This window comes from Paramacrobiotus metropolitanus, unplaced genomic scaffold, assembly GCF_019649055.1.
Source record: "Paramacrobiotus metropolitanus isolate TYO unplaced genomic scaffold, Prichtersi_v1.0 Parri_scaffold0000033, whole genome shotgun sequence".
NCBI classification, from domain to species: Eukaryota; Metazoa; Tardigrada; class Eutardigrada; order Parachela; family Macrobiotidae; genus Paramacrobiotus; species Paramacrobiotus metropolitanus.
Window position 1 is genome coordinate 1 of NW_026570253.1, and position 947,349 is coordinate 947,349.

The following is a 947,349-nucleotide window of genomic DNA, read 5'->3' on the forward strand; positions in this document are numbered from 1 at the left end:
ATACGGTACTGCACTTGTAGACGGTGGGCTCGCAGACCCAGCGCGATCAACCGCTCGAACATGGAAGAGCTCAATCCGGCGGCGGCTACATCCTTCGACATCACCACCGGACCCAGTTGGCAATGGTCCCCCACCAACACCAACTGAAAGCACAAGAAATGTCAACCAATTTTTAGCGCAGTTATGACCACAAAAACCGTATTCCCGTTTATAACTCGAAACATGCACAAACCAATAGAAGCGTCTTATTAAGAAACCTTTTTAGCTGAAGCATCTTTTTTAGCTGAATCTGCATTTTGCAAAAGCAATAGCGCTACGATACCATCCTTTCCAAAAACAAACAATCAAATCCAAATTAAAAGATTTTGCTCATACACACTTCCGATATAATAACTTGAAAAAATCAAAATTACAGAAGAGGGTATAAAGGAGAAAGAGCGCTAAATATAAATTCCGGTACTCGTACAAAACAAAAGCGTACAGTACCTGTTTACAGCCCATCACAATGGGAATCAGGCATTCCGGCTCAATAGCCTGTGTGCTTTCATCGATCAGCACCACTTTGAATTTCATCCGGCCAATTCGTGGATCTCCAGCGCCCTATAGCAAGAAACTCAGAACACTGAACAAGATTCACTGAAATAAATATACAACCAGTTAGCACTTACCACACACGTCGTACATACTACATCCGCTCCGTTGAGCAGCTCTTGCTCGACCTGGACGCGCAGTGATCGATACCGTCGCTCATCCTTATCCGACAATTCTCCGGTCTCTCCCTTGAGCAGCTGCAATTTCTTCAGTTCGGGATTCGTCAGCATCTGCAGATGAAGCGACAGGAACTGCACGGGCGATTCCACCACTTCGCGGCTCTTGGAGTAGACGCGCACCACTTTCAGACCGGTCTTGTGGATCTTTTCCGTTAGTTGGTCCACCGCAATATTACTGGGTGCGCAGACCAACACCTTGGCACGGGTGGCTTTTACCAGATGGTACACTAGTGTTGCTGAGGTGACAGTTTTACCTGTACCTGGCGGGCCCTGGACAAAACCAAAATTTGTACTTCATTTACAACACGTTTAAAATTTATACATGGAATTCTTCTGGATAGCTATCGTTAAAAATCAAAAATACAACTTCTAAAAGGCAAACTCCCAAACGGGAGAAGTATTTCAGCTAAGCAGCAAGAAATGCACAAAACAAGCACGGCAAAACCAAATCAAACTGACTTGGATCAAGCTAATCTGCGAGCCGATGGCAATCCGCACTGCTGACACCTGGGAAGCATTCAGCTCCGGCAGATTAGGCGCAGTGATCCTCCGCGGCAGTGTTACCGGGCGATTACTATTCGTCTCCCTCATGGGATAGCCCAATAGTGTACTGTATATGTAATGACTCATACAAGTCGAATCAATGGCAAACGTCGTCAGGGCATTCTTCATCCGGTCAAAAGACGTGGATTTCCACACACACTCCACGCGGAAGCCGACCGTCATATCCAGGGGGATATTCTTTGTGCCCAACTTCAACTGCAGCGAAAACTCATCGCCCAGATTGTCGGCAATCTTCAGCACATTCCCGACGGCATCCCAACCGTGATCCATGGAGCTGAGACGCAGTTCATCCCCTGGCATAATCTTGGCGTCACAGTCCACACGGGGCAGCACAAAGTAGGCAATCTGGCGTTTATTCAGACCGGTGTCCCAGCGGACAATCACGCTCTCGTACACCTGGGATTCCTTTAGCATGCGATCGGTGTCGGCTTCCTGTCGGATCAGCGGGAGGAAAATTCGCTGGTAGTGGTAGGCGTCTTCGTAGCGGATGACTATTTCCGGCAATTTCTACAAATGATTCTACCGATAATTTCGATGACAGATCGGAAAATCTCCCCAAAAAATCCGGATAATGCATGTTGAAATCAAACAATACCGCAACACTGCACTTGTAAAAGCTAGTAAGAATGTTTGTTTCAATATGAAGAAAGCTTCGCCAGTTGGCAGCCATTTCACTACCATTTCAAGCAGTAGTCGTAATATGAACCTTACCGCCTCCGGCAGCTGCTGCTCCAAATCGTCCACGGTGGCTTCCGGATTAGTCTTCCACATGTCCTCCAGCTTAAGCAGCTGCTGCGCGTTGATCTGCCGCTGTCGGATCATCTCCTGATCACTGGGTTGCTATAAATCAATCAGTCTACCGCTTATCCACACCCGCATAAACAAACACGAATCCTTCTTACACGCAACATCCACTTGGCAAACTGCCGATTCTCAATCACCGCCTTCCACATGTTGGCGTCGCCCCACGTGCTGTCCTTCAAATTAGCCGCACTGGCGCACGGATTGCGGCACAACAGCACCACCAGGCTCTCCGATTTGGCGGGAATGAAGCCCAGCACTAGCGAGTTTTTGTTGCCGCAGTTGTAGCATTCCAGACAGGTGTCGCCCAGGGACCGTCTTTGTGCAATTGGATTTCAAAGTGTTTGGAACGCACCATGTGATGGACGATGTGGCTACAAAAAAATCGGCTTTCATAATTTCTGGTTGCATCCAAAATTCAGTAAAGCTGCTACCACTTCGGATCATACGGAACCGTTATCATCAGAAAACGCAGGTACTCACTAATGCTGCAAACCACTCTCACCTTCCCTGGATCAGGCCGCGTCCATTGCAGAACCACTTTTTACATGTCATGCAGCAGGCCACCGCACAGGGATCACTCAATCCGCAGTAACTGCCAAATTACAAAATAGTCGTCAGGTTGCTTGCAACTATGAATTTTCGATTTACGTACAAAAGCGTTCGTACTGACAACAAAATTCTCACAAAATGTAAATAATTAATGAACAAGAAAGACGTTAATCGCGCGCAAAACTGAAAATTTCTCCAGTAAATTATAATCTATTTGGAGTCAATAAAGGGAAGAAATCGTCGGTCTGAAACCAATTATTGCTAACCTGCAAGCATGCTCCGCTTTGACAGATTTGAAGAAGTCCGTATCGTCGTCCTCCACCGTCAGCTCCATCATGCGCCGGGCCAGATCATGCTCCGTCGTGCCGTCGCTGGCCGTATCGTCAAAATCTGAACTTGTCACTGGTTTTCCATTGGGCAACCCGTTAGCCATGGGAGACGCCGGTCCGAAGGTGTGTCCATTCAGACCTGAGTTCTAGAGAAAGTACACGATAAAACCAAGCGCGCGCGCAATGCAAATCCAACAGAGGAATCACGTTTCCGAGTCACAAAACAACAAAACAAAAGGAGGTCGTTTTGGGGTATATCTCAGAGGCAACCACCAATAAGAACGTACAGACAAAACAGTAATACAAGCAAACAACTGAAACATCTGGAACAAGTGATTACCTTGAAACTGCCATAATAGCCATTCGCCAGCGGGGAACTGCGATCACCGTCTGGCCCGAAATTGCGCATTCCGTTGCTTTTGCCCAAACCATCCATGGTTCCATGGGATCCTTTGCCTGCGCTCATTTTTCTATACAAAATTCAAAAACATCACAAAATTTCGTCGTAATGCTGCTGTTCGCTGACTCAGGATCATTTTTAAAAAAGAAAATTACAAACTTCAGTTAAATCCTCTCAACTGGCAAAACTAAAAAACAGCTTTTTCAACAATCAAAAGAATTCGAAAATCGATCATTTTTATGTCGTTCGTCAGCCAGCTCTAACATCAGTTAAAACAACCGCCGAAGAGCTTCCCAAAACCCAACAAAAACATTAGTACGTAATAGTAATGCTGTAATAAAGAAATTTCGCCAATTCACCGTAGCATTTTCGGAAAAAGACAGTCGAGCTAAAACCTCGTAGCCGACGAACCAAGTCTGAAACGATACGAAATGGAGGTGGCTAGGAGGCGTTAAAATGGAAGCCATCCCCGTTCGGCTAGGCAAAACGCAAATCGCTGGCAATGGGACGAACGTAAGTTGCTCAGTAACAGGCAAATTAAAAAGTGTTTTAATATTTTGTAATTATTAAAAATAAATATAATAACTCAATTTTAATGATCCCGGTTTCTAAAACAACTCAAGTACTTAAGTTTAAAACTTTAAAACAACTAAATTCCAATAATAACATTACAACATAAATAGAAATAAACAATTTTTGATGAGAAGCAACAAAAATAATAGACAACTAGTCAACAGGCCTTTTCAGTTATTACAGCCGATAATCGCTTGACATACAGAGTAAACCCCCAAGAAAGTTTAGCAAATCTTTCTGCCTAAAAATTTTGAAATTCTTACAATTAGACATCAGCTGCTTGCCAAAAACTTCGGTTTCTCGGCAAAATAGTCACCAAAACATAAGTTACACAACTTAAAGCAGTAACTAAATAACAAAACCACATATTTTCGTTTGTTACTAATCTTCAAAATACAAAATAAAACTGAATCAACCAAGCAGCGCAATGTGCGCACGGATTTCGGGAGCGCGTTTTTAACCTGATTCCTAACAATACGTTCTCATGTTCCATCACAGGTTCACTGCACAACCGGCTTACCCTGTTGATAATCCTTTCCCACACTATTAATCCACGGGCAGGTGCCAACCACGCAGACGCGCTTCGCTCCCCTTCCCGGACCCTAGATTAGGGATCCCCGTCGCAGATGGATAAAGTTCGCCCTCACAACAAAATCCCAGTTTGTGATATCGCATGAGTATGACACAAAATTATAAACCAACAAAAATCTATTATATAAAGACGATTTTTTAACGTTTTAAAAAGTGGACGATGATGCAGAAAACAGTACTGTAATAAATTCAATGAATTCTAATAATTCCTGGTCCAGACGCATTATGTGTGGGTCGTGCTGGTTTGTGCTGAATGCTGATCAGCAACTCTGGCCCGCAGGTAACGTGATTCCTCTGACTCATCGGCTTTTTGTTGTGTATACATCACCCGCCCACTGCATTCACTCGCAGCATTTCTACTGGTTAGCGTCACTTTTCGACACAAATTACAAAACGAGTACTGTACTCGTACCGATGCTGTGTACGTGTAAATCCGAATATTAGTAACTTTATGAAACCAAAAGTAACAGTAAGTAAACAGTAAGATTTTTGAAAAAAATAGTAACAGTGAAATAAGACCACAGAACGGAGTAGTAAAAAGTAAGTAGGGCGTCTAAAACTCTAACCCCTCACTGCTTGCAACGTCCATCAAGTTTTTGCCGTTTCTGTTTGCAACATGTTTGCGTTCATGAACATTATTAAATTTAATAATTCCTTTCAAAGTAAGCAGTAGTAAATTGTGTGGTGGCTTACGAGTAAGAGGACGTTATTGTTTTGACGAATTGTTTTGCCGAACACTGATTGCACTTTTATGGCTTGGATATATTGATTAGCAGAGCGAAGAGAGGACGAAATTCAAGGAATTTGCACGTACAAGTACATGAGGCATTCATTGCGAATGAAAGAAATATTTCGTATAAAAACCAAAAAAATGGATTTTGAAGGCAACTCCCATGTTGTTGTTTCATATATATATACAGCGCAGTCCTTATAAGGATCTCCTATAGCTACGTGCTTAGTTGCAAACCTCGCACTATAGCAATGTCCTAATTAATCGTAAGTATTACGCAGACTGAACAGCAGATATCGCATTCGTACTATAGCTACTGTACTCGTACACAAGCTGCAATTCTAAACTCAAAGGTCACCCCAAAGACCACAGTCATCGCGTCATACTATTCGTTTTTTTATCGTGATAACGACGTGATTGATCGACAGTCAGTACCTCGTCTTAGGTCATTTGATCGGAGACGGTTCTGGGTGAGCCCTATGGTTCGATTTGTGAACGATAAAGTGAGTTGGAACCGCTGCACCATATCTGTACATATCAGTTTTTGCGTCAGTTCCAATTTACGTTAAAGGAAGCAGCTGCCCCAAAAATAGCAATTTTTTGCCTGGGGCTTCGAAGTAACACAATCATGGAAAATTTTACTAGTGGAAGTAATGAGTAATGGGTATGTAAAACGTCTAAAAGTGGTAATACCGCGTAACATAGTACAGACGTCGCTAGAACTGGTGGAAGTCCGTAAATTGACAATTTCTGTCTGCATGTAGCCGTTTCCAAGTCCAGTATGCAATACATAACACTTCATGCTTTAACACTTTCACTGTCATGTTTAATCGTCCAAAGCCTTGCGCAGCCAGTAAGTATACATTAGACCTTTACCCTATGACAAAAATCGTCATTCAAAAACATTCGAGCATTCGTTATAAATCTTACGAGTAATATTACACAGAAATCCTGTTACTCCTCTGAATTCCAGATTTACCTTAATAGTAATTCCACCTCGCGCTATAAGAAGAAACTCTTGTCCTTCGTTGACCAACTGACTGGTGGCTTCGCTCAGGTGTATTCTTCCTTCTGCAAAACCACCAAGGTGTCATTGCCAAACAACATCTGATTCTAACCAATCAGAAAACATCTATATGTTCTACCTTCTCCATGACTTTCCATGCGGCTGCAGGTGTTAATGGTGTCTCCAAACCTGTACGACACGGATTTATGGCGCTGCAGGAATGTCGCATACAGACCGTACGGTAAAACATGTCCACTACTGGCTAAAAATGTCCTGCTCGGCGAACTCAGAAGCGACAAAGCTTTCGCAATAACCAAGTTTAAATTTGCAATTATACTGGCCTACTCACAGACAGTATCTTGGCATCTTCTTCCCGATGACCCCGGCCACAATCGGCCCTGTATGAATGCCGATACGGCTCTGTAATTGTCGCCGCGAATCTGCTGGATTCGTAACCAACTGCGCCGTCTGTATGAACCGCAAGGCTAAACTGCAGATTATACCGGCGTGCAGCGCGCCGTTGCGAATTGGAAGGCCGCTGGCAATCTGCGCACCAAAGTACAGTACATCTTGCTAAACTGCGCGCATGACTATTAACTATAACGGCATTTTACAATGTAACAGTCGTTGATGGTCTCCACTTTGTACACATCGTAATGGGTCATCACTTCGTCAAAGCGGGAGTGAATAGTGTTCAGCAGCTCAATGGTCTCCCATGGAGTGCACCGCATCACGATGTGACTGAAAGCGGGAAGATCGCTGAACAGCAACGTGACCTGGTCGAAATGCTCGGGTTGGACGGATACCTTGTTCCGCAGGCGTTTAACAATTGATCTAGAAGGACGTACAATTACTCATTATGATCGTGAAAAACAGCACCGTAAACCGGGCGATTATCAAGCATTGCACGGGCATAAGTTCTTGTAAAAGGGCATCAGCTTTCTCCCTTTCAACGACTAGCTTGGCGTTTCGCTCTTCCACAAGCTCTTCTAACCTCTGCGCATGCATTTCCAAATGTCTCACAATCTGCAGCATATACGGTTTGGCTCTGGTGATGACCTTCTTCATGGCTTCGCCAAAGGTCTTTATTGTGGGATAATCATAGGTAGTTGGATTCGATAGGCACACATTCAGTAAGTGTCTAATTGGATCGCTAACCAGTTCGTCGGTTATTTGGAAATTCCCTTTCTCTTTGATCTTGTCCAGTACACCTATAGGCACAGACTAAAGCGTTGATCACATTTTATTTAGCCGAAACGAAGGCAACCTTGAACAGTTTCTTGGGAAAGGTTGGCAATGTCAAGTGGAAGTTTATTCGAAAGGATCTCGTAGAAGATCATGGCCATTGCAAACATATCGATTTCTTTCACATTTTTGTAGTGCTTGATCAGATGCAAACTATTGGAGCGCACCATATCGTGCACATCTACCGGCTTCCATAAGCAGAACAGCGCCTCTATTTCCGGTTCCTCATTCGGCACATGAAGAACTTCGTAGAACCTAGTGAACCCAGTTTGGGCAATTTTCAGGGAAAATCGGTGATCGACCAGACAAAAGAAACTAGTCAAATTTCCATGGAATTCGACACTCTTCTGAATGTACTCCAAACCCTGCAACCAGAGAGACAAAATTAATGTTAACCGGAAGGTTTTCTGCACGACAGTACTACCAAGGAACATTACATGAAAAAGATCCCAGCATAAAGAAAACCGTAGCTTTTCGTCCATCTTTTGCTGACCAAAACTGAGCAGCTGTCGCAATGTTCCTTTGGATGTGCACTCACTGATCACAGTGACAAAGGTGCTGGTCTGCGACAGTCCCACGAAATCGGCGACATTCTCATGCCTCAGCTGATTCAACTGCACATACAATCACCGGTGATTTAATTAATTGTATGAATACTAATATTTTTGGCATCTAACAAAACAGCGATATATCATAGCTAGTGCGATGATAAACTGCCGCTCGAGGCAAAATTCAAAGTGCACGTTTAATTGGATTTACGGCCATTTTTTTACTGGAATTTTCAATTTTCTAAAGTCAAGCAGTTTGACATGGTAGGGTTTTGAGTCTTTTGACTGTGGTTCGCAACCACCGCTAATTACAATTATTACATACTGGCAGGCTGTATATATATAATATGCTGTACGTACATACGTTGTACACATGGCGCCTTAGTTTGTGATTGGTGTCCAACGGTGTTGTCATCGCCGTAAATAATTTTTTTAGCGTACACTGGTTGGTAGCGATACTGCATTCGGACACCCACAATCTCTTCGTCGAGAGCGGTGTATCCAGCGGGAGTTTGAGCTGACAGTTTTTGGATTGGACTGGTCAGACCGTTGGCGTCGATCAGCCACCACAAACTGGAAAGGTCACTCTGCCGCTTAACGAATCTACAAATAGTACTTAAGTACCTTCTGCTCCATAGAATTAACCTACGAAAACGTCTTGCAAAACACCTTATTGCTGCAGCCAGGACCACTGCAGTCATCGTTAAAGCGGCGACGGATGCAACGCTGCCAATGATAATGGCTGACCCTACGATCCCATATGCGCATGGAGTGTACTAGCTGCAGATTTCCAAGTTTCAAGATTTAACCTGTAGGAGTGTCGCAAGTGTTGTTGGCAAAACCGCAAGGTGGTTCATCGGGAGGCGGGTCGCGCCGATTCAACCAGTACCACAATTCCGGATTGATATGGCCGAAGCTTTGATTAACGGGGTCGTATATCATGGCAGTCTGAAAAGTGTGTCGTATCAGGTATGCGTCGAAGTATAATTCCGTGCCCCTATTTCGGGTTTTGCTGTTGTAGTTCGACATTTTACTACGGGAACGCTGCTGCATTATCTGCGACGAGCGAGGAATAGTACCGATTTGAGCATGGTGAGATGCTCTGTATTTGCTGTACTCACAGAAAACGTTTCTTTGACTTGGTCCAGGCGCAGCACCACAATGTAATTAACCATTGCCCCGTTATGGTCCGTGGAAAAATTGCGAGCGGCAAAGTTAAATGTGCGGTTAAATGTTTTCCGGATGAATTTCGACTTGGACATGCTAAGAACGCTGGGATAGGTTTCGTCGAAAATCTACACCGCGTACGAATATGAAATTACGTACAATTACGCAGCCAGCAATACATGTTGAATTCATTTCATATTAAAACAAACCTGCGCAAACATCATCGTTGACTCGTATATGCAGATTTGCAGCTCGTTTCTCTGTGGAAAAGGTAATCAAAGCAAAGGTCACACTGGTTAACATATTTCGCTGATTGTGCATACCTCGTCACCCGGCACAGTCAGCATTCCAAACAGCTTCGCTTTCATGTCGCTAATCTCGTCTGTTAAATTGCCAACGTCGTCCCAGTCTGGATTGACCCCGGTGAGAATAATCAGGTTCTGGTACGTTTGGAAGAGTCGCTAAAAAGGTAGAGCCACAGCATTGACTATTACACTAATATTCGCATAGATACTGATAGCCAACCAATGACGCGTAATACTCCTGTAAAAGCATTAGCAGATACTACGGCGCGTACCAGGCTTTGGTTGTCGCGATCGCTTTCATTCGGTAACTCTGCCTCTTCCATCGCTGACAACTTCCACGTGATGGGAGTGATGCCGGGCCTTGTGGTGGGCTGCAGAGTGATGAACACCTGCAACATCGTTATCGTCATTTTTCAACAGCAATGCGCTGTTAGCGAAATTCCGTAGGTGGAAGTAAAAAGTTTGGATCGTGTGGAACCTGAGTGAGATACGTGCGTGTCGCTCGCTATCTTTTTCATATTGCGTTTACAGTACGTTACAATCCACGTTAATATGTGCTTGATACTATGTACAACACAGCGCGCGCGAAAGTAAATTATTGCTGTTTGAGGAATATTCATACGAGGGGATTCGCAATGTACAGTTTGAACCGAAGAAAACGTTTTGAATAAAATGTTTTGAAACGTCTGCTCTCGCATTTACAAAGAATCATCAGATCTTACGAAACGAGAAGGCAACAGGCAACTCAAACTAGCACTACGTCGTGACTTATTACAAACATCACTCACGTAATCACCCGAGGTCAGTCTCAAATCGTCGGCAACAATCTGAAATGCAAAGCTACTAATGCACCTGTTCTTGGCATTAATTTTATTGCTGTGGCTTTCCTTCGTCGTAAACATATATTTTAACGTACCAGAAACTTTCGCAAGAATTCTGGAAGCGTCAGGATTATAAATACTACAATTCAGAAAGAATTTTTTAAACAAACATGTACCCTGAAAATCCATCACATGTGGCAATTCAATCTGATTTGGTAACTTACTGCGACAGTGGTCTTTGTATTGTATGAGATAATCTCGAAAATTTTGATGACGGGCGGTGTCGATTCGCCTAAAGTACCAGGTGTATCCCTCGTTGGCCAGCAGTCGCTGCGTGTCCGGGCACTGTATGACGTAGAAATTGGAAAGGCCGGGAAGGTGCGAAAGGTCATCACAGATTAAGGTCACGGTGCGCCAGCTGTAGCGCTGGAAGAGCCGATGCAGGGCGGTGACCACATCCGAACCCGCCATGGAGGCAATAGCGGACGTAGTGCTGTAACGCCGCTTATTTACTAAGCGCGTGTCACCGGCAACGCTGTCAAGCACAAAGGCCATGCAAATAGGTTGCGGTATGCGCAATTGGTCAGTAGTTCTCGGTACCTTGTAAACAGTGGAAGATCCCATTCTGAAAAATCACAATACATAACGTGGAAAACCGATGGACAGGTTAGCTGGTGTATTTTTTTAATTGGGCTTTACGTGGGCAGATATTGAATTACTTGTATGTACCTCGGGCAAGATCACCAAGCGGCATACTTTGAGTTGAGCAATCTGCGGTAAAACAAAAAAACCATTTAGGAAATGCTAAATCAGATCTGCATTTTGTGAAGGACCGTATGGTGAACTTGATTGCGAAAAGGTTTCTGACTAATGCGCGCAGTTCTTGATGAAAATTAGTATGTAATAATAGGTTCCATTTTGAAATAGGCCCATTTTATTGCACAGAAGGAATCACTGTACCCGCGTGAGCTAAAACAGGAAAGTTTGTGCGGTTTCTTGTAGCGAAAATTTCGGGCTGGCGATCGTAATACTGGTCAGTAATGAATTCTGCAACATGCAAACACAGCATAATAGCAATGAATATCGGAATGTTTAATTTTGTAGCCCGTCTTGATACCGGTAATATGATCGCCGCCATCCCCACAAAGGTCATATCCCGGAAGATACAGCGGCACATATCGCATGCCGGCCAACGAACGCGGATAGAGTTGTTGAATGTGTTGAACGGCGACGGCGAACACCGGCAGTGCCTGATAGTATCCGTACAGCGGATTGGCGCCCACGTGTACCGTAACGAGAGTGATGTTCAAAGGGCACACCGGCCACACTGACAGCGTCCACAGGAGCCAGATGAATGCATCTTGTGGCCGACACCGGAGACGCCGCATCCTCCGTGTTAGCTCATCCACGCCAAGAATCGGGTGACCTCAACCAGATAATATTATTTATAGCGAGAGATATAATATTTCGTCAACCTTTATTTCGACTTCCTTTAACAGCACATAACAAGGATAAATATGACCAAGAGAAATAAAGGAATAACAACTTTTGTGTACGTGCGTGCGTCAACTAATGTTGCTCAGACGTGCTCAATCGATAATCTTTAATACCTATGTTATTTTCTTATGTACAAGTAGACGCTTTCCTCCACCTAGTCAAACACGTAGCGATAAGGGAGTATAATTATTTACTGTAGGGCACCAGTTCAGTATCTTTAGCCGTACCTGGAAGGCTTTGGCACCTGCCGGTAAAATGTAAGCTTGTGCCGCATCATTTAGATTTGGGAAGAAAGGTTTATGCAAATATCGGGACTTCTAAATTCGTTTAGCTGTGAGATTGACTCCGATTGTACAATACGTGCATAATTCAACTTTACTCAAGTAGATTGCCAGACTGACTGGATAGCCTTATTAAATAAGCCGGTTATTCTGGCGCTGGCTTTCTTTCAAAACAAGATGTTATGCAAACCCGAAACAAATTTAATTAAGAACTAGATCAATGAGAAAGCTACGGCTGTGTTTAGCTGTACATTGCAGAAGAATGCTCAGTCATACGATAAATAATTCAGGCAGAAATGACGGCAAATTCACGTGTTTCATCAATAAGAGATAAGCTTCCAGAAACAAATGCCACGTCGCTTTAAAAGCTAATTTCTTGGTATTACAGTGTTTGGCACCACTCACATAGGTTATCCCATTATTGAGAATAAAAAAATTCAAAGTATGCAAAATTTACTACAGTTGTGTTTGTCGCCGTACGATCATGAAACATTATGGCTTACCATCTTCCGAAATGGGCAAAATTAAAAATCCCAAGGCAGGAGGAGTATTCTATCGCTATTAAAACAGTCAGCTGACTGATGGTGTGGGAAATCTGAAGAAAGAGTGTTTTGAAAGGAACTATGAACCGAACGTTTATCGTATGAGGTAAACATACATTAAACATAAATTAGTATTCTATAATTAGTATTCTTGAATCGAAATGACTTACTTTGACAACAACCTTTTAGAATGTCTTGGTCCTGTTGGACAATTATTTTGTGAGAGAATTTGCGAATCAACGGTATATTATCTGGATAGAAATGAGTATTCCAACAGTTCGATCAATATCATAATAAAACCGCTTAGCATTTTTCATCAGCTGCCGGCATTTTTGCGAACTTGCTCCGTCAGGCGTCACATGGATCGTTTGTTGCAAAAGCAGTCAGGTTGACAAATGACAATGACGGCAAAAGCAGCCCGTAGCATCAACACGAATCCTCACTTTAACAACTAAAGGCTTTACTTCCGGCTGAAAGAGTAGTTAAGCTGGGAAACTTTGCCGCTGCGACAAAAGATCGTTTAATGAAATTCACATGTTACGCCGGTAGTGCTACACTCGGCGATGGATTAAATCATGACAATCCCGTTATATCCATCTCCATTTCGTGGTTAGCGGAAATTAACCCTTGGCCAGTATCATTTTGGGAAAACTACAATCAATGCCGCTTCAACTTATTTAATAACCGGTTGGCAGTAACTATATATAATAGTTGTAACGAGTGGCGAATGATGAGACAATGTAATGCGGGAGGTTATTACCCACTTGGGAAACATTTTCGGGAAAGTACCGGTACTATAAGATTTTATTACTGCTAGTTTTTCTAAGCGCTTGTATGGTTTCTGTAAATCGTAACGCTTTCGGAGAGCCGAGGCTGATATGAGGGTTTCTACAAGCGAAGTCTACTAGAGTATGGTGCGAGCCGTATTGATCGGCATTTATAAAGCCGGTGTATATCTACAAACCTGGGCATCGAAATCGCAGATTACAGATGCAAATCATCGTACTCATTGGCACTGCGCATATTTTGCTATGGTGCATGCTTGTGCGACAAGAAAACTCTAGTGATCGAGAATCTTATAAACATCTGCAAATCGCAATCGAGTGACATGAACGCTGCACCAACGCTCGGTTGCTAATAATATGGTTAAGGTCATCATTACTGACAATCTCAATATTGGCCGTAAAGCTTCAAACGGTCAAACGAACACGCTGTTCTTCTGTACGGTTGTTTCGTCATAAAACTCGCATGCTTTCGCTAATTTTGTGGCTTTATTAATAAAAACAGTTATAAAAACGCATATTGATTGCCGCAATTGTATGGAAGTTATTCTAAAATTAAATATGTAGATTGTATCGTTCCTCGTTAGCAAAGTACAGACCAGCAGGGACGTGTTACGTGTAATACTCGATTGTTTAAAGTTTTTAATGTGTTTTGTGGATCCGATTTACGGCCCTCCAAAACGGAAGAACAATGTCTTAACAGTCTTTTACAACAGCATCCAGGATGTTAGGTGCGGTTATATAAGTTTGCTAAACACCGTTCTTCAGCATCCACCATCTGCTGCTGTATCCTCGAAGCGGAGATTCTAATGAAGACCTTTTCGGCGCTCTCACCCAGCGCCCATTTCTGGCAGCAGTGTTCGCGCACAATCTGTTAACTGGCTGTTAATTCGTGGAACGCTTCGGCTAACTCGACCTTCTTTTGCTCCAGTACTTCCGGAGGTTTATCCGGGTGTCACAGGAACAGCTGACCAGGAAAAGGTAGCAGATTTCCGGGCAGTCGTTCATGCTAACATCTACGTACTTACATTGCAGTGTTGCACAAATTGGCTGACTTGTTGAGCAGCTCACCGGCTGTTAAAGACTGAGGTGAGTTTAGCCGGTAGATGTTCTCAGCAGACCAGTTGCCCGCTAAACCAACTTAAATCCAACCCGTTATTCGTTAAAGTACGTACTTCCTGGTCAGATCAAGGCGCCAATGACGCCATCGATGTACGAGGATATCCATTCATCGAACTAGTTCAAAGTCTCACAAGCGTACGTAGAAACAAAGCCTGCAAGTCAGGGAACCACAGGAAACGAACGAGTGGCAATGGTATAATCGACCGGAGCGTAGCGAAGGTCCTCTATATTCAAGACCAATGCAATGGTTGATTTCTGTCCGTTACGAAAACCCGTTACGGAAGTGCGTTACGGAAGTTGGATACGGAAGTGAGACTATGGCATCATGCAGCTGACCGGCATCATCCGGCAGTGAGACTACGGCATCATCGTATATTCTTTGCATCTCAACAATACACATCGGTCTGATCAACTGTAATAAATGGCTCCCGACAAAAATTTCCTTCTGAAAATTTTACTACTGTTCCCTCTGCTACCGTCGCTGAAATAGTAGGTCATAATGGTCATGATGGCGAAACCAAGAACCAGCATGGGTTTTCGTTTAGTTTATGGTATACACAGTAACCTTGAGCCGCGTACTTGTACGCTCTTCCTCGTCCGTGCGTCCCCTACCTTGTGCATCTTGTGGAGACCTTGTGGCATCTTGTGTATATCGCCAGATTCGCCACAGCAACGTTAATTTTGTTAACTTGTTAACGGAAGTGACCCAACACATGACTCAAAATTCGTGTGCAGACACGACGATTTTTACTGCTGCGCAAACAAAAACAAATTTGCACTGGCTTATTGCAATGTGAACACTACATAAGTCGTGATTGGTGATACGAAAACGCACATTGGCATTAAGGTAGTTTTTACGCCGAACCAGGTTTTTGTGTTGTCTTTAAAATTGTAAAATAACTTTTAAAAATTCTAGGCATGTTTGTCCAAATTTTAAAAAGACGATACAGACCTGGCTCGTTGAATAACTGATCCACATGTTCATGTGCTTTTTTATTAAAAATTTAAAGAACACCAGTTGCTATTGAGGCTTTTGGTACACCTCGATGCGTTTTAACATTTGGAGATTTGTTCCCATGATTTCAGTTCCGGTTACAGTTTCACTTCCGGTTGATACTAAAGCGTATGAATGTTGTCTAAGCGGTTCACCATGTGTGACTACCTGTTCTGACCAGCTCACCATGCGAATAGCATGACTAGACACATTTATCGGAAGCTGCCCATTCTGTTTCTAAACCTGATTTTAGTTTTGGACTTTCGTCCGTTCGTACGGGACGTAATAATAAAGTTAGGACTGGGATCTGGCCGCACAGTCAATTGGTGTTTCTCGATTGGCAGCTTTGTCGTGACCTTAACATCCTTTTCCAACCTGAACAGTCGATTGCTCCCTGGAAGCGCTGTATAAGCAACTCCAGTTGAGATGCTTGAAGAGCATCGTTTTAATACTCTGAACGCAAACAGTTTTTACGACTGTGCATACAAATTACTCGGCCCTTCCGGTAAAATGCCATAAAAACAATGCAAAAAGGTTTTTTGGAGAGCGCGAACGCGGAAGTTTTCGTATATGTGTAACAATATGGTAAAATTTCGATTCCCGGGTGATTTACCCTCACCAGGACCCGGGCGGCGGGCACCGGCTCCCGGCTCCGAAAACTTTCATTTTTTGCAGGAACACGGAGTAACCCTTGCGTATACTTAAAAAAATTATTTTCGTCAGCCATGGTTCAGTGGGCGTGGCTAAACTCGATTCCATTGCATAATACATGCAGCACTATGTGTCGGGAATACCGTAATAGAGTAGCGTACAATGTCACAGGTTTGCAACAGGTACGTGTTGTCAGTAGTCCGATCCTTTCTAATTCTTCTAAAAATTACTGCTATTAATAATCGAGAACAACTTAACAAAAATTGTGAAGCTAGTGATTAGTGATAACGCGTATTGTATTTGCGCCAACACACAGTCATCATGTATGATACTACGTATATCGCGGGGCGTATTTTCATTTCCCAATACAAACTAGCACAGCACTATATAATTCTTCTCGATAATCTGCTTAACAGTAATTTGTAGAAGGATCTGACATTGATCACCCGTATTGGTCACAAACCCCTCCCTCACATTGTACGGAAAATTAAAACGGTATTCCCAGTACATAGTGCTGTATGTATTAATTCACTGGAATTAGGTTTCGCCATGCCCACTTAACCATGGCCGATGAAAATACTTTTTTAAGTACTTACTGTATACCCAACGATTACTCTGTCTTCCTGCAAAAAATGAAATTTTTCGGAGCCGGTGACCGGGCCCTGGTAAGTCACGCTCCAGTCTGCCAATGCACGCTAACGTGCATTTTTCTAGTTATGTATTTTACATATTATGCGGCACAGGAAGTGAAGGAAGGGTATTCAGAAAGTGCATGCGCGTATAACCACGGTCCACAATGCAGCATACCGCATTACAGCAGCGAAACAGCCCATTATTTAATGAAGTCCTGTATCGGATTGCTTCAGTTGCTTGCTCGTCTGGTAATCTTGTGTCTGAAAGATTCGCTACTGTACATGTACCGCTACAAAATATGCAAATAGCTAGCTGGATCCATAAAGCGAAGTACTGTATTAGAGGCTGATTTTCGCAGTATTAGGGACCCAGAAAATGGCATATAAACCATGTTCATACTTTAAAGACTTCTGACAGTCAGAATTTCGAAGCCACGTACATGTATCTGTATCTGCTGAAATCATATTTTATTGTGGTTACACCATCGATTTTTCTTGTTGGATATAACAGCAAAACTGGTCAAAAGCATAAAATGTCTGCAAAGAAAAAATGGCACTAAATTTAACCGGTTTGAGCACGTATCACACAATTCAACGCATATTACTCGTATTTCCAATGAACGAAGCGCTTTCCCTGTACACCGGCCAGAGCGGCAACACCAGCGCTTTTCAACAAGTGGTCAATATCATACAAACGCGCAACAAAGTTAGTTTAATATAACCATTTTCAGGCACAATGACAATCGGCCAGTCAAGGACTTTTTCTTTACAGATCTTCCGTAGCGGCATCCTCCGACACCAGCAATTCGTACTCTTCGGCGGCGTACCGGTCCCAGTCGCTGATTGGCTCGTTGTCCTCACTGTCCACCTACACAAGAAAGACCACAACCAGTCACTCACATGTTTATAATCCGCACAACACGTCATTGCTGCATACCAGCGGATTTTGTGCAGTACGTACAATATTTTGTACTAGTGCAGTACTTGTAGTAGTACAATAATTCACTACTCTAACGTAACTTCCGCTAGGCGTTGCTGCAGTCGAATTATCTTACAATGTTGGAACAATTTCATCATTATGAAACGCACCACCTGCATAATTATAACACCATAAAAATATCTATATGAATACAAAAGAAAACTCAGCAATAAACTGTATCCACTGCACGCTTGATCGTAGTTAATCGTGAAGGCGCTTCGGGCGTACCTTGGCTGATGCGAATGGATCCCGGTGTTCGTGTAGGAGGTACTTTTCAATGTTGAAGAAGGTGTCAAAGAACAAGGGCGTCATACGGCAGCGTTTCAGATCGGTCAACAGGATCTTCTCCTTGTGCTTGGGATGCACCATATCTAACATCTACAAAAGGTCTCACATAAACATCGCTGCCGCTGATTCTGCGCAAACTGGTGCCAGGTCGGAAATATCGCTAACTACGACTTATTGCGAATTTGCATACTTGACAAGCGATGTCTTCGAAGGGCAGCGCCTCGATGCCCAATGCTTTCATGCGCTGCAGTTGTTCCACGTAGAAATACTCCAGTTCATACAGGGACAGCACACCGTCCCCATCCAGATCCATGCAACGGAACCAGTATTCAATACTGCAAAAAGTACGAGTAAATGTATTGTAAATCCATTTAACCACAGGATTACAAATTAAAGCATAAGCGCATTTATAGAAGTACACGTGGGTAGCAAAAACTTCTATCCTGAAGAAATCGAGATGACTGTGATATGGCGCTTTGAGATTGAACGATGTTTTCGTATGAAATACGAGTATTAATCGTAAGTAAAATTGAAAAGCCGTATAATATAAACCGTACACATTAATTTTCAGTTACTACCCTACTCGTACTGAAAATTCTGCGGAACTATCTGTACGTACATAAGCTAAATAAAAAGAATGGAATTCAATACTTATGATTCACAGATTTTAGCGTAAATTACTTATAAAAGAAAGGAAAACGCTTTATTTTATCAGTAATGTACGCTAAAACGCCGTCCTCTCGCTGGAAACTCTCTGTAAGGCATTTAATATATTTACAATTGTGCAAAAATGCGGCAGTGCAGTACTTGGTACGATAAATATAGATAAGGGATTGCCTGTCTCCGCCTTTGAAAGCCCCGTATATGGATATAAAAACTAATTTTGTGTTAAGTTAATTGTCTGCATTATGCAGGACTACTCTGCACGACCTCACGAAACATTTTTTGATTCATTCGTTTGCATTCTCAAGTTAGTATCGTCGCTCAAAGATGATAGACAAGTGGTTAAATGTTTGCGATCGACTGAAAGACTTCCACAACACCGTGTTACAAAATGCGAACAATTCACTGAACAAATCGTGATAAATGAACATTCAGACAACAATCCATAAATTAGCCGAAGCCAGCGGGAGATCACCTGTTGCGCCCCGCGTGTATCGTAACTACCGTTTAACGCAGCTAACAAATTTTGTCATGTTTTCCGAGCAGACGACGCCCGCAGTGAAATTGGCTATTATACACAGCTCGTCAATTATTTACTTTATCATACCTGCGCGGATGCCGCTTGTCCTCCTCTGAGATGAGAAACCACACGAACTCCGAATATGTCATCTTCCCTTCTTTTTGGTTGCTACCTCTGCACAGTTATAGCAGTGTCACCATCGCATAATACGAAGTATTTCTTAATTTATTATTGTACCTGTATCGTGTTAATTTTACTAAATGTTGCGAGTTGTGCCACACAAGCAGGAGAAAAAAAATTGAAACTGCAGATGCAAAAAATAATTTGAAGCTGCATTAAATCCGAATTTTAATAGTCACTGTAGCTTATAAGTAGCAAGATTTTAATTAATAATCGAGAAGTTCTACAATAGCTCGAGCCACATTATACTCGTATTTATTTTCGAAAAATGCCCAGAAACAAGAAATCGATGTAATTTAGCGGGTTTGCTGGAGTGCGCGTATGTAATTTGGAACAGCACGTAGCACTGGAGATTGACCTTAATGAGCAGGTGTCAAGTAAAACATTCTCACCTCGTAACCGCCCCCGAAAATATCCTATCAATCATCTTGGAGGAAATTGCTGGAAAGTGAAATGTCGCGCTGATTATAAGTTATTCGTTCTTATGTGTAGTCTTTCCGAGCGCATAACAAGCATCGCACTAGTCTCACCATGGTCATTATGGCGGGCCAAATCGGCCTTATCAATCAGCAGGTCGTGATCGCGGTCCAGTTCCCAGAATTTACAATAAATGACGTAAAAGTGCTCATAAGAGAAATATTCCGTTATCACGTTAATATCGTCTTCCAAATCCAGCGTCGCCAGCACCTAATATTGCCAAAAAAATTTCGTTGTTAAAATCAGAACTCATTCATTTACCGATACTTGTTCGAAAATTCAGTTGTTCTTTATTTGAATATTACAGTTTGCGTAACTCCATAAAACAGCAAAAATACCACTTGCAGTATCAGCTGATTTCTTGCCTGCAGAAAATTGTTGCGACGGAGCTCCTCAATCGTAATACTACCGGACCATGAGCGGTTCACACAGAAAAAGATACGGGCAATCACCTGCATGGGAAAATCAGTGAAAGTTCTTTGCGCATTTACATACATAATACCTACCCATACTCAAACCGAAATAATGCTTTATTATGACTTATGAGTGCTAAAATATATATACGATCAAAACATTATCTCCCAGAAATATGGGTAAGGCACAGTACTTACAGTATTAATGTAGCGAGCGTGAAATTCGGGGGCTTCCTTGAGAATGTTCAAGCCAGGATGCGTATCTACCACATCCTGCAACACGCACAGTCGGCAACCGAGGCACATATACCAACGCCAGAAAATATGGCAAAGAGCGAAAAATTAAAATTAGATATTTCTACTTATATTGCTGCGTAAATGCAGTAATAGCTTTTCCCCGTATAACTACTTGTTATACAGCGACCCTAAAAAGGAAAAAAAACCTACGATATGGGGTACAAAATGAGAAGTAGCCAACCTGAATGAGGGGTACAAAATCATTTGGCAGCAGATAATCACAACCGGGTTTGGCTAGCAGACTAACGAATCGCGACGCGTCGTCATAGCAGTTGGCCGTTATCCTGCATCAACCAGATTCCTCATAATAAAGGTCACCACTGACGACTGCAATTGCTGTATTGGTCAAAGCAGCCGCCTACCTTTTCCAGGTGTTCCATATCATATCAAAGGTTACGGCGGGCTCCTCCTTGGCCTCCCCACCCAGGGCGGCCAGGAAAAGCAGCCTCCGCCAGTAGAACGGCAGTCCCAGGACCTGCATCAGTTCCTTCATATCCTCCAACTTCAGCTCTGTCTTCCCACCGAAAGCCTTCTTGACCTTTTCCATTAAGACGTACTCGCTATCGGCCTTAGTGGTCGGTCGCCCACGGGGGTAGTGGAATTGCGGGATGTCCAGCGGTGCTGTGGTGGTGGGCGAAGTAACCTTAGGTGGACTGGCGGCCTTCTTGACCGGCATTGCCAACGGCAACGGCTCAATAACCTTTTCTTTCATCTTCTCTTCTTTGCGCATGCCGTTTTGCAGAGCCCGCATGATGTTTTCGGAAGCTCGCTGCACCTCACTGCGCGTCGGGGCTTTAAAGGCACCTGCTGCTCCCTCTCGGGGGGTCTCCGGGGCCGCCGCCGCTGTTTCCTTTGACTCTCGGAACCATTTGCGGTCGACCGGTTTGGGCTCGGGTGAGGGCAGGATGGTCGGGATGATGCGTTCGGTCTCCCTGAGGTCGATATCTTTGCGGGACGCCAAGGTTTGGGCGGAGCCACGGGGCGAGGGGATCTCGGTGAGGACCGGCATTTGAGGGGTGATGACGGCGGTGCTGAGGGCATGATTGCCGGGTTTGGAGGGCGGAAGGATATCCTGGCTGCCCACAGGCAGTGGGGGACTGGTAATGCGGGCGCTCTGCTTAGAGGGCGCCTCCAGTGTGATAGAGATGGCGCTGCTATTAGGCTTGACGCTGTCGGTCTCCCGGATGATCGGGATTTCCTGCCCAATAAAAACACCACGCATGTCAACGGCCTCCACATTTCAAATTTTCTTTGCTCGTGGTTTTCGATAAAACAAATAACACCAACGAAGAAAAGGCAGTTGTAGAAATTTTGCTAGCTGCATTTTGTGACACGCCAGTTAAATAATTAATTTGTAACATGTACTATATTTTTAGGTTATACTTCTTAAAAAGACTTCATGAAACGAATCAAGAAAAGAAATATGTAACCAAAAAATCGTGAAAACTTGGCATATGAATATGAGTCGGCTTTCGTTCTCACGGATGTGATGCAGCGCAATTAGCGCGTGCACTAATCGGCAAACAGCGACACTAAAGCACCGGCACATAAAACCAGTGCAATGACCTCATCACCGGCATCCTGACCTAATCAGATTACCTAACACCTACCCGTTCCACCGAGGGCGGTCGCGCGAACCCCTGTCCAAAGGGACTGCCCATCCGCTCCTCCATCATCATCCCCTGATTGGCCATCTTCCAGTTGTGCAGAGCAATGTGCGCCGCCGAGCGATGGGTGCGGCTGGCCGGCTGGTGGCTGATCTGCAGCTGCGGAAAGCCCTCAAACCACATGACCCGCTCGGCCACCGAGTTGGCGGTGGCCGGACCGCCGGCACCTCCACCGCTGCCGGAAGAGGTGGGGACGCCACGGGAAAGGGACCCGGCACCGGTTCCACCACCAGGATCATGCTCGGAGGTGAGAATGGTGGCGGAGGTGTTGGGGCCGGAGATGAGCTCGTTCTTTTGCGCCAGGAGGCGCTCCTTCAGTTGCCGCTTCTGCTCCAGGGTCAGCAGCGGATGCGGCGGCACCTGTGCGGACTCCATGTTGCTGCCGCCCGGGCTGTTAATGTGCATCGTCGTGGAGGTGGTAGAGAAGGAGAAGCTGAGACTACCTGCCCATCCAAACAAATTAAACTGTCAGCACTCTTTCAGTACGGTGAAAATTTTATGAGGGTAGTAAATATAACAAAAGAATTAGTGGCAGAAATTAGACACTGCTTAATTATTTTGAAATTTTCAGGGAATTCAGTTTTGGTCTAGTTGCTGACTTTCACTAACGAATACAGGGAATAAAAACTTTTTTTCTTTCGTACATAAATAAAATGTGAAACGGCTGACAAGAAATTCATTTTATCAATATTTATCAGACTGTAGAGATCGCAGATCGCCGCCACCAAACCATCGGATCGCACCTCACGCGCATGCCATTCATCTTGGTAAATGGTACCACTAGCTAGGTACTAAATCTAAACAATATATGCCGGCTACTTCTCCATGAATATCCCAACTAAAATAGCGCATTCAAACACCATTTACACGCGCGAAGGTCAGTTTTAGATCGCCGAAAGTCAATATGCAATATCGAGCAAGACACCAGCCGTGATCGCCAAAAGGCCCAAAACTACATCGTTACTTCATCGTATTCTATTTATTTGAATGGTTATTTCGATCGATCGAAATTTCTGAAATAATAGTTCATTATTATGATCATTATAAAATCTACGGAAAAGAAACTCATTACAAAATAATCGCCATCAACCGTCTTGCCGGCTGTTTAGTGCAGCTAACAGTAACAGGCAACTCACCTCCATGCGGCAGCCGAGCGGAGATCCTGGGAAAGTGCTGCCGTGTGGCGCTCACCGCTCCGGGCGGGCCGTGACTGCTGTCCAGACTGCGGGCCCGGTCCTGTGCAATGAAGATCTTAACGCGCTGCTGCAGCTGATCAGGCGGCTCCGAGTGGATAATGTGGTGGACAGTGTCCTCCAACTCCCCCGGCGGGGAACCGGCGCCCCCCGTGTGCACCACACTACTTCCGGTGGTGGCTGTGCTGCCGCTGCTGCTGCTGCGGGAATAACTGACTCGGCTGGACTGCGAGGGAGTGGGCGTGACATCTCGGCGGAAGGGCGTGGTCGAGGGAGAGTGCAGCATGGCGGCGGAGGGGGGATCTGAAATGCCAGTAAAGGTCAACGGGTATACGTGGTGATGACCGGACACCGGGGATGACTTGGCCGGATACCATACTTTCATTGTTTATTTGCATCAATATACTTTTACGGTATTAAAGCATTATCGAGTTACACAGGTTTCTTGTGTAAAAACATTCATTTTGCACGATAATCAAATGTGATTTCCGAATCGATTTTCCGGCGATTGAATCAAAAACAGTAATCCAAATCACAGAACTCAGCCAAATAAAATAATGTGATCACGCAAAACGGATATCCAGAATAACATCATAAGCTGAACAATTAGCTTACAAAATTCCCCCGCCCTCGTCAAACGTATAAAGTAACACACAAACTTTATGCTGATTGTCAAGTGAATGAAAACAACTTATTCCTCCGGTAAAGACGGATACGGGGATACTTTCCATCAAAGTTGCAAAACATTATTTAGTTCCACAAATTTAAAAATGATTTCCCGACATGCAAAAACGAAGCAGGTCATTTTTGCGGTGAATAACATGAGATAAAAAATGATTCTCAACATGCCTGGCCAATTAAAGTCTATAATCCCCAACTGCCACTTGCAAGCAGCAACTTCACACGTTGAGTACACACTCGGTCGCTGTGTGCGACACTGTTCTACTTTCAAGTGCGGCGCATGTACAGATATGAGCAGAAATATGGAAGAGATGGAAAAAAATGCTGCCGCGCCGCGACTGCACTCTTCCCTGAATTAGTATATTGGTGCCGACGTAACTAGTTGGAATTCCTTTGACTATTTTTACAGCGAGGATCTGTATACGGTTTATACAACGCCTGTGTGAGCACCGGAAAAGCGTTTTTCGCGGATGCCGTGCCATACACCGTTATCCGGCAAAACTGGTTAGACAGAATTTGACTTTAGAAACAAAATGCCGGGCGCGCGCAACAGTTTACACGAAGACGGAAAAAAATACGGTAGAATAGAAGTACCTCGTACTCGTATACTTATATGTGCGACAACTACAAAATCTGGCCTACATATTACCAACAGAAATATGCTCGTAATAGTAACAAATTTTAGCTTTACCATTTTTATTGCAGTTTTGAACCGGCGGTAAAAATAAACCTCTTCAAACCTCAGCCAGCCGAAAGGACTCAAGTGCATGCAATGGCGTACAAACACAGTATGCAAAACATGCATGCATTTATGCTAATGTCATTATGCCAGTAATAATATAGATTTAATTATTGAACTACTCGATATGATATGCATCTATGAATCTGACTAAAAGCTTAAAAAATAATGTAATACGGGAATGCACAAGCGGTAATCTTACCTATATATATATTATAGAAGTATTAATAAACCGTATACACGCGGAATATGTCTACAGTCTACACGCAGATTTTCATAATTTGATAGCAATGTCTTTATTCTTTTCAGATTTTGTTAGCAAGAGTTATAAAATAAAAAAAAAACAGCAAAAAGACGCTTCAAAAAAAATTTAAAAAAATATTTTTACTGTTTGTTTTTTTTTTTGTCACGTCGCAGCCCATATTTTTGTAAAACTGTAAGCATTTCAGAAGTATTACTTTTGCTTTGATCATGCGATAAAAAGTGCAATCTCTAACTGAAATTCCTTCGAAAAAGCATCAGTTTTTCTGAAGATAATTTTGGAAGTAAAAAGTGTAAAATATAAGCAAATGAGATAGCAAAGCTACTAGGTCTGGGACCCTGGGACTCTCTGGGTATGAAAAGTCAACTGTGCATGATCGGGAGAGAAATACAGTAAGTACTTCACAGCAGATTGACAAGTGCACGTGGTCGGTTAGGAAGCCAGCAGAGCGGTGTCTTTTTTCTCTTTTCTCCTCCTGTCGACATTCTCAACGCATAAATTAAGCAGCGTTGTTGTAGCTGACGGGTGAGCGTATGGCGACTTCGGTGTACAGTGTAGTGCTGCTTCCGTAATATTAAATAAACAACACCTTCTGCATGAGCCCCTGAATTGTCCGACTGCCGGCTCAGCATCTTCGGTGTATATAAATTTGTCCACGTAATCAGCTGCTGTCACGGCAGCCCAACCGGCATTTTAGCCCAACCGGTCATTCTAGATTCTAACTAGGCCGACCACAAAACTGCTGTCGTATACTGCTTTTTTATTTATATTATGTATAAAAATACTTACAACAACATTTCCCTCACCGGTGCACAAACAGAAGACGCTGCAGCATTTTATCTCGTAATCGCCAACCAAGCGCGAAGAAGTGATAATTATGCTATCATTTTTTATGTAACGCTCAATTAACTGGTAAGAACACGATTTAAGTTTTTTTTTGTTTCATTCAAAGTTAGAAACTTAGAAAATAGAAATGCTAATATTAATATAGATTATAGTATGTTAACTCTTTGAAAAATAAGGACAGAATTGTTTACAAATTGAATAAGTATATTAGAGAGATTCGCAGAACTGAGTCTGAATTTACTCGGCATTGCGAACACTTTTTTTCAATTTTTCTTGTTATCATATCAAACAAACTGCTTGATTTCAAACATATTTTGGGAAATGGTACTGTTATTAGGGTACCGTTAACTGCTTTACGGCACTGTCATTTATAATGAAAAACTAGTTTCAAGTGCAAATACTAGTTAAGAAAGTAATAATTGACCATTCTGGTCCGTTGCCGGTCGCCCACACTGGTCGCTCGTAATTTGTATGCGGCAGATGAAAAAGGCGGACGTGACGGTGAAAATAAAGGCTGGCCTGCTTGAATATTCCTCCTACGGTGTGAGCGTAACAATTATTCTTCAATTATCAAACATATCGCCCCATTCACAGCAGACAATCCGCATAACAATATAACAGACATTCGCGGAGGCTGGAAACACAAACTGGCTTTCGCAATTTTACAACCGTATGTATGTACAATTGTACATAGGTCTGCCAGTCAAAAGATCGAAACTGTAATCACGCTTCTAGATGCAGTCTGTACACAGCAGGACAGTACATAAAAGCTGAAAATTATTCTGGTTGCCGTTTAATTATGTTCTCATAATTACGCATTTTGGTGGTGTAAACAATTAATTCTAACAATTCATATCTTGGTCTTCTGTTTTCAAGATGTGAAGGAGCGTAAATAATGTTATGCAGTTGCAGTACTGTATTCTAATGGTAGAAGTACTTAGTCTTTTTTTAAAACCAAATAAAATATCGAAAATATGCAAAATATACGATTACGTGCAAACAATCAATAGATTTCGCATTTCGGAGCAACAATCTAAAAAAATCGGCAATAATCATTTGTAAAATTTATCGAGAAACGGGTTTCAATACATACACTTCAGCCTGTGCACATTTCCACTCACATGCCGCCATAATAATCCGTTAATGATAATTCGTCCAAAGGATAAATGATCATGTGCATCCGCCGTTAGCGATATAAACACTCTCACTACACCGGGGACTGCCCTGGGCGACTTAATTGAATGCCCGGCGACGTCAGCATTATGCCGTTAGCCGGCTCATAGTGAATATAATGCAACATTAGCTATTTATTAGATCGTTACGTAAGTGACGCGGAGAGGAGCAACTACCGAAGAAGAAAAAACCAAGTACGGAGTACAGCAGGAGGCGCCAGCCGACCAGCGTGCAAGGGATGTGATGCCGGGGATGTGTCGTTTAAAAAAGAGAAAGCCAAGAAATTACGGGAATGAATGACAGCGGACACGCACTCGCAAGACGCCACGATAGACTCTTCCGCTTGACCGATTCTGATTAGCTAACCATCCAACGGGAACAAGCACGGCGTTAAGCTAACTTCCAAATCGGAGGTACTGTGTTAGCCGAATAATATGTCTAAACATCCAGAAATACGAAAATTTTTAGAAATACTTTCTTCTGTTGATTGTAATTTGTACCCCATCCATTCGAAGAAAATCTATCAAAAAACTTCACTGAAAAGAGAATCATTCAGTATAGCGATAAAGCATTTTTGCAGCTAAAAAATTATCGAGTAAGTTACGATAAACTAATTCCTCAACGGGGAGGCATAAAAGTTTGTTTCAAATATTTATTAACAACATACTTATTGCAAAAAAATTGTAATAAAAATTATAATGTAAGGACTGCAAAAATGTAAAAATTTTTGCAATCGGTTGCTATATACTTATGCATATCATTAAATGATTAACGTTTCTAGAGTGACAGAATATGTAAACCGGCGATTATGGTTCCGGCGAATCTGTCAATGCGCATAGTGTTACTTCTGTAGGGCCGATAATCTTTATTAATTTTGGGTGACAAACTAAATTCGCTGGCTGCGCAACAAAAGCTGCTTAATGCGCTAAATAGACCGACGAACGGCGGCATTGTCGTGTCCATTACGTGATTGATGCGGGTACTGTGTGATGATGCGCGACATGGACACTTGATCCGACAATATGCGCAGAAAGGACACAGCATCCAACCCAATCAAGATGCCGGTAATTACCTATTGTTCCCTCTCAGCGGGATATTCCGGAAACAAACGTTCCGGTTTTTTATGCCCGACATTGCAGCCCTTTTCTGCGCGCTTCTCTTATCATTTAAGCGCATTTCCTTTTTACGTGGAATAAACTAATCACGCACGTTTCCTTCTAAAATTTCAAAAACATTCCCTAAAACGATACTACCGTAGCGGTAGATCCCTAAATGAAAAACTTACAAGAGAAGTAATGAAAACATCTCACCATCAGTATTGCTAACACAATCGCACCTGTAACATTTTTAGCCCTACGCATGATTTTAATATTTTTCAAACCCAAACCGCAATAAACAAAATTAAAGATTAATCAGATTTGTTTTACAGTCTTCTTAAGTTTTTGTCGTAGCATAGCGCAAATCTATAGAAACAAAAAAACAGACAGCGAAGGAAAACGTTAATTTATACTTTCATGTATACCTATATGGCGCCATGTACTGTACATATGTTAAATTATGCCGGGGCATAATTCGAAGAAAGCGAAGAGTCACCGAGGGAACAGCGACGTGTCTTGTATGTTTGTGTCTATGGGCGCTAGCTGCACGTTTAACTTTACTCTTTAATGAGGATGAGTAAGACGTTTACCACTAAACTGTCACCCAGATTTATCTGTTTTTTCTCCAGTCCTTATCGTCAACAGCACTACTAAACACTCGGCAGCAGCTACTGCGCGCAGACTGGCTATCAACAACAGCCACTACTGTGTACAACGCACTCGCCCAGAAATGACTACAACCGGAAACGAATGCAAGAAAGAAATGCGTGCATATAAAAAAAATTCTTTGAATGCCCCATTTTCACAGTAACTTCAGCGGTTATTCTAATTATAAAACGATTTATTAACAATAAAATACAAGAACACAACTGTAGAAAGAGACAGAATACTAGTTTGAATAATACAATTATGAATTATTACACTCTACAAAAATTTCGATAAAAATTGCAAGTAAATCTGCATCGTACGAAATTTTTTTACCAACGGTTCGAATAATTGGCTGAAATCAGCAAAATAGCATCAGTGTTCTTAAAGCTTAACTGATCATGACTGGATCGGAAGCTTAACAACGCCTTTAACTGGTCAAATTAACGCGGAAGTGTCCAGTGCAGTTGTTGTACGTACTTGATCGATCGGCAGCTATTGTTAAGCGGGTGGACACCAGTGCAGTAATCGGATATCCGATTCGTACAAGATCACACGTATGCGGACACACTTTTGCACCAAATCATAATAATTGTAATCACCATTACAACAGTTTGCACTTAAACATTTAAACGTACCTCGGTTCAAGGCGGGATTAAAGAAGGGATCATCATCAAAACTATGGTCAAAGGCGAAAGGATGACGGTAATCCTCAAACAATGCAGTCTGACCACTACTGCTATTCAGCGGCTGATCAAACTGACGGAAAACGTTATCAAAGTGGTTAAAATCCAACAAATCCGACCGGAATCCCCGCGAAAACACCGAACGAAATGGCATGGACAGCCGCATCGACAACGGCACGGCACCAGCCGTCGTCAAAGCATTGTCGGCCGCGCTGTTCACCTGTGAGGGTGAGTTGAACGTGGCTGGAGGCGATGGCATATTATTACGATTATGATAGTGACTACTACGCTGCGGATAGTGGTATGCGAATGATGGAGACTGATCGTATTCGTAGTGACGACTGCTACCGCTGCTGCCGTGCGGACTGAAATGCACGTGAAGGTTAAAGGCGGTGGCGCCCTCTGGCGAGCCGGCTGTGTCAGCGGAGGCGCGACTTATCGGCTCATTGAATGGTCGCCCGCTGGCGGTGGACCAAGAGATTGGATCACTGAACTGTCGGCCGAGGGCGGGGGACTGCGCCAGTGGTTCACTGAACTGCGGGCCGGGGCGGGCGAAGGAATCACTATACTGGCGCCCGATGGCGGTGGGCCGCGGCGACGGATAGTTGGCAGCCGGTGAGTGTGAGCGCCGCTGCGCCATGCATATCAGCCAGCGTCTTCACGTCGCCGCAAGAAGAGGCTAAAAATACATTTCAACCAAGAATGTGAAACATTTTTTTGTATTTTTGGTGTGTGCTGGCGTCGGCTTATTTGCGTCAGAAGGAGACCGCTTGGCAGCTGCTAATGCTGCTTTCAACTGAAATCATGCGGCAAATGCGCCGGCTACAGTAACTAACACTTACGAAAGAAACAATTAACACAATAATTATCGTTGTTAATTCATAAAAAACGCAAACACTGAAAAATATTTTAAAACACTCCTAATAATAATCGAACATTAAGAAGTTAGATTTTCTAGTGACGCTGAAGGTTATGCATTTTTCCCGCTTGATGCCACGCCATGCTAGTAATCACATGTGCTGATATGCTGAGCCGATTACGAACTATTCGGCACGGCGCGAAATTGCCAGAATCAGCAATTGCAATATGAGTCACTGATGCGCGCTTCTGCTGAAATGGTTTAATTTCCGCCGGATTGCGTAAATCTTTAATTATCGTCCACAGTTAATGGAGCGTCAATTTATTACCGTTTATATTTAGACTGCCCATCTGCAGATATTAAGAAACCCTCATACAGGCGATTAGAAAAAGATCCTAAGCCTGACCCAACAAATGTGCATACATACCTATATATAAGTTACGCTATATAATAGTAACAGTAGTAAAACCATAGAAATTTTTCGTTCCAAAAAGGGGTCCACGTTGCAAGGAACAATTTTGTGCACCGCGACTGAGCCGGAAACGAATGTACATGCATGCTCTGAGAAAAGCTGGATCAATACAACAATCAATGAGTTAAGAATTTCCTGAAAATTGTTATATAATAGAAAACTGTAAGACTGTTTCTCCATGCAAGATAAAACGATCGAAGGTTTTGCTTTAGACATTAGGTTTTATTGTTTAGTCATCGTGCTCAAGAAACGGACTTTTACGAAAATTCGAATAATCTCGAAAGGATTCTACAAAAACATTCTAAAAAGTGCGGCTGATATGAATTTCGGCATATCGTCGTGGAAGAGCAAATTGCCGCGTCAGTGGCGATTCATGTTATATTTGCCGTCACGGTCATAATACAAATGACTCGACCCAGATATGCCAACTGTGGGCATGTAATCAGCATCGTAATTAGCACCGGACACCCCGTCCATCTTCGCGCGTCGACTGCGACATTTTCACCATTCTTCCTGCATTTCCCGCCTCCAAAGGATGCCACAAGTGAAACGCATCAGTTATGGTGTTTTATCGTATTTTTTTGTCAGTCGGCTCATTAGCCGGTTAATCCGTATAAACAACCTCCAATCGGATTAATACTAGCTGCACTCACCCGCCGCGGCTGTACGCAAATATCCGCTCTATCCGCTCACCGGTCTGTGATCACGCACTGATCTACGGCTCAGGTGATAATCCACTTTGGCCAACCGAGCCGCACACACATTCACGCATTACCCTGACAACACAAATGCACACACGCGCTCAAACGCGAAATGCCGAAGCACTTAACAGCGTCGTAATAACCGTTAGAATTCCGGTTTTTATCGGGGATTTTACGATGCGGACGGGCATAAGAAACTTGAGCGATAAGCTATGAGAGCGATGCGTGCCGCCTTTTCGGCTAGTTTGAGGAAGAAAATCTTTTGCCAGTTGGGTAGCTGCGTGCAACAGCGACACTTTCAACGTGGAAACGGTACACTGCTGTCTCTTTTGGTTTTGGCAGCTTCCGTTGGCGCTTCTGTGGTGAGCGCGTGTGCCGGTGCAGATGGCAGGAAAAACAAGACGATCATCCGATCCGCTGTGAAATCTGTGTGTGTGCGTACTGTGCGAGCGAGAGAGACAGTGAGAGCCAGCAAACCGGCCCAGAAGCGGAAAAACAGATCGGAACGCGATGCGCTGCGGAAGACGATCGAGATCGAGAGAACAGCACCGGCATTGTCGACGACGCCATGGCTGCCGTATCGCGCACTTTCTGCACTGTTTTATTATTAGCTTCAGTCAAAATTTTCAATTAATATGCACAAGAAACCGGCCTTTTGATATGCGGAGAAGTGTGTTTAGTTTTCGTTTATTTCACGCAATGTTCAGATAAGGTCACGTTGTTCGGTTGCTGGAAACGGCAGCCAGTAAGTAAAGTAGCCATTATTACAGTACTTTCTTAGTTTCTGTTTTAGTGAATATTAATCAGCGCCTTACCTTTTTGTCCTAGTGTCAATATTATTGAAATCAACTATTTATCAATATTTATTATCAATATATATTTCGCAGATGATAATTAAGAAAAAACGACAAGAAGTGAATTATGATTTATTTCTTTCACGGTATTATGGGTCAATAATATCATAATGACTGCCTTTAATTTATCTCCTACATGCACCTTCCTCGAAATGGGTGACCATGGCCATCGTGGAAACCGGTCAAGTACGCACAATTATTCCTACTGTAGGTAGGTTGCCCGTTTTCCGGAACATGTGTGTGCACGTGTATTCCTGTCTTCTGATAATCCTTGAAGTGGAACATCGTTTCCTTGTATGTGGCTTTTCTCTTTAAACACGTACAGGACACCCTGAACGCGATATTCGCTACTGTCTGAACGAATGCAATGTACGGTACGAGTAATTGGTAATGCAAAATACGCTGAACAGCCTGAACTGGAATTCGATATAATACTGATTAAAAATTTTTTCGGATCTGCAGTGCTAAATTCTGTTTAGATAACAAATTGTCACTAATTACGTCCTACGAATCGTAGGATCGTAAACTACAATCACCAGGATTTTTGTTGTTGCGTTCAGGGAAGAAACCAGCAAGGCATTAATAAATCAAACAGCCAAACATGTCTTTTTAGGCAATGAAAGCAATTGAGCTGCCACAAACAATCACACAGAAAACCATAAAAATTAATACAAAATTCGCAATCACCATTTTCACCGGAACAATCCGCTCGCCAATCCTACCATCCCAACGGCAACCGCACCGGCCACCCTAGCCGCTCCATTCTCAATCCGTTCAGCTATCGTGGCCGGTCGAATTCGTCCCGAACCCAGCGGGAGCTTCAGAGTTTGTTCACCCAGGTTAAACGCCTCCCCGGAATCCAGTATCAGGACCAAGGGGACCGTCGGCTCTTGAGCGACCACACGGAAGGTCATCATGCCGTCCGCGCCCAGACAGGCAATGTCTAGACTGGAGCCAAGGTATTTGTAACCGCTGAAAGTCCAGTTGCGGGCACCAGGAAGGGGCCGTGGGTGGACGAGAAGCTCGTCGGCGCGCAGCCGGATACCACCATATCCATTGATTACAGCCTGTATAAAGCAAACATTTGGGCACAAGCTTCAAACTGTGTGATTTACGCCCCTGCTTACTGAAATCAGTTTTCTCGCCGCTACAATGAACTTTTCCCCGATTCGTACAGCCGTGCTCATTTCTATGCCAACCATATAAACAACAAAAACTGAAAAAGCCAATGCTTCAATGATATCAAAAAAAGGTATTACTTATCTGAACAACTCTACTACGGACGACCTCCTAGTCCTAGAGTAAATATTTAGGCCAACTACGCACTGTCAGAAAGACAAACGTAATCGAACGCCACCGCTGTACAACAACCACCCGGGTCACGCACATTATGCAGTGCAAAATCATGTCATCTACCGTAGATAACAAAAAAATTTTTCGAAATAATCCAAAAAGCTAACTTGTAAAAATCCACCCATTCCCGTGAGGAAATTCAGTGCGCCCTGGCCACCGGGATTCTCCGACCAAACCTGCCGCAGGCAATCTCATCAAACCACTCACTTCACTTCAGATAAATACAAAAACAAAAACTTACACCAAACGGCGAGACGATATTCTCGTAATTTTTTACAAACAACAAATCGGCCTCTTCGTGGCGCTCCAGCTCCAGATAGCCGACGGAGAACATGCCCCAAGTCATGGCCGGACCTTCCACATCCGTAATCTACATAAACTAGGCGACTCCTTATGAAGAAGCAACACTATAGAAGCCCGCCCTACGTTCAGATAGATGTCCAGATCATTGGCACGGATACTGCGATTCATCGGCATATCCAGCGGATACCCCAGAAGAATGACGTCCGCTAAACATTACAAACAAACGGATTAATTTACACATAAATGCAATTGTCATAAGAGTAATTATAAAACAAAAAAAATATGAACAGGTTATGTGGTAAAACAAAAGTATAAGTACCTTGTTTGACAAGTGCCGGCTTCTGATGATCTGTGGAATGTCGCTTCCCTGTAACAGAAGACGGCACGGTAACGCTTATGTTAAGGGATTTGGCCCGGTACATAGCGCTAAAATCGTGTACATTGACGGGAATTAATATTAAAATTAATACTAAGATTAAGATTAAAAATCTCTTACTAATCACTGTTCCATATTACGTAACATGACCGTCATCGAATTCTGGGTATTTGTGTTATTTAAAATAATGCAGAACGGTGTTGATAAAATGCAAAGCTGCGTAGCAAAATTTGTCCTCAGGTACTCCAATTTAACACACTACAAGCGCTTTGTTCTGTGCGTATCATCACCGCACAGACATACAAAAGCGCTATACATACACGCCAAATATACTAAACTACTCTGATTACCTGGAATGAATCCCTCAAATTCCGGATGGAAAACCCGTCCATCAAGGGTGTTTTCTAATATGATCAATTTGTTAGCAGTGTCCATCCATTTGGAGCAGTCTGGGTGGACAGTTCCGGTGAAAGTCGAGATGTATGCCGGTAAACTGAGCAGATCACCCGCAATTATTGCAACATCAAAATTATTAAACCGAGAAATGTTGTTGTACTTTAATGCAAGCTTGGCGATGTAATTCGTGTAGGCGGAATCATTGACGGGGAAGTGATATTCATCCGGCCCCATCACCACTGCAAAAACCAAAGGCATTCATACGTTTACTAACATCTGCTAAAAAATGCGACTAAGAGAATTCCGAAAAACGAATCAAATAGTAACATAAATAATTACTTTTTTTTCCACACTGCGGAGAACATCAACCGAATTGCGCGTATTTCGTCTTCTGCTAATACAACTCCGCAGTCATACGCTGTACGGTAGAATGATAAACCACGAAACCAGCAATCGGTTTTACTAATACAGATATACAAATCTGCCAAATCTGTATGTGCATTTTCGCGTTTTTTCATTTTATTAAACGTCGTAATAAACAACAAGGAGTACTATTCGCAAAAATTAATAGAAGGTGATAAGGTCGATAAAATTAAAAAGCTGAGTTTGTCTGTTATGATACTATTGAAAATGGAGAAAGCAGCAAGTGCAAGCCGAAAACACGCTTCGAAAAACATCGATCTCAAAACCGAAACTACAAAAGTAAGCGGGTACTTACTCTCGATATGACAATTCCCGTCTGTGCAGTTGGTGCGCGTAAACCAAAACTTAGCCATTTCAACGGCCATTTCTTCCAGATTTAATTCCTGAATTAGCTCCAGCTTGTCGTGGCTAGCGTAAAGAAGCTGTCGGAGCGACAAAGCAATGTCGCCCGTAACGTGCACTTCATATTCACCGGATTCTCGCCACGGACTGGTCTCTTTTCCTGTAATGCAATATAAAATTACTGGCATATCCTGCATGATTACGCGATTACTCCTGTTATCTAAAACCACTTCATGCATAAGCGTAAACCACTTCATGCAAAAGCGATCTGCAGAACGTAAAATAACGATAAAAACTGAAAGGCATAGCTTGGATAAATATACCAGAAAATGCAGATTCCCACGGATACTTGGCTCCCTGATATCCGTTCAAGATAGCGTTTTGTTTCGCCGGTTGCAGCATGTTAGCCCGGGCTTTAAGGAACAATTTGGCTTGAGCAGGATGAAAACCGAGAAATGGCGGATACTAACGGTAAGCAGATAAAACGAAATTGTCCACGTGATCGTACAGAAACAAAGGACCAATTTTAAAAACTACTCACCATCCACGTATCGGCATCCCAGAAAACATGACCAGAATAATCCTTGTTAATGGCTCCGCGCGCTAAGCCACCTAAATTCTTAACCAATCACTACAGCACCGAACTACGGAGTCATTAAGAAGAACAAAACGCTAAAACCTGTGATAACGTAACGTGAGTCATCATAGCAATTCCAACGGGATTAATTAAAATGCCATTGGCTTGGATGAAATGTTCAACAGAATGGAGATGCAAAAAAGGAGCGCAAATCGACAGCATATTCATTCAAAAGCAGCTTCTGTGAGAAATTAATGTATTTCAAAAGACATGTACAAGAAAATGTTATTAAAACTGTTAAGGTAAAAAACTCTATGATTAAAACAAATACCTGGGCTCAGTCCAATGAACTTGTTAATCGGATCCTCCTTATTCGGCAACGACGAAAACAGATAATAAAAAGCACCATAGAGAGCTTGGGCCAGCTGGAAATTCTCCTCGGGATCAACGTCAATGCGTCCTTCGTCCCAGAACGATCGCCACTGATCAATGTGAGACTCGTACAGCTCGCCGGCACTAAGTGCTAACGCCGATTTTAGCGCCTGAATAAAAAAACGTTTTCACAAATTCAATTTGCAATCAAATAAAATTTTTTATTTTCAGAACTGCAGTAAAGCAATAAAATCTTTAACTGATTAGATGGCATACGTTCAGTGCATCGTCGTGTTTCGTACTGGTGGACACAATCTGCAACAGTTGGAGGCTTTTCCCGGATGGGACAGTGAAATTCGTCACATCGCCGTTCCAGGCAACAGTCAGGTGAGAGAACGGCGTGTCTTCTGTTTCCGGTTTAAGATTGGTCCCGTCCGTAAATCTAATCCTGCAACGAAACCCATCCAACCATTTGCGCAAGGTAAAGGAAATTCCATTTCCCGCACTACCGATTCCGAGACAGAATAAATGCAATTTCCCATAACTGTCGAAGCAAGCTTGCCTTACACTGTTCCTCCGCTGTGGATCGTTTTGGTAGCCTCAAACCACAAATCCTCACTCAACAGCTGATCTTGATTCGGTACGCCCAAATACAACACCTCCACATCTCCAGAGGAAGTCTTCGGTCGGGATATGTGCACTTCGGAGACCAGCAGGCGATCGTAGCGGCGGTGTGCATAAAGTCGACGCTTGATCGTCAACTTGGGATTGCGGTAGACTTTCGTTTCATAAAATATTCCTACAAATAAAAAATTATGATCTGGTTATGATTTACTTACTTTAACCGGGTTAAGAATAACCAAATAAAATTAGGCACGTGCGCAAAACGCAAAACATCTAACTTAATAGCGTCTTCAGTAAGAAATTCTGATACATTACACTGTTAATTCAGTGATTTTTCACCTTTTTCGACATCTAAAACGTATTCTTCTTGCACCAAATCTGATGTGGCATGGCTTGTAGTTAGCTGGAAACCGACGAGGGAAGGAATTCGCGCCCGGCTGCTGGCGGTAAAGTTGCCATTGTACAATCCGTTCATATGGACCCAAGGGCTACGCACCACCGTAGCAATGTGCCCGTTTCCCATATCCGGCATGTATTTCGCTTCCGGTAACCTATAAACGAACATGTTCGATTAAATGAAATACTCTGGACTGAGCAGGTCCAAATCTAGACAACACCGATTTGTGTCGGTATAGCAAACGGTGATTTTGAAACTGCATTACTGATTAATAATCATATTTATGGCATAATTATGTCCTGCAGTTATTTCTTTGTTGTGCAAAACATCGTGATACCATTTCTAAATGCCCCCAATTTCAGCTCAGATTAACAGCAGATTCGTTTATTCATAATTTAGGCTTCGTTGCGTTCCTATTTTTATATTAAATTTTCTACATTTTGTAATGCCAGTAAATACATAATTATTAATCACATATTATGCCATAAAAGGAAGAAAATTTTAATATTTACAGTATATCTAGTGTGAGCAAATCTATCTTTTCTGTCAACAATTTCCTCAACGTTAGCCGGTATCTTTTGCTGCAAAAAAATCATAACGCTTGTCAAAAATCTGTTTAGACATACTTTGGTGTACCCTTTGCAACTGACGAAAAAAAACCTTTTTTAAAAAAAAACTGCCATGTGGAGCGTATTTTCACTTTGTTGACTGCTTGATTGTTCCCTTACGCATCGGCGCTCCACTGCCAGGGATTCCTCCCCTTTCCCCGCCATCGACTCCGCCCACTGGCCGTCCCCACCCTCAATACCACATCCCCGCGTCGCACCCCCTTCTCACGCTCCACCGGCACAACGCCCTCGTCATTCTCCAGCAGCAGCAGCGCTCCCTCCGGGGCACTTTGCACCGTGATGCGCAGCTGCTGCTCCGTGCACTGCACATCCAGCACGTAGCCCTCAAACTCCACCACGGCGCTCCAGGCCTCCGGGGACACCGAGGGCCGGATATGCAGACGGCGGCCCTGCAGCGTGATGGCGGGATGCATGACCAGTCGCAGGATGACACCGACACGGGTCAGCAGACTGACGCTGCTGGAGTCAGGCAGGATTTGGTAGAGGAGCAGGTTAATGAGGCAAACCAGCAGGGAGAGAGCCACGATGAGTTTAACGAGCAGTGACAGACTCTTATTCCATGCCATGGAAAGGGGAACATCGTTCGATGGGTGGCGCAGCCGGTCTTCAAAATAACAGGTTGTAATTGGTGAAAAAATGCTAATGTAAACAGTAAAAATATGTAAAAAGAGAGCAAAAGATCTGCGTACGCGGGGGCTTATTCCTGTCAAAAAATAAGTCATGAGTGGCGCCCGCGGCGGCCGCCTCGTCATCTGATTGAGGGTACATCATTTACAGAAGGTAGGAATGTACAAAATCTTCCGAAGTTGTCCTGTAAAAAATTTTTTCCGAAGTTGTCCTTTCTCAAATGATTTTGTACAAATAATGTTCGCAGAAGTCGTAAAGGTAGGGTTAAAATTCTACAGAACATTTTCGGGTACCGAAGAATGTTTACAAACTGCTTGCGATGCAACAAAAAGAAACTCGAGCAGGTTGATATGCGGACAGCGTGAATGCGCAGTTGCTCATGAGCGCAACTCAACAGCCGCGAAAACTTTTGCGCGAAGCATTCCCAGCCGGTATCTAGATTTTCGTAGCTCTTTTGAGTTATGAAATATGTTAGTAAGACTTTTCTATTGTTGACAGCAACCGTGCTTGCGTCAACTTTCCTGTACACGTGTGCGACTTTTGTGCGCCGACGTTTTTCCGCCAGGCGGAAGTCGCGTGCTAGCCTTCAGCTTGTACAATGTAGGTACAATCTGTACGTACCGACGATACCGTACAGCATAGACCCACATTCGTGGGAATTGATGTTGCGTACGTACAGCGGCACCAGTTGGCCTTGTCGTGCTCTTCAGTGGATATTTGCATTCCACCGTATTAACACAAAATAATCGCTAACCAGTAAGGTCGGCAGCGCCGGCCGTGTGCTTTGTGGTCAATGCGTATTTGCATTTAATAAGGATCCGCTAGACATTTTATTTCCCGTAACATTTGCCTCTATTTAGACTTAATTATAATGTGTGTTTGTGCTGGTTGGAGTGCGAGAACATTAGCTGTCGATTTTTTGATTTCTTTTTGGCACGCCTTTAGCTAGAGCTTAAACTCAACGATATCGGTATCCAGCGATGACGTCAACTGGCGCTCCGCCTCATCCGGCACATGCACACAGAATCACAATCTTTGTGATTCGTTGTAGAATTTTAGCGGACGTTAATTTTCAAGCTGCAGTGCGGAATTTAACCCGTTTAGGCCTTCGCGGATTGCACAAAATCCCATTCGATTACCTTATCTTCACTTGATACAGCAATATCGTGACTGACTGATTGTTATCATCTGCATCCTTGCACCCGGCGCACAACGCCTCCAGTCGACAGTTGTATCTTGGAGACCGGCCGATGCCAGAAGCTGTGATCGTTCTTCGTTAGTTTACCAACACCAATTTGCATAATGATGAGTTGGAATACTAGTGAAACCATTGCGGATTTACTTCTCAATCAAACTGATTCGCCTGCATCATCGGTTGTGCGGGACAAATGCGGCTGGATCCCGGCATATGGCCGCGTGCAACAGCATCCGCTGCGGCTGTTGGACATTTACTCGTATCCTTTCCTGCTTTTCCTCGCTACACTGGGCAATATCATCAATCTGATGGTGTTGACCAAGGACAAGCCCTTTGCGTCAAAAAGTATCTACTTAATCGCGTTGGCAGCCATGGACATGCTGTATATGTACGTTGTTATAAGACGAATACATGCAAACAAAATAAGTTCACTGACGGTAATTGGGTAACCTTATGTTAATTCTGTGCTCTGGTTTTAAATATTTCCTTAATTTATTTTAACTATATTGTACGCAGCTCGTATATTGCATATTGTGTATATTTTCGTCCAGCCTGCCCTCATCTTAAATTGTCGCCGTTTTTAATTTGACCAGAATTATCACTGAATTAATCTGCTTAAAACTATATACTCGTACTTACCAGTTTGCTGAATATAGGCGTAATATTCTGTCAAACTTCTCTTGGATAATAAATTTATTTTTTTACATAGTTAAAAATTTTAACTTAAAATTGTTTCTTTGGTGTCAGATTTGGGTCTACCGGTGCGTTTCTGCATTTAAAAGTAGAGCAAGTGCACATACTCTGTATGCGCTTGAACTAGCGTGATATGCAGAAAATAATTCTTGTGATCGTAGGTGGTGCGCTCTTCTATACTATGTTACGGGCTTTGCCCGGGAGACGGAAATCTTAAACATTTATTTGGATTCACTGACGGTAATTGGGGAACAAATCTCTGGAGTAACCGGCTTCTTTCAAGAAATCGTAAATACAGCTTCAACATGGTAAGCACAACTTGAAGTACATTATTTGAATTGTGCATATCCTGCAGTCCCAAATGCAGATTAGTTGACCAAGCGGCAATTTTCTACCGTACATTCAGACTAACAGCAGCCATAACATTAAGAGCAAAAAAGTACTGCGCGCGATTGTATGGCGTGTTTAGTTTTTTTGCTAATTCAACCGCCATTTAATCTTGCTATGACACTGAGATATTTTATTTTCAAAGTTATTTTGGTTAAATCATGTTAATGTTAATAATTAATATCAAGTACTTTCTATAGTGTGGGTGTACTTTCTATAGTTCTTGTTAATGTTAATATTATCAATAAAGCAAATGTATGCCGCGCAGAGAATTATGGTACGTATACGCCTAAGTCACCTATAAGTATTAGGCTATTACAGCACGTACAATATATTGTTTTTGTACAGAGGACTGTCTGTCTGTCTACATTTCGCATTTTTCCTCACAGAGGAAAATATGCGTAATCGATAATGAGTAATATCTGTACGGGTATTAGCGATGTTTACGTGCTTGTAACCCATTTGCGTAAATATCACAATCACCAGCTGTGCATTTTTATGGTTTATGTTTCCGAAAATTTCTTATTGTGCGGCGAAAACATTCCATTTATGCAAGATTGGGTCATTTTGGCAGCTCTATAACGCTGTCTCTCTGCCGGTAAACAGCGTATTAGAAATCACAATGGCCAATTGTCGTTTTGACAGGCTGATTATTGCTTTCACCATTGAGCGCTTTGCGGCAATTAAATTTCCGTTATGGCATTTGCGCCACTGTCACAGCCGGCGCGGGACACTCATCCTGACCGCCATCCTGACGCTGGCGGCATTGTTCGCCGTCAAATCCCTGGTGCGTCACTATTGGTACTACCACCACTTCCTTCGCTACCAGCCGCCACCGGCACAAGTGCCACCCTATCCCCCGCTCTTAGCCACGTGGTACAATGGATACCAAATTGCAAGGGTAAAGTAAAAATTAACGCTGTTTATTTCATCGCCCACCAAATCATAAAATAAAAATTAAACCCATGCGATTTCTAGCCGGTAGTACTGAAACAGTTCACAGAAACTTTAGAAGGCATATATAAAAATATCAAATACTAGCTATCAACAGTAACTTTGCCAGATTAAAACCTTTTGTTCCACTGCTGTTGGGCTTTCGTATGGCTTAATATGATTCGTATGGTGGTGTGGTCTTCGGAAGATTTTGGATAAATTTTAACGAGGAACCATTGTAAAACTCTCAGCTAGGAATATAATGCATGCTTTTATTTTGAAGAATCTCAACCAAATGACGGCCTTCCTAGTGATTCTCGTCCTCAATGGTTGGCTGGTGATCTCCGTGGCTCGCCAGCAGCGCTTCCGCCGCGAGAGTCTGCACGCCGCGGAGAGTAACCGCTCGCACATTGACTGGGGCGCACTGGGCATGTTGACAGCCTGCGTCTCACTGTATCTCATCACGCAGACTCCAGCCTTTGTTAACCGCATTCTAGAGCTATTGCACCATCACTGCATCCGGGAGCGGTCCTATGTCACGCGGACGATTCTGGCGTATTTGCAGAATTTTCTCTTGAATGTCAATTATTCCTCTAACTTCATCGTGTATTGCGGTACCAATCCCAAATTCCGCTTGGCGGTGCGGCGTTTGTTTGTGACCCCCGGCGTGGCTATTCTTCGGAAGGCGTCGCAGGATGTGACAAAGGTCACGGGAAGTACCCGCTTTTCCCGCGCTAATTCCGATATACGCAGTTTGCTGATGTTGCTGTATAAAGAGAAGCACGTGGATATGGCCGGCAGTTCGTGAAATAAACATGTACATTCTTGACCAATAAGATTTATGATGCTTTTCTGGGAGTTTCTGACATTTCTGTTTATAACAGTGATGTACTAGTACTGGATCAATTTATTGATAATTTCATTACAGTTGTTATCAATCAGTTAAATTAACAATTTATTACAACAATTAAATGATCGAGCAAAGTTCCGTACAAGTATGATCTGTATATAATGACCCCAGACATCAGTTTCTCAAACGTTAGAGTAATTTTAAGTGCTGTACGCTGGGAGGCCGAGGTCCACAGCAGCATGTCGCTGATCTGCTTAACGATATAACGTTTTGATGCCAGTAATCTGTATAGGCTCATCGAAGGAAGTTGAATTTTTATCACTTTGCGATTTATGAAATCTGTCGACATTCTCCGTATTATTTTAATTACACTTTACACATTACGAGAGTACCTACAATCGCAACCACACCACGAAAGAATTCTTGTAACTGTCGATCAGCATTCGAAACCACTTGAATCCGGTTGAATACCAGCACACCTCGCAGCAGTTCTCCTGTGGGGAAAGAATTGCCATTCCATAAATTAATATACCAGCCACAGATTATGTCCATTACTTGTGATTGTGACAATTTAGAAACTTAAAGTCTTTTTTCTGATACCTGAAACCGTATTTTTCGCGTTGGTATTCGGGTGATACTGAGTAGCTCACTCATTTGTTGTGTCAAGATAAGAAAGTCATAGGTGTGGACGGTGACCTTTGCTGCTGTTCTACTGTCCCCGGTAAGGATTAAACAGTACTGTATTTACAAAAGACATCACACAATACGTTCGAATGTCATTGCAGTAGCCGGCAGTATCAGAGCTTCCTTCGGATTTCATCAAAGCCAGTCAATCGATATGGTCAATCATTTCACCAGATCTAGAATGCGTCTTCCTGTGCCTACACCTAGTCCACCTGTACCTTACAATTAACGATGCTACAAACCCGGCACGGTACCGCCGCAAAACTGCTTCTCGAGTGGCCGGCAATGAGCACGCCATAAGAAGTCCGGTCTGCCGCCCGTCAGGCATCACCACGCTATAGTGACCCATACTGACACCATAATCCATATTATTATAGTCCAGTTTTCCATTCCGGCAGGGAAACAACCGTCCTTAATTAAATGCTACAGTACATTGTAAGATTTGCACCATAATTGTTATATCAATCTGCGATACTATTGTTTCAACAATATAATTTTTCCATTAAAAATAACTAAATAGCTTCATGCTTTAGATTTATTTTTGATTTTCGCAACATTTTGGTGTCATGCTGAATACAACATGTATCTTTAAAAAATTGTATTAGTAATGTTGCAGGATTTTAATATCGCGGCGCGACGTACAGTTGGTCGATTAATTTGCAACTGAATTCTACAGCGATAAAGTTGTTTAGGCAAACCTAAACATAATAATGATAGAGTTACTGGGTCTATTCTTAAAAAATTGTTTATCATTATGTAAACGTTTTTGCTGTACATGTCGCGCGCTTCGCGTTAACCATAAAGCAATGCAATGCATGGCTGTTACCGTTATCGTGACCGTGAACGTTTACGGCGTTAGTGGCGGCAGTCGTAAAGGAAGCTACAGTCCTGGTGTCCTTTCGCTGTGAGCAGGTTTTCCGCAATAAAAGACATTTGCTTTGATTAGCCAAGTACACAAACCGTTAAAATCCAAGTAAGACCACGTACATCGAGCAGACGGTTGTTCTGTTCCCGACGAAGTCAGTCTTTTCAGACACAAGCACACGGCCGGACATATGTAAACGTAATAGCGCGCATTGTTTCTTTTTGGTAATTTTTAGCAATCTGAGACAATTTCCCCACGATTTTATCTGGTACAGAAATGTTAAAATTCATTATGTAAACGTTGCAAATATAACCTGTTAACAGTTAACTTAATCTTGGACTGAAAGCTGTTTTCGCAAAAACGGCCACGGTGTAATGTAATTCAGCAATAGCCTATGCGAAGATACGGGCGCTGATTTCTTTAATTTCTCCTTAACCGAAGAAATGAGTACGTTGTCGGTATCTGGATTTATCGTTTTTCTGACACTCATGTCGGCGCTGCACGCAGGATATGCAGACCCCTTTTCAGTGTATACACTGCGCAAGTAAGGTCACCATGTTTTTTCGCCAGCGTTGTATCTATTTCCATAAATAGCGGCGTCTCATTGCTACATGTATGTCTGTTTAATACAAAAGCAGAATTCACCGTCGTATCTGAATGAAAAGTAAATGATTTTACTTAATATAAACAGCTTAACCCGACCACATCCCTATATCGGGAACGGTCACCTCGCCACCGGCATTTTCCATCCCTTCGTTTACATCCAGGGTCTATACACAACGGGAAATGACAATGACACTCGCCGCGTCGCCGTTCCCTCCTCAATCAACATCCGCTTTGATCGCAGTGACGCCGCGGACCGCATATACCGTCTACATATGGATAAAGGTCTTCCTGATTTTACTACTTAATCAGCATCGAGTTATGTTCTCGCACCCCATTATTCATGGCTTGTTGCACACGATTACGGCACTATCGAGTAAAACAGTTTGTAAAAAATACGTTAGCTAAACGTTAGTTAAAGGCCAAAATTCGAACAGTGTTCGAATTTTGGCCTTTAACTAACGTTTAGCTAACGTATTTTTTACAAACTGTTTTACTCGGGTATGTACTTCTACTGTCTACACAGAACATTGTCTTGTATAGTACCGATGCGCATGGTTTTTGCCGCAAAACACCAGTACCAATGCGCAATAATGTTAATTTCGATTATGATGCAGAGAGCATAGTTTTTCGACTTACGAGTAGTTCTCGTCCGCCGTAACTACCAAATTAACTCTTTAATCTTATTTTCACGGTGGACGATTATCCTGGTGAATTTAACGCCCTGTAATAACTAATTAGTATAGTGGGTGTATTTCTAGTAGAAACTGGGAACGGTTGATTTGCAGGATACTTTGAAGTGGTCATCCGAACGCCGACGCATGTTCTGACTCAGCGAATGTACTGTCATCTGTGGTTACCGGAGATTCTGATCATGGAGGTAGAAGTGATGCGGCACGCTAACAGCACCAACGCCCGGCTGGAGGTGCCCTACACGCTGGAGAATGTCCTTGAGTCACCGGATGTAAAGTTTGACGATGTGACCAGCATGCAGGAGCTAAATCAGCACATACAGTCAGTGTCACTCGCATTGGCACGGCATATTAGAATAAATATTGAATCTGTATTTTTTCTATTACGACTACAATTATAAATTTGGCTGTTAAAGATCGTATCGTTCCCGGAACTCAATAATTGTTTGAGTTCTTTTGAGGGTATAAAACTGATTTTTATTGCATTTCCGTATGCCATGTGGACGTTTTGTTATTTACGGGTAGGGTTCAGTGTCAAACCGGCCGGCGAGGCATTGTCAACATCTGCGTGGTCGGTGATATCCTGGACAGCTCCTTCATTCCCGATCGTGGTACGACGATGTCCCGCAATATCTACATTACCAGCTTCGACACGGATAAGGAAGCCGCATTAGAAGTAAGAGGTCACCAACAGTTAGCTGTGTACTTGATACTGCTATGGCTCTGCACAATAAAGCGTGACCTGAGCTACTTATTGAACGTCGCTAGCGCTGGAATAGTTGTGCATACTGGAATTAATTATAGTGGAATCGTTATGTGTACTGGCCGAAGCCTAATAAAGTAGTACTGTACTGGAATGAGTTTATTTAAGTACAAAGGACGCTCCAAAAGTAACTTTCCCTATTTTGCCTCCCTGCCATTTGAAGTAATAGACATGTGATATATTTTTCGTTGTATAAGCAATTATGTAAACTAATTAGAGAAATAAGAATCAAAAGATTTAATGAAGAACTGGGAAAACGAAAAACAAATTAGCAATACTACTTATACATTCATTTCCACGAGTTTTTTTGAAGCTCGTTCTTTTTATTACCACTTCCGTCCCTGTTGTAATTTCGGCAGCAAATTTAAAGTACCAGCTACAAATACTGTTCTTAATATTACTGCAATAACAGAAGGCTTTGAAAAATATACGGAGGAGAGCAAACATTTTTTTTCTCCATGACGCCGGAATCCCCCTTTTCAGCCTTCTTGCTGATATGAATCCGAAAGTTCTTAACATCAATAAAAAGGAAATTTCATGCGCAGTCATGAGGGTCTTGGACACAAATAACTTCCAGCTGTACCGACAGCAATATTGTTTTACAAGAAATTTTCGATTTTTTACCGTCTGGCACCTTGAGCAGCTCTGTGGTTTTTCCACCTAGTCATCGAGAGTTTCTACTTTTCTGGAAAAGCATTGCAAAGAAGTTATTTTGTTTCGTTCTTGGAATTAGGACAGAAAAGAATTCCTAATCTGATGATATTTGGTGCTTTCCGAAAATTGAGCAGGAAGACTGAGAAAAATAACAAAAACTGTCAGGGTAAAACCCGTGGCAAAGTGCCGATAACCTCGGACGGCTTTCTCGGCAGTTCTCCATTTGATTGTAGTTAGGTAGAGCTATATTTTATTTTGGTTCGTGAGTGAAGGACGTTTCTAAAAATATGGTTCATAAGAACTAAAAGCATTCAAGCCGGGAGATACAAAATAGGGAAACTTACTTTTGGAGCGTCCTTTGTATCATCAATCACCGCTTAAGTATCATCTAATTAACTGACAGGCCTGCGCGAAAAGTGACTTTTAAAGTTAAACTGCAGGCGCGCATATCTAGTTCAAGTAACTAATTTGGCAATGCTATAAGCCGGAAAATTATGTTAACAGAAATATGTACAAGCAAGGAAGGAGGCCAGTACCGGCATCCTGTGGAGTCGGCACGTGGACGCCTGGAACTGGCGGTGGAACCGCGGACAGATCACCTTCCAACCGCAAATGGCCGCTAATCAGACGCCCAACGCGTCCGCTGTCCATTTGGCGCAAGCGGTGCACGCCTCCATGTACTATCTCCTAAGCTCCATTCCCGAGCATCCCCAGTACGCCGAGAATTTCCCTGGATTGAGCAAAGGTCCGCCTAACATCTACTAGTATTTAGTAGCTATAGGAATCTCATAATAAAGATAGGAAACTGGCGAATTTGAATATTTGTCAGCTGACAACTGTGCACTGTTTTTTCAAAAAGAGTTTTGATGCGGTTGAATCAAATGGTTAGCTAGGAAAATTTAACTTCAGCTTATATTACAGCGACTCTTGCTAATGAGGATTCTGGTGTGTACATTAAGTCGCCGTCGCCGTAACCAGTATTTAATACTCGTACTTACGCCATAATACAGTATCTGTATAGATATATGGTGCGGCTGTTCCAAGTTTGACTTTTAACTGTACTGATTATTATGGCACTTTTATTCCGTGGCATTAATCTTCAACTACCAGTGGCGTTTCTATAAAATTCTAATAATACACATACTTTTTCGGGTCATTGAACACTCCCGAGTTAATTATAACTGACTGGTGAGAGTTGTTTAGAATCTGCAAACACCACCGCCACAATTGTGAGGCAGTTATCGCTACCGCGGTAATAAAACTGAAAAGATTGCTTTGGTAAAAAAATTATTAATAAGAAGAACAGATAATTTCACTAAATGTGGAAAACATAAAAGAAACATTTGTATTACGTATTCTTTCAAAATCTCTTTATCAGAACATCTGCCTGAATAATAATTAAAGGGTCAACACATAAATATGATCAAGGCTTGTTTTCAAGATAATTGAAAGTACCGTATTTCACCAGAAGAAAATAAAGACGGAAATGCATTGCATTACAGACGGCTTATCTAGTAACGACGACCTGGGGCGTATCCGCTGGGAACAGGAGCTATACATGTTCTTGCCGCTGCTGCTCTTCCATCAGGACACTGCCGAGCAAATTCTCAACAGCCGCCTTAACAATCTGGCTGCTGCCCTGGCCAACGCCCGGCCCCTGTACCGGGGCGCCCGTTACCCGTATGAGACTGCCTCCTCCGGACGGGAACTGGCTGCTAACTTTTCGCGAACTCTGTTTACCAGCGGCGCTGTGGCGCTAAACATGCAGCAGTATTTATACACAATGGGATCCGCAGCAAATATCGGCGGGGAGAATGCTGTTAGTGCCGCGCGGGCCATTGCAGACTTATACGCCGGTGCGACGCAGGCCAGTGGAGCTGTTGCAGGTGGCTGTGATTATTTAAGAGCACAAATTTTCACCACCACTTTTCTCTTATTAGTATATCGACAAACATTAAATTCTGGTCTCTTTGATTTCGTTTTTTCTAGCTACCAACTGCAAAAATCTAAAAAATATGTTTAAGTACGCACTTTAAGTACGCACTGTTGTATAGTTTCCCGGCCAGCATATCATCAAATTATGAAAAAAATATGGAAGCTGCAAATGGTGGGAAAAACTGACGCATAAATAACGTAAATAGAATAAGCGTATCTTAACCAGCAACTATACATTTCATCATTTGTTACTATAATTTTCAGATTATCATTTGCAGGTATCCAGAACATTAAAGGCACGGTGACCTTTAACGATGCGCTGACCAATGCACTGGCCATCGTTGGTCTAACCCTGCCCCAGAAACTGGGACCCGGTGTTAACGGAACCTACCAGAACGTTGCCGAACGCATTGCGGCGGATAATTTCCCCATGTTTCGCAACTGTCATGCAGCCAATGGGAATGCTAGCAATCCCGGAGCCCTAGCACCGACAGGTATTTCTCGTTCAAAGTACACCTAATAATGCTATAATGTTTCCCTGAATTCGAATTTCGAAATCAATCGGCATGGTGAAGCGGTGACGGAACTGAAGTAACTTACCGGTTCCATCAAGTTATCAATTCCACCCAGAATTCTAATCAGGAATTCGACTTAATACGCTTCACCATCAGCAAACCATGTGCCCCAAGAATCTAATTAGATTCAGCTATAAACATTCAGCAAAGCAGCTATTTTAGCCGTCCCTACCTCATTCGTGGTGTGGACATTTATCGTTAATTTTAAAATCCGTATACCGGTATGTGTAACATCTTCATCGGTGTATGAGGTAACAGAGTGTGCCAAAAGAAACACTTCTGTTGCTACAATCTTATAAAGAAATAAAGGAACTTTATATACTTTGAAGCATTGTGATACATCATAGTAGTTATTAAGTTTACTGGATGCAGCTAAACACATACAGAACCTCTGTATCTCCTTCATTTCAATAATCCTCCTTGATTTAAGCTGTGCCCAACCGAAAGAAAGACTTTTACTGCAAGTGATATCTTCTCTAAAAGTTTGCACTGGCCGTAATAAATGACTTTCCCAGCTCATTCGCCTTATGAGAAAGCAGAATCGCTCTTTTGTATCGTCGACTGCTTCAATATGGCGGCGAGTGCCCACTTATCCCAGTTTAGCCGTCATCCTGGCCGAGATTAAATCCATTACCAGTTTGTCAGCGCTGCAATCCCATTTCCCAGCGGCGGGGACATCATTTCGACCCGGCATCGTAATTGCCGTGTTTTTTCCCGTTGCCGCCTGATATGATGGTCGATGGGCACCATTGATTGCTTTGCCGGCTCTGAAAGAGAGAACAGCGCGTGCATAGATCTACACAGCAGTTTGGCTTTTGTGGTGGCGGATCATATAATTTGCAGAATTATCCAATTGACTCCCGGAAGTGGCGCGCGTATGCGCGCATATGGCAGATTGCACCGGCTCATACATCACAGTAGCTGTCACAGTGCTGTGTATATGCACAACATATACAACTTATAGATTATCCATACGGTGTGCGTATTTGTGGAATGTTAAGAAAACCCGGCAGTTAGCACAGGCTCGACTACTGACCCAGATTTAAGGCTGATATTTTACTTTGGTGCTTTTTCGGCTAACGTTGTTGGTCGGCTGCCGTGCAGCGGATGTGTACAAACGTTCGCTAAAAGTGCCGTGTGTGCTGTTTGATCAGATTACTCCTACGAGCCGGATGCGTTGCTGGTGTACTGGCCGGTGGGGAATCAGCGCTTTTTCAATTCAGGACTGCTCCTCAACGATCTCACCTGCCACAAGGTATGCTGTCACTGTCCATGTAAACTGTACTTGTTGTTTTCGTAATAACAAACATTTTTATGCTGTAGATTAAATCCAAAACATTTGTTTCCGTTCTTGCCTCGATAAATGGAAATATTGTCAGGTTATCAAAAAAGTCTTAAAATTTATAAAACTATTTGAGGCAAATATCCTGATTTTAGCAAAGCAGCAGACGAAAAAAACATTAATTTTTCCGACATTTTTCATGGCTATGCTGATTGCTGAAGCAGCGTTATTATTATTTCCATTCCTTGGTGGTTAGTGTAAAAACATCAACGACTCTTCTGCAGATTTGCTCGCAAAACTTCGTTATGATTCTGTTGAGAATACATACTGCAGGAAGCGTTTTGTTTGTATATCTATAGATGTTGTTGCATTTGTTAAAATTAATATTATCGTAATTCATAGAATTAATATGTTTAAGAGTAATATTAAAAAATTTATAACAATAGCCAAATACAGAGTGTATAAAACATTAGCTTTCAAATCACTTACTTAAGCAGTTTGTTTACTTATGATTTTTTCATTGATAATTTTTACGCGACTGGTGCCGGATTGTTTAGGAAGCGACTATTAGTCGAACAACTTATAATCTGCTGCGATTGACACTCTACCAAATCGCGGCAAAGTCGGCTAATACCAGCGGACAGATCAATCCTGATGTGTACGCGGCGGAGGAAATTAAATTCCAACAACTTCTTAATTGGACCAGTCGGCATTTTGGGGTAAGATTTGGGGATGGTTACTACCTGCTGCACTAGGAAGATACATAAATAGCGAGAAAATCACACAGTCGAAGCACAATATGTATCTTGTTCTGTTTCATAGCCTTTTATTTCATTGAGGCAGTTTTATCTCGAAAATTGAGAAATAAAAAATGTTTATGTAGCAACATGTTTAAATTATTTTAAGTAATATTTAACTGGGCCAACTTATGTTCCTTGTGTATTCATTGTTTTTTGGGATGCATCGTTGCAGTCGGCTCAGTTTCTTTACTACAGCTACTGCTTCGTTTGATTTCGGATGTTACGAGCACATAACACAGTACGTGTGAGAATCTCCGTAAATATTACGGTATGCGCCAGAGCAGCCGCGCACGGACGGCAGTTCGTGAAAACTGCGAGTGGTCGGAAGTCGCTATTTCTGCCGCTTAGCACATGTTCGAAACAGCGACTTTAAATACTGCTCATTCAGCTAATGATCTGTTAGCGAAATCAAGACCATAACCAAAATGTGCAGAAAAATGTGCTCTACAAGGAAATGTTAGCTGTCACATGGAAATCTGTTGCTGCAGTGACTTATTGCCGCCAGCGCTTTGCACCATGAAATTCGGTACTATAAATTATTAAAAAATTATAAATTATTTCTGTTATAAAGTTATGTTATGTTATAAATTATTTATTATGTTATTATTATGTTATGTTATGTTATGTTATTATGTTATAAGTTTTGTTATGTTATAAACTATTTCTGTTATATAATTATATATTATTTCTGTTATAAATTATTTATAATTATAAATTATAAATTATTTCTGTTATAAATAATTTATAATTATAAATTATTTCTGTTTCTGTTATAAATTATAAATTATTTCTTTCTGTTATTTCAGTACTATAAATTATTTCTGTTATTACTGCGCACCTGTAGTTTGCCCTGTTAGCGCTATGCTGAATTCGCTGTTGGTTAGACCACTCATACAGCCAATGAGCGTGTTTGCACCGGCTCCGCCCCTCTACCGCATACCAGAAATTGCAAAGTACAGTAGTACGTACATTTGCCGATTAATTGCACGGTACATTTGCACGCAATATTCACATTGAACCTCCTAGGTCGTCGGCAAGTATGCCTACAACCTGTGCAGCAAGCGGAAATATTTAAGTAACCGTACCGTGCACTTTCTCCATTGACTTTTACCAGATCATCCCGGAATCGATTGATTCCCGCTTAATCAGCGACCCGACATCCCCCGGGGCCAATCTCAGTCTCCCGGGCGCCGGTGCTCTCCTCCAACTGGTTCTTTTTGGTTACGCCGGTATCTCCTTGCACCCCGACCGGTTGACCTTAAACCCCCGACACCCCCCGGGCGTGGAGTCCTGGACACTGCGCGGTGTCGACTACCGGGGCTTCACACTGACCGTCAGCTTTCTGCCAACGTCCATCCATATCCGGGCCCAAAAGAACCGGAAGGAGCCGGTGCGGCTGCAGGTGCGCGTGGATGGATGGCTGCGCGAGGTACCGGAAGAGGGCGTGACGATACGGTGGGGCGAAGTGCAGGTGACGACGATTATGGAGAAGGAGGCTGAGGAGCACTGGGACCGGGATCCCTTTCTCATGCAAACCAATAGGTATTTATTTCTGGACTAAATCCGTACTGACTCTCGCAAAAGGGAGTTAAAAGGGTGCAATTATGCAAGCGTAACCATGCAGTGTCATTAAAGTAACGGTTCAAGTATAATGCAGAATCACAGCACAAAATATTTTTGTTTGAAACAGTTTCAGCAGCTATACACAAGACGCTGGAAATAGTTTACGATTAATTACACTCGTACTTCGTAGTTCTTGCGTTGACTACAGATATTTAATATTAGTTTATTATAACAATGCTTTGTTTGTTAAAGATTCTTTCTCCGTTCCGTTATCGGTACAGTATCAGTAATACCGATATACCGATATCAAATATATATTTAAAAAACTTAATAATAAGTCAATAATACCGTATTACTGGCTTATTATCAAATATCAAGTTTTGTAAATATATATTTGATGCACAATATAAGGTTAATAAAGCTGACGATGTTAGAGTTCTGCCTGTTTGGTATTGCATAACAGATGCTGTACAGATTCTACGAGTAGTGCTACTGGATGTCGGCATTCCCATAATTGTTATTGAATATTGTAGCTTGCCGACATCGCGTTTTCTGCCGGAAATCGGCAACGGACATATTGCCAGCGTTGTTCACGCTCCATGGCTGCACATGAATGGCCTCTATAATGGTGCCGGGTCGCGCAGCAGCCGAGCGCGGATTCCCTCGCTGATTGCTTTCAACATCAGCCTGCAGGACGCCACGCTCGCTAACCAGTCATTTACTCTCAACCTACGCGAAGGTCACGCAATATTCTTTTCGTTCCAAGAATTCACAAAACCGCTTAGGTCGCTCGATTTGAATTAAAGAGAACAATTTCGATTTACAATTTAGAGAAAAAAATCTAATATATTGTTAACCTGTACAACCTTTTTTGGACTAAATTAATGTTTTAGACAGCCAATAAATAATTAATTTTAACTGTGACCATCACATGCAATAAACTGCCAGTACTGCACTCACTAATGTTAAAATAAATTACTAAAATAATATTATTGTCCGCCTGCAGGCATCTACACGGAGCGGAAGCAATACGTCAATCCGGATGTGCTCATTGAGCGGGAAATGTTCGCCCATCGCCTTTATCCCAGTTTGCTCATCGCGCGCATTAAGTGCAACCGGACAGCACCGGCTTCCGGTGCTGTGCAGCCGCCGGCATCCAGCGATCTGCCGGTTCTGTTGCTGGACGGACTGCTCGATGAGAGCCAACTGGAGAGCGACGATATCGTGTTCAAAGCCACGATCCGGTGCGTTTCCGACACAACGTTTGTCATATTCTGGCTAATGAAATATAGTTTTCGTCCATACACGGTCTCTTTCGCAATCGGTATAAACTAAAAACAACGCCTGAACAGCTTTCGTTTCTTGTATACGAAAACCGCTGATATGCATAAAGTCGTTCAACGAGTTGACATTTGGTTTAATTCACCATGGCAGGCCAAAAGGGCAGCGCATCAAAGTCGCGCGGGGCGAAACTTTAATTCCGGAAACTACGAATTCCACCTTTTCGCCGGTTATTATGGCCTGGAACTCCAGTGTGGAACTGCGCGACTACGTGACTATTCCCGCTAACGGCCTGGAAATCATCCAGTACGTCTCCATCAGTTCAGATGAAGACGCCGCCGTCAGCGTATGTCTAATGACCTTTCCGTGACTACCGCCTCGTTCGCTGTTTTCTTGAAATTACGTGTTGCTGATTTGAACAGAATTTGTCGCAAGTCCTCAAATACAACTACAACACCGTTCGTGGCATGCACATTGAAAAGTGGGGCGAGTATTGGGAGAACGGGAGGATTACGGTGGAAGCGCAGGAGAATTTCCCTTTGGCACAGGCAGTTAATGCGGCCTTTTACTATCTGCTCAGCTCGCTGCCAAATTATGAGGAAGGCAACGGAAGTTTTGTCGGACTGAGTCCAGGTACAAATTAAACTACCTTTAATTATTGTTAAGTTTAAAAAAAACGGTGTTGCATTTAAATTAGGTGGATTGGCACGTGGTGCGCCCGGAGCCGAGATCGATCAGGATTACTTGGGGCATATTTTCTGGGACACAGAAATATGGATGGTTAGTTGTGCAAGAAATTGCAGAGTACGTGTATTTCATGGTGTGGTAATGGTTTATTTTGTAGTTTCCGCCAATATTGCTCTTCCATCCAGAACAGGCCCACTTGCTCTTGCACGCTCGCACACGAGTGTTAGAGGCCGCCAGAGCAAACGCGGCCAGCACTGGATATCAGGGTGCACGATTCCCCTGGGAATCTGCCTTAACCGGTACTGATTTCATTACTTCACTGTAATATTAAATTATAATAAAATCGAAAATCATAAGGAAGCCAGCTAATGAAACGCTTAAAATTAGACGCCAAGAAGAGGCATACTAAACAATGTAGCGGATGACCTTTATTAGGCAGCGAAGTAACGCCCTGGCCGCCCGCTGCGCAGTACCAACTGCACGTAACCGCCGACGTGGCCTTGGCTGTGCGACAGTATTTGTATGCCATCGCCGACAAAGCTAAGGCCATCCACGAGTTGCGACTTGACGTGCTCGTGGAGGACATCGCCGCGTTCTGGCAGAGTCGGGTGACCTGTGATAGCCGTGTGATAAACAATGACGATGTTGACCACATCTGCCACATTAACGGTAAATGGTAGTCACGTGCATCATGTGCCGACGTACTTTCGAGCACGGAAAGCTCAACTAAAGGATTTATGTCGCAGAGGTCATGGGGCCGGATGAGTATCATTACCCCGTTAACGATTCCGCCTTCACAAATTACGCCGCCAAACTGGCCTTGACGTAAGTTTATTAAAACACATACCTAGGTGCATTTTTCTGCGGATACTTTGTATATTTCATAGTTCTTTTGCTGCTTTCTCTGCTACGTACTAAATTATCAACTTTTGTCTATTATTTAGGGGCTCTAAAGTAAAAGCGTATAGCAAGCAGAACGTGTGTGGTCAACTGTCTTTCTGATCTTTGCAATTTACCCTAATACAAAGTATATACCACATATTTCCGTTCGCACATAGTTAGATGTTTCTTAAAGCAGTACTGATTTCCCGAATTTTTTCCCAGGCTTCCAGAGTACGTTTTACCGATAATCGGGAAAAAGCATCCGGATATTGATAAATGGTTTGCCACAGCCGAAGACATCACGATGACGGAATCCCGTTACAAAGGTCAACCGTACCATCCACAATTCAAGGGCTTTGTTCCAAGTACAGTATAATAATTATACAGACCTTTTTCGGCTACGAAGTTTGCTCATAAATTATATCTGTTGAACGCAGATGAGTGGCATCCTGCGAGCAGTAAGAAGAAGCCGGTCGTTAAACAAGCTGATACTATTTTACTGGGATATCCGCTGGACATGGACATGCCAGTAGAGATGCGCGCCAATGACCTGAACATTTACGAAGAGGTGAAAACCGAAATTGTTGCAACAGTGCCTGTTGACAAAAGTGACGTATGCATGGTTGGTAGCTGACCAGCCCAAACGGCCCGGCCATGACCTGGGCTATGTTCGCCATCGGACATCTGGAGCTGAAGAACAAAATGAAGGCGGACAATTTATTCAATCGATATAAGGACAATTACCAACAACCTTTTGGCGTATGTTCTTGATACTCGCATTATTCTTCTCGATAAAAGCATCCCGTATCATACTGGTCATAAATACTTACCGATCTAGAAGTGAAGAACGGTTATTACTTATTTCCCATTTCGTTTTGTTCTATTATTGTAATTTATAGCATATCAACCAGCAGAGACTTTTACTTTGTGACCGGGCTATTACAAATTATTCAAATTTTAGCTGAAAGTGGACGATTTACTCAATTTCAGACAGTCTGCATTGATTGTCGTTATCGATAGATCGGCTAACACGAGACTATTTTACATTATTTGCAGTGCATTCAAATTAATGCAAACTGCATACAGTGTGCAGTCAAACATTTTTGTGCTGTTTATTTCGTTGACAATTGCAACGTGACCTTTTCGATGCGTCTAGGTGTGGTCAGAAGAACCCGGTGGCAGCGGCGCCGTCAACTTCCTAACGGGAATGGGTGGTTTCCTGCAGGTCTGAACCCAGCGCTCACATGTAGCGGTAATTTCGTGACCTAATGTCTTACTGTTGCAGTCTGTTCTCAACGGTTACGGCGGCCTTCGTCTGCGTGAAGACAGTCTACATTTCGACCCGGCCGACCTGCCCGGCAGCAGCCGCTGGAGCATCCACGGTCTTAAATACCTCGGCCACACTCTGGACTTGACCTTTGACTTCCTAGCTGACACCATTAACGTCTCCGTCAGTCGGACGGTGGACATCGATCTGGTGCTGGAGACGGAGAGCGGGAAGATCTTTTTGCTAAAAGATGACACGCGCCTGAGCTACCGGCGCGAAGCCAGTACAATCCGCATGTACCATCCAGAGTTCGATGTCATCCGCGATCCGGTGAGTGGGGAGATCACCGGGCCCAGTAGTCTCAGTCCAGCGCAACTGTTGCCGTCGTTGTCCGTTTTGTTGGCCTTAATTTTTATGATTGTCTATTCCTTCCCAGAATTTTTTTGAGTACCGCCAGCTGAATGTCTCCGTACTTGACTGTCAAGCGTATCGACAGAGCAATATTGCAGTGTGATCTGACAGAACTGTTTTCACCGTAGTTTTTTGCTAGGCACTGGTTTATAGAGTTATCTTCTGTTTCAAGTCTTTTGTGTCTTTTTCTCGGATGTTTTTGTCTCGGACGTTCTACAATGGGCGTCAGAACGCACAGACAAACGAAGGGAAATCCCTTAATATTTCCACATATTTAATATTATTATAACGATAAAATTTAGTTTAACTTGTTAATTACAGTACTCACAAAAAGCCGATGAAGTTGATATTGAATTACAGCATTTCAAGTGCTACGCTTTTTAACAATCAACACTTGTCCTTCCTTTCTTTGGTGGCAAGCATGAGCAGTTCCAGTCACAAAACATTGAAAACAACACATACACAATAACATCCAATATTAATAGTTCCTACAAAATGCAACAGAAATACCCAAGTTAAAACAATTAAAAAGTCGAGAGCGTATTAAGTACAAGATCTGTACTACGCGCGGCGCCCCATAGTTTTGAGATCTCTATAACCATAAAACTTCTGGAAAAACGGACAACGCCATTAGATCCGGGATAGTTCAGAAGTGGCCGGCATGTGTTTTTTTATGAAAATGTCGAGCCGGTATCAAGCCGGCATCAAGACCAGATTGATCCAACCCATCTTAAAGGTCACCTTGAAACTTGGAAATATTTGCCTAGATACAATAGAAAATACCAATTGACATAATTATCACACTAATTAAACCGAAAAATAAGTAAATTATTATACTTATTCAAACACTCGCGTTATTCAAACATTGCTGCCGGTGTTGCCGAGCTCGAAACACGTTTAAAATCAACCGATATAAAATATAAAAATATCAAATATAAAATGAATACGAAAAATCACTGGACGAGTGAGTCACCGAAACACTATCACCGACCACTGAGCGGAATCTCTAGATGAGTAGGTGACCAAGCTACCACCACTGACCAGTAAGAAAAATCGGTAGACAAGTGAGTGACCGAAACACCATTACTGCCCACTGAGCGGAATTTCTAGGTGAGTAAGTCATCGAGCGGGCTTTGCTCTTGCTCACCCAACGGGCTCTGTGCACTGGACAGTAGTTGTAGCAGGGTCACATCGTCACCTAGCGATGTTTCTCCTTACCTAGCGATATTTCTTACTGGACAGGTTGAGCTTGGTCAGTCACTCACCTAGTGATTGAGTGCGTCAAAAAATCGCTAGGGGAGTACGTGACCGAGCTACCACCACTGTCCAGTGCCCAGAACCCGTTAGGTGAAAGAGTACCGAGATACCACTACTGTCCAGTGCACAAACTCCGTTAAGTGATCTAGTGACCGAGCTACCACTACTGTCCAGTGCATAGATCCCGTTAGGAAGATGGGTAACCGAGCTACCAATACTGCCCAGCGCACAGAGCCCGTTAGGTGAACGCGTGACCGAGCTAACACTACTGTCCAGTGCACGAACTCCGTTAAGTGATGTAGTGACCGAGCTACCACTACTGTCTAGTGCATAGATCTCGTTAGGTAGATGGGTGACAGAGCTGTCGATACTGTCCAGTGCACAGATCCCGTTAGGTAGATGGATGACCGAGCTACCAATACTGTCCAGTGCACAGAGCCCGTTAGGTGAACGCGTGACCGAGGTACCACTACTGTCCAGTGCACGAACTCCGTTAAGTGATCTAGTGACCGAGCTACCACAACTGTTCAGTGCATAGATCCCGTTAGGTAGATGGGTGACCGAGCTACCAATACTGTCCAGTGCATAGATCCCGTTAGGTAGATGGATGACCGAGCTACCAATACTGTCCAGTGCACAGAGCCCGTTAGGTGAACGCGTGACCGAGGTACCACTACTGTCCAGTGCACGAACTCCGTTAAGTGATCTAGTGACCGAGCTACCACAACTGTCCAGTGCATAGATCCCGTTAGGTAGATGGGTGACCGAGCTACCAATACTGTCCAGTGCATAGATCCCGTTAGGTGAACGCGTGACCGAGCTACCACTACTGTCCAGTGCACGAACTCCGTTAAGTGATCTAGTGACCGAGCTACCACAACTGTCCAGTGCATAGATCCCGTTAGGTAGATGGGTGACCGAGCTACCAATACTGTCCAGTGCATAGATCCCGTTAGGTAGATGGGTGACCGAGCTACCAATACTGTCCAGTGCATAGATCCCGTTAGGTAGATGGGTGACCAAGCTACCAATACTGTCCAGTGCATAGAGCCTGTTAGGCGAACGCGTGACCTAGCTACCACTACTGTCCAGCGCATAAACTCCGTTAAGTGATCTACTGACCGAGTTACCAGTACTGTCCTTTGCATAAATCCCGTTATATTAGGTAGGTGGGTGACCGAGCTGCCAAAGCTATCCAGTGCACAGAGCCCGTTAGGTGAAAGTATGACCAAACTGTATTACTGAGCAAAATAGAGCAGGGCCTGCTACGTTCTTAATGGGTGACCTATCTAGCACCACTGTCCAGTCTTAGCGTCCTTTTAGTTTGTAATGTGATACTCTCGTGGGTGATTTGATTCGGATGGGTTTTCGCTAAGAAAATTTAACAAAAATGATCTGTAAAGTCAAAGTAATTGCGTTCGACTGCATGAAACCAAAACATCCATTGTTTTACAAAATTTTTGTTATCGGGCTCTTCAGATTTATCCGTTCTAAGTTAACAATCCGTAAACCGGCCAAGGAGTTTAGAACCCAAGAAACGCGGAGGCGAAGCCGAGGCTGTTTCTTGTATATGATATTCCAAATGTAAAATTTAATCCCAACGATTCCCGGCCGTTTTCCAAGCGTTCATATCAGTTTTCGAAGCGGCACCCTGAAAAGCAAGCAATTAATTATTAAACGATTGCCGCACACGCGGTCGCTAGCCACATTAAATTTTCACAATTAAGAACATCGATACCAATTACGTATTGTACACATAAAAAATATATAGAATGTCCTTCACCGGTGAAACACATAAAATAATATATGTCCCTGGGCCCCAAATCACATAATTCAGAGACATACGATTAATATCCACAAAATAGGCTGATTAAAAATTCAAGGATTTATCAAAACATTTCTTATTACTGTATATCTATAGTTATACAAGTATGGTTGATGGCACAACACATACACAAGAAAGTACGTACGTACTACGTACCATGAGGAAAACTAGCGCTTTTCCACCGGTTCACCCCTTATCACGTGTCCGTCGAGATCGAGAACCGCTCCGGCTTTGTGTTGTTTCAGCAGATGCTGGGCTTCCCGCAGCACCCGATCTGTCTCATCCAGTAGATGCACAATCTCCACCATGCTGACGCTGACTTCCTTCACGATCGCGCCATGCTTTTGCAGTTTTTTGCTTTCCCCTTCACGTCGCAATTCTGATCAAAGACACCATAAGAAAGTAAAAGAAACAGTTGTGCAGAAAAAAATTCCACTACGAATTATCGATCCAAATTGAAATGCAACCCAAAAAAACCAAAAATAACGAAAACAGACAACCAAAATCTGAAATCGACGGGAAATAAACTCTCCGCCATATGGAAAAGGGAAAACTATAAGAAAACAATCGAACGGTTCAATTTTCTGTGTTTTCCGCGAGAAAAAAATTTAATTATAAATCAAATTATTAATCAACTGAATTTAACTCCGAGTTGTTGTGATAGTTTAACCAGCCAGGTTCCAAAAAATAAGATTATAATATCATTTCCAATTAAACTGACAATAAGACATTAAATGAAAAAAATTTTCAAGGACACTGCAACAACTTTGGAGAAACTCTGGGTAAGCGATCAGCAATATATCTCGACCCACGACTCTCTCTTATCTCCACTGACCGTTACGAATCTTTTGTTCCTGGAGTTCGACGCGGGCCGCTCCGAGATTCTTAGATGTGCGACTAATGTGGCGCTGTTTCCTCTCGGCCGTTGTGGCACGGTAGGCGTCCAGATCGGTCTGATTATCGTTCCACACCGGCTGGGGTTTGGGGCGACGGGCAGGCTGTTTGAAGACGCGGGAGGATGCGGGTTGGCTGCGACTGCGCTCACGTGCTGCTGCAGCGGTCCTGGTCTGGCGTGTGCACGAGGGAACACGCTGACGTAACATATTCAACAAATCCTGACCCGTCAATCCCACGAAAATGAGAAATAGTTCGTGAATAAGAAACAAAGCGCCTAGACAAATCAAAAGTAATTAATATTAACAATCACGCAGAGACTTAACAATAAGTTCTGAAATTTCACTACAGTACAGAGTATTATTCACTTTTCAAAACTCGCTTTCAAAATAATTTTTCCAAAATCGGTTTGGATTTTCGTGAAGCAAGAGCTTGCCAGTAGCCGAAGGCTAACCGCCGCAGTGGGCGGTTAAAACAGCGACACCGGTTAACCAAGGAATTAGGCGCTAGAACCACGGAGTCATGGCCCGTTACGCTCGGCGCTACGGCCATGATTCTCATGCAGAAGCTGAAAAGCTGCGCAATTTTCAAACCCGTCTAAACTTGTCCCAAACTTCGCAGTGTAAACTCGTTTTCGAAATCCGTTCAGCGTTTGTACATTTTTGTGCCCGCCTTGAGTATTCCTACACTGTATTTATCCGTCACATCATAGTGTTGATATTCATTCTTGATTCCTCTGCTATATCTGCCCAAGAATGAGTGACGAGGGGCGAGTTTTCGCCGAGGCCCTGGAGAAAGCCAAGAAGGTTCGCCAGACGTCCTTCACCGAGTTCCCCGCTGTGCTTTCCCCAAAAACTAACCTCCATTGCGTTATCTCTAGATCGCCCAGCAATTAGCCGGAGTGAAGCGCAGCGCAGAGGATGACGGCGGAGCGGCAGGAACTCCGGTGAAACGTTTCGGCCTGGGTGAGTTCAGCGATAGTCCGTCTTCGTACTGATGTTTTTGGTGTAGCCTGTTCCCTAGGTTAGCAGGGGCGGTGACGCAATAGAAAACAACCCGGGGAAGAGGTTTGAGGCGCGCCCGCACGCGCGGCCCGCCATGGTGTCGTAAAATTGTTTGGTGTTTGCATTGTGTGTTTTCAGGCGCTCCCGGAGCTGCGGGGATGAATGGGTATACTACCTGCTCTCACATGTGTTGTCAATTGCTCACTTGATACGATACACACATTCACACATGACCGTTGTTATTATGACCGTTATTCACCCGTTGACACATTGATTGACTACTACTTGGACGTGCTTTCACTGAGGCTGTATTCGCGTGTGCTGCATGTTGGTTGTGGACTGTGTCGGACTGACGCGGGGCCTTGTTGCTTGCAGGAACGCCGTCGGGTTCCCCACTCTGGCTGTACCAATTCAGGAGGAGTGGACCGTGCCCAACCGGATGGTGGGGCTAAGTAAGTGACCTGGAAACTGTTACTCTTCATAGTTGCTTACTTTGTCACTTTGTTGACGTGATGACGTATGTAGAGTGCTTTTTCCCCATATTTCTGACAGTTTTTCATTGATTTATTGTTTTTATTTGTTTGCTGTTTGGATTTCTCTGTCTTTTTCGTCGTTCGCTACAATTTTTTTCCGCTGTATTTGTATGTTTCTCGCTTAATACGTAACTTTGAACGAATTCTTAAAGTTTCTTACACTGGTAAGTATGTGGTTGTGTGTTTGCAGTTATAGGGAAAGGGGGAGAAAACATCAGTCGGATCCAGGACAGCACCGGAGCCAAATTGCAGCTGGGGCAGGAACCACAGGGCGACAAGCGCTCCTGCATCATTTATGGGACGCCGAGCGCCATCGCGTAAGTGCGAATTGGAGTACAGTAAATTATACCGCTCCAGTGGCGTGTCGAATTACAACTCTTAAATGGCCTGCAGTAGCATATTCTGACATCGACGTTCAGCGGGTTTTTTTGGACCACTGTTTCTTTGATCATAGTTGCTTGAATGATTGATTTATTTGCATGTGTTAAATTGATGAGATTTTTCTCGGATAGGAAATGTAAAGAAATGGTGAACGAAATCATTGAAAAGGAAGGCCAGCGGCATGCGCCCGTTCCGACGGGAATGATGGGCGGGGGTGGGCCTGGGGGCGGCATGCAGCACTCGCTGGGCATCGTCACTATTGAGGTGCACGTGCCCAAACACAAAGTGGGCCAGGTGATCGGCAAGGGCGGCGAGACGATCCGCATGCTGCAGGAGAAGGCCCGCGTCCGAATGTTCCTCATCCAGGAGGTGGAGGCCGCTTCCCCCACCAAACCCATTAAGATCACCGGGGATCCGGATCGGGTAGAGGTAAGGTATACTCTGCGGTAAAGTAGTACAAAGTTATTTTTTCATTTTTCATTGCTTTCGTACGGTACGTGTGCTGTTTGTTTTTGTTTCGTGTTATTGTTGATGTCTTACAACAGCGATTCAGTACTGACAACTTGGCAGTTGTTCCTGGTTTTATTATTTTTTTATATTATCTGATTTATCGCAGTACGGTTGTCGATCCCTTTTTTCTGATACTCATACGGTAGTTTGCTTATAGCAATAGACAGGATCCGAAGAAAAATGCACGCGGGGGCTAACTTACCATTTTCCATAACCGTACATTTTAGACGAACACAGCATTGAACATATGTACTTACATTCATATATGTAGTACTCGTACTGTAACAATTAACAAGAAATGACCATGGCTATTGTATTTTCGCATGCACCAGCAACAGTTACCTATGTTTTTTTATCTAATTGTAAGAACATTACTAAGTTGCTACTTCTTGTGAGAATATCTTTATTTCTTTGTGCCCATGTGTTGAACCATTTGGAGGCTTATAAAAGAAACGTATTTACTGCTTTCAGGTTTTGTGTAGTATGCAACGTAAATTGAAGTTGCACAGTGTCCTGCTTTGGCAGATTATTCCCTGAAGTTGCGGAAATCGTTCTTTAGCTTGGTTGTACCGCTTCCGCTTGTGACGTAGAAGTTAACAAATCGTTAAAGATTTTCTTCCTGTAATTTACAGCACCACCATTATTGTAATGCCGATTATGTTCTTATAGTTTGTATTTATCGCTAAATTGATCAGTTGTTTTACGTTTTACCTGCGAAGCTAACACGGTTACTCGTACAGCACATACCTAAGTTGCATTTTTCTATGTCACGTAGCTTGCGCAGGCAGAATGGTACAATTAGATTTACATCTTTAAACGGTATGCTGCGAGTTTTCAGCAATTAACTCTCAGTAAATGTAATAGAAGTACACATTATTGTAGCGATGAAGATAGCGCCATAGCGGTGATCACCAGCTCACAACATAATTACTCCAAAATGCAAGCCACAACTTTTTATGTTACCATTGTTGCGCACTGTGGGCGGCAGGCTGACGTCCGACACCGTCAGCTACAGTTTATCGCTTGTTCGCACGTTTCGACAGAATCATTCATTCGCTGCTGTCCAGTCTGTCCTTACAATTTACTGCCTGATTTTGACGTGAGTTTTATGAATCGTGTTTTGGTTACGTGTAGTACGCCAAGAAACTGGTGGAAGACATGATCAACACACCGGATGTCGGCGGACCCGGCGCTGGCCAGGTGCAGGAGCAGATCCGCGTACCCAAAGCCAGCGTGGGCATTGTTATCGGCAAGGGCGGCGAGACCATTCGGGATATCCAGAATGAGACGGGCGCACGCGTACAGTTCATTGGTAAGGATATATCAGTTTAGTCCGCATATCCTTAATTCTTATTTCCGCTGTAAGCAAAATTCGCTGTATGACTTGGAGAACCGCGATGTACCTACATACTTAGGCTCTCTTAAAGTCTCTTTGTTAGCTGGCTTTTTGCTTTAAACGTAGGCCGTAGTTAGTGCTTTCTTGTTCTCCAAACTAAGAATTTTTCTGACCAGCGGATGGAAATTAACACAAGTAATATGAAAAATGTGGGTTTACTACTGAATAATGCTATAGGTTTGGATAATCCGGCGGAGAACGACAAGACCTGCCTGATCAGCGGGAAGCCCCTGCAAGTGCAGGAGGCCAAGCGTATGGTGGAAGAGCTGCTGCAGAATAGTACGCAGATCATGAAGAACCCTATGCAGCGCAAATTCGATGTAGAGGAGACCTACCGCGTGCCGGCCACAAAAACCGGAGTGATCATTGGCAAAGGTGCGAATCAGTCTGAAGGCAGAAGGACAGCGTTCGAGGCTGAGATATCGCAGACACTCATTTGGGTGGCAATATTGTAGGTGGTGAAACGATTCGGCAGATTTGTGAGCGCTCCGGCGCCAAAGTGGAGCTGGATCGCAATCATCCAGCCACGGCGGAGGATCGGGTGTTCTGGATGCGGGGATCACGCATGTGCGTGGACGCAGCCAAGCGGCTGATTGACGAGAAACTGGCAGACCAGGCGGTAAGCACTAAGCAGTTCAGGTTTAAAGTTCGCAACGTTGGTGGATAACGTGCAGTTGCTTGTACTGTTGTTGGTAATTAATGTGACCTTTGTCTTGAAACTGTGGCTGACACTTAATTGGATGGCGTCTGTATTGCAGAGAAATTACGGCGACGGGACAAGTCGACCACCGGGCGGCGGGTTAGTAGGGTTTTTGTTAAATTGCGCGGGATAGGAACGCAGTTGCTATGGTTATATTTGACAGTCGATTGGTCGTTGGTGCAAAGTGCAAACAGAAATTGTTCGAAATTTTCGAACGATTTCTGATAGTGGCTGGCACCAAGTACAGTACATTAAATCGAATGTTTCATTGAGAGAGATTGGTAGATCCGGATTTGACAAATACGCTGATGTTCTCGCATACGGCAAGGTTAAATTATTAGAAAAATTATTTCACACTTCTTTTCGAGTTTAATGACTTTCACTAACAGTATTTCGAGAAAAATCGCTAGGTTTGTGTGCGTAGTACTCAGTGCTGAAAACATGCTGCATTAATATGTTCAGTTTTCTCCACCAGATTTTGCTACATTAACCAATGTTTGTTTGTGCCCATCGATCAACTTTTACAATGTTAATAGGGACGGTACATGCTATAGGCTTTGTAAAGGCACGGATTTAAGTGTAAAGTTTTTACCCATTTACTAAAGGTAGCGTTTTACGATGAAGGGATAGCAGTGTTGTTTTGATGCTAAATAGGGGTGGCTACTACGACGGCGGCGCCGGCATGAACTGGATGGATCCCAATGCGCAGGCCGCCGGAGATCCTTCGGCGGCATTTTGGAACGCCTACTGCCAGCAGTACTACTCAATGATGGGCAACATGCCCGGCGGACCACCAATGCCCGGAGGGCCAGGCATGGCACCCGGGATGCCCCCGGGTGCGCCCTTCATGCCGGGTATGCCGCCTGCTGAGCTCGCTCAGACAGTTCCCACGGCCGTCCCCGATCCGCAAGCGTCAGCGGCATCCTACTACTACCAGGCCGCCGCCAACCCCGCGCCCCAACCCCAACCTGCCCCCGCCTCGGCGGCGGCGGTCACCACCACGGAAGATGGTGGTCAGGATTTTAGTCGCGCTTGGGTAGGGATCGTTTGGTGTAGTGGTAATTTCGCATTTGTTAGAAGTGCCAAGAACTTACTGTAGTACTTAGTTGTAGTATAGACTGTATAGGGAGCACTATTTCGGTTTTTTTTACTGTTTCACGAGCACCTGGAGCTGGAAGGGCTCATGCTAATTTAAGAAGTACTAAATTTTATGTTAATTTGTTAGTTTTATTGTACAGAATTTTTTAAGGTGGTGGTTTGATGTTAATAGGTTTTTATTGATCTGAAGCCAGTTTACAATCTGGCGCTGGTAATTTTTCTATGATGTGGAGTTTGATCAGGATAATTTTCGTAGGTGGAGTATTATCGGTCGGTGGGTCAGCATAAGGAAGCCGACGACCTGGAAGCCATGATCAAGGCTAAAGAAGCTGCCGGCCAGTGAGATACCATCGATACAAAGACCGTCTATGGGCGGCATTGTTTTTGAAATTTTTTTTCCACGAAGCGTGTCAAGAGCGGCATTGCACCAGACACTTTTGTTTTTTCGTTTGTTATTTATTGCACCGTTTATCTTGCAGATAAACTTCGCTGATTTTCTTTTGGAGTAAATCGTGAGTTTCTTTTTCTACACTGAATGACTAATTTTTATTCTGAGTTGCATGATTGCACTCGTTGGATGCACGCATTGTAGTGGTTTACCGTATTCTGGGAATCGTGTCGTGTGGGGAATGTGTGAGCAGTGTTATTCCATTATCTGGCATCTGTATAAATTGCTTCCGTTCAAGTTTGCGCCGGAATTGAATGCTTTACAGCGTGCAGTGGCTTGCCTGTTAAGTTGTTAACTGGTTATTCCATTTTGTGTTTGTTGTCTGTATTTAAGAAAAGAATTGTTTTTCGAATAACCATGTAACACATACTTTCATTTAAATTACGGTATAGATCGATGCCACTAATAGTAAGCGAATCCCACTAACCAGGGCAGTATTTCCGCCTCCAAATTCAAAAAATCTCATTTTTTGTAAAAAGGTAGTAGGCTACCGTGGTATATCTAAAAAAATATTTTCATCTGCAAAGGTCGATTGGGCGTGGTCTAACATAAATTAAATGAGTACATAGTACTGCATACTATTATTATGCAGCACTGGCATTTACCATAATAATATTACATTAATTTTGCGACCCCTGGACCAGCCGTGGACCCTTCCTGGTTTAAAGCACCCACATAACTCCAAAAACGCTTCCGGTAGTCCCATCTTATCTGGCAGGTGCTACATCATACATCTTGAAAATTTCCTACCTAAATGCTTCCTAATAGTTCGTGAGCATATGGGCATACAATACAAACAGCATGAAAATTAGCGAAGTTATTGAATTTCCGAAATTTAATAATTTTGCTGCGATGGTCACCGCACACGCGCTATAATACGCTCGGCATGTGGAAGGATCCACGGGACGTGCAATGCCCGCAAAAACGATATTGCGGAATAAAATGCAATTACGAGTACTTAATACTACATCTATGTAATAGTATGTGTATTCTGTACTCATTCAATTTATGTTAGACCACATGGTCCACACCCAAGTGACCTTTGCAGATGAAACTATTTTTTTAATCATACCACGGTAGTACACTACTTTTTTACATAAAACGAAATTTTTTGAATTTGGAGGCGGAAATAGTGCCCTGGTAAGTGATTTGAATGCCACTAAATGATATGTGATAAACATAAAAATTTGCATGTGAAGTTTAAACTTTGAGCTCATTGACGAACATTTACTGTACTCTCAGGAGAAATGAAACAGGCGTGATCAAATCGTTGTATCCGTACGAGACTACGAGCATAGTGAGTGTCTGATGGCAAATTGTCGGTGACCGTTTATTGCAATCGCTGTATAATTCGCGTAAAATTTCATTGCGAAACCATTTCATTACTTCGGTTTTTCTGGTCGCACATCAATGTGTTTTAAATTAGTTTGGTCTGGACTTCACCTATACATATCACATATGCACCGCCAAAAAATCAAAAAAACTATAAACTTTCGATAATTGCCCGAGTGAAAGGCACATGTGCGTGTATGGCGTTAAGTTTTCTTAGCATAATAACAAAACTTCAAACAACATCAGCGGAAGCGTAAGCACGGGAAAGAACAACGGGTTGAGCATCTGCGGAATCACACATCTTTACAGTTGGAAACTGCTGTTTTGTCTGGCTTCGTAGTGAAGGACGACTACACCATGGCAGACTGCGGGTTAACGCGCTCCTCCTTGACCTTATCCAGCGACCTGGAAAACGACGGACGATGAAGCTCCACCCTCACGGTTGTGGTGACGGAAGCGGTGTGCGGTTTCTCACACACCGAATTTCTCTGAAATTAATAAATTATTTTAATCAGGTAGCTAAATTTTAAATGCACCAGCCATCTGTTCAATGAACCCAAGTAATAGCAACATCAGCACTGTTTCTGAAAACAACTGAATCGGAACTCTGAGAAATACTTGTGCTCAAGTTTATTCGAAATTTTTTTAGGACGCAAGATTAACCAAATAAATACGATAAATACTTTAAATTAACCAAATAAACGCCAAGAACACTCATCGTCATCCGACTGTTTGTGGGCGTAATTGACCATATCTTGAACTACAGATACATACCGGTTCCGCAGCGGAGAAGGTGGCAGTGGTTCTAACAACTACTTGGGTTTCTAGGGGGCCCGCTGCTGCCGGTTGGGACGCCGTTTCGTCCTCTTCCATGATAATGGATAGGTGCCGCTTGAGAAAAACCAAAGGGTCAGGTGTACCCGGGGGCGGATGTTCCGGGTCATAATTGGCAATCAACTGCAAAAATCCATTCAATCAAACCAATGCCTTCACAAGGTCCATGACGGACAGACACTGTACTTACGTCCGGACCTGGACCCAGGAGCGACAGCACCACTGGCTGATTGACCAAGCTGTTTAGTAAGACCATCCCATAGGAAATAGCCAGGATCAGGAAGAAATACCTGCAACATCAATCACTGCGATGGAAAGTTTTACTTCGTCTGAAAAATTAGTTGCATACGTACTGAAAAATAAACTGAAATTTGGTGAAGTACAACGGAGCCGTGGCGATTAGCGATGCCACAGCGCCGTGCACGATCGATCCGCAGCAGCGTGCCATGGCGCAACGCACACGCCGATCCTTCCCGCCGAATCCGCTGAGAAAGGCCGCACAGATGGGAAACGAGATACGCCATGCTACGCCCGTCGCGTACACCAGCAGACTGGCCGAGATGGCGTTGAGGTCAATCCGTAGCCACGCCATACAGCCGGCGAGTCCGAGGAGAAACACCACAGTGGTTGCGGTCTGTAAACGATAAAAAGTTTTGTCGTCCAGTTTGGCTGCTGTATTAATAAAAACAGCAACTAGAAGCGCCCTATTTAAATATGAGATGCAATAAAACGACAATGTAGGAAAAACCTATAGGAGACAGCAGCGAGTGGCCATCGATGTCTTACCACGACTACGGCAGCCCACAAATTCATCAGCAGGACGGACGTCGCCATGCACAGCACGGCCAGCAGGATGCCCAACGCCAGTACCATATTGAAGCGTAGATCGACGTACTGTTCCCAGTAGGTGAAGAGCTGGCCGCTGGGGAAACTGGGGACACCGCGCTCTGCAAAGACCTGCGAGATGGATTGCACCTGCTCGATGAAGCCGACTGCGTCGTCCGTGCTGTTCAAGCCGGACACCACAAAGGGCATCTGGGCATAGTGTAGCGCCGCTGACTCCGGGATGTCGTAGCTGGGATCTTCAGGGTCGTGCAGCCAGACGACGGGCTGCGGGTGGAGATGCGCTTGGGTAGCAGCGTAGCCCATGGGATCGTTGGACACCCACGCGCTCATGTAGCTGTAGAAACCGTCGGGATTGATCCGACCGTGTTCGTCCACCAGAAGCACTTGAGCAACCTAACGTCCAACAACAGCATAAGTTTGAGAGAGGGCAGAATTAGTAGAAACGATAACGCGCAAGTCATTCCTCCTAGAGAATTTTTTGTTTTCAATGTATAGGTGTTAGATAAATACGTGACGTTCGGTGTCGCAGTTCAACGTTTACAAGAAATTATGACGCAACGCTGACCGGCACATTACTTGCTCGGATGTTGTGGCAACTCAGTGAACTCACCAATCGATGATCTTTCAAAGTTGCAGCACGGAGTTTAAATCCCAAGATGGCGTTATCACTGGCATTTTCATACCATCGTCCGTCACCAAAACAACCTTCGCGGTAATCATGCTCAAACGAAGCCTCGATATCTAAACACCCGAAACAAGACATTGACCGATGGCTAGCCACAGATAGCGCTTAGTGTGACGGCCATCAATCGAATTTACCCCTGCCAGCCTGTGACTACGGATGTACTTTGCGACAGTTTTTACACAATTTTGCGAACAGAATAATGTGTTGTACCTAGGAGCCAGTCTCGGAAATCGGCCAACCAGAACCGCGGCGCCCCGTCTCCCACCGAGCGGACCACGCCTTTCACTCGTGACACGGCGTCATGCAGGGCGTAGAGCTCTTCCTGGTGCTGCTCATACGCGAAATCCTCCTTCGTAACCAACACCGCTTGATGACGGTGGAAATCTCTGGCTTGACTCCGGAAATACCGGTGTTCCAGCGTATCTGTGGGGACTAGCTTCGCCATCTCTAAGCCGGCTTCCATGCGACGGATGCCGCAGACGCCAAAGCCCACCGTCGTGATTAAAATCCCGACGGCCACGAACTTGACCACACCACACGGAAGAAGGCGCAGATATGTCGTTAAAACGCGATCCCGCAGTGTTGACGTGCTTAAACAGCACGTTGCCCCACCATCTAAATTGATTAAAATATGGTCTTTTATTTTATGACACAGTTTTCACGTGGTTCTTCTTAAACATGTGGGTTCATGCAGTTCTGTGCAGTTGGACATTTGGCAATCAAAATCTAAATTTGTATACCCAAAAACAACATGTGCATATACATCTACCTTCATGATCCTGTCATTACGAGTCGAGCAAATAACATACCGTTCTGACGGAGACTTGGACGACCTTTCACAGCTCCAATGCCTTCCCGGAAATACGATGACGAGAATGCAGACGTTGGCGGCACTTTCTTCGGAATAAACCTAAGGAATATATCACATGAATTCTCGTAAAGGTGACTGCTATTTCGTTTCTTGCTTTTAAACAATGAAATCACATCAAGTACAAACGTGGAAAAGCAGACGTACTGAGTGTAGCAACAGAAGAGGTCACATCGTTTGCTCGGTCGTCGCTGTTGATCCAAATATATCACGGCGGGAAGCAACAAAAGCAAGGAGACACCACCCAATAGGACGACAATGCCCATCTGTAAAGAATTGCAAAGTGGGCAAAATACATCGGCATTCGGCATCCAGAATATGTTTCACCAGCCTACCTGGATGGAAAACCATCTCAATGCTGGTAACGGAATCGCATAGCCGGCGAAGAAGGCCCCGCTCATAGCCAAAGTGGAGAATAATATGGATGCCCCATTCCGGGCCAGGCATTCGGCGCCGATATCCTGCGGGAAGAAAACGTGCGTGAGGAACATCCTGATTCGATCATTCATGCAGTTAGCCAAAAAACATTTAGCCACACAGATGACATTTTTCGTACGCTAAAGATTGGAAAATAAAATTTTTTATGGATGTTTGCATTTCACGAAAACTGTTTGCGACAGTTTGGAAAAAAATAAATAAAGCAGTCAGCTTTGTACAAATTTAGTAACAGAAGAATGCAAAAGATATAAGAAAAACTAGTGACGATATGATTTTTATATAAGGTTACGAACCTTTCGCTCTACTCGATGATCTCTGACAACTTCCGTAATTGAACTTGTCATCTGCAGAACATGCTGAAGATGCGTAACAAGAGCAACCAATGGAATAACCTGCAATCATCGGCGAAATATTGTTCAGTGTTATCAATGTCAAGCAATTCCCGGTCAAAGGCACCTAACCTGAGTACTGAGGATGTTGAACGATAAGAAAAATGAACAATATCCCATGCCACCCGCCACCGTCAGCGAAATTAACAGCGTCCCGGCCACCGCAACACCGCTGTAGGAATCCACCGAATCAGCACAGTTGCGGCTTACTACACCCATATATACGACCTGCAATCATGCTTGTTAAATAACGCTCAAAAGTCGATGCTTATAAAACGCTTCAATCTACTAATACCAGCAGCAAAAATACAAGAACGAACCAAGGTTTAGAAAATTGTCGACGAAGCACTAACCGCTAGCAAATGTCCGGCTATGACCAGAAATAAGTTGACTTTGGAGCAATCCACCAGTGTCGCTGCAAGCGCTCCTTCGGCCAATAATCCAATGGATGACTTTGCACGGGTATTGTTTTTCTTCAGTTTTTCTTCCACTGCGGCGTGGTACTTGGCCTGCCAGGTGGCGATGACCTTTACGGCCATTTCCCTTTTCCATTCGCTGCCGTCATAATCACGGATCGGAGGACTCATGTGTTCATACTTGAGGAAGAGGCGTTCTGCATCTCCAATGTGGAATATCGTCTGAATTGCCGATGCACTGTAACGTTTCGTAACGTAACGCAAATATTTCATAATTATTACTAAAACAGGCGCGGACTAACGACGTAGCTGCTCTTACAACGCCCATGGAAATTTGCACACTGCAGCTCACCTTTGGATGTGGCCAGATGCATTGCGCGTTACATTGGCCAAGAGCTGGTCGGGCATCCAGTGTCTATATTTGCTACTGATGCCATAACATCCGTTCTGCATCGCATCCGCCACATTGGGCGCTATTCCCGAGCGCTTATTGGGCGCAGCATCCGGGCATTGTGCATCGCGTGGATTTAGACACGGCTTTCCGACGTAACCTTTTTCCACTTCCGCCTGTGTACAAAAGCACGACGCTACAGTTTCAAGATTAACATTCCTAAATTCATGAGAAGCCAATTTGACACATAAGTAAGCCAAAGTAGAATATCACTCGCTAAAAACAATTTAAACTATGAAATAAAAATATAAACAGTCGAAGCCTGAAATTTCCGTTTCAGAAAAGCGCTGAAACGCGATGGGAACATTACGACTCTGAATCAGTGCTGCATGTGACAATAATGATATTCACAGTAACAGCTACCTTATCCAGAAAGTCCACCAAGGGCTTGGAATTAATTAGCGGATCCGTGTTGTTTTCCAGCGTGTGTACAAGGCGCTCCAGATCGAGAGTTGCCCAAGTGGCATCGCGCCCATAGACCCTAAAGCACACAAATCATAATATTTAACGAAGGCAGCGCGAGCTCGGGAGTACAGCCTCTTGTAATTACACATAAATGGAAGTAATTCGGTAATTAATTATGATTTCCCATGAAGAAATGCCTCTACTTGCCGCACGTGTACAAAATGTCACGGGCACTTGTCGTATATGCGATGAAAGAAGTCCATCGACACGGCGGTCGGGTTAACACGCATATACACCGGCTGAAGTGACCCAACATACCAGGTGGTCAAGTTTATTGGGACAATGTCAGCGCCACTCATTATGCAAATGCATGGCCATTTGCTACACTTTCTCATGGCCACTTTACAAAGCGCTGTGGTGTGCGCCGCTTGGCATTGCATTGTTTCGCTGCATTTACGCCCCGAATTCAGCGTCTTTACAAGCCCGTTAAATGGTTTTACTTTTACCGCTGCCCTATACCGATAATATAACTGCATAAATTATGCACTCACGGAATCTGAACGGGTTTTTTCGGTCCGAGAAGCTTTGAGCCCTCCCAAAAGCAGTCCAGCGGGGTCACGATGCTGCACGGGGTCAGTTCTTCCAGTGCCTACGGAGAAACAAAAACCACTGCTACTGCAAATCTAATCAAATCAATTTTTAAAGGCCTTCAGCAGATAACACTTGCTGTGTGGTAGCCAAACACACCAGCGTTTAAACATTTTTGCGTCACCAGAGCTCAGTTAAAAGATTAAATTAATATAGTTGGTATGTTCCCTTACAATAACGGTATGTTGGTATGTATATGAACGTTTCCTTACGCTGCTTAGGACCGGACTTCGTTCGTCGAAATTGGGAAAGTCGAGCGTTTGGCAAATGTTGCTCCATTTGAAGGTGGTCCAGTACATTGTGACCTCGACACTGAGGGCAATTCGTGCCAACTCCAAGTGGAAAAGTAACGCTTCAGGAGTAAGAACTGACGGATAATCGACACTGGGTGTCTGAAGGAGGACTTGCGAATTTGCACCGGTTGAAAAGTGGAGCACATCATCGGTATACTGCTGTTCCGCTTCTAAACGCCCGCCCTCTGTTGAAAAAACTAAATTAGCGTTAGTTTGATAAGCATGCAAAAAAAAACACTGCAAGACGAGTGCATGCATTTGGGAACAGAAAACGCTGTCATTTGAAAAATAATCTGCTTACGTGTGCTTAGGATGATTTATTGAAGCGAATGATTGCACAGGTACGCGAACTTAATCAACAACAACTGCGGTTTATGCAGCATCAGAACGGCCACATCTTATTTTCTAAACTTGTGTGGTATATGTATTTTCGGGAGCGCCTGTCAATATCCGGAACAATCTTATCTTGTCATCCGCCAATTAGACTACCAAACCTTTCAACGCCTGTTTATTCAATTGCAATCTAAATATACTTAATGCCAAGCCTATTATTTCAGCGGCCATATGAGAAAACATTCGATCTGTCCCATATCAATTTCACCCTTCCCCGTCATTTGCGCCTTCGCACGTGTTACTGCACTCGGCCACGTCGCAGCGCAGAAATAAGAAATCCCAGTGCACAAGCTGCAGACGGCTATCATGATCATTAAGACCGAGGCTTGCATTGCTTCCATTACTTCCTGAGAAGCTGGACACCAACATAGTGGCGATGCTGGAGATAGTACAGACCGGACGCGTCATAAAACCTGTTTTGCTAGGCGCTGGTCGCAGTTCGCACGTCGTGAAAGGGAGCAAAATGGGTGGAGCACGCACACTCGAGGAATAACAGAAATCTTTCTTCCGCCGCGATGCCCTCATCAACGAATCCCTTACCATCGGCCCACCGCTATTGTTATGCCGATAATTCAGTTAACATACCCATTTGATGCCGGTTCGCATTTCGCACATAAAGCGCACGACGCCATACTGTAGAATTTACGTAGAGAAATAATTCCGCTTTATACCAACGCAAGCCAATGCTTTGTGCAGCAACAGGTGGACGACATGTTTGAAAGGATCTATCATCGACGCCAACCACAAGACGATCGTTAGAATCAGTTAAATGAAACTCCGCTTCAGGACACCGGAGAACAAAGCCCACTCTAACGACGCGCTGGATAATTACGCGTGGGTGGCCGCGCATCGGATAAGAAGCCAATTTGGTGTGGTACGGCCGCTTTCAGTAGCGTTCCTGCTCTTACAGCAAATGACAGCCATATGGCCGCATTTGCATTAATTAATAAATTTAAGTACCCTACCAACAAAATCGCAAATATGTTTTCATGCACTTAATATAGTGGCCACAATGACTAAAACGGTATGCCCTACGCATCTACTAAAACTTTTCAGCAATTGCAATTAGATAACGTACGCAAATGCAGCTGTAGTATAAATACGTAAATGTTGTCGATATATGCTTCCACAACTAGCTCTCAGTACACAAGCATAAAAATTTCATTTTCACTTTACTGTGATCAGGACCAAATTTTACCTTCCATCCAGAGTCTATCCAGACGGGTTTCCAATTGTATATTGGGCAGTCCCAAACATCCTAAGCACAGTATTATCAATCCTATCACCAAGACACATCCGGCATGGCGGTGTGCGAATTGTCCAACGACGAAGAAGCACCGGTCAATCACAGCACGCGTCCGCAACGCCAGGCGGTTGCCCGTTGCCCTGCCCTGTGAATTGACAATGTTATACACAGGCCGATATTTTAATCCAGCAGCCTCGAATTTCCATCATAATGATACTATAGCAAGTCATCTGTCCAGTTTGTCCGGACCAGTAATTGATGAAATTATGGACATTGGCGGGTGAAAAATGTGTCATTGTGAATCAGTGATGGTCAACATTCATCGCCTGTGGGAATCTGACTTGCACAGTTACAGACAGACAAACCAGGCGCATCTCAAAAGTGAGTGATATCACGATATAATTGGGCAGAAATTCCGTGTTATAATGAGCAAACTGGATGCGATGGATGCTCGTGCATTGAAGAGGATCAGGAGCGGTTTTCATAATTCGTGTTTGATCTCTCAAGTGAGCAACAAGTGCAAACATCTTCATTCTTCACCCGCTGACATGATCCGACAAAGATGCGCAAAGAGGATGAAACGACACGCTGGGCTGCCGTTAACGATGCGGTTACGCTACGTTAATAATGCACTTCCAATAAATAATCACATCGTAATCACACAAATCCAAGTTGTGGGAAAGCGAAAAACTGTCACAAAATTATGATGCGAAGAGAAACCATTTCCATTGGGAGTTATCATTTACTGCTTCCAGGAGAGATGAACGCATACATTAAGAAAGCGCCAGATGTCAAAACTGACGTGTACAGTAATTACGACAGAGTAGCTGCGATGTTAGGTCATAAAGGTACTTGTACAAAAAAATCAAAAATCGTCGTTTGAAAGAAACAAAATTCAAAATGAAATTGGCAAAGTTGAAGTTGAACAAGTTTGGAAACAGAGTCAAAGATAGTTTAGAAATGACCAATGAAGTTTAACCATAATAATCTATATCTATATTATGTACACGTACCTTACTCGTTTCAAGATGCTGTCAGGGGTGCAAAATTACAGTACATTGGGTGTGCATTTTAGTATGCACTTATTACTACTTACCTATTGGCTATTTTCAACTTTGTACCGTTAACGATATACAGATTGCGCTTCCTTACTTTGTCGATATACTCCAACGCCTTTCTGGGACTGAGATATTCACAATTTTCGAGATCGAAGGGTTCTTCCAGATTCCAACACGAAGTTTCTTCTCGCTCATTATCTAAAGCTTCACAATCCCTCGCCGCGGGATTGAATGCCGGAGCACAGGGAACAACATTGGGTTGCAGAGGAACACCTTGTAAACAGGTGTATGTTGCATCGGGAACGCCGTCCGCAGCGGACGCCATAATCTCCTCAATGTTGCCGGACATATTGGCTTGCTGCGGCTCGAACACAGCGCGTAATCCAGTTAATTTACTACGCTGATAACTACCATCGAATTAGCTTGATCAAACAACAGTACAAGTAGCCATTAGAGACGTCTGTGTTCGTGAAATGAGAGCGACCAGTGGCCGGCAAGAATAACGATCAAATAAACTGTTCAAATTCAGTTACTTACTGGATTTTGAGCCCGTAATCACAATGCAAATATCGAAGTGTGGAGAAGTGTGCATTTAGTTGAGGCGAAGCATGATGTGGTAGTTAAGCGCAACGACGGAGAAGTAGCCACAGTCTGCCGACGCTCTGGTCAGTTACTCGGTGTTTGTGACGGGAGGGAAGTGGGCCTGCGAAAGGGAGAATGAGGCTGCTCTGTCAGAAGGCTGAAGGCGGAGTAGTACTGCATTCTCTCTGCGCTGTTTCGTTCAACAAAGAAGCGAATTCTTCGAGCAACAGCATGGTGCTGCGATATTCTACAGAAGCACTATTCATCCTTCCAAGAATATTATTATGCTTTTCGCGGTTGATGAAGCTGTGCCAATATTCTTAATTCATAACGGGATGTTGCAACTTGGGGGAAAACACTGACAAATCACAAATCCAAGACAAAATCCAAAAAACATACAAGTATACTCTCTAGTGGAGTTGGTTTTATGTCGCACAAATTGCTTGTGCTAAATTACCGACTTTAACACGCTACCAAAAATAAGCAATTTGTTGTGGTCAGTATTTAATAAATACATGCTAACTACAGCCGTGCGCAAAGTACACCATCCGGTACTTATTCGAATTCACAAGTCAGTAAAAATAGCCTATAAATACAAAAAATTGTATACATATGTTAACAGTTACAGTAATCTGCCCATATGTACATAAAGTGGACCGTGTGCTGTATGGAAATTAAATTAATTCTGTCTACATAAAAGGATGTGGTATAACAATAATGCAGATTCCAATCAAACACCGCAGTACCCTTTAGGAATTAGGAGCGTAGACCATGGTCAGTCCCGCATCTCTTTCCAGACCGCCCGCAATACGTCCCTTTTCGCCCGAATTAAACAGCCATGCTGATTGAGACCTACCGCAGCCGGCGGCGCCACTGCTTATTGACGATTCTCGCCAGGATGGTACCCTGTGGCGGTTGGCAGCCGTGCGCCTACGGTGCGCCGGGAAGTCATCGTAGGCCCATAACAACAAGCGCTTATCCCGGCACTTTTTAAACAGCGCGCGTTCGCAAACCATGTTGTTGGTTAATTGGGCAGATACATGAAAATTTACAAAAAACCATCCTCTGCAAACGAGGAAAAAATGTGTGATAAAAATGTTTACGGTATTTTTAAATTTAGCGCTGGCGTTGTGGCCACTTTAATGCATTACCGCCTCGAAAATTCTAGCACACGAACAGAAACAGAGCGAATGCATAATTCTCCTGTTGGCGCACTCCAAAATCCCTGTTTGTTAGTGACGTCAAAATGACACACTGCCAGTCTGCAGTCTCGACGAGAATCACGAATTAGCCACTGAATGGCTGCCTGCACTCGGCTGGCGTGCTCAGCGTCTGCAAGCGTACGATGCGGACTACGCAGCGGGCCCAATGGCCTTTCGTGGAGGCTGTCTAGGCTGGACGGCACAATTACTTCACCTTAAGCGCTAAACAAGATGCACAGTAGCACTGCTACTGGCACAGGATTATAACACTTCCAGATTAGCAAAGCACTCAACCTCTGCAATTCTGGGAGTTCGGATTTTACAACACCACTTCCCACTAAACTAACAGTCATAAGCTCAGCTACCGGCATTTTTATTATCGATCGCTAACACACAATTAAAGTACTTAAAAATACCGATTTTTAGAGGAACTATGTGATGTTATGATCTCCAAAATCCAAATGACGATCGGAAGAGTGCAACTGGCAGCGACTACGTAATGTCAAAGTTAATGCGTCCATAATTGTATCAGACTCGGTCACTCGTACCAGATTTTACAAGATTCTAAATCAGGCTGAAGAATAACTGTCATGTCGGTTTTCAAGGCGTTCGGTCAAATTTTTCCAAGGAAGTTTACACATAGATATAAGCCTTATTCCAAAAAAATTGTCCGCACGGTTTTTTGCCGTTTAACTGCTGGCTATAAACTGGCTTTCAATAAAAGAAAGAAACATTCACTGAAATGCGTACGCTTACGCTTAACACTCACTGCTCCAGTTTCTTTATTCATACTAAATGTGCTATTTCGTTTAACAATACTTACATTTTGTATGATGCTGTGGTTGGGATCTGCTGTTAGCCGTTCATTTTTTGACTGGACATCAGCATGGATAGAGATTTTTTTTCTTCGAACTCGGATTTTAACCTGTGCTTTTGAGAACGACAAAACGACTGAACAACATGGCTACGCTGACCTTTGGTCTTTTGAACGCCATTGAAGATGAACATGAGGTGCCCTTTGGATTTATCGACGTCCACCACCGTTAACGGAAACGGAGGAGGGTTATACTATTCGGAGCACAATCCATGCGGAGAAATCCTTTTATGCCGCCTGTGACTGCTCGCCCTAGTCAGCAAGTGGAAAGGCTTCCATTCGGGAGACTTCATTCGTACAGTATGTTACGTAAGAATGATCGCGGATATGGACATATCATTGCGTTTGCCGCTCACTATCAGAGGAATCCAGATTACTGGGTACCGTCGCAATGCTACGTCGACAAAACTGGTCTTCGTTCTGTAATTACCGGTGAGCCTGGCTTAAATCAAGGGTGCGGCTCATGGGTGCAGAATGGAAAGTCCGCTGAGTCCGGTCAGGAGCACAGGCTGCAGGACGTAAGGATATGGTTAACCAGTTAACGTACTCGCCCTTGGTTTGTCCTATATGGAGATTTAATGGAAACCGGCGTCTGACAATGAACTATCGAATCTCTACTGCATGGTCGACCAGAATGACGGGATAGCACATCAATGAACCCATTCCATCGTTTCGCTTCCCGACAATTTGCTGGCCGACATATTGTTGATTCACGCTGCTCACTAACCGACTGTTGGCTTTTCTGGAAAATCATTCCGACGTTTATAGGAAACCATTAACCATTTCGTTGACCGACAGCTTACTTGTCGGTCTGGTTCTGAAGTTTAGTTTTTTTAGCTTTTTGAGTTTTTGTATATCCTAGGTTTCTTGGGGTTTTTTCTTAGACTTCTTAATTTTCGTACGACTAGTGGTCTTTCTAAAGTAAGGTTTCTTAGCGTTCTCAAGTTTTTTATGGGTCGACAGATTGTCAGCAATCGTCGGTGTTCAGCATGTCGTCGTACGCTGAGATTTCTGTCGATCGTCGTTTTGTCGTTTCAAAAAGTTGTCGGCTAAACGTTTTGTCGGTCAGCAAAAAGACATAAAACTAGTTATCGGTCGGCAAGATAGTGGTCAGCAAATTTGCTTGCATCCATGAAAAAAATTGTTTGCATGTGAAAGGCTCCGCAGTGCGACTGCGCAGTATGGCAAACAAGGTGCGGCAGCTAGTGAGAGATGCAGCACATCGCCTGTTCAGGCTGTTCTTGTAACTGTTCCGTCAACGTCCAAGCTCGCACCAGCACCCGGCGTTGCGCGGTGGCACTGATTTTGTGTTACTACGATGATCCTAACTCCAAAGATGTGAGATGTCGATTCGGACGAAAATAAGATAAGCCTACTGCACGAAACTCGGTGTCTACTGAATTAATTTCGCGTTCATGTCGCGGACCTTCCCGTCTGACAACAAGCGGTGAGATTCTCAAACACGCCAGTTCTACTGCACGAACACTGTACAGTGTAAGTTTACTGTATATCGTACGACGTGCGCTGAATGAAATTTACAGCAAAGTAACAAAAGTGACTATTTTAGTTTTCCAATGACATATTATTACGACGTCAATGGCAATGGCATTAACGGCCGTCCGAGAAAAGATAACTACCCTATTTTAGATGAAAATTTGCGAGTGCTTGTTTTTTTCGTACTAACGTACCGTGCGCGAGATCGAAGGAAGCGCCGGAAAGGGAGCCCCGCTTAATTCGCAGGCTCTAAAGCCTTGCAAAATGATAGTTTCATACTTACTTTTGTTCATTCAACTTTAAACCTTATGGAACATGTATTCGCCGGAAACTACAAGACTGATACTGCGGCGACCATGACCGCGGTCACGTATTACCAATAATGTTCTGTAATGTGTACGTACGTAATTGCAACTTTACACTACTACGTATTTACTCCCTGTGCACGGTTTATCAGAGATGGCGCGACTGCACTGAATCTAACGAAAAAGACACGCGAATTTGTGTTTTGTATAATTCTGGGAATTGCTCTCACAAACCGCTAGCGAAAAGTGGCAATACTGATATTAGCGGTTTCTAGAGTCAGCTCTGCTAGGCGGCGTTCCAACGTATGCACGTTATACACATAGGTACTCGTACAAATATAGATATAAGCGCATCTTTGTGCCTTTCCAAGAAATGCTTCTTCATGAATTAAGAATATTGTGAACAACCGGAAAACCAACAGAGTAACGCCAGAGCTTGTCCGTTCGCAACAGGAAAAGTCATATTTATTGTAGAAACAGTTGTACATATTCAAAGTGAATTCCATAGTCTACGGTAAGCGTCATCGTATAATAAGTAACAGCTGTATTGTAATAACCCTGAGCGAATACAACGGAAAACACAAGCCCACCTTTTAAGTTTACTCATGCCATCGACTACACCGGCCTTTTTATCATCTATGCGTACATTAAGTTTAATAAGTCATCGCGTCAGCGCGCAGGTATTTTTCGACACAATGCAATAAAAGAATAAAACTCGTACAGAAATGCAAGCCTTGGGCGTCTGAACAGGCCGCTCCTGGTTCGTAATGCACCGTACTGCCGCTGCCTTCCGGCTGGTTTTGGCGTGAATGACAACGACGAAAACTGAATCCAAGCGTTCGTTTCAGTGCGCTGCATCTGCTGGTCGAAACGTTAATCGGTCGGTCGGCATTTTCGTGGATCGGAAGTAAGTACCTTTTTCAGTTTCTGATCAAAGTTCTTGGTTGTCACTGATTGCAACTTGCCGGGCACCCAATTGATTTTTTACTACTCCGCTTCCTGAACCGGTAAGATTAGAGAATTGCCATTAAAAACCGTTTCCGGTAGAACAAGCCGATTAAAGTCGCACAAAGGTGTAATGACCAATGACTTTAATTTTGTATGATTTTGCATTTGCAATTTTGTAAAAAATATAGATATTTTATATTGTTAACAATCTTTCACATAGCTTACAATGTACAAAACAATGAAATTTTGATAGTCTACGTTTGACCTATTATATGGAAAAGAGCTATTTCGATAATCTGTAAAATATTTCACGTAACAAAACCTATATTACATGTTATAGTATGTACGTACGGAGTAGTACTTTTAATCAGGGTGTTCTGTGTAGCGCAAAATGCCGCTAACCTGTACCGACATCTGCAAGTTCATCGCCGCTTTTATTTTTCCACCACTGGGTGTCTTCCTGGAACGAGGATGCGGCAAAGATCTGGCTATTAACATTTTGCTAACCATCCTGCTATGGCTCCCAGGGATAATTCATGCCTGCTATATTATTTGCAAGTACTGAAAGTTACGGATGTCTTGCTGCCATGCAATTGCAAATAAGGACTTCCTGCTGCCGCTTAAATGCGGATTCCCAAAATAGCCTATCCATGTGCATCTTGTCAATATTTGTACTTGTTACATGTTATTCATTTTCACGCACTTTTAATTGCAAAATTTGAGAAAATTCTAAGCTATATACCGTAGATACAATATAATAACGTTACAGTGTAGTATGATCTTTCGCTCGAGAGCTATCGTGAATAGACTGGAAGCCGGTTTTATAAACCCAGATCTGTTTCTTTACCGTTAAAACGTAGTTTTATTGGTGTTCACTTTCAGTTATGCAAAATCGTGCAAATTATGCGGATGGATTAAAAGTTTAGGAAACTGGTGTTATGTACACCTTTCCAATCGTTTACAACGATCATGTTAATCGTTGTTTACCCTCGTCTTATAAATTATGTAGACACGCAGTACTTACCCACATAAATCAAAATGCTTACTCGTGGAAAAACTGCCCGGGAGAAGTGTAAATACACGCACAGTTTGCTGAGAATTACGATTTTGTTGAGTAAATTGTGCTGACTTCCGGACTCGTCGGAATTCAGAACCGTTCGTAGTGTTTGCCCGGTATAAGCACTGTAACTGCAACGTTAGCCACGTTGTCACTAGACATGAACACGTTTGCATGATGCATTAGTACTGTTATGCTATCAGTGCCGACGTCTGAATATTGCAGCTACAGTACGAGTACAGCATTGTACATTGTAAGTATGTTTCGACACGCCACACAAAACTGACCAGTGGCCAGCACGATTATATTTTGTTTGTACTTGTACTTGTATAAATAAAAATACGCTAACCTGCACGAACAGTGCGGCCTTGATTCTGCGGCTTTCGGTTTCTTTTATGCTTTACAAACTTATTGTTAGCTAATAATCAGCGAGCATATTCCAGCAGCTATTCTGTGGTTTTGCGGCTCTTTATCACAAAACTACAAAATGAAAAACAGCATTTGCACTGTCCGCTTCCGTTATATCTATGTACCGTTATGTACCGTTATGTTATGTACCGTTATGTCTATGTCAATGATTTTATAACGTTGCAGAAGTCCTTTAACCGATGGGGTCTCACCTTCGGACTCGGCTCTGTACGTAAAATGTTGTTAACAAGACTGGCTCTACAACAAATTTAGTGCGTACTTTTTGTGACTTACGTTTCCTGTATCTGCCTCAACAATCCGGCTGCAAAATTTTGAAAGTTTTTTGAGTTTCTACGGCTTTACAATATTACTTAATGCATATGATGTCTTACGTACAGACAGTATATGTACTCTGTACTTATGGACGAGAGCTTTTAGATAATTTTGGTCAAGGCTCCGTACATATAGATATCTATATATATATATCCATGTACCATCTTTGATCCCATGTCCCATACGATATATTTTGCGAACTTTGGAAGTTAGAAATTGCAACAAAGATACCTGGAAGTTGTGCGGTCGTGAATCTCGAGATGAACGGGAACAACAGCTGCGGCAGATAGGAGCTCAGTGGCTCACTCACAAGTCAGAAAAAAAGGTTGACCGAAGAAAACCTTTCGCTGGCTGTGCCTTCGCGCACGGCATTTCGCCGGTCAAATACATAGTATAAATACATACCGGTCAAAGTATCCAAAAATGGATGTTCTGAAAAGAAAGCACTACTTTCCCGGAAGAGGTGCGCACGAATCGCCGGACGACAGTCCGATAGAGTTAAAAATGCATGATAACAGGAATACTCGTCCAACTGTATATACGCGGAGGCTGCTTTATATAATATGAAGAACATTCCCTTCATTTGGACACCCATGCGCAGATAAATCATACAAATCGTACTTCAATTTTTAATTCAATGAAAACCAATACTAAAACATAAAAAATGAATGGATGAATAGTAGTATGCGGAGTCAATGGTGGTGTTGCAAAGATGGCACCATTAATTACCTTGCGGAGCCTTCACTCTTTCATTTACGACACATAAATCACCTGCCCCAACATGTCTTTATTATAAAATGTATTTAAAATACTTGAAAACACGAAAACTAACAAGTTATCGCGCAGATTTGATACTGTATGCTAAGACTGGGTACCGAGTAGACGTATTTACTCTAGTACAAGTGTATCTTTCAAAACGAACCTCACTAATATCTCATAGACAACTGATATACTGCAGCGTCTGCATTTTAGCAGCTCCACAGCTGCTGGAATGGCTGGCGAAAGATCATGAAACTCCAACCAGGCACCCACGCGCTACTACTGACCTTGACCTTATCATCAGGCCGATAGCGATCCAAGCCTCAATTAGCGGTCAATAACCAACAGGCTTTACAGGACCGCGAAACGTTGCTGTTCTAGTAGAAGATGTCCTTGCCGTCTCCTATACAAGACGGTGCCGAGTCGCCGACTGACACACTGTGAGGTCAATGAAATTTGTACTGGCACGCATGACACAAGTGTGGTGGTTCAGCCCTAGCTCATGTTGCTGTTTTGTGCCTGCACGTTTAGCAGATGGGAAGCGAAAATTCATGATAATGCGAATGTAGTTGTATTTTGTGCAACATGAATGACTAGATGTAATTTGACTGACTACCGTGTCGAATTATATACAGGCTAATACAGCAACCGTAAGAACCGTGCGTTATGGAGCGGGACGAGAAAGAACTATGCTACCAAATGCTCAATCAGACCGGTCGCAGCTTTTCAATGGTTATTGCCACCCTTGGCGATCAATTCCAGTGCGGAAATGATGCTGAATTTTTACTACGTTACGGACTGCTTTTAGAAAAGCTACTAATTAAAAATTACTTTCCATATTGCAGATACTCAACGTGCATTTTCTACTTGGTTATACGCGCACTGGACACGGTCGAAGACGACATGACTATTCCGCTGGACACCAAACTTCTGCTGTTGCGCACCTTTCAACAGAAGCTGTATGTTCCCGGGTGGAATTATCGCGATAGCCGGTCAAAGGATGCCGTTGTCCTCCACAATTTTCACGTGGTGAGTTTCTATATGTGTCATTCAAACTTAAATCTTCAACTGACAAGTGAATTTTGCATGGACATGTTTTACAGATCTCGTCGCAGTTTCGCCGGCTGGATAAGGCCGTCCAATGTGTTATTAGCGACACGTGCCGGCGCATGGCCGCGGGAATGGCGATCTTTCTGGAGAAAGGTTTCGTTATTGACACATTTCAAGAATGGAACGAGGTAGACTGAAAAACGCACACATGCTGTATCTTTCGGGATGCTGATATAGGTTAACATACATGTCGACGTATATGCTCGTAATCACAGTGTGACCTTTTTTTGGTAGTACGGTCGCTGCGCTTCCGGCTTGATGTGCCTCGGTCTGACCCGTCTTCTGGAGCCATTTAAGCCGATTTCTTCCCAACGCGAACAGTTGGCCCATTCCCTGGGCCGCTTTCTGCAGAAAATGAACATAATCCGCGACTTCAAAGAGGACACTGATGACCGGCGCCGTCTATGGCCGCGGGAAGTTCTCGTACGCACCGGCAATACGCATCTTACTGTGGACGATCTGCTCCAAAGAGCAAACCAACAAGCAGCGTTGCGGTGTCTCAACTATCTGATCGGTGATGCCTTGACACATCTTCCGGATGTGCTGCTTTATCTGAACGCGATCCAAACACCCACTGTCTTCCCGTTCTGGGCCATCCCGCAAGCAAGACTTTTGATAGATTGTCTTGAGTGTCGACCGTTTTGACCGGGTTATGTGCTTGTAGGTCATGGCCATTGCCACACTAGAACGTTGCTACAATAACCCGCAAGTTTTTGAGGGGAAAGTGAAGATTCTTCGAGGCGGAACAGCTATGATAGTACAAAACTGCACTGACATGGCAACCACAAAGGACTTATTACGAATCTACGCACTGAAGGTAATTCAATATTATCATGACTAGTTTTGTCGAAGCTGTTTAAAAAAGTTGTTTCAATTACTTTTCTCCAATAGTAAAGCCATCCTTCTTGTAGATCGTGGCCAGAATGGAGTGTGCAGGATCGAGCGATGAGGCTAAAGATTTTCTGGCAGTTTTGAAGACATCCGGCGTTTTGTACTCCGACTGATATTGGAACAGGCTAAGCAGCAGCAGGATTTCGCCAGTCGGTGCCGGAATGTCGATAGTAATGACTATTAACATGGAGGTATTTTGTTGTAAAAGCATTCTGTATAAAAACATCAAACTAATTTGAAGTAATTTCTTAACCTCACTATGGATAAGTTAGTACGGTACTTATACATACGCATTATGCAGTTGATTAATCTGGCCAATTTTCATCCGCTCCAACAATATTTACTGGTACCTTAAACTCACTAATACTCTGTACTTCGCCAGATTCTAATAATATACAATATTATTATTAATTCTCTAATATACCGTAAGGTACGTACGTACGTAACTGTACCATTCAAACCAGTTAGAAGTTGTTTTAACCGTACGTATTGCCTAAAGAGACGTACGATAAGTACTTATCACACTGTCCAGGGTCCAGGCACCAATAAAACTGTAGGACAAGTTGCACGATCAATCCTGCAGCGCGAAATTTGCTCACTTAAATGATGTGCTAACTGCTAAGCAAACCCTGCTTTCTGCCAGGGTAAACTTAATACGGTACCTTGTTCGAACAGGTAAACAAACATTATCGACAGTAGTAATTCGATGCACATCGCCATGAACACTTGCGGTGCCGGTTACGAAGAACCAGTTGAAGATATCATCCATTTTATTGATTCATCGCTTTGCACGCAGTCCACTTAATTTTTGCAAGTGCAAGGTTAACAAAATAAAAAATACAAAAGCCATTTTTGGAAAAGGATTTACCGAAAGAACACGCACACGCTAAAATAAAAATCATCTGCTGAAAGAAATGACAAACCACGGGAGAGTGGACGAACAGTATAATTAGGAACTAGTTCCGCAATAAATCGCAAAATATTAAACAAGGAATGTTCATTGCACAATCCGATCATCCACAGTCCACAAGAACGACGTCCAAGGAACTGTACAGGGAACCACTGAAAACGGCCATGTTGGACTGTCTTCCGGATCAGTATTTGCAGATAATGTAGCAGGCGTGGATGATTCCCGGGATGAATCCGAATATCGTCAACAGGATGTTAATGGCCAGATCTTTGTTGCAGCCGCGCTCCAGGAACACGCCCAGCGGTGGTAGGATGAACGCGAAGATAAACTTGAAGATATCGGTGCAGGTCAACGGCATTTTCAGCTATAAAATTTAAAAGAATAATTTCACCTTCAAATTCACTTATAAAGGTAACATTACTATTTTACTGTTATTTATTTATTTATGTAAGTTAAGTTTATGGCTTCGCTTTTTCGAAATTTCGAATTCTGCAAAATTACGATAATTTCACTCACCTGTTTGGCGCTGGAAAATGGGATTCAGATACAAATTCTGGATACACAGATTACGAGAAGGTTTACCGCTATGCGATTAATCCAAAGAAAGCAGATCTCGGATTAATTCAGATAGAACTACTGGTAAGTAAACGTATCTCAGGAAAAATTCAAAAATGCGCAAGACTTCGAAACACCCAGTCAATCTTGTTCTGCTTGGAATATAGTACTTAAACTTTCCCCGGAATCACAAAAATAATACAGTACAAGTGAAGTCTCTTCGGCTGTTAACTCATCGGTCTGTCTTGTTAACAAACATTTTATAAAGCTTCCCGGTGATTCAGCATTTGGGAATCTGCCGACAAGCCAGATTGGTCGGTTCACTGATAAAGGTGTAAGTACGTGAGTACGTGATAGTATCGACCGGATCAACGCGTATAAAATTAAACACTACAGTAATTTCTTCTGTTGAATACAACCTAACGTACACATTCATATCCGGTTGATACCTGAATCCTGATCTACTCCGCTCAACCAGGCATGAATGATATATTAAAGGGCATCAGTACAAGGAAATACTTATCGTTAGTAGCTAATGGTAAGTAGACTCGTAGTAGACCAGCATTTAGGGTATACTCGTATTAAAAGCGGAGTACACTAACTGTAAATAACAAGATGAGCACGGATGAATATTGGCTTACGACTGGGCAGATAGACGAGTTTAAAATTCAAAAGTGCAGTGTGTTCGATGAGACAGTAGTTATGATTTCATAGTTAGCAGTTATGCCTGTATTCAAGGAAGCAGTAGTTATCAACAGATGGTCTTCAGTTTATTATATTTAACTGGTGACAGGGAATGCCCTGGGGTCAATTTGCGTTTGTGTCAGCTGAAATTTTTCCTGTTTCTGCGTTTAGATTGGTGACCAGTCAACAAGCGGACGTTTACTGGCATTATATATTACGTTAGCAGTTTGCACTTTTTCTTATGAGTTGAGGTCGATTAGGCCAATATCTGCTGCGAGGTTCTTCAAATGTTGACTTTTCGCCATTAAAGTTTCTTTCGTTTGTGCCTCGGCTGCTCGTTTTCGTTTTATTTTAAAACTAACTGAATCATTCGTTCACTCGGTATGTGGTCCACAAAAAACGCAGAAGCGAAACCAAAGCTGTTTGTTGTTAAACACTGATTTGCCCGTGGTGAAAAACAAGCGCATGTTAGCCCTATGGCATCCATGGCAACAAGCCTTTGAGTGACCACTGGGCTTATCCTACTTGTGAGAGTAAAAAAACCACTAGCTTTGTGTTACTCTACGTTTTGAAAAGATTCTGTGAAAATTTAAAGCTGCAAAATCGGCTCAGTGGAAGCCGAGAACATAGGTAACAAAGAGGACAGGCAGAAAACCTGCAAGAGATGTACAGTATTCATATAACAACACATTTGGCGTGGCAAGCGTAAAATCCATAAACCATTCCTCAGCAGAAACAGGCATCTTCGGATAAAAACTATTATAGTTAGTATCCAAAAATTCTGTGGTGTTAAAATCATTATAGCGTTCTTCCCAAAGAAATGGTAAAATATGCAATAAACAAAAACGGAAAATTCTGTGCAAAGTATTGTACAAAATAAACATTCAAATCACTGACAGAATTCGTTCTAGGATGTCCAACTCGGTTTTCGCTTCTCGAAAAATGCGCTGATTCCTTCCTGGCAGTCATCCATTTTCAGGTTCTTGAGCATTGTCCTTTCCCCGTCCCTAGCAGAAGCAGCAAACAGTACAGTCGCCACTACACAAACACTATGATACAAATACAAATACTACCAAAATAATATCAATCAGTATTCGAAAATCACCTGTACGCCGCAGTTCGATCCATACCGCGTTGCCGGTTCAGAAACTCTTTCCCGAGTCTGACTACCGCTGGGCTCTTCTCACAGATCCGATTGGCAATTCGAAGCGTCTCCTCTTCCAGCTGACTTTCTTCCACAACCGATGTAACAAGCCCGCACTGCAGTGCTTCTACGAAAGTAAGAAAAGAAAGCAATGCACACGCTGATGTACCAAAATTCAATCTAGATAAACTGCTGTATATCTTCTATTGTAGCAGACTTTCTACTCTAGGTGTTACAATACAGTATTAAGTTTACCCTGTAAGTTTAACAGCTTGCTTGAAGTGTAAGTGTAACAGCTGTTTCATTGCAAATGGTTAGCAGTGAGTATTCCATAAAATACGGGCAATTAATAATCAAATGGATAGAATTAGTCTCTACCAATAAATTACAACGCAATAAACACACCCTGTGCGGAGATGGAATCACCGGTGTACAGCATTTTCGCGGCTACCTTCTTCGGGATGGCACGTATCAATGGAATGCTCGGCGTCGAACAGAAAAGTCCGTTACTGACCCTAATAAAAGAATTCGATTGTTTACTATTAAAAATCAGTTACATAATATTCATTTACCCCGGAGTGGAAAACTGTGATATTTTGCTGGCGACCACCTGTGTTATGAAAATAAGTAATTGAAAAACTGATGTAATGCACGTGTTAAGCATAAGCTACCGGCCGAAAATACATACAAAAATTACATACAAAACAGACTCCCACATAAAACTCACGATCACATATTATGTACATTACCATAATTAAAAATTAAATAAGCTGCAATAATTATTAATAAACTAAAAACAGGTTATCTGGGCAATAAAAAGTCGTACAAATGCAATTAAATATTTATGTTACGCTTGCAATATGCACGATGAAACGGCCAGCGAACACGAACCATATCGCAGCTAGCAACAAGCTGACATCCGGCTGCGGCAGCAACGCCATTTACCACGGCCAAAACGGGAACAGGAGCATCCTCAATAGCACACATTAGCAAGGTACACGTGCTGAAAACTTTTTCGTGATGCAGTTTTCCTGTGTCCGTTTTCTACGATGAATAATTTCAAATTTTTGTACAAATCCCAAACAACAGATGAGACATTTCAGCAATTAGACTTCCGCCTCTCTACTGTAGAACTAATACACATTACTGAGGTAATTTCGCCCCAGCGGTGGTAGACGTGACGACATCAGAAATATTCTCGCGGTATGCAACGACGACGACTGGACGTCCTTCAAATTACTTATTATTATTGTCTTACGGTTTAGTATACAAATAGTTCTATTATCTCGCATTTCCTGGCATCTTTTGCAAAATCCCGTACCAGTTCCTTCAGATCATGTCCAGATGAAAAAACCGGTCCGTTGGCTGAGAGAACGATGAGCCGCGGATAATCTTTATCGTCTTTCAGATGCCGTAAAATTTCCTCCATCATCTCCAACGACAGCGCGTTCCTGCAAAACAATTCGGTTATTTGCCTCTTTAGTTCATGTATAGTAGATTTTTTGTGAACTTATTATTACAGTGCACCTCTTTCTGGGATTATTGAGAACGATTCGCTTGATCCCATTCTGCGAGGACACCAGACACAATGCGTGTTCGGAGCTCCGAGGAGAAACCGCGGACGGCAGTGTTTTTGACACTGGTTGAGTTGCAAACCCACAACGCAAAACCGACATCGGAACGGATGTGAAAGCGCCATTTTGGATGCTTCTGCGGACAGGGGAACAATTTGTTGGATAATCGTGAGGGTTGACATTGTCAACTTGACACTGCCAAGGCACAATCTTTTCGCGCTTCACAGGTATGTAAATGTAGCTAAAAACTTACGAGTGAAATGGTAATCGCGTCCTGAATGCAACAGTTGCGGTACGGATGACGCTTTTGGAAAACATAGTCATGGAAGACGATAAGGGATAATTATCACACCTTGCAGGAGATAACGTAAATACTTGGTTTGTATGAACTTTGCTTGTATTCATACGCAATCCGCGATATCTCCAGTGTGAGCTGTAACCGTAAAAGCAGAATGGGCTGTGAAGCACTGCAGACGTACAATATGTACGTATTAATGGAAGTATTTGTAATTAGTTACCGAAGAACAGTACAGTAAGTAATTAATTGTTTGAAGCATGAATGAAGTCAACACGTTAAAATTTGAAAACGAAAAACAGCTGATTACTCGTACGCAGTGCGTACTGTACCAGAATGTTTACGTAACCGCCTCCGCCGACGTTGAGGAATTGTTTTGTAACTTTTGTTACAGATCGTTACAGTATCTGTATATTTCGTTATCATGGCTCATAAATGTACCGCCCATGGCGCTCACACAGTTAAAACGTGCGAAAAGATGTTATCAGCGAATAACTTTCCAAAACAACTAAGATTTTCATACTCGTAGACATATGTAATTATATAACCACCTACAGCGTTTGTACGAACATCGAGTATTTTTGTTGAAAGAACTATTACATTTCCCAAAAAAGATTTCGTAAACGCGTACAGATACTCGTACTGCGGTAATTTAACGACAGCATATCACCACAAAAGCACCGGAATCAGACACATCACAGATTCACAGGTAGAAAACCGAGAACGGGGACCGGAAAATGGGAGACAAAGCACAAAATTCCGAGCAGTCGCAATCAGTACATACACAAAATCTGCATCACTCCCAGCGTCGTGCACACCACCGACAACACCTGCGGTCCATAGGCGAAGTAATCCTGTGCCAGCCCACTGATAAACGAACTGGACAGCCGGCAGAATGATCCCACAGACTGGCTGGCGCCCATCAGCGCTCCGTGGTGGTCGGGCTGGGGACTGCGCTCCAGTAACTGCGTCATGTGGGCCAACCGGCTGAAGGGTGCCACGAAGTTGACCAGCGACAGGCTAAGAATGTAGATCCACACGTTGGTGGTGGTGGACGAGGCCAGGAGGCCCACGCCGGTCAGAATGGAGGTGTGGAGCATGAGATGATTGTTAGGATACCGCGACATAAGCGAACCGGAAGTGCAGGCCGACCCAATTACGCCGAGAAGGGCTTGCAGAGAAGTCAAGTAGCCGGAGAGCTGGGACGACATGCCGAAGTGCTCTTTAGCGTGCTGCACCTATCTCAACCCAGAAAAATAAACTGGAATACACAAATATAACAGACTCGCAGAGCTGCATCGGCGAAAGAAACCGACAGGTTAGACTTGGACTTGGACAGCGACGCTGAGTTAATTAGTGGTGTTAGCTCTTAATTCTATATTCTGTTTCTCTTTAGTCTTTACCCATTACCCATATTATTATAAAGTGTTTACAAGCGCCCGGTGTTGTTTGCAAAACCTGTAAAATGTTATCTTCAAATAATTCAGCGGAAATCTTATTTTTTCGTTCATAAGTGTATTAAGATTGACAGAGCGTAGTTATTTAAAACATGCTACACGAGTACAGGGCACCTAACTTCAGAAGTAGATTAATATGATCTTTAAAAAAGCGACAAGAAGTAGATTAATATGATCTTTAAAAAAGCGACAATTTACTATCGCGAAGTAATTTAAAAAAATGGATTATAGTGTAACTTACGTAATTCACCCGAAGAACCATGACACTGAAGGAAATGAGCAGCTGCAATAAGAAAATATCCCAGTTGTGGTACAGCGTCCCCCCAAAGTGTCCCTCCTGCTTTTTCTCCCGCTTGACCGCGTTGCCGCGCACATGTACCACCGGCAGGCAGGTGGCCACCACCGTGGCGATGGTGAAGAACGTCATGGCCGTCAGCAGAGCCACCATCTGGAAACCGTTTTCCTGCTGCGCAATATGACCGCCCAGCAGCGGCCCCAGGACGAAACCGGCGTTGGAGATGGTCATGAAGGTGCTGAAGCGGTGCGCGGCAGGAGTGTCAGGGCGTCCGGAGTGTTTGCCGTGGGAATCAGCGGCTTCCTCGGCGCTGTGCAGGTCGGCGAGGTAGGCTTTGCACAATGTCTGGGTGTGCTTGAAGCAGCCGCACAATATGCGACTGAGGAAGAGCAGGGGCAGCCAGAAGGAGAGGGACAGCAGCAGATAGCCCAGGGCGCTTAGGAGTGTGGTGAAGAGGAGAATGCGTTTCCGCCCCATCCGGTCCGACCTGGGTTAAAATTGTCGTCAATGAATAGTTTATTAATGCAGCAGTAAGTCTCAAGAAAAGCAACAAAATTAACCGAGCGCAAGAAACATTTCTCAAATTTTTATTTAATTTGCTGCTTAAATTTCATGTTCTAAAAAATAAAGCAAAGAGCTTGTTATCGCGATGCTGGCCAGGAATCCAATACAGTCTAGGAAAGTTGTTATTATTGTAAACTCACTGGTTCTCATTACCAGTTGCCCACGGTTGGACTGGAGAATAACTGACACACTCCATACAAGGAGCCCATCAGTCCGGCCATGGTGAAGGAGGATCCGACGTCCAGCGACTGCTGCCGGATTAACGGCGTCAGCATGGACACGGCGAAGAGATCGAGGAAGGCAATGAGGTAGATGATGCGGGCGCTCCACTGCGCTGTCTGCGAATCGCTTGACGGATTCGCACGGGCAGGTTCCTCATTATGGAGCTTCTCGTTCAAGGTGCTGGCGCTCTTTTTTCTCCGGTAAACATCCGTTGAAAACATTATCGCAGATTTCGGATTACTTTAGAGTATGGGTGTTGCGTAACAATCTCTACTACCTAATTGTAAACAAAACTGTAAAAACATCAAAACAATGAGAATTTTGTTTCCAATTTTCCTGGATGAACAGCACGGAAAACTAACGTAACCAGCTGCGAGAGCTGGTTGGTTGGGATTAACTTTTGCAATCTGCAGCCACTTGTTAGCGAAAAGATGACACTGGAACGGCGTAAAAAATTTCGTAAAAATTAGTGCAACAAAAAATCATATGATGATAGGAATGGGAAGAAACTACTACTTTGCACATTTGGAACTTAGAGGTTATCATTTCGATTTGCTTTGCGTACGCGTGGTCATCTTGCCAACGTCGCACTATAGCTACCATTTGCCAGTGGTTCTCATGGAATGGATTGCGCTAGTGTTAATTTGTAGTTGGCCGCTACCATGAACTTCCTCCATTACAAAGCACTATAGACTAAAGATGTTATAAAAAGTTCAGTATTTGTCGCTACTGGATGAAGGGGCCGGTACCACTGGACAGGAACACTGTTTAGGCTGAAATAGCTTCCGTGTCCAGTTGAACCGGCCCCTCTCTGTATACAAGTGCATCCTGGTGGGGTGGGACTGTGGGACTCCGACTCAGGCCCGTGGGAGAACAGTTAAGGTCGCTCCGAGTGGTGGCTTCGTCTTCTGCCGAAAGCGTTTAGATCGCTCCGATCTGCTCCTTTCGCGCTGCCTTAGCATAGTTAGCAGTTAGTAGTGGGCTGGATAAAAATAAAAAGGGATAAAGAGAATGGTATTAAACAAATTTGCAAATGGAATTTTAAATGTCGTTACCTCGCGCGCGTTGCTAAACGAGTCTGTGTCTGAAATTAAACTGGTCAGTGAAGTTTGTAAGTCTTATACGTAATATTAATGTATACAAATTCAATAAATCTGAAAATGAAACCGTTGCCTGTAGCAAACTCTCGGTTGATAGTTAAGCACTAGTTTAAGATGGAGGATATAATTACGTAAATAAACAACCAGCGTTGTTTTTGGTGCGGCGTACATTGCAGTATACTCGTAACATTTGGTGGTGCTGGTACCCCGCACGAAAGTGATGCGGAAAAACTATGCTGATTTGGTCGTGTTTCTGTATATTTCCAATTAAACTTTGCGCAAATTTGAGTGTTGCTATAATGTAGTCAGTTGGTCGTCTCTAAATCGCATCCCAGGTATGCGCTCAGATACGGACGTTTCATCGCTTGCGCACATTTTAACAGCTCTTTGCAGAACGTCCAATTTTCCAACGGAGCTGGCGCGAAATCCGATCGACTTCGACCATTGAATTTCTAGCCAACTGGGCTTTTAATTGAAGGAGAAAAATATAATAGCATAGATTTTTTAAAAGTCGTTAGTTTCAGAAATCGTGCAGAATAAACGAATCCAGAATGCGCACGTTCGCATTCTGACCGCATCACTTTCGTGTGGGGGTGTGCATATACCTTATACCTACTCTGATTAGGATTTCGGTGACCTTTACACTTCTAACCGGTTGGAAGTTTTACTATCAGTAAACTACTGTTTGTGACATTCCGTGGAACGATAATTGTCGGCTTGCATTTTACTACTGTTATTTGTGATCGATTTTAAACAGCCAGCTGTATGCGTTTTTGACTCTTGAACCGGCGTCCGCACTATAGTCACAATTATTCACATAGTTCATGGAATAAATAATACCTACATTTTCTGATTATGAAACCAGGTATATTTCTGTGTTGTTTTCCAGGACGTTGGGCAATAACAGCGGAGGTGGAGTTACATGCGAACGGACAAAACACCCAGCCGTGGAGGGCGCAGGTTGGTGAACTTGCTGCGCATCACTCAAGGTTTCATCTGTACAGTAGCCAGTAACAAACACTGGTGAGTAGTACTGTAGCAGGTAAACTGATGAAGCGACAAAGTGTGTAATCATATCCAGCCTGCAGCTAATTGCGTGAATCGGCTGTTAGCGTTGTCGATATCAGCTTGAATGAATATCACCTCGTTCTGCGGTGCTGACCGGCCACTGCAGTTTGATTTCGACGTTCGCCAACACACAGAGTGCGTGTAATATAGTGTATGGATGTTGTTGTGCATTTTCGGCATTTTCTGTTTATTGTGGCGGTTCGAAGGGTTTTCATTTAGTGATGATGTATGAATGATGGTTGACCTAATTAGGCTAACGCTGTGGTACTTCCGGTATTCCTGTTGTGATCGTTTTCGAGGATTGTTTATCATGTCCTGCTGAACGTTATTGGATTATTTTGAGCTTTGACTGTCTTCTTTCGAGGCATCGTATTTCCGCTGTTTTGATTTTAATTTGCTGTTATTTTCCATCGTTTATTGGTGTGAACAACGTGATTTGGTAATTGTTACAAGTACTTTCGAACCGGTGAGTGAAACCTGTCGCCAAAAATTGCTGTTAAGGTTATGTTGATTAACACGAGCACGAATTTGGATTTATTTTGCCGGTTGCGTTTTCAGGCGAATACTATACAGTTATGTATCAGATGATTTCTATCTAGTTCTCTTGATATACTTGGGCTTTCTTATTAATTGGATAATTGATTATTGTTTTCGACGACAATTAAAGTCGTGGATAGCATGCTAAAGGTAGCTGCATAAATGAATGTCTGTTAAACGAAACGTTTCCGAATTCATTATCTCTGCGCTGTGTGTGGCGTTGATTGGGTACTCTGCCGGTTGATGGAAGTTATGAAGTAACCTGTCGCGCGACTGCTCAGGTTCAAGGCAAAAATTAAAATAATTTGCCTTCATTTGTAAGCAAAGCGGTTGGCACTTGTCCAGCTGTCCCCACAAATAACTCGTCTAATGAGTCGCAGCGGATGCCGACAGAAAAAACAATCTGCAACCAGACACTTATGATCAGTACTTTTGCCGACTGTTAATTGAGCAATAAGTGATAACCTCTTTATAAAATAAATGAAAATTGTTTTACTTCCGATAACAACTTAAAATGCCTTCCACAGTGGGCAACTCTTTTTTGCGTCCGGGCGTTATCCCGCACACGACTAACTTTACGTTTCTGTACGCGTGCATCTTTTTAATTATTATATTTTCATGAAATATGGCTGTTTTAAACGAATATTCCAGATACGATAACTGTTGTTAAAGTCTTGGTACAAGTTTTGGGGAAATCTGAATAAAAACCAGAACAATGCCGTGGGCAATATAATGCACACATAAGGACGTTTGACAAAATGGATTTTTTCTGTTTTGATTTTTGTTATGATTTATCCAGCGCGTGCGCCTACTGACCTTATACAGTGCTTTTGTGCCTAATGCTGGTATATACTGTATTGTATTTTGTGCATTCTGTCATTCATGATGCTAGACAGATCCCCACAGGTCTCGTTGCGCTAATACATACTGTCGCTCGGAATAATTGTCATCTTTATGCCGTTGTATGCTGTAATACCTGGCCTGGTGTCTGGTGACATAGTAATCCAATATCCATCCGTGTTTGGAGAGGTGGAAAGTGGTGATAAGGGATTGTCGTCAGGAACACCGTGGCTGCACCGCCGCGCGCATTGTTTAAACAGAAAGCTTTCATCAAAAAAGTTGCGTTTTTAAATGTGCTTGTAGATCTGCCTCACGTGTGTAGTAGCATTTGTATCGATTTTTTGCTTGAAAAGGTGCACATAAGACTAACTTAGAAGACGTTTTTGTTCCAAACGATTTTGTTAACTTTGAGGTGAAACGAAATGCATTTAATACCGGTTTTTATGGCCGAATATTTTTAAACTCTCCTTACTCATTTTTATTGCAAGATTTTTACGTGGGCCGGCGAAGTAATTTTTCAGATGATGCTGTTTAAAACATGCACCGTTGAAAACCTGTTTTGTTATATACTGATGAATATGGGATTTTAAATCAAATCGCGGAGCAGCATTTCTCAAAGGAATCCAAAACTGTGTTAATAGTATTCATATATCTAAAAATATTGCTAATTAATGCAAAAGTCATGTTTTATGTAAAACCTTACAAAACATTAATACATTAATATTATCTGCATTACTAAATTCTGTACTATCTTGCTTGCAGAAATGCGAAGGCGGATATCCGTGTCCAATGAGGAAATTACGGAAATATAACTGATCACATTGCTGATGGGATAACACCAAAATAATCAGCAAATTCCTTCGGCAATTTTTACGTTGTGTGATAAGGATGCGGAATGTGCTTCCGGTAGCGGTTAGGTTCTCATGGATTACAGGTGCGCAGATACGTACTCTTCAACTATTCGCTGTGTACAGTTAAATGCTCATCAATTGATACATCTGTCAGTAAATCCGTAATTTTCATCGTGATTATCGTTCTGCGCGTGATACCGAGACAGACCGGGAGTGACAGTTTTTTATCGCCGGCTGATGTTAGTTCTGGGTCTGGTTAATTGCCGACTCTTGGCTGACCGATTCGCCACCGCGCATCATTCGCACTGCGAATCTGAGATGCTGTGAAAGTGTGCCGCTCGCTGTATCACTTTGTCACAGCAACAATACGGTGAAAATTACGTTTACGGAATAAATAACGCTTATTTTGAAATTTCTGTGGTTGACCTCCTTTTGTTAAGTTTCTTTAAATATACATGTACTGGAGAATAATCTACTATCCTTTAAAGAATTTTAGAACTTTGGAAAATTTTTTTTTGTGGTTCCCTTTTATTTTACTGAGTGCTGCCCGTACGTAGTAAGACGTAATAAGCTCATGCTAGCAAATTTTTTGAAAAACCCCGAAACAGGTTTAAATGATTTCAAAGCTACTGGATTTAGTTAACATTATGTGAAGGTTTATAGTGTGAAATTGTGAATGTGAAAGTAGGACAAATGGGACAATGGGCTGTGCTGCGATTGTATATTAAATTTAATTTGTTTGAATTATAAGTAATCGTTGCTGTTCCAACTTGAACTTGATAACGGCGCACTATGTTTCGCCGGATGTGATCCAAAATTAGTCATTTTGCTTCGAATTTAACTGACTTTGGTTACTCCAACAACAGTCAATCGTGCAATAAATTTTTCAAAGTTAATACGAGCACAACCGAATAATTTATGTACTTCTCCGTTGTTCTTTCCGCATGGCTGACCGCCTTTGGGTGTCACTTTCCTCAATCCCGCTGTTTGTTGTAAAGCACGGCAGCAAACACGCACACGCGTCTGTGTTAAATGAGCAGGGATTTTCACCGACTGAATCGGGAGTCAGGGGCGCACTTGACATTTTCCAGAGGTTTTTTCTTTGCCCACAATAGCTATGTCATTGTTACTTAAGTAGCGGTGTTGTTTGCAAGACGGTGTTGGATGTCGGCGTAAGCCAAGTGTTGACCCAGATTGTTCACTGCTAAAACTGCTAATCGGTTACAATGGACGGGATGACCTGCACGTGGCGATTTTTTGTCGACCGAATGCAGATGCGAAGAGTCAATTGTAATTGCGAACAGTTATAATGATTTCATGGGTTTCGGCTAGCGTCTGTTACATCTGTTTGTTTGCTTGTGTATTATTTTCGATCTTGCCCCTTGTTTTTATTTTGTACAAAACATTATCGAATCCTAATTAGAAAGTGTTGAGGTAGTATATGGGATCTACAACTCTTGGGGGATGTACAATACTCAGTGACTGAATAAATTTTGTTTGTGTCTCATTTTGAGAACAGCTACCCGTAGTTAAGCTTCTTCTATCGTAAATGAGAGCTCATATGTTTATATTTATTTTTACTTTTGCACGGGGCATTACAGTACAGGCATAGCTGCTTCAACTACAATATAGAAAAGTACGCAAACTAAATTAAACTGACCAATTAAATTTTTTTATCACTATAAATTATTTCGGAACGTAACTTTCCGGCCATGACTTTCAGATTTGACCAAACAGATACTGTACTGAGCAATATGTAGCCGCCAGAATAACAGTTAACAGCAAACGCAGTGACACTATAATTATTATATTGCACATCGTGCATGCAGTAATGAAATTCTAATTTTAAAAAATTAGGAATCTACTAAAAAGGAACTTTGTGCTGCGATGGGAAATTAAGAACATCATAGAAACATCGCTGGGTTATCTTTTTGTATAACGGCAGACGGCAGTCACTCTTGCAACCTGAATCTCAGCCTTTTCATGACGCTGCCAAATTTTAATTAACTTTATTAAGCGTGGTGGTAACCCGGAGATGTTTATCACCATTTTAATATTTGCACGCCCATGGTTTATGTGAACACATTATTACGGTATGTAGAAGCATTTGAAGTAGTGAGAAATAAAATAATCAGTGTTTGCAGGTGCTATCTGTATATCGTGCGCTTGCTGACGGTCAGCAACCTGTTTCATTGGATTAGTGCCCATATTGTCCTAACATACCCACCGGCACGCAAATACGCGGTGCGTTAATTAAAGCCAACCGTTTTATCTAACGAAAATTATTCTCTCATATCATTTTTTATTTTATTCTGTTAGCTTCCTAGCTCAAAAATTATTCGTGAGTTCTTTTGTTGTATTGCGTAGCTGGACTACCTGAATAACGTGGACACGCCGGAACCATGCGGCATGCCACGAGGTGAGTGCGTACACACGATGCTTAAATGAATAGATCTGATAAATTGCTGCTCAGTTTTTTATGTAGGGATCAGGCGGTAATAAATGTTCATCAGTACTTCTACTGGTGATTGTTAAAATGTTGGTGAAACAATTTTGAAGGTCTGAGCGCGCCGACGTATCTGGAATCCGGAACCGACATCAACGTCACGTGGTCTTCGGCCTATCCGCACCTGGTAACTTAGTACAACAACAGTAGTTCGTCATTGGGACGACGTCACCAATTTTTTATTCGATTTCTTCCTTTTATTGCTACGAGTATAAAGCCGTTTTTGGCAATTGAATCGCATAGTTAGCAAACACGAAGATTCAGACACCATATTCAGACACCGTCTTCCCTTGATGTTAATAAATTACTGCATCTGCTATACGAAGTATATACAGTTTGGACTTGTGACAGGGCGGATACAGTATTGATCTGCTAGACGCGAATTATGATCGCGTCAGCACCCTAGTTCCTGCGTCTCTCGCCGGTCGGGAGCCGCGCGCAAACTCCGATGTGCTCAAGTGGCAAGTGGCGCCACTCAACGAGATCTCGCGGACGGTCAGTCTGCCAAAGAGTCTCCGCTGCGACAACTGCACCTTGCGCATTGTGCGCCAGGCCCTGCAGTGGAACAACTGGACCAGCGATTCCGACGGCTTCCTCTTCCGCAGCTGTGCCGATGTCACGATTCTTCCGCAAAGTACGTCTGATTCGCAGTCAGTGCAGCTGCAAAACTAGGCTTTTAAGATTTATTATTTTTTTTGAATTTCGCTTCGAAAAATTATAGAACTGCGGTTTGGGGAATATTTCTCGATAAAGAATTATTTTATGCAATCCGCTTGGTGTACATTAGCCAAGCTGCCACATAAGTTTGATTGGCTGTCTGCGGCATCTTCGGGTTTTCTTAATACGTTTTAGGGTATCGTTGTCGCTGATATTCCTTAACACATCTTAGGCGGGAATAATAATTATCATTTGTCCGCTTTGCTAATTGTTTACGACTGTAAATGCGCCAACAATTAAGGAATTATCCGAAATCAGCGGTAAGGCCGGCTCCACGTGTATATATCGTGCAGTCTTTGTCACCCTGGCCAGCGAAGCATAGGCCAGCGAGACGCGGACTTTCACTGGCCGGGCCAGTGGACCGCTGCTACACTGTGCCCACTTGTGCATGACGAAACGATGACCCAACTAGCGCAGAGTGCATAAATGTGTTTTTATCCGTCGCTGAATGTTTTCAATGCTCCTTGCGTTGCAGTTGATGGCACTCTCAAATGCTCTAGTCACGGCAGCTGGACCGGAACTGAATGTCTTTGTGATGACCTTTACACCGGAAATGCCTGCCAGTTTAAAGGTGGGCGCTGACGTGCGTGGGCGGTTGACGCCGGTGTCGGGCCGGCGTTTATGTGCTGTTGAGTGGTTTTTACGATTTGATACGATGCTTTTTATGCTCGTTAATTCCGACCGGAAAAAAATGAAAATTCTTGAATACTGTTTTCGCTGAAAGTGTAAAAATAATTCGTATCTATCACTGCATTAATTCTTAATGACCTCATTAATAATGGCACGTTATACATATTTAAATATCGACTATTTTCTGGTAAAACTGCCCTCTGCATTTTTGAAAGCTTTGTTTTTCTTCTTATCTTAATTTGTAAGTGGTTCATGTTAATAATATTATAATTCACCATTGCATCAACGTATTTACTGGTTTTTATTATGCTGTTTTCCTAATTGTTTTCAACTGCAAGGTCTAAATCAGTAAACAATATAACTGTCTGTTGTAGAAATTTGCAGCCGTGATAGTGACTGCAATTTTCATGGACGCTGCATAAACATCGGCAGCAATACAGCGCCCCAACGGCGCTGCTTCTGCAATTCTGGATGGCAGGGAATACGATGCGCACAAGGTGAGATAGTCAGGAAACAATATTTCATTAGCGTTAATTGTCAGTCCAAGATGTGAACCGATTCCTATTGTCAACAGCGTCAAATATAATACTGTTGCCTATTGCCGCGTGCTGATGGCGCGGCGCGATAGCAGCTATCAGAAAAAGATTTTCAACGTTTCGATAGTGTAGAGTTAGACTGAATAATGCGGTGGTTCGTAGAAACTAGAAAGTTGGGAAGGCTGGGTCTGACGTTGTCTCTCCAGGTTCATCGGTGAGAATACGCGTATTCAATAAGGCCTATTATACGCACTATCCCCTGGCCGATGAACTCCATCTCTACTGGAAGATCGACAAAAGCGCAGCGGAAATGGAAATGGTCGTCCAATCCAAATCGACCTCGTGGGTCGGCATTGGCTGGCGACCAGCAGGTACGTTACGTGTTTTGCCGATATTTACTTCTTTAGCAGTGGCAACTTGCAACCAAGAAAGTGTTTATCCGCAGTTTGGATAGTGTTTTCTCTGTGGATTCTGTGAGCGACTTGAAGTCAGCTGATATAACTGTTAATTAAAGTGAAAGAGTCACGACATAAATGAAGTTGTACTACTTATAGTACTTTGTATTAATGCTTTACGAAAAAAATTCTCTGCCGTATATTTAAATTCTGATACGCGCGCAGGATCTTTTTAAAACCACATCGTAAGATACAGATTGTGGTTTTCAGTTAATCATTTATGACGTGAATTACAACTTGATTGACCTTAATAAGCAGACTATTTAGAACTATTTCCAAAGAAAATTTGTACACCATATTTTTAAATACGGCGTTCGTGAAATCCAATTTGCTAAATAATTACTATAATAACATAAATAACATTCGGTCGCAGTTGAGCGGCATATACTTTTCCGCATGACATTAAACCAAAACAATACAGTTGCTTTTCATGATCAGCAGCACAGTTCAGCACCTATGGGGAAAAAATGTGTAAATGGAGGATTAGTGAAATGTTTGCTAGTATTTCTAAGATAAATCTTTGTTCCCGGCGTAGATATATCAGCCGACTGCAAAGACTTTCCTCGCTTGCCCAACGAGACCTACTGGCCACATGGAGCCGCCGTCCTGAATCACAGCCTGGATTTGGCAGCCCGTTCCCTGGATATCCTGACCTACTCCGACAACAGCGACGCTCTCATCCGCCCCCGACGGCAGGCGGAAGGTACGCTTACAGCAGAGCGTTGCTCACTTCCGGTGGAAAGTGTTGATGAAAGGGTTTGCATAGAGCTGCATCCGATGGACTGCACGGACATGGTGGTGGGGATTGCGCGCAGCAGCTACGGTCAAGTGGGCGACTACTACACACGTGACCGCTCCACCCCGCGACCGGATGGATTCTACGGGGGTATGGAGAGTTTGTCGGCCGGGATTGTCTACGAAGAGGACGGATGGACGACGCTGCGTTTTATACGCACACTGGCCGGTAAGCGTCTGTTTTGTAATTCTTGGTCATGTCCAAAAAACCATTACCGGTACATCTGCTAATATGTTTCGGTTTTCGTATTTCATTCTTCGACATTTGCTATGAAATTTGCTTTCGAGTAATTAATTAATCTTATGCTTTTTGGGACATCTGTAATGACTAAACTGTGGCTTGTATTTGGCTACAGTCTTGTATATAAACGAATACATAAGTAATTTTTACAAAGAAGCAGTTGTTGATAATGGCGACATTTGTTTATTTAAAAGCATATCAATTCCTGAGTCGTGGTTTCGGCGGGCTGATCAGTTTTTTTGTTTAAAATACGAATGTTAGAACGAGACTCTAACACCAATAGATTTTCAAGTTATAACGTGTGTACAAAGTATTCTGTACATCCTTATAACACAAATGAATAGTTACTTTAAAATACGTCATCACATAATTATAACATAATTAGTTAATTTTTTAATCGGTCTTGTTGAGCTTCCGGATGGAATCAGACGGTAAATCGAAAACGACAATCCGCCAAAAGAAAATCAGAATAATAATTAACTGCACACATTCATTCATGACTAAGGTGTTTGCAATGTGCAGTGGGGAATTAGGTTATTTAACGTTAAGTGATTACATAACTCAGCCGCCTTCCGCAAAAACGAATCTGCCGAACAAGCGGCTGACCGCCCGCGGCATGGTTAACAGATTAACGTAAACAGTACAGCAGCATTAGCGGCACACTACCATCGCGAAATTATGTCAGACCGCGCGGCATTTGCACGGCGTGCTCACTTTCCATCGGAAGCATGCAGTTGCAGCGCATCGTTCTCATCTTTGTCATCTTCTTCTCTCCAGCTCTGGAACCCACCGATCATGCCTTTATCCCCGGTCCCATGCACGTAGTCTTCGCCCGTGGTCCGGACGCCAGCAGCCTTAAGAAGAATCCTGCCGCATACGCGCCCACGGGCAGTCCGGCGGATGTGGGCGAATTTTATGCGGCGGATCAGCTGAAGTATCACGGCAGCGGCGGGAATGACCGTGGGTCGACAGTGATTAACTTCTTCGATGAGCACGATAGCAGTAAGGAGCTGGGGACTCCGTGTGTGGGGGAGTGGCGGACGCCGGCCAACTGCCGCGGCAGCGGATGTCGTTATGTGGCACACTGGTCAGTCAACGACAGAATTTTTGCTTACGTACTTAACTAGGGAATTTGCTCCTGCTTGCATACGGAAATTTGCTTTTACACGCGGAAATTTTGTTGAAAGAAACGCATTATTATATTGATTAACGGAGTCTGAAAACATACGCTAACTGCTAGAATAATAATTGTTTAACCACTGCGAATTCGTTTGTAATCCATTCCAGATGCATAAGTAATCATGGCTACTCTTTAACTACTGTATCGTCGAGTATTTCTCAGAGCACGCAGCATTTCAATTGTATCGGATTTTACAGCTTTACCGATAACATTTTGACCATTTTTGAACGAATTACAGTTTTGAGAGTTGAGTTTTTTATGCGGATGTTTAGAGACTGGATAAAAAAATTCCACTGTCTTTATAAAATTTTACGTGAGCAATGGAAGGCAACCTAGATCGCGCTTGCAACCGTTTTAAGGAGAATTTGTACTATGGTCGCAAGATAGAAAACGAGATTTTCGAAATTCTACAGTTGTAATAAGAAGGGTTACATCTATCACTGGGCGGAAGTTTAGTAAAATTACGGTGAAAAGAAAAAAGTTATTCAAGTTTTTTCGTTGCCGACCAGGAGCGATTTGGCGGGCTGGCGTATCTTTCTACACTACTGCCACCTGTGGTCAAAATCAGTGAAAGAAAGATTGCTTCAAGAAGCGCTTCTTTCATTCTGAAAGATGCCTTGGCTTGTGGGTGTTATATACCATGCCAGTTAGCAAGTGTGGTAGGAGCAGACAAGGCTCATGTTTACACAGTGAGGACGCATAGAGCATGACAAAGGCGCTAGACAATGGAAAGATATAGCGCTGTCCCGTGAGTGCACCTGAAAGAGTGGCCAAAGTCCACTCTTCGGTGTGCACACAATCTAGTGTGGCGGCACTGCATGCGCAGAATCGGTAAGACCAAAGGAAAGCGCAGTACAAAAGAAGGTTCTTCGTCCCATCCTGAACAATTTTCGAAAAACAACTTCTAAAATCAATAACAATTCGCAAAGGTTTCAGAAAATTTCTAACTTTGATCAGACTTCAGAAAATCATTTTCAAAAGAATTGTGAAGCGTTTTCGTGGAAAATGTTTATGTACTCTTTAACAAATAAAAAAAAGTAACTTTAGGTGTAAAAAAGTTTGTTTTTTGCAGCACCGGATGGGTTTTTTTGAAAAATCGCTCCACAATACTTTAGTCATTCCATCGGAGCACATTGTTGTGCTTGAATGAAAAATTTAAAAAATCTGCTTGAATTGTTATTGCGTCCGCAAAATAACGACTTTAAATCAGTAACTTTTACACTTTAAAATACCCAAACCGAGTTCAAACTTCTAACTTATGTAGTGAAAATAACATAGTGTTTGGTGAAATGCATAGTTAGCATGCAGCACAAGGACACGCATTTCGCCAGCGAGAACAGTGAAAAGAGGTCGAAATCGGTAGAATCTCTACTTAAGGGGACGAAACGAAAGCGAGAAGATGGGTTATGATAGTTGACGGTGTAATAAGCGGTAACTCTGCCGACGCTATTTTTCACTGCGCTTGCCAAGCATTTGTACTGCAAGAGTTTTGTTTTGTGGTGGAATTATAAAATAATTTATTCGCACATGTCGGCGTTCGGCATGTTAAAAAGGTATTTTTTAAATGAAATCAAATGGAATGTGAAATGAACCATGAAAAAGTGAAATGAATAAAAGGAAGGCACATGAATCTGTTGTTTCGATATTATGGGTATTTCCGCCGACCACAGCCAAGACTCGCGTTCTCTCGTTTTAGGGAATACTTGGAGGAAATTGATTCCATCTATTTTAAAATCCAGTCCCGCTCCAGGGAAAAATGGACCGGCATCGGCTTCTCCAGTGTTCTCGAGCACATGGTCAGTGACACAATATTGTCAAACTGCCAATCAATTTTATTTGCCGAAATTTTAGTGTTCAATATCGCGAATTGCTTAGTGTTTTCAGTAAATTAAGTAAGGGCACAGTTTCACAAATTTATGAAAATACATGGGAAGATAATGGTAAAATTTCGAGTTTACAATAATTATTATTTCAAATACGGACAAATACTAATTACAAGCGAATAATTAAGGCCTTGAAGTTTCTTGTGGGGGAATAAGACAGATTCATAGTTATTATCCTCAGCCCAACTCGGATGTAATCGTGGGATGGGTGGATGACGAGGGAAAGGTGCAGATCACCGACCGGTACGCTGACGGCTACCGCGCCCCGAAGGTGGACAAGAAACAGTACCTGCAAAACATTGCCGGCAGTGCCAACGACGCTTTCGTTACGCTGGAGTTCACCAGGCCACGAAAGGTCAGTAGGCCCTTTTCTTGACTCCCTTCGCCAACTTGATAATAATTAACCGTGAGATCATCCATATCATCTGAATTAATTAATGGAGATTCGGTGGTGTTTGGCAGACCAATGACAGCGACAATTTTGATTTTTGGGAGGATAACTGCGCGTATTTTGAATTTCCCGTCGATGGTGGGCGATTCGATAAGATATCTGGTAAGAATTATGACTGCAGGTATATATACAGGCTGGTGCCAGTATATTTGGCGTAAAACAGGTGCTGGTGCTGTGTTTGATCCATTATTTTTGAAGATAAGAGGTGTAAGCGGTGAAACTTTAATTTCGTCTTTTTCATTAATGTGCCAGTTTAAGTTTGCTTGGCTTTACTTATACTATTTGGTTTGGTTACTTCGCTAAAATTTTTGAATTGTGGAACAGGTGTGATCAGCAAACACCAATATATTCCTTCGGTGTCCAAGACGAAGATCTGCATCCAGTCCTGCAAGACCGTAACAACAACCGCTGCGTCCACAACGACAACGCCCACTTCCGATGCCGGTGAGTCGCAGTCTTCTCTAGGCGTCATTCTTCTCGTGATTTTTCTGGCTGGTCTCTGTATGTCTCCTTCATCTCTGTCTCACACTGTCATGCTCTCTTGATTGCTTACAACCTTCTTGATGGTAATATGTTTCACGGTTTCACTTGCTGTTTGTTGTGAAACCCCTGAAATGAACGCGAATTTGCGTACTTCGGTCTCTGTTTGTCGCATACAACTGAATCTAACAATAAAATCGCAACAACTCACTGTTTTTCACTTGGCTTGGGCTGTTTTGGGGTGCTGGTGCTCTGGTCTGGGCTTTTCTCCTGGTAAGGGGGTTACCCTGGTTATGATTTTCTTTAAATTCTGGTTCTCATTTAAATTTGGTTGGACAGATCAAACCGAGGAAAGCGATGCCTCGGGTGACCTTATGTCGCAAATCCAAATGGGCTCGGTCGAGCCACAACTGCGGACCGGTGAGATCTTCATCCCCGAGGAAGAGGTCACTACCGAGCTTCCTACAACGACGAGTACGAAAAAGACGACCACTACCACCACGAAACGACAAACAACACAGAAGCCCAAACCCAAACCGAAGGTTCCAGTAAAAGCGGCGGGCCGAGCACTACTGCAGCCGGTGCGCCGAGCCACGAATCCAGCGACAAAGGTCACTTCGACGACCTCCACGACGACCACAGCCACGACGCCAACGACAACGACCAGCATGGCCACAGAAGAGAAAGTGGATGATTTGGTGGTGTCGCCGCAGCAGGATTCCATGGATTACATTGATCCAGGGCAGGAGGAACAGAATGCCACCAGTACAACTTTGTCACCAACTGCGGTGCCTACGACAGTGTCAACTACGAATACCGTGATGCCTACAACTGTCAGCTCAACAACAACTGCTCCGACAACAACGACAACTGTGACTTCTACAACGAGCACGACGACAACAGCAACGACACACACAACGACGACGCCCACAACGACGACACCAACAACAACAATATCAACGACCACAACAACGACAATGCTGCCAACAACAACCGCTAAGACGATTCCAGTAACGACGTCGACCGTTGCCACTCCGACAACTACAACGACGGCGTCCACGGCTAAGCCAATAACTACACCAGTGCCATCGACACCCACGACGCTAGTTGTCACTACTACGGAAAGTCTGATGATGGCTGAAGAAAGCGTTGTGCGCCCAGTTATACTGCAGCAGGTGTTCCACGACGACCATAAAGCGGCGCTTTATCCAAATATAAGCGTTGCCGTTTCGGTCAACAATGCGACTACAGTCGCGACAGCGCCCGTAACGAAGAAGCCGGAGGTTGTGACCAGTACCACGACACCGACGATGACAACGATGCCGACTACGACAAAAATATTAACGACGACACCAACGGCAGCATTAAATGTTACCGACAAGCGAACAGTTGCGATCGTTGTCGTCAACACTTCTACGACGCCACTGACTTCCATCATTACGACCGCCCAATCAGCTGCGCCGTTGATGACGACTCCCTTACTAACAACGACATCGCCCAGCTCCGGGTTAACTGCTTTATCGACGTGGAGCAAGACCATCGCGGCGTTATTAAGCGCCTCTACCAAACCCATTGTCAATGCTACATTGACAACAACAAAGCTGTCCACAGTGACCGCTTCGCCCGGTGTGACGAAAGGGTCGGATGTGAAGACGGGGCCGACGGGGTTGGGTATGGCGTTTCTAATAAAAAACGACAGCATTAGAACGCCGGCACCGGTGGCGGTGCTGTCCTCTACGACGACAACAACGGTGGCGACAACGACAGAAAAGCGACCGCCCGTGGGGGAGGGATTTCATTCGGAGTGTCGTGGAGAATGGCGATCGCCGCCCGATTGTGTAAGAATCTATCCAAACAAACAAAATAAAATATTATTAATAAAGTCGCTTAAACGGAATAAATTCTTTAAAAACTTGAATATTCGAATGAATATAAAGTATAAATACTTGCATTAAAAAACGCCAAAAAATAAATTAGGATGTTGTTGGTCTAGCCCACAGAAAAATGTGAGTATCTGGCCATGTGGGAATTCAACGTGTCATCGGGGGAGATCCAATTTTTTGTCCAGTCAGCGCACCCTGATCGCTGGACGGGGATCGGCTTCTCGTCGAATGGAAAGATGGTTAGTCGGCGATCATTCAAATGAAACAGACAGGGCTCAATTTATATGTATGTTTTGTATGATTACTGCAGCCGCAGTCACAAATCATTTATGGCTACCGAACTGGCGATGCGAGCGTTGCTCTGCTGCAAGGCACCGCGGAGGGATACTATCCACCAGTCAATGACACCGACCAGGAGATTCTGCATCCGGTTGGCTGGGTGAAAGATGGTTTATTGGGATTATCTTTCCGCCGAAATAAGACGCTGGATGGTGCATTCTGGGATGACGAAAAACTCTGTCCCTACTTCCTGTTTCCTTATACTGGTTAGTATTTGACATAGTTCGCCCAGCAATCGGTGGAGATATCGTAGCGCATTGTTTTATTATATGCATGCTACTGGAATCGTTTGGCAATAGGCAGTTTTTACGCCTGTCGGGTTATGGATTTGATAAGATTTAGAAGGTCAAGACGTCTGGCCGCACTAAGGCTTTCACAAGTTTTATCACTTACCTAAATTAATCAGAAAATTAAGCTCGTGTATGCTAAAGTTGTGTTCTGTCGGAGCATTAATAAGTCTGAAATCTATCAAATCCCTCAGGCGGTTTTTTTCGCACTGCTTTTTTTCTGTACCTGTGACATCGGTGAATACCGGTATGTAGGTGGATCGGTGGATTCGGCGTCCGGCCGCATCGGGAAGCATATCCAGACGCCGGTGGTGAGCGCCAATCGCATCTGCATGCAGCCCTGCACGTTTTTACCCACGGTTCCAGTAACGCTGGCGCCGTCTACCACCCTGCCCACCACCCAACCGACCACTGTGCAGCCCACCACTACCACCTTGCTGCCGGTCATCGAGGGCACGCCCTGCCGCGCCATATTCTCCTACCCACGTAACTGCAACGGTTCCGATTGCATCTACGTCGCACAATGGTAAGGCTAGCGTCTTTGTGGACACTGGACACATATGTGCTCTTGCTGTGCACGCCATGTTATTGCATTTCAGTAGTAAATTCTGCATTTTAATTAATTAGGGACTATATTCCGGATCGAGATGAGATTAACTTCCTCATACTGTCGAATCGCCTTAATACGTGGACGGGAATTGGTTTCTCCGACACCGGCGAAATGGTGAGTGACCTTTTGACCTTTTTGCCAGCGGAAAAAAAGAATTTTTATTATATCGGTTATGATGTAACACTTGTAACGCAATCTTTAATTTGTAATTTGTAGTGTTGTAACATTTGTGGAATATTTCACTCATATTTGCAGCCGTACTCGGATATGATCGTCGGATGGGTCGGCGGAGAGGGCCGCGCCACTATCACCGATAGGTAAAGATAGTAGAATCACTGGGTACTGATATGAAGGGACTTCTTCTAAACGTAGTTGTGCGTAACTGGATAGTAAGTACGTCCGAGTGAGTGGTAGGGTGTTAGGTTAACGGCAGTTATCGCGGCCCTTATACAAGCCAAAAAGTCTGCTGTGTACATTCATGAGATCTGCGAAAAACAGTGCACGTTCCCCACGAAAAGGTGTATTGTGTGAGATGGCTTGACGAATCAACTGTTTTATTGACAGTATTTTATATAAATTATATTGAGCTTATATTTCTATATAGATGGTCAACCGGCCACACCGAGCCCCAGCGCGATTTGCAACAAGACATTAGCCGGCTGGGCGGGACCGTGCGCTACGGCACGCAGATGATCACTTTCACCCGCAAACGCCTTACCTTGGACGAACGCGACTACCAGTTCAACGACACTAACTGCCCGTACCTCATTTTCCCGGTCTTCGGCGGCACCTACGATGAACTAAGCGAGGTCATTGATAAACACCAAGATACACCCGTGGTCTCCGATCAGCGCATCTGCATTCGCGCCTGCCGCAAACCCTCCAACGCCACCCGCAACAGCCCCTTCAACTTTCTGGACCAGAAAGCCATCTTCCTTGACCCCGGCTTTGTCTCTTCCATCACCATGACATCGAGGGGAATAACCACCTACTCCACGCAGTCGTTTTCTACCGACAGGACTCTGAACTTTCGCCCCATCAATTGGCATACGACCAACTACACGTTGAGGCCTACGGCGCCTCGACGCTCTACCAAACCCAGCCCAGTATCCAATCTGACCTACCGCACGAAAACCGCGGGGATGCTGGACAACGCAACCTTTTCCGGGGGTCCTACGACCACTCCCTCGCCGGAGGAAATGCTCCAGAAGATCCTGGCTGAAGCTGGCCTCTCGGGAGTTTCTGTGGAGGTCGTCAATCCGCCGGTGGCGGTGCCGCCGCCGCCACCGCGAACAACGGTCAGCAGTCCGCCGCTGTTGTTCACCAGCACCGTCCGCAGTCCCAACGGGACCGTCGGGGCAAACCTCGCCGCTCTGGCAACGCTCGTCCTAGACAGCAAACCGGAGAATGTGACCCTGTCCCCGCTAGCCAGCGTCTCTCCGTCATTCACCCCACCCCCCGGAGCGGTCTTATTGTCGGTTACCAGTCAGAATACTCCGGCCTTTTCTTCCCCGTCTAGTCCGCTCGGTACCATCAGCCAACCGACTGTCCCTTCGATCCTGGTGCTCCCGCCCAAGGGCAGTGGCGTGATGCATTCGGAGCCGCGCCAAGATGGACCGGAGATTAAAAGCTCGGACAACACTGTTACCGGCGTGAATTTACAGGGCCGTGCCCCCTCCGAACCTCTGGCCGCGCAGATCGGACCCCTCCCGACCACGCCTGGTTGCGTCAGCGCCGACGATATGTTCAAACAGATTTTACTGAGCATGTCATCCTCCACCCGTCCTGACACGGCTACTAAGCCTAGCCAGCCGCCCACGGGCACCATCTCCGTGACGCGTCCAAGCAATCTTCCACCGGAGTTTGATACTTCTTCATCGGTGGCTATCCCATTCATCCTCCCAGATCCCAGTGCGCCGCCCAAGTACACTCCCTGGACCACCCGGGGCGATGTGTTTATGGGGTCGGCCTCGGAGACTATTGGTGTGCGGGTGACGGCGCCGCCTACCCCGAGGAGCACTACTCGTAGTGCACTGGACAACACCACTCGGATTGCGCAGGCGTTGACTTTTAGTGAGAATGACCAGGGACAGCTGGGAAAAGATCCGCTGTGCGGGGATAACTTTCGCTTCCCGTCCGGCTGCGAGAAAGAGCAGTGTCTGTATATGGCCACATGGCGGCCGGGCAGTAATGTGGACGAAGTGGAGTTCATCATTGAGACCGGGACACCGGATCTGTGGACTGGGATTGGCTTCGGTGATGATCGGCATATGGTCAGTACTTGAAATTTGGCATTGACGGCTTTGGTAACGATGGTGTTGCCGTTTCTTGGTTGTTTCATCCGTCAAGATTTGGCTTTTACGTTATATTTCTGCATTTGCAAGCGCGTGCAAACCCTGTGCCGTGTTATTACAAAGGCATAGTATCAAACACAGCGTTTCGGTTGCGTATTGCAATAATAAGCTGAACTTTAAAGTGCGCATAATGTAGCAGAGTCACTTCATCCAGGGATACCCCTATTTAACCTTCCTCAGAGTTTTTGTATGACGCTGTTGTACGACAGGCCATCGGCCCATCCATATACTTACTCGTAGCATTTTCAGTACTCGTAGTTTAAAAACTTAGTATAGTATTAACAATTTACAAGTACATTAATAATGTTACAAAGCTGAAAAACGTGATTAATGGGCAGGTCGATTCGGACATTATTTATGGGTTCATCCGGTCCACTGGGATACCAAAAATGGTGGATGCCTACGCCAAGGACTATACGGCGCCGGTCAAGGACTTTAGCGACAACATCCGCGTTATCGAAGGCGGTCGACGCGGCAACCGCGCTTTCTTTCACTTTGCCCGCAAACTGGCCACCGGCGACAAGTACGATTACGAGTTCGGCCGCGGTCGCTGTCCCTACTTTAAGTTCCCCATCATGGGTTCCACCTTCTCCGAGAGCATGAGTACCGGGAGTATCGCCAAGCACCGACGAACGCCCATCGTCAGTCCCATGAAGATCTGCATCGCCAGCTGCAATGCCGAGCAACTAGCAGCCTTACGGGAGACGACGACCGTAGCTACCACGACGACCACCGTTCCCACCAGTACGTACCGTGAGAATTACTCTGTCTGTGCTGTTCCTGTGGCATTCATAACGTTAACTTTAAACCGAGGAGTTTTTTTCAGTCAACAAATTGTTCATATAAAACACTAAATTCTAATAAATATAACAGTGAGAATCTAAACAAATTTTATTTGTGCTCAGCAAGAGTACGAGTGTTGTACAAGCAGGCGCCTGTGGACACATTTCACTGGTTGCACTTTCAAGTTACTATGTGATATCATAATCATACGAACACTGAGCCTGTAACCCAAGCGTTTATACGAGGTAGTAATCCCAGTCGTTCGTTAATTCGCTTATTGCACGTTAATTTTTTTGACTATAGCGGCTGCCGCCAATCGCAGCCCCTCCGTAGCAAAAACGGCGGTTTTGGCCGGCACCAAAGCTGCCGGCGCAGACGGCAACTCCAGCTCAGAGAAGGCGCTGGTCTGTGCAGGGGAGTTCCGATATCCCGACGGTTGCTTGGAGGACAAATGCCAGTACGTGGCACAGTGGGAGTATTTGCCGGCCACCGACGAAATTAAGTTCGACATTGTCAGCGCCGATGTTGACAAATGGACTGGCATCGGCTTCAACGATAAGTCACTCATGGTACGTCTACCGTTACCAAAACCGTTACCGTTATTTCTCCGTTGTGACGTGTCAGCTTATGCTTTTGTTGAAAAACAGTGGGACCTAACAAAATCCAATAGGACTGTTACAATATAATTACAAAGTAGAAGGAATTACAAATAACGTAGGCTAAACTTCAGTGAATGTTGTTTTGACGCAGTCTTTGGCCGACATGTTCTACGGGTGGGTGGGCGAGGACGGCAAAGGGATGCTGATCGATGCGAAAGCGCCGGAAGGCCGCCAGCAGCCGGTGCGTGATATGATACAGGATGGGAAGAACCTCACTGCTCGGCGAAACGAGCGCTTCACGCAGCTGACCTTCACCCGCCGGCGACTGACGAAGGACAAGAATGACTTCCAGTTCACCGACGACGCCTGTGCCTACCTGCTGTTCCCGGTGAAGGGCGGCGACTTCAATGCCGACGCCCTCATGATCAGCAAACACGAGGCAGTCGCGCAGATCAGTCAGAAGCGGGTCTGCATCACGTCGCAGTGCGCGGCGCAGATGAGTACACCAGGTGAGTCTCCAGCACGATCCAGTGCTAACAGATATTTTGTTCGCGCTGTCCGTGTTAGAGATATGATCTTATAGCCTCTTGCAAGTTTGATGAAAATACTAACAGCTAACTTTCCTGCTAAAATTGATTCTGCCCGTTTAAAAGTGGAAAACTTTTTTGATTTTTCCCAGAGTATAGCGAATGTATACATACGCTCGGTTGTTTTATACGGTTTGTAACATTACCAAGCATTACCAAGCAAGTAACATTGCCGGTGTAATTACCTTACTTAGCCACTTATTTTGAGCAGAGTAAAACTTTTATCGCTTGTCTGATCGCTTTACAGAAGGTGTTTTTAGAATTTAAACAAAATTTTTGCTATCTCAAACACAGTTTAATGTTCTTTCGAAAGCGTGTTTTCTGGTTCGCAGCTTATGGCGCTCAGTATTAATCGTTACGCTACCTTTTTTGTTGGTAACCGTTATAGAAAAATGGTGTCTTTTTAACAGATGTTGGTAAACCGTCCGAGAAACGAATGCAAAGTGACTTGCCAGCGGGACAAAATTCCAATGCCACGCTTCAACCGACCACCACAACAGAAAGCACTACCATCAGCATACGTAAGTGCGCAGACCAAAATCATTACACTAACAAATCACAGCAGTATGACTTCCGGTGTTGTGATAACTGTCACTAATCACTGTTACTAATCACTGTTACTGCTGATTACAAACATGAACATGGTCGACATAAACCTTTAACTGGAAACGGGACGTTGTTGCAGCGAGTTATCTGCCGTGTGAGGGCACGTGGAAGTATCCGGACAACTGCGCCGAGCCCAACTGCATCTACGTCGCTTCGTGGAATTTCCTGGACGATGCAGACGCCATCCGCTTCGTGGTCAAGGCTAAAGCAGCCGGCTGGACCGGCATCGGCTTCAACGACGACATGGCCATGGTCAGTGCCGCTGCATGTTGTTTGACACTCAGAGTTCCAACCCACTCCACTCACCGAAACCTGTGCAAACCTACGAGCATAAAATTTTAAATTTTTAAAAATGGATTCTGCTGAACAATTTGTAGATCTGTGTATGTAAACAATCATTTTACTGAAAGCAGTATACGTACTGCATTTTGTTAGGAATGCATCTGCAATAAGGCAACTGCAACTGTATGTTCTGATTACAGAAAAACGCGGACGCCGTGATCGGATGGGTAACGTCAAAGAACTCGGTGGTCGTCACTGACCGGCACTGCGTGGACAATCTGGGCGCGCCCATGGATGACGAGCAGGACGTCTTCGATGTTGCCGGTCGTAAAGAGGTAGTTCATCCCCACGGCGCTACCTCAAAATATACACAGAAAAATAATAAAACTGAACCGAAAGTATGAACGGAATTATATTTATTCATATCACATGCAGCGATTTTGTTCTGCGCAGGATGGCTACCAAGTAATTGAATTCACCCGCAAACGCGATACTGCCGACGTCAACGCACAGGACTACATTTTTGGCGATCAGAAGTGCCCGTTCTTTATTTTCCCCGTGGTGGGCGGTGCCTACGACAGCTACGGTGGGATCCAAGCGCACAGTCAGAAAGCCTTGCCCAAGATCAGCTCCGGGCGCATCTGCGTGCGCAGCTGCAGTGTGGACGTGGCGCGCCGCATGGTGGTCACCTTTCGCATCGTCGACCGCAGCTGGACGCCGGAGATGGATTCACGCAGTAGTGCCGGCTTCAAGAAGCTGGAAGCGGAGGTCAGCGCGTCTATGAGGAAACTGCTGGGCAGTACGCCGGGCTTCCGGGGGACGCGGGTATTGAGTATGCGGCCAGGGAGTGTCGTCGTCGACGTGGAGATCGTCATTGATCCCACGGCCAATCAGACTTCAACAGCCGCCGCCAAAACCATGCGGGAGATCCTGGTGAGCACCGTCAAAACACGTCATCAGCTGGGAACATCGTCCTTCACTGTGGATCCCGACAGTCTCACCATTTCTAACGCAGAACGTAAGCGCCGTTGATTTCGTTAGCTGAGTGCTGCTTCACTGGCTTAATGAACTGCTTATCAGCTTTCTGAACATTTAATAAGCTCACACCTACTTAAAAGTGAATCCATGCAGCTAGCTGTTTGTTTTTAGACACTAAAACTAAAAAGTTATTTGTAACCTGTACATCAGTACATAGTAACATCTTTAATTTCATACATTTATGAAATTTGGCAAAATCGTGGAGGTTTCGAAACTACCATAAGACTTGTGCGAGTAGTTTGTTATTGTATAAAGCACACCTACTGGTACGCAGATAAAACACCACCTTTTACACTGCGAAATTAAGTCCGCTAAAGCAAGTGTTCTTGCATACGTTTGTGTTTGGATTTGTTTGTGGTGCTAATTTTATTGTTGGCTGGTGTTGTAGAGCTGTTTATGAACGGTGTTCCGACTGCGTCCTCAGACACCACCACCGTGGCGATGGGCAACAAGGCTCCCGAGTCGGAAGTGCGCACCTATGCCATCATTGGCGGTGTTTGCGGAATCATTGTTATCTTGTTGTTACTGGCTTTCGGCAAAGTGTGGTACGACCGGAAATCTCGCATTCAACGTCACCGAGAACGAACGGTAAGCTACTCCTTTTCTGACGTACAGATAGCGTAGCGAAACGTTTCTCAAATTTCCACATTTGCGACCAAACAGCGGTAGAATCTACAGAACGACGCATGTGCTTTGTGCTAATCAGAATGATTTTCCAGCGCAAACAGAGTCTGGACGCTGCCGCTGCCATGGAAGTCTCCTCCCGCGCCCACTCGCATCCTCATTCTCATAGTCGCCCGGGCTCCCTCCAACCGCGACAGCACTACGGTCTCCCGCAGCCGCCCTACGACCTCGTTCACTCGGAGCCGAAACGGCCGCTGCGGCAATCCAGCGGGATGATCTCGCAGATGAGCGGAAGTCTGCCGCCTCCCGACTACTTCGACCACCAGCCGCGGAAGCCCAGCAAGGGCTCGGTGGGGGTGGTGGGACAGCGGCTCAGCGCCGAGGAGAGCGAACGTACGCTGACCACCTACAGCAGTACGGATTCGCGCAAGGTGAAGAAGGTGCGAGAGGCGGAGGAAGAGGAGGACGAAGACTGGGGCGAGGTGGAGGATCTGCGCGACCAGCGCCCGGCTGATTTCTATTTTATGCCTAGTCAGCGCCGCTGGACGCAGGTTCCCGACAAGTTCAGCACGTGATCGTGCGCATATGATTGTCTTTGATGTACTCGATGACCTTAATGCGCAAATGTTTTGTATATTAAGCGAAATGGCGACGGTCAACAAGGAAATGTTTATGAACATGAGCAGTAACTGCCACACGTTTCCCAAAAGACATACTGATTAACAAATAAAGGATACAAGATTTTTCGCATATTATAAGCAGCCACGTACGGCGGCAGTTCCGGAAAGGGCTTTTTAGCGATGCTGAATGGCTAATGACGTGCACATATACGGTTACGATAATCGCACACCACATTGTACAAAGCGCAAGATTTTGACCATCCGAGTTCTCCTCTCGTCGAGAAACTGAAACGGCCTTGAATTTGATGCAATCTAATGCCCATTGGAACACATTACCCAACAAAATTGCCAATATGCTGGGATGGATGTCCGTGCGAGTAATAGGCACTACAAGTGCCGGTGATGGTCGGCCACGTGCACACCCGACCCGAATTGTAGTTTGTCGTTCCGTAATAAAGAAACTCCGAAGAATGGCCATTGTCGGAGAAAACAGGAACATGTGACTGTCACCGTCTCGCTTTTAAACAGTTTTTGTCGTAAAGCTTGAATAAAATATCGCTTGTGAGTAACAGTGCTGCGTTACTATGCGTCGCACAAAGCGATGGTGGACTCAAGCACGTAGCAGCCGATCAATAATGCCGGTCGGTGCAGGTGTGTGGATGGAGGTGGGCACAGTATTATGGCCATGGGATGAAAATGGAGCAACACAGATCTTCCAGCGCCTATGACTACATGACTTCGGCTACCGTACCTCCGTATCCTGATTTACCTACAAACCTAAGTAACATACCCATTATAATCAATGTGGTGCGCGTGCAGTACGTGCATGCACGTGTTGCAACTTTCCAAAAACGGTCGTCACAGCGTTTTTAATCTTAATCGAAAAACAACAACTCTTAGCTAATGACACTTAAACGGTGTATTTGTCAGATGACTGCAAAAATTTATCTTTACTTGTTCCCAAATGTGGACTAGCCGCTCTTGAGATAGTCAAAATGAGTCGGACATGGTCAAAATGAGTCGTTGTATTCCGTTGTCGATCCCAAAATTAAGCGGATGAATGGTTTAGCTCGCTGTTAGTGTTGTGGATTGGATATACCTACCTATGCGGCTGTGCCTTAATTTTAAGGAACCATTAACTTTATATTTATTATGCATGATATTAGACCAACAAGTACTGTAAGTAAGCCTTACTTTGTCGTTGAGAATAACGAGCCAATGTTTGTACGCTACAAAAAAGCAAGTGTTCTAAACTGGAAGCTTTGCGAAACCGATCGTGATACAGTAACCGTTTACTAAAATCGCTTATTTACTGATCGATTCTGATAATAAATACTTATTAATATGTAGTCAGTATGAGTAGTACTTATAATAAGTACCTACTTTCCGGTGCTTAATAATACTGTAATAAAATAATTTTTGTTAATATTAGTCATTGGTTTTATTGCGTTGTTGTTGTACTTGTACATAGCACTACATTGTAAAGTCGCGAGCACATGTATTGTACGGTACGAGTACTAGTAAGTACACTTAAACGCTACAGTGCCTTACTGTGGCGAATTCCCCGGCGGATGCTGTTGCTTAGCAAAGTCCTGTATTAATTATGCTCACTTTGAGAGTAAATAGTAACTCGATAATAAATCATTAATGCGTAAAATTATTGGGAATACTTTTAGTTAGCACCTACATAATATTCCGCATTGACGGAATAGGCACTTACTGTAACCACAAGTGTGTGCAAAATAATAATACTTATTGTAATTTCTAATACGTGCTGACTTGCAGTTACGTACTTAATAATTATTCATGGTTTTCTTAGACACTAATAATATTTTTATGCTTTTGTAAACGGTGAATCGCCTGCAATGCTAAGCGTCGAATTTATTTAAGAAAAACTCGAATATCGATAAATATACGAAGAGCGCGCATTGGGATTATTTAATTGTAGTGTGTTGGATATAATGACGTATACGTAAAAGTTCTGGCAGTGATTGTGAATGGAGAGCCCCAAGCCGCGTCCCAGCGACCCCAGCGGCGCAGTTCCTCCGCGACGTCCCTCGTCGGCCAGCGGCGGCCCGGCGCAGCTTCCCTCCGCACCGCATCCCTCCGTCCACACCGTCCCGCTGACCCTTCCATACGGCTCCAACGGGCACACTCCCAGCCGACTGGAGCACATCGATGACCATTATTCCATGATCTTCCGGCGGAAGTACGAACGCCTCGACTGGCGCAAACTGGCGGCGCTGGATCTAGAGAAGGTCTACAAGTCGCAGGATGTCAGGAGTCTCCAGGAGAATCTCACTCAGCTGGCCTTTTTCGATCTCGAGGAAGAACTGGTACACAATCGAGTAACACACTTCGTTCTCTGCGGTATGCAGAATTTTACCTGGCTTATATAGTACAGTTTCGAACATTTATTTGCTTTATTTTTGAAATTACGTATTTTTCGTTCTGGAATACTAATTGTAGCTTTGCAAGTGCTATACTTCTTCAGCTATAGTGCCTTTGCGCGCACAAGCATTCACTCTGTACTCGCTTAGCGAGTACAGAGTATTTTTTGAATGAAATATATATACTTCTAGTGAATGTATTTTTTGCTCAACATTTTCCTCCATAGTTAAGAATGGGACAAAATTTTTCAGTCATGGTTTTTCGCATTCATTCATATAACAAGAGTTGACAACCCGTTTAATGAGACTTCAATGTCTGGTCGGTAAAAATATAGATAAATGTTAAGAAAAAGAGAATATTCAAACAGATCAACCGTTTTCAGAACAAATGTTAAAAAACCTACACCGCTAACACTGAGTATTGCCATGTTAACGTTTTGAATCCGCTCAAAAACGTTTTTCAGACGCATTGCCAGTGTACTTTTTCCGATTTTCTGCTTCGCTCTGGCTTGGATTCGCTTCGGTTCCCGGAGGTTATAATGCGATGACAAAATCCTTAAAAGTTGATCATTTCGACCAAATAGGGCGGTGGTTTGCACACTTCCTGGTTGCAGATCTTATACAACCGCACTAAACATTGTGCAATGTACAGACTGTACAGGGAATTGAGATGCAGTAACTGTCATCCTGAGGATTTCTAATTGTTTTGGATTCTACGTCCAGAAATTATTCCATTATCGGCTGGACAATTTGATGTTATCACAATCTTTATCAGAAGAAACATTTCAATAAAGCTACCCTTGGATCTTATTGTTAATGTAGTTAATAGTTAATACATAAGTGTGCTACAGTACTTAACCTAAAGCGTGCAAAACCAGTGTCTGTAATATAAGGAAGTGGAGAGTAGTTAAAAATGTATAAGGATATTGTGCAGTTTTGTAGCTGTCGCAAAGGTTACTGTATGTGGTCAGAAAAACAGTTTCGGTCTGCGTTTGCCAGCTGTACAGATGCTGCACCAACCATAAGCAATGAACCGAGCGAAAGTTACGACAATTTTGAAAATGAACCAATTTTATGTGCAACTAGTCAGTTTACGAAAACTAATTAAACCGCACTAATAGACATAAAGAGCGGCGAGAAAAACTAACCAGAAGTTTATTTGCGAAAAAAAGTTGCGTACAGAATGGAATGGCCACCTTTGAATTGTACTTGTTAACTTACGCGGCGGTGAGTCACACCCCGTAACTGCAATACAAAACCCAGTCAAGGTTCTACCCCATACTTCTACCCTATAATTCTTCTTCTTCTTAACCATAAACTTTGATTACTACACCTTAAGCTGTTCGGCTTATATCTACGAGATATTTTTTAGAGATCGGTGGAGATACATCCGCAGTTCGTAAAACTCTTCCAAACCATGCAGCTGTCGCTGGAATACCTTCTTTACGTGCAAGACCGTTTGCAGCGTGACCTTTCCACTCTCTCCACCTCCACCACCACTCTGATTGAGGAAAAAGACACTGCCATCAGCAGTCTGACTACCGAGGTATGCCAGTTGCGACAAACACTGGACACCAGCCGTGACGAGTTGAAGAAGCGCCGCAAATTGATGATCGCCCAACAGGAGATCATCAACAGTGCCGCCAAGGGCAGCTACCACAAATGTCCAGTGTGCGACAAAGCCTTCATCGAACGCAAATACTTGGAGACACACTTCTGCCGGCGGCATCCCAACGATGACCTTTCCAAATACTCGGCCAGTGTGCCACAGTCCACCAACGCCTGTCGCCCGGAAGAGCAGAGCGTCGTGTTGGAGAAGTTGCAGACGCTGTTGCAGGAGGTGCAGCGGGTGGCGGAGTGTCGACGGGAGGATCGAACCGGTACGGAGCTCACGGCACAGGTAGAGCAGCGGCGCGATAGTCAGGAACGGACGAGTGTAGCCATGGTTAGGGATGAACGGAAGAGTGTAATGCGGGACGCGGCGTGTAGTGAAGAGCGGAAGAGTGGGCCGCCACAGCAGCAGCGCTCTAGTCAAAACGAACAGACCATCTTCGGCCTTCCCAGTGGCGTGGCCCATTTGGTGGTCCGCGAGTCGGCGCAAACCAGCATCGGTGCGGGAGAAAGCTAAGCAAATGCGCAATGAGAAATGACAGAAACTCAGAATCGCGTATTGAGAATCAGTTGAAATCAGAAAAGAAATGTGGAACAACAGCAGTAAGATAACGTTGGGCTCGCACATGATATCTTACAATTAAGACCACGTAAAATTATCGCCCATTTTGTATGATATATATAATATGTGTGCGCCGTGTCGTGAGCCAATCACCGATTTGCACGACAAACATGATCATACGATATATATGCTCGATAGCTCAAATACAGAACGTTGTATGCATAAATCGCCACCGCTTTTTCATTGGTTTTTCTTAGGTTTAATGTTAAAAATTATTATACAATTTTGAAAAACTGCGGCAATAGCAATACCAGTGTCGACGACAACCATGGCCGTGTCATGGTGTGTCTACGACGCGGGTGTTGCTACTATTGCTGTAACTTACAGTTTGCCCAAAATCAGTGTTTGTGTTTTAATCGTTTTGTTGCGCAAACTCAACAAATTACTGGTTACTAAAACTTCGAGCATGACTGCAAAGCTGGCTTACAATTGTCGCGTTCAACTTGTAGGTGCCGATACACGGGACGCTTGTGTATTTGACAACGACACCGAATCCACGCCGGAACCACTCCTTCCGAAACCGTCTCCTCCCGCTCAGAATCTCTTAGAGTTGTACGGTCGCCAACAGGCCGAAGTAGAGCACCTACGCAAATCCCTCACCGCGCTCCAGTGCCACTATGCCGAATCCGAGAAAGCCTTAAGCGAGCTCAAATCGGAATGGCAGAAACTGGTTGAAACCCGCACAAAAGACACTGACGACACCGTTGACACTGTCCACCGCCGTGTCACAGATTTGGAAACGAAGTTGCGCTCGTCGGAATCCGCGTGGCAGGTTCGGTTAAATGAGACTCACGACGAGCATCAAAACTCCTTAACCGAACTGGAGCGCAGTTGGAAGAAAAAAGCGGAGGATGACGACAAAGCGCATAAAGCGGAGAAACTGCGTCTGCAGATGATGAACGAGGAACAGGAGAAACGGATTCAAGAACTGGAAAAGCGGATTGCAGGGTTCACAGAGCGACCGGCCGGAGGGGGGTTGCAGGTACAACAGGTGCAAGTGCACAGTCGAGTGCGGAAGAATCAGGGCAATCTGACGCCGCGGCTGTCGGCAGCGGTACAGGCGCATCCCGCTATGCTGACTGATCTCAAGTCAGAGTTGGAACGGGCGCTGGATAAGAAGCTGGCGGAGTACGGCATTCAGAAGGGCACAACGACTGTGTCTGATCGCGAGCGGGATGTAATTTTTGGCCGGTTGCGCGATGAACACAGTCAGCTGCAGAACAAGCTGGCGAAATACGGGGTGAGTTCAGCGAACCGAGCGAAGCGCACCGGCATTTTCATAAATTAACAGTCATATATAAGTAAAGGGGAAGTTAAGTTTAGACTGTAAGTTTCTGTTTATTTAGTTGCAGTACTGTATAAGTTTTAAACTGGTGCTTCATTAACCTATCAGCCTTGGGTGCTTTGAGCAGGCGGCGCGCAGCACCATCGAGAACCATATCCGTGACCGGCCGCCGACGGAATACTCCAGCACCGAACTCTTGGATGCTGCCAGTAAGATCCGCATCCGAACACGAACTGGCCGTCAAGTGATTGGCGATGACAAGTCGCAAAAGATCACGGAAATCACCACCTACAACATTACGCCCATGCGCTCGCCGGACATGTCTGCAGAGCGAAATCGTAAGTACAATACGGTTACAAGTATCTCAGCGAGTACTTGCTGCTTACTAAAGCTCACCTTCGTGCATAACCGCGAGTCTGCTCGGTTACAGCAAACAAAGCTAAAAATATTTTCTTTTTTGTAAATTTTTATTTACTGACATACTATAAGCTGCGGGCTTTCAAGCTTTGTATGAAACAATACGCTACCGCAAAACCGCCAGTACTGTATACGTCGCAAGCAAAGCGAAGGATGTAGGGATGTAGCTGGTGCTGCACAAGCATCACTGGTAATGGAATAAAAGCAGTGCATTTAAAGCATTGTCAGTAGTTTCTGCTGACGATCCTACAGTAAACAGACCCTATATGAGTTTTGTTGACTTCGTTGTTTAACTGGTTCTTTGAACTATTTTCGAAAATTTAAACCTTTAGCCACAGCGCAAAGCAAGTGCTGGTGACAGTTCTGATGAACCATCTTTGAATTAGCATTTACAGAGTAGACTATGTAAATCTACAAGATCTACGAGTACGAGTGTACAAAGTGAGTTTTTAACATACAGAAACCACCCCAAAAGCTGCGTCAAGAAAAGTCCATTTCGACGACAGTCCACAAACCGCTCATTCGCCGCCGCGGTTGTCTGCGGCGTCGGAGAAAACTCCGGACAGCGAAGACCATGTCATACCAACGGAACTGTCCAAGCCGGTCAGCAACACTAATAATGCCGACGACGAAGCCTGGTTTACCGACGAAGATTAAATGCCGCCACACTCCAAGTGATTGGCTGGCGTCGCATAAATATAAGATAACGATTACAACCAACTGTTTTTGGACTGTCCTTTCTCCAGTATTGCCTTTTCACTTTTCCTGGTTAGATAAAGCAAAGTAGTAGTACTCATGGAAGATGTCATGAAGTACAGTACTAGATCAGTTTCCGAAGAAATCCTACCCTGTTATTTAGTCTGCGTGTGTTGGTTTGTTGGCGCCGCTGTTTGGCACCAACTATGTTGTTTTTGTTTTAAGTTATCAGGTTTTCATATTTGAATACTGCAGTAAAATTAAAAAGTCAATACACCATACAAAATAGATCAAAGAAACAATAATAAAGTGGGCAACAAACCGAAGGTAGAAACCATAAAAATAATAAAATGGTAAACAAGAGCATTTAAAACACCTGCAGCATTACTAAAAAGAGAAACGGTTAAAAGTAAAACAAATGATTAAAACTTCAATAGGCAACAGCATTGAACAAAAGCGAAGAAACGAATACCGACCGTATCCCTCGTCGCTCAAGTGGTCCAACTCGGTTTCCTCCTCCGTCTCAAAGACAAACGGGTACCCGGCATTCGTCGTGCGGTTATCGACGAAGATCACATCATCGATGCTGCGAGGAACATCCGGCGGCGTAAGGGCGACGACTGTTGGGATCGCGACGGCAGTGGTTGTCGTGGTGGCAGAGGTGGTGGTGATGTTGGGGGCCATAATGAGATCTCGGCGCAGATTACACAGATCGGCATCGCGACAACATCTCACGGTGTTGATATGGGGCTTCACGTAGTTCCCTTCGCAGAGGAAGGGACGCAGCGGGGGAATGAGGGATTCCTCATCGAGGCAGCCCCATACTGTCACCACCTGGTTGTGCCTGTCTGTCCAAGAGCGCGTAAAGCAGCGCCCTTTTCCGACGGTAGTGCAGACACCGTCTGGACAGTTCCAGCAGTGGCACCGCAGGCCGCAAGATGGAGTCCACAAGGATGCCATAAGCAATATTATGCAAAGAAGTCCTGACATCTTGGTCGATAACAAATTAATGGAAACGAGATTTCAATGTCGATCAGAACTAACAATATAAAATGTCAGAAGTACGATATCATTACGAAGACCGGACGAAAGCAGTCGGCGTCAGCACCCAGGGTCAAGCAGGTGATACTCGTGATATGAATCGGCGGCAGTGAATATGGTTCGGGCTGCCCGAAAGAGAGTTGCACGTGCTTTCTATCTGCAATTACGGCATTTTGACACCTCCTTTCATTCCTTTTTTGCTTGAGACTCTGCAGGTGTTGCAAGAGTTTCAGGTGCAGTTCCAATTATTAAAGGTTGACTGTCATTCATAGAGTCTGTAGAACTAGTCCTCGGGCTGCGGACTAAACCATCCGAGATACATATTCATAAGGTTGCGTTAAATTGGTTGCGTAGACAAACTTAGCGTAGATTTATACAATAATAAGAAAATAAAAAAGTAGTGTACTTAATAAACTGGCTACACTGTACGTTTATGAAAATTAATTGTAGCAAATTAAGAAAGACGTTCGTACTCGTTGACTGCTGGATTGTGTAAATTCACTAATTCAGATAGAGTACTGCTCGAGTTACTGACGTGACTTTATACGTACAATACAATAATTATACTAACTGAGTAACTCGTACAGTGTACGATTGAGAAGTACTAACTTACTAAAACTTACAGAGACATGGTTTTAAACAAAAAGATTGTGGCTAGAAAAGTACGGATCTGCTGGGTTACCTGGGTATGTATACGTAGGTGCAGATTGTCCATGTCTCTTCCCATGAGACTAACCTGGTAAGCATGTCTCGAAATGGAATTAACATGCAGCTGAAGTCACTGTTTGCGGAAATTCCTTCTGGTTTACGGCATTACAGCACAGCATAAACCCAGAGCGAATTTGCGCAAACGGTCATGGAAGTACTCGAAGACCCAACGGTTGATGGAACCCATCTGGGTGGAACCGTAAGATGTAAGGTGATGCGAAGAAGTCATACGAGTACCGCAGATTCGGCTGATGGATTTCAGTTTTGTAAGTTCGTTGTGACTTGGCACTACTTACGCAGATTAGGCTGATAACACCGGTAGAATCACGCTAAACATTATTTTCTGTACATTCATGTCATTCGGCAAAATTAATATAGTTGCGTACCGCGGCAGGAGCGCTGGGACAGCAAAATCGACAACGGATTCCCAGCAGACGTCAAAGCGATCGATGAAGCGCGAGATCTTCTGCTTTCCCGGTTGGATCTCCATGGTCCATATCTCCGTGTTGATTGTGCGCAGCAGATGATCCTTAATAACCATTAAGTCTGTCGAAGCTTGCTTACTTTAATCTGTATTTGAACACAAAGGTCAAAGAACAAATGTACGTATTCTGCAGATGCACAAAAATCTTGATGCGTTAATGTGCTTAGTAGTAAATCAGTCGAACAATGCTAACAATACGCACTTTACATAAAACTGAAACAAATGGCGAGACTTTTGCAAACATGACTCCACAGAAACCTTTGCGGAAAAACCTTGGGTACACCTTTTGGAGCGCCAACAAGTCCAACGTTCACTTACGGACTCACGGTCACGCTAACCAAAAACGCTAACCTACCAAAAACAGCAGAATCTACCTGCAACCGGATGATGATCTATATTCCGGGCTTTGTACTGTGGCAACGAATTTATTGCAGGATCATCGGAGCTGAAGCAGCAGCAATAGAATAGTGCAGAACACAGATATTTAAATGTACTTACTTGCAGCTGCCTGCAGGGTGTGCGGGAGCAACGGCAGGAATACCATCGACCCATTTCAGCATCTATAGCGCCGGCTAAAAGCTGGAATCAGACACGACTGATGTGCAAATATTAAATAAGGCTGACGGTAGCTTACATGACGTATGTACGGTATGTACAGTATGTTTAGCGCCCGGGAACGTGTCAATCTGCCAAATAAATGGTACCACCTCTCATGAGTCAGAGCCGACAGATATCGAACAATCCTGCCGCGGAAAGCGCATCTGGCGTTTTCGGGAACCGAGAGAACACGTCCCATAGAATGCATATTCTGTTATACGTAATATTTTAAAACAGAAACGAATGCCCAACTAGTACCCAGTACGAGTAGCGAAGAGAACGCAGACAAAGAATCGTTGTGGCGGTTACTGTAAAAACCTTCGCCTGCGAGGTTTGCACGGTAAGGGCGTCCAGTCGCTTGAAAAGAAATTTATCCTTTGACATTTGCTATTACCGAGTTCAAGAAGGTCTATCCACATCCGGGAGGAAGACATTGCCGTACTCTTCAAGCACCGGCGCTTCTCACTGTCTTAATGGAATCGCAGTTCCTCGCGCAGGAAGCTGAAACCGGTATATTCAGGGTCCGCGATCTGGCCCCACTGGATAGCAGTGTGAGCATTTGGTGACTGGTCTGGATGTGACAATGGATGGCGCGGGAGATGTTCTTCGAGGGAGATCAATCGTGAAAGCATCCGAAATCGCCGGTGGGATGAAATTTGATTAAAAGAATCGATGCCGGCAAACGAGTGGCCAATGGTAAAACGGCAGCTCCGAAATAAAAGCGAATGGCAATCAGGAAGACAGGGATACGTCCTTCGAAGACGTGAAGTTTAGTGGTAGCTAGCGCAAATTAGTTCCGTTTATAATTATACTGCAGCTGCATGCAGCGGGTGCGCGCTGATTGTAAGAACAGCTGTCCGCGAATGCCCGTAACGTTAACGTGGGCCACCGGAAGACAGATTTTATTTTTACCAGCGGCTTGGGTAAATCAGCCATAATGCTTGTCGTACGACCGTATGAATGCTTACTCTTATAATCATTGCAGGTTCCGGGTTTGTTTGCAATAACTGTTTGCATGCTACCAGGATTTTGGCTCTCTAAGGAAAGACATTGATTACTGCCCACATATAGAGAGTTCAGTTAAAAAAAATTCGTTCATCGTTCACATAACCCCTTTATATATTAGTATGCGATTTTCGATTTGCGAACGCCAAATGATGAAGAGGATTACCACGATGGAAAAGAGCAATTTGTTACTTTTTCATACCGAGACAGCCAAGCAAGCGTTGACCTGCGCCATGCAGTGCACTCTCTGTCGTCACCGTTTATGTAGTTAAGTAGTTCGATTTTAATTAGATAACTGCATGATAGGTTCCATTCACCACCGAGCAGCTTTCATGATGACAATTCATTTTCAAGCCATCTGCAATACTTGTATGCTGGCGGATTGTTAGTTTCGGAAAACTGAAGCAAAACTGCATGCAGAACCGGTTCTGTGCAACAGCGATGTTCTAGCAAACCTAATTCGACTTACGTTTTTGGATATTTCAACAAAAAAAAGTGCCAAAAGGCTACAAAAAAAGTCGTTTTCACTGAGCAGGGAAGCTTGACTTAAAATTAATCTACTGAATCACCGCGCCGCGTGCCCGGATCTTTCCCTGATTGGGAAACGGATGATGCTTGTGGTTCCAGTCTCTGCAACCGAACACGTAATAAAGTCCATCGTTACCACACTGACCATAAATTTCGATTTTTTCTCAACGGTAAATCAACACTGTTTTTCGAAAATAAAATATGAAATTACACTACAAAACTTGATTAGCTCGCGCATTCGCGCCGCCGCCAGCTTAATAACTCAGCTCACTGGTTCATGGTGCAGGCGCGAGCGTGTCCACCTTTGCACAGCTGGGTCAAGGCTTGCTGATCCGCAGCGTCCAGCTCAAAGTCAAACAACTGCAAGAAAAATCCAGTGACAAAGCCAGCAAAGTGAAGATACATTATTATTTAATCGAAATTGAACAAGCAAATTACCTGAAGGTTTGCCTGCAAGCGCTCTTTCCGCACGGACTTGGGAATTACAACGTAGCCTTGTTGCAGTAAATACTTCAACAAAATCTGTAAGAATTTACTATTTCTTAACTGTAGTGAAACTATTTTATTGCTTAATAAGTTATTATTTTTTCAGATTCCATAATCATAATAAGTTCAAAATCGATGTAAATCTGTTCTTCATCGCGATTTCTTAAAAATGTTTGGTTAGAGGCCCTTCCGTACTGCTTACGCTGAGGAGTCACAACAATACACGATCGTCTGTAATTTCCAATAAGTACATGTACTCGCTAGTCGGCGATACATAGACTCACCTGACCGGGCTGTTTTTTGTGCTTCTCGGCAATGCCCTTCACCGAGCTGTCCTCCAGGGGCGGCGGGTAGTCACTGGTCAAGCCGTCATCCGGTCGGTCGAAGCTGCCCAGCGGCGAGTAGCCGACGATGGTGATGTTGTGCTGTTTGCAGTACTGAATCAGCTCCTTATTCTGGTTGTAAACGTGCACTTCGATCTGGTTGACGGCGATCGGCAGGCTGCTGATGGCCTGGATGCGCTTCAGCTGCTCCACGTTAAAGTTGGACACGCCGATGTCTCTGGCTTTACCGGATTTCTGCACTTCCTCCAGTGCCTAAGAAATAAAAGGATATTTTATGGAAGATTACTCGTATGTAAATCAAAACCGCCTAAGATCAGTTTAGTGTTTCAACTTTTGCGGAATTTACCTAAGTAAAAAGCGAAATCAGGACATTAAATGTAACGCTGTACTTAATTTCAAGGTCAAAATATTTAATGCAATGTGCGGCACCACTTGGATACAAAAAGGCAAATCACAGACATGTCTGACTGATTAGATTACGCTCTGGCTTCAAGCAAATATTTAATAGTTATCAAATTAGTCTTCACCTGCCAGGTTTCTACGTAGTCGATATCGCTGTGCTGCATTTTGCCATCCTTGTCCCATGGAACGATGTCGCCGCCTTCCTGCATATGGAATACTAGTAATCAGTGCCGCCCATGGTTTATGACAGTTTTCGCATTTTAGCTGCGGTTGTTATCTGGATGCATGTTAGTAACAAGCACATATCTTCTTCACTACTTCGAGTAGTGCACTAAGCCTGCGCTAACAGATTAAAATTAAAATCTACAACGTAAACCAGTACATACAATGGAAACCCGTTGATTAAAGTAGAAATCAAAAAAAGCCTATCAAAAAAATGACGAATCAGAATAGTAAGTAATCTAGGAGTAGGAGCAATAATTTGACTGCACATTGCAGTGATTGCACCAAGCTGTAAAAAATGGACCCAATGTAAAATTAAATGCAAATTACCTATACGATTGCAAACAGAAGTGTATATACAACACAATAAGCAGGTTGCGGTATCAACGAAGGGGTACGATTGACGATAGAATTAACGACGGGGTACAATTAACGAACATTTAAACGGCAGTACCCGTCGTTATTAACGAAACGAAGGGGGTATCGTTATACAACACAATAACTTTTTATCAGCTTTACAATTAGCAGCTTCCGTCTCATAATACTGCTGTACTATTGCTACATTAACACAAACTTGCTTTGCCGTGATATCAATATGCCGGTTTCTTAGAATGCTTTCTTTCTTTCTTTAGCGCTTCCTTACCAGATATCCCATGGGCCAGTGGATGATATACAGATCCAGATAATCCAGTTGCAATGATTTCAGAGTCTCCGCCAGGCCCCTCTTGACGGCTTCTTTGGAATGGAAAGTATTCCATACCTAATAGAAAGCCAGGATAGGATGAAATAAAGTCGAACAAATCAACGTTTTCCATACAAAGTGTCGCACATAAAAAAAATTATAAAAGCGAAAAGTAAGTTACAAACAAAAGTGAATATAAATAATTGTGAATAAAATGAAAATCCAAAAACTAAATACGAAAGAAAACTATATTGTTCTGGATTTTATTTTTATGAAAAAGATCGTGTTAAAAAACGCGCAAAAATGAGACAGGAGCCATATACTTCTATTTCAAGAATATTCAGCAAAACACTACTCGTACAGCAATTAGGTTTTTAGACAAATACTCGTATAAACACTAACAGAAACTGTTGAAAAACAGATCGGCACAAATTATTAATGATTGTACAATAAAACAAGAGCAGGCAATTGCAGTAAATATTAGAGAAATCAGATCTGTTGAACTCAAGAGCATCTGGCATGTAGCCACTTGCTATGTACTCTGTACATTTAACATAATAATTTCATGACGAAATGCAAACCGCTAGAGGCCGTTTGTTGGCGTTCACCGTTACGACTCACTTTGCTGCAGATGAAGAGATCTTCCCGTTTCACCACACCTTCCTTGAATTTCTCCGCGAATGCCTCTCCGATCTCATTCTCGTTCTGGTAGATAAAGGCGCAGTCGAAATGTCGGTAGCCGACGTCGATAGCGTCCTTGACAGCTTGCTTCACTTCGCCCGGTTTCGACTGCACACAAAGCGCAACCACAAGTTTAAGCGACCAGATTCTTCTTACCGGCGCTTCATGGGAATATTACCTTCCATGTTCCCAGGCCGACAACGGGCATGCGAGCACCGGATGGCAGTTGGACGGTGGGGATCTTCGGAGCGGAAGACATTGCGGTGAATTTCGTAAAACTGCAGATTCGATTACAGCTGCCGCGAGCACGTAGCTGGAACACGTTCAGTCCAGGCGAGAGAGCAAACTGTCAATTAAATAACATTCCACATCGACCGTAACCGGCTGCAGAAATGTTGAGCTTAAACCCGGTGTCGGCCGACCAAATGGCAAATGCTACAATGATAACAGAATATTAATTTAGTGATTGTACGATTACGTAAGCGCAAAATCAGCTGACAAAAACTGGAACCTGGATCATTGCAGGCTTTTGCAGCCAAATGAAACTGTCAGCGCCATGACGCATCTTGGGAGGCGGTGCGAGGCGAAGCTCGATGCAAAGAGATGGCCCTCGGCTCGTTACTACTGAAAAAAACTTTGTCAGGTAAAATTACTAGTATAATACCTAAATCTTCTCAGTTCTCAGTTCTCACTGAAGTTTCTTGCGTCATCTGGTTATTCTTTACTTTACAAGTCGTTAATCTGCTTATTTGCTCCTCTTAAGACTTGCTTGTTGGAGGATTTTAATTTGAGGGAACGCCATGATGTTCGGGCAGAAGCAGCATCAGTCGGAGGACGAACTAGAAATGGAACGGCAGGCCGCAAGCGCAGCTGTACAGCAGAATGTGATCGGTTCGTCGTTAATAATTTCTTCTTCTAATCTTCTTACAAGAAAATTATGAGAATTTGAGATTATGTTATTTATATACGGTACCCGCTCTAGCACGAACTTCTTGTACGCTGTACCGTTTACCTACCCTGTAGCTTAAATTGACTCCAGAAGTGGACTTTTGAAATTGCAAAGAAGTTTATTACGATGGTAACTTGATGCTGATTGTATGATTCTCCGTAAACGGGAATACGAGTAACTAATAACTATGCAGTGCGACCCAGTGCCATCCGCACCGGCACAATTAAATAAACAGTAAAAGTTAATGAAAGGTGTAAATACGATAAAGTGTAACAACCATAATGCTTCAAGGTTTGTCATGTTTTTGACGCGCAAGTAAAGGAATGCAGTAAGTTGGAAAGTGTAACTCTTACCGAAAAACTCAGATCTCTGTCTTGGTATAAAATGGTATTACAGGCTGTATAGTATTCAGTTAACCTTAAAGACGTGTTCGGGGTGGTTAATCAATAATCAATTAATGCAGATTTTCTTTTTTCTGTAGCTTTCGCCCTGATTGTGGGATTGATCAGACTTACGCCAATGGCTCTGGACATGCTCTCCAATTACCTTTAAACTTTGATGTGACTGTTGTTGTATTTATTGTGTTAACTGCAATTTTCCTGTCGTGGTTTCTTAGCTTTTCTGTTTGCCAAGAAATAGCATTGTTTGGAGTTTTTTAAATGTTACTACAAGTATTTAACAAGATGGTGCAGCAGTACAGTTAATGGAATATCGCATTTTGTTGCTCATATCAACATGAGAAAATTAAATTGGAGCAAATACAGAGACGGATTTTGTATGATATGTTTTGGTCACTTTTGGATAACATTAAGTATTCATTTAAATGTTTACGATATACAAACGAACATTATCATTTTGATCCTTAAACGTGCACATTAGTCCCGCAATATTAATCGTTGGCCGATAAATATTGTATAAACACAACTATAGCAGGCATACGTGACCGTCGAAAATTTGTTAAACCTTTATTATTCACTGCAGCTGTGCACCAAAAATGACAACCAATAAGATAAAAAAAAATTTACTTTGAACCAGAAACAAAGAGAGCTATCACGATGTGTCACAATCGCCAAATCAATCACCCGCCGTGAAAACAACTGCGCGACACAACAAGCGTTGCCGGCTTCAGTACGTTCGCTTGGCAATCCATAGTTTAAAGGCATCCAGCTGATTTTGAAGAATGTACGAACCTCTACGAACCAAACACACGATGGGTACACTACTGTGGCGCGGGATATCAAAAGATTTTCCTTAGGTTTTCTAGAGATTAGTCAGAACGGTGACTACGGGGCAGTGCACACTTACGGGTCATGGCAGACCAGTTGACACGCGTCAGGGCGCCGTAGTGGTATCACTTTTCGGTCGACTAGGGAACAAGCACACAGTAATTGCAAAAGGGGAACACAGAACGCCGACGTCAATGGACTAATACGAACTCTTTTCGGGATCGCAGTCGCTGCTTGGACTTGGCGCCGGCGCCAGCGGGAGCAAAGGCCGATTGGGCGGCTGCTTCATCGTAAGAGGCGAACCGGTTGCGGAGGGTGATGGGGGGCGCGAAGGACTCAGCATGACTGCTGACCAGTGACAGCCTGCAGCGGGAGGAGGGCAGTCGCTTAGTCGCTGCTGGCCACTGCCGTCCGTGTTAATCACCACGTTCATGCCGCACTTGTACAGGTTAATCAGGTTAGTTGGCGTTGCCAGACAGTGGACAGTGTTAGTGGGGCACAGATAGAGTGCAACAAAGAACTGTGGGTGCACAACACACGTTACGGAACGGATAGTATTATTTTAAGAGCTACAGTAACTCACGGAAGCTTCATCGATCAGCAGCTCGCGCAGCAGGTTCCGTACGTTAACAACATGGCCGGATGTTACTGCGCGGATGTCACGGCGGCTACGGTAAACCCGCGCATTAGTGTGGTTAGATTGGTTAGTTACAACTTACAACCAGCTGAAATCACTGTTAACCTAGTTGATTATACGTTAGTGTGGATGATGCGCGCCAGAATGTCCCCACACACATTTTCACACAAACCACATAGACGCTACATAATTAATGTAAATACACGGAATAAGCGCGACGTACGGAAGGAATGTGCACTTTGGTGATTCAGCTCTTAGTCCGTGTGTGATACTCGATATTCAGGCGATTAGACAAGCGTACCCGTTGCCAGTGGCCTGACTGCTGCTGTTGCTGCGGGGTGACAGGCTGCGGTGCGACGAGTGACGCCGGATAATTGAGGAGTAGGGTGAGCGTTCGCGCTGCGGACTACGCGGACGGGCCGTTGGCAGCGCGAAGCCGCTGATGGGGTCATCGAGGTCAACGCCAACGGGAACGCCGCTGTGGGCTGGTTCGTCGGCAAACACCGGCCCGTTGGCCATCAACGTCGACTCCGACAAATCTAGCGGCTCTGAAAGTTCCCCTGAAAAATTAAAACGATAAAAACACCCGCTTTGGCATGGGAAAAATAAGTATGAAAATTTGATGTTTTAGTTCTACCAGTATAACATGGATATCTACTAAATAATAGCCCCATTTGAGTGAGATCACTTGCAACACAGTGCCTCACCTGTCTCGTTTGTGAGTGCGTCGGCAGGAAGACCGGCTGCGTCAGTCAGCGCCTCACCACTGCCTTCCGCTATCGGTCCGAGATGCTCCTCCACGACTGTCTTCAACTGACTACAAAAGCAAGTATGCATGCCATTAACATCCTGCATCAAAGATGCCGAAGCCGCTCCGTACTCGACGCGTTCGAGGTAGCGTTGTTTGGCGCGCTGCAGAAAAGACATGTCTTCTTCCATGTCGGTGCGCTGTCTTTCCAGCCTTTCCAGAGTCATCTGCCAAAAAAGAAATATGTCACTGGCGTTGTGCAGTGTACAGGTACTGGGCCGTACATACTTGACTTTGTTTAAGGTCCTTCGCCAACATTCTTAGCTCTTCTTTGAGCTGATCGCATTGCTGTTTCACCTCATTTTCCTGCGTAACAATAAAACATACCCATATAAAAAGCACCTGCATTATAGTGCAAGGCTGCAGAGTCTGCAGACAATCGTCATGGTCTCAGCTGACAAAAGCGCGTATAAAGTGTTATAAATGCAGCAAACTACAAACCTGAAACAAAGCTGACAATTCCTTTACTCTCGTATTTCGTTTGCATTACTCCAAAATGCAAGCTGCAGGCTGGTTTATATTTTATATTGCACGCGTGGATTACTCGGTTCGGTAAAAACGGGATGCGCGAGCGAGCGGCAAATAGTGCATAAAAGGTCGGCAAACAAGGCGATCGAACACAGTCACCGCAAGTGCACACCGGACACATTGAACAAATTATGTTTTTCGAGGCTGCGGCGGGTGGAATTTTTACCTGTTTGCGCAGATCCTGAATCTGGCTTTCTAGGACTCCTTTTTGCTTTTCAAGGGCATCAATCTTCAAAGACAAGGAGACAAATGGCTGGTTCATGCGGTGCGAAACGACTGACGCACAACGGCTTCCCAAATTCAAACGGCATTGACACAAGGGCACGGATGAAGGACAATCCAGAGCACGGAAACCCTACCTGCGCTTTCTTGAAAAATGCTTCATCAGCTGCTTCCATCTTGATCTTATCCAGTTCTCGGTTCATTTTATCCAGTTCCTGCTCCACCTGTAACAGAAACATGTGTTTCAAAAACATGAGAAAAGCGCGAGAAACGCGCATTATGTTCCAAAACAACGGAAATGATATCAAACAAATACTTTTTGCTTTGAGAGTATAATTCATTTGTATTCGCCAAAGAAAAATTTGCTGAATGTACAAAAAGAAAAGTGTAAAGTAACCTGTTTAAGTTCCTGCGCGTGTTTCTGGCGGATCTCCTCGACACGTCTGCGGTGAATCTCCTGTAGACTATTGATTTCCGCTTCCATGGATTTCTTCAATTGTTCCAGTTCGGCGCGTTCCCGTTTTTCCGCTTCAATACGCCGATCCAGCTCCTCTTTCCGCAGAGCTTCTTCTGTTTTCTGCAGTTCCTCGCGCAACGTGTCTCTACAAATCCAGAATGCAATATATTCAACATCCGGATGAAGCTAAATTACACCGCTTATGACCGCAAAATTTTACAGAAATACAGATTAATAGCAAAAAAATTTCGCAGATCACAGCAAAATTAAGAACCACAAATTTCACTAATTATTCGCTGATTATCGCAAAAATAAACCTGTAGCATGTACACTTAAAAAACTTAAGACAATGCAATGGACGAGTGCAAGAAGTCATATGGCATTCACAGAGTGTTTACGCATGAATTAAGTGGGACGTCGTTGGTCACACGATGCCGATTAATTTGCCGGAAGGAACGTGCAGAGATGCTGACGCGTAAGCGGGACTCTCCCTTACCTTAATAGCTGCTCCTGGCTGGCCTTTTCGGCCTTCAACTGATCACGGAGCCTCCGCAGCTCATCATTCATGGCCTCGCTAAAATTAGCCGATGATTAGGTAATACCGAATACATGTCCAAGCTATGTGTTTACGCCAATCTGTACTGATACGCCGGCAAAAGATCTGTCAAACAAATCATCTTCCATGTAACATTTACTGCTCCACATCCAGTGATCAACAGCATTCACTGATCACTGGTGCATATTCCAGCGTGATCATTGTCTACTGCCTGTAAATTCGCCATCAAAGCGAGGGCGTATGTACAGATAATTTTCGGATGATCAACATCGAAATTGTATAACTTCATATACGTACTTACCGGACAGTTTTTTCCTGACTGGCTCGTTCCTTTTGCAAGTTATCGTTGACCCTCTTCAGCTCACCGGCAATTTCATTTCTGAATGCACAGCGCAAGTTATTTACACTTCCACAGATTCCAGCATGTCTCAATTTAACTCTTTATACACAACTGTGTATTACTACTGTCGACTAACAAAGACAAACTTATACCGTAAATCCTTTTCTTTCCCTTCCCGCTCTTTGGCAATTTTGTCTTTCATCAGGCGAATTTCTTCATTCATCTGCTCCCTACAAGAAAAGCATATCAACAAAAGCATATAAACGTTAACGATAATCAATCGTATGATAACTGGAACTGCAGCAAAGAGCAAAGTATTTAGCTTTTTCAAGTGATGTACCTGACATTCGATAACAAGAAAGTTATTATACTGATGATACGCGACCACTATGATACCTTCAATGATTCTAAATTATTTACGAAACCATCATCTGATGCGACAATCGACAAACCAACCAAAAACGCGGCAATTCATAAAATTTCGAAACTGGAAGATATGATACTTTTTATTATAGCTAGCCGCAGAGAATCTAAAATTTTTTATCTTTATCTTTTCTAAAGCAAAGCTCCAGCCCACCTCAGCTTTTTCTCCTCGGCTTCCCTCTCCAGCCGCAGGCGTTCACGCATCTTGCGGATGGTCTCCTCATTTTCCCGCCGTATCCGCGCCTCCTCTTCTCTGACTTTCTCGGCGCTGATTCGTTCAACGCTGGGTTTGGCCGCCACGGGCGGCGGCGTGCTGGCGGCGGCGGGGGACAGCTGCCCAACGACGGCTGCCGATCCACTGGAAGGTCGCCGCTCACCCAGCGCCATATCGTTCTGTGGGAATGATTCCGAGGCCCTGTGTACAAAAAGCGCAATAAAATTTAAAGTACAGAATGATATCAACATGTACAGGGACCGGTTGTACAACAACAATCAGCAATCTTTAACGACCGGGTGGGATGCATTACCACGAAATGGCTACTCTAGAGTAAAAACGAATCATCTAACTTTGAAATAATGAAAATCAGCCTTTGACGAATTAATCTGAACCTGAATCACTACTATTATGCGATTAATGCAACATTTTTACGTTCAAATAAAATAAGTATTACTTATTCTTGCTTGGTATCCCTGACTTTTGGCACACGCAACGTTAATTTATCAGTTTCCTGTTTAAAAATCTGTTACCAATCCCTTATTACGCCGGTAAAACCTTAGGGTCCGGTTAGCTATCTCGTTTAATTTGCCAAGCATCAGCTTATAATGAAATTACGAAGAGGAAACGTGGTTCAACGTCAAAGTGCACATTATTTCAAACACCGGCAAGGGTAACGGCTAACGGATGACAACGGTTCGGCGGTTTTTAAAACAATGATCATACCTGCGCTTCTCAAGGGCCGACATCTGTTCGGGTGTGACCTGGGGTTTAGGTGGAACTGGAGGAGCATTGGGAGAGGCCGGTCGGTTGAAGGGGGGACTACAGGGAACAGCGGAAACAAGATAGATGGACAGACAAACAAACAGATACACACCACTCACATTGACCGATCAAGTAGGCTACCTGGATACTGACAAAATGACAGGAAGGAGGATGGGTTATCAAAAAATTTACCGGTACAATATACACCCGCAAACACGAACGCATGCCAGGTAAGCAGCTCAAATTTTCCTCACACGGCACAAAAAATAGCTGCAGTTCATCACTACGAGTTCATCACTCGTACAGTTACCAACTTGCACTGAGTTGCACGCCGATATTTTAAAATATTAGCCATAAAATCGTACAACAAAAACCGAAAGCAAAATAAAAATGTTAAATCATAAATTAAACCATGCAAAGTTAACGTATATAAACCATCGTCCTTGTTAATATAAAGTTTTTGTTCGTGCATACGATAAAACTGCATATAGTAAGTAAGGCTTACGATGAAGTATCGGAGCTGTTGAGATTTAGGAGACTTCGGCGCGACTCGCCGGGGCTGGCCGACGGTGTGGGACTGGCAGTGGGTGAGGGGGACGTCGTGGCCGACAAAGGCCGCAAAGGCGTCGGGGTGGTCGGCGCCGGCGGAGTGGCGGGCCGCGCCCAGGGCGGTACGTTGCCGCCACTGCCGGCACCGGCCGGCGAACGCGGCGGCGGGGCGAAAACAGCGCGCGGACGCAAAGCGTTGCGTGGGGGACCGCTGCCGGTGGGACTGCCGGGTGTCGTTGGCGACACCGGGGAGGATGTCCGGAAATGCGAGTACGGCTGCAGAAAGACAAACCACACAGGCGGTCAGCTATGAAAGACCGTTTGTAGCTACGAAAGAAAGAACCATTTCCATATTCACTTATATATGTACTCTGATTATGCAATTAAATTTAATACCAGGGATTTAAAATAGCTACAGAGGGCACCACATCACGATGTGACAAATGTACTATGATACTGTTAGCTATCAAAGCACCAAAATATTAGCAAAAGCCCGCATGCCATTTTACAGAAGTACACAAAACGAAGAATGAAACCTTACAAGTACCTAGGCACAATTCAATACAATAAGTTTTTTTCGAAAAACGGATTACATACTTCGTGCTTTTTAAAAAAATTTTTCACCGCGCATCAGCAGACAGTCCTAACAGTACGATGTTTCCATAATTTCCTTTATCCAGATTTTACGCGCTCAAATCGGTTGACTTATACAACTTATTTATAACATAAAACAGTAATATTTTCACATTACGTTTGACATGATCAGTGCCAATCGTGAAAATAATATATAGTAACGTTAGACTCACCGAGGCTTGACGCGGTGGCAGGGTATCTCCATTGGCCAGCAACAGCTCGGGCGGTACCTCCTCGACACACCGCCGTCGTAGCCGGTTCTGGCGTTCGCGCTCCACCATCTGCCGGAAGTGGGTGTCCAGCGGGTGTTCCCACGCGGAAACGCCATTCTCCGTGTTAAAATAGTAAATCTGTCCCGTCGGCTGGTCTTCTCTGCGATCAAAACCAAAACACATCGTTTTGTTTCCATAATTACCGAAATCACTGTAAAAAAACATTAGCAATTTCAAGCGGAATTCACTAACAAACATTCTGAGAATTTCCCAGCAAAAACTCTGGTCAAAATACAGACTAAATTCCTCCCACAGAAGAGGACATTTCTGGCTGAAAGAGTAAGCTGATTAGTGTAGCTGTGTTGAACGGCGAATCATCACACAGCCGCAGCGACGTAAACAATCTTTTCCACCCACAGAACGCCGTGGATGACGCGCAGCGGTGATTTGAAGGAGAGAGAGAGCGAGGCCAAAGAGAGTCACGGCGCATTGTACATAAGTGTACTCACACTGCGCGCCAGCCCGGCGGAAGGGATGCGTTGAGACCTTCACGGGCAATCCACACCAGATCCACTTCGTCCTTCACGTTAATGCCCAGCGCACGAGCGTATTCGGCGATGTCTGCGGGAATAATCACATTTAATTTTTTAATTAATTGAACAGCATTTCCGTAATTCAATACAGCAGTGCACGCACAAATGTCCGTAGCAAATCTTGCCAGCAGCATTTTGAACGTAGAATCTGATATCACTGGCATTCGTGAATTTCGAATCAATACCCGCAATTAGTTACTATTACATCATACCTAGAAAAACGGCCAAACAGACGTAGGTTATTTTTTTAAAAAATATGAAAAACATCATTTCTCCGATACTTTAATTTATTAAATTTGAAATAGTTGTGAAAACAGTTGGTGCAGAGCACAGTTGTGCACTAGATCAGTTAACGAGTAGATGTACAATGTATATGCGTATGGCATAAGTCGACTTCAATAACCCGAATTAATTGAAGCTCCTTTATAGCATCAATAAACCGCACCATAACAATCAACTGCTAAAATTCGGTTTGGTTGATTTTATCCTCAGAAATATCTTTACCAACAAGATTGCGAAAGTTATCTTCTTAATTTGTAACTGTGAAGGAAATTCCTTGAAATCAGAGCTGTAGAAGCGAAAACCGTAACGGTTAACGGATCAAAGTAAACACAGGCTTGATCATCATATGTAAACATTAAAATTAATAAAATGTGAAATCTTGTTGGTAGTTGTAAGTTAAGTTTCCGGTCCGGAAAAAGGTTGATTTTGTTATCCAGCGAATAGTCGAGCCTTCGCACACTACATGTCGAAGAACTGGCAGTTTGGATCGGATTAGCGAACGATATAAATTTCACAATCCTCAAGAAATGCATAAATACTCTCGGTTATGTATGCGTACACACTTGATAAAAGACTACAGTGAAACATTTCAAGCTCACACATTCCAGTAATAATATTTATAAACCCAATATAGGGCCAAATCTTTTGCACGAGTACTTGTAGTGACCCTCGTGATAAGGAATCCATACAGCAAAACGAGTAGCCCCGTTTCCTCTGGGTAGGTGCGGTTTATGAGGCTTGCCGAGTGGTCAATACAAAATTTTACGTTTAGCCCAAAAAATCCCGTGGTTAGTTAATGGTTACTTTTATCTGCATAATTGCGAACCATAATGCAATTGATTTAACGCAGTTCGTGAAACAAATGCGAAGCAGTAAGGAAATATTACACTTCGCCTGTCCGTAGATACCAGAATTATTACAAAAAACTAAGTGCTTTTTTACGATACATTTTCCCCAAAGCATTCGAACCGCTATACGAACGCCAAGAAACGATGGTTAAGGCTTAAGGGTAATTCCTTAAAAACCAGCGATTACAACAATCTGCGCTTTACCCAGCTGACTAATTTCAGCACCGTTCTTTTACGTTGCAGGTGTTAATATTTTATATTTTGTTATTCCGTAATGTGGAAAGAACAGAGTAAATCTAAGTTGCGAAAATATTTTAAAAAATTGAAGAAACCAGTAATAACCGTTACAAAGGGTGAGCGAATGGACACTGACCGTCATCGGTGGGCGCCTCAGTGGCCTGCACAGCGGCAACATCCTCCAGTAACAAGATCTGCGGTCTGGCTGATTTCATCTTAGTCCAGCATGGAAACGCGGCTGCCGCCTGCTGCTGCAAGGGATCACACTGCTCTTCTTCCAGCCGCAACAGCCTCATAGACCCGGTTGTCAAGTGCAGGATAGTACAGTCCAGCAGATGCCACAATAGCCGCACCGTCCCGATCCAAACAGCCGCAATCAACCTGAACCAATGCACAATTCCTTCATCATACTTTCTTCCGTCATGTTCAGAAAAACCATATAAAAATCCAGACAGGCTGCTGGCAAAACGCGCCAACGAGTGCTGTTTCCGGCGACGCGCATGTTGTCCAAAGTCGCTTGATTCTATACTCTGATTCGCTGCGGCCGAGTAGAGCAAGCGCGCCGTGCTGCCAGCGCCGGAAGAGTGCGGTATTATCAAATGAAAAGCGGCCCCGTTTATGAACTATGATGGCGCGTTCGAATGTGTTTTGTGGATATGTGTGTATGTGCTGGCAATATTTTATTATATTGTGCTGTATGGAAATCGGGAGCATGCTGGTTATGACTCGACCGGCAGGCGCATATTTCTGGCTGAGTGTGTTGCTAAATATACAGTGGAACGCCGCTCGTCCAAGAGAAGAACCGCGGGAGAGTCGCGCGCGCGGGTGTGTATGTGTGTACGAGGCATCGATGCATGTTGTATTGAAACGGCAGCGCCAGTTTTGCCAAAACATATGCGGTATCACTCGCTCGCTTACGCGCCGTCGGCAGAATTGTTGACAATTGAAATGTCGGTAATTTATTGCCAGCTAATTGTTGGGATGCGGCAAGCGATTTTTACGGGTGTGCATATCCCGACTTCTCTGGTGGATTTCTTTGAAATTTTATTCAGCAGTTTCTTCTTAATTATTTCCATATAAAACGTAATTAAACACGTTCTGTTTGGTTTTCTTTGAATAAATAGCAATTTTTTTATCGTAGCAACTCTCATCAAAACTTGCTATTATCCAAACTAGCAATGGTAAAGGTGATCATTTCAACTTCCTCTTCATAAGAATATAAAACCAAGAGAAATAAGAATAAAACTGGCACTTCAACAAAATTTTAAATAAATTTTCCAATCAAATTATTCAGCTAATTATCAGGATTTAAAAAATTAAGCAGGGAAACATTCAATCCATCAATTAATTAACTCACGGGAAAATCGGGAACAGTTCCGTTGCTGCCGGCATAATTCACCAATAATTTCCGGATAACCCAACACACAGTAAATTTAGACCATTATCACATCCGAGTCAATTTGCACAAGATTACGAAAGGCGCAAGAAAAGCGATGGCAAACTGGGGAGGAAGCGATGCAGTGCGGCAGTGCAACGGAGAATCCGCGGAAAAATCATCCGATTGCTCATCTTTTCTTATTTGTTTTCCACCGGCACATTAACCAACCCCATCACTCTGGAAAGGGCTTTATTTTGTTGACTCAAATTACGTGCATCTGGCAACAGTGAGTCTGGTGCTAAATATACACCCTGGCCAGCAAACAAAACTCTTAAGAAAAAATCTCGGAACGATTCGCACCTCACCTGCACCGCGTCAGCTGTTCGTTTTAATCATTCTGACAATATTACATAAACATTAACGTCAAGGAATCTCAAGAGGCAAGTCGGAGAATGCTGTTTTTTGAACCGCGACAGGTTGAAATAATCGATCACAGCAGCTAGAGTAGATATTATTAATAAAAGATACGATTACAAAGGAAAATATCGCAGCTTTAAACTTCGATCGTTTTTATTTATCTATTGCATTTATTGATAATTTTGAAAAGCTTCGTCCGGGTTTTACTAAACAGAATAAGCAATGAAGCTTGCAAGTGTCAGTGGAGGGTCAATCAGAGCCAAAGCTGGATTTTTGCAAGAAGTAGAACAGGTAGGAAAAAGGTTTTTGCACTCACCACAGCACTGTTGAACACTGCTTTAATACAAGAATCAGAAATCTATGCACACATTTCACAAATCCGGATTGAGTTGGCGGTCGGAGAGTGTGATCTGCTGGCCGGGTTGGAATGGCGGCATGCCCAGGTAGGGACAGCTGGCGCAGCGGAATGCATCACCCAGATAACACTGCAACCAAGCGTTCTTCCTTTAATTTCAGCCCATGATTTTGCGCTTACAATTAGAATTAATCTTTTTGCTTTGCCTGCAAACTGCATGAATCCGTACGATGGAGGTTAATATTTGCGGGAAAAAATCAAAACTTATCAGACACAAAAATCGTAGTATTTTTCCAATAACCTTGCAATTATCTTATTATTACAAGTACCGTTATAACTTATTATTATTATTATTATTAACCAAGATAACATACAACGGAAAAGCACCCCTACTTGATAAATGAATGCCAAAATTAACGAAAAAATGTTTCAGTCAGTGCACAATAACAAATTAAACAATCGAAAAAATATTACAACCAGTTTATTATAACCATCGATTTCAGATCGAAACCGAAAATAATTTTCATGTCTGCAAAGAAACCAGTGCTGGACTTTTCACATTTTCGTTAAGCCTCTTTGAGCATTCAACAAAGACCTTTTTCATGCCAAAATAGAAAGAAAAAAACAATTATGTAAAATTTAGATAAATTCAATCACAACCGATGATCCAAATTACAGATGACGAACAAAAATTTGTGTTAAACGGCCGGTACACGGAATGTTGTTTTACGTTTCTCGAAATAAATGCACTTACACTTCCACATGAGGATTTCACCGTGGCAGCCGCTGCTGTCATTCCCTTCTCCGCCGCCAACTCCTCGGCCAAGCCACAGGTACAATCCTTGCAGGCGCGCTTCTTCCCCGGTCCACAGTTGGCTGCCCACATCCGGCACACGTTTAGTCTTAATCGAGCGGAAACCAATGCTTTACTGCCGGTTGTAAGTGCTCACCTTTCAGGGACGCTGGATCCGGTTTGGCAAAGTCATCGGCATCCAACATCTCGTTGGGATCGATCAGGTCCATATCCGCATCCATATCTGATCCCGCCAGGGTCCAGACACCACTGGTTCCGTTGGACGCCGGCTTTGATGCCACTATATGGTGCACATGATATTAGTTGCCATACAACTCTTATGAGCAATACACCAGAAAACACAACAATAGTTTCTGAATAAATTCATAAAATAATCACTGCAGGTCATTTACATATTCAGTGTCTACTTTTCGTTATTGAAAAGTGTGATACAAAGTATTACTTACACAGCTGACAGTTAGCACCCTACCAAGAAATGAGAGGGGACAGTGCCTGTGAAACTTATCACTAACAACTGAAATTACTAAAACTAAACCATTCATGAAAACATCTCTGGGACAGTTGGCTATCGCACAATCGGCCAAAATACTAGAGGTAAATGATAACAACGCTCATGACTCATATGAATTTCTACACCAACGACTGTCATTAAAGATTCACCGGGAACGCCGCATCAACTCTAAAAACAATCCGAAATGTGCAATGAGGTTTTATTGTAATGAATACCTGTAACATTTTCATCATGCATCACTGTATTATTGGTTATTCATCAATCATCATTATTATGTATTATCATTATTCGAATATCTATGTAATGATATTACTTATTATTATTAGGGTAGCATAAAGATAGTTATTTTTAAAATCCTGAACGATCCACTGGTATTGCAGATCCCACTACGTTTTTTAGTACAAAGGGAGTGACGCTGACAGATAAAAAAGTGATCACACCTACAGTATCTGAATACTGTCCTGATTGCGCATGCCATTCAGTTTCAGCTACTCGAAGTACTAAAATTCTATCATTCAAAGTAGTATTACGCGAATGCACTTTTCGTAACAATGATGGCCTTTGCCCAATAAAATGAGAGACTGAAATTGTAGAGCTCAAGATAACAACAAGAAAATAACTGTATGATGACTTTGTACTGTACATCGAAAAAGCCGTGCGCATCCGTATATCTGCGGCATTAATAATTACACCGGTGACCGGATTAACCGATTAATCCTCATGGTAAGTGACAAACTTCGTAGTCCGTACCGCCACTAGCAAAAAACTACAATGGCTTACGATTGAGTTTAGCCGAGGGAAGAATGGATGCTGATCCCGTTTCGTAACTGGGCTTCTTCACAATACCCTGGCACACTTTTAACGGCAAAGAAGTTGGAATTTTCAGGACTGTATGAAGATTGTCCATGTATGACGCAGAAAGTGCCACATCCGAAAAATCCTGCATAAATCATAAATATAATACACACATGGCAATCACATAAAAGCAGAAGGGCAGCCTAAAAATTTAACTGAACTAATGTAAAAAACGCAAGACAACATAACATTTACGAAACTCTTTAAAGCACACATGGTCCCATAATACATATGGAGTAAATTGCAGAAAAACAAAAGAGTTATAGATTTCCAAGGAGAAATCAGTTTTATAACACCAGACAATCTACAGAGGGTTATTCAGCCAAGTGTGGTCAGCGCAATAAAAAAATTCCTATAATTCAGCTGTTTCGCAAAGTCAGATTCTAATACTTGTTTTATTATGACAAATTAGTTTGGACGCTTTTTGCAAATTTTTGTGACAATCGAGCTTAAACAGCCCGCAATATTGGCCATTAACCTAAAGACTCCGATTCTAAACCTTTGACCAGGCAAAATTTGGCTTTCGATCATCTGGCCTTAAAAGGATCGTCTGTTTTTCAAATCTGCATGGTTTTAATTGTGAGAAATGGCGATCCGAATGTTTTTTATGGCAAAGACAGTGTCATATTCTTGCGCGTTCTTGTGGTAGGACGGTTGGAAAAAACGCGAAAACAGGAAGAGACCCGCAGGAGCCATGCCCATTTCGAGAATTCTTATGCACGGAAATAAAGCTGTCCTTTTCGTTACTTTACAAACTAAAGTTGTAGCGCAAGTCTTTCTTCACCATTTACAATTTTCAGTGGTCGAAAAAGACGCTCCAGGGGTCAAGCCTGGCAGAGAAGAACAGGTCATCCAGAACCAGAGATGTGCTCCCGGGAGCACTGCTGACAAAACAAGGATGCTGCTTTCCAATCGAAGAAAACTAGTAATTCCTTCTGAGAAAGGATTGTTCGAAACCCCTGACAGGTTTCCAATGGATTATTGCGAAAACCCGAATTTTAAATTATTTTTGAATAAAGGGAATCCATTTCCTATAGCTGAACTGGTCAACTGTTGCCAACATAGGGGATATGAACTTAATTTTTTCCTGGGCTACAGGTTAACGAAATCTTGACTCAGTTGAATTCAAAGTATGACTGAATGTTGTGGCTATCTGATAAAATTTTTAAAAAAGTAAAATGAGCTTACGACGGCTAAGCAGAAATTTTCCAAAAAGTGACCACACTTGGCTGAATAAGTCTGTATAACCATGCCGCGATAAACCCATTAATCTTCATGTGTGACTTGAGCCAGCCCTCGGTCTTAATGGGGAAATCCGGCGTATTGATGGGCACAACGACCTCCTGGAAGACGAAGCGCCCCTCGGGTCGGACGATGCGGAGGATTTCGGGGAGAATTTGGTCGTCGTGCACGAAGGTCCACGGAGGCAACACACCCGAGATAACCACATCGAACGACGAACTGGAATAGTTAGCTGTAAAGACAATACTGTGCATTAGGATCACGCGCAGCGCACGGCAGGGGGATAAGCTGCAAGACATTTTATAACAAGTTGATTTAGTTGAATAACATAATAACCCACAAATCTTTAGACGCTCCACGTTCTCCACCGTTAATCGACTGCTTGCGCCGATCTGTTCCGTGAATCCCCGGGCGACATTCTGCAGGGCGTCCGTGTTGACGCCGCCGTACCAGAGCAGGAGTACGTTCTTGCCAGCCAAGTCCAGATGGGAGAATGAAGACATTGTTGTCCGGATTCTGTGGAAGATTCCTTCACCGATAGCCGATAAGGTAGTGTGTGGTGTTCCTATCGACAGGCGCAGACTCTGACTGACTTGAGTTAAGTGACTTAAGTCTTATGGAAATGTGCTTTACAGAGAAAGTGCAAAACAAACGTCTATATTACTGTACTAAAATTATGACATCAGATTCATAAACATTTGAATGATCAAATACTTCGTCATTGACTCATTTATAACATAATTTTGTGAATTAAATTTTACATGATGCAATACTAATGCGCTTTCATAAACTACTATAAAGTATAAACTGAGTATAACCAGTTTACGGAGGACTACATCCGCAACCAATTTATCGGCGTCGGCTTTCGGTGAATCATTAATTTTGTTTTTGTTCGCATCGAGGCCGCTGGCCGATGCGTGTCGTGTCATTTACGCACATGGGAACAACTTGTCCATGTATGTCTATGGAGGCCCATGGTAACAACTTTCCTTTCCGGTCCCTTTTTTTCCCTCGAGGCGCATCGTCTCGGTAAGAGCGTAACATCCACCGCGTCGTTGCAGCGGTTCTGGCGCACTTGACCGCGTTGAAATCGGCCTACCCGTTCTCCCAAACATAGGTTTTTTAACCTTACTCTGTCACGGTTGTTACGGATGTAGTTAAATATAAATAATAAAGTACTGTAGTATTAAAGCTGACAAAATGCCATCAGAAAATGATGCGAAGTCAGATCATTCTTCAAATTCAACCGAACACCTTCTTGAGACAGTTACCTACTTACTTGTTCACACGAGTACTGTACTACTCGTAGAATTAACGATAAATACTATACGTACAGGCACGGCCCAGTTGACTTTTTAAATAATAATTATTATTAAAAGATGTTGTTTTAAGAAGTATGTATACATTGAATTTGTAATTTTGCTCTTGCCATTCGTGCAAGTACTTACTTTTGAATTTTCCAAACGATCGTAGTCGTGCAATCTGCAGTCCACAGATGTCACTGTAGGCTGTAGTACACCGGGTCACGCAGCTTGTGTCTCGCAATAATTGTTTTCTCATCGCGATAATAGGAACTGTATGAGCAAATTTAAATACTGTACTTAATAAGTACTCAACAGTACTCAACAAAAGCGGTATGAACCACATCAGGACAAAATTTTTTTCAACTGCCCAAGAATTAACAATAACTAAAAGAAACCAACTTTAAACATGCGCCGGAAACATCGTGCATGACTTGATTAACACTTTCATAAAAAATGCGCGGAAAAGCACAACGCAAACGAAATGTCGGCACAACACGTATTCCAAACACAAGCATAGCAAAGCATTTGTATATCGACAACTATCGCGCATTAACTGGTAAGTTGTACATAAGTTCAGGGTTATTACAGACCGGCGCATTGGTAACCTTCCTGTAATGACCCAACTATTTGCAAGGAATCTGTCCACTGGCGACTCTATCTTTGCCATATTGACGTATGAGAAGCTTTTGTTTAGCCTTTCGCCGTTCTGTGTTTATGAAATCTCTGATCGTCATCAGCCTCTCATCCATTTCCGTGGACGTCCTTTGAGAAAGGTCATTACCTGCCTCCCCCGAAATATGAAGCAGATCATCTTTGCATGTCTCATCATTGTCGACAACTACATCCGCACCTGAAATCCATGAGGTATTTATCGGTATGTATATGCATTCCATCGATGGTTAATTTAATTCCTGGTTATTTTGTTAGAGCAATCATTAATGATGATTTTATTAGCACAAAGTCAAGACATTAATTAATCAATCATTAATTCATAACTTTGGTTTCTCAGAAGGAATATATAGTAAGAGTATGCACTGGATGTCGTCAGCACTATATTACTCTGTATGCAGCCACGCCTTGATTATGAACATGCGGAATCCACTACATCTACCCGGTATGTATCTGTATAATTTTACCATTAATACGTATTCCATTCTTACCAAGGGTTGTAAATGTTTTATTGGCGTGCTTTCCCATTGTACCGTTATCAATGGCCACAATGTCGATTGCATATCGCGTCCCTGGTTTCAAGTCTATAGTGCAATAACAAACAAATCAATTAGAAACCAACCAATTACGTAGAAACAAAAATATGCACATAATTCCGCATGCGCTTCAGAAGCGCGGAATTGAAAAATGCACTTTTCCATCTGTTATCAAATACCTCTTCTCCCGGAAAACGCTTCAGTTAATTCTAGACGGCATTGTTTATTAGGCGATATCTTACGACAAGTAGTGCCGATATAAGCACCCAGAATCCATATTCAGGTTTAGGTTACAAATCACACTTTTCGCATAAACACAGTCTCAGAAGCTGTACTTGGGCAAAACTACCTGAAACTGTCCATTGACGGGGCTTCGAAACAGGGACGATTTTCATCTGTGAGCGGCAATTAACAAAAACATCCACGCCCTTGAGGAACGCAATATAGGCAATTGTGAGCCGGCTGGCGTCTGTTGGAGGATCCCAGAGAACTTGCACACGGCCTGCAGTACAGCGGCTGGGTACAATCCGTAAATTCAACGGCTCAGTGTTGGAACGAGGCTGGGCCACTTGCAAATGCACCGGCACACTGCGGACAACTGGACGATCAAATCGGGAAGGAATGAACTGCACAACGCAGCGATATGTTCCCGCATCTTCCGGCTGCAGATCGAAGATGTCCAGGGTTGTGGAATACTCGTCAGTCCGGCCGCTCGCCCCATCCGATGCGACGCTCTGTCGGCTTCTTATAAGACGAAGTCTGCAAGTGCAAAGTTGAACTTTACTGTTCCCCGTTTCACGTATGTTATATGCTACAATTACGCATATCTGAGCTTCTGCTGGACTTTTTAGATTCTTTTTTATGAACACTTAAACAACCTAGTTGACAAAATGGGAAAACTGATCCAACGATGAATTTTCCCACTCAAATAGCGCACGCGGGAAAGGATGATAAAGCACCTATCATCAACGACACTGAAATACTCGTATCTCCTTACTGATCATGGTGAGGGCTTACTCGCCAACGCCCTTGATATAATCGTACGCAATTCATTGCTGCATTGGTTTGCTGCGATTTTATGCGGCTCCTTTCTGTCGAATTCGACGTATGACGTAACACAACAACGACAACACTCTTATAATTAAAATTTTATAACGTTTACGAAAAGTTTTGCCGGGCAAAAAAGCCAACCTTCAGCCAATGCTAATCGGTTGCGAAATCGTGTAATAAGAATTAAGGGTCATTTCGGCATGTGGTGGTTTTAAACTTGTAAGTATGAAACATAAAGGCCCAACCTTCCGCTGATATCGTCAAGCACCCGCTCATTATTCCTCTCCCAATAGAGAAGCACCCGTGACGGAGTAGCAACTTGACAAGTCAGATTAGGATGACTTCCCAACAGCTGGGCCGTAAAGTCCACCGTCTGGTTGGCATCCAGCTGGCCGGGGTCTTGCCTGAAAGGAACGCGATAGGCGGCACTCAGACGGAAGCTAATCTCAGACGAACGGTCCGCGATGGATCGCCGTGCGACGATCTCGGCCGCCGATGCGGTCGACAGACAACTGGAAACTATGAACAGCCACAACATTATCATGGTAATGGAGCTTATACGAACCGAAGTAATAACAGTAAGAAACGCTAAAGTGCGAGGCGTGTGAGACTGTGGAACGCAGAACAAGTTTAGCACTCGGATAACGCACCCACCAAAAACCAATATCACCTCAGACCCGTCAATGTTAAGTAACCCAAAATCCAAACCAACTGTTGCTCTTCGTCTTCTGTGCCTGAATCTCGCCGAACAACTTAAAGTTTCAAACTGCCGACTGCGGTAGAGAGTGACATACAGAAGGTTTACACTTTACAGTAATAAACTGCACAAGTGCAGTTAGCACAGGAAATAATAATTAATTTTCGTCACTTCCCAACATTTTCTCTTTGACCTTTTCTTTAAGTGTTTTATTTTGTTTACTTTGTTACGCGCTTCAGTACAGAGTTTTTGTTGTTCTGGCCCCATTTTTTCAGCAATGCATATTATGGTTCATATTTGAGCGCGCGATGCTGCGATGGTAATATTAATGTTTGCTAGGAACGCGAGGTCACCAGCTGAACCCTAGAGTAAGTAGTACAATTACGCACAATTACGTACTAGTATATGTATAACGTAAGCTCTAGCTTCAGCTGAATTTCTCGAAACCGGAAAGTTTCTAGTTAATTTAAATGACTCGTGAACTACAGTAGATAGTAGAGAGTAGAGATTCACAGCGATGGGTCCTTTAATTGTGCTTAACGACTGATGTTTGACGAGAGCGATCTGAGGGAATTGTCAACCACTGACCTTGAATCCTGTGCTAGAGTAGTAATACAATTGTTGACGTTTGTCAATATGTATCCTTTTTGGTAGCGATACCCTGACGGTTTATGCCATTTTTAAATAGATAAAACCAATCTAAGAGATATGCTCATACTTGTGAGCCAAAAAGCTCAAGTTGTCGAGAAGAACACTGTCTTTTTAATTGTTATGAAATTAATTTAAACGCTCGTTTGTTATGCAAAAAGCAGTTGTCACCGCGTCACACTCATGATAAAAATTAATGTTGCCTCAGAAACGTTTCGCCTTCTAAACTTGCCCTCCGAAAGATGTTATAGTTACGATAAAACGATTACGCTAACAATAAATTCCCCTAAAAAAGTGAAAATCGTTAATGTAAGTATTCTTGAAAAAAAACTCATTCAATAAAGCGAAGGTTAGTTTAATTGACAATTTATGAGAGCTTATAAATTACTGCAATAGTAACCTTAAACGTAGAACGCGCTCGTAATCTACGAAATAAAAATTTGCATTTACTGCAGGGTTTCAAAGTTATAACTGAATTTTATTGTTGTGATTTATAGACTACGGGTGACTATTCAGTGTTGCAAAATTATCCGCGCGTTATTATGCCAAATATTAATTTTAATTTCGCTCCAAACAGTAGTCAGCGTTATAACTTACAATCAGCCGTATCAGCATGACCTCTAGCAATGCTACCACTGGTGTGCAGTTGCCAGCACAGGGTCAGGCTGCTGTGAACCCAGCCCAGTCAACTCACCCAGCAGTCCCCACTATTGATCGAGCGGATGGTCGGACGCCAGTGACCGGCGTCACCGGCATCCAGTCCGATTATGTCGTGCTAGTGTCGTCCGACTTCCATGAATTCATCATCACTCGTAGCGCGGCCTATATGTCCGCCACCATCCGCCGTATGCTTGAGGGCCGCAATAAGGAGATCAGTCCGTGGAATGTCAACGAAGTTCTAGTTAATTACCCGTACGTACGACATCGGTGACCACTAGTCCTGCTGTATCAGGCACGTGTTTCATAAAGCTTCCGTTTAATACTGTTTGCAAGTCAAGTACTTCGAGAAAGTATTCCCATCCTGTGCAGCAATGTGGAAAGGTCACCTAGCTGCACAAGTTGCTTTTGCACTGCATGTTAGTGCAGCTGACGCCTTTTTCTCAGCAAGCAGCCATGCTTTTTCGAATACGTACCTAAATATTAGGCCCCACGAGTATTTAACAAAACCATACTAGTAGTACTTTATTATTAAAGATATTCAAACACTGAAAGAGCAGCATGCATCGCAAATAGTGCTTCTAATGGTAGTTTCTCATTTCTCCATCTAAGGTAATCGTAAGCAACGACCAACGAGCATGAGTATGTACAGCAACCTCATGTAATGAACCGTTTTTGCATTTAAATTATTGATATTTTTGCACCGCTACACAGCCTACACTTATACAGGTAGTTGTAGTGATCCGAATTCAATAAAATGATTACCAGTTGATTACAAGAAATGCTAGCTGGTCTTTCGGCTTAGGTATCATAAAATGAGCGACAAATCATAATTCTGATCACATTTCGTAAAGGTACGATGCAAGCGCGCACTGTTCAACTAATTTTCTTAATATAGATATTAGCTAGAAAAGCCGTTACCAGATTTATGTAAGTTGATGTCTGCAGCGGTAACAGCAGTACTGCTCAGAAGTACAGAGTGCACTCTGTAGTGCACATGGCGGTATACTACTACTCGAGTAGATCTAATGAAAATTGCAAGTTCAATGCCGCATTATCTGATCCTTATCTGATTACGTAACAAAACTCAATTTGCAGGTCGATGATCGTTAGCAAAGTAGCGGAGTACATGATTTACAAGGAGTATTACGAAAGAACGCACGAAGATGCGCCGGGATTCACCGTTCCACCCGCCATCGTGCTGGAAGTCCTGATGGCCGCACAGTTTCTTGATATCTAAACCCATTTCAAAGTGTCGTCGCTTCTGAATTATTGACTACATTAATTTTTATTGAATCAGCTATTATTCCCGGCCTGCTCTGTAAATTGGGTGGCTAATATAAATATAAAATTAAAACCACACCTATCACTTTTACCGGTTAATTATCTTTTCCTACTTTTCGTCTGTACTAACATTTTAGTTATCACGAGCAAAAATATTCTTACTAGTACTGCCTTTTGAGAATTATATTAAGAATTCTATGCTCACTTCTAAAAGTAAACGAACACGCACAGAGGAGCTAAACGTTAACCAAAATGGCGATAACCAATAATGTCTTTTATGCGTCATAACAATCGCGTTTGCGCACCCTACAAAATTAATGTAAAAACTGATTGCAAATTATACCAATTAACAAAACGGCAATACTCGACTGCATAACCAGACAACGTCATGCCCGTTGGAAGTAGACTTAACTGCATCCTTATCATTTAAGCACACAATTCGCAGCGTAAATAAACGGGAGATGTTTGTTTATTGTGCGGCATTGTGAATGGCTGCGCGCTTAAGGAGCTTTTCGTCAATCCTTGTGCGTGGCATCGCCAGCATGCATGACAAATAGCAAACTGGGAATTACACGCGCGTACATGCACCAACAAGCCGGCTTCTGCTCTGCGTATCTCGATGAAGAAGAGTTGCAGTGCTGGCCCGCTGCAGTGCCAGGCAGTTTAAGCCCGCTTAATGGATGCGCCACGGAGACGCTATCCCGCGGAGCGCAACTCCACTTGGCCGGGGCGCTCCCTGGCCATGGCATTGATCAGTCGCCAACTTTGCGTCTAATACGCCATCCTGCTCAGCTGGCGAGCGACCCGTGTTTCCAACTCAAGATGCATAAAGTTCAGCAGCAACATTCCATCCTATAAAGTTCACTTTTCAAAGCTAAGCACGAAACTAATGCGCGCAAATTCTTATACTGCTTTTATGCGAAACAAGTGGGAGGTGAGATTTAGTCGTAATTGCAGGAGGTACGAAGAAACCTCTATGTAAAACGTTGTACTCGTACAACAGTAAGACTACAGATTATCCATTTTGATTCTGTTATTAAATGTTTAAAACTGATTCGTTTAAATACTGCAAATCAGCGATGGCTGTCGATTCTAACTTAGGTGAGTTTACACGAAGCCGAACTGATGTATACTTAACATATCAGTTATATTTTTCCACAGTGTTTTCACCTTGAGCCCAACTGCGTAACTTTGCGTCTGCATTTTCCTGCGCCTTATGTATGAAAAGACCGCAGTGTCCCACGAGTTTGAATAATGCATTTAATATTACACAATAAAGACGCGACAATCATCGTCGGCATGCAGTAATAGCAACCTAACAAGTTGTAACAATTTTCTGGTTTATCTTTCCCGGTAGAGTAATATTTAAGCATAAATAAATCAATGCAAAATTGACCGGATCGATTCGGGCACAGCATCCACTGCGGGCGCCAACCCGTAGATTTATATAAATCCCAGAAACTGCATCTATCCTGACAATATGACGTCAAGAAGATTACCGTAGCTGCAACAACTTGAAAAGCCAAGATAAGTCAGTGTCTCCCAACATCTTCCCCGCAATCCTCATCCGCTAACGCAGCTCCACAAGAGTACACACGCATACACACAACAGTTGACAGATGTAAAGTGGCTCAGCGCTGATTCGGCCGGCCACAGCATACCAACTACTACACACAGGCACATATAGCCGACCACGCGTAGTATTGATTGACATCCGGGTGCAGAATGCAACTTGCAGGCCGCTTATGTGTACCGAGATTCCGCTCCAGTGTTTGCACAAATTCCAACTTGGTTTTTTCTTCCTTCACCACACGCAGTCGGTGTGCGGAAGAAGCTATTTCTGGATGTGTATCAAGGTGTAGTTGCGAATTAAGGTAGCTTTTCCTGGCCGCAGTTGTGTGCGACGCTCATTGATTGTTAATCGCCGTACGATGACCGGAAACCAGCCATTGCTCGGTAGGTGAGATGCATACATGTACCACCACACACGGGTGCGGATCATACGGATACGCTTGTCTGTCTGTCTGTGTTTATTCTGTATTGTACAGCGGCAGTGATTTATGGCGCTAATATGCTTAACGACTTAACGACCTCCATTAGCCGTGCTGTGCACGATGCATACAAAGCGTATTTATCGAAATACAGTAAGTAGTAAAATTTTATAGAAACGCTGAAGTAATAATAAAACATGGTTTGTTTTTTTTTAATTCTTGAATTCACTAGTACCTGCAGAATACTCAGCCAGGATAATTTATGAAAACGGCAAAGTTTGTCTGGGTCGGTATTGTTCAGACCAAACCTTAATTTGTAAAAAATTGACGTTTTCCTGAAGGTAATTAATCCGATGCGTGCATTTCTATATGATTGAGTGATAAATAGCAAATTCAGAAAACAGCAGTTAATCGTGCCGGCGTTTTGACCGTCTCGAAGTATGAACCGTGTACAGTACGAAGTTGTCAATGAAAACCTAGTAGAAATACAGACGTAAAGAGGTAATAAAATTCGCTTATTTTGGTGTTATTTGTATTACATCTAAAAAACCGTCAACCAAATGAACGCATGCGGTTTACTGAAGCAGCGCAGGCTGCGTGTAAATCGGGCCAGCCGGAAGGCCGGCAGTTGTCCGGAAGCGGCCAGATGGGATGTTCTCCTAATGAGTTTCCTTTTGGAATTCCTCGTACCCTTGCTGTCAGCTGCAGCTAATCTCAGCCAATCATAGTATAATTGCACACAAAAACTTTCGGCCCAGTTGATCATGCACAAGCGGCACCGATGCACGCTTTTACAATAATTATTGCTCTGCATGGAGTTTGATGCCAAAAACGATTAAAAGCGTTGGTAGATTAGCGGTGGTATTTATTAACCAGTTTGGCAATGTGCAGAAGGAAGATCTTAACTATGTTTTTAGTTGCGCTTCAGAAATAAATCAGATAAATGTAATATTCGTATAAAAAAACTTGTTCTGTTATTTAATGGTTTTGCATCTTAGCTGCAATAAAAAGTTTGTTTTTTGTACAAATAAATTGCATGGATTTACATAAGGCTAATGGTAATGGGAAAAAATCGGCGACCTAGGTAAGCGAATAATTTCTTGCTCCAGTAATGGAATAATTACAGTACACATCGGTATGTCGTCGTGACGTCCACTGTCGATTATGCGTCGCAAATGCAGTGTCAAAAGCCGGCACATTCTGTGCCGATCGAGTGCTTCGGCCCTGCAGTTAAAAAAGAAAAGCTTATACAAAGAACAAAGAAGTTTCGAATTTTGTAAATCAACATTCTAACTTTAAACCTGCCAAACATGTTCCGTATAGCCAAAGTGCTGCTACTTGTAGTTTCGTATATCTATTCCTTTTATTCGCTGAACATCAAAAAGTCTTCTACACCAAATCTTCACCCAAATATCAATAAAAATACGCAATGGAATGACAAATTTCCGTAGGGGACATTGTAAAACAAAGTGTTTTCCTGTACACAGTTTTTATAAAAACGCATATAAAGATAATAACGCTTTTGAAAAGCTTTAATATCTCTATGTGCCGCGTCTCAAGTGCACACCGGATATCGAAACGCTTTGTAACCGGCATTCAGCCTCTCTAGTCATTCCAAAATAGCCCGTCGAATAAAGCAGGAATTTATTATATTTTCTTTCAACTATATATAGCCGCTATCGTGCGCGTGACGCTCCAGTATCGACCACGGAAAACAGTAGCTTAATGGAACACAGTGTTGTAGCTAACATTTTCTGCAAGAGCGTAAATTGCCGCCAATAAAATTTCCATTCTTAAACGGTGCGCTGGTGTTACGCCCCGCTATATTGGAGCAACTTTTTTCCCGGTATTGATTTTTTTTGCGATATAAATTGTTGTTGTATAAGGGTGGCGTTAGGTGCATTGATATGTTGGCCTGCTAACGTCCAACCCAGAAATATCTTTAGAAAATTTTCCGTGCCTTCGTATCCGGCGAATAATGCCCTACTTTAAACGTATTGTAGCATTGTAACGTTATCCCGATGCCGTCGAGATGCAATATTTTAGCCGGCTCGAATATCCCGTAAATTGACTATCGGTTGATTCGGTTGGTCCAACAAACCGACCACTTGACGTAACGGAATAGATTTTCCTTGTTCCTCTGCGACGATCAATGTGTCCAGAAAAATCCGCGATAGCTGAATGTACGTAATGCTACGTATACCGTATAATATGCTAACGGTGGGAATGGAGAAAAAACCGGCGCATGTACCCAGCTCTGTGATTTGTTAGATAAACGCTGACGGGGATGCGCTGGCGCTGGACTGAAACACTTAATTGACAGCCGGGTCTGTACGTCGTCGGGTTGAGTTTATGTTTTATTCGCCGGAGCGCGTACATATTAAGCATCAGGGAGTTTCCTCGGCTGCGCGTGAAACCGGATGTGGGGCTGTTGCTCGCACATTGTTTTCTGATTTCATTTATCCAGTCTGCATTGTGCATTTTGATGCGTACTCGATGCGATTGATGATTTTTTGGAGAATATAAATTTGTGCCTAGATCTGGTGCTTAGTATATAAAGCGTACTCGGATATTTAGCCAAATGTAAGTACAGGCGTTGTGATTTCAACAAGAAAGGTCACTACTATAAATATACTTCGGGTGTTTTTCTGATCGGTATTTTTTAATACACTATATTAGACTTATTAGTCCTAGCAAAAAGCGTTATTTTGATAAACCAGCGTCGACGAAGCAGGTAGCTACAAAGTTTTTGGTTAGCAAGATTCATCTAATAATGTTTAAATACAGATTCTCGGTGGCATTTCGCGTTCAAAATTAACGCGCTACTGCGGCAGACTGTTGAATAAACTTCGCCAGTATCTAAACTGGGGCAAATTTTTCTAGCTGTTTACACTGCTCTGAGTGGCTTCTTAATGTATCCACACTAATGACATATTACTGACATTTTTTCCTCATGCATCACAAACGCAACAAAACTAGCGTCAATGTAAAAAATTGCAGATGATTAAGGACTAACATTTCCGGTGCCCGGTACATATACCCTGAAGAATGGCCGACCCGGAGAAATGGGTCGGCGAGGCGGACGCCCTCAACATGGATACCGACGAGACTTTGGAGCAGGAGCTGACAGAGGATCCGGCCGATATCCAACCCAAATTCTTCCGCACCCCCTCCGTCGACCTGATCCCAACGGCAGCCGCCGTAGCCGCCGCCCGCCGGCGCAGCTCGGTTCGCTCCATTAAACGGTCAGCGGCCAGTGCCGAAGCGCGCCGGCGCAGCTTCGCTACGTCACCCCACAAATCAGCGGTGCCGCCGTTTGATGCCGCTGCCGGGGAGGTATCTATTGAGCTGGAGGACAGTCGACCCTACCCACCGCGCCTGGAGACCGACGACGAGGAGATTGCACGCTTTGGGGGCCCGTATACGTGGCGCGATCTGAAGGAGGAGATGAAGGGTCTGTGCACGCTGAAGACACTCCAGCGGAAGCTGCCCATTACGGCCTGGCTGCCTAAGTATTCCCGGGAGGATCTGATGGGGGATGTCGTGGCCGGATTAACTGTTGGCCTCACAGGTATTTATCCTCATTAAGCAATGACGGTTTTTCAATTGACAAGCTGCTGGCCAGGATAATCTACGGCTATATACAGTTGCCATTGAGTGCAATGGCCCGACAAACACCTAATATTGTACTTCATGTTTGTTATTTTGTGTTAGTAGTATTGCGCTTTATTAAACCGGCATCTGCTGCTATTAAAATTTAATAGTATTAATTTTAAAAGCGTACACGCATGCCCTGTGTTTGACCATCACAAAATCTCAATAGTCATACATTCATTATATACATATATAAACACTACTCAGTATTCGATACTAAATACGCAGTTATATATTTAGTATGGTTATGGTTCACTTTTTCTAAAGCAGGTTAACGCATATAATGTGCAGGAGTAACAGAATTAATACAAAGCATGATTGTGCCGCAAACACATACCAATGTTTTGGATAAATTGATGCACTTTGGTTTTAAATAGCACTTCTGCCTTATTTAAACTTATTTAAGGGTAACAATTTTGGTTGTTATCCAAACAGCATGCGCCATATATGCAGCATCAGAATTGTACGTTTACTACCATTTATGACAAATGTGGACAAAATGAATATAATAATATTAAATTTTCTGTATCATAATATCATTTAATGTGAAAATAGTCCTGTTCAGAATGGATGTACAGTGGAAAACATGAATGTTTTTATAAATTACAGTGGTGCCCCAGTGCTTAGCCTACGCCCAAATTGCCGATCTCAATTTGAAGGTACACATGCACGCGTTGTCCATTACCGCATACAGATATTCGACAGTGCATATCTTGTAAAGTCGTTGTGAAATGCATCCCGTGAATTAAACATTTACAATAATTATACATAACGGCTGAATGTGTGATTGGGCTAATTAGTACGGACTGAATTCGGCCTACATGGGCTGCTTCGTGTACGCACTGCTGGGCACCTCCAAAGACGTCACCGTCGGACCAACGGCCATATTGTCCCTGCTCACCGGGGCGTTCGTTGTGCGGGATGCCGGCCGGGAGGGCGAGTGGGCGGTTCTCCTGTGCTTCTGCGTCGGATGTTTTCAATTGCTCATGGGATTTTTACGCTTAGGTAAGCCGGCAACCGAAAACATACGTTGGCACATTTATACACTCACAGAGAGAGATAAGATAAATATTGTCCTATCGGGATTACGCCGAAGAGGATTTTTTGTCAGGATTTATTGACAGAAGGGATCGAGTTTTACTATAAACCATGTCTTATGGCGTTACAACACTGATGGTGAGCATTCAAAACAGAGAAAATAACTCAATTAAGCCCGTTTTTGTTATAATCAAGCAATACTGTATTTCATATTTTCTGGCACTGCTGCAGGTGTACTCGCACAGATATATAATTTTAATTATTGTTCTCTAATGATTTTCAAATTATTATTTTACTCTTTACTTGAAATGATTTAGGCTTTTACACGAACTTAATCGGTCTAAAATTTTGAAATGCTCAAAGTGGATCAGTTTTATGTGCATAATTAAGCAAAATGAAACGAATATATACTGATACAGATAGTGAATTAATTGAGGCTTTCTAAACAATACAAACTTACAACTATTTATAATTGCTCAAAATCGTTTCCCTAATGTGCTTGCTTGCTAGAAAAATGCGATTTAATTATCGCAGCTTCTTTGAGGAAACATTTTTCCGGCTTTTGTATAGAGCAAAATACATGGCGTTGGGTTTTTTTGTGGAGACCGGTGGAAGTTTCCTGCTAGTTATATAATGCGAGCGGATTACACAGAGTTGCCAATTATACTGTACATTGGATGGGGCACAGCTTGAAAAGATAGATCGATAGCAATCAGGCATAAATTCTCTCGTAAGGAAGTGATGTCAATGGGAGTGTGGCGTTGCAGGATTCCTTATTAACTTTATCTCTACGCCGGTCGTTTCGGGATTTACACAAGCCGCGGTTGTTGTTATAATCCTCAGCCAGATAAAGAACCTCATGGGTCTTCCCAGCTTCGGCAGTGCCAAGGACAACATCATCCAAACACTCGCCGGTTACTACAGCAAAATCGACCGCACAAAGTACGCAAACGGACTTTCTTATGTATAAACACGCACAACTGTCATATAAATAAACAAGCGTAACTGCGCAGGCTGCAAAAGATATAACGATTTTATTTCACTCAAAATAATAACAAAAGTCGATGCCGATCAGCATATATTATAACATTTAAAAACCTGCGCTTGTATATAATAAACAACTACTCTGCCACACGCGTTTTTATTTCTATGTACACTGTACAGTACAACATGTCAACATATGTTTTTTATTACTAATGTATTTCTTGGGCTCAGGATGATTTTCACACAGAGAATATGTTTCAAATTAAGACACGTACAACAATATTATAATTTTATTTACAACTAAATGGCAACAACAGGATGGTGCGTTAGGATGTGCGTATTTTGTGATCTTAGCAAAAACCTATAAATTTCTCGAACGAACATCAATCTAGTGCATGCGTTAATGGTGCCAAATTGTTAATGACCGAAATATGGTAAATGAGAAAAATGTGTTGGCAGTGGTTGGGATGTGCTGATAGGCAGCATCTGTATCACCCTGCTGCTGCTTATGCGTGAAATGAAGATGCCGGCTTGGAGAGCGTCGGAGGGTGCGGCCGCTGGGACACCACCGCGATGGTGGCGGGCGCTGAAGGAGACCATTCGATTAATGAGCGTTTGTAAGTGTTTCATGGTCGATTATGTGCCAACGATGGCGTGGGTTTAATTCGCATGAGAACCGACATAAATGACAGTGACAATGATGGAACGTTGAGATAAAATGTCAAAAAATCTTTGTAAAAATTTACCTGGAAAACCGCTACCACTGCTGAAACGTTTTAGAACGCCTAGTTCTGTTTGTTCCCACGGTTGTCGGTCTTGGAAATTTACCTTAACAACCAAGAAAAAACTGAAAGAGTTTTTGCTATGTGTAACACTAATTTCACTGTAGCACTTCTTGTCTTCAGCGCGCTACGCCATCGTCGTGGTGCTGGCCACCGCCCTGCAGTTCGTCTTCCACCACAACAACATTAAGGGACTATCGGTGGTGGGCGACGTTAATGCGGAGTTGTCGCCGCCTGTCCCGCCCAGCTTCAACGTGGAGGGCCGCTCCTTCGGCAATGTCCTGGCCACCTTCGGCTCGGGCCTGGTGCTGGTACCGCTACTGGCCACCATGGAGTCCATCGCCGTGGCCAAGACCTTTGCTCATAAATTCCGCTACAACATCGACACCACCCAGGAGTTCCTTGCCTTGGGCGCCGGCAACCTCATCTCCTCCTTCTTCGGCTCCTATCCGGTCACTGGCGCCTTCACTCGCTCCGCCCTCAACGCCGAGAGCGGTGTGCGAACGCCCCTGGGCTGCATCGTCACAGGTTGGTGTGACAGCGAGAGAAGCAAGGCAACATTAATCTCTCAAAATTCGAAGTACTAATAAGCAAACGTTGAATAATAACGTTTGCCAGTGAAATAGCGAGCTCAGCGAGGGCACACGCACTTGTGTTTTTTGTCTGTCTTAATTCACTGCATATTTTATATATACGCATTAAGGGAGCGAAATTTGCTAACATGAGCAAGCCATCGAAAATTCTTTTTCGGTGCGGAAAGATCGCCACAAATGTAAAGCAAAGCGAAGAAAGGAAATTAAGACCGTTTTTAACTCGATGGGACAAAATAGTCTGTCGGTGTGGATTAGTTATCGGGTGCCTGTTTGGGGTGATTTTCCTGACAGTTCCGATTACCGGCTAATGGGACGGCGCAGGGTGTAGCGTAAGAAATGTGAATTGTTAACAATAAGTAATGCGTGTGTTCAATTACAGCGGGAATTCCACAGCAAATGTAAAGGCTACTTGAGATGAATGGCACGCATACTTGCCACAAAAAAAACAGCGCTTATGACCGTTTTAAGCAGAACAGATGAGTTGTAATGACTGTTTTCCGTGCCGGGCGTCTCGAGTTTGAACAGTTATGAGCGTTGCACATCATCATTCTTTGAGCCCAAGTGCGCTATCCAAATATTCGTTAGTTTCAGTCTGTGAATTCTAGCGCACTGGCACCGCTTATTAAGAAAATACATTTAGGAAATACTTCAAGTAGGTCGTTTAAATTGTTTTACGAGCATTAACGAGTAGTACAAAAGTGGTAATTGCAAAATGAAGGATTCGCAGTACGTGCATGTTATAAGAAAAACATAATGAACTGTGTCAGTTATTAATTTCAGGGACAACCTAATGCTACTTAAAACCACCAGTCCTAATTTAAATCCTAATTTAAATTTAAATCATAATTAAAACGACCAGTCCTAATTTTTAATCATTTATCATTTGCTAGTTTTACTAATTTAGATTTATGTCTGAATGTATATAGTACATACTCTCCAGAACAGTGACTTTGATTTTTAAACGGTAACGTGCCACAGCTTTGCATATGTATGGATTACCGTGCGTGGCAAAGGTCATCTGGCAATTTGTTACAATTATCTCAAAATCAGCCTTAGACGATGAATCTGACATGCAGTGTGATACTTATACGGCTGCGCGCGGTAAACATCTGGCCATATTAAATTTTTACGACTCGTGGATGAATGTGGCGGCATGGGTGTTAGACATTTAGCAAGCCGAGGCTGCCACAACAGAATCTTACGCTATATCAACTGCCGAATGCCGGAAGTTGAACCGCTCGCGCTGGGCACCTCATCCCCTCTCACTGCACACTGCCGGTTCAGAGCCGTCTCAGTGTTCACTGAAGACAATAGTCAGGGAAGATTTATCGCTTTCGCCGGTCGGCCATGCTGTGAGATCATATGTACGTGACTGTCTTACGCTGCCGATATGAAAGTATAAGCCTTCAGTAACACAAGAAAAATGAAGAAACCTGGCGGTAGCAAATAAGTTTTCGAGTCCGAAACAAGGACAAAAATTTCGGGAAAGTTTTTAGCATTGGTGCAAAGTAAATGCATGATATAACGTCCAAACTTTAATTCAATTTACGCTGTAGCTGTATACAATAATTACCGTTAATAATTATACAACCTAGCACATACCAAGTTTAACATACCCGAATATTATGAGAAAAAGTGGTTACATCATGACATGTTATGAGATATTGTCATGAATGTCACGATATGTCAGTTTATTACCATTCGTTATAAATTTACGCTTTAAGTACGTTTTGTAGAACTATCATCCTACAGCAGGCCGTAAAAACTACGACACGTAAAGGTCACCATGCATCATGTTTGCAGGTGGTTTTGTGGTGGTGGCCATCGTGGCTCTGAAGTCGCTCTTCCAGTACATTCCCAAAGCTGCACTGGCGGCGGTGATCATCTGCGCCTGTCTGACCATGTTCGACTTCCAGATCTTCCGCGAACTGTGGTTTATTCGCAAATCAGAGCTCTTTGTCCTGATCTTGACCATGGCCATGTGCCTGTTCCTGCGCGTGGAGTACGGCCTTCTCATCGGTCTGACCGTTTCCATCCTCATGCTGGTTTACCCAATGGCGCGGCCGGTAGTCATTGTCCGGCGCCGGCGGAAGTCCCTGTTGAACCGCAGCCCCAATATGCGGCTGGATGAATGCCGCATTAACGTCATTCCACAGGGCGCCATCTTTTTCCCAGCGGCCGAGTACGTCAAGGAGGTTTTCAATGATCCGCTGTTCAGCGTGCCGGTAAAGGCGCTGACCACCCCCCGGGAGTCCAACGCGAACGGGGAACTGCGCGGTGGGATGGCGCTGCGGGACGCCCTGCCGCCTATCATCTTCGACGGAATCCATCTGACCAGTTCGGATTATTCGACCCTGCGGGCGCTGCGCAGTGTTTTTGTTAACTGCAAGGCCAACCATCGGGATATTGTCTTCGTCAATACATCCGACGAAATCCTGGATATTATTATGCCCTTTCGCAAAAAGACGCTGCCAGCTGTTGCGGCCAGTGCCGGGCCAGATGATGCAGAGGAACAGCAGCATCCGGTGCCCAGCAAGCACCCCAATTAGGATCGTCGAATTGTCAACGGTACGAGCATATATAGCGAAGACCGATCTCTGATGATCTCCATGAGCAATCAAAAAGCGTACTGCCACGCTGCCACGTGCCGAAGCAGAGTTTAATTATAGGGTTTGCCGTGATATTGTGGTGTTTGCCGAGATATGATGGATTTTCCCGGTGGGGGAAAACAATTACGAATGCATAGTATTTAGGTTACTGATGGATTTCCTGATGCAGTCTACGAATTCACGATAAAGTGTGTCGCTGCCAATTTTATCGCAAACGTTGTCATGTTCAACAGTTAAGCTGAATGCGATACCTATAACGTCTAAGCATGTTACTTCCTGTCGACTATCTTTAATTTACTGGATTTGTATTTGGTAATTTATTATTGGTCTGCAGTAGGGTTTGCGTACCAGACTGGTGTTGTGAAAATTGAGGATCTTGATTTAGCAATAAGAGGTTTCTGGCCAGATTGTCATAGTGTGTGCTCTTTGTGTCGGTGCTGTAGTGATGGTTGTTGCTTGATGCCTGACTGGTAAAGTTGAACCTGGTCTACTTTATTATCACTTCAATGGTTAAAACATGTACGTTACATAAATGACACCTCATCGATTGCGAACCTCATATTCCAGTATGCACTCAAATTTCAAAATCCCAGACATAATTACAACGATACACTTTACACTTTGGACGCAATGTTGCTAAAAAAGGTCACGAGGGCTGTTTTTGGCTCGCATGCAACGAAAATGCTGCAGTTAAGAAAATATTTCAAACAGCGCGCGTCGTTCAATGTTTGTCCTTTATGAAAAAGAATAAAATCGTGTTCAAAGGTTGTGTCTGCGTGCTCACGGCAAAAATAGCTAAAGTCTGAAGAAAACAGACATGTCAAAGTAATATGAAGGTATTTTTTCCGTAGCCCAAATACCTACAGTTTGATGAAAGCATTTTATGGATTCGTAAGAAAAATCAATATTGGGGAGACTTCCAAAAAACTACCACGCAAAATCTATGAGAAGCGGAATAGCCCAAACGTTTGTAAATTTGACTGTCAACTCGTACAGCTGCAATACATGCAGTTTGCGCTGGGTTGTGACTTTTTCGTTCGTTAAACTGAGGGGTTCAACATTTTCCAAACAAATCAGAAAAATTAATGATGCTACACGGGTACCTGACGGGTACAGTTCCCGAGCAGGATAGCATATAAGTTTTTCTGTTACGGCTTTGTTTTGGTACTTATATTGTACTGGTTTCGTGATACTTATTAAAGGTTCAGGTAATGCTGCACGTTACAAAGGTGCTATTTAACATCTACTAACGCCTTCATCTCCTGGCTTCTGTTTGTCATGGGCTTCGCAACAAAAATCACAAGTATTTTCGCCCAGTTGCAATTGTGGCTGATCCCATGGTTGCTGTTCCCCTGAACCAAAAATACAATACACCACCGCAGCAAGCGTGCTGCTGGCAGCAGTAATATAGAACACCACCCTCCAGTTTTCCATGGTCTGCCCATGCGGCCCCCCAGTCAATACCCCGATGGCGTAAGGTGCCACAATTCCCGGCAGCATCGCCGTCGTCGTCGACATCCCCAACAGCAGTCCAGCGTACTTCGGTGCCAGATCAATGAAGTTGGCCTTAATTCCCGCGAACGCCGCACCACTCAGTCCCACACCGACCACCAGTAAGGTCACAGCCATGTAAGCATCGCATGTACAGCCCACACCCACCAGACACGCAGCCGGCGATAACAAACCAATCATCTGCGTCACTTTACGCACATTGGTAGTTGACATGTAACCGCGCTGTCGTAGCCAGTCAGACGCGATGGAGAATATTTGGATGCAGATGGTCACCGCCAAGTATGGCAGTGCCGACAATAAGCCGTTTGATTTTAAACTAAAGTGAAGAATTTCGTGAAGATACGTCGGGAGATTAGTGAGTAGGGTGACGAAACCCCAATTGCCGCCGAAATGGGCAATGGCGGCGGCCAGAAAGGGGACGGAGGTCAATGGCTTCCACCACGGTAACGGTGACCTTTGCTCCGGCTCGCTGTTTTGTGCGTCTTTGGTTATCAGTTCCAGTTCCACGGACGAGATGTCCGGGTGTGCGAATGGTGTCTCGTAAATGTAGAGCGTCCATATGGCGAACCACAAGCACGCGGAGACGCCGAACACGTAGAAGATACTTGGCCATCCCCACAAACTGATCAAGTATCCTGAGACGGCGAACATCAGCATCTACAATTCAGTCCGTTCGGGGTTTTTCGTAATGGTAATATTTGGGGTGTAACGCAGCGCTAAATTGCATCCATGATCGGATGATCCAACATTCTCAAAGTTAAAGTCGGAAAAGAAAATTATTAATGTAACGCCAGATTTGTTGTATGTACTATAGTACATACAACAACTATAGTACATACAACAACGTTTATTTTCTTCTACAATTAAAAATGCCGGATTCGTTACCTGTGCGAAATAAGTAAACTTTCGCACAGGTAACGAATCCGGCATTTTTAATTTTAGAATGTTTTTAAGGGACGTACCATTCCGATATGCATACCGGAGAAAATAAATCCAATGAATTTCGTCCGTTCTTCCGATGGACTCCAGCTGCTGATTAAGGTCTCCATGGCCGGAAAACACACCCCCTGCAAAGAACGTTTATATTCTTCAGTCACGACTGGACTCAATTAACGACAGGCTTTATTGAACTGGACGCGATCATAACACTGCAGTTTTCTAAATATCTAATTTTTAGACGTAGAAACAATCAGTTAAATGGAATATACTGAGGCAGGAGAAATCGTTAATCTTTTTTTACTCACATTGATAATCCCTTGAAGAACCCGTACAGCGATTAGCACGCCGTAATGTGTGCGTGCCGCCCATGGTATACACAGCGTCAGAACCCCGCCAAACAGCACGCTAAATCCAAATACATGCTTCCCACCACAACGGATGGCCAACCAACCACCCAGGTAGCAGGTGAAGATGTATCCGTAAAAGAACGATCCCAATACGACACCGCGCACCGTGCCGTTCCAGTTGAATTCCCCGTTTGAGGCCTACAAACATACCGTGACCTTTGCATGAATATCACGGTCAACATATGAAACTGCCCAACTGTGGTCCGTTCTATTTGATCGCAAAAAATGGGCACTTTTGTATCAAACCCTGAAACAGACGGATCATGGCTTCTGCTTGTTCGATTGTCAAAGTTCTTGCATGGGCTTTGTTGTTAGTATTGGTATGAGTAGTACTGCATGGGCTTTAGTATTAGTATTGTCTTTGTGATCGGTAAAGTTGTTATCAAAACGTACAATGTAATAGTCACTGCTTTAGCGGATTATGACAACTTACCAAAACGCCGTGGATGAGCGGCATGGCGACAGGCAAGGGACAAGTTGTGCCATAGCTTTTTTCGGTTGATGCTGTTAACGTTTGATTCCTGATAGCGATGGATGTAGAATTGACCATAGCCACAATCGCTACACTCATGTTGACCCGCAATGCATATAAATGCAGCATTCCGAAAAATGACGCCAGGGCAAAAACGTAGCGTGTCGGTACTATACCGGCTTGCCTTGACCCTTTCCGCCAAAAGTAGATGACACGCAGTCACGCATGTATTGTATGATATATAGAATAAAGAATATTAGTGCCAATAAGGAGCAATAAAGAATATTAGCGCCAGTTAAATTAACATGCTTCTCATTAGACGCAGTCTTAGTCATAATCGTATTTTTGTAGGTACAACGTAATTCGGCAAGAAAACTGAAATTACATGAAAAGTTTAACAACAAACCCAAACGAACATATATAACATAAAAACCAGCAATACTAGTACAATATATAAAATAAAACTAAACATACCTTTTTTAGGTGCTTCAGCGATGCGTATGCTTTTAGCCAGATCCATCATGTAATTTTTTTAAATCAGGTCGCTAAAGAAAACAGTCTGTTTCGCTCTTTTAATTAAAAGCGTTTAAAATATTACTTTATGGTCATTGCTGTTAGCAGCGACGGTTATTCGCTTTAGAGATGAAGAATATCTCTCCTTGCCATATGCTCTTTGTAATAATTGTATTACATCGGGACAAATCGAGAACAAGTGAAACATTCTAAACAAGCCTTGTTTATGGTAGTCCTGGAGAAAGAAAGACGCTACAAAGAAATCGGCGTTTTTCTTTGTGTTTGCTGTTTTGATTGCTTGATTCACGTGAAATCCCACGGTCCGCTATATATGTAGAGAGGCGGGTAGCATTGTAGTTCGACGATTGGCCGGCGCTGCTTCCGCACATACGTATTTCTAATACTGTGACGTTATTACGAGTAATTAATTATGAGCACGAAGAGGTGCGAATTTCGAGCGCAAATTGTACCCTAACGCCTTCCGATCTTTGCTGATCGGATAGTCTCTGGGAGTTATCAATCTCAAACAGCCTGGTAAAATGTCCTTATTAGCGTTTACTACTACTAAAAAATTAAAGAAATACCAGTGGGACTAACATAATATTTTATGACACCGCTTTGTAATTGAAATTAATTTTGCAGTCGCAACATTGTTTACTGGGAGCCTTATCGTATTTATGCTATTACATACGAAATTAATAATAGATCGACCCAAGAAGTCTCACCTTTATAAAAGTTAAGACTAGAAGACAATCCCATCGCCAGAAAAAATTTGTTTTCCCTGGTGAAGTGCTTAAAATCGTTGCAGAGTGTCTTTTAAAATCGCTGAGATAACCTTGAGAAAAATCTAGTAGATGTGCTTTCGGCAGATTTCTCCTGAATCGTACGACCGATGAAATTGAAGCTTCCTTAGTATGACCTCCCAGCACTTTCAACATTTCCACAGCAAAGGAAAAAACAACATTAATACCGATTCTCTTAAGAATCGGTAATTATTTCGTTTCTCGTTTCCGGCAAATCGTAATAGTTGTTAAGCTATCTACTGGATAGTGGCTACTGTATGCATTACTGCAGTACAAATCTGACCGATGACCAATGCAGAACGCAAGAAACGTATTACCTACTTACAGGTTACCTATGCAGTATACAAATACAAACCGTTACTTAAGCAAATACAAACCGCTACACGGCCAGCGTGACCTTTTGGTAATACAGATAGCAATCGATTTTAGAAATTTGTTGGTACAAATCGCCATTGTGAGAGCACTAGCAAGAGGTACAGCGAACAAGATATCTCTGATTTCGCATCACTGATACCGTAGTTTACTTGAAAACTCTTCTCTGTTCCGTCCACCCGTACCGGCACAGAAATGGAAACAATAATGCGTGGTTCCTGTAAACATGCTCGAGATCATAAAAGAGGTAATAAAACGTTTGTGAAATGCTTATATACTGAAGGAGACTATAATACACTCTTCACGAACGCGCACATCGAATACTCTCCGACCATTTAACACGACTTAAATTTTAGTATAATTATGATTATAAGCAAAATGATCACAGATTGTCTCGGTCCAGGCTCCCGACAATGGCCGATCGAATATCTTTTGGTTTAATGACCTTCCAGTTCCCGGCAGAGTGTGTGTGCAACAACAGTTGATTGTCTCGTTTTGTTAAGAAACCCGACATCTGACAACATATAGATAGGATAATCCACAGAGAAATGCCGCTGTGAGCAACAGCCAATGGCACATGGCGATCTGCGCTGAACTTCCATTGGGCGATTTCTTCTTTGGACTGCCTTTGGCATTGACCGCCAGATTGTCCTCGTCCATTTGTTGTCCGTCATATAATACTGAATTAAAATCTGCCAATGTTACACGATATTAACAACGTTAACGTAACTTATTATAATAGCACATCTCAGCCTTAAACGTTCACAGTCACTACGCTTAATTCACTCAGAGTCAACAAAACAAGGCATTTGTCGATACTCTTACCGGCATCATATTTTGGCGATTCCTTTTCTGCAACGACAGAATGATTTTTTTTAAAAAACTTATTTTCGAAATTATAGTATAATCCGAAGATATTTGATTTATCGTGCAATGCCATGCAGATGCAGCATGAATAACTTATTACGCACCATGTAACTTGATGACCTCTTCCTTCTTCCCGTTGTGATTATCCGCCGAGCATGTGTAGGTATGTTTATAGTCGTTCTCGTCCACCTTTTTGATGGTGAGGATGAACTTTTTGCGGTAGGGCGGCGAGCCATTGCTAATTTCGGTGCGGATATCGAATTTGTCGCTGTTAGAGAGAACATTGCTGTCCTGGAACCACAGCATCGCCGCCGGAGGATATGCTTCTACTTCGCACTACACAAGCATACATAAAACAGTAAACGTCAGTAGTAGCGGAATAATATAGGTACCCTACAAAGTAGTTTAAATCTGGAGTATGACCTTTAGTTCTATGGAATCGCCCTTCCAGGCACCCATGTACTTCGGTTCCACCCAAAGCTTTGGCGTGACTGTAAGCGAAATTTTGCATTCAGTACGAGTCTGTAGACATAAATATGTACAGTACATTATTTTAAAGGTTATCCATGCGCTTACATTCAACATTGACGCTGATGCGTTGGCTGACCGCCGGCGGCACTCCGTTGGATGCCATACAGAGGTAAGTACCCATTTCTACAACGCCAACACAAAGTGAAGTGTCTGCTGTTAATAAGTAATTTCTGGGTGTAATTCTTCACTTTACGACCTGGAGCAATGCCGATCGATCGGACGAATGGATGAGGTTAAAAATAAGCGAGAAAATTAACGCCAGTAACTGTACCTGTTCGTTTTATTTTGGGGATATGCAGAACCGAGCCTTTGTATGTCCGCACTGAAAAACAGTTTATTGTAGCCATGTATGCGAGACAACACAAGGGAGTAATCAATTTTCTATAAAGTAGTACACCAGTATTAGTTACAACAAATAGCCCAAAAATTGAAGGCCCGGTTAAAATTCACCTCGATCATGACCGCGGGTGCGAATCAGTTCGCCGTCTTCGCGCTGCCACGTGATGGTGGGCGACGGATGACCGGTGGCCTTGCACTTTAGAATGACGTCATGCTCTTCATGGGCCATGACGGTGTCGGTAGTATCAGCGGCGATTATTACCGGGGGTACTGCAACAGTTATCAATATTCTTCAAATTTTTGATTTGGGCAAATATGATTTGCACTGCACGGAAACGATATATGCAGTTTAATAGACTTTAACATTACAGTTTTGTTGGTTCATTCTTGAATTTGACTCTCTAAGTGTGTTGCGAAGCTGTCACTTGAATGAAAACCAAGTAAACATTTTTCTGTTTTTGTTTACATAAATTGTTTCAAGGCGCAAACTGTGACTCGCAAAAGACACTGATCCAAAAGCCGTGCAGACAATATTCATGTGCGTTATCGGTTTTTTAACAGTTTTTACTATGATTAAGCGTATGCAAAATGTTTTATTTTGTTCTAATGAATTATAAAACAAAACTTCCAAAAAATCAAAGGTGACAAACTGGAAAAGATTACGTAAATAGATCGAGAGAAAATGAAACGGAGTGGAAAAATGTGAAGAGAAGCGATAGATATACAGATGTATGAGAGGAGACCGATTGGACGGCCATTAGTGGCGGCGTTCAAAAACAAATTATTGTTCCTCGAGGATGAGAGTGCGCAGTATGTTACACTCGTATATATGACGTACCACGAACATCCAAGGCAGCTTTCATTTGAGCAAAGGGCTTAGTGTTGATGCGGCAGGCATAGACTCCGCTGTCTTCCGGTTGGACGTTTTTAATATGGAGAGTAAATTCCAGCCGGTCGTGCTGGTGTACGCTGATACGGGGATTATCTTGAACGATCTGCTTCTCAATTGCTAAAATTGTTTGCGTATCCAGTCTAATCCACACTAACTGCAAGCGAAACAAAAAACACGCTACTCTTACAGTATCATTTTATACATAATATGTACACGATCGGTCCTTTTTTACTCTGAGCGGCAACTAACCAGTCTCCACTTGATAAGTCGTCACCGACCCATCAATTAGTCGTGCCGCATGAGTATGTACCAGGAAAACCGATGAAATAAGTATCTACCAACGGTTTTCCATTTACTTGGACAGAAAATATCAGAAACTCTGCCGCAGTTATTAAGCAAACTGAATCAGCCTGCACGGCATAAAAGTTAAATGAAAAATATATACGAATGTACAAGCGTTATCCTGGGAAGAATACTATTGGTAAATAGTCATTATTGCAAACATTAAATCAAATTTATATAAAGTTTAGTGCATGTGTAAACAGAATTTCAAAAACTAATTATCGGTTGCATGCAATTCGCACTGCGCTAACGAAAAGCCGAGAGTAAGTAAATAGAGACCAACCGGAAGTGTGAAGCGCTTACCTGCAGCTTATTCTGGCTGTTATGGTCTTTGTGTATTCTGCCGACTTTGCAGAAGAACTGAGCATCTTGTCCCTGCTGAATTGTCAGGTTTTTCATATGGGGCATGGCGAATTCCAGTTCCCTCTGTTTGTTCAGCACTTTACCTTTCCCGTTTTTCTTCCCTGCCACAAGACGAACGCACAGTCAATTCACCATCTCTGATCATTTATACTTGTACTGATTGTGAGTGACACTTATACTGAATTAACGTTCGAGCTAGTTACAAAATATTAACAAAACACGAACCCGCTTAAATTTCAATATGATATTTTTGTAAATTTTGGACGTACACATGCGGAGAAGCATAATGAAGAATATTCTTCAGTATTCTTCATTGCGGTAGAAGTATCCAGTAAAACAGAGAGTAAGATGGAAAAGCTTTTATATAGTATTATTTTGTTTGTGTACAAGGAGAACGGTTTAAGTAGCACCTTATCTTTTAACTAAAGAGAGGATAAAGAGCTTGGTTCTTTTTTCGTCTTGGATCAAACTTTTATTGATTATGAAGTAGGTATTGCGATTTTTTGTTATATGGGCGGCTACTGCTGATTAAAGTTTATGTAATATGAGAATTGTTCTCATGCATACGTCGTGACCGCGGAAGGTAGAGGGAGCGCGCGCGCCATTTGAAAATGGTCTAAAATTTGAGCACCAGGGAGCGCAAAAGTGGCTCAAAAAAGCGAATGCTTCTTACGGAAAACTTCTTTGCAAGTTTCTATGAAATTCTGCTCTACAAACAGGGCTCCCCAGCGAGCCCAGCTAGCATGCGTACGAAAAATAAGCTGGGAATAATGAACGACCATAACAATTGAAAGATACAGTATACATATCAGCATTCTCTTACCGCAGGAATGCAAAAAAACAGTCATAAATTCATACCACTTCGAAAACTTGTTTATGATGGACTGCATACAATTAATTAATTTCTTACCGGCCGGAGTGTCATTTATCTGTTTACAGTCAGTCCATGATTGGCTGACTTTTTTTCAACCCTGACCTTGATAAGAAGTTTGACTACAGGCAAATGCCGGCGAGCGTGTCTCGCCTGACACGCCAAACGGGAAAAAACTGACTATTTAGGTGATTTGCCAGTATCTACATGTGCACAACTGCCGGTGTAGATCTGATTACCGCATGTTTACACATGTCCCTGCCAAAATATTACATCATAACGGCCGCGACGCTGCCCAGTTGACAGAACATTCTCCCTTTTCTTTTTTATCGGCATATGAAATATTTATGCTACACCTTCACATATAGGTGGTTAACACGGTGTGAAACGCCGGCTGTTGAGTGCTGACGATGCCGGGCTTGTGTATACATGTGTGGAGATGTTAGTGTTTAAAAAGCCACTTTAGGCCAGGTTAACCTCTGTACCGGCACAGGAAATGAAAGTGGCTATTGTTCCCATAGAGGATGCCGTTAGTGCCACTTTGATTTGCCGGCCGCAATCACATTTTCACAACCCAGTTCACACTCACACAGGTTCCCTCTTCCCATACAACAAATACTGCATCCAGTTAAATCGCCGGGCACCTGTTTTCAACCAACGCATTAAGCAAAAAATCACCGTGGACCGGGTAAAAAAACACACATAGAATGGCCATTAAACGCAGGTGTGATTCATTGATCTTCTTTTCACAAATTTTCCAACCGACCTATTTTCAAACTATGCAAACAAGGGCACATTAATTCTTGTTTCTTCTGAATATTGTTTTTACAAACTCAACGTTATTTAAGGCCATTTACATTTAAAATAACTCTTTTTTTGTGTAACACAAAAACCTTTATAAGCTTATATATACTAATTATTATTTTGGCTTTTTTGTGCTGTATTTTCTCTCTAGGATTGATATATTTTTTAAAATTATAGTTGCTCGGATAAATGGCTAGAACAATTGGAAATCGCTTTCCACATTTAAATTTTAACTAGTAGACCCCGCGCAAACTGCGCGGAATAAATTAACGATAAATTGTTATTTACGGAAACTACAAAGGACAAACCCATGACTACAAAATACAAATTTAGTTTAATTGAGCGGAGCGTATAATAATAATAATATAGTTTCACTGGCAGAGACAGACAGTATTTGCCATATACCGTAGCTATTTGGTTGACTACTTATCATAACTTATGTGGTAAGTTTATTGTTTATTTTGGCCATAGTTCACTGACATATAAAATGTATTACAGTTTACTTATTAAATGTTTAAGGCCGCTTTGAGAAAGCATTGTCGCGTTCCGCTGACTTCAGATTTAACTTTAAATTAGACCCGAAAAATTTGACAATTTCGAGGAATACATGTATGCCTTTTTTTGCAGTTATAAAACAAAGTTTTTAAGCCTTTTCCAAATCAATCAGCAGCATATGCTGGTCAGTTGTCAAGAACTACAAATAAGAAAGACTCCATAATTACCGGAATTTTTATAGCCGTATTACAGTACTTCTATTGGTTCAGATACCATTCTGAGCTTTGTTAAATTTTAGCCAGTGCGTTGTGACCGACAAAACTATCCAGTGATACGACGGTACGACCACCGATGTTAACCTTTAGACCACTTAGAATAAAAATACTTTCCGGTGTCCAGTTTCCTCCTTCTGTTTACACACAAAACAATTTAACTTAATGAAGACTTCAAAATTTCGTTGTTTTCTTTGGTGAATCAATAATTAACGTCGACAACTTTAGCGCAGTGTCTTGGTTGCGACCCCCGCTGCAGGTAGGCGTCGCCTGTGCCTCCGCTTTCCGTTACGTACTTATAAAATTTTCCCGTGTTTTTTAGTTTTGACCTTTGATGGGAGATGATCTGACGGATTGCTTTATAGCTGGCGGAAAAAATAGATTAGAAAGCGGATAAGTTCGAGTTTTGAATCTTCTGTTTGTTTTAAATTTTTTAATGCTAAAAATGCGTTTTTTGTTTTAATAAAACCGTTTTTCTACGTTCCTAGGCCCGGCGGGACTGGGACTCGTTGTTTTGCCCAATGGTGTGGACTCATCATTTCCAGTCGAACACCAAAATTCTCGAAATCGACTTTCAGTCTCTCACAAAATAATATGTTTATTGGCCATTTCCAAAAGAATGTTTATTGGCACGTCAGCACGATATTATCAAAGCCAACCGCCCTGTGGAAGCAGTTTCAATATTAAATCTAATCAACCCGTTGCGAAAGGCAACTACGAGGGTTACTCGGAAAGTAATGATAACTATCGCACGATTTTTTATTGCATCAGCGCTTTCCTCGTATTTTCTCAAAACAATGTCCCTTAATCTCTATACAACGCAAACAGCTAAACAGCCACTCATCAAACGTTTTCGAAAAGAAATTAGGCGGTATCTTAGAGATCGGTGTACTGATATTTTCTTCCAGTTATTCATAATTTCAAACTTTTTGCCCCGCAACAATTTTTTCAAGCCAGGAAATATTTGGAACAGATAAAGGACTAAGGTAAACTAAGAAAAATAATGTGGAACGATAATTTTACTCCAGGCCGAGAAAAAAAATAAATCAGGGACGGGGTGCTTATCTGTGGATTTTCGCGATATTGCACCACACGGATGATACCGTGCCAGAAACCATTTTCTTCTGCGTTATCAGTAAGCAGCTGCAGCACACTCTCGACACCTTTCCTTCCATAATGATTAGACCCTCTGCTATTGCTTCGGGGTCGGAAAAGGATCCTTCTCGATCAGGGTTTTGACTATGATTACTTTTCGAAAGTGGAAACTCAAAAAAATATTCCAAAATTTGAGCACCGTTGTCAAAACGGAGTGCTCGGTGGGAGTTCGCTGGAACCAACTGGCAACATCAGCAAAGAATGGTCCTTATTAAGGCGACAGAACAGGCAATACAGCATGAAAAATTCTACACTTCTCTCTGCAAATCAATTTTTCAAAATAATATCATGAAAACTGGCCAGTAATTAAGGCAACGCTTTCAGTGATCAGTGAAAAATCAGCGCTACCCAGCCATGTTCAGAGCCTTGCTAGCCGCCAACCTTAGGCGGTATGGCCACGGCCATTGCCCTATGATCTAGTTATGAATGCTACAGTTTTTAAAAAATCAGTGCATAATTTTATGATTATTAACTGATACTGATTATCATTACTTTCCGAGTAACCCTCGTACTTTATCTTTGAAATTTGAGTCGATCCCACTTTCCAGAAGATTTCGCATCGCATGTTCAGTTTTTAAGAAACATCACTTTCAAAGCCTACATTTTTTGAAAACTAACTCTTAATAAAAATTTTATGGACTAAAGGTAATCGGATACCTAATGGACACCAAAGTTCCATCAAGTGTAGATGAATGCTTTTCCTGTGCTGTTCATGACGGTGGTGGCGTGGGTGGGTTTGCAGTGGTGGGTTCTCCACTTTTCCCATAAACTTTGTATGTTAAGATCTTTTAAGATTTTCTCTGAAACTTCGCACACTTTCAAAAAACTGACTGGTTTCTGCAAATCTGCAAACTAACGGCTATTAAATGACATATAGACATCACAGTTTGGTTCAGTGGCTCGCTCAAAAAAGGGAGACAGAAATGGAATTCGCTAAGGCTTATTTTATTAATATATAGGATTTCAGATTGATTTGCTTTTTATATTTTTTCTAAGTACACTAAATTTGTTTAAACGTAACCATTTGTACAAAAGTTCTTATTCGCATAAAACAACGTTTTTGTGGTAAATGCCCAAATTTGTCTTTTATCATTTGGCGCGTTGAGGATTAACCGAGATTTAATGTTTTCACCCCCGAAAAAGGAGAATCCTTTGACCAAACAGTTTGTGGTTGAACAGACACTTTGAAGAAAGGTTAAAGAAACCGCGCGCGAAAAGATGCCGAAAATACGTATCAACTCAACAATGCAAGAAAGGGTAGCGCGCATTAATGATTACTCAAGGCAGCCGAGCGCGTTAGCCGTCAAGTCAACACATCTATTCAGGCCTCTTAACTGTTTACAGGGCACTGAAAAGCGCGGGAGCACTCGCGGCGAGGAAAAGAGATGGGAAAGATAGATAAAAATTAAAGAGTGTTTCTTCTTTAGCAGACCGGCCACAATTCCGGGAAGACCGGCTTCCGGTAGCCGGCGCGTAAAACATACATAAAAGCTGGCGGAAATATTATGTGTAAGATGAAACTGATATTATATTATTGTAGTGCTGGAGCACGGGATCCCCTTACCGCTTCCCATCCAGTCAACACGGTAATTGGCCTTTATCACCCGGTTGACGATGGCCGACGCCAGGAACCCAAACGGACGCGTGCGGGCCAATTATCAAATTACCGCGCGCGCGCATCTCGGTGTATCAGGTCGGTATGCACGGTTACCTGAGCTGGGCTGCGGTGTGTGTTTATGCCTTTATGGACAGAGTAAGTCAGCGACAGGCTGCGGATAGTCGCACACGCTAATTTCGCCGTTTCCGTATCGGGACACGGGCATGCCGGCTAATTATAGTTCATTTCACCCGATGGGGCGGAAAAATTTGTTTTTCTACCGGTTGACGTATTCAGAAACGATTTTCTGGCTGGTTGCATGCAAAATTAATTAAATAACAACCGGCAATTTTAGCCCGATATACGAGTGCTAGTATGTGCTTGTTATAACATGACCGCGTTACCTAACAAAGTAAACGAAACAAAAATTTTCAAGAAAACCTAAACAAAAAGAAATCCCGAAATATAGCAAACAACAGAAGGCAGTTTTATTGCAGAAAAATACATGACAAATTAATTATTTTGGGGTGATATCTGACACAAATCCATGCAACTAAGTGATGTCATAACTTACTCCTCTCAGTTAAAAAAATATTTTATTACAACATTTGATTTGCAAGGATTGTAAAATTGCGAAGGAATTCCTTGCTGTGTCATACTTCCCGGTTAATATAAACACGATAATTGACGAAATACACAAGACTATAATTAAATAATCCGGTATATACCGGTCTGATTATTTCGCTCCAGTTACAGTGGGCAAACGCTGTGGGCTATGCAAAACGATGCCGCTAATTTGGTGGCCACAGCGCACATGTAGAACTACACACCAGCAATACTGCGTCGGTTGTGTTGCCGGCTGCAGTGTACAGTGTATGTATTCGAGTACGTACGAGTATTATCAACATTAGCCGGTGTAAGCGGAAGGGGACACGCGGCTCGCCGGTCCCCGGGGGCCGCTTGGAAATCAAGACTAATACATCTTTCACCAGACGCCACTCCGGGCTTAAAACCGGGAGCGCCGGTGGTCCGGTATACACGAAATAGGAAGAAGGGATCTTATTCCCGTTATTTTTGCTGCACAAGCCGCGGACGGCCATGGCCCGATCCGTTCACCCGGCAGCAGCGGCCACGCTAGAATAAGCAAATGCCACCCACCTTCGGAGTGTGTTCGAATGGGATATATCGGCATCGCTAACAAATGTAATCAATGCAAAAATATTTGAGTGAAACTCTTTTTACTCATTCAGATATTTTACGGTGCTCATATTGCGGTGTATTTGTTTCGTGTTTTATAACACGTAAGAAATTCTGAGTGGCTTCCATTTTTGCGTGCTTCCTTGTTCGAATCTTACCCTGAAGAACAGCTTATTAATTTTCTTAATACATGCAAAACATGCGAACGGGCTTTTATCAGTTTGTTACTTATACAATTTTATTTATTCTCGAAATTTATTCTGTCTGTAAACATGCATCACAACGATGGGGATCACTGTTTTACATTGCGCAGCAAGTACCATATACGTAGTTGATTAATTTATTATTCGATCCGATTTCCAGCCCTCCAAAAATATAACTGAAATCTTAAAGAAGTAGAAGTAAAATCTTAAAATCTTAAAAGTAAAATCTTAAAGAAGTAGAAGCTTTTTATTTGCAAAAACAATCGTGAACTTGTGACAATCATGAATCTGCGGCGGCAATTATATCAGTAAACTATACGAAGACATTTTGTACGACCCACGAGTAGCACTGTAATTGGCATAACGTCAACAAAACGCTTTCCATGTCAGCAATATGGTGCTTGTGCGTGACAAAGTTAAGCAACAGTAGTGTAGTGACTCTTGAAGATTGTCGAATGCCGCCGGGGAAAAAATCAACAAAATCAATACACTTCAACAATTAGAGGCAGCAGTGCTTGGCGCTTTCCTCCACCGGCATTCGCGAATTCTGGCGCCTCCAACAATATCGCAGTGAGCAAAAGGAAGAAAATTAATATTTCGAACATGCCCAATTTACAACTGCGCAAATGGACCATTTACCAAACAGGAAATTGTCGCCTTAAAAATCTCTGCGAGATAACCGTCCAACACCAGCCGCCGCCTGCTGTGAACCGTCAGCATTCCGGTAAAATCGTCTACCGGCGAAAATACCTTTGCGCAACAGTGCAAAAAATTGGCAGAAAGGACAATTTTCAAACAATCGTTTTAATCAAATACTTCTATACGTGACCTTTAATGTCAAGCATGCAGACTGCAAAACAATAGCTTAAGAATGTCAGATACAATATATCAAAATTTCGAAGGCTGAATTACTGTTTTTCTGCTTAAATAATTTTGTTTTAAAAGCTATCTTAATTCTAAGTAACAGTAAGTACAATCCGATGGGAAATTAAATGCAGTTATAGCAGATCTCTCTTATAAAACTTTTATTGATAAAGAGACGAGTTTTCTAACGCCAATCAGCCTAATGCGAGAGCGGTTTTTTCGGTTTTTTTGTAGAGTAAGTGTTTAAATACCAAAATGACATTTTTTATATGTTTATTGAAAGATGTTCATCTATAATTAGCGTACCAGTACTCGTCTTTCGCACCACTGTCGTACAGTTTTAGCGTAATGGCCAACATCTACTCACATCTGCGCGGCACAGGGCATTTGTAAGGACGATGCCCAGAATCCAGATGCATGTTAATGTAGCAACGGAGCCGGAACGCTGCACGCATAATCATGCAGTCACCAGGGACAATTTAGCTTTAATAGAAGATTATGCCATCCTCCAAATAATACATCACGTACACTATGCATTAACCGTCCCGTAACGACTAAATCTTCATGCAAAATGACCGGTTTATATAACGTAATTATCGTCTTTATATATCAATGCAAACCAAACCAATGATTTTGGGGTTTGCTGTTTACAGTCATTGCGATAAGGTCAATCGCTCGCCATCATATTAGCCAATAGATTTCTGCTTATATCAATTGTATGCTATTTCTGGAAGCGAATATCGATGTAGCGATCCAACGACCCGTTAATTATCACTGCAAAAACTTAGTTTTATAACTAGTTAGCAGTACCACGGGCAGTACTTTTGTATCGCTTGCTATAATTTAATTAGAAGACAAACTTAACTACATATTTTTTCATGATTTTACTGAAGAAATCTTTTGCCATCCCGAAGATCAATTAACTGAACCCGGCATTTGGATTATATTATGTGATCCTTTCCGTAAGTTGTTACGTGGTTTGCATTAATAGGCGGTGCATTTCGTTGCAAAATCTTTGATTCTTACCGGTAGTCATTGTCAGCAAGACGATAAACGATACACACTGAAACAGTCTCCTTATCCACATGATCCACATTTTCCAGTTCCCTCAGGAAATAACAAAAAACCCAATCCCTTACACCATGAACGGCGCTAGTGACCCGCTTTTCGCGGTGGTATAATCTTTAATTGGCAAAATAATCAAAAACCGGCTAACATGCCCGACCACTCGTCAGTGCGCTGATGCGCAGCAGCGTCAACGGGCACAGACCAAGAAACGGGGTGAAAAGTGCCCGGCGATTGGTTCCGGAAGACCGCCGACCTGTTCCCGGCAGTTCTCAATGAGTGACCTAATCGGAGTGCCAAGATGCGGTACGGTAAAGCGGATTGTCAAGTTGGCGAGGAAGTCATTAGAGATCCGATGCAGGCGCATTGTAGCCTCCACACACCAGCAGAGAGAAAGTCAGAGACGCGCGCTCGCAGACAAAGAGAAATCTTTGAGCAAAACAAGGCGAAGGCTAATAGCCGCTGCTGCGATGCGGATGTATATAATATATCTGTACAAGTACGGGCGTATATATGAGACTGTATTTGCGTAAACACTGGCGCTGGGGATCGTGTTGCAGGCACCGCGAGTGATATCCTCTGGATCTATCCCGAGTGAGTGAGTATGCGCATTGTGTGAGGTGGGCGGGGCCCGCGGGATGGCTGCCTCCAGAGCAATTACGCCGGGCGCGCTGGCACTGTGCGCTGCCGCGTAACCCCAACTGCCGACCTCCTTCGTGATTGCGGCTGGCCTCCTCCGCGCGCGCACTGACAACAAAGCCACAGCCATTAATCCCCCTTGTCGTTGTGTCTTTGCGTGCTGGTCATGTTTTCTGCATGGTACAAAGAAAATGATTTATGGTTTCTCGAGACAATTAGTAACCTTCGGCTGGATCGTTAGCGAAAAGAAAGAACTTGCATCCAATTAATTAAACGGGCATTTTTGGTCAACCGTAATATATAAATTTTTATATTGGTGTTTCCTAGTTTTCGTCGGTATTTTTTCCACAATGCACAGAATATTCGGATGCAGATGCTCTTCTAACTTGTTAATATAGATCTGTTAAAGTTATATTGAAAAAAACATTGTTTGTATATCAAGCCTGAATAAAATAAATCTTTTAACGACTTTTAAATTCAGATTTTTCTAAAAGATGTTGTATTGTTAGAAACTTACTTTTTGTATGCTGCAGTCTGAACTACTTATACACTCGTACTACTCGTACAGATACACATAAATGCGGTCCAGTCGAGGCGCAAATAGTTTCTTGGGAACGGCACCGCGAATCTCATGGTGGCTCATAGTCATCGCAATTGGCTTAACATAGACTCCGGCGGCCCGAATTGCTGGACTTTGATCCGCGTAACCGCCAGTGTGCCGCGGTGTCCGGCCAATCCATCGCCTCCCCACCGAACGGAAGTCAGCCCACGCCGGGGATCCGTCCAGCTGACAGCCTAAGCGCGAAGGGGCGGGACGTGTTGGATGGCGTGCGGCGCTGCTGACCCGGTAAAGTATGATGTATGAGAGGAACACACGGAGACACCAGCGGCACACACACGGACTGGACTATATATATCCACTTGTCACAGCCGGAATATATGACGGCGTCCGGGGAATCGGGCGGCAGTCAGGAGATCCTCACTCACTTGTCACAATTGCCAGTGTTCACCCGACATCCTCTACAGTCTACACACTGCCTGGAATTGGTCGAACTGGTGTGTTTTAATTGCCCGTATATGTGCGCTGCCATAGCCGGTTTAATTTCCATATATGCTGCATATACTGTGGCGGATGTGGGTCAGTGGTTCCGTTGATTTCGCTTCGACGGTCGCACAGCTCCGCGGTCCCACTCAATTTCGGGCATTATTCGCCGGTTAGGGAAATTAGAGCGGGGATTAAGGTTTTAATTAAAGTGCAGATGCCTTCGCATGTAAATGATGCTGTAAAGTGACACATTAAATGCGCTTAACAGCGCTAAGCGGCACATTTCCAAACATTGAATTAAACTGGAATCAGCGACCATTACGCTTCGACAACTAATCCAGTTACTAAAATACTCCTGCTACTTCAATAAATAAATAATTCACATTTAAAGTCTTGTAATACGTAATTCAATGTCTTGAATGCGTTCCTATTAATCCAAAATACGTCTACTGTTATATTATATAAATTGATCAATAAAAGGGAACAATCCATGGGTATATTTTTGATTTGTGTTTTATTTACGTAATTACTTTTGGAGAGAATGCTATGGCACCACAATGAACTAAAAATCGTCCTAGCAGTGTGTGACGGAGAAGTCGTAAGCGGACAAGTGTGCACAAGGGATAGCGATGACGGGCGTGGATATCCGCTGTAAAACTGATTTATCACTATCAATTTCACATTGCGCCAGATCGGAAATGACGATTTCATATCCATTTATCCCCTTATAAAACTGTCAAGCCACACTACTACTTCACCGGTATTCTTTCACTTGCACTTTCTCCTTATTCAGGCGCTTGCCGACACGATGGCGCATGTTTTGCATGTCAAAGATTACATAATTATATTCATGTGCAACGGCACAGTGGTTGAAGGTTTCAAAACTAGTATCTGCCAATTGCAACATATTATGTTGGTGAAAAGTTTAGCTTGATCGCTTCTCTTAATGAGACTTTTGGTACACCTTATTGCATTTAAATGTCTCAGGATTTTCTGGCAGCCATAATTCCCCAACCGGATGTTGAGCACAAAAACGGCTTTTGCGTCATTGTGTACATATAAATATTTGTACAAATCACTTGGTTGCACATTGCCATAAGGGAATGTAAAAAAAGTGTTTTTGAGTGCGCGAAAGCAAAACTTTTCGTTGATATACACGGATTTGGTGCCACTTCCTTTAACTTATACTTTACCAGACGTTTTTAGAATTAATGTTGGGGCTAGCCTAAACGTTGTTTCGACTGCATAGCAATACAATAGTTTAGATGCCAAGCAAGGTTTAAAAACCTCGTTCACAAAAGATGTGTACATTTGGTACATTTGTATCGATATCGATACGAGTGCTTTCCTAAATGTTCTAAAGTAGAGCAAACGTTCTTCTTTGGAAGCGCTAACAGCTGGAGAGGAGATAAGCGCAGCGTGCCGGACCGAGAAGAGAGCCAGAACCGGAAGCGGCGCGCCTGGCACTGCCGCTTGGGTTATCTATCGGCAACAGTCGTCGTTTACACAACAAACACCATCTACGATGCTTAAGCGGCTCTTGTGGATTAGACGTAAGCGAAACCCAATTGTCCGCCTTTTCTCCGCGCCATTACGTACTTAGATCGATTTTGTAGTGATATGTGCTCACTGCTCATCATCGATTTAACTTACTGACTCACTCAGAATTCTTAGCATGGTGTCTGACAGTTTTATGAGATGCTCACAAAAACCTATTGGAATCCGAGACGTCATGAAGGCGGAATCGTCTGTAACTGAAGCGTCCTAGAGGTGCGCAGGCACTTAGCATACAATTTTATCTGCAGTAGAATCGTGACCTTTAGTGATAAGAAAGTCTTGCTGCCAACCAAATGGATATCTGCATGCACGATGTTGCGCTTTGCAGCTTTGGTGACTGCATGCCTAGATGGGGAAAATAACACTTAAAACAACCGAAATTAAAGTATAAGAGTACAATAGCTAATGCATTTACTCCCGTAAACCGACATGGGAATTTTACTTCTTTAAAAGGCTGTTTTGGGCAACTATAAGCTGTGTATCCGTAGAATAAAGTTAATGTCATAATGAAACTATCTGCTGAGCTATTAGCTGATACCTGTTGGGCATTTAAAACCAAACTTTGTTCCACTTTAAAATTGAACTTGATGTCCAGACAAGAAAAATTTGTCTGACTGAATGCATGATGCGGCTGAGAATTTAACGGCAAAAAGAACTAGATTCTGCAGTTTGCAGGACATTCCGGCCCGAGGAAGAATGACACGATTTTCTTCAGTACTTCCGTAATCTGTATTTTTAGTTATGGCTTCACACAAGCATCAAGCATCGTTGCATGTGGTGTCGGAGGTAGCTTTAGAATCCTGCCAGTTAACACAGGCAGTCGCAGAGGAGCCGTGCAGTTGCTTATTTTACCAATACATGTATTGTACATGCACAGTAAACTCCGGATAGCGATCAATGACTTCGGCGCATCGTCGCCAATACGGACAGTTATGTCCCAATCTTTATTTTTACTGTCTTTGATTAGCAGTGGACGTTGATAATGCTTTTGCGGTACTACTTTAGTGACAACATTTTCTGGCTTTTGAGTTCGATGGCCATTAGTGACCTTTGGCATTCTGTAGTTGCTGTTGCTGGTCCGCCTTATCTGTACGAACAAGTGGGCCACTTGAAATAAAATACCGGTATAGCTTTCACTGCACCACAGTTGGTCGGCCTGCATGACCTTGTCGTAGTGACGTGCCATTGACGCCTTTGCGTCGTAGTGATCGTGCAAAAGTACGCAACCCGAACTGCGTAAATGAATCCAAATTGATTTTAGTAACTACGCAGTATATGGTACGTGACCTTCTTATAAGTCACCGATGTGGCATTTTAATACTGTATTAAAGCAACTGGCTTGGGCACTATACTACAGTACTAGTGCTGTAGTAAATTCTTCGCTAACCAGAAGCAAAACTTCAGGTGATGCACCGCTCATACTGGTTTTGCACCTCGGAAAACCAATCCGCGACGGCGTTCCTCTATGTAGCTTCACACTAAACAAAGTTGTAATAACTTTTTGGTAGGGCGGTGGGAGCGAAAGTCGTTCCTCGGAAGACCGCCGGAGGCCAAGGTATGGCGAAAAGTAACACGTGACACGACAACTAACGTCTCGCGTGGTACCGCGGCGACCCGGCGGACCGCTCTATGTTGGCCCTGCCGACACGGTTCGTTGGCAGTTGTTGGGTGTATTTAGACGCAATAAGCACCATGGCCGGCTGTCTCCACGTACAGGGTTCGCAATGTTATCCGATGCACCGGTACAGGTAGCCGAAGTAGTAGCTATAATGATGAGCGTACCGGTGGCTCTTACCGGGTCGTAGTAGAACCACTGTGTAAAGACATGAAAGAACTGGTTGGGCAATCGGCGGCGCCGCGTCGTGGTCGTAGTCGGAGTAGTGGTCGCAAACTTGGAGCAGTCGTTGTTGCGTTGCTAGTTGTTTCGGCGAATCCCAAATTAAGTGCATGGAACTGTCGCAGACCGATACGGAACTCCTGCACCATCGTGCATTACGCCGCGCACGGGCATTTAGTGGACCGGGCGTGGCCCCTCGACAGCTGTGGATAAGCGTCCGCTCTGCTCCGCGCTAAAACTGTAACTAACTGCGCTCGACGAGAACGCTCCGCGTTCGAATGGACGCACTCCGATTCCCTCTATCGGAGAGACAGGTAAACTGATTGTAGCAGAAACACGCGCCACTGCCCAAAAAAGCGCAGTATGCGCTGTGCCTTCCGCGCCAAAAAGGTCACGCTCGATAGCTGTGATGAATGAGCATGGTATTTACTTGCGCCAAGAGGATAAGCATTAGTCACCGTCAGTGGATAACATACTCTTTAGAAATGCTCGGGTTAGTCTCTGACGAGAAGAATGCGAGTGTATGCCGACAAAAAAGCAAGAAACTCATGTTACTGATTGCCACCTATATTGTAGTGCACTACATAATGCTTAGCGTTTGCGGCAGTCCGTTCCTCACTTCAGTTTCTATCCCATTAAAGTATCACTGCGATATTTTGCAAAATATTTCCGTCGAAACCGTTTTGCCTGATTCTGATCGAACTGTACATGTGACAGCGTTAAACTGTTCGTGTACGTACAATCTTTTCCAAGTGTAGCTTTAAAAGACCCTCTTTGTACATATTTGCTGGTACGTATTATCAGGGCCGTCGCGAGGTCCGAGGGTAGGGGGGGGGGGTCGCGCGCCCGACGCGCCAGTTCGAAAATGGCTCAAAAATTGAAAAAAATCGTAGAAAAGTGGCTCAGAAAAGCCACTTTTCTGCGCTTTTCTATTGTAATTTTCGGTATGTGTATCGGTTCATATTCTTTGACGTTGAAAAGATGAAACGAATTAAATGGCCAGAAGATGTTCACACAGAAGGCTGGTAAATAATGTTCGGAAATTTTAAAGGGCTATACGGCACATAATTTACCTTCTGTTACCAGCTCTAATGTCCTGTGGCAGCGCTAACTAGCGGTTTGTCGGTGTATGCGTATAAATATTTTATATATTATATATTAGTTACGTAATAATCACATTTTATGACTAATAAGATGTACAATTTCATTTACTGTCTACTGCATTAGTGTACAGGTATATTGTACACGAGTATCGTACTGCTGCACGCTGGCGTTAGATAACCGTATAATTATATGCCATAGACTCTCCGACGTCTCCGTAAACGAGACTCTCTCTCTCTCTCCCTTTAATAAGATCTTTATAAATTGTTTTTGTATTTATGTTTAAAACTTCATTTTCTACATACAGTTTGCGCAGAAAACGCCACGGATTTACGTTCCCTTATAAGTTCGGCTTGTCGGCTTTTCCGCTAAAAGCACCACTGTAAACGGACCGTGCTTTTGCTGCGCTTGTGCTGACAATGCAACAATTTTTCCACATTTTCTGCGTATTATGCGCCTCCCCGTGCATGGTGTGTTACTAACGATAACTCCTTCCATTTTAAAAGCGCTGTTTAGTCGTGTCGAGCCTGACCAGGCTGTGTTCACACTATGAGTTCTATTCGTACCCATTGTTTACTCGCTTTGTCCGAGTATATTTAAGAAACTAGGGTTTGCATGCATTTCTTAAACACTCTTCGATAAGCGATTTCTATTCGACAAAACTGTTTACATTCTTGCGTTGCATCTACGATTCACCATGCTTTCCGCATCTGTGAGTGACCAAATGTTCTCCGTCCTGATATTCTTAATGATCATTCTAATGTGCGGCCAGCCCGAAGGTCAGTCTGTCAGCATCGCATGGAGCAACGGGACGCATTACTATACCTTAAACAATGGAACAGGCACCAGCTCTGTGGGCAATACCAACGGGATGATCCAGCTATCGCAACCGCCCCCGGGTGCCTTACAACAAGCGCTCACCATTCCGCAGATTCCCCAGATCACCTTTCCCAACACGTGGCCGTTCGGTGGGAACCAATTTCCGATACAGTTTCCACGTTTTCCGGTTCTCTAAGGTCCCGCGGAGGGCACGCTCAAACGATTCGTCACTAGTCAGTAGCATGGAATTTTTGGGTGCGACGTGTTTCTCTCGAAAAAAGATGCAGATAATGCAAAAAGCTTTGCGGGTAATCGGTATACGTATGTTTTTCCGCTACTTTGGCTTATACGAGTATTATGTGTAGTTTCTTTAACATGGCCATGTTTGTTAAACATTATGCTTGCTTGTCTTTAACAGTTCTTAAGGCTTTGAAGGTTTTTGTACAAAAATATTGGTTTACGCTGCGTTCTTCTTGGTCGAGAAACTACCTCCGAATTTTCGCTCGATATCAACAGATAAATACACGTTAAAACGTAATCGTGCAAGGTCGAGATACAAAATTGCCTGTTGGTTTGTGCGAGAGAATTATCCTGGCAGAACAATGCAGTTACGTAATTTATAGTGTGGTCCAGGTAGTTTGACATTTGAAACTGAAATGAATAAAAATAACCAGCACTTGCCTGCTCGCGGAAACGTAAGAGATTGCAATTGCGTAGGATGCGTCTCTTGCGTATACAAAGTGCTGAAATACTCTGGTTTGCATGCTTTGAGGACGAAAACTTTTTGAAGGAAATCGAATTGAAACATAACCATGTATCATCCCGGAATAGTCACGATTTACGAACACAAACTGATTTGCAAGTCTGCGATTATGTGATAGCTTTTCAGTTACCGGCACAGACGATATTAAACCTCATTGGTACAAATGCTAATGTATCATTAGGTGCAGTATTATGATTACCGCTTACGAACGAATCTTTTAGAATAACGATCTTTTAGACAGATATTAATTTTCATTGGCATTACTCATTTTTTCGACGGAGCCAAGAATGTCGTATTACGTAAAGCAAGTCCAAAGGTGCGAGTGGTTGCAGTTGCAACTCTACCAGTTCGCGACTTCGCGTTACCTTTGTCCCCTTTAACTTTAAATCAAGCAAGCGATTTCTGGTAGCGTTTTTATAGTTCCCCACGTCTTCAATAACGCAAAACTACTGGCTTAGCGAGTAAAATAAAATTAACCCTGAAATTCTACTGTCTTCTGCGATCTCTTTATCTGTTGGCGAATTGCAAAACCTTGTCAATGTATAAAAATTTACAAACAAAAGATGTAGATTCACATTCCCTAGGCGTATACAAACAAGTGTCACGGAAGTCTGCCACATTTCAGTTTCATTGCAACTAGCTAAGCGTGCAAACTGATCTGATTCGTATTTTATTCCGAAAGGGCAACAGGTTTTGTTGGCAAACTAAGAATGGCAAAGTGATTATGACGGCGTGCAGTACCACAGTCCTTCTTTACAACCAAAGTGACTTGACGAGACCAGAGACGCTGATCTGAATTCTGATGTTCTAGCTGTGTCAATTCAGGACCAATAAATTCCATGCTTACCTTCGCTGTCTACCACGTAAACAGCTTATGCGATAGAGTGGTACATTATGCGCAACTGTTTAATGGTTATACATCTTTCAATCGTAATGCACTTTGTATACCAACTGAAATTATTTGCTGTGGAACAGTTAAGTACAGAAGCGATATCCAATTTAGGCCATGACCTTTAAGCCGGATCATTAGAAAACCATCCTCCTAGTGCAAAGCGGCTGAAAACTAAAAACTTCTCACATGATTGCACTTAATATGTTCAAATTTCGATAGAATACTGTTTATGTGAACCAACAACGTATAAGCCTGACGAAATTTATGAACGGTACAAGAGAACATTACTATGTACAACAACTTTCAAAAGATCAGAAGTCAAAAAGTTTACGGAAAAAGTCAGAGTTGAATAAAGCACAGTGCGTTGCCGATCTTTTGGCCAAGCTGGCGACTATAACACAGGCAACCGAAGATGGTGTGAAATTGACTTTTTGTAATTTGGAGAGAACTTCCGAAACGGTTGCGCAACTGAGCCTGATCTACGGTTACCTCCGGTCATCGACTGAATGAAAAATTAAAACATTGCATGCGCAGCGGTTTTTGGCACATCCAGACACTGGACATGTCGACTCCAGTTTTTTGCGTCGTCCCAAAAGAAAAAAACATGTGCTTGAAGTAAACAGTGCACGTGTCTTGATTCACGCACGGTTTTGCAGTTGTATCACAGTACACACTTTTGTTACGGTTGTGTCGGAAATTCGGAAAAACGCTTAAAGAAAAATCGCGAGCGTGGGCGTGTTGTCCCTTGTCAGTATCGTGGAAAAAAGTGCTCGGTGTACTCGCAGAAGGTGGTCGCCTCGCCACCGTTCGAATGCCGTACGGCCAACTAATAAGCAGGCTCTGATTGTAAAAGCAGCGCTCTCAAAGCAACGCTCTTGATCTGACAAACTGGAAGTGCCGGTCCAGCCTTCGAACGGGATGCATCTAGCTATAGCGTCCTAGCAGTATCCTAATTTTTTCAACTGTGTGTTCTGATATATCTGTCTTTCTTGTTTTTGTACGATTTCTGTTATTCGAAGTTTCCTAAACTGTCACAGCCTATCTGGCGCCGAGGTAACCTGCTACTGCAACCTGGTGCAAGCTACGCCTAGCTGTTGACGCAGCCTTTTAAAAGCTGACAAGCAAATGCAGAAACAACCAACATGTTGGTAGCCTAGCTAAAGGTCTCCCTCCGTAATTACAACGTAAAGGTCACAGCCGCTCTCTTTTGTAGTATTTTTGCGGACATTTCTTATATAGAAGTATTCATAGCTGTAAAGACAGAACTCGTAACGCATACAATACTGACTGTTAAAACTGTCGCAATCGTTGACCAAATCATAACAACACTATGATGATGATCCAGTAGGTTGCCGCCGGATAAATGGCCCCGGGAATCTATTAGATGCGATAACGTCAAAGATTTTACCGGTTGTCGCATACATACTGGGACTTTATATGTATTTGATAGTGATTGAAGATGCCAAGTTGATGGAGATCATTTTTGAAAAATGATTTTCCGCATCAGAAATCAGTTTGATTGGCTGTAGGCTGTTGCGGCCTGTTGGCATGCATGGACAGAGGAACTGAACACACAGTACTGTACAAGTACACACGCGGCTATTAAGACGTCCGTGGGAGCTTCTTAGGCGATTAGGGCCAGTGATAAAACGCGACCGGCGCGCACAATCGGCTCGAACGCCCGCGAAACGGTATTTATCATGGCGATAAAAAAGAGCCGATTCGTGACAAATTTGCCCCCATCACAGCCGGTAATCAATGGCAAAAAACACCGCTTCTCCCGGCGTCATCCACAGTAGCACGATACTTGTAGGCAGCTATGGCGCATGCACGCGCCATAAATCATCGGCTAATGTGCAGTGGCCAGTTTTATGTATCCCACTTTATCGCGAGAAACCATTTGCAGATTTCCTTAATTCCTTGTAGTATTTTTTTTGCACAGTTGTCTTATTGTATATGCACACATCGGTAGCGTACCATGCATGACAGCAACTGGTCTGCTGTAATTTAAACTTTTGACTGCTCAATCAAAATTCTTGCATTCTACATGCACTACGACGGTGACTATGTACAATACATTTTTTACAGTTATAGTTATATTTTTGCCGCTAAAAACGTTCTGGCTTAATCACGCATGATGAAACTTTTGAAATACATGAACGTATCAAATAATACATCCATTATGACGTTTAAAAAATTTGTTTACACCTTCAAACAAAAATTCAAGAAATACAAAGAATCTAATGCAAAACGTGAATTAACTACTATTTCGTAAAATGCAATACGTTCTGCTTATTTAACTGCTTATTTACATGTATTTACCCTATTTTTAGTGCTCTCTAATTTGCACACGCGAACGAGTATTTTGCACCGCAATTACAGATACTCCGTGATCTTTATGCAGAATACGAATACAAGCACTTGTTCACTTTTACCGTAATACAAAAATTAATCTAAATCACATCTTGGGTTTGGAAAAAACTACAATTAATAAAATGCAACAAAATTTAGGAAACTGCGGTGTACACAGAAGCTTTAGCCTGCTTACTAGCTTCGTTGGACTGGCGCAGCAATTTTGCTTCTAATCTGATTTTCTTTTTCATTGTTTCTTAATGTGCTTGACTGACAACCGGCTTTCACTTAACTTTTTTAGATTGCATTCTTGAAAAACGTTTTCTGATACCGTCATTTATTCGCCCATAACTTGAGTGAAATGACGAAAATTTCCCGCCAGACTATTAACTAAGGAGGCCAACGAACCAAAAAGCCGGTGACGGGCTGCGTTGTACACGTTATACGGCATTTGTACTGGTACATACTACAATACGCAGTTTGCACACATCTGGACAATGTAACTGTTAATTCGCCGGGCCGATCGCCCATTAAACACCTGAAATTAGATTTGACTCGTTGAACACAGCGGAGAAATCTTAAAGCGCAGCAAGGAGAGCGAAAAGCACTTTGTCTTGGGATATTAAACTGGCTTCCATGCTAACGAACCGGAAAGTCCATAAAGCCCGGCGCGCGCGGGCTGCACTGACAATATCCAAAGCCGGCGCCCCACTGCACTGTGCACAACGGGCGATCCGGCAATCAAATGCTTTCACTACATGGGCTAATTCGATTTTTTGGGACCTTAACCTTTTCCCCAACCGACGTGGAAATTAATCGTGCAAACAATTTCGGCACTGTGTAGTTGCATTTATGTACACTGCGTAGAATCGTGGCGAACGCTATACTTAAGTTTGGTAGTAGTCGATCAGTTAGTGAAATATCGATTGCATCTTACTCATTACAAGTTATTTATATTAAAAAATACAATTTTATGGCGAATACAGCTGATTTTCAAAGGAAATTTACTACACCGAAAATTTTTGATAAATGTTGGTGGTAAGTGTTGAGTTGAAATGTTGTTTGTGTTAAGTTAAAATTGTTGAAATTTTTAGAACTCTGAAAAAAAAAATAATTTAACTCACATATTTTGTTAAGTCAAAAGGCGATCATGAATTTGTTCAGACGCTTTCTGAATACAATTAGCAAAGCGGAGGAAATCGATCGTTTAGGGATAGATGAATAGGGACGATGCTTGTGCCAACCTGTAATGAGCGCTTGTGGTACCGAGCTTTTTTCAAAACGTTCTCAAAGTCACTTTTAAAATGTGTTTTATGCTGTTAATGGCCAAACTATTACTTTGCGCGTAATTATGACGCAACGCCTACGCAAAAGGCGTCTATGAGTGACAAAGTAGCGATTAGAATATTGTAGGTGTATTTATAGGTGACCGCGTATATAATCCCGTTTAGCAGACCGTATCGCGCATATTTATAGATCCGCCCTTGTGGACCACTGCGCAAGCTTCATTGTTCCCGGACCGGAGCTGTTGGACTAAGCCCCGCCCCCTCCCGCCTGCACATTGTCCGGCTGAAGTACAGGAGACCCGACCAAATGGTGCAAATTTCCGCTGCTTTTCCCTTTCACCATCAATAAAGTACGGCGAGAATATTCAACGTGTACAACTGGCATCGTACTGCTGTACATGCAGGACTCAATCTGGGTAATTATTCCCGTACATATCGTGCCTTCCACCAATCTGCCAGCACCAAAAATCACGAATTGCCCAGTGACTGTACATGCGTTATACTACGCTGGCACGCACATCGTGAGTGCATCTTATGTTATAGACGTCGTATTATACAATCGACGCTCTGTACCGGATCCACAGTTTTCTTCACATTATATACAGTGCCAGCACAGCTGATGCCGGGGAAAAATCGGCAAAATCTGTTCCCATAACTAATGACTTCCTTTTTGACCGTGTTGGGTGTCACTAGTTGTTCGAGGAGTGCTGCTGCCGCCGCCAACAAATTGGGCTCGCTCGGCACTGGATTAATTCACACACCAGCGTATCTGTATCCTATATGTATATTCCTCTGCTTGAATTCCCTTGAGTGTTGCTGATCCCGGCAGTTTTATTTTGCCGGTTTCTACCGATAAATAAATAAATAAATATTCTATTTGGTGTGTGTGTACAGTATATCCTTGTGCTGTATTGGCAATGCGACCCTGGCTGCTGTATCCCATCGGTGCCATTGTGCCGGTTATCATCTGCATTGGCTGCGTTGGAGGTGAGTGCGGTGACGATTATTCGGCAAGCGGCGATTATTTATCACTGTACATTTCATAGTTTATGCAAGTTTAATTCGTAACGGGAAAGAATCGTTAATACGCCCCAGCCAAATGTCATCGATTTTTTTTCATTCGCAGCGTGGTCCAAATTCGAGATTTATTGTACCGGTTTGCATGGCTGGAAGCCACAGTGATTAATGGTTTGCTAATTACAGATTAATGACCTTTTTACAGAAACGCTCTATTTTTACAAAAACTTTAAAAATAAATACAAAAACTTTAAAAATAAATATTAACTGGCGCTACGAAACCTTTATGCATATTAAGAATATTAATATCAAAATGCAGGAATTGATTAAAAACACAATATGTAGATACGTTTCGTGCTGTGGTAACTACTTAGTGGATTAACTTGAGCTTAAAGAATTTGGGTCGAAAATCAATATGTCGGGTAAAAAGTTCTGGCATTCCCTGTTGTGTTAATTAGCCGGTTCGCTTGCCTGTCCCTGACAAGGCGATATATGTCCACACAAACATTCCCGTCAACAGAGGATGTTGTACGTTGTGTGCCTCGATTTTCTTGTGTTGAGCATTTTTGTCATGGCCCTCACATTGCACAATAGCCGGCTGCACAATTCTGTTAAGGTGCAGCCAAGCAGCTGACACACGTACTCACAGTCAGCAAGCAGCACAAATCGGCGCTCGACGTAACCGGAAATGAAGGAACCCTATTGCCGAACTGTATGCTCCTGTCACAGCGCGCCGCATTTTGACGTAGTAAAAATGCCGGGCCGCTGCTGAGAAAATTCCACCATTTATTTCCGCTATACTGGGCAACCTGTCAAAAACACGATCCCGGCAACATTTCCCTCTTATGACAATAGCGCAAGCGCGGGCACACTTGAACGCATTACGCAATCTTCGATGACAAATTGTCGGCGTCGCCGTGGTTGTGCAGTATATATATATGGGTCAATTGTCCATTGTTTCCGCGGCTGCCAGCCGGCTAATGGGTGCTGACAGCCGCGGCACCGGTACACTCGCGCGCGCGCGCTTCTTGATTAAACCCGTATCGATCCGTGTAATATGTATGTTTTTTTAAAATACGATACGGTGAGAAATCCTCCTAACTCGTTGGCAAGTGATTAAACCCTGCCGAGTAATTACACGATACATCTGCCGGGGTAAAGATAGACGCTAATGGGGAAACAAATCTTTGACCTACAGATACACTGTTGCAACGGCCGGCGTCCTGCAAAATGCTCAGCGACAGTATTAATGCATTGCCGGTTGCCACGACAAAAGACTAGTGATTTAAGAAAATGGGCTTAAGCTCCGATAACCATTATCCATGGCTGTTATATATGCGCCCGTGTAAAAGAGATTGACCTACTGTGCAACGGAAACTGGAATCTTCAATTAAGACGCTGCGAATGCGCACTGGCATGGATAGCTTGCCTTGTGCATATTGCTTCTTGGCGATCTGTGTGTATGGGAAATGCGAGTGTTTAATACAATGACCAGCGGAGTGGGCATATGCTCCCAGTCCAGTTTAAAGCAATCAAATCACCACGTAATTCACGCGGAAATATCGCACAATGACAAATGGTGGCCCCCGACGCTGGGCTCAAAGGGCCATTGCACTGAATTGGCTCTCAGGCCGTTTTCCTTATAAACCTTACACATAAATCGACTTAAAACATCGCTCTACCCACCGTATTTGTATAAATATGTTTAAAAAAATCTTCAAATTTTAGATTACGGTGATTTTGCTCTCACACAAATTTTTTTATAAATTTGTGTCACTTACTACAGCATTTTACAATCTCCCTTTCGTTGTTATATAATTTTATCTATATAATTACAATGTCGTTTTTTATATTTTTCGTTTTACTTTTGCCATTTCGCGCTTCCTTTTGCCAATTTTCTCCTTAGAAAAGGGATGCTAACGTAAAACTATATACCGGCAGTTTTAGTAACGTCATATAACGTGTTGCATAAGCTTGTTAACACAAATTTGCTTTTTTCCGTTGTGCCAATATCTGCGGGTAGATGTACATTTGGAGGCCGCGCGACTGGATCCGGTGCAAGGGCCATCCGGGTGAAATTGAGTATATTTTCAGGGGGAAGACGATGGTAATATAAGTGAGTTAGTCGGAATATGAACGACCGGCAAATTGTTTCCGTCAACAAACCCAACAGCGTTTTTTTCAACGGCCACTCACAGGCACACACATTCACACATATCCACACATCGCTCCATTAATGCGTCTGTCATTACTTACGGCTCATCAAAGATGTATGCAGCCGGGAACACCGGGCACATATCCATAATATACGCATATGCATATGTGTGTCCCCGAAAAGAGGTGTCGGAGTTGAACGAACACTTCCTGTATTAATACCCTTTTTAACCGGCACCGGTTTTTCTCTGTATATACCTGCATACACAAACCCGATGAAAAATCCCGGCAAATATTTGCCATATCGCTGTGCTCTTTTGTTCGGCATCATGTTATTCCATCAGGATTGTTGATCGTTGTATGTACGTATGTATACAATGTATTGACCGGCATTGCTGGCATCATCCTACCCATCAAAGTCAAATTTCCGGACAGAGGATATTTCCCCGGCCCGGCATGCCGTGATATAATCAAGTGTAGTATGCAGCGCGCTGCTCACTGGCCAGCGCTTATAATTAAATTACTATTTACACATCATTCCTTTCCATCTGATCCCCGCCGCATCTTAAATCGTCATAAAATGCCCAAATCAGACTTTTGTCAATATTCCCTTGAATTTGTCTTGCCAGTCGCGGATTGCCATATCGCTCCGGCTGTGCGTGTCTTATATTGTTTTATTACACGTTTCCCAATTAGTTGCTCGTTTATTGCGTCCCGTGTTTCTGTGTCAAATTGATGAGTTTAATGACCTAATTGAATAATTCAGTGATTGATGCTGTACCGGAAACCACGTTCTGTTATAACTGAACCGTATTTTATTTAAACCAGAAATTCTATATGAAAACTTGGTTTTGAAATGCGTTGCATTTCACCGCCTGTGTTTCTGCAGCAGCATGCAAGGGAGAAGTACCTCGATTATGGAAATCAGATCTAATTTTTAATTCAATAATATTTTGAATGTTAACGTTTTATTTGTTTTTGAATTATAATAATTTTTGAATGGATCTGAATCTAAAAAGGTTTTAATCAAATTTTCGATTTGATTTTTAAACAACATTTTTGCCGGCTATGGTAAGAAAGAGTGGCTTAAAAGACAAATTATGAAAATAGTCCGAAAGAAGAGATTACCCAGCCAATCTTGTGTGTCCCGTTTGCTTAATCCAGCTGCAACTAGAAATCAGCCAGACCAAACATATTTAAAACTTATCCGGCGCCCATCTAAAACTTTCTTCACTGGGAATTCCACCAAAATATTCCGTTGACCAGTATAATAATATTGTATGTATATACAAAACCTCCTACTGGGTGGGCATCGCTGCCGCTGCCGATTTGTAACCCCAAGCTAGAAAATCCTAACAATCACATTAGGAACACAGCCGATCACAACAAGTCCAACTCTTGCTTCCCATGAACGTATCTGCGTGGCTGTGTACCATCCCAGCAACGGGTCAAGGATTTCGGACTGCCGAGCGGCGATTAAGTGGGCACAATGACGGGTTAAAGGTCATCTCTCCTCCCAGCGTCCTAATGAATGCCATTCAGACAGCGCGGGGCCCAGTAAGCATTACAACATACTTCCCCGGAAGTGTAATTTTACCTCCCAATGACCGGCTATCAGTGCAATCCCGGCGACTGCCAAACAGCGGGATAGTATGCAAGGAAACACTCAATGCGTTCAACTACGTTCGTTTGCTGTCCTCATTGCTGCCTTTAACACATCATGACGCTGCGACCTTGTATTTCTTCCTCAACCTGTGTAATTTTCCAAATTCTTTGTAAATTCCTAGCACAACATATTAATTAAGAGCTTTCGTAAAATTAGAGCTACATAACTTTATGACGGCAAATTTGCTTTGCTATGGATGTTTGAAGAATAAAGTAAGATGACTGTTAATCTTGTTTTGGATAATCGTACAGTTTACATAGCTATTTTATGAAATTCGAAATACTTAGACGCTTTTGGTCGGTTGATATAACAAAGCATATATTTTGGTTTTCGTAGTAAATTAAAGAGCAGTTTGAAAATAAGCAAAGCGTGACGTAAATGTGATACGCCAGCGCTTGTCCGTAAATGTATAGACAGATTTGATTAGGTTTATTTTGAGCACGAGTTCACTGCAGGACCCATAATGTCAGTAGCCGACACGTGTGTCCTTAGATTGCCCGTAAAGTACTGCACCGTCGGTGAATGGGGCAATCAGCTGCGGCTAAGTCAGGACTCAGGAGCACAATGGCCACTGCCGACCGCATAAATCTGTTTAACCAGTTACAATGGGCATTTATCGCCAGCGTGCGAGGGCAGCCAGCAAAGTATCCCGTCTGGCGAAGTGTCAGACGGTAGCAGCAATCGTCGTAGACCACCTTCTGTGCTGGCACACGCCATCGATTAAGGCGATATCGTCCTGGAAAAAGACGGCAGGTGTACACACCCTCGTAGTCTCATCCATCGCCGTACAGCGCAGTTGATCCTTGACTGGTCACTGTACAAAAGGATCAGATTACAGCTGCCCATTCAATGCCTCTGTATGCCACGATATACAAACCACACAGTGGTATGCGCTATTGTCCCATTGAGGAGCAAACTTTAATATATTCCCATGTAAAAATATGTACACACCATCGATTTGTCGTTTTGTATCGAACTTATGATCAGTATTTTCTCAGATAATATCTTGGTAATATGCGTGATTCACTTATAACGGCTCAGCTCGTTGGTAAACAATCCACTTGGCCTGCAAACGGCTAATGATTACGTGTGGTGGTAATTGGATTGGAAACCGACGAATCAGAATGCAGAGAAAAGAGATGAATAGATAGGCGACGCGCAACCGGTAATCGTGCGGCATTATGCGGCCAGTGTAATTGCAGTGGTCAGTGTGCCGTGTGCGCGTTGGCCCGTTGATTACGTGTTACCGTACAACAGCGGATCGGCACTGCCCATTCATTACGTGTTGCGTAGGGCGTACGAACTGGCTATTTCGGTGCTGTCTTGGCTGATAAATACAATGTTACGTACGAATCGGCTCTGGATCATTCCATGATTCTCTTCCCTTCGCAGTACAACACTAGTACAATAATATCCGTGCGTGCCGTGCCCGGCTTTTGTCAAATTGACGGTTGCAACTGTCAGCAACATCTAATTGTGCCCAACTAATTTTAATTGATGGCACACTTATTGTGTATCAATTCGATCATTCCCGCGCCATGGCGGAACAAGTGCCACTGCTGCCGCGATCAGCGAATGGGGCCGGTTGGCCAAAAATGTGCTGCTGACACGTTCACTTTTCACCAGCGCCCCTTTTTGGCAACAATAAAAATACAACTTGACAGGTCGCGTGAATACACTGCGCCGTGCATGCTCGAACAAGTCCGGGATATCTGTGTTGTGCGGCGTATTGTTTCTTTAGCCCACTGCTTGCAGACAAATAACAGCACCAACCAGTGATTATTCCTGACCCACATTCTCCGAATCGGCTCGCGCGCGCTACTTTGTCATTTATTCCTTCGCGCTGACGCGTGTTGCAGAGAGGCCCGGCAAACTTTGCCTTGTAATTTGTCCTGTACAAATGCAAACACATGCCGCCAGACGATGAGAAACAGCCAAATGTTGCTTCTTCTCCCGGCACATGTCATCCCACAAGGGAAAACTAGATTTTTTTCCTCTAAAACAGCAATTTATTTAACGTGCTTCGTTTTATTTAACGTGATTTGAACTTCATAAAAATTCGCTAGGAAATTTATTTTTTGTGCTGTATATAAAAAATCTGACATTAACATAAATCCTGAAGTATACGTGCTTGTAATGTGTGAAAACAGTTTGCTTTTTCTGTGATAAGAAATGCCAAAATTTTCTATGATTTGTCGATCCGATAAATAAATTAACTTTAACTGTGTGGACGCTTACTTAAGTAAGCTCGCTGCAATTGGCTTATATATAGATATAACAAATTTCTACTAGTTTTTAGTTTTATCGTGATGACCGCAATTGCCCTGGGTTTACGTTTTTTCCTTGTTGAATCTGCGGATAAGATTAATAAAGCAATATTGACCTATCAAGCGCATATTCAACACGGAAACATAACCCTCCCAGCAGTGGCTGCGCGGCATTCCCAGGCGATTACGGGCTGATCGCGCAGCGCTCATCGGATAATGTGCGCTGCGCCGCGATGGGAGCCGCTGTACATACATCCATAAAAAGTATGTCAAATCGAAAAATTGTCCACCGTATACATATGTATATATGAAAAATATCCCAGCCACACAACACCAATACACACGGGTCCAGTGTGTATGGGAATTTAACTTCCGGCGTCAGATTTCGGCAAACCCGGCATCGGACGCGAGTAGTGGCCACACTTGAAAATCAAAGAGAGAAATCCCGCTGGAGCAGCGGATGAGCCCCGATAAGCCAATTAGCCGGCGAACCGAGCCGGGACGCTCGCAAGAGCATCCCATACTGGTACTGGCGCAGCTGCGCCCCGCCGGCGGCGGCGCTAGATAAACAGTCACTCCCATTAATGAGTCATTTAGGCGCAATTATCTGTCGGGCACTTAATCAGCTTGCCGGCATTTTAATTCAATTGCTTGTAATTCAGTATTGTACGTTTATCTATTGCAGTGCACGTGGAGGCGGCTAAGAAGGCGCATAAGAATGCCGCACACGGGAAGCTGGGACGGAAGCCGATCGAATTCGATGCCCAGATGGAGAACGCCAGTGTTCCCTTGGGCAAGGATGCCGTGTTCACTTGCCGGATTAATCAGAGTGTTAAATCTGCCGATCTACAGGTAATCACCGGATATGTATATGCCGCGGCTCCCTCATTGTGCGCTGCGATGTTCATCGTCCCGGTTGCGCAAGCTCATTTAAGACCAACCGACCAGAGATCCTGAGATCAAACTTATCCATATATTTTATTAAATTATTATATGCGTTAACATAATTTATTTATTTTACGTAAGCATGTCTGTTGAAAGTTTCCTATGACATTTGACAACCTGTAGCTAATACTTTACCCTTTAAGGATGCGAGTATGCATGTTTGTGAGTTAATTTTCATGTAACGAAAAAAGAGCGCGTACCACACAGATTTTAACCTGTGTTTCGTAAAGTTTGTATTATGATAATGTAAACTAACGATTTCGAAGCATGGAAATGGCAAGTGGTGCCGTGATCCTATTTATGTTTGTACATGGTAAATCTTTAGCAGAATTCCCTTCGTGATCCCGTATTCTTACTTAATGGTCAGCGCTTAATCTGTCCTTTATGATGTTGATGCTCTCTGTACGTATACACTCCTTGTGATCCTGTATGTATGTACAGCTCGTCTGGTTGCGGCTGGACTCGCAGACAATCCTGGCCTTTGAGAACCGGCTGGTGCAGAATAATCCCCGTATAAGCGTCAGCCACGAGGAGCGCCGGGAGTTCAGTCTGCACATTAAGAACGTCCAGCCGGAAGATGCCGGCCACTACGCCTGCACCATCAACACCAATCCACTCTCGCAAATGCGCGCCCATCTCGACGTTCTGGGTAAGCACTTGTCGTACACTGACCGATCAAAGGCCGGGGATTTACTTCCCTACCGAATGTGCCGGCCGCCATTAAGGCGATAGTGCCGGCCAAATGCCCACAAACAATCACTGCCACTGCCGGCAGTGCGGCATAATATACAATGCCCGGCATTAGTAAGTCCCGCTGCTGGACAATTACGTCCAGATTAATAATTCACGCCAACCCGAGCATGATTAATGAGCGCCCTACCGGATGGTCGCTAGATCGATGGACATAACGCTGTATACATCTCTAAATGACATTATGTAGCCACGCGCATTATGCGTTTGTTTTCCTGTCCATATGTTGAAAGAGACGCCTGTATGTACAGATGGTCAGCACGGCACAGACTGGACGCCGGTTTGTCCCGGCTTCCGCCACGCTCTAACACTTCCGTTGATATCCATCGTCACTTTGCTTTCAGTCATGCCCTGTATATATGTCCAAAACTCCGGCCAACAATCCCAAATCTACGAGTATATGCTTAACAAACCATTCTGTTAAAAAAAACTAATAAATGTTTACTGCGCGAAAAATAAGCATAACAATTTGTTAATACGTGACAAATTAAGCTTCCTTAGAGGTTCCATAGCCTACTCTATTGAACCTATGGCAGAGTTTTCTGGATACACATGTTGGCAGCCTCTCCCATTATCATGTACATGTCGTTTTCGCATCTTTGGAGTTTTTTGTTGTGCTTAGTTTATCAGCCCAGTTGGCGGTGTTTTGCAGAAGTCGTATAATCTCGAAAATATTCCCCATATAATTCAATTATGAGCAATATGCTTTGCGTTGTGCTGTACACTTAAGAGGGAACGTCAGACATGTGTATAATGGAAGATGATATAACTGTTTGGCATCACTTTGCCGGGCCAAATTATCGTCCCTTATATATTTAATTAAATATTGCCGGGAAGAGAAACTGACCATGTCCAATCCATCCCGGCGCGCGCCCATCTCCTTCCTGTGTTTACCCAGTGCGATAGCAAGCAAAGTGCCATCCATCATTTAGCGTCACAACGGCTGCTGGTTTTGTTGACGAGTGGAGCACATGCATACATATTGATATGCACATACACACAGTGGGTCAGCGAATGCCGGCTCTGTGTAAAAAACACCCGCCTGCATGTGACAATAAGTGGCCACTTGAAAAAACGCTACTAACACAACAGTCGGCCACTTGAACGCGAGTGTTTTGCACGCCGGGTGCTGCGGTTACTTGAGCCGCTGGTCGACGTCTTAAAAGAATGCCAATTGGGCTCGTTCTTGTTTTACAAATGTCAACAAATTTGATAGGGTTTTATCCAGTTAAATTTGTATAATCACACTGTCAATAAAGGGCAGTGTGTGCCGGGGAATCTGGGACTAACTGGGAACAATGTTTACTCTCCGGCCTCCATAACATGCACACTGTGAATAGCCCACAATGATCGGACATCTTGTCATCTAGATCTGTCCAACAGCGAATTTATATTGGTCTTCAATGCTAAGAAAGCAATCATTTACTTGTATTCCTGTACATGCGCGTTCCTACTGCCTATTGCAGGTTATTTTGCAATAGTTTTTGGAACTCGGTTTTACCAAGGTGCACTACAAATTACAAAGTATGCAAACATATACATGGAGGGCAAAAGCTGTACTTCTATGTGATGTTATCATAATGGAAAAAAAATTTCAGTCATACAAATGTCTGGAAACTGTACCCTGTACAGTTGATTTGCATTATTTTTTCGTGATTGTGCAGTATTCAACATCAACAGATATATTTTAGGCATTTACTTATCTATTTAAGCCCATGCAAGCTTTTTATTTCTTTTGGATCAAATGCACATCAGGTTTATATATTTTTTCCTTGATATATTTTGATATTTATTCGACAGGACGTTAGTTCATACGGCGTTGCATTTAATACCGACACTATATTCTCCCAGATTTTTCTGAATGTTTTAGCCTCTTATCCAAGTGTTATTCAGTCTTTAAGTGTAAACACAGCGTGGGCCGAATGATACTATCGGCATAACCTGTTTTGATCCCTGGTGACCTTTGATGGAAAGCCCTCGACACACCCGACGAGAGGCGCTCTTGAGAGTCGTTCCCCAACCGGCATCCTGCTATCAACGGTTGGCCATTTGGTCACCGGTTCTACATACGCAGCGATGCAATATTCTGTGGAAAATACTCATCTTATGATTCTCACTGCGCATAAAACACCCACGTAATCGACGTGCACTAAGTGGACAATCTGGGCAATGCGCTACTTAAAATGACGCTAACTGACCACATGGACGCCGATTACGTTGTGGTGTAAACACTGAGCAAATGATCGGATCTGTCGTATATATGTATCACAGAGTGTAAATGCCCATCTGCTGAATTTCCCGACAGTGATGAAATCATGTTATAACAAAAGTCCATTAGCCAGGATTCAGTATGAACTGTTCGCGTAATGAGCTACCGTATCCATCATAAGCGAAGTGAGCGACTGTAAATCAGACACGGTACATAATAATTAATATGCCGGCAATGGGATCCTGCGTATACCGGTTGTGCATTATGGCACCGTTTGTGCTTGATTGAGCAATCCATGGGAACACAGATGGGCTGCATTATTCCTTATCCCGGGCACACTTGACATCATTTTCGCTCTGGCGCAGTACGGTACCGCACCGGGCCAGCTGCAGTTCACTCGGTTGAATTGGAATATTCCAACAATAATGGTGACGGAATTAAACACACCGAATTAAATTTTTCCTCTTTCCTTTTTTATTTGCGACACCGTAATTATTATTATAATATTGTACGAGTACGTTCACTAGTTAGATTTCTTTAGGTAATGCACAATAAATATTTGCATATGTATTTACATAAATAAATATGGCACTTATAATTGCCAGACTGTTACTAAGTAAGTTTTGGTACTTTATTTATTTTGTCTTAATAATAATTTTACCGAAGTAAAAGCAATAAATACTACACAATACACATAATGAGGCAGAAATACTGCTAGCCACACGGCTCAACAATTATGAAAGTAAATCCCATGTACTCGTAATTTTATGAAAGACGTAAAGTTATAAACATACCAATCAAATCCACATACTTCCGCTGCGCTGTGGATATGCTGTCCGGCATCCGTCCGTGCGGACAGCCTATAGCAAAGCACGCGTGGAGAATATTGTAATTTAATCAGGCACTGGCAGTGGCATAATTAGCATGGCAAATTGATTTATGTAGATTAAACGAAGCCTAATCTGATCGGCCGGACACGGGCAACATGTTCTCCGTGAACACACGTACATATATATCTGTATATATCAGGGCATGTCTCGGGGGGCGATTATAACAAAAGCGCGATCATTTTGCAGTGCCTCCGCTGATCCTGGCCAACGAGACCACCGAGCACGTTGTTGTCCGCGAGGCCTCCAACGTCAGTCTCAAGTGCGCCGCCAGCGGACACCCGCGGCCGACCATCAGCTGGGTGCGCGAAGACAATATGTATATTACACCCAAAGGCGAAGAAAAAGGTACGACAATATTTGCTTCGGCTTCTGTATTATAAGAGTACTATGTTAATTGTAATATATGGTGCTTGTTGGTTAAGATGTTATCCAACAAGCATATAGTGTTTAATATTACTGTATACAATCCTTTTCTGCCGCCACAGCGATTTACGTTTTGATTTCTCTACTCGCATCGATAACTGAAAATAATTTGTACATCATAGGTAATGCTATATGGATACGCCAGTATATATAATTTTGGCATGCCGAAATTTTTATATACCATAATAATCATGATTATGTCATTTATTGTAATTTTTACTTTTATACTTTTCATAGCTTTGACATATAACGGATCGGTGTTAAGTCTGGAACGCGTGGGCCGATCAGGTGAGAAAGGTTGACCGATTAAGGCCATCTGCAGTATTATTCAGTGGCTGTTACTAGTGGAGTAATTATCTGGGTTGAATTAATTTTATAATTGCAGATATGGCCACGTACATCTGCATGGCCGCCAACGGCGTCCCACCGGCTGTCAGCCAGCGGACCACCGTCAAAGTCGAATGTACGTAAAGCACTTCCGGTGGCCTTAAACGCCGCTGTTAAGCCTACTCGAAGGAACAGGACAAATATGCTAACAGCAGCCGATTTGTTTGAATAGCCTAGTGGATTTTTAAGTCTGTAATTTCCATTATTTTTCAAAATGCTCTTTCAGTTCCGCCCATGATATGGGTCGAGCCGAAGCATGTGGCTGCCTGGATCGGCGGAAGTGCCACGTTGAAGGTAAAGTACATTAATATTAGCAATATTTCCGCATCTGAAGCACTCAGACTAATTTTTTTCATTTTTTGCAGTGCGAAACGGAAGCTTTTCCACAGGTAAATTCAATAGCATGATATACCTTTCGTTAAGGTATTTTGTTAATTGTTATGTGACTGTGATCCAAGTATGTAGCAAAACATTCTGTTGCTGATGCAACCAAACATTTGCGATAATGAAAAGTTTCTAGAAAATTACGGAAGAAAGCAAAAGTGAACGTGTAAAATGGCAAACGCTTTTTAAAGGCCGTGCATTTTTGGCTGCGGGAGGGCGTTATTCTGACCAACAGCGACAAGTACGACATCCGCGCCGAACCGGCACCCGAACCGCATGCCTACCGTATGAAGATGCAGCTGACCATTCGGAACATGGACGCTAAAGACTTTGGCGACTACACATGCAGCGGTATGTAAAGGAGATATCAGTCTTTTTCCTACGTTATAAACTGCGGCCTTTAATTGTAATCCTGGCCAACGAACGCGTGGATATTTATTTTGCTTGTGCATTGCAGCCTCTAATTTCCATGGGAGCGTCGAGGGAGCCGCCAAGTTGTACGGTGCGTGAGCGAGTATATATATATTATACCAAATCTATACTGTATCTTATAGAACTATATCCACATGCAACAATCCGAACCGGCAAATGGATGCCGCTAATTTCAGTGACCCGCGGCTTGGGCTGCAACGCTTTCATGCCATTACTTAATATAGTCCGCTTTAATCGTGTTGTGTTGTAGAGGTCGAAGCTCCTCCGGAGGGAAAAACAACACAGGGCAAAGGCAAGTCAGCCCAACGGCCGGGCGGTAATAAGAAAAGTAAGCATGAACCCGGCTCCACCTGCTGGTTGTGTTTGTTGTCATGTGCCGATGTGCGCGGCTTTTATTATTACATGCAGCCGATTAATGGCCGGTGTTTTTTCTCTCTTCTTCGATGGGATTTATAGAGAAAGGTCACAAGCATGCCATGCGAATGGGCGTCAATGCCACCCGATTAATTGGTACTGTCTCTCTTAATTTAATCGTGACTGCACAATTTAACCATATGATTTCTTCGATTTACGTTAATTTCTCGTTTTTTTATATAGGTATTTCGATGTTTGAATGAATTAATGTATACACAGTTATTAACTAATTTTATATGTATGAACGGATTTTCATTTATTCGTAAACGTCTAAATTGTGTATGTACTGATCGTGAATATACTACTGGCACTCGCACATTGAATGAAAGGTTCGTAGTTGTATGCGCAGTGTGTGCATGACGATCAGTGCTTGATCAAAAAATTGCATTTCACGGAATGCCGTTTGCATTTTTGAAATTGCATCTATCATACTTCTGGTCTAAGTCTGTTCACCTTTAGTGTGGATTTATTATAATCGATGAATTACGTATATTAATACTTTTCTATCGCAGGAAACTAAAAATTTATTGTCTAAATAAAAAAAAGTGGTATCAGATTTCTCGATTGTTCTCATGAAGACTGATGAAGTAGAATTTTGTACACTGTAGTGCAAAGTATTGTATTTTCATTAACTGTTATTTCTTAAAATTTAATTTAGCGCTTCGTTGACTGGCGTGGTTACTCGCACCAGGAATGACGTTATTGTTTCCGCAACTAATTTCAAATAAATATTTCTGCTAAGTTATTCTAATCCAAAAAGTCTAAAATCTGTAGTCAACTAACCTGTAGAAAATACATCGGATTAATCGATTGAATTTCTCAGCAAGCCGATATTGCAGATGAGAAGTCCTACTACGACAAACAGCAAATGGACCACGATCCGTCGATGCCGATGGAGGAGCCTCAGAAGGGGCCCCTCCAGCGCAAGTCCTCCAATGGCAATAACGGCAGCCCGCCCTTGACCTTTCGCACCGGCTGCCTCATACCGGCCTTACTGTTGTATTTAGTCGCCTTTCTCCTGATTATGTACAATCAAAGGACGTAGTCAACCGGGGCCCGCTCGCACGCGCCAGTCGGCCTGCAATCCCCTCAACAAATCTGTGATTATTGCCCTCGTTTTCAGCAACAAGAATTGCCGAAAAGTTACGGACCACAACCCCAACCAGATGTACCAGCAGCTAACAAAAAATCAACCGATAAATTTTGTTCAGAAAATTTCTGTTTTGATTTTTTCACTCTCATCTAGTGCGTGGCGCCGATCCGGTGGTGTGCCTAATTATACAGGGAGTATCGGATATTTGCACAGTGTAGAATAATCAACATTTTTTGTGGGACATTCGATTATCGAAGATCTTGGGAAATTAAAAAAGCGTATTTAAGCTAAAGAAAAATTCGAATTGCATTTGTCGTTATTCAGTTTTTCTTCGTACTGGGAATCTTGAAATACTAAAAAATAACTCAACTGCATTTTGGAATAGTTCGACTATGTGTTGGCCACAAAGAAGTCAATTCGATGAGGAGAACCGAACAACAGACACATAAATCTGCGACGATCAAAGTTCAATTCATGTTTCGTTATTGCTCCCGAGAAATTTCAGTTTTAACAAATGCTACAAAAATAAATAAAACAACAACAAAATAAATTCAACTACAACAACATGCAAAAGTAGAAAAGCAAATGCAACAAGAATCTGTTATGGAAAAAACTTTGGAGATCACTCAAAATTTGACGCAAAGGCACTGACAAACAAATTTATAAAATTAATAACAAAAAGCAGCTGTCAAATCACCAGAATTCGTTGGCGTCACTATATTGCTGGGATGCGGAGCGGTCGTATAAATCGCATCGTAGCCAGTCCATCAAACGACGAGGCCGTTTATCGGAAGCAATCTGCAAATGACAAAATACAACTGAGAATTCAACGCTTTTGCTCGTTTCGAAGTGCTGATAAATAGTAAACTACAGCTTTTTTCGGCTACAGAAATTAAGTCGTCGTATCCTTGAATGAATTCGACAATGATATTAATCAATGTAGAAACAGAAATGTGCGAAACTGCAGAATCAACAGAAGCTGGACCACTATCAAGTACTTAATTTCTTATTTTCTGCCTATGTAAAAGTTATCAGTACCCTATGGACTTGAGCTTGAACGGGTGATGCATTGTGGTAAGCAGGTTTTGTTTATGATTCCGTGACGAATATCATTGCTATAATCAACACAACAGCACAACGCACCTTGAAAACGTTCTTTTCCAGCGGATAAATCAGTCCATCCGCTAACAGATACACTTCTGAATGCGTTGAACTGTCAGCCACTGTCGGCCACTCCAGCGCCGCCTGCAGCCGCCCCGGAAAGCCCATCTCTTTGCGCAGCGGGAGCGGGCCGCGGACCTGATTGAAGTCGGAAAGCGGATGCAGCACCCAGTATTCCTCACCTACCAACACGCAACGCATCCGTCAGAAAAGATCTAGCGAAACAATGCAGCGTCCAGAGTCGCACCTTTAATGAAGACAATTCGGCCCTCGGTCCAGACAAACGCAGCGTCTAGATCGCCGGTTTCTGGCAAGCCGGGGAAACCGCTGGCGATATCTTGTGGGTAACCGTCCAGGGCTTCGAAACCCTTGTATTTCCAGTATAACTGGCCCTGTCATCGTAAAGTCATATTTAATTGTGGCACGTCGCATCTTTCCCAGTGAGAGTGAATTCACATGATGAAAAATTGATTTGCAGAGAGAAGATGTAGAATTTTCATGCTGTATTGCCTGTTCTGTCGCCTTAATAAGGACCATTCTTTGCTGATGTTGCCAGTTGGTTCCAGCGGAATCTCCCACCGAGCACTCCGTTTTGACAACGGTGCTCAAATTTTGGAATATTTTTTGAGTTTCCACTTTCGAAAAGTAATCATAGTCAAAACCCTGATCGAGAAGGATCCTTTTCCGACCCCGAAGCAATAGCAGAGGGTCTAATCATTATGGAAGGAAAGGTGTCGAGAGTGCTGCAGCTGCTTACTGATAACGCAGAAGAAAATGGTTTCTGGCACGGTATCATCCGTGTGGTGCAATATCGCGAAAATCCACAGATAAGCACCCCGTCCCTGATTTATTTTTTTTCTCGGCCTGGAGTAAAATTATCGTTCCACATTATTTTTCTTAGTTTACCTTAGTCCTTTATCTGTTCCAAATATTTCCTGGCTTGAAAAATTGTTGCGGGGCAAAAAGTTTGAAATTATGAATAACTGGAAGAAAATATCAGTACACCGATCTCTAAGATACCGCCTAATTTCTTTTCGAAAACGTTTGATGAGTGGCTGTTTAGCTGTTTGCGTTGTATAGAGATTAAGGGACATTGTTTTGAGAAAATACGAGGAAAGCGCTGATGCAATAAAAAATCGTGCGATAGTTATCATTACTTTCCGAGTAACCCTCGTATTTATTACTCCAAAAAATATATACGCGGTCTGACATGTGCCACACAGCGCGACTGTTTTGAGCAGAGTTGTATTATCCACCGGTTTACATCACAATGTAACATTAATTTTGCGTAAAACCTAACAAAAAAATGTAAAAATGTGAAAAAATTATAAACAGTATAAAAACAATATTAGTTTTCAAAAGAAATGGTTAGTGAGCCCGGAGGCTTACCTTAAAGAAATAAGTATGGCCGTTAATCCATGTGAAGGCCGCGTCGATATCGTTGGGCAGGTTCGGATAATACTGCTTAATAGACAGCACTTTGGAGATATACCGATGCGGATCCACCACCCAGAAGTGTTCAGCTGCAACAGTAAAGGTCAACTCATTGTCAACATCCAGAAGACAGCCACATCAGACTGACCAGCTTAACAGGCCAAACTCGTATAAGAGGCTCATAAAAAAAACGAAAAACCCCGCAGATATAATGTTGATCGAAAACCCTAGGGCTATGGACAGCCGGTAAGGAAAGCGTAGCTTATATGACCGAAAGGGTAAAACAGAACAGAAACAATGAAAATATTACGACTAGTTTTCTGATTTTGTTTCTAGTGATTCATCGATAATTTAACTTGCTAAAAATTCTTATGCCGACATTGTTTCATTAAATCAAATTTGTGCAACAGATATCAATAATGCACTCACCATGTACAGACTGTATGGCGCGATTCAGAACTTTTCAGCCTGCAGTAGTTTGTTTCGCTTACCGCTGAATATATAAACATGTCCGTCGTTGGTAGTCATAATGGCATTCGTATCGAAGAATTCATCGCAGGGATTGAGCAGACTGGCCACACCGGCTTGCTTCAGGGTGATGGTGGGGCGTGTGGGCGGCGGGGGCTCGGCGGTGGTGGTGGATGCCGGCAGGGTGCGTTGCCGGCCTCCCGGCTCCTCCTCACTGCGTACAAAGTTCAGGTATTTCACCATGTTGGGCGGGCGTTTGGCGGCCGGCGCGTACACACTGCCGCAGCCGTAATACGTGTTGATCTTCTCCGCGTCCACACCGCTCAGTTCGCGCCGCTGTCCCAGCATCTTCAAATTGATGTTGGTACTGGTCGGTGTCAGAGTGGGTCGGCGTTCGTCACGCGACTGCAAAACCAGAGAAATTCATGTCATACTTTACAGAAACAGCTGATTGTATTCCATAGCCTTATCCGATTATTCGCGCCCAAAATTATTAACAAATAAAATTAAGTAAAGTTTTTCTGGGCGTGAAATTACAAACAGCTGCGTATAATATAAGATTCTAATGATATTTTTCGTAACTGTACGAGTATGCCAGCATCACTCCGATCGTCTTAGACAGATCCAGAAAATTATCGAAATGCACTTGACTTACTGGATAATGAAATACCGAAAATATTTTTCGTTAAGAAACTAAAGATATACTTACAAATGCGTAAGCGGAATAGTGCATAACCGAATTGTAGTCATACTGTTTGCCCAGGTCGTCGATGCTGCCGACGGCGCGTTTGTGGAAGTTCACTTCGCGACCTATCACAGAAACCATAATAATCGACCTCATAAGGAAATACCCAGCCATTGTCAAATGGATACATTCATGATGCTTACCCGGTTCCATGTTGGACCACAAAATAGTGATAAACGAATCACGGTCCAGTCGCGTGTGCTCGTGGTAGAAGCCCAGCACGTGCAGGAGTTCATGCGCGACCACACCCATCTCGGTCAGGCACCTCCACGGGTCCAGCGTCACCACTTGCTGGCCGCCGCGCCGACCCACGTACGACGAACAACTGAAACGAAACACCAAAATGATAGTCACAAATTTCATCGAGACATGCTCCGCGTTTTACCCAATTGTGTTGGGGTCATACGGAGTACTTCCATATAATAAAAATTAATGGTACTCATAACAAAAAAGCGCCAATAACTGCAAACAAACAGATTCTGATACAAGTATGCATTAATTAATATTAGTTGTTAACAACTGACAATTCACAGAGGATTGTATTGTATTGGGTGTATCAAAAACTCAGTTCTCCCCGTCTTTGTAATATATACTACAGCATTTCAAAAATAATATACCAAGGGCAATGATTTCCGTACGACTGCGATAAACATTTCTTGTGATTAATTTAAAATGCATTCTCGATTGTTACGAAACTGACTACTGTTTTGAAAATGGTATACCGTATGTTAAAAGCTTATTTAAAAAACAAAAAATTCCTTAATTTTTACGAAGAAGCACGAAGCAGCAAATGTACACTGGTTGCTGCTTTTAGTGCTGTCTCGCCGGCGTGAATAACCGAATGGGAACTCGGTCAAACACCGGCCTTGACCGAGGCCGTAGTAGAGTCTAGCGTACTACGTACAATACAACGGCGACGTATCTCCGTATTAGCTAAGCCACTGCATTAAACACCGAAATACTGCGAATGTAGTGTATACTGCGCCGTGGCTAAACTATTTCACACTGTTCCAACACACCGGCACTCAACGGTACACTACTTCCGGTTGTGGCTAGCGCGCACTTACCCTTCACCCGGCATAATGCGCACATAATCCGCTTCCGAGGTCCTCTCCACAAAACTGATACACGTCTTTTTCTGTAAAAACCACATCACACGTGCTGACCACAAGGACAAAGCGCACAAGATGCGGCTGCTGTTTTCTGCGGAAATCAATGGAAAACAACTTACTCGAATTTCATCCATTGCGCTGTAGATCATTTGCTTCTGCTCGAAACCTATTCAATTCAAAATTGGTTCAGCGCGAACAGAAATACCAAAGACCTGAGAAAATATTAATATGCCAGCCAAAATAAATGGGCCTCGACTTATTTAAAGAAAGATTCAAAACAACACAGTTATTACGCTTAAGTGTTTTGCAAAATAAAATTACAGTTCTTAAAGATAACAAATTCAAAACATGAACAGAAAGCTGGCATCGTTGCCGAAACTCACTGTAATATGGGTCAATCGTATAGGGCACCACTCCTTTCGTCCATTTCCGGTAGTCAGCATTGGTTACCGCTCGAACCTGTCGTTCGAAGCCGCCAGGCAGCACAATGTCGCCTTCATGGTGCGCTAAATACAGTCCACGGTTATTTAAATCAGCCTTACTGTATAACATATTCGCAGCGAAACCGGCAGCGTACCTCCCACTTCATCTGCATTGGGTTGCCACAAAAATTCCTCAGAAGCACTTTCTTCGGGAGTTTCAGCCACTGCAAGATAAGTTGGTTGAAATGCAAAACGCTGCAAACCACATTGCGCACATTTCATAAAAAAAATCTTCTCCGCACCGTAAAACGCTTAAGTGAAAAGGAAAAATTACACTTAAATTACCTACACCGGAAAAAAATAAATTTTATTTTGATAAAAGATTCGGAGTGCAAAAATGCGGCTTAATTGATTAATAGCGTAGGGCGGATACACCGCAGCCGGCTGCTGATCGCCATCCTTCGATGACGTCGAAAGTAAACAAAAGTAAACAACAACAACAACAACAAAATATCTTCTGATTCAGAACCACCCAACAAATTGTTGGTTTAAATAAACGAAAGATGACCAGTGCTTCTAACAAAAACCTCCACCTCGGGATAACCGTTACATAAAGGACGCATTAACTGTCCAGAGCCAATGTACTACTTTATAGTCATTCATATGACTGCAACATACACAGGATATCGTCCACCGAAAGCCGTTTAGAAATATAATAATCCGGGATGATAGATGCACCGTTAGTTCTCCACAATACCGTCATCCACAGGCACAATAACTGTATCCCGTTGGAATGCATTACAACGAATTGTGGGAAACGAGAGCCGCCGCTCACCAGACACCGGTCTCGTGTTGTGCGTGTGTTGTCGCAACACGTGTGCCTCTGACGAACATGAACAGCGATACACATTGACGACTGCCATTTCACAGTGGATGGTGTTTTATATACGTACGGAACAGATCGGCGACAACACTTCCGCAAGGAAATCTACCTTAATTACCGTACCACTACCGCGCTGTCTACACTGGCTACTCGCGTCCAAATATTTGTTTACCGACCCACTTGACATTTGTCGTCTTAAAACAGATTCCATCGCCAACTAGACCATCGATATCATTCCCAGATTATGATGTTGCAGTATATTTGAAACAAATTGCAAATACAAAAAACTATACAGAACGTAACTTTTTATAACAAAACAACCCGTTGACCTATCAACAGGAAGCTACACAAAATTAGAAAGCAGCAACTACACCATATTAATTAGCCACCACAAACAAGTCGGATGTCCAATCAAAGCTTATTATTATGAATTTGTTTTACCACTTAATCAATATTACGCAAAATACAGTTTCTCAGGAATTTTAATTTTGTGATTAAATTAATTTTATTCAGGAGAAAGAGCAGTACTTCTTCAGAAATCAGAATCCCAGAGTTTATTTTTAACCAACAAATCTTTGAGTTTTCTTCCGCATAGTCACCAGGTACACTGTAAAAAATTTCACCGAAGATGTGATAACAAACACCAAAAAGATCATCCACCTTTCTTAAATTTACCAAACTCAACGAATCATTCCACCCATCTATCACTGTGCAAACAATGTGGACCACCCACATTTCCACTAACTTGTAATCCGCTCCCCTATCACATCACCACATTGACAGCTTCCTCGGAAGTTGTCGACACCGGCGGCGGCCGGCGCTTAGCAATGCGCAACAGACGAATGAGCGCATCGGGCGTGATGCCCTCGATGCGGCTGCAAGCCGCCAAGGAAGCGGGTCGCAGGCGTTTCAGCTTCTCCCTCACTTCCCCAGACAGATTGAGGCCGCGCTCATCGTAGTCAATGTCCACCGGCAGCAATACTGACTCGTCGGCCTGAACACGGGCCATGTCCAACTGCAGGTCTCGAGTCGCTTCCGCGTAGGTGGCGCTGATTTTTATACGTCGTCCCAACCAGTCCATCTCCAATAACTCCTTTAATTCCGGCTAGAAAAGTACCCCATCAATCAAGTGTACGTACTGTTTTTAGCTTTGTAAATGCTACAGCAGCTAACGCTTATTTTTCTTCCAATCAGTCAATTGTTTCCCATTGTTTCGTTACAACTACGGTGCATCAAAGCGTTTGAAACGCTAAAAAAGTAAAATACATACCACCTATGCATTTAATGTGAATGAATACTTCAGTCAACCTTGAAAATCATAAGAGGCTTCAAAAATAAAAATAAAACTTTGCCCAATAATTTAAGCGAAATTCTCAAGCAAAAATAACTTGTAATCAGTAGATTAGCCTGATAATGACAACATGCTTGAAACCGAACAGATTCTTGCAAAACAAGCATGGCTTTAATTGTACGTACATAACCCCATAACTCTGGTAATTATAATTGATAATTCAGCGTACAGGAAGCGTCTAAGCAAAACTAAAAACCGTTACTCAACCACCTAAATTAAGTAACCTACATGTTCACCGCCAACGCCATTCAGCAGCGTCTGCACCGAGATGTCGGGATGGTTAAGGACCTGATACGCATTTCGCGCATCCGGCTTCGTCAAGTTGAAATCAACGTTCAACTTGGAAGCCCATTTGTGGGACGACATTCGCAGGGATCGCAGCAACTCCATTGCCCGGGCTAACTGCGCTTTCTGTGTGGCATAACGCTGCTGGCGGGCTTCTCCGATGCAACCCACGCTGATTCCTTTCTCCGTCAATCGCGCATCTTCGATTTAGAACACAGCTTACTGGTTAGGAAATTGTACGAAACAGCAATCAAACGATGCCGCTTAAGCACAACGTACCGGCGTTGTCCGGTCGCAGCTTTAAGCGGTACTCGGCGCGCGAAGTAAACATGCGGTAGGGTTCTGTGGCTCCCAGCCGAGTGAGATCGTCGATGAGGACGCCAATGTAGCCTTCGGTGCGGCTGATGACAAAAGGAGGCCGGTACAGGGCGTTGCAGCCGGCATTGATTCCGGCGACTATGCCCTGTGCAGCGGCCTCTTCATAACCTATTCAATTTCAATACCCATTTTCTGCACAAACAGGCAAACATTTTCACGTTCTTCATAATATGCGATCCTGACATGAGTTCAGTATTTACAGCATCCCCATTTTGTTACCAGCTTTTTTTTGTAACAGTATCACTTTTAACTACATCTAGTTAGTGCTGGTTACGATATCCTACCTGTCGTGCCGTTTATCTGGCCAGCCAGAAACAAGCCCGGCATGCGGTGCGTTTCTAGAGTTTGCTTCAACTGCCGCGGATCGATGAAATCGTACATGACACCGTAACCAGACCGAAACATCTCCACGTTCTCCATTCCAGGAATTAATCGTAATATCTTAATCTGCGACCACAAAAATTCCAATAAAGGCGTGTTTATCAGTTTGATGATATGGGCAGTTCACCTGGTATTCCACCGGCATTGTCATAGACAGCCCATTCGGATAGATTACCTCCGAATCAAAGCCTTCCGGTTCCAGCCAGACTCGATGCGGTAAGTGTCCGAATCGAATGGATTTGGACTCAAAGGAAGGACAGTATCTAACATCGAAATACAAATAAGCAAACCTTATTGACACAAAGTAAGTGCGCAGGAGGCAGTATAGTTTTAAAAATGTTATCGCAGTATTCACATTAACGGTACGCCAGTTACAGAAAAATACCAACAAGACGGGAAAATTTCCCAATACAAAAAGCAATCAATAACGTCAAACGCTGCAACGGAATTCTCTTAAACAGATAGGTCGAACACATTAAAAATAAGTTAAAATAAATGAGAAATATCTATAAAAAAATATGATTAGACTATTCTTAGAAAAAAAATGAAAACCCGCTGCAGATCAAAACTGCTTCCGCTACGAAAGTGTTTCGAGCACAGAACAGCCAGAGTCGAAGTACGTAACTGTCTAAGCAAAACCAAGTTATCACATCTCACACACCTAAAAACCGTAAAAAGAAAAAATAAAACTGCTTTCAAATACCTCGGCCCGCGCGTTTCTTCCTTCACATGCCGATTCAGATGCAGCGTGTCCAGCACAATCTTACTGCACTCCGCAGGCGTGTATGTGATGTGGCACAGCATCTGCTGGTCCGCCGCAATCCACGGCCGATCATTCATAAAGGAGAAAGGCAAAGGGGGATCGTCACCATAAAACACGCCGGTCTTGGTGAAATCAATGGTCTTCTTATCCAACCGCGGCGGCGTGCCCGTTCGCAGGCGGGCCATAGTGAAACCGGCCTTCTCAATCGTCTGCGCAAGTGCAACCGCCGGGGCGTCGCCAATCCTCCCCGCCGGCCGTGTCTCCAGTCCGATATTGATTTCCCCCCGCAGAAAAGTCCCGGTGGTCAGGACAACCGATTTGGCGTGATAGGTGGTGCCGTCGGAAGTGACAACGCCGCGGCAAGTCGTCTGAGAGGGATCAATCTCGGAGGGCTGGGTAAGGAGATCGTCCGCAGAGGCGGCGTGGATGGTGAGGTTCTGGTAGGCTTTCAATTCCGCTTGCATATTGGATTTGTACAGCTTCCTGCAAATTATCACAAATCTGTTCGAGTTGCGATCATTTCTGCATTCGAAACAAAATAGCGCTTGAGCGATCCTTGTAATGAGTGCACATGCAGTCCACTGTCCACAGATAAAGCAACGCGCAAAAATAATTTTTAGGACTGTCCAGGGAAAAAAGGAAATTCGATCGAAATAAGCCAATGGGTAATCATAAAACAGCTTCGCGGAGCAATTGCCAGCACTCATTTGCGTCATTACAGAAATTAATACAGTATTAATGAGTTAAGAACGCTACTCATCGAATTACGTTTCATCTGCTGAGTGCATACAGTACCGTCCAGTACCTGTCGATCTGAGCGCGATATCCCCAGACGGCCGGTCCCTTCTTGCGGTTGAGTACTTTGTACTGCACGCCCGAGATATCACAGATCCGTCCGCACACCCCGTCCAGCGCGTCCACCTCCTTCATCAGGTGGCCCTTGCCGATCCCCCCGAAGGAGGGATTGCAGGACATTTCGCCCAGGGTGTCCAGTTTGTGAGTAACCAAAAGTGTTCGCGCGCCCATCCGCGCCGCCGCACACGCCGCCTCTGTGCCCGCATGGCCGCCGCCCACCACAATCACGTCGAAGTCACGGCCACCTGCATAAGACGTTCCCATTGCTGACTGCCGGCTGTGATCGACAGTAATCGTCGTACCTGCTGTGCTCGACGAATTCGACAATGTTCGGTGGAATATTCCCAGCAGATTCCGGACCAGTTGATGCCGCGAGAAGAGCACTGACTCGCATTCTGCCAGCAGTCGACTGGTTAACATTTCTGCTATTTCACGAGAGCTCTCTCAAGAATGATTTGGAACAAGCAGTTCGGATCACAGAAAGAGTACCACTGAAGGAAAGAAACCATCCTACGCTTTTGCAAATTCAGCCAGCAAAGCTGCAAAGACAAAAGTGAAAACTGAAAAGTCCTCACTTTATAGTTTATACTTTTCCCTAACGGAGGCGATTTCCTCACTATTACAAAATTAACGATAATTCACGGATAACAGATGTGAAAATGATAAGCCAAATGTTTGATGCAGCTAACTTTTATCCAAAAATCAAAATTCAAAAATGACAATTTTTGCTGTTCGATCGCACATCGACGATCCTAAAAATCAGCGCTAAAATTTTTTTAAGTGTTGCGAGGCCTACGCGTTGTAGCTGTGGTACTAGCGCTGAAGCCGTCCGTATCTCTAGGTACTAATTAAGAGTACGTATGTTGCGAGGCTTCCTTAGCACTAAGGCGTCGGCGACGTCTGTAGTACAGACTCTGTACTCTTACCGCTTATGCGCTCATGCCTCCCTATCCGTTAGCCCATTCGGTAACAAATTTTAAATAAGGATAAATAATCAGTTTTAAATTTTCTGTTTTTGGGAGAAGGAAAGAACCTAGCAGCTGCAGTTCCTTGATTTTTTCGCTAAACCGAGGGTAAGGGTTGCTGAGTTTAACGAATGTAATGGGCACAGAAACGCTTTAAAACATGTGTAACTGTAATGTAAGTTTGTAACAGAGTGGCTGCAGCTTGCGCATGCGTTACATAACGGATAATCTCAGCTGTTCGTCTACAAGATATTCTTCTTTCACGATTTCAGTGTGACAGTATTCTGAGTGATACTGGGATCTTCGGCGTGCAGCATGGCGGACCGTCGCCTGCTGGCCTACGGACTGCTCGTCAACGTCTTCTTTTTGCTGTCCATTCGCGATCTGTTGGCGCATTCCAAGCCTGACAATCCCGAACCCACAGCCAAAGACGTCCCGCAGCCCAAAATCATGCAAATGCGCAGTGGACCCGCGCTGAAGTTTTTGTATTGGTAAGCGCCCTTCTTAAAACCAACCAGAATGACTGCGCGTATTGGCAGAGCGAGCGAAGAAGTAGTATAACAGAATTCACGTCTGTTGTTGGGAATGAAATTGCTGCTCTTAAAATACCGCTATGATGCTCTCCATTTGAATTTTTTGTTCTGTTGATTTGTTAGTCTCGCTTCTTTGGCTGTAATATCAAGTCGTCGCTTTGATTTAATTTGCCATTCCACGAAAATTGCTCTTGTTCGTCGTAGCGATACGGTTTGCATGTTCAGCTTACTTTGCGGAATCGATTTATTGATCGGTCTGTTAGTAGCAATTATTAAGTTTTGCATTCTGTCCTTGTAATATTTCTGAAATTCTGCACGACTTAATATCGCTGTGTGGGATACTTAGCCGGTTTGTTCAAACTTCAGACATATTGCTCAGTAATATACTTATTGTTAGTCAGATATCATTTATTATAAAATTACAGGTGAAGTTGTTTATGCATTTATTAGTGAAATTTATGCCTTTGTAGTTACTCGTGAGGGTACCGGAAAGTGTACGAGCAGTACCGCTCGGCACTCGCTGAACGTTATCCGGATTTGAACATCGAAGGAGCCAACTACGATCCCGCACTGTGGCGCGTCCAACTGGCCACCGTGTTAAGCTATGCTAAACTGGCCTTTATTCTGATTGTCGCTCTCGGCTATAATCCATTCACTGGCTTCGGCACGCAAACTCCCAGATTTTTCCAGTGGGCCATGTCCAATAAGGTATGAACTGTGTGTGCGGTACTGAAGCACTCGTCTTACTGTAATTATTTGAGTAGCGATTCAGAATTTTTGATGTAGACATGTAGTTATCCAGTGCTGCACTGTAACTAAAGAAGAAATATGTACGAAGTAATTCATTCATAAGATGGATCAAATAGTCATTTTTTAGTTTACTTGAGCTGCCCTGATGTGCCCTTACTGCATAAAACGGCATTACGCCCTGTTTGGCTTATGATGATTTTGAAGGCTTTGTTGGTTCCTGAATACATAGCACATTACTACATACTGCTGTAATTTCTCCTGTATGAGTTGGATGTGACGCATTTACTGACACCGTGAACCGACTTAAAAGGAAACCGTCAATCGCGACGAGTGTTACAATCAGCTAAAACGATTATTTCTCGAAAATGAACTGCGATTGTGTGATTACAAATATGCCTTGATTTCAGGTTTACGCGTGCCTTATGGCTTGGTTTTTGACCGGAATGTTTGAGAATTCTCTGCTAAGCACCGGTGCATTCGAAATTTCTTTTAATGGTAACCAAAGCCTGAAGAATATTTTGTCCTCGTGTATAAGCTGATACACAGAGAACATTGCAGATGTGCCGATCTGGTCCAAGCTGGAGAGCGGTCGTGTGCCGGAATTCCACGAAGTCTTGGGCATGGTGTCGCAGCAATTAAGTCCGTCGTTTAACAAATAAGCTCCTCCGATTACAACCGGGATTATCCGTCTTTGATGCTCCTCACTCTAGTCCACAAGATTCGGGATAGCTGTGTATGAAGGCGAGGGCTAAAAGCGCTCAGCGCACGCCCCTGCTGGATGATAATGCTCTCCTGGAAATATGGATCTAGATACATAATACGTTACGTGGGTCACATCAGAAGTAGGGTATTCTCTTGTTTTAATTTTATTTTGGCCGTCGCTGGATTTTTGATTTTCCCCACAAGTTTTTCTCGTCTGCGTTCCACTCAGCTTCAGTTTTGGCTGCTTTTTGATGTTGTTTCGTCGGAATAGTTAATGCTGGTCAATAAACTTGTTGTATGTCTACGGTAGTAGTTGTTGGGATATGCAAACGCATGGCAAAGCAGCAGGTGATATGGCCGATAACGAAATGACTTGCAAGATCGGCTAGCATGCATTAAAAGTTTTTCCAAATTTACAAGAAAACCAAATTTTTTCCATCAAGCAAGTGGACGATTTTTTCGTTGGCATTTTTCGAGTTACGTTGGAACCGTTTATCATCGACTGTACTGTACCGGATACATGTGTGCGAAATCTCCATACTCTCCCGGGATGGTGACGGAAATCCACCAAGAATCGGAAATCGATCCTAAAGCTTCTTGAGAACGATAAGAATTAAACTGATTGCAAAAATTAAAACTTCGCCCGCTTATTATGGGCGGAACTTTCAAGCCGTCTGTAAACATATTGTACAAAGGTAAATGCCTTATTGTTGGCTTGTAGTCTTGAGAAATGCTATGCTGAAAACTGGATATGTCGCAAAGCAGCCCATGTGGTACTGCAGGCACACCGGCACGATTTCCACCATCTATTTATATAATATGTACAATAACAATACCTTATTACTTATTTCAAAGAAATTGCAAAATTGTATGGTAACCACGACCTGAACTCAAAACGGAGGCCTTTACTAGCTAACAGATGTGGGTCTTACCATTGGATGTGAATTACAGAATTTTCGTTAATAAAGCCCTTACCTCTATGCAGCGCAAAGAAACAATATGTGCATAGTTATAATACATGTACTTGTACAGTTGTACCTAACTTACATCCGCATCGCGAATGGATCATCAAAAGCTCCTGTTAAACCATGGTTTGAAGTCCGGCAATAAAATACAAAGGTGTGTTCGCCGTCCACCTTGTTTATATTATGTATACGACGCATAATAATAACCCACAAAATATTTTTCGAGACAGTAAAAGCGGCACCTGTGCACGTATGCAGCTACAGAGTATGATCGTCATTTTTGTCGTCATGGCCGTGGAAATAAAACGTTTTACCAATTTTGCAAACAGGCTGCACAAAATCCACCGCCCTGTCGTCAAACAGGAGTAAAGATTTTACTATTACAGGCACGCAGGATTTTACTATTACATGTATATGCATCATTTTCCTGTTCCTAGAAACAATACATCTGCCATCATGTTACTGTTATTGGACCAATATATAAAGCATATGCGTGCTGCGAAATTCGGCAGTTGCAGTAAACGTACGTGCTCCTTGTAGCCATTTAGATACACAAGTAGTCAAATTTCTGCACACCATGGCAATGCAGTCTTGCGTTTTGCTGATGATTGGTCTGGGGGCGATACTGACGGCAACGACCACTTCCGTTAACGGAGACCGAGGGGCCTTAGCGACGGAGAACGGTCTCTTGTCGCTTGGCCCCTGTGCCGACGGCAAGGTCATCCAGATCCAGGAAGCGCGCTACGGGAACGGGTGCAACTGCAGTTGCGATGCTGGCTTCACTAATTTGGCTGTTAGATCAAAGTGCCAAGGTAAGACTGTCATATCACAGAACGACCCCGCGCATTGCATGCGTTGGTCTGGTGTTGCAATTCGTCGCAGTTCACAACACTGGCAGCGGCGCAGTTCGTAAGAATCACTAATTCGAATATTTTGGTTTTATGTCTATCTTATACATGCAGTCGTTTACTTAAATTATCATGACGTCTGTGGCCGGTATGCATGTACTGGTGTTTCCCACAGATAGCGAATTTGTTGTTTGTTCACGCGGAGCATAAGAGAGACATGGTACATACAAGAGCCAAAGCTACCGTTATATATATAAAACGGCGCCAATGCTCGAAACACCTATTTACGACATTTTTTTTTGTGTAAAAAAGTATTGCAATTTGTATGAACTGAAGTCATTGTCACTTGTCGGGTGCAAGGTCTTCGCCAATACACTGGGCGATGGCGATAGATGACGATTTGTTCAGATCTTCTTACAGCATAAATCTGCGTCGAATACCATTTTTGATATATTGCATACAAGTTACAACCACTTTCCTTTTAACTGCAGGTGAACAAACGTGCAGTTTCACCGTGACTAGTGCCCTTTTGGGCGATCCGGGATGTGGCGGCAAACCGAAAGCTCCTAACACCCTCCTCGTGACGTATGCATGTGTCCCGGACTATGAAAATTCCTCTTACTAAATCAAAATCTACACTTGGGAGCTGATTTTCATGTACGTAGTCGTTGACTTAAACTTTGAAACACAACTGAGTTTTTGGCTGTTAATTTACAACCGCTGGCTAACTTGTCAAATGCAGCTCACATTGAATTCCGGCTGTCGATGGCAGCTCGAGCTTCGCGAAACCAGTAAAACTAACACTTTATTTTATGATAAAATAAAGTGTTACGAAAAGTATTACGACGAGCATGCAGCACACGCTTGTAATTAATTACACCAGAAAATTAGCGTATATTATATAGTTTTTATTATAAACATAGGAATATGTGTTGGATATTTTGATAACTGCTACAGTCTAGCCCGTGGTTTCACCATTGTTACTTACCATATGTTGTTGAGAGTACGTGAAAATAAAGCTACTACTGTATGTCGATATTAAAATTGCTGCAGCAACTACTTAGAATACTTGTAATTCCTATTTTTTTTAATTGAAAGCATCGACAAGCAAGTAATCAAGGGTCCGAAATCGAAACCTTGGCGGCAGATCGTTTGATTAGTACACAACAGTTGCATCAAAGGTCACTTATAATATCTGTGATCCATTAAGCGTACAGCGTCGAATACTAGATTACTGTAATACTGAACACGATGTTATCGCCGATTGACACAACCTGAACGCCCAGAACATGTACATGTCAACATTCTGTAGCAGGAAGTTGGAACCATCAGTTTCAGCAGAACAAGAGTGATAATCATTCATACACTGCAAACTCCTGACTGCAGCATTTTGCACTTGTTTTTGCACTTATTAACTGACTTAATTGGCACGTGCTGATCGCACCTGCCGTTTTTCTTCAACGACAATGTGGCGTGTGAGAGCATTTAGTATTCTCTGCGTTCTGCTCGTGGAAGCTGTCAAAGACATTCGGGCGTACAAAGGCTCTTTCGCTGTGGAAAGCTCCACGTTCTCCGTATCATGTGCGGACAGTGGACAGGTCCTCCATATCATCGAAGCCGTGTACGGCAACGGCTGCAATTGCAGTTGCGATTGGCACTACACGGCACTTGTCGTCCGAGCCAAATGTCAGGGTATGTAGTGCGACACCTTTGCACAAGCCTGGTTTTTTTAAAGCGTAGCTGTTCCCCTAAATGCTGTTCTATCTTAACTGCAGGGCAGAAATCGTGCCGTTTCAGCGTGGACCGAGATGTGCTGGGTGATCCAGAGTGCAACACTGACAGTACGTCGTCTTTCTCTCGCACCCCCAAAAAGCTTCTGGTGACGTACGATTGTGTGCCGGAACGCAACTCGCCTTAATCGACTTTAATCCCAGCCAATGACAGACGTACTAGGAATTGTTATGTAACACAGGTGTGGACTTGCTGATACTTTATAACTTGTGTAAGCATAAATGTACCATTGTGTTTGAGAAATAGAAATCATATAGTATAGGTAAAACGATTACGATTTAAGGAGCTACAAATGCCGGATGCCGCACTGGTGCTGTTATATATGCGTTTGACGACAAGTCTGGTGATCTTTTGGTTACATTTAGCAGTACCAGTAGACTGGTAATCAACAGCTAACTGTCCTTTTTACCCGGCGCATGGTCAAACCGCAAACGTTTCATGAAAGTCCGCGAAAGCGGCGTCTTGCTAAATCTGTTATTGGACCTCCTCAGAATTATATGCGTTCCTGTAGTCAATTAGAACGCAAGCATTGTAAAGGTCACCTTTTCCAGTAAAAGTGAGGCCTAGGTGATTATTAATCACCTAGGCCTTTATTAATCACTGATTAATCACTGATTAATAAAGGTTCTCTGTAGATACTCCGTTGATCAAAACTTCGTTTTTTTATATTCTTCTACATACACACATATATAAATGCATGTAATTTGATATGTTCTGGAGTAAAATGTTCCCGAGATTTACGACCGGACGCTGCTAAAATCCTTTTCCTTAAACCTTTTCTTGAAGAGATCTTGAGAGATTTATCATCCAAATCCATCCAAATGCAGCAGCGAATGGCTATATCCATTCAAATTCAACGAGGAAATGCCAGATTTGTATAATTATGTCTGGTGGGTACTATCCTTGATCAGGATAGCATAGAAAAAGTACTTACTGTACCATATTACTGTAAATCTGATATGAATTTTATTTTAGTACTGTTTTTGCTTATGTGTTTCCCTGAAATTTCTGACGGACGATGCGATGTCGGCTAATTTGCTGAATCGCTAAATCTCTAGGGTACTCTGACCTTTGCAAAAGTTTTATAGCAGTTCAAAAAGAGAAAAGGTGTGTTTTGCGTCGCTACGTGCGCGAATGCCCTAATTTCCGATCATCTAACAACTGGCACTCAGTAAAGCTTTGAATTTTTAGTTGAGGCGCACAGACCGGCCTCCCGTTTGCTGATTCCGACTGAAATGACGTTTTTCTATCTGCGCTCGACGTGTGATAAGCATTTAATACATACAGTTTTAATACGCCATAAATTCCCTGAACACCTGACTACTAAAACCACTAAAAATCTACTATTATACTCGTACATTTTCACGGTAAAAACCTCTTTGACCTTTGGAGAAGACTGAGGAAATTCAAAAAAAAACAACCATCGCACAACAGTTCACCGCAGACACAAATCAGCAACACAAATAACATCACCTCGTATAAGTTTCCCAAAAATACCACGAAAATTCTCAGTTTTGAATATGTACAATGTTGCATTTATCACAGGGAAGTGAAACACCACGCAGAAATTAACTTCATCATTACCATCAACACTGTTGCCAGACTTAATGTTCTCAAGGCTCCGGACTGGAAGGCGGTGTGTAAAACTCATTACTGCTGCTTTTCTCCTCTAGTGGGGATTTCAGCAGGCTTTCTTCGCGCTCTTCTATCATTTCGATGGTGGCTCCGATACGGAGCTCCACTTTCGCTTGGAGGAAATAATTTTTGAATTCCCTATAACAAAAGCAAGTGGTTTCCCAATCCGAATGTAAAACATTAACCGTAAACTATGAGATACATAACGTATAAAGAACGATGAAAAGTGCGCGTAAGTAAAGTGATGGACATCTTAACTGCTTCTAAGGCTGTTTCGTTTACTGTAACTAGAAATTTAGAAGTACACAACCACTTCTCTAAATTTTAACACATAATGATTAAATGTTTACCGCCTCCTATGGCTAATGGCAGGTAGGTGAACGGTGACAATTTTACCCACACACCGGCAAAAGCGAAAAAAGCGAAGAACCACAGAACGCAAAATGGATACGTACATCGCACGATTGGCATAGCGGAGAGCCTTATCGAGATCATCCATGCGCAGGAACATCTGCGCCAGTTCTACCGACGCATACGGACACAGGAATTTGTCTTCGCTGATGTGCTGCTCCCTGCAACGACAATCATACCACCTTGAAATATCTGAGAACTGTCACGTAACGCATGCGCAGTGTAATAAGCAGTACCATTGCACCGTAAAATAAATCGCATCCATTTACAGCAATAAAAACGCTCAGGTTAGCGGTAAACAACAGGTAAAATGAACGAAAATTTCCTAAATTAAATTTTGTAACTAACTTTAATGAATAGTTATTAAGAACTAGTTATTTTACGTTTTTATGCATAGATACCAGCGCGATCGTCTTCCCTTCCTACCCCACAGTTATTTTATCATATATTCTTGTACATTTTATAACCGCACGCCAGTGCGCCGGCAATTTCAGCGTAAAATGTAACAGCGAACAAAGACCCATAAAGGCCGTGTTATTACTAGGGTAGCATAGAGCTAGTAAGTTTTCTTACGTGCTCCACCACCCATACAACGCAATAAATAGCAATGGATACAAATTTCCGAAAGAGAAGTAGTTGTTGGGCATTGAAAAAATTTTAGCTAACGGAAAAATATTTAAAAAATACGTATAACAGGCAGTATCAGCATACGATGCACCTACGCGTTAACAATCTCATCGAGGACCCCCGTGGCTTCCTCCACCCGGTTGAGATAAGCCAAACACACGCCGCGGAAGAACTTGAGGGTAAAAATGCTGTCTGAATGAATGCGACTGCTCCCCTTTCCTTTCTTCGCTCCCGCGCCACCCGGTCCAATCTCCGCAATCTTCCCATCGACAATGGCCAGAATATCCTGGACAATGTCCGGACGTTGGTGCAGAGCAGACATGCCGCCCCACACGTACGACATCTCCTGCACAAATAATATCCACAATCAACCACACACAAATCGATATACTGTCAACAAACTGAATAAACCCAGCGGCAACCCAAAATAACCAAGGTCAATGGATATGTGTACATTCCGCGGCTCACGCGGCCTCTTAATGCTACTCCGCCATGCCAACTGGGACCGGAAGGAAACGCACAAATCCATTATTGTATTGACAATTAGGTAAATATTGCCGCTAGAGTATATAGTGGATTTGGATGGAGTTATGTAAACAGTTACGGGAGCAAATATTACGACGGGTAACGATAAGGATTCGGTATTGTAAACTCATTCCGCTTATTGTTAGCAAATGTATTAATTACTGTACTCTTGGACACCACGCTGCAGTACATTTAGAGAAAGCGTAGAAATTAATACAAATTACATCTTAGGACTCTGAAAGTCCTAAGATCTGTAATTTGTATTAATTTCTACATAGAACTGAATACAGAGTCCGACTCGGTACAATCACACAGCTTTTTTTCAGAGTAAAAGTGATATAAATTTGTGAGCAACAAAAAAGTAACGTACACGCTGAATTCAGTTCTATGTACAATACGATTATGCGGTTTATCTCTGGTACACGTACGGTATCGGCATATACTTATTAAGTGAGTGAAGTGACACAAACCAAAACACAACATGTATTCGAACAATATACTCCAACTGTGGCAAATTACGTACAAATTTGTAATGAAATAATTCAGTGCCCTAGAATAATAACACCGATTGTTGGAAACCGTAGATACTATTATACTACACATTCTGTAAACAAAAAATGTAACGCAGGAATGCACGCACATTTTACTAGAATTCAAACTTAATAAAAACGAGAATCTGATGAAAAATTCAATACTCACAAAGGCGGGAAATACAAGATCCTTTTCCTGTTCGATGTAGCGTTTGTAACGCTTTTCGGCCAGTTTTTCCGGAGGGATCGTGTGTCCCGCGATCTTTTGCTTTCGAGCAATGACTTCTCTGTAATAACGACCAATAACGTAAGCAATTCCCTTTTCCCGCACGCAACAACAGATGTATCCAAAGGTGAGTAATACAAAGCAAAAATCTGTAATACTAATTAAACGCAAGTAACCGAATCAACGAGGAACCGTGCACTTACTTCAGCATCTCGTTAATCGTAACTGTCTCGCCGTTGAGTTTTGCTTCCTGCTGATTAAGCATCAGGAGGAAACAGGCCTACAACCCAGGATAATACGCGATACCCCAAGGAATTCCCGTGTAAATTAGCAGAGCAATTTTGAACACGCACCGTCAGATACGCGTAGGTTGTTTTACTCCACTGGTTCTCTTTGTACAAAGCATGCGCCAATTCTGCTGCTGGTAGATAGTTTAATGTGAAACAATGGCACCTGCAAAATATTTCAGTGCACTTTCCGAAACATTATTTTTAAGGAAAATATTATCATCAAACTGATCGTATCGGTTTTAATTAAAGTAAGTAAGTGCAATCTGGATTCTGCGATTCGCTACGCTAATTCGTTGTGGTTCACAACACACAGCACTTTATATGCAAGACAAGCCTCTGAGATGGAGGCCTTCTTCGATCTTGAAAAATAACTGGGCAGATACCAAAAGAGTAAAAAACAATAATTAAAATCAAAAATTAAAAAAAAAACAATTAAAGATAGTAATTAAATTCGGCTGTCGAACTAATCATCCCTAATATATGAAACGGATTGAAAATTACTTGTACTAGAATTTGCTATGCAAACGAAAAAACCTCTAATATGGGTCTGTATTACTAGATTAAAAATAAACAATAAGCAAAACACATCAATAAATGGAGACACAACCACGGAAACAAACAACCTAAAAACTACTATCCAGTTCGATTTTATGACACATGATTCTTCTTCTGGCTGTTTACGGAATTACGATCCAACACATCCATAAACCCGTCCATTTCCTCACCAGTACTTCTATACCTAATCGCTGTTCATATCCGCTGTAGTCGGTTACAACACAGGCCATAAAAACCTTGTAGATTGTTTAACTTACCACATGCTTTCCCACATGCAGAGATGCTGATACTGCTTCCATTCGCTCTGCGCCCGCATCGACCGATTGAAGTAGTCGAGGGCCTCGGTAAACTGGCCGCGCAGCTGCGCCACCCGACCGGCGAGGAATAGCGTCACCGCGCCGCTAGGGTACTGCCGCATCAGCGGACTCAGCACTTCCCCGGCAAAATCCACGTCACAGATGCCGCTGCCTGCATGTACAGCATCGAAAATTATTATACAGTATACATGTGGAGTAGATCATCATGAAGGCAATTTACAATCGGGAATGTCACGGCCCAGACAAATCAAATATTATCCAATCAGCCTGTCTAACACAGTCAAGATCAGCTGATATATACGCAGCGTAATGGGACGCAGGAGATTTTTCATGGTTTTTCTTTTCTCGGAAAGCCAGTTATTCAAAAAAACAAGGAGAAATCTTAGTTAGGGAAGATTCTATCATTGACCTGTGTTGAGTTATTATACAATAAAAAATGTCAAATACAAATAACGATTTCGATCCACGAAACCAAGCGAAAAAATATCACCGGATAACTCAGTTGACCAGAAAGAGCTCCATATCGAAATTTTCACTACTTACTTTGGCATTACGCGTTACTCAAAAATTAGCGCCAGTAACTAGAATTAACTATCGAAAAACATAATTTGGGGAATGATAGTGAGTAATCAGAAGCATATAACATTATTTTAGAAACCTGCACTTCATGTTATTCAAAAAATGCCGAAAAGACTTAACAATAAGCCAACAGAATGAAACAGCAAAATATCTAGATATAAAAAATAACTCTGATGATCCGTGTACATCAGCCAACTGCAAAATGTGAACACGTTCTGTAATTGTACGGTCGATAAATTACAAAAAGCAACTTGAATCACATCAAAAGGTACCACGTGTAAAATCAATCAATCAAAATCTCGTTCTGAAATAACAATTATCAAATTACAATAAGTCGTAAAGGCCAAGAATATCTTATCGTAAGCGTACAGTTTATAAACAAGGCGTTTTACCATCAATGATTGTAGCCAAACAACAACATCCGGATGGCGATAATCACATCACCAGCACACTCCGATTTGTACCCGATAAACCGTTCAAGTGAGTCAGGCCGCAAGAAAACTATGAATTCCTTACCGAGCATAATCTTTCCGTAGGTTTCCCATCCAATCAGTGTCAGGGCGCACATAGCACCGCGTAGCGCTCCGGGGTCGGCGCCGCTCTTCAACTCGGCGTTACCCACCTTCGCTTGACCGCTGAAGCCCACCATGCTGAGATATTTGGCATGTTTAGAAGGGACACAGCTGAAGATCAGGTTGAAGGAGCCAGTGCCCAGTCGGACACCACTCTCAAAGTGCCGCCGTAATTCCTGGTTGTGCCAGGCTCGTTCCCGCAGGATATTTGCACATGTCCTGTCAAAGACATTATTATTACAGTTAATTCTATGCCACGCCCTACGCAGCACCGCTGCTAAAATGCTGCTCACAGTTTGTATTTAATTTCACTTTTTCGGTAAATATTATATTATACTAGCACCATTATTGTTATTACCATTGACAAGCAGATTTACACCGAAATGAATTTTCGTTAGCGGGATACAATATCTCACTGTAAGTGCGTTAATCATTAATTAGACGTTTTCTAAGCTAAAAAATCCACCTGCAGTTTATCAGCCCAAGTACTTAACAAAACAAATGTGTCTACAGTAAGTACCGAATCTGAGAATTTCAGTAAGTCAGTACTGACTCAGTAGAAATAATTAAACAAAACGAACAACGATAACACAAAAAGGTAAGTAAAAACAGGTCGAAAACCGGTAATCGGCACAATCTATATCCTTTCCGATTCCCTACTCGGGCGATTTCCATTTTTTCCGTAATCACGCCGGCATTTTCGTTCTACATGCACATACACAAAAGGCTTTTCCATCACAAAGCATGTCCTTACTGATAAGTGGAATGGGAGCTCTTGAAGCGTATCCCCGACTTAACGAGCGCTGTCAGGCCAGGATCCTCAGATAACACCAGCGCCGAAAGCATCAAACCGCATTCGGCATGGCACAACTCGGCATGCACCTGTTCTGCAAGATTGCACAAGTGTACTTATATTTACTGTACGTCACAATGGTGGCTAACCGCACGGTGACAAACCTTCCGTCCGCTTCGACCGGCTGAAACGACCCCGACATCGTTTAGCGCAGAGGGCCTGCGTATCGCGGAGAGCTTTTGAGGCGGCTTTGGCGTCCTCCTATGGAGACAATGGTTATTAAACAACAGGAACTGATCAAAGATGGAGTGGCCCCAATCAAAGATACTCACCGCGCTGACGGTCATGATCGCTTGCAAATATAACAGCACACTGTGAGCCGTCGCGGCGTACATGCTGGTGTCGATGCTGCGAAGCAAAATCCCATCAATAAATAACCAAAAGTAAAAACAAAAACCGATAAGAGCTTCATCATCAATGCGTTATGGAAATAAATTTAAACGACAACTTCATGCCATAAGAATCTTGACAAAACAAAGGTTCCACGAGCGTAAATATCATTCCGCTCTAGTGAAATTATCAAAAACGACAAAACTAAAATGTATGCAACACTAGTAACATAAACAAGGAAGGAAACATATGCTGCTTACAAAATTACTACAATCAACCAAACCAGGTTAATACTGTACACCTTTGGCTTTATCACAAGAAAAATCGTATATGTGTTATTTGATTAAACTAACCTTTCAAATTATTAATTACTCGGTGCTAATCGTAACCTAATTGTTTGAAATCTGTTTTCTGAAATTTTAAATAACCGAATACCGCGGATCACTCGGTTAATAATCTTCGAAATTTCTACATATAACGATATCTTGCATAAGTCTGCTTTTAACACTTTATTAACGTTCACGCTGCCTGTCTACACGAGACTGCCATGCAGTAACCTGCGCTGTAACTTCCGTGCCTACCAGCCAAACATCACACAACTAACCAGTAACACTAGTAACAATTAACCTCCTATTGAAGCGTTTACTGAGTCGGCAGAATGCCAAAAACGTGAAAGCTCTAACCTTTCCAAGCATGTGATCAAAGAGATATCTTTAAAATGTTATATAAACGGCAACAGCAATGTATTAATTGAATGGTTTCTTCCGTTGGACGAAAATAAATGGATTACCCCGGCGTTTCCGGCGACATCCCGGTGTGTAAAAAAATGCGCAGCGGTATGAAACCAGCTTATTCATGCACGAGAAAACCGATTAACAGGCCGAAGATCGAAACCTGTTTGGTTATGCTCTAATTCTAAACATTCCGTTTACCACAATAATGGTGCAAAACGTCTCGACTTTGGCGAGTGTATCGGTGCAGGAAAAGCAAACAGACTAAACAAACAATCCGGAAACGTAAGGTGCTCTTACAGACCGATAAGGAATACCACTGCGACATCACGATACACATGTAACCTCACAATTCATTAATTGTTAAAATTAACAAATATCGATATTGTGTCCCTGGTGTACTTATTGCACTAACAAGTGCATTCTAGCACTACGGTAGAATTTTACAGCCAATGCCAGCGACTAAATTACTTAATTTAATGTACTGTACTTCTTACACGTGCCACCTGAATTATTAAGTGCAATTTTAGAATAATGCACTCACTTAGGCTCCAGTAGGCGGCGGGCCTCCGTAATCCGGTTATTCAAAAATAAATCCAGAGCACGCTGAGCCATATGGATTTCCTCCACAAGCGCATATTCGGCCAGACTGCAAACGGAAAGCAAAGATGATGGAGATAATTAACACGCGATTTACGGTTGTTGCTTGCGCAACACCAATTTTCTGCACAGGAATTCGATAAACATCATAAAGTTACGACAACACTGACATGCGAGGAATTCTGATAACGCCAATATAAAAAAACGCAAATAATGCCCATAAAAAGCACATAAGAAGTAAGTAAACTCGAATAGCAAATAGATTCTTTAAAATACAACAACAAAATCCTGCCCGTAGGTAAGTAAATAATCTCAGGAATTTGATAAATGCATTTCGGGTGCTATAAATGATACGAGTAAACAAAATTAACAAAAGCAAAAGCGAATATTATCAATGAAAACAACTGACCGAAAAAATGAATCATAGATTATAAATACTGCAAATCATTCAAGCGATCCAACCAGGTTTTGTTTGACCACGATCAACCGTTTCATTTATTAATAAATTTATTATCAATCATTGATTATGACTTCTGTTTAGAACTAACAACAAATCACTCGGCATTTAATAAAGACTAATTTCATTAAAGTCACAAAACTTCTGAAATCGGTTTTATTTGCAATTTGTTGGTGGAAAATTCCGTAACTATGTAATGATTTCAGCGAGGAGGCTTACGCTCTTTCGGCGGATGTCTGCGTCAGACTGGGACTGCAAGAATTGGTGCTGACCGTTGACTGTGTATCCTCCGGACACAGTCCCTCCTCGAATTCGTACGACATCCCGATACCTTGCAGCGGAGATTTATCAAATAAATTGGGCGAAGCAGATCGGCCGTTGTTTTGGTCGCAGTTGGCTGCTGCTGGCAGGCTCAACGTTGGCACCGTTCGTCGACAGCTGTTCTGATCGTTCCATTCCTGCGGATTGCTGATCACCAGTTTCAATCCACGGGCTGCTGCAGGACGCGCCATGATAAGATAAGAAAAATAATTGATACTCCACAATATTATCACACAACGGGCTCTATCAGCGTGAGCGGGGTCACACGAGGTTGCGCCAATTAAAGTGATTAGCGCGCTGACGGCATTATTTCGACGGCGTCTCGATGCGCGCGGTTCTCACGGCATGTTCCCATCAAAAACCAACTATTGTTGGAATGTTTTCGCATCACACTGCGCTGCCTCGTATTCATGCAGAATCAACACTCTTTCAATTCGGAGCGCGAGCTGGCAGGAGTGGGTGCGTGTGTAGTGTGCGTCTATTCTCCCTATCGATTTCCACTAGAGCGCGCCGATCCCGAGCGTAGAAAACTAACCAACGTATCGGTGTCTTCCAGTCCGGCCAAGGCCACGTACAGTATGACGTCAACTCTTCTCGTTCACAGAGCAAATTTTACAAGAATAAGACACACATATTTAAATTATTTAGATGCTACACTGCAGCTGCAGAGTATCGAATAGGGAACGTACATGCGGTGCAGATCTTCGATAAAGTAATCAGTAATGACTGTAATGTCTTTGTTTTGTAGGCCATAAACAAAACATTGGCTGCTGACTGCTGTGCTTAGCGTGCTAATGAAGTTTTTTTCTTTAAGCACTTTTCAACGACTTTCAAAAAAGAGTACGCCCTTTCGCTATGAGTCACCCAATCGTATTAAGGCGTTCTAGTATGTGTGGGTGGGGCTAATTCGCATACGTCAACTGTTCAGTTTTTGATTAAGTATTTGTGTATGCATAATGCAATTACTAATTAGGCTTAACAATAATAATAAAGAAGCACATCGTAGTACATTATAAAAAATACTCCATAAAATGGGCGTACTCATTCAAACAATAAGATCATGTATCGCAAAATATCGGTTACCATTAATAAAACTTCCAATTTTTACCAGTGTCATGCCCTTTGCCACAGGTTTTCCCCAATGCAGATGCTCGCCTCGTGCTGCCACCCAGGCCACACGCATGTACTACATAGCTGATGGGATGCGTGTTGTGGTTCGCTCCAGACTCTGCGCAAAAAGATTTTTGTTACCTACTTTCCTTCTGTTAGTGTTGTTCAAAAATAAAATTTTTTGTTGATTTGCAACACAGTGGTTTGATTAAAACTATAAAACTATTTGATCAGCAGTTGTTTGCCGTTGTTGCAAGATACATGATCTTTTTCTTGAGAGGTTTGTACCCTCAAAGATTGCGTTGATTATTTAGCAGAAGTTTTGGACGTTTTTTATCCGGTACCTTTGAACCATGGGCAACATCGCGTACAGTTCCTGGGGCCAGTACTGGGAAGCATTCGTTTACGAGCGGAAGGCCGCTCCCGATGTGATGCGCGATCCGACGTTCGACCCCAATTTCGGATTCGCTGAGCCGCGTAAAGAACGAGGTGTGTCTGAACGGCAGCTGCACGCTAGAGCAGCGTGAAATTTAATACTCAGAACGCAGGTGGCTGAAACTGAGTGCTTTGCAGTGATGGTGGCCACGGAAGCCGAGATGGAAGCTGCCAACCTTACTTTAGCTGAACGGGACTTCTGTGCTCATCTGCTAATCGACTGGAAGAAGTGCATGCGCTCCAACTTTCCCTGCTATTGGCGTTGCTACGACCAGAAGCACCACTACCACGAATGCGAAGCTCACGAGTAAGCTGTGTGAGATAGAACGACCAGGTTAAGTTTTTTAGGTTATTCAGTTAGTTATTAAATGCCTAACTCATTGCGTCGGTCAGTTTTTAGTGCTAACAAATGCTAAATGCATCTGCTGAATTCTGCTCTTAATGATCGCTTCCGTACTCGTATTTTTCATTGTTGGGGTCTTTGTGTTTGGCTTAAAGCTTAAGAAATTCTTTCAAGTTGTGAGGGATCATCGTATTGTGTCTTTTGTTAAATAATTACTGTATTAGAAATTTAAGCGAGTTATTGACTTTTTTGGGCGATGCTGCTGCTAAATACGCATAAGGTGCGGTACGCGCGGGAACAGGGACATGCAGTTACATTTTATCATAATTATTTAATATGTAACTTTTGCGTGATTTTTCAGTTCGACACTGCGCTACAAGGAGTACGAAAGGGAACGCCGTCTGAAACTTCGCTGGCTAGAAGTCCGAGGCCTCGACCCCAACGGTAATCCGCTTCCACAGAAAAAGGTTCACGCCTGATCGTCTTGGACTGTGGTTTTGCGTGTACATGGGAAATTTAGACCTGTTCGCCTTATTTGCATTTGAAGGGTCACTAGGGTAAAATACAGACTATAGAAATATACCAGTTTTGCGTTTTTGCGCAGTTTTGTGTGTGCTGTGAATACGTAGAAGCAACGGTTGGGACCGAACCAATGAAATGAAAACTTAGTACAGTACTTCTACTAGGGTAGAAATTTTGGCAATTAATGCGTAACATTGGGAGTTTCTGTGATTGAGCGTAAAACAGAAGCTTTGACCCTTGTCTTTCCGAATACGGTAACCGCGGACTGATAAAACAGCGCATCATTCATCCGCGGCGGCGTAGGAACCTGTCATAAACTAACCAAGGCAAGCAGTGCTTGCCAGGCACTAATTGTAAGCACTAACCGTGGTAAGCAGCGAGCACTACCTATCGGTAGTACTGTCTGCACAAACATTGGAAAACAACAATCCCACATCGCCCACGACATTGTCATTCCTTTATCCAAATGGCTTGATAGAAAAAACCGCATACCCTCGTGATTCACTTCCAACATTATCCAGATTCTCGATGTGCATCTTTTAGCAGCATACAAACATAAATAATTTAGCATGACCTATAAATTACTGCTTGCCTGCATTCACGGGCAAAAAAGCATTAAAACGGACAGCAGTACAATCATCCGCCGCTCATAAAACAATGAAAAAACACATATAAAAATGAAGGAAAGAGAACCAGAACGCATTCGTCTAGTCATGAAAGAGTCCCGCTTAACAGCAACACCTCCCCTGCCCCGCCGTCTACATACACGCGGTCAATCGTCCCAGGCATAAACAAATAAACTACAAAACGGCCCTGCCGGCATACAAAAAGGCTGGGCGGAGAAGAACGCCAATAATCAGCGTCGAGTGGTCATCATCGACTGGCGCTGTGGGCTATCGTCTTCTTCCGTCCCTTTCCCCCTTCATGCAGGTGGCTGTAGCCGTTAGTGGGGTAGATCCGATGGAGTTTCTCATCCGCCGGGAGTTTATCAAAAAAGCCATGCTCCATGGCAGCCCTGAGGGTGATCCGCCGTTCGGGATCATACTCCAGCATGCTCTCAATTAAATCGAATAGTTCCACGGTCTCCTCCTCAGTATCGCGCATATATTTCTACAAACAGAAATCCGCGGAATGTTTTAATATATTCTCTTGTGCTACAGATACTTCTCTCAAAAAAACTTATTCACACTTAACCAAATTTAAACTGTTTTGGAAAACGCCGTGAATATTTTGGAATTGTTTTGATTCCCGAAAGAGATGTTTTAGTCAACGCGCAAGCAGATTTCGGTCACCTTTAGAGGTTTACAATGTGTTTGGACATATTGTCCATTCTGTGAACGCTTGTCCCATTCCAATTTGCCATTGCGGAAATAGCTGGTCTTGGTTTTGCGGATTAGTCGTGAAGGCATAGGCCCTAATATCCTACAGACATTTTCAAAATGAGGCCCAGACTTTGAAAAACATTTGTGTGATATATACCTCTCCATCATGGCAAGATGTTCCGTATTGTCATGCGTCTGGAACAGCGTCACACCCGAGTACAACTCGAAGATTATACAACCGATGGACCATACATCACACGGCTGCGCCCATGATAACTCTGAAACAACATTCCGTTGTAATTTGTAATCCATGAAGTAATTCGCATCGGGATATCAGTCAATCCAAAGGGTCAGCAAAGACAAAATTAATACGAGTACTGCGGCTTACAATTAGTTCATACTAATTATCTCGTTCTATACTTCTATAAAAAAGAAACGAAAATATTGTTACAATTATTATCAACAAGTACGATGATAATAGTGCTGGTCTCTAATAATGGATAGATCTGGCGGTCATTGCGCATCGCCTCAAGTATTAAAAAAACTTGAAATTTAAAATAATAAATCAACAACTGCATTAAAATTAGATACCGTTCTTGAAATTTTAACATTAAATTTAAACAATTCAGATTCATTTGAACAGTTAAAGCATCAATAACACAAAAGCGACAACGTCAGTACGATCAGAAAGTTGTCCACAATATTATTCACCCACCCAATATCACTTCCGGTGCCCGGTAGTGCCGCGTCGTCACCGTTGTACTGTGGTGTTCATGGTCGAATGTAGCCGAGCCAAAGTCAATCAGCCGGATCTCCGCGCTCTTCATCACGCGGATCTGGGTGCCGGGTTTTAATTTAATGTTGCGGGCCTTCTCCTGAGCGTGCACTTTTGTGTAATCGTTAGTCAAGAATAACATGTTTTCCGGCTTCAAATCCGTATGCGTAAGATTATTATCGTGAAGATATTTGACTGAGAAGACCAGTTGATAGGCGATGTGGCGCACCTGCGCCATCGGGTACGGATGGTAGCTGTTTTCTTTGAGGAAATCGTACACACTCTTGCCTAGCATCTCAAAAAGGATGCAAATGTGTCCATGGTAGTTGAAATGATCCACCATTTTAACGCAGAGAAAGCGGCCCTCCGGGTCCTTGCTGTTCAGTTGGCTTAACACGTTAATCTCCAGCTGGGCCGCGTGCCGGTACTTCTCCACGTTGCGGATGATCTTCAGGGCGCCCGGCGGGTGTTTGGGACGTTTCAGATCGATTACGCTCACCTACAAAAAACAAAATTCCACTTAGTAAACTCATGTGGTTATTTGCTTCTGTTCTGGACAAACTGCCACTGGCCAAGTGCGCCATCACTCTACGCCTGTCTCTAATATCCAGAACTTTTATCTTCGAGGAATGCAAGATTGCAAGTAAATACAGTAATAATACCAGTGCACCGTAATATCACACAGTTTATGTGTACCTGTAACCTTATTTGATAAATTTGTCAACACAACATATACTATATAAATAGATAAGTACATACCCGACATGAAAACATAAATACTCGTATAAAATTAACAAAATACCGTATTGAGTGCAGCAATAAACTGCACGTATCTTATGACCTAGCATTGCCCTCTAAGAATTCTGCATTCAAGCTTTTTCCACTCACCACGCGTCCGAATGTTCCCTCGCCGAGGGTTTTCAGAATCCGATAGCGATGCTTTATCACATCTTCATTCTCGTACACGAGATGGCCGTCCTTATCGTTGACCACCCGATCCGGGCTTAGGAAGCGCAGCTCCGGCGACGGACTGCGGGATTTCTTGCGACTGGTTGTATCGCGGTCGCGCCGATTGCTGCGACTGCGCAACTGTATATCCCGGCTCGGCGAATGATGCCGATGCCGGCCGCGACTGCGGGTATTATAACGGGAGCGGGACGGCTCACGCACCGCCACCCCATGGGTCAGACGGGGTTTCTTGGACCGCGGCGCTTTCACCACACTGGGACTACGAGATCGGGTTAAGGAGCGCTCATCGTCGCTGGACGGCGACGGAATGGGCCGCTTGCGGGCGGCGGTATTGCGCGGCATCCTGTTTTCAGTGGCGGCTAGTGCGGGGGGCAGGGAGGACGCCTCCAGGGATTGCGAGAGATAGGAAGTGAGGCCTGAAAGGGAACACGACACGTTACCCACCAGACGCAGCAGGAACTTGTCCATATCTGGATGATGCGCATGCTAACGTCACCATCGAGCAGCGGTAGAAAAAATCACCAACAATCATCAAAAAGAACAAATGCAATAAATACAACAGTACGCACAACACCAACAATTCGCAATGGTTCGATTTAGAGCGCGACAGAATGAGTTCTGCACGCAAGAATAGTTAGTGTTATAGCGAATTTCGCTGAATGCAAAGTGAAAGTTGAAAAGCTAAAAATGGTCCTCCATGGAAACCTCGCGAACCTTTGAGGTTCGTTTTCGAGGTCGCAGAGAATTTTGGAGGAAATAACACGTACTGATAACAATTTCTTCACTCAAGGCCAAAAATAAATTGCTGCAGACTGCCAGCAGTCAGCACAAACGAATGCCATTCGAATACATTTTAATAAAGTCAGACTATAGATATACTTACAGGTTGAGAGTACATACCGTACAGTAATACCGACAGAAGTCAATACACTCGAAACTAGGGCATGAGGCAGACGCCCATTCACTGCACAAACCACAATCTTTTTTACATAAATATGTAACGTGGAAATTTTTATTTTAATAATTTAATTTAGAGTTATTGCACTACCCGTAGAGCGTCTTCTAAAATTTGATTAAGTAACTATGTCATTTTTGAGAGAAGGATCATCTGTGCCACCTAACGAAAACGCTGAACAACCTGAACCATAATGTCCTTAAAGCAAGTATCACTTACTTTGATTTTTTTTATATTATATAAATATTATATAAATATAGATATTATATAAAATAAATATTTTATATTATATAAATTTTATAATTTATATATGACGTAAATCACACTATCACATTAATAAACCCAGATATCTACTGAAAACACTTATTGAACTACTGAATTGCTCACTGTTATGAAAATTAAAAAACTAAATACTTTAAACTAATGCAACATGAATCTAATGGTAAGTAAATCACGGTCCCCCGCTCACAGCAGTTTGATACTAGCGGAATACGAACCGGAAATTCAAACAGGTTGACAATTGTCACTGCTGGCTTTATGTCACTGAGTTGGGGTGGAACGTTAAACTCAGAATTTTCGTATTATAATCTGAATGTTGCAATGGTACGCGTAGTTCAGGAATATATAGTGCATAACTAAATAGCTGAATATAGATAATAATTAGATATTAATTACTAAATTTTCAGTCACAATTCCGCTAAATCTACCCTAATACAAGTCCTTGTTCAATGGATTCGTTTCGTTGTTACTTGTCAGTACTGTACTGTGATGGTAACTGTAAGTTGTAACCGGTACACTTTTCTCAACTTCCGGTTGGTGCCCACTTGCAGAACGGGTGGCAGTTGCAGTACTTTGCTCACCATTAGAAAAGTAACCCCCGTCTTCGAGGGAAGCTACGACAACGCGAGGACGTTGCCGTCGTTGCTTAAAATGCCAAACGGAAAATGATAAGTAACGAATCATTAAAGAATTTACTGTTTGCATTGCATTCACAATTTCAGAACATCGAAAAATTTTCAATGAGCTTCACTGAAATTAAAAGGATAACAGTTATGATTTCGGTGCAGTGGAACCGATTATAATACAAGCCCAGACCAGATTTATCGCAGTGCCTAACTGTGAGTTTTTCGTTCACGTTCCAACGGTGAGATCAGTAGGTTTTTGTATTATTAAAACTCCTTACATAAATAATAAATTTCAGGCAATATTTTTTAGTGACAGATTGAGACTCCAACCCAGAAAAGACACAACTTTATTAGATTCATCATTCTTCCCATTCTAGCCGATCACCCATGCACCAGCTCACCTTAATACAAACCAGAGTTTTAACTTTTGTCGCACAGAAACGGTAAATTGTATGATAAAAACCACGACTTTCAATCATTAAAACAAACTATCCGACTACCAATACACACGCTGCTCCGACAGTAGATATTAATATTGTAAAATGCTAAAAAATACGCTCAATTATGCGATCGCCTTTTCAGCTTTCTGCGGACAGAAACGGTTACAATTACCTTAATAAAATTCTCAAAAAGGATTAATCATGAAGAAAGACGCAGAACTGCGGCCGTATCCGTGGCTAGATCCACTTGGCGACCGCTCTCTTCCATCTGGAATCCCATTCCATAGTGGTTAATCCGAACAAACGACGGCCGCTTTAAAATACTCAAATTTACGAAATGACCTTGAACAATCCGGAGACAAAAAATTCTGTCTGGTGTATACGTTTCACAGGAATTTGAATTCAAGAAACAGATCTGCAGTTCGCGTTTGTCCGACTGCGCAGCAGCCAGCAGCATCCAAGCGGCCAGGTGGCGCTGCTGTGCAGTGATCGCTATCGCCGGTTTGAAGGCAAAGCGGATGCGTCATCCTCTGCCGGTAACGGGTCTGACATCCTGAGGGGTGACTTCGCTGCCCTTCTGTTAATCCTGCCCACTGCCCGGTGAATGGCGCAGATTGATCCCCAGAATACAGAATTCGCACTTACAGAATTCTGTACGTGCGAATTTTTTTAAGTTCTTCAAATTTTTTTTCTTTCTTGGCGTGTATTGACTGTTGTACATCACGGACGTAAGGTAATTTTAATAATTTAACAAAAACTTTAATGAGAAATCCAGCTGACATGGAATTAATTTTACAAGAAAACTTTGAAGTCTTGAACAAATGATTTAAATTTTAAACACCAGAACTGGTCTACAGCTGCGCTAGCAAAGCACAACTGGTACCAGAGATTATAGTGTGGTGCTGTACCTTCCTTCAAAGTATGTACTTATAGATATCTATATAATATATTATAATTTTGATTTTTGAGTACGGGTTCTTTATTTATACTATAGTATTATTAAACTGTTTGTACTAAAAGAAACAGGGTGTTCAACTTCGTGTTTGCGCACTTTCTTTGATGTCTGTAATCTGTAAATCGTTCAATACTCCTGATTAACGTAAGCAGATCTGTAGATGTGAAGAAAACAATCAGATTTCAGAAACTCTGAGAATCCCTAACAAGTTTTGAGAAACATTTGTAAAACGTCACATATAGTACTTGAAGTATGCAAAGTTGCTAACTGTACAGTGTACGCAACGTTAAAACTTGTGAACGGAATGTAGTGGCTGCCACCTGGCACAGGGTCTCTGCTTTTAAGACTTTCGTACTGATTTAATTTAAACGAGGTTTTATATATCTATATATATATACGATTTACAATTAGTAGTACACAGATCAAATCAAACATAAAAAGGATAAAACGAATGTAGGCAAAATCAAAAACAGTCAAATCACAGTCTACTTCGCATTTTGTAAGTACTGCAGACTGCAGAGTAAGTTGCAGAAAGGAATAAAACACACTGCAATTTCAAAAATCACCTAAAACTCCGTCGATCAAGGACGAGTACCAGTGTGGTTGTGGTCAGGCAGGCTCTTTCTTTATTTGACCAGTAACCACCCGCTAATGTAAACTTGCCACCGTTCCGCAAACTTGTTAGAATACAGTCGGTACAAAAGACACCGTTTGAAGTTGTCGAAAACACATCGACTGTGCAAAATTACTCAAATAAACATCAAAACTCTTAAAACACTGAATCATCTACTTCCGCTCGGCATACGCAGTTATCTCATAAAAGGCCTGCATGCTGCTGCCTTCCGCCCTGGGAAATCGTTCGTAGCCGCCGACATGGAATGAAGTAGCATCCACAGATAAAAACACAAGCCTTTGGTACACACAGCGACTGATTTTGTTTTTTGAGGTAAGACTGCAACCGTGGTTCAGGGAAGACGTTTATCATCGTCATCCAGTAGGATTGTCTTCTCGCCGTGCACCGGCAACTTCGCTACTGGCCGCACCGTCCCATTGGGGCTAATGGTGTTAGCCGTGACCGGCGGGGCTGGCACCGGTGGTGGGTTCTGTTGATAGCCGGCGGTGGCGTCAGGAGCGGTTTCGCTGTAGAACTGTTGTCGAGGCATCTCTTCGAACTTCGTCACGGTGTTGGCTGGTTCGTGCTGGTACTGAACATACTGCTGATACTGCGGGCTGCAACGATGAAGAAACGTCAGCAATACAAACTAATGTATATTTCTTCTAATCAGAACCTTGTCGGCAAAATTTCAAGCGCTACAAATAACAACTTTTTACGTGTTGAAATGTGGTTCGTATTCGTAATACTGATGGACATAATCATGTCGCTGGCTGTAATATATATTATCGTTGTGTATCTTATTAAAAATAAATTTCATTCCAAACCAAGAAACTCAAAGAAATAAGCACAAATTGTAGAACTATAAACTACGAAGAAACTGGAAACTGGACCAACAAAACCCCAATAAAAACAACAACAAGCACACCTCCAGGAAAAAAAAGAAGCACCACAAAAGCTAAATTCGAGACACAGCGTGGTGTACTTGTACCTGAAATTATGTACAGCATCCCGCATAATATCCCGTGGATTCATTGTCTCCTTCAGACTACTGGAGATGCTGTGCAGTCCAATGGCCCGACCACCGCTTGCACTCTAAAGTACGGCACGAATGTTAATTCAGTTACCAAGCCGAAGAAAGGAAAGCCAGTTCGAGTGATTTACTTTACACACCTGAGTATAGATATCATAAGGGAATGCGAACCACAGCGCAATGGAGGCAAATAACATTTCAATGCAGATGAGGAAGTTTTGGTATCCGGCCGACACCGTACCCGGACCGACATGGTTGTTGCCCTGACCGAAACCGCTGATCACTTCCGCCTTCTCCAGTATGGCCAACACTACCCCTGCACCCGAACACACATCGCACCACTGACAAGAAAAAGGCAAACACAGCAACGTACCTTGCCAGAAAGACAGGAAAATCACCGACTTCACCGTGACGAATTTGGCCAGTGGTTTGTAGGGCCGGAGTAGGTCATGGGTGGCGGAATAGAAGAGGAACAAACCGTACAGCGCCAATGTGATGGAGAAGTTGTAGATTATCGTAATATAGAGGTAACCGCGGGTCGGACTGAAAAACAAACAAACATTAGTTTTCATCTAACGAATGCCGGAGAACAGTTATTAGAATGCCGGAGAACAGTTATTAAAAGTTAAACTAATCCCAAATTCGGGATACGAATATTCTGCAAACAGTGTGCGAACAAAATGTAAACGTATTCTTGGCTTTTTTATCGTGAGCTCATTTAACTGTTACGTATACAAACGTCCATGCAAGATTCTCACTATGAATGTACGACTTTCAGACCAAAATGAACAATAACTACTAACAGGCAGTCAACAATTATGAACAAATAGGACTACATTCTAATAAACGAACTTACAAAGCATTAGTGCTGCGGTACTACAATCTGCGTTATGTAATTACGATGTACACCAAAAATAACCAAATGTACATCAACTTTGAATTTTTATGGTTCCTATTTTATGTTACATATCATATTTTATTTCTGCATTGTTTGCATCACCTCCAGTCGCCATCGGAATATTTTCCAAATCCCTGTAGTATCAGCGTGACAATGGCCATCACCGGCTTGACGAAACAGAACTGAATAGTGGCCTAATCAAACAAATTACCCGATCTGAACAACTGCTTCATGTCGACAAGCCATTAGGATACAAGTAAAGTACAAAACCACGTCGATTACTCCATGAATGTAAACAGTTTAAGCACAACGGATCCAGTATACCATACCTGTTTGCAGAAACGCAGAAAGCCAATGGTGTAGCTCTGGTTTTTCAAACAGCAAGTGCCCCCCAGCCAACTTGACCTAGCAAAGGACAAGCGTGTTCAAGCGACATGTGATCAGCATGAAACAACAACCACGACCGTCAACGAATGTCGCTTTCACGCTTTGTATCGTACTTGATCGGCTTTCCGCGGATTTCGGCCATGATATTACTCTCGCCGCCGATGTATTCGTAGCACAGACACAAGAAGTTGTATATTACAAATGCTGCAAAACCAAATTCACGTGTCACCTCCGTTGTTCGTACAATGAACATAAAAAAATAGTAAAATAACGATACTTCCATGCATTCAACGCTATATTTCCCTCTCGAAAAAAGATTTCGCGGTTATTAAAACGTATTAGGTTGTGATTATCGCTTAGCTGCGTAGGACGCAGGCTTTTCCTTTTACCTTCGTAGCAATCCCGGACCGCATTAAAATAGACATAATATCCTTCTTTATCGATAAACAGTAAACTTATCCATGAATCAAACGCATAAATGGGCACGATAAAAAGTATTCGTATTATCCATCGCTGATGATTAGGATTATTGTAGAATCTGAGATGCTTGTAGATCTGAAACAAGAACATAACTAACGCTGTGAAAAGTCACTAGGATCCTACGAGTATCTTGTCTCACCATAAAAAGACAACGAACACAAGAACAAGACTATGCGATTATTACTATCAAAAAGCCAATACCGCAATCAATCCTTAATATTAGGAACATTCACCAGCGTTACTGTGCAGTTCAGTGACGCAAGACCAGTTTGAATTTAAAACATCGAAGAGTACGTTGCTGTTACAGCACACTCTCAGAAGCATTTGTCCAATAAAAACGCACTTATTTAACATGTTCTGGCGCTGTCACACGCGACATTTTCTTCATAAACAAAAGGAGACACCTCATTCTGGCGGGGTGCTGCTATGGTAAGCTCAAAATAGAGTAATTCCCCCACCAATTTTGATAGTACAGTATGCCAATTTACGGCATAATTAATGATTCATCCTGCAACTTAACTTACAACAATATCACCCGAACTTCACCTGAAAGCAAGTGATGATAAGAGCCGCAAAGGTGCATGCTCCGGTGATGCCGCGTGCACTGATGCCGGTTAGGAAGTGATAATGGTGACTAGCAGCTGCCTGTTCGGCCGTGGTGGAGTTCTGGATGAGCCCCGATGCATCCGTGAAGGCTGTTGGGTCAATCGTGGTGGTGATGGTGGTTGCCGGCGCCACCGTCCCGGCCGTTTGCTGCTGCGCCACACTGGCTGTGAGCAGGTCCGTCACGGTGTTGACTAGCGACTGCAGCGTCGAGGTCTCCGACATGGTCACTCGTCACTCTAAAATCCAAAAACTTTAATAACCACTGCACTCGCGGCATAGCACTCAAATAAAGAGAAGAGGATAAACATAAAACACCTTTTTTGGACCGAAAAAATGAATACCGCAAATCAGAAAACAAAGCATGAAATCACAAACGGCAAAACCACACTTACAACTTACTAGTACTGTAGTACACTACAAAACTATTCTGGCTAAAATTTTTCAGGCCGGAATAACAGGTATAATGTCACATAAAATAAACAACGCATTCCATTAACATTCACATGTTTGAATTCCAAAAATAATCGACATGGTGACTGACATCACTAAGTCCGGGTCGTTTTGCATGTTGTCCTTCTACCGGAAAAATGTGTTCAATGCATTCAAAATTAAACGGACTCCAGCCGAAACAATAACAAATTTAATTGCTAGTGATAATTATCAAAATGTCATTTTTCTTCTCATGGGTTGCTGGTAAAACACAATGCAACTGTGATATTCTGATTAAAACTCGCCGAAGCTTACGACGCTGCGCACTTGAATTTATTTTAATGAGCATTCAGATTTTCAAAACTAATAAATCTTTCCTAGCTGCGTCACATGGTTTACACGAAACGGGTTAAATCCCTGCCAGTTGGGTATGCCCTATGCGGATGTCCCGCCTTGTAAAAAAGGGAAGGAGCGACAAAGCGATAAACGCGATTAGTGGTAATATGGCGCCGATCAATAAGGCCGTCTCATTCCGCAAACTACATCTAACGTCACATGCGCATATATACTCTCCTAGCTTGCCACTCAAGGATCTCGCTAACGACCTCGGGAGCCTATCTTCATATGAGATCTACCACCATAAGCTACCACATACATATACAGCTAAAATCACCACACTTATTTTTATTGATTACCACAATATAAATGTGTACACTGTAAGTCTGTAACTAGAAAAAATCTGAATTTTTTAAAAAACATAATACATACAAGGACAATGTACCAATAATAATTTTCAAAGTTTAGGTGTCTTTACGAATTTACCAAATAGCAAAACAAATAACTATTATACAATTAATATATTCGTTCTTGCACCATCATAAGAGTTGGCTACCTGTAACCGTGCAGTCCAAATAAAAATTGATATCGGCTTATCCAAGCAGTAATCCGGAATAAATGTTTCGCATCAGAGATCCCAGCTGAAAAATCCAACAACTTCTGTCGATGTTAATCAACGTCAAATCAGGTGCAGGTGGCACGATCGATCGATGTCCGATGATATCCACAAATTCACGAATTATGATTCAGTGGCTTGCTAGTTCAGCTTATACAGGTATCAAACATGGCGCAGATTGTGAAAATACAGATAAACCCAATATAATATCCATTGATAACGCATTCAGCAGCCCTGAACTTTGAGATCTGTCCAGCGGAATGTGCGCAGTGCGACCACGTCGAAGCATTAGCCAACAAATGACGTTTTTGAAAACCGTGGCCTCTGCGTCATCCCTGTTTCCTTGTTACACCATAAAGCTAACAGTTTCTCACCCAAATGCAGAAATACCGCACGTAGCACACATCCGTGTGGTTTCGATAGTAAAAAGGATAAAATAAAGCAGCAAATGCTTCGACGGAATGGAAGAACACACAAAGCATAGCATATGTTGGCGTCGACTCCACTGCTACAATCCGTGCTACAGTACTCAGAGTACTGTACTCTGTAGAAGTCACGAATCGTTGTCATTTTTGGCTGGATCTCCTTTTCTGTCGTGGTGTACCGAGACGAGCTCTGCAATTAGTGTCAATTGTTTTCCAAAGGGGACAGCCTAGTTTTTAATTGGAAAACCACCATTTTTTTATTTGAATTAATTGTTTATGACGTATAGAACTCCATAGGGCACTGTGCGCTAACGAAAAGTTGATAAAAGACAGAATTAAGTTAATCTACGTAAAGTTTTAACAGCGAGCGGAAGCAGCATCTTGGCGTGCGGCCAAGAACATCGGAAGTGCGACTTGCCCTGAGTAACTTTAAGTACTTCTGGGCGGACCGTATGCGACACGATATCGAGTCGTCAATCCCTGGGGCCTGAATCGTGCTTTCTGCTCACGTTCAACTGGCTCAAAAGTCAATCATTTCAAAAGTACCCGTATTTTTTGTGATTCAGTTAAGTGGTGCCAAATTATCACGAACCCCCTTAGCTTTCCTAAATCCAACCTGTTAGTCTGGGCCTGTCTGGCCGTTCTCATATATCCATCAGTTAATAAGAGTCCTATCGATTGAATCTGCACTGAACGGGATAACTGATAACAGGTTATGTGTGCTAAGAGCGTCTACAAACGGACACAAAAGGCAGAGTGTTACTGAAACGGATTCCATTTGCAGATTTGCTTTCTTTGAAAATTTTGAGAAGCGCAGGAATCCGCATCGTATTTCATCCGTGTCCTTCATTTCCTTTGCCCAGGTAGACATTGTACAGCGACTGTCGAAAGCATGCACATGTGAAATGTAAATTTTGTGATGGTTGGATGGTGAGAGTGAGACCATTCCATTTCCTTGTTGAGCAAGCATGATCCCAAAGCATGAAAAATTAATTCTTCTGGCTTTTTTATAGCAGCTGCAGATTTCAGAGATCTGCTGGTTCGAATTGATTTGAGTAATTTTTCACTCTATTGATTTGCCAGTTTGTACGAGTACAACCGTAGTGAATTGTTCATTATTGGCTTGCTGTTGTTAGTGGGAGATTTCGTGATGGCCCAGAAAATGCAGGCCCCGGAGGAGCCGTCGGTGCTGGCCCATGTTGGCGTTTCTCCCGTGCGCGCTGAAGGCGATGGTGATCAGTCGGTGGATGGCAATACTCCGGTCGTGAATCCGGCCGAATTCCTGAGCATCGTACGTCACAGTCAGTTCATTCCAGGATCTGTTCGTTTTCTTCCTTTTCTTCCTAGCTTAGTTTTTTAGTTTTTACCCAATTTTTCTGAAATATGACATTGCATTTTGCGGTGCAGACTACTTGCATTAAACCAATGGTTTAACGCAAATATTCTGCACTGCAAAATGCAATGTAAACATCAACATCTAATTAACATCCGACTTATATCATCCTTAATGATACGGCCGTTTTTATGTCAGCGTACAGAACTTTATGGTTTAACTTATGAGCAATGCAACGGAATTTCGCTGAAAATCTGGGCTTATCGAAAATCGCACAAGTCTTCCCTGGATGATTTAAAATTCTGGTTGTCGGAGCAGTGCCGATAGTGAACAAATATTTCTAGGTGAACTGATTACTTCGCAAATTTTCGCGGGTTAGCAGTTAACACGCAAAACATGAGTCCACCTGGATAAATTTTTTTTTCTTGTTTTAATCGTCCGCTAATATCGCAACTGACATCGGCTTCGTTAATGAGACTTCCATCCAATAGTACTTTAGCACTTCTAGCGTTTTGGAATTAGGCACTTCAAGTTTTCATACCAGTTTCACTTCTTTGTCAGTTCCGTCTTCGTTCCCAATTTAATTACACTGTCTTGTTAGTTGTTATCCTTGACCGTTTTGTTTGTAGCTGCAAACAACCTTCCAGCAGATGCAAGATCGTTTTACGCAAATGATGGACACTGTTATGGACCGAAGTATGTCTCCACGCTTCACCATTTTAAAATAGCTGATTGAAATACATATGTCGTATTTTCAAGCTAGCCACTTCTGATAATTTAAAATTTTCTCCAAATGCAAACTTATTTAAGAAATGGCTTGTGGCATGTTTATGGTATTTTTTGTTAAGTAAGTGATACTAATAGCTTGTTCCATCAGAAAATACAGTACCACGAAGCACGTTAATCGATCTGAAAAATTGTAATACGTATTCAAAATGAAATGCAAGGAAGGTGTTCATAGTGAAGTTAGTTCAGTCCGTAGTATTTTCCTCGTAGAACGTTCAACAAGCATAGTGAAGGTGGTGCGGTATTGCCGTATTGGCTTGTTAGCAGTTGCGGTAGTTAATAATTGGAGAAATTGTTTTCCTCATTTGTTTAAGTTTTTTTTCTTACTATAGTGGATGAGATGTCGGATCGTCTGAATGATCTGGAGAAGGAGGTGACGGACCTGGTTAATTATGCCGGTGGAATCGGCGAGCAGCAGACCAGCAAGGACACCGAGAATATTCCTCCAGACTCTGGATCGCAGCAGTAAAATATACTTAACGTGTAAATTACTGTAGACGCGTGCCACTGATGCGAGCGCTATCTGTCCAAATGTGTTTTGAGTCGGTTCCTGGTAAAGTTTTGAGTTGTGTCGTTGCATGTGGATTCGTCAACGAAACTATCAAAGATGACATATGTGTACAGCCAGTGTTATTACTTAATCCTCTTTCATTTCCTTAGTTTGATCTGCATTTCTGCACTATTGTACGGTGTCTGCTTGAAAATTAAGAGGGAAAGTTTTTGTCCTTCCACGAAATTTCGAATCATTCACAGTGTATTCTTCGTCCTTTTTACGTTAGAAGTCTTGTAGTAAAGTATTTTTTAGAAAGCGGTGTTTCAGTGTCCAGTGAATCAGTGATATATTGTGCTATTTTGGTGGAATGAACGAAATGACGAGTAAGGAATAGTGCGAACAGGAGTGAATGTTAAGTGCTTGTGCGTTTAAGTCATTGCTGGATGGACTAAGTCACTAACAGTATCGGCAGTTGTCGAGTACTTGTACTGTAACTCTGCAAGTACAAGTAGTTACTTATGCCTTCGAAGCTTATAAAACTTCAAAATTTTGTAATACATAATTATTATTTATCATCAAGATCGCAAAAGAGTGTCGTGTCGTGTTTTCGTCCTGGGTCGAAACTCGAAAGCGCCGATAATGCACATTGCACAAGCGCCGCCTGTCGTGCTTTGGAGTGTCCAACAGTTTACGCTCTCCCTCTCGGGACTGCATTACCATTACCGTTGTTTAGTTGCCGTATGTGCTTCTGTTGTCTATTCAGCTGTCACTTTTGACAACCGCACTTCGAAATTTAAAGCTCGTTTTGATTTTGATTACGGCATTTTGGATTTAATGATTTTTGTTTTGAATATGTATCTTGATTATCCATTTTTGACTCATGTTCGAACACTTAAGGTAAACCGTTTTTCATGCTGTGTCTCCTGCAATTAAACTGGATTTTGTAAGTGATAATGGACAACGGCCACGGCAACCATGCAACGTCGACTCCGCGAACTCTGCGGAACGTCACCAATAAATCGAGCCAGATGAAACTGACGGATTTCTCCTGTGTGAATTATGTTCCCAATTTGAGAAAGATGGTAGGAGACAGTGTGTCTGCGGGGGATTTTAGAGTGATGCCGCAGTCAGCTGGGAAGAAACGCCAGAAGATGGAACAGTCGACGAACTCCGCACAGAAACGTTATTACCAGCCAGTTATTGTACGCCGTTTCATTGACCGATATTCCTAAAGTATCAACGAGAAAAAGATTTACAGTTAGTTACTGAATATTCATAATATCATACACAGTAGTTCGTTTATAATTTACACTACACATAGATTAGATATACCTCTTATAATAAGAAATTCGAAATACGAATTCGAAATTCGAAATACAGCTGGTAATGATTTATTCTGCAAAACTTTTAATAAATTCGATTATTGCATCAATTTTCCGGCCAACAATGCGCAGTTTTTGGCCAATAAGAGTCTTATTGGCCAAAAACTGCGCATTGTTGGCCGGAAAATTGATGCAATAATCGAATTTATTAAAAGTTTTGCAGAATAAATCATTACCAGCTGTATTTCGAATATTGGAATTCATCGCTCAAAGAAAGGATGTAAACTAATCACTCAGAAATGAAAGTAAGCTGTTATCTCACAATCTATAACTTTAAAATTATTATAGGATGCGAATCAGCGAGAAATTGGGGCGCGATTGTGTAAAATGTGTGGATTTGTTGGGGATCTGGACGATGAGGAAGACCGGCGCATCCACGACATCCAGCATGGACGAGTGCAGAATGGGCGCATTGATGGGGATCAGGCGTTGAAATACACAGTGCGTTGCGAATTTGCGATGATTATTCAGATATACAGACAACGTCAGCGGACTGCCGATTGCAGCACCATGCAAATGTTGTCTTACCGATAGGAATTTAAAAATGAAGTCCTCTTACGCTGTGGCATGTACGGATACAAGGTTGTCCTCATTAAGACATCAAGCGGTAATTCTCTCGTTAACAAGGTAAATAACTCCGGCTTTTATGGTGGAGCGCCCAAGTTATTTTTGAGTATTCAGTTCTAAAGTAAGTTTATTAATAATACCGTTGAGAAACGTTCATACTCGTAAATGAATTAGTTAACAGAAGTACTGCGTGTATGCGCATTACGGTTTTGTGAAGGCATGCAGTGCTAATGATGTTTTGTAGTTTGAGTCTCGGTTGGCGGAAGGAGAGAACAGTGTGATGTTCACCGCTAATACAGCTTTTATTTGAACTCGGACATGCATCCTAAAATAATTGTTTTAAGCTTAAGGTTTCCGTAGTATTTGGGTGTCCAGTAATCGACCTTAAAAAGGGTTCTAAACATTAGAAGTGCTTTAAGAAGCATGAGTTTAACCGTACACAACCAAAATCAGAATTTCCTGTGCACGCAGTAATAATGCAATAAAAATAGGAGGCAGCGCATAAATTTAATAGCTTATTTATTTAATTTTATTGCTTATGAACAAAAATTTAAACACATCTTTCCAGGCCCGATCGGTGGTTCGCTTAGTGTCGCTGACGATGGACGGCATCCTGGTGGAGCGTCTGGAAGACAAGCGCGACATGGTCGTGCTGTTGGTTGATGTGCGGCGCCGATTTGTTGTCGGCTGCGTGTGTGCGGACGTTGTTGCCGCTGACCCAGAGCGTTGTTCTTCTTTTAGTCCAGAGCGTAAGCCATTCGCCATTTATGATGGTTTAGAACTTTTCCTGTCGCTTAGTTTTGTAACTGGTACTAACTACAGTATGGGAGTATTCCGGTTTATTGTTATCCCTTTTTTGAGTGCCTAAAGAAAAATAAAACTAATCCGGTTATGCTTCGAAGTCCGAACAACCCGTCGCAGTCGGTGTAAACATTCGTAAAAGTTGTGGCACTACTTCGGAACATTGCAGGAGTGTTTTTTCAGCAGCTGACCGGGAGCGTATATTATGCGGAGTGGATTTGATCTGGATAGACGCACAGCACCGGCGGAAAGGTTTAGCCAGCCTGCTGCTCGACGCTCTGTGGGATCATTTCGCCGACACTCATCTGGGCGTGGGAGCGTCCTCCGCGCTTACCACTGACCTTAAGAAGTCCCACCTGGCCTTCTCCGAGCCGACGGAGAATGGGCGGCGGTTTATTGTGGCGTTTATCGGAGCAGAGGATTTTCTTTTGTGTAATCCGCGTAAAAGAAGGCATTTGGAGTGATCTGTCGGTGAGAATAACTAACTTAAATAAGGAATTTGTTGAAGCTCTTTTGGATCTCTGTAGCTTTGTACCTGCTTTACTGGTTTTGTTGTTGTTGTTTATCTATTCAGGCGAGTGGTGTTATGTGAATCTTTGCATAAATATTTTTGAATGTGCGCTTGTATTGTACAAGTACCTTCATATAACAAAGTATACAATATTAAAAAAGTATTCAAGGGATTTTGTATTGCTGTTCGACGTCAGATTAGGATCGTTTTTAGTCATAATTTTTGTTGTCTCATCCATATTATCGAAACTACCGTTAAATAATTCGAGTACAAAATTAATTAAATTGCACTTTTCGTGCTTTTTATAAAGAAAAGATGTTTACAGTTTTCCCCTTCTTTGCCTTTAACGGCATTGCTATTATTATACTTCTCCATTTGTGAATGGTTTGGTGTAAATTTATTGGGTGCAGTAAATAAAATTATAAATGTACCCTTCGTCTGGTAATGCGCAAAATCAGAATAATTTAATTTAGCTGGAGTACTCAGTTCATTCGTGAAAAGAAAATTTTTTATTAAATACAACTCAGAAATCGAGATCCTTGAGGATGGCGTGCATCTGGCGGGCGCTGCTCTGTAGTTGCTCGCGTTCGCCAGGACTCAGCGGCTGATTGACGACGGCATTGACGCCGTTCTCGGCCAAAACGCAGGGCAGACTAAGGAAGACGTCCTCGATAATGCCATGAAAGCCCTTGGCGAAAGTGGACAGGGCGTAGACGCTGCGCTTGTTCTTCAGGACGGCGCTGGCCAGCTCCGACACGCACATGCCGATGGCCCACGATGTGTAGCCTTTAAGCCGCACGATCTCATCGGAACTGTCACAACCAATTCAGAAATGACATTTATTATTTGTTTGCTTTATAATCTGTAATAAGTATATGCCTTCTTAGTCAACTTCGCAGAACTGTTAATTTTCCATTAAGTGTGTGAGACACATATACGCGAGAGTCCGTGAAAGAATAATATGAAAGAATCATCTTCTCTTGATCATATGGTCTGACCGGACATCTAACTCGAAATTATAAATCAAAACAAAATCATTATGTGTAGTGCATGAAGCAAGCAAACACAATTTGTTGTGCATAATTATAATTATGTTATATCATAATTCATACCCACCGGTCTACTCCTGCGTCCTTCAGGGGCGACCTAATATGTATTACGTGGATGAATATTACGCACCTTTGCACCACTTTAGTATGAAGCTCCCTCCAATTCTCCGGATCATCGGCGCTCCCAGCGGCGGGACTGAGTTCAGCCAGACGCACACCGGCAACATTCACCCCACTCCACACCACCACTTTGGCCAAAACAAACACCAATATACTCTTACATAACCGGCATTCCCGTTATACAACGCTCCGGTGTTAAGTAATCTTAGACATTTACATTCTCTTTTGCTCCTCGCAATATTACTGCACGTACCACTGCGATCGCCGTGCTCCCCAATTACAAAGCCATGACAGTTGCCCACGTCAATTCCGAGTCTATCGCTCATGAAGTAACGGAAACGGCTGGAGTCTAATAACACAACGCAATGAAGGCATCCGCCGGATCTCTCTACTTGCCTCTGTTTGCTGTGTTGAATGCGAAAGAGACCAATTTTCTCGGGTAAATGGATATTGATAGGCCCACAATGCCGGTTGTACATATCGTATTATGTTCTGGTTGGATATAATGCAATGTAATGCCTACCGAGGGATGTGCCGGAACCGAAGACCCGGTGCGACGGCAGTCCGCTTAGCTTCCAGGCCACAAAGGTCATCAGATCCACCGGGTTAGAGACGACGCACAGAACGCAGTCCGGGCTGTAGCGGATCAAATGCGGGATGATGCCTGTGGAGATTCATAATTATAAATAAATTACAGTACCATAACTTCTTATTATAAAGAGATTATAAAGAGCTTAACATAAGACAAGAATCAATTTTCCGTATCTTCTATCAACTTTCTAAGATTTTTGTTGTAATTGCTGGGCATCGACATCGCTTTGGCGGTAATTATGCATGGAATTTCTCAAAGTGCTGTTACGGAATGCTTGTTTTCTTATATGCATTAAATGGTAAGACTAAAGGTTCTCTCATATCCATTAAATGACTAAAGGTTCTTTCATATGCATTAAATACAAAGTAGTAATACTAAATGTGATTGCCAGTTACGCCTGTGATATTTACAAAACTGACATGTACATACCATTTTTAAAATATTTTATTAGCTTTTCCTTACTTGCAAAAACCGGACAAAGATCGATTTAGTAGAATTAATGCAAAAGTAATACCGCGAAAATTAATTAGGCACTAAAAAATTATTATAGTCGAAATATTTATTGCTCACACTTCACAGCTATTGCTCGCACAAGATATTTGCAACACGTCTGATTGTGAAATAAAGTTACAATCTGCATACATGATAAGTCTATGCTGCAACCAGGGTACGATGCAATGTTTTCACAAGAATATCACTGACAATGAATTATTAATGACATGTTACACAATCGTTGTTTAATTTCCTGTTGTATCAGCTGTACACCGCCACTGGAAAAAATTAATCCGGCTTTCGGGCTGTCGCATCTGTCGCGGCACTTGGTAAAGATGATTACATATTGCTATACCTATTCAAGATTAGTTATTTCACCGTGCAAAATAATTGCAGCAATTGCAGAATCATCAGCAATCATGTCAAATTTTGTTTTAAAAAATTAAGCTGATTAATTATCCAGCTAGTGTAAAATACGCGACATTATACGGGAGCGAGGCGTCATAATTACGGGCAGATGGCGTATAAACTCAGGCGGTATATGTACAGCCGGTGACCTTTGAAAATGGCAATGTTCCGCTTGAGCAGCGACGATCGGTCTTCATCGGAGCGCTGGCGCGCTCCTGCCGTAATTATGCACAGTTTTGAATGCTTGGAGATGGCGTAATCGGTGCTGGCTGCGATCTTGACAAAGGGCACAAACTGTAGTCCATGCTGCAAAGGTGAAAACAACCAAAAGTTAACTGCAGCGCATGACATGAAAATACCGGCTGGTCTACTAACAGTCTGTCTACGCTGCTTGTTATATTATTAATCAAATTGCTTGTTCTTGCTATTCTACTGATATGTTTAAAACAGGGATTCGGACTACTGTTCTTTATGTTCCTTAAATTCACCTGTAAATCCATAAGCTCTCCTTTTAATTTCCGTTCGTCGATGTCGATCATGGCTAGTTCACCAATATTCTGCTGCATATAAGTACATCAACACCTTTATAATCCTGATTAATTCTGAAAAAACTTATTGTACAGAGCACCTACTCGTACTAGGTCGACACAACAAAAATTAATCTGCACTCACGCGATTGATCATACTGTACGCCACAGCCATGCCCACCTGCATACAATAAAACAATTTATTTATCTAAGTATTACAAAAGTAAATTAGATAAGGTCATAAGGGTATTCTGTAGTTAATTAATTCTATTGTACCCGTATTGGTGTTATTAATTGTGCCTGCAAACTAAGTACACAGCCGGTTACATCCGTACACGAGTAACACGATGTTCGATAAACCAAGGTTTTTGCAAGTGTTTGTAGCTTATTCCATCGTGTGTTAAAAACGGACAGTAAACAGGCCTAACGATTACTTTTGGAAAAGTCGAAGATACCGTACCCGTTTTTGTGATACTTTTAAAAGGTAAACTGGGTTACTGGGGGATCATATTGCATGTTATAATCCAGACATGGTTATAATCTAGACATATTTACGTATTATGTTTATTAAGTAAATTTTTAAACAAGTAAAGCAGTAAACATTTCTAAAATGATTTGCTTGCAGATTGGAAGAAACATGCAAGTTTCAAAATTCAAAATGGATTAGTACTCGGGTTCTGTTAATTCCATTTGAATGGTAAAACAATCCGTAAGTGATACCGGATAAACGCCGGTAAGCAAAAGAAAAATTTTGTGCATATTGCGGCAACGACGAGCAGTGAGATGTCAGTAGTCACATACCTGACCGACACCGACGATGGTCACTTTGGACAACGCATGGGTCGGTGGTGCATGAACATCTTTGAGGAGCCGCGAGCGAAGCGTCATTTCCTCCAGTTTCACAGAGGCAAAATTAGCCGATGGACTAGGCAATTTCGCCATGTTCTTATATGCACTGCGATAATTCACACTTTGCAGTCACTGATGCTCCGGACTTCCGGAAAAGAAAGCGAAGTCTCTGGGTACAAACGCTGAATAAACAGTAAAAATAAAACTGATAAAGATATCACGGTCGGCGTTTCATGTGGGGCAGTCCACAAACAAAAACGAGGATACGCTGCAGTAAACGAGGATACTCTGTAGGGAGTACAGATGCATCCAGCGGGAATGTGGATTTCCGCTGGATGCCGACAGATGAAAGAACCGGTATTTTGGTTACGCAATGATTTGCACTGGCGTACGTATTTGTTGTTCGTCGCCAACGTGCGCCATGTATGTTTTGTGTCGGCGGGGATTTTCGCCCCCTCTCCGCAATTACCTTGCACCATGATAATAACAACAAAAATTAACTTTATGTAAATCAGGAAGATGCGCCAGTGTAGCAGTTTCTCACAATAAACCAAATAGAGCCACTATGAAAAATGTTTCTTGAGAATTTCCATGCAATAATGGTTCATGATGCCGTACATAGCATAAACCGGAAGTTTATAGTTCATTCTAAATTGTGCGCTCATGTTCTTTATAAATTCTGTCAAGTTTGCAATATTTTGCAATTAAATCAAGCAAAATAAGTACTCATCTCTAAGTACTCATCTCTAATCTCAAATCACAATTCCTTTCAAATCAGTCTCTTGCTACTCATGCACAAGTCCAAAACCAATTAAAGCACAGTACTGCTCGTGCACAAAATACAAGCACTACAAATTCAGTGTAAAACATGCCGATGAGCAAAAACTATTTCATATCAAAATAATGTCAACGGAAAACGGCTCAGACATAATGAGTCAAGAAAAAACCGAAACGGCTCGTCAAGATGGGAAGATCCGATCAAATGTAACTAGAATGCCCCAGTGATCAGAAGGGAATTTCTGAGAACTGGGCGCTTTACGCAGTCCCACCAGGTTGAAATGCAGCGGCAACAATGCGCATCTGGTCTCGCTGGGCCGGAAATACAAGCGATCGAAGCGACAGATGATTTTTTTAACCGATCGACCGACTTTTTGCATGGCGTTGACGTTGCGCTGGGTGTCCCAGGTGTTCTCGCATTCCTTCCGCGACCCGGTCACCGTGTACAGATCTACGATGCGCGAAGGAATGCCGCCGATGGCTCGCAACTGCAAGATAACGCTTTGACCATGCTGTCAGTTACTTCGCGTTGTATTTACTTGGTGCACTCAAAAGGTACGCCCGCTGATTTTGCATGTTACTTCCGCTTTCGGCAACGTTTATGTTTAACTGATGTTTCCATCGCAGTATACCGAATGAACGTCGCTATGCCAAATTTATGCAGTTTTTTTGGTTAAAAAAAAAATTAAGGAGAATCGAAATTGGCATCATCTGAACCTCTCCTTTGAGTAATTGCTTCACTCGTGCGTACTACATATTGAATGTTACCAAATCGTCAAGTGGGGCCTAAATGTTGCAGATATTAATCACGGACAAAATCAAAAGGGAGAACCGCTTGATCATAATGGATCGCTTTCAAAAAGCGCCAACAAAACAGCAGTGTCCCGAATGCCCCTGAAATTTCCTTCAGGTTGAATGTAATTGGGGCCCACACCCCAGAGCATAAAAGCAATTTTTCCTGTTTCTCATCGCTAACACTATTCAAAAAGCGCTTAACTAAAGTAAGCAGCTGTTCATTATACCGTTTTTACTGACGCGCTTACTATTGTATATTTCTAACCATGTCATGGTAAGCCCGGTTTCGGTCCTACTTTTTAAGAATATCTGATAAATGCATGCTGATGTGCTAGCTTCTTTTTCCTTAAAATATCGGTACGCTTTGATAGATTTACTGAAGAGGGTTATTTCGTGAACTGCAGTTGTTATACGAAGTCGAAGAACTGCTGTAATCAGTACCTCAGAATCACGCAGATTGAGATCTCCGCCAAAAATTACCGTCCGCTCCACCGGCGCCTCGCGCATTCGGACAAAAGCGTCGGCCAACTGGTGCTTACGCTCCTCCGCCGCATCCTTTGTTGACTCCAAGTGCGAATTGATCAGACACAGGGGGATACCATCAAAGAGCGCCTATTAACAATCTTCTTCATTCTCTCCACTGACGGTAACTTTCAAGGATATCAGTATTTAGTAATTTACATTAACAATGAGGAGATTGCGACCCATGCGAGTGTTGGGAAAGGGCACAATGTTGTCGTCTTCCAGCTGCATCGTCTCGCGCGACAACAGAGTGGCGGTGAAGTATCCCTCTGATCCACCAGTGCGTAACAGGTAAGCAGTGCCCAGTTGGGATTGGAGTATTGCCAAGTTCGTATCGACGATTTCCTGTCATCGAAGCAATAAGACACCATATATCAATTCTAAAAATAATTATTTTTACATCACGTAAACGATTTACGCTTTTCAAAATCTCCGCAAGCGCATTTCATGCAACCAGTAATTTTACGGCTTCAATACCTGGAGGAATACCACGTCCGGTTTCTTCAACTGAATCTCACTTATCACACCGCAAGTGCGCGCCATCAAGCTTTCATCATCCAGTCCTGCCAAGCAAAACATTCATCATAGGGGCAACTTTAAAAACTAAAAACTGCATATCAAATTATGAAAAAATCCATATAATGATCCATATTAATTTTTCCAAATATGTTCATTCCTATTAATTCTATCGAAAACAGTTCCAGAAGAAGCATTATCGATTCAGCAGAAACTTTTGCATGTGCACTTTTGCATTTCAGATAAGTACTTGTTTTAATGAACCAATACATAATGTAAATGTAATAACACGGAATGTAATCTGGCAAATTTTATATGGATAATATCCTAATACTACAATATCAGCTTTTCTTCGCTTTTTAATTTTGGAACAGAATCTAAAAAAATACAAAACGAAGGCTGACGAAGCAACACTGAGAACAAAATGCTTTAAAAATGAGGCCAAATGGCAACTGATTCGCAAAAACATAAAAATCCATTACAACGTTTTGCTATACCATCAACATTCCATGACACAATGCGGAACACATCCGGACGCTCCTTGCCGTTGGCCAGATCCAGTGGCATCGCGGTGAGGCCGACGGTGGACCCACCGACGCCACCGTTGGCACTGATGCCGGCCGTCGACGTCGACGGCGCATCCGGCGACAAATCAATCACAGGCACCGCGCTTTCACAGGGCGCTCGTGGTCGTTTCCGAGGTGGAGAACTTAAACCATAATCCCAATCAGTCGACAGTCTCCTCGCTACACACACACAATAAATTCTACCCGGAAAGAACAGCAATGTTGGCTGGCGTGGCATCCGAAGTGCTGAAGAACTCGTCAAGACTCGCCTGCAAACACCACAGATTATGGTCCAGAAGGCGAACATGCATTTCGCGGGCAGCAGCTAAATCTGACCTCCAGATTCCACTCATGCTTGCGTAGCGTGCGCTCCGCTAGGGAGAAGTCACTGTTGGTAATGGAGCAGAATTCGATGCACAGCTCGGCGCTGGATTTTTTCTCCATTTGCTGCGAATGATTTGCAGTTGTGCCAACGAGCACCAACTGATTAGCAGAAGTCAGGCTTGGCAGATCAAACTAATAAAGGTCAACAGAGAAAAATGTCTGTTTATCAGCGAAACACGAGGAAATGGTAAAGCAATCAAAAGATTCCTGCAGGAAATTTCACGTTAGATTGTTTAAACGAGAAAAGTGTCTTTGGTTTTTGTTGTGCTTTCATCCACCGAGCTGAGCCTGTTTGTTAACTATTAACCGCGACCCCGTACGGGTGCCTACTGCTTCGTGTCTAGCGATTACTAGCACCAGTAGAAGAAGCAGTTTGCAGAAATGCTGCGAGAACTTGTCCAAAAATGTATAAGTATAACTATCGTTTTATTTAAATGTTTTGCGTTAGCAATCGTTTCCGCTTTCCAGGTGATTTTGATTGCAAAATCGTTTATTGTAAAGAATTTTGCGATGCATTTAACCGTCTGCCGGCGCCTTAAGTTGTTTGCCGACGTACGTGGTGAGTTCTTAGCTCGTCTTGACTGAGATTTTGGTCTGTGGACAATTTACGGAAAGGTTTTGATGTGTGCACCGTGCACGATACGATAAGTATTATTTTGTAAGTACATGTAAGTTGTACATAACTTTATAAGCACTTTTCATAATACAGTACTTAATTCATGTAGGTAGGTTGCTATGCTCGCAGTGCACAAATTTAATATTTTTTGTTTTATTATTTGTAATAATACGCTACTGGTTCCCGTACAGGCTAAACGAGATTCATAGTCGTACTTCGCACTGCTCAGCTTACTCATGATCACATCATTTCCGCTTTATTAAGCTAATAATAATACTAAAGTCAAAATAAAATTTTGCAGTGACTTACAATACAGTACCTCTTCCGTCTGTAGTATTATTTCTGAAGTATTTCGTGAATGGTTTTCTCACTTTTGTGATACGTATTTTGTGCATTTACTCAAGCTTTTTCCTTTTTAGATGATGCGATAAATGATAAATCAGTGACGTTAATCTACTGCAGTTGTGATTGGAGTTAGAATTTAAATGAATATTGCCACCTTCTAGCTGATTGGCCGGCGCCCCATGAGCCACACCCCGACGGCCCCCGTTGCTGCCCCCCTGGGCGACTTCCCCTGGGGACAGGTGCAGCAAGTGGAATACCAGGCGGCCAATAGTGGACCCATTGTCCAAGCTTGCCATGCCATGCTGTACGCCCGCACCGAGGCGCGGTTTGTGCGAGAACTGCCCTGCCGCGCCTGGGTGATGATGCAGATGCGCTTCGACGGGAAGCTGGGCTTCCCCGGCGGGATTGTCTCCGATCTGGCCGTGCCCGATGCCAGTCTGGAAGATGGCCTGAACCGGGAGCTGCAGGAAGAGATCCGGCTGGATGTGGCACGCTTCGGCTTCACACGGCAGCACTATGTCATCTCGCACTTCTGTCCACGGGTCAATTTGATCCTGAATTTATACGCACAGGTTTGTAGCGAGCGTGCAAAAATACTGCTTGCAAAGTCTAGCGTCACTGATTTATTTTAAAGACTCTAGTTTCTCCAGCCACTCTATGCTTTTTCAGTTACTGGTATCTATGAATACTGAGCGGATTGATTGCTGCTGTTAATGTGCAATTTTCATAAAAATTCGGAGGTTTTTAGTTTTTATATGTCGAAGGATGAAATAAACGTCGCAGTATTTTTGGTGACTTTGACAGGAAGTAACGGAAGCCGAGTTCCGGGAGATTGAGCGGCAGGCTTTGACGGCGGACGAGTACGGTCACGAGTGTCTGGGCGTGCTGCGCATCCCTCTCTACACCATGCACGACGGCCTGAACGGCTTCCCCGCCTTCCTGCAGAACCAATTCGCCGGCACCTCGGTACTCCAGGTGATGGTGGGACTGGTGACGCAGGACATTGTCACCGAAGAGGAGGCGCACGCGTACATGAACGTCCTGCCGCGGCATCACGGATATCGGAAGCTGTTCGGCGACGCGTTGGTCTCCTACCGGCAGCGGCGCTTACCTGCTGAGCCGCCGCTGTCCTAGTGGTTTTCGATCTGATTATAATTTATGACTGGAATTTGTTCTTTGTTTTTCACCAAAGAGCGACTGTTTTTTTGTGTCGGAGATTACGCTAAATTTTGTCCTACCTTGACATGCGTATATTTGAATTTTTGCTTTCTTTGTGAAGCGTTCTCATGATATACTGGCAAAATATAGCATTGATGTAGACAAGAGCTATTATCTGGGTAAATACGCGTATTTGCACTATTTTGCAGTGTCACCTTAACAACTAAATAAATATACACAAAATATAAAATTGCATGTATTGTACATAAGTCTGTAACACAATCTCGATTTACGAATACATACTGTATATACGTTATTTTAAACAGTAGATGCATAAATGGCGGGAAAAAACAGATTAACAACAGAGTACTTATGTAATTTAATGCCGTATCTATACATCCAGGTCTGTGTGCACTGTGCAACTGGCTACACATTGCACTGGCTAAGTCGCACACCATTGATTCATCCATTTTAAACACCGCTGACACCAGTACTGAGTAGTGATTATTTTCAATAAAGAAAACAACAGGTAAAAAATTAATCTCACCGCAAAATACGAGTGCAGTATCGTTAATTCGTTGTCGTTAAAAAAAACATGAAATCACTATTGACAACCCACAAAACCCTAACTGAGATCACCGTTGTCCGCATCCAAAGTGCAGTGGACGGAAGGTTGACAAACAGTCTTCCTCACGATTCTTTTGGGGATTCATGCGTCTCTCGATCCAGCATTTCCACCTCTGCGGCATCGCTCCTGAAAAAGCATGATGAAATTACGTACCTCATACGGGTATACCCCGTAGTAGTGACCGTACTACCAAACAGAAAGAAACACATCAATCTGGCAACAAATCCCAAAGATAAGTGGCATTTCTATTTCTTCAACATACCGCAGAGCCTGCACTTCTTCCGGTGCAGCGTGCTCCTGTGGCGCTGCAGCCGTGGCCTGATGTCGATTGCGCTTGGCCAACCGTGTAACCCAAGCGTAGAATTCTTTGTCGATATGCGCCGGAAGTGTCACCATAATGACAAAGGCCGCAATAATGAGCAACGTGCCGGCAATTTTAAGAGCGTCGAATTTGTTGGAGCGGAATAACCAATCGGCCACTACAAACATTTCAATTCTTTAATGTACGCTAAAACTCTCACGTTTTGCGCACGATGAATGCAAACGAGGGAAACGGGAAAACCAGTATCCGAAATATCTAGACAGTATGTAATATTATTATTTACTATTTGTGTGTAAATTGATATGGAACTACATGCAGTATTTTTCCAGTGTCCAAACGATTCTCGAGTTACATATTTAATCAGCCAAAGTGATTTAAAATTTTAACTATCCGGAACCCACGTGCGCAGTTACTCGTACTGATTCGCAATACACTGCAGTAGTCTCACCGTGATTGAGCGGAACACCCACAATCCCGCCAAACGCAATAAACAGCGGATACGTGTACGCCGTCCCATAATTAATCAAAAAGTTGAACACTGCAAATACAACGATACTGTCACGTTGTCAACATCCGGCCAGCATTCGCGTTATTCATTGTGACAAATGACAATATAGCACAATTACCGATGCTCAGCGCACAGGAACCACCGATAAACTTCCACGGAACATCTCCGCTGATAATCTCCGTGTCAGAATAGTGCAGAATGAGCAGCATGGGCCAATACATCAGCAAGGTAAAAGAGGCCACGGTGCTCAGGAAGAGCGACACCTGATGGGGTTTGGCATTGCCTACCACTTTCTTAAACAGCACCTACAACAACAACGCCCCAATGTACAGTGCCACTACTTACCCGTATATCAGCGTGCTACAATTGTATTCTATATTAATAAAACGCTATCGAAAAGCGTCTACAAAATTCGTGTATAAACTATAGTAGCGCTCAGGCAAACAGTGAACGAAGGTTTCGATGTCATAAATTCGCAAAAAATTTCTAACGCATAATTACGATGTAGAGAGCCGCTCCAAAGGCAGCCAAAACCGCCAAACCGACACTGGTAAACGTCATCACCGAGAATCCATCAGAGTACGAGAACAAGACAATTCCCACGATGGCCAAGATAACCGCGATAATCTGCCAAACCATACTCGTTAATCACTAAACACTAGATTTTACTAGCGGTCAACAAGTCAGTCGATATGATAAACAGATTTATAGTTCATTTGTGGTTTCACCTTCAGAGACACGATCTGTGCGCCGAGAATAAGACAGCTGAGCAGGAATACAAAGGCGGAATTGGATGCGAAGATGGCTGTCACATCCGAAGGATTGGCGAAGTTTAAGGCGCGGAGGTAGGAATAATTCGTGCCCACCGCCAAAAACGAAAATAATCCCGCTAGCTTCACCCATTTCGCCAATGTTAGACCACCTTCCCCAAATACATCCAGAGAACCCCTATAAATTAAACATAAAATAAAAGAAAAATTACCCACTTTTCCGGGTTTTTGAACATGTTCAAATCGTGGACACAACGTGTTCTTAAATTTTCTTTACCTGAAAAAACGAAGACATTAGTGCAACTTTTTATAGGTATTACCAGAAGTTCTAGAAACTAGAACAATGTTAAAAAATTTAGGATTACATTGCACATCTCCCTGAAGGAATGTGTGTAAAATCGAAAATAATCAAAAGACTAAAGTGCAAAATAAAGTTTGCGAATAAGCAGAGTTTTTCGCTTTAATTACGGCTTAGCAAGCCAAAATTTTTAAATATAATTCAAACGTATAGGTAGTGCGTCAAAAATACTTTTGTAACGGAAGTCAATGCCAGGAAAGAAACAACTCGTGCACCAACCGGTGACGAGAATTATCAAGAAAACGAGTGTATGCTCCGAAGAAAACAAGAGAAGAGAACAAAACAAGAGTAATAACAGTATAGGTAATAAAGAAAGAAATAAAGCGGGGATATTGGATCAATTTAGTTCTATTCAGATGGTACAAAACCAGCGGACGGGACAGCGCCTGCTTTAGCCTACAAGCTTACTTGTAGATAGTCGCCAGCGTCTCTTTGCGTGTGCAGCTAACCGCGGCGCATAGAAAGTACAGCGGATAGCAGATGATCATCCAAACCGCGTTAAACCAGGTGATGAAGAAGGGAGCATGGAAACCGGGCTGGTACGTGGATTTGGCGAACTGGCTGGCGCCCACCTGCGACAGCGCGATTAGGAACACCAGAATGATTCCCACCGTCAGCTTCTTGGCTTTCTGTGCGCCCGTGTTCTCTTTGGGCGGAATGGGCACGGCTGGCGCTTCACCATCACGGTTTTCCATGGTGCAGGATAGGTGCGAACGCTGCTGCGCAAGTTTCGAAGAAAGAAAGAGAGATCTCGTGTTGCAACCGCGGTGCACTCGCAACTCGCAACAATGCAGTCGTGCACCGTCACGGTGCACGGGGAAAACTAAGTTCTCCTGATAAATACGTAGCTTATGCGAGACAAATTTGCAGCACAAACACCCAAACTTCCGCGGTCGACTAATCTCCAGATAAAACGATTAGTGCCTTAGATAACTTTTTCAACCATAGTTACGAAATTCCAAACTCACTGCTGAGTAAAAGTGGATTGCCATTTGTGTGCAGATGCGCTCTCGTTCATAGTAGTCGCATGACACTGATGACAGCACTTATGACTTACAACAGAAAACAAGGCTGCTACAGCGTTATACGAGTAAAGGTCAAACTAGCCCCGCAGGCGGATGCAATTGCAACACGAACATATAACGAAACCGCCCTCTTTGGAAATCTTAAATTCTGTGCATCTTTACAGCACATAGCTTTATTTTGCCGGTTATTCCTAACGTTTCAATTCCGCGGTTCAGTTTTGACCAATGAGTTTAACCGATCTTGCAAGTTCATATCGAGGTGTGCATAAAAAGAAAGATATCGCATGTCTTTTTCGATATAGGTAAATAGTAAAAATCATACGATAACGTATAAAACTAAACGAAAATATCTTATATAAAACTGTAGACTGCTAAAAAGTCAAGAACAGTTCATTACGATTTCGGCTGCAATCAATGATGCCGAAAACGAAAACACTAGCAGCAATGCCACTCTGTATTGTGTTTGATTAGTTACCCAAACGAGTATTGTTGTGGACTTATGCCCACTTGAAATTTCTTGACCTTGGTTATTATGCCTTTTAATTTGCAAGTTAAATTAACGAAATAACCCTTTTGCGGCAATGGCAACTCAGAAATTTGACACAGTTAATTAGTAAGTAAACTTATCTCAATGATGGTACAAGTACGAATAGACAACAGCATAAAGATAAGCAATTAGTGATAATCTTGATACAGAACTGCAATTAAATGTTGCATGCCTCTTAGATTTTGTAATTATCTTCCATAAAATGCGTTCGGTTTTCTGATTCTTGATTACTCGTACTACTGTAGATCGCATGCGTCCATCGCCGTTCCTTCGTCGAGTTGTTTCGGAGTATCGATAACTTACAAATTCCGTTTCCCATTTTACTTCATGACGTCGATTAGTGTGCGTAGAAATCTGCATCACGGAATGAACTGTAATCTTTTCAGTTGTGACTTGTGAGCTATTAAGCGTAAGGCGAGTTTCGCATTTCCTCGATTTTTTCTCATTTGACTAACAGCAATATACATCAGTTTTGGCAACGCCGGGATTACTTCATAATTATTAATTTACCCTCACGTACACCATTTATCGAATCATGTGCTCCTTAACTACGACCTTAAGTTTTCATGGTTTCGTTTTGAGCATACGCCCGCTGTTTTATAATGCAAAACATCTTTATGTATGAATCTTCCGACTTGTGACCTATAAATGCAATGCCGACTTATGCTTGTTTGAACTTGTATTGAATCTATCGATTACACTTCCCATTTTATACATTTCTGGAATCCTTTTGTTCTATTGGAAATAATAATTTGGAAAGTGTGTACGTAAAAAATATACGATAGCAAAACACTATAAATTACATGATACAAACGTTTGATAATTTGTTATTTGTTCGCTATAAGACTAATGTCGACGATGGAGCAAATGGACTGCGACAACAAGAGAAACAGCTACAGTTTGCATTTAGCCGACGAAAGCTCTTCTGCAAAAGGTATAAAAAAACTCCTAAAATGTGTCATAATATCGATAGTTGTAATGCTGTAATAGTTTTACTGTGTTATAAAATACGTACGAGTACTTCTTACATAATAGTGATAATACTATAATTCTATAATACTGTAATACTACTATAATTATATTATACTCATTAAAAGCAGTAATTTTTTTGACGCAGTATAATAAGTGCAGATGTATGGTCAAGTCAATGTTAATGCGAGATTACGAGTAATCGAAATGTTGATGAGCACTTAATAAATGAACTGGAAAGAAAAAACAATTGTTGTGCTAAATTTACAATAACTAAACTCTTTATACGCTCTTGACTTATGTCAGCTGAAAACTTTTTATCGTTTCTATAATCGGTACTCGTAGATCGGAGTTGTGGGCTCGGACAGCGGCACTTTGTGGCGATTATGGGATTGTTGGGGATTTTCAACATTTACACGATGCGCATCAACCTTTCCATGGCCATTGTAGCAATGGTTTCCACAAACACACCGGTGCTGCCAACATCAAGCAGCTTGAACTTGCTGGATAACCTTAACAACACCTTTCACCATAATCAAACCATCTTGAATTCGACGTCGTCGGTAGTTGATCTGGATGTTTGTCCGTATCCGGAATCACTCATCGCCGATGATCCGCAAAAGCAGAATTCAAGTTCGTCCACTCACACAGTAATTTTATGTGGCAATTATACGCAGCGCATTTTATTTTTAGTGGCAATATTTTTGTTGCTTATTTACGTTAATAATTAATATACTTCCATACCTCAGGAATCAAGACAATCTGAATGTATTGTAAAAATCTTCCGTTTTTCAGCTGCCGTATCAGCGAATCCAAGGCTGATCTGTCATTTCAAATAAACCTAACTGATTATCCTATATTTTAATGCGCAACATATTTTTGCATAATTATATGGGTAACTCTATTAAAAAGCGGCATCGACAATAATTATTACTGTACAGAAAGCGATACAGCTTGTGTATATAGATGGCTTCAAGTGAATAAGAAAAGGACTGATACTGTAGGGTGCAGAGTTTGATTGGGATTCGGGGACACAAGGCCAGCTGCTGGGATCGTACTTTTACGGCTACATCGCCACGCAGCTGCTGGGCGGCTGGCTGGCCAAGCAGTACGGCGGAAAAATGCAGTTCGGCGTGGGTATCCTCCTCTGCAGCGTCCTAGCGCTGCTCTCACCTGTCGCCGCCCACGTTCACTACGGCCTTCTCATGGCCATCCGCATCGGCCAAGGATTAACCACTGTAAGCACACGACGTATGTCGTATATGTTATGGAGAATACTTGCCAGAGTCCCAAAGGTCACTTGTTTTGTCCACTGACGCAGTAAACTTCCGGTGGGTATTTAGGGATTCTGCTATCCTGCGCTGCAGCAAATGTTGGCGCACTGGAGTCCGGCGTACGAGCGGACGAAGCTTTCTACGTGGGCTAATGCCGGAGCTCCCATTGGAAACGTCGTAGGTAAGTACGTTTACAGTAAGTAATTACAATTTTACAGTCACTTATACAATACATACTCGTAGTTATAAGTGTACCTACATACATACTCGTAGTAGTAAATAAATACATACTCGTAGTAAATAAATACATGAATTAAATACTTAATAAATAAATTATTAGTAAATAAATATATAAATTAAATAATTTTTTTATAAATACATACTCGTAGTACTAAGTGTAGTAGAAAATGTAGTAGTAAAATTTTAAAATTAATCAAATCTGTACCAATTAGCCCCGGCTGATACAATGCAAGCAATTTCGATTTAGTAGAAAAAATGTTTATTTTTATAACGATCATATACATTGTACAGTGTTCCTGGCATCGGGTTTCCTGGCGCACAATTTCGGCTGGGAGAGCGTCTTCTACGTTTTCGGAGGGATCGGCGCTGTGTGGTGGGTCTTCTGGCAGTTCCTGATTTACGACAGTCCCTTCAAGCATCCGCGCATCTCCCGCCACGAACTAAGCCTCATCAGCGGCTCCAAGGAGAAAATAGACCCCGCCCAGCACTCCCAAGCCATCCGACAGCGGCGGGTGCCATGGGTGCAGCTGGTGACCTCCCTGCCGGTGTGGGCCATGATGCTGTCGCATTTTGGACAAAACTGGGGCAACTACACCCTTTTAACTAACCTGCCGACGTACATGAAGAATATTCTGCATTTCAATTTGTCTGCCAATGGACTCTTTTCGGCACTGCCCTATGTGGCGCTCTGGCTGGTGTCCATATCATCCGGATACTGCGCAGGTATTATCTTTGTTTTAATCATCATAAAATAATGCCTACTCGGATATACATAATTGTATACAGTATCTGTAGCTAGAGCTGTATACAAGTATTGTACTTACGTCCTCTGTACAGTTTTAAGCCTACGAGTACTCCCAGGTAAATAGCCATTTTTCACAATACTAGTCACTTGTACTGTTGTACATAATTACGGTCACCTGAACTTTCAGTTTGAAATACAAACAATTATTATTGTGGAGTAAAAATAATTTTTCTTCTATAGAAGTGTATGAACTGCAACCGCAAAATGTCTGACGATGTACGCGTGGTTAATTCAGCTCGCCTATAAGTTAAATTTTTACTTTAAGTTTTTTAATCAATATTGCAAATTAAATTTGGAACACGTTCTGATATCAAATTGATTTTATGAATGCCATGAACAGTACAGTAAATGAAACTGGCATTTAATTCGACTTTCTACGAAAGCTTACTACTAATTATGTCACATTAATCGCCGGTAGATCTGCTGCGCGAGAACCACTACATGTCGACGACGAACGTGCGGAAACTGTTCAACACCATCGGAAATTTGATCCCGGCGGTGGCGCTGGTGGCTGTCGGTTACGTGGGTTGCGATTCGCTGACGGTGGTGGTTCTGCTGACACTGTCCACCGGCATGAGCGGATGCACGCAGTGCAGCTACCAGGTCAACAGCATCGATTTGTCCCCGATATTCGCCTCCATGATCTTCGGTATCTCCAACACGCTGGCTAATGTGCCGGGAATCATCTCTCCCTACACTGTGGGACTGATCACCAGCGGCGAGGATGGACATACGATTTCGAATTGGCGTTTGATCTTCTATATTTCCGGTGTGATCCGCTTGGGAACGATGCTGTTTTATTTGATCTTCGCGTCCGGCGAGACGCAGGCGTGGAATGCCGAGAGCGATGAACCTGTCGGGCATCAATGATGCGATTTGCTGAATTTTAATTATTTTTTAAAACTCTAGTTGAGATAATTGTGATGGATGCATCATGTTGCACTATATAAAATCGCGGTAAATTAAATAAAACTACTTAGCTTACAAGAAAAGGAAACAAAAAACATTCGGGTCATTGCTGAATTCACTTGTACAGAGTACTTATTAGTAGAGTTTGCTTTACTTCCTTTCGAGACTCGCAGTACTATAGTCTAAATCTTTAGATGATTAGATCGAACTGCAAAATGGCGGTTTCAAAAAGGATGACAGTCATGAGACCCATGCACTAGAGAAAGGGAGCTAAAAATGGAAGAAAGCAAAAAACTGAAAGCAAAGTTCTGCCACCCCCGACCGGAGTGCATCCGCATTTAACACTTTCAAACGATTTCTGACCATTTTAAATTTTGCACTGCTGCACTACTAACTGGCAACTGCAGGTCTGCAGCCATAAGAAACAGACAAAACAGACAAAACGGTGCCGGTGGTTTCCCTGTACGATAATCGAAACACAATGGCGAACAGCCTCGGCACGCTACGCTAGCCGCGCTAATCTAAACCGTCGTTTCTTTCGAAAGCGACAAACAGGAGAAAGCTCCAAAGTCCTAACACAGAAATGCGGTAACGGTTATCGGACCGACTTCCGTGATTTCGATAGTGTTTTCGTGATACTTCGCTTCACTTTCCTACCGCTTTGCCAACATGCACCCGATGCGCGTGGATGCCAACTACAACGCGCATTTTCCGTCGCGCGGCCTGAGCGGACCGCTGGATGCGTACAGTGATGGCCGCGGCGACGGCGGCGATGCAGATGCGTCGCATCAGATCCGCACCCTGGCGCCCCCCTTCACCGACCTCTCCATCGTCAGCCACGAGATCTACTTCCCCCTGAGTAAAAAACAAGCGACAGAGACGGCCCTGTCCAGTTTCTTGCGCGGTCCGTCGACCATTCTGATCGATGCAGGGACGCCCAAGGTGATGAGTCGCTTATACGGCGGCGTGTTTCCTGGTAAGTTTCGGTTTGCATCAGTGCATTAAACCGTGTAGAAGCATGGGTTGACCATCGTAGATTGGACGGCCGGGGGATTGTGGCGCAATTCCAGTGATTTCATCCAGAGTCTCAATGGCTTCGCCAAGGCCCGTGAGAACAATCACAAACTGGTGGTGGCCTTCGATGCGTCCATCGATATCCATAATATCAGCGCCTGGCTGGCTAAAATGGAGTTCGACTATGAGAACATTCGGGAGGTCTTCGTGCAGGTGCAGCGTTCGAATCGACCGCCCATTGGCAAAGGCAGTTTTAAATTATGGTCAGTTCCACAATTTATTTCTTCGTATTTTGGGTTGAATTTTACTCTTTATTAATGGTTAAAGTGCCGAAAGCTCTTCAAGTTTTTGTTGATTCATTTTTGGTGGATTTTTTAGGTGTTCTGTGTTCATATGTTGCGACAGTAATACGATGTTTATAATGATTTTGTGCCATATTTTCTTCTGTTTTCTTTTATTCTGGAAATTATTTCTGAAAAATTCCTTAACGAGTTTGGTTTAGTTTATTTAATGAATAGACAAACCCAGAGGCACTTCAAAGTCTGGTCAGACTCATGTCGTTCTTCTGTTATTAGAAGTTGGCTGGAAGATACTTTTTGAACCGTTTGAGTTTTTTAATGCCGAAAACATTTTCTTATGTTTTCTCGCTTCCCTACAACAACTGATTCGGTAACCTTCTTTAACAGGTTCCCTCCTACCTGTCTGCAGACCGGCCTGCGCCTCATCTGTCTCTCCCAGCAAATCGAAGTGGTGTGCACTCTGTACGAGCACGAACCGGAACTGGTGATGAACCAACCACCCATCACCACGCCCACCAGCGTCCGGCGGCAGAGCTGGCTGGACAAGGCCGGCGCCTTCTTCACCAATTCCCTCGAGTACTTCTGTTACAGCGACGGCGATTTCCAGGCCAAGGCCTTCTGGGGCGAGAGTCTGAAGCTGAACATGCGCGGCGATCGCATGACGGGGAAGCGGATTATCAAAACGGAGGTGGCCAAGGAGCTGGGCATTCGCGAGCAGTCGCTTGACGCCGGTCTGCTGTATTATGGTACGTCAAACTTTGCTGAATGCCAGAATTTTTAATTACATTTGAGACGCAGTTTTAACACAACGTCGCAGGTTATTTTTTAAAAATCAGTTGGCTCCAGTGTTCATTTAAATTAAGTATTTAAATATGTGGACTACATTTACCGGTTTTTATATTAACGTTTTTTGGCTTTGCAGGGACAAGGTACTTTTTGGATGCTAAGGGTTTCGATCCCGTTCCCGATCTCCATCACGAAATGCAAAGTCGCTTGGCGCAGTGCGACTATGAGCCAGTACGGTTTTGTTTATAGCTTTGCCGATTGTCGAATCCCTTGTGTCGTAAAATTATGTTTTATTACTGTGATCGATAATTTAGTGTCGTTGTACCATAGAATAACCGGCTGAAGCGCGCGCTAGAAGAACTGCGCAAAGTGCACACGCGTGGTGTTAACTGCGAAGACACTTCGGGCATCGGTAATTCCCTTATCCCCAGCGTGTCTTATATCAGCGGCCGCCTGCGGAAAAAGGATAGCTTGCCACCGCACTTTGAACATCTGGCCATGAGCGTCGACGTTCCGGAAGCCCAAGTGGAGGCTGAAGTGAATAAACTGAAGGATAAATCAGCGGAGGTGTTTCTGGAAGTGGGATTCCGTTTGCTGGATGGCGCCAACGCTGTGGTACGGTCATGTTTGCGTAGAAGCTTGGTTTGATTCTGCCCGTAATAGTTCTTGTTTTATCAGCTTTAGTGCGTGATTTTATGCTTTTGAATGACTTTTATTAAATAAGCAAGCCAGAGCTTTAGTCACTGCGAAAGTGGTCGATGGTTACTGGTCAGTGTCGGGTTTATATCTGACTAGAGCGTAGTCATGCCGCTTTGTTGGCAGCCTGTTTTTATGAGTCTTTTTTCAGCTTGCTAGAGTATTGTTGTTCTTATTTGTTCTAGCCACCGGCGCCGTATTTCAAGGCCGGACAGCGTGTCACCTTCCCACACCAACGCCTGTGCTCGGAGAAGTTTTTGACTGAAGTGGAGACCACCCATCGGAAAGGCCTGCAGCATGAATGGTTTGCGCAGTTATTGCTCGCCGAGGTTTGTATTTAATGACTTAGCCGTCTTTACTCTCAAGAAATATTTATTTAGTTCTCGTTAGATACCAACTATTCGAATTCCGTACACAATCGGAGATCGCGGCAAGCTCGTGATGAAACTGCGAGATGATCCGAAAGAGTTTTTCCGACCCATTCGTCGGCGAGCGTACGGGCTGATTTTTGGATTAAGTATGCTCTGGTTGTCTGTTATTATTTGAATGTGACGAATAGTACTTAAAATGAATTATTCCCTGTGTGTAAAAGTTGTTAGATAAGTAAATCGTACTCCAAATTGGCCTTATGAGAGATTGAAGTCGTTTCGAATCCGTTATCGATATTTCCTTTTATGACGAATGTTTATTATTTTGCTTCTTTGTAGCGTCGGAAGTGGATCAGTCAACGTTCCCGACCGTGCACGAAGTGTATTACGGCGGTGTCGACGCCGTGACCCCACTGCCCCTGTCCAGTCAGATTTCTGCTCATTTCCGCTCGTGCGCTGATCTGTGGAACAAGCGCAGTCCGCACGGTTTACTGGCGCTACTGAAGCTGGTGCTGGGCGAGCGGATGCCGGCACGCTGGGAGGCCGGCTTTGTGTCCATTCCGGAGTGGACGTGGGTGCCGGTCATTGCGTTGCGCTACATGTTACACTGCGAGCCGCGTTTACTAACGGACGGCTACCTGGATGCCATTTTGGCCACGGTGGCCGCTCTGGGGTCGCTGCGGCTGCGGGCTGGCGTGGCGGGACGAAGGATCGACGAGAATGACCGCACGCAGAGTGATGTAAGTCCAAACATTCAGACCGCTCTTTCTATGCAGCTGTCTAACATCCATTTTTTTGTTATACTTCAAGTATTTGAAAAGTGCTAAGATTTCATTATTTTCTAGCGTTTCATATCTCCTTTGTGCTTTGTTTAAGAGATAAGTGCCCCGAATATTTTCAATGATATAATTGAGCTAGTTTGACCATTTCATGAACAGATTATGTATGAACCTGTTATTTGGCACTGGCACTGGGAACAATTTACCACTTTTTTGGTCAATTTATCACTGTACTTATTGTAGCAAAATCGTAGCCTGAATAACGTGCACGCGGGATATTTTTGTTGCTGTTTGTTTGTTATTACCGTTTTGTTGCAGGGAGTTGACTTTACAGTTGACACTGTATGTGTGATGTTCTTTCTGCTCGCTTGGGGCTTGGGTTTGCTTGCTTTTATGTGCTGTTCTTCATTTTATGTGGCACGACAACAATTTTGGCAGTTTTATCGCTGGTTGATTTCAAGTATTAATCTGGTGATGCAGGGTAATCTGGTGGCCACCGAGCGCTCCATTACCTTCGCGTCGTATTTCATGACGGCGGTGGACCACGTCATCTTTGTCAACGACATTGTTGGTGGGCTCATCTCACCCGTGGAGCTCAACCCCTGCAATTACTTCGACGGTAACGTTTTCCATACCAAACTGGCGGTCCGCTCTTCGCCGCGCTATCAGGACGCACGATGTCGCTATCGGCTTGAAGACCTCCTGGGCAGAGAGGTGAGTTACGTCACAGACTTTTCACCTGTCTTTGACTCCGAATGCGATTTTTTACTAAGGTTTCCTCGTACGTTTTTTTCTTCTTTTTCATTAAAGGTTTAAATTTGTTTTGGCTTTCGAATTAATAACTAAAAATCTAGATTAAAATTAATGATGATTTTTCGGGCTGTTTGCTTCTCATGTGCTGTGTACGAGTACTTGGCGTAAGCAGCCTTCTTAATCTACTCAGTAGAAGATGGTGAACGTTTTTCACTTCCTTGTGAAACATTGGTAAGTTGGTGTTGTAGGATCAGAAAGTGGCCCTGTTTTTGAAATTACGGTCGGTGGCCTTGGCGGGAATTAGCGAAAGTGATTTGGCGATGGAGCTGCTGGACGCCGAAATGGACACTGTGCGAGATCTGCTGACCAAGAGACTCATCACCGAAACACCGGCCGTGTAAGAGCCGCGTTTATTCAACAAAAGCTGTTAAAATAATAAGGTTTCACTTGACTACTCGTTTTGATACGCATTTGTGTGCTGCAATTTCGTCATGTGTTATTTATGTTTACCTGGTTACAGGCTGCCAGGCGGTCATTCCATTGCACGTCCGTTTACCGATTTCCGCCGCTGAGTCTGGTTTGGACTTTGATTCATCTGTTCCTGTTTGCACATCAAGGAAAATTTCGGGTTTCATGGTTTTCCGTCTTTGAATAAATGGTCGCCTAGCTCCTTGACCGACGCGATTTTCATTTGGATAATCTTGTTCGGATTAACTATTTCAGTTATTTGAAGTTTAGTTTTGCTGAAATCGTAGAAGGATTGTAATGCAGGCTTCTTTCGTTTCCTGCACACATGTATCTCAGTTTATTTCGCTGGTTCGCGTAGAATTATTGTGACCTTTGAATATTGTGCAAGCAAATGTCGGAGTATTATAGCTGAGTTTTGCAAATTGTTGTTGTATTGTTGATTGGTTGTACTAATGTTGTAAATTACAATAATAAACTGAATATAATCGTGATATAATCCGTTAAATTGCCCTGTACTGATGGAAATGTTGAGTTTCTTGCATGTTCGGATTCAGCTTACGGTATCTGTACAGTACAGTAGTTAATTCGTTCATTAATGCATGGCCCGTTTAGATTCCTAAAGCACGAAAAGACAGAAAACTGAAATGTTTTGGGAGTGCTAATTGTAATGCCGGGATGCTACACGATGCAGCTGTGCGTAATACGTCATGTTTCGGCACTTTTCCAGTATTCTACTACGTAGTACGTACTTAATTTCGTTAGCTGGCTTAATAGTTTTAGCTGCAAGTGCATATCGTAAGCCATAATGAGTTCCTTTTCCCTATTTTCGTTTGTTTTCGAAACCAGTCTAAGGTACGGTAATCAACCCGAGTTTCTGTGTTTAAGCTTGAGAGCAACGACAAGCGAATGCAGCAAAGCTGAAAACCGCTTTTTTATTGTATTTTTCTCATACAGTGGAAGTGACGCAGAAAACAGAACAGAAAAGCATCAATAAAGTATCATTTACTCTTCGTCCTCTCCGGCATCATCGCCGCCGGCTCCCTCATCCTTGCCCTTCTTGGCGTTGCGGCGCTTGACGCGTCCTGCTCGACCACCGCCGAAGGGCGAACGCAGCGAGAAGTCGATGTGCTTCTGTGAGTCCAAACGGACGATGAACGAAGGGATGTTCACCATTTGTTTGCGCACCCTGCATCAGTCATGACATGTTGCAAAATTCCACGTTACACACTAATCAAACTGATCTGTCCAGAATGCAGCCGCAAAGTGTACATAAAAGCAAAACAATCATTTGCAGAGAAAAAAGTAACAGTTATTGTTTATTACAACTAATACCGATCACAAAATTTAGTTTTAACAAAAATAAAAAGACACCTAAGCCAAATGAGAAGTAAGAGTTTTAAGAAAGTCATTCAACCTTTGAAAAGATAAAAAGAAATAGTAAAAACAAAACCCAAGAAGTGTCACAATCGATCATTCCGACCATGATTAAAACCGGATGAATCAATGATGATGATTAAAACGATTAAAACCGGATGAAACAGAATGGAACTCACACCGCGTAGTATTTGATCAGGGTAAATTAAACAAGAGCAATTTTTAGACTAATCATAAAATATGCCGTACCGAATGTGGCGCTGGCGGATGAGGACGCGCGCGTGATGGATGCTCTTCGCTAAACCTAATTTGAAAACCTGCGTCTGAAGGCGGCGCTCCAAAAAGTCCTCCAGCCGCAGACCCAACACGTAATCCAGCTTCATCTTTCCCTCGTCCAACACACCGATGCGCACCAGACGACGCAATAGAGCGTTACCTACAAAAAACATACGAAATCCTATGATTTATATTATACAAGTTGATACACTCAAAAGTAAAACAGCTCCAAACACCCAATCAGGTCTTTCTGCAACATTCATCACTGTATCATGTCATCAGCTCTTTCTTGATTGTTCGCAACTTTCTAAAGAAACCCAGAGACCCGATCTGAAACCCAGAGCCAACCACATCTCATTACCTTCGAACAGACGTCGCGGATCTTTCTCCTCAAGCGTCAGGAGTTCTCGAGCAGCCTTACGGATTCTGGCCAGGGTGTAACGGACGCGCCAGACTTCCCGCTTGTTCCGCAGACCGTATTCGCCGATCAGCTTCAGCTCCTGGTCGAGACGCTCCTTCTCGAAGGGTCGCCGCGGCGTCGAGTAGGTCTTGGAGTTAACAATCGGCACACGCACCATGGTGCAGCGTCAATAATGTCTATATTTATATAATTACACCGAAAAGAAGCGATCTGAAGATGGTTTTGGATGTTCAAGGAACCCTACATCGCTTACGCTAAGACCGCACAGAAAAATTTTTCACGCTGCCAGTTGGCGACTAAAAGATTTCGGGATCGGAAGCGACACATTGAACATGGTAAATGCTGCTTTTCAAACATTCAGCTGAATCCCAGTTACATATGGTGCATGAAGCCTAAATTGAACAGAGAGACATGGCGTGCGTATCGTTTCCTTCCAGTGCGCATCAGTGAGTGCACATACTCTGTATCTCGAGCAGAGTAGTAAGTACTGTATAGTGTATACACACTGACACAGTACGATTAACAGTACAGTATTTTGTATTTCGAGCGAAATTTTGTTGCATTTTTAAAATTTTGCCTATGTTTCTCGAATTCAAAAGTTTTATTTCTAATTACTTTCTACGATATTCGGAATTTCTTTGGTTTTTGCATTGCTGTCGTATATATAATAATTCTGCAGCAAATCAGAATGTGAACACTCGCTGATTTCCAGTCGGCTCTGACTTATGCCAGAGTTCTCAGTTGCTCGGAATTCTGTTTAAAAAAATTAATAATAATTATAAATTGTCGAATTTGCTCTTTGTCGACTTTTTGATCGCTCTGTTTATGGTCTCGTGTGGTTAACGTTTTGGTTAATTCTTTTGCCAGTTGGTTGCATGTGAATACTTGGTGTATACTTTAAATAATATGCCTGCACTCGAATCAGGATCACAGATCAGCGGAATGAGTTTTCCTGCTACGGACGGCACAGCAGACTTTCCCATGGTGCCAGCTCAGTCGGAGAAATCTCAGGTTTTCACTAAAGCCCTATTCCTTGGTGGTGTAGCCTCACTAGGTGTGCTGGCCGGATTCGGATCCGCCTTGACCATGGCCAAGAAGCGCGACCCTACCTCCTTCGACAAGGGCCTGTTGGCAGGAGCAGAGCGCCTGGAGAGCGGAGGTGCCCTAGCAATGAGGGCGCTGGGCTGGGGCACGCTATGGGCGGTCGGCGGAGTGGGCCTGCTATGTTTGACCGTGTACAAAATTCTGGATGTGCAAAGTGCCGGCGATTTCCGCCGGAAGATGGCCGCACTGATGCCCCGGGTGCCAAAAAAATCCGGTGACTCCAGTCAGCGGACGGAATTTGCCAGTATTCGCGAATTTTTCGAGTATATCAGCCAGGAAACAAAGTCCAAATAGAATAATAGATTATTGTAATTACGAAAAAAATGTTTTCTTAATGATTGGCATTTGCCAGTTTGTGATATTTATTTTGTTTGCCATAAAAAGGGAAATCAAGACAAACGAGAACTTACCAGAACTGCGCATTTTATACAGTGATTTTCATACTGCAATACCGCTTGACTCGCGGCTTGAGTGGTATACAATTAATATCTATCTAATATCTATATAAATAAATTATATATCGGTATAGTACAAGAAGGGTATAAGCCATAAGGAAATTTAACCATGTTTAAATTTTGATATACGAGTGCTGTACCGCCTGTACCCAAGTACTTTGCGAGTAGTCTCTGATCGCTGACGACAGCATCTCGGAAAAACTAAGACTCAAAAAATTCAGCAATCCATACAGCTCCGAAGCTTCCTCGTAGTCTAAGAATACAACTGCGAAAAATAACAAAAAAATATTTTTCAACTGAATTTTATAAATTCATTCATTATTAGCGCAGTACTCGTACAGTAACTAGTAAGTACGGAACGGTAGAAGCACGGTACTCAATGATACTGTGCCGTGGTGCAGCGCGATCCAGAGGAGGATTTATCACCATTAAGTTTTATCAAGGGAAACTTGCACGTTGCAACAATTTTACTTATGCTAGGCATCCGCGATACTCAAATTAGTGATAGATGAACAATGCACACACATACGATGATATGCGTTCTATATAATCGTATTACTTCGTAGTTGTTACAGTTATCTTCAAACTTAGTCACTCCATAAAACATTCAATTTGTGTTTATGACTCACATTTCTTTTGTACATTCGCAAGCAGTACTGCTAGATGTAAGTTATCAATTGTAATTTTTAGGGAAACTCATAGCCAAACGATGTCGAGGATTGGCACCCGTCATTCCAGGAATCTGCTGGCCAGGTTCGTCCGGAATCACGTCCAAACCCTGAAAAATATACTAATGCAGTACGAGGACATTTGGGTACTGAACTATTTCTAGAGTCAAAAATCACATTTATGACCATAATTACAGTCAAGTATAAAAAGATCAGAAATATAATGATCTCTGCAACAATTTTTATAATGCAATACCGGTATTATTGACAATCAAATTATTAGTTTATTGATTTTAAAATTAATTCAATTCAAACTGCCTACACTCTACTAGTTCCAAATTGCACACCCACAAAACATAAATCCTGCACTTTAATTAAGAATCACGGTAAAGTTGTAAACACAAAAATTAAAGTAAAGCTACTTAGCAAATTTGTTGGGACAACACATAATTTTGTGCATTTTTAGTAATCTTTCAGTTTCACTACATACTGTATGTAGAGTTCAATGCATGTACTTATAGTTTGCATACCCGCGTGCTGTAGGCGAATCCTGTCAAATCCTCATCGCGATCAAACAAATCCTTGTCCTGCATGACAAACATCCGACGCCTTTTGCAGTACTGCAAAGAAACACGGCACAGCTTAACATCGCGGAATTCCACTGGACCGTCAACGACATTGTCCTCACCTTGCCCAGAATGAGTTTATGTGTGTAATAGGTAGCATACACGGGAGTGATCATGGCTACGGTAATAATGCCAAGCGAGGGAAGGATCTCCCACCACATGTCTGCGGATTAGCCACGTGCTGGATATCCAGATAACCTGGTAAGCGACAGTATGCGACTCACAACCGCGAGCTGGTGGCCGGAAGAACAAAAGAACCTTCGAAAATATGTACTGGAAGGATAAGAGTTCATCATAAGACTCAGACCAGTTTTAAGGATAGCCCATCATAACCGTATGTAACTAATGTAAGCACTCGTATGATCGTATCGTATTAGAAATTCCAGAAATGTTACTGATTGTACTGTCTGGCGTAATTTTGTTAAGCACTACTTAGGCTGATAGCCCTTAAGGCTTTAAATTAAATTTTTTCAACGATAACGATAACGCTACTTACCTGTATTTTTTTATGATAAGTATTAACGGTAAACCGTATTCCGTGTTTTAGATTTTTCACGTCGCCTTCAGTAAGCTGTCCTGTGTCGACAGCAAGAACTGTCAAGAAGGCAGCGAGCTGAAGTCTCGTTCAAGTGAGGACACACTTCGGCGAGATAAATACTCGTACGAGTACAGTGAGTGCACACTATGTTATTGTGCAGCAGTGGCGTTTTAAGCAATTTTATTGCTGATTTTACATTTGACGTGCGGTGGCCCATGCCACAGGCTGTTTTAACGTAAATCTTTGAAAATTCATAACTTTGTTCATTCCATTAAATTTTTTATGCATAGTCTTGAAAATGCAGAATACACAGTATCAGGCAAAGAAATGCTTTTTAATTTTTCTTTCAGGATTGTGCGCTGTTAGCCTGCGCGGCTAGCATAGCCGCCTATGGAGGATTTCCCATAGGCGGCTATGTTAACCGCAGAGGCTCATACTGCATTACCCTAAAGAAGAAACAGAAAACATTTATTTTGCCTAATACTGTGTATTATTCTGCATTTTTTAAGACTATACATAAAAATTTAATGCAGGAGTGAACAAAGTTATAAATTTTCAAAGATTTACGTTAAAACAGCCTGTGGCATGGGCCACCGCACGCGTGCTTCTGTTACGTTGTCGCTCGACAACCGGAGGGTCCACAAATGGTGCAATGCCACTTATGCCAGTAAAATCAGCAATAAAATTGCTTAAAACGCCACTGCTGCACAATAACATAGTATTGCACTCGTACAGTACGAGTATTTATTTAAGTTAAGTAAGTATTAAAGTATACGTACGGATTTCGTACGTATTTAAGTTTTAAATACTATCTATATAGTATAATACTCGTATTACAGTAAATAAGTGTCTCGCCGGTCGAATAATAACATTAAGATGACGATCTTCATTACTAACTTTAACGGTTAATTATTTTGTCTGGCAAAAGTGAATAGTAAGTACCTCGTTTATTGTTGCTTGTTATCGGGTGCGTACTGCGTATCCAAGCATCTAAACCATAAAAAACAATGATGACTAATAACAGCTATAAGTACTCGTACAGTTATTATGTTGCCGTATCGCTTGGCGACATTTTTATAGCCAATGTAATGGTACGTTGATGAGAAAATTTAATATTATAAGTAGTATTATGTACAAAACTGCCATCAGTGTTTTTCATATTTCGATCCAGTTTCGCCGCGTTTCCGGGTGAATAATTTGTAGTTGTGTGATTCTCTTAACAGGCGCTGACTAATCTCGGCAGCAATTAACCGAAGCGTGCCGAGCGTCAACAAATTTAATGAAAACTGAACGAAGAATTCCCGGCAGGCGGTTCGTTCGGTACAGTATACGTACGTTTAATGGTAAATACTGTTCGTACAATACGAGTTCGTACTATTTAAACTGTAATTTTTCACAGAGACTACGTACATAGTACATACTATCATGGCAGTACTCTTTTATACCATTAGTGGCCATGTGGTTTGTTGTAATATCCGTATCATGTGTCATATAGATATAATTTTATTTACGCACTACGCAGTACTACGCACCCAATCAAATTTGCGGCATAATTATTATGGAGAGACTGCAGTCGACTTTCGAGGCGACATGACGTTTTTTAGGTATAGTAAAAAAAACGATGTATACTTAAGTAAGTAAAACTTAGTAAATACGCTTTCCTTCCGGCGATTAAAGTCATACGCAGACATCCTAGTACAGTAGTCGTCTCTCAGTCCCCAGCTGGGCGAAGGCAGCCACCGCTTATGGTGTGGCAGTGAGCTTGGCGTTGTTGCCATGCAAAAATGCATTCTAGGACGACTACGCATTACTTATTTAGTGACTGTAATTTTTACGTACTGCACTGTATTACTTATTATTCTTGATTTTTGTGAGTTTTAAAAGTACTTAAGTTACTGTAATCAGTGTAACAACTTACGTATTATTCAAATTTTGCTTGGTATTTTATTTTGTGAGTGCATAATTTTAACAAGTAAGTAGTAAAATATATTAAAATAGTAAATAGTACTAAATACAGTACCATGCGGCATGCGGTTCTGCGGTTAACACGACGCACGCTGCGTACTGCGTAGCGCATCGGCGACTTCCCGTGCGAAAATTTAAACATCGACCGCCTACTGAAGTGTGATTGGCACGTCAGCGTTCAGTGCACCGCTCGTACTGACGTCAGTACTCAGTCGCCGCAACACCGCCCATCTGCAAAGAGCGTTGTACGCACGAAGGGAAAAAGACACAGACTGGCGGACGCTATAAAAGCGGACTCTTCCATCTGTCAGTGCAAAATTCTTTCGAAAGGCAATCTTTTGATCCTCAATGAGATTAGCTAGTTTTTATCTGTACGAAACCTGATTTTCGTAGCTTCCTCGTTGGAAATCTTTCCCCTTCTGTGGATTAACTCGCAAGATGTAAGTGCTTGCCTTAAATTCGTACATATATTCAGCTCGGTGCTGTTGAGCCGTTGTAGTTTGTTTTGACGCCTACATTTTTCAAACGCGGACAGATGGGCTGGCGTCTAGTCCGGTTCGGATCTGACGCTAGCCAACCGAAAACTAGTAGGTCAAGCTAGGCAGAGTAAGAGAGCGGCGAGCAGCTGCGTGCCAGCACTGGTTATTCACCAATGGCAATGGCTGCCATGTAGGAATCATAACCTCTAAAGCGCTATTTGTATGGCAGCTGCTGCTCGCTGAACGTATCGCTCTCTCTCTCGCTGCTCTCGCCATAACAACCGAAATTCGTTCGAAACTTGCACTCGATACGGAGAAATAGCGTACTCACTACTTGTCTGTCTGGGCCGAAATAGTTTGTGTGTTGTCTTCGTCCGAGCTTTCATTTAGACGTTGCAATCAGTTGGAGATTGGTGTCTTGCAGTTTGAACATGGTCTGTGGTGGTATGACAACACGAGCGATGGCCAACGTACAGCCGCGTCCCACGATGGCCAGTATGCCGTTGGAGATGGACTTTGATCATACGGATCAGGATGAGCTGGAGTTGAATGTGCAGCATGCCGTCTTCTACTGCGAATGCGAGGATCCCGCGTGTGCGCCCTTTACGGATGACGCTGATTCCATCGGTTAGTGAAGATAAGCAGAAGCGAGAGAACATTTTCGGTAGAACAGAAGCACCTTACGTAATACGTTTGTGTGTGCGTATTTTATCGAGTGGATCGATTTGAGTAAAGAGAAAAAAGTCGGTTACGTAAAGGTGCTTATGCCGAAGCGGAAGATGTCGCAGTTTCCAGTTGATATTTCTCCAGCTGTAAAGTAATTTGACTTTTTTTGAAATGTCAGTTGTATATAGAATAACCATGTTGATGGGAAAATATTTCAAATCCGGCTGACTTCGTTAAACTAGCAATGTCGCTCTGCATATTACAAATATTTTTTGGTGTGCGTAATCGGTTATTTTAAGTTATGTGGCATCGGAGAAATTTTGAATCCAGTTTGTCTCCGGAAAGCTGAATCCCGCTTAAATCTAGTCCTTCGGAACGACTGACGGGCAATACCAGTTTTCGGCATAATTCGATTTTATTTTGAAATTCCTGACATAGCGTGTGTGCCGCTATTTTTAAAATGTTTAAGGAAATTTCGCTTGTGATACTCACTGCGGAGAAGGAAGAATTTCCTGGTGCAGTATGCAGCACGTGTCCATAAAAGTTCCGTATTGTTCGGGTTGTGAAATGCGTGCTATCACATTTTATCAGTTGACTTCCGGGAAACGGTGAATCGCTAATCAAGTGAGCACAGTGGCACTCGTGTGTGCGGTTATCGTTAACTCTTCGCGACTTGTGTTTACCGTGCCGCGTGCTGTTTCATTTCTTTGTAGAAATCCTTTTTATTTTTCGTAAACGGATGATATCGCAAGAATTTGCATGTTCATTGCGCATCGCGCGCAACATTTCACCGCAACGATTATCAGATTGTGATTACCTGGTATGTGCAGTGATCAGCACTTCTTCACGCTCCATGCTTTCTGAAATCGGTTATATCTTGATAAATTCATTTAAAAGTTTATTTATCGTAACACTTAATCGATGGCTTTTTAACCGAAGCGATTTTTTCCCGAAATTTCATTAGGCTATTTGTGCGTTTGTTTTCACAAAATAATGTGGATGTATATACTTAATAGGTTTGGTTTTACCGTTTACGGAAGGCATGATCAAAAGAATTTTGAATAATTTCGAATTTTGTCTAAATGTTCCGTGAGAAAAGTATGCCAGGCATGTGCGCAGCATTTGGAATGGCAACAGATTCGTCTTTCTTTCCTGCACAGCATTCGATTAAAATGGCGCTAAAAATGGGGTCTCTTGTTATATTTGCGTGATTACGACGGGGCAAAGGCAGCGTTTAGGCTGATGGCACCGGGACAGAGGCTGATAATTCTCGCATTGGGCGTCGTTGACCGCCTAACCGCGTTGCTATTTCAACCACACTCACTGATCACTGCGTATGCCTGTGTATGTGTGCTGGGGCCAGCGAACGGAATGGGACGGGGCCAGTGCACCTCACAGTCAAGCGACGCAATAGATGATCAACAACAATGCCCTGCTGCCATGCTACAGATGCAGTGTGCCGATAGTATGCCGTTCTCTGACCCTGATTTATATGTACTTGCATACATGTAAAATTTGCCGGTTGGGATCGGTGAAGCGGGCAGAATATTGTGTGATGTGCGCGTCCCATTATGGGGTTCCGGTGTTTGTGCAAAATATGCTGGAAAATATGAGCACAGGCGAATGTACTTGCCGACCGTCGTTGTCTGGGTTTGGTCACTCAAGCACCGGCAGCTGCTGGCCGATTCGATGTTGTTTACGTCGGCGAATGGCTTCGCATTCTCATGTGAATTCGGATAGGGCATTGCACCGGCAAATCGATCGTTTCCACTTTCTGTGAGAAAGGGCTGTTTTGCAATGAAAATGGACAGGGCCCGATTAGCATAAATCGGATTTGGGTCAAACCGTCTGCGAGACTGCGCATGTTGTCGTGATGAGGAAACAAGAGAATAATAATTGTGATTTATTACGATTTTGATTATTTCCTGTTTTTAAAATTAACGCGGTGGTTGGACTTCATTTTCCGATGAACAGACTTCTTCTCCTTATGGTTAGTGCTGGAAATAAGCGTCTAGAGTTTCAGTGATATCTTTTTAATTTTTTTCTCAGAGCTTTTGTAATGTAAGCAGCAGTTCAATTATTTTTCTGTTGTTTTTGCGTAAAAAAAACCAGCGACCTTCAGAACGTGTTGGTTTCATAATGAGCTGCACTGACAAGTGAGTAATGCTTTCCGTTTCGATGATTGATAACGTCATAATTAATTTTTCGGGCACGATCCATTTGTAAAGTAACAAATATTCGCGATATCATAACAAAAACATTGTATCGATAAGCGCCCGTGCGTTGCGCTTGTCAGCGGCAACAACGGCCTTTGCATTACCTCAGAATTTAGATGACTGATTCGGGATGTTGACACGGTAGTTGAATATCGAGCGGAACTGACCTTCAGAACCGGGTGGCGCGCTGTGTAAAAAATTGCGCATACAGAAAAGAGTGCAATGGTCCAAGTGCGCTAAATTGAACAGTAGTGTACGCTGATTCGGCACATTCCAACCTATGACCTGTGACGCAGTACGCTTGTGAGCCTTGTTGATAAGTAAAGAAAGACTTCAAGAAAAATTAAAAGTGCCTGAATAAGTAACGTAATATTATGGTAGTTTAAAGATAAAAATTCTTGTTAATCTTGTTATTTTTTTTGGAGGGAATAGAATTGCGATTGAACCATGCGCTTGAACAGACAGGTTTCGTTTGATCGTTGTGCGATGATAGAACGGTTAAAAAGGCGAAAAGAGAGCGAGCGGAAAGTTGATCCGAAGCGTGCTAAGTCCAATGGCACCGGCATAAAGTGCGAACGCGCACTGCTCGCCGCAGTGGAACGCCTTCTCCTTCCGGTCTTCGACCCGTTTCGGCTGTGTCGATGTTATGACTGTCAGCCGGACACTGAACCGCTCTTCAAAGTTTGTTAGTGGAAGTCGGTACCCTTACCGTGTAGGGAATTCGTGTTTTGTTTAGAAAATTACTGCTTAGGACGGTAAAGGCGAAAGGGGTGCAACGCCAGAAGAGGGACCGGGAACAACCCAGGTGGCTTACCTCGTAATATCATGTGCAAGTTAAAGTTAGTCATGAGGGATAATGTAGGGATGGGAAGCCGGTAATTTGGTGCGTGACTATGAGAGACGCAGTTTGCTCGTCAGACGACGACCGCTTTGTCGTCCATAAGAGCCGGCAACGCAATTGCCTTGAGAATTTGAATAATCTTGATCTGTCTGTTATAACTTGTACTGTCTAATGTGGTGCGAGTGATTAATCAAGGTGGTCGGCATTTCGTTGGCCATCGAACGAACAGGCCAGGAAGAGCGCTGGAGCGGTGCTTAATCGGGCGGTGGTGGTGTTTGTGTTGATGGCGGTGTAGCAACAAACACACATCACCTGCGTTGATCACATTTGCTGCCTGGCCGCACGATGCCAGTTACATCGGCGTATGTCGAACGAGGCCGTGCGCGAACTTACTTGAACTACTTTACAAACCCCATTTGATCAGAATGATATTATATATGAGGTAGTTAGATTGGGGCCCTTGCTTATCCGTCAGATAACCTTGCCAGGTAGGATGGCTAACTTTAACTTGTGAAGCGTGATTAGAGAAAAGTGAGCAATCAGGGAAATGGCGGAGGCCGATGTGCGTCTAGACACTTCCGCCTCTTCATGAATAATCAAGCGCATCCATTTTGGCCTCAAATGCAGGGAAGGGGATGAATTAATAGGGAGTTGATTAGGCTGGTCGTGCGTGCTAGCCGGCTTGAACGTCAAGCGACTACGTGGAAAGTGGAAATGCTTTGTAATCGCTTGTTCCGGGGATTGGAAAGAGTTAGGTTGCTTGACGCAGGAGCGCCTTAGCTGGGTTGTAACGGGAAATGGAGCACTCTGGGACATATAGACGATTCTCGTGAGTGCGCGGGTTTTCTCATTAGAATCAGTCACATGTGGAGAGCCAGGCGTTTTCCGGTGTGCGTCAGCCGTTTGGCATCGATTTTTTATTGTTGAGTTTAATTCGGAAATCTGTGTTAAGAGACATTTATTGGTAATACAGGAAACACCACTGGAGATTAATAAGCCACTACATATTGGTTACTGATGACCACTTTTACGGCCGTTCGCCGAATTTCGCATAATGTATTCGTATTTCCATTTTTGTCGTCTAATTTCCCGTTTTTTTGTAGAAATCCGCTTTGCCGAGGAACTGAGTCTATTGAAAATGGCGCCACACAGCTTCCGTTTGCCATCGAAATCCCTGGGCGAGCACGTGCCGGTGGCGTCTGTACGCAGTCAGCTGCAACAGCAGATGTCCTCATTGTCATGCAAGGCGCGTCGTACCTGCTCAGAAGGCAGTCTGGCGCTGGTGCCCAGTGTGGCCGACGCCAGCGGCTGTCCCTGTGAGATGGTACAGGGCATCCATTCCCACCAGAGCTGTCCGCGGATGGATCTGGCCATCCCGGAGACATCTTGCTTTACGTAAGCGCACACACTGATTCATTCAGACACAACGTGGCCGGTGGTCTGCTTATTCACTGGTCCGCTGTGCAGTTGTTGTTTCTTCAGCCTTGTAAGTCTGATCATTGGGCATATGGTGTGTAGACGTATTGTATCCGTTATAAATACGAGTTATAGGTCAAGGCTTGAAAGAATTTGTTCTTCTTTATTTTTTGTAATTTTTGGAAGTTTTTTTTCTTGTGTAGTTACAACTTGATTGCAGATATGTTTTTGCATGGCGTTTGACTGTTTCGGGCCAATTTTCTTGGAAATATAATTATCACCTTTCGGTTATTTTTAAATATGTTTTTTGGAACACAGAATGGCTAAATGCTTCAGCAGAAGTGATGTTAATTGCTGCTGAGAATTTTGAATGGTAATCGATAAATCGAATAGTACAGCTAAATTTAGTATGGTCGCCTTTGCAGTTGCGGATCAGATTGGCTGCTGGATCACACGGCCTTGGCCTGCTTCGAATGCGGAGGCTGGGGCCTAGCGCGTCCTTGCGGGAAATGTCACGGCAAATGCGGCCAAAATTGGCATCGCGACCTCAAATTGGTAAGCGGATCTTCTGATAATTTGTATAATTATTTATTTTTATCATTTAATGAATATAAGTACTTCTATGCTTTTAAATTTGCGGTTGCTAAGAATCAAAAATACTTTTCGCTTATCGAACGTAACGTTTGTTAAACATGATTGTTATGTTGATATTAATTCAGTTTATTCATTTTTCTAGACACACGCGTCGGGCGAGGCCACCTGGGCCGGTAAATGCAGTCTGGAAAAAGACAAACCTCAATAGATCCGACCTCGGGGAACAGGGAACGTTGGGCCGGTGTTGCTGGCGAGGTAATTCGCGCAGCGTGGAACTCGTCCCTGTTTTCCCCTTTCTTGTTGGGGATATTCGCGGGTAGGACGGCGGGGATAATTTGTCACAAGTGACCAATGCAGCCTGAGTGTTTTGAACGTCCATTATTTCTCTCTCGACTCTTGACCTGTCTCTCTCTTATTTTGTGCTTTCCGTGGCAAAACTCCCGTTCCTGCCAGATGTTGGATTTTATAATTGATTATTACTATTTACATTGCATTCATTTGCGTAATAACTACTTCGTACCTGGTTCTGTGGTTATTTTTTTATACTTAACTGTACAGTCTAATAACTAATTATTTATGGCGCTCATTCGTTTTTTGGTGTTCCGGGTTTTTCTATGAAAGACAACCGGCAAAGTGCTTCATTCGTTGCCGTTGACCATTTGTTTCATCGTCGCCCTTGTCAGTGTACAGAAATCTATTCTTTTGTGAACTTCATGGATGGTGCTGCGTAAGGTTTCATTAAAAACGTGTTGATGCGTTGACATTGGATGCATTAGCGTCTGGCTTATGTCATGATGCATTTTTCTATGATGCGAACAATTGTGTTGCGTAATAAATGGAGCGGACGCAGCTATGTTTAGAAAAGCGCTCTCGTGGTCAATTTTTTTCCACGTAACAAGTTATGCTGGCAATAGAGAAAAAGTGAGCGTGAACGATTATTTTCATTATAACCGAAAAGTCAGGGGCATATGAGATTGTGTAAGAGCAGGGCATGCATAACGGCAAAGAATGAAAATATGTAATTGTGACAGGCAAGCACAGAGAGCTCACAGATGACTTTATTGTACAAATAAAGTGGAGCAAATGCCGCGTGAATGCGGGGAAAAACACAACAAAGGCCAGTGTCTGGCAGAAATCAGCAAGTCAAGTTGCTGCGAGCTAGTTCTAGAGCGTAATGAAATGTAGAGAAAGAAATGTGCTGGCGCCTGGCGGCAACGGCGTCACGCTGTCCAGACACATGGAATGTGAGTGCGCAGACTGGACTCGTATCCAACGCGAGCGAATATACGCTGAGTCATACAGCGAGAGAGAGGAGCGAGAGAGCAAGTATGCTCAGTGAGTGCGCCCGCGGTGTATCCGCATAGGCGGAGAGTGCAGTGCAGCCACTCACGTACGTACAAGAGAGGGCGAATCAGCATGTGTGCAGTGATACGCATACGCAAAGTGGCGTATCTATCACGCAGGCTGTCGTGCCTCTAACATGCCTCTGGGCGGGAATCCGAGCTCCTGCGAGGATGCTCAGACTCAGTACCGCACCAGCGTCGCACCTCTCCGGTCGACCCATGTGGGGTCGCCGGTACGCGTCCTCTTCCAGCGGGAGTCCGGTGTCCGTTGACCGTCCCATCCTTCACTTCCAGATCCATGAGAGGCAAGCAACTCACGGCCGCAAATCTGGAAGCCGCTCGGGGTTCGTTGTTGGACCGGTATTGCTTCTGTTGGCCTGGCATCTTGCTTCTGTTGGCTCGCGGAGAAAGTAAAAGAAAAGTAATGACGGTTAAACAGCGCGAAGTAAAGAGTAATAAAGTTTAATCACAATTCCAGTGAGCAAAAAGTAAATGCAAAACAGATCTGGTTAGAGATTCTAAGTAAAATACAATTCCGTTTGTTAGAAAATGTACAAAAATACTAAAAAAAAGATCTGTCCGGGGGCTTATTCCGACTAGGATGACGTCCACGGGTCTTGAGTTTGCACGGGGTCTCCTGTCTAAATGCAGTCCGGTGTGTCAGGTCCGGGGCGTCAGTTCCCGGGTTACCTAACGTAACCGGTAAATCCGTACGAGGTCGGGTAAGCACGGCTGACACTTACATCCGACTCGTGTTCATCCGCTCCGGAGTGAGAGGCACTGTCGCTGTTGCGAATGCCGAAGCATCCTCTCTGATTAGGGGGAATGGACCAAGGTCGTCGGACCAAGGTCGGCCTACCGGCAAGTTAACCGGCGGCAAGGGAATTCGGCGAAGTCCCGAATTCCAAAAGTCAAGTCGGACAAAACCGTACTTGTGTCGTGCAACTTCCGTGGTCGCCAAGTGGTAACGCCGATGGAATGTGGTCGGTTTAAAACCGTTAAATCTGCTACCACGAGCCTGGTTAAGACTTTTCCGAGGCGAACTGGCTCGAAGGTCCGGTCGGAATTTGTTGCTCCTCCATCCAATAGTAGTTCATCCGACCTTCTGTCGGTCGAGGATGGGTATCCGACCTGAGGTCGGTGATAACGCACCTCCATGGTCGACCTCGGTAACTCGTGTTGTTTAGGCCCATGTGGGGCTAAACAAGTCCCGTTAGGTCGAATTCGTCCATTCCGAGGTCGTTTCCAGTTCCGATCTTCAGTTTAGTCGTCTTTCACCGACCTGTTATCGGTGACTCCTGATGTCCGACCTGAGGTCGGGTATGATGTTATCCAACCCGTGGTCGGTGGTAATGTTATACGACCTGAGGTCGGTTACCACGTGACTGGTCCGTTCAAAGGTCGTATCTCGGCTGATCCGCTGGTGTTCCAAGCGAATCGAGCGATCCGGCGTTCCTAACCGACTTCTGTGGTCGGTTGGACCGGTTCTCCGACCCGAGGTCGGTGATAATGTTATCCGACTGGAGGTCGGTTACTCCAAGTCCCAGGTCGATTAAGGTCGATTCCTTCTGTCCGGAAGTCGTTTTCCGTGAACATCCTGGATGGCGTCTCCATCCACCGACCTGTTGTCGGTTACTTCTCATGTCCGACCCGAGGTCGGTTAGAACGTTATCCGACCTGAGGTCGGTGATTCCGTAATTCCGTGTTCAACCGAGGTGAGTTACGGTATAGAGGCTCAAAAGTGGAGCCGTACAAGACTGTTTCGGTGGAATCATCCTCATAACCGACCTGTTGCCGGTTTCCATTTTATCCGACCAGAGGTCGGACGTAATGTTATCCAACCCAAGGTCGGTGATTCTTCTTCCGGGTCGGTTGCGTCCGTCAAGAGGTCGTCTGGGCACTCCTCCGATCTCTGCGAAGTTTGTTTGAAGCGATGGTCTCTTTCATGCCTCTAACATGCCCTGGTTCGGGTCGGTGGTTTTGCCTCTGGACGGGTCCGAGTTCCGTCAAGTTCGGCAGTTCCATGGCGTCTGTTGGCCATTCAGCATGCAATCCAGGTCGCTTGTGGCATCAAGGGACTTCTGTGGTCCCAATCCACAAGACAGACTCTTTGGTTTCAAACCGGCGTAAGGTTCTCGCGCCTCGGCAGCGTTGTGCATCGGGCCCCGACTTATGTCAGACTGCCCATTCCCATCCCCATGCGGCGTGCAGACTGAGGTAAAATCAGATCACTTCACTTCCCTGGTTTGGAGTTCCTCCGTTCGGTTCCGCGAACCTGTGACGCCTTGCCGCTTCTGTTGGGGAAAGACATCACACGTCCGTAGGGATCTGTATGGGGGTGCGAGCCGTGTGTTCTAACACGGTCTGCCTAGGATGTTCCATTTGAGACATGGGGAAGCAGGTCGCGGCGGAGTCGTTGGTACGTCAGTAGCCAAATCACCGTCGCTGTTCCTCTTCAGGTAATGGCAGCACGGTCAAGCCGCGCGTAGTCGTGGTCACCGGTGAATCGGTTGGTTTATCCGATATCCTCCGGGGGGAGACTGCGGTTGGACTCCAGGTACAGGTTCCTGGTTGAGAGCCTGTAGGTCCGGGTTCAAACGGAGAATCCGTCCAGACTAAAATCGTAGTCGGGTGTCGCGGTTTGCGGTCACCATTACCGACTTCTGTGGTCAGTAAAGGCTACGATAAACCATCCCGTCTGTGATTTCCATATGCTTCCGTCAGGTCGACGTCGGTTGGTCGAATGGTGACTTCTGAGGTCGGCTATCGTTGACAAATCGACTTCTGTGGTCGATTCTAGGTAGCGGGTCGTAGTTGACACTGTCCGTTCCGTTGCAGTCCAATTGATTCCGTGTTATTTAGGGACTTGTTATCCTATCGGCCGTCCGTTTCTCGGAGTTAACCGTGGGTGCCTTGGCAAGCATGGTCCTGAACACACCGCAGTGCTGTGTTCCGGGCCATGCTAGCGGAATCCTCGCTGGTTTGTACTCCGGAGTCCGGTTGCCGGAGTGTCTTGATTCCGATCATCTACCTCTGGAATGGATGACTTCCGTGGTAAACTCAGGTAGTAGATCGTGGCTAACCAACACGGTCTGTATTGGATATATCCTTCTGTATGACTTATCCTTCGGATGTAAAGTTGAAACTTCACCGACTTCTGTGGTCGGCTAAGTTATCCGAATCGTGATTGGGGGAGGTCCAAGTTCTACCTCAAAATTGGCTGACTTCCGTGGTCAACGAAGGTAGTGGATCGTGGTTCTGTGACACGGTCTGCGTCACTTCCTTTAGTTACCTCGGGAATGGTCAACTTCTGTGGTTGACTGAGGTAACGGGGCACGGTTAAGGTCGCGGTTTGCGAAGTTAGGTCTCTGGGCGGGAGTCCGGTTCTTCGTTCCTGCCTTCGGTTAATCCAAAGCGTCGTGTCATAACAGGTCGGTTTTGACTTCTGTGGTCAATTCCGAACCATGTGACATTGCGGGCCGATGAGGATACCACTGTCTGCGGTGATGAAAGTTACTGGTCGGTTACCCGGTCCCAAAGTCGGCCACGGTGCTAGGCGAACATGGTGTCGAGAACGTGACAACGTTTTCGACACCATGTTAGCGTAATCCTCTCGGTCTGTTCTCCGGAGTCGGTTAGCCGGAGTAATCTTCTTCGGTAGCAGAACGTGGTTCACGATATGCTATGTTAGCAAGCCGGGGCGTCTGTTGGCTCCGGTGTAGCAGATATGGTTCCGATCTGGTTCGCGATCTGCTAATGCCATGCTGGGGAACTGAGGTCGGTTGCCCAGTTCATTCCAGGGGATTCCTTGGAGGACGTAACGGTACGGTGAGAGAACCGAAATACCCAGGTCTGACCACACATTTCCGGGTCCGACCAAAGAATCCGGCCAACTTATGTGGTTGGCGCTTCTGGCATATTCGTGGTTCACGTCTGCTTTAGGGTCCATAAAAGAAAAGTATCCGTTCCATGTTTTCCATGTCGTTTCTCGACGTGGCTGTTTCTCAGCCGGGCAGGTTCTCCGCCGGGTCGGTTCTCGACTTCGCTGTTTCTCCACTCGATGTCCCTTCCTTACTGTTGAAGTGGGACCACAGGTTCCTTATGTGGGAACCTGTTATCCCAGGGGGACTGAGATCGGCGGGTCTCCGCCGAAGTAATCTTCGTCGTCATCGTCAGATTTAGGTGGTGGTCGACCAAGGCGCCGGAAGACGTCAGGCTTACATGTTGCCGGTGGTTGCCCATCTTGTTGTGGGGTGTCTTCCTGGCCAGGTTGTTCCGCCCGCGCCTTCTTGGCTTTCTGGACCTTCCTACGGAGCTTATGCGCGTTAGGTACTGCGCCGGGTGCCAAGTCGTCCGACATCCCTTCTCCATATGGTCTAGAGGTGAATCCACTAGGTAACGCTTTTTCTTCGCGGTACCACTTCACGAATTCGGCCGCATCGTCGTCTGGATCTTTGAAGTCCTTGCGGAAGGCGTATCTGGCCGCGTGCCGTTCCTGTATGTAGAGGAGGTCGCGTAACCAAACTGCCAAGATGATACTTCGCATGGGTGAACCAAGTTGTGCGACGATCGTATCCAGTTCTGGTGGGATATGTGCCGTGCGACGTGCTCCCCACAGCGTGTAGTGGCAAAAGTAGTTGCCTAGCCTTGCTGCGAAGACGTACCGCAAGATAGTTGCATTTCGATCTTCTGGTCCCGGTTCTTCCTCCGGCAAGTACTGCAGTAAGTCCAGGGCCGCTCGAGCCGCTGCGATGATGAAGGCCGGGTGGGCGTCGGTGATGACGAATTGAGCCACGCTTTCCAGTTGATCGCGTGAGTACTCCTGAGGTCCGAGCTGACTTAGACTCGTCCTCTCCGGTGTGGACAAAGGTACGTCCAACAGTGCCGGATCATGCACCGAAGGCAAAGCGTTTGCTCGATTGATCGGGTGTTCCACGTTGGGGTGGTCGTTCATGTTGAACTCGCCCATCCAGTTATTCAATTGGAATCTGGTCTGGAATCCGGATCGGATGAGGAACTGACGCAGGTTTTCTACCATTCGCCAAATGTGTGGTCGGTGTCGTTCCTCGTATCCCAGGGTATTCATAATGTAGTTCGTCCGTTCGGTCGGATGTGGCATGACGACTTCGACTCCCTGTCGTCGGGTGTTATCGTAGCGAGGGTCGTCCTGGCTGGGAACTTGCACTGTTGGCATCGAGGCCATCTGATTTGCCACATCCACATCCATTTCTTCGGGTTTGTCTGCCGGTTCCGCCATGTGGGCTTCCGGTCCTGGTTGGTGTTCAGGTGGGACGAAGTTCCGTTTCGACTTACTAGTTGAGTCGACGACCAGTCCCATGCTCGTCTTCTCCGGACTTGACCGTTTACCAGGTGAAGGTCGGGTTGCTTCGCTATTGCCGTGTCCGGCAGAGGCTCGTCGTTCCTCGATTCTGTGTCGAGCGTCGTGTCCGAGCCTATGTCGAAGGTCGTGTCCGGCCAATGGTTTGGCCGGTCGGCGCTGTTGAGTCGACGACGCGGCAACTGGTTGTGCCGAGGATCCAGGTTGAGAAATCTCCTGGGGAATAGAGGGCTGGGTTTGTGTGACCACTGGAACGACCTTTTGTGGGATCGTTGCCATCTGCTCCGCCGTTGCAGGGTAAAGAGTGACCATTTTCATGGTTCCGTCGTCCTGTCGCATCATCATTTGGATTGATGCGGACTGAAGAGGTCGGTGAATGTCTCCGACTATCACTTCTCTCACGTCATGAAGCACCTGTTCCGACTCTGAGCGGCCTTGTGTGGGCTGCTGTAGGTGAACAGTGATTTGTGGTTCGTGCTTCGTTGGTGGTGGATGGACCTTCATGGTGGCAATTCTTTCGTTGACTGCCTTAAGTTTCGCACGGTCCTCCCTCCCGGCGCCGCAGGTCCTGTTGCTGGCGGTATTCCAGAAGCCGATGCGTCAAGGTCGGTGGTACTGTGTTAGTCCATCCGGGGTCGGAAGCGCGGTTGCGTTGGATTTCCGACAAGTGATCCTGTTCGTAGGCCCGTAACTGGTTAATTAGACGTTCGCTGCGGGCTAAACGTCGGTATGCGCTAATGTTCCCAGCGACGACGTTTATGTACAACGCCGCTGCTTGCATCGCGTCACGACGTCCGGTTTGTGGAGTATGTTCGTCCGAGAAGGAAATGATGCAGTCCGCACACGGGAGTCTGTTGCCCTGCGGAGTGGAATTCTCTATGCAATGTCGGCAGTCCGCCGTGTATGCCTCCGTTCGCGGCTGGAGAGAGTCGGTTGACTCATTCTGTTGTTCCGAGGTCGGTGGATGCTTCGGTAAGTGTCCGTGTCGGTGTGTTGATGGCTTAAGGGCTTCATATCGTTCTCCTTCCCGAGTCTGGTTAATGCCAAATCTCTTTTGGAAGAATCCCTTGCTCAGGACGAAGTCCAAGTCGTCGCCCAGCATGTACTTCTCGCCTCCTTTCGTTCTGTTGACGGGCTTGTACTTCGGGTCGACTAGCTGGGGTTTTTTAGCTTCCCATTCAAATTCGAACCTAGCTACCAGCTGATGTAGAACTTCGCCGCGGGTCAGTCCTTCCGGGTGCCACGACATTTCCATACACGCTTCGATGGCATGTACCCAACCTTCGTAAGTGGTCGGCGCCGGATCTCGTTTCTCCGGTGGGAACTCGTAATACATCCGCTTGCTGCTGGTGTATGTCCGTATGATTTTACTTTCGTTGTACCCAAGGTTACAGTACCGGTATACGTTGCTCTGGCTTAGTTGCCTCCAACCTCCGCCGATGTCACCGATCTTATGGTGCCTGAGGAGCTGGAATGCGATCTTCGGTGTCGCAAACTTCGGTCCACAGGTCGCCAGGGCCTTCAAGGCCGCAAAGGTGTACATCCATCCCGGATCGTATTCCGAGACGCGTGGAGGTAGAGTATGAGCACGTTTAATGGCCACCGTCGGGTGTTTGACGTTTACCTTCGGTAGGCTAGGAATCTGTAACGGTAGGACTTCCTGGGTATCCTCATTCCATTCCTGGAGGAGTTGATTCGGGTCGGAATCTGGTGTTAACCGTACTTGGAACGTAGACGTCACCACTATCTTCCTCCATCGGCTCGTCAGCTTCGTTGCCGTTGTTGGCCGGTGGTTCGTTCTGATTGTCAGAAATCTCCGGTTCACCCTGCTGTTGTGGTGCCGAAGCTGGTGGAGGTTGGTCGTCGTCATCATTATCGTCATCCTCCGACCCTTCTGGTGTTTGATAGGTGTCGTCATCGTCCTCATCTTCTTCTTCTTCATCTTCGTCTTCTTCCTCAGAGGGCGTTTTCTCCTTGGTCTTCACCGACTTCTTCGTTGATTTCAGCGGTTTAGGTTGACTCTTCCGTAGAGTCTTACCTTCCGGAGCCGGTGAAGTTTCCATAGGTGAGGTCGGTGGAAGAGATTGCGTGTCTTTCACCGCAAAACGTCCAGTTGTAGTCCGACCTGGCTTAGTTGCACTTGCCCTTGCTGGTGCCGAGGCGGTGTTGACATATGTTACCGGTTCGAACGGTGCCCGAGGTCGGTTGGTTGGTAGTCGTTTCTGTGACGACATACCTGACGCCCGTGCAATGTTCAACAAACCGTGCAATGAAATCCGACTGGTCGGTCACCAGGTTGAGCGTCGGGTAGCCGCTGACGTACGTCATCAGGGGCTGGCCATTCAGAAGCGTCGGTGTCTTCTTCGTGACTCCATTCTTCATTTCGATCGCCTTTAAATCCTTCGTATGGATCGGCTTCACCATGGTCGGAGATCTCATCGTCGGGTTCCGAGGGTTTCTCTGATTCATCGTCCGAGTCTTTCTTGGACGTAGAAGGTTTCGGTTGCTTGGGTGGTGGCTTAGGCGTCGGCTTAGACCTTTCGTGTGGTCTTTCGGCCTCCGTTTTGGTCGCCGCAGTACCTGCTCTGGCGATCAGTTCTCGCATCCGCTGTTTGGCTGCGTCGTAGTCAAATTCCTCCTTGGCGTTCCCCTTTTTGTCCGGCTTCTGTGGGCCAGCGTCTGAGGTATCAAGGTCGTCGGAGGACTTATGCCGTTTGGCCGGGTTAGGTTTCGGCGTCTTAATTGAAAGGTCCGACCTCGGTTTAGTCGGTTCCTTCGGAGGTTGTTTGGTCACCTCCTTTTCAGCTTCCTTTCTGGCTTCCTTCTTAGCCTTCTTCTTTTCCCTCCGTGACAACTTAGCCGAGTTAGCCGAGTTGATCACCTTTGAATCCAGTAATTCGTCCTGGATCTGCACGGAAGGTTCTCTTGCCGGTTGAGGTTCTTCACTTTAACGACGACCAGTTGTCGTGTCGTCTTAGAGGTTGACTGGGGATCCGGTGTGAAGAGTTTTTGCCGAGTCGTAACAGCCTGTTGTTGTGCCGCAGGTCGGGCCTTCTCCGCACGGAATCGTTCTCCCATTCTCTTCATGACCTCAGCCATCCTTTGCGTAAGTCGTTCGTGTTCCTTACGGACCGCGTCGGTGTTTCCAACGAGGCTAGCACGGCGTGACTTGAGTGAGTTCCAGAGTTCTTTGTCCTCTGGAAACGCTGCGTCCACACTCGCGTCCTGTTCCGACCTAGTCAGGTCCTGAACGTGCTTTAAGGCTGGGTCGTCATGGTATTCTCGCGAGAAGTCATCAGCCGGTTGTTGCTTCTTCTTACTTCTCTTACCCGGAGCTGTTGCCGGTTCATCTGTTCGAGATTCATCTATGACCAACTTGGCTGGTTCCGAGGTCGATTCGTTCTGTGATTCAGGTCCGACCTCCTTTGGAGACGTCGTGTCCATCTCCTCCGGGGTTTGCTTTGGTTTGGTTGGAGTATTCCGGGGCGTGAACCTACGTGGTTGTTCCTTCGGAGGTTGGCTCGGCATAGTTGCCGGTTGAGACGCTGCCCGGTTCGGTGAAATTTGTTTCACCGGGGATCTACTCCTTCTCGGCGTTGATTCTGCCGGTCGGGATCCATGTGACGACCTGGAGCTTGTCTGTGCATCCATGAGCAGGGTCTCTTGCCAGGTTAAGTCGTCGTCGTAGGTCGGGTCATCTTCGATCTGAGCACCCTTTCTGTAGTTGTGGTCAGATTCGTCGCTACTGTCGGACATGATGCATCGAATTTTCTCGGTGACCTGTTGACCGGGTTGAGGAGGCATCTCCAACGTGTAGGCTGCAGGGTTGATGCGAGGGTGTCGGAGTAGTTGGGCTGGCTTAATAATGGCCGCATCCAGCGGAAGCTGTCGTAGTGCCTGTCTTCCGCACCTCACAAACATCAATCGGCGTAGAGCCTTATCCCTGTCCTGGATTAACGCGTATATCCGCTGGCCAAGTGCTTGTTGCTCGTCAGTGGATAGCTTTCCTAGCCTCAATCCCTCTGTTAGGTGGGCTTCGTTGAGAATCCGTTCCAGGTCATAGTTCTTGGCCTGTTGGACTAACTTCTTATGGACTCCGGAGGTGAACACTGACTTCGTTGCCGAGGTCGGTTTCTGTGACTGACCCGGTTGAGCTTCGCCCGTTGGAGTCTTTTCAAAATTTCCAACAGTTGTTCTTTGTTCGGACTGGTGGGGGTGAGAATAGACGTCTCCTCGGACCTTTATCATCTGCTATGGGCTCTTTATGTGAGAGTCCCGGCAGGGTTGTTGGTCGAGTGAGTCGGGCAGCTGGCTTTGGTTGGCCGTCCTGCGGTGTTGTTGGTGTTTCGGAAGTATCCATATCCACCTGTTCGAATGCACCGACCTCGAGTTCGTTCCCGAGTGGCGGTACTTCATCCATTGGTTCATCTTGTTGAACCTCCAATGGTTTGACAGGTTGGACCGGTGGCTTAAGTGTCGCCTTAATCTTCTTCGCGGGAGTTTTCAGCTTGCGTTCCGCTTCCTGTTGTTTGCGTTTGTAGAAGTCTTCCGCGAAGCTGTCAATTTTGACTTTGAGAATCCGTAACCGATCCTGATTCTTGACGGTCCGTTGCGTCTCAGGTCGGAGAATGAATCGGACCTCCTTGGTATTGTTCTCCAAGTGGCCTAGGTAGATGTCAATCTGGCAGTACTGCGGAGTCTGCGGGTCGGTTGAGTCCCGTAATTGGTAAAGTTCACCAATCAATCTGTCCGCGGTCTGCAGAGTCAACTGGATTTCGTCATCCGGTATGGATTGTGGAACCGCGAAAGGGTCCGTCGGGTTACGTGTCGACTGGATTTGTGTGATCCGAGCTCGACGATCCGTTGCTGCAGTCCGCAGCGATGCTTCAGAGGTTTCCTTTCGTTGTTGGTCACGGTCCCGTTCTTCAATGTAATCTCGGACTCGCGTCTCCAACCAGGAAGAGGTCCTTATTATATGGCCTCTTATGCCGGGAGTCTTCGGCGCGTCTGGGTGGTGGAGTTGGCGGAGGAACTTTACGTTAGTGCCCCAGGCCAGGATGTCACGGTCCAAGTCTTGTGCTAACCGGCTGTTGGAATCACAAAAGATTCGACGGGCTCTCATTTCTGTGATGAGTTCCATCGTCTGATTCACCAGGTTAACCAAGTGAGGTGGTGCGCTTGTTGGCATCGTTCCTGGGTCCGGTATTGCTGACATTATTCTAGCTTCGGTAACCGGGGACATAGGTCGGTCGCTAATGTCCGCTGGCTTAGGCTGAACCGTTCCTACTGTTGAGGTCGGTGGAGCCGGTCCTGGTGTGGAGGTCGACTGAGTCGAGCTAGTCGAGGTCGGTGCTGACTGCTGACTTTGAAGCGCGGCGATTTCCGCCGTTAGTTCGCGGACTCGTTGTTGCGAGGACGTCAGTCGGTCTTCAGCGGCCTTCTTGTCGGCTGCTTGGGCTGGATCTTTGTCATCCATGCCGGCGAGTCGCACTGTAATGTTGACAACGATTTCTTCCGCGTAACTTAGGGCGCTTCTTAACGTAGCCAAGTCCTGTACTGGTGGCTTCGGCTGAGCCGGTCCTCCTGTTGAGGTCGGCTGCTGCTTTGCTGCTATCCGAGTCATCATTCTACGGTGACCGTCGATTTTGTTTTGGAGGTCAGTGACGCGTATCTGCGAGAATCTAAGTTGATCCTGCAGTGCTCTCTTCACGTTAGCCATTGTTGGGTCGTGGCCTTCCATCTTGTTGATCTGGGCCTGGAGGTTGGCAGCTATTTGTTCTGCCCGGGCGAAGTCCGTCTTCAACCTCTTCATTTCCTCCCGGTCAAGTTCGCCTTGTGTTTTAAAGCGTGGATTCGCCTCCAACATTTTCCACAAGTCGTCAACTCGCCTGGAGCAGATGGTGTGCTGTTGTTCCAGCGCTACCTTCAGGCGTTCTTCTGACTTGTCTGCTGAGTTGAGGTCACGAAGCTGTTTAGCCAGGTTCTCCAGCACGTCTACAGCTTCTCTGTACTGATTTTCGACCTCATCCAGGTCGACCTCTTGTTGGTCTCTGGCATTTTCGGCAAATTCGAGTCCGTCGGCTGGTGCCGGTGATATGGCTGGAGAGGGTTCCGCTTCAGGTGGCGTTGCCTCTCTGGCTGGTGCTTGTGTTGGCACCGGCTGATACCGTTTAACATGGTCAATTATTGACCGAAGGGCTTCCTCCAACCGTTCTCTGGGTTGGCCACATGTTGGAACGCCCCATTCGCTAAGTGTTTCGGCGAAATCCAGCTCGATCCGCAGGTGTCGATCCGTTCGTTCGAGGTCGGTCACCTTCGTTGGTGACATCGGTCGATTCAGCTGGTAATTGTAAATTTCAGCCAAGTCCCGTCCGGTGCTTTCGGGTAACGTCATTACTGCTGTTGTGGTCGGTGCTGGCCGTTGAGGAGGTAATGGTGTGGCAATCCGAGTGCACGACGATTCTGAATCGAGGATTTCTACAATCCTTTCAACTACCGAGTTGTCGGCTTTCAGTGTCGTTCGGATCGACCTTATCGAAGAGGTCCTGGGCTTGCTTTAAGTAAGCAGCCAGGGTGTCGATCTTCTGACGTGCCGTTCTAATGGCATCTGGGTCCGTGGGCGTCAGGTGTACATATGCCCGTTGAAGGTCGTCGAGCCGGTCCCATCCATCCGAAATGTGGGTGGATATCCGGGTTTGGCGGTCTTCCTGTACTTTGTTGTGCAGGGCCGTCCTCGGCGACGTCACTGGACTTGCTGACTGTGTGGAGAAGTCCGGGGATACCACATAATTCCTGTTCGGTAGGGGTATCTGGGATGGAGGGTTCTTTTCGAAGAGATTTTGTCTCGATCCACTCGACCGCCATCCGAAGCTGGTGTTTCTCCTGCACCGTTGCGGTTGACGGGTCTTTCTTAACCAGGCCCTCTGCGAGCTTTATGTAAGCTCGGAGGTCGGCAATTTTGGTCAAGGCCCTTGGTTCGGTGCCCAGCAAGACGCGTTCGTAAATTGTCCGAAGCGTGTCTTTGCCTTCAAGGGATGGCTTTCCAAGCTGCTTCTGTCTGCTTGGATTCCTCCGTCTGAGTGCCATTGCTTGATACTTCCCGTCCCATTTTTGGGGAACTTTTTGTTCCGCCATTAAAGGTTCGTTCTGGATCAGGGCTTTTAGTCGCTCCAGGATGTTAATGAGCCGTTGAGCTTCGTCGTCCGTTGTTGGTCGACCTCGGCTGCTAAGGCGTTCTGCCGAGTAGATGGCTCTATCCAGGTCAGCAAGTCGTTGTGCGTTGCCGATTACCTCGCCTAAGTCCATAATGTGTTCATCCATGGTCCATACCTGGCGAAGTCGTCTGGCCTCGTGCAGCGTGGAAGCGATGGCCACGGGGTCGGGTATCCGTAGTTGTTCGGATCGCCCTTCTGACGCTTCTAAGTTTTGGGAATACTGGGGGTACTGGTCCATTAACTGCCGAAGGTGAGCTATCTTTGGTGGAAGGTCGCTAAGGGCAGTTGTTCCTTGGGATGCCGTTCTTGATCGCGTGTTGGATCTGGGCATTGGTTTTCTTAATATCTTGGGAGTCCCTTCCCAGTCGGGTTGACTCGTGCAGTTCGAGTCTCCGATCTTGTCCGACCGCCTCCATGCGGGTCATCATTATGTCTGATACCCGCTGGAGGTACTGTAGTTCCTGTATAATCGGATCTACTACCGCCTCCTGTTGGGCCGGTGGGTTCGGTGCTGGTTGAGGTTGCACGTTCGGCATATTGGGCACCGTAGCTGGCGAGGTCGGACTCGGCTGAACCGGTTGTATCTGCTGAGTCGGGGGACAATGGCGAGTTCCGGGGCGGTGTTCCTCTTTCTCGATTTGTTCATCCATATCCCTCATATAATGGTCCCAACCAATTAGTTGGTCCATGACCTCTTTCCATGCGGCATGGTTGTCAGGTTGTTCAGTAGACAGCTTATGTAGCGTCTGTCTGAGTTCAACCGTTTCGTTCCACGCGTCTTCTCGTTGTTGTCGGAGTTCGTCCAACTTCGATCGTTTCAGCTCAGCATCCCGCCGCTTTCTGCGTTCCATGGCCTCCGCGAAGGATGTCCGACTACCAGGCTGTGTGGTAGACGAGGTCGGTTCCTGTGGTGGAGGCATCGACGTAACGACTTGCGTGGTCGTTGTCGATGACGGTTGAGCTGTGGAGGCGGACGTCGGTTGGGCCGCTCGTTGGTTCCGAATCGCAATTATATTCGTGTTGTCGTTAATGAAGGTCTGGAGTCCGGAAATTCGATCCAGGATTTCCACCCTTCTGTCCAGGTAACCAGGAGTTGTCGGTGTAATTGTCGACAGCTGGTGCGTCAAGTCACGCGCCTGGTCACGAGCAATTTGATCGAGTTTCCGTAACTCTCCCGTTGGTATCGCCCTACTTTGCGTAGAGGTCGGTATGGGAAGTTCAGTCGGTGGTGGCGGAGGAGGTCGCGGCGGTACGACTTGTGTGGTCGTTGCCAGTACAGTCCCATGTGGGGCCTGTCCTCCGTACTGATTCAAGTGCTGGTTAAGCGACTGAATCAAGTACTGTGCCAGATGTGGATCCCCCACGGAATCGGTTGTCCCGGGAGTCCAATACGAGTTGGTGAGACTGGTCCCGTCATTGGTAGAGGTGGAACCACTCCCGCGATACTGAATGTTCCAAGTCGAGGAGGTGATAGGGTATTGTTTGGCCCTATCGCGCTGAACGTTCCGAATCGCGTTGGTGACGTCGGAGTTATCGTTCCCATTCCTCCCGACACTGGCACGTATCGAGTTACAGGTCCAGCCCATGTCGGCTGTGAAATCGGCGGTGGTACGTTCACCATTCCAGGCGCACTAGCGCCATAGTTGACGAGAAGTCCGCCAGTCGTAAATCCAGTGTTCGGTGGCAGATGCTGCGGTGGTACTGGTCGATATTGTGGGCTTCGTTCTGGCCCGACGTAAACCTGCTAAGACATTAGCTGTATCGTTAGCATGTGATGTACCTGCGGCAGCGGTGTGTTCGTTGCCGACCGCGAATTATCCGATCGCGAGGTCGAGCGATGGTGAGACGGGTATGGTTGTGGTGCGACCGATTCGAGCCGCTACCACTGCGTCCGCTGTTGGATCCGCTAGAAGGTGGGTCGTTGCGTTGTCGGCCCGACATTGTTGTCTGCTGTTAAGGAGAGGAATACGGCGCGTTAGAATTCTACCAACTCCCGTAAATTCAACTGAAGATGTTCCGGTCAACTGAAGAGGTTCCATTTCGACACCAAAGGTCGGCCTATACCTAGCTACTGTTAAGCTACCTATGACTATAACTTATTCTAAGTTACGCCTATGGCCCTATGACTGAGTCTGTTCTGTTGTGACTGCTTGTTTAGGTGTCTTTGATTTTGCTGTTTTGACTGGTTTCTCCGAGTCCGCTCGTCCTTCCGAAATTCTATCGAGGATTTCCTTGTGAGCTTCGTCTTCAGCGACTTCCGATTCCTCCAGCACCTGTTGTGCTGTTAATTTCGGTTTCCTAACCGTTCCGATCTTCCGTTTCGGTTTGGGCGGTCCGACCTCCTGGTCGGTCACTTCGACTTCCGTGGTCGGTGCCGCCGGGTCGGTTGATTTAACCGTCCTTTTCTTGTAAGTCCGTTTTGGCTTCGTCGGTGCGACTGCCGGGTCGGCAACCTCGACTTCTGTGGTCGGTGCCGCCTGGTCGGTCGTTTTATCCGACTTCTTCTTCCTTGCCGGTTTAGTCACCGGCCTCTTGGATTCTTCCGTGGGTTGGTAGGATGGCTGAACCGGTTCTTCGGACTTGTTGTCCGACTCCTTAGGCTTCTCCGAGGTCGGTTCAGCTGGTTCATCCGGTATCACATTTTGCTTCTGCAATTCCTGCAGGGCTGGTGTCTCGAAGTCCATCGGCGGTTTCTTCCGAGGTCGACCTCGACCTCTTTTCTTAACCGTTACTTCGGGTTGGTCGGTTAAGTTCGATTTCTCCGATTGCTCGATGGTTACTTCAGGCTTTTTGGTCGACTTACTGGTCGCCTTCCCTTCTGTGGGGTCGGTTCCCAGGTCGTTATCCGGCTTCTTTTGACCAGATGACCGAGTTACTGGTCGACGTGCGTCGGCTGGGAAGTGTTTCACTCGGTCGACGGCTACGGTGTCTTCACGTCCGTCCTCACTTCGGAGTAGCAGGTTGTTTGGGCCAACGTAACTGATGACCGTCCACTCTCCGTCGTATCGTTCCATCCTGGCGGGGTCCTTAGTTGGGAATTCCACCGTTACCTTGTCTCGTGGTTTGAAGGTCGGTGATGACTTCTTCTTATTATAAACTTCGGCGCTCCGTTCAAAGGCTTCATCGATGTTGATGCGCGCAATTTCGTGAGCCATCTGAAGTCGTTCCTTTATCCGCCTGATGTAATGTTCCTTGTCCGTATACTGTTCCGGTGCGTTTGTCCCGGCCACTAAGTCCTGTGGCATGGTCATTTCCCGACCATACAGCATATGGTAAGGTGAAAATTTGGTCGAGGCATGGACTGCTCTGTTCATCCCGCAGACGACATATGGTAAGGCTCTGTGCCAACGGTGTCCGTCCTTTATATTGCAGAACTTTCGTATTCCGTCCCATATCGTCTGCATTTGCCGTTCGACTTGTCCTTGACCTTCCGGATGATAGGCTGTTCCAAGCGTATGTTGGATGCCGAAAATCCTCGCAACTTTAGCGAATGTTTTCGCCGTGAAGTGCGTCCCTCGGTCCGAGTGGATGAAGGTCGGCATTCCGTACTTCAGCAGGACATCTTCCACAAAGAACTTTTCAAATTCCTTCGCGGTGTTCGTTTTGGTTGCCCGGGCGATGGTGAACTTCGTCAGCTGGTCGGTTACCACTGCGATGTATTGGTATCCTTTCGTCTGCGTTCGAGGTAAAGGTCCCTTGAAGTCCGCGTAGATGCGATACCAAGCTTCACCAACTTCCATCTTTTGGAGTTTACCCGGTGGGGACGTCGGACCTTGTTGGCCAAAATGCACTGTCGGCATTTCCGAATGTATTCGAACACGTCGGTTGACATCCGTTCCCAGTAGTAGCGCAACTTCAATGCTTCTACGGTTTTATCGCGTCCGAAGTGGTTTCCGGTTTTCCCATCATGTAGCGAACGTATGATGTTGGTTCGCATGAAGAGAGGTACGACGAAGCATCGTTCCAGCTTGTCGTTTATTACCTTCAATCGATACAGGAGTCCTTGAGCCATCTGGTAGTGCTCGGTGTACTTCGACTTGTAGTCGAGTTTATCCAGGTTCTCCAGTTCATCGATAATTTTCCTCAGGTGCGGGTCTCGCAGCTGTGCTTTCCGCAATTCCGCGTTCGTTGACACGGGCGGTGCGAGTATATCGCCGTGTGGGCTCAACTCGTCCGTCTCTTCCGCCGTATTTGCGGTCCGGATGGTCGGTTCCAATATGTTGAGGTCCGACGTCTTCGGAGCTGGTACGTTGACGACCCGTACTTCTGTGGTACTTAGGTCATCCCAGTCTGAAATGACGTTACATCCGGGAAGAGGTGGTGGAAGTGGAATTTCCGGTGGTTCCTTCTCATCCCTCTTCTTTTTCCTGTAAGCGTTGTCCTTCAGACGTCGTAGGGTCCGTATGGTGCAGACTTTAATTTCATCCTTAAAGTCCTCGAAGTTAGGCACCTGATCCAACTCTTCGTGTGGATCTTTGTCATCACTCCGTTCGAGTGGCCACCTCGACAAGGCGTCCGCATTGTCGCAGAAAACTCCTGGCTTGTACTTGATGGTTATGTCCCGCCCTTGTAAAGCCAGTGCCCATCGTGTTAGCCGAGGGTTGATGCCAGGTCGGTTTGACTCGCATCTAAGCAGGTTCTGCAATGCCCGATGATCCGTTTGTACGGTGAAAGGTCCATGGTCGATGTAGTGCTTGAATTTTTGCACTGCCCATACCACGGCCAAACATTCCCATTCTGTGACTCCATAGTTGAGTTCAGGTCCGTGTAAGACTCTGCTGGCGTAGGCGATCGGATGTCCGTCCTGGGATAACACCGCGCCAAGTCCGGCTCCGCTTGCGTCACATTCAATGACGGTCTCTTTTGCCGGGTCGAACTTCGCCAGTACGGGCGCTTCTGTTAACGCCTTTTTGATTTCGTTGAACTCGGCCGTGTGGGCCTCCGTCCAATCCTTTTGATGTTTTGGTCCTTCCGTAGGAGCTCGTACATCTTCGATGTCTTCTGGGCGTATCCTCGGATGAACTTACGGTAGTAGTTAGCCAATCAGGAACGACCTCAGTTGAATGTTGACTTGGCATTCGTTTGGACTCCGTCTTTGCTAAGGACGTGTCCGAGGAACAGCATTTTATCCGTTCCGACCTCGCATTTGGAGGGCTTAATGGTGAATCCGGCATCTCTGAGGCATTCGAGGGTCGCTCGGAAAGCCTCGACAAAATCTTCGAAAGTTTTGCCGAAGAAGATGATGTCGTCAATGTATGCAAACACGCCTTTCTTCCGGGCTGATGCCGTTATCTTATCCATATGCATCTGGAAGGTCGCTGGTCCGTTGCAGACTCCAAATGGCATACAGTTGAATCTCCACATTCCTCCGGTGTTACGAAGGTTGTGTAGTCCTTGGAGTTTTCGTCCATGGGAATTTGCCAAAAGCCGGACTGACAGTCTACTTTACCGTAGTACTCCATTCCGGCGCACTGGTCCAGTAGCTCGTCCGGGTTCGGTAACGGGTAATTGTTCTTCTTTGTTACTGCATTCAACTTTATGTAGTTGATGCAGAAACGAGTTCCAACCGTGCCGTCCCCGTTCCGTTTCGCGGCTAAGACGACGGGGAAGCTCCATGCAGCCGATGAGGGTTCGATGACTCCTTGGTCGAGCATCTCCTGTACGTGTTTCTGGATGAATTCCCTTCCTTTCCAGCTTGTTCTGGTGGGGTTCATCTTAATCGGCTGTGCACCTTGGACGTCGATGGTGTGTGTTACACCTTTGACATCTCCGTATGGTTTCTTCGAGGTCGGGAAGACGGTCCGGTATTCCCAGGCGACTGCCTTAAGTTGGGCAAGTTGCTCATCGGTTAAGTTCTTACCGAAGTTCATGGAGTCGATGATTCTTCGTCGCTCTTCCTGGGATTCCGCGTCTTCTTCCTCTACCTGGGCTGACCGTATTCTTGCTTCTTCAACTCTCTGGTCGTCCGTCATCATTTGGAACGGTTCGACTCGACCCATGGGGGCACCTTTTCGTAAGGTGACCTCACGGTGAGTGTGGTTGGCTACCATGATGGTAAATCGTCTCCCATCATGTTTAGTTACGCCATCCATCATTTCGACTCCGTCTCGTTGGGGGTCGGATCCACCAAGGTACATGAGTTTCTGTCCGGTGGCTACTGCAACGTCCATTATAACGTGTACTTGGGTTATCGCCCGCGGTAGGAGTTTCACTTTCCGTTGAGCTCTAACTCCTGTTGACTCGAAGATTTCGAATTTTGGCGATGGCTTTGGTTCCGACTTGGGTGGCCAAGTCTTGGCAATTCCAAGTGGGAGTTCCCATTCGACGTACTGGTTGTCGATGTCCGGTTCGAACATGTCGCTGTATTGCATATGGCCAAGTTTTATGCCCTTCTTCAATATCCTTGGTTGGTGGGTCATGTTCTGGATGTTTATCCAGGCCGTGTCTATCTGAGGTCGGATCTCAATTTTAGCTTCTATCGGTCGGATAGGTCGGTGCTTCCGCCGTAAAGTGTAGAAGTAGATGGGTCTCATCGGGTCCATTGGTTTGGCTGTCCGTACCTTGATAGAACACGTTGAGTAAGGTGGAAGAGAGACTCGCTCGCTATTAAAGACCACCTGTCGGTCTAGCGGCTTCGAGTCGATGAACGGGTCCAGTGCTAGATGATGAACTTGTGGGTGCTTGTTGCCCAAGTTCAACTCCGTGATCGAGTTAACTTTTGCAATCCGGACCTTCTGTGGGCGCGGCTGCTCCGACTTCTGTTGGTCAGTTAAGTTAACCGAGGTCGGTTGTTCGGTTGACAACTGCTGGGTTACTATGGTTGGAGGTCGGAGGTCGTGTTCCTCCGGTTGGCCTCCTCCAAATTCCCGTAAAATTTGAAGTTGTTCAAGTTCCGCTTGTTGTTCGACATCGACTGGCTTTTCCTGTCCGGTTTGTTCCGGGGGAGGGTCGACTATGAATTCAGTGTGGATGATGGACCGCAAGGCTTTTGTCAGCCGGACGTCGTAGGTCGGTTCTTCATCCTCCTCGGATGAGTCATCCGAGTCATCCTTCCGCGGTTTATCCGACCTGCAGTTTCGTACTGACGGGTCGAATTCCTCGTCATCATCCTCTTCCTCGGATTCTTCCGAAGGTTGGTTATCGGAGTCTGTGTCCGGTGAATCGCTCGAACTTTGTACGTCCGAGGCGTCCGAGTTATATTCCTCGGATTCTTGTTCATCCTCAGGGTTAACGTCAGGTGTGTTACCATGTCCGACTTCTGTAGTCGGTGGCGCACTACCTTCTCCGACTTCCGTGGTCGGTACTCCCTGGTCGACCGTTTCCTTCGGTTGGGTCGGTCGACTCTCTTCGTCCTGTTTCTCCAGGTCGGGTGGCTGTGAGCTTATGTTGCTCAGCCATTGATTGGCTACCGACTTGGTCTTCCGGCTTGAGTTTACCTTCCGTTCTGGTTGCGGAGGGGCTGGTGACGACGGTCTGCCGTCAATCCAAGTCAAGTCATGATGAGTTTTCAGCGTCCGAACGACTCCATCAATATTATCGTTGCAAATTATGCAGCGATCAGGTCGGTCGGTTTCGCCAATTTGCGTGTGCTCAGTTGGCTTCTTCAAGTCGTTGACGAATTTGACTTCCTTCGGAAAGTGTTCCGTGATTGGCGGTAACGGGTCGGGGATCGTCCTTGTTATTGAGGTGTCCTCGCCGTACCGTTTCCAAAACGCAGTTGTAGTCGATTCTCCGTACAACTGTACTTGTCGCATGTAACTGAAGAGTGCTCCGCCTAGTTCTTGGCAGGGTATCTCCAGAGGGCGTGGTACTGGAAGTCCGTATTCCATGTACTGCCGATGAATTGGGACTCGTTCGTCTTCCCATTCCCAAGCTTCATCGTCGATGTCTTCGGCGAGAGCCAATACAGGTTCGCATGTCCGTTGTGCTTCCTGTATCTGGTCCGTAGTCACCGCTCCGTTCTGTTGCAGAGTGGCCAACATCTCCAACGTCCGTCGGTCGAGAAAGTGTTGTGTTCCCGTAAACCAAGTCCGGTACTTTTGTTGGACTTCTAAGATGGCATCCGCTTCCGTTGCGGATGCCTCTGGTATCGGGATAGACTTTACTGCCGTCTTCAGTATGCGTTTCTTCGGACGTAGTTTTCCAGTCCGTATCCTTTCTTCGTACGCTTCAATGGCGTTGTGCAGCTGCATTTCCTCGATCAGAGTCCGGTTAGTGTCCCGGCAGTCACGGCAAATGTTGGGCAAAGGGTTTGACGGGTGATCAAGCCGACTTATCCTTGCTTCAGTTGTTACCGTGCCCGATGCCTCTGGTATCGGGATAGACTGCACTACCGTCATCCCTCCAGGTCGTTCCGGATTAGGAATGGGCGTTAACACGAAGGTGAACTTGGAATGAAGGTAATCACATCCAAGTAACACTGGGATATCCGCGTTGTTCGGTTGAACGTGGAATGTATGATGGCTCGTAAATCCCTGCAGCGTTACCGGTACGGTGCAGCAGTGGGTTACGGTGAAGGCAACTTGTCCGCCTACGCCAAGTATCCGAGTGTAATGGCCAAGAGGTTGCATTGGCAGGTCGTTTTGTTCGCAAAATCGTTGTTCGATTAGCGAAGTCTCTGCTCCTGTGTCGAGCATCGCCATAGTGGGCGTCGGTCCGATCTGGATTGCGTGTGTCCAGGCTCTGACCGTCTTCGGTTTCTTGTGAGTCCCTTTTTCGAAGGTCACTTCCCGTACAGTCGGTGTGACGGGAATTAAGGAGACTGATCCGCCTTCTGTTGGCGTCAGCGTACCTTGGATTGGTTCCACTTCGGTTACGACCACTTCATGTGCCTGAGGTCGGTTAGCTACTCCGTCCTCCAGCACGTCGGTGGGAGTTTCGAACCGTCGTGTTTGTTCTCGTATCCGTTCTTCTATCGAGGTTTCCGTTGGCCTCACTTGCGACCATATGTAGTCGAGGTTGACGAACGTCCGAGATCCGGCTACTGTTCTAGCCGGTTGAGGTTGTTGCTGGGAGAGGTCCGACTCCTGCTGCAGCCAGTGAGCGGGTGCCTGTGCTTCCAGAGGGAATGTTTCCCATATTTCGACTTCTCCGTCCGATTCTTCGGTGAGGTCGATAGCTGCCATTGTTGCAGCGTATCTATCCGTTGCGCGTCCGGATGATACGTTGGGGAAGTTTCTGTTGCCCCTTTGCGTGAATCGGCGTCCCGGTCCTCCGCGTCTTGGCCCTTGTCTGGGCTGCTCGGTTGAGTTTCTTCTCACCGGCAGTCCGGTCCAGCTTCCGTGGCCGGTCCGTCCTGCGTCACTTTCTGTGGCGGGCGGCGTAGTCACGTTGTTTGTGTTACGTAGGTCGGGCATTTCTTGCGTTCCGACCTCCGACGTACCAATGCCAAGTTGAGGTATTGGGTCGGCCGTTCCGGGCAATCCCTGCGTTCCGGCCTCCGACGTTCCAACGCCAAGTTGATGCGCTGTGTCGGTTAAGTCGGGCATTGTTTGCGTTCCGGTCCGGATTTCAATTTTGCCATTGTTGACAAGAATTCCGAGTCGTTCTGCCATTGTTCTGGCCGTTGTGGCTTCATCTGTTGAAGCCATCAAAGCGTTGACGAATTCTTCTTCCGTGCTGTTATGGTCCAGACCTAGTTGTCTGACCAAGGCATCCATCCGTTGGATGACTTCCCCTTCTGTTGTGGGTATGGGCGATTCTCTCCGGTTAAAATGAAGTTGGTTAGTAGGGTTATCCTTGTCCGGTGGTTCGGTGGGATGTCGCAGGTCGAATGAGTCACCGGGGCTCATCGACCTTAGGCGTTTCCCGAGGAGTTTCCCCGAGCCGGCCCATTGTTGGGTGACGGTGCGCCGAAAGGCTGGTGTGGCGGTAACTGTTGCCGCTGTTCCGGAGATCCTTGTTGACCTCCACTGTATCTGCGATTTCCGCCGGACCCACTTCCTGGGCCGGCCTGCTGGCTTCCGTCACCAGCACCGCCCGAGCCTCCTCCTTGTTGGCGTTGGCGCGGGGGTGGCACGATCTGTGCCGAGTTCGGGTTGGCCGAACCCAACGGTCCTCCCGTCAGGTATCGCGTATGCCAATCCTCGTACCAGCGGCGATTCGGGTTGTCCTGCACCCGAGTGCCGATGAACGCACAGCGTGCCTGGGGATGGTTCCCGAACTTGCAGAAGTGGCAAGTAAAGCTGTCCGCCAGCGTCCACTGAAGGAACAGTTGTTCCATCTTATCCGCATAAGTAATAAACTGCCGAGCACCTTGTTGTGCTTGAGAAGGTCGGTTACCCTGTTGGTTTCCGCCTCCGCGGTTGGGGAAGTTACCGCGACCGCGATTTCCGCCGCCACGTCCTCTTCCGCGACCGTAGCCTCCGCCGCCGAATCCTTGTGTCGGACTCTGACCGTACGCGGAGTATCCCTGGTTTGGGTTTTGGTTGTACCCAGAACTCCCGTTGTTCTGGTTGCTTCCAGAGCCAGGACTTTGGCCTCCGTAGTTGTTTACTGGGGCTCCGGCTGCTGGTTGAGGTGCTGCCAAGTTGACAGCTGCCACTCCTGCCCAGGTCGGTTGCTGGACCGGCATCATTTGCGCTGGTGGCGTTATCGGTGTGGTCGGTTGCACATATGTTGCCGATGGACTTTGGTATCCCGGCATCATGTACGGCTGGTACACTGTTTGTACTGGTGCCTGCGGTAAAGGAGCTGGTGTCGGCGTTGTTGCTCGGACCCGGGCATAGTCTGTATCCCGTGATCCCTTCACCACGTCGTACATCTCCTTTCCATTCACGAACTGGCGTATGTAGTCACGCAGTTCTACCGGAGTCGCCGGCATACGGATCTCCAAGGCTTCTCGTAGCTTGGGTTCGTGTATGTTATCCTTCAGATGGAAGAGTGCCATCTGGTCCGTGATGGTGTCACATCGGGACTTGATGTTCATCATGGCGTCATAGTACTGTTCCGGTGTTTCTTGTCCGAAACGGTACTTTCGTTTAGCCATGGCGGTTACGGCGTTGATTTCCTTGTTCTTATCTCCGAACCGCTCTTCGAATTTAGTCAACCACACGTTGACTGGCCATCCTCCGTCAGGTTCGGCTCCGGCTGTGTCCCGGTGCCATTGGGCGGCTTGGCCTTCGAGTCGTGAGATGAGGTCGGTCATGAACGTGTGGTCCGATTCATGCCATTCCTGTGCTTCCGCGTAGAATCGACGGATTTGTTTTAACCATCCTTCAAGTTTGTTATGGTCCCCATCGAATTCCGGTAGCTTCTGTGTGCGTCCGCGGGCACATACGCGTATCATTGTTTCCTGGAATGCCCGGGTAGCCGCTTGTTGGGCGTCCGCGGCATAGGGTGGTGGGGGAGGGTTTGCTTCCCAACCTTGTTCCGCATGGTATCCCCGACCTTGTTGGTCTGGGTAATACTGGTTCTGTTGCTCCGGATATCCATAATTCTGTTGTTGTGGATATCCTCGACCTTGTTGGTCTGGGTATGCCCGACCTTGTTGGTCTGGGTATCCAGCCGGGTACGGTTCCGGCTGAGGAGCTGGTGCTCGTGGGGGCCGTTGTGGCTGTTGATAGAATCCAGGTGGAAGGTCGTTCACCCTTCCCTGCTGACCTCTGAACGGCCTTCTCGGTGGTGCCCGACCTTCTGTTGGTCGGAACCGAGGCACGTTCTGCGAGTCTTGTGGGTAGTCGGCGGGGGGGCGTTCCGGATTCTGTTGTCCGCTTCGTCCTCCTGGAGGTAGGTCGTTATTGTATGACCTAGCTCGTTCACGCCGATAGTCGGAGTCGCTTATCGTCAAGCGGCCGAAGTCATCCATGTTGGGATGTGAGCTTGTTCGCTCTCCCAGTCGCCGTCCTGCGCCCCATTGATTAGGCGCTGGTCCATTCGGGTGGGACGTGGTGGGCGCTGGCGCATGCATCGATGTGTGTGTTGCATACGTGGTACTAGTGTAGGTACCTGACGTGGCCGTCGTCGTTGTCGGCACGTTTGACGTTGGCACATGTGGTGCCGCAGTCGACGTATTCCGTTCCGGTTCTGGACGGTGGGGCAGAGGCTGTTGCTGCGGAGGAGTTCCGATGAGCGGGTTAGTTGTTACCACACCCACGAAGAAGTTCTGTTCCTTCTTCTCCTCTTTGGGTTTGATGTCCCACAGGATATCTCGAACTGTTTGCGACGGTTCAAAGTGGAAATCCGTTGCCATCGAAGTCCTGTAGGATGGAGGCTCCGTCCTGGATTGTTCCAGGTGTTTCGTTTCCTCCTGGAGACAGCGTACCTCCGTATCCAAGTCATCGGTATACGTGGTCATCTCGTCGATATATCGATTTAAGTCATCGATATATTTATCCGCGTCCAGACCGTAGTTGTACAGGTCGTTTTCGCGGACTTCCAAGTGTGCGATGCGGTTCTGTTGCGCTTCGTACACCTTCTGGGCTTCTGCCAGGCTGTGTTCCAGCTGTGCTCGGAGTCTTTGTTCTTCCTTCAGCACATCATTTAGTCCGTGGACCTGGTCGGCCAATTGGGCGTTCGCTTGTTCCAGGTCGGTGATGGCTCTGCTTCGGTCGGGTGAGGCAGGTTGCTGGCCGTAGTGAGCCATTAGCTGTCGTCCTGCCCTGACCAGGAGAGTTTCCATCTCCCTTTCGAGTTGTTCGATTCGATATTTCTGCCGGTCGACCTCGTCGTCGGCCTGCTTGAGTTCGACAATGTATCTGTCGACCTCGTTCCGGTACACTTCGGCCTCTTCATTGGCCTGCTTCAACTGTTGGTGGAACGTCCCTGCTGCCAGTTCCGATTCGACCAAGGCTGTTTGTGTGTCAGCCAGGTCTTTTTCCACGGTGGCAAGGCGTCTCTTCAGTTCGAAGACCGATTCCACTGACGTTGCAAGTGTACTTCGGAGTCGTTCGATCTCTTCGAAGTCGTACCGACATGGGTTGTCGGACCTCTTGAGGTGACTCTCCAAGTGTTCAATGCGGCGCTGTTGCGCGGCTATGCCATTGTTGGCTTCAGCGAGTTCCTTCTCCCATCGCTTCCGTTCGAGCTTATGGGTGTCCTCCGATCGCGACATCTGATTCTCCGTGGAGTTAACGATTTGGTCGGCCAGGACGATTTGTGTTATCAAATCCTGGCATCGTTTCCGGAGTCGATCGACGTCTTCGATCTTTTCTGGAGGTGTGGATGCAATCCACTTCCGTGCCGTGTACTCAAGCGTGCTTGCTTGGTACCTGTGGTTACCCAAGTGGGGTGCCACTGGCGTTCGGAAGAATCCATCCCTACTGCTGGGACGTGACACTTGTGTCGTGTCGAATACGTCGTCCGTGGGTGGTGGAGTTCCACTACCCGAGTCGCCAAGTTCGAACATAAGTGGCGACCTCTTCTTTAGGTCGACAGGTCGACTTGTTGGCGACTTCACCTCCGGTTGAGTTTCTGTTGCTCGGGTCGACCTGCCTTCCGTTGGCGAAGGTCGACTTAGCGGTGAAATAGCCTTTTCGTTAGGCATCGGTATGTTGGTTGGTGATCCAGCCGGGTGGGGTCCGCTTCGTGGCGGGGCCTCAGTTTCTCCCGTTTTGGCCGGTAGTTTAGGCCACTGGATGTCCATATCCGACCTTGTATCGACTGGCTTCTTTTCCAGGGAGGTCGGTTGTACTTGACCGACTTGCTGTTGTCCGACCTTTGAGGTCAGTGGAAGTTGCCCGACCTCAGTTCCGACTTGTGTTGTCGAACGAGGTCCGACCTGGTTGGTCGGTGGACTTCCATCCTTCTTGGTCGGCGAAATCCTCCCGACTTCTGTTGTCGGTTGGACTTTGCCAACTTCCTTGTTTGGTGATTGCTGTGGTCGTCCGACCTCAATTCCGACTTGTGTTGTCAGATGAGGTCCGACCTCCAGTTGAGGATTACCGACCTCCAAGGTCGGTTTCCGTTGACCGTCCTTAGAGGTTGGTGAAGCCCTACCGACTTCTGTGGTCGGTTGGACTTGACCGATTTCCGTTATCGGTTGCTTCTCTCCGACCTTCGAGGTCGGTGAAGTCGCTCTACCCGAGTTGGGCGAGGTCGACCTCTTCACGTCATCCGTCTGGTTGGGTGATTTTCGTTCGGCGTCGGTGACTGTCGTAGTCGTTACCGACTCCTGAGCTTTCTGTGAGCTCAGTTGAAGTCCTTCTGTTGGGTCCGTAGAGGTCGGTTCACCATGTGGGTGTTCCGCCTCGGCATGAGACAATGTGGTCTCAGCCTGCAGCTTCTCCAATTCCCCCCGGTCGGGTGGGACGGGGCTGCTAAGTCAGCTCTGGGCTCAAGGAACGTCTTGTCGTGAGCGTCCTCGAAGCTGTCGTCCGACGTTGGGTTGGAATCGGCGAGGAGGATCCGCTCGTTGCGCTTCTCCCTTGCCTCCGGCCGACTTCGTCGAGTCTGTTGATGACGGCTGACTTTTATCCTGACCGGAGTGCCGTAGTGCATACGGCGCGTTGGAGGTCAGGCGCCGCGAATAGTCCGTGTTGAACTTTCGGGCGTATTCGTTTTCCTTCGGGTTCGACATTGTTGTCGGGTCAGGTCGGTTCAAGTGGAACCAACGAGAGACTTGTACTGTTGTACAGTAAATTGAACAATCCCTTATGTGGGGATGTTCAATGAAATCAGGAACGTCTTTGGGTTCAGGAACTTCCGAGGGTCAGGATGGTCCGACTTGTTGTTGTTGTTGTTGTGTTGATGTGTCTGTGTATGACTCAGTACACAACGTTACGATACAGTACTATGGTACAGTACAGTATGATAAGGTACTACAGTAGAGTACGTCCTATACTACTGTGCTGACCAGTATGACGTCACAGGGCTAAGTGGTCTTGCACTTCACTGCCTACGTCACAGAATGCGAGCCGCGTGCAAAATTTAAAAAATGATGATTCACGCCTATGTTAAGCGTATGGGAAGTTTCCCCTGCACGCTGATTGGCTAGCCTCAAAGTACTGAAAATCGGGCGTTCTGACGTCACAAGGAAATTCAAGAATTTTCACGCTTATTTTCGCGGAAAAACAAGAATATTTTTAGGTCGATCAGAGATGTTTTCTGGTCGAAATTTTAATTTTTAACCGTTAGAAATAATTTCTAGGTTCTTTAGAAATTTTTCTGACGGTGAAAAGTCCGTCAAATCAACAAAGAAAGAGTATGACCGACCTGTGGTCAGTTACACAGAGTGGTCCGTTAGGTCGGTAAAGTAACTTTTTAGGTCGGTTTCTCCGACAAAAATTAAGTTTTTACCGTAGAAAAATTATTTCTAGTTCTTAGAAATAAATTTCAGCCGTTAGGAATTAAAAGTTATAGCTAGAATCGACCTGTGTCGACCTGTAACCGGGACTTTACCGTATGTTACTGTAGAGTCCGTGGAGGTCGGTGATCCGCCGTTGGGAGGTCGATTTCCGTTAGAGTTGCGGGTCGCCGTTCAAGGCGAAGGTCCCCGATTGTTGAGAGGCTCCTTCTGGGCGCTGCAGGCTACTGTCCGAGCCTGATCCGTCAGTTGGGATTGGGGAAGTTCCCGTTCGTCCGTCTGGGGCAGTCAGCCGAAGTGCTCTCCTTGTGTGGAAGAGCCGAAAGATGGGGCAAGCGAAGGTGGCAGGGATCGCTTTTGCGATCAACCTGTTGCTACCACAGTCGCTAGACAGCAAAGACCAGGTTGAAGCAGAGGCTGCGTTCGCAGTCAATCTGACTTTCAACCACGGGTTCTCCGAAGTTCTCCGCGAAATTATGCCTTTACCGTCTCCTCAAAGGATCCGGTAGAACGAAAAACCAGACGATCTGCTTACCATGTGACAGGCAAGCACAGAGAGCTCACAGATGACTTTATTGTACAAATAAAGTGGAGCAAATGCCGCGTGAATGCGGGGAAAAACACAACAAAGGCCAGTGTCTGGCAGAAATCAGCAAGTCAAGTTGCTGCGAGCTAGTTCTAGAGCGTAATGAAATGTAGAGAAAGAAATGTGCTGGCGGCAACGGCGTCACGCTGTCCAGACACATGGAATGTGAGTGCGCAGACTGGACTCGTATCCAACGCGAGCGAATATACGCTGAGTCATACAGCGAGAGAGAGGAGCGAGAGAGCAAGTATGCTCAGTGAGTGCGCCCGCGGTGTATCCGCATAGGCGGAGAGTGCAGTGCAGCCACTCACGTACGTACAAGAGAGGGCGAATCAGCATGTGTGCAGTGATACGCATACGCAAAGTGGCGTATCTATCACGCAGGCTGTCGTGCCTCTAACATAATTCACACGCGGCTGGTATTTCGTGGTGGCACGTTATGTAAACTGCAAATTATGAGTAGAATGGCGTTGCTTTCGTTTTCCTGCTTGAATGGATATTAGGCTTCCCATGTTTTCAGTTTTTCGATGTTCCTGACCATGCAGAATCCTACTTCAAAATAATTGTATAATTTTTAACGAAATGGCTACGCGCGAGAGCCTCCCGCGCTATGAGTTTTGGCTAAGCGCGAGATACTCTCGCGCTATTTTGTTACGAGAAAGGTTAATCGATGCACGTCACACGACTACGAATCAATCACGCACGCCGGAAATACATACTGTAACATTTAATCTGACGACGATAATTTGGAACAACCGGGAAAAACGTAAAAGAGCTGAAGCAGTAATTTTTAACAGGTATATTTTACAAGAATAGTAGTTTTTTAACGTTTTATTGACTGAAAATACTGCAGTGCGGTTCGAGACTTCGAGTAGTAAATATTGTATTACGCATTAGTAAATCCATCTTGATAGCATAAAATAATTATTTTGACAACACTACCCTACTGGTTGGCAGTGGTTGCTAATCCTGCTGTCATGAATCACGTTATTTTCACAGCATTCATAGAAATCTCCATCATTGTTGTGTGGTATCTTCGACAGACTGCCATTCCAGTGGCGGTTAAAAAAACTAAACAATTTTGGGAAACATCCGGTGTCAGTCCAAGTCGGTACAAGCCGTACAACAGATAACAGAGTAGTCAGGGAATTCGGCTGATTCAAAATCACGATCAGTTTACGCATTTTCCGTGATCACCCACAAGGTAAACGTTTATAACGAATCATGCGGTGTTTCGAGAACGTTCCATAAATCAGTACAAAAGTAAGCACATTTTGGGAACTTGTGGTTTGCCGTATTTCCTCACTTTTGGTCTACACAAAAATAAATAATTTAATTTAATAACTAACGTAAGTACTAGTACATTGTTGAAATGCGTATTTCTGCATCCTTTTACATACTTCCGGTAGCTTCCATGACTACTGTCCGATTAGAATCTACGTACGCAGAGTGGTGCATGCAGACTCATCATGCGATAGTCATCACATTCCCTGTAACCGGAATAAAAGCTGAGCCCCGCTGAGTCATCAGCCAGCACTGCTTCATACGCGCCATTCAGTGACAGCCAGCATTCCAATTTGCTGTAGCAGTGCAATGATCAAGCCAGACCACCTCATCATATTTTGGTCCGCTGGTTAACAGTTATACATGCACACACTGTAATATTTTCACACTGTCTGGGCTATCCTCCTCCTCCAAAAACGCGCGTATTTCTAAACCCATTCCAGCGTTGCATTCCCTGATCCATCTGCACATCGTACGTGTCCTGGCTCTTAACCACGTTGCTAAAGACGTATTTTAACGTGTTTCACTGACTATTACTGTCTACTTGTGCTGCCACAGGGTTCGCTGTGATTTTCCGGGAGACACACCACACCGTTGATCATGTCGTGGAAGGACTACGTAGACAACAACCTGCTGGGCACCGGAACATGCACGGGCGCCGTGATCGCCGGGCACGATGGGAGTATTTGGGCGGAGGGCGGCGATGTGGCCGGGAAGGTGACGCAGACGGAGCTGGCCAGGATCTCCAACGGGTTCGCCGATCCGACGCCCTTCCAGGCCGAGGGACTGCGCATTGGCGGGGAACGCTACGTCTTCCTCAACGCCGACGGGGTGGTGATGCGGGCCAAGAAGGGCGCCGCCGGGGCCATCATCGTCAAGACCACGCAGGCCATCATTCTGGCCACGTACAACGAGGCCATCCAGCCGGGACAGTGCAGTAATGTGGTGGAGAAGCTGGGCGATTATCTCAAGAGCGTCGGCTATTGAGACCGGAAAAAGCATTTTTTAAATGGGGATTTCGACGGATCCCTGCGAATTCCATCACACAACACACACACGTGGGTTTGCTTTCATTTTTTCTAGCAAGGTTAATTTTTGTTTTTTTTTTCCATTTTGTGGCACGCTGCTCTGCTTAGCTGTTATATGATTCCTTCGGTTTTTATAAATGGGATGGCGTTTGAATAGTCCGCTTTCCTCTTCCCGCAACAGTCGCCTTACAGTGCGTGTTTTTCCCGACTGCGATTTTCCGCGGCACACATGTGATCCAGTGCTGTCGCGTTTTTTTGTGTTTCCTTGGCGTTTCACAGATATTACATTCGAATTTCCGATTGACTGACGTTTTCTACCAGAACTATCTGCCCCCGCCAATTTATCACTTGATCTTCGTTGCTCTGTTTCTTTCCCCCATTTTTTGGCGAAAATTCTTTTCCAACGGTTTCCAGAATAAAATTGGTGATTTTTCTGTCAGGCGAGGATTACTGTAATTGCGGATATTAGTCATGTAATATCGATGTACCTACGCAGCCAGAGCGCTTATCGGTCCGCATGATCGCCATGGTAGTGTTTAAAATCACCCCTGAGATTTTCTAATAGCGGACGTACTGTACTTCCCCAAACGTAACTTCGTCTACAGTAATAGATTTGCTTGTTTATTACACCCAAACAAAGTTTTTAACAAATTTTTCGTAAATTGGGTTTTGCCTTATTATAATTACTGTCTCTTACTTTATATATTTTATTATATCGTTAAGATGGCGAAAACAACAGGTCAAACAAGGCACTTCTGAATGGAAAATTCGTACAACGTAATACCGGAGTATATATACCCCTTTCTAATTACCCCGGTAATACCGCGGATCAGTGGTCTCAATGTGTGTTAGAACAGTAGAAGTCAACTGTTATGGACGCAGTGGAATATAGTACTGTAACCAGTAACTGCAAAATATTTTCATGCTGTGATTTTGTGCCACGACGAAAGCACCGATTGTGCTGTTAGGGTTTTGTTCGTAACTGTTCGAGCGACAAAAAATGTAAGAACGGACGACGTTGAAAATACAGTACTGTACTTTCATGGCGCTGTGTGCTGGATGTAACTGTACAGAATGGGTTGGTCAAAATATTTCGTACGACGATATACTGTAGGACAAAATATGTGGAAAAACTTCAACAGCTTACATCGGTCTCACGTGGGATATTTTCGCTTTAATCACTAGCGCTTCGGTAAAAACAGCACACCGCATATTGCAAAATAAGACAAAAACCGATAATCATAACATTTGAAGGATCCGCAGTTAAAAATACTATTACGTTTAGTCAGTCAACATACAAATAGTTTAACTATAAGAAAGAGAAAGAGAGAGAAAAGAAAAAATTGCAAAACATATATATAAAAATTTTAAACAACCCTTGCCGAGCATCAATTGCGGCGCTTCCGTTTGGCCGCGCCCACGCTCTTCCCGCCCAACGGCGACTGGCTGACCAGGGGAATCTCCGTGGTGGCGGTGGCGCCGCCGTCCTCCTGATAAGCAGGGATTTGTATGGTCACGCCCTCAATGTCTCCCGAGGGAAAGGCGTAGTCACCCAAAAGATCTTCTGGGTGCGTCTCCAGCAGTTCACCATCATGGACCCCTGTAACAAGAAATTCAAGAAACGTCAAGCACCGGCCATGCTGCAATGTAAGCTCCAAAAAAAGTCTCAAGCACATTGTAACAGAAATAGCATTGAAGAATTAGTTAGAGAAGATAAGTGTCTTTTTTTCTTGTTTATTATCACATGAGTAATGTCTGTTCAATCGAGTAATGTCTACTCAAACAAGACGTGGTAATTGCAACAAAAAACTTCGTGAAATGTGATGATGCACAACCCTCCGATCGTAATAACAGTGAAAACACTGTACCTTGAAGGCCTTCGTTATGTCCCGGTATAGTAACCGTGTTTGATTCTGGTTCCGGTTCGGAAAAGAGCTGCAGTAGCTGGTCAAGATCCATCAGCTGTGTGAAACCGGGACTGGCCAGGGTATCACGGATAGAATCCAGGCCGGACTGCACCGTATCAATCTGCTGGGCCATTTCCGAACTGTGAAATTAATGCTGTTATTTTCAGTCATTCATACGAGGCATATTCGACTCAAAATTTACGATAAGATAAACAGGTAACGAACAGCAGTGTGATACGTATTACTCATTCAGTCATTCCAATGTTTAGTTAAAACTCTCGGTATAATTTACACATAGCGATAGCACAACCATCATCACGCTATTATTAACCCTACAAGCATGCTCAATACTACGAATTCGTAATTGCTACAGCGTCGTTAGCGCAAAACGACTGCACAATTCTAGAAAAACATTCTTATAAACTATTATTCAATTTAGACATGGTATGCAAATTTAGTACTGATTACAGAGTATTAGAAGTAAAATTATATGGTTAGACGAGCGCATCACCGGGCCGACCTTTGAATAGGTGCCGTGGCACTAGTGGATGCTCCATATCCCGGCAGCAGCTGTCCGCCGCTCCCAACATTTGTCATGGTAATGGAAGGAGCAGGTGAGGGCGCCGACATGGGACTATCCGGATACTGGATGGTATATTCCGGGCGCTGCGTCGGCACCCCCACGCTAACCAGCCCCGGCGCCGTCGCGACGGGCGCTGGGGGTTGTTGTTGCTGCTGCTGCTGTTGCACCAACTGCAAGAGCGACCCCAAAGGAAGCGACAGTACCGTTGTATTAGGGGGCAACACCAGTGGTCCCGCTTGATTGCGCGGCTGCACCGCCATCTGCTGATTACTGGGCACGACGAGGGGCGCTGTGGGTAGTGTGGCCAAGATCACCGGCTGCCCGGCGGCAGTGTTGGTGTTAACGACCGGCTGGACGGCACCTGCAAGAGCAGAGCTGTCGTGGACGGGACCAGGGAGTGACTTGAGCAGGTTAGAGAGAAGCATGTGCAAGACTGCCGCGTTATTGTCGTGGGGTGCGTGATGAGGGGCGGAGACAGGGAGTATCGAGCTGATTAGCGGTGGGGAAAGACTCTTCTCACTCAAAGTAGGGGTAGCAGTCAGGCCACCACCCACGGGGGCGGCGACACTGCCCAGGAGATTCACGGCCGGGCTGGAGGTGACCTGACGCGACGGCTGCAGAACAGGATGGGCTGCAATACCTGCCAAGAGAGGCTGCTGCTCTCCTGGCTGCAGAGCGCTAGTTGATGCGTTGGCGGCGTTACGCAGACCGTTGAGGATCTGCCCGTTTCCCACATCTACAGACAAACACAGGTAACCACTCATTAAAGGACACATGATCTACGGACACACAATTTATCGAATATCGTAGCAATATCGCTCACCATATTCACTCTCAATTAATTATATAAATGTAAAATGTTAGTTTTTTAATTAATCCAATTCCACATTCTGCACCTTCACCAATCAGCGGAAGAATGTTATTCTTTGAAAAGCATTACGACTTCATGCGCAAAACTGGAACTTCAATGTCACCAAATTCATTGAGAACATATTAATTTTAAATTCCCAAAGTAACTGTCCACTGCAAAATTAGCTTTCGCAGCCACACACATCAAGTTAATCCCACGCTAATCGCAACAACTGCAGTGCCAACGATAATGTATTTTCCGATTAAAGGGGACATCACTTACTGGTTAGCAGACGATCCCAGTCAACCTGCACCGGCGTCTGCTGATTGTAGGCTGCAGTCCATGCGTCGGTTACATCGCGAATGATGGGCCCTTCGTAGTCCTCACTGCCGGTCGGGTGATCACCGTTCTCCACCTGCAACCACGACGCTGCAGCGGACCAAATACACTGTAATTAAGACACTAAACTAAAGCCTACCGGGATGGTGGCATTACTGTCGCTGGCGAGGCGACGCCGTTTCGTCGGCGGATTCTGAGTCTCCGCCGTCAGACTCTGGATGGCTAACTGGGGCGCCGGGGCCCGCAGAGTGCTGGCCAGATTGCCTGTGTTTTGCAGAAGCGTCACGAAGAACTGGATCAGCTGCAGAGCAATTACAACAAGCATGTTATTAAAAGAACTGTCACAACAAATGTTTGACAAATAAATTTCATGAAGGGAAATCCTGGGAAACGCAAAGGATCCACAATAATGACACTGGGAGACAGCCAGTGTTTAGGATGTTGACCGACCTTGTTAACGACATTCTGCTGGTGTTGGTGTTTGGCTCGCAGATCCTGCATCTCCGTCCATAAGCGCTCGTTGTCCCGCTTGAGACTGTCCAGTTTGGCGTCCGTGGACTCTTGCTTACTGCGCAGTGTCCGCACATCGTTCAACACCCGACTGACCTGCTCCTCTTGCACACCGGCCACCGCACTTCCCGCCCGGATGGCCTGCAGAGAGTTGGCCGGCAAGCCGTTCTCCAGCGCCATGGAACTTGCCACACCGGCCAGGCGCCCGGCATTCTGACCGCTAGAATGCTGCAACATAGGCAAATTCAATACTGCTCCTGCCCACCGCTTCATCCACCGATAATACTCCGCTCGAAGGAAGTTAGCATGAGACCGTCAGAACTATCTCCATTATCTCTATTAACAATTAACTAACACGACGATAATTATTCAGAGAAAAGTCGTTGCAGTATTTATACACTATTTATTATGCAAAATAAGTTTGTAAAGCTGCCAACCGGTTAATTATGGGTTTAGATAATTAATTATTTAATTTATGGCTCAGATTCGACATCTGAAAAAGTTTTCGAGCAGTGTCATCTGCCTGAAAAAACTCGAAGAATCTGAGCACGTATTACAACAAGCCATCGCATTTAATCTGTCTAATTTCAAGGATAAGGTTGTATAATTTATTTAATGAAATTCATATTCATGCTGAATTATCTGCAGTAAACAATACTGGATATCGTAAATCCAGCACTGCATTTTCTGCTATTATTTTAGCGAACATACACTTTACACGAATGCGAATATTTCTCTGCCGAATCGCAGCGACTAGCACCTACAGAGTAGTTGCTGAAGTCATCTAATAAGTTGGTACATAAATACAAATCAAAGCGTGGTAATGTACCGTTCGCTTAATACTGGCGAGTAAATGTTCGCTATCGCGTCGGAAGCAGGGATGCTTGTACTCCTCATCATCCCGACCACTCTGCAGACCGCTGGACTCCACGCTGATCTCCTTGCGAAATCCATCTACACAGAGTTAAATTAATGACGATAAATAGTTGAAAAAGCCACATCATCTGCAGCAGACCGAAACATGTCCCACTTACACATATTCAGTACGCGCACAAAGGAGTTCCATTTGTTGTGTTTGTAGTACTGCGGGAGGAGTTTACGGGCGAAACTGTCTCGATCGGGAACGATGAAGGAATTACCATCCTATTAAGTAATTAACATTCAACATATACCAAAAGTGATGCAACAACGAAGATTCAGCTGAGCTGCGGAGAACCTACGGCGCTCCAGCTGATCAGATTATCCGTCGCTGGATCGTTCACCATCCGCCATAATTTGGCCAAAAACAGGGGAATCCCGTTCTGGGTGCGGGCCATGCCAGGAGTCAATGGATAGACGGCGTCCGCGCGAATGGACTCAGGTTCGCATCCAGAGAACAGGCAGAAAAGAAGGACCTGACATTCTTCCAGATCCGATGCACGAGCTCTGCGGATGTGCTATCGAAATTACTTACACCTGCCCCTATAGGAAAAGCAACGTGAAACGGATTGGGAAAATGGAAGAAACGTCATCCAGGGCAAAATTAGGTATGTAGATTATATGCACGCATGCTCTTTCAGGCTGCTTTGCTAAAACATGATTTGCAATAAACCTATTTTTATCGATTTTTCCATCTCTGATCAGCCTTGTTTGTGATGCGCACCTTTTCCGTAAGTACGAGTGCGGCTGTGAGCGTCAGAGCGATTCTTTCCATGTTATGTAAGGCAGAAACTGTCCGTTTGCCGCCCAGTGGCGGTGGCGCGGGTGACCACTGTTTTCATTTTGAATTTTCGTTGCTATTTTACATTGTTAAGTGCTGAATTTTATCTTAGATGAATTATAAATCATAATTAATTGTTTTCTTAGTTATTGGCTTAAGTACTGAAGTGAAATAATTAAATTCGATAATTTCTTCCCCGTGTTTAAGATAGCGAAGTCGGTTACAACAACAACAATGCGGTCCATTTTTCGCTGATTTATTTTGTTAAACAAAACGGCAAACTCAACAGATATCAATGTGATCATGCGACCCATAGTAACATGAACCAAAACCTCGAGATCGGCGTAACAATATTGAAATAACCTGCAGAAAAACAAAAATAGTCAAATTTTGTAACCGCATGCACACGCATTGTCTCGCCAAAGCCAAAACACATGGGAGCTGCATCCGGCACAGTTGCCGGCATAATAATAATATAAAAAATCAAACATGTGCACATAGAGGAACTTGCGGAACGTATACATTAAATGAGCCATGGTCAGTTGATACAGAATAATTTACAAAATACCGAAAAAACCAACAGTCCAGCCAGAAAAATACACCGCGGACACATTTCTGCAATGCGTGTGTAACTGTGCATGTACGTGTACGTACAATGGAGGGCAGCCAGAAAAAAACGACGGGGACAAATTAGAAAAGAGAAGAAAAAACGGACGATTATTTTGAGCCCAAACGCTGAACGTGACGACAAACCAGGTCCGGGACGGAACTCCGGGACAGCGCACTGACGACTTTGTGTGTGTTATGTTGGACAAAAGGAGGAGAGAACGGGGGACGTTGTATGAGCAGGATAATATGTACAAATAGAAAAAGATTACAAAAAGCTTGGAAAAGGCTAACGCAAACAGGAACCCGCAAAGAAAACAAGCCACGCGCTGCTTCAATAGTGGGGAGCTTTGGCAATGTGTAGGAAAAACGACACCCGATCCATGGCCTGATGTCCGCATAATCCGCACGTGTAGGGACTGTCCCGTCCGTGGAAGCCCATGTGCATGGTGTACATGGTCCCGTCCTCGAATGCCATGCCGCAATGCTCGCAGGCCAATTCCCGACGGGGTTTCTTTACTTTAATGACGCTCTCCGTGCCGCGAAGGTCCTCGGGACTCTCCGGCTGGATGATGGGGCATTTCTCCTCCTCCAGGAAGCCCGACGGCTCATCCTCCTCGGTCAAGGCGTCCTGCAGACGCTGACGAACAGCCAAATCGATCTTAAACGCCGGGCCTTTGCGCCGGCGTCGGCTGCTGCTGGACAGGTCACCGGTGGAATCGGGTGCTGAGGAGCCGTTGGATTTGGGGGAATCGGAGTGGCGGGACTGGGATTCGGAGCTCGTTGTGGTGGCACTGCTACTATGGCCGTTCTCTTTGCCGCAGCTGCCACTGAGATCCAGCGGCAGGCCGTTGGGGGCCGGCGGCTCCTGAATGCTGGAGCGGATGACACGCGATTGTGGCAGCATTCGCAGGACACCCTTCTGCTTGCGCTTACCCAGATTCTCCAGGTTGTTGCCTGTAAAGACGCAAACGATATATAAGCATGCCAGCATGGAAACTTCGATTTCTATCAACGCTGTCTATGCACGACGTTTTCACAATCTGCGCTAAATACACGAAATACGCAATAGCTGACGGGCTGCTTCGGTTTCTGCTGAAAACAAGCCCATCCACAGAAAGAGAAGAGACAGAAAGAGAGAAATTTTTCTTCTAGCCTTGTGCATTATAATATAGGGCACCTTTTCTTTTGTGAAATGAGTTAAAGCAGTCTCAGTGACTAAGAGTAAGTACTTAGGGGTATGCACTTCACTGGTAGTCAACAGAAAGGCACATTTTTATCGCTACTTCGCTCCATTATCAAGCAGATTCAGGCTTACGCTTGTTGCCTTGTTCGGATTATCTGTGACTCGTTACAGCATAATTAGGTAAGTACGAAAACTAGGTAGGTACGAAAAAGTAACTGCACTTGCCATGATTCAACTGACGCCGGAAAAGACGAAATCCTACAAAATTATAGTCAGCAACAATTACACAGTTATATCAAACCACCATAAACGGAGTGCACCGTGCAAAATTTCGTGTTTTTTGTAAGATTTGGAGTGAAACGAAAAAAAGAAACCAGCATGCAAACCGGCAACTAAAGACAAGTAGGGTAGCTAAAAGGTCATCACATACCAGTCTGGTGATCATCGGCCAAAGGCGGCGTGGGTGAATCCCGTTTAATAATAGCGTTCTCCGGAGTGAGCGCCAGTGGCGGGCGTGCCATATTCATCCGCATGGCCGGATTTATCAGACCATTGGCGGCAGCTGCACTCAGCAGTAAATTATTATAAATAGACGCTGCCTGGAACTGGCTGAATCCCGGTGGGTATAGGCTGTAGGGGAAGGCCTGCGGCACACTGACCGCCGCTTCCGGCATGGCCATCGGGAAGCCGCCAAAGCCCCCGCCGCCGGGGGCACTGCTGACCACTGGCGGAGGATGGGGCGCCACTGACGGCTCCTGAGGGACGGGCTTCTTGGGGCGGCTGCGACGTTTCGGGTGGTGTTCGTCGCGAGGGGATTTCACCGGCGATGCGGTGATGATGGACTGCGGGGACGCGGCCATACTGAGCTGCGCTGACTCGGGGCCGTTGTTGGTGGCTTTGTGGTTGTACTTCTTCAAATGCAGCTTCAGACTGTGACAGTATTTTGTGGCGTAGCCGCATTCACAGCGGTACTGGTAGAAGTTGGAGTGGGATTTCATGTGGGAATTGAGCATGGACTTGTTGACGCAGGTGTAGTTGCAGTTGGCGTTGGGGCATTTGAACGGCTTGCTGCCGGAATGGTTGCGCACGTGGTACTCGAGATGGTGCTTGTACTCGGTGACGAAACGGCAGCCGTCCATCGGGCAGGCCAACTGCTTCTCCGCTTTAATGTGCAGACGGAGATGGTCGTAGTGCTCGTTTTTGTTGGCCGCTACAAAATCTAGGCACTGTTTACAGCGGTAGTTCTTGACCTTTCCACTGGACCCCTGAGTGACCGCCATGCCTACAAAATTTTCCACAGAGATTTGGAATAAATTCTCACACACCAAATGAATTCTCTACCAATATTTTATTTCGGAGAATTAATTCCATAATATGATAATTGTCTCACATCGCTAAATTTTCTGCTGCTTATTTAGTTATCTGAGAGATTACGATTCCATAGTATCACATTTTTAACTATTACTTACTCATATTAATTAGTACTTACTTAACAGTTACGCAAAAGCAAGAAATAACAAAGCAGTAAAAAACAGCAAACGAAGTAACGGAATAGGCTACACCCGAAAGGCCAGTAAGTCGAACAAAATTACAGAAAACTGTTCGGAGCAAGGATAACGAAATAATCGAAGTATACATAATCCTCTGTACATGTTAATAACACAATGTGTACCTGTCGTGCTATCGACATCCGACGCCCGGCGACTCTTGGACTCCCCACCAGAGTGGGTCCCATCATCCTCGCCTCCGACACTGGAATCCCGCGACTGCTGATGATGGCCCTTGACATGCCGGCGCAGTCGGCCTTCCGTGCGCGTCGAGTAATTGCACTCCGGTATGGGACAGCGGTGCACCTGGTGCGTGTTCATATGGGAATTGTAGTGAAATCGGGAGGTCGAATGGAAGTCACAGATCTGACAGTGGAACTCCTGGCCGACCTGGGGCGGCGGTGTACTGCCGCCCTCCGGCAGCTCCGATGAACTGGGCGAATTGCTGGTATGCTCGGCTTCGGCGTCCGAGCCCCCCTCGTGGTCGCCGGGATGACCGCCCTGGAGACGGTACTGCAGCAGACTGGTCTGGCGCTGCAGCAGCTGCTGCCGCAGCAAATTCGTATACTGAATGGTCGTTGCGGGTTCGTAGCCGCTGCGCTCACTGCACACCGAGCCGCCGCTGGCCTCCGATTTGGGCGATAACGGCGGGATGGAGTCCAGGTCGTGGCCGTTGTCCAGAACCCCATGGTTGCCGGGCACTTCGGCCAGATCGTGATGGGCTTCTGCAGTCGCACACAACACCGGTAATGCGCGCTGACGAAAGCAGCACGAGTACGTGAAGATAATTTGGTTAGGTGTATTCACCAACAGATGCATGATTTAAAAACTTAAACATATGTTGTATCAATAAACAAGAAGAAAGATATGAGAACTCCCGAAACGGAGGTTAGGAACTGGAGGAAATGATTCGAGTAGACGAAGAACTAGACTGTCGAAGTGTCAATGGCATTCTTCGAATTCAATGAATGCCATTGACGGCGATTGTTTGTCTGGCGCAATCGACTCTGCCCAGACGGGTTGAACTGATCTGTCTCTGTGCATGACCTGAACACTTCTGGCAAAAAAACATCCAATTGCATTACGTCATAACGGGCTACTGGGAATTATGCAATTAGCGGCCGGTTTCTCGGTTCGATTGGCTGATTTCAGCGCTTTGCTTCTCAATTTGAATTAATCGACCTTTCCTCCTACCTTCTGGAGTTTTACCAATTCTTAGGAATTCAAAACTAACCATAAGAAAATGAGAGTCATGTTCTCATAAAATGCTTCTTACCTGAACCAGCAGAGCTGGGCGATATCTCTGGCATATCCTTGGACGTGGAAAAACGGCGGGAATCGACAATAACGCTCTCTTCAAACCCGTTGGACAGCCGGCGACCAGGCAACGGTTCACCGTTCTCCACGCCGCCCATCACATGACCGTAGCCATTGAGAGGCGTGGCCAACGCCGGCGGCATTTTTACGTCCACCGGGCTGTAGCTGCGGGCGGGCGCCGCCTGAATCACCGACGTATTGGCCAAAGCCGGTCCGCTACGGATCAGCTTAGCGAGAGAGGTCCGGTCCGGGTCTTTGTCCAGTGCGACGCCGTACGGGTCATGATTGGCCCGCTGCACCAACATACTGCGGATCTGCTCAAGATAGTTAGTCGTCGTGTCGCGCGCGGGTTCCGTGTACGCCATAACGGATGAATTTCTTTAATGCTATCAATCCGGTGGGTTATGTGACCGTGGGCTGTATTATTGGTGCAATCAATTTCCAGCGGGAATTATATGATAGCCAAAAGGAATTATCGACACAGCGCGCAGTGCGTCTGTGTTTTCCGGTGAGATGTTTTTCGCGACGGCCGTATGCTGCGCGGTCAGCACATAAAATAACCGGGACTGTGCAGCGGAAATTGGGATGTTGGCAGGAGGATGGTGATTGGCATGGTCCCTTCCGGTGAGACGCGAAATAAGCGTATGGGAGCACAATTTCTAGATCTGCGGATAAAAATGGGCTAGCAGGCAGGAAATCGTCAGGGTGGCTTTCTCCTGATTAACACCGTGTGTGTATGTGTGTTTTGTAATTTCACAAATAAACAGGCCTTTTACGAGCCCACCAGCACGATCATCTGCAAATTATCCGCTCACGCGCACTGGCAGTGGGTGATAAGCGAGTGAGTAATCTCTGCAAAAATACGGGAAAAATCTTATCAGTGCGAAGAAAAGGTGATCAGACTGAAAAATATGTTACGGTTGTGTTATAATATTCAGCGCGATTACGGCTGCATGAGCGTTAATAACAAACAGGTTGGCGTTATTTGGCGCGCTATCGCAGCTTTTTCCTCCTATTTACACAAGCCTAGCAAATTTTCAGGTGGATGTGATGATAAAATTTTGTTTAAGCACACTCGTACCAGCGGTAATCATCGCATGTACCGCTGGCCCAAGTATTGCTCTCTCGACCTTAAAAACACATGACAAATATTCGACATTTTTCTCAGTGTTTCCCATTCCCCTCTTTTCTGGCTGTGTACATTCGTTGTCGGCAGCTACAGTATCCTCGTCAGCACAACGCTTGTTTGATATCAGCGCGGAAATGTAATGTTTATTGGGTGGGTGTTGTTGCATTTGGGGAGACCTGTAATTTACTCGACTGGGATGAATTACGGGACAGAAAAACGGGAATAAAGTGGAATGTTAGCTTGCGACAGCAGATGTTGCAGCGTTCATGTCCTTACTCGTATAGTACATATTTGTGAGACTACACGGCTAATTACCCAATCTTTGTAACACCGTTTTTAATTTTATGGAGTAACTGTTGCATGTTTTGGCTTATTTGTGGAAATGTGCTGATTGATTCCACTCGTATTAATTATTAAAATTAATGAAAATAAACCATTCAATTAAGATCGAAATCGGCTTTGCCGATGTAGGATATAATATCAAGTTTATTAAGTACTCGTACTACAGCACCGGGAGCTATAATTATTGCCTCGCCATGTCAGGATACATAAATTTGCAAAATTACTTTATCATCCTTTACAGCACATTCCGCACTTTTTTGATGGTTTCCATGAAAAACAGTGAGCAATTAAGCGTCGCTATATTGAAATGGTGGCAGGTGCCGCGTGTGATTTTTCATGCTTAATATCTATATGTTAAGTAAGTAAGTACATATATGTAAAGGTAAAGGGCATACGGATTCTGGTTCTAACAACCAGCAAGTACGGAAAATTGCGCAGTGAATGCTGGAAACTGAAAAAGCCTCGTGAGCTGTTGCTGATCTTTCTGCGTAGCAAGCGTGTATTCTTGGTTTTCTGTATTGTTGTACCGGGAAAAGGGAGCGCATTTCCGTATTATTTATTGTTTTTCGTCATTCTCTTGTGTGTGTAAGCAGAGTAAAGGTTACATGTGTGACTGCAACACAGGGGCGACAATTGCGCCACAGATCCGGTCAGCGTGTCAACAAGCCCCATTCGGTGTGTTATAGCCGGTGTTGTTTGCCTAATCAAAAATGATCAGGGATTAATCGACAAGCGGCTAAAAATGATCGTTCCTTTTTCCTGGCGCTCACCACACACGGCACGTCAATGCCGGCTTGATCGGCATACATATTACAACAAAATGATTAATCCCCATTATCAATATAATATTCGGCCGTGCTTTTGTCAGGGGGTATAATTTTTCTCTGATTGTTGAATAGGGTAAATGATATAACCTTCTTATTTTCCATTTTAGCCATAAAGGGCACCGTGAACGACGCTGTGTGAAACTGTCATTTCCGGTGGTGCATATATATTAGTCTGCATGTGTAAACGCATACGCACACCAGACAGCTACAATTTTTTCAGGGTTTACGCGACTCGTTTTTGCGTTCAAAGTGAAAGTTCATTTAATTAAGTAATATGTCAGACAACAATTAAGCGGATCCTGACTACCGAGACTGTTTTTTCTTCTAATCGGATGGTGTAGTAAACGACGCACGTTGCCGATAGACATCGCGCGGTGTAGTGGAATTGATGTCACGCCGGCTGACCGTTCCCTTCCTGTGTCCGCATTGAGTATTGCGAAACCCGGGACTGATTGCGATATCAGCTGGTTTGTCATCAATTTCAAAACTGAAAAACGCTATTCGGAATACTAACTAAACAGCCAGTCAAAACATTCTCGAACCCATTCGCATTTTTTTGAACGTTTCCACCACAAGATCCTGATAGGATTTTTCCTTCATTTTGTAGAACTGTAGTTGCATACCTTTGCGAATTTGTTCTTCGCGATAAATGTAACAAGTCAGTGTACGGCACACAATAATACGTAAACTTAACCTCTGCACGCCTGTTCGCAAAATAACCACTAATAACAATCGGAAGAAAAAGAAGAAGTTTACGCAAATAAATAAAGGCATAACGTTTCTCGCAAATTGGCGAATAATTTACCCATCAAGCTATCAGGCATTATACGTTCTTGTTTTTAATATACTTATAAGTCTTATAATAAGGGAATATTATTGTGTCAGTCCTGTATTCGCTGCCGTGCTGTACATCAGTTAGTTGCCATTCTTCCACAAACGGATTATAATACTGCATGCGCATAGTCTGTATTTTTGCACCACCGTCCACCATGATTTCGCATATTTTATACGCGGTTTAACGCTGGTGACCTTTGGATCGATATATGCCGTAAGCCAAATATAACAATGACATGAATGCATTTTTAATCTTGCGCAATAGTTGGCTAGTGCGCACCAATAATTATGCGAAAATTCGCAAAATGCCCTTTTATGTGTTTTGTTTGCAACAAATACTTTGAGGATTTTGAGAAGGCATATCAGAACTTAATCGATAACACCCGACTCAAACTGAGACAAATGCAAAATTAAAAAAGTATGATCTCCCATTCTCCCATATTTAACCTATTTTAAACTTACAAAAATTTACCAATGCATTAATGTAATAAATTACGCTATTACTAATTACATATTACTCGCTTATTATTACTAAACCTGATTAAATAAAACACAGGTAAAAATTAATCCGTACCGCGCTGGTTTGGTTGCTTCCGGTTTACAAAGCGCATCAACGCAAATACAATGCGATATGTCGATGGTGTCGCTGATTTAATTACCAGTTCCTTTACATATTATTCCTCGTGGAATATATCCATTTTTGAAAAAAAAATCGAACAAAAAGAGCAACCAAAAACAATCTAATGTCGGGAATCAAAAACAAGAAAATCTATGTGAAAACTAGCTTATTAATGGACGAAAGGTTGTTCTCGATAAACAAGGAATGTAATCATGTTTGGAAATCAAAAATTGGTGAGTGTTTTTTCACATGGCACGTACACAATTGACCGGCATATTCAGTACGTACTGGAGTTTACCGTCACTGTACGTTTATTCACATTTTTGGCGGTCGCTCAATCAGTAGCCGGGTCTTTTTTTGCCGCTGAACGTGTGGTAGTCGTTTAATGGTAGCCGTTAGATTGGCGCTGCCGATTTGCCCCGGCACTTTTATCGTGAGTGTGCAAAAAAACATCTGATGATCACACTCCAGCGGCATGCCGAATACCTATATATTATACTGTATGCATTCATTGTACGTAATGTATATAATATGGCCGCCAACTGTACATCTCATTCTCCTTTTGACAATTTACACGTTTTCTGTCTGTCTGCCGTCGATCGGTTAGAAAAAACCAAACGGCATTGTCATGCTCGATATCCCCGGGCTTTTATTTTGACCAATTATTGTATATTATTTACCTGTCTAATGCTCTGCGAATACGTCGTAAGCGGTACAAAAAATGCTTGCCTCATTTGTGCTAACGTCATTTCAATAATAATATGTTGGTCCACGTTATATAATTGATCTCCTAAATTCCGTTTGATTTACTTTTCAGAAGAAACTGCTGCTGTAATTGATGCATCATCGAAAAACAATAAAATTAAAATAATGATAATGTTTTTGATTGCATTGTGCATCGCCTGTACATATACATCACACTGCGCGATACTCCCAAATCAAAGCCAACAGAAAATGTCGACGTGCGTCAGCCGGCAAATAAACATATGCCATTATCGCAATGCATAATACACGTTATTATTGTCTTATGATGGTGGTCACAAGTACGGTAGGGTGTATACAGTTCCCTATTGTGCCTCGTTAAAAAATAATCAAGCTGCTTATCTGCTCAGTTGGAGCCACAAAAATAAGAGCATGTGAAATTTGTTCTTGTTTTAATTTTTTGGTACGTTTCCAGAACGGTGATGACCATTCGAGATTAATCCTTCCCATCGGCCAGCTGATCTCTTTCTACCGGTGTTATGCAGTACGTTGACTGGGTACAACGGCATAAAAACAAAACCGGGAAAAACCAAACGTCGAGTATGCAAGTGTCTTACACATACCACCCATTAAAGTATATACATAGATATGATCCCGAAATTAAGGTTTCTGTTGACGCTAAAGAAAATATTATCGCTATAATATCGGTAGTAAGATATTTTCTAAGCAATTTAAGTATCGCAAACTATCATTTTAATTCTCAAAGCGCAGTAATTTCGTGAACGTAAAACAGACAGAAAATATGAAGCTGGAAGCGCCGTCCACACATTAATTAAAAATTACTTGTAGTTGTGATAAAAGTAAATGTAGGGTGTACACTATACAGAGAATATTTATATGTTTACAGTCGCACATGCTAGCTTAGTCGCTGCCACCGCCAGTACAGATATTCCTGTGCCGTGAGCCATACAAGCTTATAAATATATCGGACTTGACCTCGAACCATTAGCCAGTGGTCAATGCGATTTTAAAACGCATCTCACATTAAAGCAGAATTTAGTATTGCTCGGACTAACTGACTGGCTGGTCAGCTGCACATTTCATTCTGACAAAGTCCGATTTACATTTTCTCCATAAAACTGACCCTTCTGGCCACACTATAACTGAGGCAGTTTCCTTTTTGCGGCTTGTAATCGCTGCCAATCAACAAACCGGTTTTACATATACAAGTGATGAATTCAAATTAAAAACCTTTTATTACTAACCATACTGCACACACGTGAGGATTAAAATATGCGGCCTGTCTGTTTACAGGGGCTGACCACTGGCCGGCACAAGAAGGCCAGCCGGTTTCCCTACCGGTAATTTTTTTCACCATGGTGCATACTACACATAAAGTGACGAGGTGCTCTCTCAAAGTGCCTAAACACGATCTAGCACTTTGGAGTCAGCTACTAGACTGCCAGGTTTCTTTACACTGATTTCGATCGATAAATCTTGCTTTTTTAGCACACCTTATATTTCGTGGACAGCACCACTCAATGTCAGCACCCGATCAATGGACGGATAATTCGGTGTGTTGGGATTTCTATACTTTACACAACGCAAAAACACCGCTTGTGTATCTGACAATCTTTATGCCCGCACCGTACGAGTGTGTGCGGTGTGTTCGAAAAAACTATCGCGAACTTGTTACAGGTGCGTAGTCTCGCACGCATAATTTGGTAGTAATATTTATCATATGTTTTGGTAGAAATTCAGTCCTGGTTTTTAAAAATTTGCAGAGATTACGAAGCTTTACAAAACGTACTTCTCATACTCTATTACAACATTGCTTTTAAAAACTGTTTGATAATTTCTAAAAGCCACAAATTTAAATTTACAGTTATTGGTAACTGAAATTTAGTTAGGTGTATTTCATAATTTACTTACAGTACTTACTTAAATAACACTGCTTTTGCAGTACTTCTGCGTTATTTAAATTTCCGAGACATACGGTGTGACCCGTTTCTATTGGAGTGTAAATGTCTTGCGTCAACCGCGCGCACCGGCGACAACAAAATAGAAATGTCAGCGCTAAAACACAAAGCTGGAAAATGTTAGTAAATGTCAGCGCGAAAACACAACATGAAACAGTCTATATTATTTTCCCCAGCGAGATTAGTTGAAATTGCAGGTGTGCGTTTATATGTGGAGTACTGCGAATACGTAAAGACCACGTTCTCCCATCGGGCCGCACGCGTCCCTTTGGCATCCGCTGTTTGACGAATGAGGAATAAAATAACTTCATTTCCTATATTATTTTTCCTTCCAATCTGCTTGATTGGCACAATATGTAGGAGACCGTCCCGGCTATAATTTCACGGCCTTCCAGTATGAAGAAAAGTATTGTTGCAAAATTGATCATAAGAAAGTTAATTCGCTAAATTGTTATGATAATGCTATGATATTTTGCTGAAATGGTGTTTATTGAAAACTAAGGTAAGCTGGTTATAAAAATCAGGTTCAGATTTATACAGTATTTCAGTGCTGTCAACCTTATAATTATTAATATGAATAATTTGTGGAATCTGTAAGGCTTTTGTATCGGTTTTCGAATATTTTAAATTTAACGAGTATGTGTTGGACACTGCGTCATAAATAATGTTGAAAGTAGAATTGCGCAAGATAAACCTAATTTGAAAGTAGAATGGCGACACATATGGCGGGGATATGCGCATCTCTAACAGGTCGCATGAATATCAGTTCCGTATCGGCAGTGACCCTCGCTCCTCCTCCCGCACCTATCAAGGACCGCCCCACCGCACACTGCTGTGGGACGACGTAATCACGTGGTGGTGATGGATAAAAAGATGTACGCACCACTTCTTAATCTATCATACTTCAATTGATTGGTCTCACCCATAAAACATAACTTTGCCATATTATTTTTCCCACCGAATATCTCGGATGAAAACATAATGATCGTAGACATTTAAACAACTTACTAATTAGTGTTGTTTAAAATTAAGGACGGAAAATAAGATACCACGCGTACGACTTACCGAATCCGGTATCTGTGCGATTTTCTGCCCGGGACACGAACACGTAATTTACAAGCGGAGAAAAGTAGCGATGAAGGAGAAAATGCAAGAGAGCGGAAAACACACACGCGCGTCAGGGTTACATTATTGTGATGGTCCGTTGGAGTGTGGGAGAGAATGAAAAGAGGGAGAAAAATGCTGTTGAAGACAATATAACCGTACATGCGAAGAAAAACGCTTAGTGGAAAAAGCTGAGCCACACGCACACAGAGGAAAAATACATCTGGATGAAAATGAACGTGTATGTGCCGTTGGCGCGCGCGCGTCTACCGGCTGCTAGGAAAAACAGGAATTTACGGATAAGCCGGTAGTACATACAGGGAGAGGGGGAGAGAGAGTCAGCCGGGAAAACAACAGTGTATGCACGCAGAAAACACTGCTTATCGATCCGGTCGCCGGTGTGCCGCGCACGGTATATATAGGGGGAAAAAGTAAACGCGTTCCACCGTTCCCCTGTATTGCTGCCGTCATCCGCCTGGAGTGTGACGTTACGGCAATACATATGGCTAAATCTGGCGCGGTACATAAGCGCCATGTTCAGCCACAACGTCAAACTCCAGCCGGGTGACGGCACCAATACAGGGGAACGGTGGAACACGTTTACTTTTTCCCCCTATATACAGTGTACTGTGTCGATATAATATTGTACAATGCAAATGTCGACTGATTAAGTGGATTGTACATGGATGCCGATTGGATTCCCTCCCGTGCGCCTTTCCCTGATCAACGAGTTTCTATACAGGCGTAGGCATACACAGCTCAATAAAAAATGCCGGTACCGACGGAAGTCAGAGCGCGTGCACACGGCTGATCCCTAATTATTCTGTACGTACGAACCCGGCATCTTTTTGCCGGCACGTACGTAATTGGACGCAAGGTTGTGCTAATATTGTTGATATGGCCCATACCGGGGATAAAAAACACCACACAGCAGAGGAGCCGCCGGGACGGGATTTGGGACTGTGGGAGAGAGAAAATCAATACCACCGGCTGCTTGATTTTTCTGACACATGCGGGCTGCTTACGCTCGGCAATCACAGCGGGCGCGCTTTTTTTGCCTCTCTTTCGCCAGTTTTCTTAGCCAGGTAGAGTCAATGGGAATTGTTTTTATCGTCCTACGCGCCCATGGGCGCACAATAACCGGGGTGTTCTGTGCTGGGTGTTCGGATTATACTTCCGGTGTCGACTCCTTCTGCTTTTTCTTATGTTGCCTTACATTATTATCGCCGATCGATATGTATGTCCGATCTTGTAGTAATTATTAGAAAATTTCTAGAATGTTTGATAATACTTTTACTCATTTTTTACTTTACTTACATCAGGCTGATTAACTGAAAGCTTTAAGAAAGTAAAGTACGGGAATCCAGAGATATTTTAGTAAAAGAATTGGTTTTGTTGAAAGCCAAATATTATAAAAGTAGAAATAAATATAATGCCGAGTTTTTCCACAAAAAAATGTGCATGGACATTGGACTTACATAGTTTATCAGGCAGCGGCGATCGTCGCTTCCGGTCGGCTTAAAGGCTTTTCATCCGAATTCGGACTCTTCCACTATCCAGTATATGACCCGCAATGCATTTAAAACTGCAAAATTGGATCGGTACAGATATTACTTGGTAAAGAAAGGCTTCACACTGCGCCACACGAGATAAAATGCCCATTACACTACATTGCACTGACCACTGGCCAAGCATGGCACGGATATACTGGCACGCTTTATCAGCGTTTTCTCGGGGCAACTGATTGGGAAAAATGACTGAGCTGACCAATGGCCGGCCCGGTCTGAGTGGTACGTTTTATCGCAGACTATAAAAAGTGACCTGAACCGGCCTCAACTCAAAAGTTTACTTTACAACTTTAGACCATCCTTCTCTCTCGGCCTCTGTCTCTTTGCCTAACGCACTCGATCTGTCTGCCTCTGTTGGACATACATGTCCACATAGTCTGTCTGCCATGCTGACCAGCGGCTATCTGGGCGCACAGATACACATTACTAAGGAAAAAGCGCATTTTTCCATCTTGACCCCAGGCTATCGAGCCGTTCTGGTTTTAGGCTTAAGCGAACAAAATTATAAATGCTTTCCTTGTCTGTGTGTCTATTATTAGCCGGGGCCACTGGGCACTGGCGACATTGAAGGAGTACAAAATTCCAAAACGAGCAGTACTTTGTGTATACTTTATAGTCCATACGTAGTTTATACGGTACACTTCCTCGTTGCCGGTCTTTGTGCAATTTTAAACAATGAGCATGTCTTTTCTGTGCACTGGAGACTGTTCTCACTAGAGTTGTTGGTAGCGATAAAACGCGATAGTTTCACTTTTGCTTGTTAAGAGAGAGAAAGAGAGAAAATAGAGAGGAGGAAATTTTCCAGTGATCGGCCAGTGGAGTTTTTGATTGCATGACCACTGGTCAGAAGATGAACTTTTGCCCTGGCAAAATGTGCTCAGTGGGGCAACGCCCAGTGGTTTTCTTTCCTTCTAAATGCGTTTTCAATCTGCTCGATCAAATCGATTTCTATAAGATTTCTAGAACGATGTTTCTTTCGTACACATTTCTTATCAAACACAAACACTGCGGTTTTCTTCGGAAATTTATTTTATGACACTAACCAAGGCTAATAATTTAGTAGGACAGTGTTTTTATTATGTAGATTATGAAAACTACGTTGACCAAAAAAATTTAAGCTGCAGAAAATATAAGGGCCAACTTTCTACTTACAACCTTCTTGGTATATTAATTAACTAACTGTACTTACACTTATACTATATCGATGTTTTCACCTTTGAATATTCCTAGCCACTAATTTACAAAAAAAATGTTACGTACTGAAATTGTATGTACAATTTTGAGCATAAAAATGCTAAGGTTATAAAGTGCTGAACAATGCAAAAGCAACACTTGCAGCCACCGGTACCAAAATTACTTAATAAATTTTTCTGACCACTGCAAACATTTCTCCAAATTGCTCGGCAGTTCACACGGTGACTCCACCCCAGTCGGACCGACGCCGGCAAATCCTGTAAGATTGCGTCGACCATGTGGTCACTCAACGGACAACGACGCATACACTTCTATATCTTCAGTGTGCAGTATTCATTGCGAAAAGTGAGCGCACATTTTGTTGCGATTATCGATCGCAGCAGGCAGATTCGAACCCGCATGTATTTTTATGCAGATGTCAGACAGTGGTCGCAGCGTCCGGCAGTATTGAACAAACTGGAGTATCATGCCCTGTCCAGCAAAACAAGCTCAAGGGAAAATAATCGATGCCCTCAAAACGAATCATACAATATCGATCGCAAGCTGCACAAACGCGTGACAAACAACACGCTGGACGCTGGCCGAAAAATACGACTGGCCGAAAATTTCACAACAAAAATTTTACTGACTTGTGAGTTCATCTAGGAGATCTACTTCACTTAAATATGCATGTGTGTGCAAAGCTACTTCAACACAAGAGTGACAAGACATACCGAATTGGTTCGTGCTTTTGCCGGCATGAGCAAGTAAAGAGATATTCCCAAAAATTATAAAAATACGCATGTGGTTCTTTAATCCGAACACGCTATTAATTATGAAACGTAGCTAAGTGTGGTTCGCAATAATGCAAGCCCATATTCGAGACAATACTGCATACATATTATTTGGAGAGAAAATCAACTGACTACCGTATTGTATGGCTTTTTCTCCCTCCTATAGAAAATTCATTTTCTTTGCGCCCACCGGGCTGATCAATGACCAGCGGTCAGCCGGTTCCCATCGTTAATGCGAGAGCAATGACCGGGGCTGATTTTTTCCATTGACTTGCGCTTAGCACGTTCTCCATTTTCTCCACCCCAGCTTCCACCGATTTGTGGATCGGTTGATGAATTTAAGACAAAAGTTGAGCGGAGCAAAAAAGCACAGAGAGACTGCGCATGTGTGTGTGTGTGTGTGTCCTGAGATGTTCTGGCTGTGTAGTGCATGTTAGGTCAGCTATATTTAGCGAAGAATGATGAGAGTCGGGTCAGTGCCGGACACATTGGCCAACGGTCAGTGAAAGAGCGGACAGTTTTATCAAGCCAGACGATCAATCTGCATCCGTGGCTTGAATGAATCAACGCTAAAAAAGCTTTAATGCAGAATTGGGTGCACGATAAAAGCACAGTGATAATACTAGTATAAGAAATTACGAATACTTGAAGTATGTATTTTTGTTTTGATTTTTATTGAACAGCCAAGCCCGTAAATCAATATCAGCGGTATGCAATGTTCATCATGGACGAAATCCCAATAAGAGTTCAACGTAAACGGGCATTCTCACATATTCTCGTCCGCGAAGAACATTGAATATGCTGGTCAAGTCACGATATTACATTTTTATTCGACTACGCCATTTTTATTACGACAAATTTAATTAGGTATTCAGTCACAAAGCAGGACATTAACTAAACCGGTTGCGAACTTATCTATGAATTAATGTAATTATCAAGAATTGGATATTATAAACAATCTAGAATTCATTCCAATGCGTCATTCATTACAGCGGTCATTAGGACAAATCACTTAAATAAAAATAATGATAGCGAACATTATATCGCATGCGTACCCACTACCCACGGACTGGACTTACGTAACAACCGGTGTGGCGTATTACATATTTAATAATCGCGAGCTGACCTTACAAGGCATAGAATTATTATGAATGGTTATTGATCCCTAATTTCTTTGGGATTACTGCTTATTTAGCGCTCCTCCTTAATATACCTTGAATTATGTTTAGAATTAGCGCGTACTAGCTCAAGCCGTGCGGGCACCTTTACGAAATATTCCCGTGCATGCAAGGATCATAATCCTGCAAAAGATTTTGAATACGACTCCTGACGGCTGACTCGTACTGCAGCAGTAAACGGTCATTTGTGGTTGTAAATGCATCCAGATCACCAAGAAAATTACCAGCGCCGGTCGTGCGCAACAACAGCAAAATAATCGCCCGGTATTTAGAATCACCTTATAACTGCGCACACGGGAGCGTTCCGGCCACCCGGCACACACTAACAGGAAGCCAACCTGCGTCATTGCGCCTAATTTTTTTCTCCTCTTTCCCCGGCAAAAACATGTGCTGGCAATCAGTGTACAGTCTGTATCCAGCCGTGCGAGCTGCAAAATAACCACCGTTGATCGCGCCTACCGGGAAGGGAAACAAGCTATTTTCTCCTCATGATCCCGTGTATGCCCCAGTCAACAAGCTGATTCACAGTCCAAATCACCCACGCCGAAGATGACACTACCAAAATGGTTTACATTTATTCCCACTGACTCACAATTTGTCCCGCACTTCTTCTCGTACGGGATCATGTAATCTCACATAATGAATTTTGTTTTTTGTGTGGCTTATTTAACGGTGACATAGTTGATCACTTCCCTTAAATAATTTTCAAAAAATTTATGTTTATGCAGTCATTTGTTTTGTTTTGCGATGTATTTCTGCGTGGTGTGTTTTAAATATATGACGATTACAAGCTGGACGGCACAGCGGCGCTAAAGTGCGGCAGCAACCGGAAGTCCTGCAGCAGCACAGCCACCTGACACATTCTTGACTCGCTGCACATGCTAACACACAAACGTATGGGCGCGCATCATGCGGGCGCCCATGACTCACACCCTACTTTGTCATTATCACTGCATCCAACTTCCAACCATACACCGATAACTGCGATTCATCAGCAGCGATAACAAATTATTAAATAATATTTATTGCAACATTTGCGCTAATTTTATCATTACTATTGTATTTGATTCTGCAAAACGTACGCGTTAAGGTGCTTTATAAGCCAATAATTATATAGTACTGTGTTTCCTCGTTATTAATGACGTACGTACAGATACATGTGCACCATGTTGGTCATAAATGCGATGGAATTGTAGGCATGAACAGATTTGATTCAGGTAGTTTTGCATAATTTTCTACCCTTTCTGTTATATATTTATATAATTAACCGCAGTCTTTTTAAGAGCGTTTCTTCTTACCGTGATCCGGTCTTGAAATACAATGTTTGCAGATACCGAAACTCCAAACCGTTCTACCATTGGTTACCCGCTGCAATAAAAAGTCAATATTAATTACGTTGAGGCTGCAAACAATGAATAAAATCAACCAAGCTGAAACAAGACGTAACCTTAGCCCTTTCGTAAAACCAGCTCCTTATTTGCAGCTATTTTTTTAGGGAAAAAATTTGTGGTACTCGTACTGTACGTATATAAAATTAAGGGAAACGAAATTCTGGATACCGGCTTTCTATCGCATCGGCACGCTACGCTGTACCTGCAACTGTAAAAACCAACGAGAAAAATGCACGTATAAGAAGACACTCAATGGCGGTCAGTGTCGGCAAGCACATTAGGCGTGAATGTTGTAAACATGGTCATTTGGGCGAGAATGTTCGATATCCCGGGAAATGTCCCTTTTTCCTGTTAGTTTTGTTCGTGTATGTGTGTAGACGTATGTGTCAGTGCATGTGCCGGCTACCAAGTTCATGGGTCAGCCGGGAGAAAGAATTGATTTTTCAGTATTTTCCTCCCGGTCTGTACAGCGTCCAGTGAGTAATCGAGCACACACTGCCTCGCGTACTTACAGCCATATATGCACACACACCGGCACGCATAATATGTTTTCTCGTTCTTGGCCCTTTTTCAAGACCATCGTGCAGTCAGCACCGCCCCTTATCCCGGGACACACTGGCAGCAGAGTCCAGGTCAGCCTGTGCTGAGGATGAAAAACAAGTCATATAAGTGGGAGACAGCGTAGATCTATATACATGTATCTGCACGATGCCGGTCACTTGTGGGGTTGTTTTCGGTTTTGCTGTCAGCCGTATTGGGTTATACAGAATATATGCAGCCGATGGTGGCCAGTAGGATAATTCAGGAGATGGATGCCTGTGTGGAGGGGATGTGTAAGCACTTGACGGGAGATTGGATATGGACGTTGCAATCCCGGCTGGAGAGTTCTTTTTCCACAATATGTACAGTGGGCATCGAGTGACCGATGTACATAATACATCCCGTCCACTTTTGTCGAATCAATAAAATATATTATTACTGTAGTGAATGTGGTGTGGACTGTGGAAATCGAATAATTTCTGAAATCTCCACGTCTGCGCAATTTTCGTATCAGACTGATGCGAGCTGTAGATGCACGTCTGATGCATACAACCTTTTATGTTCATTACGTATAAATGATAAATCTGTAAAACAGTTAAAATATGTAAAACACGATAGTTATCAAGTTTTTTTAAATAACCCTTAGATTACAATAAAGGTAAATTTTACGGTTAAAAATTGATTTTATTTCATGTATGTCATGGATGTAATAATATGATATAATACGTATAAACAGCCACAAATTAACGCCATGAAAGAAAGGTGCACGCATTTTTCTTCTTAATAAAAATCATTTTACAGAACAAACATATTAGAGGGCCGTAAAATTCGAGACTTAACTGGAGAAGCGCGTTCTACTGCTTTCCTAAAGCAGCGTTTCAGCCTGGTCGTTGTTAAAGGAAATGCCACGGCTGTTTTGAGAACGTTGCCTTTTAACCCAAGACAAGATAGAGATTTTGGTTGTTTTTTTAATGTTTAAATTTTAACTTTCATGTAGTGCACCGGCGCTTGCGATCTTTGTTACTTTGGCGGCTATTGCCCATTAAACTATCAGTTCAACATATTAGAGTGGAGTTCCCCTTCGATGCAGTTTACTCCTCTACCGGGAGTATACCTACATAGTACGTACCGATCTGACATCTGAGGATGGATTTGATAGTGACCTGGTTATTGGTCAATTTGTGCCATATTTTTCCCCATTATCCCTGTATTACTTACTCCAACGAGTAGGTTGTGCATGTGTCACAGTGTGATTGTGTGCATACATGCACACACATTAGAAAGCGACTGCTTAGACGGGAATAACGGGAAAAAACAGAGTAAGTCAGTGTCAATAAAGAAACATGATACCGGGCGGGAATTTCTGGGGATGCAGGAAATCATTTACATCTGCTTGTCCTGTAACTAGACTACCAGGTCGCCACCTTATGGACCGCAAAAACCTCAAGAATTAACCTCCAGTCAACGCTAGTACGTACTGCACTGTATTTGCACTCCTCTTTGTTTCGTACAGCACAGCACAGTTACATACTTTATGCTTGAAAATGAATTTTTCCGTGATTTTTCTCTTTCTGAACAATATCCATTGACTAATGTAATACTGTTAATTTTTACCTGTTGACGAATATTCACCAGAGAAAAGGAAGTTTGTGCTTAGTTAGCGTTTTGTGTGAGAAACGGAAAAAGTTATACGAAATTAAAAGAAAAGAAATATTAGAGAATGCCGTTCATTTTTTTTTGTCAAATTGAGCTGCTGACCATTTGATTTATATTGTTCTGGAGAATTGCACCGGTTTAAGGGGTGAGGAAAACCAAAATTTTACTCAAACCGTAGATTTTTAATTTTTTCCTGCTGATACTTATGAATTTTGTGCAAGTTGTGCAACAGTAAGTCTTTTTCGATTTTTTTCTTAGAGTCATGTCTGTGTGGATCGATTAATTTGTTGTGCACATGGCCCCTCAGGTATAAATGCCAATAATCGTCTCGTTTTCTTCCGGTGATATTCACGTTGTTTACCGAAGCAGTACAAGCCAAAATCCTCTTGCTCCATAGAAAATAATGTCACCGTTAGCTTTCTGCTCTACTTTCATCCCAGTATTGCCGCTGTACTAGCAGCATATGATTATTATGTACTAAATACAAAAATGGATAACTGCAAAAATAAAAGACTTAAAAAACTTGAACGTAAAAGGTTACGCAAATTAAAAAAAATTTTAAGGTAAAACAATAAAAAGCAATTTTCAGTAAAAAGATATTCCACCTCGATATTTGCTGATTAAGTCTTAATTTCATTAAATTTGATCGGTTTGATTTCTGACCAATTTTTCGCAATATATTTCATTATTTCGATATACGGTAAATAGCGTTATCAAATCAAGGCATTATTTTGCCATGAAAAATGCGGAAGAATGACAGAATTTCAGTCCGGTGCGCTATGCTATATATGTATAAAATGGGTATAAGAATGCGCTGACGTGGTAAATGTTTTTTTACAGCACCGGCAATAAATGCGCATAAATGTGTAATGTTTGTCCAGTGCGCAGTGCTCCAGTTGGGACCAGCGGTGCCCTTGCGCGACTAGAAGCATAAAGCTAACAATATATAACTGCCTAATCTAACAGAGGCGGTGCAAAGGTCGTCGAAGTTTTTTTATCGCTTTTGCTCCGATTAAGGATTATATACGTCGACATCTGGCTTAATGGCCAGGTAATCAAACCGGCAAAACGTTTTACCGTACAGCGACGATAGTATATAGATATACAATACATAGGTACGAATAAAATATAGATACTTGTATACTGTACGCATATTTGTATTTTGAGCCGCGTGCGCATATGAAGACATATATATACCATATGTAACGGAAGTGCAAAAGTCCGACGTGGAAACAGCGCCAAGGTGAGAAAAACAAATATACGTAAGATGATGAGAAGCTTATTTTAGTGCATTGTGAGTTGCAGACGCCGGGATCGTGCAGTGCGTACCAGAGCGCCGCTAATGCTAATACCAGCATAGTACAATGCTCATTCATTCTGCTATACATGGGTAAAAAAAGCACCACATCACCATTCACCATTTGCAATGCTCAAACATAAGAAATTATGTGAAATGATTTGTTCTTGCATAGCTTATACCGTTATATTATTGTGATTAGAAAAATCCACACTTTTGGAGTAAGCTGTAACAAACTTTCCACCCTAATTCTTCTTGCATTTGAGTGTTAATTACATCTTGTATGCAGTATGCTCACAGTTATACACAGTTCTTTAGTCGCAAAGATAAAAGTAGAAATGTAGGGTATGATCTACGTTATTACGTACTTACTACTTAAAACTATTTTGTGGATGTACCAACGTATGTACAAGAAGTGTATTATTAGGATGTGTCTTAATTCTTAATGGTAAAAATAATGACAATCTCTAGCTTAAAACAATTTATTGTATACAAATGTTGACTGTGAATAATCTCGATTCGGACGATACGATAAAAAACATTATATAGACAGACCTACATGGAGTCATTGTGTACGCAATGGTGACCTTTGCCTATACACCATGGTTTCATAAAATTCATAAAGCACATACAGTATATAGGCTTCTGATTGAAGATTCTGGGTTTCCTGCTAGCGCGGTTCGTACTCCTTTGAAATATTCTTGAAAACTTTGGCAGACAATGTGAGAAACCGCTGCTCACAGTTAATACCGACGTTGGCACGCCATCGCTAAAATCACTAAAGAAACCCTTTCGCGTATAATTTGTTTGAATTATGGACGGGTGTACTTGAGTTTTTTGCTGCTTAAGAAAAGAGCTGATGGTGATAATTGTAGCAAATATATTCTTCTGGTCAAGTCGCTGGCACTTTTTGGTTTTTTCACTTTATCCGCACTTTATCCGCCAGCGCTGCACATTGTTCATGTCACCTCCAGACAAAAACACCTGATAAGCATTCTCGGCCATTCTGATTAATTTCCCAACCTCTTCGTACTGTCAAAATAAATTATACTTGGGCAGATGCACATTCTGAACAAAGTTCAATCTATAAATTCGACAAGCGATTATTTTAAAGAGGATATAATTAACGCAGTGCTTTTGATTAGCTATGCTGTTACACATGTTTACCAGAAATATGTACAAATATCTCACTGGATAATTACGGACAATCGAAAACGGATAAGATGCAATTAATAACCTCGCTAAATTTCGAGAACTAGATTAGAGCCAAAAAACTTCTTATAAAAAAATAGAACATTAAAAACTACACCAATCTTTTGAAGTTGACGCATCATTTACGGTACCATAAGCAGTTGAACAAGAATCTATTGTAACTACAACCTTGTTGTAGTTAATTTCATAACCAACATTGGGGTGTCGCACAAAACTGACCAGTGAGAATGCTGTGAATAGTAAGTTGAGAGCCAAGACGGTGAATTTTTACCGACAAAAAACAAAAAGAAGAAGTTAAAATTGATAAGCATATTAAAAGGCATACCATTTAGGGTTGTTTTAGCAACCTAATTAGTCAGTAATAAACTTTTACTTTAACCTAATTAAGAAACTAGAGCCTGCCTATGATATATAACTTCAGAATTGATTTCGTTTACAGTGTTATACACTTACCGAAAAAACCGGTTCGGAAATGACCACTTGTGGACAATGCGCTGCGAAAACCTTTTCGCTGCTCCTGGTATAGCTTTTTCACCTAAAATTGGGAAAAAACACAGACTGGAAAAAGTGCGAAAAATTTTCTCGGTTTTATGGCTCAATAACGCACTCTCAAACACGCACAGAGGAAATGATAGCGATATGGAAAAAGCGTAAATGATAGGTGTCGCGCTGCGTAGCAATGTCAATAAGATATTTTTCTCCGGTTGGCGTTTTGTTGGCTAATGCAAACGTTAAAAGAGCCTTATCACTCGTTACGAGCAAGTTTTGTTAGAATTTTTCCGGTGTGTAACAAGGGCCAGTTTAGATAATCGTCCCCGACTGTATTCCGCACCCAAAAACGGATTTACGAGCGGATGGTAAGTGTTATTCACCGGAGTCGCTTAAAAAACGCGCTCGCTCCTGCTTTTGACCAATCGAACCATGTAGAACAATAAACACTTTTTAAATGAAATTTTTAAACACAACGGTTTGAAAAGAACGTAATTTTTTAATTAGGAAACGCATTCAGTCCTACAAAGTAGAAACAAATTCGATAAAATCAGAGTTATTTTCAAAGAATTTAAATGTAAAGGAATAAACATTAATTTTTTAGCAATGACTGACAAAATAAAAAACAGAAGATACAATTATAAAGTTATGCTTTACGTAGCTTACCTTTTACCTAATTATAAAGATAACTGATAAACCGCAGTACACGGAAAACTTTGATGACGTAAATTGTCGAAAAAAAACCGGCAAACTGGTCGCAGGTTTAGCACTTATCAAGTGCAATAGAAAATCTAAGAAGAACAGCTGCGCTATGGGCCGAAGCCGTCCCAAAAGCAAAAAGCAATATTTATGAGTAGTGATGAATCAGCATCTGAGTTACTACAAGTCAGAAAAAAATAAACCCTGCCTGTTTTTTTGTAAATGAGCCTTTTTTCTTTCACATGCAGATTATATACAAGCTTCTGCGGGGGAAGAGAACCGCCAAGACTAAACAGTGCAGCAGGCGATCTGCTGGCAAATTGAAAGAAAAATACGCCGCCGGAAAATTGTAAAAATCAGCTGCGACAGTACAAACGCCAACCAACAGAAAATTCAACTAACGGTTTGTTTTTTCACTTTAGACTATCTATACAAGACACTGTCAAAGTTAGTATTACAATAAAATCATGAAGATTATTGCAATTGATTGCATTTGCATCAGTTTTTACGAGGAATAGTAAACACTGAACGGTAATTTATTCGGTAATTTTACACAAATAAAAATACCAGTGCAATAATTATGTGTCCAAGTTGAGAATCTGAATATATTGAACTTGCAACATATTTATGTACATATCTCATTGTTGCACTTACATAACCACGCATAAACATCCGAGGCAAATTACACTACACGCGTCCAAACCTTCGGATTAAAAATGAGTATGCACGTGCATTTGCGCCGGTATTCTACCGTAATATGGCACAATGTTTCAGCGCGCAAACGTTTTTCTGCAGAGTAAATCGGTGTATTTCGTAATTAACTGAAAGTCGATAATTCTGTCCAGCTGTACATGCGCACGATACTGCAAATGTCGACTGCTGTCGATTTTTTCCCATTAACCGAGCGCGAAGAACAATTCACCGGCGCAGTCTGAATGCCTGCTGTTTGGCTCTCCTTTCGCGCCAGATTGGACCGCTTCGCTTTTTTATGGTGTACTTTTACTTTCGATAGGAGAATGCTCTGAAAGAAGGAGATTAGTTTTGCCCGTGCATTGAGGGAGAAGAGGAGGAAAAAGAATTCGATTATCCTAATCAGCGTTGTGACCAGTGGTCTGCGCTCTGCAGCCGTGTCACACTGGGCACCGGCCACAGATAAAACGATAACGGACAGCCAGCTCGCAATCTGTTCTGGCATGTGTCTAATAATGGTAAGCCTCTCTCTCTCTCTTATTGCGTCTTATTAGAACAGTCACAGCGAACAACTGACCAACGGGCAGAAATGCATACAAAAACGTTTTGTGTTTTTCTTTGGATATCACAACCACTCTTTCGTCTTTTGTCCATATCGCTCTATAGCTTACGTCCATCACTGTACTGGCAAACAAGTACTTATCGTTAATTATTTATATAGGTAACATTGTGCCTACACGCAGAAACACATATAACCTGCTAAACTAATTATAACCTCGTATACAAAATATTTTTTAGAGATTCAGAGAAGAATGCCGCCTTTTCCAGTATGTTGAAAATCGTACAGAAATCGTTTAACAGCCAGGCAGTGGCAGGTAATGTGCATTTTCTGTAAGCAATTGTAGCGGATGTGCACGCCGCGCGGTGACATTTCAGTGCCGGCCTTTGGCTGGTTTGCCAGTGTTTGGCACGAGCGCCCTTCTTTGCATACACTCGACAAATTGTTTTCTTGTTATCGCATATGCATATCCTAAACAAACTTCAAGTACCTATCCCAAAATGTTCTCAACACGTTTCTTTTGTTTGTGTGGATGGTTTCACTTTTGGGGACCAGACTATGGCACAGTACGACGTTTCGCTGTCGCATATCCTGACCGCCTTGATGACGGTAGAGCGAGCCATCAAGTGCGAAACTGGAACGTTTTTTTCATTTTTTTGTCACTGCATCACTACCCTAGCTATTAGTGAGTAATATCAGCGTATATGTATATTAATATAAGCATAATAAGCTCGCTGGTAATATTAAGTTGATGTCCAAGCAAGCCGTGAAGAAACGAAAGATATAACTTTTCCGTTCTCAATGGCGGCAAAATTCTTCGACTTTTCCGACAGGGACGTTATGTGTCCCAGCATCGAGGCGATTAACGGAATGTTCTTCCGCGTCAATCCCGTCAGTGTGGACGAAGGCGACAAACTGATCAAGAAAACCCAACAATCCGGTCGCTATCCTCCCAAACACGACGACATCCAGGGTACCATCAGCAATGGCAGTGGCTGCAATGCAGTTGATTGTCTGCGCACGATTGACGATGAGTAAGCACGGTGTTTATTTGTCGCAGATGTAACGGAGGACTTCAGCGTTGAGGAGACGGAGATTCTGTACAAGCGCAGCAAGAAGGCGCCCGATGGAACGTTTCATCTCCTCCTCGACCAAGAAAATCTGCCCCAGGCGTTGTACGCCATGGTTATTGGCAAGGGAGGGCAGGCGAAGAAAATCATTGAAGAAGCCACATCAGCGCGGATTGTTATTCCGGAGAAGCGGGAGCAGGAACGTGGGAAATCTATCGGTGAGTTTTGAATATGCATGGACAGCATGGTTTTCATTTTTCAACTTACGGTCAATCAGAACTACAGAAGCTGAACCAATCAGTTAAAATTATTTGTTTGAAGTAGGGATTATTTGTTTGAAGTAGGCTAAACCTGCAGTACCAACTGTGTATGCTGTGTTCAGAATCGATTTATACAACTCGAACTGAACCAAGTACTTCTATAGAAGAATTCGCTGTAAAAATTGAAATGTAACGGGCAGTTAAAAATGGATAAGTTTGCAGAGATAATTAGCTACGACGACGTCCAGTTGGTCCTATGTCGACGCAGACTGTTGGCGTCATTCCAGAATTGCCGCATGAGAAATCCCTTCACGCACTTCGTGTGCTTCCCTCTTTTCAGTACCGCGGTGCGGCAGCGATTCCAGGTGTTTAAAGATGAAGTTACCGAGAAATGTGGAGGGGTAAGAAATCGTTTCGTCTGCATTTGTCTACTCGTCAGCTGATTCTGCATGCATTGCTGCAGGCGCGTGGATTTTCCCAAGATCTTTTCCAGAATCCGAAAAAGCTTCACCTCACAGTGGGAACACTGGTTTTATACAATCCCCGGGAGTCCGATGTGGTGATGGAGAGTGTAGAGGCGTCCGTCAGCGACTGCTTATCGTAAGTAAACATTTTTTTGCTGAAATATTTGTAATTTATTTTTCAAGTGTACATTCATGTAATGCATTCGTTCACTAACCATAAGCTGCAACCTAAGCTGCTAATGAAATTTCACAAAAGTTGAATTTTCTGCTAGCTTACTATGTACTAAATATTTTTAAGAAACCCTGAAGTAATTTTTTTGTGGGTATGTCGTTTGTGCTTTCTTGTTGCCTTTTTGCGTTGACACAGTAAAGGATTTTTTATCTCCGAGGAAAGACTGAAACCGACTAAAGATTGTTAGAATACTGTAATAAATCAAATTCTAAATTATTAGAATTCTGAAGGTATGGAAAGAGGGCTCATTTGTGCATTTCCTTTTGGCACAGATAAGTTTTGCAACTTTAAATGAACTGAAACAATGAAAAAATTAACGTGGTTATTAGTCTAAGGGTTTGGGGTTCTATGCACGCTTGGCACGGAAACCAGGGCGATCCCCTCCTTTTTCCACCTTTCTATAGACTCCCAACCGTAGAGGTAGAGGCAGTCATACATCTGTCATCTACGGTTCTGTGGACCGGGGAAATCGTAGAAGAAAGCTGCAGTAAAGCGGTTTTTTCAGATGAACGTACTGAGCGAAACCAGTAATACTGCGTCACGCTTATAGCGGTCTAAACGAAGGCGGTGGGTTTACTATTTGCAATTTAGATTTCATATGCATGGATGTGTAATTGCAGAAAGCTTTCCTCTGCGCAGACTCTTACCTTCCGCCTCCGAGGGCTGGAAATCATGAACGACGACCCTACCGACGTAGACGTCCTTTACGGGAAGATCGAAGATCCTTCAGGTATCCTGCAAAAACTAGCCGACCGCATTTACCGTCATTTGGCCCGCGCCAGTCCGCGTTTCCTCCTCGATCAACATGAGAACCGTGACTTTGTCAAATTGCACGCCACTCTTATGAATAGCCGTTTCAGGAAGGGCGAAGAAGTCGGGGAAGACGATGCCGGTGGCAACATGAAGCGGAAAGCCTTCGATGCCTCGGGCATTCTCCAGCAGTTTGGCGCCTTCGATTTCGGTGAATGTGAGTTGGCGGAAGTACATCTGTCGCAGCGATATTCTTCGGGGGAGGATGGATTTTACCGGCCTACTCGCATGTTGAAGATTGATGCGAGTTTTTTTACCGAGAGTGGTGATACGGTGGAATGTTATGGAGATGAACCGAATTGTCATTACGATGAAAAAGAATTTGAAGGTGAAATGTGATTTTTGATTGCTCGTAGCTAGCACTCAAAGTGATTATACTACTTGAAGAAATTTTGTGTTTTATTTGGTGGATTAAAAAGATCAAGTAGCCGGATTTGAGTCGTTTTGTTGTAAAAACTGAGAAATGTGAATACATATCACGGTGACGAATATTTATTTCCACCCAAATCACTCAATGTTCAGTATCACTCGCAATCACACACGCCAAGTTTGCAGTAAAAAACTCAAAACATACAAAACACCAAAACTACCGGTCAGAAAAGCTGTCTGTTGCGGCAGCAGTGCTGCACTGTGGTTGCGCCGTTCCAACGACGCCCGCATCATTGACACCAGCAACTTCGCCCCGGGAATGGTCAAAAGGGGCAGAAAAAACCAGCCACACTTAGTCAGAGCCAGCACACCCACGATGACGAAAGGCATGTACAGCAGGGCCACATAAAGCACCAACGACCCGGTGTCGCCTAATAACAGTGCCACCGTCTGGATTTTCCCCGCCGCATCCGTCTCCCGATCCCGTACATTATTGGCATGCAAAACAGCTACGATCAACAACCCCAACGGAACGGAATACCAGCAGGGCGCCGTAGAGAAGCGTCCGCAGGCGGCGACGTATGCGAATAGTGTCGTAACCGGGCCGAAAGCGCAAAATACCAGTAAATCTCCACAAGCGATGTATTTCAATCCGGCGCCGCCGGTATATAGATATGATGCGAAAAATCCTCCGAAATAAATTAGGGTTAGTAAATATAATGGTGCGGGTGAGAGCCGCGCCACAAGAAAGAAGATAACGGTGGCTATGGAGTACAAGCCGGTGGCGAGGTGAAGCACCTCCGTTGGGGTTAAAATTCCCTCGACTAGAGTACGATCGTCGCTTCGCAGCCTGTCCACGCCGTTGGCGTAATCGAAATACGTGTCGATGATGTTCCCGGCGGCGTGCACCATCATAACCGTGAACAGCGTCAGAATAGTGATAGGAAGGGAGAAGGCGTGGTGGACGGTGTAAGCCAGGGCGATCCCCAGTGACGCGGGGAGGAGGGACGCCGTGAAGGACCAGGGGCGCAGGGAGAACCAGTAGTCTCGAATCCGTTCACACACTACGGGGAATAATGGCGTAGAGATGTGGAGATCAGCGGAGGGTAGCTGCGCGGTATCCTCGAGGTAGGAAGGTTCCCGGGAAGCGGACTGCTCGGGATCCATGTGGTCAAGGGCGGCGTTTAGTCGGCACTTGCCTTCGTTGGAAATGGGCTGTGGGGAAAACATGGGGACGTGCTGGAGGGTGGGCAGTGTGTCCTGCGTCATGCTGATGGTCCACAGTGCTTTTAACACAGTCTGCGTTGGCGAGGCCGTGGTATCAGCATGGGCGCACACTCACAGATCTTCCCTCTTCCCAAGGAGGCAGCGAATCGCAGCCAGTCACACTGAGGGGATCATGATCGATTGTGGAAGTTAAGAAAATCGATACGACTCGCAGCCTTACGGTGTACAGAGTGCCATCCGATAACGGATGTTTCTAATACTTGATATCATTCACAAAAAAAAATTTATATATTAATGAACTACATTATTTTCCTTCGAATCACGAAAATTGTAAGTCAACGCGGACACTAATAAACGCGATACGTCGAGACTCGAGAGCATGTTTTGAAAATTATTCTGAATTCACGAGTAGGAATTCACTGGTGGTCGTACATCCTTCCTATCATGGGGGACCGGTCGGGTTATTCCCCTTCCGGTTGCCAGACTGCAGTGGCCAGTGTTCGGACTCTGAAAGCCCTGAAGATGTGGAAATGCACATTTGGAGCTGAAACTCAAACAGTAATAACCAGATCATTTTTACGGAAATCAGTAATTTATAATCTGCCTGTTTTTACAGTTTTTATCAAAACCTAACCTGAAATTTTTCTACACGAAAAAAAGACATCATTAATTTTATTTTTTATGTCATCATAGGTTTTGCTGTGTTGTTTACGATTAAAAAGAAACTACTTGTACGTAGCCAAAAACATTAATCGCAGCCTGCAGGTACTGTATAGAAGTACGTATGCTTCTATCTGTATATGACGGAATCGCATAAAAAATGACCAAAGGCGCGCCAAATTAAAGGCAGGTCACACAGAGTCCAGGTGGAACACATTTTGACAAACTTGTCTGAATCACATTTATTGATATCTTAATTGCAAGATTAATTTTTTTATACCTATACAGTAGGTCAATACGCACAGAATTTGCCGCAAACGTACTTGTATAGATATATGCGTACTATCGACGTCAAAGCTAATGCCAATATTGGCATGTGCTGATTGTGAGTGGAATGCTTATTTTTAATGAGAAATCGGCCTGTCAATAAGTGCCTGTACACTGCAGCGCAAAATCGCAATCAGTAACAATCGGTAATCATTGCAGTGTAAGCTGGCAATTGTTTTGACAGGTTGCTGGTTCGATCCGATTCCCGTTTCCCAAGTATCACCGGAAACAGTATGTGCCCGGCATTTCCGTGCATGCCGGTCGGCTGCAACGTTAACGCTGACAAACGTCCTTCAGCAACGAATAACAGCATAATCAATTTTTCCTGGTTGCTACATGTTGAGAAGCGGACTGGTGGATCGGAAGTGGCAGAAAGGAAGGAGATTGTAATCAAATTGCACTTTTAAGAAGAATGAGACGGCATTTGGTCGTTGCATTATACGGCAATCATCCGCTGACTTCACGGTCCAGTCTTACGTGATTTGCGCACACTGACAGCCAGTGCTCAAGATTGTTCATATTTTATATGCTATCGAAGGTTTCATAACATGGATAATCGGTTTCCGGCTTCGAAAATTAAAGGTAATTGCATCAAGATGTTAGTTTGTGAGGGAGATATGCATGGAGAATAACGCAGGACATGTGTGTAATAAGTTAATAGTGATATTGCACATGTACGTAATATTATATAGATATTATTTGCTCTTTTGCTTGCATTATATATATAATAATAAACTTTTTCCAGAGCTGCACGAAGCGTTCCGCATCTTTGATAAGGATGGCGATGGATCAATAACAAAAGATGTAGTATTGTCTAATTTTTCCTGATTGGATATATCCCATATAAATTAAAATTATGGCCGATGTTATCCTTAGGAATTAGGAACAGTTATGCGAAATCTGGGCCAGTGCCCTTCCGAAGAGGAGCTCCAGCAGATGCTCCGCGATATAGATTTCAACGGTAAACATGGTGTTCAGTAAATACCGGTGCAAATTGCGCCGCGCAATTATTCAACTATGCCGACCGTGACCTTTGGGGCCGCGTTGCGTCGATTTACAGGAGACGGGATGTTCTCATTCGAGGAATTTGTGCAAATTATGTCAAATATGGGCGCTATCGGCGGTCCAACTTCCGCTGAAGACGAGGCAAGAGAACTGCGGGATGCATTTAAGGTACGCAGAAAAACACGCGTATACCAGGGAATGCTTATTACGATAAGATAATTTTTTTGTTTGGTAAATCTTAAATGGCGCAAACATACACGTAGCTCTGATTGCTGTTGTGTGCGCTGTTGAATTTCTGTACACTTACTTCAAGTCGTAGCAAAACATAATTGGAATTTACTTATTCAAGCTGGTACACCTAATATCTATATTCTGCGGTACATTATAACAATTCAAACTGGAGAACTTACTGAGACTTAAAATGTTTGAAGGTATAATAATAAACTTACTTGTTATTATTACGTAATGTCCCCAGTACTGACGATCAGATTCTGTGCAGGTGTTCGACAAACAAGGAACGGGATACATCACGCCATCCGATTTACGGGCTGTACTGCAGTGCATGGGAGAGAGTTTAACGGAGGATGAAAGTAAGTAATCGTAATATATACGAGAAACGATAACTGATAGAAACAAAATAACTATAGAATTATACCAAAACAAATTATGAATCTGGACAACTTAATCATCCCGATGTACGAGTCTGTTTTAAAGATGACGAATTGACGACCATTTATTTAAATGCACGGATGAATTATCTCATACACGAGTAATGCAACAAATAATTATTATTTTCAGTTGACGACATGATAAGCGAAGTAGACCTGGACGGCGACGGGCGCATTGACTTCGAAGGTAACGTACAAATTGCAGATAATATTTATTATTACTGTACTTATAAAAACTATAGTGGATATTTTTAACTGTAGCGAACCGTATAAATACAATAATAATTGTTTTACCGACAAAGGGAAAACTACCTGTGAGCAACAAATTATTCACAAAATCTCACATGGATATCAAAGACGACGTTCATAAATTCCTTCGTCTATTAGACGACAAATTATAATTAAGTTGGTGCTTTCAATGCAGAATTCGTGGCGGCAATGTGCGAGCAAACACAGGAAAAATCGGAAATTGAGGACGCCGAAGATGATATCGACGAAGAGCTTATGCGACTGGAAGGCCTCAACCTCAACATAGTCCAGTGACGAAAACCTAACCTTTACAGATTTCCATATCAATCGCATAGCATTCAGTTTATTCTCACAAAAGTGAACGGAAACGCAATTATTTTCAATGTTTTCCTTGTACAACATAATGTAAACGTCGCAAAAAGACAACAACACTGAAATGTCAACAAGACGCGCCATGGATCACAAAAGAGCCGATGTAAGAATATTGCATCACTGTACAAGAGAGATCAGCGTCATAGTCGTAGATAGCTAGTTTGTAGATAAAACCATTAAGAATTAACAAATCAACATACCAGGCAGATCAATCTCACCTTGACGCAAGGCCGTCGCCGTTCCCATGCCAGACTGAATAAATTCACAAAGCCGGCTTGACCAGCAATTTCATCTCTAGCTTCACTGAATTCTGGAACATAGCCGCCCGGTTCTGTTCTTCATCACGGCGCACCCAGTGTCCGTAAATCTTGAAAGCCGCCGCGTCAATTGCCTTACGAATGACACGTTGCCGATAGGGATCCCGCTGGATCTGGGAAAGCGGAATTTTGGTCTGCGGTTTGACCACCAACTGCCGGTGGATGCGCACCGCACACCGGACCATCAGCATGGTGCGCCGCATGCGCCGCCGCGGACTAATGGTCTGCAGGACGAACGTCCCGATCTGGAAAAAGGAGTGGGCCAGCGCTTGCTCGGCGGTCATACGGGCGGCCGGATCCACGACGAGCAGCTGGCGGATTACGTCTTTCGGGCCTTCCGACACATCCTCCCATTCGGGAGCGGAGAAACTATACTGACCCTCCATGATCAGTCGCAGCATCATCATCTGACGACGGTGCCAAAAGGGAGGATAACCGGCTGCAAAACAATACGTGCATTAATCACTGATACCAGGAAAGTTAAGGACGATGGCAAGAAAACTGGTGACAGTATTCCAGTTTTCTGTGGCAGATCACGCTACTGTCACCGTGATATTTCTTTGTGATATGCAAGCAAACTTTTAAACAACACAACACAACTTTTAAACAAAAATATTTTTCCGCCATTATTTCGTTGTTTCCTATCATCTTCGACAAATCCGCATTGGCTGCCGCTAGCCACAATACTGCCGTTGCACCTACTTATAGGGTTATAAGTACAAGTACTAAACTACTGTAAACGCAAACAACTGTATCGAAGACAACGATTCGTACTGCTTCGTTAACTACTTATTAAATACTAATTCGTGGTTATCTGACAACTTCTCCTAGTCGGCTTTACCTAAAAGAGTATACATAATCACTCCACATGCCCATAAGTCCACTTCCTTTCCATAGGGCGATTGTCCCTGATACATGGACACCTTGAGCACTTCCGGCGCCAGATAACCCGGCGTGCCACAAAGATCCCGAAAGCCCCCGGTCTCTCCTTCGGGAATAATTGCCGCAAACCCGAAATCGGTCACTTTAATGTTCAGCTGATCATCCAACAGAATATTCTCCGGCTTCAAATCCCGGTGTACGACATTCCTCTTGTGCATAAAATCGACCACCTGCAGGAGCTGCTGCATAATCTTCCGGGTGCGCTTTTCCGATAGCGTTACCACTTGGTTCATGTGATCGAACAGTTCCCCTTTGCGGCACAGCTCAAAGACCAAAAAAATGAAAGTGGCTGACTCAAATACATCATGGAGTTCCGTTATGTGTGGATGACCAGCCAGCAGGCGCAGGATTGCGATCTCGTTCTTGGTGGCCGTGTAGACCTCCGTGGCGTCAGCTTCGGTGGCATTCTCGGTGGTCAGATCCACGATCTTCACGGCGAATTCTTTTTGTGTGCGCTTCTCCACGCAACGCTTGACCACACTGCAGGCGCCCCGACCCAGCACTTCCTTGAGAATGTAGCGCTGCTGGAAGCCGGAAGTGTCCTCATTAATAGATATGGCCGGTTGTTCGTCCGGGCTGTTATCGATGATCTCCGGAGGCACTTCCGATTCCACAGGCACCGGCATTGCTTCTAAAATTCAAACAGCGTAAACAGATGCGCGTTATTCCGCTGTAAGGAGATAAAAAGCGTAAAGAAATAATTTATAAAAAAATACCATGAAGCATTCACGGCAAACAACAGCTAACGCATGATACAAATCGAAGCAACAGCATTTCGTCAAAACTTGCAACCGAACTACAACGAAGTGCGCTGTAACGCAAAAAGTAATCAAATAAGGCTCTTTTAACGATCGAATCGACGAGTTTCATTTAAATTAAGTATTCCACAGTAATTATTAAAATGTTATTTAAGCTAACTAACGTTGTCAGCATTGCATCTATCAATCGAGTTCATCGTCGAACAGTTTAAAAGAAAATGTTAAATGAATAAAGCCTTTTATTAAGGTTATATAAATATCCACAAAAGTACGGCTGTTAAAAAAATAAATAAAGTTATATAGATACTACCTTATTTAAAAGTAACATACTACAGTAGTATGCTCGTATCTTTTGATAATAACCAAATAACGCAATAAGAAAGATGCATTGTTAATTGTCTATTACACAGATGCCAGAAATTCTGAATCAGTCAAATATTTTATGCAACCAAGAATTTCTTAGCTTAATAGTTAATAATAAATAAACACGTTGTAAATAGTATGAAGTACCAAGATTTAGTTACGGTAATTAATAACACCAAATTAATTATCTGCAGTTTATTACGCCTAGTCAAGGATCTTGTACAAGTACACCCTACAAAATTGCACAGACATAATTACCTACAAATCAAACAGCTGCAGTATTAAAACCTTCCAAAATTAATGGAAGTTTGCCACACACCTGCAAAATATCTGGAAAATGTAACCGCAAGTGAAGGAAGGAGCAAAATGGCAAAAATCCCCACAGATGCAAATGTTGAACAAATTGACTGAGCTGTTTCGAGCTGCACCTGCGCCAGCAGTCAGCGAGATTCACGAAATGCAAGGGCGCTGCTTTTATACATCCAGGGCCGGGTGCTTGGGTTTCCCAAAAAGCCAACACAGCGCACTTGTACATATATAAAGGCGATTCACAGCAAAAAACGGAGCAATAATCATCTGCTGACGGAAGCATCCCGATCACTTTCCGCGACATCCAACGCCAATTCATCGTCATGCACTACCACATTCACACGCAGTCTAGCCATGACACTTAACGCACTTCCAATCATGCTATTTTCAGACTATCGGAAACGCAAGCGAGCGCGGTTTTGGATCAACGAACACCAAAAGATCGAGACCTCTGGCTTGCAACTGGCAAACTACAGATTGCAGATTCACATCAGCAGCAATTCACAATTTGCAACACTAACTGTGACTAACAGCACAGTAGTCCAACAAGATCCAGCTTGTTAATTCCTAGCGCTGCCGCCAAACGTTGTAGATTCAGCGAATGCCAAAAGAGTCAGTCAATAACTGGAAAATTTTAAAATATGACAAATAATATTATATGAGAAGCAAAATTTTGTTGAAATAAAGCAAAAACACCAACCTAAAAAGCAGTAAAACGGCCAAAATTTCCGAAAAGCTGAATAAATACGTAGCGAAACGAGCCACACTATGTACCCCAGGAATATGCGGGGGATCACATTCTGTTCCAAAAATAGAGCTCTTGTTTCGGCTTACGTTACAATTACGAAAGCATTTTTTATTACGCATTTTTTCATTTAAAATAACAAACCAAAATTTTTATACCACAAAATTTTTATACCACAAATTTATATACCAATGACTCTTTTCCGAAAAAGTTTTTTTCGAAAAGACTCGTTTTGCAAATATCTGTTCAGACCCATCTGGCTCATTCGGCACGCTACGAGTGTGCCGGAAGCTTTGCCACGAAGTGAGTCATGAGCGACTGCTCTTTGTGGTGTCAATGATGTCATCCGTCATTGCTGCTTGACTCCGCACGTGTTTAAAACGTAAACATACAGCAGATGAAATCGCAAGTGACGGCAAGTCTTTTTTAAGTCTTCTAAACCGTTTTACTAAACATCGATATCCTAGTTCTAATAAAAATTTTTGTTGTTTTGGAAGTATAAGTTTGCTGTTTATATATTTGGCTGTTTATATAGTTTGCTGTTTATACCCCCATTTGGCTTAAATGTGGACGATTCGTTAAAGAGGGAAATTGTAAAACAATTCTGCTTGAATACTTATTCGATTGCTCGAAAACTGACTCAGGTAATTTTAAATTTCGCTTTAAAAGCTTATCGGTTGCAGATCTTTTTTGAAACATCAATGTATTATGTATGTAGCTAATCGCCGGCAAACTAATGGTAAGTTTTTATTATAGTGTATTATTTATGTTGTGAGTTAACCTGCTTTTACCTTTACCTAGACATAGTTGTTAAGGAACTGTTTGCTAGTAATTCAGAGCTTGTGCAACGCGAGATAGAAGAAATAAAACGTTCGTAAAAATTTATTTAAAACGTGTTTCGTTATTGTTCTTGGTTAAAAATAAAAAAATGACTGTAATATTTTTCTCTAAGATCCTTAGCGGTTTCTGGAGTTGAGTTATGGAAATTCTGCGGAATAATTTTATTGTGCATGTCTGCAGGGATTAGCATGAAACTGGGTGCGTGGGTAAACAGTGGCGGTCGTGCAGCAGGTAAGCGTCGCGGAACAAAAAGGACCGTAATTTATAACTATCTTTATATCATAATTATGGTTTTATGAAATGTTTCCTGCACAGAATCTTCATTTGCTAACCTAATGAAGCTTTAGCTTCTTTAGCTGCTTTACCTTCCTAATGAAGCTATCCAGGCCCGCCACAAGGTTTTTGGAAAGGGCGCAGTTTTGCCAAAAATGCGCCGGGAGGGGGGGGGCGCACCATTTTTTTGCCCGCCGCCGGGGGGCGCTTAATAAAAAAAATTATTTTTAATTTATTTTTATTTTTGAACCGTATTTTGGCCCGACAAAAACCGTCGATCGGTAGATGGTACTATCCTGTGTCTGGTTTTAAAATGTGTTTGAAGCTTTGTGAACACGCAGATTACTAAATTCGAACCACAAATTTCAAATTTCATTAATTTGTATATTAAAAAAATTAAAAACGTACGGAACCAGGGCAGTAAAATCTGCGCCGGGGCGGCGGAGCCCTTCTCGGCCGTCAGGACGGCGCGCCGGGGGGGGGCGGTCAAAAATCCGGGAAAGGGGGGGCGACCGCCGGTGCGCCCCCCCCCCTTTCTGGCGGGCCTGAAGATATCTTCCTAAGTATTGCGAGAAAAAGAACCTTTACACAGTTTGCGCTATGTGTTATCATACTTACTACGGTAGGTTACGAATTAACAGTTAGTGAATAAAAATATCTGTAATAAATACATGTATGTGTTTACGTTGCAGACTTACAGTAGTTCTTCGCACAGATTATTTCTTAATAAATTATTTTTAAAATAAATTAATAATTATTCTTAAATAATCCTAAATAATTATTTCTTAAATAAATTAATGATGGTGAAGGGTTTGCGTATTAACTACGGTATAAAGGCTGTATTTTTCCCGAACGAGGCTTATCGCATCACAAACTTAGTACATAATATTATCACTTGTAAGATTATGATTAACCATGTAATGGATGTAAAATACATAAAATTAAAATTTCAATCATGGTTGCATCGATTCGAGCCGGCGACTGCAAGATTGTATGTTCTTACTATGTTTATTTTTTATTGTTGGCGTTGCATCGACATGTACAAATATGTACATAGGTACAAACTTCGTAGTTAATGGAAGGTGTTCTTTCTCATGAAGTCACCTAGCAGTCTTGGTCAAGACGCTGTCAACATCGCTGGTTGATACGCGTGTTTTGTGCCCGGAAATGGGCTTTTCCGTTTGTGTCATCGGCAGCGTGCAGCCGACGTTTAGTTGCTGTCGTGACCATTGTCGGCTTTTTCTGGGGGATCTTTCCTGTACGAGCACCTAGTTCATAAATCGTTTTAACGGACGTTTATAAGAATTAAAACGTTTCACACATAAGTTTTAGGCTTAATGTGCGCACAATTTTGTTTTACCGGATTGTTTGCTGTGCTTGGTACAGCTTCGAAAAGTTTTTTTTCGATCTTGGGGATCTAATTCTCCTTTGGACATTTGAAGGGTGTTGGCATTGAGTGCAGACGCTGTGCAGTCGAGCATTTCTTTATGGTTAGTTCTCTAAATTTTAGATTTACATGCATAATGATACTGCCGTGCATTGAAAGGGTTATATTTACAATTGCTAATCACAATTCGACGCGATTCGATTGTTACCTTCCGTAATTGCATAATCGTCCTTTCAAAAATGGTCACAATTTGTCCGCGAACGAATACCTGGATTTTTTCGCCATGACTAATCAGTCACCTTCAGTCTTCACGTTGCCGCAGTTCATTTTTGGTCGATAGTTCATTGGTTGGCGTGTATATCAGATTACTTCATGGTGATATCAGCCACGATCTGTGTTGCAGCGATCATATGTTTCTTTGTAGTCGAACTGGTTTTAACCGTTTAACCTTATAATATATTGCGTTTCGTAATCGGTGCATAAACCGGCCATACACACTACGCAGTACGCAGCAACGCACACTCGAATGCAAAATTGGCGTTTTCTCTATATTTTGTACGGTTAATTGTATAACGTTAACAGAACAACGTTTATAGAACACGAGATCCATTTGGATAGTTGGGACAATATGGCTTCGCAGAATCGGCGTTTCCGGGAACCATGGGAAGTGCTTCGGCATCTGCACCGGGGCTCGTCGGAAGTGGACTGGTGCGAGAGTAACTACGTGGTGTCCCCCACCATCGCCGAGTTTGTCAATACCGTCAGCAACATTTTGTTTATTGTTATCCCGCCGCTGCTCATCGTCCTTTTCCAGCAGTATGCTAACAGTGTTAAAAACAAGGATATCTACCTGATTTGGACGCTGCTCATTGGGGTAAGTCAGCAACTCTAGAGTAGCTCTTTATTTGGAAGATAATTTGCAATGGAAGCTGTTGCCGTTAACTGCCTAATTGAACTATGAGAATTCCCATTATTTCATTCGGCATTTTTTCTCTCTGTGATCACAATGTTGAGTTTTATGTGAGACAAACTATGGTGCTAAATTATTTAAAATGATTTGAACTGGCAAATCTTTAGTGCGATTTATATAAATGCAGTTCTACAGTATGTGTAGCCATGTACGGAGTACGAATATGTTTGTTTTCTCTACTTCCGGTTGCGTAATGCGTGCTAATAATTTGGAAACTCGATTTGGTGCAGCCCGTTTCCGCTGTATTTATGTTGTACCATTGCCGTTACTCCAGGAGTGCGAGCGGAATGAATGAACATTCCTCTCTTAAGAGGAATGTTCATTCATTCCTCTCGCACTCCTAGAGCAACGGCAATGGTTGTACAGTACAGTACCTAAATTTGTGTTTGACCGTTTACATTGTCCTACAGGTCGGCTTGGCCTCCGCATATTTCCACGCCACCCTGAGCTTCGCCGGGCAGATGTTAGACGAGTTGGCCATCCTGTGGCTAATTTGTGCCGGTTTCGGGATCTGGATGCCTCGGCGCTATCTGCCGTCGTATCTCCAATCTAACCGCCATCTCTTCAAGTGGACTATGTTCGGACTGACGGTGTTTGGCAGTGTGCTAGCCTGTGTAAAACCAGTTATCAATGCTTTCGCGCTGATGGCGTTTGGATTGCCCATCACTGTTCTTCTCGTTATTGAGATGCGAAGGTCAGTCCTCTTTTTTCTGTGATTTTCGGAATATTTTTGGCCTATGCATTCGCGTTTCTTTGAAAGCAATTTGTGATGAGTTGAGCTTGTTTACTGCAGCAGTTTTGTGATTTTACGTTTGTCGTTTTCCTTAGAATCTGTGAGGTTACTTTGTCTTACACTCATTTTGCAGTTTAATGGTTTGGGTTTTTATCGGGTAATCTGTTTTCGAAGTGTGCTGCCACGATTTGCCAGATTTCAGTGATATTTTCGTGACTAAACCTTTCCAGGACATCATTCCTACTGACTAAAGCTGATCCAAAATGTTTTAGTAAAAAGTTTCTGCTTTATTAAGTTTCGGTTTTATTCATAATAAATTCTAGGTAATTGTGCTAGCAAAAATTTGGCGAAGCTTAAAATATAACATTTGCCAGTGGATGTCATAAATGGATTATATTGGGCTGTTTCTTGCAGATGTCGCAATGCCCGTATCCATCAACTGGCCTCGCGTACCATGGCCTTATTTGCCGCGGCTGTTATCTGTTGGATTAATGACAGGTCCTTGACACACTTCTCAATAATCTAATAAACTGCGCTCCTATATTCTTTTGTTTTACAGACTCTTCTGTGACGTGTGGACGAGAGTAAGTGTACAAAAGTTCGGCTTCGGATTTCAGCAATCTAACACTGAACTCCGCGTTGCAGTTACATTTTCCTTATCTGCACGGATTTTGGCACATCCTGGTGTTCCTAGCTTCCTACGCTTGCTGCGTTCTCTTCGCCTACTTTGACGCCAAAGAAGTGGCACCACAACTGGCGCCCCGGTTACGGTACTGGCCTGTGGACACATTTGAATTTGGGATTCCTTACGTGACCCTCGATGAGACGAGCGAGGATCAGTCGCTGGCAAAACTCCATCACTTTTGATTGGAACCCGAAAAAGAATGAGACGTGACCCGGTGTGGTCTGACTAGCACGTTACCAAAAATAATAATACGTTTCTCTCCTAATTAGTTGAATCAGTACCGTATGTCTGTGATCTCATTAAGAGTCCAGTGCAAAATTGCGTTTCAAACTGGATGTATTTACTCATGTGGATGTGCTGTTTAGAAATTAATCATTCTTCTTTTATTGTCGTCACGCGAGACTTTGTTGTAGACCTGTAGTATACCCTATCTTTTCTTTTTAAATAAAAACCCCAGTTATATATTCGCAAAATGCGCTATCTTAAGATGACTGAAAGCTGTTGCAAAATACACATCAGTGACATCACCCAAAAACCGGTAAAAACTGGCAAACACATTTTCAACCGGAAATCACCCGCAAATGGTCCCCAACAAGCAGCCGATCTCACGGCTCTGCTCAGTTGACTTTGATTTGACTGTGCATGAGCGTTTTCATCTCCAGTTTGAGTGAGTTCTGGAAAAGATCCGCTCGGTTCTGTTCCTCCCCCTTGTGCACCCAGTGGCCGTACATGCGGAAGGCCGCCACGTCCACCATCTTGCGGACGACGCGGATCTTGTAGGGATCACGCTGCACTTGTACCCGCGAGATGGGCTGCGGCGTGATGCGCAGCCGCCGTAACCGAGTAACTGCTCGCACCAGCAACAGGCTGCGTTTAAGACGCAGCCGTGCCGCCACATGCACGTCCAGATGGGTCTTGATCTGGAAGAAATCGTGTTGCAGGGCGGCGGCTGCAGTGATGCGTTGGTGGGGATCCACGGTCAAGAGACGGCGGATCAAATCTTTCGGAACGTCGCCCACGTCCGCCCACTCTGGACTGGCGAAGGAGTATTGACCTAGAATTAACAGTTATCAGTTAGCTGCAATTTCCACTACTGCAGTATTAAAATCTGCAGCATATATGAAACAAGGAAGCAATTCGCTGACTACAGAGTGCGATATATTGTATACAGAATACATGATGTGCGCTACTGTGGCATCGCGGCAAAAGGTTGTTTAAAAGCCGATACTGTACCGGAAAAGTTATGGGAAAAATAACGTCTTTAGAAGCGTATGTGTCGTCGAAGACATTGATCTAATGCAAGCAAGGACTTTCGTTAGACGTATGTACGAATACTGACAAAACCGATTTCAAATCATAAGATAATCTAATTATCTGTTGTTATATCAGCGACAAAACTATTCCAGGGCGACCCAATCTACACTCAAATTCCGAATGCATTAAAAATTAAACAAATAGTTAACCAATTGGGCTTTCAGAATCTTTTCAAGAAGCATTTTTTCATTGTTCCTCAGAGAATTCAACAAAGCAGCAATGTCGAACTTGAATTACCTTCCATAATATGGCGCAGCATAACCATCTGTTTGCGGTGCCAGAAAGGCGGATAACCTGCCAGCAGTGTGTACATGATGACTCCGCAGGCCCACAGATCCACCGGTTTCCCGTAGGGCGCCTGCTTCTCGTACATGTTGGCCCGTAATACTTCCGGGGCCAGGTAGCCCGGTGTGCCGCACAAATCCGTCAAACCTGTTGCACAATCAGACAGATCAATAGGACACGCAGTCATCCACGCTACATGTCTAGCACGTGTACAACCGGTATATTGCACAGTACCTAATTACTGCCACAGTGCGAAACATTTCCTGCTGATTCAGCACATTCTCTCGGTGACCTTCCAGGTACCGCGCATGCGTGACCGTGCAGGTGTATCACCATGCACGATCAGCATATTGCAGTGTTATTTCAAAACACTGACGATAGCGAATGTTTGTTATTAAACATATACTATCGTCGTGATAGTGGAATCTTCACCACCAGTGTCAAAAAGCCAAAGCTAGCGATATCAAGCGTGAATACATACTGAGTGCAGTTACATAAACTGCACAGCACGACCGCTAATACGTTGTTCGACGCATTACTGTAAGTATAAATGAAAAATCATGAACTTATTGCAATGATCATATGATTATTGTTAGCTCGTATTGTACACGCACAAATACGTATGGGCATGTTATAAAGTGTACTCTAGGAGAGCTCGAGATTTTTATATTTTAACAGACACGTCAGGCAAGAATACGAGGAGAACAGCACACTTCAGCGAAGTGAAGTGACTTCACCCACCTTGTTGTTCATCGGTGAGCATGGCGGCGAAGCCGAAATCCGTGACCTTGACGTTGAGTTCGTCGTCCATGAGAATGTTCTCCGGCTTGAGATCGCGGTGGACGACATTGCGGTCGTGGATGAAGCGCACGGCGCCCAGCAGCTGCTGCATGATGATGCGTGTCTTTTTCTCGCTGAGCGTCACCACACGGTTCAGGTAGTCGAACAACTCGCCTTTCCGGCACAACTCGAACACCAGGAACAGGAAGGCCGGCGAGATGAACACGTCGTGCAGCTCGATGATGTTGGGATGGCCGGCCAACAGCCGCAACGCCTGGATCTCCTGCAACCGGCAATGCAAGCACCGTTAATCAACTGAACATGTGAGCTAAACTTCCATATAAATAAATAACAGGAGGAAATGGGCTTAAGTCCACAATCACAGGCGCAGCTTCGATATGGATTATTAGTCTAATCAGAAGAAACAACACAGAAACCGCAAAAATCATTTCAGCTAATCAAAAAAAACCAAATATTAGCAATAAAATAAATATGCAATACGTCAACTGCACCGCTGTGCAAAAAAACAAAAATGTACGATGAAAAATTCATTTAAAGAGGCATATGGACGCTGAATAAATTTTATACAATTCAGTGATCTGATAATACAATACAAAAACAGAGCGAAGTGTGGTAGGACGAGTTTAGCATCATTAAGGCGCAAATTTGTACTTACCTTCATGGCGGCATCGTAGATATCGCGGGCCTCCTGACTGTCGGGATTGACGTCGCCGTTGACGTCGATGACCTTGACGGCGTACTCCCGTCCGGTGTCCTTCTCCACGCACAGCCGCACCACACTGCTGGCGCCACGCCCCAGAATCTCCTTGGCCTGGTATTTGGCGTAGAATTCCGCCGCCTGCTGTCGCTCCGGCAGTTCATCGTGCTCCTCGTGGAAACTGTCCAGCATGCCCATCATCCTGCCCGATCACCCGAATGCCGATCGAGGCGGCCGAAACAATGATAGTAGTGAGAACACCTGCAATTAACCGTAAGTAATACCCAGCACATTCACTAATACACATGCGGTAGGCATTTCGCGATTGGACAAAAGCGGAATTACATAATCGTGCTGTTTATAGCGTGCCGATTCCGGTCTGCGAAACAGAAAAACTAACAGTAAGCGTAAGTTGGTAACTGAAGTCACCGATTTTCCACTGATTGTAATGGCTGTAAAGGTGTATTTAAATTTACGATTAATGTAATGCTATTTTTTCACGTGCGCTTACTATTAACTAACTGCATTTAGTTCGGCAGAAAAACAGACCAGTTTCAAAACTTCACGATGCACGTATAGTTTTGTCACTTGTCGCTGAACAGTGAGTTTTAATAATTTAAAAATCGTGTACACTACATCACACTAGCTATATTATTATGTACATTAAGTCCTAAAATTAACAGAGCAAGATTGCTTGTGCTGCGTACTTTTCGAAGGAAGAGGTAGGCTCTGGCCAGAATGATTACAAAGAGATTAGATTATTAATCGGTAAATAACGTGAATCCGTGCCAAACAGGACCACTGTGAGTTGGCAGGAAATGCGCTGCAAATTCCCACAATACTGCGATCAGCTGATTGCCATTTAAAAACCGCCACCTGCTGGCGCCGCACGATTTATCATGGATCCCCGCTAGACACTCCTCGTAGGATGCGGATTGATGTATCAATCGATGGATAACCTGCAATCCAATCAAACGGAGATTCCACAAGAAGCAGTCTTGCTCACAAAATCACCACGATGCCAAATTGCCAAGGATATTCTGCAGCGACCACTGAACATGTGCAGTCAGCGGAAGCCACTAGTGTCTAACAGCAGCTCGCTAGAATTGTTAATACCGTATGCAAGTGGCAAGTCCATCATATTTTTCACACATTTCGTTTTACAAGTAAATAAGCTAGATGATAGTTCTCGTAGAGATTTCCCGATGGTGCCTTTGCGTCTGAATTCTTATCCTAGAGTCAAGAGTGCATGACACATTTTGATGACGTTCGCTTCTAGTGCACTAACAACTATTGTACATTTAATACTGCGATGGCTTGGTGTGGTATGTATTTTGGACCGCTGGTAGAGCGCGCGTCTCGCGGCGTATGTACGGTACTTATCTGTACATTCAAAACGGAAGTTATCTCGTCGGCGATGATATCAAGTCGCGTGAGAAACACAGAAAATTTAAGTGGCCGGTGTATTTCACCTTCCACCATCAAACCCGGTGAAACACCGGCATCGTTCTGTGTTGCCCTGTGTATAATACTACATAGTGTGTACGGCAGAATAGTGCTCGTAAATTTGGCGTTCGCATATCCTGCAATTTTGATAAATTTAAAAAAAATTTTTTTCAAGTAATTATCATTACCGAAATAATTCAGCACATTATGTAATGTTGCACGTTAGTGACGTTACCGTGGCAGTGCTGGCACAGAAAATGCGCAACCCAAAATACTCCTAATCGATCAGTGACTAATTTTTTGACTACAAAGTATTTTGCAGTGAGTATTATTCCATCAGTGCAACGTTCCCAGTTATGGCGCAAGTGAAATCGGTATGCAACGATTATTGTAGTCAAAAGTCGGATCTTCTGCTGTGTATTAAATAAAGACTTGTGTATTAAATAAAGACTTGTAAAATGTAAACGGGCTGGTTGGCAAAACATAATCCAAACTTCCGGTCGGATATAAAGATTAACTCGAAGATCAGGTGTCGGTGGGCAGATTTGTTAGAACTTGAATTTGTTGTCGCGAAAACTGGAACCCGACGTCGCCTGACAGCGATGCGGATCTACAACCTTTTTTCAGTCGTTGACTCGGCGCACTTCCATCCTGTGCCAACTTTTTATGCCGCGGTTGTCCCGGCAGGCCGGCCCAAATATCGTTGCATACTACTTTGTAGTACAGAGTACGTGCTCCGACCGGAGGTGTGTCGCATAGCGCCAACACCAGAAAAGTGCGATGCTCCCTTTCGACAAATGTGTGTTACACCAATAAAATTCTATCTCTGACTATCATCGCTGCAAAAGCGATCCGCACAAAGATAAACGTGATCGTCTGCCGTGGTAATCGAGAGCGGCATTAAGCGGTGTTTATTTCTGGATAAAATAACAGTAAATAGAGGGTTACCGACCTTCACCATCCCCGCATGTCGGTAGACAACAAATTCGTTCGATGACGGCATCTGATACAATAAATACAAACGGGCAAAATAAAACCACGTAAAAATTACCACTTCGAGAATTTAACGTTACACTTCAAAATAAACAACAATATGAAAAAGACATTCAAGAAAATATGGAACAATGAGGTGCAGGCCATCAATGGCAATGCGTCTACGTTCCGTAATACTTGACCGTCCGATCCAGACTACAGCTGACCAGGTAGCCGGCGTTGGGCCCGAAACGCAGTCCGGTTACTTCGGCCGCGTGTCCCTCAATCACCACCGAATCGCTCCATTCTTTGCAACGGTACAAGCGGACGTCGGTGCCGGCCACACCCAAATACGATGCGCTCTGGTCCACCACGACATCGTGCACCTGCAAATAAGTCGCAGCAATGAAATATCATTCATCCAGTTCAACAGCAGGAACAGAAAATCGAAATTCTACTTTTATAGACATGTTTTGCAGATGTATTAAAAAAAACTTTATAATTATGCCATTACATAAAAGTAAAAGTCCATAAAGCCAACTACTTTAAGGAAAAATCTGGACAAAAAGGAGCTGTTTCAGACACAAGGGGTTGCGCAAGTGTTCTCCACATTGACTCAATTCACTCGCAGCGTCAACAGTGCTTGCAAGAGCGCCTGCAGCATTGCAGTGCTAACATGGTAGACCAGTCATACAGATGCCGCACTGTTTTCACATGCGCTTTCTCCACACTGCAGCCGCCGCAAGTGCTCCCTACTCCCCACTGCAGTCAGCTGGAAACTATCATCATAACAACACGCTCCACAATTAATAACAAGCTCGTATCCCATAATGAGTGCCACTGCACCACGCTATCACTTTTGCACGAACTAATTATACTTGCAAAATTTGTTCGCAGTGTTTATTTTGCAAAAGAAATTACAGACTGTATTTGTTTTCTTGTTGTACAATGTACCTTATAGTTGGCGGGAAGTTTAAATTCCTGCAGTGTCTTCAGTTTACGGAGATCCCAGACACGCACGGAACAGTCAGCCGCCGCGCTAACGAGATGGTAGCCGTTCTCAGAGAACGCCAGTCCCGACACAGCGTCCATGTGTTCCACGAAGTTGGCCACGTTAGTACCTTCACGAATATCCCAGATCCGAATAACACCAGCGTCTGTGCCCACTCCCAGAATCATGCCATCTGGATGGAACTGCGCTGCCGTTAAACCTGCAAAACAAAAACGTTCCGTTCCCACTACAAACTCAAAAACCGCAAATATTTACCAATCAAAAACGGATTTCCAGGTTACCCACCTTGATTTTCAGGATCTTTTTCCACACGATAACATTTTCCCAGCACTGCATCCGTGAATGCCCAAGCCTAAAAGCAAGCAAACATCACCAAAACTACTAATCCGATGGACCGAAATTTCGATACTGAAAAACTCGTTCTGCGAATGTCAAACATGTAGGATTGTATTATACTGTATACGATTTTTAATTTATGTGAACCAAATTCTCCATCCATGATAGACTCCAAATTTTCCCATTTAGGTCCCAAGAAAACGTTAAAAAGTCCCAAAGTGATGAAAAATGTCAACTTACTGTGTCTCGCGATGCTGTAAGAACGTAATCCCTGGCCGGATGGACATGCACAGCCGTAACTGGACCTCGGTGGAATCCGAACGGTGCCATCGCTGCTTCCTTCTGATCGACATTCCATACCCGGAAGGTGCAGTCATCCGACGCACTCACGACAAAATTCTGTCAAAGCATCGCACTTCGCCGTTTCTTAAACATGACTGAACAATCTGGTAATTCACTTACGCGATTGGGAAGGAATGCCACTCTGTTAATGCGGTCAGCATGCCCCCTGAGATTGGCCACAACCTTTTCCGTGTCGCCTTTTCGCTCGTGGACCACCACCATCTTATCGTTACCACCGGTAACGCAGGTGCTGTGCGCCCGTTGGCTGTCATTCTCCGCGACTTGCACATCGATACAAGTGATGCCGGGTGTAGAGGCGCTGTGGAGACCCTGAAAAAATAGACGAGCGATATTATTACTCATTACTATTCAGTAATCTCGTGAAAGACTCCTGTTCGTCACCGTGCAACAAAATCTTACCGAAACTGAATGGACTGCACGGAACGTTTTCAGTTCATCCCATCCGACTAAGCCTTCCGGAGCTGGTTCGCCCTTGCGGAACTGTTAAATAATACAATATGAAACAAACTGTCGAAATTTTCTATAAATCAAAGCCTTTTACCTTCTTTTTTCGCTCCGCTGTCAATTCCGCATTGCGAGCCGTGATCTACAACATTTTAAAGATTAACTGAGAAACAAGAACTACCACAGTCGATATCCGTCAGCTTACTTCGGACAAAATACTGTTAGAGATTTACTGAAAAATAACATACTGTAATTACTGCAAAATTTAAACTTTTATAATACGTATTACACAACAACAGTAAAAATTATTCAAACATTTGTTAACACCAATCTTAACCATTATAAAACATTTCCATCACATTCCGTGGAGCTAATCTCGCTGCTAGCGCATTTTCAACACTGGCATGTACCCAGTAAAAACCGGAAGTACAGTGGTTAAAAGGGAAGCAACCAACAAGAAATAAACATCTGCTTCTTAAAACGCTTAAACACAAACAAGATATTGTCATCCTGAAAAAAACATTATACAGGATTCCGGATGCAAAGTCTTACCTTGGTGAGAACATCCTCCGGAATGCCCTGTGGCTCAACCGGCTCGGGCACGGCTGCCACTTGGGGCGCGCTGGCGAAGCCCTCCCGTCCGAGCGCCGACTGCTGATGCGGCTTCAAATGCGCCAGAGCGTCGCGTGCAGCACTCAATTCCTTCTGCTGCCGCGAGATCACACGGCACGCGGCATCGTGCTGGTAAAGGGCGTGTGATAACTCTGTAACAGTATTAAACGTAAATCTGTAACAGCGGTCAACTTAATTACAGTACTACACCGTTCCTTGTCTTAGTCCGAGGCAAACAACCGCATCCATGGAAAAGCTTACCTTGACGCGTAGTCTGTAGCTGCTGCTTCATTGCGTGATTATACAGCATCAGCGCATCCTAGACACAAATAGATCACTGAAACTGAGTTGCGGTATTACTGAATAGGGGAGGTTTACCCATTCGTCCTGCAGGGTCTTGAGTAATCCGGGAATACCAGCCATGGTGGGGATCTTGGGTCGCACGACGCTGCTCGCTGCAGTCAGTACACAATTCAGTTTTATCCGTTTTCAAACCAATACAGACCATCTTACTTTTAATCTCGATCAGCTGCTCCTTGGCCAGCGGCTGCCCGTTAATAGGATCAGTGCCATACTCCTCAATGTACTTCTCCACGAGGCGTTTCTCGAACACACTGCCAGAGACAGATGACACGACTGGCTGCTCCGGAATCTCGCGGCTCACTAGGTACAATAAGCGCAATAACCCTTAGTTTATGATTACGCCGATGAAAGCTTAATGGGAGAAATAAAAACATAAAATTAGAGAAGTCCGATTAGAGAACATTAATGATCGCGATCAAAGGAAACCGTGGAGAACCACGCCATAGTTCCTGATTATTACTTACGCGCACAGATCAACGACATTTCGCCGAGGAATCTTCCGCACGTTACGGAGCCACAAGGGAATCTTCGGGGGAACACAAGTTCCGTGAATTTATAAATGAATAATCCGATTTCTTTTGAAGAAACCGTACGAGTACGAGTCGAATAAACCAAAACTGGTAAACAAATCTGAAATCAGAATAACTGAAAAGTAAGAAATCAAAAAGCAGCGTCCAAAATCAAACGCTGAGTCGGCCATTGGGATGCCATTGCCGATTTGGCGATGTTCATCGGCAACCCAGGGTGGTTGCTGTTAAGGCGCTGATTAGCGGAGGCGGTTACGTGTGACCACGTGGATGACAAAATCGGATTTGAAATCTAATTCTTCTTCAGCTGCAATTTGCGAAACTCTGCACTTCAGTTTCATGCGAACTTTAACTTGGTTTTGTCTTTTAATGTGATCACATTTTGGATCGATCACGAAAATGGCTGCTCATCGGACCCGTGCCAAAGCCAGTGCGTCGCCGTCATCCAACGGAAGCAGCCTTAACGTGGTGTTCGTGCATCCCGATCTGGGCATCGGTGGTGCGGAGCGTCTCGTCGTAGACGCTGCTGTGGCACTGCAGAGCAAGGGCCATTCCGTCCGCTTCCTCACTGCTCACCACGACCCCTCTCACTGTTTCCCGGAAACCCGCGACGGCACTCTGGAAATCTGTGTCGTGGGTGACTGGCTGCCGCGGTCTTTAGGCGGACGACTGCACGCGCTGTTCGCCTACCTGCGCATGATCGTCTGCGCAGTGTGGCTCATCGGCTGGAGTGGCTGGCAGTATGATGTCGTCTTCTGTGATCAGGTGTCAGCCTGCATTCCCGTGCTGAAATGGAGCGGAAAGCCGGTGATCTTCTACTGCCATTTCCCCGATATGCTCCTGACGCAGCGGGCTTCGTGGTTGAAGCGACTGTATCGTGCGCCCATCGACTGGCTGGAAGAGTGGACGACGGGAAAAGCAGACTGCATCCTCGTCAACAGCAAATTTACCGGTAATTCTCTTTATCATTAGGTGTTTCCGTATGTCAGGTTCTCTTTTCCTGTTCTTGTGATGTGCTACCGACTGTTCACGTTGTCTGCAGTCTGCACTCTGCACATTATCAGTTGTTTCAGTTCCCAAATAATAGTGATTAAATCATTAATTTATATATATTTAATTATGAATGAGTTATGGTGGTATGATCGGTAATTTAACTTGTTCGATTATCGTTATTTATTGTTAGTTATTGTTTAATTCAGGAAATTTTTTATACATTTTCATGGTTTTGTGGTTCCGATTATTTTTGTTGATTGTTGACTGCGTGATGTGACGAACTCGACATTTCGTTACGAATTTTCTGAAGAATCGGTATTTTTGCGGATTGAGTTAATTATTGTGTTTACCGTTTTTAGATGGAATTTTCGAAGATACTTTTCATTCACTGAAAGGAGCGCGTCGTCAAGTCTTGTATCCATCGTTGCATTGCTCAACGTTTGATCGCTTCCAGCCGGCCGACGGACGCCATGCGCAACTTCCGACAAGCGCGGATTATGTATTTCTGTCGGTTAATCGCTACGAAAGGAAAAAGCAAGTGGAACTTGCCGTGGCTGCCTTTGGTATGCCCGCTAAAAACTCGATCCTACGTTAAATTTTTGCAGCCTACGTATTGCTGAATCTGAATTACATTTTTTTTGTAATCATCTGCTGACTGTGCTTCCGAACACAGTATTTTCTCTAAGAGATTTAGCTGACTGCTGCTGATAGGCTTTAGTGATGGGATCTGAGCTGTCTTTTACTGGTGTTCGTTGAATTTCTCTATTATTTTGAAGATTGGTCTGCCTTGCAATCTTACTGCTATCCATCATTCTCCATAGAGTACGCTTTCTTAAATATCTTCCGCTTTTAGAAAGCAGAATAACCTACATAAAAAGTTGTTTTATTTTTCCAGCAACACTGCAGCATTTGCTTCCCTGTGAACTGACTCTCCACCACGGTCGGAAGAACGCTAAAATCCATCTGGTCATCGCCGGGGGCTACGACGAGCGGGTGCCGGAAAACCGCGAATACCATCAGGATCTGGTTGACCTCGTGGAACAGCTGGGTCTGAGTGGTCACGTGACGTTCCTGCGCTCCATTGACAACTCAGAGAAGCTGCAGCTTTTGCACGACTGCACGGCGCTGTTGTACACTCCCAGCGGAGAGCACTTCGGGATCGTTCCCCTGGAAGCCATGTACATGCGCCGCCCGGTGGTGGCGGTGGCTTCCGGCGGCCCCTTGGAGACCGTCCGGCACGGTGAGACGGGATTTCTGTGCGACGGCACTGACGAGACGCTGCAGGAGAACTTTGCAGAGGCCATGAAGAAGCTGGTGGAGACGGAGGGGTTGCGCGACAAGATGGGCACCGCTGCCCGAGAGCACGTCGTCAGTAACTTTTCCTTCAACGCCTTTACCACGCTCCTCGATAACATTGTCAGAAAAGTAGCGACTGGTTAATGTTACGGATTATGGTGCGATCACGCGTGTTGTTCTCAACGAGTTCTTTTGTAAATTGATTTCCGGATTGGGATTCTCACTAGAATTTTCTGGAAATTTTTTATGATCATGGTTGTGTCGTAGTCAAATTGTTTTTTTCCCATGCGAAAAAGTAACTTGCCAACATCTAAAACTTTTTTGAATTCCGATACTTCCAGTTCCGTACAATGTCTTTTAACAAGGAAATTGTTTTATTTTTTTTATGCCTTGCTGGTTCATTGTTTCTTTGCTTTTAAATGATTGAGAAGCACATCCCAGTGATCGCGACCAGCGATACTGGGAATACTTTTAAGCCCCAAATAAACTTCATAACGAACACAAGCTGCAAATGCACACGCGAAGCCTCATCACAGATAAACGCCACAGCAAAACTTGCATACACTCAATCAGTCCGAATTAAATGAACACCTAATTTTACTATCACTATCACACTGCCCGTTGCAACGGGGCGGTCGCCTCGCCCGGCTGGACGACCGGTTTGACCGGCACCGCGTCGTCATAATGCGACAGCGCCGTGTGACGTCCCTCAGCGGCCATCCACATCCGCTGACAATTAAGGGTCCGCCGGCGCGTCACATTCCAACTGACGATGGATGCCACCAGAGCGGCGGGCAGGAGAAAGTGCTTGCGCTGGTAGAAGGCCGGAAGGCGCTTCCGGTTGAGCTCCTGTAGGAAGTACACCGCGGCGAAACCTACACAAATAATTAAAAATACAAACAGTTTTGCAAAGTAAACTGTACTTATTGTTTTAAAATTAACGCCTCGGCGAGTTTTAAAATTAACGCCTCGGCGACATCAATATCAGAGTCATCAGATTTAAAAAATCATAAATTAATGGTTTTTCCAGGATATGGCCGGCATCACAAATCTGCGAGCATCGCGAACGTACAGAGCATGGTTCTTTGCATGGTACAGATACAGTACTTCTATGGTTATTTGCATGGTGCATAACAAAACTGTCAAATTACACAAAATATCAACAGTTAATAATGTTAATTTTACAAATCTGGGAGACTCACCTAGCGTAAAACTAGACAATCCGACCATGAATGCTCGACTCTGACATTCCAGATACGTCGGAAAGGCCTACAATTGTACCGCAAAGGACGAAATAAACAATGAAGAACATCAAAAGAGTGAAAAGACACTAAGAAATCAAGAAATTATTACGAAAAACAATAATGTTCCATGAAACTCACAGGATATTGCCCTTTATACTGTTCGGCCACTTCTTTCATGTTGTTCATCTTGAATGCGCAGGATCAAACATTTAAACACGAATTCATGGATGAGACCGAGTAGCCTCAGAAATCCCAGAGTAACAGGCAAAGCTCAGAAACCCATTTCTGCTTGCAGGCTGGTGCAAATGTACCGCAGATGTGCCTCATTCGCACAAGTGACAAGTACCTCCTGATAACTTTTTGCCCAGATACAAAAGCTCCAGAAACGAGAAGAACGCTTTCTGCCTGTCCGTTTGAGCTTGGTTATCGTCTTTAAAACTTTTGTTTTTCCTTTTTAAAGTAATGCGAGAACGAAAAACAGCGAAAATGTGGACAAATTAAGTTCAGACAGGCAAAAATAAAATGAAAAATGAGATGGCAGTCAGGCAGATGTCAAGGTAAATCTTGGGAAATCGTCGCATCCCTGGGCGGTTGCAACCCGCATTTTAAAACAGCCCACTTACGAATTTTCAGAAGCGCATTTTGGCAGTCTGTTAGGCTGTGTTAGCAGTGTTCTTTAGAATGTGTTGTTTTGGTTTTGTTTTTACCGTTTTGTACATTTCGTTTTTGTCGTTGACATTGAGTTCGTGAATTATTTTCCGGGATTGTTGTGATATTCTTCGTGCTCTTCCACTCATCCGGTAACCGAGTTTTCGCACAGCGTTACCGACGTTGCCTGCTGAACAAGCTTCGTTTATCGAGAATGGCGGAACCCGGACAACTGGTGTTCGTCACCGTGGGTACAACCAGCTTCGACGAGTTGGTGGAAATGATTATACGTGACGAGTGTCTAAGGGTAAGATCAACGGACAAGCGCGACCCTATGGTCGCGCTTGTTTTGCGTTTTCGTCTTTCCATGGGGTTTGCCCCATTGGTGGCACCAGTGATCAGCTGAGTGTTTTGACGGCAGATTTTGCACGCGCATGGTTATTCCCGTCTGCGCATCCAGTACGGACGCGGTCGTGTGGATCCGCCCGCTGGACTACGCTGTGGCGTACGGATAGAATCCTATCGCTATAAGGATAGCATTCGACAGGATCTCCTGGATGCTGATGTGGTCATCAGTCATGCAGGTGAAGTGCTTCACTTATTCAAGTTTTTGACGTGTTTTCGGTTGTGTTCTTGCATGCCACAGTGTGATAATTACACACGCTTTGACTAAATAACTTTGTGCGTTAAGAACTGAAGATCCTACTTTTTGCATATAACCGTGGGTAATCTGGTTTATTAACAATAATTAATGCTAAAGAACGTCAAGCTATATGCCCGCGCTCGTTTCCCGTTAAATTTTGACTGTTATTGGTACGGGAATTACAAACAAATACAAATTACAATTAGCCCGAAAAAATCACAATTGATGTAATAAGGGAAAGGTAATTTTTGGACATGAGACCATGTACTGTACTGGAGTGTGTGATTGATTTCCAGTACTTGATTAATTTGTTCACTGTATGCAGAAATAAGAAATATTACATAATTATACTATTAAATTAATAGTATTAATAAAGTTGTTTAAAAAACGCTACAGAAATTGTGTGATGTACTCGTATACTCGTAAATACGTTACATGCAGAGTGTATCAGAAAATCATTTTTGCTTTTGCAGGTGCCGGAAGTATTATGGAGTCTTTGGGTTTGCACAAGCGGTTGTTGGTGGTAATTAACGAGACATTAATGGGCAACCATCAGACCGAGTTGGCCGAGGAATTCGCCCAGGAGCAATTTCTCCACTGGAGCACCGTACGCAACCTTCCCAATGTACTGAATGCTCTGAATTTCAGCACCATTAAGCATTGCGAACCTGGAACGCCTCAGAAGTTTGCTCAATTCATGGATGACTTTTTACAAATTTGACATAATATGTAAGAAGCAACATGCCAGATACGGGAGTATTGCAAATCGTTCGCTTTTTTGATAGTTCATTCGACATCCTAAGTATTTCGTTGTTTCATTGAGTGGAAGCTAAAATATGAAAGGTGTAGCACTGTGATAAACTGTGGAAAACTTATGATTTGTAGCGGTAAAAACATTTTGAAGGTGAGCGGTGCAGTAAGTAGGAAGTATTTTGAAGGTAACAGCTAATAGCGCAGGTGTCCGTGTATTGTAGGTTATAACTTTTCAGATTAACAAAATAATAATAAGTTTCTCGTTGCAAGATACCGGTATGTAGATCACTGCGGTTCGGTGTCCATATCGGTTGAGAATTACAATTACAAATATCTGTAGAAGACGAATCAAATCGGAATGTATTCATTATTCTCGCACCTTAAAACTTCAGATTTGTTGTTTTAAAACACAACCTCACAACGCATAACGAAGCTAAAAAACTAAAACATACATCCATGCTTCGAAACTGAAAACTCAAACAAAAATGCGCAGTATACAACGTTCACCACAGTCATCAGTTTCTACCAAAAATTCGAAATCATGCATTAACTTCCAGTTTCGCCGAAAATTAACAGTTGCCGCGCACTGAAATACATACTAGCCATATTAATAAAACGAGAAAAAAAAACAAAATTTGGACAAAATTTTATAATTTTGGTACTCATAATATAGAGAAACAAAACGACTGGCTGCACCTAATAAAAAAGACAAAACACAGAGAAAAGCTGCCACACTCGCGTCGGGGTAAGTGATTCTGTCCGGCATGCTGCGGCTGCCGGAAATATCAAATCATCACAGGCCAGGAAAAGCAGCGCGCTCCGCTCTGTTTCATGCCATCAGTATGGCATAAGTAGTGTGCTGAAAACAGTGAACATCCGGTGGCAACACGGTGGATCGAGGTGAGACACAGAAGAAAAAGGAACCAGAAGAATATAATTGCCACAGTTCCCATCCATTTGTCCAAGTGGGCTCCCAAGAGCCGAATAAGTGGCAACAAGTTGTGACGAGAAAAAACATTCTTCAACCAGACAAAGTGAGAACGACACGCAGAAGACAGAGAGAAACAGAGAATAATTGCAAATCAACAAAGAGAGAGACCGTCACGCGGAGCCCCATCCGCCCAGCATCGGGAGAACGGTGTGTCGCGCGCCGACAAATATGACACACTTTGGTAAAAACAAGAATCAAAAGGTCAGAGTTGTGGGGGATCGTGGGCCAGGTCCAATCTTACACTCTCCGCCGAAAGACAAAAGGCACCCAAATTGAACACTTGCACAAGGATTCCCCACCGATTAAATACACAACGCGGCAAAAAAACCAGTCTACTTTCAGCTTGCAACAACACCACGCAAAATACTGCATAGGACCGGCCGGCGACACGGGACAACGACGCGGGGGGCAGGCGCGATGCCGGTCGTCCCGTTCTACGCGTAATACTCTTTGCCGGAGTTGGTCGGAGCACGCATGTATCCGCCTGGACGTTTGGCCGGCTCATCCAGGGCGTAGCTGCCCTCGTCCTTCTTCCGCATCCGATATATCAGATACATCACCAGCAGGATGGCACACAATAATCCCACCACGGCGCCACCGATCACAGCTGCAATATTCAACACAGTATTCAGTTCTATCTTGCCACTTTCAATTCTGTCTTGCCACTCTACCTGTGTTCACACTGTACTTCAGAAAAAACTGCAGATATCGATTTATCGGGAATGCATACGAACATTTGCAATATTTCTTAATTTTTCCTTTATTATTGTGCGAAATTCGAATATTCCTTACGTACTAAGAATGCGTTGTGCAATCTGTCCTTAGTTGAGTACCTCGAAAGCGTTTCGTAATCCAAAAACTTATGCTTCAGTTTACCGCAATTTCGAGAGTTAGGGCTAAGAACGGCAAACTTTGCCTGAATATTACGCAATATCGATCGGGATGGTTATCACTTCGTTATGGTCTGCGGTGCATCACACAAAGAACTCTCTTACCGGCCAGCATAGCGGGTTGAGCAAGAAGATTGGTATTCTTTGTCGACACCTTGTGCTCCACTTCACCACGGAAGGTATTCTCAATTTCATTCTTAAGGTCATCATCAATGTGCTCACGATTGTCCGCATCAGGCGTGGAGAACACCTATAACACGCATCAATAAATCAACACCACTACCAGGACGTCCGCGACGCATATGCGCCCGTACACCGGCATAAGCAGCAGCTGTAACTCATTTGCAACGTAATCAGTAGATGGCAAAATTCAAACGCTTTTTCACATGCTTAATAAAAGAAAAACGAAGGCGGAAAAGAGGAGTAATTCAAGTAATCACAGAAAACTGTCTACATAAAAACAACTGCTTTCGTTCTGATAAAACAACAAAAATAAGAATCAGCAACAATAACAAAAACAAAGCGTATACGAAGCCAAACGCACAATCTCATCAGACGGCTTTGCAAGCGTTGTAGCGGTGCTAGTAACCTGGTAAGAACCGGGAGGTATCGTGTTCTCCTCAATCCAATCGCGGGGTGTGGTACCTGCAAATGAACATAATAACATACTTCCGAACAAAATACTGCTTATGTTACAGCAAAAACATATTCAAGCTGACCAGTCTACACAACATACCTGAGCCTTCAGCCACAACAAACCGTCCCCCATCCATTTCGCCGCGCGGTATGTGCATGACACTGGACGTTGGCCTTGCCCCGCCCACGGCGACGGATGCTCCCATCCCGGAGCCCTCAATTTGCACATCAGTCTCCGCCACGTCCTGGTCGTCCTCCGCATCCGGATCCGCGCGCCCCATGGCCGGCATCATACCGCGGCTGCGATCGGAAACGCCCATATAGGGACCACTCCCGGACCCCTCCACTGAGTCGGACGGGTGCCCGCGCAGAGTCAGACCAGTCATCCCTGTACCCTAAAAACGCCAGCATGCATCGCACTACTCATACAAACACCGCGGAAATTTTACTTTAAGCTTTGGTTCTCTGCAAAATCTGCATGGCTAATACTAACGCTTTCTGTAGGAACAACTTCACCACTTTTGTATTGAAATGATTTCTGCAGTATGTCGATACAATTAAGGTGTTCTATTTCGCCAGAATAGCTGATACTAAATCAACCTAACATAATCAGCACAGAAGAAATGATCCCAATTAAGGATATTTGGCACACAGTGCAAATGCCAGGCGATACGTGTACAAGCGTATGGCTGTGACATGAGGAGAAAATCGGTCAAATGGTGAAAATTGTTCAAGATGGTCCAGTCGGAATCAAACATCTGTCACACATATCTATCCCATTAGGCACAAGTACCGTATACTTGTACAGGCCCATAACCCCCGCCCTGCCCCGGCCATCGAGCGGACCGCATTCGACATGGCGAGTGCAACTTGAGAACTCGAGACCTACGGAAGTGCTCGCGCTCATTCGCCATCAAAATAGAAATTCCCCCTACATACATGATGGACCAATAATTTATGTAAACCTTAGTGCAAGCCAAGTTCCCAGTGTAAACTATAATCCTATAGCGGAGCAAACAGGAAGGTGCATAAACGCATATTTAAGGACTGATGTAATTCAATAGGAATAAACAGCATTCTCGGCGTAAAATAACGATTCCCTTGGTAAAAATACTCGTACTTCTATGCGTTGAAATTTTCCTTATTGTACGTTTATACTAAACAGAAAACTTTTTATACGTAATTAAATAAGACCCGTACATTAAATGCGCAAGACGCTAATAATTTAACTGCCGATACTCACTTATTTTTAATTTTATGAAACGTTTACTTTCACTATTCAAAAGCTAACACTATTAAACATTTTTTGGCGCCTGTATTCTGTGACATTTGCACACAATTAAGTCCATAACTGTCACCGCCCATCCAAAAACCTACTTCCTAAACTGCAAATTAATTTTCCCAACGCGCGTTTTTCCACCCTCAACGAGCTGCGTGAAACAAGGCCACCGCTGCCCCGTTTCCGGCACAACTCGGCTGGTGACAACTTTCCCCAGCAGAGCAGACCGCCAACAGCGTAGATATACGCGCACACCCCAACCAAGAGCGAGTGGCGTTTACAACACTGCTGTTTGAACTGTAATGCCATCCTTAGAAAAAAAACCAGGTCAAGCTCCCACTTAAACCGTCCTAACTGCTCCCGTTTTCCCGGCTTGTTAGCGACAAGCGTTAAACCATAATAAGCAGCGTGCGCAAACCAAAAACTAGCTAGCAGCCATGCAAAATAACAAAACCCTCGGCGTTCCATTCCCATCCATATTTGTACCGCCGTATGACGTACCTGCACGTTGTCGTTATCAATAGACACTGCGGCCTCATTAAAATCATCCCGGCGTGTTGTATTGACACTGCTCCGCGGCGACACTGTCGTTGTCGTCAGAATGGGTGCAATTGTGGATGTTAACATCGAGGGTGTGCTGCTGTTGGTAACGAGCTCGTTAGCGGTGGACCTCAAGGTCACGGCTGGCGTGGACGCCGCGGTTGTCTCCATGCTGATCAAGTCCTCCATGTCGGTCTCTTCCTCATCCTCCTCTTCGTAATCGTCGTCCGCCGCGGTGTCATCAAACACCGCACTGGCAGTTGTTGTAATTAGCGGCAGACGTGCAACACTTGTGGTGGTTGTTAACTAGAAGCGCAAAACAAAGCTAGCCAAACAAACAAACCAAAATCAGCCAAACAAAGCGGGTTCGATGTGTAATTAAGTCAGTTTGCAGCCAGGTGGAATTAATAAATTAGCAGTCAGCAGCACGCAAAAATATCGGTCATGCAATGAGCGTGGTTTAATCATCACAAAATGCGTACAGAATAGTCGGCATGCAAGGCCGTGTAATTGCAGGATCAAAAGCATCGAGCGCCTGCAAACTCGTATCCAACAGCACGAACCGCGCCGGATTTACCGAGAGATTGACCCGATTTCTAATCAACCGTCACGGGAAACATGTCGCAAAGGACGCTCGACAAATGATGGCATAATTGTATGACATTTTACCAACTGGATACTGATGTCACATCTCTATACTGGCGATTACCGCTTGACATGGCCATGAAAAAACTATTCCAAACAACTCTGAATGAGAACAGATTACAGCGCGAATTAGATTTCCACCGCTTTCTGACAAAGGTCATGATTATCACAACAACCCCAACCACTCCTATCGATTAATTATTTTTAACACATCATTTTTTTTCGCTGCAGACTCCCCGTTCTCGGACAAACGTTAATATTAAAATGAGCCTAGTACACTGTCAAAGTGACGCACTCAAGTACAGGATAGCGTTAACGTTTTGTAGGCTAATACCGTTTTAACAATCGGGTGCTGTGGCCGGACTACTTCAAATTCTCTGGAATTTCAGGCGCCGCGGCTGACATCTTCCCTGATTTACGACTTTTTCTATCAGGGCTCTTTATTTATTGTCGATTTTTCTCCCAAACAACACTGGAATACTTAAGCGGGCCATGTATTAAAATGGATAACAACTTGAAATCCTTTTGCACGTACGGCGTAACCATAATGCTGAACATTAAAACTGCAGACGGAAGGTTAATGAAATACATCTTGAGTTCATTAAAAACACAACCGCTTATTGTGAAGAAATCTACCAATTGTTACGTACTTTTCAGTTTGCTTCGTATTAATTTGCTTCGTGTTAAGAAACGTACGGCTCTGAACCACGCATTCAGGCTGCTGCTTGCGATATCGGCATTCGACACTTTATTTACGGATCTTGGCGATTGTAAGCAAGTGAGCATCCTCTTTGAGGCCGCCAGATGCCAATGAATGAAGACAATTAAACAATTTATGCAAATCTAAATGCACCAACCAATTAGGAGTTGCAGGAATAAATTTCACTGTACTGATTATCCACATTTCGTCGATCTCGCCGGCATGAACAAGAGATTCCAACATAACCGTTTATTTCAAACGTAAAAAAACATCATCAAATTTCCAGGCATGTGAAATTTTCAATTATTTATCCAGGTTAACAGTTACAGATAGACTATAGTTTGAAAAACTCCACAACGCAACAAATACCAGTGTCAAATGCCAAACAGACCGCAATAAATAATTATTAGTAGCTGAAAACTTATTATTTTAGAAAAGACTAAACTGGTTCTATTTTAAATTTCGCAAGTACTCTCTTACAGAACCCAGGTTTCTGTTAAACCAACTACAAACCCGCCGCCCAAAATATTTTTATGTTTTAACCATTATTAACTACGCGTCTGATGAAGAATGCGATGTGCAAAAGTCTTCACTTTCAGCCGGTAAACGGTCAAACAGTTGGCCTGACCATAAACCCATCAATCTGATGAGAGAGCGAAATCAACTTGAAAAAATATGCCATGCCGGCAGCCGGAGTGAGAGGGCCAAAAAGACCTCCCGATAAACCAAAACTCACCGGACATCACACTCCACGGAATGCACATGGAGGCAACAAAGATAAAGCACGCAGTAACTCGACAATGGCTGCTGCCAGTTGGAGTTCAAGTGCATCTGTCTCACTAATATTCGCTTCATTCTTCAAGCGGAAATATTTCCATAACAATGGACATGGCGGAGGGGAGAAGCGAAAAAGCACGAAGAGACACTTCACTATGCAATGGGTAAACTGTGCGGCTTCGTGAAGACACCGGACACTCATCGCTCAGTCGTCAGGAATGTCTATTATCACATCTCTTCCATCGAAAACAAACGCTCTTGTATATTTGGACGCTTTTTTTGTAATAATGATGGCATGATGATGGACTGGTTCGAGCTGCAGGACTAATGGGGACTTCTCGTGCAGTTGTAGCCTACTTTCGCACTACACATCCAAACAGTTTCATTACGGGTTTAATTGACCTTTTCCGGTTACCTGCACGAGCGCACACAAAGTGTTTCCTGTTGTGTCCACACACGTAATCTCTTCCCAGAGTTAGTTTTCCTTCGCAAGTTTTCCTCTTATCGAAAAACAGGAAGCTGTATTCAGTTTAATTTCGCAAGAAAAGCGAGTCCGTAAAAACAGCACAACACACTTAAGTGCATATCCAGTCATTTATCGTTGTTTGCATCCCTATTCCCTAGCCCCTATTCGCCTGGCTACCGTCGTAACATTTACCTAATTAAAAAGGCAGTCATTTACTAAAGCTGGATGCATTCTGAATTTTTCATTACAAATCTCTGCACAATTTATACTTCCTTGTTTCATCCCCTAAAATATCCTGCTTTTAATGTAAGCAGTAACAGGATACAAGCAAACGTTAATTAAATCCCAGTCACACATCACCGATTACCTTCATACAGGTTCTCCAGCTTTACAAGCACAAATTTTCCAATTAGCGTACGTATTCGGTTACACCAGCGTTGTATAACCCATCGAGGGAAGACCACCTTTACTTTCCCACCGAAAATTGACAGTGAACCCAATTACGGGCAGACTATTCATTAACGCCGCTGCAGAGACATTCAATATTTGCGCGCTACATTTTACAAGAACCAATTACTGTATTACGCACACCGGACCGGATACAACAGCAAACATGCCATTTGAAAATAACCAAAGTCGTCACAGTGAAAACTTGTAGTGTCTCTTTCTTCCACAAAAATACTTTAACCATTAAAAAGTTATTCTAATGCATTCGAGGAAACAAATGCATCTATATGCGCACTAACATTACCGAGTGCTTAATCGATTGCAAAATTCAAATTTATTATATCTATACCAAACATGCTTCTGACATTTAGTAATTACAGTATCACTTGCACATCTGCGTAAAGCAAAATAATAGCAGCTATTCGGCGGATATGTATTTGAAATTTGACAAATGCTGAAAATTCTAGAACCAGTGCACTCTGACGTCAATAAAGACCTTCCTTTGTGACGCTCTAATTATCTCACAGAATTTTGTACAGGATAATAACAAAGATTTTAGTTTTAAAGAACTTTCGTTTAAAAAAACATTTTTCAATAAGTATGACTTCTGAAGTACCGCACAGACATTGTAATCTTTCTATCCTAACTGTAAAAAGCGGAACGCTTGTGTTCAAAAACCGCAAAACAATGCAGAGTAAAACAAGCCAGCGAAAATTACAGTCGGGGATTGTGTTTCTCAAAATGCTTCATCTGCCGGCACACAATACCAGAGTAAAAACCGATCATGTTCACAATACTGCACCAATCTGACCGCGCCATCCACTGACTATTCATCGGTTCCGATCACGGCCAAAATGCCCTGCATCCATTGCACAGAGGCATCGCTTTCCTTGCTGCATATAAATAGCATGCAGCCGTACATCGGCAATCTCACGGCACATTCTTCCCTTTTCTGTCGTGCTCTCGCCTTCCCTCACCCAACTTGGGCGCACAGGCAAATCGATATTGCTTCCCCATTATTACTCCGCAGACAGAGAAACTTTGTTAGCGAGAGAGTTAAACAACTTTCGCAACACACACATATGCGAGTACATATATACGATGGCAACCTAACCGACAAAATTCAACAGACGAACCGGCATCACACAGCGGCCTATAATCAATTCAGCAAGACCACGGTTATAAACGGCAAAAACGCGGACTTCGATCGTCCTCGGCCGAAACTACATGGGTACACACTACATACAGATACTACTTATAGACAGCGGCACGCTTCGCGTCAGGGAAACCTTTACAATTTAAACAAACCTCATTTGGGGGCGTAATAGACAACAGCTTAACGTTGCATTAACCGTTACAGATCGGAAATGCGGCCGCATCACTCTTTTAAGTTGTCGGAAAAAGGTAAACAATACACGACAACGCCGTGCCGATTACATGATCACTAAAATACGCCAAACGGTCAGATTTTTGACCGAAGAACGCGGGATGATAAGATAACACCAATCAGCTAACATCAAATAATCGAAACAACAAAGCGCACTACTCGTAGAGTTTACACTTTACAGTTATACGATCCAGAGAATCGCTTATGAATAATTCATGAAATATTTCTCGGTTTGATAAATATCGTGATTAACGAAGCTGTACAGCGCCAATAACTGGCGTTAGTCGTTACACACCTCAAAGTTATATATACAATGACGCACCCATAATTAAGGCATAAATACATAAAAATAGAAAGTCGTTGAGCACTCGCGCGAATAAATAAAAATAGCTGCACAAGTCAAACTGACCACGAAATACGAACTCTGCTAGAGAGATATTTCGAAAGTGTCATAAATTGTGAAAGTTCAGCTTGCTTGTCTCATCATCGGAAAAACCGGATACCGGTATCTAAAACGAAGTCTTGTAGAGACGTGGTTATTGTTATTTCAACTTAACCGAAATCCAGTCCAGTGGTAAATCTTACAAAAGCCGATAGCCGCGTAAATACCGCATAATCAAAATTACAGCTGCAATTCGGAGCTAAGATTAAGCGCATTAAACGCATAAAACAACATCTATGTAATACAAAAACGTTTAGTACTTTATCATATGCAGAATTTAGAAATTCGGAAAGACAGCAAACACGACGACTGGAACAGAAGCAAACCATACGCAGTTGTTGTTACATAATTTATATCATAAATATTTTGGTAGTATAGCTATGTGCGCTTTTTTGGTTTCATAGCGCGAGTTGCAATGTAACTGCCTAATTAAGCACTGCCACAATAAAATCTGCCGAAAAGGTCGAGCAATAAAAATTAAAAACCAATCAAAAATGACACCATTTTAATTAAAATCCAAACCCCCTCTCCAAGTCATCATGTCTTACGCCCGCAGCACAGAGGACATATCTATAAACCGGAGGTTTATTTTTCTGCTCGTTATCGACCGTTGTCCCTCTCAATCAAGGAGCTCACGCATCTCCTTCACAAACTGGCATATTTAGGCAGCAACTAGCTGCAGAGAGGCCAGTCAACCACTACTACTGCCAGTCTAGTAAAACAGCAGCAGCACGCTGCAGTGGCATGGCTGCCGAGAGTGAAATCTCTCGGTCCATAATATTCGATCAGCATCTAGCGGTAATTCGCATGAGCCCAAATCCCTCTTCAACCCGCCGATTCAAGGCAAGTGACCGACTTACAACGCTACACAAGCCTAAAAGTAAGTAGTGACACTGGCCACGCAAATAACACCATCCGATCGAAATGTACCAGTTCACGATGAAAACGTATCAAAGGTTTGAAGAAATATAAATATATATACAATGAAAGAAACAAAGAACGGTATAATTATTAGGGCTAAAATATATAGCAACAAACCTTGGCAGGCTCCCGCCCTCGTCTGGCCACCCCGCTCCCACTGGACGCCCTTAGTCCGCCACATTGAGACAATAATATTCCACACAGCACCGCTATCGTGCCCGTGGACAGCACCACGCTGTTCAACATTTCCCGCGCCGATTCTTCCTTCTTCCTGCGCGGCCAGACAAAAATATCTACCTGGTCATTTCCTTTGTAAATCCTTACATGGGCAGGGATTTTTGGGCCGGGATAGCACACACACTGGTGATATAATCACACCACCAGCGAAACAAAGGAGATCCCAGCAGAGTATCACTGTGATTAATATTGCTGTGCAAAGCGTAGCCAAACCTTCTCGATATGGGACGATTAATCATTCATGTCCTGCATTCAGAGCCCTGTGCTCATGCTCAAATCTTTACTATCCCCGTGCATTCATCGACTTTTCCCTCGATTCGACTAAATATGAAACGGAACGGACAGACCTGCCGAGTAGTAGTAGTCGTAGCTGCAAGTTGTTTGGTAGACGACGGCTCAAATCTCTTTGCCAACTTGCCAATGCGGCAAGCTGGATTCTGGCAAGCAGTGCAATCGGCGAGTTTACTATATGAATCACGCTCTTTGGGGCACCGCCTCATAAGTAGTGCAAACGAATTACAAAATCTCCTTTTCCCGATGTCAGCTTCTATTGGCTAACCGAATGATAGCCCACCCAATAGCGGCACTGAACCGCCTTCGATTCCATAGCGCACGAATGACATTGAAAGCCGTATGAGCCGCACAAAAACACAGAAAACTGTCCACACTCCACAAGTGCACATACTGTATGTTTTGTAAACAAAAACTTGGGAATATGACAGCTTTGGCGTGAATATCGGCCGTTATGTGTTTTTTATCTTGACAAGTGCTGATGACAATCTTAGCATTTTAGTATCGACATAAGCTATAAAGTACTGTACTTGAAATTAAATCAGTTACTTATCGCTTATCCATCTCTCCATAATTTGACGCGTACGTAAAGTTACTTGAGTAGAAAAAGAAACATGGAGACCGTGCACAAAATTACGTTGGTGATTCCCCTTTGCTATGGGCCACCCCGACCAACAACACAGTTGTAAACACAGACGATCCATACGGATGCTGCTCGGCTGTGGCATGCTGTTTGCCGTTTATAGAGAGCCCGGAGCATGATAACGAACAGAAGTGGACGGATCTGACGGCAAGGACTGACATGGATGGGCAGGAGGGGAATTTCATTCGAGGCATTGTCGAGGCAAGCAAGCATGAAATCTCGTTAAGCTTGTTTTGCACCTTCATCAGTTGCGTAAGTGGTTACGTTTTTCTCGTAGGGTTTTTATGGGCGCCCATGGACTGCTGAGCAGAGGAAGGAGCTGTTCCGGAAAATGCCCGAGTTTGGTTTGACATCATATATGTAAGTGTGTATTCAACTGATAATTTCCTCTTTAACATATTAATATAAAAACATTGCGTCTAAATTATTTAAAATGCACCACAAAAATTACTCGTGCACGAAGCAAAAGCAAAGTAATAAAAATTATAAAATCGTTACAAATAAATACAGTAATTGATTCGAATAAACAGACTATAAACTCGTAAAAATGTAATCATTAGCCGAAAGAATAGCATGGGATGGTGGTTTTGGAAAGAACTGTTGAAAATTTAACTTTCCGGTCGACTCCCGAAATGGACTAAGGAAACACATTTGAGTATGTTATAAATTTGTAATCTGTGTATAATCGATAGAATTTCTCCGCTGCCGTGCATCGTATAATTGCTTCGCATTCGCATTAGGTACGCTCCAAAAGACGACTACAAGCACCGCACCAACTGGCGCGAAGCCTACTCGTCCGACGAATGCGCCGAGCTGCAGGCCCTCATCCAGGCCGCTGCTCAGCAGCACATCGCTTTCTTCTACACCCTGTCGCCCGGCGTGGACATGCTGTACTCCAGTCAGCGTGATCGCCAGGCGTTGCGCAATAAATTTGCCCAGGTAGCCGCCCTGGGCTGTCGCTGCTTCGCGCTGCTCTTCGACGACATTGAGCCGCAGTTGCAGCCGGCGGACCGACTGGTCTTTGCCTCCTTCGCCGCGGCCCACGTGGCCGTGGCTAACGAGCTATTCGATGCGCTGGGCCGACCGGTGTTCGCCTTCTGCCCCACGGAGTACTGTGCCGCGCGGGCCGTCCCCAGTGTTACGACATCCGAGTATTTGCATTGTGTCGGGCAAAATTTACAACCGGAAATCGATATCATGTGGACAGGTGTGTATACGCTGTGTTACTGTATGTGTGCGGGGCTTGATCGGGTGGTGTTTACTTGCGGATCTGTCATGCGGAACATGTTGACACTTTTTTCCTGCCCCTTTGTACGCACTGCGCTCTATTTTTACCAGTTTTATACCCTTTACAAATGAAACTAACAGAATATTGTCGCGAAAATCATTACGAAAATCATTGCTTCTTTTAATGGAGTCTTTTGATCGTGATTTAGTGTATGCCATGCTCCGCGTTTTGATATCGCTTACATTTTTGTTTGGTCTTGAAAGTGCACTGGCACAGTGTCTGGCGGAAAAAGATTTGCAACATGATTTCCCTAAAACAAATTCCGCTACAATGAATGAAAACTGAGTAATACATAAACTGGTTTATTCGGTCTTTTTTTCATAATGTATTGTCGAAATTATTTAAAAGACTTCGTTTTTGATAATACAGTAGAAATTTAGAGGACCAAATGACCATTCAATAGCATTACGATCGTTAAAATTTGGACAGTATCCATGTGTCTGATTAAGACCGATATGTTTAGGTCCGCAAGTGATTAGCAAGACGATTACGGTGGAGTCGTTGCAGGAGCTGGCCAGTGTCATCCGACGGAAACCGGTCATCTGGGACAATTTGCACGCTAATGACTACGGACAACGGCGTCTCTTCCTGGGCCCGTACTCGCGCGATCCTGCCATCGTCCCGTGCATCCGCGGCGTCTTTACCAATCCCAACTGCCAACTGGAAGTCAATTTCAATGCCTTCTACACTCTGGGCCTGTGGATTAAATGCGGTTTAACCGCAATCTCCGGGGAAATCGACGACGACAACAACGACAGTGGCACGACGTATGAGCCGCGGGCCGCATTGATGCTGGCCAGCAACGCTTGGCTGAAAGAGTTCCAACAGTGCCAGCGTGTCCCTAACGATTATTCGCTGGCTGCACAGGCCAAATTGAACGATATTGGCCTCGTTAACACGGCAGCGTCCGAAACGAAGAGGTCGGTATGTTGACTGAACAGATTAAAAGTTGAAGGGATTTCTGTGCCGGCATGTGAATATATACGTGTAACGTGTGTACGTGTTGTAGTAATTTGATCGATGTGGAACCCATGGATTTGCAGGGGAAGATGGATGTAGTGGAGAGGAGAGCAGCAGAGGATGATGATGATTTAATGCGCTCGGCCGGCAGCGATGAGATGTCCAACGGGAAGGACGCGGTACGTGACCTTGCACTGCTGGTTAACACTTCTCATACCAGCGTATCTTTGCGTGATAGGCTTATTTTTTTATTGGGTGCAAAAAATTGGCTTCCGGCGTGGAGAGGCTGATTTGTCGGAAGATTTATGTGAACGGTATTCTGATGCTGTGCGATGTCGTGAATTACAAGTTATTTAAACTTAGGAATGGACAAATCGTTTGCTATAAGAAGATAATTTATTAGAAATAGATACATAAAACTAAAGAAGTTGGTTTTAAAATTAATTTTAAATTGGAAATTGTCATCTATTGCGGTGATCAAAGTGAAATTAACATTATCAAAAGTTCTTAGACAATTCCCTACTGTACAAATGTATTGATTACTTAAGTTTTGTTTCAGTTTATTGTGGATGTTTATCTTTTCTTTATGTTTTATCTTGTTGTTTATAAACTCTGGAAGGGATGTTTTTTTTGTTTAGTTTGCATTGTGCTGTTTACACATATTCAGCTTGTTTGACCATACGCTGATATCGAATTACCCTGTAAAAACAGAAACTTCGTTCTGTGCATGTCTGTTAAAAAGGCGTTCTACTTTTCGTGAATCGTCGGCCCATCACTGACAATTACATCATGTGTAATTATAGGGTAAGAATCATTTGCCGGCCGATACGGAGAGACGGAACGATGATATTCAACACACGGGACGTGATTGGAATGCGGATGAAGAAATGGGAGACCCGGACGAGAACAGTAAGCGGCAGCGCATCACATCACATTCCGTTGCTCCCTTATACCATCGCACCATTAACTGGTGTATTAAGATTGTTTCTGTCATGTTGTAATTCAGAAGTCACCGCGGCGGATTTGCTTCTGCTGGCCGATCTCTTCTACCTGCCGTTTGATCACGGCGTTCAAGCCATGAAACTGCTGGACGACTTCCGCTGGCTGCGTCGCCATGCCGGCTGGATGACGGCGTCGCAGCGCGGCGGCCACCAGCAGCAACAGCGGAAGCCAGGCCGGATGGACGCGGAATGGCAGCAGCGGGCCAGCGGCTTTGATGAGCATTATGGGCACATTAATCGGATGTGTCTGCGCATTAGCAACAGCGTCAACCGTAATCTGGTCTATGAGCTCTTTCCCTACTTTTGGGATCTGAAAGGCATGCTCTCCTTGCTCAGCGCTTTTGTCAGATGGTTAGGTAAGTAAATTGACAGCGACTAATGAGCGCTCATCGATTGATGCTCCAGTGGGGCATGCAGATTGCTGTGCGCGCTCATTGGTTGTCATTGGGCCGTGATGGTAATGGTTTCTCCGTTGACACGAGGCGGGTAATTATGTAAGTAATTGAAGAAAATTACCGCTGTAGCTCTTCTTTATTGATTTGTCAACAAAAATCGGGATTTTCTCATAAGCGCAGCTTTAGTTTCTGGTAAAGCTGTTTACATATAAGATTATTTGACGGGATTTCGGTGAAGCGATCATGTTTCCTTAGGATCAGCATCCCAAGAAAGCAGCCCATTTGCCGAGGAAATACAAGAGTCTTGGATTAGAAGAGGTACTTGTACTTGGCATTGTTTATATAACAGTTCAGTTGCTTATGTGATTCCACATGAAGCAGTAGAAAACAGTTGGTGCAGCAATATGGATTTATTTCGTAGGTGGTTTGTACGCTGAATTTCAGGTGAGAAGTCAGAATTAATTTGATCATAATAATTATTATAACGTTTGGCAAAGTTAGAATCTATATTTCGTACACTGTACAGGTTAAATACACTATTATTAAACCAGCCATTATGATACAGCTGATACTTACTTATGCGAATGCTGAAATTGCCATGACATATTTCTGAAAACCAGTTTTATGCATTTTCTTGCTGTAGTTTTTTTATACTTATGATATTTTCAGCGAATACTATGCATTAATTTTGGGGTGCAATTAACGTAAATATTGCTAACTGAATTAACTTTTTAGCGTCTGCTTCCCTTGGAAATCTACACCATTCGTCCGTACCTCCCCGACGACAAAGCGGAAGTGTACGATATCTGCCGTGAATCCTCAAGTAGCCCTTCCAACCTTGTGGACACCATGGAGCGGTATCCCGATGTACTGGGTGACTACACCCTCGGCTGCTTTCTCCACTCTCTCCGTGATTACTGTTTCGTCATCGAAGACGACAGTGGAGCGGTGTGCGGATATATCGTGTGCACAACCGACGCCCGCAGTCTGCACAACACCGAGCTCTGCTTCCGGGAAGACCTCCGGAAGAAGTATCCCCTTGACGCGGACCCGGTGGAACCCGTGGGAGCTCTGCCGGATTACGTCTACCGCGACTACCCCGGCCAGCTGCGGCTGGGGGTTCGCTCGAACGTTAACGAGGCGGACGTTGTGCGACGGTTGGTCAGCTTTGCCCTTAATACGCTAGAGATCAACGGGGCGGCGGCGGCGCATGCACTGGTGGAACGCGCAGGGCCGGCACATGTACAAGAGATGATGGGAAACATGGGCTTTGAAACGATGCCGCCAGAAGAGCAGAATCTCAAGAATTTCGTGCTGATGGCGCGCAGTGGGAATGTATAAAGTGGGATCTATACGCACAACGCAATGTGGGATTTAGACTGGGATTTCAGTTTTTCTGTTTGCACTTTTACAGTATGTCTTTGCACGCGGTTTTGAAATGGGATTGTAATAGATTTGGTTTTATGGTTTTTAGATCTTTCAGTCTGGTGATTTTTTGTGGATCCGTATTTTTTTGAATGCTCGAATCTGTAATGTCACTTTTGTGATGGGCTCACTAATGGGCGAAACGATGTTGCGGTGTAAACGGAAGTTACAGATACCCACCGAATACGTTTTTTTTAGCAAACGTAGGGCAAGAGAACAATAAATTTTACAGCTAAACCATTTTGTAAGCTCTGTAGTTTGGTTCAATAATCTGATAAATCTGCGTACTCGTATTGAAGTTTTTCGATCAGTGAACACATGACCATATCAAATCAGAATACCAACGGAAAGGGCACTTAATTTAATTAAGCCTTGCGAGCAAATGGCGAAAGAACGCTGCTGATCCCATCGGCAAAGGACATGGGCGTCGGTGCACCGAGCTTCTCCAATCGGCTGCAACTCAGCGCCGCATCTGCGCAACATAAGCGATTTTTGACTACTTTCTGAGCAAGTAACAGGCCATAGAAGTTTCTTACCGTACGGTCGCGCGGCTCCACTGGTTGGCTTCGTGGCATCGGCGACCACGTGGTCCATGGGCAGGCCGAAGATCTTGGACATGTGCTGCACCATCTCGTACTTCGTCAGACAGTCTTTGCCGGACCAGTGGTACACACCGCGAATTTCTTCACCCTGTTCGAAGAATAGACATATTTCGGTTTTACAAAGTAAAACACAATTTCCAAGCCGGTAACGACCGATTTTATACTCCTTTTCACCTTATTTGTTAGTGAAACTCCGCAAATTAGATAGTACACGTCAGTACACGATTTGGTAAAATTCCAATGAACACGCCTGGCTAATTTTAATCATGCCTCTGTGTTATTACTAATTACAACGCCCCGCGTCCTCGGCGTTTACTTGTAATTTCAACGTAGCCAGGAGAACCAGAGCTTTAGCGATGTCAGCCACGTGCGTAGGATAGCGGCGCTCGTAATGCGACATGACAGCCGGCTTCCCGGTTGGCCCTTCCAGCAGCTTCTCAAACAACACAGTCACCGCGCTCTCCGACAACTTCTCCACGGGTCCGTATAAAACTGGCACCCGCAAAATCACAGCATCTACATAAAATGTCAGCGTCAAATCGGCGTTGCTCTGCTGCAAAAATTATAGCTCCTCTCTGTACAAAGTACAGACAAAACAGAGATACTCTAATACTGCACGTACACAGTAGATGTGAAAAAAACGAGCACACGAAGAATGATATGATCACAGAAATCCAAAAAAAGTGCACAAAAAATCTTGTGCAGATATAAAACGAACTATGAATATTAAAAAAGACCTCTACAAAGACCTAACAAAACAGCAAAAATACTATAGCTACCAGCTTAAGTGTATAGGAAAAAAAGAATTAGAACGGAAATAGTCAAAGATCGCCGCAGCCCACCTGGATAAACTGAAACGGCAGCTTCTTCGCCGGCCAGTTTGCTTTCTCCGTACTTGTTAATGGGATGCGGGGTAGCGTCTTCCGTGTAAGGAGGTGCGTTGCCGTCGAAGACATAGTCGGTGCTGATGTAGAGGAGGAAAGCGCCCACATTCTCTAACGCACACACGTCACGCACTTGAGACGAATCACATCAAATGAACGCAGACAACTGCGTACACTTACTGGCACACTGGCTCAGATGCTGCGTGGACTGCACATTCAGCTGGAAGGTCTCGGCCGGTTTCTGGTCCACGGCATCGGGACTGCGCTCCGCTGCACAGTGGACAATGACGTTCGGCTGCAAAAAAAACCCCAGCGTCGCTCGTTTAATTCACCAACAGAAAAAGACAGCACAGGCAATTCGCCCCACACTCGCCACTCGTGCGAAACAGTACGCTCACGGAGCAGACCTTCAAATCATCGATCAGTTTTTCCATTGCCACGGGATCGCACAGGTCAGCCTTGACCAGATTGGGATGTCGATCAGCACGGGAAAAGGCCAGCCCGGTGCTGTGCCAACCCGCCGCGATGAACGCTTCCAGAACGGCGCGACCCAGTAAACCGGAAGCGCCAGTGATCAGGACGCGCTTGCTGGAGTTAGTGGCCATCGCTTCAGCGATGTTGAGCAGACACTGGACGCAAAGAAGTCTAAACGGCACGCAAAACAGCGTGCTAAAACCAATGCGCAATATCGTTTGCAGCAAACATCTGCAAAATTCTTGCTGCAGTCCTGCAAAATCATTACGACCGCAAAGTGTTTCCTGTTTACAGTTTACTGTAGTCTTTTCCAGTTATACGCACATGCAGTGTGCGTGCGGTAGCTCGTGCGACACGCTCAAACTTTATACTCAAAAGAATAAGAAGTGCTCAAAATTCAACTGCGGGAGTCAGCCCCAGCCACACACAAGACCAAACTGATATCTTGCTATCGTTCGATAGCTCATCATGTAGTGAGCCATCAAAAGTTAGATCTGAGAAAACAGTTCCAGTTTCATAAAAAAATTGAAAACGTAACATGCCGAGTCACAGAAGTGAAGAATCCACCATTGCAGAACCGACCACACCATTGTCTCAAATAAACAGCTAAAAACCTTTTGCTGCCAAGCAGCCACGGGCTTGCACAACGTTTCACTGAACGAAACTTGAATGTTTATAAATTATAGGGTAGCCCTGCGTTTCTAATTTCATCGAAATTGACTCAGAAAGAAAGGAGGGTTTGATGAAAAAGCAACGAAGAGTCGAAGCGTATCGCAGTTCAAGCATGATCATTAAGACAACTGTCCTCCGCAGAAGTCGACCAGTTTTAGTACAGCGCCCAAGGGCAAGCTGGTGACTGGTGAGCATTGAAGTACGCATTTTTGGCAGAATTTGCCATTTCTCGAAAGCAGTAACAAAGGATTTTCTAAAATTTCTGTTTTGTAAAATCTGTGACAACCAGCAGAAGGCGAAAGGCGCCTGGCAGAAAACGTTTTAAAATGTAATAAAATCAGCAGCAAAACACATTATCTACAGAACGATATGAATTACGAAGTTGACGAAACCACGCGATTTGCACGGGTCTGTCATTCGATACACATCTTACATATCAAAGTCAGCAGCAGAGCCAGCAAAAGTTTGATTTGGAGAAGAGTAGGCAACGGTGGCTCCAGATGTCACGGATCATTAGAGTAGGTTTTCCTTTGCGTCATAAATTTTCAGAAAATCTGATTGTTCTCCAACGTGTGGAATAAGAACCGAACAAAGCCGCAGGCGACGCTGAGCACGGCGCGAGCGGGGCATCATGAAACATTAATCGTGGCAATTTTTTGCACGGGATTGCATTCCGCTTTCCCACCATTTCCCATACTGATATTTTCGGATTTAAAGGGCATGGGTGGAAAAATTATTTTTACGGGTGGGATATGCAGAAACCAGAAACGTCAAATGAGCAACATGTGCTCCATAGTTCTGAGTCATAGTGCTGTTTCCGGCATCCGACCTTGGGAATTTACGACTGCTCCAAGTTTGTGGCCATGAAAAATTATTCGCACATACAATACAACGCATGATACGAGTTAACCGTGATATTTTCATCAAAAAATAAATAATAATAATCATGATATCCTTATGATTTTTAAATTCCTATTCCGTAGCCGGTAGCCTATATATTGCGCGCAATTTGCGGGTCTACTAGTAGTAATTATTCTTTTCGAACGTAGTCTTCATATACTCGTATTTAATAATATGACTACAGATACGTATCTAATCATAATATTTTGTGCACAAAGCTTAAAAATTGCACTATTAATGTACGCTGCAATGTACGCTAAAAATACATACACGGTACACTAATGTATTTGTGCTGTAATGAAAAGTTTGTTACAACACCAACTACAGACTTACAGTATAATACAGTATAATAAGATTCATCATCTTTAAATCAGCTCGCGCTAACTGCAATAACCAACATTTCACATTCACCAGCCATTTAATCGGGTTTTCATGATCAACAAAAACATAACCACTTGCACACAGCATAAAAGTCCAATGACACTACGAAATTAAAGCCAGAAAACTATTTATCCATTTTCCAGCAGACAACAGGGAGAAGCACACCATTTGCAAATGAAAAGCACAAAACAATATCTTATGCCAACTAAGTCGCGTTTCCTATCACACAAACCCAAAATTCTTGGTTTTAATGGCTAAAAGCAGTTTGGCTCGCATGATGATCTTGGAAGAGTAATGCGGAATATAAAGTCGTGAGATGCACGTGTTGGCTGTCGGCAGATGTGTATCATCGGCCGGCCGAATGGTCACCGACGGGAGCGGCGCGAAACCGGCTTCACTGGCCGGCATGGCCGAACTTCCCGTCCAGAAATACAACTGCAATAAATTAACGTGTCAACAAAAAAAGCTTGGTAAACATCATCGCAAAATATTGTATTCGATTGCCTCCTCATGAAAATACATTCATCTCGAGATTTTTTATTACATTCAAACCACAAAATTAATATGCAAGCTTCAAGCCTTAACAGTCTGACGACGATAAACATATACGCTGGTGACGCAGCTATCAAACACGTCTGCAAAGCGACGCGATATACAAATCGCAGGTGATCGCGTACGTATCTGTAAGCATACCTCGTGCGGTTGAGCAACCGTACCATAAAAGACGCAATTACAATGATCGACAACAGCAAAACTAAGAGCGTTAAAAATTGAGAAAATCTTTTATTTGTTTCGCCATCTGCCACTTACCAGTTCCTGCTTTTCCTCATTGGAAAACTTATCGACCGTATTCCAGAACCAGTGTTTAAAGCGGGTCTTATCCTGTGTCTTATCGTTCGTCTCGTCCTGCCAGTTGGTCCACGACGCCAACTGCTGGATGTCAATTGCGCGGTCAACGCCATTCAGCAGCAAGCGGAAGTCTTCCGGGGTAAGAATTTCCAGGGTTTCCCCAGGTATCACGTCGTGAACTCCACGCTTTAACGCCTGCAAGAAGAAGCGATTTCAATAAGGTATAAAATAATGCTGGACAAAACGGCGAACAAAATTCCAACCGCGACTCACATCCAGAACTTTCTCCGCCATTTTGCCCATCCTCATTTCTGTCGCTAATTTAACAAACTCGTAGATATTCTCCCGTGTCACGGGCACGTTGCGGCCCTGGGGTTTCAATTCCAGATCTTTTCCTCCCTGCACAAAAGCAAACCACAAGCGTAAGACAACAAAACTATTGTAAAAACAAAACTACTGTAATTTGTATTGTTTATGCAAAAAAAGCCTTTCTGTGTACGCGATGAGTAAATAAACTGACAATATTATTTTCTGACCTCTTCCAACGGCAGATCCACAGCAAAATATAAATACAGCTCCGCAACCTCCTCCTCGTTGATCACTCCCGTTTCAATATCAACGACTAACTTGCGCAGCGTTTCAAACATCACCGGATCATGGAAGGCGAAATCGCTCCATGTTCGCGGCCGATCCAAGATAAATTTGGCGGTTGCTCGTGTCAAGCATAGAGGGAAAATCTCTCCTTGCAGCAGTGCCAATCCGATCAGCCTAATCAACAGAACCATCATATAGAATTTCGAGAACCAATGAACCAAAAATCATCCAACATTGTTGCAGTAAATGAAATACGGTTGTATAATAACAGGTCATCATAAACAGAAATTTCGTATCTGAAAATATCCTTACCGTCCAACATTCCTGAATGCCAACAGTCGTGCTACACTGCTCTTCCCCGGTCGCAGCGCATAGAAACCAGGCCGCCCCGGTTCATAAAACAGTGGCTCATCATCGTCCTTTAATTTTTCCTCGACCTTCTCCTCCTCCTTCGCTGGCGTCTCGTGCGTCTTCAGATTGCCCGTCAGCGTCGCCCCGCTGTTATCGGTGACAATGGGAAAGGGTAGGTAGCCACTCGGAGAATGCGACTCCGAGCGGTGCGCCTGGATGGCAAGCGCCGCCTCATCGATGCGCACGCTCAACATCTCATCATGCTGCAGCAGCACCTGCACCATACCCGGGTCCAGCTGCATTAGCATGGCGCTGATGCGCTGCACCGTCGCCGCCGTGAAGCTCGGTCTCAAAGAACTAATGGTGTGCGACAGCGCTTCCGTAAGATTCCGCTCTCCGCTGCGGCCACCAGCGGCGGCGGCAGCGGCTCGCGCACCGATGGAGGCCGCCATGTCCGGCCAACTGTTGCGTCCGGCTGAAGAGCGCAGATCCGCCATGTTCAGTTCGCTCATTTCGCTTTCAGATACGGATCGCCGATTTGAAGAGCCCGAGTCGCTGCGCATGAAACGCATCCGGCTATCGCTGCTGATCCAACGGCGTTCTTGTGCATGCGGAGGCGCTGGGCGATCCAGCTGGGGTAGACGCTCCGAAGACAAGAGTGCCTGCAAAATGTGAGCACAATCAAATTTTACGAAATATCAAATATTTAGGTGCGCTCTATTTCAACGTAGCCCGACGGACACTCGCTTAGTCACTTCTATAAACTTCCATAAAATACTTCTATAAAATAACGAATAACTTCTATAAACACTTCTATAAAATAACGAATAATATCGTAATATAAAGTTATTTACAAGTTCAAAGGCATTGTATAGATATTTCCAACTGGTTGTATTTCTAATTTTTTTTATGGCTAGACTGAGTTCCAAATCGAGTACATCTGTATCAAGTTCACTACCACAACAAACAGCTACCGACAAAATCACAATAAATTTTCTTTAGGATAATTACCTCTGCTAACACCGTAAAGAAACTTCGGGCCACACCATTTCCTTCTCCCGGTTCATCGCGGAAAGTCACTTTTATTTTGGCACACGGTTGCGGTGCGGAAGGATTCGAACGCCGATTAAAAAACTGATTGAGCGCGGCAAAAGATTCTGGTATTAAATCACCACGTGCTCGTTGAACCTGCATCACAAAATAAGGCATTCAATCAGACATATCCAGTTTGCTGGCTTTGCATAACGCCGCCTTACATCCATAATGAGGTCCCTCGCTTGAGTGCCCCTTAGGCGTTCCATTTCCTTACGGAACTTGGCTTCCTTGACGGGGAATGCAGCAATGTCCGCAATCAACGAGCCCGATTCGCCACTGAAGTCTTCAGCGAACACACGGCTGAACGTATCCAGCGTTTGTCGCCATCGTCCCAACAGCAAATCCTGGGTTATCGACGCACTTAACACGCGTTTCCTGCAGTAAAAATCCTAATAATAAATCATCATAATACAAACCAAAACTCAGATACACATTGATAACGACAGTAAAGGTTAAAATACAATCACAACAAAAACCTTTTCTACGGTTCTGTAATGCAATGCTCCCAATAAACGAATGCACTTCCTGGTAAATACAAAATCATTCAACAACATAGTTTCATAATGTAAAAAAATGCTTTTACAGATAGATAACAAGCGCAGTTTTACTTTACAACCGGCATATATTTGGTACTATCAAAGAAGAAAAAATGCCGGTAACGCCGCCAGCACAAGCATAACAGTACCGTGCACTGGATGCTCCCGTCTCGGTTTCGGTATCTTCCGAATGGGGATTATCCTCTCCGTACTCCTCATCTGAATCATCCCCGACCAACCAAGGCCGAGCATCCTCCTGACGATTAGTCAACGACAACCGCACCGGGGGGCTCTTGAAGCTAGCTGGGCTCCCCGTCGGAACTTCCGATGAGTAATCCACCAACTTGGCACCGAACAGCTCTTCCCGCCGAGCGTTAGGCAGCAATAGCTGTGGTCGGTCGGCCAACGGTAAGGAATCGGACAGAGATTTCTTAAATGGATCCGGTTGGGCACTTCCGAGGTAGCACATGGACCGGGCGCGGCGGAAAAACGAATGCGAACGACAACTTTCCGCAGAGGCACTTGCTGATGCACGGTTACGCTCGGAAGCCGATTTCAAGTGGATCGTCGCTGACTAAAACAACGAACCAAGCTGCTGCATTAGAAAATCACTAAAGTAAATCGATCTGCTGCTTACAACGTTCAAGATCCGTCAACACTGAGTGCAAAAGAAAGCTAATCAAGAGCAGAAAGCATGTATGCAGTGACAAACCTGTTCGTAGACTAGAGGTAATGGCATTTCCGGATCGATCTCGTCCTCATCAAACGGCAACCCCCATGGCTGATTACCGCGCACTTTACGCAGTTCGCTGAGATTGTTGGGATCAGATGTAATACGCAAATAATAAACCATGGCGTCGAAGACGAACGCCACATGCTTCAACGCCGCGACATCCAACACCGGAAGCGAGTCACCGTGTTCCGAATTATGAGCCCGCATCAGCGATAACATGTAACCGAGGAAATCATTCCGCGACGAGGCAGTCGCTGACACTTCTGCAATTAAATTAGCGATTTTCAGTGGAATTACATTAAGCAACGGTTCCAGTGCATGTCGATCGACAGTTCGACATACGACAAGAAATCCCTAACGCAGACAGTCACGCCATCTGCAAATTCTGACGGCTTACCACGAGATGATTTGCGAACTGTCGTTGGCAGACTGTAGCTCGGATGTACGCTACTTCGGGGATCTTCGTGATCGCGCGATGACTGACTGCGTGGGGTTTGTGCAGGAGCCGTGTCGCTGGACTGATGCAGGGCATAACCAAATCGCAGTTGTGCTTCCGTGGAATCCATAATTTGACATAGCCAGTTCCATGTCCGCTTCAAGCTTTCGCTGACAAATATCTGCGAAACAATATTTCGTCAATGCAAGAATTCGCTAGAATTTGCAAATACGAGTAATATAGCACCCCCCCCCCACTTTTATCGAAACCGTTATGCAAAGCAGTTACTCGAAATAACGTAATCAGTCAAAAAAGTCCATCCCCCTACGCCCCCAACACTCCATAAGCGAAACCTTTATAAATCGTCATACTTAACTCTATAAACCTATATTATTATGAGTAGCATACTTAACAGGAAAGAGTCGATGTGTATCAAAATATTAAGTATAGCAGGACCAATATGAGCCTTAATTTTATCTACATACTTCCAAACGTTCCAGCTTGCTGCTATCCATGGAAATATGTTCCTGTCGCACACTGGGCTCTCGCATTTCCACCAACAACTCCGCCACCTCACGGACAATAGTCCCATAAGAGCGCGCTAGATTCGAAAACGTCGAGCTGAACGAAGGCGACGTGCCGTCAAGGGTCGCCGGTGAACGCCGGTACATCCCAAAGGAGTCCATATAAATGTACGAACTCCCTGCAATCAAGTTCACGACAATTAACGTTCTGTACACACCAAGAAAGCTGTTAACTCACTTAAAGTGGCACCGGAACTGGGAAAGAACTCGCGGGTACGCGCCGACGGTCGACTGCCGGTTGTAGGTGACGATGCCCACTGCAATCCGGGTGGTAAAGCTGCGTTGCCGCTCAGACGTGACGAATGCGTCATGGATATGGAAGGTGCCGCTCGCACATACACCGCATTACCGCCACCACGAGTGTTTGCTTCCATGAAGAACGGATACAAGTTCTCATCATCACCCTCCATGGAACCGCTATCGTCCATGTCGACACCATCACTTTCGCCTTCATCTTCTTCCTCATCATCGTCATCTTCCTCATGTGTTCCCTAAATTGTAAATTCTTATACATATATTTTTGAAACATTATCCCAAGCACCAACCAACTCACCGTGGACGGATCCGAATCATCATTGTCATCATCATCGTTATCATCGGAAAATGGGTCTTGGGCTGGATTAGCTAGAAACCATAAGAGCGAATGAACATCACCGTTATTTCTTGCAATAATTTTCCAAAATAAAACTCACTGGTAAACTAGCTGTCTACTACGAAGTACCTTCAGCTGGCTGACTGCCACCTTGCTCGACCACCACAGTTCGCTCGAAATCGTTGCCTTCGCCGTTATCGGAATCCGTATTGTCGGAGTCTCCATCATCATCGATATCCATATCACTGGCATTGGCCACTTCCGCTTCTGCCAGTGGAATAGTGGCGACGGAGAATGCGGAATGAGGCTCCTCCGCTTCACCGGACTGAGAACTGGGCGGTGTGCGGTTGGCCGTGCTAATTACATGCGGAGTACGAAGGGTACTCCTACTGCGTGCGGCCTGCCAAGTACAGTTTAATCAAATTTCATGTCAGATGAATGCGAAAATTCAAAAAATACCTTACAGTATACAATGCGAATACTAACTGAAGGAGCAAACCGACAGCAATCAGCAAAACCTTTAATACCAATAAAATTTGAATACCTCCGGTCGATAGATTAACTGAAAGTCATCGTCAAACGGCACCGGTTCTTCCTGTGGCGCTGTATTCGATGTGTGTATTTCCCGTCGATTTCGGCCACGACGTCGTTCCGCCAGCGGCTCCGTATTGAACAACTCATCACTCCCACGCGAATTTTCCGAATACGCATTGATGGGAATAAAACTCGAAGAGGGGCGCGCTACGCCTAGTCGTACCGGCGTAATCAGTGCTTCCGCGGCTTCGCACAACTCCACAATAGATAGCAACGGCAACTGACGAAAAATCTTTCGGATTTTTCGCAAAGATTTTGGGAGCGTTTGTCTAGACCAAATAACTTGTCACAGATACTGTATTTCGAAGCAGAAAAACGTACTACTCACTCTTTGGCTTTGCTGTTTTGAGCGGTTTCCGATGTCAGAATGACAAACACTCGCACAATAGAGCGTACAAAACGGTTCGTCATCTCCTGCGCTTCCATGCTGGTATCATTGCCGTCACCGAAATCCCCCACGGCAGCCTGGATGGTGCGAATAAAGGCGTCAATATGATCGGAATTGCATTTGGTTAGCAGAACGTGCACGAATTTATCCAACGACGCTGTGCCACTTTGATACGACAAATGGAACTGATCTTCTTGTACCGCCGAGGAGAAGGCAGCCAATCTGGGATTTGGATATCCTGTCAGCAAAGCTGTCTTCAGAGCTTCATAACTCCCAAGCAAAAGCGTCAAAGCCATTTGGCAGAATTTCGGCGGACTAAGCACTAAAATCATAGGACACTTACGGTAAAATGCAACCTTTAACAGGCAAATTTGAAAACCTCTATTCACGTACGCCAAACGGCAAAAACGTATATTTGGACAACACATTAATCTTAGCCACATAATATAAAGTTACATTCATGAGAATGTGGCATTCAGTTAATTAGTGACTGCCACTGACTGGACAGTATGCATTAACGGGAAACGAACGAAAATAATACCAACAATTATCTTACAGTCTGCATGTCGTGTGCCACGGTTACTCTTTAGAAATCGCTGCTCTCCAAGTTGTCTCCCAACAGTGTGTACGAGGTATTGGATAAGATATTCATTCCTAATAAACATTCATATGTTTACGGAAACTTAATCGCGATACACAAAACATTCTGCGGGTTACCGGCTGCTGGGGCGCACAACCAGGTCAGTCGACATATTAATCAGCTTGGAAAACAGCTCCAACCGTAAACTCTCATCTCCCGATACCAGACTCTGACATTTGCATTTCTCCCAACAGTCACAATAGGCCGTAGGAGAAGACCGTTTAATCCGACATTCATGGCCGCGATGGCAAGTACGGGCGCATTCGGTACAGCAGCACAGTGATCCCGTGAGGCCGCACGTTCGACACTCCCACACGTCCTGCTGTATGTGACCTGTAAAACCCAGTATTACCGTATTACGCTTTTTTCCCACCAAAAGTTCCGCTTCCCTACAACGCTTTTCCAGAAAAAAAAACTGTTTAATAGCCACCATAATCAACGGATGCAATATTACAAGTATTAGAGGAAACTGAAGTACATCAATCACCGAAACGCCATAATAATCAATTTAAGTGATAGTGGAATATGCAAAACTCAAAAAGCCGCTTACAGGCACCGGTCCAAGTAAAAGTACAAACATCGTTCAGGCACAGAACAAATAGCGGCGAATCATCGGCCGGTGAACCAGGAGGATACAAGAAATCCATCACCAGCGCATCCACTGTCTTCGAATCAACGGGATTCAGGCCGAATTCCGGGTAGGAATCGCGTATAACACTGGTAGTGGTGCTCAGCATCATTAGCGCGGCTTCGTACGAGCGGATAAGCACCGCGTACATAAACGGTGTCATTCCCGAGGAGTTTCTACACAGCAACCACAGTGCGTAAAAAAATCAGGATATGGCCATTTCTCGCGTTTCAGCCTTACTTCATCGACATTAATTCCAAAAATAATTTGCGAATTTCGGTATGGTTACAGAGCAGTTCCAGAATGGTTCGGCTGCGTTCCGTGCGTGTACGTGAATGACCTAAAGTGATACAACTGTATCCATTTATGGCTCAACTCATTCAAAAGTTAAAGTTCTACCGTTGCCATCTCCGTCACCTTCCGGTATCCCTGATGGCGTACTCAAGGCTTTAGTGCTTCTGCACAACTGGTGAACTGTTTCTAATAGAAGCATAATTTAAATAATGCATCTGCCTTGAATCGCAAGATCATTCATTTCTAATAGTTTGATATACAAGAGATGAACTACAATTCGTCAGTTCCCGAATATCCTTACCGTCATTAACCGTCCGCTCCAAATGGTGAAAGCGCGCCAAAGCGGACTCCCGAATGCGACGCTGCAGTCCGCTGGCAGTTCCAGATTTCCGCGAGAACAAATGATGAATGTATTCCGACGATGATGATGAGCCAGGATGATCCGGAAAATCCGGTAATGGCACTAAATCTAGGAGTTCATCCTCACGCTTTGGCAAAGAATCTATGAAAACAAACTATGAACAATTCCGTGCTACTAGGAAAACATTATTACATGTATATAACTTAATTCCAGAATTCATAAACTTTGCTTTGACTGCTCACCGGTTTCCAGTCGCGCTGACGACAAACTTCTAGGAAAATCTTTGCGCGGCTGCGGAGCACAAACTGCCGCCGCCGAATGAAATATGTTACGATTGCCATCCGAACACTCCAGGATCATACGATGCAACCTATCCGGTGCCATTTGGAGCGTCGCGTGGACTTTCTCCACTGAGTTCTCCAGGATGCATTGAATCAGGCTGTCCTTTCGCACCACAAATGCCACAACCCCGCAGGGAATTTTACTGCTGGCCCGCCCCGGAATGGCCAAATAGCGCATAAACACATTTAGGGATTGGACGGGAGAACAATTCAGCGCATGGGGAATACGCAAAGATCCTACGCAGTCCTTTTCGATGGGATAAATACAACTGTTTCCATCCAACATAACCGTTACCGCATCCTGCAAAACAGCGTTACATTATATTGAAAGGCCAAGAAGAAAATTTTTCGCAATCTCTAAATCAAAACATAAACTAACATCCATAAACTCCTTCAAAAACATTTCTGTTTAGTAATCGCTTAAAACTTTGTACATAAGCATACCAGAATTGCTGTTGACAATATTGTTCATAAAACGCATAAGCTTCAATAAGTTACTGTTTCAGAACCAATATACCGTAACTGGTAAGTATTGGTAGCCACCTATGAAATGATGAATGACAACCCCAAGCGAATCCTTACCCGCCCTCCAGTTACCAGCTTCAAATCGCGCTCCTGATTTCCCAGAATATACTTGGCATCACAGAGGAAACGGCTCTGCACGTCCTTCTTCCCACTCTGCAGATTATACGTGATGAAGGACAATTTGCCGGACATGCCCAATATAACCATCTGTATGTTGCGCAGATTGGGGGCGCACGCCAGCACCTTCTTGCAGCCGCCGCTGATACGCAATTTCTTTGGCACACGTTGGATGCAGTCTACCGATCTGGTAGTCGATACGGATGAGTGTCCCTTGAACAACTGCAAATCGGACTTCTTCAATAAAGGAGACTTATCAGCGTCGGAAGTTTCCATATCGATCTCTGACGGGTTGAAGATGACATAAGCGTGGTCATCGGTCACCTACAATGGTTTTATAATTCAAGACAAGGTAGCTATCCTTGCATGGGGTGTACAGAAAGCAGATGGATCTATCCCCGTAATTGTAGCAGCAATACGTGTCAGTACAGAATAAATCCATTTAAAAGAACTATTTCTACAACATCCACTAAGAATATTCGCATTATTTCGAAAATGCAATGCTACAGAACTTATCGGGTACGCATACTTAACGGCTGACTGGTAAAACACCCTAATATTCTAAAAAACCATACCCGAGACACTTTTCCCACCATCGATGTTCGTCCGCCCTCCTCCAGAATAACGACATCACGGGTGTTCCACGATTCCGTGACATAAACTTCATCGTCCGTCATGGCTGTGTCAGCTGTTCGTTTGCCCATCAGCGCTAATTCATTTGACGGCAGCTCCGAGCCAACGAACTCCGAAGTAGCTTTTCCAGAAGCACCGTCCGATAACATGGGTTTGCCAGACTTGGCATCGAGAAGTTTAAAGCGCATCACACTGGACAAATCCCACATATTATCCATTAGTTCTCCACACTGTAATTCCCCATAGGAATTAATCCGAAATCCGATGGCACCAGGCTGGTACAGCGCATTGCTTTTATACACAACCTGAAATACAGCAATTCTGTAGAACAAACAAGTTTAGCTAAATCGTACAGCAAATCTTACCGTTGATCCAGCCTGTATATCGGAAGCAGGTACAGTCTTGGTTTTCTTCGTTTTACTTCGAGCCTTTTCCAATGCGCGATGTCTGTATCCAAGTGGCATAACTCCCCTATAAGAAAAATGTTTGCCAAGAACAGTATTTTCAGACGTTTCAAAAACATCCAGAACGAATGCATTAAAAAAACTTTCTGAAGCATCATGTTTGCATTGTTCGTAATATCTACAGTAACTCACCACCAATATAGCGAACCAGATTCGACTCGAGCACACGAATACAACATGCACACAACTAAATCGGCAATTTTCTCGTTCTGCAGTTCTGTGAATGCCGTTGCAGGGTGCTCCAGCTTCTTAGCCACAATTCCTCCGGACTCGTCAATTAACGTTGCAAGCTGCCAGCGAAAATTAATAAATCCCTCTTAATATATCCTGAAGTACCCCCAAGACCAGCGTTCAACAACCAAATAATCTACCTTTCCACTATTCGTCAAAAACGATGCTCGAATTCCACAAGCGGCCATAATGCGCACCTTCTCCGTTGTTAAACCCAATACAGCGGCTTTGGGATGGAAAATTCCCGCGGACGACTATCAATACAATGGCGTAACTGAGATCACATCGCACAAGAAGTCAATCATGACTTACAGAATTCTCGCAATAGGGAAACTCTTGATCCCAGCGCCACTGGTACAACTGGCCATTGTCGCATATGCACAACAATTCCGAAAGCAATACACCAATGGAGACAAACTTGATCTCCCCAATTTCCTATATACAAATAAATGAAGTACTTAATTTCCTGTCTTCAATACAAATTGACTGCATGCAATATTTTTCTTCTATTTTACCGGTGAAGCAAAACGCAGCGTTTCTAACTTGCTGCCAATCATCGCTACAACACTGGATTGGTGTCCCAACTTGTCCGACCTTTCCGATCCATAAATACTGGTCAGGCCGGCACCCAGACGAGATGATCGGGCGAGATATGCGTCGGGAGAATCGGCGGCGTCTTCCATCCAGTTAATCAACATCTCATCAGCATAGGCTACAACAACGAAAATCCTGTAGAAAACAGTTCGTTTACTAAATGTTTTTGGAGATATTCACCTTCACCGGCGAGGTCCTCGGATTCACTCATTTCATCGTCATCACGGCTCAGTAAGTTATTTGCCGCAGTATTCACATCCAAATTCTATATAAAAAGATGCTAGATAATGCAATAAACAGAGCAAGAGTTCAATCTATATGCAAATTTCCAGTTCATTTAACGCAACCATGCACTATCACACGAATGATCGCGCCATCTTACCGTTCGCATAAGCTCACGGATAACCGCGCCTCTTGATTTTCCTTGCAGAACTTGCTGCACCTACAGAAGAAGCATTAATAAGCCGCTAAAGCCACATATCAGTGTCGAGAAACCACCGAATTCCGTGGGTAACCAAAGAATTTCATCACATTTTGTTCTTTACCTGCGCAATGAGCTCCTCCGGAACAGCACCGGTGCTGATCCGTCGAGGCAGGCTAGCATCGGGTGCGGAGGCCCGGTGCGGAGCACTGGCCACCGGCAGCGGCACGGTGACGGTGCCGCTGGACTGGTTAGTGGAACGCGAGCGGCTGCCGCTGGGCGGCGCGCTAGCTGATGGGGCAGACACCAGTCGGCGTGCGGCGCGACGTGAGGGCTGCACCAGTGGCTGGCTGCGGCCGGGCGCCGGCCGCGATGCGGCGCGGCGTGCCTGCTGCATGTGCTCCACGGCGGCCTGGGTGAGGGCCAGGCCTTCCCCGCATTACAGCCGCGGGATCATCACTGGGGCTGGTATGCGGTTTCTTCAGTGGGGGTCTAATAAAGCAAAAACAAAACCGATAAAAACGACGATTACAAATTATCACAATTACAGTGACACATACTGTAACGATAAACAAGCGATCCCACAAGAACAAAATGTAAGTCATACGAAAAATAACTGAATGTATGAAAAAATAACAGAATTCAACAGTAGGTTGCCAGTTTCGAAGTTTTTTACGCTAGAAAATTCCAAAACGCGAAGTGTTGTATGGCGAAAAACAGCCGCAGTACGGCAACGAATAAAGGAAACAATCGGAAATAATAAAAAGAATGCAATTTTTCAAAATGGAATACACCCTCGTGCACTTACTCGAAACTCGACTTGTTTTTGGAGTGCGAGTCAGTCGCATCTGTCGGCCAGGAGCGTTCGCACTCCAGCTGATAGGAGACCCGATGCACGGAGCCATCCTGCATAAAAATTAATATTTAAATCAAAGAAACAGATTTATGGAAAAACGCCTATTGACGTTCTAAACAGCCCCTAACAGCAGAAAGACAACATACATCCAGCAAGAAGCAGAGATGATGCGGACCGACCGCCACCTGGCTGATGCCGCGTCGGTTCAGCTCCTTCAGAACAGCAGGACCCTCGTCGCGCCCGTTCAGATCCTGCACAGCTTCTTCAAGTCTGGAAAACAAAATGTTATATTACAGTGCAACTAAATTATGATCAAAGAAATAAATTGTGACATTCTCTAAAATGTTCCAAGGAAAATTCCTAAATGTTCCAAGAAAAATCACTAAGTGTTTAAACACTTTTACACTTGGAAAATTACTTGGAAAAGTGCAACAGTTTCACATTCAGAAATATAATTATGCAAATCATACGCTGCTAAAAATGGTTTTGTATCAAAAAATTACAATAGTATTTCGGCAAGATAAGATCCCAAAAGGCTTGCTGCTTCTCGATCAACAATTTGCTGTACTGCATTTTAGAAGAGCTAATCATGCTAATGCTGAATCCACGAAACAGGCACCTGATTTCACTTTTTCAAATAAAGGTCAAGACTAAACCTCCACGGTTATCTGGTTTTCCCATCTTCTATCAAAAATACAACACACTAACCTTTGATTAAGAAGGGATATGGAAGCATTCTGTCCATGGACGAAGAACTGTACAGCAGTGGCCATAATGGCCACAGCACACCACGTCTACCGCAGCGAATGTTCTAACTTCGCAGTGCTTTATGTCTTTGATATTCTTCTTTCACCATAAATCACGGATCAATTCTGGTTACTACGTCGGAAAATATCTCCAGACATTCCACTCAAGAGAAAATACTAAATCAACATAGTAAAAACCTGGAACTAACCATAAGAGAAAGTATCTATATGAAAGAAACCACAGAATCCAGATAACTGCAAAATCGCGAAACCCGTCAAAACAGTTTTGTTTGAAAACGAAAAAATCGAAGAGCATGCACGCGCAGCTTAGAGAAATACTGAAATACACACTACAGTGCGGTACAGCTGCTCCATAATATTACGTATGTAGTTATTTCGTAGCACAAACGTAATCGCTTCCTGGGCGGCACATCTAGTGTGAATTTGCTAACTAACCCATTTTTTTGGAAGAACATGGTTTTCGACATTGACCATTATGATTTACCATTTGCGACCCCAGGTTTGTAAGGTAAGTTCTTCAATACGAATAACTGGCGATGAGTCCAGCGCCGGCTAATTTCCAAAATAGTTCAAGAATCACGAAATAATAACATTTTGTGATAAGAACACGATACAGGATTGAAATCATTGAATATTCCCATTAATTAATAAAAATGCTTAATTTTGTGATCGATGTCGATAAAAATTTTGTGATCGATAAAAATTTTGTCACATTTTTGTGATCGATGTTCTGTTTCTTTAGAAAAACATCATTAACACGTGATACCATTTTCCCTTTTAGTAAGCTTTCAACAACTCTATTGAGTTAGCGTTAATCTTGCACACCTGTTGTAGTGATATTTTGTGTAAATTATGTTAACAAATTTTGAGTCACAATGCATAAATAGTAACAGCAATGCGTAGCTGCAAAAGTGTTAACTTCACTTTTAAATCGCCGTTTTAGGAAGCATATGTAATACGAATCGAAAGTCGAACTGAAATGCTCAGGAAGGCGCAACCCGTGATCAAATCGAACATTCTCTGGAAGAATAACAAGGCGCAAAACAAAATATTTACAAAACATTTCAGGCCAACATCAAATGGTTATAAATGGTCGAAACTAAATGAGAAAAATTCGACAACAATCGAAACTGTCAAGAATGCCAGACCGGCGCACCATCCATAACACCGCAAAAAAGTATGCATTTGTAGAAATAAACTGATATTCATGTTAAAATCACAAAGTGGCCAATGTAACTGGCACCCACTCGTTTGTAAAGCACCTGCAAAAACGTGTTTATTTCACTTGAATGGCGGCATTCAGCAGATTTGCATCTTTTAATGAGACTGAATCATCCGTCAAAGCCTTCGAAGGAAATCCGGCTAACATTTGGAAATCAGCCGCTTCAAACTCCGGACGCGCCAGACGAACGAAACGACGAATATCCCCGACAGTGGCCACTTCGTTGAACCGGTGCACGATACGAGATCCGTCGGTGAGACGAATCTGGATGTTCGTGGCCGGCAGTGAGCCATCCGACGCGAAGGCAGCTTTGGCCTTGTCTTCCGAAGCTTTTCGCGCATCACCAGATTCTGCTTTTTTTGCTGTCCCTGGATTAGAAACGACCGCCGGAGCAGGACTAAAAACAACAACTGATGCCTTTTGTAAAACAACTCGCAGCCAAACCAAACTGAGCGGCGGTTCCAAATTCATCATGCCTATGGCAACAGATTACTGGATTCCCAAGTTTTTTATTATTTCTTCGGTATTTCCTACTTACCTCTTCATCAGTCTTCACCCAAAAGCAAAAAACTGCATACCTAACTAATATCATATTGCTGCATAACTATCACTATGGCATAACTATAAGCTAAATTTACCTGCCAAGCATATGTCCGGTTCCACCGAAGTATTCAGGAGCTTTCTTTGGTGGGCGGTACTCCGCGTCGCGGTGATCTTCCATCTGCACGCGGACCTCTCCCTGACTGGCCATCATTGCCAGCTCCCGCGGCATACGGCCTTGCTTAACGGAACTCATGAACTCCTCATTAGCCGGATCACTGTAGCCGCGCAGTGGGCCGTCATTAACCGTGAACCCATTCTGCCACATGCGCAAAACCACCAGTCCACGATTGGGAGGATCCACCGGCGCCGGCGCGCTGCCGGACGGAATGGGCGCGGAATGCGTGCCCACCGGCGCACTGGCATCCAAGCGCTGTCCAGCACCGGTGAACATGGACGATCGACCAGCCGCCGGTGATTCATGCTCCACTTGCTCCGCGCCATGCTGACGTGCTGATTTGAACACCGACGTAATGATATCGTCGGGATTGCGGTTCTGTTTGCGCCCCGGCCCGATCACCTCTTGGCCAGAGCCAACATAAAACTCCTGTCCTTGATCTTTGTCGTTGTCCGGGTCGTCGTCCTCTTCGTCTGTGCTTTCCCGTCCACGGATACTGTTGAGTGTGGCAATGCGACTGGATCCCGATGCACCGCTGGTTGGCTTTGGATTGCCAATGGGACGCGGTACTGCCTGAGAAGCTAAAGGAAGCACTGTTTCAATACGCAATACATCTAGATCATGCCTCCTTATCATATCAAAAAAAAAACCTCAGCAGCATTAAATAGGGTACGGATTTAAATAATGGGGTCTAAGCCAGCCAACAAGAGCAAGAAAACCGATAAAACAGAGAATGCCGCTTTTATATGAGCACTGCTAAACGTTTCTGTAAATTGTAATAACTATCGTAAGTGAATCATACCAGCAGGCGCCGGTGCGGCATTCGTAGGTGGTGTGAAGTACGGCGCGAAACCCGAGCCAGGCATCTGCTGCTGAGCGTGATAATCCTCCATGTTGACGTCCTCATCCTGCGAGCCCCGCGAGTCGAAGTACGTCTCCAGTGCCACCCCGATTTCCCAGCCTGCCGACTCCAGATAGAACCGGGAGCGGTCTGGTTGCAGTCCCGTAGTTTCCGAAAACTGTCGAATCAGATCGTCCTCGTTCGACATCTTGGCCTATTTGGAACAAAAGCAAACAGATGTATGACAAAGGCGCCAAGTTGCCAAGTTGCCAACACAATATCGTTTGAGATTAAATTTTTACTAGTATAAAAATACGACATAATTCATGATAATTGAATAATAACTGAATTAGGAATAGGAAAGGCAATATTTATTTAAATTGCTCGCTACATGTGTAGGACAGTAAAGAATGGCGATGCGCCGATGACCATGAGGAATTTAAGCCATACCCATAATAACCAATTAATGTAATTATATTTTCCATTTCCAAACGTATCTCCAAGAACTAGCAATTGTAACCCTTTATAGTTTAAGGTTTCTCGTTCACAGAACTATGAGGCCAGAACTACTACCGTAAGAACTACCACTGTACTCATAGTTACTAACTTTGGCCTTTATGGTATTTCACAGTTATATTTACTGGATATAACTACTCGTACTCCTCCAAATGAAACATTTAGAAAAGTTGCACTTAACGTGCCACTACTGTACTGCCGATTCTTGATTATGGGTAATTGGGTATCAACTATCAACATTCAAGTGCAATGCAGTTACAAACAATAAATTTCTGCCTTTGGTTTAAAAAAAACACATTGCCGACATTGGGTTCGGAAATCAGGAGAACTTCGTCTCTCTGACAGCCCGTACAAAATTAATTAACAAATTACCTGTTCTGGGGTTTGGAATTAATGTGGCGCACAGAAATCAGACTCGGAACCAGGAAGGTGAGTCAAAAATAAACAGAAAGAGTTGAAAGTTTGAAACTGAAGATTTCCTCAAATTTTTACTTGTCAGAATCTGAAACATGACAGAATGAGAAAGCAATGAGGGTTAGCGAAGCAGGAAAAAATTGCAGCGTAATCCTACATCCACCGACTGCCGGCTGCAGGTGGTTGCACTACAGACAAAACCAACAGTTCGTGTCCAGGTGGCGCTCGTACTTACCTGCCGCAGGAAACAAGCAATGACGTCAGAAATTTACGCGCCGGTGTACTCACTGCGGCATGTGTAAAAACAGGCGGGGCCCAGACATTTGTCGGGTCCATTGGCTTCTCTCTGCACTCTTTTAAATGCTCCGTTGCTATTGGTTGAGCGATGAACTGAATGCGAAATCCGCATTCCCCAAATGCTCCATCCCAACGGCAGACCGACGTCTGCTTCCGCTTTGAGGTTTTGTGCCACCAGAAACCGATCAAAATTTCATTACGACATCGCTGGTTTCGAAGCGGTGGTAATTCAATGTTTAATGAAAACTTTGTGAATTATTACAAGTTTAAAACTGTGTTTATTTGTGGACATTTATCGACGCTAGCACGTCGTTGTGTCTGTTTGCGTCCGTATGCATCGCTTTGGAAAATCTGCGCAGTGTGCACGAGGACTTATTGCTGTTGAGTATTGGGTAACCGTAAATAATTGAATTGAATAATTTAAAATAAAATTGATCCTCGAACATCTGGGTGGGAATTGCACTTACGCGGCAGTACAACTTAGCGGACTATTGTTGCATTGATTCTATTGATCGGATACATTGCGTGTATGGGCGATTGTACTGGAATGTCATGGAATTCTTCTCATGAGAAGGGTGGCCTGAAAGGGGGATTCCAGCCCACAGTGCACGTGTCCGCGAATTCGTATCAGGTCTCCCCGTTTGGGTACTCCGCCGATCGACGCCTGCCTGGTGCCGTTGCGTTTGCCCATCCGAAATCATCCGACGGCAGTAAAATCGCACTTTCTTCGCCCAGCAACAGCAGCGCTTCGTCCGCCGCGGCCACAGATTACATTCAGTGTGCTCTGAGCCAGCAGCTGGGCAAGGCAGCATCATCGTTGTCTAGGTCTCCTTCATCGTTGGCTGCCGCTGCTGAGATCTCGGAACAAGTGGAAAATGACGTGCAGAGAATCTTGCAAGAGTGCATAGAGTTTGTTCCCGCTCAGAACTCAGCGAATCAGCTGCTGACGAAAGTCCAACAACGATGCACTGACATCTCCACCATTCCCCTGGTCAAGTTCAGCTTCCATGGACAACGGATGCGGGAGATTCAACACACTGCCGAGGATACGATGTGTGAAAAGCAGGGAAATTCAGTGCACGGTGAGGATGAAATAATGTGCCATGGATTCGAGTTATATATGTTTGCTGATATATCGTCAGTTGAATTTTCATTACAGTATTATACAGGCTTTTCTGTAATTTATAATTAGTATAAGAAAAATCTTTTGCATAAGACTATGTACTGTAAGTGCATTTTTACATTAGTCGTAGTGCCATAAAGAGCAAGAAATAACTTTGTAAAAATTATTATAGCGGTAATTATAAATGCTAGCGCAGCATTCGACTGCGGGAAGTGGAAGCTACCCATGTTTGTTATTTATGATGCATTCAGCAGCGCATGCTTCTGTTTGCAGCATCTTCTGGCACTTCCGAAAACCCTGCATCCTCCTCCAGACATTCCGCCCCGCCGGCCAGTCCGGCTAAATCGCCGCTGCCGAGCAGCACCAAACCCTCTCTGGAAGACAGACTCCCTGAACCGAAGGTAATCATTTTCCCGGAAGCCAAAATCAAACTAGATTGGCCCCGACCGAATATGGCCGTCGGATGTGGACTGCACAATCTGGGCAACACCTGCTTCCTGAATGCCACACTACAGTGCCTAGCATATACCCCACCGCTGTATAATTATTTCGTCAAGGACGACCATAAGCAGCATTGTGGGTGACTTTGAAATTTTTGCAGTAGTTCTGCGGTAAAATATCTCTCTGCAATACTACTCTGGTCTGCAGGTCGTTTCAACGGGTTCTGTGTAACATGCAAGCTGCAAGAGTTCCTACCGTCCATGCTGCGCAGCCCGGTGAATGCGCTGCGACCTCATGCGATCACGTCCAACCTTCGTGGTAAGAAACTTACTGTTTATCGGATCTTTGAAATCTGCTTAAGAAGAAGCCCATGTTTTTTTTCTTGTTTTAACAGTTTTCATTAATTACAAAAATTGATGTTGCTGTTGTTGTGATTGATGTTGTTCATATTGCGACAAACTGGTGGGCCATTTTTAGCGTTTGCCAAGGGTCTGACAATGGGACGACAGGAAGATGCCCATGAATTTCTCCGCTTGCTCATCGACGCCATGCGGCGTTCGGCGTTATCGGGATACAATCCGAAAACCCTGGATATCTATAGTCAGGAAACAACCATTACAAGTCGGATATTCGGTGGTTTCTATCGTTCGCGCGTACAGTGCCAGCTGTGTAAGCAGCCATCCAGTGTGTACGATCCCTTCATGGACATCCCCCTGGATATTGGGAAGAACGTCACTGACCTGCAGGATGCCCTGCGGACCTTCACCCGGACGGAGCAACTGACATCGCCAAACAACCTCTACAAATGTGAGCGCTGTAAAAAGATGACGCCTGCCACCAAGCAGGTGACGATCCATAAACCGCCCAACATCCTCACCCTGCAGTTCAAGCGGTTTCTTTTTACCGGGATGAGTTCGCCCTCGAAGTTGGATAAGGCTGTCGGCTTCCCTGAGCGGTTAAATCTGCGGCCGTTTATGAGCGCCAGTGATGATGCTTCCGATGTGATATATAAGCTGTATGCGGTGCTGGTGCATAGCGGTGGGTCTTGCCACTCCGGTCATTATTATTCCTATGTTAATCCCAATGGAACATGGCACCGCATGGATGATACTCAGGTATTGAGGCGATGGATTGACATTAAAAAATAATACATTATTTTTAAAAAACGTTTTTTTGTTTTACAGGTGTACCCTGTGAATAAACAAATGGTTTTAAGTCAGAGAGCCTACCTGCTATTTTATGTTAGAATTCCCAATGATCCAAAGCTCAACTGCGCCCAGCTGAGTACAGCGGCGCAGGCTTCCAACGGGCCAAAACCGGTCATTGGTCCGCAGCTGAAGCCACCCATTGGACCGCAGTTGGATAACCGTCCCAGCGAGAAATTCGCCTTTTCTTTCAGTGATCACGCGAAGCCCGCGTCGGCCAACAATACTCTCAACGGAAAGGACACCAATCAGTCACCTTCCCCCTCCCCTTCCACACCAGCGAAATCCAAAACCGCTTTGAGTTTCGCGCAGCGCAGCACTCCCATGTTCACGCCGCGTGTTTTAACTTGTAAGCCATCTCCAGCGCCACAAAAATCCTTACCACCGTCCCAATCCGGCAAATCTCTCGTTCCATACCCGGAAGACGACGAGGACGTTATTCCAGCTCCTGAACCGGCGTCCAGTAAGAGCTCCGCGTCGTCCACATCCTCTGAGAGCAGCAAAGAAAACCGAGAGTTCTCAAAGAGCGTCAGTCCAGCCAAGGAAAGTGCGGTGCAACCGCCAACAGTGGACAGTCCGTCGGTGGCGAAAGCGGAGCCGATGTCACAGCAGTCGTCAACGGTCAGTTCCCGTTCAACATCCAGTGAGAGCAGTGCAGTCGAGGAACGTTTGGCGGCACTGCGATTGGAATTGAAGGGTGGAACTATGTCCAAGAAGGATCGGCGGCGGTTGAAGAAGCTGGAGCGACGGCTGCGGAAGAGTAAGGAGCGGACGGTGGAAGATCAGGTGGCGCCGGTGGTAGTTTCTCCGGAGAATGATCGCAAGCGAAAGAAGAAGAAAAACAAACGGCAGCGAAATTCATCGGGGAGCACCACCTCGTCTTCGGCTTCCAAATCGGAAATGGTGTGGGTGGAGAAAGACAAAATAAGTGGTACGCGCTTCATTGTACAGACATTCACGCCAGCGGTATTACGGTGACTGGTTTTTAAATATAATATCGTAAATTTAAATTTTAAAATCTGTTAAATGGGTGGTCACGCTGTTGCTGAAAATTGTTAATAATGGGCAGCATCTGCGTATTGGTCCTCTACAATGCGATTTCTTGAAATTGAAGCGTTTTGTCTCTTGTTTCGATAGGGAGTGGTCCATCCGCTGCGATTCCAGCCGGAAACGAGCCGCAACCCGAACCTACGCTGCTGAACGGTAATAAGAAATTTATTCTGGAACAGTCGAATTCGGTATACGGAGCGGATGTACGTGGCTGGAATGGCGAACGCTCCTTGTTGGACAGCCAAGCCGATCTGGTGAAATCGGAACAACGTAAACGTTTGTTTGAAGAGAGCGATCCGTATGAAGAGGAGCTGGATGTTGGACGAACAAAGAAAGTCAAGTATGCATCGTGGAAAAACGGTGACGGCCCGTCAAAAGCCAACACTTTCCAGCGGTTTCAGAATGGTCTGTTGGAGGATGCACTTCGTAGTAAGGTATGAGAATTTTTCTGTCATTCTGTTGAGGTTCGACAATTTTTTACGTGTTTTATTAATTTTCGGCGATATATCTGCATTTTTGTTTTCGGCTGCGATTGAGCTTGCCATTGCCCATTGTATGACTCAGCCGAGTATTTATGTTTGCCCACTGTTTTGTAGAGCATGAATTCGCACTCCGGACAGCGCGATGTATCCCGGAATTGGCGACCATCCAACGTGAACGGACAGAATCGTCGATCAGCATCTCGATAGCGTAGCTATGCAGTACGCATTGTGTCGCCAGCTTAAGCGTGATTGGGTTTTATTTCGTTATTTGTGCTCCACATTGGGCGCGTTTCAGGGCATTTTTTTCTGGTTTGAAGAGCTGTTGTTAAAAATTCCGTTTCCCCTTGCTGTTATAACCGGTTGGTTACTGTATAACTTTTATTGGGAATCATAGCTAACATGAGGTAACATGAGTAATCATTAGTAAAACTGAAATTGGAAGCGAAACGGTGAATTATTAAAGAAGCTTGTTATCGGTGTTGTTTGTTGTCGTTGACATTCGCTGAATTAGCGGGTACCGATGGGACATTACTCCTTTCATACGAAGTTGTAAGTTCCATGCAAGTGAAGTAAATTCAGTCAAATTTCCAAATTCAAAAAAATCCCAGCTGGCGATCGGAAAATAGGAATCGAACATCCTGTGAAATTCTGCACTATAAACGTATTAATTACAAGTGTTTTTAGCGCCTGTTTTGGCTGGTTTCACATTCTGGAGCTGTGGTATTACACGCAAGAATTCGAACTACACCCATTAAGTACGGTGATTACTACCATCTTTCAGCAATTAGGCTTTGTGATTCTGTGGGTGACCAAACCGGCTAGTTGTGAAACAAGTTTTTTTATAAAAATTAGCACGTATGTTCCTGTTGATTTTGCTTTCTCAGGTGGTGTAACCGACTTCCTGATTCCTGCTGTGAATCCATGTTTTAAATGTTTATATAACAGCTCGCATCTGTATGGGTGCGGTTGTCCGTTGTTGCATACTTCTATTTGCATTACACCATCTCGCACCCCGTGTTGGACTGGGCTTTAGATAAATGGCTACTGGGTTTCTTTCACCGCTGGTCCGTTAAGTTTTGTGTAATAATTTTTGACACCACCAAAAACTAGAATTGTCTATTGTAAATGCGGTCAGGTAGCCCAATAAATGCTAGCTATACGATCCAGATACACGACCCTAGCATGGCCGGAATCCAATCTTGGCTAATAACAGTGATAAAAATCAGGTAAATGAAGTTATTACAAAAGCTGCTCAAAAAAAATACTTTAATACGAAAATGAAGCAAGCAATGGTAACGTGGTCATATACATATCTGTATGTAACATCGTAAGCAATTGCAGCGTTAACAGCAGTTTTTTGCTATGACAATTCGAAGCATGGACTTAAGGCGGTGTTGTTATTAGTAACTTATGATGGTGTAATAAGCATTTCAAAGAGGTGGTGCAATAGTCAAAATGTAGTGAAAGGCGGTGACAGACTGACAATATCCAAAGGTGACGGCAGGGTGGATGAGCAGCCACTTTCTCTGTATTCTGCAACTGGACTATAGTGGTAGTTTAGTCACTCACCAATAACAAATAACGGGCACCAATAACAAATACCGGTAAAGAAAAAATGCCGGTTTATGTCTTGCGCGATCCGGACTTTTTTGTGGCTTTTAAACTTGTGTAAATAAATTAACGCAGCTCAATGTAGTGTGAAAGGTCATTTTAATTTAAATCTTCAATTACGAACACAGTAACAGTTAATTATACTCTAATTCTATTTACGAACACAGCAGCAGTTATTTCAGTCAAGTACTGATGTACTTTAGGAAAGTATGGAGATATTTAGGTGGTTGAGTTTTGTTGAAATGATTTGTTTGCTCTGATTAAAGGAGTTTTTAGAAAAACTAATTCTGGTGGGGTTTTGGAATATGGCTTTCAGATTGTGGCAGTGGTTTTGCTGATTCTGTACGGGAAAGCTGGTTGGTGTATCTCCTTTTATTTTTTGTGATAATAGAGATTTAGAATCTAGACTAGAATCTAGATATAACCAAATACGTGCCAGTGCTCCTATATATAAGACAGTGCTCATATATATATATATACTTCTCTCGATACTCAGTTAACCTCACACTTATGAAACATTTACTGTACAGGATTAAAAAAGAATGCTGCCTTTGTCTGCCGGTTTAAAGGTTGATTGCACATATAAAATCACATAAACTGCCCTTCCGGTCGACCGGCTCCGAAGCGCATATTAACTCGTCAGTCGCTGCTGTAGCAGAAAATAAAAAAGAAAGACTAGGTCGAGAAAATAGTTTTGAAATACAGGACACACATATGTTATATTAAGCAACTATTAATTTTTCTGTGACACCGTTTTTATTGAATTTTGCAATAATTGTACTGCCTTTTTTGCCGAGCCACAGAAGTGAACTTTGGAAGACTCGACAGCATGTCATGTGAGCGGGCAGTGTTGCTTCTGAAAACAGAGGGATGATGGAGAAGATAAGAGCACAAATTGGACAGTCACCGCGGGCGCCTTTTCCACCGAACGGTGTCCGCGCGCTCGCAGCCGGCAGGGCATCCCTCCGCAAAATGCGATGACAAAACTTGTATACACGAAGAAAAACTTTTTACCGGCATGTTATCTCGTCAGCATTGTCATATAATGATCGTCACGCATACAGCAGTCTCCCGGCGTAAATCGGGAATTGATTGCAGGCATTTCCGCTGCATGCATCTCTCTACCGATTATATCAAAACTCTATGATGCTGCTGCTGAGCACTTAGATGGTTTGCCGAGATTTGCGAGAGCCGTGTCAACCCCCGGCAACGGCTGAGTGCGCAAGGTAGCCGCAGTGTTCCGGCGTAATCGGCTTTGTACCTTGCAGCAACAATTTTTCTTCATAAGCCACACTTAACGAATTCTGACAGACATCCCTATTAATGGAGGTGTGTGCAGTCCTTTTTAATCGCCAGTTATTGTAGCGTGTTCGCACCCGGGAATAGTGTTCACGTTTTATCTCGTTCCGTCATATACATACCAGGTCCATGTCAGTTTACATCAATTCCATGTATCGACGATATTATTTCGCATTTATATTTATTCTGCGAAAAATTAACATACCGTGCTTTGCATATTATTTTTTTTATTTTGTATGTGTTTATTTCCGGTTTAAACGCTAATACGAATTACAGTCAATACGGTACGCTGCCACTGTGAAAAAATAATGTAAAATACCAGTACTGGTCGTAAAAATTTCTGGTGTTTGAACTGCTTGAATTAGCTCCTATTCAACGCACGCACATAGCACATTAATGTGTTAATATGCAATATTTACACCGTTTTTCTCCAGGATTGCCGAGTGAAGAGGTGGACCTTTATGGCAGCGCATTAGGGATGTGATTAGGCACATCTGTACAGAATTAATAATCCAGTGCCAACGCGGATGTCATGAGTAGCTGGCTGCTTCCGATGCGGTGTCGGGGAGAGAAGCTGGTGTGTGTATATTGTCCTTCCCACGAGATTGATACACAACACGGTATAATTGTACTGATTGCCACTGTGAGGATCTCAGGATTGCGCTTCGCACCGGCTTGCCAAATGAGAGAACCACATACTGCAGCCTAACAGCTAAATGAATCGGCTAATCGCACTGCTACAATGCCAGCTCTTCTACGGATTCATCCACACATCCCGGGTTAATATTATCATTATCACTCGCGATGACCCTAGATTTGGATTAGTCTCCACCGGTAATACGAGTGACAGTTCTGCCCTGTCAGAGCATTTTCAAGTTTACTCAGAACATGTTCGTGTAGTTGATTTCCCCATTTTCAGAGTGTTTCATATTATGTAAAACTTATCTGCATTATGGAGGTACCTTTCATATTTGTAGAAGAACAATAAACAATAATTATGAAATGGGGATTTATGATGATAATATAATTTATCGTCAGCTGTTTACATTAGTAGCCTATTAATAATTTGTGCACAAAAGTATTACCATCTTTTACCTACAGTGACCATCTTTGACTCGGTAATTATTTGGATTCCTTGTTAGTAATTAAGCCCACTGTCAGCCACCAAAACTGCGTTAGTTCAATGCGATATTGGTTCAATCCTGGACAGAAACTTCTATATCTAGGTGCCGTACGTAGCGTTGTAAAATCTTTTGTGCAGGCCCCGCGTACGATCTGGCCATCGACAATGCCAGGATCGCATATCCGGAAGTATTTCGAAATGTTAGCGTGCATTCGGTGCACTACCGCGTCGGGCGCTATATGGGCTGTCCAGAGGCCGGCGAAGACATGGGGCTCATTGCGGCGCGCAATGTCGGCATGCAGACGCTCCGGCAGTTGGAGGGGTTCAGTGTGATGGTGACACCAGGCAAGTGCAGACGGAATGTAAAAGTTAACCACTAACCAGTAAAGTATAGTCTATGAGTTTCTTTAATAAGGAATTTCTGTACTTCTTAGGTTGTAGTCCGGAAGTGCTCGTGTTAGGTGATTTTGCTCGCGGTAAGTCACACTGTTAGCAATTAATCAATCAATTTCTAAATACATTTTGTTTGCTAGTTTTCGCGCAATTATGCGACATTAAACACAAAGCTTGATCATCTAGTGCGTTACAGAAAGACAGACATTACTGGAAGTTACTTACTTCATAACTTGTTAAACTCTTCTATGATCAATCATAATCTGCGCACAGTGAGGAAGAATGCACATTCATTAGCAAAAAAGCAAGAGTATTCTAAATGACACGGTCATTACAAATTGCAAAAATCCAGTATTACGTGACGGTATTACCATTATTACGCAAATAATGCATATTTGACTTCCAGTAAAATATTGATGGTATGTACACGCGGTAGAACGCACAGCGTAAATAGTGTTGTTCGGCTTATGCAACCGGCACAACTGTCACACATCTTTCAGAATGGGACATTCCACTCCTAGCCAGGTAAGGAAGAAAGTGCTTTTCGACGCATCTATCACATCTCATCAGCCTTTTACCAGCTGATGGTCAGTCTGACTCCTAAGCACGATTGTAATACCAATTGCGTTAATGTTACACCGCGCAGTTCCGCCAGCGACAACAAAATCACCAATAAAAGCCGGTATCCCACGGTGACTGCCTACGGGCCCGTGGACATGACTAGCTTCACAACGGCCTCAAAAAAACTCTTATTCCAACATTCGTGGAAGACGGTGTTCTTGCTGTTCGACAATATGACACAGTCACCGTCGGTCGGCACCGTCTACTCGCTGCTGTTCAATAATCTGCGCAGTCAACTGGAGCAGCAGAAGCACATCTACACGGTGTCCGTCTTGACATTTGATTCCAAGTATTTGCTGAATAATACCACAGAGATTCTGCTGCGTCCCCGGGATGAAGCCCGAAGTAAGCAAGGCCATTACGTCAACCGGAAGTGTTACGTTTCTACTCGTCACCTGCGCGCTGGTCACGCTACACTCTTCAGCTCTGATTTTTGCAGTTATTTTCATCTTCACCAAACCGGCAATCCTGCGGGACATTCTGGTACTGCTCAAAGATATTTCAAGAAAATGTGATATCTGCTTCGCCATTCAAATTATGAATTAGCGCACATTCGTACAAACAGGACAGCTATCGGTATAGATAGCCTACTTAAGCATAATCAATGACTTAATTCGTATTAATTAGCCTCGCGCATTCGTGATCGACATTTTGCAAAGGTCATAATTAATTTCTTAATTTTGAACTGACAAGGCAAAAGCAAACATTTTCTGGATGGATTTTCTGGTTGATTTTAGTTGAGATTAGAAAGGATCTGATTGCTGATTTATGGTTAAGCGTTTTCGTTTTGCAGTACAAATAAGGGATATCTTCTTACTGGTCACAGCAGAAACCAAAAACTTTTCGAAGAGATAAATTGATTCAGGTTTCATTGCAGATTGCTGCATATATGCTGGGCATGGCTAACGGAGATTATGTAAGCACCGTCTCCTGTTTATATCCACATTTCGTATTTCCAAATTTTCAAGAAAACTAGCTGTTCAAAATTATGTTTTCTTGTACTTCAGGTGTTCATTGCACCAATGTCAACTAAGCAGCCGACACTGGGCGATTTATACTGGCAGAACAACGACAGTTCGGATGAGGCACGTGCTAGCCGTTAGAACATGACCTTTCGGTACTATACGCAAACCAGCTAATACCATCGCGTTTCCTTGATGAATATTAGATGGCGTTTATCGCCTTCCAGTCAACCATTATCATGGCGCATCCTACTCCAAACTGGGAGGAGTTCGAATCGGTATTCGAGACCATTGCCGCCATTTCGCAGACCAAGTACAATAAAACCCTCACCATGGATGAATGGGTAAATGGATGAATATGTTACGTAATATATGGAACACGGAAGCGTAAATAGATTTTATTTTGGTTTGCGCGCGTAATCTGCACTCATTGTTAACTCCATATACGCTTATGCACTACAAAAGGGGGGGATAAATTCCAATCATCTTTGTTCCATAATTTTGCAGTATAACGACGTTGTCGTCTGTGCTTACGAACTGATGGAAACGGTAGCAATGGTAAGCACTTACTACACGAATTAAGTAATCTGCTTTAATTGGTTATATTGTTGATCCCAATGGTCTTCTCTTATCCGACAGTTCATGAATTATTATACCGCAACACCTTTAATTAACACTGTTTTAAAAAGACTGGGAATGGCATGTCTTTCAACTAAGAGCTTTTTTAAAAAAAGTAAACGTATAGGAGACTGTCAGGAGTGCATGCAGAACTGTGTTGCAGCTGATCAATGAAGTGTACCCGTTTATCGGCAATGTCACCGGGCGCAGTTTCAGTCAGCGGGCTTGGAATCGAACATGGGATCTGGATCTGCAGAGTGTGTACATTGACCAGAATGGGATGCGCAAGGGTAATGTGCGTCTGACCCGCATCAACACCAGCAGCGGACTCTTCGAGGTATGCGTTCCCTTTGGGACCTCGAATATCTCTTGTAAGATCACTGTAAGGTAACTTAAAACTTTTTTGTGCTTATAAATACTGGTACTGCTACTAACAATGATAATGCTGATAATTTTAATTCTTGGTGCGTTCTATAATTTGGAAGTTATGCTTTACCGAAATCTAGCGGCTTTTAGTCATAATTTTTTCCCAGTGAATAAATAGTGCAAATGTGCCACCGATCTACATTCTGCCCATGCCGGAGTTCATTAATTAACCTACAACACGTACTGCGCATCGTTTTAACCGATTTACAGGAAACATGGTTTTATTCGGCAAGGAACAACACCTTGACTGTCTCGAGCTCCGCTCTGGCTGATACATGGTACAATCGGACAAGTTTCCCACCGGATGTGCCGCGGTGTGGATTCCGACACGAGCGTTGTTTGGAACAACAATGTATAAGCAACATAACACTACCATAACCGGCATAAAATTTGTCTCATGACTTCGCTTATTGCAGCTCTAATAATTCTGCTGTGCGCCATAATTGCCCCACTTGTCGCCTGTCTGATCCTCTTTCTGGCATTTTTCTGTCAATGGTGACCTTTTCCTTTCCTGCTTCTATATACACTCGTATCTCTGCTTGGATGAAATTAAGAGTTATTTAATTCCATTTTATTCTCAAAGGAGGCGCATGAAGCGGAGAGAGGAATATTCCATGTGGTGGAATTTGGATCCTTACCGGTTCAGTGAGGATTTATCGCGGATCAGTTTTACCGGAATTGTCCGGGATGACAGTGGGCGGCAGGATTTTCTCTTGAAATACAGCTCAAAACTACGCCAGTATGACGGTAAAGCGGTGTGGACGGAGACAGTTAGCCCCGCCCTATCCGTTGAAGGGATCGCTTCCAAGGATAAAGTCAGGAAGTGCTTTGTAGCGGTATGAACTCATTAGACAACTTATTTTCCTATTAACCCCGTTTTATACAAAACATTTAGGGTTTCGCAATAAAATATGGCAAAGCAAAATAGTGCAACGTGTGTAAGGAAGTTTTTGGTCAAGTATTTATAATTATAAATTATTAATTGGAATAAAATAAATAATTATTATAAATTATTAATTATAAATTATTATGCAGCTTCGCCACATTCATAATGACAATATTGGCCAATTTTATGGTATTGTCACGACGAAAATGACCAATCATCTGTTGTGGGATTTCGGTGCACACGGCTCGTTACGAACACTTCTAGACTCCGATAATAAAGCGGTGACACACGACCTTATCATTTCCATGATTTGGGATATTCTGGAAGTAAGTTGACTTTACATCTTCACGTGAATGTTTTGGGGAAAACATTTAACCGCGGTCTGTTTATACTCGTTGGCTGGCAAAATTTAACGACAATTTGAAGAAGAAATAGCTTATGTTTAACCATATGCAAATACATAATTCAAGAAATAACAATTTCTATTCAGACAGCTAAATTTTGAGAGTGATATACCTATAAAAAAATATTCATCGACTAAGCTTTTATTGTCGAATCAGGGAATGTCGTACATCCAGAGCAGTGACCTGCACTTTCACGGAGTTCTATGCAGCATGACCTGTATGATTGACGAGCGGTTTTGCCTGAAATTGTCCGGCTACGGATCTACCAAGCTGCTGTACTACTTGACCAAGAAAACCACCGGAAGCAACTGGGATCCGCTGGTGCTGTGGTTTCCGCCGGAGATGCTTCGTGACCCACAGAACCCCGGATCGAAGGCAGCGGATGTGTTTAATGTAGCGCTGATTATTGTCGAGATGTTCACACGCAATACGCCCTTGGATGCCATACTGGAGAGTGAGAGTAGTCGCAATCGTGAGTCTATAATCACCACTACGTAATCACTGTATTAAATTATTTTATGCATAAATAATTCCCTGTAATTCTCGGCGCCGTAATAATTGATTTTACTTTGGTACCTTATCAAAAATGAATTTATTCTTTACATTTTTATTCAACGGCTATTATAACAGTAAGTTTATGCTGATCAAAATTTGTGTCTATTTTGACCTTTTTGTCTATCTGCTGTCAATAAGTTTTTGTTTGATCTGTATGCGCGCCAGTTACATATGTTACCAGTTTAATTTTCTGTAATTAAAATAAATATGTGAATTGCAGGTTGTTAAAAATTAATACGTGCCAAATTCATAATATTACTGAATTATTCGGCGTTCACAACAATTAAAAATATGTTTTAGCAATGGTATACTTTTGATTGATTTGTCAGCACTTAAGACAGTGAATGAATGAGCAGATATAATCGACAATCTCCTGACGATGAACTTCAACCTCCCGCGCATGCCGGTGACGAACGAAGTGCCGCGGATGTTGCATAAAATCCTGGAGGACATGATGCTGGAGAATCCCAAGGATCGGCCGAGTTTGAAGATTTTCACCACCCGCTTCCAGCGCTTCTTCCAAAAGCGGGGATTCATTGAAAAGCTGCTGATCCGCTTGGAGAAGTATTCCAAGGAATTAGAGGCAAGGGTGGAGATGCAGACAGCGGATTTGCTGGATGAGCGCGCCAAGGTGGATGCGCTCCTCCGCGAGATGATCCCACAGTAAGCAAACTGTTACACCACGCCGGTACAAACTTTATGCACACAATTCTGCATTTTACTTTAATTTTTTATTACCTTATGCGGAGCAATAGTTTCGAAACTTTCACTTGCGGTTGATTTAAGTACAGCTTAATTGTGTTTGTACTTTGTGGCGTGATAGGTGGTTTGTCTTGTAGGACATTTGTTGATAAACTACGAAATAAAGAAACGGTGGAAACGGAAGCGTTTGAGTTGGTGACGATATTCTTCAGCGATTTACCAGAATTCGGCAACGTGTGTGCCCTTTGCACACCGTTCCAGATAATCGCGTTGCTAAACGGTGTTTACTCGGCATTTGACGTTGTTCTGGCCGAATTCGATGTTTACAAAGTGGAAACGGTTAACGACTCCTACATGGTAAGAATATCGTATTGCTAAACTTATCCTTTTTAAGATTGGAATTGTATTTTTTCGACACATAAATATGCTTTAGTGGATGTTGACTCATCCGGCTGAAAGAATTGCGCTTCTCTTTAAAGAAAGATCAATAGACAATACGTACACTTTTTCAGCCACATCCGCTCAAAATTATGCGCTGAGTACTTCTGCCTAACCATAAATACAATACTCCATTCTCATAATCGTTTATCTCGCTGAATTAATTATATAATTAATTCAGCGAGATAAACGATTACTACTTAGCACAATTTTATAAAATATATTTTATAAAATTGTGCTAAGTAGTAATTTCGTTCAGCTAAATACTTATTGTATGTCATAACACTGGGAAATCTCGCGACAGGTGGCCAGTGGTCTTCCACAACGAAATGGACAGCGACATGCACCGGAAGTTGCTCAGATGGCACTGCGTCTTGTTGGCATCCAGCTCAATTCTCCGTTAAAAGACGGTAACACTCTTCAGTTACGCATCGGCATCCACTCAGGTAGCTCGCTTTTAATAAAATACTCGTTATTTTAATTTCATTCTACTGTATGTGTAGTTGGCTATTATCAGGTGAATTATACTAATGCTGTGATATCTATATTCCATATGTTGAATAGGGCCGTGTGTGGCGGGAATTGTGGGTTTACGAATGCCGCGCTACTGTTTGTAAGAGATCGTCCGTAATTCAACAACTTAAGGACTTCAATCAATATGCAATGTCATTTTTGTGTAGCACTATGTTTTTAGATTTGGTGACACCATAAATACCGCCAGCCGTATGGAGAGCCACGGAGCTGGTAGGTTTTCTTACAACGCCAACACTTTCTGACCTAAACCGATTCAGTACTTCTATGAAACTTTCTTAGTGCTTCACTCGTAGAAATATCATGGCGGCACTAAACTTAAATTTTTTTTATTTTAGTACCGCCAAGTAAGTACTGTAAACAAGTGAATTATTAATAGTAGCTTACCCGTTCTGCTCGTATGTAAATGTATATTGTGCGTACGCATGTGCAGTGTGGATATTTTACATAATTATTTCGATTAGTTTAAGTAACTATACAGTATATGGTTTGCTGCGCAAGTCGATCGAAGTGAAATTGCGCCTCAAAAAGTTCATTGTTAACGTTTCTTGATTTAAATTATAAAAGAGTCTCAGCTAAAAATGTCAGGCAGTTTTTCAAATGAATATGTTTCAGCTGCTAAAATACATCTAAGTCCAACAACCAAGCACTTATTAAGCGCCCATGGAGGTTTTCTGATTCAATCGCGGGGATCCATTCCCATAAAGGTACAGCTGGTGACCATTGTCTGCAATTAGCATGGTCGTGCACATACTTACTGAAAAACATAAATGCAGTCAAAAACCTTGACTACATTGTTTTGTACGCAGGGCAAGGGCGAAATGGAGACATTCTGGTTACTGGGACTCAAGCTGAGCTCGATGTAATATTTATTTTGCTTTATGCAAGTATCCTTTTCTCGTCTCTTCCGATTGACGTGCAACGAATTCGTGTATATTTACACTCCGTTATGTCGTTGTTTTTCCGATGTATTTGCTCCAGTAACGTTTGGCTCCCTTTTTGCGTACCTCCACTACTCTGTACCAGGCTTCCAAAAGGAGAATCTGCATCAGTGCGAGTAGGCTTGTCTTGCCGCTTGTTTGTCAGACTTGCATTTTATCAAGTACGATCACAGTACTCGAGCATGCACACATGTGCTTAACAATAAAATTATCAGTTTTTCTGTCGTTTGGTTTTTTTTAGTCCATATGTTTTGTTATTCTTGCAACGCATTGTGATATAACCAAGAATACAGTATAACTATCACCTATACAACTATCTGTTACCTATTAACTAAGAATGCAGCTGCATGTACAATTTATTCTTAAACACGACCATAAGAATATTTTTTTAAATAATTATAGTACTACTTAATACCTGAACTGAACTTCAATGTTCTATGTGAAAATTTTTTTTATGTTTTATTAATTAAAATTTGTCCGAAATATGGTGAGAAGAGCTGAATTGTGACATTTGGTTACAATTTATTCCGCGCCAAGTGGACCTGTGACATCACCCTTTATTTTTGTTTGTAAAATTCATCCTGTAAAATAAAACACACTCATTACTACCAAAACCGAAATAAACTAATGCTTAACGAACTGAACCCTCTATGTACACGAAATACAGTACAATCGTGTTTGTCTCTGTACAAAGTATTAGTTAAACCGACTCAAACGCATGCTAATTAATTACGATATCCAACGAATAATATTACCACATTTAGGAAATAGTTTTTAATGAAAATCATGCAAACCAAATATTGGGATGAGAGGCGGACAGTGAATTCTACACATCATTAACCTTCTTTTCTTCGTCTACAAAATTCACAGTGGAATCTGTCTGCGGAATGAGGCTCTTGCGACCGCGCACAATCCCGAAAGGTGTGACTTCCGGTCGGGAGGCTCTCTTATTGGTTAGCGGGATGTCAGTCATGACGGGCGGGGAATCCTCCAGCATCTGCTTCTGCTCCTTGGGCCGCACCACCTCCCAGGAGCCCAGTTCACCGGAAGCGAAGATGGCGAAGAAGATAGCGCAGGACATGGAGACGGCGGCGGTGATGTAGAACACCAGCCGCCAGGCCACAACCGAGTTGCCAGAAGGGCCATCGGTGATCACGCCCACAATGGACGGACCAATCATGCCCGGTATGGAGGACACCGTGTTGGAGAGACCCATCAGGATGCCGGCGTACGTTGGACTGATCTATGGAGAAAAACCAGTAACCTTAAACCCAACGGCAATCACATTATTGCACTGCTTGCGAGTTTTCAGAAGCAGTTTGATGTTTCATTTATCTCTTGGTGTCTCTTCTATGGCGTTTTCGCACGTTCACTAAATAATTATAGCACGTCAGGCCGCCTTGTTTGCGCATGATTTTACAATATCTGACCTGCTACATTTTATAGAACAAAAGAAATGAAACTCATGAAATACACATTTTGCAATAATAGATTTTGTGTGATGTCTTTTTCTTTTCCAAATTGCAAATAATACAGTGCTTCTGTAATTTTTGTATGCGCGAGTGAATAATGAACCCATATACAGATGAACCCATGAACCCAATGCCCATATACCTTTCATACAGTATACTCGTATTTCGGATTAGTGACATGACAGCTTTTTTTGTTTTTATTACAAAGTACAAAGTAGCTTACACTTCACTCGTCGTTTCACGAGGCAGTGATCAGCGATCACCACTGTATCTATATACTGTACCGGTACGGGTACATACAGTACTCTTGAACGAGGAGTACAAATGTCTGCTTACATCGACATGGTTGAACTGATAGCCACTGGAGGCTATTCCATCCAGTCCCACTGCCAACACCAGCACCGTTATAGCTGCGTACCAGTCACATCCGACAAAGCCCAGCAAGATCAACAGCGACGACGGCAGCAGTTGGCCAATGAAATGGAACGATTTCCGGATGTTGGTCTGGGTGAGGATTTTGCGCGTCCTCAGCACATCGGCAACATAACCGGCAAGGGTCATCTTCAATATTTCATCGTGCATGAAATGCCTTATGTTAGTGATTATTAAGGAAAGAAATTAAAATCAACGAGCATCATGAAAAACCGAGACAAAGTAACGACAATTTTATTTCCAGTATGAATGTAGGTATTGTTCAGTTTCCTTGTAAATTTACAAGTAAATTACCCAAAACAACTCAAAAATTGCTTTTGTTTAAGTACTTCATAATCCAGTAATAAAAATGGGTACTCGCATCGTCGTACGTTATTTGCACCGCGCTTAATTTTTGTTTATTACTTAATTAATGCCCGGATCTGCCCGGATCCACGACAATCTAATATACAAGACGTACCACAGGAATTGTGGCGAGGTAGGGCAGAGACGATATGAAGCCATTATTTTGAATGCTGAAATGGAGTACTTTGGATAGGTAGGAGGGAATATTGGTCAAGAGGGTGTAGAATCCCCAATTGTGCCCAAAGGCACCCACACACACCGTCCACACCGGCACCGAGCGCAGAATGGCTTTCCAGGGCACCGGCGGCGACACACCACGCTGCGACCCGATGGCGGTTAGAATGTAGTCGAGCTCTTCTTCGGAGATACGCGGATGCGACTCCGGTGTACTGGAGGCATAAAGCAACCAAAAAGCGTACCAGATCACTCCCAGTGCGCCGAAGAAATAAAAAATGCTCTCCCATCCGAGGTTCTCCGCCAAAACACCGCACAGGATCATCGTGATCACCGTCCCAGTTTGCACTGTAAAATTAAAAATAAAAAGTGCTGCAAAATTCTACCAAAATTATACAACTTCTGCGATTTTTTTATGCCAAAATCTGTGCAAGTAGCATGTGAGTATACTTATACCAGAGTTTTACCAGCGTAGAAACTGCAGTACAGTATCTGTAATGCTGCAGTCTATTGTGTGCAGGAAACCCACTTGTGCTTTCTCATATTTCAAATCATATATATTTCAGATCGCGTAAACATGGGTTTAAAAAAGTAGATTCTTAACATCAATGTGATCTGGAAGAATGTAGATATATTTGTCACATAAAAAGTAAAGAGTAATGTTGTATACGGTTTTTACAAATTTACCTCCGGAATACGAGATAGCAGCCATTCGTGACCTTTCTAATGGCGGTGCCCATTTGCCCAACAACGCATGCATTGCTGGATAGCTGAATCCCTGTAAATGTTCAAAACTGGCACTTCTGCATTTCTTCATTGTATTACTTAGAGTACTGTACACTAAGTATCCATACTTTGAATTGTTATTACTACCATTACAGATGCTTGGAAACTTCCTTTGCTAGGAAAATTGCCGGGGTTGTCCGAGAGATTTTTCGTCACGTGCATTCTTGGAGGAACATTTAGCGGAAAGCGTAATTAACTAAATAGTGCGTGCCTACACTATGATTGTATAATCCCTAAGTAATTATTATTCTTTTCAATTGTTACGTGAGTATCGTTTCTCCTCAGGCACAAAATACAATAACACAGTTTCCGATAGTTATCAAAATTCAAAAGCGTTTTTTGCTGATATTATGAAGCGTATGTTTTTAAATTCTTTTTTTCGACATTGCGGCAGAGGATTACAGTAAAAAGTTTCAGACCAAAGACCTAATGAACTATACTATAACGAGTACATAGCATCAATATCGCCAAAACGACGAAATAATCTATATCATAGATTTAGTTAAACCGGGTTATAGTGATGTTCATAAATGTCCATCATTCTAATGGTAGAACTATATCTGTATGATACATTTTGCACGAAAGCACGCAATCAGTGAACGTCTGTTGTGCGAAACGGACATAAACGTCAAAATAATTTGGCTTCCTGTAAAGTAAAAGTCTGGAATCCAGTAAAAAGTCTGGAATTTAGTTAAACCGGGTTATAGTGATGTTCGTAAATGTCCATCATTCTAATGGTAGAACTATATCTGTATGATACATTTTGCACGAAAGCACGCAGTCAGTGAACGTCTGTTGTGCGAGACGGACATAAACGTCAAAATATTTTGGCTTCCTGTAAAGTAAAAGTCTGGAAAGTGTAAATTAACAAAATTTTTACGACCATTCCGAAGGAATAAATTACTACTGGACCATTAAGTTCTTATACATGAAAAGTTAAAAACTGAAATAAATTGTAAAATTTCTGAAAAATTGTTTTAAGCATATGTGTCCCTGAATTCCAGAAATCAAAATTAATGGCAATGATATCTGCTTAACTTCATACAACACATTTTACATAAACCAATTACGTAGTTGTAATAATAACATGCACATAAAATTCTTCTCTTTTAAGTAAGTTAAATTACGCGTCGAACAGCTTGTGAAAAAGTACATATTATAATTATCAAGGTATACCGCAAAAACAGTCATACAAAATTAATGCTACAGCTTACATACTTCGGTAAACCCTTGAATGACACGAATAACCAGAACAGCTCCGTAATGATAACGCGCCGCCATGGGAATAAAGAAAGACAGGATGGCCGAGGCGAAGATACTGAAACCGAAGGGATGTTTGGCACCCAGTTGACTGGATAGCCATCCGCCGATCAGCTGCGTACAAATGTATCCCCAGAAAAATGATGACAGAATCATGCCTTGGATTTTGTTCGTCCACACTATGTCGCCCCCACGAGCCTGCAAAGAGTTTGGTACGTCCCACTGCCTTCCGGCTCGTAACGGTCTCAATAACCTACAGTGCTCGTTACAACCAGTTACGCCTAAAACTCTTTGAAACGTTCTATAGTAAAACAGACGCTAGTAAGTGCAATAACAATAAATAAGAATAAACACAGAAGTTTATATAAAAATTTCGTCGTTTTGTTTAGTTTTTACATCTTGTACTGACAAATGTGAATTGCAGAATTGCCGTACATATTTATATATGGCTTATACGAAATGCTGTATAGATTCTACACTATAGAATTATTCGTAAATGAAATAGATAACTAATTTAATTTATAAATTTGTAACAAACTATCAAAGAAAACAGTTTACTTATAAACAGAAAGGGTGAGTGTGGTACATAAATGTTTAACCCACAAACAAATGATTACGAATGCGCAGCGAATTTAGTTTCTCATTCTATTGATAATATAGTCTTGTTATAACTAGAAAGTGGCATGCTTGATACATCATGAAATGTATTGTATGTTACTACGTACACCGGGTTTTGTGGAATTATCTGCAGATGGATAAGGGCATTCGTCCGAATTTTTCATTTTGGATTGGTTGGCAAATATATTAGAAGCTGTGCTATTGAAAAAACTTGCATTGGTGGTTGGAATCGTCGCTTTATTCAGTTCTGCAACGGCTGTCCGATTGACCATTGCAACAATCCCTGCGAACCTCTGCTGTTAGCCAACTTTGCATAAAATTATATTAAATAAGAACTGTTATATACAATAATTACAATTGCACGAGACTATAAGCGTGGCAATTGTGTTACAGCCATTTATAAGACAGTAAAAACAACCGATGCCTGTACAATTTAAGTTCATTATTTAAATTAAAATTAATCCGTAGACAAATCATTTGAAATGCATAATGGTTTACTAAGCATCATCGCACTCGAAAAAAAAACCGTAATTTAGAAATAACCATCTCATAAAGCACTTACCAACACTAAGATTGACCCGCAAAGCATATAAATTGAAAAATCCAAAAAAGCATAACATAGACATAGCGTAGCGCGCAGGAAGCCAGTCGGTGCCTGGAATATTAAATCAATGATATCAGATGATGTACAGACGTACCACCAGAGCATTAATATTTTTAAAAAATTCTCACGAGAGAAGTCCGTATGCTCTGCTAAATCAAATAATCTCACTGTTATGTTTTTATTTTTTTCTAATGAGCAAATACCTGCAGATGTACTGCAGTTGTACCTGAAGTTGGTCATTTTACCACTGTACAGGATTATTATACAAAGTATTTCATGATATGCACTCCGTATGTTTTATAAAGCTACCAATAAGTAGTCATTTATGATAGCACAAATCGTATCATGCGCTTACCAGGTATTCGTAAAGCCTTCAAAAATTTGTTATATTTCTCCATGGTGGCAATTGAGGGTAACCGAAAGCATGCAAGTTCACGCGCAGCAGGAAGCAAAGGAAACTAGCCACTAACTACATAATTTGCAGAATGCTGCCTCTTTCTTAAACAATTAAATTCGCGCATGTTAAAATAACAAAGAGTATTTTGCACAATTTTCACCGCGGGCCAGACGGCGTGCGGGTCTCATGTACAGCGTCTTGATGTGATGGGTCATGTTCTAGGTCCATGCAGTGTAATTTTTCCTCGCATTAAAATACGCAAAAACCATATCACTCAATTTTTGCTGATCCGTGGAATTTTGGCGAAACTTTTTATTAGTGCTGCAGAAGTTTACCTGTGGCAGATTGGGTGATATACAGCGCTCATTATGTAAATACTGTAGTTATGTGCATATATACCGTATATGCACACGCAATATGGGCCATAATTTACAAGGCATGATAATTAATTTTCATTTATACGCATTCGTAACCTTGTCATCACATAGCGTGCACCACTAAACGCATCCGAGCGATAAAACAAACTACTGCAATACTTAGCAGTTTGGACGTGCTACTGCACGTTTTTGCAATAACAACTTGGCTTTTTTAAGCAAATGGGATTTATTAAAACCGCTTCCCTACGATAATTTTGCTCCCATTTATACTGCTTGATGGACTAACAAATGTACGAGTATACAGTACACGCGAAAATAATTCTATGATACGTAAGATACGCAATCAAAGAAATTAAAAACGTTTCCAAAGTACGTACTTCAGTAATGAATACAAAAGATCCTTTTTTAAAATATGCAGTTCTTTTTCTGTGGCTTCTTGATTAATTATGAAAGAATTAAACTGTGACTTTTTGACATAATTTGACCGATGTTTTCTAGGGTTTCATGTGGTTTACCTGCCGTGCAACACAGCGCTACTCCTTTCTCATCCATCATAATTAACCGTAATTAGATTTCTCTAAATTAGCGTTGATTTCAACTCGTATACTGATATACATCCATCAAGTGTAGCGCGAGGAAATTGTTTTGACATAATATATTTCAGGTACACGTCAGTCATGTCGATGTCTCTATTTTGTAACTGGTAATTGGTCGCATGCCGGATGCAATTTCCGCCCAAGGTAGGAAAAACCAAGCACCCGGGCTTTTGCGCGGCATTTCTCCAATAAACCATCTATTCAAAACCAAATTTTCCCTTTTATATTCTTTTCTTTTACATTGCTACCGGGCGCATTGTGATGTGTAGTAATCCGCTTTGCCGAACCAATGTACGCAGTACGTGCATAACTATAAAGAGAAAATCATCAGAAAAATCTTAATGCTGTAGATTAACTCGAAAAAAAGGGAATTATGTGAGAATTACTCTGACATTTTTTGTGTGATCCAATATGCAGTAAAAGCAAATGTTTTGGACGAGTGTAAAGAAATACTGACACCAAGTGCCGCTTTATTAGTTTCAAAATTACCGGTGAAGTTGTAGTCGAACCGTTACACTAGACTGAGCCGGCAACTAAGCAAACAAACAACGCTATTAAGCTATTATCGTGTCCGTCAATACGGCTAAAATGCCGGCAAAATGACTGCACCCGTATACACCACAAATACTGGACAGTCAGTTTATGTATGCACATTTACGCCACTGTCACAGATCGTAAAGCCGATGTGTGATTCCGATTATCAAGCTGTCATGTTGCCGTAAGCATCTGGCATTGTCCATAAATATTTATTGAAAGATCGTTTTTCCACCACCCTTTCTGCGCTTTTAAGTACTTACACAAGTCAAAACAAGGCAAATGTCAGATTGATTCCGAAATGAAATAATGTTGCTGGTAATTTTCACCATTAACGTAAAGCAAATCACCCGACACTGTCAAAACAATCACAGGACAGCTTAAGTAAAATTATTTTTGCTTTGCATTATCAAGGAGCAAATGCATACTCTTAACAGGTATTGTATCCTGTCGTACATTATGACGAAAGCAGGATAGGATGATTATTATAAAAGTACCCGTACGAACTTTTGAAATACCTCCTCACATAAAGTTTGCGATAATATAAAGCTGCAAATTATTTTATTGTACTGTCATTAATCAATAATGTATTAAAATTTTTCAACATTTTCGTAAAGGCACATGGCAGAATACTCTGATAAAAATAAAAAATTGGGTGCCTTGCAAGTCACCCTAAAATTACAAATAACAGTAGTGACTAAAGCATTGCTATCATACCCGAAAAAGTGTTTATGGTTAGATGTACAGATACGATTGCTATGATTATTAATTTTGTACAACTGGAATCGTTGTAATGAATAAGCCAGCTCACTAGTCAGCTGATTACGTGACAACTGATTATGAGTATGCTACCGGCACTACAATAATTTAGTGCAGTTGGGTCAGCATAAAAACAACCATATTTAATATGGAATGTATATCTATGTAGACAAACTGCTCGAGTTCTGCAACAACGATACTACAGAACTCCATCTCTTATTACCGCAAACGGGGTTATGCATTGGAGTGTTGCAAATGCTTTAACAATCAGCTGTTGTCTTGCGTAGCTTTCTCTGTTTTGTACCCCTTAAATCTGCATAAAACCAGTTTAAACAAGAAAAACGAATGACGCTAATACAGCCGAAGAAGGGATCTCTTGCCGGAAACTGAGCATGATGCTGTTGGAACCTGGAAACTCATTATGCTGCTATAGATTATTGCATATGCAATCAGTTTTAGGGTGAGACTAGAGGCACCCCTTTCACCCCCGGTCACTATAGGCACTCTTTTTGAATTACTTGCAATTGTTAGTTATAGCTCGCACCCCTTTTTCGTTTTATATAGCATATAGGCACTTCATTTACAATTAGCCACGCTTGTAGAACTGCCGGTTGTACGCTTATGCAGTTATGCAGCTTGGGCGTTACCAGTACAGTGCTTCACCAGACAGCACATGACACACAAAGAGAAAATTCTGGCATTTGGAAAATGTCGCTGCAGTGTTCCCGTTTATTGTAACCTTTGTCCCAGCAATCTGCAATTATGAACAATTCCCTTACACATCTAATCGTTATTAATTTTATCAAATTAACATCGATCTACTGTGTGTACACTAACCCCCAAGATTTGTGACATCTCTTGAAGGCACTGAAAAAGACATCGACATGCGTGGCTTTTTCTGATGACATAAAACCGAACGCCACTGGGCGGCCGTGTCCATGCCGGTCTTGAATTACCACGGCGTGCAAGGAGTGCAATGCTATGTTATTGTGCAGCAGTGGCGTTTTAAGCAATTTTATTGCTGATTTTACTGGCATTGCACCATTTGTGGACCCTCACGGTTGTCGAGCGACAACGTAACAGAAGCACGCGTGCGGTGGCCCATGCCACAGGCTGTTTTAACGTAAATCTTTGAAAATACATAACTTTGTTCATTCCTCCATTAAATTCTTATGCATAGTCTTGAAAAATGCAGAATAATACACAGTATCAGGCAAAAGAAATGCTTTTTAATTTTTCTTTCAGGATTGTGCGCTGTTAGCCTGCGCGGCTAGCATAGCCGCCTATGAAGGATTTCCATAGGCGGCTATGTTAACCGCAGGGCTCATACTGCATTACCCTAAAGAAGAAACAGAAAACATTTATTTTGCCTAATACTGTGTATTATTCTGCATTTTTTAAGACTATACATAAAAATTTAATGCAGGAGTGAACAAAGTTATGAATTTTCAAAGATTTACGTTAAAACAGCCTGTGGCATGGGCCACCGCACGCGAGCTTCTGTTACGTTGTCGCTCGACAACCGGAGGGTCCACAAATGGTGCAATGCCAGTAAAATCAGCAATAAAATTGCTTAAAACGCCACTGCTGCACAATAACATAGCATTGCACTCGTGCAAGCAACAGTTCTAGATCTCATTACTTCTCACTTCTCAGTATTCAGCTTGTAACAAATATATAACTTACAGGCCATCCAGGAACGTTACCAAGTAATTATTATTGAAATTCTTTTTGATCTCGGAAGTACATTAATGATGGTTGTGTTCGTGACCTTCTGCATATCAGAAACAAAAGCGTCAATAAACACGCCGGCATCCTTCTAAATCTGGCGAATCTCGTTCAGCACGTGGTTCACCATCTGTTCTTCCTTTCTCGATCCCTCGTTCCACTTAGTCGTTCTTGGTTTTTATGTTGGCGATGTCTTTGCTTGGAACAGCTTTTTCTGTTTCAACTGCCATTTCCGGTTGTACTGCTTTAGTCGGGACACAGCGATTTCTGCACGGAAACAACTATGTCTACTTCTATTGTACTCAGCCGCCTGTTTTCCGATAAGATACAGCAGCAAATAAATATCTTCTCTGTTTCAAAAGGGGTGCCTATAGTTTTTCCACATAATTAGAGGGTGTAAGCAATAAATAATAGGAAAGGGGTACCTATAGCAAAACGGAGTGCAAAAGGGGGTGCCTATAGCCATTTCCTCACCTTTAAGTGGTATAAAAGCTGTTGATTGTTCTATAAAGATTGCATATGTTGAGCGGACTAAATTAAATTTCTTTTTCAGTTAAGTTTGTGGCGTTCTATAACAATAAAACAATTATTAAAAAAATTAGAAAACTCTGTATTTTGAAATGTTCAACGCTTTTTAATATTCGAGCAAATTAGCACAGATCAAAGAGTTTTTGATTGGATTTGTTTAATTTATTGCTGTTCTCAAGTGGATCACTTTACCACATTTTTGGTAGCAATAGTCCTTTCATGATTGTAATCGGCAAAGTCATTCTGCTAGTCTTTCTACGGATGGTTTGGTAGTACAATATCTTGATGGTAGCTGACCTTTGATACGCAAGAAGCTCGTCACAAGCAGCTTGCAAGTCAAGCCGTTTTATCGAAAATATCTTCAACAGAAGCCACCTGTCTGGTAGTCGTATTACCAGAACACTTCACTGAACTGAGGGGGTAATTTTCCGCTACCTTTAGAAGAATACTTCATAATTGTGATTTCGATGTAATTATGTGTCTGTTTACGTCGCGCACAGAAAGTTTGTACGTGTGGTTCTCTATTGAAATCTCTTAGAAAGAATGCTTTTTATAGACGTTTTTGTTCTGACTCCGGAGCATCACCATTCCTTCCAGAATTTTGTACTGGATCTAATATAAATTATATAATTATCGCACTGTACATACAGTGCGATAATTATGTGATGAGATGGTGGAGATTGTTGAATATAATTCCACCTTCGATAATTCCACTGCCAATAGTCAGGAAGTGATGAGAGCGGAAATCAATACTGAACTAAAAAATTCAACAGATCATCACCAAACCGACAGCAGACGGTCATCCACCGCGCATAATAAGACAGGTACATACTGCAAAAAGCGTAAACCATGTATATTTATATGTAGTATGTTTTGTAATTATGTACCAGTAAGAAAATACTTCAGCCGTATATATTGTGCACTGCCATTTCCACTGTGTACCGTAGATATCAAGTGCAGAGCTTCGTCAAACGTTTGCTCAAATATTAATTTTATTCGCTGTGGTAAGACAAAAATGCCCTTATGATGCAGATATATTTAGTTTTCACCAGTGATGCCGTAAAAGTTTCTTATCAGAAAATTAAAAATGATAACGACTGTACCAGGCGTGCCGGTATACGTACTGTATTGTATTGTAATTTGAAAGTGTACGAAATTCGTGGTGAAACCGGCGCTCAAAAGTTCACGTTACATTTTACCACACAACTAAGCGTACTCAAGAGCCGGTTTTTCTGTCTAATTGAGAGATCATACCACAACTAAACATTTATTCTACTGTATAACAGTTTGATTTATATTTGTACATCTTTTGATCTGTTTTCCCGTTGCATTAAAATCGCCCAGCAGTCTCGTCTTTAAATTTACTGTTATGTGGCATTTTATTCTACGTAGTGTTTATATATCCCTTCCTACGATTTAGTTGGTAGGCGTGAAGGACTAGTTATCAGTGGATTAAAGAAACGTACCGTAAAAATCATTAGCATGTAAAATGTCCGCCAGTAAGGGTCTACTGCAAGAAGGGAGGCGAAATTTGGATTTCCAAGCAGGTGATTTGCATCGTTATGGTACGATATTTTTGACTTAAAATTAACGAAAAGTCGTTTCAGTTTTGTAGTCATTAAAAGCTTTGGTTTAACTGCTCACTTCATGACCGACGTTGATGTAATAGGCAGTTTTAAGTCAAATGGATAAATTAAATTTTGATAAATTAATTTTAAATTAAATAATTTATGATCAATATATAATCATGTAAATATTCCGTACATAATTATGTACTTTCTAATTTCTATGACTGTATGTCTGCCGTTTTCTACCGGTAGGTAACCGCCACCTGCGTTAGCTTGCGACTTGCGCCACTTCTAAGTGAAGTGTGTAGCAGGTCTGGATTTATTTATTTGTTTATCGTTTAATAATGGTCCAGGTCACCTTACTCAAATAATTCAAATTTGTTAACAGTTAACTCTTTCGATCCCCTTTTTTGGCAAATGTCGTTCCATACATCGGACCGTAAACCTTTATTAGATGATGCGAGCGACGAAAGCGATTACGTAATCCAGACCAGTGCAGACAGCAAAGGCACGCTAAAGTCTGCCTACCAGCTGTTTGATTTTGTAACAGGTTGCTACTGGTTCATTTGCAGACAAACCATGGATTCCCGCGCGCTACATCCTCGTCATCCTGGCCTTCTTCGGGTTCTTCAACCTGTACGCTCTGCGCGTTAATCTCAGTGTGGCTATCGTGGCCATGGTCGGCAATGCCCCGTCCTTGAACGCCAACACATTGACAAGCGAAGAGTGTCCACTGCGTAACTCAACAGGTTCCTCTTCGTCGTCTGCTGTAGGTTTTTTACTGCATTGCGGTGGTTGCCCTGACAAGCCCGCGTATTCTCCATTGCTATGTTTTTCAGAAAGGAGAATTCAATTGGGACAGCTACACACAGGGGATCATATTGGGATCATTCTTCTACGGATACATCTTCACGCAGTTGCCTGGTGCGTGGATCGCTAAGCGTTTCGGACCCAAACAGCCTTTCGGACTCAGCGCGTTCCTGGCAGGATTGCTGGCGCTGTTGATTCCGGTAGCTGCGCGATGGAGTTATTGGGCGCTAATCGCGGTTAGAGTGTTGCAGGGAGTTGTCGAGGTGAGGAATCGGTTTAAAGATTTCTTATTTCGAATTGAACGTGTGTGCCAAGCATTTTATGGTAACCATTATTTCATCGTCCTTTTTTTTATCGTCCTTTTTATCTTCAGCTACCTCTGGTTTTGGATTAGACATTTGTGCAAATTATTATCTATTTAGGAGTTAAATGATATTAACGTTAGTCGCACAGATTAAATTTACCGAAATATGTGAACTAACTTTACTATACAAGTATGGTTTGCAGGGAGTGTGCTTTCCGTCCATGCATACAATGGTGAGCTGAAGCTGAAGTCTCTTGCCTTTTATGTGCTTATGTGAATTGCTATTGTTTTTTGTACTTATTGATTAGATGGGTAACTGGGCACCTCCTCTGGAGCGCACAAAAATGGTACGTTTTGGCCTTCTTGCATTTGATTTTTAAGGCTGCTAATTTCGTCTGAGTGGACGCTGCAGTGTCGAGAAAAATGGTTAAATGGTTTGCAGTACGTAACAGTAAAAATGCCTGAAGTTTTAAAAAGCACCTGAAAGCAGTTTTAAGATTCTGGCGTCCAGCGTTGCTTAAAAGATAAAAGTGTCAGGGTGATGTCAGTTTTAAGATGCCTTCTAAACACTTACGTTAACCGTTTTGGTGCAAATAATTCTAGAAGTACAGGAAACAGAAATTGGAGTATACTTTATGCAAAGAGGACTGAAAAGGGAAATGGATTGATCAGTCTTTTCGTATTGGAGGGATATTAAATTGCGGACTGTAATCTTTCCAGGTTACTTTCGCTTACTGCGGAATGCATCTGGGTAATGTCGGAGCGATGGTGCTGTCGGGAATGATCGCCGAATCGTGGGGCTGGGAAAGTGTATTTTATTTCTTCGGGGCATTATCCTGCGCATGGTACTTTGTATGGCTCTGGTTTGCTTTCGATACCCCGGAGAAGCATCCGCGCATTTCTGCTCAAGAGCGGTCATTTATTGTTTCCTCTATCAATCATTCCAAAAGTGGAGAGGTCTCCCACATTCCTTGGAAACGACTGCTCTCCTCCTGGCCGGTGTGGGCCATTTGTGTTGGGCACTTCGGTAATAACTGGGGTTTTTACACGCTTCTGACGAGTCTGCCAACGTATTTCAGGTACAAAAAGCCATAAACACTGCAGAACATTTTCTCATTTATAATATTCCTTCAATCCTCGAGTGCGTATTAACCGTAGTACTTCTGGGTATTATTTCGCTGGATTATGATGACTGTGGCTGATAGCAGCACGTAATGCCAGCAACGAATTTTAACTGATGGAATTTTATTTTTGCAGCAAAATTCTTCACTTCAGTCTGAAAGAAAACGGCACCGTGTCCGCATTGCCGTACCTTGTCTTATTGGCATCGATGCCTAGCATGGGATACATTGCAGATCGTCTGCGCCGCAAGCACCGCTACAACACCACATATATCCGGAAAATATTTCATTTTGTTGGCCAGTTACTGCCTGCTCTATGTCTGATTTGTGTCGGTTACATCGGATGTGATGTGTTCTTTGCTGTGTTGCTGCTGACTATTGCCGTTGGCAGCACGTCGATAGCTGCTTCGGGATTCCAGGTCAATCACATCGACGTAAGTGATAACCGACACTCATTAACACGGGAAGGGACAGGTCCCTACACACTTCGAGCGTTTATGAGTAGTGTGACCAGGAATTAATATATTCAGATCTCTCCGGCGTACGCGGGCATTCTCATGGGCATCACCAACACAGTTGCCACCATTCCCGGTATCGCTGGTCCATATGTGGTGGGCCTGGTGACGAATGGACAGGAGGGACAGACGGTGGCGCAGTGGCGGATCGTCTTCTATATTTCCGCGGCTGTCTACGTGGTCACGGCGCTCTTCTACGTGATCTTTGCTTCGGGTGAGCCGCAGAACTGGGAGAAGAAAAAAGCAGAGACACCTAACGACGAAGAGTAGTTTCGAATCTTTGATGACAGGAGAGGTGGATTTTAGATCTTTCTCTGGAATCTCTTGTTGTTTCTTACAGATGTTGCTGTATTTTCTCTGTTCCAATGTTTTTTTTAAAATTTTGTACTTGACAAGTTTTAAAGAAAATATTTTAAGCATTTGCTAGCTGTGTGGAAATCTTTGACCGGTTTCGCTTTGTGGATTATTGGTGAGATAGAAGCATATGAGAGTTACAATGAATATGTGATTGTAATGATTTATTCTCATTCCTAACAGCAGAAGCGATAATCAAAATACTACTACGTACTGATTCAGACCAAAATTGAAATTGCTACTCTGGTAACGTCCTATATAAAAAGTTAAATCGAAGCCGCCAGTACTGTCCTTCGAGTCATCGGACTAGTTGTGGCAATGTGCCCAAACGGCTGCTGCAGTGCCGCGAACAACCGCAACACCAAAACGCTGCTTTAAAAAAATCACCTGACCGGGCATCTCCAGTTTTTTTCCACAAATTTTACGTTTGAAAAAGTGAATAATTATATCTTTAGTAGAATACCCAGTACACTCAGGGTTAAGGCTTCACATGCGACGGGATAGAGAATTACGAGGTAACTGTAAGAAAAGGATACCGATTCCGGTTGTGCATTTCCAAGGTACTCGTATGCAGCAGCTGAGCCAGCCGGCTAACATGAAGAGAATACCGTGCAGAAATATGTATGTGAGCACCCCAGACAACACAGATCTTCTGAACATCCTGAAGATCTGTGTTGTCGACCATCCTGAACAGGGGCCAACTTTTTCCGTCCGTTTTCCGCTCTCTTTAGACATGCCTGCCGGTATACTACCTTGCAGCTGAATAGTGCAAGTTATGACCACTTCACTTCCGGCGGGGAACTGCAAAAGGTGGATGCATCCATAGACCGCAAACACGCGCTGTCGCTGTTCGACGGGATGCGGTTTACGAGTTCGGCAAGGTGCCGATCACTCGACTAGTCCGGTGGATTCAATTTATTCGAAGTCCCAAGGTATGGGATCCGCAAATTTCTCTCGCAGTAAGTTCAAAAATAGAAGAACAATATTTAACGCTTCGACAAATCCAGGTTTCTACATATTTCTTATATGTGCACACTGCACAGAGATAAGAACACCGAAAGGATTGTTTTGAGAAGCAGATGCATCCATGGCTTGGTAAATATCTATATAGTATAATACAGATACTGTATCTGTAGATACAGCAATTATTTTCTCACTAAAAGCGTGACGAGAGTTACAGTACGTACACAGATTTCACTTATTTCAGAGAGCCGGCAAATGCCACACCGCAGTTGTCTATAGTAATATCATATTGTAGAGGTAATAAAACACATTCCTGGATAATTCCATATTTTTCCCAGCATCCCAAGTTAATGTGGGACGTTTTTTGTCATATTTCATGTACTGCAAGGTTACCTTCTGTTGGTGTACCGGTACTGTACAATTGTTCACCGTCGGACTACGCCGCTGTTTTGTCTGACCCTTCCTCGCGATCCAGTCAACGATATCCAGTGCATCCTCTGTGAGCTATGCATAAAGAATTTTTTTGGCCTTTCTTTTTTGACTACAGCCATATATTTGCGGACGGGCTGCGTAACTTTTTGATTAGATTTTATTTTTTATTTCTGCAAAACGTTTATTTTTGTCAGTGGATTTCTTTACGCAAACTGAAAGCAGAATAGCCGCGAGATTGCCGGTTCTGCCATTAATTTTTACTTGAGGCTATTGTTGTACTGGCATATGACTATAGAAGTATGTATTGTATTGTACAGTCCGAAAAACTACTACAGTAGTAGTACTTATACAGTATATACAGTATACGGTGAGAAACGGTAATAAACCATACCATACAATACTTACATAGTGTGAGATGAGTTTTTACTTGATTGACGGGTTTAAATACCGATGTTATGCCGCAGAAATAAGAAGTGTGGATGTGGTTAACGCAGTCTACGGGTGCAACAACAACAACACGTAACGATTCAATTTTATTTGGGCATTGGGTGAAGACACTAGCACCGAAACACGGGACACCGGCGCAACCGGCCCCGCAGTCCTTGCTAAAACAACCCCCTCTCCCCTCGCAAAAGAGGGTGGGGCGGGAGGGAAGAACGACTTGTTAAATGCAGAACATCTTTACTCCAATACGCCAGCAACTCAAATGCACTAACAGAAATGCACAATCACTACAAATGCAACGTCCACCACCAAAACTGCATTGCTTATACAGCATCGGGATCTGCCTCGCAGGACACACCCTAATGGGTTTTCTTGGCTGGACACTGGTCAACCAAGTCGTCCAGCCTTGCGAACACCTCCGCTGCGTTAACCGGAATTAGCTTTGCTAATTCTATTTAACGCAGTCTACGGGTGCAACAACAACAACACGTAACGATTCAATTTTATTTGGGCATTGGGTGAAGACACTAGCACCGAAACACGGGACACCGGCGCAACCGGCCCCGCAGTCCTTGCTAAAACAACCCCCCAAACCCCCATCAAATTAGTACGGACGCAAGCCCTCGACAGTACGTGGTAAACGAACGTATCGGGCATACGCATCACTTTTCCACCGACCAGCTTTCATTATAGCCTCGGATGAGTAATTACGATCGGCAGCAACAGTCGCTGCGCCGATACGAAACGAATGTGGAGATAAATCTTTAAGTTCAGGATGATTACGCAACACTAATTTAAGCAAACTTGCAAATCGGCTACGAGACAAGAAAGAACCGTCATCAAAGGTACAAAGGGAAGGGTACTAGGAAACCGATCAGTACACAACAACAAAAACCGTTTAACAGCCCGGTACGGGCATACTGACCGATGAGTGGGACGTAAATAAACTTTATAGCCTCTTCCGACTTGATCGGTTTTTGACCGTTTGATATTCAGAAGCACATAACGTTCTTTAATTAGAACATCACTTTGCATCAAAGTACGATGAGTGATAAACGAATGTCGATGTGAGGTAACAAACTCACTTGGTCGTAAAAATCCGAAGAATGCGATAGTGCACGCTGCCCAAAGCAAACACTGTGCGTAGGCAGACAATGCCGAATCAAGAATGCATTGTTTAATACATTTCATAACGGAAAGTGTCACGGGACATCGATGGTCTAGCACCGGTGGGATCAACCGGGCATAACCCTTTACTGCCTGTCTTACAGCACTACAATCTGTGTAGTCGGAATATCCGTGTTCCTTATACCAGTTAGATAAAGCCGCTAAATAGACTTTTAAAGTTGAATATGCAATATGTTTGTCAAAAAGATTAGCAATAAACAGTGCAACGGACGATGTGCTGAATACATTTACACTCTTTACTTTACAAAAACGAAAATATGACGATACACCAGCTCTGTATGTACGACGAGTCGACGAAGATATATGGTTACGTAACAGGCGCTTTAATGTGGTATTCATGACGAAAAGGAAGTAAAGAAATCAGCAGGCAACACGCATGGCGATGCATCAGCCAGCGGTGCTAATGACCGAAAGCGAACCCACTGTTGCCGAGATAACGCATCGGCAATCTTATTTGAACAACCCGGAATATGCGAAATTTTCAAATTAAAATTAAACTTAGCCGCTAAGAAAAATATCTTACGCATCAAAATATTTACAGATAAAGAAGACGTGGAGAATTTGTTCCAAGCTTGGACAACTCCCAAATTGTCACAATGTAACAGCACTTTTCGCTGACAAAGATCAGAACCCCATATACAGCATGCGGCATAGACAGGAACAAGCTCGCACCATTCAGTTGAATAAAACGGCCGAGAACTTAGCTCAGACCACAAACAACTAAACCACTTTCCATTAAAATAGCCACCAAAACCAATGGTACTGGAGGCATCAGTATAAAACTGCAGCACATCAGAACCCGACCAATCGACATCGAGGAAACAATTCGAGCCGTTCCAAATAGGGAGAAAATCTAACCACCACTGAATATCTTCCCGGATGTCTGCACCAAGCACGATTGCGTCAGTACCGGATACGGGTAATAAATTTATCATACGCCGGACAAACAGGCGACCAACCGGCACACACTTTGCCGCAAACTGTAAAGTACCAATGAGACTTTGCAGCTCTGTCTTGGTGCACAATGAACGCACTGCCCACTGCTGTAATAACAACAGGATAGCGGCATGCTTATTAGGCGGTAAGGCAATAGTGCACGCGACTGAATCCAATTCAACACCAAGAAAGGTCAGTTTCGTTGCCGGCCCTTCTGCCTTTTCTGTGGCTAATGGAATACCCAACCGATCAGCGGCAGCGATAAACAGCTGCACGATATTAGTACACTCAGCCGACTTTGATTTACCAACGAAGAAGAAATCATCCATGTAATGAAGTAAATTATCAAAACCAAACATGTGGGCGACAATCCAATGTAATGCTTGAGAGAATAAGCAGAAAAGATATGGCGAGGATGCAGAACGACTTGTTAAATGCAGAACATCTTTACTCCACTACGCCAGCAACTCAAATGCACTAACAGAAATGCACAATCACTACAAATGCAACGTCCACCACCAAAACTGCATTGCTTATACAGCATCGGGATCTGCCTCGCAGGACACACCCTAATGGGTTTTCTTGGCTGGACACTGGTCAACCAAGTCGTCCAGCCTTGCGAACACCTCCGCTGCGTTAACCGGAATTAGCTTTGCTAATTCTATTTTATTTACGTCCATGCTGTTTAATGCAAACATCTAAAGTACTCGCTGCACAGGAGAGTACAGACTATTGTGCAACTTCTTTATGTTATGTCAGTATCTCTTTCCCAAACTTTTTCACACCGGTGATTGTCAAACGGTAACGTTAACAATATGTCTCACCGATGCGATGACAGTCTGATTCTTGTAGCATATCCAAGATAGCTGTACTTGTCAGGAATCGTCAGTCGACGGTGGCAGTTGTATTGTTGTCCGTAAAAATCAGACAGAAGCTATGGAAAAGGGAAAATTTTTGTTCTATAACATGGACACCAAACTACACCGGTTGCATAAACCACAACTTTTTAATTACACGTTGTAGACGTTGGCCGTGATAAATTGATTATAAAGTCAGCAACACGCGCATTGTCTAGCCGGGAGAATTCAAACATTCAATACTTGTCAAAAAATTGCCCCTCTACACTATGGACGTCAACGGATTCAGGCTGGAATGGCTGGCATACCACATCGTGTGTCTACGCAGGTACGTACAATACTTTGTAATATACATATTGCAGTATCCAATACACTTTGCGGCGTATAGTGTACAATTAGTCCACGAAGCAGTAACCCACAACGGAAGAAGGCAAAAACGCCATAAATCAATATTTATCAGGAGCATAAAACCGTCCCACGCTGGATTCTGCTGCATCATTCCCTATCTTTATGGGTTTCGGGGTTTTCTACGAATCTTGCACTCAAAGTGTTGTTGTAAGATCAGTTTTATGCCCGTCTTATATCAGTAATACGACGGTGAAGACTTGAACACGTTGTCAGCATTCTGAGGTTTTTCGTCCAGATGATGCTGCAGAGATAGCGTTCAGTAAAGTATATATAATCCAATTATGTAGCTCAATGATTCGCGTTTTCCAGGTTAAATCTCTTCATCTGGTATCTCAGTCAGGTCGAACTGTTCGAGGATAGGTAGTCGATAGTCCGGAAGAAATGCCGGGTTCCACGGGAAACGAGCAGCCGAATGGTGCTCCAGCACTGTTTGACAAAGGTATGCAATAATACGCTGCGTCGGAATCTTTGTTAATAGAATGTGACTTGCAAAATTTGCTTTTTCGATGCACAAGTTGCACCTCTTAGCGAACGATTCATGTCCAGAAAATTACTTGCTACATTTTGTCATACACCAAACAATGAGATGACATGCGTACTGTAGATAGATATAGATATAGAGTATATAGCGTATATATAAACTGCAAATTGTGTAGATATCTGATATAGATATTATACGAGGTATAATACACGGTACACTTGCAAATATGCCGGTTACATTATTTATTTCAACGCATAATTACATGTGAAACAAGAACTGCAAATTCTCATTTCATCAATTAGTTAAATGCCCCTAATACACATTAATTTTTTTACTATGTGCCTCGCGCTCTGGAATCTTAAAATAGTAAATTTATATACACCGTATCTTTATAGATTGATATATCTTCTAGTAAAACCTTTGTATATTTGTATAGTACGTCCTGATCCCATATTTGCTTTGAATTCGGCTAGCTGGCTTGACTTGTCTGCTTTTCATGAAATAGCATAATTGTTAGCTAAACATTGTACGGGATCAATTGTTCCAAACATCTGTCCTAAATTAGAATAACCTAACCGGACGCGCAAGCAAAAAAATTTGATTTGCAGACATAAACAAGACCAAAACAGCACTCTTTATACCTTGGGTATTGCTTACTTTGTAGGAGGGAATGGGTTTCCAACCCGTTATATTTTTGCCATACTGGCATTCGTTGGGTTATTCAATATGTACGCGTTGCGCGTTGACCTGAGCGTGGCTATTGTGGCGATGGTCAAGACCAAAATTACCAACACCACATTAAACGCATCGTCAGTCACTCAGCGTGCGGATATGTGTCCTCTTCCTAATGACTCCTTTTCGAACGGCAACGCATCCGAGGTGCGCAACGAAAAATTTTTGATGTATAGTGTGTAAAAATCTATGAGGATTTTATAAAGTAATGAAAAATTGACAACACTTGTTGTAAATGGAATCACAATGTTAGTAACTAGTTTCACCTGATAGATTTGACCGAGTTTATTTTTAATGACTTTATGTGCCAGATTATCGCAGGACGCAGAACTACGTATACCGTTCGGAAATAAAATAATAAATTACAAAATTAGTAAGCAAAACACCATTAATTTATTATGAATAATTTTGCCTTCTTTTCTGTAGCATGCAACAGGAGAATTCGAATGGGACGGTTACACACAAGGCATCGTGCTGGGATCATACTTTTACGGTTACGTGCTGACACAGTTTCCCGGCGCATGGGTGGCCAACCGTTTCGGAGCCAAGTACGTCCTGGGACTGACGATGCTGATTTCGGGGCTGCTGTCCCTGGTGCTGCCGGTGCTGTCCCGCTGGAATTTGTGGGCGCTGGTTGCTGTGCGCTTTCTCCAAGGATTTGTCGGGGTACGCGGGGGGTGCGGTTATCGGGATTAATTTCAATCAACGTCGAAATGGCATAAAATTCATAATGCAGTGCTTTGCAGGGAGTCAGTTTTCCCTGTGTGCATGGAATGTGCGGCAAATGGATACCGCCCATGGAGCGCACCAAGGTCAGTGTCAGGTTTGTCTATGGAATATACGTGTGTACGTACATAAATACACGTCTATGGAATATACGTGTATACGTTCTGCCATTTACTAAGTACAAGTACTCCAGCATTTTTCATGCGTGACTAAATGTTGACTGGGATAGGTAGGGCAGAAAATATACAAAAGATGTGGCCCTAGTTAACGTTTTACCTCTGCACCGCTCGCTTCGTATCATAGCGTACAGGATGATCAGTTCTTGATAACCTTCATTAGCAGGACAGCTGGAAATTCCTAAAGTCACAAGAGAGCATTCTCATTAGAAAAGAAAAGAGGACGGAACACTTTCCAATTTTCGAAAAGAAAACTTTCCCAATTCTATAAGCATCACTTTTAATATCAGACTTTACCAAGAGGCAGTAGTACCCGTGATTTCAATTTAATTTCTTGTATAGATATTTACAACGTGATAAGAAGTGCAGATGTAGAAGATCAAAATGTCAGGTTCAGTACCCACAAATTTTGTGCTGCGCTATGCATTCAACAAAGCTGTACAGTGTATGCTGGTGTTTGTCTTTATTAATATTTTTAAAGATAATAATAACGTAAGTTAGAAATTTGTGAAGCACGTATGTTTTTTCCGAAAGATGTTGTGTTGTAAAATATAGTCAGTTCTTCACACAACCGTTAAAGTTTCATCGAAATTGGGAATTATGTACTCGTATATATACTGTATCTAAATATCTCACTAAAATACTGAAGAAAATAAATTCTTGCAGCTGAGCATGCTCATCTACGCTGGGCCCCACTTTGGCACAGTTTTCACCCTGATGATATCCGGCGTGTTGGCTGAGCATCTGGGCTGGGACAGTGTTTTCTACGTATTCGGCGCCCTGGCTTGTGTATGGTTCGTCCTGTGGGTGTTTTTTGCCTACAACTCCCCGGAGGAACATCCACGCATCTCCGTCGCCGAGAAGAACTTCCTTATCGCCGCCATCGGTAATAAGCCGACCAGTGCCGGCGGCGGTCCGCAGCGCATCCCCTGGTCACGGATCGCCCGCTCTCTGCCCTTTTACGCCATCTGTGTGGCCTTCTTCGGTAACAACTGGGGCTTCTTCACCTTGCTCACCAATCTGCCGTCCTATCTGGCCCGGGTGCTACATTTCAGAATTGAAAAGAACGGAGTAATTTCGGCATTGCCATACTTGGCGTTGGGCATACTCATGCCGGTAAGGTCATGTTGACTATCGGTTTGCAGTGGCACCTAAAATCTTATAATAATTTAACATCCAAGAAATCTTTTAATTTTAAAATATTTTTCAGTACCGAAATTTGGATATTAGCAATTTTCATCCTGTCAGATTTTTCGAAAATTCTGTTTTCGATCACATCGTTCTTTGGTTTCACTAATCAACGTTTTGAGCCTATGTGTTCGTAACACTGTATCTGGCCTGCAGATTGTTGGTGTGGTTGCCGACAAGCTTATCGCCTCACGCACCCTCAGTACGACCACCCTCCGACGCGCCTACCATTTAATCGGGCAATTGTCGGCCGCCGGCTGCTTGATCATGGTGGCTCTCGTCGGCTGCAACGTGGTAGCCACGGTGACCCTGCTGATCTGCGCCGTGGGTCTGCTGGCCTTCTCCATGGCCTCCTTCGCCATCAACCACATTGACATTGCCCCGCAGTATGCCGGCATTCTCATGGGCATCACCAACACTGTCGGCGCCGTGCCGGGCATCGCCGGTCCCTACCTGGTGGGCGTGTTGACCAGTGGACCGGACGGTCACAATTTAACGCAGTGGTCCATTGTCTTCTACGTCACGGCCGGAATTTTTATCGCCAACGGCATTTTTTACGCCTGCTGTGCCTCGGGGGAACTGCAACCCTGGGACAAACCAAAGACTGCGCAGTACCAGCTGGCCAAACGTGCCTCTTTGAGAGATTTATGAATTTTAATCTTGCGTTATGATTTCTTCTTTAAACAGAGATCTGAATTTAAATAAGTATGCAGAGGTGCATATGCAACCGGTTGACGCAGTTCACTTGCCTTTCAAATTTTATTTATTTTGATGAGTTGTTGAACTGGTAAACTACTTAGTATTACATAGTTTGTTGTGGCGTTCGCGTAGGTAGCATGGCTGCGATGGCTCACCCTTTCCGTGAGTAATGTAGACTGTTGACCTTTTTAGATGTTTTATGGAAAGAAACGGAAGCTATGATACTGATTTCGTGCGATTTCAAGCTCCCCATGTGCTATCTTAGTGAAACACTGATTCACGAACGTACTGTTCTCGTTAATTTAAATACTTAATTGTAAGTTTTTGCTTTGTATGTACTACTATCACGTATAGTACAGCAAGACAATATTAATTACGAACAAAGTAGGTGTAATAATGTAATGTAAGCAAGCAAGCTGACGCCAAATATTAAATTTTATTATTGTCGCTTATAATGTTGCCCTGTACAATAAGTGTTCGGGCTGTGGTAATGGAAATCTACAGTACCCACTCCTTCTCGTGTTCATACGAAAGATCAATACAGACTACAGAGTACAATATTAGTGATTCCTGCGTTTCCACAAAGGGCACTAAATGTAAGTATCTACCGTGCGCAATGATACTTGTAGATAGATTTTACAATGTACTGACACATAATACACGGTCAGTAGTGTAACTGCTCCAGGTAGGGAAGTGTGCGCCTGTAGACAGCAACCAATCAATTCATGCGTCATCCAGTTTTCTGGATCATCACAGCCCAAACCGCTCCACACACAGGTTAGTGTGGTGTTAGATCCTGACTCCTGAGCATATATATCGACTAGATTTTAATAACAATATTAATTAATTAGTATACGTTCATCCTTCAAATGTCCGTAAAGACTTTTGATAGCATCTTCTAGCTGAAGTTTTCTATCAAGAATGGCCGTTTACTGATACCAGTTTTTATAATTATCGTCCCGTTTTCGCTGCACCTATCCTGTTTACGCTCATTCTGCGGCCTACCAACCCAAATAATATTGTCATGATTTGTATGAATTTTGTGCACATGTAGTAATGAGTGGGACGAAGGTATGAAATATCCACAATTTCAAAGGGAAAAACTGTTTTCAAATAATGTACATAATTCGTCGCAGGCCTTCTTCACGATCACCTCCGATTTCCTGCGTGACAAGCACCGCGACGAACTCTTCCTGGAATGGCAGCCCACACAGTCCCACTATCTGGCGGTGGGTTCGCCCCTGGAGAAGCGCATCCTGCTGTACGACCGGCCGGCCAAACAGACCCGGGAGTTGTCTCTACCGGCGCCCTGCTCGCATCTGGCCTGGAGTCGCCACGGACTGTGTCTCAGTCTGGCATGCAGTCAGGGCGCCAGCACGGCGCTCTATCTGTGGACGCCGGGCCAGCCCACGCTCAGCATGGAGAAGGGGGCCGTGGCGGCGGGCGAGGATCTGGGAAAGGTCACGTGGATGGGCTGGTCGCCGGTGATGGATGTATTAGCGGTGGCCTATTCCAGTGGTAAGAGGTTCTGTTTAAAAGATCTGGTTTTTTAAGGGTTTGGTATGGACAGGTGTTGTGTGGCGTCTGTACTTTTGTATTTTGAAATTTGTATCTGAAAATGAATTTGTACATTACCAGCTGCCAAACGTCGCTTATCTGTACTTTTTACTGTATTAAAATTAATAATTTAAGTCGATGCTGCGTATCACGGCCCACGGGTGTTCGTTCGCTATTTGCATCGGTTTGGGATGTGTGTACGGGCATAATGAATGGATATCTACAAAATAAAAAAGGGAGAAAATGAGTGAATTTTAAAAATGTCCATGCACAAAGCCAAAACCCGTGCCGCGGAGTTCACTTACTGTAAGCCGCTAAATTCCATGCGAATTCCCGTCTGAACGTTTGTGCACGTTGCTCGTGTTTACCGATCACGGATCACCCAACGGTCCCAACCATAACAATAAATCTACAACAGCTTAAACAGCAGATGTGTCATTTCCGACGAACAACGGTGTGTTTTTCCGAAAAATGGCGTGTTGTTAAACTGTTTTAAAATTCGATAGATTTTTATAAGAGCGTAGAACGAACATGACTTGCATACTTCAACATTTTTTCAGCAGGAAAGCTGGAAAAAGTCGTTCACTGGGTATCCCGATATTTCGGCGTCTGTCTTAATTAACTTGGTTTATTTGATAGGAATTATTGTGCTGTTGGATAAATCCAGCGATAAACGTACGGTGGTGCGCGGCGACCACAACGGGGTTATCAGTGATGCGGCGTGGAGTGCCGATGGGATCCTGGCCAGTTGCAGTTCCGCCGGGCCGGCCTCGGGCGGCGATGCCGGGCAAATGTCGCGGATTGTCTTTATCGACTGTCACGGCGAGAAAGTGCTGACGCCCCGCGAGTGCCCTTATGGAAACGTCCACCGACTGCAATTTGCCTCCAGTAAATTTGTCCAGACGGGGTTGCGACGGGAAAACACGGTACGATGTGTAATCTGTAAATTAAGCCAACCTTGTCTAAAAAATTGCGAAGAAATGTGAAAAATGCCAAACTGCAGGCATTAATTTGTGTGATTTTGAATATTTATTACGCCCGAGAACTTGTAATAAACTCATTTCTTTTTTTTACATCTTTTGAGCTGTGTCTGCCGTTCAACATTTTTTTCTTTTTGATCGTATATCAGTTATGTTAAACAATTTTTTGATTGGGTTGAATTGTTAATATTTTATTGTAGCTGTGTTGTGTGGCCAACCGGAAGACGCTGGTTTTGTTCAACCTGGAAGACGAAAACCGGTCACTCCAGTATTCATTCAAAACGGATTACGGTGACATATCGGAGTACACGTGGTTCGGCGATGGCTACGTTGTTTTGTGCTTTCAAAAAGTTGGTTGTGAATTTCTGGATATTTTCTGCTGACTCGAGTTAACTGACCAATTGCAGGGCATTCTTATCTGGGTATCCTCGCATCCCGACGAACAAGGCAAAGAACTGCAGCACTCCAATGTCTTTCAAAATAAAATCGTCGATATGGCCGCTGTGATGGACGGGTCGCGTTTTGCCATTTGTTCGCACAGCCACATCAAAATATTCCACAGCGATGTGAGTAAATCGCAAATGTCGGAACTGCCGCTACCGGATGGATCGCATATGCTAAAACTGAAGTGGACCTCGGACGGTAATGTATCCGCGTATATCTGTTTCTTTGAAGATCCTTTGCTTCAAAGCCGTTTTTGTTTAAATCATTGATTTTATGTGCTAGACTACATGAGTTTTACATGCACATTTCCAGTCATACGGCCATAATAACACTGCATAACTGACAATAAATTTTAGCAACATTTTGAAATTGATACATTTTCTAAATCCGGCAGATACATGTAGCCACGAGCACTAAAGTGAGCAAACACATAATAATACGTATGAAAAATGGAGGCGTTTTTCCTCTTGTCTCAACTGCGATTAAACCTTTAAAAAATAGCTAAAATAGTGCATCGGCGTATAATATGGTATAGCAAACCAGTGTTTTCTGCTGTAGGTGCTCTGTTGGCCGCCATTGGTGGGAACGGACAGGGTTTTGTCTTTTTAACCAAAGTGCCGGATATTGGATGTGTTTGGCGAAATAAAGCCTGCTACATGGTCTCCTTGGAAGCCTTTAATATTGCCAGTATGCCGACGTTGTCCGAGGTCACCGGCACGGTGTCGTGTAAATTTGAGCCGGCCATGGTGGCTCTGGGTCCGCAAAACTTCGCGGCGGTTATGAATAATTTGGTTGTTTACTACATTGAACCAAGTACGAGGATATTAGAATTACGCATCTTGCGCAAAGTACGAGCTATAAGGTTTTGCGTGAATTTGAACTGTACTGAATTAGAAATGTACTGAATTCACGAGAAATCTAGCTTAGCCGTAAAGTTGCAGACAAAATGAGGAATGCATTATGACGGAAAAAATTGAGTGCTTAACTGAGATTTTGCTATCGCTAGATGCCTCATTGGAGACACCGGCATTCGAAATACTGGGACGATATGAGTATGCCGGCAGCGTGCAATCCATTCAGTTGAGCTGGAATACTGCGGTGCTCTTGCTGACTGATGGCCGAATTTTAACGCATAAACTGCATCCAGATCCAACGGTGTTTCTGTCCCACGTGGAGGAAACAATCACTGCACTGGATATTATTAACAGTACGATACGACCTAAGAATGGGTTAAGAATTTGAAATCATGTGGAATTAACTTACCCGAAAAATCTTTGTAATTTCATATAAATGAAAAAACTAACTGTAGTTGACCGCATAATTAAGTCATAAAGGGGAACCGTGTGACCGCTAATAAACAGATGAGACGAAAAGCTTTCATCTACCCGTTTAGATTTCTTCGGTTAAAAAAAATGCTAATTTCGCAGCCGTGGCGCATATTCCGACAGCAACCATAAGTCCATAATTACAGATTTCGCTAAAAAGCTTATCAAGTTAATTTTTACATATTGCAGACGTATCGTGCATGGCATTGGCCGATACGAATGTTTATTTCGGAACATCGACAGGAACATTGGGCTTCTTGTCTCTAAATGTGCAAAAGTACGAAGCAGCACTGCATCACACTTGCGGAATTATTCAAATTTTTCTAAAGGAGGATGACGCAATGTAAGTGTAACGGTTAACCGTCCAATCGTCGCTAACCAAATCATGTTAGAATGAAGGCTTCATAGCGACGACGATTATGAAGCAGTGACAGGAATACGTGTTGTCTGAAGTGTAGCGTATCTTGATGTTGCCAACGCCATTTATCTCTACAACATAATACAAGAAATCAGTATAAAGGTGGAAGGATTCAACGGGAAACCGAATGGATTACATTTTGACTGGAGTGTACAGGCAAGAGATATATAACTTATCGTTAAAAATTAACTGACATATTTGCATAACGATGAACCATTGTTTTTTTACCTTGCAGCCTATTATATATTAAGAAAACCGTTTTTCAGGATTTCGCCATTAATTTTGTCGTGTACGATCACACCCATGCTCAGTGCTTTATTTCGATCGCCAATACGATATTCGGTCATGTGGTTGAAGAAGTCAAAGCGCCGTCAAAAAATGCCGATCAAGTGCAGCGAAACGAATGCATTATTGGATTTAACAGTGGAAATCTTGTTACCTTGTTGAACGGTGTGCCGCACATCCGGAAACTCAGTGTTTTTCCGCAGAATTATCCAGTAGAAATGACCACAACGCCTACGAAAGATGATGTAGACAAGCTGCGAAATCTGCACCGGTACCGCGAGGTGAACTTCATAAAATTATGAATACTACAATTCGTTCAGTGTATTGTACACACGTATGTAGTATTCATGTACACTGTACAGTAGTACAGTAGTAATTCCGCTGTCTTTAAACTTGCAAATAAGCATATGTTACCAAGCGTACGATATAATTATTTTCCACCAATCATATCGATCTCTTTGCGTTGTCCAATGCCGTTCGTAGGCTCACACGATTACCGTTGTAATGATATCGACCAAGAATTTCAGGGGCATTTTTAGGCTGCGCAAATCTGCAAGAAAGAAGGCTGGAAGGATCTTCTTCCTTCCATTGCCGGTGAGTGCCTGCGCAATCTGGATTTACCTTTAGCGATCGCGTTGTATCGGGAGAGCGGATGCTATGATAAGGTCACCAGCATTGAGCGCTATCGTGATCTGGAGAACATTCAGCGCCTGTGTGGCTACATGGCACTGGTGGACAACCAACCCGAATTGGCCTGCAAGTGGTTTCTGCAGGCACATGATCCGCTGACCGTTTTGGATATTTATTCGGATCTGATGCAGTGGGAACGGGCCATCGCTCTGGCGGAAATGCATGCCCCCGACAAGGTAGGCAAATTCGTCTTACGCGTTCTTATTTTTAAACATGCCAGTTTACAGCTTACTTTGAAGTGCGAGATAGAAATATACAGTGGACTTCATAAAATTAAGTGTTACGTCCACAACCGTGTAACGGTTGTGGATGTTACCGTAGTGTTACATCACAACCGTAGCACATGATGGGTATGCAGTAACATCATTTTGAAGTCCAGTGTACGAACTATGAATCAAAGCGCGGAAAAAAATAATTTAGTAAAGGCAAACTCAACACATTAATCTGGTCGTTTATGTGGACGACGAGTACAAGTATGCACCTGTTGCTTTTAAGGGAGAGATTTTAAAATATGTTTTCAACAGCAGGAATTGAAGTGATGAACGCATCCGATGTAAACACATATACCCTTAGTGATTTTGAGTTAATCATTAATTTTTATTTGACGTTCATTTGACCACGTAAATTGTATAAAAGAATCAGCGTTTTCTGTTATAAGGTGGGATATGCTTGTCAACAGCATGCGCAGCAGTTAGAATTCCTTGGCGATTACCCTGAAGCATTGATCAACTACGAACGCGCATTGTCACTAGCCAGTGATGATGACTTCGAGTTGAAGGTTGCGTGCAAACACGGTCTGGCCAAGGTGTCTTTCAGGATGAACGATCTGTCGCGAGGGTTCGCATTGTGCCAGGAAGTGAAAAATCCCGCACTGACCGAGGAATGTGCCGGCATCGTGGAAGAGGGCAAACATTATAAGGAAGCCGGGAGACTGTACAAGGAATGCGGGAATTTCTTCAAAACAGCTACAATGTACTTGAAAGCACGCGAAATGAAACTGGTAAGGCCATAGGGTTTAATAACATGCCCTTTTTTGCAGTTTGGAGAACAGTGACAATATAAACGCAAATAATTTGGTAATCAGCATTTGCATTCCGTATTGCGATGCATTTGATACAATATGCGTATTCTGTATATCCAAGATCTCGATCTGTTGTACGATACAGGTCTGTATACACCACAGACCGGGAAATGCTTCAACAAAGCCACTGAACCGACTGAAGTCAGCTCGAAAAAAAATAATGCAGCATATCACACAATCCCGTGCAAAGTGTTTGCAGCGGAAGTTGTTATATTTTTCAGTTGCTGTATACATACCTACAGCCCAAAGTTAGCCGTAATTTATTTATCATCCAAATTCGGTTGATCTCCTCCATTCGGTTGGCACAGTTGCTGTTATTAACTTACATCAAAAATCGGTTCTTTAGTTTGCGTTAATTTATTTATTTTACTAATTGTAAGGGTTGTAACCTTACAAAGTATCATCACAAGCAGAACAACGATGACTGCCACAGTGTGCCTGGATAAAATGGAAGAAATGTGTCTATTCTGCAAAGCCAATAACAGTGCAATACCTAATATGGGCCAGCACTGAAGACGTTAATTAAAATGGTACAAATTTCAGGCGGAAGAGGTCATCAACCAAACGGATTCTATTCCGTTGAAAGTTCAGCTGGCGGCCGCCAAGGAATCAGCCGGCGACCATAAGGGCGCTATAAAACTCTACGAAGCTGCCGGTGAATATGACGCCATGGTAAAAATCCTTCTGGAAGGGCTCAACCGTACGGATCTGGCCATAGAAATTGTCGACAGGACCAAATCACAAGAAGGCGCCAAAATGGTTGCGGCGTAAGCTGACATGTTTATGCAAAATATTACTTCGGTACTGTATTGAGCGTGATTTCCGGTTGTCGTAGGCATTTCATGAAGCTGAAAGATTTTCCCTCCGCTATCCGTTACTTACTAATATCTAATCGTGGAGAAGAAGCATTTCTGACAGCTAGGCAGTTCAATCAGATGGACGTATTTGCCCAGGTCATCGGTAAGAAAAATAAAAATTTTAGTTAACAATCAAGGGCGGAAGGACTATGGTATCTTTCAGTACTATGTAAACCAAGGGAATCTTTCAGTACTATGTAAACCAAGGGAATAAAATAAAATTATACGCCAACTTGATAAATTTTGTTGATAATATGCTCTTCAGGAAACGATCATCCCGCGCATCTTTACGAGAAAATAGCCCGATATTACGAGGATAAGCGGGATATCGTCAATGCCTCGCACTTTTTCAGTCAGGCTCATAAATCGCAAAGAGCGGTGGATTTGTTGCTGAGCGCCGTCAAAAAGAAAGGCCAACCTGCGGCGGAAAAGCAGTTGCTGGAATTGTTGGTGGCAGCCACGGTGAAAGCCAACGACACCGCCACCACTGAGAAAACATCGCAGTTCCTCCTCGGCAGCGAAGACGGGAATCCTCGGGTCAGTGTTAATGTGGAAGTATTAAAGAAGTATTTATGATAGTGTATTTGAAAAATATGAAGTAAGAAAGTGTTTGTCTCTTATTTGTGCATTTCAAGTAAAGGTTTATAATTATGGTGCAGAAGACAGTTGTTGACAATTTTGCGTATGGTGGATGTTAGAAAAATTTTGAACTGGCATATTATATAACGTTATTTTGTTTTTGGGGGTGTTGGAATTTGCTGACATAACTTTAATGGCATGTTTGAAAAAGACCATAAGAGAGTAAGCTTGGTTTTAAAAAAGTAAAGGGTTTATTTGCGAAATCTTACGGCAGTGGTAACTAAGACTTCTTATGACTTATCCAAAAAGTTTCTTCTGGCTGCAGGACGAAAAATATCTCTTGGATTTGTACCTGCTTTCAGGGCAGCTACACGAAGCTGACCGCATTGCGTTACTCGTTGCTGACCACCATCTGAAGAATGGAGATTATAAGGAGGCTCACAAAACTCTTTTCAGGTAACAATCTTCAATAATTATTTGCAGGTAATGTACATCTGAACCATAAGTATTGTTTTCTCTTATAATTTTAACCTATGTTTTAAAATTCATTTATATTTGCTTAATACTGCTCAATGTGCAAATTCCACTAATCAACGTGTTGACTGTTCAAATATTCTGCACCGGAAAAAATATTGGATTATTTTGATTTGCCTTTGTTCTCATGCAGAGCCTACGATAAAATCGTACGAACGTCACATACTCCATCCGGTCAGCTGGTGGATTTACTGACACTGGTCCACAGTCACGCTGTCAGCACGGTGATGTACACTTTAAAACAACACGAAATCGGTAAATATTGTCAGCATTGTTGACTCACCTTACTGTATATCCCCCTTCTACTTGCGGCATATACCATTTTTCTCTGGATGTTTGTAGTGGCACGGATGTTGATACGCATTTGCCGGAATCTGAACAAATTCCCAAAAGATGCCAGTCGTTTTCTCCTGTCCGCCGTGCTGGAATGTGCCAAATGCAATCTCAACAAAACAGCCATGGAGTGCGTTGCATTAGAGATCACTACATCTTATGCCTAGAGTAGTGTTAAGATCAGCCAAATAACAAGTTATGGAATTTCTGTACTATTGTACAGTAGCTTAATGATAACCTTTTTTAGCGTAAACGTTTTTAACGTATGTAATTTTTTAACGTATACTTTTTTAACGTACAAGAGTAACAGACTTAAGAAAGCAAAACAACTATGCACATCGATACGGGTACTTGAAGTACTGCAAATTAATCAGAGATGCCATAATGATCTGTTGTTGTTGGAGCAGGTTCGCTTTAATCCTGATGCAACCGGAAAACCGCAGCATGATCACAGAGAAGTACGAATCGAAAATCCTCAATATCCTTCGTAAAGGTGATCGTGCCACAGAGGAGGAAGACACGCTGACCGCATGCCCTTTCGCCAACCACAAATTTCCTAAAAGCCAACTGGTCTGCCCGTTGTGCAAAATCCGGGTGCCCTTCTGCATTCTAACGGTATGCCCGGGCAGTAAAAACAGGAAAGCGACAACTCTAGTTTATCGCTACGTAGCTATCGACAAATGTACGCTGGTTACAACATACAGACTCAGAATCTAACGCTGCTCAAATCTATTAAGCAATTTCGTCAGGAATAACGCATGCAGTAACATTGGCCATAAATAATGGTCTGAAATTTATCACATTCCGAAATATTTCTGGCATTTTTCAAGGGAATGCATGTGATTCGAGTGGACTTCACATTATGCCCATCTTGTGAAATGCCAGGAATCTATTCCGAAATCGTTACCGCCTTATCACGGGGTCTACAATCATGCCCTTTATGTTCCACCCCTTGGCATCCACAAAACATCCGTCCATTCGACAACGAAGAAACCGATGCTTTTTTTAAACGTATCGAAATGCTACAGTTTATTGGAGAAGAAAGAACTTAGAAACGCATTAAACTACGTGGAAACTGGTTTTAAATTAGTAAATAAAATCTCTGGGATGCGAGCAAAATCCATTCCGTTATTGCACTTTCTTGCTTGGACGGCTGGCGCCCTTTTTGGCGAACAACTGGCTTTTGGTTTGGTAGAACATGTAGCGGAGCATGAATATGCAACCAACCGGGAAGATGAAGAGATACAAGGCAATAAAATGGGCCACTGTGATACTCTTGCTGCCCAAATGAAACAACGCGCCAGGATACGTCAGAGGATACGCCTCCAGCGCTGCAAAAAAATCCGCTCGGTTAATGGAATTATGTATTGAGATAAGCAGTCAAGACACAATTTTCAACAATCCAAAAAAAACTGAACAAGAATGGAATTTCTTTCAAAGAATTATAAGTATGGACAGATACTTTTTATCTATCAACAAACCTTGCAAATAAATAATCGCCTCCAGAATCATCCCCATGGGATACAGAACAATCCAGCTGGTATACCGCAGCACTTTCAACATTTCCGGAACGTATCCATGCAGCTGTGCCAAATAATACGGATAGCGAATCAATTCCACCGCCGACCACGCCACAAACAACCAGTACACTGCCGGCAGTGTCTGCAGATACGGCTCAAAGACGATGACATGCAGAGCCACCAACCGACCGGTGCTCTGCAACAGCGAACTCAACGGACTAGTCTTGACCAGACCCAGTGCGGCATGAACAATCTCCGCGCACTGCGCGATTTGCATGATGCGCACATTTAGTCCCACGGTGTGATAGGTACGCTGATAGAAATCCGATCCCTCCTGCACGTAGTTGCGGATCAGGGAAACGAAGATGCCGAAAAAGCCCAGCAACATGAAGGTGTTGTAGGCCGTCAAGTACATTTTCTTGAAGTCCAAGCCGGGCTCACGGAAATTTGGGCGCTTGTCTTTGATGTTCTTTAACAGTTCGTCCACGGTGTTCTTCATGTTTGGCTCACGGTCCGGGTCGTGGCGCTCTTTCTCCTCTTCGCTCTCCGCTTCGCCGCTGTGGAAGCGGTCGAAATCGATCTTAAGCCTGTAATATTCGATGCTGAAGATGAAAACTTTCTCTAACCATTGCGAAGATTTACACGATTATGTAGAAAACAGTTCCATGATTTCCATCCCAAAAATCTTATGCAGACACAAAAACGATATATCCATCTACCATAGCGCGGAAATAAATTCTCGCAAATGTGAGCAAAGTTACATATGTAAACAAAAATCAAGAAGTTCAAGAACGGAGAAAAATAACAAATGTTTCCAAATTAATCGCTATCACTGGGTCCAGCTGACAAAATAAAAACATCATTAGTTACAGATAAAATAACGGAACTTTGCAACATCAACCGAAGCCAATTATAATGCTAGCAGCCTAACAGGTAGAAAAAGAGTACAATTATTATTATTCGAACAAACATGATTAAGTTACACGGCCTTCCAGCGTACCACTCACAACTTACCACGCAGGTTTCGCTCCATCTCGATGCAGCCTTGGCCAGTATTCATCGTTTTTCTGGGACTTTTTTATGATCAGGTCCACGCGACTACCTTGAGCCTTCATGTCATAGCCTTCAGAGCCTGGAACGATATCGGCGAAGAAATCAATGGCAAAGGCGTACCGTCGACGCCCTGTCGTCGGAGCAGTCCCATCGCATGAAAATTCCAAACGCTTCGCTGTGGTAGTCACGACAGGCTGCCCATGAGCTTCCACATCCACTCGCAGAGAAATCCGATCGTCTTTTTGAGCCCAGTACACCAAGGGAATTCCAGGTTTCGCATCCATAATAATTAATACTGCTGTAAATTGTAATCAGGAAATCAAAATGTGAAACAGAAATATCTAGTGAACGTCTTAACCGAACAGCCAGAACGAAGAACAACGGTGCAACTTTAAATACAGCAAACGTCTCCCGCAAGGTTGCAAACGATCCCTCACATGTCTAGATGCCCAGCATGAAAAAAAACGGAAGGAAGGAAAAATTCAGAAGTCAGTAAAAGATTCCTGGATTTCTCTCGCAACCGCAAAGCCGCAAAACGTCATCCGCTGCTACAGAGCCTCCTGTAATTTGCATGGGCAAAACGGCGCCCGCTCGCGGGGGAAATTTTGGTTATCTGCGATAACAGACGGGCCGCAGCTATGGCCTGTGGGATCGGATTTTAGCTTGAAGTTTTCTGCATAACTTTAGCTTGATGCGTTTTTCTGTTTAATCCAATCTCTCTTTCGTACGCAGTTTCCTAATTATTTCAGTTCAATCTGTCAAGGTTTTTCAAACGTCAACTTTTGTTGAATTTCGGTTTTTTAATATCGCTTTGCTGAGATGTCCGGGAGGAATTTCGAGAAGTTCGTGGACTTGGCGTCGAAAATCATCGCCGTGGGAAAAAACTACGCCGATCACATGAAAGAAATGGGCTACGCCGCCGCCAAAGTGGACCCCGTTATCTTTATGAAACCCACGTCGGCCTTCATCGTAGAGGGCCAGAAAATTGAATTCCCTCCGGGTTGTCAGAACCTACACCACGAAGTGGAGCTGGGCGTCGTCATCGGGAAGACCGCCAAGAAGATTCCCGAGGCGGAAGCGCTGAAGTATGTCGCCGGATACACCATCGCGCTGGATATAACCGCTCGCGATCTGCAAGATAAAGCCAAGAAAGAAGGCCTCCCTTGGACTATCCCTAAGGGCTTCGACACCTCCTGCCCCGTGGGACCCTTCGTCCACAAGGATCGTGTGCCGGATCCGCAGAATTTGAAGTTGTGGTGCAAAGTCAACGGGCAGACACGACAGAATGGTTGCACCAAAGATATGATTTATTCGGTGCCGTATTTGATTAGCTATGTTAGTAACTATTTTACCCTGTATCCTGGAGATGTCATTCTCACAGGGACGCCGGCGGGAGTTGGCCCGGTAAAGGAAGGTGATGTTATCGAAGCCGGTTTGGATGAGTTGTCGCAGGCGTCGTTCGAAGTGGCCAAAAGTGACGCTTAATACATTAGTTTGATTGCTACTGTTGGCACTTTCTCCTTGCATTTTCAGAAAATTTGTTATTATGGATGGTTGAGAATTCTGATTTTATTGATTTTGAGAAGTTTTTACAAAAATTGATTAGACTGATGGGATTATTTACTTCCGACATTGTAGGTGTGATTTATGTTTTTATTTTTTGTGTGGTGGACATTGTGAATGCGATTAATGAAGATTTGATCCATGTGTCGATGCTGATTACTAGTTTGCTTTCGTAACAGTTAACACTACCAGTTCTTATTCAATCAAATAATATGGTGTCTTTATTATGATAAAGTTTTGATTGTCGCTTTTTTTGCTGTTATGTCCGATTTTCACCAGGATTTGGCGAAACAGAAAATACTTACCATACGTAATTTTTATTACTAAATACGTATTTCACTTATTAATAAAATAATTTATTGTGTCATGGTGGCCGCCCTAGGTGGCTGCATGATGTGACTCCACCCAGACCGGTACATGGCATACGCTTGCACTTTGCAGTGATTCATCACGCCAAGGCGGAAATGAAGCCTATGATGTGTACGAGCAAGTACTTAACAGCAGTCTGCGTCAAGCTGCCACAAGTTTTCATCGAGGTTAATTGGTTAAATTTGCGTTTCGGTTTTTGTGACTTTCTAACCGCATCAGGCAGGCTTGCCTACATTACTCTTTTTTTCGATTTTCAAACAGTTTTTTTTGGTACGAGTAGGGATCCGCAAGTGAAGATCGCTTGGTGATTAAAAGTGTCACACTGGTAAGTCGATCATGTAACTCGGGCGCTAATTCCACGCAGATTGCATCATCAGTGTGAACCGCGTAGCCACATTGCATCGCACAGCTTGTCTAGGTGGATGATCGTTGATCGGGTTATGTCAGCGTGTGCAACCTTGGCCTACGTTTACATTGATTACATGGTGATTTCCAGGTTGACCAGGAACCTGAGCGTGTACTGTTTTAACCATGGCAGTCAATGGGGACGTCAGCGAAATCGCTGTGGAGAATCCATGGAAGGATAAATTATCCGCTCTCACTAAGGAACTTGACGAGGACACGAATAAGAATGTGACACTAATTACGCGGAATCTACAGGAAGTCCTGGGGGCGGACGCCCTGGTAGATGTCCTCCATAAAGAGAAACGCCATCTGACGGTGTACTGGGGAACGGCAACAACGGGTCGGCCGCATATTGCTTATTTTGTGCCCATGATGAAGATTGCGGATTTCCTCAAAGCGGGCTGCGAAGTGACAATCCTGCTGGCTGATCTCCATGCATATCTGGATAATATGAAAGCCCCGTGGAATCTGCTCAGGCACAGGACGAACTATTATGAACGAATTATCAAAGGTAGCAACCAACTTGTCTTTTAAAGACTAGATTTAGGTTTTTGTTGTAATTTGCACTTCGTTACGTTCTGCAAATTTGTGCAAAGTAACAATTATGTGTAATACGTTATGGAAGTTTATGATCATTGATGAATTATTAACCAGATGGATAAATCCTGTTCAAATTCAGCATGCTTTAATATTGCATTATCACTTGTACATAATTTTATTTTTGGTGTATTTTATTAAACATAGCTGTTTCATTAGCGATGCAATTTGTACGTTTTCACTGTATGTGGTTCGTAAATTAATTAACTATGAGTAATTTGCTATCTATCAGGTGCATTTTCTGCTTGATTAGCTATGCTGCGCTCCATCCGTGTACCTCTTGAGAAGCTTAACTTTCGAAGAGGGTCGGAGTATCAGCTTGAACGCGAGTACACGTTGGATGTTTACCGTATGTCAAGCATGGTCACCGAGCATGACGCGAAGAAGGCCGGCGCTGAGGTTGTCAAACAAGTGGCCAACTCCCTGCTGTCCGGGCTACTGTACCCTGGATTGCAAGCCTTGGATGAGGAGTATCTCAAGGTGGATGCACAATTCGGCGGCGTGGATCAGCGCAAAATCTTCACCTTCGCCGAGAAGTACTTGCCGCAGTTGGGCTATAAAAAGCGTATACATTTAATGAATCCCATGGTAAGCAGTGTTGCGTGTTTACCAAAGATATTCGTTTATTTTTTAGGTTTAATTTTAATAAACTGTAGTACTCATTTATTTAATTTAAAAGAGGGAGGTTATAATTTTTGTGTGCGAGACTCGCTTATAATTCTATCAAATTTTCTTCTTTGGTTTTCCCATTTTTTACCTTGGGTCTAGAAATTGCACTTTATTTTTTTTGCTGTGCTTTATTTGATAATTTTTGACTATAACAGCTAGAACGAGTCCGCCTTGTCTTGCATTAAGATTTTCGGATTTCTGTTTACCGCTGCTGTTTGAAAGTGAATGTTGAATGTATGGGATATTCTCTCGTAAAGGGTTTGTACTGTATAGGTTCCGGGTTTAACCGGTGCCAAAATGAGTTCATCTGAGGAGGACAGCAAAATTGATTTGCTCGATTCGGAAGCCGATGTGAAAAAGAAATTGAAGAAGGCATTCTGTGAACCAGGCAATGCGGAAGGCAACGGCGTCCTGGCCTTTTGTAAGCAAGTGGTGTTTCCTCTCACGCAAGAGACTTTCGGTGAAACAGCTGTCGTGGTGGAACGTCGACCACAGGATGGGGGACCGATAAGCTATGCCACCTTCGAAGATTTAGAAAAAGTAAGTTGTCACTTTCTTTCAATGTACTTAAATCTTGTAATTAACGGTCGCTTGTCTTTCGCGATCTTTACCAGTTAAGTATCACAATGCAGGTTTAGGGAAATAGCCGAGTAGTGAATTTGCTTTTGCTTGTGTGTTTGTTGCTTCATTTGCTTGCCGTTCTATTTAACTGGCTGTCGCATTAATTATATCACTTCATGTATCGTGTATTGTGCGCATGGATAAGTGTTCAACGATTTTAACTGCTGATCTTTATGGAGAAGCTTGCATAACACAAGATGACTATCATCATCTGCAGAGTGAAGAATAGAAGTGACAGATTACCCTGATTACATATTCACCTGGTCTGATATCTTCTAGGATTTTATGGAATTAAAACTGCATCCTGCCGATCTGAAAGGCGCCGTGGCGGTCTTCGTTAACCGCCTTCTGAAACCCATCCGCGAGGAGTTTGAAGATCCCGAACTGAAGAAACTAACACAGGAGGCCTACCCACCACCGCCTAGTAAAACCACGCCCACTAAGAACGTGGCAGCGCCCAAACCCAAAAACGGGCATGTGCCCAGCGGTGATGGGACTGTCGAGAAGAAGAAACAGACCAAGAAACATCCCAAAGTGAATGGGAATGTAAAAGAGAACGGAGAAAATGGAGTTGAAGGGCAGGGCGATCAGGCGGAGACTGCGACAACAACGACTTAGTTAGTGCGTATTTTTCGTGTGGGTCATACAATTTGGCTAGTCGGCTGAAATATTTTTTGCTTCCGCTCGCATTGATGTTTTTCCAATTTTCCGCTAATGCATGAATTTTGTACCGTTAAACAGCGAAACGTAGTCGTTTGTACCAGCTTTCGCATCGTATGAACGAAATGAAGATTATTTAGTTCAAAAGATTATTGAGCAAAGAAGTGTTGCTTTTTTCAACAAGCAGGCAAGTGGATTTTATGGTTTGCTTGTGTTGCTGTTGTCGGCATTCGGTTGTGGTTCCCATTGTTGACGTTCTCCAGATGCTGTTAACGCGTAGAACGTACACGTAACGAAATAGACGGCTGCAGCTATAGCAAAAACAATTCGCCACTGAGAAATCATGTTTTCGGGATCGGTAAGTAATCCCACTAGGTAAGGCGCTACGATTCCGGGAATGGATCCCCATGTCTGTGACCATCCCATCAAAATTCCTTCAATCAAATTGAGGTTTTAAAAACAACTGTCGAAGTAAAACAGGTCCGCCGTCGTCGAATAATTGGTAATAAATACGTATTGTTCTTTATTTTTATGCAATTTACTGAAAGCTCATGTCTATTGGCTGCACACACCGGCATATTTGGGCGAGAGATCCACGTGGTTCACCGTGAATCCGACATTTGATATCCCATTGGTCGCCAGCGCCAGTATCAAAAACGCCACCGCTGCGTTATGATCACACCCAATGAATCCCAATCCCACCAGGCATCCAGCCGGCAACACTTGCCCCACAAAATGGAACCCGCGTCGAATCCACGTCACGCTGATGATCTTTTTCTGTCGCAGCACATCTCCCATCCAGCCGGCCAGCTGCATGACAACGGCCATGGCCAGGTACGGCATAGCCGAGATAATCCCGTTCGACTGGATGTTATAGTGAAGGACCTTGCCCAGATATGATGGAATATTGGTCAGGAGGGTGTAGAAGCCCCAATTATGCCCGAAATTACCGACGCAGATTGCCCATACCGGCAGGGAAGTTAGAATCTGTCGCCAGGGTGTTTGGGGTACCGCTGTGGTCATTAGCGGCTGGGCGTGACCGATACTGTCCAGGATGAACTGTTTCTCCGTGGGAGTGATGCGGGGATGGACGGAGGGGGAGTCGTACGCGAAGTACAGCCAACCGGCGTACCAGATGAAGGCCAAACCGCCAAAAAAGTAAAATCCGCTCTCCCAACCCAGATTCTGAATGAGAACGCCGGAGAGGATGAGGGCGACGACAGTGCCGATTTGAATGCCGGTGAATGTGATCATTACCTGCAAAACAGCTTGTTATTGTGCGATTGCGTGCGCTGGATGGGAATTCTTTAAACAATCTAAATGCACAGGATACCATGCGTGACCTTTCGTTGGGAGGTGCCCAGAGGCCCATGAGCTGGTGGGCGGCCGGCATACTAACTCCCTAAAAATGAATAAAATTACATTACCTCAACTATCAAAGCCTGCAACACTCGCTAATTACATATAACCGCCATGTATCGTGGTTTGCACATTGTTAACCTCAATTTGAATAGGAAAATCTCCGTGAGCCGTCGTAATTCGACGGATTAAAATGACATAATATGAGCGAAATATCTAAGGAACTGTTAATAACGGTTAAGAAATAATTATTTTATCCTTATACACAATGGAGCGCAGTGCTTTGGCTGCTGCGAAATACCGCATGCGCTATACTGTACTTAGTATTACTTACTTACCTGGACGACGCCCTGCAGTGCGCGAAGGGTCAAAAGGGCCCCGTAATGCCAACTGGCCGCCAACGGCTGGAACAGGGCCAACAGCCCCGACAGGAGAACGGCTAAGCCGAAAGGATGTTTAGCGCCGAACCGCTTGGACAGCCATCCGCCGGGGATCTGCGTTAGGATGACCCCGTAGAAGAAGGAACTGAGAATCAAGCCTTGCGTCTTTCCATCCCAGTCAAACTGCATATTCGACAAATATTAATATTCAGCTGATGGTAAGGCCATCCAAGCGAGAAATAATGCCGAAAATAATATTTTATCTTGGTCGAATTTCCCAAAACCCTTCGAATCGTGTACCATGTACGTACGCAGCAAAAATCGGTAAGATACGAATTTCAAAGGGCAATAATTGCTAGAATACCAATCAATCGCTGTAGTAATTAAATCATTATAATTATTATGTAGACTTCATATTAATACGCTCATATGTGCAATTAGTGTAAGTTGCATTTGTGCTTACTTTTCCAGCATGCGGTACAGTGCCCGTGTCGTTGATGTTTGGGCGTGGACATGCGTCGGTGATGTTAATGCTGGCGTTTGAAGTGATGACCGTCGTATTGACCATAGCTGTTATAGTAAGGAAAAACATCGGGTACAATCGTATACCATGCTGATATTGCGCTTGCGCTGCTCAGTTCGGCAATCGGAGCCCGTCACCGGACATCTTCAACTGGAAAATTTTTACCTACAATGGCCACACTCAGATTGACGCGAATGGAGAACATGACGAAGAAGCCCATGAAGAGGAAGAGCACTAGTTGATAACGGGATGGGATACACCACGGGGACTGGGCATCGTCAGCTAAATCGACACAAGTGGTTTGGCATGCGAGAAAACTTCATAACAATTGCTATGTAGCACACAGTACTAGTACAATATATACTAACAAGGTTTGCTAATAATAATAATTATTAGCAAACCGTAGTATTATTCTACGGCCGTTATTATTAGCCGTAGTATTATTCTACGGCACAAATTACGATGTAAATTTGTTCATAATAGCAGTATAGCCTGCGTTTACCACGGATAGGCGCTGCTGGGGTGGATGTCGGGACCGGCAGTTGACATTTTTCCTGGATGTCGTTGAGATCTGGGATCGAAGAAGACATTGTCACAGGGAAACAAGGAATGGGAGAAAATCACTCCGCGCTGACTAATGATAAGCGCAGGGAAGATGGCAAATTTAGCAGCTGCGTTGAAACCGACTGCGTGCAGCTTGTGATTTTCGTCAGCAATGAGATGGCTTGCTGGGAATGTTTACAAGTGCCGTAGTCTTGCCTAGCCTGTCTAGGTACCCTGGTGCAGTGCGTCCTTTATCGCCAACCGTCAAGCAAAATTTAACTATTTTGAACTGATACTGAGAACATAGCCCATAGCCACAGGTGTTAATTTTATCGTAGCTATTAATGAACTTTGTGTTAGCTTCAGATAATTAGCCATCGGATTCCGCCGCTGACACACTGCAAGCGCTGAGATGTGGTTTTCTTATCATATTCATTCCGGTGATTGTCAAACTAGCATTTTGCGGGAAAATTTACGGGTCGAAAATACGTAAAGACCAACGTGACCTGACTGATATGGTATTGTGACCACAGGTTGTACATGTGTCACCAAACTCTGTTACATGACTTACATCTGGTTTTGCAAACCACCAGTTGCACCCCGTTAAAGGTAACGGAAACATGGCTAGTAATACTCGCCCGTCAGTAAGTACTCTTTCATATTATCGCGTTAGCAATGATTTTCATAACTTTATGAAAGACAATCTGACGATGCAGTTCGTTTTTTGAGTCGACATATTCTGTTTGTAAATGCGCACAAGAACAGCAAGTACTGTGTCTCGGCGAAACGAATGAAACGTACAATTTCATGCTTTCTGATTTCTTCTTAACATATTCCGGCCTTCCGGCAAACTTTGAGGCCGCTTCCATACCTGGCGTTCACCGGACGCGGTTAAAGCGTAAAACACACTCGTTACCACATAAATCGTTGCAGTTAAAGTAAAAACAATGCGCCACTGTGCCACTGTATTTTTTGGACTAGTGATGAGACCAACTAGGTAAGGGGAAACGATGCCCGGAAGCGTTCCCCAAATCTGCGACCATCCCATTAAAATTCCTGCAACAAAAAATTTGCAACAGGCATTAAGCAACAACATTAGTCTTTGATTAATTTTGATTACTTTAATGTTTGAAAACAAATGAACCATTTGATTAGTGATTATAGTATCTTCTTCATAAACTGGCAAGGTATTACACATCACGTGTATACTTTACGATTCTTTTGTAATCGAAGTAAGACTTCAGATTAACCTGTTTTTATAAGTTTGAATTGGATTTAAGTGGAGGTGTTATACTATATACTGCAATCTACTTCAATACTCGCAGATAATTAATGTACGAATATTTTGTATCCGAATGCGCACCGGTGTATTTTGGTGAGAGATCAACATGGTTAACCGCGAACCCGACACTGGAGATTCCGTTCGCGGCCATAGCGGCAATCAGCAAGGTCACCGCCATATTTCGATCACATCCGACGAATCCCAACACAATAAACAGTCCCGCTGGCAAAAGTTGCCCCACCAGATGAAAACCCCGGCGGATGCACGTAACACTGATGACCTTTCGCTGTCGCAGCACATCCCCCAGCCAGCCGGCCAGCTGCATGACGACGGCCATGGCTAAATTAAATACGGCATGGCTGAGATGATGCCATTGGTCTGAATATTATACTGCAGTGTCTTCCCCAAATAGGACGGCATAGTAGTCAGCAAAGTGTAAAAGCCCCAGTTGTGTCCAAAATAACCCACGCAGATAGCCCAAACTGGCAGAGACGTAAGAATGTGTCGCCAAGGCGTAGAGCGAAAGGTGTCGCCGGGATGGGTGCCGATTGCGAACAAGATAAAGTGCCGCTCTTTAGGCGAGATGCGCGGATGGGTTGACGGCGACTCGTGACCGATGTATAGCCAACCGGCGAACCAGACAAAGGTCACACCACCGAAAAAGTAAAATCCACTTTCCCAGCCAAGATTCCGGATGAGAACGCCAGAAAGGATGGATGCCACCACGGTGCCCATTTGAATGCCGGTAAAGGCTATCATTACCTACCAGTAATGGAAACATTGCACTACTGAGTAGTGTATGTGCTACCCGTATATCAGAAATTTGTTAAAAAATTACTGTATTATATTGCACGGTATATTCTGTTTAAAATTACGTATATCATGTGGAACAACAGACATTATTTCCCGCTTCAGATAAGGTGAAGCTTCGCTGTCAGTTTAGGCCTAGCTAATAATAAGATGATAACTCATGATCGTATTATTGGCATACTGCGCGCCGTGCACGGTATGATTTCTCACATCATAATTTCGTGCACGGTATTATAACAACATTATTCACCATTCGTGACCTTTCGTTTGGAGGTGCCCAGAGTCCCAGAAGATGATGAGCCGCTGGCATACTGACACCCTAAAAACAAACCGCAGCCGAACTTTGCGATTTACGATTTACATCATTAACTAAATTCCATTATTTGCACAAGCAAGTAGGTACGGAGTACAAGTACGCACTACGCACTTGCACAACACCTTGCAGGATACGCAGGGTGAGGAGCGCCGAATAATGCCAAGTGGCGGCCACCGGCATAAGTAAGCCGAACAAGCCGGACAGTAGCACTGCCAAGCCAAACGGATACTTCGCACCAAATTTTCGGGAAAACCAACCACCGGGGATCTGTGTCAGGATGAAACCCCAGAAAAAGGAGCTAAGGATGAGGCCCTGTGTTTTTCCATCCCAATCAAACTGCAACTGAGTATCTATGAGTATCATGTGTATGGCACTTACGATACAACTGTCTATATCTTTAATTATACTGTATGGATATAATTTATTATTATACAGCTCAGGAAGCATCTGTACTTCTACAGTTATTACAATAATGACAGTTGTAATTTCGTCGGTAAGCTACATGCATAATAATGCGCACGTAGTAGAAATGGAGTATACGTCTATGCTGTTATAACAGGCATGTACAAAGGATTCAAAGAATCCAGAGCGACCAGTGTACGAGCACTCACTGTAAATCGCAGCAATAATTTTGAACCTAAACAGCAGTGAACAACAAAGCAAAGCAGTAAACAACTGTTGTAACTTGTAATTCTAAACCGTAACACGAGGGAAAATTAACACCTATATAGATATTAATATTTTATTTATCAGATAATTATGTAATCACGTGAAAGGCCAGTTCACGTAATTTGCTCGCTTATACAATTGTACCTTGCCGGCATGCTGCGATGGCCCAGTTATATTGCCGGCCTCTCGTGGACAAATGTTATTAACTTTGGATGCGTTGAGCAAAAGCGACTCTGTCGTGGTGCTGGCGTTGGTCATGGCTGTATTAATTAAATAAAGTTTCTGTTAAAAAATTGCTAATTAAAATTGTAAAAAGCAATGCAGTAGACGCGAAATCCACATCATAGTACACGGCAGCCGCACAAAATTAGCGTTTACATTATATATTTTTTACCTACAATTGCCACGTTCAGGTTCACACGAATGGAGAACATAACGAAAAATCCCATAAAGAGGAACAGGACCAGTTGGTACCGTGCCGGTATGCACAAATGCCTTTCTAAAAAAATATTAATAATGCAGATAACAATATCTTGTACATGTTATGCAAAATCAAGCGCAAACAAATCGAACTATGCAACAGCATTTTTACCAAGGTATTGTTAGTTTGCACAACGGCGTTGTTGCTGCAACTGTAGTTTAAATTTTAAAAGAAAATAAAAATGGAAAGGGCAAAAATTGAAAAACATCAAAAATGAAATTAAAAGCTGTAGATAAAAAGGTTAATTAAAAGGGATTTCGTTAAATAAATATTGCAAAGTTAAAAGCTAGCAACAAAGCTACCCTTGTCTGTGCCGTCAGATCCAGCGTCTTGCGTTCGTATAAATTCCTGCTGCTCCTTTGCATCGTCCTCAATTTTCGTGGAAAAAATCGCCATTTATTTGCTTTTTATTAATATGCAGAAATTAGGTAAATGGATGAGATGCGTAGCAATAATCTAACATTCCATAGCGCTTTGCGTGCGTAGGAATCAGATGCAGATAGTATTGTACTTCGCTATCAAGAAACTTTGTCCTGTCACCGGATACAGAACATCGAATCACAGGATGTTCATGAAGGGAATTTTGCCGTTAAGCATTTGTAAAATGTAACAATGCGCGTTTGCACCATTACGATTATAGGGTATACAAAAGTGACACTACAAGTTTGCAATACGTATCTCTAATTAGTTTATACACAGAGATTGTGACAGAACAGATATGGCGTGTGTCGTATAATGAAACTTCGCGACTCCGCGTGTACTGATTTTTCGTCTGTATATATATGTAAGTGTGTCAGGTTTCCAACATTTGTGTAATAAGAAAAGTGGCTCATTTACCGAAGATTAGATTAAATTTCAACCAGAGCTCTCTCAGTGCAGTTGGTTGAAATTGTTTGTTCTAATGTATCACAGTACACGGTCGTACCTGGTAGCCGGAACTGGTCAATCCATCCGTGCCAACCGCCAACGTAAGCAGTGCAATGGCCGCCGTGTGGTTGCATCCCACATAGCCCAGCAGAATCAGGAATACCGACGGCAGTAACTGTCCCACAAAATGAAAAGTCCGCCGCACCCAAGTCGTATTCATCAGCCGATGTTTACGCAATAGATCCGCCAGCAACCCACCCGCCTGCATAAACAGCGCCATCACAAAGTACGGCAGTGCCGACAGGAATCCATTATTCTCTATCCCGAAATGCAGGACTTTGTTCAGATACGTGGGAATATTGGTCAGCAGGGTGTAGAAGCCCCAGTTGTGCCCGAAATTTGCCACAATTATCGCCCAACAGGGCAGTGAGCGGATGACCCGTTTCCAGGGAAAGGTCACCTCGAAGGGATCCTTCTTCGGTTTGATAGCGTGCAGGATGTAGTGCTTTTCCTCGTCGGAAATGCGGGGATGGTTGTTGGGAGAGTCGAAGGCCAGAAACAGCCAGAAGACGTACCACAGAATGGCCGTGCCGCCGAAGAAGTAGAATACACTCTGCCATCCGAGGTGTTTGGTTAATACGCCCGAGATAATTAGCGAGCCGACAGTGCCAATCTGGACGCCGCTGTAGGTGATTGAGACCTAACCGATGAATTTGTTGAATAAAGGATTATTTTGATAACAAAAAAACCGTAGGTTTATAGCTCATACCATGCGAGATCGCTCGAGAGGCGGAGCCCATAATCCCATCATTGCGTGCATGGATGGGAAGCAAACACCCTTTAACAACCGAATTCGTAAGATTGGTGAACATAAGTAATGGTCATACGCGTCAAAGTGTTGATCATAATGAATTTGCAAAATGTCATTATGGTTGATGCATTCTGTTGATACGTCCATTAGTATATTATTGATAATAAAATAGTACTGAACACTGGACGTTATGGATGGGATTTCCATATATGTATTCGTATATTATATAAAGGTCTTCATAACATCCTGCCTGCATAATTTTTATTTTATAGATCACGTACAATATGTGTTATACTAACTCGATGTCTAGATGCGGAAGGGCATAATATATACGATTTAAGAAAGCGGCAGTGTTCAAAGCAGTTCGAAAGGTTCTTTTGTAAGGATGCTGATAATCATAGTTGACGTGAGTCGAAAAAGTTTGTTTAAAAGCCTGAAGACAATTTAAAGTATCATGAGTTTCGAGCTTGCGTAAAATATAACGCATAGTTAAATACTCTTTACTAACAATAAACGTCTGTTGTATTGTAGTACGGTAGTGCTCTAAAAGATCAGTAGTGTGGGGATGTCAGTACTTCGCTGTTACAATATATTTCTATTTTTCCTTCAGAATGAACCCCCTTTAATACTGAAAATCAACAAGAAAACTACCTGAAAAAGGCCTTGCGCCACTCGCAGAGCGATCAGCGCTCCGTAGTGCCAACGCGCTGCTAATGGGATGAACAGCGCCAAAATGCCGGAAATTAAACCGGCATAGCCAAAAGGATGCTTGGCGCCGAACCGTTGCGCCACCCAACCGCCCAGGATCTGCGAGCAGATGTACCCGTAGAAAAACGAGCCCAGGATGATGCCTTGCACATTTGTACTCCAGCCGAATTCCCCATCGCTCTAGACAGTAAAAAATTTACAGTCAATTACTTTGTAATAACAAATGGATTATCGAACACGTTTTATCAAAGAGCTTGTTTTCAGCGAAATTAATTTGATTTCTGGCATTAATTTGCGCGGAAAAAACGGGCCTTACACGTCAGAGCAACGAGAAAAAATTCATAAATTAATCTACTTAACAATTAAACTGTTCACTGTTAAGTGAGTGTTAACTTGGATCAATATACTGTGAAATAACTTGTCGGTCCATTTTTGTGTAACGGACAACACAATCCTTTACAGAAGATATAGAAACACAGGAATATTACTTACGGAAGTTTGACTACTGGTGTTCGACACCGGACAGACGTCGACGTGCGTAGCGTTATCTGGCACGGATGCGCTGCTGTTGACCATCGCGACGATGGCCACGCTGAGGTTGACGCGCAACGCATAGAGATTGAAAAATCCCAAGAATCCCAGTATGACCAGGCCATAGCGGGATGGTATGCGGAGACGTTTCCGATTAGATTCTGTACAACACCAGAAAATAATGCTCAATGAACTGCTACGTTTTAATTACAGAATTTTACATTAGCGGACAATGTGTAAGACAAAATCATACACAATGAAAACGAATAAACTATACAACCGCAGCGTGTAATTATTGGGAGTACTTCTACAGATAGAAGTACCGAAAGGTCTTGTAATTTACGATTAATGCAGCCACTGAGCCACATACGGTATGCAACGTATGTACATTCACTGCGGAGAAAGTACATACATACTGTACTAAAAAGCTTCGAATACTGTAACAAAAGCGGTGAAAAGCCACTAAAATTACCTTGTGTATATTATTAATTTATTATTATTAGTAGTATTTTGCGGTTGGTACCTGTTGGTTGTAGTAAGCTCTGATCGTCGGAATATGAGTTATGTGGCGACTGCGAATCCATCGTACAGATAAGTACAACTTTTACTGCACAGAGCTTTTGCGCGAGTAATTACGGATGGATTTAATTGTGTTGATTTTGTGAGCCGATCACCGGACAATCCGTTCGGGACTAGGTTTGGCTGACTTATTTTACCATTCCTGATATTCCTGATGCAAGAAAACGTTCAACATACACACGATGACAGCGGTATCGTAAGTAATATATTTGTGTGAACCGAACGATGAATTTCCATAAAACAAAAGGCAAAACTTGTCAAGGTGGAGAAAATCCGCCGAATCATCATCCGACGTACCGATATAGTCCACAATCTCAATCCACTTTCAAAAAACACAAAAAATACTCACAGTGCACGGCGGATGGTAAATAACTGCTGTCAAACGTAGGAAGCACATTGGCGAAAATGAAATTAAAAGTGTGCGAATAAATAATATTATTATCTAATCTTATTATCCCTGGTTAGTAGCGATAAACCGCTGCACTCTGAAGACTGTATTGTCATAAATTTAGTTTGACTTCAGCTGAGCTTTGATTGCAAACGCACGTATGTTTTAGTCAGTTGTTGTTGGTGCACTGCTATCAAGATCCCCGAAGTTATCGTTTGATATTAAGCTTGTGTTTGTAAGCACGGTAGAAGCAAGCTTACAAGTTTAGGTACAGTACCCATGTTTGTTGCATGGTAGTGCTACCAAAAAAATTTTGCCGCACTTCTGTGGATTTGATACGCAATGCAAGTTAGATGATTCACACAGAATACGCAACAGCACTTATGCCGTTTAAATGGAACTTGTACATGACTGGATGTGGGCGTGTAAATTTCAATAATATCATGTGAAGCGGAGTTTTAAATTTTGAGCGGAATTTGAATTATCATGTCTGGATTATTTACTGCTCTCTCGACCTTTATGTAATACGCTGTCTATTATCGACGGTAGTCTACTGGCATACTTAATTTAATAAAATTTTCGTTTGGACAGGTATCATACATAAGAAAGCAGCGACAGTAGCACTAGTATGTAGAAGTACTGTCCATCAAATCGCTTTTGTATCGAAATCGAAAAACTGATTGTCCTGGATAAATTTCCATTAATTGTCATGTCGAAATTAATCGTCAACCTACCAATTTTTACTGCTACTCTAAATAAAATACGAGCAGTTAACGCGAAAATTCATTGGATACATCGTATAGTCTTCGATCAATGACATTCACTAACAAAAGAAATTCCAAATCGAACAAATGACAATAACTGTGGTACAGTGGGGCTTTTTGTGATTTCGTAGACTGTTAGTGATGCCATTCTGTTCAGAGAGAGAAACTGCATCGCTGTAATTCAACGAGTTTGCGTGTGAATCAACCGTTGTCGTAGATTAATTTTTAGTTTTTTTCTTTAGAATGCTAACTCAACATTTTATGTTGCTTTTCATGATTTCTTGGGTTGATAACGAAGAACGGGCGGCACAAAACCTCTCTTATTAAATAAACAGCAAGTAACTATCGGCAGCTTCTCCCATTTCTGCAAGGATATACGAAATACGTTTGAATCCATAAACAAAAAAACGACTTATAACAACGAATAAAATTACAAACAAATCGGAAAACAATTCCCTCACGAAAGAACAGGTCACAATCTGACCATAACACATCCATCGGGTGTCAACATAGTCTCCAGCGACACTCCCGACTCCACAGAGAAATTATTCAGCGTATGCACCTTCTTATAAATCTGCCGCGGCAGCCGATGCTCCACCTGGGCAATCAGCCGGTTCATTATTAACAACTGCTGCATCTCCGTGCCGCCACAGGGCTTTCGCCAGTCGCTATCCTCCAGTCGATTACCGTAATACCGCATCCACCCGCTGCCGTTGATGTAGTTTACAAAAAGAAAAAACGGATAGACGGTGTTGCGGACGCTGCATTTCTGTGGGGCGCTGGTGGTGCGCGACAGAATGTGCGTGAGGAAGAAGCAGGCTTTCAGCACAAGGACGTTCTCGATGGCCAGCAAGGAATGGGTGGCACAGGCGAAGGTCTTTCGACTGATAATGGCCTCTGGGAAGTAGCGACGGATGGTGTCCCAGGCTTTGTCCATCATGATGTCGATGCGGAAGGACCGGACGGAGACGCAGGCACGGCTGGTCGGGTCCGGGCGTAAGAATGCCGGTTTGCCGTAATGGGCAAAAGCGTCAGCTGAAAAAAAATACTATTACATGAACGTAAAACTAACTGCTAAAATATACTCGTAGTTAAGGTAATTCCTTCCAGACAATATTTTTATAATTATTTTCATCCCCGTACTTAGTTGTCGTATCAAAATTTGACAATAATTTGATTTCTTGAAGCTTTCACTGCTTTCGTTTTATGAACAAGAACTATACAAATTATCATATATTCACACAGTTATTGCATAATTATGCGATTAAAGGCAAAACAGCAACGAACGCCAGCCACTGCTACATCGGCTGCTGCAGCAAAACCGAAAGAAAGTCCACCACTCCACCAAAATGGCAAAAACCCCGGAGTACGGCAAAGTACCCACACTCGCAACAACTTGTATGCATAAATCATAAAAAATTCAATTAGATTGCACTGCTAGAGATTCTACACATTTCGGATAATTATCGCAAAAACCGCTAAACACGTGCGTAGACTTACTCTGATCCACGGAGTTCGAAGAGATCACCGGCTGATCGGACAGATCAACCGACAGCGACTGTCCACTACCATAGCACATTTCCGCACTTAACGCTTCACGGAAATCAATTTGGTGTTCAATTTTAAATTCTTGAATTTCCTCATCCCCCCATTTGCGTTTGCCACTCATCGGGATACAATGCGTCATGGTCGAAGACAGTGGTGCAGATGCTGCGAGATCATTATGTTGCTGCCTTTGGTCCACATTATCACGGAAATGATAACAGATTAACATGCCGCCACCGTGCAGAAACAACCGGTCGGGAAGCGCCATGCAGTACTCGGGATGGAAGATCGGATGCGGGGTCTCTGTAAACCACGGTCGACTATGGATTTCCGGAAGTTTACAGCGGGACCATGAGCGGATTTCAAGAGGTATGGGGATGATGGAGAAACGGATCTGTCGGTCCACGGTTACCCCGGAATTACTCGGTTGTGGAGAAGACTGAAAAAACAACAAGTACAAAGTAACCCTTCAGTTAATTAATATGTTCTATAAACTCGCAGCTTCTTGTTGTTCAGAAATCGGGAAGTAATAATTGATTTCACTGGTCCACAAAACATGACCGAAAAATATAAAAAAATATGGTAAAGCGTAACACTTAAAATATACTATGTACCGTAAATGCCAAAAGTGGTAATTGTGGAACGCGGTAATAAGCAAATATTGTATCGCCAGATTTCACGTACTTCATCGTCCCAAAAGGCCAGCACCAAGATCTTGGAATTATCGTCCGGCCATTGAGCAACGCAAAGTTTAGTTGAAAAAGGCACATCCATGTGCATGTCATCTTGCCCCTGGAATAATTTCACGCTGTGCACGATCTCCGTCTTTTCAGGAAATGGAGTGAACAACCAAAAGTGCAGTACAATTCCGTTGTCCTCCTCCGGAAACATTTCCATTGCAAACTTCAAGGAAATGTCAGATATTAAGAGATAAATCAAACAAGTCAAATTCAAAACGCAACTTCATTTCCCGCAATTGGAAACGCCTGGACAACATTTCGTTCTAAATTCACTGAATAAGTTATTACTACTATGTATTTCCCCGATTATTCTGTCTGTACTTTGTTCATTCTTAATTATTCGATAACTATTCAAAATCATACAAATAGTTCCAAAAATTAAAAAAAATACACAAATTGGCACTTACTGGATACAGCCATGTAGGAGTATTGTTAGAAGTATACGACAATAGAAATCTGCTGTCCTGAGTGAACCCGAGGAAGACATGCCCATTGCGCGTAACCGACCGCGGATCCTTCAGAATATCCCACAGTTTCACATCCTTCATCACGCCCAACCTCTCGCGATGCTTGTCCCCGTACGCTCCGGCTAGGGGAGTGTGAAACACTCCTGACAACTCCCGATACAGCAACAAACGTGACAACGGAACTTTGACATGCCGTCGTCTGCTGCTGCTGTCTGGTCGTCCAGCTTCCTTCGGTGTATCGAAGCAAGGTTCCACGCCTCGCGTCCCACCTTCTCTTTCCCCATGGGAAAAGCGTCGCAGTAGGCGGAAGGTGCGGGTATCTTCGTAGCCCACGTGAGCGGTGAAGTTGCAGACTTCGCTAATTTCTGGATCTGTTGATTGGGAAGATGAGCTGCTTGATGGAATCAAAGACTGTACGTCGCGCTCCAGTTGGGAGTCGTCGTCACTGGGGAATGCATCGTAAGGATCCATTCATACGGCTTCTGTAGTGCATTTATAGTCTCGCCATTCTACTCTGACAAACATGCAAGTGGATTAAAGCAAATAAAACACCGAACTTTTATCCCAAAACGGTGCACCACATAATAGACTGAACTCCAAAGAAAACAACGAAGTGACTACGGAAGTCAAACACGAACAACAGTAATCGTCATAACAGTTTAGTAACGCACAGTCTGAGGGGACGCCACGTTCCGAAAGCGAGAACGTGGCTGCCGCCCGCTCCAGGCAAGTTCCTGCTTCAAAATGCAAGTCTGGCCATTCTCTTTTGTGGCGTACCGGGGCGGCTGGCATGCGCATGGAGGAAGTTATTATGGAATGCTTTTGAAAGCCATTTCACTTTCAGTCAGTTCAACCCATTTCAGCACGCAGTGGCAGTGGTGCAAAATGCTTTGTGGTGCATAAAATTGACAACTCAAAAAGGTTCCCCATTTCATCCCGTAATCTGTTAACTTATTTTCTCACACAGCTCTAACAGTCTTTCGTAGTCTTTGTCTTAATTTATGTTTAACATTTAGATGGCTATTTGCATTCCCTGCCGGGAATCTTCGGCCAGTGGAATTTCTCAGGCATGATGGAATAATTTATCTCCGCGTTTCTTTTTGTCTTTCATATGCTTTGCAGGACAGCATACTGCATCTTTGACTTGTGGTCCCGTTTGATAAGCTAGCTGTGGCAGTGACAAAAATATCTCCATTATATAAAGTTTTGTTTCTCATTAAATTATACTTTACCTGTGCGGCTGAGATGGGAATGACTGGATCTGGAATGCGGTAAAGGATAGAAGATATCCGGGAACCAGGTACGCTGCTGCTTGTAATTAGGCATGGACCCACGCAGTTGAGTCAACAATAACATATGCGTCCACAGTGGTATTTGCATTTATGCATTGCATTGCTGACAGTGATGTCTCCCGTTCGGACTACTATGTCTCTTCAATGCAGCCATTTTGTCACCTTTTGAAAGATTTGTCGAGTAAGACAGTGAATGATCTAGAAAATTTGTAATATCTGTATGTGCTTGTTTTAATTTATTTAAGTAAAGTACGGTATTGGTCTATGTTTGCAGCTGTTGATCACGTTCTCGTTGTCAGAGTTGTACTATTTTACCGAATGAGCTTGTATCGTTAATATTAGTACGAGACTATGAGTACATCATATTATCTTGTGTTATAACATCTTGCAGTTTCACTGATAACCAGTTGCTCGAAAAAGTTGAATTATGAAAACGAAGGTGAAAAAATTATGCTTTCTTTAATTACAGTGTGACTTTTTCGTTAATTAACAACAGCCTGTTATCTGAAAATGAAATAAGAAGAAATGACTACAGTATTGGTGTGCTTACATTTATGTAGTTTAACTAATAACTGCTTAACATAGATATACTGCAAAATTGGTTAGGTATTTTGTTGCATGTACCGTACTTGAGGATATCTTACCGGTTACTAGTTTTTAGCTATTTAGTGAATGGTTTTCATCTGTCACTTCAACATAACTTCTACTTTTTTATGGTATTTTTGGGTGAACTTTGATTGAATTCATTTTATTTTCACAGACAGCATCATTTCATTGCCCTTATGGAGAAATGTTGATCTACCGTTTGCATGTTTTGAAAGGTAGTTTTCCCATTTGCTGCAGGGTTCCCATATACTGATAATCTGATATACATATTGGCTTATGATATTGCACCAGTTTTGTATTTAGTTGACCGAGCTGTAAAGTGACGACGAAATCCGTACTAATTTATTGCGGACGCCGGTTGCCCCGTCATGTCCTACGTTCCCCGCACCTCTACCCGCACTCGCACCGTAAAAGTTTTAACACCGGAACTGACCATCGCATCACGAGACTCTATTAAAACCTCCCCCGCTGTCGCCGCCACCACCCCGCCCGCCTCCAAACCCGTCACAGAAACCAGTGAGCCGGAATCGGAGGAAATTCCCATGGCAGCCATTGAGGCCGGATCGCCGCGGCCCGAACCAGTACTGGATGGGGAGACCAGTGGGAAAGAGGATCGCGATATTTTGGGCACCACGTTGGAAGGAAAACTGTCCAATGGGACGCCTTCGGAGACAAAGGACAAAGATGCTGTTGTGGTACTGGCCGAGACACCCCAATCTGAGCAGAAACTTGTAATTGCATCGGCGTCCGCGCCGAAACCCACCGGAGCGGTGTCGCTCAGTCCCGGATTGCTGAAATTGAAGCCCGCGTCCGTCCCAGTTAAATCCGCGGTTGTCGCGCCACATGCTGGGACGTTTATCCATCCGGCACCTAAAGTACGTCAATTCTGTATGGTTTTATGTTGATCTTCAAAACAAAGTTGTGTTTTATTTTACAACATATACGTTTTCCTGTTTATTTGCTGTACGTTTTCACAAGGCACCGATGAACGGGAAAGGAGTTAATTTTAATAATCAAATCCCGCATCCCCCGCTGCCGCCAGTAAATCGGCGTAGCTTTCGGCTGAGGATAGCAAAGAAAGTGCTTATAATATAATTTCGAAATTCGAAAGTAAACTCTTCAAATATTCTTGTTTGACAGACGGGTGTTCCATTCAAACGCAAGCTAAATTTCGACATCACTAACGGCACCGTGACGAAGCAGATCAAGACTGAGACCCTGAAAGTCATCCCCGGAATTGTCCACGCCTCATCGTCTTCGCTTGCCGGCGATGTTAAGCCCATTTTCAGTGCGGTTACACCAGCAACCGGGGCGGGTGGAACACCTGTGGGAGCAACGTCTTCCTCCGCGGCTGCCGTTCCTGGGGTGCAGGTGGTCAAGATCACCATGCCCGGCGCGCCCAACACCACCACTCCCATTCTCAAGAAGGACTTCAAAGCGCCAGCTCCGCCCACAGGCGTCGCCGCTACACCGACACTGAAACGTTCTGTCCCCCGCAAACTATCAGGGAGAACGTCGGCAACGGCCAGCCGATCCAGTAGTGTCAGCGGTGACAACGGTACAGGTGCAGTGAAAAACTTCTGTAACGAAAATTACGTGTGATATAATATATAGTGAAATTTGTTAACTACTTTGTACTGTACAGTTGGCTAAATTGCACTTTCTTTGTGAGCATGGGAACTTATCGAAGGTCGGACGCGTGATATTTCTTGGAATACGAACTGTTTTTTACATTAATCATTGAATTGGCACAAATCAGCCAAAACACAGGAACTGATGCTGCGAAAAGGAAACGCATTACGAACTTCTAGTTAGGCTTTGCGCATTGCCTTCTTCGTTGAGGGCAAAGACCACTCACGCACCCCGGTGTTAGGACGTCACTTTTCTGTAGCAAACATTTTTGTCAGCCTAATGAGCAAAAGAACCAAAGCGGTCTAAATAGCTGTTATTACGGCGCCTTTCCTAGCAGTAATACAAAGAAAAAAATCTGACTGAGATCCCGTTGAAGTTAGTGGCGTTTCTTTGGCGTTTTTTACTCATGGCGTTGTCACCGTTGTGATAAGTAAACCACAAGTTGTGAACTTCGTATTATTTTCTTTGAGCTGTATCAGTTTTACAAAATTAAGCGCCGTTGTACGGTATGGCCGTATTTATAAACCTTTGAAATTCAACTGACCTGTGTGATAGACTGCTTAGTTGCTGTAATGTAATGCGAGTGCATTCCATTGTAGTTTTATCTGATAATGCGCTTTCAGATGACTCGGATGATGATTCGAACGGGATGTCTTCTTCGCGCTTTGATTCGTCATTGAATGTCATTACCAAGAAGTTCTTTGAATTGTTCAAGAACTCTCCAGACGGGGTCCGTGTGAATTTGATATAATTTCGAAAATGTTTTCCTGTTGAACCATATGTTGCGATTGATCGTATAGATTGTCGATCTGAATGAGGCCAGTTCGCAACTGCATGTGCCCAAGCGAAGAATTTATGATATTACGAATGTCCTGGAGGGAATTGGTCTGACGAAGAAGAAATCCAAAAATCGCGTGGAATGGATGTAAGCCGTGTGGTTTGTATTACCTAACCGTGTACAATACCGAATCGTTTTCTCAATAAAAGTTCAGGAAATTGAACAGTCAGATAAAGCTTTTGTATCGATTGCAAAGATTTTGTTGCTTTTAGCAATAAAGATGGGAGTATTCAAGAAGAAGAGGATTCTTCAGGTACATTGCTGGCTGTATTTCTGCTCATTGTTCTTTCTCTACATAGTCATGTCACTTCTTCAGGTGTCATAATAAATACATCGAATTACACGAGCAGTTCAGAACTTCAGATTATAGACCTGCACTTTACTATATTTTGACAGATGAGGACCGCGCGCTGAATCAAGCCTTGGAAGACGTAGAGAAGTTGACACTGGAACTGTTTCGGAAGGAAAAGAAGTATATTCATACTGTGCACGAATAAACGAAAAATTTCTGGTGTATCTATCTCATTTGTAACGTTTTGCAGGCATCTGTATGTCCGTCCAGAAGCTTTGAAGGAAATCGATTATGTCCATAACAAAACAATTATCTGCGTTAAAAAGCGAGCGGATACAAAACTCATCGTCTATCCCGTAAGATCGTTTGCTATGTTGTTTTTGAAAATTGTATTTCAAATGGAGGTCTCCGCTGCAGAGTGATCCGCGGCGTCTCAGTATTGGCACAACCGCTGATTACAGCCAGCAGATGTGGCTGGTGCCGACGTTTTTGTGGCCGGGATGGGAAGCCGGTGGAGAAACGGTTCGAGCGGCAGAAATGCTGATGTCGCCCATCAAACAAGAGAGTATTGAGCTACCGCCAGAAATCAAACAAGAACCGATAGATGAAACGGCACTGCTGGATGATACACTGGACACCACACTGAACAACTCCATCTGCTCTAACTCGGAGGCGGGAATGGTCTTCAATGATTCTATGCTTACTGTGTCGGAGCTATCCGATTCAACATGTGAGTTTTTACGTTGCGCGACTAAATGTCATTACGACCACATGAAAATGCTAGTGATACTTGGACTGTCGTACTACCACTTCAACGAAGTTTTCACGGCGCTTGTGCTCTGCCCTTTACATTGAAGATTAAGATGAAGGAGTGGAAAACTTTGAATATTTAGGAATGACAGATGGTGATAAGACAATGTAGCAAAGATGCGGACGGACTGTAATTTCTAGAAATCAGTTTTATTTCTGCTTATATTGATTTATTGTGTTACTTAATCGTGGTTGTGTCATTTTCGCTACAGTTTTAAACATGCCGAATTCATTTCTTTATGCGTGCTATCGATTGGGTATCGTTGTACGTATTATTACGACGCTAGCGTACAGCGTCTGTAGGTTTCATTTCGTTATGGCTTCGGGCCTGTTGGAAAAAGCACTGCAGTGCTTTATCCCTGAGTTAAAGTTTAAACTAAGGATTTACGGATATTCGATAAAAGTTATAGCAGTGGTGCTCCTTTCGGATTCATTTTTCTGAAATATTTGTTACTTGAAAATTTTTTGCATCAGTACGATTACAATACTTGCTCGTTTGTTATTCTGCGACTGACGACTACTTGTCAGAGCTGTGTGCTGGGCTGACGTATCTGTAATTCGTATAGCGTTGAATGTACCATACTTGTTATATTTGTAATTGCCTGTTACCGCGGTTATGGGATAGTTTACTAGGCAGTCGTTATCAAAACTGAGTGCTCTGCAAAAAGAGCGTTCGCGATGACACTGCATCAATCAAAATTGAGTCGTATAACATGTGAAAGCAGTCTTTGATCTTTGTATAAAATTGCTGGTCTTAATGCAGGCGGAGCCGGTCATTCGCAGACAGACAGCGATTATTCGCAGATCGACTACTCGCTGTCGCCGCAGAAATACTGGCCACTTCCGGCATCTCCGAACAGCGTCAATCCCCCTCCGGAACTGCTGGCCATGGAGCCCTTCGAGGGATTCGATTTCATGTTCGGATTGGATTTGTCCGAGGAGGGCTTCGGCGAGATGCTGCAGCTGAACTTATAAGGTCGTCCTGCGGCATATGCTGAAGATTGCCTGTGTCAGCGACTGAGAGAACACACCGCAAGGTCTTGTGAATTCCGGTTATGCGTTCCGTGTAGAGGAAACTGTTGTGTGTCATTTCTCTCTTATTAGCATAATTCCAACAGCCAAGGCAGTTTTAAGATTTCATGTGAACTAATTTGAATGTTTTGAAATTCGCAGTTTGATTATATGAATGTTCATTGTAAGTATGTAATTGTCTTATGTTAGCGGGTTTCTTTTTTCTCATCCTCTTTGCATGGATGTACGTGGTTTGTTTGCAAATGTTTTGGAATTTTTTTATTGTCATTCTTTTTGCAGTGTAGCCGCTGTTTGCACGTCAGCAAGAATTGAATTGTCGATGCGTGTGCACATTTTGCGGTTCCGAGAACGAATATCGTACAGCGTTTTTCAACACAATTAATTCACATTTAACCGCCACTGCTACCTTCATCGCAGATGGGAATGGGGCGCCATTATCGCTGACCTGTTTCTTTGCCGAAATATGTTCCACCGCCAGCGTTTTCCATAATTTCGCACTAAAACTTCTTGCAATGCTCGTATACAGGAAGACGCGAAGAATTGGCATCGCAGTACCGAAACAAAAATTGAATAAGTAGCTGTATTTAAACGAGTACCGGAGATGCACAACTACCGCATAGTGCGCTACAAAACGAGCTGTCGTATTTATTGCAAAGTGAGCTCCCTTTATTGTTGCTCTGAGTCTGCTCCAGTGTTTGTCTGACAAACTGTCAGCTCGGAACAGGTCCCGACAATTAAAGTCCTGTTCACGGCACGTTCATTTTTACGGGACGGGAACGCTCGCTGTCGGGAGTGTTGGGAACGGGAAACCTTGCAGATGTCCGGAAAATGCCCTATCTCTTGTCGAAAAATAACGAATTTTAATAGAGAACAGCCAAATCCTTGAAAAAATTAAGCGATCCACGCGAAAACTACGGCGAATTTTTTTTAAATAATTTAAACTCTGTTTGTCTATTGATTAAGATTCTTAATCAATAGACAAACAGAATTTAAATTATTTAAGAACGATGCATTACGATAAGCCGTTTAGTGCAAAGGAAACTGCCCTGATATAAAAATAAATTATAATCCAAAATATTTTTTGAAATTTGTCGGGACGGGATCGGGGTTCTGTTGAATGTTGGGAACGTGAGCGGATCGGGAAAGATCGGTGTCGGTCGGGAGTCCCGTACGAGAAGGCCGTTTGCGCCCTTTGCCACGCCAACACTGCTCTACCAGCATTTGATAATGCTCTCCATTACGTTCAACTCTACAAATGTGGCTGTGGTTTAAAATCAAAATCATACAAATGCAGCGGTATTCATAGTTTATTATCATGAAATAAGTACTGTAAGTAAATTCTTTAAGTTCATCTCGATCGTACGACGTATGGCCAGTCGAGTCTGCGTCACTCACTAAAGTAGCTGCTACTTGCTAGTACCGTAGTACATATATCCCTTGTACAGTACGGTTATTAAAATTAATGCGGTGCAAGCGCAGCGTACATTAACGTACAGCTTACTTGGTTTAATAGTAGCAATAATTATTATATAGATAGTAGGTATGTAGAATTCTCTGCCCATCTCCGGACATCTTCGTGTTGAATGAACTTGCGCCTTGCATCCGATCCGCTACAGCTTTCTTCTGTTTTTCTATTACTCACATACGCACCTCGGTATTAATTTCAAGCTCCTAATGTTGAATTGTAAACTGTCATTGTCTAAGTAAGCTTCACTGAGTTATTAGCTAAATAGATCTTTTCGTAGTTGATTAATCGATAACCAGATTGGGAATGTCCATATCCACGGATCCTGCTAGCAACAAAATTTATCGAGACATCTGGATACTCCTGCAGGAACTGGGAGCTCCCGATCCGTTCGTTCAAGATTTTGAAAGAGATGGGCGGAATAAGATCGCTGAACTGGACTGCCGGATTACGCAGCTGTTGCGCAAATTCTATGGCACGCGTGCCGTGGAAGCAGGTGTCCAGGCGATAGTTGCGGAGAGCGCTAATGGCGATGGACTTTGCGCTCAGGCAGTGCCAACGCTTGGCGCAACAATCCAGACTGCTATGACTGGTCAGCCGAAGACAGCAACTAACGTCGGACACAATGACAGCGTTGCGACGGAAGTGAACCCGACCAGTTCGGGGAGCGATAACCGCCAAGGAAAACACAGCGATGGCGGCGCTGAACATCCCACGCGTGCGGTGTCCGATGCGGTGACGAATAACGTGGACGCCAACGTCCCGCCGACATTAGACCGTGTAGTACACTTTGTGGACGAAGAAATTCCGTTAACGGAGGCCATGGCGACACAGAAGAAGAAACAGCCAGCTGCGAAAATGAGGGTGATGTCGTCGCCATCTGTTCGGAGCAAGTCGGAAGTCAAAGCTGTGCGAAAGCCGGGGAAGACGCCGTTGCCGCCGCCAGTGGTGCGGCGGTGGCCTGGTTGGCTGACGGAGATGATGCCCAGGCCCTTCCCTTATTTTCCGCAGATAGGCGACGTGGTTTACTATTATCGGCAAGAACATGCCGTGTACATTATTAACTGGCTGATGGAGGGACTTCCGGCCACAGCGATCAAAGGCCAGATGCAGAATTTCAGAGTAAGTGAGAATCAAAGAATGTTAATTTTTTACTGCCCAGTGTCCACTCCGGCACATGGGTCTGTTTTCTTGGATTGTATTTTGGACTTTCTATTATTAATAATATTTGGGGAATTTTCAATGTTTTGCCTTTTTACATGTTTCAAGTTGCACAGTAATATGCACTGCATTTTGTTGAAATTGTATTGATATAATATCTATAAGAAGTAGTAATACCACGTACAACGCGCTGGGGAAAAATTTGCCGGCTTACAGTACCAGACTCCGGTAGTGTTTTGATTTTTCTAGGACAAGGAAGAGCTGAAAATCGTTGACATGAAGTTCGTTAATGTCAGTGTCCAGCACACTCCACAAGATGCGCCCATGATTTACCACGTAGCAGAAATAGAGATGAAACGCAAGGACAGCCAACTTAATGAGAAGACATTCACGATTAGGTACAATTTACCAAATGATGGGTGAAACCTAGATACAGATACCTTATTTACTATTTGACTTTTGAACGGTTCGAAATTTGCAAGCGCGAGGGTTAATTTTTGTCACTGCTTAGCTTTCATGAAGCGTCGGATACTAAAGATTTTCTGGTTTTGGAACATCATGTGTTGCGCAGCCGGAATGAAATGTGGGAGGAAGGATCGCGGGTGAAAAGTCTGTTTTTGGAAAACGGCGAACTGCGCTGGTATAAGGGCACCATCGATGCCGCGATTCCCGACGCTGCCGGCATGTACCATATGCTTAAAGTCAGGTACGGTCTATAGCAGCGCAGTGTGTGCTACAGTATACGAAAGGTCGAAGTTTTGCATAGTCATGGACTCATGATGAAAATATTCAGAACGAAATATGCACGCTTGGACGAATCCTTTCCAGATTCGATGGGTCGAAGGATGGACCAGGGTGTGTGGAACCGGCCAGCCCATGGGATCTTCGACTACTCTCTAGTAAGGCGTTAAACACTAGTTTTTTTTCAACAACAAGTGTTTTGGCCCATGAAATTTCCGTGAACGTACACGACACTTACAACGAGTAGCAAATATGTAGGATGCTTAACAATTTCACAGGCTCGAAGTAATCACAAAATTTTGTTCACTCTTTTCAACGTTTGCGGCCATGCGCTTTAAATACTGGACTTTTAAAACACAGTAGACAATTGTTTTCTATAAAATTGCTGCCTAATCTTGTTTTCCGATCAGGTTTTCATAAATGTAACATTTTCATGTAACGATTTTCTTCGTAAATGCAACATTCTTCTTTAGTTACTGTATATACCGGTTGCATGATGTGCAATAACGGTGATGGTTGATGGTTTTAAATTGTTGCACATGCCATCTGTAATTTTCAACAGTGTATTTTTTTACAATTTTTTAAAAAATTAAAATTTGTTTTAGCTTTCAGTTTTCAGCAACAGATTTGATTTCGGACTAAATCAAAGTGAATTCAATAGTGTACTATCCGAAGTTCCGAACAATGAATTTGGATTTTAGCGAAACTGTACCAAATATGTTCCATGCAATTTAAACCGTGACATGACAATCTTAATGCAGAAGAAGAAGAACTAGCGCAAGATGGTGCTGTCATCACTTCAGCTGAACTGCACAGCATGACCTACGAACCAACACCGGCCGATTGGAACTACCAAGACCCCGCTACCGAAACCAAGCGCATCTTGAAGCTGCTGAATGCCGTATCTAAGTTGCCAGAGGCGGCATGGTTTGTGGTCGCTGTCGATTTAAAACGTTATCCCGATTATGCTGTGGAAGTGGCATATCCTGTAGATCTCAGTACCATCCAGCGACGAGTGGCGAAACAATTCTACAGGTTATTTATGACCACAGACCAGGTTATTGTGGTGATATGATTAAAATTCTTTTGACTGTTGACAGACGAAAAGAGGCGTTGATATTCGACTTCAAGCAGATCGCCATCAACAGCGAGAAGTACAATGGGGATGCGCCCATTTCCATGCAGGCCCACGTTATAGCTGACATATGCACTGACTTCACAAAGTACGCTAATAGAAAACCTTCTTTGATTTGGTGTAAGTACTACGTTAAGATAAGCACTTAAACTACTTATTAACGCTATTCCTGCTCGCTTGATCATTTGCCGCTCGGAGGATGTCGGGGCAAGTACTCGAAAGCCGACGATGTCCAAACGGTCGCAACTGAACGGCGCCGTTGGTCATCGACTTCCGTTGAGACGAGCCGCGCCGAACACCCCATTATTGAATTTGAACCATAGCACAACTTCGATCGGAACAAGATATATAACACAACAGAATTTCTAAGTAAATCAGCAGGACTTCCGGGTGGGAGGGCGCGATTTTATAATTCGCAAGAACTCAAGTTTAGGCGTACTTCTCTAAATCGAACTGATCTTATACAGTAACATTCATCCGCGTACTTATTGTCGATTATTATAGATAAGTAAATAAACGACACTATCGCCCGGCGTTAACAGTATTTAACGTCGTAGACGTTAAATACCATTAATATTACATACATACTACATAGCTTTCGAGCATTAGAATTGCTTTGACCTTTCTCTTTCCTGATAAGAGCCAATGGTTAATATTACCAAGTCTCGTGGGGCGCTTGACAGCTTTCCACATTGTTTTCGTTAGGGAAGCGTTTTGATAAGTATTTAATTTTTTAATTAAATGTTTTATGTGATTTTTTTTATTTATTTTATTTATTCAAGCGATCCATCGGTCCACGCTTTGCAATCCACTTTCATTGAAAGCGTTAAGATAAAGTGGAGTACGGAATTCGAAGCCCGCAAGAAATCTGCATCACGAGTGCCTGCCAACGCGCGCACTGGCCGGCCCGAGGAATCGGGCATGGAACCCGCCAACGTTCCTCAGGTTATGCCAGATGAGCCCACCAAACAACCGTATGGTGCAAATCCAGGTCATGAACAACGGGAAACTGCCGGCATAATTAAACGCACAGTATCCGGGCGGATAGTGAAGGCACCAAAACTTTATGAGCCGGTGTAAGGCTAGTAACCAGTGACAGTCTGAAAATGTATCCGGACGGTTCGGGATGGATGAATTTTAATAGATAACGACGTTGCCAGTTGTCATAACGTGTGCAGATTTTTAATTATTTTTTCAGGGATATTATGTAATGAAAACTTCCTGTAAGTTGTGAAGAACATTAAGGACTTCGCTGTGAGCATTAAGCAATCAGTAGCAAGTTTGTTATCTACTTCCGAGTGCAATAAGAAGTTTTCGAACATCTTGTTACTTAATTAGAATATTTTACAGCAGTCGTGGTCGTTAAGTGTTCAAACTGATGGTTCCCGGCCAAGCATTTTTGTTTGGCATTGTTTAATTAAGGAATAAATTAGCAGTAGTCGTAGGCCTAGGGAACGCCTGTTTTCACCAAAAATCTCGAATGACGCAAACGATTCACACTACATTAATGACTTCATTCGGCAGTACAAATTCGCCTCTGTAAATTCACTCTACACGTACTACCTAAAAAAATGATGCAAATTTAGCATTAAGAAAACAAGATCTCGAATGACGCAAACGATTTTATATGTTTTCTTAAATGTTCACATCTGCATCATTTTTAGGTAGTGTAGTGTGAATTTACAGAGCCGAATTTGTACTGCCGAATGAAGTTTGCTTTGCGGAATGATATAGAAGTACGGTAATTGGCTAAATTCTAACAAAACACACTTTCACGTCGGGAAACCGGAAGCGTCTGTAAGAGTTAGTACGCATACACTGTAGGCGTACTGACTCGTACAGACGCTTCCGGTTTCCCGATGTATGATTCTGCTCTCTCAACTTCCTCAAGCATCCCGACAACAAAGGTCAAAACTATATTTAGATTGGGTGTATCGATAACGCCCAGCGCCACTGTCATCTCGCCATGCATCACTCGTGACTAGCCAGTAGCCACTGCTGCGCTTGCACGTTCGAGCAAGCCGGATGTGCTGGATATTGTTCACAAGCACAAATGCCAGAAATCCATTTTAGCGAATAAACTAACGTAAGTACTGCCGCGGTACTTGGGATCGATGATTTACTTGCTTTTCTATTTACCCCACTACACAGTACTGTCTTAAAGCTCGCCTTTCCTTTTTTTTGGTTAACCGCAGTCCACACACACAACGGATTTCTTTCTGAATTTGTTTGTTTAAATACAAATCGTAATTATGCGGTTTCTTTGGACTCTGCAGAAAGGGCGCAAGCTGTGATGCGATAACGATATTCGCACAAACTGCACTTGTGCGGCTGTGCCGATCCGATAGCGTCCGACGTCGCTGCTATGTACGCACTACGCACTGCACAATAAGCAGAGTGCGGGTTTGTTTTGCGTATCCTGGAGATTCGATAGTTGATTGTCTAGTCTAGCGCAAAAAAAACCTGTCTAGCGTTTACCGTTATCACTCAGTTGTGGAATGTTTTCAGAACATTGTTCTGTTATCATCTGAGTAAGCCGTTCTGCAGTGGATTCCAAAGAAGGATTGCAAATGTCATTAATCATGGATCCCGCTGCAAAAAACAAAATATATCGCGATGTTTGGATTCTCCTGCAGCGACTGGGCGCTCCCGATGATTTCATCCAGGATTTCGAGAAAGATGGCCGCGACAGGGTCGCGGAGCTCGATTGCAATGTGCTGCAGCTGCTGCGGAAATTCTATGGCTCGCGCGTGGTGACAGCAGAATCACAGACGGAACCTGCGTGGAGTTCACAGTTCGGGTTAGACGGCGATCGCATGGTGGAAGACCCGCACACAATGGCTGAATCAGCTGTTGCCGCCGCAGCCATTGTGCCTGATACGAGCGTCGATGCTGCGATACAGGTTGTTGCGCCCGTCTTGAATTCAGCGCACTCATCTCTCCCGTTGGAGAAACGATTGGATGCGGATTCCGAAAGGCGTGTGGTCGAGGTTTGTGTTTGCTGCAGGTTTCTCTGATTTATAGTTATAGTTTATATTAGTAGAATAGTAGTTACAAGTTTTATTATGTCCTGTTGGTTTCTACATGCATTTAAGCATTTCCCTACTTCTGATTTGTACTCTTTTTGATGTGCACCCGCCTTCGAAAATCGTATACAGTTTAAATTTGTTTCGCCGGTTATACGATTTTATTAGCTGATGATTATGAATGTGTTGTACCGTTTTGATATCGGTTTATCATCATGTACGTAATTATCGTAGTGAAATTATGCGGTTGTTGAATGTTGTTTGTTCAGGTTTTGCAGCATACATTCGAATTGTGTTGCTGCATTGTTTTGGTTTTGCATAATGGTAGCTAAGGCTAAGTAGATGATGTTTTTTATTTAGACTTCTTATGTTATGATTGTCTCTTCGTTTGTGTGCATGTATGATTTAGCAAGTTGATTGCCGATGCAGACTTTAATACCATCACGTTGTCTTGTTATCGTTGTTATGTTTCAAAGATGCAACAGATTTGTTTGGGTTGGTTTTGCGAAACCCTTAACCGTAAATACTTGTTTTCCTTCAACCTCTTCGGAGTATTAATTGTCGCTTATATTTTTTTCAGAATGTTCAGCAGCAGCAGGGCGCCCCTGCAATAGATCCAGTACCAGCAGCACCGATGACTTCACATTCGCCGGAGCCGCGCTCCGTTATTGATGAAGCATTTGACAGCTGGCGCGAAAACACGATTCGTAAACGAAAACTTCACGACGATTCCGGTAGTGAAGATGAGGACACTGAGACCGAAGGTACAGCATTTGCCGTTGGACTGTCGACGGCTGACATGAAGGACAGCTCGGTAAGAAGAAACAGCATTGATTCCAGCCATCGACTGACTTACAGGGCGGATTAAATTGTCCGCTGCCGATGGATTTGTATTTGAAAATATAACTGTTAGTTCCATTTTAGGGTGACGATGCCCTGACTAACGCTGCGGACGATCCATCGGATAATTCCAACGGAAGTTTCCGGAAGAAATACTATAAAAGAACTCGCATTTCCATTACAACAGGCAAGCGTTATCGGCACAGAGGGAAAAATCCACCCTCGGATCAGACTGCTTGTAAACGCAAGATGATTAAAAAGTCCAAAAGCGGGAAACCCCTGAAGGTACCGAAAAGCACTTATTATAAGCCACCAAAGAAATCTCAGCCGAGAACCAGTGGCATGTGGCCTGGGAAGAGAACAGACAGCGGCGAGATAAAGATTGTTTCCGCTAACTGCTGGATGGATAGGGTGAAAAGGGAGGACAGCATGGAGTCGGGCTTTATCGGGCCGAAATGTGGACATAAATCGAAAAGCATCAAATTTGACCTGAACAATTTTGTCCTGTCGACCCCTGCAGGCAGTGAACTGCTCTTTTCGCCCAAAAAGCGCAGACACCTGACCTATGCGTATCCCAAATGGCTCACCGGTTTTTATCCGGGACCGTCTCCCTTCTTTCCGCAGATCGGTGATGTGGTGTATTATTTTCGAGAAAGATACGAGGCATTTATAAAGGAGATGAGGCGCGTCGCCCATCGTAATGGAACGAAATGTAACCTGGAATTTTCTGACCCAAATTTAGGAGTAAGTATGTTTCACGAAAATTATTAAACCCAGTTCCACTTTCGTACGCGGTCTAGTGCAGCTTATATAAGACTGTATGAACTTGTTGTTCATGAGTTTATAGGTAACAGCTTTAGCAGTCACTTTCCTTCTGAATAGCGTGTTGTTTCACATGTTTGAGTTGAGGATTGCCAGCTGTTTTGTTTTTAGAAGTATGAATTTTTCAAAATACTTTCTAATTTTAGGACATGGAGCTGTTTAAAGTAATGGATATACAGTTTATCACAGAACCGCCGGATTACGCTCCATATGCTATGTTAGATTTGGAGCGGTTGTCCTGCGATGAGGACAATTGTGCAACCGGCCAGCGTTTTTTCATGCGGTAACGCTTCGTATTACATTGTTTTCACTCATTGGAACGTTGGTATGGTTTCTGTAGGTATCAAGATATGAAGGATGTGGCCGATATCTTCGTGATGCAGGATGTTGTCAGACGCCGCAAGACGGAATTCCAAGCCGGTCAGCGGGTGCGTGCCATTTTCGAGGAGAGGGGAGCACTGCGCTGGTCCAATGGCACGGTAATGAAAGTGGATGACGATGAAAAGAAAATGATGTCTATGGGTCGGCTGGATTCTATTCATGTGTTGTAAGTTTTTTCACGGTTCTCTGCTGTGGTGCCCTAAACTGTCTTAGTTTAGTTTTTTACATTTCAGGAGCAGATAAACCTTGAGACACTAGATAGTCAGATGTTTCCCTTTGGTTCATATTCAGCTGAATAGTTCGTTTGTGTTTTCTACATAGTACATACCTATGACGAGTAATTCTAATCAGCTCCGTATAATTCCAGTAATTTATTCGAATAATTTATTTGCTTCTGGATAAATAATCCTGATAGTACTAATGTTAATTAAGGCTGGATTCGCGAAGAGAAAAAGATCCACAGTGGGATCCTCTCAGTCCCTGGGATTTGCAGTTGATTCCTAAAGGTAATCAAAGCTTGTTCACTTTGATTTTGAAATCGGTATATAGAAAATGTAGCGTATTTGCATTTACTGGTAAATCATTCTCTGCGAAATGTTTGATAACATGTAGAAGAGAAGGACATCGAAAGGAACTCTACCGAGTACGAAGAAGGTCGAGTAGTTACGCGGTCAGAACTGCGCAGTTTGGCCTACGCTCCCAGACCGGACGACTGGGGCGGCAGACCGCCGTATGAGGTGGAGAAAACCATTCGGAAGAAACTAAAGAAAGTGCTGTACAGAAATGAGGTGGAACGCTTCCGCCGTCCGGTTGATCTAGCGAAGTATCCACAGTATTATAAGGAGATCGCCTATCCAATGGATTTGACTACCGTGATTCGCCGACTAAAATACCGCTTCTATCGGTGAGTTTTGTCGTATAATTTGTTAATCTCTGCTTAATAAATTCCTAACCGTAGCTTATTTTTATTATTGCTTTCTAAATGATTTAAAATCACTGTAAGTTACTTATTAAATCCAGGCCTAATCGACCCTTTCAAAGTGCAGTAAGATTTGTTGCACTTATCATTTCAAAAAGCGCATAAATGGCTTCGCGCTGTACAGTATTTTAATGGTAAACTTCTTGATAAGATGCTTGCAAAAAATCGTAGTGGGTATACTTTGTTTTACTGCAGCCGGAAAGCAGCGCTGTTGTTTGATATCCGGCAGTTGGTGGCTAACTGCAGAGCTCACTGTGGTTATTCCAAGGAGGACGTGGAAAATGCCAAGCTTCTGGCAGCAGTGTGCGAGGATATTGTGGAGTAAGAATAGCTGTTCAGTTAGCTGGATTATCCGCATTCACTGCTTTCTATCGAAAATAGAATCAATCAGTATATTTATCGCACTGGATAGTTTGCTACGAATTTTTTATACTAAATGCACTCCAACAATTTTTTTCTGCTGTATATATATGCGCTGCGGCAACTCAATACTGCTTATAATTTCCTTACCATTATGCTCTGTTTCAGTAGTATTTCTAGCTCTTGATCTAAAATGACTTGATTGATGTTGAATCGGTTTTCTTTTACGAAACGCTTCTTTAGGAAGTGCTACATGTAGTTGTGGGCATGTCTCTGGGCTAGTGCTGCTGCAGTGATTTTGTAATTATAATCGTTGTATCATACTGTTTTGCACTGCAGTTAATGATTACTCAACATATTCCAGTTATAGGTTTCCGTTTGTCTTTGCAGGAATCCTGAAAAAACAGCCACTGTTGACGAGATCTGGGAAGCAAAACGAAATTAACTTGTGAATTTGTCTGATGGTTATATGGGTTACTTACATAAATGGATCTGGATTGGGATTTTCTTTAGTATTATTATCTGGATTATCTGGATCGGGATTTTCATCTGGATTGGGATTTTCTTTAGTTGACTATAACAACAGTATTTTGGTTGTTTTTAAGCGCTTTGCTTTAACGACAGCCTTTATTTACCGGTAAACTGGTTCGTTTTTAAGAACTGGTTTTTGTTAACGCAGTTTGGACGTCCAGTTAAAATCTCCATGCATCCAAATCAAAGTTGATGTCTACCAAAGCCTTAATTTTGTACAGATCTGTTGTATTTTCGAGTGGCTATTGAAATAATTTTTGAAGATGCACGGAATTGCTATTATTAAAGTCAGTGTTTGTGTAAATGTGTAGTACACGGTACTCACTTGTCAGTATTGTCAAAGACTGTGAGATGGGGAAAATGTGCAGAAATCCGGACACATCCAAATCAATAAAGCATATCATTTCCTGGCATGTTTATACAAAAGGAAGTAAAAGGATTATGATTTCATTATTTTATCTTCTAAATTTAATAAAGAATTCGTTCAATTACCCATATCTGTATTTATTTTACATACGAAGTGGACTGGATACTAGTGGATAGACGGTAATTTACAATTTCACAGTAACGGCTACGTAAGCACTCGTTTTACGGTGAGATCATGCATTGATATGCGATAGCGGCCAGCAAGTATACTCGTAATACACTGTGGTCGAAAAAATATATGTACCCAAATTGTTTTTCTTATGCGGGGATCAGCGAGATTATGATTTATAAGTAGTATCAAAAAAAGATTTCGTGCAAGGAATATCGAATTTACAACCAGTTAAGGAGACCTAACGCAATTTTACTAAACAATGTTTTCGAAATAATTAGAAGAACGCTAAACAACGTTACATCCTAAATATCCATCCGTCAAATCCTAGATTCAGTTGACTACGCATTCATTAAATTCTCAATACAGCCTTTTTCTTGCCACTCCATTTTTCATTATTCTGACGGTTACAAGCAAATGTGGAGTTTCACAAATACAATCCCTCCGGAGTCTTTTCCTGCTTCCGATACAGAACGGTTTCTTTCGCTTTCAGGAAGTCATCATTGGTGACTTTCATCCGTCGCTCCCGAAGAGCCATTAGGCCAGCTTCCGTGCAGATGGCCTGCAATAAGCACAAGCTTATTTATAGTCATAAAAATCATAATTATTTGATAAAATAAAGGTAACAAATTGCTTTTCCCGGTTGATCGTTTTCAAATCAAGATCAATCAATCAAACATAAATCATTCAATCGATTAATTTCAAACTAATCAAGACTAGCGTCCCCATATGCAATGTCTCTACAACTGGACGCATGATGTGACTGTACCTTGATATCGGCGCCTGACAAATCGTCCTTCGCCATGACGTAATCATCCAGATTAACGTCATCCGCCAAGGTCATGCGTCCGGTGTGGATGTTGAAGATGCGCCGCTTGGTCTTTTCGTCCGGGAGCGGAAATTCTATCTTCCTGTCAATGCGCCCGGGTCGGATAAGCGCCGGATCCAGTGTTTCAATACGATTGGTGGCCATTATAACCTGACACAGAACGCACTCAATATTTCTAAAATTTTCACTCCAAAATTACTTAAATAACGAATTAAAAATACGCAGCCATCACTTGGGCCATAAGTTTTATTAATTGAAAGACGTACTTTCACGTCAGCCATCGTGTCGAAACCGTCCAACTGATTTAGTAGCTGCAAAATGAATTGAATGCATCAGAACAGAAGGAGAAAGCAAACTTTCCAAACTGCAGTTACCTCTAACATGGTTCGCTGAATTTCTCTTTCTCCACCCGAATTTGAATCATATCGCTTAGTTCCCACAGCATCAATTTCGTCGATGAAAACGATCGAAGGCGCGTGCTCCTGAGCGACACGGAAAAGCTCCCGAACCAATTTCGGCCCATCTCCCTATTATAGTATGAACGTTAATCACACCACCGTTGAAGTGCATACCAACTTAAAACAAGTTATGATTTTTTTCTGACGCTACTTAATCAAGCTTTATAGTCTCGCAAAATCGTAACTAAACTTCCAATAAATCTACAATTAAAGAAACTGTGAACTGGAAAGCTCAAAGTATTGTAAGTACCCAACACCACCCAATTAATTTATTTAAGCACAAGAAATCAATTTGTTTTCGGAAAAATTGTTCAAATTTCGACCCCATCACTTGTCAGTGATATCAGAAGCTACCAGAAACAAATGAATACCAGTAAATCCAAAACCGCAGTTATTTTTTTGATATTTACCAGGTATTTCTGGATGAGCTCAGATCCGACCACACGCAAAAACGTAGCTGATGTCTGGTTGGCCACCGCTTTCGCAAGGAGCGTTTTACCTGTAAAACCATCACACCGCGATTGTCGCTGTGTAGTAAGTAATTATTCCCTTACGAAATTCTTGAAAACATAAGAGAGCCGACATACAACATACATACTCTTGGTATACACTACTATACAGTACTGTCAGTACATACATACACCGGGATGCAGTACGTATGTATGTCAATTTTTTGTTCTCATTAGGCTTCCATTCCGTTGTGTGAAATCATTTAAAACACATACCTGTGCCAGGGGGACCATACAAGATCACTCCTTTTGGAGGTTTAATTCCCATCTCTTCGTAATATTCGGGATGCGTCATCGGCAGTTCGACGGCTTCTTTAATTTCCTGAATCTGCACATCCAGGCCGCCGATATCGGCATACGTTTCAACCGGAGCTTTCTCCAATTTCATCACACTGAACAGAAAAATAACTTCCGTACAACCCTAAAACTTACTGCTTACAGCACTTTTATGATAAAAAAGGATAAAAAATCACAATCATCTTTAAGGCACACAGACAGTGTCAGTGTCAGAACTGCGCGATTCACAATTGTTCACTAAGTTATGAATTTACGATGGTATATGATTATATCATTTAAATTCCATGCTTACACCATCGTAGTATTTAACACAATTTTAACATCAGTTGGTTTCGAAAACACATTAGAAAACTGCACTTCTATAGTTTTATTGCAAAGACATAACTATTATAAGCGCGTAACAAAAAAAGTAGAATGCCGAAATGCACTGAACGCGATCTTTAAATAAGAATATAATTTTCAGATCATTTCCGTCAGGAAATGACGGAAAAAAGAAAAAGTACTTACCTAACCATGGGATCGGTATCGTCGTTCAGCACTCCGACGACAGCATGAACCTTATGGTTCAGCAGCACTGTACATCCGGGCTCCAGCTGATCTTTATCCACAAAGGACAGTACACTGACGTAGTGTTCGCTGCCCACTGATGTCGACACTATTGCGTGATTATCGTCGATGATCTCTTCCAAATTGCCCACATTCAACGGCGTCCCCCGCAGCTCGTCCACCTTGGTGCGCTCCTCGTCTTCCTTCTCGTCTTGGGGTTTCAGTCGTTCCTGATTGCGCAAAAACTCTTCTTCCAACAGAAGAAAATCCTTAATGCGTTCCATTTTCAACAGACGCAAGCGACAGCGCTGGTACGGAGTGACGGTGGGCAGTTTGGATGCAGCATCGGGTCCCTTGGTCTTCTTCCGCTTCTTCCCCACACGTGTGGGCACCGGAGGCTCATATTTGCGCTTCTGCTTGTCTTCTTTCCCGTCGCCTTTCCGTCGACCACCAGACTGATTTTGGCCCATTATTCAACAACTTAATTTCACACTGTCATACAATACAGGACCCAAAGACAGTCGATAAAAATTTGCGCATGAAAATACATCGACAAAAATCAAACTGCACTGCAAAAATAAACACGTCTTTAAAAGTAAGACTGATCGTGCAATACTACGAATTTCTATGTTACGCTGAGTTTATCGCTGCAGGTCTTCTATGCAGTAGATTTGGATGCGCAAATTTGTTGGGTTCGCTAATAATATTGCTTACTAATGCTGCGCAGTGCGCACTGCAGTCTGTTACGGGTTCACTTCGTTCCAAATTACATGATGGCGTTCATGTGAACGCCCGCTGGGGAGAATGCCCTGCTGTTGGGCAAGATTAATTATTTAGCGGTGACCTGATGGTTTTGGACTTTTGGTCAAGCAGCAGTGTGGCGAAACTTTCGCCGCGAAAGTTTCCAGAAGCCACCCCGAGCCCCGACCACTTCCTCGTCAGCTAACTGAGCGAATTGTAAGATTCACCAGGAGAAATTTTATTATGTCGCACAGCAACTTTAAGTCCTCAAGCAGCCAGCTGAATTCTTTACCGTGAATGATTTTCAGTTCGTACGGAATATTTATTAGCAGTTTAATTGGCAGAATATGCGCGACCTCTAACCGCGTTCTCTCCAAAAATATGAGTTATTTCTATCCAAGTAATGTGCGTCGGCAAGTCAGTCGGCTCAATGTAACCGTAATTCGGCCAACAATACAAGCGGAAACATCCCCGTCGATGGCCTCCGATTTGGCGGATGCTTTGACTTTGTTGACTGGTATTCTACGTGTACGGTTGTTTCAAAATTTGAAACTATTTTCGCATACATTCTATGCTGATCATTTTAATCATACTTTTCGCGCAAGAGGTTTTTCAGTTACGCAGGTTTTCAGTTTCCCGAATGTAACAGAGGGTCCTAAAGGTCATTAACGTATACTCGAAGTATACCTAATTACTTAAGCTTGCAAAGCAAAGATTTGTTGCACTCCGTGCCAGTCCATGCCTCCATGGCTCCAGAAATATGACTTCCGCCATGCAACCCACGCATTGAGGCAGTTACGTTGGCCGCCTGTCAACACGCTTGGGCGTACGGCTTTGCACGCTCATCGTGCAAAAATTTAAAGCTGAAGTTGCTCACGTGCTTTGAGTGTTCCTGTCATTTCCAAGTTCCCGTTTTCCCCAGTTGTGAACGAGGAGTATTTTCATTAAGTTACAATATTATCGGAAATGGCCAGTTTATCTAAAGCTCTACCCGAGGAATTAGAGCAGGTCGGAGGTACGGTCCTTGATGACTTAGGACGAAAGGATTTCTCGTGCCTGAACGATGTGTTGTACGCACATTGCACTTGTGACTTGTCACTTGTGCTAACGAAGAAGCCTTCGTGATTCCTGCCTTCTCTGAACATTTTGCCTTTTTCTTGGTGCTTCGCTGACGATAACAAGTGCTTTGTGTTGCAGGCGTCGTGGTGGCCAATTCGGCGCTGGCCACCCGTGCCGCCGAGGTGCGCGCCAATCGGATCAACTGGCAGTCGTACCTGCAGAGTCAGATGATCACACAGGAGCAGTTCAACGTCATCATGATGCTGGACACGGCGCCCCCTCCCAAACGCGATCAGTTTATGAAGGAGCACCGGTTTGAATGTGCACGGACCTTTCTGGAGATGATCGCCAACGTGGCCAAGGATCAAACGGTGCAGTATCTGCTCACTATGATCGACGATATTCTCCAGGTAAAGTTACTCTAATATGCTGGCGAATGACGAAGAAGCCTGTTTGTGACAGTCTGTGGTTAATTCAAGTTAGCAGTTGTTATGAGGGACATAGTATTAATGTGTGATATGGGTTATCCCCTTTGGCAACGACGGAAGCTGAGAATGCGTGAAGATTTGAGAAAGTTGTCGACTTGCCCTCAGGACAAATCAGTTTGTCATTTTCGAGTGTTGCTTACATCATACAGGGCATTTAATTAAATGATTAATTATGCGGCCTTTAGTTTTATATATGGCCGTAAATATAATGACATTAATTTGAAGTTTTGACCAGTGTAACGTGCTGGCGAACTCAGCTAGTCAATTATGAAGCGTTGCTACAAAATCTTTCAAGTATTTTTGCTTGTATATATTTTTGCTTGTAGGAGTGTAGCTTACTGCTTAAGATAATCCGTTGTTACCATTTTCGCACCAACAAATAGGTTTTTTTTAATACATGGAAGCCATTCTAAACAAGGGCATTCTGAATAAGTATACGAGTAATGGAATGTTATGGATTATGATTTCTAGGTAGTAGGGAAAGGGAAATATTTGTACAGTAATTTATTTTCATTCTTTTAATGGCTGTTATGTATGTTGCAGGAAGACCGAACTCGTGTCGAGATTTTCCACGAGTACGCAGCAGCGGAGAAAACCACGGTCTGGAGACTTTTCCTTCCGCTTTTGAATCGACAGGACCAGTTCATTGTCACACAAGCCAGCCGCATCATCGCCAAACTGGCTTGCTGGAGCCGCATCCTGATGGACGGAACAGATTTACATTTTTATTTGGCATTTCTCAAGGAACAGCTGCGTATGCAGGTACATATGGACTTTTTGTTGCTTTTTTATCAGATCGCTTGTTAATAGCCTTTTTGTAGAATAATGAGTACAAGCAAGCCACAGCAAGATGTCTGCAGATGTTGCTACGAGTTGATGAATATCGTCAGGCATACGCCACGGTGGACGGAATAACAACGTATGTCTCTTTAGTGGATTGGTTTGGATGGCTGTTTGGGATGCTTTAATCGGGTGAAAAATCTTGTAGAATTCTGAATGCACTGTCGACCAGCAGCAATTTCCAGATCCAGTATCAGCTGATATTTTGTCTTTGGTGCATGTCGTTCAATGCGGATCTTGCGGAACAGATGAACAAGTGAGTGGAACAACTGGAATCTGTGGTTAGACGGCGGGCGTTAATTAAGAAAAGCGCGGAAAGAGGAATTTATTTAGGTTTTTTGCATAAAGAGTTATTGAATTGTGGTGTTTTTTTTTCACAGATACAACGTGATTCCAAATTTGGCATTGATACTAGCCGATTCCCAGAAGGAAAAAGTGCTGCGAATAATTCTGGCGACGCTACGAGTACGGATATTGTTTGCGAGCTTTCAACAAAAAAAGCTTTTGAAGTAAATAAATTTATGGTACATGTAGAACTTGCTGGAGAAGCCAGAAGATACCCAGACTGTGCAGGAGAATGCTGTTGCAATGGTTCACGGGAAGGTGCTAAAGACGTTGAGTCTTCTGCAGTCTCGGAAATTTGATGATCAGGATATCATTGACGATATCACTTACCTCGAAGAGAAACTGCAGGCTAGCGTTCAGGATTTGAGGTAGCGTGTCTTTGGGGATTCTAATTACCAATTTTTATTGCAGCGTGTTTTTGTTACATTTCAAAATATTGAAGTGCTTGTTTTTAGTTCGTTCGACGAGTACGTGTCTGAGCTGAAATCGGGCCGCTTGGAATGGAGTCCGGTACATAAAAGTGAACGTTTCTGGCGTGAGAATGCGCAAAATTTTAACGAAAGGAATTACGAATTGCTTAAGTAAGTGTTTCTGACTTCCGCAAAACGCTTCTGATGCTTTCTTATGAGTTTGCATGTTGTTTTGTAGGATTTTGACTCGTCTCTTGGAAGTTTCTAAAGATCCGTTGATTTTGAGTGTTGCCGTGCACGATATTGGCGAATATGTACGGTGCTATCCCAGAGGAAAGCAGTAAGTAAAAAGAGCGCTCTATCTGACCTTTGGTTGAGTTTTTCATGGAGTGTTATACTGTCTCTCTGTTTCTTTCATCTCCTTTTTACTTTAAATATTTTCCGTTTGAGAAAATCGTTGACTGTTATTTTTTCTAGAATTATCGAACAAATCGGGGGTAAACAGTTGGCCATGACGCTACTTACACATGAAGACTCCAATGTCCGATACCAGGCTTTATTGGCTGTTCAGAAGATGATGGTGCAGAATTGGTACGTAATTGTATCCGTTGATTTCTTTAATCCAGTGAACACATACATCTGCACATAATTATAGCAGTCTTTTTGTGTTCCTTTTTACGGTACAGGGAGTACCTCGGAAAACAGCTGGAACAAGACACGGCAGCAGCCGGTAGCGCTGCGGTCAAGGGGAAACCCGCCGTTCCAACAAAAGGTTAAAAAGACTGTTGTGCGTTCTGGTGTCGTGTTGGCCTACTCATATTCAGAATTCCGAGTGATTCCACCTAGTTTAGCGTGCTTGTCTGTGTGTCTCCCGAATCTGATGATCTACGTAAAATATCGTGCAGCTCTTGATGTGCTTTTATCTTGTCTGTATCGCTGGGGGAGTGTTTAGTTCACTGTTTACAGAGTCAGAGACGAGACACTGTCGTTTATTTAAGTTTTAGATGCTATCATGGTTATAATACTTTGACATTCCGCGCTGAGATAATTTAACGTTCCGAATTACCTGTTTTAATCTGCATCTACAACTGTGATTTGTGAATTTTATTGTGCGTGCAGTGATGAATTTGCCGAATTAAAAATAAACAACAGTGAACGCAGTGCGTACATTTACGGATTTAGTTTGTTTTCATACAGATCTCTGCTGTTTTCGGTACGGTAAAAAAGCGAATCGGGCAGGTGTTTCACACTTTATTCAAATTATTCGCCGCGAGTATCCACAACTCCAGGCATCGTTCTTATGATATCAGAATCTCCTGGGTCGGTGATGCTCATCGTGGCCACTCGAAAATATTTGCCGCAAGCGGTGCCCAATTCGATATTATTTCCGGTGTAATGATGGACTCCTGTTTTTGCTAACATGGCATAATATTCGATCTCCGACTTCCTGTTAACGAAAACGCAAATAAGGCTCAACTCTGGGCAGAATGACGGACAACGGACAAACTGCACAAGTATGTATCATCAGTAGGTACTGTCCTGACTTAATTTTTCATTTAAATTTCCTAAAAAGTTGTACTATGTGATAATGTGCACAATAAATAGTGACATTATCCTGTATAATAATTATGTCCAATAAAATAAACCTTCATCACATTCTAGAAGTCCCAATCGATTTAATACAAAATTAATAGTACTTACGGTAATTGTCTGTAACCTGGTAAAGTACTTATAGAAATTAAAAAAGCTACCGGTCACTCAAGGTACAATTAACAAAATTCAAAAAACCAAAATAAAAACAAACACCCAAGAGAAAGTTTCGTATTTACTAACCTAAGCGCGGGTGTGTTGTTGGCGATAATTATAAGCTTGGCTTTGCCCTGTCGGAGTGTTTTAAGGGTCTGCTTGTATCCCAGCACGAACTTTCCGGATTTCATCACCAAAGCTAATCGGGCATTAATGTTTTCTGCGGATTTTTTCTGCAAAACCACATTCTTAAATTTCCACATCTATACTATTTTAATTCTTGTGTACTAATGTGACCGAGCAAATAGATCAATATTAGAAGTTAATATATTACGCGGGGAAATTCGTGAAACGATTGGAAACCTTACCGATTTCTTGGACACCGCGGCGGCCTGTTGGGTTCCTCCTGCCGGAGCCGACATTCTCAGTGGAGACACGAGATTATACTGCAATCGGGTAATGAAATTGTCCAATCTAAAAGCATAAAAATGTAAAATACTGCATCCAATATCACATGAGCCTCCACGTACCTTTCGGTAGCTTCTCGGGCTCCCCACTTTTCTGCAGTCTGACTGATTATTGAAAATGAAAAATGTTTCGCCGCGGTGGCTACGATTTCCGATTTCCGGCCGAGCGATACGTCAGACGACCGAGGGCGGTACCCGCGTAATTCTGCGTGTCTATTGGTTATTGTGTAACATTCAATTTTGATTGGCCATTGCATTGCATTGGTCGAATTGGGTACAGCCGCCTAACGTCGTAATGTGGTGAGCAGCGTTTGCCGTACACAGCCAGCCTGATTGAAAACGAACCAAACTTTGAGAAATATCGTCGATCGCTTATGCTGATGATCTGATACTTTTGCTGGGCCTGAAATAACCGTAGTTTTCTGGTCGATATTGCCCATTCTTCCATTATGTCCACTCCGGAAATGATACTGTTTTGATTTAACTTGTAATGTTTTTTTAAACTTATTCCCATTTTGATTGTGTTCGGCCTGAACCATGGCATCAACATCGCACGAGGAAATCGCGAGTTCCTCTGAAGGAGGTAAGAATAGAACAGCTTACCATTTTGTTGATGTTTGTTTGTTATAAAAAACTGCAAAGTCCACTTTTGCCGCTATGTAACATTTAAATAACCGCTTTATGATGTAGAAATCCAGTTTCTTATCGCCAAATACCTTCAGAATGGCCCGTATAAGGATGTTGGTGATGTGAGTACAACCGATCAGAGACTTTTAGCTGGGACATGTTTCAGGGATGAAAAAACGTTTCTGTTTATAGCTACTGGTCAAGAAACTGGAGGATGGAAAGGTAACTTTGCGACTGATGTTAACGTTGTTGTTGTCGAGTGTGGATGCAGTGCAGCACTGTGCTACAGGGCCCTGACGATCAGTGTGTGTATCGATCGTGTTGGGGCATGTGATAAGCTGCTGCATGGCCCGTTGGCGCTGCACTGAGTTCCTCCGTTCGTCCCTTGGAAAACTGACCTTGTGGTCATCTGATTATCATTTTTTTACGGTTTTAGAGTTTACCCAAACGCGTTGACTGGCAAGGACAGGAGCATGATGTCGATTTTGACGAACTGGTATGCACTTGTCTAATCCATCAGAACAATTTTGTTCTGCATGGAACATTTACTAAAAATGATTGGTTTTTGGTTTTTTCGAAAAAAACTTCGAATTTTTGGTATCTCACTTCCTGTCAAGGCGTTGCCTGGCTAGCTCTCGTTAGACCATGTTATACGGTATTGTGCGGCGTCAGCTTTAAGTTCACTATCCGCCGTGCGTCATGCGATGTGCTTCGGTACGCACTACGCTTTGCGTAGCGTCTGCGTAGTGCGTGGGTACTTAACGTACCATCCTGTACTGCTGCCGTCACCCGGCTGGGAGTGACGTTGTGACTGAACAAGGCACCTTTTTATACCGATCGCGATCCCCATCGGAGCTTCGATTCTTTATTTCAATAAATTTATCGATACTACCTTTATATGTCATTCAGGACTAGTTTTCTTCACATGGCAAAAGTCGATCTAGCTGAAACAAGAAGACGAGTCCTTGCTGAAAGCAAAACGGCTTACACGTTAACTAAAATATACAAAAATTAACGAAATGCAGTAGTTTGTTTTCAAAATAGCTACTCGTACAATAAGTATAGCACATCCACAATTTTAGAAGCTTGGTCCCTTAAAATGCTTAAACAGTATTACATAAATTTTATTTCTTATTGTAGTATATTGGATAGCCTGGATGCTTTATCGATCGACATTGGTCAATCTAATAATTTTATCAATAGTTCGCACTTAGCAGTTATTACAGTAGTTAGGTACTCGTAATTCAGGTATTATAGTGTAAATGAGTGTAGTCTACGATTTTACTCTACTCATCGATTTTGTTACTTACTGCATTTTTTGCTTTCAAAACATATTCAGAATGAAACATATTCCCATGTGCCACCGGACTATCTGGTCAAGGTCGCTGAGAATTTCGGATCCAATCTGGATGAAGGCAGTCGACAAAACAACGTCGAAGGTGTTTCCTCCTTGCTGCATAGCGCTGGGTGTGGTCGGCTGGACCCCTTGCGCCGGGCGGAAGGTAAACATTTTTCGTTTCTTTAAAAATGTGAAATTTATCCGGTTTTATACTTACTCAAAGTGCTGTTAATCGTATTCCGCTTATTTCTTTTTTAAAGTAAATCATATTCCGCTAAGTCACTTTCTTCTAGACTCGAGGAAAGCTCGTTGGGGCACGAAACAGTTGTTATATTCGCGAAATCCTTGGACTCCTCGCACTCTACCGCTCATCGTTGCTAAAAACTCTAGAGGCAAAGCTGAATCGGACGAAGGCAAGGGCGATGCAATAATTCCTTCCCTCCCTGGATGGCGTAAGTGGCATGCGGTGCACCGTTGTTTTGTTCGACTGCGATTTTTGCGCAGCTGACTATTTCTTTGTAAATTCTCACAGCCCAGCTTGCCATTGCCGGACAGATCAGTGGGCTGGTTAATCCCGATACAACATTTTCCAAAGTATTTTACAGCAAGTTTGAATTGCACAAACGAATCCTGGGACATTTGGCTGCGGTCTTTAATGTCCTTTTCGATAAAAGCGGAAAATTTTTACTTACGGTAAGAAATGGATTTATCTTGTTATGCTAAATATTCTCTACCCGTAAGAGAAGGTTTTCGTTTCGCAAATGGTAATTCATCAGTGTTTTTGAATATTATTATAGTGTTATAGCCAAGTTGGTTTAATTTGATGTTGTTTATTCTTTCGGAGTAGGGCTCAGATGACCGTTTATTAAAACTGTGGAACGTTGCCGATGGCCGACTGTTGTTCACATTCCGGGGCCACAGTAACGAAGTAGTGATAATGGCCATCAACGATGAGAACACAATGTTGGCTTCCGTAGCCACCGATCGAACTATCCGAATTTGGGATCTGCAAACCGGTGCGCAGATTGTGGTCCACAAATGCTCCAACCAGTATGCGTTTATCTCCAGTCTGAAGTTCTCTCCTTCCGTCCGTGGAAATTACCGGTTTCTCATCGCCTCGGCCATGGATGGAACAATAACGATATGGAAATACGATAAAACCACTTTGAAATTCGCGTACGTTGATTTCGCTTTGTATAAAATATATTGATATTCTATTTTGAACTTCCGGAAAATTATTCCGATTTTTCTTACAGTCCTGGCGAGGTTATCATAAACGAAAGGGTTGGCGAACAGAGCCCGACAAAGATTTGCTCTATGAGCCTTAGCTCAGGTTGGTTGTGACTATTCTAGTCGTACAGTATTTATCCGGTTGCTGACTTCGCCGATTGCAGGTGGGACGTTTTTGGCTTCGGGATGTTCCGAAGGTTTCCTCCGTGTGTACAATCTCATGGCTGACGGCGGAACCAACAAGATCTTCGAGAAGCGGCTGCACAGCGAGCGTGTGGACAGCGTGGAGTACTGCCATGTCGGCGATCGAGTCTTGACGGGCAGCCGTGATGGTACCGGTCGCATCTGGCTGTATCGCCGTCAGGAATGGTTTTCCATTATGTTGAACAGTGCTCAAACTCTCAAAATGTAAGTGCTAAAGGCTCTCTGTGATCTTTCTTTAAAATGTGTACTGTAAGGGCAACAGATCCTTGCTGTTAAATCACTAAATTAGATGCTAGGTCTGCTACGAGTAGGGCCGCAGTAACTATTCCAGAATTTTTGCAGAGCCGGATCGGATAAGCATGATCCGCGCGCCTTCAAACGTCGTGTAACGATGGTCGGTTGGTCTCGTAACGACCAGTACGCATTAATAGCGTCGGACGACTGGTTAATACGCGTTTTTGACTCATATGACGGCCGTATGGTGTTTGAGTTGATCGGACACTCCGATAGCGTTTATGTCCTTGAAAGTCATCCTTTTGACACCAACATCTACCTCACCGCTGGACACGATGCCCGTCTGGTTATATGGTCATTATTAGATGGCACCATGCTGTGCCGCTTCGAACAGTGGATTACTGGACACGGTGCTTCACCTTTCGTCGACGCTAAATGGAGTCCCTGTGGAACAATGTTTGCGGCGACGGACATGTTCGGATCTTTAAATATTTATGGTCGTGGTTCCGGGGCAACATACTCGCAGACACCAGAAGAGCAGTTTTTTCACACGGACTACCGGCCTTTAATGAAAGATCACGCGGGGTTTGTCGTGGACGAACAGACCCAGCTGGCGCCCAATTTGATGCAACCAGCTTTCCTGGTCAGCGCCGCTGGTGTACCGTATCCGCCTAATTTGCAGAAATTGGTGCCGGGGAGACGCGATTCCGAAGAGCAGATGAATGTGCCCGCCGAGCCATTACCGGCATTGGATGCTGCACTGCAGGCGCTTAACAATCAAGCGCAGTTGCCGCCGGGACAGGTTGCCGTACAGGAGGCGGTGGGGATCCAGTATGATCATCCGCCCGTATGTGCCACAGCCTCTTGATCGTCGCCTGGCGGCCAGTATGTTCCGCCGGCATCAAGAATTGGCGGTGCTGGAGATTGAGCGATTCCGAGAACAGAAGGCGCTGACGAAGGATACCAGTGTGAGGAATAAAGATGGGACGACGGTGTTCGTGGCACCTCCGAAAGCTCTCACGCAGAAGTTGGAACAGATGCAGCGTCTCAACAATGAGAACCCCTTAGTGGCCGAACAGGCGCAACAACAGCAGCAGCAAAATCTTTTACTGTTTGTAAGTTATTTGCATAATTGCATTTCCTGTTACGTTATGTTTTTGTTTGTTCTAAATTGATAACTTGCAAAGAAAGCCGTTGTTCTTGTGTTGATAATTTTTTTCAGAATTTGCAGGAAATTGACGAAGATCGAAAATTTTTATTTAACTGCAAAATGTATGCACTTTTATCGGTTGAGGAAGCTGTACGATGTTGTGAAGAATTTTCTTGGCCAAAATTTAATTGTTGTCAATGATAGTTTAACCTTTGTAGGATGAAGATGATTCAGAAGATGAAGATTTCCGTATGGAAGAACAGCCACCAGACAGCCCTTCGGAGATGTCGGAGGAATTATCCGACGCGGAAATCTCCATCGCTAGTGTTGAAGCCAGAGCCAGGCAGCGCGACAATGGTCAACCGCAAGAAAATGGCGTCCGGCGTAGTAATCGCAAACGAAAGCGCTCCGACTCTGGAAGTGAGAAGGAGAACAGCATTATGGCCGAAGAGGAAGTGGACGAGGTGGACTACGAAGGCCCTTCCACCTCCCGCGGTCCTCCACCACTACGTTCGTCGCGGGCTGCTGCCAAGAAAAAAACCAAGCCGCCCATCACTTCACGCGAGAAGAAACTGCAGTCGAAGAAGAAAAAGAAAATGGATAATAAGAAATCAGTACCGTCCAAACTAAGCCGTAAGAAACCCAAGAAGAGTAAGCGGATCCAGAAAGACGAAAAACCTCGAGTATTGCCGGAAGAGAGATCATTTCCCAAGTGGCTCACGGAAACCGTACCCAAACCTGCCCCGTATTTTCCGCAGATTGGTGATGTTGTGTACTATTACCAGGAGGGACACGAAAAGTATGTTAGGCAAGTGATGGACGAGGGTATTACGTCCAAATTGTTCAAAGGAATGCCTCGACCGCAATGGAATTTCAAGGTACGGTAATTCCTTGCGTATACAGGATTGTACTGCTGGTGGCAAATTGTTCCGTATTCTTTAAATCTTAGTATGGATCATTGGTATCAATGGATGAGTCGATGCTTGATTTTATTTCTTCGCTTTATAGGATATCTCGATTAAATTTATCTAGTGATTTTATCGGTTGAGGAAGCTGTGCGATGTTGTGAAGAATTTTCTTGATTTTTTTGAACTTGATGATTGTTTAAGCTTTCTTGGTTATCCGCTTGACTTGGTTTTTTTATCTGTTTTTATCCTCTTGCTGACGCTTTTTTTTCTAAATAATGTTTGGATAAAGCACTTAGGCAAGACATGGGAAATGAGAAGTAAATTATCATGAACGACTTGGATTTCTTTTAGGAAGTGGAAGAGCTGGAAATTGTTGCTCTTAAGTTTGTCAACGTCAGTGTTAAGCCTCAGACACAGAGTGCCCCCACGATCCACCACATAGCCGAAATTGAAATGAAACGCATAGGCGTTCCACCGAATGGAAAAACGTTCAAAATCAGGTACAGTTCCGTACAAGATCAGACATTTAACGGCACCCTGTACACGAGTCTTTCTTCTTTAATTGAAATTGTATTGAAAGTGGAAGCGCTTATTACTTGTACGTATTGCGTAGTTTTCACGAAATGCCAGATATTGAAGATTTTCTGGTGCTGCAACATCATGTGCTGCGGAGTCAGAATGAGTTGTGGCAAGAGGGAGCCCGGGTAAAAAGCCTGTTCTGGGACAAAGGCGAACTTCGCTGGTACAAGGGCACTATTGAGTCTGTGTTGCCCGATGCACCCGGCATGTACCACATGCTGAAAGTCAGGTGCGTCTACGAATGGCGGATTGTGCTTTGACTGTAAACCGTTAAAACATATTTTTGGCTTTTCAGGTGGGAAGGATCGGAAGATGCTGAGCCGATCAGTCCATGGGATCTCCATTTAATTACGCCAGGTGGGTCCGTGTACGAATGTGTCTTGCATCTGTTATGCATTTAGGGAAATGTGGCTGAATAGATCAGTTTAACTTCGTGTATCGCACAGTATTTCCAGGGAAGCTTATGGGCACAAGTGCAGATTTATTTACGGTTACGTTTTGTTCCTTGTGCAGAAGAAGAGGAATTAGTACAGGATGGTGCCATTGTTACCGCCCCGGAACTGCGTAGCATGGCCTACCAACCAACTGCTGCCGACTGGAACGATCAAGATCCCGATACGGAAATAAATCGCATCTTAGAAGTGCTGCACACCGTATCTTCGCTGAATGAAGCGGAACAGTTTGCCGCCCCGGTTGACCTGGAGCGCTACCCAGATTATGTGATGGAGATAGCGTATCCTGTAGATCTCAATACCATCCAGCAACGCTTGTCGCAGCGGTTCTATAGGTATTTACTGGTGTTGTTTCGCTTTGCGGGGTAATTTTTATTAAACTCAGTCGATCTTTGCAGACATAAAGCCGCCTTGATATTCGACTTCAAACAGATAGCCAGCAACTGCGAAAAGTACAATCTCAATTCGACGATTTCCATGCACGCCAACTTTATTGCTGACATTTGTACCGATATTACCAAGTATGTCTGTGTCGTATTCTTCACTTCCTTTAGTTGTGCCAAAATGTTTTATGCTTGCATGTTTAACCAGGCTAAATAATCAGTTATTTATCAAAAACTGTAGCTGTTGCGTCATGAGGTTTTGCTGGCACTTGTACCACTTACATGCTTGCGTGAATTGTATTTAGTGATTCATCGACATCAATTGTGCCGGGATCTACCTACATGGAGCGCATAAAGAAGAAATGGCGTGCAGAATTTGAAGCTCGTAAGAAATCTGAGGCAGCAAACGGTCGCGCCGCACCTAGCGTTAACGCCTTTGTTGACTCGTCCATCTTGTCGGATTCCGAAGAAGAGAAATCTGCTGATGACGATAACGACAGCGAATTCTCACTGCAGCCGGGTGATGACGAACCCAGCGACGAGGAAATGGGCGTGGAGCCGCCGACCGTCGCCGAGGATATGTCGGATGCGCCCAGTGAGGACGATGACGATGACGACGGATATAATTACGGCCGGAAGCCCCGTCCCCAGCGGAAGAAAGCCGTACCGGTGCGACTGTGCGGCAACGCTCCCAAACTGCGCTACCGCCCACGTCCAGGACAGCTGCGACGGGATTCCGCGTCGGATGAATCAGAGATGGGCCATCATCGTGCCAGCAGGCAGAAGGCTGCCAAATCGGCCAAACACCACCGCCGCATGGCGCGACGGAAGAGCAGCAGCGGGGCTAAACCGCTGCGTAACCATACGGCACAGGAGAACGGTGTGGGTACGGCGCGATCGATGCGCAGCGTCGGCAAGCGGAAGACGGTGGAGGAGCCGACAATGCAGCGGCTTCGGAAGCGCTCAGCGGCCACTCTGTTCAGCTATGCGGAATCGGATCTGGAGACGAATCACAACAGCCCGGCGGAGAGCGGACGCTCCTCGGCGTCCATGGTGCCGACAGAAACCCGCAGTGGACGTAAAGTGAAACGGCCGGGAATGTACGAGCCGTGAGCGCTGTGATTAATGCGGACGCTGATGGAGGATAATCAGTGGGAGGAAGCAGTAATATAATTTGATGGCATTTATCGATAATTGTGCTGCAGGGATGGGCGTCGGGAGGAATGTTTAAAATCGCTCACTGTATTGTCTTTGAGTTCTTTTTTTGTTTTTTAATGCTTATTAGAAGAGATGCTGTTTTAGTCGGTTTTTACAGATGATGTATAAGTACTCAATTGTTTACATTCGTTGGGTTTGTCTTTTCACGTCGTTTGACTGAGGTATGAAGAAAATATGCTTTAATCTGCGTTTTCTCATGAGCGATAGGAAAGCTTTTGTGTTGTATTTGAAGATCAGATAAAATTTTCCGCTTGCGTAGGTAGCCAAAATGATCATTTTAGCCGCCGCATGTTTAGGTCACTGTGGCTGAAGATAAAACGAGGCAGTGCCGCTTCCGTTTTTGGAACAATTATGGAAGGAGCGGCCGCGTTAAATGAAGTTAATGAAGACCGTTATTGATTTTCAAATACAGATATGTATTCGTGTGTTATTGTTATGCGACAAATGGGTACATGAACAGTAATTAATAAAATTAGTAATGAGTAGTTTTAGCGCGTCTGTGTTTAGTACTTTTATTTTAATTCAACGTTATATATCGACTTCAACAAAAAACTCTTGATTCTCACAAATGTTTATATCGCGAATAGTTAGTTATCCCCACAAGTTAACGCGTCGACTAAAACGAACCTTGGCAAAAGTGATTAACTGCCAGCCGTTGGGCAGGAGAAATTTAATAATTATTTTAATTTATGCGAGCGAGATTCACCTGTGGCATACGCAGTCCGGGTAGCTTGACGATTTCTTTCAGTAGGAGGGCAACTGCTTTTCCCCATGGGCCGAACGTTTCGAAAGCCAGTGCTCGAAGATGTATGTGACCTCCGTATATGAACACAGCCCGACCTTCCTATCCTCCACTTGCGCGGCTGTGGATCCCGCAGTAACTGAGTGGATTTCCGGTGCGAGAGAGCAACGGTGTCCACTGTCCACACAGGCAGCCTCCCAAGCGAAGCACATACCGCCTTTCCAAGCAAAAGGGGTGCGCCCATCCGGACGACTTTCTGAAGTATGGGTGTTCCTCGGAGATTCAGTTTTGCAGGGTTGCCTGCGGCTGCGGATACCCCTAACCATTCCTGCAACCGAAAGCCAACTGGCCAATCAGCTGTTGCGTGTTGGCCATGACCACCCGGTGAAGGCAGTTAAGATGGAACCCCTAACAGCTGATGTTTCGCTGCATCGCTTGTTTTCGCTCATGTGGTGTTGAAATTTGGAGAGTTAGTAATTTTGTGGATTTTAGTTTACCTTTCCTTGAACATCTCCCTCATCTTTTCGCTATTTTTTACTGAAAGCTATGGCAAAACAGCTGTCTCTTAGCCAGTTGTTGGATGGTCAGTGGTGTAGTCTTCGGAACACGGAATAGACCATTGATGGCAGTTTTACTTTGCGACGAAATTTTATTTTGTTTGTTCGTTTTCGCTAAGTGTGAGGACTATAGTCTACATTGATTTTCTGTTGGGCCTTCTTGTCTGCTTCGGTGTGTACTCACTATTCAGATGGCAGAGCCAGACTCCGTTCAGCCGTACGTAGTTTTGATCCTCAGCGGGAAGCGCAAAGCAGGCAAAGACTACATTGCCAATCGTCTGCTGCGGAAATTCGGCGAAGAGATCGCCACCATCATCCATCTGTCGGGCCCGCTGAAGTCAGAGTATGCCCGTCTCTTCTCGCTCGATTATGACCGTCTCCTGTCAGCGGACACCTACAAAGAGACCTATCGCGAGGATATGATCGCGTGGGGCGAACAGAAGCGCCGCGATGATCCGGGATACTTCTGCCGCCTCGCCACTGCCAGCCCTTGGGTGGTTGGCAAAAAGGTGGATTGCTAATTATTATTGAATTGTTATAATTATAATTGAATTGAATTGTTACGGACTGTATCTGTAGTGTGATATCCTTCAATTGCGCTTTTTGAGTTCTGCAAAAAGTTAAAAACTCAAGTTGTATTATTATGAAGGGATGTTTATTATTCAGCCAAAAAATCTTATTTACTATTTATGTATAAGGAAAAAATTGATTCGCGCAGCGAAATCGTAATGGGTTTATTAATAGCGTAATTCGAAAGTTTTCTCATTTTAAACGAGCGATGTTGGCAAATTTACCAAAGGAAACTCGTGAAAAAACTTGAATGAGTTAGCAATTTACAACATTACAAAGGTCGGCGAAGTTCTTTCTGACCATGGCTTGAATAGGCAGAATAGCTCACTGCTCATACGTAGTAAGCAGTTCCTCGTGATAGGTTTGGATTATCTGCGATGCGCGGCGTCAGAGTGATCTCCAGTACTTTGCCGCCTATCCCCATGTCATCCGTATCCGCGTGCGGGCGGACGACGCCACGCGGACGAAGCGGGGCTTTGAGTTCATTGCAGGCATTGATGATGCCGAATCTGAGTGTGGGCTGGACGCAGTGACAGATTGGGATTATGTGCTGGATAACAGTGATGGCAAAGACAAAGATATCGATACGGAGATTGACAAGCTCATTTCCTACGTGGATGAGCAGGCTGATTCGGTGGGCGATGCCGATATTCCATGAAGACAGTGAATATACCAGCTTGCACCTGCTTTTTTGATTTTTTTGTGTCTGGTTGGTATGTGTTTCTATGTGGGAGGGAAAAAGTGGATTTCATTATGGTATTTCATACATGAGTATTAAATCTGACAAACGGAGAGTTATCACCTGTCTGTGTAATAACAATTTAGTAAAATCTGCGGTCACCGACGTAGTATTATCGCATGAGTTGCTTTTAATGGTTTTGCGTTCAGTAATTTTATCTGCGTCGCTGCTACATTTGTAGATTTGCGCATGTGACCGGCAAAAATGTCTCCCTTGTCCCCCGGAATCCGGTTTGTGCGCCTAAATTAACTCCTAATTGAATGATTAAACAATTCAAACTTTTATTTCATATTTCCATAAACGATATCGAAAGAGACAATATAAAAAAACAAAATTTGAAAGATTTTTCTAAACAAATCTCAAGCGACAGCTGAACTGAATTATCGCGACAGCATTACGAAATACATAATACTCACAAGGAACTCAGATTACATGAGAATAAGGACAAAAACTTTTTCGTCCGGTCACCCGCAAACAACTAAACCAAAAACAACATATATAAACAAAAAAAACAAACTGAACTGTCACTTCAAAGTTTCAAGATTTGGCACATGCATAAATCGAAGGGCAGATCCAATCCAAGAGACACCTATAACAATACAACAAATAATCAATCAAGCAACCACATTAATACTACTTGTTACAGTAAATGAGCGATACAAAAACGCAAGATATAAAAAATTGCAAAATTTGTAAAGTAACTAATAGGTATGATGTAAAATTATGTGACTGTAAATGCCCAACGAATTATTACAAGAAATTCACCATTCGAAAAATGTCGGCCACAGTTCACCTAACAACAAGGCTGAACCGAGAACCAGATAGTATCAAGTAAAAAACCAACGATCCACAAACCAATAATTAAAAGTTACGTAGCCTTACACAGAAAACTTCCCACCATAAAGTCTTTTCACGAATCTTTCGAACAACTCGCGGTATGCCGGCGTCCCGAATAGTGATGCGGTTCGGCATCCCGCTCTCTTCGGCTGTGTTCCTGTTTGGAATGGCGCAGCGATGTACGATCATGCGATCGACTGCCAGTACGATCGCCTGACCGGCTACGCGAACGACTGCGGCGTCGCTCCTCTCGCCGGTGGCCCGTGGATCGACCAGGCTTCTCTGTTTCTCTGTGAGATCGCGGATATTCCGAAAAATAAGCCGACTTTGTATGGTGGCGGTGCTGTTTTTTATCTGATGTTGTGGAACGATTGTCAATATCTCCACTGACTGCCCCACCAGCACCGCGTCCGTAATGGGCCGCGACCGCGGCGTTTCGAGGCTTCCAAACAGGATTACGTCCACGATAGTGTGGCGAGATCCACCTAATAGCAAAACACTTATAGCAAAAATTCCAACCGAAGAATTGTATCTAAGAGACTTCTCGAATTTTCAGAGATACAAATACTGTTTTCATTATCAATCCTGATCATCTGCTATTTCTTTAAAATCATCCAGTCATGTAATACGGTAGTTACGCGGTTTATTAGCTAGTACTAAGTTAGTACTACTAACTACTAACAATAAGTAAATTACCGTAATTATCGAATTTGCACCCCTGGGGTGCAAATAGTTCAAACATCCTGGAGGAGGGGGGCTTATTTCGGGGAGGGGGCTTTATTTCGGGGGGTGGTACTATTTTTCAAACAGCATTTTTTCGAGGGGGCCGTTATTTTTCGAACAACTATGCATCCAGTTCTAACTGTTCTATTGATACTGAACGTAGTAAATACCGGTATTTGCAATTTCACAACCTTACGAGCAGCATTCCGAAGCCTCGCACCACATTATTTTTTTAAAGTTTGTCTGTTTATTCATCAAATCATAACAATTATTATGTAGCAGTTTGCGGTATATCTATCATTTTGTGGCGCTTAACATTTAATAACGCCCCCTGGGCGGTAAATTCGGGGTTAGGCGTTATTTTTCAAACGGGTTTCGGGAGGGGGGCTTATTACGGAGGGGGGCCTTATTACGGGGAGAGGTGCAAATTCGATAATTACGGGTATACATATGGCAGTAAAATATATTTTGCTAATTTTGCACTATATTATTCATATACAGTATATATTCACGATAACGCTGACTGAACTGCCGCAGTTGAGACGGGTCAAACTATAGCATGTAGGCCCGTAGAGAGCCAGGGTCAAAGGTCATGGGTCCTTAGTCAAGGGGCCATGGTCAAACTACAGTCTTTACCACCAACAAGTACATTTTTTTTAATACAATAACTAATTCAAGCTAATCCATCCAAGACTCTAATTCAAAGCTAACCTATCCAAGACTCTTATCCGGGATTGTCTTAATGCAACTATGTAATTCAGAAGGTACCCTTTTTAACGAGGTTACCCACCAATCTTTAGTAGATTCATATTTTCGTCCTTCATCCTCAGTGTCATACTTGGTCTGCTCTTTTTGGTATCGCGATGGGCGCTGTCCTCGCGGTGGCATACCTTTGCCCCGCTTGGCAGGAAGCTTTTGGGCGTGTCTCCGGCGCTCCTCCCGCTGCTCATTAATGCTTTTCTCTACTTCGCCGTCTTCCCGCGATGATGTCGACCGCTCCGCATCGCGGACAAATCCTTCCACTACCTCTTCGTAGTCCTTCAGAACTCCGCAGGGGGAAAACACGGCTGACAGAGAAGCAGCACGTCCGATACTCTCCGTCTCCGATGCGGAAATGTCCGAGGTCAAATCATCTACCGCTGGACGTTGAACGGGACGGGGAAGAAGCAGCACTGGTTCGGGCGGCGGAGGAAGGAGTGGGAGTCTAGCTATTTCACTCAGCAGCGATCCTGGTTCGGCCTCCTCAAGGAAAGTGGGCTCGGATTTGATTTCCATTTTGCTATTATAGAAACCGTCGATACATAATCCACAAAACAAATGCAACGAAAATTTCAATATCGTTATTGCTAAATGAAATTAGATCCAAAGAATTTCGGCCAAGTAATGATAATAAGCAAGGAAAACAAAATTAGGTAAAGGTAGGACAACATTTTGCCTAAAATAAAAAGGTCAGGCTACAATAACTTATGAACAACTAAACACATGCCCAGATACAATCAGATGTGAAATAAAAAAATTACTGACCAACTTTAATAGTCATCGTTAGTGAAAATTAATTGACGCGAGCTTTATACTTAATGCACAACCGAAGAACCCATGCTGCACTCACATATCTCTGGTATCTGGAGCATCTTGAGAGACCTCTTCGAATGCTGAGCTAAACCATCCCAGCTTCTGCTGCTGCAAAGCGATTTCCGCATCTTTTTGGGCGATACGCTCGCACAGCTCTTCGGTCCTCGATTTTTCAATGATCTGGGGTGTAGCAAGACGAGCAGCGTCTGTAGCCGGCTGCGAGTAGGATGAAGGCTACAATCGAGAAGACCTTTGTCGAAATCATAATTCTATGAGTAATAACAACGTTTAATTTAGCTATTATGATAAATAAAAAAATCAAAACAAATAACACGTAATACAAAACAAATAATACTAATAACACCTTTCTACGATTACACCTACCGGTTGGATGTGTGCATTTCGTGCATTTTCTCCAAATCTTATCTGTATCTGTTCCCTCAGATGCCGATACTGTGCAGTTGTCCAAGGCGAAACGGTACAGCCCAAAACCCTCTGCGTTAATTTGGCCGCAACATTCAAAAGAAGTTTCTACAAACGCCGATTGCATCACTCGCACGTCCATCATCACCAGATAATATTCGCCAAAAAAAACCCCATCGTATTTAAATGATAATACTCGGAATTTCCTACTTTCTAATATTGCTGATTTGTCAGTGTAATAACTCCGCCTTGCATCTGATCAGTAAAAACAACTACTTCTATCCTACAAACCATCGAAATATTGCTATTATCACATCGCTTATGAAATGCCCACTATTCCTTGTTACAAATATTACGCCATCATCAGCATATTACAGAGCATTAGAGCTTGGTCCCTGTGCGTTAACCTACCACCACCACGCTCTCATCCACACAATTCATGCTAAACAAAGGCGCATCCGTGTCGAACCACAACGGGTCGACAAATGCAGAGTTGATAAAACGCGCCAGCGTATCCTGCCCGTTCACGACGACGGGCCTATTCCTGCAAAACGCATGTAAATCTTTAAGCTATGATTTTACTGTTCGACAAAAAAAAATTAAAGCACTATATTTAAAAACCATATAATAACCATCATAATTATTATTTATTATCACCGTCTTTCAGACTCACCACAGGGCTGTGTACATGTACTGCTGCTCAAATTGTGTGGCCGTGCCGAACACGCCCGCCGACCATGCCGACACGAGCCGGACAATCACAGCGCCAATATCCCGAAATTCTGCACTGCGATGCAACGCCCAGATCAGAACGACCATTTGCTGAAAAGGCAAACTCATTGCATTTGCTTCATAGTCTTTTAATCGTTTATTGTTACTAACAGAAAAATTAGTAATAAATCACTTGCTTACAGCAAAGCAACAATGTGACATTTTGCAGTAACGTAATGACGTACGTACAATACAATAACGCTTCAAAGAATACAACATCCAAAGCACAACCACTACACTAGTATTCATAAAAACCAGCGAAATTCTCATGCCGAACAGTCTCGGGAGTCGGAACAGAGCTACGTCTATAGATGAACCTTGCTATGGATCGCGGCATAGTTGTAAACAGAAATTACAGTACAAGTAATTTTCTGGGCACTCGATCTCCTTTTAAAAATCCAATATCTACGGCTGGATTCCCAGGCGTATAAAGATATAAGCATTAAAGGCATCAATTTCCAGATACACAAGTCATAATTAGTTAGTTACTTACTAACCGAGATCTGTTCCAATAATTTCATAATAATCGAAAGTTTTTGCATGGTAACAGTAATAATCATAAGTATGGACTTCGTGAGGATATTAGCAGATTGAGGTTACCCCCCAACCTCTGTTTTTTAATCAAAACCGACTACAGATTCAAAATCAGCGCATTTTTCTGATCTAGAAATCATCCTTCAAAGTCAGAAAAGGTCAAAACCAAAATCTGATTTGGTTATAACTAACGCGTTAAAACTGGAAGAAGAGAAATTTTCACCGAGCGCTCCTGGGGACCGTCGAAATATTTTTCTGACATCATATTCGGATTCAGCGTTGCCGATTCACCTAGAATAAGTATTCAGAATGCAGAAACAAACTTTTTTGTCTCTGACTCCACTGCCACCACCCCAGGTAGTTCTGGGGCACTGGGGGGGCGGCAGTCAGAATTTGGTTGTGACCTTTTCTGACTTTGAAGGATGATTTCTGATGCGCTGATTCTGAATCTGTGGTCGGTTTTGGTTCAAAAACAGAGGTTGGGGGGTAACCTCAATTTGCTAATATCCTTACGAAGTCCATTATCACAAGTACAGTGCTAGCGATACTGAAACGTACCCATGGCGTGCAAATATTCTGCAACACCTGATGGGTGCGCCATATTCGCAGGGCCATCTGAACACCAAATCGCAGCGTCGGCTCCCAAGCAATGCTCGTCTAAAACCAAAGCGCGCAAATCAATTCAAAATAAACCAAATTAACTGCAACCGGAAGCTAATAAAAACTCGCTTTTTTAACTTCACTAGAATAAATTCGCAGCTACAACGACTTGTTAACAAATTTACTCGAATTCATTCGAGTATACTGTTTTTACAGTTTTTTCTATTTTTACATTTTACTCAAATTCATACGAGTACAGTATTTTTACAAAAATGTGTAAATACCCCAGTTCCATTTCTGCCTTACCAGAATGAAAATCTCCTTGTAAACCAGCAGCAAATATTGAAAACTGGGGACGATTTGTTTATTGTACCATTCCGACAACTGATCGACCGGCGTAATCCGCACATCGTCCCATACATCCACATATGTAAAGTACACGGACACTTTAAAGACGACAGGAGAGCCCTGGACAGTAGGATCCATAAATTTCACTTCGAAGCGATACTCGTCCAGCACCCACACCCACGCCTCAATGTGCTCATACCCGTTCGGGCCCTGACTGCCCGAGGGAGCCAGCATTTTCTGCACAATGCAAACCATTGGTATATATTACAATCACATTTACCACATAATAAATCCCAACAAATCTATCGAGTGGAACATTTTAGTTACTATACAGTGGCTGAGTATATACACTGATTACGATAAGAAGTGCGAACTGCAAACACTGGCGAAAGAGCATACAAAGGCCATCAAATTCAAATGGACAAGCTACAGTCTAATGCAACACAAAGTTACAATAATAGGTATATTAACCAAGCTAAGAAACGGTTTTCACGTAATGCTACTGAGCACTAACGATAGATACACCAAGGAATTACCTGCAGATGGATTTCCAAAGGAGTTTTCAAAAATCCCAGAACCTTCAGGAAATGTCGCTTTCGCAGGCATGCTAAAATTTTGCCTTCTTTCCTTTCCAGTGGACACAGTCCAATCAGCATATCTCCAATTAAGGGACACATGGAATGTAACATCTGCTGACAGCGGGGATCTGCAAGATCTTTCTGTGCGGCAATCAGACATTCCTCCACCATCCCAGTGAATCCCAGGCATAATTTCACCTAGAACGGAATATATACAATACATTGCCACAACTAAATATACGGAACGATTATACCAGACAAACTTGATCCAACTTCAAAGCGGTGTCTACTGTCTACGTTTACTGTCTACGAGTAGTGCCTCCAGTATTGCTGAAACGTTTTTGTTATTCTAATTTCTTTTGTTAAGATAGGCGCGCCCTTGTCAACAAAATCTCTATTTCCGCCCGCCGCCGATTTTAATATGCGCTTTCAGGTGGTGCTGGAATTCCAGAGTCGTTTTTAACCTGCTTGGCATTCCAGAAGCGACTGAAATTTCGATTTCGTTTGCATAGTTCGATAGCATGTGGATGGAGGCACCTTGAATGCGTTATATTTTTATCGCATAATAGACACAGCGCTAATGAAAATTTTTACGGGTGTAGTCAAATGATTGGTCAAGTGTGTGCTTTTCTTTCTGCTCTCTTATGCAGATAACTTGGAAGACTGCAAAACAGATTTGGCTAAGACAATTACCTTGATCAGACCTCTTACATTATGACCTCAATGATTACAATCTCCTTGACGAGATAAAACTTGTAACAGTTCTGTGTGAAATGAGCAATAACTGTTGACAGCTCACAAGCCGGCTGCACCCATGGCGCAAACGGCGCACGCAAAAGCGTTTCATTTGCCGATCTACTCTCCCAAAGCACGCCCCATTAAACGGTGGCGCCCCATTGAGTATTTAATAACCAAGCAGTCTTTTCGCACTTTCCTTACCAAAAGTTGTTGCTCGGGAATGTAAAATTGCTGGCGGACGAGGTCTGTTCCAAGCAAATTGGCCCAGATATTGCACATTTCACGGTGGAAACCCGAATCTGACTCCCCAGGATTCTGTAAAATAAAGTGTGCATAATCTGAAATGTCATTCACAGCGATTTGTTTGTGAATGGGGTATGCTCTGCAATTAATTTTAAATTTACCACATTATCTGAAAACAAGGACAGGTTTTTAGTTTGTCGCATACCGTTATTACATTGTTTGATAAATTTATTGAGAAACTGAAAATGCTCATAATCAAAAATTTAAACTAAGTAAATCAAACCGAAATCAATTCGCTTCAACTGCATATAGTTTAAACTGCATATCTGTTTGAGGTCACAGTAATTTATTTTTATTTACTAATCTTTTACAAACCATTTGGCGGTCTTTATTTTTTTCCTGCTTTAGGCGGTCCTGCACCGATCGTTGCACCGCCGACAGAAAATGCGCCAAACCATGCTGCTCGGTTGATCTACAATAAGGAAAAGGCGCTTTTGTTATGTAAACTCTGACCAACGATTGGCACGATGCCGGCTATGGGCCAGCTGAATATCCGGCAGATACGGCACTGTGTGAGTGTGTAGTGTGTACGATCACAGACAGTTTAATATCAAAGTACGAGTACTTACTTATCGTTAGTATGTATCAAGTTATCAACAACCAGAAACAATTTTGCGCCATAAAGCCATATGCGACCTTCATTACTCCATTAATCACGACCATCTCCTGCAGTTGACCTGCCACAAAATGGCTATCACCGATGATGACTGCTTTTAAAAAATAAAAGAAGATGATGCTATTAGCCATATGCATTTGACTTGCATTCGTTTAGGCTGTCCAGCCATAATGTGCCCAATGTCCAAAGATAGTAGTAATTTTGAAGCACTAACGTACCGTTCCTATACAAACGTATGAGAAGTTTTAAGTTCAAGTCGGTTTCAAAACGGTACAGATTCAGGTCAAATGATAATGCACACAATCTTATCGAAACGCATCTGCCTCGCTTGCACTAACCATAAGATGTGTGATAAGGATAAAAAAGATATTATCATTCGTTGAAAATTGTTACTTTAAAAATCATAAACCAAATGCTGTGCAAATTGCGATACATAACTGAAAGGAACAAATAATAATTTTATGATAACAATTCAAATAAGTCTAAGTTAATGATAATTATGATAATAATTCAATTAATAATTATAATGATTATAATAATTATATCCTCTCTCCGCCTCCCTACTGATGCCAGTTTATTAGCACTAAATAAAATTTCACTTTGCATCTACTGATCTACAAAACACCGAAAACATTATGATGTATTCAAATAAAGCATTCGGATATTACGGGCAAATCACAACGTGTATCTATGCTCTGCACTCTGCAGCAGTGTGCCGGGAACTAATCTAACCGAGCAATGCAAATTCGCAAGGACTGCACAGACGACATGCGCATTTTGTCGTATCCATTAGGCAGCAATGTAATATAAATATTTATCCACGTGCTGTGTGTGTACTGCACATACCGGAGTGTCGAGCCCAGCGCCTCGTCTACGTAGAACGACGTCTGGCGATTATTGAGCAGAGTGGCACGGAAGACCTTCAAGGCGTTCTTCGGAACAGAAGTGGCGCTGCTGGGATCCCCGTACAGATCTGTATTCAGCATAAAGTCCACGTGTTGCGCCAGCTGATCGCTACTCTGCCGCTGCGCTTCTCGGGAGTCCGGCTGTACGTCCAGCCAAGGACGGTGCAGATCGACCGACACCCAGGCCGATGCTAGCTGCTCGATGCGCGCGTGCAGCTGCTCAATGGAAGGACCGCTGGACTCCTCCGTGCTGGGCGCCCAGGGACAGGGCTCCATCGTCACAATGCAGCAGAGATTTGGTCCTCCTCGGATTTGATTATTAAATAATTATCCAACGACTTCACTGATGAAAGGAAGAAATAAAACGAGCACAAATGAACAACACAATCATACAAGAGAATGAAATTTTGAGCTGATGATTACAGATCTCAGACACAGGATCGATGCATTTTGATTTTCCATGTCATTCTGCTAATTATTGTAAGTACTAAGTAGAGCCACGAATCACCATCGCGTACCAGAATCGTACAAATACACTTAGCAGAATGACACAGTGCTTATTATAATGCTTGTAATCAGCTTATTGTACAAAACCGAGTACATAAAATTAATTAAAGATCCGATGCTTGACAATGGCAACAAATCGCGTTTCACGCAAGACAAGCGTCTCGCGTTTCGCGTTTCACGCTTAGTAACAAGTTGAGCTGAGCTGTTTGCAACGTGTACAATATTAATAACATTATAATAATCTGATCATCATCTCATCATAATATTGTTTCTATTACAGTACTAATTTTTACATTACAGAGTAAGTAGTAAAATGATTGTAACCTAGTAACTTTTATACATAATTATTACTGTATAACTGCGGGAGAAACACTGAAACAGGCTCAAATTCTACAGCCCTGGCCCCTGGACCCACTGCATAACGAGCCTGAATACGTACATGCCTACATGGCAACAACCATTAAAATTTTTAAGATTTTAATCCATAAAAATTTAAAAACCGAAACCGAAAATTTAATGTTTCACGGATAGGTTGTATCTCACAAACAAGTCACAGATATCAAGTTAGCAACCAACAAAAGTAATCACATACCCCAGTTAACAGGTAGCTTCGGATGTCTGAATATTAAAGCGGAATAAAGTTTAATTTGGCGCTGCATGACGACACCATTATTGACAATAAAAAGTTATAAGAGTAATAAGACACCATTATTCAATAAGTCAATATTGAATAATGAAGATAGTATAACCGATTTTAAGATAAAGTACGGTACTTCAAGTACTGTACCTGAATGTAGATAATCCTTAAAACGAGAGAATAAGGAGCCAAAATACAAATCAAGATTCAGTCCGCTCCGCGCTGTCAGATTCATCCATCATTCGTATACGGTATTAAAACTGGAAAGCTGGTGATAAAAAAAGAGTAGAACCAACTTCGTACTGCGCAGTACTGCGCAGCGCGCAAGACAACACAGATGAGCGGACCCCGCTTTTGATCAAAGCACAGAGTATCGCTTTCCGGTTGGCTCAAAAGACTTCGGCAGAGAGAGGTTATACGTAAATCACGCCTACCAGGGTGCTCTTGTACAGTACCACGGAACAAAATTGGGCGGCATCCATGAACTACGTAACGCAAGGTGGGGAGGGGAGGGGTGGGGAGAGGGTCCAGAACCCTGATAAAATTATTATCAATGTTAGCAAAAACCGTTACGCAGGGGCAGGAGGGGGTCAAAACTGGCAATTTTTGGCGTTACGTAATTATGGATTCCGCCTTACCGTGCTTATGCACTGTGCAGTGGTGCAGTGCGCACATGAATAATGCTTTGCAGCGGAATGGCAATTGGCAACCGCCTTAGTCTTCGATTTGGACGACTCCTAAATTTACTACAGGGATCTGCAGTGCGTGGGACTACGCATGCGCTACCAAACACCTTAAAAATTAACGCACGTTTGGCAAATTGGCACTTGGCAAGTTGGCATCTTGAAAACTGAAATACCGTGATTTCTTGCGCTGCAGAGTAAGGGCATCAGGGCATGCCCGTTTTTCCGTACCAGTGTCACGCTGTCAGCCTGTGGCCTAACAATTATAGCAATTATTGTGTACAATATAAATTGCTGGAGATTCCTCAGTCCTCACAGGGTGGCGACTCACTGGCGAGTGTTCCTTCCTTCCTGGACTGTTGACCTTTTGCCATTTTCATTAATTCTTAAGACCTGTGGTCACTCAGAAGGCTGTAATACCATGAAATCATGGTGATGATGGATGCTGTAGAGTTGACATGGCTGCTTTGTTATCATTGGGCATGGGCTAATTGCCTATTATTTATTATATTATATTTTACAGGATTGCTAATAATTAAAATGCTTGTTTTGCACTGCATTCCAGTTCCGGTTACCTGTTACCACTAGACTTACCGTAGGTTATCAGAGAACAACAGGTCTCTATCCTCTAAGTTACAAATACGTTAAGAAATTTTGTCCACCTCTTTCTTTCGACATCGAATACACCGAACCCTAATTTACATTTGCAAACGCAAGCGCAGAAGCGAGGCACAGGTAAACGTGAGAGGGAAGGTCCTATTAAATTAAGCATTAATATAAACCAGATTTTATTAGTGCTCCCATGCTGTAGTTTCTTAATCTGAATGCTTCCGTTCTGACAAAGTCGAATTGCATAAGAATTAAATTCACGTAAGCCAGCCAGTACGCCAAGCCAGTACAGTAGGTACTAGGTAGTACTACGATCCAATAATACCCATCCGTGGTTACAGATATTATGTTTTGAAGTTTTGATTGTTTTCCGTGCGGACCTCGCCCCACGAAAAATTCCGAAATCGAGAATTTTTAGACGTCGGCGCGTGCACGCCGCGCTCCATTGGTAATTTGGTATTTATTATAATTATTATAATCAACAGAATAGACTATATGCAACATTTATTTTATTCACGGGCTCGGCAAAACACGGAAAATGCTTTTTCTTCGAAAGCGGTAACGGGAAACGTTCTGCTCGGGACGGGAGCGGGCGGGAATTCGAGGGCCAGGGGGGTTCGTCTGCTCACTGCTGTTAAAAAAATATTAAGAGGTTCTAAAAATAAATATGCTTCGATTTTTATCAAAATTGTGCTGATTTTTTTACGATTTTCTTAAAATTTTAATATTTTTGAAGATTCTTCGCGCGAAACGGCTGTTTTGCCACCGTTTTACAAATTCAATGTGAACAACAGAACAAGCACTTTTAGTTTTGATTCTATTTTTATTTCATAATATGGTATCAGTTATTTCTGTTTATTTGCTTGTTGACTGAATTTGCTCGGGTTTCGTATTCTGCAGCTAGATTTCGATTTTCAAATTAAGAAAAAATCCAACGTCTGACTGCATTGCATGTATTCTGTACAAGTACGTTTCACGAAAGTACGGTTCTACCATAAGTTATAATAACTACGTTCATATATTTGGCTGAATTTACTTTGGTTACATATCCGCACTATATGTCGAAAACCAACCAACCGACCGCATTCTCGCAAAAGTTTTACTGCCAGTATGTACATTATACAATGACAATAAAAACAATTATTCTACAATGTGACAAAGAAGAACAGAAGTAACAACAACGGAATAGAAGTTCTGCGCAATGCATATACAACGATGATTAACCCACTACAGTTAACAGGCCACAAACTCAAATTCGAATATTATAACACTCATGAACATATTATACTAAGAAACATAACTAATTAAGCCACTAACTATCCAATTGAGTAGTATGCACCTCTGATATGTTATAACTGCCAACTAATACCGTAAAATTTCAAAAGTCAGATTAAACGAGAAAACAACTTACAACACCCCACATGTTGAGACCAGGGACAGGCGTTAGGCTGGACACGCTCACTTCAAGCCGTTGCTGCGCTTCCCGCGGCAGACGCTCCCGCCTTTTTCTTCCCTTGCCCTCCGGCGGCCTTCTTTGGCTTGCCCGCGGCTTTTTTCGCTGATCCGGCAGCTTTCTTGGCGGCAGGGGCCTTCTTCGGCTTGGGCGCTTTGGCCTTGGCGGGGGATTTCTTCTTCTGGACACCTCCGGCCGTTGCTGTCGCTTTCTTGCCCGGTGACGCGGCCTTCTTAGGCTTCTTGGCAGCACCTTCCGCTTTCTTGGCTGGCCGTTTGGTCTGCTTCGCTGCTTTCTTCTCACCCTCCGCTTTCTTGGCTTTGGGCTTGGTGGGGGATTTGGCTTTCTTCGGTTTGGCGGCGGCTGTCTTCTTGGTGGCTGCTGCTCCCTCACCGCCCGCGATCTCCTTCTTGGCAACGTTCTTCTTCTTCTTGGCCGCACCCACGGTCTTCTTCTTGCCAGCAGCCTTGTTCTCCGCATTGACACGGAAGGATCCTGACGCGCCCGATCCCTTGGCTTGCTTCAGTGTCTTGTTCTCAACGCCACGCTTCAACGCCATTTTCAGTTGACTGTTAACGCTCTTGGGATCCTGTGTGATGTTGAACTCGGACAGGATGTACTTGAGGATGGCCTGTCTGGATGAGCCGTTGCGTTCCTTCAGATGCTGAATGGCTTTGATGACCATCTCCAGATATTTGGGATGATTATGTGCGGCCTTGGCTGACTTGGCTTTGGCACCACCAGCAGCAGCCTTCTTAGCGGAACCAGCGGATTTGGGGCTCTTGGCTGCTGCTTTACCAGGACTCTTCTTGGCTTTCACGGGCGTCGCTGCTTTGGTAACGGCTGCTTGGTCGCTCATTTTCCTGCGAAATCTTACGAGAAACGTGGAGAAAAATGTTAAAGAACAAGGCGTAAATTAACGAGTTAAAAGACGCGAACGTTCGCAAAAAGGCAAAGGCTTAAAAACAGAGTTAACAACTGTCACGAATCAACAACTTGAACTAACGTGTTACGAAAGCTTTTCTAGTCGATCAGAGTGAGAAGGCACGAGACTGAACCTACGTAAAACGATTCAGGCGCTTATATCGCTTAGTTGGATTTCTCATGTAAAACATCCTTTGTGCACACGGCTCAACCGTGGGCGTTCAGCGTGCGGATTGGCCCGATGCATTGCGCAAGAAAGCCTATTGGCTGCCGGGCAAGACCGCTATGTTCTTGTTGTATGAAGCCCCACCCCGCTGTATATACATAGAGAAAAATTATTTGACCATCTTCGTCCTTTTGCTCCTATCTCTTGAGTTTTTTTACCAAATCAAAATCTGACTTCACCATTCATTTTAGAAATATTTTTTACATTAGTCTACCAAAAATCAGTACGAAATTTGGTGGAATAGTGATTAAAATCGGGTGTATGTGCTGTCATTGGCACGTAGATTGGCGAAAGTTTTCTCCAAACGCGGCGACGTCACTCTACTTGATCCCTCCCCGAGACACACTTCCGCCACTTTCAAACATTATTTTCTCGAAATATATTATAAAAAACTCACCGCATTACCACTTAAAAGATGTAAAAATATTTATTCTTTAATACTGTTACATTTTGGAAGCAATAAAAGCTAATCGGAATTGAAAAAGAGCGATGTTAAGATGTATCACTATCGCAGAAAAAAGCCGATTTTTCGAGTTGATGTCGTGGCGACACCTATGAAAGTTGGCTCCGGTCACGAAAAAATGACCGCTCGTAGTTCTGTATTTAGCAACAAATCTTATGTATACCAATCTAAAATATGTTGGAAAATAATTTAACTTTATTTCTTTTGAGTTAAAACAGCGTAAAAAGCGAACAAAATCCAAAAAACAGCCATGTAGCGATATACCGGTACGCCTTCCGACAGTGGAAAGTTGGTGTCGGGGCGACATCTATGACAAACTTTTGCGCTCGTGTTTCAAGTCCGAAGTTTATGATTCGGAAGTTATTGAGAGAAAATTTGCTAAAAAAATATTTTTAATAACTAAAGTGCATATTTCCAAAATAAATGTAAAACGTTAAGTTTCACAAGCTTGTTCTAATGGCCCGTCGGCATTCGGGAAAGGGAGATTTGGGTGCGACTCCCGTGTGATTCTGAATCCGCCCAAATTTGTTCCTTTGTGCTCTTTGTGATGTTGTACTCGAAGAAAGGTGTTGCTGTGTTTTATTTTGAATACTTTAATGTTTATTACTGTTCATATTTATGGACTTCTTACGTTTTTTCACTGTTGAGAAATATAAAACGACAAACATGTTCGAATACCGAACAGGAATTTTGTGTGATTGAACTACACACTTCTTGGATTTGTAAAATATAGTACGGCGTTCACTCACAGTAATTTTCGAGTGTCACTTTTTATGGTTTGCAAAGTTGCGCCTGCCACTCAGAGAAACAATTCTACTTACCTATCTTGTATACGTTTTCGTCAACTAGTAAAAACTAAAAACCAGGAAAAATGTTCAAACTCTTCAGAAAAAAGCTTAATTAAGTACTTTCGTACGTACGCGAATACAGGTAGCAGCAAGCACCTTGATCAGAGCAGTCATATTAGGCGTTCAAAAAACACTGAAAACGATGTTCTAGCAACTTGCTTGTCTGTATGCTTGACTAAAACCTATCGTGATTTTTCAAACTAATTTAGATATAACGTCGATAAGCTGATAATACCCAAACAGTGCAAACACGCAATAATGCACTATAGAGCGCATTTAATATCATGCTTTGCATTACTTATTTACCCGTGATGCTAGTGCTACTACGAAGGAACATCGGGCGAAAGCTTACGAAAATGTGCGAGAGTATGATCGATCCCTGAACGCAAGCGATCAAACGGGAGCAGTCACAAGGGCCACGACGGCAAACTGAACCACTTGGAGAAAAAAGTGAGTAAACATGGGCGCAAACGCAGGATCATCTTCGTGCCGAAAAACACTCTTATTGCTGTCTTTATCACGACCGCGTACACACAACATCTGCTGCTGAGTCACAACAAACCATCACATTAATTCCCGCCTGTCACAAGCAGAAAAACACAACAAAAGCTGCAAACAAAACAATTCACACGTACTGTGCAAATACGAAGTGACTGTAACACGAATCCGCTCTGCATCACCACAAAAAATAAATAAATACAATAAATTACGTTCTAGACCAGCTTCTTCAAACGAGGAACTGAGACAGACACTGGATGAGGTCATGCGCGTTGCGGCTGCAACTATTTTGTTTCCGCCGGGAAGTTGCCACCTATGTACAGTAACCATCAGCTGCTCTATGGAGATTTCGTGATGTCCCCTTCCGTTAACTGTTCCGGCTGATATATGGCCATCCGCACGTCCAACTGCTTTTCCCAGTCTTTGATGATTTGTGCGATTCGATCATGGCCAAATAGTTCGGCGTCCTCCAGAGGAGTGTGACCCCATCTGCAAGAATTGATTTCATTACTTTTACCTTTATGTTCACCTAACCTATTCAAGCTCAGTTCGTTATAACAAATTGTGAAGCTCGAAAATTCAGTACTACTTGCAATCCTTATCCACAGAAGTACTACAAAAAGCCGAAGCCGATGTAAAACAATAAAAGTAACATCTGACAATATTGTCAAATCAGCGCTAAACAAATCAAACAATCGATTTTACCGTCTACCGAGAACAAGTGTTAATAATGAGGACAACAGAAGTTACATTATTAAAGAAACACACATTATTACGTAAAAAGTTAACACACATGTCTCAGAAAAATACACACGTGCCAAAAAATATTTAAACGTTGCCACCAACCTGTCTTTGGGATTGTGCACTACATTACACCGTTCCAATAAGAATCTAACCACCTCCTCGTGCCCTTCCGAAGCGGCCAGATGAAGGGCTGTCCGTCCATCATAATCACACTGGTTCATATCCAATCCCTTTAGGTACAACCTATAAATGCGCTTTTTATCACCAAGGACAAAATGCTACTTAAAACGCCACAAATGCTTCGGCTGCAAACACCTTCTTAATGCGACCAAATCGCCGGATGCTGCACTGAACAAGAGAGACACGACGCGCAGTCCCTTAGCTTCTGATTTCTGATGGCGTGGATCAGACTTCTTCGGCGACTGGCGAATGTTGTCAAAATTGTGGAAATTAAACCGCGACACAAGCTCCTGCAATTTCGTCAAATGAATACAGAAGTAATCATGACGGTTGTATAATTCCACTTGCCTTGCAGAACTCCACACCGCGAACAGAGTTACCGTAATGATCCAGCGGTGGCGACCAGGCACACAACCCTATCGTACATCCCAGTATGAAGATTTCATTCACGTGCACAATAAAAGCACTTGCGGCGATGCTGCTTTACCGGCAACGTTTGGAATTACCACCATTATGGCTCCACAAACACCAGATTTCGCTGGCATACCAACCTAAACAGAGCCAAGATTGAAATTATCAGCGGACAAAGTCAGCGAGATACTGCACTTACACGAAAAGCGAACTGTCCGGAATAATCATACCTGTCAGCATAAAGCCACGAGTTTTAGAATTGTCACGTTACCTTCTCACGTTATGAGTGTATTTCCTATTACTCATGATACAAACTATTGCATTAATTTAAATGACTCGACACGCGACACCTTCAAAGAAAACAGTGAATAGGAATTACTTTTAACGACCGAATAGGAACGACTTTTAATGCTATCCATAAACAATTTTCAAATAACAATAATAATTAATACTAAAAATTTTTGTAACCGTAGTGAAGAACCTACTTGCTACGTACCGAAATACAAAAATACCCGTACCTATTAATGAACAAAATACTAACACTGGAAAGTAGAACTTACATTCCACATGAATACATAAGAGAAAGAGCATCCCGTACTGAGGAATTCTTCACCAGTCGCTCGCCGGTTATGGGACACATTCCGCCGTGGGCCATCGTAGCAGCCATGACGGCTACCGATTCACAGTTCACTTCCACTGAACAGAGCTATCGGACATAAAGATCATTAGGAACTACTTAGAGACTCCTATTAAAAGGGCGATACTCCAATGTTAATTCAATGTTTCAGTGTTAATTCAACGGAAGTGAATTAACCAGAAGAAACAAAGGAATTATACTTGACAAGTAGCACAAGCCGCACAACAGTGGACACAGTTTAGTTACCGTCGCCATAAATACAACTATGCTACATGTATTATAGTGCCACAATGATTCACCTGAAAGTAAAAGTCCATAGTTTCAGTCAAATTTGCACCTTCGGGAAAACATTTATTTTCCCGCATATAGTATCCCAGGGCATAATTTCGGTCGGCAGTCTCTCGTTCGGAGAGGAAACTAAAAACCACACAACAATAAATCGCTGCAGTTTTATTTCAGTGTTTATTCAGTAGTGCAAATGAACTCACGTGGCATTGCTAAAACCAACATGTTCTCCTCCTGCCATTCTTTGGAAATTTTTCAAAACCTGTACAGACAGATCACAATGTTAACGATTGTTGTTGTAACCTTATGCAATCAAAACTACGGCTTACGTAGTCAAACCGGTCGGCTAAATTGCTCTGGCGCTTTAATAGCGACGTGATGATAATGGCTCCGGCGTTAACCAGCGGGTTGTGCGGCTTTCCTTAAATATACCATACAGGATTAGTTGATAACGACTGGAAAACACGACAGCAGGTTGTCCGTTCGCGCTCACTGTTATAGTCCAGAACGAGTTCGTTAAAAATTCTACCGCTGGGCTCCTGGCCGACATACTGATGCACAATTTCCGGCCCCAACTCTGATGAATACGGCAAAAAATTAGTACATCGAAATATATACAGTAAGTTCAGTCCTATACAGTACTTCTATAACAAAAAGCAGATCAAATCTGCAGGACGCTTTGAAGTTTGAAGCAAGCGTTTTACCAAATCAGATCAGAAATCGCGATGTACTTGCCTTCTAGTGCCAGGAGATAACTCAGCGGTTTAGCTAAAAAAAAATAAACCGGAAAACATTACCGTCACGTTAATGCTAATGGCACCGCGTCGACCGCGAAAATAAGTAGAAAACCCATAACTAATCTTTCGTGGCTGGCAGCAAAGTACAGATCTTATTATACTGTATGACTGACAGTTCCCACCACAACCCTTTTATCGGTGCCTATGGCCTTCACTAACGATTTAACGATGCATCCACCTACAGCAAGACTGTAGACAAAACGGGATATCCGTATTTCCAATAGAATGCCTGCATCATAAAGGGATAATCAATTTGCTGTTCCATTCCATGTGAGATTAAACGGAGAACAATCTAAAACAGCTAATATATATTTAAATTCAATGGTCTACATAAACACGAAATCTTAATGACGTTCATAAACCTAGGATTCGTAAATTTATTCTTTGAAATTATTATCGATAGCAAATAAAGGAAAGTGCAGCTCGAACTACTCTGGGATGTACCGCCATGCTCGTATTAACAACAGTCTTACCTTTGTCCATCCACGGTGCAAATACTGACGCCCCAGTAATCGGGACTACAAAATACCAATAAAAAACGTTCACAATTTAGCACATGCGAAAGCAAAACTACAACTGCCGCTTATTAGCTGGAATATCCAGTATAATATGGAAGATTTGAACACGAATTCAGTTTCTTTATGTTTCAGTGTTTACTGTTTACCTAAAACGAGCTAGCTGAGGAATATAGCTGGCCACTTTGCCATCCTTCAGTGCCCGGCAGTTCCAATAAATTTCATCAATACTGTTACAGAACTCCTGCCACTCCGGTATAATGAAGCTGTTAAGGAAAGCGCGGCTGATAAGAAGTAAATTCTCTCTGATGCATCTGCAATAAATCACAAAAAAACGCTAGAAAAGCTAAAAACATTCCCATGCTACCCTGTGTGTGAAGCGACTATCGATTATTTCGCCTTCATTATTTTATAAAGTTACGCCAGCCTAAGTGCTCTTCTTTGTCAAAAGATTCCATTTATGCGATCGGATGACATAGCCGCGCGACAAGTGCATTGCAATTTATCAGTGCTCCGCGCAGATGGCTTTTTGTGTCCGCAATGTGTCGTGCTAACATCAGCACGCTTTTCATTACACTACACACACCATGCAACTAGATCAGGACGAAAAAGTGTCCCTGCGGGACAGGAAACGGATACCGTGTGTGCACTGTGCAGTATGCGCCGTTCCAAGAGGGTGTGCACTGTTGTCCCAAGGACAGAAAAGGCGGCTTGATGGATTTTTAAATGTAATTACACAAAATTCATTGACGGCACACTCTTACGCATGAAACGTCTCCCTGTCCAACGTCAGGCCGTATAAGTCAGACAGATCACTGTTGGCTTGTTGGGCATTGAGAATGTGACGATTAAATTCTTCCAATCTCGGATCATCTTTCCGTAATCCGGTATTCAGCAGAGTCTAAATGCAAAGAAAAAGTTAATTAAACTGAGCACTACCATATCGAACGTCAACATGCTGGTGACTGTGAGGCGGCGTTTCCTATTTTTACAATAATATTTTAGCCAGTTGATTTTTCACAGGCTACGTTTAACCAAGATCTAAGGATATCTGTAGGGTTCACCATAATATTATATATCTTGGTTTAATTAATGAACTATGCAGCAGAGAGACGAAAATACGAATAATTTCCATTACTAACAGTAAGTTCACCCTCCAGTTAATCGTAAGTAATAATACTTTACTTTATTAGTTAATGTTCTTAGTCCTGACTGATTTGCCAGAATTTACATTTGCCACAGTATTCCATCATAAAACAAATAAAACACCAAAATGTGCATATCTAACTTTCCATATCTATTCCTGGAAGTGCAAATTCACAAAATCAAGGAGAAGTACAGTAATTTATAGAAAAAAAATCGCGCATTAATTTCATACAAGAATTACTACCACAGCAGCGCTATTGTAATACGAGAAGCAGAAGTTAACAATTCGTGGTTAATTTCACTAGGACAAATTTTTGCTTGTTTTCGTTTTCTTAACATTACACAAGTCTTAACGCGTCATAGACACTGAGCGCACTTTTCAAAATTCTTCCAAAATTATTCTCAAAATGATGTGGACTGGTTGCTGTTCAGATATCAGCCCAATCTTTTCCCAAACAAAGGAGCAGTAAAAATGTAAAATGCTTAAAAACGCCGCGTGACCGCCTGAATTGACAAGTGAGAACTGAATAATAGTAAATACATATCGTGGGCGGAAATAATTATCCGCATCAACTGCGCATTCACAAATCAATGCCGTCGATTATTATTTCACAACAGTCAAAATACAGCGACGTCAGCCATGAATTAATACGCTGGAAAAATAAAATAAAATCGATTTGGAAGATCTTTGTGAAAAATCAAAAGGTACGGTTATTAATCATCGATTTTCCCAAAACCCGCGTGGAACGAAATCAATCATCACTGCCACGCTAGAGACGCTCAAACGACTCTGATCATCCCGCTTCCACCAGAATCCGTAATTACCCAACTTGAACGCTTACCTGCACGAACTTGCCCACAGGGACGCGGCCCTGTTCATTTTTGAACACATCAAAGAGCAGATCCTCAATATTGCGCACATCCGGATTCGTGGTGACATTGGATGGCATAGCGCTGGGAATCAGATACGGGATCCTGCACAAACACACATCCATCACGTCTACAGGGCACTTGAGGCAGCACTTAACAAAGCATTCAGTCTCACTCTTTCACACTGTCCCCCTCGCGCTCATAATCATCGGGATCAGGCTGGTGCGCGTACTGGATAACCTGACGGTTAAGCGGTTGGGATGCGTACCTGGCACGGCGGGATTCGAAGGCGTGCTGCTGACTGCGGGGAATGGCGGATGCGCCCGCCGCGGTGGCCGCCGTCAGTGAGCTGCTCTTCATCCGCATCGGCGTCGTTCTCCCCGGAGAGAGACTCGCGCTGCGTTTGCTCACTTCGCGGACCACCGCCACCACCCCGTGCGAATAACGAAACATATTCGACAGTTTAATCAACGAAAAAACGGAAAAAAATCAGATGAAACAAGGGAACAAAAAGAACAGACAAACAGTCCGCCCGAATTCTAGCTCCGGCCTGAGTTAAACGAAGACGGAGAATTCTTGATTAGTCATCCACAATATTTATTGCATAAATAAACTACGTCACATGCCGCCCCGAAATTCTTATCGAAAGCTGTGTGTCGCAAACTGATTTATCATGACTCATCAAAATCACCGCATGCTCGTATTTATCCGCATGTGATAACGGCAACTGGCAATTCGGGGACAACACCGGATTTAACGCGCTAGGCAATTACGTCACGGAAAGCTACTTTTTTTAACCGAAGCCCCAGTCGATCCTTTCGCGGTTCATGAGCAAACCTGCAAACAAACCGCATACCGGACGTCACGTTTGTTTGCGGAGACACACCTTTAAAAAGCACAAATCCGCGAAAAAACCTGCTGTTTGCGTCATATGCACAAAGTTTATTTTTATCAAAAGTAGATGATAACGTGAGATGGTTAGTCTGATGAAATCCGCGATGCCGATTGCTAAAGCATGCAACGATACCTGAGACGGCGAGACCGTGCAACTGCTGCCCGGGCTGTGGCCTGACCATGTTTGGCAATACGCCAAAAAAACTAGACTAACGAAAATTTTAAACCAGTCAATACTGGTCAACGACCGTAAGCGCCGAAGCGCGTTGTATTATGCTAATCAGCAAACGTAATTTTCACAACCCATTCACAAATTAAAAGACTGCGTCCGGTTGATTTAAGGCCACATGCAAAATACACACGTAACTTGACGTAAGTAAGTACTTAACTTGTAAATCGTTATATCTACAAAAGTTTACGTATTTCCACTGCACAAGACGCTATCGAAGTAACACGAATTCCAACAGACAGAGGACAATTACGGAAAGCCAGAACGGCCCAAAAGTAAATCTAACATTTGACTTACACGAGAAATCTGGATCGTGGTAATAAACTACATCGGTTTTGGGATTCAGACAATAATATAACAGGCCGAGAAACAGAAGAAAAAATTATACACTGCAGGAAGTGCAACACTGAATCCAGAAAAAGTAAGGAATTACTTAACTTTCTTGCAAAGGACCATTTCAGAATTATTAAGAGTTTAGAGACAAATTTTAAAATGTGGATAAGTTTACTACCGTACCCACGCACAAGCTTGAATAAGCGGCGAATGTGAAAAAAGTTAGGATATCTGCAGTTCTGCACTGATTACATTACACGATCATTCATCGGTCGGTCGGATGTGACTCGAGACGGATTTCACAACACTCCTACCGGGTAGACGGATTTCCATCGCGGTTGTACCGACGTGTGAATGTAGGAGCACTACTCGTACTGTAGTGCGGTTTTGCCGTCATCGGAACTTCGCGCCGCCTCCACAACAAAGTAAACAACACTGAAACCGGCACACCCATTTTTTCGGTACGTACTCGACTAGAGATACGTAGGAGTCCAGTAGGAATCCCAACAAGGCAACAACAATACGAGTATCATTAACTTAGGTATCATATATAACTTAATATTTAACTTAGGTATCATATTATTATATAATCCATCTATATATTATTGGCTATTATTAATAGGTTATTACGTATTGTTCATACATTTTTATTGTACGAGTACTATGGCACTTGTCCAATAAAATTATTAAACAGTCTACACTTGTATTGTACAATACATATACTATAGTATGATATGAATATACTCTAGTACACTACCAAGCCGCTTCAAAGGCGGTAATTAAGGATTTTCAATGTGCTATTACAAATTTCAATTGTAGCAATGTAGCTTCATAAATTATCCAGCCAAGCTAACAAAGATTATCGCAACGCGTATTGTACAGAAAATGTAATTGCTGTACGATATATTTTTACAAGTTTCTAGTTTCTGGAATACTCTTTTCTGCCTAGGAAAAGTATATACAGTGCGTCGTTATTCTTTTTACTCAGCAATCAGCATGTTTCTGAAAGCGCCAAAGTCAACTACAAATGCCATCATCTCCTTTGAATAAAACCAAACGAAAACCAATACTGCTATGTACCGATATCGATATATCGATTCTCTCGCAGAATGCGTCAGAGAATTCGGCTATTTTGTTTTCTTTATTGTTAGCTTTGATGTGGAACGTGCATGCCGCATTCATTTTTCTTGTTCCTGTTTTCTTTTGTAACGCTTCCGGAAATTACTGGCGACAACTCCATCAGTCTCCATGTGACGCAAACCTTTGCCAGCCGAATCAAGCTGGGTGTTTGCGAGAACCAAAGCCAACCTTTTACAGGAAATCAAAGGACACTAATGTTTTCGCGCATCAGCAGTATTTTATTTATTACACTTTACTTAATACGAAACGCGACCATAATTCTATCAAATTAACTCAGTTTAAAAAATTTCCAGAAAATTATTCTGGTCAAAAAGTTCTTGATCACAGAAAAGATCATTTCGCAACCGCAAGGCAAAACACAACAAAACACCAGAAACAATAAATAAAGATCCGAAATAAACAAAAAAAGACTCGTCTATCACAAAAAGAAGAGTAATGATTCAATCGCACTGGCCCAATCACACCGATACCGCAATACTGGGAATATCGTGCTCCAAGTCCACCGGAATCACACGTACAAACTCCTCCCCATTCTCGTCTTCTTCGAATTTGGAGGGAGGCAGCTCTGGCGTGGGCGCCACACCACCGTCCTCCTCGACAAACGGCCGATAATGGAAATTATTCCGTCCGCAAGCGGTGGCGTGTCCGTGTCTGGGTACGCGCCAACTGGCCAACGCCGACCGGTGTGTCTCGGCACGCAGGCGCTTCCGCTCAATCACACGGAACACCCAGTCGCCCAGTTTGTAGCCTACATACAGGACGGCCACGCCCAGACAGCAGGACGCCATTACTGTTGAGCACATTTCAAAGCCGTAGAGATCGTCCAAGTAGCCACCGAGGGCCGGTCCCACGACTTCCCTGTTTAAGCGTTATTAACGTACATATTACTAGTAACACTAGTGCACTTAACATTACAACGTAAAATCAAATTAAAATCTCAAAATATCAAACACTCACCCGAGTGAATATGCAGAACCCCACACACCGGAAACGACTGCATAAGTTCCCATATTTTCTTCCATGCCGGACTCTCTATAAATCAGAAACACATTTCAGCCACTTCAGCGGTGTTAATTTCTGTCGTTGATGTTGTGATTACAAACCGCAACACGTAAAAGGTACATATCACGCGAGGCGATAAGCTTACTCTGCAATGCAAAGAAGGGTTTCGAAAGTCGGAATCAGCGCCATGGAGATAGCAGCGCCCAGGACGCTCAAGCACACCAAATTAACCCAAAGATAACTGTAAAAGCGAAATACCGGTCCATTTTTTCTCTATTACCTCAAAAAATCGCAAAGGCGTACTTTTCTAAAAACTGCAGAAATCTGGACGGTCCCAAAAACAGCAGAGTTACTCCCGCGATGATTAGTCCGAGCACCATCATTACGTCAGTATTCTCCACTTTCTCGGCGATCCATCCCCAAAGTGGTGAAAATATCGCGTAAGATGCTGATATGAGTAGAAATACCAGTCCAACCATCGCAGAACTCAGATTAAACTGTAACAAATTTGAAACTGCTTTCGTAATACAAATGCAAATATCTCAAGTTCATCGAGTTTTCGGAGCCGGTAAATCAAATACGTGTTCCGAAACAAATACCGTGCGGACTAGGTGACGGCAAAATAAAGCAAAAACAGAGGAAGTATCATACCTGTTCCAAGTGCGGCTCAAGTGTAGGGTCCAAAAATCCCCAAACACTGGACATAATTAGTATGGTTAAACACACGACATAGACGGAAGGATTCTTGAAAAATTTCATCCGTGATCCCTTTTTGGGCTTGCACACAACATCTGTGTACACAAGTGATGTTTCTCATGATCATTTCACATCGGTAGACATAGCTCCGTAGGAGTCTGTGATTTCTTACGTTCTTGAGTAGGTAACAACCACATGTTTAGTGGAACGGTGAGAAACATGATGGACCCAACAATGAAAAATGGCAGTTTGAACCCTCCACACTACGAAGAAAAAATTATATAAAAGGTACACAGAAGCGCAGCTGGACAAATATAACGGATAGTACATAAGTGCGAAAAAATATATACAATATATACAACTATTACTAATCAGCCGTCATTAATAAAATAATGATTGTATAAATGACTGCACTATGCTAAATGCAAAATAAAGCGATTACAAGAAAACCACTAAGGGAAAACCTGGATGCAAACAAGATCGTAGCCGCAATTGAGCGTGTTTCATTAATAATCAATTTCATCCATAAGGTTAAGTACTGCCAGTACCGAATAGAGAAATCCTCCTAAAGCTGGTCCAGCCGTCATGCCGATTCCGACAAACGATTCCAAAGTTCCCTACGAATCAGCTTGACATTTTCATAATCAGTGCAACGATAAGATTTATCGCCCTTATCATCAGCGACGAAATGTTTACAAATTGTGCGTGAGCGATAAACTTACGAAAACCACCGCCACATTCCCGCTGAACTCGTATGCCAAAATACTGAAACTCGCCGTGCAGAAACCTGCCATTTCCAAACAATGGAAACTATGTCACAGCATAGTTGAAATCATTACACAGCAAAAATTTACCCGCTGCACCCACTCCTTCTACAATTCGGATGGCAAATGCTAACACCGTGAACGTGAAAGGATCGTCAACATACTCCAAAAATCTGCGGAAAGCAAACGAAGGTAGATTAATTTTTTAAAAGTAAACAATTATGCTCTCCATGCAGTTGAAAAAATATTAGGGAAATGCAGTCAAACTATCATCTTACCCGAAAAGAAAATTGCATCCGCTAGCTAGAAATACGCCCGCGATAAACGTAAATTTCGCACCCAAAACAGGAATCTAAAATGGAGAAATAACATGTCTCTATATTAAATCGTGTAGAGGTATATAAAAAATCTGAAGCGTACAAGTTTGGCAAAAACCGGCGATGCAAGGAAAACGGTCAACGCGTATACCGCAAATACAGCACCGGATATTGTTTGGCTGGCACCAACCGCAGCAACCTTAATAAACCAAGATAAATAAAGTTTCCCAATTATACAACGAGTATCATCATGACTTAATTTTGCAGAGAATGTTTTGCGATAGCAGATTTTTGCTTTTTACAACAAACTTATTTCCATTACGAATGACCAAAAGCTAAACACAGAATATTAATTATTACCATTTAAAACAAAAAATTAAATAGACCATACCATTAGAAAGATTGTAAACAAGCAACTATTAAGACTTTATTTTAATCAAAATTATACCTCAAGAATTTAAAGTTTACATAACTAATGTAAAATTCTCGTACCAGTACCACTAAAAATTACATTATACACATGAAAGTAATCAGAAAAATTAATCAAAATGTATGCGATCAAGAAAAGTATACGTTCATTAAAGCAATGAAAAAGTAAAAATTAGAAAGATGAAAACTAATTTTCTTACTTACTTTGATGGGAAAGAAGGGTGACATAATACTCATGCAGAGATAGGAGAACATATCTACCACCGCCAAACACAACAGCGTCAGTTTCTCGTTGCGGCTCATGGCCAGGAAGGAGAACTTGGCCTCCAGCTCAGCTTCCTGCGACTCCGTGATGGGCTCGATGTGATCCTCGGCGGAGAGACGTCGCCATGCGGCGGAGTGCAAACCATCCAGACTGGCGGAGCGCTGGAGAAATCTGCGCGGATCTTCCGCTCCACCGCGCAAACTGCCCGATGCATAGCGCGCCGCGCGTCCCACATCTGATAATAAGCGCCGCGAACTCCGGTGCAAACTGGGCAGAATCCAGGACGTCTTGGGACTCCACACGTCCGGCTCCTCGAGATCATCGTGGAGCATGGTGCAAGGGGAACACAGAAGACGATTAATCACTTATCACCATCGGTAAATTCCCATTAACTGAAAATCCATGTGCATATCTTCGCTGTTGCAGTGTTAAGACGGTATCAATGGAATTCCGCAATAACATTCCACTTTTTTGTTGATCAAGTTTCCTTCCCGTTACGGAGATTGCTATCCAAGAGCGGCAAAAGACTGACACAGAAATCTGCATTAAAATCGACACAAATAAACTACTTCAAGGTACAAACTTTATTGACTGTTGACTGTGGAACAGAAAAAGTACGGACGAGAAAGCGAAGAATGTTAACGATAAAAAAATTATAAAAGCACAAAAGCCGACATAAACAAATCCAGTCGCTTCAGCTTGCATCGTTTGCGGCTTTGAAAATTTTGAAGCGACACGGCGTGCATATCTACAATCAGCTGATTCACGTTTGATATGGAGTTGTTACGTACGGTACTCGTACCGCTTTGTACTGTACTACTCGTACAGTCGTACTGTATGTAAAAACATACAGTAGCAGACCAGAGGCAGTAGTTCTACTGTAGTAGAGCTAGACATTCATTGTAAATATGGTAGGTACTACGTATGTTCAAATTTAAATCAATATGAGGCGTACACTTTGAATATCAGGCATACTACTTAAGGATAAAAAAGTAAGTACAGAAAAATGTAAGCTGGCAAAAATCGGCGAACACAGGCGCACGAATGATGAAAAACAGGAAACAACGGATCGAATAACAATTAACAACAGCTTGCGCTAATACCGCAACAGAATACTTCAAAAAAGTTGATACAAGTGACATGGCATGACTGTTACTGCTTGAGCCATGGGAACGCCGCCAAACTCTTTGGATCGCGGTCACCATAATCATACAATAACTCTTCGTCTATCGCGATTTTACGCGTGGCACGCAAAATTAGATGGATCTTCTGCTTAGAAATTGGAATCTCCATTACTTCCGGTCGCAGATTAGCGTGGCGGCACGAGTGGTTCAGTAGACGGCCCAGACGCTCAGTCTCAGCCGTCGCATCCACACTGAAAACATTCAATGAGATTTACAATTAACTCCAGAAAAATATCACAACATGACCGGAAACCACCAGAAAATCATGCAGGCGTATAAGGCTAAATAGTATAGTTTTATTTTAAACAAGCTTTCTGGAAAGTCCAGAACTCACCATAATTTTTTCCCTTTATGCGAAAAATAATACATGTAGCAACCGTATTTAGTAGGCTCTTTGGCATATTCCTCCTCTAAATTCTTAGCTCGGTGAATGTCGACCAAATCCCCAGCATATTCCACCACAAAATCGTTCTCCTCAAAAATGCGGCGCGCCACCAGTCCTCGGCCTTTTCCTTCGAAAATTCGCGACTACAAGCACGAAGCCATGTTGCTAACGCCATGTCTTGAAATTTTTACCGGAGAAGACAATGAAAATTCTCCGATAAAAAAATCCTATTAAACTAACGCGCTATAATGCGAATCTGCGATCCATCAAGACCACAGGCATGAAGCTGCTTTCTGGAAACATTATGCGCAAAGGTACTATTACAAACCCAAGAAATTAATACGAAAGTTCACCTCGACACCGGGATCCTCAAGACCGTTAACAATCATGTGAACAATCTTCGTCATTTCTTCTTTCCGGCGCACACACAACTCCAGACTGGCCTTGACACGTTCACTTTTGAGTCGCAGCGTCTGACTGCCCCTAATCGTTGCCGTGCCGGTCAAAGGTCGTCGTCCGATTTTCGGAACAGCTGGAGCGATCTCGGGAGAAATAATTAGGTGGCCACGTGTCATCGCTGCTGCCTTAATGGGCGTTCGTGGTGTTGGTGCACTCGCCAGGACATCTTTCTTGGACGGGGTGTTGGGTGGCGCTTCTGTGAAATGTAACTGCATTTTTCGGAATACCTATGGCCTTATTCGAATACGTATTTTTGATACGAGCACTGTGTGTAATGATGTGAACTGCGCAACATTCAATTGTGCATGCTCTGTTTCAAAAAATCTATTAAAAATTATAACTGTCATATTTGCAGCACTAGAAAATCCCCTCACATTCCAAGATTTATTACAATTAGTAAATGCCAGCCTGACATACTTTACTTTCAACTGTTTGCTGATAAGCATAGGAACAGCAAGTTCAAAAGGATAAAAACCGAAGACCAAAATTATTAATTAAAAGAAATTTATCATTTTAATTCAAACAAAAATACGTTTTTCATACCTAAGGGATAAGCGGTTCATTATTAGAAATATACACAAGAACGGACCTGCCTCATCCATTACTAGGACTAACAATTATCACCTACTGTAGTACCTACCAATTTACAGTTTGACGCGAGAATAATAATAACTAAACCGAAAGAAGGATCGTGCTACTGTTTACTCAAACACAGTTCCCATCACAACTAAATATGCCGATAAGTAATTAATGTTGAAATTAGCCTACTCAAATTTTGTACGGCATGTTTTCGGACGGCAACCTTGAAAGGCGATGGTTTGCGAAGACCAGAGGAAGGAAGGGCTGATGATGATTTCTCCAGCGCTCCAACGGGATCCACCGTAGCTTGTTCCGATGCAGCCACGAGTTCACCATTGTGATCCTCTTCAAGGGTTACTGCCTCTGGTGCTTCAGGATCGGCAATAAAATCGGAAGCAATGCATCGGGCTGACTGGCGATGGAAAACATCGGTTAGTGTAGTTTGTTTCGAACTGCAAACTGCTTTCCGTGGTGGATTACGGCGTGCAGCGCCCACACACGTGTTCTTCAGCGTCATAATAAAGGGATCAAAATGCACGGTATCGAAGTCACTGCGAATAACTGCAACCCACTCTATGATGGCTAAAATCGCTAAACACACCAGTCTTCAGAATTGTTACAATACAATATTTGAACTTTTCTGCATCCAAGAGTAGAACTCAAAGACTCAGGGAAATCCAAGACAGGAGCTTTGGGGTTTTGCAGTTTTACCAGTATGGAATTTTTCAATTTCGATAAGTAAACAGCGGTGCGTACGTAGTCAACTCCCAGTGAGCGGTTTCGGCAACGAAGGGACCCGCCTTTGCTTGACATTTACGTTAAAGATGCGCTCATGTGTCCAGAATCTCCAGATTCCAGTGTCCATCGGATGGTCCGAACTAGGTAGTAGGTACTGTAAAGGAGTTCCGAAGTCCAAACTGTCCACAATTAGTTTTAGCTTTTCTGCTGTTCCTTACTGTACCTTTATGGCATATTTCAAATTTAATTACTGTTAAAATAGGTCCTTCAAAAAATCGTAAATGTGCCACATAATTTTCGATAAGTCAGTACGTAACTAGAGACGAAGTTCAGATTCGTTGACTTTCGGGGCTAAATTTAATTACAGTAATCTGCAAACCGAGTAAATAAAGATCTCAGATTAACTAAATTTGTTAGAATAATGCATTATTTATACCAATTAATGTTCTCTCCCCCGCGAACAGAGTCCCCTCTCCTCTCGAAAGCTCTTTTTGGCATAGATTGGAATAGAAACGTTCCTAGCTTCCTGTTCCTATCTGGAATAGGGACGACCTTTCTGTGAATGTACTTTCTGACAGGAATGATAGCCCAACTCTGAAGCATAATTTTTTATAACTATACCCGTTTTCAGTGACTTTTTACATTCGTACGTATTTTAATTGCAGCGCATTATGAAGGATGGCGCCGGCCGGCACCTTTGCAATAAAATTACTGTATCATAGCGTATACAGAGTAGGTATAAATGCAAATCAAAGTGTCAGTACAGTAATACAGTATAATTCCTATAAAATTAATAATAACATTGTTATTGTACGATGTACTGTACAATACAAGCGTGAGCAGCTGCAATTGGCATTGCGCGACTGTTTGGCTTCCAGCAGACCATTTCGTTAAGCAGACCGCGAGATGCAACCACATGTACAGTTACTGTAGTAAAAATTTGATAAAACAATGGCAGCATATACGGCGCCAAACCTTACATTTTCTGGTTGGATACGTGACTTAATAACGCTGCAATTAATTAGACGCATTCGGCACATGATACTCACAATCAGCCGCTGCTGTAACAGAATTCGCTGCCACGCATGATGAACGCATGATTACTTTGTAAAGCCGCGGTAGGGTTGTACCGTTGTAGCGCTTCCGTCGGAAATTAAAGTGCTCGTAAGTCGTAACCGAACAGTGCCGGCAGTTGCACTGGTGCGAATAATCCTGACAATGTTGTCGTATGTATTGTATATATGCAACGTGTGCGCGTTTGACAACGGCTGCACCAGTGTTTGCCCTATTAAATCGCAACATTTACTTGGTCAAGCACTTCCAGCAAAAATCCAAACAATTCTGTAACGATTATTGCATGATGTCCACTTTATAGAATGTCGTGTTAGTCCACGCGGGATGTTATGGTTTTGTTCGAGCGCGCCTTGTGCATGAATGGCATGTTGCCGCTATATACTAATATGAGCGCGTTTATGGTGGATTTGTTCGACAAATTGTGGGTACAACCAATATTCACCGTGCTGATTGATCCGTGATGTATTGGGAGTTTATTTGCACGGCTGTTGTAAAACTTTGTATACTTCTACCGCTATTCACCTTTTGCATCAGAGAAGTACGAGATATTCGTACATATTCGAAAATTATGGCAACGCATCATTGCATAATTGCACAGACAGCAAATATACCATTAAATATGAAGTTTATATCCTCAACATCTTTTTTGGGTTGACATAATAAAGCTGGATTAACTGGAAACTCCTCATGGCACGGCGGCTTATAGCCAAAATGAAACTGTTCATTGGCATCTTTATTACCACCGGCACCGTGTATAATTGCGCAATTTTCTTTTTCTCCTATTTTTTCTTTCTCAGTTAATTTTTTTTGTATAATTGGTTGTATTATTGATCCCGATATGGATTCAGTAAATTATTTGCGTTAACTGCTACTCGTAGTAGTTGCTAATACACACTAACAGCAGCCGTAATTGCATGCATCCATAGTGTACTAGTTAGTACACTGCTCCAAATTCATCCATATGATCGGTCAGACATTGTGATCATTAACCCCGCAGATGACATGTTGTATTTGATGAGGACATTAATAATATTATTGATGTTTTACCTTTCGGGACTGTCTGGTGACCTTTGCGTGTCCTGAACAGGTGGAGAGTATCCAGGTACGACTGAACAAAAATAAATCACGAATTCATACTTTTAGAGTCCAAATGAAGGAGATTCGGAATAGATGCTTTATTCGTACAATTTCGGGCCACTTAGCGAGCAGTGCTGATCTGAATGTGCAAATAGTTATATGTATAGATATTTGTTGCCGGTAATGTCTAGAGTATGTAGTTTTTTATTTATTTTCGTATCTCCTAGTATCCGGTATCATTTGCATAAGTCCCGTAATTGTTATTCGGCTTCGTTTCCGGTCTCATTCTGTCAGCTATTTTTTCCTTACAGAAATTTTGTCGGTCGATAAATCGTTAGGTGATATAAACATCTTCACAGTATTTGTTTTGACAATTTAGCCGAAACTAGTCTCCTGTTAAACGTTTGTTGAATATAGGATATCGCAAACGTTATTACTCACTTTACTTTTCAAATCGATAAAAGGTATCGTATCGCATTAAGCAGAACAAAGGATGCCCTAAGTACATATTGGTATATGAATATTTTATTTATGACCTTAATTCGGCTCGTCGGTTTCAAAAAAAACTTACTTTTTGAAATGTTTTGTGCGTATGTGTCATCTACATAATTATGTAAAAGTATGGAATTCTTGACAATGCGGTAACTGCAGGAAGCTGGAATATGAAGAACGATCGCTTGTCAATCTTCATGTATTTCGGCTTTTATTCGGTTAGAAAATCGATTGTGAGTTTCGACATAAAACACTTATTCCTGTCTATTGAGCGCGCTTAAGAAACATGATGAGAATTGTTAAGAGAACTTAAAACTGGCCGAATTGATGAGTTCCGATACTTGAAGCACACACAGACAAATTCCATCCCACAAAGGCCGCACTTTATCCCGTTCCCACAGGGAATCCCTTTCACGCGTTTATGTATGCAATTGCGTATGCAACAAAGAATGCACAATTCCGGCGATGCCGAGCGCGCCTCATGATCAGACGAAGAAAGCGCAAAAAACTTCGCTTGTCTGGACATAAATTTACTAGTTCTCCCAATTAACATATAGTACGACATTACAATAACTATGTACTATATAATCACGTAACTTTATATAATTATACTCAACTTTATAAGCTAACCAAAAACAAACTGCAAATACCAATACCGCAAAATAATGTTCTGATAAAGATAAAGCAATGGCGGTATGAAAGATTAGCTTTATAATTTTATTCCTAATTTTACATATACAGCGAAAAGTATAATAATACAATTTACATGTGATACCTCTATAATTACAGAATAGGAGTATCAACTGGTGGCGGTGTAAATAATCTTTACATAATCGGATTGCGTTATTAAATAAATGAAGTATCGCATAATAAATATAATCGATGCTCGCATTGCGAACGCCAAAGTTGTACCTGTTTCAGAAATCCGAGGAGCTGTTCTCATGTGATGTGGTAGTTACAGTATATGGAGGATTTGGATTAACACTGACTAATTCCGGCTTTTGGAGTGGCATTTGATGTGTGCTTTAGTTCCCTGTCATATACGGTGGTAGCAGCATTCCTATCGGTTTGATCATGGCGATGACCTGCGGGATCAAATGCGCGAAGTATCGACTTCTCACCTGCAAATTAGTAAACGTTTAATGAAGTGTTACTGTAAAGTGCTGTTGCAGGATAGTCCTTGTGATATTCAATATGATCTTCTTCATCGGCGGTCTGGTCGTGATGGGGATCGGGATCTGGCTATTGGTGAGAATGTTACAATGGCTAAATACAAAACAAAAAATAAGCACAAGGCACATCTCTTATCATTCATGTACATTATGTAACACGTAATTTGCATCTATCGTGCTTTTTAAATATTAAGCAAATTTTTTAATGCAAGGGTTACAGTAAGACTAGATCCATGAATATATCGATCAGTCGCAAATTATATATTAATGCCGTTGTCCATGTTCTAATGTGCATGTCTAAAATCGAAACATGTACGCATATTATATATAGGACCATTTTTAAATTTCATGATGGTGTTCAGCATGTGCTGAAACAATTTCGGTGTCGAATTTGGTGAATCTTATGATCCGATCCGAACGTATGATTCCATCGTGTAGCGACCACAAAACAGATTTCAAGCACCCAGCGGATCGCTTGGTTAATACCCAGAACTGGTTGATTCAAAATGGCTATAACTTTATAATTCACCATTACGCGCGACAACTTCTTTTGTATCAAAAATTTTCCCTAATGTTTCTTCATCTTTTGACGCTTTGGTTGGCAGATCTCAGGAACCGGATCCTGTTATAACAGGAGATTTCATCCAGAACCGGGGGTTATTGTGCATAAGCTGTTAAGCTGTAGGTGCACCTAAAATTACTGTAATGATATCTAATTCTTGACCTTTGCGGCCAGGTGGACAAGAGCTCCTTCGTGATCCTGACCGCGCGCCTGCAGGTCAACGAGGATTTGACGAAGTTCGAGCGGGCCGACACGATGCTGCAGCAAGCAGCCTATCTGCTGATTGCTAGCGGCGTAATCGTTTTTGTCGTTGCCTTCCTGGGCTGCTGCGGCGCTCTCAAGGAGTGGCGACCCCTGCTTATCACGGTAATGTCATCTAACCACTGTGTGCAGATAAGTAGCGACAGACAGAGGGATCCACACAGAGAAGGATTTCTGTGGATTATGACATGATGATGATGATCGAATACTTACGTGGTACGTCCTGTGTCGCAGTATGCCATATTTCTCATCATCATCCTCGGACTGGAGATTGCTGCCGGCATTTACGCCGCGGTGTACCGCAGTACATCCTCCGATTATGTGCCGACGACGATGCGCTTCACGCTCAGCAAGCGCTACCAGCACGACGGCGTCATCACCAACGGGACGCATTTGCTTTTCCGTCCGGCCAACTTCTGGACCAACACCTGGAATAAGATGATGATACAAGTATGAGGATTTAAGTCTTCTTGCAAGTAGTGACAGATACCGCTTCCTAAGGTCACAAATGATCTATCGCACACACTTGAGTAGACCGGTAGGAAGTTCAACTGCCTATGGTTCAACACTAAATTTTCATAGATAAAAAGATATAAATATAGTAGAAAAGAAGGAAATAATATTTCCGCAAGTACAGAATCTCATAATTATGCGAGCATTAGTAAATACTAAGAGATAATTCATAAACAGCAAACAGTATTCCAAAGTAAATTGCTTTAAATGATAAAAATTTTTCGACGTTTCTTTTTCTTCCTCTAGCTGGAATGCTGTGGCATCGACAACGGCAACGATTTCATAACGATGAATCTTGAACAGTTCAAACCTCTTACCGGACCAGGTGATTAACACACATTTACATTATGATTCAGTAATATTTTTGGCTCTGGCTTCGTGTACGGTCGAACTGGGCAGAGAAATACAAGTAACTGAATATATACAAGGAAACAGTTATACAATTATATACGGATTTCAGAAGCGCCAGTAACGTGTTGCAAACTGCGATCCCTACAGTCGATGGAGATGGTGGATTATTCCTGCGCTAATTCCCGTAGTAAATTATGGACGCAGACGTCCACGGCGGATGGATCGACTAATTTGAAATTTGTAAGCCGGCCGAATACGACTGCGGTCGGTCGGCAATGACTCGGCATCAATCGCATTATAAGTAATCGATCGCTTCGAGCCTTCGATGAGCGGCAAACTTCCTCATTTTTGCCGCAGTGTATTATCGTAATCCCGTTGCTTTGGTCATTCTGGGCTGTTGTAGGGCTGCCTGCGCCGGATACAAAAGTGGCTGGATGATAATTTGAAAATCCTAATCGGTGTCGGTATTGGCATCGGTTTACTGCAGATTTTTGGCATCGTTTTCGCTTTTTGTCTATGCATAGCTATCAAAACGGGTAGGAACGAGATCTCATGAGCCGAGCGACTGTAAATTATTTTATATCTTGCAAACGTCCGATTGGGTAGCGGTTCGAGTGTCTGGTTTTCGCACAGCCTCCGGTCTCCATAATTTTATACGGATCTATGTTTTTACGTGCAGAAGTATCATTTATGTGTTTTAAGAAAAATATGTGTGCGAATACAAAAATAACTCAGTGACTGTTTGGGTATTTTGCATAACCTACATATTAAACGAGTTGAATGAATAATTGTATTGGTTGGTTGGCGCATTAGTTTATAAATCACCGAAGACCTTACTCAATAAACAGCATAACAATTAATTCAACAACGACTGGAACTGAAATCACCGTCTCACATCCCGAGTTTTCCATATTGCTCAGTTCCGTCGGCAGGTTAACAAATCCGATGACATTACACTACTCTGTACAGCGTAGAATTCTGATGCTGTACAATACGCACATGTTGGAACCGTGTAACCGGGATATGATTCTGGCCACTATTTCTCGGTCGACACCTTTTATGTACCCTTACAAATTCTATTGCGTCCACTATTGCAATGCGCATAAGCGCACTACAAATATTAGGAAGTGTGCATACAATGCCATAATTAAAATTATTGGTTGTCAGAGGTCACGTTCGTTAACATTTTACAATTAGAATCATTGTTGACCATGTGCATGTGCTACTGTACTTGATAGCACTCGTTTCCGGCATCTGAATTTTGCACTTGGAAAGTTGTGCTGTAAAAAAGTGCCTGGGATCACTATCTTGAAGGACTTGTCTCGAAGATGACCTGGGAGTTGGGGAAAGCACAACTGATGTAGTTTTACAAAGTTTCGAACAATACCAACAAAGGATACCAAAATATATTGGGATTCGGTGAAGTAATTCGTATGAAGTAATTCGTACGAAGTAATTCGTTCGAACAGGACATTTCGGTTCTGCACGGCCATTGCCCATTCGATGTCAACTAGCAACAGTCCGTCAAATTTGACAAACGGAGCATGTACATGTACTAATTCCTTGAGTTTCGGAGTATAGTTTTCAATACTGTACTATTTATTTGGCAGTCACCGAATTCACCACAATTCAGAGCCACTAACTTCCAGAGAGCAAAATCCACAATGCGGTAACAGCCCCAAAAGACCTTTTTAATTACTGTGATTTTCCCTAAAAACATTCTGTTTCACATTTTACCAAACAAAACCAAAAATCAAAACCGCTACAAAATCATACCAACGGGTGACTATTCTGCCGCCACCGCAGTCCGTCGCGGCGGTATTTTCATGGGACCAATCAGCGCCGCATCGGCTTCCAGCAGCGTCAGATCCCGATCCGCGCCCAGGAAGCGTGTCGACAACTCCAGACTGTTCAGTCGCACCCGGACAAAGGCGCTGCGGTAGTACAGGTGCTCGTCGCGTTGCGGCCTTTTGCAGACGCAGGGGAATTTCCCGCCGAAATCAATGTACAGATCATCGGCCACCACGTGGTAGATGCGACCGACGACGATCTTCCCCTCGGGATCACCCAGTTGGATGTACTTGGAGTGGCGCAGCATGCTGGCGAAGGATTCTTCGCGTTCGGGAAAGGGCGGCGGCTGCAGTTCGTGAATGTTGCGGAAGCGCTCGAAAGCGGCAGCGAAACCGCGGCGCGGTCGGGATCGTACTACCAAAACAGGCAGGCATTAGACCAATACTCATGGTCAGTTATTTTAGGCTTTTTTCTGCATCCACAGTATTTAACTAAATCCGTAAAAGTCTGATTATGTGTGGTAGTCTGCTTTACGAAATCCATTACCTGATGTCGACTTCCCATTTTAAAGTCATAGGGTTTTTAATTCATAATAGTATGCATACGAATTTGACGAAACCCGGTTACGCTTAACGTTCGAACTGTGTATTCATGCCCATTCCTTATATACATAGTTTCACTTTGAAAGTGGCACCTAGACAGGCTACACTACTTCAGTACACAAACTTACTTATCAAAGAACACCTACATTACCGAAATACATTTATTATCAAAAGGCTGTCCGCTATAAAAATAATTAGAAACAAAATTTACTTTAGAGCGTAGCTCGAGAGAAAACTAGTGTCAACAAGTGATAAATCATTTGTTGAGCTCGAAACATAACACCAGCACGCTCAGGAATTCTATTATAGCATCACCATAATTATTTCCATTACTTAAATAACTTAATGCATGCTTACCGGGTGGCTCGGACTGTTCGGGCAGTTCTTCATTGCCTAGGGAAGACTGTTCCAACTGCGCTGTGCTCCGCTCATCGTTTATTCCTCCGCTTTTATCTGAAAACCCTTCGCCTTCACCGGAATTCGAATGCAGGCATTTGTATGCAAAGATTCCCGTCGGCTCGGATTGTGCTGTGCGCCAAAGGATAGAGCCGAAGATAGTCCTTGAAACCCACATCATAGTAAGTGGCGAAAATCAGCACGAAACTGAGGTTCTCGTGAAATACCACTTGCAAGTTGTACTACGACGCAAAGAGAGCTAGATTTTACAAGGAGCTTTTAAGCTCCCAAGGGCCAAGAGTGCCAAGACTCAAAGTTCCAGTTGCGACAGCTACTGTTAGCAGCTTGCAATCAAAGTATATGAGCCGAAAGCTCAACAAACACTGAAAAAGCACTAAAAAACTCTGTATCCCTGCAATCGCAAGTAAATAAAAGTGCAAAATTAATAGCAAATCTAAAAGAGGTGCTTTACGAGATCCTGAAAATAAGGAGAAATTGCTGAAATTCTTAGCGTAATTACTCGTATTGTAAATTATTTCAACTCTGGCAGAGTCTAGCTACTTAGAAGTACAGTACTACCCTAGCATAATAATGCAAAATGATATGAAATAAGTACTGTAATAAATTCGGATTTCCTTCGATCGAATATGCAGCCGCCCTACGGGCGGTGCGGCGATGCTCATTGTCCACTTTTCTTTTATTTTATGACATATACTTCGTATACGTAGTTTCAAGTTTGCATCCAAATCTGATTTGTACGAGTACTTCATAATTTTCCAGAAAATATGTTAAAATTAATAAGGATTACGAATAATTTTACCGAAAACCCAAGAAACCCATAATAGTTATTATTAATGTAGTAACACATTGGTAATTTTATTAATTTTTCCCTTCGGATAAGGTTCGACATCCGGATTGTTGCTTTTTACCCAGTCAGCTCTTTAGACATGGAGGGTAACAACCTGGAGGAGGGAGGGAGGGTTCTCAGCCTTTAATGACATCACCGTAAAATTATTACAGAAATTTTTAAATTGTTGGTGCGACAAGGGTAAATTCGAAAATGTAATTAATTGCATATTAGCATAAAAGCTACTCGTAGCAGTAGTCAAGTAAATAAACCTACAAATAAGAATGTTTCACGCAGCCGGTCCGGAATGGTGCATTTAATCTGCAGAGCCATCTCATCCCAGTGCGCGTTCACTACAGTAATATTTTCCTATGACTACCTTCCTGAATTTTTTACCATTCCACTGACAACGAAGAGCGGAAGCACTTGTGGATGTTCTTGAATCGGCAGCTGTGGAATTCCCGGTTTCTCAAGGACACGCCTCCGGATTGGGAATTCCGCTTGTGAGTGGTCCGTTGTGCAGCCTAGCAAGTGGCAAGTTCGTTGCTGTCTCTGCAGCAGCTCACACTCTGCACACACGCTCACAACATACACACATTGCGCACAGCGATTGCCATAATAAAATTTCCAGCTATGGTGCGAGCGCGTCCGCTGCTCGACGTTCATTAGCGTCTCACTTGTTTTTGCAGTTTTCCCGTTTTACACCTAAATGTGTCTTTATGAATCCCCTGTTCATACATTTCCACAGCGGAATCCAGTCTAACCACCCTGTATCGTGTAAAAACGCGGGGTGCGAAGGGAAGATTGCTGCTTGGCGATTTTGGCAGTTCATCTTGTATATACTTACTTGGCGTGCAGATATTTGACCGTGAAACGGTGAAAGTTTGACTATTTGCACTCGTTCGCGGGTGATCCAGTGTAATGAGTCTAATGCCGTGGGCTGAATTGTCGTGCTGCCTGTAGTTTTATTTTCTTGCCGATTCTTCCAAATGGCGCAGGTAACCATACCGTGTTCAATTGCTCAGCAGCGCTGCTTGTATGTGGCGCTTAAGTGATCGCCGTGCTTGTTCTGTGTGTGCAGAATAAATCAGCACGGGCTCCTCCGCTGACGGGGACGTCGCGTCTGCTGCAGAATTATCCGATGGAGCCCATCGGATCTCGGCCGAGTTATGTGGGGGAACTGATATCGCTGGTCCGCGATGGGACGGAGGAGATTAAATATCTGCTGGAAGCAGAATGGTGAGAAACTGCGATTCGCTCTTCTGGTTCTGATTTGATGTGTAAAGATATTTCTGCTTGCTTTTACAGTGACTTGCGTTTCAACTGCAAGGTAAGCACAAGGTTTCGAAGTGCGAACCATGATATATGTATCGGGTTACATTAAATAATCGTGGTGTTGTTTGCCCGTAAGAAGTTCAGCATTTTTTAGAAATTTTAAAAATATTGTTTGACTATTTCGAGTTCTCAAAAAGATTTGGGTGAAAACAGCAGAATTTTCATTTCTTGTAAAGTCTGCGAGTAAAACTCCGTAGATGGTCTCAATCCGCCAGCCAAGTATCGTTTTAGAATAAATTTCTTGCTATATATGGGGGTAGGGCATAATGGGCGAAAAAGCTTTCCGGCTTAACCCTGAAAGATATAATTATTAAGCCCTGAAAAACAAACAACAAAAAACCCTGAAAGGTATAATTATTTTTTTTATTAAGCTGATCGTGATTGTTAAGAGCTTCTGTCTGCTACAATTCTCATTAGCAGTTCTTCAAGTTAAAGGCTAGAAGTACTCGTACCTGTCGTAAAAATTTTTTTTTATTGCTAAAATGTTAAATTATGCTAAAGAGTTAGATTTTTATATGGAAAATGCTGCATTGCGTGGTACACATAACGCAGTGAAAGCTCACAGGTGTGCGGATCCATTCTGCCCACCGCCCGCGCCTTTGTGATCCATAAACGCCAGTTCTGTACTTCGAAATACATTGACTATCAGCGTAAGAACGTGGCCGTCATGGAGCGACTATCGAATCTGGTGTCCTTTGAGGACCGCTCCCTGCAGACGGACAACCTTGACGCCCTGGAGCTCCTTAATCCTATCAATGCGTCACTGCTGATTCCCTTGCCTGTCGCGCCGTTGCACACCAACGGGTACGCATTCAGCGATCCTCCCAATCCCGCCAGCGGCAGCACACCGCGCAGTGATGATAACGAGGAGATGAGCGACGAAGCACAGGAAGTCGATGTTCCTTTAGGTGTTGAGGTGAGTACAATATGTTCGGAGTAGCCTTGCAAATCTTTTTTTAAATAACTGTTGTTTTTTATTTTTAAAAATTGTGTTTTGGAAGTATGTTATTTTGCTTTTGTTAATTTTGTGTTTAATATGCATTTATATTAATTAGTTTTTGTGTTAAATGGCGTTTGAGTGATTTATGTTTTCCTGAAGTGAGAAATTTATTGTTTCTTGTAGGGATTTTGTGGTAAATTTTTTTTATGTATTTCTTTCCTGTTGTTATCACGCGGAATACGGGTTGATCTGTGCAGGTGGTAGTTCCTGCACGTCCTCCGGTGGACGGTGTGTACCGTTTCGGAATGGGCAGTGCAAATCTGCTGGCCAGTCGGAAGAAGAAGTACCGGACAAACAGTATGGCGCCGCCGAAGAAGAAAAAGCCAAAACCTGTTCTGTTCACTTTTACTGATGAGAAGAATTGCCCGGCACCGCCAGCTGCCATTTTGCCGAAGGCTCCACCGCAGAAGGTGACCCGCGTGGAGGAACCTGTTACCTCGACGTCATCCTCCTCCAGTATTGTGGAAGCGAATGATACCGCGTTAGCGCCGCGACCGACAGAAGAGGTAAAGCGCGGCGCATCGTTTGCGCCGGCCGTCGAACGAACGCCGCTCCTTCCGCAAGGCCACGGACGGACAGATTCGCCTGTTAAACGCTCCAGGCGACTCGCTGGGGTTCCGCGTAAGTCAGACATTCTCAGCGACGTAATGCAGACTTTGTGCGTACACTTGATAGTACAAATTGTACATTTTTAAAAATTACGAAAAAGATTCCAGTTTTCAGCTGTTCAGTGTTTGCTAGTGTGTATTTTGTTTCTGAAAAATTTTGAAGCTTGTATGTCTGAAATGCTTATTTGAAGTTAATACAATGATACCGAAATGATGATACGTCTTTTTCAATTTGGTTGCTTTGAATGATGCCAAATGCTGATATGCACCGACTGCTAGCAACCTAACAGACTGCCAAAAATATGGAAAGGAAGCGATTAAGCTTCCAGTACATGTGCCACAGGGCGAAGAATTTCGCCGCCACCCCTGCGGCATTATTATTGTGATTTAAGTAATTTTGGACGTTTGTGATTTTGTGTAAGGGTTGATTCTTGTTGTATAACGCGGCGCTAAAACATAATCACAGAAACCGGCTCATAGTATAATACAAAACGAAAATTGCAGATAATGCGGAAGACCTGAATGGTCTCGGCCACTGCAGTGACCGTAACGAGCCGAAACCGACACCGGAACAATCGGAGCGGATGAAGGACATCCGCGATCCCCGCTTTGTTCGCAACCTGTTAGAGCAGTTGGCCGAAGTGGCAGACTATGCCAGTAAAACATGTAAAGAGTGTAATCGAGTCGTGGTCAGTATTTACAATCTGGATCGGCACGTTGCCACACAACATCTGGGCCTACGGGAGTGCGAGTACAGTCTGATCAGTAAAGAGTTGCGCCGTCTGCGACAAGAAGTGTACGGTCCGCTGAAACACGAAGACAGCCAGGAGACCTCGGAACCAACACTATCCCGGGAAGTTTCCCATGTGGACGACGTCCCGGGCGAGGAGGGTAAAGAGGAGGAGAAGAGTGATACAGTGGATGAGGAGAGTAATGAGGGGGAACATCAGAACGGTCTGGATGTCCCCACATCCACCAATACCCCGTCCACCGATTCGGAGACGATAACCGAACGATTGGCGGCTATTACCCGTAATCCGCAGGCCTTCAAGGAAATTCTAACGGCCAAGGAGAAGGAGGCCGTGCATGTGGATTACACACTGGATGAGCTAGTGCAGATCCATGCGCAGATCCTGGAGGCGGCCGATACGTTTCTGCAGTGTTGCCGACTGTGTAATAAGCAGTTCTTCGACGTGTACGTGCTGAATCGGCACGTGATGACTGTGCATCTGCGTCTGCCGGAGCGCAGCTGCGGGACGATCAATAAACTCATCAAAGAACAGATGAAACGCCATCCACAGGCTTTCGGTCTGGCCGCTGATGCTGAGAAAGCGGCGCCGACGACAATAAATACGACGAACGATGCGTCCGGCGAATAGCGTTGTTTTTTGCTCAGTGATTATGCACGGAAAGATCGTAGCGGGGGAAACGAAGAGAGCGCCAATGCGCATGCGTGCACATCTGTCCTGTTGATCAGGGCTCTTTTGACCTATTTTTACAGGTGATCGGATTATGCTTGCAGGATAAAGTATGGATTATACCTGTCTTCTTTTTGTTTTCCACGGCACAAATCTTGCGCACTGGCGTATGTGTAGATATTATCCAAATGGAAGCAGTCCAGCCACTTCCTGTCGACCAAGGTTTGATTGATGTTAGTGCTTCCAGGATGGAGGATTTTTACACAGGAGTTTAATATACAACCCATACGCGCGACACTCCTTATAGGATTGTACAGAGTCCTGTTTTTTGAGTTTGCGTTGAGCACGCTGTTGTGGCGTTGAGCACGCCAAGATTCGTTTGCCGCGTATACTGTTGTTTATATGATTGATCTGACTGTATCGCTGATTTTTACTTTTAAATGCTTTTGCTTTGTTGCCTTTAGTGTTTTATTTAATTAAAATCTGAAATCGGTGATTTGAAGTACTAGTACGACATTCCTAACTTTATACTGTAGGTTTGTAGTGACACTGTGTACTAGTACTATTAATTATACGATGTAATTCAATAACTCACGATACTAGCAATAAGTTGTTAGTAACTGTACGTAGAGGCTAAGTAAGTGCAATTATCTATCATTATTTATAACTATTCACGTTTTGGCCGTGTAGATTAATAGTCCAAAAATACAAACATACCACGGATAATACGAGTATTTCCAAGGTTTCCTCACATGATTGATTTTCGACTACACTTCGTTGCATATGTAGAGACACAATTTTACAGATATAGACATAATATTACTTAACTAACGTTCAGTAATTTTATGATACATATAGATATAAATATAGACAGATCATAATATTATAGTACAGTAAGTACACTACAAGATATTCTACAGACACATGCAAGCGTTTTTATCGGGACTATTGCCATTTGGACATTTTAACTGGGATACTCCCTTTTGATGAAAATGTTTATCAAACGTGCATGCGTTCGTTTAACGCTTTTAAAACTAAAACGATAAGTGCACTGTATACAGTATGTTGTACAATACTACTCGTATAACATGAGAAGACAGGTTCACGATCTTATACACATTAAACGAATTTGTAAATACCAAATCGACAAAATCAAAATGAATTATAAATCAAAGCCTACAGATCAAAAATGTCAGGGAATATTAAACGGACGAAATAGTAAAATGCCGTTTCAGAACTATGTATGTAACCCGATAGGATAACTGCAAGCACTAAGCTTAACCGAGCATCAGTTCTGGGCTAAAATATAAAATCCACAACATTAGTAGCAGCTGCGAAAGAATGTAATAAAGAATCGCTCAGTTGCTGAACTCCCGGTCCTTGAAGATGACTGGCGCTATCAGTGTCCAGACGTAGAGCAACACACACACCCAGCTGGAGGAGATCTTCACCCAGGCGGACGGCTTACTGATGGCGATATTTTCCACGCCTTGGCCAGCGCTCTCCGGGTTTAGCCAGTTGGTGATGGTCATCATGACGTACAGGGTGCCCAGCAGCATCATCATATGGAAAAAGGAGTAACTGTACGTCACCTGATCCTCTTCATCATCATACACTTTAGCACCTTCAGCGTCGGGAGCTGGAACATAATCTGTATACAATGTAATCCACTAAATTATTGTTATTTTGCAGTTCATTTCATCCAAGTCTAAGCATATTCCAGAGAAAACCTAATATAATTACCAAATTCAAAAAATATAAAATAATAAAAATTCAATTACTACAGGCTCTCAAAATATGCTTTTTCTCTAGTTCCATTTAATGATTCTGTACTGACCGCCTTTCGATTCCGCCAGCGTTGTCTTCTCGCCGCCTCCGGTCAGTTTGGTAACGTTGCTGTTTGTGGAATTGCGTATGGTGGACCAGAGAATACAGGCGAACCAGATGATGAGACCGACAATACCGGAAGCGGTCACTGACTTGCCCGAGGTGGAGGCGCCCATAAAGCTCGGATAGCATTGACCGTCGCTATCTATGTCCGCACAGCAATCGTAGAAAGATAGTCACAACTCGCAGCGCACATTACATGGCGACACTCACGTACCAGGTTGGTTGCTCAACGAAGACCAGGTTACGTAAATCACGTATAAGCTGATGATGGACGACTGCATCAAGCCCGAACGCGGCTGTCCTGCAGACATAAAAAGAAATATGCTGATAAGAGCAAGAAAATATAAAACACCAATTATTTTTTAAATTGCGTCGGCACATTACAATGGTCACAAAACCTGGAAATATACAGGATATAAAATTAAGAATTATTTGGTTCCGTACAAAGTCGCATTAGAAAAATTTAATCAGCTCACTTGCAAACCAAATGGTCAAAAGGCAATACACGAAATTAATTAAGGACTTACGTTCTTGCACTTTCGGAAGGACGGCGACAACCGACAGAATGACGCATAGGATCATGTTAAAACTGATGAAGAATTTATTCAACGGGCAGCCTTCGGTCTACATATAAAATAAATTAACTAAATTATTTTTTCCGGAAACGGATTTGCCATTCAGCCTTACTTTCGTGTAAAATACGTAGAGGAGCACCACTGCCACGATGGCAGCAATATAGCACATAACCGTAACAAAAATAACACCTGCAAACATAATTATAATAATATGTGCATACGATTATTTACTTTCCGCATCGTTTCGACTGAAATGGTGATTTACCAAAATAATACACTTTGTTGTCAGTATCCTCGAATTTCCCGATCCAGTTCTCAGCCCAACTGTGGGCCAGATCAATCAGTAGAATCAACTGAACGAGAATGAATCCAAATCCACCGATCATGCCAATGTACATCCATACTGTACATCAGAAAAAGCTGAAGTATTTGCAAGGTCGATGTTGCAAGAAAATCGATTTTGGTCAAGGACGAACCTGTACTGAAGTCATTACCGGGAATGTAGAACGCACCAACGCAGATTCCGATAATGATGGCATATTTCCAGAACCAAAACCTGGGAAAATATTACTTCCATATCACCCTGTATACAGTAACTCCCCAACAGGAAATAAATATTTAAAATAATATAACAAGGATACAGTCCAGTGCTAAATTTCTTTATCCAACCAAATTTTACCAATTAAAAATAATGTTAAATTCTGAAGCAATCATTCATTTTATTAAGTATCCAGCAATCAGCTCCCTAAAAAACTTACATGCTTTCATTGCTGTGTTTATCGTTTAAATTTTAAAACTTTTATTTTTAAAAACTCGAATGAATTGCTTTCCCACAATAACATATTCTACGCAGGACAGTCACAAAGTGAAAAAACTTGCACGTTTCTTAACGTTTAAGTCGCTAATGCACCATACCCGTTTTGGATGCCGGATCGGAAATCCTTGGAACTGCGCACACCGAACATGATGACCATCATGAGGAAGAAGAAGCAGGCCACAGCGAAGCACACACGGTAGACGCCACTGTAACCAGCCACCTTGGAGCAGTCGACGCCCGCATTGGGAACGTTGGGAATTAAGGAATTCGTGCCATTCTGATCGCATATGAACTTATTCGCCCAACCCTGAAAGCATTACCTTTTTATTCCCGATTTGATTTGATTTATTTTCGAGTAGCCAAGCCCGACTTATCACAATCTCGACATAATATGTGAATTACGTATGTTGCTTCGTACATCGGCCAGCTGGTGCTGTACTGAGGGCGCCAAGAGGATAAAGCACACGATGGTCCACAAAAACAGCATGATTCCGTACATAATGCGCGTCGAAGTGGAATTTCGGCAAGTTGGACATGATTGACAGCATAGGCCACATGCTGCACTGCCACAGCAGCAGGCCAACTAAAGTTAAATAAAACATACAGATATGTGCGTTTACAAAATCGTTACAAATTACTACATAAGAATTTAAAAAACTGAAAAAAATTCCAACAACCTGATGTCAACCATGAGGAGCACAAACCTGAGCGAGACAAGTTGGGACGGCTAAAACTGCTCCCATTTCAAAACGTTTCTCAGAAAAGGAGCAAGGTGATCCTTTCAGTGAAGAAGAAAAGGTCCTGAGTCGATAAGATACGGTAAGTGAAGATATGCAAAGCGATCCCAGGAAGCTGAGAGAGGATTGTTTGATCTAGTCAGACATCATCAGAATTAACTCACTATAACAGAAGATTTATGTTGATACAGGAGGCGATCCTGAAATGAGAAGCCCCGTAAAACGAAAACGATGAGAGTGTATAATCTGGACTGCCACAATGTGATCAAATGTGGGGAAAATCGAAAGAGTGACACTTGCTGCGGTTTCGTTGAAAACAAAATGGCAACACACAAGTAAATGACTAATATGGTACAGTACATACAGGGATTTGCTGCACGGGCGCCAGCCGGTCAGTTTTATTTCCGACCCCGATATACGTTCAATACAGTAAATAGCTCTTTCTCTGATTTTGTGAATACTTAACTCAACAACATATTTTTAAATTTTTGTTTTGAGCTGCTTTGATAGAGACCGCCACAAAATAATTGTGGTCACTCACTCTCACTCTCAGTCAGGCGTCCAATCCTGCCCTAATTAATTTTGTAGTCGCATAACCTACGAACTGTGCAAACCAGACAGTACACTGCTCTGCGTCTGTCTACTTACTTTTTTGCTATGTTGAAATTGTTTTCCTCGCAAACACTGAAAACAGAAGTTTTTTAGCCATGCTCGAGAATTTTTTTATCTGTCTTGGCGGCGTTTGAAGCACAATCTCACTTTTGATTTATGAGTATAATCTCCTTTGTGTGCCTCTTGCAGAATGTCATCAGCAGTAGGAATTCGCTGTTCTGCACTGCTGGCGAAGCTAATCCGTATCCATGCCGCTTCGAACCCACTGCGCACATATAGTGTACTGCGCGCGCCTGTCCAGCGTCGGGCGCCTGTTGCGAGCCGTTTCCTGGCAGCACGTGCCGCTCCTGCCTTAGCTGAGGAGCCGAATGCTGCTACGAATGCACCGGCGGCGAAGACCGCCCGAAGCACCCCTGCCGCTGCTGGTCGCAGCCACACGGACCGCGGGCGAGCGAGCGGTGATGCAAGAACCGCGGACTTTGAGAAGAGCCTGGCGAAATTGGATATGGATGTCAAACGCACGGGGCGTGTCAGCCTAGCGGATTTCACAGCGTGTTATGAGATTCTCAAAAAAGCTGGTAAGCTGACGGATGCAAGTGAGTGCGTGCACACTGGCACGAACTTACGGATGCAACGGATTCTGAGTTTCTTTAATTTTATTTTATTCGTAAAATAAATTGGGCATTTTAAAGTACATTATTCTCAATTTTCTCAGATACTTTAAGCCGAACTGCTAAATTTTAAAGTTAGTGTTTTTAAAGCAGTTTACCATCTACGAAAACTGTTTTGCGTCCAGCGTTTCTTTGGGAAAAATTCGTTTTTGCAGTGCATGTTTATGTTTCAGATAAAAAATTACCAAAAACACAAGAGCAGCTAGAAGATAATTTACGCAGTATTAATGCCCTCTACTTTTGTATTTATTCAAAAATATGTTTTGCAGAAAGTATTTCAAGTCAAACTGCACTGCTGATGATCCGCTGCTGCGGAAGTCTCCTGTCCGATTTGAAACCGGTGGACCGCATCAAGCTGACCACGGAACTGTGGGACCGGTTGGTAGCGAGTCAGACCCGGCTGGACATCAGCCACTACAATGCCCTGCTCAAAGTTCACCTGGAGAACAACTACCACTTCGACCCTACCGCCTTCCTGGCGTTGTTGGAGCAGAACAAAATTGCCCCCAATCGTGTCACCTACCAGCGTCTGGCCGCCTTTTACTGCCAGCAGGGCGACATGGACGGTACCACCAAGATCCTGGAGTTCATGCGTGCACAAGATATCCCCATCAACGAGACTGTCTTTAACGTCCTGATCCAGGGCTATGCACGCGCCAACGACATGACCAGTGCCGTGGGTGTCCTGGATATGATGCGCAATTCCCAGCTGGAACCCAGCACGACCACTTATCGCACCCTGCTAGAGGCATACGCTGAGAAGGGCGACATGGAGAATGTGAGGAAGGTCCTGGCGGATGTGGAGAAACGCGGGATAGAGTTGAGTGATGCGGATTTCCTGGATGTGGTGTGTGCTTTGGCTAGTAAGGGGCATACGCAGCATGCCGGTGAGTTGTTCGCCCGTCTGCGCCGTCACCCCGGTTTCTTCCACGATGCCCTGGACTGTTCTCTGCGTCTGTTAGACTACGACGCCTCCGATCTGGCATACCAAGTGATCGGAATGCTGCAGCTGAACAAAAATGTGGCCGATCGCTCCGGATTTGGGATTAGTTTTCTCAAGAAGCTAATCCGTTACGGGCATCCCGTGGAGGAGATCTGGCACTACGCTTCCGATATGCGCCAGACCGGGGCCAATCCATGGGCCGTGGAGCGGGCCTGTGAAATCAGTCTGCAATTGGGCCGGTTTGATTACCTCAAAGAGTTCTTCCGCAAGATGGCACAGAATGGCATACCGGTGCGGTCGCATTATTTCTGGCCATTGTTCAGCGCCTGTCGACGAGATGGTAACACCAAAGAGGTCTGGGAGATCATGGGTTTGATGCACGAGGTGGGCGTTAACCTGACACTGGACACGCTGACGGATTATGCGCTGCCAGCACTGGGTAATATGCCATCGGATGAGATCATCGCTGAAACGCGCAGCCGCTTTCCGGCGATGTCCATCGTCAATCCCCTGTTGGTGTACCACCTGGACAGTGGGAATATTAAGGAGGCCACGCGCTTATTAGACGGCCACGATATCCACATTAATCCGTCTGTCATGATGAAGCCCCTGGCGGAGGCATATGTGAAGGGCGGGGATTATGGCGCCGTGGAGGGGTTACTGCGACATATTGCGCAGCAACGGTCTGTTGACGCATACGATTATGTGGGACAGTTCCTCATGAACGTCGTGCAGTTGACCAAAGGGGACGAAGCTGCGATGGCCAACGTGTTGAAGAAACTGGCCGGGAGTGGGTTCACGGTATCGTCGGCGGTGCTTAACAGTATTGATGACCAGTTTGGCGGGAGGGTGCCGGAACAGGTAGGGGCGCTGTTGGATCGTTTGGTTAACCGACAGACGAATTTGCGGTTGGATACGGAAGGAGATTACGGGAAGCATCCGCGGCATATGGGCATCGAGGAATTGGAGGATCATCTGAAGGAGCTGAAGAGCAAGAATATGAACACTAGAGGTGAGGTGAACACCCAAGATGCAATCATTTAGCGATACTTACCTATTTGCCGAACTTAGCAGGATCGACTACTATTCGAACTAAAATTGAGTGAGATTACAAAAAAGAATCCCCTTGTTATTTTTTTATGACTTGCATCATACGGTGGTGATTCGGTGAATAGTAGAATGGAGTTTCATACGACGCATAAGATGAGTAAATGTTGAGTCTGTATGGCATTTACGTCTGCAGGTGTTTTGCGTCGTCTGCTGGTTGAGCATGCTCGTGAGCGCGATGTGAAGCGGGCTGAAGAGATCCGCGCTGAACTGGAAGCGGGCAATTTTGTTTATTCCGGTGCCATGCATGCCCAGCTTATCGACATGTACACCGCCACCGGCGACGTGGATAAAGCCATGGCCATCCACCAAGCACTGGAACAAATGGACAGCCAGTTCGTCATTGATTCCTACAAGATCTTCAATCTGGCGGCCTTGCTGGTGGGAAAAGATCGCGCCCCAGAAGCCATCCAGCTGCTGGAGCAATACATCCAGAAACGGGGTAAACCGTTGGAGCTCGATTCATTGGAGCGCAACATTTTCCGTCTGTTGAATGCTGCGGCAGAAAAAGGCAATCTGGAGGTGGTGCGGAATTTGTGGGATTTGCTGCCGAAGATGGGGAATATGGTACCAACGAATCAGTTGTGCGGACCACTAGTCAAAGTGCATCTGGTGAAGAACGATCTCTCCGGTGCCATTAACGCGTTCGAAGAATGCACGACTCGGCACAAGGTGACGCCTTGGAAAAATGAGTTGATGCGCAAATTGATCGAGGCAGAAGATCCGAAGACACTCCAGCAGGTGAACGCCATTTTAAAAGTCATTTTGTAGAAAATTTATTCAGGAGATTATGAAGAAAACTTTTGCGCACAAAGAAATATTTTTTGTGAACAACTTTTTCTGTTTCTTTCGTAGCAATAACATACGAATTTTTGCGCCTTGGCGCTGTCGACTTATCCGTAGCTGATGTGCCATGTATTAAAAATCTGGAAATTTAATTAGGTTATGGACGCCACTATCAAAGTCCATGGCGAAACCAATGCGCTGTACGATCTGGCCTTTTCTTTCATCGAAGCCGGGCGGGTGAAACAAGCGCAGAAGATCTTCGACACTCCCGGCCTGCGAGCGCGTCATGATCGTCTGGAGGCGTTTGCGGAGCGCTGCATGGATAACAATCGTCTGCCGGAATTGGAGGGGCTCATCGGTGCCACGCGCGACATCTTTGACATTGATCGCGATGCACTTTATTACCATCTGATCAGGCTGTACGGAAAGAACGACCAACCGGACAAAGCATTAGCGATGTGGACCAGTATGCAGGAGGAGAATGTGCTAGCCTCGGGAAAGACACTCCGCGCACTGGCCGAAATCCTTCGGCAGCACAATCGGGAGATACCCTTCGATGTCCCGGAGGATGTAACTGATCGGGAATCTGCCATGCCGCCAGAGGAACAGAACCTGCTGCAGTGTATCCGAGAGGATAATCTGGATGAGGCGATGGAATGTAAACGGCGGATGGGCGGCAAGGGTCAGGCGTTGTCCGTAAAAGGTTATTCGTACCTGATTGAAGGACTGCTGCAAGTATGCTCCACGTTACACTTCTTTGAATTAAATTTTGATGTGCATTTTGAATTATTTATTAATAGTGGGCAACAGTACCATCAGATGGTTATATGTTATATAATTTGTACCTCATGGGATTTGAGAATAGTAGTTTTTGTAGTAAATGTGTTGGTGCCACAAACTAGTTCTATTGGAAGGATAATTTAATTGCTCGTCCAGTACAAAAACGAAATAATATGGGCTACTAAGATTGATTCCATTAACTTTTTATTTCCTTTTATTTTCTTCTACGTTCCTTTCATTTGCAGAAAGAAAGAATACGAGAAGCCGTCAAAATGACATATGAGTTGCTGGAAAACAATCAGCATCCCTACCCGGCTGTTTCTCGTTTCCTGGTGTCTAAACTGAGTCGTAGTGGCGACGTTGCCCAACTGGTGAGGCTTCTTAGCATCATAGCGCTCTATGCTTCGTTGGTTTTCTGCTTGATTTGCAGTATCTATTTTATCGCTGTCTTCTTCGTGTTTTGCTTTTTTTATCCTTTCCCTTTTGATATGTTTTATATAGGAAGAACTGCTGCAAGCCTTTCCGGAGCGCATCGCGAGCTATCTGCAGTTGAATAAGCATATGTTTTCAGCATACGTCCACGCCAACCGTGTGGACGAAATCCTGGACCGTTATGAAAAAATGGAGCCCACCGAGTACCGTCTTCCCATCACCGGTCTCATGGCTCTCCTGCAAAAATACCCCAACTATCTGCCGCGCATCGAAGCCCTGACGGAGCGTTGTGCCCAAGCGGGAATGCTGCACCCGGCAATAGCTGTGTGGAATTACCTATTTACGGAACGCCGTTTCGATGATGCCAAAAAACTGATGGACCGGTATCCGGATTTGAGTGTGCGTCTGCGCACCCTGCCCATTTGTGAGCGGGCCCAAGAGACCAACGATCCCGAGCTACTGCGCCAGCTTATTGTCACGCTGCGCGATCACAGTCGGTCCAATGTGGCGCTGGCCTACAGCTACCTTATCGGACTGAACTGTCATAATCGCGATTACAAGGCGGCGCTCGCCGTGCTGCAGGAAGCACAGGAGCAGGCCGGAATGGTCCTGCAGGAAATACGGCTGCCGGCGTTGCGGATGCTGGAACGCGGATTGATCCAAATGGGACAGGTCGGTTTGATTTTCTTCCGATGTTTATGGGAATTTAATTAATAGTTTCATTAATAATTGTTTTGTAAATCTTTATGAAAGGGACGAAACTTCAGTAACTCAATAATTAGTTAAACAGTGTTTAGAAATGTATTGGGTATGTTGTCGGGTAGCAAAAATAATATAGAAAAGAGTGGAGCAGTGACCGATGTGTTGTTCGCTCCATAGTTTTATCGTTTGGCGGTTAATGGTTAATGACCATTAACAACAGCGGCTGCATTTACGTACCCGAGACTGGAAAGATTTTAATTGTTGGTGCGACTCAGTTGGGTAGATTTTCGTCAAATCATGTTCGTGATAGTAGTTGTGGTTAATTGCGGAGTTTCCTGGTAGACGGCTGGCAGGTTCTTTACAATGGTTTTATGGCGTGTTTATGAGTATAATTATCAGTGTTCTTACGTCACAGCTTCTCAGAGATTTCTGTCTCCCTGTAAAACTGGTTCGATAAAGTGCCGTGTAACGAATCTATCGAGAACCAAAGCAAGTGTTATGAAATCAGCTAATTTACCGTGCTGTATTGTGAATTTTGTATTTGAGTGTACTAGGGCCCGTTTTCGCAAATAAGTAAGTCGATAAAAGTAGCGTCTGGTTGGATATCATGGGTAGCGGTTGTTTACGGAAATGCCGGCGCTTGTGGAAAATGAACTTGATTTCACTTCCAGGTGCTCAGGCGAGGACAATGTGATAGATTTTGTTTGGCTTGTTAATTTAATGTGTATCACTGTAGACGATCGCGCTTTCGCTCTGGAAATCTAGATTTCCCGTCTTGTCAACAATGAGTCATAAAACTTTAAATAATTTATATTTAGTAAGGGGAATACATGGTTACTTGGTACTGTAGTTAAAACACGTAATAATATTGGCTTGCCTTGCAGTTGATGTTTCGTTTCGTTTTTTAACATTTGGATTTAAATTATTGTTGTATATCCGACTGCAAACTTTGAGGCAAAATATGGAACGGTTTTATTTACTGATAATATTTCTCTGCAGCCGGTGCCATTCAGAATACCAGAACATCCGCGCACCACCCAACAAGAGCGCCAAATGCAGCAAGATATAATGCCAGATGAGGCCGATAGCGACGACATAAAGGAGCGGAAGTCGTTCCAGAATTAGACGTGGAAAATGTGTGTCGCGTCGTGAGTTAATTTTGTAGCAGTTGGTTGATTCGGTTGTTCATTTTCTGTACTTAGCTGCGGTGTACTGTATGCGTACGCTTCGTGTGTTAATTAACGAGGTTGATATCGTATTTGATCTACATTTTGTGTGGTGCGCCAAACACTTGTTGATAAGACGGCTGCCAATAAAATCGTTTGTGTAACGAGCACTGAATACCGAGTGACGACTACTGGTGGGAACGGTATTTATTGCAACTGCACACACCACTGCACGGAAAAATTACACGAAACGGCAGCAGACTTAAACCAACGCCGTCAACCATTAATAACAACCGCGTGACATTATAATACAAAAAAGTTTTAAAAAAAACTGAACGAGGAAAACATAAAAGCATAATTTATGCGAATGGATGCGCGCGAGGCGGAGCGAAATATCTGCTAAAATAAAACAAGCTTGATGCAAGCGGATTTTTGTCGAATTGAGCAGTTTGTGACAAACCACATAATAATTATAAATGTTTATGGTTTTGCCGGTGGAAGAATCTGAATGATCTCTGTGTGGACCACGGCCACCGTTTTCGATTGCGGATGACAGCAGGGAAAGAGTTCCTGCGCATCGATACGGCGAGCTATCCGGCCCATGCCGGAGGAAGCCGGCATCTTCTTGGCGGCATCCCATAAACTGATTGTCAGAACACAAAAAACAACCAACAAGGCACCGATAATACTGAAGTAATGGGGAATAACGCGGAATAAGACAATCTGCCAGATGAACGACCACACTATGTCCCCGGTGCGTAGCAAAGAAATCAACCCGGCCGATTCTGTAAATTTCGTAAATTAGATAATAGGTAATAATGCACATAATTATTATATATACTAGTCAAATAGTTGTACATAATTTTTCTTGATTTAAAAAAAATGTGAATCGCAGGAATGATATCGCACAAAATTAAAAAAGAAGGTAATTAATAAATCACAATAAACTCCTAGCCGAGCTTTCAATATTTCAATTAACAAGTAAGAACGAAGCAAACGCAGAAAAATAAGCATTAAAAATATATATCAGTACATCTTGCTGGAATTATCCGGTAAATGGCACTTCTCGTGCAAGATAACAACCTACCTAATTTGAGCGCTCGATTGAGGGCATCCTGTGAGACTAACGTCAGCACGCCCACGCCAAGGATGTAGAAAATCTCATAAATATCCGTAGGGAATGCGAAGTGGTCAAGCGTCGCCGTTGCCACCATGGAAATGATAAAGCCGACAAACGCCGTCCAGAACAACACAATAGTGCTGTCCACATCTTTTAACTGCCTCACCTAGAGAAACACCGAGAAGCATGATATATTCAACCGGTCAAAACCAGATGGACAGGTCGGATTATCGGCGGATTAAAGGCGATCTGTGTGAGAGGCAGAGAGAGAGACAGAAAGACAAATTTTCTGATCACGCGCACATACCGTGACATAGACCGAAGCCGTGAAGATGGCTGAAGCCAACGCCGCCACACTGCCCCACATGTGGTCATCCCATTCCAGATCCGGATTGTAACCGGCCGAACCGAAAATGAACGTCGGCCGGGACACCAGTGTGCACCCGCTCAACGTAACCAAAATAGCCATACCGTGCAACCAGTGGAAGCGCTCTTTCAGGAAGATCAACGCCAACAACGACGCAAACACCGGACTGGAAAACAGTATAACGGAGGCGTCGGCCAGCGGCAGTTTGTGCAGGGCAAAGTATTTGCAATAAGTGGACGCCGAACCGACGACGGCCCGCAGGACCAGCATGGCGCCGCGGCTCTTCAACAATTCCCAGCGAAACGGATTCATCCGCTTACAGCCCAGCGTAAAAATCAACGGTACGATCATCACCACGTAGCGAAATACCGCAATCTCAAAGGTTCCGATGGTTTCGATTAATTTCACCAGCAGGGCTACCAAGGAATTGGTGAAACCCGATGTCAAACCGAAGAACACACCCAACGATGATTTACAACAATGGGCTTTCTTCTTCGGCTCGGGTTCGGGCTCGGCCGGATCCCCGGTTGAGAGGGGACCGTCGTCGAGATTCATGAGAGGCAGTTGCTTCTCGTCGTGATATGGATGATCAGATTCCTCATCCAGGGAATTCCGTCCAGAATAGTATTTTACGCGTTCATCCGCGCTGATAATCGTCTCGATGGATGAGCCCAGCTGGGAATCATGCTCGAAGTCGGCCGCGGAATAACTGTTGCGCTGCTGCTGATCGGCTTTGCATTTGACACTCAGTATATCAGAAGGAATGTCGACTGTCGTCATGTCCAACGGTGCGACGTTGATTTTCTTGTCCAGCATTTTTGCAACAACAATCAGGGGAGAGATAATTATGTCGTAAAGATATACTCCGGGAAGCCGTCCAACTGACTCACAAGATGATCAATCGGCGCTGTTGATGTTGCACGAGGACAAAATTATTGCCGACATGCAATCATCAAGGTATAAGTCATAATAAGGGCATTATCAGCATGTAATATAAGCAGTTTCCAGGAGCCTGGAATCATGCGAACACGAAACCATACAATCACAACAACACCTTGGTAATTTGAGCAAATACGTTAACGAGAATCAAAGAATGAGCTTTTTGATTGCGCGACAGAAAAAGATATATGGATAAAACCGCGAATTAACTTATATATATATATGTATATATATACAAGAAATACAGTAGCACGCTTTGGCGGAATATTCTGCACCACAAAATATTACATATGACTGCCGTAGAAGTACAGTAAAGATTTTTGTGAGTCACGGTTTGCCACGAAGAAATACAAGGGTTCATGGTATAGTGCAAAATTGCGAATAACGTTAATATCTCGGCGAATCGCCCAATGGTGCACGTGTTTATGTTCATAAAGGCTGGCATAGACGCGTCCCACATGGTACTGTACGCACATAAAATTTAATGTCGATACTATACAGTAAATGAGCCGGTGCTGTGATATGGCCGCGTAGGAAATGACCACTATCAATTCGCCGGAGGGAATCTTGCAGAACGACCAAAATGGTGTTCATCTCCTACTGCTATTTGGCATAATAGTTGCTTACAATTGATACACAAGCGGGAAAATCGGGAAGATGAGTACCCCGAGTAACCAATTGCAATTAACAATAGTGGACATGAGTTCCAGTTCGGTGCACACCGCAAACGGCAAAATAAAAATTCTGTCACCACGGCTGCGGTAAATGTAGAAAACGGATCAATATGGACCACAAACTATTACCACTACTTGTGTATTAATGATTACATAAATTCCCGGCACACAGTGACATTCGACATATCTAGATCTGTAATTGCCTTTACCGATAATTTATAAATCTAAGTGTTATATATGCACTGTTACAGAAACACCAATTTTTGCTTTGTCAAAGCAAAAATTGGTGTTTCTGTAACAGTGCATATACTGTATAACACTTAGACTTATAAATTATCGGTTACAAAACTTAATTCTCTGAGTGTTTGGAACGATCATGGCTAATGTTTCATCAAAACGAAAATTTATTCAAATTTGCCAGGATTAGAAGTATCGCGTTTTAAATCAATGTGGTTAATGCAACTGCAACACTACAGATACATACGGTGTTATCGTTAGACAGTAACGACTAACGACCTTTACTTTGAGCAAACTACTGCAACTTTACCAAACCATACAAAAATGCATTTTCACGCGAATGGTTACCGAATTGATGAGAAATTTGTTAGTTTGTCTGAAATAGAATAAATTTAAAGGTGTGATGTATTTCAGCTGCTTTCGGTTTGAACTGATGCGATTATTTTCTACTAGCCCGACAAGTTCTAATTTTAGTATTTTTGGCACCATCGCCGCGTGCAGCGCGTTTTATTAATTTCGACAGTAGCGCCGTGATGTTCCGCACCCATACTTCCGAAGTACTTTTGCTGATTGATGACGGTTTCTATCTCTTTCTTCCCGGAGGGGAGCGATTAGGAGTAAAAATTTTCTTCTTGGTCTACATCGTTCTTGATTGCTCACGTTTACTACTGCAAATAAAGTCTGTCGACAAAACGACCGGAAAAGCTTATCACACACCATTAGAACATTTTGTAACAAAGTATTGTTTTTTTGCACACTTGTTCTCACATTCATTGCTGCACGAAGTTTTGAGACAAAAATCGTCAAACGATAAAAAAGCACACAAGTAACTTTTTCTCACGGGCAAACACGTGCCGTAAGAAACATTAGAGAACAATGTCCACTGGTAGAACAATATCCGTTAAAGGGTCATTTTTTTCCCTTTGGCTCTCCAGGCCAACGAGTACCGGTTGGATGTTATTCGGGGCCTGGTAGACTTCCATGTGCAGGTACCGGTCAGGTCCGTAGCGTATCTGTATCAAATTTTATACATATCACTTCTGTCATCAAACTATTTAAATATCTGGCAAATAACAAATCAATAAATGATGCAATGACATACATAAATTACAAAAATGTAAACATAAAAAATATTAAATAAAACAATAGCATACTTGTTAAAACAATCAATCGCTGAAGCTAATTACAATCCGTGTACAGTGAGCATGATGATTACAAGTGTCAAAGTATTCGTGTGCGATATTGAGAAATCCCAATGACTCATAGTAAGCGTTTAGAAAGCCAAACAGATTTCTGATAATAGATAATAGACGAGGTTGCAACTTGCTACACATATTCTGTGCACTTAATACAGTAATTTAGTGATAGCTATCTGTAGGACGAAATCTTGATGTCTCTTGAGCAGTGTTCTTGTAAGAATTGAAATACTCCGAAACTACCAGAAAACTCATTTCTACTTGTAAAATCTCACCTTAAAAGAAGTATAAGTGGTCTCCTGTAGTTTTGACGTGACGTATTGCATAACGGTAAATTCGGACAGGGAGCCCAATCGCATTTCCACATCCTTGCGAGCCTATTGCAGAATACCAGAGGTAGAGGTTGCATGCACCGACTGAACCGGAAATCGTTGGTAACTTCTCATAGATGATTTGAATGCTAAATTTCACTACAGTTATAACATTAAGACACTGATCTAATCCAAAAATCATGTGTAAGAGTACTGTACCTGGGCTGCCAGAATTTGGACTGCTGCGGGTATGGTCTGTGACATCGTTACGTTCCCACAATTGCAATGCCGTGGGAACAGGGAGAACACCTAGATTTCTGGCGTTTTCCTAAGAGCCCGGCTGCTTTTTATGTTAGTGTCATATTTTTAAATGTTCCTGATTTACTGCCACGCAAAATTAACGTAAGAGCCGTCGTGTAAGCATCAAATACGTAAGTATATTCTGAATATTATCTAAGTACTACGAGTAGTAAGACTGTAAGCAGTATCTACAAACAATGAGAGCAATGTTCTCGGCTTGCGCAATCGCACGCTGTATCGGTCTTCGCATGAATACAGCAGTTTTTTTCGCATTACTCTCAGTGTCGAGCACAGGTTTATTTTATCGCCCGCAGCTTTTTACAGACTTACAGAGAACTGTAAACTGGATCAGTTATTTGCGTTTCTGATATTAGTTTTCAGACATCGCGATCCTACATACACTGAACTCACATGTTCTCCAGTGTATTGTTATCGCACAGCAGTGCAGTATACCGTTACAATAGTGAAAAGTGGCTATTGTAAAAGTCCTCTGTGGACTGTGGTTTAAAGTAACGCTGCACACACTTTATTGTGTTATGAGAACGTCTTGAGAATCTGTGTGATACTTTCTTACATTTTTGCATGTTGTTTTTATTTCTTTAATTTGTTTAACTATCTACCAAAATGCTCATAGTTTTGTTGTATTAATGTTTCAGTGCCAAAAAACTTTGTACATCCTAACGAAAAACACAACCTGAACTTGAAATCCCTTGAACTTGCTGAACTTGAAATCCCAAAGGTTGTGTTAGCCATCACATTAGCTAAAGCAATAAAAAGACTACAATAAAAGTAAAAGACCATACCAAACAACGATACCAACGATGCACTTCGAAAGGTCAGCGACGTTAATCCCTAAAAAATGTGAAGTTCTCTCAGCAGAATAAATTTGGCAAGTTTTGCATTGTTTTCTCGTGTAGGGATTTCTACCCCGTATTACTGTAGTAGGTATCACAAAATATCGATAGTTATAATAAACACTTTACAAGATCTTTAAAAGCGTACGAAACGTTTGCTCTCAGTCTCAGCTATCTTGTTTGTACAAATTACCTCATCTACCACCATCTATACACAGCTTATGTAGCAGTCATAATTATACATAGCCACATTATGTATTAAAAAAGTCTTTGACAAGACCTGTACGTCTACGAGCACAAACAATGGCAATACAAAAGCTGGAAGTTTACTGTCCTTCTTACACCAGAAATCCGCGCCATCTCATCGGGCTGGCGCCGGAGGATACCGGCTCATCAGCTAAGGGACCGGCCTTCATCCCATCACTGAACAATCCCTCCGTTCGCGACGTCAAAGCTACCGGTAATGCTTTTTTGACGAATGCCCGTTGACCTGGAGCCGTTTGGGTGGGGCGTGTGGCCTCATCACCGTACAGTCCAAATACCGGCACAGTCTGTGGTGGTTGCGGGGCGTTGAGGTTAGCGCATAACGGTCCCCGGGCCATCGCGTCGTTGGGGATCAGGCGACAGGTGCAGTAACTGGGCAGGCGGAAGATGTCAGTTCCGGTTTGGACGACGCCGTTAATGTCCGTGTCGATGGTGGTCAGCCGGTGCTCCATCTCCTGCTGGGAGCAGATCGACTGGAAGCCGGGAGGCACGCCGACATAGCTGCACGGGGAGCTAATCGGTGCCGGTCTGCAAAGGGCGCATTTATCATATATAGTTCACGTACTTAGGCAAATAACGCTATCTATATTTCATGTCTAACAAAAACTGTACAACCCGGAACGGTTTCATTACAACTTAGCAGAACTAGAAATAGTTCAACCGTATAAAATGGCCTGTGTCCGAATAGGCTGATGATTCTAGCATTTTATAGATCACAGTTTTACGTACAGGCAACGTTCTACGCGGATCCCTTGCATGAACGGCGGGAAATTTATTAAGAATCTGCGTTGACCACGCGTATTGAGTGCTTCTTGTGGGAAGATAACTGACACATCCGATGGGCAGATTTGAATTTGAATATCACCGTACTGTGAATAATAAGGATCTGCAAATATTGGCATCTAACAGTAGTGATGGTGACTGTACAACGGTTTTCACAATTTTTTTAAGACATGCATAGAATAGTATTGCTCACCGTCCTCGCTGACTTCTTTGTTCGGCTTATTGGTGATTTGTAGATTCTTCAAAAATTCCAGCGAACTGTCATTTGTCAGTTGCTTTTGTTGGAATATGGAACTACCAAACATGAATAGCTCAAGAAATTAAATTATTATCGTACATAAATCTAAACGTAGACAATTATTTATCGAATGCAGAATTGTAAGACTTGTGCATTACAATACATACACAAATTCATGTAGTAACCTATAGTGACCATAGCTCAACATCACATTGTAGACATATGCTGTAAGATGGCAAGCGTACAAATATTTACTATAACGTTTTACTTCATTTTTTAATATTTTGCTGGATTATGATAACTTTTACAGTATTTGCCATTTGGCGAATAATTACATTACATTGGATATTCCATGGATTTTTCACAAAACGTTTTCCCACAAGTGGTCTGCGACCAGTTGGACTTCATGGATGCCACACGATGGCTGATGGAAAGGAGCAGGACCAAATTAGACAATAAAGGCCAATTCCGCATCCTGTAGTCAGGACGGTGCACGCCGGTGGGCCATGATACGGATCGATAAGACATTGCTCTAACAACTGCCTCTTGCGCATCAGTTGTTGTGGTGGTGTTGTTGTGGCAGTGCGATCTGCGGCAGAATATGAAATTGCCAAAAAAAACGAAAATCGCAGCCTAACTGAAACAATCTGGCAATAAACCTGGAAAGAGTTGCTTTAAGTAAACAGTGTCAAAAGCAGCCGGTAGTCTTCATTAACGAACGAACTGAAGGTCACTTCAGTTCTGCTGATCACAGGTGTGGAACGGCATTGTGAACGCTGACCTTTCTGAGCAATTTGCATTCTAACTGCGCCCGGCAAGTATCATACGTGTAACTTCGGTCGGTATGAAACAGTTTGCAGTTTGAAATAGCTTTATAAAAATACTGTAACGTTTTCACATGCAGGATACGTGCATCTACTTCGTATAAATAATTTTTAAGGCATATGAAAATCAAAATTTCTGGAACTTTTACAGTAATATTATGTTAACCCGGGAGCGCTGACTATCTGAACGAGTGCGAGTTTTTGCTGGAAATCCTGAATTTCCCGGTGAAAACATTAATTAAAAATGGGAACTTTCTGTGTTCTAGTGCTGACCATAGGTCGGCGGTGGTGAGTTCAACCCTGTTCATTAGGCACTAGTACTTATTAAATTAGACTTGAACTGGAAATTCCACATTTAATGGCAACCAATGATTTGCATGGGCAGCGCTGCCATGCATTAACAAATATAGGTATTTGAATTTATATCATGAAAAGAGAAATTACAGCATATGGTTCCTTATGATAAGAATGAACAGACATCATCTCGAACAGTGCTCGTAGATCAGCTTTTAAGATTTCCTAGCATATTTCGGTATCATCACAGTCAAGCGGGACATATAGGTGTAGGTACATTCTAAAACCAACAAAATTATGGTTACGCTGCATAATGAGCTACTTCGATCAGCGGATCATCGGCGGTGCGGTATCGTTCCAGCCCAACCAGGACTGGTGGACTGCCGTTGTGCTGGAAGACTTCCGCGTGTAGGTAGCGTCCGCCGCCCGCTCGAATCTGTTATACACAACGGCAATTTGTTATACAGTGCATAGAATATAATCAGGCACACGATTACGAAATATCAACGTATATGTTCCATAAAATGTCAAATGCTACTCTCAGATGTAAGCTTCTGAGATTTTAATTATTAACAAAATTTTATGTCATTTATAACACACATTTTCTTCAAATTGAAAATTTTAGAACGCGGTTGCCCAGTGAAAAGGTCTATTCCGCGTCCGATACGGTCCAGTAGGCTCTTAGGTTATTCTTTGAATACATATACACATTTCGCTCCACAAGCAAATGACAAAATACTGCCTAAATTATTAATAATTAATAATTTTATTGTAGGAATAATTAAAATTTGAGTGGCTTAAAATAACCTAAGAGCCTACTGGACCGTATCGGACGCGGAATAGACCTTTTCACTGGGCAACCGCGTTCTAAAGAGTTTTTCCGGCAGCGTTTGTCGATTCAGATTTGAAGAGGGAACACGCTGTGTGTTATGGGAAAGTTTGCCGGACATGAAAAACATTTTTTCGTTATAGCTTGTTATAATGTTTTTGTTTTATCTTTTACTTTTTGGGGGAAAAATATAATATTCACAATAGAGTAGAGAACGATAAATGAGTTGATTAGTATTCAGAAGTTGGTGAATTCGTCCGCACATCGCGTTCGTGCTTGCCTTGCTAATCTGCAAGGCAAGATCGATCCAAGACGCATACACGCCCCTAACCTTGAATGCCGTATATAAGCTTCCCTGGACATTTTGTATGCGAAATTTTTCCACAACGAATTCCTGGATGGGTCGACCACTCCGCATCATTATGCCGTCTTTGACCTGTTTTAAATTACACAAATCACCGATTTATCGTACATTCTTTTCGCATTAATGGTGCCGCACCATCGCCTCTATCAGTAATGTGTTATTGTTCATTTGAATGATACCGAATCGTTTGCTTGCTACTGAATCGGACAGGTGGATGGCAATTAATTCATTTATTACTAATAAATACTACGTTATATATGGAGTTAGGTGATGGTCGTACAACTGTACACGGTAAAGGTGACATGCACTGTGTTGAACCCTTTGTTCAAAGGAGACAGTTACAGCGAGAATTCAGAATCTTACACTGTACCTGTACGTCGATATCGTAATATTATTGTATTTTGCCGGACCAGCTTGCATTCAAAACATGTACGTACCTGATCCGCGAGCGCCTGCATTTCAGCCAAAGTGGGTGCGCTAGACATTTCGGACTGGGGAGGCGCTCTGTCGTTGACGGTTGAAATTCTGTCCTGTCCTGTCGGTTGAAATTCCAAGCGGGATCACAGTATCCACCACAGTTTCCGGTGAATTGTTCGAAGTCCTGGAGCACTAGTTATGTTGCGTGAATGGAGCCTATTGTGTACATACTGTGGTTCATGAATTATGATCACAGTATGTATCATATCAGTTTGGAAGGTCGTGATATCGCACGCACGGCTTTGAAGCCGGCTTCACTGATTATTTTACGAAGTTTCCATCGATTTCGCCTGAAGTGGTAAACGAGCATAAGTCCCTGCCGGCAACATGAGCTCGGCTCGCAATGGTTTGCATTTATTTATGACAGAAATGAGAAATATAGCAGATGAATTTAACACAAATTGGATTTTTACTGATTTTATAGTATCAACATGATACATTTCTGTACAGATAAGAGTGCGATACCTATAGTTATCTTTAATTTGGAAGCTGCATAGACGGACGGAAGTACACATACTCACGTATGTCGTTCTTGTCAAGTACACAGTACTTGATCAATTTAGCGAAATATCATCAACTAAAATTTGTGGATTCCGAATTCAGATCGATGCCACTTCAAAAGAGTTTTCGCAATCCCGTACGCATGTATCGTACGAGGACGAGCTTAGTACATATGATAGACAAAAAAACTAGCGAGAGAATCTGATAACCATGCCCGGCCCGTGCAACACGGGCAACCACCCAGGTCTGTCAGTGCTGGTAAATACATCACATTTAATACAAATAATCACCCCAGTATTAAATACCGCACGCTTTATTTCTTACAGTAAAACTTTGACTTTGTAGAACCACATGTGAATTTCAGAGTACTCACTTTTTACCCATTCTGAAAGATTTTTTAATTTTAGTCGGAGTATTTGTCACATCGCTAAGTCCGCTACGAGTGTTTCTTTTTCGCTTATTTTTCTGCATCAGTTTTTCTGCTTCCCGTTGCTCGAGCGCTGCGATTACTTTACTGTCAGTCGCAATAAGCCCTGCTTCGGCGCGCAGATTTAAGTTTTCTCTTTTTCTGAGGACGTCGCTGGCAGGTTCCTCCACACAATTCTCACTCAACGGTAGGCCCGAAACAACGCTGATACTCGTGAAAGAAATCTCCATCGCAGGTGCAGAAAACAAACTGGCAGGTAGCCGTACGTCGGTGATATTCTCAATTTCTCATCGTAGTACATCTCGCCAGATGAATCTTTATATTTAGATGGTAATTTTATAACATTACTATCAAGAGATTGGTTAATTAATGTCAGTCACTGGTTACTGGAAATTTTGCGGAGAACCAATTATAAACAAAGTTATAAACCAAAACAAAACTCGCATTTAAATTTCAATACGAGTGTGCGTTACAGTAAATAGCAGACCGTGTTCAGCTAACGGCTGCGTGACGGCGCGCGGCTACCGCCAGCCTAAGGTGGCTGACAGTGTTGCACAGCACGCAAATGGTTATCAGATTCTCTCGCTAGTTTTTTTGTCTATCACATGTACTAAGCTCGTCCTCGTACAGCTGCAACGCAGTTTTTTACTCGTACTTTACTAAAAGAAACACTACCCGTAGCACTGCATGCAGCAATGGTGTACTGTACAGAATCAGCAAGTGATACCCATTGCCGGCCATCGGTTATTTCATACTAACACAAATCAGAAACGTTTCCTCTTAATGCTCAGGCGATAATAGAGCGATTAATGATCAGATAGATGTGAAACTTCTGTAAGCGGGTCTTCAGCTTTTCTGTAGCGTTCCAGTCCTACCAAAACCGGAGCCGTTTCTTCGTTGGGCTGAAATACTTCCGCGTGCACAAAGCGCCCACCGCCGCCGCGAATCTGTAGACAAAAGAATAATTTGTTTGAATTACTGCTTGTCAAGAGCAGCACATCGTCAGTCGCTACAATTGTAGATGAAACTCTGCTTATTTTATTAAACTGTGAGAATTATACAATAATTACAACGACGTTCATCGCAAGAATTCCATTATAAGAATCAGACAAACTTACTTTGAACGAAGTGTAAATTGAGCCTTGTATTCGCTGTGACCGCGACTGCACGACAACGTATTCCTGAAGTGCACCTGTTCGCTCTTCCACACTTGATCGCACCTGCAACCAACATCGCTATTTTTAATTACTGCATTTATACACATGCAAGTGTCCAGTGTCCAGAACGATATGAATTGTGAACCCTGCACCAGAAACGTTCACGTTATTTCGCTACAGATTTATACCCATTCTGCTGTCCTTGATTACGAAGTGTTAAGTAACGGTACGAATATAATTCTGTATGGCACTAGTACCTGATCGGCAATGGACTGATCTTTGCGCTGCGTCGTCATAATAGTTTCCGAATATACGCTAAAATTTACTGACGATCTAAATTCATGAACCGCAAAGTGCGGGTGTATGTATGTACAGAATAGCACAAGGACAAGACCGTTCACGTGTTCTTCTGTTGGTGAGGCACTGTTTTAAATAATTCCACTATTATACAAAATCCGCTAAATAACGTTTATAAAATGGATGTTGATGCACGAGTAAATAGGTAATTCAAACACCGAGAAGGGAAACTGAAAACCTGTCCTGCCATCATTTACCCATACCGCACACGCTTTCAGCAAAGCAGAATCATGGGTAGTTGCACGTATGAACAGATAAACAGCTGTGAGAAATGCTTTACTTGTTCGTCAACTTTTCAACTTTCAACATAGAGGCACTGTTACTGTTTTTACTGGTTTCATCAAAGAGTTATCTTAAGAAATGCACATGTACCGGTAAGCACAAGACCGCACCGTTCTACCTCGTCAGCGGGACGAATTCTGCCGTATCAAGAACAATCTCTCCGCATGCTACAACTAAAAATCACGAATACTTCGTGTAAAAGAAAATTCCCAAGATTTACGTTAGTGAATAAATTTCCACAAGGCATCAGCAGTACAACCAAAGCATACACCACGAGTGCGAGTACAAATAAAACCTGATTAAAAACCACTGTTGTGTTTCCCCATCGCGCTCCTTTTGGTCAACACCAGATACGGCCCACCATCCGGCGCCTGTGCGCGTCTACGCGCTCTTCTCAGCTGAGATCGGCTGCTGCACCACCACCAGCATCTCCCCGCCCTTGGTCCCCAGAGCCTCACGCAGGAAGGTAATAACGGCGGCCTCGTTACCGATCAGCAGGGGCGCCTTGAATTTGGAGTCCAGATTGTAGAAGACCATGCGTTTTGGCTCGCGCCCGGCGGCTGCCGGATGGGAGGAGGGCGGCGGTGTTCCGGCCACGCTGACCGGCCGGATGCTGATCCAGTGTCGGCGTCCCAGCGGCAGTTTAAAGGAACCGATACCGTAATCGTTGGGCAGGTTCAGAATCAGCCCCACCACATTCGACAGGTCCAAGCTCGACAGGTCACTGCAACAGCGAAAAGTGCTCCAGTATCATTTAAAACACACCCCTTCCTAGGATATTACTATTCCAATCCAGGTAACTACCATCAAACAGGATCAATATAACTAAACACGATAAATACAAGGGTGACACTATTGCCAACCCAAACACCCCCATTATTAATAGCCACCGCTTTTCCACACCCCGTTAATTATATGCACCCTTAAACAAGATTAATATAACTAAAATAGGCTAAAACACAAGTAAAACAAGATAAATATAATTTTGATCAGCTTTAATCGCAAAAGTTATCGCCAGAAGATTAATTTATTAATTATCCATATATATATTCTGTACAGTAAATGCAGCTTATCCCATTAAACATCAGACGGAGCAGTGTACCAAAACTCGTTAAATTACCACGCACAGACAATCTCTAAAATTAACAACTGAAAAGAGTAACAAGTGGAACCGCTCAGGCTATTCAGATAAACAACTCCCAGAATTCAATTAATAACATTTCAAATCTAATAACACTCGTTCAGCAGAATTCCTTATTACACTATTATTATTACTATTCCTTATTACACGTTACACCTTACCACCATTACGATGATGCTGTGTTATTCTATACCTACTGGCATGTTTGTGACGTTAAACAATAAGAAATTTTAGTGAAGGAAGTGAATATCAAGTTAGAGAGTTTTAAAAAGACCCAAACCAAAGCAACGTGAACACTTGAACTTTAGAGGATGTTTTAAAAAATGACTTCGGACACAGAACAACCGACAACCGCATTTCGTAAAGGCGTTGGACAAATTGATTAAAAATCAATTTGTCCAACGCCTTTACGAAATCGTTCGCAAAAGACTAAATTAAAATCAACAACCAAAAATGTGGGCCACAAAACAATCCTGCGTTTCGCCAAATCTTGAAATGTCCAGAGCTACAAGAGCCCTAGAATTCAGTCAACCAGAAGAGAGCGTGCTAATAACGCCACAGCACATCAACCACTTACTACAAGAAATCACCCGTACTCATTATGAGAAAAGAATATTTACAGAAACAATTCCTGTTCAATTTGCATATCGTAGCCTGGAAAACTACTTATTTTTGCAAAGCCCCCGAAACACAGAGCAATCTACTGTACACACCGATTTCGTAAATAGACAATAGTCAATACAATGGTAAATCCTAAACCTACACCAAATCGTTTTAATCCACTCACAGTTTCAGCAGAAAAGTGCAGAAATTATGCCTTCCTATACAAGAAATAATTAATATCAATCGATGAGTTATAATACATAAGCAAGATCGTCCAGACTTCAGCGTAAGTATTTCAAAATCCCATAGGTAACACACTTATTTTGTAGAAATAAAAGAAAAACAACCTGATGATCACAAACTTAGAAAGGGTACAAAAAAAGCTGGTACACAAATCAAAATATCAACCGTTAGATCAACCGCGAAACCGTTAACAGTAAAACTGACAAAAAGCCCCCATTAAACTCACGCGGATCACAAAAGAGAGGCTGAAACTGGATTTGGCACTGATAAAGACACAAACACTAAGGGAAGAAAACCACAAAAAAAGATTCCTAAAATCGAGAATTCAAAGAATACAATAGATGATCAGTCTGCAATAAACTCGGACATTCTGACTGCATCCCGTGGACGAACGTTTCTAACTGTCAATAATGTTCGTCCACGTTTCTGTGACCGTCTATAGCAAGATCACGTTTATTTACTAACAAAGCGAAACTCACTTGCGTTTATCCCACCAGATGGCTTCACAGTTGCGCGACTGGACCGCCACCATGACGACATTGACATCGTAATTCCCGAATCCGAAGAAGGATCGGTGGGGATTCGTCCATCCCTTGGAAGGAGTCAGTCTGCACGCGCAGCAAGGTGAACAATGAGCACGCTGTCATGGATAAACGAACACACCAGCACTCACCTATCGCAGATCTCGTCTAGGGATTTCTTGGAGAAGCACGGCTCTCCGAAGAGATTGTTCAGTGCGTGCATGGCACAGAACTGCTTCACTTGATGCTCATGATACACTTGCGGATGACTGCGTGAATCCATGCTCCCAACACTTCAATGTCCTTTATCAACAATGTCTTTGAAGTCACGGTACACGGGTAAGTCGGGGATGGTCATGGATCAAATTCCAGTGGATACCTTCCTTGCGAGAAGATTTCCTGGTAACTTGGAGCTGGGTACTTGGGAATCAGTACTGCTCCAACTTAACACTTGAAACGATTAAACTTAAAGTTAACTCAAACTTCACAGCATAATTTTTAAACGTTCACACACTATCGTAACGGTAACTTTGTCAAAAGTAGTGACTTCAACTACGCTACTCAGTACTCTAACTCCACAGTGACTTCATAGTGCATTTATATTTCCAATTCCAATTTACTGGCAGTAGATTAGTAGTGCACATCCATGATCAATTGATATCTAGAGTAGGGACTTACATAAAAAACAAACTGGGAAACTGAAAAATGCGAAAGCAAATAAAGGAAATAGCACAAACGACTAAAAACTGCATTTTTTCAATTTCATCATAGGTATCACGCCACGAAATGCCATGCTGCGGAAGACGTACGTAGCGTTGTACGCGTACGCGTATGCCATCAGAGCGCCGTACAAAAGAGGTGCTTTCTATTTACATTTTACGTGTACCCCGCTATTTATCGTTTATGTTTTTATTACGCGTTTTTGTTACTGTTCGTCAGTTCGTGCTCTCTGATCTTCCAGCTCTATAGTTTTGGTTACAATTTTATCCAACAGGAGTTCCATCGCTTTCGAGACTACAGTAACCACAAGTGACAAGTCCTGTTCAAATTTATGACTAACGTGAGTCCTTATTATAATCTTTTTAAAAAAAGTTTGCAGTACTGACATAAATTTAATATTCCCTGACTGTGGGTTTCTCTGCAGGCCTGAAGTTTAAGTCCGCTTTCGGTTGTCTGTCGAGAGAATGTCTTCGAATGGCCATGGTGTGAGGCAGTCACGCAACCTGGCGAACTTCGTTCGTCGCCAGCAAGAATGGTTGGCATCCGAGCAGCATCGGCGCAATGCTGACTTTATCCTGCGCTCCAACGATGGTAAGAAATTCCCGGCCCACAAATTCCTGTTGATGGCCCATTCGCCCGTTTTCGCGGCGATGCTAACGCACGATACGAAGGAGATACAGCAGGGACAGTGTGATTTGTTGGACACCGATGGGCAGTGTGTGGAGGTGCTGCTGGATTTCCTGTACAGTTGCGGCAGCATGGGCAAGATCACCGTCCAAAATGCTGAGAAGGTGCTGGTAATGGCGGATAAGTACCAGATTGATGATCTGTGCAGTTCGTGCGAGGTGGTACTGGCGGGAAACGTTGCAGCGGAGAAAGCCATGCATTATCTGATACTGGCCAGCCGACACCGTTTGCCGGTACTGAAAGAGGCTGCACTGCGTGTCATCCCCAAGAATCTGGCCAGTCTGCTCAAGGGAAACGAGCTGGAGAAGGTGTGCCAGTCGGATCCGGAAGTAATTCGCCTGATTCTTGAACACTGCTCCAAGAAGATGCGCGTCGTGGAACCCGCGCCAGTGACGGCGCCGCTCGTTTATAAAGTGAAGCCGAATCCCCCTCCCAGCTCCAGCAGCGAATCCGATTCCGATTATTAAAGTGATTTTAGGAGTGAGGAAAATAACCGATTGCAGAACGGGTTTTTTTTATCTGTAGTTCGGTTGTGTTTTAGTAGTAAGTCAGTAACGTATCTGCTGAAATACATCTTCCTAAATACAGCTGGTGGTTTTGTTCACGCGATTTTTGCAGTGGTTTTTTGTACTTGCATTCGGTTCGGTATTGGGTAATTGTTGTTGTGCGATAATACTTATGTGCGAATATCTATATATCTTATTTCTTAACAGTTGGAACACCTAATTAAGGTTTTATTAGAAATTGAAATGTTGATACTGCATCGGTTCTGTAAAATGGTACTTTGTTTCAATCTGTCTGTCTGTGACTTCCATTCTTCCAGTACTTAATTCTGCCGATTCGTAAACGCTTTAACAGTACTTACGGGTATCTGCATTACAAAGCACACGAATGATTCCGTTCGGTATGTACAATTTTAACGGGCACATAGGGCATTAAAGTCTGGCGCTAACATTAACGATAATATCTGTAATAACATCCTTTCAGTTTAAGAAACCTTTTATTATTAGACATTTGTACGATTAACAATTAATGGCTATCATATCTGCGGTAATATGTAATACAAAGATTCTGCAGCAGCACGCGTAGGTTCACCTGATATTACAGCGGCATCCATCGAAGTTTTCTGCAACAACGACAACGCTGCATATTTACGATGGAAAAATATCACAATATCCGAGGCGGCCACAAACTGACACTTTCTCTATTAACTGGGCAAACATCTTTCCATTTACACAACCATAACCGGCAGGCCGACAAGCAACACTGACGCCAGCAGAATCAAGACATTCCCATGGAAAGTGGCCGCCGCATTGCCGCCGCCCGATTTGGGCGCGGCCGTTGTTCCTGCTGCAGCCTTATCGGTGGCAGCCCCGGCTGCGGGTTTATCGGTAACCTGCTTGCACACTTCACTGATATTGACATCCTTCGCGTTCACCTTCTGCGCTCCGGACACGCAGGCCACATTGATGTCACAGTTGGCGTACATCAGCGCGTTGATTTTGTCCTGCAATGCCCGAGCGGTGGCGTTGAGGCTTTTGCGATAATTCTGCACCGAGGTCACCGCGCTACAGTCGCAGGGCAGCTGTGTATCGGCATTGGCCATGTCCATCCGCAGGCACTTGAAGTTGCTGCTGTTGACCAGAGTGTCAGCGAATCCCGCGTTCATCTTCTTCAGTTTGGGGAGGTTGGACAGGAACAGTGTACTGAGCGCGGGCAAGCCGTCGAAGGTGGCCGGACTGAGGCTTTCTATCGGCACTTTGTCCAGGGATAATTTGGTCATGTTGACCAGTCCGTCGAAGGCGCTGTCGGCATTGGCACCGATGTCGGTCCCGGTCAGTTCCAGTGTGTCGATCATATTTATAACGGAACCGCCGCTGCTGACGGTAAAGATATCCCGGCTGAAATACAGACAAATCATACTATTCTATATTATTGTTTTTGGATGATAATAATACATGATTAACAATTATTACTACAAATGACAGTTCACAGTGATATTAATATAATTTTTTCTCAGCTACAATCTTATGGCATTAACCAAACTAAAATTTTCAGTCATATGTTAAAGCACCACTCATACTAAAAAAACTTTAATTAAATTAGACTTTACCAGTTGTAATGATAATGACAATAATGACATTACAATAATATTTATGATTTACTCGTTTATACTGTGAGACTCTTATCTACACATATTTACAAGTGCAATAAGCTGATTAGTTGTTAGTGGTTAGTGGTTACCCGCTCGTCGAAGGGTGGGTGCATTTACGAAGTGTGTGCTAATTTTAAGATCGGTAGCTCTATCAATTACCGTTATGGTGTCGGAAACAAATAATTTTTATAATCACTGATAATAAATAATTTTATAATTTCTTATTTAAAACAATAAACAAACAATTACAAGTACCTGAAATTCAGAGCACCGCCGATTAAGCGCAGATGTATGGGATTCGTGTTAACATCCGCGGTGGTCACCATAGGCTTATTTTTGACAAAGTAATCCAGCGCGCTGGATACATCCGCATTTGATGCATTGTTACAAGCGATCCTTGTGTACGCATAACAGCCCGACACCAGACATTTGGATCCAGCGGGCGACAATTGTTCCAGCACCTTGCACGAAGGGTCATCATCTTTCGGGACGACTGCCGCAGTATTCACACTGGCGGCGGGCAGCACGACAACCGGCGCGGCGACACTGGCAACAGCCGGATTCGACTGGGCACTGGCCGCGTGCAGGAAGAATACTACCGATAACAATACTAGATACATTTCTGGTATATACCGTGATAAAGGTCAGCGATTAGGAAAAGTATAATTTATGGCTAAATCGTGTGCGCACAGCGTTAGGGCGGATATAAAAAAATGCACATACAGTTCTTGGCACCGAAGGTGGATTAAACACCGATCGTCACATGTTATATAAGCAGTGGTACATTTTTGGAATAATTCACTACAGCCGTCTATTATTATGCCGGTATGTGTGGTAAACATGTACGCACCGCTCGGTGCGTACCGGGAATACGGCTCGTTATTATTGTCCAATTACGCCTGAGGGACAATATGATCGACGTGTTTTCTAACAGCTCCACCGGTGGAAATTTCGTCCACTGCGTAGATCACTTATTTTGTGTTTGGAAGGATTGCTGATTAGCAATGAAAAAATGGCTAACAGTTGACAGTGTATTCATTGGAAGACTTATGTGCCGCAGGGCAAAATTATAATATTAATATATATATGCTGATGTAATCCATCGAAAACAGCGTACGACATTTTGTTTAGAGATATCATGTCCACATGTAGTCAGCGAAAAAATTGGAATTTTGCATTGAGAAAATTTGGAAATTCTTAGAAAAAACGCTTCCACCTGAAAATACTTGGTAAACGCGATTTCTCATGCTATAGAATCGTGTACAAATGCCACAGAATCTGGTTATCATATTTGGATAAAATCGGGCAATTTCAGTAGTGGGAACAACTGATTATTTTCAGATAATACCGCTACACGCAGTATTTTATGGCGATGGCTTGTACAGTCATGCGACATTGCCGGCCGATTTATTATAATTTTTTATTTCCTTCGGAATGTCAGTTTCGGTTGTTATAAAAAATATAACTCAAATCAATTCCGAAGTTCCGGTCAAATAAAAACTGAAAGAAATTCAGCGTTTAGTAATTTTGAGCAACAATAATAAATTTCTTTTAAAAAATGGATGCTGTTAACGAAAATGATGAAAGGCAGTGGCTACTCGGTTTCAACGTCGGTGCGGTACAACGCCGTCTAAGTCGTTGGGGTTGTATAAGAGCGCTCCTTCGCGAAGACGACGATATAATTCACGCCGCAATAATCGGCGTTCCTTGACCGTCTTCTCCATAAAACCGCGATTTTCATGAGCACGCCGAATAAGGTATGGCAGCACCTCGTCCACACTGCCGTACGGCACGCACTTCACAACATTGTAGCCGTTGTGAGCTAGAAGGCAGAGAAACTAAATTACAAGTAACTACTTCTTGAATGATTCTTAGTTTTGCTCTTCCAGCAACTCTATAACATCAGTTTTTGTCATCTTAACAAAATAGTTCCGGTGCAGAGTGAAATTTTCTGGACTTGGCTTGCTTACCTAAAGTAAAGGAGAGATGATCGCACATTCCCAGCAGCTGCCCAAAATACAACTGCTTCGTTTTCTGTGGAATGTTTAGTGCGCGAATCCTACGACATAATTACGTATTATTGTACGCGTTGTCGGAAAAAGCAGTCACGCGCGCACTTATCGATAGCCCATCGGACGGTATGTTCATTATGCCCGGCAATGACGATGTTGGCTTTGCCGGGTCGTTGCAGCATGTCCTCCAGAATGGCACTGACCACCTTCTCGTACATCCGGCTGGTGGTCTCGAAATCCGGATTAATGGGATCAGGATAGCCTAGGGACTGCGCACGTTCCCGCTCCTAATTACGGGAAGATGATTCATATTAAATGTCGGCACAAGAAGCTCTAAAGGTTGCTTGTGATGTTGAAAAGGTGTATATCTAATATCTACCAAAACGATGTATGCGCCGCGCACAACTTTGGCTCCGAAGAGAAAACCTTCCTGCCTACTGAGTTCCAGATGCGACATCATATTCACATGGGCATCCTACGAAGGAAATTTCATAAGAAAGAAATGAATTTATAAAGAACGCCACTACACGTAAATATAGCAAAACCAAAAGCGCGTGTAGTTTTTTACTTTTTTCTTAGACACGCAGTACAATTGCGAAGTATTTCGACTTGATCATACTTGAATTTCCTGGAATGTGTTTGTATGATTTTTATGTAATGTTTGTATTTGTAACATTTTAACAATAAGGGAAGCAAAAGAATCGTACTCGTAAATAACATTGGTACGTGTTGTAAATCGTCGGCTTCTCTTTGTTGTAGCGCCGCATTAATTCCAGGGAGAAACGTGCAATAGCCGGCTGAAAGTAGCTCTGTTCAGCATCCACCAAGATGCGCATTTTTTTGCGGAAGGCATGCTAAAATCAACGGGGGAAAATGATCTATTTTGCCGGCAGACGCTAATTGATGTATCAGTATTACGCGCTCGTACCTCGGCGATGGTATCCATGCGCCGAGCCAAATTATGCGCATTTTCGCGCTCTTCATCGGACAAGAACTGACCCGAGGCGTTCCCGGGAAGAAGAGACATCTGATCCAGCGACATCTTCCGGTCGAGAATATCCCGCCAGTTCAGACTGTCGATCACCCTACATACGAAGGCCAAGTAATTACAACCGAAAATTACTTACTCGACAACAGAGCAAGACGGGCTGCGTAACGATATTGCACACTGGCTTGCCTTGCCTTTTTACTACCGTAGTACCGTACTTGCAGTCGTAGCATCGCTACTACGTTTTACGCTCGTCGGCTACCAATATTTTGTCAGCACTACAGACTCTGTAGGTTGTAGGGGTTACTCGGATAACAACGGTACTCGTACTGCAGATAGTGACCCAATGTTCGTATTTTATTTATGGCGCTGTTTTCGCTGCATAGAAATATTATATGATTGCTCATTTATCTTTCTTTTACTTACAATTAGTACCGTGGTAGTACTTATCTATTTTGCGGATATCATTTACAATTATTTCGATGAATAAAACACAGAAACATCAAATGACTTTAATTTAATGCTTTCCCGAATGCAATTATAAAATCTTGTTTATAATACGAATATGTATGACTATGTAATGGAACACCTGTTGCTACTCTAATCGTGCTTATATATATGGATACTGGCTACAGATACAGTACGTGTCTTTTTTATGCTTACGCAAGGAATATGCAACATATTCGCGGCTGCATTTGAAAAAAGAACTACGGTAATTTCGACTGAACCGACTTGAAATGTGCAGGATATGCAACATACATGTCATCCCGCGTAGCCAGTCCCTTCAACCACGCCTGCACGGCAACATTTCCGAGATCGTGACCTTTCTCCACCAGCTTGCGCTTCATTTCGTCCATAGGAATATTCAGTGCTGTGACGGGCAGCGCTGCATCCCGATCCAGCAAGTGGTTGATAAACATTTGCGACTTGCGGATAGCATCGCTCATTGCCGTCTGCACAAATGAGAACAAATTTAATTACGTCATCAACAACATTTTCGCTTTAAAAGGATGTTTTATACCACAAAAATACAACAGAAGCATCTACAATAAGCATCACTTTTTGGCTGTTAACGAAAAATATTTTTGAAATTACAGATATGTTACCAGCTATACCACCTCCTTTTCGTAATTGAACACCATTGTTAAGTACTAAGTTACCGTTATTACTATTAACAGTGCTTTAAGATGCAGGTATTTGTACGTAATTAATGTGCGAGTGAAAAGCAATGCAATTAATGTGCAAAGCAGTTACATGTGCGAGTAAAAAATGTAACAAAAATGTGGCGACGTAATAATACGTATCAAATGTAGTACTATAAGAAGCGCGAAAATCGGACCAGAGTTTCCGGCTTGGCTAACGCGGTGACTTTGATGGCGGCGAAGCCCTCGCCATTCGTCACTTCGGCCATATCATCCACGCATTTCATAAAGTATCGCAGGTTCACATCGCCGGCATCCTCCTTTGGTTCATGCTGAACCCTGTGACATGAAATCAGAATTCATTTCGCTACCAATGTTAACTGATGAACGGAAAAGTCCACGAAATCCATACATAATTCCTGATTTTTTCTGTTGGCTTCCTTGTTCATCATCTTCCACGGCGTAGTTCAGAATGATACTGGCTCCGAAACGGCGCATTCTGGCTGTAAAAACAAATTGCGGCACTTTAATCGAACGATATGCAACTATCTGTACATACATACTGTACAGATACAAACCGCTGCTTATGTGATATTCCAAAAATTAACGGTGGAGGTAAGTACAGTACTTGAAAGTTGAAACCCGAATCTCAGATCTCAAACGAAAGGGTTTTTCTTACCAATGAGCGGACGGATTTCATCCACATTTTCTCCCGCGACAAACTGACCATAAAATGTCTTCTTCATTACACGATTAAAAAGTTTCGGACCCAAGACTTTTCGTCCGAATTTTATCAGCTAAAAGAACAAGCAAAATATTTAGCTGCACTTAAAAATTTATATAAGACGAATATTAACTTAATTGATGTTTTATGATTATTACTGTTATAGACAGAATTTTCACATTATACTGTAATCCTCGGTTGTACAACTTGTACTCGTACTTATCGTCAAGTATGGTTACGTATTTTAATCATATTAGTAGCCTGAAACAGAATTGAAAAATCCGGATGATCAAGTCTGATTAGATGCCGAAAAAAATAAAATACCCTTCTATATAAATCGAATAAAATTATTCATTCTGTATAACTGTGATTACATAATTATGAATTCTACATATGACTGTCAACTATCAAGCAAAATCAACTAGAGTAGTGATACTAGAAGATGAGTGTGATTAATTTCCGGTCGAAAATTTTCGTAAAAAGGAAGAATCTGTTAAACGAGCAAAAACCTCAAGGAGCACCTTATCGCTGCTATCAACAAGGAATTCGTGCTTGCAGAAGCTCAGCACCATCCACGAGCGGAACACTTCCCACGTCGTCCGGCTTTGGTAGGCCAATTTGGGATCATCAAACTTTACATTTGCCGTATCCGCATGACTACGCGTATGCTCTACCCTACTCGCCGCTGGCGCCGATATCGACACACACCGCACACCACCAAGACTTGTTTTATTGTACACCCGCAACATCTCTCCGCATCGGCCCGACATTTTGTGCTAATCTGTATCCACAATCAGCAAAGAGACTCTTTTCGAGAAACACACACAGATTCCCGCGTTCTGCCAATCCACACACGGCACTCAAATTAACAACAAAATGAGAAATAAATTCCCGAGAATGAAATATCGCAAAAACAAACAAATTCCCGAGAGATGGTAGCGGAAGAGAATTCCAATTTCTCAGATTAATCCGCAACAGTTCAAACAAAATTCTCCAACACTGACAACATGCAACCCCGAACTGGAAAGACGATGATTATGACACACCCATTTGGAAACGCTCCGGGAGAACTCTACACCGGCCAATAATCGCCCCGGGGCTGATATGACCACTGTCCAGATAATAAGCGCCGTTTCAGCTCCGCACCCAATAACCGGCGCTCCTTGGCTGTCTTTTCCAGGACACCGCGATTCTCCAGTGCCCGCCGCGACAGATACGGCAGCACTTCTAGGACTTCACCGTACGGTACATACTTGTAAATACTGTAGCCCGCTTGGCCTAATTAAAACAAAGTCACAAATCAGCACGAGTGCATCCGGGTTCGAATTGTTTAATAGGTAGTGTACTAAAAGCAGCCTCACAAGTTTTACCGAGATTGAAACTGATCTGATCGCACATGCCGTACAGCTGCCCGAAGCAAACTACCCGATCAGCTGGCTTGATACCGAGTTCCTCCATCCTGCCAAAAAAGATAAATTTTTCCACATTTGATTACACAATTTCTGCTATATGGGTGGCCAATAAATGCAGCCGGTTTCAGCTAAAATGTCAATACACCCAGCGGTTGCACGGTGTATGTTTAATTAGCGTTCACACATCGCATTTTCAACACTGCGGTGAGCGTAACCATCTTCAAATGCTTCGATAAGGACAAGGTCACATTTTAATCCAGAAATGTGATCGAACTAAACGACCGTGTTCGAAAGATAACCGTTCTATCAATTTCAATATACCATTTAAAACAGACCTATTGAATACAGAATGTTCAGAAACGGATGTAATGACTGAATGCTAATAATAAGTAATTTCTCATAAACTTTCTTATACAGCATTTACTTTCATATGCAAACCGAAAAACCATACCAACAACCCAAAGGAACGAATCGTCGTTCCTTAAACTTCCTTTCTTTATCATCAGTTAAAAATTTATTAACTTCGAACAAATATTAAGTAGCACGTAAAACATTTTTCGATTGTTACCTTCCAGCAATGATAAAACAACTACATCCCGTTTAGCAACCACATATTACATAAAACAACTACAATCCGCGGCAATACGGTTTTCGAAAAAGGTGCGGTTGCCGATAGCAATATGACAAGTTCCTGGAACATGCAGCCGCCCAGACTCCTTATAAACTCTTTTAAATACTTAAATACTTCTTAGAAATACTTCTTATAAATTTAATATATGTATTATTTTAAAATGCACTTGCGCGGAAAGAATTAGTAACTTCCTCTACCTAACAAATTTTCAATTTCTACCTTAAAGCACATTCATGATAGCACCTTCATACTACATACAAAAGAAATATCACAGCTCACTTTTTAACTGTAAATCGCACGGTGTCCTCATTATGGGTGGCCATCCTGTCAAAAATATCATAATTTACATTTCTTCGGCGCAAAAACGCATAGACCGATCGCCACTAACATGATGGCAACTTTTCGTTCGGCAATGCCGCGCGCCTTCACTTCTTCCAGCGCAGTCGTGACGACCTTTTCATACATTTTCGTAGTTGCTTCGAAATCAGGATTAATAGGATCGGGATAACCTAATGCCGCCGCTCGATCGCGTTCCTTGAAAGTTAACACATCAGTAAAACAGAAAATAAGAAGACACTATGGTGTCTATAAGCTGCAAGACGAAACTGGTTGCACCTGTTTCATGTATGCTCCTCGAACAATTTTCGCACCGAAAAAGAAATCTTCCTTGCGACTGAGCTCAAGATGAGTTATTATCATACGGTACGCATCCTGTAACAAAAATCGTTTTCTGAAGTCATGCAAGAAAATGCAGAAGCGCAAAATACCGGCAGAAATCCATAAAACTGTGTTTTGAAACATTACCGATGGATTACCTTCAAGTAGCACTGATACGTGTTGAATATGTATGCTTTTTCCCGATTGTATCTTCTCATTAATTCAACCGTCAAACGACTGATGGCCGGTTGGAAGTATGTTTGTTCTGCGTCGATCATCATCCGTACTTCCTTCGATATGGCATGCTGTACACACAAAGACAGTAATTATTAATGAAAGTCTTCCAATATACCGTCCATAACAAACCTCAGTAATGATCTTTAATCGACGCATCATATTTCGGAACATCTCTTCGTCTTCAGGGGTAAATTTGGAAATCAGGGATTTGAACTGTACTCCGCCCTTGATCGGCAACGGTACACGGAGCAACCGGTCAAACTGCTTAGCATTGTCAATAAGGTCACCCCACTCGAACAGATCCACCACACTAATAAGAAAAGGTGATACCCAAAGAATTATTAAAGTATCAAGAAATTTACACAAACAGCTTTCGTATTTTGGTTCAAAAAACTAAACAAAATAAGTTTCAAGCAATGATCCATAATATTTTAAAACGGATAATAATATTATATGAAAAAAATGGCTCATAATGGATCAAAATGGATCATAATATTATTATCACATATTATGGATCATAATAAGTCATCCGTGTGATCATTCTGAAACCGCATAGCAAACCATTAGCAAACTCAAAAACAACGGAATCCACATAAAAAATTAAAAACTACTTAACTATACAGTACAAATAGAATTACCCATCTTTGTTGGTGTCAATGTGAGATAACCAATCCACCACTTCCGGCTTATTCAGATCGACCCCTTGATGCAACAAACGCTTCTTGAAATCTTCAACTTTAGTTTTCCTTAAAATAATATACTCTTCCAGGTCAGGGTATCCCAATATTTGATTAAAGTAGCGGCGAGATTCTACTAGAGCTGCCGATAACCGCATCTGTAAAAAAAACACCAAGTTAATTTACCGGGCATCGAAATTAAATGAACTGCTGCAATTCTAACATATTTCAATTATGTAGTTATTACGGTACCAACCAGAGGAATCACAACTGTAAGCTTGTAAAAATTTACCACCTCCACATTCTCACCAAAAGCTCTGGTCGACCCAGAGCCGTTAATTTGATAGCCGCAAACCCGGTACTGTGGGTTGTGCCGGAAACGGCGTCGATGCACTTGAGAAATGTTGCCATGTTTTTCTCGCATTGTGCTTCGTTCTCATACAGATATGTGCGAGCGCTAATAACATCGCGGCGACGATCTCCGAACTGTTTGGAAGGAACGTACTGTTTTAGTGGCTGTGAAGACGAATCTGTAAACACAGGCGATATTAGCAGCAGTGGCACTTCACGCTGTTCCTCTCGTGAACGTACCCCCGGTAGATTTCTCCACTGCCGTCGGTACAATCCTACCAAACAAGTAGTTATTAAATGCAAAATAATATAACCCATGTATTCCACGCAAACTTGCGAAGAAATAACATTGCAATTTTGCCAAGCAAAGACAACAGCTCTCTCGACATGTAATTTTCAAAGGAGGCAAAAAAATCTAAGTACTTTTAATTAATAATGGACTAAAAAGGACTTTAAATTAATCTAACACAAAGCTTCTTGTACTTCTTAATACTGCAGGAAATGCATATCAAGCGTAATCTGAATTAGGTACAGTATTTTAAATCTCACCACGCACTGGCTACCTTCCCCAAAGTCCTACAGTAACTGTTCCAGCAAACTGCCGGCAATCTCGCAACCTTCACACAACCATTTGCTGAAATGAGTGAGTATTCATCTCATTTACACACAGTATGTACTCGGACTAACGGAAGACGGATAACTTGAAAATCATGTGATCGTCAATGCAAAACAACCCCCCCCCGTTGAAAAGCGGCGTTAGCAAAAGGACATATTCATGCATTATAAAATTTTCTGTTTTAAACACCACTGAAATAAAAGACAGAAATATACAGAAACATATATGAACGCTAGCAACAGTAATGTCCTGTATTTCATAAGACCGAAAACGTACTGTACATATATACTGTCACTGTATATATAAAACCTGCATATTGTATATTGTATAAAACCTGGAAAATAAATCAAGCCAAGGTACTAACTAGTACTCGTATAGCTTGCAGAAGGCTACCCGATTATCAATCATCGACTGGTACGAACGATGATTCGATCGATAATAACTGATCAAACTTCCGCACTAACGCGAAATTAACCGATTGCATGCAAAAAATCGTCCCTTTCTCAATTTCATATCTAAATAGCCGAAGTTGCACTGCTTTTCGAGGTGGATGCTGCACGCTTCATCCAGCCTGATTACATAACGCACCCCACCATTCCAATCATACAAATCTTTATCAACAGCCGCGCCCTATCACAACTGTATTACGCTACGGAGACAAACAATATATACGTCATCACTGACTTCCTCCCGGATATTACAGTATTTCTCACAGTGAATAGGTGCACTCGTGTTTGATTACGCAACGCCCGTCTTTCCCGACCACTTCAGGACAATCATGCGGAAAAAAGGGGCGGTCTTACTTGAATTCCTGTTCCACAGCCGTCTCGGTTGGGACGTCTTCTTCCGCACTGTAATCCAGAATGGATTTCACTCCAAACTGGCGCATCCTCTCCACTGCGGGTTTGATCTTCTCCGGATCTTCACCCGCCACGAAATGCCCGTAAAATGTGGATTTCATGATTTTTTCGAAGAGGCGTTTGCCCAGAAATTTTTTCCCCAGTCGAATGAGCTATATGTGAGAAAAAACTCAACTCACCATCAGAGTACAAAAAGTGTACTCAAAAACAGCTGGAAAATATTCGCTGCTAAACCATAGCCACAGTCCACAGATATGTAGAATTACTGGATATGTATGCAACTGTTGCATTTCAGAAAAAATAAATCGAAAATTACTATTAGAAACTGAAGCCAGATTAATTAACAATTACTATTGATACCAACATAGCTTGTTGAATTTGTAAATTTCTTTAAAACAAACAGTTACATTACTAACAAAATCATTCACAAAACGGTATGGAAAATAAATAAGTAAACAAAAAATTGTCAAGACAGAAAGGGGGAAGCAATCAAGAAATAATTTAAACGATTACTGAGCGGAAAAAAATCAAAACAAATTAGCGAAGCTATCGAAACACCCGTTTACTGAATTTATTCGTCGAACCTTGGGATTATTATCCACCAGCCAGGTGATGCGGCACAAATTCAGCACAAACAACGCCCGAATGATTTCTCCCGTGGTCTTACTCTTGTAACACTGCTGATAGTTCTCAAACGTCAGATCAATGGGATCCCGACTAGGCGGCGACGGGTACGTCGGAGTCCAGTGGGGATCGGCACGTTTGGCCAGAATATCAGGGCTGACATTGTTGCTGTCCTTATCCTGCACCAGCATACCCGCACTGACAATCTTCCCCGAGGCATCCTTGGGCAGATCCTTGATCTTGGGAGCGATACGCGACGAGAAGCAGACGCGCTGCAGGTGTTGCGCCTGCAGACAGCGTACGCGAAATAGCATGGTTGTAGTTAACGCTTTCTGACGGAGAGGAAAATCACAACAGCCTGCGGTCCGATTTCTGTCCGGATGATTAATGGGTTCGACGTTTTTTCCACCGTAAAAAAGTCAACAACACGTTCTCGAATCAAATTTTGATGGCACGCGAATATTATATACGCACTACTCTCTCAATACGTATGGGGCTGACTCGAACCTGCCAGCGTTCTTTTCTCAAGCTACATAGAATACGGCTAAAAATACACAGTAAAAAAGCTATAAAAAGATAACGTGTCGTTGCTTTAACAGACGTCATTACGCAATAGGAACCGACTTTCGCTGTGACTCACCGTAGCCACGCCGTGTTTTTCGTCCAATCAGGAAATGGGCGGCTGCGCAGTACAAGTCGGGCCGCCAAAATACAATAAAACTGTGCGAGCATTTATGATTTATCACAAAATTTAATTAATAATACTACAGTGTCATCACTTTCATGCTGCATACTGTCAGGTTGATCTGTTTACTTCTTTTGAATTTTTTCAAGCGTCCTAAAACGCCTAAATTCAGATTAAAAGCAAGAAACGATTTACATCTGCACGTTGACGTTTATTATGAGAACTGATACTTGTGCCTAATTTCAGCCTAAAAATATGGAGAAAATAAAAATCCGATGTTTTGGATCAGGTGTTATTTCCACTCCCGAGTGCCAAAATGTGTAATTTGACTAATTTCACGTTACTTAACTAGTTTGTTAATTTAATAATACTTCAATAACAAAGCGTCCATAGACCTCTTATTGGTTACATAATTTCTCGAAAATGTGTATTCTGCTGCTTCATAGGCGACTGTTCGTTGAGACCTACGCGGCTGCGCCCGCGGTACCTCACTAAATGCAATACGAAATGCAAATCGACAAGTAAACACAGCGACTTTTTGAAACATTTAAATAACATAGCCAAAGCTGACAAGCAAATCGTTGCAAAAATCCAGACATCAAAACGCAAAGCCGCCAAAATTGACGGCCTACGGCTACCGAGGTCACGTACCAAACCGATAAGCAAACCAGCAGCGAAGAAGCGGTTGCACATATACAGTGTAATTTTAAAGCCAAATTTAAGAGCATTAAAACAGTAAGCTTTAAAACCTCTACAACTTAAATTAGCTCTCCACTGAAAACTGTCAAACGAGAATACAAAAATATACACAAAACCCTTTGTGCAAGCAATACAACTTAATCACCGCCGACGCCTCGGGTGGGCCGCTTGTTGTCCACAACGATACCCTCGTCGATTTCCTCGGATTTTCGTTTCGATCCACCGGACGCAGTTGACAGTCGGTCATCACTCTCCGAGTGCCCTGTTTTTCTTCGGGGCCGGGTGTATTGTCCAGCCTGACGATTGTGGCTCAGAATGTGCTGCCGCAGATACGAGGAGGCAATCTGATGGTGACATTCGGGACCTGTCGCACACACGTGTTCAATACATAACTGGATAACGACTCATGGCAATAAGGGCACACACAATTTACAATTCCCAACCATCATTACAAGTAAATAAACTTTGTGAATTTTTACGTACGCAGGCAAAAAAAAGAAATCTTATAACAATTACTTGTTGTAATCTGTTTTAATTAAATGAATACTGAAATAGTTACAAGTTGGAGCCACCATGTACTGTACTTGTACAGCACTCCTGCTGCTCTTCGTTTATGAAGTGCCCGCAAAAAGCGAGTGCACTTTTCTAGCAAGTACCGGTAGTGGTAGCGATTTGCGAAGTTGTAAATATTTGAACTAACAAAATGAATTCACAAAATACTTAACTTCCCCTAAAACACACAAAACACAAAAAAACACAAACTTAAACTATAAACACACGTACATTCCTCCTTGACAACATCAACTCCGCATGTCAACTCGTGATATTGCATGGCAGTTGTAGAATTCATAACCTTTCCGCATGTCGGAATTTGGCAGCGTAGTTTTAGTTTCTTCTTCATGACCATATTCCATCGCTGCAAGTTAAGAACATCATTTATTTCCCCGCAGAACCACTTTTACTAAAATTTCTGTCAGCTAAATAACAACAAAAAACCCAAGGTGCAGACTGTAAATCAGCAGAACTGAGAAGCCGACATACCACTCGCTTTTCTTCGATCTCAAAGCGATCCTGTTCCGCCATAAGCAATCCATTGTGGGTTCTATCAAAATGTTCACGCCCGGCCGGCTTTAGATTGCAGCGCCTGCATATCGCCGGCTCTTCGTTCTCACCCACGACGGCGCTCATCACACTGACTGACGTTATGTCCTTTTCCACACTGGGGCGCGCTACCATTTTCATCTCTGACTTTAATACATTCGGCCGACTGTTTAGGCGATTCTGAGTTCTGGTACGCTTTCCTTTCGACTGCAGTTCCGCCCGTTTAACGGTCGTTCTCAGGATTCGAGTGGGTCCATTGCGCTCCACTGTAGGCGCCACTGTCCGCGATCGTCCAACCGTAACGCGTTTGAACGCCACCGGTATACCCACTCTTCTTGAGTTGGCAAACTTGTCCGGAATGCTAATTATGGGGCCTTCCTTCAAAACACAAGAATTGTGGATTTCTGAAGTTGTCTAAAATTTTTTACTGATACGAATACGAAGCAAAAACTTCAACCAATCCGATTTGACTATTTACCACCGAAGGATCCGTGTACACACTGATAGATGCAGATTTCCCGCTTCCCGGCTGATTAATCAGGACCAACCCCACCGCCTGCTCCGCTAACGACGGCGGCGAATCCACAGATGAAATCTGATCCCAGTCACTGTCACCGAAAGACACCATCGAGTCGCCGGGATTGGATGAGCTCTGACTGGACAGATCCGTCAGCGGTTCCACCAGAACATCACCGGATGTGCCTAAACATGTAGCACACTCAGGAGACCAGAAAAAATACGTGAGAACACAAGAATAAAAAGAAACTCAAGAACAGATAAGGCAGTTTTACCGTCATCCCACACAATCTTTCCACTTCGCCTGACTGTGGGAAACTCGTCCCTAATCTTAACGCGATATTTCATTCCACTGGTATTGCGCATCACTCCGCTGTGCGTCCATATCTCTTCCTGCCGATCTTGACTAGATGTGCTCTGTGCGTCTGTCGATGCCTGTGAGGCGCTGATACAGGACGTTTCCTCCTGACACGACGAGACTTGTGACGAAAGACCTTCATGATCACACACCTCCAGAGTAGAACTAACTGACGGATCCATAATACTGGCGAGGAGAATCTCCTTCGATAGAATATACCACGCTTCGTGGTCAGCACCGCTCAGCAGTTCGGCAACCGATGCCAAGCAGGCCAAAGCGGATGTGTCCAGCTTGGCATCCACCGCAGCAGCGTTCCCGAATTGACTGTCGAAAGAGAAATCCAGCGCTTTCTCCTCATTCGTATTCAGGTTATTCTGAACGCCACCGTCATCCTTATCCAGAGTGGGCTCAAAGTGCACGGACTTCAAGCTGTGCTCTTGTCCCACAACTGTTTCTGCAAAAACAACATGATTTCAAGATGATCAGTGTAGTTCGTTATTGTGTAACAGCTTTTTCACTACTGACTTGTACGTACTTGCATGCTTCGTATGATCATTACTTACCATTGTAACGCAGAATACAGTTTCTCACCGTTTCACTAATCAAACAGTTAATAAAATATTAGTACTCGATTTAAGAATTACACTGGAAAAATTTCATTACAAAAAGAGTAAAAGTCAACTCATCGTTCGTAACGATATTCCAAATGTATGAAATCGATCTTTTTTTGTTAATAGAGTTGCAAAACTGGAATGTAAGTGCATCGATGATACTGATAGTGCTGCACTGCTGCATGTAGTTTTACAAACCAGAAACACAACCACGAAATACATTTTCAAATTCACGCTACTGTCGCTGTCAATAATTCTACGACCAATACAAATCCAGTATTCCTTTTTTTGAGTCATTCACGCGGCAAGGTTATCCTCAGCCTGCTTCTTTCTACTGCGACCGCATTACGACACACCAGCTAAATTGAGTAAAGTCAATACTCGTAGAAATGACAGTCGGCAGGAATGATGAAATCATAATAATTAGTGATAAAAGCGGGAAAAAGTCAGGATGCCCCGAAAGTGCAAACATACCGTTTCCGACACTGTTATTTTCTGCCGTTTCCTTTTCTATCACTGCCACCAGTTCATCCGTTTTCCCAGCGGTATCGCTATTAAGCAGCTCTTGGCCATCTAAATCTGGCGCCTTGGAAATCTGCTCCTCTGAGCTGTCTTTTTCCTCCAAATTTTCCAATTCTTCTGCGCTAATGCTGTCCCTGAACGCGTCTTCTCCAAGGTGCTCTTTCTGATCCATAACTGCTTCACGGCACCTGAACAACTGAAACCAAAGAGAAATCAAACAGCAGAAAATAATAACCGCCTGTATGCAGTATTAAAAAATCCAACGAAGATGGTGATACATTCTGTGCGGGAAAATGTCCAGTTGTGTGCTGACGGTAGTTTGTCAAAAAATCGATGTTTTGGCATCATGTGGCTGGGCTTACCTGTTGTCAGCTTAACTACTGTTTCTTGGGAATAGTAGTGACGAAAAAAAAAACAGATTTTTATGAAACGAAAAAAACGGGTTATCAAATGCAGACCATCCTGAAAAAATAATACCACAGAAACGTCAGAACAGCCCAAAAGTACACGAGAAAAACAATTTAATGCAATCAGCAAAATAGGTTAGGTAATTTTGCTGATGAAAAATTTTGCTCTGGCAAAAATTTTTTCCTGCTACATTTACGATCGCCCTAGAGGATTGGCTGGTACGGATGCACGTGATCAAATGGCCATACCCCTTTTTCGTTTTGACTTGGCCGTGTTTCGCGTTTCTTCTGCAGTTTTGCTTGGAAAGTTTGAGATGTAGTATTGTAGTTATTTGTAATTTGCTTAAAAATTCTGCCGCGAACGATTGTTTTCTTTTATATTGGATAGGACCGCTTGGTTTGAATACTTTACTGTTTGTAACATAATCTGTTGAATCTGGAACTTCGAAAATTTCGATAGTGATTCACGGTGGAAAGATGGCGAACCGCGGACCGCCGACTTGGTTTAAAGAAACCGAGATGTTGTATTCATATGTTATCGACACCGTCATTCAGGAATGCAAAGGTAAGACCGTAAGTTCTTTTGAATTTCAGCATCCAGCGTTAGAGGTTTACGTAAGCAGTGGTTTGCAAACATTGTACAGTTTTTACAAGAGACGAAGGAATGTCGACTGTGTCACACTAGTCGACTAGATAAGTAGCACTAGAATGTTTGAATACGAGTACGTTTTTCTTTTTCGCTAAGGGATGTTTTGAAATTGTTAAGTGTTTGCAGTTTAATATTTATTTTCATCATATGAATCTTCATTATATTTCATATGAAAGGTGTTTATAGTTTTGCAGAAATGAGAAATATTCTCAATAGACACCAGATGAATGAAATAATATTGGTGACTATTGAAGGGATATTTTAAGCATTTGCAGTATTGTATTCACGTATTGACGTGCAGTTTTGTCTTGCAGAGGACTTTTTGGACGAGGGCCTTTCCGAGGACGTAATTATGGATTTGAAAGCGATCTGGGAGCATCACATGGAAGAGAGCAAAGTGGTTCACAACTATCCACCACCTGTATGCAAAACAGGTTCCAGCAACTCTGCCAACAGTGTTCCAGTGGCGTTGAGCGACGCCGCCAACGTGCAAAATCAGGAAGATAAGCGTCCTGATGATGCCGAAGAGGATGAGCTGACATCCGCTGATGAGGAGCCGACTTCACGAAAGTGTCGACGCTCGATCGAGAAATGGTTGACATTAAAAAGAAAGTAGCGTTAAATTACTCGTATAAATAAAAACTCGCGCATCCCCTGAAATCCGCGCCACTCAACACTGACACCCGGGTTTCGGTTCGGCCGGCTCACCACCCAGCGGTCGTGTTGCGTGCGTAGGTTTATGCTGCACACCGCTCTCCGCCGCATTTAAATCCAAACTTCCATCCTGAATCAGCTGATAGATCCTCCGCGCGGTCTCCAGGAACGCATCCTCCACATGGTCGCCGGTCTTGGCGCTAGTCTCCAGAAACATCAGACCATTATCGTCGGCAAACTGTTTCGCTTCCTCATACGTTACATCGCGCTGGGAATCCATGTCGGCCTTGTTGCCAATGAGGAAGATGACCGTGTTGGGATTGGTCAGGTTACGGGCATCCGTTAGCCACGAACTCAGGTGGTTGTAAGTGCTGCGGCGTGTGATGTCGTAAACCATCAGAGCGCCAGCCGCTCCGCGGTAATAGCTGCGCGTCACCGCCCGGAATCTCTCCTGTCCGGCGGTGTCCCAGATTTGCAATTTAATCTTCTGACCGGATACTTCAATGATACGGGTACCAAACTCCACACCGATCGTATGTGGACAGTCGGACATGAATTTCTTCTCGGTAAACTGGTGCAGTAGACACGATTTCCCAACACCCATGTCTCCGATTATAATGTATCTGAAAAACAACATGTTTAGCTCAAGGTTTATTCCACGTTGTCCCAAACTTGGCAATACAACTGACACACAATATACGAACCGCAGGGAAATATTGCTGATGACGATTATGATGGGTTCAAAACATTTACATCGCAAACAAATGCTCAAGCAAGCACGTAAAATAATTCAATGCACTTCGTGCGTAAAGCATTTAGATAGTGCACAATACAAATTCAATTCGCGTACTGCCGTAAGAAACGATGATGTGGAAAACGACGGGCATGCTTTTCAAATTTCGTTAGTCTATCGTGCCATTTTAATGTAAAATTCAGAACAATAGTCCGAGTTAATATACAGTTCAACCGCGAAAGCATTAATATTATCGTACAATTCTGAATACAGTACCTAACGTTGCCATTTGTGCTGCAATACTCCAATAGCACACAGCCTGTCAAGCGATCGAGAGTTTTTTTAATTTTTCGACTTTTTATGGCCCATAATCCAACAAAACATGAGCCTCCGTTCACCATTTCAAAAATGCTATTTTTAAATCATTTCAAACACGATAAGTGTATAAAAAAACTTACTTAAAGATGTAGTTATAATTGTAGGGGGCCGCAGGACTACTTGCAGGAGGAGCAGCCATTGTTCAACGATCAACAGAAATCCGATTCCAATCAAACGAACCGATGTCCACGCGCACGGAGATATCACTGACGTCTGAGGGCTAAACAAATGCCGGATGCGCACAGAACAGTGAGAACACCTGTGAGAAGTAAAAACCCTTAATCAAATATTCAGCGCTGCCAACGAACTGAAACTTAAAACAGACTGCCAACGGGGCAAGAAAAAACTGTGGGGAAACGGAAACCTGCTAGTTTACAGAGTTTACGACGCGAACCAATTTTATCCAACAAGCGATTATGCACTTCCTCAGTTTAACGATGGATCAATTCTGATCTTCTGGTATCAGTAGCGACAACTATAAACAAAATAACTGTGCTCTATATGCTAATGAAACTGAGTCAATCTGATAAAAGTAAAACTAAGTTACTAAAAGACCCCATTAACATGTGATGCGCACAATTAGAAAAATATTATATCAGTATTCGTATGGCGTTACTGCGTGCAGAATCGGAGCAATACCTTACCTCAATAAAAATATGCCACACAATTTTTCAAGCACTATGGAAATAAAAATAATACGTAGATCCTCGCGGTAACACATAAATTTTCAAAAAATTTTTCACTTTTTAGTTATCAGGCGAAGCAACTTCCAAATTCCAATGTTTTTAATGATTTTGCATGTGAAAACTGCAATCCTGAGCAGCTGGAGAGTTTGGATTTTTGCCTATTCTAACCGAAGAAACGCGTTTGAAATATTCGAGCTGTAATTGGCTTCCAGCAATTTTTGGACCAATGAGCATTGCGAAATATTTTGTATGCTGCAAAACGCGCAACATATACTTACGATTAATGGAAAGTACTTATGGTTTGTGTTATTAAATCGCATTACTGACCAGTCTGACCGGATGTCTCGCCGTCGTTACCCAGTTTGACCTATGAAAAGAAATTTTTGTGGAACTGAAGTAAGAACCTCTCCTCTCCGAACCCCTGGAGGATCGCCAAACTCTGGAAACCTGTTGACCTCTACGCATTATACTCTACCGAACCGTGGGGACACTCCATAACGCCCTGAAGGCTGAAGGAATTGCCTTGGTTTTGGAAAGAGACTTCATGCATCTTCGTCCTCTGATATTATTCATTAACATAATTATTGTAATTATGAGATCTACCCCTGTGTTTGACTTTGTGTCTGTAATATTATACTGTATACAGATCGTTAAGGAGTGTGCGATTCCTTGTCGTTGACCAGTAATTTAAACATTCCGAGCCTTTATGCGAGTTAGAATTTTAAGAAGTAAGATGATCAACGGAATCAGATCAATGATCATTCGAATTCGGAATACTCGTAACACTACACTGTAAGTAAGAACAACAGTTTTGTTAATGCATGACAGCTTCTTTTTTTACATTTTTTCATTTTCTGCCGTTCAGGCTATGTACTCAAGAGTGGACAAAAACTTATAACAATTAACATCATTCTCGTTCTGCTAAATTAAAAGCAAAACGCACATCGTCCTTCTCAGCCGAGTCACTAAACGTACCGAGAACAGAAACTACTGAACATTTCCTCGCTGATCATGAATCTCGATACCAATTTTTTATAACTGGTGCTCCTTAGTCTGTGATCGAGTCATGAGCTCTTTTCACCTAATATTAGAACGATTAATTTGAATAACCAGCAAATAGCAATATTGACCTGATCATCACAAAAAATTGTTTGGTGTTGGTGCAGAACCAAAGCCGGAAGGGCTGCAAAATGTTGAACATTTATATAAAATTATTATCACTGTTGCAGCGCGTAGCTGCACCTTTACCATATGCGTACTGTAATTAACGATAAGTTCAAGTCACGAACAATGGAGCACAGAAACCCAAGTAATGCCGAAGAAACGCGACGCGTTTCCGGTAAACCAATCAGCAGCAAGCTGCTGTCTTTTATTGACCAGACACCCAGACCGGTCCAGACGAGCATCGTTTCCAGCGTTGCTGTAGATGTCGGTGTCGAAATGATGACTTTCCAGAACAAAAACGCTGTCCGAGTGGCCGACCAACTAAACTCCAGTACTATGCGGCCGTCCTACGAGTTAAACGTGCATCAGAAAGTCGTCCCACGCTAATACTGCGTAATAGTGCGTATATATATACTGTATTAATTTTGTCGTTACGAGACCATACAACCGAGTCGTGAACCGACCATCGTAACACGAAGTTTTCAGGCACGTTGATCATGCTTCTCGGAACCGACCTAGCTTCAAAAATTTCTGAAAGCGCTTACATATACATATGTACAGAGTATGTCACCTAATTTGCGGACATACCAATTGATCTTTATCCTTTAATTAACAGCAAAGAGACGTTACAATACACTTATACTCAAGGGTTTAACGAAAAGGTTCCCATGCATAGCACTTATAAAACTACGAGTATGTACCGTACGAATACAGTACTATACACGTTATTAAAGTACGTAAATACACTTTGAGCACTGCATCTTCAACATTTTGGACAACCATTCCTAGGCCTAACGATGAATCGATGATATAGCCTGATTCCACCGGTACCATCGCGAATGCCCGTCAAAGCTGTTCCACACTTACTGTTTGTCTTTTCTCCTAAGACCTAAATTTTATTGGTCCCGGCCGCCTTTGGCCATGCGAATGTACACATGTCTACATAGGAAATTTTCGGAACATCCCGAAGCCAAGAATGTTCCACCTTAGTCCACCTACGAAAGTCGTCAGCAGCAGGATGAATACAAGGAGCGTTAATACATCTCTTGGGAACCTACTTAACGACTCCAGCCTAAGGACAGATGTGGGCTGCGCCTGGGTGCACCGGTACGTACATCACACCAGCGCATTTGCTGCGACCAAGCAGATGAGCATGGCTATCATGATTCAAGCTGCAAGTTCAGTGAAACCGACCCACGAAACCTCAAAACGGTCATCAGGCGCGCCTTTGCATCGGTTGGATTCGAAACTGAACTGGAACCTCTCGGAATCTCCCGTACAGATGGCAAACCGCAAACGACCAGACGGTGTGACAATTTCCCCGTGAGAAAGAGGAAAGGCGCTGGCCTGGGATGTAACCTGCCGTCGTACATCGCAGCCACATCCACCCGAGCAGGAGCAGCAGCAGTGTTAGCCGAGCGGAGCAAGACCGAGAAGTACCGCAGCATAATCCAGGATTACTGGTTCTACTTCTCGCCGCTGGGCTTTGAGGCTTGCGGAACTTTCGGACCAGGAGCCACCAGGAGCCACCCGGCTGATAAACGTGCTACGAAAGATGATCCAGCAGCAATCAGGCGAACCGCGCGCACTGGCGTTTTTGCATCGGCGGATCAGCGTAGAAATTCAGCGAGGAAAGGCAGCATCTATAATGGGAATGGCACCACCGGCGGCGAATATTAGACGGAATCTTTTCTGTTATATCACCCGCCTTTGTTTGTAGATGTTGCTGGGTAGCTTGCTGTTTTTCCAGTTTTGGATGACTTATAATTAGTGCAATTTTATCTTCTAGTGAATGATTTTATTATGTGAAAAACAAGTACAGAAGTATTAAAAAAAGTTAATACCTGAACTAACAATTGTGAAGATCACGACTCCAACAACACCAAGTCCAACACAACAAGTCAGCGACGGAAGACAGATTATGGCCGCTTAAACATTTTTGCGATAGCTCAAATCTCGAATACTTTTGAAATTGTAATAACATCGGAAACACTGTCGGTACGACACGCTGTGTGCGGCGTCTATGCCAACTCTCCAAGATAGCCCTTTGATGCAAAGGGCAGAACGCAGGATTTCTTTGGAGTTAACGGCCGTCGGGCGGTGGCCGCGCAGTATAACCGATAAAGTAATGGAAAACCGCATAAACATTTTTTGTACCAACCGAAACTGAATGGAAATTGAACTGAAAAAAATGTGCTGGATAAATTTTAAAATTAACGCTTCTGCGAAAAAGCAAATTCAGTGAATGTACCTGTTGCACCACCCATGCGGCCGTTTTTTATCTTATTCAGTTATTCCTCCTAAAATATAATATACATAGAAGAATCTAAAATTACGTAGATACCGTATACACATACATTATTAGAATGTATTATCAAAAACGTTTGGATTGATAAAGTGTGATGTATGTAGCGGCGGTGTATACTTTATTAATACAACTGCTCGCTACCGAGCCAACCAGCCAACTGATCGCTAAACAAGGCGACAACAATGGACAATAGGTACGCCGTTGCTACGGCACATTAGCCATAGCCACAGGACAACAATTCACGAGATACTTTGCACTCGTACGTCGCTGTACCAATACGTACAGTCATACAGTACATAAAGAAAAGCTCGAAAAATGAATACCCGACCTGTAGACGGTCCACTTCTTTAGTTATTGGTTCCAGCTATTTAGTATTTACCTTAATAATATGTTGTATGTGTTTCCATTTTTAAGTGAGTCGAAGTGCGCAGCTTTTTATCAACCCCAAAGTAATTTATCTGCACGGACACTGGAACTTGGAAGGTGTTCATACATACAAGCCTTTGCCCTGACCGCACGCATCTACACCAAACATCCAAGCGAAGCTTGGTGTTGAATACAGCTAGGGTACTTCGAAGTACTGTTGACAGTGCTCTACTCGGATCAGCACTCCAAGGCTGCTGCGATGTGGCCTATACCGGATGTGTACAGCTGACGAAATCTACATCAGATAATAATAACAAGCTAATAACACGTATGTTTTATAGCTGTCAAAGAAGGTGGTACCTAACCATAAGTACAATCAGTGTACATAGTGCACTGCGTGCAACGTGACCAAGGCGCGGGACTTTCTATTGTCAGGAAAATGGAAGTACCCGTTAACAAGATCGTCAACAGCGTTCACAGCATGCTTACCGGTCAGTTTCGTTACATCTGCTGTAACAATTTTCTGCGAGTACTGAGGACTGACTATCGAAGTCCGCCAACCTATACTCTTGCCGATAGCCTCCAATAGATGTTGATCAGCATAAACTGCTGTAGATTATTCCAAAGATTCAGCGCGTTTGTTGCAGCCAAAAGGGCCGCGCAAATTTCGCAAATACGGTTGCTCAGTCGAGTCAACCCGATGCCATGTAACAAGATTTGGTCTTTTTTTCCACAATTTAGAGGTCGATTAATGGTCTTGCTTAACAATAAGTAATTTATTGGACAACTTTGCTTTTTTCGATGTCAACCTAGCACTTTACCCGGTTCATAAGGGTAAGTTAAGGGGGAATCGTTGTTTTATGTAGATACATATTGGCAGGCGCTAAAATTTATCAATTAAAAGTTTTTTTTATTAAGGCCATAAAATGTCTACAGCGGCATTCCTATACTGCTGCAGCAGTTAGCGCGTAATATAGCAAGCGTATTGTATGGTAGTTTAAACAACTGGAAGCTTGCCGATCAGCGTAGCTACAGTATTGTTTGTTTTCTACTTTCTGCCGACCTTATTATGGATTAACTGTGATACCAATGTATATTTAAATGTGCGCATTGGAACAGGAGTTACTCGTAACAATGTAAGCATTTAATGAAAGATGTTTAGTGCGCATTTCCTATGCAGCCTGTGTGATTGTTCTTGTTATTAGACAGTACCTAGCGGCTAGATCTGCAACGGAACGGCCAACATTTATTTGCTTTTCCGGTCAGATGACACGTCATACCGGGATAGTCCGGAATCACGTTGAAGGTCTTTTGGTTGCAACAATAACTCTAGGGATGCTTAGGTTATGACAGTTTTTTTTTAAATTTAGTCACTTATTAAATTTTGAACAAGTTACTCTAAAACAGTGACAGTTGCAGGCAACAAGCCTCGCTGGAGTTGTTCTAGTAGTTAAATAGAGTAGCTGTTAAAGTTAACAGTTAAACATATCACATACAAGTATATTACATATATTTATATTCAGAATAATATTCTTATATAAACGTGCTCATGCTCGTGCCGGTGTGGCCATACTGAACAATATTATATCTGACTACATATACTTAAGACACACTCAGTTAAGCAGCCAACAGAAACTTGACGTTTTTTATAATTAATTGAACATGTCAGCCCCCGGTCGCTACCGGCCTGTCATCCAGTCCATTATCCTAATAGTGAAGTTGTCAAAAATTACGGAAATTTGAAGGTTTTATTATTAATCGACATACCTAAACAAACGGCGCAGGTTGATCGGTGCGTAATGCGTGGTGTGCACCAGCACCGGAATTAATGTCCGATTGCTTTGTTTAGACATTTTTATAACGCTATAAAACCCGTAGCTTCTTTTAGTTTCAGTGCAACCGACAGATGCGATGTGCAAATCGAAGTTTGTTGCGATTTTGTACTAAATTACCATCGTGGCAATTATCGCTTTTGCCAGAAACTTTCTGTCAAAAACACTTTTAAATTTTCTTAAATGCGATCGGCCAAATTAAGCAAACCCGCATCAGCACTAATGCTGCTTTCTCTCGGCGATGATTGACTCTGATTTTCATTTGTGTAATATAATAATCTTTGCGGTAAATTGTCGCATGAGAATAGTTCGGCTCCTAGTGCGTGCATATTCAATGTCACTTAGTGTTTTGGTGTATGGAATTGATAAATGTTTGACATTTGATCAGCCATTTGGATGACAAAACATACAACGGTACTTGTCAGGTGTACGCATGTTAAACCCTCTACTCTGCTCGGCTAATTTTTATTGGCAATTAGAACATTACTTATTTTTTGAGCGAGCTTATTTTTTTTGGCAATTAGAGCATTACGTTTTTCACCTACACTGTGCAACAGGTGACCTTTTGTTTTCGTGTTTGAACTTCAGTGTCTTTTCCAGTTTTAATACAGACCGCGCTAATCCGATGGTAGTATCGCTCATCTGATTCTATCATTTGCCCAGGATAAGATGACAACAGGAACTGCCGCACTGTATTTGAAAGACGGAAGCGTGTGGCATGGAAAGATTGCAGGGGCAAAGAAAAGCGTCGCCGGAGAAGTTGGTATGTGAAAATCAACTGTTTATCAGTCATCGAAGTCCTACGAACGACTTAAATCGGAAAAGATTATTTGAATCAAAAAGTCATTTACTTGAAGTAAAAACTGTACTGGTCAAAAAGCACATGCATGTTATTCAAGGATACTAATTTTCGGCACAGGATTTTCGCTTAGGCATATGCATGTCTGACGTACCCGTACGTGGAGGCACCTGCTTTGCGATTTGCAATGCTAAGGAAGATAATTATTGATTTACACAAGTACAATGCATATCGAAATTTTATTCCGCCCTACAACATGCGGTGATACCATTTTCGAAATCTTGTTCACTTATTCCTTAATTAATTTACTTTTTTGTAATCGATACACTTATCTGGAACTGACGCTTTTTTGTAACTTTTTTAACAATGCTGCATGCATGCATAGAATTATCTCCTGGTTCAAGCTGTCTGTATACAGTATTTCAAACCGGAATGGTGGGTTACCCGGAAGCCCTGACTGATCCATCGTATCACGGCCAAATCCTGGTGTTGACCTATCCCATGATCGGAAACTACGGCGTTCCAGGCGATGATCTCAACGAGGAGCATTTCTCCAAGTGGTTGGAATCAGCCAGAGTGTGGGCTACTGGGTTGGTTATCGGGGAACTGAGCAAGGAATTCAGCCACTGGAATGCTAAACGGTCGCTGCATCAGTGGATGGAAGAGAGCGGGGTTCCCATCATCGAGGGCATCGACACACGCGCCTTGACGATGAAGCTGCGTGAACACGGAACACTTCTCGGCAAAGTAAGTATTTTTTCGGCAAAAATTGCGTACCGCTTTACAGTGTTGACTCTCGGCTATCTTACGAACCAGATCATTGTGGGCGACGATCCCGTCGATGCCATTCCATTCATCGATCCAGATGACCGCAATCTGGTGGACGAAGTCAGCATTAAAGTAAGTGTCAGTAGGTGGTGTACCTGGTATTATTCTAAACAGGTAAGGCTGTTTATAATTAAAACAAAACGCTTAATTGGGCACTTTTTGTTATTCCACTGCGAATTAAAAGCTTTGCAAACCCCGTACGAATAGCAGTACAGGTTTTGCATACAAAAATGTAGTGCTGCCAGTGTAAATGCGCTTTATCACACTTACCAGAAATAAGCAGCCCCAATGTGCAGTTGAGAATGTGCGGCAATATTACAACGAACCAGAATATTGTCGGTATTTTGCACTCTTGCTCTGTTGTCCATGATTTTGGAAGTATGTAATTTATTGGTTTATAATTTTTTTAACAGATGGTACAGATCTGTGTGCATTTTACGGTGCTGTAGCGCACGCCGTATATAGTCTGTGCGAGATTGGTAGAAGAAATCGAATTGACAGAAATGACCATGCAGCACTCAGCATGCACAGCAATATGCCAACACTAGAGTAGATCAGCGCTGCATTCAGAAATTAAACTGACTGGAAGAGGTGGTCAGTCGTTTTTATGTCGCTTTTTAGACACCATCACCACTGTACAATCCTCGCGGGAATCCAAAAATTCTGGCTGTTGACTGCGGATTGAAGTATAATCAACTGCGCTGTTTCCTCAAGCGCGACGCATTCGTGCAAGTTGTCCCATGGAACCACCCCATCCACAAGGAAATGGACAACTTCGATGGACTATTCCTGAGCAACGGCCCCGGTGACCCCGCACTGTGCACAACGCTCATTGCGAACCTGGCCATGTACATGCAGAACCCCCAGTGTAAACCGGTGTTTGGCATCTGTATGGGACATCAGATTTTGGCGTTGGCCGCTGGTCTGAAATCGTACCATCTCAAGTACGGCAACCGCGGACATAATCAGCCATGCGTCCACAATGGCACCGATAAGTGTTACATAACCAGTCAAAATCACGGTTTTGCCATCGACACCAAGGAGATTACACATCCCTGGGAAATACTTTTTACCAACGCCAACGATGGCACCAATGAGGGGATTATCCATTCAGAGAAACCGATTTTTTCGTAAGTCCAGTTCACAGCATGAAAGTGACCTTTAGGTTGATACCGATGTGTAAATTAGGATCAAAGGCGCTGCCATTCAAAACTTTTTGGCTGATTTACAATTTAACTGAATATTTTTTGGCTTTTACTGCATGTTCACGCTGTTAGCGATTCATTGCCGATACATAGATACCTATCGATTTACACGTAACAGATGCATACGCTGCATAAGCCTGTTTCCTGTTATTGGACGCAATCAACATCGGTTGTTTACGCGTTTTCTGGGTATGATGCCTGGTAACGATTTGAACTGGTAACCTTTGCTGCCGTAGGGTGCAGTTCCATCCTGAGCACATGGCTGGTCCCGCCGATCTGGAATGCTTGTTCGATTTATTCCTGCAGACAGTTAAGGATACAAAAAACGGCCACCCGCACAGTTTCCGGGAGCAGATCATTAGGAAGTTGCAGACTCCGCCGGCGCCCTGTCCTGTGACGGCGTTCAAGCCTCGCAAGGTGCTGGTGCTGGGCTCTGGTGGGCTGAGTATCGGACAAGCCGGAGAATTCGACTACTGTGGATCGCAATGCATCAAGGCACTGAAAGACGAGGGCATCACAACGGTTCTCGTCAATCCCAATATCGCCACGGTGCAGACCACAAAAGGCATCGCTACGAAAGTGTACTACTTGCCGGTCACAGTGGACTATGTCGAACAGGTGACGCAAAATCTGACTGAATAATGCATTATTACACAAAACCGCTTGAACTACGAGTTTAATTTTGGTTGAGTGAAGCAAAAAAATTTAAAATAAAATGTAAATCTTCAACAGGAGCAGCTGCCGTACAGTAGTATACTATGTATTGTAGGTAGTATGTACAAGTACTCTGGGTAATCTTTAATATATAATATAATAATAATTATTACATAAGTTTTACTTCTCCCTCTTTCTACTGTAAACTGTACAACATTATTACATGCATTAGTCGTATAGTATCATATTTGGTCTATCTGCGAGTATAACTTATAAGCTCTGCATTGACTGAAGATCTGGTGAGGTAAATTGTGTGTTGAAATAATTGAGCCATGAGAAATATTATCGTTCAGCCCTGTTGCGCCTTTTTTATTATGTTATAATTATTATTACATTTTTGATGGTTGTATTAATTTTATTTATATTTAATCATTCTTATGTTCGTAACCTCTTTGTGAATAAGAATCATACACTACATAACTACGTGCTACTCAGGTACTAACTTATACGAGCATAATAGTAAAAAGTATGCTATTCGTAATAACGTTTTGGGTGGGACATTTTATCTACTCGTAGGTGATTAGAACGGAACGACCAGATGGAATACTACTGAATTTCGGGGGCCAGACCGCTTTGAACTGCGGTGTCCAGCTGAAAGAGCAGGGCATTCTGGAGAAGTACAGTGTCAAAGTGCTGGGCACCCCGGTGCAGGTCATCGTCTGGACGGAAGACCGAAAACTCTTTGCCGACAAACTGGCAGAGATCGGGTACCGTGTCGCACCCAGTATGGTTGCCTATTCGTTGCAGGATGCCGTGGACGCAGCGCAGACCATCGGCTATCCGGTTTTGGTGCGCGCGGCGTATTCCCTCGGTGGTTTGCATTCGGGTTTTGCCAACAACGTCCAGGAACTGACGGAGATCGCCACGCGAGCGCTCTCGGTGTCGCCGCAGTTACTTTTGGATAAATCGCTGCGTGGATGGAAGGAAGTGGAATATGAAGTCGTACGGGATATCCATGACAATTGCATTACGGTGTGTAAAATGTATTATTTCTTACGCATTTTGCCACTTATAATTAAATGGATTTCTAACTTGACCCTTGGAGGGTCGATGCGATAGTCTGTAGATAAAAATTCTTAAGCAAAACCGAACTAATAGTCACCCCTTTGCGATTTTTGGCAACCAAAGTACGTAGATTAGTAGTATAACGGTCAAGGAAGAAAAAATCTCGAATCTTGATCTAAAGTACTGTACATAGAACTTAGAAGTATACAAAGCATGCATATGGATGGTAAATTTTGAAGTTGGCTAAAAATGTAAAACAACAGCGTTGTACGTAGAATGGATGCATCGATAGAAATAATCGACCCAACGTTCATCGATAGAAATAATAAAAGCACCTAAAGAAGTGTTGAATTCATAAGCTGCCATCATAAATCATGACCTTCCATTGTCAGTCGCTAGAAGTACTAGTAACTAACAGTGATGAAGCAAACACAAAGAGAAATAATTAAGTAACAATATGCAATTTCTTCTTTATGCGCTAAGTACAGTATTAAGCACGATATTATTATTTTCGAACAGGTGTGCAATATGGAGAACATCGATCCATTGGGCATCCACACCGGGGAGTCGATTGTGGTGGCGCCCAGTCAAACGCTGACCAATGCCGAGTACCACCTATTGCGAACTGCGGCCATCGAGGTCGTTCGGCATCTGGGTGTGGTGGGAGAGTGTAATATTCAGTATGCGCTGAATCCGCAATCGCAGGAGGTCACTTACAGTACAGTTATTGAATTACTGATCTCAGTGTGCATCTTCTCGTGTTGGCTTTTCAGTTTTATGTGATTGAAGTCAATGCGCGACTGTCGCGTAGCTCCGCCCTGGCCAGTAAAGCCACTGGATATCCGTTGGCGTACATTGCAGCCAAGCTGTCCATTGGGCAGAGTTTGGTGGAGCTGCGCAATCCGGTGACGGGAGTAACGACAGCCTGTTTCGAACCCAGTCTGGATTACTGTGTGGTCAAAGTGCCGCGGTGGGATTTGAGGAAGTTTCCCGGCGTCAGCACCAAGGTGACCCAACAAATGCCTTAAAAAAGTTCATATTTGGGAGTTTTTCGGATGGAATGGCACTTAGTATGCTGTTTTTTTTTGCATGCAACATAAATTTGTTGATTTTCGTGAGTTTCATTCGTGTAGCACTAGAATTACATAAATATATTCATTGCTACACAAATTGTTGACCATGATTAAATTTTGATGATAGTGTTTGTTACACCGTATTTTTGTTAGATTGGAAGCGCCATGAAGAGCATCGGCGAAGTGATGGCCATCGGTCGTAATTTCGAAGAAGCGTTCCAGAAGGCCTTGCGCATGGTGGACGAACACTACGCCGGCTTTGAACCATATGTCGAGGAACTTTCTGACGATGTAAAAGAATCCTGTTTGCTTTGGTAACCGCAATAAAATTAAATTTTCCAGGAGCTGAGTAACCCCAGCGACCGACGGATCTTCACCGTGGCCACCGCCTTGGCGGAGGGCTACACCGTGGACCGTCTACACGAGCTGACGCGAATTGACCGCTGGTTCTTGTACCGCATGAAGAACATCATCGACTTCCGCCAAGAACTGCGTACGAAGGTGGCTCAGTCGCCCAGCCGCAGTCTACTTCTGTCAGCTAAAAAGCTGGGCTTCTCTGATGCCCAGATTGCTAAGCTGGTGCGTAGTACGGAGCAGATCATCCGCAACATTCGGCTAGAAATGGGTGTCCATCCATGGGTCAAGCAGATTGATACGGTGGCCGGCGAGTGGCCGGCTTACGCCAACTATCTCTATTTGACATATCATTCGCAGCAGCATGACGTGATGTTTGACGCGAAATCTTCTGCTGTAATGGTGCTCGGATCTGGTGTTTACAGGTAAAAGCGCGATTTTTGAATGGTTCTCTAAAAGCAGCATCATTTTCTAAAATTTACGGTAAATGCAGCAGTTCATCGAGAACCTTTGAAGACTACTCGTAGTACTTGACACAAACATTTTTTCAAAATATAACTACAAGCGTCCGTCTGCCGTGAACGTAATATGGCATCTCGAATACGCGCAATAATTAGTTTAACCAAATAATGTAAATGAAAAATTATTGTTTAAAATAGCTATGATTTCTTTGCAACAGGATCGGAAGCAGTGTGGAATTTGACTGCTGCGCAGTCGGTTGTCTGCAGGAACTACGCCGGCTTGACCGTTCGACGATAATGGTCAACTGCAACCCGGAAACGGTCAGCACCGACTACGACGTCTGTGACAAGCTGTACTTCGAAGAGATTTCCCTGGAAGTCGTCATGGATATTTATCAGCTGGAGAATCCGGAAGGAATTATTTTGTCCATGGGCGGGCAACTGCCGAACAATATCGCTATGGATTTGTACCGGCAGAACGCTGTCATACTGGGAACCAGTCCCGAGTCAATCGATAATGCCGAAAACCGTTTCAAGTTTTCCCGACTGCTGGACAGTATCGGAATCGAGCAACCAAGGTTGGTCGGAAACGTTTGTAATGTGTCATTTTACCGTTAAGAAAGCAAATTGTTTCTTAATGAAAGTTGATTTCATTGCTCGTAAATGCTCAGCGACCATCGTATGAGTTGGTAAGACTATCTCATAAGTTCAGTTTTTAATTACAGGCTACATTGAAACAATAAAAATATAAAACGTTTCGGTGAACAGTTATTGCGGCTTTCGGGCCAAATGCAGTAACACCTACTAAATGCTTTATTTACAAATGGATAAATATTCTCGGTTAACATTGCTCTACATAATTATGTAATTGAAATCAGAGTTTTATCTTATGGCTTGTTTTCATGATCAGATGGAGCGAATTGACCAGCATCGAAAGCGCCAAAGAATTCGCCAACGAAGTCGGCTACCCTTGCCTAATCCGTCCCTCATATGTCCTTAGTGGCGCCGCCATGCAAATCGCCTACTCCGTTAGCGATTTGGAAGAATACCTGAACAAACCAGGCACCATCATCAGCCGTGATCGACCCGTGGTCATCTCCAAATTCATCGAGAATGCCCAGGAAATCGATGTGGACGCCGTGGCGGCACAGGGCGAGGCCATCTGTATGGCCATCTCGGAACATGTGGAGAATGCCGGCGTGCACAGCGGAGACGCCACACTGGTCACTCCGCCGCAGAGCCTGTCGTGGGATATTGTCGAACAGATCCGGGATATTGTGGAAGCCATTGGGGATGAGCTGGAAATCAGTGGACCTTACAACTTGCAACTAATGCTCAAAGTAAGCCGAAAGGTCACGCAGACAAGAAGCGTTTTACGTTGGATGAATCAAAAATATTTGCTGGCAAATACTTGTTTAATGAGTACAAAAATAAAAGATGTAAACCTTTTTAAGCAATTTTGTGCATTACTGAATAGTCGGGGGACTAAAAATTGATGTGCAACTGTCATAATATTAGGTGAGTTCTCCTTGTTGTAGGATAACAAATTAATGGTCATTGAATGCAACGTTCGTGTCTCTCGTTCCTTCCCCTTCGTGTCGAAAACCCTGGACTACGACTTTATTGCGGCGGCCACCCGCGTCGCTCTGGGCATTTACGTGGACTCTGCAGACGTGACTTTCGGTCAGGAGAATCGCATCGGCGTCAAAGTGCCCATGTTCTCCTTTTCCCGCCTGACCAATGCCGACGTGACCCTGGGTGTGGAGATGCGCAGTACCGGCGAAGTGGCCTGCTACGGGACCACCAAGTACGAAGCCTTCCTCAAAGCGCTGATCGGCAGCGGCTTCCGCTATCCCCGTCAGAACATCTTCCTGGGCATCAGCAATCCGGATCACCGGAAACTCCTGACCAACAGCGTCAAACTCTTACAGTCACTGGGGTACAAACTCTACGCCAACACCGGGACAACGGAATACTACAAAACCACTCATAGCATCCAGTTAGAGGAAATTGTGTGGCCGACGGATGGATCGGAGGCGGCGCTAGCCAAAACCTTTGATTTAGCCATCAGCATCCCCACTCGCCGGGGAATGACACCGCGACTCTCCATTGACAGCACCCATGGCTACCGTCTCAGTCGGTTGACCGCTGATTTCGCCATCCCGCTCATCACCGACGCCAATTGTGCGCTGATCCTGGCGGAGGCCCTCACCGCTTTCCCCAAACCACCGCCGTTGCGTTTAAGCACCGATTTCGTCACCACGCGCCGGCTGTACCGTTTCCCGGGACTCATTGACGTCCACGTGCATCTGCGAGAGCCGGGCGCTACGCATAAAGAGGATTTCGCCAGTGGGACCGCTGCGGCGTTGGCCGGCGGGATCACGCTGGTGTGCTGTATGCCCAACACCAATCCCCCGGTGACGGACGCGGAATCCTTGGGTTTGGCGAAGGCAGCAGCGGAACGCGGTGCCCGCTGCGATTATGCGCTGTTTGCCGGGGCTTCGGTGGACAATGCGGCGACAGTCAGCCAGTTGGCGTCGCAGGTGATGACCTTGAAGATGTACCTTAACGACACATTTACCACGCTGAAGCTGGACAATATGGCGCTATGGGGACCGCATCTGGCCGGGTGGCCGAAGTCCCGACCGATTTGCGTTCACGCAGAGAGCAGTACACTGGCGGCGGTTTTGTTCTACGCGCATCTGTACGATCGTCCGGTGCACATCTGCCATGTGTCCAACAAACAGGAGATTTTGTTGATCCGCGAAGCCAAACAGAAAGGGATGAAGGTCACGTGTGAAGTAGCCCCGCATCACCTGTTCCTCAGTACGGAGCAGCTGGCGACGTTGGGGAAACGCGGCAGTGTCAAGCCACCGCTGGCCACGCCCCAGGATCAGGCGGCGTTGTGGGAGAATCTGGACGTGATTGACTGCTTCGCCACGGATCATGCGCCGCATCTGCTGAGTGAGAAGGACGGAGAGCACAGTCCGCCAGGATTCCCGGGTTTGGAGACGATGCTGCCGCTGCTGTTGACGGCGGTGGCGGACGGACGGCTGAGTCTGGAAGATATTGAGACGCGGTTGTGTACGAATCCGCGGAAGATTTTTGATTTACCGGTACAGCCCGATACGTTTGTGGAGGTGGATTTGGATGAGGAGTGGGTGATCCCCGAGAAGCAGGAGTGGACTAAGGCCGGCTGGAGCCCGTTTGCCGGCATGAACGTTCGTGGAAAGGTACTGAAACATTTTTCTATATAAACAGATCTTGCTAAAAATGCTAAGAAAAGGGATGTTATCTATACAAAACAATAAATTTAATCAAAAAATCGTTGAAACGTCCTAATGGTTAATTACCAGTGAGTGAGTGTCGGCTATGTGAAATGGATTTAACAGTAAAAAAGAATGTGTTTTGTTATGTAAATCGGTTGTTTTGTTGTGGAATATCCGTTGTGTTTTGTCAGGTTCAACGAGTTGTCTTACGCGGTGAGGAAGTGTACATCGACGGCGCCGTTCTTGCCCAGCCCGGCTACGGCAACGACGTGTGCAAGGACACCATGGGCACACGCCCCATTAAACCCGTCTCGATCGTCATCTCACCCGCCATCAGCACGGAGGCGCCTCGTTTCCGCTCGCGCACCTCCACCCGCGAGCGCACCGAGTCGGCGCCCCAGGATGAAACTGCCGCAGATTACGCCGATGACCATTATCCCGATACCCTCCTAAAACCGATTGTCCCGCGTAACCCCAAACGCGGTTCTTCCGCCCCGGGCCGCAAGAGCATTTCCTTCGTCACCAGTGAGGAAGCGGCCACGGCGCCAGCTAAACCGGCCACAACGGTCAACCAGCGCCGCCCCACCACTTTTATGCCGCACGAGGAACTCATGGCGCGCCGGCAGTCGCGGTTGTCGGTGGATTTCGGCATTTCGGATGTGGCGGGTGGCGCCTACGGAGGTGCAGTGCATATGCGACGCTCCTCCATGATCCCGCCGCCGATGGCCGAGGCGCTGCCCTTCCACTATCTGATCTGCGTGGAAACCTTCACGCAGCAGCATATTGAGCATTTGTTTCGCTTGGCCCGCTATTTCAAGACTTGTGTGCAGAAGAACCGACCCACAGGACACGTGTTGAGCGGGAAAATTCTGGCAAATTTGTTCTATACGGAGGACTTCGGAAGCCAAAATGCGTATGCAAGCGCCATGCACAGGTGACTTTTGTGACTACTTTTACCTATTAGCGTTTAAACAGCTGAAAAATGAAAACGATAACTACTATTTTTTCCCACAAGAAGTAATTGCTAAGAATTTCTGAGCACTAAAGTAAATGAAAAATGAAAAGATTTTTGTCGATGACGACAAAAATCGATGTCGATGTCGATATATCGATGTCGATATATTATTAGTCGATGTTTATAGACTGGGCGGATCGGTCATCTACATGAATCCCGCCACGTCGTCAGTGAAGAAAGGTGAAAGTCTGCACGATACGGTGATGATTATGTCAAGTTATGCCGATGTAGTGGTGTTGCGACAGTCGTACGAGAATCCGTTGGAGGTTGCTGGCTGGTGTCAGCAAAAACCGTTCATTAATGCGGGCGACGCGGTATGTGTTTCGGGATAAAATACGTTTGCCACCCATAGGATGTTGTACATGTAACCTGACGTGGAAAAATTCCTGCTAAGTACAAAACGGTAGTGTTATCCACATAAAAGTTTATGCGTATAATTGTCACAATAAATTTAACCAAAGGCTAATTGTGAGTCAATGTGAGAGGTGGGCTAAAAGGGGGTTAGGCTAATTGACTTGCTAATTGATTTTTTATGATGACTTTGTTATACGTACATGTTGTTCTGACAATATAACTCACCGGTTTCTTGTTGGACAGTCTGGCGAAGATTTTGTGCAAGCGCTGGTTGATGGTTTCACCATCTGGGACGAGATCGGTACCATCCGGGGCTGTGTCGTCACCCTGTCCGGCAACCTAAAGAGCGGCCCGGCGCACTCGCTGGCTAAACTGCTGGCAAAATGCCAGGTCGGTGAGCTGCGCTACGTGGCACAGGAACAGTGCGACATGCCGGAGGAGGTCAGCCAGTATATCGACGAACTGCACACCACACCGCAGCGTCTATTCACCAGTCTGGAGGAGGCCCTGCCGGAGACCAACATTCTGTACATGGCGCCGCTGTACAACACCGGAACGGACGCTGCTGAACACCGTCGTCTGTCGCTGACGCCGGAGCGCATGACGCTGGTCAAACCGGAATCGCTGACTGGGCCGAAATTCCGCATTCTGCATCCGCTGCCCCGTCAGCATGATATTGCGCCGCAGATTGATAAGGATTCACGAGCGGCCTACTTCCGGCAGGCGGAGAACGGGGTGTACGTGCGGATGGCCATTCTGGCTGTGCTGTTAAAGGGGCTGATTGAGCGGCGCCCCTCGGAAACTACGGAGCGGACACTGGCTAGTTTCCGCCGTCGAATGAGTTCGCATTCGTCCAGGAAATCGGAATGAGTGGGATAGTACCGGTGGACGCTTGTCTACCAGCATGGCGCAGTCAGTTTTCATCGAAAATTTCGTTGCGAAATATTCCATTAAATTTTATTCGTGAATTTTATTCACCGGTGTTTTAATTTTAATGTCTTTTATCCGCTCGCAAGTCCTGTCTATTTTGCATTATTATCTTTCGGTGCATTTATTTAGCAATAATGTCAGTTACAAGCACTTCGCGATGTACTGTAAATGTTAGCTTGAGCGTACCGTAGAATGTGCATTATTTGCTTAATGATTAATATTGACTATGATTAATTTAGTGAAAATTCACTTCTAAATATGCTCTTAATTGCACAACTACTGTACAAGTTCTGTACTGGTAATCAATGTTCCATTGCTTGTGAAATTTGTTGTAACAAAATCATACTTAATTCTTTTCCAATGAAGCGCCCTTATCATGTGGTTGAAAGTGGTTTTGCTAGGGATATTATTGAGTGTGCATTAATTGCTTCTACAGTAGTGTCTGTGAACAGCACTCGTTCGGTATTTCCCGCGTTTATCGGTTACGGGAATCATTCCCGCTGACAAATTTAAAGAATGATATTGTACCTGTTCGTGTTGCACAACTCGCTTCAGAATCAAAATATTTACTGTGTATAACGTCATTACTGTCAAAAGAATTTCACAAGAGACTTTTCAGAGTGTTGTCGTTTTGATATCGGACAGCTGATGGCAGTCTTCGGATGGAATAAATTTTCATCGGCAGCTTATGCATTCAGCTCTTTACGCCAACATCTACAAAACCAAATGCTGTTGGATCATGATTGTCTTAGCATGCGGGTACATCCAACAATACTTGGGCCGAAAACGAAAATGCAAACGTAAATTATGCTGTAGTTGCAAAATTAAAGAAGCCCCCATTCGAGAGAAATGACTTATGAACAGTAACTCCACTGATTTATGTAAGTGCATTTGTATAGTGAATATCAGTCAACTGGTGGAACCATATGGTAATGCATATATGATCAATTCTTCAGTAGGAGTACTTTTACTTTTTATTACAAATAGCCGAAGGTAGATTTATATAGCTAGTATAACACTGTATCTACAGATTTCTACATCGATTATGTCCTGTTTTGGCCGATAGGCCTGCGCCGCTGCCGCAGGGAATTGACTGCATTTAAAGTGATCATAGGGCGCGTAATGATATTTAAAATGATTAGCAGGCTGTTTGACAGTTGGTGATCCTGCCGCACAGCATGCAAAACGCCACCCGTCGTTTGAACACAAAACACACGTCATTCAACGTTAAAATTTAATTAAGAAAACGCTTAAGACATATTACAACAACAATTAAAGCCATCGATTAAACAATATTTAATGTGAGACAAACACGTATTTGCCCATTAAAAGCACTTCCATTCGGTACGAGAAACATCGTGTATACTGTATACAGTGCATGATAATGACCATGTATAATAATATTATGCTCTGCATGTATTAATTGTACACCGGCATTTGGCTAATCAGCCAGCACAAAAGTGATTTCAGAAAACCAGTTGACAAGTTATGAATAAACTGTTTTACAACACCAGTAATTCTGCTTGTAAATGCGGGGTTTTTTCCCGTGACCTTTTGGTTTTTTTTAACAAAATTATCCCCGGCTTGTTTACATACTTGTGTTCTTTTTATTTAACCAGCCAGATTTAATTTGCAGCAAAATGGTTCGCCGGCAATCTTTAATGAACATTCCGCCTAAATTGAAAGATGCCGATGATATTTTAAACATCCTGGGAGATCCCGGCATCTTCCAGACTATCCAGTTCACCTTGTTGATGTTGCAGTTTGTACCGATTGCCATGAATGACCTAATGCCTATATTTTACAATATTCGACCGCTAGGCATTCAGATTCCATATTACGGAATATCGGATATCAATAATAATTCTTTCGTGACAGCTGATGACAATTCCTCGATGGGGTACGTTTATGTTAACCTGTCAGCTGCTTGCAACGCTATTCACTCTGGATTACCGTCTTCGAATTTCTCCTACGTATATCGAAATCGCCAGTGGTCAGTTATCGGAGAGGTACATCACTGAAAACATGCTTCTGATTTAATTTTCATCGAGAAAAGCAAGCAGTTGATGTGCTTTGGTTTTAGATGGATTTATTATGTGACAAAGCGTGGCTGGCAAATCTAGCGACAACAGTGTATTTTCTGGGTAAATCTCGCATTAAGTTCAGTTTACGTAATATATGCGCTGATACCTACAAAATTGTACTGGTCCATTACTAGACTCCTTTGCGCGCATATATATAACTTTTGCATGAAATTATAGACGTCCTTAAATTAATGTATTGTTGGTATTCAGTAGCTATATATAAATGGTTGATCTGCATGACTTGGATGGAATCATCGATGTATGTTACATTAATACTTAAAATAAACCGTGTGTGAAAACACAATTTTAAGGCGCCAGGGCGAAATCCTACATAGGGTAGTGAACTATATCGATGTGCAGGGCAAATCATTGGGTCACCGATTTTTGGATGGACTTCCGACAAATACGGCCGAAGAAAAACCTTGATCCTCTCAAATATTGCTTATTCTTTGCTCAGCATTGGAGTAATTTTTTCAAGGGATATCATTTCCTTTTCAGTTTTGCGCTTCTGTGTTGGGCTGGCCAGACAGGTACAACACTCAAAAAGTCTGAATGCTGTCGGTCTGTATCCATTCATAACTTTCATAACTACTCTAGCAAATAATGCATTTGTTACTTAGGTAGTATTTAAGTAAACATAGAAGTAGTCTTTCTCTTTCGTACTTTGTATAATTTATTTTGGGAACATTCAGGGAGTATTTATTTCCATTAACTAAATGTGGGTCATGTTTAGTATTCTAACGTCTGTACATGTGCTAGAGAACATCTGACGTGATTTATGCCCAACTTTTTCAAATATTTTTGTTGACTGCGTTTCGTACTATGGAACAGGGGATGCACAGCGCATTTTTCGTGCTGATGATGGAATGGATCCAGTCACACCGGCGTGGCCCGTGGGCAGCCATCGCCCAATTCCCTTTTTCCGCCGGTGTGCTGCTTTTAGCATTATTCGGATATCTTCTCCAGAACTGGCATCATATGCAGATCGTTCTAGCTGTTTCAAATTTTACCGCCATAGGATTTTACTGGTACAGTACATTGATCGTAAAAATATGTGTAAAAATACAGGTACGTTATGCGCGCTCCGTTGTATGAGAACATCTGGTTTTCCAACACCGCCATACTCTGTACGTTAACCTATAAATAAGCGCGACGAGTTTTGTGGTAGAAAGTTGTACTGCAAAAACAATTAAAGTTAAAATATATAAAAATAAAATAAATTGTTGCTTATGCAGAACTGTTCCAGTTTTTCCAAATTCTGGTACATTACTGCTCGTACAAGTGGAGAATATAATAATAATTATTATTACATCCTGTAAAAAAACATTTCCGCTCTAATCTAAGAGCATGACATGACCTTTTGCGAAACATTAGGACGATAAATGCTTTAATTTTAGCTATGCGGTTGGATCTACTCTAGGCTGAATCCTACTGCCGTCATACTGCCGTCATACTGACTGGTATGAAAAAAAGTTTATTTACGGCGATTTATAAACATAAGAATATAGGTCAAGCTTGACCAGTATCACGGCAGTAGAATTCAGTCTCGAGTAGATGCGACCGCATAAACGCTTAGGCATTTGTTAACGATCCAGGTTCGCTCCGGAATCGTTAAAGTGGTTAATTCTGCACCATCGTGCGACGGAAGCCCAGGACATCTGTAAGCATATCGCGCACTTTAACAACGTTCCCATATCCCGAAGTGACCTTAAGGACATTGAAATCCTAGCTAAGAATCTACATTCCGGTGGCCAGCCTGTGCAGTCCCATTCTTTTATCGATTGCTTCCGGACGCCGTATGTCCGCATATTCACCGTATTGTGCTGTTATATTTGGTAATTATCACAATATATTTCTATATTTAAATTATGTACAATTGGCACATTCGGTAAAGTAAGCAAGGTGGCGCATTATTATGCACAATGATAATGTTCAGATTATTCCGCGTACATAAGTACTCTAGCGAATGAAGCGCTGTTTTGGATTCAGGTTCGCCACGTTCTTCACATACTTTGCCTTTTCTTTTCTCATGACAAACATGGTGGGCGACGTGTATACTAACCTGGCTATCAGCGGGTGCTTGGAGCTCATTCCGCGGGCATTAGCCGTCATTTCCGCTCAAAAGTATGAATTTAGTATTTGTAGACAGCGTAGTTGCAAGATACGTACAGTGATTTATACATTCCACAATATGCTATAAAATCGTTATTTTATTCTTTGCCTGTGATACAGTTGCTATCGGTTTCACTATAAAACAGCAATACAGTAATTTGCCAAGTGTTTTGTCGACGTAGAAACGTTGTGCAGATCCTGCATAATTATTTAGAAAGAGAATTGTCCGAAAGTTATAAATTTTCATAAAAATAGATAGATTATTGTGTATATAATGAGTGATCCAAAGTAATTTTTTCGAGGAACGTTTGTTATTACCAATACGAGTATTATTATCCTGCATTATGAAGGATCACCAACCGTGCCATGCTGGTGACGTATTTCTTCTGGGCCGGCATCTTCGCCCTGATAACTGGTGCCATACCGGCCGGCGCCAAACTGGACGCCAATTCCATCGCGAAAACCGCCATGGCCCTGCTGGGACGGATGGCCATCGTCGGCTGTTTTCCCATTGTCAGCGTGGTGTCCTCCGAATTGTTCCCCACCGCCATCAGGAACAGCGGCTTCGGATTGTGCTCCATTGCGATGAAAGCCGGTGCCATGGTGGCGCCACAACTCGCCTTACTGGTCAGTTGGTGCAAATCTCATATTACGATTGTTGCAGCTGCATAGGCGTTTACAGAGTACGTTGCGTTGCATTACAGACCCTAAACACCTCGTTCACCGGCATTCCCTTCTATATTATCGGAGCGGTGTCCGTTCTGGGCTCGGTGATGACCATTATTTTACCGGAAACGACAGATATGAAGCTTATGTCGACCATTGCCGAGGCCGAAGAATTTGGTACACGGGAACTGATGGCCTTCTACAAGCGGAAAAGCGTGGCCTTCTTAACGGTTATGAAGCCAGTCAAAAAGATGTCACTTAGGGAAAGAGCTAAATCTATTTTTGAGAAAATTGAAAAATTCTAATGAAAACCGGCGAGCGTTTACCGGCAACAAATCAGGAGCCATGAAACAACTTTCTGTCAAATGTTATCGTTGTAAATATATAGATATTTCGCCTGTGGGTTCAGTCCTACGATAGGTGCAACTGCAAGGTGTAAATGATAACGCAGATGCTAGCTTGTATGTGTGTTTTAATGTCACCTCCCGGAGGAAATTTTAGATTTATTGTTAAAGTTAGTTTTTTGTCATAACTTACGTAAATCATGCGTAGAACTATTTATGTCTACATGAAGGATGGCATCCTTAATTACGCGTGTACGTATTCAGTAATTCAACAGGGCCATTGTAATTACCGAAAAATCACAAAAACGTCTTAACTTATTTAATTGTAGTACTCAAATCATTTTTTAATTTTCTACAACCGTTTGTCATGCCATCCTGATGCTTAATTTCCTTTTTACATGGACTAATGTTTATGCCTTTGAGATAGTTCTGGGGTACATAGTATAAGTATAATTACTGGCTGAAAAAAATAGACGAGTATTTCTTCGCACTTATGCTCGTATAAGACAATATGCGCGTTATCATCGGCACAGTAGTCGCTCTAAAAACCATTCTCGTTTTACGACGCTGAATCCTGCTGTATTATCAACCACTTGCGGTTTATCTTTCTTTCAGCGGCTAATAAAACCGTTTTATATTTTGGAAATTTATTTGGATGTGGCGGTCAGAATACTCGTTTGATACAGTTAAACAAAATTATACTGACTATGAATACTCCACAATGTTATATTGCATTGGTCACCGCTCGTACACAACTGGGTAAATTGTAAGTCAGTAAGTGCTTTCCCAGTTTGTCAAAAACAAACCCTCTCGCCCACAATTAAACGCTCATGCGGGTTTCTGGCATGAAATGTGTTCTTTACATAGCTAATCGAACAAATAATTTGCGTCTAACCATTCCTCTGATAGAAATTATCAGCAGTAATATCCCTGGACAACATAATTAAATTTTGCACAAATAATTGCGTATTACAGTAGGAACTGCTACTGCGGTTACTGCGGTACAATGGCCGATCCGCTGATCCAAAATCCCGATGATATCCTGTACTTCTTGGGTGATCCCGGCCGATTTCAGATTCTCCAGTTTATTCTGCTAAGCTCGCAGTTTATACCAATTGCCATGAATGACCTTATACCGATTTTTTACAATATACGCCCAGTGGGATTGTATGTCAACACCCTTAATGAGACCCGTGACAATTATTTAGGAGCGCAATATTACAATCTGTCGACGGCCTGCACACTTTTGGGACAAAGGAATTTCGCGCAAACTGACCACTTGTACGTGTACGCTTCACCCAGGCAGCGCTCAGTGGTTGGTGATGTAAGTAAATAACTGTACTAGTAGTGTAACAAAATCAGGATTGATAACAACGGAAATGCTGGAACAATTATCGTTTGTTGAATATCAAGCGTTCCACAGTACCTACGTAATATTACGATGATGAGATAATCGTTGCCAAGACAAGATGCATTCAAAAAAATTAAGTGCAATAGCAGGCAGAGTTTGCAGCAGCGTACTATTGTAAACAGATGTCATATTTGCACAAATTAATTAATACCGTACACCGGTTTATGTATGAGTAATCTGAAGCGGGTTTTCCATACAAATTAAGTCACACAATTGTTTACTCAGGTTTGCATACATGATACGACATATTTTAAACAAGGCAGAAATACCAAAATAATATTAATCATTAGTGCACTGATGCATGCCCTAAGAAAGCCCAAATACTTTCTATAGTGTAGAATATAAAAAAATAAAATACAGAAAGTTCCTGGAAAGACGTATAACTTCAGTAAGCGATAAATACGCCGACAATACTAGTACTCTGGCAGCTTTCAGTTTCAACCGACTGTGGAACTATCTACCGCCTATTTTTCGCACTCACCTGGTCAGCTTATCCTTTACCTAAAATACCTTTTTTTTGGCTAATTTAAATTAGCGTTATTTCTTGGCAATGCACACTTTATCATTGCAGAACTACATACCATAATCATTTTTAATTAATAAAGTTACATGTAAGAATACCGCACTTCATGCGTGTGCAAGTATGTTGGCGGTACGTGCAATATGTAGCGGTGCGTGCAATATGTAGCGGTGCGTGCAATATGTAGCGGTCTCTCAAATCATGTCATCAAGAGTGAGAAGTATCCCAGCGGCTTAGCGATGCTACAAGGTATATCTCCAGGACCGCACTTTTCTTTCTTCCAAAATTTTAAAGCGAAATGTTTAACGCAGTATACAGATATCTCATGTTTATGTATATTTTTGTACGGTATACTACGAAATTAAATCAAACTAGATACGAAGTACAACCTTCCATAGTGTACGTGTAGACAACAATAATTAATATTAAGAAAAGTTCTTTTACTAACGTACTCATATCTTGTCATACAAAAGCCGTCGCGTGCGAGAATAAAACAGGCTTCGACCACTAAAAGCAAATTCTGCAACTTACTATTTATTTACTGTAAGCAGAATTAGACAATTTGTGTTACGAATCCATATTACCATGGCCAGAAGAGCTTTTCTTGGTTACCATATATTGCAGATGGACTTGGTTTGCGATAAAGGATGGCTCGCGAATTTGGCCACTGCAATTTACTTTTTTGGTATGTACGAGGACGAACGATTTACTTTTTACTTTATTGGATTTTAATTTTTTGGTATGTACGAGTACGAACTACGAATACTACGAAGTATGGATGTTCTATCAAGGTTATAGCAGAAAATTCATGAAAGGTTAATTATAAACCATGATCATGACGGTACTAGAGTATATTTGGCACCACTTTGGTAAAATAGTTTTAGATACAAGTATTCTAAGGAGAGCATTTTCTTCGTGATACTTTTGTCTGAAATATTTATGTGCATGTAGGTTGGCATAAGGCGTTATGATTTATAAATAAACGCGTGTCTAGCGCTTACGTTAAGTAACCGTTAAATAATTGCAATTCTTACGTCGAAGTTGCTATTGTACAATTCCTTAAAGTGCCCAAACACAATTAATATTGTTGTTTCTTATAAAGCTGTGCACATGTAGAAATCTATTTTCATACCTTACACGCTGACAGGATCTTTATAGGACAAATAATTGGAAGTTTTGGCTTTGGAGTAATATGCGATCGCATTGGCCGAAGAAATCCACTGCTGTTTTGCAACGGTATGTGATAGCAGTCATTAGAAATTAACATTATACAGTAACGCAATATGATACCCTGATTCTTATATTAGCCATCTTTGAAATGAATAATGACACTATTTTTTTATAGTGCTGTTTTCCGCTCTTAACGCCGGATTAATATTTTCCGCCGATTATATTTATTACGCGGTATTTTTATTCTTCATTGGGATTAGCAGACAGGTACAACAGAATAACGAACATGCATGCTGTACAGTACCAAGCACATGAAGGTTTAGTTGCTCGTGCTATTCGTTTAATACGGAAAAATCAAATTATATTCGTACACATAAAAAACTGAATGCATAAGTAGCAACTGAAGTTACCTATCTGTGTACAATACATTACAGTAAGTGTATGCCTGCAAAAGTTAATTAAACACCATGATCGTGTTAACTAAAGAAAAGTCATTGTTTATAATAATTGGGCTGCTTGTGTTTGTGATTAATATAGGGGATGCATAGTTCGTTTTTTATTCTAATGATGGAATGGATCCAGCCCCGGCGTCGCGGTACATGGGCAGCCATAGCGCAGTTTCCCTTTTCTTTGGGTGTTCTACTCTTAGCGCTAACAGGCTATCTGGTGCAGGACTGGCGCAAAATGCAACTTGTGTTGACCGTATCAAACTTTACGGCATTAGCATATTACTGGTAAATGGTAATTACTTTTTCGACATGGAGATTCCGTCTCGCAGTTTAATAAACCTGCACATGTAGCAATTGCCCTTCAGAATAAACATAGGAGTGTTTCCGCTATTATTTTTTGCTTATCTCGCACTTCGCGCTGCTCCACTGCATAATTTTAACATGATTATTCCTATTTATACAATACATATTTAACGTATGTTTGTATATGATTTTATGTAGAACACTGTATTTGGACAATGCAATAATTTCGGCTTCTTACAGGTTTGCTCCGGAGTCATTAAAATGGCTGGTGCTGCAGAATCAATTCCCAAGAATCGCAGTCATATGCACGCGTATTGCCCGATTCAATAAAATAACGCTCTCGGAAGAAATTTTACAGGGTGTTCAGCTAATGACCATTCAGCTGCACGAAACACAAACAAAACACCGCGCCTATACCATGCTGGACTGTATAAAAACGCCTTATCTACGCATATTTACTTTTTTGACAGGTTATTTATGGTAAACAACTTCATTCTCACAAACACACTTTACTGCAGCAATATTATTCCGATAATGCGTTGTGGAAAAATCAATCTACATGTTCTTCATAGGTTCGCTGTGTTCATGTCCTACTTTGCTTTTTCCTTCCTCGTCGCTGGATTAGTAGGAAATATTTATATGAATATTGCGATCAGCGGAGCTTTGGAGTTGATCCCACGCGCGCTGTGCATTTTACTGGCTTCAAAGTATGTATCTGTATGCGCGGCCGTAACAGTTAATTAAATTGACATTCTTATTAAATTTTGGTGACTGCACAATGTAGTCGAAGTGTCACATACAACTTCTATTACTCCAGCATAGAAAGTAGTGATACGACTTCAGAGTATTTAAGGGGAAGTTTCGGTAAAGCGTACGTATACAAAAATGTGTTGGACCGCTACTTATTATTAATTCGCATGTTTGTCGATGAAGTTGATCGTACATTTAGTATATCAATCCAAAGTTGTCGTTAATTATTATTTTACATATTTAATTAATGGTTGGCTTCTTTTGATAGGTTCTCCAACCGTGCTATCCTGACCGGTCATTTTCTGCTGACAGCCGCTTTGGCTCTATCGGCCAGCGTGGTTCCCACTGCCGGCAATGTGACCCTGGCTGTTGTCCAAGCGGTTTTGGCGCAAGCTGCCCGAATGTCCGTTGTCGGGTGTTTTCCAGCGGTTGCAGTTGTGACGTCGGAATTATTTCCCACAGTTATCCGCAACAGCGGATTTAGCTGGTGCTCAGTCTTGATGCGATTGGGGGGAATGGTGATTAACAATAACTTAATATTATAATTTGCAATTACTTGTTATTTTCTTCAGTGATAGATCACTGTATTTTTGTAAAACAGTCAGCAGGCATAAGCTTGACTTTTCCAAAAGGCAAAAAAATTTAGTATCTGTTCGTTTTTAAAGGTTCTATTTAATAATATTTACCGGTAGCTCGCTTTGTAATGGCAGAATAACATTCTTACTCTTCTTTTACAGGTTGCACCGCAATTTATCGTGCTCGTAAGTGATCTTTATTTATGCACATCATGTTTGCTGTTACCATTACCAGTCGGTTCAAATTGCGCAGTAACAAAACAGCCAAAGTAGCTAGAAGTATAGTATTTTACGAGAATTGTGACGATAAGTGACGATACAAGTCACATCGGTATCTCAATAGAACTACCTACTACTAAGCATACGGTTTTAAGGCAACCATCACTACATTCAGCGGACTGCCGTTTGTCGTTATATCGGTGACCGTTATTCTGGGCGCAGTGGTCGCCATCCTGCTACCGGAAACGACCGATATGAAGATGCTGTCCACTATTGCTGAAGCGGAAGCATTCGGCAAGGAAACATTCTTAGCCAATTTTAAACGCAAGGATGTTCCAGTTTTAACCGTTCGGAGAAAGCCGGCGAAAAATTGAAGAACAGAAATCGTTTCATCTTCCGGATAGCACGAAGTTATCTTGCATTGTGTCCTCGTAATCTGTAAAACAGTTACGAGCAACCCTGTACGTTAACGTCCTTAAAAGGGTTGCTGGTCTGCACGCTGCATGAAATCATAACTAGAATACGACTATGGTTACTATAGAATGATCACGACCGCCTTGTTTAAGTATTGGATAATACTGTAGTTTTTAATATTGTGGTTCTCCATAGACTGTAGCTTTATAAGTTGAAAAAACTTGTACTTACGACTGGTGGCCTGGTGCGTACTACATACAACCGGTACCGGTAGTAAGATGGATTCATTGTTTATTATGATTCTGACGTAATTCTTGTATGCTTCATTTGTTTTGCAAATTCGGATGTAACTGTGAGCTCATAATAGATTTTAAATAAATGTCTTGTACAATGTACGATATGTCAGATGGTTAGGATAATTATGCCAGATAAGCGGTAGTAATATTCAGACTGAAATTGAAGAACTGTACTAGCTGGACTCCGCAATCTTAATTAAGAAGGCGAGAGCCGCATCAAAGGTTACGTATGCGGATATTTCCTTGTATTGTACTATTCTATCGTAGATATCCACGACTTTTGATAACCTTATAATTTTTAATAACTGACCGCTCAAACTAATCATCAGAAAAAATGGAAAATGATGTAGAATCATCGCATAACTAACCCAACTTTGTTCTACTTGTCGGTGCATGTAATTTTTTATTGTAGTTTACGGTTTTCGGCTTTCCTGTATCTCATGAATAAACAAAAGAGAGAACTGCAATAATATTAGAGTAGCGTATCATTTACGGTACAACGCTTTCCATGTTTCCGAATACTCAGAACCCGTGTACTAATTATTAACTTACAGTACAAATCAGTACGGTACGTCATGTACGGTTACGCATTAGTGGTACTATGATGACGTGCTGCTATAGCTGGAATTATTTAAGCATTTACAGGTTAATCTGATCGTACTCCTAACACAACAAAAAATTCACAAACGAACATGGCAATGTTGTACTCCCCAACTCCTTCTACCATAACGAAACGATGACAGGGCTGGCGGGGACCCATCTGCAGCAGGACGACAGGGTCCGACTCACCTCTTCTGTTAATTCAGGGAAAGGTCAGCCACACAGCGATCCTAATGAACCACGACGGAAATCCTCTCTGGAAGCTCTGACGTACCGTCAGCTTATTCTTTATATGGGATTTCAGCATGTACTCATCAGCATGGTGGGTTCGTTGCTCTTTTTCGTTTGGGGTAAGTCTGTATACGAAAGGTCACAGTCATGTACTTACAACTTTAAAAGCTTCAGTGTTACACGCATTAGGAAGTTACTAAGTGCTTTCACAAAATTCAGTTACTCACTTCTTACGCTGCACCGTACTTACGCCGCACGTTTTTCATCAAATAGCATAAACTATATAATACCGCATTATCAAAAGAAAAGCCAGGAAAAAGTACTAAATCGTTACCCCGAAAGAATAAACGGTGTAAGTGTGGTGATTTTGTTTAGTATTTTGACAATTGTGGCGTGCTTTATCCCTAAACCTTGCGTGTACCAAAGATCACGATAATAAGTACTACTTATTCATTATGAAACTTATGTACGTATGAAAATTTCCAAAGCTACTCGTAGAGTGGGTTGCTAACGTCTTCACATACTCGTACAGTATTCGCTACTTACAGGTGATGCGCTTATTTGTCATATTTGTCAGTTTGGCCTAATTCACCAGGTTTCGTTATTAAATTTAACAGTAGCATCGAAATTACTGTAATTTTTTCTGTGATTCGATCTCCTGTTCCCGCCGTGTTGATACGCTCTGTCCTTTATAAATCGTAGAGAAAAACTATGTCCTCGACAAGCATGTTTCTTATACTGTAGTTAGCAGTAAGTAGCGTTCATTTTGCAATTAATGTTGTTAAAGTAAAGGACGTCCATTCTCTTTGGTAGGTTATATAGATATTATGATTTTTTGGTATTAAACATGTAAGCTTATTATAAAGATAACATGCTGATCTTTGAGCGGCCAGATGTGTACAGTTAAGTAACATAACAGGAGTACGAGTAAAGAATTCTGAACTGAGTATACAGTAATATACTGTACTCTACTCGAGTTAAGAAAATACTTACGTACTGTACTGAAGGTACACAACCTGAATTTTAACTTTTTACCGTCCGTAAAAGATAAAAAAAGAACAGTAGTACATAGTCACGTAATACTTTTTTATAATGCTCACGAAGTATATACAGTAAATATTGTGAATACGCAATTTTTTAGGGATTACATATATCGGCGTTGCACTGATGGGATGGGAAATCACATGCGGCGTGTTATTCTTTATCGGTTACGGAGTCTTACAAATTCTACCTTTGGAAACATATGGCAGCAGCGTATCCAAAACAGTTGAACGTCTATTAAATGTTTTCGTGCTGGTGACCATGCTTTCGGTACTGCTGGCCACGGGCACGATGACATATGGCATCTTCATCGCGTCGACGATCACCAGCTCTAATCAGACATCCCTGGAAGCGGACATCACCTTTGCCGCCGGTCTGTATGCGGCGTTGCTAGGCGTGACGATATTGGCCGCTAAAGTCTTTTTACTGAAGAAACTCATCGAGTATTTGATTGTGCTAAGGATAGCCAATGCAATGCCGTCGCAGAATCTGACCGATCAGCATAAGATTGCAGTTTCTACTGCCGCACAAAAATAACTACCGACATGGCGGAACTGTTTAGTACTGTCATACTACCGATTACTCTGTATAACAAAGTTGCAGCTGCCTGTATGTACTGGAAACTGAGCGATTGTGCGACGTAACCGTTCGCGGCCAAGAGAGTGACCGCGTTCGATTCGATTACCGTTCGATTTTCGGGCATGATTAATTTTATCCCGAAAGTTTTTGTGTCTATCCATAATTTTCCTCTCCGAAGGCATTGGGAACAGTTTAATTATTTATGGTGCTTTACTTCCGAACCGACCACGGTGATTTTTCTTCTTTAGCCATCTCCACCGTCCACCGACGCAGCGTATTATTATATGTACGAGTATTTGGGAACGTAGTCAACCATTATCGCAGCTATAGCTAGACAGTAAGCGATTGCTACAGGTATAAGAACTTGGAGTCACCTTTTATAATTAGACTAAGGTAAACTTTCTAATAATTATTATAATTGTTCTTTAACGGAAAGTGCGATAAGGTAAGCAGGGTAAACTACTTCGCAGATATCATTTAAATATCGAAAAAACAACCAAACTAACTATTCTGCCTTGGGTTACATAAAAGGTACAATAACATACTTTACAGTCAACACACTCCTTTAATAACAGCCGGAATAAACCGTCATCATTATCTTTATATTCATACAATCTTACCGACCAAAGCGTATTTATGCGCCGTTTTTATCTCCTCTACAACGCGTGGTCAGTTTAAGTCCAGCTTAGTCTTAAAAAATTCCATATTTTCCATAGGTGTGCCAATAGATTTTTGTTTGTTTTTAATAACCAGTGGTCAGAAGATGGTTTCACCAGGTCTTAAGTACAGGAAACGTAAAGAGCACCCGAACAAGTATTCACTGCACAGCAATAAAAAGTACTTACGATTAACATAACGACTGTAACCACGGTGACTATAGCGGACGCATACTTATGTAAATACTTGCTCTTTAGGTAAAATATGTATATTACGTCACGCAAAAGTCCATACGTATTTCAGAGCGTCGAAACGTCATAAATTTAAAACGTAAGAACGTAACACCGTCAGAACGTCATAAAGTAAGAACATCGGAACGTTAGAAAGTTAGAACGTCAGAACGTCAGAACATTAGAACGTCAGAACGTCAGAACGGTAGAACGTCAGAACGTCAAAAAGTAAGAACATCAAAACGTTAAAACGTCAGAACGTCAGAACGCCAGAATGTCAGGATGTCAGAACGTCATAACGTCAGAACGTCATAAAGTAAGAACATCAGAACGTTAGAACGTTGGAACGTCAAAACGTCAGAACGTCATAAAGTAAGAACATCAGAACGTTAGAACGTCAGAACATCAGAACTTCAGAACGTGAGATATTAAAATTGTCAGAACGTCAAAAATTCCGAACGTCAGCCTTTATATGTTTATAATGACCTTTCTAAAACAAAGCCAATACTATCCAGTACTTAAGTGCCGGGTGCTTAAGTATTCACCGCACAGCAATAAAAAAGTACTTAACATAATGACTGTAACCACGAAGACTATAGCGGATGCACAAATACTCGTACTTGCTTTTTAGTGTAGATGATAATTATTGTGCTAATAGTACTTAAATTACCTAATTTGGAAAACGTCCATAAAAGGTAAAGTACAGCGCACCTTATGTCGCATACACTGTTATCTGCATACGTCAAAACGTAAAAATATCAAAAGGTCAGAACGTCAGAAATTCAGAATATCACAACGTCAGAACATCAGAATATCAGAACGTCAGAAATTCAGTACGTCAGAACATGAGAACGTCAGAACGTGAAAAATTAAGAACGTTAGAACGGCAGAACATCAGAATATCAAAACGTGATAAATTAAAAACGTTAGAATGTCATAAATTCAGAACGTTAGAACGTCGTTACGTCTTATAAAATACGACCACGAAAGTTTATATACGATTAAAATCATAGTCTTAAAAAACATTTTTTCTCTAATTCTGGCTTTTTTATATTTTTAATGACCTTTCCAAAATAAAGCTAAAACTATCCAGTACATAAGTGCCGAGCGCGGATGCGCGAGGCTACCTTGTAATATAATTACCGTATTATACGGTTTCCTACAAAGCTATCTGTATACGTAGTGAACCGGAAGCCGGAAACTAGAACTGACAATGAGTTGCAGTCGCGTTAAAAAATGTATATTTGTAACATTAATTAACATTTCATATTTGTAGTCAAGTTGGCCTGAAACTATATTTCACAACAGTCGAGCGCTCTGCGGTCATCATGGCAAACGGCATCTTTCGGCATAGTTGTGGCGACTTCTCACAGTACTTACTCATCGCCTTACATAGCGGCGAAACTAAGAAGTGTGCTGGTACTGGCTAAAATTTTCTGGATTTCATGTATTAACTAACGATCATCGTCGCATTTTTAAGAGTTATTCAAACAACATGCGGGTTGCACAATAGGAAATATGGTCCCACGGGTAAGGTCCAGCAGAGACAACGGTGCATGTTTATGTGCACTTTCCTTCTTGGTGATGAGATTTGGCGAAGCTGCAAGATTTTTAAGTATTATGCATTGGTTTGGCTCAGTAATTCAAGTTTGTCTCTTATGTTATAAATTAAGGAATGGAATGAAAGTGGTGCAACTGAATATTCCTGTAGTTAACATATATAACGGATATGCACATTAAAATGCCGGTTTATGAGTTGATGCTGATGATCACAATATTTGTTTGCATTGACCTTGACAAAATTTGCATGGTTTGCAAAGATGTTAGCCGGTGTCGGTATTGCTTTATGTGTTCGCTACTGTCGAATTGCGAAAAACCCCAGTATTGTAATTCCTCGCAGTCGGAGGTGGCTCTGGATAGTCTGACGGCTTACGCGTCTCGTACTTACGTACCAACGGCTTTACGCGGCAGTTCTCCACCATAAACTGCCCGCAAGCCAAACTGTAAATTATACCGTTCAGCAACAGCAAACCGGAACACTGTCGGCAACGTAGCGTAGCAATTGTTCGCCCAAAAAAAGAACCCCAGACAAAAGAAAACCATGTTCCAGATTAGCAAAATCCGCAATGCTGACCACTCCATCACAATTTTATCACTAATCGTTTCTTTTGTCTTTCCAGCAAATTGGCTATCAACATCCTCCAGCTAATAATTAAATATTCTTCACAAATTTAAGACCAGCGCCACGACCGGAAATATGTATAATGTACATATTATTGTTTTTCATTTTTCGGTATAATCGCCAAACAATAAAATGACTGACAGCCAAGTGCGGTTATATCGCCAAAACCGGCAGCTAATCGGTGTAAAAACTCTCGCATAAATAAACATACCAAATTATTGGCAAAGCTGCGATAGCGATCATAAAAAGCCGGCATTTTCTGCTGGCGGAATTTGTCACTCTAGTTTCTCGCCAAAAAGAAGGCACGAGTACGCTGGAATAATGTTGTACAGATACATGTACTGTATATTTATACATCAGTTACTTGTACTTGTACATGTACAAGATACGATATAGATATTCCATCGACCAAATAATTTTGTACGTGACATACGAATAGTAGAAGCCAGCTTCAAGCCACCTGTTAAATTATTGTTTTTTTAATTCTTAAGCGTGCTGGCTTAACAATGGTCGTTTTGAGTACAATAACAAACACCGGCAATTATTACTCCTCTTCACTTTTATGCAGCGCGAGGGCGTACATGCGAAGACGCCGATGAATTACACGTGAGGTGTACAATGGAATATAAGTGAACTGGCATTATATGCTGAAACCTATGCTGAATAAGCATACACATGTGCCACAGTTAAGCGACGTTTATTGTTTCGTCCAAAGAATAACACAACTACCAGTTTCTTGTCATACAGCAAGTAATATCGTGATAACACCTCGCCGCTTGTGCCGATCCGACTATAGTCGTATTTCCGGTGCAACGCAGCAATTCTACAAACAACGAGCATGTGCGCGATATCTGATAAAAGTCAGGTTAAAACGAATTCGCATAATGCACGCCTTGATAATGCGCTTTAATACATTGTCACACCGTCGGCTTGTGCATAACTTACTTCTGTTTTTTAACTATTTATAATCATGTCAGCAATGACTAAATTAAATGATCCCGATGACCTCTTGTATTTGCTTGGCGATCCGGGACTGTTCCAGATTATTCAGTTTATGCTATTGGCATGTCAGTTTATACCGGCTATGATGAGTGATTTCATGCCAATATACCATAACATTCGTCCCAGGGCTGTCAGAATCCCGGAACAATTTTCTTCAACTTTAGACAATGCATCATTAATGGCGGGAGAAAAGAAAATGTATAACCTAAGCAGTTTTTGTGAGTTCTTTCCTGATGTGAATGCAGAAAATGCCGGCTTGGAGTATGTTTATGCCGACCGTCAATGGTCAGTGGTTGGAGAAGTGAGTACGGTAACTCACCCTGCGGGGCACTCACACAAAAACGGCAGATACAATATTAATGTCTGCAAAGTGTCAGATATATACCGGTAATCATGTAATAATCACGTAAGTATTGAACATATTTTGTGCCACAAACATATTTTTCGACACCTTCGTTTTTCATTTTCCGCTTCAGTAGACCGAAAAGGGAGTGGGTTTTTGATGTTTATTAATGTTTAAAATTTTTTTACGCAGTGGGACCGCGGAAGCTTCTTTTACTGTTGTGATGGTTGTTAAAAACGATGACATTACGCTGCAGCCGTAATATTTTACCGTAATATTAGTGTAGCTCAGTAAAGAAGTACACTGAGAAGTTGCGAACGGACTACGTAACAAGACCTAAACTAAAATATTTGTTCTAGGTTTATATCCTACTTGCCATCAGAGGGCATCATCCTAATGCTGTCTTAGAATGCTGTTTTTGTCATAGTTTTAAGGAATTATTTATTTTCTGAACTTCTTTCTAGATGGATCTCATATGCAAAAGATCTTGGCTTCCAGAGTTTGCCACAACAATATATTTTTTGGGTATGCAATCACCAGCAATTTATTTACGATTTTAAAAGAAATTGTCTCAATTCTTTTCATAAAGTCAATCACAAAGCGTGAAGTTTTGTAACAGTAGGTTATCTGATTTCAGGACAGATCGCAGCCAGGTACGATATCGATGGAACTCGATTGATATTTGAGTTAATAATTTTTTCATGGTTGAGAAAAAGTTTTGTTTATCTGATTTATCTATAATCATGGCAAATACATACACACGTATAGAAGTATAAGTAATACTATGCACGTAATAATTGCACAAATCGAATCTGTTTCAGTCCTGTTTGTGGTTTTATCGCCGATAAATACGGACGCCGGCCAACCGTGCTGGTTTGCAATCTGATGTTCACATTATTTGCCGTGTCTATGGCCTTCTCCTATTACTATCCCATCTTTGTAATCTTGAGTTTTTTTCTCGGATTATTCAAGCAGGTAAGCAATCGAAATTCTATAGTTTTCAATCAACTGAACATTTAATAAATATTATTTGCTTATAAGGATAGTGTCATCGCTTTCCCTATATAGATATTACCTGGTTTCTTTCAAAGGTGAATCTAATTTCAATCTAAATAAAGCCTACCAAATTCTGTATGGTTGCACTGCTTAGTCAGGCGCTATGCACTACAGTTTGTATATCTAAATCTAATATCATCTATGCAACATATTATTAATGTTATCTAATCTAACGGCATTTATGTACATTTTTAAGGGAATCCAAGCTACTTCGGTGATATTGATGATCGAATGGATACAGCCGAAACGACGTGCCATTTGGTCTGCCATTGCACAGTTTCCCTTTTCCTTTGCTGTCATAATATTCGCCGGCACCGGCTACTTTCTGCGGAATTGGCGTTACATTCAAATCGTGGTTGGCTTGTCAAATTTCACGGCCCTGGCATTTTATTGGTAGGTGAAACACTTTATTGCATATACAACAACAAAGCCGTTATCGGCATATATAACCTACAGTCAAGTTTGCAATATTGAATCGGCACAATTATTAAACAGTCAAAATAAATGAACTCAAAATTATAATACGAGACTCATACATGTATTTATGTGATTAATAAGAAGCTGCCAGTACTAAATTTGAATTTCGCCAGGTTTGCCCCGGAATCTCTACGATGGCTGATTCTTCACGGCAGGCAACATGAGACTCGGAAAGTGTGCGCTAATGTGGCAAAATTCAATGGAATTTCTCTAGGCGACGATCAGCTGGACGAGATCAATCACATTTCCGCCAAACGTGCACCGGCTACTGCTGCTGCACCGGCTGCATCCCAGTCGTTGTTTGTCTGTTTTAAGACCAAATACCTAAGACTGTTCACGCTGATGGGATGTTTCTTATGGTACGTGTAGAGTTATTATTAGGCTTGCAGCCAATGATTAAAACTAACGTCCATGCGTATATCAGTAGTTGTCCATTTAAATAATAACCGAAAAGGTCATCCGTCTGTTACTCCAAGCGTTAATGCTGACCTGGCCAATGCGCATTTGTATATAACATATACTGTTAGATATTTTTACTTTTAGTAAAAGCATTTCTTTGAAGGATGGCCACCTTTTTCGTGTATTTTTCCTTTTCCTTCTTGGTGGCCAACATGAGCGGAAGCATTTACCTGAACATAGCCATCAGCGGATGTATGGAGCTTATTCCGCGCTCTATTGGAATCTTTATGGCCAAAAAGTACGCATATGTAAAGAACAGCAAAATTAAAGTTTACTATATTTTACAAGATCACCAAAGTTGCACATGCAGTATACCTGTGGCATGGTCATCCAATGCAAATGTCACATGCTTCTAATCAAGTGATTGTGCTGACGAAGCACGTCAGAGGGTATCCGAATCAAAATTAATTCGTGCATTTAAATGAGTATTTTTTATGTCCGCGACTCCGCACTCGTACCGCGCTAAAAATTAATTCGGATTGCACATGTGTTTTGCAGGTTCACAAACCGTGCTTCGTTATGCGGCTATTTTGCCGTCGCCGGTGTATTGGCGATAATTGCCGGAGTACTGCCGGAGCAGCACGGTGTCGTGCAAACGGTGCTGGCACTGTTGGGCCGCATGAGTGTGGTCGGATGCTTCGCCGTCATGCAGGTGCTCACTTCGGAACTGCTGCCCACCATCGCGCGCAACAGTGGATTCGGATGGTGCTGTGTGGCCATGCGAACCGGTTGCATGGTCGCACCGCAGCTGGTATTTCTGGTAAATAACCACAAGTTTACTGTCTTTTTATAAAGCAGAAACCAAGCCGTTGCAGTGATCACGCAGTTTATTTTACCATCTTTCAAGGAATACCGAATGTCATTTACACGTCAATTTTGGAGAGCTTTAGAATAATATTATGCTGGCGCTAGCTTAAAACTCGCACTCTGTTAATTAATAGGTCATATTAGTTTTATTTTAAATTTTAGGCGACCGTTACACCCTTCAAAGGCATGCCATTAGTGGTGGCGGGGGCGGCTTCCCTATTGGCCGCCGGGATAACAATACTCGTACCGGAAACAAGTGACATGCGCTTACTGGCCACCGTGGAAGAAGTGGAGAGTTTCGGTAAACGCGAGATGTTGGCATTTCGGCACAAGGATATTCCCGTCATCACTGTGCTAAAATCCACCATCCGGAAACGGCATGCCGCCCAAAAAAGTACTTCTCCACCACTCGTTATCAGCCATGATTATAATAATGGCGAAACGTAACTGATGGAATATAACTGCTCAATGTTGCGATACCAGTACCTTGTGCCTTAAGGAAAGTGAATTTTTTGCTGTATAAAAAGGGAAGCTTCTATTGCGTAAATTTATCTTTTGCTTCATCACTCGTGTTCATGTTCACTGCGGTAAAAGTATTCAGAGAAAATCGGAATGACAGCCAGGATCAATGTTTCGCACAAGTAACCATGCCTTACAAATGCAAGTTTTAAGTCAGTTTATTTCGATCTATTTACCGTACCTACAGTCATTTATACACAAACATCGCCGCTTGTGCTGTTTTGAAAATAACAAGACAGCACAGCATCAATAAATTAACCATATTCTTATCCCGCAACTCCATTAATCTATTTAAAGCACGAAGTCATCGTGACTAGGAAAGCGGATGCAAAAAGAGAGGAAATATATTCGCCAAAGAAGACAGACACGAACCAAAAGAGCTCACAAGGAAACATCAAAAGTGGGAACTTTCCAAAAATTGGAGCACTGCACAGGAGAAACCGAGGAACGAGAGGAAACAAATTTTGCCAAAAATCACATAAATTGCACCCACTTCAAAAAACATCCACCGTGGCACGGAATATAAACCGTTACGTAGAAGCCGATACTCGTACACTCAAAACATCCCTGAATGTTCGTTCCACCGTCGCTTCAATCCTTATTCGTGTTCCTCCTCTTCCCCGCTGGACACACCAGCCTCCTCCGGTTCTACCACCACCGGTTGCTCCACCGGAAACTCCACATCAGGTTCCGGCTCCACGGGAATATTCACAATGGCGTTAACATCGTCCAGGGGATGTTCAGCAGCAGCGGCTGCCAGCGATCCTGCAGATCGTGATCGCGAGCGAATACACTGGAAATCCACATGCCGACTGCGGGCGTCCTCCTTCTCCCACGACAGCCGAATAAACGGCCGCTGCACGTAGAAATACGACGCCTCCAGCTTTCCATCCCAGCGCGGCCGAATCCGGTCGACATGCGTCGGGAACCCTTCCGTGCCCAGACACACCTTCTTAAAACCGCGCTCCGTCAGCACTCGCTTGGCCACATCCCGATTTTCCACGTATTTAAAGAATGTGAGCAAGGCGGTGCTATGCAAGATCTGCGATTGCTCTTCACCAGACGGCGGTGGGAGCTTGTCATTCCAGTGCACTTCTTCGTCATCCATCAGGATTACCACGTTGCACTCGCGCTCACCTTTCAGCGCTCGCTGTACAATACAAGGCATAATCTTCTGCTCTAACTGAGATTCGAATTCGCGTCGTGCTCCGTCATTAGAGATCTCGTGTAAGAGTGCGCGGAGATCATAGGTCTTGATGGTGTTGGCGTTGAAGGGGATCAGTAGGAAATCACACAGGTCGCGGAGATCAGCCAGGGAGATGTCAGCGGGATGCTTAATGTAGCCCAGCTTGTAGTAGTCCTGTCAATGTCAGATAATTACGCAGTGCACGCAAGGATATATTTACAGCGTATTACATCTACTCCAGAATTTCATATCAGTCAGTTACATGACGGAAATAAATCGCATGCAGCCTTGTGACTTTCTAGGGATTATTCTACCGCCATTAAGCTGCAAATCCATATTTCAGCAATTTTATCCTGAGTTTAAATAACGTATCTTTAATTAACAAAGGATGCCTGCAGAATGGCCAAGAAGCAAGCAGGATTAATGCTGAAATCAAACTTACAGAATATACCAAACCAAGAACAGAATGCTATTTTCCCACTCAATGTACAACAATCCAATAAGCAGTTATAAAAATCAGCACCCAAAAAAATGAGCAAACAGACGCACAACTATCACTGAAATTTTATTTAAGGAAGGGACCAAAACGCTCAGGAACACAAGCACGCTGCACATTAATCCGACTCTTCATACTTAATGTATAATTACGGTCACCGTAAATTTCTGATCTATTTATATTTCAATAATTTACGAAACTATATAGTCACCAAAATAACTAACCAAAGAAACAAACAATCATTTTAACTGCACTTTACTTCGGTTTTTGTCCACATTGAAGAAGAAATTAAAAACAGCTGATCAACATACCAGTGCCACACGGAAGAAATCGGCAGAAAAGTCCATATTTAACACAAAATCGCCTCGATCGTTCTGCTTAACGATATCGTGGGTAGGTGAGCAAGCAACCATTTTCCCCAGCATGGTTTCCGGATGGGCCGCCACGCAGTCACGGTTAATCTACAACAACACAAACAACATGAGCCACATGACATTTTCATCAATCTGCGGCATGCAGCTCAGTCACTGAGTAAGCCAGACAATTTCGTACAGTGAAATGAGTTCCGTTAACAACGAAAGTCACAGTATTGGCGTTGCCAGCGCGGTGCTTGACATCACAGCGAGGAGAACTTCTCAACTGCTCATTAACATTGCTGGCACCGGCATTTACGGAATTTCGCGAGGACGACCGAACATTCGGAGATGTCCGATCCATTCCAATTTCCACAAGAATTTTTACCGCGTAACCTCTTCAGTCCTCTGCAAACACACCAATGCAGCAACAGAAGAAGTTATCAACCATGTGGAATGTGGATTAACTCAATATAAACATCCAGGTAGTTATCAACACGACCTGAATCAGAAAAAGCTGCAAAAATTAACGAAAAGGAAAATCCCGTAGCCGTAGGATAAGTCAGCACGATCGGATCGATGAGTTGAAAATGTTAAGCAACTAATTCGGTTTCTAAATTCTTATGAGCTAAAAATCAAAAATGCATAATCATTATAAGAGGGAGTTAACGGTTAACCCTCATAATCTTACCGCTCTACTGTAGATGTTGAGAAAATAATGCTCACCGTCTTGCGAGTAATCTCGGTGTTATCACTGTTATGCAACACAAAAAATCCAATAATGTAAAGATGTCCAATAATGTAAAGTCACACTAGCAGCGGTGACTACTAGAAGTAGGAAGGATTTATTTGTAGATCAGTAACAGATGCACTGAATATGTTTTCAAACCTTGTCTCAATTAATAAGAGTTGTGCCACAATCCTCTGAATCCTTCAATAGTATGTTCACCAACTAAGGTTCTTCAACAAAAAACGGCAACAATTTCACTGCATCCATAAAGCTGCAAAAAATCAAATCGTCCTTGAGCTATTCACATGAAATCAGCATCCACGTGCTTCGCAGGATCTTACATGAATGCGATCATCTGCGAATCGTGCTTCCTGCTGTAGCTTGCTGTCTGGTTGCATAAAAAAACATTGAAATGGCGTACAGAGATTATGCAGTTGCGCCGTCCTAAAAGCGCTTGAATGCGCTCAGCGAAATCTCTTTCTTTATTTTAATAACGATAAGGTCGCCAGTTGCCTTATTATATTTAAATTTCGCAAGGACTTAATTTAATTTAATACACAGTCATTTATAACGTCACCCAGATTCTAAAGCTTTAAAATTTATTAGCCAAGACTGCCAAGTGAACCTAGATACGAACATCCCATCTTGACATTGCAGCGATTTCCCTGTAGAACGCATGACGTTCGAGGCTGCACTCGGCCACCAATCACATGGCGTTTTGCGATATCACCTCATTCATGAGTGTCCACCAATTCAATCTGTTCATAGCGGAAATGCTGCGCGCGTGTTGTCATAGCGCTATTTCGGATTTGCGGTTCGCGAAACATTCAAGGAAGTGCTCTGCCTGGACTATAAATTCTCGAGAAGGTAAGATCCCAGACGCTCGTAACGCTGTAGTAGTTTTCGCACGAGATTCTGTTGTTTTTTTCAAGTGTTATATCTTTTCTACGGATTGCAGCTGCCAGCACCCACACAGCTAAGTTCAAACGGTTCCTAGTACGGTACTGTAAAAACGATATTCTTTAATCAATCTCACAAAATGCCTCGACGTGGTGGTGGTGGACGCTCTCCTTCGCCCATGGGGTAAGCTGACTTTATAAAGAAAAATTTACTATTCGTGAGAGTTTTGAAATAATAGTGGAAATAGACAAATTGCGCAAAGATAAACTCCGTGAATCCATTGTTATCGAATACACCAACAATTTTGTTTATTTGTCTCGTATAGTTAATAGTATAACTATAGTTGGAACTGGTTCTTGGTTTCCTACATGGCAGATTGCATCAGCATATGATTCCTGCCTGAAATGTCTTGGTATTAATTTTGTCCTCGCGGTTATACCTTATACGTCATTCTGAATTTAATGGAATTCTTCGATTCTGCTTCCAAAACTTGATAGGGATGCAGGTTGTTGGATAATTTATTTTCTAATGTAATGTTTGCCATTTTTTTATAACATCATTACCGTAAGTACTTTTTAGGGATAATCAGGACTGATTTCCCGATAAGAACAAGTTCCAATTAAAAACTTTTTATTTTTCTGAAATCGCCGCGGTACAAAATGACAAAAAAGGCATGAACTTTCGGCTTTTCAATGTGATTTAAGTTCAGAACAGTAACTTTTATCTTGTACATGCGTCTCGCCTATGACTGTGGCTGAGCGTTAAAAAAAGTTTTATATCTTCGGCTGCTTCTCTGCTGAAATACGCGTAGCTTCGGGACTAAGTGTCTGCAGCATTATTAATCAGTTGCTATTTGTATTAATCAGTTGTTATTTGTAGGGGTGCCCCTCGGCGTAGTATGACCACGGCGGCCCCAGCGCGTCCCGCTGCGCCTCCTCCCGTCCCGGTGAATCCGGCGGCTAATGCGCCCATGGCATATCCCGCCCAACGCCAGCCGGGCATGTTGGGCCAGATCGCAGGTACAGCGGCCGGTGTGGCCATTGGTTCAGCGGTGGGGCACACCATCGGTCACGCTCTGACGGGTGGCGGCGGCAGCAACCCCCGGGAAGAGGCGGTCTCGGGTACTAACCCGCAGCCAGTCGGTTCACCGGGCTACTACCAACAGCAAGCGGCCATGACGCCCTCGTATAATCCATGTGAACTGGAGATGAAGCAGTTTATTGAGTGCGCCCAACAGAATTCATCGGATATTTCCATGTGCACGGGATTTAATGAGCTACTGAAGCAGTGCCGTGTTAGGAACGGCATGCCGGCCTAAATTCACTGTGCATTTTCTTTCAGGAATTTTGTCGTGTTTGTGCAGTTTAGACAATTTGGGTTGTTATTAGTTTACTTTGATGTGTGCGACAGTATATTTCCTTTCGGTAACCATTGCCGACAAGATAAAGTTGATTTGAACCATTCGGGCGAACTTAAATAAAGTGGAATTGATGCGCGTTGCATTTTCTTGTTCTAATTTTTGCACTGTTTTCGTTGGGTATTTAGGTTTATTGCAATGAATTTTATCGTCGTGAAATTGAACATACTCGGTACGAGAGCGATCTTGAAACGATAAGAAGAGCAATCAATGCAATCAATTTAAAAATCCCAGGATTGACTGCTTACACTAAACATTTCAAACATGATAACATACCGTAATAACATAACATACCGTACAATGAAATCACAACTGTTGATTGTTAGAACGACGAGGTTTTGGGATCTGAGCTTTTGACTTCATTGATGGGGATCCATTTCACAATTCCATTCGCTAAAATGGTATGCCGGTCTTGGCATTCCAGATTATCAATCTGCATGCATAAAAGAGCAAATGTCCGCAAAATAAATGCAACCGAAAAACGCCTTATAAAAGATCGCACCTGTTTTCGCACGTAATGCACCAACAGCTCTATTTTTCGGGGATCTTCGCACTGCATTGCGAAAAAATTCCTCCAGAGCGCTCCCGCAAGCACTTTATCATCGTAAAGCAAACCCTGTATCACCATGAACATCAAGTAACAAAAACAATTCCGCGATTTTAAGAGCGGAATTGAACCATATCACGGATTCCTACCTCGTCATAAGCAAACAGATTCGCCCTGAACTGCTCGGCTAATATCTTGATCTGCTGTTTTCTGAGCGCAGATGCTGCTTCCTACAAAGAACCGCAGATTAACTGTAACTAAATCATCAACACTGTAACCCCTATGCCACATCTGAGAGCTGCCCAGAAATGACTACGCAGTCTAACTGTAAGAATAACAATACAAAGGGGCCCTTTCAAAAGGGCCTCTGGCCCTTTGAAAGGGCCAGAGGCCCAAAGCTACTATGTATAAACGTTAATCAACGCACTAGTGCTACTTACTCCAAGACTCTTGCTGCGCACCTCCACATCCTTCCACATGTTCTTGACTATTTCATTGCGGCAATATTTCCCATCGTAGGCCTCAATACTTAACCGGACAGCGCACATCCTACACACCAGTTCAACGTGCCAAAACCGGAAATGCGGGTGCAAACTAGTGGCACTCGGGTTGCCTACCATACATGCAATTCCGTTATCTTGAACCAGGAATTGAAAGTATCCGGCAGGCCCAGCACGTCGAAGAAATGCAAATGGTTTAAGGGATCAGTGCAGCAACCGTACATGACCATACCGGCGTACTGCAAATCCGTTCGAGAATATTTTATCAATTTAAAGCTCTTAATCAATCCCTTAATTCGTTCCCAAACACGGCTGCTGTACGAATTTGCCAGTGCTAATGCATCCGACGTCATCTGTAATCACAGCAACGAAAAGGCCTTTAATTATATAGTTCAAAAAAGGGATTTAAACTTATTTTACTGGTTGAAAAGCCAAGCAATTTGATTCAAGTGGCAATGCGACAAGTAAAAACATACTGCGGCAAATTCTTAACAAAATCTTCCGAGATTTCCTTGATCATAAAGTAATGCACAGCAAAACTTAATATGGTCAAGAAAACTTGTATTTATGACCTGTACGGCGGCTTTCAACCATTAAAAATTCGGAGAACAAATCAGAGTTGTTTTTTAGAAAAAATTTTACATTTGCAAACCGTTAAAAAATACATAGGAGACGGTAAAATACGATACTGAAAGAAATTCTAAAATTAAGTCACTAACTGTTGCAAATTAATTATAACTAATAAGTAATACAAATAAGCAAGCGTGCAGAACAGAAAGTTGCATACCATCTGTCTTGAGGATGAAAACGGACGATGAGAACACGAAAGAGCTGGAGAAAAGGCACGGTTGACTGAACTGCAACCAGCATGCCGACGCGAGTACATCGGATACAGGACCGAATTCTGAGGGGAACAAATCGGTAATATAATGAATTCGTTTAGTACAGAATTCAGCAATCAAAGCAGCAAACCATGCTACATTCTTTGATACAACGACATAACCGTACGTACGGTGGCATGATGTCTGCTCGCGCAGTTGGTAATCTGTTTATTCATCGTCAGTGATTTCCAGGCGGAACTAAACACTGAAGAGCTGCAGCCGGAAAAGATATGGCGATGCATAACCGAAGCCAGCATAACTGAATTAACGAGATTCGCGGACTGCGAAAACCAAATACCGCAGTAGCGGGAGACCAGGGGTACTGCGCATCAGAACAGAAGCTCGTCAATGTATTTCTCGCAAGCTGGAGATTAACCGCATAGCAGCAGATGGAAACACAGAGACTCGAAGAAGAACGATCCTGTTGTCAGCAGTCCCAGTGTAGAGCACACACATTAGACAACGTCTTGAAAAATTGAAATATGCCCCGAAAGTCTCACACCAGCTACATATCGCTGAATGACATTATATGACACTGATATTAAACCGTAACGTCTAATAAACTTGTTTTACAAAACTTACAAAAGAGCGAAAAAATTACGACCCCGACCATTTATTAACTATTACGTATCATTTTTATAACTCACCCCCCCCCCCATATGCGGCAGCGCTAATCCATGTTGTTGTTTGTTGAAATATAAAAATTTCTGTCAGAAAAGTGAAAACTTTGTTGTTTCGTTCTTCGTTTCATTTTTGTGTTTTTTCTTTCTAATATATTCTTGGTTACTTCCTTTATGTCAGTTTTAGTTGTGGATTTCTTTTTAACAACACTTTCGTTGTTTCTTTCCCTTTCCCTACTGCTTGCGAAGACTTCCTTATCTGTACTGTACTATTATCCGGCGATCAACAGTACCCACCCAAACCTTTTAATCGGGAATCGGGATGTTGGGCGAAGGATTTGCTCGTTACGAATGGCACAACGTGGCCGGCACCCGAACATTAATCTTAAAAGTTGGCTCTGCTTCTGACAACCTTCTGATACCATCAGTATCTGCTCCAGATAAAGCGAGTAGCGAGTGTGCTGAAGACATGGATGAGCATGTCGGCCCGCGCCGAATGATATTAATTGTGCCTGGTAGGCTAGCAATAAACGGAACCACAGTTTTCTGTCAAATGGATCGTCAAGTAGTTCGCGCTGTTATGTGTATGCTAACAGGAAATCCCGGGAGTATCCAATTCTACGAAGAGTTTGCCGTGCGTCTGTGGGAGCTTCTGGGTGCTTCGAAGGCTGATGCCGTATGGGGCGTTTCCCATGCTGGACATGTTTTCCACTCAAGCTTGACGGAGGAAATTTTTGGTGTGTCCGAATTGCTGGTTTAGACTCAAATGCACAAGTCGCTCAAGAATGGCGTTTTTATACTAGATGGGAATGATTATCCCAACCTCCGCTTCCAGATAACCCACAAATCCCATTTTGTGCGGGAGTGCATTCCCGAGAGTGTCGAGGAAATTGTTCTAATTGGGCATTCCATTGGTGTTTACATCAGTCTTAAAGTTCTGGATGAGCTGTCACGGTCTTCATGGTCAGGTAAATTTTGGTGTTCCATTTCGAAACCGACCTTAAATTGAACCGACCGTAAATCTTTTAGAAATTGTAAACATTATTCCGTACTCCTGATTCCTGAACATGAAATTTGGGCACTATATGTATTTACAGCGTACAATAGTCTTATCGATGGATAAGCGCTAAATTAATCAATGGAAGTGATTTAGATTTCTAAGTGTTGACTATAAGAGTAAACTGTGTAAAGCATCGACAGCACATGTTTTTATTCACTGTCTGCATTGTGTTTCCATTTTATGTTAGATAGAAAGTTACGCGTCATCGGTCTCTTCCCGACGATTGAACGCATGGCCATTACGCCGCATGGGCGGTTGTACACTCCAGTGTTGAGATACTTCCGTTGGTTCTTATTGCTGACTGTTTACGGATTGTCCTGGCTGCCCGAAGGCCTGCAACGTCTGGTATTCCGTTGGTACGGACCCGACATGGCTGACCACCATTTTTGTGCCATTCGCGGTTTGACCAATTACCACAGTTTCCGGAATAGCATTTTAATGGCCAGAGACGAGATGGAGCAAGTGCTGGAATTGGATGGGGATTTAATTGAACGCTATGTTGACCGTGTGGTGATGTATTACGGGAATTGTGATCACTGGTGTCCGGTGGATTATCACACGAATATTAAGCAAATGTTCCCGGCCGGACAGTTTCATCTCTGTGATCAAGGATACGAGCATGCGTTTGTTCTGAAGCACTCGTTGCCAATGGCGCAGCTCGTGGCAAAGTGGCTAACTTGACTGTGAGATTGTCGTAGTCTTTTGTGAGCCGGTGCCACTGGGAATATCGGGCCGATTTTTCTTCGGTCTGATTTTCCAGATATCTTCAGAAATTTTACTGAATAGTTTTACACACAGGTGTTGCGCGTATAGAAATTTCTTGAATGCTTGAGATTGTGATAGAAATTTCTAATAAATATATTTATTAGAAAAAAATACTGCACTTCAGGTCTTCTGCGCTCGTTCGTACTACTTGTACATACTGTAAGAACGTGTGCGGTATATTTAGCGTCACCGTACTAGCAGATTGGATAAAAGCAAGAAAGCGAGCAAAAGCACATTATTACATAAAAAAGGAAAAAAAGGGGCTATAAAGCATTGTAAATTAACCCTGGTGTAAATTAACACTTGCTTGTCAGTGACAAGTTGTCACAAAGTCTGCTACGTCATCGCGGCGCTAGCGATCAGAATAAATGCCGCCAAACCGCCTGTTGCTCTCGTCCGGACTGCAACCCAGTTCGTACTACACAGTCCACTTCCAGCGCCCGCTTAAATGATTGAATCTTAATTCTTATTCCGTTATTCGGAAACATATCTATTCTTTAATTAATAATTTCAAATAAAACGGTTGCCTTTGCAGCAAGTGTGATTCATAATCGATAAACGATTATGAATGAGTACTCTACCTTGTTTTTCTGATTGCGAAACGCAGCGTGATTCATATTCCGACTGAATGGATGTCGTCAGATTGCCTTCCGCTAATGGTGCTGCTTGCCAACTCGGGCCAGACAGTCGACCGTCTGCGATTTGTTGTACTTTTGTTTTTTATACAGCTCCTGTTTCGAAACCACATTAACATGATTGATTGTCATTTTTAAGTTTTTAACAGTTGTAAATCGGGCATTGAGTCGCGATTTTAAGACTATAGTTGGTGTTGTTTCTTAAGGAAATGTTAAGGAGTTGATGTAGCGCGGTTATATGGTGTCACAACCTGAAAGTTTTGATTTACGGATTCGTATCGTTACTAGCGTTGATGATTGTGGCTGAAAACTATGATTCTGCTGCGGGATCGCCATAATCGGATTATATGGTCGGGATTGTCTCCTCTGACAGTATGTCGCTTTTCAGGGATCTCCGTGTTGATTCTGGCTGGTTTGGTCAGTCAGAGCAGCCAATCTGTACAAACAGGTGCGAACGGAATTTTATGCAGATTCTGGACTGTCAAAAATCAGAGTGCTTGGTGATAGAGGTTCTGTTTGCCTTATTGTTGCAGGTTTGCTCACGAGTCGCTTGCGCGGTTACGATATTCTCCAAGCGACAGAAGTGGCGCATAAGATTGTCAAGCGAGCCAGTAATCCCAGTCCGAACGATTATAATAATATGGTCGATATCAGGTTCTTCGCTCTTGACAAGTAAGCGAGATGTGGCTGCGTTGAGGGTTGTTGCATTAATGCATGAATGTTCAGCACTCTTAATTCCGCTCTTCATCATTTTGGATTTAGTTTTCGTTCCATCGAGATTGTTAGCTCACAGCTGTGCAAATGTACCGACGTTGCTTCAGAGTATTGCAGTTGTGCAGCATTTGAAGTAATTTATGCACGTACTTCTGACGCTGTAAAGCCGGTTAATTCATAAAAACTTTACTATTAAAAGTTGCGAATTCACTGTTTTATTGCAGAAATTTTCGACTGACTTTAACGCCGAAAGCCAGTCTCTTCGCTCCCGACATGGAGTTCGCTGCCGTGGACGGTGACGGCGCTCGAACACCGTTCTACGTCAATACGGAGGCGTTCTACGGCGGTCATGTATTTGGTATGGAGTTTTTATTAAAAGCAACTCCATTCTGTGTTTCAGTAGATTTTTTACAAGAAAGTGTTCAGAAACTTTAAATGCTCAAAAATTGGCGGCAGCCCTAATGGGTTTTTTTATTTCTCTGATACGAGCACCTCTATAAGATCTTACACAATAAGCACACACGTAAAAATAATTATCTAATCTGGAAATCAGAAAAAAAGTGAATATGGAATAATTTTTCGCTCCTTTTCTATTTCTTCTCTTAAGGATTTGTGCGGTTTTCGTGTATTTAGTGTGAAAAGCTGCGAAGTAATCGTATTGCAAATTCAGTTTTCGAAATCGATGTTCATTTTTTATTAAATTTTTGTTATTAGGGGAAAAGGATTCTGCAATTAATTTGCACTACGAAAATAACCAGTTCACCGGATCAGTTCGAACGTCGGATGAAGTGTACTATTTTGAAGTGCGTCCTTTCGAGCGGCAGTTCTTAATTTCAAAGTTTTACAATGCGACAGCCTCAAGTGAATGTTCTGTTGATTGAGTGCGCCTATTGCAGCCAGCAGATCTGCACCTGCCGGGTGCTGGCGAAGATGCCACCTTGGTCTACCGAAAATCGGATATCATTGTCAATGATTCTGTAGAACGGAACGAAAGTCGCTGTGCCGCTGTATCTGTTGGTGAGTGATAGTGTAACAGAGTAGTCAAGGTCGCATTCTTGGAAAGTGTAAAGTTGCTTGCTGCGATGCTGGCTTTGCCTGTAGCAGCAAAATCCATATTAATTTCCATTTGTTTGTCGCTGTAAGTTGCAGACGATGATGTTGGTGATTTCGATGACTTGTCGCTTAGTCGTGATAAACGCCAGATCCCGACTTTTGTTCCGACTCACACACGGTGCGGATTGCGATTAGTGGCCGATCATCGCTTTTTCACTTCCATTGGAGCTCGAAGCACAAAAAGGACCGTTACATATTTGGTAGGATGATAAAATCCTTATGGGGTGAACAATTTTCTTTAATATGATAACTATGGCTGTAATGCATACAGTTATGTCTGTAGATCAACATCATCGACCGAGTTAATGCCATTTACAATTCCACAAACTGGAACGAGGGACATGACAATGATCCCTTGCTGGGCTACGGGTTCGTTATTCAGGCGATCAATGTCTTGACGGAAGCGACGCGCACCAGAAATGGTGACCCGCATTATAATGATGCGACGGCACGGGGCGATTCAAAAGAAATCCTGGACGTAAGTTTCCGTGGTGTACGCAGAATACATTTCGCGTTCAAAAATTGTATTTGTGGGTGAAATCCATAGCTTCTAGCATTAGCAGTTGTGTTTCATGATGTTCGTACATAATTTTGCTGTAAAGCAGCCTCAGTTACAGTTCTGTGGCCTTAGTTTGACTCATAACAGGGAAAATAATCGAATTGGTGTATTGGATCGTGATGTTATTTGTTTGGCGATTTGCAGTTGTTCAGTCGCGATCCTGACCACCAAAATTTCTGCCTTGCTCATCTTTTCACCGATCAGGTTCTGGAAAGCGGTGTCCTGGGGTTGGCGTATGTAGGGAATGGACGCCGTGGTTCAGCAGGAGGAATATGTTCTGCGTGTACGCATAGACCTGTTTTTTTTTATTTGATTTTCTTCACAGTATTTTTGGACTTACTATTTGTAGCGTATGAAAAGGAAGGACGGCAGCTGTACTTGAACTCGGGCCTGACAACCTGTCGCAATCAGTTTAATCAAATTGTCATCACCCGTGAAATGGAGCTGGTGACGGCGCATGAACTAGGTCACAATTGGGGCAGTCAACACGATCCCGTATGCCGATTTTCTAAAAGCCATTTTTTGTCTTACCTGTCTATACTTCTGGGCAAAAAGCGGCAATTTTTCATCTAGGAAACCAAAGAATGTACTCCAGAATCAAAAGATGGTGGACGGTACTTAATGTACATGTATTCTGTGACTGGACTGGAAACGAACAACAAGGTATGAAAAAGAAGCAAACGACACTCGTATTGCGCTTGCGGTTTACCGGGAAACATTTGTTGCGAATATCCGAATTTTGGGATAACACGAAGATGTTTTCCATTTTGCCAGTTCTTTTCTCCGTGTAGTCGGCGTTCTATTCGCGATGTTCTTTTGGGAAAATCAGGCGGATGTTTTCAAAGTAAGATTATTCGCGGTTAGGTGCGATTGCATTTTCAGTTATGTATAGGTTTATGTTAAACGCTCGGTATTTATTTACAGAACCACAAAAGTCTTTATGCGGGAATTTTCTGGTGGAAGATGGGGAAGAATGTGATGCCGGCTACATGGGAGCCGACGATAAAGATTACTGCTGCGATCGGCATTGCAGGTTACGACCAACAGCTAAATGCAGGTACAGGACGCCCAGGAGCATTTTTTTTGTTGAAAAGTTTTTCATGGTGATATGCTTACTTGCTCATTCATACAGTAATCGCAACTCGCCATGCTGCGAAAACTGCACATTTATGGACCGTGGTAGAATTTGTTTTCCCGGGAATCGTGACATCTGCCAGGGTACTTCTTATTGCACTGGTGAAAATGCCGAATGCCCGGCTCCACCGGCCGCTCCGGATGGAACGTTCTGCTTTGACGAGTAAAATTGTTTTCTTCTGTTTTCGTTGATTGCCGCATGATTTTTTTGTGTTTTACAGTGGACAGTGTCGGGCGGGACAATGCTTGTCGTTTTGCGAAACGAAGGGGCTTATTTCCTGCGTTTGCGATAACAGTAAGAACCAACAAAGTATCTAAGTACTTGATAATCTGATCACTTTCAGAATTCATACGCTAATCACGAAAATCCGCTGTTCTGGTAGATAATAATATTACGTACTCGTACTCGTTTGCTGATGTAGTTGCGCCGTATTTACAGTAATGGAATCGTGCTTGGTCTGTTGTCGAAAACAGAACGAAACGTGTCATCCACACGATTTTTCCAAGTCACTTAAAAGCTACAAATCCGTGCCGGATGGAAGGGCTTGTATTCAAGGCACCTGTTTACAGGTTAGATGTTGACAGTTAAATATTCTGTGATGACGTGCAAGCATAATTAAGGAGATATTGTACAATACACAATATTATGCAATATTATGCAGCATATTGTTCGAGGTTACTGCCTATCGCCAAAAAACCTACATATCTATATTAAATATTATCGATATTAAGCGCGGCTGTTCGATCATTTTTAAAATATCTATGACGATTTTCCGCAGCAGAGTACTGTATGTAATGGGGGAAATGTTTTCGCGTTTCCCTTAAATCGTGGTGTGCGCCACTGTACAGCATCTGCTGAAACTGAAAGCATGTGACACTTGACTCCGAGATAGACTATGTTATTCGAGTTTACAATATTGTAAGATTCTGTTTATAAAAATTGTGATATCGTATTATTGAAACGTTTTAAGGCACGTATTGGAAAATCAATGTGGTACAGGAATATGGATTCATTGCTGTTTGCAGAAAAGCCAAATTTATTGAGAATAAGAGCATTGGTTTTGAATAAGGACACAGAGTGCAAGATAATGTTTTATGACAGGGAACGTGCCGGAAAACGTCGGTGGACTTTGTGGCCAGAGTTTGGCTGGTAATTGAGCGGATTGACTTCAGCAATTTTGGTAAGTAGATTTTTGAATGCAACGGAAGAATAAATTTTTAGTGCATGATCGATGCGATTTGCAGCTGGGTTCTTGAAAAATAATATCGTGGGAACTGTTATCATCTTGACTTTGATTGTATGGATTCCGGGTAGCTGTTTGATTCATCGAATGGTCAGTAACTTGCATTTCCACTTGTATGTCTTAACCATGCTGTATTTAATGCGTTGTTTTACAGGATAAAAAATATGAGGAAGAGCATCCCGATGTGTACGGTACACTGCGCAAATCGGTATGTACAGTGTTATGTCCGTGTGTTGGGGTGTTGGGCGTGTTTTTGTTTTGGTGTCGGTTTAATGGGAATTCTGTGGCTTCCGTCTGGATAGATGTTGCGTCGTGCTGTTAGCCTGCCTGTGGGTTTTGAATCTTAAAAGGTATTCGGCCTTTTTCCCCCGCATTTTTTCTGCGCATAAGTAAAGCAATTTGACTGACAGAAACAAGCCTCTTTCTTGTATCTATAATATAGATATATTGACAGTATTCTTGACTTTTTTTGTTGATCGAGACCGCGCTAACGCTGTAGTTTAATTATTAAGCACTAAAACCACTTAAGTGCGTTGATTCAATAGTGCATAGCGTAACCCTAAGTAGTTCACCTGTTGAGTGCTGAAGATATATTGCAAATGTCGAAAATTTTAATTCTGACTTTATTCTACTTTTTGCTGGGGATTTTTTAAGTACTGTATTATCCTGTGGGCACCTTATATTTACTGTCGATATTGTGGTGTTCATTACTCATTTATGTAAACTTTCTTAATTGTTACATCTACATACATAAACCACATCCACTGTGACTATTCTTTTGCGTTTTCTGATAATACATCGCTTCTCTGTGCAGGTGATTGCTCAATCAACGCATGATGTCAGCCGTACGCCACTGATTATTCCCCGCGTTGATGCCCGGCCACGTTGGGATGGTCCCGCTTCCGCCCGTGTCGTGACATCACCCGGACAATCCTCCAGCACCGCTGCCTCTGGCCGTGCACGGGCGGGTCCTAAACTGGCTAACATTGTTCAGTTGGCCCTAGAAAACCAGAAGAGAGAAGCAGCAGCCAACTGGAATCGTGCCTCTGAAGCCAATACTACTGTGTGATTTTTATTCTGTGTATTAATACCGCATTTTTCCTTGGTGAGTTCCTGTTTATACGATAACTTATTGTTTAGTGATTCCCGAACATTTGCCTTATTGTGCAAAACCGGTGCCGGCGGCAGCTTTTTTTTGGTTATTTAGTTTGTTTGTTTAACGTTACTTTTGAGGTTGTTGTTGAGATTTCCAGCCGTGAGTTGCTTTTAAATGATTTCAGTTGTAATTACAAAGAATTACTGGATAGATTCAAATATCACGAAAAATGTTCGAAATGAAAAGAAAAGTACATTTTCAATGCGAAAGGCTTTGTAAAAAATTTGGGTGATCATACTGAAATAATCAACAGTTCGCAATGTGAACCCGGCAACTTAGAAATCTGAATAGAATTAGGAAAAAAGCGTAAATTTAACGCAGCCGGAGAGTCGGTCATACATTGAATTTCATTACTATACATTGTGTACGTTGACGTCGAGGAAGGAACAACAATAAATCCGCAAAACAAATATAGGTAATAAGTCCGATTTCCAACCGGCACATAAGACTTACGGGTGTCTAAAGCAGAAATATTGTGTAAGTTTTCCAGCAGTGAACTTAGATCAGGCTCCAGATAGTTTTAATAAAAACTTCCTCGCAAATCCCCGGAAATCGGTAAAAAAATAAATATAAGTAATAAAAAGGAAATGAATTTTAGGCATGAACTTCTTCACAAAGTCGACTCAAGACTAAGTTAACTACAACGTCATATCATGTAATGTTGATGAGTGCCCGAACGACCGGAATCAACGATTGGATCTGGAAAGCGTCATCTAGGAATACCGTCAATTTCTTGTTAAATGTCCACTATGACGTATACTTCATGTTGGTTGGGCTTGTCGTGAACCTGGAGATTCGAATAGGTGATAGCCTTCACTTCCGTCCCTTGAGGGTGCTTCGCTAAGTTGAATTCTTCGCCATATCTAGTGAACATTTCAGCAAATGTGAATACAATTCTAATTCGTACACCCAAAAAACATAAGATTATGTTGGGATCAAAAGCTGCTGAGTGCGACACAATCACTTCACAGCGTTCATAACTTCATACGATCATTTTACAGCGTTTATCAAACCCGTTGACACCTTCTATGGAGGCAATGAGACCTGGTGAAAAAGGCTCAGAAAATTCTGCTGAAAAACCCACCCAGTAGCTTTTATTCGAAACGTCTCCGCATCAAACTCTGTAATCACAACTTTCTGCAAAAGAGTTAAACGTATCAGTCAACAGCCATCCAAGAAATGGGTCATTTTCCAAAAAAGACATCGTAATACTCCTTACCCGCGCAATGAAAAAGGGTTCAGCGGAAAATTTGAAAAGCCATTCATCCAGAAAATGGTACAGCAAACTCACAAGATCTTCTCCTGAATGACGAGAGTATTCATTTTATAATCAGCTGTTTTCTTCAGTACATTACACTTCTGTGTACTGTATGTATGTAATGTACCCTCCGCTTCCACCTTCTCCTCCATAATAATTTCCACGCTCTGAATTTCTGTCATGTATCCGAACATTCCGACTGCCGCCTGAAAAGCGAAAACGTTGAACACTAAAAAAGACACAAATAAATGCATAGCTTAAACCGCCTTAAAGGACAGGAAATCGAATCGGCAGTGTGCAACAACGGCAATTCTGTGACGTGTTAGATCTATAGTGTACCTATTACAAGTACTGTTGTTTAACGGAGTGTGGTGACTTGACGATAAAATCAAAACGATAAAAACCTGAGAACACATCACATTAGGTAATTCCTTGGTACAAAAATTTTCTCTCAAAATTTTTACAGCGGCATAATTATTTACTACTTCCATGCTTCTTCTTTTTTTCAGTTACTACTAGAACTAACCTTTGCACTGTGTTAACAAGTAACTGTCTGCAGAAGTACAAGAAATCTCGAAATACCCGTTACTCAGGCAGTTCTGATTTGATAAACTGCAAATTCGCAATATACCCATTACCCCATGACACCACATTACTAAAAAATTCAAAGCGCCGTACTTTTATAAATTCGGGCAAGATCGATCGATAAAAACCGAAGCAACTACAATTTTGCTGATGTATACATTATTACAGTACCTGCTCGAATGCTTCTTTGAGATCGTCTCCCCCTGCGCAATTAATTGACATGACGGAAAATATTCGAATTTCAAGAAAAAGAGTACAGCCAATGCTTACATGCGTGGATTCTGCAAGAAAACGGCATGATTTACTAAAGCTGAAGTAAAAAGAGATCAAAAGAACTCGAAGAAGATGAATAATGAATCACCCTTAAGCAATCGTATACGAAAAACACAAAAGAGTTGGTTAATAATATTACTCGTAGTCTAGGCAAATTACTACTGTAGAGTCGCGCTCTGCGATCTACATATTTGGCACTGTCTATTTCCGGTGCATGCTGACGCATGCACGCTGTTCTAGAACATTCTGATGTGCAGCAAGAAAGTATATAAGCAGTTCAAGGCTGCTGTTAGACCTTGGGAGTTGCATGAGTTTAGATCTATGTATCAGAAGATCAAGATGAGTAAAGATACCGGTATCCAGTCAGACGCAGACGCTTCGTTTACGTGCAGTAGTTTAGACAGACAGTACAGCACTTCCCCTGACCACTCTGAACCCTCACATCTGTAGCCCCCTCTGGAGGATAGAACATCTGGTCAGTAAGAAAAATCGATGAGTGATATTTTTTTTTCTCGTCTCTTCTTCGTTTTCTGTTTTGCTCAGGTTGAGCTACACATTTAAAGATACGCATTCCGTACCACTGATTACCCTCATAATTGTGGATTGTCTCATTAAGTTTTAATGAGGTTGATTGCTCCGCTGATTTTGTTTTTATCGGCCAATTTTGCCGAGAATGTTTCTTGAATTTTGATGGCCATTGCTGGTCGTTGTGTTAAATCTCAGAATACTGAGTGCGATTATTGCCCAGTTATGTCTTGGCGGTACGGGTGTTATCATTGGTAATGTCAAGGTTAAATGGCATTTTTTACTGATCTGTTATTACTAGCAAAAGGTCAACCTTAATTTTTTTCTTTCACTGCATGCGTCTCAGATTTACAACCAAGTCTGATCTGCGTTTTAGTTATGACAGCCAACCCATGAACTGTTCGCGATTAATAACTTACAATGCTATACCCATCACCTCTTTGCAGCCAACAGTGCCTCTCATTACTTCTGTCATCAACTGCATCAAAATCGTCTCTACAAATTTTTCACACAGCTCGGTAAATTCTTGAATTTTTCAAAAAGACTTAATTCTAGACACCACACTTGGATGACCTTTCTACGAGGTGCTCATACCATCGCCTCATCTCATCTCCTCAAGGGAAGTTAGCCACGTCGCGGTACAACAGATTTGGAGTCTACAACACCTGCATTTTTAAATAAAATTCCCTTGCGGATCAGTTTTCCTGTTCGGGAGGTTTTGGCTGGTTTACTCACGGATTGGACTGTCGATTCGGAATGGAATTGATTAATTTTGTTTAAAAACCTTACATAATATTATTAACAAAATAATTAAAACTAATCATGATCGAGGACGATCTTCTTTTGAAAGGAGAGCAATGTAGAGTCGCGCTCTGCGATCTACATATTTGGCACTGTCTATTTCCGGTGCATGCTGACGCATGCACGCTGTTCTAGAACATTCTGATGTGCAGCAAGAAAGTATATAAGCAGTTCAAGGCTGCTGTTAGACCTTGGGAGTTGCATGAGTTTAGATCTATGTATCAGAAGATCAAGATGAGTAAAGATACCGGTATCCAGTCAGACGCAGACGCTTCGTTTACGTGCAGTAGTTTAGACAGACAGTACAGCACTTCCCCTGACCACTCTGAACCCTCACACTACACAAAGCTGTCCTATTTCTCAAAAATTTTCTCCCCGAAAACGAATGTCACAATTCCAGTAATGCAGCGTACGTACTGGACATCGGCTGTGTGATCCAAGTCTGTAAACGTGAAAAGTCAAAGAATGTACATGTACGGGCAAAAATCACAGTGAAAGCGACGAGGGGAACTCACATTCGTACTTCTTGGGCGGAACGGCGAGGACTGTGGGCAGCTCCTCGGGGCGGACGTTCTTCGGAGTACCCTCCAGAGACATGGTTCCGCAAATGCCACGGCAATCTGACGTTCCACAATAATTGCTAGATTCTGGTACAGTAACCTACATACATAATAGTAATAAACTACTGCTTCAGTTCGCATTTGTTAGGCGGCTTCATCGCTGAGCTGCCTCACAAAGTTCTGTATCTGTAGTACAGACAGTGCAGCACTCCATTTCATAGTTAACGACAGCATTCCTCTAACCTGTATCGAGCAAAGGGTTTTCGGGATTTCCTTGCTTCGCAGCCAGGATGCCAAGCCAAAATCTGATTAAAACAAATGACTAATCTTATAGTTGTAGCACGAGAAGACAAAAAATGGAATATTTTCAGTTCAGCTGCATTTCATTTATCAATCATTTGACTACTTTAACAGTACTAGTACAACTTACAAGTCACAAGTGTTTTGTTTTTGCAAACTGTTGTTTTCACGTTGTGTTTGGCACGGTTGACCGCCCGGGTAGCGCGTACACCGTAAGTTTAATACAAACAGTGCAGTACGACTTACGAGTACTGTACTGTAACGTAATGAAATGAAATGTTAGTTATGTAGGTAAATGCTTCCTGCATAACTAAGTTATGCAGGAAGCTGTGAAAATAAATTTAAATTTTTTACTCGTACTCGTTTTTAGAATTGTTAAAAGTTAATTAGAGTCAGTAGTGTCACAAAAAGTAATTGTGTTTTTCGTGATTCAGCAGCGAGCGGAGCGCAGCTCTTCAGTTAGTCGATCGAGCTAGCTCTTGGGTGGTATCTCAGTTGGCTCAGTCGTGGTCTGGAACGCTGTGTTGAACGTTTTGTGTGCTCCTCGACGTGATGGACTCCTCCAGTGGAGCAGGAAAACAGTACGGTCTGATCATTCCCAAGAAATCTACCGCTGTCTCGCGCTTAAAACCCTCAGCGGCCTTCCTCGACACCGAACTGGACGACGAAGGACCATCCCAACCGAAGAACATTGGCGAGGCCCTGAATCGCGAGAAGCCCGGTCTGCGGATGAAGCTAGCCACCCAGTCCATGCTGCACGACGCCCTCACAGAAGACCAAGACGTTTTTGAGTACGACAAGGTGTACGAGCAGATGCAGCGGGACAAAGCGGAACGCGACGGCACCGCGAAGGAGAAGGAGAAAGATCGCAAACCCAAATACGTCCACGCACTTCTGCAGGCCAGCAAGGAACGCGAGAAGGAGTACGAGCGCCGTGTGGAACGCAAAATCCAGAAGGAGCGCGAAGCTGAGGGCGATGCCTTCGGCGACAAAGAGCAGTTCGTCACATCGGCTTATAAGAAGAAACTGCAGGAGCAGCGCGAAGCGGAAGCGCGGGAGAAGGCGCTGGAGCGCATTGAAGACAAATTGGATGTGACGAAACAGGAAGGGTTGGGCCTGTTCTATAAGCATCTGCTAAAGCAGCAGACGGGGGAGGAGAAGGTGCGGAATGCGGGGGAGTCGTATGCGGAGAAGGAGGCCGTCGCGGGCGGCTCTAAAGCGGAGAAACGTCTTGCGGAGGAGACACTTCTTGAGGTGGCCAAACGGAGCAGACAGGGCCAGTCGCGCGGATCGGAGGACACGGAGGAGGAGGTTGGTGTATCCAGTCGGCGAGACAGAAGTGTATCACCTGCTGGAGAAGTTAATGCGGAAACGGGAATTAAGGTATGTATGCTAATCAGATTTTGGCGCCGGCAGGTATAATGTAATGGCGCATATAATGTCTTGTGCTTTTGGAAACATTTGGTGCAAACGGCAAAGATTAAATATCAGAAATTTTAACTTCAGTTTAAATTTAGTTTTTGATCGTCTGGTCTATTTTGATACGTTACTGGTGTAAAGTGCACTGTATATTGCAGTCGAAAGAATTATTCGTTACGCTACTTGGCATTCGTTGCTTCACTGATTATATCGGCTAATTTTCCTTGTTATTTGGATTAAATATTTGAGCGAGATAGTTCAGTTACGTTTAGGTGAACTATTTTGTCTTTAATATTTATGGTATAAAAAGTTTGAATTGATACGACTAATAATCAGGTATGTCGGGTTTGTACTGTAACATCATCCACTTGTATTATGTTACTAGTTAAGACCTGAGGTAGAATCGTTGAGTGGATGTTTGCCCCCACCGTGTCATTTCAGTTTTACGCAATAAAATAATTCGGATTAAGATCGCGATGCGTAACCTGCTACTCATTTCCATGACAAGGGATTGTTTGTGTTTTTCAGGATCAGGCGTCATCTCATGGGATAACAGCGATTAAAGCCGATTCCCAGTCCCCCTTGGCGTCGTTGACAACGAGCGTTGAGCGAGAGCGCAAGGCCGCCGCTGTCATCGAGGACAAGAAGGCCCTTCTCTTCAGTAAACGATCCACAGATGATTCCACTCTCAGTGCACGGGAGCGCTATCTGGCTCGCCAAGCGGCTAAACAGGCGCCATCATCTGATGCATAGAGTGGTGTTTATGCGACGCGAGTATGCGGAAGACGAACGGAGAACAGTGTGGCCTGTGATATTCGACCCCTTTCTGTTTGTTTGGATGGATCTTGTTTTTGAAAATTGTAATAATTGCATTGATTTGATGGCGTTAGTTTTGACCGTAGTACATTTTGTAACCTCCTTAGAAGTCAATTTTGTGTATTGATTCTATTGTGTAGCAAAGTTCTGAGCAATTTTTATTTGAATATTAATGGCTTTGTTGACATTTGGAATTTCATTCGGCGCCTGCCATGCCGTGCACAATGCATACACGTAATTCGACTGCGATATTCAGCGATGCAGAATGGGATGCTCGCTATAACGAGCGATTGCGAATCGGATCGGCTGTGTTTCTGATTATCGTGGGCTGTATGAGTGTTGTCGGGAACGCTGTCACCTTTGCGGCACTAATCAATTATCGTCGTCTACGGAATCCCACTACAGTGTTTGTTATTAATTTGGCTGTGTCGGATTTTTTATTTGCACTAATCACGACGCCACTGACGGCGGTATGGTGTCTTTCCGATGATCGACTTTGGATTTGGCGGCATGTTGGATGCCGATTTTATGTGTATTCTGGACATGTGCTTGCGTCCGTTTCACTGTGCTCAATGGCAAGTTAAACAAATAAAATGAGATTACTGTAAATCTTTTGCGACGATTCAAAACTAACAGTCAAAAACGTTTCATTATCCAGCACTCGCATTTTCTTGTGGCAAACAACGTATTTACCGCGCTTTATTTTGATGTTACGTCGCGTAAAACAGTCGCCAAGAATTCATCACATGGAAAAACTGTCGTTGGCAGTATTTATTGATTGATTTGCTCTTTCATTATTATTATAAATTCAATAAAAACAAGTGACATTTGCAGTTATTAAACATACTGAAAGCAATAGATACATATGGTGGGAAAGTTTCAAAGGTCATTGTCGAATGTTACCGCACGCCGCGAAGTTGTTGGAAAACGGTCATGCATTGTTGCTCTAGGCTGCCATTGCCGTTACGCGCTTGATCATCATCATTAAAAAGCGCCCGACCACCTCAAAGCTGATCGACTGGAAGGCCATTAAAGCCGGCCTGATCTTCTGCTGGCTATTCCCGGCCATCGCCCTCAGCGCCCCCCTCCTCGGTCTGTGGGGCGACATGGGCGTCAACGTCAACTCCATCGGCGGCTGCACCTTCCTGCCCACCCCGGCCCACAACTCCCCCCGCAAGACCATCTACGTCGTGGGCATCTTGGTGCCGGTGTTCAGTATCGGGATGTGTTACGGCGCCATCTTCTTCATTGTCTGGCGCACACGGGCCCGCATCCCGATACTGGCCGCCCGTCGGCCCAGCGACACCCGCTTCATGACCATGGTGCGCAGTCGTGGCTGGAGTGTGGAGTCGGTGGAGGACGTGGAGCCGACGGATGAGGGATGCTTTCCGCGCCGGCTGAACAGTGTGCGGAACTTTGCCCGGGTGGTCTTCGGCGTGGAGTGGCATCTGACGCAGATGATGGGCGTGACGTATGTGACGCTGCTGGTGTGCTACATTCCCATTGTCTGCTACGAGATTGTCCATCCGAATAATTGTGATGCGTCGTTGAATGTGGTGGTGACGGTGCTGGTATGGGTCAGCGGCAGTCTCAATCCCATTATCTATACCATTATGAGCCGGCAGTTTCGCAAGGCATATGCTAGTTTGTTAGAAAAGGTCATCCACCGTATTAATCATTGTGTTCGCGTCATATGAAACGGGAGATTAATTAAAGTTTCAGGATGCAAGTTCATGGCTCCAGTAGCCTGTTAAATTATTTGCATGTTTTCTGTTATATCGTGTTTCTATAGCCGTACTTTCGTATCGTTTTCCACAGGCGAACATGTACCACAAAATTAATACTCCTTCAACTGCAAAAAATGTGAGCGAACGTTATTCTCTGCTTACAGTTATTAGAATTGCAACCATAGTAAGTCAGTATTTAATTTTGGCACCACTTTTTGGTCCACAAATACAGTAAGCACTAAGCAGCTTCGTCAAGTTCATCGTTAAATAACAATTCATACAGATAAGTATCTGCATGCACGACAAAAAAAGGCGAAATAAATCATTATTAATATCTTATTACATTTGAACACAAAGCATGGAATAAACACCAGGAAGCCAGCAAACACAAACCATAACAAAATTGATTATAAGTAAGAGTCACCCTTTTCGGAAAAATCAACAAGACAAGTACAAAAAATCAATGTCATGACATGGCTTTAGGACGGAGCAGTGGATCCGCTACCAACGCAGGCTGGGAGTTATAGCTTCCGGAGGTTCCGCGGAAATACTCTGCATTTGCCGCAGACCCTGTAAGCAAACATAAGATAACCACATGCACGATGCACATTTTTTTACCAATACGGCTTAACTGGAATACGAAGCCGCTGTATCGGGCGGACCGCGAAAATTGCATAAAACATATGATTTACCTCCAGCACGACTCGGATGTGTGATTTTATTTGGTATTCCGCCTTTTTCAGTGATTCCACCGTGCTGGTGAGACTGTTAATGCGAGCAGTGACATATTTCGAAGCTTGGGCTAACGGCATTTCCACGTAGACGTCGAGACCGAGGTTAACATACATTGTGCAAGGATCCACTCTAGAGGAAGAACATAAAATCTCAAAATAAACAACGACTGCAATAAAAAGCGAAACGAGCTCTGCAGGAAAGTATCAGCTTAAAAGAGATACACAGAACTCAATTTTTCTTTCTATTTCAGTCTGTTTCGATTTATTTGACAAAAACGCATCAAGCTGACAATGAAGTGTATTCTCTGGGCTCTTTGTTCTTCGATTGTACAGTACAGTACCATTGATTCAATAGTGACTTCAGCGGCATCGAATCTAATTTATAATTCTTTTATTAAGCGAGACTGAATTAATACTGCCACTGTTAACAAGTACAACGATATATTCTCTAAAAAAATAACTGATCATGCCTTACATATGAGCCTGAACGCGGAAATTACATCCGAGATCCGTATAAACACGCATGTGATCCGAAGGAATTTTCTTATCCTAAACAATCCGAAATGGGATACATCTGCGCACTGCCGGAAGACACAACAGTCTGTCTCACCTCCAGTTTTTGGATAAGACTCTTTAATGACTGGTACTCATTCAGCTCCTCGAGAATTTTCGCCAGACGGTTCTCCACTTGCCTACAAAACGGATATGTATTTATTAAATGCACCAGCAATAACACCATTATAAATAAACATTGCTAAGCAGCTCAACTACAATTCAACTCATGCATCCAAACTTTTCCAAAACAGTTCAGCATTTCGGATAACTAAATTTTACAGAATTTCCAGAAAGGATAACTAACGTCGTTTTGTTGTTGTTTGGCCAAGGAATTCAGCTTATTAATCAATGCCTGACCAAACGCGGCCGTATACAGCGGACTAATGCTCTCCAGCAGCGCGTTCAGGCTCTCAAAATACCGCGTTTCCCCGCTATTTCCGTTCGCCGCCTGATCGTAGCGATCGGCCACCACCCGATAGCCCCGCTCCGACAGCTCAATACAGTACGGCGTCCCTTCGAGAGTCGTCAAATTAAGGTGCACCAGATTACTCGTCTGCGGCAGGCGACCACTAACAGCAATGTCTTTAACGGCAAACGCCAGATCCTTAGCTACATGCTCAGCATCGTAGCGCAGATCCGAATTCTCCTCCTCCACCTCCACACTGTAACTCCACGCCGGCGGAGCTCTGGGCACTGAATCCATTCAACGCCCACGGACCGTCACACGGGACGCGTAATTACACACGGAGACAAAGGGGCGAAAAGGGCAGAATTAAATTATCAGCGCAACGCCTTTTGATTCCTCCTTGACGAGCAGTCGAGCATGTGATCAGCAATACACTATACACTGCAATGTCTACCATACGAGCGGAGAAAAACGCCAATAATATTCGCTGTTTCGCAGATGTCTGTCGTATGCGTTAACTGATGGGTTGAAATACATTAGTACTACTCGAAACGCACTTTAGATGCGTTCTGTAAGATACAGAGCCGGGAGTTCTGTAAAAGTGAATCTGCCAATGGTACAGCGCTGAATCTTATAGAGCGTTACAGCGCAACGAGACCACGGTTTCTAAAAGCGCCCCGTTACCGTAGTTGAATTGGTCAACGATTTATTTACTTTTCACAACAATTTTGTGGCCGTTTCCTTTATGTTTTTCTGGTGATTTTAAGTTTTGTTAAGTTAAGAAATCAAACGACTGGTGAAAAAGCGAAAGGCAATTGCACGTATAAAGTACGCCGAGGTATTCCTCGCGCTGACGGCTATGGCGAAGTTGCATGTTGCCATCGATACAAATCAAACATGTACAGTCGGAGGCAGCTAAAATCAGAATCAGTGAACAAAGCAGAACTGGAATGTTGATTCGATAGAAACAATTAAACTCCCGTTAATTACACCCTCAAAACTTGAAAATTAAAATAGGACTTTAGTCTTTAGACGTACAGCGGACTGTGCATCCACATCAAAAAATAATTTGACCTAGCAAGAAATGCGAGTTCTGTATCGTAACGGAGCCAGGAGAGTTCCTTTTAGATACAGAACACTTTAACTCGGCCGTCCAATCAGTGGTAAGGGGGTGTGATCGAAAAGTTACAGAACTTCCGGCTCTGTATCGTACAGAACGCATTTAAAGTGCGTTTCGAGTCTAGCTATTAAAGTATCGTCTGCACTTTTATTGATCACTACGAGTACGCTTCATATGAGGGTGTTCACTGTTCAGTGATCAAATGCTTTAAAGAGAGTGTTGTAGAAGCGTCGCCATCGGGTGCGTCTGCAACGAAGATAAACAAGCGGATTGAACGGCTTTTACGAGCGGCGGAACGCGCCACGGTACCGGGATCTCGCTACCTGCAATGGTGCAGGTGATGTAGTCATGTTAAAAGGTTATGCGGCATGTTTGTAAGTAAATATTTTGTGTGCGTATGAGCGCTCGTGAAAACGTTACACCGGCTTCGAGCGGAAATAAAGGCAACCTTTCTTGGATAAGATCATGCGAGCGCTGCATTCGCTAACTACTAATCAACAAGGTAATGCTTACAGTCTATCTGTCACGGTCATGCCGCTCTTCAGAAAATTGCTATCACAAAATTTACGAATACTTACCAAACCGGGACAACCAACAAGTGGCATGCATGTAAAGCAACCAAAAGCAACGCGGCAAGCGTAATTTGAAAACAGGCATCTACAAATTAATTGGATTTCACACCGAGAAACAACCGAAAACGCCGATCAGGAATTTTTCAACAAAACCTACTCTACTGACCACCTGACCCTTGCGGGTTACTAAAAAATGTTAATGTTTGCGAATCGGTTATTAACGAATGATTATTTTTGTCGTTTTCGCATCCAACTAGGCGCTACGCTACTGTCGTACAGATAATATACCTATTTTACATGTGTATAGCCGCACGACTTACAATGCCATCTCGCAAAAATGCTCAAGACAACAACACTTACCGTTAAAGAAAATTCATCAAACCAGAAAACGAAAAAATTTGTGATTTGTTTTTTTTCTGTATTAAATGTGGAGTAGTGTATTGGTGTTTGCTGGCTATCTGACCAAGAACGATTTACCGTTCTGGGATCTGCGGTCATCTGCCATTAATCGTCCAGAACCAGATCCGACAAGGTTACTGCTGAATGCTAATGTCTGCCATTATCTGCAATTTGCTGAAATAAACCATTTTCCATTCTGGAAAATTTAGTTTAATATCTTTCTTTCCTGCTTAACGCTCAAGCATCACTGCTGATGTATCGTGCTTACGACTGGCTGTATCAAACCCTAACCGATATCAACCGACGGGTTGTGTGAGATGAAAAGCTGGGAAGCTAAACTTACAAGCGGTAACAAGCCTTATTACGAGTACACTGTATATCAGTAGACAGTATACTGTATGTAAAGATGTGAAAATGGCAATAAGCTGCTGCTAACGAATGAAGACGGCAAAGACTGAATATTTTTGTCCATTTGTTGCCTTACAGAAAATGCATGCGTTACTTCATCAAGAAACCACGTCTAAAACGCAAACCACAAACTAATACTTAATTAGGTAAAGACTTTATTTACAGTAAAGTTGTAAACTGTAAACTTACTGCAGGTCTCCACGAAGTTTTTCGTTCACGAAGGCCTCGTAATGTGCCAGTTTGGAATCCATCTCAACGGTCCCGGATTCGCAATCGAGATACACTTGGTCAAGACCAATTGTGAACAAGCGGTACTTCAGCAAATCGGAAGTACAGGGAGTCTCGTCACTCTTACGTTGGGGAAGTAGCCAAAGCCAAATCACAAAAATCCAGGGTTTCTGGTTCAGTAAAGTAAGTAGTTTTGGAGTTCTTCGGGCTAGCGCTCGTGGTTTGGTCAAGCATCTCCGTTACACAACTTGGCATTAAATTAATTAACAACTTGGCACTACCTTAAAACCTACTCGTACAGATGCTTTTGCATTCTGATCGTATGACAAATCATTACAATAAGTCGTATAGCTAATGGAAGTGGGACAAAATTATCATAAAATAATTAATCCGGGAAGGCCAAAACACTGAAAACAGACAGAGCTTTTACGGGTAGTTATCAGGTCCGGGGCGGTTGGCTACTGGCTAGTTTTTTTGGAGTAAGACTTGCTGATGCGAGCGGAAATGCTGAAAAAGAACTTAAGAAAGAGTTTTCGCTTTCTTGTTTTTTTTTTATTCTTGTGATGTTCTCATCAAAGAGTTAAAATACTGTACGTACTTCTGGTTTCGAACTAATACTCACCAGTCAGTTAAAATATTACTAACACTGCTGGCCAAATGAATTCGTTTCACTGACTTGCGACTGTAGGAATGCCTATATACAGATACTAGCAGACCTCAAGCATATCCAGCTTTATCATTCCCAGTCTGGTATTGCTTTAACAATTTTTTTGGTTAGAAGTCCAAAGAGATAAGCAATAACCAATAACAACACATACTGATGGACTTTTGCGAGCGATGTTTGAATGCTACGCTTACTAGTCACGCATCACCGGTAAAATGCATTTATCGTAAGACGATTTGCATGAGCGGCACCGGAGACTCGGAGAGCAGCGAAGGGATAAGGAATGAGAAATAACAGGAAATAATACTTCAAAAATTTTGACTAAAAGAACCTCATAATGTCCTTACAAAATAATTGTCGCTTTAAATTTTCTACAGAGAAGTTGCTAACTGCACGTATAAGAGGGAAACAATTAGCGCGAGTTTTGCACCGCTTGGGATATTTTTCGCAAAGAAGGTTTCACCTTTGTCAAGTCAGAAATTAATTAATTAAGTAGATCAGTTAACTAATTAAGCAGATCAGCTGCTAAAGGGTCTCCAGATAATTCTCCATTAATCAATGTCAACGAGTGGCAGGTCGTCATGGACAATATCAAAGGTCCGCGCCTGCTAATCAAATGCCAGTTCATTTTGTGGCGCTGAATTAAATTGGAAACGCTCACTTTATCGCTGTTAGCCGACATGGCACAGTACATTTATGAATTAATTAGCGCAGTGCAAACTGTAATTGTAATTAACGTAAGTGCTCTGTAGATAATTAATTACCTAATAGTCTGATCATAGATTAATTTTTAATTGCTCATTTAGACGCTTATATATATGTTGTATGTATTAAAGTGGATGTATATGTATGTATATGTATATGTACTCGTATTACAGTGTATGTGCGTAGAAGACTATTGTTTTCATGACTTAAGCTTGGACGCTTGGTGCCTGATGCCGTTATGCGTATTCGCAAAACGGAGCTGTTCACGCGGGTATTTGTAAAACGTGCCGTATCTTTCCTTCGACCAGTTAAAAAACAGATCGGTTCGGAATGTTATGAATCATAATCCTGGCCAAAACAAAACCAGACCGGAGATAAGAAACGCAGAGGTGATTGAGGACGCGTATTATAAATTATACTGTACGAGTAGCGATAGTATTTGTACGAACGATAAGACCGCCCAGTTATGATTCATTCCATCGCGTTATGAATTTGTGTCCACTTTACCGGCTAGTTTCCTTTCTCATGAATTTCTAGAATTCAGTCTTGACACTCGCTTGCTACAGCTTGCATCTACTTGATTGTTCCTCTTGCTGAAACCTTGCTTACAACCTTGCTGCGTTCTTGATTCCCTTGTCATTAAACATGCCTTGAGTTACGTTGTTGTGTTTGACCGCTTGGGATGAACCTGTGTCATCCCAATCGGAGCCACCTGTGAAATTGCGTTACATCAGTTAAGAGCGTCCACGACCGCATCGTTGCCGGTCGTGCCACCTTTCACACCAACAGCCGTTTAATCGTGGTAAAGGCTGATCGCCACCCCACTAGAACAGTAGCCAGATAGGCCACTGTTACTGTACAATAGGCCACTGTTACAATACACTGTACATTGATACATTAAACTTACAAAGTGCTGTACAGATATAAAAAAATTATTTAGCTGCAGCAGTTAAAGCTGTAATTAACAAGTTAGTTAATAACTAAATACTACAGTAATCGTAATCACTGTTGTAAATTGTGTTCGGCACATAAATTAAATAACAATCAGCAGAACCAACGTTAACTTGATTCTGCATTTTCGTTCTGCATTTTCTACTCTAGCAAGTTTCTTCGACAGCACCATATTTTATTACTTTTTATATGCAGTATTTCTCTTCGGCTAATGCTGTATCATCCTGGTGCCCTTGCGAAATGTGTAAGCACTTCAAGCGTGTGCACAAGTGCAATCATTGCCTTTTCAATGGTGGTCGGGATGGAAGCTATTGGAAGATACAGATAACTGCCGGTCGATGCTCACACGAACCAAAGGTAAGTGTTGCACAATGCTGTACTGTACAGTTACTCCATATCCGTAGTCTGTACTCTGCACCACCGGCACCATACGTACCTTAGAATTTAGATGTAGCTGTAGACTGTAGTACTGTACCATAGAATCTCCGGGATTACGGCAGAATCGTTGGGCTGGAATTGATGTTGTTGCTTACAGCCTTACGCGTTTTCTGATGCAGCGCTGCGGCATCTTCTTGTTTGTGCAGTGCAAGCTGTAGCAGTGTACACTTTCAGACACTACTTCCGCTTCGCCGGCATGTATATCGTATGTAGCTTGCAGACGTAAAATTTGTATCATACGTACGTCAGCTGGTTGCAGTTGTCTTTCCTTTGCAAGGCGGTCCTGTGAATGCTGCCGGTTCCGCTCCTACGTGTTCAGTTGGCGTGTTCAGTCCGCTTCCCGCGTTATGACGTCGGGATGTTTATATTTGGGAAAGGGCAACGGCAAAGGAATCTCTCGTTTGGAGAAGTATTATTATCGCGCGCTCTGACTGCGCCTGCAGCTGCAGCAGCTGTCTGCACTGAATAAAGTGTGCACTGTGCAGCCACATGTATGCACGCCGCCCCATGGTTGGCTGCTTCACTTACAGATGCCGCGATATCGCATCGGCTGTTTGTTTCGGCCTGGCTAGAGCGCAACTGCCTGGCATGTGATCATCGCATCTGGATGATGCTGTTTTTTTCTCTTTATTGCGGGGCAATGTTTTTTCCTGATGTTTAACCCATATTCCGCGCTAGCTAACACCGGATCGAACAGAGCGTTTACGGTGTTTATTGATAGTTACTGAAAATCTGCGATTTTTTACAGTCCCTTTGCTCACTGGGTCCAACGATCGGTTCAGCGTGCACAATTCACAAACATGACTAAACCAATGGTGGTGTTCTATGTGACAGATGCGCTGTGCTTCTCTGGCTTGGTTGTCAGTGGATGTATCGTCCGATTTTCCTTACATAGTTTTGCGCCCGCACTGCGCACCAGCACGGCGTCTTTGTGATATGAAAGTGTCAGTGGCGGATGTTTGTCTGGATTTTTTTCCTGTGGATCGTGTAGGGCATTGTAACGTGTCACAATGAGCCAGGACAAGTTCCAAGAGGAGTCGCGGTCAGCCGCGACGACCGTGGAACAGTCGTTGTTGGAGCCGCGGGTGACGTTTAATCTGTCGGACAACGGCAGCCACGCCGAGACGGAGGAGGCCGTCCAGCATACGGGGCACGACCGGGAATCGGAGGAGCGCGAAGACGTGAAGGAATGCGGGATTGGCACTTGCCGGCCTGTTTGTCTTCAGGGCTCGTGTGCTTCCATTAAGAGTTTCACCTTCTTCTGTTCGGTGCTGGTTACTGTGCAGGTAATACACACTGACAATTTCTAATTATTTGAACAGATTACTATACTTATAATACAATATGCATGTACTGGATTAACCGATTATCATTTTTAATGCAGCGATTGGATGGGGCTAAACTGCATAAGAATGTATAAAATTAGTAATTAAAGGACACAAATTAGACGCATCGAAGTTAAGCTCTGCAGCTGTAACTTCTTTTGTGGTGGGCTAATTGAAAATCACCGTAAATTACGTATTAGTACAATAAATAATTAACAGAAATGAATTTATGCAATAAATGTGTTTCAGTTGTGCCTCGCTTTCGTATTTCTCGGCTGAAACTTAATGATGCCTTTTACTGCGAGTGTGCTCACAAATACCGCAACAATAAGTGCGAACAGTATTCAGGAATTCTTTAGAAATCCTTTTGTCCATAAGTTTGGATATTAGGGATAGCCTATGCCAGATAGATGATTAATACTTTAACAGCCCTGATCTTAAAAAATACCAAGTAACAAAGCCCATATGTCCATAGCGATTTATACAAATTATAGTTTACTGTTTCATTACCTGAAATCAGTTGCCATTTCTTAAAATAGCGATTTGTTCAAATGTATTATTTTTTACTAATAATAAGGACTGTAACACAATCAGGTTATCTGAATATTAGCTCGTTCGACATGTTCTGATAGATAGGTATTAGGTAGTAAATAAGCTTATGTCATTAAGAACATAATTATTATTAAGTAAACATAATGCGCCGCAAATAACATTTACGTGTGCAGGGTATTTTAAGCGGCGGCTATCTTCCGTCTGTGATTTCCACGCTGGAAAAGCGCTACGACATTCGCAGTGGTCTTTCATCCATCATCCCCTCCTCATACGAAATGGGCAACCTGTTCACGGTGATGTTCGTCTCCTATCTGGGCACCCGTCGGCATATTCCCCTGTGGATGGGTGTAGGAGTGCTGGTGATGGCTAGCGGGAGTTTCCTCTTCTCTGTGCCGCACTTTATGACGGGCGCCTATCACGGCGGCAGTGTTAATCTGGAGAAGGGAAATTTCAGTGATTTGATCCAGGATACCATCTGTCAGCCAACGGTGCCCAGCCGGGTGGGCTCGGAGGCCCTGGTGGCGTTGAACACCTTTCAGCAGAATCTCCATCTCAAGAAGGAAAACGTCTTCTGCAATTCCAAGACGGGACATTTGAACTCAAACAACGCACTGTACATGTTCATCTTCGTCAGTGCTCAGGTGTTGATGGGAAGTGGCGGTAAGGAGTAACAGCATATAGCACTGACGTGAGATTGAAAATAGAACTTAAATTACCGGTGACCTTTGGTTTCAGGTTCGCCAATTTTTACTCTCGGTAAGTGATACGACTGCTCTTCGTTTGGTTGTTTACGAAAAATTGAATAAGGAATAATTATTATGCTTCCAGTTGTTAATATCGTTTACTTGTTAGGAGTTTCTCGATTTCTTAGGTGTATGCTTTCATCGCCTTTACAGTGTTGTATAGTTTATTTCTGTTACATTGGCTGCGAGTACAGCCATGGACATTGTACTTGTACAACAGTTGTAAATTGATTGCTTACGATACAGGGAAATTAAGTAATTACAGTACTTTTACGTTTGTATACTTGTTCATTCTTATTGTCCAAATTCGTCTGTAGTTCTACAACATTGATTTTGTTATTTCCGGTATTCACGGTAGCGAGGCACTGTATAACGAAACGTCGCTCTGGCTAACACGACGAAGTGCTTAAATCTCTAACGTATTTTGGTGGTCGAGATCGATTATTTTGGTCTTCGATCATAAAACTTGAGTTAACTCATCGCAAGAAGTGTGTAATCTGATCGATTGCAGGGGTCGATAGTGCACAATGTTTACATTATGCTAGTCCTGGCTGATTAATACGGTACATTGGCCGTAATGGCGATAAAAGCATCGCCAAAAAAGATTAAAAAATGATAATTTAATGAATCAGCTTTAGACATCAATCGGCATACATTTTTTTGTAAAAAGATGCGAAAGCATTTATTTATTAGCATAAAGTGCAGGGAAAATTTGCTTATTGATAATCGGCAATCACTGTGGTGCGTCCGAGTTATTACCGAATTGTGTTTGGATTTCACGGACGATGTCACATTCACGTTGTGTGTTCCGGCTGGCCGGCAGATGGATGACGATTTTGCGGGAATTCCCAGCAGACACCGAGTGTGTTCATGATGTCATATCTGTTTTAGGATCTACTTACATCGACGATCACGTCAAGAAGGAGAGTTCTGCGTTATATTTAGGTAATCTGACATTTAGGAGAAGAATGGTCTTTATTACAATAATTTTTTGGATTCACTGCTGTCTGCGGTTCTTATTGCCAATGAAACTTGATAAGGAGTAGAATTGTTTTCTACTTCACCTAAACATTTCTGTTAGAACGGGGTTTGGGCGCAGACAGTGAATTTGAATATTTTTGCTTGTTTGGTGTTTTTGTAAAATTTTGTCTATTTTTTCCAAACTTTATAGTTTGTACAGGGTATCTTCATATGTTCACAAACGCTCTCCTGATACTTAAAATTACAGCATTTTTGATGTCTTTGCTGTAGGTTGCATGTACACCATGATTGCATTGGGGTAAGTTAAAGCAGCACGCAATATTAAGGAAATGAAGCGTTTTATTTGGTAGTTATAAAAGCAGGAATGTTTCCCTGCAGACCGGTATTGGGATTTCTGCTGGGTGGTTTCCTCTTGCGCATCCATGTGGATACATTGTACTTTGATGAAAAGACGTTCAAATTGGACATTAGTTCTCCGAACTGGATTGGCGCATGGTGGGGTGAGTGGCAGACTAAGAGGGAGCGAGTGACCTTTCGTGCAATGCTTTTGCGGTGCAGTGCATATTAACAGTTGTTGCACTGCTTTGAACATCCTCTTTCTACACGATCTAATCGGTTGGCATATGTTCACATCTTCGAGGGAGTAAAAGTGAAGAAAAGAGCCCATATTGCTGTATCGATTTTTGCGGTTGACATTGATTTCTTCTATTTATACATATGGAAAGGAACAGCGAGCTCGTAATGCTGGGTTGTAAGCGCTCGTATTTATTGATTGTTTGTTATATTAACGATGGTAAACTGCTACGCGGCCGTGAAAGATTTGGCATTGAAAAGAGATTTTGATTGCTGGATTACTTTGCCTTTGATATGAAAACGGCCCCAAAAGAATGGGTGCATTTGACTGTACATGCGCGTGTACACTGACGCACTTTTCCCGAAAACGGTAATACGGCAATTTCCGGTGTGCGTTGTCCAACATTCCCTCGATGCAATGCATCCTGCATCCCAAATTAGTGGTCAGAGCGTGCGTAGAGCTCAGTAATTGCATAATCTGCATATGTTGCACTGACTTGTAAATGCATTCTGCATAACTGTATAAGCACCGGAAATTAAGCACGCTTTGTTTGTACGTAAATAAGAAAGAATAATTAATAACGGTTTCTAAAAATATTCTGATATAATTACAGGTGAGCTCGTGTTCTAGGTTCCATTTTTATCAGTAATCATGGGAGAATAATGAAAAATATCTTCTAGAAATACCCTGATATGATTACAGGTGGTTTCGTATTCTGCGGTTTCATCCTACTCAGCATCGCCATTCCCTTCTTCGCCTTCCCGAAATCACTGTCCCGGGAGAAAGCCAAACTAACGTTGGCCGATAAACCAGACAGGACTAACGATAGTTTTGCGAGTCTGGCAGATCGTGCCGGCGACGCAACCGAAACCGAGAAGGATTACGGGAAGAGTCTTAAAGGCAAGGGGACATATTCATCGCAGGTTGGACAGCTATCGACCACGTTAGCTTGTTGTAGGCATGCCGCGAGCTCTTTGGAAACTACTCTCCAATCCTATCTACATTGTGACGTGTCTAGGCGCCTGTATGGAGCTGTTCATTGTGTCCGGGTTCTGTGTCTTCCTTCCGAAATATCTGGAGACGCAGTTCAATGTCAGCAAAGCCGACGCAAATGTGCTGATAGGTAGGCGGATCACTTTTGAAGGATGTGGGGCTTAATTCACACGCCCTGTCTAATCGGGTTTACGCGCAATCAGCTCCGGCCAAGGGTGTACGTTGGTGTACGGCATTGTGGGCTGCAGCTATGATAATGATCGGTCGGGCTGTTGATCGCTCTCTTGAGATTGAATATTACTGACGTATCCTGAGTTGCCCTCGATTGGCCATGATTATTACGAAGGAAATGCTTTTTTCCTGACAGTGCTTTTCAAGAGTGTTCCCTTCAATCCGAAAAGAGCAACAATAGTCGGAAATGTTTCGTATTTTTTGTTTATTTATAATCTTGTTTATCATGAAGATTAATTGTTATTCTGGTGGTCAACTGTATACAGAAGAAGCGTGATGAGAATTTGCCTGACCTTTTGAGTTTTAATTATTTTAGGCGGAATTGCGATGCCTGGTGCTTGTATTGGAATTTGGGTGGGCGGATGGTTACTGAAGAAGCTGCAGTTGCAACCCATCGGAGCCGTGAGATTGTTAATTATGTGCAATCTGATCTCCTTGTCCATGTTCTCGGCGCTCTTCATGTTCGGGTAAAAGATTTATATAGCTTCTTAGTCTGCAATGGTAGGCGTGACGCTTCCTGTATCAGCGGTTATTTAGCGCTGCATAAATTTCATGGAGACCGTAAATCTTGGCATAATAGTTACCGGTAACCGTTTTGCACGCTATGATAGTAACGAGTTATGACTATTCTTGTCCTGCGAAATTAGTTGTTTAATAATTTCAACATAGCCGCATACGCATGTGGGCTATTCTTGCTGAAGTCATAACTGGCACGGTTCTTAATTTTGGTTACTCGAATTCTTTGGGGTGTAACTTATTTTATTGCACCAGTTGTCTTGCAGTCATACTTACTGGGGATTTGGTGTTTGTTTCGTTTCTGTGTTACTTTCCCGAACTTATTCGTTCGAACTGTGTAAGAATTGATTTCCTTAGGTGTGACAACATCAAGATTGCCGGCGCCACAACGGTTTATCGGTACGTAAAATCGAGGGACCTTATATGTCGCCCTTGGGGAAATTGAAAAACTGTTTACTTTCTCACACATACACAGCTCGCCGATGGTAATGGAAGGCCCGTTCCAAGTCAATCTGACATCGGCCTGCAACATGGGCTGCGGATGTTCGCAGAATGATCTGCAGCTGATCTGCGGCAGTGATGATCTGACGTATATCTCACCCTGTCATGCCGGATGCAAGCGATTCGCCCATGACAGCGGATTAAACAATCTCCAGGCCAACTTCTCCGATTGCTCGTGTATTGTCGACAGTATGAGCTCCCGCGCCAGTCCCTTACACGAAGTCTCCATTAAGCCCCTGGCCACCACCGGGGCGTGTCCGCGGGATCAGCAGTGCAATATGCTCATTCCATTTATTGTCCTGGTGTTTATTATGTCCTTCACGGTGTCCGTGGCGCAGATGCCTATTCTCATGCTGACTATGCGGTCGGTGGCGGTGGAAGAAAGGTCACTGGCTATTGGGCTTCAGTTTGTCTTCTTCCGCTTGCTAGGTACGATAATGAACTGGCGGTCGCACGAGAACTGCGATTATTCATTTTGATAATAATTTACGCAGTCTGTGAGGGTAGAAAATTTTTTGAGAAAGCTGAATATTGTTTTATTGCAGTCTCATTAGAAAGAACTTCTCTAAATTTGTTTTCTTGTTTGTACAGACTTTCAGTAGGTAATCACGAGATCATTCAAACATCAGTCACAGTTAGCTTTGCTGCACAATCCGTTCCACTTTTCCCGTATTTTTTTTAATGAAGACTGCGTCTGTGCAAAGTATTCACGAATTAGACCTTACACTAAATACCATTTGGGGAATTTTAATGCTCTGTTTACTGGCGATTTCCAATATAACTGTCTGCAGTTTCTGCGCTTGCGTGATATTATGATGATAGTATGTTTGTACTCTTTGTCTTCGGTACACTTGTGTTATTCCAGCATACGTCCCCGCGCCCATTGCTTTCGGGAATATCATTGACTCAGCATGCCTATTGTGGCGCTCCAGCGAATGCGGTGCGACATCTGGCGGTTGCTTGCTGTACGACATCGAGAATTTCCGCTACAAATACATCGGAATCGGCGCCGGGTTTAAAGTGGTCGCTCTGCTTCTGTTCACTCTGGTGTACTGGTTGATTCGGGAACGAGTTGAGTCCCAGCAACGAGAAGAACAGCGGAACACCGGCCTGCAGTTGCTGACCATGGCCGATCTAATGACGCTGTCACTGACGTCCTTGAGCTGTACGGAGCATGGAGTAAGCTGTCGGGGACGATCTCAGAGGAAATGTGCCAAGCTGAAACAGGTTAAAACAAGCTGAATCAAAACGTTCTAATGGTGTTAATAATTTTCATTCGGTCTTGCGGTTTCTGTTTTTAGGCGGCTAGTTTCAGCAGTCTTCCTGGGGATCTGACGAAAGTGGCCTATGCCAGTCGGGCGGAACATTTCAGGCCCAGTATCGTGTAATCGGAATCTAGGCGGAATTTCATGAACTGATTCGATTTTTCCAGTTTTATCAGTGCTCATTCTCGCTGCCATCATGTCGTTTTGGTGTTCCTAGGATTTGCTGAGACGGCACATAAGTACTGCAAACGCCGGTTGTTGCCCGATTCCGATGAGACTTTGTTTTATGTGCGATTACCTATGGGAAGGATTGCTGTTTACTGTTTTATTTCTTTGTGATGCAAAATCGTATTGAAGGGATAGATTTTATGCAGAGTTCGACCACGTATGATTGGTTTATGGTTGGGAATTAATTATTACCCGTTTGTGAATATAGAAGTATGGATAGACACAGTTGTTTTTTATTTTTACGTTTTTGGTTCTGTATATTTTATTGAGCACGTTTTAAATGAGAATAAATGCAATACATTGAAAGATTTATACGCAGTGCCAGTTGTTCCCTAAAGCTAAACCATGGACGTGCGTATGCGGCAGAACACCAGCTGTCAAATTCAAAGTTTTGAATCCTTGTTTTTTTGCGTTGTGGACCAGTTCAAACTGCAGATCTACGAGTTAGTAATGTTACTACGAGTTAATAATGTTACTGTGTATTACTGTTATATGTTCTTTGTATTCGAATGGACTACACTACAGAACAATAACAGGTGATTTTCAATTTGCTACTACCAGAGGTTGATTTAACTGCAGGTGATTGATTCAGGTGAGGTGCTACAGGTGATTTCAAGTTTTTAAAATTCCAAATTGTGCTCCTACACCAGTTTATGAAAATTAATACAATCACGCACACTAAGTACAGTAATCTAAGATAATTATTATCATTTCTTTTATTGATTTACGGACCGAAGTCCGGGGTCCCCCGATCGCTTTAGGACGCATTCGGTTTTTATGACCGCTCGCGCGCCATCGAGCCGCCGCCTTTATGATATTCTTAGGTTTCTTAAGTGCAGATGAAAGCACATCAGGTTTCCAAAGTCTGATTTCCCACGCTATTACTCCTTGGTGTCAGGTCATATTTTCTGCCAGCATCATAGTTTGTCGGACGCGTGCCATGCTTTACATTAGACCTGTCATTGACATAAAAAATGGTACCCAAATTAACATTCTTTATGTTTCTGCAAAAATTATCAAATTAACATCGACGAAAAACACCAACGCCAGCAGCATGTGCCGTTCATCTTCCGGCGTAAATTATTGTGTTTGACCCGTATCGCTCAAACCGTTATCAAGTTCCGCTTATCTACTATCGTGTGCATGGTTATTTATAAAGGAAGTACTCACTACTCACGATGGTCAGGTGTAAGTACGTACGGTATCAAGTACAGCTGCAACCGTGTACTTAGTACTTATCACAGTTGTACGTTGTTGTTCAAAAATTACTTTAATACAGTACGTACTTAATAAATTAATTAGACTTACCACGGTTAAAAATAAACATGTTACAGTCAATAGTTATAGATTTATTAGGATATTAATTTTAAGACGTGCATACGTTTGACTTTATCTGCGCAACCCGACCGGCGACACTCGCCGCCACAGCCATACTTAACGCACTCACCAGTCAGCGCTGGTGATCCGAACTCAATACTGAATCATATCTACATACGGTACAGTCTACGGTACCTTTGCCGCTTGCATATTTTCCCATATTTTCATTTGCAATACTTCACACAATCGCATCCGCCGACGTAGAAGGACGCACTCCTCACCTCCACGGCAAAATTGGCCAAATATTTTGCTGTAACTAATCGTGAATGTTCCACCGATGCGATGTTACGTTTGTCTTATTATTTAATGTAAGCACTAAGCAGTAAGCTGACATTTTCTCTCTTTACGGGCCCGATCTTCCAACAGGCTTCTAGGAGGAGGGGTCGTCTGGATGATTGAAAGTTGAAACTACTAGATGGTTTTCCTTTCCCATTGTACTATCGGAATAAAACCATAAAGGGAATATTTGGGAACAGTCCGACAGGAATCACTGCCTTGTCGTTGTTGTTTTCGTTGGCGTGGTGGTGGTGTGTGCGTGGGGCAAACGTAGCGCCAGGGCCTGTTGCTTCGTCCTGTTGCCATTATTTTCAATACGTGCCTTTCTGGGAGAACTATTTGGAAGTCATTAAATGGATCCTGGACACCGTTCGCACAATGGCTCTGCACAATCCTTCAGTCAAGTGCCCGATGTGGCGGTGCTGAATCGGTGAGTTGCTGTACTGACAGTACTGTGTATGAAAAACATTTCAAGTGCAGGTACAAATTATGTGGTTAGTGTTAGGAGGGCCCGAGGGGTACGATCAGGCTGCCGTAGTCTGCGAGGAAAGAAAACCGAGTAGGGCAGTTTTCGAGACGTGCCGCGGAAATGATCGCCTGTATGGAGGATTCGCAGAGATTGAGTCTTTCCGAAAGGTGCGCGGAACAACGCTGTCTCTTTTAGCGTTCTGTAGTCTGTGCTTTTATCACTATGTACTGTGTGGGAATTCCCTCTTAACATCTGCAAGTTGCAGATTACAATAAATTCTGTAATTTTGCTGCACATGGCAGGTTTCGCTAATGCGAATGTTCTCTTATCTAGTCTATTAACTCTAGCCGTAATATTGCGAAAATTACATTGAACCTTATTGCGAAATTGGCTAAATTTAAAATAAAATTTTTTGCGCTATGCCTTGATTACCATAAAAAAATAGCAAGGAAAAATCGCTTGCTGAGTTTCTTCAAACCAAAACAAATCTGTTGATTGTCAGATTGTGTGAAGGAAAGCACAGAAAAGTTTTATTGGTTGTTGCCGATCGCAGTTAATATGGATTGGTCGAGCGGTTGCTCTGCTGCCGCTGTCTGCCTTCAGTCGTGTATTGTAGTGTAGTGTAACGCTGACAAAAATTCATTCATAACTACGGGGCAGAGCAGTCAGCACTGGCAGCGACGGTGAATTGTGAATGCAGTTGTGGCTTTTTTTGCTTTGTGCAACGTTCCGCTGCGCGAGGATATGCTGCAGTCATACCTGCTAATTTTTGTACAATATTGTGTTCAACAGATTATTAGCACTCAACAATCCTCATGTGTGAGGCCACTCGTTGCTCTGACGGAAATGACGTTCATCCGTTTTTTTTCCGAACAACTTTGATCATTATAGTGGAACGCACGACACCCTAAAGTTTCGCTGGTGTGTGCTTCTTTTCTGTAAACTTTGGTGGATTGCGCTAAAGAAGTAGACTTCACAATTGTTTGTGGTGAAGTTGAGTACAGAACCTTTGATTGAATCTGAATGAGAGCACACCAGTGGAATGGATTAATTTTTATTATGGTTCTTGAGATTAGCTAATCACTGAAAGCCTGAAAACTCAGTCTGGAAGACATTTGACCAGACTTCGTCGTTTGTCCCCCGTTTTTGTTATCAACGTCCCGTTTATCAGTTATGGTTCGCCTTCCCGATTCTGTAAGGCGGGCAGCATCCAGACTGAGATTCTGGAATCGCAATCCCCCGCGGAATGCGGGCCACGTAAATACATCCATATTTACGATAAAGTAAGCTCTTCTTCTGGGCATTTTTTTTTAACCATCCAATCTCGGCATCCGATCTGACGGTGTGTAGCGTCAAATGTGGTGTGATGGCTGGGAAGAGGAACGTAGAAACTTGAATTTTCATCTTGTATTTCTCGTACCGTGTATGAGCTCAGCCTCTGTCGTCTGCACGTCCCAAACAGGCTACTAGCGACGTTGAAAATTTCATCAGCAAGCGGAAGCCATGTAAACCAGAACCTTAACCTGTAACCACATTAAAAATATTTGAGGATTTTCATGAGTTTTGAGCTAACAGTAATTTGGCCTTAAAAAAGCAGCGGTAATCGGACATTAAAGCCTCTGTGAATTACTGAATTGCACAAGTTTTGTATCTACACGTTTTGCAGTGGCGGAGGATATCGCAGTTTCACCGGATATCAAGGCGATCGCGATAACATATCGGTTTCGAGTCAGGAAAGCCTGGATCTGACACCCACCGCCGCCAATCCCCATGTGGACAGCATAAACAGCACCGGCAGTCACGAACACTGCCACTTCCCCGCCAACGCCCTAGACACATCCAAAGCGGCGCGGAAGAAGCTCATCATCGCGTCTGTACTGTGTCTTACCTTCATGATTGGCGAAATCGTCGGTAAATGGTAGTGTTTTGTGTGGAGAGGCATTTTCAGGCATGGTGTGATGACTGTAATCAGTCTTTTGATGAATAGCACCAAGATTTCATATTATCAGGCGTAAATCACATATATCGTGATATATGAGTATGCCAGATAAAATTATTCTTCGTTTGTGACGTTGTGGCTACGCCTTTCCGCACTCCTGAATAAGTTTTTATCATTGTATCCTCTAATCTGATCGTTCGCACATCCGGACTCAGGAGTGTTGGTTTTGGGAATGGTGTTTTATATTGTCGGCACGTACAATGTTCGGCATAAGAGCGGTCATCTGTGCAGTTCCAACTAGGCTTTGCGGCCATTATAATTTTTTTTTGTTTTAAAGTTAGTCAGGAGATTTACTGTTCGGTTGCAGGGCCGAATTCTACTGGGTTTGCACCAAAGATTAGTTTGTTTATACTTTGTTCTTAGAAAATTTGTGTATTTGCAGGTGGATATGTTGCTGGAAGTTTGGCGGTTCTGACTGATGCTGCCCATTTATTAACGGACTTTGCCTCCTTTATGATTAGCTTATTTTCCTTGTGGTTAGGTGTGTGTTCTTTTCCTCACAGTTAGACTGTTGGCAAGTATTTCTGTTGACATTGATGGTTTTGGGCGTAGGTGCTCGGCCTGCCACGAAACGAATGAGCTTCGGGTGGTATCGAGCAGGTACAAAAGAGAAATGAATAATATACTCTTTTCTTGTACCGATCAAATAATGCGGATGCCTTTTGGCAGAGGTTATCGGTGCCTTAACGTCTGTGATAATGATATGGGTTATTACGGGGATTTTGGTGTACGAAGCGGTGCAGAGGATTCGCACGGGAGATTATGAAATTAATGCCAGTGTGATGTTGATTACGGCGGGAGTTGGAGTGGCCTTCAATATCATGTAAGTCGCTTATTTGGCGGATATTTGTGATACAACACAGTGCAGTGGCTTATTTTAAAAAATGGTCTATTCTGTGAAAGACGTTTTAAAGGGTGGTATGTGGACTATATACTTAATTGTTCAGCTAATCGTAAGACCATGTGTTTATGTTGTATTGTTCGTGCAGAAGCTTTAATTTATCATTGTTTTAACTTTTTATGACCCTTTTTAGTAGTAATTTGGTGAATTTATTGTACAGCCATTAATAAACTTGCAGAATGGGCATTTCGCTGCATGATGTGGGCCATCATCACGGGCATAGTCACGGCCACGATCATGGTCACAGCCACGGCGAGGAGGAGCACAGTCACGATCACGGCCATGATCATGATCATCACACCTCCTCGACGAATCTGGTAGTGGAGTCGTCCAACGGCCATATTGGCGGGAATCCCGGTCAACCTGACAGTCATGCGCACAGCCATGGAACCAATATCAATGTGAGGGCAGCTTTTATCCATGTGGTGGGAGATCTCTTCCAGAGCGTCGGTGTGCTGATTGCCGCTTATATCATTTACTACAAAGTAGGTTTGGTTTTGTTGCGCAGAGAAGTGTTTGTCTTTTTAAATAACGCCAGGTGCTTGCGAAATATATAGGAGTTAGTGTAAAGAATTAACATTGAATGAAAATTAACATTGAAATTATTTTGGGCTTTTTACGTTAAACATTTTTTTTGCAGCCGGAATATCGCATTGTAGATCCAATCTGTACATTCCTGTTCTCCGTGTTGGTGCTCTTCACCACGGTGACGATCATGCGCGAAACACTCAACGTCCTCATGGAGGGAATTCCACGGGGATTTGATTTCGACCGAGTGCGGGATTCCCTCCAGGAGATACCCGGTGTTATTCGGATCCATAATTTGCGAATTTGGGCTTTGACAATGGACAAAGTCGCTGTTAGTGCCCATTTAGCAATAGGTAAGCATATTCGCTTGAATCTTATCTCCCAAATTACGTTACGAATGCGGAACATGAATTAAACAACTCCTTAGAAAAGTTTGATATTTGTTTACGTATTTTTTTGTCTTTGAATATGGTTTCCTTCTTTTTTTTTGTTTCTTTTATTCGCTGTAAGTCTTTTTTCCATTTTGGATTGACGACTGATTGATAACGTTTGCCTGCAGTTTGTTTAACCTCGTGACCTTTGCATTGACCGACAGGTTGTTTTATTGAAGCCGTCGTATAATGCGCGTGTCGCTGTGAATTAGTTATCTGTTAAAGGTAATTAAATGTGATAACAATTTGTCGCAGAGCCGACAGTCCAATCTCAAGAAGTCCTGCGCAGTGCACTGATTAAACTGCGCAAGCAGTTCAACATCCACGAATCCACACTGCAGATTGAAGATTATCACCACATGATGGTGGACTGTGAAGGGTGTCGGGAGCCGCGCGACTGATGCTAAGAAATACATTTTGGTTTTGAGGACCATTAGATGGCGCCTTACTTCGTTGAATTGATGTCTTCTTACCCTATATGCTCACTTTTTTGATTCCGATGTGCTTGTTGTACCGCCAAGGCTGGGTGCTTTCTATTCATTCGTATAATTTATTTTTTAACACTTTTTCGCAGCGTTTTAAGTTTTTTCCCGATTTTGTTACTGTGATGTGATTTTCAACCACTTCGAGGTTGAAATTATAAAGTTGAAAGCATGTGTCGTAAACACTTTTTTAAAATAATTAGAGTATTACAAACATTCGTATTGGATAAGTTGAACTGTGTATTGGGATAAACAGGTGATTTTACTGGCTCACTGTTTAAAGGAAGCTGCAAAACCTACAGATTCACCAGCAAAAACCACATGTTTTGGCACACTGAACCATTTCATTTTTGGAAATCCCTTTTCACCCCCGTTTTTTATAGCCACCCCCTTTTCTCACCCTGTTAATTACACTATTACAGGCACCCTTTTTTACAGTTACGTACAGTAAGAACACCCTGTTTGCGATTATACAGACACCCATTTCCTTGTCCATTTTCAGGAATCTGACATTTTTTAGATTTTATATTTCACCGATGCCAGTGAAATTCATAAACTTTTGTTATATATGACCTTTCCACCGGGCAAACGACAATATCGACTGAAACGTTTGCATCTTTGACATGAATTTCGTTGAGTACTTTACTTGGTCCAGCATTTCTACCGCAGTTCTGCATCCTCGGTTGGTTATTTCCGCTTTGATGCGAACGTTTGCGATAGATCGTCAGGACTCAGCACACAACAGCCCGCAACATCTTTGCCTGTCTCATTACCCGTTTGAAGTCGTACGGTTGTTAATGCCTTTAGCGACTTCTGGACCGATAGTTAACGATACCATTGTCTTTTTCTACGCCGAGTTTATATTTAGCCGTGAATTTTCTGGAAGCTTCTTCCATCTTTCCTGAATGAGCGGGTGGTTGTGACTTGTGAGTCACTGGTGACCCACGAACTTATTGTTATTCGTTAATCCTTAGAACTTAAGTACGCGCATGCCGAACGTTAAACTGCGCATATAATCAACTGTCAAAAGGGTGCCTACAAAAATCAGGGTGTCGTCTTAAAAGAAATTACTTAATTAAAAAAGGGTGCCTATAATTAACGGAGTGTGGAAAATGGGTGGCTATAAAAAACGAGGGTGTTTGGGGTAGCTATAGTCAGTATAGTGTCACCCTTTATTTTATTTACAGTTGATCGATTCAAACAGATGTACAAGGAAAGCTCAGAGCTGTCTTTCAACCGATTTATTTTGTTGTGGGAGTAGCGTTTTGGCGAGTAAACTTCGAGAACTGTAAACGACTTCCGATTATCGCCACTTTTTCTGCAAGTGAAAATTTTGGTTTTATGTTTTTATTAATCCCACACCGCCGATTACGCAAGATACAAAACTGTAACCTTGCAAGAGTCCTATCTATGCTCACTTGTGTGCATTATTACTGATTTTCTATCAGATTTTCTACCAGTACTGTCTACAGAGGCGCTCGGCTGCTCATATCGCGAATGAGTTTTTCCAATCTCCGCACCTGAAACGCAACAGAGGCGAAAATTACTGTTATAAAATAAATGAGTTGTAGACCATGAGTACTACACTGTAACTACAGTAGTCGTACCGTATTGTGCACTGCGGCCTGCATCCACGTACTTATATAAATATTCGTACTCACTTATACTGCATAATCTTTTATGGTGAACAGTACGAAATTACTAATTAAACATATCTCAGTAAATTAAATTTTAATAGGTTAATTTAGTTATCATTTTTAAATGCTTCAGGTACGCTGTACAGAGAATCACCTCAGCGTCCGTCATAGTGTCAGTGCGTGCGATTCTCTTCTCGGTGAAGTCCATTTCCATGAACGTCTGAAACCGGAGGGCATCGATGGCACTATCCTGTGCCGCAATTAGGACCCGATTCTCCACTTCCTATTGCACATTTCACTGACAAATCTTCGCGTTTATTTAATCTCTATGCACCTTGCATGAACGATAGTTCCATTAGCTGCGCTACCGAATATACGTACCCATAGTTTTTATGGAATGTTATGCGGAAACATGCAGTAGTGTATGCTGTCATTTGTATCAGTGAAAGTGTTAACTTATATTATACGAGTAGATATTCAACAACGCTTCTATAGCTACATACGAGTAGGCATTTATATGGCGAAAACAGCTTACAATTAATGCAATCTACCATATATATACTGTAAGTGTACACTCTTCATATCATAAGTTGTTTTTTGTACGAGTACTAGTACTTACTCTCAGTCTTCTCTGCCGGAAGTTCTCATGCGCCAACCGGAGTTTTGCCGCCAAATACCTACATTATTCTTTTAATTTACATACTCATAACTGGAGCTGTTTTGTTAATTGTGTTCATAAATATAGCACAAGTTAACCTATCAGTGAACAATATTACGATTATTTTTATAACAGTTTGAGAGACCATTAATTATGTGCGCATTCTTTATATATGTCGAAAGCAGTCCAGAAACAGGATTTTCATGGCTCTTACGGTAACTGCGAGTTTCCAGACATAGCTTCAAAATTCCTGTCAGCATCGCCGGTCATCTGCAGATGGGAGCGCTTCTTCGTATTTCCGGTATCCGTTTAAAGTACTAGTGATCTGCGGACCAATGTTGACGATACAGGCTTTTTCAGGCAAATCTTGGCTTTTGACGATCCAACTATTAGCTATTAGCTATGGTGCTGTTAATTTTGTATTTAAGACGCAATACGTATGCAATAACGGCCACGCTGAAAATATTGATAACTACTTAATTAGATTACGAAAAACTTGGTTGCCAATTTCGTTTACTTGTGCGACCTCCCAAGTTTCTGCTGTTGCTATAGAATATTGTCATTTTCCGTTCATATGCCATGCTACGCGGTCAAGCGTTTATAGAAAGGTCACACAACAAACTTGGTTGGCAGGCGCTAATTACAAACAAATAATTCACTTTGCCTCAATTTTATTTTTGCCTCAATTGTCTGCTTTTTGCGATATTTTGAACACACGCTTTTCCCTTCACATTTATTTTAACAATCTGAAATACCCGTTGCATAGTTTTACAAGTAATTAACGAATCAAGTACTTATTTCTAGATAGGTTTTTTATAAGCACTTTAGGATTATATAATATGCCGGCTTTTGTAGTCTGATAAGTTTTAGAAGACCCGTCAGATAGTTTTACAAGTAATCAACAAAACAAGCAAACAAACAAAATTAAGGCGATTTCTCTCCTAGCTTTATCCAGAACGGCAGTGATGGAGCATAAAAGACTCCTGAAAAATGTATTAACACCGTACTTTATACATCTGGTAAGGGTTAGTCCCGACTCCCAACTATCTAGAAAACCGTTTTCTGCCGGTAGTTTGCTCGCAGGTAAGTAGATACTCGAATTGTACATTGTGGAATTCCTACAAATTAATAAAATACGTACAACTTACAAGCACATAAACGGTCATTACTGCTAAGCGTATTCTCAGAAATATGAAAAACTCAAGAAAATAATCACAAGAAAAATGTAATCTACGGAGCTAGCAGTAACGTATTGTTCAGCGTCCAAATTAAGTGCATTATAAATCTGGTTGAATAAAAATGTAGCTGTAAGCAGTAAGCCTGTATAAAAAATTGCTTTCAGAATTGCAATTGCAAACTGCAAATTGTACTTGCTTTTCGGAATAAAACTAACAATAAATTAAATACTTCGTGCTCGTAACATCCGGATTCCAAGGGCCGATTCGGTGATCCTAACTGGCGTGTGCATTGCACACTCGCGCTTGCACTTGATGCTGCACTTTCACCACGGCAAAACCAGCAAATGCATGCACGATGCCAAATTTCGAAAAAAATGCTTAAATGTTCTGCTTATTTTGTCAAAAGTTTTGCCAAACTTTTGTGGATGTTAGAAGTAATTACTATTTTGTGTACCCATAATATTGTGAATTCTTAATAGCAGCTGATTGTACTCTGTATGCGGTTGATGCAGTGACTGATCTGCCTGCGGTGTGTGCCATCACTGCCATGAAATGCCGATCCCCCTTCATCTGGATCCTACACTGCCTGAAATCCGCCTGGCGCCTCTTATGTGGCAAGAAGCGTCCCAACCCCGAAACGGCCGGACCCCTGACGGGCGTTACCGTTAATCCCGCACCTTCTAGTCCTTTGGTGCAGCAGGTGGAGTGCGGCCGTTGAATTGCAAGGGAAGCCGCGAATTAATGCAGCGCGCACTGTGTGTTGTAGGGCAGCGACGCATGGTCGTCCAACTGGGATAACGCGCCCAGCGTGAACAGCTCGTCTGAACCAGCGGCGATGTCTTCTCTGGGATTGACCCGCGGGAACAGCGTTAAATACTCCGCCACGGAGGCCTGGAGGGAGTCGTTGATTAAACAGAAGACGGCGCCGCCTCCGCCGCCCGAAGTCGAAGAGGAGCAGAATTTCTTCGACCATATGGAGCCCACGCTCCGCAAACCCAAAATGGTACATCTTGAATATTTAGCACCTTTCACTTTTCTAGTGTCGTGCAGCTCTCGCGCGGCACTGCCTGTTCCATTCATGCAGTTTTCTTTTAGCGCTTGCGTTTTTGTAAGGCATCATCTGGTGGCAACCGATTTATTTTGGCGATTGTGTTTTACGTTATTGTTGCTGATTGCAGGTGAAAGTGTGGAGTGACGCCGAGAGCGCTGCTCAAGATGAATTTTCCTCGCGCTTATCTTTTAAGCCAGCTGCTGTGCCCAATCTCGTACGTAATGTGGCGTGCAGTTTTTTTGGGAGCATGAAAGTCTTTTTACCATTTAAACGTGTAAAATGCGTTAAAAAATTGGTCCGATATTGCGGATTTCCGAACTCCTGCACGTAAACGGGAAATTAAATAATTACCATGTTTCAAAAGGAACTTGCATTGCCAACGTTTTTCCATAGAATAACCATGGAGCGTCGCCGGTGTTTTTATTTTTAAAAATTGTTGTCTAAAATGAAAACGATGTCCGTGGCATCAGCGGTACGAGCAGCTTTGATTTTTCGGAATAATTGCTTTTAAGCTAGGACGGCAAACGGCTGCTTCCTCCAGAAGCAGCGAGCTAATACACTCAGACTGATTCCTGCATTCGCATTTGCAGAAAGCGGAATTGGACTGGATGGAAGAAGGCGAAGGGGCCGGAAGTTGGGAAGCATCCATCGACGAAATAGATCCGCGTGCAGCTAAAAAGGCTAAGAGGAAAGCAGCTAAGGAGCAAGCCGCATCTTCCGCCCAACAGACTCAAGATGCGCGTGTCCGGAAGCAAATGGTTTAGAATAGAACTTTCCCAGAAGAAACCGTGTCTTCCCCTTTTCTCCGCGTCTTATAAACGAAAATACTGATACTGTCTTGCGTTTCATCAGAAGTGGTAGGTGCATATCAGTATGTTCGTTTTTCTAATCATTTTTTAATTGTATTAAAAGCAGTTTTTTGTTTTGTTGGATTACGTTGGTTCTCTGCAAAATCCGGTGGTTAAAATTGATAAAATATTATTTCTCAAACGTTATCCATTCTGCTCCTGATTGCAAAAAAATTTAGTACAGTAAAACCGATCAGAATACCAACCCAGATGGAAGAAACATCCCATCAGCCAGGAAAAACACCCAGATTAAATCATGAATATTATCACGCATAAAATCAAAAAAGAATCCTCGATGGCACTTAAGGTAATTAAGAACTTAACAAATATGCATTATTAGGTCCAAATAGCGTAAAACTCGGCAGTTTGCACCAGGGGTAAACAAGTCGCCCATATCATGAAGTCGTCAGCTGGTTGGGTGGGATATGTCCCGAATCACCGAATGTGCGTAGGCTCACCTGTTCAACATGAATATTTGTAACGTGATAAAGGCATAATATTACGTATTGTTATTCTTGTCTGCAAATATGTACCAGTAAAACAGCAAATAGGCTGAAATATTTAAAAAGACGAATTGCTTACAGACGTTGTACTTATAACTGTAAGCTAACGGTTTACAAAAAATCTTACCCGTCCATTAGGGCGTATGGTCAGCCACGTTATACTGGAGTGGTGTAGGGACATCCGTAACCACGCTTCTGGAGGTAACTGCAGAGCTCTGAAATTCACATACTGTTAGTAGTATTTCAAGCAAACTACAAGCAGTAATAACCATAAACGTTAGCACTATAAAACTATAGCAAAACAACGTCATTTAACTACAGAGTACAGATGACGCAAACAGCCTTTCGCATCAGCACAGAGCGCCATACAAGTCTTATTAATGGCGACTCGAACTAAAGCAACAATCAATCCATTCTGATCGATAAAGCAAGGGAAAACTATGCATTATATCGATTTCAGATGCCTAGGTCGCTGTCGTGACCGGCGTATTAGCAAAAGAGCTGAGATGGATTAAGTGATTTCGTACACCGGCATAGTCAAGTAAAAAGTGCCTCCCAGTGGTAATTTTACAACCGCTTCCATTAGAAGGATAAACGAGTTTAAAACAACAGGCCCACCTGCAGACAAAATAGCGAATGACGTTGGCATGGCATACGATGATCTCATAACTGTCCTTCTCCTGATCAGGATCAGCGCGATGAATGAAACGCCGGAAGGCCGCCTCTATCCGCGCCCCGTCCTCAAAGTACTGCTAAAACACAATTAGCAAAACATGATGAACACATTATAAAGAAATTTAAAAGGTATTTTTTGAAATTTCATTACGAACTTGAGATACCAATGGCAATTAAAAAAGCGCATCAGTTTTTCGTAGTAATTCAATTTATAACAACAAAATCCCACCTGAGCACCCGGTCGCCAGCTGGCCACCGGTGGTTCGGGAGGAATAGGAGCGCCCTCACGGATCAGATCAGTGCTCTCTAGCTCAACTCCTGGCAAGGATGAGGCAATAATTTGAGCAGTTTCCCGAGCACGGCACATGCTCGAGTGGATCAGTTTTGTCCAGGGAAAGTTTAAGTCACGCAGACGTTTTCCCGTGTTCTGCGCTTGTGCGCGGCCTATGAAAATGTATGAGTATTGCAGTTTACAATATAAAAGGCGTAGAAGATAGCGACTGTCTAATGCAACTCAACCGACTCTCTTTTTTATTACGTTATCTTAATTACTTCTGCCAATTTACCCAGAAACAGAGCTTTAACTTTGTATTGCTTGCTTACCTAGTTCTGTGAGCATACGACATTCATCTGAGATCCCATCCACAACATAATGTCCATGTCGGATGAAAAATAAATTCCGCGTAGCTTTAGGTGTCGCCGCCGCTAAGTCCGGTTCCCGAGCATCAGGCTTGGCTTTTGGCCGTATCAGATTGGCTGGCTCACGTCTGTCCCAGTCTACAAGAACAAATCACTAAATCAACAACTGGTAAATGCATTTGATGCATGGTGAATTCCCAACGACAGTTTTATTCAGGACATCCTCAAAATACTGACAACATGCGCTTGCAGCAGTGCTGCCGATTAAAAAATCTTAAGTCGAGGTGGAATGATGCACCGTTTATCATTTACGATTATAAAATAACAAAATTAATCAATGTAAATGTGTGAAAATTTTCCCCATACGTACATACACTCATACGAATTTAAAAAAGGGAAATCACTGGGAGAAATTTACTTTTAGAAATTTAGTATCAAAGGGTGTTCCAAATTTTTCCAGAACTACTGCTATCAGTAATCAGTTTGACAGAAAGTCACGACAAAAACTTGTGTAGGATGTCGATGATGTAAGAGAATGCTGTAAGGCGCACGCGACGATTTCCTTGCTCCAACCCGGACTAATTATCAACAAAACTCACGATCACGGATCACCTGCAAAAGTTGACAAAACAACCCTTACTCTGATCCCATCGGCCACAGGAACTGGGCCCAGGCCCATCACAGGGGATCGCTCCGGGTGGCGGACCAGGATACAGATGGACGAAATTTGTGGAGGCATTGGCCACTTCCACGGGTTGCGCGCACTGTGCCACCACGTCGTCATTCTTCCAAATACTGGCGATGGCTGCCGCGGTGCCTGTACTGGCCAGCAGACCCAACGACGCCAATAGCGCCTTCTTTCCCGCTCCCACAGGCATATCACGCAGGATGAGCACACACCGTACGGATCATCGACACAACATTCTCCAATGACAAGGAAGATAGTACGTGGGAAAAAACAACTGGAATCCAACCAGAATCAGTTTTATCAAGGAGGAAATCTTCGGAAGTTGCGATTGGTATCTACTATCAACTTGATACTGAAACCCACATGCTTGGAGATGACGAAACTGTTACAAACCACATGCTCGTGCCCGTGATTTGTGCACCGTGTGGCTGTCCAGACAGAGGGCTCAATAGTGCTGTGGTAATCCACCCGGGCCAAATTTACTAAGCAATCAACCAGCAATGAAAACTCTTCAACAAATTTCGCTAATTAAGATCCTTTTGATCGTATTTAATTTATCTTTTTGCTAGTGTTTTTTTGTTAATATCTATATTCCTGAGCAATTTGTTTCAGCAATTTGTTTCAATTTGTTCCTGTGATTGACACGGTATTTGTTTGTCAAATATAGCAAACCATCAGACGCATCCGGTAGGATCGGAGAATATGTCTGAACAGTCACAATTTCTGTTACGTTTATCGTCATATTAATCTCTCGGAACAGGGAAGCTGTATTGCATTTTCGTTTCCAGCATTTGCACAGTGCGTCGAGCTAGCAGCTCCACGTAAAGTGCCCGTACACTGCTTTCCGCTTTAAGCCGCTCACTACTGCCGCATTTGCGAACGCCGTTTAATAAGTTCACTACTCGTACAGTAATTTTGAAAATCTGCGGAAGTTCTCTGGATTTCAGTGGTGCTTGTCCTGGTTTATCCAGCTAAGGTCTTACGACGACTTGCATCTTTTCTCAGCTTTTTGCTGCCTTATTCCACTTTATTTCGTCAGATCGTATTTTATAATTGCTAATAATGGCCAGCAAGGAAGAATTAGCCTGCGTTTACAGCGCTCTCATCCTTATGGATGACGACGTGACGATCTCGGTAACTTCGGGGTTCCCGGCTGCCCTAGGCCTCCTGGCTAGTACTTGTCACTATCGTGGTTCTTTTTACAGGGCGACAAGATCACCACGCTTCTAAAAGCTGCCAACGTAGAGGTGGAACCCTACTGGCCAGGTAAGAACTAAATCTCCGCGTTTCACGAACTTCCTCTGTAAAGCGGTATTTGCCGGTCGGTTTTTTCTCCGCTTTTTTATGTTTTCTTCGGCACATTAGTTCAGAGATGCTTTTAGCTGATTTACTTTTGCGCTGAATGGTTTTTGTATGTGTGATTATCTGTAATGAATTACTCTCTGGTGAAACTGCAGTGTTTCACATGCTGTTTGGTGTTTCGTCATTTTTCTTTTCTGTGTGTGCAGATCTCTTTGCCCGGTCGTTGGAAGGTGTTAGTTTGAAGGAGCTAATATCCAGCTTCGGAAGCGCAGCGCCGGCTGCCGCCCCCGCAGCAGCAGCCCCTGCCGCCGCTGCACCGGCTGCGAAGGCCGAAGAACCAGCAAAGGGCAAGAAAGAAGGTAACTTCGCGCATTTTGAATTTCTCGTTTGATTCGTTGTTTATGCGGGAGTTCGCATCGCAGAGTTGATTGTTAAATGATTTTTTTGGCGTTGCAGAGAAGAAGAAGGAGGAAGAAGAAGAGGACGACGATATCGGTTTATCGCTGTTCGATTAAATTTTTTTGTTATCTGTATTTCAAATTTACAAAATGAAAGAAGACCGTGAATAAAAATTAAAATCGCACACCATAATTTTCTTGTTCGTTGTTCTGCAGTTACTGCATTTAATTAGCAGCACAGCGGAATTAGATAAACGTGCATGTGATAGAAAATTTCATGGTCGAAAATTTTCAACGTAAAACATCCTCACCGGAAACATGCAATTTATCTAATAATCAGTGAGTTTCTTCTTCAGTAACATTTCTAATTTTTTTATTCTTCCGGATTCTGGCTCGGTCACCGAATGCGGAACGCCATCCCCATGTATTTGTTGGGAACTGGATGGTGCTTGATTTCGATAGAGTTCAGAGAATATTGGTTGATCGCCGCGTTTCACGCCCTGCAAAATATAACTCGGAATAAATTCATTTAATCTCAAGGAAACATTCTCAGGGAAACATTAACTTGAAAAATTCTTCCGTTTGTTCTGTGTCAAAACGAAACTGCTGCACAATCAGCGTATTCAGTTCACGTACACGGTACAGTCGTTATAATCAGACATGAATCACGAAAACTTTGCACAAATCCAAAAAAGTCAAAAAGGGCACAACTCCAGCTGGGGCAGACACAGCGGCCGCCGCAGCCATATTGCCGTAGCCCAGGAACAGATACGGTCACAATATTTCATAATTCAATCTTATTAATTCTGTGTCGGCCGACCTCTAATCCAAAAGTACATCAACAAAGTTAAAAATCACGCACCTTCATTTCTAGAATTTTTCCAAGTTCATTCGTGTCCGACTCGGGCATAAGCTGGACGTACTTCTCAATGAACGCCTTTGGTGAATCATGCGGTGTCATGATCACTTTAAGGATCATTTCCGCTTTGGTCATTCCTTTCGTTACAATTTTTGTAAAGCTAAAACATGTAAATAAACCTCATTACGAACGTTGTTCACCACGATAACATCATACCATTTGTACCTTGACGGCGGTTTTCTAGAGATCTGAGATCCAAGCGAGGGAAGATCTAATAAAACGGTCTTCAACATGTGCGTGTCCAGCAGCAGCTGTTCCGCTCCCACTGCGCTGATTGGTTTACACTTGTAAACATGCGCGATATACTTTGGTATGAATGTGTTGGCAAACTTAATGCAAAACTGCGTGAAATATTTTCGGGAAGAACTCAAATAGCTGCGCAGAACTGGTAGGGTAGTGCGGAGATGGGACACAACGGCAGTGACGAAGCCGCTCTGATCACCAACAACTTCCACCGACTGCCACTGTTTCTTGATCATGGCCACGAGCGCTGGCTCACAGGCGGCTTCCAGATCGTTGACAAGCAGCTGGATGCTGTTAGTGATTATTCTAGAAAACCAACGTTATGAAATCAAAACAAGGACACAGCACAATCATAATTCGTGAGTTACGTTTACCTAAATTTTGCGCCTAGGAGACACGGTATGTAAAACAATTTCAGTTTACTCTACAATACTCGTAGGTATTGTATAACATACCGTAAGTGAAAAAAAATTAAAGCCACCCATTCAGATACGTGCATAGCGCCCTCACTTAAGAATGATTTTGAGTCCACTGCTAACACAATAATCCGTAAAAGTTATAAAAATTATTCAAAATTTGCAATTGGTTTTCGAAGGCATTGTTGTAGTACAATGTAGTACAGCTCATTCTCTCGCTTTCTGGTCTACGAAGCAATACTCCCAGGAATTATATATCGTTTTGTTTACAATTTTGAGTAAATCAGCTACTTCTATAAAACAAACTTTATTGCACTGCCACTTTGCACTGTACGTACATATTGAAGTTTTCTTGCTCAGGTGAAAAATCAATCTCCGATGCCAGTTCCGGCCCCACTTTCTCCTTCAGCTTATCTTCCAGCTGTTGTATGGTTTCACAGCAATATTCCGCCGTGGTCAAAATACTGCAAATCTTTCTTAACTCATCCTCCGTTAAACGGGCTATCAGCATGTCGCCCTCTTTTAGGAAACTCTGGATCAATCCCGTCGTGGCCGCGGAAATGCTGGCAACGCCTGTCTGACTTTTCGGCAAATTGTTCAGCAGCATCCGCTGACCATAAGATTTTAGATGTTTACGAAAGACATTGGCCAGTTGCACTAGGGCATGTCCACCGTATGTCAACTGGGTGCACTGTAGCATGGATTTCTTGTAGAAAATAAACAAATCGGCGCAACTCGGAAGAACGATGCCGAGACCGCCTTCATGGAGGGCCGCATCGGTTGGTTTGGGAACACCTTTGCTACGGAAATCTTCTACCAGTTTATCCATGATTTCACCGAGATTTCTGAAAAATATCATAATAAAACCCCTCTTAAAACATCCATACGACATCGATAAGTTAAGTATTATTTCAATTCCTGCTAATAAATTAGCTAACACTGCAAAACTGCAAATCACATTGTTCATTAGGTTCATTAGGCTTCTCAACAAAATCAGTGATCTGAAAATTTAGAGTAATTTAAATTTCAGGACTACTCTAGATACTGTAATTTTGGGTCAGTACAACTTTACAAGCAAACGGAAGCAAAAAAAACTGTTGTAATCAGGAAGACACTAATCAATTGTGCACTGAGTGAAGTGTTTGTATCATACCGATCTTTAGAGTCGATGTAGATATCCATAAACGACTCAAAGCAACGTGAAATAATTCCTTGGAAAGGTGCTAGAGCAGACTTCGGTGGAAGACTAGTGACCTATCGTAAATCCAAAATAAACCCCATTTTTCATTAAATTATGTCAATCGAGGTAACACCAACGTGCGCAACACCTTATCATTCGCGTTATGATTATGATGATTTCCATCAGAATACCATTCAGAATACCAGAATGCTTCTATAATTATTACACAGATACGACGAATATTGCCGTTGCTTGCAAATTAAATTTAATAATTATAATATAAACTTACTAACTACAAGTTAACTGTACCCACTTCGCTTCTGATTATCGCACCTTCACTTCGCTCTTCAAGCTTGTGTCACTTTGTTGAATTTGCTCAAAGGGATTTTTGTCCGTAGGATATTCCACCGGTTTTTGCTGTTTTATTCGAGCCGCGCCCTTCGATCAAAATAAAACGTTAGCGCAAACTGTCCGGAAAAAATACCACAATTAGAACTAATCGGGATCCGTTACCTGCAGTATCATGGGAACATCTTCATCATCCACTGCGCCGGTGAATCCTGGGAACCGTTTGCCGAGAAATGTCTCAAACTCCACTGTCTTCTCAATAGCAAATATTAACAAATTTACATCGATTTCTTGTTTTCTGCTGGCCATAACCTTGCTTAGTTCCGACCTGCAATAACATCAAAATAACATACTTATAATATGTAGCACTGTAGCAGTATTGTAAGTTATTTGTAACACTACAATAGTTGTGTTTAATGGCCCTCATTATCGTTCTTTGCCGATCGTTTTGTTCTTTTACATCGCCCAAATTTTGCATACGCAAAAACACCGAACTGCAAATTTAAGAAAGATTGCAATGACTGTTTCGCACACAGCTGGTTCGAGGTACGTACAAGTTTTAAGAAATCGCCCAGAACAGATTACCTACTGACTTGTGAGTACACAATTTAGGTCGACTGTCCACCTGTTCTTATTACGCTATTCTTGCCGAAGGGTATCAAACAGCAACGTCATGCATGAATTACCACAAACTCACTGCATCACTTTCATCAGCGTGCCTTTGCACAGACTAGATTATTATCGTATTTCAAGTTTCTTTCCCGAATAAGTCCTTCAGAAGTTTGGGAAAAATGGTATTCTTTATCCTGCACTTATTTGTGTTCTGGCTATCTCAACATCTGATCCTGTGCGAACAAACATTCGGGAGAAAAGTCGGTTCATTTCAACAAAAGTCTCATCAGGTATCACAAATGTTCTTCTGAACCATACAAGTTGCATATAGTACAGATATATTGTATTCCATAGTGTTTCGCGCGCGTAAAAGTTTCACTAAATATTGCCAAACTTCGTATATATCCAGACCCGACTTATCTGAAGACATGACTTGAAAATTGTCACTTGTCCGATTTTCCATGCAGTCGTTGAACAATAGGTATACCGTATACGTGATAATAGTACATTTCTCTACAGATATTTTTTAGATAAATAAAATCATTAGTAGGGAGGTAGTTTTGTAACATAGTTTAAATGTGAAGTACTTCTTTATTAAGCGAATGCATCTTTTATTATTTTCATTACTATTGCCTAAGAAGTCGAAACAGTGAAATACACTACTCTAGATACCATAACTGTACGGTAGTCTGTACAGATTGTATGTATGGCTACGCACGCGGTGCGCGCCATAAACTACAATACCTTACAGAGTGTATGCCTGCTTGAAAGCACCTTTCTATCTGTTTTTCGTGACTTTTGTTATTTGATTTCTGTACTTTGTTTCAAGATTTAGACTTCAGACCGGTTGAATACAAAATCTACTACCTAACAAAAGATTATGTAAGTCATGGACGTATTGAAATTAATATAGTATGAATTATCAATCATTATCATAATTTAATAAATATAAACGTAGTAACAACACTTCCTCATAGCACAGAACTATTTTCACATAGGATCATTTCGGTTGCGGTGCTTGAATTGCGTAAACATTTTCTGATATTCAGGAAAATTGTTTGTCGATCTCGTATCTTATTCGCAGGTTCGTGGAGATGTCTTCGCGGTCAACAGCACGACATTCCTGTTAAAAAACTTCATGTACGATGGTCTTGGACGGGATACGTATTTCTTCGTGGGAACATCCACTGAACCGTCGGAGCGCGGCACCCTCGTTCCCAACGAGCGCGGGAAGACCAATCTGCTCCGACAGTACACCGGCGAAGACATTCTCATCACTGTGCCCCCGGGCAAGCCCATCTCCGAGTTCAAGTGGCTGGCTGTCTGGGATGTCAGTGAGCAGAAGAGTTTCGGGGATGTACAGATCCCGGGTGACTTCGAAGCGCCACGCGAACAAATTGTTGGGCCGCTATTGCAAACGTATCACAATGTTAAATCCGAGGACATCAAAGTGATCGATGCCAAGACGATTAAAATTCCCAAGTTCTACTTTGACGGTGCCGCGGATGCTATTTTTTGGGCAGGCGTGGGGCAGCTGCCATCGTCGCATGGACTTCAGGTAAGCCAGTGCGCCGGCGTTAAGTGGTAATGTGGCCGAATGGCAAGAAATGACTTTAAAATTCGAGGTAGTTATCGCTCACTTATTTACATAACAGAACAGAGTGCAATGCCAGTGAGCATGTTCAGGTACCGTCATGATTCATGAGGTACGCACTATTTCTTCCCTGTAGGTGCCGACAGAAAGCGGCTACGACAAATTGTCCCGCTACACCGGCCAGACGGTGACCCTGCGCCTACCGGGCGAAACCACCGTCCTCGTTATCGACTGGCTGTGCGTCTGGGATCCGACTTACAGCCAGAGCTACGGCTACGTGATGATCCCGGCCAACATGAATATACCGCCGTCCATGGGCAACCTGGTGGGTATTGGCTACTCCCGTCTGCCCAACTGTGAGCGCCTCCATCAGCGGTTGCAGGTCAGTTGGGAGGTTTTTGGCGGCTTTCTAACCATCCAACTGGCCGGTCTACTGGAGTCCAACGAGTACATGGCCTTTGGATTCAGCGGCAGTAACAACATCTCCACCATGGTCGGGGCGGACGTTGCCGTGGCATGGTGGGACGGTGTGGGAAAAGTCGAGGACTACTTTGTCACTGCCAGAGCACCGTGCTCCGATATCGCGGTCGGCAATGCCAAGCGGGGCGGTGTGTGTGCGGATACGGCGCTGGGCGGGATAAACGATCTGATGGCACTGGAAACCAAACGAGAGAACGGGCTGACCATCATCTCCTATCAGCGCCCACTAAAGACCACCGACGTCAATTTCGACAGGATGATCGTTCCGGAGGAATTAGTGTTCATTATCTGGGCGATTGGTCCACTGGACACGCAACTCTTACCGTCGAAACATACGCTCTACTCCCGATCCGACCGCGCGTTCCGTTTCAGTCGACCCAACGAGAAGAACTGCGATAAATTCGACACCGGTATCGTTCGCAACCGGCAAGTGCCGTGGCCGGGGATTAAACTGACCGGCGAGCATACACAGACGTTTGTAGCGCAGATCGGTCCATCGGGCGGAGAAAAGGGCTACGCGGGATTAACTGGCTTCCGGTCTTGGGGCCTAGCGTGGTACATTAATGGTTCGCTGATCCCCGAACTCGTTCTGAAACGCGGAGTCAAATACCGCTTCTTCATTCAGGGCGGGAAAAATCCTCAGACTCTCGAGTATTATCATCCCTTTTACATTACCTCTGAGCCAGAAGGCGGATTCGCTCAGAAGAAAGAAGCAGACCGCATCCGGGTGCGCTTATTCGCCGGTGTGCGCCGTGGAGCGAACAATGACTACGAAGCCACGGCAGTCGGACCTCTGTGTCTTTGGAAAGAGCTGACGAATAATGTCAAACCGGAGGATTACTCCAATTTCTTTGGATATAAACGCCAGCTCGGTTTTGTATGTGAATCGGGTCAACCGGGCATTCTGGAGTTCACACCGGACGCGACGACGCCAGATGTCGTTTTCTATCAAAGCTATACTCAGCGGAATCTGGGATGGAAGATTACTATAGTGGATGCGTTTGAGGATCCCATAACGCATCAAAGAGTGGGCGCGTCGGCAGAAGGCGAAAGGGGCGGTGCCGTTGCGAACGTCCCAAGTGTAGTGTCACTATTCTGTTTAGCGTGGGCAATGGTATGGTGGTTTTAGCGCTGTTGGACGTAAGCTATTTTGTTCCCATTACAAGACTCATATGGCTGTGATACTCTGGATTAAACTCATTTGAAAATACTGCTGGTGCTACCTTGTTATATCACAAAATTCCACTGTCAGGCGTTCCGACATTTCCCAGTCGACGGGGAACATGGCACCGAATCGCTTCTCGAAATCCGCTAAAAACATTTTCAGCCAGTTGTAGCGGCGGTCAACTTTATCCAACCATGCGGCCTGCATCATGAAGAATATTAGTGAAATATTCATGTATCAGACAATCTAAAAATTACACAAAACTATTCAAGCGAATAATGCCTAAATTGCCGGTGCAATCGTCGTCTAATAACATTTTGTACATACATCTTGGGATTCCTGGAACAGAACAGTGTATTCCGATAGCTGCATTTTGATAAACCACCGTAACAATTCTTTCCTGAAAAAATGGCACATAAACCCCAAAGCCTCCACCTCTCACATATGTCACTTCATGAGAAAGAATGTAAACAAGCTGTTAGATAAAAATATCCGTTGTCAGGCGTACGAATAACTCCAGCACAGCAAATTGTTCACCTACCTGATTTTAGGATCCAAAACAGAAACAACGCGACACGCGTCCGCTAACTGATGAGAGGCTGTGGCATGCTTTGCATGGGTGCCTGAAAATGCTTCGCGAAAGTCACTAAGCAGTTGGACCCCCAGTTCTTGACGCACTTTGGTCAACCTAAGCATACAAAACAGCGGAAAAAATAAGTGCTCAAATGGATGCAGTTAATTCCAGCATTCCGGTAATGCTCTCACTGCCTACACAACCCACCTGTCAGCGAGCTGCTTGATTTCTGGAATGGCTAGATACTTTTCGAAATGTTCCAATACATTCATCAAACCCTGGAGTAAATTGGCAATCTCCCCATACTGACGTCGAGACTGAAGAGCTCTAAAAAGCGCAACCAAACAAAACAGGTCGTCAGCTACCCCGATGCATGATACCATGCTATTTTAAAATAACGTACTGCAGTTTTTGAATAGATGTGAAATTTTGTAAGTGATAAAACAGGTACAGAAAAAGGTACATGATGGAAATGAAAACTGTTTAAACTTGCACTGAACAAAATTTAACGACCAAAAAGATTAACATCCTGTACTAAAATTCTGGAGACTCTAGAAGTATCGTAGTGTAACGGCGTTACACTACGATTTGTTCATAAACTCATTTAACAATCTAGTAAGCACAGTGAATTATTTTTAAGGAACCTATTCTGCGTTGCGAAACACTTACTCTAAACTGTCAACACCGCTGACGAGCATATGTAGATGGTTGAGCGTCGTAATGGAGGCTGTCAGGTGGCGTTTGGCGTGGTCCAGCTGTTTGATATCGCCCGTAATTTCCTTCACCATCTCCTCTGACTTCTCCGCTTTCTGCTTAATATCCTTAATCTGCACGAAAAGCTGCGCGATCGCGTTCTGAGCTTCCTTCAGAGCCTGCTGGCCCTCATCGCCCGCCTCCGTCTGCATGCGCAATGTCCCGCGAATCTCCCGATCAAGCGCCACCATCTCCTGGCGGATTTTGTAGATGACATCGTCGATGCTAGACAGTGACTGCTCCGTGGGGAAGAGGGCGTTAATGTAGTCGACCACACTGAAATCCGGCCGATCCAGCGGGTCATCGCTGGGGAAAATCTGTCAAGGAACAAAAGATGGTGATACCAGTCCATACTTTACAAAAACAACATAGTGCCAACGGAGAATGGCAGACCTCTTGAATCGCTTTCAGGATTTCTGGTGGCAGATCCAAATGGTTGTCTAGCTCCGGCTCTGCAACCGTGTCATCACCGTTTCCTCCTAACCCGGCCATGAACGCAATACAGATCAAAGATCGCAAGGAAACAGAACTGACAAAAAACTAAAGAGGACCAGGTAGCTCAAAAACGGAAATAAAAGCTACGGTATAAAATTTACAGATGATACAACCAGTCTGTGGCCCTGATACAACTTTACTTACGATTAAAATTTTAGAATCGGTATCTGGCAGATGCGACGGCTTTAAAAACAACGTGTTGGCTGTGGTAACTGGTGACGGCGCGCCTGGGCGGTTAACGCATATTTTGGAAACCAAAATAAAATGCCTTTTGAGTTTTGACGAAATAACGAGTACTGTATTATGTGGTATAAGTACAGTACTCTACTCTAGGGTACATGCGTTTGCTGGTTGCATTTTTGTTGAAACTCACCATTAGCTGATTAGCCATTTCATTTTTTTGGACATTTTTCGATTCGATATAATAATCTTTATGCATATCTAATTATCCCTTAACGTGTTTAGCGATGTAGAGGCACTGCTTACTCGCTTTCTGCTTACTCGCCAAGGTAGAGTATCTCCAGTTCCCGGAAGTTAAAGCAGACCAAACTGGAAGCAGCTGCTTCGACAACTTCGCATGCGGCTCCCGTTTTACTCCACAGAAAATAAATTGCGCAACATCTGAGTCAGTCTTGGAGCCTTTTTTATTTCTGCCCGTGCGTAAAGACGGGTAAGTAATAAGTATCCGTTACTCATGATTAATGTATCTCTTTGTTGGGTTTCGAGTTATGATCGTGATACGGAGATGTGGACGCTTAAGCTTTGCAGGCGAAGCTCGACACGTAAAAATTCCTAGTCTTTTATTTGTATGATTACTTAATTTTAATCAAATTTGCACCAGTTTACCAGATTGGCTTTTTCAGTGTTTTGTTTATTTGAATGATTGTTCTGGACATGAAATAATAACCCGCACTAGTTTTAGAAAATGACAACGGTGTCAGTTTGCGAAATACTGCGATTAATTTTGTCATTCATTTGTTTGCAACGAAAGTTTCACAAGGATGCAGAATACCGACGTGAGAGCGGTGGATTCTCGTTTACGACTGGTATTCTCTGATTAGTTTAATATCATAAATTGGGCGATTTATGTGAAAACATTTTGGAACAGTGCTAGTACAAGCAGATGTTCCCAGCAGACCCTTTATTTCTAAAATCTATGCCTTTTGAACGATCAAAGCCGGAAGGTTAACAATCAGACACGCAGTTAACGAACCACGATCAGAAGTCAGCTCAGTAAATGTTGCGCTGCATTGGATAAAATATTTGCTACCTATATGTACACCGGCACTATTGTCTGCAAATATCTATATGCGTCAACAAAATTATTTGCAGCAGTTTTTATGCTTTTATAAACTCAACTCGAAAACCGGTTTACAGAGTTAAACACACCGCCGTATTTTTGTTATCCGACACACCAGTTACCGCCCAATGAATGGCCACACAAGTGCATCATACACTCAACCGCTGGAGCGTCGTCGTACGTTCAGCACCCACACGAGCGACGAGGAAGATTCCGGTAACACGACAACCATACTCATTCAGTTTACCGGAAGTGACATCGCAAAGTGCCTGTTACGTAAAAACGCACTCGAATGGCATTATCCTTATCCGCGCATAATCTCAATGCAGATCTCTCCGTCGATGGACAGCTGATGGACAAGGGAATTCGCTCCCGCCACGGCTCGGCGACGGCATCCCCAGGGAATGGTCTGGTCAGTCCGTTTTATGTGGACACGGAAGAGCGGGAGCATCGCCGGCCAGCCGAGGAGAAAGAGGAAGAGTGCGGGTGTGGACCGTGTCGTCCGCGATGGATGCAGTATTTCAACGGGCCCAAATGCCTCCTGGCCTGGCTTTGTATTGCGGCCTTTGCTCAAGGGATGATCGTTAACGGTAAGCGGATTTGGTTTAAAAAACGGTACAAGTTCAAGAAATCGTTGTTATTTTTGCCCATATCCTGCAGATTGTTAACAAACACTGTGATTTCGTTTTCCGTAGCCGATTTTGCGTCTATTAAAATAAATGTCAGTTCTTGCATGTTTAAGTAATAAAATACTGAAATACTGTTGCAATGTATCCGAACTAAAAATTAACATGGTACGGTGCAATCTTTGATACTTACTAATTCGTCTCCATATTATGCATTTTAAATTATGGGACATTTTTATTAGTTCGCCACACTAAAGTCTGATTAACGTGCTGCCAAAAGTCTTACTAGTATTTTCAGTTTCCGGTGAAAAACACAAAGGATTAATTTTCATGCAAGTAGTTTATTTATCGTTTGCCGGTGCACGGTTGTTCGCCTTCTGATTTTAGGTTTGATAAATGTTGTGATCACAACCATCGAAAGGCGTTTTCACCTCACCAGCTCGCAAAGCGGATTAATAGCGTCCACCTACGATATATCGTCGTTGGTGTTTTTGCTCCCGGTTAGTTATTTCGGCGGAATGGGTAATCGTGCCCGCTGGTTAGCGGTTGGATCGGCAGTACTGGGCGTTGGATGCATTTTATTCACTGTGCCGCATTATATAACAGAATCTTACAATGCCGCCGAAGAAGTGTCCACTGCGTGCAGGAAAAATATTTCGCAGTCGCAGTCTGCGCTGATTATGAAGGAGTGCTCGTCGCCACTGGAAAATTACAGATATTTTTTCATTGTGGCTCAAATTCTTCACGGTGCTGGTGCAGCACCGTTGTACACCCTGGGAGTTTCGTTTTTAGGTAAATTACTCTGTAACTAATTCGGGTTTCTTACCCGATTTGTAGTTTCGGCGATCGCGCGTTCATTAGTGCCTTATAAATTTTCTTCTACAAAATGGTGATCATATGTGCAAACTTGGAATTTTACGTAAAAACGAAAATCTGTAAAGCGAAAAATCGTATAAAACGTATAAAATCGTATAAAACGAAAATCTGTAAAGCGTAGTTAAATGGTTATTAATGAAACAATTAATTTTCGTTTCAGATGACAGCGTCAAACCAAAACTATCTTCCATGTATGTCGGTAAGTGATGTTTATTGTTTGTCATACTTCCGCTGCAGTCGCTGATTACTGTTTACTGTTGCACAACAGCGTGAATCGTTACCGACACACCTTTTTATGACAGGTATTTATTACGCTTTTGCGATGTTGGGACCGGCATGTGGATTTCTGTTGGGGGGACAGTTTCTCACGATTTTTGTTGACTTTGATCGATTAAGCTCGTAAGATAAAGTTTAATCCATTTCGCTGATAATATGTCACAGATCCACTTCGTGCTTGATTTTACAAAATTACTTCGTGTTTTTACGTAGTAGCTCCTGATACAGCTTATGATCGAGTTGACAATGACATATCAGAGTGATAGAAACATAACTTCCTGGGATCTGTTTTACATGCGGCTGAATTACATACCATGATGTGGTTCATTTTAGGTGGACCATGAGTCCGAACAGTCCTGCTTGGGTCGGAGCATGGTGGTTAGGGTTTTTGGGCGCTGGAATCATATCTTTATTAACTGCGATCCCTTTATTCATGTTTCCGGCTATGCTATCGCATACTCTTGATTATCGACAGCAGCGTAAAAATGAGACACACGCCGATGTCGGTGAAGTGCCGACTGTCCACACTACGGTCACCGGAAATCTTCATGCTCTGCCTAAAGCCATCAAAACGCTTCTCATCAATCGCACTTTCATATTTTTAAATCTGGCCGGTGCGGCGGATGGTAAGCGCGGATAAAATACTCGTATTTTATTTTTCCTGAAGTTTTTACTGTATATTTTTAAATGGTAATAATATTATATATACGTAATTGTCTTGCTCTGTTGTTTCAGCTTTTCTGACGCTCGGTTTAGCTACCTATGCGCCCAAAGTGTTTCAGTCAATGTTTGGATTTAATGCTTCTCTGGCATCGATTATAATTGGTATGCGGACCAGTGGTCATTAATTACCAGACTAACTCGAGCTTCTGGCGTCGCCTACTTTATCTACACCTGTGACTCTCTTGTGCTCGTAACGTTCTTTTGTTTTGACCCGCTAAAATAAGGATCATTGTAACTCTTTAAAACTTTAACAGGCGCTGCCACAATACCGTTTGGCGCCGGAGGTACCCTGCTAGGCGGCTGGATTATCAAACGCTGGGGCCTGGACTGTCGAGGAATACTTAAAGTATGCGTTATATGCAGTTTCCTGGCCTTGTTATGTGTGTTGATATTCCTTATCCGGTGTCCCAATGAGCAGTTTGCTGGTGTTAATGTCCCGTACAAGAATCAGAGGTGATCTGCGTGCTGCGCTAAATGTAGATGAAACCCTCCTACATTTTCTTTGTTCGAGTGTACTCTGGTCTATTAGATTAACCATCTGTTTTTTTCTACAGTGGCATTTTAAAATCCCCAGTTTTAAGTGCATCGTGCAATGCCCAGTGTTCCTGTGATGAGATGCTGTATGATCCCGTGTGCAGTATGGAGGACAACATTGCTTATTTGACGCCGTGTCACGCAGGATGCAGGGAGCATCGCAATGGAGAACCTTCTTCCGTTAGTCTAAAAATACAAACGTTATCTGTAGAAAAGAAAAAATGCAAGAGTGTAATTTAAAATGTGCTTTCTTGTTGTAGAGTTTTTACGATTGCGCATGTATCGGTATTTCTTCCAATGCATCTAAACCAGTCGCGGTGAAGACATCATGTTCCACTAACTGCGGCATTATGCACTGGGTGTTCATAGCTTTTTTCGCACTGCTCATCCTTTTTACCTTTCTGAGCAGTATTCCGGCTGTCAGTGCCACACTGCGGTGTGTTGTGGAAAGCCAGCGTCCTTTTGCTATGGGGATGCAATGGATTATTGTGCGATTATTCGGTATTCGTAGAATTTAACTTTCCTCCTGTGCATTTTAATTTTTAACTTAACGTTACTAGGCACAATTGAAGAAAAATGTTTAAACGATTCACGATTGTATTGTGTGATATAAATTTTAACTGTGAAGAAGCGTGTCCGCGCTTACACTTCCCATTATTTTGATGGCTGTTGCCTGTGAGATTTTACTGTGTGATATGGGCTGATTTGGGTATGTACATTTTATTTGTTTATGTTAGGTTCTGTTCCTGGGCCGTTATGTTTTGGAGCTATCATCGATACAGTTTGTAGATACTGGCAGCCGGAACGATGCGGCAGCGGAAAGGGACGCTGTTTGTCCTATGATAATGCAGCTCTGTCGAATGCGGTCTTTACCATTGGAATCGTGGGGAAGGTGGTTTGTTTTACCTTTTTTGTACTGGCTTGGTGGTTTTACAAACCAGCCAAGAAACCTGTGATGTCGGAGAATCCCAGTGATGTCGGTTTGGCCAATTATGTGGCGTCGGTTAACGTGTCGACACAGTCTCTTGATCATCCCCGTTCGGGTCGGGTGGACAATGGAATCTGATGTTATGTGCCTGACTGCAGCTTAAATGTGGTGTACATTTTAGTTTTTACGGTCTATAGGCTAGCGGTTTGCTAGCAATTTATTGATTTGTTGCAGTCTTCCGTGAGTACACTTATTTATGGAGTCATCCAAATTGTGCGAAATGTAAGATGTCTACGTGAAGACGTATTTCGGTAACCACTATGTGGTATGCATAATGAGAGTCTATAATTTATTACAATGTGCAGAAACAATAAGTTCTGCATATATAGGTATATCGTATTATGTACAGTGCTTCTCTCATAATTCTACAATCTGACTAAATGAGGAGGCTACGGTCTATGTTAAAAAGCCTGCGAACAGCCTTTTTTGCCCGCTGAGGCTGATTGATCAATGCAGCCTCTCTGCTGTGACTATAAATAGACCGAAGACAGAGGATTTCAGTGCTACGAAAAAGCGCAAGCTGAATGCTGCCTCGCTGTATCGATCGATCGGCACATGTGCGTGTGAGTGGGTTAATCCGCTCGCATTCACTTACACACGTATGAGTGTGGCCGTCTGTGCGCGTACGAGCTGTACAAACCGGTTTTCGCTGTCTTCGCTAGAACGCACACCCTAAACCCGTAGCTTCCTTTCTTGCTCGCATTGTATGTGCCTTGAACCCTAAAGTACTTACTGTAAAAGGTACTTTAATTTAAAGTACTTTCACTGTAAAAATAAAGCGAAGCGTTTACATCAGTTTTTACTCGTACTGGTTGCTATTACAATACCGCAAAATAAATTGACTGAAAGCCTTCTGGTGGGAACTTACACCGTAGATTATCTTTTCGGGACAAACGGCGAATATTCCTGAAATAATTATTGTTCCTTCGCTATACACAGTACACACACACTGTATCCCTGGACCCTCTGCTGAAATAGTAGTTGTATCGCTGCAGATAATGTCGCAGTATCAGATCAATGCGAAGAGGCCGTTCTGTAGTCATGTTAATTAGGGATAATCATGAAGGAACGCACCAACTGAAAATTAAGTTTTTCGTTCGTTGTACTGCAACTGACTGCGTCGAAGACACGAACATCGTTAGTAATAATTTAAGCAAATTTTTTACCGAATCGCTGTCTTGTACAGTTTGCATAATACTATATGCTTTTGTAGTAGTACCGTATGAATGTATCATTATGACCCATGGGTCGATGATTCTACGTTCATATCGTCCATCGGCCATTATTTAATTTTGGTCGCAAGCAAAGGTCACCATTTTCAAGTACGGTGTCAGCATTATGAGACTTTTATGAGTAACTCAGGATGAAATAACGATGACTCAGTAAGTAATCATGGAAAAAGTAAATACAAAGTATGACTAGGAAGTACCGGCTTATACACAGATACACACATCGTTGTTAGAATAATAATGGACGACAAAACTTTTGAACTGATACGAATACTCGCCAACCCAACACTTTTGCTCCTTGCATACAATCGTGCTGGCGTTCGACGTGACTTCCACGGTACAACCACCCAGATGCCTTTGTAATGAGCTCATGGTCAGAATAGCAGTCATACAGTACTGTATATAGATATAAAGTATTTTGTTTGAAATGGGAAGGAGCATAGCTGGCACTGTCTGCATACTCTTATGCCAGGAATACACGTAAGTACCAAAATATTATATCAAGATTCAGATCTATATTGCCACGAATGGGATACACCAGAGCCGGCAAACCAGAAAAGACTGGCCAAAACCAATATTATATTCTGAAAGCCCGTAGTCGAAAACCCGGCCAGATAGTGTTCATTTCTTTTAAAACCTCTCCCGCTTCCAGCGCCACAGGGGAAGAGTTTCGGCTACCTTCACCAAATGTAACTAAATTATTACAATAATAATTATCATCGTGGTATTTTTAACCAGGCAATGTTGCCACGTAAACCAAATAAAATATAGTTAAAAAATGAAAGTATTTTTCACTAATTAAAATATCAGAATCAATTTAATTAGCAGACCGTTGGCGTTATTGCGACAAGAACGACTACAGACTGTACTTATCAACGTTGTCATCGAGGACAATTTCTAAACAAGTGCCGGCCGAGCAGCGATAGACCGAACTACCGCCACTGTTCAGTGCACAAGCCCGTTTCTGTTCTAGTTAGAATAGCCCGCTAAGCCAGTGAGCGACCGAACTACCACTATGGATAGCTATGTGAGCGGTTGACCGAGCTGTCATTACTGTCCGATGCCGAGTGAACGAGTGACCGAGTTACCACTACTGTCCGGTGCAGAGAGCCCGGTAGGGGAGCGAGTGACCGCGCTGTCATTTATGTCCGGCGCAGAAAGTCCGTTAGGTCAGCGGGTGACCGAACTACCACTGCTGTCCGGCGCAAAAAGCCCGGGAGGTGAGCGGGTGACCGAGCTGTCAGTGGCGGGTGTCGCTACTGTCCAGTGTACAAAGTCCGTTAGGTCAGCGGGTGACCGAGCTACCACTGCTGTCCGGCGCAGAAAGCCCGTTAGGGAACGAGTGGCTGAGCTACCACTACCGTCCGTGCACAGAGCCGGTAGGTTTGCGGGTGACCGAGCTGTCACTAATGTCCGGCGCAGAAAGTCCGTTAAATCAGCGCGTGACCGAGCTACTACTGCTGTCCGGCGCAGAAAGCCCGTTCGGTGAACGGGTGACCGAGTTACCACTACTGTCCGGGCACAGAGCCCGGTAGGTGAGCGGGTGACCGCGCTGTCACTAATGTCCGGCGCAGAAAGTCCGTTAGATCAGCGCGTGACCGAGTTACCACTGCTGTCCGGCGCAGAAAGCCCGTTCGGTGAACGGGTGACCGAGTTACCACTACTGTCCGTGCACAGAGCCCGGGAGGTGAGCGGGTGACCGAGCTGTCAGTGGCGGGTGTCACTACTGTCCAGTGTGCAAAGCCCGTTTAGGTGAGCGGGTGACCGAGCAACTACTGCTGTCCGGCGCAGAAAGCCCGTTTGGGAACAAGTGGCTGAGCTACCACTACCGTCCGTGCACAGATCCGGTAGGTGAGCGGGTGACCGAGCTGTCACTACTGTCCAGTGTACAAAGCCCATTAGAGAACGAGTGACTGAGTTACCACTACTGTCCGGTGCAGAGAGCCCGGTAGGTGAACGAGTGACCAAGCTGTCATTATTGTACAGTGTACATGAGTGACCGAGCTACCACTACTGTCCGGCGAACGGAACCGGTTAGATAAGCAAGTAATCGAGCCACCACTAGTGACCGGACATACACCACTGGGCACAAACCAATTTCCAGTGAAAAGAGCCAGTGAAGTGATGAGTCACCAAACTAGCGATCCAGTGCACTATCACTGTTTCGAATTTCACACCTTATAGACTGATATTTCGGCTTTCTTTGCGGGTAGGGGATATCGTAAAATTATCTGTATATACAGCCAAAGGGAATGCTTTTCAAGGTTGAGAGATCATGAACTGATCTTCATAGAAAATTCGTGTTTGCCCTATTGCATGTACCGTATGTTTCGACGAATAGACTGATATTAATCTAATAAAATTAATATTCATTCAAATTCAAATAAAACGGTCATGGACCACAAGAAACGCGGAGGCGAAGCCGAGGCTGTTTCTTGTACGTAGATATGATAATCTATTTGCTGCATGTATAAATCGTACTGTACTTATGCGCCATTGCGCACAATTCACTCATTCATCGCTGTGCTGTTTATAAAATTTAATATATATATATATATATATGTGCGATAACATAACTCATATATATGTGCGATAATATATATATGTGCGATAACATAACAAATTTAATATATATATATATATGTGCGATAACATGCTGCGTGACCAGCTGATATCTACTATCAAAGCCAAAGGAACAAGCTACGTATGATAATCTTCTTATCAGTCATACAGTAAGTAGTCGTGCTACGAATAGTGCAAATAACTGCGGTTTACTGCTACCCTTAGTTGTTATTATTTAGCCGTATCGTGTGCTGGTTGAGGATAAAATTCCAAACTGCGTCAGTCGCTTTGCGGTTCACAATATGCGTACAATCTAGCTAACCATAATCCGTTTTCGCCACTTTTGCCTCACGGTCCACGAATTAAGTTTGGTTTGCAGTTCCAGGTTTTCGGCTGGCACTTGTAAAAATAACTACTTCTGCTGTGTCGTTGTCCCGCTGCTATGACCACGTTGGCCAGTGTGTTAGACCAGCAGACGAAGCGGAGAAGCTATATGTCGCTGAAAGACGACGTCGACACAACCGAGCATCCCGAATCGGTGCCGTTCGTTATTCGCGGTCATGTAGGCGCCAACGGTCTTGACCAGCGGGATGGACCGGGATCGTTTCCTGCGACGGGTAACTACTAGTAATATGTCTAATTATTACAATCTAGTTGTTACAATAAGACTACAGCAGACGAAAGTTACCAATAATACCATATACGTGCAAGTTTTATCCGACATGGCACCTAACCGTTACCGATCGTACTTGTCAATGCAGTATGTCTAATTAAATTAGCTGGACAACAAAACTGATGGTAACCCCTGTTTTGTAACTATCTATTACAACTTTGTAATAATAATAACAACAAAAATAAGAATTTGATACTTGTAGTTATTTTAAGTAATGGTTTGAGTGACACAGGGTCAGGTGCGCATGCGACTACAACTGCAGCCGGATCGGTACGACTAAAGCTAGGCGCTAAAAGGCCATCGGCTACCATCGAGAACGAGAATGTCCCGCTGGATAACGAAGAAGTTGCGGCGCGCCCCCATCGACCGCGCAGTAAGAGCGACGCGGCCGCTAGTTACGCCAGTGATCGATCGAAAACCAGCGACCGGGAACTGGAAAGTATTGAGCGCAATGTAAGGATCAATTATAAGGAGAATATGCTGAATGCTAGCCGGGCATTATTTATGGACTTATGGTCACGGCTCGCTTTTATATGTGTATTGTACGATATACAATATTTATATACAAAAAAGAATCAAATAAAAAACTACGCATGTAGATGCCTTCAAATTATTTCGCTGTACTTACGGTATGTTATCTTCCTAGATCTTTTGTGACTACGTGCTTACTCTTGCAGTAGAAGTACTCTTGTAATACTAAAAGATGTTCAATGGAGTCTGTAGCGCATTTTTAATGCGAGGGTCGCTCGAATTAAAACTACAAGTAGTTCATGAATTTATAAACACTTTTGTACTTATTGCCCATTCTTGCTCTCGTAATTACTGACTTCCCGACCGACATATTCCCCATCCTAGTCAAAAGTATTCGACAAATGGCGGCAATTCATTCGTGCGCTCTTCGTGCCATATGCCGATTTATAAACCTATACAGACTGTACATGATAATATTCTATACTTTTTTAATTTTTATTGTAGCGGAAATCCTCTAACGCCAACTCTAACGACACACCCGATGATGCCGCTCAGTCCGAGATCAACATTCGCGGCAATCTTTACCAGACGAAGAAGACCGTCGCCCAGGGGTTGCTGGACATTGCCCTGCTGACCGCGAACGCCAGCCAGCTGAAGAACCTCATCGAAACGGAAAACCACCCCTTCTACACCCTAACCATGGTACTGTTATGTATGTCAATTGTGCTGCAGATTGTCGTGGCAGTGGTGTTGCTGGTGGTGGGCCGGATGGACATGGAGACCAGTCAGAAGCAACGCAAGAAGGACAACAAGTCGGTGGTGTTGTTCAACGATATGGCCATCATCGGCGTTTTCCTCATTACGGCGGTGAATCTGTTTATCGGGATCTTTATATCACATGGAAAGGCGTATATTCCACCGGTGGATGCAGCCGCATCGTGGAATCAGAAGATGTTCGAGCGACAGAAACAGCTGTGGGAACCTACGGCCAGAAACGCATCCGCACGCTTTTAGTAAACTCGATGTGATCGTCCAAATAAGGCAGCAGCATTCCTTAATTTATTTGTTTCTGTTGGGATGGTTATTTTCCTTTTTCGCTCGTCGCAAAGCTCTGTGATAACTTTTTACATCGACTTGTAGTCTTGAACAGATACCCATTACTAGTAATAGTACATAATGGGCATCTCTTGAACACTGCACTGCACATGTGAACTCGATGTACCGTATTCATAGTTTCATACATAGAGAACAGAACTGCGAGAAACGGTTTTTGTGCGCTCTCTTTACGTACGCGGTTCGCAAAAATTTTAAAAAATGGCAAGGATTATCCGAAATTCAAAATATTTAATAGCTTCGTCGATCGTACATGGTTTAATTAGGTCTAAACGTAAGGTGCCGGTTTCCCGGTACTAGGCTACTAGACAATAGTCTTACGAATTTTGAGGATTTACATGTATTTAAAACCTTTAAACGTACTTACTTGTTTCGCCTTTATTTACTCTACAGTAATAAATATTTTATCTCCACTTTTGTTTTTCGGAATGAGAACAGCAATCATAAATGCTATAAAAAAACTGTAAATACTCACTGGTTAGCATCGACCAAATTATGTGAGTACAGTATACAGTATTTCTATTTTACTGTATTTTGTGCGCTACTACCCTTACTAGTTTTTCATAGTGCATTTCCTTTTTTATAATATGTCCTTCAGATAAGTAATGATATTCGTACCATTCTTAAGCCCCAGAATTCAAAGCATTGTAAGGTGACTAATAACTGGCCATCCTGCGATTCTACAGTACTAGGTAGTATAAATACATCTAGCACGGTATAATGCACTCTTGAAACCTGAGGTCCTGAAGGTCTGGAGATGTGCTCAGATGCTGAAAACGCTTTCAATGGACAAATATTCGCAAGATTTTGGTCCATTAGTACAGAAAAAATTGCAACAAAAAGTGTCGAGCCCATAAACAGTGCAAGTGCGTATAAAACCAACCAAGATTTCATATTATGCCAAATGCACCTTTTTACCGTACTGGGAAATGAAAATGACACAATGTCAGTAAATAAACGAAGAACGCCAAACATCACCTGACGCAACACCTTCCTACATAAACGAAATCGCTTATCGAATACACGGTTATACACCTACAGTATTCTAAACAACAAAGCATTTCAAATCAACAAAATCAAAAGATCCGAAAACTTACGCCACGTAGCCGAGCCTACTGGATTCGACCCTGAAACAATCAATGTGGAATGTGCACACAACTCCACAGTTACGATTCTGCATCCACCTTGTTGCTGCTGCCGCTTTGCGTGTCTTTCTTCTGCTCCTCCGGCGCATCACCTCCACTCTCCGCTAGGTTCTGCTGCTCTTGCTCGCGCAGGAGAAACTTGGCCAAATACTCCAGCGGACGCGCTGGTCGCTGGCGCGCCAACTCCGACATACCCACGAGCAGACACGGTACCACTGTCTCATCCAGATAGCTGCGGGTGGGCAGCTTAGCCAGCTCCTCCGGGGTCTTGCGTTTGCTGCCAGGGGTGCTGCTGCTGTTGCCGTTAATCACCTCCGACTGCATCTTCTTGCGTGCGTCATCATAGCGACCCTGCTCTTCCGCGCTGGCTTGCGGCGGAGGATTCGTGGAAGCGCTAGAACCCGAGAGCGTCTCTGCATCGTTCTGCCCACTACTCACTTCACTGCTGGACGTTGCGGGCTGCTGGGTGGGTTCCGAGTTGTCCATCTCGTGGTCGTGACCAAAGGGATTAGTAGTGGACGGAGCAGGATGTTCCCCGTCGTCGAAAGGATTAGTAGATGGGGTTTCGGACTGAATTTCTTCGGGCTGCTGCATGATTGTCGGGCTGTTGTGCTGTTGTGCAGGCCAAAACAAAACGGAGAAAACGCATACAAATTGACGACTGCAAAGCAGCAACACTGTAACAGCAATTAGCAAAGGCTCCGAAGAAGCCAACAATGTGATTCCAATGGTTTTAGTCTTTTAGATTACAGTACATAAAGGCTAAGACAAAAGCTGAATCTGCCACCAATGCTGGCTGACCAGAAATCAGGAACGATAAGAGACAAGTTAGAGTGTTAGACAACTACCTAAAGCTGGACGATTTCTGGCTTTCGAGCGATCGATAAAAGTTGTGTCAGTCCATTGGCCGAATATAAATTTGTTATTTACTAATTTACATCAGCGTGGTTGCTTCGTTACGGAGCGGCAGCGCTGACGACAAGAAGTCTCGTTCCCAGTGACGCGTACGCCTTCAAAATTTTCGTACACTCTATACACTACAATAACAACAAACATAAAAGGATGAATAAGTGAAAAAAACCAATGCCATAAAAAGCCACGAAATGTTTTATTTACGATTTAACATATATATACAAATAAGTAGTTTTGGCAAACCTATGAAGTTTTTCCTACCGCCCAGGAGGTCGCAAAATTACAGTAGGAGAGTACAGCACTGTACTGTACTAACTACTTATTGAAGTGCACAGTGGCACTATACACCATGAAGGGCGTGGAAAAACGAAAGCAACCAAACAAGTTCGTACTTGAAGTACGAGTACGGTAGATTTTCCCAGCTGACTCAACATCCTTTCAAGTCGAGTCGGGTTCTGGCAGGCGCATGATATCATTTTTTATGTTTCACAGTTCCCGTTGTGAGCGACTTTAGGCGGTCCAGCTGCAAGTACTAGTAAGTGTCTGTAAGTCTAACCAGGGTAAGTGCAACATTCTTTCCGTGCCAAGTTTCGTTTTTGTCGGGTTCTCCTTTTGCATTTTTTCAAAATTCTTTCAATAGTCTTTTGGTTATAAGAGCCTCCTAACGTTTTGATGTGATATTTTGGGACGAAATTTTGTTGTGCACTATAGTAGCTCGGGCTCCTGCGTTCCTCTAACTTGTAAGCTATTCAGGGAATCATTACCACATCCGGAATTACAATGGGTGCGGGACAGAAAGTAGTCAAATGGCTGATGCTCATCTTCAACTTGATCTTTTGGGTGAGTCAGACTGATAATTAATTCATTGTTCTTTTTTACCGGTTGCGCATGAACATTTCGTTTTCCGATAATTTCAATGTGACTAGACAGTTAAGTAACTGAAATCGAATCTAGGGCGCTAGAATCGCACCACCCAACTCAAACTGTGACCCAAGTAGTAAAATAATAGTGGCACCGCGGCGACATATTAAATCCGTAAATATATTTATTATATTTTTTTTCTGCGAATCAGTATCTGTTTACAATTTTTGTAGATCTCGGGCATCGGCCTCATCATCGCGGGCGCCGTGGCCCAGACAGTATACAAGCCGTATCTGGCCTTTCTGGAAAGCACATACCTCTCCGCACCTGTCTTGCTCATCGTGGTGGGCGCGGTGATCACCATCATCGCCTTCTTCGGCTGCTGCGGCTCAGCGAAGGAGAACTACTGCATGCTCATCACCTTCGCGGTCCTCCTGGGCATCATCTTCTGCGTGGAGTTGGCCGGTGGCATTGCCGGGTATGTGGAACGCGGCCGCGTCGGTTCCTACCTGGAGTCGAAGATGAGGACTTCCCTGGCGCGCTACAATGCCAGCTTGGATGAGAAGGCCTGGAATGACACACAGACAACTTTGAAGTGCTGCGGTGTCGATGAGTGGCATGACTGGCTGAATCGCAATTCATCGCGCGTCAACGGGACGATCACGGGGCCAAAGGTGCCGGAGTCCTGCTGCAAGCAGCCCGCGTCGTGTGACACATCCACGGTGAATCTGCAGCAGAACTGTGTCCCGCCGGGTGACCACTGTCCCATCTACCAGACCGGATGCTACAAGCAGCTGCGTGAGCAGCTGGAGAGCAGCATTGGGATTATTGGCGGTGTGGGTATTGGCGTGGCGTTTATTCAGATTGTCGGGATCGCCTTCGCGTGCTTCCTGGCACGACGCGTCAAGCGCGGATACACGTATGCTTAGTTATACACGGAATTGCTGATTCAGTGACATTGTAATCTCCAAAGATTTAATTTGCGATTTACTCATAAATTCATAATCAGATAACTATGCTGCATAACTCATTCATCGCGCATACTTTCCGTACAAAGGATTCCAGTTCGACTTAGTCGTGTAATGTGTTCTATATTATTATCTGAAAAGCGTTTGCTTTATTTCTCTCCCATTGGATGATAATCTCTGTTTAGTATGTATCTCTTTGCAGTAGTAGTTTCACATGCGAAACTCTAGAAATAAGCAGTCTCTTAATTTCTTCTCCGACAGGCGAATGAAGCTCATGCTTGTAATTTGTGACAGGTTGTGCTTTTTTTATTTGCCTGTACTCAGTGTACTGTCTTCAAGTGTCTGGTCACCGTCACTCTCGTGTAGTCACTGTTGTTGTCTGGAAGTTTAGTTCGGGCATGTACAATAAAATTCATGCATAAGCATTAAGCATCCTCTGGTTGTGTCACTTGAAATACAGTGTTCACGAAACGTTGGTTATGCTATCTTTGTATGTATCTTTGAGCGACGAAAACAAAGAGAAACAATTCGGCGAGGGAGCCGAAGGCGTTCACAATAAAATTTCACCATCAATAAACAGAGTACTAACAATGAGCCTGCTACTCTATGCTTAAAAAGTAGCCTAAAAATTACAGGAGTATGATCAATAGAATAGTGTATACTGTCACTAGTCTCACTACTCAGTTACAAGCCCAAGTTGATAACATTAACAGCTGTCGGTGAGCCAAATTTATAGTTATCGGTTACGAACTTACGATTACGAATGAACACCACAGCCAACGAAATAATCGATAAGCATTCATATGTACGCAGTAAATACGTCAGCAAAAGTGCAGCAAATTCACAATCTGAATGATCAGATCATGAAAATAAAAAGAAATACGAATGCCGCAAAACCGTATTTATCAGCCATGACAGCAGGAAATAACTGAAAGTGAAAAAATGTCCATGCATACAGCACACACGTGATACATTAAAATTAACACACCAGAATGATAGCCTTCCAAACAGACCTTTGTTCAACTATAAAAGCATTTGGTGCACCTTTCTCTGTAAGAATGTATTCTCAAAATGAAACAGAAAATCGTGGAGAGGGAGAGATACCAGGCAATCAGCTCTACAAACGGTGTACAACGCACCGAATCCTCCGTCCTCACTTGCCACCGCAACAACCGCCTTTGGCCTCGGCGTTCCCGTTGGTCGCGCCCACACTGACCGTCTGGCCCTGGGCCCGGGCCCCGGCTGGCTCGGTCTTAGGTAATTTCTTGGCAATGGCTAAGAAGATGTCATTGACATTCATGGCCGTCTTGGCCGATGTCTCCATAAACAGCAGTCCCTGCTCGTCGGCATACGTCTGCGCCTCTTCATACTCCACCATCCGCTTACTGGCCAGATCGGCCTTGTTGCCCGCCAGAGCGATGACGATGTTGGGATTGGCCTGACGCTGCAACTCCCGGACCCAGGCCTTGGCTTTGTTGAAAGATTCATGATTCGTTATGTCGTAGACGATGATGGCGGCCTGGGCGCCACGGTAATACATGGGTGCCAGACTGTGATAGCGCTCCTGTCCCGCTGTGTCCCATATCTCGAACTTCACAGTCGTCTCGTCCAGACACACGGTCTGTGTGAGAAACGCCGCACCGATCGTGCTTTCCTGATACTCATGGAAATGGCCCTTAACGAATCTGAGCACTAAACTGCTCTTGCCCACCGCGGCTTCACCCAAGAGGACCAATTTGAACTGGAAGATTTTCCCTGCTTGCGCTGATCCACCTGGAGCTGATCGGGCAACGTTCGCCATATCTACAGAACGATAGGATGATGTACAATCTCTCCACAACAACAGAAAAGACAAATCAACAATTAACAATCATTCCAGGGTTACGACTGCTGCTATAAAATGCGAACTGGCTGTAAAATAGAGCTAGTCCAGTCCTTGACGCCTAATTCATCTGGTATTACTTTGATATACACACATGGATCACATGGATCAGTATTAATGGAAACACACTCCTGCTTCGTCATAAACTCAAATAATGTCAGATTATCATAATTTATTTCTGATTACTTCCTTCAAGGAAAAGTTTAAAAGACACCGCCACACCAGTTTACCTATCCACCTCCTGAGCATACGAGATGCATGCGGTTCAAAATTAAAATCCCTGTACGGCTCATTCGATTCTCTTACCGTGTGACGGAGAGTCAATCAACTGCACAGAATTTCAGCTGCCAGATGTTAAAATAAAGCTAATCTTTCCGTCCCATTCACACAGCAGCAAACGTGACTAGAAAGTCGTTCACTAGTTGTCTTACCTGCTCTCCAAATCTTAATAGATAACAAAAACAAATTTATAGCAATTTCAATGAAAATTCAAGCAGAATTAGACGGTTTCTATGGACTACAGTCTATAACATCACAGAACAAAATCGCACAAAAGCCCCTCGGAGAACCACGACTTGCTGGAAAACGACAACATGTGGACTGCAATCTGGTCACGACACGATGACTCATCCAAAGAATGTCAGTCATTTTAGCCAACCCACCATGGAAGGCTGTTGTAAATAATATTAATAAGCAAAGTACAGTACATACGTGGTACTATTACGTACGTACATGTACTATTACGTACATACAGTCATAGCGTCGTAACAAGTATTAATTGCAAAAATAATTACTTTCTGTAATAAAATAAAGTACCTACTTTAACCTTTATTACTTAATGGAGCTATACAAAGCTTTTCGGCCTCTACATTTCACGATCAAGTAATTTTAATTTTAGGAATTATTTTCTGTTTAATACAACGCATTTCGCAATAAATATTATTTTTATTACTAAGGTTAGTAATATAGATATTATGCACATGTACATAATAATATCTATATAGACAGCCACTACAATATAGTAACAAAATCATCAAATTTTGGTATACTATAAAATAAAATTATTAATATAGATATAATAATGATGCCTGCAACTAGCTGCAGTTATAAAGCCATCAGTCTGTTGAGTTGTCACCGTACGTATCATGCGAAGTAAGTACGTATAGTATCAAAATAATTGTAATTTGTAAACTAAAAATAAAAGATATCGCTGCCAGATTTACAGTTTTCCTGGGCCCGGAAGTGCGGATTCTTCTCGCAGGGTCAGTCTTCCCAATGTGTAGTTAGTCATTTACGAGACCCGGTGGTCCTGTACAGGTATACTCGTATCTATTGTATATAACCGGTCCGGATCCGGTGGTTACAGGAGTGCTATGGTTGTCAGTGCCAGACTTGGCCCATTTTCGCTTTTCCCACTTTCACCCCATCCCCACTTTCACACTTTTATTCCCAGCTCAGCCCACCTCCGGCTACTCAAATTTTCAGCCCATCTCACCTTTTGGACCTCATCTTCATCCCCATTTTTTACAAGCTCAGCGCCGTTAATTTTGCAAGTTTTCCGCATACCATAGAGTGGCCGGGCGAAAAAAATTTTTGGTTTCCAAGAAAATATGTTCACTTATTGAAAAAATCCGCGCGGAGCGCGGAAAATTTTTTGTTTTTGGAGCTCAAATGGTGCATTTTTACATGCTCCTAGCCTGAAAAACAGATGAAAATATCAAAAATTTTCATTTTTATTTGTTTTCTGGATCCCATCCCATCTTTCCACAATCCCAGCCCATCTCACCTCATCTGCGGCTCTTCCCCACCTCATCCTCATTTTCACCTAAAAGGTGATGGGCTGGGAAAAATGGGGAAAATTTTCACCTCACCCAAAAGATGGGCCAAGTCTGGTCACTTGTCACAGACGTGGCTAGCCGCAGTAAAACGTTGCACCGAAAAAATTAACCGTAAGTTTTAATCATAGTATTTTAACAAACTCTGTACATATCGCGTAATATGATTATGGACCATGGTAACAGTTTAAGCTTAAAGGGAAGTGGGCCGGTACATATGGTACCAAAGTCGTGGACATGCACGAAAACTCACACTTTCGCGCACTCCCAAACACATTTTGTTTCGGTTTTTAATATGGGGTCGGTCCATAATGAGACTTTTGGTACATCTGATGGTGAATGCATTTGAACTTTTTGGAAATTTATAACAGCCATAACTCCCGAACCGGATGTTGCGCGCACAAACGGTTTTTACTCCAGTGTATACAAATCTTCTGGCTACAGAATGTCATAAACCGAAACAAAAATGTGTTCGGAAGTGCGCGAAAGTGTAAGTTTTCGTGCACGTACACGAATTTGGTACCATATACCGGCCCACTTCCCTTAACGTACGTATGCTACCATTGCTAGCCTAAGTCCGCGTTACTTAATTAACAAAAATATACTCGGAATGTTATGAAATGTCGCCCATGAATTAATGGCATTATGGCAACATGTCTTCTCTTGATTACAATTTAATGCACGATTGCACGGCTATCGAAAGGTCAAGATAGCCTTAATAATTTGTTATGTTCACTCCCGATTTGCGTAATGTATGCTATCATTTTTCCACATTTCTCGAAATGCCGAAGCAGGATCAGTGGAACGATAACGATGCGAAGGAGAACACAGGAGTATAAAATATGGCCCATGGCGGACATATGCGATATTTCTGTGTAGATACTTACGTGTTGATGTAGGAGTTTTTCATGATCACTTTCAATAACATTACGCTTGAAGGGAGGAGTCGAGAGGGAAGGACGGGATTCTCATTACCACTGCCGGTTATAGGTTGGATTATTTACAGCCAGCGTGACGCTGAGATACCTTTATGTTAACATCACAACAACCTGCAACAACATGATTGATAACAAACGTGTTGTATCCCATTTCGTGGAATATGAAGACGTTAGTATCGCGCTTGTACACCGGCAGCACTTCCGTGTAGTGATAATATTTATGTGATGCAAAATGTGCACGCAGCGCTGTATCTTCTTTACATTTCCGTTGCTGTCAGACACTTACATACAGTTTCGTATTTTCTTTGCAAAGTACTGGCGCCGGCACACTATTTCCTAACATGTCTTGCAGCGAGCATGAACATTTGCATTATTTTCCATTTATTTTCAAATTTTCAACTTGTTCCGAATAAAATTTCTTTGTCTCAAAAAGGCAATAATAACTTTATGAGTGAATGTTGTGTTAATTGTCACTATCTACTTGACAAGTGAAATGTCTGTAAACGAGTATTCTCAAGTACCAACTGAACCGCGATAGTCGACCTGCTGATATGTGTACACCTACGGTACGTATATTGTACTCGTATTTCTGACTTATTTTAATAATCAACATGAACGTACTTAGGATCCTAATGCCGCCATGTATAACCTGCACATATTTCACTGCTTAGTCAGTATTCGGATGATGTTCTAATTTTATTCAAATTTATTCGCCATATTTTATGTTGTGACTCGCGAGCAGTACACATGCGTGTGCTCATGGAGATGTCCTACATGTTTTCGCCCCTACCGGATGCATGACTCCATCGGCAAAAATTTTCACTTTTTTATTTATTATTATCAATGACCCTTGCTATAAGTGAATCACCGATGCTGCATCAGCCAGAAGCCCCCGTTCGCTGTTCATCTGGGCCATCGCAGCACCACAAATCCCCGTTAATTGGGCACATGTTGTTAATTCTCGTCGCCATGGCCATGGAACGAAGCCGGCAGTCGGCGCGTGAATGCCGCGCCAGAAAAAAGCTTCGCTATCAATATTTGAGTGATCTCATACAGGACCGAGAAGGAACGGTGGATAAATTGCAGTCCGAACTTTCTGTGGTGAGTGGCAGAAGATTCTGCACTGTAATTAGCATATGCCGATTGTTTAATCAGGGGTAAAGGTGTCCGTTAAATCGCTAAATTAAATTATGCGGAAAGCATGGCATTTGAAGACATGATCGTATACGGTTATTTGATTACGCAAGAGATATTATTGCTAAGCTGTTGACCGCGAAGATGAAAACACCCGGTTTTGTGATGTAGCTGGAACGGTGGGCGCAACAAATAGATCAAGGAACAATCCCACCGGAACTGCATAATACTGCACCGGTGCCGTTCAGTGCCACCGACACCATATCATCCGTCAATGGTGCATTCAATCCACCTGCACTAGCCACCACCTCATCGATCTTCTTGCAAAGAACTCCTGTAGATCACCAGTTTTCCGCCGATTTCATCTCAACCCTATTCGAACCACCAACCACGACCGCCGTTGTTCATCAGCCTAATCCGATGCCGCCTTACAGTGATACAATGGCATTTTTTCGCCTGCCATGAACCGAAAATATACTGAGACGACTGCTCGTTAGACAAAGTATTAATATATTTTTCTCTACCGTGTGGAGTTATTTATTTTATGACCAAAATACGCTTTGGATGCAAATGTTTATTCTTGTACAAAGTGCTACCGGAAAATTAATAACCGTGTTATTTTAAAAAATTTGAGCAATGGTTACAAAGAAAGAATGATTAATATAGTCAATGCAATGGCATGCGGACTTCGAAGGTATTGAACATCTGTCCGTTTATTTACGGTTTTACAAACTGCACGCCGTAATTATTGTAAATCAAGGAAAGTCAGCATATGAAAGTGACAAACCTCGAAAAAACAAAAAGCCATCCCATTTCATCAAGTAATAAACATATGATGATGTAAAAAGCGTGAAAACAAAAATGACAGCAAACAACAACCAAATTTTCTTTTACCATCGAAATACAGCAACTCTTACGCATAAGTTTTAACGATTGAAATCACCGTTTCGAAACGTCATCAGCTTGCAACATCGCAGAATCACAACTCATCATGCCTTTGTCGGTCAAGGGTCCCTTCCAAACTGGATGGTTTAATATACACTCCTTCCATCACCTGCCAGTAGGTTCCTGATCCCACCGAATAATGTCCACAGATTTCGTACTGACCGGCGATCGGACGGCCAAAGGTGTTGCCAGTCATGTGAAGGTAATGGTTGGTGTCGGCGTGCTGGAACACTACTGCTCCGTCCCGCGGCCAGAAATCGTCGTCACAAACCACTTTCCAGTTGTCACCTGTAATTCAAAATACTGAAATACGGGATCTATTTGAAAAATACGGGATCTATTTGAAGAAAGCAGAAGAGCGAGAAACGTCGCATCGGAGACGGGGTGTCATCGGCAGACGATGCCTATGTTTACAAACCGCCTGGCAAAACACATGCAAATTACACTGAAAAAAGTAATAATTTGCAAGTACATACTAACAAGTAACAACGAAAACACAATGAAAAGAATCTAACGCTAGTTACCAAAAAATACCGGTAACGGAAACCAGAAAACCATGGGGAAATTAACAAGAAAGGAAGTACACGTTTTTAATAATATTCTATATTTGATACTAACCAGTAAGTAAGTACTGCACATTAATAAATAGTCTGAGTTGCGCACACCACTCACCGGTATCACTCTTTTTATCCTCCTCTCCAAAAGCGCTGACTTCTTGATTATTGGACAAAGGAGAGCTGAATAAGTGACTATGGAGAAATTTTCCCGTTGCCATATGCTGCAGCCGGATGACAGAGCCACATCTGATCGGTTCCCTGCAAAATGCCATCAATTATACCAAAGATACTCGTATGTGTCCTTCAGTGATTCACAGCAAGAAATACTAAAAGCAAGCAAGCAAGAAATTAATTTAAAGCAAAAAAAACTAAAAGTCCATTCAATCAAGCTCACACAAATACACACACAGTACGCCAGTACACCATGCATGATGCACCATAGCGATTATTTAAAAAATCGCCATGACAAATAAAATCTCACGCACACATCCAGCTAAACTCGAACTGTTCTGCAAAATGAAATAACAGAAAAAGAATTTTCTAGGAAAATGCTTACCCTCTTTCGCACGATTTTCCGAAAGCGCCTTTGACAGCCCAGTAGCTGTTATGGTCGGTCTTGGATTTCATTCCGGTTACAGACTGCAATGTGTCAGCATCCCAGCGTTATTCTAGCACATAGTCGCCGTATTCGCGAAGAAATCAAAATCATGCATGGTGCAGTCAAAAATCAAATACTCACGGTTGTCTGAACAAAAAGCAATACAAGCGCTGCTTACTTGTTGGCCGCTTCCAGATCCGTACCGCACTTCATGCGAATGCAGCCGTCCATCGTGGACATTGTTTTTTAATTTAATCAAACTCCCGCAAGTTACTTGGTTCAGGTGGCTGCCTGTGCGGACACACAAATTTGCTTATGTAGATGTATATTAGAAATCAAAGGAAAAGAGCCCAAATTCAGTTGGCAAATAGTAAGCTGTAATGTGTAATCACAACATTTTATGCTAAATATCTCACAGAGTCACAGTCAGTTCATAGTTTACCTCTGCATATTGCAGTGAATTCGCTTATGATGGCAATGAGGAATAAAAAGAAGCCTTTTCCGTAGAGATCGGAGAAATCCATTGTGAGAGATCGACGAGCGTGGGCGATAACACCCGAAAACTTGCAAGAAATACTGAAATAGACTCCAAGAGCCCAACAGTGCAAACAGATCCAATAACTCTGTATTGTTGCACTGCGATATTGCTGAGAACCTTGCTTGTGAGTTAAATCAGTTAATGCAGTCAAGTTGCTTCTGCAAATCTGCGTAAGGTAGTTCCAGCATCCAAAGAGGAGCGCAGTTTGATTAAATCAAGCAGATCTTAATTGCAATCAATACTTTAAGCGCATTCTGGTGAAAACACTGCAATATCTGCTGAAAAACGTTTTAACTTCCAAGTTGTTTTGAAAAAGTTTCAGAATGGCTTTTTTGAGTTTTTTAACGCAGTCTTCGCCGTTTCAGCACGCACCGCCCACTCATCAACAAATGCGTCCAATCGCAAACCGCAACGTTGGTTTACTACGCAGCGCACCGGAAGCGGTAGGGCTAGGAACTTATTCGGAAGTGTGGTGCAGTATCTAACTTCCTAATTTTTCCATTGTTAAAACTTTAAAGGTTTTATTTAATTTTACCATGGAATTAAGGCTACAAATCTACGCTTCCTTCCGCGGCTCGGAAATTTATTATTGATATTCTTTCTGTCGCATCCTTTGATTCCATTATTAGTTAGTTAGTTCTTTTGGAAGGAATGATCATGTCACATGTGTACAAGTACTGCACGAAACGAACGAACAAATTAATTAAGTCAGTCAAAAGCACGAGCAGAAATGTTTTTCATATTAATGTTCAGTAGCAGCAAGAATAAGATGCAAAAACGTCTGCAACTCATAATTTTATTTTTAGATAACTTTTAACAAGAGTTTTCCTTGTGATCCATCCGTATTTTCCAGATCATGATGAGCCTGTAAACGTACAAAGTTCCCAAAGTTTCTTTCCCTATTTGTAGTATCGTTAGCACGTATGTATATACTTGGTATAAAGTTGGTACTGGTAGTGGTAGGAGTACTGCTAAAGCTTTCCTGAAACGGGCATCTTACCTTCTCAGCTTCGCGAAGAGGGTATTCCTTGTGTAAAGTAGGTCGCAGGTATCCCGCTTTGAGCCCATCTGTCAACACTTTGGACATTTCACTCCATTCTTCTTTGGTGGAGTCCGCCAGTTTGACACCGGTAACGATGGCTTCTTTAGCCAAAATCAGCGCTGGTGTGATACTGACGCTGCCCGTTCCTCCGACAATGACAATGCGACCTTTCCGGCTGAGCAATTCGATATCTTTCTGCAAATTATGTCCGGCTGCCATTTCTATGATAATGTTGACGCCTCTAACACCGAATTCTTGCTAAAAAATTTGAACAGCTACCGTAATTATAATGATGGGCTGCAAGTGTTCATACTGCTATCGATAGGTTTATTATAAGGACAGCTTAATATATAAGGACAAGTTTGACCTTAATGTTTTCGATGTATCCAGTTGCTCTGTGATTATAAACACCGGCTACTCCGGCGGTCTTTAGGCGCTGGATTCCTCCTTCTGTTCCTGCGGTTCCGTAAACTTTCAAGCCGTGTGCAATTCCCAGCTAGAAAATTAAATAAAATGCCCTAGAGTACTAGCTTGTCGAGAAATTATGGGCGCATGAAGACAGCGAAGAAAGCACATTTATGGGCTGTGCCAACCTCCATACCACGGCGCGTCATGCTACATTTTTTACGCGTTAATTGAATTAGGCATGGCTGGTGCACGTCAAATGTCTATACATCCATAATTATCATACCTTCTTCGTTTTTTTTACTCGCAGTATAAGCCAATGAATAGCATTAGACATGTTATAAGCTTGTGGTCAAAAAAGATTTACTGAAAATACTAGCGTAGTGTACATACAATACCTGTACGCACGCTGTACCAACCGCTCCGCTGGCTCCGTGTATCAAAAGTGATTCACCTTTCTTAGCTTTCGCACTAGAAGTATATAAAAAACCATGACAAGCGTAAGGGCTGGCCTAATAGTATCGGGACATTATTCAGAATAATGCTGGAAAGGTCAACGCAAACTCACGCGATAAAAAGCGCCCGAATTGCCGTAAAATATGGCGATCCCAGCGATGCACCTTCCTGTAAAGTGTAGGATTCAGGAAGATGGTGCACCTCGTCTTCATGGGCTAAATGGTACGGTGCGTAGGTTCCACCGGAACGGAATGAGTGATTACTGACGAAAACGCGGTCGCCAACCTAAATGAACAGAAAATAACTACACAAAATATTCTTAACCATAGTGTGCAAAATCTACGTAGACTTGTACATAAAAACCAATTAAGCTGTGCATCTCAAATCAAGTCTGCTGGACGATGATTTGGATTAATTTTTTCCTATATGATAATATTCAACGTGAGAAAAAAACTGCAGCTGGGATCACGAAAGCATTAAATATTCTTTAAATAAACTCCCTGCAAAAGGTTTATGTGAATTTCTGACATCCGTACTTCCCTGAAAACTGGATTCAGTTTATATATTAAGCATGTAATCGCCGGCCACAGATCACCATAAAAACGTTTTAGCAAACGCAAACGTACTTTCACGGCAAACTACAGCAACAACAACAACTGAAGTACGAGTGCAAACTGCAAACTATAGTTAAAGTATAATATTCAATATGTTGTCTCAAATTCAATACTACTGGCAAAATTAAATGGTATAAAGCCGCTTGCAGTCAGGGATTCCCGTATCTTTATTGTTGCTTTCTTCTTTATCTGAAAAACAGTACTTTTACTTTCTTGTACCTTAAACTGGGTAACCTCCGGTCCAACGTTCTCCACTGTGCCGGCTGCATCCTTGCCAGGAGTGGCCGGCAGATCGACGGTCAGGCGAGGATGGTGCGTCCCGCGTAAATGCGTGTCCACTGGATTGACCCCGGCGTAATGCACTTTTATTAACACCTACAGTACGACCAGTTGTTTTCCAGCTCTATATAATCGTAAATTCGTAATGTATAGAAGTAGTGCGCATGCATAGTGACTGCGACCACTGCATAATGTACATCCAATACTTTAGAAGACAGGATGCGGTAGATCTGGATCTACCGTTTGTCTCTACATAACTGACTATTGGTGCATGTAAACTAATTAAGATCACTTCTATGCGCCCGGAAAATTTCCGGGCGCATAGCACTTTCGTTTATTTAATTTGTAACCACAAGTATTACAGTAATCGAAGTACACGGTACTAGCTCTGATCGATCTGAGACAAACGTAATAACGATTATTGTAAGTACTAGCGCATAATATGTCTTTCTTCAAAACATGTATAGACGCAATATATAATTTTAATTTGTGCGATATTCTTACTTGGCCAGGTTTATCGGCTTTGGGAATCGGCACGGAATTTAGGGAAAGAACACTCGGTGGTCCACGTGTATCATATCGTACACACTCCATCTTCGGATCTTGAATGATACTAAATATAATATACGAACTACCCTAGATATTATAGAAATACATATTTTCTGTAACAACTGAATCAAAAATTTAAACTAATGAGTACCTGCCGATTGAAAGGTACACGGTGAAGTTGTAAACCAATTTTTACACAGCTGCAGTTTGTTTGATTCCTAGATGTGATTTTCCGTTCTGCAGCAGGACAACTTAATGAAGCGGCAATCTATAATTTTTCATAACAAATCATACTGGTATTGACAATTTTAGCTTTTAGGTAATCTAGCTGCACTCCGAGCAGTACTTGAACATTGGCGTCGAAACACAGTTAACGTTATTCGTAAACTTAACCATTGTTCTTTCTGTTAGCGGATTTCAAGCCATGCAGATGTTGCTGGGCCCTGTCTTCTGAGCTTACCGGTATTGCAGGTTTCCTGATAAGATAAGATATCCAGCAAAGATTGACGTCTAATTCCTACTTAAATCTTCATGTACAATATGTTTGTACTATGTGCAATGTTGTGCAGCCAACAACAAAGTATTCAGAATTATTCTTGTCGGTTAGAATTAATCCATGAATATCTGCGGTAATATGTACGGTTCTAGTTTTGTATAAAATTCTTGCCCAAATCCCCTCAAGGTCAGAGCGCATACTACCTTGGATGTATCATTATCCGTCAAATCGTCTAGAGTAGTAAATCTACAAAAATCACCTTCCGGCAAATTGTGCATTTTCCGGTTACAAACTAAATTTCACAAAAGACGACCGGCATACTCCGCTTACGGATACGATATCTGTATAACTAGTATAAGTGAAAATTGTCAAAATTTGCGGTGCCCAAACGCTCAATTTCCGCTTCGATATCCTTGGTCTAACAATGCAGTACGTCGACATTATATATGTATTTCAGTCTGTTGAAAAAAACGATACCGAAAATGAAGTGATGCACTTGCGGTAATATAAAAAAGTATCTGCACGATAGCCCATAATTTTTTGGTGTTCTGGCACGCTGTTTTAATGGCTTTTGTTTCGACTGCAAATCTGCAGTTGTTTTTGAGTTGTACCGCACAGGGCGACAGTTATTGATAGGCGACAAAAATGCACAGCAGCTACGTGGCCGAGACTCGAGCGCAGTTTTTAAAAACATTCATGGCCATGCCCAAATATGCCTAAAAATTTTTTGGAAGCATGCGAAAAATTCTCACACTACTCAGTGACAGTGACTATAACTGTGTTCAGACCTGGCTTTGGTTTTTTTATTGTCCAGAGTGTAAACCAACGATTTCCACACCTTTGGTCGATCTCACCGTAATTGTTTTGTTATATGTTATCGAAGAGGTGAAAGATTCGTTGTCAGTAGAAAGTATTGGTATATTATTATTTCTTTCCACTTTGCGAGCGCTGACTATGATCGCCGGATTAAGTATTTACTGATGGTTGAATTTCCTCGGGGCTGTAATATGTCATCTTGCTCTCTCGCATCGTAATCTGGGCTGTGGATCCTGATACTGAAGTCGAGAAGCGTTTGCGTGTGATGGTATGTACAGTACCAAGTTTGGCTCGTTTGTGCTTTCATGTAGTCGTGATAGCGTCATTTATAATAAATGTGCGAACGCAGAAGAGCGATGATGTCGCTCGAATTGAGATGAAAGAGAACGAAATATGGAGCTATCTGGTGTTTTTGATCCGGGACATTCTGGTTTTCTAGATTTAAAAACGGAACCCGGAACGCAGATTAACGTGGAATCCCTTCGCGCACTGGATGAACCTTCGAAAGGCAATTTTGCATTATCGAAGTTGGAATTGAGCCACTCATCATCAGGTACGGATTTACTATACCCACTACACAGTACAGACTGTGGTCTGCTTTTGCCTCGTGTCCGATTTGTTGTCCGGTTCGGCCATGTTGGTTTTTTTAAATTCATAGGTATGCATCGAGCAGCGTACAATAAAACTTTGCTTGCAATTTGAATTTCTTGTTATTGCATCAATCATTTCTAGTTGGTTGCTGCCTATGAAGACCCTATAAGTGTGCATTGTAAATCCGTAGTGCAGTGACTATGGAGTTTGGCCAAGTCGATATCATGACTATTTTTGGCGAACGAACAAACTTTTGGGACTTCATTTTATACTTTCTCGACTTATTTTTGTAACGCCATATCACACATGTGATATGGTTGGGCTTAAATGGATTTGAATTTGGAATTTTACACTTCATGTTACTTTACTTCCTAGATCCTACGTTATAAATGCTATGACGCTTCCCAGTTTGCTTTGAGACTTATGCGGTGATTAATGTTTTCCTTCGCAGGCTCGAGTACAAGCAGCCGAGAGTTGAGTGGAATCTCCGAAAGTGCTGAGCACTGGCAGTATGGACACAGACATCCGGTGATTTTGGCCGAGACGCCGGCCGTTTCTGTGCTGCGTCGTCCGTCCACCCTGTCAGGCGTGTGTATTCCGCGTGTGGCCTTTGGCAACAGGCGTCAGACGCCGGAGATCACGAGCGCCGTATATGAAACTGTTGTTTTTCCCCATATAAGTGCGGTAGACTCTGCTGGAGAGGCAACAGGTATATTTGATAATTTGGGTACAGTACTTCAGTTATGCCAATTAAGGGTTCGTGTTATTATTTTAAAAATGTACCGACGGCTTTACTTTACTGACTTGTGCCGAATGTTTTGTGGAGTACAGTACTTGCAAGATTTTTTTCGAATGATGCCACCTACTTATGCTACTGTAGGGATAGTCTATCACTCTTAAAGTTACAGTGTTTCTACTGTTTATGCATAATTAATTCAGTGTCGACAGCTTCGTTTTCCAGAGTATCATAATATGGAGCCAAGCAGGAGAACACACGTACCTTCAGATACGACAAATGAAACTCCAAATAACAACATGGAAGCAAAATTGATACCTGACAATGAAGGTACAGATGCAAGCTGCATTTGAAACATAAAAGTACTTGAAAAAAGTATTTGCATTTGAAAAGAAGTATTTTTGCAAGACGTGCGCTTAAGAATCTTATGGTTGGACCAGGTACTGGAATTTTATGACTGGCGTTTAAATTTGGTGGTTTTTTAATGAACGTATTCCACGGTTTTTGTTTAATATGATTTTAACAGCAGGTGATGTTCGTGTTGGAAGTCCCGTGATCAACAGTGACCACTACTTGGACCTGGTAAATGCGAACACCCGGCTACAGAGCCAGGTGGAAGTCCTGTCGAACAATGCATCTATGTTTTTAAAAGAACGAGCGGAGCTACAATCCCGTCTGGCACAATTGGAAGCCCGAAACCGTGCTTTTGACGCATCTCTGCACTCTGTCATTAGTGCCCGCGACGAAGCTGTGGCTGAATTATCGCAGTTCAGAAGCCATTTGCGCCCCACGGAGACAAGACTGCAGCAGCTGGAATGGGAGCTGCAGATGAAATCTCGCGACTGTGATATGAAAGATCGCAAGCTAGATCACGCACAGCAGTTAACGGAAGAGTTTCGCAAAAAAGCCTGCGAACTGGAAGTGGAACGTGATGAACAGGAAGGAGTGGTGGCCGCGCTGAAAAATAAGATCTCCGCCTTCCAGGTGCAGCTGGAGGATGCCAGGCAAGAAAAGTTACGCTCCACAGACCCATCGCCCCGGTTGAACTCAGTGATGGTGGAGCGGGATTCCCTTGCTGAACAATTATCCAAAACGAAGAAAGATCAGCTGCAATTACGCACCGATCTACAGCGTCTTGTTGATGAACGGCTGGAAGATCGGCTTAAAATGGATGTTGTGAGGAAGGAGAATGCGACATTGTCGCAAAAGATATCCGATCTGCAGCACACTGCGCTCAAAGAGAAGACGAACTTTCTAAAACAGCTGGAAAAAGTCGAAAATGAACAACGTCATCGAGAAGTGGAGTTTCTGCGGCAGAATATCGAGCGGGCCGGGATGAAGGGTTCGAACGGTTCGAAAGTGCTGTCGGAAGGAGAATGGAAACGAATATCTGAGCTGGTGGCACGCACCGATGTCCTGGAAGTGGAACTGACGTCAGCGCGAAGTGAAGTGCAGAGTCTGCGTGAGACGATGTTAACGGTGGAGCATGAGCGGAAAGAGTTTAGTCGACGCATCGTGGTAGCGGATAAAAGTCTACAGGAAAGAGATTCCACCATTGAATTTCTTACGGGTCGACTGGAAGCGGTGAATGCGCGGATGAAGGAAGTTATGGACCGACAAACTACATTTGATGAAACGCAAGAACGCATCAAGTTATTCGGTGTTGAAATTACGGAACTGCGGTCAAGTAAAGCTACTTTACTGCAGCAGCAAGAAACGGTGATGGAGAAGGCGCGAAAATCTCAAGAACTATTAATGGCTGCTCAACGTGAAACGAAGGAAACTCAAGCAGAAATGAATAGAATCAAAAACGAGTTGACAGCGGTTTCTACGGAGCTGTCATTGGCAAATTCACAAATCACTGAGATGACCGAAAGGGAGAACATTTTAGCGAAAGAAAAAGAGATGTTGTTGCAGGTAAGGAACCGCCATCAGTTGGAGCTGTCGGCGTTATCTGTGAAAGTGGCTGAAGTGGACAACCTGCAGAGGGATTTGTCACTTGCACGGGAACAGGAAAATATTTGGAAACAGCACGCGGTAGCATGGCAGGGCTACAGCGAGCAGCTTGCGATAAAACCTGCTGTTTCCGAAAAGCAGAGCCAAACAGATGCCGAAAGAGTGGCGGACGGAGTGATTTTGAGGATAGCAGAACTTGAATCGGAAGTGAAAGCGAAAGAAGATTCGGAAGCATTACTACATGGGGTTGTGGAAGAACACAAGAAACGGTTGACTGAGTTTGAGAACCGACTGGACGAAATGGAAGTGGAAAAAACAACACGGGATGTTGGAGTGGCTGAACTGGAAGCGGAATTGAGTATCCTTAGAAGTACTCTGGAAGAACAGAAGCATGTTGCTGTACAACACCTGGATACCATTTCTCTGTTGACCAACCAGTGCAGTTCCTTAGAAAAGGAAGCCGAATCGCAACTCCAAGCACGAGAAGCGCTGCAGGTGATAACTGCAAGGGAATACTGTAGAGTAACCCTGCACTTGATATTTGTAGTTCGGTGTGCGGTATTCGGTGTGATAGGTGAAAATAAGCGGTGATATCTTGCGTAAATTCGCATTGTCTAAATCATAGGTGCAAAGAAAATTAGAAAATTTTAACGTTCACAGTAACTATTGACCGCAGCATGGGAAAGTTTTGGGAGAGAAGTTGGGAGTTTTGAGATTGTTATGCTTGTGGAGTACTGTTATGCAGTGACAATCATATGCGCTATGTATAGTGTTTACATTTTTAATGCGATTTGTGTAGGCAATACTTGTATACACAGGAATGGTTCGGTTAAAATATATATAAATATATATAAATTACCTTATTTCTCGTTTTTTATTAGGCTGAATTTCAAACATTGCAAATACATTTGGACACGGTCGAAAAGGAAATCTCCAGCAGCCATGAGACGAACGCCAGTGTGTCCGCTTCACTGAGCACCGCGATTCAGCAGGACGAAGAACTGGCAAAGAGTCAGCAGCTGGAAACCTTGCGACTACAGCTGTTATCAGCGGCAGCTGAAAATCAGCATCTCCAAGAACAACTAGATGGATTGCGTGGGTTAGCAACTCCACCAAACTTCTCTGTCGATCCAACCGTTGTCGTTGTCCTAGAGCAGAAAATTCTGATAATGGAATCTGAGCGTAAGACACTGGAACAGAAATTCGAGGCTTATGTGGCCGAAATGGAAACGTCCGCTGCTCAGCGAGATGAACAGTGGCGGCTGTACTACTGCAGTCAGCAGGACACGTTGGAACAGCGTATTGCGGTGTTGACGGAAGAAAATGGAAAATTAACGAAAGAAATTCAAAAATTGAGCGACAATATTCAAAAAGATGCGTCCAGTAATCCTCTGTCAATTTTGGCAGGCGAAGGGGTTTCTAGTGAAGATTATTCTGCGTTGTTAGCGGAAAAAATCAGTGTGGAAGAAGAGCTGGTGTGGTTGCGAGAAAAAGTTGCGTTTTTGGAAGCAGAATTTAGTCTTGCACGGAATGCTATCCAAATGCAGCCTAGCGCAATTTTGCCAGTCAGTGACATTAGCGAGCATCCTCAAAACGATCATAACCCAGAGAAAAAAAGGATTGTAATACTGGAACAGCAGCTGCAGGAATTCATTACTACCACAAAACAAAAGGCTGATGAATATTCCGCTGTTGTCGCCGCCAACGCGTTACTTCAGCGTCGTCTGCAAGAATTCGAAGAGTATGTCCGCGATTTAGATGCAAAACGGCAGACGGATGACCAGAAAGTATTTGAAACGTTGCAGCAGCAATCTAGTATAGTCAGCGAACTGAATCTTTTGCGAGAAAAGTACAGATTAAGCGAAGAGGAACGCGTTAGCCTGCTACAGCAAATGAATGATGCTACGTTAACCGCGTCGCCCATGCTTCACGACAATGTAAAGCAACAGCTTGAAAAGCGAATTGAAACACTGGAGGCTGATGTGCGGAATTTTAGCGTTGCGACGTCCGAATGGCAAGAAAAGTATTTTAATTTGCAGAATTTATTGGAAAGTGGCAGTCCAGCAACACCATCAAGTAGCACTGCTCTTTCGCCTCTACCAGAGAACGGAGTACAGGATTCTGATCTGATCAAATCGTCGGTGCCAAAGGCAAAGAAGGATCTTAAACAACGGATTGCTAAACTGCGAAAACAAGGCGAAATGAAAAAGGGTCACATGGAGACGATCCCCGACGTGGTCAGTGTGGTTCCCGATGATACATCGGCGGCAGTCGGTGATGAAGCACCTATGCCGGCGCTGATTGCATCCCTGGAGGACGAGAAATTAGCTCTGCAGACGCGCGTGAGATCCCTGGAAGACGCCTTAATGAAAGCGCATGATGAATGTGCCGTTATGTCTTCATCGTTTTCCACATTGCAACAGCAGTTTACCCAGATGCAAAGCGAAGGCAAAGCGGTGCTGGAATACTCGAATACATCTTCACCCGCCCCTTCTGTGACGGAGGAAAGCGTTGACTGGAGCGGCAAAAATCCCAGAGGGAAAATAGATCTCAAGCAGCGTATCTCAAAACTTCGGGATTTAAAAAAGCAGAAGCAGGTTGATGTGGTCGCTGTGGAATATTTGCAGCAGAGGGAACCTCTCTCGGTCGATTCGGAAAGAGAGCAGGAACGGAAGAATTTCGATTACGTTATCGAAAACCTCACCCGGTTGAACGATAGTCTGACTGATCGGTTAGCCAAACTGGAAGACAAAAATGCCGCGTTAGAAGATCAACTGGCTGCTGTGCGTTCCACAGCAAGTGACAGAACTGCTATTCTTGAGGGCAGTTTAGCGAAAGCTGAAGAAAAATACGCGACTGTGCAGTCGCAATATTCGGCGCTGCAGAAAGAACATGGCGACTACATTGCACAGCTTTCTAGTGACCTGCTTGCTCGTGATGAGCAGTGGAATAAGTTCATGGCGGACGAAAAATCGGAACACAAAATGGCTGTTGATCAGTTACAGCTCATGAACAGCGCATTGTTAGAACAGATTTCGAATTTGGAGAACGAGAGCAGACGGCTCGTAGATCTGGCTGCAGAAACCGGGAACAGCGGGAAAACGCGCCTGGAAGCCAGTGTCCAACATGAAGTAGCTTTGACAACCGAAAGCAACAGAACTGCTGACCTGGAACGCAAGTTGCTGGAGGCGTCGCAGAAGTGTGCCAAAACGGAGCTGGATTACTCGATGTTGCAGAAGGAGTACGATAATTATGTTGCCCAGGCCACTGGCGACGTAGTTTCTCGAGACGAACATTGGAATAAATTTGTATCGGATCAGAAATCCGAATATGAACGTATTCTTCACGATATGTACGAAAAGAGCGGTGCTCTTTCCGAACAGATCGCGCGCTTGGAGGTGGAAAATAATCACCTGAGAGAGCAGGTTTCAAAAAACATTGAAACAGTAAACGCAAATGAGACATCAGCCAGTCTTGAGATGAGTGCTGCAACACAGCGATTGGAGTTTTTGGAAGTGGAGAGAGTGCAGTTTTTGAAGGACATTGAGGTTTTGCAGCAGACTATGGCTATGCAGCAGAATTATTCGGTAACCGGCGAAGCGGAACTAGTACAGCTGCGGCACAACCTGACCAATTTGCAGGATGAGAACAACGTACTGGAAGGTCAACTGGAAGCTCTGCGAGCCTACATTCAAGCGCGGGAAGAAAGCATTGGGCATGATTCCGAAATAAGAAATAGGGAAAGTGCGTTACTGGCATCACAGCTAAAGGAGGCTGTGCAACATGCTGAATCTTTGGAATCCGAGCGAACAAAATTGCTGAGTGATTTTGAATCATTGCAGCATACTGTCGATATGCACCAGAGCTCAGCCGTTTCTGTCGCCCAGACAAACGAAGCAGCCGTTCTCGAAGTCGAGCACCTGAGACGGAAATTAACGGATACGATACAACAGAACACCTTGTTGGCGGAGGAGCTGGAAAAAATGAAAGTGCAGCTGAAAGAACACGAAGAGCACGCCGCTGTAACTGATCAGCAAATCGGTCAGTGGGAAGCATATATTTCCGAACAGGATCGCACGAATGAATTAAAGGTCACCGAAGCGGTCAGACAGTTGACGAGTCAACTGGAAGATGTACTTCGGATTAATTCGGAGAATCAGTTGGACAAGCAGAATTTCTTGGAGGTGATTGCTAGTTTACAGAAGCAGTGCCAGGAACTGGAGATTGAGCGGAGCCAGTTGATAAACAGCCACGAAGAGAAGATCACGGAAATGAATTCAATCGTGCAGCAGCACGATGAAGAATGGAAGAAATTTCTGTTGTCGCAGACCGAGGTGATGGAACGAGAAAACACACGGTTGACAGAGGAAATGGCCAGCTTTAAAGCACAGCTGGATAATTTATCGGCTTTACAAGAGCGCTGCGATGCACTTGAGAACTCACTAAATGTGGCCAATCAGACTGAAACTGATGTGCGCTCTCAGCTGCATACATCCCAGTCGGAAATATTGGAAATGAAAGAAGCATATTCGGCTCACGTTGAAGCCATGAATAAGTCGGTTGCGCAGCACAACCAGGAATACCAGGATTATATAGCACTGCAAAACACGCGTTTTGAAGAAGAAAAACAGAAATTGTCGGCTGAAATTGTCGAGCTGCAAGCATACGTGGCAGTGCTGAACAGTCAGATGAATACTGACGGCTCCGGCAGGGAAAGAACAGAAATATCAACAGTAGTTGAAGCGATGGATGATCGGGAAAGTGAACATCTCCGGGCGGAAAATGACAGACTGATGAAAGAAGTCATTGCACTGTCGGAACGTTTGGCTGCTGCAACTCAAAACTCCAAGGAAAACCAGCAGCTTGTGGACGCCGTTCCCTCACTTGCGAATACTCGCGCTGTCCGACAACAGTCACCCGTGGCTTTTACCAGCATGCATTTGCAGCCGACCGTGCAGTCGAAATTCGCCGTAAACTTTGACCCGTCCCCTTCAATATTCGACGAAATCTTCGTACGGGACAGCGGAGCTGCAAATAACGCAGGGGATTTTGCGAGACAGGTCAGTGTGATTGTTGTTGGTGTCGACGCATCACTATCTGGGAGCTGATGTTTCCTATAATTTTAGTGGATTTTAGTGCGGCATTTTAGTACTTTGTCTCTCTCGGTTGTACATGACGAATTTCTTTAGTTTTCGGATGTTCCTGCTTCCGATGCCATTCAAGCGACCAGACTAGAAGATGCCGAAATGACGAATCGACTAAGTGAGCTGACAAGACAGTTAACGGAATCCAGTACACGGATCACTCAACTGGAAGAAAAACTGCAAAAATCTGCCGCCGATGAAATCAACTTCCAAAATATTTCTAATACTGTGCGCCAGCTGGAGTTCGACCTGCACCAAACGAAATCTGAAATGGCGCATGTGCAACAAGGAAAAGATGATCTTGAGTCTAAAATCGAAATTTTGGAAGCCGAACTCTTCAGGTAAATGCTTTGATCTTAATAGAGAAATTGGCATTTTATCTATCCAAGGACTGTCATATAATCGTGTTGGTCGAAATTTGCGGGTGTGCTGTTTAGCGTAAATATCGTAGACGGTAAACGTCCTTGTTTGTTTTTTATATAAAAAATAACAACATGCTGTTCTTGACTGACTGTTTGAATTTTTTACTGGCAGGTTTCGGAAAACAGCAGAAAGTCAAGTTCAGTCTACTGAAGACGCAACACAGTCGGAGGTACAACGATTATCCTCTGAACTCCAGCTAGCAGAATGTAAAGTAGCCCTACTTGACGTGGAAATATCCCGATTGGAAAAACTGCTGCACGAGAAAGATACTGAAAGAGCGGTTGAGCTGGCGGCCATGTCCGACCAACTGGCTGCGAACAGAGCCGAATATGAAATCCAGGTTCATCAGTTCCAGCAGGAGTGGGAAAGCTATTTCTCCGAGCGCACCTCCTCATTGGAAACGGAAAATGCCGCTTTGAAAAAGCAGATGGCGGACTTGATTTCTACTGCGTCAAACCGACAATACACCGAAACGGAACAGTCGTGTCAGACCGAAACAGTGGGCCATGGTGGCACAGATGTGTGGAATAACTTCGCGGCAGATGTTAATAATTTACCACTGAATATGGAATCGCCGTCATCGGAATATGCCCAAACCATGGACATCTTCGAACGGACCATCGAAGAACTGACCAAGCAACCGGCGGGGTGCATTGCGTGTGATCGCCTGGCCGAGCAACTGAAAGCCACGGAAACGCAGTTGGACGCCTTATCTAGTGAGATTGAGAAACTTCACCAGCAGTCGGCGTCGGACTCGGCATTATCCCACGAGAATGATTGTTTACGGGAGAAAATACTAGCGTATGAGGAGTTGTTAAGCGGCGGAGAAAATGGCGAAGTCGTAAAGGACCTTGCAACTGACGATTTCGAGGATGTTATCGGGTTAAAGGAAGATCGAATGCGTCTGCAGGTGGAGCTGTTGGCCGTGCAGGAAGAACTGGAAATGCTGCGAAATAATTCAGATGTGGGCTTGACCTTTCCGCCGCTCCGCGATGTTCCAGAAAAGATTTCCGTTGACGCGACAACACAGAAGGACTGGGATATCCGGGTTGCGGAGTCACAAACGGATGCGGTTGAGAGTGGGGAGGATATGCGACTGACAATACAGAATTGGATTGATTACGCTGGACAGCTGGAGTCACAGTGTAGTGACCTTTCCGTGAACATTGCATCACTGGAACAACAGAAAATTGTTTACGAAAGGGAATGCTCTGAAGAAATTAACCGGCAAGTGAAGGAACAGGCATTCTTGTTATCGGAGCAATTACGGATATCAGAAGATGAGCGGGAATATTTTCGGCGTCAGCTGATGAACCCGGAAGCCATCGCTCGACATGAAGTTCAGTGTCAGACGGAAATCGATGATCATGATGATGTGATAATTTATCAATCAACCATCAGACAGTTAGAACAGCGCATCGTTTCCGCGGAAGAGGAAATCATTCAGAGTAGAACAATGTCGGAAGAGATCGCAGCGAGCTGGGCATCCATGTACCAAGCGGCGCAGGAGGAATTAGTCTTGCTTCGGAACGAAATGGATAAACCTAAGGACAATGAAACGCTTGATCGCATGCAGAATCTGACAGTGGAGTTACAAAAGGCTAGTGGGAAGAACTTGGCGCTGGAACAGCTGAATTCTGCACTCCAGCAACAGATAACATTCACAGAAGCCCAGCTGAATGAAAAAGAATCGCAGTTTGCGATAAATAAACAAGAGCTAGAGGAATCACGCATCCATTTGGTCCAGTTGAAAATAAAAGTGGAAATGGAGAAGGAAGGGCTGATCGCGCGTGTGGAGTTTTTGGAAGGCGAAATGGTCCGTAAGGAGGAAGTTGCTGCAGAGCTGCGCGACCAGATTATGTATCTGCAACGTGAGGTTGATGCCGGACGGCTGAAAATTGAAGACCTTGAGCATCAGGCAGAGAGTCGAAGTAAGAAGATTGAAGAGAAACAAAGAAGGATTCAAGAATTGCGAGCTGAGATAAAGCGGTTGCGGGAGGAGTTGAGTGGCTTGAAAAGTGCGTTGGATGAGATGGATCAAAAGAGAAAGACGGTGGAGATGGAAAACGCCGGGTTGCATGTTCAGAATGCCAATTTGGAGCAGGAAAATAAGGTTAGTACGATTGCGTTCGCAAATTTCGCAGTCTCCTTAGTTGTGTACTATAATATGATTGTAGTAAGTGGTTATTGATAATTTTATGGCTTCTGTGGAAAGTTTTTGACACATGTGTAACAGCATCAAATGAATTATGTCATAAAAATGCATTCCATTGCTCAGATTTTATCCGAAGAAGTGGAGCGTCGACAAGTTCTTCATGATGCTTTCCGAACACGGGTTAGTCAAGAAGCATCCCTGCTCGATGAAGAAATACAGGGACTACGCGATCACCTTCAGGCAAGTACGTATTTTATTAATTTTATGTCTGTTTCCGGGTGAGATGTTGCATTGTGCGAGTTCGTTTAGAGACTGAAATTTGTTTTTATTATGTTGGCACGTAACTGAAAAGGTCAGGGTTAATGAAATTTTATTTATTCCACACCTTGACGCGAATTTATTTGAGAATGACGACCATGTGTATCTGTAGTTTATTTTTGCGGGAACCTACAATTATGCATCTCATTTCAGACTCGCGAATCTGAATTCAGAGAGCTAGAATTAATTTTTAATGAGACGAAACTGGAAAAATCGGATTTGGAGAAGCGTTTACGAGCAGAAAAGCGACGTAATCGGAATAGCTCGCTTTCTGTCCACAGCGAATCCGATAGTCGCACTGGTAAATTATCCCAGAACGGCGAAGCATCAAACAAAAGTCCGTATCACACATTGTTGAGTCTCGTGGAAGGATATGAATCTCCAAAGTTAGTAGTACCGAGTAAAAGAGACAAAATTTTGCTTCTTGTTTAGTTAAGGAAGTACTGTTCAGAAATTGCGTGTACGCATTTCTCGCCTTTTAGATCGTCGTCGACATTAAAATCGTGTATGAACAATTTGAAATCGGAAATCGATGACCTTAAAGCCCAGATGGACCTGCATATCCAAGTCGTCCGGAGCAAAAGTGATAATTTGGTGTGAATGCGATGGCCATTGGGAGCGTCCCCAACTTCGCACTCCGTATTAACGTGTCTGTTTCGTTTCGTTGTCAACCCTGGTCTTTCGTTTTTAATAAAAACTTTTAAAACTTACCTTTTTTGTTATTTCAGCCTTATTAACCGGTGGAATGGTTTTGTGGTTTACAGTCATATTGATATTCCTGGCTTTTACAAGGGCATGTTTTATGGAAGTTTACAGCTACCTATGTACTTGTAACGGCGGTTTAGTTTTGTGATGGCAGTTCTGAGAGATTTATACGGGCATGTGTTTAATTTGAAATAAAAGTGCTACGTACATAATCATCGTAGTAATAATACCTATACTATACTAATAATAAAGTGCGTGATCACACTGTTTAAGTGTTTAAGTCCCATGTACCCATGCACCTGTGCTAACGAGATCGTGGGAAGCGTTCCCATTACGTACACAGAATCTGATGGCTTATAAAGCCTGCACATAAGTACTCTTTCTTTGAATCTGTATGGACAACCCCTACCGGAAGAAAGGAAATCATTTATTGTGGTCACCGACTCACCGGTATAGCGGCAGCTACAGTTTTCCAAGTTATGTGGACAAGCGTGTTTAGATTTTCTTCCCATAGGATGCAAATCTTAATGCTTAAGAATGCTGGTAAGAATGTATTTCCTAAAAATCCATTGGTGCTTGTTAAATTTTCCTCTTTTGACCGTTACCCAGGCGGCTCCAGCATTTGATGAGGTGTGGTCGATACGAGGATGTATTGGATGTGCTATGGTGTTCACGCAGATGGACAATGGTTTTCAATCTCACTTTGTGAGAGATCTACAGCTTATGAGCGAACTCTCCGCTTAAACGGCCCGCGTCTTGGAAGTCTGAACGTTAGAAACTTAGAACCCAACTTTGAACCCCTTTTCGATACAGGTATTAGAATTTGTACAGATTCTGTACATGTAACAGAATCTGTGTCGGATCGGAAATGCACTATTATGGCTTCCGCCCAAAACTGCGGTTAGATACATACGACTATATACGAGTACTTACTAGTACAGTACTTAACAGTTAACACCGTGGCTTAAAGTTACATTTATTAAATTTTAATCTTAGTTTTAGTATTTTGCTTTTGGTTTTTTTTACAGTTGTTGGCATGTTTAGAGGCATGTTATAATGTATTGACAGGAATCGTTGGATCCAGAATCGCTCCTGTATAGTACAGTATATGCTTGTAAACTTTTGCTGGCAATGCCTCCAACAACTCGCAGCCGTCAAGCTGCTGCTGTTACCGCACAAGCAGCTTCGACGGAACCCATAAAAGACTGCAGCAACGATCCGCTTGTTGCCCCCAAAACGGATTCCCTGGGGCTTCCCGGCCCTCTGCCCGATGTAACCAAACGCCGCCGCCGCCTGAATGCGCGCCCCGTTACCGATTCTCTAGTGGCTCCTCCCCTCGCCCCGATGCCCCCGACCAACAGCGCCGCGGAACTTTTCAAAACCGTCTACGACGCCCCCGCGCACGGTTTTCCCCAATGCTCAACACCCTGATCCCGGGATACACGGGGGGCCCGGTCCTGATCACCCTCAATCCCGCCGTTCCCACCAGTTCATATAAGCCCCTGCGACAGAAAGGCCTGTCCCCCTCGGCCGCCCCTGGTTTCCCCCTGATGCTGCATCCGCCCAAACATTCGCTGCGTTTAGTGAAGGGCAGCGCCTCGTCGTGGACGGTGGTGGCGCCTGTGCCGTTGATGCCCGCGGCAGCCACAAACCCCTGGTGCAGACGGCGACGGGACTCCCCCCAACGGTGATCTCATCGGCTACATCGCAGCAGCCGATGAAGCTGGCGGCAGTGCTGGCAGCCAAGCAGAAACCCAAGATCGCGACGACAGGGATGACTCCGCCGACGCGCCGAGGAAGGCCGCCCGTTAAGAAGGGGAAGGGACGGGGCAAAGGTTGGCGGAAGGGCCTGGGGAAGAAGGCGGAGAGCGTGCAGAGTGGATCGTCGTCGGCCACAACGACGGATGCCGAGTCGTTTAGGTACAGCGTACGCTTATCTGAAACGCATTGATTACGTATAGCTTGACGGTAGTTTATGCTGCGGCTCCGCACATTTTGGGTTGAACTAAAATATTTCACTCAAAATTCGGTTAATGGAGTTTTATTCTTGAGGCTTTCGCTTTTTCTTTAATTTCTTCACAAACCTTGCTAAACAAACTAGCCAATGCCTGGAAAACATCTTAACTCTTGTACCCGAACTAATTATGATTAGTATTTAATAATATAATTATACTTTCTTTGGTCCGATCTGATCGATTCTGCCTTAAATTCTTTTTTGGTTTTGATTTTTGTTGAAGCAGTGGCACTCATAAACAATAACCGCCACTGGTGCCAAAAAAACACATTTGGGATGGTTATTCGATTTTTCTTTCGTCTTGGGTTATTATGGTTTGATCCTTTACTGTAATGTGGTAATTACATATAGATCCGATGCCGATACTGGCGAAGGGACGTCTTCGGGATTCTCTCAGCAGCCCGACTCGGTGATATCCTCCTCTGTGCGGGAGGATTCTGTATCGGGTGAAGCGGACAGCGGAGTGGGTCCGCTCTTCACCGCCGCTCAGAAGGAAGCCATGGCCGATCACTACGGAGACACTGGCACCGCTCTCCGCTACACAGCCCTGAAGGAATGGTGCATGTCCAAGGGCGCATCGCTCCTGCATGCCGGATCCGTGAGGAATAAATTCCGCGCTCTCCTTCAGGACGGAATTGATCGGGAAGAAGCGGGTGGGATTGGTGTGGAAACGGTGGAACGTGTGAAGGAGGCAATGGGACGTGTCCGGGATCCGCACTTGGAGGAGTTCAAACGACAGATTTGTCTGGAGATTATCCGCTCCAGGAATCCGCAGTATGGCGTACTGAGGAAGGAGGTCGAGCGCACTAAGGGTAGGTTGTGCGATTGAAATCGTTATGGCTACTTTTCTGAGTGGATTTGGATTAGCCCTACTGTAGTGAATAGCTACGAAAATGTGGATTCAGTTTTGAATGTTCACCCATACCTTTGTGTTTTCTACGGGGTTTATCCTAGAATAACGTTGAGGCATTGTACCTTGTTAAAATTAACTGATGATGAATTTTTTGTACTGGTCTGTTTAATTAAGCTTTGCTGCAGTGCGGAATGTGGTAAATACTAACTAGTTAAAATTCTGGTTTTTTTATGAATTATTTTGCAAATTTTAAGTACTTAAGCCGATCGTTTTCTAGATCCCACTTGAATGTGATCGCTTGGACACCGCAGATCGCTTGAATGGGAAGGTGGACTGCTACCCATAATCCACTGCTTTCGTGATAAAGAAGTACTTAACTGAAAACAATCAGTAAATCTGAATATACTTCTGCTTTCTCTCACAAATTATAATAATTGTTTTTGATATGACTTTGCTCGATTTTTTCAGTTCTTTTCTACAGCTCGGCATTTTACATGTTTTATAGTGTTTTAATTGTTCAAGCTGCTTGCTTTGCTGGATTTTTGTCTTGATCTCATTAGAACTTCAGAAAACCCAGTTTGAGAGTCGCAGTTACTTTAGCAGATATATGTTAACGCAAGAACTTACTACAGGTAGACGTCTGCCGACTTACATAACTTGGCATATGGACCAGATACCGTTGTGCGACAGTCGAAGCAGCTGAATCAACATTTTTCTCCAGATGTTATTTTTCTCCAGATATTGACAGATGCTAACAACACTGGATCGGTAGTAATCGATTGTTTCAAAGCAGGTTTAGAACTTGTGCCAAGGACAGTTAAGATACCGGGCGCATATCCATTAATTGTGTATGCACAATTAATAATCGTCAAAAATAAAATTAATCCATTAACAGAAGCAGTTTTGTTTACGGTTATTGATAACGTTTGGTGTTGATAAAGAAAAACAGATAATCTGATTCAACTTAATCGGTTGTATAGCAAAACTGCGCAATAATATCCTGTGAATCTGCTCCACCACAAAAAAACCATAGACTACGTTAATTCCATTTAAGCATCATCATAGGATAACGAGCATTGATACACAAAAATACCCTGTATCTTGTCACAATGAAAAAAGACCGCTTTTTCTTTGTATTTATTATCCAGAATATATCTATAATAACAGTAAGTCTACATTACCGGAAGGGTATGGATATACAAAAAATAGCATATACAAAAGACAAACAAAACGATCTTCGAAAGCCAGATGGTAACTAATACACCAAATTGAAGTACAAGAATAAGAGGCACAAAAAAAAACTATTACGTCTGCTTTCTAACCAGATCCTCCAAGATTTTCTTCAACGAATGCTGAAATGGCGGTAATCCACGTGTCTCACTAACATCCCACACACAGGCCAAATCTTCAACAATGGCTTTGATTTTTTGTTCGTTTTTAGCAATCTCGGCCTCGATGGCCGCATCAATGGATAAAGACCGGATCACAACATCTCCATCGTCATATTGATTCTATGAAGTCAAAGTATTTTGAGATCTCAACTTATTATTCGTACCAATGGAGAAACTACCTGCTCTGCGTTATTCATTGCATCTAACTCCACTGGATTATTACTGTGCAGATTATTTACAATTGGAGAGACAGATGCGTCGATTCCATGTACATGGAATGTCACAATTTCTAACATAATTACTGTAGAGTAACCCTGCACGAAGTCTCTATTCACCAACTGCACGAGTTTTAACTGATGGGTGACTGATCCGGAAATAAAGAAATAGGTCGAAATTTAATGAGAAAATTTGTCAGCTTTTGGGGGAAAATGTTCGCATTTCAGGTCTTATGTCATCTCTGTAGTCAGTTAAATTAAAGGAAAGGGAAATTTTCCACAGAAGACCATCGTCAACTGTGGCATTTGATAACAGAATTCTACGCTTCGGGCCTTCGGTCATAAAATCTCAGTCCTACACTTACCTGCAGTTATGAGTTTTAACTTTTGCACTGGGTTATGATTCGTCCACACGACTGTAACACTAATGCTCAATTTTCTAAGCATTACGCACTTTATCAAATATTTCTTTTTCAAAATATTTTTCAATATTTTTTATAGTTTTTTTCAAAATATTTTTTCAATTTATAATTGCTATTACAAGTTACAACAATAAAATTTTCGGAAAGACAATTAAATTTTTTAAATATAAATGACACTGTTAAGCGCACCTTATTGGGACCGCGGCGCATCCGGAAGGCCTTCTGCTTCTTGACCATCTGCTTATAGTTTTCTTTCCGCTTGGGGAGGTAGTAATACTGTATACAATCCTGCGTGCTCTATACAAACAAATAAAATTGGATCAACTCAAGACATTTATTTGAAAAATACTTCAATTTTAATTAACAAATTAATTTCAAAGCGGACCACATATTACAACAAAAACTAGTAGTATCAAATAATAAAACGATATGATTGTAAATCATTATGATTAAACGGTTTGAATTTTTTTAAGTTATAAAAAATCATTAATATACTGTAATTTAATTCGCCATTAATATAATGGAATTTAATAAATCGCAAATTTAATATCGCAAAAAATATAAAAAAAACCCGAGCGCCAGATACCTTCCGTTTTAAGAAGGAGCTGATGTAGCCGAAATCCTTGGGGCGCTGCAGGTACTTGTCCTTGAAGATGTCCTTCTCCTCATGCGTCCAGAAGCATAAAACGAAATCGAAATAATACAATTTTTCTGGAAAAGGGCCTGACAATTTATTAGCAGAGGTAAAATAGCAACCACAACAGTTTCCATTTCCCATTAACTGAAATGCTGAAAAGCAAGGAGAAGCAACATGTGTATTAATTTAAAAAAGTTATATGTTTGCGATATGTTTTTTTAGTGATACTATATACATTAGTAATGACATAAGTAATAGCAAGTTAAAGAATATCCGGTTTTTTATTATTTGCTGAGAAACTAATAAAAACTCCGTTCAATATATCCTGAAAAATTTCATTATACTGTGCAAGAAAATACTGACAGCATTCTATACGACGATGAAAGCAGCATATGTACCCCGTCACAAAAAACAAAGTTTTTACTACAGGTCGTACACTGAGTTGTCCTGCAGGCTATACGCCCCGTAATACTGCAAGCTGAACACTAGGCTATACTGCAGGCATTACTATCAACTAAACTTAGCGCACTACAGGTTAAACTACAGGCCATACACTAGGTTCTACTACGGGCTGTACTACAGGTCGTACAACACATAAAGCAAACGAGCAAGCACCCCGGTCTATGATCATAATGCATAAGATATCAGCTAAGCATCTTGATTCCTGGATATCATTTTAAGTTATATTTAAACATATTAGAAATGAATGTAAGCGTTAAAATAAAAATCTGCAAACCGGAAACACGGAAAGATATCTGGTATGGTTTTAAAGATTTTATTGAATTTAATGTAAAAGACTTTATGAACGTAAAATTAAATTATAAATTTAAAAATTACATCGGGTCGTAGTATAAAAAAAAATCAAGTGCTATAAAAAATTCATAAATGCACAAACGCAAAGAACTTGTAGTGTTTAATTTAAAAAAACCGTTTTTTTCTGGAGTTTTTACAAAGAAATTAATGGGGTGAATTGTACTTTGCGCACAGCAGTATATTGAAAATTGAGATGCATTACAATAAACAAATAAACTAACCAGTCTCATTAAATAAACTACAATTAACACAATGTACTGCTGAAATTTTTGTAAACTTAAATATTGTGTACCAAACATGTGCCAAACATTTTTTACGCTTTAAATCATTTCTAATACTTGTATGATTAAATATAATTAAGAAAAATATTCAAGATGCTTAGCCTCGCTTGTTTGCCTATCGTACTTCCTGTAATACACCCTGTAGTACAGCCCGTAGTGCAACCTAATGTACGGTCTGTAGTTTAACCTGTGGTGCGCTAAGTTTATTTAATAGTAATGCATGCACTAGAGCCTAGTGCTTAGCCTGCAGTATTACGTGGCGTACAGCCTGCAGTACACCTCAATGTACGGCATGTAGTAAAAACTTTGTTTTTTTGTGACTGGAATACACATACTGCTTTCGTCATCGTATAGAATGCTCAATGCTGTCAGTAACTTTCTTCCACGGTATTTTCTCTACACGCTATATATTCAGGATATATTAAACGGTGTTTACTTTATTTATGAGACGGCATTGTTTTGAGTTTTTACAAAAAACGATAATAGGAGTGATTCGTATTTTGGGCCTATAAGTATATTATTAAAAATTAAGATGCATTTCATTAAACAAATCAACAAATCACTGAAATCAGTCTCATTAAGTGAACGAAAAGCATACGATGTACTGCCTGTAGTACATCCTGTAGTGCAGCCTGTAGTACAACCTAATGTATGGCCTGTAGTTCAAGCTGTAGTACACTACGTTTAGTTAATGGAAATGCTTGTAGCACAGCCTAATGTTCAGCCTGCAGTATTACTTCAAGTACAGCCTGTTGTACACCTCTGTGTACAGCCTGTAGTGAAAACTTGGTTTTTTTGTGACGGGAATACATAGGATGCTTTCGTAGTCGTATAAAATGCACCTATATTTGCTTGCACAGTGCACTAAAATCTATTAGGATGTACTGAACGAAGTTTTCATTCGTTTCTCAGCAAATAATTGAAATTCTGACTTATTAGTATCTATCTATCTATATGTATATCATTACCTATGTACATTAGTATTGCATATGTATGTCACTCTACAAAAAAATTCACAACCTTTTTCAAATAAAATGCATGTTGCTTTTCGTCGCCATATCAATTAATGGGAAATGTGAAAGCAGTTGTGGCTCATATTTGATTTCGGCTAATGAAATATTAGGTTTTGATCCAGAAAAATAAGAAATATTTCGATTTCGTTTTAGAATGTCACTAATAAACGGTACTCTAGCAAAGCAACTCTAGCAATCAGTAATTTGGGAGTACTGACCAGCTGTACGCAATTTGGATTGGTTGGGTGGTAGTGAGCCGTATTGGGTAACCGCTTTATAGGGCGGTTTTCCTTATACCATAGTCTACGGTGCACTGGGTGCCCAAAATTTTTGTGTTTTTTAGGAAGTGACTATAGGCACCCCTTTTTAGCACCAGCTTTTTCGTACTTCGTACGATATGAGCTATACGGCACTGTAGTACTGACAAACGTTCAGCTGGCTCAGAGCCGACTGCACTGCACTCACATGCGCTGCCTGCCTAGTCTCAGGCAGCACATGTGAATGGTGAATGTGCTCGTACAGCGTACGTCTATCTGAGCTGTATAAAAAGCTGTCAAGTGCAGGGTTTAACTCTACAGTACGAGTTGTCACTGTTACTCTACAGTACGAGTACGAGTTGTAAAAAAAGCTGTCAAGTGCAGAGTTACTCTACTCGTACTTATTGTTGTCAATTAAACTGCCCACTCCAAGCGCAACGGCATTCAGTTTTGTACTCTACCTGAAAACTACCTGCTCTGTGTGAAACTACCTGCTCTGCGTTATTCCTAGTTGCGTCTAACTCCATTGGATTACTGTGCAGATTACTATCCATTGGAGAGTATTCTATTAAATCTATTCTATTCTATCGAATTTATTCTATCCTATTCTATGATTCTATCAAATCGAAGTATTTTGAGATCACAACTTATTATTCGTACCAAGTGAGAAACTACCTGCTCTGCGTTATTCATTGTTGCATCTGACTCCACTGGATTATTACTGTGCAGATTATTTACAATTGGAGAGACAGATGCGTCCATTCCATGTACATGGAATGTCACAATTTCTAACATATGATGTTGTCAATAACTGCCCACTCCAAGGGAAACGGCATTCAGTACCCCAGCAGTATAACCATTACTAATGATTCTTTTTATTAAAGCATTCATTTGTAAGAACGGCTTTTCTACGGTATACGATAACACCACAAGTAATCTGAAGATACTGCGCAGTACCTCTGGAGATCCAGATCTTCCGCCATGTTGGCCGCTGTTGCTTTCGTCACGCGGATGATTCTATCAAAGAACCGAATCAGGACAATAAACAAAAAATACATATTATCAAGCGTAGCAAATCTACGTCTTTGCTCCCGATCGTCATATGACTTGACCTGATCACGTTTTTCGCATTCCCGCGAAGTTGACGGTTTAAAAACTACTGCCAACTTCTGCCACACCGCACTGGCTTCAACACAAAGCACGCGCGACAAAAGAACACTTTATCCAGCAAACTGTATTCGTTACCTCAGGACTCAAGTCACGACGGCTTTCAGTCTTCGACATGGTGAAACTTGTAATGTTACGACGTAGCTATCGCAAACACTACTGCCATATATCGAAAGGTCACAGTCAGAATTGCTCACTTTCAATCACTAAACGGAAGTATCGGTAATTCAGAAATCTTCGGAAATCTAAAGTGCAAACTGTTTTGCAGGTTTAGCTGCGTTGGGGGCTTTTATAGCCGGAGGCCGGGGAATTTATGACCGCTACGCGCGTGTATCGTACGTTTGGGCGGAGTTTCCATTGTGCACGGCCATGACGAGTTACGGTTTGGAAAAAACCCATGGTTTCTTCGATGCTCTTTGTTAGGAAAAGGGGACGCCTGCGCCGTGTCTATTCATTTTATCCACCTATGATTTTGTCCACCGTTCATTTTGTCCACCAATAATTTTGTCAGATACAGTACTTAATCCAATTGGATTAAGTGGGCATCAACAGCGCTGCAACGATGCCCACATACGCCTGATTCATGATGACGTCTTTGTCGTCGGCTTGAACGAACATCTTCCCAATATATCTATATATGCGTATCAAACCTGATACCCGCATTGTATAATATTCACCCAAATTAGAAAAGCGGGATAACGTTTCTGCCTTTCCTGGCTCTCCAGCAATTGGAAAATCGAAATCACACTTATTACACCCAGTTGCCCTTCTTACGGCACAGCACACATTCAACTTTCCTAAACGCTGTTTGTTCCTGTTGCCAACAAGATGTCCGTCTCCAACCATTCCTGGGTCTCCTCATCGCTTCTTAATACAACGTTTATTCTTCGGATAACGCCTGCTGTCACAGCCTGGTTTGCCGTGTATGCGCTGATTTGCGGCATCGGAATAATCTTGAACTGCTTTCTCCTGGCGGTCAGTCTTTCTCCCAGCGGAAACTCCAAACCGGTTCCGGTTGGTTAATCGCGCATAAGCAGATCCTCGATGTGGTGCTCTGCGCTGTTGTTTTCCCCATCATGATCTCGCCCGTAATGAACTTATACGTGAATATCGAAGGCACTAATGTCTACTGCGTATGGGCCCAGTTGGTCCCGGGGACCTTACCATTAATGCAATCCGGCTATTGGACGGCTTTCTTCTTGGACGTCAACGTCCGGCCCCTCGCGCTACTATTCCCGCACAAGTACTCCGTAATCGCCTCAAAAGCCTCGTTAGTATCGTGTATTTTCATCTCATGGATTATCGCGCTGTTCTGCAATATTCCACGCTTCTTCCAAGTCGGAATGCGGTTTGGCTTCACGGTGACCTCCTGCGGCATCGTGCGTATCACCAGCAAAGTGTTTACCTATTCGGGCGGGCAGCATATCCCGGTGGTGATGTTAGGCGTGATGTATGTGGCAATATTTGGGGTTATTCGGATGAAGATGAACACGCGAGTGGGTGAAACGTCGCAGCGGGAGGATGTGGTAGTGACAGTGGCTCGGAGACGAGTGGTCATTGCCAAATTGTTATTTGCATCGTACGTCTGGAATACGGTATGCAGTCAGTTGCCCCTCGTGGTGCTGCAGTTGGTGTCGTATAGTTAAGTACAACAATCGAGTGATTCTGTTGTTGTGGCTGCGGACGATTTATACGTTGGAATATGCTGCAAATCCGGTACATATATTTTAATTTCAGTGTGTCCTGCTGCAACAGCAGCAGTTAATGGAGTATTTACTAAAAGTGAATGAATAAATGTAATGTCACCATGTAAAGTTGTAAACCACTTTTAAAAGATATGAACCTTTTCGCTGTCCTGTAGTCATATCGAATTCCGTGGTTTGTTTAGATGTTTTTTCTCTTGCTGAGTGATGAATATCAACAAGGAAGCAAGCAGCTCTTGGCTGCCATTTCTCGGTCTGTATGCCTAAGGATGATCAGTGGCTGTTTGTTGTCCCTGCACAACCGCATCGCAGTGAACGGACGGCTGACCTACATGGCGGGAGTGACACGAGAGCTAATCGACTTTGCCGCATGGCGTATCCAACCGACAAGTTGCGACAACGGTATCTATTCAAGTCGGACAGAGTCCTAAAATAGAACACTGATATGTTCTTGGTTCTGCAGCCATTTATCTGACCTGCGTATATAAGCGCATAATACAGTTTGACCCGAAATAAGTTCGTCTTCGCGTGCATTCACGCAATTGACTAAGGCAATGTACTGTAATTACGGACCGGAAACGAAGAATTACATCAGACTGATTCAGACATTGTAGTTAGTCTGTAGGTGCTGGTTGAAGCAAAAAAGCTGATTGCGTACAATTGTACGAGCGATCCTGTCTGCCAACTAATTTTCGCTGTTAAACTGTAGTACGTACTTGTACATGGTTAATTCATCATCCATGCAAAAACTGGTGACTTTTTATCTGATACTACTACTAGTGATACCTGTGAGTAGTACTAGTGATACCTGTGAGTTCACCACCTATACTGGAGGTTTTCCTGGTGTCGCCTAGACGGTCCGCACTTCACATGGGAAGAGCGTGGATATTCTTCACAGTGTCCTGGAAATGTGCACATTGCGCAACAACGCCGCTGGAGACAAATCATTAATGCGCTGTAAGTTACGGCCCGTAACCAAATCAGTTGTACAGAAACACTTTCGCGCGCGACTGTATGCACCATGTCCAGATAATACAAAATAAAGCCAAAATCGAAATGAAATTCGAAACAGGGATAACTTGCTTTTCGGGCAGTGTTCATTGGACAATACTGGAGAGTGGAATCATCCCAACATTGCGAGCCCGCGTAAAGGTTGACTTGAATTTGTTTCGGGGCACACCACTGCATTCTTAAACCAGTCCTTTCACCGCATTGTACAATGTAGGACTAAATGGTCGCATAGCCCCATACCCAGCATTCTGTACGCAAGCGGTGCAGTGCACTTGTACGAAACGGATATTTTGAACTCAGTCGTACAGTGCACTGCGCTGCATTCGTACTGAATGTGGAGATGTTGGGTATGCGACCATTTTGTCCTAAGCTGTATACCAAATCACGCTAATGCACATATTGGTGGGGAAAATGAGCTGATTTTCGGTTAGACGGTAAAACATGATTGTGAGAGCAACACGAAAGCATCATTCGTTGCCATATTTCTGCAATCTGCATTAACTGTACTTCTATAGAATTTTTCTATGGTTTCTGTTGTCGTGCACGCACACCCAGCCGGTTAGCCACCACGTAAATAAAGAATGCAAAATTATGAGAGTTCTGGAGGAGTGTTTCAAGATGTTAACATAATTTTCTCCTTCAAGATGATGTCATGCAGTGCAGTTTTAGAAAAATTAAGTAACCTGTCTATTATTACTAGGCATGCGCGTATGCATGTGCCACACCTTTGCCGCTAGTACGGTAAGCGATCTGATATTCGCTCCAGTTTTAACGGTGTCCTGTTTCCGCCTTCTGATGAGAACCAAAGACAGGGAGTGAGCCGTAATGATGTGCCAACAGCAAGCAACCGTATTTAGTTATTAACTGCTATGCAGTGAATGTTTTACCAAGAACTTACTATAGGTAGATTTATTTTAAGCAATTTAAGACAACGTAAAATCTCACACTATAGTAAGTACTTGGTTTTTTACACTATAGTAAGTACCTTTATTTGTTAAACTGCGGAAATTAGTGTTCAGATCACATGAGACAACTAGCCTTAATCTGTAAACATCGGCAGTTTCTTTAACGTTGACCCCGCGAAGTTATTGAACGTTATATCGTTGCATTTCTGCCGCAGGCATAATCCACGTTTAACCCCGAGCGGTTTTTGTGGAAGTGGTTCTAAACAGCTAATCGATCCTGTATAACAATGTAGGATGTTTTAACGCGTTTAGCACGGCAATTGTAGCTGTGATTGTATATTTCGCACAAGTAATGTTTTTCGTGGACCGTAATATTCCTCGACGCAGTTCGGAATCCGCGACCGCCGATCGTCGCGATAGTTTTCACACCTCCAGTAACGGACGAAAGTGGTTTACAGAAGTCGATCATGAACTGTTGCCTGGCCAGGTGCAGGGATTTGAAATTAATCGCGTTATTGCACATCGTGTGACGCTGCACAAGGAGATCTTCCTGTTGAATAGGTACTCTAGGTTTCTGCCTTTCGGTTTAATTGATAACCTTCTGTATCGGATGTTTAATATTTTCTTTGTGTTGAGGACGTACGATTACATTATTTCTAATGTAAATATACAATATACGTAGTGGCAGTATTGCATTTGTTCGTTTTAATTTGGTTCTGTAACTTCTGTTGCTTGAGGCATGTGACTTCTACGATACTTCTACAGTTCAGCCGATTGTAAGTACTGGTTGCAAAATTGCTTAAAATAAATCATTAATGGAACTATGTGTTGACAAAATTAATTGTCTATACGAAGTAGTGAACGATGTAAGTATACGCATATGAATGATATGATGCACAGAATACATTGAACCGTTGATTTTTCTACTTTTCAGTACTGCTCACGGGAAAGTTCTGGTTTTCGATGGCTTGACCCAGGGCACCGAAAATGATGGATTCGCTTACTACGAAATGTGTAGTCATGTCCCGCTTTGCTGTCATCCAGGTAAAAAATACCGCCCGGTACTACCCTACTCTGTAGGTGATATAGATATATATCGTATTGTACATTAAACTGTACATACAATACATAGTCGCCTAATATACAGAGTAGGTAACTAGACATACGGATTTTTGTGTTGCTCTGTTTTGAAGCCAGTCAACATCGCTATTCAGATGTTCGAAAACTCAAAGCTAGAATAATTAATAATATACATAGGAAGGCGGAAAGGGTGTTCTCATCCAGATCGCTGCTTTCGCAGTTGAACCAGTAATACAGATTACAGTGTGACCTATCTGACAAGCGGCAAGAGTTACTCGTATTACAGACTTTAACCGTTTTGATTATTTACCTATATGAATAACATTATACCCCACAGTGAGTAATTAATTATCGGTCGCTGTTTGTAGAACCAAAAAGAGTTTTGGTGATGGGCGGTTTGGATTGCTCCGGACTGGGCATCGAGATCCTGAAACATCCATCCGTTGAGCGGATTGTCCACTGTGAGGAGGACTCGGAAATGATTGACTTTCTGAAAGTCCACTTTACGCAGAAGGGCTTCAACCACAACAGCAACAAGTACGAATACTATCCCATGGAAGCCAAGGAGTACTTGCGCGGTCACAATGAGGAGTTTGATGTTATCATTACGGATTTCGAACTGCCATCGCGTATGTACTACGAGTAGGCATCGTTACGGCCACAACAAGTGACGGTGTTAAATGTGCATGTTTCGTAGTGCAACGGCATATATAAGACTGCACAGTTGCTAATAAGTACTTTTTTGATTGTGTCGGATTATGAGATTGCGGCAATGATATTTGATACTCACTTTTTAGCGGATACTGAAGGATTTTTCGGGGATTCTTTCTTCGAGCTGGTGAAAACTGCCCTGAAACCTGACGGTGTGACGATCACACAAAGTACGGCGATGGATGCATTATGTTGTTACAGTGTACTGGATCGAAACTGCTAAATACTCCGTTGGCGCAGCCAAATTTCAAATCTGAGCATGTCATTAAGTTTGTTTTTCAATCTATACAATCAATCAATTTTTCAATGATACTCCCTTGGTTTCACTTTTAAGCGGTTTAGTGTTGTTCTGGACACGGCCTTGACTTTTGGCACTGGGAATATTTTATTATTTTTATAGCATCGTGCTCAAAACCACTGAACATGATCAGATGTTTTTGATTGACCGCAGGTTGGGGAATCTGGGTGGAGTTGCGGCCTCCTACGATGATGCTGAAGGAAAACATGCGATGGGCCAGGAATCTCTTCGATTCCGTGGATTACTACACACTAGCGGCACCGTCGTTCACTTGCGGACAAGCTGGTACAGATTTATCTACGAACGCATACTGTATTTATTTTCCTTTTGTTTTGCACAGGGGAAAAACATCTTGCTAGTAGTAAACACACTCAGCACAGCCTAAACTTTAGCGATGCGGATGCTCTAATAAATTACAACTGCATGTTTGCTTCGACAGGTAACATTATCTGCTCAAAAGAATTGGTAAGTTGAATAACGTTTGAATAACGTTGAATCCAAGAAATCGAATGACCTGTATTATTCAGAAATACTCTTCGGGTGGCGTGTTCATGCGTGTAGTGACTGCAGTTATTACTGAACCTGAATACGTAGCTTTTTTTGTTTTCTGGAGGCCAACCCGCGTTTTGTGCATGGATCCAAAATAAATGTGATACATACATGTTCCGGTACTGACGATCGTGAATAGAGTACTTGCGTTGTTGTCACGGTACAGAATATTCGAACTGGAAAAACGGATTTGTACTGCATAGTTGTATTATTTCTCAGGTCATATATTATAGTATTCCGAAAGTTGTTTCGTTCCGAAGACTTCTGTACTTATATATATCTGCAGAATCGCCAGTTTAAGGCTCCTGTGAGAGCGTTGGCCGAGACTACCATCAAGGAATGGAAGCTGCGTTATTACAACCCGGACATCCATACAGCTTCTTTTGCACTGCCGCAGTTTGCTAAGGATTTGTTGTTTTCTACGGAGACGTCACGACGGTTCACAATGTGATTGGTTATTCCGGTTCGCGATGTTAACTTCGGACTCTTGCTTTAATTATACTGTTAGTGTTTACTGTCTACAATTGCAAGCAGAATATGCACTAAACGGCCACTTTTACCAATGGCGCAAAGAAGTGGTTTTCAGTTCCGTTATTTTTTCCTGCTGACCAGTAGTTACTGGTTTCATTACATAAATGAACTGAAAACTGATGTTAGAAACTTGGAACTGAATTGTGAAAATGAGATGATCCAATCGATTGACCGGACTTACTAGTAATTACAAAATCAATAACAATTGGACTAACCGATATCAACTTAGTTATTTACCAAGAAGTGCGCAGCGGGTACACATACAATCTGCATAGCATATAAAACGAATGTAGAAGAAGAAGACATACGAAGTACTGATGTAAACTTATCATAAAGGTTTCGAAAGCGCCAACAGCTGCACCGGAAACGTCGTATAATTACGGGGTTTGTATAAAATTCGAAGAATACTTTAGACATAACTGTAAAATTATTGCGAAAGCACCAAACTAATGTCCGATTCTGAATATTTTGAATGATTTTCTGTTTGCCGTGCTCCCGGTTTATTTTGTGAGCAAAATTTCCCTGCTATAGATCTGTACATCAGTTGCTGCGTTAGAAGTTTGGCGGTTTCACTTAATACCACAAAAAACTTAAAATTAATAATTTGATAATCATGAGTACTTAATTAAAAAAGAGAACTTGGCGCCAAGAAGTACAGATATGGGTAGTTGTACAAACCAAGCGCACCAGAACCAAATGTCAGACTGCCCAGTATCCACAAAAACCTTGGAACTCACGTAACAGCCTTTACAAGAAGGCGGTAATCGTACTGCAGGGGTATAGTATAGTTGTACCACTACGCAGTACGCACTACGCACCCGATTTTGGAACACTCTTATTCAAGGCGCAGCGCCAATTTCATTGCATTTTTACAAATTTATTTTATTTTTCGTTACACAACTTGTTTATCCTGACTGCCATAGTTTTACTGTTTTATTGTTTTTTAATCAGTTTGTTTAGTCCTGTGCGACTGCGTAAACAGACAAGTTTAAAACAGCTGATTGGTTTAACAGCACTTGCTGCGCTTGTCGGTTGTGTCAGTCGTCTGCGTTTGTCGTACAACGAACCCATCCAGGTCTCTTTCGGGCGCAGACTGACATACTGATACAGCCCGCGTTGTTCTCGCCTTCTCGGGGAGGCCTCTTTCGTTTTTGCACATTTGTTTACATTTGTTCCATCATTATCGCCCGTCGTATCATCCTTATTACAGCGTTTTCTGGTGGTACTTCATACGCCACGACAGTATCTGGCATTCTAATCTTGTTCTGTCGTGTTTGGCTTAAGTATTGATCAAGTGTTGTCAGTAGCGCTACAGTCACACCATACACAATCGTCCGTGTATCAAAGCGAACATATCTCTTTTACTCGTAATTTCTGCGTTATATGACGGCTGATCGGAAGTTCCAGGGAGGGGAAGACCCAGTGCAGACGTGAAAGCATTCACCATCAGTATTCATGGTTTTTATCTGGACTGTGTATCGCTTCTCGGCTGACCGGGCACTTAATCGTCGTTTGTTATCGGGTTTGCAGCGTTTGCTCATTTAGCCATTTGCCATTGCACCCGCTTCCCTTTGGCTGCAGTTATCGCTGGATTTGTGATTTTGAATCAATCTCAGCAGAGGTTGCTAATTCGGCACGTTATCATGCGCGCATCTTTCGAGCGACCATAAGTAAGTCAAGGATGCGCTATAGTCTATACCTACGTTTTTTGAATTTTAGTTGCTCAATTTAGGATTGTGAGATTTACCGATGCGGCAATTTTTTGGGAATTTAGAAGATAGCTCTTTCAAAGTGATTACTGAATTCTGCCAGTTTTTCGCTCCGCTGTTCGCTCTAGTGTTTTCCCCAAAACATATTCGTTTAATGTGAATCGTTTAATCAGCTTTAATTAAATATGTAGAGTTTTCTTGCATTTTCAGCTGAATCTTTTCCCCTTGGACTTTCCTCGCGGTTACTTAATTTAATTTTATTTTGACCAGTTTTGAGTTTCGCATTTCTAACGCGCAGTTTGCTCACCAGAATTGAATGCGTATTGAGTGTGAGATCATATGGTTGGATGAAAGGATTCGGTTCTTCTCGGTTGCACTGGTGTGTGCACTGCATTCGCTCATGTAGCCCAGCTGTTGACAAAAAGTCCATGCGTTTCTGTCCGAACGCGGTGCGGTGCAATTCGGTATCAAATCGGAAGCTGCCGCTCGTCCGCTTCTGCTGCTGTTAGTGAATGCCTGCGAGTGCCGAATGACGCCAGCAGCCGCGAACACAGACACACACATACACAGTTCCTGTGTGTGTCTATTTTACTTGCCTGTTTTGATAATAATTCACTTTATGAAGAACCTCTCACCGAAACCTGATTCCAGTTGCTCTGTAGTCGGTTGCGTCGTATTACGCTTGGGCTTTCTGTTTTATGCTGTCTGTATATACCAGGCAGAAGCTGTGTGTGTAATGGTATATTTTTGGTTTTGTTTGTTTTCGAAAATTAGCCGTGAGCTGTAAGTAAATGATCGCATTTCTCGGCAGACTTTTGTGCCTTTCGGTTGAACAGTCAGAAAAAATAACGTGTCAGGCCGTGTCGGAATGGGATCTCTTCCCGTCACAGTCAGAAAGAAATATATTACCTTTTTGTTTTACTTTCAGAAGATTTGATTTTCAAAGCCGATTGTAAAATTTTTCTCCCAGCGCTAGCTAGACCGTGCTAGCAGGAGCCGGAATAGCCGCATCCGGTGTATACTCGTATGGCAGGTGTTTTCGACGTCAAAGAAAAGACGAATGATTATTAATACCCGTATACACATCGGATATATATAAGTGCTTTATGAGTAATGGGTGAACAGATAGTCAACGGTTTTTGAAAATTCACGAGCATCCCTTAATCCGCAAATGATTTGTTCACTCTTTCAGGCACAACACACAACCTTGCGCTCGCTGCATACGCTGCATCCCGGTTTTCTTGTATTCTCCCACATCAATCGCGCAGCCAGCTTAATAGAGCGGATTCACATTGGAACAACACAGCGGCTGCACTTGTGTGGTGTTGGGAGAGTGCATTTATGTACGGACCAAGAGCGCATGACGTGGATCGTGCTTTGCGATCGAGAGAGGAAATCCTTTTTCCTGCAGCTTAGAGACCGCGGCATCTGTGGCACGGTGGCTGCTGCTGTAGCAGTCCTAATACGCCGCAGTGCATCGTCACTCACGGCACACACATGCTGCAACGCCGACTGCACTGATCAGCAGGGAGAAGGGAAAGGGAAAATATTTCTTTTATCGATTTGCACCAGTCGGGTTCGTTGTTATTTTGCCATGGCATATGTACGGCACGTAGCGGCGTTAATGTGATATCTTGCTGGCCTCAGCCAACGGGATCGCGCATTAAGCATCATACAGTTGACACACACATACACGGCGGCATCAGCGGAGCATGGCATAGCGTGGATCAACGTTGGGCCAGTAGCAGGATATGGCTTAACTGCAGATTCCCCCTTCATCGACACACACGCTGGCGACAAAAAGCGCCGTTTTCTGTGTGTGTGTACTAAAAAGCTTATACTGTTCGTGAGATCCATTGTGATTAACATTGTGCGCCGAGTGGATTACACGCATTCCTGGGATATTGGTGTTTGTTTGTTTCAATTCGAAGAATGCTGGTGTACTGGGATGACAGCATAGGCTGAACCTGTGCCATTGTTGCTGATCAGCGTTGATTATTATTTTGTGGACACTTATATATGTCTTTAAATTATTACTGGTGATTCTTGTAATTCCTAACTGCGGCATCATCATGGCGGACTTGGAAGCGGTATTGGCCGATGTGTCCTACCTGATGGCCATGGAGAAGAGCAAGCAGTCGCCGGCCTCCCGGGCCAGCAAGAAGATTGTCCTACCTGATCCCAGGTGCGCGCATTACTGCACTCTGTTCTGCTCATCCAGCGGAAAGACGACGTGGTCGCCTTATTTGGTTCCTTGACGTCAGTGTGGTATTGTGGTTAATCTCTACTATTTTCTCTCTTTCTTTTCGGGTTTGCCTATAGTGTACGGAGTGTCATGCACAAACATCTGGAGAAAATGGGAGAGGTGACATTTGAGAAGATATTCCATCAACGAATCGGTAAGACCCTCTGTGTGTATATGTGCCGTTGAAGAATCGTAAATTGTTGGCAGACGGTTTGCTAATTGTTTGCCTGCTAGCGATAATGCCTTGGCCTCAGTTGTACGCGGGGCTGGCTGCGTGTCTGCCGCTGTAAAATGTACAAGTGAGTGCGGTGGTGAGTGAATAGGTTGGCTGCTACTTGGACGCGGATGTTAGTCTTTGTGGCCGTTTTTCTCTCTCCCTGTTTTCCATTGTAACGGTGTGTTGTCGTTGCACAACACACCGCCGTCAGACGTTGAGTAGCGCACTTTATGTCTACATAGTTGACCTTATGACGACAAGTGCCAGCATCATGCTACGGTAGTGGTGGTGCAGTGTGTATACGCGCAGTCAGGTGACTGTGCGTGAGGGACGCGTCGTTAGTTTCCTTCGTAAATTCTGGAGCGATGGTATTATTAGAGTAATCATCGTGAAATATCGCTGGTGGTGGTTGTCGCAAGACTAAAAATAGCTGATAAAGCAGTTGCAAATTTATGTTCGATGGCGGCTGCAATTGACGCGCCGGCTCGTTCGATCATTGTGCCCTGGATGGTCAGACAATTTCCCCTTGATGTCTTAGCGTATCCGAGAACGGCGAGAAAAGGATTCTGATTTAATTATGCTAAATGACAGGTGCACTTGAGAAACGTTAACAAAAGAACCGGTGAACTGTGTGACAAAATTGTAGTGTTTCCGTGTTTTGTAATGAGGAACAGTTAAGGATGTCTTGCAGTTTGTCCCGACTGGTTGCCGGCTAAGGAAAGCATAACCGTTTAGTACGTCCCTTAATGATCCATTTGTGCGTTGACAGAATTGCAGCCGATCGGGTCTTGGCTTTGAAGCGGCGTTAAAATCCTGTAAAACCCCATAAAATTAGGGAGTATTTATGTTTCCTGGGCCTGGGCGCGCAGTTGAATGTGATGGGTGATATCTATCCGAGTAACTTTGTAAATTATTTATTGCCCAGTCTCATCCGGCTATGCGTACGCGTGCCGGCAACGGCGGGCCGACGCGCGCCAGACAGAGCAGAGGAAGGGAGCAAGACAGCGAGGGAGAGAGATGCAAGTTTTTGACAGCAAGAGCGCGGGCGAAACAGTCCGTATCCACCTCGGCCCAAATGAGTGCTTCCCGATTCCGTGGGTGACGTTGATTGGTCTAATATTCCTCCCGCCTTACACAAGAGCGCAGCGGGATTGCTATGCTTTTACCGAAAAAAATGGTAAAAAATCAGGAGATATATGCTATATGTATGGGCCGGATGGATTTGTTGTTGAGGTTTTGCGCGCGCGTTGTTCACCGACGCAGTCCTTTGCGTGTGTTATACGCGCATGTGTGTGATGCTGACTTTGATCATTATGTAAAATGAAGTCTGGAGTAGGGATAAAAGCATGTCAACTCCACAGTCGAGTGCTCTGGGTGATGATCGGCCGTGATACTGGATGGGAGCTGGGAGAGCATGTCTGTTTGCACATTTTCAGCGAATTTACGGAGAAAGCGACAGTGTGTATATGATCACTGTATTATCCGGGCGTTAAACATGTACAATGATTCGGTTAGCCGTGTTTTTAATAAGCCAGGGCGGTAATTAACAAACGCCTTCTTTCGTGAAATTTTGCCTTCGTTGCTGATGGCCGATCGATCGATTGGCGATGACGTGCAGGCTATTTTTATGACGCAGGGCTGGTGTAATTATACTGTATTTACGACAATAACACCGTGTGCTTCGTTAAAGGTTAATTGCGTGTGTACGGTATCTAATATAGCGTGTTGTTTGGGTTGCTTTTTTCGGGAAATGGCAGAAAAACGTTTGCTGCGTATTGGTCAAGTGTGGAAGCGAACGCAGGTGGGTTTTCACCTGCCGCTGTATGCATGCAGGGATGGCGTACAGCCGGAATCAGGAATAGGCGAGAGGTGGCAAAGAGGGGCAAACGTAACATGCCATTGTCGCTAGTTCAAGTACAAAGGAGTTGCCTGATGAGAAAGAGCAGGTCTTTTCAGTCGGTGTGTGTACTGGATCGATAATTGTACAGCAGGTAAATTTGTGGGGTCGAAGTTTCTGTACCTAACCGTGAGTAGTGATGTGAAATTGCACAATCATGTTAGTTTTAGCATACCACGGAAGCGGAAAGCATAGTTCGTTTTCTGCAACTGTGTGGCAATGCATCTGAGTGTGAGGATCCCCGATCCGTTTAAGTGATGCTGCGGGTAATGAAATCACGAAATGATGACTCACGTATCGACAACTGCTGTCCAGGAATATTCCGTGAATTTCGACAGAAAGTAGAAGAACAGATTGCGGTCTTGTCTCGCTTATGCTTTCCACTTATCAGTTTTTTGCTTCTAGTTTATTATTGTTTTGCACTTTATCATGGGTTTTTAATTTTATTGCGAAAATTAACATAATTTTACTTTGTTTTGGCGTTTTGTTCGGTACTGGGGGTAACCAAATAGTGCCTTGGCGAATACCGCTGATGTCTGCACTTGATCGTTTGGTTCTGTGACGGTAGATTGCGTGTAAACTAATTGACAAATTGGACGTGAAACATCGTTAAGTTGTCTTTTGATGGTTGTAACATTGCATACGCGTTAACTGGGACGCGTGAACATAAGCGCACATGAACTTATTCGCCAGCTTATGCCAGAACAATCAGTGCATAGGTTCGTCGTTGGAGACTTCTGCCTTTATATTGCGGGAACACATATCGCATAGTAGCCTGGGGATCGAATGATTTTCGATGTTGGTTTGCAGTTAGAATTTGAGAGGAGGCGGACGCACGCCACCTTTTGAATAATTGTGCCATTTCGCATGATATTGTGTCATTTTTTATGTGTGGCTCACAGAGCAATAAAAAAGCAACCTTGGTTCGTGCTGTGTTTTAACGAGTTATATATCAAAACAACAAAAATGGGCGAGCTTGTTCATGTTTGAAATGGAATATTTTTACAAAATACTACTTGATACTAACGCTGCAAGGTCAGCTTTGGATGTAGCGCAACGGCAGGGTGGAATAAGCCTCATTGCTCCTTTTAGGCATTGTGCAGGTCGTTTTAACGAAATTTGATTTTTTTCCTTTTTGACGTAAGAAAATTGGAATTCTCTCCCAACTGTTTTGACTCTGCGCAGTTTGAACTGTGTGCTCTGCTATTGTTAAATTTATTTGTAGAAGTGTAGACAAAATGTTGAATCGAAATGCTTTTTTACTACAATGAATAATTATGTATGTTTGGGGAAAAAGCGACAGTGTGTATAAAAAAGAGAGTTATTCAAGAGTTTTGCCAGAGTTTATTAACCGTGGAAGAAACATAAATGTTTCACACTTACCACTTGTCAGATTAAATTCTTGTTATTAAATGACGTACGCTATTGGAATGTTGATGAGTTGTTGATGAAATTGTTTGGAGTTGCAGGATATCTCCTCTTCAAAGACTTCTGCGAAAATTTACACGCGGAAACCGTGCCTCATTTAAAATTCTACGAAGAGGTAAACAAATTATGCATCACTGAAGCGAATTATAGTTTATGAGCAATTTATAATTATCTTACATTAATAATAAAAGCATTAACACTGACACTGAAAATAACGTGCTATGTTATTAATGATCCTGGTTTATTTTGTGGCGATTGACAAAGTCCATAATGAATAATAATTCAGCAACAGTGAATAAACCGTAAGTATTAATGATAATAACTTATTAATTAAAAAGATACTGTTGGACATTCCGTTGAATAATACAAGGCCTGCACTGAACAGTATAATACTTTATCGCTAATTATTAATGAATTATTATGTTATGTATAAGTAATTTTGTGCCACCGTAGCATCTGTGATTAATACACGCGGAAGCGGCGTTCTTTGTCGGTGGATTCTATTTTTCTTTGTGGTACGTTGCAGATTAAGCGTTATTCCAAGATGGAAACTCCAGAGGATCGGCGGAAATCTGCCAAAGAGATCTACGATCAGTTCATTATGAAAGAATTACTGACCTGCACTCACGTGAGTCGATTGTCTTTGTGTCAGTATGTGACATTGATCATCCCATAAGAGGCATCATTATCTTCCCGTTTCCGCGCGCAGAGGTTTTCTGAGGATTCCGCCGAGCATGTGCAAAAGTACCTGATGAGAGGCGAGACGCCCAATGATCTTTTTGATGTAAGAAGAGAAAGCTAGCGAGAGCAAGAACGCTGTCGTTATTGAAAAAGATAAAAAATGACATTATTTCGGCTTAACTGGCTTTTATATCTGTGTGCGTGATGATAGCCCTACTTGGATGAGATCCACGATTTTCTCCGAACCAAGTTATTTGATCGATTTCTTGAGAGGTACGTCGGATGGGTGACGCGACGGATCGTGAATGCAGTTGTAATTATGATGATGGTAATGGGGGTCTTTTTGTGATGTCTACAGTGATAAATACACCCGGTTTTGTCAGTGGAAAAACCTGGAGCTCAATATTCAGCTCACAATGAACGACTTTAGCGTCCATCGTATTATTGGCCGTGGCGGATTTGGCGAGGTCTACGGCTGCCGCAAAGCCGACACTGGACGAATGTAAGCAAAGTACTTATTTAATTTCGTTGGTAAACACTAGTTGACAAACACAAATTTGACGATAGTTTACCAACTATTGGCGTGTAAATCGTGTGATGCTTTAAGTACACAGCGAATAAAAGATCCCAGATTGATGTCTGTTTTAAACAGCTTTTCTGACACATCATTTCGACGCATACATAATAGCGGGCGGATACATGCAATCATGCTTTGTATGTACAGCATGCTTTTTGAAATGAACAGATGCTATGCAGAGTATTCTTTCTAAAGGCAAGTGCTTAATTAAACGAAGTAAGCGGACAGTTAAGACAAAAATCAGCAGTAGAAAGTCACAATAATCTTTTTCGAAATGTGAGACGTTTCACTTGCACATGGACCTTGGTGGTCCTAGAACAGGAAGAACATAGAAGTGCTCCTGTTTTGCTAACACGAAAAAGCCGGCTGGGCCTGAAAAAGTGCGCATGTAGTGTCAAATATCTATGGGGATTGTTGATGTTGTATGCTTGTTGATAAGTGGATTTTCGCTTAGCATTGTGTACATAATTGCACTCGAGAGACGGGACTGTGCCTGTTAGAAACGCGCACCTCGGTTTGTGCGTTTGACTCCGACTAACCGCGCGCCACTGTCACAGCGGTGGGGAGATTACGCGCGCTGCTCGCGATCCTGCGTGCCGGCACCCGTGGCACGCAGAGGTCATCAAATGTAGTCGACATTTTCACTCATGATCTGTCGTCTCTCCGTGTGCACTGTCTCTAATGCGGGTGTGTTTTTTCTCTTTCACGCTTGTTTAGGTACGCAATGAAATGTCTGGATAAAAAACGTATTAAATTAAAACAAGGCGAAACCCTGGCACTGAACGAACGGATAATGCTGTCACTCGTTAGTACGGGGGTAAGTGTGCGCTTCGACACGAAGTCTTTAACTAAAGAGCACAAATGGCACTGTGCATTGATCGGCCATGTGCGTAAATATGCCATAATGAAAGCGGCCCCCATGTATTGGGGCTGTATGAGTTCGATAGAGCGGTTAGCGGAAGTGGTTATGTGGTCTTAACTCTAACTCTCTTTTCTCTGTTTCCATATGCGAACAGGATGGCTCGCCCTTTATCGTCTGCATGACGTATGCTTTTCAAACCGCTGATAAACTGTGTTTCATCCTCGATCTGATGAATGGTAAGAGGGAATGTTGTTTTTGCGTGCTGGCGTTAGGAGAGAAGTTGGAGTGGGTGTTACAGTTATCTGGAGGACATGTGTGGGGGTTGGGCACAGTGACCTTTGTGGGATGTTTTAGGTGGAGATCTGCACTACCATTTGTCGCAGCATGGCGTTTTTACGGAGCAGGAGATGCGCTTCTATGCATCGGAAGTCATTCTGGGATTGGAACATATGCACCGCCGCTCCGTGGTCTATCGAGATCTCAAGGTCAGTCATCCCATATGGCGTCCGTCTCTCCTCCTAGTTCTTGGGTTTTCCCCAGAATTCTGAAATACTGGTTGAATTTCGATATTGCATCCTGTTAGTAGTGTTACATGCTGGCAACATAAAAATACGAAGAATGTGAGAGACATTAGTCTCTGAAGCGGTTTGTAATAATGTTTCTAATTGGTGCATCCAATTTTTTTGTAATTTATCATGATACATGTATATATGAAAAGCTTGCTTTCATGGGGTGTTTATATTCTTTAAACGGTTTTGTTGTGTGCTTGGTGTTGTAAATTGATTAATGTCTTCAAGCGAATATGTCTAGAAAAAGCAAAACTAAGGTACATAGATAGGCACATCCATCTCTTATGTACCTTGACCATACAGTAGGCATACACATTAAATCTGAAAACCCCCATTCGTACGTACTAGGGCCACGTAAGGGTATGGTGAATGCAGCATATCGTTTGTGTGTACTTATCTTTTCAATTTCACTGTAAGTTCGGTTTTCGGTTTTTTCATAATGGACCGCCTTCATTGGTTTTTGTGGTTTGCTTCAAGATTTCCACCCTTTTGCAGCCTGCCAACATTCTGCTGGATGAGCACGGGCACGTACGGATCTCGGACCTTGGTCTAGCCTGTGATTTTTCCAAAAAGAAGCCGCACGCCAGCGTGGGTACGCATGGCTACATGGCTCCGGAAGTATTGGCCAAAGGCGTCGCCTATGATTCCAGTGCCGATTGGTTTTCACTGGGCTGTATGCTGTACAAACTGCTCAAAGGGTAACAATTAATGAATTCATATAATAATCTATCAGCAGCGCACATTTGGCATACACAATAATATGATCAGTCCTGCGCGGGCGGTGCTCGTGCAGCCGCCGGATTGGTCTGGTGAAAAAACGGCACCCGGGCTGATTTGCCATTGCTAATCCCCGTGTGTATGTGTCCGTTACAGACACAGTCCATTCAGACAGCACAAAACCAAGGATAAACAGGAAATCGACCGAATGACGATGACGCAAGTAAGTGTACTGATTAGAGTGGGAGAGTGAGTGAGCTGGGATTGTTAGCGAGCGAGTAAGAGCGCGCGCGCGGCTTTTCGGGTACGTAAATGGCTGTGCATTACCAACAGGATTTCCACAGTCTGGAGCTGCCGGATACATTCACACCTGAGCTGAAAGATTTATTAGAAGGCCTACTGAAACGCGACGTGCCCGATCGATTAGGATGCCGGGGAAAGGGGGCCGATGAGGTCAAGGAGCATCCTTTCTTCAAGGGCATCGACTGGCAGCAGGTCTACCTGCAAAAATATCCGCCGCCTCTCATACCGCCCCGCGGGGAGGTTAATGCGGCGGATGCTTTTGATATTGGCAATTTTGATGAGGAGGATACCAAAGGAATAAAGGTAGGGTTGCTTTTATGAACTGATGGTGCATGTGCTTTCGGAATATTATTTGCTGTTTATTTGGTGCGTTTTTTTAGTTTTGAATTGTTGTATCCAACGACAGTTTTCATACTCATTAAATATAGCCTGTATTGCAAGTGATGATTAGGGTATAAAATGAGTGTCAGTATGGTAAATGGGTGTTGATCGTATGAGTGGTTTGACTTATTGCGCGCTGTTTTGTAGCTCAGCGAAGGGGACCAGGACCTGTACAAAAACTTTCCCTTGGTCATATCGGAAAGATGGCAGCAGGAAATAACCGAGACAGTCTTCGAGATTGTCAACCAGGAGACGGATAAAATTGAATTCAAACGGAAGAGTAAACAGCGGTCTAAACAGTACGACCAAGATGAGAAGACGTCCGACTGCATCATCCATGGATACGTTAAGCGCCTGGGCGGTCCGTTCAGTAGTCAGTGGCAGCAGCGTTATGCCAAGCTCTTCCCTAACCGTCTTGAACTGCATCAGGACAACGGCAAACCAGAGGTATTGGGTGTTGTTCTTCTCTTCTAATATTCGTCCGTATTGTAGTAGCTGTATTGGCTCAGTGTATTTGCAATGACTTTTCCGTACGAGTACTACAGTACTGTACTGTGGTATTCTTGTTTTTGTTCTCCTGTATGTAGTTCAGTTTCTTGAATAGAAGTAGAATAGAAGGGAATATATTTTTATTGAATCGCTATGATAACTGAAGTAAGCACTGTCAGTATTCGTACGCTATTGTATTTGTGTAATTCGATCGTTGTCGTAAAATTTTCTCCTCGTAGCTTTTGCCAGTGGCAACGTATTTAGTTGGTAATGAGGTGATAGTTAACTCTGTTAAGTGCAATCGCGTTACCGTTTTGATGAATGATGGAGCAGTAATAACTTCGGTCATGCTTGCTCGTAACCTTACTCTTTTTTTCTTATTAAATAATGAGGTGATAGTTAACTCTGTTAAGTGCAATCGCGTTACCGTTTTGATGAATGATGGAGCAGTAATAACTTCGGTCATGCTTGCTCGTAACCTTGCTCTTTTTTTCTTATTAAATAATTTACATGCGCGTGCAGCGTTTATTTTATATGACGCCACTTCGTCATGTGCTGTTTATTACATCTTCTGATTTGATAAATTGCTTATGCCAATTATCCATAAATGTTATTTATGCCGTCGGTAAGCAAATCAGGTTGCGCGTTTTCCCAGATGATCCTGATGGATGAAATGGTGGATGTTAGTCAGGATTATCCGCAGGTGAAAGGAGAGCCGTCCATAATATTAAAAATAAAAGATGGCAACAAGATTGTGATCGCCAATCAGGTGAGCTACATTGAATGGGAAACAAGCCTGTTTATCCCGGTTAGTGTTTATTTCTACTCAACGCGGTGACCTTGCGTCTGTGTAGGATGATATTGGATTAAAAGAGTGGGCGCAGGCTCTGCGCGCCACTTTCCGCTCTTGTCAGGAGCTGTTCAGTAATGCCGCGGCGCGGAAAGCAACCAAAATCTACGGCACCCTGACAGACGGGAATTCGGTAGGGATAGGCGGCGGTGGTGGAGGCGGCGGGAACATGACGCCGTCATCGCCCAGCCATGCCATCTCCACCAACAGTCTAACATCGTCCAGTTCCCGTTCGGGCCTGATGCGGGGGGCCAGTTCCGACACATGACGGTGGGCGACATGTCTCTGGCCCAAGAGCATCGCGCCACCTCGGTGAACATATTCCCGGTCCCCCCGCCCACACAATGTACCTGTGTTCCCTCCTCCCCCGGTGGTGTGGCGGTATTGGGCGGGGTGTATGTGTGTGCTTGTGCGTCTCTCTAGTCAGAGGTTACTTTTTCTTGGATTAATTATTGTGCGGATAAAAAAATGTGGGGTGTTTTTTAATTTGTCTTTTTCTGTCTGCGAAGAGAAATTTTATGTGGCGGCTGGCTGGGTGGAAAGAATCTTGGAGCTTTTTTGGTTTTTCTTCTTCTGGGAATCTGTTTTTCTCCTCTCCGTCGAGTGCAGAAATATTTTTGACCACGACAGACTGCGCGACACAGGACTGTTGTATTGTACACACAACGATGCGGGATAATATTCACAGTTTAAATTCGTTGTTTTTCCTTTTTTGGTTGTAGGCAAGAAGCTTTGTCGAAGAATCGGTCATCTTGTTCTATTTTTTTCGTTTTGACTCAAATTTCTGTTGTTATTAAGGAAACTGGGATACTTTATTAAAATGTTACGCATTAAAAGAAGCAGTTTGTGTGCGATGTTCTAGTGTGTACAACGTCGAGATCAGATTACTAATATATTGCATATTCTTCGTAACATATTACGCATTAATGTAGCTACACATACCTTTTGTAAATGTAAGCTTGGACAGATTTTTTTGAGAAAAGTTAAGTATGTCTTACAACTCATCCTTAAAGGAATGCAAAATGTTGATACGATGCTTGAGATCTTCCTTCTTTTTGTCGGCTATCTTCTCGCTCTGCAGTTTTTCCACGCGTCTGATTTCCTCGGCAACAAATTGTTTGCCCTTCTCCAAAATTTTTTTCATTGTGACCAGATAGATTTTTGCATTGTTCTTGGTCGCGGGATCCGTGATCTCGGCAGCTTTGCTTTCGGCTTCCTGGAGTAGCGCTTCGCGCTTCCCGGGGTCTTCTTCAGCCGTGAACAGTCGTGCGAGTTCATCGAATTCCTCAATGCATGCAGCTAAGCCCACCCACACTCCTGTGTTGCAAAAACAGAGTGCCGGTTGAACTAGGACAATATAATGAATACCTTCTTCTTATATAATCTTTCGGTAAACCATGTACAGAGTACTTGTACAGTAAACCTTTCGGTAAACGCCGATACCGGCACTAAATTACAACGGTACATATATAATATAGTGTGCACTGTGTATTGTACACAAACCGTTTAACTTTTTTCCACAAGGAGAACAACTTCAACCCACATCAAATTTCTAACAAACTGCCTTATTAGTTATTACATAAATAACATTTGTGGCAGTTACGATGTACGTATATAATTTTCGTTGGCCATAATATTATCATAAGAGTATAACCACACGTCATTGCTGATATAGTTATATAGGTCTGCAACAGCTCTCTATGAATTATAATAATTCTTTACATTATGGCGCCCCGAGAGATATTACTTTTGTTATTACGGTACGTGTGTGCTCGTGATCCGTTTTCATTGCTTACCTCCTCTTGACTTTAAGAATCGCTTAATATCATCGGCTTGGAAATTTCCGGTGTATGGAATGGGATCGTCCGTTCCACGTATGAACAGCTTCAGCACAGGAAAATCATCCTTGTTCACGTTGAACCGTTCGGCTAAATCGGCATTCTTTTTATCGCCATAGTCTAAGCAGAAACATTCAGACTTTCAGTTTATTGTGTAAAGTGGTGGGGGAAATTTCCAATTAATCGTTACTGCAGGTGTAAATGTAGAAATGTACGAGTAAAACAGCAGTTAAACGAAACTGTTCATAAACCTGCAGTATTCACTTCTGCAAGCAGTAAATCCGGGTTGGCATGTGCCGCTTCCGCCACTTTAATATATTCGTCGTGCTTGTCGCCGTGCGGGAACACCCTGTCGAATTTGACTAGTGCCACTTTGAACAAGGGAAGGATCTGGAAAAAGTCATTGCTACATCGTATTACATTTGAAAATTTTTCATAAAACCATTCAATCTACACAAAGAATTCCAACCGCATATGTAATTTTGCCAGCTTCGTGCCGAAATGAATTGCAACTTAACTGCAATAGTAATGTCATAGTCAAGCATTCAGTCGAGTCTTGCAGTTAGCTCTGACATTAAAAATTATTATTCCATAGTTTATAAATCCAGTGGGCACCTGCCTTGTCAAACGTCCATCCATCCAGGGGAACAGATCCTTTGGCATCTTTACTCTCGGTTAAACCAGCTGCAATGAAGCAAATGCATGCAAACCAGCAAAACTTAGTTACTTTGCTGCATGTATCCATCGTTAATCAGTTCATATGTTATGTTTATTGTACATCCGCAGAATTCACAATTTAGAACATGGAGGGATTAAGATTGGTTTAACTAATCTAATCCAGCACCTCGCAGTAACTAGAATGCTCCGCATATATACATGCAGTCCCAGGTGTCAGGTGGCGAAGATGCAGTCGATAGTGCCATGCCGCTTTTACTTGCGAAGGTTTGTGGGATGCGCAAAAGGGTACAGTATAAATAAGCGTACGGTGCAAAACGTACCGGCGGAACTGGAGAGAAATGAGGACAACTAAGTGCATACGCACCAAATGAATGCAGTAGAATTACCATTAAAACGGTGTAGCAATAAAGACACCTTGCAGCAGCCCGGTGCAGTGTCAAAATTAATACTGATACACAGCAAAATTATTAGCAGCAATATAATTTTGCTGTTTGCGCCATTATTATGCGCCCATCCAAGAGTACGAGTACAGTAACTGCGGAGGCGGTTAAACCCTGATGCCCTTTTATTAAGGAGGGAACTATTTAGCGATTTGCTTGTACAGTACTTTGTATGCGAAAGTTTTTGATTTTTTCGGCATATATAGGACAGCATTAATGTTCACGTGCAAGATGCAACTTCAGTATTGTTAGGATATGCCAGAGCAAACAGCAAAACTCCACTTATTTAATAAAATACCGAAATACTTTCCACTGATCTCAAAGGAACATTTAGTACATATCCGTTCTTTAATACAGTAATATCTGAATTATGAACATTTTTGCCTCCACGTAAAGTACAGCATTCCATAAGACACAAATAGCAAATAATCTCTCATACAGATCACATACTCTGTTACACATATAAACTCTACATGCAAACCTAAAACTTAAAGGAGCTGCGTTAATCGGAGATTCCCAAAACGAGGAGATTCCATCAATGAAAAGCAGCACACAGCAGCAAAACGACCAGAGAAACAGGTTAATCACGGATCACAACGACTAAACAGTAACAGAATAAAGGCCACCTATGTGGACAGAAATATCTCTTTTTGAGCATTACGGTTGAGGATTGGCTAATTCCCATTTCTGATCCAGTATGCGAATATAATTCTGTATTTAACGCCTAAGCCATCCGGTCTACAGTTTCGATTATATGCGAAAACTGTCTTTGCTATCATCGAGATGGCGCAGCCTCAGATAAACATCCGTTCCCAGACCTTGCATTGACTCGATTTTTAACGATCCGCCCAGGTAATCCGCATATGCCGAGGATGTTGGCAGACCAAAACCGAATCTACATTAAAAGCAAAAGATATTTTTTTCAGATAATAACACGCTGACCGTTTCTATTAAATTTGTTTACAAAGGCAGTATTTGATCCTAAATGAAATGAACTAACCCCGCATATAAAACGTGACCTGCTCAATAACCAACTAAAACAGATACAATTCACGCAGTGCTAAACAAGGCGCATTCTTCCCAGCCGAACGGGCACGCAACAGTAAAGTGCTTCTGAATACACAGAGTAAATTAGTTCCGCAACACCAGAATACAATCAAGTACGAACGAACCTGGTGAACTTTGAGCATTATTAGTAGTGTTGCACTACGCCTTTTAATATAATAATGTCAGGGCAACATGACGGTGTGAAAGCACTCTATCTTATTCCGTATTTAGGTATCACACTTCGCGAACTACATTCCCAACAGATTCCATACCCGTGCATGGGTCCTCGCGTCACACCGGGGTTGGCCATGGAAATGAAATCATCCATGAATCCCGGTTCCCGATCGCCGGTCGTATCCGAATAGAACAACGACGCGGTGGTATAGTGATAATCAAAGATATATGGCAAGTGCCGATGCGGTATACCGGCACCGCGATCGGAAATGCGGATAACAAAATCTACGTCGTTGTTGGCCAGCATAACATGGACACTGGGGAGAGTGTCCACATCGACGTCCTGGTGATTCTCCACGGTTGCTCTACAAAACATTCACTCGGTGTCAGTCAAAGACAACGGAAAACGATCACTTGTTCGATGTATACTCGTACCTCATAGCATTTTTAAACAATTCCGGAAGGATATAATCCAAAGGGGCAGAGACATATGGAAACGATGCGGACACGTGTCCGCTGATTTTCACCTGAGGTGTCTTGCCGAATTTATTCAAGCACAACTCTCTAAGAAGCAACAAACGAACAAAATGAAATAGAAAGAAAAATGCCTGATATTCACTAATGATGCTAACTGATGTTTCCATCTGCTCTTTCTGGTACCACCTCAAACTGTAGTAATATATTTCGGTTCCTGCTAGCTATATTCCGAGAATGATAAGTAAAAAATATTTCACAATTAAAAAGACAAATCTAATTTAAGAATTTTAATCTGCAGAGAATACCGGCTCGAACAACCGCTTCACTGTGCGCCACGATTCTATTAGTCCACCGTACGCTATGCTTCTACTGTAGAATTTCTACAGTACATTATGGATTATTAATTATGAGCGTGAACACGTTCACAATTGATAAGGCATAATATATAAATACAGTATATCCGTTTGGATGACGCCAGCTATTTGTAGATCATCCAGATTTAATTTATCAGCTAATTTCAGCGTAAGAATTACAGTATCAGTAAAGTCAACCAACTGCAAACAGTTTGTTCTGAAGTTAATCTGTTCTAAGTGCAGTCTGAACGTTCTTTACTGAAACAGTTGTACTGCTAAAATGAGTAACCAAATGTTCACGAAGAAAACCATATTAAGTATCCGCACCCGCAGTTGTTAATTACTTTTCAAAGTATGAATAACCAGAACGCACCTAGTATATTCCGCCCACTTTTCTACTGTTCGATGTAAATTCATGTTGACGCAAATAACACCGATAAAATTCGGTTTGTCCTCATGTAACGCCAAGTGATGTTCGGCTAGTAAACGGATTCCTAGACGCGAAGTTAATGTTCGATCCAAAAATGCCTTCAGGGTTTCTTTCTGCAAAGTCATTCACTGTATTACTCAGAAACAAAACATAAATCACATTTCAACCGGAAAAAATTCAACTTAAACCATATCCTATGAAAATCAATGGCAGACCAACACTCCGAAGTTCCAAACCATTACGAAATCATAAGTACGTCAAAGGCAACAATTACTGCTACGCTACTATGTATAGCAAATGTAAAACCATACAGAACAGTATACAATACAAACGCTCCATACTAATGTTAAAATCAACGCTAATTTGAATTCATACATTAGCCGCATTATTCGGTTACGTATAACTATAAATCCCGGTGCAGGTTACAACCAATTCGTACCGACATGTATTGTCGAGAATCCTTAAATCCTTCCGCCAATGTGGTCACAACATCGCGAAATTCATGTAACAGTTCCCGAATGATATTGCTGTACTTCTTTTCCGCTTCAAAAGTCTCAATCTGCAAAACTCGATGCGATAAGCAATTGAACCGAATCACATACCGCGAAAAAAGATAATTGCACTTACCGGAGGAAAACTGTTTAGGATATGGAACGCCCGAATGTACAGCTCGTGCACTTCGGCAATGTGCGGATTGCATCCGACGATAAAAGGTAGTGAGCGGAAACCAGCCACGCGATGAGCTAACCGCACTGGTAATTCTCTATGCAGATACTGTGCCGATCTCTGCAATGGGCAAAGACATCATTTAACAAAAATGGGACAAAGGAAGGTATCGGAGGTCGAAAAACTCTTACCAAGATGTGGCTTTTTCCATCCCGACTTTTCCCAGCGTATAGCAACGTCGAGGGTCGCAGTCGCACGGATTGCTGCAATATAAATGCATTTTTTACACCATCAACATGCCATGATCACAAGAATCAAACCACGCGGCTGCTAAATACATTCAACTATCAACATAATGGCAAAGTTTAGTCCCAAATATACGCAATGAATTTAAGTACAATACAATTTATGCACTTACTGTATGTACTTATGCACTTATTTACTTATGCAATTTATGTACTGTAGCGATAGTATTTGTACGATCGATAAGACCGCCCAGTTATGATTTATTCCATCGCGTTATGAATTTGTGTCCACTTTACCGGCTAGTTTCCTTTCTCATGAATTTCTAGAATTCAGTCTTGTGCACAGCTTGCTACAGCTTGCATCTACTTGATTGTTCCTCTTGCTGAAACCCTTGCTTACAACCTTGCTGCGTTCTTGATTCCCTTGTCATTAAACATGCCTTGAGTTACGTTGTTGCGTTTGACCGCTTGGGATGAACTAGCGTCATCCCAATCGGAGCCACCTGTGTAATTGCGTTACATCTGTAAGAGCGTCCTCGGCCAGCATCGTTGCCGGCCGTGCCACCTTCCACACCAACAGCCGCTTAATCGTGGTAAAGGCTGATCGCCACCCCACTAGAACAGTAGCCAGATAGGCCACCCACTGTTACAGTACAATGCAATCTAGACGCTAACGCTATGCACGGTAGTTAGAAAGTGACACATTGGCCAAGAAGAAATGAAAACAGATTGACGAATATATCAAACTCCGATCAGATGCAAAGATATTAAAACTAAGCATTTGTAATGCGTGCATTTACAACACGAACTCTACTAAAACTTTGAAGCGAAAAGCTACTAAAATATTTTAACACTTTTAACGGATCACCTTTAATCCACGCAGTAAAGTAAGTAAATATTTATCAATTAATCCCGATCCCGTACCACACAACTGAAACCACTGTTCCTGTACTTCAAAAAGTACTGGATTTATTTAGCGATCTGAACGTGAATGCAATCCATCAGTCCGTTTTAGTAGCTTTTCGTTCAAAGTTGTAGTAGAGTTTCGTGTTGCAAATGCACGTATTGCAAATGCTTAGTTTTACGATTAATATCTTTGCATCTAATCGAAGCTTGATCCACAGCGAAATCGTACCTTTGCAGCCGCAGTATCCAAGGCAGGATCGTTGAACCAGGTAGATTTCGGGCCGAATTTGGTGTTTTTATCGAAGAGATTCTCCGATGGAGGCCGTTCGGATGATGCGCAGCGTATCAAGGACAACCACGCGGGGCCATTGCGAGCCATAGGAGCTCGGAGAGGACAGCACACTGCACACACCAGAGCCATTCCATCCACGACCAAGTTAATCTGTTAAACGCTGCAATCCGGAAAGAACTCACAGTCAACGAGAACTTGTTACCGACAGGAGGCAGTACAGCTAATTACTTATAACGATTTACAAACAACTCAATGTCAAGTTCAGTCTCAGATGAGGTTGTAAGGAATCGTAAGTCAGTAAGTATCTGTGTCCCGAACATTCCCAAGTGTTCCAAATTCAAAAATAGATAAAATTTTATTTCTATTCTTAATATTCTAACACGATTTCAGTAGCAGTCAGGAAAGCTGCAAACATGTTACCGTGCTTAAAGGTGCCAGTTATTTACTGTTTACAGTATTTCTAGCCAAACTGCCAAACAGTCTAGTAAAAGCTAGAAGTATTACGAAGTAAACGTTTATTCGTTAATAAACCTTGTGAAGTCTCTTATACTTAAAGAAGTTAAGTTAAAGTACAGAGCGTTTTTGCTTTGTTCCAGTGGTACTTACCAAGTTACCAAAATCAGTTAACAATGTCAATCTGCAAAGGATTTACGGCTGTTGACAGGTCGACCCAGAAATCCCAGTTCAACGATCATCTCGCGAACTTCTTGCGAGTAAAAACGGAAATTATGCGCCAGAACTAACACGAAAATCAGTAATTGGACCTTTTCTAGAATTTTGCAGTCAGGAAGGAGCAGCACAAGAAGGGCGCTGCTGTGACGTCAGCGCGGAACTACAGGGATGGTTATGGAACAACGCGGTTTTCCACCTTTGCCGATAATGCACCAAAATGATCAGTCTTCCTTTTAAGTTAGAAAATTACAAAATCTGAAACACGTTACACGAAGGAAGGGTACGATTGTCCTGTTCTGAATATGTTGAATTTTTCTGCTATAAGAAAATATACCAAGACAGCTAAATTGTTGACATTCAAAACTGAAAGTCGAATTAATAATTCGACTTTCAGTTTTAAACGTTATGGTGCAGTAATGATACTACGAGTAGTACTGTATGTGCTGCAAGGCGCGGTATTAGTAATTTACCCTTTAGGTCATAAGTGATACAGCCTTTTAATTCCCTGTTCAGGTTGTTTGTCCATACTGCTGCAGTAGTGACTGCAGTCGGAAATCTGCCATTGTTCGTTGAATCTTGAAGTTCAAACTTAAAAGATGTAATAATAGTTGTTGACCAGTTGACGGGAACACAAATTTCTATTTTTATTTCAGTTTTCCTATTTCAGCTTGGTATTTACTATTTATGGTTTATCTGCGCCGACTTATTAGTTTGTTTGGCATACTTTACGCCTTGTATCAGTACTTCTAAACGATATTCAGCGAAATGACCGAAAGAAAAGAAGCATCGGAAAACTCTGAAAACTCTGATGATGGCGGAGAAGACGCAATTCTGAAGCGATTCTGGCAGTTCGATGATGATGCGCGATACGCTTGTCCGTACGATTCCACGCATAAAATCCGTCGATGCCGCTTGGAACGACATCTCATGTCTTGCCGTCAGGTGCGAAAATACTCTGGAAGAAAATGTGACCATACGCATACTGTAATGGAAACCGCAGGAAATGATTGCGTTTCCTGCATTTTCAGTAGCCATTCTTGTCGTTTAGCCAAATAATGCAAATTCCTGACGTTTTCTTTAACATGTCTTTGGCAATCTCTGCTTGCATATGCTTATCTTATTTTACTAACTATCATCATCATCGTCATAATAAATTATGTACTTTTACTGATTTGTCTACTGACTCTACTCTTAACCCAACTTGTCTGAAACGGTGATGCTGTGTTTAGAAGCATCCGGACATGGTGATGGCCACGTGCCCCTACAATGCCACCCACGTGCTGCCCCCGAAAACCTACGTTAAGCACATTCTCGGGTGCCCGGACATGCGCATCCTCGACAAAGACCAGGGTCAGGTCAAGTCGCGATGGGCCGCGAAAAGTCGCCCCTTAACGGGTACGTCCATTTTTAATTTCTAATGGGTTGATACTTGATAGGGAAAACGCTGTTGTTGTTGTTGTTGTTTGTCTGCAGGTTCCGTGAGCATGGGAATGGGAAATTCCTTTAATGAGCCGCATCTGCTCGACAACATTCAACTCGGCTTCGGGTAGGCGGAATATTTAAGTATAACCTTCGGCTTTTTCCGTAGATTCGTATGCCACTCAGTTGATGGCTACTGTAGAATGGCGCAAATCGAAGTTGGAGCCATGCCAGCGGTGTCCCAAGTGAAAGTGGCCGTGCAGCCTTTTGCGCCACCGCCGCAGCCGCCGAGCCCGGAAACGGGTGAAAATACGGCCACACCTACTCCGTCTTCGCGATCTGGTTCATTAAGGTGAGACGTTTGCACAGACTAATGAAACCACCCAGTTGGAATTATTATTGAGGTTAAGATTGAGGTTAAGACGAAAATGAATGATTTGCATTCATGCATACGGTCAGTTGGATAATTCCACAAAAATATTGCCGTGCACGAGTGCGCTGTACAGTGCAATAAATAATAATAAGTATTACTACATATCGAGAAATAAATTCTTACACTAGTATTACTTACTTGTATGCTTTTTCAGTGAACAATATATTGAAGCACTAGCAATGGGCTTCCACGAGCGGATTAGGCTCAACATGGCCCAACAGCAGGGTTTGGCCTTGGTGGATCGGTTCAAGAAAGAGAGCGTTATCAAAGGAGGAGTGACATCGCTCTATTCTTGCGGAGGACAAATGCCGAATGGTAATGGCGTTAAGCTTAAGGATTAGAAAAGTCCAGCTGATTTTAAAATTAATACTCCTTGTGTACATTCGGAAACGGCTTCTTTCAGATTGTGCTCACTGGCTGTGCCTGAATTGTATTGAACCTGTAAACCAAAATTCCATAAAACAGTAGTATGATAATAATTAATACATAGAACATGGCTGGGATAGGGTGCAACATGGGTTGTGTTTTGTAATAATTTAACCGAACTACAGTCCCGATCACTGTTTTTAGTTCCGAAAAGTGAGAAGGAGGAAGCGGAAGATTCCAGTAGCTTGCGTTCCGAGAGCATTAACATAGGAACTGATTATGAGGGCATGTCGACGGGTGAAAGATATTCCAAACGACTGGAACAGTATTTCTATCGTAGCCAGAGCGCTGTTCGACCAGATTCCGCTCGTTCGCTGGACACCGACATGTCTGCTCCATTCTAAATGTCACACTGCCGCTACAAAATGGAGTTAGCCGGTGTTCAATTCGGAAACTTTTCTGACTGATCCTTTTTACTGACCAGTTTTTCTTACTTTATTCTTGCTGTACTGGATGGAAGGCAAAATAGAACAAAAGATCTCGGCGCAGTTTAGCTGTTACATAGTGGAAACGGTGGTGACAGTGTTATGTGTAAAGCTCTTCTGACTTGAGTTATTTCACTTATTTGCTAATAGTGGTGGTCGTCTGTTAGCATTCTGTGTTCATGCGAGACGTAATCGCGAAATAGTTTTGTACAGGTTGTTGCTTTGTTTTATTTCTGTTGATTGTTGATTTAACAAAGAAAATCCTGATACGGTGTGCATGTTAAGTTTTATGCCGATGTTACTGATGATGTGACCACACGGTGACCTGGCAGACCGACAAAACGTACAGTACTTGCATTACGGTACTTTAATACAGTACGTACAGTACAGTACTTGCAGACCGTCGGCATTTCCGGTATGATGGTATCCTAATAATCCTACCATCTGGTATCGTAGTATCAGTAGATAATAATTATTCGTACGTCCAATTCGACACCATGCGCCCGCGCTGGTAAATGTTGCACGAAGCCTAAATTGATTCAGGTTTAAACATTAAAATACAAATAGAATTGTTTGTTTGCGCTGTGCGATACTATAAACCGTGTGTTCTTTGTATCCAAAACAATAGACGCGCTCCTCCTTACGACAGGCTCTGGAGGATGTCGTAAGGACTAACAATAAGGAGGCATACTATGTACTTATTGTGGAATGTGGATCCACAGGCAACAGCGACCGAAGCATTTTTTCCGGCAACGATATTTGTCAAATGTCCATACAGATTCGAAAAGAAAATACCAAGACTTCTTGCTGCGGTAGTTTCATATTATCATTGATTTTAATTTTTATTTAGTGGGAATTTTTGTTTACTGCGGGATGCGGGTAGTCCATTGATTCTTACGATTGTTTGTTTTATGTTCTTTTATATTTTTCTAATTTTCTTGTTTTGTCCAGTTTTCAGTACTGCTGCGGTTATATTTTAAATTTTATTATTAAATACTGACTACTGTATAATATTTTATCCAGGCCCGTCTTTAGCTTTTTGGAAGGGGGGTGCGCAAAACCTCGCGCCAGCTGCGCCAGTTGGGAAATGGCCGAAAATTTCAGGAAAAACGTAGAAAAGTGGCTGAAAATAAGCCACTTTTCTACACTTTTCTATTGTGATTTTCGGTGCGCCAGCGCCAGTGCGCCCGCGCCAGTCGCATTTTCTTGCGCCAGCGCCTGCTCCCGGCACACCATTTTCCCCTTTTCTCCCTCCGGGAGGCACGCCCCCCCCCCTTAAAGACGGGCCTGATTTTATCCAATATAAACCTTTTAAAATACACAGTATTATATTGCTTTAATTTTCTTGCTTTAAGTTTAGTACAGATGCGCTTAAGTCTACTTATTAGCCGGGCGGGCTCCGTAGTCTACACTCTGCACACAAAATTAGCGTCAAAATTCAAACTGCGGTCGATATGTCGCGATACCGGGAAGTTTGAGCGCGCAGTAATTGTTTTTTATCTAGGATATTGAACAAATCTATAAGTCTAGTACACGATCTCCTGTTCTGCTTTCTTCACAGATGTTTTAGGCGCGCATTTCGCATTGCCCATTTCGTAATACCATGGTAATACTACCGTGGTAATCAAAAATCATTTTGTCAGCATTTGTATTTTATAATTTTTTACATTTTCTTTTTGAGATTGAAGTTTTGCATTGAGCGCCATTCAAATTAGAGTGATTTTTTAGAATTCGTCTCCTGCGTCAGATCAGACTGAAATGCTTTCATAAGTTGTTGCAGTATCCATGAATATAAGGGTGGTATTCATTATAATGTGAAAGTTTCCTGAAATCAAAGCTGACGCTCTGTTCCTTTCTTGCGGTACTTCACTCTTCAGCACAAATTGCAAGTGCAGCAGAAACCATGCCAACCATGCCAAACGAGGACTGCATGGACATGGAAGTGTGCCAGGAGCCAGCCAAACCTGATCCAGTTGTGCGGAATGAATGCGAAGAGGAATGTCTTGCAGTATCTTCTGTTGGGAATAAACAGCAAACCGAGATGGTGGCCACAAAAGACCCTATTTGCGAATGTGCCGTGCTGCAGGATAAAGTTGTTGTCGACGAGTACAAAAGGCTTGATAATTGTCAACAGGTAAGTAAAAACAAGCGATTAATTTTTGTACCTTGAATTCACTTTAGTAGCTTGTCGATACCTGCATCTCATTCCAGATAAGATAATGCGGAGACTTTTCGAAACCCGTGTGAAAAATTTATAATGCAAAATATTGTATTTGTCGTTGTTGATTGATTTTGGCATATTGTCAGTAAGTGCGGAATTTAGTATTTAACTTCTACAAAATATATTAAGAGTCACTCGGATCCATTTTTTCACTGGTAGTCTGGTACATTGCTTCTGAAGAGAATCTAACCATTATATTTATGTTTAATAGCTCACTGATATAAAACATTCGTACATAAATTTTTTTGGTGATGAGCATGTTAGTGATGAGCATGTTACAAGCGCTCCTACAAATTCTTGCATCCAGATTGCACACTTTGGTCGTTAGTGGAAATCGGTGAATTTTTTTTTAGTTTTTGAAAAATTCTTTTGTTACACAGCATTTTATCAGCGAACTGAATGGGATTCTGAATTCCTCTCAAACTTTGTTCAGCGGAAACTCCTACGAACAAGTGCGACAATCAAAGGAAGCATCCCGAAAGATTGGCGATGGGTCACTGAAACTCGATGCTTTGCTGAAGTATGGTGGCTTTCTTTATGTTAATGCTTTCCGGGGTACACCTTGTTTTTCTCGCACACCTGACAGATTGACCAAAGGTCTCCACCCGACGTGTTCCCAGGCTCCAGTTCAACGTGCAGACGATTGTGCTTCGCCGGAACTCTCGGGTTTACCGCTTTGCCATGACATTGCCGACGGTATCGCTGAACATTTGGAGGTGCGGGTGCATTTCTCGTGCCTTTCTTATTTCTCCATCCCTGTTACGAAAGCTCGTTTAGCGGTGCATTGTTTGCAGTCTTTGTATTCTCGTCGAACCGCTGGGCCGATTCAGGAAACGAACAATTCTTTAATTTCCAAAGATCTACCAGCACCTGTGATTGTAAGAATTGTTTTGAGGGAGATTGTCTGCGTTTTAACTAATACGTCTTGCCAGGCGGAGAACATGGATACTGTGGATGCTGGAGAGAAAGTGGAGGAAGTTGCGAATGTGCCAATTCTTCCAGAAGTAATGCTCAGTTAGCTGTTTTCATTTTTTTTTATTTCTAACGGGTTATCTTCCATGCGATAAATTGATAAAATACGACATGTTTGCAATTGATATCGGTTTGTTTGAATTGGGTCGATATCTTGCAACCCTGGCACACCCTGTATTTTGATTATTCTCGTTTAGGAGCCTGTGCCGTCTCCAAAAAGCCAAGCCAGTGAGCAGACGGAAAGTACGGAAAACGGCAAAGAAAACGATGCGAAAAAGCGCAAACATCGCGATTCGATTACCAATTGCAACGTATGGCTTGGTTTTTATTCTGTTCTGCTTGCGATTGATTACCTTTGTTTTATATGTAGATGGAATCTCTTTTACCTGCTGATCTTACTGCGAATAAATCGCTTGTTCCACTGGAAACTCCGGTAACCACGCTAAACAGTCATGTATAATATTTGTTTATTATTACTGACACCGGTCGACATTTTTAGAAACGACGCAAACCCAACCGCCTCTATAACGACGACAACCCATATCCACTAAAACAGCTAGCAAGAGAGTCTTTTATAATTGTCGCTGAGCCGAAAGATGTGTGCATCTTTTGTCTGGATGACGTCTACCATCCGGACGATGATAAACGTTTGTTAAAATGCCATGGTCCTTGCCGGCGCACTTTCCACTACCAGTGTTTCGATGTGGAGGACGAAGTCAATCCAGCAGAATATCGGTGTCGCGAGTGCGAGAGTGGTCAGTTCCGTACATGTTTTCTTTTCATGTACATTGGTTCCTGTTCAAAAGTTTCCTTGAAATTGCCTTGTAAGAAGATTGCAGCAGATATAATATTGACAACTGTGGCCTGATTCTTTAGGGCTGCGAAAATGTTTCATGTGTGGCGAAACGGACGAAAATTTAGTGAAATGTCCCATAGCGGAATGCGGGCACCATTATCATTTTCACTGCCTAATGGGTGCTAAAGCCGATCCGACCACCAAATTGACACAGTGCCCACAACATTCTTGCTACACATGCCGTTTAGCCGGACGTACTCCAAAGATGCCAAAAATGGATAGACTATTGGTGAAGTGCAACAAATGTCCGTACGCCTGTCATTTTAATTTCATGTGCTGTCCAGCGGAAGTTCTCGTCTGTCCCGACAATCCAGCATATTTGACGTGCTGGAAACATACTGATAACCTGAAACAGGTCAAAAGCAAGCGCGGACCAAAGAGTAAGAAGAGAAGCTCTGCTTTCAGCCCGAGCAGCACCATGGCAAAGAACTGCCTGTACTGCCATGATGGTAGGCCTTCATTCAGCGAGTGAAAAGTGGTTGCACTGAAATGCAGAAAATGTTAAGTATTTAATTTAGTGCGTGTTGCAGGCGGTACATTAATGGTATGTGACCAGTGTCCATTTGTGGCTCATCAGAGCTGTCTCCAGCTGGATACGGTTCCGGATGGTCCGTGGAGTTGTCCGGAATGTACGAAGGGGCGTCGACCGATGCTGCTGGATATTGTCTGGCATAAGTGTGGCATGCACAGGTATTGTACTCAAACATGATATCTACAATATATCTATATACGATAGTTAATAACTTAATACGTAGTATTATGATTATTGTGCTGCTTATTTATTGGCGCTTTATTTTATTGTACTTCAGAGCAGTGTTGTGAAACAAACTTGTTCAATTACAAATTTTAGTTCTTTACATGTACACATGTACCTGTAAAGAATTGAAATTGTGTGTATAATCCCACTCCCCTAAACAATGATAATGCTAAACAACGTGTTCTCCCACTAAACAATAATAATGAAGTGCGGTTTTCTGATATTTGTTTCGGTTTTTTGTTAATCTTTTAAGGGATTTGGCCCGGTACATTACTACATAGCACTGTGTTCATGTACAACCCCTGGAACTTTCGCTGTTGCGCACTCCCAAACACTTTTTTGCATTGCTTTATGGTATTTTGTAGCCAAAAAAATTGTGTACGTAGGTGTGAAATCCGTTTTCGCGCGCAACATCCGGTTGCGGAGTTATGAGGGCAACAAAATTCCAAAAAGTTTAAATGCACTCAGGTGTACCAAAAGTCTGATTATGGACCGATCTTCTTTAAATTTTGCTCGTAAATGCGCATAATCATGAAGATCGTTCTTACACCGATCCACTGTTCTAGCGTGTTTTTCAAATTTTAAAATGAATTTCGAAAATTTTAAAATTCATTTTAAAATTCGAAAAAAATCGTGGAAGTCTGAATCCGTGTAAGAACGATGTTCATGGTTATGGGCATTTATGTGCAAAATTTGAAAGGGATCGGCCCATAATGAGACTTTTGGTACACCTGAATGCATTTAAACTTTTTGGAATTTTGTTACCCTCATAACTCTGCAACCGGATGTTGCGCGCGCAAACGGTTTTCACACCTACGTATACAAATCTTTTGGCTACAAAATACCATAAAGCAATGCAAAAAAAAGTGTTTGGGAGTGCGCGCGACAGCGAAAGTTCCCGTGGATGTGCACGAATTTGGTGCTATGTACCGGGCCAAATCCCTTAAACGTCAACAGATTCTTTGCATTTTTTGTTCTAGATAATGTTTCACTGCAGAACATCAATCGCGTGTTTGTTTTTAGGATATGGCCGTGTCAGATAGTACCGGAATCATTGTGCCCACCGGTAATCCAAAAAAGCCATCCAGGAGGCAGTGCATTTACATTAAGATTTATGGGGACTAAAGAGTTCACGTATGCGTCGACGGCCAGCGTCCTTCCGTACGAAATCTACGATCCGGGCTGGAAAAAATCCAATTCAAAGGATAAACGTTTTCCGGAAGGTAATTTACTTTTTATTTTTGCGTAGTGTTAATTTCATTTATCTAGCAGCAAACATCAATGGAAAAGATGCGGCAGACGGGCTGAGCAAACGTATTGCGATGTTTTTCAGTTGAATTGGCGTTTGAGTTTATGAAGATTGGTGTAATACATTATGTGATTTTCTACGGTTTTGGTTAGTGCAGTACTAGATCGCTTAAAATAGTTGTTTTTCTATATTTAGTTTTTCGGTTGTCGACTACTGGTAGGTTTCTTGAGTATTGTTGCGTAAACAGGTCTGAGAGAAGCGAAGCAGAAAGGCGAGGAACTGCTGCGAATCAAAGAGGATTTTATAGCCACCAATTTTCAAGGAGTGCCTCCAGTTTACAAAGCAATTAAGGTGCGTGTTGAAGACTTGTATCTTTCCTACACAGAAAATGAAGCTTAAGTTTCCAGGGGAATTTTGCCGTTTTACCTGCAAAGTATGGACGTCAATACGGCAAGAAGAACGCAAAACGAGGACGAGCTGATAGTTTCGAGGACGATAATGTGTGCAATTGCACCTCAGACGATCAGGATCCCTGTGGGCCGTCATCCGATTGTCTTAATCGTGGTATTCATTTTGAATGTGATCCAAAAACCTGCCCAGCTGGTGCTAGGTGCGGAAACCAGCGGCTTCTTAAGCGGCAGTATCCGAAACTGAAAAAGTTTTACACTGCTGATCGGGGATGGGCTCTGCGGGCGGAAGAGGACATTCGTGAGGTACGTCGTTATCACGTGATTGTATTACTTTTGCAAGGTACTATGACGTTTGTAAATTTGTTGTAGAAAATGATTTATATACTGTAATTAAATTTTTAATTATTAAATCCGTACTGCAGCGACAGCAGCCAGCTGAACTCTCTTGAGCTCTGAAACATTAGCCGTAACCTATATGAGGCTGTTATGTGGATGTCAGATTTCGGTTGCGGTTAAATGCAGTGTACTGCATTTGTGTGTGTAACCGTAAATTAAGTAATAGCAGCGAGTACTTAATTATTTTTGAGTGGAAATGATTTACGCAGCATATGGCTGGCGGTGTTAGTGCTTGGACATAGCGCCTAGCGGTACAAGAAAATGCACGTTGGCGTGCATTGGAAGACCGAAGCGTAGCAGCTTTTCGCTTGTGCGTGTGATAACTAATTTTTAACGTCCTACCAGTAGCACCCTTAACATTAAGATTACCATTAATTTTAACATGGCAACATAACCAGCCAGCAATATTTTGTAATGACCGTAACGGACAGTGGCGGCGGACACAGACATTTTTGCATTGGCGCTGAATTAGAGGACCTTCGCTACGCTCCGGTCGATTATACTTACAATACGGTATTGACACATCAGCCTTTCTGTAAAAGATACCTGTAGATATTGTAGTTTGTAATACTGCTTACAGTACTTATTATTAATTTTTACAAATTTTACGTGGCACATTGTAATTATATTCCGAGTTCATGAAAATGATCGTAAAAATGGCGTACAGTGATTAAGCCCCATTGAATAGTGCCGGTTAAGGCTGATGGCATAACTGTGCTGTGGCAGAGCATACACTGGCTGCAGTAGACTCGGTCTTCCGACGTCACCGTCCATTGGCCCGCCGCCGGCATGGTTGCGCTTTGGCGCCTGCACTCTCTGCACATTACCTGGGGACTTTCTCCCGAGATAGTTGGAAAATGAAATTTCCCGTTTTAACTCGGATAGCCATCTGACCAAACGCCTGGTGTTACAGTGTTTAACTGTGTGGATGGCTTATATAGCACTTTATTTGCGAAATATGATAAATAACTTCTTCAGTGTTTTAGCAGTCATGATTTTCGAAGAATTCAAGGCGTTAACATATCGTTCGATATTTTATTGCAATCGAATAATTATTACCGGCATTATCAAGTGCCTAGAACGTCAAAAAGCAAAAAGGTTGTCCTATGAGCGAAGTTATCAGTGTGCAGGAATTACTGATTGTTTATACTGAACACTGCTTGGCGTTTGCTAGTAAAATCCACTTGAGTAGTATAGGGGTGCAGTACTTACTCGTAATTTTTGTTGGTACGGGATATATTAAACCGGAATTTGAGAAAGCACAAATTTACGGAAGAAGTACTGCGTGTGATAGTTAAAGATTTTTTTTTGTTTCTTCAGCGCGAAGTGGTGATCGAATATGTCGGTGAAATCATCACAGTGGAGGAACGCAACCGGCGTATGTGTGAAAAGTTGCAGTCGGGCGATATTAACTTCTACTTCCTGGATTTGACCAAAGGCCGTGTAATCGACGCTGGCCCTAGCGGAAACCTGGCACGTTTTGCTAATCACTCCTGCGATGCAAATTGCACATCGGAAAAGTGGGAAGTGGACGGGGATACGCGGATTGGTCTGATTGCACTACGGGATATTCACAAAGGCGAGGAGATCACTTTCGATTACCGATGGGAATACGAGTGTGGCGTGACGTGCCGAGAGTGTCTCTGCGGTGCGGAGAAGTGCCGCGGCAAAATTGGCGGAAAGACGTACGTGTCCAAAGATAATTCGGCGGAGAATTCGAGTGTGGGAGAGTGATTCGCGTCCGTGGATACGTATTTCACTTTTACCACGTTGCATTTTTGAATTTTTTTATTTGTTCAAGAGTATTTTGTGTGGCGTTAATTTTCCAGAGCTTCTCAGGGTACGTTTCGTGTATTTGTATATCGTGGTGCAATGTTTTACTGCATAGTTGTGTAAGTGTTTTTCTCTTTTGAGTTACTTTTTAAGTTTTTTTTGCATACGCCGCACGTACAGAAGTACGATAAGTATTGTGCGAGTCGTCGCAATACTTAAGTTTTAAGTAAATAATACGCAAGTCGTAAAGCATTGAAAAATTCAAAAGTCAACCCAAGACGCATCTACGGTTGGGCATGTACGTAGTAAAAGTTAAAGGTACTTTGTAGTACGGTATGGGTACGTAGTATTAGGGCGGCCCCATAGTCAACCGTTTTCTGAGACGGAGAAAAAGTTTCTCGACGGGACGGTACTGACCGAGTTTCCGTGGTCACGGATTTCCCACGACACGGTCACTCCGAGTCGGAGTCTCCGACTTACCGTCCCGTCGTTGTGTCCGAAAGTTGTTGTCCGTACTTCGGCTATACGAGTATTCTTTTGACTGGAAGTAGTTAGGCAACCGCCCGTTGCAACGGTTGGAAGTCACCGCCCAGAGCGGTTGAAGGCTGCATTATGGCAAGCCGGCATTAGGCTTATGGCAAGCCGAGTATTATAGTAAGTAATGGGTCGTCTTTATTGGGTTATTCGAGTGAACATTGAATAGAAACAAAATTACGCGTCACATCATTTCAGTACATAATACACTTCATCCAATCTCTTACCAATACAGAACGTTTCCTGAACACAAGCAGCATTACCCCGCATCAAAGCTATACTGATTCTCTGCTTCAGGAATAGAGTGGACCGTTTCTCCTGTGTCCTCTCATAAAGCATCTTACCGAGCGTAGACATCTTACATTTAGATTCTTTACTCCACACGCCCATTGTTTCAAAAACCAAAGCAGAGAAAATAAAGTTAGCCCGTAGATATGCGTGCTTATTGTTTTTCTTTGCCTCTGCCATCGTGGCGGCCGCGCCGGCTTCCTGGGACGTCTTGGCAATGTAAGAAGTAGCCATGGTATCCGGGCACGTTACATCCCAAACCCAAGATCTGCCCTGGCTAAAGGGGACTGAGGTCATACCGTCCGGTCGTTTCAGGGTATCGCGGTACAGTCCTGGCGGCTCCAGAACCGAAGGGATGCTGGCCGAGCCACACGCGCGATGGATAACATCTCTGATTTCGTTGTGACGGGAAATCTTCGCTTTAAGGCGCTTGCATCCCAAACCGTGATATCCCCACACATCAACAATGCTGCCGCATTTGCACCGGTGTTCGACACATACTGGAGCGCCGATGCGCTGCGCAATCGATATTCTCACTTCGGTATTTGACAACAAGGTACCAAGGCTTGCCACTGGAACCGCGTTGAGCCACAGTCCAGATTCGGGCTGGGACACGGCTAGCAGCCGGGCTTTCTGATTAACGGAGTTGGTTTGACGTAATACTGCTTCTTTCTGCATGAGAACAACCGGTGTGTCCCAAGCACGCTGAGTAAGTAATTAATTTTGGTAATAAGTATTAAGTACAGTACATGTCGACTACGAGTAGCGGAGTAGGATCATGAGTAAAGTCTTTAAAGACTTATTGCAAATTTGCAATAGGTCAAACAACATTTCAACAAGTAATTATGCACTTTATACTGCATAGTTTGTCAAATCTGAGAAACTAAATTTTTCATAAACTTTCAATTTGGCAATCTACCCACTCACGGTAATTTTCAGCACAAAATACCTCATTAGTAGCTTTCCATATTTATTGTTATCCCCAAAAGCCTTGCACTGTTTCACACAGCTGCTCTGAATTCCGAGTTATTCGGTATTATTTTTTTTATACTGCTAAATGTTTTACGAGGCATTTTGCTACAATTTAATAAGCCGATGTAAACTTACGTAAACTTTCCAAACGGCTCACAGATGGAAAATCATGTACTGTATAATTTGCACCGAGCGCGAAGCGCGAGGTGCTGCAATTAACTGATCGTCAAGACTACACGCTCCATAGCAGAGTACATACTTCCACAGCAGAGTTGTCTGACGCCAAAAAGCGCGTCACCGTCACCTCTTTCCTATGGGATATGTGGAATTCCACAATACTGATTCCATTTCCAGTGGTACGTATCACTTCAAGTGGTACTGGAAATGCGTAACAGATCTGTGGCTATTGCTCGCGCTCGGTGCAATAATGTGGTTATCAACTACCGCTAGTATGTACTAACTTACAAAATTTAATACGATATGGAAAAATGTACGTACAGATGTAATTATTAATTTTTAGTAATTAAAATGTCTGTTTAACAAAAAGGGGTTGTGTTAGATGTGCATTTATGTAATAATTAGTACATATGTATACGTACATGATACTGTATAAGTGTATTAATAATCTGGGCGTCCAGGTGGGCACTGCGCAGTGGCCGCTTGGACAGACGTATGTATGATTGGGCGAAAAAAACGGAGACTGTATTAGGGAGGAGCCATCCTCTCCTACACCGAAGTCGTCGAAACCACGAATTTCGACGTTTCGGTTTCAACACGACCATGTCCCCTCATAGTCATCCGTAAAAATGGGACGGAGAGTCGGGGAATGGTGTCCTCATAGTTACTGTACTGTTACCCTGCACTTGCCGAAATTTCGTCCAGTGTCGCAGTTAGGTGCTGTATGCCGTCTATGTGAATCGTGATAGCGATCGTACAACGTACGCCTGGCTGCACTAGCGAAACTTTCGGCAAGTGCAGGGTAACAGTACAGTATTCGAAATTTGGACACCTTTTAGTCGAAACTGCCGTTTTCGGTGAACTATGAGGCCGCCTTTAGGTAAGGTTGGGCATTCCAAGAGAAACGTCCCTTTGGAATGGATTTTGGATTGGAACGCGGATTCCAACTTTGGAATCCAAGATATTCCACGGATTCCATGGAATGCGTTCCAATCCGCGGAATTGCAAGGTACAGTGAAGTTGAACAAATCACGACAACGACAACTCCCCACTGCCCAGTGAACAAATCTCTACCGTGAGTGAGTGACCGAGCCACCACTATTCAGTAAACAAAATCGCTAAATAAGTGAGTAACCGAGTTAAGAGTCCTTGCCTAAGAAGTTTTAAAATAACTGCTAAGGCGATTAGTGCATTTACTAACGAATTAAATGAAATTATGTGTTCAAAGCGGCCGTGGATCACAAGAAACGCGGAGGCGACGCCGCAAGTGTTTCTTGTAACAATAACAATGTGTCTCAAAATCTGAGCAGCAAAATCGAATTTCTGTTAAACGTTTCGAACAATTCAGAGCGCATATAAAAACATTTCCATTTCCAACAGAAGTGTGTAATTGTTTGCAAATTAATATGGATAATACGGCAAAATATGGGTTGCGAAATAATTGTCTTGTGATACGAGTAGAAGTATGCATGATATTTTATGAACACCGTACTAACATAGCGCACATATTCGCTGAAGCTGTTCTTTAAGTTTTGGGAAGACTGCATGACTTGTGAATAATGTCTGGGAGCGGAATGTGATTGCGTCAGCCTAATGATCGTTTAGTCATACAAGTAGTACTGTATTATTACCGTAGACTTCACAATCGCTACCGCTACAACACAGTGGGGCTGCCGTACACTTAAAGGCGGTACAGCGGCTTGGTCCGACGTGTACGAATGAAAACTGTTATTAGTAAAAAGAAGCGCGCCACTGCCAGCCGCGCATCTTTAATTCCCGAAACAATTTTATTTAGATATAACTCGTTAATCTTTATGACGTCTTGTGTGTTCGTGGGTTATTCCTCATTCCATAATCCATACTATTCCCGCTCGAGCCGTATTCTACCAAATGTATAAGACGACTATCAGGCTATCAGCTTTGTTAGGTGTTCCTAAGGCCTGATAAGTTGGTGAGATTATATTTTGTGATAGCTATGGGCTTAGAGATTAGGCAATCACGTTGGGAGTGGTGATTTGTGTGTTGTTGCCTGGAGATGTGATCGCCTCTGTTTTGGCGTCAGCGATTTATGCTTCGTGTGCTTGCGGTGGTGTTGATCGCTCGGGCAGTAAGTCATGGTGTGATCAGCGCACTTTACTCCAGCTGGGGTTTCGCTGAGATAACAATCGTAGACTTGCCGTCTTAGAGACGAACTTGATATGACTGCCAGGCACCTTTTTGCAGAGCCTCCACACGCTCACTCAGCACACTCGTCTTCCTTCTTTTGCATTCCGCTCTCTCAAAGTACTTTACCCGTAGTGTACACCTCTCTGTAAAAAAGTGTCTATTCTACACCGTGCTTATTACACTGTTCACCGAACCTCACGACGGCGGAGTTCAATGATGCTTTCTTGGTTTAGCTCTGCCTTCGGGGAACCCCATGCCATGGCGGATCCCGTCAAACCCTCCCCGGTGTCCGCCGCCGGTGATGCCCTGCGCAAGCAACTCCTCCAGGCGCGCAGCCAATCCAAAGACCCCGCCGTCGCCGCCGTGGAGGATGTGCCGTTCAATCCGCCGATGCCGTGGTTCGGAATCGACATCGGCGGATCTCTCGTCAAACTGGTCTACTTTGAACCGGAAAACGTCCTCCCCGAGGATGCGGCCTGCGAGGTGGAGCAGACCAAGATCATTCAGCGCTACCTGACCAGCAACAAAACCTACGGCGACACCGGAATCCGCGATGCGCACCTGGAGATGCGCGGCGTCCCCATCAACCACCACATTGGAACGCTGCACTTTATCCGCTTCCCCAGCAGTGCCATGGAGAAGTTTATCCATTTGGCTAAATCCAAGGGCCTGTCAGCGCTGACGACAACGGTGTGCGCCACCGGGGGTGGCGCGTTCGCCTACGAGAAGACGCTGCGACAGGAACTCAATTTGGAGTTGCATAAATTCGATGAGTTGGACTCGCTGATCAGTGGGATTCACTACATTGAATACAATCACCCCGAGGAGACATTCACCTTTGAGAATCCCCTGGATGAGGGGCAGTGCAAACGGGTGCCGCACAGTATCCGCGATCTGTATCCGTATTTGGTTGTAAATGTCGGCAGCGGTGTCAGTATTCTGCTGGTGGAATCCCGCACGAAATACCGCCGAGTTTGGGGCACGAGTATCGGTGGGGGAACGTTTATGGGGCTGTGCTGCTTGCTGACAGGATGTCAGACGTTTGAGGAGGGGATTGAGCTGGCGGCCAAGGGCGACCATCGAAATATTGACAAACTGGTAAGGGGAAATTGTTTTTGGTTGTTGAACATGTTTTACAGTGGTGTTAATTAGATCTCACTTTCGTATACGAGCGACTTGAGCAGATGTTTGTGAACGGGTGTCAGTTTTCTTTTCTAAAATTGACAAGTTGTCTTCGAATGGTTTTCATTAATTAGCATGTTAATATAAGTATCTGTAGAAGAGTTTCGCTGTAATCTAGACTACACGTTTTGCAAACTTTTTCAAAAGCACCGATCGTTTAATACCTTACGTGGCTGCTTGTTGATCCATATCCTGAGTTTTGGCATTTTGCCGATAAAACTGGTCTGTTCGCAGAAAAAGGGACATTTGGCTTTTGCCATTGATTTGGTACAGAAATATAGCAGTCAGTGGCTTGTGGTTTTGCTTGTTTGAGATGACTGTACCGCCGTAAGGACGTTTTGTCAGCTGAATGTCAATTTGATAGATGGATGATGAATTCGCTTTGTTGCGCTATCTCGCATACTTTTGTGGCCTGCTCTGTCTTTCGTTAATTAAGTTCTTTTATCTGTGGTTTTACTACTGATAAGTTTGTGAAAAGTTCACGTTGTTGCTGAAAATTAAGTTTAAGTTGTAAAACGTCATAGCGTTTTATTTATGTGTAAAAAGTAAAAACACTATTGTGTAGATGCAGCATTATGAAATATGGAACACTGGTTTGACAAATTGTACGCCTTCTAGTGATTAGCAGTGCCAGTGTTTAATATCTATGCTAATGTAATATATTGTTGTAGAGTAGTTGATGTACGAGTAGCACTAATAACTACTCTGGTATGTGTTTTTAAGTTAAGTAGTTAGATTAGGACAAAAGTCGAACTACGATTGCAGGGTCAGAGATAACATGGCTTACTTTTATACGAAAATATTCGTTTCTTCGTTTTCACAAATGTGTTTACAGATGGTGGTTTCAAGCCTTTTTTATTACTGTACATACCTTTAAATGAGAGAATATTTAGTAATTATGTGCTGTTGATAGTTGTGCGTTACGTTTTTCCTGCTTGCTAATGAATTTAAATTGCATGCGATTCTAACCGTCAGTAAATAACGTTTTACTGCAGACTATTAGCAGCATTTACAATTAGCAGCATTTGTAGAATTTGTTCATATGAATCTATCATAAACTGTCGTTAAACAGATAGGGTATTGCAGATTTAATCGCAGACTATAATTAGTTAGTACTTACTTTGATCACTTTTGCCAGATGGCAAGGACATCTCTATTGGCTGACCTTTATCGGTTATGTAACTGACACTAACTGTTATATTTTGAAATTGTAGACTAGACTAAAATGGGTACAATTTCGTGTAAAGGTCGTGTTATCGTATGTTCTTGTTTTTTTTTTATTATTTATGAGCGCTATCTCATTTACTGCTTCTCCAAGACTGTTAAAAAGATATATATATATATACATGGCACTACTCGAGCAGCTATAGCCAACGGGGATATTAATTAAGAACTGTATTATGGTGTGTTTTTTTAAGGTACGAGACATCTACGGCGGTGACTACAGTCGTTTCAATCTTCCCGGCGATACGGTAGCAAGCAGTTTTGCTCAGATGATGGATCCGGAGAAGCGGAAGACTGCCCGCAAAGAAGATCTGGCCCGTGCAGTGCTGGTCACTGTGACCAACAATATCGGTTCCATTGCTATGATGTGCGCCATGAATAACGGCGTCGACAAAGTGGTCTTTATGGGCAACTTCCTCCGCGTCAACGCGATCTCCATGAAGCAGCTGGCCTACGCCATGGACTATTGGTCCAAGGGCCAATGTAAGGCGCTATTCATGGAACACGAGGGATATTTCGGTGCCGTGGGCTGTCTGCTGGAGTACATGAATCTGGGACGGATAAACCAGAACAGTAGTGATGCAAAACCAGTGTAGACTACAATAAATTTGTCTGTGAGATTAGCACAGATTAAGTAGTTGTCTCTTCTGACCGGTAATCTGTGCTGGGTTAATTTATTGTGAATTTACAACCGTGAGCGGGGATTTTGTGAGAAAGGTCGTCGTGGTGTTGCAGATGTTTTAGTGTTTTTAGCCGTTGATGTTTTTGTAGATGTTGCATGCTTCCATTCGCTCGGGTATTTGTTGTGAATTATTTTTGTTTAACAAAACTTATGATTTAAACTGTTTATTAAGCAATATTTGGAGGAGACTTGTAATAAAAAAGTTGGTAGTTCCTTGCAGCAATGCTACGACATAAATAAGTACTTACTGCTAGCAAAAAACTTACTGGTGGTAGTTACTGTTGTTATATCGCCCGCCCCTTTTGCAGTCATTACGTGAGGACAGCCACAACCAGACTGAAAGTGCAAAACTCTAAAGCAGCGAACTACTTGCTACTCGTATGACTGTGTTTTGGAATCTACTCACTTCTACTGCACAGTTTTTTACGTTCATCCCTGGATTTCAGTTGCGTCAGTTGTGGGAGGACCATCGGCCCGACAGATCGGCAATAAGCAGTCTATGTTCTTCCTGTTGGCAGTTATACTGGCCGATTGACATTTGTTGTTGTTGAGTACTCGTAGGTAGTTATCCAATGGCAATGGGTGATGGTGTGGTCACGATGATGTCACGATCGTGTTGTCGCTTTTTAAGTGATTCACACCAACCATGAACTACTCTTCCACGGATCCTGTCATCATCCTATTTCTGGGCTTATTTTCCACTTAGTGCGGATTTGCTGTGTGAATTATCTTTTGCTATGGGTTTAATCTGCCCTGGTGGAGAAATGGCCAATGGTTCCTCTGATAATGTCCCCTCTCGTGTTTTATCTCCTGCAGAATACAAACGCAAACTGGAAAATGCCATGAGTCTATTAACTGATCGTCCTGACGGTGTGGCGGATGTTTCTTCGTGTGGTCTGACGAAGCTTCCCAAAGACTTCTTCCAGATTTGCGCCGTCTACGTGAAAGTGAAAGTTTTGATATCCGACAATCAAATCACTGATTTGGAAAGCGGTGGGAAAATTGAGGACGTGTCCAGAATCCGCATTCTGGATGCACATCGCAATCGCCTGGAGAAGCTGCCTGTGAATTTTGGCCTTGGTTTCAGTGCCTTACTCGAGCTGAATTTATCGGATAATCGGTTGAAAACCCTCCCGACCTCCTTCGGGAATCTGCGCGCCCTGCAGACATTATTCCTGGCCAGGAATAATTTTTCAGAATTTCCCAATATTATCTGCGAGTGTCGACAGCTGCAGGAATTGGATATTTCCGAAAATTCCCTTTCCAAACTTCCCTTAACGTTCCATCAGCTGCGTCGCCTGCAGACCTTCGTGTTCGACCACGACAAAGTGCTGTATCCCTCCAAAGACGTCACGGTGCTCGGCGTGGAGGCCATTCTGAAGAAGATTTGTCAGGATGACGGCAAAGAGTGGCTGAGCGATGTGCCGGTGTTAAATAATCTGCCGCCAGCGACACGGACTCGTTCCGTGGATTATGGGATGCGCCAGCAGGAACAGGCCATTGCCGAGGCCCTGTCCAAGTCGGTCAGTTCTGTGACGATTTTGGAGCGATATCGCGAGGAGGAGGCGCGTCTGCAGAATGCCGTGGCGCGCTACAAGGATGATGATAATATCAAAAAGAAGGAAGTGATGAAATTTCGCGCGGCCATAGAAGAAGACGATAAGCGGCATTTGGAGAGTATCCATAAAGTGAAAGTGCGCGAACAAGATGTGAGTGCATTAAGTAATTCTTAGTCCGGTAAAAGGAATTTGTTTGCACACAAATCGAAATTAGTGAAAATTAAATTAGTTTTTTCTGTTGTGCAGGTAATTTTGATTTTTATGGGTTGTTTAATTATTGTTTTGTAAGTTTTCTTGTCTTTTTTTTGCTTTTTCATTGCAGCATTGATTTCTTTTCGGATACGGTCTACGTTTGTCCAAAATTCCACTTTTTCGAATTTTATGAATGATGCCTTACTGTGATCTACTCTTAGTGTTCCGCTTACAGATTGTGCTATTTCCGAAGCTACTTTGTTTGTGGCATTCATTTGAAATTGCGATGACCGTGTGCTGCATGAATTTGTTTTTCTTTCTGTCTACTTGTTTTGTGAGATTTGTCAGCATGCACCATTAATTTGACAAGGGTTCACTGTGAATTTTTTGCCTTTGCTTGACTTGCTGTTATTTGTTGCAGATGCTCATGCGCTCGCTTCAGGAACGAGAAAAAATGGAAGTGGAACTGCAGAAGCTGGCCCTCAACGTGGAAATGGGCAAGCAGTCCCTTCTGGAAGCTCTGCGCAGTATGGAAGCCCATTCCCAGCGGTTACTGACTCAGTTGACTTCGCTGAGCGAAGAGCGCGCCAAATACTACAAATTCTACGAAGCCGAATCCAAGAAAGCGGATAACGCCTGGCGCACTCTACTACCGCAGATGGAAACATCGAAACGCGACATGCTTCTCCTCGCTATGAAAGCGCAGTTAGAAGACTCCGAGAAATTCTCCATAATGTACAAACGATTAATGGACAACCTGCGTGCTCAGAACGATAACGTCATCAACATGTACCGCGCGGAAGAACAATTGTTCCCCTCGATATTAGCTAAACAGCAAGCTCAACAAGAAAACATCATCAATCACATGCTGATGGATGAGAATGTCCACAAAGAAATGTTCCGTGAGCTCCAGTTGAAATCCGATGCTGTCTATAACCGGATAGTCAGTGATCTGATTCTCTTGGAGAATGAACTGGCAACGTTGTCCCTACTGGAGCAGAAGCAGACGGAAGAACGTAGCGTGGTGGTGAAGAAGTCGTTAGAAGATGAACGGCTGCAGTTAGCTAAAATGTACAAAAAGCTGATGGTCGAGAAGGAACAGCGGGAAGCCCAGCTGAGGCGAATTATGCAGGATATGGAAAAAGAAGCAGCCAAACACGCTGAATACTTCTGGTTGGCACAGTACGGCCGCTTGATGGAACTGATGCCGGAGACGTTGAATAAACTCCCGGAGACGAAGAAGGTGGAGATCGATCTGGATCCGAGTACATCCAAAGGAAAAGGGGAGCCGCCGAAGGCCACCAGTCCAACCGCGACGGCATTGCCGCAGACACTGCATCTGGAGACCATATGTAGTGTGTGCATGGAGCGGCCCTCCACCGAAATCTTCCTGCCCTGTGGACACATTTGCTGCTGCAAGGTATGCAGTGAGCCATTGACAGAGTGTCCACTGTGCCGGGCGGAAATCGTGCAGAAAATGACGTTGAACAAATCCGGCAACGAAGAGATAGTGTGACAGCTTATACATTATAGCAGTTGTTTTTTCACAGTGCGCCGGTGTTTCTTGGTGATTTTTTTGTATATGGTGCGGTCGAATTGGGTCATGTGATTCTTCTGCGCACAGTAGTTTGTCGGTGTTTTTGGGTTTTGTTTTGTTGGTGATTTAAAGATGTGCATTCAGTAAGTACAGATACGTATCGTACTTGCTGACTCGTATAATGAGTTAAAAAATAGCGAGTCTGGACTCGATGGATGTAATGATTTGTTTACAATGTTTTGGTCGTTCTTGCTCCGTTTCGATCTAAATAATGAAGTAAGTAATTTACTTATTGGCAGAACTGTTACTAAAACTACGGTAGTATAAAACTAGTCACTGTGGTATTGTCGACTGCAAAATTCAACCAAAATGCTATTATTTTGTCGATTCTTGTGTGGCATGGCATGAACAAGAACTACCGTAACTGCACATGTGATAAAGCCTCCTGTAAGTCCATCCCTAACACTCGCAACCATCCAGGGTTTCTCATCCGGATTTTGGGGACAAGCTTCTTCGTTCGTACTTTGTAGTGTAGCAACCACATGGGTTTGGTTGTAATAGTGATTTCCATAAGCGTTGATGCAGAACTAAATGCAATTTAAATACAAACCAGTGTACGCCGCATAGCATAATTGCTGCGATTACTGTATGTTATAAGTGTTTCTAGTACTACGTTTGTACTTATGATATGATACTTATTATTAACGGATGATACTTATTATGATACTTATTATTAAAGGTTTACCAGCTGATTACTGTATCTCTTAACGAATGGAGACATCGGAACAGATCCCATCGTTTCCGAACACGATGACCTCAGGCCATAGTCTTCCCGACGAAATAGCGGGATTATCGCGGGAAAACACTGCCTGCCACTACTGTGGCATCAGCTACCTCACTTATCGTCATTTCTCCGTAAGATTCAAGAAATAAACGATTCTTCAAAAGCTACACATGTACTACTGTTTTTTGAGGTATTTTTAGTTAACCTTGTTTCGTTCGTGTTCAGATTCTCCAGCAAAAGCTATATAGAGCTTGCGAACTGCTGAAACAAGTTGATCCTGATTTACTAAGTTTGTTAACGGATCAAGAGTGCGCCATCCAGTAAGTGATCAACCACAAGCCTTCGAAAAATTAATTTCGTGGATTCAGAGAAAACGTCTACAGAGTAGTATCGATAATCTGTTTTATACCACTGTAACAACAAACCTTTCGACCAAAAATGTCATTTTTATACACTAACAACAAACCTCCTACGTGTACATTATTGTAATCAGTATAAGTGTTATACTCACTCGTATAGGTATCTGTATAGAGTAATTTACACGAGTACGCAAAATGGAACGATAAAGGTCAGCCATGTACGTAATACAGAAAAATACCGAACGAAGCGCAGACCAAAATCATTGCGCTGAAGCAATCCTTTCACGAGTTTCGCCGTCAAGTCCACAGCAACTTCACCGCCTTCCAGAAAACATTGTCCCTTCAAGCATATCTGGTAAAAAGCGCCTGCGAGCAGTACTTCCGGCACGTCGACATGGCCCGCGACGAGGCACAGTTCCGCTTCTATCAAGAAGAACTGCGACGCGCCGAAGAGCAGCGCGCCACTGCGGAATCCTTTAAAACCATGCTGGATCAGGCCAATGTAGAACTGGCGTTGGCTAGAGACATTCTGCGCTCTACCGCTCACGAGGCGGAGCAACGCCGGCAGGAGCTGGAGCAGCTGCGCCGCGATAACACAATGCTGCAGCAGGCCATGGTGCGCACACAGGTGGTGACCTTTGATCATGAACGCCTGCGGCTGCAGGTGGCCGAGCTGACCAAGAAGGCGGCGGAGGATCAAGAGGCGATTCAGCGTCTGCGAGAGGAAGTCGAAAGGTCACGCAGTACCAATGGTTCTGGAGAAAGAAAGCTGGCGATTGAGGTGGACGAAGCTGTTGCAGAGTGTCCAGCGGAGCAATGCAAGTAAGCAGTGCACAAAGCAGTGTGCAACTGACCATGAGAGCATGAATAATTATATGTTCGGCAGGACTTTAAACAATCAAGGCGTGCGTGGCCGTTTCCCATGAATTTTATAATATGTATTGCAGGTTTAAGCGTTGCGGATAAGTGGAAGGAAATCAAAAACATGACACAAAAATTCCACGAAAACCAAATGGAAATAACAGAACGAATTTTTACAATGTTCAGCGTCATCAGTCAACGCATTACCGATCTTTCTCTCCGTGTTCACAAGGCAAAACAAAGCGTTCTTCTTGCAAAGCAATTGGCCACTACAATACGTAGGGATAAGAAAACTGCAGACATCGCGGGAGAAAATGATGAACAATCTAACGATCGTAGAGAGGCATACGAAGAAAAAACGAGAATCTGTCAAGAGTTCCTTAAACATATTCAGAATGAAGCAGCCGCGGAAAATACGAGGGTAACTTTTTGCGGGAAATTTAGTATTGTGACTGTATTTCCAGTGGAATAGTGTATATCACATCTATAATAAATTATATTTTAGTTCCTTACTGCATGTGCTGTATAAACAAATCGAGGCAAACGCCTATCAATATAGCATGAGCGGAACAGCTGGATAGCTTGGACGTTACCGACAAATTTTTAGAAACCTAGTAACACATCTCAGTACCTTGAAATTTCACGGAGAGTTCAACTGCTTCTTTTTGACCCAGGCGGCTGTGCGAGAAAAACAAATCGACGGTCAGTTGCAAATGATGCACACTGAATGCGAACAACTGCATAAAGAGTTAACGGAAAGGTCAACTATGATCGCCGAGTTGGAAGAAGCCAGGCTGAGAGAAACGGCTCAATCAGAAAGTCTTCGCGAGCAGCTACGAATTGTAAATTCAACAGTAAGCCAATTACAGAACGACATTACAGGATTACGAACCCACACTGCTCATCAACACCAAGAGGTACGTATGCATACTAGAGAAAAGTAGCAACAAACGTCTACTGCGTGCAAAATACACACTGTATACCGCGGTGTATTCATAAAAATTTTATAACCTACATTTTATAAATATTAAAAACCTGTTTCAAAATTAGAATAATTTTTTCTTGGAAGCCTCTTAGCAAATTTTGCTGTTTATATTTTTCACGTCAAGCACATAATGCAGTGCTAATACCATCCTGGGAAGCATAAAATGCAGGTTCAAATGTTCAGTCTCTTAAATTAAATTTTGTTGTTTTTTACCTCTAGATAGCCATATTAATGAAGATGGTGCACATGCAGTGCGAAGAACGTTTCCGATTACTTAATATCGGGAACAAGTGCTCATAAAAGTAAGAATTTCAGCTCCGAATCCTAAGACCGTAGCCCAACAGCACAATACTGTAATTTCAGTTTTTTGGTGAAGGTTGCATAGCTCCTCTTTCGGCAGAAATACAGAGCTAACATTCCTCTGCGGATTTATTAATCTATGAGTTATTCGGAATTTCGGATCCTGCACGGCGCCTGCTGCCGGTTGACCTCCTGTTTTCTCTCTATCCAGTTGCAATGGAGAAAATAGCGTGGGATAAGCGGCATTCTGATAAAGTAGTGCTTAACCAAACGGTCTACCTTGCCGATTCATCGGTGCCTTTGTCGACGATGATGATGCAGCTGATGGTGCAAATGCAGTGATGTTTGACAATTTGAAGCAGTCATATATGAATGCCATGCAGAATCCCGGTGCCGTTTGTCAAAACGTATTAAACTTTTCACTACTCACTGACCGCCAAATCGGTATACCACTCCAAATGTGCAAAACAAAGCATCGCTTAGCACTCAGACTAAGTTCAGAATTGTACCTAATCAACGTTGCGTTCAGTTCGAGGAAGAGTTGGCGCAATTTCATAACATAGGGCTGAACAAAACTTTCAGAGCAGAAAAATATACTTTAGTCACCACTCACCAGGGTCACCTGGTCAGGTCACGAAGGGGTCAATATTACCGTATTAGTGCTCCCAAGCCCGGACCCATAGCCTTTTTTTCCTCCTCGTCCGGCAAGTCAGAATAATGCAAACTTCTTCCTTGTAGCACAGTTCGTGGTTCTATTCAACTTTCTGACATGTAAACTTTTACAAAGCAGGAAAGGGCATGTGTGATTATGGGGTACGGCTCGCTGCCTTAATTAAGATATAAGCATGCAAGCATGATACGACTTCACGATGGCCAGGCTGTGCTCATAACTTCATACTGGATGTAAGCAATATTGTATTTCAAGTACGTCCTATAAAAGCAGTCTACGGGGAAGAACGCTTCCCGACAGGTTAAACCATAATTGTCTATCGTCGATGAACCGCATATGTTCAAGGTTTCAAGCACCCCAGCGTACAAATTCCATATATACTGTCCAAGCATACAACCGATATACATGTACATCTCAAATAAAAAAGCGCCAAACAATTTGTCTCCAGGCAGATAACAGTTTGATTACTGACCATTCATATCAAGATTTGCACCAAGAAAACGCAGTTTCCGGTTTTCTTTTATTAATTTTTCCACTTCCCTTTAACAAAACCATACCAGCAACAATGTGCACGTCAGTCCACAAAATGTCAGCAATTTCTCCCTACCATGAAACTTCGTCATAAAAATAAAATTTCAGCAGCAAAATTTACTACGAACAACAAACTTCGAACCGGAACAAAACATTTTGCTTATTCAGGTTTGCGAAATCCTCCTCTAGAAGACATCTTGGCCGGGAAAGTTGAGCTGATATTCCTCTGTTTGTTGAAAGACTTGTTTGGATCCCGCACTCCGCCGCCCTGCCGGTTCACTTTCTGCTCTTTTCCCGTCGGTTTAGCGGGCAGAGTGAACTTGGAATAATCCGCATTCTGATAATCAAATGCCACACGTTTGCTCGCCAATTCATCGGCGTCGGCAGGGTGCACAATCAAAGGAGATTTACGCTTCTCAACTCGCGGCTTTTGCGCTGCCGTGGCCGGCTTCTTCACTTCCGCCACAATAACTGGCTCATCTCCTTGGGCAACGGTCAGTTTTCCTGTTTGAGCGATAACGTCGACAGCAGCCTGATCGATGTGGCGGAGGCGTTTGTCCTTTTTCTTTGAAGCAATATCCGCCACGTCAATGACAGGCAGCGGTTTGGGCGTTGAGGCCGGCACATAAAGGACCGAAGGTTCAGCGGGTTGCTATAAAAAAGCGTGACACAGAATTCGACGCATTGAGATGCTTAAAAAGAAATGCATAAACTTGCAGCTACCTGAAAATAATGATGCACTAATACTCCGACCTACGCTTACTAGTCTGGTCAGACTGATAGCTTACAGAGCAGCGAAGCCGTAAACAGGCTTGGATACTCAACAACGATACGAGATCGTACAGCATTTTTACTCTGTCTACATACCAATACTCAGTTTAGGCTGCTAAGACATTCCAACAGTTGCAATAGCGGACGGTTAGTTACAAAGATATGGTGAAATAACCAGAAGAAAGGAAAAACATAAAAAGCGTAATCGGATACCGTGTCGACTTTCTCCGTCGCTTTGACAGTCAGTGAGTATTCCCATATCTGCCGGAATAGATCCCATTCCGGATTATGCACTACTTTCGGTGTTCTGCAATCATATATCAACTCCAAATCTCTCAGTGATGGCTGTTCGTCCAAATGCAGCCGGGCGAATTCAGTAACCGTTAAAGGTCTGGAAACAGGTCGTTCTATAACTTCCTCGGGTTGCTCCTCCATTCGTACCTGGGCGCCGACTGGCATAGGCACCACACCGGTGAAATTCCTGGCATCTTTTGCAATATTAAGAATATGCTGCATGCGCTGCTTTAGCACTGGCGGGACAAATTCCACACAGCGCACCAGATCTTCGGAAGATTTCGGTAAGCTTTCGGCGATGTCAATGCAGGCTTTGGTTGGAAGGACGTACCTACGACAACAAGCTGTATACAAAGGAGACGTTCAACACAGTAACCACCAAATAAAATTACCCCAAACTTTCGTCCACATCCCGTGCCACCTGATCACGCCACTCCAATATTCGTTTCAGTGCAAATTTTTGCTGTTCAGAGAAATTTTTGGCAAACTTCCACATGACCAAGGCAAAATCGTTCTCATCCAACTTGGTTTTCTCATAGCGCTATAACATATATGAAAACCTCAAATACGACTCTTAATTCTGCAACACATCCAAAGTTACCTTTAGGCAGATCTCTTTACTTTTGCTGTAGACATCAAGTAACATTCGCTTACTGGGATCTTTTGTCAGTAACTCATTACGAATACAGTCATAGATATAAAGCAAATCATGGGTGTCAGAACGTGCGTACTCCAGCATGTCATCTGGAAGAGCCCTGCAAAAATAAGCCTCTGTAAAGCAGTAAGTACTCAAAGCAGCAGTAGCATATAAAAACTTTACTTTGACAATACCATTCACCAAAGCTTTAGAATTGTTTCTCACTAATTTCGGCAATAACTAGCTCCCGGAACAAAAAACCGGACCGGCAGTATTCGCAAGCAGTATTCGCAATGATCACAAAAGTTAATTCATCATTGGTTATTACCGTAAATCACTTGTTGCCCTAACTTACAAGGTCACAATCAAAAAATGCAGGCGCAAAACACTTCTCAATAAAACATATTAAGTTACAAAAACCTCCCAGGTTTTCCACTGGGAAAAAAATAAATACCGTATTCTCCAGTCGGACAACTGATGAGTTTTATCCACAGTTTTGCCGAGATACCGGGACATCAAATGCGACAAAGAATATCTCGAAAACCCTAATGCACGCGCAGCTTGACCGGTATCGAACATATTGACCACGTAGATCCCGAAATCGCGTTGCAACCACAGCACATCAGAATCAGCACCGTGAAATACCTGCAAAACATTATTTGAAGTAATTCTTTCCTGTTGGCAATAAAAAGCGATATCACCTTCAGAATTTCCGAATTAGTGAAAATGTCATTCAGTTCATGCATGTGATTCCGAATGGCAATGGCATCAATGATGTAGTCCTTTGATCGAGAAGAAATCTGGACTAAGCAAGTGATACCGAGATATGTGCGATAGGAATGATGCTGCAACCAAACAGGAGCCATGAAACGAAACCGGCGTAATCATTATTAAGCGTAAGAAGCAGACACATAGTTCTACACTTCAACATCTGAACACACACTCAGTACAAAGATTCGGGCGAGCCAAAATTAACAATGTAATAATAAAACAAAATTTCAATCAAGACGCCCATATCTGAGTATTTATCACACTTCGTTACCCTTTGTGCAGAATTTTTACCAAAATCTTCAGATAATATGGTGCAAACTTGACAACCTGACGCGAACATTAATTCTCCTTCTAACTGTTCCCTGAAACCAAACGCTAAATAACTGTACCTCCAGGTCAGCGGCAATTTCCTTTACAGATCGCAGTTCCTTCAACATTCCGTAGAGTGCTTCGGTGGTATCAACATACACAAACGGAGTATCGTCCGGCGAAGGCGCTGACTGTGGCTCTTTCATAATCTGCGCATTTGGTCCCGGTTGGAAGACATCCAATTCAAATTCGTACGGATGCGGGGCTTCACCACCGTCCCTCCAGCCTTTCATAGAATAATCTAGGGAGCGCAAGGCGTTGTGTTTCGTTTGCAGTTTAGGCACAAAGGGTTTATCGCTGTTGTCAATAATCCAGCCGTGGACAACTTGCGGCCGAGGCACACTGGGAGTTTTGGTTGGGAATTTCTGCGAGAAGTAAAGACATTAATATTACAAACTTACTATTATCGCTAGATCCATCAGCCGGTAACTGCATAACGAGTGAACGGAAGGAGATTAAGATGCCTATGCATGGCCGGAAGCAAGAAACAATTATTATTATTATCATTACTATAAAAAAGAGCGAAATAAATACTTATTTCCTTCACAGTTCACATCAGTGAGGCTTGATGAATCAAAACACAAAAAAAAGAATTTCCTGATCAAACTAGCACACACAAATATGAAACCAAAATAATATTATTTGGAGTTCCGAGGCCGATAGTATTACTTGAACAAAAAATTCTGTTAAAATGTGCACCTGATTTCCTTTTAGCAAAGCACCAGCAACCGGAAATTTGGCCGATGCTTGTTCGCTAACGGAAGCGTTTTCCTCTTTCACCCGGGCTAACTCATCCATCGTCAGATCCTAACAAGCAATACGGTATAAAGTTCCATTTCCCCAGAATCGCACAGAACGCACCATCCGTTCTTTGAACTGCTTGGTGGTTTCCTGAATGCCTTGAAGAACCGAGGCTTTATTCGAGGGACTGTCGAACAAGCGATGGGTGACGGAAGGCACGCCATGGTATATTGACAGCTTCTTCAACCTGCAAACAATCGCACTTCATCATACGTCCAAGCAAACTGTAAAGCAAGACGTTTACATCTGCGCTATGTGAATGGTGGCCGCTGATGCGCGTTCCTCGAAGTCGGGATAAGTACTGCAGATTAAATAGTTCATTTCGCCTTGGGGAATCGTCTGCGAGGCCTCCACGATGCCAGTTAGCTTCTTCCGAAGACTCTACAGAACAGCAATAAGGCACGAAAGGTAGGGGATAAACAGAACATACGCACCCGGACAAATTGGTTAACGTTAGGATAGCGACCAAATCCGAGTTCTTCGGGATGGTCGCTGCTGGCAGCGGCGCCTGAAGATGTCGAAGGCGTGCCAGCCGGTGGCATGGCGCCCGCGAAGCCTTTTCGCATAATCAGAATTAATTTGTGAGGTGCAGAAAAACTCCAGAACAAGATCGACAAACTGTAAATCAACAAACTAAACGATTACGCAATACAATATCAAGTACATGAATTATCAGTTTATCACCAAAGACTGGCAAAGAGTGACATTAGTGATATCTCAAATGGCAAGTCTGCACTCTGCAACTCTGGTCTGCGGCCACCCACCGCCTCAGGTCGTCGCTTGCGTGCATTTCTGATTATAAACTGGTACTATTATAAAAAAAACAGCTGATTCCTGTGCTGATGGCACTGGCTTTCTTTGTGCACTGTTTTATTTTTGGGATAACGCATCGACGCTCTAATCAAAAATTAAACAAAGATGGCAAAGCGCCGGAGTCCATTTTATCTAAGTCTGAAAGCCAAATTCTTCCTGTTCACCATCTGCACCGGCGTGCTGCTGGCCATCTTCGCTTATCAAATCGAGAATGTCTTGCACTACGTCCGCCCTCTCTCCCGCGTGGATGCGGTGTTCCCCTTCACTCCCCAAACGTGGACGCTTGCCCCAGAAGCCCCCTCCGACCGCATCGAACCTTTTGTCGTCCAGGCATCTGACGAAGTCCTCGCTGATCTCCGCTATCGTCTGCAGCACACGCGCTTCGGCCCGCCGTTGTCCGGTGTGAATTTCCAGTACGGTTTCCCTTCCACTTACCTGCGCGAGGTAAGCATCTGCGGTGTGTAAGTCATAGCAGTGTATGCTATTTGTTTTTGAATTTCTGGCGCAGTTTCTGTCCATTCTGCCCAGGTGGTCGATTATTGGTTGAATTCGTATGACTGGAAGAAGCAGGAGAAATTCATCAATCAGTATATTCATTTCACAACAAAGATCGAAGGATTGAATATACATTTTGTGAGGGCCGAGCCGAAGGAGAAAGATGTGCGGATTCTACCAATCATTCTGCTGCACGGTTGGCCCGGATCGTTTTACGAATTGTACAAACTGATACCGCTGTTAACGACACCACAGAAGAGCAGTTGTGGAGTTTGGCAACAAGTGGCTTTTGAAGTTATTATTCCATCGCTGCCAGGATACGGCTTCTCACAGGCAGCACAGAAGCCAGGTGGGTTTCTACCATAGAAAGTGGAATAGCCATAGAATATAAATTAGACGGACCGTTGTTTCTACCTTCCAGTTTACGGTAAAATTGCAGTTATAAACCAACCTCGTTGTTGTGCTGCCTGCGAAATAAAAGAATAGATATTCTGTAATAATAAAAATTAAATTAATATGTATGCTGTAATCTGATTAACAACAAAATCTGCATGAGTTCAGTTTTTGCCATACTTTTATAAATGCCTGATATCTGTTTTCAATGTCTATAAGTGGTCTGGATCGCATCTTTGGTATGTCTCGAGATTTTATAAATTACCTACATTAGTGCAGTGAGACATCTTTCGCTTCTAGGTTTGGATACCGCAGCCATGGCTAGGATGTTCCACACCTTAATGACGCGGCTCGGTTTCCAGAAATATTTTATCCACGGCGGCGACTGGGGAAGTCTTATCGGACGAACGATGGCAGTAATGTATCCGGACAGGTACGACTGTTTCTGCTCGTGGTATTTTTTTACTTTGGTATGGCACGATCTTCATCCTCCTGAATTGTGTACAGCGTTCATGGCCTGGAATTGACGATGTATCCCATACCGATGATCCCGTCGCTGCTCAAAAACGCGGTCGCTTCCTTCATCCCATCGTGGTTTGTCGAGCATCACGAAGCGGATAAGTTATTCTTCCATAATGTACCGGCACTGCTGCGGGAAACCGGCTATATGCATATTCAAGCGACTAAGCCAGATACTGTTGGTAAGTGAAATCGGTAAATGCAAACATGCACCCCTTCGTCTTCGGATTCTGTGGAAGACGTTTTCTGTGATTTTACTCTGCCTTTAATTCTTTGCGCTTTTTGGATTACGATGCGTTTTTAGTGTCATTAAATCGTTGGTGTCATAATGCTGCACTTCACAGTTTTATCAGTCGCTGAATGCAGCGTGTGGACTTTTTTGCAGATTATATTATTAGGAAATTTGCGTACAGTTACGGTTGGCGTTATGTTGAACTCTTGATGTGTACGAGTTTTTAATTTGTGCTACTATAATGGTTGAATTTTGTTTCATTAGGCGCCGCACTTTCTGACTCTCCCGCTGGTTTGGCGGCATACATTATGGAGAAATTTTCAACCTGGACGAACGACGACAACATCCAGCATCCCAAGGGAAACCTGGCCAAGTATTTCGACATGGATGATTTAATCAACAATGTGATGATCTACTGGATTTCCAACTCAATCATGTCATCGCAGCGATTATACAAAGAAGTCTTCGCCACTGATTACGACACGTACCTTCGGTAAAAGTGATTTCTTATTTCTCTTAACATTTTGGTTACCGGTTTCACGTTTGTTCAGTTATCCAGTCAAAGTTCCGACTATGCTGTCTGATTTCTTCCATGAACTGCGCGGAGCAAATCCCCCAACCGAATACGTTCGTCCATATTTTACCAATTTGCTGAAGGTATCGGCACATTCCACCGGCGGCCATTTTCCCGCCATGGAACGACCGAACGATATTGCCGAAGACATCCGGGCGTTGGGACTGGCGGTTATCAAATGTTGAAACTTGAACTTATTGACTTATCCCGAAATACCACCAAAAATGATGTTTTTAGGTATACTAGAAAGAAAACCAGTTTTGGTGATTGACTTACAGCAACTGTGATTTTGGCCCCCCTTGTTTTGGGAGTCTGTGCCTTTTAAAAGTGCAATTTTATTAATTTTTTGTCAAGTTTTTTGTGGCGGAGGTTGACAACGATTGATCCAAGCATTTGACATTTGACAAGTTTTTAGATTTTCTGCTCTCGAATTGTAGAGTGTTCCAGTACTAAAAGTTTTGCAGTTTTTCGTTAGAAAGGTGGTAACGTGAAGCGCGCGCAAGGATTGCTTGAGTAAAACATTAATAACATACACAGCATTAATCATTGGTTGATTAAAGCACTGCATTTTGCAAACAGTAAGTGAATTCGAAGGATGTGTTCGCTAGTTCTGAGAAAATTAAAGGGAAATGTGTTTTCATTGATACGTTGTTTTTCTCGATCGAGAGCTGCAAGGTTTTGTTTACATCGAGCTTTTGAATTTATCGTTGTGTGACAAATTAACTTTTTTACTGAGATCAAATGCAATTTTGTTGGATTAACTGGTTCATTACTCCCTTTGTCGTCATTGCGCAAGCAATGTACAAATCTGGCACCGCGAACAGCGGTTCTGTTTGAGCGAACGATCATATGGCACAGTTTTGTGACGCTCATAAGTCATAACGGATTCTGTGGAGAACATTTATTCCCACGATCCAGTCCAATTTATTTGTGAATTGATCATAAATTTCTAAGAAGTTTGGCCGTCGATGGTATGTATAACTGCACGTAAACACTTTTAAGTACTGCGTAATTTCTGCCGATCAGTGTTGTTTCTCATGAGCAGGTTGTATGCATGCATCAATTTCATTTCAAAGTTTTGTTTGATTTCGTAATTGATTACCGGAAGTAAGTACCGGCATCATGACGCCGTCGACTTTTATCAACTTCGGTGTCCTTTTTTTGGTTCAGAAGTAAGTGGCAGTTTGGACATAATAAACTGAACGTTTCTTTTTCGATGTATGTAATTACACGTAATATTGTATATTACAGAATATATTTAGTACGTTTGGATTAAAAATATAAATAGTTTAAATTTAAATATATGTAAATAAAAACTTATAATTTATCTGACCAACAGAACGCATCGCTGTGAGCGTGTTATTACTAATTTTTCGTAAAGCCTGCAGTGCACTAACCATAAAGTCTAAATGAAATAAATATGAAGAGCAGTAGTCTTTGTCTCTCGGAAGTGTTATGTCTCCATAGATGCATTCTTTGTTATTAAATTGCAAATCACGACTTCATTTATAACTTGGTTTTATTCTTCGTATGCTCGGCGATCTCACTGTATATAGCATGGCGCGCAGAACAGAATTACCATAGAACTATGCAGTACGATACTCATTACGCCATGCAGTCAGCACTGTGGCACCGGAACTCGAATCATTCTGATCCCGATAAGTTAAATGTTGTGTATTTTGCAAACATTTTTAGTTAAAGGAATATGTAATTGTGCCTTAAATTTGATATGTAGCAGGTAGTGTAACACCGGCTGTTTTACCAAACAAAAACTCTTTCAGTGTCGTTTATATGGCTTATAACGTTATTCATAATACAGAGGCGCGGCTAATTTTTCCTTTGAACTTTATTGGTGCTTAACGGATTTTGACGCGCTTAGGCACTTTCTTCACTTTCACTCGATACCGCTGCATAATAAAACAAATCCTAACCCACGAGATTTACATTGTTACGGCCTACATTCAATCCTCTAATATCATCAGCGGCACATTCCCACACCGTTATAAAACTTGCGCTCACTTTTGGGGCGTAATTATTTTTCGGGGGGAATGTGGAACGAATAATAGTTTCCATCACGTACAGTCCGGCAGTGAAAGTGGACGGTTGTCTCTCCTCTCGCTCTCTTTATAACTGACTGACCACAGCTACCGGCTCATAAAACTGCCACCGCACCGAGCATAATTACAGAATACAACGCCAGAGAGTGTGTGGATGTGTGTGTATGCATTCATCCACCTTCGAAGTATATATTCGTCCCTAACCGGGCAAATAAGTGCAGCGCTTGTTGTTTGTTTCATTCTGTGTGTCCAGTTTGTATGAGTGACCCCGGCCAGTCAGCCAAGGCGAATCGATTTTCCTTTAGGAGCTCTGGACAGTGGATACAACCGGCACCTGTGAATACCGATTCCGCAATATGCTGCATCCGAACGGCATTGTGGAGTATAATCCGTGGATGGCAGTTTGATGGTTGACAAGTGAAAGAATGCTCTGAACGGATATCTTCGTGATCACAGTTTTTCATGTTTTTCTCGCTGTTGTCGGATTCTGATGCTTAAATTCCAGTCGATGATGAAACACGATTCTGAACATTCGCCCATTTCTGCTAAGCCGGACGGTGCGGTCATGGTAAGCAAAATTTTCGTAAAACCGAGTTAACTATTTACTGAAGTAAATCGCGGTTAACGCTTTAATTCAAGAAATTTCGTTGCGGGATTTTGTTTTAATGATCTGTTTCTGAATTTTTACAAATTATTCTTATGACAGTATTTAAAGAGTTAGTAGCTTTTCTCTGGCTTTGAATATACATGTCAGTTGATAGATGAGCAGGTCAGCCGAAATCAGCAGCGAAGGAATTACTACATAGTAGCGATTACGAATTGTTTATCGAAGCACTACGCAATACCGTATACATCTTTAAGCTTAAATGCATAATATCCCCGCCGGACAATTCTGCTGACTGGATCAGCAGAAAAGGCGTCAATATCCGATGGATAATCGCTCGCGTTTTTTAAGTAGCATATTGCTGGCTGTTCCAAAAAACATAACAATGGAAGATGATTGTTCGTGGGAAGTGAGAGAGCGCGGAAGACATACACACATGACACACACACAGTCTGTTCTTACGAGCACACAATTCGATCGCGCGCGCGTCGTTGTATTTTCTCCGTCGCCGCTTAATTCACATTCACTTCTCTATCAGCGCCAAGAGTGCCGATAAATGGTTTTGATATGACGCCAGATTGCACCTATTACCTTCGCTGGCCATCGTGTTCAGCTGGTCAGTTGTGATTGAGTGGATGCGTAATGAAACGCAGTGCACAATTTAATTTACCCAACGATGCACGGTGTGCAGTGTGATCTGGCCACCCGGCGTAAATCACGTTGCCCCTTCCCATGAGGTCGCTTCCAGTGTGTTGTAACTTGTGTGGTATTCCTTCCGTGGCCCTGTTCATTCCGTAACCGACAATGATGGATAATCATGTAGATCCTGTACGAACATTTCGCACATTTCTACCAACATCGGGCGATTATGATCCCGCTCGTGAGCTGGAAATTTATCAACATTATAGAGTAAGTTACAGCAGTGCTTTCTTTACGATTGCGGTTAAATGAAATGTGTTTGTCGGCCTTGTAAACGGATATAAATTAAACGGACTTTAGATGTTGGTTTTTATGTATTTTAAACGGATCGATTACTGTACTGTTTTTCACAGTCGGACTTAACCAATAAGTAATAACCTAAGTCAATATTTTTCAAATTTGTGATTAATTTGTTAAAATTGTGATTAATTTGTTAAATGTGCATGTATTTTGCTCAAGGGATTTCATTTGCATTTTAGCTTTTCATAGTGCTATCATACCTTGTTGCTGTTTACGTTGCGGTTACGAATACCGTCATATATTGATGGAAGTATTTACTTACAAATCGAGGTTTACCATTTAGGTGTAACATGGATGTTCGTCTCTTAAAAATATTGTTGTTTTAACGTTATCGGAAACCTGGTGTCAGTGTTGTTGGGTGGCATGTTTTTCCCTGCTCAGAAAACACTTTTAGAGATTGTCCACATCTGTAAAGTTTCTTGTGTAACTTTCTGCTTGTCTAACTTGTGTTGTGATGACTGCGACCTTTGCACCGCATGGACGTATATTTCCTAACATATTGACCAGAATGCTAATAATAGTTTCAAGTCGAGTATTTGTGCCAGTTATGGCCATTTGCACCTTGCTGGAAAACATTTTCGGATGACCACTCGAAATATCCAGTTGCTCTGTTTGCTTTCCGTCTGACTTGATCGATGGAAGCCGGGCTTTATATGCCAGAGTTTATTAGAATCTGCCGTGGACAGGCCCAATATATGTGCCGTTCACGGTATCAGGTGGATGGGCAGCAGAAAGTGTATCCTTTGTCCTCATCCTATTGCCCGGTTCATTTGGCCTTTTATGCATATACGCGCTCGTAATAAGCGCACTGTGAAGGTGGGGTAAACAGGTTTCCCTTCTCTTCCACCTGAAACACCCTCCGACAGCTGACGTTTGCTCAATTTTGATTCTCGCAGAAACAGCCATAACTGTCACTTTCCGTAGATTAATTCCAAGGATTATTTATCCATACAGCTGAGCCCGTGAGAAAACTTCTGACCTTCGGTTGATTACATGCTCTTTAGAGATTATTTATTTTTTTGTAGCAGTTGCTATTTACAACTATCCGTAGACACGTGCGTAACGGTGTGTTAGTCTACTCTTACAGTTGTTTTTTAAACTGTCTTCCTTATACGGGCGGGTAGTGGCTTAATCCTCATAGATTTCGCTGATAAATGACCGGAAGTGCTGTTGCCTACTCGCGGTTGACCCAGGAAATGTCCGCACTCGTCATTGATTAAAGCAGTACGCGAATTGGAAGAGCCAAACTGTAGTAGCTAAGAAATGTTTTTAAAATTTCGCAGCTCAAACCAACACGAAAATTTCCACCTTTTTAAGAGAAGGCTAGCAAAATTCTTATAAACTGTCCAATGCAAGAAGCTAAGCCCTAAGGTTGACAACGAGGTTAAATTAGGTTTTTCTTTTATAATATTTTCACGGTTAATTGATGGTGACTTTTGATTTAGAATCCCACGTTCCAAGACAGCATGGATGGACCGGCAGCGCATCCGCACACGAACGGTTCTACCTACGGTTCGTATCAGACTTTGTCCAATGACAACCCAACCAGAAGCGTATCAACCATCTCTCCGGTTTCAAAAGCAGATGTCCCCACGTCGGGAAAAACCAACCCGGCATTCGTCCATGAATCCTCCGTGGACACCGACTCAGGCGGTGTGCATGTGTATCCCGAACGCAATGGTCATTACGTGACCAAACCGTCGTCCCGTCCGCACAGCAAAAGCCCTGCTCATTCCTCCTCCAATCCTCAGTATTCGCCCTCGGAAGACCGGGAAGTGCCCGCTTACTATATGCCTGTGAATGCCCATAGAAAGCTTCTCAGGTAGGCAACTCAGTGCTTTTATTGCCACATAAGAAAGTTTACATGTTAGTAATTTATTACTGTAATATTATGCTGAATATTGCATATGTTTTCGTTTGCATTTTCGTATGTTCAACAGTCTCGCTGAACGATTTAGTTAGCTTACCTTAATGCCTAAATATTTTTGCATTTTGTGCTCGTATTTATGCAACGTTTATGAAAAGCTTGAAAACTGGCGAAAAGTGCCATAAGTGTTATTGAATCTCAGTTCCCTTTTAAGCGGTCGTTTTGTGGCGTGTGTGGTTTTGCCTAGTTAGTCGTATCTTCAAACAAATTACCGATAGATCTGACATCTTGACGGAGCATTTTAAACGGATAATCGTTGATCGTTACATGCGCCGTGCCGCGAAAATCTAATTGACCAACCTTGGTCGCCACTTAACCAGCCAAATTATGAGAAGCACTCTCTTGCTGCTCACACATACAGAGTACACACACCAAGTTGTCTCTTCCTGAAAATATTTTAATTATGTGTTTCTCTTTGACTTGCAGAGGGGAAATTCTTTACGTTACCAAAGACACCCGCAACAGTGGTGCCAAATGTTGGAGGCGGACAATATGTATTAGCGGCATATGTTTGACTGTGATTCTTGCGATTATACTGGCTAGTCTTGGCGCAAGTACGTACATTAACACTTTGTACTTGTACTTCAACTGTTTTTTCGTGTTATAATAGTATACTTTGTGTGCTTTGTTTTATAAATGCATAGACCGATTGATTAAGGGCAAACAATGCAAGAGAGTCTCTTGTTGACAGATTGTTATATCATAATTGGTGTATAAGGTCAAAGTACCGGCGGTATAATATAATTAGCCGAAAAAAATTATAATCTAATCAGAGGAACGCGCTGAGGCTTTTTTATGAATACGACCGTGAGAACTTGTCAATGAAACCAGTAATCTGTGAAAAATGAAGTAATACGTACAAATTACTGTTGGCTTTGTTTATATCAAAGCCGGCTTGTGTTGTGTAAGAATATGACGGTGGTGGCTGTCTGTGTTTTTTCTCTCCGGCTGTGGTAGCAGCGTAAGACATTTGTGTGTCGCTGACGACACCGGAAAAAAACTATCTTCGGACAGGTCAACAATATACCAGAGAAATATTATCACAGTCCAGACTGATTGTTATGGGCTGACAAGTCAGCTTTCATTGAATTCTTGGCTCACGGTACAATACTTGATCGTGGCAGTTTTTATAAGAAAATGTTTATACTGGTTTTGATGGTTTGAACAATTATCTAAAATCTGACGGTTTGCAGCACATTTGTAACATCAAGAAACTTCCAGTAAAAAAATGTGTACTTCTGTTCGTGGTGCAAGGGCTAATATTCGTGTTATTTTGTTGTTTGTTATGAGCAAAGCCAGCAAGGAAATTATTAATAAGCTTTACTGCTTAATATAAAAGGTTACTTAGTTTGAACATATCGTTGAATATATCAAAATTTCTTGCCCGCTTTCCAATGCGCTAGCGCTGATTTTCAGAACTTCGTGATTATTTCATCGAGCACTTTCCAGGAGAAATACAAAATAATCCGAAGTTAAAATTTTAAGTAACGTTAATTATAACTTTTACGCAGTCCAGTGCAGGCTTTTCTTGTTATTCTGAATTTCTGATGCGCAGTATGATAGTTATGTGGCATGTTTGATAAAGACTGTGATAACATTATTCAGAGAAATTTTATTAACGATTTAGTGAAATATCTCTGTGTTGTTTCAGCTGGCGTTATTTTTAATACATCGTCTAAGAAGGAGGAGCTTCGGATGCCGGCATTGCGTAGTCCGGCGGGACTGGATGTCGATGTGCATGAAGTGCAGGAAGTGGACAATATGGACAACAGTGGCCAGCCCAAGATAGCTGCCGCTGTTATTCCAAGTGCTGTCAGGGAGCCCAAAGCGGATGAGGCGCTGCAAGAGTGGCGACGACAACATCCGTTCGAGCTATCCGCCGACAATGGCTCCGTACAGAGCACGCGCCGCCCATCGGCTGGCGGTGTCACACTCGCTGGGCTGGAAGCGGTCAGTCTCCCGTCCGATGGAGGTACAGTCCAACGCAGCCCAGTGGGGCAAATTAAGTGTAGTTAGTAACCATTTGTTATAGTAAAAATTTATTATAGTTAAAATTTTGTTAAAACTATTATATTACTTACTTGTACACTGTTATGCAGCGGATTCGGTCAAATTTTAAAATATTGGATTTGTAGCAAGATCTATTGTATAATTGCCATTAATCTTTCTGCATAAAGCATTACAAGTAGTTTTAGAGGTTCAGGTAAGAATCACAGGTAACTTCAGCTGCGAGCTTACCACCGCATCGAATAACAAGTGTTATAATAACAAGAACACTATCTTGTCCACGGATAAAAATAAGATCAGCAGACATTATTCTGTGGCTTTGAAATTCGTAGTTTTCTCTCCCTGCTTAAAACAGTGAGAGGAGTAAACCGCCGCGTATCCGCTGATAAATGTTCGAATGTCCTGGTCGGCAGATAACACCGGCAATCCTGGACGCTGGTTCGCTAGACCGTGACACCAATTTCAACAAAGCGCCGACGACATGGGCATGTAGAATGCATTATTCGGGGTATAATACGAGTATGTTTCCTAAGCCGACCAGCGCTGATCGGGCCAAGATGCGCGTCCTCACGAAAACGTGTTAAATAATCCTTTATAGCAATATTTATTATGCAAAGTGTAAAGACGATTGTGTCTAAGGCGATGGTATAATACACGGGGCCTTTATCCTTATGTATATATACGTGTTTGTGTATGTTGATAGTGCCTGAAGCCATTGAAGGGGAACTACGCATCATGAACATGGACTTCCAAGCGGCACTGGCTGACAGTAAATCCTGGATATTTCAGTACACATCCAACGACCTAACTGTTTACGTGAGTGTTGTCTATCATTAAACACTGCGCTTTGTCTGCCTGATAAAGAGCGCAGCAGTGAAAACAATTTGACCTTTTTGTCCATATTGAACGGACAGTTGACGCTGGCAGTCAGTGACCTTGTTGTGGTCGGCATTGCTCTGTTTGTCGTGTATTCTTAAGTTTGTAGCAAAAAAATTAGCGCCATATTATTGTTGTTTCAATACCGGAAGTTTAATAAAAATCGGTTATTGTTAAAGATTATACCTAAATTTCGATTTTTATGTATATATTTTTGTCCCTACTGCTACCAGGAACGATAATACAGACAGCAGCAGAGAAATGAATGTAAATCTCCTGTACTTTTAGATGAACGAATTGTTTGCCAAAGCACTGAATGGAGCGAATTACAATGCTACGAGAATTATGAGCTTGCGGTAGGAAATCGAATTTTTCACTGTGTTCAAGTAATGGTTTTAGATACCGACTGATTTTAAGGGACGAAACAATTTTTTATTTACAGTTTAATTATTAGAAAAACTATTACATTGTTTACTTATTATTTTATTATTCCTGTGTTTATAAAACTTCGTTATTCCATGTTTTCAGGTCAGGAAGTGTGATAGCAAAGTATCAGTCCTTATGGAATCAAGCACCGCAAAACTGGGATGTTAGTGTTATTGCCATTTTAAACAATCATTTGGATCTCAACAATAACTTCATAGGTGAGTATCGTATATAACGCCGTTTACCGTTCGAAAGTAAAGTCTATTGTTTGTTGCAGGAAATTATCTTATTGATCGGAACAGTTTATCGGCAAAAAGTACGATATGGACTACAGGCAAAAAGCAGACATATGACGCTTTACCACGGGATATGATTTTGCAGGTATTTTTTACACATGTCGAGTGGATAATGGCGGTTGTTCACATTTGTGCGAATTTGACCTACTGGAAATGCGACAGTATTGTTTGTGCCCGGATAATAAAACTTTCAAACTAATTAACGGAACCACATGCGTGCGGATCACTGGAGTTGTGGAGCAAGAAGGTGAGTTAATTATGGTTTATGTAGCTATTTTAAGAAGCTGGTAAACTCTTTGTGAAAGCATGATTATTTCGACAACTTTTAAAATTTTGAATTGATTCCTGCATCTGTTGTATTTTGCTTTCTTTCGCTTTTGATTGATTTTGAAGATCGTTTTTGCGTGATGCTTTTATTTTCGGACACGTTTTCGGACTGTATTACGTATAAGTATTTTAGCGGGAACTACAAAAGCGCCGAATATGGAATCAGCCACAGCAACGTCTGGTTTAGAGACTCTACCGACGGAACGTAGTACTCACTTAATAACTAAAACATCCGTTACCGAACCAGAGACCTCCGGCACAAGATCTTCGACTGCTACAACGGTAAACATCCCTTTCGCATCGTCTTCTTCCGGACAGGAACACACCGCAACAACCACAACACTGGTTTCTACTAGCGCGACAACTTTAACCGGCATGACCTTTCCGCTTCTCCAGGACCACACAGTCGCCCTCAACAGCACCCCCGGCTTGACCTCGCTATTGCCCGCACTGTCATCCGAATCAGCGTCAGTTACTGTAACAACGGAATCTGTACACACCAACACTTTTCCGCAACCTACGGCGACTGCAACGACGGAATTGCTTGTCGCCGCGAGCACTTTGGAAAGCGTTCATACGCCGTCTCCAGCGATGCCGATGGGGCATTTGGACGTGGCGATTATCCATCCCAATGAAACTGTCCAGGCGGAATCCACCCATGTTGTCGTGTCCGCTAATTCATCGGCGGCATTTGTGGCATTGCCGGTGGAGTCCACTAGGAATGTGTCGGTGGCAAATAACACGTTTTTTGGTTTTGTTCCGCTGGACCAAGAAAATAGTCAGCATGAGGGATGGACGATGCCGCCCAATACCAGCACCACTGCAGGTCAGTTTCAGTTATCTTTATAATATAAATTAATTACCGGTTGAATTCCGATTATCAATACAAATACTAAAAATTACTTTGCCGTCATTTCATAACAAACAAATTATTCCTTTTTTTTTAATTTTTAAACCTTTTCCCCGATTCTGATGGTTTTCTAAATAAAATGTTGAGGTGGTGTGAACTGAACTATAATTACGTACGTCGACAAAATAGATGATGGATCGGACATTCATCATGAATCCATCCTGGCCGTGTCGACAACAGCTGCCGTTGCGACAACTGTACCCACCATTCCAGATACCTCACCAATGACCTTTGCCACTACGGCAGCATCCCAGCCATTATTAACGGTGACCACAACCGTTCCTCTCATTTTGACGACTGCTCCAGTTACTCCGCCACCCGTTGCTTCTGTCGCCATCGCAGTTGCGCAGTGTTATAGCGACGAATTTCTCTGCCGTAAGGAGAACCGTTGTGTTCCGCACTTGGTGGTGTGTAACGGTGTGCCGGAGTGCCAGGATGGCACCGATGAGGCCAACTGCACCGACTGCCATCCCAACTTCCGGTGCTTGTCCGGAGCATGTGTACCCATTGGGCTTGTGGTCAGTCTCAATGATTACGTATCCTCTTTTCCACAAATATATATAAGATTTCAGTCTTCTGCTGTTGATACGTCAAAGTTTGATAAAACTAAGAAGTGTACTCTATGCACATTATGCATGAAATGTACTTCTTGTGCAGTGCGATGGTATGGAAGACTGCAGTGATGGATCTGATGAGCTTGGCTGCACACAAAGCGTCTGCCAAAAGTCGGGAATGTTCCAGTGTATTACGGGATACTGTCTGGAAAACGCTAACCGCTGCGATGGAGCAGGCGACTGCTATTCCATGGGCTTGCCGGTTGACGAGTTAAACTGCATTGGAACGGATGCTAATCACACTTGCAGTGGTCCCAATCAGTTTACCTGCCAACAGAGCCGACGTTGTATTCCACTGCACTGGAGGTAAGGGAATGTTTTGTAAACTGCAATTTAGTATTATGCATGGAAGCTCACTAAGTAAACTAACACCGAATCAAAAACGTTTCGGGCATTGGTTTGATTAACACAAACAGAGTAATAAAACATTGGTGTGTTTCTGATGCATTTGATTTTGCGCTAGGTGTAATGGGCGAATTGACTGTTTGAATCAAGAAGACGAAGTTAACTGCCAGTGTGATGTCGGAAAAATTTCTTGTGCTGGCGGTGGCGGTTGCATTGATGCGAGGTAAGGAATACATTTTATACGATAAAGTTTTGGTGACTTTTTAATAATGCATAAGTTCTCAGGTTGCGCTGCAATGGAGTGGTGGACTGTCCAGATGGATACAGCGACGAAACAGACTGCTTCCAGCTACAAAATTCTGGATTAGTGCAAGCCCGAATGTTGGATACCGAATGGCACAATCTCTGCACGGACGGATGGAACCAGCGAGCGGCCAATAACATTTGCCAAAAGCTTGGATACCGGTAAACTCACATTATAGACATTAAACAGCGTCCTTAAATGAAGTAGCACCTCTTCTTATAGTGACATAGTCATGTGCGTTAAGCAACTAATTTGACAAACACAACAACATCCGCTTTAAATAGTTATTCCTCTGAGCTAAAAAAGCCGATGTTACCTGACTGTTTGTGATTCGATGTTGCACAATAATACTCGCGGTCAGTTAAGAACGAACAAAGTTGCAAACAAAGGTCAATGATTAATCATCCTTTGCGTCATTTTGCCAAATAATTTCAATTACAGTGTTAGGAAATAAGAATAAATGGTAAACAAACAAACAATTAATAATAATAATAATAGAGTTAAAGTGATATAATTAACATTTATTGCCATACTAAAATATTCCTGTACTGTGACACTTTTATAATTTTGATTATTAAAACGGTAATTCAACAATACTGTTTATGCCAATTTTTATATAATAAGTTGATAACTTCAAATGTTCGCATTAGACCGGCCATGTCAGTGTTCACCGTTCCTGCTCCAGCCACCGATACCGGCAACATTTTCTGGCTGAAACCGGACTTCAATGCGACGCAGACCTTGCTGCAGCAGCTGCACATCACCACGCCCAACACCTGCCTCGATCCTAATTCCCGAGCCGGGATCACTTGTGAACGCTTCCGGTGCCAAATCGCCAATGACCCCGGTGTCGGCAATCAGGTCAAACTGCAATCAGCTATCGTGAAGATTATGTTCGAAGGCGATGCCTTCACGGTCTGCAATGGATACCTGGTGGCACCCATGTGGATTCTGACTTCCGCTAGCTGTTTGCAAAATAGGTACTGAACTCATTTATCTTCTAAAAAATAATGTGGATTAGCATTCTGAAAATTCTGTGACGTATTTTAATTACTTTGTAGCGTATTACAATATTTGGACAACTTTATCTGTAGAGTATTCTTCGCAACTGATTTTCGTGTAAATTGTTTTAGACCGGCCAGTACGATAAAGTTGACCTTTTATACCAATACTTTCCACACCAACGTGACTGCGGTGCATCTTCATCCCAATCATTTGACGGTGCGCATGCTGCACAATTACGATTTTGCTCTATTAAAAGTGGCTGGCGTAGTCCCGGCCAATTTTGTTCCCGTTTGTCTGCCGTCCAATTCCAACCCGTCCTTGTGCAAACTGGCGAAATTGTACGATAACAGTACCGTGGTGGCATCGCAGCTGCAACGCGTGGCCGAAATGGACTGCAATTCGAAGCGGAATTATGCCGGATTGGTCAGTGGAAGTATGGAGTGTTGGCGCAGCTCACTGCCCATGTGTGATGTATGTCGTCTTCTGACAAAAAAATACAGTAACTGTTATTAAACTATTTAAATTCCCATACCAAAATATGATAATACTGTAATAATACGTCTTAATTTCGCTTTCCTTATCGCTCTTCGAAAGCTCAGTTTTTAATAAAGGAGTTTTGTCAATAGGTACTCGTATAACAAAACACTCGTGAACAGATTTTGCGGACCACTGTAACCTGCATGGCAGAGCCGATCGATAGCTTCCTACATAGTCTGTACTCTGTACCGATGTACTGTATATCAAAAGCACCCTTGTATGAAAAGCTTCGCATGTAAATCACTGTTTCAAATATTCCGATCCATCTTAAATCACACTTAGAATATGTATGGTATTTTTGTCGTAAAGCAATTTCAAGTTCAAGTGCAATGTTTTTTTGCAGGAGGACGCCGTGTCGCCGATGATTTGTCAGAGCATCTTAGGTGCATGGGAAATCCGCGGCTTCCTCAGCTACCAACACCACTGCGGCTACTTCACCCCCAAACCCCTGGTCTTCGCCAATTTGACCTACGCCGTCGACTGGATCCGAGATCTCATCGGACCAGCGCTGTCCAACGTGCCGCGCACCGATGAATCTGTCTTTTATCCCTACATGGAACCAGTTGCCGCCGACTCTCACGTTATCTTCACTACAACCGCGCACGAGCTGCACACTACCATCACGCCGCCGATAACGACTGTGACGACGACAGTGACCTCGCGGAAGACTGTGCATTATGATCTGGATGAGGTGACAGCGGAGTACGGGAATGACACGTACAATATTACCACGTCGGCACCGGTAGAACTGTCGAATAGCACGACAGCGGGATTCGCCGCGGTATTGTTCAATGTCTTCGGAAATATCACCGGTGTGCCGGTGAATACGACTGTGGCCACAATGCTCGTACCGGACACGACGACATCACCATCGCCATTCAAACTGCAGTGTCCTGATGGTATGCTGTCATGACAAACAATAAATTTCTTTTGTTTTACGATAATTTTGCGACTTATGGTTAGATGTAGTCAGTTGATGATCTCTTATAGTACTAGTAATTTTTTCTCTTTTTCAAGGCATGTTTTTACCGTCTTCTTACTTCAAAATTATTAAAACATAATTTTGCTTGTGTTTGTGGTCAAGAACTTTTGAATAATTTCAGTAATTAAATAAGGGGATAGTTTGATTATGCTTTTTCCGAATATAAAGTTACGTTCCAGCCCCAATGGTTCTGCAAAGTTTTATTAAATGTTTTCCAAGGCCTGATTCAGTGCGTTTGTTTGATTTAGGAACACCGCTTCTGACCGAATATTTATGCGACGGAATCTTCCAGTGCAGCGACGGTTGGGACGAGAAGCCGGACATTTGCCTGAACATCAGCTGCCCGGCGGCGTCGCACATCCGCTGCACCAACGGCCGCTGCGTGGACAGCCGCACCGTGTGCGATGCGCGCGCCCAGTGTCCGGCCGGCGCCAGCGATGAAGTAGGCTGTAAAGATTGCAACATGAACACCCACTTCAAGTGTCTGGGAGACCGCTGCATCCCGCTCTCGTGGATGTGTGACGGCGAGAAGGACTGCCAGTACGGTGACGACGAATCCAACCAGAGGTGCCAAGTGTGCGCCAACGCCACCAATCAGTTCCACTGTACATACGGTGGAGGGTGTGTCCCGTGGGAAAAGGTGTGCGATGGGGCGTTCGATTGTCCGGATTTCTCCGATGAGAGTCAGTGCGCCCGTGTCAACGGGACGATGGGCGGTGTGGTGGAGATGCGGGCCCGTGGATCGGAGTGGATGGCGGTGTGTGACAGTGGGACGACGGAGCGGAATGATCAATGGGGCGTTGGATTGTGTCATGATTTGGGTTTTGATTACGCCAATCGAACGAAGGCGATCGGGGTGGGGAAGCGGCCGGGGTTTGTCATCGGACGGGATGCGACGACGGCCAACGTCAATTTGTATTTAGCTGCTAAGAATGTCACAACGGAGTGCAACGGATCGCTGGCTTTGTCTGTAAATTGCGGGTTTCAGAGTGAGTCCTACTAGTGCAACTGCATTTTTTCTTTCTTAAACCTCTATGATTTTTCTTATGTACAATATCTCTTCCTGTTGCATTTTTCAAAAAATAAAAATATTTCCCATGTATATGGTTTGTATACATGATTATTATACATGCTTTGACATAATTGGCTCGAATTTTGCGAATGCCTTATCAATTCTGCAGCTAAACTTCGGTTAATAGGTAACGTACTTCTTTAATTCTTAAACACAGAAGGGTTTAAACGCACTTTTGAATGCCTAAATCGCTGATCCCTTTTCAGAACGCGGCAACTGGCAGTTCGATCTGACGGACCTCGACCCATCTGTGGCATACAAAGCCGCGCCCAACGAGTACCGCCACATTGTCCTCTTGGTGTACTTGAAGGGTGACCTGGAAGATTGCGTCGGCGTTATATTGAATTCGCGCTGGATTCTGACTTCCTACGAATGCATCTCTCAAGCGTAGGTGGTTGCTTAAATATTTCTCTGATAGCGCTCCAGGTGACCTTTGTGCTTGTACGGTTGTTCAGGGATCCCACGATGACGCCAGTGGACTGGGCGCTCTTTTCCAATCCCAACTCCATGGATCAGGGCTCCTTCCACTTGATTCGACGGTTCGTCGCCCATCCCAGTGTCAAGTTTAATATCTACTTTTCCAAACATGATCTGGTGTTGGTGGAAGCCATGGAAAGCCTAAAAATGGGTTCTAGTTCGGAGGATAATGCGGCTGTGTGGACGCCGAGAAGTCCAGTCCCGCTCAACGCGTCGTGTGTATCCTATGGATACTTGTACTCAAGTACGTTGAACGAAATAAAAAGTTTGCAAGACTCGAAACTTCCTAGATGCTCTGCAGTCTGCGGAGTCATGCCGGCCATCTACGTATGCGAGTTTTGCGGCTGTTGTATGAACTTCTATCATTATTAAAACCAGGTTTATTCAAACGTCGTTTTATTTATCGCAAATTTAAGTACAACACGAACTTTGTTACGTAATTTGGGCTGTGAACGAACCAACAGATTGTGCCGACTGCGTTCGGACATTCTTGTCCAAGTCCAGTAAATGTGCAATTGTGCATCGAAAGCAAGGTAGATTGACATACTCGTAATTGTACTCGTATACGATCCTGTGCTGCATGCACTCTTTTGTCCACTTATTGCTATCTCATTAATCTCCTTTGATGGCGAAAATAAATTAGCGTTTGATTACTGATGAGTTTTGTAACTAAGCTCAGTTTGTTTTGTAGTAACGGAAATTCCTGGCACACGGATGAGTAGACGGTCGGAAGGACAGCTATATTTCTGGAAGACTCCGCTGATATCCCCGGAGCAGTGCAATCAGGCTAGCAATTACAACGGAATGATCACCGACTCTATGCTGTGTGGCGGTTTCCGCAACACCACGCACAGAAGTCCCTGCATGGTAAAGTTTGAAACTTGAGTGCGAGTGTAGACCGACTGCAAAACTGATAAAATAACATCGTAAAAACGGAATAATCTGTCGCCAGGGTCGAGTGGATGGCGCGCCGGTAATTTGTCGGAATGCCAATCAGTTGTGGGAAGTGGTGGGCATCCGCAGTTTCCAGCCGGTGTGTGATTCTCTCTGGATGGCCCCCTCGGTGTACACGGACATTTACCAGCACCGGAAATGGATCGGTGATGTAATCGGTCCTTATCTGACCATGAGCCAAATGACCACGACCGAATAGTTTTGTTAGCATAATGTGCAAAATGCTCATCCGCTGTTTCGTGTTTGTAAATTTTAAGCAAGTTGTTTGATTAAAGTGTGAAAAATTGTATTTTTACTTCAGTACAGCCACAGTCAATTACAGTATACAAAGAATTCAGTCCATTCACAAACATCGGAGATAAGTTCTTTTAGAAGAAATCTGATACCTCAAATGGAGTAGACTGGGCGTAATACAGATAAAAGTGGATTTAGAAAATGAACATCAATACGAAGCCTACCAATCAGTCTTATATCATCAGTATACTGAACCGAGATTCGCAGAACATTGCGATAATTAAACACTAAACGCAGAGCAGTTGAAGCATCTCCATCCACGCACAGATTAACTCTTGGCAGCTGGTTTAACATTGGCCTGACTGAATTTCTTAGCCTGTTCCTTCACTTTGGCCACGTATTCCTCGCGGTTCTTGGTGTAAGCGCCGTACGCTTCGGCCTGCGCCGGATCCTTCTCGTTGGGATTGACCAGCAGATCCTGAATGCCCAGCAGGATCTCCTTCACCGTGATGCCCGAGCGCCAGCCCTTGTCCTCGTCCAGAATAGACAGACACACCGTGCCGCTCGGATACACATTGGGATGGAACAACGGCGGCTCGAAGACGCATTTGGGCGGTGTGGCCGGATAATCATCGCGGAATTTCATCTTCAGATGGTAGTAGCTGCCCGATGGTGGATGCTCCCAGATGGAACCCTTGGGGCCTGCCGAAACAGTAGAAGCAAAATTATGCCATCAAAACAATCTATTAAAAATGCAATTTAACAATAAGTCAGATGATTATTGTCATCAAACGATAAAAACTTGAATCCACTGCAGGTAAATACTAACATTTTCTGTGCTTCATCAAATGAAACCCGAAAACTTCCAAAAAATATTCTAGGACGAAGGTAATTCGGCACCTATGTACCTGGAATGAGGCAGTCCCAGATAAACTCGTTCAGGGTGCCATCAGGATTTTCCGTCGGCTTGGCCACAAACCTGGAGGAGGCTTTTGCCAATTAGTATCAATCATTTAGTGGTTTACAACCAAAAGAAGCGTTTGTACCATAAGGCACAAATACATACCCAAACGGATGATCTTTGCGCCTAAAAGCAGAAAAAATCCAATTAATTACAGTAAAATGCCAGAGACCGATGTGCACACTGCCCAGAATTTTACGAGTTTCGGCAATTGGTGAGTTGCCGACTAATACTATATAGCCTATCCAAGCTATGCAGTAGTGCAGGCTTCTGAACAAAGTCGAGAGATTCCTTACCATGTTTTGCGTTCTTCCCTCAAACGATTCAGCGCCAGACTCATGATTACCTTTCAAAAGGAATGCCGATAAATCAGTCTGAAAATGGCTTTGGCTTTATAAACAAAATGATTCATATCTCAAAACTCGAAACCAGTACTTATCGCGATAGAGCAGAATCAGCCTCAAACATCAGCACCCAAAAAATCAGCAATGATGTCGTTTCCGAAGTGCTCATGAACGATCAGGTTACGATACCATGTCTCTTTTCATTTATTTAATATCTTATTCTTCACTTACTTTTTCAGTTATTAATTTTGTGTTGATGCAGTAGGTTGCGCATATAATAACAAATCTATCTCCAAAATTAGCCTTTAAGGAAAACAAAAGTATTTATGCAGATCAACTGATCAAGTCAAAAACTGAAAAACTGACCGTAGAGCAACTTGGAAAGTAGTGTGGAAAACCAGAAAGAGGACAAAAGTGGCAAGCTGCAGCACGCAAGCACAAGTGACAAGTACGAAGAAGTGCCGTACCGTTCCGTAACTTTTATAAACATTGCGATATCGGGATGTGCGATTGGTTACCGCGAATTCGTTACGGGACCGAGGGCGGGGCGTGAAGGCCAGCGTCGTTTCGTTTGTGATTTTGCTAGTTTTTGGAGTTCATCTGTTCGTGGATCTTTCACTGGACTCTGTCTTCCTCAATTTCCTTGGTGCTCCTGGGTTTGGGATTGTTGATTATTGGTTGGAAAAAGCTAGCCAGAGATTTGTTAAAATCTGGGATCCGAGATTTCTGAATAGATTTCTGATCGACGCAGTTTAGACTCAGGTTTTATTTGCTGTTGAGTGTTGACTCAGACGACAGAAATTGTTGCCACATTTCTAGATCTGGTTTATCATTCTTCCATGCTGGCCCCTTCCAAGACTGTCAGTCTGTTTTGAAGCACGGCTGCGTGATTCTTCCGCACGGTAAATAACGGCCGTAATTTCGGAGCTGTGTGCAAAACCCAGCCCAACACGAGATCGGCGGACCCCACTGGATAACGAGATAATTCACAAATTACAACTCAGTGACAACTGCTGTAATTTGCAGATTGAACATTTTGATTTCACCATCCTTTGAACTGTGCGACATCTTCGTCCTTTCCCCACCTGTTCCACCATGAGCAAACTAAACATCAGCAACGTGACGGTCTTGGAGAACCCAGCCAACTTCTTCCATCCCTTGGCGTTTGAAATCACTTTCGAAGCGTACGAAGATCTAAATGAAGGTGAGCGTGTCGCGAAGGAAACTGTCGCTGACTGATGATTGCTGAACCCTTTTCTTGTGGAATCGCTCGTCATTAACGCACGGTTTGGTTGGTTTAATGGAAGTCACTTTGATGCAGATGTCGAATGGAAGATCATCTATGTGGGATCGGCCGAGAGCATGTCTTTTGATCAGCTGCTGGATGCGGTTGTCGTTGGACCCATCCCCACGGGGCGCCATCAGTTTATTTTTCGGGTTAGCTGCAGTTTCAATTTCAAACGGTTACATTTTCAACATAAAATGATGTTCTACTTCTAATAACATTCTGCAAGTTTTGTTGTTGATAAATCACAACTGGTATTTTAATTACTGTAAGTGTAAGTTAGTAGGTACTGTACTGCAAATTTGGAAATCCGTGATGCTTTTTTCTGCAGTACATCATTACTGTAGTATTGGACTTTCATTACTTACTTGAGAAATTATTTTGTATGGTATTTTAAGGTGAAGAATGTTGTAATTTTATAAAAAAATAATAGCTAACACCCAAAAATTAACCGATATGAAAGGAAAAATGAACGGTTGTTAGCATACTTGTTATCTTGACAGTTTGTGCATTTTTACTTTTAGGCTCCCGCTCCGAATCCCCAGAAAATCCCAGTGGATGATGTCATCGGTATTACAGTGGTGATGATAACGGCCTCGTATCGCGGGAAGGAGTTCTCTCGTGTTGGATATTACGTGAATATTGACTATGCCGATCCGGAACTGAAGGAAAATCCACCCGCCACTCCGCTTTTTGAGAAGGTACGCTGGGATGCTGTTTACATGCTTTGATTGGACTAGACTTGAACTTTCCACTTCGTTGTAAAAATCGACTCGTAAAATCGAAGCTTCTTCGGGAGAAACCAGTTGAAGTGTTGAAGATTTTTAAGATTGTTTCAGATGAAAGGAACAGTGTTTCGTATTATCCAGGAGTCATGAGATATCTTGCGGTCTTTAGTGTACTGTAAAATCAAAAAGAGCAGAGAATAATCAGTTAATTTTGTTTTTCAACGCTATTTGCAGCTGGAGCGTAACATTCTCTCCAACAATCCCCGTATCACCCGCTGCAAAATTGATTGGGACGACAAGCCTCAGATGGATGGCGTGTCATCCAATGCTAATTCCTCTGCGAATATGGTGGTAGATTCCATGTAAAAGTTCGGCATCGGCTGAGGACTCTGATTCTGGTAAATCGTTCACATGGTTGGAACTGTGCGAGACAGCCTATTTTTCTCAGTTTTTACTGCACAGATTTTGGTGTAAAATTATTTCAGTTGTCTGGCCGCTGTTTAAATAAGTCGTGCTAAATATCAATGTTAATAATTATAGCTGTAAACGGTTGCTACAAAATGTTGCCGAAATTTCTTGTACCAAGTGCCAACACTGTCTGCGCACGGTGCAAACAGTTTAAAATGTCGATGGCGTTTTTTGCTGATAGAAAAATTCAGTACAGTTTTGTTCGATTGTCCGTAAATTAGTTCATTGAATTGCCTGGGTGCGAGTTGCTTTTAAACTGAATAATTGACCGTTAATTAATGCCATTTGCGAATGGTATTTCGATATATTGTGGTCGGTCTTACAGAAAATTATGGCGAAGAAATGTTTGCATGAAATCACGTAAAATTTCTGCAAACGGGATATCCGTTAGCGATCTGCTGAATCAGATGCTGATTGGTGAATAATATTGTGTTTTCTCCAAGAAAGTCATTTCGTTTGGCTTACAGTGAACTGAGTTCGGCCGAAATTGGCAAGCATTCGGATGCGCCCAAGTGAGAATTACTAGAGCGCAGAAAACAGAGAAAATGCAGAGCACATGTAATTGACGCCATTGCACATTCTCTGACACTTTTACCAGTGTCCACCTTTGTCGTCGAGCGAGCATGTTTCACGCAAGGGGCCAGTAATTAGCCGCAATGTCCAACTAATTTCCACCAGCCGATCGGCATGCGTATAACGGTGTGTGTGTTGTGATCGGATTGCTGCATTAAAATTTGCCTCAACGATCCACTTAAATGCTCAAATTATATTATCAACTGGCTGGTGTTGCCGTTAAGGAACTGTTAGGACGACAGACTGGCCGCTCGTGTAACCAGTTTGACTGTTGTTTCTTGTACATACGCTCAAGCTGTTTGTTAGTGTTTGCCGCCGATGGCGTATTCCACAGTGAAAACATTCGGACGGAAGTCGTCTAAGACGGTGCCGTTGAAGGTGAGATCCTGCTGGTAATATTGGTTATTCGTTGGCGCGATTGCTGTCTGCATTGGAGATTTACCTAATGTCCGGTTTCCTTGTGCAAATACAGCTCAGCCATACCAGCTACTCTGACACCGGCCAACACGCGCTAAAAGTACCGATGGATAATGCCACCGGAAGTGATGCGCACGTGGATAGATTGCGACTGCAGTCGGTTGAAAAAAAGTGGGAATCGTTCTTTCGGCAGGTCAGTCAATAATTGGCCGGCAGACTGCTTGACTTAAGTTAAGCTGTTGCGCAAGCAACATATATTTATCTGTTTATGCTGCTCACCGAACTGATTGTGAACTGCGTCCAGCGTAAATACGAACTCTTGCGTATTGTCCACTTGTACAGATTAGATGTAAGTAAATCATGTACGTAATAATAAACGCACATGTCTGTTGCTGGCTAGTAATAATTTATGTGTACGAGTACAGTGTACACATTTTTTTCTTTCAGTAGCAACACTTTGTTACAGGAAAATTCCTTGCTTGTTTTTACTTTGTATCAATTCCAATTTTTCGCTTTGATACCTGTATTCTTGATAACTATTTGTTGTTTGTTGTGCTATCTGTAGTGCGCTCCTTTGAAGTTCTACATACATCCGGTAGCTTTCAATTTGTAAATATGGTGGATTCCGAACTATTAGCATATTGAGATACTTATAAACAGATGTACCTCGTTCTCTGGCAGATTTGATATTTGCGCATGGAACCGATGTTTTACCCGAAACGCAGACTTCCGTGGTAAAAGATGTTTGAAATACTTGTGTACCAGTGGGAGGGGCCAATCCACCCAGATTTTCCAGATTACGTTGGCATTAGCGCTTTGACCTTTTGAACGGTTTCTCGAAACAAGCCTCCTAACGCTATGGATCTTCCGCTACAGATCCGTACATCATCCTCGCTGCGGCTGTAATAGCCGTTGAATAACCGCCGATGAAAAAAGCAACACCGAATGCACGTTGTACTTTATGTACACCAGTATTTGCTGGGTACTTTCAAATCAGTTTGCCGCCGCTGCTGAATAATAACCGGCAGCTAATTAAACATGGGATGTACCAGTTGGCAGCCATCAGCTAACAACCTCTGTGTTGAATATCGCAGCTGTCAAAATTCATGTTATTAGTTATTACAGCGCTGCACATATGCCTAACATAGCACAAGAAAACACATCGGCTTGTAATTTGTGATGCACTGCAGCATCCGACGATAATGTGCCGGCTCTTGAAAGAGCACAGATCATATGCAGATCGCTTAGCTGACTAGCCAGCAGTGTTTATGTGTGTGAATATTTTGTCCCGCTAATTGACGTCTATGATACAGTATAACACGGGGTTTGATTAATTTCCCGGTTTTTTGACACTTCGGCGTTTTGCTGCGAATAACGGCGTGCTGTATGTGCAAACTTGTTATACGCATAAGTACTTACGCTTCTCCAGCTGATGTTACTTTCCTTTCTCTTTTTTCTGTCGCAGGCGGTTTAGAACAGCATATGACATTATTTTGATATGATCCCAGTTATCCTCATCGCAGTAGTATTGTAAGTTCCTTTATTTAATAAGGATAAGGGTTTATTATGGCGTTGTAAGTATTCATTGGAATTTCATTGAGTACATGGTATTGATATTGGGGTTTGATGCTTGGCTGCACAGAGTTGCCACACCGTGGACACCGGCGAGGAAGCCGCCTTTGAAGCCCATTATTTCATCCAGAATCTTCGCCGTTCCGCACTCAGCGCGTCGCGTAATTTAATTCCCTTCGGGTCGGTTGCAGCGGATACGCCGGCTCTTTTAACGGAGAAGCGCAGCATACTGCTGTATTCTTTGATGAAAAATCTCAGAGCCGATTTCAGCATGACTGCCTCCAAGTATGTGCTGCGGTGTGCACGAAGCTTAAATTCCTGCTCTAAATAACTGCTAAATCTTGTTAATTCTATGTGCCGGTTTTTTTCTTGTTGTTGTCAATTGGCTGTTGTTAGCAGCAGTACGCAAGGTTTGTTTTAAGCTTTGCGCATTTATAACTTTGGATTTCACTGTTTATTGTTTCAGTTTTCGTATGGACTTTATTCAGCAGAACGGCGTGAGCATGCTGTGTCAAGCGCTAAAAAAGCTGCAAGACGAGATTGGAATCTGGGAGAACGTTGACGCTAAGGACGATGTGGACGAACTGAAAAATAAAATGGTACGTGCGTCGTGTTACAGTAGTACACAAGTATGCTTTCTGTATGTTTACTTTTGCAATCTATCGAACCTTAGAACCTTATTCAGTTTAACTTTCACAGGTTTATAGGAAGCTATTCAAGCTAAGCACTGAGACATCATTGTTTTATAGGTTGATTGGTTTATTTTCTATTCTCCGTATGCCATTCGATAAATCTTTCGACATCCTTTAACTGCTAAGGAATGTTTTGGCAGTTACGAAACGGAAACTCGTAATTCTTGCATGTGTTTTTCTATTATGTTTTGAACCTTCTTATTACAGCAGATAGCTGTTAGCGAGTAAGGAACTTTTTACTTAGGTAGAAATGGTGGTTTTGAAAGGCTAGAAAAGCTGCTTCACTTATTTCAGTCTACCGACTTGTATACTTGTATGAAAATCGTAGAACACTGGCCATTGAGCATTATCTTGTTGAAAGAGTTTGACGTGGTTGCAGCTGACGTTGAACGGTTTACAAACAATTCGAAGTTAATTTTTTAGTTAGTTCGAAGCTTTTTTTGTTCTGACTTCTCTTGGAAGGAAATATTCTTAGATAATCGTTCTACAAAACATTTCACATCAATCCACGTTACTCAATACCATAGAACGTGTTGCATCATGTTACTTTAGCAAAGAAAATTTTCGACATTGTCGTTGATTATCATTATACCATGTATATTTAAAACTTTAAAACATATCTTTTTTCATTTAAAAAAAGCATACTTCATTTCAGCTTGAAATGCATACTTCATTTCAGCTTTTTCATTTAAAGCATAATTTATCTTTTTTCCAGAAATGGTTCATGCACGCATGATACACATACTGTATGGCATTTTAACTCATCTATGGTCAGTTGTTTAATATTACGTAAGGATACAGGAAATATATGAATATATGAATATGATACAGGAAATATATGAATATGAATCTTGACCTTTTCCAATAACAGTTTACATTGCAGACGTTGTTAGAGTAAACAATACGGTTAAAACGTCTGTAGCTTTGTCTGTGCACGCTGAATGGAAAGGCTTGCTCAACAGTATTTATCTCCTTTTACTGTAGGTTGATGAATTTCACTGTATAATGTGCATCAAATTTGCGACTCGGGATCCGGTAAGAAATTAACTTGATATCAAATTTTTTTGCTTCTGTTTCTATAGTCATGTGAGAAAGTAAGTATGGTAATACAGTAACCAATTTAAACACATCCATCCATTCTGTATAACTACCTTGAAATATTATCTGGAATAAATACTATATTCTGTTGGGTTAGCCTAAAACTTAATAGTTTTTTAAAAATAAATTTGAACCGAATTTTGGAAATATTAGGGAGAAATTTTGGATTCTTTGACATTACTGCTTGCCCTTTTTTGTTCTATGGATGTCCGCGTGCATAAATTCTAGCAGTTTCCAAGGCTTTCTTACTTTTATAAATTTTTTTAAACTATCACCCTTAACTTTAAGTAATGCCGAGTATATTTGCGCCACAGGATGGCTGCCGCGGCGTTTTGCAAGTGGACACGGGGAATCTGGAGATCATCTGCCAGTCGCTACTGAGTCCGTGTATGCAATCGCGCATCGCCGTCATGGATCTGCTGGCCAATCTCATTCACAAGCATCCCAGCGGTGCCCTGCGACCGATTTTGCAGCAGTTCACCACGCTGCGTCTGCGCTACGCACAGCACGATCGCTTCCGCTTTCTCGTCGGTATGTCGCAGACCAACGGGAAGCTGAATCTGCTCTTCAAGGTTGGTCTGACCGGTGACACGTCACAAGTACCTGCAGTCGTCTGTCGAGGTAGTTTTGTTGTTGACTGGCACGTCTCCCTCGCTAGGCATCGTTGCTAAACATGATGAACGAAATGCTGAAAGCCTGTCCATCCGGCAACTATCAGGTTTACCTTCAGACCGAACTGGAGGAAGCGGGACTCAATGTTGACGAAGTGGAAAAGGTGACTCCAACTGGTCGAGCTAGTTGCTGTACTTAACCACGACGCGCGTAGTCGCACAATGGTCTGATTGTTCGTTTATAACGAGTTTATTTTTTTTTACTGTATAGCGAAAAAACAGGATAAGTTCCCCATACAGCGATAGATACATAGCCATACACGATTTTTTAAGCATAATAAAAAATCACGTGAGTATAATGTCTACAGGTATTGAAATTGTATTGAATACGAGTACAACGTATGTGTGGTAATTTTGGATTAGACTTAAGATTAACCATTGCTGCGCTGCGTATGCAACTGCGAAACCATGGATTCATTGCGCCGCTGTTTATTGACAGACTGCTAAAGCCATGGCTTACAAAGACGAGTCTTATGAAGATGCAGCCAATGTTGTCCGACAAGTGACACTGTGGAGAGAAAAACTACATCATGGTCGACAAACCACGACGCACTTCCGCCAGCGCGATAAATGCTGCAGTGGTAATATTAGTATTATCGCATTGGCAATACGATTTATGGGTCTTGTATTACTTGGGAAATACTCGTACGATATCAAGCCATCGTATATACCATTACCGGCAACTGCATCCCCATCTGAAATTTTAATCTGCAGTTATCTAATCATGACACACACCATACGAGATAGTTCGGCTGTTTTCCCGTGTACTGACGATGAGATAAATGTACAGAATTATGCGATGACCTTTATTTTTAGGAATCTCCATCCCCGTCTCTGCCCACCTACGAATACGGTTCGGCCTGCGGCACTGCGTTGTCGATGCGCAGCGGGTCACACGGCGCTGTCTCCATCCCCACCCCGCTGCCAGTGCCCATTCTCCCCCGTCCCTCCAACACTTCGCCCCCGGCGAAATCAAAGTGGTCATCAAATCCATCACTCCGCTGCAGGAGGCCGAATACGCCAACCGCCTGGTCAGCATCGGCGCCGCCGACGTCCACGCACCACCACCCCTCCCTCCTCCTCCGGCCCCCTACAAACCCCCGCCCCGCCCCCACACCTACTCGCAGAATCCCATGCACCGGCACGGCGCCGACATCGGGACGGTGTCGGATATTTTGGTCAGGGAAGAAATGCAAGCCAATAATAAAAAAGCAGAAAAAAACGGTCAGTTTCATCAGCGCTCGCTGACGGAAGTCCCGGCCAAATTCGGCGTGACCAATCGGAAGATGCAGAATACGAATCTGAACCAGCGCATGGCCGATAAGTTCTCCGGTGAGTACAATGACTGGCGCCGGAAGCGGTCCGGGGATTCGGTGGATTCCGTCGACTCTCACAGTGACAGTGCGGAGAATTCCAGTCCGGAATGCCGCGGCGCGGTGTACCTGGTGGACGGCGTGTATCCGGCGCAGAAGACACTCATCGACGATGTCCTCATGCAGTTTGACCGGGCCTATGACGCCCTGGATGAGCAGTCATCCAAAAGATAGATTTCAAGCTGACGTACATAAATGCCGCATAAAATAGTTTTTACTTACAGTACTTTCGTGGCTTTGTTATTGGTTAAGACTTAGTAATGGTCAGACTGGTTAGAACCCGTAGGGTACTGCCACAGAAAAAAATGACTCACTAATCAGTTATCTTTCTCTATGGTAGGATTGTACATGACTGTGAAATTAAACGCAAGCGCATTCTCACTGTTACGTATCACGGAGAAGATCTATATTACAACGGAAAACCCCGTTCGATCTGGTCAGAACAAACCAAAAAATTGATCGAAAAACTGCTAACGCCATTCGATTCGGCATATCTGGAAACTGCAGTGAAAAACCAGGAACAATTCCTTTTCCGAAACAGTAACGTGATTAACAGTAACGTACTTCGGTGAATATCTACAATTTTACTTTGAAAATTTGCAAATTTGAATTATTTTTCCAGGACATTTAAATCTACCAATTTTTAGAAAATAATTCAGACAAAAACAAAATATTTTTTCACTAATGGTTTGACATAGCTTTTATGTGCTATAGACTTGCTCTTTTGAATAAACTTAATATCCTCCCAATGAAGCAATACTCAGACCCAGCGCATCTCAGTAAACAGAGGGCCATTTTGTTCAGCCACCCGGTATATTACTGTATTGTAGTCTTGTAAGTTGTAACCTCTACCGGCGTGATTTCATAGTTTGTCCGACGGGCGGCGGCTGATGACAAGTTTGGAAAAGCCACTCTAAAACCTAGTTAAAACAATAAGCCAACAAATTTTGCAATCCAAAAGGTCATAATAATTCTTTAACAGCGTGGTTTCTTCAACAGTCGTTTTGATTTGATGATATATTGCTTTCGGAATACTTTCATTTCCAGGCTTTCAGTCCTTCGCACTCGGTTTTTTGACCCTTTTTTAACATGAAAGGTAGCCGACTTATGATTTATGCTACAATAATGCCTGAGTTGTGTTATAATAATGCTTGAATTCAACGGGTTGTTCAGTACCGTCTCGCTCTAATTTGCGACGTTTTTCTAGTCGCGGCCAGGGATATCTAATTCAATCGGAAAATCTTTTTTTAGTTAATAGAAGTATGAGAATAATTTGTATCTCACGTTTTTTTATCATCTTGTCGTGGGACCTTTGCGCAAAGGTCCAGCGACAAGATGGTACAAGACAAGACGACAAGATCACGTGCGGGCAGTGCCAACTGGCACTGCCCGCGATCAACATTGGAAGCTTGGGGTTACTATACCACCAAACATCGCGATGTCCGGTGGCATACATAATAATGCCAGGATTCCTTTTTCTGTAATAGTGTAAGGTATAGGCCGTATAGCCTGAAAGGTATCCTCCCATTTCGCCTCGGGACGTTTCGCCTAGTGGTTTGATTTTTAAATAGCACTGACAACAGGAGCGTTTTCAGTATTTCTGAATTTATAATTTTTAAGTTGTCTCATATTTGCCCGGTGTTTTTTTTTTATTTTACGACGTTTGCTATGCTTTCTTAATTATTTCTCAGGTTTTTCTTGTGTTTTCCGAAGCTTTCTTATGGTTTGTTATGTTTTCTTAGTTTTACACCCGCAAGAGCGCTAAAGCGCTGCTCTTGTTTAACAGTACTTCGAGTATACGTAAGTCCGATCAATCCTAGCTAAACTATCTTGTGGGTGTGATGTATGCATGTATGTAAAGAAGTACGTAAATAAGTATGATTTTAATAATACAGGTTGACAGCAACGAGCTCGCACGATAACTAAATACGGAGCACGACAAGTGACAAACAAGCAGTAACGGAGTTGCTAAGTACAACAGGAATAATACGTAAACGTAGATTCACGAGAACACCACAGTGGGAGATATGGCGAAATAATACTCGTAATACTTCTATGTGAAAGCAGTTTCCGTCATTATTGACGGATGACGCACAGCCAAAAATACGAATGTATTGGACCAGTACAGTAATAAATTTCTGCAGACCATACGAATGTGTTGGACCAGCAACCTGAATGACTCAAACTTAAAATTCGGGTGTCTGTTGTCTAATGATGACTCTGATCAGAAAAGAATTCATAGTTTTAAAGTTTTGGGGAAATACTTTTCGTATTTGCGGAAGTCAAGCTGACTTACTTATAATACGCCAATGCATGTGGACACCTTTACTGTTCCAAGTCTTGAAGTGGCCACCTGTTGAATTTGTGGTGCCACTGTGCGAGTAAGTATGTACAGTATACTGTTATACACAAATGGATGTTCGTAGTTATCTATCATACGATTCTTGGCGGAATGCCCAAAGGTCAAATTCGTCGATGCAAAAGCGTTTCGCGCAATCGTAGGCAGCCGCACGGCCGTACATGGAACGAGGGTCATCCTTCTCCACTGCACATAGAATTCGCAAAATTACGAAGACAGACCGACACCATCCAGTAACACAACATATTAATTTATATACTGTCCTTCTGACTTTTACGCTGAAAAACATCAGCAAGATTCCGCAGTAAATCGGACGAAGCACAATGCTTCGAAAGGCCAAGAGCTGCAATCCTGGTTCATTTCTGGATGAAACAATTCCATCTTGTGATCGTACCACCACCTAAGGTGGCGGAATGCCTTGTTCCCGTCAGCTTGCTAGCTGCTGCTAGGTGTACAGACATATGCCCAGTGCACTACATCATCATTGCGCAATAAATTTTTTGAGGCTGAAAGCATTCACTGAAGCCAGCACTAACGCAGCCCAACGATGTAGTGTTGCAATACCTAAAGGCAAGCAACGCGGTGCAGTACTTATCAATAGTAACCACTTATTTTTACGACGTTTTATTTCCTATGGTTTCCCTAATGTTGTTATGATTAGTTTCGATTTCCAAATTCTCGACATTTTATTGCTGTCGTATGGTAACAGTACCAACCATAAAGAAATGTTTGCTGTTGGTTGAACGTGTTTGCCTATGTCAGGAAACAACGAGCAAGTATTCCACCATCCACGTCGACTAGCGTAAACTGCACCGTTTACGATCTCACTCGTGCAACGGCGATCCCGAACACAGCCAAGCGAACCATCTGGCCCATCCGGAGCGTCTCAGCAAGGCTATGGACGGCGGCGACCTGACGAAACTGCACAGCGACGCGGACATTTTCGGTAAGCAATGTTTTCCATGAAATTTCAGGAAACTATCCGACAAGGTTTTTCACGAAATTCGTTATAAATTTGTAATCGTTAATCATTCATTTGAGTTGTCCGTTATCCGTAAGTTTGTAACGCAAAAATCTCGATGATCGTTGCAGAACGGAGTAAAAAATATGGAGTGAATTGTGCTGTCCAGAAAACAGTGCTAGCAGCTACCATTACACAACGTTTTAAACATGAGAACGAGCTTTTTGCACATGCATTTATTTGTGTTTGGTATTTCAGAAGAACAACTGCAGCAGAATCGCTGCGCTGTGTGCCTGGAAGCTGCATCTAGTTTTTGTTACGGAGTGGTGACGTGCATTTCTTGCAAAAATTTTTTCCTTACCAACTGGAATAAAACGGTTTGTGTTAGTCTGTATTTTTAAAACATCATACGCCGTATTTATTTTAACATTTTTAAATAAAATTAAATTGTTCATTATTAGTTTTTTTGTTTTTTTGTTAGGCTTTGCAATGTGTTAAGGAGAGCGGTCAATGTGCATGGGAAAATGTTTCTCTCAAGTCGTGCAACAAATGTCGTTTGGAAAAATGTCTTGCAGTCGGCATGGATAGAAGGAAGTCAACAAAACATCCAGACCGCGCTCGGCTAGAAGCGGTACTCTTGGGACTTCGCAACCACAAAACCCCTAATGCCTTTGTAAAACTCGCTGTCAGTGCTGTCGTTCAGAAACGCTTCAAGTGTTGATGATCTAGATAAACTACTCCGCGCTGTGCAGCAAGAAAATTTTGCTGAAACAGAATGCGTGCCGTTCCATAAACTTCTCAAAGGTGCCCGCGTACGGTTTACAAATAGATAGATATGGTGGCGACTGCCTTGACCGATGTTGGAGGATATATTGTTTCGAAATTCAAAAAGGAAAGTTCCCGTGCTCTTCCTGCAAATCTGGTATCGGAAACCTTTTGGGAGTTTGTTTTTCGGAAACCGGCGGATTGGTTGAAGCACGTTCTCGAGTTGAATTTGGTGGATTGAGTGTACCGTCTGCGAATCTGGACAAATTGCTGCAGTACGCCTTTGGCTTTTTTAGGCGATTACAAAAAATCGCCGAATTTTACAAAGGCGATCGCCATTTGGAAAGGGCGCTGAAGCTGATTCTCCTTTCAATGGATCTCCACGGCTTTCACCCTTTAAGTGATATTTGTGTGTGCGAATCGAAAAATTATTTAGAGTATGAATGCCTAAAGCGCTTCTTTAACACAGCTTTTAAGAACGATGTAGTTGAACGCCGAGCCGATGCTGTGAAGAAAAAGTATGGCGCTCGAAAGTCTGTACCGATGTCCACTGATCCTGGTAAATTAAATAAATTAAAACAGCTGTAACAGAAACAGCTCACACTTTTGGGTTTATAATTGTATTTGCTGGTTTTAACAGTAATTTTTAGTTATTACTTCTACGTGCTCGCACCCATCGTAATTTAAAATTTCGGTTAAAGTTTTAAAGCGATAAATCAAAGGTTTTCTTGGTGCAAAAAAGCCTGAAAATGATTATTTATTTCTTTACCGCAAAACAATTCGAAACAATGTAGTGCTGAGACAATGATTAACACGAAACAGTATTCACACAGATAAAACTGTAGTAAGTGCAGATAGAAGCGAATTTCTGAATTATTATTATTAATGCACTAGTTATTTATAAATTATTAATATTAATAATGTACTAGTTATAATTGTCCAAAACATTACTGCTTTAATTAAAAAAGTAATGTTGTAATGTACTGCTGCATTGAAAACTGTTGTTTCTTAAGCGAATTAAATGTCATCTATGTGTATGTATTCCTGTCGAGACTACCACAAAATATGCAAGCGGTTATTACACACTGTTTACAGATGTAGCGGTCTGATTAGCAGCAGAGTGAAATTAGCAGCAAGTCTTCTGTCATTGGTGCTGCTAGAAGATAGCGGCACGCCCACGACCCGCCCTTATGCCCGCTCAGCAGCACGGCTGGCACATTTTCTTTTTTATGGCGAACACCCAAGTTTTACAGTAAATTTATTCCGTTAAATTCTCTGAACAAAGAAAACGACAAAATTTTACGTAAAGAAGTGCAATACCATGCCTCAAACCCAGGCCAACGCAGTGCTATCAAGACCAAATCGATAGCCGGACGAACAAGCGTTTTCATAAAGCATCATAATATTCTTCTGATCTCAAGATCACATCCGACTTCTATAAGTGTTTTAATCTTCGGAGCACAGACTTCAAAATGGCATATTATTGCTTTTTGATCTCAAGATCATATCAGACATCTATAAGTGATTGTATTTTTGGGATCATAGGAACAACGAAATGGCACTCAAAGGTTTATATTGTACAAAACAATTGTTAAATATCGTGCTTTTTTACAAAACAAAAGCTCCGAAGTTGCAGAGACACTTTAACTTTATCTGTTAGAAACGCGACAAAATGGCCTTGCGTAAACTAACGGTTTTTGATTACACAAGACGCACTGATAAGTCTGATATTATTCAGCTCAGAATTTTTGTATAGACTAGCAACTCGTTTTTATTCAAAACGATATCTGAGGATTATCGATCACGAAAACTCAAAAGCAAAAAACATTTTGAAAAATCGTTGGTTCAAAACATTTTATTTGGAAAGACCTTTTTTGAGCAAAAGGATTGACGCGATTTCAATATTTCAAACAGCAAACGATTATTTTTTTCTAATAAATAATATAAAATTCCAACAATGCTAAAATTCACATATCGAAAAGGCAAAAAGTAACGCCTTTCAAAAACTTTGTTTGCTATTCAAATTATTTGTAACTATTTTCATTTGGCATTTCTGGATTTTGGTAATATTACCGCAAAAAATCGCTAACATGAAACCATTAATTTTTCTTATGGTTAAGTAAACCTTGCAAGTTCATGCGTTTTTTCGAAACCTTTATTTCATCTTTATGCTCCACTAATCTTCCGTTATTACAAATCATATCACCTGGCATCAAACGGGCAAACTGGAGGTGTAAAGCTAATAAAGTATCTACTTCAAAAGATTTGTGTTTTCAAAGCATGCCGGATCATGCTATGGTTTTTAATGCTATTGCAGCGTTGAAAGTGTTTTAGGCGCGAGTTTTAGATAACAGTTTGTAATCATAACCTTTGCACAATGAAACTTTGTAATTGTTTTACATGCTGGTCTTGACCACTGGCCAAGTGACAAGTCATAAGTAATTGCTTAAAGAACAATATTTGCTAAATTACGAATTACAAATTAGATAGCTGCTCAGCTTGCCGTGTTGTGTTATAACTTTACCGTAACTTCTTTTGTAAATTGCCATTGAGTTGCTTCGTGGTAACAACAGGTAAGTTACGGGAATGTCACTTCTCACAAGATAGCAGCTTTCCGAACATTGCTTCTATCATTGTATTTGCTAAAAGCCTAAAACAGATAGCAGAATCAAAACATGAATGCCGAAGAGTGTGTCACTGGTAACTTCTGTTTTGTAAGGCGGGCAGTTTCTTGCTTAATAAGCCTCCATTTTCGTCTCACCTGGGTGAAAAACTTGGCACTGTTACAATGCTGTAAATGTCTTCCTGGCTTATTAATATAAACTAAAAGTAAAATTTACTCTCCGTAGGCCGAGACCGTCCTAGCAGATGAAGCTGAACTTTAAAAAGCTGCTTTTGTATATGCGAAGTGCTCAAAGACATATGCAGCGCTGACTCCTTTCGGGAACTGAAAATTCATGGCATGCAAACACATAAATATTCGTGTGCTGAAACTTTCACTCTAATGCAGCAATCGCTCGCTCGCAGTGGCATGCTAACCGATTTTGAAACACAGATTCAGAGTATTGAGGTACACATAGGCATAACATATGAAGCAAAAGATGATGATCGCATTGATGGTTTTTTCAAAACACTGCAGTAGGCTGTTTGTGCTGTGTGTTTAGTTAATCTTTATCGAGAAGTAACAGATTTCGTCACAAGTCAAAATTTCAGTTGTTGATTTGATCTCCAGATCAAATCGTAGTTGATTTGATTTCAGATCGGCTCATTTTTAGTTTGATCTTAGGATCAAATAGTTGCTGACTACTATAATCTCAATTTTTTTTAAGACAAATGGCTTTTTACAGTTTTAGTTTTTAGTCACGTGTCACGTGTTTAAAAATTAAAACTGTAAAAAACTATTTGTTTCAAAAAATTAAGCAACGTCTTTTGAACTTGCTAGCAACGTCTTTTGAGCTCAAAGTTTTGACAGGAAAAGAATAGTTTAGCGAATCCAGCGCACGATACTAACTACTCGAATAAAACTGCTTTATCTGTTCTTGTGTTTTGGTTGAAATACTGAGATAAGTTCTTGACTACCTGCGGCGCTTTTCGTGCGAGCACACTATGCTCACTACAACAATGAAATTTGCTTTGGAACTCATGTTTTTTTTCTATTTGTATTTGAGAAAAGAAAGATGAACTTCACAAAAAATAAATATTCAGCAGTAAGCTTAAGTCAAAAAATGGGAAAATGATGGCTGTGGTGGTATATCGCAGCTAAGAATTGCACTGCTGTTACTTTTGCCGCTGCCGAAACGAATCTTTTGACAGTTTGTGGCAGAAGCAGCAGCTCCAGCCCCTTCTGTTTAGCAGCACCAATGGTGGCCCACATGCTGCTGATTTGACTGTGCTGCTACTCAGACCGCTACAACAGATATTGTAGAACAAAAAATTATTTGGTGTATTTGTTATCAAACATGGCAAGCGATTAAATGAACAATAATAGTAGAGTTGTTTATTTATTACGTCTAGCAGCATAATAATGCGAATCGCTATCGAGTACGCGTATCGACCGACATCGAGTATTATTGTGGTGTGGGCTGCGTTAGTGCTGGCTTCAGTGAATGCTTTCAGCCTCAAAAAATTTATTGCGCAATGATGATGTAGTGCACTGGGCATATGTCTGTACACCTACTAGCTGTCGCAGCTGGTTGCAATTTTTTAGAGATGAGATTTATATTTTACAATGTGTTGATTTGTGTTATTACATATTTTAAACATTTTGAATCGCTACCTTTATCGATTTTTGCTATTTTAAGTGATTTTTGAATCAGAAATAGTAATATTAATTCAGGGAATTGACGGAATACTCTGGCCGATTGTGTATACTTGTGGACAGACTGAAAACAGCATGGCGGACCCTGCCGAAGTCGACCAGGAACCTTTCCGAACCTTCGGCGATCCTCTACATCCTTCCAGTGATCAACTGTTATCTGATGCCTTCCCCGAAATGAACAGTAACCAACCGGACTCCGCCATCCTTCCCGTCCAAACGAAATCGAAAACTGCTCTGAAAAAAGAACTCCGTTTCCAGAAACGAACGGAACGCTGCAAAATCAACCGTGCCAACGAGAAGCTGCGGCGCAAAGAGAAATTACTGGCCAGCCGAAAACGCATGCAGGCCGCCTCTACCCCTGAGCATCCCTATGTATCGCGGCGCGTGGAACGACGGATGGCGCGGGATAAGTTGACCAAGGCGTTGACGGAGGGAGTGCGGCTGTGCGTCGACATGAGCTTCGAAGAGCTCATGTCGCCCAAAGAAATCGGCCAGCTGGCCAGCCAGATTTGCTACATGTATTCGTCCAATAAGAAAGTGGAGAAGCCCTTCTGTATGCATTTAACCAGCCTGAAACAGGGGACGAAGCTGCATGAGGAGGTGGTTAAACGTTGTCCTGGATTTGATAATTACAAGGTAAGTGTTTTCTCCGCGGCGCCTGCATTCGTTTTCGTACTTTATGATTTCTGTTTGGATTTATGTCTGATTTTTACTTCCTTATAATCGTTAATCGTTTTCATAATAATTAAAAAAATTGTTTTGCAATTCGTAGAATTCACCAGATAATGTCGTTGAGTTATCCGAGAAAATTATGTTTTGCGATTTTTTATCTGTGAATTTGTGCACCTGAACCACACTTACGCCTGCTCCAGCCTCCAGGCTGCTTCTGTTGGTTGCTTAATACGCACAATTGTTCCCTGTTAATGCTTTGCTAATTTTGGTCATGTATCGTCGCTCTGTGTAATTGCTTTTGTTCGTTTTGATGATTCTGTGACCTGTGTAATGGTTTTGGATCTTTTTTAGAGATTTTAATTTTTGATGACCGTTATATGTTATTGCCGCTCATGAAATTTGCCCCCCGAAAACGTAACAAATTTTTAGAACAATTAGCATGTCGTATGCATCGTCAGCTTCGGTAGCACATAACGGTTGGCTAATTGTACACATAGCTCACAATGGTTTTTCACACTTGTTTTGCCGCTGCGCAGATAAAAGTCTTTGAGGACCCATTGGAGAAAGTATTCCAAAAAGAGGAATTAGTCTACATGTCGCCCGATTCCCCCAATATCTTGGAGCGTATCGATCCCAGCAAAGTGTACGTCATCGGGGGCCTGGTGGACGGGACGCCGAAACGACAAGTCAGTTTGTCGCGGGCCCAGGCGCTCAACTGCCAGTCGGTGCGTCTTCCCATTGCTGAGCATATGAAGCGTTCGGCATCACACGGAAACACCATTCTGACGCTGAATCAGGTGTACGAAATTCTCATGCGATTCAATGAAACAAATTCGTGGGAACAAGCTCTGGACGCCTGCGTGCCTCGAAGGAAAGGTTTTACTGTCAACGGACAAGCGGATACGCCGACCGCCGAGGAGGAGGATAAAACTGATGTATTGCAAGAGGAAACAAATAGAGAAACTATTACATCATGAAACACCATGCCTTTGTTAGCTTTTGTAATGGAAAAGTTTTAAGCTTTGATTATGTGCTGCAGTTGAATGCTAATGTGTTAGCCAACTTAGTCCTGGTTTCTGAGATCGGAAGTAATCTTTGCATTGGGCCCGTTTGGACGGTGTGGTGATTCCGTTGAGACAGTGTGCCAGTTGCGTATCACATTGGCATTGGGCGTGTTTGCACGGTTGGCTGTCCTCTGCAAAAGTGGAAATGAACGTTTATTGTTTCATTCTTAGAAGTGAAGATATGTCAGCATCTTGGTCAGAATAAGTATTGTTGTGTACCAATTGGTTGATTTTATAATGTGAACGATACACTACTAATATTATTATTAGTACACTAAGCAATACTGACGACATAGATAGTAGTAATGCAGTCGAGGTACACGATTTTCCGATTAAGCCCAAATCGTGACTGTCACTGATTGACCTACCCTAACTATAATAATTATTAGTATGTATCTTGCTTAGCGAATTTGAGGTCTTTTGCAATGCAGTACTGCAAATTGCAGCAGTAGAAAAAAGTTGCAATACCTGTAGTCTGTTTACAAAAAAATTAAAGTAATACAAACGATAATCAAATCTTTTTTGCTGCCTTCGGTTCCCACAATTTGAGTGGAAATAGTGTTGTTCAGTTACTACTACTAGTATATTATAAAAAACTGGAAAGTGGAAACTGTTCACAAAACTCGTACACAAAACAAGTACGAAAATAATATCTGATGTTTCTATTATGCAGTAACATTTAAATCGACCACCTTTAAATAGCTCCTGATCAGCCCCAAATTCTCTGTACGTGACACTCAGCCGAAATATGATTAATGTAAAAACACTAAAATTAAAGAGAGTAACTGCGCACTTACGGCATATAGCTTTCTGGCTGGCGCAACTGTAGCTGACACTGGACAGCAGTGGCCAGTACATTCCGCATCCGTCGGACGACTCCATCTGCTGATAGCACTGGTCGTGCTGTTGGCAGCATTTGTCAATGGGATCAACAGGTGTCCCCGCTCCTCCCGGCCCACAGTAACACCCGTAGAACCAGCCGATAATTTTCGGGTCAAACTGGGGATTTTCACACTTGATGATCTGGTACAGGTCAAATGTATTCCCGAACACACCGCTTACATGCACACCGGAGATGTATAATAGCACCAGTTGCCAGATGCCGGGCATACTGGACATCGTGGATATCAGAATGCAGCGTACATGTGCCAACTTAAAGCAGCGAGTTGCTAGTTCGCCACGCGTGATGTGCAGCTGCGCTCTCGCGTTGCCGACTACTGTTTGTAACGGTGTCGGTGTATGGTTAAGAATTTCCGATAATTATTGTGTTTCTTGCTGTATATTGTACAATTATTTGCCGCTGGCCATTTGTGGTCACACGCGGTCAATTGGTTATTAAATCCGCAAGTGAAAAGTAAATGTGGCACATATAAAATTAATTGAATCATGAATGGTATCTTTACCATCCCCAAACGTTGTTGAATTACGTATACGTGGTTGTTCCTTTCTAGCACCGCCATTTATACTACACAGGGCACGGATTCTGGCTTCAGCTACGGTTATTTTGCTATCAGCAAAGTGAAAAAAATACAAAAATTTACTTAGAATGTTACAGTTGTACGTGTCCGCTCCTATTGCGTGCCGAGGTCATATTGTCCCAAATACAGAGTACTTCTACAGCTTTACATTGCGGTCGGCAGTCCATGGTCATACTCATCTACAGTATGGTAGTATTTATTGAGCGCTGGAGAGCGAGCATTACTTTTTTCGTTTTTATTCACTGTTACTGTGTATAAATAATCACGGTAAAAGGTTTCGTCAGTGCACTGGTCTGCATATGGCGTAAATGTAAATTTTGCAAACTTTTTGTGCAGTGGAGAGCGAATTCCCGCGGCTGTCTATCATGGGAAACGCTTGTGACTTACAGAAGGTTTTTCTGCTCGGAACTGAACGATATATCGCGGATCACTGTCCACTCCTCTCAATGATACCGTGAAGATGAAAAACGTATGGGTGGTGATTATTCTGACTGCAGTAAATGTGTTGATTTTGCACAATGGTCAGAAAGTTGGTTGTAATTTTCTTCATGTGAGTAGAGCTTGATGAGCGGCATTTTTGCAAGGAATAATTTTTATGGTTTCTTATGCTTTTTTTGAATGATTTTGGAGTGATTTTTATGATTTTTTTATGCATTCTGCGCCGACGATTTTGGCGATATTTGATTTGACGATGAATACCTTGTATGTAATCCAACAATCGCAAACTATGCCATGGTAAGCATGAATAATGCATGATCATTGTCTTCCAGAAATAATTTGTACGCATACTGCACATTGCACAGCTTTTAAACAGGGAAGAATTTTCAGAAAACAAATAACAACATAATACTGACGGAAACACTCTGTTGCCGCAAATCCGCAACAACCAACGACTGGTCATCAAGCCTGACGCATCACATTAATTTTGTCCAAGTCTACCCGCTCAGCAGGTGGATGTGCTCGCCTTCCAGTTGCAAACCGACAGCCTCGGATCGAACACCAGGGGATCGGGACAGTGCTTCGTATAGGGCACCCCTCCCGCTGCGCAGGCGCAGAAACTCTCCTGACACGGGCCCAGTGCGAAATCCCCCAGTCCGTGGCGCGAACAGAATACAGCATCACAGTTACAATTGCCGGTGTCCATACAGGTTTTCAGTTCCTGTTTGGTTAATTCCGCTTTATGCTCATCAACAGCGGCGCATCCCGGGATCATGGACGGCCAACTGCACACTTTGTTTACCGGATCGTAAAATACACTGGGCGGACAGGAGCGGGAATACGAGATTCCGCCCACACACGTGCAGTAGGCTTCGTTGCACGGACCAGTCGGATAGTCACCTAAACGGTACATTTACTAAGTGAAAATTAATTTATGTTGGGCAGGCACTGCTTTGTGATTTGCTGTACGGATACGTTGACATCAAACGCAGCAATCCGCTGTACGGTACGTTATTGACCTTACTAGTCATGAGTTACATGTAATCGCATTTTCATTATTGCTACTAATCACACTACAGCTAATATCGCGATTTTCGCTATACTCAAAATACTATTACTGTATTTACTATCTCAGTTTTCTTGAGACACAAAGCAGTTGACTGGAATACGCGCGATCTCATGAAAATTACCGGCTGGTCGGTAGGAACAGAACGCATCATCACATTTCGTTTTGGAAATAACGGCCACCGGGATGCGCGTCGGTCGGGGCGTGGTCGGTGGGACATAGGTGCCCGGTTTGGCCGTAGTGGTAGGCGGTCGTGGAGGCGGCAGTCGTCCGTAAAATATTTCGTAGATCGTCGTGAACAACGTCATCGGCCTCCCACCGCACTCGCCCTTCCAGTCATCCAGTCCCAGTTCCCACACCAATACCCCATTGTAGCCGTTGCGCTTAAGCCAGTTGGCCTTCTCCGTCACACTGCCCACATTGTCGAAACTAACCCACAGGTCATCGGTGCCGTACGCGTAGGAGCAGCGGCATTCTTTGTTGGTCTGGATGGTGAGGCTTTTGTCTTTCAGTCGTCCGCATATTTCGAAATACGACAGACTACCGAGCTCCTTGGTGAATGGGCCTTTGGGGCCGGGACCGCGGGTCGGAGCGTTGAAGCCGTGGTTGGAGGTGTTGGCTAAAATCCACGAGCGTCCGTATGTGGGTATTCCGATGGCGAGTTTGGATTTCGATATGCCGGCATCTTTCCATAAATTGGCTGAATATTCCTAAAAGTTGTGTAAGCTTAAACATCTATCAAATTTGTCCGGTTTCTCTCAAACACTTATAAACAGAAAAAGTGTCCGAACATCTGATGCATTAGAGCATATACGTAAAGCAACGCAATAATTATAATTGTTGTAGAAATTGTACAACATATACTCTTTTCATGTGTGAGCGCTGGGAGCATGCGCACTGAACAATTGCATTCTGCTTTGCATGTTTTGTTATCAAACCAAGCAAGAGATAGAAATTTACCGCTTTTCACGGTCAAATCCGGTAGAAGTCCATAGATCACCTACCGTATTTTAGAGGCTGTACAAAATGCAGCAAAAGTGTGGTACATGGCGATATTATTACTACCGCTTTTTAACTGGTTAAAGTGTAAAAACTACTGTCGTTTGAGGATAAATAATTTTTAAAACCTCGACAACTCGAATGCACCTTCTTACCACATTTAATTTCGCTTGGTAATCTACTTCGGTGGATCTCTTATACATGGGTGCATTGTGACCGGTCTGTTGCTCCCAGGATCCGTGGTAGTCGTAGGCCATGATATTCACCAAGTCAACAATGCTAAAAATGACAAAATCCTAAAATTGGCGTATTAATAAAGATAATGGTCTGTGCTGTGTATATTTAAACTGAAATCAATTATTATTATTACCCACTTGTTTTGCGGAAAAGAGTGATACAGAGGTAATTATGGCACTACAGAGCTGTAGATATTTGTTTGTACCGAACCTACTTCGTATTACGGATCACAAAAGTACTCTGAACATCATGCTCCTTGGACAAAAATGGTAGTCAGTCCCAATTACGCAGCTTTTCGAAATGACAGTCATGTGGTAAGCGTAAAGTGAGCAAAACACATAAGCGACTCGAGTTTTCTACAATTACCTGAAAACTATAGTGGGTAGCACTTTCTCCTGGCTGCAGCAAGCATTAAAATTACTTGCGTGACACCAGTGCCACCATACATTATCGATTTCTACGATCCAATATTAACCTATATCTACACAAATAACAGACGCATCCTGCGTGTGACCTTGTGCATTTTAAGCAGTAACGTACATGAACTGCGTTTACCTGTTCATTGCGGGAACATCGTAACCACCGTGCATTAACGCACCAACCTGCATAAAAACACGGCGTCGCATTATGTCTCTTAATCCCATTAAAAATCTGGGACGGCACTATGCGAATTGCGAAAGGAGATGCCTACATCCACTGTCAGCGCTAGTCGACGCTTTCCAGTTTTCACCGCGTCCTGATTAAATGCTGCCCGCATCTCCTGCAATAAGAAAAGCATCTTCAAAACGCAATAATAGCGAAATTTTTAAAAAATATGCCGGTTACGCATAAGTGCTTGCCGGTCAGCTTTAATTAAAAGGTCTACACGATGCACTTTTTCTCTTGAAGTTTATATACTGATTTATGAAACACTGATTAACTTTTAAAGATAAAAGAAATAACATTTTAATTTTATCGCTAGTATGTATTCGCTAGTAACTGCAGTCAGCGCAATGCTTCCTGATCATCAAGATTTTTCTAGTCTCTTTTTTGACAATTGCATTACCTGCAGCAAGGCCATATAAACCTGCAGGTCTTCCGCTTCAGGATATTCCCAGTCAACATCGATCCCGTCCAAATCCAGGGCACGCATCATGGCAATACTGGAATTAATAAAGGTCTGCCGGCTTTCCGGGCTTCTGGCCATCGGTTTGAACTGATAGCTCAAGGTCCATCCTCCCACGCTCAAATGAATTCGTAGTTTCGGATTGATTTTTTTCAGTTCTACCAGATCGAGCAAATTTTCTAAAAAGACAATGAAAATGTTGAAGTACAAAATATACTGGAAGGTCTCGTGATGATTAGCACTGAGTCTAATGAGGTGCACAACTGACAAAGTTCATTCACCTTCGTCCTTCCAATCATAATACGCTATGCGGTCATCGAGAATTTGTACAAAGGCATAAACGATGGTGGTGCACAGGAAGGGGTCCACGTTTGATGGTAAAAACGCCCAGGCGTCGCGGTATCGGCTCCATGAAGTGAAAAAACACTGAAACTGCGGAAAAGGCAGATCCGGTTCCTGGAATTGTGAAGCCGCTGCCTCCCTTACTAAATAAATTTGGAAGCATTTTAGTTATGTCAGAAGTACCGTCAAGAATCTGCTTTGTATGCCTTCAACTATTACGTATTCCATAATTATAAATAACTTCGTAAAAAGCTCTATAAGTAAAAATTAAAAAGATTATGAAAAATATTTGAAAAATCAGTAGCAGTTACTTCAGAGCCGCTCTATGCTAACTTTTGCGCTACAAATTTGCAGAGACGTTCGCTTACTGCGTGTATTCGAGTGGAAGAACACAATGAAACAAAACAAGGCTCCAAAACGTAGCTCCATCGCCAAAGCATGTACCCCAATGTTTTCTCCAATGGTCAAATCGGATAACGAATGCGTTTTACTCTTTCCAGAGTAAAGAGCTACCGTTTTGCTGCAGTAAAATTTAACATTTTTATAACACCGTAAAAAAAGGTTCAGTCATTTCTATCAAACAACTAGTGTAAACATCGCGCCTTATCATGATCAATTACACTACGGATAGCAATCACACAGCAAGGCGTTCAAGTCCCGGAAATGACCACGAGCTGATCCAAAGAACATATATGCATCAGCGTGGAAGTGGACTTTGAGTTAACACTGGCGTGAATGACGTTTACTAGGAACTTTGACATACTTACCTTTAACTAGAGCGTAATATGATGCCACCGTCCACAGTTAGCGTCGATTCATTCCAGACAATCGTGTGAGGCGATAGAGCATTGAAAACACCGCATGTCCATATCAAATTACGTTTCTTCCGGTAAACGTTAGCCAGATGCTGGTACGTATTCCACGCCGGTTCGTTTACATGTGGGCCACCGATCTTACACATGTACATCACGACTCAAGCTTTATGTACATCTTGCATACCAATTTGATAACAAAAAGCTGGGAAACAATATTATTATATAAAATTAAAACGTGGGAAAACGTTTTCCTGCAAACAAGAATAAGTTGAAAACGCTTTGTGAAGAGGAACGAAACAAATTTCAGATAACTACACAGATCTTCCATCTTTTGCTGTTTGTATACGTATTGTCTGCCGGTGGGTTTCATCAAGTTTACCGATACATATTTCGCGTCATTTATTCGCAATCAGGGAACGGTATAAGGTGCACCTGCCTAAGGCTGAGAGTGAAAGCAGCGTGATTCATGCATTAGAGTACAACTTGATTTTGTGTACAGCGATTAATTAGAGCACACAATATAAATGCATGACTAGTTGCGGATAAAAGTATTAACAATTGCACGGGAAGGTGGATGTGTGTTTTGTTCTGCAAGTACTACGTCAGAAAATGCACCGTTTGGAGGCAATAAAATATCATTTAGTGCACACGTGCATAGTTTATTATGCATGATTACCGGAACACACCTACGTAATAAATATATTAAATGTAAAATATATAATACAATACACCGAAGAGCGAGTTTTAAGCACTGGAACATACATCATAAAGTTTTACTGGCAAACGCGCATCATAATTATTTGTATTACAAATTATGTAAACCATGAACTGCCAGCCGATGAAAAGTATTTACTCGTAATTGATCTGGAAGACATGCGACTTGATCGAGATAAGTCTTTAACAGAGCGAAATGCTGACGATGATGTAAATCTAAAAATAAACAGCAAAAGAAGGGAGGCTCAGTAAAGTGTTTAATTAAACGTACGCTTCAACTACCAAATGCTTGGACCAGCAAAAAATTTCCGGCAAACAAAGCTTTCCATACGGATAATGCATCTAAATTTGATTTTACGAGTGATTCCGCAAAACTGACCTTTCGTCGTTACGCCCCGTTGTCTTTACTGCATCTTCTCCGAGTGGTCACTCGATCAGCACAAACATTCGACAGTTTTTCGGCACATTGGTCTTTCTTGCACGTGGCGCCGCGTTTTGTGAGTTTGGCGTTTCCGGTACGGATAAAGAACATTTCGTCCACCAGTTTTTTGGAACCGTGTTCACATTTCTTGTGGCACGCTATGTGCACCAAGCGTAAATTGATCTGCAAATGAACACACAGCTGCTGACAAATGCATCGCATTTTAATTGATTAGATTTAAAATCCAGGTGAAATTATTCGTAGCTAGTGCCACGTACTGTTCGCGCTCACAGGTATATAAATTTTATATTCATTTTTCCTATGACTTACGTAGTGGCGCTAGCACTTATAATTATATAGTATGTTTTCGTTTTCCAGCCGTACAGAGTAGTTCCTGTTATTGTCGGAATGCAGGCTATTATTTAACAAACTCTATCGAAATTGTTTCAATATGTAGCATCATTTCTCTGAATGTTACGTATAAGATACTTTCAATGATACTTCTATTCATGATCATGGAAATTTACTTTGGTGAAAAGCAGAGAGTAGAAATAGTCGACATTCAGGCGATGACATTTCGGCACATTTATGGCCGATTGAATCAGCCCAGGAACGACGGTCCTAGATTTCTCCGCCTGATGATCCAGATTCCAGGTGGAAAACACGAGCCGGCTTTCCTTATTGTCAAACGGATTAATCAGATGCGTTTGGGGACAGAAATCCGCGTCAAACGGTCCCTCACAATTAAACCATCCCTCTGCATCGCACAAACGCAATTCTTCGGACACTGTCCGCCCAAAATATCCCCCATAATAGTCATTCTTCACCAACTTCCGGGAAAATTCATCGAAAATTGCGGAAAAATATTTCTCATAATTCAGCTTGGTAACAGCGCCCTGAACGCACTTTTTCGCTGTATAGAAATAACTGCGCACACGACTCCTCGCCCCGTTTTTCATCACGCATTCCTTGGATTTGGCGGTCGGCGGGAGATCTTCGAACCAGTCGGGATCATCTGCGCGGTTGTCCGCCTGGCGCTTATTGCTAAGACCGGATAAGAATGTGGCGATCGTGGATAATTTCGCATTATCCGTGGTCAAATGAAGGACTTGTTCAATACGCTCCTTGGCTTGGTGTAATGGATGGATTTTCTTTGCTTCTTCGAAGGCGTTCAAAAGATAACTCCAGTAGCCCATCCAGCATTCGCCAGGGCGCAGTACAATGATTACGGAATTCGGTGCCAGACGGGATAAAAATGTGTCGTCGGAAATGTCAGTTCCATCTGATTCCAAACACAGACGAATGTGAATTTTCTTTGGGATGGCGAGTTTTTCGCGCCCCTTGTTTAGCAAATCGTTGTAGCTGGAAACAACGACTCCGCAACGTTTTGTGCGGCTTAAGTCTTGAACTTTCACTGGGAGAGGCTTCATGATAATCAAAAATCAATGTAAAGCGGTATAAGATGCCAAAAAACAGGCTAGTAACGAAGTATTTTAACGTGGCACTTGAATGGGGAAATTGATACTTATTGACTGAAGGTGTTGGCTGAAGGTATTTTGCCCAGCAGCACGTTTGTTGCTGAAGTTAGCCAATGGTCTAATACCAAAGCAGTCAAGCACTAATTGCAAACCATGGGCGGTTGCCGCAGGCAAATATTTTTGGTGAATGGAGATGTCCCATTAGCGAGAAAATAAGGAACATTTATGATTCGTCTAGCAAAAAATAGTTTATGAGTTTTACAACTGATAAAAATTAGCTTAGCGATAAAGCATAGATCTTTTATCTAACAAAAATTGCTGATGAGTTTTACAACTGATTTTCTGGTTCTATGCATTACAATTTGCACCAGTCAATCAGTCTACTCGTTAGATAAAGATTCAAATTCTTTAGGGAAAATTTCGGCGACATATGCTTTAAAACAATTCCATGAAATGCAAAAACCAACACTTCCTGGAATGTACAGAATACAGATACTTTCGAACCTAGTCCCGAAATCGTCAATTCAGTTTGCAACAGGGAACAAACTCGTGTTACAGGAAAGTATAAAAACAATAAAAAAATTACACAATAACAGTCAAGTAAATTTCATTTTTTCACGATAGAAGACAATATTCTGGTAAGCGGAAACGGCTCTCCCGACGATGAAAAGACTCCCTTAAAGTCATCTTGATTCAAGGAGAACACCATAGCACCGCCAAATTGATGCTTTCGTATCCACTGCGCTTTCAACTGGATGCTTTCCTCGTCTTCATACGAAATCCACTGCCTTCCTCGGTACATGTAAGGAACACAAGCGTTCTGGTCAAAAATCCTTGTCCCTCCGTTAGTTAGGATGTCCACGGCTTTCGGATAAGTCAGAAATCCGTTATCCACACCCGGACCGGTGCAGACCGCGTTGTAGCTGTGCCAGCAGGGGAAAAGCAGCTTCCAGCTGTAAACACAAATTTATAGTACGCATACTTACAAAACAATTTGGCTTAAATCAACGAAATACCGAAGTAAAGGAGTTTTAGTAGCTCTATTTAGTTAATTTCCGTGCAGCCTCTGAATAATATAAATATTTTGTGTATGTTACTATGTATATGATTATCTTATATAACCAGGATGAGTGCAGCGTGCTGCAGTTCTACTAAAAGCACGTATAGTCGGCGTAAACAATTAAACAAATGATTTGTTTTGGTTATCCATTAAGATGACTGCACCGGCTACCTGCGAGCGTAGGTAGGAACACCAACAGCTAATTTTTCCCTGGCAAGTCCCTTCTCCACCCAGTACTCTGCTGCCCATGCCGTGTTCATTGTGGAAAAAAAGCCCGCTTGTTCCGGGCGTTTGTAAAGCGGAGCATTGTGGCTGGCCCAGATATTGTAGTAGGTGAACAAGTTGAAATCATAGCACATCAGATTCACGAAATCAACACAAGAAGAAATAGCCGGAATGTCGTAGGCAGGATCAATAATTAACTTTGGGGACGCAGCTAAAAATAGGCATTTTTGTCAATCGTTCAAAATTTCAAATGCATAAAAGTGCAGGTAATCTGTATAATGTTCTGGCTTACTCGCAGCAATAATATAGCCCTAAATTTATTGCTAAGATGTTGCCGCTTTTTCGAACCGATTACCGTAGATTATTTGCATGCAGAGTGTCGACGCGAGATGACAAGTGACGTTAAAACATTCTTCATACCTGCAATTGTCAGCAATAAAGGAGATTTATGCGCATCAAACGCCACTCGAATATCCCGCAGCCACTCGATAAAACTCTGTCGATCATACGATCGACTTCTCCAGACAGGGAATTCCCAGTCAATATCCAGACCATCAAATCCAAATCGGTCGAGAACGTCTAGCGCGGAGCGGATAAACATAGCCCGCAAGACTGGATTGTGCGCGGCATTGGAAAATTCCGGTCCACCTCCGCCACACGTCAACATCACTTTGAGATGCGGGAACTTCTGTCGCAGCAGCACGCAGCGCCTGAAACCGTCATCGTAGTCTGAAGAAAATGTCAGGTGTCCCGTAGAATCTATCGTCGACCATCCGACAATCAGGTGCGTGAGAAGACTCCCGTCGATGTCTTCGGGCTGCAAAGGATCACTGGCGGAGTATGAGTAATAAGCGCTAAGGATTTTGTCCTTTTCCATGTTTAGATTGCCGTTACACTCGTCGTCTTTTCCTGACAAATTAACCTATTTGTACTCAAAACAGCTTTCTCTCCTAAATGTGCAGATAAAGAAAGGCTACTAAAACTGCCGAAGTTAATAAACAAACGGCAAGGCAACAGACGGATAAAATTCTAAAAAAGTTACAAGTTGTTGTAATAAAATGTAAAGCGAAAAAATTAAAAAACCAAAATACTGAAATAAAACTGCTAACACGAGTAGACGTCAGACACCCGGGAAGCAGTCACAAAGGCGTTATGCATAGGAGACAAGAGACACAAAGTGCATTCGGTGCAAAGCGTTTGTGGTACACACTCACATCTTGAACGAAAAACGATTCAATATTCAATTTGCGATGATTTTAAACTTTTCTGCAGAACTTCTTGAATATTAAAAAGTTAGAGCTCTAAGAATTTTAACCATGTTTATGCTCGAAAGCAGCCATTAACATACAGCTTTGCCGTAAGCACGAGTTACAAACTGATTTGTTGTGGTTTTTGGTGCCCCTGGAGGGAGGGGTACGTTCAGCGTCAATATTCTTGATGGCGATGAACCACAGACAATCTGAGCTTTCAGCTACAGAACCTTTTTTCCAGAGTGAACTGTCATTTAAATGAAAAGTCTTGATTTATTGGATAAATTCACAAGAAGAACTGTTCATCTGAAACCAAATGAGCAATATTTCGTAGTCGTGCATTTTGCCCGGTTAGAGTGTGTATTGAATGCGTGTTTTTCCGTACACACTCTGTGGTTCAAGATGTGCGAGCGAATACAGTAACACTAGCGAGCCCAGGGGGTACTGTTGGCCGAGAGGTAAAACCGTAAATGCAATACTTGCATGAGATTTATGACTGCGACTTTTCCCAGTCCTTCCTTTATCTCGTATGATATTGTGCCGCTTTTTATCTATAATTTTTAAGCAAAAATTTCTAACAAAGCTGATACAAATTTGGTCCGCAATTCTAATTTCCCCGACTATAAGCCTTCGCCTCTAACTTCCTGTCCGGAAATGAGTCACATCATTTGAAATGCCGACTGACTGTCTGCCAGATAGTGAGACAGTTCGCACTTGGTCTGCAGTTGGAAATCAAGTTTACAGCGCGCCACTTTAAAATTCCCACGAACACTCTTTAGCCTTTCTGGTTCGAACCTCGAACACACTTTTATGCCTTCTACTGCGTAGAGCTTCTCCAACGGTTTTTGTTGCTATCGCTATCGGAGTATGCTTATTCTGGCGTCAGCATGCTGCATGCAGTACCGGAGATAAGCGGCCCATCGGAGTGTAACCGCTGTATCGTATTCTAATCTACTCAGTTGTGTTTGCACTGCCCCAGTCTTCGGCATTGTCTTCCACATTTTCACATTTTCAATTTGACACTCCCGATATTCTTTCAATATGAGTAATAACTGAGTGTGAAGAATCACTGACTAACGGTTTTTCGCGTCAATATAAACCGGGATACTTGTTTGTTAAACTCTGTACACGTTTGGGACGACTATTGTCACTAGACTCACTACTCACTTGTGGAGTCATCACCGCGTTGAGCTGACATATTCCGATGTTGGTGTCTTCCCGCGGAAATCGTGCTCTGGATTGGATCGATTCTGATAATACGTATACTATTAATGCGCAACAGATTGGCAGAAAATGCTTATCAAAGAGTAGTAAGTATCCATTGCCTGTTTGCTGTTATTCGTTTGCAATTGTTATGATTTTTATTGTAGTTTTAAGTTAATCAAATTTTGTCAATTGCCATTGACACAACGGAGCGGTGTTGGAACGAATTTTCATTTCACCGTATAACGAAGCAGTATAACGCAGTACTATATACTATATCTATCCCATTTCCGTTATACTCTGCTGCTAAGATTTATCGGTTTGTGGCGTGCAATAAATTTTGGCATAGGTAACAATCATTACGAATTTATGACTGCCACATTTTGATGCGCTTCTTTTGCGTTGCAGTCGAATAATTCTGCCTATGTCAGTGGAGGAGGTACGGTTGTTGTCTTGTTCGCAGTAATAAAAAAATAATGAATGTTAATTGTTTGCGTATAACGTATCCCGCAGTTCTGTACGTCATGCGAAAACGTATTTTACTAGAACCATAAATTTGCATATGGAAGAGTACGGCAAATATTATATTAGGCAAGTCACGCGCAACGACTGTGACACTTTTACGTAACTTTTCCATTTCTTGGTAATTTTCGTATCGTATTGGTTTTGTTTTCATCCCCAAGTGCAGTCTGCGGTTGATATTTGACTGCTTTGTTCAGTAATGAATTTAGTTATTAATTTGACAGTATTTTGTTTTGTATCTTGCATTTTTTTCTCGATTTCTTCTGCATATATCGTTGAATAAATGCCTTTTTGTTATATCTGTATGTAGTTATCGTCTCGTTTGCGTTGTAGCTACAAAGTTTTGTAACTGAAGCATATAGCAAGGTGCATGAAACGGCATAGGAAGCATGATTAGAGTAAGTACTAAAAGGATCCTGTTAATTTCAGTACCAAATCGCCCAGCTGTACTCCGTTGATCAGGCATCGAAAAGGGAAACCGGTGGAGGCGAAGGAGTGGAAATTGTCACCAATGAAAAGTACGACGGTGTTAATCTGCTGGAAGGCCAACCGACTTCCGGCCAGTTCACTCACAAAGTCTATCACATGAAAAGGTTCGTTCCCGTCAGATCGTCATGCCATGAATACCAAGCAGCTCATTTTCCTCTGTGCGTTTTTTTGTGCAGTAAAGTTCCTGCATGGCTCAGATTCATTGCTCCGAAAGGATCTCTTGAATTTCATGAAAAAGCATGGTATGTACTTTTACGATATGAACCTTTGTACTCACGTTGTACTTGTATACGAGTGGGATATTGTTATGCCAATTCCCAATGGTACCCGCATACCGCAGATATTTTTTTACTATACCTGACGTTGGTTAGCATACGTAACAGGTTGTATAGGAAACCGATCAATCAATGGTGCAGTACAATTCGTAAATGTTGCGGTACCGGCACGAACAATTTTTTTAATTTTCAGGAATGCTTATCCTTATTGTCGCACGAAGTATTCGGTATGTGAACGAATCTTTGTGCTCCGCTTTGTTTAACAGACTAATTATGTACACTTCTTCCGTTTTTCAGAATCCCCAGTATATGAAAGATAAATTTTGGCTTACGATTGAATCTCTGCATTTAGCCGATCGCGGAACGTCAGAAAATGTAAGATCTGCAATTCAGTCAGTCGCATTTCGGTTTTGTATGTAAAGTACAGAGTATACTTCTGCGAGTTTTGATTGTGTAGCCTTGTTAACAGACTCTGGTAATAAATTAGTGAATTAATTCTATAAAAATTTGTAGTTAAGTTCTTAAATATGACATGTACGGACATTTTATCATACTTTTTATGCGATACTAGCTTTTTTATACATTACGGTACATTACAAAAATGATTGCAACTGATGTATTGGTACAGACACATCACACCATCAGATTAAGTTCTACGCAGCACGATTAGAATACGTAGGCGTTTTTCCGCTTGTGTAGAAATTAATTATTCATTGGTATGCTAATTTTTGTGTCTCTTCGTGATAGGTCCACAATCTTCCACCCGAAAAGCTAGCAAAACGGGAAGTGGTCTACATTGACATCGCTAATGACTATGTTGATCCCAAGGTGCTGACGGCATTGACAATTTCCATTTTATTACTACAGTGCGAGAAAAAACACATTTCTTCCACAATGCACTAATGTTGACTTTTTATCAGGAATATAAAGCAGAATGGGATCCCAGTAAATTTCGATGCGAGAAAGCTCAGAGAGGGCCGCTTACCGGGAACTGGAAGGTTAGAAAGTTGCAGAGTAACGGTACCGTATGTCTTCATTCAAGCATATTACTTGTGACGTGTTTGCGATTTGAATTACTGGGGCATTAATAACGCAAGTAAGTATTTTTTACACGAGCAGACACACCTTTCGCATGGAGATAAATTTCACTTATCTGTAATTTAATTTTACAGGATGATCTTCTGTTGTCACTCATTTTTAATGTGATTTCGTAGGATACGGCTGACCCGGTAATGTGCTGTTATAAACTGGTTACGATTGAGTTCAAATGGTTCGGAATACAATCCAAAGTGGAGAGCTGGTCACACAAGGTAACCTCTGAGTAAGATGCCTCAAGGTTTTTATTTTATTCATAGTAATTTGTATAATAGTACGGATCAATGAAATAGTAACAATTTTGAGCCTTTTCTGATTTGAATGGAGCTTTTAGTTGTGATGTCGCTAGCCGGCGATTTTCATGGCGTTATGGGTATAATTCCTACAGTGTCAGTCAGTAATGCAGGTTTATGGCAGTCGAGGTTGTACTTACGTCATCGCCTAATTCGCTCGCGTGCAGTTTCATCTGTTTATTTAATTTATTGCTGTAGGTTATGTTTGTAATGAACGGCTCAGTTTTTTTTATTTTCGTCTGCAAGGAAATTTAGTGACTTATGTAATGGAACCGTATCGCAACTAAAGAAATGTTTATCCAGGCGGAGCGTAAGCTGTTTTTGAATTTTCATCGACAAGTGTTTTGCTGGATGGATGAATGGTATGGGCTGACAATGGATGATATTCGGGAAATCGAAGAAAAAACGAAAGAAATGCTGGATGAACAGCGACGAAAGGGTGAACTTCGTTCACTGTACGTGCCTGCCGATGAATGAAAGAAAATGGTTATGCCTTCGAATTGTGCCTGTGTGGATACAACACCGGTGGCCTTTAGTGTTAGGATTTTCTACAGTTTAATCGTGCGTTACTTGATTTCTAAATAGTGATCAGAATGGAATGGGGAACTTACACATTCCGATCAGCCTGTGTATCTGGTAGCTTTTCGTACTTACTAGTCTCATGAAGCAGCGACTATTAGAAAATGAAGGAGTTTTTACTTTATAGTGCTTGACTTTTTAATTGTAACTAAACGCTAGTGCATTTATGTTGCTGTTGTGAACAAAAGCCACAACGTTGGATCGAAATTAAAGTGTCAACGAATTCCGTAAACAACGGAGTACACGAAGCAGCAATTAAGAACTTTAACCATTACAAGCACATGCTTAAACATTTCTTTTTGTGGAAAACGCACTGATAACTAGAGTAGATATCAAAGAGATGCACCGTTTCCAGCTTCTCGAAAATTATGCCGGAACACTATCCAAACAATTTCTTCATTCGCTCCTTGTCTTCCACATCACGGATCTTCTGCACGTTGTCCAATTCTCTCAAGTCCTTATCTATGGCGTTTTTCAATGCCGGGTCCAGTTGCGCTGCCTTGGCAAAATCCTCGCGAGCTTCTTTTGGATTCCACGCCATGGCATGGGCCTTCGCTCTCCTGTACCAGGCTTTCACATTCACCGGATCCTTCTCAATCACCGTCGTAGTGTGCTGGATGGCTTCATTGTAATGGCCCAAAATCAACTGACACTGCGTGTAGTTTAGGAGTAAGGGGATCATCATCTTATCGAGTTTCATCCATTCTTCTGACTGAGGCTTCTCGTGTCCGGTCAATTCTTCCAAGAGTCCTAATGCTTTTGAGTAGCGATCTGCTGCCTCCACATACTTCTGCCTTTTATATAGGTGATTACCTATTAAGATTAAAAACCCTCTAATAAAGGAAATGTATAAAAACTTTTTAAATCAAAACGTTTTATTTTGTTCAATGTACATGTTCATTCACAGTCCATGCGCCTTTTGTACAATGTTATAGTTGTAATTACTAATATACAAGCCCGATCGCTAATCGCCTGGCCTCTATAACAGAGAAATTCAAAAACATGGGCTGTGCGAGTACTGTACGTAAAATATATAATAAGTTTTTCAATGTACTGCAATACATAATGCCTAATTGCCCATTCGATAAAACATCCATTCGAATGAAATTCTACTACTGTTGACCTGCCAGTATGAACCTAATAACTTGCACAAACAGGAAAAAATTAGCGCATGATCGCAGCAGTCGACAGAAACTGCATCGTCACGAGATTAAATAACACTATATCGTCGCGAAAATCTAAAAAAGCACTTTTTTAGACCCGCTTCGCGAAGCGGCGCCAGAGGTGTCATTAAGGATGGTGCAAAGACGCCTCCCAATGTTCGCGCTGGATGGATCTAAAAAGGGCTTCTTAAATTCGCGACGATCAGCCCGTGCTTGTACCTACTCGGCTCCCAACACTTCGATTCAAGTGTTGTACGCAAGGGAGGCTTCGGCAAAACAACAGCCAATGGCCCAATAGGTACATACTATGTACTTATGATAACTTATCAAAATATAATTAGTGCGCGCCCACACAAAATCCTTTACCTTCTTCGTGCAATTTTGGGACGTTTTCCATTTTCTCACCGACATCCATCGCCCAAGGATCCTTTTCGTATGAGCCAGGGGATTGTGCGTCGACAATCTGGAATTCGAAATCGAGATCCTCCGGCTTCTTGATCAGCGCATCCAGATCGGGATAGCCCAGTCCCTGCTCCATCAGCGTCTGCATTCCGCAGCAGCGATGCTGGCCCCCATCCCCGTGATCATGACCGCAGCTGTTGGGGGCCTTGCCTTTGGCAATGTCCCGCAACGATTTGGCCACCAAGGGATACGAGCTGAGGAGATCGCGGTCCACGGAGAAACGGGCGATTTCATGTAGTCTCATGGTTTTCAGACATTCTTCCCATACTTCCAGCTTAAACTGTTTGCCAAAAAGCATCTCCAGGGGATCAGACTGAGCATTGTTATCGTCAAGAATCGTTCCATCGGGTTTTATGGTTTTGTAGAAGAATTTTATCTTGGTGTCGTTGGTCACGGGGATGGCGTCAGTTCCTTCTTTGAGGATATGCTTGCGAATCTTATCTGGCAGCATTATGTTCCGCGTAGCTCGGTCGATATCCTCCAACTAGGAAAAACGAGCCTGGAGAAGCGTCAGCCAAGTTGAAGAAAGAAAGGTTAGGGTTAAAAAAAAAACTGTTTCCGGAAAAACGATGACACACAGTTCTGAATGTAAACTGAAAAAAGTAGAAGTTCGAAAAAGTCACTTGTCACTGCGCTCTTTTGACTTGCTCTGATTACTGTGATCCGCAACCTCAAGCGTGCGGTTACGTGGTACAAAATTGAGCAATCGTAAACCTTGTAATTTCTTTGGGGTTTGGGAGTATTAATACTCAATAACTCGACTACTTCTACAGTACTAGTAGAAGTATAGATATTTACATGCACAGTTATTATTGATAATACTAGTACTGTTAGTAACAATAAATATATAAAATGACAACAAAAAATTCTGCAACAGGAACATCTCTTCTATTTTATCCTGGTCAAGTGGCTTTCCCATTACGCAGATGGTATTTCCTCGTTGAATCTGTATGGATAACCGTTGCCGGAAAAACTCCTTTGATCGTTTTTGTCCAGTTTCAGCAATCAGGTTTGTCCCGATTTTGTCAACCAGCGCCTTCGTGCCGTCTCCCCACGGGCCGTAAATTTCAAACGCAGCGGCGACAAAGTTGTAGCGCGGCAACAACCAAGCGTGCTTGGTCAGTTTTCTCCTTTCGGCCATTTCTCCGGCGGCTCCGGCGTTCACTTACGTGCGATTATAATAATTATGTAAACAGATATATCTACTCGTATATAATATATATCCTTATTTAATACTCGTGTTGTCTACTTATTTCTTGGTTTTACACGGTACGTAGTACAATATGTGCCCAACCTTATCACCAGCTTTGGTTGACCAGTGTAATACTGTAGTTATTCGTGCATCTTTGTGCATCAAAGTAACTTGCTGTCTTCGGAGAAAAAATGACCACTGCCCATATCAAGGTAAAGATCTATATTACAACGGAAAACCCCGTACGATCTGGTCAGAACAAACCAAAAAATTAATCGAAAAACTGCTAACGCCATTCGATTCAGCATGTCTGGAAACTGTGTCACGTGCATTTTGTTTTGGTAATATCTGCTCCGGCTCCCGTGCACAGACGCCGGTGCCGGTAGAGAAGAAAGCTCAAGGTGACCTTGAAAACAATTTCAAAGTCCTGTTGCATGGAGCACAAAATCAGTAAATTTAAAATGGTACCCTTTTTAGATCAACAAATCAAAAAGGTTTGAACTTTTACTCCTAGCACAAACAGCAGCAGCAGCAGCAGTGGCACAAACGATACTGCTGGTGGATGGCTTCGTTTACAGTTTAAATCGTTAGCAATTTAAAGCGCTTAAAAACAGAAGTTAAGAATAAAGACTATCGTTGAAACTTGAAAGCCTTTTGAAGGCAGCTGTAAAAGAAACTGACCAGAGTAATCGTTCAAACGGGCTGACCTTTCACTGCAGTCCGAGCAAAACTAAAGACAGTGATTGATAAATGATAATCAGCATCTACAGTCCGTAAATTATTCCGTATAATACGGAATAATAGTACGGTACCTACTGTACATTCGAGATCTTTATTACCACAAAAAAATAAAAAGGGATTCACGAACCCAGCTTTCCCGTATGGAATCAGCAGAAACCATTTCCATAATCTGAATGCCCATATGTATTCCAAAACCCGGCCAGACGGTTTTAGTTTCACAGAGCCAAGCTGTGACCGAACTACCGCTACTATCCAGAGCACACAACCCGCTAGGTGAACGAGTGACCGAACTACCACTACTATCCAGACCACACAGCCCCAGACCAAGAGGTGACCAGAACTACCGCTGCTGTCCAGAGCACACAACCGCTAGGTGAACGGTGACCGAGACTGCTGTCCAGACCACACAGCCCGCTAGGTAAACAAGTGACCGAACTTCCACTACTATCCAGACCACACAGCCCGCTAGGTAAACGAGTGACCGAACTACCGCTGCTGTCCAGAGCACACAACCCGCTAGGTGAACGAGTGACCGAACTACCGCTGCTGTCCAGACCACACAGCCCGCTAGGTAAACAAGTGACCGAACTACCACTACTATCCAGAACGCACAGCCCGCTAGGTAAACGAGTGACCGAACTACCACTACTATCCAGAACGCACAGACCGCTAGGTAAACGAGTGACCGAACTACCGTTGCTGTCCAGAGCACACAGCCCGCTAGGTGAACGAGTGACCGAACTACCGCTGCTGTCCAGACCACACAGCCCGCTAGGTAAACAAGTGACCGAACTACCACTACTATCCAGAACGCACAGACCGCTAGGTAAACGAGTGACCGAACTACCGTTGCTGTCCAGAGCACACAACCCGCTAGGTGAACGAGTGGCCGAACTACCGCTGCTGTCCAGACCACACAGCCCGCTAGGTGAACAAGTGACCGAACTACCACTACTATCCAGAACACACAGACCGCTAGGTAAACGAGTGACCGAACTACCGTTGCTGTCCAGAGCACACAACCCGCTAGGTGAACGAGTGACCGAACTACCGCTGCTGTCCAGACCACACAGCCCGCTAGGTGAACAAGTGACCGAACTACCACTACTATCCAGACCACACAGCCCGCTAGGTAAACGAGTGACCGAACTACCGCTGCTGTCCAGACCACACAACCCGCTAGGCGAACGAGTGACCGAACTACCGCTGCTGTCCAGACCACACAACCCGCTAGGTGAACGAGTGACCGAACTACCACTACTATCCAGAACACACAGACCGCTAGGTAAACGAGTGACCGAACTACCGTTGCTGTCCAGAGCACACAACCCGCTAGGTGAACGAGTGACCGAACTACCGCTGCTGTCCAAACCACACAGCCCGCTAGGTGAACAAGTGACCGAACTACCACTACTATCCAGAACGCACAGACCGCTAGGTAAACGAGTGACCGAACTACCGTTGCTGTCCAGAGCACACAACCCGCTAGGTGAACGAGTGACCGAACTACCGCTGCTGTCCAGAACGCACAGACCGCTAGGTAAACGAGTGACCGAACTACCGTTGCTGTCCAGAGCACACAGCCCGCTAGGTGAACAAGTGACCGAACTACCACTACTATCCAGACCACACAGCCCGCTAGGTAAACGAGTGACCGAACTACCGCTGCTGTCCAGACCACACAACCCGCTAGGTGAACGAGTGACCGAACTACCGCTGCTGTCCAGACCACACAGCCCGCTAGGTAAACAAGTGACCGAACTACCACTACTATCCAGACCACACAGCCCGCTAGGTAAACGAGTGACCGAACTACCGCTGCTGTCCAGAGCACACAACCCGCTAGGTGAACGAGTGACCGAACTACCGCTGCTGTCCAGACCACACAGCCCGCTAGGTAAACAAGTGACCGAACTACCACTACTATCCAGAACACACAGACCGCTAGGTAAACGAGTGACCGAACTACCGTTGCTGTCCAGAGCACACAACCCGCTAGGTGAACGAGTGACCGAACTACCGCTGCTGTCCAGACCACACAGCCCGCTAGGTGAACAAGTGACCGAACTACCACTACTATCCAGAACACACAGACCGCTAGGTAAACGAGTGACCGAACTACCGTTGCTGTCCAGAGCACACAACCCGCTAGGTGAACGAGTGACCGAACTACCGCTGCTGTCCAGACCACACAGCCCGCTAGGTAAACAAGTGACCGAACTACCACTACTATCCAGAACGCACAGACCGCTAGGTAAACGAGTGACCGAACTACCGTTGCTGTCCAGAGCACACAACCCGCTAGGTGAACGAGTGACCGAACTACCGCTGCTGTCCAGACCACACAGCCCGCTAGGTAAACAAGTGACCGAACTACCACTACTATCCAGAACGCACAGACCGCTAGGTAAACGAGTGACCGAACTACCGTTGCTGTCCAGAGCACACAACCCGCTAGGTGAACGAGTGACCGAACTACCGCTGCTGTCCAGACCACACAACCCGCTAGGTAAACAAGTGACCGAACTACCACTACTATCCAGAACGCACAGACCGCTAGGTAAACGAGTGACCGAACTACCGTTGCTGTCCAGAGCACACAACCCGCTAGGTGAACGAGTGACCGAACTACCGCTGCTGTCCAGACCACACAGCCCGCTAGGTGAACAAGTGACCGAACTACCACTACTATCCAGACCACACAGCCCGCTAGGTAAACGAGTGACAGAACTACCGCTGCTGTCCAGACCACACAACCCGCTAGGTGAACGAGTGACCGAACTACCGCTGCTGTCCAGACCACACAGCCCGCTAGGTAAACAAGTGACCGAACTACCACTACTATCCAGAACGCACAGACCGCTAGGTAAACGAGTGACCGAACTACCGTTGCTGTCCAGAGCACACAACCCGCTAGGTGAACGAGTGACCGAACTACCGCTGCTGTCCAGACCACACAGCCCGCTAGGTAAACAAGTGACCGAACTACCACTACTATCCAGAACGCACAAACCGCTAGGTAAACGAGTGACCGAACTACCGTTGCTGTCCAGAGCACACAACCCGCTAGGTGAACGAGTGACCGAACTACCGCTGCTGTCCAGACCACACAGCCCGCTAGGTGAACAAGTGACCGAACTACCACTACTATCCAGAACGCACAGACCGCTAGGTAAACGAGTGACCGAACTACCGTTGCTGTCCAGAGCACACAACCCGCTAGGTGAACGAGTGACCGAACTACCGCTGCTGTCCAGACCACACAGCCCGCTAGGTAAACAAGTGACCGAACTACCACTACTATCCAGAACGCACAAACCGCTAGGTAAACGAGTGACCGAACTACCACTACTATCCAGAACGCACAGACCGCTAGGTAAACGAGTGACCGAACTACCGTTGCTGTCCAGAGCACACAACCCGCTAGGTGAACGAGTGACCGAACTACCGCTGCTGTCCAGACCACACAGCCCGCTAGGTAAACAAGTGACCGAACTACCACTACTATCCAGAACGCACAAACCGCTAGGTAAACGAGTGACCGAACTACCGTTGCTGTCCAGAGCACACAACCCGCTAGGTGAACGAGTGACCGAACTACCGCTGCTGTCCAGACCACACAGCCCGCTAGGTGAACAAGTGACCGAACTACCACTACTATCCAGAACGCACAGACCGCTAGGTAAACGAGTGACCGAACTACCGTTGCTGTCCAGAGCACACAACCCGCTAGGTGAACGAGTGACCGAACTACCGTTGCTGTCCAGAGCACACAACCCGCTAGGTGAACGAGTGACCGAACTACCACTACTATCCAGAACGCACAGCCCGCTAGGTGAACAAGTGACCGAACTACCGTTGCTGTCCAGAGCACACAACCCGCTAGGTGAACGAGTGACCGAACTACCGTTGCTGTCCAGACCACACAACCCGCTAGGTGAACGAGTGACCGAACTACCGCTGCTGTCCAGACCACACAACCTGCTAGGTGAACGAGTGACCAAACTACCACTACTATCCAGACCACACAGCCCGCTAGGTAAACGAGTGACCGAACTACCGCTGCTGTCCAGACCACACAGCCCGCTAGGTGAACGAGTGACCGAACTACCGCTGCTGTCCAGACCACACAGCCCGCTAGGTGAACAAGTGACCGAACTACCGCTACTGTCCAGACCGCACAGCCCGCTAGGTAAACGAGTGACCGAACTACCGCTGCTGTCCAGACCACACAACCCGCTAGGTGAACGAGTGACCGAACTACCGTTGCTGTCCAGACCACACAACCCGCTAGGTGAACGAGTGACCGAACTACCACTACTATCCAGACCACACAACCCGCTAGGTGAACAAGTGACCGAACTACCGCTGCTGTCCAGACCACACAGCCCGCTAGGTGAACGAGTGACCGAACTACCGCTGCTGTCCAGACCACACAGCCCGCTAGGTGAACAAGTGACCGAACTACCACTACTATCCAGACCGCACAGCCCGCTAGGTAAACGAGTGACCGAACTACCGTTGCTGTCCAGAGCACACAACCCGCTAGGTGAACGAGTGACCGAACTACCGTTGCTGTCCAGAGCACACAACCCGCTAGGTGAACAAGTGACCGAACTACCACTACTATCCAGAACGCACAGACCGCTAGGTAAACGAGTGACCGAACTACCGTTGCTGTCCAGAACGCACACAACCCGCTAGGTGAACGAGTGACCGAACTACCGTTGCTGTCCAGACCACACAACCCGCTAGGTGAACGAGTGACCGAACTACCGCTGCTGTCCAGACCACACAGCCCGCTAGGTGAACGAGTGACCGAACTACCACTACTATCCAGACCACACAGCCTGCTAGGTGAACGAGTGACCGAACTACCGCTGCTGTCCAGACCACACAACCCGCTAGGTGAACGAGTGACCGAACTACCACTACTATCCAGACCGCACAGCCCGCTAGGTGAACGAGTGACCGAACTACCACTACTATCCAGAACACACAGACCGCTAGGTGAACGAGTGACCGAACTACCGCTGCTGTCCAGACCACACAACCCGCTAGGTGAACGAGTGACCGAACTACCGCTGCTGTCCAGACCACACAACCCGCTAGGTGAACGAGTGACCGAACTACCACTACTATCCAGACCGCACAGACCGCTAGGTAAACGAGTGACCGAACTACCGCTGCTGTCCAGACCACACAACCCGCTAGGTGAACGAGTGACCGAACTACCGTTGCTGTCCAGAGCACACAACCCGCTAGGTGAACGAGTGACCGAACTACCACTACTATCCAGACCACACAGCCCGCTAGGTGAACGAGTGACCGAACTACCGCTGCTGTCCAGACCACACAGCCCGCTAGGTGAACGAGTGACCGAACTACCGCTGCTGTCCAGACCACACAACCCGCTAGGTGAACGAGTGACCGAACTACCACTACTATCCAGACCGCACAGCCCGCTAGGTGAACGAGTGACCGAACTACCGTTGCTGTCCAGACCACACAACCCGCTAGGTGAACGAGTGACCGAACTACCGTTGCTGTCCAGAGCACACAACCCGCTAGGTGAACGAGTGACCGAACTACCACTACTATCCAGAACGCACACAGCCCGCTAGGTGAACGAGTGACCGAACTACCGCTGCTGTCCAGACCACACAGCCCGCTAGGTGAACGAGTGACCGAACTACCGTTGCTGTCCAGAGCACACAACCCGCTAGGTGAACGAGTGACCGAACTACCGCTGCTGTCCAGACCACACAGCCCGCTAGGTAAACAAGTGACCGAACTACCACTACTATCCAGACCCACACAACCCGCTAGGTAAACGAGTGACCGAACTACCGCTGCTGTCCAGACCACACAACCCGCTAGGTGAACGAGTGACCGAACTACCGCTGCTGTCCAGACCACACAACCCGCTAGGTGAACGAGTGACCGAACTACCACTACTATCCAGAACCACACAGCCCGCTAGGTGAACGAGTGACCGAACTACCACTACTATCCAGAACGCACAAACCGCTAGGTGAACGAGTGACCGAACTACCGCTGCTGTCCAGACCACACAGCCCGCTAGGTGAACAAGTGACCGAACTACCACTACTATCCAGACCACACAGCCCGCTAGGTAAACAAGTGACCGAACTACCACTACTATCCAGAACGCACAGACCGCTAGGTAAACGAGTGACCGAACTACCGTTGCTGTCCAGAGCACACAACCCGCTAGGTGAACGAGTGACCGAACTACCGCTGCTGTCCAGACCACACAACCCGCTAGGTAAACAAGTGACCGAACTACCACTACTATCCAGAACACACAGACCGCTAGGTAAACGAGTGACCGAACTACCGCTGCTGTCCAGACCACACAACCCGCTAGGTGAACGAGTGACCGAACTACCGCTGCTGTCCAGACCACACAGCCCGCTAGGTGAACAAGTGACCGAACTACCACTACTATCCAGAACGCACAGCCCGCTAGGTGAACGAGTGACCGAACTACCGCTGCTGTCCAGACCACACAACCCGCTAGGTGAACAAGTGACCGAACTACCGCTGCTGTCCAGACCACACAGCCCGCTAGGTGAACAAGTGACCGAACTACCACTACTATCCAGAACGCACAGCCCGCTAGGTAAACGAGTGACCGAACTACCGTTGCTGTCCAGAGCACACAACCCGCTAGGTGAACGAGTGACCGAACTACCGCTGCTGTCCAGACCACACAACCCGCTAGGTAAACAAGTGACCGAACTACCACTACTATCCAGAACGCACAGACCGCTAGGTAAACGAGTGACCGAACTACCGTTGCTGTCCAGAGCACACAACCCGCTAGGTGAACGAGTGACCGAACTACCGCTGCTGTCCAGACCACACAGCCCGCTAGGTGAACAAGTGACCGAACTACCACTACTATCCAGAACGCACAGACCGCTAGGTAAACGAGTGACCGAACTACCGTTGCTGTCCAGAGCACACAACCCGCTAGGTGAACGAGTGACCGAACTACCGCTGCTGTCCAGACCACACAGCCCGCTAGGTAAACAAGTGACCGAACTACCACTACTATCCAGAACGCACAGACCGCTAGGTGAACGAGTGACCGAACTACCGTTGCTGTCCAGAGCACACAACCCGCTAGGTGAACGAGTGACCGAACTACCGCTGCTGTCCAGACCACACAGCCCGCTAGGTGAACAAGTGACCGAACTACCACTACTATCCAGACCACACAGCCCGCTAGGTGAACGAGTGACCGAACTACCGCTGCTGTCCAGACCACACAACCCGCTAGGTGAACGAGTGACCGAACTACCGCTGCTGTCCAGACCACACAGCCCGCTAGGTGAACAAGTGACCGAACTACCACTACTATCCAGACCGCACAGCCCGCTAGGTAAACGAGTGACCGAACTACCGCTGCTGTCCAGACCACACAACCCGCTAGGTGAACGAGTGACCGAACTACCGCTGCTGTCCAGACCACACAGCCCGCTAGGTGAACAAGTGACCGAACTACCACTACTATCCAGAACGCACAGCCCGCTAGGTAAACGAGTGACCGAACTACCGTTGCTGTCCAGAGCACACAACCCGCTAGGTGAACGAGTGACCGAACTACCGCTGCTGTCCAGACCACACAGCCCGCTAGGTGAACAAGTGACCGAACTACCACTACTATCCAGAACGCACAGACCGCTAGGTAAACGAGTGACCGAACTACCGTTGCTGTCCAGAGCACACAACCCGCTAGGTGAACGAGTGACCGAACTACCGCTGCTGTCCAGACCACACAACCCGCTAGGTGAACAAGTGACCGAACTACCACTACTATCCAGACCACACAGCCCGCTAGGTAAACGAGTGACCGAACTACCGTTGCTGTCCAGAGCACACAACCCGCTAGGTGAACGAGTGACCGAACTACCGCTGCTGTCCAGACCACACAGCCCGCTAGGTAAACGAGTGACCGAACTACCGTTGCTGTCCAGAGCACACAACCCGCTAGGTGAACGAGTGACCGAACTACCGCTGCTGTCCAGACCACACAGCCCGCTAGGTGAACGAGTGACCGAACTACCACTACTATCCAGACCACACAGCCCGCTAGGTGAACGAGTGACCTAACTACCGCTGCTGTCCAGACCACACAACCCGCTAGGTGAACGAGTGACCGAACTACCGCTGCTGTCCAGACCACACAGCCCGCTAGGTGAACGAGTGACCGAACTACCGCTGCTGTCCAGACCACACAGCCCGCTAGGTAAACGAGTGACCGAACTACCACTACTGTCCAGAGCACAGCCCGCTAGGTGTTCGAGTGACCGAAGTACCGCACCAGTCCAGAACACACAGCCCATTAGGTGAACGAGTGACCGAACTACCGCTGCTGTCCAGAGCATACAGCCCGCTAGGTAAACAAGTGACCGAACTACCACTACTATCCAGAACGCACAGACCGCTAGGTAAACGAGTGACCGAACTACCGCTGCTGTCCAGAGCACACAACCCGCTAGGTGAACGAGTGACCGAACTACCGCTGCTGTCCAGACCACACAGCCCGCTAGGTGAACAAGTGACCGAACTACCACTACTATCCAGAACGCACAGACCGCTAGGTGAACGAGTGACCGAACTACCGTTGCTGTCCAGAGCACACAACCCGCTAGGTGAACGAGTGACCGAACTACCGCTGCTGTCCAGACCACACAGCCCGCTAGGTGAACGAGTGACCGAACTACCACTACTATCCAGAACCACACAACCCGCTAGGTGAACGAGTGACCGAACTACCGCTGCTGTCCAGACCACACAGCCCGCTAGGTGAACAAGTGACCGAACTACCACTACTGTCCAGACCACACAGCCCGCTAGGTGAACGAGTGACCGAACTACCGCTGCTGTCCAGACCACACAACCCGCTAGGTGAACGAGTGACCGAACTACCGCTGCTGTCCAGACCACACAACCTGCTAGGTGAACGAGTGACCGAACTACCGCTGCTGTCCAGACCACACAGCCCGCTAGGTGAACGAGTGACCGAACTACCGCTGCTGTCCAGACCACACAGCCCGCTAGGTGAACGAGTGACCGAACTACCACTACTATCCAGAACGCACACAACCCGCTAGGTGAACGAGTGACCGAACTACCGCTGCTGTCCAGACCACACAGCCCGCTAGGTGAACGAGTGACCGAACTACCGCTGCTGTCCAGACCACACAGCCCGCTAGGTGAACGAGTGACCGAACTACCACTACTGTCCAGAACCACAGACCGCTAGGTAAACCGAAACCAGACCGAACTACCGCTGCTGTCCAGACCACACAGCCCGCTAGGTGAACGAGTGACCGAACTACCGCTGCTGTCCAGACCACACAGCCCGCTAGGTGAACGAGTGACCGAACTACCGCTACTGTCCAGAGCACACAGCCCACTAGGTGAACGAGTGACCGAACTACCGCTACTGTCCAGAGCACACAGCCCACTAGGTGAACGAGTGACCGAATTACCGCTGCTGTCCAGACCACACAGCCCGCTAGGTGAACGAGTGACCGAACTACCACTACTATCCAGAACCGCACAGCCCGCTAGGTGAACGAGTGACCGAACTACCGTTGCTGTCCAGAGCACACAACCCGCTAGGTGAACGAGTGACCGAACTACCGCTGCTGTCCAGACCACACAGCCCGCTAGGTGAACGAGTGACCGAACTACCGCTACTGTCCAGACCACACAGACCGCTAGGTGAACGAGTGACCGAACTACCACTACTATCCAGACGCACAGCCCGCTAGGTGAACGAGTGACCGAACTACCGCTGCTGTCCAGACCACACAGCCCGCTAGGTGAACGAGTGACCGAACTACCACTACTATCCAGACCGCACAGCCCGCTAGGTAAACGAGTGACCGAACTACCGCTGCTGTCCAGACCACACAGCCCGCTAGGTGAACGAGTGACCGAACTACCGCTGCTGTCCAGACCACACAGCCCGCTAGGTGAACAGAGTGACCGAACTACCACTACTATCCAGACCACACAGCCCGCTAGGTGAACAGAGTGACCGAACTACCACTACTATCCAGACCACACAGCCCGCTAGGTGAACGAGTGACCGAACTACCACTGCTGTCCAGACCACACAGCCCGCTAGGTGAACAAGTGACCGAACTACCACTACTATCCAGACCACACAGCCCGCTAGGTGAACAAGTGACCGAACTACCACTACTATCCAGACCGCACAGCCCGCTAGGTGAACGAGTGACCGAACTACCGTTGCTGTCCAGACCACACAACCCGCTAGGTGAACGAGTGACCGAACTACCGCTGCTGTCCAGACCACACAGCCCGCTAGGTGAACGAGTGACCGAACTACCACTACTGTCCAGAACGCACAGCCCGCTAGGTGAACGAGTGACCGAACTACCGTTGCTGTCCAGACCACACAGCCCGCTAGGTGAACGAGTGACCGAACTACCGCTGCTGTCCAGACCACACAGCCCGCTAGGTGAACAAGTGACCGAACTACCACTACTATCCAGACCACACAGCCCGCTAGGTAAACGAGTGACCGAACTACCGCTGCTGTCCAGACCACACAACCCGCTAGGTGAACGAGTGACCGAACTACCGCTGCTGTCCAGACCACACAGCCCGCTAGGTGAACGAGTGACCGAACTACCGCTGCTGTCCAGACCACACAGCCCGCTAGGTGAACGAGTGACCGAACTACCACTACTATCCAGACCACACAGCCCGCTAGGTGAACGAGTGACCGAACTACCGCTGCTGTCCAGACACACAGCCCGCTAGGTGAACGAGTGACCGAACTACCGCTGCTGTCCAGACCACACAGCCCGCTAGGTGAACAAGTGACCGAACTACCACTACTATCCAGACCGCACAGCCCGCTAGGTGAACGAGTGACCGAACTACCGCTGCTGTCCAGACCACACAACCCGCTAGGTGAACGAGTGACCGAACTACCGCTGCTGTCCAGACCACACAGCCCGCTAGGTGAACAAGTGACCGAACTACCACTACTATCCAGAACGCACAGCCCGCTAGGTGAAACGAGTGACCGAACTACCGTTGCTGTCCAGAGCACACAACCCGCTAGGTGAACGAGTGACCGAACTACCGCTGCTGTCCAGACCACACAGCCCGCTAGGTAGACAAGTGACCGAACTACCACTACTATCCAGAACCGCACAGACCGCTAGGTGAACGAGTGACCGAACTACCGTTGCTGTCCAGACCACACAACCCGCTAGGTGAACGAGTGACCGAACTACCGCTGCTGTCCAGACCACACAGCCCGCTAGGTGAACGAGTGACCGAACTACCACTACTATCCAGACCACACAGCCCGCTAGGTGAACGAGTGACCGAACTACCGCTGCTGTCCAGACCACACAACCTGCTAGGTGAACGAGTGACCGAACTACCGCTGCTGTCCAGACCACACAGCCCGCTAGGTGAACGAGTGACCGAACTACCGCTGCTGTCCAGACCACACAGCCCGCTAGGTGAACAAGTGACCGAACTACCACTACTATCCAGACCACACAGCCCGCTAGGTAAACGAGTGACCGAACTACCGCTGCTGTCCAGACCACACAGCCCGCTAGGTGAACGAGTGACCGAACTACCGCTACTGTCCAGACCACACAGCCCGCTAGGTGAACAAGTGACCGAACTACCACTACTATCCAGACCACACAGCCCGCTAGGTGAACGAGTGACCGAACTACCACTACTATCCAGAGCACACAGCCCGCTAGGTGAACGAGTGACCGAACTACCACTGCTGTCCAGACCACACAGCCCGCTAGGTGAACAAGTGACCGAACTACCACTACTATCCAGAACGCACAGCCCGCTAGGTGAACGAGTGACCGAACTACCGCTGCTGTCCAGACCACACAACCCGCTAGGTGAACGAGTGACCGAACTACCGCTGCTGTCCAGACCACACAGCCCGCTAGGTAAACAAGTGACCGAACTACCACTACTATCCAGAACGCACAGACCGCTAGGTAAACGAGTGACCGAACTACCGTTGCTGTCCAGACCACACAACCCGCTAGGTGAACGAGTGACCGAACTACCGCTGCTGTCCAGACCACACAGCCCGCTAGGTGAACGAGTGACCGAACTACCACTACTATCCAGACCACACAGCCCGCTAGGTAAACGAGTGACCGAACTACCGCTGCTGTCCAGACCACACAACCCGCTAGGTGAACGAGTGACCGAACTACCGCTGCTGTCCAGACCACACAGCCCGCTAGGTGAACGAGTGACCGAACTACCGCTGCTGTCCAGACCACACAGCCCGCTAGGTGAACAAGTGACCGAACTACCACTACTATCCAGACCACACAGCCCGCTAGGTAAACGAGTGACCGAACTACCGCTGCTGTCCAGACCACACAACCCGCTAGGTGAACGAGTGACCGAACTACCGCTGCTGTCCAGACCACACAGCCCGCTAGGTGAGACAAGTGACCGAACTACCACTACTATCCAGAACGCACAGACCGCTAGGTGAACGAGTGACCGAACTACCGTTGCTGTCCAGAGCACACAACCCGCTAGGTGAACGAGTGACCGAACTACCGCTGCTGTCCAGACCACACAGCCCGCTAGGTGGACAAGTGACCGAACTACCACTACTATCCAGACCGCACAAACCCGCTAGGTAAACGAGTGACCGAACTACCGTTGCTGTCCAGAGCACACAACCCGCTAGGTGAACGAGTGACCGAACTACCGCTGCTGTCCAGACCACACAGCCCGCTAGGTGGACAAGTGACCGAACTACCACTACTGTCCAGACCGCACAGCCCGCTAGGTAAACGAGTGACCGAACTACCGTTGCTGTCCAGAGCACACAACCCGCTAGGTGAACGAGTGACCGAACTACCGCTGCTGTCCAGACCACACAGCCCGCTAGGTGAACGAGTGACCAAACTACCACTACTATCCAGACCACACAGCCCGCTAGGTAAACGAGTGACCGAACTACCGCTGCTGTCCAGAGCACACAGCCCGCTAGGTGAACGAGTGACCGAACTACCGCTGCTGTCCAGACCACACAGCCCGCTAGGTGAACGAGTGACCGAACTACCGCTGCTGTCCAGACCACACAGCCCGCTAGGTGAACGAGTGACCGAACTACCGCTGCTGTCCAGACCACACAGCCCGCTAGGTGAACAAGTGACCGAACTACCACTACTATCCAGACCACACAGCCCGCTAGGTGAACGAGTGACCGAACTACCGCTGCTGTCCAGACCACACAGCCCGCTAGGTGAACAAGTGACCGAACTACCACTACTATCCAGACCACACAGCCCGCTAGGTGAACAAGTGACCGAACTACCACTACTATCCAGACCACACAGCCCGCTAGGTGAACAAGTGACCGAACTACCGCTGCTGTCCAGACCACACAGCCCGCTAGGTGAACAAGTGACCGAACTACCACTACTATCCAGACCACACAGCCCGCTAGGTGAACAAGTGACCGAACTACCACTACTATCCAGAACGCACAGACCGCTAGGTAAACGAGTGACCGAACTACCGTTGCTGTCCAGAGCACACAACCCGCTAGGTGAACGAGTGACCGAACTACCGCTGCTGTCCAGACCACACAGCCCGCTAGGTGAACAAGTGACCGAACTACCACTACTATCCAGAACGCACAGACCGCTAGGTAAACGAGTGACCGAACTACCGCTGCTGTCCAGACCACACAACCCGCTAGGTGAACGAGTGACCGAACTACCGCTGCTGTCCAGACCACACAGCCCGCTAGGTGAACAAGTGACCGAACTACCACTACTATCCAGACCACACAGCCCGCTAGGTGAACGAGTGACCGAACTACCGCTGCTGTCCAGACCACACAGCCCGCTAGGTGAACGAGTGACCGAACTACCGCTGCTGTCCAGACCACACAGCCCGCTAGGTGAACGAGTGACCGAACTACCGCTGCTGTCCAGACCACACAGCCCGCTAGGTGAACAAGTGACCGAACTACCACTACTATCCAGACCACACAGCCCGCTAGGTAAACGAGTGACCGAACTACCGCTGCTGTCCAGACCACACAACCCGCTAGGTGAACGAGTGACCGAACTACCGCTGCTGTCCAGACCACACAGCCCGCTAGGTGAAACAAGTGACCGAACTACCACTACTATCCAGAACGCACAGACCGCTAGGTGAACGAGTGACCGAACTACCGTTGCTGTCCAGAGCACACAACCCGCTAGGTGAACGAGTGACCGAACTACCGCTGCTGTCCAGACCACACAGCCCGCTAGGTGAACAAGTGACCGAACTACCACTACTATCCAGAACGCACAGACCGCTAGGTAAACGAGTGACCGAACTACCGTTGCTGTCCAGAGCACACAACCCGCTAGGTGAACGAGTGACCGAACTACCGCTGCTGTCCAGACCACACAGCCCGCTAGGTAGACAAGTGACCGAACTACCACTACTATCCAGAACGCACAGACCGCTAGGTAAACGAGTGACCGAACTACCGTTGCTGTCCAGAGCACACAACCCGCTAGGTGAACGAGTGACCGAACTACCGCTGCTGTCCAGACCACACAGCCCGCTAGGTGAACAAGTGACCGAACTACCACTACTATCCAGACCACACAGCCCGCTAGGTAAACGAGTGACCGAACTACCGCTGCTGTCCAGACCACACAACCCGCTAGGTGAACGAGTGACCGAACTACCGCTGCTGTCCAGACCACACAACCTGCTAGGTGAACGAGTGACCAAACTACCACTACTATCCAGACCACACAGCCCGCTAGGTGAACAAGTGACCGAACTACCACTACTATCCAGACCACACAGCCCGCTAGGTGAACAAGTGACCGAACTACCACTACTATCCAGACCACACAGCCCGCTAGGTGAACAAGTGACCGAACTACCACTACTATCCAGACCACACAGCCCGCTAGGTGAACAAGTGACCGAACTACCACTACTATCCAGAACGCACAGACCGCTAGGTAAACGAGTGACCGAACTACCGCTGCTGTCCAGACCACACAACCCGCTAGGTGAACGAGTGACCGAACTACCGCTGCTGTCCAGACCACACAACCCGCTAGGTAAACAAGTGACCGAACTACCACTACTATCCAGAACGCACAGACCGCTAGGTAAACGAGTGACCGAACTACCGTTGCTGTCCAGAGCACACAACCCGCTAGGTGAACGAGTGACCGAACTACCGCTGCTGTCCAGACCACACAGCCCGCTAGGTGAACAAGTGACCGAACTACCGCTGCTGTCCAGACCACACAGCCCGCTAGGTAAACGAGTGACCGAACTACCGCTGCTGTCCAGACCACACAACCCGCTAGGTGAACGAGTGACCGAACTACCGCTGCTGTCCAGACCACACAGCCCGCTAGGTGAACGAGTGACCGAACTACCGCTGCTGTCCAGACCACACAGCCCGCTAGGTGAACAAGTGACCGAACTACCACTACTATCCAGACCACACAGCCCGCTAGGTAAACGAGTGACCGAACTACCGCTGCTGTCCAGACCACACAACCCGCTAGGTGAACGAGTGACCGAACTACCGCTGCTGTCCAGACCACACAGCCCGCTAGGTAAACAAGTGACCGAACTACCACTACTATCCAGAACGCACAGACCGCTAGGTAAACGAGTGACCGAACTACCGTTGCTGTCCAGAGCACACAACCCGCTAGGTGAACGAGTGACCGAACTACCGCTGCTGTCCAGACCACACAGCCCGCTAGGTAAACAAGTGACCGAACTACCACTACTATCCAGAACGCACAAACCGCTAGGTAAACGAGTGACCGAACTACCGTTGCTGTCCAGAGCACACAACCCGCTAGGTGAACGAGTGACCGAACTACCGCTGCTGTCCAGACCACACAACCCGCTAGGTAGACAAGTGACCGAACTACCACTACTATCCAGAACGCACAGACCGCTAGGTAAACGAGTGACCGAACTACCGTTGCTGTCCAGAGCACACAACCCGCTAGGTGAACGAGTGACCGAACTACCGCTGCTGTCCAGACCACACAGCCCGCTAGGTGAACAAGTGACCGAACTACCACTACTATCCAGACCACACAGCCCGCTAGGTAAACGAGTGACCGAACTACCGCTGCTGTCCAGACCACACAACCCGCTAGGTGAACGAGTGACCGAACTACCGCTGCTGTCCAGACCACACAACCTGCTAGGTGAACGAGTGACCAAACTACCACTACTATCCAGACCACACAGCCCGCTAGGTGAACAAGTGACCGAACTACCACTACTATCCAGACCACACAGCCCGCTAGGTGAACAAGTGACCGAACTACCACTACTTTCCAGAACGCACAGACCGCTAGGTAAACGAGTGACCGAACTACCGTTGCTGTCCAGAGCACACAACCCGCTAGGTGAACGAGTGACCGAACTACCGCTGCTGTCCAGACCACACAACCCGCTAGGTAAACAAGTGACCGAACTACCACTACTATCCAGAACGCACAGACCGCTAGGTAAACGAGTGACCGAACTACCGTTGCTGTCCAGAGCACACAACCCGCTAGGTGAACGAGTGACCGAACTACCGCTGCTGTCCAGACCACACAGCCCGCTAGGTGAACAAGTGACCGAACTACCACTACTATCCAGACCACACAGCCCGCTAGGTAAACGAGTGACCGAACTACCGCTGCTGTCCAGACCACACAACCCGCTAGGTGAACGAGTGACCGAACTACCGCTGCTGTCCAGACCACACAGCCCGCTAGGTAAACAAGTGACCGAACTACCACTACTATCCAGAACGCACAGACCGCTAGGTAAACGAGTGACCGAACTACCGTTGCTGTCCAGAGCACACAACCCGCTAGGTGAACGAGTGACCGAACTACCGCTGCTGTCCAGACCACACAGCCCGCTAGGTAAACAAGTGACCGAACTACCACTACTATCCAGAACGCACAGACCGCTAGGTAAACGAGTGACCGAACTACCGTTGCTGTCCAGAGCACACAACCTGCTAGGTGAACGAGTGACCGAACTACCGCTGCTGTCCAGACCACACAGCCCGCTAGGTGAACAAGTGACCGAACTACCACTACTATCCAGACCACACAGCCCGCTAGGTGAACGAGTGACCGAACTACCGCTGCTGTCCAGACCACACAGCCCGCTAGGTGAACAAGTGACCGAACTACCACTACTATCCAGACCACACAGCCCGCTAGGTGAACAAGTGACCGAACTACCACTACTATCCAGACCACACAGCCCGCTAGGTGAACAAGTGACCGAACTACCACTACTATCCAGACCACACAGCCCGCTAGGTGAACAAGTGACCGAACTACCACTACTATCCAGACCACACAGCCCGCTAGGTGAACAAGTGACCGAACTACCACTACTTTCCAGACCACACAGCCCGCTAGGTGAACAAGTGACCGAACTACCACTACTATCCAGACCACACAGCCCGCTAGGTGAACAAGTGACCGAACTACCACTACTATCCAGACCACACAGCCCGCTAGGTGAACGAGTGACCGAACTACCGCTGCTGTCCAGACCACACAGCCCGCTAGGTGAACAAGTGACCGAACTACCACTACTATCCAGAACGCACAGACCGCTAGGTAAAGGAGTGACCGAACTACCACCAGCATCTATTGCAAGCATCCTTTAGTGGAAATTTAGTACCTGGTAGACTCCATCAAGGTCGGGAGGGAGAAGTTAACAAAAATTCCCTTCTGAGTGAAAGTGAATGCGTCTGAGTGCACAAAAGCCATAAATTCACTTTTTATTCTATCTGCGTTTTAGCGTATTTTCGGATCATTTTGTTTCGTTGAAGGAATAAGATGTTAACTAAATAGCTGATCGAAATCATTTGAATAAACCGGCCGTAGACTGGAGACCACAAGAAAAGCGGAGGCGAAGCCGAGGCTGTTTCTTGTATATTAATATTGTACAGATTGTACCCATATACTGTACAATATTGTACCCACTGACCATATTAATATTATTATGTGCATATGCGCGGATCGTTACAAGGATAAGCGACTCTGCAAATGTGATTAATGTTACGTCACAAGTATCTTGCCCTTAGACTAGAGTAGTGATGTGCAAGTGAACTGGTCAGCGGTCACTGTTTTCTTTCGAATAATAGTCAGTCGGGTCGAATCGGGGATTTTATTAATAGTTATAGTCTGCAACCTAATTGTACAAAACCCCAAAACAGCCAGAGCTCTTGCATACAAAAATGGTACAACTTACAGTTTCCACCGCACGTAACGTACGGAGTTCACCTACAGATTACACCACACATAAAAAGGACCATAATGCATTTATCCATTTATCTTTTAAGAATCTGACTAGGCAGCATTGTAATCAGCACAACAACGGATTGTCGTGACGAGAGACACTCAGTACAAATTCATCGGTTCCGAAAACAGCCACTCCGCATTAGCGACATCTATCTACAAACTTCATTACGGAATCGGTGCATTAATGTGCAGCTTAATCCCATGCAGATTGCCGTCGGAGGCACCGGAGTCCTCATCAATAAAAGCCGGTTCATCCTCCTCGGCCGTGCAACTCAACATGGTCACTGGCGACGTATCACACGAGTTGCTGGCGTGGCTGGCAGCGACCGAAGCCGTCTCCAGGGGCGGCGGCACTTTCACGGGGACCAACAGGGAAGACACGGGATGGATGCCGCTCATACCGGCCGTCGAGAGCAATGCATCCGCCGAATGGGGCGGCGACAGGTGGTCGTCGGCGCTGGTGTTGACCAGGAGAGCATCTGCCATGCCACTGCCGCCCGGTGAGCCCTCCTCCACCGTCTTCATCAGGCCCAGATCGGAGAAGCCGCGGGCGATGGGCCGCAAGGGACGCGGCAGTAAAAGGTCACCTTGGCCTCGCCCGGCGGCAGCGGCGGCGGTGGCCGTGGTGGTGTTGGCGTCGCCCAGCGGAATGTTGACGAAGACGGGATCACTTGACTGGTGATTGAGCAGTATGGGACGAAGTTTTGCCGGTTTCTGCGGTGGATTAGCTCGTTTGGCGCCGCCGCCGGCCTCGCTTGATGCAGGATTCCCTGGAGAAGTCTCGTTTGGTGTCTGGTTACGCTGATGGAGCAGTAGATCGACCAGTGTGTCAATTTTCCCTTCAATATCGTCAACCTAGAAAGCCAAGTATGTTTTTTTACTTCTCCGTTGTGCGCTACGTTCAGTGCCGATTTAATGCACCAGCGCTGCTTCCTTGTCCTCACTATCGATTATCTAATTCTCCATTTTTCTACTTCCGGCAACTATGTTTGACAATTGACTGAGGTTTTTTTCAACAAATATCGCTTCGTTTGCTACATACTGACGGAACTGACAAAGCGGAACATCCTTCATACACAGCTCATTAATATGTCGAATTAGGATACATCTTTATATTATCCCTTTTGGAAACGATTGATTTTGAAACGGGCACGCTTCTATCATTTTGACTTTACGCGGTCGATGATGACTTCAAGTCAGCGCTTGTGTTTATTGCACCACTTTAAAGTTATTTCACCGCAGTAGCGATTGATCGCTCATTACGTTACGGCGTAAATTAATATCGGTTAAAAGCTTACATACGTACCAATGTTTTATAGATAATTGTGGTGAAACAGTTTTAGCTATAGCTACTGGAAAACATACTTACTTGTCTCTCTATTTTGACGATTCGAGAGGCCAAAGATACCTTAGAATCGTAAACATCGAGGGATTTGCTGTTCTGCTTTCCCAAAATTTGATCACAACTGTAAATCAATAAAACTGCGAAAATATATATCTCGTCGTGGCTATACATAATATCATAATACTGATATTTAATTGGACTGCTGCTCATAAGTAGGGGCTATAGTAATGTTACTTTGAATTAAAAACATACCGAAATTACTCGCGATTCTGCTACTAAAATTGCTCGCAATGCGGAAGTCTCTGAGATGAAATTACGGTTTCTTGTTTACTTCTATATAATAGACTATGGCAGGGGAATTTTCATAATGATTGAAAACTACTATGAAATGAAACATTTAATCAAACAGGCAAGCATACCGCGCTTGGAGATTTTTCACTCTGGCCAGAAGGTCAACATGCCCCGCTGAATACTGCTCAATAACATCCTTAACGTCATAAGGTTTTAAGGCTTCTCGAAATTTTCTCTTGGCCACAAAGTACTTCATCTTTCTGATGGCGCGGATGGCTCGCCGTTGCACATCCGTCAGTTGATAATTTCCTCCTATGTCCACCGATGCGGCGTCTTCATCATCTGCAGTGAATATATATGTACATATGGGATAAGCCTTGTGCGTCAGTTAATCACACTTTGAGCCGCTATCTTCCAGGTACGTGTAAAGGTCAAGCATAACATCAGGCGGAAGTTAACTCCGTTACTATGTTTACTGCGTCTTATATGCTGTTTTTAATACGCCTTTTTGCAATAATTGATGACGCTTATATTTATACATTAATACGGATTTCATCTTATTATAATTGATCTCCACCAAATCCTGTCTGATTGTAGATTGGTAACCGTTGTGAGTTTCCAACAGTCATATATGCCTCATGCGTAACGAAATTTCCGCCGATTTTCACACATTAAAGCTTTTTTTGTACGCATAAAACTTCCAGCACATTTTGAATGGCGTGCAAATGAACATCTGGAAAAGCCTGTGAATTTTTTTTCTGCAGCACTTGCCATTTGATTGGGCGGCATCGCAGCGCAGCTGTATTACGTAAGCGCGCATTTGGGAGCGTCATTAAAGTTTTATTTTGCCGCTTCATGACTCTGCTGGGCTCACTAATAGCACGAAAGCGGCATTTGCAAGGCTACCTTCTGTCATACATTGATACCGGAAACCTGATAGGTCTTGTTAAATTTTTGACAAACAACTAGGTGTGATGACCGGCCTTCTCGTCGTTTGTCACCCGTCCAACTCTGGTGTGTACACACTGTTCCCAAGTTGACATTATCGAAAGAAAAGTTTTCGATTTTTTATAATAAACATTTGCAATATCGAACGTTGCTATATATAACGAAGGTATGCTTCCGTAATCAGTTTATATTCGCAAAACTCGAAAATATTCTGTAAAACATATACTGTTGGTATAAATTTGAAGAATATTCATAACTTTTTCAGATATCATCGAAGTCAGATCCTACATGAAAAAGAGTATTATGATCATGTTCAAGTTCAAACGAGTGGCGATTGATTTCACGGCATAATATCTCAATATTACGTTATGGAGTCTTGCAATTAATTACCGCATAATGCAAATTGACGTACTTCTGCCCACTGATTACCTAACTGCGGCACACCGTCAAATTTTGAGCGTCAGTTAATACCTTTTGAAAGCTAAAGGCCGTTTCTTGTATCCCATGTGGCGGCCCGCCCCATAAGGAACGATTCTGTTCAAAATCGGTTTTGTACCTCACATACAAGGGAATTGATGGGATACGCATATGGCGCAGTGCTCATTGTACGGTTGCAGCTCCGGATCGAAAACAGCGGGCATTGTAGTTCGTTTGCGCGTTTGGAATTAGTATGTACGAGTACTAATCTAGTACTTGACAGTATAGATATGGGATAGATAGAGTCATTCATGGTTTGCTGTTTTGTCATCAATTTTATGGCGTGAGGATTTAAACAGCTTACGCATATAAAAAGCCGCCGGATTTAATCCTAATCAGCCTAAAATTCTCAATGCCCACCTGGATCCAATGCTTTGCGGATATCTTCCGTCCGCGTCAGCGCCATCCGCCGACCTTGCAGCGTGGCCGGATTACTGCCCTCCTGCCCAGGGCGGTTGGCCTGTGCATCCAGCGGTGCACTGAGCGTCTTGCGGGCGGAATTATCCCGTCTCAGCAGATCGGCCGCCGAAGAGCTTTTGCCGTGAATACTGCGGGAGGGCGTGGCACTTAAGGCACTACTTTTCCCGGCGGACGCGCCCCCAGTGGGCGGTGAGCCGGCATTTGCTCCGGGTGGCCCGACATGGTTGGCATGGGAGTATTTCGGGCGTTTGATGGTTGAGAAGCGACTGACGAAGGACGTGGAAGAGTGGTGGAATTTGGAGGTGGTCGTGGGCACCACGGCCACACTCTGTTGCCGGAGTCCGCGCAGATGCGGCTCCCATGTGGCGATGGAGCGGGAGCGCTCGTCGGCGGCGTAGCAGCGCCACATGCACTGGATGAGCAGGGCAGCGGGGTTCCGGCGACGGATGAGGTGTTTTTGGCGCTGCTGCTGTTGGACTTTCAGCGCAAACCCCGAACCAAGAATGCTCTGTAAAGAAAAGGCAGAACGGTATATGTCACGTGGGCATCCTGGGTGACAGTTGCCGTAGGTGAGACAAAATTAATTACCGCAGGCAATGCAAAAAAGGAAATTCCCATCATTGCACAGATTCCGGCAATTAACTTGCCTTTCCATGTTGCCGGCACAGTGTCGCCATAACCCACGGTTGCTAATGTTATCTGGCAAAGAGGAGAAAAAATTATCATACAAGCTGCATTTTTCATCGTATTTCTTGATGCAGCTTTAATATTATGCACAAAAATACAAAATTTTACTTCAAACATATTTATCAGATGCCATCACTTTCCCGACTAGTGAAGACTGTCATATAGAATCCTTTCTCACAAAATTTTAACATTAGTATTTGTGCGTACAGCAGTAAAGTTCATTGTAATACGTGTCGAATAAGCTGAAAATTGCGAATGGTTAAAATTACTGTAATGGATGTTTGCAGGTATATAGGTACTTACGACGCCCCACCAAAGCGCATCGGCAAAAGTGTTGAAATGGTTTTTCTTCTCTTTACAATTATCAATCCATACGCACCATGCGCAGAATTTGAAAGAAGCGCAGACCGCGCAATGCTGACGCGGCAAACACTTGGCCATGACTGCCGATTCCCAGTACAATAATCGAGGCCACAATTACGATGGTATCTGTACCGGAAGACAGGGAAAAACACACATATATACAGATCAGCTGGTGCTCGGAAGATCGCAGAACGTAATCAACTGCAACGCGCCGCGCTGGTGCGCCAATTGTTCCGCTGGACGGAGCGTGTTAATCCGGTTAACAAAAATTCCCCGCCGTATTAGACGCAGTGCATTATGCCGGTCAATTTTGGGCACAGAACAACGGTACAAGTACACCAGAATTTTTATCATAAAACATTTCCTATTCTCTATTGTTACGAAAATTGTAAATTAAGACAGAACTACGTAGAACTGCCGAGTGCCGACCAGATGAAAAAATCGTTATGCGCTGGGCTATTACGTTTCAAATAATTTTCATTGGTGCAGTCGTTTTAAACGATTTGAAATTCACGGTTGGTTCTTGTAGAGTTCAAAATAATATAATAGGTAGGCCACGTTTGATTGCAGAATTTGTGAACAATTTTATTATGCAAGCGGAACACTGGCGCTATAATTCGATAACTTGTTAGCGGAAGCAAATAAAAATGCTAGATTGGTAAGCATAGCCTAGCAAAATTTACATGGCTAAACTTTATGTACAACATTTCCTGAAGAGTTGATCGTATTATTACTTACAAGTTACAAGTAACAACAATCAAAATTTGCATATTTAACTTGGAAAATGTTTTTTTGCGATCAATACAACAACAATCAATAAAAAAGTCTAGCGCTTTGTCGACAGTTCACCGGCTGTATACAGATACAGTGCTGTAGCTACAGTAGTTATTGTCACAACAATGCCCTTTTGGGGTATTTTTACCAGCCAATCATCACTGGCAGCTGCATCTTTTGAGCACGCATATGACAGTCGACGGCAGAACGAGCGATCGCGACCACCTACCTATAATCGTGAACGGTCTTTTAAAGAACAAAATCCTTCCCTGGACGCCCTGGTAGCGGGACCGGCATCCCACCGACCACATACGCAGAAGAAATTCAACCGTAAACCAGACAACGATGATCAATTCCTGTAAAAAAAATTCAACATGACCACTAGGAAAAGGGAAACAGAGAGAGAAAGAGAACAGCGAATGCCGGCACCATATCATTATGGGCCTATCGATTATCGAATTTGTGGATTTGAGTTAGCCGCACTGTGTGTAGAATTTGCGCTAGAGAAGCGTTGTCATGTGTAATCAGCAATTCGGGCCCCATGTATTACGTATGAAACACGGATAACATCCCGGGCAAATAAAATTTACTGTATGTATGAAAAATTTGATGTTCCAAAACAACGCAAAAATCCAGCATTAGCGTTTGTTTAATTGATTACCGGGTAAGACTACAGCATTACGTACAAAACCTTCATGTTTTGTAAAACAAAATGTGCGGCTAATTTCATCTGAGGTGGTTTTGGTCGTACAACTGATCACAAGAATGTACAAAGCTTAGATATTTTGTTACGTTTTATGGCATTGTGGAAAAACCCATTAGATAAATTACTGATTTTCTTGTGTCCGTTCCGCGGTTAAAATTAGCAAGATTGTCATAGAGTCATGCGAATGCATGCTAACTACTGACAGGAAGTATGAGGAAAATTAACGCCGATATCACACAAAAATTTGGCTGTCAATAAATCAAAATCTGGAATTCTTTCCGAAGTAACGCAGTACATACCATCCAGAAGAGGGGCTGCTGTGTGGAATCTTCGAAATCCGGCACAGTCGAGATGACTGTCAAGCAAAAACATCCAAAAACGAGAGCAAAACTGTAAATTACAACACAGTGCTTTTTTATGAGCCGCATGGAGAAGTCTAAAATTATCTATTTGATCCGTCATGAATGAGCGCTTTCAATTCATATATAATGGGGCTGTTCGTAAAAACTTTAGAAAAAGTACTTGAGTTCCAACATCGATCCTATAGCTACCGCTACGTACAATGACACAGCATTTTATCAAACTATAAGTTTTCAAAAGTCGCCATTTATTCGTACGCTTTTTCGCGATGGGTGTTTTTGTTTTTCTAAGCGAGACTCTTCCAAACTACATTTTTCTAAACGAAAGAGGACTGCCGGGGGATGCCACTGATTGTTAGAGTAGTAACTGACAAAAATACGGTACTTATTAATACGTGAACATATTTTCCCATGATTTATATTAACTTTTCTCATTCCTTCAGCCAAAAGTTTCATACGACCTGGATAATTATGTATGGATTAAATTTGGGAGATACCCGTAATTTATTTACAAACGGTATATATTAAGTTTGTTATAGCTGCCTTTGCTGCTTGATCATTGATATTATTATTACAATCATAAATTATGCTAAACTCTGTATTGTATGTGACTACGTATTCGTATTCGACGATTCGTACAACTCGCGTATACGGCCTTAAAGACACCATGCACATTGCTTACAAATAGAGTAAAATATTATTATTGTGTCATCGATTACTATATTTTAATATCGATAAGTAAGTACATGTTTCACTAAGTCTCACTTTAAGCAGCCTGAACAGCCAAAATATTACATGTATTTCGACAAAAATGTTTGTTGAAACAACATACTCATGTGATTATACAATCACAAATCCAGCCGACAAGATTTCTACCACTTCCGGTGGAGACAGTCACCGGAGCAATGAAAACCAGAGGAATGATGGACAACATCATGCAAACGTACAGCAAGAAACGGTAAACCGTAACACATATATTTTAAAACCGCCTATTGAAAAATTTTGCATACTAAGTCATATAAGTTACGAATTGTAATAAAGTGCTCGTATGTGTGGACTTTGCAGTCCGTGGATGTACGACTTTATATGCGAATGGGCGACTGGAACATCATCTATATCCAAGCATATCTGTATATTACCGGGGCCGTGGCGCTAAAGTGATCTGTGAATAGAGTTGTGAAAAAACCGGAAGACAATCCCTGGGAGACCAGCCCGGGCCCATCAGTCGCTGGCAGGGAATGCCGGGCAACAGATAAAATAAGCATAACGTGCGTCCTCTTAAGGCAGTTGGCTGCCTTAACGCTTCCAGCAAATATTGGTAAACTGAATAATAAAACGATCTGCCTAGGGAATCGCCCCGGCCTAACAATCTTCCTCTTTCCGCGCACGCAATTCTTCCGGCGTATATACACAGTAGAAACAACTTGCCCTACAATTCCTCCATTTAGCTATGGAATTGTCTGTATGGCACTGCTATCTGTATTGTACAAGCCGGGGAAAAAATTAGGCAAAGAGTGTATGTCACACTCGAATTAGCAGCAACTTCCTGCACCATATCGGCGCGCGGAGGCCGTGGTCGCGTGAGTTTAAGCCACAGCAGTCATTTAATTTCGGGACCCAGTCCTTTTCATATGTGTGCCGTCTCAGTTGGGAACTTGGGAATACCAAAACCCTTACTAATTTCGCTCGTCAATTGAAAAATAGCCGCATTTTGGTCAACAATTCGATACTTTATGAATGATTTGTGGTGCACCGATGTAGTCCGTAACTGTACTTATTTGTACTTACAGCTGCGGCTTTAATTCTTAATAAAAATTTCAGTTTGTGTGGCGGCTCAGGATGACGTAAGAAAAACCGCAATAACCCGAGATTGTCGCAGGTGGTGACAGATGTGATAAAAATGTCACAGTGACTATGTGGCCATGTTGTATTGCACAATATGAAAAACGCAATCGCTGCGCTACAACGCGGATTAAACGATTAAAAGTTATTTTCTGCAGGCAGGCTGCCGTGAAGTACCATAATTCATCGTGTCAGTGGTTAGAAGCGGATACGAAGTCCATTATACTCTATCCCCGAGTATAGGCCCATCATCTAATTCCGCCGTACGCCACCGCCGTCTCATGATCCCGACTACAATGGACTTCTTTACGGAAGCACGGGCTGAGGTTGCCTGAGCTGGCAAAAGACGTCAGCATCGCGAGCGCGCGCGGTTACTCAGGCGGTTGCGGTGGGCCGACACGCGACGGCCATCTTTCCGCCACTGACCTTTTGACACTGACGGCATCGTAATTATGCACTAACTTAATGCGCGAGACATAAATGTAGCGCTTGCAGTAATTATGGAGTCACACTAGATGTGACTTTTGCTGAAACCGAAATAAGAAACGTTTAATTCAGGGAAAGTGACAAGGAAAAATTCAAATGGAATGCAAACACTGCTAGTCTGCAACGCAAATAAAATTTCCCAAATAAATTTTCCCATTTCCCATAAATCGACGACCCGTAAACCGCTTGAACCAAAGTATTGCAGTGGAAGTAAAACATTTTATACTAAAATTCTTTTTTAAATTAAAACAGTGATTTCAATAAACATTAAATATTAATAAGGTAATTGCATAGCAGACATTTCAAGGATTTGAAAGAGCGCAGACTTTAGCACGCATAATTATACAGCCGAATTTTTCGTCACGTGTGTGCCAAAAATAAAGTTGTCTGTAAGCGTAATTTTATGACACAGCATTATCAATGTTACTAAAGAGATGTCTCTCATCCCCAAATTTTTATGTTGACCTAGTAGCGATAAAGCAGTCAAATGCGCAATATGTCGATGCAACATCCTGCATTGTTCAGCACTCAGTTATAGATTGGGAAAATTGACTAAACAAGATCGGCTCGTGAGTCGACAAGGCAACATCTACATATCCGTACATATCTGCCGACCAGGGCTTCTGCAACGTGCATCATCAATCTTGTTTCTTTTACGTTCATTCAGCTGATCATGAATCCTGTCTGAAGAGGACGCTCTGTGTGAACCAAAGTAAAAAAGACTTGCGGCATCACTCTATCATCTCCCGGCATCCGCTCGCTCGTTCTCTGTGTACTCGCATATTGTGTGTATTGTATCCACAGAGGAAAATGGCTAGTGCACCATACAACGGAGTACAAAATGCGCACAGGAAAAGGCTTTAAACTGTTGGCACTTCGCATCATTTGACATAAATGTACGCGACTAGCCCGACTAGCTGTCGGGTTTAAGCCATAGTAATTGTCGTAAAACGCATACGAGTATGAAACCCAGCTAGACAGGGCACAGCCAACATGGCTTAATAAAACATGGAAGAGACTAAAAACATATAATACTCCCATTGTCGCACCATACGGCAGCCCGCTGAAAATAGCTGCCGCTCATTCGCAAGGTTATCATCGGGACGATAGAGAGAATGTAAACGATTATTTTATGATGAATGACACATTTGAACGTACACAGTCGCATCTGGCATGCGCGCTACTTCTTGCAAAAAATTTACACATGCACTCTCCAATCGTTTTGTTTTTACAAATAAATTTACAATATAAAATTCAGTATTCGTATTACAAATTTTATAGGTGGTAATTAATACTGAACTTTTACTCGGATGTCCGAAAGCAATTTACAAAAACAGTTACTTCCAGCTTTGATTAATTTTTATTTTGCTGGATCGAAAATTCGAAGCATTTCCGAGGGGGAAAATCCCTGACGTGGCTAATCGTTGAGCGTATTTAATTTACACATTGCCGTTCTCGCGCGCGTCACTTAAACCAGAAAGGCAGCCACACTGGCAGCAGTGCATACAACCAGGGAAAAGGTCAAATTTGTAGCACATTGAAACAGAATCCGGAATATGTCAACAGAAGTTTCAGTAAATATTATCACCGCTGTGAAATGCATCCAGCATCGCGAGATGCTGCTGAATACTGCGGAACGAACCCCGCAGAATCTACTCTAGATGCCGCTGCGAGGAAACATATGTCACCGATTACAACCAGTCACGTTCCGGGCTATGGTAATTGGATATACAGCGCAGCAGTTCGGCGTTGTGGCTGGTTCTGCGCGCACGCGCGCAAACGCCTGTTTTGGCAATCAGCTCCGGCGCCAAAGGTGCATTTTATATACAGTGGCGAATATAAACGTTCCTGTGGACATTAATCACTGGGCACGATATTACGGTTTGCATTGGGAAACGGCGCACACTGGAGAGTCGCGCGTCCCGTAAACGACTTCCGGCGGAAATTCGCTAGCCCACACCGATTGTGCTACTGCATGTGTTGGGCGCAGTACGTATACTGGATCGGCAAACACCAGACCAAGAAAACCTAGTTCCAGCGCGTACCCATGTCTGTTTGTATATTGGTTTGGCGTTTCTATCAAATTTAATAGTTTTGAAATAACGCATATATACCAAATAATAATTATTAAAATTAAAACATATCTGGATTTACTAAAACTGGATATTTACGGATATATATAAATTTTTATTGTATTTTATCAAAAACGCAATACAAAATCATCCGAAAAAATATCGGACCGTACCGTCTCCATCCTTTGAACTATTGTTAATTAATTAAATTTTATTTAACTAGCGTTGTAGTCAATTGAGCACCATGAGCGCCACGTGGCAATAATTAGCAAATATTGTTATTAGATGCTTTATAGTTTTAAGGAATCGTTTAACAAGACTGCGTACGGGTCAGTTTTGCGTGTAATTAAAAATGAAAGAACGGTGGGAACGTTAGCCGACGCTTGATCGTCCGGGATGCTGCAGCAAATTCCCCGGCGCGAGAATGGCCCATACAATATATATCTTGGGATAAACATAATCTCCTTAGCTTTGCTTTGAGCTGTAAACTGGAATTTAATTTGTCCGATCTGCCTGGATGTCAATGGTGATAATCTAGCAGGTATTCTCTGTGGACCATCCGATCAAACTTCAATCCGGTTATACAGACCCGGCAATATAGTATACACAATACTGTCTTTTGCCGGCGCTTCTGAATTACCAAATTATCTCGAGTGGAGGAGTGAATTTTGTGCATTGCCAAAGAAAGGTCAAATTAGTCTAGCAGATCAGCTGGAGAATGAAGGTAATTTGTTTATCGATTATAGTGCCCGTACGCGCAGCGCGGGCCACAACAACATTTTGTACATACAGCGTACAACACATTTGTTGAGCCTTTGTCGGCTTAACGCGGGACTGCGTTGTGTCTATGGTTGCGAGATTGGCCCCGCGTCAGATGAATTTGCATAACCATCCCCCAGCTTCCTGTTATATAAAAATAGCCGACCCAGCTGTAAAACCGTCAAAAACACCGATTCGTAGTTAAAATTGTATTCCCTTATCTCGTGGTGGTTATCCAAAACTAGTGGCCGCTGCTACAAACGCGTAATTGCTTTTTAAAAACGAAAATACACATTCATCTGCTCATTTAAATGCAACGAAAGTCCATCATAATATTTAAAAAAATAGTATCTAATTTTTTAACAAAATGTTTTGCTTTGACAAATTATCTGTTGCAAGGTACTAGCGTAAAAATGCATGATTTCGAATAACACAAACTAAAATTTTTAAAAAAAAGTACAGATATAATAGACGTCTGTGACTCTGTATACTGTACAATTGCATCTGTATACAGACACTGAGACACATATAAATATAAATATCTTATAAATTACAGTATAAAATATCTAATACGCGCACAATGCAGATATATTATTATTATCCAAAGAGCTTTCTGCAGTGCTGCATATTTTTTTTACTTGGAGCCAAATAGTTTTTATGCATTCAAATGCAACCAGTAAAGTGATAGCTGAGAAAATGGCTTTTAATCGGAAGTGTTGAGATAGCACCAGATACAGATGCAGTGCATGTGGCTCCATTAATTAATGGGATGCTGCTATGATCCTTACAGGATGCGCATACCGCTTTTAGAAGGGGAAATTTGACTTACACGAGCATATGATAGGCAATGGCCCGGACGCCGCGTGGTCTCTCCAAAAAATTGTAGATCTTGGCTTGGACCTTCCTGTAGAGGAAACCGGCAAAATGGTAATATAGAGATGAAATGAACAGGCACATAATATAGCATTAGACAGCCTGGAGATGCCATCAGTTACATCATCCCTGGCTCAACTGGCCATTAAATGTGACGGATAGCCTACGCGATGCAAATGGACAGCCGGGACATGACGGACTCCGCAAGCGGCGCATATACAGTACTTACATAGCGCCGCACGTTTTTATTAACTACCAGTAGAAGTCAATTTCTTTTAAGATACTCAATTTGCATATACGTACGGCAAAAATGGATCACCAATATGACCATACGATACCGTTATCCGTGTATACCAAATAAAAATTTTAGATTTAACTTTCTGTATATTGACAGGAAGATGCATGTTTAATTATAGTACACTTTTATTAATTCTGGACGTTTTTCCGACTATTGTTTTGAAGCTCTGCTCTCCTGGTTTATATTCACTTGACAGTTGATCATGACATCCATTAAACTTAATTTTGTTGAGATATAGTAACCGTCAGCACTGATGAATTGACGATTTAAATTATTTACAAATTATAATTAAAATTTGACTGCCGACGTAAATGGAAAGTGAGTAATGCAATCCGGCTGCATGTAGCAACAGCTGGCCTATAAATACACACTTATACTCACATCATTATCAACCGAGAAATGGCAAGAAATTACAGATAATCCATAACATCTTCCCATTGCACACCACGGTGCTTATGTGTAAGAATATCCTGGGATATTCCTGTGCATGTGCCAGCAGCTATGTATATTTGTGTCATGCCGATAAATGTAATTGCTTACCGATATCGAGCATCCCGGCGATTATGATGCCGGAGGCTGATAGGTTTACCGTGCAGTGACAAGCGCGGCTGGCGATTGCGCGGATGATTCAGCGCCATCTTCTCGGACTCCTCGATATCACACTGCAGCACAGTCTGGTTGGGCTCCGCCGAGGCACGCCGGCTGCCCCCTCCGGTCCCGCCCACCCCGCCACCCCCACCGCCGCCCACAGGCGTGCTCTGACCACCACCGTTGCCATCGCGGGGCGGCATGACCGGGGAGCGGAGAAAGACTACCTTCTTTTTGGGACGACTCTTGGCATTCACCAGCGATGTCACCGGTGGGATGGGACGCGGGTCATTAACGCCACCGGCCAATGGCTGTAAGGAGGATGCGGAGAGTGTGGGGGAGTCTAGCGTGGACACCCGGCTGGCGGAATCATCCACACTATCCACACCATCACCGACACTGCCGGCACTGCTCGGGATAATAAACACATCCTGATCAATGTCCGACTCATTCACAATGGAATCCTTATCGCCCAGTTGGAAGATACGTGGAGGGATTACATGGGTGGCAGTAATGGCGATATGCCGCTGATCGGCGACAACACTCGAGGCAGGATAATGATTAAGACACTCGACGGACGCAGCGTGATCCGTGCAGCAGCAGTAGGGATGAAGGTTGGTATTGTATGGTGGCGTACGCGGACAGCTAACCTGGTCTAATTCAGCAGGCCCGTTAATAATGTCAGCGCTGGATGAAGTTGAGGCGGGTTGCAGTTGTGCGGCGGCCGTGCCAGCCACGACATTGGCATTCCGACTACTGTCAATATGATAATACTTGGTTGCCTGCTGTTTTTCAATTGGACTCGACTGTAATCGAGGGGATACTGTGGCTAAATTATCCAGTGTGGGCTGCGAAAGAACACTCAACGGTAGAGCCGGCGACGGTTGGTAGTCGTACGTACGTCCACTGGCTACACTGTGATCAACCGGCTGTTGTATAAACGCCTGCGAAAGACCACCACTCAGCGTATACGCACTTGTACGTACACTTGGCATGTGTGTCTGATTGGCTACTTCATCGATTACGTGCGGATATGCTGGATTGGGTTTTCGTTCCTTCTCCGTCATCATTTTCATCATCATTACGCTGGATGCATGGGACGTGGCGTGTGTGTTTTGTGTGTATACGGTATGTGTATGTGTTGCTCTCTTGGTTGTGGATCGCCAAGGCAATTTCCCCTTCACCACGCTACACTGGGTGTCGCGCGCGCGCTGCCTATGAAAGACCCTCTACACAACAGTGCACACACATGGTGCAATTGGCGGAACTGCGCGGGATTCCTTATTGCGTGCCGCGCAGTGGCTGTGTACGTGTTATAACGGTACAGTCGTGGCAATTGTTATCGTAACGTTGCCCTGCCAAAAAGGTTGCCAGGCCGGGTCATTCCCGGGCGCTGGCGCGCCCCTCGCGTCCCTAAACGCAACAATCTCCCATTATGGCTTTGTTTATTGGCTGTAGGCCGCTCCGCTGCCTGCCGTATCACTGAACACGAAGCCGGCCAAATGTCGCTGTGTGTGTGCCGTGTTGTGTATGAATGTGGGTAGCAGGATTACTGTGCCGATCCCGAGAGCTAATTTGCCCGGCCTCAGCTCTGTACCATCCTCCACTCATCAGCACGTCGTCCACCGCCACGGCTATAAAACAAGCGTTTGTTTTAATGACAGTATCAAAGATTGCGTGAGAAATTGTAGGCCCTATTGATTAAAATATAAATTATCCCGGCGCTCGGCTGCGCTGTGACGGGATATAACTTTTATTCTTTTGGATGGTTATGTCATCAGCGGCACTGCGTGAATGCCGCCGCGGGGGGATACTGCGCTAGTGGTGGCTCCCGCCTTTGTGGTTTTGTTTCATCTAATATGGTGATTTTCCTAACTACGAATGCTGTTTTTGCTCAACCTGCAATTTAATAATGTCTTTGCGTAAGAACTATACTGTTGCCGTCTGTGCATGTACGGAACAGCAACATTTTTAATTTTGCGTTAGTTACAGTTACATTAGTTACACTTAAAGTTTCCCTTTGACTACTAATTTAGCCTCAGCATGTTTAAATATACAAGTCACCCTAATATGGGTAGGTACCATGATGTTTTCTATAAATGTCGAAAAAATACCAAGTCGCATTCAGGCAGGCAGATGTTCTCCACATTCCGGCTGTGGTGTGAACTGTGAACTTCCACTTTGTCCTAATCAGTAATCATTACACATTGCTAGCGCTGATTGTGTTTAAATTAGCTGTACGTAATTAAGAACGCTGACAGTTGTTTAGTATTTTGTGGTAAATTTGCAATCCACATGATCGATGAAAGCCAAGAAAATTAATATTATATACAGGCTATTAACCACTACCGCTCACTAAATGTAAAGGTTGTGTTACATTCAAAATGAAGAAGTTGAGTATAAAATTTATCGTAATAAAAGTCAGTGCGTAGAGTAGTGTTTTAACCTTTGTTTTACAAACCGAATACGCAAGTCATACTGACATATTTCTATTGGAGACAAATAAGATTATAGATTATAAGGGAGTTAGTACTACCGTACTAGCTAGTACTCAAAATCGCATCAGGATTAGGTCAGTACCGGCTGCGCAAAATATGCCGTACTTCGCGCACTTCTTACGGATGTGCTTATATTACAAAAATTTATATTGAATTTTGCTTTGAAATATGCAACAAATTCCGCAATAATTATCAAAATAAAAACTCGTTTAAAATTCAACCGAGTACGAATGCCACCGCTTTTTCAGTTCACAAACATAAGCAGCATGGTACATGCCTCTTTTTAGCAGAACAAATAAACGGCGAGCGAATGCCAAATTCAGCTGCTTTGTATCTGTAATGAAAGCAGTATTTGCGAACAGCGATAACAAACTAATTAATAATAGAGAATATTAATATTCATACAGAATACTGCAATCAGCGATTTTTTCCAGATTTATCCATCCAAACGCAACGAGGTTCTCATTAAATCTACTCATGAGCTCATCATTAGTTACACTGACAGCTACGTACGGATGTTTCTAAAACTGATCATTTAAAGCCGGAAAGATGTCGCCCATTAATTTTAATTTCGATTCCTCTTTCCGTACAGTCAGGCAAATGCAACAAGTCTGCGTATGTTGCGATGTAATTCCGCACATAATTTGTAGTAGCAATTAAACATGATAGTTAATCAGTCGTGCTTTTTACGATTGCTGTTTGACCAGCAGATTGCCTTGACAATAACTAAAGTCGATGCTTCTAACAAATGTGTCTGGATACCTATTACAAATAGGCATGCCAGAAAAAAAAACAACTTGTTGATGTCTGATGATAACGAATTGTGGTTAACAAAGGCAAAATTGAACTACCTTCTATACCCTGTACAGAGTACCAAACCATGAAATTAAAACAAAGAAGTTTTAATGTTGTAAAAATAACTATGTACATGTAGGCATATCAACAAAAATGTCACTTTGTAAGAGCTCAACGGGCAGTTCTGTTCCATGACGGTATTGAAAACGACCAGGAAAGATATGCAGAGCAGGCCTAGACAAATAAAAAATTTATTTACATAGTTTGCCTCATAAATTGTAGTGATAGCGCAGTTAAAGTTGTGTCGGTAAGCTTACTATATAATACTCGTATATAAACAAAGAAAGTAAGAAAAGAAGCAAGAAGGGTACACTCACTACACTCCGCAGAGATGCTTGAATGAACAAAAAATGCTTATATAAATAACAAAACAAAAAAAACGCACATAAATTGGCTAAAAAAGGAGCGACAATATTCTTTTAACACTGACGCGATCCATCTTCTTGGTGGTTTCATAACATAGAAATTTTGATCAAGTTTTCTTCCGAATCATGTTGTAAATTTTGTTTGTGTATCACAACGCAGAATATGCTGATCTAGTGCGGGCATGTACCGTAAGTTTTTCGTTCCACTGGTACATACGGCATATAAACATGCTCAAATGGGAAAGTATAGGCGGATTCTCCCAACGGAATGCAAACTCAAGACTTAAGCATACTTAAACATAGCAATTAATCGGGGATGCACCAGGGTCATCCCCTTAGAAAAAAATCCCGCAGTTTTATCTATCAAATTAACGAACAATTTTGTATGATACTGAAAGGTCAACGTTCAGTTATTTTATAATAAAAACATAAATCATAAATATATCTGGACAAAGAAAAAAACAATATAATATACTGTATGTAATTTCTTATAATATAAAAATAAGTCAAATACGTAATAATAATTTTAAATACCGGAAATGTTGTTGAACAGTGATTGTACCGTATGCAACTAACTGGCAAGTACACGTTCGCTTTACCCGCTGAAAATACTTCTGTAGGTATTATTAGATACACAGCTCTCTATAATTCTTCGAGGTATTTATCGTATCTATTGTACAAGCTTGTCCGGTAATTTCTGTAGCACATGTTTAGCGCGGAGTTTGCGCTATAGCGATTGCCATTACACTACGTTTGGCGTAACACGCAAATTTGTGTATCTCGCTGTTTTGAACCGGCAGAAATTACCGGACAAGCTTGTATGCCGGTTGTACGAGATGCATCTCTGGCTATCTGGCTGTGTTCGACAAGGAATTGTCAGTTTAATATTCCATATTCTTGTAATGTTTTGCTTTAATTCAGCAGGCAAAATAACGCCGCATGGTTACAGAAAGTAATTCTGTAGTTTTTCGATGTCTCCTTTGCAGTTTGGGAACGATCCAAACGTTTCGTCTTTATTGTTTCAGTGCGTTCAAACTGTAATAATTTAATAGCGCATAACTTACTGAATATAATTTAATTAATTAATAGCATATAACTTAATTATAGCACTATACTCTACAGATACTGCATGCATCGAAAGACCATAAGGCATACACTTTTAAGTAATCGTTTAGCAGCACATATAAAAAATGAACTCATAATCAGTATTACAGATTTCTGAAGTCTGTGTGCAGTGAGTATTCTATGGCCTTCCTAGGTTTAGCATTTTATAATCACCTTTGGAGGGAGCCAGATCGCTAGCTATAGTACGAGTATAAAGTGTAGCTCATTTTTCCGCGTAATTTTGTTAGAAATCTGCCCGTTATACTCGAAATAGTTACGGTAATTCCGCAGGTACGTAATTTAGTGGTCAATAAAAATGAGTATATTAAATGCTGCCTGTCTCTGAACTCTTCGACTACAGACTTTTTTAATATTTAGCTTTTCATTATAGCCACACTTAAAATTAGTTACTTAAAACAATTTGTATTATCAATAATAATATAGTGCACGAAGGATGCACTTATGCCATTTTATAGCACTCTGCTCTACAGGTACGCATCGCACCAATTTGCAATTCATCGAAAACGAATGAGACATGCAAAGTGGAGAACAAATTTTTGTATAGCACTGTATCCGCATAGCTTCAATATGCATATTTGTAACGAGCATTCAAAAAAACCGCGCGTATGACATAATAAAGTCATAACTATCTTCGTCTAAATTTTTCAGAATGTTTAAAAGTCAAAGAGCCTTTTAACAGCTGCGGTGAAAGGTTTGTCACTTAGCTTAATGATCTTTTGTGACTTCATACGTAATTTGCGCCATTAAGTTTGCAGGATTTTGCGAACGAAATCGCAAAATGTTGTTACTAATAAGTAACAGCGGAGCGCAAGTGTGCAAAATGTACTCTCGCCGATGTTGCCTGTTTGTATGGATACACGCAGCGGAATGTTCTACTTAATTTTAAACCGAACAGTAAACATCCCCGTTTTTGGTTTTTCGTCCTTATATCTTCTTTGGCTGTTGATCGGGCAAAAGCGTTGTGTATATATGCAGATGCCGCATGTAAACAGAAAGCAACCAATATTTAACGTATAACTGCGCGAACGCTTCGCTAGTCAACAGCCTGCCGATCGCTTGGGCAATTGACGCGGGACAAATAAAACACTAACGTGGTAAGCAGAAAATAACGGACGAAAATAGTGAAACACAATCATAGATTAATTAGGTATAAACTGTAAAACCAGCGAGTGGTGAGAAATATATGAAGTAAATATTATTAATTAACGCTTGTGCTTTTTTAATAATTAATCGAAAAATGTAAAAATAATAGCATGGTAACCTCTGCAGAGCTTTTTACTTACGAAAAGCACAAAAATACATTGTTTTTCCTCTTTTGATGTCCTTTCTCATGATTATGCATTTTTAATGCCTCATACCGCAAGTACGTATTGCATTTTTATTAATGCAAGTATGCATCGATTTTTCCAAGATCGACAAAAACTTCCAGAAACCCCTTTCTTGTTAATCCGTCAGCATGATTTGATAATTAATTTTTTGCGACACCAGGAAAGGTCTGAAAGTTTTCCTGGTCGCACTACAGAGCGGAAGCTGCAGGTTTGCAGACTATGTAGACCAAAATACAGTGCGACGAACTACTCAGTACTCACCGTGGTCGGTAAAGCAATCTGTCAGCAGGATATGTGGTTAATTACCATTATCCTGTAAAAGGCTATTTTTTCAGCACTCGGCTTGCATAACAGTAGATCCTTCGCCGGCAGGCATAAGGTGTCTTATTGGCTTTAGACCTTTAATTGGATTTTTAAGCATAACTTGTCAACACCACTCTACACACTGCGTGCTGCCATGTTGTTCCGCACTGCGCGAATAAGGATAAAAATATGGGTGTGACCAATTATTCCAAGACGTTGTTATTGTTAATACCCGGCAAACGTACCCGGGATGCCCACCACATGGAGACTTATGACTAACATATATATCCCGATTTTCTGCACAACCATTTTTCCGGTTGCGTGCTAGCGGCAGTGCACCTGCTCAAGCGTAGAGGCAACTTTTTCCCGGCTGTACTAGCGAGATGCGGCGTTCCAGGGGAATTTGCGGTCGATTTATCTTGAATATTGTCAACGCGGTCATACTATGCATCACCGGTACAGAATATATTTTCTCCGCTTAATTATTTATTTTGCCGGGAATCAAAAAGGAAAAATGCTCGTATGACGTGTACATACACATGCGGCGCTGAACACTATGGATTCCTTAGCGCGTGCGCAGTCAGCTGTAGTAAATCAAATTGAACCTATTAAATGCCAAATTTTAAGGCCTTCCCGTTAACGATGTTACGACAATTTAGCCAATTACCATGCAGATTACGATGCGGTAGAATTTGTCATTTTACAAGGCTGGAGTTGGAGGGCGCGCTGGGCGCTTATCCAGCTAACCGAAATAATTTACATGTTTTTTATCTCAGAAAAATCAGACGACCATCCTCTTGAATAATACAAAAAACAATCCGGGTTGCAACTTCCAACATGCACTCTTAGCACAGCTGCCGAATCACTTCATTGCCGGAAGACGCTGTTCGACAGCACTTTTATGGTCTATCATCCACCAGATACAATTTTTACCAGTTGTGTATAAAATGAACGACCTAATAAAGTTACTCAAAAGCATTTCTGAATATCGATGCACCGTAAACAAGAGAAACGGTGTATTCATTTGCAGTTTGCTACCGTAACACTTTTTACGTAAAGGCATGATTGCCTGGCACAGCAAATATGCAGATATTTTGTTGATCATCGTTCTGCGTAAGCCAGTGAGTGCATTTACCATTTCAGACAACAAAATAAAAATTCCTTTGTGGTTAATTTTTGCAAATTTGTCAAGTTAAAAACAAAATAGTACGGTGCGGAATCTATATCCCTACCCTGTATATCACTGCAAAGCGAACTTTCTCATTAATGCCGGTTTGGATATACACGCAACTTAATATTCCCAACAGCGCGTGATCATTACCGTTATTCGATAGGATTTCTCCGGGTTCTGTGTGGTGGCCTTTTTTGTCTTAACAAAAGCTATCAAATCAAACGAAATGCATATATGTTTTTTTACAAACAACCGTTCGTTTATTTTGCCAGATGAATGAAGTTTCGATGCCCTGTTGTAACTCAAGCACATTTGTGTCAATAACCATAGATATTCCTAACCGAAACAAGAACAATAAATCAATAGTTCTGTCAGGGCCAATCCAGATTTATTATGTATGCGGAATTGATGTGGCTGGAACCGAAAAAATGTTTAGCATTAATATTTAGTGCAGTTAACCTTTTGGTCTTGCCTTCGGATTGTTAAGGGCAGAATGGATAAAGCTTTTTTCGGGAATTTTGATCACAAATTTGTTTATCGAATACTAAAAACGAATTTGTTTATCGAATACTAAAACTGCTAGACTGCGCAAGAAGTAAAAGAATTCTATTTGGTGAACGCGACCAAATACTATGCAAATTTCATATTCCAAGGTAATCTGTCTTAAGTTATACGAATTTGTTCGTGAAAAAAAACATGATGCGAAAACGTTGAATGCAGAATAACTAAACAATTACGTGTACAATTCGCAACAAGGACAAGAACCAAGCGTGAAAAGAGTTTCCGCTGATTAACGCCACACTTGCCGGGAGTAGCCGCAGAAAAAAACCGGTTAGGAAAAAAATTTACATACCCTTCGGGCGTGATAGGCGTCCCGGTTACAGGAACGATAAGTACATCCGCAGATTGCTTAAAGAGCATCAAATTGATCCTTGAAAGAAAAGGCGAACTGACTATTGTGTGTTGCCGTGTATGTATAAGGGCCGATATTCTTTGCCGCTTTACATCCACTTCAATCAAGATAGGCGCGAACAGATACCAGAAAATGTCTTGTAAAGAGTTTACAGATATGTACAGACTACAGAGAATGCACTGGGCTTAAGGAAGAAATTTCCCGGGCGTTGAAAAGCAATTAACCCCGCAAAATGACCGCAACGCCGATCGTATAGTGTTTGCTAAAACTTTTGTGCCGCTTAGCGCTTGATACTCGCTTCCAGTGTTCCCGGCATTTAAATAAAGAGACGTTGCAATGGGTCCGTACATACAGTTATATGTATATATACAAACGACGGGATATATCCGGCTCTCACTCCGTGTCATTCCTACCCCGGCCGCAGCAACGGCCCCTCATTACACCCGACAACATACAACACACATACTTGTACAAGCCGATCGAACGGATTGATATCCAGGTCCGACAAGCAGATGATATGTGGACCGGGGGAAGGCGCTGACTGTGTGCCGGGTCGTATTTGCCCATCATCCCGCTTGTGCCGGGGCTAACAATGGTACAAGAGAGCCGGCATCCGGCTGGTGTGTCCTTGCCGAACGCCAGTCGCAGAGAAGACATTAGACATATTTAACCGGCATCCGCTTATGTATAGATGCATCAGCACACAACAAATTCCAAAACCCTTTTATGTGCATTAATTTCCTCTTTCGCCATTTTTTCGATGGGGGATATTTAGCAATTATCCCAGCACTGGTAGAAATTTGCGGGAAATTGAATTGTATACAATGAACGCTATAGGCGGTCAGGCGCACTGTATACAGTTTTGACGACGCACTTTTCTATATTGTGACAACACTACTGGCATTGGTTAATTTGTAACCCATTGAGCTCCCAAGCATCCATCAGGATTTCGCTTTATTGCTGTACGCGTAAAAAAAGGATACTGTGGAGTTAAGTACTATTAAGTATGATAAAATCTTTTGTACCGTTATGCTTAACAATATAAAAATAAGTTCAGCCTTTATCTGCGCAGCTCAAAAGGTCATTGCATTTATAATCAGTTATAAGGCATTTTAAAATCCACGCAATGTTTAAGCGAAGAAGTGTATTTAACTTATATTACAATAATTACAGTACTACTTGATGTAAACTTATAGCTGTTAGTTTACTGCAAAAATCTTCTAGGGAAATAGTGCAAGTTCATGATCAGTACATGCCACTGCTAATTTGGAATAAATAATTGTATGAGATAAATACATACTTATTTACATATTCATCGCTACGAGTATAAAATTTTTATAATATCATTATCTATATTGCTGTGCGTACAGGACTAGGTACGTACATATATATACCGTGTAGCGCCAAACTCCACGCTTTCATAATTTATATCCTCAGTAATAGAAATATGGAACTTCGTCTCGCCTGTTAGGTTAAACATCAAACAGTGAAAAGGAAGATAGCGTACCACGGAGTATAAGTAAATTTTTAGTGCTCGTACGCGGTTTATCAGTAACTGGGCACTTATTTTCCTTAATTATGAGTGCAGTACTACGATGATCGTTGCCTGGAGCTGAGAGAACTGTTCGCAAGGCGCTGCGGCGTTATTTTTTCCATTTCCTGTTGAAATTTAATGCGATTTCCGGATGTGGTGTAGGAGAATGCGGAAATCTTAATTTTTTGCAAAATTGACCGCGACAATTCAGATACAGGCTCGCGTGCGCCGGCATCGTGCTTAAGAGCCTGCACTGCAAATGTCAAGCGCAACCGACCGGTTTCCCATAACCGATCGGCATGCACATAGGCAACTTTGCTTACAGTAAAATACATTTATCTTTCAGGCTGTCACTTTTTCTTGCTCCTCGTAATTTGCAGATTCCGATGAACTTTTCTACGGATGTTGTCTGCTAGCTAAAGGATCCAGCTTCCAGTAACATCAATTATTAAACAAAGGCCGCCAGTTCATAGCGACATACTGCAGCAAATTGAAATTTTTTGACCATTCGTAACAATTTAAAAAGTATTGATGCCGTCAGCCGCTATACGGGCATTTATGCTTTGCAGTGTAGTTTTAGTCGATGTTGTTATGCGTACTCGTAAAGTTTGTAACCGGGATCGAAATAATGGTGCGTCCTGGAAAATGAAAAATGCGAGTACGAAATATCTGCAGATTGCCGGACAAGCGGCAGCGTGCGTACTGAATACTGCATAGGGATGTTAACCCCGTCACTGCACTTTTCCGGCTTCGGATCACAGAGCAACCGTCGTGCGTGGGATAACTATTACGAATTTATGGTTTCTGGGATGCTGCCTTACATAAACGGGGGCGATTTAGGTATTTAGACTCGCCGGCCTTGAGGCGGCGTTTGCGTGGTGTCCATTCGTGCCTGAGAGTTTGCTAGGGGAGTGCTAAAACGTTATGGATCTGCGTGATTCCTTCGCTATATTGCCCACAGCATGCAACAGCTGTGCGGATGCATACTTGGTAGTTGGTACTGTACAAATGCTTCACTTTCTGGCAGCAAATGCGTTTTTAAAATTAAAAATTATTGATGAGCGACGAAAGAAAGCGACTGCTAGTAAAATTACTGATGAGCGTACACTAAATGGGTGTTAATAAATATAACTACGTACGAGTACGTATGAAATCTAGACCAAGTTAAACGTGCTTGCGCACTTATTGTGTTAGGCATAAAAGCGCAAGGTAATTGGCGGAGCGACTGTTTCCAAGAATACATCTCTCGCACCGAAAACCTCCGCCAGGAATACTGCGAAACCGTGCGCTCTACTGTGAAATCGTCGAAGTTTAGAGCCTAGCACCTTTGGGGGTTTGGAGGATGACCTTTGGCCTGTTATTGTGTTTTGTATAGACCATAATGTGCTTGTACACCCGGCATCTGTGGATGCCAGTATGGTTATGCAATAAACCTGCCCCCAATTGCATATTATTTGTTTATTGTCATGTAGCGCTAGTGCAATGCATATGATTCCAAGCATTGGAATACGGGCAACCCTGTACCGGGTTTCAGTTACTCTATGTAAGTACTTGTAGCCTCCGCTGTAGGAAAGCACCCTATCCTGTGACTTACAAGCACCCTATCCTGTGACCTCCCTAGCTGCTGTTGCTACAGGCATTCCTTTAATTCGGCGTTTTCAAAACTTATTATAATTTGATGTTTCTGCAATAATTCTTGTTACGTAATATCTACATAGTTTTCGTAGTTTCTGTGTTCTTGTTTTTGAACACTGATAACCGATATGATGACATCATTAGCTAACGTTAATTATATGCGTTTCCTACTTCGGAAAGTCGCGCGACCAAATGTCACGTAACGAAATGGTTACGCAACAAGTTTTCCCTAAATGAGTTGTCGCTGCGGCGAAAAAAAGGTGACGAAATGTCCCGCGTCCAATTTAGCTGTCACGAAGAACCCAATGGAGAGAACTCAACAAGTGCATGTGTACTCGTACAAAACTAACAGTAGTGTACTCTTTGAACTTCATGGTCAGTCTCGTCATTTCTTACATTACCCCGCGTATAATATACGTACGATATAAGCTGTAATATTTTGAAATCGCATACTGAAAGCTGTTTACTGTGTAGACTGGTGAAAACATCTACAATAATTCATGTCAAAACATAGGACGTGAGTAGGGGCGAGGTAAATCCTCTCTTTATTTTAGACAGCTCTGTTTGCGCCTGGTTTATTTAGCCACTTTATCACCGCACCCTACTGAAAGGGGAGGCGGTGTTTGTAGTGTATTCAAATTTCTCCCTTTCGACCATTTTTCGTTAATTAGCATGCAAATTTACAACAAAACACGTGCCCGATGAAAGTACAGTACTCGTAATGTCATAATTCCTAAATGTGATAGCGCTACAGTAGTGTTCTCTTCAGCGTTTCGATAAAGATATCTGTACAGAGTTTGTTTGCCGGTCTTATTTCAGATGGCCGGGAGTTATTTCGGTCGGGACGACTTCGGTTTACTCGGTCAATGGCTGGATGACCTTTAAAAAAAGCTTAACGGATAACCGGCTTCACAACAAAATCGAAATGCTTTCAATTTCGTTTACATTTCTAGCCATATTCCCAATATAACTGGGTGCTGGATTCGCGCTCCGCACGCTGCCGCCCAGTTCATACCTGTAATTTTAGTAATTTAATAAATTTAACTACGCAAAATAAAATATAAGAACAGTATTCATAATACTCCACTGCAAATAATACTCCATACATTACTTATGGAGACCGTACAGCAATCTAATCTTTCAGCAATAACCTATTGTGAAGAATGAGCTCTATAAACAAACCATAATAAAATCCTTATGATTTCTACGAGTAGCATTTCTTGCAAAGAACGTGCTTTGGCTGGCTGCTCGCTGCCCTCGAAAACTGGCATTTTCCATAAATTCTAGACTTGGTACTAGCATCGCTATTCGCCAATTGACTTTTGCCGCAATAAAGTCAAAATAATTGTACTATTTCTAATGCAGCTTAGAGCAATTTTCGCAAGAAAAACGTTTGTTGGCATCCACTAAGCGGGAAGTATCAGTATTTACTATCACTGCGTTTAACCGTTGCATTCGTCAAAGAAAATCGATATACGGGCATTTAAAATTTAAACGGGCCATAAATTATTAATGCGATAATTTTTTCAATTGCTTTGAAATGCTTACTGTTTTTTTTCGCAACAGCACTTTCTGTACTCGTAATGCCCTTTTACAGTATATAAATCGACGTACGCGTAAATTTATCCAGTAATTCCAGTTGACCATG

General features: G+C 43.2%; 159 protein-coding genes and 6 long non-coding RNA genes across 297 annotated transcripts; 80 read left to right on the forward strand and 85 right to left on the reverse strand.

Moving 5' to 3' along the window:
• Positions 1 to 5: 5 nt before the first annotated feature.
• On the reverse strand, positions 6 to 3,926 carry LOC129589142 (regulator of nonsense transcripts 1-like; the record flags this gene model as incomplete). Its single annotated transcript, XM_055483695.1, is given in 11 exon segments — positions 6 to 143; positions 487 to 600; positions 669 to 1,040; positions 1,230 to 1,841; positions 2,046 to 2,174; positions 2,237 to 2,448; positions 2,451 to 2,509; positions 2,641 to 2,730; positions 2,954 to 3,162; positions 3,357 to 3,486; positions 3,776 to 3,926. Coding segments are annotated over 11 exon segments (2,073 nt in total), but the record flags the coding sequence as incomplete, so codon positions are not given.
• Positions 3,927 to 4,509: 583 nt separating this feature from the next.
• LOC129589005 (guanylate cyclase 32E-like) lies at positions 4,510 to 13,538 on the reverse strand. 4 transcript variants are annotated; one of them, XM_055483458.1, is made up of 17 exons: positions 12,905 to 13,534; positions 12,684 to 12,775; positions 11,520 to 11,828; positions 11,363 to 11,449; positions 11,132 to 11,173; positions 11,003 to 11,027; positions 10,627 to 10,937; positions 10,498 to 10,541; positions 10,370 to 10,408; positions 9,854 to 9,970; positions 9,600 to 9,737; positions 9,486 to 9,536; positions 9,231 to 9,404; positions 8,919 to 9,057; positions 8,779 to 8,857; positions 8,474 to 8,712; positions 8,016 to 8,175 (listed from the first exon to the last, which is right to left on the reverse strand). In XM_055483458.1, the coding sequence occupies exons 3-17, from the start codon at positions 11,788 to 11,790 to the stop codon at positions 8,156 to 8,158; spliced, it is 1,776 nt and encodes a 591-aa protein (XP_055339433.1). In that variant the 5' UTR covers positions 11,791 to 11,828; positions 12,684 to 12,775; positions 12,905 to 13,534; the 3' UTR covers positions 8,016 to 8,155. The 4 variants fall into 4 exon arrangements, with proteins under 4 accessions (XP_055339435.1, XP_055339433.1, XP_055339432.1 ...); XM_055483457.1 differs by having other exon boundaries at positions 12,893 to 13,534; XM_055483459.1 differs by having other exon boundaries at positions 8,038 to 8,175; positions 8,470 to 8,712; positions 12,893 to 13,538.
• Positions 13,539 to 17,358: 3,820 nt separating this feature from the next.
• On the reverse strand, positions 17,359 to 32,117 carry LOC129589053 (uncharacterized). The gene is made up of 14 exons (XM_055483534.1): positions 31,694 to 32,117; positions 29,662 to 30,388; positions 23,524 to 23,883; positions 22,331 to 22,830; positions 21,083 to 21,918; positions 20,902 to 21,004; positions 20,622 to 20,696; positions 20,376 to 20,462; positions 20,064 to 20,220; positions 19,926 to 19,974; positions 19,441 to 19,527; positions 18,361 to 18,505; positions 18,111 to 18,260; positions 17,359 to 17,771 (listed from the first exon to the last, which is right to left on the reverse strand). Exons 2-14 carry the CDS (start codon positions 30,347 to 30,349, stop codon positions 17,670 to 17,672), a joined length of 3,339 nt encoding a protein of 1,112 aa, XP_055339509.1. The 5' UTR covers positions 30,350 to 30,388; positions 31,694 to 32,117; the 3' UTR covers positions 17,359 to 17,669.
• Positions 32,118 to 33,124: 1,007 nt separating this feature from the next.
• On the reverse strand, positions 33,125 to 39,431 carry LOC129589013 (protein-glucosylgalactosylhydroxylysine glucosidase-like). 2 transcript variants are annotated; one of them, XM_055483471.1, is made up of 16 exons: positions 39,077 to 39,431; positions 38,487 to 38,991; positions 37,701 to 37,912; positions 37,305 to 37,536; positions 37,014 to 37,185; positions 36,697 to 36,907; positions 36,330 to 36,400; positions 36,112 to 36,253; positions 35,742 to 35,948; positions 35,184 to 35,262; positions 34,978 to 35,120; positions 34,571 to 34,618; positions 34,375 to 34,457; positions 34,190 to 34,318; positions 34,056 to 34,124; positions 33,125 to 33,662 (listed from the first exon to the last, which is right to left on the reverse strand). In XM_055483471.1, the coding sequence occupies exons 1-16, from the start codon at positions 39,156 to 39,158 to the stop codon at positions 33,288 to 33,290; spliced, it is 2,760 nt and encodes a 919-aa protein (XP_055339446.1). In that variant the 5' UTR covers positions 39,159 to 39,431; the 3' UTR covers positions 33,125 to 33,287. The 2 variants fall into 2 exon arrangements, 1 of the variants encoding a protein (XP_055339446.1); XR_008690556.1 differs by having other exon boundaries at positions 33,522 to 33,662; positions 33,723 to 34,124.
• A 350-nt stretch (positions 39,432 to 39,781) lies between these two features.
• LOC129589155 (probable G-protein coupled receptor 142) lies at positions 39,782 to 43,114 on the forward strand. Its single transcript, XM_055483717.1, has 4 exons — positions 39,782 to 40,597; positions 41,064 to 41,210; positions 41,935 to 42,190; positions 42,506 to 43,114. Exons 1-4 carry the CDS (start codon positions 40,317 to 40,319, stop codon positions 43,028 to 43,030), a joined length of 1,209 nt encoding a protein of 402 aa, XP_055339692.1. The 5' UTR covers positions 39,782 to 40,316; the 3' UTR covers positions 43,031 to 43,114.
• A 1,684-nt stretch (positions 43,115 to 44,798) lies between these two features.
• LOC129589014 (uncharacterized) lies at positions 44,799 to 58,351 on the forward strand. The gene is made up of 23 exons (XM_055483472.1): positions 44,799 to 45,165; positions 45,313 to 45,509; positions 46,013 to 46,238; positions 46,442 to 46,592; positions 47,838 to 48,078; positions 48,836 to 49,219; positions 49,547 to 49,762; positions 50,998 to 51,098; positions 51,683 to 51,844; positions 53,040 to 53,467; positions 54,022 to 54,227; positions 54,495 to 54,732; positions 54,923 to 55,115; positions 55,192 to 55,402; positions 55,467 to 55,549; positions 55,614 to 55,755; positions 55,892 to 56,125; positions 56,203 to 56,281; positions 56,561 to 56,703; positions 56,776 to 56,906; positions 56,969 to 57,097; positions 57,495 to 57,563; positions 57,624 to 58,351. The coding sequence occupies exons 1-23, from the start codon at positions 45,065 to 45,067 to the stop codon at positions 58,050 to 58,052; spliced, it is 4,494 nt and encodes a 1,497-aa protein (XP_055339447.1). The 5' UTR covers positions 44,799 to 45,064; the 3' UTR covers positions 58,053 to 58,351.
• A 2,246-nt stretch (positions 58,352 to 60,597) lies between these two features.
• On the reverse strand, positions 60,598 to 62,364 carry LOC129589156 (uncharacterized). Its single transcript, XM_055483719.1, has 3 exons — positions 61,934 to 62,364; positions 61,255 to 61,477; positions 60,598 to 60,924 (listed from the first exon to the last, which is right to left on the reverse strand). The coding sequence occupies exons 1-2, from the start codon at positions 62,199 to 62,201 to the stop codon at positions 61,266 to 61,268; spliced, it is 480 nt and encodes a 159-aa protein (XP_055339694.1). The 5' UTR covers positions 62,202 to 62,364; the 3' UTR covers positions 60,598 to 60,924; positions 61,255 to 61,265.
• Positions 62,365 to 62,575: 211 nt separating this feature from the next.
• On the forward strand, positions 62,576 to 68,433 carry LOC129588991 (far upstream element-binding protein 1-like). 2 transcript variants are annotated; one of them, XM_055483431.1, is made up of 12 exons: positions 62,576 to 62,798; positions 62,873 to 62,957; positions 63,135 to 63,162; positions 63,372 to 63,448; positions 63,720 to 63,846; positions 64,042 to 64,339; positions 65,555 to 65,732; positions 65,994 to 66,191; positions 66,272 to 66,435; positions 66,575 to 66,615; positions 67,171 to 67,552; positions 67,871 to 68,432. In XM_055483431.1, the coding sequence occupies exons 1-12, from the start codon at positions 62,748 to 62,750 to the stop codon at positions 67,955 to 67,957; spliced, it is 1,716 nt and encodes a 571-aa protein (XP_055339406.1). In that variant the 5' UTR covers positions 62,576 to 62,747; the 3' UTR covers positions 67,958 to 68,432. The 2 variants fall into 2 exon arrangements, with proteins under 2 accessions (XP_055339406.1, XP_055339407.1); XM_055483432.1 differs by lacking the exon at positions 63,135 to 63,162 and having other exon boundaries at positions 62,743 to 62,798; positions 67,871 to 68,433.
• A 1,034-nt stretch (positions 68,434 to 69,467) lies between these two features.
• Positions 69,468 to 79,182, reverse strand: LOC129589098 (protein patched homolog 1-like). Its single transcript, XM_055483626.1, has 19 exons — positions 78,459 to 79,182; positions 77,259 to 77,451; positions 75,587 to 75,852; positions 75,278 to 75,375; positions 74,685 to 74,802; positions 74,223 to 74,437; positions 73,808 to 74,108; positions 73,527 to 73,682; positions 73,359 to 73,457; positions 72,963 to 73,088; positions 72,775 to 72,893; positions 72,569 to 72,669; positions 71,970 to 72,374; positions 71,685 to 71,815; positions 71,015 to 71,467; positions 70,582 to 70,862; positions 70,419 to 70,518; positions 70,169 to 70,351; positions 69,468 to 69,882 (listed from the first exon to the last, which is right to left on the reverse strand). The coding sequence occupies exons 1-19, from the start codon at positions 78,711 to 78,713 to the stop codon at positions 69,745 to 69,747; spliced, it is 3,738 nt and encodes a 1,245-aa protein (XP_055339601.1). The 5' UTR covers positions 78,714 to 79,182; the 3' UTR covers positions 69,468 to 69,744.
• A 4,225-nt stretch (positions 79,183 to 83,407) lies between these two features.
• Positions 83,408 to 86,634, reverse strand: LOC129589108 (uncharacterized). Its single transcript, XR_008690563.1, has 2 exons — positions 85,799 to 86,634; positions 83,408 to 85,556 (listed from the first exon to the last, which is right to left on the reverse strand). It is a non-coding gene; the product is annotated as an uncharacterized LOC129589108 (long non-coding RNA).
• A 214-nt stretch (positions 86,635 to 86,848) lies between these two features.
• LOC129589107 (squalene synthase-like) lies at positions 86,849 to 88,728 on the forward strand. The gene is made up of 6 exons (XM_055483640.1): positions 86,849 to 87,087; positions 87,172 to 87,355; positions 87,430 to 87,564; positions 87,671 to 88,039; positions 88,101 to 88,253; positions 88,348 to 88,728. The coding sequence occupies exons 1-6, from the start codon at positions 86,993 to 86,995 to the stop codon at positions 88,438 to 88,440; spliced, it is 1,029 nt and encodes a 342-aa protein (XP_055339615.1). The 5' UTR covers positions 86,849 to 86,992; the 3' UTR covers positions 88,441 to 88,728.
• Positions 88,729 to 90,917: 2,189 nt separating this feature from the next.
• Positions 90,918 to 93,767, reverse strand: LOC129589130 (enoyl-CoA hydratase domain-containing protein 3, mitochondrial-like). The gene is made up of 8 exons (XM_055483679.1): positions 93,448 to 93,767; positions 93,148 to 93,330; positions 92,942 to 93,071; positions 92,512 to 92,664; positions 92,193 to 92,230; positions 92,026 to 92,135; positions 91,582 to 91,747; positions 90,918 to 91,483 (listed from the first exon to the last, which is right to left on the reverse strand). The coding sequence occupies exons 1-8, from the start codon at positions 93,597 to 93,599 to the stop codon at positions 91,384 to 91,386; spliced, it is 1,032 nt and encodes a 343-aa protein (XP_055339654.1). The 5' UTR covers positions 93,600 to 93,767; the 3' UTR covers positions 90,918 to 91,383.
• A 268-nt stretch (positions 93,768 to 94,035) lies between these two features.
• On the reverse strand, positions 94,036 to 97,214 carry LOC129589129 (major facilitator superfamily domain-containing protein 9-like). Of its 3 annotated transcripts, XM_055483676.1 has the most exons (5): positions 97,083 to 97,214; positions 96,847 to 97,009; positions 95,959 to 96,304; positions 95,188 to 95,728; positions 94,036 to 94,727 (listed from the first exon to the last, which is right to left on the reverse strand). In XM_055483676.1, exons 3-5 carry the CDS (start codon positions 96,246 to 96,248, stop codon positions 94,263 to 94,265), a joined length of 1,296 nt encoding a protein of 431 aa, XP_055339651.1. In that variant the 5' UTR covers positions 96,249 to 96,304; positions 96,847 to 97,009; positions 97,083 to 97,214; the 3' UTR covers positions 94,036 to 94,262. The 3 variants fall into 3 exon arrangements, with proteins under 3 accessions (XP_055339651.1, XP_055339652.1, XP_055339653.1); XM_055483677.1 differs by lacking the exons at positions 96,847 to 97,009; positions 97,083 to 97,214 and adding an exon at positions 96,758 to 96,811; XM_055483678.1 differs by lacking the exons at positions 96,847 to 97,009; positions 97,083 to 97,214 and having other exon boundaries at positions 95,946 to 96,127.
• A 1,067-nt stretch (positions 97,215 to 98,281) lies between these two features.
• On the forward strand, positions 98,282 to 121,037 carry LOC129589127 (uncharacterized). 2 transcript variants are annotated; one of them, XM_055483671.1, is made up of 32 exons: positions 98,282 to 98,661; positions 100,335 to 100,506; positions 102,568 to 102,667; positions 102,791 to 102,842; positions 102,983 to 103,056; positions 103,281 to 103,563; positions 104,122 to 104,217; positions 104,651 to 104,773; positions 105,019 to 105,183; positions 105,803 to 105,970; positions 106,034 to 106,231; positions 107,081 to 107,390; positions 109,180 to 109,279; positions 109,548 to 109,721; positions 109,829 to 109,919; positions 110,142 to 110,261; positions 110,637 to 112,135; positions 112,291 to 112,419; positions 112,491 to 112,725; positions 113,062 to 113,332; positions 113,434 to 113,530; positions 113,672 to 113,733; positions 114,021 to 115,689; positions 116,109 to 116,514; positions 116,857 to 117,122; positions 117,304 to 117,661; positions 118,150 to 118,260; positions 118,425 to 118,597; positions 118,828 to 118,962; positions 119,081 to 119,645; positions 120,054 to 120,253; positions 120,385 to 121,037. In XM_055483671.1, exons 2-32 carry the CDS (start codon positions 100,496 to 100,498, stop codon positions 120,862 to 120,864), a joined length of 8,721 nt encoding a protein of 2,906 aa, XP_055339646.1. In that variant the 5' UTR covers positions 98,282 to 98,661; positions 100,335 to 100,495; the 3' UTR covers positions 120,865 to 121,037. The 2 variants fall into 2 exon arrangements, with proteins under 2 accessions (XP_055339646.1, XP_055339645.1); XM_055483670.1 differs by having other exon boundaries at positions 105,803 to 106,231.
• A 699-nt stretch (positions 121,038 to 121,736) lies between these two features.
• Positions 121,737 to 128,202, forward strand: LOC129589128 (cilium assembly protein DZIP1L-like). 3 transcript variants are annotated; one of them, XM_055483674.1, is made up of 6 exons: positions 121,737 to 122,088; positions 122,858 to 123,245; positions 124,672 to 125,410; positions 125,982 to 126,772; positions 126,945 to 127,155; positions 127,695 to 128,202. In XM_055483674.1, the coding sequence occupies exons 2-6, from the start codon at positions 122,907 to 122,909 to the stop codon at positions 127,889 to 127,891; spliced, it is 2,277 nt and encodes a 758-aa protein (XP_055339649.1). In that variant the 5' UTR covers positions 121,737 to 122,088; positions 122,858 to 122,906; the 3' UTR covers positions 127,892 to 128,202. The 3 variants fall into 3 exon arrangements, with proteins under 3 accessions (XP_055339649.1, XP_055339647.1, XP_055339650.1); XM_055483672.1 differs by lacking the exon at positions 121,737 to 122,088 and having other exon boundaries at positions 122,581 to 123,245; XM_055483675.1 differs by lacking the exon at positions 121,737 to 122,088 and having other exon boundaries at positions 122,581 to 123,245; positions 124,672 to 125,179.
• Positions 128,203 to 129,584: 1,382 nt separating this feature from the next.
• Positions 129,585 to 130,267, forward strand: LOC129589131 (uncharacterized). Of its 2 annotated transcripts, none has more exons than XR_008690572.1 (3): positions 129,585 to 129,710; positions 129,791 to 129,945; positions 130,058 to 130,267. It is a non-coding gene; the product is annotated as an uncharacterized LOC129589131 (long non-coding RNA). The 2 variants fall into 2 exon arrangements; XR_008690573.1 differs by having other exon boundaries at positions 130,074 to 130,267.
• Positions 130,268 to 132,024: 1,757 nt separating this feature from the next.
• On the reverse strand, positions 132,025 to 135,575 carry LOC129589061 (aldo-keto reductase family 1 member B1-like). The gene is made up of 8 exons (XM_055483541.1): positions 135,289 to 135,575; positions 135,051 to 135,218; positions 134,391 to 134,507; positions 133,651 to 133,728; positions 133,064 to 133,375; positions 132,732 to 132,815; positions 132,565 to 132,653; positions 132,025 to 132,395 (listed from the first exon to the last, which is right to left on the reverse strand). The coding sequence occupies exons 1-8, from the start codon at positions 135,367 to 135,369 to the stop codon at positions 132,323 to 132,325; spliced, it is 1,002 nt and encodes a 333-aa protein (XP_055339516.1). The 5' UTR covers positions 135,370 to 135,575; the 3' UTR covers positions 132,025 to 132,322.
• A 1,358-nt stretch (positions 135,576 to 136,933) lies between these two features.
• LOC129589052 (centrosomal protein of 164 kDa-like) lies at positions 136,934 to 147,399 on the reverse strand. Of its 6 annotated transcripts, none has more exons than XM_055483531.1 (21): positions 146,947 to 147,399; positions 145,726 to 145,970; positions 144,139 to 144,250; positions 143,591 to 143,789; positions 142,741 to 143,060; positions 142,197 to 142,292; positions 141,411 to 141,671; positions 140,986 to 141,063; positions 140,795 to 140,872; positions 140,434 to 140,511; positions 139,878 to 140,082; positions 139,618 to 139,704; positions 139,425 to 139,487; positions 138,959 to 139,036; positions 138,803 to 138,897; positions 138,630 to 138,739; positions 138,224 to 138,470; positions 137,869 to 137,953; positions 137,496 to 137,805; positions 137,365 to 137,425; positions 136,934 to 137,251 (listed from the first exon to the last, which is right to left on the reverse strand). In XM_055483531.1, exons 1-21 carry the CDS (start codon positions 146,979 to 146,981, stop codon positions 137,185 to 137,187), a joined length of 2,910 nt encoding a protein of 969 aa, XP_055339506.1. In that variant the 5' UTR covers positions 146,982 to 147,399; the 3' UTR covers positions 136,934 to 137,184. The 6 variants fall into 6 exon arrangements, 4 of the variants coding, with proteins under 4 accessions (XP_055339506.1, XP_055339505.1, XP_055339507.1 ...); XM_055483530.1 differs by having other exon boundaries at positions 138,224 to 138,482; XM_055483532.1 differs by lacking the exon at positions 142,197 to 142,292 and having other exon boundaries at positions 138,224 to 138,482.
• A 120-nt stretch (positions 147,400 to 147,519) lies between these two features.
• Positions 147,520 to 152,023, reverse strand: LOC129589223 (anamorsin homolog). The gene is made up of 6 exons (XM_055483823.1): positions 151,502 to 152,023; positions 151,173 to 151,393; positions 149,845 to 150,004; positions 148,690 to 148,833; positions 148,494 to 148,615; positions 147,520 to 147,869 (listed from the first exon to the last, which is right to left on the reverse strand). The coding sequence occupies exons 1-6, from the start codon at positions 151,662 to 151,664 to the stop codon at positions 147,756 to 147,758; spliced, it is 924 nt and encodes a 307-aa protein (XP_055339798.1). The 5' UTR covers positions 151,665 to 152,023; the 3' UTR covers positions 147,520 to 147,755.
• A 775-nt stretch (positions 152,024 to 152,798) lies between these two features.
• On the reverse strand, positions 152,799 to 155,685 carry LOC129589171 (uncharacterized). Its single transcript, XM_055483738.1, has 4 exons — positions 154,966 to 155,685; positions 154,020 to 154,429; positions 153,626 to 153,718; positions 152,799 to 153,315 (listed from the first exon to the last, which is right to left on the reverse strand). The coding sequence occupies exons 1-4, from the start codon at positions 155,262 to 155,264 to the stop codon at positions 153,089 to 153,091; spliced, it is 1,029 nt and encodes a 342-aa protein (XP_055339713.1). The 5' UTR covers positions 155,265 to 155,685; the 3' UTR covers positions 152,799 to 153,088.
• Positions 155,686 to 156,394: 709 nt separating this feature from the next.
• LOC129589173 (elongin-C-like) lies at positions 156,395 to 158,250 on the forward strand. The gene is made up of 2 exons (XM_055483739.1): positions 156,395 to 156,977; positions 157,821 to 158,250. Exons 1-2 carry the CDS (start codon positions 156,679 to 156,681, stop codon positions 157,960 to 157,962), a joined length of 441 nt encoding a protein of 146 aa, XP_055339714.1. The 5' UTR covers positions 156,395 to 156,678; the 3' UTR covers positions 157,963 to 158,250.
• A 1,388-nt stretch (positions 158,251 to 159,638) lies between these two features.
• LOC129589168 (sodium-independent sulfate anion transporter-like) lies at positions 159,639 to 170,204 on the forward strand. 2 transcript variants are annotated; one of them, XM_055483733.1, is made up of 8 exons: positions 159,639 to 159,962; positions 162,998 to 163,568; positions 164,261 to 164,310; positions 164,452 to 164,656; positions 165,457 to 165,631; positions 166,133 to 166,290; positions 166,579 to 166,983; positions 168,852 to 170,204. In XM_055483733.1, the coding sequence occupies exons 2-8, from the start codon at positions 163,046 to 163,048 to the stop codon at positions 169,595 to 169,597; spliced, it is 2,262 nt and encodes a 753-aa protein (XP_055339708.1). In that variant the 5' UTR covers positions 159,639 to 159,962; positions 162,998 to 163,045; the 3' UTR covers positions 169,598 to 170,204. The 2 variants fall into 2 exon arrangements, with proteins under 2 accessions (XP_055339708.1, XP_055339709.1); XM_055483734.1 differs by lacking the exon at positions 159,639 to 159,962 and adding an exon at positions 161,714 to 162,580.
• Positions 170,205 to 170,328: 124 nt separating this feature from the next.
• Positions 170,329 to 173,635, reverse strand: LOC129589169 (putative inorganic phosphate cotransporter). Its single transcript, XM_055483735.1, has 5 exons — positions 173,462 to 173,635; positions 172,949 to 173,178; positions 172,414 to 172,653; positions 172,132 to 172,236; positions 170,329 to 171,826 (listed from the first exon to the last, which is right to left on the reverse strand). Exons 1-5 carry the CDS (start codon positions 173,508 to 173,510, stop codon positions 170,894 to 170,896), a joined length of 1,557 nt encoding a protein of 518 aa, XP_055339710.1. The 5' UTR covers positions 173,511 to 173,635; the 3' UTR covers positions 170,329 to 170,893.
• A 1,181-nt stretch (positions 173,636 to 174,816) lies between these two features.
• Positions 174,817 to 188,540, reverse strand: LOC129589170 (lachesin-like). Of its 2 annotated transcripts, none has more exons than XM_055483737.1 (10): positions 186,494 to 188,540; positions 177,950 to 178,110; positions 177,251 to 177,458; positions 176,524 to 176,682; positions 176,345 to 176,395; positions 176,119 to 176,196; positions 175,966 to 176,033; positions 175,647 to 175,878; positions 175,501 to 175,527; positions 174,817 to 175,355 (listed from the first exon to the last, which is right to left on the reverse strand). In XM_055483737.1, the coding sequence occupies exons 1-10, from the start codon at positions 186,561 to 186,563 to the stop codon at positions 175,174 to 175,176; spliced, it is 1,236 nt and encodes a 411-aa protein (XP_055339712.1). In that variant the 5' UTR covers positions 186,564 to 188,540; the 3' UTR covers positions 174,817 to 175,173. The 2 variants fall into 2 exon arrangements, with proteins under 2 accessions (XP_055339712.1, XP_055339711.1); XM_055483736.1 differs by having other exon boundaries at positions 174,817 to 175,367.
• A 10,549-nt stretch (positions 188,541 to 199,089) lies between these two features.
• LOC129589120 (lachesin-like) lies at positions 199,090 to 214,214 on the forward strand. 2 transcript variants are annotated; one of them, XM_055483658.1, is made up of 13 exons: positions 199,090 to 199,810; positions 206,613 to 206,779; positions 207,314 to 207,521; positions 210,908 to 211,066; positions 211,382 to 211,432; positions 211,530 to 211,607; positions 211,758 to 211,825; positions 211,897 to 211,920; positions 212,107 to 212,266; positions 212,373 to 212,417; positions 212,598 to 212,675; positions 212,804 to 212,857; positions 213,601 to 214,214. In XM_055483658.1, exons 1-13 carry the CDS (start codon positions 199,741 to 199,743, stop codon positions 213,804 to 213,806), a joined length of 1,368 nt encoding a protein of 455 aa, XP_055339633.1. In that variant the 5' UTR covers positions 199,090 to 199,740; the 3' UTR covers positions 213,807 to 214,214. The 2 variants fall into 2 exon arrangements, with proteins under 2 accessions (XP_055339633.1, XP_055339634.1); XM_055483659.1 differs by lacking the exons at positions 212,804 to 212,857; positions 213,601 to 214,214 and having other exon boundaries at positions 212,470 to 212,655.
• A 138-nt stretch (positions 214,215 to 214,352) lies between these two features.
• Positions 214,353 to 220,095, reverse strand: LOC129589148 (zinc metalloproteinase nas-7-like). Of its 2 annotated transcripts, XM_055483708.1 has the most exons (13): positions 219,875 to 220,095; positions 219,352 to 219,420; positions 219,158 to 219,280; positions 218,894 to 218,940; positions 218,730 to 218,800; positions 217,806 to 217,987; positions 217,627 to 217,727; positions 217,192 to 217,322; positions 216,941 to 217,131; positions 216,405 to 216,538; positions 215,263 to 215,407; positions 214,998 to 215,197; positions 214,353 to 214,652 (listed from the first exon to the last, which is right to left on the reverse strand). In XM_055483708.1, the coding sequence occupies exons 1-13, from the start codon at positions 219,993 to 219,995 to the stop codon at positions 214,548 to 214,550; spliced, it is 1,620 nt and encodes a 539-aa protein (XP_055339683.1). In that variant the 5' UTR covers positions 219,996 to 220,095; the 3' UTR covers positions 214,353 to 214,547. The 2 variants fall into 2 exon arrangements, with proteins under 2 accessions (XP_055339683.1, XP_055339682.1); XM_055483707.1 differs by having other exon boundaries at positions 216,941 to 217,322.
• A 490-nt stretch (positions 220,096 to 220,585) lies between these two features.
• Positions 220,586 to 224,812, reverse strand: LOC129589182 (protein MTO1 homolog, mitochondrial-like). Its single transcript, XM_055483752.1, has 8 exons — positions 224,395 to 224,812; positions 224,043 to 224,337; positions 223,178 to 223,720; positions 222,602 to 222,737; positions 222,378 to 222,540; positions 221,995 to 222,201; positions 221,659 to 221,915; positions 220,586 to 221,184 (listed from the first exon to the last, which is right to left on the reverse strand). The coding sequence occupies exons 1-8, from the start codon at positions 224,510 to 224,512 to the stop codon at positions 220,843 to 220,845; spliced, it is 2,061 nt and encodes a 686-aa protein (XP_055339727.1). The 5' UTR covers positions 224,513 to 224,812; the 3' UTR covers positions 220,586 to 220,842.
• A 231-nt stretch (positions 224,813 to 225,043) lies between these two features.
• On the forward strand, positions 225,044 to 227,346 carry LOC129589184 (thioredoxin reductase-like selenoprotein T). The gene is given in 5 exon segments (XM_055483754.1): positions 225,044 to 225,165; positions 225,330 to 225,548; positions 226,061 to 226,298; positions 226,748 to 226,835; positions 226,899 to 227,346. Coding segments are annotated over 4 exon segments (603 nt in total). The 5' UTR covers positions 225,044 to 225,165; positions 225,330 to 225,372; the 3' UTR covers positions 227,000 to 227,346.
• A 1,145-nt stretch (positions 227,347 to 228,491) lies between these two features.
• LOC129589186 (uncharacterized) lies at positions 228,492 to 229,861 on the forward strand. Its single transcript, XM_055483756.1, has 2 exons — positions 228,492 to 228,819; positions 229,347 to 229,861. The coding sequence occupies exons 1-2, from the start codon at positions 228,585 to 228,587 to the stop codon at positions 229,478 to 229,480; spliced, it is 369 nt and encodes a 122-aa protein (XP_055339731.1). The 5' UTR covers positions 228,492 to 228,584; the 3' UTR covers positions 229,481 to 229,861.
• A 218-nt stretch (positions 229,862 to 230,079) lies between these two features.
• LOC129589185 (uncharacterized) lies at positions 230,080 to 231,811 on the forward strand. Its single transcript, XM_055483755.1, has 2 exons — positions 230,080 to 230,547; positions 230,631 to 231,811. Exons 1-2 carry the CDS (start codon positions 230,322 to 230,324, stop codon positions 230,771 to 230,773), a joined length of 369 nt encoding a protein of 122 aa, XP_055339730.1. The 5' UTR covers positions 230,080 to 230,321; the 3' UTR covers positions 230,774 to 231,811.
• Positions 231,812 to 231,908: 97 nt separating this feature from the next.
• Positions 231,909 to 240,968, reverse strand: LOC129589183 (tetratricopeptide repeat protein 39B-like). Its single transcript, XM_055483753.1, has 13 exons — positions 240,104 to 240,968; positions 239,372 to 239,476; positions 238,039 to 238,114; positions 237,871 to 237,967; positions 237,668 to 237,800; positions 236,858 to 237,132; positions 235,703 to 235,913; positions 234,954 to 235,053; positions 234,804 to 234,880; positions 234,544 to 234,661; positions 233,415 to 233,665; positions 232,737 to 232,853; positions 231,909 to 232,419 (listed from the first exon to the last, which is right to left on the reverse strand). Exons 1-13 carry the CDS (start codon positions 240,394 to 240,396, stop codon positions 232,260 to 232,262), a joined length of 2,013 nt encoding a protein of 670 aa, XP_055339728.1. The 5' UTR covers positions 240,397 to 240,968; the 3' UTR covers positions 231,909 to 232,259.
• A 435-nt stretch (positions 240,969 to 241,403) lies between these two features.
• LOC129589143 (NADH dehydrogenase [ubiquinone] 1 beta subcomplex subunit 7-like) lies at positions 241,404 to 242,897 on the forward strand. The gene is made up of 3 exons (XM_055483696.1): positions 241,404 to 241,804; positions 241,889 to 242,057; positions 242,455 to 242,897. The coding sequence occupies exons 1-3, from the start codon at positions 241,669 to 241,671 to the stop codon at positions 242,570 to 242,572; spliced, it is 423 nt and encodes a 140-aa protein (XP_055339671.1). The 5' UTR covers positions 241,404 to 241,668; the 3' UTR covers positions 242,573 to 242,897.
• Positions 242,898 to 243,096: 199 nt separating this feature from the next.
• On the reverse strand, positions 243,097 to 248,401 carry LOC129588992 (dual specificity protein kinase CLK2-like). Of its 2 annotated transcripts, XM_055483434.1 has the most exons (6): positions 248,154 to 248,401; positions 245,601 to 246,097; positions 244,653 to 245,211; positions 244,095 to 244,215; positions 243,908 to 244,037; positions 243,097 to 243,725 (listed from the first exon to the last, which is right to left on the reverse strand). In XM_055483434.1, the coding sequence occupies exons 2-6, from the start codon at positions 246,021 to 246,023 to the stop codon at positions 243,489 to 243,491; spliced, it is 1,470 nt and encodes a 489-aa protein (XP_055339409.1). In that variant the 5' UTR covers positions 246,024 to 246,097; positions 248,154 to 248,401; the 3' UTR covers positions 243,097 to 243,488. The 2 variants fall into 2 exon arrangements, with proteins under 2 accessions (XP_055339409.1, XP_055339408.1); XM_055483433.1 differs by lacking the exon at positions 248,154 to 248,401 and having other exon boundaries at positions 245,601 to 246,530.
• A 1,143-nt stretch (positions 248,402 to 249,544) lies between these two features.
• Positions 249,545 to 254,864, reverse strand: LOC129589021 (transmembrane protein 184B-like). The gene is made up of 10 exons (XM_055483482.1): positions 254,275 to 254,864; positions 252,894 to 253,189; positions 252,257 to 252,422; positions 251,981 to 252,071; positions 251,810 to 251,885; positions 251,583 to 251,674; positions 250,956 to 251,125; positions 250,723 to 250,898; positions 250,541 to 250,644; positions 249,545 to 250,166 (listed from the first exon to the last, which is right to left on the reverse strand). Exons 2-10 carry the CDS (start codon positions 253,173 to 253,175, stop codon positions 249,902 to 249,904), a joined length of 1,422 nt encoding a protein of 473 aa, XP_055339457.1. The 5' UTR covers positions 253,176 to 253,189; positions 254,275 to 254,864; the 3' UTR covers positions 249,545 to 249,901.
• A 396-nt stretch (positions 254,865 to 255,260) lies between these two features.
• On the forward strand, positions 255,261 to 257,602 carry LOC129589023 (uncharacterized). 2 transcript variants are annotated; one of them, XM_055483487.1, is made up of 5 exons: positions 255,261 to 255,471; positions 255,544 to 255,622; positions 255,896 to 256,050; positions 256,722 to 256,788; positions 257,211 to 257,602. In XM_055483487.1, exons 3-5 carry the CDS (start codon positions 255,910 to 255,912, stop codon positions 257,345 to 257,347), a joined length of 345 nt encoding a protein of 114 aa, XP_055339462.1. In that variant the 5' UTR covers positions 255,261 to 255,471; positions 255,544 to 255,622; positions 255,896 to 255,909; the 3' UTR covers positions 257,348 to 257,602. The 2 variants fall into 2 exon arrangements, with proteins under 2 accessions (XP_055339462.1, XP_055339461.1); XM_055483486.1 differs by having other exon boundaries at positions 255,262 to 255,622.
• Positions 257,603 to 257,745: 143 nt separating this feature from the next.
• Positions 257,746 to 260,740, forward strand: LOC129589022 (N-acetyltransferase ESCO2-like). Of its 3 annotated transcripts, none has more exons than XM_055483483.1 (5): positions 257,746 to 258,573; positions 259,042 to 259,194; positions 259,288 to 259,380; positions 259,889 to 260,069; positions 260,305 to 260,740. In XM_055483483.1, exons 1-5 carry the CDS (start codon positions 258,325 to 258,327, stop codon positions 260,583 to 260,585), a joined length of 957 nt encoding a protein of 318 aa, XP_055339458.1. In that variant the 5' UTR covers positions 257,746 to 258,324; the 3' UTR covers positions 260,586 to 260,740. The 3 variants fall into 3 exon arrangements, with proteins under 3 accessions (XP_055339458.1, XP_055339459.1, XP_055339460.1); XM_055483484.1 differs by having other exon boundaries at positions 260,308 to 260,740; XM_055483485.1 differs by lacking the exon at positions 259,288 to 259,380.
• Positions 260,741 to 261,051: 311 nt separating this feature from the next.
• LOC129589094 (L-lactate dehydrogenase-like) lies at positions 261,052 to 264,926 on the reverse strand. Of its 2 annotated transcripts, none has more exons than XM_055483622.1 (8): positions 264,622 to 264,926; positions 263,966 to 264,001; positions 263,782 to 263,850; positions 263,443 to 263,599; positions 262,325 to 262,465; positions 262,055 to 262,150; positions 261,812 to 261,929; positions 261,052 to 261,444 (listed from the first exon to the last, which is right to left on the reverse strand). In XM_055483622.1, exons 1-8 carry the CDS (start codon positions 264,760 to 264,762, stop codon positions 261,156 to 261,158), a joined length of 1,047 nt encoding a protein of 348 aa, XP_055339597.1. In that variant the 5' UTR covers positions 264,763 to 264,926; the 3' UTR covers positions 261,052 to 261,155. The 2 variants fall into 2 exon arrangements, with proteins under 2 accessions (XP_055339597.1, XP_055339596.1); XM_055483621.1 differs by having other exon boundaries at positions 263,782 to 263,853.
• Positions 264,927 to 265,340: 414 nt separating this feature from the next.
• Positions 265,341 to 268,485, reverse strand: LOC129589135 (tyrosyl-DNA phosphodiesterase 2-like). Its single transcript, XM_055483683.1, has 7 exons — positions 268,182 to 268,485; positions 268,050 to 268,114; positions 267,777 to 267,988; positions 267,241 to 267,326; positions 266,923 to 267,108; positions 266,683 to 266,853; positions 265,341 to 265,934 (listed from the first exon to the last, which is right to left on the reverse strand). The coding sequence occupies exons 1-7, from the start codon at positions 268,287 to 268,289 to the stop codon at positions 265,629 to 265,631; spliced, it is 1,134 nt and encodes a 377-aa protein (XP_055339658.1). The 5' UTR covers positions 268,290 to 268,485; the 3' UTR covers positions 265,341 to 265,628.
• Positions 268,486 to 268,644: 159 nt separating this feature from the next.
• LOC129589118 (U8 snoRNA-decapping enzyme-like) lies at positions 268,645 to 270,579 on the forward strand. 5 transcript variants are annotated; one of them, XM_055483653.1, is made up of 3 exons: positions 268,645 to 268,781; positions 269,352 to 269,762; positions 269,995 to 270,579. In XM_055483653.1, the coding sequence occupies exons 1-3, from the start codon at positions 268,740 to 268,742 to the stop codon at positions 270,322 to 270,324; spliced, it is 783 nt and encodes a 260-aa protein (XP_055339628.1). In that variant the 5' UTR covers positions 268,645 to 268,739; the 3' UTR covers positions 270,325 to 270,579. The 5 variants fall into 5 exon arrangements, with proteins under 5 accessions (XP_055339628.1, XP_055339629.1, XP_055339632.1 ...); XM_055483654.1 differs by having other exon boundaries at positions 268,650 to 268,788; positions 269,265 to 269,762; XM_055483657.1 differs by having other exon boundaries at positions 268,670 to 268,788.
• A 136-nt stretch (positions 270,580 to 270,715) lies between these two features.
• On the reverse strand, positions 270,716 to 273,934 carry LOC129589099 (putative thiamine transporter SLC35F3). The gene is made up of 7 exons (XM_055483627.1): positions 273,343 to 273,934; positions 272,535 to 272,754; positions 272,308 to 272,433; positions 271,925 to 272,111; positions 271,747 to 271,836; positions 271,239 to 271,455; positions 270,716 to 271,102 (listed from the first exon to the last, which is right to left on the reverse strand). The coding sequence occupies exons 1-7, from the start codon at positions 273,627 to 273,629 to the stop codon at positions 271,039 to 271,041; spliced, it is 1,191 nt and encodes a 396-aa protein (XP_055339602.1). The 5' UTR covers positions 273,630 to 273,934; the 3' UTR covers positions 270,716 to 271,038.
• A 782-nt stretch (positions 273,935 to 274,716) lies between these two features.
• Positions 274,717 to 278,806, forward strand: LOC129589019 (sialin-like). Of its 5 annotated transcripts, none has more exons than XM_055483478.1 (7): positions 274,717 to 275,273; positions 275,352 to 275,440; positions 275,821 to 276,125; positions 276,480 to 276,713; positions 276,819 to 276,930; positions 277,281 to 277,712; positions 278,213 to 278,806. In XM_055483478.1, exons 2-7 carry the CDS (start codon positions 275,356 to 275,358, stop codon positions 278,662 to 278,664), a joined length of 1,620 nt encoding a protein of 539 aa, XP_055339453.1. In that variant the 5' UTR covers positions 274,717 to 275,273; positions 275,352 to 275,355; the 3' UTR covers positions 278,665 to 278,806. The 5 variants fall into 5 exon arrangements, with proteins under 5 accessions (XP_055339453.1, XP_055339452.1, XP_055339454.1 ...); XM_055483477.1 differs by having other exon boundaries at positions 274,717 to 275,269; XM_055483479.1 differs by having other exon boundaries at positions 274,717 to 274,920.
• A 429-nt stretch (positions 278,807 to 279,235) lies between these two features.
• On the forward strand, positions 279,236 to 284,362 carry LOC129589034 (uncharacterized). Its single transcript, XM_055483508.1, has 11 exons — positions 279,236 to 279,679; positions 279,740 to 279,980; positions 280,404 to 280,762; positions 280,939 to 281,033; positions 281,133 to 281,417; positions 281,684 to 281,827; positions 281,889 to 282,015; positions 282,206 to 282,606; positions 283,126 to 283,359; positions 283,647 to 283,795; positions 283,919 to 284,362. The coding sequence occupies exons 1-11, from the start codon at positions 279,373 to 279,375 to the stop codon at positions 283,968 to 283,970; spliced, it is 2,394 nt and encodes a 797-aa protein (XP_055339483.1). The 5' UTR covers positions 279,236 to 279,372; the 3' UTR covers positions 283,971 to 284,362.
• A 421-nt stretch (positions 284,363 to 284,783) lies between these two features.
• On the reverse strand, positions 284,784 to 286,246 carry LOC129589063 (40S ribosomal protein S9). The gene is made up of 3 exons (XM_055483543.1): positions 285,878 to 286,246; positions 285,490 to 285,676; positions 284,784 to 285,052 (listed from the first exon to the last, which is right to left on the reverse strand). The coding sequence occupies exons 1-3, from the start codon at positions 286,092 to 286,094 to the stop codon at positions 284,869 to 284,871; spliced, it is 588 nt and encodes a 195-aa protein (XP_055339518.1). The 5' UTR covers positions 286,095 to 286,246; the 3' UTR covers positions 284,784 to 284,868.
• A 232-nt stretch (positions 286,247 to 286,478) lies between these two features.
• LOC129589144 (transmembrane protein 242-like) lies at positions 286,479 to 287,521 on the forward strand. Its single transcript, XM_055483697.1, has one exon. It carries the CDS (start codon positions 286,844 to 286,846, stop codon positions 287,333 to 287,335), a length of 492 nt encoding a protein of 163 aa, XP_055339672.1. The 5' UTR covers positions 286,479 to 286,843; the 3' UTR covers positions 287,336 to 287,521.
• Positions 287,522 to 287,914: 393 nt separating this feature from the next.
• On the reverse strand, positions 287,915 to 289,388 carry LOC129589189 (uncharacterized). Of its 3 annotated transcripts, none has more exons than XM_055483761.1 (4): positions 289,287 to 289,388; positions 288,853 to 289,048; positions 288,695 to 288,784; positions 287,915 to 288,274 (listed from the first exon to the last, which is right to left on the reverse strand). In XM_055483761.1, the coding sequence occupies exons 2-4, from the start codon at positions 288,949 to 288,951 to the stop codon at positions 288,170 to 288,172; spliced, it is 294 nt and encodes a 97-aa protein (XP_055339736.1). In that variant the 5' UTR covers positions 288,952 to 289,048; positions 289,287 to 289,388; the 3' UTR covers positions 287,915 to 288,169. The 3 variants fall into 3 exon arrangements, with proteins under 3 accessions (XP_055339736.1, XP_055339735.1, XP_055339737.1); XM_055483760.1 differs by having other exon boundaries at positions 288,853 to 289,063; positions 289,287 to 289,377; XM_055483762.1 differs by having other exon boundaries at positions 288,853 to 288,988; positions 289,287 to 289,374.
• Positions 289,389 to 291,232: 1,844 nt separating this feature from the next.
• LOC129589187 (uncharacterized) lies at positions 291,233 to 298,266 on the forward strand. 2 transcript variants are annotated; one of them, XM_055483758.1, is made up of 6 exons: positions 291,233 to 291,599; positions 291,687 to 291,733; positions 292,197 to 292,399; positions 296,599 to 296,890; positions 297,337 to 297,466; positions 297,648 to 298,266. In XM_055483758.1, exons 3-6 carry the CDS (start codon positions 292,204 to 292,206, stop codon positions 297,711 to 297,713), a joined length of 684 nt encoding a protein of 227 aa, XP_055339733.1. In that variant the 5' UTR covers positions 291,233 to 291,599; positions 291,687 to 291,733; positions 292,197 to 292,203; the 3' UTR covers positions 297,714 to 298,266. The 2 variants fall into 2 exon arrangements, with proteins under 2 accessions (XP_055339733.1, XP_055339732.1); XM_055483757.1 differs by having other exon boundaries at positions 291,593 to 291,733.
• A 30,473-nt stretch (positions 298,267 to 328,739) lies between these two features.
• LOC129589188 (profilin-2-like) lies at positions 328,740 to 329,843 on the forward strand. Its single transcript, XM_055483759.1, has 2 exons — positions 328,740 to 328,983; positions 329,070 to 329,843. The coding sequence occupies exon 2, from the start codon at positions 329,112 to 329,114 to the stop codon at positions 329,496 to 329,498; it is 387 nt and encodes a 128-aa protein (XP_055339734.1). The 5' UTR covers positions 328,740 to 328,983; positions 329,070 to 329,111; the 3' UTR covers positions 329,499 to 329,843.
• Positions 329,844 to 330,704: 861 nt separating this feature from the next.
• On the reverse strand, positions 330,705 to 335,375 carry LOC129589031 (heat shock factor protein 2-like). 2 transcript variants are annotated; one of them, XM_055483500.1, is made up of 10 exons: positions 334,949 to 335,375; positions 334,763 to 334,871; positions 334,558 to 334,682; positions 333,669 to 333,956; positions 333,358 to 333,519; positions 333,162 to 333,294; positions 332,550 to 332,765; positions 331,967 to 332,390; positions 331,408 to 331,586; positions 330,705 to 331,139 (listed from the first exon to the last, which is right to left on the reverse strand). In XM_055483500.1, exons 1-10 carry the CDS (start codon positions 335,042 to 335,044, stop codon positions 330,928 to 330,930), a joined length of 1,944 nt encoding a protein of 647 aa, XP_055339475.1. In that variant the 5' UTR covers positions 335,045 to 335,375; the 3' UTR covers positions 330,705 to 330,927. The 2 variants fall into 2 exon arrangements, with proteins under 2 accessions (XP_055339475.1, XP_055339474.1); XM_055483499.1 differs by having other exon boundaries at positions 331,967 to 332,765.
• A 292-nt stretch (positions 335,376 to 335,667) lies between these two features.
• On the reverse strand, positions 335,668 to 359,642 carry LOC129589072 (protein hunchback-like). 6 transcript variants are annotated; one of them, XM_055483568.1, is made up of 9 exons: positions 359,584 to 359,642; positions 358,882 to 358,963; positions 353,631 to 353,700; positions 349,098 to 349,204; positions 340,043 to 340,935; positions 338,892 to 339,491; positions 337,650 to 338,501; positions 337,445 to 337,477; positions 335,668 to 336,990 (listed from the first exon to the last, which is right to left on the reverse strand). In XM_055483568.1, the coding sequence occupies exons 5-9, from the start codon at positions 340,446 to 340,448 to the stop codon at positions 336,368 to 336,370; spliced, it is 2,514 nt and encodes an 837-aa protein (XP_055339543.1). In that variant the 5' UTR covers positions 340,449 to 340,935; positions 349,098 to 349,204; positions 353,631 to 353,700; positions 358,882 to 358,963; positions 359,584 to 359,642; the 3' UTR covers positions 335,668 to 336,367. The 6 variants fall into 6 exon arrangements, with proteins under 6 accessions (XP_055339543.1, XP_055339544.1, XP_055339542.1 ...); XM_055483569.1 differs by lacking the exon at positions 359,584 to 359,642 and adding an exon at positions 359,036 to 359,183; XM_055483567.1 differs by lacking the exon at positions 359,584 to 359,642 and having other exon boundaries at positions 358,882 to 359,062.
• A 1,691-nt stretch (positions 359,643 to 361,333) lies between these two features.
• Positions 361,334 to 364,134, forward strand: LOC129589069 (activating signal cointegrator 1 complex subunit 1-like). Of its 3 annotated transcripts, none has more exons than XM_055483554.1 (6): positions 361,334 to 361,491; positions 361,699 to 361,838; positions 361,926 to 362,153; positions 362,418 to 362,596; positions 362,659 to 362,795; positions 363,512 to 364,134. In XM_055483554.1, the coding sequence occupies exons 1-6, from the start codon at positions 361,424 to 361,426 to the stop codon at positions 364,038 to 364,040; spliced, it is 1,281 nt and encodes a 426-aa protein (XP_055339529.1). In that variant the 5' UTR covers positions 361,334 to 361,423; the 3' UTR covers positions 364,041 to 364,134. The 3 variants fall into 3 exon arrangements, with proteins under 3 accessions (XP_055339529.1, XP_055339531.1, XP_055339530.1); XM_055483556.1 differs by having other exon boundaries at positions 361,336 to 361,550; XM_055483555.1 differs by lacking the exon at positions 361,334 to 361,491 and having other exon boundaries at positions 361,559 to 361,838.
• Positions 364,135 to 364,185: 51 nt separating this feature from the next.
• LOC129589121 (ubiA prenyltransferase domain-containing protein 1-like) lies at positions 364,186 to 365,691 on the reverse strand. The gene has a single exon (XM_055483661.1). It carries the CDS (start codon positions 365,337 to 365,339, stop codon positions 364,236 to 364,238), a length of 1,104 nt encoding a protein of 367 aa, XP_055339636.1. The 5' UTR covers positions 365,340 to 365,691; the 3' UTR covers positions 364,186 to 364,235.
• Positions 365,692 to 366,457: 766 nt separating this feature from the next.
• On the forward strand, positions 366,458 to 368,676 carry LOC129589091 (calmodulin-A-like). Its single transcript, XM_055483618.1, has 7 exons — positions 366,458 to 366,866; positions 367,030 to 367,088; positions 367,161 to 367,245; positions 367,345 to 367,457; positions 367,789 to 367,879; positions 368,088 to 368,144; positions 368,382 to 368,676. The coding sequence occupies exons 1-7, from the start codon at positions 366,833 to 366,835 to the stop codon at positions 368,498 to 368,500; spliced, it is 558 nt and encodes a 185-aa protein (XP_055339593.1). The 5' UTR covers positions 366,458 to 366,832; the 3' UTR covers positions 368,501 to 368,676.
• Positions 368,540 to 371,987, reverse strand: LOC129589085 (phosphorylase b kinase gamma catalytic chain, skeletal muscle/heart isoform-like). The gene is made up of 3 exons (XM_055483601.1): positions 371,278 to 371,987; positions 369,737 to 370,468; positions 368,540 to 369,334 (listed from the first exon to the last, which is right to left on the reverse strand). Exons 2-3 carry the CDS (start codon positions 370,461 to 370,463, stop codon positions 368,841 to 368,843), a joined length of 1,221 nt encoding a protein of 406 aa, XP_055339576.1. The 5' UTR covers positions 370,464 to 370,468; positions 371,278 to 371,987; the 3' UTR covers positions 368,540 to 368,840.
• Positions 371,988 to 372,400: 413 nt separating this feature from the next.
• On the forward strand, positions 372,401 to 377,381 carry LOC129589088 (alkaline ceramidase-like). 6 transcript variants are annotated; one of them, XM_055483612.1, is made up of 8 exons: positions 372,401 to 372,656; positions 372,731 to 372,751; positions 373,033 to 373,083; positions 375,109 to 375,386; positions 375,893 to 376,176; positions 376,630 to 376,713; positions 376,775 to 376,799; positions 376,861 to 377,381. In XM_055483612.1, the coding sequence occupies exons 3-8, from the start codon at positions 373,041 to 373,043 to the stop codon at positions 377,080 to 377,082; spliced, it is 936 nt and encodes a 311-aa protein (XP_055339587.1). In that variant the 5' UTR covers positions 372,401 to 372,656; positions 372,731 to 372,751; positions 373,033 to 373,040; the 3' UTR covers positions 377,083 to 377,381. The 6 variants fall into 6 exon arrangements, with proteins under 6 accessions (XP_055339587.1, XP_055339586.1, XP_055339588.1 ...); XM_055483611.1 differs by lacking the exon at positions 372,731 to 372,751; XM_055483614.1 differs by lacking the exons at positions 372,731 to 372,751; positions 373,033 to 373,083 and having other exon boundaries at positions 372,512 to 372,529; positions 372,566 to 372,656.
• Positions 377,275 to 381,958, reverse strand: LOC129589086 (phosphorylase b kinase gamma catalytic chain, skeletal muscle/heart isoform-like). 2 transcript variants are annotated; one of them, XM_055483603.1, is made up of 5 exons: positions 381,679 to 381,958; positions 379,956 to 380,258; positions 379,241 to 379,562; positions 378,452 to 378,646; positions 377,275 to 377,954 (listed from the first exon to the last, which is right to left on the reverse strand). In XM_055483603.1, the coding sequence occupies exons 2-5, from the start codon at positions 380,196 to 380,198 to the stop codon at positions 377,518 to 377,520; spliced, it is 1,197 nt and encodes a 398-aa protein (XP_055339578.1). In that variant the 5' UTR covers positions 380,199 to 380,258; positions 381,679 to 381,958; the 3' UTR covers positions 377,275 to 377,517. The 2 variants fall into 2 exon arrangements, with proteins under 2 accessions (XP_055339578.1, XP_055339577.1); XM_055483602.1 differs by lacking the exon at positions 381,679 to 381,958 and adding an exon at positions 380,705 to 381,297.
• A 384-nt stretch (positions 381,959 to 382,342) lies between these two features.
• LOC129589082 (pre-mRNA-processing factor 19-like) lies at positions 382,343 to 386,220 on the reverse strand. Its single transcript, XM_055483598.1, has 12 exons — positions 386,010 to 386,220; positions 385,696 to 385,845; positions 385,561 to 385,637; positions 385,444 to 385,501; positions 385,123 to 385,334; positions 384,668 to 384,712; positions 384,526 to 384,606; positions 384,226 to 384,435; positions 384,004 to 384,162; positions 383,713 to 383,779; positions 383,370 to 383,626; positions 382,343 to 382,801 (listed from the first exon to the last, which is right to left on the reverse strand). The coding sequence occupies exons 1-12, from the start codon at positions 386,026 to 386,028 to the stop codon at positions 382,598 to 382,600; spliced, it is 1,539 nt and encodes a 512-aa protein (XP_055339573.1). The 5' UTR covers positions 386,029 to 386,220; the 3' UTR covers positions 382,343 to 382,597.
• A 152-nt stretch (positions 386,221 to 386,372) lies between these two features.
• LOC129589083 (alpha-1,3/1,6-mannosyltransferase ALG2-like) lies at positions 386,373 to 388,865 on the forward strand. Its single transcript, XM_055483599.1, has 3 exons — positions 386,373 to 387,024; positions 387,425 to 387,628; positions 387,961 to 388,865. The coding sequence occupies exons 1-3, from the start codon at positions 386,472 to 386,474 to the stop codon at positions 388,503 to 388,505; spliced, it is 1,302 nt and encodes a 433-aa protein (XP_055339574.1). The 5' UTR covers positions 386,373 to 386,471; the 3' UTR covers positions 388,506 to 388,865.
• On the reverse strand, positions 388,732 to 390,140 carry LOC129589093 (uncharacterized). The gene is made up of 3 exons (XM_055483620.1): positions 389,744 to 390,140; positions 389,564 to 389,630; positions 388,732 to 389,236 (listed from the first exon to the last, which is right to left on the reverse strand). Exons 1-3 carry the CDS (start codon positions 389,789 to 389,791, stop codon positions 388,971 to 388,973), a joined length of 381 nt encoding a protein of 126 aa, XP_055339595.1. The 5' UTR covers positions 389,792 to 390,140; the 3' UTR covers positions 388,732 to 388,970.
• A 123-nt stretch (positions 390,141 to 390,263) lies between these two features.
• LOC129589092 (UDP-N-acetylglucosamine transferase subunit ALG13 homolog) lies at positions 390,264 to 391,852 on the forward strand. Its single transcript, XM_055483619.1, has 3 exons — positions 390,264 to 390,560; positions 390,675 to 390,837; positions 391,370 to 391,852. Exons 1-3 carry the CDS (start codon positions 390,468 to 390,470, stop codon positions 391,615 to 391,617), a joined length of 504 nt encoding a protein of 167 aa, XP_055339594.1. The 5' UTR covers positions 390,264 to 390,467; the 3' UTR covers positions 391,618 to 391,852.
• A 184-nt stretch (positions 391,853 to 392,036) lies between these two features.
• On the reverse strand, positions 392,037 to 402,412 carry LOC129589087 (syndecan-like). Of its 5 annotated transcripts, none has more exons than XM_055483606.1 (6): positions 401,888 to 402,412; positions 395,947 to 396,291; positions 394,267 to 394,561; positions 394,120 to 394,175; positions 393,636 to 393,780; positions 392,037 to 393,247 (listed from the first exon to the last, which is right to left on the reverse strand). In XM_055483606.1, the coding sequence occupies exons 1-6, from the start codon at positions 402,014 to 402,016 to the stop codon at positions 393,075 to 393,077; spliced, it is 1,143 nt and encodes a 380-aa protein (XP_055339581.1). In that variant the 5' UTR covers positions 402,017 to 402,412; the 3' UTR covers positions 392,037 to 393,074. The 5 variants fall into 5 exon arrangements, with proteins under 5 accessions (XP_055339581.1, XP_055339579.1, XP_055339584.1 ...); XM_055483604.1 differs by having other exon boundaries at positions 394,075 to 394,175; XM_055483609.1 differs by lacking the exon at positions 401,888 to 402,412 and adding an exon at positions 400,329 to 400,669 and having other exon boundaries at positions 394,075 to 394,175.
• Positions 402,413 to 402,698: 286 nt separating this feature from the next.
• LOC129589081 (protein O-GlcNAcase-like) lies at positions 402,699 to 408,243 on the forward strand. The gene is made up of 10 exons (XM_055483596.1): positions 402,699 to 403,142; positions 403,219 to 403,301; positions 403,682 to 404,148; positions 404,693 to 405,149; positions 405,239 to 405,368; positions 405,993 to 406,098; positions 406,196 to 406,546; positions 406,841 to 406,903; positions 407,007 to 407,029; positions 407,321 to 408,243. Exons 1-10 carry the CDS (start codon positions 403,101 to 403,103, stop codon positions 407,924 to 407,926), a joined length of 2,328 nt encoding a protein of 775 aa, XP_055339571.1. The 5' UTR covers positions 402,699 to 403,100; the 3' UTR covers positions 407,927 to 408,243.
• Positions 408,187 to 410,235, reverse strand: LOC129589090 (methionine adenosyltransferase 2 subunit beta-like). The gene is made up of 6 exons (XM_055483617.1): positions 409,904 to 410,235; positions 409,677 to 409,791; positions 409,455 to 409,607; positions 408,929 to 409,128; positions 408,547 to 408,700; positions 408,187 to 408,482 (listed from the first exon to the last, which is right to left on the reverse strand). Exons 1-6 carry the CDS (start codon positions 410,099 to 410,101, stop codon positions 408,376 to 408,378), a joined length of 927 nt encoding a protein of 308 aa, XP_055339592.1. The 5' UTR covers positions 410,102 to 410,235; the 3' UTR covers positions 408,187 to 408,375.
• A 1,706-nt stretch (positions 410,236 to 411,941) lies between these two features.
• On the reverse strand, positions 411,942 to 424,830 carry LOC129589079 (E3 ubiquitin-protein ligase UBR5-like). 2 transcript variants are annotated; one of them, XM_055483593.1, is made up of 34 exons: positions 424,733 to 424,830; positions 424,049 to 424,416; positions 423,886 to 423,945; positions 423,684 to 423,768; positions 423,425 to 423,621; positions 423,222 to 423,344; positions 423,050 to 423,163; positions 422,811 to 422,968; positions 422,580 to 422,685; positions 422,157 to 422,519; positions 421,522 to 421,905; positions 420,841 to 421,240; positions 420,539 to 420,739; positions 420,343 to 420,423; positions 420,184 to 420,283; positions 419,866 to 420,119; positions 419,393 to 419,648; positions 419,232 to 419,329; positions 418,616 to 418,997; positions 418,238 to 418,556; positions 417,823 to 418,093; positions 417,655 to 417,725; positions 417,280 to 417,592; positions 417,003 to 417,220; positions 416,479 to 416,698; positions 416,061 to 416,344; positions 415,498 to 415,922; positions 414,974 to 415,187; positions 414,729 to 414,905; positions 413,679 to 414,379; positions 413,309 to 413,540; positions 413,046 to 413,171; positions 412,734 to 412,967; positions 411,942 to 412,358 (listed from the first exon to the last, which is right to left on the reverse strand). In XM_055483593.1, exons 2-34 carry the CDS (start codon positions 424,319 to 424,321, stop codon positions 412,146 to 412,148), a joined length of 7,653 nt encoding a protein of 2,550 aa, XP_055339568.1. In that variant the 5' UTR covers positions 424,322 to 424,416; positions 424,733 to 424,830; the 3' UTR covers positions 411,942 to 412,145. The 2 variants fall into 2 exon arrangements, with proteins under 2 accessions (XP_055339568.1, XP_055339569.1); XM_055483594.1 differs by lacking the exon at positions 411,942 to 412,358 and adding an exon at positions 412,389 to 412,558 and having other exon boundaries at positions 412,658 to 412,967.
• A 1,624-nt stretch (positions 424,831 to 426,454) lies between these two features.
• On the reverse strand, positions 426,455 to 429,352 carry LOC129589084 (NSFL1 cofactor p47-like). Its single transcript, XM_055483600.1, has 4 exons — positions 429,217 to 429,352; positions 428,290 to 428,542; positions 427,408 to 428,068; positions 426,455 to 427,166 (listed from the first exon to the last, which is right to left on the reverse strand). Exons 2-4 carry the CDS (start codon positions 428,534 to 428,536, stop codon positions 426,824 to 426,826), a joined length of 1,251 nt encoding a protein of 416 aa, XP_055339575.1. The 5' UTR covers positions 428,537 to 428,542; positions 429,217 to 429,352; the 3' UTR covers positions 426,455 to 426,823.
• Positions 429,353 to 429,706: 354 nt separating this feature from the next.
• On the forward strand, positions 429,707 to 434,329 carry LOC129589080 (ubiquitin carboxyl-terminal hydrolase 36-like). The gene is made up of 7 exons (XM_055483595.1): positions 429,707 to 430,637; positions 430,952 to 431,254; positions 431,327 to 431,437; positions 431,597 to 432,234; positions 432,304 to 433,255; positions 433,462 to 433,808; positions 433,971 to 434,329. The coding sequence occupies exons 1-7, from the start codon at positions 430,085 to 430,087 to the stop codon at positions 434,061 to 434,063; spliced, it is 2,997 nt and encodes a 998-aa protein (XP_055339570.1). The 5' UTR covers positions 429,707 to 430,084; the 3' UTR covers positions 434,064 to 434,329.
• A 2,447-nt stretch (positions 434,330 to 436,776) lies between these two features.
• Positions 436,777 to 445,623, forward strand: LOC129589076 (atrial natriuretic peptide receptor 1-like). 2 transcript variants are annotated; one of them, XM_055483585.1, is made up of 24 exons: positions 436,777 to 436,891; positions 437,201 to 437,600; positions 438,028 to 438,234; positions 438,324 to 438,365; positions 438,783 to 438,807; positions 438,929 to 439,248; positions 439,343 to 439,386; positions 439,781 to 439,819; positions 439,911 to 439,988; positions 440,072 to 440,209; positions 440,373 to 440,423; positions 440,647 to 440,820; positions 441,120 to 441,261; positions 441,326 to 441,404; positions 441,493 to 441,745; positions 441,945 to 442,121; positions 442,356 to 442,671; positions 443,111 to 443,417; positions 443,594 to 443,813; positions 444,199 to 444,340; positions 444,459 to 444,507; positions 444,589 to 444,638; positions 445,041 to 445,132; positions 445,235 to 445,623. In XM_055483585.1, the coding sequence occupies exons 2-24, from the start codon at positions 437,483 to 437,485 to the stop codon at positions 445,289 to 445,291; spliced, it is 3,120 nt and encodes a 1,039-aa protein (XP_055339560.1). In that variant the 5' UTR covers positions 436,777 to 436,891; positions 437,201 to 437,482; the 3' UTR covers positions 445,292 to 445,623. The 2 variants fall into 2 exon arrangements, with proteins under 2 accessions (XP_055339560.1, XP_055339559.1); XM_055483584.1 differs by having other exon boundaries at positions 436,809 to 437,050.
• Positions 445,624 to 445,907: 284 nt separating this feature from the next.
• On the reverse strand, positions 445,908 to 451,702 carry LOC129589060 (sialin-like). Its single transcript, XM_055483540.1, has 8 exons — positions 451,413 to 451,702; positions 451,016 to 451,108; positions 450,561 to 450,736; positions 449,794 to 450,033; positions 448,477 to 448,567; positions 447,731 to 448,137; positions 447,175 to 447,399; positions 445,908 to 446,609 (listed from the first exon to the last, which is right to left on the reverse strand). Exons 1-8 carry the CDS (start codon positions 451,453 to 451,455, stop codon positions 446,193 to 446,195), a joined length of 1,692 nt encoding a protein of 563 aa, XP_055339515.1. The 5' UTR covers positions 451,456 to 451,702; the 3' UTR covers positions 445,908 to 446,192.
• Positions 451,703 to 456,369: 4,667 nt separating this feature from the next.
• LOC129589001 (sialin-like) lies at positions 456,370 to 460,848 on the forward strand. 3 transcript variants are annotated; one of them, XM_055483448.1, is made up of 8 exons: positions 456,370 to 456,800; positions 458,117 to 458,313; positions 458,384 to 458,617; positions 458,862 to 458,891; positions 458,967 to 459,005; positions 459,379 to 459,737; positions 459,916 to 460,213; positions 460,310 to 460,848. In XM_055483448.1, the coding sequence occupies exons 1-8, from the start codon at positions 456,647 to 456,649 to the stop codon at positions 460,562 to 460,564; spliced, it is 1,566 nt and encodes a 521-aa protein (XP_055339423.1). In that variant the 5' UTR covers positions 456,370 to 456,646; the 3' UTR covers positions 460,565 to 460,848. The 3 variants fall into 3 exon arrangements, with proteins under 3 accessions (XP_055339423.1, XP_055339425.1, XP_055339424.1); XM_055483450.1 differs by lacking the exon at positions 456,370 to 456,800 and adding an exon at positions 457,192 to 457,523; XM_055483449.1 differs by lacking the exon at positions 456,370 to 456,800 and adding an exon at positions 457,841 to 458,052 and having other exon boundaries at positions 460,310 to 460,846.
• A 5,044-nt stretch (positions 460,849 to 465,892) lies between these two features.
• LOC129589134 (sialin-like) lies at positions 465,893 to 470,086 on the forward strand. Of its 2 annotated transcripts, XM_055483682.1 has the most exons (7): positions 465,893 to 466,023; positions 466,186 to 466,315; positions 467,022 to 467,236; positions 467,516 to 467,755; positions 467,836 to 467,901; positions 468,658 to 469,107; positions 469,336 to 470,086. In XM_055483682.1, exons 2-7 carry the CDS (start codon positions 466,258 to 466,260, stop codon positions 469,828 to 469,830), a joined length of 1,524 nt encoding a protein of 507 aa, XP_055339657.1. In that variant the 5' UTR covers positions 465,893 to 466,023; positions 466,186 to 466,257; the 3' UTR covers positions 469,831 to 470,086. The 2 variants fall into 2 exon arrangements, with proteins under 2 accessions (XP_055339657.1, XP_055339656.1); XM_055483681.1 differs by having other exon boundaries at positions 465,987 to 466,315.
• Positions 470,087 to 470,685: 599 nt separating this feature from the next.
• On the forward strand, positions 470,686 to 480,227 carry LOC129589095 (WD repeat-containing protein 19-like). Of its 2 annotated transcripts, XM_055483623.1 has the most exons (20): positions 470,686 to 470,949; positions 471,015 to 471,396; positions 472,075 to 472,361; positions 472,616 to 472,765; positions 472,823 to 473,057; positions 473,418 to 473,672; positions 473,866 to 474,066; positions 474,374 to 474,527; positions 474,638 to 474,758; positions 474,869 to 475,168; positions 475,427 to 475,753; positions 476,236 to 476,577; positions 477,202 to 477,425; positions 477,494 to 477,618; positions 477,781 to 478,052; positions 478,420 to 478,550; positions 478,762 to 478,883; positions 478,971 to 479,091; positions 479,369 to 479,576; positions 479,792 to 480,227. In XM_055483623.1, exons 1-20 carry the CDS (start codon positions 470,935 to 470,937, stop codon positions 480,011 to 480,013), a joined length of 4,194 nt encoding a protein of 1,397 aa, XP_055339598.1. In that variant the 5' UTR covers positions 470,686 to 470,934; the 3' UTR covers positions 480,014 to 480,227. The 2 variants fall into 2 exon arrangements, with proteins under 2 accessions (XP_055339598.1, XP_055339599.1); XM_055483624.1 differs by lacking the exons at positions 478,971 to 479,091; positions 479,369 to 479,576; positions 479,792 to 480,227 and having other exon boundaries at positions 478,457 to 478,550.
• LOC129589097 (very-long-chain (3R)-3-hydroxyacyl-CoA dehydratase-like) lies at positions 479,884 to 482,084 on the reverse strand. Its single transcript, XM_055483625.1, has 3 exons — positions 481,496 to 482,084; positions 480,443 to 481,068; positions 479,884 to 480,292 (listed from the first exon to the last, which is right to left on the reverse strand). Exons 1-3 carry the CDS (start codon positions 481,816 to 481,818, stop codon positions 480,090 to 480,092), a joined length of 1,152 nt encoding a protein of 383 aa, XP_055339600.1. The 5' UTR covers positions 481,819 to 482,084; the 3' UTR covers positions 479,884 to 480,089.
• Positions 482,085 to 482,215: 131 nt separating this feature from the next.
• Positions 482,216 to 483,241, forward strand: LOC129589139 (acylpyruvase FAHD1, mitochondrial-like). The gene has a single exon (XM_055483688.1). The coding sequence runs from the start codon at positions 482,354 to 482,356 to the stop codon at positions 483,017 to 483,019; it is 666 nt and encodes a 221-aa protein (XP_055339663.1). The 5' UTR covers positions 482,216 to 482,353; the 3' UTR covers positions 483,020 to 483,241.
• Positions 483,242 to 483,600: 359 nt separating this feature from the next.
• On the forward strand, positions 483,601 to 486,626 carry LOC129589215 (tyrosine--tRNA ligase, cytoplasmic-like). The gene is made up of 5 exons (XM_055483805.1): positions 483,601 to 483,791; positions 483,963 to 484,382; positions 484,722 to 485,056; positions 485,411 to 485,677; positions 486,038 to 486,626. Exons 2-5 carry the CDS (start codon positions 483,998 to 484,000, stop codon positions 486,374 to 486,376), a joined length of 1,326 nt encoding a protein of 441 aa, XP_055339780.1. The 5' UTR covers positions 483,601 to 483,791; positions 483,963 to 483,997; the 3' UTR covers positions 486,377 to 486,626.
• LOC129589214 (sialin-like) lies at positions 486,422 to 489,507 on the reverse strand. Of its 2 annotated transcripts, XM_055483802.1 has the most exons (7): positions 489,183 to 489,507; positions 488,846 to 488,962; positions 488,621 to 488,727; positions 488,116 to 488,340; positions 487,752 to 487,820; positions 486,991 to 487,675; positions 486,422 to 486,852 (listed from the first exon to the last, which is right to left on the reverse strand). In XM_055483802.1, exons 1-7 carry the CDS (start codon positions 489,268 to 489,270, stop codon positions 486,617 to 486,619), a joined length of 1,527 nt encoding a protein of 508 aa, XP_055339777.1. In that variant the 5' UTR covers positions 489,271 to 489,507; the 3' UTR covers positions 486,422 to 486,616. The 2 variants fall into 2 exon arrangements, with proteins under 2 accessions (XP_055339777.1, XP_055339779.1); XM_055483804.1 differs by lacking the exon at positions 489,183 to 489,507 and having other exon boundaries at positions 488,850 to 488,962.
• A 488-nt stretch (positions 489,508 to 489,995) lies between these two features.
• LOC129589224 (sialin-like) lies at positions 489,996 to 496,831 on the reverse strand. The gene is made up of 10 exons (XM_055483824.1): positions 496,222 to 496,831; positions 495,660 to 495,859; positions 495,111 to 495,347; positions 494,418 to 494,486; positions 493,692 to 494,348; positions 492,445 to 492,582; positions 491,743 to 491,943; positions 491,135 to 491,267; positions 490,587 to 490,844; positions 489,996 to 490,279 (listed from the first exon to the last, which is right to left on the reverse strand). Exons 1-10 carry the CDS (start codon positions 496,280 to 496,282, stop codon positions 490,029 to 490,031), a joined length of 2,205 nt encoding a protein of 734 aa, XP_055339799.1. The 5' UTR covers positions 496,283 to 496,831; the 3' UTR covers positions 489,996 to 490,028.
• LOC129589216 (sialin-like) lies at positions 490,696 to 493,506 on the reverse strand. Of its 3 annotated transcripts, none has more exons than XM_055483806.1 (6): positions 493,084 to 493,506; positions 492,695 to 492,799; positions 492,445 to 492,560; positions 491,743 to 491,967; positions 491,566 to 491,634; positions 490,696 to 491,267 (listed from the first exon to the last, which is right to left on the reverse strand). In XM_055483806.1, exons 1-6 carry the CDS (start codon positions 493,175 to 493,177, stop codon positions 490,845 to 490,847), a joined length of 1,032 nt encoding a protein of 343 aa, XP_055339781.1. In that variant the 5' UTR covers positions 493,178 to 493,506; the 3' UTR covers positions 490,696 to 490,844. The 3 variants fall into 3 exon arrangements, with proteins under 3 accessions (XP_055339781.1, XP_055339782.1, XP_055339783.1); XM_055483807.1 differs by having other exon boundaries at positions 492,699 to 492,799; positions 493,084 to 493,124; XM_055483808.1 differs by having other exon boundaries at positions 491,161 to 491,267; positions 491,576 to 491,634.
• Positions 496,832 to 497,724: 893 nt separating the features above from the next.
• Positions 497,725 to 500,770, reverse strand: LOC129589105 (uncharacterized). The gene is made up of 4 exons (XM_055483636.1): positions 500,122 to 500,770; positions 499,659 to 499,877; positions 498,930 to 499,413; positions 497,725 to 498,464 (listed from the first exon to the last, which is right to left on the reverse strand). The coding sequence occupies exons 1-4, from the start codon at positions 500,650 to 500,652 to the stop codon at positions 497,902 to 497,904; spliced, it is 1,797 nt and encodes a 598-aa protein (XP_055339611.1). The 5' UTR covers positions 500,653 to 500,770; the 3' UTR covers positions 497,725 to 497,901.
• A 264-nt stretch (positions 500,771 to 501,034) lies between these two features.
• On the forward strand, positions 501,035 to 507,011 carry LOC129589103 (transcription factor E2F1-like). 5 transcript variants are annotated; one of them, XM_055483632.1, is made up of 12 exons: positions 501,035 to 501,481; positions 501,584 to 501,654; positions 502,234 to 502,294; positions 502,371 to 502,954; positions 503,220 to 503,643; positions 504,335 to 504,441; positions 504,512 to 504,636; positions 504,762 to 504,802; positions 504,946 to 505,021; positions 505,092 to 505,197; positions 505,259 to 505,571; positions 506,415 to 507,011. In XM_055483632.1, the coding sequence occupies exons 4-12, from the start codon at positions 502,448 to 502,450 to the stop codon at positions 506,624 to 506,626; spliced, it is 1,911 nt and encodes a 636-aa protein (XP_055339607.1). In that variant the 5' UTR covers positions 501,035 to 501,481; positions 501,584 to 501,654; positions 502,234 to 502,294; positions 502,371 to 502,447; the 3' UTR covers positions 506,627 to 507,011. The 5 variants fall into 5 exon arrangements, with proteins under 5 accessions (XP_055339607.1, XP_055339606.1, XP_055339610.1 ...); XM_055483631.1 differs by having other exon boundaries at positions 502,383 to 502,954; XM_055483635.1 differs by having other exon boundaries at positions 502,383 to 502,954; positions 503,220 to 503,637.
• Positions 507,012 to 508,242: 1,231 nt separating this feature from the next.
• On the forward strand, positions 508,243 to 512,568 carry LOC129589158 (PH-interacting protein-like). Its single transcript, XM_055483721.1, has 8 exons — positions 508,243 to 508,337; positions 508,429 to 509,270; positions 509,559 to 509,707; positions 509,821 to 510,015; positions 510,138 to 510,208; positions 510,812 to 511,085; positions 511,151 to 511,273; positions 511,968 to 512,568. Exons 2-8 carry the CDS (start codon positions 508,455 to 508,457, stop codon positions 512,263 to 512,265), a joined length of 1,926 nt encoding a protein of 641 aa, XP_055339696.1. The 5' UTR covers positions 508,243 to 508,337; positions 508,429 to 508,454; the 3' UTR covers positions 512,266 to 512,568.
• A 567-nt stretch (positions 512,569 to 513,135) lies between these two features.
• On the forward strand, positions 513,136 to 518,505 carry LOC129589032 (bromodomain and WD repeat-containing protein 3-like). 5 transcript variants are annotated; one of them, XM_055483503.1, is made up of 10 exons: positions 513,136 to 513,271; positions 513,694 to 514,175; positions 514,792 to 515,025; positions 515,136 to 515,795; positions 516,020 to 516,156; positions 516,214 to 516,420; positions 516,687 to 516,760; positions 516,867 to 517,158; positions 517,429 to 517,554; positions 517,964 to 518,505. In XM_055483503.1, the coding sequence occupies exons 2-10, from the start codon at positions 513,756 to 513,758 to the stop codon at positions 518,043 to 518,045; spliced, it is 2,232 nt and encodes a 743-aa protein (XP_055339478.1). In that variant the 5' UTR covers positions 513,136 to 513,271; positions 513,694 to 513,755; the 3' UTR covers positions 518,046 to 518,505. The 5 variants fall into 5 exon arrangements, with proteins under 5 accessions (XP_055339478.1, XP_055339479.1, XP_055339476.1 ...); XM_055483504.1 differs by lacking the exon at positions 513,136 to 513,271 and adding an exon at positions 513,288 to 513,552; XM_055483501.1 differs by lacking the exon at positions 513,136 to 513,271 and having other exon boundaries at positions 513,559 to 514,175.
• Positions 518,506 to 518,819: 314 nt separating this feature from the next.
• LOC129588986 (26S proteasome regulatory subunit 4) lies at positions 518,820 to 521,884 on the reverse strand. The gene is made up of 7 exons (XM_055483425.1): positions 521,260 to 521,884; positions 520,672 to 520,847; positions 520,357 to 520,445; positions 519,863 to 520,015; positions 519,755 to 519,799; positions 519,429 to 519,638; positions 518,820 to 519,221 (listed from the first exon to the last, which is right to left on the reverse strand). The coding sequence occupies exons 1-7, from the start codon at positions 521,766 to 521,768 to the stop codon at positions 519,087 to 519,089; spliced, it is 1,317 nt and encodes a 438-aa protein (XP_055339400.1). The 5' UTR covers positions 521,769 to 521,884; the 3' UTR covers positions 518,820 to 519,086.
• Positions 521,885 to 522,892: 1,008 nt separating this feature from the next.
• LOC129588989 (V-type proton ATPase subunit H-like) lies at positions 522,893 to 526,335 on the forward strand. Its single transcript, XM_055483429.1, has 11 exons — positions 522,893 to 523,054; positions 523,237 to 523,508; positions 524,130 to 524,348; positions 524,408 to 524,505; positions 524,575 to 524,682; positions 524,807 to 524,891; positions 524,961 to 525,139; positions 525,227 to 525,352; positions 525,420 to 525,521; positions 525,659 to 525,772; positions 525,868 to 526,335. Exons 1-11 carry the CDS (start codon positions 523,006 to 523,008, stop codon positions 525,956 to 525,958), a joined length of 1,443 nt encoding a protein of 480 aa, XP_055339404.1. The 5' UTR covers positions 522,893 to 523,005; the 3' UTR covers positions 525,959 to 526,335.
• An 82-nt stretch (positions 526,336 to 526,417) lies between these two features.
• LOC129588990 (60S ribosomal protein L30-like) lies at positions 526,418 to 527,555 on the reverse strand. Its single transcript, XM_055483430.1, has 4 exons — positions 527,458 to 527,555; positions 527,296 to 527,401; positions 527,015 to 527,160; positions 526,418 to 526,628 (listed from the first exon to the last, which is right to left on the reverse strand). Exons 2-4 carry the CDS (start codon positions 527,347 to 527,349, stop codon positions 526,442 to 526,444), a joined length of 387 nt encoding a protein of 128 aa, XP_055339405.1. The 5' UTR covers positions 527,350 to 527,401; positions 527,458 to 527,555; the 3' UTR covers positions 526,418 to 526,441.
• A 207-nt stretch (positions 527,556 to 527,762) lies between these two features.
• On the forward strand, positions 527,763 to 535,905 carry LOC129589100 (bromodomain and WD repeat-containing protein 3-like). The gene is given in 19 exon segments (XM_055483628.1): positions 527,763 to 527,977; positions 528,085 to 528,143; positions 528,214 to 528,243; positions 528,458 to 528,517; positions 529,361 to 529,523; positions 529,654 to 529,812; positions 529,893 to 530,053; positions 530,208 to 530,536; positions 530,617 to 530,693; positions 530,755 to 530,998; positions 531,137 to 531,874; positions 531,876 to 532,143; positions 532,397 to 533,056; positions 533,438 to 533,586; positions 533,700 to 533,894; positions 533,961 to 534,022; positions 534,179 to 534,452; positions 534,516 to 534,638; positions 534,806 to 535,905. Coding segments are annotated over 19 exon segments (4,605 nt in total). The 5' UTR covers positions 527,763 to 527,931; the 3' UTR covers positions 535,614 to 535,905.
• A 1,010-nt stretch (positions 535,906 to 536,915) lies between these two features.
• On the forward strand, positions 536,916 to 538,590 carry LOC129589078 (phosphomevalonate kinase-like). The gene is made up of 3 exons (XM_055483592.1): positions 536,916 to 537,137; positions 537,209 to 537,526; positions 537,949 to 538,590. Exons 2-3 carry the CDS (start codon positions 537,209 to 537,211, stop codon positions 538,243 to 538,245), a joined length of 615 nt encoding a protein of 204 aa, XP_055339567.1. The 5' UTR covers positions 536,916 to 537,137; the 3' UTR covers positions 538,246 to 538,590.
• A 6-nt stretch (positions 538,591 to 538,596) lies between these two features.
• On the reverse strand, positions 538,597 to 548,813 carry LOC129589077 (uncharacterized). Of its 5 annotated transcripts, none has more exons than XM_055483590.1 (14): positions 548,569 to 548,813; positions 547,216 to 547,612; positions 546,069 to 546,165; positions 545,652 to 545,765; positions 544,671 to 544,910; positions 544,093 to 544,371; positions 543,745 to 543,843; positions 542,555 to 542,703; positions 542,293 to 542,425; positions 541,843 to 541,989; positions 541,496 to 541,692; positions 540,677 to 541,165; positions 539,209 to 539,648; positions 538,597 to 538,915 (listed from the first exon to the last, which is right to left on the reverse strand). In XM_055483590.1, the coding sequence occupies exons 2-13, from the start codon at positions 547,548 to 547,550 to the stop codon at positions 539,237 to 539,239; spliced, it is 2,691 nt and encodes an 896-aa protein (XP_055339565.1). In that variant the 5' UTR covers positions 547,551 to 547,612; positions 548,569 to 548,813; the 3' UTR covers positions 538,597 to 538,915; positions 539,209 to 539,236. The 5 variants fall into 5 exon arrangements, with proteins under 5 accessions (XP_055339565.1, XP_055339566.1, XP_055339561.1 ...); XM_055483591.1 differs by having other exon boundaries at positions 539,225 to 539,648; positions 547,216 to 547,617; XM_055483586.1 differs by having other exon boundaries at positions 547,216 to 547,617.
• Positions 548,814 to 550,795: 1,982 nt separating this feature from the next.
• On the reverse strand, positions 550,796 to 552,220 carry LOC129589015 (histone 24-like). Its single transcript, XM_055483473.1, has one exon. The coding sequence runs from the start codon at positions 552,020 to 552,022 to the stop codon at positions 551,174 to 551,176; it is 849 nt and encodes a 282-aa protein (XP_055339448.1). The 5' UTR covers positions 552,023 to 552,220; the 3' UTR covers positions 550,796 to 551,173.
• A 1,887-nt stretch (positions 552,221 to 554,107) lies between these two features.
• Positions 554,108 to 561,456, reverse strand: LOC129589220 (glutaminase kidney isoform, mitochondrial-like). Of its 2 annotated transcripts, none has more exons than XM_055483820.1 (19): positions 561,128 to 561,456; positions 559,976 to 560,544; positions 559,680 to 559,812; positions 558,456 to 558,592; positions 557,841 to 558,005; positions 557,650 to 557,694; positions 557,359 to 557,405; positions 557,115 to 557,147; positions 556,873 to 556,956; positions 556,709 to 556,800; positions 556,583 to 556,641; positions 556,394 to 556,511; positions 556,018 to 556,163; positions 555,657 to 555,687; positions 555,534 to 555,597; positions 555,395 to 555,462; positions 555,182 to 555,336; positions 554,969 to 555,109; positions 554,108 to 554,611 (listed from the first exon to the last, which is right to left on the reverse strand). In XM_055483820.1, the coding sequence occupies exons 2-19, from the start codon at positions 560,158 to 560,160 to the stop codon at positions 554,461 to 554,463; spliced, it is 1,854 nt and encodes a 617-aa protein (XP_055339795.1). In that variant the 5' UTR covers positions 560,161 to 560,544; positions 561,128 to 561,456; the 3' UTR covers positions 554,108 to 554,460. The 2 variants fall into 2 exon arrangements, with proteins under 2 accessions (XP_055339795.1, XP_055339794.1); XM_055483819.1 differs by having other exon boundaries at positions 559,883 to 560,544; positions 561,128 to 561,455.
• A 1,044-nt stretch (positions 561,457 to 562,500) lies between these two features.
• Positions 562,501 to 566,472, reverse strand: LOC129589221 (MFS-type transporter SLC18B1-like). The gene is made up of 12 exons (XM_055483821.1): positions 565,716 to 566,472; positions 565,186 to 565,281; positions 565,044 to 565,117; positions 564,856 to 564,938; positions 564,724 to 564,788; positions 564,550 to 564,618; positions 564,174 to 564,264; positions 563,957 to 564,096; positions 563,609 to 563,802; positions 563,451 to 563,546; positions 563,261 to 563,335; positions 562,501 to 563,161 (listed from the first exon to the last, which is right to left on the reverse strand). Exons 1-12 carry the CDS (start codon positions 566,106 to 566,108, stop codon positions 562,762 to 562,764), a joined length of 1,776 nt encoding a protein of 591 aa, XP_055339796.1. The 5' UTR covers positions 566,109 to 566,472; the 3' UTR covers positions 562,501 to 562,761.
• A 246-nt stretch (positions 566,473 to 566,718) lies between these two features.
• On the reverse strand, positions 566,719 to 570,221 carry LOC129589222 (N-lysine methyltransferase KMT5A-like). The gene is made up of 6 exons (XM_055483822.1): positions 570,171 to 570,221; positions 569,558 to 569,715; positions 568,573 to 569,275; positions 567,699 to 568,000; positions 567,295 to 567,488; positions 566,719 to 567,151 (listed from the first exon to the last, which is right to left on the reverse strand). The coding sequence occupies exons 3-6, from the start codon at positions 568,898 to 568,900 to the stop codon at positions 566,929 to 566,931; spliced, it is 1,047 nt and encodes a 348-aa protein (XP_055339797.1). The 5' UTR covers positions 568,901 to 569,275; positions 569,558 to 569,715; positions 570,171 to 570,221; the 3' UTR covers positions 566,719 to 566,928.
• An 89-nt stretch (positions 570,222 to 570,310) lies between these two features.
• On the forward strand, positions 570,311 to 575,383 carry LOC129589058 (CD151 antigen-like). Its single transcript, XM_055483539.1, has 8 exons — positions 570,311 to 571,297; positions 572,686 to 572,870; positions 572,937 to 573,012; positions 573,673 to 573,864; positions 573,994 to 574,209; positions 574,519 to 574,597; positions 574,733 to 574,863; positions 575,027 to 575,383. Exons 2-8 carry the CDS (start codon positions 572,839 to 572,841, stop codon positions 575,177 to 575,179), a joined length of 879 nt encoding a protein of 292 aa, XP_055339514.1. The 5' UTR covers positions 570,311 to 571,297; positions 572,686 to 572,838; the 3' UTR covers positions 575,180 to 575,383.
• LOC129589059 (uncharacterized) lies at positions 572,004 to 574,837 on the reverse strand. The gene is made up of 4 exons (XR_008690562.1): positions 574,590 to 574,837; positions 573,973 to 574,187; positions 573,661 to 573,852; positions 572,004 to 573,558 (listed from the first exon to the last, which is right to left on the reverse strand). It is a non-coding gene; the product is annotated as an uncharacterized LOC129589059 (long non-coding RNA).
• An 821-nt stretch (positions 575,384 to 576,204) lies between the features above and the next one.
• On the reverse strand, positions 576,205 to 577,974 carry LOC129588988 (28S ribosomal protein S28, mitochondrial-like). Its single transcript, XM_055483428.1, has 2 exons — positions 577,374 to 577,974; positions 576,205 to 576,828 (listed from the first exon to the last, which is right to left on the reverse strand). The coding sequence occupies exons 1-2, from the start codon at positions 577,591 to 577,593 to the stop codon at positions 576,410 to 576,412; spliced, it is 639 nt and encodes a 212-aa protein (XP_055339403.1). The 5' UTR covers positions 577,594 to 577,974; the 3' UTR covers positions 576,205 to 576,409.
• LOC129588987 (zinc finger protein 800-like) lies at positions 577,458 to 583,116 on the forward strand. Its single transcript, XM_055483426.1, has 7 exons — positions 577,458 to 577,594; positions 578,587 to 579,257; positions 579,341 to 579,498; positions 579,568 to 579,589; positions 580,160 to 580,510; positions 580,792 to 581,215; positions 581,707 to 583,116. Exons 2-7 carry the CDS (start codon positions 579,249 to 579,251, stop codon positions 582,579 to 582,581), a joined length of 1,839 nt encoding a protein of 612 aa, XP_055339401.1. The 5' UTR covers positions 577,458 to 577,594; positions 578,587 to 579,248; the 3' UTR covers positions 582,582 to 583,116.
• Positions 583,117 to 583,772: 656 nt separating this feature from the next.
• On the reverse strand, positions 583,773 to 586,967 carry LOC129589236 (probable serine incorporator). Of its 2 annotated transcripts, none has more exons than XM_055483851.1 (10): positions 586,607 to 586,967; positions 586,321 to 586,485; positions 586,001 to 586,209; positions 585,562 to 585,641; positions 585,351 to 585,488; positions 585,198 to 585,274; positions 585,038 to 585,134; positions 584,725 to 584,811; positions 584,458 to 584,652; positions 583,773 to 584,259 (listed from the first exon to the last, which is right to left on the reverse strand). In XM_055483851.1, exons 1-10 carry the CDS (start codon positions 586,643 to 586,645, stop codon positions 583,979 to 583,981), a joined length of 1,368 nt encoding a protein of 455 aa, XP_055339826.1. In that variant the 5' UTR covers positions 586,646 to 586,967; the 3' UTR covers positions 583,773 to 583,978. The 2 variants fall into 2 exon arrangements, with proteins under 2 accessions (XP_055339826.1, XP_055339825.1); XM_055483850.1 differs by having other exon boundaries at positions 583,773 to 584,271.
• A 282-nt stretch (positions 586,968 to 587,249) lies between these two features.
• On the forward strand, positions 587,250 to 594,002 carry LOC129589235 (leucine-rich PPR motif-containing protein, mitochondrial-like). The gene is made up of 7 exons (XM_055483849.1): positions 587,250 to 587,829; positions 588,192 to 589,877; positions 590,109 to 590,713; positions 590,915 to 591,493; positions 591,784 to 591,909; positions 592,040 to 592,642; positions 593,672 to 594,002. Exons 1-7 carry the CDS (start codon positions 587,442 to 587,444, stop codon positions 593,795 to 593,797), a joined length of 4,113 nt encoding a protein of 1,370 aa, XP_055339824.1. The 5' UTR covers positions 587,250 to 587,441; the 3' UTR covers positions 593,798 to 594,002.
• A 36-nt stretch (positions 594,003 to 594,038) lies between these two features.
• LOC129589038 (solute carrier family 35 member G1-like) lies at positions 594,039 to 596,589 on the reverse strand. The gene is made up of 3 exons (XM_055483511.1): positions 595,266 to 596,589; positions 594,926 to 595,124; positions 594,039 to 594,623 (listed from the first exon to the last, which is right to left on the reverse strand). Exons 1-3 carry the CDS (start codon positions 596,139 to 596,141, stop codon positions 594,319 to 594,321), a joined length of 1,380 nt encoding a protein of 459 aa, XP_055339486.1. The 5' UTR covers positions 596,142 to 596,589; the 3' UTR covers positions 594,039 to 594,318.
• A 2,979-nt stretch (positions 596,590 to 599,568) lies between these two features.
• LOC129589109 (uncharacterized) lies at positions 599,569 to 601,752 on the reverse strand. Its single transcript, XM_055483641.1, has 5 exons — positions 601,462 to 601,752; positions 601,077 to 601,177; positions 600,830 to 600,986; positions 600,179 to 600,628; positions 599,569 to 599,834 (listed from the first exon to the last, which is right to left on the reverse strand). Exons 1-5 carry the CDS (start codon positions 601,647 to 601,649, stop codon positions 599,828 to 599,830), a joined length of 903 nt encoding a protein of 300 aa, XP_055339616.1. The 5' UTR covers positions 601,650 to 601,752; the 3' UTR covers positions 599,569 to 599,827.
• Positions 601,753 to 602,352: 600 nt separating this feature from the next.
• On the reverse strand, positions 602,353 to 604,270 carry LOC129589106 (uncharacterized). 2 transcript variants are annotated; one of them, XM_055483637.1, is made up of 3 exons: positions 603,870 to 604,270; positions 603,349 to 603,504; positions 602,353 to 602,675 (listed from the first exon to the last, which is right to left on the reverse strand). In XM_055483637.1, the coding sequence occupies exons 1-3, from the start codon at positions 603,915 to 603,917 to the stop codon at positions 602,541 to 602,543; spliced, it is 339 nt and encodes a 112-aa protein (XP_055339612.1). In that variant the 5' UTR covers positions 603,918 to 604,270; the 3' UTR covers positions 602,353 to 602,540. The 2 variants fall into 2 exon arrangements, with proteins under 2 accessions (XP_055339612.1, XP_055339613.1); XM_055483638.1 differs by having other exon boundaries at positions 603,400 to 603,504; positions 603,870 to 604,217.
• Positions 604,271 to 606,610: 2,340 nt separating this feature from the next.
• On the reverse strand, positions 606,611 to 609,888 carry LOC129589046 (josephin-2-like). Its single transcript, XM_055483523.1, has 4 exons — positions 609,820 to 609,888; positions 609,294 to 609,591; positions 609,100 to 609,228; positions 606,611 to 607,357 (listed from the first exon to the last, which is right to left on the reverse strand). Exons 2-4 carry the CDS (start codon positions 609,422 to 609,424, stop codon positions 607,015 to 607,017), a joined length of 603 nt encoding a protein of 200 aa, XP_055339498.1. The 5' UTR covers positions 609,425 to 609,591; positions 609,820 to 609,888; the 3' UTR covers positions 606,611 to 607,014.
• Positions 609,889 to 609,963: 75 nt separating this feature from the next.
• LOC129589049 (protein maternal effect lethal 26-like) lies at positions 609,964 to 611,335 on the forward strand. The gene is made up of 3 exons (XM_055483525.1): positions 609,964 to 609,999; positions 610,136 to 610,201; positions 610,286 to 611,335. The coding sequence occupies exon 3, from the start codon at positions 610,326 to 610,328 to the stop codon at positions 611,013 to 611,015; it is 690 nt and encodes a 229-aa protein (XP_055339500.1). The 5' UTR covers positions 609,964 to 609,999; positions 610,136 to 610,201; positions 610,286 to 610,325; the 3' UTR covers positions 611,016 to 611,335.
• Positions 611,336 to 611,658: 323 nt separating this feature from the next.
• Positions 611,659 to 613,512, reverse strand: LOC129589048 (uncharacterized). The gene is made up of 2 exons (XM_055483524.1): positions 612,959 to 613,512; positions 611,659 to 612,449 (listed from the first exon to the last, which is right to left on the reverse strand). The coding sequence occupies exons 1-2, from the start codon at positions 613,321 to 613,323 to the stop codon at positions 611,780 to 611,782; spliced, it is 1,035 nt and encodes a 344-aa protein (XP_055339499.1). The 5' UTR covers positions 613,324 to 613,512; the 3' UTR covers positions 611,659 to 611,779.
• Positions 613,513 to 614,080: 568 nt separating this feature from the next.
• On the reverse strand, positions 614,081 to 618,621 carry LOC129589007 (proline dehydrogenase 1, mitochondrial-like). The gene is made up of 11 exons (XM_055483462.1): positions 618,091 to 618,621; positions 617,525 to 617,642; positions 617,258 to 617,348; positions 617,043 to 617,184; positions 616,463 to 616,656; positions 615,644 to 615,800; positions 615,423 to 615,569; positions 615,095 to 615,190; positions 614,821 to 615,002; positions 614,674 to 614,762; positions 614,081 to 614,525 (listed from the first exon to the last, which is right to left on the reverse strand). Exons 1-11 carry the CDS (start codon positions 618,337 to 618,339, stop codon positions 614,308 to 614,310), a joined length of 1,683 nt encoding a protein of 560 aa, XP_055339437.1. The 5' UTR covers positions 618,340 to 618,621; the 3' UTR covers positions 614,081 to 614,307.
• LOC129589006 (proline dehydrogenase 1, mitochondrial-like) lies at positions 618,284 to 624,184 on the reverse strand. The gene is made up of 12 exons (XM_055483461.1): positions 623,595 to 624,184; positions 622,954 to 623,162; positions 621,775 to 621,809; positions 621,493 to 621,713; positions 621,145 to 621,341; positions 620,636 to 620,816; positions 620,428 to 620,574; positions 620,228 to 620,323; positions 620,001 to 620,146; positions 619,892 to 619,936; positions 618,940 to 619,028; positions 618,284 to 618,847 (listed from the first exon to the last, which is right to left on the reverse strand). Exons 1-12 carry the CDS (start codon positions 623,946 to 623,948, stop codon positions 618,642 to 618,644), a joined length of 1,926 nt encoding a protein of 641 aa, XP_055339436.1. The 5' UTR covers positions 623,949 to 624,184; the 3' UTR covers positions 618,284 to 618,641.
• A 631-nt stretch (positions 624,185 to 624,815) lies between these two features.
• On the reverse strand, positions 624,816 to 631,727 carry LOC129589225 (uncharacterized). The gene is made up of 9 exons (XM_055483825.1): positions 631,592 to 631,727; positions 631,028 to 631,206; positions 629,856 to 630,459; positions 628,079 to 628,322; positions 626,911 to 627,447; positions 626,598 to 626,821; positions 626,060 to 626,497; positions 625,802 to 625,934; positions 624,816 to 625,382 (listed from the first exon to the last, which is right to left on the reverse strand). The coding sequence occupies exons 2-9, from the start codon at positions 631,084 to 631,086 to the stop codon at positions 625,156 to 625,158; spliced, it is 2,466 nt and encodes an 821-aa protein (XP_055339800.1). The 5' UTR covers positions 631,087 to 631,206; positions 631,592 to 631,727; the 3' UTR covers positions 624,816 to 625,155.
• A 735-nt stretch (positions 631,728 to 632,462) lies between these two features.
• Positions 632,463 to 635,390, reverse strand: LOC129589147 (uncharacterized). Its single transcript, XR_008690574.1, has 3 exons — positions 635,049 to 635,390; positions 634,642 to 634,979; positions 632,463 to 633,144 (listed from the first exon to the last, which is right to left on the reverse strand). It is a non-coding gene; the product is annotated as an uncharacterized LOC129589147 (long non-coding RNA).
• Positions 635,391 to 635,434: 44 nt separating this feature from the next.
• On the forward strand, positions 635,435 to 649,690 carry LOC129589145 (CAD protein-like). 8 transcript variants are annotated; one of them, XM_055483705.1, is made up of 18 exons: positions 635,435 to 635,672; positions 635,813 to 635,962; positions 637,967 to 638,066; positions 638,521 to 638,849; positions 638,919 to 639,002; positions 639,552 to 640,060; positions 640,372 to 640,753; positions 641,366 to 641,821; positions 642,374 to 642,562; positions 642,628 to 642,861; positions 643,081 to 643,218; positions 643,270 to 643,706; positions 643,961 to 644,320; positions 644,653 to 645,082; positions 645,281 to 646,975; positions 647,203 to 647,945; positions 648,154 to 648,340; positions 648,624 to 649,690. In XM_055483705.1, exons 3-18 carry the CDS (start codon positions 637,973 to 637,975, stop codon positions 649,248 to 649,250), a joined length of 6,894 nt encoding a protein of 2,297 aa, XP_055339680.1. In that variant the 5' UTR covers positions 635,435 to 635,672; positions 635,813 to 635,962; positions 637,967 to 637,972; the 3' UTR covers positions 649,251 to 649,690. The 8 variants fall into 8 exon arrangements, with proteins under 8 accessions (XP_055339680.1, XP_055339678.1, XP_055339676.1 ...); XM_055483703.1 differs by lacking the exons at positions 635,435 to 635,672; positions 635,813 to 635,962 and adding exons at positions 636,038 to 636,305; positions 636,677 to 636,814; XM_055483701.1 differs by lacking the exons at positions 635,435 to 635,672; positions 635,813 to 635,962 and adding exons at positions 636,038 to 636,305; positions 636,677 to 636,777 and having other exon boundaries at positions 637,904 to 638,066.
• Positions 649,691 to 650,666: 976 nt separating this feature from the next.
• Positions 650,667 to 655,039, forward strand: LOC129589115 (organic cation transporter protein-like). 2 transcript variants are annotated; one of them, XM_055483649.1, is made up of 9 exons: positions 650,667 to 651,319; positions 651,394 to 651,454; positions 651,755 to 651,924; positions 652,226 to 652,422; positions 652,990 to 653,054; positions 653,124 to 653,229; positions 653,384 to 653,518; positions 653,857 to 654,133; positions 654,211 to 655,039. In XM_055483649.1, exons 1-9 carry the CDS (start codon positions 650,951 to 650,953, stop codon positions 654,475 to 654,477), a joined length of 1,647 nt encoding a protein of 548 aa, XP_055339624.1. In that variant the 5' UTR covers positions 650,667 to 650,950; the 3' UTR covers positions 654,478 to 655,039. The 2 variants fall into 2 exon arrangements, with proteins under 2 accessions (XP_055339624.1, XP_055339623.1); XM_055483648.1 differs by having other exon boundaries at positions 652,990 to 653,229.
• A 225-nt stretch (positions 655,040 to 655,264) lies between these two features.
• On the forward strand, positions 655,265 to 660,682 carry LOC129589175 (organic cation transporter-like protein). The gene is made up of 10 exons (XM_055483741.1): positions 655,265 to 655,840; positions 657,072 to 657,132; positions 657,606 to 657,683; positions 657,793 to 657,884; positions 658,155 to 658,351; positions 658,610 to 658,849; positions 658,942 to 659,076; positions 659,388 to 659,637; positions 659,857 to 659,880; positions 660,069 to 660,682. The coding sequence occupies exons 1-10, from the start codon at positions 655,523 to 655,525 to the stop codon at positions 660,285 to 660,287; spliced, it is 1,614 nt and encodes a 537-aa protein (XP_055339716.1). The 5' UTR covers positions 655,265 to 655,522; the 3' UTR covers positions 660,288 to 660,682.
• LOC129589181 (uncharacterized) lies at positions 659,884 to 661,887 on the reverse strand. Of its 2 annotated transcripts, none has more exons than XR_008690575.1 (3): positions 661,705 to 661,887; positions 661,413 to 661,579; positions 659,884 to 660,349 (listed from the first exon to the last, which is right to left on the reverse strand). It is a non-coding gene; the product is annotated as an uncharacterized LOC129589181 (long non-coding RNA). The 2 variants fall into 2 exon arrangements; XR_008690576.1 differs by having other exon boundaries at positions 661,682 to 661,887.
• On the forward strand, positions 661,197 to 663,039 carry LOC129589178 (uncharacterized). The gene is made up of 2 exons (XM_055483749.1): positions 661,197 to 661,573; positions 662,596 to 663,039. Exons 1-2 carry the CDS (start codon positions 661,360 to 661,362, stop codon positions 663,030 to 663,032), a joined length of 651 nt encoding a protein of 216 aa, XP_055339724.1. The 5' UTR covers positions 661,197 to 661,359; the 3' UTR covers positions 663,033 to 663,039.
• A 3,882-nt stretch (positions 663,040 to 666,921) lies between these two features.
• Positions 666,922 to 670,924, forward strand: LOC129589174 (solute carrier family 22 member 15-like). Its single transcript, XM_055483740.1, has 9 exons — positions 666,922 to 667,446; positions 667,953 to 668,013; positions 668,126 to 668,141; positions 668,310 to 668,463; positions 668,741 to 668,937; positions 669,135 to 669,380; positions 669,584 to 669,718; positions 669,979 to 670,240; positions 670,450 to 670,924. The coding sequence occupies exons 1-9, from the start codon at positions 667,114 to 667,116 to the stop codon at positions 670,732 to 670,734; spliced, it is 1,689 nt and encodes a 562-aa protein (XP_055339715.1). The 5' UTR covers positions 666,922 to 667,113; the 3' UTR covers positions 670,735 to 670,924.
• A 24-nt stretch (positions 670,925 to 670,948) lies between these two features.
• LOC129589176 (BTB/POZ domain-containing protein 10-like) lies at positions 670,949 to 674,192 on the reverse strand. 5 transcript variants are annotated; one of them, XM_055483746.1, is made up of 6 exons: positions 673,913 to 674,192; positions 673,731 to 673,842; positions 673,568 to 673,595; positions 673,041 to 673,249; positions 672,800 to 672,949; positions 670,949 to 672,166 (listed from the first exon to the last, which is right to left on the reverse strand). In XM_055483746.1, the coding sequence occupies exons 4-6, from the start codon at positions 673,203 to 673,205 to the stop codon at positions 671,405 to 671,407; spliced, it is 1,077 nt and encodes a 358-aa protein (XP_055339721.1). In that variant the 5' UTR covers positions 673,206 to 673,249; positions 673,568 to 673,595; positions 673,731 to 673,842; positions 673,913 to 674,192; the 3' UTR covers positions 670,949 to 671,404. The 5 variants fall into 5 exon arrangements, with proteins under 5 accessions (XP_055339721.1, XP_055339719.1, XP_055339720.1 ...); XM_055483744.1 differs by having other exon boundaries at positions 673,568 to 673,669; positions 673,913 to 674,191; XM_055483745.1 differs by lacking the exon at positions 673,913 to 674,192 and having other exon boundaries at positions 673,731 to 673,906.
• A 117-nt stretch (positions 674,193 to 674,309) lies between these two features.
• LOC129589179 (coiled-coil-helix-coiled-coil-helix domain-containing protein 2-like) lies at positions 674,310 to 675,964 on the forward strand. 2 transcript variants are annotated; one of them, XM_055483751.1, is made up of 3 exons: positions 674,310 to 674,438; positions 674,530 to 674,654; positions 675,351 to 675,964. In XM_055483751.1, the coding sequence occupies exons 2-3, from the start codon at positions 674,611 to 674,613 to the stop codon at positions 675,787 to 675,789; spliced, it is 483 nt and encodes a 160-aa protein (XP_055339726.1). In that variant the 5' UTR covers positions 674,310 to 674,438; positions 674,530 to 674,610; the 3' UTR covers positions 675,790 to 675,964. The 2 variants fall into 2 exon arrangements, with proteins under 2 accessions (XP_055339726.1, XP_055339725.1); XM_055483750.1 differs by lacking the exon at positions 674,310 to 674,438 and having other exon boundaries at positions 674,445 to 674,654.
• A 23-nt stretch (positions 675,965 to 675,987) lies between these two features.
• Positions 675,988 to 678,384, reverse strand: LOC129589177 (ubiquinol-cytochrome-c reductase complex assembly factor 1-like). Its single transcript, XM_055483748.1, has 7 exons — positions 677,948 to 678,384; positions 677,723 to 677,839; positions 677,053 to 677,288; positions 676,876 to 676,984; positions 676,585 to 676,665; positions 676,391 to 676,504; positions 675,988 to 676,321 (listed from the first exon to the last, which is right to left on the reverse strand). The coding sequence occupies exons 1-7, from the start codon at positions 678,071 to 678,073 to the stop codon at positions 676,211 to 676,213; spliced, it is 894 nt and encodes a 297-aa protein (XP_055339723.1). The 5' UTR covers positions 678,074 to 678,384; the 3' UTR covers positions 675,988 to 676,210.
• Positions 678,385 to 678,541: 157 nt separating this feature from the next.
• On the forward strand, positions 678,542 to 680,323 carry LOC129589140 (lipid droplet-associated hydrolase-like). 2 transcript variants are annotated; one of them, XM_055483690.1, is made up of 4 exons: positions 678,542 to 678,951; positions 679,033 to 679,173; positions 679,240 to 679,404; positions 679,684 to 680,323. In XM_055483690.1, the coding sequence occupies exons 1-4, from the start codon at positions 678,759 to 678,761 to the stop codon at positions 680,175 to 680,177; spliced, it is 993 nt and encodes a 330-aa protein (XP_055339665.1). In that variant the 5' UTR covers positions 678,542 to 678,758; the 3' UTR covers positions 680,178 to 680,323. The 2 variants fall into 2 exon arrangements, with proteins under 2 accessions (XP_055339665.1, XP_055339664.1); XM_055483689.1 differs by having other exon boundaries at positions 678,542 to 679,173.
• A 516-nt stretch (positions 680,324 to 680,839) lies between these two features.
• On the forward strand, positions 680,840 to 687,011 carry LOC129589025 (ADAM 17-like protease). 3 transcript variants are annotated; one of them, XM_055483491.1, is made up of 20 exons: positions 680,840 to 681,344; positions 681,430 to 681,568; positions 681,835 to 681,968; positions 682,325 to 682,413; positions 682,507 to 682,627; positions 682,754 to 682,923; positions 683,007 to 683,201; positions 683,427 to 683,565; positions 683,632 to 683,777; positions 683,856 to 683,945; positions 684,057 to 684,126; positions 684,207 to 684,339; positions 684,415 to 684,579; positions 684,638 to 684,711; positions 684,856 to 684,986; positions 685,519 to 685,597; positions 685,662 to 685,750; positions 685,815 to 685,868; positions 685,963 to 686,010; positions 686,475 to 686,611. In XM_055483491.1, the coding sequence occupies exons 1-19, from the start codon at positions 681,209 to 681,211 to the stop codon at positions 686,005 to 686,007; spliced, it is 2,199 nt and encodes a 732-aa protein (XP_055339466.1). In that variant the 5' UTR covers positions 680,840 to 681,208; the 3' UTR covers positions 686,008 to 686,010; positions 686,475 to 686,611. The 3 variants fall into 3 exon arrangements, with proteins under 3 accessions (XP_055339466.1, XP_055339464.1, XP_055339465.1); XM_055483489.1 differs by lacking the exon at positions 685,963 to 686,010 and having other exon boundaries at positions 680,842 to 681,344; positions 686,475 to 687,011; XM_055483490.1 differs by lacking the exon at positions 685,963 to 686,010 and having other exon boundaries at positions 680,845 to 681,344; positions 682,760 to 682,923; positions 686,475 to 687,011.
• A 308-nt stretch (positions 687,012 to 687,319) lies between these two features.
• Positions 687,320 to 691,263, reverse strand: LOC129589039 (protein archease-like). The gene is made up of 9 exons (XM_055483512.1): positions 691,062 to 691,263; positions 690,774 to 690,918; positions 690,676 to 690,700; positions 688,930 to 688,940; positions 688,831 to 688,862; positions 688,202 to 688,280; positions 688,036 to 688,118; positions 687,901 to 687,953; positions 687,320 to 687,679 (listed from the first exon to the last, which is right to left on the reverse strand). The coding sequence occupies exons 2-9, from the start codon at positions 690,853 to 690,855 to the stop codon at positions 687,553 to 687,555; spliced, it is 492 nt and encodes a 163-aa protein (XP_055339487.1). The 5' UTR covers positions 690,856 to 690,918; positions 691,062 to 691,263; the 3' UTR covers positions 687,320 to 687,552.
• Positions 689,099 to 690,515, forward strand: LOC129589040 (uncharacterized). The gene is made up of 2 exons (XR_008690558.1): positions 689,099 to 689,711; positions 690,013 to 690,515. It is a non-coding gene; the product is annotated as an uncharacterized LOC129589040 (long non-coding RNA).
• A 134-nt stretch (positions 691,264 to 691,397) lies between the features above and the next one.
• Positions 691,398 to 693,718, forward strand: LOC129588999 (nuclear speckle splicing regulatory protein 1-like). The gene is made up of 2 exons (XM_055483446.1): positions 691,398 to 692,501; positions 693,066 to 693,718. The coding sequence occupies exons 1-2, from the start codon at positions 691,671 to 691,673 to the stop codon at positions 693,288 to 693,290; spliced, it is 1,056 nt and encodes a 351-aa protein (XP_055339421.1). The 5' UTR covers positions 691,398 to 691,670; the 3' UTR covers positions 693,291 to 693,718.
• On the forward strand, positions 693,566 to 695,174 carry LOC129588998 (protein trapped in endoderm-1-like). The gene is made up of 2 exons (XM_055483445.1): positions 693,566 to 693,928; positions 694,304 to 695,174. The coding sequence occupies exons 1-2, from the start codon at positions 693,566 to 693,568 to the stop codon at positions 695,048 to 695,050; spliced, it is 1,110 nt and encodes a 369-aa protein (XP_055339420.1). The 3' UTR covers positions 695,051 to 695,174.
• An 86-nt stretch (positions 695,175 to 695,260) lies between these two features.
• On the reverse strand, positions 695,261 to 699,905 carry LOC129589205 (protein UXT-like). Its single transcript, XM_055483791.1, has 5 exons — positions 699,464 to 699,905; positions 696,425 to 696,506; positions 696,290 to 696,363; positions 695,773 to 695,944; positions 695,261 to 695,650 (listed from the first exon to the last, which is right to left on the reverse strand). The coding sequence occupies exons 1-5, from the start codon at positions 699,523 to 699,525 to the stop codon at positions 695,582 to 695,584; spliced, it is 459 nt and encodes a 152-aa protein (XP_055339766.1). The 5' UTR covers positions 699,526 to 699,905; the 3' UTR covers positions 695,261 to 695,581.
• A 2,640-nt stretch (positions 699,906 to 702,545) lies between these two features.
• LOC129589204 (solute carrier organic anion transporter family member 5A1-like) lies at positions 702,546 to 710,490 on the forward strand. Its single transcript, XM_055483790.1, has 13 exons — positions 702,546 to 703,546; positions 704,311 to 704,797; positions 704,873 to 704,893; positions 705,772 to 705,825; positions 706,132 to 706,159; positions 706,240 to 706,361; positions 707,138 to 707,335; positions 707,394 to 707,558; positions 707,976 to 708,126; positions 708,533 to 708,574; positions 708,651 to 709,105; positions 709,542 to 709,903; positions 709,978 to 710,490. Exons 1-13 carry the CDS (start codon positions 703,271 to 703,273, stop codon positions 710,062 to 710,064), a joined length of 2,448 nt encoding a protein of 815 aa, XP_055339765.1. The 5' UTR covers positions 702,546 to 703,270; the 3' UTR covers positions 710,065 to 710,490.
• Positions 710,491 to 711,615: 1,125 nt separating this feature from the next.
• On the forward strand, positions 711,616 to 716,807 carry LOC129589075 (proton-coupled zinc antiporter SLC30A2-like). 3 transcript variants are annotated; one of them, XM_055483583.1, is made up of 9 exons: positions 711,616 to 712,252; positions 712,322 to 712,458; positions 713,958 to 714,202; positions 714,673 to 714,771; positions 714,843 to 714,890; positions 714,960 to 715,113; positions 715,370 to 715,676; positions 715,832 to 716,072; positions 716,406 to 716,807. In XM_055483583.1, exons 2-9 carry the CDS (start codon positions 712,412 to 712,414, stop codon positions 716,549 to 716,551), a joined length of 1,287 nt encoding a protein of 428 aa, XP_055339558.1. In that variant the 5' UTR covers positions 711,616 to 712,252; positions 712,322 to 712,411; the 3' UTR covers positions 716,552 to 716,807. The 3 variants fall into 3 exon arrangements, with proteins under 3 accessions (XP_055339558.1, XP_055339557.1, XP_055339556.1); XM_055483582.1 differs by lacking the exon at positions 712,322 to 712,458 and having other exon boundaries at positions 711,619 to 711,854; positions 711,913 to 712,252; XM_055483581.1 differs by lacking the exons at positions 711,616 to 712,252; positions 712,322 to 712,458 and adding an exon at positions 712,966 to 713,574.
• Positions 716,808 to 717,732: 925 nt separating this feature from the next.
• On the reverse strand, positions 717,733 to 719,432 carry LOC129589159 (uncharacterized). Of its 3 annotated transcripts, none has more exons than XM_055483723.1 (5): positions 719,142 to 719,432; positions 718,889 to 718,946; positions 718,424 to 718,552; positions 718,051 to 718,152; positions 717,733 to 717,950 (listed from the first exon to the last, which is right to left on the reverse strand). In XM_055483723.1, the coding sequence occupies exons 1-4, from the start codon at positions 719,195 to 719,197 to the stop codon at positions 718,099 to 718,101; spliced, it is 297 nt and encodes a 98-aa protein (XP_055339698.1). In that variant the 5' UTR covers positions 719,198 to 719,432; the 3' UTR covers positions 717,733 to 717,950; positions 718,051 to 718,098. The 3 variants fall into 3 exon arrangements, with proteins under 3 accessions (XP_055339698.1, XP_055339699.1, XP_055339697.1); XM_055483724.1 differs by having other exon boundaries at positions 717,734 to 717,950; positions 718,090 to 718,152; XM_055483722.1 differs by lacking the exon at positions 717,733 to 717,950 and having other exon boundaries at positions 717,972 to 718,152.
• Positions 719,433 to 720,440: 1,008 nt separating this feature from the next.
• LOC129589164 (uncharacterized) lies at positions 720,441 to 722,151 on the forward strand. Its single transcript, XM_055483729.1, has 4 exons — positions 720,441 to 720,805; positions 720,872 to 721,108; positions 721,284 to 721,370; positions 721,747 to 722,151. Exons 1-4 carry the CDS (start codon positions 720,653 to 720,655, stop codon positions 721,918 to 721,920), a joined length of 651 nt encoding a protein of 216 aa, XP_055339704.1. The 5' UTR covers positions 720,441 to 720,652; the 3' UTR covers positions 721,921 to 722,151.
• LOC129589163 (serine/threonine-protein phosphatase PGAM5, mitochondrial-like) lies at positions 722,033 to 724,912 on the reverse strand. 2 transcript variants are annotated; one of them, XM_055483728.1, is made up of 6 exons: positions 724,462 to 724,912; positions 723,786 to 723,959; positions 723,412 to 723,626; positions 723,126 to 723,256; positions 722,635 to 722,722; positions 722,033 to 722,462 (listed from the first exon to the last, which is right to left on the reverse strand). In XM_055483728.1, exons 1-6 carry the CDS (start codon positions 724,697 to 724,699, stop codon positions 722,400 to 722,402), a joined length of 909 nt encoding a protein of 302 aa, XP_055339703.1. In that variant the 5' UTR covers positions 724,700 to 724,912; the 3' UTR covers positions 722,033 to 722,399. The 2 variants fall into 2 exon arrangements, with proteins under 2 accessions (XP_055339703.1, XP_055339702.1); XM_055483727.1 differs by having other exon boundaries at positions 723,126 to 723,259.
• A 463-nt stretch (positions 724,913 to 725,375) lies between these two features.
• LOC129589166 (60S acidic ribosomal protein P1-like) lies at positions 725,376 to 726,394 on the forward strand. The gene is made up of 4 exons (XM_055483731.1): positions 725,376 to 725,643; positions 725,715 to 725,775; positions 726,018 to 726,170; positions 726,268 to 726,394. The coding sequence occupies exons 1-4, from the start codon at positions 725,572 to 725,574 to the stop codon at positions 726,324 to 726,326; spliced, it is 345 nt and encodes a 114-aa protein (XP_055339706.1). The 5' UTR covers positions 725,376 to 725,571; the 3' UTR covers positions 726,327 to 726,394.
• LOC129589160 (vacuolar protein sorting-associated protein 53 homolog) lies at positions 726,357 to 735,127 on the reverse strand. The gene is made up of 13 exons (XM_055483725.1): positions 734,887 to 735,127; positions 734,410 to 734,810; positions 733,948 to 734,067; positions 733,708 to 733,854; positions 733,494 to 733,566; positions 733,225 to 733,367; positions 729,481 to 729,643; positions 729,301 to 729,405; positions 728,941 to 729,041; positions 728,126 to 728,632; positions 727,294 to 727,677; positions 727,072 to 727,228; positions 726,357 to 726,709 (listed from the first exon to the last, which is right to left on the reverse strand). The coding sequence occupies exons 1-13, from the start codon at positions 734,983 to 734,985 to the stop codon at positions 726,539 to 726,541; spliced, it is 2,571 nt and encodes an 856-aa protein (XP_055339700.1). The 5' UTR covers positions 734,986 to 735,127; the 3' UTR covers positions 726,357 to 726,538.
• On the forward strand, positions 729,984 to 733,211 carry LOC129589161 (protein Skeletor, isoforms B/C-like). The gene is made up of 3 exons (XM_055483726.1): positions 729,984 to 730,217; positions 731,012 to 731,485; positions 731,658 to 733,211. Exons 1-3 carry the CDS (start codon positions 730,107 to 730,109, stop codon positions 733,128 to 733,130), a joined length of 2,058 nt encoding a protein of 685 aa, XP_055339701.1. The 5' UTR covers positions 729,984 to 730,106; the 3' UTR covers positions 733,131 to 733,211.
• Positions 735,128 to 735,325: 198 nt separating the features above from the next.
• Positions 735,326 to 740,586, forward strand: LOC129589043 (solute carrier organic anion transporter family member 4A1-like). 2 transcript variants are annotated; one of them, XM_055483518.1, is made up of 13 exons: positions 735,326 to 735,658; positions 736,366 to 736,504; positions 736,618 to 736,878; positions 737,302 to 737,706; positions 737,951 to 737,989; positions 738,093 to 738,189; positions 738,400 to 738,692; positions 738,802 to 738,891; positions 739,044 to 739,242; positions 739,344 to 739,503; positions 739,584 to 739,824; positions 740,061 to 740,421; positions 740,486 to 740,586. In XM_055483518.1, exons 2-12 carry the CDS (start codon positions 736,417 to 736,419, stop codon positions 740,387 to 740,389), a joined length of 2,202 nt encoding a protein of 733 aa, XP_055339493.1. In that variant the 5' UTR covers positions 735,326 to 735,658; positions 736,366 to 736,416; the 3' UTR covers positions 740,390 to 740,421; positions 740,486 to 740,586. The 2 variants fall into 2 exon arrangements, with proteins under 2 accessions (XP_055339493.1, XP_055339492.1); XM_055483517.1 differs by having other exon boundaries at positions 740,061 to 740,586.
• Positions 740,587 to 744,318: 3,732 nt separating this feature from the next.
• On the forward strand, positions 744,319 to 746,572 carry LOC129589044 (ninjurin-B-like). The gene is made up of 3 exons (XM_055483519.1): positions 744,319 to 744,719; positions 745,008 to 745,228; positions 745,751 to 746,572. Exons 1-3 carry the CDS (start codon positions 744,545 to 744,547, stop codon positions 746,258 to 746,260), a joined length of 906 nt encoding a protein of 301 aa, XP_055339494.1. The 5' UTR covers positions 744,319 to 744,544; the 3' UTR covers positions 746,261 to 746,572.
• Positions 746,573 to 747,095: 523 nt separating this feature from the next.
• LOC129589029 (dosage compensation protein dpy-30-like) lies at positions 747,096 to 748,649 on the reverse strand. The gene is made up of 2 exons (XM_055483497.1): positions 748,353 to 748,649; positions 747,096 to 748,165 (listed from the first exon to the last, which is right to left on the reverse strand). Exon 2 carries the CDS (start codon positions 748,096 to 748,098, stop codon positions 747,526 to 747,528), a length of 573 nt encoding a protein of 190 aa, XP_055339472.1. The 5' UTR covers positions 748,099 to 748,165; positions 748,353 to 748,649; the 3' UTR covers positions 747,096 to 747,525.
• A 242-nt stretch (positions 748,650 to 748,891) lies between these two features.
• LOC129589028 (CD63 antigen-like) lies at positions 748,892 to 750,668 on the forward strand. 3 transcript variants are annotated; one of them, XM_055483495.1, is made up of 3 exons: positions 748,892 to 748,951; positions 749,170 to 749,256; positions 749,511 to 750,668. In XM_055483495.1, exons 2-3 carry the CDS (start codon positions 749,197 to 749,199, stop codon positions 750,204 to 750,206), a joined length of 756 nt encoding a protein of 251 aa, XP_055339470.1. In that variant the 5' UTR covers positions 748,892 to 748,951; positions 749,170 to 749,196; the 3' UTR covers positions 750,207 to 750,668. The 3 variants fall into 3 exon arrangements, with proteins under 3 accessions (XP_055339470.1, XP_055339469.1, XP_055339471.1); XM_055483494.1 differs by having other exon boundaries at positions 748,897 to 748,976; XM_055483496.1 differs by having other exon boundaries at positions 748,932 to 748,961.
• Positions 750,669 to 751,030: 362 nt separating this feature from the next.
• Positions 751,031 to 752,719, reverse strand: LOC129588997 (ras-related protein Rab-5B-like). Of its 2 annotated transcripts, none has more exons than XM_055483443.1 (2): positions 752,434 to 752,575; positions 751,031 to 752,048 (listed from the first exon to the last, which is right to left on the reverse strand). In XM_055483443.1, exon 2 carries the CDS (start codon positions 752,044 to 752,046, stop codon positions 751,399 to 751,401), a length of 648 nt encoding a protein of 215 aa, XP_055339418.1. In that variant the 5' UTR covers positions 752,047 to 752,048; positions 752,434 to 752,575; the 3' UTR covers positions 751,031 to 751,398. The 2 variants fall into 2 exon arrangements, with proteins under 2 accessions (XP_055339418.1, XP_055339417.1); XM_055483442.1 differs by having other exon boundaries at positions 751,134 to 752,048; positions 752,559 to 752,719.
• Positions 752,720 to 754,857: 2,138 nt separating this feature from the next.
• Positions 754,858 to 756,713, forward strand: LOC129589017 (uncharacterized). 2 transcript variants are annotated; one of them, XR_008690557.1, is made up of 3 exons: positions 754,858 to 755,466; positions 755,526 to 756,001; positions 756,206 to 756,346. XR_008690557.1 is itself a non-coding variant. In XM_055483475.1 (2 exons), exons 1-2 carry the CDS (start codon positions 755,744 to 755,746, stop codon positions 756,497 to 756,499), a joined length of 552 nt encoding a protein of 183 aa, XP_055339450.1. In that variant the 5' UTR covers positions 754,902 to 755,743; the 3' UTR covers positions 756,500 to 756,713. The 2 variants fall into 2 exon arrangements, 1 of the variants encoding a protein (XP_055339450.1); XM_055483475.1 differs by having other exon boundaries at positions 754,902 to 756,001; positions 756,206 to 756,713.
• Positions 756,714 to 756,731: 18 nt separating this feature from the next.
• Positions 756,732 to 759,003, reverse strand: LOC129589016 (stromal cell-derived factor 2-like). The gene is made up of 5 exons (XM_055483474.1): positions 758,577 to 759,003; positions 758,313 to 758,425; positions 758,093 to 758,175; positions 757,652 to 757,794; positions 756,732 to 757,267 (listed from the first exon to the last, which is right to left on the reverse strand). The coding sequence occupies exons 1-5, from the start codon at positions 758,656 to 758,658 to the stop codon at positions 757,014 to 757,016; spliced, it is 675 nt and encodes a 224-aa protein (XP_055339449.1). The 5' UTR covers positions 758,659 to 759,003; the 3' UTR covers positions 756,732 to 757,013.
• A 243-nt stretch (positions 759,004 to 759,246) lies between these two features.
• Positions 759,247 to 762,674, reverse strand: LOC129589066 (quinone oxidoreductase-like). Of its 4 annotated transcripts, none has more exons than XM_055483549.1 (9): positions 762,478 to 762,674; positions 762,169 to 762,254; positions 761,973 to 762,081; positions 761,409 to 761,564; positions 760,688 to 760,860; positions 760,518 to 760,590; positions 760,082 to 760,210; positions 759,673 to 759,972; positions 759,247 to 759,537 (listed from the first exon to the last, which is right to left on the reverse strand). In XM_055483549.1, the coding sequence occupies exons 3-9, from the start codon at positions 762,060 to 762,062 to the stop codon at positions 759,475 to 759,477; spliced, it is 984 nt and encodes a 327-aa protein (XP_055339524.1). In that variant the 5' UTR covers positions 762,063 to 762,081; positions 762,169 to 762,254; positions 762,478 to 762,674; the 3' UTR covers positions 759,247 to 759,474. The 4 variants fall into 4 exon arrangements, with proteins under 4 accessions (XP_055339524.1, XP_055339522.1, XP_055339523.1 ...); XM_055483547.1 differs by having other exon boundaries at positions 762,169 to 762,285; XM_055483548.1 differs by having other exon boundaries at positions 761,973 to 762,070; positions 762,478 to 762,673.
• Positions 762,675 to 764,495: 1,821 nt separating this feature from the next.
• LOC129589064 (golgin subfamily B member 1-like) lies at positions 764,496 to 775,569 on the forward strand. 2 transcript variants are annotated; one of them, XM_055483544.1, is made up of 9 exons: positions 764,496 to 764,629; positions 764,882 to 764,986; positions 765,186 to 767,107; positions 767,494 to 771,672; positions 771,802 to 772,097; positions 772,291 to 774,292; positions 774,458 to 774,574; positions 774,806 to 775,038; positions 775,135 to 775,569. In XM_055483544.1, exons 2-9 carry the CDS (start codon positions 764,893 to 764,895, stop codon positions 775,250 to 775,252), a joined length of 8,961 nt encoding a protein of 2,986 aa, XP_055339519.1. In that variant the 5' UTR covers positions 764,496 to 764,629; positions 764,882 to 764,892; the 3' UTR covers positions 775,253 to 775,569. The 2 variants fall into 2 exon arrangements, with proteins under 2 accessions (XP_055339519.1, XP_055339520.1); XM_055483545.1 differs by lacking the exon at positions 775,135 to 775,569 and having other exon boundaries at positions 765,183 to 767,107; positions 774,458 to 774,578; positions 774,806 to 774,952.
• A 1,297-nt stretch (positions 775,570 to 776,866) lies between these two features.
• On the forward strand, positions 776,867 to 778,889 carry LOC129589068 (uncharacterized). Its single transcript, XM_055483553.1, has 3 exons — positions 776,867 to 777,277; positions 777,723 to 778,183; positions 778,502 to 778,889. The coding sequence occupies exons 1-3, from the start codon at positions 777,075 to 777,077 to the stop codon at positions 778,510 to 778,512; spliced, it is 675 nt and encodes a 224-aa protein (XP_055339528.1). The 5' UTR covers positions 776,867 to 777,074; the 3' UTR covers positions 778,513 to 778,889.
• A 454-nt stretch (positions 778,890 to 779,343) lies between these two features.
• Positions 779,344 to 781,364, reverse strand: LOC129589067 (uncharacterized). Of its 2 annotated transcripts, XM_055483552.1 has the most exons (4): positions 781,253 to 781,364; positions 780,839 to 781,041; positions 780,442 to 780,549; positions 779,344 to 779,735 (listed from the first exon to the last, which is right to left on the reverse strand). In XM_055483552.1, the coding sequence occupies exons 2-4, from the start codon at positions 781,028 to 781,030 to the stop codon at positions 779,529 to 779,531; spliced, it is 507 nt and encodes a 168-aa protein (XP_055339527.1). In that variant the 5' UTR covers positions 781,031 to 781,041; positions 781,253 to 781,364; the 3' UTR covers positions 779,344 to 779,528. The 2 variants fall into 2 exon arrangements, with proteins under 2 accessions (XP_055339527.1, XP_055339526.1); XM_055483551.1 differs by having other exon boundaries at positions 780,839 to 781,337.
• Positions 781,365 to 788,276: 6,912 nt separating this feature from the next.
• Positions 788,277 to 791,426, forward strand: LOC129589062 (spermidine synthase-like). The gene is made up of 7 exons (XM_055483542.1): positions 788,277 to 788,600; positions 788,974 to 789,083; positions 789,488 to 789,748; positions 789,917 to 790,000; positions 790,282 to 790,413; positions 790,568 to 790,593; positions 790,964 to 791,426. The coding sequence occupies exons 1-7, from the start codon at positions 788,392 to 788,394 to the stop codon at positions 791,126 to 791,128; spliced, it is 987 nt and encodes a 328-aa protein (XP_055339517.1). The 5' UTR covers positions 788,277 to 788,391; the 3' UTR covers positions 791,129 to 791,426.
• Positions 791,427 to 792,033: 607 nt separating this feature from the next.
• LOC129589233 (G protein-coupled receptor kinase 1-like) lies at positions 792,034 to 804,980 on the forward strand. Of its 8 annotated transcripts, none has more exons than XM_055483842.1 (18): positions 793,489 to 793,704; positions 793,849 to 793,950; positions 794,110 to 795,102; positions 795,240 to 795,316; positions 798,746 to 798,819; positions 799,231 to 799,332; positions 799,414 to 799,488; positions 799,597 to 799,658; positions 799,744 to 799,887; positions 800,680 to 800,779; positions 800,979 to 801,060; positions 801,179 to 801,309; positions 801,889 to 802,091; positions 802,267 to 802,333; positions 802,444 to 802,716; positions 802,942 to 803,241; positions 803,939 to 804,052; positions 804,138 to 804,980. In XM_055483842.1, exons 3-18 carry the CDS (start codon positions 794,990 to 794,992, stop codon positions 804,399 to 804,401), a joined length of 2,181 nt encoding a protein of 726 aa, XP_055339817.1. In that variant the 5' UTR covers positions 793,489 to 793,704; positions 793,849 to 793,950; positions 794,110 to 794,989; the 3' UTR covers positions 804,402 to 804,980. The 8 variants fall into 8 exon arrangements, with proteins under 8 accessions (XP_055339814.1, XP_055339817.1, XP_055339816.1 ...); XM_055483841.1 differs by having other exon boundaries at positions 793,489 to 793,700; positions 793,846 to 793,950; XM_055483845.1 differs by having other exon boundaries at positions 793,489 to 793,700; positions 793,846 to 793,941.
• LOC129589234 (endoplasmic reticulum resident protein 29-like) lies at positions 804,329 to 806,982 on the reverse strand. The gene is made up of 4 exons (XM_055483847.1): positions 806,591 to 806,982; positions 806,223 to 806,361; positions 805,930 to 806,091; positions 804,329 to 805,450 (listed from the first exon to the last, which is right to left on the reverse strand). Exons 1-4 carry the CDS (start codon positions 806,714 to 806,716, stop codon positions 805,128 to 805,130), a joined length of 750 nt encoding a protein of 249 aa, XP_055339822.1. The 5' UTR covers positions 806,717 to 806,982; the 3' UTR covers positions 804,329 to 805,127.
• Positions 806,983 to 807,410: 428 nt separating this feature from the next.
• Positions 807,411 to 812,671, reverse strand: LOC129589030 (3-methyl-2-oxobutanoate dehydrogenase [lipoamide] kinase, mitochondrial-like). Its single transcript, XM_055483498.1, has 9 exons — positions 812,286 to 812,671; positions 811,617 to 811,839; positions 810,428 to 810,499; positions 810,198 to 810,356; positions 810,010 to 810,129; positions 809,514 to 809,683; positions 808,746 to 808,874; positions 808,409 to 808,675; positions 807,411 to 807,984 (listed from the first exon to the last, which is right to left on the reverse strand). The coding sequence occupies exons 2-9, from the start codon at positions 811,806 to 811,808 to the stop codon at positions 807,840 to 807,842; spliced, it is 1,254 nt and encodes a 417-aa protein (XP_055339473.1). The 5' UTR covers positions 811,809 to 811,839; positions 812,286 to 812,671; the 3' UTR covers positions 807,411 to 807,839.
• A 237-nt stretch (positions 812,672 to 812,908) lies between these two features.
• LOC129589149 (uncharacterized) lies at positions 812,909 to 815,319 on the forward strand. The gene is made up of 6 exons (XM_055483709.1): positions 812,909 to 813,293; positions 813,581 to 813,746; positions 813,825 to 813,897; positions 813,973 to 814,122; positions 814,358 to 814,518; positions 814,774 to 815,319. Exons 1-6 carry the CDS (start codon positions 813,117 to 813,119, stop codon positions 814,971 to 814,973), a joined length of 927 nt encoding a protein of 308 aa, XP_055339684.1. The 5' UTR covers positions 812,909 to 813,116; the 3' UTR covers positions 814,974 to 815,319.
• Positions 815,320 to 816,539: 1,220 nt separating this feature from the next.
• LOC129589027 (histone-lysine N-methyltransferase NSD2-like) lies at positions 816,540 to 823,931 on the forward strand. Its single transcript, XM_055483492.1, has 14 exons — positions 816,540 to 817,188; positions 817,656 to 817,795; positions 817,862 to 817,991; positions 818,070 to 818,153; positions 818,208 to 818,279; positions 818,445 to 818,558; positions 818,618 to 818,680; positions 818,747 to 819,002; positions 819,124 to 819,552; positions 819,634 to 819,793; positions 820,884 to 821,083; positions 821,357 to 821,460; positions 821,517 to 821,822; positions 823,236 to 823,931. Exons 1-14 carry the CDS (start codon positions 816,958 to 816,960, stop codon positions 823,647 to 823,649), a joined length of 2,703 nt encoding a protein of 900 aa, XP_055339467.1. The 5' UTR covers positions 816,540 to 816,957; the 3' UTR covers positions 823,650 to 823,931.
• A 2,510-nt stretch (positions 823,932 to 826,441) lies between these two features.
• Positions 826,442 to 831,126, forward strand: LOC129589073 (pantothenate kinase 3-like). 7 transcript variants are annotated; one of them, XM_055483576.1, is made up of 4 exons: positions 827,361 to 827,766; positions 827,883 to 827,942; positions 828,059 to 828,923; positions 830,426 to 831,126. In XM_055483576.1, exons 3-4 carry the CDS (start codon positions 828,084 to 828,086, stop codon positions 830,825 to 830,827), a joined length of 1,242 nt encoding a protein of 413 aa, XP_055339551.1. In that variant the 5' UTR covers positions 827,361 to 827,766; positions 827,883 to 827,942; positions 828,059 to 828,083; the 3' UTR covers positions 830,828 to 831,126. The 7 variants fall into 7 exon arrangements, with proteins under 7 accessions (XP_055339548.1, XP_055339549.1, XP_055339553.1 ...); XM_055483573.1 differs by lacking the exons at positions 827,361 to 827,766; positions 827,883 to 827,942 and adding an exon at positions 826,442 to 826,734; XM_055483574.1 differs by lacking the exons at positions 827,361 to 827,766; positions 827,883 to 827,942 and adding an exon at positions 826,444 to 826,668.
• A 169-nt stretch (positions 831,127 to 831,295) lies between these two features.
• Positions 831,296 to 834,408, forward strand: LOC129589011 (E3 ubiquitin-protein ligase LRSAM1-like). Its single transcript, XM_055483465.1, has 2 exons — positions 831,296 to 832,622; positions 833,086 to 834,408. Exons 1-2 carry the CDS (start codon positions 831,651 to 831,653, stop codon positions 834,178 to 834,180), a joined length of 2,067 nt encoding a protein of 688 aa, XP_055339440.1. The 5' UTR covers positions 831,296 to 831,650; the 3' UTR covers positions 834,181 to 834,408.
• Positions 834,409 to 834,526: 118 nt separating this feature from the next.
• Positions 834,527 to 837,894, forward strand: LOC129589012 (kinectin-like). Of its 4 annotated transcripts, XM_055483466.1 has the most exons (8): positions 834,527 to 834,648; positions 834,941 to 835,116; positions 835,211 to 835,305; positions 835,576 to 836,162; positions 836,292 to 836,626; positions 836,880 to 837,122; positions 837,410 to 837,492; positions 837,567 to 837,894. In XM_055483466.1, the coding sequence occupies exons 2-7, from the start codon at positions 834,973 to 834,975 to the stop codon at positions 837,488 to 837,490; spliced, it is 1,485 nt and encodes a 494-aa protein (XP_055339441.1). In that variant the 5' UTR covers positions 834,527 to 834,648; positions 834,941 to 834,972; the 3' UTR covers positions 837,491 to 837,492; positions 837,567 to 837,894. The 4 variants fall into 4 exon arrangements, with proteins under 4 accessions (XP_055339441.1, XP_055339442.1, XP_055339443.1 ...); XM_055483467.1 differs by lacking the exon at positions 834,527 to 834,648 and having other exon boundaries at positions 834,790 to 835,116; positions 837,554 to 837,894; XM_055483468.1 differs by lacking the exons at positions 834,527 to 834,648; positions 837,410 to 837,492; positions 837,567 to 837,894 and having other exon boundaries at positions 834,790 to 835,116; positions 836,292 to 836,483; positions 836,545 to 836,626; positions 836,880 to 837,060.
• Positions 837,895 to 838,675: 781 nt separating this feature from the next.
• On the reverse strand, positions 838,676 to 843,030 carry LOC129589009 (exosome component 10-like). The gene is made up of 11 exons (XM_055483464.1): positions 842,769 to 843,030; positions 842,579 to 842,715; positions 842,395 to 842,521; positions 842,233 to 842,340; positions 841,554 to 841,898; positions 841,095 to 841,238; positions 840,848 to 841,038; positions 840,358 to 840,511; positions 840,149 to 840,297; positions 839,676 to 840,087; positions 838,676 to 839,343 (listed from the first exon to the last, which is right to left on the reverse strand). The coding sequence occupies exons 1-11, from the start codon at positions 842,898 to 842,900 to the stop codon at positions 838,852 to 838,854; spliced, it is 2,391 nt and encodes a 796-aa protein (XP_055339439.1). The 5' UTR covers positions 842,901 to 843,030; the 3' UTR covers positions 838,676 to 838,851.
• Positions 843,031 to 843,151: 121 nt separating this feature from the next.
• On the forward strand, positions 843,152 to 845,827 carry LOC129589033 (epoxide hydrolase 1-like). Its single transcript, XM_055483507.1, has 6 exons — positions 843,152 to 843,591; positions 843,676 to 843,991; positions 844,336 to 844,468; positions 844,543 to 844,736; positions 845,051 to 845,279; positions 845,338 to 845,827. The coding sequence occupies exons 1-6, from the start codon at positions 843,253 to 843,255 to the stop codon at positions 845,543 to 845,545; spliced, it is 1,419 nt and encodes a 472-aa protein (XP_055339482.1). The 5' UTR covers positions 843,152 to 843,252; the 3' UTR covers positions 845,546 to 845,827.
• Positions 845,828 to 846,405: 578 nt separating this feature from the next.
• Positions 846,406 to 862,626, forward strand: LOC129589217 (uncharacterized). 6 transcript variants are annotated; one of them, XM_055483811.1, is made up of 23 exons: positions 846,406 to 846,532; positions 847,723 to 847,985; positions 850,466 to 850,842; positions 851,374 to 851,501; positions 852,599 to 852,919; positions 853,658 to 853,770; positions 854,119 to 854,186; positions 854,359 to 854,474; positions 854,534 to 854,572; positions 854,638 to 854,799; positions 855,013 to 855,705; positions 855,919 to 856,307; positions 856,447 to 856,709; positions 856,867 to 856,971; positions 857,034 to 857,213; positions 857,703 to 858,032; positions 858,186 to 858,528; positions 858,938 to 859,493; positions 859,825 to 860,565; positions 860,855 to 861,035; positions 861,104 to 861,369; positions 861,817 to 861,992; positions 862,078 to 862,626. In XM_055483811.1, exons 2-23 carry the CDS (start codon positions 847,908 to 847,910, stop codon positions 862,276 to 862,278), a joined length of 5,826 nt encoding a protein of 1,941 aa, XP_055339786.1. In that variant the 5' UTR covers positions 846,406 to 846,532; positions 847,723 to 847,907; the 3' UTR covers positions 862,279 to 862,626. The 6 variants fall into 6 exon arrangements, with proteins under 6 accessions (XP_055339786.1, XP_055339790.1, XP_055339788.1 ...); XM_055483815.1 differs by lacking the exon at positions 846,406 to 846,532 and having other exon boundaries at positions 847,300 to 847,985; positions 850,466 to 850,532; positions 850,605 to 850,842; XM_055483813.1 differs by lacking the exon at positions 846,406 to 846,532 and adding an exon at positions 847,300 to 847,602.
• Positions 862,341 to 864,919, reverse strand: LOC129589219 (SUMO-conjugating enzyme UBC9-B-like). 2 transcript variants are annotated; one of them, XM_055483817.1, is made up of 5 exons: positions 863,850 to 864,919; positions 863,571 to 863,648; positions 863,380 to 863,400; positions 863,222 to 863,292; positions 862,341 to 863,015 (listed from the first exon to the last, which is right to left on the reverse strand). In XM_055483817.1, exons 2-5 carry the CDS (start codon positions 863,612 to 863,614, stop codon positions 862,642 to 862,644), a joined length of 510 nt encoding a protein of 169 aa, XP_055339792.1. In that variant the 5' UTR covers positions 863,615 to 863,648; positions 863,850 to 864,919; the 3' UTR covers positions 862,341 to 862,641. The 2 variants fall into 2 exon arrangements, with proteins under 2 accessions (XP_055339792.1, XP_055339791.1); XM_055483816.1 differs by having other exon boundaries at positions 863,571 to 863,620; positions 863,850 to 864,916.
• On the forward strand, positions 863,863 to 872,799 carry LOC129589227 (uncharacterized). Its single transcript, XM_055483826.1, is given in 16 exon segments — positions 863,863 to 864,520; positions 864,645 to 864,822; positions 864,940 to 865,055; positions 865,428 to 865,604; positions 865,866 to 865,982; positions 866,751 to 866,798; positions 866,979 to 867,050; positions 867,145 to 867,282; positions 868,732 to 868,946; positions 869,128 to 869,260; positions 870,338 to 870,388; positions 870,766 to 871,023; positions 871,110 to 871,226; positions 871,562 to 871,642; positions 871,644 to 871,683; positions 871,939 to 872,799. Coding segments are annotated over 15 exon segments (2,403 nt in total). The 5' UTR covers positions 863,863 to 864,520; positions 864,645 to 864,713; the 3' UTR covers positions 872,670 to 872,799.
• A 2,668-nt stretch (positions 872,800 to 875,467) lies between these two features.
• On the forward strand, positions 875,468 to 877,108 carry LOC129589167 (ecdysone receptor-like). Its single transcript, XM_055483732.1, has 3 exons — positions 875,468 to 875,800; positions 876,074 to 876,192; positions 876,297 to 877,108. Exons 1-3 carry the CDS (start codon positions 875,752 to 875,754, stop codon positions 876,534 to 876,536), a joined length of 408 nt encoding a protein of 135 aa, XP_055339707.1. The 5' UTR covers positions 875,468 to 875,751; the 3' UTR covers positions 876,537 to 877,108.
• Positions 877,109 to 880,573: 3,465 nt separating this feature from the next.
• On the forward strand, positions 880,574 to 882,847 carry LOC129589055 (tRNA methyltransferase 10 homolog B-like). The gene is made up of 2 exons (XM_055483535.1): positions 880,574 to 881,534; positions 882,107 to 882,847. The coding sequence occupies exons 1-2, from the start codon at positions 880,974 to 880,976 to the stop codon at positions 882,545 to 882,547; spliced, it is 1,002 nt and encodes a 333-aa protein (XP_055339510.1). The 5' UTR covers positions 880,574 to 880,973; the 3' UTR covers positions 882,548 to 882,847.
• Positions 882,008 to 883,835, reverse strand: LOC129589056 (phospholipase A2-like). Its single transcript, XM_055483536.1, has 2 exons — positions 883,432 to 883,835; positions 882,008 to 882,765 (listed from the first exon to the last, which is right to left on the reverse strand). The coding sequence occupies exons 1-2, from the start codon at positions 883,751 to 883,753 to the stop codon at positions 882,617 to 882,619; spliced, it is 471 nt and encodes a 156-aa protein (XP_055339511.1). The 5' UTR covers positions 883,754 to 883,835; the 3' UTR covers positions 882,008 to 882,616.
• A 1,007-nt stretch (positions 883,836 to 884,842) lies between these two features.
• On the reverse strand, positions 884,843 to 889,398 carry LOC129589198 (chitotriosidase-1-like). The gene is made up of 9 exons (XM_055483785.1): positions 889,067 to 889,398; positions 888,668 to 888,819; positions 888,239 to 888,442; positions 887,898 to 888,136; positions 887,544 to 887,612; positions 887,408 to 887,454; positions 886,771 to 886,894; positions 885,741 to 886,326; positions 884,843 to 885,450 (listed from the first exon to the last, which is right to left on the reverse strand). Exons 2-9 carry the CDS (start codon positions 888,726 to 888,728, stop codon positions 885,056 to 885,058), a joined length of 1,725 nt encoding a protein of 574 aa, XP_055339760.1. The 5' UTR covers positions 888,729 to 888,819; positions 889,067 to 889,398; the 3' UTR covers positions 884,843 to 885,055.
• A 450-nt stretch (positions 889,399 to 889,848) lies between these two features.
• LOC129589199 (DNA fragmentation factor subunit beta-like) lies at positions 889,849 to 891,757 on the reverse strand. Its single transcript, XM_055483786.1, has 3 exons — positions 890,777 to 891,757; positions 890,208 to 890,432; positions 889,849 to 890,044 (listed from the first exon to the last, which is right to left on the reverse strand). Exons 1-2 carry the CDS (start codon positions 891,677 to 891,679, stop codon positions 890,217 to 890,219), a joined length of 1,119 nt encoding a protein of 372 aa, XP_055339761.1. The 5' UTR covers positions 891,680 to 891,757; the 3' UTR covers positions 889,849 to 890,044; positions 890,208 to 890,216.
• Positions 891,758 to 892,013: 256 nt separating this feature from the next.
• LOC129589200 (chitotriosidase-1-like) lies at positions 892,014 to 894,785 on the reverse strand. Its single transcript, XM_055483787.1, has 4 exons — positions 894,689 to 894,785; positions 893,433 to 894,221; positions 892,959 to 893,223; positions 892,014 to 892,680 (listed from the first exon to the last, which is right to left on the reverse strand). Exons 2-4 carry the CDS (start codon positions 893,887 to 893,889, stop codon positions 892,335 to 892,337), a joined length of 1,068 nt encoding a protein of 355 aa, XP_055339762.1. The 5' UTR covers positions 893,890 to 894,221; positions 894,689 to 894,785; the 3' UTR covers positions 892,014 to 892,334.
• Positions 894,786 to 894,938: 153 nt separating this feature from the next.
• Positions 894,939 to 898,953, forward strand: LOC129589203 (phosphatidylinositol transfer protein alpha isoform-like). The gene is made up of 10 exons (XM_055483789.1): positions 894,939 to 895,572; positions 895,874 to 895,904; positions 896,417 to 896,580; positions 896,653 to 896,718; positions 896,945 to 896,978; positions 897,049 to 897,126; positions 897,499 to 897,579; positions 897,672 to 897,749; positions 897,966 to 898,061; positions 898,443 to 898,953. The coding sequence occupies exons 1-10, from the start codon at positions 895,556 to 895,558 to the stop codon at positions 898,614 to 898,616; spliced, it is 819 nt and encodes a 272-aa protein (XP_055339764.1). The 5' UTR covers positions 894,939 to 895,555; the 3' UTR covers positions 898,617 to 898,953.
• LOC129589201 (AH receptor-interacting protein-like) lies at positions 898,832 to 900,979 on the reverse strand. The gene is made up of 2 exons (XM_055483788.1): positions 900,248 to 900,979; positions 898,832 to 899,531 (listed from the first exon to the last, which is right to left on the reverse strand). Exons 1-2 carry the CDS (start codon positions 900,792 to 900,794, stop codon positions 899,098 to 899,100), a joined length of 981 nt encoding a protein of 326 aa, XP_055339763.1. The 5' UTR covers positions 900,795 to 900,979; the 3' UTR covers positions 898,832 to 899,097.
• A 19,571-nt stretch (positions 900,980 to 920,550) lies between these two features.
• Positions 920,551 to 934,094, reverse strand: LOC129589008 (potassium voltage-gated channel subfamily KQT member 5-like). Its single transcript, XM_055483463.1, is given in 11 exon segments — positions 920,551 to 921,541; positions 922,056 to 922,152; positions 922,451 to 922,664; positions 924,108 to 924,675; positions 924,756 to 924,866; positions 925,158 to 925,221; positions 925,223 to 925,343; positions 926,221 to 926,347; positions 926,997 to 927,087; positions 933,045 to 933,119; positions 933,927 to 934,094. Coding segments are annotated over 11 exon segments (2,256 nt in total). The 5' UTR covers positions 934,025 to 934,094; the 3' UTR covers positions 920,551 to 920,851.
• LOC129589228 (uncharacterized) lies at positions 934,044 to 940,499 on the reverse strand. The gene is made up of 3 exons (XM_055483827.1): positions 940,407 to 940,499; positions 934,126 to 935,608; positions 934,044 to 934,048 (listed from the first exon to the last, which is right to left on the reverse strand). Exons 2-3 carry the CDS (start codon positions 935,054 to 935,056, stop codon positions 934,044 to 934,046), a joined length of 936 nt encoding a protein of 311 aa, XP_055339802.1. The 5' UTR covers positions 935,057 to 935,608; positions 940,407 to 940,499.
• Between the last annotated feature and the right edge of the window lie 6,850 nt (positions 940,500 to 947,349).

Bases quoted from the DNA above. Each gene is read 5' to 3' on its own strand.
- LOC129589139 (XM_055483688.1), top strand. From the start codon at position 482,354: ATGTCCGGGAGGAATTTCGAGAAGTTCGTGGACTTGGCGTCGAAAATC.
- LOC129589017 (XM_055483475.1), top strand. From the start codon at position 755,744: ATGACCCTTGCTATAAGTGAATCACCGATGCTGCATCAGCCAGAAGCC. The intron at 756,002-756,205 runs GTGAGTGGCAGA...TTTGTGATGTAG, and splicing joins TGCAGTCCGAACTTTCTGTG to CTGGAACGGTGGGCGCAACA.
- LOC129589130 (XM_055483679.1), bottom strand. From the start codon at position 93,599: ATGAATACAAGCAAAGTTCATACAAACCAAGTATTTACGTTATCTCCT. The intron at 92,665-92,941 runs GTACGGGATTTT...TATTCATCGTAG, and splicing joins GACATGATCTGAAGGAACTG to AAAACGGACACAGGAAAACT. The intron at 91,748-92,025 runs GTGTGTTTATTG...TTACTTTCGTAG, and splicing joins TGATTCCATCTCCGCACAGG to AAGCACTGCAGTGCGGGCTT.
- LOC129588991 (XM_055483431.1), top strand. From the start codon at position 62,748: ATGAGTGACGAGGGGCGAGTTTTCGCCGAGGCCCTGGAGAAAGCCAAG. The intron at 62,799-62,872 runs GTTCGCCAGACG...CGTTATCTCTAG, and splicing joins CCCTGGAGAAAGCCAAGAAG to ATCGCCCAGCAATTAGCCGG. The intron at 66,616-67,170 runs GTTAGTAGGGTT...GATGCTAAATAG, and splicing joins AGTCGACCACCGGGCGGCGG to GGGTGGCTACTACGACGGCG.
- LOC129589233 (XM_055483839.1), top strand. From the start codon at position 794,990: ATGGCGGACTTGGAAGCGGTATTGGCCGATGTGTCCTACCTGATGGCC. The intron at 799,333-799,413 runs GTGAGTCGATTG...TTCCGCGCGCAG, and splicing joins AATTACTGACCTGCACTCAC to AGGTTTTCTGAGGATTCCGC. The intron at 804,053-804,137 runs GTGAGCTACATT...GCGTCTGTGTAG, and splicing joins AGATTGTGATCGCCAATCAG to GATGATATTGGATTAAAAGA.
- LOC129589084 (XM_055483600.1), bottom strand. From the start codon at position 428,536: ATGTCGAACGAGGACGATCTGATTCGACAGTTTTCGGAAACTACGGGA. The intron at 428,069-428,289 runs GTATGATTCACT...TGCTTCCTTTAG, and splicing joins TGCCGCACCGGCGCCTGCTG to CTTCTCAGGCAGTACCGCGT. The intron at 427,167-427,407 runs GTAAATTTAGCT...TGTTGTTTTTAG, and splicing joins ACCGGACATATGCTTGGCAG to TCCTGCTCCGGCGGTCGTTT.
- LOC129589121 (XM_055483661.1), bottom strand. From the start codon at position 365,339: ATGACGCAGGACACACTGCCCACCCTCCAGCACGTCCCCATGTTTTCC.
- LOC129588998 (XM_055483445.1), top strand. From the start codon at position 693,566: ATGCCGTGCACAATGCATACACGTAATTCGACTGCGATATTCAGCGAT. The intron at 693,929-694,303 runs GCAAGTTAAACA...TTGTTGCTCTAG, and splicing joins CCGTTTCACTGTGCTCAATG to GCTGCCATTGCCGTTACGCG.
- LOC129589103 (XM_055483632.1), top strand. From the start codon at position 502,448: ATGTCCTACGTTCCCCGCACCTCTACCCGCACTCGCACCGTAAAAGTT. The intron at 504,637-504,761 runs GTAAGCCGTGTG...TGTTGCTTTTAG, and splicing joins AAAAATCGCGTGGAATGGAT to CAATAAAGATGGGAGTATTC. The intron at 505,572-506,414 runs GTGAGTTTTTAC...GTCTTAATGCAG, and splicing joins GGAGCTATCCGATTCAACAT to GCGGAGCCGGTCATTCGCAG.
- LOC129589166 (XM_055483731.1), top strand. From the start codon at position 725,572: ATGGCCAGCAAGGAAGAATTAGCCTGCGTTTACAGCGCTCTCATCCTT. The intron at 725,644-725,714 runs GTAACTTCGGGG...TTCTTTTTACAG, and splicing joins ATGACGACGTGACGATCTCG to GGCGACAAGATCACCACGCT. The intron at 725,776-726,017 runs GTAAGAACTAAA...CTGTGTGTGCAG, and splicing joins GGTGGAACCCTACTGGCCAG to ATCTCTTTGCCCGGTCGTTG.
- LOC129589075 (XM_055483581.1), top strand. From the start codon at position 713,465: ATGGTTCGCCTTCCCGATTCTGTAAGGCGGGCAGCATCCAGACTGAGA. The intron at 714,203-714,672 runs GTAAATGGTAGT...GTGTATTTGCAG, and splicing joins CATGATTGGCGAAATCGTCG to GTGGATATGTTGCTGGAAGT. The intron at 716,073-716,405 runs GTAAGCATATTC...AATTTGTCGCAG, and splicing joins TAGTGCCCATTTAGCAATAG to AGCCGACAGTCCAATCTCAA.
- LOC129589160 (XM_055483725.1), bottom strand. From the start codon at position 734,985: ATGGCCGGGTTAGGAGGAAACGGTGATGACACGGTTGCAGAGCCGGAG. The intron at 734,811-734,886 runs GTCTGCCATTCT...GTTCCTTGACAG, and splicing joins TCCTGAAAGCGATTCAAGAG to ATTTTCCCCAGCGATGACCC. The intron at 727,678-728,125 runs GTACGTACAGTG...TTGGTTTTCTAG, and splicing joins GAGCAAGAAAACTTCAATAT to AATAATCACTAACAGCATCC.
- LOC129589073 (XM_055483573.1), top strand. From the start codon at position 826,577: ATGGATTTTGGATTGGAACGCGGATTCCAACTTTGGAATCCAAGATAT. The intron at 826,735-828,058 runs GTGAGTGAGTGA...TTCTTGGTTTAG, and splicing joins CCAGTGAACAAATCTCTACC to CTCTGCCTTCGGGGAACCCC. The intron at 828,924-830,425 runs GTAAGGGGAAAT...TGTTTTTTTAAG, and splicing joins ATCGAAATATTGACAAACTG to GTACGAGACATCTACGGCGG.
- LOC129589079 (XM_055483593.1), bottom strand. From the start codon at position 424,321: ATGCAGCAGGCACGCCGCGCCGCATCGCGGCCGGCGCCCGGCCGCAGC. The intron at 423,164-423,221 runs GTAAGTCATGAT...TTGTATTGATAG, and splicing joins TTCCCTATTGCGAGAATTCT to TCGTCCGCGGGAATTTTCCA. The intron at 420,284-420,342 runs GTAGAACTTTAA...GTATCACTTTAG, and splicing joins AGGTGACGGAGATGGCAACG to GTCATTCACGTACACGCACG.
- LOC129589161 (XM_055483726.1), top strand. From the start codon at position 730,107: ATGGTATTCTTTATCCTGCACTTATTTGTGTTCTGGCTATCTCAACAT. The intron at 730,218-731,011 runs GTATCACAAATG...TCTTATTCGCAG, and splicing joins TTCAACAAAAGTCTCATCAG to GTTCGTGGAGATGTCTTCGC. The intron at 731,486-731,657 runs GTAAGCCAGTGC...TCTTCCCTGTAG, and splicing joins CATCGTCGCATGGACTTCAG to GTGCCGACAGAAAGCGGCTA.
- LOC129588989 (XM_055483429.1), top strand. From the start codon at position 523,006: ATGGCCAGTTTATCTAAAGCTCTACCCGAGGAATTAGAGCAGGTCGGA. The intron at 525,140-525,226 runs GTAGCGTGTCTT...GCTTGTTTTTAG, and splicing joins GCTAGCGTTCAGGATTTGAG to TTCGTTCGACGAGTACGTGT. The intron at 525,773-525,867 runs GTACGTAATTGT...TTTACGGTACAG, and splicing joins AAGATGATGGTGCAGAATTG to GGAGTACCTCGGAAAACAGC.
- LOC129589183 (XM_055483753.1), bottom strand. From the start codon at position 240,396: ATGGCGCGTCCTGCAGCAGCCCGTGGATTGAAACTGGTGATCAGCAAT. The intron at 237,801-237,870 runs GTTTGTCACCGT...GCAATCTTGCAG, and splicing joins CCGGTCGAAGCGGACGGAAG to AACAGGTGCATGCCGAGTTG. The intron at 234,662-234,803 runs GTAAGTGCACGG...TCGTTATTACAG, and splicing joins ACGATTAACGAGATGCTGAA to AGAAGTCATTGCTCGAAAGC.
- LOC129589088 (XM_055483610.1), top strand. From the start codon at position 373,023: ATGTCTGCAGGGATTAGCATGAAACTGGGTGCGTGGGTAAACAGTGGC. The intron at 375,387-375,892 runs GTAAGTCAGCAA...ATTGTCCTACAG, and splicing joins TTTGGACGCTGCTCATTGGG to GTCGGCTTGGCCTCCGCATA. The intron at 376,177-376,629 runs GTCAGTCCTCTT...TGTTTCTTGCAG, and splicing joins CTCGTTATTGAGATGCGAAG to ATGTCGCAATGCCCGTATCC.
- LOC129589178 (XM_055483749.1), top strand. From the start codon at position 661,360: ATGACAGGGCTGGCGGGGACCCATCTGCAGCAGGACGACAGGGTCCGA. The intron at 661,574-662,595 runs GTAAGTCTGTAT...GCAATTTTTTAG, and splicing joins GTTGCTCTTTTTCGTTTGGG to GGATTACATATATCGGCGTT.
- LOC129589174 (XM_055483740.1), top strand. From the start codon at position 667,114: ATGTCAGCAATGACTAAATTAAATGATCCCGATGACCTCTTGTATTTG. The intron at 669,381-669,583 runs GTACGTGTAGAG...ATTTCTTTGAAG, and splicing joins CTGATGGGATGTTTCTTATG to GATGGCCACCTTTTTCGTGT. The intron at 670,241-670,449 runs GTAAATAACCAC...TTTAAATTTTAG, and splicing joins CACCGCAGCTGGTATTTCTG to GCGACCGTTACACCCTTCAA.
- LOC129589076 (XM_055483585.1), top strand. From the start codon at position 437,483: ATGAATCGGCTAATCGCACTGCTACAATGCCAGCTCTTCTACGGATTC. The intron at 439,249-439,342 runs GTAAGCAAGGCC...TGATTTTTGCAG, and splicing joins TCCCCGGGATGAAGCCCGAA to TTATTTTCATCTTCACCAAA. The intron at 439,387-439,780 runs GTACTGCTCAAA...GTTTCATTGCAG, and splicing joins CAATCCTGCGGGACATTCTG to ATTGCTGCATATATGCTGGG.
- LOC129589188 (XM_055483759.1), top strand. From the start codon at position 329,112: ATGTCGTGGAAGGACTACGTAGACAACAACCTGCTGGGCACCGGAACA.
- LOC129589062 (XM_055483542.1), top strand. From the start codon at position 788,392: ATGTTTTTCGTGGACCGTAATATTCCTCGACGCAGTTCGGAATCCGCG. The intron at 789,084-789,487 runs GTAAAAAATACC...CGCTGTTTGTAG, and splicing joins CCCGCTTTGCTGTCATCCAG to AACCAAAAAGAGTTTTGGTG. The intron at 790,001-790,281 runs GTACGGCGATGG...GATTGACCGCAG, and splicing joins CGGTGTGACGATCACACAAA to GTTGGGGAATCTGGGTGGAG.
- LOC129589090 (XM_055483617.1), bottom strand. From the start codon at position 410,101: ATGGCCACTAACTCCAGCAAGCGCGTCCTGATCACTGGCGCTTCCGGT. The intron at 409,792-409,903 runs GTCTGCTCCGTG...TTTTTTTTGCAG, and splicing joins AACTGATCGATGATTTGAAG to CCGAACGTCATTGTCCACTG. The intron at 409,608-409,676 runs GTAAGTGTACGC...TGTGTGCGTTAG, and splicing joins GCATCTGAGCCAGTGTGCCA to AGAATGTGGGCGCTTTCCTC.
- LOC129589039 (XM_055483512.1), bottom strand. From the start codon at position 690,855: ATGTCTCTGGAGGGTACTCCGAAGAACGTCCGCCCCGAGGAGCTGCCC. The intron at 688,281-688,830 runs GTACTGTAATAA...TTCGCTTTTCAG, and splicing joins TCAAAGAAGCATTCGAGCAG to GCGGCAGTCGGAATGTTCGG. The intron at 687,680-687,900 runs GTGGGTTTTTCA...AATGTTCACTAG, and splicing joins TTTCGAATAAAAGCTACTGG to ATATGGCGAAGAATTCAACT.
- LOC129589049 (XM_055483525.1), top strand. From the start codon at position 610,326: ATGTCTTCGAATGGCCATGGTGTGAGGCAGTCACGCAACCTGGCGAAC.
- LOC129588992 (XM_055483433.1), bottom strand. From the start codon at position 246,149: ATGGACAAGTTCCTGCTGCGTCTGGTGGGTAACGTGTCGTGTTCCCTT. The intron at 245,212-245,600 runs GTGAGTGGAAAA...TGTTTTTTGTAG, and splicing joins AGGGAACATTCGGACGCGTG to GTGAGCGTAATCGATCTGAA. The intron at 244,038-244,094 runs GTATATATCACA...AAATGTCTGTAG, and splicing joins CATCTTGCCATGATGGAGAG to GATATTAGGGCCTATGCCTT.
- LOC129589182 (XM_055483752.1), bottom strand. From the start codon at position 224,512: ATGTTAACCAGTCGACTGCTGGCAGAATGCGAGTCAGTGCTCTTCTCG. The intron at 223,721-224,042 runs GTACTGGACGGT...GATAATTTGCAG, and splicing joins TATCGCGCTCAGATCGACAG to GAAGCTGTACAAATCCAATA. The intron at 222,202-222,377 runs GTAGGATATCGT...GAAATTGAATAG, and splicing joins CCAGATAAACGGCACGACAG to GTTATGAAGAGGCCGCTGCA.
- LOC129589095 (XM_055483623.1), top strand. The intron at 473,673-473,865 runs GTACGAGGATAT...TGCTATCGCTAG, and splicing joins TGTTTACTACATTGAACCAA to ATGCCTCATTGGAGACACCG. The intron at 475,754-476,235 runs GTAGGCAAATTC...TTCTGTTATAAG, and splicing joins AAATGCATGCCCCCGACAAG to GTGGGATATGCTTGTCAACA.
- LOC129589001 (XM_055483448.1), top strand. From the start codon at position 456,647: ATGGTGGAGATTGTTGAATATAATTCCACCTTCGATAATTCCACTGCC. The intron at 458,314-458,383 runs GTAGGTTTTTTA...TATGTTTTTCAG, and splicing joins GTTCCTCTTCGTCGTCTGCT to AAAGGAGAATTCAATTGGGA. The intron at 459,738-459,915 runs GTACAAAAAGCC...TTATTTTTGCAG, and splicing joins AGTCTGCCAACGTATTTCAG to CAAAATTCTTCACTTCAGTC.
- LOC129589120 (XM_055483658.1), top strand. From the start codon at position 199,741: ATGCGACCCTGGCTGCTGTATCCCATCGGTGCCATTGTGCCGGTTATC. The intron at 211,433-211,529 runs GTGAGAAAGGTT...TTATAATTGCAG, and splicing joins GGAACGCGTGGGCCGATCAG to ATATGGCCACGTACATCTGC. The intron at 211,608-211,757 runs GTACGTAAAGCA...ATGCTCTTTCAG, and splicing joins GACCACCGTCAAAGTCGAAT to TTCCGCCCATGATATGGGTC.
- LOC129589038 (XM_055483511.1), bottom strand. From the start codon at position 596,141: ATGCTGGACAAGAAAATCAACGTCGCACCGTTGGACATGACGACAGTC. The intron at 595,125-595,265 runs GTATGTGCGCGT...GTGTTTCTCTAG, and splicing joins CGGCTTCGGTCTATGTCACG to GTGAGGCAGTTAAAAGATGT. The intron at 594,624-594,925 runs GTAGGTTGTTAT...CGAAATTTACAG, and splicing joins CAATCGAGCGCTCAAATTAG to AATCGGCCGGGTTGATTTCT.
- LOC129589217 (XM_055483809.1), top strand. From the start codon at position 848,826: ATGATGGATAATCATGTAGATCCTGTACGAACATTTCGCACATTTCTA. The intron at 855,706-855,918 runs GTCAGTTTCAGT...TCGACAAAATAG, and splicing joins CAATACCAGCACCACTGCAG to ATGATGGATCGGACATTCAT. The intron at 858,529-858,937 runs GTATGTCGTCTT...GTTTTTTTGCAG, and splicing joins GCTCACTGCCCATGTGTGAT to GAGGACGCCGTGTCGCCGAT.
- LOC129589077 (XM_055483590.1), bottom strand. From the start codon at position 547,550: ATGGAGCCCTGTCCCTGGGCGCCCAGCACGGAGGAGTCCAGCGGTCCT. The intron at 545,766-546,068 runs GTTTGTAAAAGA...TTTATTTTACAG, and splicing joins AAAATAAAGACCGCCAAATG to AATCCTGGGGAGTCAGATTC. The intron at 542,426-542,554 runs GTGAGTCTGAAA...TGCGTTTTGCAG, and splicing joins TACATGTACACAGCCCTGTG to GAATAGGCCCGTCGTCGTGA.
- LOC129589224 (XM_055483824.1), bottom strand. From the start codon at position 496,282: ATGGATTCGCAGTCGCCACATAACTCATATTCCGACGATCAGAGCTTA. The intron at 495,860-496,221 runs GTACCAACCGCA...GGTGTTGTACAG, and splicing joins GAGCTTACTACAACCAACAG to AATCTAATCGGAAACGTCTC. The intron at 491,944-492,444 runs GTACAATTGTAT...GGAAAAACACAG, and splicing joins CATCGCAGCATGCCGGCAAG to GGCCTCATCCTTAGCTCCTT.
- LOC129589068 (XM_055483553.1), top strand. From the start codon at position 777,075: ATGAAGCTGGCGGCAGTGCTGGCAGCCAAGCAGAAACCCAAGATCGCG. The intron at 777,278-777,722 runs GTACAGCGTACG...AATTACATATAG, and splicing joins ACGGATGCCGAGTCGTTTAG to ATCCGATGCCGATACTGGCG.
- LOC129589032 (XM_055483503.1), top strand. From the start codon at position 513,756: ATGTCATTAATCATGGATCCCGCTGCAAAAAACAAAATATATCGCGAT. The intron at 515,026-515,135 runs GTAAGAAGAAAC...GTTCCATTTTAG, and splicing joins CTGACATGAAGGACAGCTCG to GGTGACGATGCCCTGACTAA. The intron at 516,157-516,213 runs GTAACGCTTCGT...TGGTTTCTGTAG, and splicing joins GGCCAGCGTTTTTTCATGCG to GTATCAAGATATGAAGGATG.
- LOC129589173 (XM_055483739.1), top strand. From the start codon at position 156,679: ATGACCTCTAGCAATGCTACCACTGGTGTGCAGTTGCCAGCACAGGGT. The intron at 156,978-157,820 runs GTACGTACGACA...CTCAATTTGCAG, and splicing joins GAAGTTCTAGTTAATTACCC to GTCGATGATCGTTAGCAAAG.
- LOC129589214 (XM_055483802.1), bottom strand. From the start codon at position 489,270: ATGTCTTCTTCGATCCCAGATCTCAACGACATCCAGGAAAAATGTCAA. The intron at 488,963-489,182 runs GTAAACGCAGGC...GTGTCGATTTAG, and splicing joins CCCAGCAGCGCCTATCCGTG to CTGACGATGCCCAGTCCCCG. The intron at 488,341-488,620 runs GTAAGCACAAAT...TCGAATATGCAG, and splicing joins CTGTACCGCATGCTGGAAAA to TTTGACTGGGATGGAAAGAC.
- LOC129589033 (XM_055483507.1), top strand. From the start codon at position 843,253: ATGGCAAAGCGCCGGAGTCCATTTTATCTAAGTCTGAAAGCCAAATTC. The intron at 843,592-843,675 runs GTAAGCATCTGC...CATTCTGCCCAG, and splicing joins CTTCCACTTACCTGCGCGAG to GTGGTCGATTATTGGTTGAA. The intron at 845,280-845,337 runs GTAAAAGTGATT...ACGTTTGTTCAG, and splicing joins GATTACGACACGTACCTTCG to TTATCCAGTCAAAGTTCCGA.
- LOC129589216 (XM_055483806.1), bottom strand. From the start codon at position 493,177: ATGGCGATTTTTTCCACGAAAATTGAGGACGATGCAAAGGAGCAGCAG. The intron at 491,635-491,742 runs GTGCGTAGTGCG...GTTTGTTTTTAG, and splicing joins TCCTGCAAGGTGTTGTGCAA to GGTGTCAGTATGCCAGCGGC. The intron at 491,268-491,565 runs GTGAATAATGTT...CATTACTGGTAG, and splicing joins CAAACGAAAGGTCACGAATG to GTAATGATAGCCTTTACCGG.
- LOC129589167 (XM_055483732.1), top strand. From the start codon at position 875,752: ATGGACGGCGGCGACCTGACGAAACTGCACAGCGACGCGGACATTTTC. The intron at 875,801-876,073 runs GTAAGCAATGTT...TTGGTATTTCAG, and splicing joins CAGCGACGCGGACATTTTCG to AAGAACAACTGCAGCAGAAT. The intron at 876,193-876,296 runs GTTTGTGTTAGT...TTTTTTTGTTAG, and splicing joins TTACCAACTGGAATAAAACG to GCTTTGCAATGTGTTAAGGA.
- LOC129589176 (XM_055483746.1), bottom strand. From the start codon at position 673,205: ATGGATCGGACATCTCCGAATGTTCGGTCGTCCTCGCGAAATTCCGTA. The intron at 672,950-673,040 runs GTACGAAATTGT...GTGTTGTTGTAG, and splicing joins TTAACGGAACTCATTTCACT to ATTAACCGTGACTGCGTGGC. The intron at 672,167-672,799 runs GTATGTTGATCA...TGACATTGACAG, and splicing joins ATTTCTTCCGTGTGGCACTG to GACTACTACAAGCTGGGCTA.
- LOC129589225 (XM_055483825.1), bottom strand. From the start codon at position 631,086: ATGGCTGCTCCTCCTGCAAGTAGTCCTGCGGCCCCCTACAATTATAAC. The intron at 630,460-631,027 runs GTAAGTTTTTTT...GTTGTTTTTCAG, and splicing joins AATTATAACTACATCTTTAA to ATACATTATAATCGGAGACA. The intron at 626,498-626,597 runs GTAAATAGTCAA...TGTGTTTTGAAG, and splicing joins TGTACACGGATCCTTCGGTG to GAAGGCCCCATAATTAGCAT.
- LOC129589060 (XM_055483540.1), bottom strand. From the start codon at position 451,455: ATGGAGAAATATAACAAATTTTTGAAGGCTTTACGAATACCTG. The intron at 448,568-449,793 runs GTATGTAAGCTG...GAACATTTACAG, and splicing joins TCATTCAAGGGTTTACCGAA to GGATTCAGCTATCCAGCAAT. The intron at 446,610-447,174 runs GTAAGCAGACAT...TTTTCTCCATAG, and splicing joins ATCAGTTCAACCATGTCGAT to ATCAGTCCAACGTACGCCGG.
- LOC129589234 (XM_055483847.1), bottom strand. From the start codon at position 806,716: ATGGATACATGCAGCAAAGTAACTAAGTTTTGCTGGTTTGCATGCATT. The intron at 806,362-806,590 runs GCAGGTGCCCAC...GACTTTTTCCAG, and splicing joins ATGGATGGACGTTTGACAAG to ATCCTTCCCTTGTTCAAAGT. The intron at 805,451-805,929 runs GTAAGCAATGAA...TTTGCAACACAG, and splicing joins ATTCTTAAAGTCAAGAGGAG to GAGTGTGGGTGGGCTTAGCT.
- LOC129589215 (XM_055483805.1), top strand. From the start codon at position 483,998: ATGGCAGTCAATGGGGACGTCAGCGAAATCGCTGTGGAGAATCCATGG. The intron at 485,057-485,410 runs GTAAGCAGTGTT...TGTACTGTATAG, and splicing joins TACATTTAATGAATCCCATG to GTTCCGGGTTTAACCGGTGC. The intron at 485,678-486,037 runs GTAAGTTGTCAC...GATATCTTCTAG, and splicing joins CCTTCGAAGATTTAGAAAAA to GATTTTATGGAATTAAAACT.
- LOC129589027 (XM_055483492.1), top strand. From the start codon at position 816,958: ATGCCAACCATGCCAAACGAGGACTGCATGGACATGGAAGTGTGCCAG. The intron at 817,992-818,069 runs GTGCGGGTGCAT...CATTGTTTGCAG, and splicing joins GTATCGCTGAACATTTGGAG to TCTTTGTATTCTCGTCGAAC. The intron at 818,681-818,746 runs GTAACCACGCTA...CGACATTTTTAG, and splicing joins TTGTTCCACTGGAAACTCCG to AAACGACGCAAACCCAACCG.
- LOC129589135 (XM_055483683.1), bottom strand. From the start codon at position 268,289: ATGGAGAAAAAATCCAGCGCCGAGCTGTGCATCGAATTCTGCTCCATT. The intron at 268,115-268,181 runs GTCAGATTTAGC...TGGTGTTTGCAG, and splicing joins AGCATGAGTGGAATCTGGAG to GCGAGTCTTGACGAGTTCTT. The intron at 267,327-267,776 runs GTATAGCAAAAC...TTTGCTTGGCAG, and splicing joins TGTGTCATGGAATGTTGATG to GACTGGATGATGAAAGCTTG.
- LOC129589149 (XM_055483709.1), top strand. From the start codon at position 813,117: ATGACCGAAAGAAAAGAAGCATCGGAAAACTCTGAAAACTCTGATGAT. The intron at 813,294-813,580 runs GTGCGAAAATAC...TGCTGTGTTTAG, and splicing joins ATCTCATGTCTTGCCGTCAG to AAGCATCCGGACATGGTGAT. The intron at 813,747-813,824 runs GTACGTCCATTT...GTTTGTCTGCAG, and splicing joins GAAAAGTCGCCCCTTAACGG to GTTCCGTGAGCATGGGAATG.
- LOC129589164 (XM_055483729.1), top strand. From the start codon at position 720,653: ATGAAATGCCGATCCCCCTTCATCTGGATCCTACACTGCCTGAAATCC. The intron at 720,806-720,871 runs GTGGAGTGCGGC...TGTGTGTTGTAG, and splicing joins CTAGTCCTTTGGTGCAGCAG to GGCAGCGACGCATGGTCGTC. The intron at 721,371-721,746 runs GTACGTAATGTG...TCGCATTTGCAG, and splicing joins CAGCTGCTGTGCCCAATCTC to AAAGCGGAATTGGACTGGAT.
- LOC129589235 (XM_055483849.1), top strand. From the start codon at position 587,442: ATGTCATCAGCAGTAGGAATTCGCTGTTCTGCACTGCTGGCGAAGCTA. The intron at 590,714-590,914 runs GTGAACGCCATT...AAATTTAATTAG, and splicing joins ATCCGAAGACACTCCAGCAG to GTTATGGACGCCACTATCAA. The intron at 591,494-591,783 runs GTATGCTCCACG...TTTCATTTGCAG, and splicing joins TGATTGAAGGACTGCTGCAA to AAAGAAAGAATACGAGAAGC.
- LOC129588986 (XM_055483425.1), bottom strand. From the start codon at position 521,768: ATGGGCCAAAATCAGTCTGGTGGTCGACGGAAAGGCGACGGGAAAGAA. The intron at 520,848-521,259 runs GTAAGTACTTTT...TTTTCTGTTCAG, and splicing joins GATACCGATCCCATGGTTAG to TGTGATGAAATTGGAGAAAG. The intron at 519,800-519,862 runs GTAACTGCAGTT...TTCATTTTGCAG, and splicing joins TTCAGCGAACCATGTTAGAG to CTACTAAATCAGTTGGACGG.
- LOC129589066 (XM_055483549.1), bottom strand. From the start codon at position 762,062: ATGGAGTGTGTACGATATGATACACGTGGACCACCGAGTGTTCTTTCC. The intron at 761,565-761,972 runs GTAAGAATATCG...GTCGTACTGTAG, and splicing joins AAGCCGATAAACCTGGCCAA to GTGTTAATAAAAGTGCATTA. The intron at 760,861-761,408 runs GTACAAGAAAGT...CTGTTCATTTAG, and splicing joins CGGAGGTTACCCAGTTTAAG to GTTGGCGACCGCGTTTTCGT.
- LOC129589189 (XM_055483761.1), bottom strand. From the start codon at position 288,951: ATGTGGTGGGAGATCCTTCCCTCGCTTGGCATTATTACCGTAGCCATG. The intron at 288,785-288,852 runs GTGAGGACAATG...GTTTCTTTGCAG, and splicing joins ATAAACTCATTCTGGGCAAG to TACTGCAAAAGGCGTCGGAT. The intron at 288,275-288,694 runs GTATGCAAACTA...TATATTTTTCAG, and splicing joins GATTCGCCTACAGCACGCGG to GGTTTGGACGTGATTCCGGA.
- LOC129589087 (XM_055483604.1), bottom strand. From the start codon at position 402,016: ATGTTGAACAGCGTGGTGCTGTCCACGGGCACGATAGCGGTGCTGTGT. The intron at 393,781-394,074 runs GTGCGTTTGGCT...TGCGTGTTATAG, and splicing joins CAAAGCCGTCTGATGAGATT to GTGTTCTCCACGCCTGATGC. The intron at 393,248-393,635 runs GTAAGAGAGTTC...TGAATATTGCAG, and splicing joins TCAACCCGCTATGCTGGCCG to CTGTGATCGGTGGCGCCGTG.
- LOC129589083 (XM_055483599.1), top strand. From the start codon at position 386,472: ATGGCTGCTCATCGGACCCGTGCCAAAGCCAGTGCGTCGCCGTCATCC. The intron at 387,025-387,424 runs GTAATTCTCTTT...TACCGTTTTTAG, and splicing joins CGTCAACAGCAAATTTACCG to ATGGAATTTTCGAAGATACT. The intron at 387,629-387,960 runs GTATGCCCGCTA...TTATTTTTCCAG, and splicing joins ACTTGCCGTGGCTGCCTTTG to CAACACTGCAGCATTTGCTT.
- LOC129588987 (XM_055483426.1), top strand. The intron at 579,499-579,567 runs GTGAGAAACTGC...TTGCTTTTACAG, and splicing joins TATCTGCTGGAAGCAGAATG to TGACTTGCGTTTCAACTGCA. The intron at 579,590-580,159 runs GTAAGCACAAGG...GAAAGCTCACAG, and splicing joins ACTTGCGTTTCAACTGCAAG to GTGTGCGGATCCATTCTGCC.
- LOC129588990 (XM_055483430.1), bottom strand. From the start codon at position 527,349: ATGTCGGCTCCGGCAGGAGGAACCCAACAGGCCGCCGCGGTGTCCAAG. The intron at 527,161-527,295 runs GTAAGGTTTCCA...GTGGTTTTGCAG, and splicing joins CCGCGGTGTCCAAGAAATCG to AAAAAATCCGCAGAAAACAT. The intron at 526,629-527,014 runs GTTAGTAAATAC...TTTCGTTAACAG, and splicing joins AACAACACACCCGCGCTTAG to GAAGTCGGAGATCGAATATT.
- LOC129589127 (XM_055483670.1), top strand. The intron at 113,333-113,433 runs GTAAGGCTAGCG...TTAATTAATTAG, and splicing joins TGCATCTACGTCGCACAATG to GGACTATATTCCGGATCGAG. The intron at 119,646-120,053 runs GTAAGCGCCGTT...CTGGTGTTGTAG, and splicing joins CACCATTTCTAACGCAGAAC to AGCTGTTTATGAACGGTGTT.
- LOC129589144 (XM_055483697.1), top strand. From the start codon at position 286,844: ATGCCTGCACTCGAATCAGGATCACAGATCAGCGGAATGAGTTTTCCT.
- LOC129589145 (XM_055483698.1), top strand. The intron at 639,003-639,551 runs GTAAGTGTCAGT...GTCGCTTTTTAG, and splicing joins TGGACGAAGTCAGCATTAAA to ACACCATCACCACTGTACAA. The intron at 640,061-640,371 runs GTAAGTCCAGTT...TTGCTGCCGTAG, and splicing joins TCAGAGAAACCGATTTTTTC to GGTGCAGTTCCATCCTGAGC.
- LOC129589163 (XM_055483727.1), bottom strand. From the start codon at position 724,699: ATGCCTGTGGGAGCGGGAAAGAAGGCGCTATTGGCGTCGTTGGGTCTG. The intron at 723,960-724,461 runs GTAAGGGTTGTT...TTGTTCTTGTAG, and splicing joins CTGTGGCCGATGGGATCAGA to ACTGGGACAGACGTGAGCCA. The intron at 722,463-722,634 runs GTAAGATTTTTT...CATGTTGAACAG, and splicing joins CCATACGCCCTAATGGACGG to GTGAGCCTACGCACATTCGG.
- LOC129589177 (XM_055483748.1), bottom strand. From the start codon at position 678,073: ATGCTGGCTTCGGTTATGCATCGCCATATCTTTTCCGGCTGCAGCTCT. The intron at 677,289-677,722 runs GTATGCAACTTT...CTGTGATTACAG, and splicing joins TTTCATCCTCAAGACAGATG to ATGACGTCGGATGCATTAGC. The intron at 676,666-676,875 runs GTAAGTAGCACT...GGTTCTTTGTAG, and splicing joins TGCGCAGCAAGAGTCTTGGA to GAAGCAGCATCTGCGCTCAG.
- LOC129589156 (XM_055483719.1), bottom strand. From the start codon at position 62,201: ATGTTACGTCAGCGTGTTCCCTCGTGCACACGCCAGACCAGGACCGCT. The intron at 61,478-61,933 runs GTCAGTGGAGAT...GTCTTTGATCAG, and splicing joins GGAACAAAAGATTCGTAACG to AATTGCGACGTGAAGGGGAA.
- LOC129589187 (XM_055483758.1), top strand. From the start codon at position 292,204: ATGGTCTGTGGTGGTATGACAACACGAGCGATGGCCAACGTACAGCCG. The intron at 296,891-297,336 runs GTAAGCGCACAC...TCGCCTTTGCAG, and splicing joins CCGGAGACATCTTGCTTTAC to TTGCGGATCAGATTGGCTGC. The intron at 297,467-297,647 runs GTAAGCGGATCT...TCATTTTTCTAG, and splicing joins GGCATCGCGACCTCAAATTG to ACACACGCGTCGGGCGAGGC.
- LOC129589012 (XM_055483466.1), top strand. From the start codon at position 834,973: ATGGAGACATCGGAACAGATCCCATCGTTTCCGAACACGATGACCTCA. The intron at 836,163-836,291 runs GCAAGTAAGCAG...TATGTATTGCAG, and splicing joins AGAGTGTCCAGCGGAGCAAT to GTTTAAGCGTTGCGGATAAG. The intron at 837,123-837,409 runs GTACGTATGCAT...TTTTACCTCTAG, and splicing joins CTGCTCATCAACACCAAGAG to ATAGCCATATTAATGAAGAT.
- LOC129589155 (XM_055483717.1), top strand. From the start codon at position 40,317: ATGATGAGTTGGAATACTAGTGAAACCATTGCGGATTTACTTCTCAAT. The intron at 40,598-41,063 runs GTACGTTGTTAT...TTGTGATCGTAG, and splicing joins GCCATGGACATGCTGTATAT to GTGGTGCGCTCTTCTATACT. The intron at 41,211-41,934 runs GTAAGCACAACT...TCGTTTTGACAG, and splicing joins GTAAATACAGCTTCAACATG to GCTGATTATTGCTTTCACCA.
- LOC129589052 (XM_055483530.1), bottom strand. From the start codon at position 146,981: ATGCCGGCAGCAACGGAACTGTTCCCGATTTTCCC. The intron at 141,672-142,196 runs GTATGATCATTG...TTTTGTACACAG, and splicing joins TCGGCCCTTGAGAAGCGCAG to GGCCTCGGAATCATTCCCAC. The intron at 139,705-139,877 runs GTTACTTTACAC...TTTCTGTTACAG, and splicing joins ACGCGCAGGAACTTAAACAG to GTGGAGCAGGAACTGGATAA.
- LOC129589055 (XM_055483535.1), top strand. From the start codon at position 880,974: ATGGCGGACCCTGCCGAAGTCGACCAGGAACCTTTCCGAACCTTCGGC. The intron at 881,535-882,106 runs GTAAGTGTTTTC...GCCGCTGCGCAG, and splicing joins CTGGATTTGATAATTACAAG to ATAAAAGTCTTTGAGGACCC.
- LOC129589007 (XM_055483462.1), bottom strand. From the start codon at position 618,339: ATGTCGGGCCGATGCGGAGAGATGTTGCGGGTGTACAATAAAACAAGT. The intron at 617,185-617,257 runs GTATGGATTTCG...TTCATGTCACAG, and splicing joins CAGAAAAAATCAGGAATTAT to GGTTCAGCATGAACCAAAGG. The intron at 615,801-616,462 runs GTATGTTGCATA...CTTCGTATGTAG, and splicing joins CTGGCTACGCGGGATGACAT to GGTGATCGACAGTCTGAACT.
- LOC129589006 (XM_055483461.1), bottom strand. From the start codon at position 623,948: ATGCTATTTCGCGTACGCTGTCTGCAGGCGCAACACCTGCAGCGCGTC. The intron at 621,714-621,774 runs GTACGTTCACGA...CTGTGTTTACAG, and splicing joins AGTGGAGAAATCTACCGGGG to ATTCGTCTTCACAGCCACTA. The intron at 620,817-621,144 runs GTAATTCTATTT...TTTTCTTATTAG, and splicing joins ATTGACACCAACAAAGATGG to TGTGGTGGATCTGTTCGAGT.
- LOC129589058 (XM_055483539.1), top strand. From the start codon at position 572,839: ATGGCGATGACCTGCGGGATCAAATGCGCGAA. The intron at 573,865-573,993 runs GTAATGTCATCT...CCTGTGTCGCAG, and splicing joins GGCGACCCCTGCTTATCACG to TATGCCATATTTCTCATCAT. The intron at 574,598-574,732 runs GTGATTAACACA...TACGGATTTCAG, and splicing joins CAAACCTCTTACCGGACCAG to AAGCGCCAGTAACGTGTTGC.
- LOC129588997 (XM_055483443.1), bottom strand. From the start codon at position 752,046: ATGGCGAACGTTGCCCGATCAGCTCCAGGTGGATCAGCGCAAGCAGGG.
- LOC129589220 (XM_055483819.1), bottom strand. From the start codon at position 560,160: ATGTTTCGTTATTCGCACGGGGTGGTGGCGGTGGTCCGCGAAGTGAGC. The intron at 556,642-556,708 runs GTAAGCCGTAGT...CTGTCTGTACAG, and splicing joins TAGCCGACCGGTTTGACTAC to GTTTTGAAAAATTTCCAAAG. The intron at 555,598-555,656 runs GTAAGTGCAGTA...GGCTCTGTTTAG, and splicing joins CCGGACAGTTCGCTTTTCGT to GTTGGTATGCCAGCGAAATC.
- LOC129589143 (XM_055483696.1), top strand. From the start codon at position 241,669: ATGGGCAACATCGCGTACAGTTCCTGGGGCCAGTACTGGGAAGCATTC. The intron at 241,805-241,888 runs GTGTGTCTGAAC...AGTGCTTTGCAG, and splicing joins TGAGCCGCGTAAAGAACGAG to TGATGGTGGCCACGGAAGCC. The intron at 242,058-242,454 runs GTAAGCTGTGTG...GTGATTTTTCAG, and splicing joins CACGAATGCGAAGCTCACGA to TTCGACACTGCGCTACAAGG.
- LOC129589005 (XM_055483458.1), bottom strand. From the start codon at position 11,790: ATGCGGCGTCTCCGGTGTCGGCCACAAGATGCATTCATCTGGCTCCTG. The intron at 9,738-9,853 runs GTACGCGCCGTA...CTACCTTTTTAG, and splicing joins ATCGCGACAACCAAAGCCTG to CGACTCTTCCAAACGTACCA. The intron at 8,858-8,918 runs GTTAAATCTTGA...ATGGGATCGTAG, and splicing joins CACTTGCGACACTCCTACAG to GGTCAGCCATTATCATTGGC.
- LOC129589201 (XM_055483788.1), bottom strand. From the start codon at position 900,794: ATGCTGCCAGATAAGATTCGCAAGCATATCCTCAAAGAAGGAACTGAC. The intron at 899,532-900,247 runs GTAAAGGATTTT...TAATCTTAATAG, and splicing joins CCCAAAATTGCACGAAGAAG to GTAATCACCTATATAAAAGG.
- LOC129589046 (XM_055483523.1), bottom strand. From the start codon at position 609,424: ATGGATTCACGCAGTCATCCGCAAGTGTATCATGAGCATCAAGTGAAG. The intron at 609,229-609,293 runs GTGAGTGCTGGT...CTGCGCGTGCAG, and splicing joins CTAGACGAGATCTGCGATAG to ACTGACTCCTTCCAAGGGAT. The intron at 607,358-609,099 runs GTGAGTTTCGCT...TCGCTGTTGCAG, and splicing joins ATCTGGTGGGATAAACGCAA to TGACCTGTCGAGCTTGGACC.
- LOC129589085 (XM_055483601.1), bottom strand. From the start codon at position 370,463: ATGCCGGTGCCTGTGGAATCGGAAGTGCCTCCGGAGATCATCGATAAC. The intron at 369,335-369,736 runs GTAAAGCCGACT...ATTGTTTTGCAG, and splicing joins GATTATGTATACTCTTTTAG to CCGGTTATCCTCCCTTTTGG.
- LOC129589056 (XM_055483536.1), bottom strand. From the start codon at position 883,753: ATGTCCAGTATGCCCGGCATCTGGCAACTGGTGCTATTATACATCTCC. The intron at 882,766-883,431 runs GTAAGTGCGCAG...CCACTTTTGCAG, and splicing joins CAGCCAGAAAGCTATATGCC to AGGACAGCCAACCGTGCAAA.
- LOC129589228 (XM_055483827.1), bottom strand. From the start codon at position 935,056: ATGATGATGAAAATGATGACGGAGAAGGAACGAAAACCCAATCCAGCA.
- LOC129589185 (XM_055483755.1), top strand. From the start codon at position 230,322: ATGTGGCGTGTGAGAGCATTTAGTATTCTCTGCGTTCTGCTCGTGGAA. The intron at 230,548-230,630 runs GTATGTAGTGCG...TCTTAACTGCAG, and splicing joins CGTCCGAGCCAAATGTCAGG to GGCAGAAATCGTGCCGTTTC.
- LOC129589072 (XM_055483568.1), bottom strand. From the start codon at position 340,448: ATGGCGTACACGGAACCCGCGCGCGACACGACGACTAACTATCTTGAG. The intron at 338,502-338,891 runs GTACACATTGTG...AAAATTTTGTAG, and splicing joins GGATGTCGATAGCACGACAG to GCATGGCGGTCACTCAGGGG. The intron at 336,991-337,444 runs GCAAGTGCAGTT...GCGTCTTTACAG, and splicing joins CCGGCGTCAGTTGAATCATG to GCAACAACCTGGAGAATCTG.
- LOC129589223 (XM_055483823.1), bottom strand. From the start codon at position 151,664: ATGTCTTCATTCTCCCATCTGGACTTGGCTGGCAAGAACGTACTCCTG. The intron at 148,834-149,844 runs GTAAGCCATTGT...TGCACCATATAG, and splicing joins TCCCTCGGCTAAACTCAATC to TGGCATCAAAGCCGGCGTCC. The intron at 147,870-148,493 runs GTAAGTGCATTT...GCTTGGTTGCAG, and splicing joins TGAAATCCTCATGTGGAAGT to TGTTATCTGGGTGATGCATT.
- LOC129589169 (XM_055483735.1), bottom strand. From the start codon at position 173,510: ATGATGGATCTGGCTAAAAGCATACGCATCGCTGAAGCACCTAAAAAA. The intron at 173,179-173,461 runs GTATGTTTAGTT...TTTGGCGGAAAG, and splicing joins CGCTGAAGCACCTAAAAAAG to GGTCAAGGCAAGCCGGTATA. The intron at 172,237-172,413 runs GTGAGTAAAAAA...CGTTCTTTGCAG, and splicing joins TTCTTCAAGGGATTATCAAT to GGGGTGTGTTTTCCGGCCAT.
- LOC129589098 (XM_055483626.1), bottom strand. From the start codon at position 78,713: ATGTCCGGCAACATTGAGGAGATTATGGCGTCCGCTGCGGACGGCGTT. The intron at 74,438-74,684 runs GTAGCTGTTACT...TTTTGTACACAG, and splicing joins TGGTGGACTTTCTGGATAAG to GCGGAAGTGGAAAAAGGTTA. The intron at 70,519-70,581 runs GTACGTATGCAA...TTGATGTTGCAG, and splicing joins AAATTTCAGTTTATTTTTCA to GTATTTCTTCCTGATCCTGG.
- LOC129589129 (XM_055483676.1), bottom strand. From the start codon at position 96,248: ATGTTTTCAACGGATGTTTACCGGAGAAAAAAGAGCGCCAGCACCTTG. The intron at 95,729-95,958 runs GTAATGAGAACC...ATTTTAACCCAG, and splicing joins AGTCCAACCGTGGGCAACTG to GTCGGACCGGATGGGGCGGA. The intron at 94,728-95,187 runs GTAAGTTACACT...GGGTTGAGATAG, and splicing joins TGGTTCTTCGGGTGAATTAC to GTGCAGCACGCTAAAGAGCA.
- LOC129589034 (XM_055483508.1), top strand. From the start codon at position 279,373: ATGCACCCGATGCGCGTGGATGCCAACTACAACGCGCATTTTCCGTCG. The intron at 280,763-280,938 runs GTACGTCAAACT...TTGGCTTTGCAG, and splicing joins CGCCGGTCTGCTGTATTATG to GGACAAGGTACTTTTTGGAT. The intron at 283,360-283,646 runs GTGAGTTACGTC...TTGGTGTTGTAG, and splicing joins AAGACCTCCTGGGCAGAGAG to GATCAGAAAGTGGCCCTGTT.
- LOC129589021 (XM_055483482.1), bottom strand. From the start codon at position 253,175: ATGTCGGAGACCTCGACGCTGCAGTCGCTAGTCAACACCGTGACGGAC. The intron at 252,423-252,893 runs GTGAAGTTCGGG...TTCTTGTTTCAG, and splicing joins TTATCATCACTTGCTTTCAG to ATCTACAAGCATCTCAGATT. The intron at 251,886-251,980 runs GTACGATACAAA...GTCCTTTGCTAG, and splicing joins ATCCGCGGAAAGCCGATCAA to GTCAAGTTGGCTGGGGGGCA.
- LOC129589109 (XM_055483641.1), bottom strand. From the start codon at position 601,649: ATGTCTTATCGATCCGTATCATGGCCCACCGGCGTGCACCGTCCTGAC. The intron at 601,178-601,461 runs GTAATGTAATTA...CATGTTTGGTAG, and splicing joins AAATCCATGGAATATCCAAT to TTCCATATTCCAACAAAAGC. The intron at 600,629-600,829 runs GTACGTAAAACT...CGCCCTTTGCAG, and splicing joins ATCCGCGTAGAACGTTGCCT to ACCGGCACCGATTAGCTCCC.
- LOC129589061 (XM_055483541.1), bottom strand. From the start codon at position 135,369: ATGTCTTCCGCTCCGAAGATCCCCACCGTCCAACTGCCATCCGGTGCT. The intron at 132,654-132,731 runs GTAATTTGCTTG...TTTTTCTTGCAG, and splicing joins GCTTGCAGGCAAACCTTCAG to TTGTTTGACTTTGAGCTGGA. The intron at 132,396-132,564 runs GTGAGCTGAGTT...GTTCGGTTGCAG, and splicing joins CGCGCCTGCACCATGAACCA to AGACTGGAACCACAAGCATC.
- LOC129589148 (XM_055483707.1), bottom strand. From the start codon at position 219,995: ATGCATTCCAACGGGATACAGTTATTGTGCCTGTGGATGACGGTATTG. The intron at 215,198-215,262 runs GTGCGACTCTGG...GCGTGTTGGTAG, and splicing joins CCGAATTGTCTTCATTAAAG to GTGAGGAATACTGGGTGCTG. The intron at 214,653-214,997 runs GTGCGTTGTGCT...TGTCATTTGCAG, and splicing joins TGGAAAAGAACGTTTTCAAG to ATTGCTTCCGATAAACGGCC.
- LOC129589082 (XM_055483598.1), bottom strand. The intron at 384,607-384,667 runs GTAAAAGGCTTT...ATTATTTAACAG, and splicing joins CAGCGGAGCGAAAAAAGAAG to TTCCGCAAGGGCGAACCAGC. The intron at 384,436-384,525 runs GTAAGATTTTGT...CTATTTTTTCAG, and splicing joins GTGCAGTCCATTCAGTTTCG to GGTCTCCACAGCGCCTCTAC.
- LOC129589019 (XM_055483476.1), top strand. From the start codon at position 274,834: ATGACGTCGATTAGTGTGCGTAGAAATCTGCATCACGGAATGAACTGT. The intron at 276,126-276,479 runs GTAATTTTATGT...CTGATACTGTAG, and splicing joins CAAGTTCGTCCACTCACACA to GGTGCAGAGTTTGATTGGGA. The intron at 276,931-277,280 runs GTAAGTACGTTT...TACATTGTACAG, and splicing joins TCCCATTGGAAACGTCGTAG to TGTTCCTGGCATCGGGTTTC.
- LOC129589106 (XM_055483637.1), bottom strand. From the start codon at position 603,917: ATGTCTAGCGCACCCACTTTGGCTGAAATGCAGGCGCTCGCGGATCAG. The intron at 603,505-603,869 runs GTACGTACATGT...AATTTAAAACAG, and splicing joins TGCAGGCGCTCGCGGATCAG to GTCAAAGACGGCATAATGAT. The intron at 602,676-603,348 runs GCAAGCACGAAC...TGTGTATAACAG, and splicing joins TTGCCTTGCAGATTAGCAAG to ATTCGAGCGGGCGGCGGACG.
- LOC129589013 (XM_055483471.1), bottom strand. From the start codon at position 39,158: ATGATGTACCCTCAATCAGATGACGAGGCGGCCGCCGCGGGCGCCACT. The intron at 36,908-37,013 runs GTATGCCATCTA...TTTTTTATTCAG, and splicing joins AACACGACGATGCACTGAAC to GCGCTAAAATCGGCGTTAGC. The intron at 34,319-34,374 runs GTAGGGCGGGCT...TAGTTTATGTAG, and splicing joins ATCTGGACATCTATCTGAAC to ATTACGGATGTGGAAGGTCC.
- LOC129589221 (XM_055483821.1), bottom strand. From the start codon at position 566,108: ATGCTCCACGATGATCTCGAGGAGCCGGACGTGTGGAGTCCCAAGACG. The intron at 564,619-564,723 runs GTAAGTTTATCG...GCTGATTCGTAG, and splicing joins GGAATGTGGCGGTGGTTTTC to GGAACTTTGGAATCGTTTGT. The intron at 564,265-564,549 runs GTACTGGCAGTA...TTTTCTTCGTAG, and splicing joins TAGGAGGATTTCTCTATTCG to TGTGGAGGGTTCAAACTGCC.
- LOC129589044 (XM_055483519.1), top strand. From the start codon at position 744,545: ATGACCACGTTGGCCAGTGTGTTAGACCAGCAGACGAAGCGGAGAAGC. The intron at 744,720-745,007 runs GTAACTACTAGT...TGAGTGACACAG, and splicing joins GGGATCGTTTCCTGCGACGG to GGTCAGGTGCGCATGCGACT. The intron at 745,229-745,750 runs GTAAGGATCAAT...TTTTTATTGTAG, and splicing joins TGGAAAGTATTGAGCGCAAT to CGGAAATCCTCTAACGCCAA.
- LOC129589028 (XM_055483495.1), top strand. From the start codon at position 749,197: ATGGGTGCGGGACAGAAAGTAGTCAAATGGCTGATGCTCATCTTCAAC. The intron at 749,257-749,510 runs GTGAGTCAGACT...CAATTTTTGTAG, and splicing joins TCTTCAACTTGATCTTTTGG to ATCTCGGGCATCGGCCTCAT.
- LOC129589186 (XM_055483756.1), top strand. From the start codon at position 228,585: ATGGCAATGCAGTCTTGCGTTTTGCTGATGATTGGTCTGGGGGCGATA. The intron at 228,820-229,346 runs GTAAGACTGTCA...TTTTAACTGCAG, and splicing joins TGTTAGATCAAAGTGCCAAG to GTGAACAAACGTGCAGTTTC.
- LOC129589158 (XM_055483721.1), top strand. From the start codon at position 508,455: ATGTCCATATCCACGGATCCTGCTAGCAACAAAATTTATCGAGACATC. The intron at 509,271-509,558 runs GTAAGTGAGAAT...TGATTTTTCTAG, and splicing joins GCCAGATGCAGAATTTCAGA to GACAAGGAAGAGCTGAAAAT. The intron at 511,274-511,967 runs GTACGCTAATAG...TATTTATTCAAG, and splicing joins ATATGCACTGACTTCACAAA to CGATCCATCGGTCCACGCTT.
- LOC129589140 (XM_055483689.1), top strand. From the start codon at position 678,759: ATGTTGGGCGAAGGATTTGCTCGTTACGAATGGCACAACGTGGCCGGC. The intron at 679,174-679,239 runs GTGTGTCCGAAT...TTTTTATACTAG, and splicing joins CTTGACGGAGGAAATTTTTG to ATGGGAATGATTATCCCAAC. The intron at 679,405-679,683 runs GTAAATTTTGGT...ATTTTATGTTAG, and splicing joins GTCACGGTCTTCATGGTCAG to ATAGAAAGTTACGCGTCATC.
- LOC129589067 (XM_055483552.1), bottom strand. From the start codon at position 781,030: ATGGGAAATGGAAACTGTTGTGGTTGCTATTTTACCTCTGCTAATAAA. The intron at 780,550-780,838 runs GTATCTGGCGCT...TTGTTTGTATAG, and splicing joins GCTCCTTCTTAAAACGGAAG to AGCACGCAGGATTGTATACA. The intron at 779,736-780,441 runs GTGCGCTTAACA...TTGACTTCATAG, and splicing joins TGCGCCGCGGTCCCAATAAG to AATCAATATGACGATGGAGA.
- LOC129589171 (XM_055483738.1), bottom strand. From the start codon at position 155,264: ATGATAATGTTGTGGCTGTTCATAGTTTCCAGTTGTCTGTCGACCGCA. The intron at 154,430-154,965 runs GTTGGGCCTTTA...TTGCACTTGCAG, and splicing joins CTTGACGATATCAGCGGAAG to ACTTCGTCTTATAAGAAGCC. The intron at 153,719-154,019 runs GTAGTTTTGCCC...ATTGCACTATAG, and splicing joins CCGTCAATGGACAGTTTCAG to ACTTGAAACCAGGGACGCGA.
- LOC129588988 (XM_055483428.1), bottom strand. From the start codon at position 577,593: ATGATGTGGGTTTCAAGGACTATCTTCGGCTCTATCCTTTGGCGCACA. The intron at 576,829-577,373 runs GTAAGCATGCAT...CTGTTTTGGTAG, and splicing joins CGAACAGTCCGAGCCACCCG to TACGATCCCGACCGCGCCGC.
- LOC129589175 (XM_055483741.1), top strand. From the start codon at position 655,523: ATGGCCGATCCGCTGATCCAAAATCCCGATGATATCCTGTACTTCTTG. The intron at 657,684-657,792 runs GTATGTGATAGC...ATTTTTTTATAG, and splicing joins TCCACTGCTGTTTTGCAACG to TGCTGTTTTCCGCTCTTAAC. The intron at 658,352-658,609 runs GTAAATGGTAAT...GGCTTCTTACAG, and splicing joins ACGGCATTAGCATATTACTG to GTTTGCTCCGGAGTCATTAA.
- LOC129589200 (XM_055483787.1), bottom strand. From the start codon at position 893,889: ATGGAAAAGGACAAAATCCTTAGCGCTTATTACTCATACTCCGCCAGT. The intron at 893,224-893,432 runs GTATGAAGAATG...GCCTATTTTTAG, and splicing joins TTTATTGCTGACAATTGCAG to CTGCGTCCCCAAAGTTAATT. The intron at 892,681-892,958 runs GTAGCCGGTGCA...TTGTGTTTACAG, and splicing joins GTTCCTACCTACGCTCGCAG to CTGGAAGCTGCTTTTCCCCT.
- LOC129589170 (XM_055483736.1), bottom strand. From the start codon at position 186,563: ATGTGGATCATGTGGATAAGGAGACTGTTTCAGTGTGTATCGTTTATC. The intron at 177,459-177,949 runs GTAAGCGCTTCA...TTTCGCTTGCAG, and splicing joins ACAGCCAGAATAAGCTGCAG to TTAGTGTGGATTAGACTGGA. The intron at 175,528-175,646 runs GTGCGTAATAAG...CTGTCGTTGCAG, and splicing joins AGAGGTCATCAAGTTACATG to AAAAGGAATCGCCAAAATAT.
- LOC129589128 (XM_055483674.1), top strand. From the start codon at position 122,907: ATGGAGAGCCCCAAGCCGCGTCCCAGCGACCCCAGCGGCGCAGTTCCT. The intron at 125,411-125,981 runs GTGCGGGAGAAA...TTCAACTTGTAG, and splicing joins GTCGGCGCAAACCAGCATCG to GTGCCGATACACGGGACGCT. The intron at 127,156-127,694 runs GTAAGTACAATA...TTTAACATACAG, and splicing joins CATGTCTGCAGAGCGAAATC to AAACCACCCCAAAAGCTGCG.
- LOC129589091 (XM_055483618.1), top strand. From the start codon at position 366,833: ATGGATAATCGGTTTCCGGCTTCGAAAATTAAAG. The intron at 367,089-367,160 runs GTAGTATTGTCT...TGTTATCCTTAG, and splicing joins ATGGATCAATAACAAAAGAT to GAATTAGGAACAGTTATGCG. The intron at 367,246-367,344 runs GTAAACATGGTG...GTCGATTTACAG, and splicing joins CCGCGATATAGATTTCAACG to GAGACGGGATGTTCTCATTC.
- LOC129589031 (XM_055483499.1), bottom strand. From the start codon at position 335,044: ATGGCCCGCACCCAGAACGGGATTCCCCTGTTTTTGGCCAAATTATGG. The intron at 333,957-334,557 runs GTACATTACCAC...CCTATGTTGCAG, and splicing joins TCGCCAGTATTAAGCGAACG to CATTCTAGCGGTCAGAATGC. The intron at 331,140-331,407 runs GTACAGTGTTTT...TTCTTGTTACAG, and splicing joins ACATAACGAAGGCCTTCAAG to GGGTCCATGATGGTGAACTG.
- LOC129589097 (XM_055483625.1), bottom strand. From the start codon at position 481,818: ATGGATGCGAAACCTGGAATTCCCTTGGTGTACTGGGCTCAAAAAGAC. The intron at 481,069-481,495 runs GTAAGTTGTGAG...CGAATATTACAG, and splicing joins GATGGAGCGAAACCTGCGTG to GCTTAAGATCGATTTCGACC. The intron at 480,293-480,442 runs GTTTGTTGATAG...ATTTTTTTGCAG, and splicing joins GGCGATTATTTATTTGCAAG to CGCTGGAGGCGTATCCTCTG.
- LOC129589099 (XM_055483627.1), bottom strand. From the start codon at position 273,629: ATGGAAAACCGTGATGGTGAAGCGCCAGCCGTGCCCATTCCGCCCAAA. The intron at 272,755-273,342 runs GTAAGCTTGTAG...TTTAATTTATAG, and splicing joins ACGCTGGCGACTATCTACAA to GGGTTCTCTGGATGTATTTG. The intron at 271,103-271,238 runs GTATGTTGAAGA...ATGCTTTTTCAG, and splicing joins GAAGAAGTGCAGGCTCTGCG to GAGCGATGCCGCAGAGGTGG.
- LOC129589105 (XM_055483636.1), bottom strand. From the start codon at position 500,652: ATGGATCCTTACGATGCATTCCCCAGTGACGACGACTCCCAACTGGAG. The intron at 499,414-499,658 runs GTACGTGAAATC...TTGTTTTTTCAG, and splicing joins TGGCCTTTTGGGACGATGAA to TCTTCTCCACAACCGAGTAA. The intron at 498,465-498,929 runs GTAAGTCTACGC...ATTTTTTTTCAG, and splicing joins TTCGAACTCCGTGGATCAGA to CTGACGCTTTTGCCCATTAC.
- LOC129589199 (XM_055483786.1), bottom strand. From the start codon at position 891,679: ATGAAGCCTCTCCCAGTGAAAGTTCAAGACTTAAGCCGCACAAAACGT. The intron at 890,433-890,776 runs GTAAATTTCCAT...GTTCATTTGCAG, and splicing joins ACTCTCTGCTTTTCACCAAA to ATCAATTTACGCTTGGTGCA.
- LOC129589030 (XM_055483498.1), bottom strand. From the start codon at position 811,808: ATGGCTCTGGTGTGTGCAGTGTGCTGTCCTCTCCGAGCTCCTATGGCT. The intron at 810,357-810,427 runs GTAAGAGTTTTT...TGCCCATTGCAG, and splicing joins ATGGAAAAAGCCACATCTTG to AGATCGGCACAGTATCTGCA. The intron at 807,985-808,408 runs GTATGGAATCTG...CTTTTAATGTAG, and splicing joins ACGCGAGGACCCATGCACGG to ATTCGGTTTTGGTCTGCCAA.
- LOC129589009 (XM_055483464.1), bottom strand. From the start codon at position 842,900: ATGCGAAAAGGCTTCGCGGGCGCCATGCCACCGGCTGGCACGCCTTCG. The intron at 841,239-841,553 runs GTACAGTTATTT...GTTTGGTTGCAG, and splicing joins AAATTGCCGCTGACCTGGAG to CATCATTCCTATCGCACATA. The intron at 839,344-839,675 runs GTATCCGATTAC...GCTTTTTTATAG, and splicing joins CGACGGAGAAAGTCGACACG to CAACCCGCTGAACCTTCGGT.
- LOC129589080 (XM_055483595.1), top strand. From the start codon at position 430,085: ATGGGCGATTGTACTGGAATGTCATGGAATTCTTCTCATGAGAAGGGT. The intron at 431,255-431,326 runs GTGGGTGACTTT...TCTGGTCTGCAG, and splicing joins GGACGACCATAAGCAGCATT to GTCGTTTCAACGGGTTCTGT. The intron at 432,235-432,303 runs GTATTGAGGCGA...TTTGTTTTACAG, and splicing joins ACCGCATGGATGATACTCAG to GTGTACCCTGTGAATAAACA.
- LOC129589048 (XM_055483524.1), bottom strand. From the start codon at position 613,323: ATGTATCTAGTATTGTTATCGGTAGTATTCTTCCTGCACGCGGCCAGT. The intron at 612,450-612,958 runs GTACTTGTAATT...TCTGTATTTCAG, and splicing joins GGCGGTGCTCTGAATTTCAG to CCGGGATATCTTTACCGTCA.
- LOC129589011 (XM_055483465.1), top strand. From the start codon at position 831,651: ATGGGTTTAATCTGCCCTGGTGGAGAAATGGCCAATGGTTCCTCTGAT. The intron at 832,623-833,085 runs GTGAGTGCATTA...TATTTGTTGCAG, and splicing joins TGAAAGTGCGCGAACAAGAT to ATGCTCATGCGCTCGCTTCA.
- LOC129589064 (XM_055483544.1), top strand. From the start codon at position 764,893: ATGGAGCCAAGCAGGAGAACACACGTACCTTCAGATACGACAAATGAA. The intron at 772,098-772,290 runs GTAAATGCTTTG...TTTTACTGGCAG, and splicing joins TTGGAAGCCGAACTCTTCAG to GTTTCGGAAAACAGCAGAAA. The intron at 775,039-775,134 runs GTTAGTAGTACC...CTCGCCTTTTAG, and splicing joins GAAGGATATGAATCTCCAAA to ATCGTCGTCGACATTAAAAT.
- LOC129589222 (XM_055483822.1), bottom strand. From the start codon at position 568,900: ATGACGCTGAAGAACACGTGTGTGGGCGCTGCACGCCGTAATCCACCA. The intron at 567,489-567,698 runs GTGAACTTTCGT...TCGTGCTTGTAG, and splicing joins TTGAGGATCCCGGTGTCGAG to TCGCGAATTTTCGAAGGAAA. The intron at 567,152-567,294 runs GTGAGTTCTGGA...GAATGTTTTCAG, and splicing joins CATAAAGGGAAAAAATTATG to TGTGGATGCGACGGCTGAGA.
- LOC129589016 (XM_055483474.1), bottom strand. From the start codon at position 758,658: ATGGATTTCTCCGATCTCTACGGAAAAGGCTTCTTTTTATTCCTCATT. The intron at 758,176-758,312 runs GTAAGCAGCGCT...GACACATTGCAG, and splicing joins GATCTGGAAGCGGCCAACAA to TCTGTAACCGGAATGAAATC. The intron at 757,795-758,092 runs GTAAGCATTTTC...GGCATTTTGCAG, and splicing joins GGAAAATCGTGCGAAAGAGG to GGAACCGATCAGATGTGGCT.
- LOC129589205 (XM_055483791.1), bottom strand. From the start codon at position 699,525: ATGGATTCCAAACTGGCACATTACGAGGCCTTCGTGAACGAAAAACTT. The intron at 695,945-696,289 runs GTAAGGCATGAT...TTCTTCCTCTAG, and splicing joins TTCCGCGTTCAGGCTCATAT to AGTGGATCCTTGCACAATGT. The intron at 695,651-695,772 runs GTAAATCATATG...GTTTGCTTACAG, and splicing joins ACATCCGAGTCGTGCTGGAG to GGTCTGCGGCAAATGCAGAG.
- LOC129589069 (XM_055483554.1), top strand. From the start codon at position 361,424: ATGGCACAGTACGACGTTTCGCTGTCGCATATCCTGACCGCCTTGATG. The intron at 362,154-362,417 runs GTGAGTTTTGAA...ATAAGTTTGCAG, and splicing joins GGAACGTGGGAAATCTATCG to AGATAATTAGCTACGACGAC. The intron at 362,597-362,658 runs GTAAGAAATCGT...GCATTGCTGCAG, and splicing joins TTACCGAGAAATGTGGAGGG to GCGCGTGGATTTTCCCAAGA.
- LOC129589198 (XM_055483785.1), bottom strand. From the start codon at position 888,728: ATGGAGCTACGTTTTGGAGCCTTGTTTTGTTTCATTGTGTTCTTCCAC. The intron at 888,137-888,238 runs GTGAATGAACTT...TTGTCTTTTTAG, and splicing joins TTATGATTGGAAGGACGAAG to AAAATTTGCTCGATCTGGTA. The intron at 886,895-887,407 runs GTAAACGCAGTT...TGTCATTTTTAG, and splicing joins GATGTTCCCGCAATGAACAG to CATTGTTGACTTGGTGAATA.
- LOC129589203 (XM_055483789.1), top strand. The intron at 895,905-896,416 runs GTACGGTTGTTG...TGTTAATTTCAG, and splicing joins TGCCTATGTCAGTGGAGGAG to TACCAAATCGCCCAGCTGTA. The intron at 897,580-897,671 runs GTGCTGACGGCA...ACTTTTTATCAG, and splicing joins ATGACTATGTTGATCCCAAG to GAATATAAAGCAGAATGGGA.
- LOC129589094 (XM_055483621.1), bottom strand. From the start codon at position 264,762: ATGGCGAAATTGCCTAGTCCATCGGCTAATTTTGCCTCTGTGAAACTG. The intron at 262,151-262,324 runs GTAGGCATTACA...TTGTGTTATTAG, and splicing joins CGGTTCCGGCACATCCCTCG to ACTCCAGCCGTTTCCGTTAC. The intron at 261,930-262,054 runs GTACGTGCAGTA...TTTTGGCCAAAG, and splicing joins GGAGCACGGCGATCGCAGTG to TGGTGGTGTGGAGTGGGGTG.
- LOC129589236 (XM_055483850.1), bottom strand. From the start codon at position 586,645: ATGGGAGCAGTTTTAGCCGTCCCAACTTGTCTCGCTCAG. The intron at 586,486-586,606 runs GTTTGTGCTCCT...ATTTAACTTTAG, and splicing joins TCCCAACTTGTCTCGCTCAG to TTGGCCTGCTGCTGTGGCAG. The intron at 585,489-585,561 runs GTTCGTCCTTGA...TCTGATGTACAG, and splicing joins CGGTAATGACTTCAGTACAG to TATGGATGTACATTGGCATG.
- LOC129589043 (XM_055483517.1), top strand. From the start codon at position 736,417: ATGAATGGCCACACAAGTGCATCATACACTCAACCGCTGGAGCGTCGT. The intron at 737,990-738,092 runs GTAAGTGATGTT...TTTTTATGACAG, and splicing joins ACTATCTTCCATGTATGTCG to GTATTTATTACGCTTTTGCG. The intron at 738,190-738,399 runs GTAAGATAAAGT...GGTTCATTTTAG, and splicing joins GACTTTGATCGATTAAGCTC to GTGGACCATGAGTCCGAACA.
- LOC129589063 (XM_055483543.1), bottom strand. From the start codon at position 286,094: ATGGTGCGTGTGCCGATTGTTAACTCCAAGACCTACTCGACGCCGCGG. The intron at 285,677-285,877 runs GTAATGAGATGT...TGTTTTTTGTAG, and splicing joins TCCGCGACGTCTGTTCGAAG to GTAACGCTCTATTGCGTCGT. The intron at 285,053-285,489 runs GTACGGCATATT...TGACTGATGCAG, and splicing joins ATCCGCCAGCGCCACATTCG to GGTGCGCAAACAAATGGTGA.
- LOC129589134 (XM_055483682.1), top strand. From the start codon at position 466,258: ATGCCGGGTTCCACGGGAAACGAGCAGCCGAATGGTGCTCCAGCACTG. The intron at 466,316-467,021 runs GTATGCAATAAT...CTTACTTTGTAG, and splicing joins TCCAGCACTGTTTGACAAAG to GAGGGAATGGGTTTCCAACC. The intron at 467,902-468,657 runs GTCAGTGTCAGG...AAATTCTTGCAG, and splicing joins CGCCCATGGAGCGCACCAAG to CTGAGCATGCTCATCTACGC.
- LOC129589204 (XM_055483790.1), top strand. From the start codon at position 703,271: ATGAGCCAGGACAAGTTCCAAGAGGAGTCGCGGTCAGCCGCGACGACC. The intron at 705,826-706,131 runs GTAATCTGACAT...TCTTTGCTGTAG, and splicing joins GAGTTCTGCGTTATATTTAG to GTTGCATGTACACCATGATT. The intron at 706,160-706,239 runs GTAAGTTAAAGC...GTTTCCCTGCAG, and splicing joins TACACCATGATTGCATTGGG to ACCGGTATTGGGATTTCTGC.
- LOC129589118 (XM_055483653.1), top strand. From the start codon at position 268,740: ATGCATTTAACCGTCTGCCGGCGCCTTAAGTTGTTTGCCGAC. The intron at 268,782-269,351 runs GTACGTGGTGAG...GCCACCTTCTAG, and splicing joins GCCTTAAGTTGTTTGCCGAC to CTGATTGGCCGGCGCCCCAT. The intron at 269,763-269,994 runs GTTTGTAGCGAG...TGACTTTGACAG, and splicing joins TCCTGAATTTATACGCACAG to GAAGTAACGGAAGCCGAGTT.
- LOC129589093 (XM_055483620.1), bottom strand. From the start codon at position 389,791: ATGAACAACATGAAAGAAGTGGCCGAACAGTATAAAGGGCAATATCCT. The intron at 389,631-389,743 runs GTGAGTTTCATG...GTACAATTGTAG, and splicing joins AGTATAAAGGGCAATATCCT to GCCTTTCCGACGTATCTGGA. The intron at 389,237-389,563 runs GTGAGTCTCCCA...TTATTTGTGTAG, and splicing joins ATTGTCTAGTTTTACGCTAG to GTTTCGCCGCGGTGTACTTC.
- LOC129589053 (XM_055483534.1), bottom strand. From the start codon at position 30,349: ATGGCGCAGCGGCGCTCACACTCACCGGCTGCCAACTATCCGTCGCCG. The intron at 22,831-23,523 runs GTGAGTTGCCTG...TTGGATGGGCAG, and splicing joins CGCTCGGCTGCCGCATGGAG to GTAGTCTCAGCTTCTCCTTC. The intron at 19,528-19,925 runs GTGAGAATGTTT...ATAACTGTGCAG, and splicing joins TTTTCGGGGGCGGTTACGAG to AGGTAGCAACCAAAAAGAAG.
- LOC129589025 (XM_055483489.1), top strand. From the start codon at position 681,209: ATGATTCTGCTGCGGGATCGCCATAATCGGATTATATGGTCGGGATTG. The intron at 682,924-683,006 runs GTAGGATGATAA...TTATGTCTGTAG, and splicing joins AAAGGACCGTTACATATTTG to ATCAACATCATCGACCGAGT. The intron at 683,566-683,631 runs GTACGCATAGAC...TACTATTTGTAG, and splicing joins AGGAGGAATATGTTCTGCGT to CGTATGAAAAGGAAGGACGG.
- LOC129589022 (XM_055483483.1), top strand. From the start codon at position 258,325: ATGGACAACGGCCACGGCAACCATGCAACGTCGACTCCGCGAACTCTG. The intron at 259,195-259,287 runs GTGCGTTGCGAA...TCTTACCGATAG, and splicing joins ATCAGGCGTTGAAATACACA to GAATTTAAAAATGAAGTCCT. The intron at 259,381-259,888 runs GTAAATAACTCC...ACATCTTTCCAG, and splicing joins GTAATTCTCTCGTTAACAAG to GCCCGATCGGTGGTTCGCTT.
- LOC129589168 (XM_055483733.1), top strand. From the start codon at position 163,046: ATGGCCGACCCGGAGAAATGGGTCGGCGAGGCGGACGCCCTCAACATG. The intron at 164,657-165,456 runs GTAAGCCGGCAA...GTGGCGTTGCAG, and splicing joins CATGGGATTTTTACGCTTAG to GATTCCTTATTAACTTTATC. The intron at 166,291-166,578 runs GTAAGTGTTTCA...TCTTGTCTTCAG, and splicing joins CATTCGATTAATGAGCGTTT to CGCGCTACGCCATCGTCGTG.
- LOC129589081 (XM_055483596.1), top strand. From the start codon at position 403,101: ATGGATGGGCAGGAGGGGAATTTCATTCGAGGCATTGTCGAG. The intron at 403,143-403,218 runs GCAAGCAAGCAT...TTTTTCTCGTAG, and splicing joins TCATTCGAGGCATTGTCGAG to GGTTTTTATGGGCGCCCATG. The intron at 404,149-404,692 runs GTGTGTATACGC...CGATATGTTTAG, and splicing joins AATCGATATCATGTGGACAG to GTCCGCAAGTGATTAGCAAG.
- LOC129589159 (XM_055483723.1), bottom strand. From the start codon at position 719,197: ATGACCGGCGATGCTGACAGGAATTTTGAAGCTATGTCTGGAAACTCG. The intron at 718,947-719,141 runs GTAAGAGCCATG...AGAATAATGTAG, and splicing joins TCTGGAAACTCGCAGTTACC to GTATTTGGCGGCAAAACTCC. The intron at 718,553-718,888 runs GTAAGTACTAGT...AATGTGCAATAG, and splicing joins TCCGGCAGAGAAGACTGAGA to GAAGTGGAGAATCGGGTCCT.
- LOC129588999 (XM_055483446.1), top strand. From the start codon at position 691,671: ATGGACTCCTCCAGTGGAGCAGGAAAACAGTACGGTCTGATCATTCCC. The intron at 692,502-693,065 runs GTATGTATGCTA...TGTGTTTTTCAG, and splicing joins ATGCGGAAACGGGAATTAAG to GATCAGGCGTCATCTCATGG.
- LOC129589014 (XM_055483472.1), top strand. From the start codon at position 45,065: ATGAGTACGTTGTCGGTATCTGGATTTATCGTTTTTCTGACACTCATG. The intron at 46,593-47,837 runs GTAAGAGGTCAC...TTATGTTAACAG, and splicing joins ATAAGGAAGCCGCATTAGAA to AAATATGTACAAGCAAGGAA. The intron at 55,550-55,613 runs GTTAGTTGTGCA...TTTATTTTGTAG, and splicing joins GGGACACAGAAATATGGATG to TTTCCGCCAATATTGCTCTT.
- LOC129589078 (XM_055483592.1), top strand. From the start codon at position 537,209: ATGGCAGAGCCAGACTCCGTTCAGCCGTACGTAGTTTTGATCCTCAGC. The intron at 537,527-537,948 runs GTGGATTGCTAA...TCCTCGTGATAG, and splicing joins CTTGGGTGGTTGGCAAAAAG to GTTTGGATTATCTGCGATGC.
- LOC129589029 (XM_055483497.1), bottom strand. From the start codon at position 748,098: ATGCAGCAGCCCGAAGAAATTCAGTCCGAAACCCCATCTACTAATCCT.
- LOC129589092 (XM_055483619.1), top strand. From the start codon at position 390,468: ATGGCGGAACCCGGACAACTGGTGTTCGTCACCGTGGGTACAACCAGC. The intron at 390,561-390,674 runs GTAAGATCAACG...TTTTGACGGCAG, and splicing joins TACGTGACGAGTGTCTAAGG to ATTTTGCACGCGCATGGTTA. The intron at 390,838-391,369 runs GTGAAGTGCTTC...TTGCTTTTGCAG, and splicing joins TGTGGTCATCAGTCATGCAG to GTGCCGGAAGTATTATGGAG.
- LOC129589219 (XM_055483817.1), bottom strand. From the start codon at position 863,614: ATGAGTCTGGCGCTGAATCGTTTGAGGGAAGAACGCAAAACATG. The intron at 863,401-863,570 runs GTAAGGAATCTC...TTCTGCTTTTAG, and splicing joins AGGGAAGAACGCAAAACATG to GCGCAAAGATCATCCGTTTG. The intron at 863,293-863,379 runs GTATGTATTTGT...AGCCTCCTCCAG, and splicing joins CGCAAAGATCATCCGTTTGG to GTTTGTGGCCAAGCCGACGG.
- LOC129589015 (XM_055483473.1), bottom strand. From the start codon at position 552,022: ATGAGCGACCAAGCAGCCGTTACCAAAGCAGCGACGCCCGTGAAAGCC.
- LOC129589107 (XM_055483640.1), top strand. From the start codon at position 86,993: ATGGAGCGGGACGAGAAAGAACTATGCTACCAAATGCTCAATCAGACC. The intron at 87,088-87,171 runs GTGCGGAAATGA...TCCATATTGCAG, and splicing joins ACCCTTGGCGATCAATTCCA to ATACTCAACGTGCATTTTCT. The intron at 88,254-88,347 runs GTAATTCAATAT...TCCTTCTTGTAG, and splicing joins TACGAATCTACGCACTGAAG to ATCGTGGCCAGAATGGAGTG.
- LOC129589023 (XM_055483487.1), top strand. From the start codon at position 255,910: ATGGCCCAGAAAATGCAGGCCCCGGAGGAGCCGTCGGTGCTGGCCCAT. The intron at 256,051-256,721 runs GTACGTCACAGT...TTTTGTTTGTAG, and splicing joins CGGCCGAATTCCTGAGCATC to CTGCAAACAACCTTCCAGCA. The intron at 256,789-257,210 runs GTATGTCTCCAC...TTCTTACTATAG, and splicing joins GGACACTGTTATGGACCGAA to TGGATGAGATGTCGGATCGT.
- LOC129589179 (XM_055483751.1), top strand. From the start codon at position 674,611: ATGCCTCGACGTGGTGGTGGTGGACGCTCTCCTTCGCCCATGGG. The intron at 674,655-675,350 runs GTAAGCTGACTT...TGTTATTTGTAG, and splicing joins CGCTCTCCTTCGCCCATGGG to GGGTGCCCCTCGGCGTAGTA.
- LOC129589115 (XM_055483648.1), top strand. From the start codon at position 650,951: ATGGTTCGCCGGCAATCTTTAATGAACATTCCGCCTAAATTGAAAGAT. The intron at 653,519-653,856 runs GTATGAATTTAG...TGCATTATGAAG, and splicing joins GCCGTCATTTCCGCTCAAAA to GATCACCAACCGTGCCATGC. The intron at 654,134-654,210 runs GTCAGTTGGTGC...GTTGCATTACAG, and splicing joins CGCCACAACTCGCCTTACTG to ACCCTAAACACCTCGTTCAC.
- LOC129589086 (XM_055483603.1), bottom strand. From the start codon at position 380,198: ATGATGGGCATGCTGGACAGTTTCCACGAGGAGCACGATGAACTGCCG. The intron at 379,563-379,955 runs GTAAGTACAAAT...TGCCGGTTGCAG, and splicing joins TCTACGATGCCGCCATGAAG to GAGATCCAGGCGTTGCGGCT. The intron at 377,955-378,451 runs GTAATTCAAGTT...TGTTAATTCTAG, and splicing joins GCTGCGCCATATTATGGAAG to GTCAATACTCCTTCGCCAGT.